The 917,656-nt window shown below is 47.4% G+C and overlaps 9 protein-coding genes and 2 long non-coding RNA genes across 32 annotated transcripts; 5 read left to right on the top strand and 6 right to left on the bottom strand.

Moving 5' to 3' along the window:
- Positions 1–4,050: 4,050 nt before the first annotated feature.
- On the bottom strand, positions 4,051–14,399 carry KLHL21 (kelch like family member 21). Its single transcript, XM_083628683.1, has 4 exons — positions 12,387–14,399; positions 9,792–10,197; positions 7,105–7,177; positions 4,051–6,437 (listed from the first exon to the last, which is right to left on the bottom strand). The coding sequence occupies exons 1-4, from the start codon at positions 13,711–13,713 to the stop codon at positions 6,144–6,146; spliced, it is 2,100 nt and encodes a 699-aa protein (XP_083484809.1). The 5' UTR covers positions 13,714–14,399; the 3' UTR covers positions 4,051–6,143.
- Positions 14,400–17,752: 3,353 nt separating this feature from the next.
- On the top strand, positions 17,753–23,004 carry PHF13 (PHD finger protein 13). Its single transcript, XM_083628898.1, has 4 exons — positions 17,753–17,935; positions 18,798–18,899; positions 19,686–20,196; positions 21,144–23,004. The coding sequence occupies exons 1-4, from the start codon at positions 17,897–17,899 to the stop codon at positions 21,368–21,370; spliced, it is 879 nt and encodes a 292-aa protein (XP_083485024.1). The 5' UTR covers positions 17,753–17,896; the 3' UTR covers positions 21,371–23,004.
- Positions 23,005–24,829: 1,825 nt separating this feature from the next.
- DNAJC11 (DnaJ heat shock protein family (Hsp40) member C11) lies at positions 24,830–81,806 on the bottom strand. The gene is made up of 16 exons (XM_083628746.1): positions 81,356–81,806; positions 68,335–68,464; positions 64,172–64,245; positions 59,587–59,688; positions 41,726–41,854; positions 40,000–40,122; positions 39,451–39,524; positions 36,656–36,845; positions 36,047–36,132; positions 35,594–35,710; positions 34,038–34,193; positions 33,256–33,325; positions 29,510–29,567; positions 28,636–28,778; positions 27,790–27,919; positions 24,830–26,653 (listed from the first exon to the last, which is right to left on the bottom strand). Exons 1-16 carry the CDS (start codon positions 81,428–81,430, stop codon positions 26,628–26,630), a joined length of 1,683 nt encoding a protein of 560 aa, XP_083484872.1. The 5' UTR covers positions 81,431–81,806; the 3' UTR covers positions 24,830–26,627.
- A 39,508-nt stretch (positions 81,807–121,314) lies between these two features.
- Positions 121,315–823,097, top strand: CAMTA1 (calmodulin binding transcription activator 1). Of its 6 annotated transcripts, XM_083628408.1 has the most exons (23): positions 121,315–122,386; positions 138,585–138,703; positions 322,429–322,496; positions 419,798–419,933; positions 613,314–613,385; positions 754,929–755,082; positions 776,199–776,339; positions 778,085–779,961; positions 783,290–783,416; positions 784,851–784,985; positions 790,429–790,577; positions 791,748–791,944; positions 792,821–792,899; positions 793,244–793,559; positions 794,466–794,980; positions 796,907–797,094; positions 797,807–798,053; positions 798,646–798,717; positions 800,203–800,223; positions 802,318–802,511; positions 803,845–803,919; positions 807,682–807,712; positions 819,195–823,097. In XM_083628408.1, exons 1-23 carry the CDS (start codon positions 122,362–122,364, stop codon positions 819,225–819,227), a joined length of 4,971 nt encoding a protein of 1,656 aa, XP_083484534.1. In that variant the 5' UTR covers positions 121,315–122,361; the 3' UTR covers positions 819,228–823,097. The 6 variants fall into 6 exon arrangements, with proteins under 6 accessions (XP_083484534.1, XP_083484533.1, XP_083484536.1 ...); XM_083628407.1 differs by lacking the exon at positions 807,682–807,712 and having other exon boundaries at positions 121,316–122,386; XM_083628410.1 differs by lacking the exon at positions 800,203–800,223 and having other exon boundaries at positions 121,317–122,386.
- On the bottom strand, positions 614,810–622,096 carry LOC310769607. Its single transcript, XR_014551732.1, has 3 exons — positions 621,643–622,096; positions 619,369–619,452; positions 614,810–615,055 (listed from the first exon to the last, which is right to left on the bottom strand). It is a non-coding gene; the product is annotated as an uncharacterized lncRNA (long non-coding RNA).
- LOC310769568 lies at positions 792,143–796,544 on the bottom strand. Its single transcript, XR_014551685.1, has 3 exons — positions 796,160–796,544; positions 795,253–795,381; positions 792,143–792,325 (listed from the first exon to the last, which is right to left on the bottom strand). It is a non-coding gene; the product is annotated as an uncharacterized lncRNA (long non-coding RNA).
- Positions 823,098–825,763: 2,666 nt separating the features above from the next.
- Positions 825,764–836,948, top strand: VAMP3 (vesicle associated membrane protein 3). 2 transcript variants are annotated; one of them, XM_083629045.1, is made up of 5 exons: positions 825,764–826,353; positions 829,278–829,356; positions 830,195–830,353; positions 831,101–831,152; positions 835,321–836,948. In XM_083629045.1, coding segments are annotated over exons 1-5 (312 nt in total). In that variant the 5' UTR covers positions 825,764–826,351; the 3' UTR covers positions 835,341–836,948. The 2 variants fall into 2 exon arrangements, with proteins under 2 accessions (XP_083485171.1, XP_083485170.1); XM_083629044.1 differs by having other exon boundaries at positions 826,011–826,353; positions 831,101–832,471; positions 835,054–836,948.
- A 2,905-nt stretch (positions 836,949–839,853) lies between these two features.
- Positions 839,854–865,958, top strand: PER3 (period circadian regulator 3). 7 transcript variants are annotated; one of them, XR_014551613.1, is made up of 23 exons: positions 839,860–839,958; positions 844,322–844,953; positions 846,174–846,331; positions 846,775–846,890; positions 847,714–847,915; positions 849,065–849,113; positions 849,563–849,705; positions 850,300–850,378; positions 850,937–851,043; positions 851,968–852,124; positions 853,401–853,506; positions 853,673–853,801; positions 854,299–854,416; positions 854,655–854,778; positions 855,802–855,929; positions 856,300–856,509; positions 857,291–857,566; positions 858,665–859,380; positions 859,776–859,847; positions 860,432–860,624; positions 862,082–862,196; positions 863,311–863,461; positions 864,423–865,958. XR_014551613.1 is itself a non-coding variant. In XM_083628527.1 (22 exons), exons 2-22 carry the CDS (start codon positions 844,664–844,666, stop codon positions 864,555–864,557), a joined length of 3,768 nt encoding a protein of 1,255 aa, XP_083484653.1. In that variant the 5' UTR covers positions 839,854–839,958; positions 844,322–844,663; the 3' UTR covers positions 864,558–865,958. The 7 variants fall into 7 exon arrangements, 4 of the variants coding, with proteins under 4 accessions (XP_083484653.1, XP_083484655.1, XP_083484656.1 ...); XM_083628527.1 differs by lacking the exon at positions 859,776–859,847 and having other exon boundaries at positions 839,854–839,958; positions 862,082–862,262; XR_014551614.1 differs by having other exon boundaries at positions 859,776–860,624.
- An 858-nt stretch (positions 865,959–866,816) lies between these two features.
- Positions 866,817–871,129, bottom strand: UTS2 (urotensin 2). Its single transcript, XM_083626626.1, has 4 exons — positions 871,003–871,129; positions 868,309–868,431; positions 867,403–867,449; positions 866,817–867,257 (listed from the first exon to the last, which is right to left on the bottom strand). The coding sequence occupies exons 1-4, from the start codon at positions 871,100–871,102 to the stop codon at positions 867,141–867,143; spliced, it is 387 nt and encodes a 128-aa protein (XP_083482752.1). The 5' UTR covers positions 871,103–871,129; the 3' UTR covers positions 866,817–867,140.
- Positions 871,130–879,395: 8,266 nt separating this feature from the next.
- On the top strand, positions 879,396–902,655 carry LOC310769467 (uncharacterized protein). 9 transcript variants are annotated; one of them, XM_083628871.1, is made up of 13 exons: positions 879,396–879,922; positions 884,594–884,657; positions 885,087–885,180; positions 888,188–888,250; positions 890,575–890,707; positions 892,173–892,263; positions 893,864–893,987; positions 894,931–895,049; positions 896,753–896,815; positions 897,990–898,127; positions 899,082–899,179; positions 899,428–899,537; positions 901,391–902,655. In XM_083628871.1, the coding sequence occupies exons 3-13, from the start codon at positions 885,132–885,134 to the stop codon at positions 901,549–901,551; spliced, it is 1,149 nt and encodes a 382-aa protein (XP_083484997.1). In that variant the 5' UTR covers positions 879,396–879,922; positions 884,594–884,657; positions 885,087–885,131; the 3' UTR covers positions 901,552–902,655. The 9 variants fall into 9 exon arrangements, with proteins under 9 accessions (XP_083484997.1, XP_083484998.1, XP_083485001.1 ...); XM_083628869.1 differs by lacking the exon at positions 879,396–879,922 and adding an exon at positions 880,106–880,202; XM_083628872.1 differs by lacking the exon at positions 884,594–884,657.
- A 639-nt stretch (positions 902,656–903,294) lies between these two features.
- TNFRSF9 (TNF receptor superfamily member 9) lies at positions 903,295–916,091 on the bottom strand. Of its 2 annotated transcripts, none has more exons than XM_083628995.1 (7): positions 915,790–916,091; positions 915,635–915,688; positions 914,183–914,314; positions 913,346–913,412; positions 913,138–913,253; positions 911,447–911,576; positions 903,295–906,031 (listed from the first exon to the last, which is right to left on the bottom strand). In XM_083628995.1, exons 1-7 carry the CDS (start codon positions 915,875–915,877, stop codon positions 905,998–906,000), a joined length of 621 nt encoding a protein of 206 aa, XP_083485121.1. In that variant the 5' UTR covers positions 915,878–916,091; the 3' UTR covers positions 903,295–905,997. The 2 variants fall into 2 exon arrangements, with proteins under 2 accessions (XP_083485121.1, XP_083485120.1); XM_083628994.1 differs by having other exon boundaries at positions 911,447–911,581; positions 915,790–916,074.
- Positions 916,092–917,656: the final 1,565 nt, after the last annotated feature.

Below are 917,656 nucleotides of genomic sequence, written 5' to 3'. Positions count from 1 at the left end.
CTGCTGCAAGATGCCTTGCAAAAAAAGGGGGGGAGCCTCGTTTCTAATGAATAATAATTGCACGTTAGCCTTGGTTGATTAGTTACCGTATTTTTTGCTCTTTAAGACTCACTTTTTCCCTCCTAAAAAGTTAGGGGAAATGTGTGTGCGTCTTATGGAGCGAATGGAGGCTGCGCATCTATCCCAGAAGCCAGAACAGCAAGAGGAATCGCTGCTTTCGCTGCACAGTGATCCCTCTTGCTGTTCTGGCTTCTGGGATTCAGAATATTTTTTTTCTTGTTTTCCTCCTCCAAAAACTAGGTGCGTCTTATGGTCTGGTGCGTCTTACAGAGCGAAAAATACGGTATTTTGGGTGCCACATAGCTCTTCAACAACAGGGCAGGTGAAGTCCCACAAAGCAAAGTTGAGGTGAAGGAGAAAAACAAGCAATAGCTCAAAAGCTAAAAATGAGGCTAAGCGTTGCAGCTTTAAGAATGGCAAACTGGGGAGGCTGTAAATTATCGGGCAAGGAGGTCCTTGCTGAGCCAGGGATTCCCTCCCGCAACGTGTGAAGCTGCGATTCCTCTTCACCCTCCACCCCACATAAAATGCGTCTGAAGTTTGGTGGGATGCCCCTGGGAGCCGTCTTTTATTCATTTAACAATGTATTATATACCATTTGACTGCTTAAAAAAACCACCTCTGGTCTGTGACATTTAAGCGAGGGGTGGGGCGTTGTTTCCTTGGCAACCCACCTACCTGGTCTCTGGGCGTTGCTCCTCCTTATTCTTTTTTTTGTAGTATTTTTATTAAAGATTTTATTGATTTACAGAAGTATGTGTGATGTCTCTCTTGTATTTTTGCGTGTAACATTTTTACAAATCAGTTTCATTTCTTGAGACATTAGGAAGAAAAGGGGGAGAGGGGTGGAGGATGGGTGGGGGTGGCGATGTTTCTATTTTGCTTAATGTATGCAGGGTTTGGGGTCAGCATTGCTTGTGCAGGTTCTCTGCTGTTCACCTGTATTCCTTTGGTGATGAGAGAGGTTGGGGTTGGCCCTGTTTGTTTGTGACTGGCTGTGGTGATCTTTGTTTTCATGTGTGAGTGGGGTGGGTGGGTGTTTTGGATGAGGTAAGCCATATTGATTTGGATGCTGTTGGTGGATTGTTGTCATTGTCTTGTTGGGCTGTGTATGTGATAAAGGGGAGCCATACCGGGGTCTTCTGTTTGTCCCCGTGTCAGTTTCAGTTTATTGGTTAATTTTTCTAGTAAGGCTGTTTCCCATACTATTTGGTACCATTGGTCCATGCTTACTCCTGACAGGTCTCTCCAGTGTCTGGTTATGGTGCTCCTCCTTATTCTTGATGTTCCTTCAGAATGTTGAGGCACCTTGCTGCTCTCTCTGCTGCCTGGCTCAAACACCTCTCTCTTCAGGTTCATCTTTCCATTTCTCTCATGAATCAGGTTATTCTCCATTAAGCCACGTTTGCAAAGGGAGACCATCTCCATCCCCTTTTAAATACAGTAGAAAACTCCTACATCCCAAGTTGAGGGGTGTGTGTAGCACAGTATTAGAAGATCTGCTTTTAATGCTGAGGGTGGGGCTGAGAATCTCCCCCACCAGAAAACCTGAAGAGCTGCTGCCAGTCTGTGTGGGCAATACTGAGCTAGATGGGATCAATGGTCTGGCTGGGTATAAGGCTGCTTCCTGTGTATATCCCATAATAATAATTCCACCCAAGCAACAGATGAGGGGGTGACATGGACCTGAAGGAATGGAGGTTACTTGTGTAAGGAATGCCTCTGAATACCAGGTGCAGAGGACCCCATTCATGCCCTGCTTGCGAGTTCTCTGTAACAAAACCCTAATTGCAATTCCCTCCAGTTGATTGCACCACCCTTCTCAACTGGATACAAGCAGCAGGGCTCCCACCGTCCTTCAGAAAACTCGGCTCTCCCCGGGGAAGCTCGCCTGATGTCATCATTACAAATAAAAGCATTCCATTTTAACCAGGCCTTTGGCTTGGGACAACTGCCTATGGCCTTTTTGAGGGGGTGCAATGCTTTAATACTTTTTTGGTGTGTATTAAGGCATGCATTTGTTCTTTGTTTCAAAGAACAAAGAGCCACCACCGAAAAGGCCCATTCTCTGGATCTCCTGTGGAGGGGGCACATGAAGAAGGGCCTTGGATTACGATTGCAAGGTCCAGATTGGTTCATATGGGTGGTCCATGGTCTTTTTAGTGCAGCTGTGGAAGTTTTCCAGGTGGGGCTGGGAAAGACCTGTGTGACACCCCCCCCCCCATCAGAAGCGCTGCCAGTCAATGTACGCAATACTGTAGGATGCCAAGGACTAACTTTTTGTTCTACCCGAGTCTGATCCCTGTTCTGCATTAAGACTAACACATCTAAGAACGCCAACCTATTCCATTACAAGCCCATCTTTTGCCCGTCTGTTTTTGTGTACTTCTTAGGAAAGAGGCAGTCAGGTGGCCTTTATGGCTGGTCAGCTGGGTGGGGGCCAGCTCAGATTCTTGAGCAGTGGCATGTGGAGCCTCTCAAGACTTTGCCATCTGGAATTTCCTCTGGCGGAAGGTGGGGTGTAAAATGTCTTGAAACTAGTCAATAAAAATGTCCTGCTTTGATCAAGGTCTAGTAGGAAGCTACTTTCTGATTTCCATGTAAGGAAAATGATCCCCCTTCAGAAGCTGTGGTGATCTCCCTGATTTAATGCTATGGCGTTTTTGGTATGTAAATAACACATCTGCGTGCTTCAGTGGATGTGACCCAGAATTGGGAAGCACTGATCTGTGTGGATAGAGCAATAAAAGCTTTTATTATGGAGCGTGTCCACTTGCAAAGCCTGTTTTGGGCTGCCCCAGCAAGACACTATGTCCCCTCCTCACCCCACCAAGTGTCACAGTTGCTGCTGCTGTTAATATGGACACCCTTGTTTTAGAACAAAGGAGTTGGGCTGTTCTTGCTTGCTTTGGTATGATGCATAGACTCATGGTCTATATTGCAGGCTAGGGAACCTTGGGGCCAGTGCTTTTGCCTGGCTGAAACATGTCCTTGAACTAGTGTTGCATCATCCTTACTTGCTTGGATGGATGGATGGATGGATGGATGGATACAGAAGTGAGTGTGAAAACATCTAACTTTTGCATAGCTGGAATATAGCCTCCTTGTACTAAGGTTAAGAAGTGCACCTGCAGCTTGCGGACCTTGGAAGGTTGCCCACGAGCCAGAATTCATCCCTAGGCCTGAAAATGTCTCCCCACCCCTACCTTAGCAAGAGCCACACTATTTTATTGGGCTCGCCAGTTATGCCCCCATGGTCATTTTGGCTTGTATTAAATGCTAATCCTATTCAAGAAGGAAATGGACACATCTCATTTCAGCAGACCTACTCTTAGTTGGATACCATGCATTAACCTCCCGTGCATATCCTAACTTTAGCTGCAGATTTAGGTTCACAAGAGGCAAAAAAGCAATTGCGACTGTCAAAATCCTGCAATGTGAGAGAATGTGATGCTGGGACTGTTTGTTAGAAGCAGCCCAGAGTCAGGCTACCTTTTCCTTCAACGTCAATTTCAGGTTGCTGCTCAGGCCACTGCTACTATGAAAAATTCACTGGAACAGTCATGGTGTCTGGGGTTGATGGAAGTGGTAGTCTAAACAGCTAGAGGCACCCAGCTGGGATAGCTCAGCCAGCAAGAGAACGAGGCTCTTAATCTCAAGGCCGCAGGTTTGAGTTCCATGCTGGGCAAAAGATTCCTGCATTGCAGGGAGTTGAACTAGACGACCCTTTGTGGAACCTCCCAGCTCTGTAATTCTATAATTCAGGCTTCCTCAACCTCGGCCCTCCAAATGTTTTGAAACTATAATTCCCATCATCCCTGACCACTGGTCCTGCTAGCTAGGGATCATGGGAGTTGTAGGCCAAAAACTAGGAGGGCCAAGGTTGAGAAAGCCTGACGTGGTCTTCTTTCCAATTTTATGACTAAGAAGTGTGTAATCAAGCAAAATGGCACCCCTTATGTCCCCTGGCATAGAACAAGTCTCCTTAACACACACACACACCTTTACTTAACATTCAGCTTTCAAGTTTAAAAGAAAACAATAAAAATATAAGAAATATCTTTGCTTCCGAGAGCATTATCATACAGTACTCTAGGTTAAACACAGGTATCTACATTAAAGTTAAAAATAAATAGGATGAAGGCAAATTCATCTGGTTCTAGAGATGGCACAGAGATCTTGGCTGTGAGTATAACAAAGTATCATGAAATCTATTAATAGACTTTAAAACAGCCCGGCACAAAATACTTAAACCTTACTCATCAAGTGAGACCAAAACAAGATGTCGTAAGCGTAAGCAGCAGCAGCAGCAGCAGCAACAGCAGGTCTGTAAACAGCTGGCAGAGTTCAAAAGGAGCCTCTCTTGCAAGTGTGTCTTTTCCTGGCTTAAAGAGGGTATATATAGGGGGGGAGGGACTTCAGTGTTTACTTGTGGAAAGCATGGGGTTGCAAAAGAACCCCTGACTAAGTCTGAAGGAAGAGAAAACAACAGCTGACCTTAGTTGGAAAAGGGGAGGGAGAGGGTAAGAAATGAGAAACTGAAGCAGCATCACAGAATCTGGAACATGACACACACGCACACCCACCCCGCAAGCAATGATGTCCCCACTTCCCCCAGGCAGCTCTGATGGAGGACCTCACCCGCCGTTCCTGCAGCAGATTTCCCCCTGCCCCCCAGGGCTGGGGTACCAACTGAATCTTCTAAATTAGCAGCCATTCTACCTGCACAATCCAGAAACAGCCATGCTTTGCCACGCCTAGGGCAACCATACAGCAGCAGAGGCAGCCACCGTGGGCAAGGCCCTCTAAAATAACCTCCTGTTTCTATCTTTGCTAGTGCTGTGCCTTGGCAGCAACAGAGTCTCCTTCCAAATTGCACTGTGATTAAGGCACCGACCGTGAAGAGGACCTCAAAACAATCTACTGGAGGGCAGGCCCCCCTAGGTCACTAAACTGGCGATGCTCCCCTGCCCAAAGCTGGCCACTCAGACTAAGGATACTAAGATTGAGTAGACAAGAGCTCTTTTGTCTTGGGTCCCCCAGATTTGGGCAAGACTATAACTCCCATCATCCACAGATAGCTTAGTCCAGGGGTCAAGGATGATGGGTGTTGCTGTCCACGTACATCTGGGGACCCAAGGTTGAAGAACTCTGTGCTGATAGAAACAATGATTCTGATGGGAGCTCCTGCAACAGGAATCAATGGATGATATTCCAGCAGCAACATGCAACTGAAGAAATGCGCATCATTCAGGTTGCCGGGGGGGGGGGGAGAGCAGCCCCCCCATAGGACTTTTCCCCTAGTAGGACTTGGTGGCAGACCCAAGGCACCAGCTAGTGACAGCAAAGATGTCTGGCTTGTTCTTCGGCACACAAGAAGAGCCTTGCTGGATGCAGCGAAGGGTCCGTTTAACCCAACACCCCCATTTCTGACAGTGGTTAGCCAGAAGCTTCTGGCAAGCACAAAAGCTCTCTCTTGCCAACTAGCATTTAGTGGCACTCTAGTCTCCCACACGAGGACGTTTCACTGAGCTAACCTGAATAAAAACGGCCGCTGGGCGTCTCCTGCAGAAACGCTACAAGGGGGGCATCACATCTTGTGGCAAGGAGTACCATAAATAAATTCAGCGTGGTGTGTGTCTCCTGAACCTACTGTCTTTCAATTTCATGGGGAGACCTCAAATTGTAGTGTTGAGCGAGGGGAAGGAAAGCCTTTGCTCTATCTGTGTTCTCCTCTCCATGCATAATGACTTTACGTGAACTGTGCTCATGCCTTCGTTTGGCTATTTTTAAGCAAAACAGCACCAGATCATGTTAGCCTAAGGGGAAGTTTTCTGATCAGCTATTTTCAAACTCCTTGGGAACTGCCAGGAAGGAACCGGAGGAGAATTGGACACCTCCCTTTTCAGGGATTCCCCTGAAGACAGCACTGTTGATCTCAAAGAGCCTGCTCCTTGCCCTCCTCGCCACCCATGCAGTCCTCGCAGCCGAGGACACCCGCCTCCCAATCCTCTCCCAGCTTGCCTCCCCAAGAAGCGGTGCCACAGATTTCCTCCAAGCCCCAGAGACAAGCTGTCTGACTGCTAGCGCAACTCGTTCAGGTTCAGGTTGTAGAGGTTCTGGCGCTGGCGGTTCAGGCTGATGGCGTTGTCCAAGGGGCGCTCCTCGCCCTCTTCCAGCGTCTCGGGCATGAACTGGCGGAAAATGCTGACGCTGCTGTGCCAGAAAATCGGCTCGGGCAGCTGGCCAGCCAAGCTCCACTTGCGGGTCTCCGGATCGTAGGACTCCAGCATCGCCGAGAGTTCAAAGGTGTTGTCGTAGCCGCCGGAGACGTAGAGCTTCCCTCCCAGGACGGCCAAGCTCCCTCCAACGTGCACCTGGAAGAAAAGAAGAGCGGTGTACAAACTACTCTGCATTTTGGGAGGTTGGTCGCCTGCTTGCTATGCTTCCGGAAGCCTTTTAAGATATCGTAAACCAAATGGTGCAGCGTCGTTCCCGAGATCAAGGAGCAGGTTTTTGTCTGTGTTCGGATGCAATTGGATGCCCTTTCGAATTGAAATGGTGGGCTGGACTTTAAAAAAGGCTTTTCCATACTAATGAAAATGATTGGGGATTCGGCAGTGCTGTATTGTATTATTTATGCGAATTGATTTTCTCTGGAGTTAAAGATATGACTAGGACAAAACTTGTTATGTTGCGTTCGTATTTTGCACAATTTGTATACGGTGTCTGTCTGATAATGTGTGGTTTGCTATGCCTAATAAAGGATCTTGATTGACTATTCTAATAGCGGCGCCTTGGACTGGCAGCAAATGGGCACAGGCATAACAGGAGAGTCTCTCTCCTGACAGCAACCATGCTGCAGCAATCTGCACTAACTGCGGCTCCCAGATCAAGTGCAAGGGATTCCCCACAAAAAGCACATTGCAGTAATCCAACCCTCTCTTGCTAAGACTTTTCTCCATTGCCACCTTTGGTCTGGACTCTTCAATCTCCTCTCCCTTCAGTTCCAATTACTGCTCTTTAAAGACGCGAGACCCTCACCTGGAGCATTGGAGGGATCTTGTCCCATTCGTTCTTTGCTGGGTTGTAGACGTCAACTTCAGCAGAGTCATCCCTGCAGAAGGAAATCAAGTAGAGGTGACCAAGAAGAAGACCCAAACACCCCCTAGCCTTGTCGTGCTGATGGGAGGGAAGACACGGTCCCTGAGCGTCTACTTTATTCCTTAACGGGGCACGGGGACCCAATCTACTTGGACCTCATAGCGCTTGGCGCACACACGCAAAGTCTCAAGATTTCCTGGGCCTTTTGTGAACAACTTAGAAAATAAAGATTCTGGTTGGTAGGATTGATGGAAAGGAAGGTGAGGAGGAGGAGGTCTTTGTGCAAACACACCAAACCTGCAAAAAATGTTCCTTTCTCTGTCCTCTGCTTGCCTCCAACCTTCCAGAGATTTGCAATCTGCTCTTTCCGTAGCCTCTCTAAAAGCAGCATTCCTCCAGATGTTTTAGACTATCAAGACTTTGAAAAGCTGGTATCACTGGATCAAGTCTATCAGCTATGTGGAATTAATGAAGCTCAATCGTTTTAACTGGAACATGAATAAATGTGCAATTAATGGCTACTGTTTTGAATGCTATTTTGCTATATTACCTTCCTTAGTGGAGCATGAATAATGCTACTTATAGGGTGGGGCGCACAGGGGGTGAGTTTATGGAGCCAAGGCGATGGTGGCCTGAACCACTGAGCTAGACTTTGGAAGAGGAGGAGCTGCCTGCCATTTCCACCCATCTTTTTTTGGAGGAGGGGAAGGAGATAAAAGGAGAAACCCTAGAAGCTTCCTGAGCCGTTGCCTAACGCCCGCCTCCTTGCTCTGTTCACGAAACAGGGAGCCTGACAGCAACAGGTGAGGGGTGTCAGTGACAAAAAGAAATGTGCTTTTTCTGACCCTCAGAATGGCAGCCTGGGAGCCCACCATGGCTATCACAAAACTCCCAGCCAAAATGAAAGGGAAAGGCTCAGAACCTTCTCCTGGGCTGCTTCCTCCTCCCATCCCAGCAAATGCCGAATGCCAATTGAATTCGTTTAACTTCGATGGGTAACCATGTTTACAATGAAATGTGGCACTTAGCAGAAAAGTTTGGGGAGGTGGGTGCAAAGTGAAAGGGTGTGTGTGAGAGGGTCACTGTCCTGTCGGCTTTGGGAGCTGCAAAATGTTTCTGGAGCCTCTGCAGGAATCTGAACTATTTCTCAAGCCAAGCTCTGGAGGGTTGCAGAATGCACAATTGCTGCTGGGGAGTAGAGCAGCCAAACGCTTTAGCAAGCAACTGTTAAATCTCACTGGGGCTGGCAGAGACGGGGGGTGGAATGGGCCAGAATGAATCTCAGCAGCAGGAATTCCAAGCTTCCCGTTCTTTGCCTGCACCAGCGGATTGAAGCCCCTTAAGATTCATTTCAAGCATCAGGATCAAGGGGCAATTCCTGCTTTCAAAAAAGGATTTTCTTTACGTCTGGGGAAGCGGGTTGCATGTCCTGCCCCCAGATTAGGCAGAAGCTAGCACTGCAGGAGAGAAAAGAGCCCTGCAGGGACCAAGTGGCTATAGTAAGCCGGACAGGGGTGCGAAAGCGAGTTTCACCATCCTGGTACCCTCTGAATAAGCCCTGATTGAGCCAAGAATCAGGAAATTGGACCCCAGAGCCATAAAGTCACTGGGGCCCCATGATGCAGCTGTTCATTCATTCGGAAGAGCATGCTGTACCTCCCCAACGCCCCCCCCCCCGCAAAAAAAAAAGATTGTCTGGCTTCTAGATGAAGGATGAAACTGAAGGTCACAAGGAAGCTCCCCACAGCCCCTGTTTACACAGGAGGAACTGAATGAGCCTCCACACCAGAGGAAGCCTCTTGGTGACTGTAGGGGCCACAGTTGTAGCAGTCCCTGGCCCCTGCCTGAGCAAGTGAATGGGTGACCGATGGCTGCAACCGGGCTGTGGCAGCTACAGTCACATGGAGGATCCTCACCTGATGGGAGTTTCCTGGAACAGCAAAGATCCGCCAGGTCTTAAGCTGGTTCTGGAACCTATTTCTGAAGTCTACAGAGCGTGAACTGCAACCTGAAAAGAGCAGGTGCCCAAATCCCAACAAGGAAAGGGGCAGCTGACCCCTTCTCCTTCCTCCCCCCTCCTCGCCACTCCCCTCGGCCAACTTGAAAGATAACAAGCTTATCCGAACTATTTTCAGACCTCGCTCGATCACGAGCTCAGCCCATCACTGGCTGAAGGGCTCGAGTGCCTTTCAGATAGCAGGAACCTGACCTACCACAGCCCCTCTCGATGAAGGGCACCAGGGAGCCACCTCTGGGAAGCAACAGGCACTTGGAAGCTCCCTTCCCTAGGCTTTGCCAACTTAATCTGCAGAAAGAGCTTTGGAGGTATGAAGCAAAGTTCCTTCTAGGGGGATGTGGGGAGGGGGCAGGAGTTCCTTCCCATCCCCTGCCCAGTCTGGGATGTTGCATAACTGGACCAGCATCCCACAACCCTCCAAAAACTCCAGGGAGATCAAACACATTCACAAAGAAGCTTGTGAAAGCTCCTACGCAGACCTATCCCTGTTTGTGGCCTAGCGAGGCCATTGTGTGGGTGGGATGAGTGGCTTCTTTTACAATTCTAGGTCACACGCTCCCACCCTCACCCCATCTCTAGAGGAGATGGCAGCAGCTAAGGCAGCCCTTACCTGACAAAATACATCAGCCCGCTGAGAGTGACGGTCTTGGGTGCGAACGACCAGGGGGGCAGCTGCCCGCAGTTCACCAGGGACCACAGGTCCGACTCGGGGTCATAGCACTGCATGACCATGGACTCCTTGCCGGACAAGGAGCCGGTGGCGTAGAGCTTTCCGCGGCAGGCGGTGGTGGAGCAATTGTCCATGGGGTAGAGCATGGGCTGCAGGGGTTCCCAGGAGTCCAGCGTGTGGTCATAGCGCTCGGTGCTGTCGGAGGCTACCACGTAGAGCAGCCCGTCCAGGACCACAGAACTGTGGTACTCGCGGGCCTTCAGCATGGGAGACACCTCCGTCCACTCGTTCACGCTGGAGTTGTAGCGCCAGACGCAGTCGTAGAGCCTCGAGCCGTCGGAACCTCCTAGGGGCAGAGCACCACGTCCCATTAGCACAGAATCATAGACCTGTAGAGTTGGAAGGGACCCCAGGGGCCATCTGGCCTGACCCCAAAAAATGCAGGACTCGCACACAAGACTGTGGCTCAGGGCACATGGTTCACCCTAACAGTTCACTTACGTACAGCAACAGCTCCATCTAATTGAGCTCCTTTGTACTGCGTTAAACTGTGCCTTCTTACAAGCAGCAGCAAATCTCCTAAGATTTGGGGCAGAGATATTTCCCCTGGAGAATGCAGAACATGACTTTGATCCGTGAAGGCTCTTTGCTACACACCAATGAATGCATTTCTTAACTGGGGGAGAACTGCCCGCGTCCCATGTTTGCTTGCAAGCCCAAATGCCCCTCGCTGAGACACCTCAGCATCCCTTCAAGCAAGACCAGGCTCTGATCAAACCCAGAAACAAAAAAGGGGTGCGCTAATTTCCTTAGGGAAAATGGGGTACACGGCCACTATCATCTGTGGCAAAGAGAATCGGCTTCAGGCCTGTGTCCAATGCTCTCAGACTCTGACAAGAACCAACCTGTAGCTTGGGGGGAGCTGATGGCCCTCCTGTGGCACAATGGGTCAGTGCGCCTGGCCGTTAACCAGAAGGTTGGTGGTTCGAGACCACCCAGGGATGGCTGTGGGCAGGATTTGGGCCAGATGATCGTCATGATCCCTCCCAACTCTACAATTCTATTCTATGATGGAGATGTGGTACCCGTCAGGTGTTTGTAGACTACAGCACCCATCAATCCCTCACCTTTAGCTGTTTTGGTTGGGGTGGATAGGAATAGCTGGGATGGGACTATAGGCGACCCACCTGTGCTGTACACAGACTTCAGCTGCATCCTTAGTCTGAAGTCCACAGGGCTTAACCACGCTCGCAAAACCTCAGCCTGGCTGATGGGGCAAACTTCATGGCTTCTCCCCACCAAGAGGAAGACTCTGTTCCTCTGCACATCCCAATGATCAGCTGTGGGCACAGGACTGGGGCCGCCAGCTACCCTTACAAACGCTCCTTTCTGGGCTCTGCACTTGTGTGTTTGAAGGGTTGTGGTGGTGCCCAAAGCTCTCTGGGGGAGGCTTTGCCGAGGGAGAAAACGTCTGCCCCAAGGGCAGCCGCTCGGTGGGAATGAGAGAAAATCCTCCTAATGTCCTTTGACAGCTGTATGGAGAACTCCCGCGGGGAGGATTCCCAGGGGGGCGTCTCGGCTCAGGTGTCTCCCTCGCTGGCTCCTAGCACCCGCTCTATAAATAACTTGCAAAGCAACGAACAGGAAGGGGGCGTGGAGACTCACACAGAGCCCCTTGTTCAGCCTCCTCTCTCCAGCTTCCCAGGAGGAAGGTCAAAACAAGCTGGCAGCTCCCCACAAGCTCAAAGGCAGATGCTGCTGGTGACACAGATCATCATCTCTGAGCATCAGCCACAAACGCTGGGGCTAAAGAAGGCATGTAACATTGTCAGAAGAGCCCTGCAGCTGGATCAGGCCCACTTAGCCCAGCACAGTGACCAGTCAGATGTTTATAGGAAGCCACAAGCTTCCCAAGAGTGATATGCCTGCAGTCTAACACAGTACAACACATTCAGCCATAGGGCATTATTGACAAGAGGGAAAGGAGAGAGTGGATGGGGCCTGTGACCCTGGAGAAGAGCTGCCTGTAAGGTTTGGGAAGGAGGGTAGCTAGATCCTTAGGGCACAGACCCATGATGCAAACTGGCAGGTGCTGATATGCATGGGTCCACTTAAGATAATAAGAACTGAACAATACGGCTGTATCTGATCAATGGCCTATCTAGTTGCAACTCCTGCTTTCACAGGGGCCAACCAGATGCCCTAATGGGAAGCCTGCAAGCAGGACCCAAGTGAAAACTGCTACTCTCCCCACTTGTTATTGGCCAGCAACTGGAATTCGGAAGCATTGCTGCCTCTGTCCCCGAAGGCAGAGCCTAGCCAGGGTTGCTAGTAGCCATGGATACCCTTGTTTCACCATGAACCTGTCCAATCCTCTTTTAAAGCCGTCCAAGTTGGTGGCCATCACCGCCTCCTGCGGGAGTTCCGTTGTTTAGGCGCTGTTCGGGCACCTTTTAGATGGCACCCCTGTGGCAAACCCCTTCAAGCAGGGCTAGGGACCCTCCAGGAACTGGCAGCCCTCCCGTCCCGGCTCACCGGTAACATAGATGTCGTTGCCCAGGGCGGCGGCGCTGTAGCCTCCTCCGAGGTGCTCGGGGAACTCGGCCAGGTAGCGCCAGTGTCCCGTGCGGGGGTTGAAGCAGTCGACGGTGACGAGCTCGTCGCAGTCGCGGTCGCAGCCGCCGAGGAGGACGAGGATCTCGGCCAGGCCGGTGGAAGGGCGCGGGCGGAGACGGGCGCAGGGCGCGCGGTCGTGGCGGTCCAGGCGGCCGGCCTGGAAGAGGCGCGCCTCGGCCACCAGGCGCAGGCAGGCCTCGGAGCGCGCCACCAGCGGCTCGCCCTCGACGTGGGCCAGGAGGGCGAAGCGGCGCACAAAGGGCAGCCGGACGTGCGCCAGGAGCTGGGGCAGGAGCGGAGCGCGGGCTGCCGGCTCGGCGCGCACCCAGCGCAGCGCCAGCTCGAAGGCCGCCTCCTCCTTGGGCACGCGGAGCGCGTCGTCGCGCAGGTACGAGAGCAGCCGCGGCAGCGGAAGGCGCTCCATCTGCGCCGCCAGCTCGCCCTCGCTCTCGGCGGCGTGGCGCAGGACGCAGCGGCGGGCGGCGGCGGCCAGCGGGGCGCACGCGAAGGCCTCGCCGAACTCCTGCATCTCCAGGGCGGCGGCCGGCTCCAGGCGCGCCGCTAGCCAGGCCCCGCACGCCGCCTTGACGGCCGGGAACTGGAGCAGGTCGGCGGCCCGCAGCAGGCGCTCGGCCAGCTCCGGCCCGCCGGGAGACGCCACTCGGCCAGTGTAGGCGAAGTCGAGCAGCAGGGCCAGGCACTCGGGCTCCACGCCGTGCAGCCGCACCCGCGCCGCGCGCGCCTCCCGCAGCCCGCCGCCGAACATGGCGCGGAAGTAGCCCGAGGCCGCCGCCAGCACTGCCCGGTGGGCGCCGAACTCCCCGCCGCCCGCCAGCAGCGTCACGTCCAGCAGCGCCCGCTCCGCCCGTAGCGCGCACAGGCCCCGGAGCAGCGCCGACGCGTGCGCCGCCTCCTCCGCCGTCGCCTCTTCGCCCGTTGTCGGCTCCATTCTCGCCCGCCGCTGAGTCTGACTGCTGCCCGACGCCTCCGCGCACCCCTCGGCCGGCTCCTCCCTCGCCTGGGCTGGCGCCGGTCCCGCGCGCGCTCCGCCTCCTCCGAAGGGCGACGACGGCGCGCCTGGGTGGCTGTCTGCGAGGGCGCCGCTCTCAGTCGCCAAGCAGCTTCGGAGAACACCAGGCTCCTCGCTGCCGCCCTCCTGCCTCCAAGGGGAGCCGGGGCGGGGGGGGGGGTGCTCTCTCGCTTCAGCCCCGGGAAAAGGGAAGCCTGGGCTCTGCAGAGGAAGCATCCGCGAGCTCCAAGCGAAAGACCACAGGCGCTCGGCTGGACGTAAAAGGCAAATTGCTTGGAGTCTTCCAAGGCAGTGACGGCGCCTTTCAGCCTCCACATGAACCTTCGCTAACTCTTTGCCAGCAAACTCTGAAAGGCTCGTGGGTGCGCAGGAAGAAGGCCCAGGGGAAAGGCTAGCGGCATGCGCCTGGCGACAGTCCTCCTTGCATAGCTGCTCGGGACATCATAGCTACCCGCTGCGTGGCTACTAGTCACGATGGCTCTAATATTCCTAAGGCTGTAATGTTTCTGAATGCTTCTTGCTGGAAACCGCAGGAGGGGAGAGTGACTTTGTGCTGGGGTTTCCAAGAAGGTGGCATCTTGGTGGCCTCTGCCAGAACAGAATCCTGGACTAGATGGGCCACTGGCCTTATCCAGCTGGCTTCTTTAATATTATGTTCACTGTCTGCACAACTCACTCCCTAGTGAACATGCATAAGGTCAGGCTCCGTGGTAACAGCTACAATTCCCTCTTGACATTTAATTCTGTTGAATTTATTTTACTGTATTTTATTTTATATATTGTAGATTTTTAATATATTTAGTTCTTGTATGCTCCTTTGAGCTTTTTCCTAGTACAAAGTTGCTTATTAACGTTCTAAAGCAGAGGTCAGCAACCTTTTTCAGTCATGTGCCGGTCCACCGTCCCTCAGACCGTGTGGTGGGCCAGACTATATTTTTTGGGGGGGAAATGAATGAATTCCTATGCCCCACAAATAACCCAGGGATGCATTTTAAATAAAAGCACACATTCTACTCCTATAAAAAAATCACCAGGCAGGCCCCACAAATAACCCAGAGATGCATTTTAAATAAAAGGACACATTCTACTCATGTAAAAACACGCTGACTCCTGGACCATCCGCGGTCCAGACTGAGAAGGTGATTGGGCCGGATCCAGCCCCTGGGCCTTAGGTTGCCTACCCCTGTTCTAAAGAAACAAGCCACTGAGTGAGCAGGGGTTGGGCCAGTCTTGTTTTGGGAGTAACTCCCTTTGAACTCAGTGAGGCAGACTCCCAAATAAACGTGAGGCAAGGCCTCGTGGACTTTCCTAGGAAAGGGCCCGTTTCACCACTGTTTCACATTCTGATGCATGCAGAAGATTATGATGCAATAAAGAATTAGTCACTAACACCCCTGTTCTAAATATAGTGGGTGACGGCAAGTATGTCATACCCAGAGAGTGACTTAGCTGGATATCCCCCGTCATGGGGAATTAGTGGATCTGGCTCCTAAGCTTAGGACTTCACAGCTCCATAGTCTGGTGATGCAATAACTCAAGCGCATCTCATTCTAGGTGTACTCAGGTGGGCTCTCTCCAAAAAGCAACAACTTAAGCAGTCAAGTACTTCTTTATAGTGCCAAAAGAAAGGGGGATAAACAACTCCTGTTCACATGCATGCATGCATCCATTATTATTTGACAGACTAGGACACTCGCACACTTACAGAGGCTGCGAAACCCCTCTTCTCAGAACTAAAAACAAATGCAAATTGTTAATGGGTTTTCCTAATATCTCCACCCACTGCTGCTTCTTTGGCGATCACTTGTAGCCGAGTAAGATTGTCTTCCATAAACAGGGTTTTAACAATGAGTCCGTAAGTGACTGTGGAGGCCAATTCTGGATCCACACATCCTTCCACAGTGGGGACATTGGTTTCCGGGCGGGAGTTGATCACGGTGTGAATTTGCCAAGCGTGCCTTCCTCTTAGCACGTTTCTCCCTTGCGTCCTGAGTTCGAGTGTCTTCAAAGCCCATGACACCTTTGGTAAAGGCTCTTCTCCAACTGGAGCACTTGCAGGCCAGTGTTTCCCAGTTGTCAGTGTTTATATTACATTTTTTTTAGATTTGCCTTGAGACAGTCTTTAAACCTCTTTTGTTGACCACCAGCATTACGCTTTCCATTTTTAAGTTTGGAATAGAGTACCGTACTTGCTTTGGAAGATGATCATCAGGCAGGCATTTACCGGTTTGTCATGACTACTTCATGCCACCGGAAAAGAGCCCTACTGCAAAGACTGTGCGTTGGTCAGCATGCACTGATCTACACACATAAAACAAGTTCATGCACAGGCGTCTTCCAAAAACCCACCCCACCCACTGCAACAACACTCCTTTATTAAGATCTGGTACCTTTCCCCCCAGCACCAAATATGGGGTTACAATCTAAAACTCACCCCGACAAGTAGAAAGATTGCAGTGGGATAAATGGCAAAACATGACTTATTATTTCAGTTACACAAACCTGGTGACCTCTTGGTCCTAAGCAGGGCACGTCTTTGCCATGGAGCTTCCAAAGACGCCTGGTTTGAGTTGGGGCCTCAGCATCCGAGCAGCGCACTGCAATAATGTTGTGCTGAAGCTCTCCAGTCATAGCCTGAGTGTTTTCTCTCACAAAGGCCTCCTCTGTTGCAAGGACACTGCTTCTCTCGGATCTGCAACTGCTGATCAGTACATAACCATGTCAGCTGCTTATATAAAGCACACCAGGCCAGATCCCGTGGCTGTAAACATCCCAGAAAAACTTTGCAGCAGAGACGTTTGCTTTCCTTAGCTGGGCAGTTTCCATTTGCTGTGCTGTTAGTACTACCAGTTTTTCCCTCCCCGCCCCTCACACCAAAAGAAATACAGTATTTGGTTTTTTAAAATAATTTTATTTATAGTTTTCATTTATATACATTTCAATAGTTTAACAATAGTTGTAACTTTTCAAACCTCGACTTCCTCCTCTTTCTGCAGTTCCTTAAATTTATTTTTATTTTATGTATTTTTATTATTTCCAGCATATTCTAAATTAACTTATTCTAAAATATTTGTTTTATTTTTTTAATTGGGCAGTATCCAATGTCACTCACACTCACACGAGACCCATGGATAGGCAGAGGCCGCTTTTTGCAATATCTGCATTTATTTACAGATTCCCCAATGGCTGGCATTAACATAGCAGACCCTGGATCTGTAGTCTCCCACTGGGAGAGGGGAGGGGGGAATTAAATCCAGTGGTCCAGGGATTGAGAGGAATCTCCTTAACAAAGGGAAGGTGCTTGGCTACACTGCCAGGGCCTTTAAGGCAATCCCTGGCACTGCTGCTGGGTCCCATTAATGTAACAATCAGAAGTCACTTGTTGGCAGATGCCCTGCATTGACACCATCAAAAACCCATAAAAGCATAAGGTTCAATTAACTCTATATCTGCTGGTCTCCTCTACTGATCTCTCAAGGATGGAAGAACCCATCTTGTTATTATTTGGATTCATGTTTTTAAAAAGGCATGCTTATTGCTGCTTCTGAAAAACTGAACCACCTTGTGTGCCACCAGAGGCTATGCAACCCCCTCAGGCTTTGCATCAGTCTGGGAACTGTTCTGTGATTTTTATGACCAATCTCATGGTTGGCACATTCATACTAAATATGATTTTATCTAGCAACGTCTATGAACAGCTGATATATTTTGGTATAAACACTGTATGAACCGTGCATCCTACCATGGAACATATTTTAGGCTATTCAGTCTTTGCAAAGCGTTTTTTAAATTTTACCTTGCATTTTTACCCCTTTTGTTTTTATGACTGTGTTTATGATTTAGCTTGATGTTTTGTTTGTTGCATTTGCAAATCTTATTTTTAAAAGTTTATAGACACACACACCAATTACAGGGACCTCTGAAAGGGCTTCCCGTTATTGCGGAGTGTCCTGAAACTTAATGAATTGCGACCTCAATTGTAAAAAAACAAAAACCTTGCAAGACTTCCTGCGAACTTCCAGTGCCTCCTTAACCCCGACTGGGAAATTGCCCACCAGGATCCCTTAAAAGGTGCCAAGCTTCCGGGTGAGTGTCACAAGGCAGAAGCGAGCCAAGGGACTGACGCGCGTCTACCAGTCCTCTCCCTTCTTCTCCGCCTCCTTGCTCTCCAGTGGGCGATCGCTCGGTGGAGAGCTAGGACTACGATTCCCGGATTGCCATGCGAGCTGCGCAGGCGCAGTGCTGCCGCCAGACAAGGAGGCTCCTCCCCACTCGGGCGGGCGGGGCGTGGCTTCGGCTCCCTCCCCCGTTGCCGGTCCCGGGAGGCGCCGCCGCCGCCGCCGCCTCCTCCTCCTCCACCTCCTCGCTCGGTCCTCTGATCCCACCCAGCCTGCCAGCCATGGATTCGGACTCCTGCGCTTCCCCGCCGCCCCCCGAGGTGAGAAGAAGCCCCCCTTGCCCTCCCCCCAGTGATGGGGTACAAGGAGTCCCGCCCCCTCCCAACCCCCCTACCCCATATATACCCCCCCAGAAGCCCCACTTTCTCCTCTCTCCCCTCCATCGCAGTTTCGCCCCCCCCCCGCTTTCTCTTCATCCTTCTCCAAGCCTTCTACCCGCCCCCAGCCCCAGTTCAGGACACCCCCATCCACCGCCCCCCCCCCGCGCAGAACTGGGTCTCTCGCTTGAGGTTGGATGTACGTGGGTGGGAGAGGGGGAAGGCGTGGCAGAGTTGAGGGGGTGTCCGGAGCTTCTTTTTTCTCCATTTAAATCTCACCCCCCTCCTCCTCCAGCACACCTTTTCAAGCCTTCTTCGGCCACTGTTCTCCCCTCCCTTCTTTTAAGGGTGCGATCCTTCTCTGGTCCTTCACCAGCACCCTGGGGTGTGATTGCCCCCGCCACCCAGGGCCGGTTGGGATCCGGCTTGCTGGGCAGCCGGTTGCCCCCTCCCCATGCCTGACCCTCACTCCTAATCCCAACAAAGAAGCAGGCTCCCCTCCAGAAGAAACCTCCCCGCCCCCCCTTCCACCGGGCATTGCCCACTTATTGTGATGGCAGGGGGTGAGGAATGGGCAAAAGTCTGCAGTGTGGCGCGGCGCTTTAAGGGGGTGCTTGCAAAAGTGGGGGTCCCCTCCCCTGCAGCTCCTCAGCCAGTCACCCCTCCCTTTAGCAAAGTTTTTCTCAACGGCCCCCCCCCCCCGCGCTTTTTCGCTCTCCGAGTGGCACCTCGCTGGCCCTGCCCTCTTCGAGTCCGTGGCTGACGCCCCTAGTGGTTACGCCCGCCTCTTCCTCCCTCCTTGCAGGATTTTTCTCCCGGATCCAAACGATGCCGCACGGTGGAGGACTTCAACAAGTTTTGCACATTCGTCTTGGCCTACGCGGGGTACATCCCCTACCCGCAAGAGGTATGGACGTCGGAGTGCGAGGTGGAGGCTGCCTTCGGTGCAGCTGGATAATCGGGGCGGGGGAAGGGAGGGGAGGGGCGGGCTCTGCTTCCCAAGATGCGGCTACACTCCTGTGCAAGAGTGGGTGTTCTCTCCCCCAAAGGCTTTCGGGGCCCTGGCAGGCTCCGGTTCATTGAGGCAGAGGAGGGGAGGGGAGAATCGTCTCCGGAGGGCGACGATCGGGGGAGCATGCAGTGAGTCAGGGAAAGGTAATTTTGTGTGTGTGTGTGTGTGTGTGTGTGTGTGAATGCCTTTGCAAATGCTGCCTGGGGATAAGGATGCGTTTGTGGGATGTAATGTCAGGAGGTGCTTTTTTGTTCTTGTGCAGATTGGCAGCCTTCGCCAACCTGATGCCCTCCAGGCATTTTGCACTACAATTCCCATCAGCCCCCGTGGGCCATCATGTAGCTCTACTGCTGAGAGTTGTGGTCCGAAACCCCTGATTAGCCCCATGTTGGGTACACCTGCATTGATTGGGAAGTGGGAAAGGCTGATCTACAGCCCTTCTGTTCTGTCCACCCTGAATGTCCAAACGGACCAGCTGTAGTGTCAAAATGCAGGCAAAACAGATTCCTGCATTGCAGGCAGGGGGCTGGACTAGATGGCCCTTGGGGGGGGGGTCCCTTCCAACTTTGCAGTTTTGTGAAATGGTACAGGTGCAATTTAAAACAATGGTTTGGGTGCTGGGCCCAGTTGCACCTTCCACTTAAAAGGCAGCCTCTGTGAAACTGATTTCTCTTTCTGCAGGACCCTTCTGTGCGGAGCACCCCCAGCCCCCCCAACAGCACTGGGGGCACCATCGACAGCGACAGTGGGGATGTGGGTGAAGCGAGGCTCCCCTCTGCCCTCTCCTTGTCAGGGAAAGCACAGAAGAGCTTCAGCCAGCTGACCCATCGGAAAGCTTACACCTCCCTCTACCAGTGGGCAAAGCCACAGGACTTCCTGCTGGGCAGGAAGAAAATGGGGCTCAGGAGGAAGAGGAAGCTGAAGCGGAGGGAGGTGCTGGGAGGGGAGGAGTCCTATGTGCAGGCGCCCACGAGCCCCTCTTCGGAAGGCGATGCCCACTCCTCCACGGGGCGCTGCTCGGCATGGGACTCGGACTCGCTCTCCAGTGCCTCGTGCCCGCCAGCGGCCCCACCAGAGGCTCCGCGCCTGGTTCAGACGGTGGGCAAGCGCACCATCATCCGGCAGGGGAAACAGGTGGTGTTCCGCGACGAGGACGGCAGTGCAGATGACGAGGACATCATGGTGGATTCAGGTATGGAGCAGAGAGGCTCTCAAACAAAGCACTGTCTTTCTGCATCAGGCGGAAGGTTAAAAGCAGGGGAGCCATGAAGGCTGGATGGCATGTGCTGTGACAGCTCCAGCCAAAACTTGCAGAAAACATCTGAAGGGCACCAGGCTAGTGATTGCAATGCTGGTGGTGCCACATGGGAGAGCTTTCTCGGTGGTGGCTCCCTTTACGTGGAACGCTTTGCCCTGTTCCCCTTTTGATTTGTGTTCTACTAGCAACCGAAAACTTTTTAAATGAGCTTTTTGATTCTCTTGCTGTTTCACGACCTGATTGCAAATATTGCCTTTTAACTACTTCAGTCATTTGAGTTTTTAATGGCTGGCTCACTTCCGGCTTCATATTTGTAAAACCACAAGAGCAATACCCTTGTGGAGGGGGAAAGCAGGGGTATAATTTTAAATAAGAATGTATATATATATACCGTATATATATATATATATATATATATATATATATATATATATATATTAAAAGGTTAGTGTATTAACAGTCCATTATTGACAGAACTCTCACCACTATTAAAAAAACCCAAACCAGTATTTTGAAATCATTATTGTGGTGTGACCAGTTGATGGCAACGAATTCTCTTGCCATAACAGATGAACTCCTTGGAGAGCCTGTGGGGGCCCTGCAGTTATTGCTGCCCTCCATCATCAAAGCAGCAGCAAGGGATGATGGGAGTTGTAGTCCAGAACAGCTGGAGAACTACAAAAGAGTAGCCAGGCCCTTTTCTGTGTCACCAGCAGCAAGAGTGTTGGGCTCACAAATAAGGCTTGCTCCTTGGAGGGAGCATCCACCTACAAACAGGCTTCCCAGGTAGATGCATGTGGTTGTATTTGAGGACTGGTGATGTATCTGATGAGGGTCTCTTACCTGGAACTTGTTTCTCTCTCTTCCTCCCTGCCGCACAGATGACGATTCCTGGGACCTTGTGACCTGTTTCTGCATGAAACCCTTTGCTGGGCGCCCCATGATCGAGTGCAACGAGTGCCACACCTGGATCCACCTCTCCTGCGCAAAGATCCGCAAGTCCAACGTCCCAGAGATCTATGTCTGCCAGAAGTGTCGGGACTCCAAGTTCGACATCCGCCGCTCCAGCCGCTCCCGGATGGGGTCGCGCCGGCACTTCCTGGATTAGCGGGGTGGAATTTTTCCCCCTAGCGCGTTTGACACAAGTGGACTTGTCATGTGAAACATGAGACTCTGGTTGGTGGGGGACAAACCCAGCCACAACCAGGGAACATCCTCTCTGTGGTGAAAGGAAGCGTCCCGAAGCACCCTCAAGGGCCTAAATCGCCACTGGAGAAGGATCCGATTCCGTGCCCCAAAGCAAGTCGAGGAAAAAGGGCATCATTAGGATGATAAGAGGAAGTGGGGGGTGCTGCCTGGTGTGCACATCACTTTCCTTTCTTTCTGTTGTCCCAGGTATGAAAGTATGGCAGGACGAACTGCCTGATAGGTGCTGAGTGACTCCACCATCAGGGAAGAGGATGCAGCAGTTTGACAGCTGGAGATGCCAGCAGCTGTTGCAGTTCCACAGCGCTGCAGCAGGAGGTCCAGGATCTCTCTTAAGGGTTGTGTGAAAAAGGGTCGCCTTCCCCATCCAGGGGAGAGCCAATCCAAGGTCGCCTCAAAGTGAGACTGCTTTTTAAAAGCCACCTTCAGTGGAGGAAGCCATCTGCTTGTGCAAGCAGGGAGAGGGAAGGGCAGCCATTTCTCTCCCTTTGAAGGATGGGCTCAATTCCTACTCTGACGGGCTCCTCCTTCTCTCAGGTCCAGGATGGGCTTCCCTTCACATTGGCTGGCTCTGTCTTTGTAAAGTGGGAAGCATGTAAAACGCTTCTTCTGAGCTGATGGGGGTGGTAAGTCTTGGCACCTGGGGATACTTCTATGCATTCAGCACAGAAGAGTCTTGCAAGCTGGGAAATGGGCGCAGAGATCTCAGGTTTAACAAGCCCAGTGGATTCCTGCCACCAGAGCGCTGATTCCTCCTTTGCAGTGACCAAACTGGATTATTGCACAGATGTGAATCCTCAAGTGGATTCTCCCTTTGCATCGCTCTGAGCTGTCGACAGCAAGGAAATGTAGTATTTGTGGGGAAGGAAGAGCAGCAGGCTCGACGGCGTGAGCAGCGCACCAAGACAGTTGTCTTACCCGAGTCTCAGCGTGGACAAGTATTCCTTTGGGCACCTAATGTGCGATGACCCAGGCTCTCATATGGTGGACTTGTGTTACAAGTGGTAATGGATGGGGGATTGAAACCCCTTAAGTCATTTACCCAGTTGGTTTGGTAGGGTTCCCATACTGCATTCTTCTGCCATGACTTTGTCCATTGATTAGAAGCAAGTATGAAGAATTTGATTCCTCTACACAGCAGGGTCTGCTTTCCCTCAGGCTCCTCCATTTGCCAAAGACAGTTCTTCTACAGAATGCCCCAGGCTGATGCTGTGATTACTTGGCAGCTTCAGCTACCATCTTGGGTTTTTGTTTTTTAAAAAAATGCCTGCAGAGCGAGACAAATCAGTGTAGGACATCTTGCGGTGGAGGAAACAACCAAGGAAGAAGTTTCCTGTTGAGCAAGCTTTCACTTGTATTTTGGCATTGAGCTCTAGGACCCAGTTTCAACCATTCTGCAATCAGGTGGTGTCTGGCAAGCCCAGTTAATTGGATTTTTCAGCAGAAGAATAAACATCTTGCATGTCTGTGAGTTCATCTTTGTGCAATCTCAGTTTGAGAGCTTTATTTTTTTTTAATTAAAATTATTTGTATTATTGGATGAGGCTCCTTGTCTGTCTTTCTAGAAAAGAAGTAAAATCTTTAAATGGTGCATGGGTGACCTGTTTCGGTGCTCAGTTAAGAGTGGAGGCAAAACCACTGCAAAGCACTGGGAGAAGGTGATGGGGTGGTGGTGGCAGCTTGAACATAGATAGCATCCTTTGGGCGTGACTTGTGTAATGCGAAAAATGCACTTCCCTTTACTGGGGACAGGTGGTAGTTCAGGGGTAGAGCGCTTGCTTTGCATGTAGAAAGTCCTCAGTTCAATCCCTGGCATCTCAGGTAGGGCTGGGTGCAGACAATACTTAGCAAGCTGGACCAAGGTTCTGACTGGGCACACAGTTGCTTCTTGTTTTCTGAGTCTGGAGGAGCAATTCTATGTCAACACCATTGAATTTCTATTCATTTAGCTCACCCAGTTTTCCACTACAATGCTCAAACCAGCAGAGAGCTTTGAATGCAGGGGATCAAGAATGTCTGGGGATCCTGAACACCTTGTTGGCAAATGGGCTCCTGGACAAGATGCCCCCCTTGGTATAATCCTGCAATCAGGATCTCATTTTAGTGCTTAAGGCCCCAACTTTGGGGCTTCATCTCCAGCTACAAAAGGACCAGTCAGCCAAAGTTACAGCCATGGCTGATCAAGGTGCACCAACTGTCTGATGACAGGATGCGGCTTTGTAGGTTTAAATCTTTAGCGAGGGATGTTTGGTCAGTGCCAGGAACAACCAATAGGAATCAGCCCCCCCCCACTTCATTCCAAACATTGTTAATATTTCTGCTTGATTTTAATGTGATTACAGGCAGAGCTGTTGGGGCAGAGGACAGTAGTCTCTACTCCGATCACACTTCAGCCTCAGAACTTCTAGTGGCCTGAGACGAGTCCCTATTGTTTTGGTATTTCCCTAACATATACACACTCCCTCTCACCCATATAAAGAATGATAATATTGTCCCAGCAGAGAGGGTTGTTGAGAAGGTAAGAGAATATGGGCAAAGTGAAACTGCTTTGCATCTGCAGAATGCCGGAAGCCCCCAATCTTGAGTTTCTTAAAAGCATTATTTGTAGCGAAGCCACTCTTGAGATAAGAACTCACCTTGCAGGCTCAGAAACCTCCAAAAAGGGGGCTTGGGAGTAAGGGTATGGGGTGGGCAGAGACCCACCGCAGTGAGGTAAGAGAGGGGTCATCCCCAAGCCAAAGGGCACCCCCCCACAGCTGCCATCTTTCTTGAGGCTGATGGGATGGGGGCACATGACTAAAGGATTCCCTTATGTAACAGGCTCAATTTATGGGCATCGCCATGAATGTCAATAGCTATTAAGTTAAGCTCGTCACCAAATTCAGCTGAAATGCAGAGGGGGAAGAGCACTGGTATGCCAGCTAAGAGCTATGAGCACCTGGAACACGAATGAGAAGAGCATAAAGCACCTGGGTGGCTCTTACAGCCACTTCTCCTCTAGTCTATGGGAGCGGAAGGAGCAGAGGAGATAGAAAATGCACACATTTCCAGACACCAACCATGGCTCCATCACCCTGATAGTGCCCTCTAGCTGCTGTTGGACTCCAACTCCCATCATCTCTTACCCCTGGCCATGCTAGCTGATGGGAGCTGAGAACCTAACAGCAGCTGGAAAGTAACAGGTTAGGGAAGATTGATCCCTTGTACAAAGCCTGTTGCAAGAAAGAATGACTGATTAAGTCACCAGAAGGCACTATGTTTAGCCTCCCTGAAGGATCAGAGTAAGCATGTCTGGCTGTATCTTTTGCCTCCTTGCCCGTTGGGAGGCTTCTGTGCCCCTGCTTTAAGTAGCCAACAGTCCGGAGAAAATGGGTCTCTTTTATTGTCCTTATTTGTTACAGGAGAAACCAGAGGCTCTGTCCTCATCAGCGGCTCATGCACTTTGCAAAATTCCCAGTCACACGAGGCAGGGGCTTTGGAAAGCGGGGAAGGATTGAAGCGGAGGGGTGCTCAGGCTGAGCTGGGTTCAAAAAGCAGAAGGTTCAAGTGGTTATTGTCAGTGTTAATTACCAGTGCTAATTCTAGCCCGATTCTGGTTCTTGAAGAGGCCAGGTCTCAGATTTCTGAAACCAGAACTCACTGCGATCCAGGAATAAATACTATGACCATACAGTGTATTTCTCATTCCATCAGCTCTGAAGGAAGTTGGGATAACTGGCATGTGGAAAAAGGAATGGGGCAGTTGGGTAGGGGTGTCAACATGAATAAGGATCTTTACTTGAGGGTACCATGGGTTAACCAAGGAGATGGATATTACTAGACCAGAACTTGGTTCAATGGAAGATGCGAGAGAAAAATAATTGTCCAACGAAACAACTGAGGAGCAGCAACACCTAATTTCAAGAGGAAAAGGGGGCAGGTGTGATGTAACAGGCTTCATGGAATTAGTTATCATTTTACTTAGGGTAAGAGCTGAGGTGGGGACAGATGGTGGGGTATATGATCTGGATCCAAATGAGTGGGTCGAACCCAGTTATACAAACAAATAAAGTGGCGCAGGGGATGCACCACACTGTCTGTGTGTGTTTCAGGAACCAGCAGTTACGACAAAAGGCTTGTTTCGGCATTCAACACCCCCAGGGATCCTACATAAATGTCATCAAGGAAGGTGTTCCAAGGACTAACAGAGAGGCAACTCCAGCCTCCTCTCTTCGTGTTTGTAAAAGGAGCTCTACACTGCCACCAGGGACAGAGGGCCAAAAATGGGACTCCTGCAACCTCTCCATTGCTTTCTTGCAGCACAAGAACACCCCTGGTCTGCGGTGGGAGCAATCTTCCATTGGGAATGCTATTGCCTCTGATTTGGCACTCACTTGGCCCTCCCACTCCTATCTCCCCACCCTGCCTCCATCCGCACGACGCCTTTTGTGTACATCAAAACGCTTATGGTGACTTTTACTCCTTTTCCGGGCCAGCTTCTTGCTGTGCTTGGAACAAAGACAAGCTGACAGGGAAACAGTTCCTCTTAGTGTATCATATTATATCAGCTGCTAGAGAGAGAGATGATGATGGACAGGAAGATTCAAACGTGTTAAAAGAAAGGCTTACAAATTTCCCAAAGTGCATTTTGATTTCGGAACGTGGATATGAGCACCGTGTTCTTTGCATTGCCAAGCAGCCGCAAGGGTCTGTGCGGAGGAGGCTCGCTCCTTCACCTGAAGTAGCCTGCACCCCCTCCACTTCCTGCAAGAATAAAATCGACACCTCACCCGCCCCGCCCCCCACTGCCCACCTGCCCCAAGGCTCCCCCCGCTGAAGAGGACACTGGTTGCTGCAGGGGAAAGGGGGGCTCCTAGTCTGCAGCCTGCCCCCTTGCGTTGACAGGGGCAGGCTGGAAATGCTGGCCATTGTCAGCTGTGCCAGTCAAGCAACAGCCCCCAGCTGCAGGGTCTGGGTGCCACTGTCTCGTTAGAGCAGATTCCTCTCATTTTGTCCCACAATGTTACGTTGGGTGTCAAACCACCTTCTTCCGCGCCAATCAGGAAATAAGTCGCATCCCCACTCGTCTGAAGACGTCATCAAATCCAGGGAGGAAAGATGGTGCCATATCCGCTGGCTCCTGGGCACAGAACTCAGCACCTGCCCTCTTCCCCACCAGATTAGCTGTCCGCATCAATCCGGTGAGCTGTGGGGGTAGCAAAAAAAAGGGGGGGGGAGAGGGGAGACTGTTTTATAGAGGCTGAGGTCAAGGCAAACTTGCTAAAGAGCCACCACTGAGGGAGGTGTAAAGGCACTTTTTTAAATAAGCAGTGGGCAGCAGTGGGTTCACCCCCAGGAGACCCACATTGTGTTCCTCCCACCCCTGTAAAGTACCTCCTGCAAAATGGCAAAGGAGAGCATGAAGCAGCCTGCCTCCAGCCCTACGCAGCATGCCACCATCCACGAGGGAAACTGGCAGGGAGGCCCCCAATCCAAAATCCTGACACGGAAATCAATTTTGTGGGCCATGGCTCTAAGCTATAATAGCTGCAAAGTTGGGGATTCTGAAAATCTGGGTTTACCCTGCCCTGCTGCAGCCGTGTACACAGGGGCATGAAGCAGCCTCCAGAGGGGCAGGGCAGGGAAATGCTGCCATTCCTTTAGGAGCCAGAAGCTGCTCCCCAAACCAGCAGGAGTCACACCGCATGGAGCTGGCCAGCCATCTCTGGGCACTCAGGATATGCCTCATCCTGAAGATGTGCAATATTTTTGCCACCTTGGGGACTGGAAGCTTCCTCTCTGCTTTGTTGATTTTATCAACTTTAAATTATTATTAACTTTAATTTGCTACTCAAGCTATTACTTGTCCTCCACCAGCAGGCCCCACGGTGAGTTACAACAATTTCAGTTTTTAAAAACAGTTAAATCAGTCCCAGGAATATCTCCAGTGTCAAAGACCAAGGTACAAGAGGTGGGTCATTTGAAAATGAAGTCAGGTTTAAGGGATTCTCTGTGCATCCTCATAGCCATGCTTAAATTGCTGGAGGAAAGTCTTGAGATTCATGCCTTGGCTCCATGCAACAGAGTGTGCTGTGGCCACAACCCTCTCAAACTCACAGCCTCTGTCAGCAGGCTGAAAGAACATGAAGGCAAAGGAGGCGGGAGTGAAATTTGGAGAGGTGTGTGTCATCGTCATCCCCCTGACCCCCTGAGTCCTTGCAAATGCAATCTTCCCATCCCCTGCCCATGTGGCAGCTCCTCAGTGGAAGGGCAATGGATGCTTTTACCAGGTCTGTAGAAGGGCTGGAAGCGGAAGCAGCAGACCAGGGCTTTGCTACTTACACTGCTTTGGTATCCGAAGGGCCTCGTTGTCGCCAGACATCACTTGATGCAGGACTCCTCGGAACTGGTAGAGGACTTTCAGGCTCTTATCTTCCCCAACACAAGGGTCGTAGAACCCAGGCAGACCGGCCTAGAAAGGGGAACAGTCACGCTGAGTCAAGGAGAAGGGCGGTTATAGAGATCTGATCTTTAAGTGACTGGTTGGGGCCCATCTTGAAACCTCCTGCCATTGGAAAACTTTGGATGGAAAAGTTTAACGCTCGGATATGGCCACCAGCTTTGAATGATAAATTGACTCAGGAATGCAAGAGGGCCAGGGAGAAACACATGAAGGCAACTTTGCAGCAGTCTGGTGCCAGTTTATCTCTTCTAGAAACCTTAACAATAGATCAATTTTACCGCCATCTAATCACCTAATCATCTAATTCCTTGAGTTCAGTTGATTCTTTTGATGCAGCTTAGTTGGCAGTTCTTCCTCTACTTGGTATTTGCTGTGTTTGGTGCTGTTTTTAACCCCTTTATGTTAAAAATTCCAATAAAAATGTGATTACAAAAAAAGGAAGAGATGATGGTGGTTGTGCAGAAGTATGTACAGTATGTAAGGGTCAGTGCACTTGTGTGCATGCACACACACACACACACACACACACACACACACACCACAGAACCACTGTAAAGCTTGGCTTCTGTACCCTACTGGAAGTCCAACCAAAGGTTTACAAATCTCACCTCATGATTGCCCGGCTTGGGCTCACAACCACCCCAACGTGCCCTCAGAAATGGAACAGGTGAGTTGTGTGGGCTAATCTGCTTCCCCACCTCCCTGCACACTGGCCTCCTCCTTACCTTGGATGCTTCTGTAAGGATGAGCTTGGAGTCTTTCACCAGGCACTGCAAGGGCACAGTCACGTCTATGACCTTCACCTTCTCGTTCCTCCTGCTCTGGTCATTGACGAATTTCCCGTACCAGGCATTCACCACTATCAGGCCTGCATTGTTAACGAGAAGAAGCTGTTGGCGCAGAGGACACTTTCAGGAAACAGGGGAGCGCCCCCCGCCCAGGCAAGTAGAGGGAGAGAGAAAAAGAGAGGTCTGCCCAGGCCTCTTAACTACATAAAATCAAAACAGATGAGCACACAAATCCCTCCACCGGGATAGAGGCTCCCCTTTTATGATTCCATATATTCTTCCACCTTAGAGGCTAGGACCTTGATTTATTTTTTAAAGAACTACTGAGGTTCTTGGGTTGCTGATTTCTGCAACTAGTACCAAACCCTGAGCTCGCACAGTACAATAATAGGAGGTGCCTTACACTGAGCAAGCTGTAGCTCAGCTTCATCCATGCCAATGGGAATAAGCTCTCCAGGGATTCAGACGTTGGTCTTTTTTCTGCCCCTACCCCAGAGATGTCAAAGTATGAACCTGAGACCTTCAGCATGCAAAGCAGGCGCTCCACCACGGCTCACCCGCCACCCATATGGGATGGATATGCCCTTGCAGATAAACTAGAACCAACTGGGTATTCCAGAATCATTAAAGCAAACGTTCTGGGGCACAACCTCTTCCCACTTAGTGTTTCCTGTTCTAACTCGATGACTAAAGAGCATAAGAGCAGTAAGCAACACAGTAGCATTTACGAACCCAAACAGAAGTGTGCAACCACCTCAAATGGCTGCAGGGCAGACTTGGGTGGAAGAAAAGTGAAATCAGCACTCCTTACCCATCCTGGCTTCTTCGGCCTCAATAATTCTCCGGACAGATTCCTGCATCAGCCGCACCTAAGCAAGGGGACAGACCAGGATTCAGCATCAAAAGAAGGAGGCTTATTTATTGTGTTTGCAAATATTCTTAAAGGGAAAAAGGAGGAGGCCTTTATAGGGACTGCACTTATGTAAAACCAACATGTGAGCCAAGAATGGTCTAAGCTCTGCATCTTCCATCACAGGAGGCTGCCCTCCAACTCTTGGAAAGTAACAGGGATGGCGGACCTTTGGACATTCTGGGGTTGGTTTTATGTGTGAGAACACCTGATAGGGGAGCCCCAAGACTGTGTTGCTCAGAGGCATAGAGGCAAAGTGGGAGCTGCAGCAGTAGGACAATCAAGCGCAAGACCCAACTCCTCTCTGGGAACCTCATAAAAACAAGACCGGAGGGAAGGGCCAAGGCTCGAGGGTGTGTTCTCCTTCAACACACTACGCTACAAGGGGCACAAGGAGGAATAGGATGTAAGCAAGAGCAAGGCTTGCTCAGCAGCTGCAGACGTTTTGCTGCCTACATGATCCCAAGCATAACTTTGCAAGCACTAGAAACATGTTTCACAGAGAGAGGTGAATTTCTGCACTTGTGTGTAGAATTGCATCACACTCGCAATTTCTCCAGGGTTGCAGGATGAGGTGTTCTCCAAAAAGCGGTGCCAGGTTCTCTCGCCTGCCTCTGATCTGGAAGGCCTCCTTACCACACGCGATTGGAGCCTGTCATTGTAACTCAGCCAGGAGGGATGCGCACTCTGCAGCCTGCCCAGAGGCACTTGGATCGATTCTCCCTGCACTCCTGTCTGGATGCTGGCACTGCCCAGAGGTGACCAGGCAAAGTTTCTGTCTCCCTCTCTCTCTCTCTTTTTCAGCCTCGATAATGGAGATTTGTTGTAACAAGAAATGCATTAGCAAGAGCTAGATTTACTAGTGGCCTTGTAGATGCTTGTCATCAAGAGGCAGGGTCAAAATATCTGAAATAAGTGAGAACCTTAGACGTTGAATGAGACCAAGGTGGAAACATCTAGCCCAGTACTGTGCATCTCATAAGACATCACTTGGAAGCGCACATACCAGATGTGAAGGAGGCAAATGACAAATAAAAAGATGTCAGGTACTAAACCTGGAACAGGTAAAGCATATGATCTATGAGAGACATGGCCCCGGCCCCCAAAACTGGCTACAGTCACACTCTTGCACGTGTTCTGTTTTTGAAAACACACACATTCTTTCTCTCGCCAGTAAAGGCAGGCGATGAGGCAATTAAAACAGGCTCAGTTACATAAAAACCTGATTAAAAACAAAATAAACCCAACGCTTTCAAAAATGAAGACAGCCGGACTTCCGGGTTAGCGCCATCGGCAATGGCGGAGTTCCTCTGACCGAGAGGAACCCGCTCCATGAAAATCGGGTCTTGCCGCCGCGGCGAAGGCGGAGACCCTTTAAAAATCCCAGGCGGAGGAAGCCTGGGAACGTGGGATTCGGCTGGCACCAGGAGCACCTCCCCTACTCGCAGGGAAACCCCTTTTTCGGGGATCCGAAGCGACGTGGGGTGAGCGGCGCGGTGTTTTGAATCAACCGCTAATTTTACGGAGTGAAGCCGCACAGCCGTTGCCGGAGAGCGCTGACTTTTTCCTGTGGACAATTGGACTCTAAACAAGTACCCGTGAGTAGAACGGAAAATTGGATTAAGAAACATTTTAATTTGGCATTGAAGCGGGAAGGTTCTAAACAGGAAGTCCGCCTTCCGCTTTTGTAAATAGACTGAAGCAAAAATTGTGCAAGCTAAAGTCTGGAAAGTCGTATATAAAGGTCTAAAATTCCTCCAGTTTTAACCACCAAAACCCCTCTTGGAAGCAGGAGTAAAGAGGGGGAATTTTGATTGTTCAAGCCTGCAGGAGAGAGAGTAAAGAAAGATAAATTTCCACCATCTCAAACCTGGGAACGGGGTGTCAGAGACAGAGATTTTTGGGGAAGTTCATTGACTGTGAATGGAACGTCTTTTGACAGATAGTTAAAGAAGAGAAACAAATTGATTCCAATGTTGCCTTTTGCATTTAAAAGAAACAAAAAAATTGAAAAATGAAAGTAATCCTCTTTTGTTGGACCTGCTTTCAAAAGATGGATACAAATAGAAATTGTCTCCTCTAGAGGGAGCTTGTTAAATTGTTGCTGGAGTCGATCTGGGGATTTCACAGCTGTGGAGATTAGGATCGTGGGACCAGACTCTGACCTTGAATAAAAATGTGTTTGGAAGAAGTTTTGGTGCTTGCTTTTTGCAAGACAAGCGCTTTGTTGGAGCAGATGCATGAGAAGATGGATTTGATGACTGTTGCAGTCAAAAATTTTGGACAGACAGCGAATATTTATACAGAAACCATTCAGGAACCAACCCAGGAACCTGTTTTGACAGGGCAAGTGCAAATGCAGAAGATAATGGAGGAGGTTGCTGTTGAACCTCAAGTAACACAAATGGAGAGACCCGAGACCCTGCAGGAGCATAAGCCGCTGTTCTTGAAGACTGAATTTGGAGTGGGCCAGGGGGGGTCTGGAGTTGTGGGGGCCCTTAATTTTGGAGGGACTTTGAAACATGCTCTTAAATACTCTCTGGACTACACTGCTGACTGTGGGGAATGGGACTGTGGGGAATGGGCTGATCTGCTGAAGAGAGACGGAGATATTTTTGAGTTGGAGTCTCCCCGAGACCTACTCCTCAATGAGAAAGGAAAGAAATTAAGAAAGAGATCAACAAAAGACAAGGTAAAGTGCAGGTATAAACAAGAAGAAGATCTGCAGAAGGGACATGGAAAAGACTTAAGAGCCTCGGACATAAGATTACCAGGTTGATGGACTAGATGGAATGGACAGTAAGGACTGACATAACCCGAGACCAGGAAGAAGAGATGTTGGATGAAGATTGGAAGAAAATTTTTAAAAAAATTATTTTGGGAATTAGTGTAAAATTAACGAGTATTAGGAAAAATGTTGGAATGAAACTATTTGGCTTTAGTAGAAATGATATAAGGAGATATGTACAAATAAATATTAAGTTTTAAGCTTTAAGGTATTTTATGGTAAGATAAGGTTAAAATAAATTAAGGTAAATTGAACGACAGAATATAGTGAAAGATGGAAAGGATTTGCTGAGCTAATTAATAGGTTAGACTGTTAAGATAAATTACCCAATAAAAATTGAGAAAGATGGAAAGAATTTGCTGAAACAAATAACTAAACTAGAATACAAAAAGGGAGGTGTGAGGAGGTCGTTGAAACAAGTAAATGAAAGATAAAGATATGGAATATTGGATGTGTGTTTTTTATTGTTATTGTTGTATTGGTTTTTATGGTTTTTTCCCTTTTTTATGTATTGCTATGTATGTTTTGTTAATTTTGTTGTTGTTTTCTTTTCTTCTTTTTTCTGTAATTTTTGAAACTTCTAATAAATATCATTTAAAAGACAAAAATGAAGACAGCCAAGGGCGACAGTGAAAATTTGTGAGAGGGCTACGCAAAACTCACAAGGGTGAGTTAGGAAGCAGCAACTCACCAGACCTCCTCAAACACCCACCCACACTGTATTTTCAGTTGTCAGAGTGATTTTTGTAGGGAAGAAAAGCCCTTGGGATGAAGCCCAGATCAATTATTCCAAGGAGGAAGTGCACAGAGAACCCTAAGTTATCCAGGAACGGGGAAGGAAGCAAGACTTGAGACTCACTGCGGCTTCTGCTTCCTGTTTCTTCTGGAAAGTGTCGCTGGCCGTGCTCTCCCGCTGCTTCTCCAATTCTCTAACGTTCGGACAGGGGAGAGGAAAGAAGAGGGTTTCATTGTAGTCTGGGCACCTGCCTCCCTTCCCACTTTCCCCCAACCAATTCCCTGAGAGAAGCAGCCATGCCGCACGAAGGCTGGGCCAGCTAGTGCATTAAGGATGGCAGAGAGACAGAACAACCTGACTCATGCAAGTCAAGCCCAGTGAAACGAGCAGGAACGCTGCTTACTTCTCTGCTGCTCTTGCAAGTATCAAGGGCCCCCAAAGCAGGAGGGATTCCCAATGATGATGGATTGCATCTCATGTTAATTGGCAAGAGAAGGAAGGTGTCCTTTGGAAAGTTTTCTAGGCAAGTCACAGAAATACCCGCTTTGCAGTCCAGAGTCTGGCTCCTTCTTCTCGCTCCAAAAATCCCCCCACCCTCACAGGAGAGCTCTGTGGAAAAGAGCAGGAGGGTGTTCCCCCCACCCTCTGCCAAACCACCACCCCTGCTTCCCCCACAGTGGCCGGTCAGAAACTTCCAGAAGGACCACAAGCAGGCCTGGAATGCTACAAACCTCGCTTGCTGCCCCACCTCCGGCAGCTTATTTCCAGAGATGTACTGCCTCTAATGTACATACTGGGCAGCCCTCTCCTCCATCACCAGCTGCCTTTGCTGTGCTGTGCCCTACAGGTCAGTCCCACCTCTATCCTCCCCCAGTGAATGCTGGGAATGCTTTCGGGGCACTCACTTCTCCTTCTGCGCCCTCAGGTAGGGCCTGATGATGAGCCTGTGCATGGCGAAGTAGATGACGAGGGGCCCCGCCGTGGCGTAGAAGACCGCGCTGGGCAGCAGCTGGTCCGTCAAGTGGATGGGGAAGAAGTAGGTCTGGCTGGCTCGATTCAGCCTGAGATGCAGGGGAAAGAAGAGCAGTTAGCTGGCAAGGCAGGCCCAGAGAACCTGCAGGAGCCAATACACAAGGGGCCAGGGGAGGGAAAGAGAGAGTGTGCCTGACTCTCTGGTTCCTTGTCCTGCTCAATCATTTGCTGCCAATGGCGATGGGACTCTGGTGACCCTGGTGTGGCAAGGGGTGCCTTGAGTGGCGGGAGGCCCACAGCCAGAACTCTAGAGCAGGAAGAGGAGGGCCCCAAACCTGCTGGGGCCCACCTAGATGACACACGTCTGCCCAGGCACACAAATTTAAGGCAATCCCTCCTTCATGTTTCATTACTTAAGGCTGCTGAGCTCTTTTAGCAGGGGGCGGGAAGAGAGCGAGAGAAAGGCTCTGAAGTCCGATCGCTGATCTTCCCGCTTTTCCCAGGCCGTTCTGCTGTGTTCTGGAGCCCTCTGCTGGCAAAACCGAAACATGCCAACCAGAATGACAGCGGCACACGTTGTGATCAGTGTCTCCAGCAGACACAGCTTTAACAGGTGTCTGGTTGTTAGACATACTGTGTTGCCCTAAAGGTGAACTTGCTCCAGAAGCTGTGCTGACACCATGTGAGTACTCAACATAACCCTATTATTCATTGGAAGTAGCTATGGCTCATATATGTTTACAAATGCCTGCTTTGATAGCCTAATTGGCTGAGCTTTCATGGTACCCCTATCTGTGGGAACTGGGATGTTGGGTTCAGAGCCCAGAAGAGGAACCCTGTAATGTTCTGGGTGTCTACCACCTGCACCCCTGGTCAGTTGGCTAACGTAAACTGCCTTAGTGTATAAACAATGTATGTGCTTTAGGCTGGGTGCAGACAGTCCATCGTTGCACAAGCCACCTCCTTGCTGTAGAGGCTACATGCTGTAGCGTCTATCCCACTTCTGCAAGGGCAAGGGGAACTGACAGGCTGCTTCTCGCTGTAGGTCGATTTCTTTTCTTTAATAAAGCATTAGAACTGATCTTCCCTGGCACTTCCGCAAATCTTGAACTCCTAGAGCCCTCCCCTGGCTCTACGGCCTGGGTGCAGGTCAACACACAAACATAGTGCGTTCATTCTGAACTACTAGTCCCTTGGAGCGGCAAGGCCCAGGGGCTTGAGGAGCTCACAGTGGGCATCGTGCCGAGAAGTGGGACTTGGCAAGGGGTCCCAAGCGTGCCAACCCTTACATGCAGCTCAGTCCAGTGGCTTTCCATGAAGTCTCTCGGCAAGTACCAGCAGCAAAATGCAAGACCAGAGGCAGGAGGAGCCGCTCCCTAGAGCAACCTTCCCCAACCTGGTCTGATGACTGCTGCTGTCCAGCGCACCCAGAGCGCACCAGTCTATGGAAAGCAGCCTCAGAACTATGGAAAGCAGCCTACCAACTCACTTGATTTTCAGAGAGACTCCCTGGGGTACACCCACACTGACAGTGGCTCCAAGGACGCTGTGCCTGGAGATTTTCCGCTCCGCCCCATATTCCACGATGGTCCCAAAGAAACCAGCTCTGAAACAAAAGTATTTGGGAACAGTAAGCAGAGGGACAGGCTCTGCCTCTTGGTGTCTCATCTTCTGCGTACCTCGCCAATTCACCCCCTTGCCTGATGGGTCTCCCTTCCCCTCCAGAAAGGAAGAGGAACTGAGGCAGCACCTGGCATGCCTGCTACATCTGGTTTCCGGATGGTGAGCACTGCAGCTGCAGAAGGATGCCAACCTCTTGCCCATGCATCCTTAAAGCAACCGTTGCAAGAGGCTGACTCCCTTGCACAAACCCCTATGCCAAAAGCTGCCTCCTGCCTGCTAGTTATACCTGCCAGGGGCAAACCTCTGGGCTGGGACTTACTTGAGAGATCCTTTCACTCGCGTCTGATCCTCGTCCTGAAACTTGTGCTGGTAACTGACCATCATGAAGGAGTGAGGGATGCCCAGCTGTGGCATGAGAGAAACAGGAAGGTCAGCCAACCCTCTTCCTTCACTTCTGTCTCCCTCGCTTTCACCCACATATGCCAACACACTTCCTGTCCCTTGCCTACTGGCGGTAGATCCCAGGCGGACAAAAGGGAGCCACTTCTCCATACTATGCCTAATTCATTCATGCAACTCACTGTCAGGCGACGCAGTCGTGGTTTAGGTAACCACGTGGTTTAGGGTAGGGTTGTTCACAATAGCTATACATGGCCATGTTCAGAGACCACGCTGTGGAGCATGGCTCAGGTATAAACAGTTGGGTGGCCCACACAGATTCCTCGGGAGTGGATGAAGCCTCATCCTCCTCTTAACCCCCAGAGTCACAGGCCAGCCACTAGATCCAAAGAGGCGACTTATCAATTCAAGTTGCTCCACTTCAACTCAAAAGACTCCCTGAGTTGCCAGCACAGGTCTCCCCCACCCCCAAAGAGCAGACAGCCATTGCAAAGAACAGTTGAAGCTAAAGGAAGGAGGGCCACCCTACCTGAAACGCCATCGTGAAGTGGCTGGTTTTGGTGTCCCGGACGATGCTCGTATTCATTGCCGACTGAATGCCCCAGCGCCACTGCAAGTAGCCCATGGTGTTCTTGTCCAGGTTCCTTGCCAGGACGGTCGTTAGGCCCGGGCGGATCCCTCGGGAGGAGAACTGCAGTGCACAGTTCGTCGTGACGAAGCTGCGAACAGGGGGATGGTAGGAAGAGGCTTAGAAGGAAAATCTTCTCAGTGAAACTGAAAGGTTTTCCCCTCTCCTGGGAAACTGCTGCTCTCCTTTAGGCAACTGCTGCTCAAGAGGAGCCTCTCTCCCCAGCTACACACTGCTCCCTAGCTATAGCCACATCCATTCCCTTTTTAAGGCCAGGAGAGCTTGAGGTGTGCAGCAGACAAGTTATCCCAGCTTCAGTTAGAGCCTCCGACTTACAGATGGACATGCACGCCTCCTCCTCCTCCAGCAACATCTCTTGGGAGTTGGGAAAGGAGAAGAGGAGGATTATCAGCTTGGGATTCTGGAAGCTGCTCAAAGCTCCGTCATGCTCTGATGTGTACATAGATCCCCGCACACCAAACCAAGCTGCCCTGTTCTCCTCAGGGGCAAAACGCAAGCCAACAGCACACTCTCTGCCTCTGCTCTCTAGGAAATGTGCTGGGCCTGAAGAATGGAGTCAGCTGCATGCTATACCAAGGACACGTATATAAACCATGTGTCTGAAATAGTACAGAAGAGCAATCCTGAAGCCATTTTGACTCTCCCAAATTGACCTCAAATATTTCTCTGCAAGGAGAAAGGAAATGGGAAAAGCTTTTCAATTGTCTTTGGACTGTAGGGGCTTACACCTCCCTGAAAATACAGTCTGGCAAGTATCCATTAGGCTGAGCAAACTATATTTGTAAGAAATTCAGGATTCAATATTTGTAAGAGATAAAGGAACTAAAGTATTTACCATCTCAAAGGAATGGCCAGGCTACTCAGAAAATGCAATCAAGTAAGGCATTATCAGGTATCCTGGCAGACAGGAGTGAAGCAACACACTCAAATTTCTGCTGGAGACTGCCTCCTTCTGTGATGTATGTATGATGTTTAGGAGGGTGGTCTTGGGCTTTCAAGAGGCTTTTAGAAGTCTTTACAGGGGCTTGTACACCATTGTTTAGGGTTCTCCTCCCTCCTGCATGTGGTGAGTGGTGACCCTGTTGTAACAGTTTATTTCCTTTAATAAAGATCAGGCTTACTAACCGCCTTTCCTTTCAATATACTCTGGTTGGCCTCTGCTTTCTCTCTGACTGATAGAGATCTCCTGAGGGACTCTCTATGGGCTCTAGATACCCCATAAGGGAATTAAGAGGTATTTTCTTATAACACTGGCAGTTCCAGGCCAAAGACCCCAGACAGCTGCTGCCCATCAATGATGACAGCACTGGGCAGCTTTGGATCAGCACGATAGCTGGGCCTGCCCTTGCTGCCCACTAGGAACTGAACTGGAAGCTGTCAAAAGCGGCAACTTTTCCAATATTTCCTTTTGGAAAGATCTGAGCTAAGGCAGAAGCAAAGGCCATCTTCTGGCCACAGAGGGATATTGCACCCCAGTAAAGAAGAGGCTCTTGACGATGGACAAACAGGATTCAAGGGCAAGCACACTCTCCCCTCCTGCCGTTTCCAGCAACTGGAATTCAGAAGCATTTATTGTCTCCAACCGTGAAGGCAGAGCAGAGCCATTGATCCAAGTTTAGTCCTAACCTGCAAGCCACTTTGAATATTTTATATTTCCTGTGTAAGCTTTTCTCTTTCCCATACTAGACTCCCTTCTTTTTGCATTTTCCCATCTCTCACCTCTAACAAACAAAATGACAACTGGAGGGTCAAGGAAAATCCAGCCGGAACAGAAATACAGCAGAATAAACATGGGCGAGAAATTCAGGGATCCCTCTCTTTGGTAGTTGGCGCTAACTCCCAGGGGTTCCCGGCAGGGGAAATGGGGCTGGGGCTCAAGCAACACAAGCGGCAACATGGTGACCCCTGCTGTCTCTCCCAAGTTCAATTTATGCTTGGGGAGAGTTCATACAGCCGGGGGGGGGGGGGAGGTTTCGCTACTAATATTGACTTGTCGTTTTGATAAAGAGAGAATGAAAGAAGAGGGAGAGGCACTTGATCCTTTCCTGCCTTTTCCAAACTGTAGGGCCTACGAGAGGCAGCTGCCTGTCTCACTGGAAGGCCAGGGACACTTTGCAGGCACCTGCTCCTGTTTCAAGACTATACTTTGCGGCATCGGCTGAAAAGCACTTTCATATGGAGATGCTAGACGGACCTTGGATCCACCATGGGCCTCTTTCACAAGAAAGAACTTAATACAGCAAACAATTCTACATCTCTGAATCCCTAGGTTTGGCATGGTGACATTATTTACATTTCAGCCTGCCATGTATTTTCTGAGAGACACCAGGGCCCTGAAAGAAAAGGTAACCATATGATCAAAAACTGGCTTCCTACTGGTTTCAGACTCTGAATGGCACTGTGGGTGGTTAATATCAGTGCCACTGTGTATGTTGGCTGGTTGCCTGTAGATGGAAGAGACACATAGAGATAGTGATGAATAACTGGTTGCATATTCTGTTTTTTAAGGTTTGATTTTCAGTTGTATTTTTATATATGCTGTAAGCTGCCCAAAGTGGTTGGGGAAACCCAACCAGATGGGTGGGATATAAATAAGATAAAAATAATAACATCACAAATCGGTCCTGTTCCTTCTAGGAGTGGGAGGTTGTCCTCCACCCCTTTCTAAGTCTTACCATCTTTGTGTAAGATTCCGAAACACCTTCAGGCCAAACAAAGGCCCCTGGAGGTCTCCAGCTCCGAACTCTATCTGCACAAAAAGAAGACGGACAAGAGTTAGGAAGCAACAGCTACAGAGGTGAGATCAGTGTGACTCAGTTAAGCTCTGGTGCTGGTCAGAGATCTCACTCTCATGAGCTGCCCACAGCCCTTCACCTGTACAAGCTGCCTTTAACTATTCCTCTATGGCAGCTACTTGGATTGCCTGGATAGGCACTGGAGTGCATGGCCAGAGAGAGGAGGCAGGTGGTGCTTCCTCCCCTGGAACACGGCAGTGCTCACAGCAGGAAATTAACTGTGCAAGTCCACATGGTAGCCTAGTCCAGCACAGCGACACTGCCCAGCTTCGAGAGAGTGAACAAAAGAGGGCTCTGGGTGCCCTAAAATAGGAAAATCAGTGACCTCCCACCAACAAGGAAGGCAGAGAAAGAGGTGCAGCAGCAGTCTGGAAGGCTCAAAACACAGCAAGAAACAGGGTGAAAACTGGGAGAAACGAGTCCTCTTACCTCTCCCCAGCCTTTGGCAGACGTCACACGCCTCAGAGCCAAGTTCACAGAGCCGCCTCCATTCCCGTTCTGCGTTGAGAGGTTTCCCGACAATATCGCAGTGTCTGTGGCTGTCAGTGGAGCCTGCAAGAGAAAGACAGCTGTCTTGTTGCAGCTCATAGCAGTCCTGCACAAATCTACAGCAGGCCTAACTCTCAGTGGCAGGTGTCACCAAAAGCAGACCCACCTGGATGGCACCCCTTTACATTCTACCATATAAATGAATACTTAAGATCCTGCCTCAACACCAGGTGGCCTCACCTGAGTGGGCACAGGGAGAGTGTAACGTAACTCTGTGTGCACTGATGCTCTCTGCACACAGGAGACAAGTTCATGGAGGAGAAAGCTATTGATGGCAAGCCATGACAGCTGTGCTCCACCTCCACACTTAAGAGGCAGCAATGCTTCTGAATACCGGTTGTTAGAAACCACAGGACAGGAGAGTGTTCTTGTGCTCGGTTCCTGCTTGCAGGTTCCCTGCAGGCATTTGGTTGGCGACAATGAGAACTAAACTCTATGCCCCAACACTGTGTGGCCTCATCTACGTGGGTAGAATGTGTGGTGCATGGATGCTCTCTGCATGTAGGAGGGGTGGACATACATGCCCAAGACGTGGAATCAGATTAACCAGTGAATTTGAGGGCAATCATCTGCTGCAGATACACACTTAGCCAAGACTCGAGGTGTGATGATTCAACCAAACTACTGAATAAGTCCACCATATGCAATTTTTACACTCAGCCTCCTGGCATTCGACCCCTCTCAGAAACTGCGCTGTTGACTAGTTTTATGAATGCCCCTCCGCCGCTTGCTGTCCTTGGCGTGTCCCGGAATGCTCCATCATATTGCAGCTCAACTAACAGTGGGCAGGGGATGCTGACCAAGTGTGCAGAAGAAGCAGAGAAGAGTCTTTGGGCTTCCCCACTACTACTAACAGCGGGACGCAGGTGGCGCTGTGGTCTAAACCACTGAGCCTCTTGGGCTTGCTGTTCAGAAGGTCGGCGGCTCGAATCTGTGCGTTGGGGTGAGCTCCCGTTGCTCTGTCCCAGCTTCTTTCAACCTAGCTGTTCGAAAGCATGCCAGTGCAAGTAGATAAATAGGTACTGCTGCGACGGGAAGGTAAACAGCGTTTCCGTGTGCTCTGGTTTCCATCATGGTGTTCTGTTGCGCCTGAAGCGGTTTAGTCATGCTGGCCACGAAAGCTGTCTGTGGACAAACACTGGCTCCCTCAGCCTGAAATGAGCGCCACACCCCATAGTCACCTTTGACTGGACTTAACCATACAGGGGTCCTTTACCATACCTTTTTTTTTACTACTACTAACACCCTCTGCCTGGGAAACAGCGTTTGAGCAACACACGCAGAGCCTGTGAAGACTCTCTGCTTCCAGAGATGGGAGGTGTGTGGCATACAAATGGGGTGCCCGAGCACAGCACTTGAGCGCATGAGAGACTCTGACAGCACATGGGCTCAGCCGCAAGTGAACCTTCCCTTCCCCACTTCCTCCGGTGCCATTTCGAAACAGATAATTGCATCCCTGAGCCAGATTTCATTTCCCGTTGCTCTGTGCTGAGGTGCCTCATTAACAGAGAAACCCTTTTTAATTTCTCTCTCTCTCTCTCTCTCTCTCTCTCTCTCTCTCACACACACACACACACACACACACACACACACACACACACTTTACCTCGATGGACTGCGATATGTGCATTTTGTTAATTTCAACATGGGGAAAGCTGCTCCCTGGCACTTCTTCGTAGTCCTCATCGTACCGATCAAAGAGGTCAGTGGCGTCTATTCCAACGCTAATTGTCCCCTGGAGAAACAAAGAAACAAGCCCTTGGTGTTAAATGGCATTGTGCTCAGCTGTTTCAGTGCCTTGCTCTTTTCGGTGCCCAGTCTTCTTCTGCCTGGAACAGCAAGAAAAACCTTTGCTCTGCCATTGCCTTTGCAAGCCCTTCTGAAAACCCACTCCCCTAGAAGAGGAAGAAGAAGAGTTTGGATTTGATATCCCGCTTTATCACTACCCTAAGGAGTCTCAAAGCGGCTAACAATCTCCTTTCCCTTCCTCCCCCACAACAAACACTCTGTGAGGTGAGTGAGGCTGAGAGACTTCAGAGAAGTGTGACTAGCCCAAGGTCACCCAGCAGCTGCATGTGGAGGAGCGGGGAAGCGAACCCGGCTCACCAGATTACAAATCCATTGCTCCTATTTTGGCTTAACCTCCCAATGCTCACTCGCAGCTGCAGTTCCTTACATTCATCCCTATCCCTCATTGGGGAAAACCTTAGTTCGTTACCAGAGACCTTAACGCTGAAAGACATGGGCCAGTTTTAAGCACCTTCAAATGGTCATCCCTGCATTTGTTCACCCCATGTAAGGGAAGCCTGCTGGATCAGGCTGGCGGCCCATCCAAGTCCAGCATCCTGTTGTCACAGTGGCCAATCAGATGCCCCTACGAGAAACCCTGTCTCCTCCTGTGGCTTCCAGCAACTGGCATTCAGAAGCATTACTGCTTCCAGCTGTGAAGGTACGGCATAGCCGTCACAGCCAGCTACCACTGATAGCCTTAAGTATTCGTCCAACCCTCTTTCCAAGGCATCCCAGCTAGTCGCTGTTGCTTACTCCTGTGGCAGTGAGTTCTGTAGTCTAACTACGTGCCCACCCTTATCTTCTCTGTCAAATTCAGCCTGTAAACTCCAAGCAGGAAAGTCTTGCCTCCTTGCTACGTTGCTCTAGAACTGATGGCTCTATAACGGATAGGAAAGTGCAAATGATGTTCACTATTACGAATGCATGAGCTGCATGCTCCTGTACCACCATCTATTTCAGAGAGTGGCCTGTGCAGATTAAAAGACAAACCCTGTCCCTCCATCCCATTTTTAAACATCTCAGAAAGACCTGCTCACTCGGATATCTAGGGGGAATCCAGAAAAGCTCAGAGATGGCTGATTTGTGCAGCTGCACCCCTAATGCTGGCGGGCAATCAAAACGTCAATTAGGACCTCAGGATGTAGGAAAGGCCTGGATAAAATTAAACCCTGCACATGGCACTACTGTCAGAATGCGCGCAAGGGAAGATTGATTTGCATCTGACCCTCGAGAGACCAAAAATAAAACAAAATCCGCCTTAAGGCTCTTCTCCCCTACCATGCCAACCACCACCTGCAGAAATACTGCACTACAAAATGGAAGATGTCAACAAGAGGCAAACAGAACCACTTGGAACAGAAAGGGCTGATCGTTATGATGGGTGGGTCTGTTCGCATGAGCTTGGGAGTCCATTTGGCTTTTCAGCCCTGAAAATCATTTTATGAAGTGATGCATTTTTACAGCTCTTAGTAAGCGCTGTGCAAAAAATGAAGACATAACAGTCTCCACTAGCAGGCCTACAACAGGCTTCCTCAACCTCGGCCCTCCAGATGTTTTTGGCCTACAACTCCCATGATCCCTAGCTAGCAGGACCAGTGGTCAGGGATAATGGGAATGGTAGTCTCAAAACATCTGGAGGGCCGAGGTTGAGGAAGCCTGGCCTACAATCTAAGAGACACAGTGCAAAACTGAAAGAGGGGCAGGAGAAGGAAGACAAGGCTAGGGGTGAGCAATGAGGCAACCGAGTTTTACTGGTGGTACCAAATTGTTCTGGGACAGAAGGGGAGCCTGTGTTAATGGCACCTCCAACCCAACCAGCCACTGTACAGAAAGGGTAGTAGGACCCTATCAAAGCATTTTTGCAGTTTCAAGTCCAGACCTGACCAAAGCTATCTAAAGACATCAGGGACATCTGTCTCAGAACCTCAACACCTTAAGGTCTGCCTCTCCCATACAAACCGACCCAGACCGTGCGCTTGGTGCCCAAGGCCCTTCTCTATGTCCTCCCTCCCAGAAAGGTTCAGAAGGCTGCAACAAGAGAACTGGCCTTTTCTGTGGTGGCTCCCCATCTGTGGAATGTTCTCCCCAGAGAGGCTCACTTGGCACCATCATTAAATGTCTTCAGGTGCCAGGCAAAAACATTCTTCTTTACCCAGGCCTTTGGCCATTAAATATTCTATGGCCTGTTAAAGGGGTGGTGGTGGTGCTACTACAGTTATTTTATTATCATGCTGTCTATTATTATGCTATTTATTATGTTTTCATTATTGTGCTCCGTAAAATGTGTTCTTAAATGTTGTTCACCACCCTGGGATCTTTTGACAAAAGGCAGTATATCAATTGAATAAATAATAACTTTTCCCCACTGCTTAGGAATGTCCACCTCTAACAGGGTGCTGTTTTGTGCTGGGAAAAAACCTAAGATGTGCCAACATTTTATTCGCTACGTTGCTCCCTGGAAGTGTGCCAGAGTGGCGCCCCCAAATCCATGCCTCTGAGAAGCAACTGAAGAGGAAAGGAGGAGCTAGGAGACCACTGAGCTCCTCTTGGGTGCCAAAGACACTTGATGGGAGTTTAACAGATGTTTGTTGGAGAGCAACTGATCTAGGGATAAGAGGGATCACTCTTTTTTAGCAGGTCTAGAGGCTTTCCCACTGTGTTCCTCTGCGGAGGAGAAAGATGCCAGCCATCTCTTGATCGCACTTCATAATCCTATGGGAGCACATAATCTCACAGCCGCATCCAGCTCCCCGAGAGTCTCAGCCTGGGTTTCACTTGCTGTTCTTTTTTAAACTAAGCAAGTATCCAAGTTAAACAAAGCTGTAAAGAAACACCAGAAGGAATAGATTGTGATGGTCAAATAGTTGGAGGCAACGGTGCTTTTCTGCCTTGTGTGGACTGCTCCCTGCCCCCCTCCCCGCAAGTGGCAAGCCAGAATAAATGATATGAGATAAGAGATGCTTATGCAAAAATAATTGAATTGAACGGAATTCAGCTCTCCTTGGCACCAGCCCCCAGCAAAACTGGCCAATTCTACCCAGAGTGACTTTGCGAGGGGTATGTGAGCCACTTTCCCCTTCAGCTGAAGACGCTCTGGTGATATTTAAATGGGGGAGGGAGAACCAAACCAGGAAGCACCCCACCCCAAACTCCAGTAATGAGCAAGCAGAAACGCTCTTGGCTGATGATTGGGAATGAAGGCTGAAAGCTGCAGTCCCTGCAGAGGGAGAACACAAAGTGAGATGCCATAAATTAAGCCTTGGCGCTTGCCAAACGAGACATGTTTTTCGCTGCCTCAGTCAGTCCTGTCCGCTATTCAGGCCGCTATATACTCAGACGGCTGGCGGAGCTTAGATCCTGATTTGCTTCCCCCCACACCCAGCCTGCTTGCTCAAGAAATCTCCCTTATGGAGTGGGGTGTGTTTGTGTGTGTGTAAACCTGAGCCTTCAGAAAGTAATTCACTATAAACGCTTTATTTCTTGCCACAAAGGGAGGAAAGGGATAAAAGGAGAGCTCAGAAATCTCTTCTGTGGTCGAGCAAATTCATCACTTTGAAAAGTCTCAGGACTGAGACCATTTTGTTGTTGGTACTTTCAAGCTCCTCTGGAAGCCCTTTTCTTACAGGAACGGGGGCCGGAGAGCAAGGCAAAAAATGCTTCAAATAAATAAGTAACTTCATTCCACACTCATTTGCATGGATGGAAGCAAATTGCTTTAAAATTTGCAATCTACATGCTCCCCCTTCTCTCTGATTTTAATGAGTCTTAGTGGGCTATAGACACCTCCGCAAGGTTAAGTCAACCTTACAACTTGCAAAAAAAACCAAACAAACCCCAAACTACATTTCTTTGTGATCTTCAGCAGAAATTTCTCTCTCACCTTGTCCTTATCCAGCTAGGCTGGACCTTCCATTCACACCTGGTGCCTGTGGTGCGAACTATTCTGAATAAGAGACACAGGTTATTTTTTAAAAAGAAAACCAGTGTGGTGTAGTGGCTAGAGTGCTGGACTAGGACTTGGGAGACTGGGGTTCAAATCCCCATTCTGCCACGAAGCTTGCTCATTGACCCTGGGCTAACTCTCTCAGCCTAACCTACCTCACAGGGCTGTTTTGAGGATGAAATGAGGAGAGGGAAAATTGGGTATGCCACCTTGAACTTCCTTGGAGGAAAGATGGGATATAAATGTAATCATCATCGTCATCATCATCACAGGTCAGTGTGGTATAGTGACTAGTGTGGAGTCCCAGGTTCAAAATCCCCACTCGGGCATGAAGCTCTCTGGGCGACCTTGGGCCATCTCTCAGCCTAACCTACCACAAAGGACTATTGTGAAGATAAAAAGCAGGTACTGTCCTTGGAGGAAAACTAAGATATAAGCATAATAAATAAGATCAGCTGCAAGCCCTGTTTATGCAGGAAAGGCATCTCTCTCTCTCTCTCGCTCACAAACACACAATTACATTAAATCCCTTTTCTTTCTTTCTTAAAAACAAACCAGCCAGAAGGGTTGGGCTTTTTTTCTCAAAGGAAGACCTGCTTCACCCACCCATTCCCACAGCTCTTTTTCCAACCCAGATGAGAGAAAAGACCCACAGATACGTCCACAAGTTGGTCTGAAATGAAAAAAAGAACCAGTTCTCTCCCCAAATGATTAAAAAATCTCCATGCTTGGTCTTCTGGAACCAATTCTCACTCACCACAGGCTTCCTGGGAAATGGCTATTATTAAGCCTTCCCATGGCCTTGGGTGCTGGCACAGTTTAAGTGTCTGAGCAGCAGGAATGTTCATAGATATTCTGCAATACCTCCAGCAGTGGAGTCAGTAGCGAGGCAGATGCTAATTTCAATCCACAGAAGCCAGGGTTCAAACCAAGCGTGTTTTTAATTCAGTATTTCTCTCCAGTTGTGTTTCTTTGATTTGGAGGCAAATAATAATAATAATAATAATAATAATAATAATAATAATAATAATAAAATAAAAAATAAAAAACACACTACTGTTTCCCTGCACACCCAGATAATCTGTATGGGTATATTAGATATCTCATTAATCTCTCATTGGCCAAAAAATTGTCCAACATGGCTTTGACTTTGCAGAGTTAACACATAATCTGTGTTTTATTTATCTATTTGTTTTAACCCAAGCTCGACCTCACACTGTTTGACTATGTTCAAAGACCACCAAGGAGGGTGGCTGCTTTTTGCCCAGCGTTTGTGGGTGCAATAGATGGCTGCTTGTTGCTCCTCAGAGAAACAGCACAATTCCTCCAGGACTGAACAACCTTCACCAACAAATCTGAACGAAAGCATAAAAAGTCCCACCGATCTCATTCTACCAGCTCCTCTGGGACAAGTAGGTGGCAGGCTGTTTTTTTAAGCCCTGCTGTATTTGCTTGCCTTTCTCCACAAGGATGCCTTTTGCCAGCTACAGGCCGGGCAAGCCCGTCTAAGGGAGGTGCAGATAGTGAGGTCACGTGTCAGAGCCCATGCCGCACTGGCGAGGGAATCTGGCTTAAATGGAAGGAATTGGTGGGTGGGGGTCAGAATAGCAGATGGTAGGTGGTTAAATATAGCACCCGGAAGATGAGAACACACCTCCTGTCACTGTATGAGATGCCGGGGGGGGCGGGGCGGGCTGGCTCTTCCAAACAGAGCAAACTTAAACCCCAAACTGAGGATTGGGGAAGAAACGTGGGGGAGATGAGACAGGGGGTACTGGTGAGGTGATTATGGACCAGCAATGGGAAAACAAACCATGAAAGATAACTAGCCTGGCATAGCTCCTGCAGAATACATTAACTCTCTATGGAACACTGAAGTGCCAACCTGAAGCAAGACAAGTGCAGGTATAGTTACCTGGAGCTACATAAAAAAAAAACCCAGGTCACCAGAGTGCCAAACAAGAGGCTCACACCGCTGTTTTGAGATGCCTTTCCTTTAACCTATCTCTTGCACCATGAGTACGTGCACACAGGATTCAGAATCCCTCTGGTTCAGAATCTAAAGGACTCCAGAAAGACTTGGAACCGGCGTCTCGTTTTACGGGTTGCTGGAGACTGAAAAATGCCAGCACAAGAACTACAACCTTCGTAAGCTAGTAAAGCAATTTATTACGCCAAAGGAAGGAGATCATTCCAGGGTGGCAAATGGCGAGGCGTCCTTTCTGTGCTGAAGGGGGAAGACGCCCAGATACGTTCAAGCAATGTAATGTATGCAGTAAATGGGCTTCTCATGCCCTGGACATCCCTCAAGCTAAACAACTGTTCGATTGGAATACATGCAAAGAGGCTGCCTTTAGCACATTAGAAATGCTGGCTTCCAAAGAATAAAGTTGTCCAGTGCAGCAGGTCTGGGGTAGTCGGGAGAAAGGTGGGCATCTTGCCATTTGGCTTGGTGAATGATCTCTCTTCAGGTGTGCTGGCAGCCATGGGCTCTACACTTCCCCAGCCTCAAGAAAGCCAGAAAGCACACCCCATGGCCATCAAAGGCATTTTCAAGAGGAACAGGCTTTGAGATCATAACCCAAAGGTAAGGTCTTTACTGTGATCAGCGTCCCATCCATCGAAAAACCAAACAGTAAATATTTTGAAATAAGACTGCTTGCTATAGTTTTCAGAAGTTTTGTTCTAATGACAATTTCTTAAAAAAAATAAACCTTTTTACAAAGAACACAGATTTCAAACATGCAACAACTGGTTTCTATGTGTTTTCTCTCCCTCTGTAGAATACAAGATGACAGTCTAGCAACCCAGACAAGCCCTGGCTAGGGATAAAGTGGAAGGCCACGGACCAGGCTAATCGTGTAGGAAAGTCGAGAAAGAACCAGACAGCTAGGGCTGAAACACAGGCAGAGAGGGGGACAGTCCTTGCTCCAAGGTCACAGACGTACAGCGGAGACATGCTGGAGAGAGGCGGCAGCGGCAGCAGTGGCTGGGTTGGTGGAGGAAAAATCAAAGCAGAAAGAAAGCAGCCCTAAATTAAACACATTATTCCTCAAGGGCCAAGAGCAGGGTAATTATGAGCAGAGTGATGAAATTGGAAGACCCTAAGCTTAGGCTACAGCGATTCCACACCAGGTTTAGCCATATGGTCTAAATTAAAAGCAAAATTAGGTATTTTCATAGGTGAAATATTGTCAGAATAGGAAAGGGTTTGTGGATCACCATGGGGTCCATTCAAGTGGCCTGTGGCATGTCTGTGGATGTGTGGGGTGAAAACAGGTGGTGCCACATTCATCACATTAAATATCCATATTGATTTTAACTGTATTTTCATTGCTTCTTTTATTTCTTACAATGCATTTTATTGTGCTACCATGTGAATTCTATGGAATACAATAAAATGCAACATATAATAAACAAAAGGAGAAATAAAAATACACTTAAATACTGTACAGCATCTAGCACAGCACATTGCAATCAATGCTGCGGGCAGAAAAGACATTAAGTGGACTGCCAAGATGCCTGGCGATGTTCAAGACGAGGTTTGTGGGAGGCAAGAGCAGGGGGGAGTTTGGGGTACTCCTGGAATAAGCTAAACCCAGGAAGCAGAGGGAGCTGGCTACGATAGCTGCACTTATATCCCAATGACTAACTTGTACCACTGACTCCAACGGGGGCTTAACCTGCGTCCCAGCCCAATATCTAATTATACAAGGAGGAACCAGTTTGGAACATAGGATGCTGTCACATTCTGTCATTCTGTCACCCTTCAGAATGACCAGTCAACAGGTCTTGGGGCAATACAATGTATAGGAATAAAGGATGTTGCCTTACACTGAGTCAGACCACTGGTTCACCTGGACAGCTCAGTTGGTTAGAGCGTGCTGCTGAAAACACCAAGGTTTCAGGTTTGATCCCTGTATGGGACGACTGCATATTCCTGCATTACAGGGGTTGGGCTAGATAATCCTCAGAGTTCCTTCCAACTCTATGATTCTATGGATCAGTATTGTCTATTATAGACATCAGGCTTGAGAGATCTGGTGTGTTTCACCTGGTACAAAGGATAAATATCTTTCAGAGCCCAAGAATTTATTTTGGGCTCCAAAATTGAACAGAGCTCACAGGTTTTCCTCTCCTGGAAACTGCCCCCCTTATTTTCTTTTGTTAAGAGTTTCCTGAAGTCAGTTTTGCTGGTATTGCTGAACAACTGAGAATCAGAAATCCTTGCTGATTTACTTCACAGCACCCAGACAACCACCAATAGATCCTGATCCATCTTCTGGCCACCCCTGATCTATACTGACTGGCAGCTGTTCTCCAGGGGTTCAGGCAGGAGTCCCTCCCAGCCCTTCCTGGAGAAGCCAGGGATTGAATTTGGGACCTTTTGTATGCAAAACCTTGTGCTCTGCTCCTGAGCCATGGCCCTTGGATCACAACTGGTCCCCAAGGATCACCCCCCCTTATTGCCCAAAATACACAAGAGAATTTCTACCATGGCTAAAGGCAATTTCACACATGCGTGTTGATCATTTGATGACTGCCAAATTATGGGGGGGGGGGAGACATGGACTGATGGCTTGCCTGAGAGAATGGGCTGCCTTGCATTGCCTCCTACCATTTCAAAAGCACTGCTTTTCAAGAGTCGGTTCACACATCCAGTTGAGAGTCATCCAGCGACAAAAGGAGCCTGCCTCAACTAGCAGAACAGAACCCACGGCTGCAACCCAGAGAGAGGCTGAAAAGCATGCAAAGGCACACACAATTAATTTCTGCAGGACAGAGCCTGATGGAGCGCAGCCAGCAAGCAACACCAGAGAGGCGCCTCTGGGAAACTTAATTCAGGAGAAGAACATCTTTCTGCTAAACTAAATCCGCCATTCATGGCAAAGGTGATATGAGAAAGGCAGGTCAAGGCATATTTTTCACACCGATATAGAACAAGGTCACTGTGCAATCTTCTGCCGCTTCGAGGTGACAGCCGAAGACGTGCTTTCAGAATCCCCAGGCCAACCTTTCTGCGTGCCCCCTGCAATCTTATTTTAGAATTCTCTCTTTCGGGAAATATAGCTCTGCTCGTCACAACTCCCCTTTCATTTGCACCAGCCTGAAACTGAGAATGTGTGGTGTTACCCAAGACGGGTCCTGGCACACGAGGAGGAGAGAGAGGCTGCGCTTGCATCCAGAATATAACACGGGCTGCCGACGGCACACCACTGAGCATAACTCTGCTCACAGAAGCATGGAGTGGAAATAAACAAGGTTGCAATAGGCGCCTTTTTGCCAAGTGGAGATGCTCACAGCTGTGCAACCACAATGAGCTGTGTGCAAGTGTTAGAGGCTTTCAGAACCTCATGGGATTTTCGGCAATGGCCGCTCTAGGGAAAAGGAGGAAGACACAGTCCAATGCTCAGATGACACCCTCAGCCACTTTGTGGCATTTCAAGAAGAAACCATTTGAGCTACTGATGCAAATGGGGCCAGAGAGCGTGAAACTGAATTCATGTACTCTGTTGTTGCTCTCCTCTTCTCATTTTAAATGCCAGGCATGGAAGCATCTGTACTGAAGAAGGCCAAATGAACTACAAACTCAAACAAGTGGCTACACGATCCCTTGATCATCAGGGCATGGCAGGCGATCTGCAACCCATCCCAGATATTTAACACTTACGGTGTTTTGCTTTTCTTTTGCTCATGCGCTTCATTTATGCTGTGCTCCCCCTCCCACCTGAGAACGCCTCAGGAGGTCCCCAGGTGCCTCCCCATTTAGATGCTGACGAGACTCAGAACGGCTGGGCTTCCATGCTGCTTCTGCTGCATCACCATAGATCTTCAGGTCATGTTCTAATAGAAAGAGCTGCCAGCAACCAGTGCTTCACAAGGACCATATTTTGAACTGAGCTAAGGGACAAGAGACCTGCAGCTTTGGCTCTGACCCACCTTCGGCTCCAACCCATTCCTGAATTGCAGGAAGTTGGACTAGACGGCCCTTTGGGTCCCTTCCAACTCTATAATTCTATGCACTAGAGCAGTCTTTGGTGTTCTCCAGATGTTGCTGGAGTCCAGCAACTATAATCCCTTACCACTCGCTGGGGTTGATGGGAATTGTAGTCCAAACAGCACCAGGAAGACTCCAGGTTTACGTCTGGCACACTCCTATTTCCATGTACTGGGGTGGGGAGGGGTGCAAGATCCTGTGGCCTCAAGGTATTTCACCAGCTGAGATGGAGCTGCCCTATGCCTGGTAAAAGTAATAATTGCAAAAACGACTAGTTTCCTCCACCATAGCCTGACCCTCCAAAGGCACCACCTCAGCTCATCCCTTGGCAAAGCTGTGCCGCTTCTGCACATGGCTGCTACCTGCAACCCATGAAAACTGCTGTGGGAAACCCCACCTACAGTCATCAAGCCAAATGGAGAACAGGCACAAACCACTGGACAGCCTGCAAGCCCCCTGCCTTCTCAGATATTGGCTGTGATGCTCCTGCTCCTGCAAAGGGAGGCAGAAGTACCCTTCCTCTCGTATGCTGGAATTACCATTCAACTCACAGCAGGTCACTGACATCCTCCAACCCTCCAGTGCAGTGTCTTGAAACAGAGAAAGAAAAAGCCAGCAGAAAAAGAAAGGAAAAACACACGACCAGACAACTTGCAGCCTGCCAAGCTGCCCGCATCTGCTTATTGCTCCCTATTTCTGGTTAGAAATGCTTACTTATTTGAAGCCCATTTTATAGAACTAATAAACCGTCGGAAATTTTAAAATAACTCGCGTTCTTGTATGAAACGATCACAGCTGTGCTACCTAATTCCACAGGACGCTGCCTGGAGAGACATTTCCATAGAATGCCAATAAGCAATTGCTGTAAACACCCAGATGGCTGATTTTTATCACCGGATGCAGAGGCTTCGGCTCACAATGCGGCTCTCCTCTTTATCGCTCAACAGCCGCGGCAAAACGCAGCCGCCTCCTCCCTGGAAATGTCAGGCTCCTGAAGTCAAGGGGAAGGAGTCCAGGGTGACAAGTGCTGCCCCTCACTTGCTCACCTACCCCCTTCCCTGGACTGTCCTCTCCCCACAAAGTCCCATGACCCAGTCCCAGGGATAACGGAAATTACAAAACATCTAGGTTTTCATGTGCCATGACCCTATGTATGTGTAAACTGCTGCATGGGGTGAACGAGATGATCCTTATGGGATCCTTTCAACTTTACAATTATGTGATTCTATGGACACATGCAAGAGACAGCAGGAGCAGGTAAGAGTGCACAGGGCTGTAAAGAAAAACAAAACAGGCCAAGGTGGGTCCCTTTTGGCAATGCACTGAACTCTTTGTTGCCATTCCAGACATACAGGGCTTACACCATGGAGATGCAGGGACAGGATAAAATCTCTGCCTTTGTGCACAGAACACCAGGGCTGTGAGAGCTTTCCAACATCAAACCTCAAGCTTAGGATGCATCCCCTACTATCCACCCCACCCCACCCGCAAATCTCCATGAAATGGGTTCAAAGTAGGTGTGAAGGAGAGGCAACTGACCTTGGGCAAAGCAGGATAATACACAAGGAATTGCTTCCAAGAGACCACCCCCCAACCTCTCATGTCCATTTTAATATGTAATTCAGAAACATGGAAAGCGAGTAGAAAGTTTGGTTGAGGCAAGGAAGCCGGGACTTCTCTGCACCTGCCTGTCTGCTTCATCCTGCCCTCTCTCCCTCAAACAAACTCTTGTCTTTCAGCTTCCACTCATCTCCACGGCCTCAGACGGCCAACTCCCATATCCCAAGAGGAGGTGTATTTGGCGGAGTGCACTGGGACCACTTCCCCCTCAAAATAACAACCACCACCACCACCACCAACAAGTGGTTAGGGTAAAGGTAAAGGGACCCCTGACCATTAGGGTCCAGTCGCGGACGACTCTGGGGTTGCAGCGCTCATCTTGCTTTATTGGCTGAGGGAGCCGGCGTACAGCTCCCGGGTCATGTGGCCAGCATGACTAAGCCACTTCTGGTGAACCAGAGCAGCGCACGGAAACGCCGTTTACCTTCCCACCGGAGCAGTACCTATTTATTTACTTGCACTTTGACGTGCTTTTGAACTGCTAGGTTGGCAGGAGCAGGGACCGAGCGACGGGAGCTCACCCCATCGCGGGGATTCGAACCGCCGACCTTCTGATCGGCAAGTCCTAGGCTCTGTGGTTTAACCCACAGCTCCATTAAATAGTTGGTAAGGTACTATGCTGTTCGGAGCATTTATAACCAGGCATAGTACTAAAGGCAAACAAACACAATTACACGTCACATCCATATATTATGAGGATTACTGTTTAACATGCTTATATGCTGCTTTTTGTCAGAAGTGGCCTCAAAGCAAATTACAAAATAAAAATAAATAAATAATATTACAAATAATACAGTTAAGATTACAGTGAAATATCAGCAGCACCCACATCAAGAATAAAACCACAGTATTAAGCCACACATGTGACCTGTACATGGCTGGTTCCTGACCCCTGACCCCAACTTCACAAAAGAGCCTGTATGCAAGAAAAAGGGAGGAATCCACCCAGCTTGGCAGTTCCGCGGCTGCGTTCCTTTCAATTGTTCTCGTGCCTCGGCAGAGCCTGGTGGATTGCTCCCTTAACAGTTTTAATTTAATTTTCCAGCGATAACACTGTTGGAGCAGAAGAGAGAAAGGCTGCCATAAAAGAAAAGAATTAAATTATATACTGTAAAACGGTTTGCATCCCCGGGGAGCGAGCAGGGAACAAAGAGTTGTTTGGAAGAAAGAGAGATGTCGATAGATAAACCTTTGTGTTCTTAGAACGAGTAGCCTCTCATTACCATTGCTGTGCTGTGGACACAGGAAGGGAAAAAATATTTAAACCTGGGCCTTGAGGAAGGTCTGGAGGCCATGAGGCAGGCCACTGGGGCTGATGGAAGCACAATCATGCTGGTGGCAACTGATGGGATTCCCAGTCCAAAACCATCTGGAAGGCATCAGGCTGATGATGGCCAATATCAGCTTTGCCCACATCAGCCAAACTATAGCTTGGTGTTAAGAGGACAAGCCTTCACAGAGACTCCATCTACTTCTACTACCTACGTCCTAGTTTGATCAAACCACAGTTTCTTGCTACATCTGAAACAATTTTTTGAAACTTTCCTCCAAACCAGAATGCAAACCGTGGTTTGAAGCTGGCTGGGCCACCTTGCTCAGGAGGCAAGCACAAATCTTGCTTGCTGGTGAAGGTGGAATGTGCAGCTAGAGTCTGATCGTACCAGAAAGCAGCAGAAGATGAACGCTCATGAGGAGGAGGGGAGGGGAAGGGCATGCTCATGGGGCTTGCCCCCAAAGCACCATGGTTTGGTTAAACTGAACCATTGCTTTGGTTAAATGTTTGCTTGCCTTCTGATGCTGACCTTAGCAGAGGCAAGACAAAAGGTACCCTGGACAGCTCCTTGAGTTCTGCATGAGAGCAGAGCTTCAGGTGCAGTTAATTCTCAACTTGCAGCTTTGTTCCTCCTTCACTTAGAGCAGGCATCCCCAAACTTGGCCCTCCAGATGTTTTGGGGCTACAATTCCCATCATCCCTGACCACTGGTCCTGTTAGCTAGGGATGATGGGAGTTGTAGTCCCAAAACATCTGGAGGGCTGAATTTGGGGATGCCTGACTTAGAGGTACTCTTTGCTGAAAGGGTACCAGCCTCTCTCTTCCAGTGGTCATTTACTCCAGTAGAGAGGGGAGACTTTAGTTGCATGGAGCCTTCTGAGATGGACTGCTCTGAGTCAGAGGTGGGCAATGTCTTTGGGTCAGAGGTGTACTGGCTCCTTGGGCTCTCCTTGCCTACCTCCAGCATGACACAAGCAGTGCCTGGCAAGTTCTTAGTTGGAACAGCACCTAGAAAAGTCACCATCATATCCACCTCTTAACTGTGCAACAAGTCAGACAGGAAGATGAAAGGGCAGCTACCCCATGCTGGGCTAGGTGACAAAAGGTATTTTGAGATATGTTTTATTTTTGGAGTCAGGAAGTGGGGTGGGGTGGGGAAATAAAACGCTCAGCTGTTTCTTTGTTGGAACTGCTTGGAACCTGAGACAAGTAAGTTTGCTCTCTACAAACCCTGGACCCCAAAACATGGTTTGGGACTCATGCACTAGTGCAGCCCATTAAAGGTGCCTTCTATTTAGTTGCAGAGTTAAAACCAGACACTTGCAGAGCACACCACCTGGTGAATTAGATGCCCTCGGGCCTTTCACCCTTCTACAATTCTACGTAAGAGTTTAAGAATATGATAAATGTGGGAAAGTAAGGAGTTTTCAGCTACCTGGGAATCTCAGCTTGTATCGTAAGAGAAGGAAATTGCAAAGACAGCTTGGGAAACAAGGGAGAACTGCCTGCTAAAACCTCAAAAGCCAGTGGGGTAGAGGCCAAAGGTGGTCCCCAGGGATTCCAGCCGAGACTTCATTGCTTCTGCACACAAACTAGCAGAAACCAATATGCAAAATTAAGTGGAGTGATTTATGTGGGTCACAGAATCCAAAATTTGGGGTCAACAGCACACAGGTTACTTTTTGTTTGTTCAAATAATGTTTAACCCATCTTCAACACCCAAGGGAGAGAGAGCACAAGGAGGAAAAGAAAAAACAAGGATATGTTGCAGTGTCACTGCCAGCAGCTGCCTGCTCCATGGTTCAGAATGCCAGGGGAAAAAGGGCACATGTGTGACACTGGCAAAAATGCACTTCAGGTTCTTTGGGGCAGCAATCATGCAGATAAAGGGAAACCATGTGTGGATCCCAATACTAGCAGTTACCTTGCAGTTTACCCAAATACCATGGTCCCAGCATTAGCTTTTTCTCCTCCTCTGACTGGTTGTTTTGCTACAGGGCACAGGCAGTGGGAGTCTTTACCAGACTTCCTACCCAGAGCCATCTAACCCAAGCCCTTCTGCATCCAAAGCATGTGTCCTTCCACTGAACTATGGCTGCTCCCCCAGGACAGGGTACCTTTCCAAGGATGCCAACTCCCAACCAAGGAGTGCTGTCTTACTCTATTTACACAAGAGAAGGTGTGCTCATTCATATTGGCCAGAAACAAATGCTCCCTGCATGTGATTTATACCACTCAAGAGGGATGGGGCTAGAGATAAAAGGACAAGCATATCCAGCTCAGCCAAGGATGAACAAAAGTTGTCAAAAACAGTTGGGCAAGAATTCCTCTGCAAAGGTCCCACCTACATCAGCCACACCCAGGGTAGATCTGACCACCCTACTGTCAGTCTTGACATCAGATTCCTTAGGCCCAAAAGGAAATGGCTTTTAGGCTGCCCTAGAATCCAGACAGCCTCTTTGCTCTGCAAATTCTGGGTGCTAAAATAAGGCATAGAAACTTCTATTGGACAGCAACAATGGAGCAGGTTTGGAAGTGCTTTTAAGTACCTAATAGGGAAAACAACCCGACACATCATTTTAGTGTACACAAAAACGATGCACGAAGTTCATAACCAATTCACCACACCACAACTAGAGTTAAAAAAAAATAAAAATAAAAGAGCAGAACGCTTACGACAATGATGGATATAAAGCACCAGCTGTTCAGGGGGGAAGAGGGGGGCAGATAATGAAAAGGAAAGGAAAGCCACATCTGAAAGACACTTTTTATTTGGGCAAGCTTTTAGCCGCAGGGAATCCGCATTGGTGTTGTGTTATTTCAGCTGCGTGTTTATATCGGCAATATATTTGGCATTTTATACAACTGTTATCTTTTAGGATGCTGTACAATGTTCCGACTTGAAGATACGACCAAATATGAATATAAAAATACATTCCATAGTTTGAAAGAAGACTTTGAAGAGAGGAAATGCCGCTGTGTTCATCAGCCCAGGCTGACTTCACCCGCCTGAGAAAGCTCAGGAATCTGCACCAGGCCACTGTCCAAAACATGTGACAATCGTTTAAAAAGCCAGGCAGTTACTGATCTGTAGCCATCCTGATCCAAGGAGGCTCAAGGTAAAGCTCAGCCCAGGGGCTTTAGAAGGTTAGAGATGTTTGGCACCGATTTGAGTCTTAATGCTGGAGCGCTTCGAGACACATTAGTGCACCTAGATGCTGCAACTAATTGTGAGCACAGCTGTGAGGCTAGATCAAGGAATCTGGGCCTTGAAACAAGGGCATATCAGGCTCTGAGACTAGATCCGGCTCAGTGAACTTTTGTGGGCCTGCCTGGAAGCCTGACTCTCTGCTCTTCCTTGGCCAACATAGGAGTTTCTTCGTGCCTGCTGCGTGCCACGATCCAGCTCCTGCCACTGGACTTTGAAGTCCTGAACTAAAAGCTGCATGCCCCCCGCTGTCTCAGTAGTGCCAACCATGACCCTACATACCACAAGAAGGACTGGGGTGATGGGGATGCAAGCCCCAGCTCTGTACCACACACACTCCACTACTGTCTATTCTAATTGGCAGCAGCCCTCCAGAGGTCTGGTGTGTTCTGCTGAAGATGCTAGGGAATGAATTTGGGGCCTCTGGCATAGAAAGCAGGTCCTCCGTCACCAAGCTAGGTGCCATCCAAGACCCAGTTAAGCCAGTACGCCAAGAGACTGGCCCAAGGGATGCAACTACAGCTCTGCAGCATGTGACTAGGGGCTGCATTTGGTCCGGGGCAGAGGGAAGAGCGAGAAGATTGGCAGATGGCTGTAAGTAGGAGTTTTACAAACCAACACTGCACCTACACAAATCCATGGCACACCTGGGAAAGGGTCTCCCTGCATTGCTGCTTCTGGCTGACATTTTGACAGCTTTAAAATACACAAGCCTGAAACACGAAAGTGCCTGGGTTTATTGGTTCTTGAGTTGGGAGCAGCTTCATCGATGACGGCTGTTTGCCTGAGAGCATGATTAAGTTATTTCGAAAATGGGCCCTCGCTGTGCCTCTGGAGAGATTCCAAAGTTTCTGCACTTGTTTTGAAATTTTGAGTTGCTGCTGGAAGGTTCCTGTGACTTGGCACGGCTGGGTACTTCTCCTGCTTTGACGCCTCCCAGCTCAACTTGGGGGGCATCCTGGGCTGCAACGCTGCTGCAGAGCAGCAGGCAGTGGAGAATGCTGATCCAAGAAATGTGAGGTTTCACTCAAAAGCTCTCAATGCACGTGCATCATTCTGTCCTCCACCCTTAATGCCCATTCCTGCCTTTGGCCTCTATGCTTCCAGCTCTGCCCCTCTTCATACAGTTCTTGCTCCTACACCTGGAACTCCACCCCTCAACACCTAACTGCATGGTGTGATTCCCATCTCACAGTCTCAAAACCTACATTGTCTGTAACTTAACCTTTTTTTCTTTTGGCCTAACTGCTTCATCCTTATCCCCAACCAAAAATGCATTGGCTTACTCACATTTTAACCTTGGTGCACCCAACCCTCCCTTCTGTTGTTTTCCTTTGCTTCTGGACACTTACTAGAGAGAAGGCATGTGGTGCTACTTGGGGAGGAATATGAAGACCACGTTGCGGAGTCAGGAGGCAGCATTCACATCAAGATGGTTGAGCTTCTCCAGGACCAAGTGTGTGCCCTTCTGGCAGCCTCATCTCACCTTTCATGCATTTCTCCATTAAGGAAGTACCATAACTATGACCACAACATCAACCTAGACACACACACACACACACACACACAAGCTCCCAGCACCTGCTATCTCAGGAACACTTCCTCCAGGCCAAGAGGGCACTCTAGCCTTTTACCTTGGGGTTAGTCCGCTGCTGAAGCCTCCTCTCTTCCCTCTCTCTCTGCAAACGCTCAAATTCCTCCCTGATCTCAGCAGGCGTCCTCCTCCTTTCCACCACCTGCGGGAGAAGGAATCAAGCATTTAGAGGTTATTTGGCAGCAGGACAGCCAGCAAACAAACAAACAACCAACTGTGGGGCGTTTAATCAGAGATGCAACTGGAAACGCTCGAGGGCTTTTAATTCTCTATAGACAGGCAGGCTCGGAAGGGCTTTCTGTTTCCTTTCTTCACGCTGCAACATTCTCTCTCTTTCTGTGTCGTTCCCTCCTAGACAAAAGCACAGAGCTTTTATTGTTTCATTTAGAGTTACCAGTTACACTCCTGGCGCCCGGCTTCGTAAAAACAAATGCACGCAATATGAGACCCTGGCAACCCTAGTAGGGAGCCCACACAAAACATGACGTCCATTGAACTGACAGTGTACCAGGATAATATAACAAAACAAGGAGCGCCATTCCAAAGAGAGACAACTGCTCAGTGCAGGATATGCCGGCACCCAGATAAATGAATTGCAAGCAGTAAGCTGAGGTTCTTTAGTTTCCTGAGAATCCATCTTACACCAGCAACTTTTTTTTGTCTTTCAGGCCATAAATGGCAAAGCAGGCACAAATTACAATAATGGCAGCACACAAGTGCATTCAAACATGAGGTTGCTTTGCTGAAGCTCAACAGGTCTGGATCCAGTCAGTTCATGTATGGGAAACCACCACATGTCCCCAAATGCACCTTCTTATGTTCTAGCATGGAAGGAAGGTAGGGTATAAATATAAGTGAATCTAAGGCCAGCAGCACAAGACCAATTTCACAGGCACCGGGGGTTTTGCACTTGTGATAACAATCCTCACTTTTTAGAGTATTTTAAAGAGGAAAGTATCATAACTCAGTGGCAGAGCATCTGCTTTGCATGCAGAATGTCACAGGTTTAACCCCTGGCATCTCCAGGAGAGCTGCTGCCAGTTGGTGTAGACAATACTGAGCTACATATACATACTGTCTAAGGTAGTTTCCGATGTTTAAAGTGCTTCATCTACATTTTCTCAGGAATCTGTACAACCCCACAAGTGACAGCGATACGATCTTCCCCAATATTGCAGATGTGGCATGCCTGCGGCTGCTGCTGCTGCTGGGGCTTGTCTAAAGGGACCAAGTGAGTTCATGGCAAAGGTTAAATTGGGTTGTATCCAAGGCTAGCCCTACACAGAGGAGGCCCACTGCATACAACTAAGCTTAGGTCCATTAATTTCAATGCCCTACTCTGAGTAGAATTTGGTTGGATACAACCCTTAGTCACTACACAAGGTTAACTCTCCAAACATGTACCTATAAGACTGCCTAAGCTAGCCGTTTCTTAAGACAGCAACCAAGGCCACAACAGCTTTATTTGACAGGTGGAGATTTGCCTTTCCTAAGGAAGGAGCTGCATTCTGAGTGCCATGGAAATGTAATTTCCCCGGAACAGAAACATTTCCTTGGCTGCAGAGGCCACCAACTCTGAAGACAGGTTGTAGCAGAAACTTTAAGAGGCCTGAGTTTGGGGAAGAAATCACATCCATTCTCCCTACCCCCCAATACCAGGTTCTAAAACTATTTGATGGAAACGAGGGGATTAAATCAGCCGAGTCTGGCAAGGCCAGAAGGGGTGAGATTTGTTGTGGAGAATCCGAACCGCTTAACCTCTGCAAACCTGAATTAATGACTTTAAATTACTTTATCTCTGACATTCCTTGTGGCAGGAGGAAGCAAAAAAATGGCTCCAAGGGTCTCCATTCACTCAATTTCTAGGCATCAGATTATAGAGCAAGTTGCGCATTCCAAACACATCTGACAGGGCTAACTGCAAGGTCAAGAACACCTGCCCCTTGGCATCCCAATGAGGCCAGCAAGAGCTTGATCCGTCTTCCGTGTTCAATGCAGTGGTTTTACTGGATACTTTTTAAAAACAGGCTTTCGATTTGTTCTTACTTGTTACATGTTGTATCTGGGTCCGTTCTCCAAAAGTGGTTTTTTAACCTCTCAGACACCATGTGAGCTAAGAAAGCCTGGGAGGGAGGTTTGCTGTAAACCGAACAGACACAACCCGGGTTATCTGCACACAAACCGGGGGCCACATCCTTTGTCTTTCACCACCATTGCTTACTGCCTCAGCAGCTAGGCATAGATTCAAGTCTGTCCACTAGCTTACAATCTAAACGGCAGCAGACTGGGAGCGGGGGCTGTTAGTATGCTACTGAAAACTAGCAAGGGAAAAATGCCAGATTATAATTGCAAGTTTTTAAAGGGTGAGGAAATGTAAAGACAACTTAACAAAGCTTTCAAACTGTTACACGCAATATTTAAGAAACACTTCCAGTATTCCGAGTGTGACTATTTTTGCTGCTGCTACTGTTCTGTCATTTTATGATAAATCATATTATCAGTGTAGCTTTCTTTTTGGTGTATTATTGTTGCAGTTTTCCCCCCATACATACGTATTCTCTATTCTGGGACCTTGAGGGGAAGGGTAGATTGCAAATGCTTCAAATAAAATGGAAGGATAAATAGAATTCTATGGAAATAATAAGATCCAGATTTTGCTCCCACAGGGTGCAGTGCTAGCCGCAAACATGGATGCTCTTAAAAGGGGGTTAGACAAATCTGTGGAGGATAAGGACTAGATGGGCCCTTAGCCTTATTCAGCAGCAAAGCTCTTCTTAGGTTCTCATGACATTTCCTGCTCATTGTTTAGATGGTATTGCCCCCAAGTTTTGTTCCAGCAACTACATTCCCCTCTCTTCACGCCTCCACTTTAAGCTCCTTGTACTGTATGTACTTTCCAGTGTCTCCACATCCAATGCTCGTCTAGAGCAACCTTCTCTCTCTGTTGGTTCCTCTCTGGGGCCTTTGCTTTACAGGGCCCAAACTTCTTGTCGAGACTAAAACAGCACTCTCAACTCCCCCTGTGCCCTTTTCTCTCTCCCTGATTGATGCTCCCTCCCTTTGCTCCCCCAAAGCTGCTAATTTTAAATAGTTAACTTTCAAATTCTGTACGACACTTAGCAATTCCAGGAACTTAGTCCATAATAACCAGCCCAAATGCTCTTGAAGGTACCAGCCCAAATGCTCTTGAAAGCAGGGGGATCAAGAGTGAGTGGCTAAGAATTTGCACTGCATAACAAATAAGCCATAATAGAGAAGATTACCACCCCAGGCCCCTCACACGCAGCCCTGGTGCTGCTCCACGCAGACCCCTTCCTCACCACTTCCCTTTCACCAGCAACTATACCAACATTGACAGGAAAGAAGCAAAAGGCAAGAAAGCTTGAGGGCTCTGAGCACAGGAGTACAGGAAGCTGCCTTATACTGAATCAGATCACTGGTCCACCTAGCACAGTATTGTCTACACCAATTGGCAGCGGTTCTCCAAAGTTTCAGGCAGCAGTCTCTCCCAACCCTATCTGGAGATGCCAGGGATTGAACCTGGGCCCTTCTGCATGCAAGGCAGATTCTCTACCCCTGAGCTCCGTTCCTTCCCCATGGAGAATATTGGTAGATGTTTTAAAAAGTAACACCAACTGACTCCCCAGAGTGAAAGCTATTACTGAAGTAGGGCAGGATCTGTATTAAACAATTCATCCTGCAGCTGCAGGAGCACAGAACCAGCCTTGATGGTGGCTCCATAAAACAAGCTCTGCTGGTTAGGTTTGGCATCAGAGTATGAGTCATGCGATGAAGCTTGTTTTTATCTACGGGGCACTATTCCTGTACAGTATAACATCTCTGAGTGAATATGGAGGGGGGGTGCACTTTGTGTACCTAACAATGAAGGTAGTGAAGTCAACAGAGGTTCTTATCACCATTAGATCTTAGGCTACGACCCTGATGAATGAGAACCCAAGTAGCCAACTCTGCCTTTAACCACGCTTCCAGTTTCTTAAAATGCTTGGTTTTGTATCCATTTTCCATCACACAGCTGAGGGAATATAGGCTGTTTAGGATGTGTTTGCACGTAGGTGTGTAAAGTTGCCTCTTTGAACTCCTAACCAATGGCCAACTTCCTAGGATAAATGAGGGTGGGGTAGGATTGATGCACTCTGTGGCCAAGCTCCTCTTCAGGGAGTTGGGAGCCTCTCTATCCACAGCACCACATTTCCAGGCTCAGAGTGACTGTACCCCCAAACCAAGGGTAAAACAAACATTGCTTCAACACACACAATGGGGCAGAGGGAAAGAATGACCAATTAAGCAGTGGCGGGTTTTGATTTCTTCTGTTGTTTAAACACCACAGCACTGCCACACTGAAGAAACTCAAAAGTCACTTCTCAGTTAATGTTGGATCAGCTTGATGTCCAAGCTGGAGAGCAGGAAAGGATTTTCCACTGGACAGAGAAGGTCATCAACTGTCAGAGGTGAAAGCCTGAGCTTGTCCTGAGTAACATGGGCACAGGAGTCTTTGCATGCACCTGCAGTTTGTCACGTATAGCCCAGACAACACCAATGAAAGTGGCTGGGAGGATTCCGAGACTGAACAACTTGCAGGTTCTATCTGGCTGCAATGGTCTTACCTCCCATCCTTCCATTTCGAGGCCTCTCTTTCCATATATGTCATAGATGGCTCTCGTCTGTGGGTCACTGAGCACTGAAAATCAAAACCAAAACATGTTCAGAGCGTGCAGCAGTCAAAGCAGAGTTCAGACAGAAGTACACGCGCACACACACATGCACACATATACATACTCTCTAGCACCTTCCAAATACATTTTCAGGAAACCTAAAACCAAGCCACCAAGCACACATTCCACAAAGACAATGTGGCCATCTCTAGCTCGCTGCCAAATATGCCTATGTGACACACCTCTTTGCAAACCTAGATTTACATTTTTAAATGCATGTACCTAGAAAAGAAGCTGGGAGGCAGAACCTCTTTGCAGGAGAGTGCCAAGCGCGTTTCTAGAACAGATTTTTCAAAGCACAACTCTTGGAATGCAAAGGGTTGAGGATTTCCCCCTACACAGACATCACCCATTTCAAGGTCTCTGCTGGATTTCCCTCCCGCTCTTCAAGCGTGTTCCCATGCATCACAAGGCCTAATTAAGAACGCTGTAAACGATTCCGCCCACGTCCAAGCCTAATGGGAGGAAAGGAATGCTGACCATTCAGAAAACACCAGAACCAAATTTCTTTAGCTAATCTCTGGGATTTAATAAGAAATCATTTATTCACCATTTCACTTTAGCTTCCCTTTGGGCCAAACCGCTGGGCGACGAGGACTGCTGGTGCTGCAGTTTTTCTACTGGGGTGGGGGTAGAATCCTGCAAGCTCCTAATTCACTTAAGTTTCAGTTACTTCTCCCCAAATTTCAAAAAATGCTGCAAACAAACTATCAATAATTCAGACGCATGCAAGATTCATTCAACCAAACCCAGATAACAGAATATAATCAAAAGGGCAACAGTTTCGATGAAAGACGGAGCGGAAACACACACAGCCCATCTGCCTGTGACTGCAGAGCTGAGAATCTGGAGAGATTGCATTATCTTGACTATGCAGATTTATCACCCAACACACTCCAGAGTTTCCTGATGGCTATTAACATCTAATTTTTTTGGCAACAACCCCCACCCCCGGCAAACTGAGATAAGAGATAAGCTTTTACAGCAGATTGAGGAAAGTCTTTATTTTGGAGAGGAACATCTTCTTCTATACTTAGTTAAGTCTAATTATAGGAGAATTGCATGCCAAGCATAGCAAACAGCATCTTGAGTGAATTATAGCCCATACTTTCGCTGGTGGAAGAAATTCTCATCTCCCCTGTAATCCTTCATGGGAAGCAAAACCAGCCTGATGAGAAGCACTTACAGTTACGACTGCTTCAGATGACTATTTCAGTGCTGACACAGTTGGATTTTTTTTACATTTCCTTTCCACATCATGAACTTCTGTCTATTTTTTGTGCCGAGCAAAATAAGAAACAAAAACTAAAGAAAAAACCCCCAATGCCCCTATTCTGCAATTACACATCATCCCTGCATCTGCCACCAAAAAGGCTCACCAAGGAATCTGGTACTCACAAGGCAGCTCTAGATAAGGAAAGAAGGATGCGGTTGCAGTTGCACACAACTGGGAGTCAGTGGGGTGAGCAGACTATGTTTTAACGCCAAGTGGAAATCTGGGTAACCTTGGAGGCCTCCCCCAACCTCAGTTCTGCTGCCTGTCTAACAGAAAGATCTCACCTTGCAAAGGGTTCTGAGGTCCTTGCCGAGCATGCTCGGCTGACAGCTTACAACAGGGGTGTGGAATTGGATCTGAACAGGGGACCGGAGCATTATTTCCCCTATCCCCTTGCAGACCACACTTCAGCAGGAACGTGCGGCCACCCAACTGGCAACCACTGGCATGACATCAGGTGGCCCATTTTAGCTCATGTGGTTTGAAATCAAACCATTGCACTCTGCAAGACCTGACCACGAGCAGATAGCCAAAGTCTGCGAAGTACTGTGTGTGATAGTGGGTGCTGCTAACAGGCAGTGCCTGCAATCCCCTTTCTGGTCCACCTGTCGGAAATCACACAGGTTGCCAAGTTTAGGGCAGGTAGCGGTCATTCAGCCAGAACAACCTCATGGACCATGTTCAATTTATGGACCAGAGCCTCCCTGCCAGTGGCTTGCAGCAAATCCCAGAAGAGCAGATGTACTAGCCCTGTTACAGTCAGCCCAAACTTGAATTCTGCAGCACCTCAAAGACTTCAAGAGATCCACTGAGGCACCAGCTTTTGTGGAATAGAGTCTGCTTGCCCTTGCAAGGCTGCCATCAGCACCTATTGAACTGATCTCCAATTGGTGCCAAGACATGGAAGGGTGTAACAAGAAAACCAGTGTGGTGCAGCTGACAAAAGCACTGGACTTTAACCTTGCAATAGCCCTATAGCACATTTACCATATTTTTCGCACTATAGGACGCACCTGACCATAGGACGCACCTAGTTTTAGAGGGGGAGAGCAAGAAAAAAAATATATCTCCCTCTCTGCGCAGTGCCCCTTCAGCGAAGCGGCAGAAGAAACGGAGCCCTTTCCATTTCTCCTCCCGCTTCGCTGAAGGGGCACTGCGCAGAGAGGGAAAGCTGTGCAATGCCTCTCCAGCGAAGCAAAGCCACACGAAGCCTCCGGAGCACAGCGGGAACTCCCGCTGCGCTTCGGAGGCTTCGCGTTGCTTTCGCTGAAGCCATGGAGTCTGCATTCGCTCCATAAGGCGCACACACATTTCCCCTTAATTTTTGGAGGGGAAAAAGTGCGTCTTATAGAGTGAAAAATAAGGTATGTTCTCTGCACCAAGCTGCTGGAAGGAAAGTGGGGTGCCGAAGAATATATAAATATACCTGTCTTTGGACTATACTCGTCCAGGGTTATAATCTTTAAACAGTGCTTTCGGCTTTATAAAAACTGTCCCAGGACCTCAGAAGGAGGTTTGGGACATGAAGCCTCCCTTGGACCAGGGAGATATACTTTTGGTGCATAAACACACAGTTCTGGGGTGGTCAAGAAAAAACCACATGATTTGAAGGGTGGCGTCCCTAGGAATCTGTCAAGCAACAGAGGGATTAGTACAGGCAGCAACCATTTTGTGTGTGTTTGACTGGCACGTGACAGCCAATGTACATGCTTTTTCTGGCCCTTGAAGGGGGCGGACTTATGCGCGCTCCACCAACGTGCGCAAAGACCTGGAATAAAACCCCTGTGCAAATGGGGAGTTGCCCATATAGCAAGGGAACAAGGATGAAAGACCTCTGGGGAAAGTTGATGTTTCCTCACCCTGCTTACACCACGCTCTTGAGATTCAGCTGAAGATCTCATGGGAGATGCTGCTCCCTGGCCCACAGAGCAAAAGTCCTCCACCGACTTGATGCAAGCATTCTGACACAGCCTGCCTCCTATCAACCATGTGTGTTGAGATTCTGTCCCATAATGACCAAATGCTGGCTCATGTGCTGTGGAGGATCGCTAATCCTACACATGGAAGCCTCAGAGCTGCTGAATTGGTGAGTGGTATGAGGAAGGCAACTGACTGTGCAAGTTAGCAGCACCTCTGTTCAAGCACTGCATGGCCCTACCAAGCTGAAAGCTAAAACCTGGTGTCGGCTGCTGCACAGAGAGGTTAGACTGGAAGTTGCCTAGAGAAGCATGATTCATCAGTCTAACTCCTGGCTTTCTAGTCTAGCTTGCCACTAGAAAAGAGGATTGGCTTGCTGGCATTAAGAGGTGGTCACTTCAAAACCCTTCCATGTCATACTCATAGAATGAGACTCCGTGGTCAGAATCTTTATTGGCTTGTTAGTGTATATCCTTGGGACCCCCCAAAACCACATATCTGTTCACTCATAGGAACATACTGAATTGGGCCAATGCTTCATCTAGCTCAGTATGGGCTACACTGAGTGGCAGCAGCTCTCTGGGGTTTCAGGCAGGTTTCTCTCCCAGCCCGACCTAGAGATGCCAGGAACCAAACCTGAGACCCACCACATGTAGTAAATGCTCTACCACTGAGCTACAGCCCTTCCAACGACTCATTTGTCAAAAACTGATCGTCCAGGTATTGATTCTCTCATATGAAAACAGCAAAAACCAACTACTGCCTTTAACAGCAAAAAGACTCGCTGTCTGGATTCCAAGCTAGAAAATCCATTGGCAGCTGCTGAGCCGAGGATGGCTGTGAATCTTCGGCATCCACTGACCTTCATAAGCCTGATGGAGAAGGTTGAAGAGCTGCTCGGCCTGCCTCTTGAGCTCTGGGTCCCTGTGCTTGTCAGGATGGTACAGCATACACAGCCTACGGTAGGCGGCTTTCAGCTCTTCCTGAGAGGCCTGTGAGAAGAAAAGAAATCCAATTATAGCACAATCAATGCAGTTAAGCCGCTATCATCTCAAAAATCTGCCCAGAAACGGGAACCCATCAGATGCGCGTTCTGTTCTGCAGATCGGGAGGCATAATGAAGCTGTGATTTGCTAGGACCGCTTCTCTTGGCATGGTGCAAGAAACCACCAGTCTGGGGCATTAATAATCATAATTTATGTAGCACAGTTCGAGCATTCAAAGCACTCACAATTATCTCAGTATTCCTTACAACAGCCTCATGGAAGCTCAGCCAGCCAGTACTCTGGATAAAAGTGCCATCAGCATGTATGGGGCTTTACAAAGCAAAGCACAAGACAACAGGGCTCTGCCCCGGGAAACATAAAATCTAAAATAATTGTGCTACTATAATGCTGTTCTTTTGTTTTATTCTAGTTTATAATTTAAAACTGGTTTTACATCTTTGCAACCCACTTTGCATGCACCTTGTTCTAAAAATGCAGGATATAATTAACAATGATGTATTATTATTTTATAGTAATATGAATAAGAGAGGAATGAAGGCAAAGGTAAACAGGAGAAAAATGTGTCTTTGCTTCAGTTAAATGTATTTAAGGTTTTGTTCCAAGCAGCAATGAAGATTCAGATGTTGTGCTGGTTCAGGGGCCTCATAACTTTTATGGTTCTTGTGCCACAGAAGGGGTAAAGGCCCTGCTCGAGACATGCTTGTGAACAGTCTCTTGCCTGTGGCAACTAAGAGTCTGCTCCAAAACTCCTAATGGCTGAACCCAAGAGGCTTCATATAAATGTAAAACAGCAATGGGGACACGGGAACAAGATTGTACCTTGTAGTGCATCACAGCATGAAGACTGTGGAGCTGAAACACAGTCTCTCAGTGCTACTCTCTGGAAAAGGCCCTCTAGGTAGGAGTGGAACCAGTGTAAAACAGTGTCCCCTGATACTCATCCCACAGAGCCAGTCCAGCAGGATGCCTTGGTCTAGTATTAAAACCCATGGAGAGAGACAAAGAAGCAGAAACAGAAATGCATTGCCCCTGTCCCACTCTCTATACACGTTATCCACCCAGGTGACCAAGGCTGATTCCATTCCAAAGCAGCACCTGAATGCAGAATGAAGTGGATTGAGGTACCGTATTTTTCCGTGTGTAAGACGATGCTTTTTACTATAAATAAATTAGGCAAAAATTGGGTGTCGTCTTATACACGGATAGTGAATGCAGAGAGAGGATGTGCAATTAATGGCAGCAGCAAGCAGGAGATTGGCAGCGGCGATTGGGCGGCTAACTGGTGGCTGCAGCAAGGCCTGTTGGTGATCAGCTGTGGCAACTGGGCAGGCGATTGGAGGCTGTGGCGAGGTGTGTGATCAGCAGTGGCTGTGGCATGCAATCAGCAGTGGCGGGCAGGCGGGTGAGTGATTAGCGGAAGTGACCTCCCCCACTCCCCAAAAGAGCTAAACAACTTAATTTCTTAATTTTGGGTAAAAAAAAAGGGGGGTCGTCTTATACATGGAAAAATATGGTAATTCCTCCAGGAACTCACTGCTTGGCCAGCACCTTACCCAAGAAAGGGGTATTTTTTATGGGTAGTAATTGTTATAAACCACAGGATCCAGGGTGGGTTTCTTCAGAAGCGGGCGTACCACCCACCGCCTGCTTAAGGGGAGCGGCACCACTCCCTCATGTCAATAAGCCTTCACTGTACCCTGGGCCCATCTGGTCAACCCTTCCTGACAGGCTTTTACTAGCCAGAACGGGCAGGGGTCAAGAGAGCAAGAAGCCGGTCGCATCATTGCAAGAACGCTGCATACATTATCAGGCCAAGTAAAGTGACACTGATTCCTCAGTGAAGGCACTGCATTGGACACTTCAACTGGAGTTGCAACAACAGTAACATCTACGGCGCTATGGGAATGGGAAGAACTCAGCATAAGCCAGATTTGCTAGACTTCAACGTGAAGGCAAGGGTGCAAACTCTGGAACTATAAAGAATGCCTATTTGTTACAAAAGACCAAGCCAAATTCCTTGAAATTCACCATGATTACCCACGTGGAGGTACAGGAGCAAAAGAGAGGCTTACAAGGTTGAATGATTAACTTGCAAAGATGGGGGCAGATCTTTTTTCAACACACAAATGCATTCTAACAATATACTTCCAAAGGCCTTCTGCCTGCTCCTTTTGATCAATGCAGAGCTGTTTAGCTCGGAAACAGAAGGTCAGGGTGCTTCACATATAAGGCTAATCCTCTCGCTCATGAACAAACACAGCGTATCAGCAAAAAACTACAGTTTTTAATACATAAAGTGGGATTTGAGCCATTTCTGGTGACAAACAGGAATTGAGAGATTTCTTCTGTTTCTTATTCATACGTCTTGGTTCAATGACAAAGGAATTGGACAGACCTGCCTGGCTCCTGAGAACGCATTGCCCGGTGAAGGAGTCATCCTTCCTGAGCAACTGCTGTCTCTTTCCACTCTCTTGGTTATTAGAATTAAAGTAGATGAGAAGGGAGTGGAATTTCGAGCTCGGCAATGACCTTCTTTAATCAAATTAGTGATAAATGGCTTAATGTGCTATTGATTAAGTAATAGAAACGAGCAGTTCCATTTTTCACAAATATCATGTTCAATAAAATGTTAGATTGGGCCTTTCATCATAAGTGAATCACTAAGGTCATTGGTTCAATATTTCAAGAGTGATAACCTCTCTCCAGCCACCGCAGAAAATACTGACAACATTTCAAATTCTAATGAGATACATAAGTCACTAATAATGATATTTTAAGTTACATTCTTATTACTTAAACTTGGGGCAAAATTAAGAGGCACGCCATCATGCTATTCGGGGGATTAAACTCATTCATTTCACATCTCAATCATCCAGTTACATCTTCGCAGCATGTAAATCTATTACAGATTAAATGGCCATATACTAGCAAATTGCCAGAGACAGGTTTTAGACGTCCTTCTCTTCCTCTTCCCCAGGCCCATAAAGTTTAGTGACCTATTATTCTCAGATTAGCCAGCGCTCTGAAGAGCTGAATTTGCCCTATAAGAAGCTGGGTACAAAATATGGAAACAAAGGCCTACAAAGGCAATGGAGAATTTCTCAATTTCAGCCCCAAAGTAAATTTAGTTATCTAGCAGAACTGGCTTTTGAAAGCCTCCAGAGAGCTCTGCTGAGAGTCCCTCAAGCCCTTAAGGGGACAGGAAAAGGACACCTGGGTACGGCTTGCTGCAACTACAATAACCCTGCAACTTACATGCATTTAACTTGTGCACATTCAGCTCTACAGACTTGGCAAAAAAATAGTAAAAGCAGTGGAAACGAGGCAAGAAAAAAGACTTTGGCAATCCCACCCACCACTGAACCTATTAACGTTTTGACTATATGTGATTTTTGCTTCGGCCGTGATCCTGCGAACGTAACCTTTGTGTAAGTTGTAGACTTACTGCAAGATAGCTGAAAATTCATCTCAAAACCAGCCTTCCCAACCTGACACCTTTTGGAAAACAACTCCAATCAGCATGGCCTTGCTACCTAGGGATGATGGGAGTTGTAGTCCAAAGCATCTGTTGGCTTCAGGTTGAGGAAGACTTTTTAGAAGTATATGTATCAGCCAGTTTTTCAGTTCCACTAGGGCAAGATTTGAGGGAGGAAGAAACAGGGCTATGCTGAGTCTGGGTCACCCAAGTGGCTCCCACTGGGATCTATGGAGAAAATGGTTGCATTCTGAGACATAGTCAAAACAGAGCACTGGAACAAACACAGCTTCAACGACAATCGCATTTCAAGCACATTCACATCATGCAATCATAAGAGGGGAAATAAAGTGCTATACTACTTAGAGACACTGTTACAGGACAGGAGGGGAATCAAATCACAGGTACTCCATTGTAGAGGGAGTCATACATCACAAGCACCTCTGAAGGTCATTTTGCTAGCATATGTTCTGCTCAATTTTGGAGGGGAACAAAAAAAAAAACCTTTAACTCTATTTCAGTGAGCAATACGGAATTACCCCTAAAACTCATATATAGCTGGTACCTAACCTCTAGGAAGCTGACAATAATCCATCTTGGTGCTTCACCACATTGCTGGAGGGGCTGCCCTACACCTGGTACTGCTTTGCTCTCAGCATTTCTCCTGCAGAATCAAGTTGACTTGACCTCTGAGATCTAAAGCCACATTGTGACTCAAGATAGACCTTGTCAGCAAGTGGCTGTAATCTGTTGAGTACTACATGGTACTGCTGAGTACTGTGAAGAAGGCTGTCTTCACAGTACTCAGCAGGGAGATTCCACAGGAGTTGTTGCAGTCATGGTAGTCACCTTTGTTCTTGTAGAAGGTCACAATGCTGGAGTCGTGCATGTTTTGTGCCACGGATCCTAATTCCTAACATTGCAAGAGAAGACCGTAGAGGTGTATCATGAGAGAAGATGGCTTTCAGCAGTTTTGTTGGGATTCCGTCCTGTCCTGGGACTTTTCCACATGCCAGAGAGTTGATGGCATTCTTCAGCTCATTGAAGGAGGGGCACCCAGCTCTTCCAAGACAGGCAGAGATTGGATACTGTCTATTACGATGTCAGAGACCATGTTTTCCCAGCTCTTGGTAGTGCTCTGCCCATCACTTCATCTGCTTGCTGTGGTCTGTGATTATCTCTCTCAACAAGGTTTTCAATGGTACAGTTTTTTTCTGATTGTTTCAAAGGCTTTCTTCATACGTTTGTACAATTTGTGAGTATTGCCACTGTCAGCAGCAAGTTGAATGCTCTGACAAAGCTTTAGCCAACAGTCATTGGCAAACTATCTGGCAAATCACTGGGCATTGCTCCTTGCCTTTCTCAGTGCAGCAAGCATCTTCTTGCAGGGCGCATGCTTATAGTTCACAAGAGCCTCGTGCTTTGCAGCAATAACAGGCTCCATATCCTTAATGCCAGCCTTAAACCAGTCAGGGATCTGCTGCTCTCTTTTGCCAAGAGGACATAGCTGTTTTGTAGGTTGCCTCTTTGATGTGGTTCCACCTTACGTCAATGCTATCTCTAGAGTAGTTCAGTAGTGCTTGTTCAACAGAATCAGAGAAGCACTCACTCACAAAGTCTGGGTATGACTGTTCTGGCAATGCAGTATAGATCCTCTTCGGCTAAATAAGAATCTTCTTGCCACCAGGGAGTGAATCTGTGTCACTGTTGACACTTTGGTAGCTCCATGTGACACCAACAAAGCTTAGTGCCAATTGCCTGGTGACAATCAAGTTCAGCTGGTGCCAGTGGCCTGACCTTGGAGGTCTTCAGGACGCTCACTGTTTTGCCTTGGTAGAGAAGAATGTGTTCGTGAAGCAGAGGCTATGGTATGAGCACAGCTCAAGCAGCCTTTCTCAGTTCACATTCATGCTGCCAATACCAAAGTGGCCAATGCAGTTGTCCCATGTGTGACCTTCGTTTCCAATTCTGGCTTTAAAATTTCCCAGCAGAAATAGGTGTTCTCAGGCTGGGACCCGCCTGGCAGCTTGGTCTAGTGCCTCATAGAACTGGTCCTTGATATGTATATCAGAGTATATAGTGGAAGCGTAAATGCTCGAGAAGTTAACTGGACCAGGGTAGTTGAGAGACAGAGAGGAAGCCCTCAGTCGGCAATTCTATCATAGACAAAAGTGAGTTTCTCACAGCAATGCTTATAGCTTGAATTTGTGGTTCTTCTGAGGCCTCCTTGCCAGAAGGTGTGTTTCTTCTCTGCCATTAAACATGAGTCTGGTCTCCTGTAGAGTGGCAATGTCAATGTTGAGTGTTTTCAGCTCACAGTCAATGATGGTCATCTTCCATGAGTCATTGACTTGCAGCAGATTGGTGGGCAAGCCAGGACACATGACCATGACGTTCCAGCTTGCTAGGCACAAGGGGGGTTGTTTCTTTTCTTTGTTGTCTGGTGCAGTGGTTTGATCCGCTCATTGAAGAAGAAGAGTTTGGATTTGATATCCCGCTTTATCACTACCCGAAGGAGTCTCAAAGCGGCTAACATTCTCCTTTCCCTTCCTCCCCCACAACAAACACTCTGTGAGGTGAGTGGGGCTGAGAGATTTCAAAGAAGTGTGACTAGCCCAAGGTCACCCAGCAGCTGCATGTGGAGGAGCGGAGACGCGAACCCGGTTCCCCAGATTACGAGACTACCGCTCTTAACCACTACACCACACTGGCTCTCATTGAGTGATACTCTGAGCTCTGAGCACCCATTGACACAGGCAGACAGTGGTGGGTCAGCACCTTATTGACCGGAGGCTGCCCAGCTTAAGGTGGGCAAAGTGTTAGAAACTGAGATATGAAAGCTAGGAGCTAAATGGTACCTTAATTCTAGGTTATGGGCTTAATAATGGAATGTCTAGGCGCACTTTTTTATAACAAGAATACAAAGCAGAAAATGAATGAACTGCAGCTAAAATATTATGCTCATTTTTCACATGGTCTATCTAGTTCTTCCCCTGCCCACCCCCTAATAGTCTTAAGAGGGTCTCTTCTCCAGTCTTCAGAGAGTAGCTGGAAGTGGGGAGACAGAAAAAGGTCCTCCTTTCCTTCCACTCTGCAGTTTTAATCTGAAATCTTAGGCGCAGTATTGCACCCAGAGCTCAGAAACTGCTCACGCTAATGAAATTCCGTCGCAAAATGCGCCTAGAACAATGGGAGTTTCGAATGCTGGATGAGCAGTAGCTGACCAGTGAGACACGATAATTTCTCCCACGGATGAAAGCAACACTCGCGCCCAGCACACTCCTTAGACTACAAAAGAGCATGATGGCTCCTAAACTGAGGCCTATTAAGACCCCAGAAGTTACCGTACTTGAGAGGCTGATGTCGAATAACTGGTTTGCAAAAATGCTACAAATTAACAAAACGATCACTTGGAATGTGGACTGTTTTCTTTTTAAGGCTTTCAGGGAAAGAGAAGCAATTACCTTCTTAAATCCCTTCCCCAAAGTCATCCTTCTGAGCTGGAATCGCCTGGAAGTTGTACCTTGGTTCGGCCTTGATTTATGAGCTACCCAATTAAATGATCTGTCATAACACTCTTACATTTTGAAAGGACAATGACAAGTCCCATTTCTCAGTTCACATATATTTCACGTTTTCATCTCTGTTGGCAAATCACCTGGGAATCATGGAAATGAGTCCTCCCCGCTTCACTACCACCACCACTGCCTTTTCCATTTAATAAATGTGGTTTGTGTTCTTGTGTTCTAAATGGAAACAAAATTAACAACTATATGAAACATAACATTGACAAAATGTTTTGCCTATAAATCATCATGAATACAGATAGCATTCTGGGAACTGGCATTTTTTTTGGTATTTATAAAAAGGTTTTTAAACTGGCCTTTTAGGGTACAGTCCTTCTAAAGTGAATAAGAAAGATTTGTTCATAAAAATCACTTTTTGTTTGTATACCAAGCTATTCACCAGTTAATGAGCAGACACAAGTAAAGTTCAAGGAAGCGCTAGCCCACTATCACCTCTCCCTGCCCTTCATCTTCTCTTCCCAAAGCTCTTTCATCCAAACCCGTCAGCATCCAGTTCACCCTCCCTCTGACATCCTCTACTTTGTCAAGTGCAGAACAGAGCTGAACTATTACTTCTCATGATCTAGACACTCTGCTTCTGTTATCACAGCTTAAGGATGCATTGCCTATTTCAGCAGCCATGCTTCACTGCTGATTCATGTTTAGCTTGTGATCAACTAAAGACATCAAGATGCTTTTCACGTATACCACTGCAAAGCCAGGTCCCCCTATTCTGTACCTTTGCCTTTGATACTCTGCACCTAGTTGCAGGACTTGACATCTACCTCTGCTGAGTTTCATCTTGCTGGTTTCTGCACAAGTGTTCCAGCCTGCCAAGATCATTTTGAATCTTGATTTTGTATTCTGCAGTGTTATCTATTCCTCCTGTTTTTGTGTCACTTGCAAATATGATAAGCATTCTCTGCTCCTTCAGCCAAGTTTATAAAAAATGTTCAACAGAACAACGCCTAGGACAGAGTCTTATGGCCTCACTTAACTTGCATGACAGCCCCAACAATGAATGCTGTTGTGCAAGCAAAGTAGAAAACAGTTTAAGTATTGTATACAATAGGCAGCACCCTTGCCAAGCACTGTTTTAGTCTCAATGCAAGTTAAGCATAAAAAAAAAACAATTGCCAAAGTTTAGGCAGGGAGGAGGGAGTTTTTCCTACTGCCACTGAAACCTATCAATATATACCCAAGAAAAGAATTGGTGGCTGATAGGCACCGTGGAATAATAATGGCACAAGAACAAAACCATTAAGTGAGATTTGGCAACAACATTAAGTTTTCATTTAAAACAAGCTTCTAGTGCATCTTTATCAACGACATGATTAAGTTGGATCTGACCTATGAACCACAGCATCACATTATGTCAGTCTTTAAAGTGCTATGGCTGCTATTTTTCTTGCAATCTGGGTACAACTTTGGAATCAACCCATATTAGATGGCTACACTATCAAAATAGCTTGAGAGAGAAGAGAGCAATCTTACAAAAAATTAATAATGGAAAGCAGCCTAACAGCCGTCTTACACACTCAACTCTATGATTGTTTTCATTTCATTTTTGCTTCCATAGCATCAGGGAGTCACTCTGGTCCGTGGCACTGGATTCTCCAACCCACCCCTTTCCCCACTCCAACTTCCATGTGCTCAGCATAATCACCTGTTGTTTCTTGGCCATTTCCTCACCTGGCAAAATCTCATAAATGATACTGAGAGATGGATACAAGCAGCTACTAAAGGACACCACACTGGCATGGTACATTGCCCTACCAGCGCTGTCCCTCTACAGTGTTAAAGGCCCCGTCCACAAGGAAATGCTGATAGCTTAGGAGGGAGATGCCAACATCCATCATTCTCTTGTCACCATTCTAAGTAAATCCTGCAAACCTTTTACTCTGGTAGCAGTCTCATGGCAGAGAATATGGAAGCACACAGAGTACTAAAAATAAAATAATGTAAGTTATGCACAACAACAGAAATCAAAGAGATATTCTGGGACAATATAGCTAGGCTCATGCCAAACCCAAAGGCAAGGTATGCTATAAACCAGTGTGTGGGTGCTGAAGTATTCCTCCAGTTTTCCTAGTGTGACTGAATAGAGGTGGTGGCACTGAACACGTATGGTCGTACGACCTAGCAGCCCAAGGTCACACCAGCACTGTACTTCTGATACTCTTCAAAATTGTGAGGAGCTACCATAAAATATGAAGGAAACAAAAGCATCCCTTTGAACAAGAGCCAGTCTAGGAAATGGTTGCTGTAGAGGCTGTGTTGGGGCTTGAGCGTGCAGCAGATGGTCAAAGGAAATTCACTGAACGTGGCTGTTTAGACAGTTTGCTTGAGCTGCTCAGTTCATAAATGTTTATTACCTTCTCCTATGGTTTTCTGGAACACTGCCTGTGATAATATCTGGATGGCTGAAAGACCATGGTTTTATTGCATCCAGCGAACCCAACCTCAGGCCATTTCTGCCTGGCCCATGCATTTCTACATTCTATCCTCTTTCCAAGGTAGTACATTCAGGGCAATGTAAACTTTCCAGAGTTCTGTAGAAGCTGACCCTTATAGCTTTCCCGGAGAAGCAAGCTGACACATAGACTGGGTTCTGAGATGTGAGATTCTCATTTATGCAGTGCTCAAAAACAAAGGGGCAATGATGAAAGGGAGCCGCAAGCTTGGGCTTTTCATCACTTCTTTCTTCTTTCCAAAAGACTGCAGTGGTCTTTGGGGAATATTTATCAAAGTCAAGATCCCTGCCATTATCAACTTTATTGTGGTGAAAATGCAAATGACATGAAGTTGCCTCCCCACTGTGTAGGGAGAAGAGGGAGGGGATGGACAGGGATGTTTCCTTCTCTTTGAAAGAAATTCTCTAAGATTTTTACTAGTTTTACAAACCTCTATGAAGCTTTTCAGCTTTTACGGCTCAGATACAATAAGCCCTTAATTTAAATCCCCAGACTATGAACCATCCCTCAGTGCTGTTGATGAAAAACTAAACATGTTGAAGTCTCTCCAGTGATATAATGAATGTTTGTGCTAAGGTGGGGAATGCTTAAAATTAGCAAGAAATCCTAGACATGTTCACACATTTCAACTTGAAAAGTATTTCTGAATTGCCCAAATTAAGTCCCATTCCCCAGTGGGAAGGAGAGACTCCTAGTGTTACCTGGGATGCCTGCAGTGGTAGCAGTTCCCGTTACCCCATTGCTCTTATTTTTCTTGTAATCTTGGGCTGTTTGCCTTGTAATTTCCTGCCTGGCTGATCTCCACCTCACCCTCATATTCTCTATTGGGTGAGTTAGAAATAGGAAATCCCTTGCTATTGGATCATTTCTATTTAAATAAATACAAATCTTAACACCAGCAAGCACATGTGATAATTAACAGATCTGAGGTCATAGTGGGGAACACAATGAAAATGGCAAATAGGGTAACCATAAAGATGAAGGAGCTGCAATAACTCCACTGCAAAGGTTACAACATTTGGGACATTTGGTCTGGTGAAAAAATGTGAGTTAAGAAGGAACATGATAGAGGTGTAAAAGAACAGAGAGAAAAATAAACTATTCCTCTCTCATAACACTAGAACTCATGAATATCCAATGAAGCTGAATGCTGGAAGATTTGGGAAAGATAAAATACTTTTTCATAACAAAAAAAATTTTTTTTCCTTCCAGTAGCACCTTAAAGACCAACTAAGTTAGTTCTTGGTATGAGCTTTCGTGTGCATGCACACTTCTTCAGATATACTCTGTGGCTGTGTATCTGAAGAAGTGTGCATGCACACGAAAGCTCATACCAAGAACTAACTTAGTTGGTCTTTAAGGTGCTACTGGAAGGAAAAAAAATTTTTTTGTTTTGACTATGGCAGACCAACACGGCTACCTATCTGTAACTGATACTTTTTCATGCAGCACATAGTTAAACTATGCAATTGACATTCAGAGGAGAAAGTGACGGCCACCAACCTGGATGGCTTTAAAAGATGGACTGGACAAATTCATTTAGGAGAAGACTATCAATGGCTACTAGCCATGATGTCTATGCTCTCCCTTCTCAGTTGGAAGGCTGAAAGCCACAGGAGGTGAGAATGCTCTTGTGCTTGAGTCCTGCTTGATGGCTTCCTATTGGGGAATCTGGTTGGCCACTGTGAGAACAGGATGCTGGACTCAATGGGCCACTGGCCTGATCTATTTTCAGAAGGACTTTAACAAAGTGGAGGAGGTGACTGTCAGGTGGAGGGATGTCCAACAAATCCTATGAAGAACTGTTTAAAGACTGGAGAACAGAAGATGAGACATGACAGTGCTTCACATATCTGTCATACAGCAGATGGAGCAGGCTTGCTTACTGTTACCTTTAGAGGCCAGGACTAGAACCAAGGGGTGGAAATTGGCTACTAGACAGGATGGTTCTACTCTGCCTCTGTGGCTGGACGTAGCATGCTGGGAATTACAAAGGAGAGTGCTCTCATTGTACTCAGGTCTTGCTTGTGGCCTTGCTATAGGCATGGGATGGTATGAGTTACTAACCCTGATGGTTATGTTCTACCTCCACTGTTGGAGGCAGTAATGCTTCTGAGTACCAATTGCTGGAAACCACAGGCAGAAAGAGTTTTCTTGTGCTCGGGTCCTGCTTATGGGCTTCTCACATTCATCTGGTTAGCATTGGTGAGAACAGGATGCTAGACTACATGGGCCATTGTGTGATTTTGGAGCATTCAGAGTCATATGCCATGGACTCTGAATTTCCCCCTATAAATGCACACAGCAGCTTTGTAAAATAGGCTGGTGTGATTATCCCCATGTTGCAGTGAGTGGACTGTGGACAAGCATGGCTTGTCTTGGGACATGTAGTAACTTCATGGCTGAGAAATTGATGAAGGCTAAGGCTATCAATGGCTACTAGGCACAATGACTATGCTCAGCCTCCATGGTCAGAAGTAGTAATACTTCTTAACACCACTTTATGGGAATCACAGGTGCCGAGAATGATGCTGAAACTGCTTTGAATAACAATGTTAATATAACATACACTGTTTAAATTCTTAACTCATATTTACAACTTCTCCTTATTGTTTTTAAAAATAAATTTTAATAGCAAACAAAGGTAGAAATTGCATTCGTGTCTCTCCTATGAGGAAAGCTTGCCGTGTCTGGGACTCTTCAGCTTAGATAAAAGGCAAGTAAGAGGAGACATAAAATTTTGGAGAAAGTAGATAAAAGTTTTTCCTCCTCTCGCATGACACTAGAACACGAGGACTTCCAATGAAGGTGAATGTGGGAAGAAGATGCACGACAGATACAACAAATGACTTCTTTACGCAGTGCACAGTTTTACTATGGAGCTGCCTCCTACAGAAGGGGATAATGGCCAGCTTGGATGGCTTTCATAGAGGATCCGACAAATGCATGGAGGAGAGGGCTGTCACTGACTACTAGCCACGATGGCTATGCTCTGCCTTTGTGGAGCTGCAATGCTTCTGAATACCAGTTGCTGGATGCCACAGGAGGGGCGAGTGTTGCTCCTCTTGCATTCAGGTCCTGCTGGCAGCTTTCCCACCGGGGCATCTGGTTGTCCATTGCGGGAACAGGACGATGGGCTACATGGCCGGCCCTACGCCGCCCTGGCCTGGCGTTCCTGCTGCTGGACCTCTCCTGCGTCCTTCGCAGGTGCCCATTCTGTGACCCGCCCCTCCCCCGCTTCCCCCCTCAGTGACTCGCCCGCTCCGCCTCTCCTACCCAGGCCTCTTCTTCCCCCCGAGCGGCTTGTGAAGGCCGACTGCCTCCGCCACCGACACCACCGCCCCCATCGCCGGCGCCTCACCTCCCGCCGCACGTTCAGCAGCGAGTAATAGTCCTCGTTGTCCGGCGCCTCATCCACTGACGAGGCCGCCGCCATCTTGCCGACCTCTCACCCGGACTCGCGCATGCGCCGGCGAGTGGCGGCAGCCGGCCGGCCGGCCGCCGTCCTGGTCGCTCTAGGAAAGAGCAAAGCTTAAGGAGGCCTCTTGGCTGCAGCGCCCCCTGCAGGCACGCCTTTAGAAAAAAGTGGCAGGGAATGGAAAGGGGGAAACGCAAGACAGCGGCGGGAGGGCACAAGGTCGGGCGAGGAGGACCGCATGCGCAGAAGCGAGAAACGCGGAGGGTGGGGGGAATGAGCGGCTCCTGAGAGACCTTTTGAAGAGGCCACCGCGTGGATCTCGGCGCGCATGCGCATCGCTCCTATTGCTTTCTCTGGCTTCTAGGGGAAAGCGACGCACCGCCCTCTGGTGGGCGGGGATATTTGTATCCCCGCCTCCCTCACACTCAAACTGCAAGGAGGGTGTTAAGTACAGTATTGAGCAGTTTGGGAAAACATTCTAGCAAAATACATTAATCGGTTTTGGAAAATGAAGCATCAGTGATGCAGCCCAGTCAGTAACCGGGGATCTCTACTGTAGCAGTTAATTAATGTGAATAGTAATCTTCATGATTTAAAAGATTTAAAATATACTAATAATAATTATAGGGGATGCGGGTGGCGCTGTGGGTTAAACCACAGAGCTTAGGACTTGCTGATCAGAAGGTCGGCGGTTCGAATCCCCGTGACGGGGTGAGCTCCCGTTGCTCGGTCCCAGCTCCTGCCAACCTAGCAGTTCGAAAGCACGTCAAAGTGCAAGTAGATAAATAGGTACCGCTCCGGTGGGAAGGTAAACGACGTTTCCGTGCGCTGCTCTGGTTCACCAGAAGCGGCTTAGTCATGCTGGCCACATGACCCGGAAGCTGTATGCCAGCTCCCTCAGCCAATAAAGCTAGATGAGCGCTGCAACCCCAGAGTCGGCCACGACTGGACCTAATGGTCAGGGGTCCCTTTACGTTTACCTTTAATAATAATTATAATCGGGATCCTTTCCACTTTGGTGGTAGGATGCAGCCCTGTGTTGGGGAGAGGATAGTCTGATGTGCACAATGTTGTAACATTCTCAAGAAACCCACACACTTTGTTCCGTATTGATAAATCCCTTGAAACTACCCGTGCCTGTTCTATACACATCCCTAATAATTTACACCATCTACAATCGCCACTTCAATTATCTAGAAAGGGGGGGGTTTGGCGGCATCAGCATAAATCCGTCTCTTTGCCATCCTTTTAAACGCTGAATATCGTATACATTTCAAAAGGTGGTTAAAGTGTTTTAGGGTATATCTACACTGCAAACTGACCAGGTTTATATCAATTTCACTGTTATGGCTTGCTGTAAAGAGCCCTGAAGTTTGTTGAGATCTGTGATATAGATCTTTTGAAGATCCCGTCGGAAGAAGATATGTGATGGACCAGGATCAGACTAAAGGGAGTCCATCTACCAAGCATCTATCCTGTTACCAGGAGTGGGTGCAGTCTGGGATGCCTGCAAACAAGTCTGGCTGCTGTCCCTCAGTGATGGGCATTGCAAAGTGTTCTGGCTCAGAGAAGTCTTTAGGCTTGCCATCCCCACTGCTGGACACTTTCAGGCAACTTTTATTCTGATTGGTTTGTGGAAAGGTTATACAACAAGGGTTTGCGTTGCAGGAAGGAGGAGAGGGAGGGAGAAACCCTGTTACACAAGCAGAAGTCCTTGTGCAGGGCTTCTGCCAATGAACTCCTTAGCTCCATGCCACCCAAAATTATTTAAATACATTACTAGCAGGAAAGTAGCTCAGGAGGCAGTTGGAGCTTTGGATGACAAGGGATTCAAAGGTGTGCTAAAGTAGGAAAAGGGGACTGCAGAGAAGCTGAAAAGGAATAAAAGAACTACCAGGCTCTTAGCAACAATTGCTATCTTCTTCCTCCATAGGTCAGAGGCATCCTCTGAATACCGCTGGCTGGGAGAGTGCTGTGTTGCACACATGCCCTGCTTGCTGACTTCCCAGAAGAGGCCATTGTGATGGCTTTAAAAGAGGATTAGAGAAATTCATGGAGGAGAAGGCGATCAGCAGCTACTAGCCAGGATGGCTGTGCTTTGCTTCCAGGGTTGGAGGCAGCAATGTTTCTGAATATCAGTTGCTGAAAACCACAGGAGGGGCCATGGTGGGAACAGGATGCTGGACTCAATGACCATTGGCCTGATCCAGCAGGCTTGTCTTACGTTCTTAACTTTGCTTCAAGCAATTGCTATCCCGTGTTTTTCACTTCATTTCCCCATTACTTTCCTTACTGCAAAAAGCCCAAGGGTGTTTTTTTCCCCTCGCGGTATTATTATTATTATTATTATTATTATTATTATTATTATTATTTTGGAAGCAGGTTTGTTGGGCAAGAGCAGCAAATCTGCTCTAATTGCAAAACCTGGATTTATTGCCTCATGCTTGAATCTCACTTGCAAGAGAGCACCAATCTGGCAACAGCCTAATCTCCTTTTAAAGCCAGCTAAGCTCCTGCCCGCTGCCATCACCTGGCGGAAGAGACCTCCATAAATTAAGCAGGCATTGTGGAAATAGGCCCTTCCTCCTCCCTGTATTTCCCGCCAATCAGTTTCAAATATCTACAGTTCCCAGAATTCTCAGGAGAGATGGAGCTGCTAGGAAGCCAATGCAAACTGATCGCATGTTACATGTGCCTAGATTCCTAAAGCAAGGGAACAGAACATAGCAGTCCTCCGATTGTTGCTGGTCTGGAACTCCCATCATCTCTGACCATTGGCCACATTGGCTGGGGCTGACGGGAGCTGGAGTCCAGCAACATCTGGAGGGCCACAGTTTCCCCATTGCTGCCTCTATACCTGTGTACACACTGCACCTTTGAAGCACATTTCCCCCCTCAAAGAACTATGGGATAGAGAGACTCACCTGCGTGGAAAGCTTGCATCAGTTGGGACTTTTTAGCTTAGAGAAAAGGTGAGTAAAAGAAGACATGAGAGAAGTTTATGAAATTATTCAGGGCTTGGAGAAAATGACTGGAGAATTATTGTTCTTTCCTCTTTCTCTTATCACACCAGAACTCGATGTGGACATCCAACGAAGCTGAACATTGGAAGATTCAAAACGGAAGAAATAAGGTACTTCTTCACACTGTGCATAGTTAAACTATGGAACTCACTGCCACAGGAGGCAGTGGTGGCTTTGAAAGAGGATTAGTCAAAGAGAAAGCAGTCAGTGGCCAAGATGACTGTGCTTTGCTTCCAGCCTGGGTTGGAGGCAGCAATGCTTCTGAGTATCAGTCGCTGGAAGCCACAGGAAGGGAAGGTTGCAGTCGGAATACAGTGGTACCTCGTGCTACAGACACTTCAGGTTACAGACGCTTCAGGTTACAGACTCCGCTAACCCAGAAATAGTACCTCGGGTTAGGAACTTTGCTTCAGGATGAGAACAGAAATTGTGTGCCAGTGGTGCAGCAGCAGCGGGAGGCCCCATTAGCTAAAGTGGTACCTCAGGTTAAGAACAGTTTCAGGTTAAGAACAGACCTCCAGAACGAATTAAGTTCTTAACCCGAGGTACCAGTGTACTGCAATTGGAAGCAGTGTCTGGGCAGAAATCGCGGTGAAACGTCTGGGAAAACCTGGACATATGGCAATCGATGTTGGAAGTCTAGATTTTTGGCAAATTTCCTTTAAAATAGCTCAAAAACTTCATTTATTTTTGAGATTTTGCAAAAAACATTGGCCTGGTCCAGCAAGCTGTTAGAGGTAAACTACAGAGCCCAGAATTCTTTGAACAGGGAGGGAGTGTGTTTGGAATGTGCTTTTAAGGTATCATGTGTACTCACAAACCCTTCACTGCCCTTTTTTTGGGTGGTGGGGTTATCATTATTATTATTTATTGATTTTATATACCGCCCTATACCTGAAGGTCTCAGGGCAGTTCACAGAACAAAGGTTGAGTAGAGAAGAGTTGTTACCTCCCGGCAGCAGAAACCCTGAGTGAACAAGCATTGAAAGGGACATGGCTGTGTAAACAACTGCTTGCAGCCACCACAGTTATGTAGCTCATAACATCCTCCGCTCCCCTTCAGGCTTGACCCTGCCATTCCTCATGTCCCTCCCCCCCTCTCCTTTCTCTGCCAATGGTGAAAGGTCCTCCTCATTACCAATGTGCCTTTTACAAGCACCTTTCTCGTTAGTTGTGCATGCTGAGGCAGCACCCGTTTTGTCTCCCTTCCTTAATTGCTTGGCGTACGCCGACGTACCTACAGTCCTATATTTGGAAAGGTAATTTTCATGTAAATTTCTGCCTCTGGTATATATTGCATTGCGAGATCTAATTAATTAGATTGGGTGCCCTTCCTCGGGAAGATTACTTAAAAATCTGTCTGTTCTATAATTTAAACGTTCGGGGAAATTGCAGAGTTCTGAAGAGGGGGGTGGGGTTTGGCAGGGCTGGCCGACAGCCTGGCCTTACAGAAGCATAGTAGTAAGTTTCAGGGGGACTTACGCCCAGGTAGGCAGAGATGAGATTGCACGTTCCAAAACCTGGCGTTTTTGAAAGGAGATCGGCACCGTTCCTGCCCCCTTCCACATCTGTTTTCCATGCGCAAATCCTGGATCCCAATTCGGTCTCTGAGATATTTCCTTCCCAAGATCCCTATCTTTCCATTTACAGTGGCACCTCTGGTTAAGAACTTAATTTGTTCTGGAGGTCCATTCTTAACCTGAAACTGTTCTTAACCTGAAGCACCTCTTTAGCTAATGGGGCTTCCCGCGCCACTGCCACGCGATTTCTGTTCTTATCCTGAAGCAAAGTTCTTAACCCGAGGTGCTATTTCTGGGTTAGCGGAGTCTGAAACCTGAAGTGTCTGTAACCCGAGGTACCACTGTATAACAAAACAGGTTTTTGTTTTGTTTTGTTTTAAAGGCATCATAAGTTCCACATTCGTAAGAAATCAATCTTTTGCTTGGTCAGACCACACCTGGAATACTGTGTCCAGTTCTGGGCACAGAAGGATATTGACAAGCGGGAACATGTGCAAAGGAGGACGATCAAGGGTCTGGAAACCAAGCCTTATGAGGAACAGTTGAAGGAGCTGCCTATATTTAGCCTGGAAGAGAGGAGACTGAGAGGAGATATGATAGCCATCTTCAAATATCTACAGGGCTGTCACAAGGCAGATGGGCCAAGCTTGCTTTCTCCTGCTCCAGAGGGGAGGACCCCAACCAATGGATTCAAATTACAAGAAAGGGAATTCTGAGGAAACATCAGGAATAACTTTCTGACAGGAAAAGCTGTTTGACGGTGGAACAGTCTCCCTCGGGAGGTTGTGGACTCTCCTTCCTTGGAGATTTTCCAGCAGAGGTTGGATGGCCATCTGTCATGGATGCTTTAGTTAAGATTCCTGCATTGCAGGGGGCTGGACTAGATGACCCTTGGGGTACGATCCAACTCTGTGGTTCTGATTTCCCCCTTACAGGCAGGTTTGGGTAAGGGGATTGCAAAACTTTCTGCGATCCGGGAACTGCATCCCTTCCTGAGCTCAGGCCTGAGACATGTTTCTTCGCTTCCTTTATCTCCTGCAGAAAGAGAAAAAGCCAACCGTATCATTAAATGAGGGAGGAAAGGGCTAGCCATATACAATTTTGTCATGCACCTTCGTGGGGACGGCCAGCCGCATATTTCAGCGGGGGAGGGCCCTCGCCTTGCCCGACTTTCCGTGGTGCCTGCGCACTTTCCTCCCCACCCAAAGTGAAGTGGCAAAACAATTTATACTGCAGGAGTGAAGTCTGAAATCCATTATTGCCGGCGCTTATCTTCAAAACAGAAGTCAATTTATCCCAGCTGTTCCCCCACCTCCTCCTCTGCAATAGATCTGGGCTGCATGCTCATCTAGGGCAGGAGAAGCTGTGGGTGCTTTTGCGTTTTGCGTGGGACCTTCCCTCCCCCCCCCCCCGTGCTTTCCCAGGGGATAGATGTTGGCCCCAAACAAAGGTCACCACCCGTCTCCATCTGAACGAGGGCTGCGCTAGCCGGGAGAGGAACATTGCAGAGTGCCACTGCCGAATCTAAGCCGCCCTCTATAATTCATAAGGAGAAATTACCTATAATCTTTTTATTATTCTCTTGTCATTGAGCTGGGATGGGGATTTAAGGCTATTTTTGTCGTTTTCTCCACTGCTTTGCCTCCACACATTTGGAAAGCAGGCTGAGTTAAGAGGGAGTCGAGGATGCTTGGGATGCACAGAGGAGCTCCCCACCCCGCTCCCTGCAAGCTGGAAACTGCTGAACAGGGATATTTCCAGTTCAGCCACCTCAGGGGTGTCCTGGATAATCATGCAGCTTGTAGGATATTAACCGTGGAGGGGTGAAGCAGGGGTCCCGGTTTAGGATGCAGAGGGAGAAAAAAAGAAGAAACAAACTCTCCAGAAATATATTTGCGCAAAGGGCACCCAAGGTGCTCAGCAGCCGTTCATCAAAGGCTGGCTCTTGGGTTTATTCAAGATTCAGTGGGAAACACACAACCAGGCTGAAGTGACACCCGTCTCCATGACACCCCGAGGTGGCTGAGCTAGGAATAAGAACACAACACAAGAACAGAAGCAGAAACCGCAGGATCAGGCCAGTGGCCCATTTAGTTCAGCGCAGCAACCAACCAGATGTCTTGGTGGGAAATCTGCAAGCAGGGTTCGAGCACAAGCGCCCTCTCCTGTCCAAAATCTGGTACCTAAGGGACCGCCTCTCCTGGTATGCCCCGCGGAGGACCTTAAGGTCCACAAATGACAACATTTTGGAGGTCCCAGGTTGCACGGTGGTTAGATTGGTCTCAACTAGGGCCAGGGCCTTTTCAGTACTGGCCCCGACTTCGTGGAATGCTCTTTCATGAGGCTAGGGCCCTGCGGGACTTGACATCTTTCCACAGGGCCTGCAAGACGGAGCTGTTCCGCCTGGTCTTTGGTTTGGGCTCAGTCTGACCCTTATGTTTCCCTCCCCTTATGGTTTTGATCTATGGGCTACTTTTAAAATGAGGCTGCATTTTAAATTGCATTTTAACCTGTATTTTAAATTGGTTTTTTTTCCTTTCCCTGTTATGTTTTTACTGTAATTTTACTGGTGTTAGCTGCCTTGAGCCCAGCTCTGGCCGGGGTGGGTGGGGTATAAATAAATTTTATTATTATTATTATTATTATTATTATTATTATTATTCAGAAGCGTTACACTTTCTGACTGTGGAGGCACAACGTAGCCCTCTTGGCTAGCAGCCATTGGTAGCCTCCTCCTCCACGAATTTGTCCCATCCTCTTTTAAAGCAATCTAAATTGGTGGACATCCCTGCCTCCTGAGGGAGTGAGTTCCGCAGTTTAACTGTGTTCTGCGTGAAGAAGGGCTTTCTTTTAGCTGCCCCTGAATCTTCTGCCGCTGCTGCTTTATGCCTCTAAATAACTAGCTATCAACATTATCAATGCGGGCCTAATAGCCGCTTTGTTTTATGCAAATAGATGGGCATGCTTTGCTGCCCAATGCAGGCTCAGCAGGGTCCAATCAGGATAGGACTGGCAGCTTTCAACCAGCTCTGGGAGCAGCTGCCTTTCCTGAACCACAGTTTAAAGCATCTCTCTGACCGCCAACGTGTCCACAGGCCTGGCTCCACCCACTCAAGCTGACCATTGGGCCCTCCTGGATGGGAAAAGCTGTCATTTTTTAAAAAATGATATTTATTAAAGTTTCAGAGAAAGTTACAAAAGTAAAAAAGGGATAGAGAAAAAAAAAGCACAAAATACAAAATACAGAAAAAATAAAAACAAATCCATCTTTCCATGTCTTGTCTTTCATTTACTTATTTCCCTGACCTCCTCACACCTCCCTTTTTTGTATTCCAGTTCAGTTGGTTAATTCAGCAAATCCTTTCCCTCTTTGTTTTTATCTTAATTCTTTATCTTAATATATTATAACTTTACATTTTCACCTGTTAACAATCCATTTTTACATACTCCTTTATAACATTGCTGCTAAAACCACTTAACTTCATTCCGACATCATTTTAACATTCATTAATTTTACAATGTTTCTGTAAATAGTCTTTAAATTTCTTCCAATCTTCTTCCACCGACTCTTCTCCCTGGTCTCGGATTCTGCCAGTCATTTCCGCCAATTCCATATAGTCTGGATGGGAAAAGCTGTCAAGAGCTTCCTGTTGGGATTTCTGCCTTCCCGGCTTCTGTGTGTGTGTGTGTGTGTGTGTTGGTTCCGCCTCCTGGCTTGCATTTACCGAAAACATTTTTTCCTTGCCTTTCGCCCCCCCCCCCCAGGTTCCCAGAACTGCTTAGAAATGTTAGCTTAAGACAGTCCCTGCCTTCAGGCTTAAAATCTGAAAGGCATGGCACAAAAGGAAAAGGGACTGGGAGGGAAAAGGAAAAAGGCAAGCTCTGGCAGTAGTGTTTAGTCACTTCTTGTGCTTGGGAAGGTTTCAAGGAGAACATTGCTGGATTTTAGCACAGCTGGTGGAGAAGCTCTGAACTCCCATCTCAAACCATTATCCTATAGGAAGCTAGTTATTATATTCTTTTTTTTTCCTGTCATGGAGCTGATGATGGTGGTGTCTCAGCAGCCCTGATCCAAGAGCAGCAGTAGATCAATTGATGAGTACCTGCTTTGCATGTAGAGAGTCTCATATTCCATCTATTGCCCCTTGAGAGATCTCACGTAGCTAGACCAGGAAAGAAGAAGAGAAGAAGAGGAGTTTGGATTTGATATCCCGCTTTATCACTACCCAAAGGAGACTCAAAGCGGCTAACATTCTCCTTTCCCTTCCTCCCCCACAACAAACACTCTGTGAGGTGAGTGGGGCTGAGAGACTTCAAAGAAGTGTGACTAGTCCAAGGTCACCCAGCAGCTGCATGCAGAGGAGCAGGGAAGCGAACCCGGTTCCCCAGATTACGAGTCTATCGCTCTTAACCACTACACCACACTGGCTCTCCCTCTGAATCCTTGAAGAGCTGCTGGCAGTCAGTCACAGCAGCCTCTCCCTTAGTGCTGTCCCAGTGCTCTGGACTCTAGTATTCAGGGATAGTGCAGGGACCTGAAGTTCAGCAGAGCCTCGAAGCCGTCCGGCTGAAGAAGGCTCTGGCCTGGGTGGGCCAAACTCAACAGGAAGAGGCTTCGTACATTCAGCAGCAGATGTGCAGCCCTTTAAATGGTGCTCAGATCTTGATCACATGGTGGGTTAAGGGACACAGAAGGACTGGATCCTCCTCGCTGCACCCCTCTGAAACAAGGGAGCAATGGGGCAGCAGCCTTCTTGAAGGGGCTGCAGAAATCATGACTTGGGCAGAAACTCAGGGGGGTGGCTGTTTGTGGTGGGGTGGTGGGGGGAAGCTGCATTGTAGGGGGTTGGACCAGATGACCCCTAGGGCCCCCTAAGTTCTGGGCATCTATGATGCTAATGCCGCTTTCCTTGCAGAGTAGAGGTTTGCAACACGGCTTGCAGACCCACTCCTCATTCTAACCCAGCCTTCCTCTGCCTCTGTCCGGCAACATCTGGAGGGCTGCCCAGATGCCTTCCAGATGTTTCTCACCCGCCCCCGTCTCCGTGCCAGCTGCTCTGCCGTGCCCAGACTCTTCTTTTCCACCCACCACCACAGTGTGATACTCGACCCTTTGCGAGATAACTGAAGAAAGAGACAGGGATGAGAGTTCAGAGGTCTGGAATTGCCATGGCAATGTGTCCTAGATTTCCCAAGAAGCCTGCAGTGTGAAAGGACGAACCATCCCTTTTGCGGTGGGGTGGAGGGGGGGGCTGCGCCGTCCCCTGGCAAGAGGTAGCAAAAAAAAATCACAGCACATCCCCTCGCCCTCCAGACACCCCTCAACACACACACACACAAACACACACATACACGTGTTGCAATTAAGCGACGGCGAAGCAGACCCATAAACACACAACTGCTTGGTTGCTCTAGGAGACAGGGAGATTGTGATGCTTGCAAAGACTGGTTCTTGGAATATTTGCAGCCATGGGCAAGAAATCGCTGATTTACCACAGTCGGAGGCAGCAATGCTTCTGCATACCACTTTCTGGAAAACACAAGAAGAGTGTATTGCTCTTGCACTCTGGCCTTGCTTGCGGTCTTCCCATTTGGGCATCGGATTGGCCACTGTGAGAACAGGATGCTGGGCTAGACGGGGTCCCTTTGGCCTGATCCAGCAGGCTCTTCTTACATTCTGATGCCCAAGGAGCCTTCCAGTGTGGCTGACATTGGCCTCTTGTTTGCCTGGATGGAAGAGGGACAAAGGGACAGGACAGTCGTTCCCTCTGTACAGTAAACTCTACCATCCATTGCTCCACCCACTTTTGCTTCCGGCCCCGCCCATCACTGCCACATGGCCCTCAGGAGGTGGCCTGGGAGACAATGCAAGCTGGAAATGGTTCTCCACACCCAGTGGCATAGCGCGGGGGGTGCACGGGGGGGCCGGCCGCACCGGGCGCAACATCTGGGGGGGGGCGCTCGCACTCGCAGCTCTCTGCCCCTACTAAAATCCACAGGTTAGGGGGCGCAAATTACTTGCCTTGCCCCGGGTGCTGACAACCCACGCTACGCCACTGTCCACACCTGGCCCTGGTGATCCATGCAAGTAGGGTTTCCTGTTCGTTCCTATGCAGAATACCTTTGGGATTCCTTGACTTTCCCTGTCACGGCTGACTGTAAACAGGATGGTGCCTTCTGCCTCATACTTCCTGCCGTCCCCAAATGGACAATCTTGCCTTCATTATAAAGATAATTTCTGTGAATGAAACTGCCAATAAGAAACGAGTCCCTTGGGTGGTTATAAAGTGTTTATGCAAAATGTTAAAGAGAAAGAGGGAGGGAAGGAGGGAGGTAGAGAGAGAGAGAGAGAGAGAGAGAGAGAAGTGGAGTCTTGAACATAAAAGCTTGCAAGCCAGCCTGTTCTAACTCTCAGGTTGCAATCTAACAGAGAATCAGGTGCTATAATAAGGATATAATAATAATTTTATTATTTGTAAGCCCCCCCCCCATCTGACTGGGTTGCCCCAGCCTCTCTGGGCTGCTTCCAACATATATAAAAACATAATAAAGCATTAAACATTAAAAGATTCCCTATGCAGGTGTCTTCTAAAGGTTGTATAGTTACTTATCTCCTTGACATCTAATCCTTCTACCTCCAGGAACCAAAAGGGGGATAGCAGCCTGGGAGGGTTAGCTGGTTATTTCTCTAGGATGCTATTTCCTGAAACAGGGGACAACATGGGATGAAGGGATATGGTTGTAAACATCAGCCCAGGTAGCAACATGGTAGCTGGCTGAAGATCTTTGGGTGCCCTGAGCAAAGGTCGAGAGGATGCCCCTCCAGGTCTGTGTACAGAAGTCCAACAAGCTGGCAGCTGAAGCCTACATCAGCAATGGGGTATTTTTTGCTTTTTATTACAACAACAACAACAACAACAACAACAACAACAACAACAACTTATTTATACCCCACCCATCTGGCTGGGCTTCCCCCTCTTTAATTTTTTTAATTTCACCCCTTTTTTATAAAAAAACCCCAAACTTCATTAACATTATTAATAACCCAAAAGCGCAGTAGCAGGCTATTACATCACACAATATACAAAATCAACAAACAATAAATGGATTCTGTTAGGGGATACTGCTTCCAAAAATGTGTACATTAGTCAAAATGGCCTGCAAAATAGATATTTATAAGGAGGAATCTGCAGTGAAACGCTACTGAATTTTCAGGAGGATTTTTAAAAGAAAAAAATTCAAACTGGTGCAGAAGTGTAGAGAAGCGAATTTTAGATGGTAAAGCAACGAGAAACAGAGAAAACCAAAATGGAAAGGTCCTTCCATCCCTACTCATAGCCTGGGTTTGTCTCGTGACGGCAGGCTCGTGACGGAGCCTCAAGAACATCTTATAGGGTTTTTATGAAAACCTATGAGATGGCAGTGAAGGCCGCTAAGAAGTCTTACTTCTCGGCCTCCATTGCATCCGCTAGCTCTCGCCCGGCGCAATTATTTAGTATAATTAGGTCTTTAACGTCCCTTGAAGGACAGCCAAATTTAAATAACAATCTGACACATAGCTGTGAGGCATTTGCGAGCTTTTTTGCGGAGAAGGTCCTGTTGCTCCGCCATGACCTTCCTGCCAATTTGGATACAATAAATGAACTGGAGGCCCCTCGACTGTCCTCGGGTCCAGTATTGGACCACTTTGACCGGATATCTCCAGCCGATGTGGACAGACTCCTCCAAGCTGGAAAGCCCACCACCTGTCCTCTTGACCCATGCCCGTCATGGCTGATTAGAGCGTGTCCAGATGAGGTGCGGGCCCCCCTGGGGGATATCATCAATTTGTCCCTTGGCACCGGGATATTCCCAGGGGAACTGAAGGAGGCAGTGGTGCGTCCGCTCTTAAAGAAAACATCATTAGATCCCTTGGATCTGTCCAATTACCGCCCGGTTTCGAATCTTCCATTCCTGGGTAAGGTGATTGAGAGAGCGGTTGCTGAACAGCTTGGTAGGTTTCTGGATGAAACATCGGCTCTCGATCCATTCCAGTCCGGCTTCTGCGCTGGTCATGGGACCGAGACGGCTCTGGTCGCCCTAACAGATGATCTCCGCAGGCAGCTGGATCGAGGCGGGTCAGGGCTGCTGATTCTTCTAGACCTGTCAGCAGCCTTCGACATGGTCGATCACGAACTCCTAGACCACCGCCTTGCCGACGTGGGGATCCAGGGCACAGTCCTCCAATGGCTGCGCTCGTTTCTCTCTGGTCGGGGACAGAGGGTGGCGCTTGGGGGGGAATTGTCATCGCGCCACTCCTTGGTGTGTGGAGTGCCTCAGGGTGCGATTCTCTCCCCGATGCTTTTTAACATCTTTATGCGCCCCCTCGCCCAGCTTGTTCGGAGTTTTGGGCTGGGTTGCCATCAGTATGCCGATGACACCCAACTCTATCTGTTGATGGATGGCCATCCTGACTCGGCCCCAGACACACTGACCAGATGCCTGGAAGCTGTGGCTGGATGGTTACGTGGGAGCCGGTTGAAGTTAAATCCTTCGAAGACAGAGGTCCTCTGGCTGGGACGGGACGATATGGGATTGAGGGGGCAACTCCCATCTCTTGCGGGGGTGCAGTTAGTGCCAGCACCGTCCGTTAAGAGTTTGGGTGTAATCTTCGATACCTCCCTCTCTATGGAGGCGCAGATTACAGCTATAACAAAGGCGGCATTTTTTCATCTCCGCCAAGCTAAGCAGTTGGCCCCTTATCTCTCTCGCCCTGACCTAGCCACTGTGATCCATGCGACGGTCACCTCCAGACTGGATTATTGTAACTCGCTCTACGTGGGGCTGCCCTTGAGACTGACCCAGAAACTCCAGCGGGTGCAGAATGCCGCGGCGAGACTCCTTATGGGGTCTTCGCTGCGAGACCACATTCATCCGGTGCTATATCAGCTGCACTGGCTCCCGGTGGAGTACAGGATCAGGTTTAAGGTACTGGTTTTAACCTTTAAAGCCCTATACGGCCTAGGACCCTCGTACCTACGGGACCGCCTCTCCTGGTATGCCCCACAAAGAAACCTACAGTCTGCAAATAAAAACATCCTGAAGGTCCCAGGCCTCAGAGAGGTTAGGCTGGCCTCAACTAGAGCCAGGGCCTTCTCGGCTGCGGCTCCAATCTGGTGGAACGCTCTGTCACAAGAGACTAGGGCCCTGCGGGACCTGACATCTTTCCGCAGGGCCTGCAAGACAGAGTTGTTCCACCAGGCCTTTGGTCAGGGCGCAGCCTGACTCCCTCCTCTGGTAACCTGCACAGAGTTTTGCTTAATGGTTGCCATCAACTTGATTTTAATTAATTTTATAGTGAAATATTTTTAGAATGTTGTTTTATTTGATTGTTTGATTATTTGAATGTTGTTAGCCGCCCTGAGCCCGGCTTCGGCTGGGGAGGGCGGGATATAAATAAAATTTATTATTATTATTATTATTATTATTATTTGGTGAAGAGCACCATAGGGTTGCACTGCAAATGCGCACACTGATTTTGGAGTCCAGCTTTTGTGGGTGCAGATATTTTTTCCTTCCTTCCTTCCTTCCTTCCTTCCTTCCTTCCTTCCTTCCTTCCTTTCCTTTCCTTTCCTTTCCTTTCCTTTCCTTTCCAGCAAGGGGGTTGCACACAGCCGTTATGGCCCCTCCTGTATTAAGTCCATACAGAAAGATGCCCCTTCCTCTTCTGTAGCAGAGGGCCTTGGGCTGGAATACTCCAGGGCTCCAAAGGAAAAACATTTTTGCTCTTCCTTTTTAATGTTTTCGCTGCATGCTGCTGCTGATTTTATAACCTTGCTCACTGCATAGGAAATGAGGCTGCTGCTTTATTACTGGAGTCCGAAGGCCTCCTCGTTTTCTGTCGGCAGGGAAAAAAACCAACAACCCGCAGATCTTCAGAAAGGGAATTTTCAAACGCAAACGCTTTGTCTCCCATTCCGCCTCATTTCCTGGCCCTGCTTTGGCTATTGCATCGTCCAGGAGAGCCACATTTCCTCAGGGGGAACCTTCCGGGGGCCACATGCCAGGAATGTGTGCACCGTTAGGGCCGGAGGTAAATGGCAAAGCAATGGGCAAGGCTAGAGGCCAAATTGGGAGGGGCTGGAACTCTGACTTTTGTACAGTGGGCTGCATTCCAGCCCTTAGTGTCAGGAGCGAGCCAGAAATAAATCACACAGACTAGGTGAAGAAACAAGATCTGCACAGGAGCTCCAGGCCTCGTGAGCACAGCAACTCTTCTCTAGTAGGTCTTGCCCCTATGAGAGAGATTGAAGGTCCCTGCCTTCCCACAGCTGCTTAAGTCTCCTTCTCTGCCAGGTCTTTCCCAAGCAATCTGAGACTGTGCCAGCGTTCCTTTTTCTTGCTCTTCCCACTTCATGCCTCTGCTGGTCCTGGGGGATCACAGGGAGGGGAGCTTGTTGCAGCAGGAGGGGGAGACACCCGTGCTTCTTCACCAGCCTGCCTTGTCTCTGCCTCTTGGTCCCCCTCATCTCCAGCCTCCGCTTCTGCCTCTGATTCTGGACTTCTCTCTCCCACAGACTCTCCCCGCTCACTAAACCCTGTTACCTCTTTCGACTCACAACTTCCGGCACCTCTTCTTCACAGTCTTCTCCCTCTTCTCTCTCTGACCACTCATCGTCATCCCATCACCAGTCCCCAGGCTTTGAGCCTTCTTCACTCGGGGTTGCCCCAGCTGGTTCCTCCCACCATTCCTCTGCACCCAAGCAACCCACCAGCAAGCAAGTACAAGGACATGTTCCAGCCAGGCACTTGAGGGCAGGTTGGAGTAGGACTGGTGTGAGGTGTGGCCTAGGAAGAGGGTGTGTGGCTTGGGGAGAGTCCTGAGGTCCTGATACAGAGGTCTGGCAGGCCAAATTTGCCCCCAACACCTTAGAATCTCTGCTCCTAGTGTAGCCCCTCACTTGAGAGTTCAGCAGCGCTTTCTGATAACCTCCACTGGGCAGATTTCCCCATATTCACCTGTATTTTACCAGCAGCTAGAAAAGCCTGATGAAAATCCTATGAGATCATTCTGGGACCCATCAGGCCTTGTGACACTGTGCCGTTAAATGACATCAGGAGTCACACACATGTCTTTTAAAAAAGAAAAGAAAAGAAAGGCCCTAATATGTGAAAATCACCGCTTTATTTTTAACCGAGGCAGGAGCTCTAAGAATAACTCTGAAAGCCAGGCTTAAATGTGAGAAAAGATTCCATTGCTCAGTATAGATGACACACAATTAAAAATAACATTGGGGTGGGGGAATGCAAAAGAAGAAAATAAATCCATGAGCTTGAGGTAGGAAGGTCCATTTGTTCAGACCGATTTATTGTGGGAGATTCCTGAGAGGCTTAGCAAATTTTGGAAGAGAAAAAGAGATTATATTTTATGGGAAAGGATTCAATAACCATTTTTCCCCCATAAAGCCAGTGATGGAAGATTGTCTTTGCTCCGCATAACCGTAACAGGAAATCAATAGTATCTTTTATGTGGGAAGAGACATCATCTCCGCGGACTTCTAAGACCAGCAGATATGACCAAATCATGACTTCACAAAAATTTAGCACTCGGCATTCTTAGCAGAGTGGGCAGGAGAGAATTCGTGACTTGCAAGTGCTTTTGGAGGTTCCCCCACCCCAATAAAAAGCAGATATGCCTGGCCTTTGTTGAGCATAACAACATAAGAATAGGGTGCAGGATGAGGCCCGTGGTCCATCTAGTTCCCGTTTCACAGTGCTTGATACTGGGTTTACACGTTGGCGCACAAACAGAAATTGTGTGGCTGTGCCGTGCTCCAGTCTTGAAACACGATGAAAGCATCTCTTAGAGTAAGGGAAAACTCTTTGTTCAGGCTGATAATGGTACAGGTTCAACAGGAAGTGCAGGATCCAGAAGCAGTGGCATGCGGTCAGTGGACTAGGGGGACCAGGCTAAGCTAGTCCCCTAAATGCTCCCAGTAAAGTACAATATTATAGCCTGGCGCCTCCTTCCCAAAGCCCAGGAAGCTTCTGGCCAGCTCAGGGAGGGTGGCCCGATGCTCACAAGTGTGATGCTGGGACGTTGTGAGGCCCGTACGCGACATCAGCCCCTCCAATTGCCCTCACAAGCTGGCGCCTCTGGCCCTAACTGTTCCCCTATGAAAAGTTTTTACCGCACGCCACTGCGGAGGCACGAAGGCAAGAGAAGAGTTGCAGGACTGAACTGAACGGAGATACACACAGACCTCTCTCTCTTTGCCCAAGTGCATCTTTCTCCACCACACCCAGACACCCTTCACGAGGAGAAACAAGTGCTCACCATCAGCTGCACACGGCCAGCGGGCAAGAAACAAACAAACAGGAGAGCAGGAAAGCCGTTTGTGCTGCTACTCTTCTAGGGTTGCTACACTGGGTCGGGCAAAATAAAGGACAGGTCAGGGGTGGCAATTGGGGGGCGCACACACTCTCTTGGCACCAAATCCTCCCCCCTTTTTGGAGGAGTGTTCCCCAGCAAGAGGGGAGGAAGGAGGGTGTTATGCACTGAAGTACTCACCCTGGGCCAGCAGGGGGATACTGTAGATAGTTTTCACTCAGGTCCACATATGCAAATAAGGGATTGAAAGTGATGTTCAGTGATTGGATAGTTACAGGAAGTGGTTACAGTTGCGTTGTAGTGGAACTCTATATAAGTAGGCTGGCTGAACCCTTCAGTTCAGTTCAGTTCTGGCCTGTGAATAAACAAGAGCTGTTTGAAGAATCGCTGTGTCATCTGATATGTTCACCCACAACTTAACAGAGGGAGCAAAGGAGAAAGAGGTCTCTCCTTCCTCTTCTCTCTATTGCTGCTCGCGCCGGGCCAGGCTCCTTGTCAACCACACCAACAGTGACACAACCCCCATTTTGTGCTGGATGAGTTTGAATATAGGGGGGAAAGGCATCCCGTTTGTAGTCCAAATGGGACAAGGGACACTTTTGTCCAAAAAGAGGGTGCTCCTGTTTTTCTAGGGACAGGTGGCAACCCGGTTCTCCCCCCACAAAAAGTGATTCCAAAGCAACCAGAATGTGAGGAAGCCATGCTCCTAGAGTTCTATCAGCTGCTCTGCAACCTTCCGCCTTTTGGGGGGGGAGGGGGGAGTTAAACTATTGAGGATCACCAACCTGGTGCTCGTGGGCACCATGGGGCCTGGGGGTGCCAGGGAAGGCCTTTGTAGGTGCTGTGGCACCCATGGGTGCTCAGCTGGCTATCCCCATTGTAGGGAGTAAAAACCACCTGAGAATTCATGAGGGGGGTCAGATCTAAAGTGTGTCAGTGGGGTCCAGTCCCTGAAGGAGCTGACTGGCTGGTTGAAAAGTCTTTGCTGTACTAGGCAGTCTTTGACGTCTGAGGAAATCCGCATCCTGTTGGAGTGTCAGGCTTCAGGGACTCGGCTTCCTCCCCCCCTTTGGCAGTAGATAAGCAGAACAAAGAGAATGAAGTCTCTTACCAGGTAGAAACTTTAATGATCACAGTGAGAGAATGAACAATCCATTTCCTAGGAATGAAAGTGCTCCCAATTAAGGTTTCCACCCACTTCCTCCCTAGTCACCCACGTCTTCTAACCTGATCTCGCAACCACTGTGCTTTCTGTGCTGCCACCTTACCTGCTCTTCTTGACCTTGAGCTGAGTGGATGAATACTTTCCAGTGGCAGTGAGTCTGTTAACTCCCTCTCTCTCTCCCAGTTCTCCTCCGCCTAGCTGTTCCCCATTCAGTACTTCCCAGCTTCTGCCTTCTGAACTATGTCCTTCTACAAACCACCGTTCCAAATCTATACTGTCCTCCTGCTTCTGTGAAGATTCAGGATCCTGATCAGGAGCAGGGAGAGGCTCCCACCATTCCTCTTCAGTGCAGCCCTCCTCAGCACGGTCCCTGACATGGAGATGGGGGCAGGGGGGGCAGACTGGGGTGGGAGGATCCCCCCAAAGGTCCTGAAGGTTAACCCCCTGGGGGGGAGGCCGCCTGAGCCTCGTCTTCATTAGAGATCCCGCTCTCATCAGAGACCTTCCCTGTGCCCTGCTTTGCTTCATTGAGAGCCAGTGTGGTATAGTGGTTAAGAGCAGTAGACTCGTAATCTGGTGAACCAGGTTCGCTTTCCCGCTCCTCCACATGCAGCTGCTGGGTGACCTTGGGCTAGTCCCACTTCTCTGAAGTCTCTCAGCCCCACTGTGATGGCCTGGGAATCTGATTCAGAAGCTGAACCTGAGGAGTCCCAGCCTGCACAGGAGTCCCCGCCTCCAGGGCCGGCTGAGCTGGGGCAGGGGCTTGAATCTGAAGGGCCTGCACCTGTGCCGGATCCTCAGGAGCAGACACCAGATGTATCCACTCTGGCTCCAGAGGTGATTGAGGACCCATTGCCTGCATGTGCGCCTCTCCCAGCCCTGTCAGGGGAAGGTGAAGCTGCCCCTGGGTCCAGTAACCCTCCAGCCTCTCCTGAGCTGCAGAGGCTCAGGGCAGAGAGGCGGAGGCAACTAAGTTCTCTCAGGAGGAGTGTTCGCCTTAAGGCCAGGAGAGGCGGGTCACCTGTGGGCCGGGACCGCCCCTGGCCTCAGAGGAGATAAAGGCCAGTCAGCCCAGTCCCAGGTGCGGGAGCAACGTCGTTGGAAACCTGTTTTTGCCAGCACCCAGACCTGTTCTTCCGGAGTTCCCAACCATGCCCGGCTTCTTGCTTTGGACCCCGCTTCGCCCCTGGTGGACAGTCTCCAGACCCTCAACTCAGGACCGGACTCTGGCCACGCTTCTCGGTAACCCACCCCCCCGGGTCCAGCACACCCACTCATGTCCCAGAGTGTTTGTTGTGGGGGAGGAAGGGAAAGGAGATTGTTAGCTGCTTTGAGACTCCATCCGGTAGTGATAAAGCGGGATATCAAATCCAAACTCTTCTTCATGCCCAGCTTGCCTCCAAACCTCCAGCTGACATGCCTTTCTTCCCCCTAGAGGCCCTGACTCCAAGCTGGGAGGTGGGGACATCTCCCTATTGCACCAGGGACCTCCCCTTCCCATGCCATCCCAGAGAGCCTGGGGCAGGAGGCTGTGAGCCAAGGGCCTGAGAGCAGGAAAGACAGCAGCCCACAGTGCGGAAAAGTCAGGCGCTTCCCCACAAATGCCACAGCACCAATTATTCCTGCCAGGGGACCCGCAGCCTCTTCAGCGTTTGTTAATCATAGTTGCCAGTGTAGATCTTGCTTTTAATGGGAGCGCAGACATGAGCTTTGGGGATGGCGGAGGGAGGGGGGAAGCCCTTCCTTCGGTGTCGGGATAATGGCCCCGTGATTCGAGTTCCGTAAACAGAGGGTTGCGGTTGCCTTGCGCTTCCCTGACGAAGAGCACACTCTGGGATTAATTAAACTCTCTGCTTTCTGCTCGCCAGCGTAACCTTTCCCTTTATGCATTTTAGTGGGTGTACGGTGGAAAAAGTCAAGTCTATTATCCGCATGGCTCCAAGGAAGAGAGTTATGCACATCTTTGGAGCGAACGAGGCGTTTAATGCTGCACAAGCGCCGTCGCTCCAGACGCGGCTCTCAAACATGCACCGCTTAGAGAATCAAGTTGCAAGCTGGTCCCAAGCAGACCCTGGCCTGCTCCTTTTTGGGGGTATGGAGTAGGGTGTCTGGAAGCACCCTAAGAGCCTCCTGGGTCAGGATGGAGGAGCCCTGCATTCTACAAGATGTTGCCAAGCTCTGCCCCGAGAACAAAGTCCCAAACTGTTCGCCTGCTCTCAGGGCCAGATTAAGACCTTTAGACTCCCAAGGGCAGAAAAGGTTGTGGGGTGCTTGCCCCATATGAGATTCAAAACCATGGCAACATTAAACCATCAAATAAAATTTGGGGTGGTTTTTTACATGCTTGCTGGAATTAAGGTTCTAGGATTCCTGATGGCAAAATTCTGGATAAGTTGGTTGATTGAAAAAAAAAATAAAAGAATTAAAGTATCAAATGTCAAATTCTTTCAAAAAACGGAACCCAACTCCCTCTTTTGTATGTGTGTTTTCTGGAAAAGTCCCTGCTTTGCTGGTGCCCTAAACACTTAGTCTGGCTATTGGGTGGTCCAGCACCCAAGTGGCAATGGCAGTGGTAGATGCCCCCTGGCAATGAAGTGGCAATGGCAGTGGTAGATGCCCCCTGGAACAAAGGCTGGCAGAGAGGGCCCTGCCTCCCTATGTCATTGGGGTGACAGTGGAGGGCGTACCTGAGGGAACAAGGCCTTCTTAGAGGTGGCACCAAAGTTATCGAACTCATGGATCTGCAATGCATTATATATAGGGCTGCCTTTGAAGATGGTTCGGAAACTTCAGCTGGTGCAGAATTCAGCGGCCAGGTTGCTCACCAGAGCAAGACAGTTTGAGCATATTATACCAATATTGGTCCAACTGCACGGGCTACCGATTAGTTTCCAGGCCCAATTCAAAGTGCTGGTTTTGACCCATAAAGCCTTAAATGGCTCAGGACCACAATACCTCAAGGACCGCCTCTTCCCATATGAACCTACCCAGACCCTGAGATCATCTTCTGAGGCCCTCCTTCGTGTGCCTGCTCTGCGAGAGGTCAGAAGAGTGGCAACATGAAAGCGGGCCTTTTCTGCAGTGGCTCCCTGTCTGTAGAATGCTCTCCCCAGGGAAGTTCACTGGGCGCCTTCACACCTTTAGGCGCCAGACAAAAACGTTCCTTTTCAACCAGGCCTTTGCCTGACTTGATATATACATCCTATACCAGGCATAGGCAACCTTGGCCCTCCAGATGTTTTGGGACTACAACTCTGTTATGTACTGAGTTGAATAGGATCCAAACTGCAGCAGTCTGATTGGTCCTAGAACAATAGGATCCAAAAGGCAGCAGTCTGATTGGTACTGCCATGATCCCTAGCTAACAGGACCAGTGGTCAAGGATGATGGGAATTGTAGTCCCAAAACATCTGGAGGGCCGAGATGCCTATGCCTGTCCTACACCCTTTTTTAAAATGCTGGCTCTTTGGGTTTTTTTTTAATATTGGGTTGTTGGTTTTGTTTTGATTTTATGTATTTGATATTTTATGTGAACCGCCCTGAGACCTTCGGGTATAGGGCGGTATAGAAATTAAATTAAATTAATAATAATGATGATGATGATGATGATGGCTCTCTGATTTCACATTTTGTTGCTTTGCTGTTCCTGTTGGTTAATTCCTGGGACACCTGAGTAGTTATTTACTTCCTGTTGTCTTCTGCAGTTTAATTTTATTGCTTTTTAATATTCATTTCTGGTTGTCGTCCTGCCGATGATGGGAGTTGTGGTTCCAAACATTAGGAGGGTGCCAGTTTGGCCAAGGCTGACCTAATTATTATGGCAACATTTTGGACGGCCCTTTTGCCTCCGCTATTCAGTGGTTAGTTACGTATTGCTTTTCAAATAATCATGTATAAAGATGCTACAAAATTAGCTTTTGGTTTATTTAAAACAGGGGAGCCTGTGACCGCACATATGTGTTGCTCCAGCTCCCATCAACCTGCACCAGCACGGTCAGCGATGGTAGTCCAACAACATCTTCAGGGCTTTAGGTTTCAAATCTCTGGTTTCAACCCTATAATTGTCTTAGCAAAGGGAGGAAGGAGAAATGAACTCCATAATTCTGGGAGGCGATAGGTGGTTATTATAATTCCTCAATCAACAGCATATTTTCCTTCTGTGCGGGGGGCCCAGGGCGGGAGAGGGAGACCTGCCACAGTTTTTTGGTTTGCCAAGTAATCGTAGAAGAATAGAGAAAGAATCAAAGCAGCTTTGGTTTTTGTTACTTTTCTCTCACTGGAGAAGGGATCCAGAAAAAGCTTCCCCTGCCTACCTTTCGGAGATGGCTATTTTCTAAAGGATCCCATTTGCTTTCTCCCCATCAATATTTGATCGGGATATATTTCTTACTAAATTGGAACGTTGAACTCCGAGAGGGGGGCATGCTGCAATGGAAATATTTTTCCAGAGGGAAGAACCTGAGAGGCAGGGGGGGAGGGGGGGAGACGGACCCTGAAGAGAGACGCAGAGAGGAACCTGGAAATGTCAGTGACACCTCTGGGCGGCTGAAGGGAAAGATCAAGGAGGAACGATGGAGGGCATCTCTCCTCTGCTCTTCCCCACACCAAGGGTGTGTGAAACTATTTCTTGCCTCTCCAACAACCCAGTCTGCCTGAGGTAAATCTTCAGTCTCCTTCCTACATGTTCCCATTCCTTATAGTTCACCTTATATCACAATACAGTGGTACCTCGGGTTACATACGCTTCAGGTTACAGACGCTTCGGGTTACAGACTCCGCTAACCCAAAAATATTACCTCGGGTTAAGAACTTTGCTTCAGGATGAGAACAGAAATCATGCAGCAGCGGCGCAGCAGCAGCAGCAGCAGCAGGAGGCCCCATTAGCTGAAGTGGTGCTTCAGGTTAAGAACAGTTTCAGGTGAAGAACACACCTCCAGAACGAATTAAGTTCTTAACCCAAGGTACCACTGTAGGTTTTTTTAAAAAAAACTTATTTAGCTGTAATCATCAGCTATCCCCTTGCCAATTCTTTCCTTATTTTTAAAAATAAGTTTATTTATCATTTTTGTTTATAACAAATAAGCATTCCAACAATAAAAAAAGGGATTTAAACAATTCTCACATATCAAATCTCAACATCCCTCCCCCTCTTTCAGCGGTTCCATGAATTTAACCTCTTTTCTTTTTCTTCTGCATATCCCAATTAACTCTGTTTATTCTTTTCCTCATCTATTTCATATATGTTTTAGAAATTGCAGGTTTTTACAATAATCCTGCTAATGTCTTAATTTGTTTACAAATTGTTTGTAAACATTCAATACACGATTCCCATTCCTTAATAAAACATTTGTTGTCTTGATTTCTTATTCTTCCAGTAAGCTTTGCCATTTCTGCGTAGTCCATTCATTTCTGTAGCCATTCCTCTTTTGTCGGGACTCCCCTTGCCAATTTTTTGCACATACAATGTTTTAAAATTTGCAATATCTACAAGCAATGCTATTTTTCTGGAAAAAGAGGGGCCGGAACACACCACGAACACCTCCCTTGTTCCCTTAGTGTGTAAATGGTGCCCACCTGAGAGGTGCTGGAACTGAGTTCCAGCAACTTCTGGCTGAAAAAGGGCCCTATCTGTTGTATAGTGGGAAGTCTCTCCGAACAACAATGAAGCTGGCTGCCTTATATAATGCTCAATAACTTGTAACAGTAACAAATTCCAACTAACTACCCAATCGGTGAAAGCAACTCTCAATCCTTCATTTGCATACTGGTGGTCCAGAGTGAGAGCTGCAACCAGTCTGAATACATAACACTACAGTTGTACCTCTGGCTAAGAATGGGATCTGTTCCGGAGCCCCGTTCACAACCTGAAAGGAACGCAACCCGTGTCTGAGCACGCGCGGGTTGTGATTTGCCACTTCTGCGCATGCACATGATGTCATTTTCCGCGTCTGCGCATGTGCAAGCGGCAAAACCCAGAAGTAACCCTTTCCGGCACTTCCGGGTCGCTGCGGGATGCAACCTGAAAAGACATAACCTGAACCGAATGTAACAAGAGGTATGACTGTATCTGCAAATGAGGTTATTCCACAAAATTTTCAGCCCCCATAAACAAATGCAAACCAGGCAGGGAGGGTGGATGATATGCAAGAGGAGAAGAAAGACAGAAGTCTCTTGCATCAGGGAAATTGTGCTTTTCCTGGGAAAAATAGAACAATTGATATGAGAGACTTGCAGGCCAGGATAGGTCTCTGGCTTTTGGACGTTGCTTCAGAGCTGCTGTCTGCAGGAAAGGGTGAGATGCTGAAAGACCAGAGGTGGGCAAATGCTGCCCCTGTCTTCAAAAGGAGGCAGGGGAGGCAGATCTGGGAAACTTTAAACCAGGCCACTTGACATTGATACTGGGCAAAATTATTGAGCAGATTATTAAATGGTCGGTCTGTGGGCTTCTAGAGAAGAATGCTTACTAGGAGTAGCCAGCCTGGACATATCAAAAGTAGGTTATGCCAGACAATCCTTGTCCCTTTTTTTTTTGACAGACTTGCTTGTCTGATGGATCATGGGAACGCTGCAGACATCGTGCATCTTGATTTCAGCGAAGCATTTTGCGAGCTGCCCTATTATGCCGTTGACAAGAAGACAAAATGCGGGCTGAACGGAGCAACTGCTTGGTGGATCCGCAGTGGGCTGAAGAGCTGTTTCCAGCAAATGATCATGAATGGCTCTGCATCAGCCTTGATGGAGGTCTTGAAGGGAGGGCCATAGGGATCCATCATAAGCCCTGCGCTGCTCAACATTTTATAAATGTGGGGTGCTTATCCAATTTGCAGGTGATGTGAAACTGGGGCTGATGAACGCCACACTAGACAGACTCAGGATTCAAGATTATCTTGACAGGCTGGAGAGCTGGGCCGAAACCTACAAGATGAAATTCAGCAGAGATAAATGCACTCCATTTTTTTTTCTAGAAAAAGAGGTGCTGGAGCTCACCACGAACTTCTCCCTCGCTCTCTTACAATGGCAATGGCACCCACCTGAGAGCTGTTCGGAGCTGAACTCTGGTGAGCTCTGGCTGAAAAAAAGCCCCAAATAAATGTAAAGTTTTTAAAATATATATAAAGGTAAAGGGACCCCTGACCATTAGGTCCAGTCGTGGCCGACTCTGGGGTTGCGGCGCTCATCTCGCTTTATTGGCCGAGGGAGCCGGGCATATAGCTTCCCGGTCATGTGGCCAGCATGATTAAGCCACTTCTGGCAAACCAGAACAGTGCACGGAAACACTGTTTACCTTCCCGCCACAGCGGTACCTATTTATCTACTTGCACTTTGACGTGCTTTCAAACTGCTAGGTTGGCAGGAGCAGGGACTGAGCAACGGGAGCTCACCCCGTCGCGGGGATTCAAACCGCCAACCTTCTGATCGGCAAGTCCTAGGCTCTGTGGTTTAACCCACAGCGCCACGTGCGTCCCTTAAAATATATAAAACAAACGAACAAAGGCATGATGAACATTGGATGGGGTTCAGTAGTACCTGTGAGTAGGATCTTAGGCCGCTTGAGCAGGAACAGAGACCACAAGAAGTGACTGCTCTCTTCTGCACCGGTCAGCAGGGTGCCCTTAGAGTCCTGTGTCCAGTTCTGCTTGCGACATTTCAAGAAGGACATTGACAAATTGGACTGCATCCAGGGAAGGGTGACAAGGATGGACTGGGGTCTAGGAACCAAATTAGAATACGAGAAACGGTTGAAAGCGTTTGGAGAAGAGACAATTAAGGGGAGACATGATAGCAGCCTTCAAATATCTGTTACATGGGAGATGGAGATGATATTCTCTTTGCTCCAGAGGGCAGGAGGACTAGAATGGATGTTTGAGAACTGCAGGGAAGCAGATTTCAGCTAAGCAACAGAATCTTATCAGTAATAAGGCAAAAATTAACCAGCAGTGGTACAATCTACCAGCTGCTCTCCCTCACTAGGGGTATTGAGTCAAAGCCTAAGAAAGTAAGAAGAGTCTGCAGGATCAGGCCGATGGCCCTTCTAGTCCAGCATCCTGTTCTCACAGTGGCCAACCAGATGCCTGCGGGAAGCCTGTAAACAGGACTCGAGCACAACAGTACTCTTCCCTCCAGTGACTTTCAGCAACAGGTATTCAGAAGTACAGTAGTACCTCGGGTTACAGACGCTTCAGGTTACAGACTCCGCTAACCCAGAAATAGTACCTCAGGTTAAGAACTTTGCTTCAGGATGAGAACAGAAATTGTGCAGCGGCAGTGGGAGGCCCCATTAGCTAAAGTGGTACCTCAGGTTAAGAACAGTTTCAGGATAAGAATGGACTTCCAGAATGAATTAAGTTCTTAACCTGAGGTACCACTGTATTTATTGCCTCTGACTCTGGAGGCATCCCACAGGCATCATGACTAGTAGCTGTTGATAGCCTCCTCCTCCTCCGTGAATCTGTCCAATTCTCTTTTAAAGCTATCCGAATTGGTGGTCATCAACTCACTGCAGAATTAAATTCCATAGTTTATGCACTTCATGAAGGACTTTCTTTTGTCTGCCACTCTATTCTGCCTTGCTCAGACTACACCTGGAATGCTGTGTCTGATTCTGGGCACCACAATTTAAGAAGGATGTTGACAGGCTGGATCGTGTGCAGAGGAGGGCAGCCAAGATGATCAAGGGTCTGGAAACTAAGCCTGATAAGGAGCGCTTGAAGGAGCTGGGTATGTTTAGCCTGGAAAAGAGGAGACGGAGAGGAGGTATAATGGCCATCTTCAAATACCTTAAGGGCTGTCACATGGAAGAGGGAACAAGGTTGTTTTCTCCTGTCTGGAGGGTAGGACTCAAATCAATGGCTTTAAGTTACAAGAAAGGAGATTCTGGGAAAACTTTCTGACAGTAAGAGCTGTTTGACAGCAGAACAGTCTCTCTCGGGAGGTTGTGGACTTCCTTTCCTTGGAGGTTTTAAAGAAGAGGTTGGATGTCCATCTGTCATGGATGCTTCAGCTGAGATTCATGCATTGCAGGGGGTTGGACTAGATGAGCCTTGTGGGGTCCCTTCCAACTCTATCCTTCTATGATCTGTCCTGAATCTCCCAAAATCCAACATCATTGGACGCTCATGAGTTGTAGTGCAGCAAAAGAGGGGAGGGGAAAGCTTTTTATATCCGCTTCCTTGATGCTTTTATTGTATGCTGCATTGCGGACTCTACTTTGAGCAGGGGTTGGTCGTGATGATCTCCAGATGTCTCTTCCAGTTCTATAACATGATTCCGTGCCCTGCTCCGCCAGCTGCCTGCTGGTCTCCTCAGCTTGGCCCAGCTTCTTTTTCTGCATTACTGTTTCTTCCTGCCAGGCTCCGGGGCAGTTGAGTAATGGTCCCCCATGTAATGTGGGCAAGCGGAAGCTGTAAAAATGGGTGTCGGAGTATTACCTGTCATCAGAGCCCATCACATCTTGCAGCCTCTCCTAATGGGCTGACATATATCTTAAATAAGAGGATGCAGGAGAGTGCCGAGAGCCGCAGAGCTCACCATCGCAGAGCCTCGGTCTCTTGGCACGGCTGATGCATAAACAAGGCCCCTCCACTAAACAGTCTGTATTTTCAAGGACTTTTAGCAACGTGGGGAAGAAATCGCCCCTCCTGCCTGCCTATCACTCTCGTTTCTCCTATTTAAGCAGATGAATTGCACCAAGTACTTGGACTGTGACCCTCTGCATGGAACGACGGAGGGACTTTGGAAAGGAACCTGCTCACATTCCTGCTCAAAATGTGGGGCTCCTTTTAAACATTTCCTCACCCCCCACTCTTTGGTTTCATTTCAGATTTTCTCCGTTTGCTTATTTGCTGCATTTATAGACCATCTTTCTGCTAAGGCACCTGGTGTGGTTCTTTTGAGTTTTTCTTTTTTTGCAGTGCCAAAGACTAGATAGATAGATAGATAGATAGATAGATAGATAGATAGATAGATAGACAGACAGACAGATTCAAACAGCCGCACAGTAAAAGGAATGCATTCTTTCTGCATATGCTGTCTACATTGCAGATTTGTGCATAGGAAAATTTTAAAAAGTTGTGTACAAATAATAATTGTTATTATTAATAATAATACAACAACAATTGTGTACAAATAAATTGTGTACAATAAAAAGGAAACTAATTAGGTGCCAGTTGTGTAGTGGTTGGGGGTAGTGGTGGGTGGTTGAACTTTGGGGTTCTTGGAGAGACCCCTCCCCCCAATTCTCCAGGCATAACGTTGAGATCATGCACACCTAGTTCAAGAGATGCCTGGCATCTCAACTTGAGGCTGGCTGCTTTCCCAGAGGGCCGACTCAGGACACTTTGCCCCCTTTCCATATAGAAGCTGGCTGGGCTGGTAGCTGACTCTCACATCAACATTGGCACGTGGGCTAGAATTTCAGAAGGCAGAAGTTTTTTATGCTTCTCTTGACTAGGAAGTCAGCACAGCTTCTGCTCTTGATGGAGACTCAACTCTGGTGCTAGCTTGGTAACTGAGAAACTTCCTTTGCCAAGGCAGTAACCCTCAATCAGCCACTAGGGTGAAGTCCTGTTGTTCTTAAAAGGAGCTTCCCCCCCTCCTTCTGCAGAATTCCTTTAAAAAAAATATTAACAATTTCAAGATAACAAATTATCAAAACAAATCATCTTCATTATTTCCCCCCCCCATTTTTATTTTCCCTCCCACCTCCCCAACAAACCCTCCCTCCCCCCTGCGACTTCCCTCAGCTCCTCTCTCTGATTTCTGAACCAATGTTAACTTCTGCATATTATTAAATTGTATACAGCCTTATATTATCTGTCTACTATGTTAACCCTCAATAAATTTGTGTATGTTTATTCAAAACCTGCCAAGGAGTCCAGTTCATTTTGTTGTCTTTTAAAGTAATTTGTAAAAGGTTCCCATTCTTCTTTAAAGTCACAGTTGTCCTTGTATTGTAATTTGCATGTCAATTTCGCCAGTTCTGCATAGTTACACCATCAATTTCTCTTGCTGCTGTTCTTTTCTCGCGGTTTCCTCATTCTTCCATCCTCCTGCAAAATTCCAACTGTTTCCTCCAGCCCCTTCAGCTGCACAAGAACATTCCAATTCGTGGTTCAACTTATCCCAGCAGGGTGGCCTGTCAGGGCTGGTCAGCTTGCAAAGGAACAGCAACACTCCATCCATTTCTTCAGTTTTTACTCTGCTGCTTGGTTGAAGCCCTCGAAGGGGCTCACAGTCAAATAATCAATTATGGAACTCACTCCAACAGGAAGCAGTGATGGCCACCAACCTAGATGACTTTAAAAGAGGATGAGACAAATTCATGGAGGAGAGGGCTGTCAATGGCCATGGCAGCTATGCTCTGCCTCCACAGTTGAAGGCACCATGCTTCTGAATGCCAATTGCTGGAAACCACAGGAGGGGAGAGCAAGTATTGCTCTTGAACTTTGGTCCTGCTTGTGGGCTTCCCATGGGGGCATCAGGTTGGCCACTGTGAGAACAGGATGCTGGACTAGATGAGCCGTTGGCCTGATCCAGCAGGGCTTTTCTTGTGTTCTTATGTCCATCAAACAAAACACCCAATGGAATAAAAAGACATGTTTTCAACCAGCATTTCATAGTGACAACACACCCCTGTAAGGCAGGAATCCAGAAACCAAGCTCCTATAACCTTGATGCAAAATTCCCCAATAAAAACTCAATCGGGGAGCTTGTAGATATTCTGTGCTTTAGCATTGCAAGGGCTCAGACTGGATGGCACTTGGGGTCCCTTCCAATGTTACAATTCTATACCAAGGAATGTGGGTGGTGCCGTGGCCTAAACCACCAAGCTTCTTGGGCTTGCCCATTGTAAGATCAGCAGTTTGAATCCGCGCGATGGGGTGAACTCCTGTTGCTTTGTCCCAGCTCCTGCCAATTTAGCAGTTTGAAAGCATACCAGTGCGAGTAGATAAATATGTACCACTGCGACAGGAAGGTAAATGGTATTTTCATGGGCTCTGGCAGTTGTCATGGTGCTCCGTGCGCCAGAAGCGGCTTAGTCATACTGACCACATGACCTGGAAAGATTTCTGAAGACAAGTTCTGTTTCCCTTGCTGGAGATGAGCCCTGCACCCCATAGTAGAATTTGACTGGACCTAACTGTCCAGGGGTCCTTTACCTTTACCAATTCTATGATTCTATGATCCAGGAACTCCAGAACTCTGAAGAGAACACAGTGTTAGGAGTGAGTCCAGGGCGGGTGGCACTGTGGTCTAAACTACTGAGCCTCTTGGGCTTGCCGATCGGAAGGTCGGTGGTTCGAATCCCTGTGATGGAGTGAGCTCCCATTGCTCTGTTCCAGCTCCTGCCAACCTAGCAGTTCAAAAGCATGCCAGTGCAAGTAGATAAGTAGGTACCGCAGCGGTGGGATGGTAAACGGTATTTCCATGCGCTCTGGCTTCTGTCACGGTGTTTCCGTTGCGCCAGAAGCAGTTTAGTCATGCTGGCCACATGACCTGGAAAGCTGGACAAACGCTAGCTCCCTTGGCCTGAAAGCGAGATGAGAGCCACAACACCATAGTCACCTTTGACTGGACTTAACCGTCCAGGGGTCATTTACCTTTACCTTTACCAGGATGAGTGGGATGTTCTTGACCTGTTCTCAGTTGCTTCCTGTTTCTGGGACTTTTTAGCCAGCTGCCTAGGAAATAACACAGGTTTTCCTTGGATGACTCACAGCCTACATCAGCCTTCTCCAACCGGGTGCCCTCCAGATGTTTTGGGCTAAAACTCCCCCTGGCCCCTGGCCAAAACTGCTGTCAAATGACCTAGAGGGCACCAGGTTGCGAAAGTCTAGCCTCCAGGGAATGGTCAAGAACTATTGGGTGGAAGGCTGGTGGGGAAGGTTACATGCTGGCAAGGAGCAAAGAGAGTGAGGAGAAGAAATTGAAGGTGCTGTGTTTACTGAAATGTCAGCTGTGTCAGAAAGTACATGCCACATACAAAGAAAGAGCACAGAGAAGGAGATTCTTGCCAAGGTATTGCCTCTTCCTCTCTGCAGCTAATAGTTGACCAATCCACCTGCCCCTCCATGTCTTTGTAAACAATCCCCACATCTGCCGCTCCAACAAGGTTTTCTACCCTTGCTCTGTCCCAGGCTGTGATATTTAATATTTAACCATCTTTATTCAGTAAATAATTGATGCGCTTGTCTCAGCAACCTCAGATCAGCAGCCGGCTTTATTGTTGACAACAGGGAAATGTTCTCCTGCTGTCCTTAACTGTTTGTTACATATGAACTTTGGGTCTCTGGATATATGAGAGCATCTCTTCCCGGTCCCAAGGCCACACACCTGGCTGCCCCAGCTCTGGGAGACGTGGGTGCCGGGAGGATGAGTGCCTGGCCCTGGAGGAAACACAAGAGGAGAAGCAGGTGGGCAGCCCAGCAGGTGGAGAGGGGAGGAGCTCGGCCCACACCTGAGCCATGAGCCTTGAGGAATCAGCAGATCTGTAGTGCAAAGCAGAATCCTATGGGCAGCCTGCAGTACTCCCCTCTGGCCACTTTTGGCTGTGGCGCTGAGGAGCAGGCAGAGAGCAAACAAGCAGGCTTCTCTCCAGTAACACCTTAAAGACCAACTAAGTTAGTTCTTGGTATGAGCTTTCGTGTGCATGCACACTTCTTCAGATACACTGAAACAGAAGTTGCCAGATCCTTCTATATAGTGAGAAGGTGGGGAGGGGTATTACTCAGAAGGGTGGTGGGAATGGGTGGTTGGCAGATAGCTGTGATGAGCCTGTTGACGACTCTTAACGACTGCAATAGGTCTTACAGGAAAAAGCAAGGGGTGAGAAGGTGAAAAATGGCTTTGTCATGTATAATGAGATAAGAATCCAATGTCTTTGTTCAGACCAGGTCTCTCCATGGTTTTAAGTTTGGTAAAACCATGGAGAGACCTGGTTTTAAGTTTGGTAAAACCATGGAGAGACCTGGTTTTAAGTTTGGTAAAACCATGGAGAGACCTGGTTTTAAGTTTGGTAAAACCATGGAGAGACCTGGTCTGAACAAAGACATTGGATTCTTATCTCATTATACATGACAAAGCCATTTTTCACCTTCTCACCCCTTGCTTTTTCCTGTAAGACCTATTGCAGTCGTTAAGAGTCGTCAACAGGCTCATCACAGCTATCTGCCAACCACCCATTCCCACCACCCTTCTGAGTAATACCCCTCCCCACCTTCTCACTATATAGAAGGATCTGGCAACTTCTGTTTCAGTGTATCTGAAGAAGTGTGCATGCACACGAAAGCTCATACCAAGAACTAACTTAGTTGGTCTTTAAGGTGCTACTGGAAGGAAAAATTTTTTTTTTGTTTTGACTATGGCAGACCAACACGGCTACCTATCTGAAGCAGGCTTCTGTTTGTGCCCAGGCTGATACCACAGTGGTGCAGACTCCCCCATTCAAACCTTTAATTCATTACTGGGAGGCAGAGAAGCAGTTGCAAAGGAGTGTGGGGCTTGGGCTGATACCAAGGGGTCTCTCTCTATTTGCCATTCCTCTTTGCCCCCTTTTTTTTTGAAGATAGAGATGCATACCCTTCAGCATTTCTCTGATGAAAATAGGGGCATCCTATTCTATTATTATTGCTATACTCCGCCCATCTGATTGGGTTGACCCAGCCACTCTGGGTGGCTTCCAACATATCTAAAAAACATAATAAAACATTAAACCTTTAAAAACCTTCCCTATACAGGGCTGCCCTCAGAAGTCATCTAAAGGTTGCATTGGTACTTTTTGGCTTTGGGGGTCGAAAAACTTCATATCTTCCAACATTTCTCTGATAGAAACAGGGACATCTTAAGGAATAGCAAGACCTTCCAGGATCAAATCAGAAACCAGGACGGCTTCTGTAAATCCGGGACTGTTCCTGGAAAATAGGGACACTTGGAGGGTCTGGAGATGTCTCCTGTGAAAGATTAAGAGCACAGTGCAGACTCAGGGACCTTGAGAGGCCACAAAGGCTCGTTCCCAGCACCCTGTGATATATAAAAGCACCTGCTGCTTTCCACTCCACTTTGAGTGATAGGCAATTCCAGGGTGGCCTTTTATATGGACATATCAGCACTTGTTTGTAAGCCCAATGCAAACCGCTGCTTATCTGCTGTTGCCTGAATGGCCATATCTCCTGCCTCCCCGCCACCCACCAACACAGCTCGACAGGCATCCTTCCCACAAAACTATCACCTCAAAGGGAAGCATGTTCTCTGGGTTGGGCTGAAAATGAGCAGCAAGCCTGCATTTACATTGGACTAAGAATGGAATGTGAGGAGCAGCTGAAAGCATTCGATCTTGGCACTAAAAATCTTGCTTTTGAGCGGTGAGAAGGAAATGCACTTTTTTTGAAAGTAACATCTGAACTGCAGCTCCTTTGAGATGGCACCCACATCCCGCCCCCCCCCCAAGTCTGACATGCCTGCCTTGGGAGAGGGATTTGTTGTGCAAATGGCAACAGATGGATAAGCCAAAAAGTGTGAGTGGAGACTCCCAACTTTGTCATTGCACCTTTTAAATGGAATCCTTTTTGTTTTGTTTTCCTCGTGGATGTTCAGTTTACTAAACCTCCATAGCAAGTCTCTGAGAAGCACCCACTCTTCCCTTCTCATTTCTGCCATATCATCACATTAACCCAATTAACCAAGCTTATCCTACAGCTGCCACGGAATGACAATGAGGAACAGGGGGTGGCCGGGGGGGGGGGGATATCTTTAAACATTTTAACCTTTCCAAGAAAAGAAACCAAACAGGGAAACTAACACAAATACCCTCTCTGTATCTCTCTCCATTACTCATCTGATGAAACACCAGAGTCCTTCCTTTTTGGGCACCAGGAAGCAGGCAGGTATTTAACCAGTTGCCTACATAAGCTCACGACAAAGTGGAGCCATCACAAACATGCAGGCAAATTCTAGATCCTGGTGCAAACCAGTCCATGCATGGAACCAGAATGAAACAAGACCTTCTCTCCTGCCCTTGAAGAACCTCAGGACTGGCCTCAGCACATGGTGGGGCAGATCCCCCAATGCAGCCCATTTAGAGTGTCTGCAGAGTTAGGAAATCTGATGCCTGCCCCCAAACTGGTCACCCCTTACTCTAGACCCTCTTTCACCAGACCTCAGCAGCAAAAGGGCCAATGAGCTGAGCTAGGACCTGGGAAGGGCCAGGGTTCAAGTCCTCAAGCGGCCATGAAGTACACTGGGTGTCCTTGGGCCAGTTGCTGTCTCTCTCAGCTTGACCTACCCCACAGGGTTATTGTGATGATTAAACGAGGAGGGGGGGGAGAACCATATATGCCATGTTGAGCCCCTTGGAGAAAAAGGTGGGATATAGAGTGGTACCTCGGGTTACATACGCTTCAGGTTACAGACACCGCTAACCCAGAAATAGTGCTTCAGGTTAAGAACTTTGCTTCAGGATGAGAAAAGAAATCGTGCTCTGGCGGCACGGCAGCAGTGGGAGGCTCCATTAGCTAAAGTGGTGCTTCAGGTTAAGAACAGTTTCAGGTTAAGAATGGACCTCCGGAACGAATTAAGTACTTAACCCGAGGTACCACTGTAAAAACGATAAAATAAATAAAAACAAACTGTGGGTGACTCCCTGCAAAAAGAAAGCGAATATAGAAGGCAAAGGGCAGGTTTTTAATGTTAGTTCTCTACTGGCAAGGTATTTATTTTTGCAAAAGAAATTTATATGGTCTCATTTTTCCTACCACCACCTCCTCCTGAGTTCAACTCACTGAGCTCCCAATTGCTTTGTGAGCAGATTTTCCAGACTGAGTCCACCGCCGTCTCTGGGCGCAGTTCTGACTGTCACTTCAAACAGGGGAAGCGAATTCTCGTTTGATCTCCTGACAAACAAGCTGGACGATTTCCATCTCCGACTGTCTGTCTTCCCTCCCTCTCTGCACCCCTCCCCAAATTTGCTTCAGTCATCAGCACAAATAATAATAAAAAAAGCCATGAAAACCAACAGGTCGTTGAGAAAGGGAAGCTCGTTCTCCAGAGGCGCAGAAGGGAAGCGATCCCTTTTGAGCGTTTAGTCACACACATCAAAGGAAACAAGCGTTTCCATCTTCATTTGCATTGTGAAGGCATTTGATGTGGTCCAGTTCCAAAGGCGCCGCTTGAGGAGGCAGCGAGTGCCTTTGACAGCGCTGGGGAGCAAAAAGCAGCCAGGCAAGGAGAAGGAGGAGAAGTGGGAGATGGCCCAGCAGTGCCAAAGCACTCTGCATCTCCAGAAAAGGACAGAGCAATTTGCTTCGTTACCGGGGGGACTCATCGAAGCACGGATTCCTTGACATCTGCGATGGGAATGCTGGATTGGCGCTGATTCTTCAGCTCTTGAAACGAAGGCAGTTTTAATCGCTGTCCTAAAAAATAAAATTAAAAATGCATCTGACTGTTTTCTACTCTGGAACAAGCTCTGTAAGATGTGGCTCCTTACTAGGGAACGCTGGTATGTTGGGTTTTTTATTTTATTTAAAATAGGATAGATAAAAGAAAGCCATTCTTCACACAGCACATAGTGAAACCATGGTTGTGAGTCGAGGACCCTCCACCCGCATAGGATTATAATAAGACACACAGACACATTATTTTAGGTTAATGGGCAAAATTAGGCCACAGCTTTTATTGGTTACAGTATGTGAGTAGTATTGGCTTTGGCACTGGATGAAACAGCAATACAAGACTCCACCCTGGACAGCAGGGAGTCTTATCAGGATTAACAACCAATGGGAGGAGCTTGTTGATGCAAATACAACTGGAAGCTCCCCATGATGTCACCGGAGGTCGTGCCATGGCCCTAGCCACAAGCAGGGCATTGGAAAGGATCCATGACCACTGGATTCCTTTAACGGAATACCCAAAAGAGGAGGGGTAGATGATGGAGCATACCCAATCCTCCAACACAGCACGCTCCCACAGGTGGCAGTGATGGCCACCAACTTGGATGGCTTTTAAAGAGGATTTGACAAATTCATGGAGGAGAAGGCTGTTGACGGCTGCTAGCCATGATGTCTACGCTGCGTCTCCATGGTCAGAGGCTGTAATGGTCCTGAATGCCAGTTGCTGGAAACTGCAGGAGGGGAGAGGGCTCTTGGGCCCTGCTTGTGTTCTTCCCAGAAGAAGCATCTGGTTGGCCATGTGAGAAAAGGAGGGTGGGACCAAATGGGTCTTTGGTCCAACAGGTCTCTTCTTACATTCTTTTGAAGTCCCACATGCCCCTAATTGGATGGTTCAGGCTTAGGCAGAGGAGAAGGACCATGGCAAGATGTGGCACATGTACATGCTCAGGATTCTGGGAACTGTTGTTCATCTAGGCACACGCAACCTCTTCAGGTGAGGTGTTGACTTCACCATGACCCTCTCTGAACAGAATGTGCCCCAGAAGAACTCCATACCCTCCAATATTTCTCCAAACATAATAGGGACGTCCTATTCCATAATGATGATTCTATAATAATAATAATAATAATAATAATAATAATAATACTCTGGGTGGTTTCCAACACATAATAAAACTATATAGGGCTGCCTTCAGATGTCTTCTAAGGGTTGTATAGTTACTTATCTCCTTGGCTCAGGGGTCACAGAACTCCATACCTTCCAACATTTCTCCGATGAAAATAGGGATGTCCCACCATACCCTCCAACATTTCTCCAGTGGAAAAAGGGATGTCCTAAGGAAAAGCAGGTCCTTCTGGGATCAAATAAAAAACTTTACAGCTTCTGTAAAATCAGGGTGTCCCTGGAAAATCGGGACAATTGGAGGGTATGGAACTCAGCAGGAACTGCCATGTCCTGCACTGGAGGCGTAAAGCCATCATGGCAGAACAGCTGAACTTTTGTCAGCTGGCCTATCATTAGTGATCTCTCAGGGAACCCCAGTTAAAGATGCCCCTTTACACAAGAGACACTGAAAACCATGAACTTTGAAAGCTTTGAAACAGAAGGTTCATGATTAAATAGATTCCCCAGCCTTCTCAACTTCCCCAGCAAAGAGATTCAGACAAAGCAGGAATGGCAAAGAGATTAAAATTTGCTTCCTCACAAGAGACATGACCAGCTTCCCTATTCTTTTAATTTTTTTTAGCCCTATTAGAAACTAAGATGTCAAAGAGGAGGCTGTAGAACAAATTAATACAGTAAACTGCAATTAATCACCTGCGCTAGATTGTATGCATTCAAGAATTCAGCAAGATTTTAAGAATTAAACAGCTGCGCGGCTTGAAGGGGAAAAAAGTAGAAAGTTAATCTATCATTAAAATCAGTTCTCATCCTGGAGTGTAGCCAGGGTTTTGCCGATCTGTTTGAAAAAGGCCTGAGGGTAATCTTGGGAATGGCAGACCAGTAAGCCTGACTTTAGAACCAGGTAAATTAGCTGCAAAAAATAATTAAAGATGGCATGGTATGATAGGGGCAAAGCAGCAGGGCTTCTGCAAAGGGAAAAGCTTTGCCTCTCCAGCCTAATAAGATTCTTTGAGGGAGCCAACAACACAGCGGATAAAGGGCTGCTGGCAGATAAAATTTATTAGACTTTTCAAAAGTCTTTGATAAAGTTCCTCACAAGAGGCTATTAAGAAAACTAGGTAGTCATGGGGTGAGAGGTAAAGATCTGTTATGGATTAGAAACTGGCTAGGAGATCGCTAGAAACAAAGCAGGAATAAATCTTCGATGGGCAGCAAAAGGAAGAGATTAATAATGAGGTACTCCAAGTATCCGGAGTCTGACGGCTGGTTCTAAATATATGAATATGTTATGAAAGCAAGTTGTTAAAATCACATCAGCTTTGCAATGAAGAGTATTCTGCTGGTGCCTAGCCAAGCTATTCCTAAATTTATGAAATAAAGTATATGGGGATGTTATTAGGCAAATTTCTGTTTGTGTATAAAGGTGAAAGCTATGGTATTACACAGGGTTCTTCAGCAGGGAGATGGTATTGCTCCAGGTTCCCTGCTTTCACAGTCACTTTCCTGGTGAGGAGAGCAAACTGGGGCTTTATAATGTTAGGTGCCACCCCAATTTCTGGTGAATGAGAGATTCCAGGGGTTCCAAGTATTTTTTCCCAGGGTTTGGTTTCCTTGGAATGAAGGTCAGTGGAGTCTGTGGTGTTTTTAGAATGTATGGATTTATTTGCACAACCTGTGCAGAGGATGGAGGGGCTCACAGCATTAATGCCACAGCAGAACTTGCTTTTCTTTTAGGTTTCCAGAGAAGTACCAAACCCAGCTTTGGATCCAGCACGGAGCAAGATAAGGCTGTGTCTCCCGCTTCCAGCATCAGCCCAGCTCTCTCTCACATATTCCCATGCACAGCCCCTTGGGTTTTTCTTTTTTTCCATTCCAGGATAAGGTGGCATCCCACCCGGTGAGGTGAAAAAGACCCACCCATTTATCTCTATAAAAACTGAGCAACCTCTTTGGCTATATTCAATTGCCATACTTAAATTGCCAGCCAAAGCCTAAATTACCTTGACAAAGGAATTGGTTTGGCAGGCTTCCTCTTATACATTCTACGTGTTGGCTGCTTCAAGACTGCAGGTTTGGAAGGAACCCATGGTATCATCAATACTGACCCCTCCAAACTCGTAACGATAATATTTCCTTTCTTACACATAAGGTTTTTCCTCTCCCTCCCTCTTTGGCCATGCAGCTAAGACTATTTTTGCCAGGGGGGGGAAATCAGCCTATGAGAGAAGAGGAAACCAAGAGGCAACAAGAGTTTATGTTGAGCGAGGGGATACAGCAGGGCTCAGCAGTATATATACACATATATATCTATATCCCCATTTGGCCATGAGGTTCCCTGGGTGACCTTGGGCCGGTCACAGCCTCTCACGCACCTGTGGAGGCGTGCCTTGGATTTCAGCTGGCATGCAATGAAATGTGGGCATGTTCAATGTAGGAGAGACTGAGCCAGGTCAAACTGAGCGGGAAAAACAAAAAAGCCTCTGGTGCACTGTGGATTTTGGAGGGGATATTCACTGAGACCTTTCACAAGCACCAGAGGAGAAAATGGCAGGGAACCCTGGGATAGAGATAAGTTTCTTTCACTCTTCCATAGAACCCCATGGGCTCATGCAATGAAGCTGAATGAGGAAAGACAAAAAGAAGGACTTATTCACATATTGCAGAGTTACAGCTATGGAGTTATCTATGCAAGATGGATGTTACAATGAATATGATTTCCCAGCTTTTGAAGTACAGAAAACTGAAAAACATCTGTTGCAACTATGCATCCATTCCTGTGGCATAAAATATGAACATATTAGGGCTGCAACTTTAATAAATAGGGCAGATTTATCTATTAAAATATGTTTTGAGGCACTAAAAAGGTACTTGGGTTAAAAAAATCCAAAACTTTAATTTGAAAGTTTCCTGTACAGTATAAAGCTTGCAGGACCAGGAGGTGCTTGGCAGCAGATTGGAGGGCTCCTGAAATTAATAATGGTTGTACAGTATTACCACTACCACTTTCTGTCCTAAATGTATGCTTTTAAATTAAATTAATCTTTGCAACAATTATAATGGTGATAATACTAACAGCCGTCCTAACATTATCATTTTTAAATGGAATAGTTGCTATAACAATAAAAAATATAATTGCATCAATAAAAAATTATAATTGCAACAATGAAATTAATCAGCGCAGTAATAAGAAAAACAGGCACAGTAATAAACAGATAATGCAATTAACACAAAGCATAATTAATTAATTAATTAATTAATGGATTAATAACGATCTTTTTATTTGCTTTTTGCAAATAAGGACCCATGCAGACACAAGCCCCTCCAGAACCCAGCAGAACAGCCAATGATGGCAGGGACCAAGGGAGATCCTCCAATCGGACAGAGATCTAGACACTTTAAACCATTGAAGTAAACCACTGAGAGGACCCCTTGGTCAATCAGAACTGCGGATTCGCTCCCCACCCCCTCCATTGGTCACAGTGCCCCTTTTGCGCCTCCGCCAATCAGAGCCTTTGTTTAGGGTTAACAAGGCGAGCAGGGGCGTGGCTGCCTGTCAATGCCAGCTGACCAATAGGAGCGCGCATCGGATTCCAGCCCCCGCCTTCATTCTCCCTCTCTGCTCCCTTCTCTCCCTTTGGGACGCGGCTTCCTCCCTCCCTCCGGCGTCGCGCTTCCTCGCCCTATTCGCTGCCTCGCATTTGCGTCACGGTTTTTCCCCGCCGCATCCATCCTAACGCCCTCATTTGGCACGGCTATTGGCTGAACCACCTGCCATCAACCCTCTCCGCCCCTTTCTAGAGTCTGATTGGCTACTCTCCCCACTCTAGAGAGTCCCTCTGCCTCTCCCCGCTCCTTTCATCATGGCCGCACTAGCGCCTCTGATGCGCCTCCCTCCTCTTCTCCCGCCCACTCGCCGACTTAGTCGCCCATAGGCCGGCGACGGTGCCAGTCAGGCCCATCCTCCCTTCCGGCTCGCCTCTGCTCAGCGAGGGTTGGCGGAGGCAGGCATCAGTCCGCGAAAGGCCCAATGGGAGCGCCGCACTGCCTGTGAGGCGGCGGCTGGGGGGGGTCGGTTGGCTGGTCCGGTGTCGGAGGCGGCGGCGGCGGCGAGGGGACGCAGGCAGGCAGGCAACAACGGCGGCAGGGGCTGGAGGTGGACGGCAGGGGGGTAACAACAGCGGCGACAGCAGGGGAAACTGGTGGGGGGGCCTGAGAGAGAGGGAGCGGAACCGGAAATAGGTCGGCAGGAGGAAGGGGCGGGGGCAGCAGGCGGTGGCGGCAACGGCAGCGGCGCGCGCGCCTGCCTGGATCCCGGTCGCGAGGAGGAGGCGGCGGAGGAGGATGTGGCGCGCGGAGGGGAAATGGCCGCCGAAAACAAGCCGGAAGGTGAGCTGTGAGGGATGGGACGGAGGGAACCGAAGCGCCGGCAGGACAGACCCGGCTGGTTTCACTGACTGATGGAGGGGACGGCGGGAGGGTGGCCGGGAGGGCTGAGGGGACACGCGGCGGGGGCGCGCAGGCGGGAACGCGCGCGCGCGCGCAGGGGGGGGGCAGCCCCCTCCCTCGAATTCCGCTCCCGCCCCGCCGCCTCGCGCGCGCTTCCTCCAAAATTCTTCCAAACCAGTCCAACGAGGCGGTGTCTCGGCTCGGCGTCTCGGGTCGGTCTCCCGGCCCGAAAGTTTCGAGGAGCTGCTGCCGCTGCTGAGGGGAGGGGTCGGCGGAGGGGGCAGCCTGGGGGCGGGGAATGGCCGGCCAATGGGAGAGGGGGGGCGAGGAGAGAGGGGGCGCGCGCGCGCGCGCAAACCCCTCCCCCGCCTCTGCTCCTGGCGACCCTCCGGAATAGGATTCCGCCTCTCATTGCCTTGCATGACAAGTGAGGCGGGGGGTGGGGGTGGGAAGAGAGAGAATCGGGGGGTCTTCCCTAGGCGAACGGGGGTTTGCCCCTGGGGTGGTGGTGATGGAGTGGGTGTCCGTCTTGAGCTGCAAGGAGAATGCTGGAGGGGCGCAAAAAGAGAAGAGTTTGGCGTGGGAACACAAAACACACATACACACGTCTGTGCCTCTTGTTTGTTAGGCTGGGGGGTGGGGTAGGAAGCAGCACTTTTAGGCAGAAATCAAAAATATTTGCCTTTAGGTGCTGAATACCTAAAAGAAAGAAAAGAAACCCCTAGAGGTGACGTCTGCCTGCTCCGTGGAGCGTGTTGGAGTTGGCATGTCCCGCGATTTGGGCTGGCTGGCCAGTTCTGTCAGTGCACTGTGATGACGTCCAAGTGGGGAGGGTTGGGTGGGTTAAGGTCCTGTGTGCTAAGAGAGTGGCTGTCTGGCAGCAGTGACATGCTCATACACCCCTGTGAGCACCAAAGGCATAAGCAGCATCTTTCTCTGTGTGAGGATTGCAAGCGGACAAGCCCTGCCTTTGAACACATGGTTCACCTGCCAGGGTTTGCCAGGCAAAGGAGCGACAGAGCCACCTGTTCTCCTTGTCAGTGGAAAGGTCTGTGAAAGTCACTCTTTGCATACTGGGGAAAGAGCACTGGCACTTTCTCTCCAGTCTCTGGCACTGGAAGGTTGCGATTGCCCTCACTTCCTTTCATATATTTAAGCAGGACATGGGATTGGTGCCTTTTCGTGTTGGGATATTGCTGACCCACACAGTAATCTGCCAATGGCAAATGCAGGTGAAAGTGGGCATTTACTTGTCAGTTTGGAAGATCCGTGCCTGATTGCATACAAGGACACAGGCACTCTGCTGTACGGTGTTGGTGGGACAGGCCTGCTTACTGAAGGCAGGGTAAGGTTTGAGCCATAGTAAGGTCACAGCAGGCGTTGCTATTTGTGCAATTGGAGGGAAGGGATGTTTGACTTCTCCAGATGTAGGGAAAGAGAGGCATAATTTTGCCAGCTCTTTTGCTGGGCTGTGGTAAGATGTGGTGGAGTAAGGGGCAGGGGAAATATATACATCCAGCCTTTTTATGTGGGGATCCGGTTTGCTGTTGTCACTGACAAGGGCAAGGCCTTGGATCATTAAAAAATATAACCCTGTTGATCCTTGGTAGCTAGCATGGGCAGAGAAAAGTGCTGTGGTACGTGCATGATTAATATGTGCGTGAAAAAAACATCAGTGTTGTGGACCAGAGAAAGAGGCAATGTTCTGGGCAGCCAAGGGCATGCCTTAAAAAGTAAGCTGGAGGCCAGGTCTTCCTTTCTGTTGGTGGGGGTGGGTGGGAAACTGAATAAATTGAGTGGAGGACAGGGCCTTGCATCTCATGGCAGCTGAGGCATTACCATATTGCTCCAAATAGTCTATCCTCTGCTGCTGTTCAAGGAGAAGGTATGGTATTGCTGCTTGGAGGTGCAAGTGGAGGCTACAGCAGTGTCATGCACGTAGGTATTTGGCATGCACAAGTAGAGAGGCAGCCGTTTGTATAGAATAATGAATATGTGTGATTTAAATGTGTGCATGATAGCATTTTCACCCTTATGTATGCTCCACGGGCCATCTCTGGGTAGTACAGGCACACCTGTGTGGCTGGACATTCGTCTCTCCCTCTCCGTATAGAGAAGTAAATAAATTTGATGGCATTTACCCAACTTTATGCTTAGGTTTGTAATTGACCCACATCTGCTTGTTTCCTTATGATGCTTCCCCTTGTTGCTTCCTCTCTGTGTTGTGGGCCTAGTGGGGCATGGGCTGGCTATTCAACCCTTGGTTTACTACCTCTTCCGCATCACGCTGTAAGACATCTGAGAGGGGACATGTTTTTAAATGGGGTTGATTGACTGCTTTCAATTCACCTTCACCTCTTGGCACCATTTTGTTTCTCCTGTATATACTTCAGTCACAGGTGCAATATGGCCTAATTGATGCTGAGCCATAACAATCTTAATATGCCTCCCTCACCTGTAGGTAGGTGTGTTGGTGCTATCCATTTAGGAACATTGGAAGCTGCCTTCTGTTGAATCAGTCACTTGATCCATTGAGCTCACTGACTGGCAGTGGCTCTCCATGCCTGGAGATGCTAGGGATTAAACATAGGACCTTTCACATGCAAAGCAGGTGCTCTATCACTGAGCTACAGCTTTTTTTTTTTGCCTTGCATATGGGAAGGGCTGATCCTGCCAGTGTGTGTTCATTATAGGACACACAACCACAGTGGCCCATGCAAAGTGAAAGCTGGGGCACATGCACCCAACTGTACCAGTGTTTCTTAGGGAAAGGGGCTAGGCATTCTAGGTGTGACTTTTCAAAATGGGGATTGGTAACCATCTACTACAGAGTAGTACTAGCTCATTAGTAAAGCACATGCTTTGCAGCAGGCATCTCTGGTTAAATAATCTTAAGTAAGAAGGTTTGGGGAAAACCTCTGTCTGCTGGAGACCTTGGAGAGCCCTTGTCAGTTGGAAATGGTGTAGATCATATTGAGCTAGATGGACCAGTGGGGTGTGGCTCAGTGTAAGGCAGTTTGAGATGTGGGAATTGCCATTCATAATAATATGCCCACTCAATAAACATACCCAATGTGTGATGTTATCAAACATTCTTTTCTAGTAGTACAGTATTTTGCCTTAGTGGCATGATCTTCCTTCCTTCTTTCCTTCCATCCTGTTGTTGTTTATTAAATTTGTATACTGGGCTTCAGCTGAAGATCCCAGGGCTGTTCACATGTGTGATGTGTGTACTTTTTTCTTGTGCAAATCAATCGATCTGTTCTAATGCTTCAAATATGTAAATGTGCATAACTTGTGTCTACATATCTCCATCAGAAGGAATTGCTCAATGCATATCTTCCTTGCATATGTCCTTATGTGCCTGTCTGTTAAAATATTTAGGCAATAATCCATGTGCATGCCATTTTCTTGGTGTAGGTTAGAATTATTTTGGTCCCACAAAATATTTGGAATGTCCAGTAAGCAGAGGAGTTTCCCATGTTTTGAATCAGTGGGTTTAGAGTTTGCTTTGGGGCATGTTGGTGCAGGTGAGATACTGGCGTCAAAGGCCTAATATTCAAAGTAGTCTAAAAATGAGAATGAAAAAAAACCCCACCTGTGATTGGGATATGGTATCTGAGGTGCTACGAATCAATCTCAGGTGGCTCGTTTTATGTATTACAAATTAGCATTCAACTTCTTTTTTGATCAAGAGCTAAAACTTTTAGCTGAACTAAAATAAAGTTGGTATGGTGCATGTCTATGCTTTAAACATTACTGCACAATGGGAGTGGTGTAGTAATTGAAATGGTGGCAGTTGTAATCAAGGACTCTAGCCAGGGATAAAATGAGGGATCAAATTGTTTGTTGTTTACAGCATTTTAAAGCAATAAATTTTATATTAAAATCAAATTGATTTTGTTAATGAATTCTCCACAAGTGTTTGAACCTTTTGTGTGATGTACAAAAGTCTTATTGAGATGTCACCTTGGTCTTGGAATTAATTAAAGCTCAATAGGTAAAAAAAGATGACTTGTGACGGGAAGAGGTAAAGCCTGTAACTTTTTGGTGAAGTTGCATGAAGAGAATACGGTTTTGAAAATCGGAACACGAGGCTTTTATTGCATAGCCACAAGGGGGTAGTGATGTACTGTCAAAGAAATTTGTAGTGTATTGGCTGATCCCTTTAAGAACATTTTAAATATACACATTGGGCTGGTATATATGAATGCTAACTCTGTGAGATATTTAATTTTTTTTGCAAGTAAAGGTTTTCAAGGGTTAAACATGTCCTGTCTTTATATAGGCTGTGTAATGCTGGATGGTTAAATGTTCTTTTCTGTGCTTCTGTAGTCATACCTGCGTACACTTGCCAAGGCATCGGTTGCAATCAAAGTTGTTGTTTTGCATATTGCATTTAGAACTTCAAAAGTACTAAGGTGGCATGAGGTGAGGTGGGAAGCTGTGCCCAAACCTTAACCATACGGATATGACAAGTAGGGGATGTTTACTCTTGAGATTAAAAAGCAGGTTCCAAACAGCAAAAAACAAAACAAAAACCCATATGTGAATTGTTTTCTTTTTGTTCAAGGCTTTCATTCATTTGCATAACTTTGTCAGAAACATGCAACATTGCCTTTATTTGTACAGTGCTAGCAGGGCTGGAAAGCAACTTGAAATTTCTAGATGTAGTCAATGGGTTTTCAGTCGGTAGTAGTATCAGATGTCACAGAGGACTTGCACCCAATCAAACTGTTGTGGCTGGGTACTTGGGGCCCTGCATGCTGGAATGGACTTTGGGGGGTCTGAGGGAGTGAAATGGCACATGTTCTCTTTCCTTATGGAGATGCTGCTGAAACAGTATAGAAAGGAATGTTAATATGTGTTTGCCTTAATAGAGAAGGTGAAGAGTCTTTTGTTAACATAGTAGGTCAAAGGATGCCATTCAAAATCTTCCACCACTTTTATAACTCTTGTGCTTTAAAATACCTCATTTGCAACTGCACATATTCAGCTAAACATGTACTGTAGTTATACAATGACCCACATCTTTCCCCCCATTCACAAAATCACTGACTTGAGCTCCCAAATTCATGGCTTCTGCACGTCCATTTGCTGTGCGCCGTGGAAGTTTCGGGATAATCGAGCTTGCGTGGGTGAGTAAATGGAGAGGAAGATGCTGGCTTTGCCTTCTAAGATGCGAATAAGCATTTTCCTCACGTAAAAGGTTGTTGATGTCCTGTTTTGGTACAGGCATTACTTGAGGTGAATGAATTTCATGTGGGCTAGTAGTTATAAGCCATAAAGTTGCTTGAATAGCGCTTAAAGCTTCATTCTTGTACAATGTTCAGGAAGTCTAGTTCTTTGGGGACTGCAACAGCTGTTGGTGTGTTGAGACGATTAACCTGCAAGGTCACTTGTTTCTCTGCTGCAGAAGGTCTGCTGTAAGCCTTGACTTGCACCCTGTTTAAGCAGGAAGGTGTCATGTAGTCTTGCCATGCCATGTGATAGTAGTGTTGTCATGTGATATTCATGCATTGGTGTTTAGAAATGTCTCTTCATGTATTGCCCTTCCTCAACTACATTCCTGGTCCTTGTAGATAGTAGATGTAAATGCTGGCATTTAAATTAACATCCAGAAAACTCTTGCTCATCATCAAACTCCTGTGAGCTCTCTCAGATTGCCATATTCCAAACTGCTTGATCCCCACCCAAAAAGAACATTTTACCTCCATTACTTTGTGTTTACTTTGTCTGTAAATTATTACATAATTTTAAAATGGGTTACACTGTCCTTTACAGTAGCTCAGATTGTTCTAGACATCCTGACATTAACTTGTTTTCCACTTAGTAAATATTTATTGCTATTTTAGTGAGCTGGCCTGTGGGTGGCCTTTCTCTCTTTCTTGGAGGGGGGGAAACGGCAAAAATTCTTTTTTGCTTTGCTTAATCACATGATACTTAACCTCTGTCAAAAGTATAAAGGGAGCCATTTCTCTCCTTTAATGATTGTACAAAGACAAGTATTTCACTAGTGGTTTATAATTGGAGATGCTGTTCCGGTTAACTTATAAAACTTAATGTTTAATAATCTCTGGACTTAACTGCGTGTGAAATCAAGTGGGCTGACCATTCTCAGGTCTGAGAATCTGACTGTATTTTGTAAGCCATTGATGCACTCCCTAAGGCACCATGGATGAAGTGGAAAGCGCTGGTGCTAAGAAGGAAGTCATGTTTATCCATTTGTATTGAAGGGTGGCTGCCTCTTAACTGTTCTCTGCCACCCACAACAGGGGGGAATAAATGACAAGGGAAGGGTGTCATTCTCAGTGGAGGGTTTTTAGGGATGTTCTTGTAGTACAAGAGTCTTGCCCCTGTTGTGAGAATGGTTTGAAAGTATGGTTGTTAAATTGTTTTCTGTCCAGAGTGCTGTACTGTATGGCCTTGTGGCTCACTTGGGGTGATGATGTACTTCCTGGGGGTGATAATGTTACCAGAACACAAGCATGGAGAAATAGTCGTCTCCACCAGGGCAGATAATTCAGCATTTAAAACTCATTTCTCAAACTGCCAGCCATATTTCTGGAGTCAAAAAAGTGTGCGTGGATTTTGAAGTGTTAAGTATTCAAGTGAATATTTATAGCAAGGCATAGAATGGGGTTTGGGGGGGGGACCATGAACAGATTAGTTAACAGGTGAACGCAGATAGCTGTGCTAAGTGGATTCTCTATTGTATAGATTTGAAATAGCTTCTTGCTGAGCTGCTTCTTGGTAAAATTGAGCATTTAATTTGAAAAATGAAGACCTTTGTGGAGTGTTAAAGCTAAGGGAAAATGTAGCCTGTGCCTATAGTTTAGGACTGGCAGTTATAAAACTTAATCTTCAGCGGGCTGGGGATTGGAACGGCATCTGATGATGTCTCTTGCACAACATAGACATGTTATGATCTGGTTTTAAAGAAAAGCATGTTGTTGTTGTTTTTTGTGTAAAAAAACCTCTCTGTCCAAAGGTCTTGCTCATGTTGGAGTTTGGACTTTGAAGGGCATTTCCTGTGGCCATCTACTTTGATTCTCTTGCTTGTAAAATGTACTGCATGACGGCGGCTACTGCTGTTGAAGAACTGTTCTGGTTTTATTGACCAACCATAGGCTGGGGGCAGCAAATCATCAACAGAAAGATCTCTGCTGTCGAATTTGCTATTAGTTCAGCTGGAAGCCTTAGCTGCCCCTGAGGTTTTCATACATGACTGGAATGGGAGCAAGGCTTTCAGCGTTTAAGCAACAAATGGCTGTTCTGGAATAGGGTTCACTTTAAAAATGAAATTGTGCCCCCTCTTAAATTTACAGATTTTCGTCACTTGTAGAAATATTAACATCTAACTTTAAACTGATGGCTTCATCTAGAAGTGGACACAGATCAATTTTTGAGTATATTTAGAAATGTTACAAAATTAAAGGTTTAGTAAATAGGGTAGGAAACTTGGACTGGCAACTTTCCCCCAGGTTTTTTTTAATGGAATGTGACTTTCGCTTTGCATTTTGATGCCTAGGAAACTGGGAAATACTGTAGTTGATAGTCCAGTCAGGTTTTGTCTTTTGGCTCCAGGCCCCGACAAAGATGCAAGGAAGCTTCTTGGTTCCAAAAGGTCACTGTAGGGAAAAGAACTGGAGAATTTCTGTGACCCATTGATTTATTCCAATATATCATTTTGAAATAACTGCAAGTGTATGGATGTGTATGTTTGTGTGGAAAGGACAAGTTCTTTGCTAGTGATTATCAGGAATCAAATGGGAATGAAAATAAGAGGGTACAGGTCTGTAAGGCTATTCTCTCCCGAGACCGGTATTATTTGGCCTAGTGCAGCTGCATTTGAAATATGGGTTACTGTTCTGGTTGCTTCATCTCAAAAATGATAACTGCTCTTTCCCATTTTTTCAAAAGACAACCAATGCAATCAAAAGGTTTCAAGCACCTTTACTATGGGCAAAATATCGGGGGCTTTTTAATTTAGAAGAAAAATGACTAAAAGGGGAATAATGGTTTTTAAAACTATGTAAAATGTAGAGAAAGTGCAGATATATTTTTGTTCTAACTTGTAATACTAGAGCTTTGGGTTATCTAATAACTCAATGGCAGGAGATTCAAAACAGTCACAGGAAAAGCAGTTCACACAAACAGGAAGGCATAATAATGGTATGAAATTCAGTTGTGTGAGCCAGAAGATGTGGTGATGGCCATGGACTGATAATGTAGAAAAAGGCATGGGGTTGGAGAAATTCTGGGAGATGAAAGATGGTCTTAATGGTTCTTCAGAGTGAAATTTTGAATCATATAATCTACCAAAAATGCGTCAAATACCCTTAATTAATTGGCACCTAGTTTCCCATCTTCATTTGATGCTTTTTAAAGTTTTGTTTATTAAATATAGATGTGCAATCTAAATTTTATCTGTTCTATAATAATCTAAAGTTTCCTATAGCTAAATATATTTGGAGTGAAATATTTGATTAGGAAAAACATTTGAAGCACAATTACAGTGCAATCCTAGACAAGTGTACTTGGACAGAAGTCTCACTGAATTCTTGGGACTTAGTCCAAGCTAAGTATGTGTAGGTTTGCAGCCTTAATGTGGTTTCAGTGTTTAAACAAATCCAAAGCTTTCCCTGGAAATTATTTTTATTGCCATTCTTGTAAAGACATGACTATTCAGCAGCATGCACTTCCCTTGTATCATTTAAGAAGAAAATAACAAGGCATTTAAACCTATTAATAAGCTAGTTTCAATCTGCCCAAAGACCCACGTATTGAATATTTTCCAGGTAAAGTCATCTGAGAAAGTAATTAAAATGTTGAAATTGCCCAAATGCAGTGGCATTCTATCTACTCATTAGATTAATCATTAAGAAACTATGCATTTCTAGAACTGGGGAAAAATTGTGTGGAAATAAAAATGGACATTTTCCTGCTCTGCTTCACTGGTTATTCTCTCTAACTGTTGAATGGAGTCTCCAGGATTGGAAACAATGGGCTTCTGAATACCAGTTGCTGAAGATACATAATATTGTACAGTGGTACCTCTGGATGCGAACGGGATCCATTCCGGGGCCCCGTTCGCATCCTGAAGTGAACGCAACCCGCGTCCGCGGGTCGCAATTCACCGCTTCTGTGCATGCCGTGACATCATTTTGAGTGCCTGCGCAAGCAGCGAAATCCAGAAGTAATGGACTCCATTACTTTTGGGTCGCCGCGGAGCGCAACCCGAAAATGCTTAACCTGAAGCTACTTCAACCCGAGGTATGACTGTGGTTGATCTTGTGTGTTGTTTGGTGACTTCCTGGAAGCAGGAGGTTGGTTTGTTGGAAAGCCATTGGGGAATGAGGGTGTTGTCCCTGGGCTTCTCCCCCTCACATCTTCTTTTCATGCTATGTGTAGTTATCTTCTTCCTGCTCTTTTCTTGAAATTGACTACAGCTGCTGTTTATATCTTGGTTATGAAGAAGTCTTTCCTAAACATGCTGCCTGAGGCAAGGGAGTTGTAGTCCAAAACATCTATGGGCACCAGCTTGGGGAAGCATTGGCAGAGTTTCTTGGTAGGGCGTATACTACCTTACAATGTGAAAGTTGTAATGTTGGGATATATATTTATTTATACAGTCGTACCTTAGAAGTTGAATGGAGTCATTCGGCTTCCAAAACGTTTGGAAACCAAAGTGCGTTTTCTGATTGGCTGCAGGAAGCTCCTGCAGCCAATCGGAAGCCACGGAAGCCCCATTGGACGTTCGGGTTCCAAAGAACGTTCGCAAACCAGAACACTCACTTCTGGTTTGTGGCGTTCGGGAGCCAAAATGTTCGACTTGCAAGGCGTTTGGGATCCAAGGTACAACTGTACAGAGGTTGTTTTTTTTAATTCCAGTACAGGTAACTACTTTTTCTTGTTGCAATTTTGTTCCTACACTTGTAGATTCTTATCTCTTACTACTTTAGCTTTTACAATAATTATGGAAAAGACAAGTGCCCTGTAAAAGGCGAGAAAACAATTTTGCAGGCTTTGAAAAACGACTGCCTGGAAGCAAACCTAAATGGTACAAATGCAGCCGCTCCAGGGCTTATACAAAAAAGGCCAGCTAGGCTGCGTGGAGCTGGAAACTGCCCTGGCGTGTATTGCTGCTTTGTTCAGTTTTCAAGCACATGTTGAGCTTGCAGTCTGTCACCCAGATGGCTATTTTTAGCACTACTACTGCCGCTTTCAGAATTTCTCCCTCCCTCCCCCCTTTCCACTAAACCTTCTTGTTAAATAATATTCTTAGATGTATTTGATCTTACTTGGCGATTTGAGCCTGGCTTCAAACCTGTGCAGTTCATTTTATGCATTTCGTCTTCACTCTGCTTTCTCATGCATAAACTCAACGGGACTTAAGAGATAGCAGCTTGAGAATGTACATCATCATCATCATCATCATCATCATCTGGATTTCTTACACACCCTTCACCCTGAGGTCTCAGGGTTGTATGGCAGTGCAACATTAGAAGCAGTTAAAACAGCTGAAAAGCAAAAGAATTTGGTGAGATATATATGTCGAAGGCCGGGGCAAAGAGGTGAATTTTCAGCATACAATAAAACCTATATACTGAAGTGCAATAGGGACGCGGGTGGCGCTGTGGGTTAAACCACAGAGCCTAGGACTTGCTGATCAGAAGGTTGGTGGTTTGAATCCCTGCGACGGGGTGAGCTCCTGTTGCTCAGTCCCTGCTCCTGCCAACCTAGCAGTTCAAAAGCACGTCAAAGTGCAAGTAGATAAATAGGTACTGCTCCGACGGGAAGGTAAATGGCGTTTCCGTGCACTGCTCTGGTTTGCCAGAAGCGGCTTAGTCATGCTGGCCACATGACCCGGAAGCTGTATGCCAGCTCCCTTGGCCAATAAAGCGAGATGAGCACCGCAACCCCAGAGTCAGCTATGACTGGACCTAATGGTCAGGGGTCCCTTTACCTTTACTGAAGATGCACCTCTGTGGGGAGGGAATTCTACAACTTCGGGGATGCCACGGGGATGTTCTCTCTTGGGCCAGCACCCCTCAAACATTTGTGGGTGGTACGACTACCCAAGAGGGCCCACACTCTCGAGATGGTCTATATAGGAAAGGAGGTAGCCTATTCAGATATTTGTGGCCTGTAGTGTTTGGTGAAGTATGGTGCTGCTGTGATCTCTCTCCGCGCCTCCCCCCCCCGCCTTGTACATATCCACCTAAGTCAGCTGGGAGACGAAAGTGAACAGAGAAGTAGCATAGTTTGAATAGGTAGTAGCAGTTAGCTGCATGAGAGTAATTGCATTGAGGAGTTCTGTCATCACATTATTATGTAGTGAGAACTTGATGGGAGTAATCAGCTTGTTTGTGATCCAGAAGAACTGTGTGCAGGGTAAATAAATGACAAGATGTTCAGTCCAAAATATTACTTTTCCAGGCTTCAGGAGAAATGTCTTGAATTGGATAATCATACTGCAGTATGTCTCCAATGACATCTTTATTTCCTCTCTCAAAAATACTTCCCTGAACTCTAAAATTGCTTAGAGGCATAATCTAGTGATTCTGCCAAAGAGCAGTAACATCATTAAATACTTTTCACTGTTTGCATTCATATCCTGGCTGTTGAATTTGTTGGGAGTATACCTGCCCATGCAGTGGCTTCCTGCCCACCGCCTGATCTTGTGTAGCAGATTGTTTAGTTCTAAAACAGAGGTTTTCTGCAAGCCTCGTTCTGGTGGTTCACAGTATGCCTGTATTAAATAATTGTATTGAACTTTAATTGTATTTTTATTGCTGCTTTTAATTCTTATTGTGTATATTATTGTATTACAATATGTATTCTTCGGAAGGTATACAGTAAAATACAACATAAGACATAAAAGAAGCCGTAAAATACACTTGGAAATAATCCAGCACAGTGCATTACAATTGCTGCAATAGGCAGAAAAATCATTTAAGTAGTCCTCCAATACAATCAGCAATTTTTAAGTGGAGAAAAAGTTTGAGAACTACTGTTCTAAAACATAACTATTACCTTTTTGTGACCTAATCTTGAGTGTGTTGAAATTACAAGGGCAGGAGAAGACTTGACCTGACACAGCTGTTTGTCAGTGTTGGGAGGAACAGCCAAGCAGTGCAAGCGTGTTGCTTTTGTATAGTTGGAATAGGCTGTAGGTAGAACAAGACTGCATGTTCTGTGCATTTGTTTTATATTTGTAAACCAGTTAGAAGCCATTTTGGCATATAAGTGGTATATAAATTAATAAATGATGATGGTATTATAAACATGTGTAAATATCTGCAGTCACAGTGGCCAGTATAATGCTCTTAGGGATTTGTTCTTGTGTCCTTGGCTCTTTGTAGGATGGATAAATACAGTATGTTAAATGAAGCATTTTGAACCCGAATGGAAGGTCTGTTTTATGGGACCCTTTGGTGGGGGATGTACATTGCAAACAGTAAAAAGTTATTTGCACCAAAGCTTTGATAGTTAAAGGCCTACAGTTCCAAATCTATTGGATCACCAAATATTTAAGAACTGGTAAAAAAAAAAGAGAGGGGTATGCGTATGTGTATATAGAGGAAGGGAGGGAGGCATGATTTGTTTGCTGTTGTATGTTTCAAATTTTTATTGTCTATGTTGCCTCCTTTGGGAGGATGAAGTGCAAGGAATGTGAATGAGGCTATAAAACCACCAAGACTTTATAGAGTGTAATTAATTCAGAATCCTTTATGGACTTTTATTGGTTGGCCTTCTCTCCCTTCCCTCACTTACCTTTTAGACTTTTAAGATTTTTGTACCATGGAGTTTAGATGATTGCTTTGCAGAACTTGGACTGCTGTCCAGTCCAATTTTCCAATTTTTAAGTCCCACTGAGTTCAGTTAGTAATTCCTAAGTTTTGGCTTAGTGTACTACACCCAAGACACTTACGAACGATGCCTTACCTGAATATGTAGCCACTTTGCTATTTTGCCACGGGGAATTTTTTTCTGCTTGAGCTGTATTGATTTTTTTTTTTAATGACGTGGAGCTCTTGTTCCTAATATTGAATTCAGTTGTGGTCTGCCACTTGCTGCTCCATGTTCTTGCCTCCTTTGCCCCAATTTTTGCATTTGTCCACTGTGCACATGAAATGAATAGTTCAGTGTATAAAGTGTGACAGTTTGGTTCTTAGCTCTATTTTACCCTTCCAGTCAATGTGAAGTTTGTATGGGTTCAAGAAATGGATAAGAGGCCTTCACCGGTTTGGTCCTTCATGAGGGTTGTTGGCTGTGCAGGACTCAAGAGAAGACTCAGGATTCACCAGCTGACCATTGGTTCTTGCTGAAAGCCCTGTGATAAGCTTTGAAGCTCTGACAATCAGCTGATCAGCAGTGCCTGCAACCCCCCTTTTGGCCTAGTGCAACTTCAGCTGCCCACAGCTGATGCACATGGCTTTTTCAAAATGGCCTTGTGGGTCAGATGAGGAAGCCTGGCTGGTCTAATTAATTCTGCAAGCTGGAGGTTCCCTGCCCCTTCCTGAAGCGATAAAAAGTTGATAGTTCTTGTAGGGACACGGATCCCGTTCGCATCCAGAGGTACCACTGTATATCCAGACCAAAGGCTCCATATTTTGGTTTGTACTAAGCAGTGACTCCAGTTGCCGAAAGTTGATAAGAATAAAATGACGCATGATCTCCATGTCTTAACAGTTTCTTTACTCTGGCATCAGAACATGTGTAACCCAACAGTACTTCCTTTTCTCTCCCTTTTTATGTTACGTAGATGCTTCAAAGAGGAGCAGCTTTGCTTGATGTTCTGTCATGCAAGCAGCAACTTAGTGTGAATTTGAAAGAATGAAAAGACAGTTTAGATCTGAATGCCAGATCTTTGCTTTAAATAAGGAGAATGATAAAATTGAGAGGCTTCATTTCTGTAATTTTGGTGTTCACTGTAGACTTAGTTCATCAAGGCAGCATGCATAGTCCTTCCCTCTCCCTCCCCACCCCTATTTTATCCTCCTAACAACCCTCTGAGGTAGGTTAGGCTTAGAGTTGGTGACTGGTCCGAGTCACCCAGTGAGCTTTCATGGCTTAAAGGGGATTTCAACTTGGGTCTCCCCAGTTCTAGACTGACAATCGCTATACCACACTGATCCCTGAGTAAAGCTTCCCTGTCTGTCTTGACCTGGCTCTGCTTCGTGTCTGAGCTTAAACATTTTATAGTACTTTTTTGTCTGGTGAAGCTGATAGATGCTTATAATTCAAGTCTTTCTTGAGGACTGTATTTTAGACCATGCACATTATTCCTTGTGTAAGACTGAAAGTAGAAAAACATTTGGAAATGTCAGTGGAAGATAATCTACTTTTCAGTGGGATAAGATGTTATTTCTATGTCTGTCTGCCCCCCCCCTTTTCTGCAAATTAAATGCAGCCTATATGAATAGCTGCTTGTTACCTACACCTTATTTTAGGCCCGGATGTGGTATTCTAACAAATCCTCAAATGTGCTCAGTGCACACAACTAAGGCTGATAGTAGAATAATTCACTGTTAGGTTGCTTGTACTGCATTTATGTTTTCCTTTTTGTTATCCAAACTTCTTTTGCTTTCAGATCTTTGATTATACAAACATACATGCTGAAAAATCTGGAGAGAGGGCCATATTTATTTTTAACTGGTATAAGCTTTTTTTTTACAGCAGCTTGGACAGTCCGTGCTGTAGAGTAATCATAAGAATTTAAGTTGAGAAGAACAAACCCTCCCCACAGCTGTGCAGTCTTCCTGTCCATCATGACTTGGGTTTGGCCTCCATGTAGGCGGCCATGCTCCAGCTCACTCTAGACATCTGGGAGACTTTGTGGTTTAGTAGCTGTTCAATAGCTATTGTGTTGCTTCAGGAGACTATAGCAGTTTGCAATGGCCAGGCCTCTGTCCTTTTGTATGTGAGGATTGGGATGCTATGGTTATATGGTTCATGCAGTGATCCAGAGCAGGAAAAAAATTCTGGTACTATGCTTTCCCATGGAAACGTATTCATTTCTCAAAATGTGTTGTTGAATAAAATGAATCAGTAGCACAGTGGCCAAGGTCACATGTCACTTTAAAGCATAGTTAAAAACAAGCTGTTGCTTAATGAAGGCAAGCAATGTGCTGGTGCATTTACTCCCCCTATTCCTGCCTTCGTTGCATTGGGAGGGAAATAAACCAGAAGCTGGCTCAGTGTTACTTGCAAACAAGCGCTCATGATCTGTTTCTCTCAAAACATACCACAAGCAGTAAGCCAAGAGCAAACCTTGGCTAATGAGATTCCAGTTGAATTTTCCAATTCAGATTCTGTTTTTCAAGTAACCTGTGACTGCTCCAATCATTTGCAGAAGTGTCAAGAGTTGTTGTGGTATTACTGAACCATACATGATCTCTTATACTGACCTGACATTCTCAGCACTATTGAACTTGCTCTTCAACTGTCATACCTGATTTTTTTGTGCGTGTGGAGATAGTGAATAGAGAACATTATTTTGCATTATTTTCCAGTCTAGAACTGGAAGTTATTTGTTGTACTCTTTCTGGTTTGTGGTCAACCCTACACCAAACCCAGGACTCAGGCTCTATTGCTGTAATCTAGGACTATTCATGATTTAAAAAATAAATAAATCCCCAAAGGGATTGTAGTTTAAAATTACCTCTTTAGCTCTCCCTTGTATAGAAGGCATACTGGGGTACTGGGAATGTCTTCTGTAGAAGTGGCAGCAGAGATTGGATTTGCTGTTCTGACACTTCATTTAGTACCACTTGGGAACAAAGCTGCTAGCAGCTTGTGTGGTTGGTTTGGAAAGATGTCAGCTCATAAACTTAGTCTCCGCTTGTGAGATCAAGGGACTATTATATCTGTGGTGTACAAGCTTAGATTTGTAGTGGCTCATAGCCTTATGGTCACAAGTGGTATTCGTAATGCGACAAGTTATGGAGATGAATTCTCTCTCTCTCTCTCTCTCTCTCTGTGTGTGTGTGTGTGTGTGTGTGTGTGAGAGAGAGAGAGAGAGAGAGAGAGAGAGAGAGAGAGAGAACTTGAACCTTTTGCATCAGAGAGGAGGAATAAGTTCTAAGTCTTGTTTTCTGATGTATTGTATTTACTTTTTTCCTCTTTGTAGATGATCATGGAAACAGCAATGGAAGTCATGTAAAAATCTTTTTACCGAAAAAGCTGCTTGAATGTCTACCAAAATGTTCCAGTTTACCAAAAGAGAGGCACCGTTGGAACACTAACGAGGTAGATACATCCAATTTCTGTGTTTTTCACTGGCTGGATTGTTTAAATCATAGCACATTGGAATCAAAATCTTGTTCAGAAAGACTCTGCCACCATCAGTGTAAAGCCACTCCCCCTCCCCCGGCAAGAATTGTCAATCAAGTCATTGGAAACTTAGCACGAAGTTTGAATTGTTTGTGTTTTTAAAAACAAACAGGCAGAATTTGTGGGCTCTGCTGCATGTGGCAGGTGTTGGCATTTGTTTGCATGTCTTGCATTTTCCTTCTCTCCAAGGTATAGTTAAGATCTGTGTGAATCTGATGTAAATGCTCTTACACTTGTCAGGAATTAATGAAGACGTAGCTATGGTGCATCTTTGTCTCAAGTGTTAATTTGATAAAGACAGGAGGAAGATGATAAAACTTCCCAACAGCAGAACTGCTCTTGGCCCTGCTTGCACAATAACTTCCCTGCTTTTCAAATTGCTTTAATATAGCATCCTCTTGACGGTATAAAGAATGAAATCTAGCCATGTATGAAACATTTGGTAATGTGCATAAAGGCTTTCAGAAATATTTAGTCTCTGAGGAATGTAGCATTCTCATGTCAATTTTAAAAAATCAAACCTTTTAAATTCCAAGATATAGTGGTCAAGTGTGGTTTGTTATAATGCAAAAATATGTGAAGAGATGTGAACTCTATCCAAGCTCTTCTAAGTTCTTTGTTGACTTCTACAGAGTTAAGCACAGGCTTAAATCTCTGCTTTTGAAATGGGTGGGTCTTTAAAGAACATAATCTTTGTTTGGATTGTTCCTTGCATATCAAGCATTTTGGTGTAACTTTGGGCTGGGCGCTGCGCTTAAGCAGTCACACTCTGCAAAGGTTTTACTTGCAGCTTGTAGAAAAGTATAGGTTTGTCAAGAATAAGTGGCTTGTAAGTAGTTGTGAATATATGCAACTAACAATCTGTGAGGGAAATGTATATTTGATAGTTAACTTGCTAGTTGTCAGAGTTTCTTCAATACCTTTATCTGGTAACTTATTTCAGAAGGTTTCATCATAAATTGGGGGCACCATCTAGCTTAAGTTCAATGCTCTTAACATTCCATTTATTTTAGTGGAAATTTTTTAGCATGTGTGCAGTCAATGGGATTTACGCTACTTACCTTTGACAGGATTGTATCTGTGGTGTAGAACATGCACCTTCACAAGTTGGAAAAAGTGTTGATAGCAAAGTTATATTATCCTTGATTTCCCACTGTCTACCTTTGGTAACTTGTTTAGTATTTCATGGATTTTTTAAAAAAGCTTTTTGTGGTTCCTGAGTTCTGACATCTTAGGTGATAACTTCTGTTGGCTTTGTTGTAGCTTTACTTGGCTATTTGTCTTGCAGCCATGCACAATTTGTCTCTGTAATTAGTAAAGCTTTTCCACGTAGTACTCTTGATGTCGTTTGCAAACCATTTTGAATATAATTAGAAAGTTCTGCAGCTTTTAGCAGATAAGTAAGAAAGAGAAAAGTCAATTCCTTCTAAAGGGAGTATCAAGCCTGTGGGCCAATATCTTTTGGTCTTTCTCAAAAGCATTTTCTCTGATTTTAACCAAATCTCTGGTCTTTTCCATTTCTGCTTTGAAGGATATGAAAATAGCCAAGTGCCATTCATAAAAACTTGTGGGACTGGCTGCCACAGATTAGTTATTCATGATATGTTGATTCCTTAGGCCTAGAACTTCTACATAGACTGGAGATTTGAATTCCTGTTTGGGTTTAGGCAAGAAGCAGCTGAGTGAGAATCAACAATAGTACCTCCTCAGTACAGTTAGATAGATATAGGGCAGGGATGGGAGTGGGCCTATAGTCCTCGATGTTGTTGGACTCTTTCCCCACATGAGCATCAGCCAGCATGGCATAGTGGGTGTTGTAGACCAACAACATCTGAAGGGTCATAGCCTCCCTGTCCCTAATGTAAGGGCTGATCTTACTGTCATCCATACAGGATACCAATGAGGACCCCCACCCCCGAGTAAGATACAGAAATGCTCTTGCAGGTTAAAGATTTCTGAAAAATCCTTTTTAAAGAGTGCGAGTATGTTTGGAATAATCATAGAAACAAAAGGTGCCCAGATACATTGCCAGCTGTAGCTCTGAGATATAGCATGGTCCATGTCAATCGGTTTGACGAATGGCTTCCATTCATTCCGGGAGGGTGGGGCATGATGACAGAACAGCCTCTATTGGCTTGTGTACTGCTGGTCGGGGAGGGCTGGAGAAGGCCTCCAAGAACCTGTGGACAGGAGTTGTATTAGCAGTTGTGTGGGAAAGATGGCACATTCTCTGTGTAAGCCATAGAACAAATTGCAATTGTGACCTATGCAGCAACTTGCTTTGTTCTTAGAATAGTGTTGATCACAAATGTGTGTTCTACTTTGAGTTATGCAGCATAAACAGTTGTATGATCAGGCACGAAATAAATTGTTGACTTTGCAGATGGTGCTCTTGAAGTTGAAGATGTGTCTTTATGGAGAGATTAAAGAAAATGGTTTCAAGTTCTTCAGAGCTGCAGTTTCATTTTTACTGCACTCTTTCTCAAAAAAAAGAGCAGTTGCTCTTTTATCTTTGAGAATTCTTGGAGAACAGGTGAGGTCCCTACAGATTGGAGGTGGGCAAATGTTGTTCCCATCTTCAAAAAGGGGAAAAGGAAGACCTAGGTAACTACTGGCCGGTGAGCTTGACATTGATACAAGGGAAGGTCCTAGTTAATTCAACAACCAGCCTGTGAGCATTTAGAAAAGGATGCTGTAAATACTAAGACCCAGCATGGGTTTCCCAAAAATAAGTCATGCCAGACCAATCTGATTTCCCTTTTTGGTGGAATTACAAACTTAGTGGATCAGGGAAATGCCGTGGACATAGTGTATCTTGATTTCAGTAAGGCTTTTGACAAAGTGCCCCATCATATTCTTGTGAGGAAGCTGGTAAAATGTGGGTTGAGTGAGGCTTCAAGTTGCAAGAAAGAAGATTCCAACTAAACATTCAGAAAAACTTTCTGACAGTAAGAGCTGTTCAGCAGTGAAACAGACTCCCACGAGAGGTGGTGGACTCTTCTTCCTTGGAGGTTTTTAAGAAGAGGTTGGGTGTTCATCTGTCAGGGATGCTTTAGCTGAGATTCCTATATTGCAGGGGGCTGGACTAGATTCTATGGACTAGATCCAACTCGTAAGATTCTATGATTCTATGACCATACAGCACATTTTCTTATCTGTAAAATAGACAGGACAGCTGTAGCACAGGGTGGTTCAGATCAAGTCCTGGAAGGAAGAGGGAAACTTGGAGGAAGGATAGTCTCAAACCTTCCATTTAGTAAAGTAACATCTGAAGTTGTGGGTGATGGGAAAGTTATACAGCCTCCTGATGAGGGATTTGCTATTAGCTTGTGGAGATTCACTTAAAGTGTTTGGAAATATGTAGATACACAGTTGCCCAAATGCTGTCTCTTTTAAAATAAAAGTCATGGTGTCTGTTCTTGTCAGAAAAAAACACTACTTGTTCATTTTTTTCCTTTCAAATTGGAGAAGGTAAATTATATCAGAAGTTAGTTTGATAATGTCATTGTGGCTTCACGTGGTTGAGACAGACTAATATACAGTTGATGGTTGGGGGGAATAAAAGTTAAGGGTTTGTACAGCCATCATTGCTTAAGTTCGCTACCAATTAACTTCTCCAGCAGTATATGATGCATATCAATTTATATGCCTTTTAAAGAATTCCTGTTATACTCAGGCTAATACTGCCTTTATATGGCAGCGCCGCCTCTGGCTTTTTCAGCAAAGGAAGAGGGTGGTCGCTCCATTACTTGGGGTTGAAATTACAAACTACTCATACCACATTCTTGCGATTCCCTAACACTGGTTCATACCGCGGTGTGATTTTTGTCTGTATATGCAGTCTTTTTCTTGGAGTTGTGATTGGCTTCTGTTTTGATTGGATTCAATTTTGGATTCAATTTTGATTTAATTTGTATGCTGCCTTTTCGTTAAAAATTGTACTTAAAGCAACTTGCGATATATGCACATCTCTGGAGAAAGATGTTGAAAGGAACCATTCCCATTTGACCATCAAAGCTGTAGTGGTAAACAATGATGTGGGACAGAACTTTATTCTTCCATGGAAAAATTTCCATTGCATAAGTTCATTAAGTAACAATGAATAAGTGTTAATAGCAAATACAATATTAGCCAATCATAGCTGTTTCAAAGCTATATTTAATGTCTTTGAGGTGATTATCCCTAGTAAGTATGTGAGAGAATATATATATTTGAAGTCAAATACTTGTGGTGTGTTGGGACAGAAGATTAACTTGGGGCACTTTTTAAGCTTTGTTCACTAAACTAAAGCGGATATGCTAAATGAGATCACCCTAGGGCATCAGAAAAAAATTCTGATGCAAATTACCCCAATCTTCAATAAAATCAAATCAAATCCTGGGAAACCCCTATCACTAATGCCAAGGATTCAGTTTTGTAGCCACCAGCTAGGAGGGGAAAGTGAAATGGCCAGACACCTTCACTTTACTAGCTGAAACTTTCCTTTGCATCCAATTGTATTTGTAGAGACCCTGCAGCTCTGTGCAAGCATAGGTGTTTGCCAGCTACTGGAGAACGTTTAGGGTTGGGCAGATGGGATGGACCTAAGTTGGAAGTTAGGGTAAGCAAAGTAAGATTTGGAGGAATTTGGATTCTTTGCTTGATTAAAAGACAGCAGTGGCTGTTTCACTGATTTCACTGATATCCTTGAGAATTCTTTGAGAACAGGTGAGGTCCCTGCAAACCTGAAGTAGGCAAATGTTGTCCCCATTCAGAAATGGAAAAAGAGAAGTCCTAGATAACTACTGACCTGTCAACTTGACATTAATACCAGGAAAGGTTCTAGAACACATTATTAGCTGGTCTGTTAGCACTTCGAAAAGTATGCAGTGAATACTGAGAGCCAGCATGGGTTTCTTAAAAATAAGCCATGCCAGACTAATCTTATTACTTTTTTATTATTTATTATTTATTTGATTTACTTTTTGACTTACAAGCATGTTGGATCAGTGGAATGCTATGGATGTAGTGTATCTTGATTTCAGTAAGGCTTTTGATAAAGTCTAACACACTATTCTTGCAAAGAAGCTGGTGAACTGTGGGCTAGATGATGTTGCTGTTGGATGGCCATCTGTCATGGATTCTTTAGTTTAGATTCCTGCATTGCAGAGGGTTGGATTGGATGACCCTTGGGGAATCTCTTCCATATCTCCAATTCTTTGACTTGCGGGTATAGGGTGGTATATAATAATAATAATAATAATATTAATAATAATAATAATATGGTATTGGTAGCAAGTGAAAATGATGCCATGTTTCACAGGACAATATCAGTCAGGAACCTGACCCCTGTAAATTGCAAGGTTCACAATGTTCTTCTTAATTGTAACCAGCAAGAGATTTGGTTTTTGGAATGTTTGCAGGAAACAAGGCTTCACCCTTACCTACAGTTAATTTGTAATATAGTTAATGATAGTTACAAGAGCGCTGGATGATTTGATTGGTTCATGAAATAGAGTATCTACAGTGGTTGGTGGACAATCTGTGCTGGCCAGGTTGGCTAACAAGCTTTCAGGGTGCATAGACATTTTTATTATGTGGGCTCACTCTTTTCAGGAGCCAAATGCTAACATTTCTGAAATGCCCTTTTTGTGGGAGCAGCAAGACAAGCTTTGCAGTGATCTCCTAGCCAATATTTATGAAGGGCTATGTCCATAAGCTGGCCTTTATAAGAGAATCCAGCAAAGCAAGGTGGATACTGCCCAGCTCTGTTGATTTCAAAGTTGCTTTTCCTGTCCTCATTGGAATGAGCAGATGCCTATTCCATTCTAGCAGCCTTCATGGTTTGCTCTCTCTAAGTGTTGTATAATGTAATGCCATTGTGATAAAAAGATACAGAACATCAGTGCCAGAAGCTGTCAGTTTAATTGGGTCCCAATATTATTGTTTTTATTTGCAATGTAGTCCACACATTATTTTATATTGGAAGGAATTACTCTCATGAAGTTATACAGAGCAAACTCTTCCCTGGTGAAGTTTCCGAAATCTCTTTACACAGGGACTTCATGCTTCTTGGCTTCCACAGTGCCTTTCTGTCTTGGCAGAGTTCATTAAATTGACAGAAACTGAGGTTACCTGCTGTTAATCACAGGCGCAGCTGTCTGTTGTGAAGTTTAGAGCTGGAGTTACGGAATGTACTGTAGCAATCTCTGTTCTCCAAGAAACATCAAAGCCACAGATTTATGTGTTTTAGGAATAGGTCGTGTAAGCAGGCACATTTGCACATCTTTAGTTCAGCAGTGCAAAAGACACCCTCCTATCAGTGGGCTGAACACCAAGCCAATTTGTACTGCACATGATAGAAAATGTTTTGGTAAAAATACACAGCTTTGGTATTCTGAGAAACATTTGACGGCCAAATTCATTTTCTCCTTTTAGTTTCCTTCATGAGAGCATCTTAGTTATGACCTATAAGTCTCTCTGTAGTTTTCCATTGCCCTGTCTTGTAGCAGCGTTCACACTTGCAGATTTCAGGCTTAATGTCCCCGATCTGATATTTTGGTAAATTGCTTGTGCTGGTCATAGGGAGAAAGGAGAAAGTTATTTCCCTTGCTACGGCTGTCACCAGAGAAAAGAGTATAGGGGAGAGATGAAGACAAAACACCTGGCATAGTGTAGAAATCTTGGCGGTGCCCCCCCCCCCGAAAAACAAAAGTGCATGTGCTTTTCTAGGAATCCAGGCTGATGAAGCCAGTTGCATCTAAATCCAAAGTTACTGTGCCAGTCTCCCCCACCCTGATGACTGTGAATGCCATTCTGCTTTCTAAGCAGCTATGCAGCAGCCACTGTGTGCGAGGAGCCAAGATACTGATAGATCAGGAACCCCAGAGGAATTCAGGAGGAGAATTCTGCAGCAATACAGAGAATCACAAGTGAAGGTCAATATCTGCCTACTGCAATTCTTCTGTTTGTGAGCACCTTGCAGCCAGCCTGTCACAGTAGCTTTAGGTATTTATCAGTAGCAACCTCCCTGTTACAGAAAGCTACTGGCAGAGTGGCTTTCTCCCCCTAAGCTATCCTATAAGGTAGGCTGGCTATGAAACATCAGTCCATTTTTTTAAATGGTGCCAACGCTGGTGTGTTCCAACTGCCGCTCAATGAGTCGGGTAAATAAAGTATTTTTCACATAGAAGGGTTGGTGAGTGGAAAGAGAAGCAATAGGCTGTCATGCTTGACTACAAATCTTAGTGAAGCTAATTTGCTATATTCTGTAGTATCAAAATCAACTATTTGTACTTGGCCGAATGTGCTGGGGTTGTCCCCACCCCCCAAAATGTGAAAGTAGCGATAACTTATTAGGACACAGTACAAAAATATGTTGTGAACAATCCTCTGATGTCCTTTGTATGGAATGTAAATGCAATGAGTGCTTTGTGGTCAAGTAAGTTGCTTGTAATGTTTTGGCAGCCTATATAAGGAGGTCATCAAAATACATTTTCCTCTTGGGCCTGAGCCTTTGTATTACAAAGTGCTGTGCAGACATTATGAGGGTCAGACTGCCATTGAAAGCATAGCACTCTAGCTTGAACATAGTACTTTTGCTTGGAATGGACTGTTGAGGTAATAGGTTCAAATCCTGTGTTTTGCTGTTCTCAGTATTTCACTAATCTGGGGTTTTGTTTCTGAGATAAGGTTGAGCTTTGGATGCCTCTGAAGCTCATCCCAACTGCAGGGGTAATTTTTTACCCTACCCAAGTCAATTTAGCCAAAGAGGGTAGGTCTGTTTTCACAGTCAATGAATGTGTGAACCTCAGTCTCACAAACTAGTACTGTACCCCTGAACACCTCATCTTTCACCTGAAATGTCAGCCAAAGCTTAGAGGTAGAGTTTACACTATGTATGTTCAAATCCTTGCACAGCTAATTAAAAGACAACAGAGTCCTACAATTTGGGTTTGGGGATATTAAGACTTACTGTTAGTCTAGTAGAGAACATATTCATAAATTCAGACTACAGTAAATACCAGGATCTGGGTGTCATCAACATATAGCTGATACTGAAATCTCTTCTGGGATATAGTGAGGATACCTAAGGAAGGGAAAGAATAGCAGGATGGTAAGAATAAACATAAAGGGACCCCCAACAAACAGCAGGAAAGCAGAGAAAGCAGAGAAAGAGCTTTCCCTTGTGGAAACATTGAAAGAACAGGCAAGAGAACTGGCTGAGGACAGAATCATGGAGAGCTGGGGCATAAAGGGAGACAAGAGGGTGGGACAGGACTGAGGAGGGTATCAAAGTTGGAGAAGATGCTTCAAGAATTCCTGGTGTGGGTTAAAGAGGTGGTGTAGTCTTTTTTGGCTACACCATAAAACAGATGAGAAGGTCCAAGGATGAATTGGTTGTGGATGAAATTGGCCACATCTTTTGTTCTCCTCCAGAGGTGTTCAGCCATGTGAGAACATGAATGGAGACAGCAGTGGGCCAGGGCTGGGAATGAGAGGAGTTTGTAGTCTCCTGGAAAAGTGGGCAGATATGTCTAGCTGCGGGCAGGATATAATGAATTGAAAGTGAAAACTGCAGAGTCTGAGGAGGTGGCAAAGGCAGCAGATGGAGAAGATCAGTGGATTGGAGGTCTTGGGAGGAGCAAGAGGCAAAATGTGGGGAGGTGGATGAAGGTATCAATCTTGCAGAGGGAATTTCACTACAGAAGCATTTGAGACTGAGTGGTTTTTGGTGAAGAGAAACTCGAGTGCCCTAGGCAGTGAATGCAGACTCTGTCCAAAGCTGAAGAAAGAAGAGGCCAAGAAGCAGCTGAGTCAGGGCGATAATCAATGTGAATGCTGAAGTCACCCAGCAGCAAAGTAGAAGTGGTTTTTTTTAAAATAATTTTTATTAACTGGCCAATCACATCAAATTAAATCACATCACATAAATTCCAAATTACAAAGCCAAATTTTTAAATTTTGTTGGGGGAACCCATACTTCAAGATCCAAAGGGGGATTCAGATCATCTTCTTATTACTGCGTTAATGTCCAAATCAGTCCCAATCAGTCCAAACAAAATTCATAATTCTATCCAGTCTTATCTTGGTGTTTCCACATCATATCTTGTTCATATAATTTCTATTTTTCCTTTACGATCTCTTCTGTTAGTCTCCTTAAGCCGATAAGCAAAATAATAATCCTGTGTGGATTTCCCGTTCCTCCACTAAGTCCAGATGGTTTCCATATACAGTGGTGCCTCGCAAGACGAAATTAATTCGTTCCGCAAGTTTTTTCTTCTTGCGAGTTTTTCGTCTTGCGAAGCACGGTTTCCCATAGGAATGCATTGAAAATCAATTAATGCGTTCCTATGGAGACCGCCTTCAGACCAGGTCCGGGGACAGTCTGTCCCCGGACCTCTTCTGAAGGCTGGCGACGGGAGAAGGGCTTTTCTCCCCTCCGCCAGCCTTCAGAACCGCCTTCTGAAGGCTGGCGGTGGGAAGAAAAGCCCTTTTCCCGCCGCCAGCCTTCTGAAGAGTTCCCCCAGGGCTGCCTAGGCTGCAGATAGCAGCCTGCTGCCCTGCGCGAGGGGCGCTCTTAAGCAGAGCGCCCCTCGCGCGGGGCAGACATTCGCAGCTTGGGGAGTCCTGCAGGACTTCCCCGCAGGGCTCTCCAAGCTTCGGATAGCAGCCTGCTGCCCTGCGCGAGGGGCGCTCTGAAGCAGAGCGCCCCTCGCGCGGGGCAGCAGGCTGCTATCCGCAGCCTAGGCAGCCCTGGGGGAACTCTTCTGAAGGCTGGCGGCGGGAGAAGGGCTTTCCTCCCCACCGCCAACATTCAGAAGGCTGTTCTGAATGTTGGCGGTGGGGAGGAAAAACCCTCCTCCCACCGCAAGCCCGGGAGCAGAGGAGAAGCGCTGCGCGCCTTCTCCTCTGTTCCTGGACCTCCCACCGCAAGCCTTCAGGACAGGTCCGGGAACAGAGGAGAAGGCGCGCTGCGCTTCCCCGCTGTCCCCAGAGATTTCCCTATGGGCTTTCGTCTTGCGAAGCAAGCCCATAGGGAAATTCGTCTTGCGAAGCCGCTAAAAAATTGGAAAACCCTTTCGTCTTGCGGGTTTTTCGTTTAGCGAGGCATTCGTCTTGCGGGGCACCACTGTATCTCCTTTGTAGATAACATCGCTCTTTCCATCATAAATTTGGCATTTGTCGCTCTTAAGTCCCACCAAGAAGTTGATCCACGATATGTAAACAACTCTATTTCTCTCTTTCTCCTCCCAGACCCAAGAGCTCCAACAATGCCTCCCAAAATGGCGACGGCATTTTTAACTGCGTCATTCCAAAACTCTTAACTTTCCAGCTTCATCTTGAAACATTGCTTTGGTTCGAAAGTTTATCTCCACACAGCCTTAAATCCACAGCTTAAGTCCTTAGTTTCTGACTCATTAGGGGAGGGGATTCTTGTTAAATCACATAAGAAAAAGGAAGGCAGGTTTTTCCCCCCTCCCCCCTCAGTCATACCGTATCTTGACGTATCTTCTCATATTTTATTCTTGTCTTGTTATCAGAGATCTCTTCTGTCAGCAGTCTTTACTCCCCTTTTTCCTTGAAGCATGTACAGTTTATCTCGTCCAAATTGTTTCTTTTGAAGATGCTTGCAAGTAGCGGCGCGAATCAGGGACGGCGTCCAGGAGTGCCGGAATCCCACAGGAGGGCTTTGTGCCTAGTGCCCCCACACCCACAAATTTGGGGGTGGTATAGGGCACAGCAGGCAAGGGCCGTCCCCCCCACAATCCTGGGGGGGGGGGTTAAGGAGGCTAATTACCCCCATCATAGCCTCCAAATTACCTCGTGTGGGTCGGAGAGATGTTATTGTCAGCCATCTTCCGATGCGCCACCTAGTGGCCCCGTAGAAGTGTTGTCCCAAACTCAGGTCATGCAGGTCACATGCCTTTGAGCCTTCAGATTCTGTATCTGTGTAGGAACAGAGGGAGAGTTGTGAAATTTTTGTTTGATTCTATACACATGCAATAAGACAAAGCAAGATCACTTACGGTAGTTGAAGACAAAATGGTCAGAACTTCCTAGAAGCAAAGGCTAGCAGTTATTCAGTGGAACGTTATGCAGCATGTCAAGGACTGTAAATGTTCATACTTGATGGTTAACAGTTAATAGTTTACACAATAATAAATGCCATGTATGCAACACCTTAGAGATTATGTCTAATTCTTGACCTTAAAATTCAGGTATTTTGACCTGGTTATCTCAGTTTTTGTTTATAAGCCAATGAGTTTAATTTTAAGAGATTTTCCACTGCTGGAAGCAGCTTATATGTGGCCGATTGGCAACATAAAATAATCCAGAAAATGGGTGTATTAGGGAGATGCCTTTTAAAAATAAAAATTAAAATTAAAATTTGAGAGCTTGTTCACCTGTTCATGTATTTCATTTATGCTGCATCTGATGTCTGGCAGCTTTGTTGAGAAACATTTCTGCTTTTGAGAAAAGCAAAGGTTCTCTGATGTTATAGCAAGTCATTCCTTGATGTGCAGAGAAGCTTGAGTCATGCTTGTGAATATTGATGTGATGTTGACTTGCCCATAACAGACAACTATGTGTATATGTCCAGCGTGGAGGTGCAGTAGGTGCATCTGTAATGAAAGCAGACAGTTTCAGTCATGGCTGTGGTGCTCTTCTCCTCTTTCCTGAAATTCTGCTGAGTCATTTAGTACCCACTCCATGAGCTCCCTCCACCCCATACTCCGTCCCCTGCATTGTGCAAAACTGACTTGGCTACTCCACATTTTGCCTTTAAAAGAACCTTGAGGCAGAATTGAAATTTCTTCGTGCTGTGTTAAATTTACATAGTGCAGAATTTGCTGTTAATGTTGCCCTGCTGTATGTTTCTGCTCATGTTTACCAAATTAGCAAACGTTCCGAGTAGGCACAGTAATTTCACACGATTGAAAGGTTATAATTCTGGCTGATTTTTAAACAAACACATCGTACTAACTGTTGGGCTTCCAAAGAAGGTGATCAAAGCAGTGCTGTGTTTTCCTTAAACTGCTGCATGGAAGTAGCTTTCTTTTTTGCTGCTTTTTCCAGTCTTTATTATTATTATTATTATTTTAGCTATAGGTAATATCACCTAGTTACAGTTCCCATATAACTTACAACTTCTGCAGATCTTTAAATGTTTTTGAAAAATATTTAAAGGAGCTGTTGAACGAATGAATAAATTTGAAATGCACACTACCTAATTGTTATAAATGAATATTTCAGAGGAGTTTGGGATGAAACTATATTGTTGGGAACCATGAAAAATGCCTCTAGATAGACCTTCAGTTCATCATTATTTCAGTAAAAAGGGATTGGTGCCATGCAGAGTCAGTGAAGGAGAGAGAGGAAAAACCTGCCAGGCCATGTCTGAATTATCTCCCCCTAACCCAGCAGGAGGCAGGGCAGGGTTTGAAGTGAGCAAACAAACCCTTAAGCAACTTTGGAAATACTTCTGGGCCCTTTCATTGAAAGGGCAGTAGGGAGTGACTGGCAGATCCTAATGGACTCCTCTATTGTGCTTAAAGCCAATTGATAGCATAGTTTACGAAAAGTAGCCAAGGTTACCATTTGAAGTGCAGATTCCTTAGCTGATGGGGCCAATAAATCTTCCAATCAGTCTACTGTGATAGGCTTTCATCACTTTCTCTTTCTGGGAAAACTGGAAGACTAATTTTAGACTTGCCAGTGGCCTGGACTCAGAAGTGAGAGATGATTAAGTTCAGGACACTTTGCCTTTACGTACATGAAAAAAGAAGTGTTATTAACAAGGGCACCATAAAGTGCATGTGTGTGCACACTCCTGCCCCACAGCATTGTAAATTCAGTACAATTTACACAAAAGTTTGGGACTGCAGCTTTGGGCTGATGGTTGTCTGTTCATGGTTGCTCTATGCAGTGACAATATGCCCCTCGGTTCTCTTTTCTGTGGCCCTGGGGTTCTTGGAACAGAACTCAGAAATAACTGACTGGTAGATCTGGCTGGATAGCCTCAGAGAGAGAGAGCATGTGGAAACTGGCCTATCTATGTGTATTAACATTGTTCCATAGCTGCTGCGAAGGACGTCCTCCTTTATTTTTTTGAGACTCAAGGCTTCAACTGCTTCATTCCACTGGGTTTCTATACCATATGTGTCCCATCAATGGGTTACTACCATCTCTTTAGTCTTGGGAAAATGACACCATATCATATACCCATGGTTTCCAGTAATTTGTGACTTTGTAGTGCCTAGACCTTTTGAGGGACACATATGATTTTTGTGTGTGTGTTGGGATTTTTTCCTTTTTTGTTACATTATTCCAGTTCATTAAAATCCTTGTAAACGTTGAATAGAAGAGTGAAGAGATATTTGTGTCTACTGATTAACATCATCATCATCATCATCATCATCATCATCATCATTTTATTTGTATGCCACATTTCCATAGTTGCAACTATGCTCAAGGCGGCTTACAACATGACAAGATTTTCATAACTACAAAATTACATAATTACAAACATAGCAGAAGTCATAAACAATAAATAAAACACATCAAACATACACAACCAAATGGAAACAATTTCCACGTAAATCATAAGCTCTAAAACTAAAGATACAACAATGATATCAATAACAGGAACAACAACATAACATAAAAATGTGGTTGATCTCTGAAAGCATAGGTATTTGATTGTCATCCACTGCCAGTCCTTTCACTAGCAGTATCTGCCATTTGTTTGTGTCAAATATGTTGTGATAAGAAAGCTTGCTGGTGATTGCACCACAGACTCTAAAATTGTAGCCTTGCATTCTGAATAAGTTGACGGGAAAGAATAATTATTGAGCAATAGGATTCTGTGCAGAAAACTTTGAACTATGATTTTGGTTTTGCAGTATCTGTTGAACTGTATGGTGCAATAGCCCACTTGGTGGCTTCTAGATGTTTTGGAACACAACTTCCATGACCATGTTGATTGGGACTGATTAGAGTCAGGCGTCATTAAGAGAGTCAAGTTGGCTTCAGGATTGCTTTGTGAACTTGGATAAAGTGTCTATTTTTTCAGGGAATATTTCCTAAATTTTGAAGGGTGAAGGATTTGTTTTCTGTGGAGTGTGTGTCTGGTATGTGTAACACTACCCCTTTGCTCAGTTTAGAGAGGGTTCTCTGTCCCGAATGGCACCTCTTTAACAGTATGTTTCCCCGACTGTATCCTTCTAAACAGGTTTCTTCCTTCTTTTCAGCTGGCATTGCTATAGTCTGTTATATCCATTTATTTGGTTCCAACAATTTCTCCACCAAGCTTTTAATTGTGCCCGTATTATCTTTTATGGCACTTTGTGCATAATATATGTGTTCCACAATATAGTTCACCAACTCTGATGCTTTAGACATCTCTCTCCCCAATTCATGTACCTTTTCCTGAACAGGCCAGCTAGAAAATTGACCTATCTCTGCTGAATGTCAGAGCACAGAATCTGACCATTCTACCCATTATTATATTCCTATTCAGTTCTAGAAAGGGAGGGTCATTAATGTACTGAAACAGTGAAGAGACTTTCTACAACTAGAGGTTAGCTGCCTCATGAATAAATAAATAAATAATTCGGAGGGAGGCATTTAAAGATGCTTGCTAAGAAGGTGAATTTGCTCTTCAGGTGCCTGAATATAGCTCCTGCTTTGCTTCACAGGTATCTTTCACACTACCTGTCTTTTATGCTGCCCATTTTCCCCAAGGATTTTTTTTCTGCCCACCAACATAACTTCCTTCAGTCTTAATTTCCCGCTGTACATTTTTTCACTCATTATATTTTCTCCCTCCTTGTTTTGTGGGCTGCATCATCTTCCCCCATATTCTCTACCAAAGACTCTTTCGAAGTCTTAGTTTCTCTTGCCTTCCACCACTCTAATCCCCCACCCTCACCCCCATGGAATTGCTGTGCTGCCTTCCTACTGTAGAGGTCAGGAACTTTGTTCTCCAAATGCCATTATGTTGTAAATAATGGTCCACACCAGCCAAAGGTCATAAAAGTGGCTAGTGTTCTTAGAGCTAAGCTGCTGTATTCCTTATTCCTTTCTGCTCCCCACCTCAGCACTTAATATGTGTGTGTCCTTTATCCTCAGGACTGTAACCTACTGAGTTCAATGAGATTTTCTAGTAGTTATGCCTGGGGCTGCAGCCTTCCCAACTGTTTTGAGGGTAGCCATAAGTTGGAGGGTTGTATTCTACTAAGTAATACTTAAGTAAACCTATTGGGATGAATGCATTTAAGTGTGTCATGGCCATGAATTTTAGTGGGTCTACTCTGAGTCAGATTAGCATTGTATAGAACCTGACAAAAATGAATATATCAAAATACTTTATTTGAGCTTTCGTATACATCCATTAGCGTTTTTTTCATTGTTTGCTGATTGTTTGTATTTTGAAAAAATGTGAATAAAAACATTCTAAAAAGCACCCTAACACTGTATGCATCTGATACATTGCAAATCTCTCCCTGGCAGTAAATGAAAGATGATCTGCAGCCTTTTTAATGCTATGCCAATTCATTGTATCAGTAGGTACGTTTGCCTTTTTAAAATTCATCTCCTGCCCTAGCCATGTAATAGTGAATCTTGTGCTGACTAGTGGTTGTATGTGAAGCATCAAGGGTTGTATTAAATGATTCTTGAGTTTTGCACGTTTTCCAGTGGCCTCTTCCTTTAGGACTAATTCAACCCTCTTACGCTTTTATGGATGCAGGTAGTATTTTTTCAGTTTCCAGGTATACCAGCTTTTGTCTTGTTGCCCTGGGGACCTGTCCCGACTTCTCCTTTGCCACTCTCTGACCCATGCCCATTCCATAAGGATTAGTATTTCTCTAGGTGCTATTTACAGCACGTAATGGTAAGCAGGTAGTATTTCTGCTTCTTTCTTTCCTTTTCTCTCACTTTCAGCAGTGGCCACTCATTTTATGTGCAGCATTCTATATCTGAAATATATTTAGAGCATCCACCCTTTCTCACTGAAATCAATTATTGAGTATTTTCTTGTATAGGCTTTTTTCTATTTGGGCATCTCTATGCCCCACACCCCCTACTTCTCATGTTGCTTTTGTTTTCCATATGAAATAACCCCCCTCGGAAGCATAGAAAGCGAGATTGAAAAGGCAGCATTCCAGCAACTTAGAAAATGTAATATTCTTCATTCCCAATTCATTTGATAAGTGAGCCAGTTCATCCGCCTCTTTTATTCTAGTGCCTTGCACAAAGATGTTTAAATCGACTTTGGAAAATAGTTTCTTTGTAAAATGCTGTGTAGAAGTACCAGGACCTGCAATACATATTGTAGAACATTTCCTTGAATGCTGATTTCCAGAGGCTGAGTGTTTTGTGATGCAGCAGCAGCTAATTGCTGCTTCTGCCCTCCAGATAAGCAGGATAAACACTTTGATAAAATTGAACAAATTACTGCATCTCTGCCAGGGTTTTGTGTGTGCGTTTAATTTTTTGCTAGCATGTTTTGAGATGTTTGGTTATTGCAGGAGGAATGGAATCATGGGTAATTTGTGATTACTTTTTCAGAAATAAGCAAATATTGGGAATTATTTCCAGAAATTTGAAGCAATGGGAAGGATGGATCCCCTCCATCCAGGGTATGTTCATTGCTGGACAGACTACCACCCCTCAAAACTTTATTGGCCATGGCTGCCCATGGGCTCTCTGGCAACCATGGAATGGTTTGTATCCCTGGACCTGCTTTAGGCCAATCTTCTCCATGGGTGTGGTAAGAACATGGCTGTCTGAAGTCAAGATACCTCTGGGTGTTGGAAAAAATGTAATAAATGCTTTAGGGCCAAGAAAAGTGAATATGAATCTTTTAAAAACTCTTGTATTCAATCAACAATTTAAAAACAGAATGTTGTTGTTGTAGCTCAAGTGTATTAACTTCAACGGGTTGTATTCAACATTGGTTCTACTCAGAGTAGACCCATTTAAATTAATAGACATGGTCTGTTAAATTCAGTGGGTCTACTGTCTGTTGGTCTAATGTTGGATACCACCCCAAGTTTGTAGTTTGGATTTCAAGGACAATCTTTTTAAAAATTTCAAACTGCTCAGTTTCTACACACTTTAGAGTGAGCAAACGTGGCCCATACATTCCTTTTCATCTCCCCTCTCATGGAAAAGGACACAGTCTTTACATTTGCAGACATAATGGTGAAATGACTTACACTTATCATAAATATTTGTAACTCATATTGCTATAAAAAGGAATTCATGGGTTTTAAATATATATATATATAACAATAAAATAGAGATTGTCTACAACAGATAAAGATGAGATGACAAATACAATAATTCAGTGGTTTAAAAACTGCACAACAACGGGAGGATGTCAAAGATGAGGCAAGGGTGGGAAGCTCTATTGCTGGGCATGCAATCAAAGTGAAGCGCCCCCCCCAGCAATGTTCCAACCAAGTGCTACTCAAATGTTCATCACCCACACTTGAGTTTGATGGGGAAGAAAAGGTGTTGGGTGCCATTCTCATATGAGTTGCACCACACTCCACATCCCCAGATGATCTCACCCAGTGGGTTTGCCAGCAGCCAAATTGTCAAATAGGAATCCCCCAGCCCAGCCTTCTGGAACTGTCTGTCCAGGAAGGGCTGAAACCAGAGTCCCATTCCAGTTGGATGGTCCAGAATGGTGCCGTGTTCAGTGATATCAAATGCCATTGAATGGTCCAGTAGAACCAGCAGGTGGCGCTCTTACCGTTCTCTTCCCAGTGTGGTTTGCCCAACTGGGTAGCAACAGCCATAACAGGACCTTAATCTATTTCATCTGGGAGAATGTGGACTGATGTCACTACCACCTTTTCAAACACCTTGCTCAGAAAAGGAATATTAGTGATTACCTGGAACATGGTGGGATTCAGTAAAGACTACGTTAGCAAAGTTCTTAACCACTATCTCATTTAATAAGGAAGTGTTTATCACTCTCCTCACCCACTTGGTCAGCCCACCCCTGGATATCTTTGTCCACCGGAAAGTATAAGGACAGAATATGTTCTTAGTTTATCTACTGACTCTGCCCTAACCATTATGGTTTAGGGACCCCCTCCCCTGCTGTAAGTTTGACACTGGGCCCTATTTAGTTAATTAATTTTTGTTATAGTATGAGTGGTCGAAACAGAAAGCTGCAATGATCTACAATGGTTCAGAACTCTGACAAACAAGAAGAAACATGGTGATGTGTAGCCCTTGAGCCACATCACAACAGTGGTTGAATTCTTACCACATGATGTGAATAATGTTACGAATTAAGCTGAACATGTTTTCTGGAATGGTCTATACTTCAGTAGCTAATAAACTTCTGGCATTCATGTGATTTTCACAATTTTAATCATTGTGCCCCCCCATCCCCACAAATCATTTTATTTTTTTTTCAAGTTTTTTGTGGGTTGTATCAAGTGTTGTCACTTTAAGGAGACTAATGGAAATCAATGCACATGCCTAACTCAGGTCCACTAATTTCACTTGGTCTATTCTGAGTGAAACTTAGTTCAGTGCAACCTTACATGTGAAATATTCAATATTTTGCAAAGTTTTGGAGATAAATTTTTGTCAAGAGGCAACCAGCCATGTCCTATACTTTACATTGGGGCAATGGGGGGGGGGGAGTTTAATTTAGTGAAGGTTAAAAACATAACTTGTCATTTCTATAAGAACTATAGAAGGCTTTCAGTTTTACTCTGAAGCTCCTTAAAAAAATGGGTGCATGTTGTTCTTAGACATTGCCTTGTAGCTCAGATGTTAAGACATTAATAAAGAAATGTTCTATGTATGCTTTGATATACTTGTTCTGAAACACCCCAAGTAGGCATATGTTAAAAGCATTTGTGGCAGTTTCACAAGAAACCTTGCAGTTTCAGTTGTCAAAAGATTTAATTTGTCCTGTGTGAATTTGGCCTTAAGATACTCATCTTCAAATGAGTCATCACAATAATCACCCAGCCCTTCACCAGCTAGATGTTCACCATCTTCTGAACCCAGTGCCAGTTTTGGACTGTGCACATATCAATGCACACAAATCCATTTTTCTGGCAGACACATTTTGGCTCATTGATGCAACCGCAGGCTAGATGATCAAGTACACCCTCAGTGTATTATATACATATGTATGATTTGGGTGACTCAAAGCTTACTGTGGGGTGCATACCCCAGTTCCTTCATTAATCTTTTTGTGCATATTGGGTGCTTTTAGCAAGTGAGTGCCACATTTGAGTGTCTTGTGCACCAACAAAGTGTTGGCTTGGACAAGAGGCTGTGGTATCTGGTAGTGTTTGGGCTGTGTTTTCAGGGGGCTCAAAGTTTACTGTGGGGTGCACAAACCCAGTTCCCTATTAATTTATACATATTTTTCGCTGTTACTGGCAGTGCAGTATAGCTTGACTATGTTTGTTTCCTTAACAAAGCATTGGGTTGGATGTGATTCTGTGGCAAACTGTAGAAGATGCTTCACTGGAGATGTGAGTGAGTTTGCAAAGCACTCTGACTGTTGTAATTCCTTAACTAGATCGCTTCACCTTTCTGCATAATTTAAGTAATGATCACACACCAGCTGCATGATGCCTGCAGGTCTGCCGCTTATTTTCCATCTCTTAGGTTGTAGACCTTTCCAGGAATGATATACACAGTATTTTTAATCAGGTATGGTATGAATTTTCAGTGTGGTTTGTGGACTAATGTAGATAAATTCAGAGTGGGTGCTGTTTCATTAGCTGCCTGGACTAAGTCGTGTGGTGTTTCCTATGTAGCTTTTTATTACTTGGATTTAAATAGGGAAATGTTAGAAATGCCTTTTTAAGTTTAGCATGAATTTAGTTACATGGAATGTAATGTTTAGTTCTGGGGTCTGGATTTCTGTCTCCTTGAAGGATTCTTGATAGGATTGGATAGAAACAATGTATTGCTGAAATGTCACCTAAATACTCTATTATAATAGTTAGGGATGCTTTTCAGCTTAGTTCTGTAAGGCCTCTTGTTCTTGGAGCTATGCAGCTGCTTCATTCTGGAGTTACCCATGTTACTTAATGATTTACCCCAGAAGTTATACTTTGGCTTTGAACTGGGCTTAGGGTTACTGAGGAAATGGTGCCAACTTAATCATACTGTTTTATCTGAAGTATGCGATCATTTCTCCCCTCCCCAAATAAATACGGTGTTTACTCAGATGAATCTGATTTCACCTTGCTTATATACTAGTTATCAGGCTTCTTAGCTCTTCCTCCCCCCTCTCCTTTCAAAGACTAGAACAATACAAACAACAGTGCCTCTGAAGGATTGTGTGCCTCATACTGACATTGTGATGGGATATTGATTCTTGCTGTAACATTTAAAATGGCGTGCATGCCTCCCAGCAGTGAATACATATGACAGATGCAATATGAGATGAGAATTCTGGTAGAAATGAAATGATGTAGGGTTTATTTTCCTGTTCCAGTGGCATTGCTGAGTGGGGAGGGGAGAGATGGGTTGGGTTTATCTTTTGTTCTTTTTGTAGGCAGCAGCCCCAAGGAACTAAGACATTAGTTTCTAGTCCTGCAAGTGATTTTAATAAAAAAAACTAATTTAAGGAGAGGATTGGGCTGACTCTGCTTTTGTTTGTGTGCATGTGTGTTGGTTGCTGCAGGATCATATTCCCAGAACATATTCTTATTTTGGCTCACTGTGTTTCCCAAGTAATTCCAGGGTTAACGGCTGGATGTAGAGGATGTGAGTAGGATGACGATAGAAAAAGCAATACATGAATTGCAGTGAGAAACTTAAAAACTCTGGCTCAGCTTTCAGGTCCTGTGCAGATGTAGTGCTGCCCAGTTTCCTAATCATGTTGCAGACTTTCATGCCACCTCTCTGCGTAGATCTTACCCTCTCCTTTTCGCCTCAGAGCAAAGTATGTCTAAGTGCTACCTTTTTGCCCATTCATTTCCTGACTATAGTTGGCACCAAGCCATAGTTTGCAACGATGGTCACAATTAGATTTGTAAAGCATGGTTTGGGCAAACTATGAGTAGTGTGCTTGTGTAGACATTGCATGCTACTTGGCTTTGAAATAGTAAGGTTTTTGTTTTATTTAATGCCTGCAAGAAAGGAATGGGTTGAGGAGTGACTATGGGGTGCTCCCCCTCCCAACCATGGTTGGTCACCTCTTCAGAGTTGTATCTAAACTGAGCCTGGATCTGGGAAACTGACCTGTGATGCTTCTAAAACGTGAATGCCAAAAGCCTTTTAACCTGGTACCAGTTGGTGTCCTTATACTGGTACCATTTCGTGTAACTGGCTGTGTGGCAGAAACTAACAAATTCGTTTCTCTTTGCCTTAGCCCTGTTAGTGCTTACTTTTCATAGGCTACTGTGTTTTGGGATTGAGATGGAAAACCAGGAGCAAACAGCCACACTGACATCACCCAAGGGGGTTAGTGGAAATAGTATGCAAATACAGTGGTACCTCGGGTTAAGTACTTAATTCGTTCCGGAGGTCCGTTCTTAACCTGAAACTGTTCTTAACCTGAAGACCACTTTAGCTAATGGGGCCTCCTGCTGCGGCTGTGCCGCTGCTGCACGATTTCTGTTCTCATCCTGAAGCAAAGTTCTTAACCCGAGGTACTATTTCTGGGTTAGCGGAGTCTGTAACCTGAAGCGTATGTAACCTGAAGCATAGGTAAAACCCGAGGTACCACTGTACATTGTATCTAAGACCAGCCGTCATAATTTCTGGTTGCCTGTTGGTGGGTCACTGTGTCCTTGCTGCATCCCAACATGAAGGACTGGTCTCTGATGTCATTGCTGAACTTTGATGCTCAGCATGCAGCATGAGGTCAGGGATAATTCCCCCCTGCCCGCTCCAAGCCTTGGTGGGGGGATTTTCTTTGTTGTGTTATAAAAACATAGGATGCTATCTTATATAATGAGTCAGAACGTTGGTCCATCAAGTTCAATACTGTCTACACTGACTGGCAGTGGGCTCTCCAGGCTTTCAGGCAGAGAGGTCTTTCCCAGCCCTATCTGACAATTCTGGGGATTAAGATTGAGATCTTATTCATGCAAAACAGAAAGTCTATCACTGAGCTACAGTCATTTCCAAACTTGGGGTTGGGAGCTTGAGGTACTTCTACAGTGAATTGTGACTTCAGGGGCAACCCCCATTTTTTGGTGTGTGTGGGGAGGTAGAGGTTTGTTGTGCTCACGAAAGGGGTGGGGTGCTTACCATGACAAGAAAGTGATTGAGTTTCTTCCCCATTTGAGACTTAACTCTCTTTAATCTGTGTGGTGTAGTGGTTCGGACTGGGACTGAGGAGATGGTTTAAATCCCCACTCACTGATGATGCCCACTGGGTGATCTTGGGCCAGTCATAGCCTCCTAGTCAAACCTAGCTGGTTGTGAGGGTAAAATAGGAGGTGAGCAGGAAGAGAACGGAAAGTGAGGGACCATGTGTGCAGTCTTGAGCTCTTTGGAGAAAAGACGGGATATAATGTAATATATAAATTCATTCCCTTTTGCATTGGTAATCAGATTACTTTGTGTAGAGTCTCAGTTCTGAGAAGTCTGTAGCCTGTGGCTTGTTGTCCTGAACTTATACTTTTTACCCTCTCTGCCCCGTTCAAATATCTTACATTACCAATAAGCCAGGAAGCCCTAACATTTGCTTTTTAAATGCAGCTCTAGGTTGATCGGATGCTGCCTTTTAATATAATGTTAATCTGTACATTAAAAAAAAATACAGATTGAACTTGAAGTAGTAAGATGTGTTGTGCTTGGTGGTTGAGGGTTATGCAGTGTTTGTTTACCATATGAGACCAGCTGAACTCTTGAGGAGTCCTCCCCGCCACACCCCCCTCCCCAGCAAAAGAAAAAATATTAAGTCTTAACAACTTGCTTTTTGTAGGGAATAAAATTTAGCAAAATGAGAAGAATCAACATAACATTCTTCTTTCAGAATGACTTGAGAACTGCTCTGAGATGTGTTAGAATGTATATCAAAGATTATTCACTTTCTGTAGTGGAATTTCAATCACTTTAGATGTCTTTAGTAGTAAACTTACTTTAGAAGACCTTTTTATTGAGTTAAAGAGCTACTTAAGTACTAACTTTAAACATGTGTGTTGGCTTTTATAATGTTTGCTAAATCAAGAGCAGCCAGATCAATAGTCCAACTGAGGTCAATATAGTGGGGTTACTGGGTTGAAATTGGAATCTGCTTCTTTAAAAAAATATATGGGGGGAAGCATTTTTTTTGCAGTACAGTTAACAATATTATTTCCAAATAAATTGTTCATGCATTTCATCTATCACTGTGACAAAAACATAGTGTGGTTTTAACTTTTTTTATTTAAAAAAATTAAGTAACTTGAGTCATCACTGGATATGTGCTGCATTCTTTTTATTGGATTTTAATAAATAAGCAACTACAAAACTAACTGCTAAGGCTGTGCAGAGCCTCTCCCCCCAAAAAAGTAGTAGAAATATGTTTTGAAGTGAAGGTGACTATAGATGTTGATTTGTAACTGATTGCAATGTGTTTGATTCATTTCAGTAAATGTGAATCTGTGCAACATACTTAGTTTTTTACTTACTGTAGCTCCTTTGTTTTGCAGAGATCTTGATGCAGCGCCATTTTGGATTTCTTTTTAATAATGTGTGACCCTTCACCTTTGATCCCTTGACCTGCATTATCTTGGTAACCATTTCATTTTTAATTTAATTTTCATTTTTTGATTTTTGGTGTGCAAGCTTGTAACATTTCACCTTCTTAAATTGTAACATTCTTTGATTTCTCTAAATATAAGTATTATGTTTACCTGTAAATGTTGTAAAATGTTAGTTTCATTTTCTGTATTAAAATTCATTTCAGTTTTAAAAATATGCAGTTCTCATTGTTTTTCTTTTGATGTGTAACAGTGTGCATGTTTTTATACAGTATGTTTTCTAGCCATGTGTTTAGAGCACTTATAAACTAACATTCTTTTTTTAAAATAATAATATGCAAGTTTTAAGCTTGCATATTCTTAAAACATTTTTCTTGCCCAAGTCATATGTTAGCAGTTTTGAGATCATAAGAGTATTATAGGGCTGAATTTTAAATCTATCTATCTGTCTGTTACACACCTTACTTCACAAGCCTCCTTTGCAAGTACAGTTTCATTTAAATGTATGTAAAGATGCACCTTTTAATTTTTGTTCAGCTAAGTTAATTCTCCTTTCTTCCTGTTCTGGAGAATATTTGTTTCTTTTATGAAGACTCCATAATTGTTGTTTTGCCTGATGATGATGCCCATGCCTTGCTAGCTGACTTGTCCCTACTTGGTGTTTTTGGGACCTGCACTTCAAATTGTTGTTGGTATAGTGCAGCCTTCACCAATCTGGAGCCCTGTGGATGTTTTGGACTACAACTCCCATCAGGCCTAGCCAGCACAGCACCATGTTCCAGTTGCATTGAATTGCAGCCCAAAACATCCGGAAGGCATCAGATACATGCAAACGCCCCATTCTTAACTAAAATCTGATGTAAGAATTTACTATCACTAGACAGCAGATTTGTTGGACAAAATGAAGTGATCAATACAGATTCAGATTACTTCTTGTCCTCATAACTGAAGTGGATGGACAATCGCTTGTCCTCCATATTACAGTTTTAATTTCAAGGGAACATGTTTAGCAGCAACATTCTTGGCATGCACTGGGTCAGACTTCACGGAAGAGTTGACATGTTAAAATCTGAAAGGAACTGAGCTTGCAGATTCTTCTGAAACAGGTAGTTTTAGAAGGTTGGAGCATGCTCACAAATCACATTGTTTTCAGTGAAGTTTTCTTCCAAGTAAGACTGCATAAGAATTATGGCACCAGTGGCACTGTTATGATCTAATGCTATTGGAATAATTCACGTCAAGAGTGAGTATCATTTGACTGTAGAGCTCCAGCGTGTTTTTATGTATAAAAAAGGAAAAGGTGTTGACACTTAAAACAGTCAGCTAACTTAGGACAATGACTGTGACTTTGATAGGAATCTATTTTTGTCTTACAAATGATCTGATGAAATCTGTGCTGAGCATGGCCCAGTGGAGCACAGATTATTTTTTAAGTGCCTCATTATTTTATTCTCTAACATTTAATACTGAAGTTTTAATTGCACACAGCTGAAGCTGCTAAATGAATGCTGAAATGGGTTTAGGGCCTCTTGGAGCTGCCTTTGTCTATGAAACTGTTTTGTTCATTACAGTCACAAATTACAATTTGGGTTTGGTACTAGGGATCTTGAGCTCTTGCTGTCCACCTTTCCCTCATTTAGGATAATATCTTTGCCCTCTCAGCATTAACAAACTGCAGACTCCAGGATTATTTGGGGGAAGCCAAGTGATACGATGCTGTTTTAAATGGATAGTGCAGACGGGGCCTTTTCTCCTACGAGTTATGGAAGCCATGCGAGGCTGTGAGAATGCACCCAAGTCTCCTGAGGCCTTAAGGAGTCAGGAGTTGGCTATGGTATTGCACAGACCACCTCCTCCTCAACCCATGTGCTAATTTTACTCACCATTACATCTGGCTGTTAATCAGGGTCTACGATTTTTGCTGGCCAACCCCCAAATTCTGGTTGTCTGGTTCCTCCCCACACTGGCTGGCTGGCTGGCTTTGGCACCTCTGCCAAATGGCAAAGAAATCCCCCCCCCCAACATTTCTTGTGGGAAAAGCAGGATGGAAGAAGCATTCTTGCTTCAGCTGGTGCTTGGCAATGCGGTTTGGAGTCTTGCTGCTGAGCAGAGGCTAAGAGAGCTTCCCTACTTGTTTTCCTCTCCCTGTGAAGAGCGAGGTGAGGAGCTTGCTTCTTACTCTCAGCCAGCTTTCCTTCCAGGATTGGGGTGGGTGGGAATTGCAGTGAAGTTGCTGTGACAGTCCCAGCCCCACTCTGTAGCTTCAAAAGTGGGCGCAAGCTCATCATGTTTGCCAGAGGGTGATATACTCACCATGGAACAGCACAGAGGACAAAGCCTGCTGTTACCATTGGTTTAAAATTCGAGTTAGAATCCACCTGACAGAACCACGACCATATTCCATTCACTTACCTCCAGGGAGCATTGTGTATACACCCCAGTGGATTCCACTGCTGCATAAATGGAGTGGGTTTTCTGCATTTGAACCTATCACAATTCCCCCCTCTTCTTTTAGTGGTTATAGCTGAGTACTTTGTCCTGCCAAAGCCTTGAGCTGCCAGCTGCAGCCCTAAGCACTTTGTGAGTTGGCTTCTTTGAAGTCAGCAGCGTTTTCTTAAGTAAATGTGCTTAGGAGCAGAGCATCAGGCTGTGAACCTGCCCAGTTAGCTGTTCAAGAGCCCTTATTGGAGTTGAAGGGACTGTCTGAGCAGGGAGCCAAAGGATGAATCCCGGAGGCATGTAGCTGGGGAAATGTAGGCCTTCTGCATGATGGGGGCACATGCTTTTGCAGGTTCTCATCATCAGATTTGCAAGAAGTCCGGAGGGTTTCAATATTTTAGAACAGTTTTTAAACAAGCCTTGCGGCGTGACAAGCAATGAGATAGTCATTCTTTTCTAAGTGCAGAATGAGCTTGCAAACACTATAGGTCCAAAGGGTTGTTTTTACTTGCAAATGAGAGGTCTTGATTTTCTTGTTTGCAGCACTTTTAAAAGGCAGGGTTCAGAAATGCTTTCTGCTGTTTTAGGGGACATTTGTTATTGAACAACTATGTCACCCCCTGCTCCCCCCAGCTGGTTTAGAGAACTCAAGGCCCTGAAAGTTGTCTGGGTTTCCTGCCTCCTTTCCAGATGCTGCTGTAGCTGGAGTTGGTCAGTACTTTTAAAAACTCAAACTGATTAGGGGCTTTTGCTCTGTTTTCAGCTCTTGGGAAACTCTTGGCTACCAGGAACTCCTAATTATGAACATACCAACAAGAAAGACCAACAGCTCTCTCTCTCTCTCTCTCTCTCTCACACACACACACACACACACACACACAGAGTAGTAGCAGAACCTCATTTAAACATGACTTGAATATACCCCCCTCCCCCTTTCCTTTAGGAGTCATGCATAAAAGCAGTTGTTATGCATTTGAAATGGAACCTTTTAAAACACATTTTTCTTCTTTTAGGTTGCTGCTAACATGACAGCATTAAAAGCTTGCTTGTGAAATAAAGCGGATTGTCTCTGTAAGCCCCCTCCATCCTACTTCAAATAATTGTGTGGGAAGACAAACGAAATAAGTAATGGAGGACATAGAAGTACACCAGATTTTTCACCTAGTGCTCCCTGGAAGTTTGCTGAAGAGATTTAATAAATGGCAAAATGTAATAAGATGCTTGGAGAGAGCTGACATTCCTGTTTCAGAGGGGCATATTGTAGGTCCCTTGCGGGGCAAAGTTGGCACTCTTGTTGGGATCAGCCTATGGAAGTGAATCCTTCTAAAATTATTACTATTACTATTATATACAAATTACCGTAATTTATTTGATTTATATTTCACCTTTCCTCTAAGGAGCTCAAGGTGGTATGCATGATTCCCCCCCCCCATCCCATTTGATCCTCACAACAACCCTGTGAAGTAGGTTAGGCTGAGAGATGGGTGAATGGCCCAGGGTCATCCAGTGAGCTTCGTGGCCAAGCGGGAATTTGAACCTTGGTCTCCCAGGTCCACTACACCACAGTGGCTATGATTGTGGTACATGAACAAAAACTCCATTCTCTAGTTCATTTCAGTGATACCTGGCCTCGGCAACATATGGCTGATGAAGCCAAATAGATTCCTCCAATATGGATTGGAGCCAAAATGGATTCCTCCAACTTGGAAATTCATTGCTTCTTCTCCATCTCCTTCCCCATGCAAAAACTGGCATGTTTGCCATTTCCATATCCGGGGTAGCACCAGCCAGCATAGTTAGTGATCGGGAATGATGGGAGTTGTAGTCCAATAATATCTGTAGGGCACCACATTGGCTTCCCTTATTCAATACCATAATAATGTTTACAGTAGTTGAACTGTCTGCTGAACCTCATATTCTCTCCAGGAAACCGGGGTTGAATGGCTCTTGGATCCCTCCGTTGGTACAATAACTTGGACGATTACATTTTTATCCCCTCCTTCCTTCAAGGAGCTTGGGGTGGGCCTTCTGTCCCCCTCTCCATTTTATCATGTGCTCAACTCTGCTGATTTACTTTCCAAAGGAGTAGCTGTGTTAAGTCTTTTGCAGGAAAACATCAAAGTGTATTCTGCCACCTTAAAGACTAACACATTTTGTGATGGCACAAGTTTTTTTGTGGACTAAAGCTTGTGGTGTAATAAAATGTGTTGGTCTTTTAAGTGTCAGAGGACCTTAACGTTGTTTTTTCCTGTGAGGTGGGTTAGGCTGAGAGGCAGTGACTGGCCCAAAATCACACAGTGATCTGAATGGGGATTTGAACCTAAGTCTTCACAGTTGCAATCAATATTTTATCCACCACACCAGGGTCTACTTAGGTGGTGGTGGTGTTTAACTAGAACTGCAAGATCTACCAATCAGATCCAGCTTGTAAATGCATAACCAATTAAGGAACAGGCTGCCTCTATGTGCATTCTTCGCTGAGACATTTGTTTCTTGAACCAGAGAAATGAAGTGAGCCCAGAGTTCTTTCACCTAAAAATGCATTCCTGATTACTCCCAAGTTTTCAGAATTCTCATTTAAGGAGGAAAAGTCCTATTTTTTCATTGCTATGGTTCATGCATAGGGAACTTGTTTATGACTCTTCAAATGTTACAGAACTACAACTCCCATCATCCTTGGCCATAGGCCATACTTGATGGGACTGATGGAAGTTGGGGTTCTGCAACATCTGGAGATCCAAAGGTTCACCACACCTGCCATAGTTGAAAGCTGAGGATAACCTACTTCAGCTCACCCGGAAATCTTCTGGTAGATCTTGGTCTACCTTCTCTCCCCACCTCAAGCCTGCACTGCAGCATACTGGATCTCTACTGAGAACACTGTGTGCAGTCTATAATGCTACATAAATTAACAGTTAAAACAAAGTAAGCATAGGGTATTAATTTCCATAGAAATCTTTTTTGCTTTCTCTCTCTGTCATAGCTAAGAAAACACACAGAACAGAGACTGAATTGTGTGTGAGTCTCTTACTATTTCATGTATTGCCCATACTTGGCATCAGCTTCGATGCCAGGTTTTAATGGAGGCCATAAATTTAAAGCCAAGACCCTCATTTTCTTTCCTTGAGCGGGAAAATCTTCAGGTTGGCCCCAAAGATCTGGAAGTGTGTCCTTCACTCTTCATAGGACTGATGACCCAAGTGGTTGCAACTGGGTGGTGGCCATTATTGTCCAGTTTCCTTCTAGCTTGACCCTTGCCTCAGTGTTTGGACACCTTCTTTGGCCAGAAGCTTTGCCCTGGGGCCCACTGTTAAAGGTTGCTTTGGGAACCTTAGACCCTCTACCAATGCCTTGTTATGCTTCTACCCATGTCCCTCCATCCTTTCCTACCAGCTTTGAATCTTTGCTGCAACCAGCATATGGTTAAGGTTCTGCTCTTGGTTTGGAAGCTGATCAGTTCTCACTGTGTTTGGAAATCCTAATTAGCTGGTCTCACACGGGAGATTGGGGCGAAATTGGGAGGAGAGCTTGGGAATTCTTGCCTTGCATTGTGTGCAATAACTGCACCATCATTCTTGCTTGCACCAAAAGGGAACTGGTTAGCCACAATAGCTCTAGGGTTTAAAATGCCGCATGAACAAGATTCATTCAGCTAATAAACTTTGAGCCTTCGCCTTGGGTATCAATATTAAGGGGGTGGGGAAAACTATTTTCTTCACTAATGCAGTATTAAAATGGGTGGGAGCATAAATGAAGAGCTCTTTCCCTCCAAGCCAGTTTTGAGAAAGCCATTACGAGGTAACAAATGGCTCTTGTAGGTTGCTGTTCATACATGCCTCTGCATAGTCATAAGGTCTGCCTGCATCAGCACCATGTTGTCTTGGCACATTGTATCCTAGTGTTTTTCAAGAGGGGGCTTCACATTCTGCATCCACTTCCAGCTCCTGTCACAGACAAGCTTTTTACTTCTGTGGCTCCTTTGTAAAGTAAGTGTCTTCACATATTCTTATGCTGTGAACTGGCCTGAGATCTTTAGGTGAAGGGTGGTATACAAATTCAATTAATAATAATAATAATAATAATAATAATAATAATAATAATAATAGCAGCTCCACATGGCATTATATCATTACATTACATAAGCCTGCAACCTGTGCAGGATTTATGTTCCGGGAACCACACCTAAAGCCAGAATCGTCAAAACACATTGGGGACAGTGGTGGGTCGGATTGTTGAAGTATTTTTTCCCCTGGGCACCCGCCCGCCTTTTTGCTTTTTTTTTTTGCCAAGCGCATTAAGCTCAATGCGTACAAGTTAAATATGCCATAAGTTGCGGGCTTACTGCATATATATTTAATGGGGTGTGAATCTTTTTGCCTTACAACATTTTTATATACTGCCTTTCCCCAGGCAGTTTATAATTTATAATAAAGGTCTTGCAATTTCAGAAGAGCCATGATACGAAAAGAAAGGGTATTGAGACAGGAGGAAGAAAATAAGCATGTTCAGGTGCCAGTTCTTTCACATGGTTGGTTCCAGAAGGATTGGGTTCAATGTTCATGCCTGGAGGCAGTTCTGGGAGTGGAGAACCCCAAATCACAGTTGGTCCCAGAAAGCTAGGCTAGATGGGCCTTCAGGGTCTGTCTTCTTCCTCTGGTGCAGCCAGTTGGAATGACCACAGATGAAATCCAGGTCAAGCAATCAGTAGGTTGGTCTATTTGGGACTTCATGTGGTACAACATTTTGCTTCCTGAAGAAGTCTTCTTCAGACAGAGGAAGGCAGCATGAGTGACACCATGTTGAGTATGGTGCTCTGTTTTCAGGACCCAGGCTGTGGATGCATAGCCCCCCCCCCCATGCCAGTGGATATGAGCCATGCTGAATGCAAGATGGTGGCACTTGTGGGACGCACGGCCACTGCTATTTTGGGTGCTCAGCATGTGTAAATCTAGGTGCTTTACCGCACACACAAGTTGCATCAGAATGGGGAAGAGTGTGCTTTTACAATGTAGTTATCTCAAGCAATGATATGAAATGTCAGTGCATGGAATGAGTTGCTAGAGGACAGAGACAAGCAAACAAAAGATGAAGGGTACAAACTCAACCCCCAGGGGCTCTGTGAAGTGAGGAATTTGGGTAGTGTCATATAGAAATAGACCTTTTTTTTAAGCACTGTTCATCTGTATTTTAAATATTTTGTTGATGGGTGGGAGAGAGATTCCCGCCCACTAAATACGGTACAGTAGCAGCTTCTCAAGCACTGCAAAAATCAAGACAGCAGTACCCAAACTTTTTAGCCATCTTGGTCACCTTGGATCACTTGTTGAGCAAAGCTTATTGTAGTTCTTGTGGGGAGGTATTGGGAGAAACCCCAAGAATACAGCTCACTCGTGTACATTTTTCAGATGAATGCTCCTAAGTTCCTTGTGTGCTGGGAAATGCTAAGTAACTTCTCCCTTTCAGTTGCATTTAATATTCTGTCCCTCATAAAATTCCATGCAGGGTCATTGTGGGTAGGGGTCACTGTTACAGCCTTCACCCTGGGCACGGGTCTCTTGAGTGCATTGCCTTTACAGCTGGTGAATGAGAACCATTCAATTATACAGCAGGGAGTAGAGTACTACACTTGAAAACAACATCAGAGACTGCATTTAGTGGAGAAATTGCCCTGTTTGAAAGCTTGTGTTTCCAAGGAGCTGGTGTACATACACTCAATGCACATATCTACAGACCTCAGATTCATATGCACACATTTTAGGCAACCCTATAGAGATTCTGAATGGAGGGAAGAGCTTTTCTTTCCTATCCTCAGGGCCTAGAGGCAGGCTTCGATTTAGGACAGATACAGCACAAGCTGGAGTTTGCAGAATCAGCCTCCATCTTGCGTACTGCCTGGGGACTGTGGTCTCAGTGACAGGTGGAATGATGAAGTGTTAGGGCAAAGTAGGTGCCTCTGTAGGGGGTAAACAACCGGGCCTCTTCCCCTACTCGGTTGCCCACTGGTTTGTTGCATTGGCTGACGCACACAGTTGGGCTTAGGAATTAATATATCCCACGCGAATCTGCACATTCATTGATATCCTCTAGATGACCCTCGTTGGACGCAGGTGGCGCTGTGGGTTAAACCACAGAGCCTAGGACTTGCCTATCAGAAGGTTGGCGGTTCGAATCCCCATGACAGGGTGAGCTCCCGTTGCTCGGTCCCTGCTCCTGCCCACCCAGCAGTTCGAAAGCACGTCAAAGTGCAAGTAGATAAATAGGTACCGCTCTGGCGGGAAGGTAAACGGCGTTTCCGTGCACTGCTCTGGTTCGCCAGAAGCGGCTTAGTCATGCTGGCCACACGACCTGGAAGCTGTACGCCGGCTCCCTCGGCCACTAAAGCGAGATGAGCGCTGCAACCCCAGAGTCGTCTGCGACTGGACCTAATGGTCAGGGGTACCTTTAACTTTACCATGGATGGGAAAAATGTTAGGGAGCAGCAGGGATAACATCATGGCCTCATCTGTGTGAAGTAGCTTTATAAGGAAGGAGCCTGCTAACAGTTCCTTTTTCACCATCTCTTCCTGTGCGGAGATGGTGATGAAACTCTAATCTGCCCAGAGTGAGCTGTTCTGCAGAGCAAACAGCACCGAAAGGAGGTGCCTTCCTCTTCTCTCACTACTACTGCTTCCGAATTCACTGTTTTTGTTTCACAGGGCCTTTTGATATATCCATATAAGCAAAAATCCAATAAACAATTTCAAAAAGCTTGCTCGTTAGGCTGATTTCCTCATTCTTTCACAATTCTAATTATCTGATGTGGAGGAAGTAACATAATACACCGAAAATCAAATGAGGAATTAAAATGGCAATAGCTTTATTGCTGGAGGTTTTTCCCCCCTCTTAAAAAAAAAAACCCTAATGAAGGTTTAACTATTATGGGTGGTGGGAAGTGGGGGAGAACTTGTACCCACATTAGAAAGGCAGTTTCAGAATCTAGTTTCACACTTGAGTCATACTTGTCATTTGTAACCGGAGGCTGACAAGATGATGGCTCATTTTACCGAGGCTGGATGTGTTTTGTGTGTTGGCAAAGCCATATAATTTCTCTCTTCTCTGGCATAGGCTTCTTCCTGGGAATTACCTTGGGGAAAGGAGACGAACACTAGAAGAGCCCTGCAGCTGAATCAGGCCAAAGGGGGCCCATCTACTCCAGCATCCACTTCTCACAGTGGCCAGCCAGATGCCCAAATAGGAAGCCCCAAAAGCAGGACTCTCCCCTTTTGTAATTCCCAGCAATTAGATACCACCTCTTTCTCTGGAGGTTCTGCACAGCCATGGACAGCTTTATCCTCAGTGGATTGGTCTCATCTTTTCATAGAATTGAAGAGATGGAAGGGACTACGAGAGTCTTTTAGTCCAACCCCCTGCAATGCAGGAATATTTTGCCCAACGTGGGGCTTGAACCCATGACCCTGAGACAAATCCGTCCAAGTTGGTGGTCATCAACTACCGCTGGTCAAAGCAAATTCCAAAATTTAACTGGGTGAAGAAGTTTCTTTTGTCTGTCCAGCAACCCGCTTCATTGGTTGACTCCAGGTTCTAGTATTCTGAGAGTGAGAATAATAATTAATAATAATAATAATAATAATAATAATAATAATAATAATAATAATAATTTATTTATACCCCGCCCATCTGGCTGGGTTTCCCCAGCCACTCTGGGCGGCTTCCCAAAAAATATATTAAAATACTGTAATACATCAAACATTAAAAGCTTCCCTAAACAGGGCTGCCTTCAGATGTCTTCTAAAAGTCTGGTAGTAGTTGTTCTCTTTGACATCTGGTGGGAGGGCATTCCACAGGGAGGGCGCCACTACTGAGAAGACCCTCTGCCTGGTTCCCTGTAACTTGGCTTCTCGCAGTGAGGGAACCGCCAGAAGGCCCTTGGTGCTGGACCTCAGTGTCCGGGTAGAACGATGGGGGTGGAGATGCTCCTTCAGATATACTGGACCGAGGCCAGAAAATTCTGTATCCACTTTCTCCAAGCATGCATAATCTTATATACCTGCATCAAAGGTTAAAAGCTGCTTTGAATTATGCCCTGAAACAGGCAGTCCACTTTAAAACTGATGCATTGTGTTTTGAATGACCAGTCCCACACAGAAATCTAGCTTTTGAGGTGATTGTAGCTTGTCCGTAGTCTTTTGAAAGTCAGCCCCATGTATAAGGGACAGCTGTTGCCTCAGTCTGGATGTTACCAGGGCATGGATGACTGTGGCAAGGTTATCTCCATCTGTGAGTTGCTACAGTGGAACCTGGTCCTGAAAAGTATTTTGTAGAACCAAAAGTGCAACTCGCGTAGTGGTAGAGCATATGCTTTGTACTTCTAGGATCCTAACTTCCATCCTCTGGAAATGCAGACAGAAAGATCTGAGGTGGCAGATTTAACCTTGGAGATCTTCTAGTTAGAGTAGACAGTGCTGGGTTTGCTTGATCTTAGTGGTTCTAACTCTGTGTCATCGGCAGCATCACAGACTCACACATAAGTATTGAAGGAAATTAGTTCTGTAAATTATCCCGTATTGATGAGAACTAGAAACTTCAGTGAACTGAGGAAGGAATAAATTGCTTCAAACTTGTTCTCTTCCTACAGAAGCGCTGGCTCTTAAAAGTCATTAATTGATGCGTGTGACTGCCTTTGAAGATGAAAACTTGCTATATAAATGCTAAGTATTATTATTATAATACGTTGCGCAAATCAATTGATGCTCCTGCGTTTCTGGAACTCTACTATGTCAAGGCACAGATAAATTACTGCCCAATCTAAAGCACGATCAATAATTTAGACCTGAGATTTATTCAGCTTCAATTTAAAAATGATCTGAAAACCCGAGGATAAAGTATGGATCACATCTATTGAACTTCTTCAGTTCTGTGCTTCTGCTGTGAAACACTATGAGGGTATAAATAATTGCATTGCTATTATTCACAAACAGTTTTAATATTTAATAATTTGATAATTATAAGCTTTTAAAACATCCATTAAATTCCTGAGCCTTTGCTGTAGAATTGGGTGGTACACTCCGTTTTGTAAATAAAAATGAAAAAGAACAGGGCCCCATACAGAACATGGAGTTGTGCCAAAGATAAAACAATCCTTTATATATTTAGGCAGGGGTAACCCTATGAGTTCAACCTTCACCCCATGTTTACTGGATATAGGACTTCAGTATACAATGGTTCCAAGGATCTGTGAGCATGTAATACACCCTTTCTGGTCTCTCCTTCCCTGCACAAATATTCCTCACTGCCTTAGCCATGGTTATGATATGCTTCAATGTAACCTTAAGCTCCATGGTCAACATTAAGTAGGTAACTAATAGCCAGGGTTTTGCAACCAGCATTAGACTCGCAGACGCGGTTCAGCTGACACACTAAACCATACCATGGCATAGTTTGAATACATGGGTTCCTAGGGAGGAAATGGTGGACACTTGCTCCTCTGGTGCTGCTGCGCTACTATGAAGTAAACCCATGGTTTGGCTTAGTGTGTTGACTGAATGCAGGCTGGTGCTTTGGCATTCCTCCAGAAAAACCATGAACTGTAACCATGGTTTTTCAGCTTGTGATTTCAGTAGAGGGAACAAACCACAAGCCTGGGTTTGGACAACTTACTGAACTGTGGACTAGCTCACACAGCAGCAACAGGATTAGGAAGAGCAAAGTGAGAGTAATCTCTCTGGCAGCCTGCATGTTTGTGTGTGGTTTAGTGTTACATAAAACCTGTACCATCATTTCAACTGCTGGTTTATCAAACCATGGTTTGCCTTAATGTCAACCTTTGTTATTGTGTGTGCCAATCTAAAGGGGGAAGGGCATTACATCACTGCCTATTCTTGATCCCTTAATCATGGTGCATCATTGTCTCAACAAACATATGATTGTACAATATATATTTGATTTATGGTGCAAAATAATAAGCCATCATAACAATTTTACCTATAGAACTCCCCTGTGAATTCAAGGGTTGACATCCAAAACTGGTATACCATATATTAAGAGTCTGACTATGGTGTGAAAATGTTTGACTAGGAAATCTAGGGCAAGAACTGCCTTTATAGGGAGACTATTAGTCTTGGCAGGAAAGGCAGCTTTGGAAGGAGTTCTTTGAGAGATATTATAATTAAAAGCTTTGTTTAAATGTAGGGTTTTCCCCCCCACCTTCTGAGGAGTTTAAAGAAATCCCCTCCCTTCCTAAATTGATTACCTCTCAACATCAGAACTCTTTGGCATTAAATACAAACTAAGCAGCCGCCTTGCTGATTTGACTGTTCCTTTCTGTAAAAATGCAAAGTAGGTTTTTAATCTTCTGATTTAGATGTTTTAATAGAAAGGAAATGTTTAACTTGCTTTTGGTTGCAGCTGAACCTGAGTTTAATCCACAAGAAAATTATTAGAGGAAGAGAGAGAGAGAAAGAATGAAACTGAATAGAAATATGTTATTTGCTGGACTAGCTGTTTTAAGTCTCTTGGAATATAATAAATTCCAAGCAGGGTTACTGTTTTTAATAGAAATGACAGCTTGCATTTACACACTTCCTATAATTTTAACTGATGGCTTATATGTGGCAATTTAGTAGTATATTTGTGAACTGGGGCAAAACCACTTGAGTGATGAACTGGATTTCTTGGCCCGTTCAGCTTGCCCAGTATCTCCTTAAAGAGTTGATCCTCTTGGAGTTTTCAAACTCCCTGTGTTCAGTTGGTCCTTCCTACCCTTTTTCCTTTGTGAATCTACCATGGACACTCCATGTCAGACCTGGAGTTTTAAAAGTGTATTTATCCAAAGTGCACCTTCAGCAGATGCTGGTTTCTGACCAAGCCTGTTAGAACACCCTCCAGAACAGCCTCTGCTAGTTTGGTGTTGTCAGATGGGGCTGTTGTAATCCAAAACATCTTGGGAAGGCACCAGAGTTACAAAGGCTACTCTAGGATTTGCCTGACACTCATCCTTTGGCTATCCACTATAAGAAATATTGGGACGTGGGTGGCGCTGTGGGTTAAACCACAGAGCCTAGGACTTGCTGATCAGATGGTCGGCAGTTCGAATCCCCGCGACGGGGTGAGCTCCCGTTGCTGGGTCCCTGCTCCTGCCAACCTAGCAGTTCGAAAGCACGTCAAAGTGCAAGTAGATAAATAGGTACTGCTCCGGTGGGAAGGTAAACGGTGTTTCCGTGCACTGCTCTGGTTTGCCAGAAGCAGCTTAGTCATGCTGGCCACATGACCTGGAAGCTGTACACCGGCTCCCTTGGCCAATAAAGCGAGAAAGAAATATTTGGTAACAATGGACAAAATGCTGGGCTTCCTGGGAAGCCTAATGCCATCATTATAATCTGCAGAGTTCAGATTTTTAAAGCCTGTAACTGTGGGTAAAACCTCAGTGCCTAGGACTTGCTGATCGCATGGTCAGCGGTTCGAATCCCCGCGGCGGGGTGCGCTCCCGTCGTTCGGTCCCAGCACCTGCCAACCTAGCAGTTTGAAAGCACCTCCGGGTGCAAGTAGATAAATAGGGACCGCTTACCAGCGGGAAGGTAAACGGCGTTTCCGTGTGCTGCGCTGGCTCGCCAGATGCAGCTTGTCACGCTGGCCACGTGACCCGGAAGTGTCTGCGGACAGCACTGGCTCCCGGCCTCTAGAGTGAGATGAGCGCACAACCCTAGAGTCTGGCAAGACTGGCCCGTACGGGCAGGGGTACCTTTACCTTTAACCCACTTTTAACCTTAATCCAGAAATGGGGAGCCTGCGTCCCTCCAGATATGATTGGACTCCCACTCCCATCACCCTTTGACACGTTGGCTGGGGCTGACTGGAGTTTGTAGCCATGGTGTCAGGTACTGGCAGGATGCTGATGAGTGATGACTGGATGGCGATGAGTCAGTGCCAGGAGAAGTGGGGCTTGAGGCTGACTTGGAAGAAGAGATGATCTGGGGTAGCCTGTAGCAGCCAGGAGATGAGAGTCAGAGGCAGAGAGTCAGAGAAGCTGCAGGATTGGAGAGTGAAGAACAGGTGCAGAAGGAGAGAAAGAGAGAGAGAGAGAGATCAGGCTGGCATAGAGTCAGGGGCTTTTACCTCTCCGCTGTCTCCCAGGAACAGGTGAGGTTTGGAGCTGCAGGAGTAGAAACAGGTTGCATGCAGGCACAGCGTGGGTTGGGGAGGTATATAGACCAAAGTCAGGGGCAGGGCCTCTGTGCAACAACTTCCTCATCGGGTGCACACCTAGGAGTAGCTGGTGGGCATGCCTTTTCCTAAGTTGTAAGAGTACTTTTGACAATGAAGAGTCAACTGTTCGCTCTGGCAGCGCCGTGACACATGGTGGCTGAAGGTGATGGCTCCCCACCTCTGCCTTAACTTGCCACAGGGAACCCACTTTTAAAAAGCAAATGTTCGTCTTTCCCCTCTCTTCCAAGGAACAGGGGTGTGTGTGTGTGTGTGTGTGTGTGTGTGTGTGTGTGTACTTTTCAGCCCTGAAGGCTGCGTATGCTTCCCGCGAGTCACATTGCAATGGTGGATGGGGCCAGAGAGAAAAGTGGGCAGAGCAGCGATTGCAAATTTTATTTTTGTACAGGGGGCCAATTTCTAGGTACGCTCACACTCTCCTATCTGTCCTCCATTTAGAAACAGAGATGCTTTAATCCCTTTTAATTATTTTAAAATGTTTTTTTAAATATTATTTTAATATTTCTAGTAAACTGCTTAAGAGGTTCTGCTACCATCAAGCAGGATATTACTTTTGTTAAGTAAATAAAGATCATGGCAAACAAGAAGGGTTTTTAGAGTTCAAGGACATACCTCTCCCAGGTGAAACTGCTCAAGGTGGGCTCAAAGTATAGGTGTGGCTTGAGAAAGTCCTGAGGGCCAGAGAGAGAGAGAGCAGTAAATGACTTCATTTAGCCCTTTGTTTCCCCATCTCTCCCCTGATGATGGAGCCGTGGACATGATCCAGTTGAGTTGGATCAATGTGAAACGGCAATGCATTAAATCATGCCTGTAGGTCTCTTTCCCTTCTTTCTATCTCTCCCATCTGTTGCCCACCCCATGGACTATCATGTTCTCTCGAGGGCCATGGTTCCTAATGCAAAGTGGCCCTTCCTGGCATCTGGAATGTGGAGATGAAATGCCAAACCACCTTCACCTCCAGTCTGAGTGGTGATCTGCTGACGGACACTCTCACAGGCTTAAGTGCACAGATTTAGAATTCCTTGATGTTACCGTCTCTCCCCCCCCCGCCCCCCGGTTATAATACACACTGCATTGACTCCAGCTGGTTGAACTTCATTCCTATTGAAACGAATGGCATGCCGAGCTAGTTCCATTGATTTCAACGAGACCTAAGTTCAAGTAATAACTCAGTCTGGATCCAGCTCACAGGCTAGGGATCCTTCACATGAAACCCCAGAAGCTTATTATGGTGCTGATATGAAAAATCTTAAAATAAGGGAGAACAAGACAGCGGGTGAAAACCCTCCCCCTCTTCCTCCTCCTCCTTGCCAAACTAAAGGGAAAGAAAACATGTAATCAGGACAGTCATCTGATGGATGAAATCTTAGCTGGCTGCTTATATGATGATTAAGTGATTTGGAATCTGCATGCATTTTGCTTTTGAATGAAACAAGAATTCTGGGAGAAGGAGGGCAAAAAACCCAACAACTTACTTTGTGTTTAGGGGGTCTATTTGTCTGCCTCCACAGGTACCATCTTAGAAGGGTCGTTTCTGTAGAGAAAAGGGGATGGCTCTTCTAAGTTAGCACACACTATTTGCCTTTTTCATTGTTGATTTTTAAAAAATCCAGTTAATAAGCAACACCTTTTCTAGCCAATGAATAAACGTAGAACTGCAGCCCTATGGTAAAGGACATCCCCTCTTCATTCAGCTTGGTTTGGGGGGAAGTCTGCAGGTGGGAAGGAGGCTTCAGAGTTGTAGTAGCCATTAAAAACACCTCCCCAAACCTTTTCTCTGTTTGTGTTCACCGTATGGTTGAAATACTCAGGAATTCCCAGTGCATTTGAGGTACCACAATGGGATATAAGGAAGGAGGCAATCTTTTAGGTATGCCCAACCCAGACACATCAGCACCACATGGCCTTCTTAGCCTCCAGAAAATGGCACGTTTTGTCTGGCAGGTTTAGAGTTGCTCTGCAGAGAATACTTAAGGATTTCAATGATTTCAATGAATTCCAAATATTCCCTATATAGCAGCGGTTTTAGATTCATTACTGAAGGCAAAATCTCTCTTCAGCATTTATTGCGTTTGCTGTTGAAGTTGCAAAGTGCTCTGGCTCTGGATATTGCCTGGAAAAAAAAGAAGTACTGCTGTTTTTCTCTTCTCTGCTGAAAGATGATTGATCAGGCACTCAAACCATCTTGGATTACTCCGATACTTCGCTGGACATGCATTAATTACATGCAGTTCATGGCTGGATTGGGTGAATTGGCCGGCTGTAAAACTGAGCTCCACAGGCCTTCATGAGAAGCTCAAATGTTCAGAAAGTTTCTTCCAAAGCAGCTTCCCCAGCTTGGTGACTTCTAGATGCTTTGGACTACAACTCCTATCAGCCCCATCAGGAAGGTTTGCGCAGGGAGGGAACAACACACTGGGTTTTAATTCAGGCCACATAGAATGGCTAAGTCGTACCTCCCAGTGTTGGAGGTAGTTTGTCATAAATACCACTTGCTAGGGGAGGCAAGAGTGGAGAGTGCTGTTGCACTCAGGTCCTGCTTGTGGGCTTTCCTGTGCAGCAGCTGGCTGACCACTGTGCAAAACAAGATGCTGGACTAAAGGAGCCTTTTGGTCTGATCCAGCTGCAGGGCTCTTATTTATGTATTGAATAGCCTTGCATTTTTCTCCAAGGTGCTCACGGTGGTGCGCTTGGTTCTCTCCTCCTGTAATCCCCACAGCAACCCTGTGAGGTAGGTTAGGCTGAGAGGCAGTGTGACTGGCCCAAGGTCACCCAGCCAAGGTTTCATGACTGAGTAGGGATTTGAACCCTGGTCTCCCATGTCTTAGTCCGGCACTCCAACCACTACACCACACTGGCTCTTCTTGGGTCCTGGAGGATCCCATAGGCAAATGTGAGTGGAGAGAACCATTCTGTCGCTGCATCCTGGCTTGGCACATGTGAGCAAATGCAGTCTGACCCAAAGGCAACCAGCTTGAGGCCTGGCAGTTGCTTCTCTGGGCTGGCAATGGGGAAATCTTATTTGGCTGGAGCGCCATGTTCCCTTCTGGGTGAGGTTCAGAAGGCCTCCCACCAGTGGTGGGTGGGTAGGTGGGGCCATAGGAAGAAAGTGGATGGAGCAATGAATTTAAATTTTGCACGGTAGGCTGGTTTCTACACCGATACACCCACTCACACCCTTTGGTATGCTTCACCTAGAAAAGCAAGAGGCGTATTCACAGTTCAAGGACATATTCCCGCCAGGCAAAGGAGCTCAATCAGGTCCAGAGAGGGGAGTGTTCTGGGGGCCAAAGGAAGAGGTGGGGGGCCACATTCAGCCCCATACCTGAAATTCCTCCACCACTACACTAGTCACTGCTGTCGATTCAGCCTTCTGCACCACCCTTAAACCTCCCAGGACTCCTGCCTTGGCGTGACCTTGGCTGGACTGGACATTCCCAGTCACACTGCCCGCCTTTAATCTGGTGAGCACTGGGCTGTGGTGGGAAATGATAAGCAGCACTCAGACATCCTTCCTTGCGAGATTTCTGGGTTGAAGTTGACCCTCTGCAGCCTTGAGTTTGCAGCAGTGTGAAGTTGCCCCCCCCCCAGCTCCCCCACCCCTCTCCTTCAGGTTAGCTTAACCCAAGTTTTCTCGATGCTGTTCTTTCCAAATCTGCCTCCCACCTCCCTGCCTAAATCCGCTCTTTTTATCTAAGCAGAGTGATTAGGTTCTTTACTCCCCTCCTGTGGATGTTGTCAAATAACATGCAGATCCCCCCCAACCTGCTGGGATTACCCTGCAGGCACATTTTAAATGACCCAACAAAGATTGCAGCTGGAAGTGACTTTTCTTTGCCCTTGTTTCCTTCCCCAGATGATTTAGGAAACTTTTTCTTTTTTGTATACATAAATACTTCTGGGAAACATTTTGCCTACGTTTATAGAAGTGCAAAAATTGGTTTGGAGTCTGTGGAAATCGATGACTCCCCCTCTCAAATTTTTCTAGTGGTCCTTGAAATTGTTCAGCCATTATTGGAAACTCTCAATGATACTTGACCCATTTAGGGTTTTATTCCCTACCCCAAGTATGCCGGTGTGTGTGTGTGTGTGTGTGTGTGTGTGTGTGAGAGAGAGAGAGAGAGAGAGAGAGAGAGAGACCTTTCCAAGTGACATAGCTATACATTGTAAAACTAAATGTTAGCATGTAGTCATTCTCCAGTTGACATTGAGGTCAATGTTGTCAGAGGAGACTGGACTTCTAGCACTGTATAAATTGCTGAAATATCTGGAGATGCAAAGCGCTCATTTCCCTCTCTCACTTGAGTGTAGTAACCAGGGGTGTTGCTAGGTGCTTAAAAAGACTCTGGGCGCAGGCCCATGGCACACATTTGCATAACATTTGCATATGCTAAGATAGATGTAAATTTAGACTGACTTTTACAGGGGAAAAACAAATTGTGCCTCTTGCTGTCAGGGCTTACTGTAGTCTATGGGGTGCAAACAGAATTTCCCTCTGGGCAAATTAAGTTGGTTGTTGATGGGGTCTCAATAGCCCAGGCTTTGTAGCACATCCAGCTCCCTGTAAGCACTTTATTTTAAAAATGTGACCACAAATAAAGGAAAAAAATAGGGTGAGAATTGCAACCATGCATGTTGGCCAAGACCATGTCTCCGACCCTTTCACATGCAAAGGAAAAGAAGAGAAAGTCATAACAACATTTTACTGTTTCAACATTCTCATAGACCTTACCTGTTCCTGGAAAATAATAAGAAACTTGACATATACTGAGTTTCAATATTTAATGTATTAATGTGCTGCAAATGTATGGTTGCAAATATAAGCATTTTTTAAAAAGCTTTTTAAGCTTTGAAAATGGGAGGGGCAGGAGATCTGGGTCCGAGTGCAAAAGATTCTGAACCAACCCCCTACTGATGCTTCTGGTGGCAACAAGTTCAGGGGATATCTCTATGGGTCCATGGTTCTGTGTCACTTTACTTTTGGAAATGTTGGTTGCAACATGCTGCTTCTGCGCTTTGAAGGAGCGGAATGCAGATGCCCCCTGCAACTTGCTACACACTTGTTCCAACCTGTTCTTTGTTAAGCTTGTTGGTTGTTCTTGTGTAGGCAAGTCAAAGTATCTGGCCAGCCAGAGGTGGAGGGAGGTTCAAGGTGCCAGTCTCTCTTGAGGTCCACCCACACCACCCACCTGTCCCTTGACCCAAACACTCACTCTGCCTACATTTGTACTATTTATTTACAAGGCTTGCAATCGTTTGCACTATTCATTTCCAAGTTATTTACTATTTGTTCACAATAATTTGTACTGTAGTTGGGATCTGTCTATCTCGAGACAATGGAGTGTGCCTCCTGGGGTGAAGTCAAACCATTGTGTTAAGAGCACTGAAGTGACCTCCTCGGGGTACAAGCCTGGGTGCAGTGTGTGTGGAAGTCCTGGGCTGCCCACACGACAAGAGCCCCGTCTCGGCCTCGCTGATGTCGTGCAAAGGAAAGCAGAGCAATACATTTGACACCAGGTTGGCGGCAGGAATTGCCAGAAGGAGGCGTACAAGGTGCCATCCAGCCATCTTAGGGACTCCACTTCGGATTTGTGTAGGGTTTTCTCCTTGGTTTGTACTATTTATTTACTATTTGTATGCTCATTATTTGCTATTTATTTATTTGCAATCGTTTGTGCTCTTTATTTCCTGTTTGTTTGCGCAAGGGAAGTCTCCTTGTCCATGGTGTGAGCCAGGGCCAAGCAGGGATTTTGCTGCCCTCCCAACTCACAGCTGCTTTGTGGTAAGTGTGTCTGAATTGCAAATAACTGAATGGCGAGAAGGGGTGGGGGGGAGAGCAGTTTCTGCTATGCCCGAGCCCTTCCTCCTTGGGCCAGGGACATTCCCTTCAGGGGTTCCCCAGTTCTTCCTTGGGCTTCTTCCATCCTGATCTGTAAAAGCAGCCACCATCTCTGCTTCCTGCCTCTTTGCTGGAGGGGCTGGTTGTGAGGCAAACTCTGCAATAGCTGCTGGGGCAAGGGGCTGGGGGGAAAGCCGAAATCAGCAGTTTTATTTTTAAACCAAAGCACCTGTCAAAGCCATGTGACAAATTGACTGGCCTTTCTCTCTCCCCCCGCCCACCCTCGAGGCTTCAGTAATTGAATCATAAACTTGGTGAAGTTCGTAATGTCACTGTTCCAAATGAAGATTTTTTTTTTTTAAGTTAGTTCATTTAAATCTCAAATGTGGGCTTCCCTTCCTTTTGTTTTCGTTTTGTGGGTGCTTAGCTATAATTGAGATCTTTCTCTGAGCCTGCCCACCCCCCCCCCCCGGCCTCCAAGGCTGAACACTGTTGGGCAAACAACGAATCCCTGAAGTCTGTTAAGAAAGAAAACAGAGAACTTTGCAATTTAAGCTTTGCACACCTATTTCCAAGTTAATTGTTTTCCAATCTGATGTATAGCAGCTACATTTTCTCTGCCTTTTGATTAATAGCTTTGCTAATTATGTGGCAAGGAGAGATGGCTGGATAGATTTTAGACTTCTCTTGATAATGTCCAAAGGGTCAGCCATGCTAGTGTCTTGCAGCAAAAAGATCAAAGGATCTTGTGGCACTTGAAATGACTAGGGAATTTATGAAGGCATAAACTTTTGTGGGCAGCAGTCTCCTTCATCAGATGTGTGTGTGTGTGTGTGTGTGTGTGTGTGTGTGTACACACCAGGAGGAATTGTAAAAAGTGAGGCCAGAGGAAGATTGACTGCCCAGGGTGCTCTGCCATGGACCTTTAAGTGGCCGTCTTAGGCTGAAGGAGCCTCAGAGGGAGACTGTGGTGCCAATCTGCTGAATTAAAAGTCTACGTTAATAGATTCAATGTTAAAACTTGTAAGCTGAGCTGGGAGAAGGGTGTTTTAGCACACAGAACCATACAATTGTAGAGTGGGAAGGGACCCTGAGAGTCATCTAGTTCAACTCCCTGCAATGCAGGAATCTCAGCTAAAGCATCCATGACAGATGGCCATCCAACCTCTGCTTAAAAACCTCCAAGGAAGGAGAGCCCACAACGTCCCGAGGGAGATCATTCTACTGTCAAACAGCTCTTACTGTCAAAAAGTTATTCCTGATGTTTAGTTGGAATTTCCTTTCATGTAACTTAGAAGTCATTGGCTTGAGTCCTACCCTCCAGAGCAAGAGCAAACAAGCTTGTTCTCTCTTCCATGTGACAGCCCTTGAGATATTTAAAGATGGCTATCATATCCCCTCTCAGTCTCCTCTTTTCCAGGCTAGGCATACCCAGCTCCTTCAGCTGCTCCTCATAAGGCTGGGTTTCCCTTCTTGTGGTTTCTAGCAACTGGTATTCAAGAAGCATTGCTGCCTCTTTCTGTTCCTGTTCAACATTTGCAAGTTGCATGTTAGTTTAGAGCAGGGGTCACCAACCTAAGGTCCATGGGCCGGAAGTGGCCTGTGGAGGTTTCTTTGAGTGGCCCACGAGCTCCCCCCAAGCTGAGATGCCCGCCCGTGCACTGCGCTAAACCAGCGCAACGCGGGGACTCGCTTCCGTGGTGCCAGAAATTGTGTCTGTGCATGTGCAGAAGCTGAAAAATGCAGCTGTGCATGTGGTCTCTTGTGCGATCTGGCCCACAGAGGGATCTCCGTGGGACGGATCCAGCCCAGGCAAGATAAACCTTGCTGACCCCTGGTTTAGAGAAAAGTTGAGAAAGAGGCAATATGATAGATGGACCAATGGTCTGACTGCATATGAGACAACTTATTTGTTGCTAATAGTCACATGGGAACAGGGTGGAAAAGAGGCAGGTACAACCATCATTTTATTTGTATGATGTCTATTCACACACATAAAGGGCAGCCAAAATGATTAAGGGGGTGAGGCGACTTCCCTAGGAAGGAAGGGGGAACATTTGGGACTTTTTAGTTTAAAGAAAAGGTGAGTAAGAGATGACATGATGGAGCTTTATAAAACTTTGCATGAAAGTGGATAGAGGAAAGTTGTTCCTTCCCTTCTCATAGCACTAGACGTCATAGAAATTCAAGGAAGCTGAATGCTGGAAGATTCAGAACAGGTCAAAGAAAGTACTTCTTCGCCCATCTGACTGGGTCGCTCCAGCCACTCTGGGTGGCTTCCGACACATATAAAAACATAATAAAACATCAAACATCAAAAACTTCCTATACAGGACTTCAGATGTCTTCTAAAGCTTGCATAGTTAGTTATTTCCTTGACATCTGCTGGAAGGTCGTTCCACAGTGCAACACTACCGAGAAGGCCCTCTGCCTGGTTCCCTGTAACCACACTTCTTGCAGTGAGGGAACCACCAGCAAGGCCCTCGAAGCTGGACCTCAGTGTCCAGGCTGATTGACAGGGGTGGAGACCAGTTCATAGAAGGCTATCAGTACTTTGCCTTCACGCTTGGAAGCAGTAATAGTTCTGATTACAAATTGCTGGAAACTGCACAAGGGGAGAGCACTCTGCTGCTTGAATCTTGCTTGTGGGTTTCCAATGGGCATCTAGATGGCCGCAGTAAGAACAGGACTCTGGGCTAGATGAGCTCCCTTTTGCCTGATGCAGCAGGGCTCGTATGTTCTTAGTGGTGGCAGTGATGTGTATCTGTGTGCGTGAGAGCGAGTGAGTGAGGGAACAAGCAGCTATTGCAGCAGTCAGAGTGCAACTCCTGTAATCTGAGAAACCAATTTTACTCTGGTATATGAAGTCCCAGAAGGTCAATCAACCAGGTAACACACTTTCTAGGTATAAATGTGACATATCTGTCCTTGCGGTCCGGCCTGTTGCTAATTTGGGTGCGCAGTCCGCAGGAATGGTTAGGAAAGTCGGTGATTGGTGCGTGGGGAATTCTTTTATTTTCAGCTTGCTTTTCATTACTGCCATGTAACAGGTGAAATCCTGTAGGTTCTCTCTCTCACTCTCTCTCCCTCCCACACACACACCTTAAATAAAATGACACGTAGCTGTAGGGTGCAGCTCAGAGAACAAAATAAAATGGTTCAATTTTAGACTTGTTCTACCCCACTGATACAGAAAATGAGGTTAGGCTGGAGTTACTGCGGGCGGTGAAATAACCTTGCCGGTAATCTTTGTCATATATACATTAAGAGGTTATGCATTTTTAATTGATATACTTTAAATGGAGGCAGGTAAAACAAGATGATTATTTAAAGAGAGAGAGAGAGAGGAGGAGGAGGAGGAGGAGGGGAACATTTCATCATACATTAAGGGACACAGGGCAATTCTCTTTGGGGATTTCTTGCAGTTCATCAACTTGTGACATAAATATTCAGATGCCTCCAGCTTTTAATTTAACAAGCCCAAAGCAGCCTCCTGTGCTCTTTCCCTCATTAAAAGCAAGCAAACAAAAACAAACAAATAATGAACTGGCCACGGTTATAAAGCACAGGTGTTTTCCCTCTCTCTTTTTCAATGGATGTGAAAATGTCCACCAGGACCATATCAAGTTAAGGGTTCACATTAATCAGGACTCTTTGTGTTTGGTCGTTTAAAAAATAATTGCATGGAGGTAGCCTGAATATTTTGCCCAGGGAAAACAACAACAACCTGAGCATATGCAGTTAACAAACAGAGAAGAGATTTGTGTCCAAGGCTGATGAGTATGAGAGATAACCGAACAAGCCACCAAGGAGGAAGCACAAGAGTTGCTTTTCTCTTGGGGGGTCTTGGGTGCTGATTCCATCACTGGGGAGGTGTTTTCCCAGTCTTTCCCACACAGTCATGATGGTCTCTCATGGTGGGATTGAAGGAAGATAAATCAGCAAATATCTTTGCGTATATGCTTCTGATGATGCTTCCAAGTAGAAAACTGAATAAGCATGCAAGGCCACCGAAAGCATGTGCGACCAAAATAATGTTGGCATTTCAAAGGTTATTTATTCAATTTATGGCATCCCACCTTTTTTTAAATCCAAAGAGTTCAAGGTGGCACATATGGTTCTCTGCCTTCTCATTTAATCCACACAACAACCCTACAAGGTAGGTTAGGCTGAAAGAGCCAGTGCCTGGCCCAACGTCACCCAGTGAACTTAGTGGGCGAGTGAGAATCTGAACTTTGGTTTGACAGGTCCTATTCCAACACTCTAACCACTACACCCCAGTGGCTCTTCCTTGAGATAGCTTGGAAAGGACCACAATTTTCACATGAGAAGGGCTACTCAATAAACAGCTGTTGCCATGCTTGTGAAACATAACCTCCTTGTCAAGATGCAGTGCACCTCTGTAAAATGGGTGCAGGGGCAACAAAGGCAGCTGGAGTGTTGGCTTCAGGCTGTTCTCGAGAGCTCCTCCAGGATTTAAACACTCACGGAAGCCCAGCTATGTGACAAAAGCTCAATTTGCATCTTTCAGCAACCACGGAGGTGGTGGCAAGCCTTTTCTCCCAAGGCATATGCAGAGAAGGCCTTGGTCATTCTTCCCTCTCGCCTTGTGGCCAGGGGGGACTTTAGAAGAGGGATGGGAACTTGTGGCCCTGAAGATGTTGTTGGATTCCAACGTCAGCGTGGCAGAGAGTAGGGCCAAAATATTTTGGGGAGAGTGTTGGGATGCCCTGGTAGATTCAGGGCAGCCTGAGGCTCACAAGGGAAGCAGGCAGTGCCCAAATGCAAGCAGAGAAGACCAGCACCTTGGACAGCTCCAGAGGCCATGCAGTCCTATAGCAGGGACATCCAACTTCCAAGAGACTGCGTTCTACTCCCACTAAAAAAACAAAAAACAACAACTGTCAATGATCTACCCATTGTATTGACCTAAGTTGTTGAGCTTTTTGGGGGAGCATTGATCAGAGTTGGAGTGGCAGGGGCTTCCTTCCTGGAGTTGCCTGGCTGGCTAAAGAGCTCTCTGCTTATTTCAGTGTCTTCAGCTTCTGGGTAGCATGAAAGACGATGTTGTTCCCTACTGCATATGGCAGGGATGTAACTGCCAGCTGAAAGGGACCCAGACAAAGTACTTACAAATATTTGGAGCCGTGCTGTTTGGATTGTCCATCTTGGGGCCCAAAATGTTTTTGTGCTGAACTGAAATAGAGGAGGAACTTGCGCCAACTCAGTAGCTTAGCGAGACCAGCACAGGATCTTATTGAATTGTTGAGATCCTAGCCCCACCAGTCTCAGAAATTATGCTACAGTGGCTCTAGAATGGCTCAGTGTCCGGTAGGAAAAGGACCCCTGGACGGTTAAGTTCAGTCAAGGGCGACTCATCTCGCTTCAGGCTGAGGGAGCTGGCATATGTCCACAGACAGCTTTCCAGGTCCAGTGGCCAGTATGACTAAACTGCTTCAGGCGCAATGGAACACTGTGACAGAAGCCAGAGCGCACAGAAATGCCATTTACCTTCCAGCCACTGTGGTACCTCTTTATCTACTTGCACTAGTGTGCTTTTGAACTGCTAGGTTGGCAGAAGCTGGGACAGAACAACGGGAGCTCACCCCATTGTGCAGATTTGAGCTGCTGACTTTCTGATTGGCAAGCCCAAGAGGCGCTACCTGTGTCCTGCTCATATGTCTCCCCCCACCTTAAAATGCCCCCTCTTCCACTTTCTTTCCTGCCCTGCTTAGGAATTTTTCTGGAGCGCCAAGGGAGTGCTGTGCTGTGCTGTTTTTTTGGGGGGGAGGGGTGGATGATCCCTGGTCACCCACTCCTCACTTCCTTTCTGCTCCTGGCCTCTGAGCTGCCTGGATCATTAGTTGCCCAAATCCCTCAACTCCCACCCTCCCTATTTTTCATTGTAAGCTTTTATATTGACAGCTGAACGTGCAGTACTAATTCGGCCGTGTTCAGCCTTCTTAAAAATAGCCCAACTATTGAAGTCAATGCCAAGAAGGCTCGGTCAATTTCAATTTAATTTAAAAGGCGTCAGATCAAAGGATAACATAGCAAAGCCCAATAATAGCCCAGGGTATGGGGATCGATGCATAACGATGAGTGATTCGGATCTGAACCTCACTGAAGGACAGTTGAATGGAGCAGTGGGAATGGGCTACCCACAGCATGCTTGGAGCCTGAACCGTTTGGCAGCTGCTCCCATCTGAGCTGGTTTTGGAGGAAGCAGAAAGGAAGTGAGGGTCATAGCCCAGGATTCTCCCAACCCCTGTCTTTGTTGCTTTGCCTTCTTGCTCTCTACCTCCCCCTGCACAAATGGTTGTGTTGCAGGGAACTGTTTCCAGGTGAAATGCATGTTGCTAGACAGGCCCGGAGGGTTGCATTCAACCCCTGGGTCGGAGGCTTGCCACCCTTGCTGTAGAGGAGACACGTGTGTGCATTTGGGTATAAGAAAAGGGTTCAGCTCTGGAATATGTGGAAGCTACAGAGCAAGGCTTCTCCTGCAATGTTTACCTCTAATGGTGCTGAAACACCTGATCTGTTGTGACATCTTTTGAAAATCCATTTGGGGAATCAAACATATGTTTAAATGGCGTCAAAGCCAGGATTGATATGTGGTGGGATGTTTTCGTTTGTGTGTGTGTCTGTGTGTCTGTGTGTGTGTGTGTGTGTATGAAACAGAAATCTGTTCTGAACTAGCACCAAGCGGTGCAATGAAACTTCTTTGTGCGAGTCCTCTCTCTCTCTGTCTCTCTTTTTTTATTGGAAACTTGTCACTGTCAAGAAAGGTCACACCATTCCCTCAATCCGTCTCATGCTATCTGTGTTTTGCAAAATGCTGCAAAACAGGGTCATAAACCCAGATGGAATATTTTAATACTGACATTGACTCACTCACCCACCAAAGGATTTCGAGCTTTTATTCCCTTGTATTCCTGACAAAAGGCCAGAGTAGGTCTAGTGCTGCCCACCCATTGCAAAATATGCCCCCCAAACACTCCTCCTCCTCCTCCTGTGGACCACTATCACCTGTGAAGGCCCCAGCTTTCTGAAGGTGGCTTTTCCTGCGTGAGTGACTCAGACATGTGGCAAAGGCTACATGGATGAGTCATGCTTCTGAGGACAGGTGTGAGTCCCTCCCCCCCCCCGTTCCCACAAGACACCAGAAGCTCAGAAGGAAGGATTCTGCAGCTCATTTCTATTACTCCTGTGCAATGTGGAAAGAGAAAGAAGTTTTCAGCTGTCCAAAAAGGTGTCTGTTTTAGGTGCAGGTGCTAAAATAAACATTGCTGGGGAGGGGGGAATTTTCTTCTTTCTCAACCATTTTTAGAAAACTGACCTTATGCCCTCCGGATGCTTCAGACTGCAATTCCCATCAGCCCCAGCATGGCCATATGAGCTCTAGGTAACTTTGGCTCTGCTAATAGATCCTGAACCCTCCACAGGAGGGGTGGAAAGAGATTCGCACCACCACTACATGTGACAGTGATTGCTGGACATGCCAAGCCAGACTTGCTTGTAATCTTGCTGCCTGTTGTGGACTTGGTAGACTCAGCGCTTTTAAGAACATTTCCCTTTCCGCAAGGCTTGTACTGTCCCTCCTTATTCCAAAGCTGCAGGGTGAAACTGCTACCTGGGTCCCAACCCATGCTTTTAAACCTTCATCTTCTCAAGACTCAAAGGTTACATTTTGCTATAAGCTTCCAGGCCTTATGGCAGCAAAGAAATGCCCAAAGCGTGTGAAGGGTGGTGCCTGCTGAAATCTCAGAAGCTGCAGGAGGGAGATGCTGGGTAAGATTTCTGTGGGATTGGAAGAACATTAGAGCAGCCTCCTGGATCAGGCCAAAGGGGGTCCCATCTAGTCCAGCATCCTGTTCTCACAGTGGCCAACCAGATGCCCCAGTGGGAAACCTGCAAGCAGGACCTGAGGCTTCCAGCAACTAGTATTCAGAACCATACCCCCTCTAACCATGGGTGCATAGCATAGGCACTGGGGTTAGTAACCGCCAATAGACTTCTCCTCCTCCATTAGTCCAGTCCATCTGTTAAAAGCCATCCAATTCAGTGGTCGTCCCTGCCTCCTGTGGGAGCAAGTGCCCTAGTTTCACTGTGAAGGACTACCTTTTATCTGTCCTGAGTCTTCACTGTTGCATTCAGTGACTGTATGAGGAGCAAACAGGTCTTGCCCAGTGCCATGCACCATAAGCCAAGGTTGGCCATGCACCTTGGTGGGCTGTCTAATCAGCATTTGTTTAGGATCTACATGTGCACAGGGCTTCCCAGTTTCATGGAGTGGCATGCTCTCCCCTCCTGTGGTTTCCAACAACTGTTTTTCACAAGTATTGCTGCCTTCAACTGTCTAATCCTTTTTTAAAGGTTGGTGGCCATCCAGTGGCAGTGAGTTCCATAGTTTAACAGTGCCTTGCGTGAAGAAGGAACCTTTCTTCACAGGGGACTTGCTCCACTCGCTTGATTATTTTTGGTTACTCTTTTTTCCCCAACTCCACAATATCCTGTAACAACCTGTGTTCTCCAAGGAGCGGAACAAACTGTGCCAAATGAGCAGATTTCACGCAGGTTGCAGAATTCTTCTGGATGCTGAAAGTAGTCCGGGAGCTGCGGTTGAAAGGAAGTCCTTTGCTGGGTCCTGGATCACTGGCAAGGTCAAGGGCACATGGCTGCCGTCTGTTCCCGTGTGGCAAGTGGCATTCACATGGCACTCCGCTGAAGCTTCTTCTTCTGCTTTCCTCACCAATAAGCCCCCCCCGCCCAGTGCCCCTCCAAGCTTGCACTGAAAGGCCTAGAACGCTGCCCCCTGGCAAAATGTTACACTCCAGGCTTGGATGCAAACTGCAGATTACCAGCCCTCCTCTTTGGCTGGTCCTTGCTTCAGTGGCTCTGTGCTTCTGTTTTGTTTAAGGTCAAGGTGTGTAACCCATACAGCTGCTGGAAATGTAACTTTGCAAATGTCGCCTCGCGTTCGTAAAATGTGAATTTTCGGCTGAGCGGCAATTGCGAGCCGAGCCATAAAGTTCTGGGAAGTGGTGACTTTGTGTGAATAGCGTGAACTGGGTGGGTCGGGTCGTCTTTGCAGAACAGCTTTTCAAAGGGCTTTGGATTAAAAAAAACATCCTTCTTTGTTTGGAGTTTTATCTGATTGGCTTCTCCTTTTGTAGTTTTCTCATCGTGATAGGTGAGAAATGCCTGACCAGGTCACTTAGCCTGGTATTCTGTTTCCAGAGCTAGGCAGCCTGGTGCTTCCGAGCAAGGCATGAAAAGGATGTCCTTCCTTTATGACTATCTCTTTGCTTCTCCATAGCATCTTGTATTCAGGGATACTGTCTCCGTAAAGAGAGGTTTCATTCGACTTCTGTGGCTTATAGCTGCTGTTAGTCCCCCTCCTCTACAAATCTGCCACATTCTGGCAGAGATTTCCACAAGTCACTCATTTTGTATTTGATGCCATTGATGCCATTGGTTGGGGCTCACAGCTGCTTCAAGCAAGCCTCCAAGACAACCGGTGAACCCACCCTTTCCTTGTTAGAGTACTGTAATGCCTCTGTGTGGGGCTGCCCTTGAAGACTGTTCACACATTTCTGCTAGATGTGACTGCAGAGAAGACTTGCTATGGTGTTTCTGCCAGACATGGGCCTGGTAGAGTCTGCAGGAAAGCCTTCTCAGCTGATCTTAAAGGATGAGTGAAGATCATATGTGAGAGAGGCACGGCATCATGTCAGGGTTCTGGGATGGGTGTTCCAGGCATCCATTGGACAGCAACAAAGGAAGGGTGGAGACTTTTGAAGGAGCAGAGCTGGAGAAGAAATAGTTGTAGGCTGGAATACCAGGTGGAGCAAGTTATTGGAGAACATGCAGCGGGAGGATGGGGCGCCCATCGCTGAAACCTTTGGTCTGCTCAAGAATGCACAGCAATTTATTCTGAGCTGAAAGATAAAGACTACAAAGTATTTAATGCGTCAAATGGCATTCTCTCTCTTTCTCTCTCACACCCACTAATAGTTATTAGCCACGTTGAGTAGGAGTCCTGAGATATTAGAGGAGGATTCTCCCCCCCCCTTTTCATTCGTGTAAATCAAGTGCTGTGTTTGCTTCCTGACACTCCCTCTCCTGCTACTGGTCCTGAAATATCCTTTAGATTAAATTTTTATATTTGCCAGGAAAGGGCCTTCATAAAGATGATCAGATTAAGATAACACCAGATGCCAGGAACTTGTTGCCCCTGTGAGGAGGGACGTCACAAGAAGTTTTTCCCCTCCTTGTTATCACACAAATTGTGAACAATTTGCATACAACTGTGCTGGGGGGGGGGAATTATGCTAATTTGCTACACAATCGATCCAGTAGCAATTATTTCTTTTGTTTAGTGGTGAGTTAAACTTACTAGATGCCTCAGTAAATAAATATATATATATATAAAAACAGCAGCAGCTGTTTGAGGATCTTGCACAATCATTATTATTTGTTATTTATCAGATTTATAGATTTAATACAACCATTGTCAACAATGCTGTTTTCTGGGCTGCAACCTCTATTTTGGGCAAGGGTGGGTGAGCATCAGCTTTGCATGCAGAAGGTCGCAGGTTCAATCCCCAATGACAGCTCAAGGTAGGACTGGGGGAAAATCTCACTAAAACCCTGCAGAGCTGCTGCCAGTCAGTGTGGACAGTACTGAGCAAGATGCACCAAACTTTTTGACTTGGTTTAAGGCTGCTTCCTCTTTCCCCATTTAAATCAGCCCTTAGCTCAGAACCCTGAGGACTGAGATCTTGCTGTAGCTCAGTGGCGAAGTGCCATCAGTTTCCTTGGTTCATTGCTGAATCTCCAATGGTATATCCAAATAGGGCTAAGAACTCTTGCCAAGCATAAATACGCTGCAAAACAAAAAATAATAATAAACAACTCCTAGTTGCGCTTGATTTACAACATGGAATGCAACTACTTTATGATTATGATCATGGGGCATTCAGAAAGTTTAAAACAATGCAGCTACATAAGACCATCAATCATTCCCAAGATATAATTATAAGCAAGCCTCTTACATATGTACCTTAAGTAAGTATACTAACTCAGTGAGAGGTGGGAACTTGATTTTGCCGTAGTCTCATTTATATTAGGTCTAATTCGAGACAAACAAACTCTTAGCTCCTCATCAACGCAAAGAAGCCTTTATCTCTTTTGATCCTTCTTAGGGACGCGGGTGGCGCTGTGGGTTAAACCACAGAGCCTAGGACTTGCCGATCAGAAGGTCGGCAGTTCGAATCCCCGCGACGGGGTGAGCTCCCATTGCTCGGTCTCTGCTCCTGCCAACCGAGCAGTTCGAAAGCATGTCAAAGTGCAAGTAGATAAATAGGTACCGCTCTGGCGGGAAGATAAACGGTGTTTCCGTGCGCTGCTCTGGTTTGCCAGAAGCGGCTTAGTCATGCTGGCCACATGACTCGGAAGCTGTACGCTGGCTCCCTCGGCCAGTAAAGTGAGATGAGCGTCGCAACCCCAGAGTTGGTCACAACTGGACCTAATGGTCAGGGGTCCCTTTACCTTTTTATTGGTCAGAGTTGAAAAATCTCTGTTCTCAGCAATGTCATGGAGAACTGTAGAAGACCAGCCAAGGCTCTTGCTCTCATTTTGAAAAGATATCTATCCATATTCTGCAAATATAAAACATTCTTTTGATACTATATTACTATACTATACTAGATTGAAATGTTGAAATGTTTCTTTGATTGCCCTTGAATCTGCCTGCCACATTTGCCACCCTCTCCTGCCGCACCCTTTGAGAACCACTGATGTTTTTATATAACGAGACCTTTCCTTCTAACTGGGAGCAGTAGCATTTAACCCCCACCCCCGATCAAATCATAAACAATCTACACCAGGGTCCCCTAGCATTTTTAGGAGTTAACGGTCACATTTAAAATTTTGAGAGATGTGAAAAGGCACCTTCATCTGTCACTGCTGCACTTGCTCAGAGAGAGAAGCTCTCACATGTTCAGTATGGATAGAAGCATTGATGTGTGGTCCTGGCATCCAGTGCAATGTGGGCTTGTGGTGTGTGTGTGTGTGTGTGTGTGTGTGTTCAAAACAGGAGAGGCTGGGGCAGTGCAAATGGGAATGGAGCTAGAAGAGCAAACAGCCTCGCACATGTTTTATTTATTTATAAAAAATATTTACATACCACTAAATCATTTACAAAAAGATAAAAACCATGCGATTTTTGAGGGAATATATGCAGAGATGCTTTGCAGGCATCATAGGGCATCCTGGCACTGGCTGGGTACCAGCACCTTAGTAACCCCTAAAATTCTATACCACCCCCACCACCTCCCAAATCTTATGTATGGATGTTTTGCTGCTATGCAAAATTCTTTTTAAAAACCCATCTCACTGACATTGTATCCCATGTCAGTCTTACTCAGATCAGGCCAGTTGAAATTTACAGATGTGGCTAACTTAGGCCCATGAATTCCAGTGGGTCTACTCTGAACACCACTTACGGTAGTTGGGTATCGCCCAATGTACGTAATGGATAAATCAATGCAGCTCTTTAATCGGCTGATAGGAGTGGCTTTCGCTAACTTGTCAAAAGGCATTTCTGCCTGATTGGGGTGGGACGGGGGGGGGGGGTGTTCACCAAAAAGAGATGGCGCTTCTGCTGCTCACAATTGTACTCTGAGCTCAAATGCCTTTGTGTCATTTCGCCAATGAAATTGGTGCCAGCCAGCTTTGCTGCTGGATGAATTACCCCGATTGACTGATAAATGAATAATTCTCCAGCCAATCAGATTTGCTTACTCCTGGTTGTACAGTGATTTTTGACTGAGGCACTGGGCATGCCAATTCTCCCCTGCCCCAAACAAGCCAATAAAAATGTGCCATTTTAAAAATAACGAGCCCAGTTGCCACTCTGGTCTACTACCATCCATCACGGGAAAATGACAAAAATTTGCATCGTTAATCTCCGGCTGCCACAACAAAAATGCAAAAAGCACCAAGAGAGAATTGCTCTGGGCGGCCGGGGTTTGGGTGGGGGGAATGAATGTCTCCCCACTGCAAATAAATGCTTTGCGCTTTTTCTTTTCCTGTGGTGTTTTCAATGTTTGAAGAATGCCCCGGCTTCACAATGGCACTTACCTGGCACCAGGAGACCATTATCCTGACACAATGTTCTATTCTATTGACATAGGCTCTTAACTGCTTGCCTGCCAGCTTTTAAGTGGGCAGCTTTCGCCCTCCCTGGGGCAGGCAATGTTGAGGCAGGAAGCACAAGTGTGTGTGTGTGTGTGTGTGATTGTTACGGGTAAGCAATTAGCTGCCCACCGGAAAATATTATGGGGGTAATATTTTGTAAATCACGTTGATTGTTTGCTTCAAATGAAGTTCACAGATGAATTAAATCTCCCTGTTTCCCAAGTTTCACCCACGCCTGTAAATGCGTGGCAGGGAATTGACTTACTTACATTTATCTTATCATTGCATTTACAGTGGTACCTCAGGTTAAGCACTTAATTCGTTCCGGAGGTCCGTACTTAACCTGAAACTGTTCTTAACCTGAAGCACCACTTTAGCTAATGGGGCCTCCTGCTGCTGCCGCGCCGCCGGAGCACAATTTCTGTTCTCATCCTGAAGCAAAGTTCTTAACCTGAAGCAATATTTCTGGGTTAGCGGAGTCTGTAACCTGAAGCGTATGCAACCTGAAGCGTATGTAACCCGAGGTACCACTGTATATCCCACCTTTCCTCCCAAGGAGTGCAAGGTGGCTGATGAGCTTCTCCCACTCCCCATTTTATCCTCAAAACAACCTTATGAGGTAAGTCAGGCTAAGAGACAGTGACTGGCCCAAGGTCACCCAGTGGGCTTCGCAGCTGAGTGGGGATTTGAACCCTGGTCTCTTGCTAGTGCAGCACTCTAATCCATTTGCTGTCTTACCTTGGAAGGAAGACACCAACCAAGGAATGCTGGAACCTCTATAAATCACAGTGAAGCCTTCCTGTGGACTGCTCTCTTTTGCCGAAAGAGGTGCTTGATTCTTCCTGTGTTTATGGTGTTGTGTCCCCAGCCTCTGAGCCTGTGCCCTGGCTGATTTTTTTCTGGTCTGCTGCTTCAGCCTAAGGTGTTGATGGACTGTCCTACTGCACATGTTTAACTTTGGTAGCACACGTTCATGGCACTCTTTTGCAGGTGGAATAAAGCTGAGATTGTCTTTAGGTACAAAACCCCCAACTTCAGGAAACGTCTTGCTGTAGCTCAGTGGCAAAAAGTGCCATCAGTTTCCTTAGTTCATGGCTGAATCTCCAAAGGTATCTCCAAGTAGGGCTAAGAACTCTTGCCAGGCATAAATACGCTGCAAAAAATAATAATAAACATGTCTTTGCCATCAAGCCTCTGAGTGGGCTAATAAATGTACCATCCTGAAAATGCGTCAAATTCCTGCGCCCCCCCTCCCAGACTGAAGAGAAACCATGGATTAGCAGCCCAATTAAGGCATGCTGAAGTTCATTAATTTCATTTTCGACTTTGACTAAGACTAGCATTTAATACAACCCCATGCCACAATTAAACTCAAGAGCATAAGAAGAAGAGTTTGGATTTGATATCCTGCTTTATCACTACCCAAAGGAGTCTCAAAGTGGCCAACAATCTCCTTTCCCTTCCTTCCCCACAACAAACACTCTGTGAGGCGAGTGGGGCTGAGAGACTTCAGAGAAGTGTGACTAGCCCAAGGTCACCCAGCAGCTGCATGTGGAGGAGTGGGGACGCGAACCCGGTTCACCAGATTACAAGTCTATCGCTCCTAACCACTACGCCACACTGGCCCATTGGTCCAGCATCCTGCTCTCACAGTGGGAAACTTGCAAGCAGGACTGGAGCACAAGAGAACTCTTCCTTCCTGTGTTTTCTAGGAACTGGCATTTCACAGCATTACTGCCTCTGACTGTGGAGGTGGAACATGACCAGCATGGGTTGTAGCCATCAAACAGACCTTTCCTCTGTGAATCTGTGTGAATCTGTGCAAACCACTTAAAGTCATCTAAGCTGGTGGCCGTCACTGCCTCCTGCAGAAACGAGTATGATGATGATGATGATGATGATAATAATAATAATAATAATAATAATAATAATAACAACAACAACAACAACAACTTTATTATTTATTTTCGCCGACCATCTGACTGGGTTGCCTCAGCCACTCTGAGCGGCTCCCAAACAGAATATTAAAAACCACACTAAAACATCAGACATTAAAAACTTCCCATCTATACAGGGCTGCCTTCAGATGTCTTCTAAAAGCCAGAGAGTTATTTTTCTTCTTGACATCTGATGGGAGGGCATTCCACAGGGAGGGCACCGCTACTGAGAAGGCCCTCTGCCTGGTTCTCTGTGTAACTTCACCTTTTGCAGTGAGGGAACCGCCGGAAGGTCCTCGGTGCTGGATCATAACGTCTGGGCTGAACGATGAGGGTGGAGATGCTCCTTCAGGTATACAGGGCCAAGACCATTTAGGGCTTTAAAGATCAGCACCAACACTTTAAATTGTGCTCAGAAATGTACCAGGAGCCAATGTAGATACGTTAGGGCCAGTTTTATATGGTCCTGGCAGCCACTCCCAGTCCTCAATCTGGCAGCCGCCTTCTGGATTAGTTGTAGTTTCCGAGTCACCTTCAAAGGTAGCCCCACGGAGAGAGTATTGCAGTAGTCCAAGCAGGAGATAACCAGAGCAAGTACCACTCTGGAGAGACAGTGCTCAGGCAGGTAGGGTCTCAGTCGGCGTACCAGATGGAGCTGGTAGACAGCTGCCCTGCATAGCCAGTAGACAGCCGCTCCTAGTTTAACTAGGCGCTGAGCGAAAGAGGACTTCCTTTTGGTTTTAAATGAATGCATTGCAAAATGTCACACCGTTTTTGGATGCCCCTTTAACACCTTGATCTGGGCCTGCTTCTTCTCCCATCCTAGTCCCTTCATGTGACCGAGCAAGACGGCTTCTTGCATTCTCAAAACTGATGCTTGACTGTGAATTACACAGCTGTGGGGAAAAGACCTCTGGAAATATAAATACCTCCCCCCAAAAAACTTCCTATATCCTTGAGATCCAGCGAGGTTACCCTGATAAGGGCAGGCTCATCTGGCGTCGTGCTGCTATATTAACTTGCGTGGCAGACATTTCCTTTGCAAAAGGCTACAAACTCCATTCCGCCAGGTCAGGCAAAAGGCTAAGCTAGCTTGGAGGAGGAACGTCTCCCATTACAAGCAGCTGACCTCATAGGAGAGAGGAAGCCAACCCATCAATTGTCAGCTAGGAGAATTATCTCAGGTACCAGGGTGGGAGGGAGGAGGGGGTGGGGTTGGCTGGAGGAGGGAGGGAGATGGCAAAGTTAAGTAATATTTCACAATGGAAATGTAATCACATCCTGGCAGCCCTTCTCTCTCCCCTCCTCCACATTTCCCTGGATATTTTAGCTTGAAATAATTAAAGTTATTGCCCAGATACTATTTTTACAGCTTGCAGGAGTAACATATGGTGAGACAACCAGCCTGGGTTTATTTAGGCAAGTGCCGGAGTTTTAACAAAATTAAAAAGAATAAAAATTCCTCCAAAAATATATATTTAAAAAGAACAGGCGCCGTTCTTATATATAGCAAGTGTTTCTCACAAAATAAAGTACGGCAAGCTCCCTCCCCCCCTCCCCATCTTCCTCCACATGAGATGTGCTTTTGGTACTTTCGAGGAGTAGCAGCTGCACATTTCTCCTGCAGAGGAAGGAAAATGGGTCAGCGCCAGTTCTGATGCTGAAGGGAAGGGCCAGGAAAGGTGTTCAAAGAGCTGGCCTCTAAACAAGAGGAGGGGGAGTTTGTAAACACCCCCTGGCCTGGTAGCCTGTAGCCAGTGAGAATCGCCTTCCAGTAAATAATAGAACTGTAGACTTGGATGGGATCCTGAGAGTCATCCAATCCAGTCCCCTGCGATGTGTGTTCAAGATCTCCTTCGCCACAGCATAAGGACGTTTGTTTACAACGAAGAAAGAGAGAAGACAGGTACATTCAAGGCTGCGCCTATAATCCGTTTTGGCTTCAGGATTCAGAATGCTGCGTATCTCATCTGTCAGTAAGAAGCCAAAGAATCAGGCAATCTTCTAGTCGTCATGGGCTTGAATGTGCATGTTTGCGTGTGTGTGTTTGCCTGCTGCAGTCCTTGAAGCTGTCAAGAGGGGTCATTAACTGGACTGTTGTGTTCTGCAAAACCTCATGGCCATGCTCTAGGGCAGGCATCCCCAAACCTGGCCCTCTAGATGTTTTGGGACTACAACTCCCATCATCCATGACCACTGGTCTTGTTAGCTAGGGATGATGGGAGTTGTAGTCCCCAAACATCTAGAGGGCCGAGTTTGGGGATGCCTGCTCTATGGCTAGCAGGAATCCGGTAAGTTAACACAAACTGAATAATTATAAGCAAATGCATTTAGTTTGCATAGTGTATACAAGTTGTGGGCACTTAGAGAGAGAGGAAAGAGCATGCTGTGTACAAACAGCTCTGACTGTGATTCTGAGGTCGGTAACTTGACATAAGAAGAGCCTTTTGGAGCAGCCCAATGGCCCATCTAGCCCACCCCACACTGCTGGTCTTTCAGCAACCGATATTCTGAAACGCCAAGGCTCCTCTTGCTAGGAATCCAAACCTGGATTTAAACCTCTGGCAGCCAACTCCTATTTCCCCATCTTTGATTTATTTAAACTTCTTTGATTTATTGCTTTTTCTGACCCTGGAGGCAGAGCATAGTCATCATGGCTCGTAGCCACTGATAGCTTTCTCCTCCGTGAATTTTGTCCTGTCCTCTTTTAAACCCATCCAAGGATAGCTCAGTCAAGCATGAGACTCTGAATGTCAGGGTCCTGGGTTCCAGTCCTATGTTGATCAAAAGACCCCTGCATTGCAGGGGGTTGGACTGGATGACTCTTGTGGTCCCTTCCAACGCTACAATTCTGTGATTCTAAGTTGGTGGCCATCACTGCCTCCTGTGGAAGGGAGTTCCATAGTCTATGCGCTGTGTGAAGTATTTTCTTTTTATCTGTTCCAAATCAGCCTGGATAGCTCAGTTGGTTAGAGAGTGGTGCTGATAGCACCAAGATTGCAGGTTCGATCCCCGGATCTGGAACCCAGGCAGATGGGCGGGGTATAAATAAATTATTATTATTATTATTATTATTAGGGCTTAAATGATCCTCAGGGTCCTTTCTGACTCTACAATTGTATGATAAATCGCCCAGTATTCAGTTTCATTGGCTGCCCCTGAGTTCTAAGGTCAAAAAGACAGGGCAGTTTGCTCTTTGCAGGTGCCCAAACCTGAATTTGCTTTTGCCTAAAACACAAAACTGCAGGAAGGTCCCTTTCTGCTTCTACTTGCTGCTCAAAACACACTCTCTTCAGACCACCAGACTATCAGCTGTTCTTCCTTTTGAGTTTCTGGGTCTCTAAATGTCTGATACTTGTCTTTCTCTTTCTCTCTCTTTTTTTTAAGGAGATTTTTGCATGTTCTCGGCTTCCCCTCTTACTCCTCCGCTTTGAAATGTGTCTCCTGCGCTCCCCGCTCCCTCCCAAATAGGAGTGTGCTGGGCTTCCTCTGCGCTGTTGCCCTCTCTTTGAAATTTAAATTTCACCCCTAGCTCAGCTTTCTGCTGCCTTCGCTTTACTTTGAAGTATTCATGAGCGCAGTTATTTGAGGAAACCCTGACGCTATGATTAGTGATAAAGTAAACCGGGAACCTCGGAGGTGAAAGCGGCAGCGATGGCGTCGTCGTCGTCGTTTGCTTCGGCAGCTTTTTCAACCTGCAATTTCTAATTATAAAGCTCTGCCACGTTAATCCAATGCAGTCTTGCAAGGAGTTCCAACCATGAAAGGCTCGGCGGTGTCGGCGGCAGGGGACGCAGTCTCTCATGCAAAGTCCATACCCTCCAACATTTCTCCGATGAAAATAGGGATGTCCTATTCAATAATAATAATAATAATAATAATAATAATAATAATAATATTTATACTCCACCCATCTGACTGGGTTGCCCCAGCCACTCTGGGCGGCTTCCAACTTGTATAAAAACACAATAAAACATTACACATTTAAAAAATCTTCCCTATACAGGGCTGCCTTCAATATGTTGTATAGTTACTTATCTCCTGATCTCCTGGAAGGTTGCATAACCCCATACCCTCCAATATTTCTCAGATGAAAAGAGGGACGTCCTAGGGAAAAGTGGGATACAGTGGTACCTTGGGTTAAGAACTTAATTCGTTCCGGAGGTCCGTTCTTAACCTGAAACTGTTCTTAACCTGAAGCACCACTTTAGCTAATGGGGCCTCCCGCTGCCGCTGCGCTGCCGAAGCACAATTTCTGTTCTCATCCTGAAGCCAAGTTCTTAACTCGAGGTACTATTTCTGGGTTAGCGGAGTCTGTAACCTGAAGCATCTGTAACCCGAGGCACCACTGTATTCCAGGATGAAATCAGAAACCAGGAATAGACCGTCCCTGGAAAATAGGGACACTTCAAAAATATCCCAGCTCTGGGTTGTCTGCACAGTTGGTTTTACTCAGAGTCGACCCATTGAAATACAGTGGTACCTCGGGTTACATACGCTTCAGGTTACAGACTCCGCTAACCTAGAAATAGTACCTCGGGTTAAGAACTTTGCTTCAGGATGAGAACAGAAATCGTGCTCCGGCGGTGCGGTGGCAGCGGGAGACCCCATTAGCTAAAGTGGTTAAGACCCCATTAGCTAAAGTGGTTAAACCTCAGGTTAAGAACAGTTTCAGGTTAAGAACGGACCTCCAGAACAAAGTACTTAACCCGAGGTACCACTGTAAATGGAAAGGGCTAATGTACATCCACGCACATCAGAACATAACAAGATGCCCCAATGGGAATCCCACAAGTAGGATCTGAATGCAAGAGCAACTTTCCCCTCCTGCGGCTTCCAGCAACTGGTATTCAGAAGCAATACTGTCTCCTGACCGTGGAGGCAGAGCATACCCACCACGGGAGTAGCCATTGATGCCCTTCTCCGTAAGTTGGCCCCATCCTCTTTTAAAGCCATCTAAGTTGGTGCCAATCACCGCCCCCTGTGGGAGTGAGTCTCACAGGTTAACTCAGTGCTGCATGAGTTTTATCTGTCCTGAATCTCCCAACACTCAGCTTCATTGGCTGTCCACAAGTTCTAGGCTTACAGGAGAGGGAGCAAAACTCCCCCCTGTCGACTTTCTCCCAGCCAAGCTTCATTTTATAAACTCCTATCATGTCCTCTCCGACTCGCCTTTTCTCTAAATTAGCCCCTGTAGAAGGTACTCTGGGTCTAAGCGAAGAATATACTTGCAGATGGCCATGTGGTTTGAATGGGTATAAGGTAGGTTCATTTCGCTGTAGATTTTGCTGGTGTTCAAAGAGGATTGGGCAGGTTCACAGAGGACAAAGCTACCAATGGCTACTAAACCCAGATGGCTATGCTCTCCCAGCTGCAGCTACAGATACCAACAGCTGCTGAACCTCCAGACCTTTCTGCATGCTGAGCCAGGGCCCTGAGCCGAAAGATGGGTCAGCGGCGGGATAAAGTCTTCAGAACCTAGTTGCCACGTGGCTCCCCACTTTGGCAGGTTCAGCAAATATTAGCAGCCTAGCAGCTCCCCCCCTTCCCCTATTGCGAGGCCTATTGCGGTCGTCGCCCTCTTAATTCCGCCCCGGAGACCCTGCATTCAGCTGCCGGGTGCCATGAAGGAGGCGATTTACGACGCCGGCACCTGCAGTGGGAAAATGACGGATGAAGAAAATGCCTTTAATTATCATTCCGTGCCACGTCCCTGTCTGCTCTCGTCTCGGGCGCTGCAGCTGTTGGCGCGCACTTTATTTTAAAGCCAATGTGCTTATCTGGAGGAGAGGCTGATCTCCCTGGGCAAATTGACTTGTGGGAGACGGGGGAAATGGCGCAGGCGGCAGCGAGGCAGGAGCAGCGGCAGCTGAGCAAATGCAGATTTGGGGCTGCGTTTGCTCCTCTTAATTGTCTGATCCGTTTGACTTCCCAGCAACTTCCCCCCACTCCCCGCCGCCACCGGCTTCTGTAAATAAAACATTGGTGGGAACACCGAATCGAACACCTACGACCAAATTGCTTTGCAGAGGAGACTCCGTGCCAGATTCCTTCCCCCCCCTCTTTGCTGCTATCCCCACCTCCCTCCCCCCCACCCCCGGCAGAAAATGCATTCTCTGAATAAATAAGATTTATGTAAGTTTGCTTGCGTTGTGGCTGCCTTCTCCGCTGACGTGTGCTGCTGCTGTGATAAAACACATTTGTTTGGTTGAATTTGGGATTCTGTTGGCGAGGGGCGGTGGAGTGGGCCACAGAGGATGTGTTTTTCGGAGTGGAGGAAGAGCCTCCGCTGGATCAGGCCTGCACCCTGTGCCGCCCACAGTGCTTGACCAGATCCATCGAGGAAGCTGGCAAGCAGGACATGAGGGCATCAGCCTTCCCTCTCTCTTTGCAAGGGAATCCTGAAGTTGGAAGGGATCTTACAGGCCACCTAGTCCGTCCTCCCCTTGCAAAGGAGAGCTCACCTCCTCCAGAAGCTGTCTCTACCCATGTCCAAACTGCTCCTTACCTTTAGGATCTTCCCGCTAATGTTGAGCTGAAATCTACTTCCTTGCCATTTCCACCCAATGGTCCTAGCCCTCAGTGGGCAGGAGGGCTCCTCACTTCCAATGCAAGGCCTCTTCCTGCTGGTCTTAGCCTTTCCGCTGAGTCTCACCCGCGTCTCTCAACATCCAGCTCCCTGCTCACCAGGAATTTGATTCCAGAAACTTGGCTGCTCATAAAGTGTCAAGCACTGAGAGTCCCGGACCAGAAGCTCTTTAACAGAGAGGCCCAAATGCTTGGTCACCTGCACCACTCGGGTAGGGGAATCATAGAACTGTAGAGTTGGAAGGCCCTCTGAGCATCTTCTAAAAATCTGTCTCGAATTCTTCATTGGACGTTCACAAGTTGGAGTGTTATATCGCTGCTGACTCTGGCCTGGATCCTGGGCTCTGAACAGCTTGTTTTTCAGGCAAAGGCTGCCCATCTTGACGTGTCCCCGTTGCTGCTGCTGCTGCCCGCTTGTGCTGTCAGCTTGCCTCCAGACTGAGATGATGAGAAGAAGGGCAGTCCTGGCCCCTGGATCACTCTGCCGTCCGCACAGGTGTCCACTTCTTCCTTCGCTTCCCTCATCCGGAACGGGGAGCCCTTTACGGAGCAGAAGTAGGCCCTGCCTGCTCCATCTCCTCCTTTAGTGCTTGAGAGTCCCAGGCCCTGTCAAGGAAAACAAAACAGCTACTCAGCTCCAATTATCTCGAGAAACATCCCCCTTTTATCTGGTAATCATCGCGTGACATCCGAGTAATACCAACAGCAATTGTGATGATGTGGAGGCAAATATAATTAAACAATCATGTGGCAATAATTGACTGGAGCTGCTTAAAAAGAGAGGCACAGAAGCAGTTTTTTTTTTTAGAAGGAGCCTTACAGATTGCATCAAGGTCAGGAAGAGATGGCAGCGCCGTTACGATGTTCATCAGAGGAGCCGCGCCACGAAAGAATTAACACGTCTTTTTTTCTGCGGGAACGCACCACGTACACAGCCCTCCTGCATTAATTTTTATTAAGCATTTTATGTTTTAATACAAAGCCTCCTCACGGCATTCTCCGAGCCTCGCACGCTTTATACGTGCCATATATTTCGGCGAAGGTTTCGCTTAGTGGAAATGTGAGATTTAGCACTGCACGAAGCCAAATGCCCTCTAGGAGGGCTGACTCGCTACTTGACCTCTAAATGCAGTTGGTGGTTAAGGTGCCACGATCTTACCTGCTGATAGGTGTTGGTTTTTTCCCAGGGAGGCAGGGAGATGGAGATCTGTACTGGAAGCTGTACTGAGCCGCTATTGGCTGAGTTGTGCTGACCTCAGAGAGTGGAGTAGCAGGCAGCAAGGATGCTAGAAGGAGCGTCTAGGAGAAGCGGACGCAGGGGTGGCCCAGAAAAACAGGAGAGCAAATAAGACAGGCTGGGTGGGTTGCACTGCAATGCTGCCTTCTATCCACAGACCATAAGCTGCTATTTCAAGGCCGTCTGCTGACTGGTGAAAAGGAAGAATAATCCTCATGAATAGAGGCTGTTCCCTCTATCGGGCATTGGATCCAAGTGAGATATAGACGCTTACATCCTTTTCCCCAAAGAGCAAGTTGGTGTGTTTGCCCAGCAGCAAAGCTCTCTCCCCAAGTCTCCCCACCTTCTCCTTTATTTTCCCAACTCCTGGTGCAGGATGGCCCCCACCAGGGAATGGCTCAGGTTCTCATGCTGTTTTTCTGACAACAAACGTGCTTATCTCCTTTTCCTGGTTTTGGGTTGGGGAAGTTTCTCTCTCTCCAAGCGATGCAACAATACAGGCCTTTTGGCTGAATGAAAACCCCCTAATTACATGTGTGTCCCCCACAATTCTGTGTCCCACAATATGGTGGCAATCACTTATGGCGATTTCAAAACATGCTCTAAAGATTGTTTGTGGTAGTGGCTGTTCAAATAGTGGCTTATTTCTTCTCCAGAGGGGGAGTCCCCAGCCTGGATGGACAACAGCTCTGCCACAGAATTATGGTGCTTCTGGGTCTGGCCATCCCAGGGCATTCCTGCTGAATGAAGCAAAGGAGAAGTTGGCGGGGCCCAACCCTACACCCCATTCTACATACAGAAGCTGACCTGGCTGGTAGCTGGAACAGTCCCCAGCACAGGAGATGAACAGGGCAGTGGTGTAGCATGGGTTGCCAGTGCCCGGGGCCTCGCAGGAGGGAAACAGACGGAGTACACATGAGCATTCAACTGCTTAATGGCATCCAAGTCACCCAGGAGATTGCAGCTGCAAAGATAAGAAAAGAAGAGTTGTTCCATTGTCTGGAAATGTCACTTCCTGGTTTGCATGGAGAAGTCCTTTTCAATGGAGCCCAGCAACAGAAGCGCACAGCTGTATTGAGGCAACACTGGGTGTTGAAATTTTCACTCCCTACGAATTCTGCACCTGGGGCAACTGCCCTGTGGCCTTCTCCATGCTATGCCACTAAGTCAGAGTCCTCTGTGGGCCCTGGAACTAGCTTGAGGGGGTTCAAGGCAAGCCCCTGGCATAGTAACACCCCTATCCTCCAATGCCCTGGAACTACTCCCCAACATCCACCGCCTGAGGCAGTTGCCCCAACCTGCCTAATGATAGGGCTGGCCTGGTTGCTGCTACTGGTTGATGACATCAAACCCTTTTGCCTCAGTGCGGTCTCTTGCCTCTGGCTGATGCATGGAGCCTTCCTTTTTCCCCACTGGAGAAGGTGAGGTCTGCAGTTTGATGCTGCTCCGTGCATGTGTGCTTGTAGTGCAGGATTCTGCTTCCTGAGAAAGTGGGCATCTAGTGAAGCTGAATGTTGGAAGGTACAGGACAGCTAAAAGAAAATCCTTCTTCACGCAGCACAAACTATGGAACTCACTCCCACAGGAAGCAGGGACGGCCACCAACTTGGAGGAGAAGGCTATCTATGATTCCTAGCCACGATGGCTCTGCTCTGCCTCCAGAGTTGGATACAGAAAGGCTTCTGAGTACCACCTTCTAGAAACCACAGGATTGGGTCCTGCTTTTGAGCTTCCTATTGGGGCATGTCACTGTGAGAACAGGATGCTGGACTTAGATATTGGCCTGATCTTAATGCGTGAACAAGGGTCAGACGAGATCTCCAAAATGGGTGGCCAAATAAGAGTGTCAAACTTGGCTGGCTCATGCGGCTCTTTGCCCCTCCCCCTGACTAGCAGAATAAATTATGCAAATTTGCAGGGTGAATGCAAAATGGATTTGGGGCAATAGGAGAGCTGTGGTTTCGTTTGCAGTGTGGAGGTATTTTGGTGGAGCCTCTGGCTGCTTCTGCTACTGACCTAAGCCGGCAGCCTCCCCCCACCCTAAGCTGGGATAGGGGGACAGCGGGTGACTCTATGCAGCTTTCGGAAAGCTTTCTGGGCTGCTGTGTCGTACAACAGCGTCTCGTGTTCCTACATCTGCAGTAGGGATTTTTAATGTGTGAAGCTGAATTTTAATCACTGCCTCAATTGACTATTAAAATACAGCACCGCACCGTAAAATCACTGTTGCTCTGCTGCGGGGATGCGTCCCAGAGCAGCAGAGTGGCGCTCATGCGGGCGGCGAGCTGATGATTCTGATGAGGGCTGCAGCTTCTGTCATCTGTCTTCTTCCCTAGCTTGGCTCCTGTCCCTGCTTCCTTTTGCAAGTGGGGACCAGGGGGGTGGGACGGGGTGAGTTGAAGGGCCATTGGAGCCCCAGGGCAGAGCATCTTCTGTCCCAGGGTCAACCCCCAAAGGCCTCTCCAGGGAGTTCTGGGAAAAGAACCCTGGTCCGAAATCATGGGGAGCTGCTGCTGCCAGTCAGTGCAGACAGTGCTAGATGGACCATTGGTCTGACTCAGCTTCCCTGTGTTCTTAGGAAGAAATCCCCCACCAATCACGGAAACTGAAATGGCTTGGTAAGAAAGCAGCAGTGGGAGGGACCACCCACATTGCAGGAAGAAGGCCCCAGGTCCAGTCCTTGGCATCCTCAGTCCAAAAGGGACCAGGAAGGAGCAGGTGATGTGTAAGAGAAGCCCTGCCCTCCTCTATGAACTCACCCCCTCTTTACCCCTTCGACTCAGGACTCATTACTGCAACTGGAGGTTTTGAGAGCTTTCCTGATGAAATGAGCACAGCATCCCAGCATTGGGTTACAGGTTACAAACAGGCAGAGAACTACAAGATAAGGGTAGGCTTAGCTAAGATGTTGAGCCAACCATTGACACATACACCCCCCACACTCTCCTTCCTATGCGTCCAGATCTCCACCTCCCAATCCGCTGGGACCCTACCCCAGATTGAGCTCTTCCAGGGGTCCCAGCCCACCGGTGCTTTCCCTGGGGTCCACCTCCTCCAGCTCTCCAAGCTCCTTCCCTCCTTCCATGTCATCTGATATCGTCTCCACTATGTCTCCATGGGACTCACGACACCACGAGTAAGTTGGTGGCCGTTACCATACGTCCTGAGGCAACAAATCCCACATTTTTACCATGCCCGTGTGGAGAAGTCCTTCCTTCTGTCAACTTTCCAAGAATGGTGCTCAAAGGGCTTGCAGGGCAGACGCCGCAGCCACAAATGCACATCAATCGGCACATGCTCATTTACAGAGGCTTCTGGGCAAATGAAGATGGCAGGTGGGCCTGGGGGTCTCACCTGTGCTGTGTTTTGCAAACTGTGCACCCAGCCCTGCAAGCAAGCAGACATATTATTTATTTATAGTGGTACCTCAGGTTAAGAACTTAATTCGTTCCGGAGGTCTGTTCTTAACCTGAAACTGTTCTTAACCTGAAGCACCACTTTAGCTAATGGGGACTCCTGCTGCTGCCGCGCTGCCGGAGCACGATTTCTGTTCTCATCCTGAAGCAAAGTTCTTAACCTGAGGTAATAATTCTGGGTTAGCGGAGTCTGTAACCTGAAGCATATGTAACCTGAAGCGTATGTAACCCGAGGTACCACTGTATTGCATTTATAACCTGCCTTTTCCTCCACGTATCTCAAGGTGGTGTACATGGTTCTTCCCACTTCACTGCTGTTGTTTTTATCCTTGCAACAACCCTGTCAAGTAGGTTAGGCCAGGCATGAGGGACTGGCCTAAGATCACTGCAGTAAGCTGAGCCAAGTGGGGATTTGAACCCTGAACTGTCCCAGGTCCTAGTCTGGCACTCTAACCACTAGGCCACCCTGGCCTTCAAATTTAATACATGAGAGAGTTTGAAAATAGGGTGGGAAGAGGTTCCGGGGTCCATACACTTGGGACTCGGCCACTCTTGGCCTCTGGCTAGCAATGTTCTGCCCCGTCCGTGCTGAGAAGCCTTGAGCCTGGTCCATTTGCCTCTGAAGCGGTGACACAGCGGACTTGCCAGGGACGGCCATCTGATTCACGGTTTGTTGGCACAGACTTTGGCTGTGTCGTATTTACTTTTTTGTTTACTGTTGGCTGTTAACAACGGTAATTACCGTATAGTTGTGAGATGAAAACATGACTAAATTATGACAGCGCTTGTGTAACAATCTCTTTGAACGGGCTCGGAAGGCAACAGCTGTACAATTAGGCTATAAATTCTCTTAAATGAACTTGTCTCTGCCAATGGTACCTGGGTGGCAGTGCTTTGGAAGAGATAACTAGGCTTAATGGGCTCGGCGAAGGAGCCCCGTGAATCGCAGGAGAAAAGAAGGGGAGAGAGGGGAAACTTTGGTTTCTCTCTGCAAACCATCTTGCTCTCTCCGGAAAGCAAAATAACCTGGACCGGTTGGTTTCCTCGCTTTCGTTGTGGGATAACTGAGAAAGCCAAGCATTACCCCTTCTCTCCGCCTCGCTCTCTCCAGCGTGATATTTGCTTCAAAGCCCGGCTGGAGTCTCAACACAGGTTCTCTCTACAGATGGCAGAAGGGAAGTTGGGAGAGAGAAAGGAGGCCTTGCACTGGATTTGTGTCGGTGCCAAATTCCGCGTGGGCAACTGCCTTCGTCTGATCGTCTCTTGAAGCTGTGAGGCAAAAGCCAAAACGATCAAGCAGTGCAAAGAGACGAGTTTCCGCTGCACTCCCTGTATTGATGTGTATTTTGCTAATTAAAAAGAAGCTGCTCCGGTTTGAATTAGACTGCATTTCAGGCAGCAGTTGGGGAGCTTCAAAGCGGTATTTCTCGTGTTTGGAAAATAACAGCCGTCCGAGACTAGCTTCCTGTATCTTTCCTAGTCTGAAGCAGACAAGGGTAAGACCATGAGGGTGGAGAGGGTGATGGGTAGCTGTAGTCAGGGCTGCTTTCTCCAGTTCAGGTTTCGACCCCTGCACTCTGGCTTAGCATTGCCTACAGAAGATAGTCTTCTGTGTTATATCACTCATCAGCCCAGCGCTGCTGTCCTGGAGTCTCTTTCTCTGAAGCTTGCAAGCAGGGCATGGGTGCAATCGCATCATAGCATCATAGAAGTGTAGAATCATAGAATCATAGCATCATAGAATCTTATGAGTTGAAAGGGACCACAAGGATCATCTAGTCCAACCCCCTGCAATGTTGGAACCTCAGCAACAGCATCCATGACAGATGGCCACCCAACTTCTTCTGAACCTTCAAGGATGGAGAGTCCACCACCTTCCATGGGAGTCTGTTTCACTGCTGAACAGCTCTTACTGTCAGAAAGTTTTTTCTGAATGTTTAGTCCTTTTTTGCAACTTGAAGCCACTGGTTCAAGCCCTACCCTCCAGAGCAGGAGCAGCTTGCTCCATCTTCCATGGGACAGCCCTTGAGATGTTTGAAGTTGGCTATCATATCTTCTCTCAGCCTCCTCTTTTCATGTAGGTGAAAGGAAGTGAGTGTGGCATTGGCAGTCCTAAGCAGGCCCCAAATTGGGGCTCTTCCCAGAGGGGGCAGCAAATCTCCCCATTGCCAAGGAGACCTTGGAGCTGGACATCCTTGCCCCAGGGTGGTGGTGGTGGTGTTTCCCCATACCAGCTACCTGGCTTCCTGGCTGGCTCTCACCCAGGAAGACAGGAGGAGAGAATATGGAGAGACAGGCAGGAGATTCAGAGCTGCCATGGAAGTCCCCTGCCTGTGAGGCTACTCGGGAGGAGCATGAAGTACATGAAAGCACTGGCTCAGATCAGGACCCAGCTGAGAGCCAGGAAGGCCTCCAGGTCCTCTGAAAGCTCCTTATCTGAGTGGCTTTATTGCTGAAGCACTCGGGACAGGAGTGCAGGACATTGCCCTGGGTTGCCACTCCAGTTGCAACATCTTCAAAGGAGTCTTTTCAGTGTGGTGCAGCACTGCACATCGCTCCTGGCTGGAAGCTGAATGTTGGAAGATTCAGGACAGATAAAAGAAACTCGCTTCCACACACAACCGAACTATGGAAGTCATTCCCACGAGAGGCAGGGATAGGCACTAACTTTGATGGCTATAAAAGACGGTTAGCAAATTCATGGAGGAGGAGGAGGAGGCTATCTGTGGCTTCCAGCCATGATTGCTATGCTCTGCCTCCACAGTGCTGGTGATGCTTCTGAATAGCATTGTTGAATCACATGTGAAGGAAAGAGTTGCTCATGTGCTTAGGTTCTGCTTGAGGGTTTCCCATTGAGGCATCTGGTTGTCCACTGATGCTGGCCTGATCCAGCAGGCTCTTCTTATGTCCCCCCATTGAGTAACATGGTTGGTCACTGTGGAAACAGGATGCTGGATTAGATGGGTTAATCCAACAGGCTCTTCTCATGGTCTTATGAACTAGCTGCCCATAATAGTGGCTGCCTCAACTATCCTAAAGAACATGTGCATCCTTGCTAATATGACACACAACTGTGGGCTACACAAGGTTGAGGGATGAGTCGATGCTGTGTGTTGTATTGAGACACACCCACCCCCCCACCCCATGAATGTGTTTAGTACAAAGAGAATATTGGTACATGTAATCCCAATCTCTGAGAGACTCCTGGGATCCTAGCACTTACCCAGGGTTGGGTTGGGTTGGAAGGTCCGTGGAGACTGTGGTGACTTACAGACATATGTTGCTAGGAACAACAGCGGGCAGAGTTTTCTCTTCTGTGCGGGTCCTGCTTACGGGTTTCCCATTGATGGATCTGGTTGGCCACTGTGAGAACAGGATGGTGGACTAGATTGGGCCGCTGGTCAGATCCCCATGTTATTAGAGGGAGCCATTCTCAAGTGCACTGGAGCAAGCTGGTTTTTGCATCAGCGTCCCGTTTCTTAACTTATGGATATTGTTATCTTTCTTGGAAAGCTGCTGTTTTCAATTCCAGTTACTCTGATCCCTGTAGTAAGGAGGGGCTGAAAATGTATTGGCAGAACGGAATGGAATTGGGTTTGGTCATAAGCTGAATTTCCTCCCACCCCCCGCCCCCGCCCAGCTGCTCCTCGTAGCTCTTTCATTCAAGTTATCTGATGGATGTCTGTTTCTTAGGGTTTTTTTGTGAATGGATGTAGAAGCACATTAGAGAAACCGGAGACGGTGAAATGGTGGGGGTGTCCCCTGAGGGTGTAGCCTTTCCTGAACGAAGATATTTTGTGTGTGTGTGTGTGTCTGAGCGTGTGCCGAATTTTCAAGTGGCTTTGCTGATTCAACAGTTTTGCTGAAAGTTTCATTGAAAACCTCCTGATGTTCTGAATTGTGTGTGTGTGTGTGTGTACACACATTCTGATTGCTGTGACCTGTGGTTGAACAATGGATGATGATGAAGACGGACATGTCAAACTCAAGCAGCAATTTCTCTGTGAAAGCACTTAGTTTGGAAATCTCTTGTGCTTTGATCAGAGTGCCTCTTTTCATTGAGCTCGGGAAATGTTGCAAAATTCGAGTACATTTCATTAATCTGCATTTTTATGCGATGTGTGGGTTTGTTTGTTTTCTTTTTGCAATGCACTGCATTTTCTTGTCAAATGTTGAATAATTTTTTTTTACTGTTTGTAAGTCGCGGGCCAGAGCAAAGATGGGCGAAACTAATCAAATCTCTTAAGTCAGGTGCAAGGCTAAAGGCCCAATCCACCTGTCTCCCCACCCTGGGGGTGCTTAGTTTTCTTTGCTCCTTCCCACATGGCAAGTGGATTGTAGGAGAGGTATCAGGTAACTGAGACTGGCATTGACAGATTGGAACACAGAAAGTTGCCTTCTATGCCAAATCAGACCCAGCTTTTTACTGACTGGCAGTGGCACTCTGCGATTTCAGACCAGGAGTCCTTCCTGGTCTTACCTGGAGATGCCAGGGCCTTCTGCATGCAAAATAGATGCTCTGCCACCTAGGTACAAGCCTTATCTTATAAGTAAAGCAAGATTCCAGTCATCATGGTTCTGAATGGAGGATCATCTCAGTATTGCCTGCACTGCCTCCAGAATTTCAGACTGAGAGTCTTTCCCAGACCGACCTGGAGATACCATTCAGGATTGAACATGGGACCTTTTACACGCAAACCGTTGAGCTTGGGCTCTTTCCTTTTTCTTACAGGCAAATACACTTGCCGATTGAAACCCCGCATAACCTTCCTTCTCCCTAGCCAGGTATGATCTGAGTTGACTTGGGGGCTCATTTGGTTCGTCATCCACTCATCCTGGCCATTTTCACACCCCACCACCCGCCGCATTTTCCGGCGAGAGAGCTCCTGCTTGCTTCTTGGAATAAATTGCCCAGAGATGCGTTTGTCCAGATTTATTCCCTCTTTATTTTGCTAAATCGAGATTTTCTACAGCGTTTCGTGGTTCAGGAGGAGCTCAGCTTCGTGGGGCTGTGGGCAGGCGCTGCCTGTTCCTGATCCAGGCTCCAAAATGGATTGGCTTTTGCTGCCACTGTTCCGGCACTGTCTTTCTAAGTCCTGGTTATTAATGGGGCTCTGCAGCTCCCCACGGAAAGATTCAGGCTGTAAATAGCGAGGCCAGGAAAATATGGCACCTGCAATCAGGCTCGCTTGTCTGCTCTCGGAAAGAGAAAGCTCTCCACGTCCCGCCATATATTGCTCCGGACTTCCCCTCGGAGCCACCTGATTGCTGGCAGGATGCTAATTTATGGGAGCATAACTCAAAAGAAACAACACGAGAAAAGTTCTCTTCTGCGTTTGGAGATAATCCACTTAAATCTCAGGGAATGAAGAATTAAGAGGGCGTCTATGGAGCAGTGATAATTCTTTCCCACAACCTCTCCTTTTCCAGAACCAAGTGAATTGAAAAGAAAAAGAAAAGGACAAGGGGGCAAGGAAAACACACAAACTTTGCAATGTTTGAGAGGAGGTCTGTGGGATCTGCCTGGCTTTCCTTTTGGACTCTGGTGTTGCAGCCCAGTCCCTTGTCTTCATTGATAATGACCATGACCATTGCATTTTATCTAGAAACTGCAGTAATAACAAGTGGTGGGAACCAGGTTGATAGGCAACTGACTAATAATAATAATAATAATAATAATAATAATAATAATAATAGGCCTGCATTAGGGTGTGGCAGCTTCCCCTGTTCTTAGGTGCTGTTCAGAACCTGTTCATTTCAGCTTACTGGTCCCCTTGCTAGGGTTTGGGATTATAGAGATAAATGTGAAACTCCGTGCATGCTTGAATACAATGCCCAGGAGAGCTTGGGAGTAAAGGTGCCAAGCTTTGGAAACTGAAATTTCGAGGAACATGTGCCAGTGCATGGTATGATTCTGAACATTATTTTGCATGCCAAAGGTATTTATTAAGGGTCCCTGAAGGGGCTACTATTGGCAGAGACAGAAAACATATGATTCTTAAACATAAACCATTAAGAATGTTTTATCTAAATCCCACGTACGAGGATTTTTTCATGCACAGCCCAGTTGGCACCACTGTCAAAAAACCCCCTGAAGTAAAGCCAGTGAAAACCTGGGCACATTATTATTTTTTAGTATTTGGTTACTGCCCTTCAGCTGTTGATCTCAAGGCAGTTCTTGGCTAAAGCCACCCGGTCTCTGTTCACCTGGGTCTTGCTGGATCTAGCTGCGTTTTTTCTTCCACTGTGACCTTCTTCAAATGGATTCCTGGAAATTAATGACCGGGGCCTCACAACAGCAGGGCATATCTCTTGAGTATCAGTTTCTTGGAATCACATGTGAGGGAAAGGGTTGCTCTTGTGCTCAGCTTCTGCTTGAGAGTTTCCTATTGAGGCATCTGGTTGTTCACTGATCCTGTACCAGATGGGCTACTGGCCTGATCCAGCAGGCTCTTCTTATGTCCCCCCCATTGAGTAACGTGGTTGGTCACCTTGGAAACAGGATGCAGGATTAGATGGGGTAATCCAGCAAGCTCTTCTCATGTTCTTAGGATCTAGCGGCCCATAATGGCGCCTGCCTCAACTCTCCCACAGACTCTCTCCTTGCTAACCTGATGCACAACTGTGGGCTACACCAGGTTGAGGGATGAGTCAATGCCGTGTGTTGTATTGAGACACACGTACACACCCCATGAATGTGTTTAATACAGGGGTGCTCAAACTTTTTTCAAAGAGGGCCGGATTTGATGAAGTGAACAAGTGAACATGCGTGAGGCCTGACCAAAGTTGTTGAGCTTTTTTTAGGATTTTACCCAAGGACATATACTGTCACAAGGGCCGGATTAAATCAACCAGCGGGCCAAATTAGGCCCCTGACTTTGGACTTGCCTGGTTTAATACAAAGAGAATATTGCTACATGCAACCCCAATCTCTGAGAGACTCCTGGGATCCCAGCACTTACTTGAGAGACTGTGGTGACTCGGATACAGTGGTACCTCAGGTTAAGTACTTCATTCGTTCCGGAGGTCTGTTCTTAAACTGAAGCACCAATTTAGGTAATGGGGCCTCCTCCTGCTGCTGCGCTGGCAGAGCCCAATTTTTGTTCTCATCCTGAAGCAAAGTTCTTAACCTGAAGCACTATTTCTGGGTTAGCGGAGTCTGTAACCTGAAGCGTATGTAACCTGAGGTATCACTGTATATGTTTTTATCTGCACATATATACAACTTAGCAGAGGATGGAGGGGCTCACAGCATTAACACTTCAACAGATACCGGTTCCCCATTAGGAGTCCAGGGGAGCCCCAACTCACAGCTTTTGGTCCAGCGTAGAGTAAGATGTATCTCTGTTTTTGCAGCTTCCCGCATCAGCCAAACTCTCACACGCAGCGCATGGACCCTTGGCCTATTGTTCTCCATCCTAGAATGATGTGGAATTCAGCCAGAGGAGATGGGAAAAGGCCCGCCCATTTGTCTCCATGGCAACCTTTTTCCAACATGTAAATGGGAGTACTTAACCGGTCCACCAAGGCTATCGCCTTAACTAAAGAACTGGATTGGCTGGTTCAGCAGCCTCTTCTACTACATTCAAAACATCACTGGATACAGGTCCAGACCTGGAAGGTACCCATAGATGCCATCCAGACTGACCCTCCTCTCAAACCTATAACACTATGAATTTCAAAACCCAGTAGCCATCAAGTAGAGAGTACTTGTCCTGCTTCCTTGAGTCTTGGGACTTGGTCCCTGACACCAGCTTGCCCTTCCTTGTAGGCGATTTGTCTCCAGTGGATTGTCATAGTGGAGCTGGCCACTCCATTCTCCCCAGTTAGGAGGGCCACAGCTCAGTGGGAGAGTGTAAGAAAATTTCCCTGGGATTCCTGTTGTAGTTGGGCTGGGTAAGACTCCTGCCCAAGAAACTGGAGAGCCACTTGCCAGTCCGAGGAGACAGCATAAATGGCTTCATGCATTTCTCAGAAGATTTTGTGGGTATGTTGTAGATACTAGGAGAGGATATATTGATTTAATAGTATCCTTCCTAACTCACACTTGTGAGTCAGCAGCAGAGCGACATTCCCCAATATATAGCAGGAAGCTAGCTGGTAGATTCATTTGAATCTCTTAAACAATCCAATCTGGCTTTGTTCAGATTGGAGTATATTCCTGGTAAGACCCCTTTTATCCCTCCTAAAAAGAATAAAGACACAAGAAGCTTCTTTTAAAAGTAATAAGAAGTTTACTCACATTCAGTTCACAGTTGGACCCCTGAAGGCAGGCCTTAGCTTAGAGTTACAGAAGAGGGTTTGCGTTCATCCCATATGGGAATGAGCCCATGTCCTGGTGGCTGAGCATCAGCAGACAGCAAAATACATCAGTATCAGGAGAGCATGGCATGAAGAGAAAGAAGAAGAAGAGTCAAGAGAAGGAAGGTGGCTGCATGACTGGACCTTTTGTGTAAGAGGAAGTTCAACTGACTGGATCATCCTCCTCCTGTCTTTGTCCACTCTAGGCAGACAAGGAATGTTGTACTTGACTGCTGCCATAGATTACATCCCACAGATCTCTCACTTAGAAGATCTGTCAGCTACAAAGTTCTCCATTAGCACAAGGGTGGAGGACTCTGTATATAGAATAGTAAGCTATTGAGAAGAAAGGGAGTCAGGTAGCTCCTTTGCAACCTTGGGGGAATGCTGTACCCCATAACTCCAGTTCCCTTCTATTTGACCCTCTTGGGCAACCAGGCCTTACATTCTTGTCCTTCAGCTCAGTGGCAGGATTTAACCCCTTAAGGAATCCTGGCGTTGCTTTCGAAAGCTCAAGGAAACGTCCTTCTCCCTCTCTCTCTCCCCCCCCCCCCGTAATCCTTTGTTTCTTTCTCTTAAAAAAAAATAAATAGTAAAATTAAGCAGTTATTAGTATTCACGAAAAACGGCTTGTAGCAGCCGCCATGGAAGTAACGAGAAGCCACCTGCAGTTCAAAGCAGTACTTGATAATGCTGTAATTAGATTTGAGATGCAAAAAAGCTCATTAAAATTAAATAACATATTTGTCACTGTTTTAAGAGGTACAGATTGCCTCGAATCACGCTGGTCTCCTGACCTTGATGTCTCCCGCGCTGTCGTGGCTGTCAGAATTCAAAATGAATGCTGGCAATTTTACGCGAGGATTTCTGGGGGTGCCGTGGGGTGGGGTGGGGTGGGGTGGAGAATATTTGAATGCAATGTAAGCTGTAAGATGAAACAGCCAATGAAAGCTCCCGTCTCAGTAGCTGGATTGTATTCCTCCCCTCCTTTTTTTTTTTGAGGAGGGTGGAAGGGAAAGAGATGTAGCATGGAGTGAATTTACCTGGCCATTTGGTGAGGTCAGGTATTGGGGTTTTGGTTTTTTTTGCTTGCCTCTGCTTGGGAGCAGACAACTGGGGACTCTCTTCTCAAATGTGCTTCCGGGATGAAGCGAGTGGATGGGTCTCCATTCAACCACCAACACAGATGCTGACTCTCTGGGGCCCTGGGTGCCTGAGCACCCACAAAATTTGCCATGAATGGGCTGGGCAACCACAAATTTCGGCACCAGGGCCATGCACAGCCACGGGGCCAAGCTGGCACTCCTGACCACCAACAAGTGTATGCAGACCATGCTTGTGGGGATACTGAAGATGTGGCCAATGGTGGCACTTAACCCATTGCTCATGAGGCTGCCATACTGCTGCTCTCCTTAGCTTTCTGGGCTGTAGTGGAGTGGGGAGACCCTAGCTCAGTGGGAGGCCATCTTCTTTGCATGTAGAGGGTCCTCAATTCAATTCCCAGCATCTCCAGGTGAGTCTGGGAATGTCCCCCACCTGTAACCCAGGAGGCCTGCTGCTGTAGACAACACTGAGTTAGATGAACCAAGCATGGCAGGTTCCTCTGTTTCTGTGATGCTTTGATTCTAGAGATAGCCGTTAAGTGAGGTGTTGCGTGGAAACGTAACATTAACAAATGTCCGATACCTGAATGGAAAGAAAAAGGTGCTTGTGAGGAAAATTAGCTCGGTCGTTTGAGCATGAGACTCTTGCTGTCACGGTCATAGATTCAAAACCCACTCTGGACAAAAGATTCCTGCATTGCAGGGGGTTGGGCTAGATGACCCATGGGGTCCCTTCCAACTCTACAATTCTATGAATAAACCTTTCAAGGTGGGGCCAGGGAGGCTATAGGTGGAGTGTTTGTCAGGGTGTATGTCTATCCCCACACTGCTGTGCAACTTAGTTGGCAGAAAAGAGAGCTCATCAGTGTCTCCTCTTCAGGTGGCCAAAAGTTATCTACACAAAGGGGATGGGATGCGGGTGGCACTGTGGGTTGAACCACAGAGCCTAGGACTTGCCGATCAGAAGGTTGGCGGTTCGAATCTCCATGACGGGGTGAGCTCCCGTCGCTTGGTCCCTGCTCCTGCCTACCTAGCAGTTCGAAAGCACATCAAAGTGCAAGTAGATAAATAGGTACCGCTCTGGCGGGAAGGTAAATGGCACTTCTGTGCGCTGCTCTGGTTCTCCAGAGGCGGCTTAGTCATGCTGGCCACATGACCCGGAAGCTGTACGCCGGCTCCCTCGGCCAATAAACCGAGATGAGCGCCGCAACCCCAGAGTTGGTCACGACTGGACCTAATGTTCAGGGATCCCTTTACCTTTATCTTACACGAAGGGGATTTAGGTATCTCCCACTGGATCTCCCCCAGGCTCTCTGGGAGTTTCTTAGCCTGGCTTCTTGGGCAGAGAGCAAGGTACTCTCACAAAGCCAGACTCTCCCATTTCCTCTGCACCCCTGAGTCCCTGTTCCACTCCCAGCCTGCTTGCTCAGGCTTCCAGCTTTTCCAGAGCTATTGCTGGCTGTTGTAAAGATGGCTTATGCAGTGTTTTGTTTTAAAATGGGCCACCCTTTCATTATTTTGCTCCGGATGCCACGAAAAGCTAAACATGCTCTTAAAAACTCGATAAAACTATAATTTCATAAAAATCACCGCAAGAAATCATTCTGACGGCGGCAAATAAACTCAAGCAGTCGTTAAAATGCTTTCCTTGGGTGGGTTGGGGGTAAGGGGGTAGAGCTTCTGGGGTTTTTTTTGCTAGCTTGTGGAAAGAATATAAAGATGGCGCATGACGGACACCCCCTGGGGAGAGGATGCCCCAAATTCTTCCTCTGTCTTCCTACGACGTTGGAGGACGTGACGGCCACTGTCCTGTTTATCTGCAAAGCAAGGTAGCAGGAGCCGAGCATTGGAGGTGAAGTCAAGGAGCCTGAATTTGATATGGAAGGCAATTTGGAGCTAGCGGCAAGGGGACGAGGACTAATTGTCTGGCTGGATTTGCGACTTGCTGAAATCCATACCGTGACCATCACGGCAGGGGAAGGGCTGAGCGGAGTTTTGTCCGAAGGGCCCAGGGGTGTGTGGAGGTGTGGGCTGCCTTCTTTTTTTTGGGGGGGGAGCCACACGGTAGGTGCTGCGTTTCCAGCTTCCCAAGGTCCTAGGAGAAAGGGGAGAGAATTGCTCTCCGAAATCTGTGGCCTCCCCCTCAATTGGTGCAGGACTCTGAGCTTTCCCTCTAGGTCACCCTCTCGCCGCACGGCACGGTCCGTGAGCACCAGAGACATTACTTTCATTACAAATCTAAATATGATCCATATTAAACTCAATTGGCAATGCAGTTTTGGCCTCGGCAGTCAATTAAAATCATTTGCATTTATTACTAAACTACTTGTTTGCTTTCTTTGCCCCTTTCCACGCACACACAATCTCCAGCTGCTGTAGAAAATGTCCCTGAAGGTGACTGCTGTGATTGTGGGGGGCGGGCAAAAGCATCTGTTGAGCCCTCAAGTCCACGTGGACCTTTGAGGAGTGCCCTGTGTGTGTATGTGTGTGTGTGTGTGTGTGTGTAGGAGTGAACTTGGCTGGGTTTGCTTGCAGCGATGTCAGAAAACAGTGCCTAGAACGAGCCAAAGTGTCCAGAGAGCTGAGAAGCTTCTGCAGGCAACCCCTCCTCTCCCTGTTCCAGGAAAGGGAGCACTTTGGGGCTGACGCCATTCACAATTTTAGCATTTCAGGCTGGTCAGTGAAATTGATCAAAGCAGGTTTCCAGCTTTCCAAGGTACTTGAGGCTTTGGAGATGTGGCATGGTTTATAGACTGGGCGGTGGTGGTACACGGAGGGGGCAGGAATTAATCTTAAGGGGTTGAGGATCCCAGGAAGAGAGGGGCTTGAGGTTGGCTTAAATATGAAATGTGCTGGCCACAGCATAAAACCCCGAGAAATCCCTTGGCCAGTTTCCTCTGCCCTGGATCGAGGGGCTCAGAAAGGGTCTTCCAAACCAGAGAGCCAGGGTGGTGTAGTGGTTAAGAGCGGTAGACTCGTAATCTGGGGAACCAGGTTTGCGTCTCCGCTCCTCCACATGCAGCTGCTGGGTGACCTTGGGCCAGTCACACTTCTCTGAAGTCTCTCAGCCTCACTCACCTCACAGAGTGTTTGTTGTGAGGGAAGAAGGGAAAGGAGAATGTTAGCCGCTTTGAGACTCCTTCGGGTAGTGATAAAGTGGGATATCAAATCCAAACTCCTCCCCCTCCTCCCCCTCCTCCTCCTCCTCCTCTTCTTCTTCTTCTTCTTCTTCTTCTTCTTCTTCTTCTTCTTCTTCTTCTTCTTCTTCTTCTTCTTCTTCTTCCAAACACACACTGTTGTGGCATTGTCTGGGACTGACGGGAGTTCTAGTCCAAAATATCTGGAGGATGCTACTGTCATGTGCAATGAGAGTGGCTCTTGGAGGGCTTTTCCAGCCTTGCTACATGAGATCCTTTTAACCAGAAGGTGCTAGGGTGCAAACCATACCAGATTCGCACTGCACCACAGTGCTGTGGTCCTCCTCTGATTGATGTTGTCTTCTAATCATTGCAGTGTTGTATCCATGCAGCTGTGTGCTTTTTATTGATGTGTTCTGCGTCTATCACATTGTTTTGTTTGGGAAGGGGTCTGGGGTCTTCTGGTTGAAGGGTGTTGTAGAAGGGCCCATATCCCTCAGTGGCAGACCAGCTGTTGTGCATGCAGAAGGTTGCAAAATCTCTAAGCCGGGCTGGGAAAGATTCCTGCCAGGAACCCTAGAGATCTGCTGTTGCCAGTAGATGTACTTGGTGAACCAGCCATCTCAGTATCTAAGGCAGCTCCCTATGACTCTCCAAAACTGCTAAACTAGCACACCTAAAAAAAGCCCCTTTTGGCTTTTGGTACCCACCATGGCTTCCTTCACAGCACCTCCTTTCTTTCTTCTATCTTAGAGGGACAAGCAAAAGAACATAGGAATATAGAAATCTGCCTTCTAATGTCAGACCATTGGTCCATTTAGCACACTATTGTCTTCACTGACTGGCAGTAGCTCTCCAGGGTTTGGGGCAGGGGATATTCCCAGCCCTACCTGGGGAATCCAGGGGTTAACTTGGGACCTTTGGCATGCAAAGTAAGTCTTTATCATCTGTCACCACAGGATTTGAGCTGGGCATGTAAGAAGATTCCTTGACTGTTTGGGGGCTGCTGGCCTCTGATATCCTTGCCTCCAAACACTGGCTTGCTTGTGAACATGGTGTCCAAAAACAACTGCAAAGACAACCTTGAAAGCCCAGATGAGACAGGAACGGCTGGAATAATTATGGGGGCCAGAACTGTGTTCTCACCTGCCTTGCCTTTGCATACCTTTCTGCGGCTTTATTTTAGGTACTTACTCCTTGTAAACCACTTAGAGCTTTTATTGCAATCCAGCGGTATATAAATTTTGTTAAACAAATAATTACGTTGCTGCGCTTTTCCTTGACTACCCCAAAGAGGGCTGGGGAGCCCCAGAATCTAATGCCTTTTGCTGCAGCCAAAGTTCTCGCACCTCCTGTGAGTGCCACGTAGCTCAGATTCCCCTCCCCCCCCAATTTTTAAATATACAGTATATAAAATTCTTCTTCTTCTTCTTTAAAAAATAGTTTTCATTTCATTTGAAGCAAATTATAAACCGCCTATCCTCACCAAAAAACAACATTGAGGCGGTTTGCAACCCACTAAAATGCAAGTTCATTAAAATCAATAATCAATACAACAAGCAGCAATCAATAATGGTGGCAGCAGCGCCCCCAGAACTGGCTAAAGTGCAGTGAGATGGGCTAATGGACCCCAAAAGCCAAAGCAAGCAAGCATGTTTCTGACGAGTGCCAGGAGCACATCACCACTGGCAGGCTGTAGAGCAACTTACTGAAACGAAACTGAAGACTCCGTGCATGGCTCTTAAAATATGACCCAGAAAAATAGCTCATTCTAGACATTACGTAAAGAGCACTTTAATGATTAAAGTGAGGCTGCTGTTTCCACCCCCACCCCCTCGCCAATTGGCTTGATATTATTCCAGTAATCAGCAAAGAGCCTCCACGTTGCAGGAAACAGCTGACTTGAATGAAGAGTTTGTGTCTCAACGTTCCCTTTGGCATAAAACTCCCAGGGTGGAGGGCACCGTAGGCCAAGCTTTCCTTCACCCGGATGTTTTGGACTACAACTCCCAGCAGGCCTAGGCAGCATGGCCATATGATGTAAGGGCTGATGGGAGTTGCAGTCCAGAATCTCTAGAGGGCACTAGGTTGCAGAAGGCTGCCATATCCATCCCTCCACGACAGGCGTCACCTTTTCAATATTTCGCAAGCGGCATGCATTTCAACTTCCCTGTCCATTGTCCGTGCCTCCTTCCACACCATTCTCAAAAGAGCGCAAGTTAATTACTTGTGCATGGAATGGTACCTTGTTACGGCTTACTGCCCTTGGGTGTCCTCATATATTTTGCCAATATTTTTTAAAGACGATTTTCAGTTCCACAAGAGTCTGTGTTGGCCTCATAACAACAAAAGCAGCATCTTTCAGAGTTGTGTGGGTACATTAAAGGAAGAAAAACCCAAGGTGGTGCTTAACATGGTATCTTACAACTGCTGTCTTTCAAGGCCATTGCTGAAGAAAGCCTTGGGTCCATTTTACAGGCCTGTTTGCCCCATGAAACCGGGATTGCAGTTTGGAGATCTCTTCCACTAATTCCTCTTCTATTTTGTTTGCAAGTACTTTTCTTTCAATATTTACAGATTAGAAGTGTGATTGCAAGGACACAAGGAAATTATAACCACAAATCTAATGAAGTTTGAGCAGTTCTTTTAAAGGGTTTCCTCTCTCAAATAGACAGCATTCTTTGTCTCACCTCATTATGCCTGTTAAACTCTATGGTGGGGAGATGCCATAAATCTTGTTTTCCCAACCTACCAAAACCACTTATTTCCCTAAGTACTGCAAACTCTTTACTATGTATTGCTGATGCCAATGGTGTTTATGTGGCTTTGAAAGAGGTTATTAGACAAAAGGGAACAGTTGTTCCATCAGCCTGCTGGAGAGCAGGGAGGAGATGCAACTGCAGATCATCAACTTTTGGTGCCTCTTATACTTGAAATCTTTCCATTCTAGCCGGCCATTACAAGAATTCTGTAACTACAAAATAGTGCCTGAGTTTGCTTTTCTCCTCCACCCATCCAATTCCTTTTCCTTTTGTGTCATGTCTTTTCAACTGATATTTGCAAGCTGTTTGGGGAGTCTTTCCTCGCCGCCTTCACGGAAGAGTGGATTAAATCTGAGACTCTATTGCCGTGCCTGTCTTTGCTCCTTCCGCTTCATGCCAGAGGCAGAAGAGGGAGCAGACGGGGGGAGAAGGAGGTCTCTGAAGCTGAAGAGGCAATAGGGTTTAGTGAGCAGGAAGAGGCTATGGCAGAGAGCAGTCCAGAAGAGTGGCTGGAGAGGAGAAGGGGCCAAGAGGCAGAGATGAGTCTGGCTGGTGAAGATGCCAGGGGGTCTTCCCCTCCAACTGACCAGCTCCCCTCCTGACTGGTCTTCTTCCTCTGGCCACTCATCATCATCCCACCACCAGCCGCCTGGCTCTGAGTCTTCTTTCCCTGCAGGTTCTCTTTGGGGTTCCCCAGCTGGCGCCTTCCACCACTCCTGGGTATCTAGCCAGTCCATGACAATTGAGGAGGTTAGGTTGATCAATATGAGCCATCACCTCTAAACAGAACCTCCTGGTTTAGAAGCAATGAGCCTCTGTAAATGTGTGTGTGTGTGTGTTTGCTTTCATTCCTTGTTCACAAGACACCTGGAAGGATCTGCCATTGTTGGAGTCAAGGCGATGGACTTGATCTTAACCAGCCAGGCTTGGTTATTTCTGTGTCAGTTTGGGAATTAGTGATACAATTAGTCAGAGGAAACACCCACACGCAGATGCAAGGGAAAGCTGTTCCACTGGCTGCCAGCTCCATCCGTTGATTCAAAGCTGTGAGGCACATCGCCACATCTGTTACCGGAATCAGCTGATTCTGCTTCCATCCCCAGGAGGGAGATAAGTCTACCGTGCCCTTTGGAAACTGGTCCTGCTCTGAGCTTGTTGCTTTCGTTTCAGTTGCACATCTGCCCGATTGCCATTTTGTGGAGGCCAAGGGAGCTCTCTGGCAAGCGCACACCTTGGACTACCTCCTTGGGTGGCATAGCTGCACAGAGAGCCACTATTTGCCTAATGGATTTTGCTCACATGCCCAGCATGGTGCGTCAGCAGAAGCTAGAAATAGTTTCTACCCTGAGACATGACTGAAGGAATGTCTCTGTTTTGAGATGGAGAAGGCTCTATGGTACGGCTTGTGACTGACCTACATTGCTTTTTCCTTCTGAAAATGTATCCCCCCCAGGTTTGGCATTCTGCTGTTTGGGGTGCTTGTAGTAGCATCTGCTGGGCACTGACCTCCAAGACTGGTCAAATCTGTCCCTTGTTGGTTTTCATGAGAACCTAAGCAGAGCTTGCTGAATCGTGCCAGTGGCCCATCTCGTCCAGCCTCCTGTTCTCATCGTGGCCAACCAGCTTCTTCAATGGGAGACCCATAAGCGGGATTTAGGCACAAGATCAGCATTTCCCATGCACCCTGTGGTTTCTGGCAACTGGTATTCAGAAGCATTGCTGCCTCCAGTTGTGGTGGCAGAGCATAGCCACCAAACATTTCATTGCCCATTTGTCTTCAGGTTTAAGCTTTGTAGACGCTGGACATGTTCTAACGGGATTGTCCTTCACAGCGATGCCATAAGATGTTGAGGAAACACAGCTATTCCCTGGGCAGATGATGCCCACAGGAGAGATTGTGTGCTTGGTGGTGGGACAAATCTCTCAAGGACAGCCCAGCTCAGTATTTATGTTTGGAAATGTTGACATCTTTACACCTCTCTCATGAGAAGAACACTGACGCTACCCGTTTGGCAAATCCTATGAGATCTCTGAATAGGGTGGTTACTGTATGAACTTTTAAAATGTCATTGGTTGCATAAAAGAACTTGCTGTTAAGACTTGCAATTGCACAATGTTCATTCATCTCAGGAGGGCCTCTAGAGCTGTGTTTCCAACCTGGTGCATCCTTAGATGTTTCTGGACTACAACTCCCATCAGCCCCTGCTCGCCTCAGCTTCAACATTATATGGTGGTGCTGGCTGGGCCTGATGGTGGGGTGGCAGCCTGAAACATCTGGAAGGCATCTGGTTGTGAAAGCTGCTCCGGATATTTTCAGCAGAAAGGTTCTCCAATACCAGAAGTATTACCAGAAGCAAACGGCAATGATCAAGAGGTCTCGCCGAATATATTGTTTTATAAATATAAGATAAAGGTGTTATGTTATAAGTAATGAGCAAATAACCCTGCTTTTCTGCAAAATATATTGCACAACTATGTGCTTCACATCTTTTCTCCACTCTGTTCCCACAATGGGTACTTTGGGAATCAACTTAAACCAAAGATTAATGCCATCAATTTGCACCAAGTCAGATTGTGATCTCAGTGCTCATGAAATCATGTCACAGCCTGCATTGCACCTTTCCCAGCCTCCAGGAAAATGGATACGGGTGGTGGTGTCAAGCTGGTGTTCAAATTTGTTCTGTGAAACTGGATACCTAACAAGCACACCAACATCCATTCTGTTTTTTCAGTCCAGGACAGACAGCCCTGGACAATGTATTTTGCATCTTTAATAGAAAATGGGTGTTGGGAGTTGGTGGTGGTGGGGTTCAACCTGGTGTTTCAACTGAAAACATGGAATCATAACAAATGTGGAATGCTAAAGACGCTGCTCTGCCCAGCCAGCAATGTACTGAGGGGCTGCTGAGAGAACAGATTGGCAGGAAATTGGGCTCTTCTGAGGATTCCTCTGTAAGACATCCAAGCTCTCTGAGAAAATCACCTTCCCTCCCTCTTCACTCCACAAACTTGGTCCTGCGTCTAGAAGCTTTTCTGAAAATAATGAGAGCTGGGGAAACATTTGCAGCAATTGTGCGGAGGACCCGGTTTGCAGACAGGTGAGCATAAGCGAGGCTGGTTCCTGATGCAGTTGCTACAAGTGGGCTTTGCTCTTTTCAATATATAAAAGAGGTGAGCAGACTTTAGGCTCATCAGGTTTACTTTGCTCTTATACTAGAACCCTAAGATCTACTCACCAGAGCCAGTTCGCAAAAGACATGAAGATACAGTTAAGAACTGGGTGCCTCGGAGCACATTCTGAGCCAAGGAATTTTGTTTTTGGGCACTGGTGTCTGGTTTGGCAAAGGAGCCCACTTACCGCAGCAAGGCAGCAATTTCAGCACCACGGTCAGCTCCGAGCGAGCCCTTTGCTCTGACAAAGCCAGAGGGGGACTGAGGGTTTTGAGTGTGTGGTCACATCCACCCCTTACGTTTAAAGCAGTATCCTGCCACTTTACACACTCAGGGTTCCCCCCCCAAATAATCCTGGGAACTGTAGTTTGTTAAACATGCTGAGAGTTGTTAGCAGACCACTGTTCCCCTCACAGAGCTACAGTTCCCTGGAAAGAGGGATTCACTGTTAAACTCCTTTGGGAATTGCAGCTCTGTGAGGTTTGGAGGGAAGGAAGGAGGATGGCTCTGCCTTGTGCCCCGTGAATTGGGAAGGTCTGAGCAAGCAATAGGAAGACAGGAGCTTTAGACAACCAGGAATGACATTGTACTAAGTAACAGAAATACATTAAAAAAATAAAGGCTGCTGCTGTGCCAGGGGGTGAGGGTTGGGATGGGACTTAAAGCGTCAGCCTGTGACAAGTTGACAAGACCAGCTAATGCAGCATCTCCTGTTCATCCATCACCTTCCATGCTTGGTTTGGACCCCAAGCTTTGTATCTAGCCAGGGCGCGAATCGATGCTGAGCAGAAACACATGCACACACTCATCTCCGTCTTTCCAGGCTTTGATGAAATGGAAGAAGACATGCTTGAAATGGCCACCCTTGCTTCTGCCTCCAAAGAAGCGGGAATCGGGAGTGTGAAGTGGCCTCCATTAGCGAAGCGTCGTAATTTTCCAAATTAATTTTTAATGGCTAATTTGTCTTGTTTCCCCCCCAAACATTTCAGAAAACATCTTCTCGTTTTTAAAGCAGTGCTTTCCTCTCTCCACAATGTCATCCTGAAGGAGAATCGGATTATCTCAGGATCTCCCAGTAAAGGCAGGCAGGCTGTTGAGCTCCTTCTCGTCTCTCTCGCAAAAGACTTTAAGCTGCAGAATAATTGCCAGTCACAATTAAATAGAAAGTGGTTGCGAAAGGGCCCTTGCAAAATGACAAGTGCAAACATGGGCACTGAAACAGCAACGCTCCCTTTGTGACATAAGCAAATGGGCTCTCCTCACTTAGATGGAAGGGAAAAGGCCACACACACCACCTCATTTCTTTAAAGGAAGTGACCAGCCGATCGTGCCTGGGCTGTGAGCCTGTGTGATAAGTCTATCACACAGGCTCACAGCCCAGGCACGATCGGCTGGTCACTTCCTTTAAAGAAATGAGGTGGTGTGTGTGGCCTTTTCCCTTCCATCTAAGTGAGGAGAGCCCATTTGCCTAGGAGGAGAGTTCACAGGCTTCAGAGAACAGCAACAGGACCCTGGACAGCTCCCTCGATAGTCTCCCAACGACGCTGCTCTGCCAACACTCAGCACCTCAGAAGTCAAGCCCTGTCTGGTACTTGAGGGCTTTGCAGCCCTGACTGACCACCTGGTTGCCTCCCCTGACTTGGCTGCTTGGCACTTCCAGGCTAATCCTTGGGCAGCTGCAGAGTGGTGAAGCCTGACTCCTTGGTGGAAGAGTCTGAGTCCCCAGTCCAAAGGCTGGGGGAGAGTCCAGATTCAAGCTCTCTCTCTGGCCTCTTCCTTGGGGCATGGAGTCTGTGTGATCTTTCAGGGAGACTCCAGTTGACTCGCATCCCTCAAAGCCCTCACTGCCTCAGAGCTGGCATACAAAGCTCCATGAATATGGGACGAAACAGTCACACCCAACTGATCAGAAGGATACAAGAGGCTGGGATGGGTCATCCTGCTGCATCTTTTCAGGAAAGTATCACTTCTTGTGTCCACTCGGAGCAGACTTATGCCCCTGAAATGTGCTGATGGGCAGTAGAGCCAGTACCGTAGGCACTCCAAAGCACTGTGCTGCTCTTTGCAAGCCCTGTGGGGTGTGCTCTGAAGTCCTCTGGGACTTCAAAGTGCCCAATCACATAGTGCCAATTTGACATCAGTTGACTGATAAGTGGGCCACCCCACCCACCTGTCAAATTTGTCCTATGAGGCTAGTGCCTAATAAGGTTCTGGCTCACAAAGCCAAAAAGGTCTCCCCCTCCAGCATAAGGAATCCATAGGCAACAAGGGTCAGTTCATCTCATCTTAAAGAAGACAGCCACTACATCACCATCCACTTCAGGCTTTCTCAACCATGGCCCTCCAGCTGTTTTTGACCTACAACTCCCATGATCCCTAGCTAGCAGGACCAGTGGTCAGGGATGATGGGAATTGTAGTCTCAAAACATCTGGAGGGCCAAGGCTGACGAAGCTTGACCCACTTCCTCCAATGGTGTTTGCAGCCAATCCCATACACTGTGAAGCTTCAGGAGTCAGGGTGCTAAGGGGTGTGCTTAACACAACCGGCAGAGCACATCAATAAGAAGAGACTGAATTTCCTTCTGGTTCTGGGGTCTGCAGTGGGCTCCTCTTTTGAGAAGGTTCCATCTCAAAGGACTGTAGCTCAGCATCCCCAGGTGAAAGGCTCCCTCCCTGAAACCCCTAAAAGCTGCTGCCAGTCAGTGTAGACAGTATTGAGGCCGATGCACCGAAGGTTTGACTCAATATAAGGCAGCTTCCTACGTTCATCAGACTTGGCCTCCAGGAGCTGCCATTTCCTGCCACTGGGCTGCAAGTCTCTGCCTCTTGTTCCATCTCCCTGTCAACTGTTCCAGCCCCTGAAACCTGACTTTGCCAGTGCAGGGGGAAATGCCTGTCTTGGTGGACAAGGCTCCTTTTCGGAGTGTGCCGAGGCAACCCCAGACCGTCAGTGCCAGGCCACCTGCGCTGGCCACAGAGCCTTCTGTCCTGTGTTGCGGAGGCGTTTCAAGTCCACCCATGCAGCCCCCTTTTCCTGTAGAGTTAATTGACTGCTGGCGATGCTAATCTGGGAGCCAGGCATAATCCTTTGCTGGGATGTGAAATTGACCAGAAAGTACATCCGAGAGATAAAGCCAGAGCCGACAGTCCCGCCAAGATGACTCATGGCCCTTTCCCCCCAATGTAAATATGTAAACATCGCTTGCGGCATCCGGGTGACATTGCACGGCTATTAATTACAAATGCAGGCTTAAATATATGCGGAGTACTCTTACGTTAACCCAAAGAGCACCAATAAATTTCAAGATCTTTGCATTAAGCAGCCAGTGGCTAATGGACAGGCAGGCAGGAATTGTCTGTAATGAAATGCCAGGCAGCTGTTAAGCAAGCAGTGGGAATGAAAAGGGAGCCTGATGGATCGTCTCGGAGAGGCGCTCATCCTGAAGTGCCCCCCAGCAGTTTTATGCCCCAACTTCTTTCCTCTCGTGGCCTGCCTCTCCGCAGATCCTTCTGCTGCCTGCCCAGACTCTCCTGCGCCCAGCTTCTTGCCTTTCCTGCCCATCAAACATCTCTTACCTGCCCCCTTTCCTCTGCCTTTATTTTCCGCTTGCACCAGTGAGCTCCAATCCTCCAGCTCTGTTGTACTGGAAGTTTGCATGCAGCTCTACTTGCAAAAGTGGAATTTGCATGGATTAAAACAATAGAGTGAGGAACCTCCAGTTTTTCCAACTGTCCCTGTATCTCTAACCTCTTGAGCTGAGATTTCTATCCCTTTGTTGTTCAGATGGGTACCTCCTAGGTTGCATCCTGTTTCACAAATTCCTCCTCCGTCTCACATTTCTCTCTCTCTTGGGTTGGCCGCAAAATGAGATGTCATCTTTAACTATCCCCAAGAGAACAAAAGAGAAAGTGTGGCTGCTTTGCTCTCCTCTAGACTAGTTAGTTAGACTGGAACTAGAAATTTTTGTATCCAAGTTATATATTTCCTACAACCATCAACTTCATTCTTTTTTACCTGTGTGTCTGCAACAGGTAAAGCCTGCCCTTTAAAACCATGATTCTCTAGCTAGAGGCTGCTGGTGCCAGCATCAGGTCTGTCTTTAGGGGTTTATCTACACACAGAAGGAAAAAAAAGCTATAAATAAATCATAAATTAAATTGTTTTAACAAAAGGGGGGAGGGAAACCTCTATGTAAAATTGCATAGAAAAGTTTTCTGCTCCACATCACCATCTGGTGTTGCATGTTTGTAACACTGGTTTTTGACTAATGTAGCTGAGTCGCTGATCTCTTTAATGCGTCACCACCTTCCTCTCTGCCCTACCCTCCAAGGGCAGAACACCCACCCAAATACCCAGATATCAGTGGTGGTGATGGGGACTTTTTTTTATTGATAAAAATGCTTGCACACCGAAGTTTCATTTTTAAAAAGTCCAGCGATAATTACATATACACAATAAAACCCACATACACATTTAAAATTACAGGTTGCTAGCTAAGTATAGATATATTTCAGCCAGAGCTCTGCATTTCCTTCCTGGCCAGCCTCCTGAGGGTCACATGCCAGCAGTGGGCGGGGCCAGAGGCAAAAGTGGGCGGAGCAGCAAATTGTACCTTTGCTCTGGTTTCTGCACAGGCTCACCCACCAGTGGCTGGAGAGGGCTGCTGCCTTTGGGCCTTCCTTGTGCGCTTCCCGGAGGCATCTGCTTGGCCACTGCTGAAAACAGGATCTAGCAGGGTTCTATTTAACGTAGGATCTGGTGGGCAGGATCTGGCCCTTGGGGGTGGGGCTCAGTGCCCAGTCCAGGGGCAAGGCTGCTATTGTTGGCTGGTGGGAACTCTAGTCTAAGGATACTCATCAGTCACCTTACAAATCCTCTCTTTTGTTTAGTTGTCTGGGTGGCCTGGGGAATTAGGCCTTGCCTACAGGGCTCCTGGTTCAAGTCCTGACAGATCTCCTTTGTGGACGGTCTTCTGCTTTCTGCATGTCTTTTCATCACCAACATCAAAGATGTAGTGAAGTGCTTGAGGAGCTCTTCATGTCTGTCTCCCTCTGTTGCCATAGGAAGTCCCCCCCCTCTGTGTGTGTGTGTGTCCCTTTTTTCAAGCATCTCCCCTTTAAGAAGAGTCAAATGCATGGCTGCAGCTGCTTTAGTCACAGAGGCAAGCACAGCTTGTAACACTTCTTGTTCCAGGGAGTGTCAAGGAGTGAAGAAAGGGAGGGAGTGGGGAAAAAAACCTTGGAAGTAATTAATGGAACTGGGGGCGGGTGGTGGGCCTCCAGGATAATAATAGCCCACTGGTCCCCCCCCACCCCTATTTCCTCCCTCCTTCTTCATTCTGTGAGTGCAATTACCTAGAAGTTCCTTTGCTTTCCTCCCATTCCATCACTTGAAATAGGAAAAACTAACCGAGGGAAAGGTGATGTCAAGTCTCCAACTTTGGCCAGGATTAAACGGGTGCTGTGCCAAATTCTGTCCTCTGGTTTTTCAGAAGCTTGCTCCTTCCAGGAAAGTTGCTTCTTCCATTTTCCTGCTTGTTTTCAGGGCACTTCAGAATTCCTTGGAAATTTCAGAGAGAGTTTGGGGCCTTGCAGACCCTCCAAGTGTTCCTATTTTCCAGGGACGTCCCCGATTTAGAGAAACCATCCCAGTTTTTTATTTGTTCCTGGAAGGTCCCATTGTTCCTTAGGATGTCCCTATTTTCACTGGAGAAATGTTGGAGGGTATGGAATTATCCGACCCCCGAGCAGTATAAAGGCAATCCAGAGGGAAGTGGTTTTTTTTTTAAAAAAATGCTTAATGTTTTATTATGCTTTTATATATGTTGAGAGCTGCCCAGAGTGACTGGAACAACCCAGTATGATGTGTGGGGTATAAATACTATAAATATCATTATGGAATGGGACGTCCCTATTTTCACTGGAGAAATGGTGGAGGGTATGGCCTTGGGAGGTGGCTGCGGGTGGAGCGAATGTGCTTCTTTCCAGAACACTTTTCTGTAGCCTCCCTCCCTGTCTGCCTTTTGTGGTCTGAAAAAGCCCCATGGGGAAGGAGTTCACCTCACCACTCCTCACCCCTGGGTAACTGGGGGAGGGGGGCTTTGAAGTGTAGCCCGCCAAAGAGATGATTTGTAGAATGAAAGAACAGAGCCCCACAAGCAACCCTTGGCCAATAAGGGGCACCCCACCCAGGAAAATCCCACCGAAACGTTCTTATCCCTTTATTAAAGAAATGCAATTTCATTTTTCATTAATTGGTGGAAAATGGTAAAAAAAAAGGGAATTATTTTGGATGCAAAATTAGGCAAAATCGCCATGTATTCCTAAAGGCCTTCCTGGACTATCATGGAACATTCTGCCACTCCACTTCCCAATGCACAGAGAGTATATTTGTCTGAATTTAAGACACTATGCAGAACCAGGGGTGCATAGAATCCAGACTTTCCCCAAGCTGGTGCTGCCCAGATGTTGTGGACTACAACTCCCACCAACCTCAGTCTCCTAGGGCTAGGGAACTGTTGTACAAAGCATCTGCAGCTTATGGGAGGCTGGCTTAATCAGACAGTGGCCGGCGAAGTGTCTCTGCGAAGCCCCAAAGTGGGTAAGGAGGTGACTCCACCTTTCTCCTCCGAAGAAGATGCAGAAGGACCCCTTTTGCTCTGGGGTCTCCAGGCTCCCCCGCCTCCTCCTCAGCTGATTCTTATGAACTGAGAAAGCACCACATAGGAAAGGAAGCCTATTTCTTTTCCTTGGTGCCTGGGAGAGGCCTCTACGCTGCTGCTGGTTTTTCCCTTGACTCCCTCCCAGGAGACTGGAGCTGTTTCGCAGTCCCTGGGGCACCCCGTTTCACAGGGAAAGAAAGTAATTTCACTTCTGAGAGAATCCTTTGATGTCCGTAGCCCAGTTTGTAGGCAGCTTCTTCCCCAGGCGGAGTTGCCTCATGACATCTTCCTATGGGCTTCACTTGAAGTTGGGGAAACCAGGACACTTGGCTATGGGGAGCCTTCAGTCAGGGTGCTTGCCAATTTTGTTTTTAAGGGAACTGTTCCTTTCTACCTTTTAAATCACCTCCCCACTTTTTTTTTAAAGTCCTCACTTTTAAAAACTAGCAACAAGCAGCTGCCAGGAGCATAAGAGTCAGCCTCCCAGCCTCTCTGTGATTACAGGGAAGCCCAGCTGAGGGTATTATGGGATTTTCAGGAAATGAGGGGCACCTGGGAGGGCTGCAGGATGCAGAGGACTGGAGGGATTATTTGTAGATTGAAAGGAAGGGTACTCACAGCCACCCTCCTTGAAAGTGAGGTAAACACAACCAAACCCTGAATCCCACCCAAGGGACATTCATTAAGCACTTTCTTCTTCCTTTTGCTAGTTTTCAAATGGGTATTTTTGGAATTATTCATTGGTTGGAGAATCGTCAGAGGGAAAAGGAAGAAGGCTTCCCCCCTCTCCCTCCCCTCCATAGTTGGTTTGGCTGCTGCCAGTTTTGTCGTTTTGCCGCTATTTCCGTGCTTTCGTTTGGAAGGGCTTTTTGTTTTGTCGGGTTTTTAGAATGTACTTAACGATGACGCATTCGGTTGCTTTCATTTTTAAACGTTGACATTGAGTATCCTAGGACGGTGAAGTTTAAAATGTCTTTAGTAAACAAGAGTATTTGCCACCTTGCAAAGGGGCAGTGGGAAGGATGAATGGCAAAGTGCTGGTGACGTGCTTTAAACATGTGCCAGACGTAGATGTCAAATGCAGCCGTTCCTCCATCAACGTATTCATTTCACTCAGGCCCTCTTTGTGTGGGCTTCCCCTCTGGTGGCCTTCCTCTCTTTTTATTGCTTATCCCCACCGAAACCAGGCACCGTGGTACTCATGTAGATCGAAATAATGCAAGGAAATCGGATCCTGCCATGCGCTGCAATAAATCTCTTCTTTGTTACTGAGATAATCTTTTGATCGTGTGTACTGGATTTGTTTTTCTCCCTTCTTTCGTATATGTGTGACACATATGCATATAAATAGTGTGCTGTGTAATTTGGTGGTGGTGTTTTATAATTGTTGTTATTCTGAGTTATATATGGGAGCACCAGGGATTTTCCCCCCCCTCAGCTAAAACTCACTGGAACTCAGTTCCGGCACCTCTCAGGTGGGCACCATTGCCATTCTAAGAGAACAAGAGAGCCATTCAGGGTGAGTTGCAGCACTTCTTTTGTCTGGAAATATAGCACTGGGGAGCACCATAATCTTCTCCATGCTTAGGGTCTCCACAGGTCTTAATCCAGCCTTGCTGGTTGGCCACTGTGAGAGATCTAGGGCTGAGCTAGAGGGGTCTTTGGCTTGATCCAGCTGCAGAGCTCTCAGAGGTACATAGGAAGCTGCCTTATACTGATGAGTCAGGCCATTGATCCACTTAGTTTGGTATCGTCATAGAATAATAGAATTGTAGAGTTAGAAGGGATCCCGAGGGTCATCTAGTCCAACCCCCCGCAACGCAGGAATCTCAACTAAAGCTTCCATGGTAGACGACCATCCAACACTGAATGGCAGCTTTCTGGGGTTTCCAGCAGATGACCCTTCCTGCCCTGCCTGGAGATGCTGTCTGGACTTGAACTCGGGACCTTCTGCAATGCTGCTGAGTGCTCCAGATGGCTGGAAAGCCAAGCAGGATGCTTATGTTATGGGACTGTACCGTGGGAACCAGGGACAGTCTATTATGTGCTCTGAGCACCGGATGTTAGCTCAGAGTGTCACATGACCCTGTACTGGACGTACATGGGTGGAGTTATTCCCTCTCTGCAGCTGGGTATCAGAGAGTGCAGACATGTTGTTCTCTGCACTGAGGAAAGACAGAAATAAAGGCATGTAAATACATTTCTGTCTGTCTCTTTCCCCTCCCTGGGGATGGCAGGGAGTGAGGGAGGAGGAGTGGCTGTGTTCTTCTTTCACGTTTGAAGAAGGATCGGCCGATAAAGACCTCGCCCTGTCTTGCCGGGAGTCGTTGACGGGGGGGTCAACAAGGATTCAAGCCGGGCACCTGGAGGGTGGCCAAATTCCTCTGAAGACAGGGCTTGATTCCAACAGTGCAGGTGCTCGGCCGCTCTGCTATGTCACTTCCCTCTTTATGTTCATAAGAAGCTGCACTGGGCCACTTGAGAGGGGTTTGCGCTGGCCCAGTGCAGTTCCATCAGCTCTCTGCCCCTTTTGCACTGTAGGCTTCCTCTCTCCGCAATACCAACTCACAAATAGTTTTCAGAACTGTTACAGTTACAGACAGCCCCAGCCTGTTGGACTCCAGCTCCCATCAGCCCTTGCAAGCAGCACTCCCAATGGTGAGGGATGATGGGAGTTGTAGTCCAACAACATCTGGAGGGCAGCAGGTTGGTTGGGAAAGCTGTGTCACATTTAGAGCCCTTTTGAGCTTGCTTGGCTAAGGCTCCTGCATCCTGGCTACGGAGGCTACTTCAGTGACCACCCTGAATATTGCATTCAGGGTGGGATTCCTAACCCTGCAATACTTGTAAACGAACAAGTTTGCATGTTTCCTGACAACACAGGGATTCGCCTCTGTGGAAGGACAGCCACTGGTGACTCAGGCCCCCTTGGCTATAATCTCTTAATTTGTATTTATCTTTGCAATCCGCCACCTGCCTTCTCCGCCTTGTGGATGTCACCCGGGGTTAGGTCACTCCCAATGGCAACTAGGCTAGTACAATTTTGGGGATTGAAAAAAAAATGCCTTCTGCCAGAGGGTTGATGAATTCTGTGTGACCTTGGAAGTCTGCGTCCTTCTAAATCAGCAGTTTATGTCCCAGCCCAGGCTTCTTCTCTTTGCATCTCTTGTTTGCCTTCCACTGAAGGAGGTGGAGGCAGGCCTCATCCTGTCAGGTGTACCTGCCTGGGGTCTAGATCCTAGGCTCTTAACCATCTCAGGAGGTCCAAGGAGCTGCAGACGGCGGTACCCTTATGAACCACCTTCGTCTCCTGTGACTTTGGAGCCCAGCTGCCTGGGGATAAAGATCTCGCTCTACAGTTTTTCTTTTGTCTGTGAGGGCCAGATCGTGCCCCAGCAGAAGTCTTTTAGCTGGAGGTGCTGCCTGGGACTCCTAGCCCTCTTCTCATGCAGTAATAGGAAGCTGAAGGAGCTCTGCTAGAAGGACCAGCGGCATTGCCAACTCAGGTTTGCAAAAGGGTTGAGCCGCATAGCTGAAAGCAGCCACCCAACCAGTCTTGGGACCTGATGGTCTGGGAAGGCCATAGCTTAGTGGCAGAGCATCTGCTTTGCATGCAGAAGGTGGCAGGTTCAATCCCCAGCACCTGCAGGTAGGACTGAGAAACTTCTCCATCCAAAAACCCTGGGGAGCTGCTGCCAGTCAGTGTGGGCAGCCCTCAGCTAGCTGGACCAAGGCAGTTTCCTCTGCTCCAAAGTAATTCATTAGGATTTTGTGCCCAGCCTTTCATGGGGCTTGCCTCAAAGTGGCTTACAATAATTGACAGAAGTAACAGAATGCAGAGCTCCCAAACTCCCAACAGTAAAGCCATGGAGAAAAAGAAGATCCAAGCCGGTATATGAAAATGGCAGCCAAAGACACTCAAAAGGGCCTTAAGAGAACAGGACAAATCTCTTCTGGCTCCTACAAGGGAACAAATGATGGCGCCAAGCCCACACATCTAGGGTGAGGCTGGGTTTCATCGTTTGGGTGCCACTGCAGAGAAGGCACTGCTACCCTCCCATGACCCCAGAAAAGGGGGGGGGGCATTCAAGAAGACCCCTGGACAGATTGCTATTGGTAAAACTCAAACGGGGAAACTCAACCCAAGATGGGGCTGCTATTTTCCATGGCGCAGGCCTGTGTTGTCCTTTCCCTCAGGCAGTCTTTCTCAGCCTTGGGTTCGCAGACATTGTCAGACTACATCTCCCATCATTCCTCGCTAGCATGGCCAGTGGTGGGGGTGATGGGAGTTGTAGTTCAATAACATCTGCAAACCCAAGAATGAGAAAGGCTTCCCCTAAGACATCTCCAAATTTTCCCTGTTGACTCTCTTTTCTTCCAAGCCTTCTGCTCTGCTCTTCATCCTTTGGCGTTATAAAATAGGGTTGCCAACCCTGAAAGAAGTTGCTGAGCTTTTTTTAAGACAAACTCCCAAGTTGTTCAGATATATATATAAAAACACACAATTTTTTCGATTGACTTGCCTAAGATCCAGGACAAAGCACAGCCTCTCGGAATTTCGGAAATTCCCCCCAGACGTTAATTCTTCCTTTGAAATCCTGTAATATCTGGGAAAATCTGGACGTATGGCAGCCCTGTTATAAAAGGTGTCCCTTGCCACTTTCTGCTTTCTCTGTTCTTGGGGAAAACTGCAGCCGTTCTAGCTACCGGTATTTTACAGCGGGTGGCTTTACATGGGCATCTCCAGGGAGACAGAGAGAGATCCTATTGGAGCAGTGCACTTCTGCAGCGGGGGAGTAAGTCCTGAGTAAACAGCCTCTGTTTTGCAGCCACTGGAAAACGAGAGTTGTTTCTCCCCCCCACTATCACCACCCCCAGCTTGGGAGCCCACAATTTGTATTCAGATGAAGGTCATCTGAAAGGTGTAACACAGTAAACAGCCATTATTTCATTTTGATGGTGGTAGTAAAATTATAGTGTTGGTTGAATTATTTTAGTGTGGGACCATTACCATCTCCCTAAAACACTTCTAAGGGGTTTTTTATATCGGCACTGCAGTCCTGAAATTAGAGGAAAATTAAAAATCACAAGGCTGAGGGAGCACCGGTAATTTTTTGAGAGCCTGCCTCGATTTTTATTAGGGTCCCTCTTGCAGCTGCTTCCACTCTTGTGCTGAGAAGAGAAGCGTCCTCCATCCCTTGACAAGTTGCCATTGCTGGAGTCACCCAATGACATTCCAGTTCCATCTTCAAGCCCTGCCCTTGTGTGTGGGGAGGGGGCTTCCATTCTGGCCCCCTCCACCTGCTCCATGACTTGCAACAGCTTAACAGATGACTTGAGGGCTTCCACAGATATCTAGGTGGTGGTGATGGTGGTTGAGTTGACCCCCAAAGCAAGCAGAAGCAGCCCAGTGAAATAACAAGACCCTATCAGCCTTCCTCAACCTGTGGGTCCCCAGATGTTGTTGAACTACAACTCTCATCACCCCTAGCTAGCAAGGCCAGAGCTCAGGGATGATGGGAGTTGTAGTCCAACAACATCTGGGGACCCACAGGTTGAGAACCACTGCGGCCTAAATCATGAACTTAGCAGAGCTGTGAAAAACTGAACCCACCATTTCTTGCAAAAGATGCTGGGAAATTCAGCCAGTCTCGCCAAATGAGGAAAAAGGGACAGTAGCTTGAGAAACTACCAGGAGTGGAGCTGTAGTCCTACTCAGAGTAGACCCATTGAGCCTAATGCATCTGACTTGGTCACATTCATTACCTTTATAGCCGAGTGGAGGGGATTTGAACCCAGGTCTCTCCCAGGTCCTACTCAGACACTCTAACTGTGTCAACCAGGCTGCCAGTCTCTATCCCTGGTACGTTAGGACTTCAAAGGTTGAAACCAGTACTTTGAATCCGGCCTGGAAGATCAGTTCAACTGGTCCAGAATCAGTGCCATGTACTCTGATCATTGTTGCCCGCATCAGAAACTGAGCAGTAGCACAGCCTGCACCAGTTGGAGTTTCCAGACTGCCTGCAACAGCATGGTGCAGTGGTGAGAGTGTTGGACTAGGGACCTGAGAGAAACCAGGGTTCAAATCCCCCACTCAGTCATGAAGCTCCCTGGGTGGCGTTGGGCCAGTCACTGCTTGTCCTACCTCACTGGGTTGTTGATTAATTGAGATCGGGGAGAACCATGAACTCCTTGGAGGAAGGTAAGGGTAAAGGGACCCCTGACCATTAGGTCCAGTTGTGACCGACTCTAGGGTTGCGGCACTCATCTCGCTTTATTGGCCGAGGGAGCTGGCAGTCAGCTTCTGGGTCATGTGGCCAGCATGACTAAGCCGCTTTTGGTGAACCAGAGCAGTGCATGGAAATGCTGTTTACCTTCCCGCTGGAGCGGTACCTATTTATCTACTTGCATTTTGACGTGCTTTCGAACTGCTAGGTGGGCAGGAGCAGGGACCGAGCAACGGGAGCTCACCCCGCGGGGATTTGAACCGCCGACCTTCTGATCGGCAAGTCCTAGGCTCTGTGGTTTAACCCACAGCGCCACCTTGGAGGAAAGGTCAGCCATAAATGCAATAAGGAAGTATCCAGGAACAATGCAGGTCAATATAAAGCCCGTCAGCACGGCGGGGGGTCGGGGAAGGCGAATGAATCTGAGCAGTGTACAGTATAGCAAACTGGCCAGCAGCTCTTAATAAGGGATGAGTGCTCAAGTTTGCTATACTTCTGTTATGGGAAGAGCTGACTGTTTGGAAAAATCCTACTCCTTGAGACAGTTACAAATCTGACTTGTGGATAAATGTCCTGACGAGGCAATGCCACTTTTTATCAAGGCAGTCACAGGGAATAATAGCACAGGGCATTATACAGACCGCTTCACACATCCCCTGTTAACATTCAGAGCAGCCTTCCTCAACCTGGTGCCCTTGGGGAATTCTGCCCACGGCTGCATTCGCAAGGCAGTTTATTTTGACATTTCCCTCTTAATTTCTGCATTATACTTGAGCTTTCAAATGACGTAAACACGGTTCAAGCTGAGCACTCCTTTCTGTGTTACTTTCCCCACAGAGGGGGCGGAGAACCCCATTTGTACACAACACAGAAATGAGTGCTAAACTTGAGCTGTGTTTCAGGTAGCGGTTTTTACGTCGTGTGAAAGCTCAGATTAACAGTTAGGGAAACACCAGGAAAACAGAATAAGCTACTGTGTGAATGTAGGAAACAAGCAGCGGGTGGAGGGATGCAATACACCCAACCTGGGGTTAAAATGGCCCATTTACATACACCACACTGGAAACGCACATACTTGCACATTTTCAGATATGTGGACCTTATAGTACTAGCAAACGGTGCTGGAATTCTGAATAGATGGAATTCTGCATGGATGGAGTTGAGAGGTTGGACTCTTGGGCATAGAGGGCAGTTTGCAGTCCCAAGCATCACGAACAGGCATAGGCAAACTCTGGCCCTCCAGATGTTTGGGACTACAATTCCCATCATCCCTGACCACTGGTCCTGTTAGCTAGGGGTGATGGGAATTGTAGTCCCAAACATCTGGAGAGCCGGAGTTTGCCTATGCCTGATCACGAAGGTACCAGCTTGGGGAAGGATAGGGATTCCATGCCTGAGATCATTAGGAAAAGGAACTGAAAGTTAAACTGATTATTTCGTGATACCGTTATACACTCCAATGGTGCAACTGTGCTTGGGCTACTGTGCACAGCTGTGGTTGCCTCACCTCCAAAAGGATATTGGAGAGTTCGGAAAGGTTCAGAAAGGGGGTGGAGCGACTTGCCTAGGAGGAAAGGTTGAGGCCTTTGGGAAGTTTTGGTTTAGAGAAAAGGTGAGCAACGGGGGGGGGGGGTGACATGATAGAAATTTACAAAATGATGCGTGGCATGGGGAAAGTGGTCAGAGGAAAGTTTTTCTCCCTCTCGTAACACTAGAACTCGGGTGGAAGATGGAAACGACGTCTTCATGTGGCACATAGACTATGGAACTCTCTCCCACAAGAGGCAGTCATGGCTACCAACTTGGATGGTTTTAAACGAGGATCAGAGAAATTTGTGGAAGACCAGTCTCTCAGTGGCTGCTAGCCAGGATGGCGATGCTCTGCCTCCATGGTCAGAGGCAGCAAATGCTTCTGAAAACTAATAGTGATTCGAGGACCCGCCACCCGCTTGAGGATAAGAAAGACACATGGACACAGTATATTAGGTTAATGGGCTAAAAAAGGCCACACCTTTATTGATTACTGCATGTGAGAGGAATTGGCTTAGGCATTGGATAAAACAGGGAGGGGTGAGTCTAACAAGGGTTAACCACCAGTGGGAGGAGCCTGCTGATGCAAATACAACTGAAAGCTCCCCCTGATGTCACCGGGGGTCGTGCCATGGCCCTAGCCACCAGCAAGGGCATCGGACAGGATCCACGACTGCCAGATTCCTTTACTGGAATACCTATAAAGTGGAGGGGTAGGCGATGGCCACAGCCTGCCCTCCAATACACAAACATATTCCAATGCCTAACCGCCAATACCTAAAAATTGTGACGATTTGCTACAAGGTAGGCGAAAAACCAAGTGGCCGATGCCAATTTGCCAATTGGATTAAAAATTCCTACCAGGCCCCTTGGGCAACCAAGGCGACCAACCACAGGTCCATAGCAATGTCAAGAACCAAGCAATGAACTAAAGGGAGGGTGGGTGGGTGATCCGACGAAAACCAGCAGCACAATGAAAGGGAAGTGCTGCTGTGGCCGCATTTGAGCGGCTAAACCCCACCCCCAAGCCTCCACCTGATTGGCTGGCTACCTGCATGGCAGCTGGGCCAACTGGGCAGGGGCCAGAACACCCCCTGCCAACGAGGGAAACAGCTCCCGCTCACAACTCCTCACCTCTGTAAGGAGGAGAGGCTTTGTTGGAAACCACAGGAGGGGAGAAGGCTGCTCTTGTGCTTGGCTCCTGCTTGCAGGCTTCCCTTTGGAGCATCTTGTTAGCCACTGTTAGAAGAGGATGCTGGACTATGTGAGCCATTGGCCTGATCCAACAGACTCTTGTTTTCTTACGTTCAGGGCGGCTGCAGTATTTGAAGGGGGGACTTAGCTTCCAGCTCACGCTCCCTCCCAGCCACACCATTGCATCAGCATTGTTTCGAGAAGGAGATCCCAGGAGTGGTGTGATGTCCCCAAGATCAGAAAAAAGTTGGTTAGATGGAAGAAGCAGGGCTTGAGAGGGAAATGAAAAAAGAGCGCTGAATGTTCCGTAATAAACAATCTTTTGGAAGCGGCTTTTCCCACCTGGAGAGGTAGCTTGGCATGGCTTGATTTCCATGACACAACAGTTTCCATCGCTGCAGATGACAGTACAGTCAGGCAGACAGCACCCTAATCCTACGCCATGAGCCAACATTGACTCACTCTTGGGAACTGAGTAATAGGGAGAAACAAATTTGACACTGCGCCAAGAGGACCAGGCATCTCTGTGAGTGAGTGTGTGTCTCTCTGTGTGTTGGGAAACAGAGTCAACTAGGCGTGGGGAATTCTCTTGGCAAAGGAGCTCATGAAAGCATTCGTTGCACAGCCATTTTCGGTTCAATTAGTGTTTTCTCACAAATGTTTGAATCGACCCCAACTGTTTGCTTGACGTTCCAACGTCGCAGGCGCAGCAGCTGAAAGGCAGATGAGAGGCCGCCGTGCTGTTTCAAGTAGCGGTCCAGAACAGGGGGATTAGCTGGGGGTGGAGAGAGGAACCACAGTTCATCGGACCTCTTTTCTCTGAATGCCATAACCCCCAAAGCTTTCAGCTGCCTTCAAAACAGTGCACGCCTCTTTCTGTACAAAAGCAGGAAGCAAAATCGGATTGGCAAAATCTTTGCCAAGGCTCCCTGCACCCACATTTATTTTGAAGGTTGGGATGCTGGCTATTTGTGACATTCAGCAAGAGGGGCAAGCGATTGCAGCCCCCTCTCTTTTCCTTGCCTGCTGTTATACGAGCTCCCTTTTGTGTTTATATCCCCACCACCACCACCACCACACACACGCTTTCCTTTTCAGAACTCTTGCAATATAAATGCCAGCTTAGCGGAATGAGAATAAATTCCACCACCCCAGTTCTAGCGAATCTTGGGCATGCCAGGGTGGAGGTTGGCTAGACAGGCTCAGGCAATTACACCTATTATTAGGAGGACGTTGGAGGGGTTGATGTACTGTGGGCCAGGCGGAAACAGGCGTCTCTAGACGTGGGCTACATTTTAATAGTGGGATTCTCATAGATTATCGCTTCCTTCATTAACATTTTCACACCTCGCTGGCTAACAAACGAGGAGAAGGCCTCTCTGTACTGGTAGATTTATAATGCTTCAAATGCGCTCTCTCCTCCTGTGTGTGCCAGACTTTAATCTCCCCTAACCTGGAGCTGCCGGGGATTAACTCTCTCTCTGCTGAGCCTTTTGAGCAAGAGCCACACTCTGCATTTAAAGCGTACTCAGCACCACATTAAAATGACATGCACACACCCTGCAAGAATCCTGGGAGCTGTAGTTTCTCCTGCAGTTTCCAGCGCCTCTTAGTGAAGGACACTTCCCACCATGGTGCCTGGCACTTTCCAAAGTCCTTTAGGGTGGGTGACTGTGGCCTTGCGTGAGCCCCTTTTGGGGAATGAGTGGTTTCTTCTGCAGAGCCCTTCCCAGCCTCTTGATTCATCTGCCTCTTGAGCCTGAGCCCCTGGATGCACAGGTACTGTTTAACTGCTCTAGCACCAGCCTGAGATCGCTTTATGGCGCTTGCGGCAGTCCATAAATCTTGGGCGTACGTGTGTGAACCGCCTCCTCCAGTCTTCCTGTATCCAGTGTGCCTCCTCAGCACTGCCTTGACCCTGGACCATAGCAAGGAGCTGCATGAAGGGATGAGAGGTGATGCTTGTATAGTGCTGTGACTACAAATACCTGCTGCTCTCCGGAGGTTGCTGGACTACAACCCCCATGGGGTGTTAGGGGAGGAGTAGTGCCTCTGGTAGGGGACATGTCCTGGGGTAGCTTGTTCACCTTTGGTCCCCACCCTGCACTCAGCTCTCACCTCTCACCTGAGGCTCCTAGAGCCAGTGTGGTGTAGTGGTTAAGAGTGGTGGACTCGTAATCTGGGGAACCGGGTTCGCGTCTCCGCTTCTCCACATGCAGCTGCTGGGTGACCTTGGGCCAGTCACACTTCTCTGAAGTCTCTCAGCCTCACTCACCTCACAGAGTGTTTGTTGTGGGGGAGGAAGGGAAAAGGAGAATGTTTGCCACTTTGAGACTCCTTCGGGTAGTGATAAAGCGGGATATCAAATCCAAACTCCTCTTCTTCATCTAGGAAGAGGAAGAGGGGGGTACGAATGCCCGCTCTCACCTCTCACCTGAAGCTCCTAGAGCCAGTGTGGTGTAGTGGTTAAGAGTGGTGGACTCGTAATCTGGTGAACCGGGTTCGCGTCTCCGCTTCTCCACATGCAGCTGCTGGGTGACCTTGGGCCAGTCACACGTCTCTGAAGTCTCTCAGCCTCACCCACCTCACAGAGTGTTTGTTGTGTGGGAGGAAGGGAAAGGAGAATGTTAGCAGCTTTGAGACTCCTTCGGGTAGTGATAAAGCGGGATATCAAATCCAAACTCTTCTTCTTCATCTAGGAAGAGGAAGAGGGGGGTATGAATGGCCGCTAGCACAATGAAGTCTATGCTTTGCCTGCACTGTCAGAGGCAGCAGTGCTTCTGAAAACCAGCTGCTGGAAGCCACAGGAGGGGAGAGGGCTCTTGTACTCAGGTCCTGCTTGCAGGTTTCCCACCAGACCATCTGGTTGACCTCCTTAGGTCTGATCCCCCAGGCTCCTCTTACAAAGGTTCTGTCTCTCTCTCTAGCTTTATCTCACCTCCTGGGTCTCTCTTGCATTCATCTCTCAATGGCTTTAAATCACTTTGGTATTTTAGCACCTGAGAGAGAGAGCTGGTACTCTCTTGCCAGTGTCATTATCTTAACAGTGAATGGCAGGAGGTTTCTCGTATGTGTCAGGAGCTGTCTGCTAAGTTGCATGAATGCACACCTGTCCGTGAAATGACACCAGTGACACCTCCCACTCTCCAGGAGGGGCAGACGGTGACACATACTGGCCGCACTAAATGTGTGGTTCAAGAGCCTTAGACCAGGACTCAGAATAGTTTCCTCATTGGAAAATTTCCCCTGCCTCTGCTTTCTGCAAACTAAAAAAAAAAAATATTGACTTGAGCGCAGTAACAATTCTGGGATTGTGCAAAGCAAGACTTGTTGTTGTGCGTTAATATGATACGCTGCTCACATGCCAAAATGGCTTCTAAGTGGTTTGAAACTGTAATACAGTGGTACCTCAGGTTATATACGCTTCAGGTTACATACGCTTCAGATTACAGACTCCGCTAACCCAGAAATAGTACCTCGGGTTAAGAACTTTGCTTCAGAATGAGAACAGAAATCGCGTGGCGGCGGCAGTGGGAGGCCCCATTAGCTAAAGTGGTGCTTCAGGTTAAGAACAGTTTCAGGTTAAGAACGGACCTCCAGAACGAATTAAGTACTTAACCCGAGGTACCACTGTATTTGTTTCCCCTCTCCATTTTATTCTCACAACAACCCTGTGAAGTAGGCTAGGCTGAGAGACAGTGACTGGCCTAAAGACACCACAGTGAGCTTCATTGCTGAGTGGGGATTTGAACTTTGGTCTCTCCCAGGTCCTAGTCCAACACTCTAACCACTGCTCCAACAGTTCTCAGATGAAAATAGGGGCTTCCTATTTGATAATAATAATAATAATAATAATAATAATAATAATAATAATAATTCTCTGCCCATCTGACTGGGTTGCCCCAGCCACTCTGGGCGGCTTCCAATATATATCAAAACATAATAAAACAGTAAACATAAAAACTTCCCTATGCAGGGCTGCCTTTAGATATCTTCTAAAGGTTGTATAAATTATATCTCCTTGGCTCAGGGGGTCACATAACTCCATACCCTTCAACATTAGGGACATCCTAAGGAAAAGCTGGACATTCTGGGATCAAATCAGACACGGGGACACCTTCTGTGAATCCAGGACTGTCCCTGGAAAATGGGGACACTTGGAGGGTCTGCACCACATTCAGTCATAATTCATAAAACCATTACTTAATTAAAGTATGCCAAGCTCTGGATGACGCCTCCCTCGGCCTTTAGAGCCTCCTGACTCCTCTTCCAAGACAGTCGCCATCCAGCTCTCCAGAGCAAATTGGCAGAGCAAAAACCGGCTGCTCCACCCCATGAGGGACTCAGGTCAATGAAGCACATGCAAAAAAAGGGAAAAGAGAAAAGGAAACGGCCGGGGAGTAAACAGGACGTGTGCAAAATTTCAATGTAACCTGCACCCCTAGAGCACTGGCAAATATCTTGGGCCTCGGAGGTGCTGCGTGGCCGTGTGAAGGCAGGCTCAGTGAGTGAGGGGGGACACTGAGGTGCCTTGCTCATGCCCCCCACCAGAAGCTGGAGTTGACCCGGAAGCAGTTTCCTCCAAGGAGGTGGGGTGCTCGGGTTGATGAATTGCCCCCGGCATCGGCTGCCACTGGAGATAAGCATCACCACCTGTTCTGTATTTATTATGAGCCACAATTTGGCGAAGGGAGAATTTAGATTAATAACATTCAGCCCGAAGAAGTAATTTCCTTTGAGGAAAGCGATTTGCATGCTCTCTGCCCAAAAGAGCCGTCACTGTGCTCTCTCCTCGTGTCAGCTCAAATAATGAAGTTGAAAATAACATGGAAGGTTAATAGGTCCTACTTATCTCCTTAGAGCCAAGAAGGGAGATTTACAGCGTGGAACCTCTTTTGCATATTTCCTTCGGAAAGCAAGAGTGCTCTAACCCCCCACCCTACCCCCCGGGCAAGATTTATGGGAACCCCTCTGGCAAAAGGGACCTGCTCTGTGATTACTCAGCAGTGAGGCTGTACGCCTCGCTATTTGCACAGACCAGCTGTCCCCAACCTGGTGCCCGCCAGATGTTTTGGCCTAGAACACCACAGCTGGAATGCACAAATTAGGCAAGGCTAAGAGCGTTTCACAAGGCAAAAAGACGTCTGCTTTATCTTCCAGTCACTGATTTGTGGTTTTGATTGCGAATCAAATTTTTGAAAGATAATGATAGCAATTTTGGGATGCTGATGGAATCACTCGATGGAGTGAGATCAATGGGTTGAAACACTCTCCATACTGAAAATGTGCTCTAATTCGTTTTTGGCTACAAAAAAAAATAAAAAAATATCCCTGAGTTGATGGGCCTTATTTACTGCAGATTAATGTCTTCTTCAGCTAGCCTATTGCCACAGTCTCTAGTCTAGCTGTTTGTAGCCTTCATAAAAAGTATTGACTGTAAGATTTCTGTGTCTGTTCATCTGGAGGTGAGTATTATCTGCCACAGCTGACCAATGGCATGACTGTTTACAGGCCTGGGTACAGGTTCCTAATGTGCCATTGATAGCGCATGGAACACATGCAGAGAAGATGATCAACAGCTGGAAGCCAAGCCTTGTGAGGAACAGTTGAGGGAGTTGGGTATGTTTAGCCTGGAGAAGAGAAGACTGAAAGGGGGGGGGCATAAGATAGGCATCTTCAAATGTCTGAAATGTTGTCAACATGGAAGATGGAGCAAGCTTGCTTTCTGCTGCTCCAGAAGGGAGGATCCAAACCAATGGATTCAAATCACAAGGAAGGAGGTTGCAACTAAATGTTAGGAAGAACTTTGTGATGCTAAGAGATGTTTGACAGAGGAATGGACTCAGAAGCTGGTGGACCCTCTTTCACGGGAGGTTTTTAAGCAGAGGTTGGATGGCCATCTGTCAAGGGGGTCCCTTCCAACTATGCAACTCTACGATTCCATGAGTATTCAGGTGGAATCAGCTGGTGGTGCAGCAGGGGTCCATACCACTCCCAGGAAACCTCTTGGATACAGGAAAATGTGGAAAATGGAGCTCAGATGCTAAAAAAAGGTGTCCTCTTTCAGAACGGAGCAGTGTGGGAAGTCGTTCTGTACCTGTGTTTATGCGTGTGATAGACCATTTATCCAGCACTAACAGCATACCAAAATAAAAGGAAAATATGGCATATGTGGTATTTGAAGGTATTTAAAATCTATATAGGCTGGGGAGACATGACATAAGGAAAAGTAGGAAGGGGAAGTCCAATGGAACCATGAATGACAATTGCAGATTCAACTTCAGCTGATCTGTTTTTCCCCACACATAAGTTCAATGGGATTTGGGCAAAGGGTGTAGGTAGGATTGTAGCCTGAGGCTTTGCCTTGCCTTGGGATGAGGTCAAAGGATTAAGCCAAAAGCTGGACAGGAAAGGTGAGGTTGGGAAGAGGGCAGAGAATGGGGGCCGACACACTGGAGTGACAGGCATGGGGCAGAGAGGGAGAAGGAGCAGAGCCATCATGCCTGGGGATTCCCTGACCCAGAATACGAGACCCTGCTTTATGTGTTTGGATCCGCTGCATTTTTGTCTTCTTTGATTGCTTTTACATGTTTTTATTCTGCTGTTTTATTGGCTTTAGGATGTAATGTTTGCTTTAATAACATTGTTTGCTTTTTATCTTGCACACCACTAAGAGATTATTATTTTTTTAAAAATATTAACACCATTTAGACATGCTTTTAAATAAATATATGCATTTATTTAAGAAGAGCAGGAAGCATTGGAGGGCATTGAAGCCGGGCGCAGGCTTGGGAATCCACACAATGGGAAATAAGGGCAGATTTTTGTATCCTCTTGAGCCCCTTGAATATACCCGTAGAAGCTCCAATTTGAGATATGTCAAGTGCAGACAACTCTGATGGGGTGCAAATACATTTGGGGAAGGGGTCTTTTACAGTTCTTCAACCGTGTTCTTTAACACGAGAAGGCTTCAGCTGTAATTTCCAAAGTCTCTGATCTCTGAGGGACTAAAACAGGAGCCCACACTATGCTTTTCAGCCCGAAGGGCTACATGTTGAGTGGGAAGAAGTAACCAAGCCTGCAGCTTTGCAACCTCACGTGTTTTGGGATGCTTGGAGCAAAGACCGTGCAGAGGCACAACAGGCAAGCTCCTTTGAATGCAAGTGGTTCCCATCCAGATTGGCTGAATGAGCCAGTCCTGCTTTGGGGGGAGATTAACTCACCTGGGTAGCAGCAAGGCCAGATTGGCAACTCACACAGAGACATGACAAGTGCCCTCCTTTGTAGATGGGCATGTCGGTCTCATCGGGAGCCTTCCCTTATTTGGGGATTCCTGATCTAACCCAACACCCGATCCCTCTGCTTTCTAAAATGTGATGAGTGGGCCTGGTGGAACTGCCATGTCACCCAGAACCTCTCCTGTCCTCAGCAGGCAGCCCTGACCTTGCGGGAGCTGAGAGGAGGCCAATCTGTTATCTCAGCATAAAGGAGTATCTGGAGCTTGCTCGGCAATTGACCACTTTAAAAAAGAAATCCATCTTGCTTAAGCAGCAGATGATAACAGGCTGCGCAGGAGGGAGCACTTTCAGGACGTGCTCCCTGCTGTTCCAAATTATTAATTATTATTGGTGCTATTATTATTGGTGTTATCACTGCCCTTATTTTGATTAAATTCCAACGGGACCCAGGGCGCTTAGTTACGGACTTGAGCAGGCATAATTTTATTTTTAACAGCTAAGCTGTCCTTAGGTTATACAGACACAAATTACACAGAATTACCAGTTTCCGTGGTCCTCCCTCCCCCACCCCACCCTCCCCCTCTGCCCGCTTCCACTTAACTTGAAAATGGCCAAGTATGGTTTTGTTTTGTTTTGTTATTGTTGATATTAAAAATGGAAGTCAGGGATTCTTGTAATTGGCTAGCAGAAAATACATTAATTTTCAAAAGAATCGCATTATGAAACGGCGTTCTGTTGCTCCAGATAATGACAAAGGGGGAAATGGATTAGTTGTTTTAGAAAGAAAGAAATTGACCAAGTAGGCAGGTCTCTTCGGCACTTTGCCTGGCTTAACTTAACTCATCTTCCACTGCCACCTGGTTCCAATGTATTTTTGGTGTTTATTTATTTATTATTATTTTTAAAAAGAGTTGCAGAAATTCACCTGTGTTGCAACACCTCCCCTGACCATTCCCCATTTGTTGCCTCATAAACAGGCACAATTTACTGGTGATAATACAGCTTTCTCGATAGCCCTTTCCTCCAACAACTCCTTCAGACCTTATGTGTTTATAGGGTCATACCCGCCAACATTTCTCCAGTGAAAATAGGGATGGCCCATTCCATAATGATCATTTTACTATTTATACCCCACACATCTTACCTGGTTGCCCCAGCCACTTTGGGCAGCTCCCAGCATATAGAAAAACATAATAAAACATTAAACATCAAAGAAAAAAACTTTCCAAAGCAAGATGGCCTTCAGTCAGCTCAGGAGTTGAAAAATTCCACACCCTCCAACATTTCTCTAATGTAAATAGGGACGTCCTAAGGAAAAGAGGAACATTCCAAGATCAAATCAGAAACTGGGACAGCTTCTCTAAATCAGGGACTGTCCCTAGAAAACAGGGACACTTGGAGAGTCTGCTCACTTCTGAGCAGTTGGGGTTTCCGTGAATATTCTATAACACCCCAGCGGCTGAGCCAGTTGCTAGAAAGGGCTGGTTTCAGCCCGCAGAATCCCATAGCTGTGAAGGCTTTTGGTGGCTGTCATCTGCCTTTCCACAAAGTGTGTTTTTCTTTTGGTGAACTTCTCTAATTCGAGAGCAAGGCCCTGTTTCCCCGCAAATGTTCACGTTCTTGATTAATACCTCTCTTCAGCTGTTAGAGCTCTTGACTACGTACCTCTCAAGCTTTGCTTGCTGGCGTTCCCTGCAGAGAAGGGTGGAGGGCGAAGGCAGAATTACCTCTGGAAGTGGGGCGAAGGGATCTTGAAGGCACCACCCTGACAATGAGCATTGCGGGAGGCAGGATACAGAAATGCAAACTGCCTCCTTCTCACTTGAGAACATGCGTCTGCTGAGAAAATGTGTGTGTGAGTTGTGTGTGTGTGGAGGTTAATTCTCAAAGTCTTTCCCCTGTATTATTAAGGGGAAGGAAGTAGTGATTTGGTTTTGCTGCGCTGCCTTTTTGCTTGAGGTGAAACCATTTGGGTTCTGCTAGATGAGGTTCACCCTAGACAGGATGGAGAAAATTGTGTTTCCAGTCACAAAGCACTTCCTTGGAGGTGAAATGGATCAGCAGTGCCATTTCTCCTTCAGGTGACTTCATTTACATGTTTTTAAGTTTAAGCCAAGAGTTACTGGCCGCTCCAATCTCTGCCAAGATTCCAGCGGTCTTTGCACTTAACCAGGAGTTTGTGTTTTCTTCAGAAACGAGGCACAATGGAGGCTGTAATGTCTTTGTGAAATACGATTTATTTACACATATTTACACCTGAGCCTGCTGTTGAGCGGGTTAAAATTAAAAAAAAGAAACATGAGGAGCTCCAAAAGGAAGAACTTTCTGATGGCAAGAGCTGTTTAACAGCGGAATGGACTCCCTCAGAAGATGGTGGGCTCTCCTTCGTGGGAGGTTTTTAAACAGAGGTTGGATGGCCCAGTGGCGTAGCGTGGGGGGTGCAGGGGGGGCGGGCCGCACCGGGCGCAACATCTGGGGTTAGGGCAAATCCACGGGTTAGGGGGCGCAAATCCACGGGTTGGGGGCGCAAATTACTTGCCTTGCCCCGGGTGCTGACAACCCACGCTACGCCACTGGGATGGCCATCTGTCCGGGATGTGATTCCTGCATTGTAGGGGGCTGGACTAGATGACCCCTGGGTCCCACTCCAACTCCACAATTATATGATTCCTTGAGCTTTCCATGGGCAGTGAAATGGTAAATGCAACTCAAAGCAAACAAGCCGTTAAGTGATGCACGTTGGTGCAGAAAGGTCTTAATTAATAGGGTCTGAACTGGGGGTGGCTGGCTAGGAACGAGACCTAGGGGTGGTTGGTGAGGAGCTCGAGAAACTTGTTGAGCCCACGTGAGGGCATTATTGGAGCAGCATGCTTTGCCTTTGATTCTCCCTGAATTCCACTCTTACCTGGGCGTGGGCTCTGCCTCCCTTGCAAATCAACGCAGGAGAATATGTAGCCTTGGATTCGTCTTTTGCTGTGACATCTCATGTCTCTGAATGGCATGGAGCCTGCATTCTGCTGTTGTGAAACACATTTGACATAACCTTCACCCACCAGCAAATGTAGGGATGTTTCAAGCATTACGTTGATGGGAGAAGCATTTGCTCGGCGTGTTTACAAGGGATTAGGAGGAGGCCGCGTTGAAATGGCAAGCACGTGGTCCTCCGCATGCAGCGTGATTTTCGAGAAGCGGAGAAAGGGGGTTGCAGCAGCGTGATCCTTTCTCTGGAGCTAAACAGAGACAGGTTCTGGTGAGATAAATCTGCTCGACCCCCACGCCCAACCCCAGTACTGTAACTGCCTCCTAGGGCAGGCCACAGGGCAGCCGTATATCAATCCAGCTCAGGCAAAGGCAGAAATCCAGTCTCTGTTTACATGCAGGCCTGGCCAACCCAGAGGCTTCCTGACATTTGCCAACATCATTGAGGACAAAGTGGTGCACCCCTTTTACTCAACCGAAGCAGGCTAGATGCATAATTCATATGAGCTCACTGGGCTGCAACAGCCTCAGACTCTTGAAATTTCAGAACAGAGAATGAACAACTGGCTTGTCTTATGGAAATACTGACACCTAGGGACAGAAGCCAGGTATTACAATTGCCACCTCAACTTGGACAGCTTTGAAAGGGGATTAGACAAATTCATAGAGGAGAAGGCTGTCGATGACTAGTAATTCTTCCTCCTGGATTAGAGGCACCATCGTCTAAAGCCCATTTGTTAGGGAACATGAAGAGGAGAGCACTGTTGTGCTTGTGTCCTGCTTGCGGGCTTCCCATAGGCTGGCCATAGCGAGAACAGAAGTCTAGATGAGACGTGTGTTCCAATCAGGAGAGAACATGCATTTAGACTAGGACTTTGGCTGATAACTGAGAAAAACAAAGCCCAAAACAGAATTGCACCCAGTATTGCAATTGCGGAAGTTTTTGGTGGTGTTAATCAATTCCACAATGATTTAGATTTATTGACTATGTGTTTTCCTTGGATAGCGACATTTTCATTTTGTTAAAAATATCATGCTTATACTGGCAAGCAGTATTTTATGTATTTTTCATATTTATATCCCACTTGTGAGCCAAGAGTGGTTCCCCAAGGCAGCTCACAATTAAAAGCAACAGGACTGCTGGTACAGGAGGGATATATTTATGGTACTACCCTCTGGTCTCCAGCAATTGACGCCATAGTCCAGTTTCCAGCTTCTTTGCTCCAGAAAGAGGCAGCAGAAGTTGTAGTTATGCTTGAGGGCTGAGGGTAACCCAACAAAGTCTCAAAGCAAACTATGGAGATGTGAAAACCCATGATGCAATGTGACTGTGGCAAAAATGTCCTGTCATTTCTGCAGTGTTAAGGCCAAAACATTACAATACTTTATACCAATGTCTGAATGTGTGTGAAAACATATGGACCAACCAGGAGCTGTCGAGCTGTTTTGGACCCAATTGGTGCAGCCTTATGAAGCTGTGGCTGATGGAAGTTTCAGCCCAAAATGTATTGAGGGCTCCAGGTTGGGAAAAGTTGTTCTGGAGAACAAATTCATTCCAACTTGCCTTTTCATTTTGCACTTTTTGAACCAAAACACAGCTACCCTTGGAAATTCACACTGCTTTGAGTTTTGCAAGGTTGTTCTCTAACCAAAATATCCATGCAAAAAAAAATGTATTTAAGGGAGAGGTGTACACATTGTTACTGGCGAAAACAATGCACTGGTATGCATTACGTTAGATGAAATTTCTTGTAAAATGTGTATATTAGGGTAGATTACATCCAAAAATGCACATTCAAAATGCAGATGGATTTCTATGCAGGGTGTTTGTTTGTTTGTTTAATTGCAAACTAGTGTGGAAATGGAGAGGACCAAATTTAAGATTGGAAAAATGATCAACACAAAATGGACAGATTTCCCCCCGATTCCTGGGCTGACAGAAATGAATTTGAAAGCAACAACAGCACATTGACTGAAATAGGCTGGATACACAAGTGAATAAACTGTTATCCAGAAGGCAGTTAGTTCTCCATAGAAACTGGTTCCTCTGGCAATTGGTTTCACGTCTGACCTCCTGGGTTTTTTCTTTCCTTTTGCTCTGCTACACCTTGGAGATGATTCACTCCTTACTTTTGTAAAAAGAACGTACTTCTTCATGTGGCGAGAGTTAAATTACAGAACTCGCTCACACCAGCCAGTGACAGCCACCAAGTTGGACAGCTTTAGGAAGAGGGTAGGACAAATTCTTGGAGGAAGAGAAGACTCTCCAGAATGTGGCAGCTAGACTGCTTACTGAGAGTGGCCGTCGGGACCATATAACACTGGTCCTAAAGATCTTCACTGGCTCCCGGTATGTTTCCGAGCACAATTCAAAGTGTTGGTGCTGACCTTTAAAGCCCTAAAGAGCTGTGGCCCGGTATACCTGAAGGAGTGTCTCCACCCCCATTGCTCAGCCTGGACACTGAGGTCCTCCTCTGAGGGTCTTCTCCTTGTTCCCTCACTGCAAGAAGCAACAGGGAACCAGGCAGAGGGCCTTCTTGGTAGTGGCACCCTCCCTGTGGAACGCCTTCCCTTCAGATGTCAAGGAGATAAAGAATTGCACAACTTTTAGAAGACATCTGAAGGCTGCCCTGTATTGGGAAGTTTTTAATGCTTCTACAGTGGTACCTTGGGTTACAGACGCTTCAGGTTACAGATGCTTCAGGTTACAGACTCTGCTAACCCAGAAATAGTACCTTGGGTTAAGAACTTTGCTTCAGGATGAGAACAGAAATTGTGCAGCAGTGGCACGGCGGCAGCGGGAGGCCCCATTAGCTAAAGTGGTGCTTCAGGTTAAGAACAGTTTCAGGTTAAGAACGGACCTCCAGAACGAATTAAGTACTTAACCTGAGGTACCACTGTACTATGTTTTTATATATGCTGTAAGCTGCCCAGTGTGGCTGGGGAAACCCAGTTAGATGGGCGAGGTATAAATAATGCAATTATTATTATTATAATATACAATTACTACTACTACTACTACTACTACTACTACTACTACTATTACTATTATTACTGGCTTTACCTCCAGGGTCAGAGACAGTAATTTGCCTGCATACCAGGTTCTGGAAGCCACAGCAGGGGAGAATGCTCTTGTGCTTGTGGGTCCTACTTCTGGGTTTCCTATTGGGGCATCTGGTCGGCCACTGTGAGAACAGGATGCTAGACTAGTTGGGCCATTGGCCTGATCTAGCAGGCTCTTCTTATGTTCTGGATATTGGAAGTTAGTGAAAAGGCGCCTGTGCATTCAAAGGGCTATGCAAAACAAGCAGCTGCCAGCCTCTCACTTTTGCTTAGCCACTTAAACTTCATTCGTTTGTCTCTGTTTTTCAGGCTTGTCTCTCACCCTTCATCCCAAGACCTCAAGGCAGGGGGCACAGCAAGTCTAAATACAGATAAAAACCACCCTGTGAAATTCAAAACTTAAAAAGCGCACCTTGGTGGTCTGTTAATATAGAAGTTAATTGCCAACACGTTAGCATTGAGGCAGGGGCTTTTTGGAGCCCAGGTTTGAAAAGAAAAGTGCAGATTAGCAGCCCACTTAAAAGACAGCTCTGGAAAAAAACACAGTGTGGTTGGAGGGGGGCATGAGGGCCTAATAAGCACCCCCTTGTCTCGTGCGAAATGTAAAATATTAATTTAAGGTGGTGATTTCCCATTACCAGATAAGTGCAAAGAAAGGAATTAACTTTTCCAACTGCTTAAGGTATGATTCAATAATAACCGAAGCTTTTAAATGGATGAAATATTTAACATAATTTGCATACATTAAATGGCGAAATACTGGAATCTAACTGATGCATCGCTGGAACGAAAGGATAAGAACCCAGAGGGATAAATACGAAATTACCTGCAGAATAAGAGGCTTCCTTTCTTGGAAACAATGGCATTTGTTCCAGAAAGAGAGTTAGCCGAAGCTCTTTCTAGAACTTCTCCCTCCGGGAAAGGAAGGTGCAGGAAGATGCCTTGTACCAACCTAGACCTTTGGTCCATCTTTCAACAGTATCTGAATGGCACCACATTGACTATCCCTGGACTCTATGCTGGCTAGTAGAGGCTCTCCAGGTTTCATTCTTTCCTGGAGATGCTGAGGATTGAACCTTGGGCCTTCTGCACTCAGAGCATGTCCTGCTCCTGAGCTGCGGCCTTTTCTGGGGTCTGGGAAGAAAATAAGCACCAGCAGGGTTGATGAGCAATGCATTGCAGAGATGGGGAGCAAATCCCAGATTTGTAGAGTTGGAAGGGACCCTGAGGATCATCTCGTCCAACCCCCTGCAGTGCAGGAATACGTAACTGTCCCATGCGGGGACCGAACCTGAAACCTTGGTGTTATCAGCACCATGCTCTTACCAACTGAGCCATCCGGGTGGATTGAGCCACGTTGGGCGGAAGAAGATGTTCCTATTGGGTGGGCTCTCAACACAAGATGGCTTTGCTAGACAAGTGGAGGAGGAGCAGAGTTCAGTGCTGGTGTGTGACTACAGAAGGTGTCCATGGCATTTCCAGTGAGTCTTGCATAAGGCAGCGGATCTGTGCCTCTCCCTTGGGATGCCATGGCGGGTGGTTGAAAGAGGGCTTGAGTGCTACCCCTTTCTGAGACCCATAAAGAGTGTTATGGCCACCCTCTTTTGGCAGCAGAGGCAGTATAAATTGGTGTTCTGGGAATCTGGTGCAGAGGGTGTGCTTTCGCTGAATCCTAGTAATGGACGGGATCCATTATGAATCCCCCTGTGAGGAAAGGCTGAAGCATTTGGGGGCGTTTTAGTTCAGAGAAAAAGTGAGCAAGAGGTCATGTGATAGAAGTTCATAAAACTACGCGTGGCACAGAGAAAGGGGATAGGAAATTTCTTCTCCCTCTTAACACTGCAGCCTGGTGAACATTCAGTGAAGCTGAATGTTGGAAGATTCAGGACAGGTCAAAGAAAGTCCTTCATGTAGGGCAGGCTTCCTCAACCTCGGCCCTCCAGGTGTTTTTGGCCTACAGCTCCCATGATCCCTAGCTAGCAGGAACAGTGGTCAGGGATGATGGGAACTGTAGTCTCAAAACCTCTGGAGGGCTGAAGTTGAGGAAGCTTGATGTAGGGCAGCCTTTCTCAACCTGTGGGTCCCCAGATGTTGTTGAACTACAACTCCCATCACCCCTAGCTAGCAAGGCCAGAGCTCAGAGATGATGGGAGTTGTGGTCCAACAACATCTGGGGACCCACAGGTTGAGAACCACTGATGTAGGGCATAGTTAAACTATGGAACTCCCTCTCACAGGAGGCAGTGATGACCACCAACTTGGATGGTTTTAAAAGAGGACTGGAGAAATTAATGGGAAAGAATAAAGCTATTAATGGCTACACCTCCATTAATGCTTCTGAATACCAGTTGCTGGAAACCGCAGGAGGGGAGAGGGCTCTTATGCTTAGGTCTTGCTTGCAGGCTTCCCATAGGCACCTGGTTGGCCACTGTGAGAACAGGATCCTGGACTAGATGGGCCATTGGTCTTTTCCAGCAGGTTCTGCTTATGTTCTTGTTATGCAGCTTAACTGGCTGCTGGGGCCAGTTTCTCATCTCCCCCCACCCCGAAGAAGAGTGCCCACATGTTTGAAATGCGCTGGGAATTCCTTAAAAAACTTCATCCTTCAATAATTGGCTTTCTGGCACCGATTGCCTTTGCCCTCCTGCCTTTAGCTGCTGTCTTCTGCAGCTATATATGTGTGTGTAAAAGAGAGGGAGAGGGAGCTCAGCTTTGCTTTGCTTCAGAAATTTCCCTGGTGTCTTCTTCTCCTCTTAGCACGATACCTTTCTTTAGCTGCCTAAGAGCAAAGGGAATTTCATGGTAAATACTTCATACTAAATATATTTTCGGAAATCTAATGAGCCCCGGTCCTCCCCACTCCCTGTGGGGTGCAAATCTTACACACACACACAGAGAGAGAGAGAGAGAGAGAGAGAGAGAGAGAGAGAAAGAAAGAAAGAAAGAAAGAAAGAAAGAAAGAAAGAAAGAAAAAGAAAAAGAAAAAGAGAGTGAGTGCTTTAGTCTGGGTAGATAGGAGAGAACCTTCATTTTTTCCAAGGATATCTAAGCTGCCCCATTTCAGAGGTTCAGTCTTGGTCATTATATAAACCCAAACTCAACATTCAAAGAAGAAATCATGCAACATTTCAGACCTTGCTCAGCCAAGAATAACATTTTCTAGGCTCCCAGTAGCCACCATGGCAAGGGCTTCCCAGTCCTTCTGAAATCCTGTTGCTTTCTTCCCGTTGCTGGGGAGTAGCTGAAACTCAGGAGGTTGGGTAGTTTCTCCCCAGGCTTAAACTGGCTCAGTCATCATTCCTTTGGGCCTGGCTGTTTGGCCAACTGTGCATCACTCACCACCCAACCTGACTTCCTTAAGATAGCCAGGGTCACATACGACCGACTCTCTTTGCAACCGGTTAAGAGATAATCTAACAGAGGGATGAGCGACCTGGCCTCTAGCCCAAAGCAGACAGCATTGCAAGCCATCTGTATTTTACTGAGCTCTTTAGTCTTGACTTTATTCTCCCAGTACTGAGGCCTGGAAAACCAGCAAGCAACAGTTCTTTAGATTTTGCCCCACCTTCGCTCCTTATTTATTAAATTCTATTTGGGCCCCATCCGTGAGAAAGCGGGATATCAGATCCAAACTCTTCTTCTCTATTGGGAAACCCACAAGAAGACTCCAAGGCCAAGAGCCCTCTCCCCTCCTCTGGCTTCCAGCAACTGGTAATCAGAAGCACTGCTGCCTCCATGAATAGCCATTGTGGCTAGGAGCCATCTCCTCAATGAATGTAAGCCCAACTGAAGGGCTGGTTATTGCCTCTCAAGCTCAGCATACATTGAGGGGAAGGGGTGGGGAATCTTTGGCACCCTTCAGATGCTGTTGGACTCCAGCTAACACAGTCAAGGTGAGGGATGAATGGAGTTGGAGTACAGTAGCAACTGGAGGGCATCAAGTTCCCCAGCTTTGTCTTAGGGAGAGAGACAGACAGCACTGTGTTCCTCCCTAGACTCACAGATTTGGGGGGAAGAGAACCTGTGTCGTGTTTTTGGAGTAGGACAGTCCACTGATGCATTGAGCGGGGCCTTCTTGGTTGCAGCACCAACAATGTGGAACAATCACTCAAAGGACCAGACACAGTCACTGCCTGCATTCCTCTGGAGCAGCCTTCCTCAGCCTGATGCCAGCCCAACATTCTTGATGGCAGCTCCCATCCAGCCCAGCCATCATCGCTGTGCTCCCATCAATCCCATACTTACTGGGAAGAAGGGACTTGGACCCTTGTGGTTGGACCCTCATTCCAACTTAAGACCTGGAGGAACCTACAGCCCCAGCTCCAGGACCTCTCTAACCTCACCATGAGCCCTGCCTTGATTCCCAATTCTTCCCCAGGCTTCAGGAACAAAGGTGCCATGGACCTAACAGGAGCCAAGAGTTGCAGGGCAGAGGTCTACCCAGGAGGAAGGGAGAAGACCCAGTAATGGTCTACCTTGAGAGGAGACGGAATTCCCAGCTGAAAGCAACAGCTCAGCAGAGGAGGAGATGGCAGAGACTCCAGCAACAGTCTCCTTTGTGTTAACAGCTCCCTTTTCCTAGCTGTGGAAATCCTCCTGGCTCAAATTCAAGTCCAGCCTCCCAGCAAAGTGCTGGTCATCAGGTTGGGATACATCAGGGGTAGCCAACAAGGCACCCTCTAGATTTTGCTGGATTCCATCACCCCTGATCATTGGCCAGGCTGACTGAAGCTTCCCACACGTTGGTTAGAATCTGCTTTGAAAATTCCATAAAAGAGATTTGACAACCTGTTTTGTTGGTGCTTGTTCTGGTGGCTGAGATGTTTCCCGCCCGCCCGCCCGCCCGCCCGCCAAAGCACACACATGCAGAGTGTTTCCTAATCCTGCCTTCCTGAAATATAAGCCTCTTTGCTTGATTATCTGTGGCAGCAGAGAACAATTGAGTTGCAACTATATTGCAGCAGACTTCTGACTATTTGAAGATTGTTATCAAGTTCCTCCCTTAATCTTCTTTCCTCTTGGCTTCCTTTAACAGCCAGGCTTTCTCAGAAACAGCCCCATTTTGTCTCTCCAGGAGCACAAACTGTCCCAGGGGAAGGAAAGAGGCCCTTTCACACACCTCCTGCCTCACTCGAGTAAGCTGCACCCTTGGAGCAAACATTCCCAATTCCTACCGGCCCGCAATCACTCTCATCCGAGCACTTCTGTGGTGTCTCTTGCCCTTGCCCCATGGTGAACCAGAGCAATAAGCCACCGAGAGCCCCTCTTGGGGTCTCCAGGGATGGGAATGGCAGCAGGCAGCAAGGCTCTGGCAAAGAAGAAGAGTTTGGATTTGATATCCCGCTTTATCACTACCCAAAGGAGTCTCAAAGTGGCTAACATTCTCCTTTCCCTTCCTCCCCCACAACAAACACTCTGTGAGGTGAGTGAGGCTGAGAGACTTCAGAGAAGTGTGACTAGCCCAAGGTCACCCAGCAGCTGCATGTGGAGGAGCGGGGACGCGAACCCGGTTCACCAGATTAGGGTCCACCACTCTTAACCACTACACCACACTTGCATCTGTCTGGGCACTGCGAGATCAGGATAAGAGCAGGAGAAGCTAGTTTACTCTGAGTCAGTCCATCTTGGCAGAGTATTCCTACCCTGATTGCCAGCAGTGGCACCTCAGGTTTCCAGCCAGGGGGTCTCTCCCAGGCCCGCCTGGAGATGCGGCTGGGGATTGAACCCCTGGGACCTTCGGCATGCAAAGCAGATGCTCTACTGCTGAGCTACGGCCCTGGTGGGCTAGATGGGCCATTCGCCTAATCCAGCAGGCTCTTCTTCTGTTCTTAGGGCCCCAGGAACATAGGGGTGCCTAGTACAACTCGGCCAACTGGAGTTAGCGCTAGGAGCCTCAGAAAGGGCTGTGTGTGAAATACAGGAGGCAAATATAAGGTCACCTTCCAAAGGAGTCCATGCCACTTTCAAACAGCCTTAACAAGAAGATAGAAACAGGTATCTAGAAATGCTGTTTTGTTTCTACTTATAAATTGCAGTTCATCATCAAAACAGTGGCCAGGCTGGATTATCAATTAGGCCCAATTAACATGAGATCCTCCCCATCCCCCAGTTCTGAGTGACATGCATTTTAGCAATTCATTATACTCTTTCTTTCTTTCTTTCTTTCTTTCTTTCTTTCTTTCTTTCTTTCTATAACCAGCTCTTTGCAAATCATATCCTGAAATTAAAAGAACGCCTGGGAGGAAAATGAATGTGGCTTTCCCAGTGGCTGGCTGGCATTCGGTGCCTGATGGGGGTGGGGGGGACAGGAAAGGCTTTTAACCTCCCGATAGCTTGGATGCAGAGCTAGAAAGGGGGAAGGACATGTGGGTGTTAGCTGACAGGAAAGGCTGCTGTTTGCTGAAACGGATCTATGTTTCTAACTGTGGGGAGTAAGAGCTGAAAGAGGTGTGCAGGTGTTTGAAACGGGCCAACATTTCTGATTTTCCCAAATGCTGAACCTGCAACTTCATTTGTTAAAAATTACCTTATTTATTGAGACATGAACGCATCGAAAAATGAGAATCCAGCCTAATGCAACCTTAGAATTGCGGCATTGGGAAAGACTTCAAGGGTCATCTTCTAGTCCAGGAATCTTGGATGAAGAATCCCTGACAGGTGGCCATCCAACCTCAGCTTGGAAACCTCCAATAAAGGAGACTCCACCACCTTCCAAAGGAGTCCATGCCACTGTCAAACAGCTCTTCCTCTTCCTAATGCTTAGCTGGGATTTCCTTTCTTGCAGTTTGAATCCGTTGGTTCAGGTCCTCCACTCTTGAGCAGCAGGAAGCAAGCTTGCTCCCCTTTCCATGTGACAGCCCAGGTATTCAAATATGGCCATCGTATCGCCTCTCAGTCTTCTCTTCAGTGACATACAAATGCAGTGAATAGAAACTGAAAGGGTTCTAGTAGATTAAAGACAGCGTAAAGGTAAAGGGACCCCTGACCATTAGGTCCAGTCGTGGCCAACTCTGGGGTTGCGGCGCTCATTTCGCTTTATTGGTCGAGGGAGGGTCATGTGGCCAGCATGACTAAGCCGCTTCTGGCAAACCAGAGCAGCACACAGAAATGCTGTTTACCTTCCCGCCAGAGTGGTACCTATTTATCTACTTGCACTTTGACGTGCTTTCGAACTGCTAGGTTGGCAAGATCAGGGACCGAGCAATGGGAGCTCACCCCGTCGTGGGGATTTGAACCACCAACCTTCTGATCGGCAAGCCCTAGGCTCTGTGGTTTAACCCACAGCGTCACCCGCGTCACTCAAAGACACCATAGCATTGACTATTAACAGTAGACTTCTTATTATGGCAAAACCTTACCAAAACCCATTTTCCTGTAGAATTATTGGTTTGATTTGCACATGCTGTTTTATGACAAGGGAACTTGATAAACACTACAATTGGCTAGATCTCTTCAATCCATTCAAATTCAGGAGGCGCTCTGCTTTTCTATCGGTTCTTTACAACTATTACCCTGATGGTGCAATTTCATATTTGAACATGGATGTTTCGGGGGCACCGTGAGAGCACAGCCCCTCCCCTCAAAAAAGCGCATCTTTTGGGCTCTGTAATCTCACAGAGGTTACATAACTCACACAGCAGCGTGGACGGGAAGACGCGTACTCTGGTTTTGGGGCTCAAGATGTTGGAGGGTATGCCTTTTTAGCTATTTAGCCCTCTATAGCCCTCTCTTCCATGAGTCTGTCTAATCTTATTTCAAAGCCATCTCAGTTGTGTTCTGTAGAATGTTAATGGCCATATCTCTCGAATCATCTGCAGCCATTACTTTGTAATGCACCTGGATCTCTCTGTGCAATTTAGATGATGTGTGTGGCTGGTTTGTCACCAGATCTTGCCTCGGGATAGAAAGCTGGTTGATTTTGATGTCCCTTCTGCTTCTTTGCAAATTGCCATCTGGAACTGGGGAGAGAATCCTCAGGTACCCAGGGTAACTTGTGCTGACTTTATTGCTTTCAAAATCAATGGTTGTGTCACCTTTCGAGCTGGACAGAAGTGGGGGGTGGAGGGGGATGAAAGAAACATTTTGCTTTCTTGCCTTGTGGCAAAGCAGACTTTTAAATTTTGAATGTCCCTGAAAATCCGATTTGAGATATTAAAAATACTTAAATCTCCTTTTGTTTCTTTTATGCAGTCGACACGCTGTGATCAGCACAAATTTGTGGCCTTTTCCAAAGTGACTTCCCACCTCTGGAAACAATTTTAAAAACAATAAGTTTGTTTTAAAATTGAATAGCTCTTCCTAACATCTTCTGATGGCGATCGAGAAATGCCCCCTCACTTTTTTAACCCGAAAGCTAGAGGTGTTTTCTTGGTGGGTATTCATAGCTAGATGTTTTCTTAAATAGGTACTGGTGGCTTTTGACGATTCCGCCGTTGATATATGAATATAAACAGCAGTTCTTGCCAATAAATGTGTGATGCGAGAGCCCAGGAAATCTGGTTACGGTCCCTGACCCAGAGCAAGTTCTGTCTCCATCGGGCTGCGTTGGGAGCTTCTCCCAACTGAGACTGCTTTCAGTATATACAAGGGTAAAGGTAAAGGTAAAGGGATCCCTGACCATTAGGTCCAGGTGTGACCAACTCTGGGGTTGCGGCGCTCATCTCGCTTTATTGGCCGAGGCAGCGGGCGTACAGCTTCCGGGTCATGTGGCCAGCATGACTAAGCCGCTTCTGGCGAACCAGAGCAGCGCACGGAAATGCTGTTCAGCTTCCCGCTGGAGCAGTACCTATTTATCTACTTGCACTTTTATGTGCTTTCGAACTGCTAGGTTGGCAGGAGCAGGGACCGAGCAACGGGAGCTCACCCCGTCATGGGGATTCGAACCGCCGACCTTCTGATCGGCAAGTCCTAGGCTCTGTGGTTTAACCCACAGCACCCCCCGCGTCCCTATATACAAGGGAACCCCCCCAAAAGTGGTTTAGCACTTGGAGTGCTTGTGTTGCCAGAGCCTGTGCTTTAGTGGGTTGTGGGTGGGTGGGAAGTCAGCATCAGAGAGAGAAATCTCTGCAGGAAAGGGTCTCCCATTTCAATTCCATTATTATTATTTAAGGTTTTAAACATTTAAAAGTGCAGCCAGTCTGCACACAGGTCAGTGGAGCACAAGGCATGCTACTGAGTGTTTGCTATGATCACAGAGGAAGTTGAGGGGACAATTGGGCTAGTCTTTGCTGAAGCCTGAGAGATACTGAGGGTTTTGGACGGGGAATCCAAATCAGGCTCAGCACCACTCTGTTAACAGTGGACTATGTTGCGGTCTTCCAGCCTGCCTCAAACTTGGGTCCCCAGATATTGTTGGACTACATCTTCCACCATCCCTGATAATGGTCCTTGTAACACTTGCAAGAAGAAGAGTTTGTATTTGATATCCCGCTTTATCACTACCCTAAGGAGTCTCAAAGCGGCTAAAGAATCTCCTTTCCCTTCCTCCCCCACAACAAACACTCTGTGAGGAGAGTGAGGCTGAGAGACTTCAGAGAAGTGTGACTAGCCCAAGGTCACCCAGCAGCTGCATGTGGAGGAGCAGGGAAGCGAACCTGGTTCACCAGATTACAAGTCCACTGCTCTTAACCACTACACCACACTGGCTGTTATACCCAATTTCACACTGGTTGTTATACCCAATTTCAGCCCAACAGTGGTCTCACAGCAGTGGGCAACAGCACAGGGTTGTTGTAAAACACCCAGAGCCTGACTTTCGGTATTCAGTGTGAGCTATACTGCAGGGCTGTGATAAGCCACTCTTTCTCAGCGCCAGCCCTCTTGGATTAGCAGGTTTTTTTGGAGGGGAGGGGATGAACTGCATGTGCAGTTCTCCTTCTGCTACATTTGGGATTTGTTGGGGTGTGTTGGGAACCCCTCTGTCCCGTCTCAGCTTTATTAGAATGCTGGATTTCTCCATTAGTTTCTGTGGGCAGTTTACACTTCTGTCTTGCAGGATGCTTAAAAACATCTCCCCAGTGTGAAACAGGAAATGTCTTATCCAGACAATGAGATGGTCCTTTCTACACTTTATATGCTGACTTGTCTCTTCCTTCCAGCTCATTCTGTTCCCACTGAGTCTGTTCAGTCTTCATTGGGCTGATTTTGGTAGTTCTTGCGCCCCCTCCCTTTAATTTTTCTGTAGTCCTGCAAATGTTGGGATCCTCCTGAGCCTGGTGACCCCCTCCCCATTTTCATGTGGGTGCAGCAGCTGTTTTGGCACTGGGTGCTGGATATTGGAAATAAAATGTCGGGTTGGAGTTCATGGCATAATGTCCGAGGCTAGTTCTCCCTTAACTTTAGCCCAATTGAGCAAGAAAACATTAAGTAGCAGCTTTGTTAGATATACAATGCAGCTGGTCTCTTCTTAAACCAAAGATCTTTTTTTAACACCACCATAAAGCATCCGAAGGTATTTCCGAGCCAGATTGCACCTGTATTCTTAGCAGACATTTTGATTGATCAATAAACCAACTTGCTGGTTCCTGAGAAGCCATGCAGTAGAATGTGATCTTAGGAGCACGGATACCTCCATCTGTTTTCCTGAGCACAAGTCATTTGTATCGGGATGCGAGGGAGGATACGGGAGGTGCATACGGATCTCCTAATCAGCTTAATGGCCCCTTGCGCTGCCTGTGTGTGAATCTGTAAACAGGGGTAAAAAAAGGGATGCGGGTGGCGCTGTGCTCTAAAGCACTGAGCCTCTTGGGCTTGCTGATCGGAAGGTCGGCGGTTTGAATCCGCGTGGTGAGCTCCTGTTCCTCTATCCCAGCTTCTGCCAACCTATCAGCTTGAAAGCACACCAGTGCAAGGAGATAAATAGGTACCAGTGTGTCAGGAAAGTAAATGGTGTTTCTGTGCACTCTGGCTTCCGTCACGGAGCCCCATTGCTCCAGTAGCGGTTAAGTCATGCTGGCCACATAACCCGGAAAAACTGTCTGTGGACAAACGCTGGCTCCCTTGGCCTGAAACGAGATGAGCGCCACAACCCCATAGTCACCTTTGACTGGACTCAACCATCCAGGGGTCCTTTACCTTTACCTTACCTTTTTAAACAGTTACCTCCCGTTCTTTTACTGCGGCCTTTAATTGCAAAAATTTGGCTCTCTGGTTTCAACATGATTTTGAGTTCAGAACATATCCTCTAAAATGTTTGCAGTCCCTCCCAGTTTTGCATCACACATAAACCTGATGGGCCCATTCCTTCGTTGGGAGGGTGATTTCATGCTCTCCAACATTTCTCTGATGAAAATAGGGATGTCCTATTTAACAACAGCAACAATTTGATTATTTATACCCTGCCCATCTGACTGGGTGGCTTCCAACGTATATAAAAACATAATAGAACATTAAACATTAAGCAGCTTCCCTATGCAGGGCTGCCTTCAGATGTCTTCTAAAGGTTGTCTAGTTACTTATCTCATTGGCTCAGGGGTTGCATAGCTCCAGACCCTCCAACATTTCTCTGATAAAAATAGAGACATCCTGAGGAAAAGTGGGGCATTCTGGGATCAAATCAGAAACCAGGACGACTTCTGTAAATCCAGGACTGTGCCTGGAAAATAGGGACACTTGGAAGGTCTGGGATTTTAACATTAACACATTAAAAGAACAGCCAATCAAGGACCGGCCCTACAAAGAACTTTCCAGTTGGAGCGGGAATCCGCTAATTTTCAGCTTCTCTGCTGTATTCAGGAGTGAGCCTTTCTGATTTAATTCTGTTTTTCAAGCTGAACAAGTAACCACAATAAAACAGAACGAAATCCAGGACAGTTACTGATGGAAGCAATTGATGAATTGCAAGCGGTTGGAGCATGGATATTAAATTGGCATCATCCTTATCCGATAGATGAAGAAGAATGACCCGGCTTAATAGTGATCAGAGGTAAACAGCTAGAGCCCTATTCATCTTGCTTGGAAACACACGACATTTCTCGATGCAAAATGATTCTATTCTTTGAGACACAGAAAAGATATGAGCTCAGAAAACTTGGGAGGGGGTGGGAGGTTGTTCTGCAATTGATCTGCCTCATCTTCGGAATTAACAAGCGCCCAGGATGTTTCATGGCTGCACTTTCTCCTCCAACTCCCAGCAGCCCCAGTAGCCAGCATGACCAATGGTCAGGGATGATGGGCATTGTAGTCTGGCAACATTTGGAGGGCCTCAGCAGCCTCCTCTGTTTTGGAGTCCTGTCAGGGAATTCAGAGTATGGGGCTTTCAAAATGTTTTCCTTGTAGGCAGGTGTTAGCCAGATCTTCAACCTCCTTAGCTTCAGAGGTGGACCACACAAGGTGATCTTGCTGTTTTTTTGGGGTGTGTGTGTGACGTTTTCCCTTTCCAAAGCAGATAGGTTTTGGGAGAAACAACCATGTTTCCTCGGGGTATGTTCTACAATGGAACAGGCTGATCAGACAGAGCTTAAGGGCATAAGAAGTTGCCTTGCTGGATCAGAGGAAAGATCTCCCTAGTCCAGGACTCTATTTCCTACAGTGATGCTTCCAGGAAGCACGCAGCTGAAGGCAGAGCCTCCAAGGAACTAGGATTCACAGGCTCATTGCCCAGCCCTGTCTCTCCATCCCATCTGAATCAGGAGAGGCTGTTTTGGGGTAAGTGGAAGCAGCCATTGGCTGAGTGACAGCTAATAAGCTGAGACTGAATATGAAGGCACTGATGGTTGGGTTGTTCCCAGATCTGAGAGGTAGCTAGGTGGCCTGTTCTGAACAGAGTCACATTCCCCCGAAGCAGCTAGTTTGTCAACTGAGGAAGCTTCTTCTGCAAACACAGCCACTAGAGGCCCAGGTGGCCTCAGGGGCATGGCATACCTAGTTCCCTCTCCAGCTAGTTTGCCAGCTGCAGCTCTTCCTGGACCAGGATAACCTAGCATAAGAAGATAAGAATAGCACACTGGATCAGGCCAGTGGCCCATCTTGTCCAGCACCCTGCTCCAACTGGACGCCACTCTAAATGCTCTGCTAACCTCCTGCTTAGATCATTGCAATGCACTCTGTGAGTCCTTGATGTCAGCCTGGAAACTGCATCTAATGGAGTTTGCAGCTGTCAGGCTACGTGGGATCATTTCACATGGATCATAAAAGAGCTTCTTTGGCTTCCCCGGCCAAATTCAAGGTGTTGACCTTAGTGTGTGAAGCTGTACACCTGTTGGGGCCCCCTGCCCTGCCCACCAAGCATCTGAAGCAGCTCCTGGTCCATCATCTGCCTTGTCATCTACCAGGGAGCTCTTGCTGGAGCTTCCATTGATGACCATGGGCCGTTCTGCCATGACATGGGACTGGGCCTTCTCTGCTAATGGTGTCTTGCTTGTGGAACTCCCATCCACTGGAGCCATGACCGTCTCCGTTTTGCTGATGCCATTTCAGCATCTGCTGAAGACCCAGCTGTTCCTGTGGACTTCTGGGGAAAGCTGAGTCAGCTCTTCTTTTTGCTGTAGGAGTGATGTATTGCCACATTTGTGGAAGACTCATCGGCGATTCCAAGGCATTAGCATAAAGTCTGCACACACTCCTGGGTGGTTTGAAAATGTCAGAACATATGAAAGGCCCTGTTGGGTCAGTTTTCTGTTCCCACGGTGGCTCAAAGCAGGAGTGCAACAGCGAACTCTCCCCATTTACAGGCCACAGCAGCTGGCATTTGGAGGTATTTACTCTGAGACAACTCAGTTGGCAGAGCATGAGACTCTTAATCTCAGGGTCATGGGTTGAGCCCCATGTTGGGCCAAAGTTTCCTACATTGCAGGAGGTTGGACTAGACGACCCTTGTGGTCCCTCCCAACTCTACAACTCTGCAATTCAATGATTCTACTGCCTCCAGCAGAGGAGGGAGAACCGAGCTATCATACGATGATGATAACTGTTCCTAGCGTTGTCTACCCACTGCCCTGCTTAATGAGGATTTTTATTTGTGTTGCATATGAACATGTAAGCAGTTAAGCTTGCAAATAGTGGGGATACTCTGCAGGAAGTTGCCTTTGTGTTTATGTGTGTTTAAAAGATGCATGAAAAGATATGTATCGCTTAAAACAATCCTCATTTCCTTTTTGTTATGGCATTATTACTATTATTATTATTATTATTTGCATTTGTTGGGAATGCACTCTCTAAATTCTTAAAGTCATCCATTCTGGGACTGGCGGCTTAAATGGAAGGCGGTTAAGGCAACCTTCCCCAAAAGAAGCCCTTTCAAAGCCTCTCTCTCCCCCTCTTCAAATACCAAGAGCTTAAAGGTTCAGACCCAGTGAACTGTATGTAAAGAGGGATCATGTGAGTGAAGACTTTAAGATGAATGACGTGAAGGCACCGTCATAAATGCTTCAGCCTGCCTTGGCTTGTTCTAATGGAATCTCAAAAATAGCAGCGAGAGGGGCTTAAGGAAACCTGGCATTTCTCCAAGCACCCATCTGCGGTGCTGATTTTAGCAGGCATGGCTTACTCCCCCAAAAGGACTCTGGGATCTGTAGTTTTGTGTCTAAGGTAAAGGTAAAGGGACCCCTGACCATTAGGTCCAGTCGTGGCCAACTCTGGGGTTGCGGCGCTCATCTCGCTTTACTGGCCGAGGGAGCCGGCGTACAGCTTCTGGGTCATGTGGCCAGCATGATTAAGTCACTTCTGGCGAACCAGAGCAGCGCACGGAAATGCCGTTTACCTTCCAGCTGGAGCAGTACCTATTTATCTACTTGCACTTTGACATGATTTCGAACTGCTAGGTTGGCAGGAGCAGGGACCAAGCAACGGGAGCTCACCCTGTCGCGGGGATTCGAACCGCCAGCCTTCTGATTGACAAGTCCTAGGCTCTGTGGTTTAACCCACAGCGCCACCGACGTCCCTATGGTTTTGTGTGTAGTTGCCAGGAATTATCCATCTAACAGGTGAGGAACGGTCAACCTTTGAGGATCATGCCAGCAGTGAGAAGGGGCAGAGGCAAAAGTGGACAGGGTCAGACTCTTATTTTTTGGCGGTGCGCTGCATCCCACCCATGTGGAAACCAAGAGGTTGCTACAACCTCCTCTCTCCATCCAGCCCAGCAATAGGCATGATCACAACTCAGGGGCGCATTCTGAGCTGGTGTGGAGCAGGGCTGGTGCCAGGCTTGGCTTGGCAAGGGAGCCGAACAGAGAGATTGGGAAGGGAGGGCGCATCTGGCCCCTGCCTCTGTGGCTCCCCAACCCTGCATTAGATGGTTTCCACTTCTGCTCACAGCTATTGCTGTTGTTATCGTTTATTTATATAGTGCCATCAACGTATACGGCTCTGTACACAGTTAAAACAAGAAATGCTACCCTGAAGAGCGTGCAGTCTGAAACAGTTGTTATGCTACGGAAATAGCCGTTTGCCTCCGCAGTGCAGGCAATGCGGAAGCTGCGAGAGTCATGGGTCCAGCATGGCCATGCTTCATCCATGTAATTCTCCCCTTAGGGGAACTCATGTGCAGAAAGATGCTCAGGCGACATGAGCATATCTAAAGGCTGCTCGTACTGCAAGTTCCCCTTTGGGCTTTACAGGGAACATGCATGGAGCCTGTGTTGTTGTTTTTTGAAAGATTTTCATGGATAACAAGGGATAACCTACAACTTCTCTGTTTTCCATTCATAGAGGCCTTTCTACAGGTCAGTTATGTTGTCTTCTTCTTCTTCTTTGGCTATCACTTGTAGCCAAGTAAGATTGTCTTCCATAAACACGGTTTTAACAATGAGTCCGTAAGTGGCTGTGGAGGCCAATTCTGGATCCACACGTCCTTCCACAGGAGGACGGTTTCCGGGCAGGAGTTGGTCACGGTGTGGATTTGCCAAGCGTGCCTTCCTCTTAGCACGTTTCTCCCTTGCGTCCTGAATTCTAGTGTATTCAAAGCCCATGACACCTTTGGTAAAGGCTGTTCTCCAACTGGAGTGCTCGCAGGCCAGTGTTTCCCAGCTGTCAGTGTTTATACTACATTTTTTTAAGATTTGCCTTGATACTGCTGTCATAGACATTGTGAGCTTGAGGGGATGGGGTGGGAGAGAGAGAGTCAGGGTGAAAAAAGGGCAGGTAATGATCTTTCATTCTTTTGCTATGTTATGTGCAGAGTTTTTGAGTCAGCATCACCGGGGTAGGCTCTTTGTTTGCCTGTTTGTTTTTGTCAGTGGTGTGAGAGGTTGCAGAGCCCAGAGCAGGGTTGGTTGCATTCAGTTGACTGCAGTGATTTCGTTTGTGGGTGTGAGGGGATGAGGGGTGGTTGGGTCAAATCAGAAACAGCCCTACTAGAAAAGCTAAGCAACAAATTGAAACTAGTGTGGAGACAAACAAAAGAGGATGCCTTCACCCCGGCGTGGCTCCCCATTATTTCCTAGACAACCCAACAAGACAACAACCTAACCTGTGTTCCAACAACATGGAACCTGTGTTCAAGAACCTCATGCCTCAGTGTGGGTGTGTTGGGAACATGGCACCCAAATCCATTCTGAGGCCACCCATTTATTTGATTTATACCCTGCCTCTTCTCCAAGGAGCTTGTGGCTCTTTTCCTCCTCGTTTTATCCTTACAACAACCCTGTGAGGTAGGTTAGGCTGAGAGAGAGCGCAACTGACTGAGCTGGAGAGATTTGAAACCTGGTTTCCCCCAGGGCCCTAGTCTGACTCTCTAACCACTACACCACACTGATTCCTCAGTCTTGAAAAATTTTGCTTCCATGGTGGATGCATGAAAGCAGAGAACATACCCCTCCCACTCCCCTCCCAACCATTGCATGAGCAGCAGCAAGCCTTCCATCCCAAGTTGGAGTTATGACACATGGAGGGTACCAATGGGCATAGCCTGGATTTGTGTTGGAGGAGGGCAGGCCTTTTGTTGGGGGTGGGCAGAACCTCAGTTAGCTATGGAAGTTTTTTTATTTAGGGTGGCAGCTGCCCCTCCCTGCCCCCCTTGGCTACGCCCATGGAGGGTACCCTGAAACAGCTGGCTGATATGGAGGAAGTTGCCCAGGACCCATAGAGAGACATATTGCTAGTGTTGGACACGTGTGAACACCTTCCAGGGTACAGATATTCCCACCCACCCCGTCTAGCGTAATGATGTGTGCTTTGGTAGTGGTGGTTTCAGAGGGGCTGCATGCATTCAGTACCCCCAGTTTGAGACATCTGGTTTCCTTCAGTAATGACTGATTTCCATTCAGAAACAGCCCTTCCAATGAGCCATGCTATGGCCACCTCCCTGCTGGGCTGCCCAGAGTTAAAAGCCCCAGCTGGATGGAACAGAGATCTGATTGCTGGTGGGTTTCCTTCCTTACTTCTTTCTCTGTCTCTCTCTTCCCCCACCCCCTCGTCCTCTTTTTGGTAATGGTAATGATGAATGGTGTTTCAGCCCGGCCGCGACAGTGAAAAATGTGACAGCAGAATCCAGCAGGATGGAGCCGGGGTCCCCACTGAACTGGAACCAGATCAGCTGATTTGGAGACGGCTCTCGCCATGGGCACCTCTTTGAATCTTGCCAGAAGCACTGGTGGACAGATGTTGGAGGCAGGCTTGGCTCCCCCTCCCTCTCCCCCCTTTGCAATAATCAAAAGCAACCGTTTACGGAGTGTAGAGAACCTCAGAACATTTATCTAGTGCTTAACCTTTGGAAACTCTTCCTCTTGCATGAGCTGTTGTGTTGGGGATATACTGTGACAGCAGAAAGCTGGAAGCAAGGCCGATGATTATCCCGTAGTGTCTGTTGCCAGGAAGGAGGGGAGGCTGAACAGGACCAGGAATAAAGCCCATAGAAAATAGAGGGAAGCAGAACTTGGCTCCTTCCCACATGCTGGCAATGTATGCTGGGGAATTAGAGTTGTACAGCTGCTGCTATTATTATTATTATTATTATTATTATTATTATTATTATTATTTATGTGCCCTTCACCAAAAGGCTCCAGGGCAGGTTACAGCCATACAAAATACAGTGTTAAGACCACTTTGAAACAAATCACAAGACCAACTAGAGTGGGTCCAAATATATATACAATCTCATGTGTCAAAGGGCAGGGTAACGAGGTGCATCTTCATCATTTGCAAAAAACTGTGGAATGAAATTGCCAGCCACACCTCTGTGGGGAGGAGGGGCTGCCTCAGAGATGCTGCTGTCCTGGGTCACTCAACCCAATCTCTGAGGAGGGCAGAAACTCCAAGAGGGCACTTTCTGCTGCTGTTATCACCCAAGGGGATCTGTAGGGAAGGAAGTGGCCTTTTGGGGGCCTATTTGGGGCCTAAGGCATATAAGGCTGTAAACACCTTGAATTAAGCCCTAGAGATGAACTGGCAACCAGTGGAACTGTTTTTAAACTGGGTTTATACGATTACCCAGTCATTAATCTGGTTGCTGCAATTTGGAGCGGTTGAAGGGTGGATCTACACACAGGAAAAAACCGCTATAAATAAGTCAGACATTAAACTGTGTGTGTGTGTATATATATATACAGTGGTACCTCAGGCTAAGTACTTAATTTGTTCCGGAGGTCCGTACTTAACCTGAAACTGTTCTTAACCTGAAGCACCACTTTAGCTAATGAGGCCTCCTGCTGCTGCCGCGCCGCCGGAGCACGATTTCTGTTCTCATCCTGAAGCAAAGTTCTTAACCTGAAGCACTATTTCTGGGTTAGCAGAGCCTGTAACCTGAAGCGTATGTAACCTGAAGCGTATGTAACCCGAGGTACCACTCTGTGTGTGTGTGTGTGTGTGTGTGTGTGTACATATATATGTAAAAATCTCATAGAATTTTTTTTTTTACTCTCCAGCGCTATCTGGTGTTGCACATTTATAACATGTTCAAAACATTGTCTTTTGACTAAGGGAGCTGAGTCCGAAGTTTCCAAGTCATCTTCAAGGGCAGTCCTATGTACAGTGCACTGCAGTAATCCTGTCTGGAAGTGTGGAGTCCAATGGCCAAGTCATATTGATTGATTGATTGATTGAGTGAGTGAGTGAGTTAATTAGTTAGTTTTATTTATTAAATTTGTATACCACTCTCCATCCATAGATCTCAGTGCAGTTCACAACATAAAAATACAAAATACATAATAAGAACAAGAACAAACCAATAACCCCCCTCGCCCCCACCCCTCCCACATCTCTGAGCTGCCTGAGGCCACCTGAGCCTCCCATGAGAGTGCTGGGTATGGTTGCACCCACAAGCTAGAGACCAGCTCCTTCCAGAATAGGCTGTCTTCCTATCTCCCAGATGTAAGAACTTGGAACACCTCTGTCTTTTCAGGATTCAGCTTCAATTTTAGGGAAGTGAGGGGTCACACAGGCGGAGCTGAACCAAGGCTACTCTTCCATGCACCTTCCCATAACATTCAGCTCAGTAAGAGAGCAAATATCCACACATGCCCCTGCCCCCAGGCTTCCGAGAGCCAGTGTGGTGTAGTGGTTAAGAGCGGTAGACTCGTAATCTGGTGAACCGGGTTCGTGTCTCTGCTCCTCCACATGCAGCTGCTGGGTGACCTTGGGCCAGTCACACTTCTCTGAAGTCTCTCAGCCCCACTCACCTCACAGAGTGCTTGTTGTGGGGGAGGAAGGGAAAGGAGAATGTTAGCTGCTTTGAGACTACTTAAAGGGAGTGAAAGGCGGGATATCAAATCCAAACTCTTTCTTCTTCTTCTTCTTCTTCTTCTTCTTCTTCTTCTTCTTCTTCTTCTTCTTCTTCCACCGTTGTTGCTTGTGTGCGAATGTTGCAGCATTTCATTTGCAAAATCTCGAAACCATTCACAGGTTAGTAGGGCGAGCTTTCGGATTGGGGAATTCCAGATGGGGAAGGGCTGGTAAGCAGCATTCCTTCCAGGGGAAGGAACGGGAAGGGAGCTTGGGGAAGGCGTTGCCTCCTCCGTGTCTCCTTAAAATGAATGGCATTGAATTAGTAATAGGGGCCTGCTTTAATATTCATAGCCTGCTACTTACGCAAGCCAAAAATATTTTCGCTTTTATGTCCTGCATGAAATTGTAAAGGAGAGGGCGATTTCATGGCAGCCGTGGGCGTAATGAGTTGCAGAGGAGCCTGATCTTGTACATTAATCAGCATTTGTTAGCCACCTTCTTCCAACCTGACCTAGAAGAGCTCTCCCTGCCTTGAAAAATAACAAAAGAAGACGACTTGCTCTTTTCTTAGGCTCAAAGATGGAGTTTGCCATTTATCCTCCCATGAGTCTATCCTCCTCTCGTGTTCCGCCCAAGTTCCTTGGTGTGCGTAGGCCTGCCAGATTGTCACCTGGGGGTCTCCCAAATAAAGTGGGGCATTTCAGTTGTGGAGAATAGCCTCCCTAGGGAGGCTCACCTGGCACCATCTTTGTCATCCTTTCAGTGGCTGGTGGAGAAGATCTCTATGTTCCACCAGGCCTTGGCCATCATTGGTCAAAGTCTGGGCAGCTCTGAATGAACAGATCTGCCTCTTCGATTTGAGGGTGCAGTGGGCTTTTTGCTTTCTTTGCATCTGTGCTCATGGCTTCATGCCTTACTTTGCATTTCAGTTTTTTAAAAAAATATTTAATTATTGCAACTTTCCCAGAAAACTTAAGGTTATGGAACAGCCCGTCAATGAATAAATGAAGTAACAAATGCCTCTTGTGCTGAGGGGGTATTGTGTCGGCTGACATTCCTGGCTGCCCTCCTTGCCCAGAGACTACCCAATGAATTTGAAGCTGTATCTCTCTCTGTAGCCTTTTTTCACCACAGGAAAAAAGACAAGTTGTGGTGACGTGTGTGGAGGAGAGAGAGGGATGGGATCAGAAGAAGACCCGAAAGGGTTTGGCAAAGGGCAAGAGAGACTCGCTGGATGCTTTTTAGGGAAGCTGCAAGCACTTGAGCGCAGATCTTGAGAATATTCTTGCAGGCTGGTGCTTGGCTCTTCATTCCCTGAGAAAACTGCAAAGAGAAGGGCTGACGAAAGACGGTTGGACTGAGAGACCCTTTTTAGTTTTGCTTCACCATTTGGGACTGTCTGGTTGTTTCCTGACACAAGGCTCAGCAGTAAAAAGGCCTCTGGGTTCAACTCTGAGCCATAAAGTGTGGTGTGTTGTCATTACGGGAACGCGGAGGTTTTCCTTTGTCGCCTTAGTATTCACAGGGAATTTTGGCTTTTGCGTCTTTTCTTCAAGAAAAGCTCTTTCTGATTTTGTGAGCCTCCCCCCCCATTCCCTGTTGCCACTCTGCAACTTGGTTGAATCCCCCCCCCCTCCGACTTTCATCCTTTGTGCTGAAAGCAAGATGTATTTAATTGCCTTTGTAATGGACTTATTTATACTCTCTGTGTGTTGGGGATGGGGGGAGGTTATGAAGAAGGATTTTGCGAGGTGGTTGGCTCATATTATTCCACTGAGAGGGCAGCCAAGGGTCAAAAGATTATGGAGATAATGTATGTGAAAGGCTTTGATGTCTCCTGATGAAGCTGTAGAAAGGAGGAGGGGTGCTCTTCTTAATTTTGAGGCATTTGGAGGAAAAGGGAGTGGAAGGACCTGAGATGAGTCCTGCTGGATCAGGTCAGAGGGGAGCCCATCCAGTCCAGCATCCTGCTCTCACAGAGGCCAACCAGATGCCTCTTCTGAGAAAGCCTCAAGGAGGACCCGAACACAGGAGCTCTCTCTCCTCCTGTGGCTCCTTTAAGCAAACCTACTTCAAGGGTTTGGGACACTGGTGGCGCTGTGGGTTGAACCACAGAGCCTAGGACTTGCCGATCAGAAGGTCAGCGGTTCGAATCCCCATGACGGGGTGAGCTCCCATTGCTCGGTCCCTGCTCCTGCCAACCTAGCAGTTCGAAAGCACATAAAAGTGCAAGTAGATAAATAGGTACTGCTCCAGCGGGAAGCTGAACAGCATTTCCGTGTGCTGCTCTGGTTCGCCAGAAGCGGCTTAGTCATGCTGGCCACATGACCCAGAAGCTGTACGCTGGCTCCCTCGGGCAGTAATGTGAGATGAGCGCCGCAACCCCAGAGTTGTCCATGACTGGACCTAATGGTCAGGGGTCCCTTCACCTTTACCTTACTTCAAGGGTTTAACCTATATAATCCTGATGCAGCATCCAGACTCTTCTGCTGATCTTCCAGCATCCAGTGCCTGGTTTTGCCCAGACTCCCCCCATTCCAATCCAGCAAGGTTCTGTTTATTTTTCTTACGCCCTCCCCCCATGAGGCTCTCTTGCCGAGAGTTGCAATTTTGGGCTAGGCTTTGGAGTAACTTGCTCACTACAGAAAGCTGTTGCCCAACTTGTGGGAGTCAACACTAGCCTTCTCGCTAATGCTGATCCGTTGCCGTGATGGCTTTGCTCTGCCTCCATGCCCAGAGGCAATAGTGCTTCTAAATACCAGTTGCTGGAAACCACAGGAGGGGAGAGGGCTCTTGCGCTTGAGTCCTGCTTGAAGGTTTCCTTCTGGGGGCATCTAGGTGGAGGACAGGATGTTAGGCTCGATCAGGCATAGGCAAACTCCGGCCCTCCAGATGTTTGGGACTACAATTCCCATCATCCGTGACCACTGGTCCTGTTAGCTAGGGATGATGGGAATTGTAGTCCCGAACATGTAGAGGGCCAGAGTTTGCCTATGCCTGGGCAAGACGGGCCACTGGGTGATCCAGCAAGGCTCTTCTTGTGTTCTTAGGTTCTTACCTGGTCACTAAGCTTTATCCACCTGGCTGTGGTGTGATGGGCCCACTCCTGCTGTCTCTGGATTTTGGGTGCACCAGTGCTTTTCACTGACCTCTGAATGAGTCTGAATCCGAGGCAGCCGTGCTTCGTTGCACCTTCTCTGCCGTGGCTCCATTCAACATACAATATTCCCCCAAGAAGAGTTGTTTTTAGCATCACCTGTGCTTGGGAGCACTTGGAAGTTCTTGCTTACGCCGGTGCATTTTTAGGGCATGATCCCTGACCTTTGGTGATGCTCATGGGGAGCTGTAATCCATCAGCATCCAGACAGTGCACCATTTGATGGACTCTTCTTTCTGTCGAAACACACCTTCCCCACCCTCTTGCATTGGGGGGGGGATTTCCTTTGGGATGCGTGGTTCTCTCCCTCAAACCATCTCATGTGCCGCTGTACCAGAAGGCTTCATGCACTGGACAGAGCAGGATCTAGACCATGAAGATCCTCTCTCGGACTCAATGGCTTGGCCTTCCTTGTGACTCCTTGCCGGTTTTCAAATGGCATCTGCTCAGGAGAGATGGTAGCTGGCGGAATTGTATGGATCCGGGATTATATGAGTGTCTGGTTATAATGGCCCCTTCGGCGCCATTATGGTTTAGCCTTGTAAACAGCATACATTTTAAGAGCTGCTTTAATATGTGCTTATACAACGGCCGCTAATGGGCCCTCCATATTCATTAAATCTATCAAGAGCTTCGTGTAATAGTTTTCTTTTGAAAACAAGCGTAAAAACTGTTAACACCGAGGTTTTGTAGCCCTTGTGGTCAGGCTCCACCCAGGCCGCCTCCTTCCTGCCTTTTACCACCCTTCCCTTGAAACAAGCCAGTGCATTAGGGCGCATTAGGAGGGAAGCTAATGCTTGTGGCTTTGCAGGCAGAGAGCTGGGGACGAGAACAGCAAAGGAAGAGGCTGGTTTCCGTCACAGCAGAGAGAGCAGATGGTGCTTTTCCAGCATCTTGTTCGGATTTCAGAGGGGTCACTTCTTCTGGACGTGGGGCAGAGCCAGGTCCAGCTGATCTAATGGAAGTTCTCAAGATGAAGCCTTCACCTCCCTCTCTCCTCCATTTCCTGTTGTTACAAGGCCCTTATTTTGTGTGTGAGTCAGAGTGTGAGCTTAAGGCGAGATCCCTGCAGCTGGATGAAGCCAAAGGGCAATCTATTATTTATATTTATATTTATATTTATATTTATATTTATATTTATATTTATATTTATATTTATATTTATATTTATATTTATATTTATATTTATATTTATATTTATATTATTTCACTGATATAGTATACCACCTTTCCCCCCCAAGGGAACCAAGCTGGTGTAACATGGTTCTCTTCCTCCTTTTCATCCTCACAACAGCCCTGTGAGGTAGGTTAGGCTGAGAGATGGTGACTGGTCCAAGGTCACTCACTGAGCTTTATAAAAAGAACCCTCAGAGTGCTTTATGAAAAAGTTAAAGCAACAAAAGCAAGAGAAATCGACAAGCAAGAGTTTAAAACATACACAAAGTTAAAATAGTAAAACAGGTTAAAGTTCCACATCAACTTTCTAAGCATCTGGGTGGGCTTGTCCAAACAGAAATGCTTTTAGCAGGTGCCAAAAATAATGCAGCGGAGGCGCCTGTCTGATATCAATAGGCAGGGAGTTCCAAAGTGCAGCTGCTGCCATACTAAAAGACTGAGTTCTTCCAAAATGTACGTCTGTATTCTCACAGGAAAAGAGAGACTGTCTTTAGTGCTTCGTGCTGAGTTAAGACACAACCCAACTTCTTCACACAACCCATCATGAATTTGCAGGGTTTGCTGACACAAGATGCAGCGATGGCCACCAACTTGGATGGCTTTAGAAGGCAAATTCAAGAAGGATAATTCTAGCCCTGATGGCTGTGTTCCATCTCCAGGGTTGGTGAGCCTCTGAATGCCCATTGCTGCCAGAGATCACAAGCAGGATGAATGCTTGCGTCCTCATCCTCCTGCTTGCTAGTTTCCCATGGGCATCCAGTTAGCCTCTGCAGGGATGGATGAGATGCTGAAGCAGATCAAGTTATTACAAATGCAGAATGGGTATCATGCAGTGCTGGTGCAGAATGCCGCGGCGAGACTCCTTATGGGGTCTTCGCTGCGAGACCACATTCATCCGGTACTATACCAGCTGCACTGGCTCCCGGTGGAGTACAGGATCAGGTTTAAGGTGCTGGTTTTAACCTTTAAAGCCCTATACGGCCTAGGACCCTCGTACCTACGGGACCGCCTCTCCTGGTATGCCCCACAGAGAAACCTACGGTCTGCAAATAAAAACATCCTGAAGGTCCCAGGCCTCAGAGAGGTTAGGCTGGCCTCAACTAGAGCCAGGGCCTTCTCGGCTGCGGCTCCAATCTGGTGGAACGCTCTGTCACAAGAGACTAGGGCCCTGCAGGACCTGACATCTTTCCGCAGGGCCTGCAAGACAGAATTGTTCCACCAGGCCTTTGGTCAGGGCATAGCCTGACTCCCTCCTCTGGCAACCTGCACAGAGTTTTGCTTAATGGTTGCCATCAACTTGATTTTAATTAATAATTAATTTTTATAATGAAATATTTTTAAAATGTTGGATTATTTTGATTGTTTGACTATTTGATTGTTGTTAGCCGCCCTGAGCCCGGCTTCGGCTGGGGAGGGTGGGATATAAATAAAATTTATTATTATTATTATTATTAGTGCAAATTCCACTAGTTGAAGTGGTCAAGTGGCCACATGTGGGGTAAGGCGGTCTCATAGGTAAACTGGTCCCAAGTTGTTGACCTGTGAGATAAAGGGCCATCATAGTGTGTCAAGTTTATCTTTATTGTGTTTTAATATTGTAACCAGGCTTGGGACCTTATGGTTAAGGGTGGGACATTAACAACAACAACAACAACAACAACAACAACAACAACATGAATGGCAGGGGCAGTGGAGGGGGGCATTTCACAGAGCTGCCCATCTTCAAAGGAACTGAGTTTCGGTCTCTTGTAGCTCTGATATGTCCCAGCACAATCACTCTTAACATAATTTTGGCAATGATTTAATGTGCATCTTCTTCTCCTTTTCTTTTTTCTTTTTTTCCAGAAAGCATTTTAATTCCCTGTTTGAAATGGGAAGGGGGGGATCCCTCTCCACCATAAATCAGAGGCTGAATCTTTTAACATTTACAGTTTTAAATGAATTCCTGCCGAGAGTCTCTTAAGCCAGATTTATATCTGATTTTGCATTGAACTGTGTCGTTATGAGGGCCTGGAAAAAAATCTCGTAGAAAATTAGGCGTAATGCGGAAACATGCTGAAGAGACAGTTCTTCAGAAATGTGGAACGTTATTATGTTTCAGGGATATTGGAGGAAGGATATGCAAAAAAGAACAATTACCATGGACATTTTCCTTTTAATGATCCTTGTACAATTCTTTGGCAGAAAGGTTTGCTGATGCCTCGTTATAGATAAATGAAAATTGAGGGAGCGATGAGACTGGCCCCAAACGGTGTCCGAACAAAGAGGAGGGCATCGAGCAGAGCAAGACATGTGCGCTGAGCTCAACCAGTCGGATGAATGTTTGTTCCCTGGACCAGGGATGGGTTGACGTCTCTTGCATGAGTCGCTCGTACATCTCGAGTTTACAAGGCTGTCTTGACAGTTGAGGCAGAGCTAATCTGCGCTGAGGGATCCTGAGTCTGCATTCTTGCTTCAGCAGATGGAGGAAGTGCCTTGCTGGATCCGGTTTTTACATTATTTTAAATATGTTTCTCCAGCATTCTTTGGAAGAATGCCAGATGGAAGTGAGGATCGACTTGGAAGCTGAATACTTTGCTTATTTATTGCCTTCACATCCCACCTTTTTCTCTAGGGAGCTCAAGGCGGCATAATAATAATAATAATAATGATAATAATAATAATAATAATTTATTCCCCGCCCATCTGGCCGGGCCTCCCCAGCCACTCTGGGCAGCTTCCAACAAAATATTAAAATACAGTAATGCATCAAACATTAAAAACTTCCCTAAAGAGGGCTGCCTTCAGATGTCTTCTAAATGTCTGGTAGTTGTTCTCTTTGACATCTGGTGGGAGGGCGTTCCACAGGGTGGGTGCCACTACCGAGAAGGCCCTCTGCCTGGTTCCCTGTAACTTGGCTTCTTGCAGTGAGGGAACAGCCAGAAGGCCATTGGCGCTGGACCTCAGTGTCCGGGTAGAACGATGGGGATGAAGACGCTCCTTCAGATATATTGGACCAAGGCCATTTAGGGCTTTAAAGGTATGCTGTTCTCTCCCCCCTCCCTCCTGTAATCCCCACAACAACCCTATGAGGTAGGTTAGGCTGAGAGACAGCGACTGGCCCCCAAGGTCACCCTGTGGGCTTCATGGCTGAACGGGGATTTGAAACCCGATTTACCACGTCCTAGTCTGATGCTCTAACCATTAAGACACACTACATCTCCACCTTCTCTCCGCCCTGTCTGCAATATGCAAGGATCCCTTATGGCAGGGATGGGCAACAGGCCTTCTCAGGCCACACCCCCTCTCCACAGGCCACACCCCTTAACAGCCCTGTGTTCCACCTTCCCTGGATGTGTTTGCCTACCTCGAATGCTTCCTTTTGACTTGGGATAAAGCCTCTTGCATGTCAGGATGACGACAGAGATGCACATAGGCATTTCTGACTGTCACGTGGTTGGAATGTGGCCTGATGTATTAATGTGGGTTGCTGCATCCCTTTTTGCCATCTGCATCCTCCCACACCCTTGTTGTTTTGGGATTGGAGAAAGGCACAGATTTTGCCCCCTATGATGACATTCCCCCCACATGTAGGTCCTCTGTCCTCCTTGGTTCTTCGCTGGAATGAATGGCAGCCCTTGAAGGCTCTGCTGGGAGGTGGTCTGGGATAAAACCCTCCACAGAGGTTTACTGGTGATTCCTCCCAGAGTGCTGGGATGGGTGGGGAAGCCAGCAGCCTTGAATCATGGAATTCATCCAATCCTTCCTGCATCCGGGATTACTTTCCTTTTGCCACACAGGTATGTTACGGGGGAAATCCTCATAGCGGGAGCCTCGTTAGTCTCTAATACTTTCTCAACCTGTGGGTCCCCAGATATTGTTGAACTACAACTCCCATCACCCCTAGCTAGCAAGGCCAGAGCTCAGGGATGATGGGAGTTGTAGTCCAACAACATCTGGGGACCCACAGGTTGAGAACCGCTGCTCTAATAGATTTCATCACTGTACTAGTCTAATGAAGATTGCAATCCCATGCGAGGTGGGAGTAACTCCCATTGAACTTAATGGGTGTTCCTGAATAAACAAGCCCCTGGGATAGGCCTCAGAGCTTCCGACGCCATCTAAGGGCCATTTTGCCATTTATTGAAATACTGCTTTATTTTTAAGCAAATGAAATGAGGAGTAGGCAGGGGGAATAATTCAGGGTTTCCCCATATTGAAAACATAGTCATTAATGATGTAGTTGATGCTGAGAGCGGGAGTCAGACAGGACTGGGAATTTCACACATTTCAACGAAAAGGGCGTAGGAAGAACAGTGGTCCATCTATCTCAGCATCCAGATGCCTGTGGGAAACCTGTGAGCAGGATTCAAGCACAAGAACCCTCTCCCCTCCTGTGGTTTCCAGCAACTGGTATTCAAAAGCATTGCTGCCTCTGACGATGAAGGCAGAGCATAGCCATTGTGGCTGGTAGCCATTGGCAGCTTTCTGCTCTATGAACTTGTCCAATCCTCTTTTGAAGCCATCCAAGATGGTGGCCATCACTGCCTCCTACAATCAACACAAAAAAATCAAGGAAGGCAAAAACTGAAAATAATATAGATATAGCCTCCGAGCAATGGACACTCCAGGGAGTGCCTTTACTTTGCAGATAAATTCCGTCACTGTCATGGTTACCCATCACTGTTTCCAAAGTGTACAAAGCATAGCAAGGGAAGGAGGAAGAGCTATAGTAATTTTTGGGCTGGGTTCAGATCGTGCTCTGTGTTTCGGATACCCAGCAAGCCAAATACATTGTGGGCATCACGAGCGTTTATAACTTTATTGACGCCAATATTTCCCATACATACACACATAATTAAATAAATAAATTCAGAACTCATCTAATACATTCTAGCCAAGTTGCAAACTCCACTTTTCAGGAGAAAATATGACCCCCCCATCCAAGCTTGTTATTTAGAACACACACACACAAAGACACACACCCTGCTGCTGAGCTGTAAATTAAGATTGTGAAATTAGCAATTAAAAAAAAAAAAAGATAATTACAGCCACCACGCAGTATCTCGATTCGACTAATTTAGAGTCACTCGCTTGTATTACACACTGAAAGTGATTTTGGACAGATGGTCCTTGCAGAAAGGTGACTGCCTCACCATGTCCTCCAGGGGGCCGTTTCTGCTGCTTTCTGAGCTGAGCAAGGGGCTGCTGTTTGCTCGGCTTTGGCTTTTCATTAGCCAGCATTTTTGAATTGGAAACTGCTGCTTTTTTTTTTTTTTTTGCTGGGGGTGAGGAGGGGATGTATTAAATTTCATTCTCGGGGATTCTCCGAGTGGAAGAATTTCTGCGATTTCTTAGCCAAATGGATTCAGCGACAGCTTGCGAGGCAGCAATAACAGCAAACGGGCTATTCCCACCTCTCCATCCTTCCTTGTGTTTCCAGACACTGAAAGTTGCTTGCAACGTGCTGCGGAGGTCTGTGCCTCGGCCCAAGTCAGGTGGAAGCCAGGTGCTCTTACCCTGTTTTGCAATTTGCCCGAGACAGATAGAGATTTACCTCCAGGAGAGTTGCAGCAAGATTCTGAGGACTTTAGTGGGGTTAAAGGGTGAGCTGGGGAGCCACAGAACCTGGATAACTCCTCGTTAAGGTAACATCCTTAACACAAAAAAGATAGTGTAGTAGGGAAAACTGCAGGAAAAGGAAGGCAAAACGAGGAAAGGTGGTAGCATTTGTGGTCCTTAAGTTTAGGAAAAGGGCAATTGAATAGGGGGTGTGGAAAAGGTGTAGAAAATTCTGCATGGGGTGGAGAGGATGGTTAAGGAAAACATCCTCTCTCCCAGGGCCAGAACCCAAAGGGACCGCCCACTGAAGTTGAATGTTGGAAGTTGGAAATAAGTAGTGTGGCATAATGGTTAGAGCAGGGGTCAGCAAACTTTTTCAGCAGGGGGCCAGTCCACTGTTCCTCAGACCTTGTGGAGAGCCAGGCTATATTTTGAAGGGGGGAAAATGAATGAATTCCTATGCGCCACAAATAACCCAGAGATGCATTTTAAATAAAAGGACACATTCTACTCATGTAAAAACACACTGATTCCTGGACCATCCACTGGCCGGATTTAGAAGGCGATTGGGCCAAATCCGCCCCCCAGGCCTTAGTTTGCCTACCCATGGGTTAGAGTGTTGGACTAGGCTGGGAGACGAGGGTTCCACTCCCCACTCAGCCATTGAGGACCCACTGGGTGACTTTGGGACAGTCATCATCTCTCAACCTAACGAATCTCACAGGGTTGTTGTGAGCATGAACTGTGGAGGAGGAGAACCATGAGCTCCTTGGAGGAAAAGGTGGCATAAAGCGTAATAAATACGGTAAGTTTTAGGACAGAAAAAAAAAGTACGTTGGGAAAGACAAGCCGTTCAGAAAAGCCCTGCCAGATGGCTACTTGTGGTGCAGAAGTGAGCTTTCTTTGCTCCTACTTGTGCTCCTCAGCAACTGATATGAAGTTTCTGGCCAACATGCATGTTGACTTAGTCTGCGCGTTGAACCATTTGTGGATATTCAATCACCTGTAAGAAAGGGAAGAGAACAACCCATCTTTTGGTGGTGAACCCAGGCATCTGACTTTCATCTTCTAGGTTCTTATAGTCCTTCAGAAACCTGATTTGGTCAGAGGGGACCACAAGTTATGAGAGATGAGTGAAGGTACCGTGAGGAAACAATGGCTCTCCTCCTCAAAAGTAGGCCCTCTCACTCCAGCCTTGGTTACGAAGGATGGGGAAGCTCTTGTAACTCCCCTGTCATGAAAAATGGGGTCTCTCTCAATGTCAAAAGGGTCAGCCGAGGACTTGATGGGGCCGCGGAGAAGTGTCTTCACAGTCAGATGACTTCATTGGCTAATCGGAGCTCCAGATTCCTAAATGTCATTTTATAATGTCCAATTAAGGTATCAGTTTGAAGGCATCATGTTATTTTAATTGAAACCGGTAAGAGTAATCTGTTCAATTTTTCCAGCTAAATTAGCGGTACAGACCTTTTAACAGATACTTAATAGGACTTTGTTATTAATGGAAACTTCCTGCTGTGGGAAAAATCTAATGACTTGCCCTGTTACATAAATGGAAGTGGGTGGAAGGAGCCACCTATGAGTATGTAGTCCTCAGTGGAAGGTGGTTGGTGGACTCTGGAGCTGGTGTCCTATCTCCTTGAGAAGAACTAGACCAGGGTGTTTAACCAGAGACCCTCCATAGGACATTGACCTCCATGTTCCATCAACACCAGCCAGCACATCCAATGGGCACAATGGTGAGCCCTGGTCACCCTTTCTATAGACTTCACAACATTGAGGAATTCCGCCGCTCTGCATTGCCAACCTAGGGAGAGGTCCAGTGTGGTGATGTGGTTAGAGTGTTGGACGAGGACTTGGGAGACCTGGGTTCAAATCCCCATGAAGCTCCCAGGGTCACCTTGGGCCAGTCACTGCTTCTCTCAGGGTTGATGCCTCAGCCTAGCTCACAGGGTTGTTAGGCAGATAAAATCGGGGGGAGGAGGACTATATACACCGCCTTGAGTTCCTTGCAGGAATGAAGGTGAGATATGGATGCAATAAAAGAGAAGGGGGAAAAAATAGGACTGCACGAACAAGCTAATTTGCCTAAGTGTGGCTAGAGGCTTTGGGTTCTGTGAAAATGAGGCCAGGGTGGATACTTCTGTGGTATAAGAGTGTTGGGAGAAGTTTCAGATTTCCACTCAGCCATGAAGCTTGCTGGCTGATCTTTCACCAACCACGCCCTTGTTCAGCCCAGCATGGCATGTTCTGAGGTTAAAATGACTGCAGAATCATATGCACCGTCAGGAGTTCTGTTGGAGAAAAAGGTGAGATGCCAATGTACTAAGTAAGTGACTAAAATCTCTCTTAAGGGGCTGCTCCTGATCTGACTTGTTTTTGAGGCCTGCTTCTGTCCCGGTGGTATGGTAGGGGCTTTGTCCACACAAGGCGGCACTGGGCTGCAGATCTGACTCTGCTAAGTTTTTTGGAGGGGAGCGGCACACCGGCTCTCAATGCACTTCTTCAGGATGAGGGAATCTTCCTGCACTCATGAGCAAAGAGCTGCTGCGTGGCTGTTCCTTTCATAGCTTTTTTGCATGTTTTAGGATATCATGTTGAGAGGGAGAGGGAGAGAATGCACATTTAAATATGTACAGTGGTACCTCAGGTGACATACGCTTCAGGTTACAGACTCCGCTAACCCAGAAATAGTACCTCGGGTTAAGAACTTTGCTTCAGGATGAGAACAGAAATTGGGCAGCAGCAGCAGCGCGGTGGCAGCAGGAGGCCCCATTCCCGGAACGAATTAAGTACTTAACCCGAGGTACCACTGTATTTAATGATATATTCATATTTAAATATGACTCTTCCTATGCATTTAAGCAAAATTATCCTACTGATTTGGAAATGTATTGGGTTGGACTTAACAGTGAACCCAGGCAAAACTGCACATGAAAGTTAAATATGCAGGGTGAAATATGAGTGAGCTTGCTGATGATACCTGCGGCTTCCGTCCCCAGGGATTAAGCAGAATGGGCTCTCTCACATCCTCCCTGCATAGTGGGCTCAAAGCAAAAGGAGGTGCTGCCTCCCTTGTGGGTGGGTATTCTAGGCCCTTCCCTCCTAGAGAGCCAATATGGTGTAGTGGTTAGAATGTCGGACTACTAGGACTTTGGAGGAGCAGGGTTCAAATCCCCGCTTGGCTATGAAGCTCACTGCAGTGATCTTGGGCCACTTACTCACTCTCAGCCCAAGCCACCTCACAGGGTTGTTGTGGGGAGAGGGGGGAGAGCCATAAATGCCAACTTGAGCTCCTTGGAGGAAAAAGTGGGATAGAAATGCATTAAAACCTTGGTTCTCGAACGCCTTGGTACTTGTACTTTTTGGCTCCCAAACGCCAAAAACCCAGAAGTAAGTATTCTGGTTTTCAAACGTTTTTCAGAAGCTGAATGTCCGACACAGCTTCCACTTGAGTGCAGGAAGCTCCTGCAGCCAATTGGAAGTTGTGCCTTGGTTTTCAAACGGTTTTGGGAGTTGAATGGACTTCTGGAATGGATTGGGTTTGAGAACCTAGGTATGACTGTACGTGCCCTGTGTGGTGTAATGGCAGGATGTCTCTGAATATTTAGTGCTTGGGACAAGGAACATGGAGGCAGCTATTGTTCTCATGACCTCCTTGCAGGGCTAGCTGGACCTTTGGATGGATCCAGCCTCAGGACTCCTTTTATGTTCTTATTGCCGGCTTAAAATCTTGATTTTTTTTTAAATATTCATTTTAATAGAAACTTGTCAAACAATAAAATCACTCTTATATGTGGATAAATTAATTTTTCTTTTTTCTTTCTTTTTCTTTTGGTCTTTTTTTAATTCTCCAGCCTACCCTTTCCTTCCAACACACAGCTATTGAGATTGCAAATCCTCTGTGTAAAAAAAGAAAAGAAAAGAAAAAAATACCTTCTAATTCAAAATGATGGATTTTTATGAGCCGTTGGCACTTCCAGCAACGATTCATAATGACATGCACAGAACAAAGAAATATAATCAAATAAAGAGGAAAGCCCAAACGAGGGAGAGAAAGGGAAAGTAGTGGGGGTAGGGCAGGAAAAAATAATAAAGAGAATTAGGAAAAGGTAAAATATATTTTCAGTAATGCAATCCCTATAACCAGGTCCATCTCCTGCCTTGTGAGATGACCCCAACCCAGTTGTTGGTTGGTTGTTGTTATTTAACCACCCTTCACCCGGGTCAGGCTACAGCATCAAAACACATTAAAAATGCTTTAAAACAACTCAAAATCATGGAAATAAAGTGGGCCCCTGTTCTGTCTCTCAGCCTACCTTATGTCACAGGGCTGTTGTAGAGCATGAAGCTATGTGTGCTGCCCTGACTTTACTGGGGGGAAGGTTGGGTTAGAAATGTAAACGTGTGAATTTGCAGCTTTCATAAGAACATCAGAAGAACCCCACAGCAGCAGCAGAACCCGGCCAAAGAGGGCAGTTTTTGCAGTGACCATTCTGGGAAGCCCACAAGTGGGACGTGAGATCTCTGCCTTAGGGAATTTACTTATAGAGACCCAAGTTACTGCTGCTGCTTTATATCTTCATATGTACTTGGAAATAGGTGCAGGGGCTGAAGCTTGAACTTCAGAGGGGGTCTTTTGGCCTTTAAGGAAGGCCAAGATACAACGACATGGCGACTGGCTTAGACACATTCTAAAGGGGATTAGATAAGTTCACAGAGGAGAAACTCAGTAAGGGTGGTGGTGGGTGGGACTATGGCGAGAGAAAGCCGTTTCCCTTCAAGCTTGCTGGGAGCTCCCAAAAGCATCTGGAGAAAGGTGGAGCCTTAATCTGATCCAGCAGGATGCTTCTCATGAAAGTGTGTTCAAACTTACATGCAGGTCTTGCTAGCAGAGGAAAGAGGATGTGTTCTGTGGGAGCTTGAGGCTCCTAATGGAAGCAGATCAGGACCTTGGACAGCTCCCTAGGCCCTGCTGCCCAGGGAAGCTGGAGTGCCTGAAGCCTTATGCAGGCTAACCAGTCTTGAGGCTTGGGAGGGTTAAAGTGCCAGGCTAGGACCTGGGAGACAAAGCTTAACAACAACAACAACAACAACAACAACAACAACAACAACAACAACAATTTTATTATTTATACCCCGCCCATCTGGCTGGGTTTCCCCAGCCACTCTGGGAGGCTTACAACATATCTAAAAAACATCAATCCTTAAATACTTCCCTAAACAGGGCAGCCTTCAGATGTCTTCTAAAAGTCAGTTGTTTATTTCATTGACATTTGAAGAGAGGGTGCCAGTATCGAGAAGGCCCTCTGCCTGGTTCCCTGCAACTTCGCTTTTCGCAGTGAGGGAACCAGCAGAAGACCCTCGGAGGAGGACCTCAGTGTCTGGGCTGATGTGATGGGGGTAGAGATGCTCCTTCAGGTATACTGAACCGTGGCTGTTTTGGGCTTTAAAGGTCAGCACCAGCACTTTGAATGGCCCTCGGAAACGTACTGGGAGCCAGTGAAGATCCTTTAGGATGGGTTCGAATCCCCACTCAGGTACAAAGCTCATTGTGTGACCTGGGGTGCTAGTCATTGCATTTCAGCCTAAACTACCTCACAGGGCTGTGGTGGGTATTAAATGGTGAGGGGGTGAACCACATACGCCACCTCAAGCTCCTTGGAGGAAAAGGGTGGGTGTAAGAAAGCAATAAATAAATAAATACATACATACATACATACAGAGTCCACCTTCCAAAATCCAGGCTAATGACCAGAAAGACTCTGGGATGACTGGCAATCACTTTGGCTCTTGGTACTTGCCCTTTTATTTTATTTTTTGTTTTAATGAAATGTGTTATTTCCACAATGCAGTTGGCTTCTGCTCTTTCTGCATGCACGCTGATGCATGGCCATAAACTGAGCTGGCTGTGAGCCACGATGTTTGGGAGGGGAAATGTGGCTGCGGGGAATGTGTGTGTATGTTTGTGCGCCATGGGGCTGTTTGCACCTGGATTGCTTTCCGTTTGCAAGGCAGTGGACCAAGGTCCGTGCTGAGCTTCCCTTTGCCCACCTGTGGCTCTCTGTCTCTCTCTCTTTTGCTGGCAGTGTGGGCCGGTTCCGGATGCTGCTGCAGAGCCTCTAAATGAGTCAATTAGGGATGGTTTCACATGTTGATAATAAAACCCCCGCTTCTGTCTAATTAGGTAGGACATTAGTCGGTGTATCCTTCTTCAATTAGGAAAAAAATACATTTTAAATGTAGTTTTAATTTATTTGTGCCTTTAATTCAGTCACAACAGGGGAAAGGGATGGCGGTAATTGCCTGGGCTTGCTCACGAGGTTGGCTGTGATGGGAGCCCCGTGTTTGGGCTGATGGAGCTGGATTTGTTGGGGATATTAAAAGTTGGTCTCGCATCTGGCATAAATGACCGTCAGCTTAGCCAGGAAGCACCTGTGCCATGCCAACCTGTGAAGGCACCTCCAGGATAATGATGGAGGGAGTGTTGTCGCCCGCAAATGCTGGACGGGCACCGTTCCTTGGCCATTGTGGGGTCTGCAGGCTTGTGTGGTACCCACTCAGGAGGTCTTTGGAAGCCAGGCCGTATCTTCAGGACAATGCGTTGCAAAGGCATGTCCCAATTAACTCGGGACAGTTGAGGGGTATGCCAACATCTGGAAGGCCAAAGTGTACCCGCCCCATCAGAACTGAAGGGTTTTCCAGAGCTTGATGCTAGATCAATTTTGCATATTTTCCAGTCAGCACCTCTTACCCCCAGGGAAAGAAAGCTTCCTCCCAGCTTCGGAATCACAGCCCCCCCCTCTCTCTCTGTGTGATTCCAAAGCACTCCTGTGCTGCTTTATATTGTAAATGTCCAATGCAGTTTACAAACAGAAGAAGAAATACAACCAATAATGCAATTAGAACTGTGCAATAATGACACAATGTATGTTCACATAATGTCCCTGCTGATGTGAAAGACCTGTATCGGTGGTTATCATAGATGAGTTTGAGAAAGAAGTGTTCAGATGCAGAGGAGTGGGGGGGGGATGACACCCACTTGTCCCCCAGCACAAACGCTGGATAAAGACATCTCCATTAATTGGAGGCGAGCTGGATGATGTCTCTTCGCATCAGTATTTATATTTCAAACTCGAATTTCCCAGATGCAGATGAGGGACACAGGTGAAGATTTTCCTCCTCTTCCTATGTTGTGGTTATTAAAAATGGGGAATTTAATTAAGAGAATTAGGAAAGGGGGAGGGGGACCTGCATGTCATTAAAGCTGTAGCAGAAAAGCAATGCCAATGCAGCCACAGTTCTCCTTCTGAAAATGGCTTTTTATTGCACAGAAAGGTGAAATTAATAAGACTTGGAGCTCAGAGTGGTTTCCAAGATCTCCTCTGTAGGTTTCTGGAGAGGCTGCTCTGCTTATGGCTTGGAATCCCTGTCCAACTCAGCAGTTGGTTCTTTATTGGGACAGTGTTTAGGGATGAGTGTTCCCTTCTTCTTTTCTGGGGATTTCTTGCTGTGCTTGGGTGGTGAGTGTAGCTGAAACCTACCAAGGGCAGCAGTAGTGGGAGAGTGGTGATGGCAGCCAAAGGGTTATTCATGACCTCAAGGAAAGCCAACAATAATCTCACAACGACTCCATCATTCCTAGTAGCCATCAATAACCTTACCCTCCATGAATTTGTCCAGCCCTCTTTAAAAGCCATCTGAGTTGCTGGCCATCATTGACTCCTGTGGAAGTGAGTTCCACAGTTTAACTATGGGCTGTGTAAGGAAGTCCTTCCTTTGATGTGTTCAGCATTCAGGTTCAACATTCTGCTTCATGGGCTGTCCACAAGCCAAACAATATCGTCCCCTGTTCATCACTTAGCAGCTTGTGGTTATTATTTCTCTTTGATGCATCCAGACCAATCAACAAATGTAAGGAATGCAGAAATAATAAAAAGCAACAGATCTCTGCTGTCTAAAGTGCATCTCACCCACAGTGACAAAGTGTAAATTATCCCACTAAACGGGGTCCACTGGGGAAGGAAGCGGTGGCGGCGAGTGTGTGTGTGTGTGTGTGTGTGTGTGTGTGTGTGAGCACCGTAAGCGAGGTTTTTCAACATAAATTATCTAATTGCTTTATACTGAGTTGCTATTAGCCAATTAAATGGAGCTGTCTGGTGGCAATATGTGGAAAGAGCCACAAAGGGGGGGGGGCTTCTCTTTGAATTTACGTTGTACCATCTGCATAAGGGGCCCTGGACCCAGAAGCTCCCAAGTCACATTCAATCGGAGCAAGCACCCAGAATGAGATGGGCAGGTGCCATCTATCAGCCTTGAAACGTGGTAGAGCTTTTTTTTGGGGGGGGTGTGATGTGGAGTTGCTTAGTTGGCACTTTCAGGGCTCTTCTTTCAGTAAAGTGCGTGGCAGGGGGTGACAACTGGCGGAGAAGATGCGGGTGCAGCCGGCCCCCTCCATCCGTCAACGGCCCTTGCCCGCCTCCTCGACAGCCACGGCAAGTGGGCTCAGTGGCCTTGAATCATCAGCCAGCCTTGCTTTAATGCTGATGCCCTGAATAGCGAGCGAGCGAGCGGGTCCTCTTCAGCTGATGCTTGGAAACAATAACAACAACACAATCTGCGCTGTGCATATCGGGGGCTCGGACGGATCCATCTGCCGGCTGCATTTTGATTGCCTGGAATGAGGGCAAAAAATGGCAGATGACTAACCTCAAGCTGCTCCGAAAACGGGCCGAGAGAACACCTGCAACGACAGCCTCCTGAACTCCTCATTTTTAATGACTAATGGAAACGGCGGCGATGGCAAGAGGCGAATTACGTCGTGCTGTGTTCAGTCATATATACCTGCACAATCCTTTCAGCTGTCAGAACCCATCAGCGCTTGGAGTCGAGATGAAAGGATGCAATTTATTACAACCTGTTGCATGACCACCCTCGGCCTCTTGCTATTCGCCGGGGGATTCTTGTCTGCACACCGAAATACCACCCAGTGTGGCTGGAGGGAGTCGCGAGAGGGGTGGGGGGAGCCTTATTCTCAGCCCAGTGATGCTGCTGCTGCTGCTGCTGCTCTCCCCCCTCAATGTTCATTGCCAAATGATTGATCTGTGCACTTGCATTCAATTCTCAGTGTACTTGGATCTCAGACACCCAAGATTCCAGCCCATAGCTCCTCTCTGCCTACTCTCCTCTTGGTTACTAGGGGTTGGGTGCTTCCTTAATCCTCCTCCATAGGCACTTCTCCCCTGGAGTTTGCAGTTCTGAATGGCCTGGGCTTGTTTCTGAAGCGGAAGTGATGCATTAGGAATCCTCTGTTGTTTCATTCCGTGCTGTGCATGCTTAGTTGGCCACAGGCTTTGGTTCGCTCATTCATGTCTGCCTCCCTCTCCTACAGCTGGGTGTGTGGAGGTGCCAGCAGGCATTGCTAAAATAACAGGGGGAAGGGGAGCGCAAAAGGGGGGGAAGCTCAGCACCCTCTTTGACAAAAGGATCTTTGTGCCATGGGTTTTTGGGGGGACAGTCTGGATGACACCTGGGGGTCCCTTCTAAACCTGTGATCCTGTGTATGTGGAGATGGATTCTATGAGAGGAAGCCTGCCGAACCAGTCCTTCTGAAGGGAATGGCCTTGGCAGGACAGTTAAGTACTGCTATTTGCATGCCTAAGAGGTTGCCATAGAGACAAATGGGGGTGTTTGTAATCCCCCCTCCACCTAGTTGGAAGCCACATAACCTTGTAAGTTGGAAGGATAATACCCAGAGTTTTGGCTGATGCTGGAAGATGGAGAGACAGAGGCTTGCCTTGCTCTGTGCTGGGCTCAAGAGCTGAGGTTAGGGGCGGTGTTAATGCTGTGAACCGCTCCATCCTATTTTCAAGTTGTATATATGTGCGAATAAAACCATATATTCCAGAGGCTCCAAAGTCCCCATCAACTGTCCTTCCAGGGAAAACAAACCCCTGGGTAAGAGATGGAACCTCTTGGGTTCTCTTGCTGCTCAGAGATTGGGGGTGCACATACCAATATATATATATAGGGTCACATTAAATGGCTTCTTTTGGGGAGGGATAATATGTGGAAGTGTGCACCCTGATAACACTGAGAAGGGGAAAGATGCAGATGAAGTGATGGAACTGGAAGTTGGAGGGAAGTGTACAGTGGTACCTCGGGTTACAGACGCTTCAGGTTACAGACTCCGCTAACCTAGAAATAGTACCTCAGGTTAAGAACTTTGCTTCAGGATGAGAACAGAAATCACACGGTGGTGGTGCGGTGGCAGTGGGAGGCCCCATTAGCTAAAGTGGTACCTCAGTTTAAGAACAGTTTCAGGTTGAGAACAGACTTCCAGAACGAATTAAGTTCTTAACCTGAGGTACCACTGTACACGCTCCAATGCATTCTTTCAGTAAGTTTAGAAGTCCTCCTGGATCAACAGGGGAAAGGGCCGTGGGTCAGTTGTAGAGCATCTGCTGTGATTTGCTAAAGGTCCCAGGTCCTTGGCATCTCCAGGGAGGCCTGGGAGAGGCTTCTACCGCAAACCCTGAAGAGTCACTACCAGTCCATGTGTTTGGAGGGTCAATGCCTTGACTGGGCGTAAGTCAGCTTCTGGCATTCCTATGAACTCGGCAGGAGCGGGACACAGCACAGACCGCATCTCCAGTACCCTGAAATAACAGAATGAGCAAGCCCATTCATTCTGCACTCTCTTCTCCTTAACATAGAAGGCTTATCCTGGCCCCTAGTGCTGCCCATCTCTTCTCCCAGGGAGATGCACATCAAAGGAGTTGCCCCTCCAGGCCAGGATTGCCTCCTACCTGATGGTTGGCTGCAAGTGGTATTCAGGGGTATACTGCCTGCCTAGGCAGGCTTCTCACAGCATAATGTAAACACAGTTTGACTGTGTTTGTGGATAAGGACCTGGATGTTGTGCTGCAGTCCCAAAGAAAAAGGAAATTTGAAGGGATCCCCCGGAAGGTGGTAGACTCTCCTTGGAAGTTTTTTAATGGAGGTTGGATGGCCATCTGCCAGGGATTCTTCATTTGTGATTCCTGCATTGCAGGGGGTTGGACTAGATGACCCCTGCGATCCCTTCCGACTCTGCAATTCTGTGATTCTCTGAACAAGAGAGGTGACAGTGGCACCCTTCTGGAACTCAGGGCGGGGTATTCTGTAGTGGTTAGAGACCCAAGGGAGCGGGGGAGGGGGAGAGGAATCCTGCAATACTGATTTCTGAGGCGGCACTAAGACTTCTTTTTTTGCCCTCTGTTTCTTATTTTCTTTCATTCTTCCTTTCATGCTGCAGTTTCAGTGCAATCTTCACAGAGAGAGAGAGAGAGAGAGGAAGGAAGGAAGGGGGTGTATAGCCACATTGTGCAGGAATTAGATCCGACTCTGGTGACCTTGGTACTGACATCCTGGCTTTTGTTTGCAAAATTGGGCAGAATGCAAGTGACAAATGGGGAGATAGGAGACAAACGCAAACAATGAGCCTCTCCTGGAAGGGACAATGGATGGGGCTTAATTGATTTTCCTTTTCTTCTTTTCCTTTTTTCTGCGAAGACATTGATTTGACCCTGTAAGACACACAGAGAGCCGATCATTAGGGGGCTTAATGCACATCGAAATGTGGTTTATTATCGCAAAAACCCTGACTGCACACGTGGCAGCTTTGTCTTTTAATTATTATTTTAATGACATCTTTGTTATCTCCAGGCCTGCAAAATCTTTCTCTTTCTCCTTCCCCTCCTCCTCCGCTCGCTCAGTCCTCTCTCCCTTGCCCCCCCCCCCATAAGCACCATAAGGGATGGGACACTTTCGGAGACTGGGGAAGTTGAGGGTGGCACAGCTAAATGAAAAGGGCCACCACTGCAGCTCTAAAGCCGGTGGGAAATTTCATTTCATTTTGCTGCTTCTACCCTATGCAGTTTGTGAGAAGGAGAACACCCTCAGAGGTGCACAATGATATATTTTTTTAAAAGCACAAAATCCCCAAAGTTAACAATTGACAAACCATGCAAACATCCAATTGCAAAACACATATAATACGAGGGTGGGTTGGGTTTTGCACAGAAAGCCCAGATATCTTAGGGAAGGGCCGTAGCGCAGTTGCAGAGTATCTGCTTTGAGTGTAAAAAGTCCCAGGTTCAATCCTAGAAGGCGTTTTCAGGCAGGGCTGCAAAAGACTTCCTGCCTGAAACCTTGGAGACAATACAAAGTCAGTGTAGACAATACAAAGGTAGATGGCTTCCTCCAGTCCTATAATCTTCACTTTCTACAAGTTTCTAGTCCTTATGGAAATTAATTATTTTCATGCATGTTTAGGGGCACACTGCCTGTTTGCTGAAACTTATTTTATATGTTGCATTCATGTCCTACCTTTCCTCCAGGAAGCTCAAGGGGGCCTACGTACTTCTCCTACCTATTTTATCTTCACAACAATCCTGTGAGGTAGGTTAGCCTGAGAATGAGTGATTACCCCAAGGTCACCCAGTGAGCTTCATGGATGAGGGGGGATTTGAACCCTGGTCTCCCAGGTTCTAGTCCAGCACTCTAACCACTACACCACACTGGCTACCAGAAGGGGGACAGCAGCTGAGTCTTTGCAGTAGACAGCGGCTGGGAAGGTCTGGAGTGTGGCAACATGAGAACGGGTCTTTTCTGTGGTGGCTTCCTGCTTGTGGAATGCTCTCCCCAGGATGGCTCGCTTGACACCATCATTACATAGCTTTAAGTGCCAGGCGAAGCCATTTTTTCCCCTTAGGCCTAATTGGATTTTAATTATCTGTGTTCTCCATGAGTAGGTGGGATGTTCCAATACCTGCCTTTTTCTTTTTTGAAAAGGGCTGTGTTTTAGATTTTCCTTTGTTTTCTTTGATGCTGGTTTATTTTAGGTCACTTTGAGTTGTTGTTGTTGTTTAGTCATTTAGTCGTGTCCGAGCATGGACCAGAGCATGCCAGGCACTCCTGTCTTCCACTGCCTCCCGCAGTTTGGTCAAACTCATGTTTGTAGCTTCGAGAACACTGTCCAACCATCTCATCCTCTGTCGTCCCCTTCTCCTTGTGCCCTCCATCTTTCCCAACATCAGGGTCTTTTCCAGGGAGTCTTCTCTTCTCATGAGGTGGCCAAAGTACTGGAGCCTCAGCTTCAGGATCTGTCCTTCCAGTGAGCACTCAGAGCTGATTTCCTTCAGAATGGATAGGTTTGATCTTCTTGCAGTCCATGGGACTCTCAAGAGTCTCCTCCAGCACCATAATTCAAAAGCATCAATTCTTCGACGATCAGCCTTCTTTATGGTCCAGCTCTCACTTCCATACATCACTACTGGGATAACCATAGCTCCTCACTTTGAGTTACCTGGGTTTAAAAGCAACTTATTGATGATGATGATCGTAATAATGCAATGTAGCATCAAGCAACTGTGATCCCACACTTTCCAGTGCATTTATGCATTAGAGTCGTACCATGGTTTTTGAACAGCTTAGTTCTCAAATGTTTTGGCTCCCAAACGCCGCAAACCCGGATGTGACTGTTCCAGTTTGTGAACTAATTTTTGTGTCTGACAGGGCTTCCGTGGCTTCTGATTGGCTGCATGTTATGTACTGAGTTGAATAGGATCCAAACTGCAGCAGTCTGATTGGTCCTAGAACAATAGGATCCAAATTGCAGCAGTCTGATTGGTCCTAGAACAATAGGATTCAGAATGCAGCAGTCTGATTGGTCCTAGAACAATGCAGCAGTATGATTGGTTGGCAGGAACCACCCAATCATGCTCCAGATATAAGTGAATCCACAACCTGATTGGCTTACAGTAGAATTCCAGTATTAGCCAATCATGTAAATAATGTATATAAAGCAGATACTTTGAGGGGACTTTCATTCATTCCTCCTCACCACTATGAGCTGAATAAAGAGCATGAAATCAATTTGCGACTCTGAGTATATTTCACTGCAGGAGCTGCGCTTTGGTTTCCGAACATTTTGGAAGTCGAATGGACTTCCGGAACGGATTCCGTTCGACTTCCAAGGTACGGCTGTACTTTCCTTACTGCAAACTGGTGTGTGTGTGTGTGTGTGTGTGTGAGAGAGAGAGAGAGAGAGAGAGAGAGAGAGAGAGAGAGAGAAGTGTGTGTGTGTGTGTGTTCCAAATCTACTTTAATTGTGCAACATGAGTTTGCTGGTATATGACTGACACCCCCTGTCTTCAAAACAGAGGAAGCCTGGAAGCCACCATTGCTGTTAAAGTATTTTTATCCCACTCTCTCTGTTTCTTTTTTAAAGCCTCCAGGAATGCAGACAGCCAGAAATTTGATTTGTCAAGCAAAAGAGAGGACATTCACAACCCTTCTCAAGATGCCAGTGCAAAGACAGCCCCTGTAAAACACACAACACAAAAGGAAAAGGGATGTGGATGGAGTAGGGGGGGAGGAAAGAAAAGAAAACTTACGCACTATTTCTTTGTTGGACCTTGTTCTGCATTTGAAGGCTGGAAAGCAAACTGCTTCCCACAGGGAGCTCTTGCCATTGATGTCAATCCTCCTGCAATGTCTGTCACGAGGGCAAATGGAGGGTTGCACCATAGACCTTGCACAGCAGACCTTTCCCATGGGAAACTTTGCTGGCCCCTTTTTATTTTCTGCTTAGAACACCTTAGTAGGTTCCTGGCAGCTGATGGCATCTTGCATCCAGCATTGGCCATCACAATGGCCTTGCTGACTCATGCAGGAAGTGGGAAGGAGGTGGTCCTATGGGAGAATGGACAGCTACTCAATAAAGACTGCTGCTTTAGTCCCCAAACATAGAAGCATAGAGTTGGAAGGGACCCTGAGGATCATCTAGTCCAACCCCCTGCAATGCAGGAATAGGCAGCTGTCCCATACGGGGATCAAATCTGCAACCTTGGCATTATTAGCACCACGCTCTAGCCAACTGAGCTATCCAGGCTACGTGGCTCATGCCAAAAAAGATTACACCTTTTTTTGTTTTTAAAAAAGAAAGATGTTCACTAAGGGTAGGGACCCTTAGTACATTTGGAGAGGAATCTGTTTATAGCCACTGAAATCCCAACTGGGATTAGGCTGTAAATGTATACAGCGTGTTGAATGTGCTTGATCGAGGGGCCTCTTGTCTCGATTTCCTGGTATTGAATCATAAAAAGCCGCCCTGATTAAACAAATAAGGTAGAAAAACCATATCCGAGTTAATGACTTCCAAGGCTGACCATCAATTGGCCAAGCGTTAATCAAAAGGCCCCCATAAAGCCAGGCTTCAGAGGGGCTTTCACAGCCATTAATCTCTCTAAGCAGTTCATTTCTCTCCCCCCGCCCCGTTCCCCCTGCCATCCCCCCTCCCTTGGTGTGTGCTTTTTTCTAATGTGGCAAAAAAGAACATAAATTTCTCTCTCATAACATTGATATCCCTTTATGGTAACCTCTCCAAGAGCGCGATCCCTTTATACGAGTTTGATAGAATATATAAATTGCATCGGAAGCAGCTCTGTAGGATTTCTGTGATTGACTACGGCACCAGGAGCGGACGCAGCGGTCCCAGCGCCGTAATAAGGCCATTACGCATTGCTCGGTTTTTATATTCTCCAGCAGAGCTTTGCTTGGCAAGGGAGGACGTGGTGGTGGGGAGGGAGAGGGGATCACACACTTTTTTTGCAAGCCGAGCTGTGCAGGGGACGGTTGCCGGAAGCTGGTCGCAGCCCTATAAGCCGCTTGTGAACTGTAACTCCTCTAACGTCTCTGCAGGGAGTAGGATCGCACCCGGGTAGGCTCTGTTCACATCTTTGTATCAGTGCATGGGACGTGGGTGGCGCTGTGGGTTAAACCACAGAGCCTAGGACTTGCCGATCAGAAGATCGGCGGTTCGAATCCCCGTGAGTGAGCTCCCATTGCTCGGTCCCTGCTCCTGCCCACCTAGCAGTTCGAAAGCACGTCAAAGTGCAAGTAGATAAATAGGTATCGCTCTGGTGGGAAGGTTTCCGTGCACTGCTCTGGTTCGCCAGAAGCGGCTTAGTCCTGCTGGCCACATGACCCGGAAGCTGTACGCCGGCTCCCTCGGTCACTAAAGCGAGATGAGCGCCACAACCCCAGAGTTGGTCACGACTGGACCTAATGGTCATGGGTCCCCTTTACCTATCAGTGCATGGGGGCTGCCCCATCACTCTCTGCCTTAAGAGGAGGACCCCAGCTGCTGGATCAAAGGCCCATCCAGTCCACCAGCCCCAAATAGCCTCGGTCAAGTATATCTGAAGGAGCGTCTCCACCCCCATCGTTCTACCCGGACACTGAGGTCCAGTGCCGAAGGCCTTCTGGTGGTTCCCTCACTGCGAGAAGCCAAGTTACAGGGAACCAGGCAGAGGGCCTTCTCGGTAGTGGCACCCACCCTGTGGAACACCCTCCCACCAGATGTCAAAGAGAACAACAACTACCAAACTATTAGAAGACATCCGAAGGCAGCCCTGTTTAGGGAAGCTTTTAATGTTTGATGCATTACTGTATTTTAATATTTGGTTGGAAGCCGCCCAGAGTGGCTGGGGAGGCCCAGCCAGATGGGTGGGGTATAAATAAATTATTATTATTATTATTATTATTATTATTATTATTATTATTATTATCTTGCTTCTCCCGATGGGCCAGCAGAGCCTGAGGGCAACAGCCCTCTCCTGCTTGTTTGCCCTTGAATTGAACATCTGATACCCAGATGTGATGGGATGGTGAGCTGCTTGTGCGTAAAATCCTGATCCCTCAGAGTTTGGCTAAGTTCCCAAACCTCTGTCTGTGATGGAGCTCCTTAAGCATGGCTCCATCAATCGCTCGTTGAATCGGACAGTGGGCGTTTACGGAACTTCTTCCAGCATAAAAGCTCCTTAACGGAAACGCGTCTTCTGGACTCTCGGCGTGACAGTTTCCGCCGAGGAGTGGGTGTCCCTACAGGAGGTCCTGAAACCTCCCCACTGTTCTCGCTTGAAGTGTCTCTGAGCCCTCCCTCCGACTCACTTTCCCTTGGAACTCCACTTCTCCCCCTGCTGGTCCCCTCCTCCGCTGAGTGGTCTCTCTCACCCTCCATGAGCCCTTTCACCTCCTTCGTCTCAGATGACAGTTCCCTGACATCCACCTCCCCTCCAGGGCCCCCTTCACCCCCTTCCCTCCCCTCCTCTGCGGGAGGCGAGGGAGCAAAACCCCTGAAGGAACCTCCCTCATCTTCCGAAGTTTCGAACACTTCCCTCCACCTTTTGCTGTTTCCGGTTTCCAAGTACTCCTCCTCCTCGGAGTCTGTACCTCCTTCCAACTCCGATTCCCTGAATCCCTCCAGTTCCTCCTCATCGTCGGTGGTGCCAAAGTACTCCCTCCGGAACCTCGCTACTGGCTGAGGTTTCCTGGGGAACCTTTGGTGGAACGTTTCGATCAAGATCTCGTCATGGACCTCCTCTGCCTTCACCCAGGTGTTTTCCGACTCCGGTTCCCCTTCCCACGCGACCAAATACTCCACCTGATTACCCTTCCACCTGGAGTCGATGATTTCCGCCACATAGTTGCGGCTTTCCCTTTCTTCTATGGCTGGCCCCCGTGTGGATACCCCTTCACCTTCCCCCCTGTATGGTGACAGTAATGACCTGTGGAATACTGGGTGCAGTTTCATGTGGTTCGGTAACCGGAGTCTGAAAGCCACTGGGTTGACCTGTTGGATGACCTCAAATGGTCCCAATCTTTTGGGTCTCAATTTCTTGCAACCCCCCTTGAACGGCAATCCTTGGGTTGATAGCCAGACTCGACTCCCCACCCTAATTGTTTCACCTTCCCTTCTGCTCTTGTCTGCCTGCCTCTTATATTCTTCTTTGGCCCTTTCTAAGTTGTGTTGGAGTTGACGATGGATCGCTTCCATTTCTTCTACAAAAAGTTCAGCGGCCGGAACACTCCATCTCTCTCCTCCTTCCCCTGGAAACGCCCTGGGGTGGCACCCATAATTAGCCAAAAAGGGGCTCATCCCGGTGGACACATTCTCTGCATTATTGTAAGCAAATTCCGCTAGTGCCAACTTTTCGACCCAATCGTTTTCTCTGTCATTGACATAACACCTCAGGTATTGTTGAAGGATACCGTTTGCCCTCTCCGCCTGCCCATTGGTCTCAGGGTGCCTGGCAGTCGAAAAGTTGACCTCTACGTGCAACAAGCTCATAAGCTTCCTCCAGAATCTGGACGTGAACTGTTTCCCTCTGTCGGAAACCAGCCTCAAGGGGGCGCCATGCAGCCTAAAAATATGTTCTACAAACAATTTCGCTGTCTCTTCCGCCGTGACTGCATGTGAGCAAGCTACAAAGTGACCCATCTTAGTTAACAGGTCTACTACGACTAGTATGGCGGTTTTCCCCTGGGATTTGGGCAGATCAGTCATAAAATCTATCGACACCGCCTCCCACGGTCGTTCTGGTGTGGGTAACGGTTCTAATAACCCCGCTGGTGCCCGCCTTTCTCCTTTGGCTCTCTGGCATTGGTCACACCTTCTCACATACTCCCGTACATCCTCCCTCACCTTGGGCCACCAAAACTCCCTGGTCACCAACCACATGGTCTTGTGTTGCCCAAAATGCCCCGCTGTGGGATTGTCGTGCAGCTGTTTGAGTACTCTCCCCCTCAATTCCCCTTCGGGTATATATAGCGCCCCTTTGTAATACAATGCCCCGTTTCTTTCTTCAAAACCTCCGGGGTCTTCTCCCTCTCTCTTTTTTTTTTTATAATATTTTTATTTTTCCATATAGACACAATACAACAAACATAAACATACAAAAACAAAAACAAAACAAAAAACATGTATCATTTCATATCCTGATTTCATATCCTATCTTCCCCGACTTCCTCATGCCTCCCCTTTCTGTATTCCAAATTCTTATCGATTGTTCAGCAAATCTTCCCTTATTTTAATTTAAATTTAGACTATTCTTCCTTATTCTCCTTATCATAACCATTGCTAATAGTAACCATTTACTTTCCAGTCCAACATCATTCTAACTTTCGTTAACTTTGTAATATTTCTTTAAATAGTCCTTAAATTTTTTCCATTCTTCTTGCGCTGCTTCTCTTCCCTGGTTTCGGATTCTGCTCGTCATTTCTGCCAGGCCCATATAGTCTATCACCTTCATCTGCCATTCTTCCAGTGTGGGTAGTTCTCGCGTCTTCCAGTACTTCGCAATGAGTATTCTAGCTGCTGTTGTAGCATACATAAAGAAAGTTATATCCGTCTTTAACACCCCTTGGCCGACAATACCCAAGAGAAAGGCCTCTGGTTTCTTGGGGAAAGTATATTTAAATACCTTTTTAAGTTCATTATAGATCATTTCCCAGAATGCCTTAATCTTCGGGCAAGTCCACCAAAGATGAAAAAATGTACCTTCAGTTTCTTTACATTTCCAACACGGGGTCTTCTCCCTCTCTCCTTAAACCTCTGAGCTTATCCTGGGCGTACTCATCATTTACCGTTCCCTCTACCAGTTCTCTTTGCCCCACCCAGGCCGCACCACACACCCAGTGGTCCTCTGGGATAATATGTCTCTCTTCTGGCGCTCCCTCCCCCTCCAAATATTCAGGTTTGCGAGAGAGAGCGTCCGCTCTGATGTTTTCTGGACCTGGCACATAGCAGATTTCAAAATGGAATTTGGAGAACTCCTGGGCCCATCTCACTTGTCGTTGGTTGAGCACTCGTGCCGTTCTCCAATACTCCAAATTCTTGTGGTCCGTACACACTTGCACCTTATGCTGTGCGCCAATTAGTAAGTGTCTCCATCTCCGGAACGCTTCGTGAATGGCGAGTAGTTCTCGGTCATATACCGTGTAGTTCCTCTCGGATTTGTTCAGCTTACGCGAAAAGAAGGCACACGGTCTCCATTCCGACTTATTGCTCCCTGGCTGAAGCAGCACCGCCCCCACCGCCCGGTCTGAGGCATCAGTTTCCACTCTCATGGGTTTTTGTAAATCCACATGCAGGAGCTGTTCTTCCGAAGCGAATGCCTTTTTCAATTCCTCAAAAGCGTGCTCCGCCTCCGCCGTCCAAACGAATTTCTTCTTGCTGCTTAGACAGTCCGTGATGGGAGCCGTTAAGTGGGCAAAGTTCTTGATGAATTTACGGTAAAAGTTCCCAAACCCTAAGAACCTTTGCACATCTTTTTTCGTTTTCGGTGTCTTCCATTCCAGCACCGCCTGGACCTTGCCTGGATCCATGGCTAATCCCTTGTCTGATAAGCGGTACCCCAGGAATTCCACCTCCTTGGTGTGGAACTGACACTTCTCCAATTTCACCCACAACTGGTTTGCTTGCAGCTGGCTCAGCACTTCCCTGACATCCTTTACATGCTGCTCCTCATTCTCTGAATATATCAGCACGTCATCGAGGAAGGCCACGCAATTCTTGTAGAGCAAAGGTCCCAGTACATGGTTCATGAGCGATTGAAAACAGGCGGAGCCTGCTTGTAATCCAAAGGGCATAACGAGATATTCGAAAGCCCCTAGGGGGGTGAACATCGTTGTCTTCCATTCATCCCCCTTCTTTATTCGTATCAGGTTGTAAGCTCCTCTCAGGTCCAGTTTCGTGAATATCTTTCCCTTCCTCACCCTGGTCAAAATGTCATCAATCCTGGGCATGGGGAAAGTCACTGGTTCTGACACGGCATTTAGCCGCCGGTAGTCCACGACCAATCTCGGTTTATCCGTGTTTTTTTTGTCCACAAAAAACACTGGGCTGCCCCCCAGCGCTCTGGACTCTCTGATGAAACCTCTCTTCAGGTTTTTGTCAATGAACTCCCTCAACTCCTGCATTTCCCTGTCTGACATGGCGTACAGCTTGCCCACGTGGAGCTGGGCCCCAGGGACCAGGTTAATTTGGCAGTCAAAGTCTCTATGCGGTGGTAGTTTATCTGCTTCCCTTTCGCTGAAGACCTTGCTCAGGTCAGCGTATTGTTTGGGCACCTTCCCTTTGTCCGCCACTTCCGTCCCTGCTAGGGAGGCTTTTGCCCCTTCTGGCACCTTCCCCTCTTTGCAGTGTTCCAGGCAATGTGCTGACCCAAAGGAGACCACTCTCTGATGCCAGCCCACTAGCGGGTCATGCAACGCTAGCCAGCTCATTCCCAAAATGACTGGCGCCCCTCCCAGGGTGGCTACATTGAACGCTATCCTTTCGGTGTGCCTTGCCACCCTCATAACCATTGGGACGGTCTGTAGGCTAACTTCTCCCCCCAACAGCTCCCTCCCATCGATCGTGGTGACCTGCAGGGGGTTGCTTAAAGGGAGTGTCTGTATCTGGTGTTCAGCTGCAAACTCCTTGCTCATAAAATTACAGGAGCTGCCTGAGTCCAACAGCGCCTTGGTCTTCAGTGGGTATCCGTTTGCCAGCTCTAGCAACACCTCTATTACTAGGGCTGGTCTTGGAGGTTCCGGAGTGGGCACTTTTACTGCTCCTTGGCCTGTCTGCAGTGCCCTGACAGTGGCAGACAGGCGTTGGCTTTTACTGGCTCCTGGACTTCCTCCTCCTTCCCCCCAACAGCTCCCGCCATCCCTTGCCATTCCTTTCTTTGCGGGCAGACTCTGGCAAAGTGACCTGGCTGCTGGCAGAGATAACATTTCTTGGCGCTCTTTCCCTCCTTCTTCCTCCCTTCACCGGGATTTGAAACTGCGCGCGCGCGCGCTGTTCCAACTTCCATCGGCTCTCCGGGCGGGAAACTTGGTTCTGGAATCTCTGGAATGCGGAAATCCCTCCAACGCTCTCCTTTCCCCTCCCGCTTCTCCAAGGCTCTTGCCTCCTGGCGCGCTCCAATGGTCAGCGCTGATTTGGTCAGCTGGTCCATAGACTCCGCCCTGGGCGCCCGGGAAAGTTCGTCTTTCACCGCCGAAGAAAGCCCCTCTTCAAAGAGCATTTGAATGGATTCCGCCGATAGGTCCCACCCCAATTTATGTATCAACATTGTAAACTCAGTCCAGTACTCACGAACCGATCGGCTCCCCTGTTTGCAAGCCATTAATTGTCTGCGCACCAGTCCCTGTTCAATCTCGCTGGAAAACATCAAATCCATGGCGCGAAAAAACTTCCTCGCGTCCTTCAGCATGTCACTATTCCCTGTCATCAGGGGCCTGACCCAGTCTCTCGCCCCTCCTTCGAGATGGCCAATCACAAACGCCACTCGCGATGCCTCATCGGGAAAGTCGTTAAACTGCAGTTCGAGAGCATACTGCATCTCTGTCCTAAAGGCTTGGTAGTTCCTGGGGTCCCCCCCAAACTTCTGCACCATTCCTGGCATCTTTCTTGCTAGTGTAGCGCCTTTTGCCTTTTCTGCATCCTGCGCCCTCCTTTCTTCTAGCCTCGCCGTTTGCATTGCTAGCTGGAGTTCCAACACTCTGTACCTTTCTTCCAGACTTGGACTTTCTCCAGCTCCTGCTGCTCCTCCGGCTCCGGCTGGGTTGCTCATGATGCCTCTCTGCACAAGCTGCTTTCAGGGACTGTCCGATTGCTGTGATGGGATGGTGAGCTGCTTGTGCGTAAAATCCTGATCCCTCAGAGTTTGGCTAAGTTCCCAAACCTCTGTCTGTGATGGAGCTCCTTAAGCATGGCTCCATCAATCGCTCGTTGAATCGGACAGTGGGCGTTTACGGAACTTCTTCCAGCATAAAAGCTCCTTAACGGAAACGCGTCTTCTGGACTCTCGGCGTGACAGTTTCCGCCGAGGAGTGGGTGTCCCTACGGGAGGTCCTGAAACCTCCCCACTGTTCTCGCTTGAAGTGTCTCTGAGCCCTCCCTCCGACTCACTTTCCCTTGGAACTCCACTTCTCCCCCTGCTGGTCCCCTCCTCCGCTGAGTGGTCTCTCTCACCCTCCATGAGCCCCTTCACCTCCTTCGTCTCAGATGACAGTTCCCTGACACCAGAGGTAGACTGCTCCTGAAAGTGGAGGCTCTGTATAGCCCTCCTAGATTACAGTGCTGACCTGACTCTTTCTTCCCTCCCTTTAAAGCCCGTGTACATCACCATGTCCTACGTACAGGAAATTCCATCAGATGCTCTAATTAGGTGTGTGCAGACTTGTCTTATGGCTTATATGTCAGACCTTGCTGATGAGCCTCTCCAATTGGCTCGGAATCGCCACCTCCATCAGCAATTCTTCATGCAGCGTCTATCACCGCTGTGAAACTTTTTAATTTAACCTTTCACATAAAAGTCTAATGAGAAGCCAGGAGTGTTTTTCATTTTCTTTCATAGAGGGGTGGGGAAACAGGCCTGACTTGGGTCATTCCTGCTCTTTACCTCTAGATTAGATTACTCTGATGCACTTTGTGGGGGGCTGCCCTTGAAGACTGCCCTGGTCCAGAAGGTGGCTGCAAAGGCTCTGAGAGGGTTGTCCCTCCAGGCCACAACTCAAGCATTCCTTGTCAGAATGGAGATAGCCAGGGAAGTCTTCCCAGTTTCTTCACTGCCTGCTCTCGGGGCGGCAAAGACCATTTTATTCAAGTGGGAGCATTTTAGAGAACATATGTTCTCTGCTGCCGTTTTAAATTGCTGTGAATTGGTATTATTCAACGCCGAAATCTATCTTGTCTTTTCTGCATCTTGACATTTCTGTAAGCCGCCTTGCAATATTTTGTTAAAAGGTTGGGTTGTAACAAAGCACAATTATGCTGTTTCCAGGTTTTATCGAGTACCAAATAATTAAGTCATATTGGAAGAGGAAACTTGTGCTGTCATAGTGTGCTGTTTTTAGTTGTATTATTGTGTAATTTGAACTGCTAGGTCAATAATCTTCTAGAGGACCATCTCCTTTAAGAAAATATGTGCTTAGCCTTAATGAACTTTGGCTCTTTAAATTCCGAGGCCCTCCAGACGTCCTTTTCAGGGTGATTTGTGCTCATGATGCCATCAGGGTGCTTATAGGCAATACACCGTTCAATACTGTTTGCGTCTGCAAAAATGTCAGGGCGGACACATGCCTTTTTTCCAGTCAGTGTGCTCTCTGTTATCCTGTAACTTTTCAAGTTTGAGTTTCTCCAGAATGGGTTTAGATACGACAGACGGTAGACCCATTTTGTTTCTACATGGATGGCAATTAAAGAAAACAATCTGCGTTCGTTTAGGCTAACTTTGCTGAATCTACATCTTAACAAATTTGAAGTGGACTGTTGGAAAATCTCTCCAGGCCCCAGTAAGCTTTTAACTAGAGGGATTCCTCCCTCCCACCTAACACACAGTATTTTCTTAAACCATATGGTGTGTTCCACCTGGAATACGTTTCCCAAAAACTACAGAGGAAAAGCATAAGTAAGATTTTGATGTAAATCGATGTCATTTCCCCAAGAACCCTGAAGTAAACAAGTGTGAAATAATGCCCACTCTGGAGCAGATAAACCTGCTTATTACTATTTTGAAATCCTTTTTTGAGGTGATTTCTTGATTAGGTCAACCAAAATGTCACAAAACAGCGTGGGAACTTTAGAGCCACCTGGAACTTTTCATCAGGCTAGGTGGTCAATAAAGTGGGAGGCCTGGGAGCAGCAGTGGAACAAGCCAATTGGGTGTCTGGGGTGGTGGGTGTGCCCTGGGCCCAGGGGCGAGGCCAGCTGCCCGTGGGGGCGGGGCCAACTGGGGCAGGACGCTCCGCGGGGCCTCTGAAGACTCAGCCACCCTACAGCTGAGGGGGAGGCAGCAGGAGGACCGTTTAGGGCAGTGTGGAGCCTGCGGGTGCCCAAGCCACTGCGTCACTCCCAGGAGAGATGTGTGGCTCGGACGCACTGCAGGCCCTGTGGTTAGTGCTGCCCAGCATTTAGTCACCCCCCCTCTGTGGTGACACACGGGGCGGCCCGACCCCACTGCACCCCCTTCCTCCGCCCCTGCCTGGGAGTGGCAGAACAAACCATGGGCTCCTGGTCAAGCCCTACATCTGCCCCTTGTGAACATTTTCAGGGAGAATGTAAAAGGAAGGGATGGGGCTCAGTCTCAGGAGCCTTGCAGGGTCCAGCTTTCTCCAAGGCCTGACGGACAGGAGAAATAACAACGACCTGATTCCTCCATCTCTGGAAATACAAATTCTAATGAGCCAACACAGTTACCTTTTTGTTTTATTTTAAAGGCAACCATACGTTGAAATGTGTTTAGCAATTTATTTTTATTTTTAGCTCACCTTTTCTCCCCAAGGAGCTCCCGGTGGTGTACATGGTTCTCCCTCCCTCTCCTCATTTAATCCCCACAACGACCTTGTGAGGTAGGTTAGGCCGAGAGTGAGTGACAGGCCCAAGGTTGCTGCAGTGAGCTTCATGACTGAGTGACGATTTGAATCCTGGTCTCTCCCAGGTCCTAGTCCAATGCTCCAACCACCACATCACACTGGCTCTGGGGTATTGTTTATCTACCTTGTGGTGCTTTTGAACATATACTTGTCCTCTAGGCAATGTTTTATGGTGTCAAACGTCAATGCCAGGTGTCAAACGTAAGTTAATTATTATTATTGGGGGTGGGGGAAATGGCAGGGTCTTTTTTTAATGGTCCTAACTTTCCCATTATGTCTCAGTGTCAAGACGTCAGTAACTATTTCTGTCATTTGTGACTATTCAGGCTAATCAGAAAGCAAGGCCCCCCCTTTGCCATTCACCATCCACTTACCTCCCAGGTGAGCTTGCTGAAGAATGGGTGGAATGATATCTTTAACCGTTGTTTTAATCGATGGCACTAAATCATTCCTGCCATGTTGGAAGAGGGAAATGGCTTTGCCACCATCTGGTATTTTTAAGTTGTATTGTTATTGATTGCATAACTGTGGAGCTGCTAGGTCAGTGAGCCTTTAAGAGGATTATCTCTTTTAAGAAAAAGTGACGTCGTGATGCCTTTAGGCTTTACGGAACTTAGGAGGCGCTGAAATAAATGTGCTGATGAATTGGCGGGATGACTTGGAAAAGCAAAATGAAACGCGGGGGGGGGGGGGCGTTTTGAACCATTTCACGAAACCCACCTTGAATTTCCTGTGTCACTTCTGCAAATGTTTAGGTCTGAATTTTGGGGTTTCCTGCCAGAGCCCAACTCCAGGATTAATTTAAGATGACTTGTTTTGGTTCATCTGCCTTGGGACCCCTCTGGGCCAGTCTTTTGTTGTGGGCGTCTCCTGCAACATGTTTTTTTTTTATTCTGTCTTATTTGCTGTGCTGCCATGCTTTCCAAATTACTACCACATTACTGCTGTCTGGAGAGGCTGTAGAACAACAAAATCGGGACAAAAACAAGCTGGAACATCTTTAGCATCAAAAATTATGGGATTTCACCAGGAGGTTATGGGCAGACACTCCAAGTGTCCCTATTTTCCAGGGACAGTCCTGGATTTCAGAAGCTATCCCAGTTTCTGATTTGATCCCAGAATGTCCCACTTTTCCTTAGGATGTCCCTATTTTCATCGGAGGTATGGAGTTGTGCGGCCCTGAGCCAAGGAGACAAGTAACTATACAACCTTTAGGAGACATCTGAAGGCAGCCCTGTATAGGGAAGTTCTTTAATGTTTACTGCTTTATTATTATTATTTTAAATGTTGGAAGCCACCCAGATTGGCTGGGGAAACCCAGTCAGATGTGCAGGGTATAAAGAATAAAATTGTTGTTGTTGAATTCCTATTTTCATTGGAGAAATGTCGGAGGGTATTGAGGAATGTGCACTGATTGGCAGTGCAGCAGTGTGACCATCTCAAAAGCATTTGCAGACACAAGCAGTGTTGAAAGTGGGGTCGCTTGTGACTGCCCTGATAGCATCATGAGCAGAAAACCTTGTGGATGTGCAGTAAAGAGGCCATCTGGAGGTCCCCTTCAGCATCTGGTGACACAATCCCCTGGGAAACTGGCAGAACTCAAGACGTAGTTTCTGCTGCTGCTGGAGGTAGGGTTAAGGCTGCACCCTTTGGGTACGTGATTCTTGTATTTTTCTCAATAGACATTTGCAGAATGGGGGGACTTCTCTGCTGGGTAACCATGTTGCTCAGAAGCCGTTCATTACGGCATCCACACAGCCCTAATAAAGCACACAACACAGAGATCTGGCACCACGGGAATGCCCAGAGGATGTGAAGTATGAGCCTTAACACTAAGACTATTGGAAACAAGATATTTTTTGTGTCTCATTTGGGAATACTCTAATTGTATTTTGTGGCTCCGGCAGATGCCTGGGCCAGCTGGTTGGAGAAAAAAGCGTAGGGGTCTCTATCTGGAGTTGGTACACATAGGAAGCCTTTTGGATTTTTGTTTGAGAAAGACCGCTGCTTTTGAAACAAACCTGTTCTCATGTTTCTGTTAGGCAGGTTTGGGAGCTTTTGGGTGGGCTCAAAAGAGACTCCAGATGATAGTTGCAAGGGAAGGGAGGGATGCTGTTTCTATATCCAGGTCAGACTCTCTCCGGAACCTGCACTGGGATGTGATAAGAAGAGCTGTGGATCTTAAAAGGCAAGGTTCTCGCGGCACAAACTGTTCCTGGGTTGAAGCTGTTATTGGTGTCAGGCAGGTTTGGCCTGTGTGTGTCCCAGCTCCCTCATTCAGTTATCCCATGGCTGAATGCGATAGACTGTGTTAGGGCATAGCAGTGCTTGTATTCAGGGCCCGGTTGGCTGAGGTGGAGAGCGGGGAGCCTCCAGACCAAGAACAGACCCTACAAGTGTCACTATTTTCCAAGGATGTCCTTGATTTAGAGCAGCCGTCCCGCTTTCTGATTTGATCCCGGAATATCTCACTTTTCCTTAGGATGCCTCTATTTTCACTGGAGAAATGTTGGAGAGTATGGAGTTAACTGACCCCTGAGCCGTCTGAAGGCAATCCTGTATAGGGCAGGTTTTAAAAAAAGTTTAATGTTTTATTATGTTTTTGGATAGTTGGAAGCTGCGCAGAGTGGCAGGGGCAACCCAGTAAGATGTGTGGGGTATCAATAATAAAATTACCATTATGGAATGCGACGCCTCTATTTTCATCGGAGAAATGTTGGAGGGTATGCAAGAGCCCCCCAGGGAGAGCTCGGACTGGCTGGATGAAGAAGAGCAGTGGGAGCCTGCCTCCCAAAAGCCCCCCCCCCCCCCCGGGGAGGGCTCCACAGCCGCAGACCCTAGTGCGTGGTGGTGGGACACTGAGGAGCAGTCAGCAGAAGGGACGAGCTGGGAGCTGTTAGAAGCAGGAGATCTGAGCGATCAAGGGGTGTGTGCAGTGCTTTTTTCCCTAAAAGAATGTTTAGGGTTACTCTCATTTTCCCACTCATATTGAAATACTGCCCCTCAATGAGGCCAAACTTAGATTCACAAAATATTCAGGGCTATGCGGACCCCTTGGTCCTCCCAGAAAAAAGGACTGTGTGTTTGTGTGTGCATTTCACCTGGTGCTGAAATGACTTCAGAGCAATCCAATACAATCTATTGCAGCGTAAATGGATGGCCCCTCCAGAATTTCACACAGACACACACACACACACACACACACACACACACACACACACAGAGAGAGAGAGAGAGAGAGAGAGGAATTTGTAAATTTCTTTGCTATTCAGAACTGAAATAGATGACCTTTCACACTCATGCAATACTGTTCCATACAATACATGCAGGCCTGGGGAAATAGATAGATAGATAGATAGATAGATAGATAGATAGATAGATAGATAGATAGATAGATAGATGATAGATAGATAGAGGGAATACAGTGGTACCTCAGGTTACAGATGCTTCAGGTTACAGACTCCACTAACCCAGAAATATTACCTCAGGTTAAGAACTTTGCTTCAGGATGAGAACAGAAATTGCGCTCCGGCGGCACGGCAGCAGCAGGAGGCCCAATTAGCTAAAGTGGTGCTTCAGGTTAAGTACAGTTTCAGGTTAAGAACGGACCTCCGGAACGAATTAAGTACTTAACCTGAGGTACCACTGTATTCTGATGAGGGGATGAGTTTTGTTCCACATGTCAAATTAATGAAGGAGGGGTGGGGGGAGGGCAAGCCTTGTGGGGAGCTTCTCCTCCACCCACCCGCCTCTCTCAAATATTATGCAAGATAACTATGTTCAGAACTGGAGCGTCTGAGCTATACTGACATGAAACCACTTGTTTCCAGAGACTCAGACTCTGTTGCTCATTGAGGGATGGGACCTGGCATTCCCAGGCTGCAGCCCTGCGGATGGTCACCTTAACCTAGCCGAAGCTGCAGGGCAGGGGTGAAACTAGGCTTTATTTCACCCGGGTCAAAGACACCCCTTCCCTGCATTTGTGTGCTCACACGCACAGGCTGAGAACCTCAATGGCATCCCTCTGGAGGCTTCACCCAGGGCAAAAAACCTGGCTGCAGGGAAGTGGAAGGCACAACTTGAAAGCCTTACCCTGGTTGGCTCCTCCTCGGGGGCAGGATGAAGAGAGGGAGCAAAGTGGAAAAAGAAAAGGAAAGAAGTGAGAATCAGGGAAAGAGAGAGAAAGAGTTCAGCAGCAGAGTAGGAATAGGGGAAATACAGAACAAATTGTGTCCTGTATTGAATCGATACAGGATATAGCATTTTATACTGAAATAAGAGACAATCCTGTATTACACAGGGCAGCGGGCCGGGCAACCTGTCTTGGGGCCCACCTTGTGGAACACACTCCTTTTTTTTAAAAAAAGAAATATTTATTGCAGTTTTACAAAAACATAGATACAAAAACACATAATAAAAGAAAAAAGAAAAATAAAGATACAACAAAGAAAAGCAAAGAAAAAATAAGAAAAATTAAAAACAATTCCATTTTTCATAACTTAAAACTCATTTGCTTGTTTCTTTGACCTCCTCACACCTCCCCTTCTTGTATTCCCATTTAAATAATCAAATCAGCAAATCCTTACCCTCTTTCATTTATCTTAACTCTATATCTTAACATTTTATAACTCTATATTTTCATCCATTATCAATTCATTTTTGCGTATTCTTATTAACTTTGTTGCTAATACCACTTATTTCCAATCCAACATCATTTTAACATTCATTAATTTTACAGTGTTTCTGCAGATAATCTTTAAATTTCTTCCAATCTTCTTCCACCAACTCTTCTCCCAGGTCTCGGATTCTGCCAGTCATTTCCGCCAATTCCATAAAGTCCATCACTTTCATCTGCCACTCTTCCAGGGTGGGTAGATCTTGTGTCTTCCAATACTTTGCAATAAGTATTCTTGCTGCTGTTGTTGCATACATAAAGAACGTTCTATCCTTCTTTGGCACCAATTGGCCGACTATGCCCAGGAGAAAGGCCTCTGGCTTCTTCAGAAAGGTATATTTAAATACCTTTTTCATTTCATTATAGATCATCTCCCAGAAAGCCTTAATCTTTGGGCACGTCCACCAAAGGTGAAAGAATGTACCTTCATTCTCTTTACATTTCCAACATTTGTTATTGGGCAGATGATATATTTTTGCAAGCTTGACTGGTGTCATGTACCACCTATATATCATTTTCATAATATTCTCTCTCAAGGCATTACATGCCGTAAATTTCATACCAGTGGTCCACAACTGTTCCCAGTCAGCAAACATAATGTTATGACCAATGTCTTGTGCCCATTTAATCATAGCAGATTTAACCATTTCATCCTGCGTATTCCATTTTAACAGCAAGTTATACATTCTTGAAAGTATCTTAGTTTTGGGATCTAACAGTTCTGTTTCCAATTTTGATTTTTCCACCTGGAAGCCAATTTTTGTATCCAAGTTATAGGCCTCTCTTATTTGATAATAATGCAGCCAATCTCACACTTTATCTTTTAATTTCTCAAAACTCTGCAATTTCAATTTGTCTCCATCTTGTTCCAATATTTCCCATTATTTCGGCCATTTGGCCTCCATGTTGAGCTTTTTCTGAGCCTTGGCTTCCATTGGTGACAACCACCTTGGGGTTTTATTTTCCAATAAGTCTTTGTATCTTATCCAGACATTAAACAATGCTTTCCTGACAATATGGTTTTTAAATGCTTTATGTGCTTTAACCTTGTTGTACCACAAATATGCATGCCACCCAAAAACATTGTTGAAACCTTCTAGGTCCAAAATGTCTGTGTTCTCAAGAAGCAGCCAGTCTTTCAACCAGCAGAATGCTGCTGATTCATAGTAAAGTTTAAAGTCTGGCAGTGCAAATCCACCTCTTTCCTTTACGTCAGTTAGTATTTTAAATTTTATTCTGGGCTTCTTGCCCTGCCAGACAAATCTAGAAATATATTTCTGCCACTTCTTGAAACAGTCCATCTTGTCCAGAATTTGCAATGACTGAAACAGAAATAACATTTTTGGCAATACATTCATCTTTATAGCTGCAATTCGACCCAACAAGGAAAGCTTCAAATTTGACCATATTTCCAAATCTTTTTTCACTTCTGTCCAACATTTCTCATAATTCTCTTTAAATAAATTTAAATTCTTAGCAGTCATATTAACCCCCAAGTATTTTACTTTCTTAACTAATGTTAAACCTGTCTCCTTCTGAAACCTCTCTTTCTCAATTGGTGTAAAATTTTTCTCTAAAACTTTGGTTTTTAGCTTATTCAACTTAAATCCTGCCACATGACCAAATTCTTGAATCAATTCTAATACTCTTTTCGTACTAGATTCTGGCTCCTGTAACGTCAAAACTAGGTCATCTGCAAAAGCTTTCAATTTGTATTGTTTGGCTCCGACCTGAATACCTTTAATCAGACGGTCCCTTCTAATCATATTTAGGAGAACCTCCAGGACCGAAATAAAAAGCAATGGGGAAATTGGGCAGCCTTTTTGTGTCCCTTTCTCTATCTTAAATTCCTCTGTCATCACATTATTGACTATTAACTTAGCCTTTTGTTCTGAGTAAATTGCACTTATACCATTTTCAAACCCTTGACCCACCCCCATTCCCTGAAGATTTTTCTTCATAAAATTCCAAGAAATATTGTCAAAGGCTTTTTCCGCATCTATAAAAATTAAAACTGCTTTGGTATTAATGTTCACTTGCAACTTCTCCAAAATGTTAATTATATTCCTCGTGTTGTCAGACAATTGTCTACCTGGGAGAAAGCCATCTTGGTCCTTATGTATCTCTTCAACTAGTACCTTTTTTAATCTATTAGCCAAAATATCAGCAAAAATTTTGTAATCCACATTGAGCAGGGATATGGGGCGGTAGTTCTTAAGTTGTGTCTTTTCAGACTCAGTTTTCGGTATAAGTGTAATGTAAGCTTCCTTCCACGACTCTGGCGCCTTTTTCCCCTCCAAAATTTCATTACAAACCTCCTTTAGTGGCTGAATTAACCAATCTTTCAAACATCTATAGTATTTTGATGTTAAACCATCCGGCCCTGGAGATTTACCCAACTGCATATTCTGAATGGCACCTTCTACCTCCTGTTCTGTAATTTTGTGGTTCAGCATTATCTTGTTTTCTTGAGAGATTTTTTGTAATCCGTTTGTTTTTAAAAACTGGTCTATATCAGTCTCTTTCTGTGGCCCTTGTGTATATAGTTGTTTAAAATATCTCTGGAAGCACTTTCTAATCTCCAATGGATTCTGTATGTTCTTTCCTTCCACATCCAAATTTGTGATAGTGTTTAATTTTTGTCTCTTTCTCATCTGCCAGGCTAACAATTTCCCGCATTTATTAGCCGATTCAAATGTCTTTTGTCTCATCTGCTTAATTTTCCATTCTACTTCCTGGTTTATCATTTTCATGTATTGTACTTGATATAACTTTATTTCTCTCAGAATCTCTTGCGACTTTGGTTTCGCTCTTAATTTCTTCTCTCCTTCTTTTATTTTTTCCAAGATTTTATCTTTTTTCTCATTTAGGATTCTCTTCTTTATTGCATTCTGTTGGATCAGAAACCCTCTCATGACCGCTTTACTTGCATCCCAGATTACTCTTTTTTCAACCGTGGTATTCAAATTTATCTCAAAATAGTCTCTCAAGATTTTTTGGGCCTTCATGGTAACCTCTTGATCTCTAAACAAGGTGTCATTCATCCTCCATCTGAAGGAACCGATTGGTGTTAGTTTCATCTCCATCTTCACAGCATTATGGTCGGAGCAAGTTTTTGGGCAAATTTCCACTTTTCGAGTCTTAGGTGCCAGTCCTCTAGTTATCCATATTTGGTCAATTCTTGTCCATGTCATTTTGGCTTCAGAGAAGAATGTTCCCTCTCTCCCTAAGGGGTTCTTAGTTCTCCAAATGTCAATCAAGTCCATATTGTCAGTCAAGTTAAAAAAAGTTTTTGGTAGTCTGTCATCTTTAGTTACAACCTGTCTCTGCGACTTGTCCATATTTGTAGATACCACTCCATTCATATCTCCCATCATAATAATGTTGTAATCCATATAGTCCAACAATGTCTCATGCAATTTCTTAAAAAATTCAGATTTCCCCTCATTTGGTGCATAAACTCCTACTATCAAAAATTTTTCTCCTTGTGCTTGAATTTCAATTGCCATAAATCTTCCTTGTTCATCTTTAAAAACAAATTTTGGTGATAGGCTCTCTTTGGCGTAGATAACAACTCCTCTCTTTTTAACCTTATCCGATGAAATAAACTCTTGGCCCAATCTTTTATTAATCAGTACTTTCCTGTGTAGCCTTATCACATGTGTTTCCTGTAAGCAAATTAAGTCCAATTGTTCCTTTTTCAATAAATGAAAGACTTTCTTCCTCTTCTCCGGGGAGTTAAATCCATGAATGTTCCAACTTAATAACTGCAGAGACATGGTGTAGTTACTCTACTTTCCTCCAACTGCTCCCAAAAGTTCTTCTTTTTCTGGCGGTGGGTTGTGGAACACACTCCTGACTGTGGTGCGTATAGCTGCCACCCCAATGCATAGCTGGCCCTATAGAAATATTTTAATAAACCGAGTAAACAACATGACAATGCTGGCAATTCTATCTGTATGTCATCCAAGTCGGCAAACAGATCCCCAATTAGCTTCAGAAAGGGGGTCGTGGGTTGTTGCTTCTCATTTTGGGTTTCCTGACTGGGATTGTTATATGTGTCTGGGGGGGAGGGGGAAGGGGAAGGGGAAGGGGAAGAGTCGCCTCTTGCCTTGCCAGGGATGAAGGATTAAATCTCTTACAACACTTACCAGTGGCGATTTGTATTTTGTTCTCACGCCTGTTGACATGAAAATGTGTCTGTGGCTTCAGAGAAGCAGAGATGTCCATCAGCGTAATTGATGGATCACCGGCGTTTTAACCAAGCCGTTTAAATCTGCACATTATCCAAAAGTCTCAGTGCCTGCCCCCTTATTGAGATGTCGGAGGAAAGCTTAGCTCAGAGGCCCCTCTCACAGCTTCCCTTTTCGTTCCCGGTTACAGTAAGCCCCCAGGAACGGCAGCCGCAAAGCACACTTATCAAGGGTGGCTTTCTGTTAGCTCTCTCAGCCCATTGATTAAAAATGGCACCGCTCACTCAGTCAACTGAAGTTTCAGTTGATTAAGCTGCTCGTTAGAGTTAGGAACCCTGCAAAGAAACAATTTGTCTTACTGTAACCTTTCCCCGTCCTTGCAGTATTTTGCTTCTTCTGGCTGTTAATTATTCTCTCTAAACAAAAAAGGCTTTTCATTTCTGAGCAGGACAAAGGAAGTGTACAGAGAAGGGGATTGCACAGTTTAAATGTCAGCTGGGGCAGGTCTGGCTTGATTTATGTGGATGGTGGGGGGCCAGGCAGGAGGAGGAAGGGGCAAGGAGCAAGCCATATACAGTGGTACCTTGGGTTAAGAACATAATTCGTTCTGGATGTCCGTTCATAACCTGAAACTGTTCTTAACCTGAGGTACCACTTTAGCTAATGGAGCCTCCCGCTGCTGCCGTGCCACCGCACAATTTCTGTTCTCATCCTGAAGCAAAGTTCTTAACCCAAGGTACTATTTCTGGGTTAGCGGAGTCTGTAACCTGAAGCATCTGTAACCCGAGGTACCACTGTACATGCAAATCAAAGGGATCAAAGGGGGTTGCATGATCTGCTTCAGAGGGGGCCCCTTGGATTCAGTTCCAGAATTGGAGTGCCCGTTTCGCCACTGCTCTCTGTTCCTCCTGTCCTCTTCCCTTTACCAGTGGTAGCCAAGGTGTTGCCCCCCAGACAGTGTCCAGCACCACATGTTTGGGGCACCACATCGTCTTCCCCACTTGACATCATGGCACCGCCTACCTGCAGGCTGCTCACCTGGCAGTGAGGGGAAAGATGCAGAGGAATGGAAGGAGCCTGTTCAGTCGTGACAAACCACACACCTGCAGTGCACTCTGTACAAAATTTGGAAATGGCAACTGAAATGACCGAGGTCTCGGTTCCACTTTGGAATGAAGATCAGATAATCCAGGGAGAAACAAATATGAGAGACCACGGCGCATACACACACGTGCGCACACACACTTACTTTTTTATTAAGTATTCTTAGCCTGCTCTTTAGGTGAAACAAACAAACAAACAAACAAACAAACAAACAAACAAACAAACATACCAGGTTTCCCCAGAACAGTTGTCAAATGTCAGCGATCAGACCATCGCCACCATCAGGCTCACAATCTAAAAGACATGACACGAAAGGAAAAGGGGTTAGGAAGCGGGAGGAAAGACTGCAGACTTGGGCGCCATTTCTTGGTTGACAGGATTATTTTATTTTCTCACAGAGTTTTATTGGTCTGTGACTGTGATACATAATTCTTCCCTCCCTGTCGTGACCAGCTGGAGCAGGAAAGACTTCAAGGACAGGAGGAGCCAAAGGTTGTCTGTTCAGAAGTTATTTTGAATATGTATTTTGAATACTTTACAGCCTGATTGGCCCCCAGAGGAACTCACAATGAAAGTGTGTTCAAGGGGGTAACAAGAAGGCTACATGGAGAAGGTTGAATGTGGCCAACCCTTCTGGTGTCTGGTTGTTGATGTCCCAGTCCCCAGCTCTGGGCTCTGCTCTCTGGAGGGAGGGGGTAGAAGGGGCTGTAGAGGCATTGGACCGGATTGGTGTGTGTGTGTGTGTGTGTGTGTGTGTGTGTGTGTGTGTAAGGCCTGGTGAATGATCAAGATGCATAGGCATGATGCCCCAGTCTTTGGTGATGTCAAAGTCCCCTGACAGCTGATGATTTGCCGTGATCCCTGCTCTCATCAAGAGAAACGCTTTTTAGAGAAGTGAAAGCACTGATTTTTAATGGTTTTTCTTTTCATTTTCTCACCATTTGTGAGATGCTTGTGCGGTGCAATTAATAAGCTTCATTCACTCATTCATAATCTAACCCTCCCCTGTTTTTTTCCTCTTTCAGGAAATTGCTGCATATCTAATAACATTTGAGAAACATGAAGAATGGCTAACAACCTCCCCTAAAACCAGGTAAGATTCCCAAAAAAGCCCTCCTTCTTGTGAAAATGCCCATTGATCTATTTTGCTCCTGATTTTACTTGACTGGCTAAATCAATTCATTGGTCACCCAGTGAAGGCAAAAGGCAGGGAGGGGCTCGATGGGGTGGGGGCCAGGCTGCAGAAGAACCAGCAGCCCACCAAGTCATGCTTGATAGCTTGTGACACCAAAGTCTCATTAATTGACTTAATGAGTATTTTATTGAATGAAATCAGACTGATTAAAACCAGGCCATCTGCAGTCTTGACAGGTGGGGAGGGGGGAGGCTGAAACCTGATGGCTTAACGTTTAATTGTTTCTGTTGAGAGGGATGGATTTCGAAGGCTTGGCTGAGCGAAGGGGTGTCGTCTGCTCAAGTCTGCAGTGTTCCCAATTGCTGCAAACCATTTTATACCAGACAGCAAAGGGAACCAGAACTGAAGGGAAAGTTGTGCGGGTGAATCTGAGATTGTCTGTTGTCCTGTTGGATTAAGCTTGCTGTGATGAGACCCTACCACCACCAGCCCCAGCCCGCTTTCCCAGGAAAGGGCACACCTGGAAGACCTATTGTATACACTTTAGGTCGTAATTGCTACAAGGTCTCCCAGCTTTTAGAACTGTAGTAATTTTGCTCAGCCTCAGCTACAACAAATGAGAACAGAAGGTGTGTTTTCGTGCAGCGCAAAAATTGTGGACATTTTCAGTAGGGTTGAGAAGTATGTTGGGTTGGGGTTTTTTTAATCTGGTTGTTATTATTTTTCTTAACTCTATTCTCTGCAAAGGTTTGTGTTTCGGGAAGGCTGTTTTGGGTCATTTTCTTCGGGCCGCAGATGTTACTGAATTACAGGTCTTCTTCAGAATGACAGGGAGAGAGGCTTATTGGAATTAAAGGTGACTTGAGAGCTCCTCTTGATAGCTCCACCACCTTCAGAAGTCCAGGTGTGGTGGTAGCTCGGGAGAGGGCCTTCTCAGAAGCAGCCCCTAAGTTGTGGAACTCCCTCCCTCCAGAAGTGTGCCTGGCAATGTCACTCAGTCCTTCTCGTGTTATGCTGAAGAGGCATCTCTTCACCCTGGCCTACGACACCCAAGATACGTATTTTAGGACCCTTACCATTCTCTTGATCATAATCTGTAATTTTTTTAATTGTTGTAACCTGCCCTGGTGCTTTGTGGTAAAGGGCCATCAAGAGATTGAAATAACAACAGATTAATGACACAATTTGGGAGGCGGGAGGTAGAACATCTCCCCTTCTATTTCTTTTTGCTCTGTAAGGAATTGCAGTGAGATTAACATTTGCAAATAGCTGACATTTCAGCAATATTCAGAGGTTGCCATTCAAAATGTGGAATTTAAGTTCCATTTTGAATATGGTGCTTTCATCTCGAAATGCGAATCCTTTCCCTAAGGTACATTCTGTTACGTTCAGGGGGTCTTACGGCCAGGTAAGCATGTAATAAGAGTGTCATTTTAGAGGGACATCTCTGAGTGTTATGTCAGATTCAGAAGTTCTGTGGCACTCCAGCTATCGCAAGGGGCCAAGCACAACTGCCTTCCAAACTCTTGAAGTGTTTTCAGGTATTAAAACTGGATATCTTCTGTCAAATAATCAGTGAATACGGTCAACATGATTTGTTGCATATTAAAGTGTCAGAATTTGCAGTGGGGAGCATTGGATTCTTTTGCAAGGGATAGATAAATTTCAGCTGCAATGAGTTCAACCATAGGAGCCAACTCCTAGGGTCTGGGGGGACTCCTGCCCCCGCAATAAAATATTTGAAGGGTGCCAGGCCCCTACAAAATTGATAGGGATTCCTATTCAAATGCTGTGTGTGCACTGTGTCCTGTGATCAATTATGTGGGGCAGGCCTTACCTTGGCCCCCGCAATATTTTATACAAGTTGGCACCTCTGAGTTCAACATTTATTATTCAACACATTTTATAGCCAACTTTTCTTCCGTGATAGAACTCGAAAGAACTGGCGTGGGGCTCCCAGAAAGCTTCTCATGTAGCTGCTGACCAGGCCAATTTTTGAAGAAAAACATAGAGGAAAAATTAGGGGTTACGGAGGGAAAGCCTCAGCTCAAAGACACAATAATTGTGTTTGTGAAGCCTCCCATTCCAAGCCCAGTTCTGAAACATCAGAAATTTTGGAAGCATCAGAAATTGGGGAAGAGGAGTGGACTGTCCAGATTGGAGCCTTGGGCAAGGCTTGGTCTTGCTGTCCTGAGAATGCCCTCATTTGTTGGGGTTTTGTACAGAGCAAAATAGTATTCCTAAATTCAGGGATAGGTGCAGAAGATCCCAGCTCGTAGGCAAACTTGTGCTGGGGTCCTGCTTGCGGGTTTCCCATTTCGGCACCTGGTTGGCCACCATGAAAACAGGATGTTGGGGTCCCCCCCCAATTCTTTTTCTCTCTCCACTCCCGAACCCCATGACATGTAAAGCGACGCAAGTCAAATTCCATTCTCTTTACTTGCCTGTTGCTTGGTTTGACATCTGACTCCTTGGCAATCAGTTAGTCAGGAGGACAAAATTTTAGCAAGACTCGAGAACTGCTGTTGGGAGTAACACATGGTTGTTGTTGTTGTTTAGTTGTTCAGTCGTGTCCGACTCTTTGTGACCCCATGGACTAGAGCACGCCAGGCACTCCTGTCTTCCACTGCCTCCCGCAGTTTGGTCAAACTCATGCTGGTAGCTTCGAGAACACTGTCCAACCATCTCGTCCTCTGTTGTCCTCTTCTCCTTGTGCCCTCAATCTTTCCCAACATCAGGGGCTTTTCCAGGGAGTCTTCTCTTCTCATGAGGTGGCCAAAGTATTGGAGCCTCAGCTTCACGATCTGTCCTTCCAGTGAGCACTCAGGGCTGATTTCCTTAAGAATTGATAGGTTTGATCTTCTTGCAGTCCATGGGACTCTCAAGAGTCTCCTCCAGCACCATAATTCAAAAGCATCAATTCTTTGGCGAACAGCCTTCTTTATGGTCCAGCTCTCACTTCCATACATCACTACTGGGAAAACCATGGCTTTAACTATACGGACCTTTGTTGGCAAGGTGATGTCTCTGCTTTTTAAGATGCTGTCTAGGTTTGTCATCCCTTTTCTCCCAAGAAGCAGGCGTTCCTAAGGTTGCGTTGATGCCAAAAATAAAAGGAGACCCTGGCACAGTTCCTTCCAGTAGGCAAAATGGCCTCATGCGCCATTTACTTAAAACAAGGGGGTTATAGCTTATATATAAGTTTATGTCCCATTGTGTTTGATAAGAAGGTTGGTGACAGGCTATGAAGTGGTGGCGGCCCCCTTTTAAAATCAGCAGGGATGTGTTGAGCTCACGCTTGGGAACCATGGCAGGCAGGGAGATGGGTGCTCCGGTCTTGCTACCTGGGAGACTTTAACTGGGGACTCTGTGGATATTCTTCATGCAAACCAGATGCTCTAACACTAATCACAGCCTCTCCCCCTGGCTGCTTGGGATAACTCAATGGCTGCAGGTGCTCCCTGCCCTGGGACCTTGGAGTGGAGTGCAAGCAACGAGGGCAAATTGTAAATAAATAGATTTTCAGCATAGCCCTTAATTCTCAACTCTGCAGCCTTGAGTTGCTCCTTGCCGAAGCACCAGTATACAAGGGAGGAAGCTGTCCGTGCAAGCATAGGATGGCCTGGGCCAGGATCAGACCCCAAGGGCTTCATGCATGGAGTCTGCCTTGCCGTTTTTCTTCCGACTGGTGAAGGTTTTCCACCCTCTTTCTGTCTCCTCTCTCCCCTTCCCTTCCTTTCTGCTGAACAGCAGCCAAGGGTGGGAAATGCCGTTTCCTGACTTGAGAGTTATCGTGAAAGCGAAAGCAGATCATCCCGACCTGGTGCCGAGTCAACCTATTGAACGATCAAATGTTCTCTTATGCAAAGTCGGGGGGTGGGGTGGAAATCAGCCGCAGCATTAAAATGTCTGATTATGGATGTATTTGCAGAAAGAGTTACTCCCCCTCCTCCCCGCAGTACCCCATAAAACTTTGAGGGTTTCTTTAGTCTGCTGAAGGCAAGGCACAAAAATAGCAGGATTTCTATTAATATTACAATATCCTGCTCCTTTGCGATTATACTTGAAAGCCCTGCTGTCCCGGGAGAAGGAGAAAAAAAGACTGAATGTGTGCGTTCGTGCCTGTGTGTGTGTGTGTGTGTGTGTGTGTTGTTGTGCACACAATTGCTGTTCAAGGACCTTAAATTACTTGTTTGAATTTGCTTTGGAATTTATATAATATATTGAAATTAATTGCTGCAGTTTAGTGCTGAGTTCATACAAACAGGCCTCTTGGTATTAAAGAATTAATGACATTGATCCTGCACTGGACTGGAACATTCTTTTGGGTTGTTTCTTTCCCCCTCTCCCTGCCCCCACTACTAATTTTGTTTGAGAAAATTAATAAAAATGAATTGCACGGCCGTGACAGTTTCATAGAGTTTCTTAATAAAATGATGCATAATGTGAGCTGGAAGGATCCCTCTTGCAGCCGCTGTAGGTTCTGATATTATTATTATTTTTAAAAATCAAACATCCGCCCCCCCTCTTGCTGTTGGGGTGGCTCAGGAGACAATTAAAAACACAATCTATTAAAATGATTTCTAAATCAACACAACACCAATCAGCGGAGAAAATGATCGTGGCGGCAGAAACATCTACCAAAGCCTGTCTGAGTAGCTATCCTCCAACAAACAGCTGCTGGAAGGAGAATGAGAGAGCCTGTAAGTGTCTCCTTTAGAGCCCGATAAGGAGGACACTACCACTAAGAAGGCCCCGCTCCTTGCAGCCTTCTGCATGACTTTACAGCGTTTCCCCGATTTGTAAATGAAGTTTGCAACATTAAGAAATAAACAAACCGTCCATAGTTAAAGCTGTGGGATTCACTTGCACAATATTAAGCGATGCCAACGACATCAAAGTGATGCCCACCAACTTGGATGGCTTTAAGAGAGGATTAGACAAGTCTACTGATGGCTACTAGTCACAATGGCTATGGTCTGCCTCCACAGCGGGAGACAGCAATGCTTTTGAATACCAGTTGTTGGAGACCATGGGAAGGGAGAGGGCTCTTGTGCTTGGATCCTGCTTGAGATTTCCCCGCAGCCATCTAGTTGACCCCTGTGAGAACAGGATGCTGGACTTGGTGGGCCATTGGGCTGATCAAGCAGGCTCTTCTTACATCTGTTTGTTAGTTTCTTCAATTCTGCATGTGACTTAGATTTTATTCACACTTTCTGTACCACCCTGGTATCTTTTGAAGGAGGCAGTTAACAAATATATTATTGAACAAACTAAGGAACAGTCTTGCTGGTGGGCCTCTTGGAAGCAATGGATCTTATGGATCATTGCAAGGAGGAGCATACTGAACTACACAGACCTTTGGTATGATCCCATAAAATAAGATAATATATATATATTTATATATTTTTCACAAATAAAATACAATTAATCAAACATTTTCCCATACACATTCACTTAAAAAGTCGTCTTCCCTCCCATCCTTCCATGGTTTTCTAATGGTTAACTTCCGCTGCTGCATATTATAGTTAATCTATACCTTCTTTTCTCAACTTTATTCCCAAAATAACTTTTACTGCCGTATTTAATGCCAAACCTGCTAGCAAACTTAGCTACTCTACAAGTCCACCACATATAAAATGTACTTTCTATTTATTTGCATTGGGCCCTCCTAATGGTTGGTGGATGTCAGAGAACTGCCATCGGAGCCCGAGGGAGAGGGAGGGCTCCAGAGGGGTGCCGGAGAGCGCCCCGGGAGGGAGAGAAGCAGCCCATCTTCTGGGGAAGGAATTCAGCGTAGCACCAGTGGAGAAGGGGGGCAGAAGGGGGAATCGGCGAGGTGGCTCCAGGACTCCTCGCCGGAGACCAGCGGGGAGAGCACGGGTCCTCCGCTGCCCACACCCTCCCTGCGCAGAAGGCTTCCGCACAGGGAGAGTAGGAGGAGACTAGGCGTCAAAGAGCTTCTTTGCTGGAAGAAGTTCAAGAAACGCCCACTGATGGATCCTGCCAGCGATGGAGACAGCCACGGGTGAGTGGCTGTCCAGACAGAAAGGGTTCACCCAGGTAACCTAGCCAGGTGTGGCGTCGATTTACGCACGAGCAACCCCTAGAAACATTACAGTGGAGGAGGGCATTATTAGAGCACAAGACCAACAGGCTTAGAGGGTAGGCAGGAGCCCCCAGTCAAGCTTGCAAAAATATATCATTTGCCCAATAATAAATGTTTGAAATGTAAAGAAACTGAAGGTACATTCTTTCACCTTTGGTGGACGTGCCCAAGAATCAAGGCTTTCTGGGAGATGATATATAATGAAATGAAAAAGATATTTAAATATACCTTCCTGAAGAATCCAGAGGCCTTCCTTCTGGGCATTGTCGGCCAATTGGTGCCAAAGAAGGACAGAATTTTTTTTATGTACGCTACAACAGCAGCAAGAATACTTATTGCAAAGTATTGGAAGACACAAGATTTACCCACTTTGGAAGAATGGCAGATGAAGGTGATGGACTATATGGGATTGGCAGAAATGACTGGCAGAATCCGAGACCAGGGAGAAGAGTCGGTGGAAGAAGATTGGAAGAAATTTAAAGATTATCTACAGAAATATTGTAAAATTAACGAATGTTAGAATGATGTTGGATAGAAATTAAGTGGTTTCCAGCTGTAATGCTTTAAGAGAATATGAAAAAAGGGTTATAAATAGGTAAAAACATAATGGTAAGGATTTGCTGAACCGACAATTTGAGGTGGAATACAAAAAAGGGAGGTATGAGGAGGTCTGGGAAACAGGCTAAAGGAAAATAAGCAATGGAAAATTTGTGTGTTTTTAATTATTTTTATTTTGTATTTTTGTTATTGTTATTTTTTTTCCATTTTATTGTAATACTTTAAAAAATCTTAATAAATATCTTAAAAAAAAAAATAGAGGGTAGGCAGGAGACATTCCTCAGGAAGGTTCTGCAGAGGAAATTGATCTGAAACGTGACAGGCCGGATCTTGGGCTGCAGATCTTGTGCCAGAAACCCAACCATATTTCGGTGATAAATGACTGCTATTATGAGATTGCTATCCGAGATCTGCTATCTTAAATCCTTGCTTCTGATTGCATCAGCTTATTGCTGGAGTGAGACCTGCTCTGCTTGGGAAGTGATAACTAAGGGGGGTGGGGTGGGAATCTATGAGAATAACTGCAGGCGAACAAGGTCATGTGACAGTGCTAGGACCATTATTGTGTGGAAAGCGACCTCCATGAAAATGAATGGCGCAAGGCATCCAGCCCCACACTGACAGCCATTGGGATTTCTGTTGATATCATCAGGATAACAACAACACAACAATAATAAATGGGTTTTCCACCAAGATGTGGGAGGACTGTAGTGCCAGAAATTCCCATGGTGGTTCCTTTGGGGTTTTCCTTTTGGTCGTGGTTAGAAAATATGCTAATGCATCAACTTGAGTATTATTAAAACTAATTAAAAACTAAATGCCACATCAAGATAGATCAACAAAGTACATTTCGCGATGCCTTCTCCTTGATGTTCCCTCCCTTGTAATCTCATTTGTTTGCTTGTTGTTGTGGTTGTTTTTTAATTGGCCAGCTAATCTACAGCAGAGCTGGCAGTCATTAGCATGGCTTGGGTGGGGGTGGGGGGCGGCGGCGGCAGCGAGGAAATAAATGAATACATGAAATGGTCGAGAAGTACAGTAGCATCACAGGAATCCGGAATACTTTGCAGTTTCTACACAAAATCGTGGAAATTAATTATGCGTTCTTGCAGTGAACAAAAACGAGGTTGGGGGGTGGGAGCCGTGGGGGGTGGGGGTGGAGATGTGTTTTGGGCCCCACCAGGTTCCTTGTCATGACTAATTTTGGGAAACATCAGACAGCCCCTCATTCTCCAGCTTCCATGGTGTATATTCTCCAAGGAAACAAACGAAAAGGCCTTCTGTTGTTGTTTTTTTGGGGGGAACTAAGTATGTGTGTTGTGTATGCACCCACACCCACTTGTAACATCCAGTAAGATGAGCCGCTTGTATAAGCCTTGTGCCATGCATAGCATTACTTAAAAGGCCATAATATTCTGAAATCTGCCACCCCCCACCATGCACTTCCTCTGGGAATAAGCTCCACAGAGCAAACTGAGTCTGCTCCTCCATGAATCTGACTACCAACACCTACCAGCCAGGATGTCTAAACCACTGAACCTCGTGGGCTTGCCGATTGGAAGGTCGGTGGTTCAAATCCCCGTGATGGGGTGAGCTCCCATTGCTCTGTCCCAGCTTCTGCCAACCTAGCAGTTCGAAAGCACACCATTGCAAGTAGATAAATAGGTATCGCTCTGGCGGGAAGGTAAACGGTGTTTCTGTGCGCTCTGGTTTCCGTCATGGTGTTCCATTGCGCTAGAAGTGGTTTAGTCATGCTGGCCACAGGACCTGGAAAAGCTGTCTGTGGACAAACACGTGAAGCGAGGTGAGCGCCGCAACCCCATAGTCGCCTTTGACTGGACTTAACCATCCAGGGGCCTTTACCTTTTCCTCTTTTTTAAAACCTGTGTACTACTTCCACTGCTGAAGGTAGCAAATGGCTCCGAATACCAGTTACAGGGGGATATATGATTGGGGAAAGTCCTGTTGTTGCACTCATGTCCTGATTGTGGTGGGCTCCACTTTGCAGTGTCTGGTTGGCCAGCGTGAGGACAGGGTGCTGGAGTAGATGGGTCTTCGGACTGATCCAGCTGCTGCAGAAATTTTCTGATGCTCCTTTTAGCGGCCGGGCAATATCAATGTTATGGGACGCTGGTGGCACTGTGGTTTAAACCACAGAGCCTAGGGCTTGCCAATCAGAAGGTCAGCGGTTCGAATCCCCGCAACAGGGTGAGCTCCCGTTGTTCAGTCCCAGCTCCTGCCAACCTAGCAGTTCAAAAGCACACCAAAAAGTGCAAGTAGATAAATAGGTACCACTCCTGCGGGAAGGTAAATGGCATTTCCGTGCGTTGCTCTGGTTTCGCCAGAGGCAGCTTAGTCATGCTGGCCACATGACCCAGAAGCTGTCTGTGGACAAACGCCGGCTCCCTCGGCCAATAAAGCAAGATGAGCGCCATAACCCCAGAGTCATCCGCAACTGGACCTAACAGTCAGGGGTTCCTTTACCTTTACCTTTAAGATCAGTGTTGCATTGACACCAGCCTGCCAGCAATTCTTACAGCCAAACTGGCATCCCCAGCGAATTCCTGGTACACCAGTGGAGGGCCGTGATAAGATACCCTCCAATGTTACTTAGATGAAAATAGGGATATTCTATTCTATGATAGTATCATGGTTGGTTAGTTATATTTATTGAAGTCCCCCCCTTCCCCACAACCCGGGCTTCCCTAAACGCAGAACATAAATTCAAAAACTGTTGTGCTTAAAATACCTCAGTTTCTGTGTGTTTCCTCTAATAACTTTTGTACTTTTAAAAAAATAATATTTCATTAAGAGTATTTTATATTTAAAATGGTAGAGTGAGGAAAAAAAGAAAGTGAGTGAGAGAGAGATAATGAAAAAAAGAGAAAAAATAATGTTACATTACCATACATTAATATGCAGGTTTTTATATTCTTATTTTCCTAATACACAAATGATTGTGGGTAACTTAATATATTCTGTGTAAACCCATTCCAAATGTCATTGTATTGATCCAAAGAAAGTTTGCATATAACTTTTGTACTTGACCAGGAGGAAATGCTCAAGCAGTGATACTGAAGTGGAATAGAATGTCCCTATGTTCATCTGAGGAATGTTGGAGAGTATGGGATCCTGGAGGTACTTAAGCCTAGGTCTTACTCTCAGTGGGTGAAGGAAGCCCCTGTGTTGTCCTTTTGACACAGCTTTTGATCTGCATCTGCTGCCGCCTTTGTTCTCGTGGCCCTGGGGGTGAACATGTGTGTGAGAGAGACAGAGTCTTGTGGCATAGTGGAAGCTCAGGCTGGGGTGCATTTCTGAGTCTCTGTTCTTAGTCTAAGGGCAGACATGCTACCTGGGTGCTGCCCTAGAGCTCTCCAGTAGTGTCTGCTGGCTCTTCCTGGTCCCGGCATGCACTAAGGGCTCTGTGTGGGGCAGGCTCTCTTCTTTTGAGGGGGGTGACACCCGGGAGTTAAGCATGCCAACTGTGTACCAACTCATGCAGATGGGTGCATGGGCACATTAGTAATCAGATCTGGGCCTTTGTTTACCCCACTTCATCCCTTGGGGAAGCAATTGTGGGCTTTTCACTGTGGGATGCCACTTCTGACACCACTTGTTGCACTCACATTACTACAGACAAACCCTCCTAGCCACTCTGTCCACACCCACCTTTTGGGCTTGTCTTGTCTCCACCTTGCAAAACTTCAGCTCAGGCAGGGCACAGCTGGCTGTTTGGCTAGAAAGAAAGGTAGACATGTGGAGGACTAGGAGCGATTTCCTTCACAATTCATATTTGCCCCCTTGCCATTCATTCGTTTGGGCCCACACAACTGGCTCTTCTCCTTGCTTCCTATAAAACATACCTGTGTGTTGGGAGAGTCTGCACCAAGGAAGTTGCTGTGTAACATTTCTAGGCAGCAGGAGTTGGCAATGATTAATATTTCTGAAACCCCAAAGTTCTGCGGCACTGTACTCTGGCGAATCAATAGCAATTTACATGCGGTGTCAGTATCTATTTGTGGTAATTTAGTTTTACTTCGGCTACCTCCTGGTTTTATTTTTAGCATTTTAATTTCCCTCTGCCAGCTTTTAGGAAAACAAGAGTCACTTTCTTTCTCTCCCCGCCCCCCCCCGGCAGACAAGGGCTACTGGATGGGGGAGCAGCCTTTCTTCCTGTGATAAATTCTCACCTAATAAATCATGAAGCTTTTCGAATGGCCCGATTCCTAGGAAAGCAAATGTGCGCCTCTCCCCACCTTCCAAAAACAACCGGCTTCTTTTGTTGGTGGTCTCAGGGGAGACCTTTCCCTTTTGTGTCTTTTCTCTAACTGGTGCAAAAAATGGCTTTCTGAAATCCTTGCAGAGACAGGTGTATGAGCCCTGCTGGAATTATGAGCTCTCCCCTAATCCCCTTCCTCTTCTTTTGCACTGGGGCAACTTGGAGACTTATCCTGTTTGATTGTGGGTAGCAGGTTGGTGGCTTTGCCGGCAAGGAAGAGATGTAGAAAAGAGACGGAAGAGAGCCAGTGTGGTTTGGTGGTTCGAGTGTCGGACTAAGACCTGGGTTCGAATCCACACTCAACCATGAAGCTCACTGGGTGACTTGGGGGCCAGTCACTGCCTCTCAGCCTAACCTCAGGGTTTGTAGATGGTCATAGAATCATGGTGTTGGAAGGGACCACGAGGGTCATTTACTCCAACCTCCTGCAATGCAGGAATCTTTTGCCCAACACAGGTCTCGAATCCACAACCCTGAGATGAAAAATCTCATGCTGTAACTGAGCTACCTCAGGTTAACATGGGAATTAAATGAGGAAGGGGACGGGGAACCACGTACACCACCTAAAGCTCATTGGAGAAAAAAGTGGGACATAAATGCAATAAAAAAAAGAAAAGGGATTTTGTGAGGTGGAGGGGGAGGTATTTTAGGGCCGTAGGAGCTGTGGTCTAAACCACTGAGCCTCTTGGGCTTGCCGATCAGAAGGTCAGCGGTTCAAATCCCCACGATGGGTTGAGCTCCCTTTGCTCGGTCCCAGCTCCTGCCAACCTAGCAGTTTGAAAGCACTCCAGTGCAAGTAGATAAATAGGTACCGCTGCGGCAGGAAGGTAAACAGCATTTCCGTGCGCTGCTCTGGTTTCGGTGTTCTGTTGCACCAGAAGTGGCTTAGTAACGCTGGCCACATGACCTGGTAAACTGTCTGCGGACAAACGCCGGCTCCCTCGGCATGTAAAGCGAGATGAGCGCCGCAGCCCCATAGTCATCTGCGACTAGACTTAACTGTCAGGGGTCCTTTACCTTTACCTTTTTATGGGTGTGAGGAGGAGGTTAACAAATGTGAACTGGATCCTGGAGGCAGGAGGTTGTCAGAGGCTCAGCTTGTGTGATACCTGGGGTGTTGTCTGAAAACACTGAAGCACTATTCATGAATTCTGTTTTCAGTGTTTGATGGTAGTTGTAACATCCAGGTGAGCCAGGAACCCACAGACAGCAGTTATAATTTTGCAGATCATAATGCCGGCACTTCTGACCTGATGTCAGTGTTCCTTTTGCACAGCGGTATCTGTTGCATTAGGGAACCGCGGCTTTTGGACTGACATGCCACCATGCTACACTAAATTTAAAATGTCAGGAAAGACCTGTATGCCGGGATATTGCTCCAAATTTCGTCACATGAAATTACAGCACAAAACTCCCATGATTTTCTGAGTCAACAGGGTTGCAGGTGGATTTTTTTTCTGGCAACAATGAACACGGAAATTATTGCTAAACTTCTACCAGACTCTAGTAGACTTCTAGAAATAGCTTTTATGTTGTGTGAAACATCACACATTTAACAGGTGAAGATGGAATAAAGTGCCATCTTAGTGCAGCCTAAGTCTCTCGGTTGTATAATAAATGTTACTTTTTAATTCCTCTATTTTTTGTTGATTGGATGAGAGTAGGGATGGAAGGCTCTGTCAGTTTTGGTTTGTTCCACTTTCTCAGTTTTTCAGTGTTAAATTTATTTCACATGTCTGCAGGAAGTTACGTTTGTTTTTGTTTTTTTAAATCCCCATGAAAATTCTTCAGAATTTCTGTGCAGATTTCTCCTAATAAATACAGTTTTGACAAATAGACACATTTTTGAAACAATTTCTCTTAATATAATGCATTTTTGTATTCATTGTTATGCATGCATTCCTCGAACACGTGCCTTTTTGTAAACTTTATTTGGTTACAGAACTGCATCACAAAGTTCAGATAAGTGCATTTCTTTTAATGCACTTAACTGGTTTTTTTTCCAATTCACATAATTTACCGTATTTTTCGCTCTATAAGACACACCAGACCACAAGACGCACCTAGTTTTTGGAGGAGGAAAACAAGAAAAAAACTTCTGAATCTCAGAAGCCAAAACAGCAAGAGGGATCTCTGCGCAGTGAAAGCAGCAATTCCTCTTGCTGTTCTGGCTTCTATGATAGCTGCGCAGCCTGCATTCGCCCCATAAGACGCACACACATTTCCCCTTACTTTTTAGGAGGGAAAAAGTGAGTCTTATAGAGCAAAAAATACGGTAAATTTCTCCCCCATCCTTAGAAGGGAGCACCATCTTGCCTTTCTCCTCATGCAGCAAAACACCTTGGGGAGGCTGCATCTGTTGAGACATTATTTAATCAGCAGCCCCTTTGGGACAGTCATGGAATTGCAGAATTTGAAGGGACCCCAAGGGTTATCCAGTCCAACCCCCTGCAATACAGGAATCCTGCCCACAGCTGTCCCTGGGTAGGCTCAAACCACCAACCTTCTGGTTAACAGCCAGCTGAGAAAACAGCCGAACACTACCAGCGTCTTCGCCACCACCCCCATGACCAAAATTTGGTGTAGAATCATCACCCTTATGGAAACCCCATATGGACATTGACTCAATGCCTTTTGGAGAGATGGGTGTCTACTGGTATTCCAGAACCTTTGCAGTATATTAATTTTGCAGTATATAATTAATAGTAAAGTTAATTGATGAATTATTCATTTTTTCATGTAAAAATAGGAGCAATAAATATTAATAACTTTTTTTTTTATTAAGGGACTTTCTATTTCCTGTGTCATTAAAGAGAGATTAACCAAAAGTTGGTTTTAAATGAAGATTGAAAACAATTGTGCTGTTGAATTAATTTACAGTGTTAAGGCCGTTATGCCGTGATCATAACTCCTTGCGTTGGAGAGATTCCCCTCCCCTTGACTGGATTAGTAATACTGGAGGCGGGGAAAGAGAGCACTGTGAGGATCTACGGAGCATTCTGCTAAACTACAGAGCATTTTTTGGGTGTTTCCAGATGCAATTCTGCCTTAAATCAGTAGATGAGGCAAATGCGACCACTTGAACAGGCCAGAAACTGCAGAAGGGGGAGAGAACCACTGAGATTGTTTGCTGAAGTGCAGCTCACACATCCTGGCATTGCAGGGGGTTGGACAAGACAATCCTTTAGGTCTCTTTCAAACCTACGATTCCGTGATTCGAAATCCCTTTCAAAACAGAGGGCCACTTGTGCTAACAATCTTGGGTGAGCAGTAGGGTGCTGTTGCAAATCCAACTTCTTGGACTGTCTAAGACAGACGTTGGATCTCCATTCTGTATTAGACTGGCTAAAATCTATTTGTCTTCCATGTTCACTCCTATACTAACAAGTTTTTTTTTTGTGAGTGTAGAGAAGTGGATCATAGCTGCTAACTAGCAGCAGCTAGACTGGTGACCAGGAGTGGCCACCGAGACCATATAACACCAGTTCTAAAGGATCTTCATTGCTTCCCAGATCACAATTCAAAGTGTTGGTGCTGACCTTTGAAGCCCTAAATGGCCTTGGCCCAGTATACCTGAAGGAGTGATTCTACCCCCATTGTTCAGCCCGGGCACTGAAGTCCTCCTCAGAGGGTCTTCTGCAGGTTCCTTCACTGCGAGAAGCGAGGTTACGTACAGGGAACCAGGCAGAGGGTCTTCTCGATAGTGGCACCCTCCCTGTGGAACACCCTTCCTTCAGATGTCAAGGAAATAAACAACTCTCTGCCTTTTCGAAGACACCTGAAAGCAGCCCTGTATCGGGAAGTTTTTAATGCTTGATGTTTTAGTATGTTCTGATATATGCTGTTAGCTGCCCAGAGTGGCTGAGGAAACCCAGCCAGAAGGGCGGGGTATAATTAATAAAGTTATTATTATCATTATAACCATACCTTACTAATAATAGTGTGGAGGTAAAAGGTAAAGGGACCCCTGACCATTAGGTCCAGTCATGACCGACTCTGGGGTTGCGGAGCTCATCTCGCTTTATTGGCCGAGGGAGCCGGCGTACAGCTTCCAGGTCATGTGGCCAGCATGACTAAGCCGCTTCTGGCGAATCAGAGCAGCACACGGAAACGCTGTTTATTTTCCCGCCGCAGCGGTACCTATTTATCTACTTGCACTTTGTGCTTTCGAACTGCTAGGTTGGCAGGAGCTGGGACCGAGCAAAGGGCACTCACCCCGTTGCGGGGATTCGAATCGCCGACCTTCTGATCGGCAAGTCCTAGGCTCTGCAGTTTAACCCACAGCGCCACCCACATCCCAATAGCCTGGAAAATCCTCACATTTATGGGCTTCTGGGATAAGTAGCAAATGGCTCATTGAAGGCTGCCCGGAGGGAGCCCAATTCCTGTTGGTCTGTCGGTCCCATCCCCCTTATAGCTTTGTTTCCAGAAGAGGATGAACTGGACGGAAGTGGTATAATGGCCTTGGACTGAAAATATTCCTATCGCATAGAAGTCCAGTAGATTTGGAAAGCCAACAATGAATCCTTTAAGCAGCTCAACCCTCTTCCCACTTTGTTTTAAAAATGGCTTTAGAGCAGGCGCTCCAGAGCAGCCGAGATCCGTTCATTGTCTTAGACGATTTCATTTTGACTGTGTTTCCGATAAATTATTCAGCCAGGCGGCAGGTGAGAATGGGCTCCCCCGGACGGCTTGTTTTATTTAATATCTGGCTGGTAACCGAGGAGGAGAACAGCGTCGCGGTGATAGACAAGAGATCTGCTAACTTCGGCGTGGAAGGAGATATCCGTGTATCCTCATATGGGGATTTAATTGGTACAGATGTTGATATTTCGGTTCTGCTGTGTAAGACAGTTTGTTGAACTTAGGAGGCGGGCAAAGGAGGGGGGAATTTCTGAATTGCTGTGGTTTTTGTTTTTTGAAGAGGTATATGCCTAGGTTGTTTTGATTTGTGCATGAGAGAGAAAGAGTTATTTAGGAAGCAGGAAGTTACTACATATTTCTGGAGCAGCTGTTGGTTCCCTCTTCCCATTTCCACTCATTTAACTTTTGAGTTGACTTTGCCCTGCTCAGGTGGGTAATTTGATACTCCATACCCTCCAACATTTCTCTGATGAAAACGTCTCTTCTGTTCCTCCATCAACATCATCATCATCCTACTTATACCCTGCACATCTGACTGGGTTGCCCCAGCCACTCTGGGTGGCTTCCAACACATATAAAAGCACAATGAAACATGAAACATTAAAAAACTATTCCCCAAACAGGGCTTCCTTGAGATGGTTTGAGGGTCGGATAACTCCATACCCTCCAACATTTCTCTGATTAAAATAGGGAGGTTCTAACGAAAAGAGGATCAAATCAGAAACAAGGGCAGTTTCTGTAAATCCAGGAATGTTCCTGGAAAATAGGGACACTTGGAAGGTCTGGACTTAATAGTCTTACATAGCCCCCTCACTACCACAACCCTTACAGGTGGCCCTGTGTCCCATTTCAGTTGGGTGGCACGCAAGTCATATTTCTCTACTTCCTCACCAGCCACCACCGTTACAACCCGGTTGACAAAGAAATGGAGGCTACTAGCCATGCTGGCTGCCCTCTACGTCTGCGGTCAGAGGCAAGCAATGCTTCTGAATACAAGTTGCTGGGAGCTGCAGAAGCGTTGAGCATCCTGATGCTCAGGTACTGCTTGCAGGTGTCCCATTGTGGCATCTGGTTGGCCACTGTGAGAACAGGATGCTGGGCCAGAAGGGCCTTTGGCTGGATCCAGCAGGGATCTTTGGATGTTCTTATCTGAACATCACAGGACCACCATAAGGACGACAGGAATAAAATGGGGTTTGCCTCTGCAGCCCTGATGGTAAGCATATTTACTCAGGAAGAAACACTGGGTAGGTTTTTTTTTTTTTTTGTTTTCTGAGGAAAAGGATGACATATGCTTCAAAAGTATAACATTGTGGGAACTGAGAGGCAGCCTTCCTTCGAAATTTGCACTCTTTCAGGGTTTGCAGTGCAGTTTTCCAGCTGAGTAATGGGTGCAAAACATGCGTGCCCTAGTGAAAAATGAATTCTATTGCGGCGGGGGGGGGGGGATATGCTTTTTTGAATGTGTATATTATACAAAATTGCATACAGCCAGGTGTATATTAGGGGGAAAAAATACAGGGAAACGCTGGTGAATGTTCACAATGACTTCTTTTTAATTGCAAGCTCAAAATGGGGAAAACCGAATTTCAGATTGAAAAAATTAGAAACTGAGAGAAACTGAGACACCCATCCTTTCAGTAACCCTGTACACACCCAGCTCCCCACCCTGTGTAAGATATTTGTTGTTGTTTTTTAATATATATATGTCCATCTGGGTTTTTTTTTTACATTTTAAAGAAAAGGTCTGGGTTTTTTTGTTTGTTTGTTGTTTGATTGATTGTTTTTTGGCTCGGGCACATGCAGCTCAGGCTTAGACTGCCTCAGCATGCAGTGGCCGCTGCCAGCCCAAGTTGGGGAAAGAGGGACACATGCATGGCAGCCCTGTGTGCCTTTTTCCCCACCTCAGGTTGGCAGTGGCTCAGGCTGTCTTGTTTTATTGCTCTTCAAGATATGGGAACCCTATTTTATTGGGAAAGTCTAGTTGAATGGCTGGTGACACTACTGTACCTAATGCTCTTTTATCAATGTATTATGAAGGACAGGAGAATTGTCCACAACCCTATTATTATTATTATTATTATTATTATTATTATTATTATTATTTTGTACCCTGCCCTTCTGACTGGCTTACCCCAGCCACTCTGGGCGGCTTCCAACATATATTAAAACATCATAAAACGTTAAACATTAAATGTTAAATAAAATAATAATTCAGCTTTGTTTTTATTTTGGTATTTTTTTGTGGTGGTGGTCTGTGTTTGGAATTGATGGGAGCACCTCTTCTTCCTGGTGAAAAGTTGGAGCATTTCAGGGGGACCCAGCAAACTCATATTTATTCATGATATTTAACGGGGGTAATAAAATTAAAGACTTTGTGGCATTTTAAATGCCTTACAGCTTAATTTATATTCTGGCATGCTAATGAAGAGCCAGCTTTTGTCCAGGAGGTGAGATATGCAAAAATAACCTTTAAGTTGCTCATAATTAACCTTTAATGATATTCCCTCCACTTTACCAGTTTTGTTTTTTTGCACATCAGGAAGTGAAATGTAAGAAGCTGGCCACCCCTCTCTGCAGCCAGCAGAGCATGGCATTTTCTTTTTCTATTTTTTAAAAAATCTTTTGTTTGGGGGTTTATTTATTTGCACAGTTTCTTCCTACGTGAAACCTGGCACCAGAAGAGGGAATGCTGAAGAACAGGGGCAGCTTTCTCAGTTTCCTTCCAATCTCTCTCTTCTGAGGATGATAATTATTGACAGAGTTAGTAGGCATGAAATGGTGACTAAATGAACTTTCTCTCCCCCTGCCTCTCTTTCTCTGCAGGTTTTTATTTTGGGGGGACGGTGGGGGGAGGAGAAGATGGATTGTAAACAGATAGGATTAGTGGCGTCCCTGAGACCAGTGAACAACAGCAACTGAGCAGTAGGTGCCACTGTCACCAGAGACTTCCCAGGTGCTGCTGCCCCGTGACAGGGCCTTTTCGGTGGTGGCTCCCTGCTTGTGGAATCCCCTCCCTAGTGAGGTGCGCCTGTTCCCATCATTGTCAACTCTCAGGAGGAATCTGGAAACATTTCTCTTTAACCAGGCATTTGGTGGCTGGAGGGAGACTTTTCCCAGCAACCGTAAGATCCTTGCATAGAAGGATGTTTTTCACTGTAGCTGACTTTAGATGTTACAAATTGTAATTGTTTTTAGAATGTCTTAAATGGTTTTAGAGTAGGTTCTTTTTTTAATGTACTCCAGGAGTAGGGCTGGGGGGGGGGGACTCCCACCTGGGCCTCTGGAGAGCTGGTGTCCATCACAATAGACCATGCTCAATTACAGAGGCCTGACTCATAAGCCAGCTTCATACGTACAGGAACCTGGGATAGCTCAGTTGGTGGCGCATGAGACTCTTAATCTCATGGTTGTGGGTTCGAGCCCTATCTTGGTCAGAAGATTTCTGCAATGCAGGGGGTTGGACTAGATGACCCTCGTGGTCCCTTCCAACTCTACATTTCTGTGATAACACAGTGGATCAGGCCAGTGGCCCATTTAGCCCAGCAGCCTTTCTTACAGTGGCCACCCCAAAGCCCCAATGAGAAACTTGCAAGCAGGATCCGTGCACAACAGCACTACCCCCCCTCCTGCTGTTTCCAGCAACTGGTATTCAGAAGCACAACTGAGTGTGAGAGCTAGTAGCCATCACTGACCTTATCCTGCCTGAATTTGTACAATCCTCTTTTAAAGCCCTCTAAAGGTAGAGGTAAAGAACCCCTGGATGGTTAAGTCCAGTCAAAGGCGACTATGGGGTTGCAGCGCTTATCTCACTTTCAGGCTAAGGGAGCCGGCGTTTGTCCACAGACAGCTTTCCGGGTCTTGTGGTCAGCATGACTAAACTGCTTCTGATGCAACGGAACACCGTGACAGAAACCAGAGCGCACGGAAACACCGTTTACCTTCCCACCATGGTGGTACCTATTTATCTACTTGCTTTCAAACTGCCAGGTTGGCAGGAGCTTGGACAGGGCAATGGGAGCTCACTCCATCGCAGGGATTCGAACCACTGACCTTCTGATCAGCAAGCAAGCCCAAGAGGATCAGTGTCTTAGACCACAGCGCCACCTTTTAAAGCCCTCTGCATTGGTGACAATCACTACCTCTTGTGGGAGCGAGCTCCATAGTTTAACTAAGCTCTGCATGGAAAAAGAACTATATTTATCTGTCCTGAATCTTCTGACATTCAGCTTCATGAGATGCCCATGAGTTCCAGTCTTATGAGAGAGGAAGGCCCAGTGTCACCAGGACTCAGAGTAGTTGGGTTTGGAATCACTGGAAGCATAGAATTACAGGAAATCTGGTGAACTGAGGGAATGACAGGGCAGGAAAGAATGGTTTTTTTTATTAAAAAAAATAAAAAAGGAGTTATTTTGAATTCTCGCCCTGTAACCTTCTGCAATGCTGTCATGCCATTTCCTCTGCTGCCTTCCTGCTGTGCCCCCCTTGCACCCCCCCAAACCCCATCATGTATTCTTTAAGCTACCAGGGAGGGTTGGGATGCTGAACGCCTCTGCCGGAGATGGATGTAACATTTGATCCGCTACCAGTTGTGACACTTGTAAGTCAGGCAAAACAGGGTGTTTTTAATTGGATTGAATATATTTCATGACCAAGAAAAGGCTTCATTGATTCCGGAGTCTTTTTGATGTTATCTGTAGGCACATTAACATCCCTGAAAGAGACTCGCCCCCAGCAGCAGCAGCAGCGGCAGCAACAACATCCGCCTCTCCCTGCCCCATTAAGGTGCCTGATAAACTCTGCTATGAGCTGCGCCTGGTGTTATTTACAAACACAAGGTGACCGCCTGGCTTCGGGAGAGGTGTCAGCCAGAGCCAAGGCCAGCTTCTTCTGCTGGGAGGAGGCTCTCGCACTCCACAAAGGGGTTTTCACGTCCCTCCATGTCAATCTGAGCCTTCTCCACAATTGCAAAGACCTTCGTTAACTGCAAAGGCTTCTTGATGGAGGTTGGGGATTTCAGAGCAGCCAGGCCAGCTTGCCAAGGGACAGAGTGGGGTGTCCTTGCCGTTGAAATGTTTGAAGCCGAATTGCAACAGGTGGAGGTAAGGCCGGGCCCAGGTGCTTCAAGGCGACAGTGCCCAGGAAAGGACTCAGGCTAAAAAAGACAACTGGCACCCCTAATTTCACTGCACCTTTTAAAACTGTCATTGGGGTGACAGTTCCCTCCTTCGTTCCTCCCTCGCTCCCTTGTAACCCATCCACCCCCCCATCCAAACAATAACATCCAGTGTCTTTTCATAAACCCATTATTCAAGCCCTATTTCAGAATGCGTTATCACTTAGAGCTACAGCATTTAAATATATTTAAATTGGTCAGGCCATTTACAAAAAAACAAAAACAAAAACCTTTTAATTGACTTAAATAAACAAAAAACCTGATTAGTCTGAAAGCACTTTTGTGCTTGCATTTAATGTTTGTTTATTTTTTGACTTGTATCCAAAGTTAGCCCTGCTCAGAGCAGACCCAACTGAAGTTAATGGGCATGACTAACTCAGGCCCATTTATTTTAGTGGGTCTACTCTCAGCAGGATGGATGAGACCCGACGTTTGCAGAGAAAGCCCTCACACAAACTGAGGGTGTCGAGCGCAGTCGTAAGAGGCATTTTCCCTTCTCACCTACATAATGTTACTTTTTTCCCTTTTTAATTAATTCCCACTCAGCCCTATCATCCAAGGAGGTCAAGGTAACATATGTGATTCCCTGCACCCCATTCTATCCTCACAACAACCCTGTGAGGTCAGTCTGGCTGTGCGAGAGTGATTGACAGAAGGTCAACCAGTGAGCTTCATGGCCGAATGGAGATTTGACCCTTGGCCTCCCTGGTCTTAGTTCAACATTCTAACCCAGAACCTACCAAACTGTGTGTCACGATATGTTAGTGTGTTGGCTGCATTGCGTAGGTGTGTCACGCAAACACTCCCAGCGCTCTTCCCGGGGCTGATAAGGGGTTAGTTTAACCTCCAGTTTGCTAGCAAAACTGAATTACTGTGTCATGAAAATGACGCATGTCTAAGAAGTGCATCACCAACGTGAAAAGTTTGGAAAGTTCTGCTCTAGCCATTATGACATTTTGGTGTTTCACAAGAGGAAATGATGTTTCTAAAATGCCTCCTCTGATGATGCATGCTTTGTTGGCAGCCATCAGTGGAATCCTGTGTTTCTCAAAGTAGCATAGGAGCATGTTCAGCAGAGAATAGGCCTGGCTCAACTCCCAGGAAGGCTCCTCTGGGATAGTTCAAACACTTCATAAGGCAATACAGGGCCAGGACCACTCCCCACCTGGAATTGGAGCTAAAAGACCAAGGAAAAGTGTTGGTGCATGGAGAGTAAGTTGTAGGCAAGCACAACTGACGACGTTAAACATCATTTCTGATCATGGGGATGTCTGTTGAGGCAACAGCCTTACATTCCAGTTCCCTGGTTTTGTGGAGCAACATGGGGCAGCCTTAAATCTGATCTTAAACCACCAAGTCTCTTAAACCCTCTCACCGGACTGTTTTTACGCACGTGCAATTTATCTGTACAAACTTAACCAATCCATTGATTAATTGCCTAAAGCTCATGTGATCCATTAAGGAATGTTTAATTGGGTGTCAGTCCTGATTATTCGTGAGTTGGGCCCAAAGGTCCTGTTCCAGAATGTGGAAATCACTTCCCCTTCTTTTAAGCAAAAATCGTAAAAAGAACATCCCCTTGATGTTCTCCTTCTGCTCAGTTGCAAGAACATGTCCTACATAGTCTCTTTGGGACCCCATTTTCCTGCTGCTCAGGCTTCTTTGCATCTAACCCATTTTTTATTATTTATGCACCACCTTCAGTGGGCCTCTGCATTGGACAGAGTCCTATCAGAAGAAGGCAGCTCCCTGTCTCAAGGAGTTTACAGTCCTTTCTGTTTTGGTTTCACAGTGGATGGAAAATGGAGAGGGGAAAATGAGAGCTGCGAGTGACGGGTAGAATTTGAACAAGTGTTATGACACTGTCAGTTGCATGGACTTAGGTCTGTACTTAGAAAGCCAGCAGGGCCCAATCTGGCCCCTTGCAGATTGATGTTTTGGACTCCAGTCTCCCAAAAGGCTGGAGGACACCAGGTTGGGGAAAGCTGGGCTAAGCTAAGATCTGTATGGAAGGATGTCTGAAGGAGTTGGCAGAGCCCAGGTGTCCTGGCATGGAGATCCAAGCATGAGGGGCAGGAGAGAGAGATTGTGTGTGTCAGAGACATCACTGAAGGAAGCAGGAGACCTTTTGGCAGATCATTTTCAGAGAGCTGGAGGAACAAGGGACAAGCTGGAGGGAGAACTCAGAAGAGAATGGGATGCTGTTGCTGGTCGCTCAGGAGCCACCACCATCCCTGGTCAACCTAGCAGCAAATGACCACCGTGCTTTTATTCAGAGAGCCCCTGTGGTTGGTTGGTGCACATGGTCCTGTGCCCCATGCTTGGGGGTCTCACTCTTGGGACATTGCTGAGGTTTGAATTCACGGCAAAGCATTGACGGCATTGTCCTGTGAGGCTGCCGGCCTCTCTGATCCCCCACTTGGAGCAGCTTGTTCCACCGTTGAGGTGTGTCCTCTTGTTGTTCCTCCTTGCTGTGAGTTTTTTAGCTGCTGCGCTGGGGATCTCGGTGGGGCATTTGATGCTCCGAGTTCTAATGGCATGTGCTCTTTGGCTCCTGCTGGGGAGATGAATGTTTAATAAAGGCCTTCCACGGTGGTTTCCACCAGCCGCCTTTGCTGCCGCAGGATCACCTGTGCACATAAAAGTCTTCCTGCTCCTTGTTGGGCGTTCTGCCTCCCCTCTCTCCCTCCCCTCTTTATTTTAAGCATCTGATACTTGGGAACTTGTTACCGGAATGCTCCCGGCTGGAGATCCAAAGCCAATTTAAGCGGTGAGGGGGAAAAACCGGCAAGGTAATTTTCGAGACCCATAAGCAAACAACTTGCGAGAGCAGCTGATGGGAAAGTGGGGAGCGAGATGTCGCCTACTGAGTTTACCTGGAGAGAAATCGTTCGTGCATCCCTTTATCTCGGCCTCTTAACTTATCGCATCCACTTTGCATTTAAATGGAAATATTCTCTCCAACCCCCCCCCCCAATGTTTTTAATACTCCACGTTGGACTTAAGCATTTCTTAAAGTGCAGTGAGTAAACAGACAGGGAAGCGCAGTGGGGTGGCTGCTGCTCGGAGGTCACGGGGAGGGGCAGGCTGCTCAATCTTTTTTGGAAGTCTATATATATCTGAGACCTCTGACTGTGTGCTGCCTTGGGTTGCCGGAAGGCCAGATGAAGCATTAGGCTCAGTATGTGGGCATCTTGATGGTGTCATCCACCGTATTCCACATCCGTTTCCAAGCTTTACTTTGAAGGCCTCTTTTCTTCATCTCTCCTGTCCTGATCCTCTTTGCGTGAGAATTTCCTCCCACCTTGGGTGAGGAGTGGAACGTACCCCCCCGCCCAACCTGAAGCCTTAAATGACACAAATTGGATGGCATGTGTAGTAGTCGATGCTAGTCGTACTCAGTGTGGATTCATGGATGTTGATGGACATGACTCACTTCATTCATTCCAATGGGTCTACTTTGTCAGTAGGATTTAATTGAACACAACCTTATGCAATGGCCTGTTTGCCTTGGCTGGTCTTCTCCAATTGGAGCAAGCTGGCCTAGTCTGGGGTGTCTTCTGCACCTCCGAACCCTACACCACCTTGAAGATTGGCCAAAACCTACCTGTAAGAAAAAGGAGAAAAAAATCTAGGTGCCTTGTGGATTTGTTGTGGGTCCCCCAAGAGCTGACCAAAAAGGACCTGACATTTCCTTTTGGATGCAACCTTGGCTGTTTGAGAATTCACAGGCGTGGCTCTTCTTCTTTTTGAACACTTCACTTCCAATTTGCCCACCGCCTCTATTTGTTCCAGGCAATTGTGAACACAATCGGTAAAGTAAGCATCAACTAAGGCTTTAATTGTTCCGCTTAATGGACAATGACTGATGAGATGGAAGCTTTGGCCAGGCTGGTACCTTATACTGTACTGACAAGCTGCTCTTGTGGCGATGGCAGCAGCTGCCTTCTGGGCTCTGACCTCCTCTGGATTTAGAAGTCTTCTTTTACTTTGCTTTCCCAGAGAGTTAGTGGCTGTATCAGAGAATCCTAAGGTTGCGAAGTTGACTTCTCTGTCCACCTCAACCCAGAGACCCCTTTTGGGGAGCACCTGGGGATAAGTGTGACGGTGAGATGGCTATGCCAACACCAACTTCATCTCCAGGGTTACAGAAGTGCCCAGCTGTAGCAGACTGTGCACGCCCAGCCTCCATGGAGGAGTCCCCATTTGCTTGCCAGGATCTGAGCCTCTGGGTGCCAGCTGTGCAAATAAGCTGTGCCCACCTGGCTCTTCAAAAGGAGTGCACAGGGGGTGTTCAAGTGTTGAGTCAACGCCTTATCAGTTTCCCAGACAGAAATGCATACAAAATTACATATATATGGGAAGGAAGGGGGAGTTTACAAAATACGCACAGTTCATTATACTGGGGAAATCAGCTTATTAAAATTCATACTTCAGGGGTAAACTGTGCACAAAAATGTGAACATTTAGAGAAATGTACATGGACATTCATACAAATTATTGTGTTGATTCATTCATTCATTTATTTACTGAGATCACAAACTGATGCAGGAATGCAGTGAACTAAACCAAAGTTTGGACAAACGAGAAATGGACTGATTCTTCCATTCCTAGGAAGACGGTATAAATGCCTCCCTCTTCCCTGGGCAACAGCCCTGTGTGATGGGTTAGTGAGAGAGCTTCATGGCTGAGTCAGGATTCAAACCCAGGTTTCCTAATCTTCACCTATCTACTCCACTGCACTGGCTCTCTTTCCTGTTGCCTCTTCGTCGAAACGTTTTGCCAGGCGTACAAACCAGAGAGAGACCTATTTGTGGCGGTTTCCATTTTGCAGTTGGGAAACTGAGTCAGGGTGCTGTTGAGCAGGTATCTGAACGCTGCAGGATCTAGGCTCTGGCTGGCTCAGAGCCACATGGTACGCTCTGCAGCCCATCCCATTCTCTCCTCCTTCCTGATTTGCCCTCTGATTGCCCAAGCTGGATTTTTAGAACAATTAATAATAATGGAGGGGGATCAACAGTGCTGCTATTAATGATCTCTGCACCTGCTGATTCTGTGGAGCCCCAAGCCTCTAGGGTTATTTCTGATTCCTATTATTAGAGGAGGGGTTTGGAGGCCACCAAAGGTGGAAGAAGGTGGGCCTGTCCAGAGACGTGGCGTTGGCATTGCTAATCGGGCTGCTTTAATTGAGGGCGAAGGCCTCCTTCAGGTCCCTGCCAAACCATCAAGCGTGAAGGTAATTTGGAAAGCTTTACAGTGCCTGCCTGCTTGCCTCCCTCCCTCCCTTCCTGCGGATGGTAAGCGGGTCAGCTCCTCTGCAACAAGGCCCTTGTTTTACGGCAGAGCCTCAAAACGATCAGCTGAACAGGAATGCCAAGGGCTGGGATGTGTAAAAATTCCCCGACCCCCTTCTTTAGGTTTATTTCGCCGCTGCTGGCACTAACAAGTCCCAGGCTGTTTGCTAAAGACCGTAAAAAACACCTTGCCCTCCTCATCTATGGACAGTGAGAGTGTCAAGCCTCTGTCGAAAGGATTTAGCTTCCTCCTGCTCCCTAGAACCAGGCAGCCACCATCGAAATCAGATGCCTTCGGCAGCTGCATTTACATGCTCCTGGCTACTTTTATTTTACAACCTGCTGTAACTCTCTTTCCCCTCTCCTCCTCCTCCTCAGTTCTTAGTGAATCTGAACACCCTTTCTTAATCTTGCATTTTCTCTTTCTAATCCTCTCTTGCTGTTATCTGTCCCCAGTGATTAATTTTAGGTTGCAAGAGCCTTGAGGCAGGTTGAGGCAGTGACCTATGATTTCTCCCCTATTTTATTTTATTTTATTATTTTATTTTATTAATCTCCTGAAAAAAGGGGGAGGAGTTTGGGGTGGTTTTTTTGCTGCCCCCGAAAACCAACAAATCACTGGGTCTGAATGTTCGCTACCCCAGAGTCCTAAAGGAACACAAATGTGAAATTGGTGATCTTCTTACAAAAAAATGTGTTACTTGTCCCTAAAATACCCAAGGACTGGAAAGTGGCCAATGTATCACCATTAAAAACAACAACCACCACCAGATCTAGGAGGGATCCTGGAGATTCTAGGCAGATTATTGTCTGCTCTTGGAAAACTGTTAGGAAGTATTGTTAAAGATAGGGTTAACTAGTATATAGAAGAACAAGCCTTGCTGAAGCAGAACCAGCATGGCTTCTGCAAGGACAAGTCTTGTCTCGCTAACCTTTCAGAATCATTTGGGAGTGACAACAAGCATATAGATGGAGGTGACCCCGTTGACATAGTGTACAGTGGTACCTCGGGTTACATACGCTTCAGGATACATACGCTTCAGGTTACACACTCCACTAAGCCAGAAATAGTGCTTCATAGAATCATAGAATCATAGAGTTGGAAGAGACCACAAGGGCCATCGAGTCCAACCCCCCTGCCAAGCAGGAAACACCATCAGAGCACTCCTGACATATGGTTGTCAAGCCTCTGCTTAAAAACCTCCAAAGAAGGAGACTCCACCACACTCCTTGGCAGCAAATTCCACTGTCGAACAGCTCTTACTGTCAGGAAGTTCTTCCTAATGTTTAGGTGGAATCTTCTTTCTTGTAGTTTGGAACCATTGCTCCATGTCCGCTTCTCTGGAGCAGCAGAAAACAACCTTTCTCCCTCCTCTATGTGACATCCTTTTATATATTTGAACATGGCTATCATATCACCCCTTAACCTCCTCTTCTCCAGGCTAAACATGCCCAGCTCTCTTAGCCGTTCCTCATAAGGCATCGTTTCCAGGCCTTTGACCATTTTGGTTGCCCTCCTCTGGACACGTTCCAGTTTGTCAGTGTCCTTCTTGAACTGTGGTGCCCAGAACTGGACACAGTATTCCAGGTGAGGTCTGACCAGAGCAGAATACAGTGGCACTATTACTTCCCTTGATCTAGATGCTATACTCCTATTGATGCAGCCCAGAATTGCATTGGCTTTTTTAGCTGCCGCATCACACTGTTGGCTCATGTCAAGTTTGTGGTCAACCAAGACTCCTAGATCCTTTTCACATGTACTGCTCTCAAGCCAGGTGTCACCCATCTTGTATTTGTGCCTCTCATTTTTTTTGCCCAAGTGCAATACTTTACATTTCTCCCTGTTAAAATTCATCTTGTTTGTTTTGGCCCAGTTCTCTAATCTGTCAAGGTCGTTTTGAAGTGTGATCCTGTCCTCTGGGGTGTTAGCCACCCCTCCCAGTTTGGTGTCATCTGCAAATTTGATCAGGATGCCCTTGAGTCCATCATCCAAGTCATTGATAAAGATGTTGAATAAGACCGGGCCCAAGACAGAACCCTGTGGCACCCCACTAGTCACTCTTCTCCAGGATGAAGAGGAACCTTTGGGTTCGGTCAGTCAGCCAGTTACAAATCCACTGAGTGGTAGCATAGTCAAGACCGCATTTTACCAGCTTCTTTACAAGAATATCATGGGGCACCTTGTCAAATGCGTTGCTGAGATCAAGGTAGGCTACATCCACTGCGTTCCCTTCATCTACCAGGCTTGTAATTCTGTCAAAAAACGAGATCAGGTTAGTCTGACATGACTTATTTTTCAGAAATCCATGCTGACTATTGGTGATCACAGCATTCCTTTCTAGGTGCTCACAGACTGTTTGCTTAATGATCTGCTCCAGAATCTTCCCTGGTATTGATGTCAGACTGACTGAGCGGTAATTATTTGGGTCCTCTCTTTTCCCCTTTTTGAAAATAGGGACAACATTTGCCCTCCTCCAGTCTGCCGGGACTTCACCTGTTCTCCAGGAATTCTCAAAGATGACTACCAGTGGTTCTGAGATCATATCTGCCAGTTCTTTTAATACTCTTGGATGCAGTTCATCTGGCCCTGGAGACTTGAATACATCTAAACTAGCCAAGTATTCTTGTACTATCTCCTTAGTTATTCTGGGCTGTGTTTCCTCTGCTGAATCATTTGCTCCAAATTCTTCAGGTCGGGCAATGTTTTCTTTATCGGAGAAGACTGAGGCAAAGAAGGCATTGAGGAGTTCAGCCCTTTCTGTGTCCCCTGTTTGCATTTCACCATCTTCTCCTCTGAGTGACCCCACTGTTTCTTTGTTCTTCCTTTTGCTACGAACATACCCATAAAAGCCTTTTTTGTTGCTTTTAACCTCTCTAGCAAGCCTGAGTTCATTCTGTGCTTTAGCTTTTCTGACTTTGTGTCTACACGTGCTGGCTATTTGTTTGAATTCCTCTTTGGTGGTTTCCCCCCTTTTCCATTTTTTGTACACATCCTTTTTTAATCTTAACTCAGTTAAAAGTTCTTTAGATAGCCACCCTGGCTTCTTTAGGCACCTTCCATGTTTCCGTCTCATTGGTATTGCCTGAAGTTGTGCTTTTACTATCTCCCTCTTAACAAACTCCCAGCCATCATGAACTCCCTTTCCTTTTAGTATTACTGTCCATGGGATCTCACCCAGCACTTCCCTAAGTTTTATGAAGTCGGCTTTCTTAAAGTCAAGAAATTGAGTCCTAGTATGCTTGGCTGCTCCTTTCCACTGTATAGTAAACTTCAAGTTAAGAACTTTGCTTCAGGATAAGAAAATAATCGGGCTTCGGTGTCGCGGCGGCAGCAGGAGGCCCCATTAGCTAAAGTGGTGCTTCAGGTTAAGAACAGTTTCAGGTTAAGTACGGACCTCCGGAACGAATTAAGTACTTAACCCAAGGTACCACTGTACTTGGATTTGGTATTGAAGTGTGAGAAGACACTGAAGAGAAGAAGCAGTTGTGTGCTCTTCCTGTTTCCCTCCTTATAAAGGTTGTATTTCAGGGAAACCAGGACTGATTCAGTCCCAAACTTGGGTCCGAACACAGATTGAAATGGATATAGAAAATTGGTTTTCTCCAGAAACACCACAGCCCCACCACCACCCTACCTCCCCAAAATCAGCAACTGATCGTAGAATTGTAGTGTTGGAAGGGACCACAAGGGCCATCTAGTCCAACCCCCTTGCAATGCAGAAATCTTTTTGCCGGTGGTTGTTACATGCCATTGGCATCCAGCAACAGCACAGTGGATAGGGCCCCAGTCATATGAAGGTGAGAAGGTGGATCAGAAAGGAGCACAGAGCACAAGCAGTTCAAAACTCCACAATGAAATGTGTCCTTGGTGAAGCCAAGGAAATCCCGGAAGGCAGCAATGCTAGAAAATCATGCTATACCTACCATTGGACAGAGTGAGCCAGTGAGGCCTCAGGCAGCAAAAGGTCTTGGGCTGGCTCTGCTGGGGCAGAATAGGGAGCATGATTGAACCGGGATAGCTGGAATGTGTGCTCTTAAAAAGGTAAAGGTACCCCTGCCCGTACGGGCCAGTCTTGCCAGACTCTAGGGTTGTGCGCTCATCTCACTCTATAGGCCGGGAGCCAGCGCTGTCCGCAGACACTTCCGGGTCACGTGGCCAGCGTGACAAGCTGCATCTGGCGAGCCAGCACAGCACACGGAACACCGTTTACCTTCCCGCTGGTAAGCGGTCCCTATTTATCTACTTGCACCCGGGGGGTGCTTTCGAACTGCTAGGTTGGCAGGCGCTGGGACCGAACGACGGGAGCGCACCCCGCCGCGGGGATTTGAACCGTGACCATGCGATCGACAAGTCCTAGGCGCTGAGGTTTTGCCCACAGCGCCACCCGCGTCCCACTGTGCTCTTAGCCACAAATAATAATAATAATAATAATAATAATAATAATAATAATAATTTGTTGGGCTATGCTTTACATATTGTTTTGTATGTCTTGATTAACTTCTGGCTCTTAATATTGATTGTGGTCTCTCTCTTTTGCATGTCTTGGCAATATTTTGCTTGCCTTCAGCTCCCGTGAACACCCCTCTTTCAGGTCTAGTCCCTGCCCTTTGTGCTGCTAATGAGATTATGTTCCTTTTCTCTCCCCCCCACACCCGCCTTTTGGCCTTGTTTTCTGCACAATCTCTGAGCTGAGGGTTTTTGAATTTGTGGGCAAAGATAAGATCCGGGAGCAGGGAGGGCTCATGCCAGCAAATGGCATACAAGTGGATAAACATTTTCAGGCCCAGGCTGGGTTGCTCGGTAATCGATAGATGGAGAGGGAGCCGTAGCATAAATCCATGTGTCAAAATGATTTTTCAGCCCCTGTGAGAGAAACGGATTTCAAAAGAGAGATTGACCCAAAGAAAAAAAGAAAGGAAAGGAAAGGAAAGGAAAGGAAAGGAAAGGAAAGGACGGTTTTCTCCCAAGTTCCAGTTGGTTAGCATTCTTGCTAGGCACTCTGTAACAATACTTTAATATAATTAAATTTAAAATTCCATGTAGAATCTAGTGGGTAGGCAGATGTACTGGTATGTTAAACTTTATGTCGCTTGAAAATGGTTTTCAAGTACATCAGAGGGAGACCATCCAGCTGTAAAATTATCTGCTTTATGACGGTGCATCACAGCTTTGGTCTTTCCCCCCTCTTTTAATTAAAAAATATACCTTTAAAGTCTAACAACCACACAGGCTGGCTTGACGGTAACTCCCACCACCCCTCCTTCCTTCCCTGCAACCCCCCTCACCCACCCCACTATGCTTGTTTCTTCTTGGAACTGAGAGGTAGGTGTCCTATTCCAGGAGCCGCAGTGTGGGGATGGTAGGGAGGGAGGTTGTGGATGTGGCCTCTTGGCAGAAGAGGAGGAGGCCCCAGTGGTCTTTCCAGTGAGAGGGGCATGGTGGGGGCAGTGAAGGGTGCAGAGGGTGGCCGACACAGCACTAATTCCCATCCAGGCCGTAGCTCAGAAAGTCCATGTTTTACCCAGGTAGGGCATCTCTAGGTAGGGCTGGGAGCAAATCCTACTGACCCTCTGGAGAGCCACTTCCAGTCAGAGTGGACCATAGTGAGCTAAACTGACCAATGGATTGACTTGGTGTAAAGCCAGCTTCCTATTTTGGAAGGGACAAAGCTGATTGGCTGAGTGCCCACATTGCTTTCATTCAAAACGAGGAGGACTGGGATCAGGTGGGCAGGGTACAAGTAAAATCATCATCATTGTCTTGGGAGAAAGACTCAGTAGAGCAACTGCTTTGCATGCAGAAAGTCCCAAATTCAATCCCTGGTGGCATCTCTGGGTAGTGCTAAGGAGAGAACCTGGCCTGAAATCCCAGAGAGCCACTGCCAGTCAGTGTTGGCAGCACTGAGTGAGATGGACCAATGGCATCTGTCATTGACTGGCAGGGCATTGATGAGTGTGCACTGGGAGAAGGGGGGTTGGAGTCTGACTCGGGAAAGGGAAGCAGCGGTTTGTGGGGTACTGTACCCGCCAAGAGGCAAAGTCAGAGGCAGGGGCAGCTTTGGAGCTGGAGGAAGAGGCAGGCCCAGCAAGTGAAGGTCTGGGTGCCCCCCACCCTCTCCTGCACCACTGTGTCCCTGAACCAGGAGAGAGCTGAAGTGGGAAGAGCATAGGACGTTTCCATGCAGGCACAGTCTCTGGCTATGTGTGTGCAGCCCATCCAGGGAAAGTGCATAAACTGGTGGCAGGAGAGTTGTTGCCTGTCGCTGCAATTGCTCCGTAGAGCGCTGACCTGGGAATAGCTGCCTAGATGCCAGATTGGTGTCCGTAGATACCCAGAGCTGTAGAAGTGACTTTGAGTGTTATCTTTGACAGTAAGAAGGGTTTACCCTCTGCCATGTGCACTCCTTTGGCTGGCTAGGAAATGACCTTGATAGCATCTTCCTGTGTTCCATCATCTCACTGGTACAAAGCCAGGGGTCAGCAACCTTTTCCAGCTGTGGGTCGGTCCACCGTCCCTCAGACCATGTGGTGGGCCGGACTATTTTTTTTGGGGGGGGGATGAACGAATTCCTGTGCCCCACAAATAACCCAGAGATGCATTTTAAATAAAAGGACACATTCTACTCAAGGGATCATTCTACTCATGATCCCTGGACCAGACTGAGAAGGTGATAGGGCTGCATCTGGCCCACGGGCCTTAGGTTGCCTACCCCTGCCATAGACTACTTCACTAGCAGCAGTTTTAAGCTACTGCACTTCATGCTGCCCAGGGATTCTGGATATGGAAAAGAAAGAACGGGTCTTTTTTGTGTTAGCCCCCCAGAGCTCACCTGCCTCAGACAATTGTCATCTTTTCAGTACCAGGCAATACACACACACACACACACACACTGTATATATTTGCTGGCACTTGGACTGTATAAATGGCTAGGCTTCTAGCAGCTGTTTCTGCTGGTTGGTCAGCAGATATAGATAATTCTTGTGTTCAATGGTTTTGGAAGAAAGCTTTTAGTATATCCGTTATTTGTTTTTATGGATATCTTACGATGCAATTCTCTCTCTCTCTCTCTTTCTAAAATTGATTTGGGGCTTCTTTGGATTACATGAGGTGATATATAAATTTAATAAACTGAGCTAAAACGGACTAAGTTCAGCAACCACACTGAAATAACGAGGGCTATTCCAAAATGCTGTCGCACCATAGACTTGTTTAATGGCAGGACCATGCTAGCATTTTTATTTTCAAGTCATTTCCTAATGATTCCTTTCCTAATGCTTCTTGCCAGCTTGGCCTCTGAACCCTGCCCCACCCCTTGGTATGGGGCAGCCTGTGCCATCCGTATGTGCCGTCCCATATTCATCCCCACAGGGGAAACAGCTTGAGGATCGGGTAGTGCTGCAGAGCATCCACTTTGCTTTGCCTTGTGGTCATTCCTGTGGTCTGTCAGATCAGAAAAGAGAATAGTTGTTTCGTGTGTGTGTGTGTGTGTGTGTGTGTGTGTGTGTGTGTGTGATGGGCTGGACAGTCACATCCTGCTTTGGAAGAACCTTAACAGACCTTAGGTGTGCAAAGGAAAGAGGGAAGTTGGTTGATGGAGGCTGGTTGGAGCTGGGAAGGAAGAAGAGGAGACAGCAACAATGCAGCAGACGGATGAAGCTGAAGGCAGAAGAGGGAAGGAAGCAGATCAAGGCGAGGGCAGGAGAAGAACAAGCCGCGAGGGAGGGGCCCTCTTAACTAGCAACCGCTGACTGGCAATCATTTATTTATCCTTCAGCAAATTCCCTGTTGCCAAGGAACCAGCAGCGGGTTGGTTTGGCAGGTATCATGGAGGGTTTGTTTTCGTGGACTTCTGGCTTACGGTTGCTCTGTATTTGGTAGTCCTTAAGCTGGCAAGATAAAAGGATAGTTTATCAGGGACGTGGGTGGCACTGTGGGTTAAACCACAGAGCCTAGGGCTTGCCGATCAGAAGGTCGGTGGTTCGAATCCCCACGACAGGGTGAGCTTCCATTGCTCAGTCCCTGCTCCTGCCCACGTAGCAGTTCGAAAGCACGTCAAAGTACAAGTAGATAAATAGGTAATGCTCTGGCGGGAAGGTAAACGGTGTTTTTGTGCGCTGCTCTGGTTCGCCAGAAGCAGCTTAGTCATGCTGGCCACATGACCCGGAAGCTGTACGCCGGCTCCCTCGGCCAATAAAGCAAGATGAGTGCCACAACCCCAGAGTTGTCCATGACTGGACCTAATGGTCAGGGGTCCCTTTACCTTTAAGCTGGCATGATAAAAGGATATTGTTCCATTCAGGGTGCTTGCCAGCCTCCTAAGCACAGGACCTTGAGGCATCATAGTCCCGACAAATGCCATGACTAGAAGGGAAAGAAGTTGGGGAGCTTTGATGGTTTTCAGGCTGGTTTATAAATTTGTGAAATAATCGCAAGACCCGCCACCCCATGTTTTTGTCGAAACGAGCATGCGTAATTTTGATCCAAACAGTCCACATAATGGTCTCAGACTGATGCAGAGTAAGCACATTTAAGTTCATTGATTTCCATGGGCTAATTAATCCTTCCGGTTCTCCTGCACTGCCAGGGTTTTGGTCAAGAGGCCAGGAATCTTCCGTGCCCATTTTGGGAGACAGAGGACCTGACGGTTTCAATGTTCTGAGTCACATATTTCGAAACCTGCGTTATCTTAAACCTCACAGCTGTGCAGTGGGATCTATCACATCCTCGGCTGTCCCCATTTGCACTGGAAAAACTGGGGCAATTCCCTCTCACTGCTGCCTCCCCCCCAAAAAGAAAACTTTTTGAAAGTGGGTTCACCCTGTCCCATTACAAAACTTTGCAAGCCTCCCCCCTCCTTGGAAGAAACAAGGGCTAGTGACTTCTCCCCACGTGCCACAAGTAATGCTGATAGTTTGGCACATTAATTCTCCTGAGCTGTTGTTTGATGGGTTTAGGATTTGCCAAAGGGGTTTGCGAATGAACATCCAGAGAACCTTTGTGACATTTCCACATTTTAATTAACCTCCCGGCAGCAGGCGCAAATGTTATGAAGACGCAACCTGAATGTCAGTGACTATCTTCGAAATGCACAGAGGGAGAGGCAAGATTCTGACGGCCGCGGCCATGAGTGACAAGGGTTGGGACGAGATCCAGCAAGGTGCGTGGAGATGGCTTGCTCAACCACGAAGGGCCTTCTTTAGGGTGGGAAAAGTTTGTGGAAAGTACAGCCAGCCAAGATGATGGATCTGGAAATTGTGTCCCCTTCTCCCAACTTCCAGATCTGCCACCCAAGGACAGAGAGGAGATCTAGTGACAGCACCTTCCATTCCCAACAATGTGTATTGATGAGCAGCAACCCTGTTCCCACCCACCAGCTGTTGTCCTCCAAGCTCAGGCTCTCACTAAGAGATTGCTTGGAGCTTCTCATTTGAGTGGTTGCTGCTGCAGAGCTGTCCAGCATGATCTGCAGCAAGGTAGCTGAAGTCACAGAATCATATCATCAAAGAACTGCAGAGTTGGAAGGGATTCCCAAAGTCATCTAGTCCAACCCCGTGCAGTGCAGGAACCACAGCTAAAGAATCCCTGAGAGATGGTATCCAACCTCTGCTTAAAAACCTCCAAGGGAGGAGTGTCCACTGCCTTCCGAGGTTCCAATTTTCCAACATCAGAAAATTCTTCCTAATGTTCCATCACAATCTCCTTTCTTGCAGTTTGAAGCCATTGATTTAGGTTCCACCATTTGGAGCAGCAGAAACAAGCTGGCTCCATCTCCCACATCACAGACCTGTAGATATTTGAAGGTGGCTATCATATCTCCTTCTCAGCCTCCTCTTTTCCAGGCTAAACTTTCCCAGCTCCCTGACCCATTCCTCATAAGGCTAGGTTCCCACAGCCTCGATCCACTTGCTCATTCCAGCTTGTCAACATCCTTCTTAAACTGTGGTACCCAGAACTGGACACAGGACTCCAGCTGGGCTCTGACCAAGGCAGACTGGAGTAGCACTCCTACTTCCCTTGTTCTGGACCATATGCTTCTATTTAAGCAACCTAGAGTAGCATTAGCTTTTTTGCTACTGCATCACACTGTTGACTTGTAGTATATTAAGCTTGTGGTCTACTAAGACGTCTAGATCCCCTAGTCATAGAGGAACTGTCCAGCCAAAGGGTCACATGGATCTGGAAACTGCACAGGAGATGCTTGTGCTCACAAATGCTGTACGGCCAACTGAGCACTTTTAATAATTGTCCCACCCCACCCTTGGGACATTGCCAGGACTTCTGCTCAGACATGCTCTTGGCTCTGTATCCTGCCGTGGCCTGGAGCTTGGTGTGTTATGTGTATGATCAATCAAAGTGCATCGTTCTCGGGTTCTCTGGATTCTGGGAGCTCTCCAAATGGGAGGTAGTTTCAAAGAGTTTGTTGGGATTATCTGACTCCCCAAGGAGGAGGAGTAGGGCTGGTCCTGATAGTAAAGTGGCAGTATATTTATTTTATTCCTAAAATCTATAGACCGTTTGATTGTAAAAGAAACTTCAAAGCAGATTAGAAAAGGAATAAACCTTGAGAGGTCCAGAGGGTGGCAACAAGAGAACGGGCCTTCTCTGCAGTGGCTCCCCATTTGTGGAATGTTCTTCCCAGGGAAGTTTATACACCTTTAGGCACCAGGTAACAATGTTCCTTTTTAACCAGACCTTTGGTAGATTTGATTGACATCCTATGCCCTTTAAAAATGTGTGTTTTTTTGGGGGGGTGTTATTCAGTTGTTGTTTTTATTTTGATTATATATTTTGTGGTTTTATATTTTGATTTTGTTCTGTGAACCTCCCTGAGACCTCTGGGTATAGGGAGGTATATAAATTCAAATAACAACAATAATACTACTAATAATAATAATAGAATGAAATTGTCTGTAAAAGCAGTTAAAAACAACTGTTTAAAACACTCAAAAAATAATTAAAATCAATGATAAACTAAAAACAGATTCAGACATGTGCCATCATCCATTTGTTTGGATAGGATAGGTTTGACTAATCAAAGATGTTTTTAGCAGATGTCAAAAAGAGTACAGGGAAGTTGCCTGCCTGGTCTCAATAGGCAAGGAGTTCCAAAGTGTCGCTCCCACCACACTAAAACATTGATTTCTTAAAGATGGGGAGTGAATATTATATGACACTTGTAACAGTGCCGGTTCTGCATATCCACGCAGCCAAGTGGGCATTTGGGAGTTAAAGTGATCTCATAGGTACAACACCTTGATTGGTGAACTGATCTGTTGCCTCCAGCTCCTGACCCAGATCTGGAGAAAACAACACACAGAAACACCCCATCTGTATTTGGCCAGTGCTGCCCATGACTCCAGCCTGACGTTGGCTGCCCCTTTCCTCCTCTTCATTCTGATTGCTCTCTGATTGCTGTCAGTTCAGAGAAGCAACAGTAAAGTGAGGAGCAGCAGCAGTAGAAGCAGCAGCAGCAGCGTGAGGCTTTCTCTATCTGCTAGTAGGGAAAGTGACACTGAGTGATACAGATGGCAGGAGGACGGAGTGTTTACAAGGGAAATGAGGTTGTATATTTTAAGCCCTACTGTAAATACAAGTGACGGGCCAATGAATCAGAGTCTGTGGGTCAGGCAGAGAAAGTAGGATTCCCAGCGCTGATTTGTAGCCTGGTGTTCGGCCTTCCTATTGGCACGGGGAGAGAGGCTCCCCCCCCCCGAATTCTGTACAAGTTGATGTACCAGCTAGATGCAGACTTTGCTGAATTAATATCTTGCTGACCTTTTGCATTCTCCTCATATTGGGTCCTTTCAGCCCTTGGAAACACTCTTGTTTCAGGGCCAGAGTGACCAGGGACCAGCTTGTAGGCTGGATCTCTCTCCCAAAAGCAATGTTTCTGTCTCTTGGTTGGTCTTACAAAATTTTAATTGAGGCCTGTTTGAGGTTTGTCCACCACCTGCCTTTCAGAGGAGAAGAACGGCAATTTCAAGCCGTTGCAGATAGGTACATCGTACAGTTACTATACTTCAACCTTCCGTTTAATTTTGTACATGTGCACAATCTGGAAATGTCTACATTACAAAACGTTTTAAAGTTCTGTTGCGTTTTTTTAAATATAATTTTTTCTGGAAGCTGCACAGAGTGGCCGGGGCAATCCAGTTTAGATGGGTGGCATAGAAATAATAAAATTATTATTATTGCTGTGCAGTGTGGTGCCTGAATTTGTGCTCTGCGTTCTTCAAGCCACACTGTATCCACACTGAGCCACTTGGAGCCAGGGCTCAGAGCTGAGAGTTGGTTCCAAGAGTCAGAGTTGGGAGAAGAAAGCAGTTTTAAAATCAGAGGAGGTCCAGAAGCAGACCCAGGAAAGGCTCACCAGGAACCCTGACATAGAAGGGCTGACACATGTATTGATGGGGTATGTGCTGGTGGTGACTGACCAGGAATGAGACCTTGAGGTTCTAGTGAATAGCTCGATTAAAAAGGTCAGTCAAGTGTGCGGCCGGTAGCATAGGAAGGGGGGTGCGGTGGGTGTGGGTCGCCCTGGTGTAATTACTGAGAGGATGACCGCAGGATCTGGCCTGCAGTGCGCCCGAGCCACACATCTCTCCTGGGGAGTGACGCAGTGGCTCAGGCACTTGCAGGCTCCGCGCTGCCCGAAATGGCAATGTGGGGCTTGCGGACTCTGTGGAGGTTCTGCACAGCATGCTCTGCCCCAGCTTGCCCGGCTCCAGGTACAGGGCATTTGCGCTGCCCCGGGCGCCCAAGCAGCTAGCTACGCTGCTGTGTGCGGCAGCTGTGAAAAAGCCAAATTCCAGACCCTCCAAGTGTCTCTATTTTCCAGGGATGTCCCTGATTTAGAGAAGCTGTCCCGGTTTCTGATTTGATCCTGCAGTGTCCCACTTTTCCTTAGGATGTCCCTATTTCTATTGGAGAAGTGTTGGAGGGTATGGAGTAATCCGACTCCCAAGTCGTCTGAAGGCAATCATGTAGAGGGAAGGGTTTGGTTTTTTTAATGTTAAATGTTTTATTATGTTTTTATATATGTTGGAAGCTGCCCAGAGTGGCTGGGGCAACCCAGTAAGATGTGTGGGGTATAAATAGTAAAATTATCATTATGGAATGGTCTGTACAGTGGTACCTCTGGTTACATACTTAATTCGTTCCGGAGGTCCGTTCTTAACCTGAAACCTCTAAACCTGAAGCACCACTTTAGCTAATGGGGCCTCCTGCTGCCGCCACGCCGCCAGAGCACGATTTCTGTTCTCATCCTGAAGCAAAGTTCTTAACCTGAGGTACTATTTCTGGGTTAGCGGAGCCTGTAACCTGAAGCGTATGTAACCTGAAGCGTATGTAACCCGAGGTACCACTGTATTTTCATTGGAGAAATGTTGGAGGGTATGAAATGCCATGCTGGAGATTTGAGGGCCTTCTGGCAGTTCCCCTCATTGCAAGAAGCGGGGTTACAGGGAACCAGGCAGAGGGCCTTCTTGGTAGTGGCGCCCGCCCTGTGGAATGCCCTCCCATCAGATGTCAAGGAAATAAACAACTACCAGACTTTTAGAAGACATCTGAAGGCAGCCCTGTATAGGGAAGTTTGCAATGTTTGATGTTTGAATTAGTTGGAAGCTGCCCAGAGTAGCTGGGGCAACCCAGTCAGATAGACATCATATAAATTATTACTATTATTATTAGTAGTAGTAGTAGGAAAGGGATTGAAAATAAAACTGGATGTGAAAGTTGAAATGCAACTGTATCTGTAGGGGCACATCTTCCCTGGCTCTGTTTCACCAGCAGGCAGTGTGCCTGCCTTGCTTTGATGAATGGTGTGCTACCCCCCCACCCCCCCAAAACGGGGAGGCTTGGGTGCTCTGTGCCTCTACCCCCTCCCTGCCTGCCAGATGCACCTCATGCTCAGCTTCCACCCCACCCAGCATAAACAGTGGCCTGGCCAAGTTTCCAGCCTGCTGTTCACAGTGTTGCCTTTCATAAAGATTTTACTGATCTGGCAGCGTGTTAATTGACTATCTTTATGTGGGGAAATATATATATATATATATATGGGCATTTTTGAGCAGAGAGTTCGATTCAACATGCACAGGATGGTCATTATAGGAAAAAAGTACTGGTTAATAGAGCAAGGAAAACTGGGCTGTTTATCAATGGAAGGGAGTGATGGCTTTCACCTTGATTTGGGAAAGGACTGGAATGGGGTGGGGCATAGAGGGAGATCGACTCTTGACTCTTGGCTCTGCAGCCACCGATGGAATGCTACTGTCAGGGAGGCTTTCAAAAGTCTCCCCATCCAATTCCATCACACATCCTGGAGTTCTTTATCTTCTTTCTGGAGTGAAACGAATGAAGTAGTCATTCTTCATTGCTTTGTTTCTTGTTTCTTTATTTATTCCTACAGAGTAGTGAAGGGACACGAGTGGCGCTGTGGGTTAAACCACAGAGCCTAGGACTTGCCAATCAAAAGGTCGGCAGTTCGAATCCCCGCAACGGAATGAGCTCCCGTTGCTCGGTCCCTGCTCCTGCCAACCTAGCAGTTCGAAAGCACGTCAAAGTGCAAGTAGATAAATAGGTACCGCTCCGGCGGGAAGGTAAACAGCATTTCTGTGCGCTGCTCTGATTCATCAGAAGTGGCATAGTCATGCTGGCCACATAACCCGGAAGCTGTACCAATAAAGCGAGATGAGCGCCACAACCCCAGAGTCGGTCACGACTGGACCTAATGGTCAGGGGTCCCTTTACCTTTACCTTACAGAGTAGTGAGCATTGACATATTCCTTACAGCATTTGGCTCTTGCCCCCTCCCAAGCAACCCTGAGCACTGGGGGAAAGAGCAGGTGTGGGGTGGGGAAAATCTATTTTGATGTGATTGTGCGTATGTCTGTTTCAAAATCTTTGTGTGTGTGTTGGGTTTGGGCGCCGAGTTGCCTATGTGCATATCTGTTCAGAGAGCAGGCAAAAAAGGAACTCAATGCAAAACCACACATTGATTCCTATCCGTGGCTTTCTTGGCAGGAGCCTAGAATTGTAGAGTCAGAAGAATAGACCCAGTCCTAAGTGTCTCCAGTTTTGAGTGCCTCAGCTTCTTAAAACTAGACCCTGCAGTTGTGTGGGGCATGTTGAAAGGGGAAAATTAAGTGAAAGCAGATGCACGGGAGCCAAGTCAGTCAGCAGAGAAGAACAATTTAATCTCCCAAGTATTTGTTTCTGTATGCTATTTAATGATACCTTTGCAGTGTTTGCCTGATGGCTCAACTGCTGAGGAAGGTTACTGTGGATTCTTCTTCTTCTTTTTATAAAAAATATACTTGCTGCTGAGTGTGGCAAAAAGAAAAATTACACAACGAGAGGCTAAAAAGATTTGGGATTCTTTAACTCGGAAAGTGATGGCTAAGCGTCAGGGCAGCCCCCGATGTCTCTACTTATAATGAACCTTTTGGAAGATAGGAATGGAAAAGAGATGTCTACTATTCACCCCCCCCACCCCCCACATCCTACTAGATTCGGAGGGTGCCCAACAAAAAGCTAATGAACCAGCGGAGAGATAAAAATTTGAAAAGCTTTTTTTTTTAAGAACTATTCTGGCTGCTCATCGCTTTCCAGGGCCACAATGCAAGGCTTTTTGATTTTATTTTTTAAAGACATAAATGCGGCCAGGGTACTTGGAAGCTCTGGGCCGGATTCAACTACAGTGGTACATCGGGTTACAAACACCTCAGGTTACAAACACTTCGGGTTACAGATGCTACTAACCTGGAAGTAGTACCTCAGGTTAAGAACTTTACCTTAGGATGAGAACAGAAATTACGCGATGGCAGTATGGCAGCAACAGGAGGCCCCATTAGCTAAAGTGGTACCTCAGGTTTTAAGAACGGTTTCAGGTTAAGAACGGACTTCCGGAACGAATTAAGTTTGTAACCAGAGGTACCACTGTATCTGGTTCCGTTAGTACAGGCTTCCTCAACCTCGGCCCTCCAGATGTTTTGAGACTACAATTCCCATCATCCCTGACCACTGGTCCTGCTAGCTAGGGATCATGGGAGTTGTAGGCCAAAAACATCTGGAGGGCTGAGGTTGAGGAAGCTTGCATTAGTAGAAGCCGGCAGAAGGACTCATGCTAATGCAGTGGGACTTCCTTTCCCCTCTCCCTAATGCACCTGGTGTGTCTCCCCCAAATCCACTCTGGAGGGTTAGGGAGAACCTCAGAACAGTGAGGTAGGTGTGGCGAGGGAAGAACATAAGAAGAGCCTGCTGGATCAGGCCAGTCACCCATCTAGTACACCATCCTGTTCACACAGTGGCTAACCAGATGCCTTTACAAATGTGGCCATAGAATCACAGCATTGTAGAGTTGGAAGGGACCCTGAGGATCATCTAGTCCAACCCCCTGCAATGCAGGAATAGGCAGCTGTCCCATATGGGGATCGAACCTGCAACCTTGGCGTTATCAGCACCACGTTCTAACCCACTGAGCTGTACACACAACAGACTTGTATAATGGCATTATGGTGTTGACCTTCCCCCCTCCCCCATTCCTTTCTTAGTGATCCCTAGCATAGAATTTGAAAGGGGAGCAGATGGTTCTCAGGTCTGGAAAACCGGCCCTCTTCCACTTCTAAGTAGGGTTGCACCCCCCTCCCCAAAAAAGAGCAGCTGTACAGTCTGGAGCATGGGTAGGCAAACTGAGGCCCAGGGGCTGGATCCGGCCCAGTCGCCTTCTAAATCTGGCCCGTGGACAGTCTGGGAATCAGCGTGCTTTTACATGAGTAGAATGAGTCCTTTTATTTGAAATGCATCTCTGGGTTATTTGTGGGGCATAAGAATCCGTTCATTCCCCCCCCCCCAAAAAAAATATAGTCTGGCCCTCCACAAGGTCTGAGGGACAGTGGACCGGCCCCCTGCTGAAAAAGTTTGCTGACCCCTGGTCTGGAGTGTGCTCTTTGACCCAGCTGTGTTGCTGGAACATCAAGTAGCCTCATTGGCATGCAGTACGTTTTACCAGTGCTAGTTTGCCAGCAGTGGCTATTACTGGATAGGGATGGCTCACTCCCAGCTGGACTACTGCAGTGTATTGTATAAGGAGCTGCCCTCAGTACCTTCGATTACTTAGAATTTGGCTGCAGGAATTCTGTCTGTTGAGGGTAGGTGGAGCCATGTTATACATTCCTCTGCTTCCGCCTGTGAGAATTTTAAAAGCCAATGGAATACATTGTTCATGGTTCCTTTCACATGGAAATTAGCACCTGAGCAGAGTGTGCATTTGTGAAATAAAACGTTGCCGTTTAAAAGAGGACTTAATATGTGGTTAAGTGGCAGGAGCAAGTCATACAATCTCAGGACACAAAGAGCAAAATATCAACAGGATGCTAAACTCTTCTTCCTAGATATGTGAGTGACAGAAAAGACGCAGAATGACAAGTTTATATTGTACTGTGAAATCAAGCTAGTGAGATAGGCTGCAATCCTAACTGCACTTACCTGGGAGTAAGCCCCACTGCATTCACTGGGATTTACTTTTGAGTAGACATGGTCAGGATTGCAGCTTCGTGATGGGTCGTTAGCTATTTCATTAACTTTGCCTTTAAGATGTCACAACAAGACTTTTGGGGTCTTGCTGCAAAAGGCCAATAGAGCAACACCTCTGGAAATTCATTAACTTTGAGAGGGAGCACACAGAGAAGGAGATTGCTTTGTAAATACCTGTCGATGGCTGAGATGTGGATGTCTGGGTGCACTATGCTATACACATAAGATATACATTGCTTCCAGCAGGTGAAATTTGCCCACAACTCACTTCCATGAAGCAGCATGCTCAGTGCACAAACCTGGTAGACCTTCATCTTGATATTGGTCATTAGCATCACATTCATATCCTTTCAGAGAGGCTATAGCGGTCATTGCTGTAGCTGCCTTGCCCAATACACTTACCCAGTTCGGTGTCAATGGAAAGGTGGCTGGTTATGGTGGAGCCCAGGTAGACAAATTTGTCTACCACCTCAAGCATGTGCTCACCAATGTTGATGTGTAGAGCGCTTCCTCCAGCTGATGGTGAGGTTGAACTCCCTGCAGCCTTGGGCAAAAGCAGTTGATGAGTCTCTGTTGAGCTTCTCTGGAGTGTGCTGTCAAGGCTGCATCATCTGCAAACATTATCTGTTGCACATCACAGGTGCAACATATATATATAGAGAGAGAGAGGGAGAGGGAGAAATATATACAGGAATGAAAACAAACAACATCTTGCTTCCTATGGGAAATTAGGGACAGAGAGAGAGCTAAGCCAGAGCTCTTCTCCCTGATTGCCTAGCTGCCTGCTGGATGCAAGGACAGATCTGGTTGGTCTGAAGGATGCTTTTCTGCAGGTGTGACTATACCTTTCAGCCCCAACTAGCTGGGGGCAGAGCCAGATACCAAGGCAGGCAAAACATTGGATGTGATTCTTGCCTTTCTATAGTAGGGTGTGTGCCAGAGGTTTCCCCCCCCCACACACACACCCTCCATGCAGGAGAGCAAGAGAGACCTTCTGACAGGTCTAGGGTCCACTTCAGCCAGGCACCAGCATTCACTGATTGTCAGAGGTGTGGGCTGGGGAAAGGGGTGCATCCTGGGATAGTCCCAAGGGCCCTATAGAGAGTTCCTGGGGTCCACATTTGGCCCTTTGCCTAAGGTCCCTCATGTGTTCTGTGAATGTGCAGACCACACTTTAAAAGTCCTTTCCCTCCAAAGACTGCAGCTGCACCCGCCAAGCAGAGAACATCAGCCGTTGCCTCCCAATTGGACTGTTGTTTATTTTCATTTTTTATTTGTAATTTTCAGTTATATACATTTCAATAGTTTTACAGTCATTTTAACATTTCAAAACTCAGCTTCCTTCCTCCTCTTTCTGCGGTTCTTTAAATTTATATTCCCTGCATATTCTAAGTTAACTTATTCTTTTATTCATCTACTTTAATTATTTACTCTTATGAAACTGCAGGTTATTCCAATAATCCTGCCAATGTCCTTATCGGTTTGGACTGTTGTTTATTGGAAAGTGTATTTCAGACTGCAGTGCTCTTGAGTCATTCCATTCCCTGCCCATCAAAAGTGGAAGCAGGGCCCTGGCCTTTCACCCTGCTGCTAGGGAAAAAGCTTTGAGATTTGAGTTCTAGGAGAGGCAGGGGAGGAGAGCCAGGGGCAAGCCATGCTTCTTCCTCTGCAGGGATATTTCAGCTGGACTTGGCCTGCCCCAAACATGACTGCTGGCCTGGTGGAAATGACCTTTGACAACCGGCTGTAGCTCAGCCGACGAGTTGGTCTTCAAGTTTGGCTTCCCAAAGGTCCAACCTCAGTTCTTCCTCTTCTGGGGAAATCCAGCAAATGGTCATGATGCTGCCGGTGAACTTATGCAGCTGAATCCCAGCAATCGGCTGCCACCTACACACACACACACACACACCCTGCTTCTTGCAATTGTCTGCCTTCAGAGAAAACATTTTGTGCCTCTGCAGGCCGCAGTAATGGCCGAGAGCAAGGAGGAGATTACCATAGGAATGGCCCATTCATCTCCTGCCGTTGGTTTGGAATCAGCCTTCAGTGGAGAGCCTGCAGCCGAAAATGGCACACAGTATGGATCCCCTGCAAGAGAGGAGCCAAAAATAGCCCGTTCGGTGGAGCGGAATTTCAGGCCATGAGTCTCTCAAGCAGAGAGTCCAGGTAGAAATACAGGAGTTGATTTTCAAGAGAACGGCTCCCGTTAAGTTCTGTGGGACAAGGTGTAAGGGCTGCCTCCTGAGGCCAAAGTGGCTCAACCGCTCCTACCACTTTGTACAGGTGCCTGGTTCATTTAAGGACAGGACAGAGCAGGGCCAGTCCCAGAACTTTAAAAGACCAGGTGGGGAGGTGATGTGGATGTGCTAATTTTGTTTATTTTTATTTCACTGATGTCCCACCTTCTTCTACAAGGAGCTCAAAGTGCCATAGATGGTTCTCCCTCCCCTCATTGTTTTCTTCAGAGCAACCCTGTGAGGTAGGTTAGGCCCAGAGTGAATGACTGGCACAAGGTCACCCAGTGAGTGGGGATTTGAACCCATGTTCTGGTCTGAAATTCCAATCACTGCATCACACTGGCTCTCTCCTGTATGTATTGATGCAAATTTAGGCCAGCTTTAAGAGGGAAAGTTGCTCTATAAGTAAAGTTACAAATTGCGGGGGGGGGGGGGGCAGGAGAAATGCCTCTCCCAGGGCACCCTGGAGCAATGTTCCTGCGGACAAATTCACCCTCAGCCTCAGAGACATCTCCAGGAAACTCGTTGTTTTCTCCCATATAAGTGAATGGTTGTTACCATTCACCCCAGTGGGAAAAATTCCGTATTACTTTTATATATTAGGGGTGGGTGTGACCACCTGTCAGAGTTGACCCATGAATTCTTTGCTCATCAGGGGAGCTTAATCCCGCTTTTTGCAAGGTTTGGGTGCATCAGCAAATTACCTACGGGGAATTATCTCATGTACCTGAACCAAGCAGGATTGAAACAGCTGATGTGCAGGGAATTCTTTCAGTTCTGCATTTTTTGTATGGTAGGAAAAATGGGAACCCCAGAGTAGATCTTGCAAGTTTGAAGTTTGCTCACCTGGATGTACAACCTCTTTGGTGCAAATCTCAAAAAGCCGTCAAGAAATGCGACATAGCTGACCTGCACAGCTGTCACAACAGTGCTGACTGTGCAACCGTATTTCTAGATGCATAGATACCTGGGCAAGTATTCAGATATTCACCCCCACCTGCAGTCTTTGGTGTTACAGTCCAAAAACAGGTGCGTTGCATTAGGCTGCTGTTCCCGTCTTCCAGCTTTGAGAGACGGCGTCATTTCCTTTCTTGACCCCACAAAGTCCTCTTGGCACTTTGCTACTTCAGGGATGACAGGGATGTTGTTTTTTCACGGCTTAGGAAAGTGGCATCTGCTTTTTGACGAGGAAACGTGGTACATCAGACTGGACGGGTGAGCCATGGGGGGGTGGGGAGCGGCGGAGGTTTGGTGCGTGCGTCGGCCTCTTTTCAAAACCAATTTCCCTTCCTTCACGGGATACACCAGCAAAGAGCTGCCATCCCTTGTCACCAGCTCCCGGGGAAAATTCATAGAGTTATAATTGAGAGAACAAACTGGGGATGGTGCTGCTAATATGCCCCGACAGCGCTAAGCTGAGTGAAGCCATATTATAGAGCTGGATGTCAAAATGGGTTATGTGCGTCACTCAGGTGGCTCTCTGGAAAGAGCAGAGCAGGGGACGCTGGCCTTTAACGGAGAGCTCCTCTTCTGTGTTCACTGCTGCAGCAACCCCCTCCCAGCAGGCTCTTTTGAGGAGGTCCTGTGGCACTCAACTCCTGTGCAAGTAGAGAGAGGGAGAGAGATATGTACTCTGGCTTGTGATTAGCCATCTGCCCAGGAGGCAGATTATGGGAGAACTCAGCTGCAACTGGAGTGTGTAAAGCAGGTGAGACATGGAACGGCTTTTGCAATCTGTAGGACACCCTGGGAAATGGAGTCTTTTGTGTGTGTGTGTGTGTGGGCTGCTCCTGTGACAAAGCCCTTGGCTGCAGAGATGTGCAGTCCTCCCTCTCTCTATCTCTCTCTCTTTCTCTCCTGGTGATCTTGTCAAAATCTGTTGAACATCCCTCAAAATTCCCACAAGCACCTCACTTGTGACACTATCCAGTTTTCTCAGCTTCCAGTTCCAGGATTTGGGTCCATTATCATGCCTCCTGAGAGCTCCTGGACTAGATTCTGTTCTTTTCTAGCCCGCTGCATTTGCGCTGGCGGACTGCTGTAATAAATGTTTTCTTCTTTGCTTACATGTAAACACTTCTGTGGTTTGGTCTTGGGTGGGAGCCAGGGCAACATCACCACTCCTGGCAGGGTGTATCCCCAATTCCTGGCAGTGGTACCCCAGCACAGAGCAAATACGCTGTGTCAGAAACACCTCCCCCCTCGCCTGCCTGCAAGTATTTTTGTATGTTTAATTATACGTTATGGGGCAGGAAGAGGACTCAACTAGGGAAGGAATCATGCCTTTGTGAGCTGCTGGGGGGCTTCCCAGGAGACCCTGACTACCTCACTACTAGCAAAAAAGTGCTAGGCAAGATGCATCCACTTTGTTTGATAATAGCAGCCCTGCTGGACCAACCAACCAATCAATCAATCAATCAATCAATCAATCAATCAATCAGTCAATCAGTCAATCAGTCAATCAATCAATATTATTGTTAGTGCTTCTACTGTTACAAGGTGGAACGCCACTTTTGGTAAGTTGCTTTCACAGTTGCACTTCCCTCCCTCTGCCCCCTCCCAGAGACGATGATGTGCGCTCTCTCTCTCTCTCTCTCTCTCTCTTCTTGACATCATTTGGGCTTGAATGACTTTGCTTTATCCTTCACACTAACATTGAACTCTCATTTCCAGGTCGTTTTGCCCAGCAGGGCAGCACAGCAGGTTGAATGAATTTGGAATGCAGATTTTGTTTGATAAAAAATTGCTTCTATGAATCAAGCCATCTAAATGATTTGCCTCAATTACCGGGTTTGTTTACCCTGGAACCGTTTCCTGCCGAGCGAGCCTGGCACCGAGGCTCAGCAAGAAAGGGGTGCCAGTGGCTGGCCTGGTTATCAAGGCAAAAAGAGGTTTCGCTTCATTGACTGTCATCAGCTGCTTCAGCGAGGCGGCGATGCTGAGCCAAAACCGCAAGTCAGACGGAGTCACTCATTTTCCAGGTTCCAGCTGGGACAGGGAACCTGTGTTCCTCCATAAGAGCATAGGAAGTAGCCTTTTGCTGAATCAGACCATTTGGTCTATCTAGCTCAGCATTGTCTGATTGGCAGCAGCTCTCTGAGTTTGCAGACAGATGTTCCAAAGTCCCCGTGGAGATGCCGGGGATTGGGATCTTCTGCATATGAAGCAGATGTTCTGCCAATGAGCTCTTACTCCAAATGTTGTTGGATAACAGCTCCAATTGCCAACCTAGCAGTTCAAAAGCACATCAAAGTGCAAGTAGATAAATAGATACCGCTCCGGCGGGAAGGTAAACGGCGTTTCCGTGTGCTGCTCTGGTTCGCCAGAAGCGGCTTAGTCATGCTGGCCACATGACCTGGAAGATGTACGCCGGCTCCCTCGACCAATAAAGCGAGATGAGTGCCGCAACCCCAGAGTCGGTCACAACTGGACCTAATGGTCAGGGGTCCCTTTACCTTTAACAGCTCCAATAATCTTTGACCATCGTCCTTCCTGGCTGGGGCTGATGGGAGTTTGGAGTTCACTAACACTTGCCATGCAGCAACACCCCACATGTTCGCAAACCCCATTTTTGACAGTGACAAATGATGACCTCACTTTGATGTAGGCATGTAAGTCGCCACGAGCTATCAAAGGGCACGAATCACTTCAAAAACCTAGAGAGGGTGTTTGGCATATCCAGGTATCTCACAACCAGTAGGACTATTTCTGCAGATGCTGTATTTCATTGCTAATGGCCAAAGCCTCCTTCGCCATGCAGCAGCAAAGTTTACGGTAATCTGTTTCCTTTCCCAGAGAGCTCTGGTGCGATTTAGGCCACGGATTAACATTTTGCAGATTGTGGCTGTTTCTCCGCTCTCTTTCCACCGAACCTCGCTCCTGTGCACTCCTGTCCTGATAATACAGGAATTATTTCTCAGTCACTCCAGAAGACCTGCTTCATTAGGTTGGTGACTGTTTGGCAATTTGCAAAGTCACTTTCACAAGCCCCCCCCCCTCCTTTTAATACTCTCTGGTTGAGAGTCACTGTAATAAATGTATTCGATCTTAAGAGTGTTATGATTCAGTTTGGAGTGAGAGGAGGGGAGAAGGAAAAAAATTAGTCTCCATAATTAGCTGTGACCTCAAGATAAGCTTGGCGCTCTCTGGGAGATTGTGAAGATTTCCTGCTAGGAGCCCCCCCCCCACTCTCTCTGGGTTGCAATTCCTGCAGATATCCTGCAGCTGCTGTGATTACATCTCCGTCAAGCTGGAATTGGACCTGCACTGGCTAAGGTGGGCTTTCTGACTATATTTCTTAGCGGTAGTGCTTTCCCTCCAGCTTGAGCTGTGCAGACAAGTAAACAAAGGGGGAAAAAACAACACACAAGGACAAAGGAAATTGGGGACTTATGGGGAGGGTGGGTGGGTAGGCGGGCTCCTTGCATCTGTGGAAGGACCACCTGGCTTCAGTCCCAGGTCAGGGGGATGCTAGGAGGACCTATGGAGGTGTGGTCTTCCTCCCCATCACCTGCTTTTAGCCACTGCACCATAGTCAGTGGCTGGCTTCAGGCGTTCAGCATCCTTTGACCAGTTGAAGCTGTGGGGTGAGATGTAGGGACAAAACGGGAAGGAGCAGGTGGTGGCAGGTAGATGTTTAGCAACAGGGTGGCCAGCAGTTAGCCAGGTCTACGCTCTGCAGAGAACTTGCTTCAGCAACCTCCAGAGGAGGCCCAGAGGCTGTAACTCAACTGATGCACACCTTAGTGTCCTGAACCACGGGGTACCTGGCGGCCAGTCCTGCTGGAGGGCACGATGCCACAGCAGATGCTTGCATGCAGTCCAGCAGGCCAATGTGTCCAATGAGTCCAGGTTCCTGCCTCTGCAGCCGATCCAAGGGCCAGGGTGCATGGAGATTAGTCCTGCACTAGCACAGTCCCAAAGAGCTCCCTGGAGCCTGGACCATCCAAGCCATGGTCCAGCTCAGCTCTGCTTCCCTTGTGTACTTTGCCTGCTGATGGTAGCATCTGGGCTTGATGAGGCAGGTGACCCTCACCTGTCTTGAGCCTACTGCAGCTGAATCACACCCTTCCTCCCAGAGCAGCAAGCCCCACCTGGCCAGCTAGGGAGCTGGGTGCCCTTGCCTTCCTCAGCCTCTTAGAGCTTCCCTCCTGCTGCTCCCTATGCCTCACAGCCTGCCGTGTTTGGGGAGAAAGGAGCTCCTCTGGCTCAGGTAATGGGTCCTGCTGCTCTGGTTCCTGTGCACCGACCCCCATCCCCTCTCCATCCTCCCATCACCCCGTGAGTACTTCCTACACCAACCTCTCCTTCCCCACCCCCAGCTTGCCCCAGTGTGTCCCAGTCCCAGCTACACCCCTTGCGGGATCCACTTCCTCCTCCCTGTCGTCAGTTTATGACACTTAAGGAGGAGGGGATCTCGTAAAGAGGCCTTGTTTTTGCTTTGGAGTCCAGAGCTCCTTGGCACCCTATTTCCTTGTGGGGGATGTGGTGGAGCCTCAGATGAGGGAGGATAAGGCTGGGCAAAGTGGTGACATAGCTCCACTGAGGGCTTAGCCTGGCTGCTTGGGTGGTCTGGGTTCCTTGGTCCCTGCATGGCAGAGGAGCAATTGCTGCTCATCCCCAGATGGAGGGTCAGATCCTTGAAGCCCCATGGATACTTCCCCATGCCCATGTCTGAGGTCACTGCCATTGGTGAAACTGTGGTACCTTTCTATGTACGGCTCACTGCTTCGAACCAATTTGATCACTTTATTGGTGCAATTCCCAGAAAGGATTAAGTTTCAAGAAACACCTAGTTAAACTAGGAGGCAGTGATGGCCACCAACTTGGATGGCTTTAAAAGAGGATTGGACAGCTTCAGATTGGAGAGCCAGTGTGGTGCAGTGGTTAAGAGCAGTGGACTCATAATCTGGTGAACCGGGTTCACTTCCCCGCTCCTCCACCTGCAGCTGCTGGGTGACCTTGGGCTAGTCACACTTCTCTGAAGTCTCTCAGCCCCACTCACCTCACAGAGTGTTTGTTGTGGGGGAGGAAGGGAAAGGAGATTGTTAGCCGCTTTGAGAGTCCTTAGGGTAGTGATAAAGCGGGATATCAAATCCAAGCTCTTCTTCTTCATTGAGGACAAAGAGGATTGTTGCTATTAGCCACAATTGCTGTGTTTCACGTCCACTAACAAAGGGAGTATGCCTCTGAATCCCTGTTGCTGAAAACTGCAGGGGCAGGGAGTGCTGTTGTGCTCAGGTCCTGCTTGCGAGTTTCCCATGGAGGCATCTGACTGTCACTGTGAGAACAGGATGCTGTTCTAGATGGTATGTTGGCCTGATCCAGCAGGCTCTTCTTGTGTTCTTAAGGTGAAGGCATGACTTGTGGCCTTTGGGGGTTCACCTAGACCTCTGGTCTTCAACTTGTGGGCTGGGACCCACTAGTGGCTCGTGGCCTGATCCCAGGTGGGTCACAACAGGAGCACTTGCTCCATGAAGATATATGGTCAAATGTTATGAAATGGATCCCCAAATGCATCTATGGGTTAAAAGTAGGTCCTGGCTCTGCAAAGTTTGAAGATAACCTGACCTACAACAATAGCATGCAGAAGATTTAGATGGGCTATTTTGTCTTATTCTGCTTTTTTATATTCTTGGAGGCTATTGGGTATGTTAATTGTTTCTGGGTTTTTTTAATGTTTTATTACTGGGCTTCTTTGATTGTGTAAACCATGTTGTGAAGCAGTATTGCCTGAACCGAGTCCAGAAACTCTTGAAACAAAGGAAGGAATAATCTCTTTCATCCTCTGGGGCCAAATGGCCCTTCTCAGTTTCTTCCCCCCACCCCAAAGGGTTGTTTGTTTGCTCCGCAGAGACTTCCAGGCATGCTCACAAAATCAAAAGAGGCTCTGGCTTGCCAAAACTGTCTTTTGCTTTTCTGTGTGTGAGTGGAATTCATACAATATTTTTGTCCTTTGCATAGATTTTTTTTTGGGGGGGTATTCTTTGTTGTTGTTGTTGCTGCCATAAATGGCGTTGCCTCCCTCGTCTGGAGCAAAGCTTAACAGCAAAATGGATTTTGACATTTTGATAAGGCTCGGAATCGTGATGCTGCTGATTTATGTTTTTTTTTCTTTTTTGGGAAAAAAATAATCTATTTTGAAAAGCTGGTTGCTTGATGTAAAAGAAGAGTGGAGAAGGAACCCTCCTGAGCTCAAAGGTCTCTCTAATATATGCTTGAAATGTATCATTTCTGGATAGATAATGAAATTTTGAGTTGCGGAGTTGATCGGGGGCAGGGAGGCAGCAGCGGCAGTGGTTTCATCAGGCTCAAGGAGAGGGAGGGAAGTGGGGCTGCAGGCCCCCTCCATCCCTTCTGCTGAAAGACCAGCAGCTTTTAGCTCTTGCTTTCCTTTTGCAGTCTTTCTATTCCAACTGCCCATAGCAAGAACTTTGCAACCAAGAACTGTTGCCTAAGTTTGCTTTCCGCCCTCCTTTTCCTTTCGTGTCGTGGACCGTGGCTGTCATCAGCGATATTTGCAAACTGTTCTGGGAGCTTCCTATGAATTTGGAGGCTTCATGGGAGTGGTGTTAATGCGCAGGAATCTGTCAAGAAATCGCTGCCGCCGCCGCTGCTGCTGCTTCTGCTTCTTCTTCTTCTTCTTCTTCTTCTTCTTCTTCTTCTTCTTCTTCTTCTTCTTCTTCTTCTTCTTCGTCCAGCTGTTCAAGGCAGCTGTGAGCTGGATCTAAGCCAGTAATTATCACCACCTCTTGTGGCATGAGTTCCACAGATGAGGATGGAAGAGGGCACTAAAGTTTTCATCCTCCCATCCCGACCTCTGGAAATCTTAGTCAAGGTTTCCTTTGGCTCCCAACCACACCTCTGAAACACTTAAGGGTGAACAACTTACTTTAAAAATAAAAAATAAAAAAACTGAAGAAGCTGGATTTTGTGGCCAGTGCCACATTGAGGCAAAGGGAATGGGGAAGAATCAATGTCCAATGTGCCTTCTTTGTGTGCCTGCTCCACGATAGGTCTGGAGGGTGGCAACATGAGAACGGGCCTTTTCTGCAGCGGCTCCCTGTGGAATGCTCAGGCACTTTAGGCACCAAGCAAAAACATTCCTCTTTAACAAGGCCTTTGGCTGATTGACATCCAATGCCCTTTTAAGAAGTGTTGCGGGGAGTGGGTTATTGGGTTGTTTTGTTTTTATATTGTGATTTTATCTTGTGAACTGCCCTGTGGGTATAGGACAGTATGCAAATCTTAAGGATGATAATAATAATAATAATAATAATAATAATAATAATAATAATAATAATAGAGCTGTCCCACTTGGAGGGGTCAAGAGTGCTGAATGCATCTAACATAGTGGCTTACTCTTTCAAGGCACATGCAATAACCTACATTCTATCCAACTGAGCTATCCAGGCTGACACCTCACAGCCCAGCCTAGTTTGCGAATCGCCTTGATAAGGGCTAGAAACCTGGTTTGTTGCTTTTTTAAATGAGAATTGTGAATCTTAGCTTGCTGAACAAGGTGGTGCATTCTGAGAGTCCATTTCCATAGTACAATTCTGTAGCCATGGAATTCAGGAAGACTGACCAGAACGCCTTGGACCTTGCATAAATCACCTGCAATATTGCAACGTATGCCGGAAGCAAGAGACTGGGTTAGCCTGACCAGTTGGTCTGACAACATAAGGCTGCGTGGCTTCCCTCCCTCCTTCCCACCCCACTGCCGCCTTCCTTTTCTTGAGCTGATTGATGTTTTCCAGAGATTCTTTTACAATATATCAGCTTCTGCTGTAAGAGCGATGCAATTTATGAAGGAAATTACAGGGGGAACATGTCCTTCCTCTGACAGGTGTTTTCTTAACTGTTGCCTCCTGGATGACGGGGCTGATGTGGAGCTTCGATATGGAGAATTGCGGGGAAGGAAATGCGCAAGCGGTTAAAGAAAGTTCTTGCCATAACCTTGGATGTGGCAGGGTGGTTTTTTGACAGGAGCCGCGGGGGCTCTGCAGTTGCCCCCCCCCAAGATCTCTGGGTTTCTTAGAAGCTGGCGTCTGACCAGTGCAATCAACCTGGTATGTTCTCGGATCGAGTATCATGCAATCAGTTTAATTTAATTTAATATTATTATTATTATTTGCTAAAAAGGGTTATCTGCCCAGCTCAGGGCCATGAATCATTTTGTCAGCTTTTTGTGCTGACTCTGCCTGTCTGCGTTCCGCTGTCAGAAATGGGACAAGCGGATTCAAGCCTGGGCTAAACGAGGAGAAGGAAGCGGTGACTCAAAAGAGCTCCCCTTGGATTTGGCTGTCCTGATCTGCTCTTGGCTCACATTTACAAAATCGCCAGGGTGAGGGAGGGGGCAAGCTCGGGGCTGCTCTTTCTGCACTTTGCTAGGGACAAGATAACTTGTTCCGCTTCTGAATTTCCCACAGAGGAAACCTCTCAGGACAGATGTTGCCAGCCTCATTGTGAGGCCTGCAGCTGGGAACCCACTGAATGAACTATCCAGGATGGTGAGTGCACCAAGGGAACAAGGAATATTGGTGCCTGTGATTGGCAGGCAGTATGGAGCCTCTGGAATGGTCTGCTCTGGCATAAATGCAAAGAGCCATGCCTTCTGCCTAAGCTTGTTGACTACACCTTCTGCCTGCTGATCTGGAAGGCTCCAGATTGTAGCTTTGCAATCTTTCTATTCCACCAACTAGCCTTGGAGGACATTGGTCAGATTTGGTTGTGGGCTGACCCCCAAACACACCACTCCAACCACCACTTATTTCTCCTCCTCCTCCTCCTCCTCCTCCTCCTCCTCCTCCTCCTCCTCCTCCTCCCCTTCCAGACAATGATGTATGTGCCCTATATCATAAATAAATAAAATCTTGCAAACCAAAAAGGAACCATGTTTTGGGGAGAACCTCCCCCTCCAAGGAGTTCAAGGTGACTTCCATGGTCCTCCCCTTCCCCATTTAATCCACACAGCAAGCATGTGAGGAAGGTTAGACTGAGAGGCCCAAGGTCCCTCAGCAAGCTTCTTCATGCCCATGTGGGGATTTGAACCCCTTTCTCTCCCACATCCCAGTCCTGCTCAGTGACCACGATACCCACCGCTGTCCTGGTGATGACTCAGCTTGCTGAATGATAATAAACTCTGAAAACATCAGGGAGGGAACTCCCCTGCCCTTCCTTTTCCACCAGGCGCTGGGGGTCCAGAAAGAAATGAACAAGGCAACTGTCAGGTCTGCTCTCTACAACTCTGCCCAAAAATGCTGCTTGGCAGTTCTAAGTTGGAGTCAAAATGAATTTGGAGTTCAGTTAAGGGGGATTTTTTTTGGGAGAGGAGAGCTACTCAAACTCACCTCTGTGCAGAAGTGTCTCATCTTATTGTGGGGTGGCAGAGGGGGACGGGTCCCCAAACTTGCCTCAACCTCTGATGAGATGCTGGCTGTGACCAAGGATAAGGCTTCCTCACTCCTCCACATCCCTGCCTGCCCCCCTCCTCAGGTCTCTCCTTTCCACTGTCTCCGAGAACACCCTCTTCTGATGCAGGCTCCCCCTCCTCACTTTCTCATGGAAATGCAAAGTATCTGCTTTAAAAATAATCATAAAGGGAGTTATTTATAGCAGATGGCAGAAACCACCAGCAGAATGAATTCCCTGGTTGTCCTGCGTGCAAATTACTGACAAAAGTAAGAGGGAGACAGCGATAAAGCCTGGCTGTGTTAAGTCACCACTTTCATGCCTTCCATAAGTACCACTCATGATCCAAATACGTTAGGCATCTCCTTTCTTGGTGCCCATCTCACCCCTTGCTCACCTTACAGGCCACCGTCTCTACTAAGGAGGCTTCAACGTCAAAACTTCTGTCCAGATTCCCAGAGTCCTGAGTCACTTGTTCTTGTTTTTGAAGGGAGACAGGTCTATTTGGAATTCTCCAGTCTCCTGTTTGTTATTATTTCCAAACATCATGTTGTGAGAGCAGCACATGCACAGTTTCAGGGACTTCAGTTTTGTGGGATCTCCTTCTCCATTACCAATATGCTCAATAAGGACCCTTAAGCAATGGGACCATTGCTTATCCTTACTTTGCTTCTTGGCTTCTGACTTATACATGGTCTAGAGTCTTTGGACACTTTGGCTAGAAACCTCGCCTCTCCCAGCCTCCCTGGGTAGGACTACTACTTGGGGCAAAACAGCCTGTTGAGGGAAAACAGCTGCAGGAACCCTGGCAAAGAATCCCCCAGGATTTAAGGAGAGTGCAGCTGCACTGTGCCATCAGGGAGCAGATAGGCCCAAAAACTCTCCTTGCAACTCCTTATGAGTGATCTGTGTCTCCTTCCTAGTAGAAAAGCCAAGAATGTTCCTTGCCTGAAGGAGCCTGCCAGCTTAACTGTCGGGGTGAAATATGCCATCTCTCTCTTTTGCATGGGATTTCTTGCCGCCTGCTCCAGGTAAGCAGCCCGTAGACAGTATCTTATTTGAACAGTTGGACGGGCTGTGCCTGATAACACAATTCCATTAAGACGCTCCTATCTTTATCATAAAAAGGCAACTTGTAAAATAGGGCTGGTATTGTAGCAGAGTATAATCGGAATAAAAAATGCAGGGGGAGAGAATATTTGAAAGTGTATATTTCCTGGGACGCTGCTTTGGCAAATGTCAGCGGTGATGGATGCGGCATTCAGAAGTTTTGTCAGCTGGGTCTCCCCCCCCCCCAAACGCCGTGCCATTGAAGGTTACATTTTCAGTATCTTTTCAGCACTGGAAGTATGCAGAATAAATCACTATTAAAAATGCTGGACATCCTGAATAAATATTCTGGCTTCATATTGGAATATTTTGATGGTGGCAATGCGTTTTATCTTACTCCTATCCGAGTGCGAGGAGAAGCAAAGGGAGGTAAGATAAAGCCATTTCTGATTTGAAATAACTTTAGAACAAGTGGGAGATATTGTACAATCTGTCAGTGGATGTGCCAGGGCCTGAGACAGGTTGAAGGGTTGCTCCTGAGCATGACTTCAGCCACACACGGATGACAAATGGAGCAGGGAGAAGTGTGATGCTCTCCAACTCAGTGGCAGGAACTGGACCAAACAGGTGCAGGGTGGGGGGAAAGTTAACCTGTTTCATCTCATAAGGTTCCCTTAAATCCTGTACAGACTTCCTCTCCATTGTGACACCCACCCTGTGGAATTGCTTCCTTCAAAAGAGATTTGAGGAATGCCTTCCGCTTCATTCCGTATAGGTGGAATGCCTTCCGCTGCTGGCATTGATAGGAGGTGCTGTTGAACAACTGTGTGGGTATCCCCACCGTGTTGGGTGCCTAGGGTTTCTGATTTTGAGAGATAGGTCTAGAAACAAGCTACCTTCTGCCTTGCAAATTATTCTTCCCCCTCCAAAATTGTTAAAGTAGCTGTCAGTCAGGGGGGTTCAAACCGGTGCCTTCCGAATGCTGTTGGAACACACAACTAAACAGCCCCCTTTGGCTGATGGTTCTCCTTCCTAGGGTGAGGTGTCATCTGGCTAAATGAGGTGGTTGGGGAAAATTCCTGCCTCCTTCCTGAAGAGCACCATCACTTAGTTATAGCTCTTGCTGCAACCTAGCTCATTCTTTGAGATTCGGAAGGGAGCACTTGAGTGGCCAGCTAAGACCATTGTCTTAAAAGGAAAAGTGGCCAGTTCAGAAGGCTCTTCTACTAGATTCTAATCCTCACTGGATACAGCATCACAGACCTGGAAGTGTTCCAAGGAGACCATCCAAATTGCCACCCCCACCCCCCAAAACATATGACAATATTATTCCTGATCTCCCATCTTGACTCACTCACTTCAGGGATGGGAGTGGGCTTTCTGGGCAATGGTGATGCTTTTGGGATTCCTGATGACACTGCCTGCATGTGTATGTTTGTGGTTGGGGGAGGAATGAATGCTACCCAGGGCCTCCCCATTATAACAATGTGGACTGCTGGGAAGCATCCAAGCTGGCGGCTTAACTCCCCTCCATCCCCACTTGTCAGTCCCTCCTTTGGTGGCACTGCTGCTCTGGAAGACAAATAGAATTAATTTCTGCACCTCTCTTAGTCCTAAACTGAGTGTCATGTCCGGGCTCATTCCAGCGACCTTTGCGTACAGCTTGATTGCTACATTTTGCTGGGATGCTTTGCACTAATGAAATCTGATTGGGAAGATAGAATAGATTTCCGCCCAAAGGAAAGGAAGAAAAAGGGGGGAAAAGCCGCCTCCTGCTTGCTCTCCCTGCCTGGTGTCCCACTTTAATTGCCTTGTCATCATTAATTGATGTCTCAGAAGTGATATAAATAAATAAATGGCATTCCTGAGGTTCGTTTGGAGCCTGGGGCAGAGAGGAGGAAGGGGCCCTCTTTGGAGCCTGGATGCATAACAGAAGCAGCCCAGAGGCCAGGAAATGGGGCTCAAGGGAGATAACCTGGTCTTATTGCTGCGGCTGCTCTCCTTTGAATCCCTTTGTATCTTAGAAGGGCAGGACATGGGTGGTGCTGTAGGTTAAACCACAGAGCCTAGGACTTGCCGATCAGAAGGTCAGTGGTTTGAATCTCTGCAACGGGGTGAGCTCCTGTTGCTTGGTCCCTGTTCCTGCCAACCTAGCAATTCGAAAGCACGTCAAAGTGCAAGTAGATAAATAGGTACCGCTCCGGCGGGAAGGTAAACAGCATTTCCATGCGCTGCTCTGGTTCGCCAGAAGCGGCTTAGTCATGCTGGCCACATGACCCGGAAGCAAGATGAGTGCCGCAACCCCCGAGTCAGCCGCAACTGGACCTAATGGTTAGGGGTCCCTTTACCTTTATCTTAGAAGGGAGGGTGACAAAGTGAGGCACAATAGTGCTAAATATGGAGTTCACCACCCTGGCTGCATACTGAGCTCACACATCTCTTGGGGTGGGGGGTGGTGAGGGAGGGTGAGATGGAACAAATGGGCGCATGGCAATTGTGATCTGTAGGTAGCATGGAAGGCCAGAGCAGAGGGGCAGAGCAAGCAGAAGGTCCCAGGTTCAAACCCTGACATCTCCAATTCAAACGACAGAATCATAGAATTGTCATCTAGTCTAACCCCCTGCGATGCAGGAATCTCAGCTAAAGCATCCATGACAGATGGCCATCCAACCTCTTCTGAAAAACTCCAAGGAAGGAGAGTCCACCACCTTCCAAGGTAGTCTGTTCCACAGTTGGAACAGCTCTTATAGTCAGAAAGTAGTCTTCCTGATCTTTAGTTGGTTCTTGTAACTTGAAGCCATTGGTTTGGTTCCTACCCTCTGGAGGAGGAGAAAACAAGCTTCCCTGTGACAGCCCTTCAGATGGCTGTCCTATCTCCTCTCAGTCTTCTCTTGTCCAGGCTAAACATACCCAACTCCCTCAACCATTCCTCATAGGGCTTGGTTTCCAAGACCCTTCATCACCTTGGTCGCCCTCCTCTGCACATATCTCACATATCAGGGCATCTCCTGATAACTCTTGGATATCAGGGCTGGGGGAAAGTCTCTTTCCACCCAAGACGCTGGGGAGTTCCTGCCAGTGTGACTAATTGACTAGCCTTTGCCAACCTGTTGCCTTCCAGGTGTTTTGGACTGCAACTCCCATTAGCTCTAGACTGATTGGGGCTGATGCCAACGTAAGGACACAAGGAAAGCCTGGCTGCTGGATCAGGCCACAGGGAAGCCATCTAGTCCAGCATCCTGTTCTCACAATGGCCAGCCCCAATGGGAAGCCCCATAAGTAGAAACTATAGAACAGTGCAAGAGCACTGGCATTCAGAGGCATACTGCTTCACAGCAGGGGAAGAACATAACCATTGTGGCTTGTAGCTATGGAGAGCTTTGTGTTTGTCTAATTGACTTTTAAAGTTTGTGGTCATCACTGCCTCATGCAGGAGCGGATTCCATAGTTTTAACTATGCACTGCAACAAGAAATGCTTTCTTTTAGCGGCCCTGAATCTTCCAACATTCAGCTTCACTGGAGGCCCGTGACTTTTAGTCTTAGGCATGGGTAGACAAACTAAGGCCCGGGGGCCAGATCCAGCCCAATCGCCTTCTCAGTCTGGCCCGCAGACAGTCCGGGAATCAGCATGTTTTTACATGGGTAGAATGTGTCCTTTTATTTAAAATGCATCTCTGGGTTATTTGTGGGGCATAAGAATTAGTTCACCCCCCCAAAAAAAATATAGTCTGGCCCCCCACAAGGTTTGAGGGACAGTGGACTGGCCCCCTGCTGAAAAAGTTTGCTGACCCTTGGTCTTATGTTTCTCCATCATGTTTCCTGCCTACTCACTAAACAGTACTCAATGCTGCAACTTTTCCTGATGGGGAGTTGCTCCACCCCCTTGATAATTTCGGTTGCTTTTCTGAACTTTTCCCCGACTCTACAATATCCTTTTTAACATGAGATGACCAGAACCGTACATAGTATTCCAAATGTTTCCACACCATAGGCTTGTATTGTTGGCAATAGGAGGTTGGCAGTTTTATGTTTAATTCCTTTCCTAATGATCCCTAGCATGGACTTTGCCTTTCTCACAGTGGGTCCACAGTCCTGGGTTAGGCACAGGGTGTCATGGGCTTCAGACCAAGACATAGGGAAGTTGGGTGTAGAGGGGAAGCTCAACTCAACAGGAGGCAACTGTCTTGGGGTGGAGGTGGCAGCCCCACCTGCTTTGTAATGTGCAAACCCACCATGCACAACCCTTTCAATGCAATGGAATGCTGGCACCTGTGCACAGACTCTCAGAAATGTGGCTTCCCATTTCATCTGAGAAACTTCTCGCTGAGTTTCAAAGAGCGATAAATTGCTAGAATATGATGGAGAGGGGAGAGAGGAGAGGCTGTTGGCCCACCCCACCAGGGCTGATTTACATGATGCACTGAACATCTCTCAGCCCTGGGTCAGCCTGGATTTATGTATATAATTAGTATTAATCAACAATCAAATGAGAGCTCTTGAGTAAATCAACGTTTTTTAATTAGATTGCTATGTTGCGTAAAATATTTTCTGACTGCGTGGAGAAAGGGAGCCCGCTGGAGCTCCTCCATCGTGCCCTCTTCATTAGTGTTGGGGGCTCACATGTTTGCAGCCGCTCTCGGCTTCTGCTAATCAGGGGCTTTCGGTGGCTCTGCTGGGCTAGCAGTTGCATTCTGGGACAGCCTGGAGTGGAGTGTCTCATTCTCCGAAGCAAGATTCCCAACAGCTGGATGTTGAAACATCAGCAGGTGAATATAAAACCATGGGGCTCAGGCAAGCCATTAGCAAATGGAGCAGAGGGATTTTCTTATTGATCTCAGAGCTGCCAGAGAGCCTGGATAACAAAAGACTCCTACTGGATCAGAACCAATGATCCTTCTAGGATTATGCTCATTGCAGTTGTCATGGTCTTGAGCTCTCAGAATCCCCAAGCAGTAGAAGCTTTACAAAGGAGATGAACCCACCCACTCACTGGGCCATTCTGAGTAGACCTACTGGCATCCAATTCCAGAACAAACCAACCCCCAGTCCTCAAACCTGAGAATGTATGCTTGGCTATGGACTCTGAGGAATGGATTCCTAATTGCTCCAAGGATCACAAAAGCCCTGCAGAGCACCAACAGCTCTGTTCTCCACTGCTCCAAGCCCTAGTGCCTAGAGCAGGGGTCAGCAACCTTTTTCAGCCGTGGGCCGGTTCACCGTCCCTCAGACCTTGTAGGGGGCCGGACTATATTTTGGGGAAAAAAATGAACGAATTCCTATGCCCCACAAATAACCCAGAGATGCATTTTAAATAAAAGCACACATTCTACTCATGTAAAAAAGTGCTGATTCCCGGACCATCCATGGGCCGGATTGAGTAGGCGATTGGGCTGCACCTGGCCCCCAGGCCTTAGGTTGCCTACCCCTGGCCTAGAGGGACCCTTTGCTTTCATAAGCAGCAGGTTGCAGGGCTCAGAACTCTCCATTCTGGAATTCTCCAGGTCAGACTACAAAACTGTTGCCTGGGCAGTCACTGTCCATGGTACCAAAATGCTTGCTCTTAAAGTATGTGCTGCTGACGCTGTCCAGGGTCCTGACTTTGTGCCGCAGTGCGAAACTTAATTGGGAAGCCCTGAACCCATTTCAGCTATCTTGCCTGGGCCATCCCCACCTCAGGGATCAGGACATGGGCGCAGATAGACCTCTCCTCCTCCAGCTGCATATGAGTTTGAAAGTGTAGTCTAATCTAAAGGCCACCTAAGTCCACGCTATATATTGTGGCCATGAGGCCCATACGTTTATCACACATTACATGATGGAATCGGTTGACTAGGCAGCCTTTGTGAAAATGTATTCAAGGTAGTTTTGAAAGAGCAGCTTCTGAGATGTGGGGCTGTGATGTTCCCAGACACAGGCCTCAAAGGGATACGTCTGGGGATGCTCTGTAGCCTAGGATGAAGATCTGAGCAGTTCTAAATCAGGGGTAGAGAGCCCTTTTCAGCCTGGGGGCCCCCTCATTTCATCATGGAGGACATTCCTGGGGCCACCTGCCAGCAGTGGGTGGCACCAGAGGCAAAAGTAGACAGGGCAGTGGGGGGGGGACCTCCGACCTTTCTACAGTAGGCCAGCCAGAGGTTTCTATCTATTCTCTATCTGGGCAAGCAAGAGGCACCATCACAATGCAAGAAAACTTTCCAGCCAGGGAAGAGCCTGCGGAACAGGGCAAGTGATCGGTGTGGCCAAAATTAACTAGGGCTGCATTTTACCTCTGGGCCTGAGGATTTCTTTTTCTGCTCTAAAGGAACACCCTGGAAGGATGTGTGAGCTGTACTGCCCTTGTCTAGCTGGGCAGAAAATAAACACCTCCCCAAAATCAATGAGTGCCCTCCATCTACAACCTTCCCATAATGGGGTATAGTAGCGCTGAAGTGAGTCTTTTTCTTCTTCACCCTATGGGGTGCAGTGCTGTGGATGTCTGGATGACAGCAGCCATGCAGGGTCTTTAAGTGGTGGTCTGAGTGGCAGTTCCTGAGTTTTCACTCTTCCCAGAGTGAAAGAGAGGAGTGGGGTGGGTGGGTGGCAGGCCTGGATTCCTTTGGAAGCCTCTGTGATGCTCAGGGGGCAAATTGAGGTCTGTAATCTCGATCTATCCAGCCCCTTTTTCTTTCTTTTCCTGGCTGTCATGCAGGAAGGAGTTTGCAGACTGTCAAAAATGTAATATTGGCTTGAAGTGCTTCTCAATTAAAATTTATAATTAACAAGTTATTATTCCATTTTCAAATATTTACTGACTTTATAATATCTCAAATCATCTGCCAGGCACGACACTTTGTTAGAGGGAGATCCAGGGACCTGGCGATGACAGCGTTCCCTCGGTTGCTAAGCATGGAAGGTGTCTGAAAGTGTGGCGCTGGGGCTGTTTTTCCCCTTCAAAATTAGCTTATGTTACACAGCTCTCTGTCCCTATCCTTGTGTTTGTTGGGGTCTTTTTCTGCATGTTTTTTGCCTATGTTGCTACTGTGGCAATGATTCTGGCATTTGTGAATGTGAGAACACAGACTCCTTTTCATCAGAATGCAGGAAAACTGAATCAGACCACTGGTCTATGTCGCATAGCATTGTCTACACAAGGGGTAGTCAACCTTTTTATACCTACCACCCCCTAATGCATCTTTCTTGATAGTAAAATTCTTGATAGTAAAATTTCCTTATTGCCCACCAGTGCTTGATGGAAGGGGGATTCAGCTTGTGCCATAGAACCTACCGCCCACATAGAATCTTGAAATACCCACTAGTGGATGGTAGGGACCAGGTTGACAACCCCTGGTCTACACTGAATAGCAGCAGGCCTACCTGAAGGCGCTGCGTATTAAGTCTGGGACCTTCTGCATGCAAAGAACAACGCCTTTCCCCCAAAAGAAGGAAGCCCGGGGCCTCACCTTGTTCTGAACTGGGGCTCAGGTTCATAGGACCATGCTCTGACCAGATGAGCTAGGTGGCCAGCAAAATCTCATGGCAATTTGTAGTCAATGGTTCTATTAGGTGCCTCTGTCCTTTAGTGGTATTTTACATTATTTTATTTCTTTCTGTCATGCTATGATCTGCTCTGGTTCTGCAGAGGCAAGCTGGTTCTTGCAGCACTCCTGGGTGAGCCTTTACTCCCAGCCCACTTCTCCTTATCTCCTCCTGGGGTCCCTTGAAGACAACCAGTACTGTGGCCTGAAGATGAGTACTTCTCCTGTATTTCATTGCCTCCCCGCAAGGTGCTGCAGCTGGAAAGGTACTGCAGGAGACATTCAGCTTCTCAGGCCCCAGGAGAGGCACCCACAAGGGTCCTGGCTCAGGTTCTATGGACCAAAGAACTATGGCATCTTCATTTCCAGGGGCCACTGATTACCTACATCATCTTCAGATCCAGGAACTGTTGTTGACGCTCCAGCCTCTGATTTCCCGTCCTGTTCTTTGCTGGCCATAGCAATTTCACATAAAGACTGACTTGCAGAAGGGCCCCCAAGGAACATCTGGGAAGATGCTGGACGGACAAAAGAGGAGGCAGTCATGGCTACCAACTTGGATTGCTTTCAAGGAGGATTAGACAAACGCATGGAAAAGAGGGCTATTGATGGCTACCAACCATGCTGGCTATGCTGTGCCTCTACAGCTGGAGGCAGCAATGCTTCTGAACACCAGTCGCTGGAAGACACAGGAGGGGAGAGGGCTTTTGGGCCTGGGGCCTGCTTGCTGGGTCCCATGAGATTGCCATGACCGGTAGAGACCAGGACAGGTGTCTTGGTCGGCCGCTATGAGAACAGGATGCTGGACTAGATGGGCCTCCTTTTGTCTGATCCAGCAGGCTCCCCTTATGTTCTTACCTAGTCCAACACTTACCTAGTTGTCCACTACAAGAACAGGATGCTGGACTAGATGAAGCTCTGTCCTGATCCAGCAGCCACTGGGATCTTCTAATGTTCTTCTGCTTAACACCCACCCACCCTTGATGCAGGAAACCCCTTGCCATTGCATCCTCAGTGGGTAGCTGTCCAGCCTCTGTTATAATGAAGGAGAATCCACCAACTTCCATGGCAGTTTCTTCCACCGTCTGGTCAGTTGCCAAACAGTCATTATCGACACAATGTGCTTCCTAATATTTAGTCCAGATCCTTTCCCTGCTGAAGTCCAGAGCAGTGCATGTCCGAATGTTCAGCTTTATTTTTCCTCAGTAGCAAATCTCCAGAATGATGCGGTTGCTTCCACACAAGCTCCTAGCCACTTCCAACCCATTGGGCCATTTTTTTTCTGAGGATGGGTGAGCATCAAAACTGGGATAGCTGGTTTCCTTCCCTGGCTCTCCTCTCATCTTCTGGGAGACAAAGTGGTCCAGGCAAGTCAGGAATTGATGACACCTTTAATCAGGTTAGTTGAAGCAGATGAAACCTCCCATTGCCCCCCGCCCCCCTGAGCTTGCATCTCTCCTTTTTCCAGCTAGGAACTCCAGAAGCAAAAGCAATTCTAAGCGCATTGTGTGTTAAACTCCTTTAAAAAAAACCACACACACAACCCAAAAACCAATTAGATTAATAATAAACCTCTCACAGCTCTCATTAGCTCCAAATTGGGTTAAACTTGGTTGTTAAGTTTCAGGGAACATGTAATTTTCTTCACATCTGCTGCAAAACGTAAGGGATAAGAATTGGAGGCTTGCAGGCTTTTCCCCCCAGAATGAAAGGTTTGGGCTTCCCTGGAATTAATGCGCTCTTTATTCTGGAGGTATTTGCCCCAGGCCTGCAAACAGCAATTTTTATCAGTGCCTGGGTCTTGGGTGGTTGTCCATCTTGGATGTTGAGAAGGCTCCTTTTCATTCTTTGCCATGAGGCTGATAAGTTTTTTCACCCAGGGACTGCATTCCCTCATGGACCACCTTCTGGTGGGCAGAGCTAGAGGCAAAAGTGGGTGGAGCAATGGGTCCAGCTGTCACCTTTTGTGCTGCTGACTTACATTCCAGCTGTGCAAATGCACACGCACCCACCCAACCACACCCACACCCCATTTTGTCCTGAACCCAGGACAAGAAAGTTGCATTATCTCAGTTCAAGGACACATTCCAGCCAGGCAGGGCTGATGTGCAGAGTATAACCTGGGGACATAGAGAAGCCTATGTGGCTGCATTTTGGTCCCCTGGTCCTGAGATTCCAGGTCATTGAGAAAAACAACAACTTTAGTGTTAAGCGAAAAAGGCCACCTGACTCTCTCTCCATTGGCAGGCAACAGGAGTGCATTGTATTTCTCTCTAGCCCAGAATTCACCTCTTTTAACACATCCGCAATGGAAGGGATGTCCCTCATGCATAACCTATCTGAAGTAAATAAGTCTCCAGGGCCTTTTTACATGTCTGGAGTGTGGTAGTGTTTTCCCCCCAAAGTGTCTGAGTTCCTGCGCTGTGGGGCCACCACAAAGAGGACCCTGTCCCTCACGCATGAGCCAACGTGACTCACTGAGGTGCTGAGCAGACAAGAGGGGCCATGATATTCACATGTGGGCAGCTCAGGCAGGTTCTTCAAATAACTCTGACCCAAAGCACTCAAGGTTTGAAATAATAGAACCAGTGTTTTGCAGTGGGCTTGGAACCCCCCCTTGCAACCATTGCAAGTGGTTTGGATTTGTCTAATGTTCTATTTTCAAAACCAGTATCCAAATGAAAATATTTTGATGCACCCTTAATAACTCCCTCCTGCTAAATATTTGTGATGTTCTTAATGATGGGTTGTATCCAGTGAAGTTCCACTCAGAATAGACCTGAAATGACCTGAGTTAGTAATGTCTGTAACCTGCAATGGGTCTACCTTGAGTAGAATTAACACTGGATACATCCCAGTAAGTGTTTTTTATTTATTAATTTGTTGCATTTATGGCTTGTTTTTTTCTCCAAGAAGCTTGAGGCGGCGTACGCAGGGCCCCCCTTTAATCCCCCACAACAACCCTGTGAGGTAGGTTAGGCTGAGAGTGAATGACTGGCCCAAGGCCACCCAGTGGGCATCTCCTTGTCTGAGTAGGGATTTGAACATTTATGTCTCAGACCCTGGTCCAGCACTCTAACCACTGCACCACATTTTCTCTCTGGTGTATGTGTGTGTGTGTGTGCATCTATATCTATATATAGATATAGATATAGATATATGGGCGGGGGTAAATCTTAGCCCATTATTTCTCGGGAAGATGAATGGCCATTGTCTTTCACAGCATATGCCGCTGCTGTCACAAATTTAAAAATGATTTCTGTATATGATCCTTCATAGACATTTATTAGTATGGCAGGCATTGTTCCCCGCCGGGCGAGAGTGGCGTCTGGAGGATACCTCTCCAAAAACAAACCCAGGGATTTTTCCTTTTTTCCCTTTCCAGAATGAAATGTGGGAAAGGGGAAGACAGCAAGCAAAAGAGCACCTGCTGCATTTCATTTTACCGGTGGAACATTAAAAGGCCATAAAGAGAGGGGAGTGCCTCTCCTCGACAGCTCTCCTCGGAGCCCTTCTGTGGATTTGCCCACTACCAAATTGGGACCCAGGTGGCACTGTGGTCTAAACCACAGAGCCTAGGACTTGCTGATCAGAAGGTCAGCGATTCGAATCCCCGCGACAGGGTGAGCTCCTGTTGTTCGGTCCCAGCTCCTGCCAACCTAGCAGTTCAAAAGCACGTCAAAGTGCAAGTAGATAAATAGGTACCACTCCGGCGGGAAGGTAAACAGCATTTCCGTGCACTGCTCTGGTTCGCCAGAAGTGGCTTAGTCATGCTGGCCACATGATCCGGAAGCTGTCTGTGGACAAACACCGGCTCCCTTGGCCTATAGAGTGTGATGAGTGCGCAACCCCAGAGTCGTCCGTGACTGGACCTAACGGTCAGGGGTCTCTTTACCTTTTAAATTGGGCTAATGAAATCTATGCCAAGCAGAGGCACGCCCCAGCAGAGGAGAGAGGACAACTTGCTATCTTCTTCAACCCCACCCCAAATGCAGAGCCAGCTCTTAACTTTTGGGGTTTTTGTGAGGGGGACACCCTCTGCACCCTGCTCCCTTAGTGAGACTTCACCCTCAGCACCATGAATCTCCAGCTGCTGCTGCTGCTGCTGCTGTTCCCCTTCCTCATTGATGCTCATCAAGCAGAGAGTCACTGAGCAAGCAGGCTATCTAGTATCTAGGCTCCCTTGCATGGCAAGGATCAGTTCGGCGCCTCCAAAACCAGGAGAGACCATGGACCAGAAATTTATTTTGTTGCCTTTCACGCTCTGCCAGTGACTTCCTCTGTGGTCATTGGGGTCTGCTCTGCTCTGTCCCACCCACCCCTTCATTCTCTGTCTGTCTGTCTGTCTGTCTGTCTGCCTCCCTCCCTCCCTCCCTCCCTCCCTCCCTCCTAGCCACTCCAAGGCAGAGTGGAGAGGCACAATTGTAGTGCCCAGAACTGGACACAGTACCCCATGTGTGGTCTGACAAAGGCAGATTACAGTGGCACTCTTACTTCCCTTGATCTGGACACTATACTTTTGCTAATGCACACCAGATTTGCATTAGCTTTTTTTTTGCTGCTGCATCACACTATTGACTCATGTTCACCCTAAGGCCCCAAGAGCCTTTTCACATGACAGCGATCGGACTGTGCATTCCCCTGCACATGTTCCCACATAATCCAGGGCCTGCGTGTTATTTAATACAGGTCACATGATGATGTGAAAGGACACAAATGGAATTTTACAATGTGGTTTCAACTCATCCGTGCACCGCATGGTGATAAAGTTCTGGAAGGCAGATTTCTATGGCCAAATCCAAATTTCACAATGCAGCTGTGTGCAGAAAATGTGCTCCTTTACCTTGTTGTCTCTCCCTGTTTTCTCTTCTTTCCCACACCGTTTTAAAAAAAGTTTTTCAACAGTACATTTAGTCTGCCTAAAGGGATCAGTCTGGCAGGGTTTTATATAAAAGCTGTGTTTTTTCTTTCCATGGTTGTGGCAGCTAAAAACTCGGGTACTACAAGTGAAGTCTTGACGTTGCAGATTGACCTTTGCACCGTTTGCTCAGAACAGAAGTGTTCTTTTAAAGATTAAATCTTAGCTGTCATTTTCTGCAGGATTTTTTTGTTTTAAAGGCAGGTGTGTTATTCTCTGAGTTCTTCACGTGTGTTTTCCAAAAAGGGGGAAACCTTTGTTTTCACTAATAAATAAAGCATTTATTTGGAATCCCCCAAAACCAGGATGATATGCAACATTTACGCTATGTTTAAAATAAGATTTGGTTTTCTTCTTTTTCTTTTTTTCCTTCTGGAGGGTTTATCCCCCCCCCTACTTAAATTGGAACTTCGGGTTCTCAAGATAATGACTTGTTTCCGTGGAGAGAGCAATCAATAACTCAAAACGACAGTTAACACAAAGAACAGAAATCCTGTAGCTATATTTGAAAATATAGATCAAGCAGGCCCTCTCCTAGGTGCACTAACAGATATGTGAGTGATTTATACGAAAACAGTTTAAAACATTCACTTGCTGTAAGGACTAATTTTCAATAAATCAAACTGCATTCCCCATAGGAGTGTGAAATAAATGAGGGCAGGAGAAATTGCTGAAGGTTGTTCTGCAATAAAGAGATGGCTCCGAGTTCCCTTAAAATTATATTTAAATGGACAAAGTTGATTTAACTGTCTTTTCTCGTGTCTAGTACCAAGATTTAGGTCTATAGCACGTCATTAGAACCAGAAATTATTCATCAGCCGACTTTTAGTATTTCGTATGCATTCTACTTAATGGCAATTTTAATATTCCCATCTTCGGCCCTAAATCGTTATGGAGAGGATTCAAATTGCTTGGTATATGGAGCAGCCCATAAAATTCTTTCGGGAAAATTTTTCAAATTGAGTGGCAAAGATAGAATTATCAACATCTGATATTATCTGGTTGTTTGAAAACGGGAAAGGGGGTTTGGGAGGGGGGTTAGAGAAGAGGCCTTTTATTGTGTGTTTCCTAGTGGCAGTAAAATCTATATAACCCAGAAGTTAAATATCCCTGCAGTGGGTGAACGATTTGATATTTACAACAATCACAGTTAAAATGAGAGTGGAACCCCATCCTTCCTCAGTGAGAGTGGTTGGCCCAGGGCCACACTGTGGCAGGCCACTGTCTGAGCTGAGTGGGGACCAGGGTTTAGGGCCAGAAGTGAAGAAACTGATGGTTTGAGTAAGCCAAGAGCCCGCAAAGGCCACCCAGGACCCCCCAAGTCCTTGCCTGTCTAGGAAAGCTGTATAGCCTTTCCTGTTCAGGAGAGCCAGTGGCCTCTTCCTCCTCTTCTCTCCCCCCCCCATTCCTCTCCCTCCTCCTCATCCCCTTCTTTTCTATTTTTTAAAAGAGCAATAATACAATTCTTTTTCTTCTTCTTCTTCTTCTTCTTCTTCTTCTTCTTCTTCTTCTTCTTCCTCCTCCTCCTCCTCCTCCTCCTCCTCCTCCTCCTCCTCCTAGACTAACGCATCATTAGCATTCTATCTTGCAATGCAAAATAAATCTAAGCATTATAAAATGCATCACACCATGCTTTGGCCAAACTGGAAAGAATGGTCTTCATCTTTCCGCGTATAGTGAAGACCAAGAGCTGCCTGGGTGTTGTGAGAGTTTGTGCACTGTGCTTCTGAGTCACATAAGGGTATTTGAACCCTTGCTTGTAGGGATATCTGGGGGAATGGTTGCCATGAGGTCACTGCCGGCTGTGTCCTTCGGGTTGATGGATGGGGGGCGCTGGTGTTAACTTGTGTCTTGCGGTTAGTAATGCTGCTGCAAAGAGCTGAGCTGGGTCCATGTCTCCATTGGCATGAGAACCTAAGAAGAACCTGCTGGATCAGGGCATAGGGGGTCCACCATGTCCAACATCCTGTTCTCACAGTGGCCAAGCAGATGTTTGAAGGGAAAGTACAGGAAGACTCCTGCTTGTGATTCCCAGCGACTGGTTTTCAGAGGCAGGCTGCCTTGGCACGGGAGATGGTTGCATTGCCCTCAGGGCTAGTGGGTGTTGATGGACTTTCCCACCATGAATCTCTCCAGTCCTCTTTCAAAGCCATCCCAATTGGTGACCATCCCTGCCTCTTGTGGGAGCAAAGGATACTGTATAGTTTAATTATGTGTGAAGGACTTAGGGAGAACATAGGTAGAGCTTGCAGAATCAGGCCAATGGGCCATCTAGTCCAGGAGTTTAGGGCATGTCATTTTAGGGAGCGAAACTTATTTTTTGCGCATTTTTTTTCTCCAGTGAGGGGGGTCTTAAAAATATGCCTTTGGATGTAAGAAATTAAAATCTATCATTTTTGTGCCTGGACAACTTTTAGCTTAGTGAGTCTACAATTGATGAAGAAGCACCTAAACTGCTGTTGGAAAAACCAAAGAATTTTAATTTTGCTTTCTGAAAATATCAGGTAATGCTCAATAAGTGAATAATATATAATCTAGCTGCAAGTACTTGGCAATTATTTTTAATTATTTCTATGCAATTTTTTTACGTACGTTTCACTTACCAAGCAAAGCTAAATGATATCAATAGAACCAACAGATCTTTTGAATTCCCAAGGCATGTTGCAACTTTTTAGCAACCGCTCGTTTGGGGAGTTTGAAAGTTGACAAATTCGACTGGCCTGAGTCCAGCATCCTCTTCTCACTGTAGGTCCCCAGTGGGAACCCCCACCCCAAGCAGGACCCTGGCTCAAGAACCCTCTCCAGAGCCAGTGTGGTGTAGTGGTTAAGAGCGGTAGACTCGTAATCTGGTGAACCGGGTTCGCGTCTCCGCTCCTACACATGCAGCTGCTGGGTGACCTTGGACTAGTCACACTTCTCTGAAGTCTCTCAGCCCCACTCACCTCACAGAGTGTTTGTTGTGGGGGAGGAAGGGAAAGGAGATTGTTAGCCGCTTTGAGACTCCTTCGGGTAGTGATAAAGCGGGATATCAAATCCAAAATTCTTCTTCTTCTCCCCACCTGTGGTTCCCAACAACTGGTATTCAGAAGCATTGCTGCCTCTGACCAGTGACTACTGATAGCTTTCTCCACAAATTTGCCCAATCCTCTTTAATTTAAAGCCATCTGCCATGTGTTGCAGCTTCTTGCCCTTCTTATCTGGAAGCGGATCCAGCGCAGGCTCCTCTGCTCTGGCCAAGGCAGAGGTTGCCAGGATGCCCCACTTATTTTGGCACCCTTCTGTCTGTCATTGTGCCGGCCCCGATGAATGGCCGCCATTGTGTTGATGAAGCAGCCCTGGGTGTTTGCTGGAAGGAGGAGGTGGGGATTAAGTGCCGTGGCCCACCGCTGCTCCGCCAAGACACATCCAGGCTCCAATTAATGTGTCCTTGATGGGATTAGTCACTGCCTTGACTACGACTCCGGATAAAAATTGCCACGTCTGTTACTTTTAGGCTTTAACTTTCTCTAAAATATTGCAGATGCGATAGAGGCGCCCCGGCTTTCATCTGAAATGCAAATTGGTTTTAATATTGGCGACTCGGGGAAGGGTTGGCGTATTTACATTTCCGTGACGTGCCCGCGTGCGGGATTTATGTCGGTCCCTGCATGAGTGGAAGAGGATCTCATCGCTAGAATCTTAATTTCATTATACGGGGAGCCCAAAGAGCCAGGTGAGCGGCAGGCAGGCATAACTCAAGCTTCCTTCAGCCCCGACGCAGGCGCCGTGCTAACGAAAGGGAGCGGAGTCTTTAAGAGAGCGAGAGGCATATAACTCAGCTCCCCGCATAAGATGAAGCACCGCTAGGGCTCCAGCTCAGGCGTCAAATTCGGTGGATTTGTGTTCCGTTGCCGGAGCAGGTGGTGTGCTTTTGTTTTGTAGCTTTGCTACAAGAAGCTGAACGTAAACTAAGATATTTCTCCGCTCCCTGCCCCCACCACTTCCGCTAGCAGCTTGAACACAAACCATATCTCAAGGCCTAAAGGCAAGTGCTTATTTTGCAAAACAAACAGACAGCCGAGAAGTGATGGATTGCATGCTAGCCTGCAATGCCACAAGTTGCAAGCAGAAATCTTTTCAGATAGTGGCGTGTGTGTGTGTGTTTAAACTGACTGCAGGCTGTGCGTGACACGGTGGGCTGGATAGAGGTGGCCAGAACCAATTGCCTGCGTTAAGTTTTGAGTACAGTGGTACCTCGGGTTACAAACACCTTGGGTTACAAACACTTTGGGTTACAGACTCCGCTAACCCAGAAATAGTACCTCACGTTAAGAACTTTACCTCAGGATGAGAACAGAAATCGCATGGCAATGGCGTGGCGGCAGTGGGAGGTCCCATTACCTCAGGTTAAGAACTTTACCTCAGGATGAGAACACAAACCACGCGGCGGCAGCAGGAGGCCCCATTAGCTAAAGTGGTACCTCAGGTTAACAATGGTTTCAGGTTAAGAATGGACCTCTGGAACGAATTAAGTTCGTAACCAGAGGTACCACTGTAGATAGAAATGGCAGATAGCCATGCTGATGTGTTGAGGGAGGGGAACAGCAAGCAACAGTAGTGTAACAGGTGTGATAGCCTGCCTACAGTGACCCCATAACCTTCCACCTGGACTTCTGCAATCCACTGTATTGTGGGGCTGCCCCTGGAGACTGCAGCTGGTACAAAATACAACATTCATAGTGTTAACTACCTGCACTGCAGTCTGGGATTTGAGGCTGGGTTGGAAGGTCATCTTGGCACCACCGCCAAGTTTTACTTTCAGACAACATGGAGAGTTTTCTTTTTCTCTGAGGCTTCTAGAGATTTTAGCCACATTGCCTTGAAGATTAGATGCACAACAGGTGAGCGAAACAGGTCGATGATCTTACACGTGTCTTTGTTTTGCATGCTGTAAACATTTTGCAACCCGTTCTGAGATCGCTTGCGAGCAACAGTGAGATATAAATTCTATAAAACGCACAAACTCCACTGTTTATTAGCAATGGCGCCATGCCATTTATTAATTGCCCCTTGTTCTGAGCTGAGTAAGGTTGCTGAGACAGCAAAACAGGGACTTGAACCCCCTCCTTCTCCTTTTATCTGTCCTGAATCTTCCAGCATTTGGCTTCATTGGATGCTTGCGAGTTCTAGTTCTATGACAGAGGGAGAAAAAAAAACTTTTCCCAAAATGTTATAAACTTCTATCTTGTCACCTCTTACTCACCTTTCCTCTAAACTAAAAAAGTTTCATATGCTGCAACCTTTCCAAACAAGGGAGTTGCTCTATCTCCTTGATCATTTTGGGTGCCCTTTTCTGAACTCTACAATATCCTTTTTGAGTTGAGGCGACCAGATTTGCAGACAGTGCTCCAAGTGCAGTGGCACCATAGATTTGCATGACGGCATTAGGATATTGGTACGTCTTATTTTCCACCCTCTTCTTAATGATCCCTAGCATGAAATTTGCCCTTTTCGCAGCTGAGTTCCTTCAGTCCACTTTGACCTGCGTTTCACTCTTTCTGAATTCTGGTTTAAGCCAGGATGCAGTTTGCTTTCAGTTCCTTCTTGTAATTCCTCTCCCTGTGTTATTTAGCTTTGTAGGTTTCTTGGCTACATTTGTACCCTGACTTTCATATATATAGAGAGAGAGAGTGCTATCCAAGGTAGGCAACACCAGCACTATTCAACTAACCCACCAGCAGGTAAAAATGGAGCAGATTAAATGGCAGCTTGTTGGTAACAAACATAACTGAATTAGAGAATTAGAGATACGGCTTAAAACACAAAGCAAAACATACTGGCCACTGACTGAACTCCTGTTTAAATAGAATAGATGTACAGAAACACATGTTTAGAAAAATAGAATTGGAGAGCTGGAAGGGACCCAATAATAATAATAATAATAATAATAATAATAATTTATTTATACCCTGCCCATCTGGCTGAGTTTCCCCAGCCACTCTGGGCGGCTTCCAATTGAGTGTTAAAAACAATACAGCACCAAATATTAAAAACTTCCCTAAACAGGGCTGCTTTCAGATGTCTTTTAAAGAGAAGATAGCTGCTTATTTCCTTCACATCTGAAGGGAGGGCATTCCACAGGGTGGGCGCCACTACCGAGAAGGCCCTCTGTCTGGTTCCCTGTAACCTCACTTCTCGCAATGAGGGAACTGCCAGAAGGCCCTCGGCGCTGGATCTGTGTCGGGCTGAACGATGGGGGTGGACGCTGGACTTCTTCTGTCATCTAAAATACTTCACAGAAAACAACCTTGATGTGATCTTCCAGGCAGCTGCATGTTTGGTGCAGAGCTCCATTCATGTCTTCTTACACATTGGCAAACTCTAGAAAAATTAGCATGATATGATCCTTTGGGGATGTGGGCCATAGCTCAGTGGGATTGCATCTGCTTTGCAGGCAGGTGCAGTCACCAGCAAGCATTTCAATATAGGGCTGGGAGAGGCCACCCCTGCCTGGAAACCCGGAGAGCGGCTGCCAATCAGTGTCGGCTATACTGAGTTGGGTGGACCAATGGTCTGACTCAGTATAAGGCAGATTCCTATGCACAATCACATCCAAATGGCTTTTCCACAGTGTTTTGCCAAGGCTCAAGCTGTGGGAAACTGCTAACACACACACACACGGATACCTCTCTGTGCTCAAAATTTGAAATATTTCTGCCTCTTCAGAAATCAGACCAATCACCGCAAAGTCCAAACTCCAGGGAAAGATTTGCCTGGGGAGGATTCCAGGAGCGCCTTCTGTTGAACATGGACAGGAGAGTTTTTGCCCTGGACTTCCAAGCAGCAGTGTCAGGAAAGTTTTACTGAGCCAAACTCTGAACCAGAGGTGAGCTTTTAATGGCTTCCTGGCTCAGGGAAGAGTCCTGGGCACTCATATTAATTTTATGCTGATAAAAGCATATAATCCTTTGAATCCAATGCTTTGAAACTTGTCCTCCCCATACCCAGTCTTTTCAAATACTGGGAGACGATCAGAGGGATGCATTTTCCAGCCTTCTCCCTCTTCCTGATGTCCAAGATAAACATCTAGGAGCAGAATCCTGGGGGATTGTGGAAGATGTAGTTGTCCTGAGGGCTCTTGAGCCTATACCTCCCATGGTCCATGTCAATAATCCAGGCCCATTTATGCTTCTCTTCCCTCTTTCCTGCACTCCTGCAAATTTGCTCCAAGTTGCAGGTGCCACAATAGTCCCCGAAGCCCCTGCCTCTGGCACAGTGCCCAAAGAAAGGCTGTTCTGTGGTTGCAATTGGTGGGACCCCTCCAGGCTGACAAAGCCTAGGAAGAAGCACAGAGAGGCCAATCCCTCACAGAGGATAAAATGTCGAGGATATGCCACCTTGATTTTGTTGGAGGAAAGGTGAAATAGCAAATCAAATGAGTAAATAGATTAGTAAAGAGTTAGGGCCGGGGGTCCCAGGTTCCTTGGTTGAGATATTCTCTCCCCTCCTCCTCTCCCTGTCTTCCTAAAGCCGTTCTTAACCACAGCGGTGGAGAAATCAAGGCAGAGCACTTGGTGAGGCAAGAATGGCTCGTGCATTTGGTTTTTAATTTACAGCCAATCCTCAAAAGATTGATTCAGCTCTGGAAATAATGCCGGTTTCATTTGTTCTGCCGGTAAAAAAAAAAAGAAAAAAAGTGCCGCTATTGTGCTGTCTCGTAAATGCGCCTTGTTTCCAAAAACAGAAGCAGGCTCCCCTTCCTTTCTTCTCCGGGAGCTCGGGAGCTCTTGCCGTTGTAAATCTCCCAGAATGCATGATGGGCGCTGACATTTGCATTGTGCTGATATCCATGCGGGATGTTCCCTGGGAGTTTTTCTGCCACTGAGCAGCTTTGGACATTAATGATATGCACAAATGCAGGAAGCACCGGGGAGCCGCCCCTCCCTCCTCCCTGACAAATGCTTAACATAAAAACCGGGGGCCTGAAGATTGCTCTTTGCAGCCTCCAGAGCGGCCCCAGCGGTCACCAGGATTTCATCACTTGGAAACATGACTTGGAGCTGAATGAGAGTTGCGTAAGGTTTGGAGCAGGTTGGAGAATCCGTTTGGATCGTATTTTAGTGCAAAGCCTCTCTCATTTTCACTTCCTCGAACAGAAAGCAAGCCAAAATGCAGCTATTGGTGGCCCCTTCTTCCCTGGAGATTATTATGCAGAGGTTGTTAGATGGCCATCTGTCAGGGATGTTCTTTTAGCTGTGGTTCCTGCATTGCGGGGTTATGGTTGGGGTGGACCCTTGGGGTTCCCTTCCAACTGAACAGTTCTTTGAATCTGTGGTCCTTCAATATTCACACTTCTTTGAATTTTGTGCTGCTCTTCTCCAGCCAGAAAAATATCTCCAAAAGTGCATTATGTTGGGGGAAAGTGTGTATAAATAGGTATATATATACAGTGGTACCTCGGGTTACAGACGCTTCAGGTTACAGACTCCGCTAACCCAGAAATAGTACCTTGGGTTAAGAACTTTGCTTCAGGATGAGAACAGAAATAGTGCGGCGGCGGTGCGTTGGCAGTGGGAGGCCCCATTAGCTAAAGTGGTACTTCAGGTTAAGAACAGTTACAGGTTAAGAACGGACCTCCAGAACGAATTAAGTTCTTAACCCGAGGTACCACTGTATATATTAATGAAAATAATGCACAAATTTATGGGGGAAATTGCATGCAAAAATATGCATATCCAGAGAAATCCACACTAGACAATGGGAGATGTTTTGGGGGGAGGACTTTTGGAAAAAAGGTAATTATCATGAACTGATGCAGAAATGTAGCGAACTTAAGACAGTAAAACCAACACATTTATCCGTTTGTGGTGTTGTTTAGGGTGGCCATGTGCCTTCACTTTACAGAGGGCATTCTTTATATGAAGGTGGCCAGTCCATGTTCTGGTTAAAGATAAAGAATCCCAAGAAGAATGGAGAATTTGGGGTGGGTCTTGAAGTCACTCCTCAGCAAACCCCCTGCACAGGAGGCTTAAAAGAGGTACACAGGTCACATATAATGAGATGCGCTGCATTGCTATTTATTATCATAAAATCATGTCCAACATCAGTCCTCCTCAGAGTAGACCCATAAAAATAATGGACACGACTAATTCTGGTCTGTTAATTTCATTGTGTTTACTAGGTGTAGGCATACAACACAGGGTTATTATTTCAAAACCAGCATTTGATGTATGTAAATTAGCATACACGAGTTTGTGTCTTATTTTGTTCACTTTTTTGGCTGATAGGTGAGGGCCACCCAAGTGTTGGGCTTAAGTTGGCAGAAGAATGTAGCCTCCTTCCTGCCCCTTCCCAGTAAAAAAATACCCTCTCCTGTGGCTTTTTAACCTCTTCCTGGCTGCACAAGGCTCCCGAACCTGGAGTCAACCCTACTTGTTTGTTACCATGATGATATTCATGCTCCCTTAGAGAGAGGCAGCTTTCTTAGCCTTGACTTTTCCTTCTCTTAAATGGAAATAACAGTAGAGCCGGTTATTCGTTTGGTGAGATAATTTCTATCCCACTTAATGTAAAGAAATCTCTAAGTAGGGCACAGAAAACAAAAGCAACAACAACACAAAACTTCAACAAATGTTGCATTAATACAATTTACAAAGAGAGAAAGCGAGAGAGAGAGAGAGAGAGAGAGAGAGAGAGAGAGATATTTACACTTCTAACATATAATGCTCAACATCTCTCTGCCTCCTGGCTCTCACCCAGGGCTCATACAGACTCACTGCTTGCCCCCCAAATCTCACAGAGAATAGGGTTCCTGGAAACCGCTGGCATCACCTTAGTCTCTCCCCCCAGAGTTGTTATTATGGGCTGGCGCCCAGGTGGGATGGAGCATTTCAAGGCTTCCCACAGCCAGGTCCTTTTTGAGTGCTTTCTACTACACAGCCAGTTTCAGGCTGCAGCAGGCTGGGTGCCTTTTCCAGAAGGCATCAAGGCTGGCAGCTAACAGGACAGCCCCTCCACTTTGCAAAGGGAGATTAAAACACCTGCCGTGTTGTTTAGGGATGTTGTGCACAAATAAGGGCTGCAAACTTTAATTTGTTTTAATTAACCAAGATCTTCAAGTGCGGGGTGCGTCTTTATTTGATGCGACTGTGAGTTAAACGCATACGTGTTTGTATTTTTTGAGGCTCTAACACTGGTGTGTTTCTGTAATTGGGAAGGAAAACAGGAAAATATCTTAAGTTGGTTTATTAAATTCTGAATTATTAATTCCAAATTATATTGCACTTCAGTATCTCGGAGGGGAAAAAGGGGGTCCTGTGTTGAGGTTTCGATAATATGCATATTTAGTTTAAATTTAATCAAGTGATCAGCCAATTGACTGTCAGGTGATGACTCAACTAAAATTATTTTAATTAGTCAACTGCACCGGCATAAATCTAAATCTAAATCTAAATAAGTCAATGGAATCAAAGGGAAGCAAGGGGCCCCATACTTTTCCTTCCCCCTCTCTCTCCCCAACTGCTTCAGATGGCGTTTGAAGAGGATAATTCAATGCAATGATTATGTTACAAAACCCATTTCTCCCTATCGAGCCCTCCTGTGGAGACTCCAGCTGCCAGGCTCTGCACCACAAGCTCTGGCCCCTGGGAATGGAAATGTAATTTCCTTTATGTTCTAAAGCCAAGAGTTCAGGTGAAAGGGGGACCTGCTTCCTCCCTCTTTCCCTTTACAGACCCACAACACCTTTGGCTTATAGGGACACTGGCCCCATGGGGGTGGAGGGAGGAGGAAAGATTAGCGCCCAGAATGGTAAGATTACTGTTTCAATGTTTATTCCTTTGGTTTTGATGCAGTTTTAATTGCTGTGACCTGTACTGAGTGCATCCGTTCAAAGGAATACTTTTGCACCAATGGGATGGTGTGTGGGGTGCCTTTCCAAAGTGCTTGGACTTCACCAGTTGTTGTGAGCAGCCAAGTTGGCTCTGCTGCCACTTCTTCCCCTTTGAGTGTCTCCTGCTGCGCTCCTTATCACCCTGCTTTTCTGCCGGAAAACAGAAGGATGGACTTTTGACAATTTTGCAGGCACTCAAGGACACAAATTTCATACCCTTCAGCAATTCTTAGATGAAAATAGGGTAGTCTTGTCTAATAATTATTGTTATTGTTATTCTTATTATTATTTATACCCCATCTGACTGGGTGCCCCAGCCACTCTGGGCAGCTTCCAACATATATAAAAACACAATTAAACATTAAAAAATCTTCCCTATACAGGGCTGCCTTTAGATGTCTTCTAAAGGTTGTATAGTTACTTATCTCCTTGGCTTGGTGGTTGCATAACTCCATACCCTCCAACGTTTCTCTGATAAAAATAAGGACATCCTAAGGAAAAGCAGGATCAAGTCAGAAACTGGGATGTCTTCTGTAAATCCAGGACTGTCCCTGGAAAATAGGGACACTTGGAAGGTCTGATAATGATCAGAGGCTTCCTTCCTCCTAGGTTGCACATGAGACCACCAGGGATATGATCTATCTGACTCTCAAGACCCTGCGTTTCCATTCTAATTGTAGTTACAGTTCTCCTTTGTTCTGTTTATTGATTTATTTCCATGCGTTTGCTGTAGATGAAAAATAATATGAATGAAGTAAAGGTGGGGAGGAGTCGTGGTTGGGGCAAGAGGCGTAAAACCAAGAAGGGTGTGTTGGGTGATCAGGCAGAGCTGAAGGAGAAAGCAACAAGTCTCTGAAGAATGGATCTTTTCTCAGGCTTGGCAGGTTGCCTGCCAAGAGGTTGTCCTCAGGCCTCCATACACAGGAAACATGGAGGTCTTCTTGAGGCTTGTTTGGTGCAGCTTGGCTTGACTGGGCTAAAAGGCTCCTCCAGCAGTCTGTAGGCAAGGAGCCTGAGGAGCTTGGAGGAGCAGGAACTAGACTCACAAGGGGCTACGAGTTATGGCCTCAACCTGGATCTCAGATGTCTTCTGCTGCAGAGGAACAGCTGGTTTGCAGCTGAGCCCTTCTAGAGAGTGTCAGAAAGATGTGGCCGGCCTTTCTTAATTGGTTTATTATTACTGTTCATTACCCAACCTTCACCCTTGGGTCCCAGTGTTAAATTACAATGCTAACAACAATTTAAAACAACTTTCAGTCACAAAAGTCAGAATGTAAGAGGAGCCTGTTGGATTGGGCCAATAGCCTGTCTAGTCCAACATCCTGTTCTCCTAGCAGATGGAAGGCTTTTCTGTGGGGCTGGGAAGCCTGTGACACTCCGACTCCCATCAGCTCCAGCTAACATGGCCAATTGTCAGGAATGATGGGGCCTGGAGACTACTACCATCAACTTGAAGCAAGGACCCCATCAAAGAAAAGCAAGGAAGTACCCAGCCTGTGCTTGATTCTTTCCCTTATTTTCTGACATTGTCTATGCGGTGCCATCATAAACAAGGCTGAACAACTCATTATCACCTCATTCATTTGCCAAAGCGAGGGGATGCCGTCACTCTTGCTGTGTGTGTAGGGGGGGTGGTGGGAAACATTCATGTTGCCGCTTCCCCTGCCATTTGCATGGTGTGCTTTGGAAGCTCTAAATTACTGTAAAATTGGAGGGCGGAAATAGCCGGTGGCCTGTTGACTTTGCTCCAGGCCTCCAGACAAGGGAAGTTTAGCCACATTAGCTCATTTTAAACAGCAGTATGGCCAGGTTAGTAGGTTTCAAAGTATACTCCCATCATCCCCGGTGTCATGCTTGTTGAGGCTGATGGGATTTGTAGTCCAATACATCAGGGGGTAGATCCAGACTTAGGAAGGCTGATGTATCGGCCAATAACTTTGTGGACTAATTTGCAAGGTTGTTGCATTCACTTATTTAACAAAATGTATAAACAGATTATTAGAATGGAAAATCCCCCTATGCTGCTGACAGCAGACAGCCCTAAAATGTTCATTAAAAGCACCAATAAAAACATGCATTAAAAACAAGTTAAATAATGGACTTGCTGAAACACAAAAGGGTTTACAGGTGCCAAAACCAATACAGTGATTGTGTCTGGCCTGATATCGGAGAATCTGGCTCAGTGTAGCATTTCGTTCTTTCCTGTGTCTGCATTCAGAAGACTTCCCACCACGTGAGACTTCTCTGTAACGTGTCTAAGATCCAGAGCATCTGATCCTGCTTTGGATATTCAGAAATGCTCTTTCCTCCAAAGACTGGATGGGAAAGGGGGATCCTAGCTAGTGGCCTGGGCTTGTTTTTGAAAAGCCTGCAGTGTTTTTTGTCCAAATGAGGAAATGATCGCTAATGCCTGCTGACCTTGGCCGTGTCTCCCTTTCAGAAGCTAATTTCTCGATTTTATGGCGATGGGGGCTGAGGCATTCTGAGTTTCCTTCTCTGCAGACATCTGAAATAATTAGAAGGGTGGAATAGTAAAAAGGAGAAAGGGAGGGGGGCAGAAATCAATTTTAGAAAAAAGGACCTTCTCCAGGCAGGCTTTTGGATGACCTTACTCCTTTGTTCTAGAAAACTTTGAGTCACTGTTAGCTTTGCAATATTTACTGCGGACTCAGAGCTCCCTTGGCTGTAAAGCATAGATCCCGATTAAATTATACGCCTGACATTTACCAAATTTTTATGTGACAATTTAGAAGAAACTGGTTGCGTTAAACAGCCTTATTAATATTGCAGTAATGTGATTAGGGGGAATATCACGGTCATTTAGACCAAAGGGGCTTGTAATTTATGGCCTTGGCTAGCAAGATGCCTCTTGACCAAAATAGAATTTCTGCAATGGCTGGTGGGCCGAGGGAAATAGGGTCTACCTTTTCTGGTTAACTTTGATCATTATTAGTGTGTGCCATTTGCTCCTTGATACACAGACACCTGGCCCTTACTGTGGAAATCTCAGAGCAGCTTCTGGAGCAGGGTTTCCCAAACTTGGGTCTCCAGCTGGTTTAGGGCTACTATTCCCACCATCCCTGACCACTGGTTTTGCTAGCTAGGGATGATGGGAGTTGTAGTCCAACAATTGCTGGTGACCCTAGTTTGGAACAACCTATTCTAAAGGTTCCCAGTAACTGAATTGTCCATCTAAGCACTGGTCCTGTTCACAACACCATGCACTGGAGGTGGTGGTGGCCACTCCCAGATCATTCCATGGCTTTTCACGCACTGAAGCAGCCCTGCTGAATCAGCATAAGGCGGGCGCATGCAATCCAGCATCCTGCTTCTTGCCAATGGCAGTTGCTCAGAGGCGCAAGCAGGGCTTTGAGACCATCCGCCTTCTCTGCTGTGGCTCGCTGGCATCTGGCATTCTGTAGCACAGCTGCCTCCAGGCGTGGAGACTTTGCGAAGTTCATCAGAATTCCCTCTGTGAATTTGTCTGGTCTGGTCTGGTCTGCCAGGGGTGTTGAATGCAGAAGAGTGGAGCAGATGTGCAGTTAAAGATAAAGAAAGCACGAATAACCAATGATGAAGCATCCCCCTTTAAAGCCACCCAAGTTGGTGGCCACCACAGCATCTTCCAGAAGCAAATTCAGCAATCAGTCCCGTGATATTTTGTTGGGTGCAGGACGTGAGTGGAATTTCTACAGATGAAGTCATCGTCAGGCACATCATGGTGGTAAACGCAGTGCCCAGAAGAGGGGAGGTTGAGTGTATTGGCCCACAGCACACCCTCTCCTCTCGGTTGTGTGCAGGACAAACAATCTCTCTGTTTGAAATCTCTCTCTCTCTCTCTCTCTCTCTCTCTCTCTCTCTCTCTCTCTCTGTGTGTGTGTGTGTGTCCTTCCCCCAGGCCCCAAATAAGACACCCCAAATAAGCAGTTTTCCTTAAATGCCACGGAGCCATAAAAGGGAGGAAATTCAAAGTTGCTTTTGAAGTTGAAGCTTGCCCTGGAAATATCCTGTGCTGTCTTAAATAGGGAAAGCTATTTGACAGTGGGTAGAGAGATGGAGCTCACATCCAGGCCAGCTGACTGGCTGTGGCTAGGAGGCCATTTGGGAGCTTCATTGATGGGAAGCATGCTGGAGGCTGGGGGGCAAATGGTGGGGTGCCCACTTCCTCTACTGCCAATGTGGCTACTCTGACTGACATTTGGGTTGACCCAGTGAAGCCAGTTCAGTTGTTCTATCTTTGTGCTATTTGAGTTTGGCAACGGCTGAGCTTGAAGATCCCACGCAGACTTCCATGGGTGGTCCTTCCATTTTTATTTTTTTATTTTAATGTCATGACTTGGTGGTTCTTCTCTCTTTCTCCTATGGAGTAGTTAGAGGCCATCCATTCTGAACCCCTGGCTCAACGCAGTGTCTGCGGTGCAGGAGACAATGACAGCATTGCTGACAGAGGCATTGCTAGCGGTCATCGATAGCCTTATCCTCCGTGAATGCCCATCACCCTGGTCACCCTTTTCTGGACATGCTCCTGTTTGACAACGTTCTCCTTACAGTGTAGCATCCAGAATTGGACACAGCACTCTGGATGAAGCCCATAGAGCACTGAACAGAGTGCTCTTTACTTTTCACAATTTTCATTTCGCATGCCAACTTGTTACATGCAATGACTACTTCCTCTTCCTCTAATTATCATCATCATCATCATTATTACAGTGGTACCTCAAGTTACATACGCTTCAGGTTACAGACTCTGCTAACCCAGAAATAGTGCTTCAGGTTAAGCACTTTGCTTCAGGATGAGAACAGAAATCGTGCTCTGGCGGCGCGGCAGCAGCAGGAGGCCCCATTAGCTAAAGTGGTGCTTCAGGTTAAGAACAGTTTCAGGTTAAATACAGACCTCCGGAATGAATTAAGTACTTAACCTGAGATACCACTGTATTAATAATAATTACATCCCACACTTACTCTAAAAGGACCTCAGGGTGGCAAACACATCCCCATTTTTTCCAAAATGAAGAAAAAAAAGAATCATTTTTAAAACAGTTAGAACATTCCAAAAACAGTCACAGTTAATAAAACATTCTTCCATCCAGTGATCTCAGGGTTGCCAGGAGCAGCATTCTTCAATCACCAAATCCCTGGGTAAACAGGAATGTTTTCAAATTGCTCCTGGAGGAGCCGGTTCCAAGCTTTTGAACTGTTGCACTTATTGTTCATTTGAAATGCTGTGAGACATACAAATGAACAGATGCTGAGGATAATGAGGATAAACAAGGGGCTAGTACCGAGATCTGTAGGTTTGGCTCTTGGTTTTCCAGAAGACCAATGAAGTAAAAGACGCAAAATGAATACGATGTCAAAGGGCTAGTGAATTACAGAACGGTGAAACTGGAAAGGAACCCAAAGGGGCATCTAGTCCAACCCCCTGCAATATCTGTGTCTATATATCACATAGTATATTTACTAGCAAATCAAGTAACTGGAGGTGTAAGCACCTGCATTCATAGGCAAAACCTTCTCCCTTTTTTTCGTCCCCAAGTCTGTGCTGTGTCTCCATGCTTGCTGAGGTCACTCGTCAAGAGTTCCAGAAATACACTCCAAATCTGTTGGAAGGTTGTGTCTTGTAGTTTATTTAAGGACATAAGAAAGGCCCTGCTGCTGGATCAGGCCATTTGCCCACCCAGTCCATCATCTTGTCCTCACAGTGGCCATTCAGATAATAATAATAATAATAATAATAATAATAATAATAATAATAATAATAATAATAATTTGATTTATACCCCGCCCTCCCCAGCCAGAGCTGGGCTCAGGGCGGCTAACCCCAGTAAAATACAGTAAAATCATAATTGAAAAAAAACCAACCAATTTAAAATACAGGTTAAAATGCAATTTAAAATGCAGCCTCATTTTAAAAGTAGCCCATAGATCAAAACCATAAGGGGAGGAAAAACATAAGGGTCAGACTGAGTCCAAACCAAAGGCCAGGCGGAACAGCTCTGTCTTGCAGGTCCTGCGGAAAGATGTCAAGTCCCGCAGGGTCCTAGTCTCTTGTGACAGAGCGTTCCACCGAGTTGGGGCCAGTACTGAAAAGGCCCTGGCCCTAGTTGCAACCAGTCTAACCACCTTGTGACCTGGGACCTCCAAAATGTTGTCAGTTGTGGACCTTAAGGTTCTCCGTGGGGCATACCAGGTATGTGGGTCCTAGGCCGCATAGGGCCCCATGGGGAACCTCAAGCAGGACCTAAATGCAACAGCACTCTCCCCTTCAGCAATCTGTTATGCAGAGGCATCACTGCCTCCAATTGTGGGTGGAAAATATTGTGACATGTTTTCACAGGTCTGTGCGCATTATCATAGAATTGTAGAGTTGGAAGGGACCCCAAGGAATCAATAATAGTAGTATGAACAGTTATATTTTTAAAAATCTGTTAAATATACATATATTTCCAGCAGTTAGAATAAGCCGCCCCCCCCCCCGATTTTGATCGGGGAGACACAGCTTGGGTTATGAAAGGGAAAGGGGTGCCTCTCTAATCTGTGATGTCTCTAAGCCCCCCGCAACCCAAGCTTCCCCATTCCGTGGAATAATATTTCTTTACCCCTCCCTGCAATGTTCAAAGTGAATGGCCCGTGTGTCCCTTGGAGGGGTCCCCGGGGTAATAATTTGAGATAATTTTTGCTTCCGATAACGCTCTGCAGGCTGCCTCTCCATTTGCATATACTGTCCAGCTTCCTTGGTACTTCTGCTCTGCCCCTGAAGGGACACAATTAAATTACCTGATTCACCTCCTTCCCTTTTTGGATCTGTGGGGTTGATGAATGTCTTCAGCTGTGATGTTGTAAAAGCAAAAGCTGGTCTCTTTCTTGGCCTGTCTTCAAGGTGATTAATGAGCCGTTCCAGGACGGGGGCAAGGAAAGGGTGGGGGGGGGAGAGATTTTCTCCAGCCTCCCCGTTTTTTATTAACTGCACATTGGGGAGAAAGAGCATTTAATATTCAATGATAAACAATTTAATAATTCAGTAGCAACAATGAGTCAATAATACATACCATTCCTTCTTGGCACCTGTTACTGAGAGGAGAGGCTGAAGTGTTCAGGTCTGCTGAGTCTGGAGGTGGCGGAAGAAGTTTAGAAAACTCATGAGTGGTTTGGAGGATGCGATGATGTCCCATTCCATCACTGCAGCATTCCCTGCCTGCGTTCTTCTCCACCTGTTTCCAGTTGAACGAGGAAAGTTCGGGATTGGTGTATGTCTAGTTTGCCACAGTGATTTAATCACAAAGCGAAAAGGGATCTTGGTGCAATCCTGGGGCTGCAGCAAGATTCACTATCTCATTTCATTTTATAACAATATGTGTCATGTGTGCCAACTCCTAGGGGCCGAGGCATTTTCGGGGCCCCCCCATGCATTTTTTGAGGGGGCCAGCAACCTCCATGTTCAGAGGACATTTGGCTACACCCCCTGGTTTCTTGTGGTGATGTTGCACGTGTGACTTCAAGACGTTGTGGGATGTCACACATGTGGCATCAGAACGTCGCATGAGGCCCCCTCCATCAACTTGCGAAGATGGCGCCTCTGATATGAGTATCTCAATGTGCCCAGATGCTTGTCCACAGAAAAAATAGTGAAGTTGTGAGCCTTATATTGTGGAACTCCCTCCCCATTGAGATGCGCTTGGCACCTTCATTACAGTGGCACCTCGCGTTAAGTACTTAATTCGTTCCGGAGGTCTGTTCTTAACCTGAAACTGTTCTTAACTTGAGGTACCACTTTAGCTAATGGGGCCTCCCACTGCCACCGCGCCACCGGAGCACGATTTCTCTTCTCATCCTGAAGCAAAGTTCTTAACCCAAGGTACTATTTCTGTGTTAGCGGAGTCTGTAAACTGAAGCGTATGTAACCTGAAGCGTATGTAACCCGAGGTACCACTGTATACAGCTTTAGTTGAACGCTGAACACACCTCTTTGTCCTGGCTTTTGACCCTTGTGGTGCATATTTGTAGAACCTGCCTTGCTTCTGTGATTGTTCCAAACTGATTTTAACATTGTGTTTTAATTGTTCTAACCCACTGTGGGACCTTCGGGTGAAGGGCAAGCAATTAATAATAATAATAATAATAATAATAGTTTTTACTTTTATTTGTTTAGAGCATTTGTGCCCTGCTTTTCAACCAGAAAATCTCCCAGAAAAGTTTGCATACAATCAAAACGAGACAGTCCCTACCCAAAGACTTAACACACAAACACGACAAACAAGGAAAAAGTGACAGGGAGGGAAGAGGAAAATCAAAACTCGGGCACCAATTTCTGAACAGTTGTTCTTATAATGACCAGCGGGCACAATCCAGGGGCAGGAGGTGCCTGATGGAGCTGGGCCCCCAGCAAAGCTGATGCAATGAGCCCTGCTGCTTTGCATCTCTCCCACTGAGACTGCCCTCAGATGACACTTGAGAGGAGGAGGAGGAGGAGGAGGAGGAGTTTGGATTTGATATCCCGCTTTATCACTACCCGAAGGAGTCTCAAAGCGGCTAACATTCTCCTTTCCCTTCCTCCCCCACAACAAACACTCTGTGAGGTGAGTGAGGCTGAGAGACTTCAGAGAAGTGTGACTAGCCCAAGGTCACCCAGCAGCTGCATGTGGAGGAGCGGGGAAGCAAACCCGGTTCACCAGATTACAAGTCCACTGCTCTTAACCACTACACCACACTGGCTCTCAGGAAGCCTGATGGAGCTGGCTTGTTGCAACAGAGCCCATGGAGGGAACCCAGCTTCACAGCTTTCTTACTGCTGGAATGGCTACTCCTTGATGATGATGATGATGATGGTGGTGGTGGTGGTGATATAATCCTGTGGCCAAAGGGAAATGACAGTTCTCAGCACCACTCAGCAAACAGAATTCGGTAGTTTGTAAACCCCAATTCCTGGGGAAAATTGACATGAGATGATTTTTTATAAAACATTTAATGAGAAGCTGGACAAGAAATTTTTTCTACCTCCTCTGGCTGCACTAGATGGGCAAAGGTTGTCCAACGAAGCTGAATGTCAGTAGACAGGCAATAAAAAAGTTTTCTGCTCTCCCAATGTGGAATTTCTGGCACAGATTGTAGTGATGTTCACTGGCTTAAGTGGTTTGGACAAATTTATGAAATGGGAGAGGTCTACTCAAAAGAGTTGATTCACAGTGGAACCTTCCAAGTTCAGAGGTAATGTACCTTTAGTTACAGAGGCAGCTGGCTGGCCACTGTTGGCGACAGAACACTGGGCTAGCAAAGCCAGGACATTTTTCTGAGTGAGCAGAAGCGGCCATTGCAAAAGCAGAGAAATACTAGGGGAAAGCGCAGATTGGAAAGGCAGGAGAGCCTCAGCGCTCCCCCACCCCACCCCCAATCTCGACTGCGCATGGTATAAATTTGATGAGAGAAATCCCCAAAGGGAAGTTTACAGGCCGAACCTTTCGGTGTGATTAGTTTGCAGGGTTTGTGCGTGCGTGTGTTTTATTTTACTTTTTGGTAATGTAATGTAGCAACGGAGCCGTTTGTTTGCAGGATTTGTATCTGATCTTGATCTCGCCTTGCCTCCGCCATCAATTTATTACTCCTGGCCATGTTTGTGTTTGAGAGAGATAAGCGCGGGAGACATATTTTCTCAGCCTCCCTTTTCTCCCCCTGTCCCGGCCTCCCCTTCTTCAAAGCACAGAGAAAATCTGTAGGAATAATTCTGCAGCAGGCTGAATTTGACCCTTGTTTGTTATGACGCCAAAAACGAGTTGGCTTCTGCGAGGAACAGACTGACTTGGAGGGCTGTTGTTGAAATAGGCCATGGGGCTGATATCTGGAATTGGTTGCCTTCAATACCCTTCGGTCAAAGTTTGTTCATCACTCATTGCCAGGGAACAGCACCTGCAGGAAGCCTTGAGTAGGAGACCCAGGAATATGTAAAAATACTTATTAAGCAGCCGCAGGCAGCTCAAGCTCTTTGCCGAACAGCTGAAGGTCGTCTAAGAAGAGAAGGGAATCTGCTGGCAAAAGATAAAGGGAGTGAGACTTGCTGAAGGAAAGGGGCCTGAACCCACATCTCTGAGAGAGTTGGTGTGCCCAACTCAGTGTACCTCCTGCAAGCGATTTGGCCTAAAACTGTGATAAATGCTTCTTGCTTCGCAGGGTGGAGGTGTGTGTTTGGAAACCTCTAGCTTTGGAGTAGCTGGATTTGCGCCTGTTGCACAAAGCTAAGCACCATACCATACCCTCCAACGTTTCTCAGATGAAAATAGAAGTGTCCCCATTCAACATTTCTCAGATGAAAATAGGGATGTCAAAAGCAGGACATTATGGGATCAAATCAGAAACTGGAGTGGCTTCTGTAAATCTGGGTCTGTCCCGGGAAAATAGGGACATCTGGAGGATCTGTCACGCCTGTTGCTCCACCCACATTTGCCTCTGGCCCCGCCTACCACTGACATCAGAAGGTTGCTCATGAGGGTATGCAGCTCTGAAAAGGGTGTACAGACTAGTCAGGTTCAAGAAGGATCATCCATATGCGAAGGGTGATCCACATCAAGCCATTGGTCCCTCAAACCCAGCGTTGTCTGGTTCATATTTCTCTGTCCTGGTTGGCTCCAGATGTTTGGAATATAGGTTCCTATCACCTCTGACCATTGGTCATGCTGGCCAGGACTGACAGGAGTTGCAGCCCCAAGCCCACCATATCTGGTGTAGGGATGTAGGCAAGGTGGTCACCGATGTGTGTGTGTATCTCCCTCTTTCCATTGACCTTTGTGACGGGGATTTCATGCAACAGGTCAAGCACTGCTGGCCTGGAGGAATCAAGGGTACAGATCATCCCACTCCACCTCACCCACAACTCTGCCACATTTAAGCTGTTCTGCTGGTGCATCTTCACACCAGATCAGGTGTGCCAGGGGTGTGTTCCACTCATATGCCTGGGGGTGTTCAGCTGCTATGTCCTGTGTGCTCACTATGCATCTCTTGTTAAGAAGATAAGAAGAACCTCCTGGATCAGGCCCATGTGGTCCAACGTCATGTTCTCGCAGTGGCCAACCAGATGCTCCCAAGGGAAGCCTGGAAGCACAAGAGCACAAGCACCACTTGCGATTCCCAGCAGTTGACATGCAGAGGCATTTGCTAGTTTAACTACTTGCTGCATGATGGAGGACTTTCTTTATCTGCCCTGAACCTTCCAGCATTTGGCTTCGTTGGATGCTCAGGAGTTCCAGTGTTAGGACAGAGGGAGGACAACTTTCACTGAGAGGGAAATGGATTATAGATTGGTCCCCTTCCCAGCCCCCTGTTGTGTGGCATGGTGCCTTGGGGAAAACATGGAGCGCTCTCTCTCTCTCTCTCTCTCTCTCTCTCTCTCTCTCTCGTAATCTCAATTTTGATCTCAGTGGGGGAGTAAAGCGATCAGCCTCCCTTTCCCGCCTGCTGCCTTCACAGCAAGACTTGGGCTGCCACACCTGTGTAATTACTCAAGGAGAGGAAAGATGGGGAACTGCCTGTGAGGTCCTTAAGCTTATGTCTTAGTGGGAGGCGAAGGAGGCCCTGGCCACGTTGCCAGCCATGGGGCAGCACAGCTGGGCTGCTTTTAGGTGGCTCTCGTCACCCCCTCATCTTTCTCAGTGGGGCAGCACCTTGAAACATCAGAGGGATGCAGGGATAGGGAAGAAATTCAATTCAGTTCACATTTAAAGGCAAACCTACCTATTGTGTACTTTCCCAAACAGTATGCAAATAGAAACATAAATCATCCTTCACATTTTGTGCTTCTCTGAATTTTGCAATGCAGTTCTTCTCCAGCCAAGTCTTGTCTGCAAAAAATTGCATATATTGGAATAAAGTGAATGCAGAAATGCACCGGTTAGTGAACACAACATGCAAAATCGCTTTCCAGTTTGGAAAAAAATAATTGCAGTTCCAAAATTGTGTATATTAGACAAAATTGTGTACAGAATTAGGAGGAATTCACACTAAAATGCTGCCGAATTTCCACGAGGACTACATGAAAATGTGGAGAACTGAAGACTAGGAAAATGTGAAACTGAGAGAAGCTGAAATGGATAGATTCTTCCATCCCTACACTGACTCAAGGGGGCCTGGGATAGTCAGCTTTTCCTGGAGGTTCTGAGGGCCCCTTGATCTCAGCAATGAGTGGCTCGAGGCTGATGATGCTGAAAGCGCCTTTTAACTGGCACAACATTAAGATATGTGTTAGGAGGTGACGGTCAGAGAAGAGACTGGCACACTTACTGATGCAAGGTGAAACCATGTTCCCATCCCCTTGCTTTGCTAGTGCCAGCTTTGAAGTCAGGGTCATGACTCAGACCTGTGAAAGTTAAAATCTATAAGACCATTTAAAAAAAAATAGAGAAAACAACAAAAGTTTCACAAATGTCTCATTGTAAAAAATAAATAAAAATCTTGAGCAATCACCAGCAAGGCAGCAGGGACCAGACACACGAAGCTCTTGGGAGAGCCAGTGTGATGTGGTGGTTAAGAGAGGTAGACTTGTAATCTGGTGAACCAGGTTTGCTTCCCCGCTCCTCCACATGCAGCTGCTGGGTGACCTTGGGCTAGTCACACTTCTTTGAAGTCTCTCAGCCCCACTCACCTCACAGAGTGTTTGTTGTGGGGGAGGAAAGGAAAGGAGAATGTTAGCCGCTTTGAGACTCCTTCGGGTAGTGATAAAGCGGGATATCAAATCCAAACTCTTCTTCTTCTCTTGCAGGAGGGGTAACAGGAGAAGACCCCATTCCTCAGTAGGGAGATAGTTGGGCACTCATGCCAAGTGGGTTTGGAGGACTTCTTTGAGCAAAACTGAGATAGTGCATGTACAATGCATGTAGCAATACAGCAATCATTTTATTTAGACAGCAATCGCTTTATTTTGCACTATTTGGACTTCCAGGGGAAAGGAATTGGGAGGCAGAGGAGCCCCATCTCACATGGCATCAGATGGTGGGCCAAGCCCTCTGAAGGGACAGTGTGAACAGCCCCCCCCCACTGACCACAAAGTCTGGGGCAGATGGTATAGGACGATGCAGATCGGCAAACTTCTGGACCTCTTGGGGAAGGGCGTTGTGTAGGCTGGGTGCGATGTCTGACAAGACCCACCCACACCTCATGGGACGATGGTGTCATAAGAACATGGGAAGAGACTGCTGGGTTTATTTATACCTTTGAACACTGCTTTTGGGTGCTAAATACCTAAACAAATGGACAAGAATATCTAAGGAGCCCTGCAGCTAGATCAGACCAGTGGTCCATCTAGTCCAGCACTGCGTTCTCAAAATGGCCGACCAGATGCCTTAAGGGGAATCCCACAAGCAGGATCTGAGCACAAGAGCGCTCTCCCCTCCACCAACTGCTTTTCTGAAGCATCACTTCCTTTTACTGTGGAGAGCAGAGCCTCCTCCATCATCTCTAGTAGCCATAACCCATGGATGGAGCTACAAGCAGTCCCCACCCCTCCCAACAGATCTCAAACCCGAAGCGGGTAGGTGCTCCTTCAGGCATCCCTCAAAGTACTTACCTTGCTACTTTTTGCTCCCTGAAAACGGCTGCCTGATCCTGAGCACAGAGAAAGTTTGGGGGTCTTTTACATTCTGGTTAATATATGTGTTTTGGGGTGTGCGGAGCAAGGAGAGAGTGACTTCCTTCCACCCTCAGTTCCTCGCGTAGATTTTGTTTCACTTCCACAACTTCAAGAGATTTACGTGCTCAAATGCCGCCAACTCCAGGTTTTTCCCCAGAAGTTGTTTATGGCAGCAACTGCTGCTAATGTTGTTGTATTTCTTTCTGTTCTTGGTGTTCCAAAGCCAAATTACTGTGACTAATGTACTTCTATAAATTTTTGCAGCCATCTCCATGGCTGCTGTCTGAAAATGATGCACAATCTCTTCTTTGTGAATTCTGGGTTTACTGAGGGCTGTTTTCTTTGTGTGGGGGGTGGGGGGGAGAGGGAAGGATGGCTTGCACAAGAGTGGTATTTCTATTATATCAATTTGCCATATGGTAAAGCGATTGGGGGGTGGATATATAAACATAGGCTGAATGGACGGCGACAGATGTTTATTGGACAAATGGCTGCACCATCCCCTGTAGCTATGCCAAGAAGGACATTTCTGAAAGAAATCTGGGGGCTTCCCTGGAGCTGATGAAGACAGAGCAAAAGCCAGATCTAACACCGACCTGTGTTGGGGGGCAGCAGTGATTCCTTTCTGTTCTGGGGGAAATCGATGCTGGGTTGTTGTTGTTTTAATCTGACTTCTTTATGCTAAACTTCCTTTTTACCTAAATCATGAACGATGGGTTAAGAGAGAGAGAGAGAGAGAGACTCTTTTGAAAAGTATGAGATATTGTGTGGACCATAAACATAATTAGTATAACCCCCCTTTTTTTCTGCTGCTTCCTCCCTATCACCACCCCTCCTGACCCCACCACAAGACTCTAGACAAGCTGAAGAGTCTTTGGACACATCACACAGAATGAGGCAGGAACATTTTTCACAGTTCCTTCTAAGATCACTGGTTAATAGACTGGTTACATTTTTGAATGTAAATAAAGTTATGTGTCTGCTTTAACTTAGCGTTTTAGGGAGAGAGGTTTTTTCAGATCTAACAGTCAGGCTCCGGATCAAAACTCCCCCACTCAGAAATGCGTGTCCCTTTTCAAATGGGCTGCAGACCCCATTGAGACATCACTGGAAATGCTCTTTGCAGGCTGTGAGATTTTTTTTTTACTGTTTTCTCTCTCTCTTCTGTAGGGATGGGAGACAAATTTGGTTTGGCCAACAACTTCTTGTAAATCTCCTTAATTTAATGCAAACCTGCCTAATTTGCACTTCCCCAAAACATATGCAGGGGTGGGGGACAGCAGCTGTACTTTGAAGTTCGTTCATTCTTCCACATTTTGTGGTGGCCCGCTCCAGCCAAGAAATGTGTGCATGAAAATGCATGCAATTAGTGAAAATAACATCCAAAAACATTGTTGTTGTTGTTGTTGTTGTTTAGTCGTTTAGTCGTGTCCGACTCTTCGTGACCCCATGGACCAGAGTATGCCAGGCACTGCCTCCCGCAGTTTGGTCAAACTCATGCTGGTAGCTTCGAGAACACTGTCCAACCATCTCGTCCTCTGTCGTCCCCTTCTCCTTGTGCCCTCCATCTTTCCCAACATCAGGGTCTTTTCCAGGGAGTCTTCTCTTCTCATGAGATGGCCAAAGTATTGGAGCCTCAGCTTCCAAAAACATAGGAGGGGAAATTGCATGCAAAAAAATATGGATACTTGGGAAATGCACTTCAAAATGCTGACAAGTTTTTGTGAGGACTGTTTTTGATAAACTGGGATGAACTGACTAGAAAAATTAGAAGTGGAGAGAAAAACTGGAATGGGCAGATTCTTCCATGCCTGCTCCTCTGCCAGTGCCTGCCTTCCTTGACAGCAATCAGTTGCCAATCAATCAATCAATCAATCAATCAATCAGTTAGTCAATCAATCAATCAACCAACCAATCAATCAACTCTTGACTTTGCATAGTGGGAGGGGGAGGTAACCACCACCAGCAGGAAGTGCTTGGAGGCAGGTAGGCAGGTGCCCCTGTGGATGAATGGGTTGAAAATAATGTTCCTAATCATGATTTTCAATGTGAGTAGGAAGGTTGGTTGGTTGGTTGGTTGGGGAGGAGTGGGATGCGCAAAACCAGCTGGGGCCTTTTGAGCCCTTTGCTTGCTCAAAACCAAGTAAGCAACCCCTGGAATATTTCAAGAAGTTTGGGGGGATGCTCAAGCAGCCCAAATTGTTATTGAGACAAGCTGGGCAGGCATGGGAACATCGCGAAGTGCTGGTGCTACTTCATTGATAGGTGCAGGGAACACCTCCAAAATATGACCTCCCCACCCCACTGCAGTCCAGAATTCCCACACCTTCTGCAGCTCCTTCCTGGTTATGGGGAGGGGAGAAGGAGTTCTGCACAGCTTCCGTCTCCCCTTGGAAGGAGCTTTTGCTGTGTTGGCTTCCTGGGCTTTTAGGATCCCTCCAGCAAATTCTCCCAGATACCTCTTTGTAAAAAAACCAAAGTGTGGCACTTTGGTTTAAAGCCCTTTGCGTACATTATCTGGGCAATCCAATTGTCTGGGTCAGCCTGTCCTCTTATTTGTAGATTGTGTGTGTATTGGGGGCGGGGGAGGACTTTGACAAAGGCCACTGAGCATCTCCATGGCTGTCCTGAGATTTGAACCGAGGGCATCCAGCTCGTAGCTCATGCTCTCTGTCACAATGCTATGCTGGCTTAGTGTGCTGCCTCCTCTGAACTCTCATTCTTAGCCGTTGCACTGCAAGAACTTTGATTGGCAGGTTTCATTCCTTAGGGAGAAATTTCCAGGTGGGCTTTGGGAGAGGCGCAGGGAGGAGGAATACTAGATAGGTGATAATTTTCTGCTGCACGGAGAATGTTTCCTTTCTACAGTAACTGCCGTTGGTCACCATATAGGAGTGAGTTCTCTACCCCTGGTAATTGACGGCTAAACCTCCCTCTCTCTGTGCATGTGTGTGTATGGGACTCACAGCTTTGAAGCAGCAGCATCCCAGGTGTTGGGTGTGAACGCAGATTTGTTCGGCCTCCCTGATGAGCCACCTTCCTTTTGTTTTCCAGGCCTCAGAATGGCTCTATGATCCTATACAACAGGAAGAAGGTGAAATACAGGAAAGATGGATATTGCTGGAAGAAGCGGAAAGACGGGAAGACCACCCGAGAAGATCATATGAAGCTGAAGGTTCAGGGGGTGGAGGTAGGTGCACAAGGCAAGGGGGACTTTATTGCGGGGGCTGCCATGCCTCGTTGCATCAGCTGACCAAGTGGGATGTTGTTGTTTTTCTAAAAAAATGTCGCGTCCATATATATGTATTTTAAAATGCTCTGCTCCACTTACTTGTGAAAGGCTACCTTCATGTGTTACCATAATCCCTGTTATTGTAGGAGAGTCTCATATTGCTGTTAGGGTTTGGTTTGCAAGCAAGAGGTTGTTTCTGTTGGTGTAGGGCTAAACCCAGCACTCTGGAGCAGTGTTCGAAACTCCCATTGTTCTAGGCACATTTTGCGACAGGGAATTTCATTAGCGTGAGCAGTTTCTGAGCTCTGGGAGCGATACTGCGCCTAAGATTTCAGATTAAAACTGCAAAGTGGAAGGAAAAGACCTTTTCCTGCCTCCCCACTTCCAGCTACTCTCTGAAGACTGGAGAAGAGACTCTCTTAAGAATATTGGGGGGTGGGTGGGCAGGGGGAGGACTAGACCATACAAAAAATGAACATAATATTTTGGTTACAGTTCATTCATTTTCAGCTTTGTATTCTTGTTATATATATATATAAAAAGTGGGCCTAGACTTCCTTTGTTGTGCCCTTAACCTAGGTTTAAGGTGCCATTTAGCTCCTAGCTTTCATATCTGAGTTTCTAACACTGCTCTGGAGAGTTCTTGGGACTTGGTTATGGGGCTAATGGAAGCCGCATTTAGGAATCTTAACTGGTTGGAGTTGGAAGGAGTTGTGACAGTTTGGAAGGGACTTGATTCTGTGCTTTTCTCTTGCTGAGCTTTTTGAGTTCTCTTACTCTGGTAAGGGGAGTGTGTGTGTTATGCTTGCGTCTTGAAAGATGAGTGATGCTTTGGGGAATTCTTGTCTCCCTGATGACAGTTTTTTTATGGAAGCTTTTGAAAGCTGTTTATTGCTTAACAGGTTAAAAAAAACCCAACTACCCTTATTGTGATTGAGTTCATTTCTTCTTCTTCTTCTTCATTATCATCATCCTTGCAATTGTGAATTACATCAATGGCGAAAAAGTTTCACAAGTGAGTTACTGGTGATACCAGGGTTGTGCATGCAAGCGAATTTCGATTCGTCCTGCTCTCGGTTTCCAAAATAAGTGCTTGAGAAGAAATGGCTTCTGGAGCCAGGGAAGAGCGACAGCTTTAAAAAACAAAACAGATTTGTTCAGATGTAAAAGAGAGTGTACAAAGTCCCATCAATATAACAGAAGTTTATACGTTGCTGTATTTTATTATTCAGTTGCTTCACAAGGGACTGCATGTCGTGGTTGTGATTGATTCTCCTTGTATTTTAAAGTTTGAGCTTCTGCTACGTTGAGCTAGTTTTGACTTCTTCTTCTTCTTTTTTAAAGGATATAAATATAAAATAAAACATGCGCCTAATACATGTCAGGATTTTAAAGGGATATGATGCCTGGTGGTACCTCTCATCCGCACTGAAATTGCTTTCCAGAATGCTAAGGAGCTGTAATGACCATTAGCCATTAGAGATGTGCTTTTCCCACTCAATACTTAATAATTAAACTGCCCCTAGAGGGATCTGTGGAAACACTGTGTGTGTCACCATCAGACCATCTTAAATTCTAACTCATCCCCCACCCCCGCTGGTGACGCGATTAATGACAGAGCTGAATCTAATTCGGAAAGAGGGTAGCCCCTTTCCATGGCACAAGTCAGATTGGGCGCTGCTGTGGTTTGTGGGGCGTACGGGGGAAGCATTTCCATTGCCACCCCCCTTATTTGCATGTTGCTCTGCTGTGGATCTTGGCCCGAAGAAGTCTAAAGTCCTTTTCAGGCTGCAGATACTGCCTGGCCGTTTCTGAATCTTTGACAAAAGTGGCATTTGGGAAGCGATTGGGTGGGTTTTCTCAGCAGCAGAAGCACGAAGGACTGTGCTCTCTGTGTCTTTCTGCCTAATGACAAGGCAGTGACAAATCAATGGAAAACTCTTGCCGGGCACCCTTCTCTTGCAATTCACTTCGTTCTGTTGCCCATTAAGATGCAGATTATCCTGAGACTCCTCGTTGCCACAGACTCCCAGCTCCCAGACGCTGGGCATTGATTAGGCTGCTCATGAATATTGAAAGCTGCATGTCACTTGCCGGTTCCTCCTGACACAGGGCAATGAGGCGATGGCTGTGTCAACCAGGCAAATGCAACACCCAAGCGGAGAAGCGGGGAGCCCACTTGAGGCCAGAGCTGTAGCTGTCTGCTTTCATGACATACCAGTAGCCCACCAGCCATTTCCCTGTTTGCTATGGTTTCCATTGCCGCTTCATCTTGTGGGAGAAGGACTTCTTACTTGACATATTTTTTTGTGCTGGGGCAGACTGATATTATACCCTCCAACATTCCACTGATTAAAATTGGGGTGTGCATCTTTCGTTGTTCTGTAATTCCAGGATGTCCTGGGAAATTGGGGGTGGTTGTGTGGGACGTGATACTACCCTGGCTCGCGGCCACTTATCATTAGTGCATACGTGCATGGTCAGATCCACTGCTTCCTCCAGGGTCTCAGCCCCCACTGCAGTGGGGTGCATGGCTTCTGCCAGCCTGTTTCCCTAGTAATGTGCAGAAAGAAAAACAAGTGCCTTCTTTGCACAACGCATATCTGAGTTACAAAATTCACTGTGGCAAGCTGTATTGCTGGCTGACTTTGATGGTTTTTAGAGGGGTTTAGACAAATTGCAACAGGGACGCGGGTGGCGCTGTGGGTTAAACCGCAGAGCCTAGGACTTGCTGATCAGAAGGTCGGCGGTTTGAATCCCCGCAACGGGGTGAGCTCCCATTGCTCGGTCCCAGCTCCTGCCAACCTAGCAGTTCGAAAGCATGTCAAAGTGCAAGTAGATGAATAGGTACTGCTCCGGTGGGAAGGTAAACGGCGTTTCCATGCACTCCTCTGGTTCACCAGAAGCGGCTTAGTCATGCTGGTCACATGACCCGGAAGCTGTACGCCGGCTCCCTCAGCCAATAAAGCGAGATGAGTGCCGCAACCCCAGAGTCGGTCACAACTGGACCTAATGGTCAGGGGTCCCTTTACCTTAGACAAATTGCACTCATGCATCCGAATACCATTTGCAGCAAGCCATGGGGGGATGTTCTTGTGCTCAGGTCCCGCTTGCCGGTTTCCTACCGGCATCTGGCGAGAACAAGATGCTGGACTAGATGAGTCATTGGCCTCATCCAGCAGGCTCTTCTTAGGATCTTAATGGAGGGGATAAGGCTGTCTTCTGCCTCCAGTGTAGAAGGCAGTGTGTCTCTGAATGCCAGTTTCTGGGGATCAAAGCTACCAAGACTGCAGTCGTGGTCAGGACCTGCTTCGCATCTGGGCATCTGGTTGGCCACTGTCAAAACAGGACGTTGGACCAGATGGGCCATTGGCCTGATCCAACAGGTTTTCCTTATGTTCTCAAGGGAGGGATGAGATACAATGGCTGTATTCGACCTGTAGCAGGCAGTATGTTTCTGAATGCCAATTGCTGGGGATCGCAACTGGGGAGAGCGCTACTGCATTCAAGTTCTGCTTGTGGAGCATCTGGTTGGCCACTATCAGGACAGAATATTGGTCCAGATCAGTGTTTCCCAGCCTTGGGTCTCCAGCTGTTTTTGGACCACGACTCCCATGATCCCTAGCTAGCAAGACCAGTGGTCAGGGATGATGGGAAAACAGCTGGAGACAAAAGGTTGGGAAACACTGGTTCAGATGGACTATTGTGACCTCATCTCTCTGGGTATTCTTATTCATTTGTTCAGGTGTTTTTATGTAGCATCCTGAAGTGTGGTACAAAGGTATAAATAAATTAAACCATATTAACATTGCAAAAATACACAAAATGACAACCCTCCAAGTCATTGGCCACCCCATGCAGGGGGCACAGAAATACTGACCCTGATGATGTCTTTTGCTGAATGTTTTTTAGGAGGCATTTTGGGTGGGTTTCCCAAACTTGGGTCTTCGGCTGTTTGGGGACTATAGTTCCCATCATTCCCGACCACTGGTCCTGCTAACTAGGGATGGTTGTAGTTGTAGTCCAAAAACAGCTGGAGACCCAAGTTTGGGAAACCCTGATCTAGACTTTCAGGGTAATCAGGCCCTCTGCCACTCACACAGGTTCTCAGTCCCCCATCTCCTCTGAGCAATCACATCTGGGCCACCAAGCCAGGGGAACCAGGCTGTTCAGTGCTCCTATACCATTCAGAAAAGACATGACCCGCCCCCCCGGGGGGGGGGAGTATTTACATGTGGGATATCTGTTAGCATAGCATCACTCGGAAAGTGAGGAGCCTCCTTGTGTGTCAGCGGTGTTTGTCAGGTGGAATTTGCCCAGACTTCGGGTTGCCATTAGAGCTTTCTTGAAACGTCTGAGATGAAGGAGCGAGGTATGCTTATTGAATTGTACAAACCCGAAGGAGCTGAAAGCACTCTGAGGGATTAGATTAAAAATCAAGCAAAGACGGATTTTGCATTGCTGCGGTTCCTTCCACATCGAGTTTACTTGTCGATTCAATAGGAGCAGACTGGCGGCGGATTCGACCGCCAGCTCCTTCTGCTCTCAGTCAACCTCTCAGTCAAAGAGGGACGGTGAGACCAGAGGAGAGTGTTTTTGCACTTAGTCCAACCTTTCCCAACCTGGTGCCCTCCAGGTCGCCCCTGACCACTTGTCAGGATGGCTGGCTAGGGATGCTGGAAGCTGGCGTCCCAACAACATCTGGAAGGGAGAAGGTTGGTCTAAGTGTTTGACATATAACCAGATTTAATGGTGAGCTGGGGTTGTTGGGGTTTTTTAAGCACGTGCATCAGTTGACATCTTTGAAGGGGTGGAAGGAGGCATTGTCAGATTTCTGGATGACCAGAAAGTGAGTGAGTGAGAGAGAGAGAGAGAGAGAGAGAGAGAGAGAGAGAGAGAGAGACTGATTCTTTAGGAGGCAGAATGGATAAAATCCAGAATAACCTTGGACTGAGTGGTAAGTGGGTTGGGACTAACCGACTGGAATTCAAGGGATACCAATGGAAAGCTCTTGATTTAGGCAAAGCAAAAACCAAGGAGCGGAGAGCCCCGCCTTGGCAGTTTTCCCTGGGGCACTTGGGGCAGCGGCAGCAGCAAGGAGACCAAGAAGACTGTCTGTTCTCACTCTGCATGTGCTGTTAGATCTTCATCAGAGGTCCAGCTTCCTTGATGTGGAATAGGTTAAAAAGGTAAAGGTAAAGGTACCCCTGCCCATCAGGGCCAGTCGTGACCGACTCTAGGGTTGCGCGCTCATCTCGCTCAAGAGGCCGGGAGCCAGCGCTGTCCGAAGACACTTCCGGGTCACGTGGCCAGCGTGACGAAGCTGCATCTGGCGAGCCAGCACCAGCGCCGCACATGGAAACGCCGTTTACCTTCCCGCTAGAAAGCGGTCCCTATTTATCTACTTGCACTTAGGGGTGGTTTCGAACTGCTAGGTGGGCAGGAGCTGGGACCGAACGATGGGAGCTCACCCCGTCGCGCGGGGATTCGAACCGCTGACCTTTCGATCAGCAAGTCCTAGGCTCTGTGGTTTAACCCACAGCGCCACCCGTGTCCCTGTGGAATAGGTTACCTGAAGGTAAAAACACCCTGAATGAAACAACGCCTTCAATTGCTTAGCAACTTGCCCTCCTCCCCACATTTACGCAGTCCCAGCAGTGACATTATGCCTTTTACGGCTTCATTCTCACTGTAATTGAATGAGATGGTCTTTATGTGGACTTTTACAGGGAGGACTAGCAGGGGAAAGGGGCTCCCATCTGCAGCAGGGCACTTGCCACATTAGGTATTAAGAGGGCTAAAAATAATGGCTCTGACAAACAACTCCGGCTCTGATTTGCTGCCAGAGGAGGAACTCTTTATTGGGGTTGACAGAAGGCTCATAAAAAACACAGTGCTGAAGGGAGGCCAATGAGGAACATGGGAGAGGTGTCAGCTGGTCCGAGGGGACCCCAAAGCTTTCAGAAGTACAACGTATCTTCTTTTCTAAAAAGATCTAAGGTGTGTCCCCTCAAGAAAAAGCGTTACAGTGAGGACTGAGCATGCTCAGTAGCCACGGAATGTTAAGCGTCAGTGGGAAAAGAAAACAGAAAACCCATGGAATGTCCCTGAACAAAACCACCCTTTGTTAGAGAATCAGGGCGAAACACACACTGCAACACTTTGTTGCAGGTCCCCAAAGAATTTCATACTGTGGGATAAATGCCCCAAGAAGACAGCAGGTTCACAAATACTAACGCCAGATTTGCAGGGGGTGGGGGAGCTATGCAAGCCAGTTGTGCATGTGATCTGTTGCGATGATTGAGACCGGCGCTGCTTTGAATGGGGGAACACGATGTGCAATTAAAATAATTAATTGTGCCATGATGAACAACAACCATTTGTGTGCATGGTTGGGTTTGTGAACATGACGCGCGATTGCTGTTGTTTTACATTGCCTCGGGTGGTTTTATTTTTATTATTATTACAGAAAGGTGATTCATAAGCTTTACAAATGAACGAAGTGCAGGTTATGCTCAAGTGATACATGAGAAGGAGAGGGATCAATCTTTTGACAACCACATCTCTGCGTTGGTGAAGAAATGCTCTAATTGTGGGGTTGTCAGCCGTGTGTTGGGAGGTGGAGTTGCTCGTGAATAGACAGGGCCAAACTGCACCGATTGCTTTAAAGGTTTTGATTTGCTGTTGGAGGTGGGAGAGACGGCCAGAGCAAAGATCCCCAAAATTTGAAGTGGGCACTCAAGTGGCAGTTTGATGAGGCTTCCTCAAGTCAGACCATTGATCCATCTAACACTGGCAAGCGCTCTCCAAGGTTTCAAGAGGATTCCCAGCCTTTTTGAGGCTGCCAAGCGTTGAACCTGGGGTCTCCTGGGGTTGCAAAGCATGCTCTCTACCACAAGGAACAAATGGTTGCACACACCCAATCTCTGAGCAGTGAGAGGCTCCATGGGCGCCTGTACTTGCCCAGGGTTCGGTTTCCTTGGAAGGAAGGTCAATGGAGACTGTGGTGTCTTTAGGACATATGGTTTTATTTGCACATACATACAAGCTGAGCATAGGGTGGAGGGGCTCACAGCATGGCTCTCCCCATCTGGTTTCCAGTGAAGCCACAAGTTTTGGGTCCAGCTTGGAGCAAGACAAGCCTTTGTGTCTCCCCAGCTTCCAGCATCAGCCAAACACTCTCTCTCTCTCTCTCTCTCTCTCTCTCTCTCTCTCTCACACACACACACACACACACACACACACAGCCCACCTTGCCTTATTCCCAGGTGGGGTGGGAAAAGCCCCCCCATTTGTCTCCATGGCAACAGAGCAACATCCTTGGGTATGCAAGTGCCAGGTACTTAGCTGAGCAGTGAAGACTATTACCCCATCATTCAGCCCGGACACTGAGGTCCCGCGCCGAGGGCCTTCTGGCGGTTCCCTCACTGCGAGAAGCCAAGTTACAGGGAACCAGGCAGAAGGCCTTCTCAGTAGTGGCACCCACCCTGTGGAATGCCTTCCCACCAGATGTCAAAGAGAACAACAACTACCAGACTTTTAGAAGAAATCTGAAGGCAGCCCAGTTCAGGGAAGCTTTTAATGTTTGATGTATTACTGTATTTTAATATTTGGTTGGAAGCCACCCAGAGTGGCTGGGGAAGCCAAGCCAGATGGGTGGGGTATAAATAATAAATTATTATTATTATTATTATTATTATTATTATTATTATTATTATTATTTGTTTGACTTCTTTCCTGTTACAGCTTCTACCTCATGTAAACAGTACCATAGGCTTGGAAGGGGCCCATAGGTATCTTCCAGACTGATCCCCCGAATTCACAACACTGTGGAGGTGCCTTATAGTGAGTCAGGTCATCTTCTTCAGTTCTGCCTACACCAAGAATACCCAACATGCTTCCCTCTCCTTGTCCGTGGACCACAACTCCCATCATGCCTGACCACTGTCTGTGCTGACCAGGCCTGACCAGAGCTGCTGATTCTTCATCCTTGCTCTGCACTGATTGGCTCTGGTTCTGCAGGGTCTTTCCCATCCCTCCTTGGAGATGCCTTCTTCCTGCAAAGTAAGCATTCTACCCCTTCCCTTAAGGCATTGGAAGCTGCCTTATACAGAGCCCCGGCTGCAGGTCCATGTAGCTTAGTGTTGTCTACACTGGCTGGCAGCAGCTCTCTGAGGTTTCAGACCGGGAGTTTTCCCAGTCCTTACCTAGGAGATGCTGGAATCTGGGAACTTCTCCATTCAGAGTAGGTACTCAAGCCCTGAGTTTTGACGCTGCTCAGTGAGTGTGTGTTGCTGTGGCCCAGGAGACTGGGAGATTCCGGGGGGGAAGGGTTCCTATTCATTCCCTGTCTCCCTGTTGCTTTGCTAGCTTACATGGCCTGCAGTCCTTTAAAACAAAACAAAAACAAAAAAAAGAGGAGAAAAGATTTTAGGCGGCAGCCCCATCCATGAGGATTCACTTGGCCCTGCTGTATTTATATCTCTTGGCAGAAGCTGCCGAAGATTCCCCCAAATCATCGTCCTCCTTGAACTTCTAATTAGTTAGAATCCCTGGTGGTGTGTTCATAATCAATTTGCCATAATTAAAAAATTCAGCTAATAAATAGAGGTAAAGCTGAATGTTTGAAGGCGCACCGTCGTCTTTCTGGGCTGACACGGCGCTGAATTTACAGCTGGGTGGTTTAGTTAATGGGCCTGCCTTATTCTTTGTGCATAAAGTTCTATAAATATCCAGGAATGATGTGTTTTGAATGCAGAATGGACCTCCCCCTTCTTGTTTGGGGTGGGGGAAAAGAATAAAAGCATTGAGTGGTGGGTTGTTGTTTTTTAAATGTTAATGCTCGGTAAGAGATGCTTTTAATGTAGAAAATGACTAAAGAAATAAAGTAATAAGATGGATTTTGTCATTTAATTTGGATAAATGTTGGGGCCAGGCTTTCTGAAGGACCCTGCCTCACTATATGAGCCTGCCTGGGCTTCTGAGGTCTTCGTGGCAGGCTTTCTCTCAGTCCTGCCACCTGAGACAGGGCCTTCTTGGTGGTAGCTCCCAAATTATGCAACTCGCTTCCACAGGAGGCTAGGCTGGACCCCTCTCTGCTTTCCTTTAGCTGGCAGGCAAAAGTTGGAGAAGCAGGTGCCAATTCTGCAGAGAAAGAATGGTTTTGGGAAACTGGAGGGCAGGTTTAGCACAGCACTAGCTGGGGATTGTGAGTAGGGAAGCTATTCTGGGGCGAGGAAGGAGGTTTTGCTAAGGAGAAAGCCTAGATGATGGCGGAGGAACACAACATCATGGCAATGTGTAACCTCCTTCCTTAGAGGCAGTGTACCACAAACTAAGCAGTTCTGTGAACATCAAATTGGTGCTGCTGCTGGTGAGCTTCCTGGAGGCAGTGCCGCAGCTACGAAGGGCGGGGTAGCCGGGTTTCTTGACCTGGGTGAAACCTCCAGAGGGGTGCCATTGAGACTCCTGGCCTCTGTGTGTGTGTGTACGCAAATCCGTGCAAGGTGTGTGTGCCAAACTGCGTCTTTGACCCAGGTGAAAAAAAAGGCTAGTTTTGCCCCTGCCGGAAGCATCAGGCTGATTGCCATGTGAAGAAATATATGGCACTAAAATGATCCCTTTGGCCTTACCAGCTGCAGAGCTCTTCTTGCATTTCTTTGGAATCTGGAACTAGAATCTGATCTCCTCCAAAGAGGCCAGACCAGGAACTTTCAGGTAGTAATTGCTTTTGCGGTTGTTGAATTGAATTGCTGGGTGTGTGTTGTGACCTGTCCTGGGAACGTTGATTGATGAAGGGCAGGCAAAATATACGAGAAATGTTGATGGATTCTGCCAGTGTCTAAACAGAAAATTCTCAGGGGGGAGGGGGTTCATACCTCAAGTGGGACAGTTTGCCAATTTCGTATTCTTGCCTTCAGGGCACCCATGCAACTGGGAACCCATGTTTCTTTAAACGAGCTCTGGAGTCAGTATTTTGTGGCACGTTCAATACATTCTGCTTTCTTTATAGCTGCGCCATACCTGTTTTGAACTTCATTAAAACAAAAAAAATCACTGAGATGGGGGGAAAGTGGCCGCACAGTGTCATTTTTGCATGCAAGCCTTTCATTATTATTGTTACAATACAGATCTCCCTGTATGGATGGATGCAAAAAAGAGAGAGAAGTTTTCTTATTGCTTGGTAAGCGCTAGAACATTTCTGTCAAAAAGGGGGTGGGGGGAGGGAGGAAACCAGCCCACAAAAGGCTTTTGTGGTGTTTCAGTCTAACTATTACATGCAGGCTGGATGTTGCATTGCCAGGATAACCTTGGTGATAATAGGATATTATTATTACCAACACAGCTTGGGAGCAAAGGAAGCCCTGCCTGAGAACACGCTGCCTTTTTATTTTATTTTCCAAAGCCACCCCCAGTTTGCAAGTGACCAGTGGGGCTTTTCTGGCATTCTGTATGTAAAGGATCCCCAGCTGGATCCAAAATTGCAGGAATATATGCTGGCATTACTCAGTTCCTTGCAGCTGTCGGCAAAACGCACTCCCGGGTTATTACCGGAGGACGAAGCAACTTGTGAGACCAGAGCTAATCTTGCAAAACTATTCCTAGGATGCTCTGATCTGCTTTAATTTAACATGGGTCTTTCTCTCCATCGGAGGTGAGCTGTGTAGTTTGCAAACTAATTAGGTTCATGTTGTTCAGACCGGCTGCTTAATGCATTTCAGCAAAATAGAATGAGGGCCACTTAGAGGAGGAGGCTGGGTGGCTGATTCGATGCAGCCACACTGAGCTGGCCTTTGCAAAAGATGGTGCTTGGCTCAACACCCAAAAGATTTTGTGTTAACGGAACAGCTTGGTCTCATTCCAAGACCACCTTCTGCCTCCCCCCACCAGGCTGCAGGCATTATGGCTGTGGTAACTGGACGTTTTTGTCCAGGGGGCTATGATCCCTCTGGGGGCCATGTGTGCTGCCTCCCCGTTCTTCCCCATTCTTAGCTCATAAGGATCCCTGCTAATCAAGTTATCAATCAAATGATGGGGAGGAGGTGATTTGCGTCCCTATAAGGGCACCAAGCGGGATGCGGGTGGCTCTGTGGGTTAAACCACAGAGCCTAGAGCTTGCTGATCAGAAGGTTGGTGGTTTGAATCCCCGTGACGGGGTGAGCTCCCATTGCTCAGTCCCAGCTCCTGCCAACCTAGCAGTTCGAAAGCACATCAAAGTGCAAGTAGATAAATAGGTACCGCTCCGGTGGGAAGGTAAACGGTGTTTCCGTGCGCTGCTCTGGTTCGCCAGAAGTGGCTTAGTCATGCTGGCCACATGACCCAGAAGCTGTACGCCGGCTCCCTCGGCCAGTAAAGCGAGATGAGTGCTGCAACCCCAGAGTCATCCGCGACTGGACCCTAATGGTCAGGGGTCCCTCTACCTTTACCTTTAAGTGTGCCAAGCTGGCAGGAGAGTTTTAAACCTCTCTGGCTATCAACACGTCCCCCTTTCTGTCACCACCAACAAAAGCATTGGGGGGAGGGCAGTGGAAAAAACTGCTCTGTGTTATATTTATTTTTTGGAGGGGCACATCATGCCTGTGGACTAGGAGTTAGCCACCCCATCATGGTAGAATATAGATTGCTGTCATCCAGTCCTAGGTAGGCTATAATCCATGGGGCACTGGCCAAGCACTGCAGGATACTGGCCTTGTGCAGGTAGTGGTGGGACATCCCTTTCAGGACCAAGGACAGGTCCCAAAGGAAAGAGTTGTTGTCCTCCTGCAGACACTCAGGCACTAAAGCAAAGAGGCCAGCCTTGACCTGAAAGGTGTTGTGGCCTCCCGCTGAGCCCTCTAAGAGCTGCAGGGAGTCATCTAGGTGTGGACATGGCAGCCCACCTGACTCCAGTTGCCAGAGGACTCTTGAAGATGCTTCAAGTGCAAGGTCTCATATTGGTTTGGGGTCATTGCTCGCTCCCATCTGGAGAGATCCCTCAACTCTGAAGGTGCTGTCATAGGAAGCTGAGGGATTGAGAGACATGGCAACCAATGTACCTTTGTGGTAGCAGCAATGCTAGAGCCTGTGCCTGAACTTGTGCGGAGAGTTGTGGCATGACAGTTGAAATCGGGGTCTGGTCAGCTCCTCAGAATTCAGGCATCCCAGTTTCCTGTGAAGTATGTGGGTGGTATTCAACTACGTTTTACTGAGAGTAGACCTGTTGAAACTAACAGACCTAGCTAAGTTATTCTACTTAATCGCAGAGGGTCTACTTTGAGACAAAATTAGTTGAGTTCCACCCAATGTTTTCAGAGTCTCAGACCATGAACAAAGACCCCTCTCTCCGCATCACACACACACTGACAAGTTATGCAAATGTGAGGATAATAGTGCTGGCCTGCCTTAAAGGGTTATTTGTAAGGATTCCTCAGTTAACGCATGCGAAAGCTCTTAAAGTGCTCTCTAAATGCTAGGTGGTGTTATTACCCTATGCTCTGAATGTTCCTTTGGCCTGATGCAGATTTCAGTGAAATGCAAAATGGTTAGTGAAATGCAAATGGTTAGCCAAATGCAGCCAAAAAGTGGAATCCTGGCCATTTACCCAGGAGTAAGTCCTGCTGAACTCAGCGGAGCTTCAGGCTAGCCCAGGATTGTGCTGTAATTTCATTTACATTGTGCTCTTAATACACTGCTTTTCAAAATAGATGCACAAAGCAGTGTACAGTATAAAGACTCGTAAGATGACAGGTGAAACCAGTAACAGTAGAAATAAGCAACTCAGATGAGGTTCATGACTGGTATGATCTCAAAGAAGAGGTGGAGCAGGAGGGATTTTACCTGCATCTGAAAGCATCCAGTGAGGAGGATTCAGGTACACCTAAGAGTGGAAAACATCCCACATGTTGGGGCAATGACTAAGAAGGCCCTGCCTAGTAGATTTTCTGACCTTTCCCTGGAGATCTCGAAAAGGGAGTGGCTCTTAGGGTAGATTACACATTTTAAAATTGCACCTCAAATTAGGTTTGCAAACATAGTAATAAGCAACACCGTAGAAGAGACATCATGCACAGGTACTTGCTTGTCCAAGTCAAAAGATGAGCAGCAGTAATTTGAATGTCTTGAATTTTACAAATAGCCTTCAAGGGCAGGCCTACATGGAAAGTGCTCTACAGTAGTCTAATCTGGACATTGCTAAAGCACCAGTGACAGTGACAAAGTTTTTGGTCAGCAGCTTTTGAGAGAAGTTAAGGGGAGGTGAAATGGTGGGAAATATTATTATTATTATTTTTATTTACTTAAACCATTTCCTCCCACTCTTCAGCCCCAAAAGGCTCCCGGAGTGGCTGACAGTCAGGTGTTGTGGCAAGACATTCCTTGCCCACCGGCCTGCAGACATGGCACAAAAGGAAAGAGAACTGGGAGGGAGAAGGAGAAAATCAAGCTATTTGAAACTAAGAGCCTTTGTAGAGACCAGACCAGCTGAAATAGAAAGCTTTCCAGGAGAGGAAGAGCAAAATGCCACACGTATTTCCGAACAGCTGATGGGGAGGCCCTGCCATCTTCCTGCCCCCAGATTTTCTTCCGTCTCCTGTAGGGGCCCTCTGAAGTGAAGATGGGATTTAAAATTCCCAGGATTGGAGTTGAGAGGGGAGAGAGAAAGATAGAAGCCCCTTGCTTGCCAGTGCATTTATTAAGGAGAGAGCGCCTGCCCCTTAGGACACATATATTAGTCTTTCCTGTTTTAAGCATTTACATGACAGTAGGAGAAAAGCCTCAGTCTGTTTTCTGTAATCTGCGTGGTCATAAATCCTGCACCCTCGGTGGTGATGGATGTGAGAGGCAGGGGTTTATTACAAGGAGTGTTTAAAAAATGTTGACTCTTCACAAATTGATTATTTGGGATTTATTTCAGAAAATATTTGCCACGGCGTGTGATATACTGAACTTACGGTCATTACGGCTCCTTAACGATTCACGCATCAAAGGGCACACCAGGGAAATCGGAGAGCTCCTTTTACAGTTTCTGAAGGGGGAATATGGATTATTATTAATTCTCAAATGGGCCTCCCGAGGATCTCTTCAGAAGGGGACGTGCATATCAATAATCCCCCTTTCTGTATTGGGGATCCTAATGTATTCATACACGGAAACATAAATTAAAAGCAAACACTTTTTCTCTTGTGGCAGGTTGATGCTCTAAGTGCTTGAGGGAGAATGTCTTTGAGCTTTGCCAAATACATAACACCCAAACTGTTTTAAACCACTTCACTTCCTTTTCTCGGAACTCATAATAACGTTTACGGAGACAAATTCCTGGGAGCTGGTGGTTTAAGGAGCCCTTTGAGCCAGTAAATGGAGCTTCCAGGTTCAGGGGCAGTCTACCTCTGCTTGGCGCAAGCAGCAGGGAGAGGGCACTTCTTCTTTTTGCTTTTCTTCTCGGGTTCCCAGAGGATCTGCCCGGCGATGGTGGCGGTGGTGGGGGTGGTGGCGGTAGAGAGAAATGCTGAACTAGATGGGCCATTTTATTTCTATTGCAGAGCAGGGATTGCCTTTGAGGGACTGCTCTGTGTTTGTTTAGAAAATGAAAATACTTTCAATACCAGATGGAATTGCTTGATGGTTTTAAGCAGCCCCAGAAGGGTCGGAGATGGCAATAAATCCGCAAAGAAGTAAAGAGTCTATTTCTTTGTCTGTCTCTTTTCAACTAATTCCTCTTGAAACATATTGTGAATGGGCTGAGTTATAACAAAAGCCACAGAGGGAAAAGCCGAGAGGCAGGCAGAACCAGCCTCGACATGGGCTTTAACTGGGAGAAAGATGCAAAGCAACTTCTTTTTTGCCTTCCCCCACCCCCACCCTTTTTACACTCAATTAGTTTCCACGCTGCGCCGGGTGCAAACTTCGATTGGAGAAGGTTTTTTTCTTCTTCTTCCCCCTGTTTGCTTTTTTACATGATTAAGAGAGATGAGATGAAATAAATTGCATGAATTACCCACTGTGGTTGCTGCCTTCCAGCTTTCTTAAGGAAACCTTCCGGTGACTTTCTAATCTCAACTTTTGGAGCTTTTGGCATTTTCCGTAGGGTTGGTTTTGCTATTGGTGGAGGAAGCGACAGCTGTTGAGTTCCAAAGAGGCGTTATTGTCGCAGACACCTACATAAGGACAGCATAAGCCACCAACTTAGATGGCTTTGGAAGACGATGGGACCAATTCGTGGAGGGGCAGGGCTATCAACAGCTGCCAGCCACAGTGGCTATGCTCTGCCACCATGGTCAGAGGCAGTAAAGGGTTATTCTTATGCTCTCACATTCTTAACTGCCTTGCTGAAGTCCAGCATCTGGCCAGGTTCCCCCAGATACTCATGAGCCAGGCATGAAGGCAGCATCCTGCCCCATTGTCCATCCCCTCTAAGGACTGGTGCCAGAGCCATGCTGCTTGTCTGGATGTTCCAGCAGACCTCTTTGCCTTGTCCTCCTCCATGAATCGGTTGAATCCCCATCCAAGTTAGCAACCATCACGGCATCTTCTGGTAGACAATTCCATTGAGTCTCTTTTCTCTTCCCTCTTCATTCCCCCCCCCCTTTGTCTATTAGATTGGCAAGAATGGTCTTGTTCTCTGTATAGCACTTAGAAAATTGTAGGGGTTTATTAAATGTGGTGTTGTTGTAGTCGATGATGATCTGCGGAATGCCTGCCAGTACCTATTGGCCAGTTCCAGTGCCACCACTGTTGACTAGGAACACAGTCATTTCCAACAAATGGTCCAGGTTGTTTTTGGTTGTTTTTGTGAGTTTCTTTTATTCTTAATAGTACTACTACTAATAAACCTTGGCTGATCCCTTCTTTGCCAAACTGTACAGGTGTTCCTGTTTGTCTTGTGAATGAAAACTAGAAAGCACCGTCTTCTCCCCCCCCCCAACCTTGGAAATGTGTCCTCCCTCTCACCCATTTTCTCTCTCTGCCTGTCCTGTTTCCTTCCAGAAAGTTTTCTTCTTCACTTAGCTGCGCTCCCCTGTAGCAACTTGACCTCATCTGCCCACCAGTTGCCGTGGGTTAAGGATGAAGCTGACATACGTCTGAGGTTGAAATCAGGAGTGAGTGATTCGTCCTGACTGAAAGCAGGATTTTGCTGGAAGTTGGCTCCTGAGGGGGTGGGCGGAAGCCAGACACAGATACCATCAGTTGCTGGAGACCTTGGGCATCTGAGTTAGCATCTTGCTCCAATGAAATCTGGAGTCCTACATAATGATGTAACCAGGTAGTTTTCACCAGCCACTTTGATTGTGATGGGTGTTAGGAATGTGGCTCTTAAGGGCATGCAGTGCCGTGGGCGTAGCCAGGATTTTTGTGGGGGGGAGGGAACAGGCTTTTGTTGGGGGTGCAGAACCTCAGCTTTGCATTGATTTGTATTGATTTTGGGGGGACAGCCGCCCCTCTGCCCCCCTTTGGCTATGTCCATGCTTGCCTCTTGGTAGAATCCAGTTTTCCACAAACCATAGAGGTTCCTGTCTTGAGGATCTTGTATTCAGGGTGTTCCTGTCTGGTGTGTCCTGGGGAGTGCTTGATTCAACTGGCCCCCAACCATTCCAGTCTATGGGCTTCTTGTAGCTGAAATTGTGATAAAGGTGGAGAATCACCTGGTGACCTTGGAGGGTTTTTTGTTTTTTTGTTAATGGGTCTGCTTGTGCAAGAGCTGTTTTGATGGTGATGCTACAGTCCCCTGCTTTGATAAGAGCACGGTGGTGGCGCACAAATGGATTTTGGGCTCAGGGCTCGTTTATACACCCCTGCCCCCCTCCCCATTGTGTTGATTTCCTGCTATGCAAGCAGGATGGAGGCTCAAGAAAACTGAGCACTCTGGAAAACATTCTCTCTGCAGCAATAAAGCAGAAAGGGGGGGGATGAAGCCTCTGCACCCCAGTCCCACTCCCACGCTGGAAGAATTTGTCTCCTTGCTCTTGGGATGTTTTTTTGCTGCAGTAACATTTATGGAGGGATGTTAAGACCCAGCTCTAGTGCGCTTGGGCTGCTCAACATTTTGCCTTCTGAATTTCACTGAAGGATAAGCAAGCGAAGAGGCGAACATCTGCTGGAAAACATTTAAGCAGCAAAAAAGTGTTTGTCTTGCAGAATATTTCAGGAAGCGCATTTAATTTATTTTGCTTAATTATCTCTCCTTGCATTTTTAATGTCCTTTAATACAGTTACGTTAAGCACTGCAGTGTCAAGATACTTAGAGTCCCCTTCTAATACATCCCGAATGAGGTGATTAAATTGCTTCTCTAACATGGCTTTGCAAAAAATTTATATATCTGTATCTCTCTCTCTCTCTCTCCCTCTCCCTCTCTCTCTCTCTCTCTCTCTGTATATACGTTGTGCATCATCACAGGGAGTGGGGGAACTTGCATAACCCTTTGAATCGAAAGGTCACCGTAAGTTTATAGAAGACAAAAAGGGAAATACTGTCCTCTTCCACTTAGGGATTTTTAAGCAATGAAATAATGCAATGAGTACATCTGCAAATTTGTGAAATAATTTTTTCAGTGCTGAGATCGATATATATTTTGTTAGTAATTTGTGTCTTGTAAATTTAAGTAATTTCTCTGGCAAATCCATTTTTAAACTTGTGAGCTCAATATTGAATGGATTTTCATTCTTTGCGGTAAATACTCGCCATGTGTCTCCCATCTGTGTTTTCAGAATTGCAAGAAAATTATTAATAGAAGGGGAAGAAGAAAAGAAGAACGCAGGAGTGTTGGGGAAAATATCCTGTCTCCCGTTTTATACTCCCTAATGCATCTCAAATAAATATTGCGCTTTCATGTTACATCTAGCAGCATAAATTATACAACTCATTATCTTTGCTTAGAAAACCCCCAGCAAAATTTTGGCTCTCAGATGCTGAAATTCCTGATAGGCTCCCTGTAATTTAGTTTATTACTGACTCACCTTTTTTATTATTAATTCCCAAGGAACTGCATCTCTGTTGCTCAAACCTCTGGGAATAGGGTTGTTTCCTAGAGAGAAATCTCACTTTAAAAATAAATAAATAAATAAAAATTTTGTTCTTTAGCACTAAGCATGGAACGGCTCTCTCTGTGGCTCATTCTTCTTTGCAATATTCTTTTGCTGCTGTTTTCTATTTATTGTTGGGTTGTTGTTGTTGTTTTGCAAATCTAGCATGCCTGCTAGATTTTTCTATTAACCGTCCATCCTTTTTGCTGCAAAGTTTTCCTGGTGGATTGTAGGAAGAGCAACAAAAGAGTTCTGTGGCATCTTAAGGCATAAGAAATTTTATTACAGCGCAGGCTTTCCTGGACTACAGTCCACTTTATCAATCACATGAAGTGTTATGCTGTGTTCATAGCTATACACAGATCCCCCCCTTTTCCCCCTTTTTATCAGAGATGCAGTTGTAGAAAGTGAGATTAGAGGGAAACAAGTACAAACAGTGAAAAATAGCTCATTAACAGTGGTTAATTCAGAAACCCATTGTCAATGACACATACCTCCTGCCATTGGTAAACCAATTCACACATACAGGGTGCTAAAAATCCTTTCCCTTGACTTATTCCAGAAATGACAGCATCAAACTTCTTGCTGTCTTTCCATCCAGTTGTTTCCTTTCAATTTCCTTTGCCTAGGATGGTCTCTGCCAGGGTCTCAGGGTACTCTGGGAAGTTGAAATACCTCCCCCCACTTCCGATACATGGATACTGTCATTTCCGATGTCAGATTCATGTCCTTTCATTATTTTGTATCAGGCTGGCCCCTTTTGTGTGGAAGCTGCAAAGGGACACTGCTGGCAAACAATTCCGTACCCTAAAATATGACCTCTACTCCTTTCAGAATGGTTTAGATTCCTCAGTTGAGATTGGACTACCGTATTTTTTGCTCTATAAGACTCACTTTTTCCCTCCTAAAAAGTAAGGGGAAATGTGTGTGCGTCTTATGGAGCGAATGCAGGCTGCGCAGCTATCCCAGAAGCCAGAACAGCAACAGGGATTGCTGCTTTCACTGCGCAGCGATCCCTCTTGCTGTTCTGGCTTCTGAGATTCAGAGTATTTTTTTTCTTGTTTTCCTCCTCCAAAAACTAGGTGCGTCTTGTGGTCTGGTGCGTCTTATAGAGCGAAAAATATGGTATATGGGTTAATAAAAAGGGCTCCTGGCTTGTTTTGCTTTTAGGCTGAATTTTGTCCTGTTTTCTACCTGTGCGCTTTCATCTCTTTTGGTCCTCTTGTCAGTTTTGTGCAAGCTATCTTCTGGCATTTGTCACTGTCAGTTGCCATGATGGCCACTCACTTAGGAGGAGTTTAAATGAAATCGCGGGAGGGGAAGAGGTCTATTAGTGGCCATTAGCCAAGAGAGCTAAAGTGGAACCTCCATGTTCAGCTGCAGGGCTACCTCTTCTTAGGGGAGAAACACAAGGAAATGCCCATACCCCCAGCCTAGAGCTTTTTGGAGACCTGGCAGCCCCTCAGTCTCACATGACGTGGCTTTTCATATATTTCAGAGCTGCCTTCTCTATTCCTTGTGACGTATTTAAAATGAAGGACAAAGGGTGTTAACCCTTTGGCTTTTGAAGTTTTAAAACTGCCTGGTACTGTGGTATCTCGGGTTACATATGCTTCAGGTTACATACGCTTCAGGTTACAGACTCTGCTAACCCAGAAATAGTACCTCGGCTTAAGAACTTTGCTTCAGGATGAGAACAGAAATCGTGCTCCGGCGGTGAGGTGGCAGCAGCAGGAGGCCCCATTGGCTAAAGTGGTGCTTCAGGTTAAGAACAGTTTCAGGTTAAGAACGGACCTCAAGAACGAATTAAGTACTTAACCCAAGGTACTACTGTATTTCGTTTGCTAGCAGGATGCTGCAAGCTGGGGAAAATCCAAAATGCACCCCTTCTTCCATCTTCCTCTTCTCGCTGATAATCATGGTGGAAGTAAGTCATGTCTTACTTCTGTAAAAGCCTTGTGCGCTCTCTAATAGTTGTGTGGAAAAGAATTCTTAATGAAGGAAGGTCAAAGGAAGCAGGTGTATTGAGCCTGGAGACGAGAAGGTGGGGGTGGGGGTGGGGAATGTGAACCCCTGAAGGGCAGCCACACAGAAGAAGGCAGGCTTGTTTTCTGCTGCCCCCGAGAGAGGGGCAGGCCTAGAGCTTATGGGCTGGAGTCAGAGGAAGGTAGATTGCAGTTGACTATTAGAAGAAATGTATGGGACGCGGGTGACGCTGTGGGTTAAACCGCAGAGCCTAGGACTTGCCGATCAGAAGGTCGGCGGTTCGAATCCCTGCGACGGGGTGAGCTCCCGTTGCTCAGTCCCTGCTCCTGCCAACCTAGCAGTTTGAAAGCACGTCAAAGTGCAAGTAGATAAATAGGTACCACTCCGGTGGGAAGGTGAACGGCGTTTCCCTGCTGATTCCCTTCTGGTTTGCCAGAAGCGGCTTAGTCATGCTGGCCACATGACCTGGAAGCTGTACGCCGGCTTCCTCAGCCAATAAAGCAAGATAGGCGCCGCAACCCCAGAGTCGTCCGCGACTGGACCTAACGGTCAGGGGTACCTTTACCTTTACCTTTATTAGAAGAAATGCATTGATAGCAAGAGGTTGAGAACAGAACTGATAATGCAGAGGGGTGTTGGGTGGGCTGTCTGCCTCACTGGGTGCGTCTTCAAGCAGAGGTGTCTCTTGCAGGGATGCTCTTAGCACTGGATCCTCTGACCCAAGCAAGGGGTTGCACCTCAGGCCCTGTTGCATCTGGCAGCTGTGGGGCAGAGCCGGGATCTCCGGCCGGCCTCCTTCCGCTGGTGGCTCAGCGCTGGAGCCAGACCAACGGGGCTCTCGCGCTCACAACCAGCAGGGCAATAAACAAATCTTGCATTATTTATAATTGTGGAGATTAATTATGAATTGTAACGGTAAGGAACGTTATAGTGATGGATCTGCAGAGACGAAATTGTTCTCATTAAAGGAGCAGGAGGAATAGATTAGGGGTCGGCAGTTGTCTGGGGAAGGTTTCTCCTTGGGTTCTGCCCCCCTTGTGGGTCTGGAATCCTGGTGTGGGGGGAGGGTGTTGCTCCCACTCCTATGGATGTGGGTTGCAAGGGAAAGCCACCAAAAGGGGGCAGTTAAGAGGCGCCCACCCCAATGCAGCCTTCCCTCATCATCTGATTGCTATTGTGTACATTTATTTTCTGAATTAGAATTGAGTTCGCTGCTCAAACACCACTTCCTTGGTCTTGGGACCATCAGACAGCAGGGGCCGATGGTCCATTTTGGACCATTGATGGATGCTTCTTTATTCTTATTCTCCTTTAAGCCCTTGATGATTGAGCTCCTTGCATTGCTGGCTACCCGGTTTGCATTTGTAGATGGATGCCATCACCGTCATTGGGATTTATTCACACACCCCGGCTGCTTCTGCTTCACCATAATGTGCCAGAGTGGACCTTACAACAAAATAAAAATGCTAAATTAAATCAGTTAAAAGCAACTTACGACTGGAAGAATAGGCAGGGCAATATGGCGTCTTGGGGATCTGCTTCCATCTCTCCTCTGTGCTCATTAGGAGGCCAAACACCTAATGCTTTGCTGTCCTGCCTGCAAATCTGTTATGTGGCCTTATCTTCCTCCCACGGTCCCCAGGGATAACCCTGGTGGCTGCAGTACTCCCCTGTCACTTGCCGGATCCTGTCGCTCTTCCTGTTTCTGCACTGGAAATGTCAGGAGGACCTAAGGAATTATTTCAAGCAGACCTTGAAAGAGCATCTCTTCCTACCTGTCAAAACATCAAGTCCCAGAGTTCCTTGTGCAATCCCTCTCTCTTTTTCAAAGGGGGTCCTGGCCCAGCAGCCTCCTAGTTGGAATGTGGCTTCTGCTGTTCTGATGGTGTTTCTGATTGATGCATTGAGATCTTACATGTTCCAGGCATGCTCCTGTTAGAAAAGTAAACCAATGAACTTGCACAAGCAAAGTAGGATGCCTTCATCCCATTGTTGTGTAGCACAGCAGGACAATGACCTACCCCCACTCCAAAAAAGTATACAAATCAGTATGGCTAATCTGACCCAAAACCACCACCCCCAAACCTCACACATACAAGCAAACCAGAATTCCACTCTCTCCCACCACATAGCAATTCCCTCCAGAAATAGAGGAGGAGTTAAAATTCAGATTGCGATGTGGCACGGGGCAAGGATATTTGTTGGTCAAGTGCAGGGGGTAAACCCGGATACAAAAATACTGTGTACTTCACACATGAACCTTGGGGGGGTTTAAAACAGGCTTAAGGATTCTAGCCCACATTTTTAAACCTGTAACATGTTAATAATACCTTTTCCGGAGGGTGGGTGGGTTCTGCGTTAAATCTGTTGCAGCAAAAGCGGCAGAATCTTATGGTGCCAGGAAGACTAACAAGCGGGTTCAAAATGGCAAAAGCTTATTCCAAAATAAAGGGGTTGGCCTTTCAAGTGCAACAAGAGGCTTTGATATTGTTTTTTACACGCACGTGCCAGAAGTAATGTGTGGCCCGTGACACACAGCCATGTGTCTCTTCCAAATCCGCCTTCCGGCAAGCTAGCCTTCGCTTGCGCTCCGTTGCATGCGCTGCAAATGCAGAGCAGGTACTTGAGAATTGGGAGCCTTGTCATCTGCTGGGAGTGTAAAATATGGATTTTCCAGCCTGGCTTTGAGGCTGCCTAATTCTGCCCGAAGCAAAATCTCAAGGGGAATTTGAAAGACCCAGCTTGGATGAAATTGTCACAGCATTTTCAGGGATGGAAATGAATGTTTGGATAGCGAGAGGGTACCCGTTGCATCTCTCTGCCTGTCTCATGTCTCCAGGTTGGCCCCCTCCCAAGCAGCAGGCATGTCTTGAACCAAGTCACCCCCCCCCCGAGTTTTGCCAAAAGCATTTGAGGCCACTTTGGAGATTTCTTGCCCAGGTGAAGTAATGAATTCCTTGCAGTTTCTCGGCAGATACTCCCCACATGTTGATCCCCCTGACGGATCTCATTTTCCAATTCTGAGATATGGGTAGAGTAAGGATATGATGCTCCAAAAGCACCTCTGGCATGGCTTGAAGCCAGCCCAAGGGGAAAAGAGGCTCCTGGCATCTCATTAGAATGTGGTCGAATCAGAAGCAACCTGCTCTGCTTCCTGTGGCTTTTGCAACAGGCCAGGCTAGGGAAGGGGATAGGGGAGAGAAATTTGTTTTGCATTTTAAGGTGCAACCCCCCGTAATTTGCACCTTCTGAAATAACCCCTTGCAAAATCTCTGAAATGCACACTTTTTCTGAATGCAGTTCTCCAAACAAAAAAAAGTATGCAAAAATGTGTTTTCTTTTGGTTTTGAGAATAAAAAATGCATTTATTAGTAGACATAATATTTGGTCAGTTGGAAGGCAGAATAGGGAATAGGGATTCAGCCTGTGCTGGAGGGGGGTAATACTACCATTTAAGTTCACAGTTTGGGCATGCTGTCCTGGGCTCATACCTGAGCATGGATGCCCAGGTCTCTGCAGCAGCAAGGAGTGCATTTGCACAATTAAAGCTAGTGCACCAACTGCGCCCATTCCTTGTGATGTCTGATTTGGCCACAGTGATGCATGCCTTACTGTAGTTACAGCCTCTTTGGATTACTGTAACTACATGGGGCTGCCTTTGAGTAGGGCTCAGAAACTTCATCTGGCTCAAAGAACTGCAGCCAAATTGCTGGCCGTAGCTGGTTCTTGGGAGAATACTGACTCCCTTGCTAGAATAGCTGCACTGGCTTCCAGTCTGTTTCAGGGCACAATGCAAAGTGCTGGTTGTGATCTATAAAAACCCTACATGGTTTAGCCCCAAGTGATGTGAAATACCATATTCCCTCATTTGACCCTGCCTGGGTTTTCAGATCTTTTGGGGAAGCCCTTTTCTCGGTCCTGCTACCTTCACTGGCATACTTGGTGGGAAAGTGGGAGAGGGCCTTCTCGGTGGCTGCACCCAGGCTTTGGAGAATTCCTTCCTGGAGAGGCTAGACTGGCTCCCTCCTTGTTGTCCTTCCACTAGCAGGGGGAGACCTTGTTCCAACTGGCTTTGGGGAACTGACTGCTTTTAGTTAAAAGGGCTGGTGCCGTGGTGTTTTTATTGTAATCATTGGTATGTTTTAAAAATACAGTGGTACCTTGGTTTGCATATGTTTTGGATTACAAACACGTCAAACCCGGAAGTGCACGTTCCAGTTTGCAACCTTTTTTTGCAATATTTTTTAAAAATGCACAGTATTATGAAACATGGATTGTTGAACTGTGTATATTGGACGAAGGTGTATGCAAAGATATCTCTTTTAGGAGAAACATGAACTAAAAAGCCAATGAATTTTTTTGGGGGGGAAACAGGAAATAAGAGAAATCAAAATGGAAGATTTGTCCCTCCCTTGCCTGGGCAGAAGGCTCTGAGCTGTTCCCGGGTGTCAGGCGACATCTGCTCCAGCCATAGGCTCCTCTCTCTACTTTGATTGGTCACCTGAAAATTCTCACCGGAGCCCTTGAGAAAGCCGCATCTTCCATTCATAAAACCTTGGGTCTCATTCAGCTGTTTCTTTTCCCAGGCCCATCCTTTCAGTACCTAGGTTTATAAGACAAGCATCTAGGAGGACAGATTGAACGTGCACCATCTGCACCCACACCAGGAACTGGATGCTCCTGACCTTGTTTTTAATTAATGTCCGTTTTCTTTGTTATTGGAACAATTCTGCGCTGCATTGTAAGAAGGAAAGCTAGCTCGCCCAGGCACCTGTCTTTCACCGGGCCCACAAACCCCTTTGACCATCTCTTCCTCTCCCTCTCTCATTTTCTTTTTAACACAAGAAGATTTTTTTTTTTTTAAATCCTCTTTATGCTTGTTCCGGGAGGCAAAGCATTTTGTCTGCCTGTCCTTTAATCGGAAGTGCCTGAGGCCTGCTAAAACGACTCTGCCCAGATGGCTCAGGTCTCCTCTTTGCAAGATCGGCAAGGCCAAGGGTGCTTTGCGTCTCCTAAACCTGTCACCCGTCTTCCTGGCAAGGCTACAGCAGCATCCCAGGCAGAATACAAAGGATGCTTTTGTGCTGAGCGAAAGGTGAAGCGCTGCAGCTCTGAGGTTTGCGCCTTCTCAAAGGCATGCAAACAAACACACGTTCGCCTTGTGGTGCATTTTCTTGCTGAACCGTTGCTGCTTCTTGCTGTAGGACTACGGCAGACTCTTCTCCCCACAGCCTGGTTCTCTGACACCTTGCAAGGTTTTATTTATTTATGATATCATACACCTAAGTCCTGACTTCCTTCCATCTTGCTGCACAGAGTCGTGCTATGTGTGGTTCCCAGGAGGTCTCTGACTTGGGCACTGACCAGACGCAGACCTGCTTAGCTCCAGGAAGGGGCCCACATTAAAGACCTTCACATCACCTGGTCCCATTTTCCAGTCACTCTCTCCATCTTGTCCGGGTTCAAAACACACCAAGCTTTCTTAAGTCAGGCCAGATGGTCCACATAGACCTCCAGTCATGGCTCTCTGTGGTCGTCTCGGAGAGAGTTTTGCTACTGAAAGTGTCCCTGGTGTTGGTGGGGGTACTGACCATGTACATGGTATCTTGCATAACCCTCCCCCTCCATATTACACCCTTTTCAATTTCCCATGAAAGTGGGGGAATTTGGGGCTGGCTTTTGGAAGGAAGATCTGGGAAACGCAACTGAGCTAGACGGACCTCGTAACGTGTGGGTGTGTGGGGAGAGTTGCATACCCTCCAACATGTCTCTGATGAAAATAGGAACATCCTATTCAATACTAGATAAAGGTAAAGGGACCCCTGACCATTAGGTCCAGTTGTGGATGACTCTGGGGTTGTGGCGCTTATCTCGCTTTATTGGCCAAGGGAGCCGGCGTACAGCTTCCGGGTCACGTGGCCAGCATGACTAAGCTGCTTCTGGCGAACCAGAGCAGCACACGGAAACGCGTTTACCTTCCTGCCGGAGCGGTACCTATTTATCTACTTGCACTTTGACGTGCTTTTGAACTGCTAGGTTGGCAGGAGCAGGGACTGAGCAACGGGACCTCACCCCGTCACGGGGATTCGAACCGCCAACCTTCTGATCGGCAAGCCCTAGGCTCTGTGGTTTAACCCACAGTGGTTTAACCCACAGTGCCACCCGTGTCCCATATTCAATACTATGACTACTACTACTACTACTAATAATAATTAATATACCCCACCCATCTAACTGGGTTGCCCCAGCCCCTCTGGGCAGCTTTCAACACATAAATCATTAAACATTTAAAAAACTTCCCTATACAGGGCTGCCTTCAGATGCCTTCTATAAGTTGTATGATGACTTATCTCCTTGGCTTGGGGGTTGCATAACTCCATTCCCTCAACATTCCTCTGATGAAAACAGCAGGACATCCTAGGATCAAATCAGAAACTGGGATAGCTTCTGTAAATCTGCGACTGTCCCTGGAAATTAGGGGCACTTGGAGGGTCTGGAGTTGCTTCCATAGTAGAACCACAGAACTGTGGGCAATGGAAGAGAAACCATGTGCCATCTAGTCCCGCTCCCTGCAATGCAGAAACCACAGCTAAATAATCTCTGAGAGAAGACCATCCAACCTCTTTTTTTAAAAACCTCCAATGAAGGAGACTCTGCCACCTTTCATTTTAATTACGTCCCATTCCTAAGTTTAGAGAAATTTCAACCTTACTCTGTCTTCGGGGCCGTTTTTACCCCTTCCATCACAAACAAACACCCTTGCAGAAAATATTGGGCCAGCTCTAAATTTTGCAGCTTTTTTTTGCAGCCTGCCTGGCCAATGCTGGGGCTTCGCTCTGCATGCTGACGCTGCAGATCTCTGTTGCCTTCCGTACTTGTCTAGTCCCAGGCACCCCCTCCCCCTCCCCATGCAACAGGCCCCCTGCCATGAAGTTTCTGGTTTACTTGGTTGACCTTCCTGAGCACAGGCTCTGCGTGAATCAAGGCCGTGGCCCTCCCTCCTTCCTCTGCTGCAAGGCGTAATATTCCGTGTGCGGTATCAAGTTTGCAATAAAGGCATTGGTAATTGCTTTGTAATTGACTGCTTCACCTTTTCCCCCTCCCCCTCCCCCCATTTAATAAATAGCACGAATAAAGCCGAACCACATGTGGTGGGGATTGTAATTCAAATCCCATTCACTAAAAGCGGACCATTTTTCATTTAGCATGGAAAGGCGAGTTTCCTATGTAAATTATTCCAAAAGGATCTCGCTAGACTAATGACATTAGTGTCTGGATGGATTGAAGTTGTTTGAGTAATTGATGCTGGAGCACAGCTGCAAACTGTGCGAGGAGCCGAGGGCGGTAGCTGCGGGGCGGGAGACAGTGGGCGGAAGAGGAGAGTGCAGGGGGACACAGAAGTTTTAGCACCTTTCACCAGACGGACTGCAAAAGCAGTAGAAAGCAGAAGCCGCCTGCAATGATCTGGTGTATGGGGCAGTTGCCCCCTTTGCTACATGCAGAAGTGACCCTGCAGCTCTAAACTGCAATTTGAACTTTTGTTTAGTCATTTAGTCGTGTCTGACTCTTCATGAGCCCATGGACCAGAGCACACCAGGCACTCCTGTCTTCCACTGCCTCCCGCAGTTTGGTCAAACTCATGCTGGTAGCTTCAAGAACACTGTCCAACCATATTGTCCTCTGCTGTCCCCTTCTCCTTGTGCCCTCCATCTTTCCCAACATCAGGGTCTTTTCCAGGGAGTCTTCTCTTCTCATGAGGTGGCCAAAATATTGGAGTCTCAGCTTCAGGATCTGTCCTTCCAGTGAGCACTCAGGGCTGATTTCCTTAAGAATGGATAGGTTTGATCTTCTTGCAGTCCATGGGACTCTCAAAAGTCTCCTCCAGCACCATAATTCAAAAATTTTGACCTTAGCCTGATCTTTTATTCCCCTTCCCCCCTCCTCCCCTTTTTATGAAGATTACCTGCTCTGTGATCCCACAGCTAATTCTACCCTGGTCTCCTCGCTGGCCCAAATAGGACTAATTTAGCCAGCTAGCCCTGGTGATCATCTAATGTTTATTGGATGGATTCCCCCACCCCCAAAAAATTGATTTTTGAATTCCGAATTTATTGTTATTCACGTTTTATATTGTATTTTATGCTGTTTTTTTGTTGTTGCATCAATTAAGTGTTTTAAATTCATTGTTAGCCTCCCTGAGCCCGGTTTTCTAAACCAGGAAGGGCGGGGTATAAATAAATTTTTTATTATTATTATTATTATTATTATTATTATTATTATTATTATTAACACATCAGCCCAGCAAGAACCAGGTCTCAGAGATGGGCTGATGAAAAGCTGTGGCTGTGCCAGCGAACTCAACCTAAGAACATAATCAGGGCCCTGGTGGATCAAGCCAGTGGGCCATCTCATCCAGCATACTGTTTTCACAGTAGCCAACCAACCAGATGTCTTTAGGAAGCTTGAAAGCAGGATCTGAGCACAAGAGCATCCTCCCCTTTCTATGACTTCCAGGGCAATGGGAAGTTGCACTAGATAAGCCTTTGGTCTGGTCCACGCAGAGTCTTCTTAAAGATGGAAACCGGGGCTTTGGGAATTCCATTGCCTCTCCAGGCATGGGTTCAGTGGAGAGGGCCTTTCCACAACATTCAGGATGCAGGGTCCAAGATTACATGTGGGATCTGCAGCAAAATGTTAAGAACATAAGAAGAGCCTGCTGGGTCAGGCCAGCAGCCCATCTAGTCCAGCTTTGTGTTCTCACACTGGCTGGCAAGCAGAATTTGAGCATAAGAACCCTCTCCGCACCCTGTGGCTTCCGACAGCTGGTATTCAGAAGCATTGCTTCCTCTGACCAATGAGGCAGAATATGACCATCATAGCAAGTAGCCTTTTCCTTCATGAATCTGTCCAATCCTCTCTTAAAGCCATCCAATGCATATCCCCAAACATTTCTCCGATGAAAATAGAGACTTCCTAGTCAATAATAATAATAATAATAATAATAATAATAATAATAATTATACCCCACCCATCTGACTGGGTTGCCCCAACCACTGGGCCGTTTCCAACATATATATAAGCATAATAAAACATTAAACATTAAAACACTTCCCTATATAGTGCTGCCAGGGACAAAGGTTGTATAATTGCTTATCTCATTGGCTTGTGGAGTGGGGGGGGGGGTGTTGCATAACTCCATACCGTCCAGCATTTCTCTGCTGGAAGTTGTCTACCTTACCCTCCAACATTTCTCCCATTAAAATAGGGACATCCTAAGAAAAGTGAGGGACGCGGGTTAAACCACAGAGCCTAGGACTTGCCGATCAGAAGGTTGGCGGTTCAGTCCCTACGATGAGGTGAGCTCCCGTTGCTCGGTCCCTGCTCCTGCCAATCTAGGAGCTCGAAAGCACGTCAAAGTGCAAGTAGATAAATAGGTACCGCTCCGGCAGGAAGGTAAACGGCGTTTCCGTGCGCTGCTCTGCTTCGCCAGAAGCAGTTTAGTCATGCTGGCCACATGACCCAGAAGCTGTATGCCGGCTCCCTCGGCCTATAGAGCGAGATGAGCGCCACAACCCCAGAGTCGGCCACGACTGGACCTAACGGTCAGGGGTTCCTTTACCTTTAAGGAAAAGTGGGACAGTCCAGGATCAAATCAGAAACCAGGACAGCTTCTGTAAATCCGGGACTGGCCCTGGAAAATAGGGACACTTTGGGGCCTGTTCTGAGGCAGGAGGCTATCACCCTCTCCTGTTTATGAGAGGAGGTGAACAGGTAGCTCGCCTGGGTCACATTGTATAGAGTTGGGGTGGGGAAAACTACCCTCCCCCCTCAAGCAAGCAGTCAGGGACACTCTTCACAGGGACTCCCCACCCCAAGCATGGCGGAGACTCTCCGTCTTGTGTGCAAAGCATAGAGAGATGCTTAGCCAAGCCCCAGGAGCTGCTGCAATATTATTATCATTTATTACCATGGTTTAAAATATTTATATCCTGCCTACTAACTGTAGTTCTCGAGGTGGCTTCGCAGGACATTAAAAAGCGAGTAAGATAACAGGGAAAACAAACATCCACGTTAAAAGGGAACGGCCACCAGCCGATTAAAAACCAGAAGCTGAGTTGATTAATCAGTCACTTAAACTCACACAAAAGCCCAGGTAAATAATGGGTCGATCTGGCCCCTGTAGGCATGTGTGTTTGCACATTTATGTATGGGGTAGATTTATACCCTGACCCCCCTTCTCAGAAAGAGGGCATCGCGAGGGTTACAACAGTGATAATAAAAACAGCATAATCATAATAAACCAAGTTTTAAAACCAGCAAATAAAATAAAACACAACCGTAAAGCAGCAGCAGTAACATTCTGCATAGAACCACACTGCCACTGCCCATTGCTTGAAAATGTCAGCAGTGGGGGGGGGGGCAGGTTGGATATAATTTGGGAGGGGATTCCAGAGGTCTGGGGCTACCCCCAAGAAAGCCCTGCAGGCCGCCAGCAAAGGGAGAGACCATCCGCTCTAGAGAATGGGTACCATTGCTCAGCTGCCTTTCCCTGTCTAGAAGAGTCACCTATTGTTCAAGCATTGTCTTGGGACTTAACCTCTGGAGCAGCAGAAAGCTAGTTTGCACCGTCTTCCATGTTAACAACCCTTCAGATATTTGAAAATGGATACCATGTCACACATAAACCAGTCTTCTCTTCTCCAGGCTAAACATACCCAACTCCCTCAACTGTTCGTCATAAGGCTTTGTTTCCAGAGTTCAGCCTCTCCCTTTCAGCTTTCCCTTTCAGCTAGGACTCCTTCCTCCATCATGCCCATCCTTCCCAATATTTCTGTGATGAAAATAGGTAAACGTAAAGGGACCCCTGACCGTTAGGTCCAGTCGTGGACAACTCTGGGGTTGCAGCGCTCATCTCGCTTTATTGACTGAGAGAGCCTCCAGGTCATGTGGCCAGCATGACTAAGCTGCTTCTGGTGAACCAGAGCAGCGCACGGAAACGCCGTTTACCTTCCCGCAAGAGCGATACCTATTTATCTACTTGCACTTTGACGTGCTTTCGAACTGCTAGGTTGGCAGGAGCAGGGACTGAGCAATGGGAGCTCACCCCGTCACGGGGAATCAAACCACCGACCTTCTGATCAGCAAGCCCTAGGCTCTGTGGTTTAACCCACAGTGCCGGACGTCCTATTCAGTAGTAATAATTATTATAATAGCCAGCCATTCTGGGTGGCTTCCAATGTGTATATGTGTGTGTGTGTGTGTGTACGTACACACACACACACACACACACACACACACACATATATACATATATACATATATACACACACATAATAAAACTATACAGGGCTGCCTTCAGGTGTCTTCTAAAGGTTATATGTCTCCTTGGTTCATGGGTTGCATAACTCCATACCCTCCAACATTTCTCCAATAAAAATAGGGACGTCCTAAAGAAAAGTGTGACATTCCGGGATCAACACAGAAACCAGAACAGCTTCTGTAAAACCAGGACTGTCCCTAGAAAATAGGGACAGTTGGAGGGTCTTGTCAGCCTGGTTTTAGATGTCCAAGGTGGGGGAGGATGTCCGATCCTGGCAAGTGCATGTGTGTGAGCTGAGCGGTTTCCCATTCAAGGCGATTCTCCAAGGAATACAAGGCAACCTCCATCCCATCTCTACCTAGCCCAAGAAGGTCCAGGTGGGCCTCATCTTTTTCACTTGGTCCAGGTAGGGAGAGACAATGAAGGGCCAGATTCATGCAGGGGAGGAAGTGTGGCCCAGGAGGTGGGGCTGCCCCCGCCCCTCAGAGGGCCCCATGTCCAGGGCCCCCTCCCAGCCAGCAGGGGGCACTGCACCCCAATGCCAAGAGGTCACCTTCGGCTTCTATCTCCCAGTTTAAACCTACCCGCAAAGAGCATCTGTTTTGAGGCCAGCTTCTCTTTTCATCTCAGTGGTTTATCATTCTTTGCAGACATCTCCTGTCTGCAGCTATCAAAATAACCTGAGCAATCTTTTCAGGAAGTGGGAGCCTCTGGGAGGAGGGAGGGAAGGAGGGGAAAGGCAGGCTGCCCCTTGAGAATTGCTCTCCGCTTCTCCTCCTGCTCACTCTGGGGGAGCAGTTCTCTAGCTAGAATCGCCTGGGATTGTCACCAGCTCAAGAAACCTCCTGCAAGCAGCTCAGCCACACTTAAGAGATTCACCGCAATTCTCTCTCTCTCCCCCCCCCCCGTCTTTTCCGGCCTCTTGAGAACCTGTCAGCGGGATAATGTAGAAATCAAAACTGCGGTGCAATTAAATACTTACTTACTCCTCTTCATGTCCCTTTAGACACAATCTCGCCTGGAAACTCTTGCTCCTTTCTATCTGATTACTTTGAGGCGGGGGGAAAGTGGTGGTTTTTAACTTGGGGGAGCAATAACTTCATTTCTGGAAGCAAAAAATACATGTTAATTCTTGGCGCGGCAGCCGCACACGTAACGCTCAGGGCACATCTTATTTGGGCTACTGTTTATGAGTCTCCTCTGACGACAATTAGAAAAAACCCTCCTACCCTGAACAAGAGTTCTAAACTGGGTCACAGGTGGTTGTTGGTCCCCCCTCCCTTTTAAATATCTGGGTTGGGGGTTATTTTTGTCCTTGCAACTCAATCATTTCTGGGCCCAAAGATCTGGGTGAAGGCAGGAAAGGGCAGGGATTACAGAGAAGTGTTTATGAAACAGAACAACTGGGATATAAATTTGGTGGACACTCCTTTCTTGGAGGTTTTTAAACAGAGGCTGGATGGCCATCCGTCAGGCATCCTTTAGCTGTTATTCCCACATTGCAGAGGGTTGGACTAGATGACTCTAGGGATCCCTTCCAACTCTGCAGTTTCTGTGATTCTGTGACTCCAACATTGAGCAGAAGTAGAGGCTCCATACTGCTCCACACAGAGGCTGCTGCAAGCATTATTTTGGCCCTTAATGGTTTTTTTTTTGGGGGGGTTGCAGCTGGGTGTCCTTGCAGTGCAATGCTTGGGAACAAAGGTGTGGTTTGGAGCAGGTGAGCAGGACTCAGCACATGGTAGCAGGAGCAACTGCTGCTCTTCATGGTGTCTTATGCATTCCGAGCCCCCCAATTAGTTCCTTGAACTTTCAAAGTAAGGAGAAAGAGGTATCGGCCGCTGAGAACCTAAAAGAAGGCACCTGATCCAGCAGCCCCAGACCCTTCACTCTTTCCCTCATTCCCATATGGAAGAGATGCTTGATGCTGCAGATTGGTGAATGAGCAAGTAAGATGAAGAGGGCTGTATGAGTTTTCCCCACCCAAGCCACATGTGGCCTGGGGAACCAGCATTTTAGGGCATTTCCCCCCTAATATATTCAGTTTGGTATGCAGTTTCGTCCCCTCCCACCCCCAAATATACACAGTTCTGGTTGGATTTTTGCAAAATCCACAGAAGCGTGAATTCCAGAGGATCAGTGCTCTTCCGTTCATTATTGTTTCCAGAAGTGCGAGTTAGGCAGGTTGGCTCGATGCAAAAACAGAACGGGAATTTCTCCCTCAACCCAGGTTGTGCGTTTGACGTCTGGAAAAACCGATGGCTTCCATGTGGCCAGAGACAGTCGAGCAACTCGAAAGGTTCCCTTGCTCGGGGTGAAGTGGCTCCTTAATCTGCTTGAATTGCTCACATTAATCAACAAGTCTCCTTCACTGCTAATGCTCCAAATGGCAGGCAGTTCACGTCCGTGACTCGGCCCAGGGATAGGCTGATAGCAAAAGCGCTGCCTTTAGCCCGGGGGGGGGGGGGGCTGCTTCTGAAGACAGTTCGGAAACTTCACGTCCTGCAAAATGCTGCTGTCCAGAAGAATTTGCACTAGGATTGTAGTATTTAATTTATTTATTTGTTAAAATGTTTATACACCAGTACATCATGAGAAAAGGGACGCGGGTGGCGCTGTAGGTTAAACCACAGAGCCTAGGACTTGCTGATCAGAAGGTTGGCGGTTCAAATCCCTGTGACGGGGTGAGCTCCCGTTGTTTGATCCCAGCTCCTGCCAACCTACCAATTCAAAAGGACGTCAAAAGTGCAAGTAGATAAATAGGTACCGCTCCAGCGGGAAGGTAAACAGCATTTCCGTGCACTGCTCTGGTTCGCCAGAAGCAGCTTAGTCATGCTGGCCACATGACCCGGAAGCTGTCTGCGGACAAATGCCGCTCCCTCGGCCAATAAAGTGAGATGAGCGCCACAACCCCAGAGTCGGTCACGACTGGACCTAATGGTCAGGGATCCCTTTACCTTTACCTTACATCACGAGAAACTGCATATTCAAATTTTGGTATGCAGTCCCGTCTCTCTCCCCCCCCCCTCCCGAAATATATCAAGGTGGTTTGCAACAGTAAAATATAAAACTGTATAAGGAAACCATAAATCAAGTTAGAAACAGACATCAGTTTACCTGTGTGGAACAATGGAGTCTTAATTGCCTGCATGGGCCTGGCATTATAGAAAAGATTTCAGCAGGAGTTTAAAAGTTATAACAGAAGGCACCCACTGAATCTCTATTGGCAGGGTGTTCCACAGGACTGGACTGAAGACATAAAGCTCTGTTTCTTGCTGTTCTCAAATAAGCCTCACCAATTGGAGAATGACCAGCGATGCTCCTGCCAGTGAACTCAGTAACTGAGCTGGGATACAAGGCTTCTGGTGGCCCTCGAGGCATCCTGGACCTAATTTGTTCAGGGCTTTGTATGCAAGGACCTTGAAACTGCCCTTGTAGTAAATGCTGGTGCTTTAACAATGGTGTCCCACAAGCAGAAGCTCCCACCAGCAGTCTGGTCACCATCTTCTGCATCAGCTGGAGCTTCTGAACCAGACCAAGGGCATCCCCACATAGAACACACTGCAGGAATCCAGCCTCAAGGTTCCGAATGTATGGACTGCAGTGGTCAGTCTATTTCTGTCCAGGAATGGCCATAGTTGGCAAACCAAACACAGCTAGTAAAAGGCACTCCTAGCCACAGAGGACACTGCTTGGCACAGTGGTTCAGTGCTGGTAAAGGGTAAAGGAGCCCCTGGCCATTAGGTCCAGTCACAGACGACTCTGGGGTTGCGGCGCTCATCTCGCTTTATTGGCTGAGGGAGCTGGCATACAGCTTCTGGGTCATGTGGTCAGCATGACTAAGCCGCTTCTGGCGAACCAGAGCTGTGCACGGAAATGCCGTTTACCTTCCCGCCGGTGTGGTACCTATTTATCTACTTGCACTGCTGTGCTTTCGAATTGCTAGGTTGGCAGGAGCTGGGACAGAGCAACAGGAGCTCACCCCGTCATGGGGATTCAAACCACCGACCTTCTGATCAGCAAGCCCTAGGCTGGTAGTCATCTTAAAATCCCTCAATGGGTTGGGCCTAGGTTACCTGTAGGCCACCTGCACCAAGCTTCTGCTTGCACATAGCAATCTACTTCAGAGTCCCTGGCTGCTTTGGGGTTTCTCAATGGTGACATCACGTGGAATCCAACTGCTTGGGAGGCTAGACTGACTCCATCCCTCAATAGTTTCCAAGCTCTCCCAGAGCTTTCGGTGGAGTATCTTTGGGTGCTGAGTTTGTGCTGGGCTGGGCTGATGGCTTTTGTGCTGACTTCTTGGATCATCATGATAAAATGTTGCTGTTTCTAAATGCTATTTGTATTGGTCGTTTTCTTATTGTGCCCTACTTGGCAAAGAATGTTTTATTAAGAAGTGGTTTATAAACCCATTAAGCCAAACGAAACAGTGCAGCAAAAATGGTGATGGGGAGGTGGTTGGCAGCAAACTCAGTGGCGTTGGTTATCCTTTCGGGAAGTCACCCAAACTATTCCTGTTTCGCCAGCAGCTAAAGATGAATGATTTCATAATGCTTTGGTTGTGTCCACAATTATATGATCTGTTGCTTAGGAAGGAGTGGTGATTCCCTGAGCGTAGGCATGCCGAATCTAGGAAGCTGGCTGGTGCCATTGTACCCTTGGCCACCAGTGTGGTCTGCGCCATCCTGGTGCCCTGTGGGTGTTCTGGATTATTAATTCCCACCAGCTCCACCCAGCATGGCCAACAGTCAGGGATGATGGGTTTTGGAGGCAAAAACATTTGGAGGGCACCAAATACTGGGGAAACTGATCTCCTACACTGACTGGCAGCTGTTCTCCAAGGTACCCGACAGGGGTCTTTCCCAGCCTTACCTGGAGATGCTGGGGGTCAAAGCAGCCATAAAGTCAAAGCAGAAATTTTATTAATGAGCTACAACGTCATTAGTGTGGAAATTGAACCCCCTCAGGTCTACAATCCTAGGAGTCCTTGATGCCATATCTGAGATGAGCTCAGACAAAAGAACAAGCAGCAGGGTAGTCAACAGCCTGACATATACTCAATCCTGTCCGGATTGCCAAATACCAAGTAGCCAGCCCTTTTCAATTGGTCCAGGGTAAGGAAGAGCCTAAAGGGATGCGGGTGGCGCTGTGGGTTAAACCACAGAGCCTAGGACTTGCTGATCAGAAGGTGGGTGGTTCGAATCCCCGCGACGGGGTGAGCTCCCGTTGCTCAGTCCCTGCTCCTGCCAACCTAGCAGTTTGAAAGTACATCAAAGTGCAAGTAGATAAATAAGTACCGCTCCGGCGGGAAGGTAGACGGCATTTCCATGCGCTGCTCTGGTTCGCCAGAAGGGGCTTAGTCATGCTGGCCACATGATCCGGAAGCTGTACACCGGCTCCCTCGGTCAATAAAGCGAGTTGAGCGCCACAACTCCAGAGTCGGCCATGAATGGACCTAATGGTCAGGGGTCCCTTCACCTTTAAGGGAGAGCCTGTTTTCTTGGGCCACTGATATCCATTCTCCCCATCCACTGAGGCTACCACAAATACTACGAAGAGCCACTGGGCTGAGACATCCCTCTCTGTTGTCATCTGAATCAGGAAGGATTTTATTTTTTATTTTTACCAGAGGCAAATAGGGGAAAATACGGACTGTAATTTTCAGAATTTGAGTAATCCCATTAAAGTTAATGGGGCTGCTCCAAGCAGAAGCCGCTTGCTGCTTGTTGCCCTCCCATCTGTGTCTGAAGCCACAGACATTTTCCTACGGGCGAGTTTGCTCAAGCCTGCCCTTTATGCAATCGCTGCTGTGCCGGCAAACGTCAGTCAATTTTCTCCTGGAATTACTCTGCAATTAGGGATGTGGAGGCAACGGGAAGGTGGCATTCAGCTACGTGGCGCTACGAAAGGCAGGCCAGGCATGTGCCTGCCACTGTCACTTGCAATCCAGGGAGACGTCTACAGCTTGTCTCTTGGCAATCGGGACTGATTACAGCAGACACCAGGGAACAAATTAGTGCACTCTGTTAAGAACGAGGGACCCGGACAGCGTCTGATGGCACTTCTGAGCATCACTCAGGCTTGAGCTGGCAGAGCAGCTGTTTCCGCGCTTGGAGACCAGGGCTGTGGCTTCCACAGTTTCCTCACCCCATGACCCAGTCAGTCCTAGCCTGGAGCGCTGTAATCCTGTCCGCGTGCAACTGATCTTGAAGAAGAGTTGAGAGTGGCAATTGGTGCAGGGGTTTAGCTGTAGGACTCCTGCCCATGTCACACTGGGTAGCACAGTTGATTAGAGCGTGGTGCTGGTCATGTCAAGGTTGCAAGTTCGATCCCTGTGTGGGACAGCTGCATATTTCTGCATTTCAGGGCGTTGAACTAGGTGATCCTCAGGGTCCCTTCCAGGGTTTTTTTTCCAGCTGGAACTCTCCGACGGGTGCCTTTGGCATTATAGGAGAACAAGGGAGGTGTTTCTGTTGAGTTCCTTTTTTTTTTTAGAAAAATAGCACTGGGACTCCCTTCTAACTCTACAATTCTATGACTCTGTGACTTGACTATGTTGAGTTGTCTCTTGCTCTATGACTCAATCCAAGGTGCTAGATTTACATCTCTGGACACCAGTTGCAGGAGATCACAGTAGAGCAGAGTGCTGTCATGCTCACGTCCAGCTTGCAGGCTTCTGCCACAGGGATCTGGTCAGCCGCCCCGATTCTGGCATTAATTTTGGAAATTCTGCTGCTCAAACCAGAACCCCGGAGGAACAGGATACAGAGCAGAGCAAACCCACAAAGCCACCCAGGGATGTTTTGGGTTACAACTCCCATCAGCCCGAGGGAGCGTGGCCCTGTCCTTTATCCAGCCTAAGGGAAGGCTTGGCCATGGGTGGTGTCAGAGGTGCACATGGGCAACCATCACATTTGTGAAACTGACCATAACTTCTGTATATCAAGCACTGTAGAAAAATTATTGTTGGGATATTCCAAAGCCTAGCAGCAAAAATAAAATAAAGCTGCAAGAGATTAATCCTATTAGGACAGTTCAAACAGGCTACAGCTGGGAAAGGTCATTCATCATCAGTGGTGGATGAGGGGCAGTTTCCAACTCTTGACAGTAGTCTTATTTGGCAGAGACATTGGCTGGAGTTTGCCTGAGTGAGGAGGCAGACCAGCGAGCTGCTGTTGGTTGCAGGAAGATACAGTGGTACCTTGGGTTACAGACGCTTCAGGTTACAGATGCTTCAGGTTACAGAGTCCGCTAACCCAGAAATAGTACCTCGGGTTAAGAACTTTGCTTCAGGATGAGAACAGAAATCGCGCGGTGGCAGCGGGAGGCTCCATTAGCTAAAATGGTACCTCAGGTTAAGAACAGTTTCAGGTTAAGAACGGACCTCCAGAACGAATTAAGTTCTTAACCCGAGGTACCACTGTATGTTTTTAGGACTTGGTCTGTGTTGATTTGAAGAATCACTTAAATATAACTCCCTGGGAAGGGCTGCTTCGGGCTCAGATGTTTTGACGGACATCTTTGTATGTAGGTGCAGAACTTCGGTCCCTACAATTCATCACACGTCCCGAAAGAGACCTAAAGGGCCAGGTATTAAGGGAAGCGGATTGTGTGGGGAGTGGGATGTGGAGCAGAGGGAAGCGAGCCGCAACCTTAGCTGACTTCAGATTGCAACGACGAGAGCAGCAGGGGCACTGACACACCACCCCAACATCTATATTGACTTTTTCACTTTGAACGGATTGGAAATGGGAAATCCTTTCCTCGCCGGCGCTCCAGGGGCTGGGATGGGGGGGGGGGCGCATTTCATAGAAACAAAATCCAATTGCAGATCTAAAGATTGAGGGCCTGAAATGAAATATCTCAGGAATAAATGATATGGAGATTGGACGGTTGGATCTGTAGCCAAGGATCGGATGAAGGGGAGCAAGGTTTATTGGCCGAACCTCTGGATAATTGTGTGAGCTGCTTTTCACAACTTGGCAATTTTAAAAGCGATTCTTTTGCTGTGAAATAAAAATGGGCTGTGGGGTGGAATGCTGGACCTCTCTCTCTTTCAATCTCTGTGTGTATACCTTAAGAAAACAACGCCCTGAAGTATGTGGAATATGGAAAGTTAAACAGAGTTCCCTGTCTTTTCTGTTTCCTTCACAATTTGCTTCCAATTTAAACATGGGAGAATGCTTTGGTGTCCAGGGTTATGGGGCTTGAATTGTGGCCTTTATGGCAGAAAATGTGCTTTTAACTCATGGGCCTGCTCTAGAGGAGCCTTCCCCAGCTTGGTGCTCCCCCAGATGTTGTCAGACTACAACTCCCATAATCCCTCTGCTGGCTGGGCCTGATGGGAATTCTAGTCCAGAACCATCAGCATGGCACCAGGTCGAGGAGAAGGTTGGTCTATGTGATTAATGGGTACTCTCCCAAAATTATTCTCATCTGGAATTCTGCTCTCCCTGCATTTTGAGATTTGAAAGGACCTGGCCTTGTTCCCAAAGTGGAAACTATGGTCCATTATTTTACCTCAAAGTGTTATGCCCAGCACTGGGTGTGCAAAGTTTATGCAAAGTTATCAGCCTGCACATTTGATGAAACACTACAAAAAAATTGATGAATACGATTTTTGAGAAGGGATTACTTTTGTGCTGTGCTTTACCATTACAAAGGAGCGTATAAACAAAATTACACAGAAGAAGAATACTGATGCAATTGTAATATACAGCCGTAAGCTTGGCTGTTAAACTTAATCCGTTCTGGGAGTACGTTCGACTCCCGGAACCGTTCGAAAACCAAGGCACGGATTCTGATTGGCTGCAGAAGTTTCCTGCACTCAAGCGGAAGCCATGGAAGCCACGTCAGACATTTGGCTTCTAAAAAACGTTCTCAAACCGGAACACTCACTTCCGGGTTTTCAGCGTTTGGGAGCCGAAACGTTTGGCGACTAAGCCATTTGACATCCAAGCCACGACTGTACTCAGAGCAACCTCATTCTCTCCCCCTGCCCCACTGTTTTGTCAGTACACAAGTGTGCACTGGTTAACTAAAGGTGGGGAGGAAAGTGGCAGCAAAGAGTTTGGATCAGACTTCCAATCCCAGAGTCCCAGAGGAGTGAGATGCAACGTGGAGCAAACCCACAGCAGGTACTAGGGAGAATGGGGAAGAAATTTGGTCCAGTTGGCATTTTAATACTAAACTCCCTCATTTGCACTTTTCATAAACAACCCATGATCCTTCAAAAGTCAGGCTTCTCTGAATTTTGCGGCGCAGGTCTCTCTAGTCAAGTAACTTGTACCAAAAAATAAATAAATCCATAAACTAAACTTTGCAAGAACAGGCATCCATTAGTGCCAATGACGTGTGAAAATACAGCGTATTAGGGAAGATTGTTCTGCAAATGTGTATTGGGCAGAACTGCTTAGGGGAAAAAAGTGTATTGTGCATTTGCACAAAAATGCTGATGAATTTTGATGAGGACTTCACAAAAATAAATCACAAACTGATGTGGAAATGTGAAGACTTGGAAAACAAGAACGTGAGAGAAGCTGAAATGGAGAGATTCTGCCATCCCAACTTGGTTTCCACCCCCTGTAACCCTCCCAGTTTTTATTTTTATGCATTTTATTTGAGGGGGAGATTTTTGGGATGGGGTGCTACCTGCTTTCTTGCTGGGTACCTGTTTTTATTCTTTGTTTTGTTTTAAAACAAAACCCATTTTTTCATTTGTTCTGGGGTACATAATTGTTTTGCCTGTTTCTGGAGTTCTGAGCATCGCCTAGTTTTCTTCTGTGAAATGGGTACTTAGTTTCCTAGATTTCCAAACCTGTCCCAGGGATCAAAAAGTTTGTGGAGGCCTGTTCTAGTGGCACTGATGCATGTGTGTGTTTGGGGGTGGGGGGTTTCACATGCAAAAAACCCCAGCAACTCATGCAAATAACTTCCCAGAATCCCTGAAGGGTCTGGATTAGGCCTCTGGTTGCCCAGACTTTGCTCCATGTATCTGATTCCAATGGAGCTTTGAATTCTGGACACAAAACGGTGTTGGCCATTCCCAAGATTGTCATCCCCTCCTCCTTCCCCTTCCACCCTTTGCCTCTGGGGAGGATTTATAGGGGCAATATGTTCTCTGTTTGCAGGCCTTCGCTGGCATTTAGGAAATATTCTTAAATCTTTTTGTCTTCAAAACGACGCGTCGAGTGGATGATGCACTGTCTGTGATTTTTGTGCAATTTGTCAGAAAACATGTAGCCATCTATATTACCAATGTCCAGCTGGGCAGAAAGATAGCTTTTTCTGTGGGGGGGGAAATCTTGCACACCAAGAACATTTATGAACATCTGAAATATGAGCCTTAAGGCGGTCTTGGTGAGGAGGGAGGAAGCCTTTAAACTTTTGCCTCCTTTTCTTGGGAGCACACTAATCACCCATCAGAAATGAACACGTTACATGGATGGACCATTCTGATTTACGTACATAGCATGTACAATCCTTAGCAGAGCATCATGAGCAATGAAGAAAGGCCCTCGCCTGCAAGGAGCTTACAGTCAGTGAGGGGAATGGATGGGCGTGAGCTGATGTCCTTTCAAGCGGCTGTATTCTGGCTTGATGAGCTTTTGGCTACAGTTTCAGAACCTCCAAAGGTCCCCAGGCCAACAATATCTGCCTGGAAAACTGGGAAGGGGGAAAGAGATTTGATTTGACTCCCATATCAGTGCAGAGCTACCTAACATATTGAAGCAATCTTTGAACCAAAACACGGGCACCCTTTGAAGCAGCTCACCACAATGCGATGCAATTTTCCAACAGAAAAAGTGTTGAAAACGTCACAGTAGTTTATTGCTCCTTGGCCAACCAAGCCAAATGCACCGCACCCACACCCACCTCGCGGACACATGCATCACAAAGCAAAAAACAAGCTTGCATGAAATTAAGTGCATGCAGGATGCATTATCACGCAAAGCTGTTTAGAAACATTCCCTCACGAAAGCAGAGATCCAAAGTTATTTTAATGCGTGTGATCTTCAGGTGCGGTCTGTAGCATGTGCCTCTCGTAGCCTGTTTGAAAAATCTGGGGGTTCTGTATGATGTGTCGTAACCTGTATCTGCTGCTAGGAATGAGTTTCTCTTAAAGTGGGGATTGCTAAGTGTACAGAAATGTGACTGTTGGAGGAAAGGGTGCGTGAAAACAAGTTTGTTCATGAAAATAACATAAAGGGTGCATTTTGTTAGGGAGAATTGCTTGCTAAAAGGTGCAAGGCAATAATTGCATACAAAGGTGTATCTTATTCTTATTCTTATTCTTAGAATTTATATACCACCCTATACCCGGAGATCTCAGGGTGGTTCACAGAATGAAATCAAAATATAAAACCACAAAATACATAATCAAAATAAAAACAGCAACCCAATAACACCCCCCCAAACCCCACATTTTAAAAGGGCATAGGATGTCAATCAAATCAACCAAAGGCCTGGTAAAAAAAGGCATGTTTTTGCCTGGCGTCTAAAGGTGTATAATGAAGGCACCAGGTGAACTACCCTGGAGAGAGCATTGCACAGATGGGGAGCCACTGCAGAGAAGGCCTGTTCTCATGTTGCCACCTTCCAGACCTCTTGAGGAGGCGGCACACAAAGAAGAGCCTCAGAAGATGATCTGGGTAGGTTCATATGGAAAGAGGCAGTCCTTCAGGTATTGCGGTCCTGAGCCGTTTAAGGCTTTATAGGTCAAACCCAGCGTTGCAGTGATCGAACGTCTTAGGAGAAGTGCACACTACAAAATGCTGATGACTTTTTTTGTCAGGATGCTTTTTTTGTTTTATAATTGCAACTTGACATGGAAATGCGGAGAACTCAGCTGGAAAAGCGAGAGAAAAGCAAAGGGACAGATTTGCCCTTCTGTGCCGGGAAGATAGGAGCCACCACTGTCTGTATTGGAGTTGCCCCTCTGAAGTGTTTCTCTAAAGGCAGGTGCCTGCCCCAAAGTGCTTGCAGTCTAGAACTTGAAGCAGAGAGTGGGCAACAGAGAAAGGGATGGGAAACGGAGACTGTGGACAGGCAGGGGGAGAATCTAGACTCCTTCCCATTGCATGTACGTTGGCTTAGCAGCAGTGGGGAAGTGAGGTGTTTCTGGTGGTTCCAGCTGCTGCTGCTGCATCTTCTCAGGATTGAATTCTGGGTTAACCTCTTCTGAAAGCAGCTGCTGGTGGGGAAATGCTTCTGCAAATCCTGCCCCCGGCCCCTTCCTTTCAAAGAGCCCTAGCTGGGAGATGCATTTCAAAGGAGGGCAGGATGACCAAGTGGCTATAGCTGTATCAGAGGAGTTCCCCCCCTTCAAAACATAATCTCCCTTTAGTCATTTAAATGTTACGGCAAGATTTTTATTTTTATTATTTTGTAAGTGACTCTCAGGCAGTTTCCAGAGAAGGGCTTTGCTGCGCAAGTGTTTGGATTTGGATTTGATATCCCGCTTTATCACTACCCGAAGGAGTCTCAAAGCGGCTAACATTCTCCTTTCCCTTCCTCCCCCACAACAAACACTCTGTGAGGTGAGTGAGGCTGAGAGACTTCAAAGAAGTGTGACTAGTCCAAGGTCACCCAGTAGCTGCATGTGGAAGAGCGGAGACGCGAACCCGGTTCCCCAGATTACGAGTCCACCACTCTTAACCACTACACCACACTGGCTCAAGTGTTAAATCAGCAGCCTAAGCACAAATGCTGGGGCTGTTTGACCAGTTTAACCAAGCTGACAGAACTGGTGGTGGGGAGATGAGGGCTGACAGGGTGAGGAGCGGAGTTTTTACGGCCCTTGCATATTGAGCCTGCTGAGCCACAGGGAAAGAAGAGGCAGGGAGGACACCTTCTCCCTCTGGGAGCTGCAGCCAAAAGCATCTTGTTCACCACATAGCTCTTTCAAAAGCAGTCGGGCTTCCCTGGCAGGATCAGGCCACAATTGAGAAGGTCAGGGCCTGGGAACTCTTTTCAGCCTTCAGAATCATAAGACCTGGAAGGGACCATGAGCGCCATCTAATCCAACCCCTTGCAGTGCAGGAATCTTTTGCCCAACGTGGGCCTGGAATTCACAACCCTGAGTCTCATGCTTTGCCAACTGAGCTATCCCAGCTGTCGTGTTGTGAGCTTGCTCCTTGTTGGTGCAAAGCAGAAGCAGCCCTGTGTGGCCCATCTGAAGAGGAGCTGCCAGCCGAGGCCAAGCAAGGAAGGGGCAGAGGAAGTAGGAAGTAGGGAGGAAGAAGAACCCAGCCAAGAGGTCCAGGGGTCTGGAAGCCGGGGGGGGGGGCAGGTTGGTGCCGCAGATCTGCCTTTGGGGCTTGCCATGGTTTTGGATGTGCTTTGCGAATTGAGGAAGTGGAGCTCCAGGTGGAGTTAGGTAGATTTACAGTAGTACCTCAGGTTAAGAACTTAATTCGTTCTGGAGGTCCATTCTTAACCTGAAACTGTTCTTAACCTGAGGTACCACTTTAGCTAATGGGGCCTCCCGCTGCCACCGTGCGATTTCTGTTCTCATCCTGAAGCAAAGTTCTTAACCCGAGGTGCAATTTCTGGGTTAGCGGAATCTGTAACCTGAAGCGTCTGCAACCCAAGGTAGCACTGTATGTATTTCCCCCTCTTGCCACTCTTTGCAGTCTTAAATGCTCCCCCTTCCCAAAAGCAAAAGAGATCTTCCTGCATCTCTCTCCCCCCCCCTGCCCCTTGTAGATCTAATAGCATTTTGATTGAGGAAAGTGAAAGCAGGCACCCACCCTTTAAAGCAGCCACTTGGGATGGATAATTAGAAAAGGAAGGGAGAGCTGGAGTCGTGAGGGTTGCCAGCCTTTCTGGGGGCATGTTTGCAAGCCGGGCAAACTGCTGCACACGCACAGCTCTGCAGCCAAGCACACAATGCAATCTCTTCTCTCGGCTGCAACAGAACGCTGCTTTCAAGCCAAACCTCCATGAGGGGATGGGGAGGGGGCCCTGTGGGTGTTGGGGAAGACGGGTGTACCAGTGAGAGCCAGGTGGACAACCTCTGACATAGATTATGAATTGCCCGTGTTTTCAGCACCATGGATAGATCCCAGCAGATGCACCATTGGAGGGCAAAGCGAAGGCTGGGAATCTCCTGCTCCTCTCTGAGAGTTCACAGAATTATAGACCCACAGAATTATAGACCCACAGTAGGGTTGGAAGGGGTCCCAGCGCTCATCTAGTCCAACCCACTGCAATGCAGTGCTGGTCCAGTGCAGTCCTGCTCCAGTGAAGGGTGCGTGGCTCAAAATCCCTGGGAAGGAGACTAAATAGAGCAGTCGTTCCCAAACTAACCCCAGTGGACCACTTGAAAATTGCTGAGGATCTTGGCGGACCATGTAATGATTCTTTTAAAAATAAAATAAAAAATGCCTGCTTTAGCAATTGCAGTGTGCTGTGCTAGATGCTGTATGGTTTTTAGCTGCGTTTTTAAAATTCCTGCTTTTTTCCCTTGCGCATTCTATCCTGCTGCATTACAGTTTGAATTCCATAGGGTTCCAATTGTAACGCAATAAAATGCAATGTAAGAAATAAACGAAGCAGTAAAAATACAATTAGAAATCGATACAGAAATTTAGTGCGAATGATGCGCCGCCTCTCTCCTTCAACCACAAATCCACAAATCTATGCCGTGGACCACCTGAATGACCCTCATAGAGCTGTGGTGGACCACAGGCAGCAGTTTGGGAACCTGTGTCATAGATGAAATAACCTGCACTCTGCCACCTCGGCCATGTGTCCCAGAGGGTCCAATGATCCCTCTGAGTATGGCCTGGATGTGGGCAGGTGGGGAGATTTGCAGAGGATTCTGGAGAGGAATCTCTGGTATCTGAAGATGCCCAGAAGGTAATGGGTGGAGCGGAGGCTTAGTTGGGTGATCTGCCTCTTCTCCCTTTGTGATCTGCAGTGACTTTGTCTTAGGATCCCTGCCCCGTACAAATCCTCTTCTGCAGACAAGCTTCCTGAATTTATGTCCAGGTCCTGACTCATGGCAGGATATTCCAGACGCGATGCTTTTCTGGACACCAAAAGGCCTTTTAATAAAGATGGTGGGGGAGGACCTTCCAATGCGCTCTGTGCAGCAGAAGAACCCATTTTTATGATTTAAAAGTGCATTTTAAAAAATCAAAATGCATGGAATTTGAATGCAGAGCTTTCCTGCACATTCTTTTCAAAGAGCTGCACAAAACGGGGCAGGACAGACCTGTGACTTGAGTGACAGTGAGACTAAAAGGAGATGAAATTAGGCTGCTGGGCATTCCTAATCCCATGGGGTTTTCCCACAGAATCATATAATTGGATGTGACCCCGAGCGTCATCTAGTTCAACCCCCTGCAATGCAGGAATCTTTTCCCCAACGTGGAGCTCGAACTCACAGCCCTTAGATTAAGAGCCTTGTGCTCCACCCACTGAGCTATCCCAGTCATTGCCGTAGGACCTCCTCTCCATGGGCTGTAGGAGCCAGGGAGGGACAAGGTCCATGCTGCCACAGCCACATGTCATAGAAATGTTCTTCCTTTCCTGGAGGATGAAAGACTCTTGATGGCTACTGGCTGTGATGGTTTCTGTTTTGCATCTACAGTCAGAGGCAGAAATGCTTCTGAATACCAGTTTGCTGAGAAGCACAGGAGCAGAGAGTTGCTGTGGGGCTCGTGGGTCCTGCTTGTGGCTTTTGCATTGGAGCATCTGAGAACAGGATGCTGGACTAGATGGGTTCTATTTGACCTGACCCAGAAAGTTCTTCTTAGGTTCTGAAGTGCTTCCCTGAAATCTGTAGGTTCGTCTGAGAAGTGAAAGCGCTTCCTCACACACCCAGATGCATATCCCTAGAGAGGTCCTCTACAGGAGAGACCTGAAGGTGTGCAGGAACTGCTCTTTTTCCTAGATGGTGGAGACACATTTGCTGTCCTTGGAGGGCGGAATTGCCCCTCTAACCCTCTCTTGCTCTTTCAAGGCATGAGTCACAAAAACCTCCCTTGTGTGAGAATTTAAAAGAAAGTGTGGTGGGAGAGGAGATTTCATTAAAAAAAAAAAAAAAAGATGCGCATATGTCTCAGGCCTGCCAATAAACAGTGCTAGGAGCGCCCTCCCCCCTTTTATTGCTCTGCAGATATCCTGATTTTACAGGTGTGCAAGCAGGTGAAAAGCAGTGTACGGACTGTGGGTCCTACGCCTTTCATAGCTTTCACGCAGGAGAAGCCTGAGGCTTGTCAAGACAAACCCCGCCATAGAGATCTTCCTTTTTTCTTTTTTTTTTGCAGCTCTTCACCCTCACTCGGCGTGATCCTTCACAGCCACTTCTTCATCTTAGCAGGTTTATAGTCGCTCTAGAGCAAATCACCTGGTGATATATATTCATCTTGTGTCTACTGCCACCTTGTGGTCACCCCGGTGTAACTGCAGCTGTGCCAAGCAGATCAAAATAGCTTTTTTAGTGTGTGTGTGTGTGTGTTGGCGGGGGGGGCGGGGCGGCGGTGTTCCCCTTCCCGCTGAAAGGAAAGAATATGACTTGTCATTTAGAGGTTTCTCTGTTCCATGAAGTAGCAGGGAGTCTTTAACGCAGCATAGAAATGCAAGAAATCTGGAGATTTACTAGTTCCCATTTTTAAGAAACGAAATTAACATGTTTTTGTTTTGTTTCTTACATGCGTTTTTCCCGTGTTAAGACACACTCCTGCATCCCACTTGCAGTGGGGCTTACCTCTGAGTAAACATGCTGCATGGAAGTGCAATATATTGGTTTGCACTCAGTGGTTATGTATAACTTAGCAAATACAATTAAACTATATAGAACATATCATAGATTCATAGAATTGTAGAGTTGGAAAAGATCCCTGAGGCTCATTTAGTCTAACCCCCTGCAATACAGGAATCTTAACTAAATCATACATGGCAGAGACCCATCTAACCCTTGCTTATAGAAATATGCCCTCTGGTAGAGTCCTCTGAACTGCTTAAGGTGCTTAAATAAGATATCAAAACTGAAAACCAAAAGCAGAATCACAGCCATAAACAGAAAGGAAGGTTTGATTATCTGCGGTTAGGAAAGCCAAACAGAAACAAAAGGAACTTTAGAACAAGCTCTTGAAATAAACATCCCTCTAATATAAGAAAGCAGTACATATTCAATTACACTTTATTATTTCCTATTCACCCCTACCTGGAACGAAGCCCTGTGGAACATTGTGGGACTTGCTTCTGCATAAACAGATATTGAGTTTAGGGATAATTTCCCTGATCAGTGCCCGCAAAAATCATTGCTGCCAATTCTGAGTTCTCACTTTCTGCTTTATGGACTTTAGAAAATGGAAGGTTTACACCAGTTGGAAATCGGGTTCTCTCACCTCTTCCCCACGTTAGTCTGCTCTCTCTAACATGCACCCACTCCATTGTTCATCAGTTGTTGGTTTTTTGCCTGTATCCCAGAGAAGGATGCTGATGCTGCTCGGTTGGGTTGAATTAAGGTCTTCACTCAAAGAAAGAAATCCCGCATGGAAACCAGCTCTGAAAATACATATGTTACTGTCGGGGTCTAGTCATGTTTGTGGGAGAGAGGAGGCTGTTCCTCCAGAGTAATGCAAATCATCCCACACTTCTTTAAATATTCTGTTGTAACGTGGAAGTCAAATTCAGACTTTGGAGCTGAACTCTCAAGGCTACCTTGCTTTCTTCAACTTCCCTGGGCTTGGATGACATTATCACACATGCACAAGCCTGGCTCAGGGTAGGTCCCACATCTGAGATGTTGCAAACATACTGGAACCATTGAAAGGGCCTTCTGAGTTCTGCAGGCCCCATTGCCTAGACCTGGAGATGCTGTGGGATCTACCACAGGTTTGGGCATAAAATTGTTTTGTCTCTTTGCACGGCTGCTTTAGCAATAACAGTCTCCAAATCCAGCCAGCTCCCCATCTCTTTCAAATCCTTCCAAGCGGCTGCTTAGTTTTGGGATTGCCCTTCCTGTTATGTGTTGTCAGCTCCAGGAGGGAAGCTCTCTGTCTCTCTCTCCATCGCCTTCATTCCCACCGCCATCACCACACTGGATGCTATGACTTCTCCCCAGCAGCTAAGATGTGGCCAAAGGCTGTCTGTTTTACTCTGGCTGCAGTGAAAACTAGGTCAAGGCTGTGCCAGCAGCTGGAGGTGACCTGTCGTTTGGGTGTTTTAATCTGTGTGCTTTATTGTCCCGTTGCTCGGTCCCTGCTCCTGCCAACTTGGCAGTTCGATACCACGAAGTGCAAGTAGATAAATAGGTACCACTCCAGCGGGAAGATAAATGGTGTTTCCGTGCACCGCAACCCCAGAGTCGTTCGTGACGCGACCTAATGGTCAGGGGTCCATATATATATATATATATAATCTCCTCCAGGGATCCAGTTAAACCTCCTTTGGGCTCCAGGGGTGCTTTGCTTCCAGACAGCAGTCCAGAGCTGGAAAGTGTCTTGTGCCTAACTCAAATGGTCTTCTTCAACTGAACTAACCCAACAGCTGGCAGCTCCAACAGCAAGAGCTCCACAGCTGTGGTGTCTGGATATACTCTGGTGCAGCCAAGGCATCGAATCGTAGAGTCGGAAGGGACCCTGAGGATCATCCAGTCCAATCCCCTGCAATGCAGGAATATGTAGCTGTCCCATACAGGGATCGAACCTGCAACCTTGGTGTTATTAGCACCACACTCTAACCAACTGAGTTATAAATGGCACATGTTTGATACAAAACCCAGGGAGATGTAGCATTTGGGCTGGGCCTGCACCTGTCTCTTAAAACTTGATCTCCACCGCCCCACTGTTCCTAGGAGTGAAACAGGTCCTTCTAATCACCACCTCCTGATGAAAACTCAGTAGGGGCAGATAAAGTTGCTTTAAGGTCTAGAACAGGCCCTTATTTAAATGATGGCAGACTTCTCTTTGTTGCAGATGCATTTGGTGTGGAACACCCCAAAAACTTAATGTGGGAAGAGGCCCTTAGATTCTATGTCCATCGTGCAGGAACCACAACATCCTATTTCCTCCAGTACAGCACCAGTGCTTGCTTAATGAATGAATAATAAGTTATCGTGTACATTTTTATTTTGCCCATCCTCCAAATTGCTTGTGACGGCTGGGAGGTTTGCTGGCATTTGTTGCATCTTCCTGGTATCCCCACAAGATAGGCCGCTCAGCAAGCAATATGGCTAAGTTGGAGGTATGAACCTGGGTCTTGCCAGTGCCACCACATATCCATTTCTATAATGGGTTGGCCCTCCCCATTCCCTCGTCTCCTGTGCTGCAGGAGCCAGGAAGTGCTGGCTGAACACTCTGGCCTTGCACACCATGGAGGAGGGAGGATAAGGGGCCCCCATATCTCACAACCACAAGAGCGTTTTATGGCGCAGTCCGCAGGGGAAGGGAAACCCCTTGGGTGCTTCAGTGGTGGTTCAAAAGTAGTGCCTGCTTGACCTTTGGGCGAATTTGGATGAGGCGAGAGCCACTTCTGCTGGAGGGCCATCATTGCAAATCATTGCCTTGCATCCCCTCCAGCTTTTCTCCCAAAATGGGTTTGTTTTTTTTTGCAAGCTAGGGATGGAAGGACGCAGGAATGCCTCTGGATGCAGCTGTTGGAGCCCACACAATTGCACACATGGCTGTAATTTTCCCTGGATAATGGTGTCATGAAATTGAGCACTTAACTTCTCCTGACCTTCTGCAACCTCCGGCAGTCTCTTCGGACTCCTGTGCCACAGGTTCTGCTCCCACAATCCCCCACCCCCCTCTGCTGCCTTATTGGATCCCTGGATCCCCCCCCTCCCCACAATTGCTCACTGCAACAGATATATTTTTTTTTCCAGTGGAAAGGAGGAACCCTGTGTTGCTAAGGACTGCACAATTTTGCAGTACTATAAACCTGCTTTTGAGGATTCTGACGTCTCTCTCTCTCTCTCATCTAAGTACATTTCTCGGCAGTGTGCTGGAATAAGAGTTTACGGCAGTGCTTTTGCTGTAATTTTTGCATCCCTGTTGTCATAAACAAGGAAAGTGGGTTAAAAAGGGCCCACCTCCTAAAAGATGGCATTCATAAAAATAGAAAGAGGCTCATGAAATCCATACACTGGGACTCGCACTACCTTTGCTGGTGTTCCTATTTCTGTAGCTAACGTCCAGACTTAGCGTATGCTTGCTGTGGGGCCTTCTCCAGGGGTGACCCAAGCACATGTGGAAGGTATGGAGGGTCTTGTTGATGGCTATGGCCCCTCTTGTGGACTTCCCATTGGAATATTTGGATGGCCACGATCATCATCATTTTTAATTTGTATACAGTGGACACTCGGGTTGCGAACGTGATCCATGCGGGATGCACATTCGCAACCCACAGCATTCACAACCCGCGTCTGCGCACGTGCGGGTTGCGATTCGGCGCTTCTGCACTTCGGCGCTTCTGTACTCGTTCCGGTACTTCCGGCTTTCGGTGGTCCATAACCAAAAAAACACAACCTGAAGTGGCTGTAACCCGAGGTATGGCTGCACCGTCTTTCTATCTTACAATACTCGGGGGGGGGGGGAGACAAAAAACAACAAAAAATGAAAAATGTACACCTTATAACAATCCAATGCAATACAAAAATGTGATAATAAAACATAACTTTAAAATAAGCTAGCTACATCAAAAAAGTAACATTAAACAATCATTAGAATAGTATAAAATAATAATACAGTATCAGCATATAAAAGTTAAACAGAAATTCACTCTTAACAGTTACAATGAATAATTTCTAAACTATTATCAATAAAACAACGGCAAGCCACAGTACATAAAATAATACAGTACAAATTGAGAAGCAGAGACTAGAGGGTGGGGCAAGCCAGGTGAAAGAGAGCCAGTGTGGTGTAGTGGTTAAGAGCGGTAGTCTTGTAATCTGGTGAACCGGGTTCGCGTCTCCGCTCCTCCACATGCAGCTGCTGGGTGACCTTGGGCTAGTCACACTTCTCTGAAGTCTCTCAGCCCCACTCACCTCACAGAGTGTTTGTTGTGGGGGAGGAAGGGAAAGGAGAATGTTAGCTGCTTTGAGACTCCTTCGGGTAGTGATAAAGCAGGATATCAAATCCAAACTCCTCCTCCTCCTCCTCCTCCTCCTCCTCTTCTTCTTCTTCCCTGGTGAAGTCTCTCCCCTCACAGTTCTTCTTCCAGGACCAGCTCCCTTCTGAGGACTCCTAGGGCTGGAGGGTGGGGCAAGGCAGGTGGGAGAAGGCCTTGTCTGATCAAGTCTCTCCCCTCACGATGAGGACGGGACGCTGGGCTAGCCGGGCCTTTGCTCTGACCCAGCCGCAGGGCTCTTCTTGTGCTCATCTGAGCATATCCATTTCCCAGGGTCCCCCTCTCCAGGGACAGCCCCTTCCCCAACTGCTCTCACAATTCCCTCAAGCTTAAAGTGCAATTTAGAGGTTTGGCTTGAGAGTAAGGGAGCTCAGGACCCCTTTTGGGAATGTTGCTAGTGCTATTGAGAGTTCCCTTGGTGTTACTTCAGCCAGCCGCCCTCCATTCTCCCAGTTCTCCTTCAAATGTCAGTTTAGATCAGTGTTTCCCAACCTTTTCCCGACCGTGGCCCCCTTCTGACCTTTTTTCCTTCCTGTGCCCCCCTATGGGTGTAGCCAGGGGGGCAGCTGCCCCCAATTAAGTAAAAATCTACAAAAAACAATACAAATCTAAGGTTCTGCCCCCTAACAAAAGCCTACCCCCCAACAAAAATCCTATGCCCATGCACTCCCCTGCCCTAGAAAGGTAGCTATTTAAATTTTTGTTTGTAAATAGAACATGTTTTATTTATAATTTTTATAATTTATACAAAATACAAATACATAAACTGATAGGAACATAACGTAATATTGTTGAAGCAGAAAAACATAGAAATGTAGAATCACAGAACTGGAAGGGACCCCAAGTGCAACCTCTGCAATGTAGGAAACTCAGCTAAAGCGTCCGTGACAGATGGCCATTCAAGCTCTGATTAGAAACCTTCAAGAAAGGAGAGGCCAGAACCTCCCAAGGAAGATCTATCTTCCATGTATTATAAAAATTAACACTTATTTGACCCCAGTTGTTTGACACAGAGGGGGAAACCTGCAGATACAGTCCAGGGAGTTCTGTATATATGGGATAATTTTAAAAAGCAAGTGGTCCTCACCAATCTGCAGCAAAAAGATCTTATCATCTAGAGGAGCCCTGGCTGCCTAGATAAAACATTATAGCCCCCCCCCTTACCTGGGAGTAAGGCCCACTGAACTCAATGTGGCTTTCTTCTGAGTAGACATTTTGTTATTTACTAGATGCAAGTCAGCAGCACCAGAGGACCTTGCTCTGCTAGATGCTGGGGTGGATTTCGCCCCGCGCCTTGCAGACCCGGGGCAATGCTGCCAATGGGCCCTATGCCCATTGACTTGGGGGGGGGGTGAGTGGGGAAAGAGGGGCACCAGGCTGACGAACTTGAGGAAGGGAAAAGAAACGCCTAGAGATTGGAAGACATATTTAAGCCTCGGGAGTGTCAAGTTCCCAGTTCAAGAGCACAAGGCTCACAATGCAGCCACCTTGCCAGACGGTTTAAGCAGACCTGGATTAGGGTGAGAGAGTGTTTTGGGCCCTCCAGGCATGTTGGGAGAAGGGTAAAGGTAAAGGTAAAGGTACCCCTGCCCGTACGGGCCAGTCTTGACAGACTCTAGGGTTGTGCGCTCATCAAACTCTAGAGGCAGCGCTGTCCACAGACACTTCCGGGTCACGTGGCCAGCGTGACAAGCTGCATCTGGCGAGCCAGCGCAGCACACGGAACGCCGTTTACCTTCCCGCTAGTAAGCGGTCCCTATTTATCTACTTGCACTTAGGGGTGCTTTCAAACTGCTAGGTTGGCAGGTGCTGGGACCGAGCGACGGGAGCGCACCCTGCCGCGGGGATTCGAACCGCCGACCTTTCGATCGGCAAGTCCTAGGCGCTGAGGCTTTTACCCACAGCGCCACCCGCGTCCCCTGGGAGAAGGGTAGGAAATAATAAATTAGCACTGTAAACTCCCTTCCCCTTAAAGGAATTGGATAAAAATACAAACAGCTATGTAAAGTATGGAGTTATTTGCTCCTTGGCATGATTTACTTCCTTCCAAGTAATGTCTTCTACTCCTTCGTAACCCACCGAGCAGCAGGCAGTGGGTAGGCCTCGAAGCCTGTGGGGATTCCTGAGGCCCTTGACTTGCTACGGATCGCGTTGGGCCCAGGGCAAAAGCAGCGTTTATCGCCCTTGCCAAGGAGTTGTGAATGCCGCTCGCCCTGATTGCTACCTGCTCTCCACAGCTTAGGAGCTAATTACTGTTTTTGCCCGTCTCCTCTGTGTTGCGAAATTGCTAACTGATTAGGAAAATTGGTACGTCTCCCCGTCACCCAGGGCGGGGTTTGTGTTTGTGTGTTTTCTGTTTTGCCGAAAGGCCTTTTCTGAAGCGCCTGAGGGGGTCTGGTGCCGATTGGCAGGCTCTGTTCCTTGCCGTTTGAGCGGGAGATGGCGGAGCTGATCTTTGGGGAGAGGGCGGCACTTCTGAACGGGCGGCTCGGTGGCCAGCAGGCCTTGGGAGAGGGAAGGCACAGCTGCCTGCAGGGGAGCTGCGAGTGTGTCATTATCGGACCCTCAGAAACCTCTTTCTGGCAAAGTTACATGGATCGCGAGAGCTTCTCATTTTGAGATCTCACCTTCGGTCCAGAGAACGAAGGCCAAGCCTTGCAGGTGCATCACAGCTGCACCCACTCCACCTTTGCACAGGTAGACAGCAACATGCCTTTAGGAAATCCACAAGAGGCACAAGAAGCCCCCACTCCTATGATTCCCCCCCCCACCTGGTATTCAGAAGCACGCTGCTTCAGATCGAATCCCTACTTGGTCACGAAGCTCACTGGGTGACCTGGGTCCAGTCGCTGCACCTGAACCTAACCCACCTCACAGGGTTGTTGTTGGGATTAAATGAGGAGGGGAAGAACCACCTTCAGCTCACTGGAGAAGAAGGTAGGATTTATAAGTGCATTAAATAAATAAACAATAAACAGGTCAATGGAAAGTTCAGCTTGTATTTGGACCGGTGCGGTGGTTTGTCCTACACCCTCCAGACTCAGGGAGCTGCTATTCCTGTCTCCATGAACAAGGGGTTCAGGGTGAGTCTGATTCCCACAATGTCAGAACTTGGACATGTTGGGTTGTCACCAGCTAAGTCCTGCTCAGGTGAAACACGTTGAAATTGATGGGCCTAAGTTCACCATGTTCATTAACCTTCCAACTGGTCTGAGTAGGACTAGCACTGGATACACAATCCAGTGTCTCATATCCTGGATTGCCTTCCTCCCTCTCCATGGGCTTTGTTTGAAGTGGTTGCAGTGCAGAATTGGGCCAGAGAGCCAAATGCATCGTCCTCCCTTATCCCATATTATCCTCATTTGTAAAATGGTGCATCCATCACCTGAATGCCTTGGAAGGGGGACAGGAAGAGACAACTCCAGGTTTGCAAATAGCACACGGATCACCTCTAGATGGTCAGGAAAAATGCAGAAGTTGTGTTGCTTCTTAAACAACAGCTTGCAGAGGAGGGTTATTTATTTAAATGTTTTAAAACAAATCAAAAATCCCAGCAGAGCTTTTTAAAAGTCCTCCTCATGCTTCTCTGGGCTGGGACCAGAGGCTCCCATAATCCACTGTGAAATCATCAGCCAGTTTCTCCCATTCACCTTGTGTGGCTGCAAAGCACCCTTGATGGTTGCTTTTGTAGCGCCTTAATAGAAATCAATGGCACAGCCCAATGTGTGCGGAGCCTCCATTGTCCCAGTTCCAAAATGGAAATAATAGAGCAAGTGAAATGAAGAGGAGCAATTACGATCAAGGGCAGGAGACATCTCTCCCGGCACAAGGTGGGTTTGAAAAGGGTTGGGGAAGAGAGAAGGGAATAATTGTGGATGGGCAGGATGGCAGAACGGAACCTGGAAGGCTGGCGTAGACTTTTTCTATACCATACCAAGAGTGGCGGAATTAACATTCAACGGGTCTGAAATGAACAAAGGGAAACATCTCTTCGTCTCCCCGCCCCTCACCCAACATCCCAGGTCACAATGAGACATAATAGCGGACAATTATATAGAACTTGTTCAGAACCGAACGAGATTTATCCTTAGCTGAGCTTTTGATTGCACAAAATTGGAGGACGGCGGATCTCCCTGCTCAAAACGAATTGCTTTTGAGGGTGTAGGAGCTTGGCTGAGCTGCGATGATGCTCATGAAACAATGGGAAGGAGACGTGCGACTCAATGGACTGGTTGCCGTGAGAACAACGTGGCTGAGTTCTCAGGCAACTTAACATTGCTCCAGGACCACTCTATTGGAAATACATCAGAAGGTGTGGATAAAGATGATAAGCAGCATCCAATAGATTCACATCCTAAAGGACCCCCAAATGCAATGGCACTGGGGCCTAGCAATGCCCCCTTCCCCAAATCTCTACAGCTAGACACAGCTGGCCAGAAATCGCCCCTCACTCACAAGGTTTTGTCAGTGGCTCCCTTTTGAAGGCACCTGGGGATGGAGGGTGGAAAAAGGCAGGTGCAAATGACCATTCCCTGATGGTAGAGACAGTCTCTCTTTCCTCTGAAGACTAGGAACTTGTAGAATATGGGTAACAGATGAAATGCCCTCCAGATGGTGTTGGGCTTCAACCTCCCTGGGACCCCAGCCTACTCCAGCCCCAGCCAACATGGTCAACAGTCAGGGATGATGGGAGTCCAACAACATCCATTCAATGTTGGCTTTCCGTTCCTTAGGATTCTAGCTTCTTGAGCTCCTTGGAGAACAGGTAGGGTTACGGAATAAAACTAATTCAAACAGCACACACGTAGTGTTCTTAGACTGGCCACAGGGACCTTGTTTTTAAAAGGCAGGTTTCCATTCATGGTGATACCTGAGGAGACAGATGGTCACCTGTCTGGGCAGCCATGGAGAATTTGTGCCACTGTCCATAAATTGTCCAGATGTCTGCAGTCTGGCAGATGTTAATGGGAGCTCTGCGGGCACCAAATTGTTTAAACAAAGTGCCCCAACTGCATCCTGTTCCTGAGCCACCAGGGTCAGAAATAAAAGGTCAGAAGTGTGGGGAAGGGTCACCCCCCAAAAAAAAACCCCTTAATTTGATTCCAAATATTAATTGATTGATTGATTACCTGCCCTTCACACTCTGGTCTCAGGGTGGGTGACAGTATTAAATCACCATATTAAAAACAGATTAAAACAACTTAAAATTGCAGGAAGTAAGATGGGTCCTACACATCCAGGGTCAAAAGCCAGGGTGAAAAGATGCGTCTTCAGTTGTATAATGAAGGTGCAAGACACACCCATTTGGGGAAGGAGTTCCACAACTTAGGGGCTGCTACAGAGGAGACCCTCTCCTGGATCCCCCCCCCCGAGCCTCTGAGGGCAGAGGAACTACCAAGAGGGCTTCCTGTACCCTCTAAATTCTGCAGATGAATCATCTGTACCATGTGAGCATTTGGGCAGTATCATTCCTCAAGAGAGGAGGCCATGGTATGGGTCTGCCATTGTCTCTTCTCAGTGGTGGAGGGTCTCGTGAAAGAGCTTCTGATATGAATAATCACCCAGGAGGAGCTGATCCTTGAGGAGTCCTGGCCCTAAGGCATTGAGAGCACTTTGAAACATCCCCAGAAATAGACAGGGAACCAGCATAGCTGTTGCCCTACAGAGATGTCCTCTGTGAGCCGTGGCCTAGTCGTCCATGGACCCTCTTGCTGTCTTCTGTAGTACTGCCTGTCCTTTGAGGTCTGTTTTCGAGGCAGCTCCGTGTTCTCTAGATGGGCACAAAGAACTGTGGCTAAGCTAACTGTTATGTACTGAGCTGAATCCTAGAACAATAGGATCCAGAATGCAGCAGTCTGATTGGTGTGCAGGAGCCACCCAATCCAGCTCCAGGTGGAAGTGAATCAGCGACCTGATTGGCCTGCAGGAGCAGCCAATCAGGTTCCTGGTTGAAGTGAATCAGCAACCTGATTGGCCTGCAGGAGCAGCCAATTAGACTTTTGAAGAAGGTGAATCCACAACCTGATTGGCCTACAGGAGGATCCCCGGAATTAGCCAATCACGTGGGGCTCATTGTGTAAATAATGTATATATAGCTAGACGTTTTGGGGAAAGATTCATTCATTGCTACCATGAGCTGAATAAAGAGCATGAAATTCACACTCTACTCCGAGTATATTTCACTGACCTTATCTAGGAGAGGCTATAACTGGTGGACCAGCCAAAACCACTGAGGTCACTTGGAGTTCTGGATGGAAAGTCAGATCTAATGGCACACCTCCCCTACCTGCAACACGACCTGACCTTTCAGGGAGAGCGCAGTAGCTCCGTTCAGGACAGCCTCTACAGCACCTCCCAAATCAGATTAACCACCTTCAAGCTGTATTGAGAAAGAGCTTCAGTGTACTGGCCCATTATCAACCCCCGTCATCCACAATGACACCCAGATTTGATAAAAAGGAGATGTAGAGTTGGGTGTCACCAGCATAGTCAGCGGTTTCAAGTGGATCGGGGTGAAACCTCAGCCTTGGGGGAGATGCAGTCCTCTTGACATTTGTTATCTGGCCCTCCCCCACCCACTCTTCTTACGTTGCCTTTCTGTAGGAATGGCTGCTGTCGACATTCCAGGTGCAGCTGAGAGGCCAGCTCCTTCCTCGGAAAGGCTTTCTCCCCTGCAGAAGGAAGTCCTCTCAGGGTGCGTTCGCTGTTGGTTTGGTCCTGGGCTGTCATTACCAGTGGTATTTTAAGCTTATTTGATTTTGTGCCTCTTCCCTTTAGCAGAGGCCAATCTCATTCTGCAGAATAAATTTGCCATTAGATGTGAGTTGCCTGAGACGGTGCCTATTTTGAGTTCCCTCTGTTATACGTAGGGCTAAGCCAAAAATTACTTGCCCTGTTTCTTTTCTGCAAAGCATTGAGAAATGTGGTGATTTTCAGAACTTGCCACAAATACATTTGGGTTGGTTTAATAAAATTTTGGGTTTTCGCCTTCACTGCGTTTGGTCTCACTAGCCCACCCTGCCCTTTAATCCAATTGGCTGTGGCAGCCCACATGTTGATGACATCATAACGCTACATCTGATGCGTGGTGATGTCATAGGTGTTGCAAACAAAACCAGAACAAAATGCACCCTTGAGCTGCTGTTGCATTTATCTTCCTCGAGAGCAGGGTTTCCCCAAACTTGGGTCTCCAGCTGTTTTTTTGACTACCACTCCCATCATCCCTAGCTAGCAGAAACATCTTATTGTAGAAGCCAGATTTGTAATTTCAAAGCACTGGAGAACTTTGGTGAACTGGTTTTAGAACGGACACCTCAAACCTGGCCCTCCACCCTCGTGGAGAAATTAACTCTCAAGCTAAGTGCAAGAAGGGAAAACTCCACAACAGACAATTTACGTATTATCTGGTCAGACTTTTTTTCATGCGCAATGGCAAAAGAGCATGATTTTCGCCTGCCTGTAGTTTGTAGAAACTTGTGAAAGACCATGTTGGGATAGTACTTTTTTTGCTTACCATGTGTCCAGTGCAGGCGGAGGGGAAGGGGAAGGAGAAATGTTTATCTTCTTCTCAAAAACCATTTTTTTGTTTTTTTTTGTTTAAGGCTCAGATAAATGCTTTCGTATTGTCATGTAGTTCAGACATCTTAGTGGTGTCTCGCTATTGTAGTTTTTTTTTTAGAGGAGAAAGTAAATGTGGGAAACAAATAATACATTTTCATTAGATGTGATTACATACTCAGTTAATTGAAGATAGCATCTCACCTTATAAACTGTTTTAAATCTAGCTTCTGAAAACCTCTCTTTTGCATCACACACACACACTTTTCTCCCTTCCTGCCTCTCTTCCCCTATTTTTTTATTGTTCCCTTCTTTTTCTTTCTCTCTTCTATCCCCTGTCCTTTTCCCTTCCTCCCTTTTTTCCTTCTATGGTGTCCTCTATCTTAATACCATACCTTAGTTATTATCACTAAAAGGTACACCTCTCTATTATACTTTGTGTGTGTGTCTTTTGTATTTGGTTGTAGTAATATACCTCGCAATGGATGGGATAAGGAAATATTTTTCAGATGTACATTTTAATGTCGTATATGGCAAGTGGCCTTCAGAGTGTTCATTGTTGCAGGTGTCTAAGAAACTGAAAACAATAATGTCAAACTAACCCCCCTCCCTTTCACCCAGCCTGAAGGCAGAGTTCAGATCTAAATAATAATAAGAATAATGTTCATATCTGCACTGAAGTGCAGAGAGTCCAAAGGTTGCTGATCTCAATATAAAAGAAGGCATTGGCACCACAATATTTTCTCTTTGCAATATGCAACTCAAAGTACGTTTTCTTTTTTTCTTTTTTCTTTTTTTGAAACCATGAAACTAAAAAGGAAATACTCTAAAAACAATAAATATTGTTGTTTTATTTGATGTTTGAATGTGCTCTAAACTGCTTTGAGATTTTTTTTCCCCCGCCTTTAAAATCTAGAGCAGTAGAGAAATTAAATGGATAAGAAAAAGAATTAATAACAGATCTCCAGCTAAGTTGCACCTAGAGTATCGCTTGCTCCGGGGATAGCTGGAGAAGGAGAGGAAGTAATCTCTGTGGTGGGGAAGTAGGGGAGACTTTTTCTGGGTGATTCTGCCTCTCCCCTTCCTTCCTTCCTTCCTTCCTTCCTTCCTTCCTTCCTTCCTTCCTTCCTTCCTCTCTCTCTCTCTCTCTCTCTCTCTCTCTCTCTCTCCCCATCCCACGTCAAGAGCAGAGCTGGCAACTTTGTACAGGCTCCAGATTCAGGAAGGTCAGCATGCAGTCCACAAGACCGGTGCCAGCAATATTGTTTGAGAGAGATGGATTATGTGTCTTTGCTGGAGGAGGGATGGAGGGTCTGCAGAGGGCAAATGGAATACATAGCAGCACGCGTCAGACCGGCTGAAAGGCGAAAAGGGAAAGGTGGGTGTTTTGCAGAGCAAATCCCCAAGCAGCCCTCCCTCCCGGATCTGGAGTTGCTCGACACAGACTTTTCTCTCCCCCTCCCCTCAACCCGCGATGGTCTTCTGGTACAAATATGCCACCTAGCCCTTCTCAAAGCTGGAGCAGTGCAAGAGGGAGGAATCTGAATGTCAAAAGGGCTGCAGATGGGCTGTCTTAGCGTTGTCAGGGCTTGAGATTTGGATTTGAAAAGTGTCAGAGTTTAGCAGGAGGCGGCAGCCCCCTGGTGCTCCCTCCGGCGAGTCAGAAACAAATGCTGGCAAATGGAGGGTCAGCCGATGACATGCTTGCCTCTGGAGGTTTCGCGGAGGTGGAGGAGAGGCCTGGATTTCCAGCTTCCTTAGCAAACGCCTTACGCTGATACTGAAACCTTGTGGATAAGGCCTGCGATTGGTATCACCTTAAAGGAGCTGATAAATATCACCCAAAGGATACAGAGAGCCAGTGTGGTGCAGTGGTTAGAGCAGGTTTAGGCAAACTCGGCCCTCCAAACGTTTTGGGACTACAACTCCCATCATCCCTAGCTAACAGGACCAGTGGTCAGGGATGATGGGAGTTGTAGTCCCAAAACATCTGGAGGGCCGAGTTTGCCTATGCCTGGGTTGGAGTGCCAGGTTAGGAAGACCCAAGTCAAGCATCCCATCTCAGCTGTGATGCTCACTTGGTGGCCTTGAGCCAATCACCATTTCTCAGCCTAATCTCCCTCACGGGGTTGCTGTGAGGATATAATGGGGAGGGGGAAGAACTGTGCTTGCCATATTGAGCTCGCTGGAAGCAAAGGTGGGATATAAATGCAATAAATGAATGTATAAATGAATAAATATCCGAGTTGGGTGCTGCTTGAAGAAGTGTGGCTGACCACCTGTCTCCTTGACCCTTGCCTACCTTGGCTTCTTAGAGCTAGCCATAGAGAGCTGACTGGGTGGGACCAGGGGGTGATTACTGCTTCAGTGGAGAAGGGAGAGCACCATCTCCCTTGAAGGAGGCGGTGGCGCGGCCTGCCTTTAAGGCCTCCCTGGACCCATGTCACAAACTCATGGAACCAAGATTGGCCACAGCTTCCTTGTCAAGTGGACACTCACTGTACAACCGGGGGAGGGGGGACAGTTGCTACCATGTGGTGTGTAGAAGGTCCCCTCCCTGCTGTTGCTCCGACATGACAAATTATATGCTCATGCGCTGAGTTCAGTTTTTTCTTGTTGCCAAAAATGGTGTAGATTTCCACCCACCCCCGCAACTGTTTCCTGCTTCTTGGCAGCCTCCAGAACCGAGAATCTCCCTTCCCAAATATCCACCTCCCTTTTTCTTCCTCGCCCTCACTCTTTCCCACTTCCCACTTCCCTCGTTGTCATTCCTCCCTCCCGTCATATCCAGAATTTCAGCTGCAGAAGATGATGGCCTTTCTTTCCCATAGACCTTCCTTAGGCGCCTTAAAGCTCTTTGGGGACGAGCGCTGTGAGGGCCTCACCAGGAGAGGACTGCCTCATGGAGGAGAAGGCTTGTTGGTGGGAAATAGCCAGGATGGCTATGCCCTGCCTCCATGGTCAGAGGCAGTCATGCTTCTGAACACCAATTGCTGCAAACCATAGGAGGGGAGAGGGCTCTTGTGCTCGTGTTCTTTTTGCAAGCTTAGCATTGTTGCATCTGGTTGGCCACAGTGAGGACTGTGGGAATGTTCAGGGTGGCAGGAGAGAATATATTGCTTATTAATATCCTTCCCAACTTGCGTCACCAAGTTTCTTTACTTAGCAGAGTGCATTCCCCTTTACACAGCAGAAAACTAGTTGCAAACTTGTGGGAGTTAAGACAATACGCAATTCAATCTGGCTTGTCCAGATTGAAATGTGTTCTAACATTTTCCTGGTAAGGCCCCTTGAATCCCTCCTAAAAGAATAAAGACACCACAGTTATTCATAAGCAATAAAAAGAAAGTTTACTCATGATCAGGCAGAGCTCAGTGTGATCCCTGAAGGCAGGTTTAAGGCTTAAAGTTTCAAGCATATACAAACAGGTTTACCCCATAGGTGGGTTGACCTAGTGACAACAGGCTAGCAGTCCAGCAGTTCACAGGATGAAAGGAAGATGAAAAAGAGAGGAGAGTGGCAGCATGCTCTGTCCTTTTACCAGGTATGGAAAGGTCACGCCCACCCACTAGTCACATGCAAGGAAGGAAGCTCCAGGACAGGAGGAACAGGAAGTTTCTTGCATGTCCACTCTAGGAAAACAAGGAATTTTGTATTTGACTGCTCCCAGTGGATTACATCCCACAAGGACAAGATGCTGGACCAGGTGGATCCCATCAGCCTGATCCAGCAGGTTCTTCTTTGTTGTTGCAAAATGCCTTTCCCCCTACTGAGCCCTCTCCTGCCCCAGCTTATCCTCCCAGTTCAAGCTGACGGCCTCTTCAATGATTTATCCTACTATCTGGCTCTGGTGTGCCTCTGTTCCAGCCTGCCTGGGAGCTCCAAAGGGGCTGAAATCTTTATGTGAGGGAAGCAACTTCGCAAAGGTGGATGGAGGAAAGAGGGATGGCGCCCCGAGGGCTGATAAAATGCTGGGGATTTAGAACACATTTCTGACGGCCTTTTGGTGGCAGGAGGGTGTTAGGAGTTACATGCCTGTTGAGATTACGCACTTTGCTTGTTGGTGTTATGGATGTCTTGCTGTGAGTTGTGGCTGGGCTCCAAGGTCTTTTCAGAGAGGCCGGTTTATATTGCTTTGAACTCACGAGAGCAGAGACCTTGAAAGGTGCCTCCATCCTTCAGAGGCATTTGCCATGGTGTTGCAAACCTAGAACTACAGACCCAGCACCGATTTTCATCTGAACGTTCTCCTAATGATTCTGAAAGAGGGAAGACAGCAAGGGGAGGCCAGTTTCTCTCTCAAGTAGCATATGTTGGGGCAGGAGGCTGACCTTCAGAGGAGGATTTTAACACTCCCCCCCAAAAAAAAAACTTTTGAAAGAGGTTTGGATCACAGCCTAAAGGTCATTCTGATGTTTGACATCCTGTGCCAAATTAAAAACCTGACAATGGACACAAGGGCCAAATGTTTAAAAAGAGAGAGGGGGAGATTGTGCAGAACTTAAATGACAAGAGACATTACTTCTAGAATAAGCTGGCATAAAACAGAGATACTTCGCAATGTCTCCTGAAGTACCGTACTTTTCCGTGTATAAGACGAGGATTTTTTTAATTTTAATATTATTCAAAAAATTGGGGGTCATCTTATATACGGATAGTGCATAGGGGACAGGTTGCTGCCGCAACCCAGAGATTGTCAGTGGCTATTGGACGTGTTATTGGTGGCTGTGGCAAGGGCTGGTGTTGATTTGCTGTCACTGCGCCAATTGGGTGGGCGATTGGCGGCTTTTGCCGGTGAGGGGACAGACGATAGGCGGTTTGGGGGACATGCGCGAGTGACAGCGTAGGTCTGGCGGGTGAGCGATTTTCAGCAATCCCCCCATTTTCTTAATATTGAGTCCCCCAAAACAGGGGACATCTTATACACAGAAAAATATGGCAGATCCAAAGCTCTAGACCCTCTGGGAAGAATCTTGATCCCCCAGTGATCCCACTATGAGGAAGAGCACAGCCTCTTTACCTGGATGGAGGGAAGTCCTAGCAGGTGCCACCTCTGCTATGAAATCTCATTGACATCTCACCAAGCTAGACGGTAAAAGGCTCAGAGATCAGGGCTCTATAGCAGCTCCTTTGCCTTCACCAAAATCTCTGTGGTCTTGTCCACTGGCATCCTGAACAAGATGTTCTTGCATTTTTGATTAACACATAGGCAAAACTTTCCCAGCAATTCACCTTTGCAAGGCTATGCGGAAGAGAAAACAAAGGGAAAGTGACTGATTCGGTGAAAGCTTAAAAGCACCAATGCCCTCACAGTGTTTTGTTTTTTGAAAAATTCCTTTGTACCCTACCTTTCTTCAATGAAAGTGGTTCATGTGGCTCTGAGCAGCCCCAGAGCTTCAGTAAGGGGGTGGCCTCAGGCAATATACCAGGTTAGGAGTCCTCCAGCCTCCTTCAGCTTGCTCACAACCTCCTAGCAGCAGGTCTCAAGGATGCATGCAAGTCGAGGGACCAGAGAAGTTCAGCGGAGCCACGTGATTGGCTCCTTAGCATCATTCATCACCAGTTACAGGCTGTCAATTAAGCAGAGTGGGGAACAAGGTGTCCTGTGCTCTCAGCAAGTTTACTTAACACCCTGGGTTTTGTGCAAACGCACAGAGTTAGCGCTGTGGAGAAGAAGGCACAGTTGAGTTCTCAGGTTCCATACTCTGGGGAACCTCCAGATTCTTTTTTTAAAAAAACAAAAAATGGCACACATCCAGTGTTCCTTCCCAGAAATTACCAGGTGGATTTAAAAACCTGCAGAGTCTCCAACGGGCTTTGAAAGCAACAATCGCAGCAAAAGCATATATAGCGATTCCACTTTCATACATGCTGGCGTCGCAGGTTTCAGACACCTGTCCTCAAAATGGGTTGTATGGCTTTCACGGTGCATCTGTCACACAAAACATGATGCATCTGGCTGTTTGTGGATCCTGTGAGTCCATGCGTACAGTTTTGCACCTCTGCAAGCCATAGGGGGTGAGGGGCTGCTGGGAAGCTCCAGCAGCACTGCTTGCACAATGCCCTGTGTGTCGCTACGCAGAATACCCTAAGAATACTGGCCCATCATACAGTTAAAGAGATCCCATTGGTCTCTTGAAGCAGGAGTATACAGACCTCAATCCCTGTTGAGCATTGCCTGTGCCACTGACTTAGCTGCACATCCTTCTGAACAGTTCTGATAACACCCTCTAACTTGCTCTCTGCTTAGGGCTTTTCCCTGCACCAGGGGAATAGGTGGCTTCTGTTTTCAGAAGAAGGGAAATGTGGATCTCCTCAGCCTTCGTAGGCGGAACCAGGTGAGGTGGGATCCCTCTGTTATTTCTGCGGCCATTTGGATGTGGCACGATGATGGAAACTTGCAGAGCAACCACAGCTACCGGGCAGGCTTAAATTAATTTCTTTGCCACCATATGGCATTTAATTAGCTGAAACCAGGGGAAAGGATCCCGCTGCATTAATGGAATTTCTTGGACAAATGTTTTTTATCCGAGAGAGAGCGGGCAAAAATGTCATAGCTCTGAGTTGCGGCAAAAGGCAAATAGGAGGGGATACTCATCCCCACCCCCTTCCTTTTTTTAATGCCAGAGGGGCGGAAATTGTTAGATATCAAGAAACACAAGCAGAATCTAAATGGGGGGAAGGACGTTCCGTGTGCTTTTGCTTCTGTTAAACAAACAGAATGTTGAGTTGAGAAATGGAGGCCGAGGCAGCCAAAGTCCGCTGGCAAGAACCGCTGGCAGAGCAGATCAGCCTAAGCCATGCTCTGTTAACTGAGTTATTACAATGGTTCATCCTCCTGGAGTGCCAAAAAGTGAAGGTTCTGTAAATAATCTGGGAGGAAGATAGTTCTCACTCAGAAGGCTCGCTGCCTTATGGCAAGTGTGCCACAAGTCAAGTCTGCGACATGAGTGTGTATCACTCTTGCCTGCGCACACCATAAAAACTGCACACCTTTTTTTTAACAACAGCAAAAAGTGGAGGGGGGAATTCAAATGAATGAGTACCCACTCATTGTTTTATGGGGTTGTAAGATGAGGTGGATGGGACGTGGGTGGCGCTGTGGGTTAAACCACAGAGCCTAGGGCTTGCCGATCAGAAAGTCGGTGGTTCGAATCCCCACAATGGGGTGAGCTCCCATTGCTCGGTCCCTGCTCCTGCCAACCTAGCAGTTCGAAAGCACGTCAAAGTGCAAGTAGATAAATAGGTACCGCTCCGGCAGGAAGGTAAACGGCGTTTCCGTGCGCTGCTCTGGTTCGCCAGAAGCGGCTTAGTCATGCTGGCCACATGACCTGGAAGCTGTACTCCAGCTCCCCCGGCCAATAAAGCGAGATGAGCGCCACAACCTCAGAGTCGGTCATCTTACCTTTTAAGATGAGGTGTGAAGTGATAGATTTCACAAGAGCCCAGATGGATCTGCGGCGCCATTGTTCTTTGTCGAGGTGGGTGTGTTCCAGGCCTCTCCAGCCCTCGCTCTCTAAGAGATTAAATCGAACACACAGAACACATTGTTTTTGCCCCCACAGGTGGCAAGTGTCTTCTTGCTCTGCCCTCCTCCGTCGGGCGGGAGGTCCTGGCTAGCAAGCGCTCTCATTTAATCAGTTCTTCCCCCAAACGATAGTTCTCTCCGGTTTTCCTCACAGCTGAATCTGCATTACAAATGAAGACATCTTTAATCACGCCTAGGACAAGGGTATGGATTTGCAGAAAATATGAAGCAATTATTTAATCAGGTTGATTTGTGCTAATTGGTTGTTTTGGCTACTGGGGCCACGAGAGCAGCAAGTGATTTACGGGTATTTCCTTGTGGCTGTTTTTGATCAGTATGAAAGTTAGGACCAGGTTTTTTTGGTGTTGTTGTCAGATTTGCAAGGGGGTTGGGGCAGAGGAATTGTCCTCCATTTATATGGGCTAAGCAGAGGGTGCCATGCTACTCAGAAGCAAGCTAAGGTGGCAGACTCAGTGCTGTGAATGGCAGTTGCATGAATCAGGGAGAGACAGAGAGACAAGAAAGAAATGGGATTTCTGGGTCACAAAACAAGGGATTATTCTCTTGCATCAGTCCATTGAAATAACCAAGATCTAAGCAAGGGTACAGTAGACTCTGGTGGAGCTCCTGTTCTTTTCTACTGAGGTTTTTTTGCAGAAAAAGTTGATGTGCAATGCATATTTTCCAGTTCCAATTTTCAAGTAGAAACTTGGAAGATTTTGTGGGAGAGAAATTCACCCAAACACTTAGAGCCACCCAGTCAGGAATCACACACAGTTGACTGGCACAGCACTGCATCAGCATAGCCAATCAGATGTGACTAATTGATGATGTCACAGCAGGCATGTCTAAGTGGACACTATCACAAAGTGCCTGATTGGGCGACCAATTGGGAACCGCATGTATTCTGCCTTGAATTGCATGGTGGAATCCATGTGGAATATAAATGCGAGGAAATAAATTTTTTAAAAGGACAATCAGATGAGAGCTTATTTTGGCACCACCCAAAAAAGTTTGCAAAAAACCCAAACAATCCTATAAGCCATTTTAACTCTGCTCTCGGGAGGAGTTCCTGGTGGGTTGTGTCCACTTCAGTTAAAGTGAGGTTGCCCTTTGGGATGTTGTACCTCGGTGCCAAGATGCCAGCCCTGATAGAGGTTGACAAGACACAGCAAAGGTTGCCAGCTTTGGGCATTTCAATAAGCAAAGGAAGCCAACACCGGCTGGCATGCCACCCAAACATCATGTCTGGCTCTAACCCTGTGGTTTTGGCATCTAGTGGATGGTAAAGATCAAGTGTGCTCAATAGATGTTAATGCAGTTTCATCACTGCTTCCTCTTGGATACGGCCAGCAAATTCCCCCTCTCAACCACCATCTCCCCCTTAATGTGATTTGATAAGCGATATCCTTGTGCCTTGATTCCCTTGGCTGGTCCTCCAGCAACCATAGAGTACTGGGAAGAGTGGCCGAAAAGGAAGCTCCTCTTGATCACTGTGGGTAGTGGAAAGTGCATTCTGGGAATATTTCACACAGTGCAGTCAGTGGCGCACTTTGAGCCAAAGGATGGGAAACAATGAGAGCGACTGGCGTGCCGGCACTGCAACAAAGGCAGAATTGCATATCTGCTCCTTGTAGGAACTACAGGCATGAACACATTAGCGGATAAAAACACAGCGAGGTCATTCCCCCCGGCTGTTTCTCAAGGTGACTTTTCCATTGCTGTGCATAACATTACCTGATTCGCTTCCCTGTGCCTGCAACCACCCCTGTGGTCTTATTCAATGAAGTCGTCATCTGAGCATGTGCAATGACTGTACACACCTCAGCTTAACTGTGGGGGTACATTTTCAAATTGGACGGAAGCTGATTTGAGGGGAAATGCATCAAACAGCAGTGTTTCTCAAGGAACGGCAGGATACAGATGGTTGCGGATGGTGCCGTGTTTTCTCGGCTTCAAATACCTGCCGTGAGAGTGCACAGTAACTGGAGTAAGGGGCAGTATGTGTGTGCAGCTTATGACTTCTGAAAAATAACCATAGTTTCTCCCATGCTTTCTGGAAAACTGAGAAATGTTTTTGCATGGCAGGGTAAGGTAATGGAGCAAAAATTCACCCAGGAACACATGAGTCCCTTTGGATAAATTTTGGGTAGCTTTGGCATGACTTTTGCTTTGCTACCCTCAGCGTTCCCCAGAGATTCCACCTAACCAGGAACCTACAAATTTCCCTCACAATGTCAGCCAGGAATGGGGAAGATTTATGGTCCTCCAGGTGTTGTTGGCCAGTGTGGTTGATGGTCATGGAGAGCCACCTGGAGGGTATCAACCTTAATGCTAAGATGCCATGAAAAGACCTAGTGGGTGCCCTGGCTTGGCTACCAGGCAGAAGGAGTTCATCTTGATCTCTCACCCCATTTTAGCTCCATATTTTTGCATCCAGGTATTCTAGTTGACATCAGAGGGCATACTTATTTTATGAATGACTTCTGGGAGGGGATTATAAACCCCACCAGGATCCTCCCTGGGAGGCTGGCTCATATTCTATTTTGTCAGCAAACAAAAAAAGAGAGAGGCAAGTTTAATACTTGCACGGGTCCTTTGGGATCACCCTGATGAATACAAGATGACAGTTGTCACAACACTCCATATAAATACAAGCAGTTTTGCAGAGCTCTCTTCTATTTTTAATGCAAAGCCCACCAAACTTGCTCTGGGGGGAGGCTGTCTGGGGAGCTGGCTCTGGTATCTATCATCCATATTGTGCCGTCACTTCTAAACACCCCCCGCCCCGCACTCCACTTTTATTAGTTCAATGAAAAAACAGTTAATCAGGTAATTCATCTGCCAGGTGCCATCTTGACAATCTGGATATATTTAACTGGCAGCTCAGCGGAGCCTGGCTGGGGAGGGTGATTGGTGCTACCCTCTCATTGTCGCTGGCATTTTCTGCATATACGGCTGTTTTGTTTTGCTCCCCCCCCCCAAGTCGAGCTGAACATCCCAGCAGCTAGAATTTGGGCCAGTTCTTCCCTAGTCCTTGCCCAATACTTTAACCACTAGGCTATGCTCTCTTTGGCCCAACCCTGGCCTCTCCCTGGTGGCAATTTAAAACCTCAGAATGTTCCTGGGTGAAAATTGGGCAAAGTCCTAAAGTACCAAAAGAATAGGCCACACAGTCTTTCAAAAACTGGTGCCTTCCAGCTGTTGTAGGACTACAACTCCCATGAGCCCCAGCCAGCTGTGGGGAGTTGTAGTTCATTAGGGCCAATGGGGCACTGCCCCATCAACGTAAGCCTGCCCTCAGCTAGCCCCCACCATGGGCGTAGACAGGATTTCTGTAGGGGTCAGGCTTTTGTGGGGGGGGGGAGAACCTCAGATTTGTATTGATTTTGATTGCTTTAGGGGAGGCTGCTGTCCCCCTGCTCCTCCCTTGGCTACGGCCATGACCTCCACCTGCATGCCTTCTTCCTTGCAACAAGTCCAGGGGGTGGCACCCCCCACCTCAAAAAGGAAAGTCCTAAAAGTGGGAAGGGAACAGGGAGCAATAGCAACATAATGATGGGGGGGGGAGCGGTTTGCACAAAGAGCTATGAGCATTTTTAGTTTTGAGGAGGTAGGAAAACCCGGACACAAATGTTGTTGAGGGTTTCTTTGGCTCATTTTTGGCTTTGCTTCTGTGAGAGGGAGACAATGGAATGAGGGGGAATGGGCAAGGTTTGTTTGTAGATTTCCGGGGAGGTGGGGATCTACAAACAGCAAATCAGCTGATGAAGTACACGGACCTGCCTTGGTCTGATCCAACAGATCTTAAGAGCTCCCGAAAAAGCAAAAAACCTGAATGCTGATCACTGGTGGTAGGCTTGATCTCTTCTGCATTAGTATACTGTACTCAGCAAAAAAAATCCCCGGTCCCGCTGCTCTTTAAAACAGCTCAAAATTATCTTGCTTTGTTTACATGTTAATGGATGCTGCTGGAAGAAAGAGGTCTCCCTCCCGCCCTTTTTTATTGCTTGCTTTTAAAGTGGGGGAGGGGGTGCAGGAGACCATCAGGGATCCAGCTGCTTCTTGGCAGCCAATCCATTATCCTTCTTAGCAACTGACCCCCACAACTGCCTCTTCCGGATAAAGCGCCAAGGCTATTTTTAGCTCATCAAAGAGATGCCAAGGAAGAGACGTTTGGAAATGAGAGCTGAACTTTCCCAGAGAGGCTAATCAGAAGCAGACGCCTGAAAAGGGGTCCCAGCATCTCTGCTCCACCCCTCTTGCCTGGCGGTCGGAAGAATGGACAGATATCAGGACTTGACCCGTCAAGGTCTCTGAACACATCCGACTGCCTTCCTTTTGCATCTGTGGCGGACCTCTAAGCTGCTTGGCTAAATTGATGCATCTGGCTCTTTTTAGCTAGCCCTTGCCTGCTCACGTCTGTGGGAATGCACACTGGGAAATTTCTTTCAAGCTATCCTGCTCCTCAGTAGTCCCCCCCCCTCCTGTTCATGCTCGCCCCCCCCCCTGCCCATTCCTCCAGGCAAAAACAAAAATTGCCTAACCACCATCTTTCTGGTGGGCAGGCTGACATGACGAGGAAGACCCCCGTTGCCTCGGAGCCAGCAAATCTGAGCTCGCCTTTGCGTGGAAAAGTTTAATAGCAACTTTCCTGAGCACAAAAAGGAGACTTCCTTGCATCCCTGTTGATTGCATAATAGAGGAAAATGAGTTGAGTCAGCTCCTGTACAACTGAAACGGCCCAAATGCCAGCTTTTGCCCTTAGGGAAAGCTTTCTCTATTCCTCTCCTGACATTCCCGGGAGATAACCTAATTAAAACTACAGATGCTGGGTTTTTATTATTATTATTATTAAAAAATGCTTGCCAGATGTTTGCTTAAAATGACCTAGCAGTGCTGGCAGATGAAAGGGAAAGTGCCGGCCCTGGACGCATCTGATGGCATGATGCAACCTTTTTTTTTTCCCCCCTTTTTTGTGTGGTGGTGGGGCATTGAGAGGAGGCCGGCATTCTGTATGCTAATGAAGCCCAGCTGAATTTCAGTAGCAGGCCACTAAGCCATAAAGCAAATGGGTTTCTGAGAGCGCCGCATCAGTAATTCTTATCACCTGGCATCTGGAGCCACCAGCACAAGCAAGATGACTCTGGAAGGAGAGCCCAGCTCTGCATGACTGAGAGGACTCTGCAAGCACGCCCTCTGCGGCCGGTGAGCTGGGCAGGTGTCCTTGCCTGCAGCCAGTGACGTCAGCTGAAGAAGGACTTGGAGGAGGCAAGGGCCTTATGGGGTCTGGGATGGAGTCACCTTCCTTGCACTGCCGCCACCATAGGTAAAGGTAAAGGTACCCCTGCCCGTACGGGCCAGTCGTGTCCGATTCTGGGGTTGCGTGCTCATCTCGCTTAAGAGGCCCTGAGCCAGTGCCGTCCGAAGACACTTCCGGGTCACATGGCCAGCGTGACGAAGCTGCAGCTGGCGAGCCTGCACCAGCGCAGCACACGGAAATGCCGTTTACCTTCCCGCTATAAAGCAGTCCCTATTTATCTACTTGCACTTAGGGGTGCTTTCGAACTGCTAGGTGGGCAGGAGCTGGGACCGAACAACGGGAGCTCACCCTGCCGCGGGGATTCGAACCGCCGACCGTACGATCGGCAAGTCCTAGGCGCTGAGGTTTTACCCACAGCGCCACCCGCGTCCGCCGCCACCATAGCTGCCTTTAAAACTAGCCTCCGAACCACTCCCGTCGCTTGTGCTCCTCTTATCACTGGACTTCCTTGCTCCTGTATCAACAACAAATCAAAGTACAGTGGTACCTCAGGTTAAGTACTTAATTCGTTCCAGAGGTCCGTTCTTAACCTGAAGCTGTTCTTAACCTGAAGCACCACTTTAGCTAATGGGGCCTCCTGCTGCCGCCACGCTGCCAGAGCACAATTTCTGTTCTCATCCTGAAGCAAAGTTCTTAACCTGAAGCACTATTTCTGGGTTAGTGGAGTCTGTAACCTGAAGCGTATGTAACCTGAAGTGTATGTAATCCGAGGTACCACTGTACTTCGACGTGCAGCACATGAACTGTGGCACTCACTGCCACAGGAGGCAGTGATGGCCACCGACCCAGATGGCTTTTTAAAAAAGATTGGACAAATTTGTGGATCAGAGAGGGCTGTTGATGGCTACCAGCTGCAATGGCTATGCTCAAGGTTGGAGGCAGTAAATTATTCTGAATACTGAATCACAAGGGGACAGAGTGCTGTTGAGCTCAGGTACTGCTTGTGCCCATCACACTGGGACATCTAGTTTTCCAATGTGAGAATAGGATGCTGGCCTGATCCAGCATATGCTTCTTATGTTCATATGTTCCTTCTCCTGCCAGCACATCCTTCTGGAAGCACCTTGAACATTTATGTTCACATGTTAAAGATGAAAATAAGAGATGGTCCGTTGCACAGACAAAATTGCTCCCCTCCCTGCCACTGCTAGAAATCTCCTTCGCCCCAGGAATCCTGCTTCCTGCTGCCTTTGCAGACAACTCACTTTGAGTGCAAAATTCATGAAAGAATTGTCTCCTCCCTTACACAGTCCTTAAGTCCTTCTGTCCAGCCATATCCCAAGAGTCCAGAGTCCTGGAGAATTCAGCACAAGAGAATCCAATCAGACCTTGCTATGTCCTCCACTGCGCCATCACCCTCAAAGGTGCGGGACTTTCCTATTTGGCGCAGATCAAAGATAATAAAACAGGCCGGAAAGGGAAAGGGACAGAGACGATGGATGCCTGATGGGCAGTTGCAGTAACCTGATCTGATACTTTAGCAAGAGCAGAAGCAGCGGTGGTAGCAGCAAAAGGAAAAGTTCAGCAAAAGTTATTGGTGGAACATATAATTGCTATTCCGTCCCTGTTGTTTTCCGGCGAGATGATGAATATAGCACCCTTTAATCAATTTCTTTTAAAGCAAATTGACTCTCGCTTTCCCTTGGACCGACAATTTATAGGCAACAAACGTCTATTGGCACATTTATCAAAGAAAACATGGAGGTTAAATTACAGTTAAACTAGCAGCCAGCTGTCAATATCTAAGGATCGCAAACTATTTTTTGCAGCCTCCGTTGGGGCAGCTCTCCGAGCTCCCAACCATGTGAGGTCAGGATTATTCCTTTGTGCGTACACACACACACACACACACACACACACACACACTCATGGATGACATATATCAATGTGTCATATCTGGAATTAAATCCAGCTTCTTGCACCCAAGAGACTTATAAATTGGTCCTAGGAATGAATCACTCCAGGTCCCCCCCCCCTTTTTAGTTTTTTGAAAAAAATCATAGAGAATGCAAGGAAGGATTCCCCACCCCCCGCATATATGTTTTCAAAAAAAGGCACTAGAATTGTTCCTTTTTTACCCCTTCAAGGAAGCTTAAATTGTAACTGCGCTGTGTCACAAGGTACAGGTTGTGGGGAGGGCGTAAATTTGATCTGCATTTTAAAACAACCCACCAAGCCTGATTTGCACATCAGGAAACAGTTTGCAAGCCAAATCACAGCTATCCGTCAAAATCCATACTTCTGCAACTGCAATGCAGTTCTCAAACCTTATTGGGGAAAGTGTAATCAGACGTGCATTTTATTACGGAAATTGCTTTTGCAAGAAAATTTCACATATTAGGCTAAATTGTATTCAAAGATATGCATATTAGAACAAATCTACCCCAAAATGATTTTATAAGAAAGCATGCATAAAACTTTCTTTAAAAAGAAAAGAAAACTTCCAAACAGATGTGGAAAGTGGGGCTAGCTGACTGCGAAAATGAGAATCTCAGAGAAACCAAAATGGAGAGATTCATCTTTCCCTGCTACTGCAGTTGGTGGAGAAACACTGTTTTGAGGTGTTTTGAGAAGTCGGTCACAACTGTACCTAATGGTCAGGGTTCCTAGTGTGTGGCCATGAGATGGAAGGAGCCCTCAGGCGACTCTATCCTCTGCTATGCACTCTCAGTGTGGTGTAGAGCAAGCTGCCCTCTCTGTCTCAGTTCCCCCACCCGCTGTATGGCAATAAACAAAAATACTCCTGCCTTACAGGGTTTGTCGGAAAGGTTATGACAGTATGATTTGTGTAAAGCAATCTGAATATTTGATGGAGGTCTAGAAAGCTCTGGCCACCTCGCCAGCATCCTTTTCTTGCCTTTTCCAATTCTTCAATGTCCGTTTTGAAGCAAGGCGACCAGAACCGTACGCAGTATTGCTAATGCGTTCCCATTAATGCTATTATGATATCCTGATAAGCTGCACCTTCTTTGTGGGGAGGTTAAGAACACAACTATTGCAAGTACAGCATGCTGACTGCACATGTGGAGGTTGCAGGCTCCAGTGTCTTATTTGAAAAGACGTCTCTAACCGTGCAGCTAGGGAATGTGGTGCTTGGCAGATGTTGCTGGACTCTCAACTCCCATCCGCCCCAGGCAACATATCATGGATGACAGGAGCTGGAGTTCAGCAGCTTCCGGGAAGCCCCCATGCTGGCAAACCCTAATAGACGGATCACTGCTGCTGGGGGATAGTGTATGTATTATATGAGCAAAAATCAGGAGACTTTCTATTCAATGGGACTTACTCCTCTTAGAGACTAAAGGGCTTATGTTCTATTGGTGAGAAGATGTTTGGAGGGTTGAGCAACCCCCAATTCCACATGTGGTTTTAAACAGTGCTTTTTTCGGGGGGGGGGGGAGGTGGAGGAACTCGCCACAAAGTTGGTTTGTTTGTTGCAGGCCTATCCGCAGTGCCACACACCCACACACACCGGGCAGTGGCTAAATGCATAAGATGTGATTAATAAACTCAAGCAGGCAATGATCTGGATTAGAAATGGCCACAACTTTATTGATTATGGATATAGGTGGCTTTTTTGGCTCAGGCATTGGGTGTATATCCATTCCAGCCCCGGCCCCAGACAAAAAATAATTATTATTTAATAAAAAATGGTAAGGGAGCTCAGTTCCTGCTCAAAAAACAACCCCCACCCCCACCCCCCTGGTTTTAAATATTATTATTAAAATCTGCAACGTGCATCAGTGCAAAAACACTACCCGTACCTTCCCAGGAGTCTTTGCAAAACATGGTCCCAGATCCATCTCTCAGAGAAAGCAGTAACCATCCTGATACAGTGGTACCTCGGGTTAAGAACTTAATTCGTTCTGGAGGTGAGGTCCGTTCTTAACCTGAAACTGTTCTTAACCTGAGGTACCACTTTAGCTAATGGAGCCTCCCACTGCTGCAGCATGATTTCTGTTCTCATCCTGAAGCAAAGTTCTTAACCCAAGGTACTATTTCTGGGTTAGTGGAGTCTGTAACCTGAAGCGTATGTAACCTGAAGCGTATGTAACCCAAGGTACCACTGTATTTGGCTCCTGTGATCGCTTTTTTAAAAGCTGCACGATGGAGGTCACCTGGCCCAGCTTCTCTGGTTCCTGTGGACAATCCGGCTCGGATTGTGTTCTGGTCCCAACACAGCGGCCCCTTCCTTCCTGTGCAGGCTGGATTATGGTGCCATCCAATAACTTTTGCTGCTTTTTTGTATCTTGGAAGAGAGGTGATAGGAGCCAATAGATATGGGGCGCTACTGACCAGAGGCATTTCTGCCCTGGAGCTGAGCCAGCGGCCCAGAGTGACAGGTCTCCCAGGGGAGAGGGGAGACCTGCCAAAGATGGCCACTGCTGAGTGTGGGTGATGGTGTTGTTGTGTGTGTGTTTTTGTGTGTGTGTGTTTTTAATGCCACCTTTGCCAGCTGCAGTGCCAAGAGAGAGAGAGGCTGGTGATGAATGTGGGATTGTTCTCCCCTCTCATAAGCATCATCTGCGTGCATTATCTTCCAACCGCCTCGGCTCCATCATTTGGTTGGCATCCAGCGATGCCTTTGCAGAATTTCTAGGAGGCATTGTCTCTGTCTGGCCTCTCGTTCCCACCCCCCTTCTCTCCGTGGAGCAAAAGAAGAACGCGGAAGCCGCCAGCGTTGCAGTCTGTGTGCCAAGCGCCAATCCGGATGGTGCAGTAACAAAAGGCAGGGAAGCCATTGTGCCACAAGCTGCCAGCCTGAGACAGAGGGGATTTAGTCTGGTTTCACAGTGAGCGGCTGGTGGCTGTGCCGTGCTTTTCCTCCTCCTCTGCATGACATGTGTTAGTTACATCCAGCACCCAGAGATGTACCTGGTTCCTCTGCTCCCTTGGCAGGGAGCTGTATCTGTCTGCCCCCCCATCCTTTGCACCCTTGGCCAGGAGGCGTATTGGCACCTCCAAAGCTAAGAGAGGTCATAGACCAGAAACTCAAAAAGTTTTATTTTCACCACCTTTTGTGCTCCACCAGTGACTTCCTCCATGGTCATTGGGATCTGCTTTGCTCTGTTCTGCCTCTCCTCCTCCTCCTTCTCCTCTGTCATTCTATCAATTTGTCTGCCATCTTTCCTTGCTTCCTCTCAGAGTAACAGTAACAGTAACTGGTAGAGATGGATGGACCTGCTTGTATCTGGTCCCTGCCAGTTTTGTGTGTCTACAGTCATAAGGCACTTCCTGCACGTTTCCAAATGAACCTGTATTTAATGTTGTTAAAATCCACTCATTTTTTTGTATTTAAATATGTATTTCTGATGAGTTTTCTCTGAAGGAATTCATTTCTGAATGTGTATTAATTCTAAAATGCACATTTCTATAGTTACTTGATATTTTGAATTGCAGTGCAAAATTAATAGAGCATGGAAAGCTGCCTTTTACTGAGTTGGACCATTGATCCATCTAACTCAGTATTGTCTACACTGACTGGCAGTGGCTCTCTTGGGATTCAGGCAGCGGCCGTTCCCAGCTCTGCCTGGTGATGCCATGGAAGACTGAACCTGGGACCGTAGGCATGCAGAGCAGAATCCCTACCCCTGAGCTACAGCCCTTCCTCCAAGGGAGGTGCAAAATTCCGAGGGATAAACCACAACTGCTTTTTATTCTGGAAGCTGCAGATCAGGCTGGCTCTTTTTAAAATACAAAGTGACCAAGTTCCTTGTGCATCTCTAGTGACAAGTCTGCAAATGCGCAGAGGACCTCATGAGGATAGTGCATGTGGTTAAAAAATAAAAATAAATGAAAAGGCAGGTGTTGAAAGTTCTTGGACTCTGCACTGGTATAAATTTGCCCCTTCCCTTGAGGAAGCTGCAAACTCTCCACAAGATGCCAGAATTTCTTTGGAAGTTTTAGCCTCCTGATGCAGTTCGTTCACTGATGGCCATCTCAGCTGCAGGGCAGGAACAGTAACTCCAGCAGGGAGAAATTCTCCCACGGGGACCCCGTTTTATTGCTGTTCTGCTTTCTGGTGACCCGTCAACCATCTCCTTTTCCGATAAGTGAAGGGAAGCCACTTTGCAAATCTGATTTGGCTGAGCACAGCTCGCTTTCCAAGCCCAGCAGAGAGGCGACTGGCAGTTTCTGGGAACTGAAGGGGCAGAGAGGAGAGGACTGTGTCTCCCTCTGCAAAAGTTTGGGAAGTGGATGGGGCTTTAGAAATTGGCATGTGGGCGGGTAAGAATCATACAGTGCTGGCCCGCCCTCGCTGGGGCAGAAGGCAGGAGCCCCAGAGCTGATGGCAACAGAACCAAGTTGAGCAGTTTTGCCCCCATCTTCCTCCCTGCCAGATACTACGAGGGCAAAAGGAGGAACATAGGAACAGCCTGCTGGATCAGGCCAATGGACCATCCAGTCCAGCATCCTGTTCTCATAGGGCCCAAACCAGATACCTTTGGGAAACCTGCAAGCAGGACCCAGATTCAACAGCTCTCTCCTCCAGCAACTGTTATGCAAAGCATTGCTGCCTCCGACAACTGAGACAGAGCATAGCCATCATGGTTAGTAGCCATTGGTAGCCGTGTCCTTCACCCCCCCTTTGAAGCCATCTGGGTGGGTGGCCATCACTGACTCCTGTGGGAGAGAGTTCCATAGTTTCACTATGTGCTTCATGAAGGAGGACTTATCTGTCCAGTATCTTCCAACATTCAGTGCCATTCAATGTCCACGAGTTCTAGTCTTCTGAGAGAGGGAGGAAAGCTTTTCTCCATCCACCCTCCCCATGCTGTGCATAATTTTACAGACTCCTGACATGTCACCTTTTCTTTCTTTTTTATATATATAATTTTTATTAGTTTTTTTAACATATCATTTTCAACAATAATTAAACATAATTTTACATCACATACGGTTTTTTTGACTTCCATCAATCACATCTGAAAAGTTTCCAATCTAATCACTTAATATGCATTTCTTACATGTCACCTTTTCTTACTTTTTCTCTAAACTAAAAAAATCCCAAACTCTGCATCCGTTCTTCATAGGAGAGTGGCTCCGTCCCCTTGATCCTTTGGACGAAGCAACCAGAACTGTACACAGTATTCCAGATGTGTTTGTGCCATAGATTTGTATAGCAGAACTATGATATCAGCAGCTATATTTTCAATTCCTTTTCTAATGATTGGTGGACTGTGTTGATAGCTAAGAAGGCAGGGAGGTTGGGGGCTGCCTGAGGGCAACCTGAGGTTGGGAAAGTCCAGTGTCCCTTTTGTCCTCATGGACCAGCTTCCACTGGGAATGAAACTTCAGCCTGGACTGCAGCATGTTGAGAAGATGGTAGAAGACGGAGTGGGGAGGAGGAGAAGGAGGAAACAGGCAGCAGGTCCTGCTCTCCTGAACTGGGAAAGGGAGTCAAGCCAGGCTATGGCACTGCTAGAGGGCCTTCCTGGTCCAGAGGTAGACCTTATATTTCCTGACCGCCACAGAGGCTGATGTTGGGCCCCCTGATCCGTTTTGTGTCTAATAGATGAGTATCAATGTCTAGTAGCCACAATGGCTATGCTCCACTCCTGCAGTTTGAGGAAGTAATGCTTCTGAATACCAGTTACTGGAAAATACAGGAGGGGGACAGTGTTCTTGTGTTGAGGACCAGCTTGAGAGCTTCCCACTGGGGTATCTGGTTGGCCATTATGTGAACAGAATGCTGGACTAGATGATATTGACTGCAAAACTGAGCTGATTCATTCATCTCTGGTAGAAAGCAACCACAAGGCCTCATCTTGTGAAAGGATTGGCCAGAATTGACTGTCTAGGGTCCACCTGGAGCCTCGTTCCTTTTAAGGCAGGGTTTTTGGTTTGTTTGCTTTTACAATCAAGTGCTGTAGAAATTTTATTAAAAAAATAAGGCAAGCCATGAAGGCAGCAATGCTTCCGGACACCAGTTGCTGGAAACCACTAAAGAGGAGAGTGTTATTGCGCTCAGATCCTGCTTGCAGGTTTCCCAGAGGAGGCATCTGTTTTGCCACCACAAGAACAGGACGCTGGACTAGATGGATGCTTTGCCTGACCCAACAGGGCCGTTCTTATGCTCTTATGTTCAGCTGCTCTTAGCTCTGCATAGAAGAGGGAACTCATGCAATACCATTTAAAAAAGGAGAAGAGAATAAAAGCTCCCTAGGATCATTGCCATGCACCAAGCATTTTTAAGGTTTTAGTAATCATTCCCACTCTTAGTGTTGACAAATGCTGCACAATCTGCCTTCAACCATTAGTAATAAATATGCAGGCAATTGAATCGATTGATGTGCAGAGAAGCAACTTTGTGAGAAGAGTGGGAAGGGAGCAAACAGTGGGGGAGATCTGTGCTTGGTGGCCTCTCCCCTGGGGGGCCAGGGAGTTGCCTCCTGCACCTCCCCTGGTGGGCTCCCTGGGCAAGTTGAGGTCAGGTGCGGGATCTGTAGGACCTGCAGGACCTGGGACAGCGCCAAGACAGCAGAGACGTTTCCCCAGCGAGGTAGAAACAAAAAAAGCTTGCAGAATCCCTTTGCAGGATGTGGTGACGGCTGGCCCCTCACCATGTAGGATCATGGAAAGAACTCAGAGGCAGTCGCACAGGAAGCTTCCTTCTACCGAGGCAGAATCTTGGCCCATCTGTCTCGGCATTGCTCACAGTGACTGGCAGCAGCTCTCCATGCTTTCAGAGAGGGGGCATTCCCAGCCGTATGTGGAAATGCCAGGGATCCTTGTGCATGCAAAGCAGATGCTTTGCCACTGAGCTATGCCTTCCCGACCAGTCCTCTGGCTTGTCTTCACTCAGTCATCTTCTCAAAGGTGGAAGGTGAAAGCAGGGGCCCTGGGACACTCACTGGGGTGCTTGGAGTTGCTGGTCCCTGCTGAACCCCCTTTGTTCTCATCTTTTCAACCCTTCTCCCTTCCCAGGCAATTCTGCACCTGTGACATCAGTGCCCTCTGAATCGACTGCTTAGGGCAGCATGTGTGTGTGTGTGTGTGTGTGTGTGTGAGAGAGAGAGAGAGAGAGAGAGAGAAACTCTCCTTCTCATCCATGATTCAGCAGGCTTTCCATTTCCCCAATCAGAAATTACGTCCTCTGCCCCCTCCCACTCCAGCTTGGACCAGCTTTCCCCTCCGCTCCAGCAAAACTTTCTTACATGGGCCGAGCATCAAAAAACCCTCACGCGGGTGTCGTCTGCATCATCTTGGATGCACTGGCTGGCCGGTCCTAAAGAGTCCTTTAAATGGATACAAGCCCATTAACGGGCATTGTCGGTTTGGGCACACCAAGTTGGTGCCATGACAGGTTTCTGTTTGCACCCGCAGGTTTGTGGGATGCAAGAGAGGGAGAGTGTCATTATCATTGTACTGCGTGAGGTTGGGGGGGGGGGGGAACGGCTCGGAGAGAGACGTACGTGCTTTGCAGGGCAGTTGGCTTCCAAGCTGGCACAGGGGAGGCTGGGAGCCATTTTTCAGCTCAGTTCCTGGCTGATGAGCTGTTGAAGGACAAAAGGTCAGGCCATAACGTTGGCAGAGACAGAACCTCGGGCGGGCTGGCGAGGCAGTGGCTGCTCTTCTCCCTCCCTCTCTTTCTCTCCCTCTCTCGCTAGCTGTGTCTCGCTGTTGTGAAAGTTGCTCAGAGTGTCACAGGAGTGGGGGGGGGAGAGAGGGAAGCGGTTGACAAGAGAGACAGCTGTGCCCATCAAGAGATGCTCCTGTGTTTCTAGGAGACGGCAGTGCGTGGGCCTGTTTGGTGGCATTGTTTGGCAAACGTGGTGGTGTGGGAGAAACGGTTGCACTCCTCCACGTCGGGCAGCCCTTCGTTTCTTTCTCAGCAAATTGCCAAGGGGTGGAAGCCTGTCTCTCTGCTCTTCGAAGACTTAGGTGGGCAACGGGCTGAAGGCTAGGCATTCTGCAGATCATCAAGAATCATTACCAGTACAGTGGTACCTCGGGTTAAGAACTTAATTCGTTCTGGAGGTCCATTCTTAACCTGAAACTATTCTTAACCTGAAGCACCACTTTAGCTAATGGGGCCTCCAGCTGCTGCCGTGCCGCCGGAGCATGATTTCTGTTCTCATCCTGAAGCAAAGTTCTTAACCCAAGGTAATATTTCTGGGTTAGCGGAGTCTGTAACCTGAAGCGTCTGTAACCTGAAGCATCTGTAACCCAAGGTACCACTGTATTATCAACAACAAACAGGCTTGGGGGCACCTTATGTTTTTAAAACATGTATATTTTCAGATAAAACTACAACTAACCCAGAATGTGGCAGCTAGACTGGTGGCTGGGAGTGGCCACCGAGACCACATAACACCGGTCCTGAAATACCTACTTTGGTCCCAGTACGTTTCCAGGCACAATTCAAAGTATTGGTGCTGACCTTTAAAGCCCTAAACGGCCTTGGTCCTGTATACCTGAAGGAGCGTCTCCACCCCCATCGTTCAGCCCGGACACTGAAGTCCAGCTCTGAGGGCCTTCTGGCAGTTCCCTCACTGCGAGAAGCGAAGTTACAGGGAACCAGGCAGAGGGCCATCTCAGTTGTGGCACCCGCCCTGTGGAACATCCTCCCATCAGATGTCAAGGAAGTAAACAACTATCTGACTTTTAGAAGACATATGAAGGCAGCCCTGTTTAGGGAAGCTTTTAATACTAGATGAATCATTGTATTTTAATATTCTGCTGGTAGCCACCCAGAGTGGCTGGGGAAACCCAGCCAGATGGGCAGGGTAGAAATAAAAAATTATTATTATTATTATTATTATTATTATTATTATTATTATTATTATTACACTAAGATGCTGATTATATATATATATATATATATATATATATATATATATATATATACACACACACACACATATATAATTTTGGCAAACATTTGTGAGGACTGTTTTATTTACAGACTGATGTGGAAATTTGGTGGACTGAGCTTTAAGGCTGGGCAGCTGGAGAATGGAGAGAACCGATTTGTCCATTTCTGGCTGTAGCTCTGAATCACCACAACGCAACACCTTTGCCCCGTGGCTCACCTGTTGCCTCAATGCCTTGTCTTTAAAGTGAGGAGCAAGTTCTGTAAGAAGAGGTGGGGGAGGATCCTGACCGGGAAAGGACATCCAGCTTCCCACTCAAACGCAGCAATTCTTTACGGAGCGAAGAAGGTGATCCTTCTCTGAGATTGGGAAGAACTAGCGGCAGCAAGAGACTCTGGGGAGAGGCAGGCCAGGGAGTTGGAAGGCGGCTCCCTGACTTCCACCTTCCTGATGGCTTCAGGACTACAGGACTTTTGAGGCTGGAGGTTTTGGCTAGTTGGCCTGAAGTGCTTGGCCGTTGTTCTCCTCAACCCGCTGTCCTGGTTGTGCAATGATGAAAACACCCATAACATCTCTCCTGGAGTGTCTGACTCATGAAAAAAGGATGTGTGAGCCAGCCCAAGTGAAGCAAAAATTCAGCATATGCTTAAGTATTACCCTTTTAAATGAGGTCTACAGGAGACCCCAGCGTCTGTCATGCTGAAAGGTGCATATTTGGGGGAGGGGGAAGCAGAACTTGGGGGAAGGCTTTTGTTTGGAGTCATCCTTTTGAAAAGGGGGCCCCTGCTTTCTCCCCGCCCACCCCCGACTCGGTTATCTCTTGCCAAGATGAGACCCTGTCATCTCTCTGTTGATTTTCAACAGCTGTACCAGTTGGAATATTTTATTCCGTGCAGAGGGGTTGAGACAACAAATTGTAGCTGTGATATCAACTTAAAAGCCATTAGCATTCCATGCTTGCGCATGTTAATGACACCGCGGAATAGCGATAATTAGATGAAGCATCATTTAACATCATCGCCGGTGTACTTTACATTTATTTATACAGCATTCCACAAGCCCCCCCCCCCCCGAAGTCAGCAAAATCGAAGCCCTCCATGGTGTTCAATAAGGAAAATATCCCATGGCTGCTAGTTAATTATGCCAGCTTATTTGTGTAATAATTCTCCTTATTGCATTACTGTCCGCTTGCAGAGGGATCTGGGGAAGTGACCCTGGCCTTCTCCCCCCCCCCCCCAACACCATTCTTTTCATTCATCACTTGTTCTTCTGTCAAGGCTCTGCTGCGGCTCTTATTGTCATTTTCTGCAGTGAGCCTGGCCGTGATGAAGCTGTGCCACGGTGCAGAGAGGAAAATCTAGCTGAAGGATGACAAATGAGAAGGGGATTATTTAGCTGCAAAAAGCCTGGTGGCAGCAGCAATAGCATGGGTTCTGGGAAGGTTGGAACCAGGCCAGGGGGCTGGGGGAAGTCTTCACTCACCTGATGCCCTCCAGATTTTTTGGACCACAGCACTCTTCAACCTCAGCCAAGACAGCACAGGATGATGGGAGCTGCAGCCCACACCTCCAGGCAGTGTACGACAACACTGAAACACGAAAGCAAGGCAATAAAATCAAAAGGCAATCTGCCATCCAAATAAATCCAAACTCGCAGCAACAGGCACCCAGAACCAGAAAGGGCCATGAGGAACGGAAAGGTTTTCACTGTGCCCTGAAACTATGAGAACATTGATGCGTGCCTTATTTCCAGGGGGAAGGGGGCCACCACAGAGAAGGGAAAGTCCTCTTCCTGGTTGTTGCTGGATGGAGATTGGGAGGTTGTGGGCAAACTGGGAGGGCTTGAGCTGACTGCATCTTTAGTCACTTCAGGTCAGAAAGAACCAATTGACTTTTGGAAGTGTGTGAGAGATGGACCAGATATGGGAAGGCCCCACTTCTCATTCCTTAATGGACCAGTTAGGGCACCTCAAAAGGGGCACAAGGCCACACACTGAGAGGCTCCAAGTTCAAATCTCAGCTTATCCAGACAGCAGGAGAATGGCTGTAAGGAAGCTAAAGATTCTCATCCAGCAGTATCTTCTGTGAAGGCTGTTGGCTCCCACCGGTTGGGACTTGAGTCCCCATCCTGGTTTTGGAACCCTTAGAAATGTTTCCCCACCAGCAGAACCCCTTCAGATATATGAGACAAAAACTGGGGGCGCCACTCAGGAGATGTGCAATGGAAGAGCAATATCAGAACAAGCATGGAAGGAGCATAAGGAGACGCAGTTGGCTCAGACTGATCTCATGGCATCACACTGTGTGGTGGTGGAGCCTCGGGGACAAGGGCAGTTCAGTCACAGTACAAGCCTCTGGATGGATAGCTCAGTAGGTAGCACATGAGACTCTTAATCTCAAGGTCATGGGTTTGAGCCCCACAGTGGGTGAAAGATTCCCGCATTGCAGGGGAGTTGGGCTAGATGTTCTTTGTTGTCCCTTCCAAGTCTATAATTATATGGTTCTGTGAAAAGAGCAGAGTTGAAAGTTCAGTGCACTCCAGCCAAGCCAAGGCCAAACCCTTGAGTCTAGACCCCAGAGGCCAAGGTCAAAAGCACAGCCAGGAGAGGGAACTCAAGTTAGGAGCCAGAGGCCTGTGGAGAATCTGCTTTGCCCTCTGGAGTCTTGGGGTCTGGCACCAGGGTAGGGCAGGGCATAACACATGGTCAGAACAAAGCCTGGTGTTGCAACAAGGTCTGCTTGCACTTCAGGGCATCTTTGCCATCCCTTGGGAAGAAGACCCCCCCCCCTCTGAGAGCAGCCTCTGGACCACCTTCTGTATGTCTCTCCTATTTTTATCTCATTCTCTCTCTCTCTCTCTCTGCCTTGCAAGGTTTGTAATTGCCCTTGGAACGGGGCCGTACAGATTCTTGGAAGGGAGGATGTCAGATTCCCAGCATCCTCGCAGGCGAAAGACAGGCCCTGCTATGTTGGCACAACAGCCTCCTTCCCTTGTACAACATCCTCACAGGAGCATCTCATGTCTCGCGCTTCTCATGCAGCAAGCGCGCCTCACTCACTGTTTGGATTTGGCATGAGAGATGAATGCAGATTTCAGAAAATGGCTCCTTCCAGGACAGACCCTCCTCTCCTCCTCCTCCTCCTCCTCTCCCTGTTTCTCCTTCTGAGGGTTCCCTTTAAAGTTCATTACTTCCCCCTCCACCCACCCCACACAGGCGTGAATCCCTAAGTGCTTAGAAATTGCTCCAGTTCACCAGATGTGGGGAGAATATGAAAGGTTTTTGGTGTTTCTCTATTTACGACCTCCTCTTTAATAACAGAGCAAGAGGCTCGGCTGTTCCCTGAGAGGTGGTGGAGATGGAGGGGGGCGGGCATTTCTGGGTTTTCGACTCCGGCTGACATTTTGACACAAATGTCATCATTTGCAAATTCCTGCCAGCTCTGTTCGCAAGGCACCTCATCTGCAGGTTTAACAATTGTCGCTTCAAATCCTGAGGGTGGGGGCGGAGAAGAGAGTGAGAAATCCAACCTTAGAATACAGTCTAAATTAGAATACCGTCATCCCTGACCATTGGTCCTGCTGGCTAATGCTGATGGGAGACAGAGTCCAGCAACATCTGGACGGCCGCAGTTTCCCCATCGCTCCTTGAGCTAAATACGAAATAAAATAATACTGGCCTACCTTACAGTGTTGTTGGGATACTGAGATTATGTGTGTAAAGTGCCTTGAGCCCCTCATGTACTCTATAGAGATGAATCTGCTACTGTTATTATCCATTACCTTTTAAGAGGCTGTTCTTATTTCGGTTGGATGAGCAAATGGCTTTTCCCTCCCTCCTGTTTTCCATGCATCTGGTAGGCAGAGTTCAGGGGCAAAGCTGGAAATGGCTGTTTCTGTGCCTAAGGCTCAACATTCCTCTCTCTCTCTCTCTCTCTCTCTCTCTCTCTCTCTCTCTCTCTCACACACACACACACACACACACACACACACACACACACTGCTCCTGGTGGGAACCAGCACCCAGCACCAGATCAAATGAAGGGATGAGTACTGCTGCTGTTGTGTTCTCCCTGCCCAGGTAGACTGCTCTTGCTCAGAAGCTCTTGTGCAAAAACTAAGGAACAAAGCAAAATCCTTACCCCCCACCCTACCAATTTTTACCTATCTGTAACCACCTAGAGCAGCCGTTCTCAACCTGTGGGTCCCCAGATGTTGTTGGACTACAACTCCCATCATCCCTGAGCTCTGGCTTTGCTAGCTAGGGGTGATGGGAGTTGTAGTTCAACAACATCTGGGGACCCACAGGTTGAGAAAGGCTGACCTAGAGCCTCACTGCACCTACTCCCACAAGGAGCGGAGTGTGTTTTGCCAAAGGAGGGGCAGCAGGAATTAAGTGTCCCAAATGTGAAGCCTGCAAACACAAGAGCATTTCCTCCTCCTGTGGTTTCCAGCAACACGTATTAGGAAGCATGACTTCCTCCAGCTGTGGAGACGGGAGCATAGTCGTCATGACTAGTGAGGGTTAGGGTTCTTATGTGATTTCACAGGAATTTCATAGCTGTCACTAGGATAACTTGAATCTCACTTTGCACCCTCTCCAGTCTGTGCCAAAGCAGGCCCCCTTTCTGCTTACCCTCCTTGTGAAGATTCACAGCAGGCTCCCCCAACCTGGTGCCCTCCGGGTTGTCTTGGACTACAGCTTTATCAGCCTCAGGTGCTGCCTGGGGTGGCTGTGGGAATGATGGAATCTGAAGCCCAAAACATCTAGAGGGCACCAGGTTATGGAAGCCTGATATATGGATGCTGACCAAGGATGGAAAGACCTGTCAAGTTTGATTGTCTCTGGTTTTCTTTTTCTTTTTTCCAACCTTAAATTTCAGTTCTCCACATTCTGCAGCAATTTGCAGTTAAAAACAAAAAAAATTCTCATGAAAACCGGCGTTTGAGCGCCGTTTGAGCAGTTTTGTACCTATTTTTGCAAGCAATTTCCTCTAAAGCGATGCATTTTTGTATGTTATTCTCATGAATATTTTCATTTCTAATCACACTTTCCCCTAATATATCCATTTTTGTAAACATTGGTTGGCTGGAGAACTGCATCGCAAACTTAGGATGAGTGTGAATTTTGAAGGGTAACTGTGTTTTGGTTCTCATAATTGTTTCAGAAAGTGCAGATTTGGTAGGTTCATTTTTAAGTGTGTATTGAATCAAATGTCACATTTACCCCAATGCTGACTGACTTGTCCCTCCCTATTTTTGAAAAGGAGCACATTTCAGTTTTGCGAAAAGCACCTTGGACAGCTCCTTGAGAAGCCTGAGAGCTCTGCCATATTGCCCACCTCTCCCCCCTCCCCAACATTTTCTCTCTCTGCATTTTTGAGTTGTAGATAAATTCCCTGTGTGTGCACACACACACACTCACACACACACACATTGCAGGATCGGATGCAGTTTGCAATACATTACTCGGTCTTGACATTTATGGCGAGTCTAAACAGTGTGTGTTATTCCTGCCAAATCATCAGGCTCAGGCCAGGGGGAGAAACGGCCAGCGGCTAGAGGTTTTATACAAAAGAGAGCAAAGTGATGCACCCTGGCTTTTCGTACTGCCAGCTATAAAACAGAAAAGCGAAGAGCAGAAAATTGAAACCATCATGAAAGTGTCAGGTCCAGGGGCATCTGAGGCAGAAACCTTCCTGACTTTCGGAAGTGATGCCTGCATGGAATCCTCTGGGCGGCTCTCCTTCAAAGTTTCCCCCAGTGATCCTTTGGGTTTGGCGGGACAGACCATGGGTGAGTCAAAGGGTCTCCCTTGCCACCCTAGCCCCATCCACACAGACACCATTGGGCGTTTCTCTCTCCCAATTAAATGCTTCTGGGGTGAGGGGGTAGAAATGAAGGTTTATTTTTCTCAGGATGAAGCAGAGCTCTGTATGTGAGCTACTGATAGCTCTTTGAAATGGATGACTGAGAAGAAAGCTGCTATGATTAGGGATGGAATTGGTTGTAGTCTTTGACATTCTACAAGGTTGCCCTGTATTATTATTTTTTATGGCTCAACTCCTGCCCTGTGGAATAGTTAATTTTAAATATAAACTGTTATATATCGGTCTCTTATAAAACAGCCATGCTGATTGGGGTTGATGGTGTGTGTGTGTGTGTGTGTGTGTGTGTATACAAACACAAACTAGGGGCCGTGTCTCTGCAAATTCTGTTGACCAACCCCTATCATTTCCCCCACATTATGCAATGATCTCCTTCCCACCTCATGCGACTACTAAGCTCGCTTTTCACCTTCCCAACCTGATTTCTTTGTGCAAATCCAGGATGTGATGGGCACTACAAATACTCCAATGGGAACTGCGTGAGGACAGCCTTACATTTCTATGCATATAGGAAGATATCCCACTCTCATATCTCACATATTGTTTTGCTATTATTATTTTTTGGGAAATTTCTTACAGTGAAAGCCACTTTGGGAGAGTTTTGCTCAGAAAAGGAGCCTATAAATATTTTCATATTTTACAGATTAAAACACAAGTCAACATTCTACACATCTGGGTAGACTTAGGGACAAACCCCACTGACCAGAAACATAGTGTCTGACCCTGTTCTTATTTAATCTTCAAGGGGCTTTTTGCTGAATGTTTATTTATTCCATATATATATATATATATATATATATATATATCCCACCTTTTTCCTCCAAGGAAATGGTGTCAATTGTTCACTCAAGATGGTGTCCATGGTTCTCCCCTTCTTCATTTAATCCCCAAAACATCCCGTGACGTAGTTTGGGCAGAGAGGCAGTGACTAGACCAAGGTTGCCCAGTGAGCTTTGTGACTTGAGTTGGGGTTTTGAACCCAGGTCTTCCAGGTCCTAGTTCAACACGCTAACCACTACACCACACTGTCCATATTATGAATGACATCTCCAGGCAGCAGCTCCCAGGTTCCATCCCACAGGGGGATTTCTCCTTTCTGAGTCCATGTCAGGGAGGATCTCTGAGCCTTGTGTAAGTTGTCTGAACAGACAAAGGCATCGCGGCAACTCAGCCAGGTTTGCTAATATATTCATGGTTAAATTTAATATGAAGTGGAAGGCCTTTGTTAGTTTCTGTACATGTAGTTAAAACTCCTGACTTGACAAATGAGATGTGACCTTGAAGTAAATTTGTCTATTATCTTGAAGTCACGCCGGCAGATATTAAAAATGGACTTCATTTATTTTACGAGGAGTCGGGGCATGTCAAGCTGCTCATAATTAGTAATAAACTTATCTTTGCCTGACTACTTTTTACACTGTTTGTATTTTTTTATTGATCTCGTCATGCTTCTGCAGCAATCATCCTCAATCGGCAGCAGCGGGGTCATTTATAACAAAACGAGTCATCTCCCAACTTGGGATAGAGATGGGGGAAGTCCTTTAACTAATTAGTGCCATTTTGTAGGCTTTCATTCAGCGCAAGCCATCTTTAATCATAACTGCCAGTCAAAACTGCTCTCTCTCTTCTCTCTCTCTTTTGGTTAAAACTCCTTTTTGCAGCTGGTAAACAAAGTTGAAAGAATTTGTTTCCTCAAAGTGAAATAAAATACAATTGGCCAAGCCCCTCAGTCTGAAACAGGTTTGCTACACTGGCTTTGGGTCTCTGTAACAAGACACACGAGACCTTTTTAGTTGTGCTGGAGTCAAAACCAAGAGAGAATGAAATGAATAAGCAGTGTAAAGATTAACATGTCTATTATTTTTTTTCAACTTTGGGTTGCGTTGTCTTGCTGACATAACTTTGCTGCATCAAAATAAAGAGACACACTGAATTGTTGATCCCAAATGATTCTAATCCTGGGAACCATCATTTTCAGCCTATAATGAGAACAGCCCAGCTCAATGAGGCCAAACTAGACACCATTTATCCTGGTCTCTTCTTCCCAAGAGGTGCCAACCTCTGAGAAGCTTATGAGCAGCGGATGAAGATTGTGGCCTCTCCCTGTTGCTTGCCTCCTGCTTCTATAATATTCCGGTACACTGCTTTGACAGCTGGAAGCTCCTTTGGACTGTCCTTTTTCTAGCTGTTGATCGACCTTTCTGCCTCCATGATTTGTCTTGTCTTCTACTTCTTTTTTTAAAAGCCATTTGAGCCATCACATCAAGCAGTGATAAAATATTTTATTGGCAGGGGCCAAAGGGTCCTGGGCCCCTAGGAGTGGACTCCTATGATCTAATATGCACATTTTGCCCAATGGACCCATGTTTGCAAGCAATTTGCCCCAATACAATACATTTTTGCACATTATTTTCACTGACGTAAGCAGATTTTGTGTGCACACACTTCCCCCCCCATAAATTGGTTTGGAAAATATGGATCAGGTAGGTTCACATGAAGTTATGAACAAAATGGATTCCCCCCACCCCATCCCTAGCTCTGGTAAGAGAAACCTGGGGGGGGGAATAACTCTTTTTGTGGGTCCTGAAACCTGCCATGCAACCAGCCTTAACTTACCCCTTCCTAGTCGAAATATATTAAAAAATAAAAAAATTGTTTAGTTGCACCTTAGAGACCAACTAAGTTTGTTCTTGGTATAAGCTTTCATGTGCATGCCAGTGTGCTATAATGATTAAGAGCAGTGGACTCGTAATCTGGTGAATCGGGTTCGTGTCCCTGTTCCTCCACATGCAGCTGCTGGGTGACCTTGGGCCACTCACACTTCTTTGAAGTCTCTCAGCCCCACTCACCTCACAGAATGTTTGTTGTGGGGGAGGAAGGGAATGGAGAATGTGAGCCATTTTGAGACTCCTTCGGGTAGTGATAAAGCGGGATAGCAAATCCAAACTCTTCTTCTTCTACTGGAGAATTATATATATATGTGTGTGTGTGTGTGTGTGTGTGTGTGTGTGTGTGTGTGTGTATACTGCGTCAGACCAACACGGCTACCTACCTGAATCTTATCCCTTCCTGTATTCCTTCCTGAGTGGTGTTCACCGTGCTGTGGATGTTGTAGAAGGCGATGAAGAGAGAAAACAAATGATGAGTCACTACATGATATTTTTGAATCTATGGAGCTTGCCCTTTGATATCTCTTTTCATTGTTTTAGTTTATTGCTTTTGGTTTTCTCCTCCACCACCCTTTTTATTTCCTTTTAGGCATCATTCCTTATTTTTAAAAGTTCACTCTCCAGCCTGTGAATTTTTGCTCAAAGTTTGAAAGTTAGTTTGCGAGGGGCGGGGCAGCATTGAAAACAAGCAGAGGGGGGGTTTAATTCAGGAGGTACCCAAGATACCCATGTTAGAGGAACATGGTGGTTGGTGCAGCTTTTAGAAGCTGCTGCCAAAAGAATGTGGGCGGAGAAAAGTTTTTGTTCCTCGTAACACTAGAACCCGTGGACATCCGATGAAGGTCAGTGTTGGAAGATTAAGGACAGATAAAAGAAAGTCTTCATGCATAGTTAAACTATGGAACTCCCCCCCACAGGAGGCAGTGATGGCCATCAACCTAGATGGTTTTAAAAGAGGATTAAATAAATTCGTGAAGGAGGATAAAGCTATCAATGGTTACCAGCCATGATGGCTATGCTCTGTCCCGAAGTCAGAGGCAGCAAAACTTCTGAATACCAATAACTGGGAGCCACAGTGGGTAGGGGAGAATGCTCTTGTGCTCAGGTCCTGCTTCCCGGCTTCCCATTGGAGCATCTGGTTGGCTGCTGTAAGAACAGGATGTTGGATTAGAGCATGGGTAGGCAAACTAAGGCCTGGGGCCCGGATCTGGCCCAATCACCTTCTAAATCCGGCCCGCGGACAGTCTGGGAATCAGCGTGTTTTTACATGAGTAGAATGTGTCCTTTTATTTAAAATGCATCTCTGGGTTATTTGTGGGCCTGCCTGGTGTTTTTACATGAGTAGAATGTGTACTTTTATTTAAAATGCATCTCTAGGTTATTTGTGGGGCATAGGAATTTGTTCATTCCCCCCCCCAAAAAAAATATAGTCCGGCCCCCCACAAGGTCTGAGCGACAGTGGACCGGCCCCCTATTGAAAAAGTGTGCTGACCCCTGGATTAAAGGAGCCATTGGCCTGATTCAGCAGGCCCTTCTTGTGTTATCATACAGGTGTTCTGGGGAGCAGATCCAAGCATACTGTCCTGATCCAGTGTGGTATAGTGGTTAGCATGTCAGACTTGGTCCTGGGAGACTGGGGTTCAAATCCAAATACCCAGCAAGCAATAAATAAGCCAAACACTTTCAGTACCAGATGGAGATCAAGACCCTGGACAGGGGCATGTGTACTGGGTCAGAGTGCAGGAACAGCCAGGGTTTCAGAGCAGTCTCGCAGGCAGCAATCATACAGGTAAATTAGCAGGAGGAAGTTGCCTCTTGCAGAGGATTATAGTGGGGAAGTTTGTAGGCCCCAGCATTCATCATCCCTGACCATTAGCCATGCTGGGTGGGGCTGATGGGAATTGGAGTCCTACAATGTCAGGAGGGCCGAAGGATTCCCTTCCCGGCTAGAAAGTCTGGTCTGGAGCAGTGAACTAGCATGGTGGAAGGGCGGAGTTACAGGGGTGGTTGCCCTGGGTGCAAAGTTGTTAAGGGGCACAAAATTTCAACACCTGGTGGTGCCTCAATACAGCCTCATGCTTCTGTCGCTGGGCTCCATTGAAAATGGCTTCTCCATGCAAACCAGGAAGTGACTTCTCCAGACAATGGAACAACTCTTATTTTCTTATCTCTGTGGCTACAATCTCCTGGGTGATGTGGATGCTGTTAGGCAGCTGTGAATGTGCATGCGTACTCTGTCCATTTCCCTCCCACCGCCACCCTCCACATGGCTCTGGCAACCCACGCTATGCCACTGGTCAGGAGAATCCAGGCAGACGCCTCCTGAGTGTTGCAACATGCCTGTTAAAGGGCTCGTTCTTGGCAGAGGGGGTTTGCGGGGCCTTGGCCAATGGAAGTTTCTTTGTCTTCAAGGCCATCAGTGGTCCAGGTGCCTCCTTGCGGGTTCAGGAGGCTGTGTGTCACATTTGGTGCTGGTCTAGTTGAACTACCTGGGGAACCTAAAACTGAGGTCTGTTGTGGGGCATATGTCAGAGCAGGTGGAGAGTTACGGGTAGGGGAATCCTTGGGGAGTAAGGGCAAGGAGAGGAGGGAGTGAGGCTCTGGAGAACTGGGATGAACTGAGGACTGGCTCTGCCACTCACAGGCATGTGAGGGAAGATTTTAGGGTTGTTTTTTTACAAGAAGGCAGCTGAGGCCTCGAGAGCGAGAGCTGGCTCAGCGTCCAAGGTGATATTTCTGTGTCTTCATTTCTGCCGTCATTCATCTCTTTTGCAATCTGGCCACAGGCCGGTTATTTCCTCTCTCCTCCCCACCCCACTCCTTTTTGCAAAAGGAAGTTTACTGCTGCAAGTAATAGGGTCATTTTCCCGCGGCCATAAATCCGACCGTAGTTTGCTGTGGCTTCTGGATGGGAAGAGTGGAGGCCTTAGTTAATGGGCTTGAGCCACTGAAAAATGCAGAGGCCTCTTTCAAGGCATGTGTTTGGTGCTGGGGGCAGGGAGGGACTGATTCTGCCTGTCTGCTTTGCAATTATGGCTTAGTGGAGGGGTGGGACTGAGAGGAGTCTTTGCCGCCCGTCCATCTGCCAAGCTCTTCCTTCACAGTCTTCTTGAGCCAGGACTGGAGAGATGACCCTGTAGGTGTGACCATTAACATTTCTGCTCTACGATAATAGAGGGAGGCAAATTGGTTTCTCCTCTTTCTCTTAGTCCCTGCATCTCATTTTCTACAGACTGTTGCAATTTAAAGAGGAGCTCTTTCCCCTCTGCAGAAGAGCCAATTTTCCCTGTGCCCTTACTTTCTCTGTGATAAACAGAAGGGGGGAAGGACCATTGTCGTATGTGAAGAGCAGGAAGAAGTTCATCTGGTTTCATATCCAACTAAAATGCCTGTGCCAAAATGGTTGGGGAACCATTTTCACATTGGCCACTTCAAGGGGGTTTCGGGTGCTCAGTGTCCCATAGTGGTACCCTGTTGGTGAAGGCTCAGCCAGTCAGTTCGGGTCAAGAGTAGAAGCACAGGTTTGGCCCCCAAGCAGCAAGGCCTTGGCATGGGTGTGTGATCCGTTCTCTTCCCTGACCCTGTGATTCCAGGCATCAGTACCCACACCTTCTCCTGACTGCAGAGCCCCCATTCCAGCTCTTTGTTTCTTGGTCATGCAGGTAAGAAACACAAGACAGAAGCTTAATTGTTCATCAGCCTTCTCCAACCTAGCACCCTCCAGATGTTTCAGACCACAACTCAGATCAGCATTTCCCAGCACTGATGGGAATTGTAGTGGACCCTACCTCTGGTCGTTCATATATGTTCCCCTGCATGTGCCATAGATAATCTCTCTTTATACCTCTGTATAGGGGAATGTTAATTGGAGCAGTTAATGTGCATAGCAACTGGTCATTGTGCACATGGTCCTCATGGAGTATGTGCACATAATCCTTCCAGGAATAGGAAATTTCCCAGTTAATATACATAATAGCCAACAGGCCTTGGGGAAAGCACGTGTGTTTAATTTCCATCAGAATTGTGAGAGCAAAGGTCTAAAACTCCTCTTCTTGCAGTCCCTCTTCTGCTGCTCAGCTGACTAGGGAACAACCGAGAGTGGTGAAAAGGGGGCTGGGATGCAGAGACAAAGTTTATTTATTTAAAATCTGGAATGCCCTTCTTCCTGCTGCTTAGCTGATCAGTGGGAGGATATGTTGTGGATACGTAAATCTAGGCAGTGGTCCAGAAGCAACCCAGGGGGTACAGATGGCACATTTCTGAACGGTAAACAATAATCTTTGGGAAGGCAGCATGAGGGCTTGGGTAGCTTCCCAGGGCTCTCCTGTGACCTTCCCAGAGCCCAGTAAGCAAGGGAACCCCACCGGGGTGCAGGAGTAGAATGGGGAATAAATAAATGGAAGCTGGGGAACGTTGGGTTTCCCCAGCTCTCCATTTATTTATCTGTATTTCCCCCACCCACAGGCAGCTGTGATTGTGTAACTCTAATAAGTGTAAGATGCTATTTACCTGTATCTGTCTATATCACTATATTCCTGTTGATCCACTGACTGGTTGATATAGATGCAGAATTGTGTTTTGTAGCTGTACACAATGCATAAGTAATTTATGGACTCTGATGGCCTCTGGCTTTGGTGGCTTTAGTCAAGGTGAGGGGAAGTTCCATCAATATCTATTATTTCAATCGATCGATCAATTTATTGCAGCCAATAGGCCAGAAGGAAAAAAGCACACAGTACATATATCTACTGTTTTCTTTTTTATTTCAGCATCGCTAACCCACATTGCTGTGTTGAAGTCAAACTGTGGGTGGCTTACAGATAAAAATATGTCAAACCAAGTTCAAAACAGTCACTGAAAATAACAGTGCTGGTGGCTCATATAGAACCTTCATGTTCAGCAGCAATCTACCTTTCAACATCCCATTCCCAGGGGGCACAGAGTCATGGGTGGCTGTTGCCTCTCCCTCTGCTTGTTGGCTTCCCATTGGGACATCTGGTTAGCTGCTGTGGGGCATCTGTTGGATCTGAGAGCCCTGCCATCGTCTGATCCAGCAGGCATTGTCTTTTTTCAGCATACTCAAGGAGAGAGAAAGTCAACCCCTAATCTCTCGGTTTGCCCTGGCAAAGGAGGAGCTGAGAAATACCATTTTTTAAATATTCTGATTTATTTATTTATTTTGTTCTGCAGAGGCCAATTAATACAAAAGTGCATCGTTGTGGATTTACTGTTCAAAAATCAAAATTCACCGGCTACAGGAAAACAATGAGACGTTAGCTAAAAATAACTGAATTACTTCTCACCTTTGATAGCTTGGTGGATCCTGATTTTAATGTCTGCAGCATCTGGGGCGAGTCTGAGTTTACTATGTTAAGAGGAAAATTCCACACTTGTTGTGCAACCCGTCAGAAACAATCAAAGGCACCTTATTTTAAATATGCCCCCCCCCCGTGCGCCTTTTGGGATCCTGTCCTCAAAAGGCGGCTTCTGGCAATAGGCAAAAGCACTTAATGATACAAATAGAAAATTCAGACTGAAACTAAACATCAGGTAAAGTCGACAACTGAAGGCTTGTGTGATAGAGATCTGCTCAGACAGGCTTAAAACATAAAAGGTCAATTGGGGAAGGAAGTCTTAAGAGCCCATTTCAAAGCAACCAGAAAAGATCTCTGGCACATGGTGATGCTAGTTCAGGAGGCCCTTGTCTCTTCAGACCAGAAAGCTGAGCCACTATGACCCTTCTTAAGGTTCAGGCAGTTTCTTGAAATATTGCAGCAAGCCTGTTACATATTGATGAGTGTTTCAATCTCGGTATCAAAGGTGGGAGCCTGAGGCTGACCAATGGTGGCAATGTCCAAGCGAGATGTGGACCAGTAGGCCCACACAGTCACTTTACTGCATGACACCAATACCTTCATAGATTTGGGAGAGGGACCTCCCCCCAAACCCTGTAAATTAATAAAAGGTAGGATTTTGATTATTTGGGATGTGAAGGGAGAAATTCAAGCTGTAGAGGAATTCCTGGACTAGCCTATGCAAAACCACCTGGCCAAGCTAGGGCCAATAGAGGGTCGTTGAGAGCCATTGGCAATGCAAGAGAACTGTCCTTCCCGCTCGCCCTGAGGTACGAACAGAGACTGGGCCAGGTTTGGAAGGTTGCCAGGGAAACTGTGTTTGAGGTGACAGGAAAAGGGAGTCTGGTGGGAAGGGCATATGGAAAGGAGAAGGAAGGAAGAAGAGGTCTGGAATCCATTTTGGGCAGGCTGGCTGAAGGCTGGCTGAATTCTATGGGGTACAAGCCCCTCTTGGAATGACCATGCTGTAAGATTTGGATTCCCTCCGTGCAGATTGAAGGTGTAAATAGGTGCATAAACCACATTTCTTAAAGCCATGGCAGTTTCCAAGAGAGCCAGTGTGGTGTAGTGGGTAAGAGCGGTGGACTCGTAATCTGGTGAACTGGGTTCGTGTCTCCGCTCCTCCACATGCAGCTGCTGGGTGACCTTGGGCTAGACACACTTCTCTGAAGTCTCTCAGCCTCACTCACCTCACAGAGTGTTTGTTGTGGGGGAGGAAGGGAAAAGGAGATTGTTAGCCACTTTGAGACTCCCTAGGGTAGTGATAAAGCGGGATATCAAATCCAAACTCCTCTTCTTCTTCTTCTTCTTCTTCTTCTTCTTCTTCTTCTTCTTCCGCCGTGTCTCAATTCTCCAAAGGAGCAATTCTCCAAAGGGTGACCCCCATGGGCACTTGCCACTGCTCATCAGAGAGAGGGGGAGGCACCCAATTTTTGTAACCGCATTCTTTGTGGGGTTTCTTCCTAAACTCCGGTGTGATTAGGATGAAAAGCTGCCCCGTCACATCTGCTCCCCTGTGCAAATTTAAGCTGGCACCTGGCACCACTTACACATTGGGATTACATTGTCAGCACTTCTCCTTCGCCCACACACACACACACACACACACACACACACTTCTGGTTACACCTGTAGGGGACCTTGAACTATGAAATCATATTTCATCTTCTGCACAGAGCCAGACGATTGATGTAATGTGAATGTCGAAGAGGTTGTTAATAAATAATGAATTGCAGAACGAGCCAAAGGGTTGACCTTTTGGAGAACACCGTCTGTCACTGGGAGCTGTGCTTGATCTTTCGCTTTAACACCCATTTCCAAGGGTGGCAATTGGACTTCTCTTTTGCTCCTCTTCAGGCTACTGTAGCTTCTGGTCTTGTCTGTGCCTCGACTTGGACTCGCAGGAACTTTAATGCAGGCTTTTGGTGCAATAGTATACGCATCCATTAATTCACCACTGGAGGGGTAGAACCGGGAAGGTTCCGTTGTGCAGATACGCTTGCTTTTTCCAAACCAAAAAGCTGTGTTTCTAGTCCTCATCATCCATACAAAGGTAATGAGTCCTCCCCGAACCCACTCACTGCCTGTGTTGATGTCCTTTGTTAACAAAGGAGGCTCCAGAGGGAGAGGCCCTCAGAAGTGGCTTGCTACTTTCTGGAAAGGAAGAAGAGGAAGGAGGGGAAATTTTGGAGCCTCTGAATCTCTTTTCCCCACAAACTTAAGTTCAATTCTTCCCATTTCATCCCTATTTCTCCAAATACATTTTTGTATGCAATTTCTCCTCATAGAAATATTTCTGCAATGCAAATATATAAAGCTTTTTCGGGCTGTTTCCACAGATATGTGTATTTATATGCCTAGTGTATGCAATTTTGTACACATTATTTGGATGGATAACTGCACTGCAAAATTTGTAAGTTTCAAATGCAGGGCTGCATTTCAGGTCCTGTGTTGCTATGGGGAGTGCAAATGAGGGAAATTCACATTTGAATGTGAACTGGATTGAATTTCTCCCTATCCCCAATTACTTCAGTTGTGAAACCAGGGGCATCTTACCCATAAAGGCTAGTGGTGTGGGGCGCCAGGGAAGAGGTAGAGGCTGGATGCGGCGCCTCCCAGCATCAGCTCACTGCTCTCACCCGCCTTCACCATGCCACGCCGAAGCAGCGCCATGTCCGGAGCCTCCATCTGCCATAGCCGCTGAGCCAGGAGGCGCCATGCCCAGCCTCTGCCTCTTCCCCGCCAGAGGAGCCACCCTCCAGCCGCTGCCCACCTTCTCCAGCCCCGCCTGCAGCGCCGTCCTCCCTAAAACAAGGTCGACAACTCTGGGAAACGGGGGGAGGGGGCGTGCCGGAAGGAGCTTTGCACCACGACGCTGGATATGCTTAAGACGGCCCTGTGTGAAACACACAAGTAACATTTCACATGCCGCCAGTGCGACCTTTCTTTACAAGTGCTTCTTCATTTCTGATATATTACAGCAAAATTAAACAATCATGAAAGAAAAAGGAACACCCTGAGCATGTGCAATTTTGCTTTTTAAAAACCCACTAACACCATAGCGCTGTCATGACTGCAGGAATGAAATAGGCTTTGCTTCTGCTGCTTCCCTAAACACATTTACTTGAGCCTGAGCACCATTTTGTTGTGGGAAGGAATTGTATATGTTTCTGAAATAAAAAATAGTGCTGCGAGGAGCATCTTTCACTATGGACATTCCCAACCAGCCACCATCAGCTTATGCATTTTAAAAGTTTTAACAAGAAGGGAAGCTGCTCTGCTACCCATCCCCATCATTTCCTGCTCTCTGGGTGATCATTTCCTCCTCCCCCCAGGTGGGGGTGGGTGGGTCTAGATGTAGAGGCACAGCTTCCTTCATTGAGGGGAATCTGTTCTGTTGTTTGGGAATTATTAAAAAGCAGGAAGAGGAGCTCATCTGTTCCCCCATATGCAAGTGAATGTGTGAATCAGCCTCAGGTCAACCTGAGGAATCCACTTCAGTTTCAGTTTGCAGGGTGAGTAAGAGATTTCTCAGGGCTCTCTGCTGGGCTAGGGATGCTGCTGTCTCAAAAACAAGTGGGGTCCTTTGACTGTAGCTGCTGCCGCTGCTGCTATAAAGCACAAACCCAGCAAAATCGACCGCCTAACTGCTTAGCAGAATTCTTGATGCTTTGCAATACATAAAGCTCCCCACATTTGCAGTTGCATTGAAATGTTGAAAGACATCTGGAAACATTTCTAGTTCCATCCTCTCCAGTGAGATACTCCAGTTTTGATAGCATTCATCCTAAAGCTAACGGCAAGGTTTTAAGAAGAAAAAAGAACAGCTTTGTTTGGAGGAAGAATGTCTCTCTCCCTGCCCCCCCCTTAAATGGTGTCACAGCAACCATTTATTATTATTATTATTTTCTCCTCCGGAGGAGTAGAGTTCTTATTGATTTAGAAATCAAGGCACCTGAAGTCACTTGAACCAGAGTACGCAAAGTGCAAAGTCTTCCCACAGCCCCATCCCCTCAATAAAAACAGATGTGGATGGATAGATGTCAATAAGTGATGGGAGGGAGGGAGGGAGGGAGGGAGGGAGGGAGGGAGGGAGAAAGAGAGAGAGAGAGAGAGAGAGAGAGAGAGAGAGAGAGAGAGAGAGAGAGGCTTAGTATCTTTTAATGTCATGGACACGTGAATTTCAAAAAACTGGCAACAGGTTGTTCGGCTTGTAGTTGCTATTCTGTTTAATGCAATGAGCTGCAGACTTCCCTTTACAGAATGTCATTATCATAAAGAAGATAACCTTTAACCTCAAAAACTTTCTGACTTGGAAATATTTCCAGATTAAAAAACAAACACCCAGTGTCTGGGTATTCAAACCGAGCAGATATAAGCCTTAACGAAGGCCACATTCACACCATCCATTTAGACAACTAAATGACCACTTTAAACAGAACTAGCTTCCCCCAAAGAATTCTGGGAGCTGTAGTTTGGTTAAGGAGGATGAGAGTTGTTTGGAGACCCCCGCCATTCCCCTCCCAGAGCTACAATTCCTAGAATAGTTTAACAATCAATCCCTCTCCACAGGGAACTCCGGAAACTGTATCTCTGGGATCAGGATAGGTTTCACCTAACAAGTCTCAGCACTGTCAACAAACCACAGCTCTCAGAATTCTTTGCTGGAAGCCGTAACTGTTTAAAGTGGTATCATGGTGCTTTAAGTGGTTGGTGTGACTGTGTCTTTAGAGTACTGTAGCTAAGCTTTAACCTACATTTTGGATTCTTTTCAAAACCTCCCCTCTACTTCGATGTGCCATTCTTGAGACTTCTCTCCATCCACAGCCTTCGGTGAAGCTCTTCTATCGACGTCCTCCGACAGCCTTTCTGACAGAGGTGGAGGTGGAGACGTCAAAACGCCTTTAAGTCCTTCTCTCCTTTGTCAGCTACTTATTTACATATCAGTGTTTGTGTCCGGCTGCATCCGGAGGAGTCTGAGCCTCAGATCGCCGGTATCTCTCTCCTCGTCTAGACCCCGGCTGCGCTTTGGCCCTTTTTTCCAATTTATGCAAAATGTAACCTTTGCTTGCCTCTCTCTCTCCCTGCCCTGCTCCCCACTCCTGTCCTCCCTTGGCAATCTTTTCCTCTTTTAAGGGGGGAAAACGCTGACAGGGCCTTTCTCCTGTGTCATTTTGGAAACTGTCAACAAATTCTATGGAGAGGTGACCTCCATTATGAGAAAGAAACCCGGTCTTGGACGGCGCCCAAGCTCCACACCGAAGCGCTCCTTTGAGTGGCAAGGTGACATTGTTTGTCATATCAGCATTCATGACCAGCTCCCCGCTCCTCGGAGAGTAATTATTTCTTTCTGAAAGAAAGGTCCAATTTGCTGTAAAGAACAGAGCCCCAGGTGAGAGAGAGAGAGAGAGAGAGAGAGAGAGAGAGAGAGAGAGAGAGAGAGAGAGAGGAGCCTGCCAGCCAGTTCCCCTGGTACAAAATGAGGCAAGGAAACCGAACTTTGCATCACCCCGGCAATTGCACGGGGCTTATTACGTTCCTCTCTGTGGCTTTTCCCCTGCCAGGTCCCATTAGAGCACCCAGGTGGCACTTTGGTTCGGCATACAGATCACAGGGCGAAGAGCACCAGCTTGCAGGCGTACGTGAAAACCCTAAATGCCTGAAGTCTAAATGGGACCCTTTCCTTCCTGTGAAATTTCTCAGACTCTTCTGTTTGCTAGGAAGTTTTGTCTCCACATTCCCCTTTAGCACTGGGTGCCACGGGGTGGGAATGCACAAGCGCACACTAGGAAATGTGGGCACTCTTTCCTAGTTGAGGTTATTGCAGTAATAATATCAGGGCAAAGACCCTCATCAAAACACCCTTCTCTTTCTCAAAATTGGCTTTGGAGAGATTGTCGGAGTCTGTGTGCCTCTGGGCATCACTTGCTGGGCATCACTTGCTGGCAGAGAGTTGCTGTCGGGTTTGGGCTTGCAGGCTTCCCACTGAGGCATCTGATCAGCCAATGTGAGGACAAGGTGAGGGTCCCTTCCAACTCGAAAATTCTATGGCTCTGTGGATTGACCTCGGGGGCTTCTGCATGCAGTCCGTGTCCCGCACCCCCTCCTCAGTAGTCCCATTTAAAAATGCAACATGGGAATTGAGTCAAAGTGTTTTGCTTCCCCTGCTGCCTTTGTGGCTCTGGGCGCTGGGAAAAGGAAAAGAGGGCCAGTTTATGAAGGTGCTAGAGGAGGAAGCTTATCTCTCTTCTGTACAGTGGTACTTTGGTTCTCAAACTTTATCTGTTCCGGAAGTCCGTTCCAAAACCAAAGCGTTCCAAAACCAAGGTGCGCTTTCCCATAGAAAGTAATGCAAAACGGATTAATCCGTTCCACACTTTAAAAAACAACCCCTTTGAATATGAATTTTACTATCTTACAAGACCATTGATCCATAAAATGAAAGGAATAATAAATGTACTGTACTATAAAATAAACAAGACAGTATTGTAGATGATTAAAAATTAAAATTATTTTTTCTCTTACCTGCACTGATGATACCATTGTTTGGATGGGGGGCTTTTATCCATTTCCGTAGTCACTCACTCACTCACTCAATCAGTAGCTGAACTGGGTTCCACACAGTCACAAAAACAAATTAACTGAAAAAGCCTCGAAAAGAAAAACGCAAAATAAATAGCAAAAACAAAAGTGCCAAACTTAACCCGTTCCCGAAGTCTGTTTCACTTCTGAAATGTTTGAAAACCAAGGTGCAGCTTCTGATTGGTGCAGGCACCCCAGAAACAATAGCCGACAACCGTATCAGACGTTTGGCTTCCGAAAAACGTTTGAAAACTGGAACACTTACTTCCAGGTTTTTGGCATTTGGGAACCAAGGTACCACTGTATTCCAAAATCAATGGACAGAATGGAGTCCTTGGTTTCCTGAGTCGGTGTAACTGCCATCAAACGTCTTGTTTTTTAACAACTTTGACCAACTATTTTGAATCCATTTGATATGGCGAGCCTGGCTTTGCTATGATTTATCTAGCAGGGAGAAACTACTTGACACCCAACACAAACACACACAGAGACACTAGCCATTGCTCACCAGAAAACCCCAGTGACTCCCCCCCTCCATACTGCCCATTATGAGCTCTGTAGAAAAGGACAACATCATTTGGCTTCTGGGGTCCACAACGTGACACCCCTGGGCATCAAGCTGCCCTTGGACTCCCACTTGGTAGGACGCCTCCTACCATTAAAAAATGCCAAGAATTCCACGGCAAACTGCACAGAGCTGCTTTTGCAGAAAAGCACCCTGGACATGTAGAATGTGTTCTATTTTTTTCATCATGCCGGGAGGGTACAGCAGTAGCCAAACGTCCGCACTTGTGTGCAACAGTGGGAAGCTGTAGAAAACAGGGCCACCCGTGACTGTATATTTTAGATCATAACTCACATGTGCTCTTTTTCTCCTGGTGGGACTGAGGTGTGCTTCCAAATGAAAGCCTTGATGTTGCTTCAAAACAGTTTCACATTGTGGCTCACTCACCACTGCACTGGGCCTGGGAGGAGATGTTCAACTCAGCCCAGCACTGCAACAGAGAGAAAGGGCCTTGACTTCATTGCAAGAGGGCCTTCTCGCCCTCCAATGTGGCACCATTGCTGCAAGGTCCATATTTAGGAAACAGGGAAGAACACACCTGGTTTCTAGAGCGCTAAGACATTCGGGCAATAGTGGCAAGTCAGAAAAAGAAGAGGTGTCTTTGCAAGGAAGCTGGGGACAGGAGGAAGGGGAGGGCATTTTAGGAGGGATCTGGCAAGCCCCTGGGAGCAGCTTGTGGGCCAGATGCCAGCTGCAGGTTCACCATACCGGATTTAAGGACTGCCTCTCTCCATAAGAGCGTCCCCCCATATGCCAGGATCCTCCTTGAAGGACCCATGTCATGTCCCCTGAACATCTGAAGATCTGGTGCATAGCAGTGCAAGGCAGGATCTTCCTTTCTGTGGCCCTGAGGTTGTGATGCTTCCTCCTCGGTCACTTCTTTGTTATTTGCTTTTAGATGCCAGGAAGCATTGGGGTGCTTTGATGGACATTTTTCACCATGCATATTCAACGGTGTACTTGTAGTGGGTTTGATGACTTCCCTCCCTGCTCGGCAAATGTTCAATCAAAGCAATGACTAGGAAGGAGCAATTTGATGGTCTCAGGTCCACCTTGCACGCGTCTCATTGAGACATCTGTGAGAACAGGATGCTGGACTAGATGGGCTCCCAGCAGGCTCATCCATCATTTCCCCTTTAGATGTCCAAGCAGAGGCTTCATATGCATATCATACTGCAGTGGAACCTCAGTTGTCAAATGTAATCCATTCTGGAAGACTGTTCAACTTCCGAAATGTATGTCAACCAAGGCTCAATGGGCAGTTGGCAAAGTCTATGGTGAAAATTGAGAAACACGCTTCGGAAGCAGTTTGACTTCCAAGTCGCATTTGAAAATGGAAGCAATTACTTCCGGGTTTTCAGTGTTCAGGTTCTGAAATGTTCGGATTCCGAGACGCTTGAAAACCGAGGTTCCATGATATTATTTTTGGCAAGCTAAGGTGGCAGTCCTTCTTCCAGGCTAGATACGACCTTCCCTGGCTTGGCCGTCATTTGATCAGGGGCTCACCTTTTTATCCAGTTTGAAAAAGGAATCTGGTTGGCTACTATGTGAACAGGATGCTGGACTACAAGGGCCCTGATCCAGCAAAGTTCTTCTTACGTTCTTATCCCATCAGTGTGCTGAGTTGGGCAAAGAGGTTGAAATCACTATGTCCACACCAGAACTGTGTCTATGATATATTCTGTCTCTCTCACTCTCATTTTTTAGCTGCTGTCAAAATCATTGGGGGCTTAGAAATCCACATGGGGATGCTTTTAGGGGGTGGGTGGGGGTCAGATCAGACTCAACATCTGGACCTCAACCATTCCTCCAGTAAGGACTGTTGTTGCCTAGTTAAAGACACATCCACTGCAGAACATCTTTTTTATAGTTCCTCCCGGTAAAAGGAAGCCTGTGGCTCTCACCCTGAGTCACTGGATTCCAGAATTCTGCACTAACCACTGCAGCTGTTGTTATGTAGACACCCTGCATCAAGCTCTAGGCCTGCTCCGCTTCATCCTTGGCATCCCCCCGCTCCGTGCATTCAGCATCCCACCTTGAGCAACTCCAAATGTTCTTACGTCGTCATGCAGCTTCCCAAACGACACTTTCCACATTCTGTCCTTTAAGGCCTCATGTAGGGAACGATAAAAATCCCGAGAAGGCAATTGGCTTCGTTCGGCACGGCATAAATGCAGCTTGGATATTATGGTGTATGCTAAATTTTAATGGCATTTAGAAAAAGTGTTTTGTGGGGTAGAAAATAGAACTGAACCTATCAAACATCCAGTGTGCTGTAAGCTTTATTGAGCAGAACTCTTTTGCTGCTACAATCAGAAGGATTTAAATGTAATAAGGTGCACCGGAACCCAAGGGTTTTTAAGTATACGTGGCGTTTTGTTTATTTTTTTATTTTTTAAAAAACACACATTGATGCAAGAAGTAGAATGAACAGGCCAATTTTCAGTGAAGGCGAAATTCAAGAGGGAAGAGGGAGCTTTTAAGTGGTGCGTGTTTGACAAAGAATTATTTATTGACAAGTGTTATTAAAATATTACAGAGTTAGGAAGAATAATGCCATCTCTCCACCTAGGTTTCACTCCTGTAATTTCTGTTTGTTGGTTCTTATATCCAAAATGACATTTAAAAAAGAAGCCATTAAATTTCTATTTTAGCTAAATGTGTAGTGGGGGGGGGGGAGCTCCAGCAATGAACTGCCGCCACCTTTTACGGCGGCATGGAGTGGGGGATGCCCTGGGCTCCCCCTGCCACACTTTATAAAAGCGCAACATTGCTTTGCATATCTGTCCCGAAGAGGCTCAGCTGCTGCTGCTGCTGGCGCTGGGGTGCCTAGCTTTCCATTTTAGTGCCTGCCGTTAATGGAAGAGTGGTTTACATATGTCTACAAGTTTTAAAGTACTCTTTTATATTGCAATAAATGTGTTCTAGGCTGTTCCTCGTGAGTTGTGGTGAAGGGCGGACAAATCTGTCAGCTTCCATTTCTCTTGGTTTCCCAATTCCGTTTGCCACACTTCAACATCAGGAGGCAATTTCTTATTTGAAAAAAAAAAAGTTCTTATGGAAATTTGTCAGATCTTGATATGCATAATATAGCCATTTTTGTATGCACTTTTTGGGCCTAATATATACATTTTGGCAAGTCCCCCTAATATAGTGTGATGGTTTATTGTATTTGTATATGCATTTTTATGCACAATTTCATTTAATTTTGTTGCACATAAGCCCAGTCACCAAGCGGCGAGAGACTCAGAGGTTCCAGTGCTAACTCAGGGTGCATTTTCCTTGGATGAAGGTCAATGGAGACTGTGGTGTCTTTATGAGATATATTAACACGTATATACAACCTGAGCCTAGGCTGGAGTTGCTCACAGCATTATCTCCCACCCCTATAGGGCTTCCTTCCCTGTTAGGCTTCCAGGGAAGCTTAAAAACATAGGCCAGCAAAAATAGATAAAACAGTAGAATAGAAATGGTAGCCACTCAAGAATAAGTGTCTAAAATATAGCCTTAATTAGAAATGGCAATCCAAAATAAATAGGGGCTGGGCAAGTTAGTAATATTCATCAACATCAATGGGTCTACTCTTGGGCTTGCTGATTGGAAGGTCGGCAGTTCAAATCCCCACAGCGGGGTGAGCTTCCGTTGCTCTGTCGCAGCTCCTGCCAGCCTAGCAGTTCGAAAGCACGCCAGTGCAAGTAGATAAATAGGTATCACTGCAGCGGGAAGGTACACGGCATTTCTGTGTGCTCTGGTTTCCGTCATGGTGTTCTGTTGCACCAGAAGCGGTTTAGTCATGCTGGCCACATAACCCAGAAAGCTGGTTGTGGACAAACGCTGGCAATCCGGACATCAGGAGCAAGTTTCTCTGCCCAGGCAGGCTCATGCAATCCTTCTGATAACATTCAAATAATAAGGTTAAGACATGCCCCCCAGCCCCACATAACTTACGCCAGATTTGGCACAAACGAACATATGAAGCAAATTTGGGAGTTCCTTTTTAGATGATACAACACCTGAGGGGAAAATGAAGGGAGATTATCATGTTTTGGTTGGAATGCTGGGTTTTCCCAGGGTATGTGGTTTTGTTTTTTTTGTATGTGGTAGCCATACTCAGAGTAGACCCATTGAAATTGCTGGGCATGACTGATTTTGGTTCATTGATTTCAATGGGTTGTATCCTGCTAGGTCCTGCTCAGAGTAAACCCAATAATAATTTAATAAGCCTAAGTGACCCGTGCCTACTCATTTCAATGGGTCTACTTTGAGTAGGACTAGCATTGGGCGCATCCCATTGGATCTGCTTGGAGCAGTTGAATGCAACCTCTAGCGATCATTATTGGTTGTGGGAAGATGTCCTGAATGTTACTTTTTTTTGTTCATACAAAGCACCTCCTTTGTGGGTCTGGATTAGTGCCTTGGCTTTGCCCTAAGAACAGGGACCTGGACTTTTGGAATCAGTTTGGGAAATCAGCCTCAGCTCTTTGTTTGTGGCATCATTGTATTTCCCCCTCTTCCTGTCTCTTAAATGCAAGGAGGAGGCATCTGTAATGGAGCCGAATTTTGCAGCATAACTCATGGAGTTGTACAAATACCCCATCAGCGGCGCAGCGGCTCATTTCATTGTCCTCAGTGCATGGAATCTTCATTATTTGCACTGTTGATAAAAGGCTGGGTTTCTTAGCAGATCTGCGCTACTCCATTTAGCCGGGAACAGTGATGTATTCTTCCCTCGCGATTGGACATCCTCTGTTTCCTTGGGTAATAAAGAACTCCCACACTGAAAGAGGAGAAAATGGCTGTTTCTCCTCTTGCTGGAGAGAGAGGGAGAGAACAGACCCAAACAATGCGGGGTGGGCAGAAGTCCCAGAGGGTGGGCTTGCCTGGAGAGAGCTGCCCAAATGCTCTGCGTTTCTTTCTTTCTCTCCATATTTTGGAGTGCCGAGTTAGCTGGTTTCATTGCCAAACTGTCCCCGATGCCTGAGGGATGCTTGGTCTTTCTGATATTTGTTTCCAAATTTGGGGGATGCCTTAAGGGTACAGCTGGTCGTGGGCTGGAGACAGAAAACAAAAAAAGTGGGACATGGGAAGATGTCGAGTCTTGCCGTTACTCCATCAAGCTCAGCAGTGTCTACAGTGGTTGCATACCCTCCAACATTTCACTGATGAAAATACGGACATTCAGGTTGGCAGTGGCTCCCCAGGGATTTAGACAGGGTCTTCCCTGCCAAGCATGTACTCTGCCACTGAGCTGTGGCCCTTCTACAGGTTTGCACAAAGTTTGCTTGTTACAGGGGCCAGCAGGTCAGGTAGCTGTCCATGGTCCTGAGCAATGTAAGAAAACAAAAGAACTGGTTGAGCCCCAATGAATAGTATGAACTGAAGAAAAAATGACCATTGCTGATGCTAAGGAGCAGCTTCCTGGAATAAGATACTGAAACCCAAACCATTTGCAGTGTGATTCCCTTCCTTGGCAGATATTGTCAGGTTGGGAGCTAATCCAAATCAGCCCAGTGGAGGGTTAGGTACCTCTCTCAGCTGTGTCTCAATACCAGCTTCTTCGCTTCTGTGGTAGTCAATGAGACTAGCCTGGAGACCTGACAGGGCTGAATTCCCATAGCTGACCATCCTCGCTGGCCCTGCCTTTGAAATCTCCTGATGTGCACTGGCCCTCCCTCCCCCACCCCTATAGATAGCCAGCAGCCTTCCCTTGTCTACACAGGCTATAAACATGCTCCAAGTAATTACGTTCCTGGCAGGTAATCCTGGAGAGAGAAAGGGAGACCCTTTATCTGCGTGTGCAGAGCGTCTCTCTCTAGACTTTTATCAGCTGCAAACAGAAAGGATGGAGAGAAGGCGAGGTTTATTTTCCTGACGATAAGGATCTAGGCTCCTCAGCAGAGACAAAGAGACAGACAGACAGACAGACCCCAAACTTCATTGCGCAGGATGATCTGCCCAGCCAAGATCGCTCAGCAGATGGATGTTCTGGGTGGAGCAGGGGCAAGTGGGCCCTGCAGATTTACTGGCATGTTGGATGTCCCAGCATTCATTGCTGCTCAGTCATAATTCTTACTCAAGCTGTAATTGTAAACAAAGACACTTCCACAGTGCGACCCTATGAAAATAGGCCTTCTCAGAAATACGTCCTTCTGCATTCAGTGGGAGTTACTGCCCTGTAAGTAGGAAGTGGGTGGTGCTGTGGGTTAAACCACAGAGCCTAGGACTTGCTGATCAGAAGGTCGGCAGTTCGAATCCCCACGACGGGGTGAGCTCCCATTGCTCAGTCCCTGCGCCTGCCAACCTAGCAGTTTGAAAGCACAAAGTGCAAGTAGATAAATAGGTACCGCTCCGGCGGGAAGGTAAACGGTGTTTCCGTGTGCTGCTCTGGTTCGCCAGAAGCAGCTTAGTCATTCTGGCCACATGACCTAGAAGCTGTACGCCGGCTCCCTCAGCCAATAAAGCGAGATGAGCACCGCAACCCCAGAGTCGGCCAGGGGTCTCTTTACCTTTTACTGCCCTGTAAGTGCTGCAGAGTTCAGAAGGGAAAGTGAGCCCAATGGATCAGGCCAGTGGCCCATCTGGTTCAGCATTCTGTTCTCTGCCAGATGCCCACAAAGGAAGCTCACTAGCAGGACATGAGTGCAACAGTACTCTGCCCACCTGTGACTCCAAGGGCATAATGCCTCTGACAGTGAAGGCAGAACACAGCCACCATAGCTAGCAGCCGTTGACTGCCTTCTCCTCCATGAATTTGCTCAATCCTTTCTTAAGATGACCATCTAAGTTGGTGGCCATCCCTGCCTCCTGTGGGAGTGAGTGTCATGGTTTAACTATGAGCTGCGTGAAGAAGGGCTTCCTTTTGTCAGTTCGTAATCTTCCAACAGTGATGTATGGAAGTGAGAGCTGGACCATAAAGAAGGCTGATCGCTGAAGAATTGATGCTTTTGAATTATGGTGCTGGAGGAGACTCTTGAGAGTCCCATGGACTGCAAGAAGATCAAACGTATCCATTCTGAAGGAAATCAGCCCTGACTGCTCACTGGAGGGACAGATTCTGAAGCTGAGGCTCCAATACTTTGGCCACCTCATGAGAAGAGAAGACTCCCTGGAAAAGACCCTGATTTTGGGAAAGGTGGAGGGCACAAGGACAAGGGGACGACAGAGGACGAGATGGTTGGACAGTGTTCTCGAAGCTACCAGCATGAGTTTGGCCAAACTGCGGGAGGCAGTGGAAGACAGGAGTGCCTAGCGTGCTCTGGTCCATGGGGTTACGAAGAGTCGGACACGATTAAACGACTAAACAACAACAACAACAAATCTTCCAACATTTAGCTTCATTGGAGTCCACCTGTTCTGGTGTTATGAGAGAGAGAGAGAAAACTTCCATATCCACTTTCTCACAGATGATGGGGGTCTTGAGAAGAGACATGATGGATGGATGGATGGATGAATGTAGAGGAGATTATTCTTCCTGCGCAGCCTTCACCCTCCTGCTGCCTTCCAGATGTTTTGGATTACAACTCCCATCAGACACAGCCAGTGTAACTGTATGACACTGGTGCTGATGGGAGTGCCGGTCAAAAACCTCTGGAGGACACTGAGTGGGTTGACTTCTCTTTTCATATTTCTCTGTGTGTGCAAAGAGAGAAAGATGGGGGTGAAGAGAGATCTTTTTTATTATTCTCTTTGTTCCTCTTGTTCTTTTAGTGGCTGAGTCAGCACTTTGTGTGGCATTTAAGAAAGTTAATAGGGAATGCTGGATAAATAATTTAGGGTCATAGATAGGCTCCTCAGAGGCCTGCCTTCGCTTTTTTTCCAAGCTTCTGTAATGTGATGCTTATGCTGTTCAAAGCAGGGAAAGCAATCCTAGAATGTTGGCAATAAAAACTGATACATACAATGATGGCTGCTTTGGTCATGCCCAAATGGGCATTGGGATAAATCCACATGGCTGGCACAACCCTTCTCCTATGGACAGCTGAAAATATCTAGCTCCATAGTTTTGCTCCCCCACTCACTGTAAGGATGGAATCAATCAAGGACTCAATACATTTTTAAGAAGAATTTGGTGGGATTTGTTGTGGACATAGATACATGGGAAAGGTTTTGCTGGTCAGAAGATAGAACAGCAGGCCAGAGAGGGGGCTAGTGGGGGCCAGTAAAGGGACAGATCCAGCATCCATGACATCTACCAGGGTTCCAAGCTCATTATCTTAGGCATAGGAGGCAGAATCCTGAGCCTCTGGGTTGTGCTGCATCAGTGTCGGCTGCTCCCTTCCCTACCTGGGTCAAGATGTTCTTTCGCTGTCAGTGGCATTTGGATGTAACCAGGCCTCTGTTCAACGCTGTCAATCCCCCTTGCTTCTTGGTGGGTGTGGTTATGTGAGCTTCCTCTGATAAGGCACAAAGAAATGCCCCCATTTTCTCCCCACATGCTGATGACTTACGGTGGTCTCTGTATTGGAAGAACATAAGAAGAGCCCCATTGGATTAGGTCAAAGGATATTTAGTCCAATATCCTGTTTCCACCATGACCAACCAAGCGGGACCAGTGGGCAACAGCCGCTCTCTGCCCCATTTGCGCTCCCCAGTTACTTCTATCCAGAGGCAAACTGCTTCTGAGAGCCCTTCCCCCCCTCCTTAAAAAAACAGCTCATTTTGCTCTTCCATGTGCACACATTGAAAAATGCTAATCTAAACATAAAAATATCTAAACAGACTTAATGTACTATGGAGCAGCTTTTTATCAGCTTGGGTCCTGATTCATTAACATTTGCTTGCCGAGGTGAGGGCCATTATTGTTATGGGATTCCTCGGCATGGCCATATGGATATGTTGGCTGCGTTGGATGGATCAGCATGGGAGCAGCAACAAAGCCATCTGGGTGGTGCTTGCCGTTCGCCTCGAAATAGCTTTTAAAGTGCAGGCATGGGGAGGCCCCCACATTTCCAGGCAGAATCTGGTGCCTTGTGTGACTGAAAGGCCCAGGAATTCACTTGCTTTGGTCTGGAAGTACCCAGCTCTCCACCCTCTCACCACCTCTTCTGATCCTACCCCTCACACCTCCCTTAATTCTCTCTCTCTCTCTCTCTCTCTCACACACACACACACACACACACACTTTCTCTTGGGTTGAAACTAGCAAGGTGTTTCTGACGATGCAATGGCCTTTGCACACGTGAAGCTTGGTTAGCTAGCAGGCATTCAGGACCATGGACAGCTCACTGGTTAGCTAGCCGGCATTCAGGACCATGGACAGCTCACTATGGGCCATGATTCAGAGTGAAGCAAGGAGGGAACCTTGGAACATTTAACCTTAGCTTGGGGCCAACCAAGGGTCAAACTGGACCTTACTAGGCTTGGCAGCCAGATCTGTTTAAAAAAACCCAAATGTAAATACCAGGCACTGGTTTCCACCAGGAATTGAGAACATAGGAAAAAGCTGTGATCCTGAAAAATAGTGCACCTCTCCCCACCCCCCAGGGCAGTTAGCACTTAAAAAGAAAATACTTCTCTCTGATATCAATGGGAGTCTTCCACCACCACCACCCCCGCATGCGCCCACTAATTGTTGGGGAGGGGTGATTTTTGCCATGATTGCAACCAGAAAAATAAGTGTTAAAGTACCTCTCCCCATGTGCTGTGGTCCTAATGAAAATCAGGGTGTGGATGTCTGGTATTTAATTTTTAAAAAACTATACTGCAGGTGTGGTTGCTAGTCATGCAATTAAAGCAGGCATAGGCAAACTCTGGCCTTCCAGATGTTTGGGACTACAATTCCCATCATCCCTGACCACTGTTAGCTAGGGATGATGGGAATTGTAGTCCCAAACATCTGGAGGGCCAGAGTTTGCCTATGCCTGAATTAAAGTAACACCTGGCTGCCCTGCGAGGTTAGGTAATCCCCGAGGGAGGTGAGTTCCCCCAGTTTTGTTTTGTTTTTTAGTGTCCACAGCGTGGTTAGCAGTCATGTAACCAGCAGAGGCCCACGGGGTCTCTATGCCCCCTTCCTGCCCCACGCCCCAGCCCAGGCTCCTGTCTCAACCCTGTGCAGCGGAAACACGCCATTTCATGGTATTTGTCAGCATGCTGAAAACTGCCCTGAGGTCCTGCATTTATGTTTGCAGACTTTGTAAAAATATTATTTCCCATTGCTACTTGGTTTTTATAATGTCAATATGTTCAGATCTACTCTTTGGAATTACATTTTATACACAATGCTGCTCCCTTTATGCCCTGGAGAATGTGTGTTGTCGAAGTTAGGTTTTTTTAAAGGGGGGTGAGAAAAGGAAAAGCCAGCCCCTTTTCAAGGGGAAATTCACAGGAGACTTGGGCTTCTGGCAACCACGTGGTGTGTTGTTTTTTTATTGTGGTCTGGAGTGAAATGTGCCACAGATCCTTAATTGAAATTCACCTTTTTTTATAATCCAGAAGCCTCTTCTCTCCACTTCTTTTTATGGCCGTGATTTGAAATCCATTGTTGAGGATGATTATCTTCAAAGATTAATTCTCCCTGGGGAGGTTGCTGAGTTGCTGGTGTAATTGGAAAGACTGAGAGATTTAAAAAAAAAAAATTGGAGGGGAGGGGTGGGAGGAAGGAAAGGAAATGCACCTGTTTGCATCTCCCATCCCCATCATTGGCACTACTGTGCAATCCTAAGAACCATTCTCCTGGACAAACTAGTGGCTTGATTATGTGATGATGCAAACACAACCATTCTATTTAGGTCTATAGTCTAGTCAAAATGGCCCCATCCGCTGCTCTTAATCCCAGTGTCTCACAGAAGCGGCTCTGAAAATAAGTCCCTCCAAAAGGATCAGCTCTGCTGGTTTTTGCCCTTGCTTGTGGCTTTCCCAGAGACCTGGTTGACTACTATGAAAAGCAGGGTGCTGCTGGTCTAGATATATCCATCTAATCCAGCTGGAATCTTCCTACACTCTTACAATATATTAGCTGTACAATCCCTGGCCTATCAGTGGCTACAACAGAAGGATCCACCTGGAAGTTCCAGATGTTCACCCCAGTATTTTTGGACATTTGCAGGGCTGTGCAAAAACCTTGGTAACATTCTTCTCAGTGGATGTCAGCTGCCCTACCACCTAAAGCTTTCCTCCTCCTCCACCCCCAAAACCACTTTTGCAAGACTTATAGTCCTCCCTGGCTTTGGCTACAAAATCATTCCAGATGATGACACTCTCCAAGGGCAACATCATCACCAGCCTGTCATTTCCCATGTGGTGAGCAAGATCACTGCAGTTTCTTAGGGAAGAACCTCCTGGACTGACTCTATCCATGTTGGCTATTGGCTCCTCCTAGGCAGGGAGGAGCATAATGGGGTGTATAAGATGTTTACTGAGCACTAGTTAGAGTGTCTGGTCTTGGCCTTTAGTTCTGATGCTGGGCCAGAATTTCCAGTCCTGCCTCCTGGTTCGCTCTGTGATCCAGACTGCTCTTTGGTCTGGATTTCCTGTGCCCAGTCCCAACAAACTCCTCATGAGAGGTTCAATCTTGTATATAGTGTTGTAGATTGCCTTGATATTTTATGTGATGCTGGTGGTCAATACTGTGTGTGTGTGTGTGTGTGTGTGTGTGTGTGTGTAAGTAAGAAAGAAAGTAATCAATAGAATAGCAGATCACAGTCTCTTGGGAATTGGACGTCCAACCTTGTTTCAGTTTGTCATAGCCTGTTATTCAGGGGCAGAGGTGATTCTGGCTCCAAATGCTTGACTCTTGGCTCTCTCCAGATTGCTGCCCGCTGCCCAACACTGATACAGCCAATAGCTGCAATAGCCAAAATTGACCCTCCATGTTCAGAGGCACCTGACCATGAACACTGAGTGAAGGGGAAGCTCTCAACATGCCCTGCTTGTGAGCTTCCAAGAGGCATCTAGTTGACCACTCTGGTAAACAAGACAGTGGACCAGATGAAACTAGATCCTTAAGTTCTGGTGTTTTAAGCATATGAGTGTCTATTTACAATTGCAGTCTGATGTGTGTTCTCTCCAAAAGTGGAGATGCTATGCTCTTTGGCTGTCAGGGCTGGTGGACTCCAAATGACCTACCTTGCATGTTGTGTATATAAGCTATCCATTCTGAAAATGTGTGCCACCAGAAATAAATAAAAGACTCAACTGAACATGTGCCCACCCACAGAGGAGGCCACCTGGCCGGCTCTAATCCTGCCTCCATCTGTGCATCATGTGTGCTTGGATCAGCAAGAGACTCCTGACATTGAATCAGGACTTCTTGCGAGAATGCTGGTCATGACTCATTGCTCTGGGTTGCCTCCTTCCAGTCTGGAGATGTGCCCTGGTCAGTGAATCATGCAGAAACACAGATGGGCACTCCTCTGTGGACACTGATTTCTTGCTCTTTCACCCTTGCTAGAAATTGGGGGTGGAGGTGGAGGGGGGCTTTCAGGTCCAGGAGCAAAGCACTGCCTGCAGTTTGCTTCATAATAAAAAATTATGCTTCAGCTATCATAAGTTTAGTAAATACTGCTCTGTAATCCCTTTTAAAATCCGTTTATACAAGTTGCAGACATGACATCCCATGGCAAGCAGTCCTAGGGGGTGGCATTGTCCATTTTTTGTGAATAAAATGCTTCCTTTCTGTTTTCCAGAAGCAGATCTTTTCCAGTTTCCACACCACAAAAGCCTTTCTAGGATTAAACATTTTGATGGATACATGAAGCCCACCCAGTTGAGAGCTCGAGGGAGTTTTGGGATGAGAGTCAACTACAGGATGCAACAGGAGCAGCATTTAGGACCCATGAGGGTGGGCCTGTCTCTGATACAGCCCCCATTTCCTGATACCCAAAACTTCCCTTAGTTTTCTCCTTTCCCTTTGGTTACTGCCATTGTGTCCTTCCTGATGCCAGCTGCTCTGAGACTCTTGCTAAACTCTCAAAATTCCCCACCTTGTGAAGCACAAAATTAAAACTATGGTTCAATTATGGAAGGGGATCATTAGCTGGGAAGCAGGGCAATCCTTAATCAACTGCCCCAACTTAGGTAAATAGCACAGTTGTGCAATTAATTGGACTGTGCCTTTGCCGGCAACTGACTGGAGGGGAAGGTACTCCGGAATTTAAGGAACAAATTGTGTCGCACAATCCGGTTAAGAATCCCAAATCCCACCATCTTATGTTTTGACATGTCTATTATTTATATGCAAATGCAGTCTTTTCGGCAGAATTTCCTTGGAGATAAACTTTATTAAGGAAGTTAAAGGCAGAGGACACAATATGTTAATGGGAGATAATCAACATGTGGCTTGTGACTTTGGGAACAGGCTTGCAAGGAAAAGGGCAGATTAGCTGCTTCTGTTCACGTTTCCTCCCCTGCGGAGGCAGCTGGGTCTACAGCATCATAGAGGGAGGGGGCTCTTGGCAGTCCTCCTTGCATTTCTAGTAGGCACCCTCCTGCGCTGGTGATGAGGACAAAAACAAACCCAACAGAAGCAGCCAAAACTCACTGAAGTCAAGTTCTCCATTGCTGGTGCTACCCAGTATGTGCCCTCAATCAGCACAGTGTTGTTCAGGTGGACTTAAGCGAAAAACAAAACAAAAACAAACCAGTCTTTGCCCCCAACCTCTTGCCATGTAAATTTGACCAAGAGAAACTTGTAACAAGGGAGTTGTTTGGGCAAATGTTAGAAGGACTTGGGATAGCTCAGGTGGTAGAACATGAGACTCTTAATCTCAAGGTCATGGGTTTGAGACCCATGTGAGGAAAAAGATTCCTGCGTTGCAGAGGGTTGGACCAGAGGACCCTAGTGGCCCCTTCCAACTCAACAATCCCATGATTCTATGATTTGCATTGTGATTTGAAGAGGTGACCCTGTGTAAAGTCTGCAGTGCGGTGGGGGTGGGTTCGGCTGAAAGGAGCAGGGAGAGCTCTGCAAGGGGATCACAGTGTGGTCTCGGGGTCATGGCAGCCCAACGCTTTCCTCACATCAGTATACCAACACAAAGAGGCTGTGCTCCATTACAGTGGTACCTCGGGTTAAGAACTTAATTCGTTCCGGAGGTCCTTTCTGAACCTGAAACTGTTCTTAACCTGAGGTACCACTTTAGCTAATGGGGCCTCCCGCTGCCACTGCACAATTTCTGTTCTCATCCTGAATCAAAGTTCTTAACCCGAGGTACTATTTCTGTAACCTGAAGCGTATGTAACCTGAAGCATCTGTAACCCAAGGTACCACTGTAATGGAATTTGGCAACAATAGAAAATCTTGATAACTCTCTCTATAAATGGAGACACTGCAGTTTGGGGAGAGTTCTCAGGCTCTGGGCACATCTCTCAGACATTCTGCATGAATGGAAACTTACAGATTCACCCCAACTTTGCTTTCGCTGAGATTCAGTTGCAACCTGAAGCACCATTAAAGCTCTTAGTCTTAGCCAACCCCTGGCACTTTCACTACACAGCTTCTGGTGAATGCTGAAGATGCACCTCTTTACCGTGGCCTTTGGCACTTGAGGTGTACAGTTTTAGGACCCACCTTATTTCTGTAATTTTAAGTTGTTTTAAACTGCTTTTAATACTTTGTTTTAATGGTTGTAACCCTCCCCTGGGACCTTAGGGTGAAGAGCAGGGGATATAATGATAATACCCCATGCGTTCCATTTGTGTGTGTGGCTTCCTTACATGGACAGAGCTCTCATCCATCTGCGTGTATGCAATCACAAGGCCTTCTGTTTTAAAAAGACATTCTTCCGAAGCCCAGCCTGATGCTGATGGAACTTCAGTGCACATGCCCGGACCTGCCAAGTGTCCCTATTTTCCAGGAACAGTCCCAGATTTAAAGAAACCATCCCGGTTCTGATTTGATCCTGGAATGTCCCGCATTTCCTTAGGATGTCCCTATTTTCATCAGAGAAATGTCAGAGGGACATGGAATGTGACGTCCCCGGGGCATTTTTTCCAGCCAGGACTCACTAGAACTCAGTTCCAGCACCTCTCAGATTCAAGAAGAAGAAGAGTTTGGACTTGATATCCCACCTTTCACTCCCCTTAAGGAGTCTCAAAGCGGCTAACAATCTCCTTTCCCTTCCTCCCCCACAACAAACACTCTGTGAGGTGAGTGAGGCTGAGAGACTTCAGAGAAGTGTGACTAGCCCAAGGTCACCCAGCAGCTGCAGGTGGAGGAGCGGGGAAGCGAACCCGGTTCACCAGATTACGAGTCCACTGCTATTAACCACTACATCAGGCTGGCACCATTGCCATTCTAAGAGAATGAGGGAGTGTTCATGGGGAGTTCATATTTCTAGGAAAATAGCACTGGACGTCCCTATTTTCATCAAAGTAATGTGGGAGGGTATGCATGCCTTGCTCTGAGGAAGAGGGAAGGGGGTTAATGTGCATGATTTGTCTGAAGCCAGCTGGGAGACATAACAACCAATAAGATGAAGGGAATTGGGTTGGTGAAGCTCATGGTTCACTATGTGAGTGTTTGGGGGGGGCTATCTGCCCAAATGCCACTCTGTCCCCCAGAGTCCCACTTAACACAAGGTGACTTCAAGGAGCTCTCCAGAACTTGCTAAACTTTCTTCCAGGGTAGATGCAAACTGTTTCAGGCCTTTGCTGGAACATTTAATTTGAGGAGAGGAAGAGACAGATTGGAGGGAGGAGTCTCAGCTATCAGGCAATCAACCCTTCTGTTATTTCCACCTCCAAATTAATTTCTTGTAATTGTTTTGCACTTCCAGAACTGTGGCGGCTTAATAATGCTTCAAGAATGCCTCGTCTCCTCTCGTGCTTTTGCTTCTCTTTACTCAAAGGCTGGGTTCTGCGTCGCCTTCAAGGATTGAGCATCCAAGAAGCGGGGAGGGCAGGGGAGGGGAAGAAGAATGCCTTTGCAGGAATAACCTGCTCTGTCGTGGCCAGGTGTTGAGATAAAGAGTCCTAGAGAGGGGTGCGCTTTCAGACTCCCAGCTGCCACCTTCATCCTTGGCCATTGGCCATGATGGTTTCTGAGGCTGAGGCAAGTTGGAGGCCAAAATCGTCATTTTCGTTTTCTCAGCAGGACCAGACATATTTGTAGATATGCCCATCAGGAAGACAGGGTCCCTGGCCTCTGGCTTCCATGGAAGGTTGGACTCATAAGCATTTATACAGTGTCCTATAAGCCTTGAAAGAGCTTCGCCCACAGCAGGGGGGGCTCATGCCCAGAGGCCAGAGGTGGCCCCCAAGTCCCTCTGTTTGTCTCTTGAGACTGTTCCCAGGCCACACCCTCTTCCCAGTGACACACACACAGAGAAAGAGAGAGAGAGAGAGAGAGAGGGAGAGGGAGAGGGAGAGAGAGAGAGAGTCCCCACTCTTTGCTTTGCTTTTGGCTGAGCTGGAATGTCTTTGTGAAATGGAATGTGGAATGTCTTTGTGTTAGGTCTCTTGCTTGCCTGGATGGTGAGAGAAGAGATATAGGGGTGGCTAGGAAACCCCTGGCTTTTGTGTAGCTTGGATCTCTCTGTACAAAGGCAAGTCACCTGTGTTGTTCCCTCCACTTTTGCACCTGGCCCTGCCCACCATGGAAGATTGCCCATGAGGGAATGCAGCCCTCAGGCTGTAATAGGTTTCCAACTCCTCATCTGGGTTTCAAGCCTGCTGCGTTTCCCAGCCCCACTTGGAGATGCCGGAGGTTAGACCTCCTGTGGTCTAAGCCTTTCCCCTAAACCCTTAAACTGCTTCACTATGTGTATACAGCCCATCATTAAATGGTGCTTAGTGGCCAGCTCCAGGGCTGAAGAGCGCTTTACGTTTGCTCAAAGTCACGCTGCAACATGGTATTTGAAGTCTTTGTGTAAAAAGCATTAAAGGAGGATACAGATAGCCTCACGGCTTCAGAAGGAGTATTGCAGTGTCATGGAAAGTACCATTGCTTACTGATGTTGGCATTTGACAGTGGGGTTGTCAGAACCTTCCTGTGTAGGATTGAAAGGGTCTTTGGAAGTTGAGGTCAGAGGGCCAAGGACAGCCCAGACTGAGTAACTGTTGGGTGGTAAGTTTTGGCCTTTGCTGCCCTTGTCTGTGTTTACTGCTTACAGCTCTTGCAGTCTGCAGTCTGGTTCCCATTTATACCCAGAAGCAAGCCTCAGTGAACTCAACAGGGCTTACTTCTGAGTAGACATGCATCGGATTACACTGTTAATCTTCCCTGGGAAGCTGCAGCTTTCAATATTTCACTGGCAAATAAGGTTGTTCCAATGTTTGCTCCAGGCTCTTAACTTCCAGTTTGAATATATTTATTTCTGTGTGTCCCCCTCCCGCACCTTCTTCTATTCATCTCTTCTCTGGGGGGATGTTGTGAATGTTTAATTTTCCCCGTCATAAGCAAAGCCTGTTAAGCAGAGTGAAACAGAAAGAGACATCTCAGGGAATAGCTCACAAGACCAGCTCCCTTTGCATGCAAAAGGGTAACTGGATCTCTCCCCCCCCCCCAAGAAACTCTGAGAAAAGAGGGGTGGGAAGATGGGACAGAGGGAAGCTTGGAGAGGCCGGAGGGATTCAACCTGATCCCTCTGAATTCTCCAGCCATCCCACTGGATCCACACTTCCCGAATTATTGTGCGGATCGGAACCTAATTACCCTCCAGGTTTCGCATCACAACAAATGTGCGTTTTAGGATGGAAATGTTAGAAATGCGTACATGGAGATAAAATCTGCCACTGTTCATTTAAATAGAAATCTCAGCACAGATGAGTGTGTGTTTATGTGCATAGGTTTTAATGAAAGAATGCAGAGACTGCCGCAGAAAGAGGAAGGCGAGGGAGCTACGAATGAGCACCTGCAGAACCAGCCCTTCCACAGAGCCAGACATGCCAGGCTGTGAAGAGACAAGAGGAGTGGAGGGGGTGGGTGGGTGGGTGGACATGAGGCTACCTGAATGGCCCTTGCGGCTGAATCACACCATTGGCCCACCTAACCAAAACAATCAAGGGGGTGAAGCTACTCCCCTGTGCAGAAAGGTTGCAGTGTTTGTGACTTAGTAGTTCAGAGAAAAAGCAGGGAAGAAGTTCAAAAAAATTATGCACAACAAGGAAAAAGGTCCAGAAGGAAGCATTTTTCTCCCTCTCATAACACTCAGAACTCGTGGGCATGCAGTGATGCTGAATATTGGAAGACTAAAGGTGAAGGGACCCCTGACCATTAGGTCCAGTCGTGGCCGACTCTGGGGTTGCGGTGCTCATCTCGCTTTATTGACCGAGGCAGCCAGCATACAGCTTCTGGGTCATGTGGCCAGCATGACTTAGCTCCTTCCGGTGAACCAGAGCAGTGCATGGAAATGCTGTTTACCTTCCCACCGGAGCAGTACCTATTTATCTACTTGCACTTTGATGTGCTTTCGAACTGCTAGGTTGGCAGGAGCCGGGCAATGGGAGCTCACCCTGTCACGGGGATTCGAACTGCCGACCTTCTGATCGGCAAGCCCTAGGCTCTGTGGTTTAACCCACAGTGCCACCCGCATCCCATTGGAAAATTAAGGAAAGATAAGAGAAAATATTTCTTCCTGCAGTGCATATTTAATCTGTGGAACTCACACTCACAGGAAGCAACCAATAGAAGCATCCTGGGATGGGGAAGAGCTGCCCATCCTTCAGCTCACCCTCCAGTGTGCCCAGACATGCTCCCTGCTCTGCCACTCTGCCCTCCCCCCTCCCCATCAATCCTTTAAAGATGAGCTCATGCTGGCTCCACGTGTGATAGATTGGAAGGGGCAGCAGAGGGCGAGCAAGCATCTCCGTTTCCCTGAAGGCAGGACCACATGTTTCGCCTAACACAGGTATCTTTCCCAAAATGTCATCCCATCATGCATGGGAACACTTGCCCCAAATCGTGAATATATTACATTGTCCTCCGCCCTGTCCCGCCTGCCCCCCCCCCGCATACACACACACACACACACACTGTTATGTACGGAGTTGAATAGGATCCAAACTGCAGCAGTCTGATTGGTCCTAGAACAATAGGATCCAAAAGGCAGCAGTCTGATTGGTCCTAGAACAATAGGATTCAGAATGCAGCAGTCTGATTGGTCCTAGAACAATGCAGCAGTATGATTGGTTGGCAGGAACCACCCAATCATGCTCCAGATAGAAGTGAATCCACAACCTGATTGGCTTACAGTAGAATTCCGGAATTAGCCAATTATGTGCAGCCCATTGTGTAAATAATGTATATAAAGCAGATGCTTTGAGGGGACTTTCATTCATTCCTCCTCACCACTATGAGCTGAATAAAGAGCATGAAATCACTTTGCGACTCTGAGTATATTTCAACTCAGTACATAACACACACACACACACACATCCTTGGCTGCTGGGGATCTTGCTCCTGAAGTTCTAGGTTAGACAAGCTCAGTTTTCTGACTGCAAAGTTTTTGTGGATGCTGCCCATTGTGGCCAGGTAGAGCATCTGAGCGGCCGGTGGAGATCAGCACCCACCACAGATGGGCTTGGCCAGGCCCCTCACTCTTGACCGCCTGGCCTCCACGGCCGTGACGGCGAGGCAGCGGAGGGTGGCCTCATCGTCCTTGGCGAAGGCAAGCTCATTATGTATGCCTGAGTGGACGTTTGACAATTAACAAATGCAGAGGGCTGGGTGGATGAGGAGGACCTATCCATCTTTTACTCCTCACTAATCTCTAACTATTCTTACAAATGGTCTGGAAAGTGGGACATTTAACTCAACGTGGCAATTATTTCTAACCTTTTCCCCCCATGCCGTGGGAATAGATTTGCTTTGACAAGGATCGTTGGCAGGGCTAATGGCGCTAAGGATGTGGGAGCAAGAGGATGGGGGCGGGGAGAGCGGCATGCTCTGGACTCAACCCGGATTGAACCAGCTGCCCTGCATGGTGCGAAAGAGCAGAGAGGGATGCCTCCCATTTCTGTCATTTTCGTCAGGGGCAATGGGGAACCTCAAACCAAGAGTCTTGCAGCCGGAGTTTGGGACGTTGCTGAGCCAGCTCCCTGGCGCTGTTCATGCTCAGGACCGAAGGCTACCTCCTTCAGCCATGGAAGGAGAAAAGCCTCTGTGAAATCAGCCACTGTCATTGGAGGGCAGAGGCAGGCTTCCTGATTGGCCAGACCTTGGAGGAAAGACCCTCAACAGCTGATATGCATGAGGTCAGATGGTTCCCACTATAGCAGCTCCCCTCCAACCTGGTGCCTTCCACTTGTTTTGGATTCCACTTCCCATCAGCCCCGGCCAGCAGCTTCAGAAGTCAAGCAAGGAAGGGAGATGAGGAAGCAGGCTTGCTTCTTCACATTCCTGTCTGCATGAAGTTGATGCATTGTTGTCTTTGCAAAGTTGGTGTGAGGGAGGGGTGGAGAGTGGGGGTTCAAACTAGGCAGAGAAAAGATAATTTCCCCCCATCTTCTTCAGATGTAAAGGCAAAGGTAAAGGGACCCCTGACCATTAGGTCCAGTCGTGGCCGACTCTGGGATTGCGGCACTCATCTCGCTTTATTGGCCGAGGGAGCCAGTGTACAGCTTCCGGGTGATGTGGCCAGCATGACTAAGCCGCTTCTGGCAAATCAGAGCAGTGCATGGAAACGCCGTTTACCTTCCCGCCGGAGCAGTCCCTATTTATCTACTTGCACTTTGACGTGCTTTGGAACTGCTAGGTTGGCAGGAGCAGGGACTGAGCAACGGGAGCTCACCCCGTCATGGGGATTCGAACTGCCAACCTTCTGATCAGCAAGTCCTAGGCTCTGTGGTTTAACCCACAGCACCACCCACATCCCTTTCTTCAGATGTAGACCCTGCATTACTAGATAGTGTTGCATGGCCCCCTAATCTCTGAGCAGGGCGAGATTTCAGGGGTCCCAGGGTTTGTGTTTCCTTTGGGAATGAGGCCAGGCAGAGATTGTGGTGCCTTTATGATATATTCATCTTGCATGTATGTACAACCTGAGCCAGCGACGGAGGGGTTCACAGCATCAACACCCCAAGAGGGGCTTGTTTCTCCCATCACTGCAGCCTCAGATTCAAACAGAAATCAAACATTTGCGCGCTCTCTCTGCATTTTTGCTGCTTTGCTTCTAGCTCATATCACAGAACCCTCATCTCTTGCCTTTTGTCCTTTTCTACTAGCCAATTGAAGGGGGAGGGGCATGCATTTGCCATCTCATACAGATCCACTTCCTTTGTTTCCCTTAATGGCCCGTCACCCAGCCTATCACCTTATCAGGAAGCTAGACTTGGCTTATATTTTAACACTTGCTGGATCCAGGGGTTAGAAGGGTATTGCATACAGCCTGCTGCCCCCAAACTCATAGCAGTACTAAGTGCCATGGCATAACAAGGGCATAACCTCGCTTTCTGGAGCAACCTTGACTGGTCCTTTTCCAACCTGTGGCTGCTATTAGGAGCTGGGCAGTGGCTTCAAAGAGGGATGTATTTGAAGTGAGATGTGGAGGGTTCTCTCTGTAGCTCCTGTGGCATGCCATGCAATTTATCATGTTTATTCTACCTGGCAGGAAGGCACTTGGGGGTGGGGGCAAGGAGTGCTCTGCTCCTGCAGGGGCAGCCTGAGAAGTTTGCAGGCATCTGTCTGAAACTTTGGGTTTTGCTCATTTGAGAAGGTGCTCTTCTCGGAGAGTGGAGTTGGGAGAGAGCAATCTATTTTGGGCAAGATTGAAGCTTCTGCAACTGATAATAGAGAAAATGGTCTTCTTTGAATAAAATGCACAGGAAGTGTGAAGGTGTCTGCTCCACGGAATGCCCCCCCTCCTAACTTTGAGGCCTCTTTCCCCATGGCTGAAGGCTGAAAAATAGAAGCAGGAATAAATTAGTCCCCGTCGTTAAAAAGACTGCTGAGATTTAAATAGCCGTGGCAGGATTCCCTTCCTGCCTCCCATCCCCTACCCCTCCTTCAAAGAACAGTGAATTGAATTAACATTTTGGGTTGCATTTATTGCTCTTCTCTCTTTTATTGGCTGCTAAATAACTTTTATGGACACATGCGTTGCTTCCAGCCTGCAGAGGTAGCAACCCCCGTTTTGTCGCTCTGCCGTCAACTCTTTTATTTCACGCAGATGCTGAGGGAAGTTTAAAGTTCTGGTAACGCACGCCCTGCCCACCCAACAGGGTGCCGGGTTCAAATCCTGACTTGCAGTGTCTGGGTCCCTCTCTTGAGAAGTGGGCCTGCCTGATGCGTGTACCTCTCCAAGCCGCTCAGGTGTTTTGTTGGGGGAGGAGCCTCCATGTCTCTGCCAGATGTTTACAGTGACATCCAGTGCTGTCTTTGGGAGGTGGGGTAGGGGCCCCTCCAGCCCCACACCAGAGAAAAGCTCCCTGCCTTACTGAAATTCTTTCGGTTCCCCTTGAAATCCTCCAAGAATCACACTTGAGGAAGAGGCTTCCCTCCACACACAAACACAGACCATTATCTGAAATTACGTTTTTAAGTAAAATTTCCTTCCAAGTCTTCTAAGCCTCAGTTGGAAACTGGCTCTTTTGTAGCAGAGAGGTTTCAAAAAACCAACTCTTTTGAAGGCAGGGCAAATCCAATCCTCCTTTCTTCGATTTGCTTTGCACTGAGAGGAAGTCTCTGCACGCGGTATTAAAAGGAGAACGCTGACAGACCCGTTAGCCCGGTGATGAGGGTGCATTTGGGGAGAGGAAGCCGCCCCAGGAACAGGTCGAGCAGCCAGATGCATTGCGGGGGGGGGGGCATTTTTTCTCTCCTTATTGTTTCTGTTCTAACGTGACGCACATCATATGCCAGTGTCCCAAAGAGGAGCCGAGTTAATTGAAGCGGAAGTCTTTGCTGCTTGAGCGCTTCCGGATCCAGGCGCGAGAGGCTTCGTTCAAGAGCTGGCAAAACCCGCTCATTAGGATCGATGGGTTTGGAACTATTGAGTTTGACATCTCCTCCAAGCAGCCCACGCCCTGCTCTGTAAGGCAGTCAGGAGTGGGACGAAGGCAGCTGCCAGTCTCCAGGCATCTCCCGTTCTCCCACATCATGAAACTGGTCGCCCACCTCCAACCTTGTCAGCCGCGCTCTGCTTCGAGGGGCTAGAGGGGCATCAGGGTGTTGTTGTTGTTGTTGTAACAGCTCACTTATGCTTGCTAAATCTTTGCTGATCTTGGTTTTGGGCATGTGTTTAGGAATAAGTAGGAGGTAGCTTGGCTATTTGCTCAATTTTCTTTCTTTTTTCATATAATTTTTATTTGGTTTTACATATTTAAGTTTAAGTTACAGGTAGGTAGCCGTGTTGGTCTGCCGTAGTCGAAACAAAATAAAACAATTTCCTTCCAGTAGCACCTTCGAGACCAACTAAGTTTGTTATTGGTATGAGCTTTTGTGTGTGTGCATGCTTCTTCAGATACACTGAAACAGAAGTCACCAGACCCTGATATATAGTGAGAGGGTGGGATGGGGTATTACTCTTTTTTTTTTTTAATAAGATATTTATTAAGATTTTTTAAAGTATTACAATAAAATGAAAAAAAATAACAAAAATACAAAATAAAAATAATTAAAAACACACAAATTTTCCATTGCTTATTTTCCTTTAGCTTGTTTCCCAGACCTCCTCATACCTCCCTTTTTTGTATTCCACCTCAAGTTGTTGGTTCAGCAAATCCTTACCATTATGTTTTTACCTATTTATAACCCTTTTTTCATATTCTCTTAAAGCATTACAGCTGGAAACCACTTAATTTCTATCCAGCATCATTCTAACATTCATTAATTTTACAATATTTCTGTAGATAGTCTTTAAATTTCTTCCACTCTTCTTTCACCGACTCTTCTCCCTGGTCTCGGATTCTGCCAGTCATTTCTGCCAATCCCATATAGTCCAAGGGATGGGGTATTACTCAGAAGGGTGGTGGAAATGGGTGGTTGGCTGATAGGTGTGGTAAACCTGTTGACGACTGTTAACGACTGCAATTGGTCTTACAGGAAAAAGCAAGGGGTGAGACGGCTAAAAATAGCTTTATCATGTATAATGAGATAAGAATCCAATGTCTCTATTCAGACCAGGTCTCTCCATGGCTCTAAGTTTGGTAAGAAGTTGCATGCACACGAAAGCTCATACCAATAACAAACTTAGTTGGTCTCTAAGGTGCTACTGGAAGGAATTCTTTATATTTAAGTTTATAAGCATACCAGAACACATCCAACTTTACAAGATCCCCCCGAATCTCTGGACTTCCCACCATCCCTTCCATGGGTTCTGTTGTTAAACCTTTCCTGCTACATCTTTTTTAAATCCCCCCCCCAAAAAAACTTGATTCTATCCATAGCTCTCGTTACATTACAAGTGTCATTGCAATCCTGCTAATGTTTTCAGCTGTCTACAATGGTCTTCAAGGTAAATTATGAATTTTTCCCATTCCTTATTAAAGTTTTGGTCTTCCTGATTCCTGAGCTTTCCGGTCAGTTTTGCCATTTCAGCATAGTCCAACAACTTAATCTGCCACTCCTCTCTGGTAGGGACTTTATCTTCTTTCTGTCTCTGGGCTAACAGCACCCGTGCAGCTGTCAGCACATACATAAAAAGTATTGACTGCTCCCTTGGAATTTCAGCACCTACAATTCCTAATAGAAAAGCCTCTGGGTTTTTTGAATAAAAGTTATTTTAAACAATTTTTTCAGTTCATTATACATCGTTTCCCAGAATGCTTTTATTACTTTACATCTCCACCACATATGATGAAAGGTGCCTTCTTTTTCTTTACATTTCCAACAGATATTTGTACCTGTCTTATATTTGCTCGATTTTCAGGAGGACCCTGATGGGTTGGAGTAAGGCCACTTTGGGCTGTATCCAATCTCTCTCACTGTCCTCAGTGAGGTCTATCCCAGATTACCTGCATGCTCTCACCTGTCTCTCTTTCCCCGCAAACCCCACCAAAAAGAGAAAACCCAAAGATCTCAGGTCCAAAGATCTCAGATCCTTCACTTCTTCTTCTTCTTCTTCAAAAATGCCCTATCTTGGAAAAGTTATTAAAGTGGGTATCAAAGCCCCATTTGCTCCTCTTCCAGCATTCCAGGCGATGCAGTTCAATTATCAGCGCAAAATTGCAAAACTGAAACAAGTAGGAGTCGATCCTATCAAACAAGCACATTGGCATGGATGCCCTCCGTCTGGGCATTCTGGAGGTGGGCGGAAAATTGGAGCCAGCCCTCTGTTTATTCATTTTAAGCTGCCTCCAACCTCCCCTTCCTTCCACCCCATGCAGAGTGGCTGTATCAGCCCCATCTCCTCGTCCTTTTGTGTTTCAATTGGCAGCAAGCGCTTTCCTCTCATCCCGCTGTGCCCTCCTGGGGATGTGAGTGTCTTTTGGTTCTGTCAATTCTATGAAGCTTTTAGTGTTCAAAGTGCTTTATTGTACTATGGTCCCATTCACTCATCCCCTGAAGCCACCCACACCCACACCATTGAAGCAGGGCACAGAGCTCAAGAGTGGCCACCAGATCTCACCTAAAGCTAAATTCCAAGGCAAATTTGGTGGTTTCTGCTTCAGGGGGAAGATCTGAGGACTATTATTATTTTATCTTTAGAGAAGAAAGAAAGTGGGATGAGCTGATTTGCTCCAGGGAAGGAAGTGCTCTGCTTCCAACCCACCCAACTAGGACTTCCAACAACCACTGCGGTGCTGCAATGGATAAGCTTTGCTGGCTTACTATTGGGAATGGGTATATTAGTCTAGGGCAGCGGTTCTCAACCTGTGGGTCCCCAGATGTTGTTGGACTCCAACTCCCATCATCCCTGACTACCGGTCATGCTGGCTAGGCATGATGGGAGTTGTAGTCCAACAACATCTGGGGACCCACAGGTTGAGAAACACTGGTCTAGGGGTTGCCAGTGCAGTGCCTGAGAGCACCAGTCTGTCCACTGGTACCACCTACGGCGCTTGCAAATGGTCTCTGTAAATATCCCCTTGGAAATACACAGTGCACCAGAGATTCCTTGCTCTCCCTGCTCAGAGCCTGTTTGGAGCCTGTCTCAGCCTCTCCTATGCTAAACATGTCCATGATTTATTGGATGTCAGGACTTGACACCTGCCCTCCCATCCTTTCTGACCAGAGAAGAGGCGCAAAGAGCTTCTCTGTGTGGGGTGAGTGTGGTGGCTGCCCATGTAGGTGCCTCTTCCCCCATTGGTTTGAGGAGGGGCAGGATATGCCTGTACAATGTTGTCATCCTGCCTTCTTTTCTGCTCTGTTAGATGTGATGGGCATTTCCTGTACCATGACTCCAAAGCAGCCACTTTCTGACTATCTGAAAGACCATACCATCTCATACCAACCTGCCCAGGCTCTGAGATCTTAAGGGGAGTCCCACCACCCTCACAGGCATGCTTGGTGGGGATGCAGGAGAGGGCCTTCTTGGTGGCTGCTCCCAGACTCTGCAACTCCCTCCGTAGAAAAGCTAGACTGGCTCCCTCCTTGCTGTCCTTGAAGGGTTTCTTGTTCCAACAGGCCTTTGGGAACTGACTAATTTTTACAGAAAAGGCTGGTGCTGATGATGTTTTTATTGTTGTTAGTCTCTTTATTTTAATAGGGTTTTTTTTAAAAAAAAATACTGTTTTAATTCTATTAGTGTTTAATTACTTTTTAATGGTGTCTGTGTTTTTAGCTTTGTTAATATTTTAAATGCTGTTTGTATCTGCAAACTGCCTTGAGTCCCAGTCTGGGGAAAAGGCAGTGTATACATAAATATAGTGATGATGATGATAATTCTGATGGGCATCTCAAGGTGACTGGCAGCTCTGCGCTTTCCCTGCCCGGTTAACGTGCAAAACAGTTTTCGATATTTCATGCAGAATCCATTGGCGCAAAGCAAAATACTTGATAGAAGCCATTTTTATTGCCTCTAAGGTAGCAAACCTCCAGTGTAAATTAACTGCCTTAATTAATGATCAGCATAAAATCTCTCCCCCCCTTTTTTTAGTGTAACTGTAAGTTCTCGGCTAATTTTACAGTTGAGCCAAAGTTAAAGACATCCTTTAGAAGATCATAGAATCATAGAATCATAGAATCATAGAATCATAGAGTTGGAAGAGACCACAAGGGCCATCGAGTCCAACCCCCTGCCAAGCAGGAAACACCATCAGAGCACTCCTGACATATGGTTGTCAAGCCTCTGCTTAAAGACCTCCAAAGAAGGAGACTCCACCGCACTCCTTGGCAGCAAATTCCACTGTCGAACAGCTCTTACTGTCAGGAAGTTCTTCCTAATGTTTAGGTGGAATCTTCTTTCTTGTAGTTTGGATCCATTGCTCCGTGTCCGCTTCTCTGGAGCAGCAGAAAACAACCTTTCTCCCTCCTCTATGTGACATCCTTTTATATATTTGAACATGGCTATCATATCACCCCTTAACCTCCTCTTCTCCAGGCTAAACATGCCCAGCTCCCTTAGCCGTTCCTCATAAGGCATCGTTTCCAGGCCTTTGACCATTTTGGTTGCCCTCCTCTGGACACGTTCCAGTTTGTCAGTGTCCTTCTTGAACTGTGGTGCCCAGAACTGGACACAGTACTCCAGGTGAGGTCTGACCAGAGCAGAATACAGTGGCACTATTACTTCCCTTGATCTAGATGCTATACTCCTATTGATGCAGCCCAGAATTGCATTGGCTTTTTTAGCTGCCGCGTCACACTGTTGGCTCATGTCAAGTTTGTGGTCAACCAAGACTCCTAGATCCTTTTCACATGTACTGCTCTCAAGCCAGGTGTCACCCATCTTGTATTTGTGCCTCTCATTTTTTTTGCCCAGGTGCAATACTTTACATTTCTCCCTGTTAAAATTCATCTTGTTTGTTTTGGCCCAGTTCTCTAATCTGTCAAGGTCGTTTTGAAGTGTGATCCTGTCCTCTGGGGTGTTAGCCACCCCTCCCAGTTTGGTGTCATCTGCAAATTTGATGGATGAGGCTGATAAGTTCTGGCTGTCTGAGAGGCTTTCTCTGGACTGACACCCTTTGGGCTGGCCCTCACATATATATTTTTGCCATTTGATGGATTGGAGCTGAATGTGTGAACCGACTCAAAAAAAAAGATCCACTCACCATACCAAAACCCAACCAGATTTCTTTTCATTCATTGGTAAGCAGGAGGTATAAATCTCTTGGCCAGCTGAATTTGCCCTAAGCCCACCATGCACTGAGGGAGGGGGAAATTCCTCCCATGTACTGAATGTGTCTCCAGCACAAAGCAATGGTGTTTAAAGTTTGGGGCAGTTTAAAGAACAGTTTGGCCATTCTGTGGGAGCCTTCTTCAATCTGATACCTACCAGATATTTGGGGCTATAGCTCTCAATAGCCCCAGCCAGCACAGCTCCTGGGAGGTAGCCCAAAGCACTTGGAGCGAAAACTGGCCTATAACCATACAATGAAATATAGAGAAGGGCCACCACGGCTGGTGCTTGTGCAGGACGTGCCTTTGGGGGTGGCCACAATTCAGGGTTGCCCAGCAATATGCCGGCTGATGCATGTAGAAAAGATTTGGTAGACTTCAAGATGAAAGGTGGCCGGTGGAAGTTCCCCGTTCCTAAAACTTGGCTCCAGAGATTTTTAAATACCTCCACCTGGTCCTGTCTGGCAACCGTCAGACCAGTTAGTTCGCTGTTTTTTTTTGTGGCACACAGTTGTATTTCAGTGACCCGGCTTGCGGCACAATAAATAAAAGCTCCTTGAAGGTTGCCGACTCCTTCACGTCACCCCAACATAGATTCTGCGTGACTTATACGAAAACGTCGAGAACATAACAAAATGCTTCTCCGAGACTCATTTGTTAGTGCGTTGCTCTCCGGGACTCAGGAAAGAAATTTATTCTGGATTTTGCTTATTTTCTCTCTTTTTTTGTGTGTGTGTTGGGGGGGGGGGCGGCAGAACCCAGGAGTTTTGGTTTTCCCCCTCCCTCCAGTTTCTTTTCTCTTCCTATATTTTGTCGAGGATCGTTGATATATGTCCCGGTGCTCTGGAATCTGTTTGCCAAGGAGTTTATCTTGCTCTAGTCGTTGGGATAAAGGGGACAGGCCTGCTTAAAAAGAGATCTTTCATATTCTGAGCTGTCTGAGCAATCAATAAGCATTCGTGAGGGGCAGAGCCACTGACCTCATGACAGTAATTTCAGTCATTTTAAAGAAAGTGAGCCATACTTCACTCTTGACATGCTGGAGAGGGAGGAGGAGGACGCGCTGCTGCTGCTCCTGCCTGGGACTCTTTGTTGCTTTCAGGGTACAATACCTCTTCAGTTGCTCCCTCCTCCCTCTTCAGGATGGACGCCTTCCCACTCTGTGACTTCTGACTAAGGATGCTCAAGGATTTTGTCTGCTTTGCGTTTCTCAAGCAAACTAGCCTGATTCTCACCTTCTGAACCAATACAGTCATACCTCATATTACGTTTGCTTCATGTTACGTTTTCTCAGGTTGCGTTCCGCCGCAACCCAGAAGTACCGGAAAGGGTTGCTTCCGGGTTTCACCGCTCGCGCATGCACAGATGCGCAAAATGACATCACGCGCATGCGCAGAAGTGGCGAATCGCAACCTGTGCGTGCACAGACACGCCACTGCGGGTTGAGTACCTTTCATGTTGCAAATAGGCCTCCGAAACGGATCCCGTTCGCAACCAGAGGTAACACTGTACAGAAAGAGTGGGAAGAGCGTCACCCACTAGTTTTCATACTCCCCCCCCAAAAAGAATTCTGCAGTAGCAAGCTGTCAGCTCCCCCCCCCAAAAAAAAACACCACCCACAAACCCATAATGCATACTGGTGACTCTCAACTTATGCTGGGGTTATGTAGCCAAAATCACATCTAGTCAAACCATATAGGGTGTTCAAAGGCGGGTGGGATTGCCAAACTCCAGCTGCTGAATTGTGCACTAGCTGAAGTTTCAGAACTGTCTTCAGAGGCAGCCCTACATATAATGCTCATAACCATCAGGATGGTCCTCTCGCGTTTCGTCCAAATCCCTTTTTTTCTTGTCATTTGAGCCCAATGGGGGAGGCAGATTTGGCCCATCGACTATGTGGCAGCCCTTGAAATGTTTGGAAATGGCTATCATATATCATCAGTGATTGATTCTCTGAAAGATGTCAGGGGTCTCCAAGAAGGGACTTGTCAGAGGAAGGAGGTGCTGAGTTGCCTTCTGCTGGGCTTCAGCACCCCCACTGCAGATGGTCAGAGAGGGGGGTTGCTCAGCAGGCTTCCGGGGATGCAGGAGGCCAGTTGGGCACCATATTGGGCACCATAAAATGGCTGATGTGGGGTCAGCCCAAGCTGCCCTGTTCTTGGATTGTGTACTTGACTTCCAGACCACAGGCTCTGAAAGTCTTTTGCATTTCGGTTTCAGTGATATTCATAATGATAATTAACCAGGGCTGGGGGAGAAATGCCTCCAGTTTAAACTTTTATGCGAGCCTACCAGATTTGCATTCTCCAGACCGAAATCCTCTGTGGAAATCTGACAATTAAAAAAGAAAAAACACACACGCAAAAAAGTGCGTATTAAGTGAAAGTGCCCACAAAAATGCATAGTTGTATGGGCAAATTGCTTGCAAAAATGCATAATGTATGGGGAAATGCTTGCTAAAAATAGCCTATATTGGGCAAAACGGTGTACAAAGATCTGTGTAGCAGGGCTAATGGGCGCAAAACTGTGTCTGGACTCTTCATGCAGACTTTGCAAAACAAAACCACAAATTGACATGGAAAAGTGAGAGATTGACTTAGATTGGATATCTATGAACTGGGCAGTGTGGGCTGCAATCAGGGTCCCTGCCTTGTCGTTGAGGTTTGGTTCCGTATTTCCCACCCTGTAGCCGTAGTGCTGCTTTGTACATTTTGAATCCAAATTCATTTCATGGGCCTCGTTCCCCGCTGCCACCACGGGATCAAAAGCACTCTTTCCCCAGAGGGTTTCGTGGGAGCTTCCTTGTCTTTGGGGGTGTTGCCTCCACCTGGGTGCCTCCCTGGCATAGGCAACATCTTCATCGGCCTCCCACAGCCGTAATCGGCTCCTGATTGAGATTAATAGAGAAAATATTTCCGTGCGCCTTTTCATTAATCTATGTTCGGGAAATTAATCTTGTGGGGCGACCTGTGAAAGGTGTTAATTGCAGTTTCACATGCGAATCTATCAAAAGTTTGGGAGAGGCACGCTAACAACGGCAAAACAACAGCCGGCGGTTCCGAGGGGATTTCTGCGGCTCAGAGGCACATCTTTTCCGCCTGCCAATTAGGAGCAGAAAAGGGTTCCTGATGTGGCACAAATCTGGCCCCTTTTGCAGCAGGGTGGATGCATTTCTTGAATGGCTGCCAGGGGCCGCCGGGGAGGTGGTGAATCTCCGCTTTATTTGCTCTATTCTGCTGCACAGAATCTAATAATTGCTCATTCGCCGTAATGTGCTGCAGCAGCCAGGCAGCTTGTTGTTCTGTGGCTTTCATCCATGTCCAGTGACTGCTCCTGCCACTGATGTTGTGCACATGGAAAAATGACACGCTTGTTTTAAAAGAAAATGGGGGGGGGGGTTAAGCACATTTGAGATCTCCTGCCTTTGGGACTCGTCACGTACTTAGAATCATAGAACTGCCAACTTCTTGCATTGCAGGAATCACAACCAAGGAATCACTGGTAAAAGGCTATCCAACCTCTGCTTTAAAAAAACCGAGGTAGTAGAGTCCAGCATCTTCCAAGGGAATCTGTTCCACGGTCAAATAGCTCTCCCTGTCAGAAAGTTTTTCCTAATTATCACATTTACTGTATATACCCTTCTTCTTCTTCTTCTTCTTCTTCTTCTTCTTCTTCTTCTTCTTCTTCTTCTTCTTCTTCTTCTTCTTCTTCTTTATACAACACTAATGGCTCACATCAAATGCAGCTGATCTGTAGTGAAGACTCTACAACCTGAAATAGAGACAATTCACGTACTTTTGTAAACCGAGGAACTCTTTAATAAACATTCTTTAGAAAGAAAGAAAAAGTTTCCTCCTAATGTTTAGTCAGAATTGCCTTTCTTGTAATTTGAATCCATTGGTTGGAGTCCTACCCTCTGGAACAGCAGAAAACAAGCTTGTTCCGTCTTCCATGTGGCAGCCCTTTTAGATATTTGAAGGTGGCTCTCGGATCACCTCCCCACCCTCTGTAACCTTTATTGCTATTACTTATCAGTGTGGGATTATAAAGGAAAACAAACCTTGCAGTTTTTCAAAATCTTTTTTTTTTCCTGCCAGAGCCCCCAAACACCTCCGTTCCTCTGTGTTTTGTGCCCTGCCTAATGAAAATATTCACTGGTTCATTCAAATTTGCCTTTGCTTACCCCCAGCGACATCATTGCATAGGGGAGCATGCGCCCCCCACCCGAAGTAAGTGAGATGGTAGCTTCTTGGCAGAGCACCTGAATTGCATGCAGAAGGTCTCAGGTTCAATCCGTGATAGCATCACCAAGTAGGGCTGGGAACACCCCCTGTCTGAAAACCTGGAAAGCCAAAGGACTGTCAGTGTTGGCAAAAGGAGTTATGTGGACCAATGGCCGAACTCAGTATAAGACAGCTCTCTATTTCAAATGGACTTTTATTCCTGAACTTGAGGACTAGAATCTTACTTTCTTTTTAAGGGAGGGGCCACAGCTCAGTCATAGGGCATCTGCCTGACCATGCCAAAGGTTCTGGGTTCTATCCCTGGCATCTGCAGGTAGGGCTAGGAGTGCCCCCTGCCTGAAAAGCCTGAAAATCTAAAGGCATATCAGTGCTGACAATAATGAGCCAGATTTACCAGGGGCCTGGCTCAGAATAAAGCAGCATCTTATATTCTTATGAGGTCACCAGGCAAACAACAGTGCTAAAAAAAAAGGAGCACAAAACAAGTTAAGTATTCTAAATATTTAAATTGAAAAATCCCCCCCCCAAAATCCACCAATTTTCATGCAGGAAGTGGAAGTGGTGCATACTTTCCATGGCTGTGTTAGTTATTTCAATTATCAACATTTTTGAATGAGTGTACAGTTGTCACTTGATTCCTCCCTACAACAAGGCAATTATTCCTATTATACAGATTAGGAGACTGAACCACAAAGATGACTCGCCCAAGGTCAGTACAGGAGCACAGGACTGGGCTGCGATTATGTTCTTATCTCCATGTTCTAAACTTAGTGACAACAAATAGATTTAGATGAGCAGCTGCCCTTTGAAGTACATCAATGCCTGTCTGCCACACCATGACAGGTAGATGGGACTGGCTTATTGGAAGCAAATCTAACTTTTTTCTGGCTATGGAGTCCATAATGCCTTCAACCAGAGGACTTTGGTCAAACTTGGAAAGAAGCAAGAGGATGTTAGAGTGTTTCTTCCCATTTCAGCAGTCAACAGTTAAATATTTGTGAAAATAAATAAATGATGGCTGGTTTTTCTGGTTTTTGTTTGTTTTTTACTATTGAACCAAAGAAATAATAACAAAATGGAAATGTAAAAACAACCAAATGCATTAGCCATCATGCTAAGATGGGGTGGCATTGTCCATGGGGATGCCATGCCCTCCAGCACTGATAGGTGATGGCCCAAGCAAGAGAAAGGCCAGGAACTTCAGGGTTTCATGCAGACGAAGAATGTGAAGCGAGGAATTGGGTCAGAACCTTGGAGAGAGGCCAAGGCATGGGTTTCAGGACCATGGCTAGCGACGCTGCAGTTGAGGCCAAAATGGACAAGTTGCCTTAGCGGTGCCATGGAAGAAACACCTGGCAGATTTTTATAACCCATTTTGGCTGATTTCACAGATTAGTACCTTCATTTTCAGCTATTGGCTTCTATTAAGCTGTAGCTGCCAAGAAAGACTCGGGTGCACTCTGTCCCTTCAGATTTTTTTCTTTCCGTTTTTTTCTTTTGGCACTTCTTGAATTTGACACCATTTTCATTTGCCTCAAGTTGACAGGAAGAAAGGCACCACATTCAAAAAGCACCAAAGTCTCCTAGTGGCTGGAAAAGAAGAACTGGGAACCCACTCAGTGTGCCCCTCCCCCAGCGCCTTTCTTTTTAGTTTGGTCATGCAGGTTTTCCTTGTTCTGTGCTTGACACCAGGCATTCTGCAAGTGTCAGGTGCATCTCCACCTGTGCTGTAGCCTGATGTATCTGCATGAGGAAGGGTACATAGAGAGGAGCCCTCAACCTTCCTAGACCGTCCTTTGGATGACCTCTCAGGGTCGCTGGCCTGACTTCACTTCCTCCTCCTTCTCCAGACATGCTTGGAACTCTCTCCACCTGTGATGCAAGAGTGAGTTGTTCAATGCATCTGTACCTTAAATAGGATTGGGATCTTTCCTATCCAACATCTGCTTCCTGTCATTAACATGGCTTTCTTGTGTCCTTAAACTCTGAGCCTTGTCTAGTCTAAAGGGTGCTGCTCTAGCAGGGATCAACTTCAGCTTCTGCTGAGCATTTGACTGCAAATGCTATCAAAGTGATAGTTTGGACTAATGAGGGGAGCAGCAAGGTTTGTGAGGGGCCTAAGTAGACCCCTGTTCTGGAGGTCCCCCATCGCATTCCTAGGCCCTGGGGTCTGAAGGGGCTGTGAGGATACTACCTCAGGGCTCTTCTGATCCTCCCAGGAGTCTGTGGGCCAATTATTCAGAGTCTGATGTTGTTTAGTGGAGGAGATGTGGGCTTCAGTGGGTCGAGAAGTGGGACCATTTCCTCTCTGGAGCTGCTTTCATTAGAGGTCTCTGCCTCCAAGGATTCCTGTTCTGGAGCCATGTCAAAAAGTAGATCCAGCTTTGCCCTCAGGATCCTTTTCTGTTCCCAAGGAGATTAAGGTGACTCGTGTGTGTGTGTGTGTGTGTGTGTGTGTGTGTGTCCCTCTTTTCCATCTTTGCCATGCATATGGATGAGAATTGCTTGGGGAAATTTCGCTTGCAGTTCCTAAGGAACTCAGGGTGGAATTGATTCATATTTTCTGGTTCTGGCAGTTCCACGACCAGCAAAAACTTTATACGTTAAGAAGATATAGGCACAAAGATGTTCCAATATTTGGACTAAGCAGGCTGTGTACATATTCTCCAGTAGACTGTGTGCAGAATAGTCCCAGGGGTTCCACTTGCAAGCTAAGCACAAACGTAAGGGTGGGGGCACTCCACTCTGAGCAGCCTGCGTGCCCAGAATTAAGTGTCAGTATTGCCTCTGTGCAGAAGATTCCAGCTTGGGCTTGCTTCCCCGAAGAGCAAAGGAAAAGTTAAAGGCACTGCTAGCTGTTCCCTGTTGCCAAAGATATGAGTTGAAGTCCTCCTGCTCTTTGGAATTTTAAAAAGTTCATTGCTGGGTCAGAACAAGGGGCAGCCAGTCCAGGATTCTCCTTCAGGCAGCAGACAGGCCCTGGAAGGCCACAAGCAGGGAGTGGAAGGAAACAGTCCCTCCCCCTTTGATTGACAGCATTGATTGACTCCCTCCAAACCAGGCAGGACATTTAGCCACAAAAAGCAGAAGTGCAATTCTCCCCAGGCAGATGAGAAAAGCAGCTAACCATCCCATAATGTGTATGGTGGTAGGGACAGTTGCCCATTCCAGAAAATAAAAAATAGAGACAGCACCAATGATCAGAGTTGTTGTGCCTGCACAACAGCTCACTTCTTTGGGTCTCTGGTGGGCAACTTGCATCTGGTTTCTTGGAAGGTGACCAGGGATTGACCATGATGGGCAGAGGATTGAGACTGGAGTTAAGAGGTTGAAACATAACACAATAAAAGTAACAAAATATTCAAAAGCTATTGGCATATCCTTGTTTGCTTCTCTTTTAGATTGTAGTTTGTATAGATTGTAGTTTGTATAGTTGTAGTTTGCTCTACAACTCCTCACATATGAGATTGCAAAAAAAAAAAAAGTCTGTTGGTCATGCTGGCAACATCCTCTGCAGGGTGAGTGTGCAGCTCAGTGTGACCAAGAGACAGGGGAGGCAACAGCTTCCTCTGTGTAGGGGGTCCCTCCCCCTTCTCCATCTGGCCTTCAGCATGGGATGACAGGGGAGGGAAATGGCTGCTACCATGCTAGGTAGAGGCTCCCACTTCCTTCTTCCTTTTGCAGGGGATTGTGGGAAGAAGTTAAGCCTGGCTAAGGCTAAGGAAGAGCTGCCACTCCAGCACACTCAGCAAGAGAGGAGGGCTTTCTGGTGCCCTGTGGATCGGAGTTCTTTTCAGAAAGGAATTATTTATTTCCAATTACCGGTAATTAAATGTGGCATGGCAATAACCCTTGTTTACATTGCCCAAGCAGCATCAGGATGATGATCTACGGTTGGCTATTACTTATGAAAGGACTCTTGGTAAATTTTGCGCGACTTGAAAAACTGCAGAGAACGTATTGGCGAAAATTGATGAATCGGAGGGCCGAGGGAACCGCTGTCTCCACTCCCGAGAGACTCATTTTTAATGATACTTTTTCTCTGTGTTTGTTAGCATACTGCTTATCTCTGACTTGGAGAAGCAAACGGCAATCTGGGCTTTCACTTGAACCAGAGACAAACAGGAGTCAGTTTCAAGGGCGGAGGAAATATTACTCCTGATTTATTGCTATTAATAGGGCCGAAGTAAGACCCGGGGACATGGGTGGCGCTGTGGGTTAAACCACAGGGCCTAGGGCTTGCCAATCAGAAGGTTGGCGGTTCGAATCCCCACGACGGGGTGAGCTCCCGTTGCTCGGTCCCTGCTCCTGCCAACCTAGCAGTTCCAAAGCACGTCAAAGTGCAAGTAGATAAATAGGTATGGCTCCGGTGGGAAGGTAAACGGCGTTTCTGTGTGCTGCTCTGGTTCGCCAGAAGCAGCTTAGTCATGCTGGCCACATGACCTGGAAGCTGTACGCCAGCTCCCTCAGCCAATAAAGCAAGATGAGCACCACAACCATAGAGTCGGTCACGACTGGACCTAATGGTCAGGGGTCCCTTTAAGACTCAGGCACCTGGTTAGTCTCCATCATGTATTTCCACCTGACAGTCGGGAGGCCCTTGAGTGCTGCTCCCCTTCTTGGGCTGCTGGCAGAAAGCATTTTCCCGGAAAGGCCTCCCTTCCTTCTGTGGAGTCACATGGCTGTAGAAGCCTCTGGGTGCCCATTGCATGCAAGAGCATGGTTAGCTGCGAAGCCAGCGTGTCAGACCAAATTAGAGCCATCTCCAAGTGGGTTGACGCATCACCCCACCTGTGTGGAGCACACAAGCGCACACACGCAATCCACCAAGACTCTGTTTGCATCCTTGCTTTCCGGTCTCCTGCTGCTGGTGTCGCCATGCACAGAACATCATGAGCAGCCCCAGTTTGGAACGGCCTCTGCCTGGCTCTGTTCTGTTCCCCTTGTGCAATGCCTGACCTGCTCTGGCCTCATTTTGCTCCCCTTGACTCGCCAGGAATGAATACGCTGCCGTAGCACATGAATATATTTTTGAAGGGGAGGGTGGGATGGGTGATCCGTGGCGCCGCTTCCTTCCGCCAGGACTTCTGTGCATTTGACGGGCAGTAATACAGCAGGGTTGGGGAAAGCTTCTCTTGTTGAAATATCACCTCTCATGAAGAAGAGGAGCAGAAAATGTGGTAACTTGAGCCCCAAACTACATCATTTGGACATGCATGTGCACAGACGTGTGTGTGTGTTCATTCCTGCCTGCAAACACACAAGCATGCTCTCCCCATCCTGTCAATATTTGCTCAAACAGGATGTTATGTATGCTGATTGCCTGAATTATAATGTACTCTGATCAGCCTCAGAGTACCTGCTCTGTGTCCCATCATGAATAAGGCTGTGGCACAAGAGCCATGGACCCTGCCGTGGTGGCCCCTCGATTGTGGACACTTTCCCTGCAAAGGCCTGCCAGATGGCATCTTTGCTGGCTTCCCGGAAGGCAGCTAGAGTTTTTGTTTTTACCCTCAGATGATTGCTGTGCTCTCTGTTTGTGATCTACTGATGCTGATATTTAAGGGACAACATTAGGATGTTTGAATTTTATATTTTAAAAACAGATTTTTTTTGTTTATTACAGTGGTAATTTAACACAAAAGATCTTCACAAGCCACTGCAAAGCAGCTCATCTGTTGAAGGTGAGCAAAGAGTGGTACAGTGGTACCTCGGGTTACAGACGCTTCAAGTTACAGACTCCACTAACCCAGAAATAGTACCTCGGGTTAAGAACTTTGCTTCAGGATGAGAACAGAAATTGTGTGGCGGCCACAGGAGGCCCCATTAGCTAAAGTGGTGCGTCAGGTTAAGAACAGTTTCAGGTTAAGAACGGACCTCCAGAACGAATTAAGTTCTTAACCCGAGGTACCACTGTACATTGATATACCACTGTTAATCTTCCAAGGATCTCAAGGTAGTTTACATGCTTCTCCGCCTCCCCATTTCATCCTCACAACAACCCTGTGAGGTAGGTTAGGCTAAGAGATGGTGGCTGACCCAAGGTCACCCAGTGAGCTTCATGGCTGAGTGGGAAACTGAACCCTGCTCTCCCAGGTCCTACACCCTAATCATCACGCCACAGTGTTCATGCTTTACAAATGGCTGTTCCAAGTGAGATTGCTAAGCTTAGATTCTTTCACACAGAAAAGAGATATATTCAGATAAATAAATCAGAATGGTACATTGGAAGCTGTCTTAAACTGAATCAGGCCGTCGGTTTATCTAGCTCACTATTGTCCACAATGAATGGCGGCAATGGCTCTCTCTGGGATTGAGCCTTGGGCCTTTTGCATGCAGTGCTGCCTCTTGACCTATGAGCCTTGCGTGTGGCACTACGAGTCATTGGACAGGGATTGACTCACTAGATTGATCATTGGTTCCGTTCTCAGCGGCTTCCATCAAGACCTACAGAAAAATAAACAGATCGAAATTGGGAGATGATTGGAGAGCATCCTGACGGGGGGGGGGGGATGCTTGCCAGCTGGAATTTTACCCCTCCAAGCAGTGTAGTCTGAAAATTCATCCTCTTGCAGAGGGAGGGGAAATGGAAACTGAAAAACTCCAAATAATTTTATTTGCTTGGTATCCAGTTCCAGCACCTACCAATTCTTTAGATAGCACTGTATCCTTTAAAAAGTATGGTGGTGGTGATAGGGGAGGGGGAGTTGTTCTAGCTAGTGACCCAAAATATTTAATGGATTCAAACTGGCCCTTCCCACTAAGGATGTAAGGAGACAATGATCTCCATCTACTCCTCTGTTCATCGCAACCAGCCCTGTTTCCATTCTGCTACATTTCGGCTTCTGCTAAAACCTACATTGTTGGTCTTGCTATTCGCTATGGCCAAAACTAACATAACTATGTATTTAATTATGCAATAAATTTCAATGGAAAGGAAACATCAAAAACAGTACAGAAAATAAATGTAATTATTTACATAATATTTGTGGGCTTTAAAAAAATGATAACGAATACTGCTCATATACACTTGATGATTTCCATTCTTGGCCTTTGATGAACAAGCAGATCACAGCAGCTCCCACTCCCATTTTCTGTTGGTTTTCTCCAACTTCCGTACTTCCCACCCGGCATATACCTTGACCTCGCAATAGGTCCATCAACATACTCAGCACAGCTAAGACAACCTGATGTGTGAGTCCTGAAATCCTGTGTTCAGTTCTGGGCACCACAGTTTGAGAAAGATACTGACACGCTGGAACACGTCCCAAAGAGTGTGACCAAGATGATTTAGAGTCTGGAAAACAATTCTTACGAGGAATGGCATGCGCTGATTTATCATTAATAGCTATATCCCACACATCTTTATACCATTCTTCCTTTTTATATTCTGCTTTCCCCCTCCACTTCCTAGCTATAATAATTCATGCAGCTGTCAATACATTTGTGAGCAAGTCCTTCATAGCCTGTGAACCTTCCCTCACTGATACATTGATAATTGTACATTGGTAATAATGCTACCTCTGGACTTTCGGTCAGCTTTAACCCAGTGATTTCTGTTATCTCCTTAAACACCCTTTGCCAAAAAAAAAAAAAAATGTACACATTTACACCTCCACCACATGTGAACATAATTCCCTGTTTCCTGGCACCCCCAAGGAAGGAGTTTCTAACAGTAAGAACTGTTCAACAGTGGAATGGACTCCCTTAGAAGACAGTGGACTCTCCTTCACTGAAGGTTTTTAAACAGAGGTTGGGTGGCCATCTGTCAGGGATTATTGAGCTGTGATTCCTGCATTGCAGGGATGGGACTAGAGCAGGTTTCCTCAAACTCAGCTCTCCAGATGTTTTGAGACTACAATTCCCACCATCCCTGACCACTGGTCCTGCTAGCTAGGGATCGTGGGAGTTGTAGGCCAAAAACATCTGGAGGGCCGAGTTTGAGGAAGCCTGCAGTAGAGGGACCCATGTGGTCCTTTCCAATTCTATGATTCTGCAGCTCTATGAGTTGCAGGCAAACTGGTTTTCACACCGAATAGTCACAGGTACGACAATCCACACACTGGCCCAGATAAGAGCTTAAGCTGTAGGAGAAGCACATCATCTCCTCCAGCCAGCAGCTGGGAAAGGCTGCTAAGCCACACAGTTCCAGCTCACTTACATTTCTGAGTCCAGCTATGGAAAGGTTAATAGTGGACTGCTCTGTGGCTTAAGTCCTGCAGAGAAGAGTAGAGCTGCACTTCTGAAGCATGACCGTCAGCACGGGGGCACTGGGCTGTGTCCTAGCCTTCTCCAGGGGCTTTTAGGACCATCCTGAGCCCGTAGGTCATTAAAAAAAAAGTTTAATCCATTCCCACAAAAAATAGATCTCTCCCATACCATCCATTGCACAGAGAAAACAGAAGCCAAACAAAACCCATCAGTGAGAAAGAATTTAATCCAGTCCAAATATGAGGGATAAGCTGTGTGGTATGTCAGTTTTAGACATGGGGGTGAGAGGAGCATTTGGAGGCACATGAAAGGAAAAGCAAGGCAGGACTGCATGATATTTGGTAGAGGCCCATTTGCCAGCCCAGTGAGCTTCCCTTGCGGCTGGGAATTTTCCTGTTCCAGGGCACTTTGAAGGAGCCTGTTAGCCAATCATGGAAGACATGTTGATGATCACCCCATGCTGGCTCTGTAATCAGAATGCAGACATGGACGGAAATGACTCTGTGGGGAACTTCCAGACGGAAGGAGATCCTCCCACCTTAATTGCGTTTAGTAATCAGCCTTGGCTTAACGAAGGAGATGGGCACCTCATATTGTACTAGAGTTGTTAACAGGTGGTCTTTCAGAGAGGGATGTACTGGCAATCTCCACCCTGAAGCTTTATTTTTCTTGCTGCGGGTAGAAGAGCCTTCTGACTCTAGGTGAAACCCGTAAGGATTTGCTGGGCTGGATCATGCCTGCTGCCTTGTTTTCTGTGTGCATACATTGAACCTGGAGGTGCAGTGATGTACCTTTTGTTGTTGTTGTTTAGTCGTTTAGTTGTGTCCAACTCTTTGTGAGCCCATGGACCAGAGCACGCCAGGCACTCCTGTCTTCCACTGCCTCCCGCAGTTTGTTCAAACTCATGCTGGTAGCTTCGAGAACACTGTCCAACCATCTCGTCCTCTGTTGTCTCCTTCTCCTCGTGCTCTCAATCTTTCCCAACATTGGGTCTTTTCCAGGGAGTCTTCTCTTATGAGGTGGCCAAAGTATTGGAGCCTCCGCTTCAGGATCTGTCCTTCCAGTGAGCACTAAGGGCTGATTTCCTTCAGAATGGATAGGTTTGATCTTCTTGCAGTCCATGGTACTCTCAGGAGTCTCCTCCAGCACCATAATTCAAAAGCATCAATTCTTTGCAATCAGCCTTTTTTATAGTCCAGCTCTCACTTCCATGCATCTCTACTGGGAAAACCATAGCTTTAACTATACGGACCTTTGTTGGCAAGATGATGTCTTTGCTTTTTAAGATGCCATCTAGGTTTGTCATTGCTTTTCTTCCAAGAAGCAGGCGTCTTTTAATTTCGTGACTGCTGTCGCCATCTGCAGTGATCATGGAGCCCAAGAAAGTAAAACCTCTCACTGCCTCCATTTCTTTCCCTTCTATTTGCCAGGAGGTGATGGGACCAGTGATCATGATCTTAGTTTTTTTGATGTTGAGCTTCAGACCATATTTTCGCTCTCCTCTTTCACCCTCATTAAGAGGATCTTTAATTCCTCCTCACTTTCTGCCATCAAAGTTGTGTTATCTGCATATGTGAGATTGTTGATATTTCTTCCAGCAATCTTAATTCTGGATTGGGATTCATCCATTCCAGCCTTTTGCATGATGAATTCTGTTAAAGAAATAAATTGAATCTTTCTGGGAGCAGTTGCTGACCCCATAGAAGCTCCTATGGAGAGGACAGCTGTAGCCTTCTGCTGTTGGTTTGTTCTCATCCTGTGGTTTTTGGACATAGACTGCTTCTATATATTGAGGTTCCACTCAGATATCATAGCCATTCCTAGACCTCCCCTCCTCTGTGAATGCATTGCCCTTTTTCTAAATAATTTAGGGTAGAATTTTGTATGACTCTTTTTTTTTAAAAAAAAAGCAAAGTAGTTCTAGGAAGCTTCAACTGGGAAAGGAGTAAATGGGTATTTAGGTCTTTCCCTGTTTGACCCCTCAAGCCGCTTTGCGGTCTGTGGGTTGATGGGAATACAGGTCCCCCTTGCAACTCTGTGCAAACTATGTTTGACCCCTCGGAAGGTCCTTGCCTGGTCCTTTCTCTGGGGCTGATGTTGCTTCCCTCTAGTACCCAATCAACCCCAGTTACCTCCTGCATCCCCAAGAATGGGCTTCCAAGGAAATTGGCATGGCTGGGTCACTTGCAAGGGAGAGCCAAGCATCTCTTGGTGCCCTCAGCTGGAATCAGAAGCCAGGAGAAACCCGACCAGGCAGCTGCCTTTCAGCCTGAGCTGGGCCCCGTCTCAGAGCATCGATCCGCCACCTGAGCACGACAGCCTGGAATAGCCACGGTTTTGTGTGGAAAGTGCCGACGCCAGCCCTTCTGGCTGAGATCCTATTATCGCCTAAATAACCGTATTGATTGGATTGATACTCTTTTCTTAGCGTTTTCTGTCTCATTATAAAACATAAGAGGCTGTTGGATGGGGGGGGGGAAATGTGGACACCCCCCTTCCCCACACTGCCTTTTCATGTATAGAATTTGTGAGATTAACTTGCTTGTTGTATGGGGGCAGCAGGGGCTGGGAGAGAGCCCTGGTTTTGGCAGTCCGCATTTAATGAAAGGTGGATGTTATGTCCTGGAGTCGGTAGCTTTAGAAAAGCTAGTTTTAAGAAAAGGAAGGAAGGATCCCAGCGAGCCAGCCACCCCTAGCCAGCCTTCTGAATCCCCAGACCCCCCTGGGGATGAGACCAGGTTGTCTGAACTTCCCAGTTCCCTCTCTGAAGAGGCAAAGTTGCCAGATGAGAGTAGCAGGATCTGCCCATGGACAGCATCCATTTCGCAAGCCCTACAAGTCTGGCTGTACCATCGGCAGGGAGAAGTGGGCACCTCAGGACGCTGAGTCTGGGAGTCGCGAAAGAGCAGCAAGTTGTTAGCTAATGTGTTAGGATTTTATTTCTTCTGCCAGGAAGATAGAAGCACTTGGGGAGTTTCCCACTGAAGGTGGCAAAGCAACTTGCCTGACTTTGGGTGCAGTCAGGGGCATTCTGAGTGGGGACAGGGGGACGGTCTGCCCTGGGTACCATTCCAAAGGGGGGGGGGTGACAAAATGCTGACCCCTGATTGGTGGCACCTCGTGGGACGTGTGTTGCTCCGGGTACCAGAGCAGGTTGCTTCGCCTCTGGGTGCAGTTCATCTTGGCTTGCATGGGAGTAGGCAGGGATGGATCCATCCCTCTCGATTCTCTCAGTTTCTCATTTCTCCCCCCCCCCCAATCTTAATTCCAGTTCTCCATATTTCTGCAGGAATTTTCAATTTATTTTTCAAAGAAAAGCCTTGTGCAAATTTGCCGGTGTCTCTGTGCAAATTTTCCCCCAATAAAGACATTTTTGCGTGCAGTTTTGCTTAACATACGTATCTTTTTAAAAAAAGTTTTCCTCCCATATAATAATATCTCTTCGAATGCTGTTTTCGCTAATATATGCATACTTAAGCATTCTTTGTCCTAGTGATGCATTATTATTTTTTGCACACTTTACTTGGAGGGGGCAAGGATAACTGCATTGTAAAAGTTGGGAGAAGTGCGAATTTTGACGGGTGGTTGTTTTTCAGTTTTGCATCTTGTTTCAGAAAGTGCAGATTTGGCCTGTTCTCCTTTTAAATGTGAACTTAATTGAATTTCCTCTCCATCCCTGAGAGGGATTGAAAATGTCTCAGACAGCAAAATGCCCTGGGCTGACTGGATGTTTCTGACTCCCCCTGCCACATTCCTCCCCTGTATTTGATGGGGGCAGGTGGCTAAATGATGCTGTTTACAAGGTGGAACCAGCAGATTAGGAATTGTGTTTCCCCTACCTGGATTTTGTACAGGAGAACTTCTTCTGCCTGTGGAGTTTGCAGCAGCTTTTAGTTTCTTCATTTCCTTCTTATCTCTGCTCTGCAACCGAACACCCCCAAAATGTGAGTGCACCTTGAATTAAACAAGACAAAGGAAAAGAAATCTCTGCGTGCTCCTGTGCACAATCACATTAATATTATATATATATAATTCTACCACCTTTCTTCTCCAAGGAACCTAAGATGGTGTACATGGTTCTTCCTCCTCTTTTAATCTCCACAACAAACCTTTGAGGTAGGTTAAGCAGAGAGGCAGTGACTGGCCCTCACTGCAGAGAGATTCAAAGCCAAATGCAAACTTGAACCCTGGTCGATATTTTATTTTAAATAGTAGGGCCTGCTTGTTTTTTGCAATACTTTAGCACTGAACACGTGGGAAGGCAGAGTAAACTAGAGGGGTACTAAAGGTGGAGAGAGGAAGAGCGTATTGTCATCCTGCACATGAGGTTTAGGGCCGAGGCCTCTGGATCCAGCCACCAATGCACTTAAACAATCCTTGATGTCCCAGGCATTTTCAGAAAAAGCAATGGTAGCCATTCCGGCCACATAAGGAAAAAAAAATCGAAAATCTGCATCAAATTGCGTGCAAACATTTGAGTTTTCCAGAACTCTTCATCAGGTAAACAAAGGGTTGTCGAGTGCGGGGGGAGAAACAGCTGATGCTGGAGCCACCTAAGTCTGCAACTAGTAGATCAATTTTCACTTTTGTTAATATAAAAACTGCCTCCTAGCCTCTCTTGACTTCTGCTTCCCACCCACCAAGGATGGAGACAGACCTGAGCAACCTGTTTCTCCTTCCCAGCAGGTCTTGCTACCACTGAAGCCCTGCATGGTGTCTCACAGAGAGCTCCATTGGATTGGGTGGTACCCAAGTGTTAGGATATAGTTCCATTCCACCTTTAGAACAGGCATGTGGAGTTGTTGTATGTCACATGTCTGTTTACTTCCAGCACAGTCTGCTGGGAACTTCCGTTGTATATAGCTTTTGCCTATGCTGCTGTTTGCTTGGACACGAAAGGAAGCAGACATGTTTTCCTTTGTCCTGATGCTGAATAAATGCCTGTAAATATGCTTACATACGCCTCTGTCCGCTACTTCGGTTGCAAAGAGTTCTTATCTCTGCTGGGTTGAGACTCTCTCCAGATGCAGTGTTTGGTAGCACCCAATCTTTTTCTCTATGCTACTCTCGGGCCCTCTGCCTGTGTTTTACCATCTAGCTGGGGAACTCTAAAGCTTGCACATTTCGGAGTGCTTGGGGAGGGGCCATCTTGGCTCAGTGGCAGAGCATCTGCCTTGCATGTAGAAGGTCCCAGGTTCAAACCCTAGTGGCATCTCCATGTTGGGCTGGGAGAGACACCTGCTTGAAACTCTGGAGAGCTGCTGCCAGCCAGTGTAGGCAACACTAATGATAATGGTCTGGCTCAGTATAAGGTAGTTTCCACTGTTTTGTGCCACTTTGGTTAACCTAATAAAAGAATTACCCTACTACTGATAATTGGAATTAAGAGTTAGTGTAATTTTGATTGTTTTGGTGGCAGTGTTGCTAGTGGGCTTGAACAAAAAGTGGGGTGTACCCTGTTTAGATTGGCCTTTCTCAACCTTAGGGACGCGGGTGGTGCTGTGGTCTAAACCACAGAGCCTAGGGTTTGCCGATCAGAAGGTCGGCGGTTCGTATCCCCACAAGGGGTGAGCTCTCGTTGTTCGGTCCCAGCTCCTGCCCACCTAGCAGTTTCAAAAGCATGTCAAGTGCAAGTAGATAAATAGGTACTGCTCCAGCGGGAAGGTAAACAGCGTTTCCGTGCACTGCTCTGGTTCGCCAGAAGCGGCTTAGTCATGCTGGCCACATGACCCAGAAGCTGTACGCCGGCTCCCTCGGCCAACAAAGCGAGATGAGCACCGCAAGCCCAGAGTCGGTCACAACTGGGCCTAATGGTCAGGGGTACATTTACCTTTACCTTCTCAACCTTGGGTCTCCAGATGTTGTTGGATTACAACTCCCATCATCCCTGACCACTGGTCCTGCTAGCAAAGGATGATAGGAGATGTAGTCCAACAACACCTGGGGCTCCGAGGTTGCGAAGGACTTGTTTAGATAGATAAATAAGTTACTGGGGATGGAGGGGCTCCCCTTTCCTAAGCCTTCCCCACCTGGGAGAAGAACTCAAGGTATATCTGCTACTTCTCCCTCTGGGAGATTCTTTTCCCTTGCTCAGCAGTCTCTGCTGAGCCTCAAACTCCGACAACTCCTGATGAAACAAAGAAGCCGTAATTTAGGGGATTTTTGAGATAAGGTCAGAGCAGAAGACAAGGGAGAAGGGCTCCCAAGCCTTGCCATTTTTCATGTGGTGGAATTGACCGGCGCAGTATATCTTACGAGAGCAGCTCTCGGACAGCATTTATTATCTCCCATGAAAATGAGCTTTTCAGCTTTGATAAAAAATTAATACAAGTAAATGTCGACCTTTTTCTCTGCTTATTGAATGTCAAGAAAGCTGAGCTCCATGGGCTCGTTTTGAACTTTGGTAAATTTCTCCAGACTAATCAGAAGAGACGAACGGGCCCCCATTTGGGTTTTGGGGAGGCATGAAAAATTTATTGGTTGATTGTGGGCAATGTAAACTTGGTATTTTCGCCGAGGCCTGTCCAGAAAAGCCTTTCTTAAAGGCTTACTTACTGTCACGGCTGCCAAGGGCCGGTGAGCTATAGCAGGAGGCTGGGAGGCTTTTAAATTGGAACAGGAAGATTTAATACAGGCATACACAATAATTTGCTTTTAGCTGTATAAATAGCATAACAAGCAGGGAGTTGTCCAGAGGACGCTTGAAGGTCAGACCTGTCCATGTTTGGAGCACACTTAGTGGTGGGCTACAAGAAGTGGCGGCAGGAAGGACCTGATCCGGGGCCATCAACTGCTTCTAAAGGAGGGCAGAGAGGGCTGAGGTGCAGCCTGGGTAGGCCAAAGAGGGGGAGCTGAACGACCCCCCTTGCCAACTTAACTATACTTTGATTTTTGATTTTTAGCCAGTTTCTCTCAGAAGGGAATTACTTATGGGCACTAAGTGAAGAACAGCTTAAGTGGGTTGGATTCTCTCCCCAGCTTTTGCCAACATCATTCTACTCTGTCGCCTCTATCTTGACCTCTGCAAAGAAGAAGAAGAAGAAGAAGAAGAAGAAGAAGAAGAAGAAGAAGAAGAAGAAGAGTCTGGATTTGATATCCCGCTTTATCACTACCTGAAGGAGTCTCAAAGCGGCTAACATTCTCCTTTCCCTTCCTCCCCCACAAAAAACACTCTGTGAGGTGAGTGGGGCTGAGAGACTTCAGAGAAGTGTGACTAGCCCAAGGTCACCCAGCAGCTGCATGTGGAGGAGCAGGGAAGCGAACCCGGTTCACCAGATTACGAGTCTGCCGCTCTGAACCACTACACCACACTGACTCTCCAGTTTTAAAAGCAGTTTTAAGCCTTTCTCCAAAGCCTAAACTGACGTGACACAAGGAGGAACCTTAATAGTTGGAACCGCGTAAAAGTGAGAGCTGGTGTGTGTGTGTACACATGTGTGTATGTGTGTGTGTGTGCATGGGCTATGTACAATATCCAATATCCCTCTGTCCTGCCTCCTGCCTCCCCAACAACAGCCCCTCCCTCCCACTCAGGAGTTTAAATTGATCATGCCCAGGGAAGGCTTTGAATGCTGATAATTATTAATTCTCCAAAGTGTAATGACTTCTTATCTTTAAAGATAATCGAGGGGTAGGATGAAACTAAGGGCCATCAAATGAATTGGCTCACAGCAAAGTTGGAAACGTTCCATTTTCTTTTCTTTTCTTTCCATTCTGGTCAGAGGACAAAATGCATCACAGGCTAACAATGGGGAGGATAAAAAAGCAACTGTAGGAAAAGAGCCAGAGAGAAGCAAACAAAACGCCAGGTGTGGAAGTTTACGATGCATTTCAGAGAAGTCCCTTTTTGAGCAAGGCTCTCTGTACCACAAAAGGAGAGAGGACATTATAATAGGACAGAACCTGCATCTTCTAAAGCTAGGACTGTCTGCTAGGAGTGGGCAGTAGGAACTGTGCCTTCCTTGAAGGTGCTCGGAGAAGAGTCCTTCCCATTTTGCTTTAGGCCAGAAAATAGTCTTCTAAATTTCTTTCATCCCCACATGTGATCTATGGGGCTGAGGCCTCTGGAAGAAGGGGCAGGACTCTCCCTGAGCTGGCCTGAAAGGACCAGGAGTCTTAGTGGGCAGGGAAAGAAGCAATGGGATCCTAGAATCGTAGAGTTGGAAGGGACCCCAGAAGTCATCTACCCCAACTCCCTGCAACGCAGGAATCACAAGTAAAGAATCCCTGACAGATGTTTGGATTTGAAGAAGAAGAGTTTGGATTTGATATCCCGCTTTATCACTATCCTAAGGAGTCTCAAAGCGGCTAACAATCTCCTTTCCCTTCCTCCCCACAACAAACACTCGGTGAGGTGAGTGGGGCTGAGAGACTTCAGAGAAGTGTGACTAGCCCAAGGTCACCCAGCAGCTGCATGTGGAGGAACGGAGACCCGAACCCGGTTCACCAGATTATGAGTCTACCGCTCTTAACCACTACACCACACTGGCTCTCATACCTTTAAGCAAAGGTTCATCCAACCTTTGCTTAAAAACGTGAAATGAAGGAGGGTCCACCACCTTCCAGTGCAATGTGTGTCCAGCAAAGTCCTACCCGCCCCTGGAGGAGAGAACATCTTGATTTATGCAAACTTCCACACAGCATCTGCCAAGATCCACCTTCAGGGGCCATAGGAGGAGGCAGGTAATGAAGAAGACCCTGTGCAATCCCCAATATCATCACTGCAAAGAAAAAAAGGTACCCATGGGGAACGTAAAGTATGACCCATTTCTGCACCACCTCTTGGCTCAGTAGTGATCAGCAGAGAGATTGGCAGTCAAGTCTCCATGTGGCTTGTGGATCCTCGTCACCCGGTTGTGATGCTGTGCTAGATGTATACCACGGTTGCAATCCTATATATTTTTATCCTAGAGGATAGGGGAGCCCCATTGGACTCAACAGCCAGAGCTGAAAGAAAGTTACTCCCATATGTTCTCTAGATGTGCAAATATTTGGCTGGTACTCGATATGCTCAGGGCCGGCCCTCACATTAGGCAGAGTGAGGTGGCTGCCTCAGGTGGCAGGTGCTGAAGGGCGGCAGTGGAAGGAAGCGCTGAGTATCACACATGTCCAGGCCTCAAGCGCCCTATTGCCAATGCTGGTGAGATGCAGCTCCCAGCGTAGTCAACTTCTCTATGTGAAACTGCTGGGAGGAGATGGATCTTGTCCTTCACCTCAAGGCAGCAAAACGTTTTGAGTCAGCCCCGAATATTCCAAGTCAGCATTTGACATCCAATGATATTTAGTGTCAATATTTCACTGCTGATGTGACTTGCCAGTTGGTATCTGATAGCATTTGACAGCTGATATGCAATCGCAGCCAGACTTTGACAGCATCTGACATGTCGCATGTCAACCTGTGACGATATTTCACATTAGGCAACAGCAGCAGCCTCAACGTATGTGACAGCCCCCAAGTCAGCTGACTTTCTGCAGCATTTAATATGGGGGGTGGGGGTGGGGGGAGGTTGCTCATTCATTCCATTTGCTCCCTGATCCCGAACCTCAAAATAATCTGAAAACCCAAATGGTTAAATCTTTAGTTTCATGCCAGATTCCAGATTTGAAACCCAAATGTCAAGTCTTGGAGATCTGGCCCCAACGACACTTTCGATTTGTGAAATTTGAAATTTTGTGGGAATTTGAACCCTTCCACTCTGCCCATTTGGTCATTACAGTTTAATGATACTTCTGTGTATGGTGGAGGCTGGTACCCATTGTGGCTTGTAGAACAGAAGGCAAGGAGCCCAAACAACAGATGGAGCAGGATCCAATGACAGACAGAGCCTACCCTTGCTCCTTTTGCTCCCATCCTCCTCCCTGCTGAGCTCCAGAAAGGGCAAGACTGAAACTTGTGAATGAGGAGGAAGCAGGCAGAGGGCCTGCTCAGTGGTGGCGCCCGCCCTGTGGAATGCCCTCCCATCAGATGTCAAGGAAATAAACAACTATCTGACTTTTAGAAGACATCTGAAGGCAGCCCTGTTTAGGGAAGTTTTTAATGTTTGATGATTTATTTTGTTTTTAATCTGTTGGGAGCCGCCCAGAGTGGCTGGGGAAACACAGTAATAATAATAATAATAATAATAATAATAATAATAATAATAATAATAATAATAAAAAATTGGAAGGCAGTTGGACTGGTTTTAAGTGAGAAGGCAAGCAAGTCAGGGCTGGCTGAGGTTGGTGGGGTAACACCCCAGGGATTCTTTAGCTGTGTTTCCTGCTTTGCAAGGGGTTGGACTGGATGGCCTTTGGGGTCCCTTCCAACTCTACAGTCCTATGACTCTGTATAGCAAACTTCACTCCACTTGGGAAGCATGCGTGTCAGCAAGCAAGCTGGGCCAAGCTCTTTCCCCCTGGCAATGTGCCTGTTTGTTTTAGGGGTACCCACCCCATCTTTTAAGACGTTCCCAAGGCAATGTATTGAGTAGCCCCAAATGTTGGACCACCTGCACCCATACCACCCTGCTTCTTAGGTTTCTGACAGTTGTTTGCGCAAGAAAAGTGATGTTGGCAAGGTTAGGACACTCCAGCAGCTGCACCTCTAATCCATCTCCTGACATCCCTTGCGGCTTGTCCCATCACCTGGCCAGAGGCGCATTTGCCCTCCCAGGTATGGCAGCGTCTTGACTGTCGTCACAAGGTTAGGAGAATTGCAAGCAGAAGGAGGGGAGGGAGAGAAATCATCCCGAGCATTAAAGTCATATGGAAATACGGCTGCGATGCAGAGAAGTATTTCATATTTATTCTCCTTTAGCAACCGTTATAAAAGGCATATAATGGGGATGTTGCAAATTAGACAAGTGTTTTCCTCCTAGCCTGACAATAAAAAAAAATACATCAGAGTCGAGCTGGAAATCCTAATATAAGGAAAAATAATGTTGGAGCTGAGCTGTGACAGGAGTTAATGAAGATTTTACTAGAAGGTTTTCATCATATCGGCAGCAAGAAAAGGGGGAAAAAAAACAGAAGCAGGGTGGGAATCAGATATAAACTTGTGGTAATGAGCTGTGAATGTGCCGGTGGGTTGCTGAAGCCCTAAGCGATGGGTACCTGGCCAATTCTGTGCAGTGGGTCTCTGAGGCAGGTAACGGGCCCCACCTTGGGTCAGGTAGTATAAGGAAGGCTTATAAGGTAGGATTCTGCACTACAAATCCCGTCAGTCCCAGCCAGAAGGGTCAGGTTATCTTGTCCTGTTTTTGACAATCCAAAATATAGCTATAGGGATATAGGGATATAAGGATATATATAGGGATGCGGGTGGTGCTGTGGGTTAAACCACAGAGCCTAGACTTGCTGATCAGAAGGTCAATGTTTTGAATCCCCACGACGGGGTGAGCTCCCGTTGCTTGATCCCTGCTCCTGCCAACCTAGCAGTTCGGAAGCACATCAAAGTGCAAGTGCAGGAAGGTAAACGGCATTTCCGTGTGCTGCTCTGGTTCTCCACAAGCGGCTTAGTCATGCTGGCCACATGACCCAGAAGCTGTACACCGGCTCCCTACAGAGGGAGATGAGCACCGCAACCCCAGAGTCGTCCGCGACTGGACCATATGGTCAGGGGTCCCTTTACCTTTATAGCCATAGCTACATATGTTTGACCTTCACATTGGTTTTCAGCTTTTACTAGCATGCAATCCTGACCTGCTGCAGAGTTCAGCATCTGACAGCCAGCATGTAGTCACGCCATCGTAGCTCAGCGGGACAGCACTTGCGTTACATGCAGAACGCCCCAGGCTCAGTCCTCATCCTGGCCTGAAACCCTGGAATACCACTGCCAGCCAGTGTCAACCATACTGAGCTAGGCAGACCCATTATCTAATTTGGGTCAAGGCTGCTTCCTTTGCCTCCACGTTCCTGTTCGCTGGTGTTTGGTCGATGGGATGCAGCTCAGGAGAGATCAGATCCAATGTCTTCCAAAACAACCGAGAGAAGCCAACAGAGCAAAGCTCTCTGATGCAGAGGAGTTTCACAACATGTGGTGTGAATCTGGTGGTTTTGTGAATATTGGTTTTGAATCTCTTTCAGACAGGTCTCCCTGTCCTGCTTTGACATTTTATCCTGTCTGTTTTGCCTCTGGTTTAAGTCAGTTTCACTCTCCCAAAGGTTAGCAGTACATTGTCCTTGGCAGCTAACCCCAGGAGTCAGCAACTGAGCGCCTTTGGCCTAACTTGTCCCATTCACCTTCTGGCACCTGCAGCTTTAGCAATGCACCTGCAGGAAAATATGGGGTGTGCCCAGATTTACCTGCAGGTACATTGTGATTCCTGTATTGCAGGGGTTGTACTAAATGACCCTTCTACAACTATAAAACATGGATCTTTTGCCTTGGTAAAGCATGAAGCTCTTAATTCAGAGTCCTGTGTTCGAGCCCCACGCTGGGCAAAATATTCCTGCATTGCAGGGGGTTGGACTAGATGACCCTCGTGGTCCCTTCCGACTCTACAATTCCATGATTCTGTTATTAGGAATTTGTGGTACAGCGAAGCAGCTCAGGCTGAGAGCTTAAATGGAGTTAGAGGCTCCAGACCTTCCTGGCTCTCAGCCAGGCCCTGATCCGGGCAATTGACTTCCGGACTGCTCTCTCCTTCCAAATAACCTCACATGGGGGTCTCTTCTCATGGCAACCATGATGCTCCTGCCTGGCTCAGCAATTTTTCTGCTCCTGTGGCCCTGGCAGAGATGAGGGAGGGCCCGATACCCATCTAGGAGTCCAGGCAGCCAATTTGGGGACGTCCAGAGCCAGGGACCCCAGATCCAGCAGCTCTGGCAGTGGGGTGATCTGTTGTTCCTCTAAGGAGAACTCGGGGCTGAACCCTGACAGGTTGCAATACAGACAGACACACTGAGTCTCAATGTTCCTTTCTCCCCATGATATAAGAAGCAAAAGCCATAGCTGAGCATCTGCTTTGCAAACAGAAGGTCCCAGGTTTTGGACCTGGGAGAAGTTCCCTGCCTGACTTTTCTTTCCACCACGAAGGTCCTAAGAATCCCATTTGTTCTGTCTGTTGGAGGCTGGTTGTGGTCATATCCAGGTTGTGATGCGAGCACCATCAGAGTTATTGCCGAGTTTCCCCATCAGCTGCTAATTACCCGACTCCTCTTGGACTTAATTATTCCTTTTGCCTTGGCAGTGATGGATATTGCCTGTCAGGGCAGCAAACGCCGTTCCAGCCACACTGGTGGGATGCCTTTCGGTCTAGTGTTCTTGCTGCGGGGCTCATTCTGTTCTGTTTTTGCAGAGGCCCCCGGGAGGCCGAGCTGAATCGCTCTTCCTAATGAATCCCTGTGATGATGCAACTTGTGAAAGCGCCCTTTCTGGTGTGCACTGCAACTGCTTCAAATGCAACAGTATTTTATTTTTTTTAAGGTAGCTTTTTTGCACTATAATTCAGCATCTCAGTGCAATGCAGATGGGCAGCGGGAGAGAGAATTGTGTGACATAAGAACAAAAAAGAAAGGCAGTATGGTACAGTGGTTAGAGTGTTGGATTAGGACCTGGGAAGCCAGGGTTCAAATTCCCACTCAGCCATGAAACTCTCTGGGTGACCTAGAACTGGTCACTGCCTCTCTCATCCTGACCTACCTCACAGGGTGGTTGTGGAGACTAAATGAGGAAGGGGAGAACCATACACACCACCCTGAGCTGCTTGGAGGAAAAGATAGGCTATAGAGGCAAATAATAATAATAATAATAATAATAATAATAATAATAATAATAATAAACCAAACAAAATGGAAGCCCACAAGCAGAGGATGATTGCATTCATCCTTCTTGTTTTCCCAAAACAACCAACAACTGGTATTCAAAGGTAGACTGCTGCTGCTGCACAAACAGTTTCCATATACTGTTTATGTTAGTGGCAAGTTTGTCTAAACCCTCTCCAAAACCAGAGATTACTTTTGTGTTGGGTTTTAAACCTCCCGCTCCCTCAAAGAAGTGTGCGAGGTCCCCCTTTGTATGTATCCCCACAACAACAACAACAACCTTGTGAGGTAGTGTAGACCAGGGGTCAGCAACCTTTTTCAGCCATGGGCTGGTCCACCATCCCTCAGACCATGTGGTGGGCCAGACAATATTGGGGGGGGGGAGTGAACGAATTCCTATGCCCCACAAATAACCCAGAGATGCATTGTAAATAAAAGGGCACAGTCTACTCATGTAAAAACACACTGATTCCTGGACCGTCCATGGGCCGGATTGAGAAGGCGATTGGGCCGCATCCGGCCCCCGGACCTTAGGTTGCCTACCCCTGGTGTAGGTTAACGACTCACCCAATGTTGCATGATGAGCTTTAAGACTGAACCAGAGTCCACCACTCTTGTACAGTGGTACCTCGGGTTAAGAACTTAATTCGTTTTGGAGGTCCATTCTTAACCTGAAACAGTTCTAAACCTGAGGTACCACTTTAGCTAATGGGGCCTCCCGCTACTGCTGCACCGCCGCCACGTGATTTCTGTTCTCATCCTGAAGCAAAGTTCTTAACTCAAGGTACTATTTCTGGGTTAGCGGAGTCTGTAACCTGAAGCGTCTGTAACCTGATGCATCTGTAACCTGAGGTACCACTGTATACTGGTTCTCCAAGACAACCACTTTGATTCCCGATCAGACCACTGCACTCAGATGTAGAAATTAGTGGTTTGCCATTTCCCAAGGTTGTGGGAGGATGGACGGGGGCCTTGTTGGTTTCAAAAACTGGTTTCCACGGTGTGGCACTGGGGCTCTCTTGCTTGAGATATACACACCTACTGCATGTGTCTTTAGGTCTCTGCCATAATAGAATCATAGAGTTGGAAGGGACCCAAAGCGTCATCTGGTTCAGGAGTCACAGCAAGACTACCTGTCCAAAGAAACGTCACAATCCAGTCTTTCTTCATTAGCATAGCACCGACATTCTATCATGTATATGGAATGGAGATTCAGGTCCCTGTGCCTATTGAGTTATTTATCAAAATTTCCTCTGGGAGGGTGACTTCTAAGGGATCCCCTCTAGCCTCCGTGGTGAGAATCTTGTTGCCTCCATAACATTCCCCCAGTTTCTAGGCCCACATTCTCTGCAGGCCACCAGGCTCTCCCCGGCACTGACAGGAACTTAATTTTAAGAAGACTTGAGAGCTGCGGCAGACGGTAGCAAAGGATTCTGCATGTTTCTAGGCAGTAGAGAGGAGTGTGGGGAGAACGGGGAGAGATTCCAAGTGGCCCCCGTCATGGTCCACTCGCTGCCTCGGCAGCTTTCTGCTATGTGCCTGTGTGCTACATCCAATTTCCTGACTAAAAAGTGAGGCAACAAATATGAATATGTATTAACAAAGTCCTTGATTAATTGCGCTGTTCAGCGTGGATACATCTTTTAATGATTATTTCCCTTTTTAATTAGAATTTATCTCTCCCCTAACCACAGACAACAGGATTAGAAGAGGGACTTTTTATTCTGCCATCAATTCTTTCCCCTCCTTTTGATGCGACTGGCAGGATGCAGAGCGAAGCAGCAGCCAGTAATCTGCATTGTTGTATCGTCCCCCCCCCCCACCCAAAATGCCGCCACTCTCTTTGGGTCTGCAGGGAAGCTGGGGTTGGGTTTTTTTTGGGGGGGGGAGATTCCTTCCCCCCCTCCCTTCTCTTCTCATTGTTCCTTGCCGGGATTAGGCAGTCTGCAGACTTGGATGAGAGTCCACAGCTTGGTAGTATCAGGAGTTTGTTTGCTCTCCTTTCACAAAAGGATGAGTGTTAAGAAACTTCAGACTCAGGCGAGTTCAATTAATGACCCCCTTTGCGCTCAAGCACAAATGGAAGGAGCTTGGCTCTGACACAGACATCATCTGGCCAGCTTCAGATTCCTGGCTGATGGAGGCAGGTTGGTGGGGAATGTTGGACCAAGCAAGGAAGGTCATTTGGAGGTGTGATCAAACACTTGGACTTTGATTTCTCCTGTTTAGAAATGTGCTGACCAAATGTCTTCTGCAGCAAAGGGAGGGCTCTGACACTTTGTTCCCTGATTATTTTATTCAAGCAACATATTTATGCCATAACATAACAGAGCATCCATGTAAACTTGCATCAATATTTTTAAAAGCCTTTAACCGCCTACAGAACCACTTTGGATGTTAATCCAATTAAGAGGCTGCTTTGTACTGAAGATACTGCTTTGGTTCACATAGCTCAATATGATTGTCTACACTGGCTGTCAGGGGTTTCAGACAGGCATTCCCAGCTGTACTTGACATCTCCAGATTCAGGAAGGCTGAATACCAGGGACAGGGAAACTTGTAGCCCTCCAGATGTTGCTGGCCTTGAACTCCCATCATCATTCCTGATCATTGGTTCTGTTGGCTTGGGCTGATGGGAGTTGGAGTCCGATAACAGCTGGAGAGCTATTGATGTTCTCCATCCCTGCTGTAGCTCTTTCAAGGTGAGAACCAACATGGTAAGAAACTGTGTCTGGAAGCAAATGGCTTGGTGTTCCTTAGAAGCAAATGGGTGGTGGTTTGGCTACTGCTAGTGCCAATTGAGAATCATATCATGGGCCAACTGACAAACCTCTGGGTTGTCTTTTAGGGCAGACTCCCATAGAAGTAATGGTGATAGTCCAAATGAGATCTTCCTTGTGCATATGTGGTGGTAGCCATGCCTGATGACTTGGAGATTGGATCCCGGCCCAGGATTCAAGAAGGCTCATTTGGATCGTGGATTTGCTTGCTGCCATTGCCAGGGCTCCCATATGGAGCTGTCCCAGGTACTGCAGGATCATGATGCTAATCTCTAGGAATGTGCATATCACCCGTAAGATGTGCCTTGCATCTGTATCTGTGCACTTAAAAAAATAAAATCATATCTGTTTCTTAGTATCTGTAAAATGAACCTCTGTTTTCATCATGCACTATAATGGGGAATCTAAAAATGTGCAAAAGTGGGTGAAATTTGCGGGTGCAGGAGCTTACCCAGAGTAGATGTGGTCTAGGGAGGGGGGAGCATGGGAGAGTTGTCTCTTGCTCTTTCTTACCTTAAAGTCATTAAGTGGTGGCCAAAGGGTGTGCCTTCTTGCTTATACATTCTTTAAAACTTTACAGCTTCACACCGGCCTTTCCTTTCCGGCAGTTGTTTGTGTCCCCTGAAAATACACCTTACAACAGGCTTCCTCAACCTCGGCCCTCCAGATGTTTTGAGACTACAATTCCCATTATCCCTGACCACTGGTGCTGCTAGCTAGGGATCATGGGAGTTGTAGGCCAAAAACATCTGGAGGGCCAATGTTTAGACTCTCCTAAATGTGTCCTGCATAGTTCTGAAGACGTCTACTTTTGCTTGCTAGCTTGCTTGCTTGCTTGCTTGGTTTGTTGTTGTTAAAGCCAAGCAACATATTTTTTTTAATGAAGTTTTTTTAAAAACAACAACAACAATCAACTGCTTCTGTGGTTCAACAAACAAAAAACAATAGCAACAATAAGCCCAAGTTCTCCCAGGTGCAGGCAGTGTTTTGGACAACCTCCCCAAGCCTAATAAGAGGAGGTGGATGGTGCAACTCCAGAGGATTTATTGGCATTGCACAACAGCTCAGGAGCGGGGGAAATCCCCTTGCATTTATCTCATGTACTTCACCACACAGCCGCCACATGGAGCCAATACGCATCCAGCTGCATCACTGCTGCCATTTTTGCTGCTTCAACCCAGCTCCTGACTATGCACACTTTGGACTTACTGTTTTTGCAACTTCAGAAACCCCAGCCAAAGAGTGTTGAGATATCTGAGGATTTGCAGGGGTCTGTGAAGGGTGCTCAGGCATCCTCAGGAACATCTGGCTGTTTGCTGCTAGACTGGGTGGGATTTTACTTTGAACCTATGATCCTTTCCCTTATGGGCAAGGCCAGAATTTTTGTATGGAGAGCCAAATTTTTTGTTTGGTTGGTTGGTTGGCTGGTGTTTTTTGGTTGTTGTTGTTGTTGTTGTTGTTGTTGTTGAAATCACATTGAGCTTTTCTTAGGAAATCACAGCTAGAAATACCCTGTAAATAGGACGTTGCGGGGTGGGCAGGCTTCTGCAGGGGGGGGGGACTCAGATAATCAAGTACTTTCCATGCTCCTCAATAATATTTGTGGATCTACCCCTACTTGGCTATGCTCATGGGTACAGGAGATGGGGAGGAAAGCAGGAGGAAATGAAGCTACAGGCATTTTTCATGTGAACAACTCCAAATCCGTACCTAGTTTGGAGTGAGGTATCACTTATTTTTATTTCTGGACTGCTCTTTTGTGTAAGCGTAGTAGATCACAAAAGGTCTATGTGCACATGTAAACAAATACCCATGGATCTCAGGTTTCCTGGCTTGGAGCAACACACACAAACACACACACAGAGCTGCTGTTTTGTGCAAATCTGGTAGATTGAGTAACTTGTAGTTTTTTAAATAAATAAAGGTGTGTGCTTACAGGAAAACAGATACCAGTGTTCAAGGCCAGCCCACCCAGTATAGGTGCTGATATCCTGCTGATTTCTTGCAAGATCTCATCAAAGTCTTGCAAGACGTCAAGGAGAGCAAAAGATCTCATGAGATTTGGGTGAGATCTTGCAAGCTCTGAGGGAAGGCAGGCAAAGAAGGACAGCCCAGGTGGGGCTCGTTAGCTCTGGGAGGAGGTGTGTGATTCCTCAGTTGGAGTAGGCTCAGGTGAGGATCAGATGCCTTGTCCATCCCAATCCCAGCAGGTATATAACAGGAAGACTGTCCTGGCCAGGCCTATGTCCTGGCCGCCGTTTTGTGGAGGGAGAGACCTGTTTAATTGGCATATTGGCTGTTTTGGTGCAATATACCTGTGGTCGGTGCTATTTTTCCTAGAAAAAAATGTGCCAGAAATCATCACAAACACCTCCCTTGTTGACTTACAATGGCAACTGTACCCACCTGAGAGGTGCCGGAACTCACTTTCTGTGAGTTCCAGCTGAAAAAAAGCCTTGCCTGTGGTGATGTTTTGCTGGGTGCTGTCTCCCTCCATGTTCCCTACTTCCGTGTGTGTGTGTGTGTGTGTGTGTGTGTGTGTACGCCACTGGAATAGTCAGTGGCAGCAAATGTCTCTGAATTCCCAGTGTTGGGAATCACAAGTGGGAAGAGTTGCTGTTGCACTCAGGTTCTGGTTGTGGGTTACATTTGCGGCATCAGTTTAGCTAGTTTGAGAACAGGGTGTTGGACTCGATGCTCCTGAACCAGCAGGCTCTTATGATGTTCTTAACAGAAAAAATGGCAGCCTTTTACTTGGATTAGGGCATACATTGTAATAGTTTCTCATTTGTTCCTCTGATCCAACTCCTTCTATAGGAGCCACTTTAATCTCTCCCCCTCCCTCCCTCCTCCATTCCCCTCTCCCTCTCCCCAATTCTCGCACATCAAAGTGAGAGGTACCTTCATCGCCAGTGTTCTCTCACCAAGGCTGTTGTGATTAAGCACTTAAATTGATTAATCAAATTTCCTGCAATGAGAACCACTGTCATTCATTAATCGGAGCTAGATTATAAATAAGAGGTGGTAGATATCAGCAGCAAACGTGTTGACAGACGCGGCGCGTCACCTTGAATACAAATGCGCCCGGTGCATCCAGTAGGTTCTCGCTATAGGCAGCTTCTTCCCCACATATGAAATCAGATCCAGGTCATTTTAATGAAGAAATATGCTGTGGCTTTTGCCTGCGTGCAAATTGTGGGTTGCTCTCAGTCCTGTCAGGAGATCTGATGCTGACATGATATGTAGAACTCCACATGCTCCTGCTTTGAGTTCACAGAAGGCTTGATACGGCTTGCTTTGCCCATGTCTGCACTTGGACTGGGGAGGAGACACCCAACTGGAAATGCCTCACCTCTCTGCCCTTCCTTCCATCTCTGTACAAAGGGGCTTGCAAGTGCAAAGACTCAAAACCAACTTTGAAGGGGCTTGCAACCGCAAAGACTCAAACCTTCTGGGTGCCACAAAGCAGTTGAGACTGCAGAGAATTCTCTGTTTTTTCTGATTTTGTATTATCTTTCTCTCAGCTTGGGTGTTGGTGTTGTTTTAGCAATTCTTGTGTTGTCTAGATGGAGCTTCACTTCCTGTTTTGTTTTGCTGTTGCCCACATTTGGCCACAGTGCTACTGGATCCGATTGGCTGAGGTGGCTCAGCTGACTTGGTCTGACACAAATCAGAACCACATGAGTTCCCACAGCCAATGAGAATAAAGGGCTATGGACACCAATTAGACCAAGGATTATACAGGAGGAGGGGAGGTTGCTAAGGAGAGCCAGCAACCCAGTCGCTTCCTTGACACTTGTTAAGTGTTTCCCCCTCCCGTGTATCTCATGTGCTTTTTTTGAAGCGAATATTGCAATTGGAGAACATGGCAATTAGAGAAAGCCTTGCTTCCCATGTTGTGGTGTTGAACACTTTTTGCATGTAGCTCACCTTACTGCTGTTGTTCTAGGCAGGTAGCAAGTGCCTCTTCTTCCTAATTTTATTATTATTATTAGCTGAAGTCCAATCACAGTATATGCTTTAAGGCACAGCCATTGCATTGCAGCCTTGGGATGTCAATGCATTTTAGGAGTGACTGAATGATGAAAGCATTGAAGATGATAAACAATTGAGCCGGTGATCTGGGATGTCAATGGTGAGCAACATCTGAAGGGCAGCAGGTGTGGGAAGGCTGATCTAGTCCATCCTTCCTGCGGTGATCTGTCAGGCACTTTTAGATGGGCCACCAGCAGGGTGTGATGTTTCCAGGCACCCCATCATCACCACCATCTTCACTGATGACCCTCCAATTGCTGATCTTCCTTAGCACCCTGCCTCTGAATGGAGGCGCTGTAGACCCATCTTGGCAAAATGTGCATCTCAAAGCTTTAAGGCAGCACATTAATGAACTCCAGAGGTCTTAAGGAGCATTTCCAGCCCATTCGACAAGAGATCCTAAGTTAATGATGCCCATTAACTTCAGTGGGTCTACTCTGATTAGCATATAGCTGCTTTATACTGAGTACATCCATTGGTCCAGCTTGCTCAGTATTTTATGCACTGACTGGCAGCAGCTCCCTGGGGTTTCAGACAGGAGTCTCTCCCAGCTGGGTAGCTCAGTTGGTTGGAAAATAGTGCTGATAGCGCCATGTTTGCAGCCGTGTATTCCTGCATTTCAGGGGGTTGGACAAGATCAGCCTTTCTCAACCTGTGGGTCCTCAGATGTTGTTGAACTACAACTCCCATCACCCCTAGCTAGCAAGGCCAGAGCTCAGGGATGATGGGAGTTGTAGTCCAACAACATCTGGGGACCCACAGGTTGAGAACCACTGGACTAGATGATCCTCAGGGTCCCTTCCAGCTCCAAAATCTATTATTCTACCTGGAGATGCCACTGGGGATTGAACTTGGGACCTTTTGCATATAAGGCAGATGCCCTCCCACTGAGCTATGGCCCTTCCCCAAGTGGAGCTGCCATAGAAATGTGCATCCCAAACCTTTAAGGCAGGCTTCCTCAACCTCGGCCCTCCAGATGTTTTTGGCTGCAACTCCCATGATCCCTAGCTAGCAGGACCAGTGGTCAGGGATGATGGGAATTGTAGTCTCAAAACATCTGGAGGGCCGAGGTTGAGGAAGCCTGCTTTAAGGCAACCTTTCCAGGCAATGCAATGAGAGGCAAGCTAGGGCCCACAGAGGCTGAGTTTCTCCAGCCCACTTTCTCTGAAGTCACCCACTATTGCTGAGAACCTGAATCACAGAAGCTGGAGCTTGAAGTACGGCAGGCGAGAAAGGTCTGCACTGTCGACTTAGATGAAGGCAGAAGGTGCGGGTCCCCATGAGATATTGATATACCAGGCCTGCCCTGCTCAGATAGCTTACAGTGCCTACAGTCACAGGGATGAATGCTGCTCCTGCCCTGAACCCCAGGGTGTTGGAGTGCCCAGAGTTGCAGGTGGACCACTGGGTGAATTCCCAAGTCCCGGAGTCTCCACTGCTCCCCTCTCCCACTTGGGGAATAAATGGCAGCTCTGCTCTTCAGCTCCAGCTTCTGGAGGGCATGTCAGTAAGTGGAGGGAGCCTTGCCGAGATTAAAGCTATCATTTCTCGCTGTGCAGCCTGCGTGCCTCCGAGTCGTAAATATTTAAAGAACTCTTATTAAAAGAATTACCGTCGTAAAAGTTTAAGTGTTTGATAGATGAAAACCAACTTGGGTGTTGCTCTCGTGCTTTCGGGAGCGGTGGGAAGGGGCTGCTCTGGAGGTGAGGGAGCAAGTCAGGCTTGTGGGAAAGGAAGGTTTTTGTCTTATGCAGGCCTTCTTTCAACTGCCCTTATAATTAAATTGGCCTGTCCTTTCTTAGCACAGCGCCCCCTTCTGGCCTTGTTGATGTCTCCACCTCAGGCCCTTCCTCCACGCAGGAATGAAGGTAGCCCCGCAGGGAGAAAAGTCCTTGATGTGCTACATTTCTGCGCTTGAGTTTGGTGCATTCCCAAAATTCAACATCTTCCCTGAGGTTCGAAAGCGATGACCTTCAAAGAGGATTGGTCAGATTCCATACCCTCCAACATTTCTCCGATGAAAATAGGGATGTTTTATTCCATAATAATAATTTTATTATTTATACCCCGCCCATCTGACTGGGTTGCCCCAGCCACTCTGGGAGGCTTCCAACATCTATAAAAACATTAAAAAAATAAACATTTAAAAATTCCCCTATACAGGGCAGCCTTCATATGTCTTCTAAAGCTTGTATAGTTACTTATCTCCTTGGCTTCAGGGTGTTGGAAAACGCCCTGGGGGGTGCCTGCAAGCCCCCAGAACTCTGAGCGTCCTCTGGTATGCACAGCTCTAGAAAAGGCAGCTCCCTTCTCTTCCAGTGTGCTTCTAGCAACATACATCATAATGATATATGCACACTAAGCTTCTGGCAGAACACAGCAAGAAGCGTGAGACATCGTATAGCTAATCTACTATTTATTTACACAGTATGTACAGACAAAAGCATAATGGCGTCCATTCTCTCCAGCTCCGAGAGAAACAACAGGCACAAGTAAAAGTGAAAGTACAGTGGTACCTTGCGTTAAGAACTTAATTTGTTCTGGAGGTCCGTTCTTAACCTGAAACTGTTCTTAACCTGAGGTACCACTTTAGCTAATGGGGCCTCCTGCTGCCGCCGCACCGGTGGAGCATGATTTCTGTTCTCATCCTGAAGCAAAGTTCTTAACCCGAGGTACTATTTCTGGGTTAGCGGAGTCTGTAACCTGAAGCGTCTCTAACCTGAAGCGTCTATAACCCAAGGTAGCACTGTACATTACAAAGTACATACAGCGGAAGAGATAAGACAGTCTTCCGTTTCCCACACTCTTCTCAGACTGGCATCTGACCAATCACAAATGCAGCGTCGGAGGAGTGAAATTTCTAACAGGGGATTGCATAACTCCATACCCTCCAGCATTTCTCCGATGAAAATTGGAAAAGCAGGACATTCCAGGATCAAATCAGAAACTTGGGACAGCTTCTGTCAATCCGGGTCTGCCCCTGAAAAATAGGGACACTTCGAGGGCCTGCAAATTCATGAAGGAGAGGTCTATTAAAGTCAGAGGCAGCAATGCTTCTGAATTCCAATTGCTGGAAACCACAGGAGGGGAAATGGAAGTTTTTGTCCCACAGGCATCTGGTTGGCCACTGTGAGAACAGGAAGCTGGGCTGGATGGGGCATTGGCCTGATCCAGCAGGCTGTTCTTACGTTCCTATAGTGTGTTTCTATGTCAGGAAGCCCTCGGCTTCACACTCACCAGAAGGTCAGGACTAGCGAGGTGCAGCTTCCAGCCCAGTAAAAAGTCCAGATGGTGCAGAATGGCCCTGGCAGAGACCTCTTGCCTGCTGGGAGCTTCCATCCTAGGGCCTGGCTGTTGGAAGAGCCAAGGGAGGGAAGAAGGGGGAGGTGATGAGGAGGAAGGGGGTGCCTGGGAGCCGAGGCAGGTCTGCGAGGACCAGGCCTCCCCGCCTCCCCCTCGGCCTGAGTGCCAGGCCCCTGAAAAATAAAGATTGATGGAGCCTGCTTGCTTCGGCCTGGCGTTGGCTGGGAGTCAGGGGGGCTTTATAGCGGCACGTTGGCTGTTCTCACTGAATTTTGATTAATGGAGCGGGCTGGAACTGCTGATGTCTCCCAGCTCCTTTAGCTGACAGGAATGAGGGTAATCTGGTGTTTAAATGGATTTGGGGATGTGTCTGTGGTTTTAGCCTCCGAGTCCTGAAGGGATGGCCATCTGCTGCATGATAGGGAAGCTCTGCATGGCTCAGAGGCTCTGGATTTCGGGTCCGCCAAAGACCAATGGCACGTTTATAAAACAGGAGGTTCTGTGTCTCAGCGTTCTTAGGGTTCTGTTCTGTTTTAAAAGACTTATTTTCAGATTTGGCTGGAGCAGAGTGTGAAAGCCGCAGATCAAAGGCCTCTGGTCCCCTCCCTACGCTAGTCTCTCCTTTCTGGACCAGTTAGCCGTACATGTCCCCCCAGAGGGATTCCTTCGCAAACACAGATGGGGGGGGAACCTGCTCCTGAGTGTAATGTCTTTTGCACACCAGCAACCTGTTTGGCATTTTGATGATTTTGAGCGCATCGTTCCCTTGCCCTTTTAGAAACAGGTGCAACAGAGGCAGTAAAAGAGGGTCCTCAAGCATCGTGCAGATGGCATGAACCCATTCAGCCCGGGTATTATAAACAGCACGAATTGATGGGGTTGTTTTGCATGCGGCTGGACAATCCCCAGCGCCCAATTGCATTGTGCTCCCCATGGCTGATAGTTGGGCTTTTTCGAGGAAAAGCAGGGTGGAAATGCATTAAATAAGTCATGGGAAACCTGTGGTCCTCTAGGTTTTTATGAACGGCGGCTTCCATCATTCCTGATCAAGCTGAAGAATGAGGCTATGTCACTCTGTGACTGTCAGGACATGACAGTCATGGTCATCCGGGAATGCTGACGCCTTCTAAAAAGCTCTGAGAGGGCCATGGTGAAATGGCAACCCATCTGTAGTGGGTGGTTGAGCTGGACAATATATTGTCCAAAATAGTTTGAAGTCCATATCGTGATATCAGTGCCATCATTTTTGACCTGGCAATATGTAGTGGCTCATGGTGTGTATGTGTGTGTGTGTGTGTGTTGTGCAAGCATCGCAATGTGGGGAAAACTGTGAAGCCAGCCAATGCCTCTACATAGCTTCATCCTTATTTCGGACATCATGATATATCTCAGTGTTTTGTTGATGATATATCACATTGTTGAAAACCAGATTTTGCCCAGATGTAGTGGGTGGCTGAAGCAGGATTGGCATGGCTTGCCCTGATCGCAGCTGTCTCCCCAAGCACCTGTGTTGATGTTGTCCGAAGTAGTGGCAGAGTACCTGCAGTAAACACCACTTTGGTAACCTGTTAGGCAGGTATTTTATTATATTTTGGAGTTTCTGCCTTTGAAGGGTTTGACTTCCAGTGAAAGAGGAAGCCAGGACGCACATCAATCTGTTGGCTTCTTAAGACACAATTCTGGAAGGCTGTCGCATTAAGAGAAGGCTGGGAGTGGGGTAGAGAGGGGGCTATCAGACCTTACAAATAAGCTGCATTTGAAATGTGTATGTGTCTCCCCTCCCTGCCAGAAAACACCGGGGTGCCTTGGTAAGCATCATGGAAACAGGAGGGACTAAATTACCCGTCCATGCCTTAGGGGGCTCGGAGGCCCACCAGTTCCTACATTACACTTGCAAAATTCAATACTGCTGTATTTGAAGCCTGACTGCTCATATTTTAAAGCAGTTGCATTTTGTTGCAGGCGACAGAAACCCTGTTATACATCTAAGAAATGTGTACCCCATGCAGCCGACACGCCATTACATGTTTTAAAACGCAGCAGGTCCATCTTCTCCAAGCCTCATCCATAACGTAGCCAATAAGGTCCAGGGCCAAGGTTATGAGCAGCTCCTGATTAAACCTGGTGACAGCCTTTTAATTTAAGGGACCTGCATCTCGTGGCTCAGGTTAGGGCCTGGCTCCCCTTCTTCCCTGGAAGTTTCCTGCTATTGTACAAGATGTTGTTATTCCCCAAGGAAAACTCCTGGAACAATCGGAGGGATAAATGGGGCCGTATTTATACTGCAATTTCCCCAGAGTATAGAAGACTTTGAATTTGTCAAGAGATCCAGCTTCCTCACCTTCCTTCCTTCCTTCCTTCCTTCCTTCCTTCCTTCCTTCCTTTCTTTCTTTCTTTCTTTCTTTCTTTCTTTCTTTCTTTCTTTCTTTTCTCTCCCTCTCCCTCTCTCTCCTTCTCTCTCTGGATAGCTAGGTTGCTTAGAGCGTGGTGCTGATAATGCCAAGGTTGTAAGTTTGATCCCCATATGGGACAGCTACACATTCCTGCATTAGAGGGGGTTGGAATAGATGGTCCTCATGGCCCCATCCAACTCTTCAATTCTGCTCTGCTCTGCTCTCTCCTAAAAATAAGTTTCTAGTCCTTATGGCCATGAAGTCCTTGTTCCGCACATTTAAGTCTTTAGCCATTAGAACATAAGAAGACAACCTATGGAGAGTCTGGCTGCTGGATCAGGCCCGCAGGGGCCGTTCTCGCAGTGGCCAGCCAGAAAAGGGTGGGTGTCAGGAACTGCCAGAGACCCGAAGTGAGTTCCTATTGAGCTAAACTCAAGCCTCAAAGGGTCAGCCCTTGACTCAGGTGGTCAAAATGCAAAAAAGAAAAAGACAAGGCCTTCCTGGTTGCTCTTTTCGTCAGCACCTGTCAATCTGTTTCATTGGGTCTTACAGTTCCAGAGTGCTGAAAGACAGCAACAAAATGAATGCCCGCCCAGCCTCTGCAGGTCAGGCATCATTTTATAAATGTCTCTCATGGCCCCCACTTGGACACGACCCTATGAACTGCCTGTGTGCAGGATGCATCACTTTGTAAGGGTGGTGGGAAGGTGGGAGCATTCCCCACGCCCCACCCCCCACACAGTTACACCCACAAAAGAACCTGCCATCTTTGGATGTCTTGGTTGGGCTTGCAATGAGCTGCCCTGCATTGCTGGGAGGCTGCCCTGTCCTCCCTCTTAATCCTACCCCCTCCTTGCCATTTTCCATCCTGATTTGGTTTTCCCTGCTGAAAAGACGGTGGCGCCTAAATTGGCCAGTGCAACCGGGTGGGAGGCAGGTCCTTGATGTCTCTTCCCTCCCCTGTGTGATGCTCCTTCCCTTTGCTGCTCATCTCAGTGCCTGGCTGTTCTCTTTGGACTGATTGCGGAGGCAGTTCCTTCCCCTTCACCCCCCACTCCCCAGATGCTGACAGATCTTTGCAAAGTAGATTTCACTGTCTCGTGGTTGTGGCGGTTGCTTAAACCCTGTTTCCAACCAGCTTCTTTCACTCAGAAGTTGCTGCGACTGTATTTATTGGGAAGTCCGTCTTGAGTCGGGATTTCAGTCCTGCATGGTTAACCCGAACCTCCCCTCCCTTTTTCTGCTATCAGGTTAATTCTTCTATCTCTTAGCCTTCTTTTGGAGAGAAGGGAGTTAGGCATGAGAAATTGGATGTCAGGAGGAGAGAGGAAGATTTGGGGGGGGGGCAAGGAAGAAATTGCCTGTTGAGGGAGAGGGGGGGATCATGTGCTGATAAGACACTGCTTTGAGAGGGACTCCAAGACTGCTCAGCTGGGTCAGGAGAAAGAAGCCTACCCCCCCCCATCATTATGCAAAGCATGTCGCTGCACAAAATAGGTGCATGTCAGCATTCCGGGGACTTCTTATGGAGAGAGGAGAGCTGGCCATCACTGTCTGCCAGGTTGTTTCCAGCACTGATGGATACTACAGGGATCTGAGTCGAATGAGCCAAACCACTGGTCCATTGAGCTTGGGATGCTCTCCTTTGGCTGACAGGGGCTCTCCGGGGTCTCAGGAGAGGGAGGGGTCTTTCCACATCACTTGCTATCAAATGCTGCTCTTGTAGCTGCAGATGTTGGGGATCAAACCTTGAACCTTGCTCCCCAACCTTCTGGAGCACCCCCATGTCTGATTATTACAGGTCAGGGGGACCGCTGACATGGTGATCCCTAATACGTTGCTATCGGACCCCAGCTCCCCCTAGCCGGCTTGAACAATGGTCCTGCCCCCTTCAAAAGCACTCTTGGTGGAGACGCAGAAGAGGGCCTTCTTGGTGGCTGCTCCTAGACTCTGGAACTCCCTCCCTAGAGAAGCCAGACTGGCTCCCTCCTTGCTGTCCTTCCACCGGCAGGCGAAGGCTTTCTTGTTTCAACAGACCTATGGGAACTGACAGTTATCAAGGAAAGGGCTGGTGCTATGGTGTTTTTGTATTGTTGTCATTGCATGTCTTTCTAATAGATCTTTTTATCTATTGTTTTAATTCCATTAGTGTTCATTTACTTTTCAGTGACTGCATTTTCTATGTTTCTACCTTTTTTTCTATTTTATCTTATTTTTGTTTGTTTATCTGTAGGCCACCTTTGAGTCCCAGCCTGGGAATAAGGCAGGGTATAAATGAATACAATCGTCACCATCTTGTTTAATCGATCATTATGTTTACATCCCACTTTCTTCCCTCTGAGGATTTCAAGGTGGTGTCTGTGGTTCTCCCTCTCTCCATTTTATCCTCATAACAACCCTGTGAGGTAGGTTAAGCTGTGATATGGTGACTCATGGCTGAGTTGGGCTCTGAACCCTGGTCTTCTGATTAGACGACTCTAACCACTACACTACCACTGCCTTTTTAAAGACCAGGAAGGGAGAGGTGAGAGTCGGACGCCTGACTCCAACTCAGGGGAAGGCAATGGATGGGAAGAGTCAGCCTGGGAGGGTGACATACAGAGGTCCTTCCCTCTGGAAGGGATCACCAGCAAGAAGATAAATCCCTCAGAGTGTAGCCTCCTTACCTACAGCCCAGGTGTGCGGTACCCAAATGCTAAGACTGTGCTCCAGTAGCTGGAGCTCCACCTTTAGGGTTCCCAAAGTTCTGCACCCAATATAGGGACATCAGGACAGAAGTCCATAGTCACTTACCTCCCCCCACACCCCACTATTCTGTCAATGCAGAGAGTGTTACGAGATGCATTATGGAACGCACCGGGTCCGGGATCATAATTTACCCACATCTGCATATATAAACTTTTTAGAGCAGAGGTTTTTATGTGATTTGTTCTCTCTAAAGATTGATTTAGCTTCTTATTAGGGGAATTGGGGAATTGCATATGGAGAAAACTAAACCTAATCCAGGGGGGGTTTTGAAGGGGGTGATTGTGGTGGAGGAGGAAATAGATTTTATTTAAATATATATTTCTCTCTCTCCACTGGTGCAATTCAGCAGGGAGTAGATTTCAAAGCTTGTCCAACCTTAGCTTGAATTTCTGATTTCTTTTGCTTTTCCCGTTCACATCCCCCAAGGTGGTCTCATTAAAGGGAAAACACCTCAGCATTATTGTATTATTTTTAAATAAGCCACAGAAACTTGGAGGGCTTCGCGGAGGGGCAGCAGGTGGGTGGGGAGGGGGGAGAGGGAAATTCATCTCCTGCTTTGCATCCTCTTCTCTGCCCGTTTTTACAAATGATGATCACGCAGGGATCAAAGTGAGCACACTTTGGAGTTGGGTCACCAGCAACCTTCATAGACACCTTTAACTATCTGAAGGGCTGCCACATGGAAGTCAGAGCAAGCTTGTTTTCTGCTGCTCCAGAGGGCAGGACCTGACCTAATGGATTCAAACTGCAAGGAAAGAGATTCCAACTAAACATTAGGAAGGATGTTAAGAGCTGTTTGACAGTGGAACAGACTCCCTTGGAAGGTGGTGGCATCTCCTTCATTGGAGGTTTTTAAGAAGAGGTTGGGCGGCCATCTGTCAGGAAATATTTAGCAGCTCATTATGAGGGGTTGGACTAGATGACTCTTGGTATCCCTTCCAACTCTACAGTATTCTAAGATTCTATAAATCAGTGCTTGCTTTGGGTCTCATAGGATTGTTCTTGCGCTCTATGTGGGGCTACCTTTGAAGGTGACCCGGAAACTACAACTAATCCAGAATGCGGCAGCTAGACTGGTGACTGGGAGCGGCCGCCGAGACCACATAACACCGGTCTTGAAAGACTTACACTGGCTCCCACTACGTTTCCGAGCACAATTCAAAGTGTTGGTGCTGACCTTTAAAGCCCTAGACGGCCTCGGTCCACTATACCTGAAGGAGCATCTCCACCTCCATCATCCAGCCCAGACACTGAGGTCCAGCGCCGAGGACCTTCTGGCGGTTCCCTCGCTGCGAGAAGCCAAGTTACAGGGAACCAGGCAGAGGACCTTCTCGGTAGTGGCACCCGCCCTGTGGAACATCCTCCCACCAGATGTCAAAGAGAACAACAACCACCACACTTTTAGAAGACATCTGAAGGCAGCTCTGTTTAGGGAAGCTTTTAATGTTGAATAGACTATTGTATTTTAATATTCTGTTGGAAGCCGCCCATCTGCTGGGGAAACCCAGCCAGATGGGCGGGGTATAAATAATAAATTATGTGATGAGCGACGCTCATTGTATAGTATAAACCAGTGGATTTCAAGCTCTCATCTCTAGCTCAAATGAACCTGCTCCATAGCCCTTTTCACATTTTACACGCATGCAGGGCACTCTTGTGTTGAAATCATTGTGAGACCCTGGCACCAGCATCACACAGCCAGCTCCATCCTAGCCTGGCATCTGAAAGCTGAACACTGAATTCCGGAAAGTAGAGGTGGTTGCCCTATGTCTCTCCCCACCCCCAAAAAATTGCTGCTAGACTACAACTCCCATCATCCTCCCTGGTCATTGGCCAGGCTGGCTGCTGGGAGTTAGAATCCAGAAACGACATCTGGAGGGGACATGCTGAAGGGGCTTCCAATAATCGGAACGCTCCATTTGCCAGGTCCTCCTCTGTATGCATGATCAGCTCTTCAGCTTGTAAAAACACAAATCAGGATCTGGAGGCAGTTATTGGGCTGGATGTGGGCCAACAAACTGAAGCTGGACACAAATAAAATGTAGGTGTTTTGGGCGGGTGGTTCCTGGGCGTGGGAGTTGGCAAAGCATCCCATTCCAGATAGGGTTGCACTCTCCTTGAAGGAGCAGGTGTGCAGTTTGGGGTTACTCCAAGAACCTCCTTGTCACTGGATGCCCAGGTGGCCTCAGTGGCTAGAGTAGCCAGCAATGGTTTTCCATGTTTGGGTAACCTCCAGGTTGGAGTACTGCAATGCGTTCTATGTGGGGCTGCCCTTGAAGACTGTTGCAAGTACAGTGGTACCTCGGGTTAAGAACTTAATTCGTTCCGGAGGTCCGTTCTTAACCTGAAACTGTTCTTAACCTGAACAGCGGGGCCTCCCGCTGCTGCCATACCGCCGGAACACAATTTCTCTTCTCATCCTGAAGCAAAGTTCTTAACCCGAGGTACTATTTCTGGGTTAGTGGAGTCTGTAATCTGAAGCGTATGTAACCTGAAGCGTATGTAACCCAAGGTACCACTGTAGTGCAAAATGCATCAGCCAGAATGCTTGTGGAAGCGGCATGCTGCTTGCGCATGACCCTGCCATTACAAAAGCAATTGCACAGGTTGCCAAATATCTCCCAATCCCAAGTCAATGTGCCAATGTGACATTTAAAGCCATGGATGGCCTGAAACCCAAATACCGTACCTGAGAAAACGCACCCCGCATACCATCCTGCCTGGTTCTTAAGATCATTTAATGAGGTCCTTCTTCCTGGTGGTCTGTTTGATGGATAGGAATCATATTGGAGAGGGGGCTGCAAGGCTGTTTCAGTGGCAGCTCTAGAATTCTTGAATGATCTCCCACACATCACATCCGGTTAGAAGGCAGGTGAAGACACGTTCTGTCTGCTCTGCTTTTGGAGGAGAGGAGGTGCAATGAAGAAACCTAAGTCAGCCACGTCCATTAATTTCAGTGGGTCTACTATGAGTAGGACTAGATAAAACCCATAATGTGTGGTTCCTGTAGCTGTCATCCCATCAGCCCCAGCCAGCATGGCCAGTGGCCAAGGTTGAGTGGGGTTGTATCTGTTTATTTCGTTAATGCACACAAAACATCCCGAAGTGGCAGATGCGCAGGAGGGAATCAGCCCAGACTATGGCAGGCTAGGGGTAGGTCATGAAGGAGGGCTCAATCAAAGGGATCGGGGCCCTTTCAGGCTAGCAGGAGAGCAAGGAGAAAGTGGCAAAGGAGTGAAGGCCAGACTCTGGCGCTGCAGCTATTCTCTGGCTTTGGAGTTATTTATAGCTTGGAGAGTCAATGGGGCTACCTGGGGTTAGCGGCTGGATGTTGCCAAGCCAAGCCCTGGAAAGAGAAGAGGCCCCCCTCTTGCCTCCCCCTCAGAAAGGCTGCTGCTCTTTTCTCTGTTGTGAAATTTTTCTTTTATTTTTGTCAAGTTAAAAGAGAATCATGGGTCGGGGTGTGTGTGTGTGTGTGCGCGCGCGCGCGCGCATGGAATTCCACCCGTCTCTGTCCAGCCCATTAATTCTGCATGCTCAGGACAGAATTAACCTTGGCAAGCTTTCTAGAGGAGAGAGTAATTCTAACCATAAAAATCTGCTGATTAAAGCTAGTTTTAGGAATTCGATTTCACTTAATGCCTTGGCAGCCAGCCCAGCAGAGCATTAACAGAGCCACAGATACACAAACCTCTCTCTCTCTGTTGTTCGTTGTTGTTGGGGGGGGGTTCTTTTTTGTTTTGTTTTTTTTAACCTCTTCAATTAAAAAAAAAATCAAGCTAATGAAACTCCCTTTGCATGTTTTAAGCAAGAATTCATTTTAAGAACTCCTTTTACAAAGTGCATTAAAAAGGAAGAGGAAGTGAGGTTTCCCTCCCTCCTGTTGCAAAGGGAAGGGGAGGGAGAGAGAGAAAGCCCTTGTGACAGTGGCGGGACATGTGCCCCCCCTCCAAACAGCATGGCATTGTGCCTTGCAAAGGAGGCCACCCAGGAAGGGAGGACTGTCGAGGAGAAAGCAGTCTTGGAATGCTCCAAACGGAGCCCGGAGTGTGCTGACATTTGGAGGAGAATTGCCAGCGCTTTTGAAGGCCTCATCAGCCTATGCCAAATGTTTGCTAATTTTGAAATTTGCTTCAAAATTAGCATCTTTGACACAGCCAAGTTAATTACTGCTGAAGACAGGATGGGATGCTCACTTCGCCGAAGATTTACGCTGCTATGGTTCTCTCGGCCGGCTGCTACTGCTTCTTTGCACCACCTTCCTCCAGCTTTTGCCCTCACTGTCCCTGCCCTCATTTGCCCTCATTGGCCCTCAGCTGGCTTCTTCCTCATGCTGACTCCCTCTGCTGGGCACCCAGGAAATTCCTGGCCACACGAAGGTGGCCTCTATCTCTCAGCGATCATGTGACGTTCTCCTGAGAATGGGTAGAGCATCTTGGCAAAGGAGAGAGAGTAGGTTAGCCTTCCTCCACCTGGTTCCCTCCAAATGCTTCGAACAAAAACTTCCACCGGACACACAGCTTTCCTTCAAACTTTGCACATCTTTGAATTCAGCACTGCAGTTCTGCAACAGCAACAAGCAATGCCCAGAAAAATGCATATATTGTGGGGAAAGGAAGTGCACATATTCGTGAAAATATTACGGAAATTCACAAATGGCTTGCAAAACTGTGTACACTAGGCAAAATTGCATACAAAATGTGTATATTATTATGGCATGCTGATGGGCAGGAGGATTTTCTGGAAGATTTCCGATAGATGATAGATAGATAGATAGATGATAGATAGATAGATAGATGATAGATAGATGTAGGAATGGAACAAAACTTAGACAAGCCAGAACTGGCCAATTCACCCATTACTTTCTGTTGCCCAAACATCTGGAGGGCATGGGGTTTAAGGAAAGGATAGAGCAGATCAAGTATCTTGAAAAGGGATAGATAGCTGCCTTCTCCATGCAAGTAGTTCCTCCTGCTATCAATGGCTGCTAGCCTGGGTAGCTATGCTCTGCCTCTGCAGTTGGAGGCAGTAAACACTACTGAATACCAGTTTCTGGAAGCTGCCTGAGGGGGAAATGATCTTGCACTCAGGTTTTGCTTGAGGGTTTCCTAGAAGAAGCATCTGATAGGCCAGGCATAGGCAAACTCGGCCCTCCAGATGTTTTGGGACTACAACTCCCATCATCCCTAGCCAACAGGACCAGTGGTCAGGACCAGGGATGATGGGAGTTGTAGTCCCAACACATCTGGAGGGCCAAGTTTGCCTATTCCTGTGATAGGCCATGGAGAGAACAGAATGCTGGCCTTCATCTGCTACAGGGCTCTTCCTTGTGTTGCACCTTTTGAAGTATTCCCTGTTGGTCTTGCGGAAGTGGGTCTTCTTTGTTTCGGATTTATTTGGATGTAGATTGAAAAGCGGAAGGTGGCCTTTGCAATAAAAAATGGAAAGGGTCCTTGCTGTTTCTCCTTCCCTCTCCAACCATAGGGTGGCTGGAGAGGGCCTGCCTGATGCAGGGGGTGAGGAGCAGTGATTGAATTATGGAGGAGTGGGCTTTCTCTCTTTCTCCTAAGCTGCTCAGAAGATGCTGGTGGCATCAGAGTGTCCATCTGCATGTGTCAAACCAGAGTTCTTCTTGCCCCAATCCATTTGGTAACCTGTAAAGTGCTCCAGGATGTCTGGTTGTTTTTGCTGCCACTGTTGCAGGAATTTATGTATAGGTTGGGGGGGGTTACCCCTCCAGCAGATATCATGCACATGCAGCCCACTACCAAAACCAGCACAATCACTTTTGTGACTTTTGTGATTTGTCCCCACAAAACACTTCATCACAGTTTCTTCCTATCTATTCAAAGGGCCTTTGCTGCACGATACCAAATGTAACAATTGATTGATAAGTGTCTCTATGTAATGGCTCACTGGGAAAACTTCAGAAATTCATATAGACATGTGAGCTCAGCTACTCAGCAGCCCCTCTGCCTGAGTGATAATTCCTGGCATCCTGATACCTGAGCGCCAGACAGGTAGCCATTCCAGAAATAACAAACCCAGATGAAGACAAAAGGGTGTGATTAACTTGGCTGGGAAACAGGGAAATGTAAATATCTTTTTTGTTAGACTTCATGGGTGTTTGGTTGAGGGCAAGGGGAACCATGGGGCAGGGTTCAGGATGCTCAGATTACTGCCACCAGACCTCCGCTTTCATGATGTATGAGTGATGTAGTTTGGGGGGTGTAACATGGGGATTAGCAGCTAATAAAAGTTTGTGTGCTCTTTTGTTCAGGGCTTCCATCTTGTTCCACCTTGTGGCAGGTGGGAATCCTGTCGTGACAGTCTTCAATAAAGACCAAGCTTACTGGCTGCTGTTTTGCTCTGGTATTCCTGGCTGGTGTCCTTTTTTTTTTTTGTCCAAGGGAGCCTTCAGATTTCTCCATTAACACCACAGATGTGTAGAGCTGCTCCTCTGGAGAGGTTGCTTTGAGAATGGCTCCTAGCATGATGTCCTTACACACACACATGCACACACACACACACACACACACGGCCTGTGGTCTGACCTGTGAATGACAACATGCTGCCCTGGGAGAAGCTTCCAGCCAAGCAAGATGTGAAAGACTAGACCTGGAGGTGAAAGGCCTCATCCCTGCCGGAAGGGCAGTCTTTGTTCTATGCATTTATAAATGACTCGCTGGCTCCCCGTGGCGAAGGAGAGGTGAGCAGGCTAAGGCTGGCTAATGGGGAGCACTTATCCCCGGCTCCCAGTAGCCCTGGCTGTGTGGCTTGACTCCTGCCAGGAATGGGCACAGAGCAGGAGAGCTTCCAGGGCTTTTGTCCAACATGACGGATGCGCTTGAAAGAAGCCCCTTGATAGTGGCTCTGGCCTTTGCAGGAGCAGCTCCCCCTCCTTCTCCTTGCCCTCTGCTTCCTTGGATGGAAGATTAGCCAAGGAAGACAATACTGTACATCAAATGGGTGGCAGGCACTCTTAGAAGAACAACAGATGCATAATTCTGTTAGAAATGCAAGAGTATTAAAAGCCATCAGCTGTGTTAGGGCTCAAGCAACTTATGGAGGCTGACTGCAAGTCCTATTCTTTCCGGGGGGGGGGGAGAGATTTAGGAGCAGAGTGGCCCCTTCTTACTGCAACAGCCTGGAAGTTTAAGGATAACTTTTAGTGCATTTTTTTTAATGCCATGCTGGTCTATTAAAAAGCAACCCACAGAGGGATATTGTCATGAGGATCTACTGCAATTCATTATATGTAAGAACACAAGAAGAGCCTGCTGGATCAAGCCAATGGCCCATCTAGTCCAGCATCCTGTTCTCACAGTGGCCGACCAGATGCCCCAGTGAGAAACCTGCATGCAAAACCTTAAATGCCAAGGATATTGCATTTTATACTTGTGGTGTTCACATTGTGTACGCAGGCTGAGACCCTACCTGCCCACGGACTGTCTCGCCAGAGTGGTGCATGCTCTAGATGTCTCTCGCTTGGACTACTGCAATGCGCTCTATGTGGGGCTACCTTTGAAGGTGACCCAGAAACTACAACTAATCCAGAATGCGGCAGCTAGACTGGTGACTGGGAGTGGCCGCCGGAACCACATAACACTGGCCTTGAAAGATCTCCACTGGCTCCCCATATGTTTCCGAGCACAATTCAAAGTGTTGGTGCTGATCTTTAAAGCCCTAAACGGTCTTGGTCCAGTATACCTGAAGGAGCGTCTCCACCCCCATCGTTCTGCCCGGACACTGAGATCCAGCACCGAGGGCCTTCTGGCGGTTCCCTCACTGCGAGAAGCCAAGTTACAGGGAACCAGGCAGAGGGTCTTCTCGGTAGTGGCACCCTCCCTGTGGAACGCCCTCCCACCAGATGTCAAAGAGAAAAATAACTACCAAACTTTTAGAAGACATCTGAAGGCAGCCCTGTTTAGGGAAGCTTTTAATGTTGAATAGACTATTGTATTTTAATATTCTGTTGGAAGCCGCCCAGAATGGCTGGGGAAACCCAGCCAGATGGGCAGGGTATAAATAAATTATTATTATTATTATTATTATTACTATTGTGTTGCTGCTTCTTGCTCTCAGGAAGGGCTGCAGCTTTGCATGCAGAAGGTCCCAATCCATGTAGAGAATAGTACTCACTTAGATGGGCCAAGGCAGTATATTCAGTATAAGAACATAGAAAGACTCTGCTGGATCAAGCCAGTGGCATCCTGTACCCACAGTGGCTGACCCAATGCCTCTTCTGGGAAACCCACAAGCAGGACCCAAGCCCTCCGCTAAGTGACATGCAGGTTTCAGGTTGCCCCTAAGACTGATTGGAAGAAGAAACACATCGTGGTCGAACCTTCGTTTTTCACAGAATCATCTAACTGTGGAGTTAGAAGGGAACCTCAAGGGTCATCCAGTCCAACCCCCAGCAATGCAGCAAGAATCCCTGACAGATGGCCACCCAACTGCAGCTTACAAACCTCCAACGAAGGAGAGTCCATCGCCTTCTGAAGGAGCTGAATAGCTTTTAAAATATAAAAACCCAGCTGTTCCCCAGATCTGCCTCCACCCTTAGGCAAAAAAAAGCCACACAGAAATTCTTTGCGGAGACTGCTCTGTTGTTAAGGTCGATCTTCTGCTTAAAACAGACAGCTGGGATGGCAATGGGGGATACCCTTGCTGGCAGATAAGGCAGAGAATGTTAAGAAATGCATTTGTAAGTTTGCATTTGAGGGGTCTGAGAATCAAGAGGTGGGTGGAATCTCTTAAGCTCCATGAATCACACTCTGCAGCACTTTCTGTGGATTTCTCTAAGACTTGACTTCCCAAATAACTTATGCTTGGGATATCGCAGCCTCAGCCTGAGATAAAGCAATGAAGGTGTCTCTGGAGGATATGGACACACACACACACCAATGGGGACGTGCAAAAAGGGAGTGCGGTGCATGGCGGACATGTCCCCGTTCTCAGAGGTGGCTCTTTAACGTCCTTTGAAGTTGGTCTCTTTGAGAGTTTGCCCTGGAGGGAGGCTGGCACACGCACGCGCCGTGGGACTGGCAGAGATGGAATCCACTGTGAGAATAATTAAATCCTCTTCAGGGAGCGGCACGCATTTCCACCCCATCGCAGAGGGGCTGGGCCACTTTGCTGGCGTTGGTGAAACAGAAATCAAAAAGGGAGCGCGAGAGAGCTGATTGAAATATTAAATTATGGTAAGCAGGAGCCTTGCCAGGAGGCTTCACACAAGCAAATAGGCATTGATTTTCTAATTAGAGGAAGGGCTGCCCGGGTGCCTGCTCGGCTCCTGCCTGCGTGGGGGATTGATTGAAGGGAAGGAAGGGACCTTCTTTGTTGGGGAGGGAAGAAGGAGCCTGGGCTGGGCAGAGGGCAGATCTGTAGCGGCTCCCAGGCTGCCAAAGGAAGTCAAAGAGGCTAAGAGAAGACTGTAGCTCAGTGGTAGAGCATCTGCCTGCATGCAGAAGATTCCAAGTTCAATGCCTGGCATCTCCAGGTAGGGCTGGGGTAGACTCTGCTTGAAACCCTGGAGAGCCACTGTCAGTCATTGTGGACAACACTAAGATGGGCCAAGGATCCAACTCAATAGAAGTTAGTTTCCTATGTTCTTATCCTGCCATCTTTGGAGACATGCAGGTGTGCCCATACTCAGGTAGAAGGTGATGGAGATGTACACAACCACCTGAGAGATTCTCATTGGCTTCCCATGAAATGCCCACATTCCGATACCTTCTGCAGCTTAATGGTGATCCTGTTTGGTCCCAATCCAACATTGTCGGCAGAAACCTATTATTCCCTTACTCTTACTCTTACTCTTCCTCCTCTCTTCCTTCTCTCTCTCCCCACTGCCCAACTGGGGATGCTTCTAAACGCAGGAACCTAGAAACCCAGAAAGCTGTGCCTTAGATGCAATCAGGTTCCTGGTCCAATTAGCCCTATATTGTCTGTGCTTAATGGTTTTGCCTGTGTTAGCCCTGAAGCAGGATCTTTGCATAGGCTGATGCTAATCCACCACCACCATCCCAACTGGAGACTCTGTTGAGCAATTTGAGGAGATGGTAATGGTCATTAGCAATCCAGCATGAAAATGGGTGGGCTTTTGCTATCTTAAATGTAGCAATCAATAGAATGCTATAATGTTATACTTCATTTTATTATACTAGTTGGCAAACACAAAAATACATATCCTGCTTGCCTTTGCATTGTTCATTTCCTGCTGTCTCAAATTCCTCTGCCCACTTCACCTTGTTGCCTTTTAGGGTTCATAGAATCATAGAATTGTAGAGTTGGGAGGGAACCCAACCCAAAGGATCATGTAGTCCAACCCCCTACGGTGCAGGAATCACAGCTAAAGAATCCCTGACAGATGACCGTCCAACCTCTGCTTAAAAATCCTGATTCAGCTGCAGTGCTCTGTTTCCTTATGTGACTCTCCCAATGGGTCATACCTTCCACCTCTTGGAAGATGCTTCCTGAGAACCCTTTGGATGTCCACCCAATGCAAAGAGGGCCCTCAGCAATTCATTTGGAAGGGCTGGAAATCCGATTTTTCAAGAGCGCCTGCTGTAAACAGAGGAAGGCTTTCATCTCCCTATCATTAATCCATTGCGATAAACTGATCAGAATCAACTCGCTTAGCATTAATGGGACTGTCATAAAAAGCAACGCGGCTAAAAGCTACGACTTCCATTGCAGGAGAACAAACTCAAGGCATCCTCTCTAACTTGTCGCTGAAAACAGGTGGAAACAAGTTGGGGCTCTTTTCTGGTTTTCGGTGCAATGTTCAGTCAAGAATGGAAAGTTGTCCACCACCACCATCACCACCTGGCAACCTTTGCATACCTGCACCTCGACACATCTCACCAGCACCCCCACGTGGCTTTCTGTCATAGATATTTCTGGTAGTTATGTCAGGAAAGTCTGTTGGGTGGGGAAGACTCAGCCATGCAAACAAGTCCATGTGGCTGCCTGGTGCTTGTCTTCTTGGATGCCCTTGAGTTCTAAACATTAGAAGGCACTTTCTGAGGGTAAGAGCTATTTGACAGTGGAGCGGACTCCCTTGGAAGGTGGTGGACTCTAGGCTTTTAAGCAGAGGTTGGATGGCCACCTGCCAGGGATTCTTTAGCTGTGATTCCCACATTGCCTGGGTTCAGACTAAATGGCCCTTGGGGTCCCTTCCGACTCTACAATTCTATGATAAGTGTTATGAGAGAAGGAGGAAAGCTTGTCTCTTTCCACTTTCTCCACACTGTGCAGAACATTATGCACAGCAGCCATTTGCCTCCCCCATACTAACAAGCACCGAGCATTGTAACCTTTTCTCATAGGGTAGTTGCTCTGCTCCGCTGATCATAATGCTTGCCTGCACCGACAAAGCATAAGGGCTGCGGGGGGGGGGGGGGGTGTTGAAAGCAGGAAGCCACAACTAGTGAAATTCCTCCAGGAAGCTTTTCTGCCTTCCAACCTGGAAGATCAGGCTGAGTTCAGACTTTGCCCTTCAAAGTCCCCAAAGTAAGCTGCTGATGCCGGCAGGTTAACAGGGAATCCAAGTGAGACTCACCTGCAACAAGAGAGAGGGAAGTGTGCATTATCACCATGGGAGCAGGCCGGGGAGACACCATTAATGGCTGTGCCCGACTGTGAGAATTGAGAGCATCTTGTTGAGGATGTTATGCCCCAGTTCACATCCTAGGAGCCGTGTAGAAGCAAAAGATCCATTAAAACAAAAACTCCACTTCCTACCCTCTGGGGCTGTCATTTCCATAGAGTATCTCTCTCCTTCCAACCCATCTTTCCCCAGAACATCGCTTTGAGCCTCTTGCCAATTAAATCCAGCCCCACCCCCAAATCACCACCACACATGCTTCCTGGTTCCCTTCAATCCAGTTGTAGCATGTTATCAATTTTTTAGCTGTTATTTCACTTTATAGCCCTTTAATATATTGTTAATCTCGGAAACCCTGCTTCCTGCCCCTCCAAAAAAAGGAAGCCATCCACCCACTATAGATATAGATATATAGATGTATATTTTCCTTTTCACAAATTTATGTCTTCAACATTATTTTTATGTCTTTTTATCTGGAAATGCATTTAATTTTTATTACAGTCTTCACTCATGTCGTCTTCATTCCAGCAATTGGATTTATTAAGATTTGTTTCCTCTGCAGCTGGTCCTCATCCTTCTCCTCCAACAGTGTTTGTTCGGAAGTTCCAGGCGCAGAGCAGCCTGGGCTGCCCGCATTTCATAGGAAGGCAGGGTGTATCTGGAGTCCCCAGGGAGCCAGCAAGCTGCCCCTACCCTTGAGCAAGCTTATAGGGCAAGCGTCTTTTGCTAGCTTTGGACTGTGGTAGGGGGAAAGGATCCAGGGCCGTAGCGCCATCCAGAGATTTTTGGCTCCTGAAGAGAGCCCTTTGCCTGCTAGTCACTTCTGCAGCTTCAGGGATGGAGTGCCATTTGTCTACTACAAAGCTCAGTTCCACCACCCCCACCCCCATTAGCCCAATGCCCAGCCGTTCTCCATCCTCCTTGCACCTGAGGCAGAATCAGATTGGAATCCATTTAGTTAAAATTAATTTTGGAGCAATTCTCTCTTGGTTAACGAGTTCCATGCTCTCCACTCTCAGTCAGGGGACAAATGGGATTTTAATCGGCTGGTCTGATCTACGACTTGCACTAGCCACAGCCTCAGAATGCGGGTGACAGCTTTGCAGGAGCCCGGTTGAGACAACCCAGAATATTGCTCCTCCGGATAATTTGTAAGAATAGACAAAATGAACATCGTAAAGTCCGAGGGGAGGGGTCCAATGTCAGAGCATAAGGACAGCTTTTTGCTGGATCAGGCCAAAAGAGGCCCACCCAGAACAGCATCCTGTCCTCACAGTAGCCAACCAGATGCCTGTGGGAAACCCACAAGCAGGACCTAAACACAAGAGCCGCCCCATGACTTCCAGAAACTGGTATTCAGGAGCATTACTGCCTCCAAGTGTGCAGGCAAAGCATCATCATCATCTTCATCATTTATTATTTATACCCCGCCCATCTGGCTGGGCTTCCCCAGCCACGCTGGGCGGCTTCCAACAAAATATTAAAATACAGTAATGCATCAAACATTAAAAGCTTCCCTAAAGAGGGCTGCCTTCAGATGTCTTCTAAAAGTCTGGTAGTTGTTGTTCTCTTTGACATCTGGTGGGAGGGCGTTCCACTGGGCGGGTGCCACTACTGAGAAGGCCTTCTGCCTGGTTCCCTGCAACTTGGCTTCTCGCAGTGAGGGAACCGCCAGAAGGCCCTCGGAGCTGGACCTCAGTGTTCGGGCAGAACGATGGGGGTGGAGACGCTCCTTCAGATATACTGGACCAAGGCCGTTTAGGGCTTTAAAGGTCAGCACCAACACTTTGAATTGTGCTAGGAAACATACTGGGAGCCAATGTAGGTCTTTCAAGACCAGTGTTATGTGGTCTCGGCAGCCGCTCCCAGTCACCAGTCTAGCTGCCACATTCTGGAATAGTTGTAGTTTCCAGGTCACCTTCAAAGTGATCATCAAAGTGCATCATGCCTTGTAGCCACTGATAGACTGTTCCTCTGTGAATTGGCTCTTCAGACATTGCTGGACTCCCAACTCCCATCATCTTTGACCATTGGCATTGCTGGCTTCTTGAGGTTGGTGCTGAACAACAGCTGGAGAAGGACCACAGGTCCCATTTCAAAGAATCCTAGAATGGGAAACTTTGAAGGACCACACAGCCCAACTTCAGGCCTGGGATGCCTGTTGGCAGTGCAAGTTCCCTGGGATCCATGACTGTATCTTCTCTACATCAGAGGTTGGGCCATGAGTCACAAGGACACATCTTGGCCAGGCAGGTCAGATGCAGAGGAGGAATGGGGTGGCAGTGTGGAACCTAAGCCCAGTAGCTTAGACAGTGTTGAGCTGGGTGCTAAGGAGAGTCTGAGCAGGCTGTCGGGAGAAATCCTTGCCTCGGTAGCATCAGATGTCACAAGTGTCAAGGGAGAGCCACTTGGCTTGGCCCTTCTGACACTACCAACTTGAAGGGAGGTGTTGGAGCCTCGGTCAGACAGTGAACAGACAGCATCAAGGCCACCTCCATCCAAGGATGCACCACCCTTTGTGCCAGCATGAGCAGGGAAGGGTTGCTTGCCCAGTCCTGTGGCTTGGGGTGGGACACAGGGGAATGACTGTGTCCCCTCTGCTCTTTGAAAGTGTCACTCAAGGGGGCATGCCAAGTGTTCAGATAAAGCTGACACCTAGCTGTTAACTCTAGAGCTTTGTTGCGACCACGTGACTCACACACCTTGTCACCTGATCTATGTTTGGAAATTGTAATGAACTCTAGAATAAAGCTTTTGGCAATAATTGAGTCCAAGCGCCACACCCACAAGTGGGAGCCAGGGCAGGTAGCATCTGAATGGCTGCAATTCCCATCTGCCGCAGACAGCATGGCCAGTAGTCAAGGGAGTTGGGAGTTACAGACCAACATTATCCGGAAGGCCAGAGGTGAGCTACCCATGCTCTATAGGAATTTTGAGCTCTATAGGGAAGGTTAAAGGTAAAGGACCCCTGATAGTTAAGTCCAGTCACAGACAACTCTGGGGTTGCGGCGCTCATCTCGCCGAGGAAGCCGGCATTTGTCTGCAGACAGTCTTTCCGGGTCATGTGGCCAGCATGACCAAGCCGCTTCTGACTCAGTGGAACACCAAAACCAGAGCAGTGCACGGAAACACCGTTTACCTTCCTGCCGGAGCGGTACCTATTTATCTACTTGCACTTTTTGGTGTGCTTTCAAACTGCTAGGTTGGCAGGAGCTGGGACAGAGCAATGGGAGCTCATCCTGTCGTGGGGATTCGAACCGCCAACCTTCTGATCAGCAAGCCCTAGGCTTAGTGGTTTAGACCACAGCGCCACCTGCATCCCTACTATAGGGAAGGTTAGAGCTGGCTATGCACCAACCAAAGGGTTACTGCTGTGTTGACTAAGGAAGATCAAGCCCTGGACAGCCCAGAGGCATGCTGCCAGCCAGTTACAAGGGCTGGTGTTGCACACCCTCGTTCTCCTTTGTAGCTCTGAGGTCCCACATAACATACAAGACTATTAGTCTGACCAGTTTCAGAGCCTGCAGGTGAAAACCTGCAGTGTCCCCCCCCCTTCTGCCTGCTATGTGATAAGCTGAATTCACTTCCTTCCCCCTTTCAATAGTGGGATTAACGTGCTACACTTTCCTTTGGCTAACATTATCTGCTCCCTCCCTTCTCAGTCTTATTTTCAGCAGGGGGTGTCAATGTTTTTCCCCTAGACATGTTTTGGAAATATTATTAAGCGCTGGCATTTTGTGTTCATAAAAATAACTCCGTGACAGAAGCTGGCGGCCTTGAAAATCCTTCTTAATTCAAGCCAACCTTGTGAGTGATTATCTTGGGTGGCAAAAGGAGGCATTTCCTCTGAGTGTGCTCCCTGATAAAGCATGTCCTTTTTAATGACTCACCTGAATTGACATTTTCCCCCTCCCACTAATCCCGTTATGGGCCCAGCTAATGATGTAAAGCCAGGAAATGCTCTTATTGTTTTCAAAAAAAAGATATACTTCTTCTTCTTCTTTTTCATTGCGAAAAGGATCTTTGGTGCTGAAGAATTATACATCTGAACTGGTGGAGGCAAATATGTGGGGATGAAATAGCTCAGATTCCAGCATCAAGGAAGATATATGGGTCTGTGTGCACGGGCACAAGGATTGTAAATGAAGGCAAGGAGAGGATGAACAATTGAGTTTAAGGCTTTTGGTTCTTATCCTGTTCTGACGGGGTATGGTTTGTGGGGTGCTGGGCAAGACCAAGGCAACCGTGGGAAGAAGCATGAAGCCATCCACTGGCGGTGGAAACCAGAAGTATGAGCAAGTGGCATAACACTTGGGATGTGCAGGCTTGAGAAATAGCCAGGGCACAGTGAAAACCAGCCAGGACCAAGGACAGCTCAAAGGCCGCACCAAGTTGCTCCAACAAGCAGCAGAGCCCAACAGAACCTGTCTTCTGCTGCAGACTCTGATGATGGTGTGGTGCTCCAAGATCTGGCTTGGGCCACAGATTCCTTCTTAATCACTGTCATCTCCAGTGTCAGCTCACATAGGAGGGCACTCCGCAGTCTGTACACTCCCAGGAGCTTTTGGGGTCCTAGTCCAACCTCAAGCCCTCCACTTCATAGAGATCTGCACACACTTCTCCCACAGACGCTTCCTTAGCCAAACATGTGGAGTCAGGAGACGATGCTGGCCCTTGCACCTCTTGATATAGGTCTTCAAGGCACTAGCTGTATTTCCACATGATGCTAAGCCATGCAAGGGCAACCCTTGGATCCACAGCTGGCATAGCTGCTCAGAGGAGGTCAATAAGCTTGTTTCCATTTCTGAGGAACCACAGTTTAACATTACACTCTAAACGGTGGTTAGTCTTTCTTGAAACAAACCAGGTTTGTAACCCTCAGACTGAAGCTGGTTAGTCTCAAGAAACCATTGTGACGTTTAGCTGCGGTTTGTTTGTGTTCAGATGTCATGAGGTCAAAAATGGAAGCGGAAGCTTCTGAACTCTGCCTTGTGGCAGAGGTAGGGAAGGGGAAGCGTGCAAGCCAAGCATCATCGTGCGGGGGTTCTGTGCAAGCACAACCACTGTTGAGGTTAGGGCTAGGGTTTGTGAGTATCCCAAATCCAATCTCCGATAATGCTTTGTATGTTCTGTATGTTGCATACATCTCTATGCTTGTCCATTCTCACTTGATCCTGTTATGCAGAAAGGTGTCAGTATTTCAAACCTTCTTTCTTTTCTTTTTTGACATTTCTGCATGTTGGATTCTGAACCTGCTGCTATCAGGGAAAAATAAATGGGAAGGAGAACATCACCCAGAAACAGGGTTAGTGACTGCAGGGTGATTTCCAGGAGAGACCTACGGCAGCGGGAAGGCGTAGCATAGAGACAAGGCAGTGCACAAAGGCATGACAGCTGGTGGCTGATAATAAAGTCAGGGCATGATGGATATCCGTGATTTTCTCTGCCAGTGTGAAAGGCTACAGGTACAGATATGTGTCCCAAACAGGCAGCAGGGTTGAGAATGTTATCATCAGATGCATGAAATATCAGAAATGCTGCCTCCTTCCCTACAGACCCTCTCAGGGCCCTCTTGGTAGTTTCGCCACCCGCAGAAGTGTTGGGAATTATAGCCTGGATGAGGGACTTCTCTGTGGAGGCATCTGGGACTCCCTCCTCACAGAGGGACACCTTTCTTCTTCACTATGCAGCTTCCAGCGTATGCTGAAGATGCACCTCTTTATCCTGACTTTTGACACCTGTGATGTGTGCTTTCAAGGCCCACCCCATTGCTGTGGTTGTAAGCTGTTCTAACTGTTTGCAGTTTCCATTGTTGTAATATGCCCTGGGAGCTGCCGGTATTGATGATGATGATGATGATGATGCAGAAAGCAACTTGATGGTCAAGTTGAAGTGCAGCTAAGCAAGTTGCAGATAACGGACGGTTCTTTAGGTAAGCTTTACTCACAGTTGACCCGCTGAAATGGAGGAAGTCAAGTCCATTAATTTCTATAGGTCTACTGTAAGTAAAACTTAGCTGAATGCCACCCAATGATATATGTTCTGTTGTATTTGGCATCTGTTTGTCTCGAGATAGAATGGAGTGCACCTCCGGGGGGTGACTTCCCTGAGCTGTAAGCCTGAGTAGTGTGTGTGGAGGTCCTGGACTGTCCAGATGACAAAACCCCCCTCTAGGCCTCGCTAATGCTGTCCAAAGGAAAACAGAGCAATACGTTTGGCACCAGCTTGGCTGCAAGAGTTGCCAGAAGGAGATGTGCAGTGAAATGTTTGTGATACATAAGAATGATTCACCTCTGTGTGCTTAGACAGTGCTTGAAGAGGTGCCTTTCTGGAATGGGGTACATCGTCCTTTGTTAACCTGCTCCTTGCCAGATACTTTGGACTACAACTCCCATCAACCCCAGCCAGCATGGCTGGGATGGATGGGAGTTGTAGTCCATAAAACATGGAGGGCACCATGTTGGGAACATGTGTGGTACACGGCGAACAGTTAAGCCAGCTACAAAGGACAACGTGAATTCAGATCCACCTTCAAAAAACACATCTGCCTTCTTTTGTAGACAAGGGTCCCAAAGATCCAGTGCTAGCCTGCAGACTGCAGAAATATTCAGAGGAATCCAAAGAACTCAGCCCTCATAAAAACAGACACAAATAATCTCTCCCTCCAGAGCTGATGGAAGAGACCTCTGGCTATCACCAGCTCCTGGGATGATTCCTGAATGGCATTTTGTGCCGTTGGGAAAACTCCTTAAGAAATCCAGAAATAACTCGGGTGGGGGAGTTAATATCTTCAGAAGGAGAAGTGGCATCTCATAACTTATTTAGTTTTGGTATTTATTTCAGAAGCAGAGAGGCAGGAAGCAAAAGTTTCTGCTTTATCCGAGACCTGCTTTATCTTAATCCTCTGCTTTATGGCATCCGGGTGCTGCTAATATTTACACAGAGCAGCTCGTTTTAAAATATTTACAGTGCATATAGCTCTTAATAGCGTTAATATTTTAAAATGCTTTGGCACTGAAGGGTGCTAAACTTGCTTGCTGAGGCAGTATTAAAAAAAAGGCTCCAGTGGTAATAACTTGAAATCCAGATCAGTTTGGCACCTTTTCCCTTCTCTTCTTCCCATGCAATTTTGGAGCAAATGCGGCTCCTTCTGAAATGGAAGCTTACATAATATTGCCCTGTAGATCTGTGACCCTTTCTGGCTGCGCCTTCTTCCTCCTCGCTGGCGCAACCGGTGTACACCAGGAAGGCATGTTTGGAAAGCTGAGAGGGAGCTGGTGACCTTTCACCTGAGTGAGGACTCTGCCCTATATGCCCCTTCCCCAGAAATGCACGCACTGCTTTGCAGGAAAAGTCTATGTCTCAGTTCAGAGGCAGAAAGTTACCAGGCTTCATTTGCCAAGAGGCAGCCATGGAAGTGAGGGCAGTTAGCGCTGCTGTGCTCGATGCAGATTCATGGTTTCCCTCTTATAACTCTGGATTTCTTTCTCTTCTTTCTCCCCGTCTTTAGTGCCTGTATGGTTGCTACGTCCATTCTTCAATCATCCCCACTTTCCACAGAAGGTGCTACTGGCTTCTTCAGGTAAGACATGGCCTTTGTATCTTATGGTGAGAAGCAAATCTCTTGAGGATTCTGGAGGGATCCCAGCTACCTCCGGTTTGGGGAAGCGTTTCCGTCGCACAAATGTTGTCACAGATGTTTTCTTTGCTACATGGTTGGAAATGAAATGGCTGCTTCTTTTTTGAAGAATTCCTGTTGGCGGACTCCATTGTTGTTGTTTGTGAGAAGGGGTTGGATGAGGAGACCTGCGTTTTCTGTTTCTTGTGGTGTGTTGAAGGGACAACTGCAGAGGCATTGCAAGGCCAGTCAGAAGAACCAAGACTGGTGGCTTTGAAATGGAACAATTTGCACCAATTGCACCAGCAGAGTGAAAGAAAGCTGGCTGGCATTGAACAGAGGTGGGAATCGGTGAACAACAGTGATTGGATTAGGAAGGAAATTGTAGGGGAGAGTGCAATTTTATTTATGGTATCTTTACCTGAGGCATCAAGTCAACTATCTTCTTTGGTGTCAAGTTGTAGGTGAGGCAGAGAGGATGCAAGGCCGAGAAGGAGGAGAAAGTGAATGGCGGCCAATTCAAGACCTCAAACCTCACCAGAAAAGCCTTATTACTTGTGAACGCCCAAGGGGCTGTAAGTCTGTCTGGTCCCCTCTTTTTGCCTGAGCCAAGTAGTGGTGGTGGGGCTCAAGTTGCAGACCCCCTTGACACCCATCCGATTCTGGTAGGCTGAGGCACCCTTTTGTGCTGTGAAGTTCAGTTGTAAGCTTGGTGAATACTGGCTGAGCCTTGGGCGTCTTCTCCATCGAGCCCTACCCACGAAGGGGTTTTCTGGCTGTTGCCTCTTTTTCCAGTTACGTCTGCCTTACTTACTGGCAAAGCTTCAGGCCTCGCCGTTGAGTGGAGATGATTTGTGACTGAGCCCAGGGTGGGGAAGCTCTTTCCTCACTCGCCCCTTCCACTGTGAATCCCTGGGCTGCAAGTGGTGCAGAAACTGTGAGCTCGAGAATTCAGCATCTCTCTTAAAAAATAAATCTGGCCTGTGTGTCAGTTTGAAATGGGACGTGCAATCCTGAGTAAAAGGGAAGATTTATTGTGCTGCCACTGTAGGAATGTTTGTGGGTCTCCCGTTGTTTCCATGTGAGAGGCCCTGCGAGTTTGTGAGGAGACCTGAGGATGCTTTTAGAGAGAGGTGGCGTGAGGCAGGGGGTGCCAATAGCCTGTTCCATTTTGTAAAGCATAGCAAAATAAACTCGTATCTAGCCTCTATCTATCGGTCGGTCAATCTCCCATCAGTTGTTTTGAGGATTGCTTGCTGTCTACTAACCACAAATCAGCTACTTGAAGATTATTTCTACATGGGATGCAGGTTAAGGTTTGCGGCTCAGTGTTTACTTTGATTTATTTATTTTTATTTTTAAAAGGACGTAATCCTGAGAAAATGGGCTTCATGGTCCCAACGTTCTGTCCCTTGACCATCCGTGGGATCTACTGGCTTCTAACAGTTGTGTGAAATTCTGTGTCAATCAGAGGAAACTGGCAGGTGACAGGGAGAAGATCCAGCACAGGGCTACAAAATGGGTTGGGTAGAGGACAGCGCTCTTTGCCCCTCCCTCCTTATTTGCTCTCCTTTCATCTTCCAGAGTAGTCCAAAGGGCCATCAGGCCAGACAGAATGTTCATTTCCAGCTCTGCTATAATCAATGGAGAAATAAACATGTCAGCGTTTAAGAGTGATAGCATTTCCTTTTTTGGCTGACATAAGAACAGACGACTTTTTCCAAAGCTCTGAAATCCAGGGTCCATTTTCTTCTCACTGCCTCCCTGAGTGAACTTCAGTTGAGTTGAGTTTTTTGTTTTTTTCCAAAAAAAATTATTAATTTTCACAAAATTATAAACAAACAAACATAAATCATAACCTTATTAAAAATTACACTTATTAACATTGTTAAGTGACTTCCTCGCTTCCCCTTGGTTGAATTTCAATGCATAACGGTTTTCCAAATCACAATTCTTATAAAATTTAACTTGAACATTAACATCCTTAAATCTTTTCATGTTGAAATTAAACATATTAATTCATCACTTAACTTATATAAAATCCTAAGCCAATTAATTATCTGTTGAGCTGAGTCTTGGCCTTCTCTTCTGAGGAACCTTGGGAGACAGAGACCAGACTTCGTACCTCAGCAATCAGGCCTTTGGTCTGCCTAGGCACTGTCTAGATCAGCAGGCATGTGCCCAGCAAAGACCTTCCCCAGCCCAGCTACTGGAAAAGCTTATTTAAGAAAGAAAACTGAGAAGGGAGGCCATTGAACCTGGAGCATTTTGCTCTGATCAGCTATTTCTTTCTGACCTGGGAGTTGCAGGGGGGGGGGGCAAGCAGGAACCCTCGGGCATTCCGAGGCTTGAGATGTTGTCAAAAGGAGCTCTGGGGTTGTGAAAGAGCCAGGAATGTGTAGCCAAGCAGAAGTCACAATTTAAGGGAGTGTGAGGTGGTTGAAGGGTGGCAAGAAGGGGCAGGCAGCTCAACTCACTGTTGGGCTCGGAAAATCCAGAAACCAGCTCAGTTATTCCAGTTACACACCCTTGCAGATTCTGTTGCATGCCAGTTTATGTCACTAGCAGCACGGCAGGGTTTAAATCCTGCTTTGTGCCTGGTTCTCCTCTGGTCACTGCTGTGGGGCTGGGGATCTGCCTCCTGATGGAGTGAGTGGGGGTGAGGAGGACAGAGCTCAACCACTGGTCCAAGGTACAGAGGCTACAGCCTGCACTCCTCCCAGCATGAAGGAACTCTTGGCCCTTGGGTGCCCCCTGTCTGTATCAGGGAGAGGGGCTGCTGAGCTGGTCAGTATCAGACTCTACCAACTAACTGGGTATAGCCAGGATGAGGTAGGAAAACTGTCCGGGACTGTACCACTTTGAAGACGGAAGGCTCATGTAAAGGGAATTGGGGGTTGCTCATGCGTAAGGGGGCTGCTGCTCTAGGCAACGTTGTCTGGCTAAACCTTTCCCTGGCTGGACAGCCCTTTCTCCGTGGCTGTGTCAGTCACTGGCAGAATCCGTCAGTGGGCGTTTCCTGAACTTCTTCCAACATAAAAGCTCTTTGACGCCAAGTCTCCGCCTAGCCTCCCTGCGCGGAAGTCTTCTGCGCAGAGTGGGCGTGGCCAGCGGAGGTCCTGGGCTCTCCCCGCTGGTCTCTGTGGAAGAGTCTTGGAGCCATCTCTCCGAAGTCCTTCCCTGCTCCCCTTTCTTCCTGGTGTCACGACGATTTCCTTCCCCAAAGGAAGTGTTCTCTCTCTCCCTGCTGGTCCCTTCTCCTGCATCGTTGGGGAGCCTTACCTCCACTCTTGGCTCCGATGGCAGTTCCCTGACATCTCACAAGACTGAATGTTCTGCTGCAAACATATATTATCTCAACACAGAAAGCTAGGATATCATAGAATCATAGAGTTAGATGGGACCCTGAGGATTATCTCATCCAACCCCTTGCAAGGCAGGAATATGCAGCTGCCCGATATGAGGGATCGATCCTGCAACCTTGGCGTTATCGGTACCACACTCTAACCAAATGAGATATCCAGCTATCAAAACCTGGGAGAATGTTAGAGTAGCCTTCTTCTCTCTGACACCTGGTTTTCCACAGGCAGGGTTTTTTAATTTAGTTTGTTTTATTGACATCAGAGTCCAGCTGGCCTTAAGGAAGCCGCTGCTTAGCCAGCTTCAGCCCTCCTCTCACAATTGCAAAATGAGGATCATTTCCTGGCAGCGTTGTTGTTAAGATTGATAAAGGCATGCATGCAACTTCCTTCAGAGTCCTTGACAAGCGTGATGAGTTCCTTGGAGAAAAAGGCGGGATATAAAGGAAATAAGTAAAGTAAAATAAATACAGTGGTACCTCGGTTTATGAACTTAATCTGTTCTGGAAGTCCGTTCTTAAACTGAAACCGTTCTTAAACTGAGGCGCGCTTTCCCTAATGAGGCTGCTAGTGCCCTTCCACCATTCGGATTCTGTTCTTAGACCGAGGTAAAGTTCGTAAACCAGGACACTACTTCCTGTTTTGCGGAGTCCGTAAACTGAATAGTTCTTAAATAGGGCTGTTCTTAAACTGAGGTACAGTGGTACCTCAGGTTACAGACACTTCAGGTTACAGACTCCGCTAACCCAGAAATAGTACATTGGGTTAAGAACTTTGCTTCAGCATGAGAACAGAAATTGTGTGGCGGTGGCGCGGCGGAAGCGGCAGGCCCCATTAGCTAAACTGGTACCTCAGGTTAAGAACAGTTTCATGTTAAGAACGGACCTCCATAACGAATTAAGTTCTTAACCCAAGGTACCACTGTACATTATGGCTGTAGTGTCATTGCTTTGGCTTCAGTTGAAAATGGCCGTTTGAAGGGGCCTCTAGCTCTTTCCTCACTCCTGTCTCATGACTCTGTTCCATGGATCTTTTCCTTGGTGGGAATAATCAGCTCCTCAGTGAATCTCTCCTCTGCCTGGAGAATTGATGGAGATTTGGGCGAGCCGACCAAAAGCCCTTTTTTCTGGTGTGAGCTCGTCCATGAGCAGCTCTTGCCTCACGAAACTAAATTGCCTTAATCAGCCCCAAGGACGGGTTGTGCCTTTGTTGTGCTGAAGTGCAAGCGTGTGATTCATGTGAGCATCTTCCTGGCGGAAATGGGCATCCTTCGATCACCTCCCGAAGGTCAGACAGCTTTGCAAAGAGAAAGCGTGGGGATGGGGAGGCAGTGGGCAGAGATGGCTAATCCCCTTTCAGATACCTCCATGAGGCATCCATTCCGCATCAAGGGTGAAAGCTGGGATAAGGAAGATGGAAAGCCTTCGCAGTGCTAAATGAAGCATCCATGATCAGAGTCCTTGCTGATACCTCTATATCAGAGCATGACAAGGGAGGGATTTGGGGCTCAGGCCTGTGTAAGTGATTCTCAGGCAGCTCCTGGCCGTACGTCATTCCAAACATGGTGTTCTGTGCCACTTTGACTTTTTGAAGCTGGGAATTTGGTATCCCCGTAGATGTCAGCCTTCACTCTCAAAGGCACCTGGCTGGTTCCCCACCTGAAAATCCTCTTGTAGTTTGGTGGGGAGGAGGGCAACCAGCGCGGAGAGAAGAAGAAGAAGAGTTTGGATTTGATATCCCACTTTTATCACTACCCTAAGGAGTCTCAAAGTGGCTAACATTCTCCTTTCCCTTCCTCCCCCACAACAAACACTCTGTGAGGTGAGTGGGGCTGAGAGACTTCAGAGAAGTGTGACTAGCCCAAGGTCACCCAGCAGCTGCATGTGGAGGAGTGGGGAAGCGAACCCGGTTCACCAGATTACGAGTTCACCGCTCTTAACCACTATACCACACTGGCTCTCAAGAGGCCGAAAGGCCCTGCAGGCTAAGTATTTAACTTTCCCCTGGGCGCGGCGCCAAGTGTTGCTACTGGTCAGTTGGCACTCCATCCAGGGGAACGCCACCTACATTCAGCCTCTCCGCAAAGCCACCTGCCCGAAGAGGGCAAACAGACTTCAGTGCTGAAAAACAGCTCTGTGAGCCTGCATGTGGAGTTTGCACGCAGCTTTTGGTGTCCTGATCTGAGCTTCTTTCAAGTTTGCAAATTTGCGTTTAGGCTCCCTAAGGACTTTTTTTTTTTTGGTGTGTTTCTCCCCCCCCCTCCCCTTCAACGCAAGAGCGATGCCAGCCAAACTATTTATACACGCATTGGCAGTTCGACTCTCTGTCCAGAACTGGGTTCCTAGTTCATGGCAACAGCTTGTTAAAATTAGAAAATAGCTTTAAAAATTCATGTGCCTCTTTTGCGTTGCTGTTCCTTTTGCTCTCTAAAGCCAGAGCTATTCTCAAGCCTGTTTTTACCTTTGATGACCTGTAAGCAACTCAACATTCATTTCTCCATTGATGTGGAGTGTGTGTGTGCTGTGCCTGCTCTCAACACTACCTCCAGCTTCTGCCCCACAAAGGCTCTCTTCTGTGAAACTACTTACTTTTAATGCTGGTAGACAGATAGTTTATGTCAGTTCACCCTTGGAGAGAGGGTCAGGCCAGGCATCTGTCTTGCTCCAAAGGCGCTGAGGATGTCTATGATAGAGTGTTGCTGTTGTTACTATTACTGTTGCTGTTGTTGTTCATTTCCTTTCTAGGTTGTGTTATATATTTTTAAGCAAAACATCTCAAAGCAGTTTACAGCACATCAAAACATCAGATTGGCTCACTCCATTAGTGTGAGGTAGGGTTGGGCTCTGGCTTTTATATAGATCTCCCTCATCTGCAATTCCTGAAGCTGTGCAAGGACCAGAACACCCGCTTCTCTTTCGGAAGCTGCTCTCCTCCATTGTTTGCAAAGCAAGCCTCTCCATGTTAAAAATGCATACAAAAAGAAGGATCTATACAGGTTGAGATTCAACATTGAGCTGCTACAGATGTTCATTTCCTTTCTACAGGCTTTTCAGCTTGCCAAATGGACCAATCCCTTCTCCACTCCCAACCAGCGCTGTTTTGGGGGTTCCCTTGATACCCCTCCAAGACAATTCAGCGGGATGGGGAGGGATGCCTCATTTTGTAAGCCAAAGTCCATGTGCAGGGGCTCTTACTGACAGGGCCCATCAGGTGAATGCCACCCATAAATTTCCGAAAGCATTGTAGAAAAACACGTCACTAAAGCAAGAAGGTATCACATTTGAAATCAGAAGCTAAGGGAGATTGTAGTTTTCCCCTGAGCAAAACAACAAAAGAAGCCATTCCTTGTTTCTCGAGCCATCCTAAGCGCCCTACTCTTGGAATCAAAAGATTGCGCTCCACAATGCCATCAGAACAGGACCCTCTTTGACAAAAGATGAGCACCAATTAAATGGCTATTTAAGAATCCCCAGCTTAATCTGTATTAATGAGGCAATCAATTAATCATTCCGGATTAATGTTTTAAGCCCTACGATTTGCCTTTTCAAAGGACAAACGGTGATAAACAAAATGCCTGAATTGGTCGACTCTCCCAGCCCCCATGGATGAGAGAGAGAGAAAGAGCCAGGCATCTGATCAGCAAACATTGATCATCTGGTTCTGGACTTAGATGTTTTTAGGTGGGGAATGGAAAACTTAGAAGTTCTCCTTCGCATGGGGTGTGGATTCCTCCTTGCATGTTCTGCTCCAACCTTGCGAGTTACCTCATCAGGGTAATGTTTCTTGATAACACCTTCCATGCTCTGGGTAGAATATAGGCATTAAATCGTTTCCTCCATCAACAGACACTTGAAAAAACATAATTGTGCTACCTCACCTCCAGATCTGTGGTTCACATTGAGGAGAACTGTTGCTGCCACAAAGTGTGGCAATGGCCCCGAAGGCAGATGGCTTTAGAAGGGGAGGCACAAGTTAATTCTTTTGAGGTGGAAATCCAAAGACCCAGAACCAGCAGGTATTTGCGGGCAGCTGTACTGCTGCAAAGTGATTTCACAGAATCATAGCGTTAAAGAGTTGGAAGGGGGTCTGAGGGTCATCTAGTCCAACCCCCTGCAGTGCAGGAATGCGCAGCTGTCCCATATAGGAATCGAACCTGCAACCTTCGCATTATAAGCACCATGTTCTAACCAATTGTCCTTTCTACAGATATGAGTTGTTTTAATCTCTCTCTCTCTCTCTCTCTCTCTCTCTCTGGCCTCTTTATTGTTCGGTTTTTTATTTTTTAAATAACTTGGTGATTTTATGCTTTTGATTGTTGTGCTCAACCTCAGGCTTCTTGGGAAAAGAAAGGATGGATGGATGGATGGATGGATGGATGGATAGTTGGCAGGCAGACCCAGCCAGCATCCCTTAGTGAAAATCTGTGTGGTCTCTTAGCATTCTTGGATGCTTGGGAAGTGATCCTTCCTTCCTTCCTTCCTTCCTTCCTTCCTTCCTTCCTTCCTTCCCCCCTTCCCTCTCTCAGTCCCCCTTTTTTGCCCGTGTTTAAAGGGTTTGCTCTGTGGAGCTCAGACCTCTTTATCTTTTCCCTAGGAAGTGCCATGTCTGCTGGCGATGAACAGAGTAATAATTAATAAAAGGCAGTTGAGCCCAGAGAGAGAGAATCCGCAGGTGACTTTTTTCCTGGGCTAGGGTGCCCTGTGTTGCGTCTCAGGGTTTTCACTTTCTCTCTTCGAGATGAGAAAGGGGTCAGGGTCTAGCTAGAAGGGTAAAACACTTGGCTGTTGGGTTGCAACTCTTCCAGCAGAGAAGATTGCTTCTTGGCCTTTACCTCTGAGATTTGAACCACTCCTAATTTATACCTTGGTAGGTAGGCTGGAAGGAAGCATCTTGTAATGAGGCTGCCTCTTGTACTTCCACATATTCTGTAGTGCCAAGAGATCCACTGCAGGCTGCAGAATAAACTTTAGTAATAGCCCTGCTTTCCAGAAGGACTCGCACTCCTCACCAGCAAAGGGAATGTCTTTCCTTCGGATACAATCTGTGCCAGTTCCTTTTCAAACCCTTGGAAAGGCTTCTGCGCTAAGAGACTTGTTTGACAAAGTGAAGGACTTGTCTCTGTGTGTAGAGAGAAACACAAGTTTGTGTGTGTGTTTAGACAGCACCAGACTTCTAGCAATGGAAAACAGGCCTGTATTTACAGCGATTAATACTGCCAGGAATGTGAGTTGGCTTTGCTGTCAGTTTTGGCCCAGCTGAATGGCAGAATGGAGTGTTTCCCTTCTGCTGTTGAGAATTAGTAGCTTGGGAGGCTCAAACACATCTGGCTGTTGCGAGATCGCAGGGCTGGCTGCCATTTGCCAAGCATCATCCTGCTGTCGAGTTCACCGTTGTGATGCTGGTTTTTCCCTCAACTGCACAGCAGATTTGTGGGATCTTGGCAGGCTCCGGTCTCCAGTCTTAAACTCAAACCATACCTTACTTCTATAGCATAGCATAGGGTTGGAGCCAATGTTGGTCCTACTCAGAGTAGGCCCATGGAAACGAATGGACCTGGCTAACATCTGTTGATTTCAATGGGTCAATTCTGAGTAGGATTTAGTCAGATAACAACCTATAGGTGCTGGTTCAAAAAGAAGGGGGCAGATTTATTTAGAATTCATCAGTGTTATGCTCTAAAAAATAAATTAAAAATCAGTGTTAGGCTCTGTTCATTTAGGACTCAATCAAGACCTTGGGTTTCTTTTCCCATGAGAGCTTTTAAATTAGCATGGTAAAGTATATAAGAAAATAGCAGACCCTCCAAGTGTCCCTGTTTTCCAGGGACAGTCTTGGACTTACAGAAGCCATCCTGATTTCTTATTTGATCCCGGAATGTCCCTCTTTTCCTTAGGACGTCCCTATTTTCATCAGAAATGTGTTGGAGGATATGCAGTTAGGCGACCCCCCCCCCAAGCCAAGGAGATAAGTAGCTATACAACCTGTTTAGAAGATACCTGAAGGAAGCCCTGTATAGGGAAGTGTTTTAATGTTTAATGTTTCATTATGTTTTTATAGATGTTGGAAGCTGCCCAGAGTGGCAACCCAGTCAGATGGGTGGGATAATAATAATATGATGATGATGCTGTAATAGGACATCCCTATTTTCATTGGAGAAATGTTGGATCAGGCCAAAGCGGGCCCATCTAGTCCAGTTCTCACAGTGGCTGCCCAGATGCCTATGGTAAGCCTGTGGGCAGGATCCATGCACAACAGCTCTCTCCCCTCCAGCAGCCTCTACACACTAGTGTTCAGAAGCATCACTGCCTCTGACTACAGAGGCAGAGCTTATCCATCCTGGCTAGTAGCCACTGGTAGCCTTACACGCCATGAATTTTCTGTCTAATCCTTTTTTTAAAGCCGCCCTGGTTGGTGGCCAGTTTCTGCTCTCATGAAGGGGCACCATGTTCATCTTGGGTGCATTTGAGCTTCACACTGAAATGTCACGGGCCTCCTGTCCCTCTTTTGTTTTTGTTTTTTTATAATATTTTTATTTTTTGATATAAACACAATACAACAAACATAAACATACAAAAAAAAAACAAAAAACATGTATCATTTCATATCCTAATTTCATATCCTATCTTCCCCGACTTCCTCATGCCTCCCCTTTCTGTATTCCAAATTCTTATCGATTGTTCAGCAAATCTTCCCTTATTTTAATTTAAATTTAGACTATTCTTCCTTATTCTCCTTGTCTTAACCATTACTAATAGTAACCATTTACTTTCCAGTCCAACATCATTCTAACTTTCATTAACTTTGTAATATTTCTTTAAATAGTCCTTGAATTTTTTCCATTCTTCTTGCGCTGCTTCTCTTCCCTGGTTTCGGATTCTGCTCGTCATTTCTGCCAAGCCCATATAGTCTATCACCTTCATCTGCCATTCTTCCAGTGTGGGTAGTTCTTGCGTCTTCCAGTACTTCGCAATGAGTATTCTAGCTGCTGTTGTAGCATACATAAAGAAAGTTATATCCGTCTTTAACACCCCTTGGCCGACAATACCCAAGAGAAAGGCCTCTGGTTTCTTGGGGAAAGTATATTTAAATACCTTTTTAAGTTCATTATAAATCATTTCCCAGAATGCCTTAATCTTCGGGCAAGTCCACCAAAGATGAAAAAATGTACCTTCAGTTTCCTTACATTTCCAACATTTATTGTCAGGCAAATGGTAAATCTTTGCAAGCTTGACTGGGGTTATGTACCACCTATATAGTCCTGTCCCTCTTTTGCTTCATATCCATTTTTCTGTGTGCGTCTGGAGTTGCATCCGGTGTCAGACCTCCTCAAAGAAGACCCGTTGAAAGGTTTACTCTGAGCAGAATGACTACTGGGTACAACTCTGTGTGCACTCGCCGGCGGAGGGTAGCGTTTCACACCTCCAACAAAGCTGGCTCCGGTCCACGAAACATTTCTGCCACAATAAATCTGTTAGTCTTTAACAAGTCGCTGCTGCTTTTGTGGCAACAGACCAGCACGTCTGGTCCTCTGGAAGTTGCTCAAGGAGTTGCTGCAAAATTTCCCTGTATGTTTCGAAAGCAATCGTCTTCCGCTTCATTTAGGACCCCTTCCAAACTGGTGGCAAAGTTCTGCTGTTGTTGTTTTTTCAGGGTTTTGCAGCGCAGACCCCGTGTTTTGCAACACACACACACAAACACACTGAGTGATAGATACGGTACATCAAACTGGGGTTCATAGTTAGCACCCCAAAAAACTCTAAATAATTTTTTATTAAGTTTTCCATTTAACAATCCAGTCATGTCACATTATTTATTCCAAATTATACCAATACATATTGAAAAGTCGAAATATTTTGCCAAATTTTAAATTTTTGTTGGGGGTTCCCATGCTTCGAGTTCAGTAAGGGTCCGATCATCTCATATTTCTGCTGCTTTTGGATTCACAAGTCCCATCTTTCGATCTTCTTGTTATCGTTTGTCTTCTTAATAACCTCTGAATTGTTTCCACAAGCGAGTTAAGGCAAGCATTATTATATTTCTGTAAGGCTCTCCCTTTTTTAAAAAAAAGCTGGTAAGTCTTTTGTTTGCAGTAAATCATCACACACAGCACCCAAAAAAACTCTCGCCGTCCCATTCATTCCTTGACCGTGCAGGCATCTGGTTGGCAGGCAAGTAGCTGAGGCAGGGAGTTGGCAGTCTGTGGTGCTGCAGGCATTTCTCACCCCAACGCTCCTCACAGGGTTGTTGTGAAGGTAAAGCTGTGGCAGGAGGGGGCTCTGTGTTTCATAACAGCCACTCTGAGCTCCTTGGAGAAGAAAGGGATAAGCATGCTTCTTTGAGCTGTGCATGGAGAATCCTCTTCTCTCCTCACTATGGTGCCTGGAGGCATAGCAATGTTTGCTTTGCCCGAAGGCATTCCGAGATAGCTGGTCCTCCAGGGGCTGGGGTGTTGGGTTACTTTTATATAAAGGGGTGTAAATTCATGCTGTAGATGGCATGTGTTAATTTACCACTCCCTTGGGAGAGAAGCACCATTACTGGGTGATAAAAGAGGCCCTAAGTGTGAACTCCTGCCTCTGTTACCCATAAATGTACAATAAAGGCACGTGTGTGCGCTTGGGTAGCTCCCATTACAATAACTCTAACCCATCTCCACAAACATGCCCTGTCCGCCTTGAAATCATGGTTGGTAAGTAGCCCCTCTGCCCCCCCCCACGCCATCATATATGTCTGCCTGATGTATAGGAGGGTGTTAAAAGCTCTTGTGAACTTAGCCAGAGGCTACATATTATCGCTTCATAACAAGGTGGCAAAGGCGTCTCAAATTGGCACCTTGACTGTAAGTGTTGACTTCACAGTATCTTAAATGGAGCTGAACTGTAGATTTTTGTTCCCTTTCACATTTCATCCCTTTAATTATTTGTCTTTTCAAAACTATCTCCCCTGCTTGCTGCGCCGGGGCCGATAAGGTGACAAGGAAAGTCATAACAAAGGGAGGTCAGCAATACCTTTTTCCTTGACAAGAACATGGGCCAGGCAGGCTGAGGAAATGAATTGCCGGATGTTCATTCCGATTAGGCTGTTGGGGGGGGGGCAGAATACCAAGGCACCCTCCCCAGTTGCTGAGAGCGTGTTTGTTATTTGATTTGACCGTGTTGGGGATCCTTTATTTTCAAGGCGACAAGGTTTGCAGCTGCAAGTGTGTGCATGTTTGTGTGCATGAGAGAAAGGGGGGTGAAGAAAGGCTCAGAGACGTGTTTACCCTGGAAGTGCTCTCAGCACACCAGTCAACCCAAACGCCTGGCCAAGGAACTTGTTTTGGGATCTAGGAACATGCTGAGTGATGATGGCACTGACCTGCATTGTTCCCCGGGGCAGGAGACTCATTTGCCCAGCTCACGATGCTTGGCGGTTTTCCAGATCTTCCTCCCAAGTTTCTCTTCCAGCTTGGATGGGTGAAGGAGGTTACAATGGTACCTCGGGCTAAGAACTTAATTCGTTCCCGAGGTCTGTTCTTAACCTGAAACTGTTGTGTAGTGGTTAAGAGCAGCGGACTCGTAATCTGGTGAAACGGGTTCGCTTCCCCGCTCCTCCACATGCAGCTGCTGGGTGACCTTGGGCCAGTCACACTTCTCTGAAGTCTCTCAGCCTCACTCACCTCACAGAGTGTTTCTTGTGGGGGAGGAAGGGAAAGGAGATTGTTAGCAGCTAGTGATAAAGCGGGATATCAAATCCAAACTCTTCTTCTTCTTCTTCTTAACCTGAGGTACCACTTTAGCTAATGGGGCCTCCCGCTGCCGCCACACAATTTCTGTTCTCATCCTGAAGCAAAGTTCTTAACCTGAGGTACTATTTCTGGGTTAGCGGAGTCTGTAACCTGAAGCGTCTGTAACCCGAGGTACCACTGTACCACTCTTTGCTCACCTTCAACAGATGAGCTGCTTTGCAGTGGCTTGTGAAGATCTTTTGTGTTAAACTCCTTACCATCTATGGATCTCTTGACCTGCTCTGGAAGCTTTTGCAGGAGTCAGGCAACTCCAAGTTATACCCCGCCCTTCCGCCTGAAGGAGCCCAGGGTGGCAACAGCACCGGCCTTGATCTGTTTATTGGTGTTCAGAAGGCATCTTTGCTAACCTGGCTTGTCACCTGCTGCGTCCAGAGTATGGGGCCAACATCTCAGGAGCTTGGAGGTTCTGGATGCATTGGGCTTTGGGGTCAGGATACCCAGGCACTTGCTAGCCCAGGTTTCCAACCAGCTGCAGTCAAACTACAGTGAGACCTCCCTGTGCATAGCCACCACTAGCAGACTAGTAATGCCATGATCAGTGTGTATCAAGCCTTTCATTGCCCAGATTCTCTCAAGCAGTGAACTGGCTCAGGAGCTCATCAAACAACACCATCTCCTCAAGCTCATTTGCCTCCTCTCTGTCAAGGAGCTACTAATGATACCAGCATGGCCAGTGGTCCACAGTGGTGGGAGCTATAGTTCAGGAAGATCTGGAGGGCATCCTGTTGACTGCACCCTATCATGGATGTGATGTAACTCTGGGGGTAAGGAATCCATTTACGGCAACCACCATTCTTTTCCATCCTTAGAACAGGGATAGGGAACCCGTGGTCTCCCAGATATTGCTGGACTCCATCTCCCATTATCCCTGACCATTGGTCATGCTGGCTAGAGCTGAAGTCCCACAACATTTGCAGAGCCATAGCTGCTATGACCCACTCCTCCATTGCCTTAGAATGACACAGAGTTGGTGGCAGGAAAGGATTTTAAAAAGAATAATCTGTGGCACTCACACACCTCAAATGGACACACCCTCTTTAAATCTTGGCAGATTTTTGCACACCATTCCTCCCCTCCCCCCCAAAAAATATTTGTTTCGCATTTTGGACACCAAATTCTCTACCTGCAAAATGGAATAGCATACTTGGCGCCTATTTTTGGATCAACACCAAGATAGGTAGACGTACAGACAGACAGACAGACAGATCTCTGTACATAATTATGGTAGATAAATCTATTGTGGTACCAGAAAGGTGTACCAGTGCAACATCCCCTCTAGTGGAAATGTTGCCATTTTCTCTTCATCATTTCCCCTTTATTTACCTGCTCTGTAGGCAGGCAGCCCACTCAGGTTGCCCAATTTGCAGTGGGTTTTATTTTCCTGTTCTCTGTGCTTTGATGGCATCATAATGCTATAGAAAGAAAAGACCCCACAGCTGGGGTTCAGCGCAGAAGGCAGACGAGAGAGAGAGCATTTTGCAAAGTGTTAAGCAAGATTTGTGAGGTTTTCACCTTTTCTGTTGGTGTGAGAGAACAGACAAGCTGTTGGATACACGCAGGACCCTGCCTGACCGAGAGATGAATAAAATCAGGAAGACTTCTGACATCATGGGTTCCTTTGTGGCATGTGAGCACCCATTTGAGCAGGTCGGAAGGTAGCTGCTTCTAATGTCAGTGGCCCTCCAGAGCAACACACAGGAGCACCAGCTCCTTCTGGAAGAAGAGGAGGAGGAGGAGGTTGGATTTGATATCCCATTTTATCACTGCCCTAAGAAGTCTCAACGCGGGTGGTGCTGTGGGTTAAACCACAGAGCCTAGGACTTGCTGATCAGAAGGTCGGTGGTTCGAATCCCCGCGACAGGGTGATCTCCCATTGCTCGGTCCCTGCTCCTGCCAACCTAGCATTTCGAAAGCACGTCAAAGTACAAGTAGATAAATAGGTACTGCTCCGGCGGGAAGGTAAACGGCGTTTCCGTGCGCTGCTCTGGTTCACCAGAAGCGGCTTAGTCATGCTGGCCACATGACCCGGAAGCTGTACGCCGGCTCCCTCGGCCAATAAAGCGAGATGAGCACTGCAACCCCAGAGTCGGTCACGACTGGACCTAATGGTCAGGGGTCCCTTTACCTTTAAGGAGTCTCAAAGCAGCTAACATTCTCCTTTCCCTTCCTCCCCGACAACAAACACTCTGTGAGGAGAGTGAGGCTGGGAGACTTCAAAGAAGTGTGACTAGCCCAAGGTCACCCAGCAGCTGCATGTGGAGGAGCGGAGAAACGAACCCAGTTCACCAGATTACGAGTCCACTGCTCTTAACCACTACACCACACTGTCTGGTTCAGTGCCCACTAGCTTCTTGCACCCTTTCCCCCAGGAATGCTGCCACCCAATGTTGCCAGTGATGCACGGTGGAGACCATAGTGGAGAATAAGAGCCCACATTCATGGGGGATCTGCACTGCACTCCTCACCTGTGCCTCTGAATGGGGACCATTCACTACTGCTTTACCATTGCTCCATTTCAGTCCGTATTGCCTGTGACTCTCCAGGACTGCAGACTCAGGGTTCTCTCCAAGTCCTGCTTGGAGATGGCACTGGACAGGTGTAGGGGGACCAGATCTGAGGCATTTTGCATGCCAAGCAAACTTTTAACACGGACCTGCAATCCCTCCCCGCTTTTGAGCAGGCGTCCCAGACATGTGATTCCCATGTGCTGGAAGCAGGCAGTAGCAGGGTTTCCACGTGCCCCACATGCTTTATCTGAGGCCAGCCACGCCTCCGTCGATTCCTCCGGTCTTCCTTTCCAATCTCCAGTCTCCCGTCATAGTTTAGAGGACCACGGCTGTTAAGCCCAGAGATAAAGGGAAGAGACAAACGGAAGCTGAATGAGATGCGGAGTCCTTAGAGATGGAAATTATTAATTAGACTTATTATCCGGAGCTTGTCAGTTGACTAATCCTTCGTGATGCTCAGGGCTTTGTGCTGCCAGGGTTGTGTCCCGTCAGCCTTGCGAAAGAATTGCTTTGCGATCAGAAGCACTAAGCCGGCTGCTTTGCTTGCTGTCTTTATTTGTCAGACCAAACAAGCACTCACCTCTCTTCCCCTCGTACGTGGCTACGCCACAAGCAAAGCAGCCTGGAAAGCAAGATGCGACAACAGAATCCGGTGCTGCATTTCCAGAGACAGAGCTTGGTGTTTCTCATGGAGAGAGGAGGAGAAGGAGGAGAAGTGGATCTTTGTGGCCCCTTACCCACTCCTGCTCCCAAGTTGGCTTGAATCTGGCCCTCTTTCCACTGCAGTGGGGAGAGATGGGGGTCAGAGAGCCCTATTATGATGACCCAGTGCCTGACCTCCTCTCTGCAGCTGAGGCCAGGGGCAGAGGAAAGGAGGCAGGCTTGGTTTTGCGAACCTGGACCTTCCCTCTCTGTCTGTGACCTCCAGGCCCACAGATAGGAGATATGGAACTGTCCCCCAGCCCCAAACTGGAACCTGAATTCAGAATGAAAGGACAAAAAGAGCAGGTATGCTTGTGAGAATGAATCTGCTCCCATTCCACGCAACTTTCTCATTGGTACTAAACCAAGGCAGGTGATTTGTTGTTTAGTCGTTTAGTCGTGTCCGACTCTTCGTGACCCCATGGACCAGAGCACGCCAGGCACTCCTGTCTTCCACTGCCTCCCGCAGTTTGGTCAGACTCATGTTTGTAGCTTCCAGAACACTGTCCAACCATCTTGTCCTCTGTCGTCCCCTTCTCCTTGTGCCCTCCATCTTTCCCAGCATCAGGGTCTTTTCCAGGGAGTCTTCTCTTCTCATGAGGTGGCCAAAGTACTGGAGCCTCAGCTTCAGGATCTGTCCTTCCAGTGAGCACTCAGGGCTGATTTCCTTCAGAATGGATACGTTTGATCTTCTTGCAGTCCATGGGACTCTCAAGAGTCTCCTCCAGCACCAGAATTCAAAAGCATCAATTCTTCGGTGATCAACCTTCTTTATGGTCCAGCTCTCACTTCCATACATCACTACTGAGAAAACCATGGCTTTAACTATACGGACCTTTGTTGGTAAGGTGATGTCTCTGCTTTTTAAGATACTGTCTAGGTTTGCCATCACCTTTCTCCCAAGGAGCAGCCGTCTTTTAATTTCGTGACTGCTGTCACCATCTGCAGTGATCATGGAGCCGAAGGTGATGACTGCATTCTAATCAGCAAAGTGGAGGCATAGTCGGTTTGATACAAAATAAGTTGTTTTGGGTTGCCTTGGGCAAAATAAAGTGGTTGGCAAATTAAATTAATGATAATAGCAGAGATATATTGAATTTGTCAAGCATCTCTAAGGGGAACTCTTCCTATTCCTAAGCGTTAATTCATTGCTGGATCTGACAAAGGTCCAATTTGTCTGGCACGGCATCCCCAAAGTGCCCACCAGCAACATGTCTCCGAGTACTCACATTTCTGCTTTCTCAAGTTGTATAACATTTTCTTTCATCTTGTGGAGGAATCTGCCTGATAAAGGCACTCCGAGGCACTGGAATGGACATAGAAAGAGTGGCAGCTACTTGTGCGTTGTTGTTGTTGTTGTTGTTGTCGTCTTCATTATATAAAAGGATGAATCCTGCTCACTCCACTAAAAGCATGAGCACAATATCAAATTAGAATCCAAATTAAGCTCCCAAAGCCTGGCTTGTTCTTGCCTGCTGCCTAGAGATAGAGAAAGGAGGTGTCTGGTGTTCTTCCCTGGGGAGAGGGTTGCACAAGAAGGGAGCCACCACTGAAAAGGCCCTGCCTCCTCTTGCCGCCCCCTGTGCCTCCCAGAGGGGACACTTAGAGAAGGACTTCAAATTATCAAGGCAGGATCCAGGTTGGTTTTGATGAGGAGACGCGTTGGGATCCTTAGGCTTTATATGTCAAGACCACCACTTAAAACGGAGTCCAGAAACTATCCAGTAACCAGTGCAGACATGCCAGTATCGATGCTGCCCGCTCAAATTTTCTCGTCCCAGTTAGCAGTCTCACTGCTGAATTCTGCACCAGCCACCATTTCTGAACCATCTTCAAAGGCAGCCCCACGTATAATGCATTGCAGTAATCTAGCCTCCAGACAGACATGGCTGGGGCCCCCAGTCAAAGCTGGTGGAAGGCTCTCCTTTCCACTGAGGCTTCCTGTTCCTCCCGCAACAGTAGTGGATCTAGAAGTGTCGACCCCCCCCACACACACACACTGGCTGCACACCTGCCTCTTCAGAGGGAGGGTCAGCCTTGACCCCACCTGTCCAGTCCAATTGGCAACCTGCTCCGAGGCAGCTGTCAGGAAGGTGCGAGAGGAAAGCTCCAGCAGCCGCTTTGCAAGAGTTCAGCGGCTGCTGGTCTGGTCTTTGTCAGCTCCTCTTTTGATCATCCCGGCCTCTGCCTCAGGCGTGCCAGGCCCTGCGCGTCTCGATCGCAGGAGGGGGTTGCGGCAGTGTGGAGTGGCAGGCAACTGTCTCAGCTGCTGCTTGTGATGGGCGTTGAGTGTCACCTGCTGAGACAGCTCCTCTTCTTCGTTCCAACATGCTCATTTGCTGCCGCCGGAAACCTTGTTCTCATTTGCTCGCTTCAAACGGGTGCGGGGAAGAGGGGGCTCTATTGTGTGCCCATTTCCTCTGTGCAAGGGTCTAGGAGGGGCTTCCTTTGAGAGCCAGAGAGGTCAGTTGCCATGGGAGGGGGAGAGAATGGGGCTGGTTCACGAGGGTAGCAGAACAAAAACAACAGCCTTTATATGCCCATCTTTCATCTAAGGAGTTCAAGGTGGCGTACATAATTCTCCTCTTCCCCATTTTATCCTCACAACAATCCTATGAGGTAGGTTAAGCCAAGAGCGACTGACTGGCCTGAGGGCACCCAGCAAGCTTTATGGCTGAGTGGAGTTTTGAACTCTGGTCTCCCAGGTCCAGCAGTCTAACCACTAGGCAACCCTGGCAGAGTGAGGTTGGAAAGGGGTTGCTGAGGTAGTGGAACGGGCATTTCTTCCCAAAAACACACACACAGGTGGTGAGTCCCAGGTTCCCCCTTTGAAGCTCCCTCTTCCAGCAAACAAACAAGCCCAGCACCTCAATGAGAAAGATCCACACCCCTCCGGTTTTGTGCTTGCAAGGAGAACTTCATGTTGAGGAACCTTCAAAGTGTTATTGTCCCCTCCTGCCGATGGAAGCAATGCAGGGAACAACACTTGTTTGATGCATTCAAGGATTTAAAGCACTCTGTAGTCCTTGTGGCAATCCAGTACGTACAGTAATTGCCTCAGTAGAAGAAGAAGAGTTTGGATTTGATATTCTGCTTTATCACTACCTGAAGGAGTCTCAAAGTGGCTAACAATCTCCTTTCCCTTCCTCCCCGACAACAAACACTCTGTGAGGTGAGTGGGGCTGAGAGACTTCAGAGAAGTGTGACTAGCCCAAGGTCACCCAGCAGCTGCATGTGGAGGAGCGGGAAAGCAAACCCGGTTCCCCAGATTACGAGTCCACCGCTCTTATCCACTACACCACACTGTCATTGTCATCCCACACCATATTGCAGATGAGGTGACTGAGGGGGACTAACAGCATTCTGCTCCCTTTTCAGGCTACATGTCTCTTCCCAAAGCAGCAGGATTATTGTAGGATGGCACGTGCTTTGTTTCCAGCTGGAGTGCATCAAAGCTCAGTTCTGGCACCTCTCATGTGGGCGCCATTGTGGGCCGGTGGTCCCTCCACCCGCTTCTTGTCTTTGCATGCTTCTGAGAAGCCCAAAACGAACATTTCAAGTGCTGAGTCTGCACCGAGCTCCTAGCCATGATTGGTCAAGCTACAAGATGGGCCTGATTCATATTTCCTTTTCTTTGATCCATCTCCTGTGTTGCGGCAGCAGGCTTTAAGCTTTCCAGCAAGGCCTCTACCATTGTGCACACGCACATTTGCACAAGGGCCCTTCTGAGCTGCCTTGGCCATCTGCCTGAATCTAAGAGAGCGAGAGAGACAGGGATGCATTCATTTGACCTGCAGCAGAACCAGGGGTGATCGCCAGTCCAGCTAGGGAAACGGCTTCACCGTAGTTTTTAGCACGTCCACAGGTGGAGAACGTGGCTGTTGTCAAACTGGCATCTGTTCAGGGCTGCCCCAAGTTGCCCGGCGACTTACTGGAGCAACTTCATGGAGAGTTCCGGCACCTGATTTCTTGAAAAAAGACACTGTGCCTGTACATGTGAGCATAAGAAGATCAGTGCAGCAGGATCGGCCCAAAGTGGGTCCATTTAGTCCATCATTCTGTTCTCAAAGTGGCCGACCAGATGCCCCCAATTGGCAGGACCCAAGAGCAGGAACCCTGTCCCAAGCCCCTGCAGTTTCCAGCAACTGGCATTCAGAAGCATCACTGCCTCCGACCTATAGGATGAGTAAAAACCAGGGATAGCATCCAAAGGTTGAATTGACCTTCTGTTGATGTTCTGGCTCAGGAAGAGTGAATGTGGGTTTTCCAAATGAGCCGCTCTTAAGAATACGGGGCGCATTTCACCAAAAGGGGTGTGTGTGTGTGTGTGTGTGTGTGTGTGTGTATGTGCGTATAAAATTTATGGGAAGTTGTAATATATCAAGGCCTGCCTCTATGGACTGCACAGTGCAGAAATGAAATTTCCAACCTAACTTCATTTTTGCAGAGGTTTCTGCCACTTTTGTCTTGGGGACACACACACAGAGGGACAAAACCCATAAAGGTTCCTTCCCTGGGCATACAAAAAAACTGACATAAGTGCAAAACGAAGCCAGTGAGCCAGCCAGGAACTCAAGTCTCTGCTTAAATAAACCATCAGATGTATTTTCCAGTCTGCCCTGGGATGTGCCCGGGTTGCTAATTGCTAGGGGTTTATTATCGAAATCCCATAAAAAAGAGAGTACTGAACAGGGGTGATTCGTGCTGGGTTGGGGGGTGAGGGGACCAAAAAGCAGATTTAATGCTCCTGGCTCTGTGTGGAACCGAGGTATCGTTTGCACTTTTACACCAGACTCAAGAGGCTGAGAGAGGCCTGTCGTTTTATCGCTGCGGCTTTGCTGCCATTCACCGCTGGCTCAGCCAGCGCCACACAAAATAGCAGCACAGCATGAGAATTGCCAGCAAGAACCGGGGGAGGGGGGCAGATTTGGCCTGGTTGGGACAAGTGACAAGTTGGCAGTCATGCTTCTGAATGCCAGTTGCTAGAAACCACTGGTGGGGGAAGTGTTCTTGTGCCTGGGTCCTGGGATCTGGTTGGTGATTGCAAGAACAGGATGCTGGGCCATTGGTTATTCTTACATTTCTTCAAAGCAATTGTGATTCCCCAACTACCCCCCCTCCAACATACACACACACATACACCAGAAGGCTTTATCGAGGTGACCTTAGTTTGTTCCACCTTTATCGGCCCATAACAGGAGAAAGTTCCGTGGTTTGATATATGTTACTGGCACACATGCATACATCCCTAGATCTCATCTCATGATGATGCCCAGGCAGATTTGGGAGCCCTTTGCTCACAGAAAGGTCTGATGTGTTTGAGCTGAGTTCTGCTCGGTGCAATGACTGAAATGGGAGATGGGACATGAATGAGATGGGAGAGTTGAGATGCTTACATTTGACTACATTGGCAAGACAGCAAGAAGGAGCCAGTGTGGTGTAGTGGTTAAGAGCGGTGGACTCGTAATCTGGTGAACCGGGTTCGATTCCCTGCTCCTCCACATGCAGCTGCTGGGCGACCTTGGGCTAGTCACACTTCTCTGTAGTTTCTCAGCCTCACTCACCTCACAGAGTGTTTGTTGTGGGGGAGGAAGGGAAAGGAGAATGTTAGCCGCTTTGAGACTCCTTCGGGTTGTGATAAAGCGGGATATCAAATCCAAACTCTTCTTCTTCATCTGTGTTCCTGGGTTTCTTTTGTAGGCTGTTGCACTTGGATATTGGGATCAAATTGATAGCTGTCTAAAACAGGTTCTCTGGGACAACTGAACTGACCAGGTGAGCTGTAGGTCAGTTTAATGTGAGTTCCCCTACACCCAGAAGTCCTTAAAATGACCCTGGTTTTTATTCCTTCACATCTGCAGGTGTACCTCTTAGCTTGCTAGGTGCATATGCTTGCTAAACATTTGTCCTACAAATCCTCCAAGGAGCTTAGGGTGGCTCACGGCACTCCTTTCACATGTACAGCTCAAGTTCATAAACCAAACTCCTCAGTTCTGAACTGTGGATGCTTCACTCATTCTTCCTCTGTTTCCGCCCCCTCGCCGCTGCTGCCGCCGTTGCAGCTCAGGCACCGCTTGGTCCCATCCCACCCGAATCTTTGATGCTTTCCATGAGTTATCCTCGCCGCGAGAGCCGAAGTCTGACAACAGCACAGCTCAGTGGGAAACAAAATCAAACTAAAGGCGATGTGATTTTTTATTGAGTTCTTGTACACCAAAGATTAGCCTCTCTCATTTTTGGCAGCACTTAAATTGCATTCTAATGCTATTTTGAGACATTGTGCATGGTAAATTGACTCCACCTCGGATCTCGGTTAAATGACTTATGAAATTGTGCTGTTTTCATGGAGTCAAATGCTGTGTTCTGTTGAGGATTGTTAAAACAAGAATTGGAGGTGGGGGTTCTTTTGTGCTCCTTTATCCACCCACCCCTTCCTTAAGGCTGCATTCCTATAAACGCTTACCTGGGAGCTTACTTCTGAGTAGGCATGTATAAGATAGTCCTGTAAGGTTCCTTAGAGAGCAGATTTTACCTTTGTAATAACTGTTTAGAAATGTATGGAAGTTGATCAGATATTATCAGGGGTGAAAAAGCAAGCACACGGTAAGTGGTGCCAACATTAGCACAGTTTCAAAACTCAGAATTCTTAAAGATAAAAAACATATCTGTAGACTTCTTACTGATTTTGCCACACTAGTCCCAATGGGCAACAGCCTCCACTGCTTCCATCTGTCTGTCTGGAATTTCACACCAATCTGTTTTCTTGGATGGTCCCAAGCCATATTTTTCTGTCCTTATCTCTCCACTTTCTCCAAATTGTGCATAACTTTTATACAACTCCATCATTTCCTCCGTTAGCTGGCTCCCCACCCCTCACAAATTAAAAATCCCCAAATGCTTTGGCATTGTTTGCTTCCCCAGAAAGCTGATTTAAGTTTTCCCCCCGTAAATTATTGAGCATTCAGCTTTTGCATCACTGAAGTGCAAACAGGCCTCATGTTTCCACATGGCAGAAACACTTAACCATTGACTCCTCACCTCCTCTCGTCCAGAAAGGACAAGGCAGACTTTTGTTTTGATGCAGCAGGGCAGTCCTTGTGCTCTCGGAATATAATGTGAAGGAGAGGTTTGAATGTCCCGTGTTATATCTGGAGAGTGGCAGCACCAAAAACGACCTTCCTGGTGAGTTTGCAATGAGCCCGGACTGGGGCTTCCTCACAGCCAAGCTACAAGCTCACCCTGACTACTGATGGAGGGCAGGAGGCGGCTGTCAGGCTGGTGACATGGATGAGCTGAGCGGTTGGTGCTGGGCAGAGGATGCCTCTGTGTGGGTGAGCAGGTGAGGGCAGGCGGCTGCCAGGCAGCTACTGGCATGCAGAGTTCATTAGCCAGCCTGTCACGCCTCTGACAGGCACGGACAGGGAATAAATCCTGGCTCGGGCATCCAAGGCACCTTAAAATAGATTCTGGAATTAGGCCTGGCCTGAAATGGGGGAGATTCTCGTTAAAACGGTTCTGCTTTTCGAGAAACGACGGCATCACGCTGGCAGGGCTGGGAGATCGGCTGCTTGCTCCCGAGTGCGGCAAAGCAAATGAATAAATCAAACGCTCTTGCGTGCTTTGAAAGACTGAAGAGATGGCTGGCTGTGGCTCCTCATCTCCCAAGGGGTGGGGGTCAGGGTTAGTCATGCCTTTCAGATTCTGGAAAGGGCCACTGCAGCTGGGCAGAATTTTAGGTGTGCATGTTCCAAGGGGAAGAAACTGGGAAGACTGGAAGTTGGGAAACAGAGAGGAATTTGCTGCCAGAGAATCCCCACCCCTCTGCGAGTTTTGGTGTGGAGTTTTCTCCCAATGTTCAGCAGATATCTCCATGAAAAATTAATTTGGGAGGTTTTACTTAGCCTCCTATTGGGATATTCTGGTTTCCACTTGTTTTGTGTTGTTTCCTGGGGTCGGGGGATCTATAAAGTGAGCAGCACCCACACTATCCTCTGCAGGTAAGTTAACCTGATTGCAGAAGTGCCGTGGTCAGCAAGCGAAGCTGTAATTGTCAGCCCAAGCGAGGGAGCGAAAGGTCAGAGGATCAGGTTGCAATCCATTGCGGTTTGCTTACAGGGCTTCTTTTAAAATCCATATAAAACTGTCACTGTTTGGAGGAGGTACGCAAGCAGCTGAAGAAGGAAGGACTTTTCCAAGAGGCTCTTTGAGTTCTGAGTGTTTCCAAGTTCCCCTTGGATGCTTGTAGAGGGGGGCTCATTAATGAACGTACCTGCAGGGGGGCGTGGAAATGGAGTAATTAATTTTAGATACTTGTGAAACCAAAGAAGGTTTTTTAAAAGAATGAATTTCTGGAAGGGACAAGAATCCATTTAAAGGGAGATGCTTTGAGAGTGAGAGAGATTGAGAGAGAGTTTAAGCAAATATAATTTTGCTGCTCTGACCCCCTTTTATCTCTTGCTTTCAAGCCAGATAATAGCATTTTAGAAGAAGTCACCCCATGTGATTTTCTGTACAAAAGCTTGCGAGATGACGGGCAGATATTTGTTTGTGGGGCCTGAAGGGGCTGAGCAAAGTAATGGGATTGCCTCAAAGACCTCTCCTCCCTCCTCCTTTTGTAGGAAGACAAAACGCGTAAGTATATCGAGAAGATCCTGCTGGGTCTCCAAATATCAGGCATTTCTGGGCATACAAAGGAAGGGTTTGCCTTCCTGCATTTATCGCTTGTGATCCCCGACGCCTCCTTTGCTTCTCCACTCCTCTCTCTCTCTGTCTGCCCTTTGTCTGTGAGGACAGGAAACTGAGATGGTGACAGGCGATAGAACAGAGGAGGGTCACTGGGCAGGCCTAGCAAAGGACTCGTGAACTTGAAGCAGACCCCTCTGGTGCCTGCACACCCTGCACTCAGCCTCCCAAAGTCACCGGAAGGAAGGGGCCGTTGGGCTAGAGCAGGCATAGGCAAACTCGGCCCTCCAGATGTTTTGGGACTACAACTCCCATCATCCCTAGCTAATAGGACCAGTGGTCAGGCATGATGGGAACCGTAGTCCCCAAACATCTGGAGGGCCGAGTTTGCCTATGCCTGGGGTAGAGCTTTGGCAAGGCCTTTGCCTTAGCCAGCCCTCCTTAAAAAAAAAAAATCCTCTGGTTCCCTCAGCCCAATGCCTCAGCTCCAGCAGGGACCAGGCTGGAGAGCTCCCACTCCCCACTTGGATTTGGGCATGGCTGCCAACGAGTTCAGCTTGCTCCCTCTCACAGGGCAATGGGGGGCTAGGGAGTAGAGCAACCATTGTTACAGTGTTCACGTTCTCTCCACCTCTTCCTTCAAACTCCTCCCCAGAAGCCACCTTCCCTGCAAAGTGAGCCAGTGTGGTGTAGTGGTTAGAGTTTCAGACTAGGACCTGGGAGGTCAGGGGGGAAACAATGCTGTCCAGGGTTGTAAAGACTGCGGAGAGAATAATTGGGTGCACCTTGGATCAAATCTATGCTTCCAGGTGTCATAAGAAAGCTGCAGAGATAGCGCAGGATAGTACGCACCCCGGAAATGATCTCTTTCAGCTTCTGCCTTCTCGAAGAAGGTACAGGGTTATAAAGACTAGGACTAGCTTCCTGAGAAACAGTTTCTATCCAAATGCGATTTTGGTTTTAAAAGCAGTGTAAGGAGTCTTTATGGGAGTATGTTGTATTTAATTATGGGGTATCAGAGTTTTTAACCAGGCTGGGATAGCTGGGATAGCAGGCTTGTTGGTTTTTGAATGTCTTATGTAGATTTTTTCAATTTCATTGTTCTGTATGGGACAATGACAATAAAGATTATCGTATCGTAGCGTATTGATATGGGAGATATCAGGGTGAACCTGGGCCAGTCACTGCTTCTCAGCCTAACCTACCTCAGAAGGTTGTTGTGAGGACCAAACAGGGAGGGGGAGAAGCATATATGTCACCTCGATATCCTTGAAGTAAAAGGAAGGGATATAAATGTAATAGATGGATAAATAAATGAAGTCTTCACCAGGAACCTTGAGTCCGCCTCCTCCTCCTCAAATGAAATCAACCTGATGTACATGCTGCTTCCTTTTGTCACCTTCGTCCCTTGTGAACTTGGCCATGCCCTCCTTCTTCCTGCTGCCAAATTACCTCCCGCCGGCGATCATTGTTGACATCAAAATGATACTGGTACTTTGATTTAGGCAACTGTCCATTGTGCTTCTCAGACTAGGTTGCAAAATTTTGTGTTCAAGTGTCCATTCAGCCTTGAGAATCACTGGGTGGCTTTGGACCCGTCACTGCCTCTCAGCCTATCACATGGGGTTGTTTGGTTTTTGTAAAAAATTTTTATTAAAGTCAAAAGTCCAATCAAGAAAGAAAGAACCTAAGCGAACTGCTTCCAATGTTTGTTGGAAATGTAAAGAAAAAGAGGGCACGTTCTACCATATGTGGTGGATGTGCAAGGAAATAAAGGCTTTCTGGGAAATGATATATAACGATATATCATTCGTATATAAAGATTTTTTGTTAGGCATTTTAGGCACAGAAATTCCAAGGGAGCAGAAAAGTCTTTTTATGTATGCGCCAACAGCAGCGAGAGTTTTACGTGCCCTGAAATGGAAGGAAAACAAAGTTCCAACATGAGAAGAGTGGCAGATGAAGATGATGGACTGTGCCAAAATGGCAAAGCTAACCGGGAGACTCAGAGACCAAGAGGAGAAGAAATTTAAGAAAGAATGGGAGGAATTTATAATGTATTTAAAAGAGCACTGCAAACAATTAAAAACTTTGGCAGGATTAGATTAATACTTGTGATATAAAATAATATAAAGGAAAAGAAGATAACATTAACAATAATTTAGATAAAATTTGATAAGCTATATGGAAAAAGGGAGAATAATAGAAACCCGGGAGGGGAGGGAAGTCAAGGGTTTCAGAGAATCCTGTGTGCAATGGTGAATGATGTGTTTTGATGGAAATTTTATTTGTGAAACTCAATGAAAACTATATATATATATATATATATATATATATATATATATATATATATATAAACACTGCAACGGGGGGGGGGGGGGCGGGGACCTAAGCAAAGTTATGAAACACTGGAGCAGAGAAGAGGTTGCATTTTCCAAATAAAGAGAGAGCAGGTGAAAAATAAAAGCAGCAAAACACATTACACAATCCAAATTCTGTGGTTTGTGGGCAGACAAAAGTTTTGGGTATGTGAATTTGACACGGAAGAAATTAAACCCTGCCAAATCATGTAGAAATGTTAAAGATTTTCCTTTCTTCCAGGTCTACCCTTTAAAACCCATAATTTGTGAGTTATTTTCTCCACAATAGCCAGAGTGCACATATTCTTGTGCCACAATGAGAGGCTTAAGTCCTGTCATGTCTTCCGATTCTGGGCCTAGTAAGCTCTCACTGCAGCCAGCATCCATGTGAGAAGTTCCTCAGGTCAGAAAGCTGCTGTTTGATCACCCCACAAGCCCCAAAGGGCAAGTTTTGGAGAGGCTTGGGTGAGGCATTTAAATTTGTTTTGATACTGGGTCAGCCCAAAATTGAGATGCATGGAAAATTTAGACCATGGAAAAATACTCCAAGAACCCTGTAGAGTATTTGATATATGAGGAAGGTGCACAGATGTGTGGTGCAACCCTCACAGGGTTGTTAAGGTGATGAAATGTGGCAGAAGGAGAGAGAAGAACCCAGTAGGCTACCTTGAGTTGCCTGGGGAAAAGATGTGATACCACTGTGCTAAATAAATAAAGTGCTGCGCATATTGCACAGGTCCTGTACTTCATAGATCCTCAGTTACATTAATGCAGTAATATTTACAGCAAGGTATGCAAATATTGTTGTCCTCCCCCCCCATAGCATATGGGGCTCGGTGTCTGAGGTTGATAAACATTGCCTAACACCACTTAATGTATGGATGAGGCACCTGGAGCCACTTGGCTCACAGCTCACGCTCTCAGCACCAAGTCTAAATAAATAATCAGTGGAGTGGGTCTCTCATCGTCCGAGTGATTCCTCTCTTGCCTTGTCAGAATTGCCTCCCAGGACAGTGATCTTGCTGCTACTGTAGCTGTAGCCGTAGACTTGGCATTCTCGTGTTCCCCTCCCTCCCGATTCTCTTTCCCCACCAAATTAAGGCAGGAAACAGGAAATCTGTCTCTGCTTAATGAGCTGGAGACATTAAAACAAAGAAAAAGCCACTGCGTTTAATATTCCGCAGGTGTATCAGCTTCTCTCCCAGGTAGTCACCTGCAGTTCCTAAAGAAAACAAAGCAAGCAAGCAATTGGAATGTGGCAGAATTATGGGACGGCAGGACTGGGCTCAGGGATTGGGCTCTTGTACATAAGCAGCATCCTGGTTCCTCCTCCACCCCATCCAGATGAAACTTTGCTCAAGAAACCAGGATAAATAACAGAAGGTGATGGGAGCACCTTCAGCCAAGGCTCAGAAATGCACAACTGTTGGCCAAGATGCTAAAGGCCATGTATGGTGGTCTTTCTAACAGAATGGAAGGAGCCATTTCATGGTGGTGGGGGTGGTGGTGGTGGTGGGGATAGTGGTGGAAAGAGAGTTCACACAGAGAGAGAACAAAACAGTCCAAATCTGAAAGCCATGGTGCAGCTGGAGGAGTAGCCTACAGAGCAAAACATCTTGGCAGTTTCAGCACCATGGAGAGATCCAAGGCTGCAACTTGATTCAACAGAGTTGGGAGATGAGACCAGAGGCATTTTGAACCTCTGCCTCCTGCCCACTTCCCCTCCACCCTGCACTCTTTAAAGGAGGGCTAAGTGGTGCCAGGGAAGAAATTTGATTTTATTCACTTTTTAAGGAGAAACTAACTCATTTGCACTTCTTGAACCAATATGCAAACCAGAACACAGCTATCTGTCAAAATGCACATTTCTCCAAATGTTGCTATTCAGCAGGCGGTGTGTACAAAGATGCATAGAGGAGCGAAGTGTGCAAAGAAATGTATATATAAGTGAAAAACACACAGAAAGGTGTGTTATATTTAGGGAAAGTGCTTGTGAAATGTGTATGTGTCAAAATTGCATAGAAAAGTCTTGATTAGGAGAAACTTGCATTAAAATGCTGGTGAACTTTCATGAGGATTTTAGATAGATAGGTGATAGGTGATAGCAAACATGTTGGAGTGGCAAATAGAGTGAAAATTTAAGTGGGAATGGTCTGGAATCAGCTTATCACTTGAGAAAGTGACACAGACCAGAAAGAGATTGAGATCTATCCTTCCGTCATGGAGAAGCTGTTGTGTCCCAAACAAGACCAGAAGCCCATCTAGCATTTCCTCTCTCTGAATTCCAGGTGCTATAGACTCTCTGTCAGGCTTACAAAGAGCACATGAGCATGTGTCAAGCGCAATGGCCACCAACCCCTTCCCTTTCCCTGGCACCATGGAAGGCAGAATGAGCTCTCCATTTGTGTCCCAACAAAGTGCAGCAAACAGCCCCGAATTTCCCAGCAGAGTTTGGTGGCCATACAAATAGCTCAAGATTCAGTGGCTGTTACTCTTTGAATTTTATTGAACATTAAATCCATCACGCACAAGGGAGGGGGAAGGGAGAGGGAATGTAAGAAGAAAAATGAATGCAACATTTTTCAAGATCACTTACACGGATTGTTTCCTCCCTCTTCCCAATGCACAACGGACGGATCCAGGGCACTGGTGTGAAAAAAATCCTGCATCAATTAACCACAAGGCCTCTGATCCAGCAGTGTGAACTCCACATCATCACACTTGAATTTTTTTTCTCTAGTTCTATCTCAACTGGGCTACAGTCGGAATCCAGTCTGGGGCCTTCAAAGTCCACCTCAGAGGATCAAGGTCCTCTGCTGTCCAAGGCTCAATCCATTCATCATCATCATCTGGGGGGGGGGGCTAGATAAGTCATCACTGAATGCTCCCTTGCTGGGATGGCTGACCCTTCCATGAGGCAGAGCAAAGGTGGCCAACTCTGGCAGCAGATGCTGAGGGGCAGGAAAAAGTAGCAAGGTGACCCGGCATAGGCAAACTCGGCCCTCCAGATGTTTTGGGACTACAGTTCCCATCATCCCTGACCACCGGTCCTGTTAGCTAGGGATCATGGGAGTTGTAGTCCCAAAACATCTGGAGGGCCGAGTTTGCCGATGCCTGAAGGTGACTCTGAAATTATTGGTTCTGCTCAGATATCAGTCCTAGGCATATAACCAAACGTTGTCAATAATCACTGGCTGGCCGATAACTTGTGAATTTGTCTAGTCCTCTTTCAAAACCATTAGAAGTCCTTTTTGGCATCTCATGCTCACACAGTTACAGTTGCATGGAGTGGGACAGTGGGTATCTCTTCCTGACACCGGCCACTCTTTTTGCATTCTTGACTCCTGGTCACATGCTTCTCACATCCTATTATAAGCAGTGCTTTTTTCTGGGGGGTACACAGGGGTACGCATACCCCTAAACATTTTGTTAATCTTAAGTTTGGCCTCATTGAGTATTTCAGTATGAGTTGGAAAAGTACCCCTAAACATTATTTTTGGAATAAAGCACTAATTATAAGGATGTGTAAATAGTGTTTATTCCCTAAGAAGGACTGAAGCATGTCTTTGTTCTGGGGTTCTGGCACTTCTTCTATAGCTTCCACTAAGTTCAGCTTAGGTTGCATGCACTTCTGAAATACTGTGTGTCCCAAATACATCACTGAGATGGTACGGAATGAGCACTTTCATAGGACTATTTTGTTGCCATTCTCCTTACACTTCTTTTGAAATGCTACCATGTTCCACAGCAGTTTTGCCATACACTGAGAAGTACACGACATCTGAGGTATTGCCAAAAATTGTGTGTGATGCACTATTCTTTGAAGGGTGACGAGACTAATCCAAATGGCATCCTTTATGCTGGAACAGCCCTTTTGGGGTGCTAAATGCCATGTAGCCAAAGGAATCTGATGATCTGCTAGTGTCATATCCAAAGATATAAAGGCTGAAAGCCTACTTTGAAGTAAGCAGCATCTGCCCTTTGGAATTCCTTCCCCTCCTCTGTTGTCTTTTCTGCATCTGCTTTCCTCTTTTCCATCTTTCTCTTTCAACAAACCATTTAAGATCTTTCCAAGGCTGTATCTGTATTGGAATCATTTTAAAGGTTTTTTTATTATTATTCTTTTATAGAATCATAGAATCATAGAGTTGGAAGAGACCACAAGGGCCATCGAGTCCAACCCCCTGCCAAGCAGGAAACACCATCAGAGCACTCCTGACATATGGTTGTCAAGCCTCTGCTTAAAGACCTCCAAAGAAGGAGACTCCACCACACTCCTTGGCAGCAAATTCCACTGTCGAACAGCTCTTACTGTCAGGAAGTTCTTCCTAATGTTTAGGTGGAATCTTCTTTCTTGTAGTTTGGATCCATTGCTCCGTGTCCGCTTCTCTGGAGCAGCAGAAAACAACCTTTCTCCCTCCTCTATGTGACATCCTTTTATATATTTGAACATGGCTATCATTCACCCCTTAACCTCCTCTTCTCCAGGCTAAACATGCCCAGCTCCCTTAGCCGTTCCTCATAAGGCATCGTTTCCAGGCCTTTGACCATTTTGGTTGCCCTCCTCTGGACACGTTCCAGTTTGTCAGTGTCCTTCTTGAACTGTGGTGCCCAGAACTGGACACAGTACTCCAGGTGAGGTCTGACCAAAGCAGAATACAGTGGCACTATTACTTCCCTTGATCTAGATGCTATACTCCTATTGATGCAGCCCAGAATTGCATTGGCTTTTTTAGCTGCCGCGTCACACTGTTGGCTCATGTCAAGTTTGTGGTCAACCAAGACTCCTAGATCCTTTTCACATGTACTGCTCTCGTTCACTGCCCTGGGCAACTTTGGGAGGGAGAGCAGGATATAAATTTAATAAACAAAGAAGTTTTGTCAGTGTTAGGTAAGGGGAGACCACCTGCAACAACGTTAGTTTGCACCTCTCAAATCTATGAGCATATGAAGAGTTCCATTCTATTTCTGTTATCAAGACAGTGGAAGAAACCCATTCTGATGAGATCTGGCTATTATTACAGGTATTACACCCAGGTTCAGCTGAATTTTATGTCTGGAATGCTTGGCATAACATGGAGTGTCAGTGAAAAAAATGGGTGATTATGTCTGTACATGCTTCATTGTTCATTTGTAATGCAGGATCCACACTATTAGCATCCAAAGTCATGTGGAGATCTTGCTGCTGATTCCATCCTTTTATGGGAACTTTTGCAACTTACATTTTACCTTCTGAAATAGGGTCCTTATACTCCAGAGCAGCTTTGAAACATCAATTGATAACACTAGGGGATCCTCCATAAACCCCTGGGTTTACATCTGGAGCTTCCAAGTTAAAGCATAGCTTGTAAAATAGCACCCAATATAACTGAGCTGGAATTGTGGATTAAGAGGGCCTGAAGCCATTCTTGGTTCATGCCTATTTATTTTCACCTGACTGTGTGCGACGGGTCATGATCGCACTTAAGAAATTGTCCGGAGGCATTTCATCCTCATTTCCATCAAAATCCCCTGAATCACTACCACTTTCATGATAGACTTGCACACTTTTGGCAAAATGGTCTTTATTTGCAGCATTTGTTACAAGTCACCTTTCAAACAAGACACTCTTGGAAATCAGCTTTGCGGTTTGGATCCCCTCAACAGGAGCAGAAATAACTTTGCCCTGTACATTTGCCTTACAAGGCAGAATGGAAGCAGATTCCCTCCCCACCCCCGCCACCTTTGGAGAAGTTGTCTCAAACTCCCTTTCCCCTCCCTGGCATGGCTCTTCTTCTATTTTTATACAAATTCGTGAAGGAGAACAGTATTGATGACTACTAGCCATGAGGCCTACAGTCTGCCGCCCTGGTCAGAGGCAGTAGTGCTTCTGAATACAGCGGTACCCCGGGTTATAGACGCTTCAGGTTACAGACGCTTCAGGTTAAAGACTCCACTAACCCAGAAATAGTACCTCGGGTTAAGAACTTTGCTTCAGGATGAGAACAGAAATCACGTGGCGGCACGGCAGCAGTGGGAGGCCCCTTTAGCTAAAGTGGTACCTCAGGTTAAGAACAATTTCAGGTTAAGAACAGTTCTTAACCTGAGGTACCACTGTACCAGTTCATGGAAACCACAAGAGAAGAATCCTGCTTGGGTCCTGCTTGCAGGTTTCCCATAATGGGCATCTGGTTGGCCATTATGAGAACAGGATGCTGAAAAGATCGATCTGATCCACGGGAGCCCGAGAAACATGTGGAGAGGGATTCGGCACTGTGAATGGTATTCTCAGCCAGTTATTCCAACAGCTGTCCCCCTGCCCCCAAAAAGAAGAAGCTTTCTTTCCAGTAGAAGTGTCTCTTGACGTTCGGATGAAGAGGTTTTCATAACAATGCAGTCTCTAATCACTTCCTCAGCTATGTTGCCAAAATCACAAGTCACACATAATGCAATGACATAGCAATCTATTGGCTCTCTTGGTAGTTGAAACCTTGAATAAAATGTGTCGCTTTCAGCAATCACACTCACAGGAAGGTTTTGAAAGTCCTCTTTGCGTGTGGAAGCTCCAAAATGTGAACCACCTCAAATTTCTCCTCCGTTCCTACTTTGGCCTGCCCTCCTTCTGAGGAAAGATGCCTCTTTTGCCCTTCTGCAGGAACACCATGGAGGAGCCTGTGCATGGGATTTATTCCCTTCTCTCAGCGTTCTGACTGGGTTTAGGGCAGTAGTTCTGAGCAGGAACGCATTCAATAAAAATTTGATGTGGCACTATAGCTCAGCAGAATCATCTTTTTAAGGATTCCACCTCTGGAGTATATTCCATTTTTAGTGCATTCTTTTTGGCACTGCAAATGAACTCTTAGCTTGTTAACCAGTTTATGGGGAAGAGGAAGAGGAAGAGGAAGAAGGAGAAGATTGTCTCATCCTAGTATTTCCCTGAGCAATATTTAGCTTGCTCTCTATGTGTCAGGGACTCTGGGGCTTGCTGTGGGGAGCTCTGGATCTGGCACTGAGAACTGTCTTGGCGAGTCACTGAATCCAGTGGGTCGAATCCAACTAAGCTTTGCTCCAAGTAGATCCATTGAAATTAATGGCCCAAAGTTAGTTATGTAAATTCGTTCCCATGTGTCTACTCTAACATCTGTAGAGCCCTCTTCAGGCAGGAAGGAGAACAGCTGTCAGCAGCACTGGCTCCTCTGAGGAAGCATCTGAACTGGTGAGGCTTGGGATAAAGACTAGGAGATCTGGGCTTCTCCTTTCACCTTCTGGCATGAACCTTCTGTCTGCAGCAGTTACTACTATGCAACCTTAGCATGCTCCAGAGCCAGACTTAGTGCAACCGGCCCTCATCTTGAGTCTTTTCCTTCACATCATCATTGCTTCTTCTACCACCATTTGTGAAGTGCCATGTAGAAGTCGCAAGTTTGGCTCTGAATGATACCAACGAGAGGAAGCCACCCCGAGCCAATGGGCAGGCCAGACAAGAAGCCAACTGTTCCTGGTGGATATAAAGTTGTGAAGCCTGTTGAGAAGAAGTAATAAATTTGCCACATTTAGTGCGGCTGTAATAAATTTTGATTCTTTGTCCTCTGAGGTTCACACTGGTTTAGCATGCAAAACGAAGCCATTTGGGAGCACAAGGATGTGGAGGATTGAGAAATGGGCCAAGAAACAACAACCACAAGGCTTATTACAGCTCGCAGGGTCTTTCTCCATGAGGTCCACCACCCTCAGGGCATCAATGTATCTTGGGCATCCTTCTCATGGTGGACATGATGGGACTGTGCGGATTTTCCCTGGGTGTGCGCTGAAATCCAGATTAGCAGGAATTGTAGTGGAGTCGGAGAATATCACCATGAAGGTTTGACTTTGCTGCAGTTTGCTTGCAAGGGCTGGGTGGAGAGACATTCTCAGAGTAGCTCCTAGACTGCAGGGTATGGAAGTATGAAAGCCAGGTTGAGGAAAACTCCTTGGGTGGCCAAGGGCAAGTAGTTGCCACATCTGATCCTGCCTCTCTAGTTGAGAGACAAGAAGTCCACTCTTGGAAAAGCAGGATTCAGTTGTTACTGATAAGTAAGATGAAGCAAAAGCTGATGGTTTGTTTCCTGTCTGTCTGTCTGTCTGTCTGTCTGTCTGTCTGTCTGTCTCACACTTCCAGTAAGCTGAAGGTGGTGTCTCCACTTATCTTCACAACAACCCAACAGTGTCATAACAATGGCTTGACTTTGCTACAGTTTGTTTGCAAGAGATTTGTAGCTAAGTCTCTGTAGTCACTAGAGTCTGGTGGAGGGACAGAGAACCTTTGGCGCTCCAGTTACTGCTGAACTACAACCCCCATCAGCCCCAGCAAGGATAGCCAAAGGTAATGAGACTTGTAGTTCAGCCACATCTGGACAGCCAGAGGTTCCTCACACCTGGTCAAGTGGAAGCATTGAGTTTGCATTTGGACTTTTGGTCAAAGTGGGAAATAATCAGCAGTTGCATTTAAAAGGATGCATTTTGTTGCCTATTGCTTTTGCTACAGTTCTAATGCTAAAAGCATCTAATTTGCATTACTGCTGAGGCTTGTGGGAAATTCACCATAAGCTAAAACGAGAAAGAAAGTGGAGCTTAAAGGGAGGGATAACAGGCTGCACGTAAGTCTTGTAGACTGGGGTATTCAGGTTGACAAGTTCAGAGGTTGCACAGCTGCTTGTCACCAAGGCTTCAGTGCTGCCTTAGGCTTCCCCACAGATCTTCACAGTCCTTCCTTGGAGGTATTTGCACTGCTCTGACCAAATTGTAATTGGTGTCACGATCAAGGCAAAAGAATAAAGTTTTGAAGGGCAGTTGAAAACAATAAAGTCCAGCCTATACTGTGAGTCACTTTAGATCTCTCAAAAATAGATGGTCTTTTCACCCCCTTGGTGCTCTCTAATGGCTCCTGAAATTGCTAACCCAATTTGGAACTGAGCAGAGGGGGCTTTCTCCCACAACTAACATCCGGTTTACTGGCCTGTGGTTTCCTAGTTCCACAATGGATCCCTATAAAAATGAGGATGCTGCTTCTGTTCTGCCCGCTTCCAACATGGAAACTGTTAAGCCAGCAAGTTCCTCTTGCCCTGTGCTCAGTTAGGCTTGGCCCTTCCTTGCAGCATCACCTGGGAGACCACAAATCTCAATCAATCCCTGGGATACTAAATAAGTAGAAAGACAGTCCGGCTCTTCCATGTCTGATTTTGCAGTCAACATCCTCACTGTGCATGACCTGAGCTTCTGACAAGATGGAATGAGGTTTGGAAACAAACTGGGACATGCTTGCCGCACCCTAGCTGGGTGGCATAGAGGAGAATCGACCCCCTCCCCAACAGACCACAGAGAGTTCAGAAGACAGTCTTCTGCCTTCTTCAGACTTGTGTAGCTTGTTTGTTTCACATCAAGAATGATGAGGCCTGCACCTTGGTCCTCTCAGAGACATTATCCGGCAGCTTCCTCTTATTCATCACAGCAAATGGCCCAGACTGACTGGAGAAGTGCTTCTGTGGGAAAAGGAACAACGTTCACCTCCTCCTTTCCCGTGGACCTGCTATACTCAAGTGCTTGGCGAGGGGGGGGGTGGGCTGGAGGCTCTGTCTGCAGACAGATTTCCTTGCTGCCGCTAGACCTTTCCTTCAGGGGGTTCTTCCTTAGCTGAAGAGGAACATGGCCGTTTCCTGTGTGGTTTGGGTCAGCTTGAAGTGGACCCCAGCTGGCAATCCACTCGAGCTCTTTTCAGAGCAAGGCAGAGACTTATCAAGAACGGGAACAGGATCTAATCACTCGTTCCGGAATGAGCTCGGTGTGGCAGCTCCCATGCAACCATTTGTTTCTGGAAGGACTAGGTCCCTCCTGAATAGGTTGATTGCCTGCTCATTTAAACATTTATTATGTTGTGCTAGCAAAGGGGGGGCACTCACGTGGTTGTAAGCAGAGCCTCTGTAGTCTTCCTGCGAAGCCACCGCCAACCCAAAGATTGCCACCCTGTTCACAGCCAGAGATGGGTGGGGTGGGGTGGCGGTATTTTAGCGACTTGGGGAGCAAGGTGATAAGAGGAATGAAGGAGTAACAGCACCAGTCAGAAGGTCTGGTGCCATTTCTTTTACCCTGCAAGAACGATTGCTTTGTGGAGATGCCATGCGGGGATGAGGTATGACCATAAAGCCAGTTCAGAGAAAGGGCAGAGATTTCATGCCCTCACTCTGTAGCCTTTTGTGCAAAAAGAAAAAGAAAAAGGTTGCCTCTCAGCAACTGGAACTTCTAGGGGCCTGATTGTCTTTTGTGACCATGAAAAAGGTGAGCCGCCTACTTTCGAACTGAATATAACTTTTGGTTCAGCACTAAGTTTTCCTGGACTTCAGGAGGGTGGCCTGATTTTCTGTGTGCTCTCTTGGTAAGGCACATTGCAACAAAGCCACAAGGTCCCTATGGGTACAGCTGACCCCCTCCCCCATGCACACGATCTTAAAGACACAGGAGCCTCATGGGCAGCAAGTGACACTGCTGATTTCCAAAAGTGCTGCTAAGATGCAGACAAACAGCATTTCAGAAACGGAAGAATAGCCACTCCCCACGTGCCTTCTTGGGTTTCAGGTTCTATCTATCATCTATCTATCTATCATCTATCTATCTATCTATCTATCTATCTATCTATCTATCTATCTATCATCTATCATCTATCTATCATCTACCTGTGTGTCTGTCTACCTCTCCAATGCCTCATTATTCCTTGTGGTTTTTATCTTCTGCCTTTGACTGTTAGGTTGGCAACAGGGATACGTTCTGGAGAGCCACAAAACTTCTGTGAAGTCAGCACCAGCCGTTTTGCCATTCCTAACTTCTGGTCCTGCCCTTTGCTGAGCAGAACCACCTGCCAGCATTTCCTGGGACAGGCACATCCCAAGCCCCATGCCGTGTGCCTCTTTTCTGTAATTTTCAATTAAAATGCTAAAAGGATGCTCCTTTCACGCAGCACGCTACAGAGTGCCTGGGCAGCTGACGCTGTCGTCTCAAACTTGCCAGGGTCATCTGTCAGAAATCCTTTGCCCAAATCCACTTAGGGGATTAAGGCAGCGCTTGATGCCGTGAGGGGGTGTGGCTCCAGCCGGCATCCATGGCCATGTTGGCGGGTCTTTCACTTCTGCTGGTTACAGTGCAGCATTTTCTTAAACAGAGGCCGGAGCAGCAGCAGAGGCCTTGTATAGGAGAAGATATGACAAATTCACAGAGGAGATCGAGCTTGACAACTCCCAGCCATTATGTCTAAGTAGAACTTCATAGCTCAGGGGCAGTCTACCTCTGGGAACCAGACTAGAGGCAGGTGGCAGGAGACTGGCATCCTTGTCTGGGTATCACCAGTGGCGCCTGGATAGTCGCTGCGAGGGTACATTCATCCAAATGAAAACCAGGACTGTGTTGTTCCAAACAAACCATGTCTGGGCCCCATCAGTAGTTTACTGTTGTTTTGATAGACTTTTTCCTGCTGCTTGTAGGATTTTCAAAGAATCTTTTCACTGGGGCGGGAAATGGAAGAATCCCAATATTTTATGTATTTCTTAAATGTCTGGCATTAGATCAGATTTCCAGATACAGCCAGTGTAAATATTGGGGGAGGGGGAATGATACCCAGCAGTGGCTGGTGCCCATTAGGACCAGTCAGGCGGAAGGCGGAGAGCCCAAAGAGCTGGTGGCACCAGAGCCAAGTTATTCTAGATTTGCCCCCATTCTTCTCCACGATAATAAGGACAACACCTGAGAGGAAGGTCACAGGCAGGTCTAGCTCATGAACCAGTTGTAAGTCAGAAGGCAGGCAGGTGAGGGCTGCCTCAGGCCAGACTGAGGTTGTTGGGGCAGTGCCCCATTTACCTTGTTGAAGCAGCCTCCCCAGGTGAGATGACCTTCCCACCAGCTTCCAAGAAACCCACATCTTGACATGCCTGAGGAGGGTCTCCTGCTTGGGGTTTCATTCTATTTGCCAGGAAATGACGCTTTGGGCAAAATCTGGCCTCTTCAGAGCTGAGGCCCAGAGAAGTGTGCTAGTCTCCTTTCTCCAATGCTGCATTGAGTCTCCAATGCTGCACTGAGATGGTGGCAATAAGGAAAGCCTCAGGAGTGACTGAGAGAAGCTTCTTTTCCCAACCTGCCTTAAGCCCCGAGGAGCCCTGGCAAGTGGCTTGTGCTCTTAGCATCTCAACATCCTTTTAGAGATTTCTTGGAACAAGTTCCTGGTCAAGCTGAGGGAGGAAAACCAATGCTGAGCATCCCTGCTCCCAGGCCCCGATGGAGGAGATGGAGGACCTGCGTCAGTGAGTGATTGCCTTTCCAATACCTCTTAGCGGAAAGCTGGAGGACCTCGAAGAGGAAGAGCTCCTGGCTATCTTTTAGTGATAAACTGGAGTCTCCAGTGAGTAAACAATTGCTTTATTCTACACCGCCACCCCCAACTCCCTCTCTCCCCCACATTGCGGTCCTTCTTGCAGTAACATCTATTATGTCAACCCCCAAAATGTGCGGAAAGCATCCTCTGTTGCTGCCCCTCCCCCCTTGCTATAGAAAAGCAGCACCAAAGCAAGTAAAATGGCCCGTCATGGGGGATGAAATATGCCCACATTCTTGGCAAAGCCTGTTTTTATTGCATGATGGTCCGAGATTCCGTGGATCAAGGCATCCGGCACTATTTCCAAATGGCTCGCTGGCCCCGGTTGTCGTTGCTCACAGGCGCTGGGGCCATTTCCCCCCCTTCTGGTTTACTCTTTTTTAGCCGGATTATTATCCATAAGTTTTGAAACAGCAAAGGATTCCTGAGTGCTTTATAAATTAGGGCTGTATTATAGCTGCACCCAACAGCGCAGCTATATTTTTAGATGGTGTCAGAGTTTCTATTATAAACCCCATTTTTCAGAGCTTTATAACTTGGCCATAAAACTTTCACTGTGCGCCAACACCCAGAATAGACCGACTGCGTCTTGCACTTCGGAGAGGGAGGGGAATTAAAATCTTTTGGCCATATAATGGGGGTGTTTCTGCGTGTGAGACCGGGAGCAGGGCATATTGATTGTTGTGCGAAGTGAAGACAGAGAGGGCTCTTCACTTTCTCAGTTCATGAGTAGCCCCTGCCAGGCAGGAAGCAGCAATCATTAATGTCTCGTCAAGGTGATCTTGATATGAAACCTCATTTGCTTACCTGCAAAGTGGAAGCAAGTTGTAGGACTGTTTCACTCAGTCGTCAGAGCACTTTTAGCACAGTCCTAAAAAGGTAACATGTCAATGGGGCAAATATGTGCTTGGGTATCATGCAGGTCCACTCACCCTGAAGGCAAACACCCCAACATTTCTCCGATGAAAATAAAAGTAAAGGTAAAGGGACCCCTGACCATTAGGTCCAGTCGTGACCGACTCTGGGGTTGCGGCGCTCATCTCACTTTATTGGCCGAGGGAGCCGGCGTTTGTCCGCAGACAGCTTCTGGGTCGTGTGGCCAGCATGACAAAGTCGCTTCTGGCGAACCAGAGCAGCACACGGAAACACCGTTGACCTTCCCGCTCGAGCGGTACCTATTTATCTACTTGCACTTTGTGCTTTCAAACTGCTAGGTTGGCAGGAGATGAAAATAGGGGCATCCTGTTCAATTATAATTGTATTATTGATACCCTGCCCATCTGACTGGGTTGCCCCAGCCACTCTGGGCGGCTTCCAACATATATTAAAAGCATAACAAAACATTAAACATTAAAATAAAACTTCCCTATGCAGGGCTGCCTTCAGATGTCTTCTAAAGGTTGCATAGTTACTTATCTCCTTGGCTCAGGGGTTGCATAACTCCAAACCCTCCAACATTTCTTCGATGAAAATAGAGACATTCTAAGGAAAAGCAGGACCAAATCAGAAACCAGGATGGCTTCTGTAAATCCGGGACAGTCCCTGGAAAATAGGGACACTTGGAAGGTCTGTGAAGAAGCTATGCTAGCCTTCTGCTTCCTGTTCAGTGTAGACTAAGTGGCAAACCTGGAGGCAGGGTGGGGTTCTCAGTCCACCATGCTGATCAGTATTGGAGTATGATGCTCAAGTTTCTGCTTCGAAAGGCACAGCTTGCAAATGAAAGGGAGGCAAATTGGGAGTCTCCAGCCTGAAAGGTGGTGGGTAGCTTCCTTTTGCCTCCCCTTCCCACCCCTGTACATGAGGGAGGGGAAGGAAAGTCCAGGGAGGGTCCCCTCCTCCCTTTGCTTCTGCATCCCTCTTTCTGCCTGGAAATGCATTTCTCTTAAGTTTATTACAGAGAGTGCTGCATTCATTTCGCCTCCAGAATGCTGCCTTGTAAGGAACACCCTATAAAATTTCGTTTCAGGTGCTGCAAACGCCACAAGAATCCATTAAAATGGGGGGGGGGGTTGCTGCTGTTGTTTTCTAAGTCATATTGAATTACAGCCTTTAGGGAGGATGTTTTTACCATCTTTCTTCTTCTTCTTTCTATCCTTTGTACTGCCCACTATTTCTAATCTAAGACCTGCCCCCCCAAAAAAAACAAAAAAAATGAACCAACACATCCACTCTTACATGCATAATGCATAACGTAACTGCCGCAGACATTTTGGCAGGTGTAATGATGCTGGTTTTATAAGGAAGGCTCACCTTTAATCTCACTTCACCTGGGTCCAAACGTCAATATTTTCCCACCAAGATCCTGGCTTAGCTTGTCGTTCTTTTCTCTTTCCTTCTCGTGCTTTTTAGTAGGGAGAAAGCAAGAGGGGACAGCAAGAGGAGGGGAAACTGGTTCCAGAATTGCTCAAGGCCCCTGTCCATCAGGAGCCAAGCCAGAATAAATTATGGAAAGTCATAAAGATCACATCATAAATAAATCACACAGAGTTAGAGCTGTTGTGCAAAATTCACTGGCTCACAGGATCCAGCTCGTCTCCCTTGGTGCAGGATCTTCGGATACTTTCCCACATAGAGAACTCAGTGCCAGGCCACTCTTGGAGGCTAGAAATGGTGGAACTGCCCATCCTTACCCAGGATAAAAGATAGAAACCTTCCATCAATGCAGGCTAGCAGGGAGCACCTGAAAAGGGAGTGTCAGATGAGAAAGAGGCAAGAACAGAAAGCTTGTTTTTGAAGGTGCCACCATAAACCACCCATCTCAAGTGCTTGGGTTAGGTACAACATTCCTCCACCTCGCCTGCCATACCCTCTCTTCTGCCGACTCAAAGGCCTGGAAAGGCAATTGTTCTCTTGGTTATAGATAGACCAGGAAATCCTGGTTGTCCTACAATGGATGGCCCAAAGAGACCTCAGTGGCAACAAGGTGAGCCTAGTGGCCAGGTGGCCAGCTTTACGGATGAGAGTCTCATCAGCAGAAATTGCCCATCCATGGTCTCCCCCCCCCCCCCCCCGCTATGGGGAGATGTACAGTATACCTGTTTTGTTTTTATTAATTTTGAAATTTGCATCTATACATATAAATTAGTAAGTGAAGGTTTTGTGCAAATTTCTGGTGCTCCATAACTGCATATGTAATGGCAGACTGGTCAACTTCACACACCTACTTTGGCACTAGATGTGTCTGTTCTCCAGCCTGAGGTTCAACTCTCAGAGGCTCTAGCAAGAGAGTCAGAGCCTGAAGAAGAAGGGGAATAACTTTGCTTTTACTAACTTTAACAAGGGCCCCACATCCTACAGAAATTAATGGAGATGACTCAGATCCTTTATAGTGAATTGTGTCTACTAACAGGGGGGTGAGGGTGGCAGGCTTTCCTTACATCAGGGATTTCAACCCTTCTTCAACCCTTAAAAGGAAATGTAAGTTTAGCCTGTCAGGATATTAGCCTCAAACTCATATTACTCACACATGCAAATATGAGAACCAGATCTCCTAGGTTCCCTTCTGCGTTTCCGTTTTCCGTAGCCACCATGAATTGGCCACAGTCCGAATCTGGGGTAAAGACTTATCTCTCACACTATCCCATCCTCATTTTCATTTCCAACGAAGGGAGAGAGAACTTCTCTTTGCAAAATCCAAAGGCAGCGAGTCAGATTCTGCCAGATTCTGGTGCATTTTAGCCCTTGGGGAGTCTTCTGTCCTTCTTTTCTTTTCTTTTTTTTTACCGTTGCTGTACAGAAAGATGAAAATGCTTCATTAAGAAGCAAAACGCCGTTGTGTTTTATCTGGAGGAGATCCTAGAGGACTAAATTAGGAGCGAGAAACATCTGTTGCTTTCTGCCTTTGTTTTAGTGCTCAATCTGCCAGCAATTCTGGCCTTTTGTACCCTTTTTAATGCCTCCCCTTATTCTAAATATTAGGGCATGTTTTGTTCATTAACTGCCATCATGTTGCAACCTTCTGGCAGAGGCAGCTCAAAGACCAGCGAGGGAGAAATTGGGGGCTTTTCTCTCTCGTGCCAAGAACTAACAGATCGGCTTTTGGAAGTAGAAGCTGAGCCAAAAGTTGCTCTGTGAGAACTTTCCACTCAAAATTTGGGGAACAAAAAACCTGACCCTCTCCACACACACACACACACACACACACACACACACCCTCCATTCCTGGCATGCTGTTGTGTTTTTCTTTCCTTCTCATGTTTTGCTGCTACTGTTCCTGCCTCTGGTTTCTGGGTGGGTGCCATTTTTATTTCCCATAATCCCCTGGGAACAATTCTACATCTTTGTGAACGGTTGTTCCAAGGGGATGACTAGGGTGGGCGGGCTGGTGGAATAATGGCTTTTTGGTGCTCATAGGTTTGTCACCAGCAAGGACTCCTTATTTTGGCTCAGACTTATGAAATGGATGGCATTTTAAGGAATGAACAATGGTGTAGCGGCAAGTGCAGGAACTGATTTCATGGAGTGGGGCCTACAGGGCATGAACTGCTTGTGCTCATTAGGCCTGAAACCCAGCCAAGCCTGTGAAGTTTGTGTTTCTCTAACAAAGAGTTAACTTCAGCATTGAACCGTATGATTTACTGTCTGGCTTGCTCCATGACAAATACCAATAACAAATGCTTTTCAACAGCATGCCACGTGCGCCACCTAATGCCCATAGCCACACATACCCCTGCATGCAGGCACCACCCTCTGTGGTCTTGAGCAGCTGGTTTTCTTTCAGCTGCCTTCCCACCTCCCACAACATGGGGATAACAACACTGGAAAGATTGTTAGGAGAATTGGTATGGTGAACCTTCAGAAGTGTCCAGAGCCTGGGAGCTGTCCATGGTGCTGAAAGCTTTGATTCAGTCTGGATGGGATGGCCTACCCTAGAACTCTGGACTTTCTTGGCCAGCTGGAGAAGACCTGCAGTTGCCAAAGGCAGGTGGGTCAGCATCTCTTCCCAAGCCTGTCAAAGCTCAGCATCCTTATTCCTCCCCCCCCCCCCGAATAAACTTTCTCCTGCCTGTGGATCACCAGGAATGTTCCCATTGACAGAAAAATAAAGTCTGGCAAGAGCTGGCTCTTACATTCTGTGAAGATCTGGAGGCAAGCCCTTGCTCTCTCTCGATCCCAGATGTGCCCAAGACCATTTCTTGCCTGAGGTGAGCAGCCAAGGGCTCCCTGTTGCTCTCCCCAAGGCTTAGCACCCAAGGGCAGCCAAGTTATTCCAGCCCCGGAGGCAGAGAAGCCCATGAGCGTCTGGTGGTAAAAACACAGTAATGGCCAATTAAATAGCGTAACAATTCACTGTCCTTTGAGGGCGCCCTGAACCAGCTGCCCGAGGTGGCTCCTTCACTGCACCCAATGACAGGGCCGGTCTTGAATGCGCCTGAAAGCATCCCGGGCTTCCTTCTCGGTGCCTCTGTGGCCATGGCAGTTTGTCTGCTGGAAGCAAAGCGAAAGGTTTACTTTGCCCCTGTCTGCTACGAATCTCCCTCCAATGGAAAGCTGGTCTCATTGTTTCCACATCACATCAAATAATACTTTGAGGCAGAAAGTGAGAAAGCTGGGGGGGGGGGTTAGAGAGAGAGAGAGAGAGAGAGAGAGAGAGAGATTTTGTGCGGAAATATGGAGTGTGCCACGAAAGCAATATAGAGATGTTTCCCGTCGTTATAGCAACGGAAGCTAAACAGTTGACACTGAGACGAGGCGAGGAGTTTAGAGCCAGGGCTCTGCTGCGCTCCCCCCCCCCCCCGCCTTGTCACAGCCGTTCCAGGACTTCTGCAATTCTAATGAATTTGACAAGAGGCGCTTGCTCTGCCGCTGCCGCCGCTCCGGCTAAGCAATTTCCTTCACAATCACCAGGCGGGTTTGCTTTCTCTTCGCCCCCACCTTGTTTGCAAAGAAGATGAGCCTGGGAAATTGAGACGGGTGCTTCTCCAGCCGAAGGTGCCTGCATGCAGAACTCTGTCTCTCTGTCTCTCTGTCTGTCTCCCTCTCTGTTAGACAACAGCATGGATGGTTCCCTGCCTTGCTTGCTACCACCATGGAGGGATTTTCCCCTCCCTCTCTCATGCACACGCAAGTGCAGGTAGTGACCAAAATGTGTCAAAGGTGTCCACGGCTAATTATGCATTAGGCGCGTAATTAGCGTGGGACAATCATGACATTTTAATGTTGTTAATTTTTATGCCATCCGAGGGAATGGAACGAGCCCGCAAGTTGCAGGTGAAGAAGAACTACATTGGAGGCTAGATGGAGAGGGGGGAAGAGATTCTAGCAGGCAAATATCATTCAGACTGAGGTGCAGGCAACTGCATTGCAGGATCCAGCCCTGCCTGCATCTGCCCCACTGATGTCCGAAAGGTCAAAGAACTTTGGCTGACCTCTCCTTCCCCTGCAAGCTGTCCAATTTGCTAAGCCTGACTAACCAACTGTGAACTAGGGGGAGTAATTCATGGATTAAACCCATGAATGCCCGTGTTCTTCCCCCTTAGCTTATGTTGAATGACATACAGACCCCTCCAGAGTTTGGGCCCAGCAGGACTTACTCCGTCCCTTCCATAGAGAGATCCTAGCTTCAAGCCCTCCGTGCCACCGCGGCCTCACCCAGACTTACTCACCAGCAGCTGTGGGGGAAGAAGAGCCCTGATGCTCCTCAATATGCTTTTGAGAGTGGCAGAAAGCAGTTCCCCACTTTCCCCATGACCATGGGGTGTACCGCAGTGCCCAGGCATTCACCTTAAGGGATGAGGCTGCTCCAAAAAATGTCCAACCATGCTACCTTGGCCAAGGTATGTATGGGACAAGGGAGACCCCAGGGCTCCAGTCTGGGGGGAGTGGCCCAATCCAAACTGATCCCCAGCTGAAATAAGGACTAAATGAACTAGCTTGAATTGAGAGCATTCTGAAATGACCCACCTGGAGCAGATGCAGCTCAGCAGCAGTGGTGACTGTTTGAGAGACACAGTATTTGGGGGCAGCAGTGGACTGGCTTCTTGTCAGGGCAGGAGAATGTAGCTGGCTTCTAGTTCACTCCCAGAAGCCAAGTGAAAGGCTGCTTTTCACTAGGGCTGGGCAAAAATTTCTCAACCCCTCACTTCTCTGCTTGATCTTTCTTCCGAACACAGCTCAGGGAGAAACCATGTGACGTTTGGGGAGGGTTTCTGTGAAGCCACTTGACCTTTGAAAGGTGTGCATGTTCACAAGGTGTTTGGGAAAGGTATGGAGCCAGGGTGTGTGTGTGTGTGGCTAGTCAGGCTGTCAGTTCTCTTAGCAGCAAACACAGGAGGAACCCGGCCTGCCAATTCCTTTAGGGAGATCAGCAAAGACAAAGCTGTGCTCACGCCTTGCTGCAAGGAGAAGGGCTCCCTCTTCAGGGAGTTCTCCACCTGCTGATGTGCCTCTTTGGCTTAGAGTGTGCTCAGGAATCTTTCTCTTTGGCTATCACTCGTAGCCAAGTAAGATTGTCTTCCATAAATACGGTTTTAACAATGAGTCCGTAAGTGACTGTGGAGGCCAATTCTGGATCCACACGTCCTTCCACAGTGGGGACATTGGTTTCCAGGGGGGAGTTGATCACGGTGTGGATTTGCCAGGCGTGCCTTCCTCTTAGCACGTTTCTCCCTTGCGTACTGAGTTCGAGTGTCTTCAAAGCCCATGACACCTTTGGAAAAGGCTGTTCTCCAACTGGAGTGCTCGCAGGCCAGTGTTTCCCAGTTGTCAGTGTTTATACTACATTTTTTAGATTTGCCTTGAGACAGTCTTTAAACCTCTTTTGCTGACCACCAGCATTACGCTTTCCATTTTTAAGTTCGGAATAGAGTAGTTACTTTGGAAGACGATGATCAGGCACAACATCACCATTCCAAGAAAATTGATGTTGAAGAATCATTGCTTCAACACTGGTGATCTTTGCTTCTTCCAGTACTCAGGCATTAGTTCGCCTGTCTTCCCAAGTGATGTATAAAAATTTTCGGAGACACTGTTGATGAAATCTTTTGAGGAGTTAGAGATGGTGTTTATAAGTGGTCCATGTTTCACAAGCACACAGTAAGGTTGGTAGTACAATAGCTTTGTAAACAAGCATTTTGGTTTCCCTGCGAATGTCCTGGTCCTCAAACACTCTGCACTTCAATCGGGAGAAAGTCGCACTCGCAGAGCTCAGGCGATGCTGGATTTCAGCATCAATGTTGGCCCTTGTAGAAAGATAACTGCCTAGGTAGGAGAAGTGATCAACATTTCCCAACGTTACACCATTGAGTTGGATTTGTGGTGCTGCAGAGGGGTTATTTTGTACTTGTTGGTGCAGCACTTTGGTTTTTTGGATGTTGAGTGATAGGCCAAGCTTTTCGTAAGCTTCTGCAAAGATATTTAGGATGGTTTGGAGGTCATCCTCTGAGTGTGTGCACACTACGTTGTCATCAGCACACTGAAGCTCTATGGCAGAAGTTATGGTAACCTTACTCTTTGCTTTCAGCCTGCTCAGATTGAACAGCTTTCCATCTGTTCAATATATGATTTCTACTCCGGTGGGGAGTTTCCGTTCGACAAAGTGTAGGATCATGGCAATGAAAATAATGAATAGAGTTAGGACAATAACACAACCCTGCTGAACGCCTGATCCCACTGTGAATGATTCACTTTGAGATACATTGTTATCTGCAATTGTTGCTGTCATATTATCATATAATATTATCATATTAACCCACTCGCTGGATCATTACCTTGTCGTGGTGAGTGGGCTTGCATGTTTCCTATGACCCTTGTGAGTGAAGCTCAAGAATATCAAGGTGGCCGCAAGGCTCATGTTTAGACTGTTGCTGTTTAGACTCTTTTGTCTATATGGATATGGTTTTTTTATATATATTATGCAATTTTAGTTCGTGTTTGTGTTTATGCAGGGCAGGGGTGTTTTTTGTGGTGCTCTTCAAAAAAAGGGGGGGAATTAATTCAACTATTCTCCATCCATTTTTAATGAGAAAAGAAATTGCACTTGAAAATTAGCAAAAGGGGAGAGAAATTTTCAGTAAAATCTCCATGGGTGGGGGTTTGTGGGCTTTATGGTGCCTACCTTACTTTCAAGGTGACTGAGCGGGTTTTGTGAGTCATCGTCTTCTTCTTTGGCAATCACTCATAGCCAAGTAAGATTGTCTTCCATAAACACGGTTTTAACAGTGAGTCCGTAAATGACTGCAAAGGGCAATTCTGGATCCACACATCCTTCCACAGTGGGGACATTGATTTCTGGGTGGGAGATGATCACACTGGGGGTATGCCAAGTGTGGCTTCTCATAGCATGTTTCTCCCTTTCGTCCTGAGTTTGAGCGACTTCAACGCCCATGACACCTTTGGTAAAGACTGTTTTCCAATTGGAGCGCTCGCAGGCCAGTGTTTCCCAGTTGTCGGTGTTTATACTACATTTTTTTAGATTTGCCTTGAGAGAGTCTTTAAACCTTTTTTGTTGACCACCAACATTACGCTTTCCATTTTAAAGTTCAGAATAGAGTAGTTGCTTTGGAAGACAATAATCAGGCATCCGCACAACATGACCAGCCCAACGAAACTGATGTTGAAGAATCATTGCTTCAACACTGGTGAACTTTGCTTCTTCCAGTACTCAGGCATTAGTTTGTGTAAAAACTTTCAGAGACACCATTGATGGAATCTTTCGAGGAGCCGGAGGTGATGTTTATAAGTGGTCCATGTTCTGCAAATCATCTGCCTGGTGCCTGGCTGCACTTTCTGAACATAAGAACACAAGACAATGCTGCTGGATCAGAAGCCCACCTAGTCCAGCATCCGGTTCTCACAGTGGCCAACCAGGTGCCCCCATGGGAAGCCCCCAAGCAGGAATTGAGCACAACAGCAGTGTTCTCTCCTTCTGTGATTCCCAGCCAACTGGCAGCCAGAGGCACACTGCCTCCAACTGTGGAAGCAGAACATAGTTGTGAGAGTCAGGAGCCATTCCTAGCTTTATCCTCCGTGAATTTTTCTAACCCTCTTTTAAAGCCATCCAGGTTGGCAGATTAGACACCAACAATTCTATATTTCAAGTCCAGCCTCAGCACCCATTTCCAAGAGTGTCGGGAAACGTATAAAACATGCCATAATGTGATTGTTCCCTTGAGCGCTGCAAGTTCACAGTTAAGTTTGATGTGTAACCTTAACGGCACAATCCATTGTTTGGATCCCCGGCTCCCAATGCAGAAATGCATTGCAGTGCGATGTCTCCAGCGACGGCTCTCAAACCTCGAGCCTTGCCAGCGTTCTTGTGCCTTGTGGGACGGCACAAATAAATAAATAACCATAATGCGCTGCAAGCTTCACAAGGACAGGGAGAAGTTTAAAAAATAGATCATATACGTAAGCCACATAGCTGTCAATGTTTCCCTTTTTTAAAGGGAAATTCCCTTATTCCGAATAGGATTCCTCGCAAGAAAAGGGAAAAGTTGACAGCTATGGTAAGCCATGTGCTAAATTGGGACACCTTCTAGCTTCAGTTTTTCCCTGCTCGTGTGCTTGGGTGAAAGTTATGGAAGCAAGTGTAAAATATAGGAAGACACAATTCTTTGTAATGTTGGAATAGTCTATGCTTCCCTGGGCATGTACGAAATGCCTTGCATAGAAGACAGAAGAGAGGCTAAAACTTCCAAGTGTGCAAAAGCGGTCATTCCCCCCACCCCCGATGTTTTAGCTTACAACTCCCATCAGCCCTAGCCACAACGACTGGGGCTGGTGGGAGCTGTATTTCAAAAGGGCACATGGTTGGGCAAGGCTGGGCTAGAGGTACATCTAACTTTGCCAGTGATGAAATGCAGAATTCTCTTCTTCACAAGTCATCTTGTTTGAAAGGAGGGGGGGGAAACCTCTAAAGCTGCAGTATCCGTCTTCCTAATCACCAGCAAGGCAATATAAGTCCTTCAGCAGTGCGGCGCGATAAGAAACAGCAAAACAAGTTAAGAGATAAGAAATGACATTTTTATAGGCACGCAAGCCTGGCCTTCACGCCTGTTCACTTGGAAGTGAGTCTCACTCATCTCCAGAGGACTTGCTCACTAGTCTGTGCGCTTAGGATTGCAGCCTGCGTCACCTTAGAAGTAAGACCCAGTGATTTCAGTGGGGTTTCCTCCCAGGTAAGCAGGCCCAGGATTGCAGCTGTAGCCACCAGGATCTTGAATTGAAGTCAGAAAGGAACTTTCTCATTGGCAAGGCGTGAATAACGACATTGGTAATCCTTGCACACACAATGGGTGTGTGTGTGTGTGTGTCCTGTTGCTGGTTTGTTGAGCTCTGTTTTGACACTTGTTAAAATTGTGTCTTCATGCTTGGGAGACAGAAGCCAAACCACCAAGCTTGCAAACTCCTAAATGCCAAGGCCAGTTGTCTTCATTAACACAGCAATCAGCTTTTTTTGGAGGGGGGGAGTTGGAGAGAGAGAGAGAGAGAGAGAGAGAGAGAGAGAGAGAGAGAGAGAGAGAGAGCACGTATTTGGTTCTGTTTAGCAGAAGTCTGATGAGCTTCTAGCTTTGCGGCTTTTTATGTTGCTTTCCTCCTTCTCAGAAAAGACTGAAATCGGCCTCCGTGCTGCTGGCTGTGCCCAAATGAAGGGCCAAATGGAATAAATTGGAACTGATTGTCATCCAATTAGCGGCCTGGGCAGTGAGGTGAGGCCTCGTCTCACAAGTGCTGAAGAAAGTGGGGGCTGAGCAGAGGGAGGGGGGCTGCCAGCTTTCCATTAATCATCAGAGAGGCAACAGGGAGGCAGGTTCCTCAGCAAAGGTCCTGAAGGGAGAACATTCTTTCTGGAGGACTGACAAGGAAGTGGATCCCAACAATGCCTCAGGGCCATTCTGCACAGTGCATAAGCCTTTTCCCCAAACCGGTCCCCTCCGGTTGATTGGGAGTCCAGCTCCCAGAAGCTCCAACCCAGCGTGCCCCATGGTCAGAGGTCATGGGAGTTGCGAATGGAGAGAGGCAGATCTGAGCTGGTCAACCAAGCTCCTTCCAAGGGAGTGAAACCCTGTCCAGGGTGGGCAGTTGTCCAGTTTGGGAATATCTGGGCACCCCTCAAAAAAGGCATGCATCCCAGGAGGGGACCAATTTACTCCTCCATTCATCAGTGCAGCCTGCTTGGCTGAGATGCCAGTGGCAGGGAGGAGGAGGAGGAGGAGGAGGAGGAGGAGGAGGAGGAGGAGGGGGAAGAAGAAGAAGAAGAAGAAGAAGAAGAAGAAGAAGAAGAAGAAGAAGAAGAAGAAAGAGCTGTTGATGCCACAGCCTGTTTGCTCATTGGTTCTCTGTGTGGCAGACGAGAAGGTGATAGGCCAGAGGCAGACTGACTAAGGGAGGGAGCTACTCTTGCCCAAAGCCCCTCCAGAAGCTGAGATTCGCACGGATTCATTCAGTGGTAGCACGAAAACCTTGGAGGTCCATGCATGCTCTGGAAGCCATTCCCTCTTCATTAGACACTGTGCCCCTAACCTCCATTGAATAGGGGGCTACTGACTGCAATGGGCTGGGCTAGTCACCAACTTGGATGGCTTCAAAAGAGAACTAGACTGATTCATGGAGGGGAAGGCTATCCACGGCTGCTAGACACAATGGCTATGCTCTTCCTTCACAGTCAGAGGCAACAATGCTTCTGAATACCAGTTGCTGGAAGCCACAGGAAAGGGAAAGTGCTCTTGTGCTCGAATCCTCCTTGTGGGTTTCCCACTGGGGCATCTGGTTGGCCACTGTGAGAACAGGATGCTATACTAGATGGACCACTGGTAGGTCTCTTCTTACGTCTTTATCGCTCAGTGGCAGGGAGAGAGGAAGCACTTTGGATGCCTGGATGACTGCAATTATTTTACTCCTGAAGGGCTGTTTGCTCTTATTAAATGCTCAGCTTCTTCCACAGAGCAAAATGCTGGCGGGTGTTGAACGTGGAATCCCCCCAGCAAGAGGCCCGAGCACCCTGGACTCCCTGTGGATTGGACACTTCCCAGATTCACCTCACCGGCACTAATGGGGTGGGAGCTCTGGAGGCCTGAGAGACGCGCCCACCGCTTGCAGGCCTGCAAAGCTTTTCACAGGAGGCTTCCTTGCCAGCTGCCGGGATTCCTCTGAGGCAGAGAGCAGTCAGAGAAGCATGAAATGGTGGGTTTCTGAGGGGGGGGGGAATCTGTCAGCAGCCTTCAGAGTTTTGCGTCTCCAGTTGTGCTCATTCTCGGCTTTGGATTGGGTGAGGTGGTGATCAGGTAGCTAATGACAAATGTGCCCAAATCTCCATCTCCACACTTGCCCGGAAGCCATTAGTTTGATGTGTTTCTCCCACCTTAGGAGTTGGGGATTTACCAGACCATTGAGCCATTTGGGGATAAGGATGCAACCGAAATCCAATGACACAGATTCCGGAATATCTGACCAGGTGGAATATTGGGTGCACGGGGGGGGGGTGCAGAAAGCTCCACCCACACGGCTCCCCTTCCTATGGCCATTGTGCCAGCATGTGTTGGTGACGCCAGCCAAGGCCTGGTGATGGGGGGTGTCCCTTGTCTTCAAATAACCCCACAAGGCCCGGGTTATTTCTGACCAGAATGGCGTGGCTCCCAGCATTTCTCAGATGGAAGCCAGACACTTTTGTGGATTTGTAACACCTCAAATCTGAGGGACGCTGCCTCCACGTTGCATGCTGCCAAAAACTTTTCACCACTCAGCATGGCTTGCATTCATTTAATCCTCTGTAGAATGACCCTGCGTCGGCTTCTCAAAAAGATGTGCAGTGGTTTGTGTGTGTGTTTTAAGGGTGCTTGTCTTTCAGAGCACAAGACTGTTTACTAGATTGTTTGGTTCACAATGGAGCTGGTTGTACTTATTATTGAAACCTCGCAAGGCAGATTCAGCTTCTTGGTGAGGTTGCTTGCAGGGGCTGGATAAAAATGGGAACGGATTGTGCTTCAAAGCCCTTTAAAGGGGTAATCCTTTGCACACTCCTAAGGGGGAAAGACTCCTGGAGTCCACCGAGGAGGAAGCCTCACTGAACTCCATTGTGAGCCTTCGTTTTGAGAAAACATGCAGAAGAGTCTGCAAATAATTTGGTGGTTTTTTTTAATAATAAAAAAGCTGGTCTCCCCCCATCTGTCCAGTGCCCCCCCCAACAGAATGTGTACAGAGAGTGCCCTGTGGTTTTCAGGAGTGCCATGGCAGATGAGGAAAGGTAATAAATGTTGAAGACCCTTTGCTCTTCACTGTTAGCGACTCTCCAAGATTTCAGGCAGCGGTCCTTCCCAGTTCTACATGTAGACGCCAAGGATGGTGAGCCTGGAGACTGGAACCTTTTTCATGCAAAGCAGGTGTTCTGCCACTGGGCAGCAGTCCTTCCTAGAAAATATGAAGCAAGATGCAAGGCCTCACGGTTCTAAATAAAGTCATTTCTTTTATCTGCCCTGAATCGTCCACCGTTTGACTTCATTGGATGTCCACAAGTTCTAAGGTTGCATTTGTCTTGGAACTGAAATGAAACCTCTCGTTTGCCAGGATGGAAAAGTGTGTGGATGGGTTGTAGAACCAATTGGCTTTTGCACAGTTGACGTAGCCTCCTGCACCATGATCCGGGCCATACCTCTTGGCCTCTGTCCATTTTTGCTCTAGCCTCCACCACCACCACCCAGAAGGGGAGTGCCCATTGGAGAATTCAGCTCTGGGGCTGAAAGGGGTTCCCCGCCCTTGACTGCTGGAGCTGTCTAGCATTCTTGACAAAATGAGTTTCTTCCCCACCAGCACCGCACGAGCCCCCTCCTCCTGGTGAAGACCAGGAGGAAGCCCTCCTCGCCACCATCCCTGGTGTTTAATATCTGCTGTCAGCCTGTAGCCTTCTTGCACGCGAGACCTCTATAGCTCTTCATATTGAGCTGTCAGCATTCATCCCCTCCAACGTTTTTTCTCCTTCTGTCGGGTGCTGGGATGGCACTCAGCTGAGCAATGTAGGAAGCTGATATGATCATTATATATATATATATATATATATATATATATATATATATCCTGCTCCCTAATCTGTGCTCAGGGGTGCACCTCTCAGGCTGCATTGAGAAAAGGAGAATTATTGGATGTCATTCTGAAATGGCAGGTGGAAGCACAGTCTTGGTTGCTTTATCACCTGAAAATTTGGGGAGGCCACCGACAGCTTCTCAGCATTGGTGCTGCCCACTGTAGACCAGTCGACTTGACCCAAAGAGAAAGCCAGATCAGGACAGACAAGAGTCCAAACGTGGGAAACCAGGCTTTGCCACTCCAGAGGAGCCCCCCTCCTTTAAAAAAAAATGCTTGCCGACTTTTATTTAAAGAAAAAGCACTCTCCAAGAAGGAGACAGAGCTGAACCAGAACATTTCTCCCTAGTGCCTTAGTTTTCTTTCATGTTTGTTTGGGGTGTTTTGTTTTGTTTTGTTTTGTTTTGTTTTGTTTTGTTTTGTTTTGTTTTGTTTTGTTTTGTTTTGTTTTGTTTTCAACAGGGCACACTACTAAAAGCTATAGAAAGAGTCCCCCCACCAGCTGTCTGAATTGGTACACTTCACCCTGCTAGTTCAGGAGTGTACCATTCAATTATTCCACTGCATTATGTAGGCCAGGAGGTTGTGTGGTGGGTTGTTGCCACAAACTGCCCTGTACACTTTTCACAGAGGGTTTTGGGTCCAGTTAATGAGTTGTGCAGAAACCCGGTGGGGGGATTAAGAAGATATGGACACAGCCAGTTGCTTTGTACCCAAGTCAGAGCATTCTTCCATCTAGTATTGTCTGTGCTAATTGTCAGTGTCCCTCCAAGGTTTCAGCCAAGGGGTCTCACCCAATTCTACCTAGATAATTCATTGGGGATTGAACCTGGGACCTTCTTTTTTTGCAAGCCAGATACCCACCCACTGATCTGCAAAGGTCCTTCCCCTATATCATGGTTTGATGTTTTCCATGAAGTCCAGCTCATCCCCACCAGGCAAAGCAGCAACACAAAGCAGCCTAGTTCACACCTGCCTTCCCTTTCAATGGCTTCATCTTAAAATCAAACACACACACACACACACCGAGCACGGCAGGGAGCATCTCACTCAAGAGCTCAATCATAAACAGAATAACAGACTGGGAATTCATTGATTCTGCCGGCTCCCGATTCATACAGAAGTGCTTTTCTTCCAAAATGTAATAAAAGAGACAAATTGCAGCAATGTGCCACTGCTTTTGAGGCTGGGGCTTTGTTTGTTGAGAAACAGGCGGCTCGACATAGAGCTGAGATGATGACAAGAACGGCGGCGGGAAATAAACCCCCAAACTCTTTTGTTGCCCATGAATGCAGCGCCGTGGTTGGCATACAACACTCTGGAGTGGCAGAGAAAAGCATTGGGTCTGCACCAGTTGCCTGTCCATGATGCTCTCAAAGAGCTGGCAATGCTGCAGGCAAAGGAACCAGGAGTGAGGGGCTCTGCTCCCAACCCACCTCTCTCTAGATTCAAATGAGCATCCAAATCTGGCAAAGGTGAACACTTCATTCCTTTGGGGTTCTTCTCCCAAGGCAGAAGAGCATGGCTGGTCTTCTCAAACAGGCCTTGTTCTGATGGACCACTGTCCCCCTGGTCATGGCTTGGGAAGGCATGGCTTGTTCCGTGAGGAGCCACGGAAGGTCCTGGGGGTGGTGGGTCTCACCAGCCCAGCACAAAGCTCTTCCACCTTCCTACAATTGCTACTTGTTCATCCATGAGCCTGGCAGATGGAGCCCTGGACTTCAGAGATGCTGCAGGACCACTACCTCTCCTCCATCACCTGTCTCTGTAAAGCCCTCGAAATTTGCTCACCTCATGTGCGGAGGCCTTGCCTGGTACAGCTGTCTATTACAACCTGACCTTCTTGTCGCAACACCTCCACCACCCTGTATCGAATGGCACCACCCAGCTCCTTCATTGGCTTCTTCTGAGATGTCATCTCTTGCACGTTTTGTTCTCCTGGGCCCTTTGCCTGCTGCCCTTGGAGCATCTTCCATACCCACCTTGAGCCACACAGCTCACCTCTGGGGCCTCCACAGTGACTCCATATCCCAGATCATCAGGTTAATTCCACACAACATTCTTGTGGAACGTGTGCTGCATATTCTAAAGTTTCTCCTCCCACCCAAGTGCTCAAGCAGCCACACCCTCTGTGACATCACAGCAACTGAGCCAATGGCAGCTGGAAGGGCCATGACACTGTGGACTGAGGCAGGGATGGGATCAGAATATGAGAGCCATTTAGGCACTGGCACGCCAAGAGTAAAAGCAGGGAAGAAGAGAGGCCAGGAGGAGTTCTCAAGAAAGAGAGTGATTTACTCCTAAGTATGTTAGGTTTCAGATTGGTGCATAAATTGGCTTAAATGCTGGAGGAGGGGCGCTTGGGGCCATGAGGAAGGTGGTTCAACACCCCTCACTGCCTGTCATACTGATGGGCCCTTAGCTAGTACATTATATATAAAGCATATCTATTATATGAGAAAACTCTGAGTTTCCTGCAGGCCCTCTGTTCCATCAATATACTGGGAAGTGCAAGGAGGGCCTGGGGGAAATCAGAGAAAAGAAGAATCTGATTTTTCCTGGCATTAATCTTAATAAATGTCTCTTGTTCAGGAAAACAATAGTTGGTGAAAAACAGGCCTGCAAATTAGAAATATTTCTTACAAACAGTTTCCCTTCGAGCGTAAGTGTTGGGAGTGCGGCGAAGGACACCGATAAGCTGGGCGGTGGGAGGAGGGAGAGAGGAGAAATGATTTGCCTCTGGAAGTCAGTCCAGGTTTCCAGGAGAAGTTGGTCAGGGGAGGGGGCTTCTGCTGGCCCACTTTGGGTGGGGTGGGGATGCAGTGCTCAGGAGCAGAGGGTATGCTTTGCAATGCAAGGCCCTCTCCCAGGGTCAGGAGCAGCATGAATAAAAGCCGCTCCCCACAGTCTTCAAGATTTCCTACTTGCAGATGCTAGGGATTGAATTTGGGACGTCCTGCATGCAAGGCAAATGTTCTGCTGTTGAGCTATGGCCCTTCCCCACACTCCTACCTGCAGAAGCCGTTCGTTTCATCAGGCTGCAGGAGAAGGACTGCAGGGCCATTCCATTGGCGCAACTGAGAGAGCAACAAATTTTGGTGCCTCTTTTGAGTGTCTTGCTTTGCTGCGGTATTGGGCCTGTGGGGGAGATGGCCATAAATTCCATGCCCAGGGAGCTACCAAGGCACCCTACTGGCTGCATTTGGAAAAATGTTGTCTCTTGCAAAGGCTTATGGTCACACCTGGGAGCCTTAAAGGGGCTGACAGTGTTGGATCTTCCGGGACTGGCATTCCTCCTTCTCCTGCAAAAAGAAGCCCTAGGGCAAATCCCTGGTCCAAATGGCATCCTCCATGGCACCAAAGCTGCTTTTTTTGAGAGGAAGACAAAGGAATGCCTTCTGGTCACACAGAGTTCCATGTGATGCAATGAAGTGGATTTACTTTCCCCCAGTTCCATTCTCGTCCTTCTGCTGCCGCCGTTTTGTGATCTGCCACCTGGATTTTAGTTTGAGCAGGAGAGTGTCTAACACAAGCATGAGAGGCGCACTCAGCTTAATTTATTTATCTATCGCGCAGATTTACTGCCCGCCCTCCATCACCGTGGTCCCCGGGGTGGCCTGCAGATCAGAAATTACATAAGAGCCATTAAAACAGCCATAAACTGTAAATCGGCATAAACAATAGGAGCAGCTGAAACAGCAGCTGAAAGGACCAAAGCCACAGAAACTGCACAGGGCTGCCTGTCAAAGCTGAGTGTGAAAGTGACCGTGGTGGGAATGTGCAGTGTTCCCCTTGGAAGTACGCTTGGCGCAGATACTGTTATATTTCTGGTGCCAAGCAAAGACAGGCCAGTTTGCCCAGGCATTGTAGGGTGTTGGAGTACTTTTGATATAGATTCTGAATTAATGAACAAGGTATGATGGAAAAAGTGATCTTAAAATAGTGTAGAAAGCTGGTGTGAAAGGTGGTTTTGAGAGCCACAGTCCCATGAGCCAGGACCCTGCCAGAAATGGGGCATAAGAATGTAAGACCTTTGCTGGATCAGACCAATGCACCAGGGCCTATTGTTTCACTGATCTGTCGGTGCTCTCTTCTGCATTAGGAAACACCAGGAGAATAGCTCTGTATGTACAACCACAAAAAGATGACAGTTTTGCAGTGTTGTTACCGATGCACATTTGTGCTCATCGGTAGTTTTGAGTGTGTTGGAAGTGACGAATCATCAGAAGGTGGGGTGTGGCAAACTGCCTATCCACGAGGCTTTGTTGGGAAGCCAAAAATAAGAACAAACAGAACCACACAGAGCATTCCTAATCCCATCAGTTTCGCTTTGGGAACTGGGAGTTTTGGAACCCCCGGCTCTGCTGGGAAAGGGATTCAAGATTTTGGGGTCATCTGTAGCTAATACACTGGCGCTCTGGAAATACCGAGGGATCCAGACGGGCTCCTTCGGGTGATTTATAGGAAAGCCAAAGTGTAAGTCCTTCACAGATTATGCCTTTTGTCTCTGGAGTGGCGTATAGGAGCCCAACTCCCAGGCAACATTATATGGGAAATGTAACTGGCCCTGAGTTACATCACTCAAGGGTGCCTGGGTGACGTTGAAGAGCTGTGTTTAAAATGAGAAAGAGGAGCATCCTGGACGCCAGCAATATTTGATGGAAGTAAAGGAAAGACACCTTCAGCAAAGGTTTTTGGTGTGTGTTTTTTAATATCAAGTGATTTCCGCTTGCTTCCCTTTATGTGCGGGAAGGGTTTTGATGTGCTGCGACATCCTCTTCTTTTTTTTTAAAGGCCCAGAAAGTTCCATAAAACAACCCCAAAGAGCGGAGGAGGGTCTTTCATCTGCTTTCAAGCCATTTCCCCCCAAGGAGATGGAGAAAAGGGGAGGGCGGCAGCATCAAGGCTGCAAGGTTACCACAAGGTCACTTGCTACACAAAAAAAAACGGAAACTGGGAGGGGGGGGTCTCCTTTCTTTTTAAGAAAATATCCCTATGAACCATTAATGGGTGAAAGCTGGAGAACGTTTGCTTACTGCTCCGTTTTTGGATTTAAAGTTCCAGAGTTTTCCTTTCCTTTTCTTTTTTCTTTAAGAGAGATAAAAAGATGTGCCTTGAACTTTGGTATTGTTGTGTGCTCAGAAATAATGCCAGTCCTTTAAAGTTTGATGAGCTGGGAGCCTTGGGGGGATCAAAGGATTTTGAAAGGGAAGGTTACCATGTGCATTAACAAGGGCCCTTTTGATCCACGAAAGTGCAAGGCCTCCTCTCGCAGACAGGAAGGAAGTACTGGTGGCTACCCTAACCACTGCTCCAATAATGGAGATGACGCCCCCAAATGGCCAAACTGCAGCCATTCATTGAAATGCGGATGATCCAACTGGCAACCTTGGATTCTGCAGCCAACAAACCCAAAGCCAGCATTCATGGGTGTCATGACCTGACAAGTTCACTTCTCTCTGATTCTCTCTCTCTCCCTCCCTCCCTCTCCTCCCCCCCGTCTTAAATTCAATTCTTTACATTTTGCAGCAATTGGGTTTTTTTGTTTTGTTTTGTTTTGTTTTTTAAAAAAAATCCTCATGAAAATTCATCAACATTGTAGAGGGCTTTTCACCTTACAAACACATTATTCTTTGATGTTTTGACTAATGTGCATGTTTTTTCCCAAGCAATTTCTCCTAATGTAATGCACTTTTGTTGTTGTTGCTGTTGTCGTTGTCATTTTCTCTACTACCTTTATACACACTTTCCCCTAACATGTGCATTTCTGTAAATGTCGGTTGGTCAGAGAGCCGCATCGCAAAATTCAGATGAGTGTGGGGTTTTCTTTTTAGGATGGCTACATTTCGGTTCGCACGATTATTTTGGAAAGTGTGAATTTGACAAATTTGGCTTCTGCTGCAAACAGAATCAAACTCTAACCCTGAAACTATTCTTAGTGTGACCCCAAAGCCAATATTAAGGAGTGTCAATCAGGGTTAGGTGTCTTCTATGGGCCTCCTCCTGGTATCCTTCAACCCTCAACCAGGGGGAACCTCTGTGTCAGGAGCTTGTCCTACATTCAAGTAGGACCCTGGCAGAGACACATGCCCGACTGGCATGTTCTCTCCCTCCTGGTTGATTGTTTGGGAGCTTCAAAAGCTTTCTTCAGCCCAAATATCACAGCGACCGATGCCAACAGACACCAGCACACTTAGGGATCCGCAGAGTCTGTGCAGTTCGTGTGACAGACCTCAGCAACTCAACATTTTGGCTAATCTACTTTATTTACATATAAACACGCACAGGGCACTGTAACATGGCTCCCTCTCTCTCTAGAATCAGACAGCAAAGAGAAAAAGAACAAAGGACAATAGTCCCACTTCATGGAACACAGTAACACAAACATCCAGTAACACAAACATCCTGTCTCCATCACTTCCCACTTTGTGGAATCAAAACATATACCATCATGTGATAGACAACAATCCCATGACTGCAATCATGGAGCAGGAATTCTAACACTCTGGTACTGTAGCAGGGGGTGTCCAGCTCAAATGTCTCCTCAGGACCACAAGTGGCTGCATGGGAATGTACTGGGGGGGGTCTTGCTCCCCCTGGGGAGACCTCAGATTCGAGGTCTGGGCAGCACTGACCCCCTGACACAAGGATGGGACATCTGCAAAGAGCTGAATTGCTTCTTTCCTTGGCAACATCCCCCCCCCCAGCTACTGCCCTTGCAAAAGTTCTCTGTGCCAGCTGTGGCTGGTTCTCAAAGGTGATGAAAGTTGCCAAGTGAGGCCTTTCCTGTTTTGTCAGCAACAAGCTGAACTTCCCTGTCACCCCCTAATGTGTTCGCTCTCCGTCTTTCTCTCTCTCGCTCTCTTTCTCCCCCCCCCCACCCTGCCTCAGTCAGTGGCACAGCAAAGTAATATCTGCCGATACTAAGCCATACATCTTGGCGGGTGACAAATCACTTTTTAATTGCCTCAAGGAAGAAATCCATTAGTCTTCCTTTTACGTGAGAATCATAATAACATCAGCTAAACGCAAGATGGATGGGAGCCTCGAGTCAATGGGGTTATGTGAGCAGATGAAACTGCCTCTGACTCGGCCAGGCCCCCGGACCCTCCTGCGGCCTGGCAGCCCCACCTTTTGATGGGCAGGGGCTCTCCAAAGGCTCAGGAGGAGAGGGGGCTCAATCAGCTCGGCTTCCACACACACACACCTCAACACTTTGCACACATGAACTGCCAAGCAGGTGAGGAACTCGTGGAAGAGACTTTGAGGGGCACATGTACCTCTTCTAAACTGTTTCGGGCACAGCATTGATCTCAGCGGAGGACAGTTTTCTGCAGCTTTGTCCTGGAAGAAGAAGGAGGAGGAGGAGGAGGAGGAGGAGGAGGAGGAGGAGGAGGAGGAGGGAGTTTTAGCATTCATCAGGGCAACCTCACAGACCCAGCTTGTATAAAGCTCCACAGTACCCCTTTGTGTCACCTTCCAGTCCTCCACCTGCAATTGGGGACTTGGTGGAGAAAGACTTCCACTTTCCTTTGGCAGGTGCAGAAGTTGAAAGGGGGGAAAGGGGAAGGGGAACACAAAGGTGGATTTGAGTTTCTTATGCATAGGTGAAACATCTTGAGAAATTCTAGGGGAAACATTATTTTATGGGATGGGAATTGCCTGGTCAAGAATGGAGCTGTTTTGAATGGAGAGTTGATGGCTATTTGTAGCCACTCCTAGGGAAAATGCACTTCAGGGCCTGGTGTTCACAAGCTAGTCTCAATGGCTGCATTCTCCCTCCTCTATTGGAGCCAGTGTGCCTCTGAATGCCAGTTGCTCAGATGGGGAGAGTGCTGCTGTTGTCCTCACGCCCTGCTTGGGGGCTTCCCACTGGGGCATCTGGACCAGCAAACAAACCCTTAGACAGCAGACAAGGAAACAAAACTTTCTGGGTAAACTACTTCCGTTGCATGTGATGTGGGTGCTCCTATGGCTGAATGCCTTCCAATACCCCCGCCTCAACATTTCTAAATCCTGCACGTAGAAAACTAGTGTACTGGGAGAACAGCTCTAGCCTTGCCTTCTTCTCTCTCCCCCCCCCCCACTCAAGACATGCTGTTTTTCTGTTTTTCTATGTGCAGGGAACATTGTTTCTGTGGAGGAGCATTCTGTATTGCGACATCCCCCACACACCTGCAGTCTGAAGTGGTGCAATATAAAAATAGATTTACCCCCTAGTCGACTGCTGGCGAGTCTGAGGTTCTTCTTCTTCAGCATATAAGTGTGATGTTCGGATGTTTATCGGGTTCCTCATTATGTGTGGTCAGCTATCTGATGATGACACCCTCAGCTTGGTGTCAGAACTTTTACCTGAAGAGCAGCCTGTCACAGGTTGGACACAACCACACATGCTTCTCCTGGCCCGCTGCATCAAATTAGCTGGAATTAGAGCACCCATTTTTATCTACAGCATGTTGTTATAGAGAAAAAGAGAGAGGAGGGGTCTCTCTCTCTCTCTCTGGCAGTAACATCTGTAACTTTCACCATCTTTCCATTCTGGATACGCCTGGGAGCTCATTATGTTTTGAAATATAGAACAAATTACATTTTTTTAGATAATTACCTTAAATGATTAGGCTTATGATATCCCTGATTAGTCAGAAATTTAGGAGGAATCATGAATTTTAGATACGATAATTGGAAACTAATTTTTTCTCTTTCTTGAAGAATGATGGACAGAACATATTTTTTCCCTCTTTTAAAACTTCCCCCTTCTTTAAAAAAATTACAGAATAAAATGTTTGCCCTAAATTTTCCTCTAGGGCTGAACTTGAGTCGCCACGGACCCAGGCTGACCTATCCAAGCAAGAGATACTTAAGTGCATTATGGAAATATGTATCAGGCCCACCCCTGCCCACTCTGAGCACATTTGGCCGTGTTTTCCTCCCATGTGCTGGATAGCTGGCCATCAGGAAAAAACATCATTCTTTTGGCCTTAGCCTCTTGTGCACAGAGAGAGTATAAGGATACATGCCTTGCAAGCTACTGTGTGCATTGCTGAGACCTGATGTAGAATGCACTGAGCATTACTATAGGAAACACAGCATTCAGATGCTGAGCTCAACAGCATTGTATGGGGGAAAGGGTGTGACTTGTTGATGGAGCACCTCCCTTGCCTTTTAGAAGGTCATCTCCAGGTAGGGTTGCCCCCTGCCTGAAACCCTGGAGAGCCACTGCCAATCAGTGTAAGGAATAAAATTGACCAGCAGATCCTTCTCTGTTTTGCTAGTGAGCACTTCCTCCTCTGCATTTGCCTTTCCAACACTTCCGGCAGGAAGGTCCCTCGTCTGCCATTTAGATTCATGGAGACCTCAGCATGGAGGCCAGAAGAAAGCAGTGGGGACCAGGGTGATCGTCCCAGGTGCATGGCTCAAACCACCCTCATGCCACACTCCCCGAGCTAGCCCTGCACTGCTTTGCGAGACTGGGATCTGCGAGCCAGCGTGGTGTAGTGGTTAAGAGTGGTAGTCTCGTAATCTGGTGAACTGGGTTCGCTTCCCCGCTGCTCCACATGCAGCTGCTGGGTGACCTTGGGCTAGTCACACTTCTCTGAAGTCTCTCAGCCCCACTCTCCTCACAGAGTGTTTGTTGTGGGGGAGGAAGGGAAAGGAGAACGTTAGCCGTTTTGAGACTCCTTCGGGTAGTGATAAAGCGGGATATCAAATCCAAACTCCTCCTCCTCCTCCTCCTCTTCTTCTTCTTCTTCGAAAATTGGCTCAGGGAGGGTGACGTAAAAAGGACGCAGCAGCCGTGCACCCTTCGATCCCAGCCCCTCGAGGGCAAAGCTGGGATTGAAGGGCGTATGGTGTCCTTCTCATGCTGTCCTCCCGAAGCCACTTTGCAAAGCTGGCTTGAGGCTGGTGTTGCTCTGACAGCTGCGAGGGCTGGGCTGGAGGGCAGTGGGCTCCGTTCACCCTCCTGGCCCCAGGCACCATGAAGACCTACTCTGCCATTGGGAGGAAGGAAGTGAGGAGAGCAGATACTGCTGCTGCTGCTGCTGCTGCTGCTGCTGCTGCTGCTGCTGCTGCTGCTGCTGGAGCTCCCTTTGTTCCTTCCCACATTCTGGGAAGTGGGACGGGAGCCTTTCCACCCGGCCAGAGCTCTTTCTCGCTGGAGGAGCGAGTTAGATCAAACTCTTAAGAGTGTCTTATAACGAGCAAATGACAGTTTGCATCCCAGGCAATCCCTAATGAAGCCGACTCAAGTCAGGCTGTTCTCACTGAAGGGTGCCAAGCTGTAGGGCAGAGAGATGGATGCCGGCCTCTTCCCTTAATTATCGTATGTCTTGCGCTCTCTCTCTCTCGGGTCTCTCCTTCCTGGTGCTTCCCTCACCGCGGCACAAGTCACCACAATCTGTAATTAATTACCGGAGCGCCTGCTGGCAGCTATTTTTGAGACAAATACAGGCGGATGTGGCTGCAGAAACAGACTCACAGGCCTGCAGACAGGGAGGGTCCTTGTAGATCCAAAGTTAATTTTCTTGTCCAGCCGACCCTGGGTTGCTTTTCATCTTTCTTTGTCCTTCCTGCCTGAAAGAGACGTGGCCTTTTTTCATCTTTGTTTTTGACATGCTGGCTGGTGTTATGTAAGAAGAACCTTCCGTGTATACAGTCCAAACCAGCTCGCAATTTGGGCAAGGTCTGGTGTGGTCGTTACTAAACCCAGGGCCCCTGGATCCAGGGGCCCCCAGAGGCCTCTCTGGAAATGGAGACACTGGAGTTTGAAATGGAAAAGAAGGTCCTGCTCTGTGGACCAGGAAAGGGTCCAAGGCCTAATTTCCAGTATGTATGCAAGGCCTGTCCAATTCATGCTGCCTGCTACTAAGAACCTAAGAAGATCCTGCTGGATCAGCCAATGGGGGCCCATCTAGTCCAGCATTCTGTTCTCACGGTGGCCAACCAGGTGCATGTGGGAGGTCTGCAAGCAGGGCCCGAGTGCAAGACCAACACTCCCCACTTGTGCTTCTACTAGATGGCTCAGTCGGTTTGAGCCTGGTGCTGATAACGCCAAGGTTGCAAGTTCAATCCCCGTGTGGGACAGCTGCATATCCTTTCATTGCAGGGGGTTTATGATCCTCAAGGTCCCTTCCAACTCTACAATTCTATGATTCCCAGCAAATGGTATTCAGAAGCATTACTGCCTTCAACCGTGGAGGCAAAGCATAGCCATCATGGCTAGGAGCTGTTGGTAGCCTTCTCCTCCATGAATTTGCCTGATCCCTTGAGGTTGGTGGCCATCACTTCCTCCTGTGGGAGCCAGTTCCTTAGCATAGCTATGCCCTGAGGCTGATGCTTAAGATCCTTCTTCCATTCCTTTCTGGGCATAAGAAGGAACCTGAAAACAGAGGGTAAAGACCACCTTCCCCAACCTGCTGCCCTCTGGTTGTTCGCTGGGCTGATGTGAACTTTAGTCCAGAACATCAGAAGAGGCAGATTTGCAGCATAAGGATCAACTCTAGGTTCCTGACTTTTGTAGCAATTCCTGAGAGGAGGAGAGGGTTTCTGTGACCAATCAGTGATCTAAACACCTCTGCGTCCTCATTTCCTTTGGAGACCATCCCCATCAAGACAATTTTTTTACCAGAGCTGTGTGTTTGCTTTCTCTGTCCTTGAATCATTTCCTAAATTTACTTTTCTAAATGTCATTAACCTGCAATTTCAGGCCTTTCTGAATCTAATAATGTGCTGATGCCTCCATAATTGGTCAGCCAGACAGAATTAGGGAAGGTGACGGGAGCGAGTCTGTGGACAGCAAAATTCAATGGGAGATTCCCTCCTCTTCTCTACCTTTTGGCCCTGGCTTCCATAGCCTTACAGACCATGAGATGGCAGAGCAGATAAGAGGAACCCACCATCACTGTTGCTGGCTGTGTGGATCCTGTTAGGTGGAAATGGTTTTTCTTTTATCCACAATGACTAAAGCTAGGAGTTCATCTCCAGCTCAGCTATGTAGCAGACTTCAGTGTTAAGGCTATTGGTCATCACAGCAACAAACAAACAAAATGCTATGTCTCCTATGTTAGTGACACTCAGAGTAGATCCATTTAAATTAATAGGCATGACTAACATAGGCCCATTGATTTTAATAGGTCTACTTTAAGTAGAACTTAGTTCGATACCACCCATGCCCGGTGACTTTTTCCCAAGTCGGGAAGCAGGTTGGTCTGATTTGCACATAACACGGTGCTATGGTTTGTTTGACAAACCACAAGTTAACCACATAGATGATCCAACAAATCACGGCTCGCTTCTCAAAAATGTGGCTTGCTTTCCCACTGCCCTTTGTAGCTTGGCGATGTCTGGGGTGGAGTGGAGGCTTAGTTAAGGAAGGGTGCGATGCCAGGTCATCATTGAGACAAACCAAGTTTCCTAAGCCAACTGTGCTGTGCCTGCTCAGATTGCTCACTTCAAGGCCCCTCCTTGATGTCCCTTCTGGAGGTTCTTGATCTTGGATCTGACAGCCTTTCAACTAGGGGGTTGTCCTCAGCAAAATAGGACACACAGCCGTCCTAAGTTTGGAGAATCATCTTGCTCAGGTCTATATTAAGGGAAGCATTGATCAGCAGCAAAAGATCTCCCATGCCATCTTTTTCTCCCTCACCCCAATTTGGAAATTACAGGCCAGGGAAATGCAGTAGGCAGAGTGAAGAGGCCCACCTCATTCATGCATCGTATTTTTGGGGGTGTCATGAAAAGACAGCAAATGATTAATTATTTAATTTGTTGTTGCATTTTCATGGGGGGGGGGAGGTAGGTGTGTGGTTTTCCACCTAGTCCATTGCTAAAATAACTTGGCAGGCCTCCTCTGCCCCTTGGCTGCCCCACTTCAAGCAGCAAAATAGGAACATGGGAAGCTGCCTAGCTAAAGAGTCCAACTAGCTAAGGGTTGTTGACACTGATTGGCCGCGGCTCTTCCGGGTTTCAGGCAGGGAGTCTTTCTCAGCCCTACCTGGAAAGGCCATTGCAGGTAGAACCTGGAGAGCCCGTGTGGTGCAGTGGTTAAGAGCAGTGGACTCGTAATCTGGTGAACTGGGTTCGCGTCTCCGCTCCTCCACATGCAGCTGCTGGGTGACCTTGGGCTAGTCACACTTCTTTGAAGTCTCTCAGCCCCACTCACCTCACAGAGTGTTTGTTGTGGGGGAGGAAGGGAAAGGAGAATGTTAGCTGCTTTGAGACTCCTTCGGGTAATGATAAAGTGGGATATCAAATCCAAACTCCTCTTCTTCTCCTGGGACTTTTTGCGCCATGGAGTTGGTACCCATCACCCCGCCAATTGTTTTGTGCCAGCACTGGGTGACTCGAGGCTCCTGTTGAGCAGTGATTAATTCAGAGGCCGAGGAGCAGGAATTCTGAGGGCAGAGGAAATGGTTTCTTTGAGACTGGGCAAAGTCTCTCACGGGGATGGCACAGCCCTTGCTCGAATCAAGGAAGCACAGTTCCCCATCACCACCTCTCCTCTCCCGCTAGCAGAAGCTAATGGCTCTGGAAGGAAGTCACATCACATTAACTTGATAACTGCACAGGCAAAGGGGCTCCGCTGCTCCTCCCCTTCCCCACCTTGGTAGTTAGAGGAATGATCCCCAGGAAAGCCATAAATTATAACCCAATCACCAGCGAACTTCTGGCATGACCTATCAGGAAGTAACTCCAGTTTCCTGGGGATGGAGAAAGAAGTGGTGGCGTCTGGAAAAGGCAGCTGGACTCTCTGCACTCCTTAGTCCGAATCCTCGCGTGTATCGGCTCGCATCGAAACGGCCCCTTCCTCCTCCTCTTCGCCCAGTCCCTGGTGCAGGTGGCAAGCAGCTGGACAGTTGGTCATGAATAATGCACCGGGTTAAAGGCCGGCGAGGGACCTGTAAGCGGTCAGAAAGGTCACATAAGCGATTGTTAAGGCCTAAACACTGAGCTCCACTGTAGTGGCGTGATTAATTGACGGGATCGGGCGAGCTTCTTTGCAGAAGGGCCTCTCGGAAGTTTAACGAATTAGTTCATTAGTTACAGAAAGTTGCTTCTCTGCAGAAACTCTGAGAAGGTCGTTGCTCTCTCTCGGAAACAAGCCGGCCGCGGAACAGCTTGGCTCGGCGCCCTGTCTGGTTCTGCTTGCGTTAACCTCAGAACCTGGGAGTGGAGGGGAAACATCAACTCTATCGTAGGCACAGCGAGGAGGATGCAAGGTGACTTTCAAGGGCCACTCGACCTTGGTTTGCATGGCAGCATCATTACACTGTCACCATTGTGTTAATTTATTCCTTTCTTGCTCTCTGAGGTTTTGTTTGTTTTTTCTCCTCATTCCCTGCTTCTCCTCTCTTTTTGGTTCTTCTGCTTTTAGTGTATTAGAGCAAATCTGTGGTCCCTGCTAGGTGATTTATAGGGTGAAGAGGAGCATTAGCACTTTAAGAGTGGTGAAAGTGGTCTGCGGGCACCCTCCCTGCCCTCAAAAATGTGTACCACGCTTCCCTGCCGTGAGGCATGTTTGGGGTGGGAGGGAATGGCTTTGTTCTTTCCAGCTTGATTCAGTTTGAGCAGAGGAAAGGCTGTCTGTGGTTAGTGCCTACTGTCCAGTACTTGTGCCGTCACTAACACACCTCCCCCAGCTCCACTCCAGAGACAGGGAACCTTCCACCCCATTTAGAATCTTGGCTGGGAACATCCTGCACACTTTGTGCAAAGCCTTGTGCATTTCTGGAAGGGCTCCAGAACTCACTGGGAAGCTAAAGATCAGGGGCCTGTTTCTTAAATGCTTCTATCCCATCTGGGATAGAAGGAGAAACTTGGTTCAATTTGCATGTTAATTCAAACCTACCTAAACCTCACTTTCCAAAACAATGCATGGAAAGTTGCACTTCTCTGAATTTTGCAATGCCATTCCCCAAACAGAGAAATGTATACCTGAATGCATGGATCCAGGGAACCACATGTTACTGAAAATTATTTGCAAAATGCATTTTATTAGGAGAAAATGTTTGCAGAGTGTGTATAAATTATGCAAAATTGAATACAATAAAATTTGTTTATACATGCAAGTCCTGCTATCAGAACACTTGTTATCTGAAATCTCAGTTATCCGAACACAAAGAATTATATCCAAACCTCACTATATGAACGGCTGATTCAGATATTCAAATAGCCAGAGTTCGCCCACTTCCTTACTAGTCTGAGGTTGGCTGATTGGCAGAAGCCATTTCAGGCAGAAACCCTGGAATGTGAGAGGGAGATCAGACAAATTGCTTTTTCCTTTGCTTGGCTTTTGCTGGTTGGCTGCAGCAGTTTCGGGCAGAAACCGTGATGGGAGGGAGGGCGATCGGACAAAGCACAGATTAGAAATGATCCCATAGGAAATAATGAAAATCATCAGCTTGTTATGCAAAGACTTGCTTATTGAATGATGTTCTATTTGTATAGGGAAAATGTGCACTGAATTAAAAAAGTTCATGAAGACTTTAAAACTGGTGTAGCAAATTGGACTTAAGATGAGGAAAGTGAGAATGTGGGAGAAACTGATAGTTTCACCCAGTTCCCAGTCTCTAACAGAGGACAGTTATCTGTTTGAAGGGTTGTCAGGCTCAAGTGTGGTTTAAAGAAAAAGAACAACTTGAAAGGAAAGTGGCTGGGGGAGGGTCTTGTCCCCTCCGAGGCCACTGGCACTCCTGGAATGGATGCTGGGATCCATTATGCCTGCAGCAGCCCTGTCTAGAATTTGGACAGAAAAAAAATGGGATTTATTCCACACTGTGCCCAAACATTTCCAGGCATACTTCTTTGGCCATGGGAAGCATTTTACTGAGCCTGTGTATGCTTGTTTCATTTGTTTTACTTAACAATTTTCATATCATGCTTGATTGTAATAAAACTTTGAAGGGGGTTGTCAAAAAAGAAAGAAAGAAAATATTAACATTATCGATAAAGGACTGTTAAAACTGGGTATTGAAAAGCATTCAAGAGATAATTGAAATGAACAGTAGGCCAAAAAGAGATGTCTGGGAGCCTGGCCTGAACAAAAAGGTTTGATATGAAGTTCTGTAGGTATGTGACACCAGCTACAAAGCTGGGCTGGGGCTGCAGATGAAGAAAGAGTCTGTGCTGGTCCCGGGGGGAGGTTACCGTGAGGCATGGTCAGAGTCCGGTCCTGGGTCGAGGGTCCGGGGACTGTCCACCAAGGGCAAAGCGGGATCCAAAGGGAGGAGCCGGGCAAGGTCGGGAACTCTGGAAGAAGAGGTCTGGGTGCTGGCAGAAACAGGTTTCCAACAACATTGCTCCCGCAACCTGGGACCGGGCTGACTGGCCTTTATCTTCTCTGAGGCCAAGGGTGGTCCCGGCCCACAGGTGACCCGCCTCTCTTGGCCTTAAGGCGAGCACTCCTCCTGAGAGAACCCAGTTCCCTCTTCCTCTCTGCCCTGAGCCTCTGCAGCTCAGGAGAGGCTGGAGGGTTACTGGACACAGGGGGAGGCTCACCTTCCCCTGACAGGGCTGGGAGAGGCGCACCTATAGGCAATGGGTCCTCAATCACCTTCTGAGCCAGAGTGGAATAATCTGGTGTCTGCTCCTGAGGATCTGGAACAGGTGCAGGCGCTTCAGATTCAAGGCCCTGCCCCGGCTCAGCCGGCCCTGGAGGCGGGGACTCCTGTGCAGGCTGGGGTTCCTCCGGTTCAGCCTCCTGGGAATCAGATTCCCAGGCCATCACAGAGTCCTTCAAATGCCATATCTGAGTACTTTGCTTCTCATAAGGAAACGTCACTTAAGAACGTCCTGGACAGGCCATGCTTTGGCCATTGGATTAAAGCTTCATTATGTCCTCAACAATGGACTACAAGAAGATCAAACCTCTCCATTCTTAAGGAAATCAGCCCTGAGTGCTCACAGGAAGGACAGATCGTGAAGCTGAGGCTCCAATACTTTGGCCACCTCATGAGAAGAGAAGACTCCCTGGAAAAGACCCTGATGTTGGGAAAGATGGAGGGCACAAGGAGAAGGGGATGACAGAGGACGAGATGGTTGGACAGTGTTTTCGAAGCTACCAGCATGAGTTTGACCAAACTGCAGGAGGCAGTGGAAGACAGGAGTGCCTGGCGTGCTCTGGTTCATGGGGTCACGAAGAGTCAGACACGACTAAACGACTAAACAACAACAACAACATGTCCTCAACATCCAAGGTGATTGGGAGGAGGAGGAGGAGGGCCTTTCAGAAGGACCAGTCAGGCCATGATGTTTGTTCAATAACTACAAATTGATTGAAGTGAAACAGGTGCATTGTGACGGTCCTGAGCACATAAGCGGGGGGATAAAGTCACTGTGATCGGATGCCAGCACAAAGCAAATCCTGCTTTGCCGGAATTATTGTAGCATGTTATTGATCACGTAGCTCAGAGACTCACACATTTTCCCCAAATGCACATTTTATTCAGATGTGGGGTGTGGAAAGCACAGGCCCGTTTGCAGATGGCAAAAAGCAGGAGATGGAGCTGCCCAGGCAGGCATAAGGAGGGGGCAAGCTTAGGCTGCAGCTCCTGTTTCACCTCTTGAGTGCCAAACTGGAAGCTTAGGGGTGTGCAGGTAGTCTGCTAGGATCCATGGATGTGTCCCTCCACAGCAAAACCTGGTTATGTCTCCAACACGTGTCAAAGTGCTTTTGGTAGCAACACACTCTTGTGCATGTTTCATAGAATTGCAGAGCTGGAAGGGCTCTAAGAGTCATCTGGTCCAACCCCTTGTAATGCAGGAATCTCAACTAAAGTGTCCCAGTCACAAGGTGGTTAGATTGGTCTCAACTAGGGCCAGGGCCTTTTCAGTACTGGCCCCAACTTGGTGGAACGCTCTGTCACAAGAGCCCTGCGGGACTTGACATCTTTCCGCAGGGCCTGCAAGACAGAGCTGTTCCGCCTGGCCTTTGGTTTGGACTCAGTCTGACCTTTATGTTTCCCTCCCCTTATGGTTTTGATCTATGAGCTACTTTTAAAATGAGGCTGCATTTTAAATTGCATTTTAACCTGTATTTTTAAATTGGGGTTTTCCCTCCTATTACCTGTATGTTTTTACTGTAATTTTACTGGTGTTAGCTGCCCTGAGCCCGACTCTGGCCGAGGAGGGCGGAGTATAAATAAAATTTATTTATTTATTTATTTATTTATTTTTGTTATCATCATCATCATGATAGATGACCATCCAACCTCTGCTTAAAAACCTCCAGTGAAGGAGAGTCCGCCCACTCTTGTGGGAGTCGGTTCCACTGTCGAACAGCTCTTACCGTCAGAAAGTTCTTCCTGATCTTCAGTCAGGATCTCCTTGAAGCCACTGATTCAGGTCCAACCCTCCAGAGCAGGAGAAAACAAGCTTGCCCCATCTTCCATGTGACAGCCCTTGAGATATTTGAAAATGCCTATCATATGTTTAGCCTGGATAACAGGAGACTGAGAGGAGATATGATAGCCATCTTCAAATATCTCAATGCCTGTCACACGGAGGATGGAACAAGCTTGTTTTCTCCTGCTCTGTGGGGGTGGGACCTGAACCAACGGCTCCAAGTTACAAGAAAGGAGATTCTGAATAAACAACAGGAGGAACTTTCTGATGGTAAGAGCTGTTCGACAACGGAACAGACTCCCACAAGAGGTGACAGGCTCTCCTTCGTTGGAGGTTTTTAAGGAATGGTTACCCACCATGGGACCTTAGAGTGAAAGGCAGGCAATACATCATAACAACAACAACCACAGCAAATGTGCATATATTTGGAGAACATATGCATTAAAATTTCAAATATGAGTGAAAACATCATGCAGACAAACATTGTATTAGGAAAAAGTACTTGCAAAAATGTTTATACTGGGCAAAACGGCATACAAAATATGCATATTAAATGCTGGTGCATTTTTATGAGGATCTCTTAAAAAAAAAAAGCAAATTGATGCAGAGATATGATGAAAGCGTAAGACTGGAAAAACGAGAAATTGAGAGAAACCAAAATTGACAGAGTCCTCCTCCCCATCGTTTTGTCATTTATGCAAAGGAATTCTACCGTCCCTTTCTATCTCTTCTTTTTAGCATTTTTTTTCTAATTATGAAATGCATGTATACAAGTTGAATACAAATATAAATACAGATAATATACAGTTGATGATATTTAAGGCACTAAGGTTTCTATAATGTTGTTGGAAATAGAATATTCATTGTTCGATAAGGAATTCCATCAGTCAAGTATATGCATGAATCAAATATATACCAAAAAGAGATATAAAAAGAGACATTAGTCATTTTCCCTCCATTTTTTCATACTGCCTGATCTAAACTCCCACACTTCAGCTAGTTATATAGCATTAAACTTCCCCCAAGAATATGGGTTTGTACTTCATTGTTCCATTAAGAGATAAACAAACGCCAAAATTCCTTTTCTTAGCCTCTCTGACTTTAACCAAGTTGATTAACTTTGTCATCTATGTGATGCCCCAGATTGTAACTAACCAGGGTTCTATAGGAGAAATTGTTCCCCAGTTCCAACATACAGTACTGCTATTCTGGCTTATTGTTAGCAAATGAGGAATCTTCCTCTGGTGTTTTAATCCTTGAGATATCCAAATAATATTACTGTTGGATATCTCAGGAGGTCACGATCTAAAATATTTTTCACTTCAATCAATACAGAATTCCAAAGTGTTTGGCTTTCTGGACCGATAATGTGGCTCATAATGTGAGCTAGATTTTCTCTGGGCATTTTACATTACCTACTGTGGTTGCTGGCTTCTCAGTATATTTCATACAGTCAAACTGATGCTATGTACTATCTAGCTTGTTTGGGTTTTTTATTTTTAGAAAGCGTTAAGAGATACACGTGTAAGGTAGATCCAGGACCCTATCTTCAAACCTTACCTGTTGGAACTGCTAATAGCAACTCATGCTACCGTTTGCCTGATATTTACAGCATGAAGGTTCTAGATTAGTGAATGGCTTTTATATATCTCTTAGAACTCCCCTGGCTTGTCTATTAGACGTAATCAATATTTCAAAGCTTTTTGGATCTCTTAACGAGACGTGGATGTGTTGCAATTTATTTACTATCTTCCTAACTCGAAGGTATGTAAATCAAAGGTAACTGCACGTACTCCAGAGTTTGTTTAACCTGACAGCTAAATGTTTCCAAGGTTTCTCCTGTGAACATGCTCCTAAGTTCAATCAAACCACAGTTTTCTCTCCTAAAGAGCCACATTCCCCAACGATATCTCTGAGTAGGATTGGAAAACACCCTCGTCTGAAATCCTGGAGAGCCGCTGCTTCTGGTCTGGTTTGTTTTGGAATAAGTTGGCTTTGTGTGTGTTCCTGTGATTCCCAGATCCGCCAGCCCAATAGATTTCTGTGCTGTCTTTTGTTGTCATGGGATTTTTTTTCACCCTATGAGGTATCGGTTTTCACACCCACGCGGCAGGAAAGTTATCTCAGATAATTTCTCTGAAGCTTTTCTGAGCAACTGCTCCAGTATTTCTGTCATCCAAACACTTGTAGGTGGTAACTCCTGGCAACCATTGGAAGATGTTTTTCTCTTCTTTTGGGGGGTGGGGGTGGGGAGCTTGCTGAAGGCAGTTCTTTTCTTCATTCCCTTCCATTACAGCCCAAGGAAAGTCCAGAGAGGGATGCCGCTAGGCTCTTGGGGAGGGCAAGAAGTGGACCCCATCCTGCAATTGGCTCTTTAACGGGTTCAGGGCAACTTTATTTAGGCAGATGGCTTTTGAGGTAAACATTGCTGCAAAGAGAAATAATAATAATAATAATAATAATAATAATAATAATAATAATAATAATAATATCTTTATTGTCATTGCCCCCTCTCAGGGACAACGAAATTACTTGACTGCTCCATAAAAACACTAATTAAAACAACACAGTATGGTACAGCAAGGAAGATTAGATGACTTTCAAAGTCCAGGCTTCCCATTCAGGGCCGAGATCGCTCTGGAGAAGAAGCTGTTCTTAAGACTAATCCACCTTAGAGCAGATTTATGCCACAAGGTGCCATAGGAAGGCACTGGACATAGTAAAAGATCCATCGCATCCTGGTCACTGTCTCTTCGAGCTCCTGCCGTCAGGACGGAGATACAGGACGATGAAGACAAGAACGAGCCGTCTTAAGAACAGCTTCTTCTCCAGAGCGATCTCGGCCCTGAATGGGAAGCCTGGACTTTGAAAGTCATCTAATCTTCCTTGCTGTACTATACTGTATTGTTTTAATTAGTGTTTTTATGGAGCAGTCAAGTAATTTCGTTGTCCCTGAGAGGGGACTCTGCTTTATTTGCTCTGACTAACTTGTGACGCAGGTGGCGCTGTGGGTTAAACCACAGAGCCTAGGGCTTGCTGATCAGAAGGTTGGCGGTTCAAATCCCCGCAACGGGGTGAGCTCCTTTTGCTCGGTCCCTGCTCCTGCCAACCTAGCAGTTTGAAAACACACAGTGCAAGTAGATAAATAGGTACCGCTCTGGCAGGAAGGTAAACGGCATTTCCATGCGCTGCTCTGGCTTCGCCAGAAGCGGCTTAGTCATGCTGGCCACATGACCTGGAAGCTGTACACCGGCTCCCTTGGCCAGTAAAGCAAGATGAGCACCGCAACCCCAGAGTCGTCCGCGACGGGACCCAATGGTCAGGGGTCACTTTACCTTTAACTTGTGAATAGGGGATGTTGCTAGGTACTTACGAGGGCTCTGAGTGTAGGCCAATGATGCAAATGGACGTGCATGTAAAGAGTGCCTCTGGGCAAATGAAGATGGCATTGACTGGTAGCGGGGGGGAGGGGCCCTCACCAGCCCAGTGCTTTGCAGACCCCCAGGCACCTTGGTGAACAAAGTAAAAAGGGGGAAATTGGTTTAAAAAGGGGGTGGTGTTTTTAGTTGAAAAAAATAAATTCTGAAAAATGGAAAGATGAGGTAGGAGATTTGGGGGTGAATACAGAAGACACGGGGGATAGGAGCCATCTCCTAGAGACCAAAGTCCTTTCGCATGCACCTCCCAATAAAATATTTGAGGGGGCTGGCTCTCCCCAAAGTTGATGGGCATTGACATTCAAATGGTGTACATCCACCGCGTTTTGTGATCAGTTATGTGGGGTGGGGCCTTATCTGTCCCCCCATATTTTATTCAAGTTGGCATCCTTACATGGGGGTGAGCCCCCTGGAGACCCTTGAAAATGCCCCTGCCTCCTTTTGACCAGCCTTGAGCCGTGGCTGCAAAAGCGGTTCTCACGCCAAAGGGACTCCATTTAACAAGAAAGTCCATTTAACAGGAAACAGGGCAGGGAGCTGTGAGGTCCATGACCTTTGCCACTGCCTCTCCTGGAAGGATTTGAATGGGCCTGGGGGTGCAAGGCCCATCTCTGTATCCAGGCAGCAGAGTCCTGCTGGAATGTGTGAGTGAGAGAGAGAGAAAGAAAGATAAACAGAGCAACACACATACACAGGAAAACACCCTGCCCTGGCTTCCCTGTTCCCTGGGTGTCTTCTACCTTCCTCGATTCCTTCCAGAAGCACCTGCCATTGTTTTGGGGTCTCAAGCAGCCCCCTCCCTGCGTTTGACGGTGCCTTCAGTGGCGCAGTTACAAATGAGGGCTCTGCGGAGAGGAGCGCTCTCGGTTCCCCAGATCACCTTTTCCTTTCTTTTCTGAAGTGCTCAGAAATTGAAGAAACAAGCAGCGCGTCTGGGGAGTTTGACCTAGACAGCTCTATTAGGCTCGCATGTGGAGTTTGAAAAGAGGGAGCGAGAAAACAGTCACCTCCACCTGAATGTCGGGAGGGAGGGAGGTTTTTTCTTCCCTTTCAAGAGGCAGAAGAGTGACGAGCAGCACTCACTTCCCCCACCGAGGCACAAAGGATGAGTTCAGCCCTCGCTGTCCCTTGAAGTTTTTACTCCCATCCCCTTCCTCTAAGGAAGCTCATTAAAATGTATTTAGGGACATTTTTTTTTGTCCTCCTAAATTCACATGTGTTAACTCCATCTGTGCTGCTGAGATTGGAGGGTTTCTGATCCTGCCAGGCATACTAGGACTGCCCGCCATGTGTGAATGTGAGTGACACGCAGGAGGGGAGTGGCAGATTCATGGTACTCACAGCAACACACCCTCACAGCCATGCCCACTTCTGAGATTATGCAACCTTCTCAGAATATACAATAACCTTATAGTTACAGAATAATAATAATGAGGCATGCATTGCAACAGATCTCCGCGTGTTCCCTTTCCACTACATCTACAACTAATCCAGAATGCGGCAGCTAGACTGGTGACTGGGAGCGGCCGCAGAGACCATATAACACCGGTTTTGATAGACCTACAGTGGCTCCCAGTACGTTTCCGAGCACAATTCAAAGTGTTGGTGCTGACCTTTAAAGCCCTAAACAGCCTCGGTCCAGTATACCTGAAGGAGTGTCTCCACCTCCATCGTTCTGCCCAGACACTGAGGTCCAGCGCCGAGGGCTTCTGGTGGTTCCCTCGCTACGAGAAACCAAATACAGGGAACCAGGCAGAGGGTCTTCTCAGTAGTGGCACTCGCCCTGTGGGACACCCTCCCACCAGATGTCAAAGAAAAAAATAACTACCAAACTTTTAGAAGACATCTGAAGGCAGCCCTGTTTAGGGAAGCTTTTAATGTTTAATAGGTTATTGTATTTTAGTGTTCTGTTGGAAGCCGCCCAGAGTGGCTGGGGAAACCCAGCCAGATGGGCGGGGTATAAATAATAAATTTTTATTCTTATTCTTATTCTTATTATTACAATTTCCTGTGCACATACATGGGCAAATGATTTGGACTACTCCAGTTTCTTTTTTCAGAGAGACTTAAGTTGCGCTTTCCCCAAAGTTCCATTGCACATGACAGAATTTGTGCACTGCTCTCCTGTGAAACCCCCCTTGCTTTTTCAACGTAACTAAATGCTTAGCTCTTGGAGAGTACAGAATGATGATTCATAGAATCGTAGAGTTGGAAGGGACCCTGAGGATCATACAGTTCAGTCCCCTGCAAGGCAGGAAAATGCAGCTGCCCCCCATACAGGTATCAAAACTGTGACCTCGGCGTTATCAGCATCATGCTCAAACCAACTGAGCCATCCGGTCTGATTCCTCTTTGTTCTTCCTGCATGCCTTCTCCAGAGAGTGGCCCTAGGAGCCAGTCCTTGCCCCCTTTTGCTCTGATTGGCTCCAAACAGCACAAGGAAAGGAGAAGACTTCTTCTTAGTGGCTAGAAAGAACGCCTTTCGTGTTAATTGTGGGAGGCTCTAGGATGATGGAAACAGAGACTTAGCTGCAGAAATAGTACAGTGGTACCTCAGGTTAAGAACTTAATTCGTTCTGAAGGTCTGTTCTCAACCTGAAACTGTTCTTAACCTGAGGTACCACTTTAGCTAATGGGGCCTCCCGCTGCCACTGCGCAATTTCTGTTCTCATCCTGAAACAAAGTTCTTAACCCGAGGTATTATTTCTGGGTTAGTGGAGTCTGTAACCTGAAGCGTCTTTAACCTGAAGCGTCTGTAACCTGAGGTACCATTGTAATGGGTTTTTGAACACCACCACCCCAACCCCAGGGGACACGGGTGGCGCTGTGGGTTATACCACAGAGCCTAGGACTTGCCAGTCAGAAGGTCGGCGGTTCGAATCCCCACAACGGGGTGAGCTCCCGTTGCTCAGTCCCTGCTCCTGCCAACCTAGCAGTTTGAAAGCACGTCAAAGTGCAAGTAGATAAATAGGTACCGCTCCGGCGGGAACGTAAACAGCGTTTCCGTGCACTGCTCTGGTTCGCCAGAAGCGGCTTAGTCATGCTGGCCACATGACCTGGAAGCTGTACGCCGGCTCCCTCGGCCAGTAAAGTGAGATGAGCACCACAACCCCAGAGTCAGCCACGACTGGACCTAATGGTCAGAGGTCCCTTTACCTTTACCTTTACCTTTACCCAGACCTCTGGCCACATGAAGAACATGCAGTGGCGTAGCGTGGGGGGTGCAGGGGGTGCCGGCCGCACCGGGCGCAACATCTGGGGTTAGGGCAAATCCATGGGTTAGGGGGCACAAATCCACAGGTTAGGGGGCGCAAATCCACGGGTTAGGGGGCGCAAATTACTTGCCTTGCCCCGGGTGCTGACAACCCACGCTACGCCACTGAGAACATGCCAAACCCTCCTCATCCAGTTAGCAAACTGAGGGACCACCAAGCAGGTGGTACAGTTGCAATGGGAACTGTGGTTTGGTCTCTTTTCAGCTTTGTACCTTGTGTTTTGCAGCAAGGCTTCAGCTGCCCCTGGGACCCGGGTCTCCCTTGGCTGGTAGTGGCTGGCTGAGGGTCCCCTCAGGCTGAGGGAGGGGCTGATGAGGGGGCTTGTTGCCCAGTGCCCCCTGGACATGAGGCCCGGTGGACGAGGCGGCCACCTGTTCATTTTCTCACTCGCTCTCCCCCCCCCCCTTAATTTGAAGCAGTTTCCTTCCACCCTGCCCACTTATTGTCACAGGTTGAAATTAATGTCCTCTGATATAGAGGCAGGCAGCAAAACAATACCGTCAGAATTAGAGAGTAATTTTGGTCGCTGTAGTCATTAAGATAAAAGGCCCGTTAATGAGCAGCAGAGCCTTATTTGGTTCTGGTATCTTAATTTAATTGGATTTAAAAGAAAACCCAGGAATGCGAGGGGAGGAGGCAAGGAGGACAGCACCCTGCACATTGTGTTCATTGAAGCCTTCCTTACACAAATCTCCACAGAATCAACACCAGGCACCTCTAAAATCAGCAAATTTCACCGGAGATGACAAGACATGTTTGTTTGCTTCCTCAGTGGAAACTTCCAGCCTGTTCTTTCTTTCTTTCTTTCTTTCTTTCTTTCTTTCTTTCTTTCTTTCTTTCTTTTTTATAAAATTTCCACAAATTTCACATAAAATCCCAACACATAATAATTTTCCTTTTGTTTTACTGACTTCCTATCTCATTTTCCGTGGGGGTTTTTATTATTATTATTATTCTGTCTTGCTTTACCCCGTCTTCAATCTTTTTTGTCATAACTATAATACAATAATCTCTAATTATTTCTGTTGCTCTATAGTTCAAATCCTGCTCATCATCACATCATAATATTCATCATATTATAATAGGTCTTTAAATAGCCCAGAAAAGGCTTCCATTCTTCCATAAAACTGTCGTCCTTAAGTTCTCTTGTTTTGGCTGCTAGCTTTGCAGGTCCAGCCTGTGCTCTTTCTGTCTGATGTGGAAGCACATGAAACATGGACCCGGTCGGATACCTGGATGGCCGCTTCTGGCTGCCCATTTATTTGCCCTGAGAAGCAGCTCAACTCTCCTGCTGCTGTTCTCTCTTGACATCCTTATAAGAGGAGCTGTCACAGATTGAACCAGGGGCCACCTGCCTGCCTCTCAGGTGCCCCAGGTGGGAGCTGTCGCCTCCACCCCCCTCAAGTAGATCTTCTCTGGAGATAAATGGTTTGCTTGAGGGAGAAGGTCAGTGAGGAGTGTGTCAGATCCAGACAGGAGCAGATAAAAGCAGCAGCAGAACCGTCACTAGCAGCTCAGATGCTCAAGGTTCTGCATCCCTCCCCCCCCCCAGCCATGCAAAAATAAAAGAAACAGGGTGATCAAATGCAATAAGTTTTTTTAAAAAGCAAGTTGTTTTAAGCAATAGTTACCTCTGCACCAACTCCTGTGGAAGAACGATGACGAGGTAGTGAGTTGAGAATGATCATGCATCTATAAAGGTGTCACTGAACACTTGGGGGGGGGGTGGATTTTCCAGGGGAGAAAGCAGATGGTGCTGTCGAAGCCCTGGTCTCGTTATGGGATGGTGAGATGAAATGGGCTCCTCATTGGCATACTGGAGCCCAAGTGGTTTCCTGGTATTCTAAAAGCTTTGGGCTATGAAGAAGACCAAAGACTAGCGCTTGATTGGCACAAGTCTTGCTCCAAAGCCAGCTGAACACTGGATAGTGTGAGCTGCAAAAAAGGCTCATCTCTGGCCAGTTGCTTGGAAACTGAGGTCTCTCAGAGAAGGAGCATGGGGAAGAGAGCCGCCGCCACCACATCTCAGGAGACCTCCTCCCTGCCAATGACTCTGAAGGGTGCTCGGATCTCTAAATACTGGCCCAAGAGGACTGGAGGTCCTCACACCAGCTGCCTGGGTTCCTGCCCAGCTCCCAGAGCCCCCTTAACTTCTCCCCCCCACCAGCCACAGGAGTGGAGGAGATGGTGAGGGAGGAAGGAGCTTCAGGGCTGCTGTCAAAGTGCCCAGCTGGCTGTGCATGAGGCCACTCAGGAGGGAGAGGAAGCACATGCTTAGATCAGGGCCTCAAACTCCTAGCCAAGGTCTAAAACCTGAGCTTCCTTGCTGAAGCTCCAGGATCCAGACTTCCTGACCTGGGGAAGCAAACCTTCCCAATGGCAACTGCTGGCTGCAGTTGTAGTTGTAGTCCAATACAGTGAGGGAAAAAAGTATTTGATGCCCTGCTAAATTTGCCTGTTTGCCCTCTGATGAAGAAATGACCAGTCCACAATTTTAATGGTAGGTTTATTGTAGCTGTGAGAGACAGAATAACAAAAGGAAAAAACCCCAGAAACCCAGAAGACAAAAGTTAGAGATTGGTGTGCATTATAATGAGTGGAATAAGTATTTGATCCCTTTGCAAAAGATGACTTAGTACTTGGTGGCAAAACCCTTGTTGGCAATTACAGAGGTCAGGCGTTTCTTGTAGGTGGCCACCAGGTTTGCACGCATCTCAGGAGGTATTTTGTCCCACTCCTCTTTGCAGATCCTCTCCAAGTCAGTATGATTTTGAGGCTGATGTGTAGCTACTCAAACCTTCAGCTCGAGTAAACGGGCAAATTTAGCAGGGGATCAAATACTTTCCCCCCTCACTGTACATCTGGAAGGAACCAAGTTGCGGAAGACTGTCTTTGAAGAGGGGTGGCCAATAAAATGTCCTTCAGGTGTGGCTTGGCTCCCAGCTCCCATCACCTCTGATCATGTATTATTCTGGGCTCTGGGACTGGCAGATACTCAAGTGCCGAGTGTCAAGTCCCAGTGAGGCCTGAGCCACAGAAGACTCTTGTCAGCTCAAAGCAGGAAGGGAAGGTCTTCCCTTTTGCCCAGCAAAGGTGATGCAATAAAGCCTCCAGGCCAGCTAAGGAGGGGGGGTGAAGGAAGGGCCCCCACCTGCCCTGCTTCTTGCGCAGCAACCAGGCCCCCATTCCACGGCAGAAGGCCATCCATCACTCCCCCACTGTTTTCTACTTCAGGAGAAATGAAATGTGGGACTGGAAGAATTATGGTGTTGACAGCTGCTTGGTGCCAGGTGTTTATGCAAATACTCACGGTGGCTTTTGTCCCTGCAGCTGCAAATGACAAATGCAGGCCTTGGAAAAAAAGACCCTCCCGCATTTTCCTATCCAAGACTAGCACAAAGGGCTGGAGGCATCAACCTCCCCACTGCTGGAAGGTGTGTGCATGTGTGTTTCTGCATTGCATAAAATAATTGCAGCCTATAGAACCAGTTTCCATCATTCTGCCCAACGCTCCCTCCTTTATATCATAAGAACATAGGAAGCTGGCTTTTAGCATTAGGCCGTTGGTCCATGTAGTTCACTGGTGCATACACCATTCGGCAGTGACTGCCTATGTCTCAGGCAGAAGTCTTCTCCATCCCTAACCTGGAGCTCACTGGGGTTCAGCCTGAGACATTCTTCATGCACAGCCTGGGATCTCTTAAGCCTCAGTGCAGACTTTTTGCAGAAGGGTGGTTTCAAAGCAACAGGTAGTTCGGCCTCAGAATGATTTGCAGCAGATCGGCAAAGGTTTCTGACCTAGCAGCAGCAAAATTAAATTCGTCTTTCAAAATAAAGGAAGCTAACCAGGAGTGTGGATGTTTTATGAAAAAGCGCTGTGAGCTCAGTTCTGCTGAGAAGAAATCCCTCGGTTCATACTAGGCTCAGTGGCGCTACCTGGTCCTTAAATTCTATGTCTTTTCACCTGGCCTCACTTGGGAGAGCTCAGAGTTCTATTGAAGGGGGGGGAGTAGCTCCAACAAGCCTGAAACCTGCCTGTCTCCTGTTTCTTAGGGTCTCCAGGGGCAGACTAAACCTCAGCATTCACACCAGGGTTGTCAGTGTCTCTGACCAAACTCATTACTTTCTGCCCTGTAAGCAAATGGCTGCCATTCATCCCCATCATTCGCACTTGGGGACAACATTATAGGAGAGGGGGGCAAGTATCCATTAGCCTTGATCTTGGGTGACCTGGGCTTCAATGACAAGGATCCCACAATGGTGTGCAAAGCGCCTCTATGGAGCACAGTGGGTCCAGTGGTGTCCCTTGACCTCCTGCTCAGCCCCCTCTGCCAGCACCTTTTGAGGCTTTTACAGAGCCGCTGGGTTTTGCGGCTACTATTTAGCTGCTCATACTCTGAGAATGCTCTGTTTAATAGCCATCCCCTGACAAAAGTAGCATAATCACACAGTGTTACACAGGAAGGGAGCAAAATCCAGTAGAATAACTCAGCATGGAATGGGAAGACACCATTCAATGGGAAACATTATTATTATTATTATTATTATTATTATTATTATTATTATTATCACAAACAGCCTCTATGCAATTCACGAAAATGAATACAAAATTGCAAATCAATGTAGTCATCATCAATGAATGAAACAGGCCTGCCCGTCACAAACTACCTTCAATATCGTGCATTTTCATTAATATACAGGTTGTATTTATTTTATTTTATTTATTCCCATTCAGCCAATGTCTTTTTTGTATACATTCATTGGCTGGAGAACTGCCTTGCAAAATTTGGAGATGGATGCATTTTTCAGGACAGGAATGTTTGGCTTTGCATTTTGTTTGGGGGTGGGAGTGTGGCTTAGGCAGCTCCCCCAAATTTCTCCTCTCCTCTCTCCCTCAGCACAATTTGCCACCTGGGCAACACACATACACACACTGTGGGCCTCCAGCCCCTTTGGCTCCTTGGCCCAACCCTTTCCCTTGCTTGGGACTGTGTTCTTCCACAGCTGAGATTGCCGGATCTCCTCTTCTTCCGGTAGGGATCCACGTATGCTTTTGCCGTCCCTGCCAGCCTCTGCCGTTTGCTCTCCTTGCAAGCCTCGGGCTGGGACCCCCGAGGGGGAACGTGTCTTCTGACACTAAATGTGAGTGATTCCCAGAAAACCACATGTCAGCTTGATGAAAGGGGTTGTGACGCCAGGAACGCTTGACAGCGAGCAACTGGGGGAGGGGGGAGAGAAATGTTAATGTTCTCCTTCTGGGAGCAATTCAGCATCTGGATAGCGCCAAGGCTCACATCACCTGCAGGGAGCAGCAAACAGGACTCATACATCCCCAGCACAGTGGCTGAAACTCCCTCCCTGGCCTGGGAACAAATGATTTATGGCAAGCCAGGCAGGCAGGCAGGCAGGTGAGCAAGGACTGGCACGGCAGCAGCAGAGAGGTGCTTGTTTTCCATCCTACCATAGCCCTGAGTTCTTTGTATCTTTCCCTTCCTTGGGGACAGGCGATTCATGGTGACAATGACCCTCCACGCCGGGACCAAATTCCGCCTTGCAACTTCTGCATTCCTATCACGCAGGGTGGGGAGGTGGAAGTCGATTGTGTGGGTTGCAATGGAGCATTCCTGCACAAAGTGGAATGCAAATCCTCCCCACATCAAGGGATTTCCAAGGACTACAACTTGGGAATTGTTATCCCAAACTTGTACTGCTGGTTAGGTAAAAGGTAAAGGACCCCTGGACGGTTAAATCCAGTCAAAGGCGACTATGGGATTGCGGCATTCATCTTGCTTTCAGGCCTAGGGAGCCGGCGTTTGTCCATAGACAGCTTTCTTGGTCATGTGGCCAGCAGGACTAAACCGCTTCTGGTGCAACGGGACACCGTGACGGAAACCAGAGGGCATGGAAACGCCGTTTACCTTCCTACCGCAGCAGTACCTATTTATCTACTTGCACTGGCATGTTTTCGAACTGCTAGGTTGGCAGGAACTGGGACAGAGCAACGGGAGCTCACTCCGTCACGGGGATTCGAACCACCAATCAGCAAGCCCAAGAGGCTCAGTGGTTTAGACCACAGCACCACCCGCATCCCTACTGCTGATTAACATTTGCTAGCAGAGGGCCTACTGTCATTGTCGAATAGCCCTCGTTTTCCCCAAGAACCAAGTCAACTAAATCAACCTTGGCAAACCTGGTGCCATACAGATGTTTTGGACAGATGTGCTGGCTGGGGCTGATGAGAGTTGTAGCCCAAGACTTTCTGGAGGTTGCCAGGTTGGTGAGGACTAAGTTCAGAGCCTTTGTTCATGTTTTCTTAGTGCAGTAGCCCTAGTGGGATCATCTTTGCATTGCAGAGAGGAGACCGATGGCAAGCATGGCTTGTCTCAGGTCATGTGATGAAGTAATGGCTGAGAAATTCATGGAGGAGAAGGTTACCAGTGGCTAGTAGCCACCATAGTTATGCTCAGCCACCGCTGTTGGAGGGAGCCTGGAAATCACAGGTGGGGAGGCTGCTGCTTGTTGCACGCAAGTCTTGCTTGTGGGCTTCCCCAGAATGGAGCCTGGTTGGCCACTGTGAAAACAAGAAGCTGCGTTAGATGAGCCCCCTTTGGCCAGATCCTGCTGCATGGCTCTTCTGCTGTTCTTGAGGAATGGAGCACCAAAGGTCCCCACCATGCTGCCCTCTTCCAGCCTCTTCCAGTGTATCTCCATGGAGGGGAGGCTTTTCCTCTCTCTACCACTGGGGCCCCTCTGGACTCTATCATTTCCCCCTCCAAATTCTCCCTAGATGCCTTGCCCCCCACCTGGGCAGCCTCATCGTTTCCCAGAGTTTCAGTGCCACCGATATATGCAGAAAGCACCAAGCTCTACTGCAGATCCTCCGTCCATAGCTGTGATTTATTGGATGGGGATTATTATAAAGCTATTATCTCCTCGTGTGTTTTAGTTTGTCTACCGACCTGAGTTTCTTTGAACATTAGCCATATTTCTTTTTAAAATAATAATAATAATAGAAATAAAAGTTCTTATCTCTGCTTCACACCCCCACCTGCAAAATGTGAGTGATTGTAATGCTGGTGTAGCTTTCAGGGTGGTTGTTTGGGTGACTGAGATAGTGTGTGTCTGTGTTTGTTTGTTTTTGTGTGTGCGCGTGTGTGTGTGTGTTGGAACCCTCAAAAAGCTCATTGCGTGGTGAGTTCCCGCCCCCCCCCAGTGGAAATAAAGACACATGACACAATTATTAAGGTTAATGGGCTAAATAAGGCCACAGCTTTATTGGTTACAGGTGATGAGCGGTATTGGCTTAGGCATTGGTCCTAACCGACTATATCCGGCTTCAGCCCATCCGCTTGAAGTCCGGGAAGGGTTAACCACCAGTAGGGGGAGTCCTGCTGATGCACATCAACTAGGAACTCCCCCAGGGTCACTGCTTGGAGTTGTGCCTTAGGCCCTCACCTCCATAGGCTTCAGCTCCATAGGCTCCATAGGCTTCACTGCTGCTGCTTTTGCATGACTCAAATTCCAGGGGCTTTAGGACAAAAGCACCCCATCAAGAATTTGCATCCCTGTGCGCCTAGAGAGGCCTTGTGTGGGATGAAATGGTTTGTGACATACAGGCTTCTGCACTTGGGATTATAATTTACTAAAGCAGCCTGCCAGGTGCTGTTGTTGGACTCCAGCTCCCATCAGCCCCAGCCAAGGGTCAGGGATGATGGGAAATCTAGTCTGGCACCATTGAGAAAGGTGCCAGGTATGGGGGAAGCTGCACTGAACCCTGCGGCAACCCTATTTAAACAACCTGCAGTGCACATGTCTTGTTGATCAAGATCTCTTCAAGAAAATCAACCCCCCCAAAAAAACATGGCATGGGGGGTCACATAGCCTTAGTTTCTGCAGCCTTAGCTACAACCACTAGGTTGGAAAATGTATGCTCATATGTTTATTGTAGGGAGGATGGCTCAGTCAGTACAGTACGTGACACTTAATCTCAGGGTTGTGGGTTCGAGTTCCATATTGGGTGAAGGATTCCTGCATTGCAGAGGGTTGGAGTAGATGATCCTTGTGGTCCCTTCCAACGCTACGATTCTGTGTACATCAGGCAAATGCTTTTCAAGCTTTGGAAGTCTCAACAACCTGCTTGAAGAGGCACAAAGGGGCTCGATTAGCTCAGTTTGATTTCAGCTCCTTTTGCGGCAGCAATGCGAGGGGGACACAGCTGCGGTTGGTGTAATCGATGCTTTGGTTGCTTCAGAGACCAAAGGCTTCCTGCCACACCATCCAATCCCCACCTGCCTATGCGTTGCATATACTTAATCCCCCCTCCCTCCCACACCTCCCCCCCTGCCATTATGTGCATCTTACCTGACAGTCTGCTGCTGTTCCTCTGTCATGTTCCACACAATTCTCAGCACTGTTATCACCTCCCTTTTGGAGGGGCTTCCTTCATTCCCCAGTGTCATTTCCCTCTGTTTCCTCAATGTCTTATCTGCCTTCACTTTAGCACATTGGCTCCACCGTAGAGGTGAGGAATCACTTGAGAAGCCTGGTGGCTTCAGACTTGGAATGCCAACAGATCAAATCATTTTCTCGTTGATTTAAACACATTTGCATTTTCGTGAAACCTTGGTATAGGCAACAGATAGCTGCAGAGGTGGTGGTGGCAGCATCTGAGTGAGAGTGGCAGAAACAGGATGACTTGAGGACTTGTGAGCTTGCAGCGGGGAGGACTTCTTATTCAAAGGGGGTGGGAGAAATCACAGTGGTTAGTTCAGCGGTTCTCAAGCTGTGGGTCCCCAGATGTTGTTGGACTACAACTCCCATCATCCCCAAGCTTTGGCCTTGCTAGCTAGGGGTGATGGGAGTTGTAGTTCAACAACATCTGGGGACCCACAGGTTGAGAAAGGCTGGGTTAGTTGGTGGAAGACAAATGATCCCATGCAAAGATAAACACATTCTTCCATGTTGGATCATAACCAGTCAGTAAGCACAGGAAGAAGACCCTTTGCCCAATTTGATCCGGTCTTGTCTTATCTGACTGACTGGCAGCTCTTTGTGGTCCATGAAGGTTACAGTGTTTTGGACTGTTTAGTTTGGGGGAGGGGGAAGGTGGCATGAAAGAAGTTTATGAAAGATTCACAGTCTGAAGTAAGCAGATAGAGAAAAAGGTTTTCTCCCTCTCTCTTAATACCAGACCTTGTGGACCTACTTGGAAGATTCAGGACAAGGGATGGGGGGAAAGGACATTCACACAGCACCAACCATGGAACCCCCTCCCACAGGAGGCAGTGAGGGCCACCAACCTGGATGGCTTTGAAGAAGACTGGACAAATTCATGGAAGCTCTTGATGGCTACTTGCCATGATAGCTGTGCTCGGTCTCCACGGTTGGTGGCAGTCATGCTTCTGAATACCAGCTGCCAGAAGCCACAGAAGCGAAGGGCTCTCTTGCTCCCAGGTCCTGCTTGTGGGTTTCCCACTGGGGCATCTGGTTGGCCACTGTGAGAACAGGATGCTGCGACAGATGGGTCTCCCATTGGCCTGATCCAAAAGTCTCTTCTTATGTCACTGGCAAAGAACTTTTTTCGACAGCCCTGACAACCAGGATCCTTTTAGCTTCAGATTCTGGAGACGAAACCTGCAAACCTCTGCATGCCAGAAGGCTGCAGTTGTGGCCCCTTCAGACTAATGGGGAATGTGATGCTAACAACACACACACACACACACACACACACACACAAATGTTTGCAATATTCATGCACCCTCCCCCAGCCTGGCATTTAGGCTGAGTCCCTTTTGTATACTCTCTGTAAAACCCTCCTTCCAACCATGTGACTGTATTTTTATTAGTAGTAGTAATAGTGATTAGATTTGTTACATGTCCTTCACTAGAAATTCCCAGGGTGAGTTACAGCAGTAAGTCATTTTTGGGCTTTAAACACTAGGGTGAGCGTTTTAAATTAGACCCGGAAAGTCGCTGGCAACCAGTGTGGCTGTTTTAAAACAAGGGTTAATTGAGTAAGAGCCACCAGCTTTAACTAGAGGGTTCACTGAATGCCAATAAAGGGACTCTCCATAAGATATACCTCCATAAGAGCTTGGAGCTTCCTGAGATTTGCTAGAAAAGCTCTTGGATTGCACAGTGTCCTTGGCTCTAAGATACTTCCCAGAGCCGTGCCTTGTAGGTCATTCGCTTATGGATAGCCCCATTCTCTGAGCTATGATTAGGCTTGCGATTTGGCTTGGGCCTTGAGCGAAATTTGCAAGAAGGGGTGAGGGACAGTTGAAAACCCACCGACGTATGGAGGTGCTTTTTGACCATTGATGAAGAAAAAAGCTTTGAAAAGGGCATCAGTTCTGGGAGAGAGGTCTTGCGAGCAGAAGCAGGCATTTCCATGAGTTCCCTTTGAAAATGTCAAAAGCCTATTCCAAACAGAGCCATTCCAAGACCCAAGCAAGGCAGGCTGTAGGCCACCACTTGGTTCCTCTGAACAGGGTTGTATTGAGGCAGAGGCATAGCACCGTCAGGTGGTACCTTGTGTGGAATTTATTCTTTCACTCAGACCCCATCGACGGCTTGGGGTAGGCTTGGGAGTCGCAGGCAGGCGGCGTGCCGAATGTCACCCCCGGGCACTCTGCACGCCCACAACTCCCAATGAACTCCCACTTTGCTGCGCCATTTTGCCGGCGGCCTTCCCCCTTTGTTTTGACAGCTTGGGAGCCGTGGGTGGGCTGCGCGCCAAATGTCGCCCCCCTCAGCGATGATACCCAGGGTGGTCTGCCCCCCCACCCCCCCTACACCTTTGTATTGAGGGAGGGGATGAGGAACTCCTATCTGCTTTTGATCTGCAGTGGTGCATTCACACATGCAGAGAGACACCCATGCAGGTCTGTGTGAACCAGGCCTGGTTATCTTGATAAGACCTCAACGGCCTCAAGACCAAAAAGGCCTGTTTGGGCACAGTTGTTCTTTTCCCTGAACATAACCTGAGCAATGCATCCTCTGCTTTCATTTTCACCCACCCCAAAACTTAGCAAGTGTCTCAAGCCACATTTCCCTCTGGACTCAGCAAAATCTTCTGCGCCTTTCCTGCCCCACCTTTTGACTGTGTGCTTCATGAATCAAAGTCGGTTCCGCTTTCAGCTGCTCGGCGTTTCCCCCCAAGCATTTGGTAAAGGGGAAGGGATGCTCTTTGGTATGGGGGGAACCCCAGTGCTTGGGTATTCCAGGTGACATCATGGCAGCAGCAGCAACCAGGGAGGAAGCCACTTGGCAGCTGCATGACATGATGCAGGCAGATTTGTTCCAGGGACCCCTTTGCTGGGGGTAGGGAGGGGAGTGCAATCCTGCCTCAGCCATGAGCATTCAGAAATTAAGGAATCCTCCCCGGTGTTCTAGCCAAAGTCACAGCGCCCTCTGGTGCCCATTTGACAGAAACATTCTGCTTGGCAAGGCAGCAGAATTGCATTTCTAGCAGGGGGGATCCCGTCACGAAAGCAGCAGCTTGCTAAACTCGCAGGTCCGCCTTCATCGCACACACGCCAGCCTTGTCTCAGCCTTGCTGTCTGTTGCCCTTTCCTCAAGGTGTGCCATTTTGGTACAATCCAGATCAGCCACCTTATTCAGCTTCCCTCGTGCGCTCGCACGCGCTCGCACACACACACCTGGCAGTAATCAAAACGGAGAATACAAAGGGGATGCAGAGTGTTATTTTTGTCCAAAGGAAAGGAAGTGACTCACTCATTGGTCGAGGCTGAGAATCTCCGTCCGGCTCACAGCGGCATCACCAGCTGCCAGGTGCCCACATTGGCACTTGGCCGATGAGGGCCAGGAGAGCAGAATCAAGAGCCGGGCAACAATAGCCGAGCATATCCAGGCATTTGCTTGGCATCAGGCAGAGATGAGGGAGCAAAGTCATGGCAAGAGGAGCTTTGCCTGCACAGGATCCTTGACTCCCAGGTCAATTGAGCCCTGGCGTAGAGGATGGGCACATTTTCCCCTGAGAGGCTTCCATTGGCTTGGACTAAATTTTGTTGTCCAACTCGGCTCTGGTTAAGGTCAGGTGGAGCTCAAAGTGTGTGGGGGTTACAACGAAGGGATCTCTCAGCAGCAAAGAGCACCAAGATCGGGCATTGACTCCATGTTGATCCAACCATTTTGGGACCCTTTGACAGAGGTCAGGGAAAGATTGCCTTGCCTGGCTGTGGTCTGTTGGGGCAGGGAGCCTTCCTGGCACAAGTGGAATTTTGCCTGGCATCCTTGAGGTTGCCAGTTCTGTGGGAATGTATTGAGGCACTAGGAGAGGATATATTGTTTGTTATCCTTGCTTGCTCACGTTAGTGAGAACAGCAGAGTACCATCTTTTGCAACTTAAACTTGGAAGCTAAGGCAAGGTTGATTTAACCTTCTCGGAACAATAACCCTGTATGCTTTAAGGCAGTATTGACTCTTTTTTCCTCTTGAAAACAACCATCACACACACATTGTTTTGTGAGGAAATAAAGGTCATATTTACTTACATAATCTAGGTCTTGAAGCAGGAGTTATGGTAACAAAAATGAAGGCAGGTTTAAAACTACTAAGTTACAAAATGCTACAAAATGTACAAAATGTAAGTTCAAAAATGGTGTCTAAACTGCAGAGCTCAGACACGTGCATGTTGTCAGCTTGGAAGCACGATGAAGAAAGATGAGGCTGCCCAGTCAGAAAGAAAGGATGCAGTATTAAAGCTTCCTGCCAAGGCAGACAAGGGAAGTGATCTCACTGAGTTCTCTCTAGCAAATTTTTCAGGAAAGCTCTGTGATCCTCAGCCCCTTATGCGTCTATCTGGCAAAACATGAAGTCTTGGTTTGGCTATAATGATCTCCCACAAGTTCAAGACTATTGCAGCCCTGAGTTCCAACAGTCTACCTTTCCAGTGGAATGTGTTTCTTGAGGAAGGGGAGTGTTACCATGGACAGAAAATTCTCAGCACTCTTGCCAGGCTTTCCCTTAGGAAGCCCAGTCCAGGTACATCATCCCAAAACTTATGTAAGCCTGTTGTGTAGACATGACTATATAAAAGGCAATCCAGTTGAAATCTCTGGTTCCTTTGCATGCAATTGATGGGGCTATGGTTTCTGCCTCCAGTGGTGCAATGGTTGATTTTGAAGTGCAAGAGCTTGACACTATGATACACACACACACACACACACACACACACTGAAGAACAACTGTGTATCGAACAGCACCCCAGTTTATTGGGATCAGCATAATCGCAATCCCATAGCAACATGGGGAGTAAGCTCCATTGAGCGCAGTGATGATTACTTGTAAGACACGTGGAGTTTTAGCAAAAGATCCTCAAGTGGTTGAAATGCAGCTGTTATATATTCATTAGAAAATGCAAACAAACTTGCAGAGAAGTGTCATCATTTCAAGTAGGAATCCTGTCAAAAGAAAAGAAAGTACGCAGCCTCTGCTTGCTTATTTTTCCCAATCTCTGATTTCCACTGTTTCCATCTGTCCCAAACAAATTTTGCCAGGTGCTGAAGCCAGCTAAAAGCATCTGGTTCCTGATGGTGGGCCCGGCCCTCCCATTGGCAGAGTGAGGTGGCTGCTGGCTGCCTCAGGCGGCAAGCACTGAAGGGCAGCTGTGGAGGACAGGGCTGGGTATGCTGCATGCCCAGGAAATAAGCTCCTCTACTGCCTTCAGGGACAAAGGAAGATGTTGCCCCATTCCCGGTGCTGAACTGAGATGCCATTCAGGTTCTGTACCTGGGATTTGTGCAGGGGCGTGCCCCATCTTTTCCTTCATAAGAATATATGAAGTGCATGCTGGATGAGACCAATGGCCCATCTAGTCCTGCATCTTGTTCTCACAGCAGCCAACCAGTGAGAAAGCAGGAAGCAGGATCTGAGCACAACAGCACGCTCCTCAACTGTAGCTTCCAGCAGCTGGCATTCAGGAGCTCTCCCTCTGGAGGAGAGCATCACCATCCTAGCTAGTAGCCATCAATGGTCTTATTCTCCTCCACCTATGTTGGTGGGCATCACTTCCCCTCTGTGGGAACAGGTTCCATAGTTTAACTAAGTGCTGTTGCTTCTATCTGTCCTGAATCTTCCATCATTCAGCTTCATCAAACATTCTGGAGCTATAAGAAAGGAAGAAAAAGCTGTACTGGTCCACTTTCTCCATAATGTGCATAATTTTATAAGCATCAGTTGTGTCACCTCTTGCCTTTCCTCCAAACTTTTGTTGTTGTTGTTGTTTAATCGTTTAGTCGTATCTGACTCTTCATGATCCCGTGGACCAGAACACGCCAGGCCCTCCTGTCTTCCACTGCCTCCCGCAGTTTGGTCAGACTCATGCTGGTAGCTTCGAGGACACTGTCCAACCATCTCGTCCTCTGTCATCCCCTTCTCCTTTTGCCCTCCATCTTTCCCAACATCAGGGTCTTTTCCAGGGAGTCTTCTCATGAGGTGGCCAAAGTATTGGAGCTCCCAAATGCTGCGACCTTTCCTCATAGGGGAATTGCTCCATCCCCTTGTTCCTCTTGGATGCCTGAACCTTTTCCTTCCCTTCAGGCAGCAAAATTTCTCAAGCCAGCCTTGCTCCAATGCCAACAAGACTAGGAAGATGTGAGTGAGTTTCCCTCCCCTTTTAGTTGCAGGCTGGTCCATATTTCAGATGTGAACTGAGCCACTGTACTCTGTCTCTATAACAGAGAAGAATCATAACACTGGCCTCCCATTTGGGGCTTTCAGATTACTCTGAAAATGTCCACAGAGCAGTCTGGCCGTTTAAAGAAAGTGCTGCATAAATACCAAGCATTATTGATTAAAATCTCCCTTTCCCTTTTAGAACACAAAGCTGGGGTCTCCTGGCATTTCCCAGCATGCTGTGCTGATAATTAGTTATGCAGCTGGTTGCAAGCTGGGACAGGGGTGGGGGGGAGAGAGAGAGATGATTTAAAGCCCCTTTATTTTTTGCAAGTTTGAGTTGCTGTTGCTGTTAGAACACAGGCTCCCCCAGCACCCTCCTCCTCAAAAAAAGAATAAAAAAAGGCACACAAACCTGGGAAGTTTGGTTGAGTAGAGAGTTCCTGAGGAATACAGTCTTCTTTGCATCACTAAGCAACCGCAGTCCGTTCACTCACACGGAGCAAATTGAAACATTGATTTATCTATTTGTTTTGAAACCGGCACCAGTGGTTTCATTACTGCATCCCATGGGAAGACCCTCGCCCATGCTTGGCTTGGAAATTTACTCTTTTTGCCCAAGAAGCAGCTCTGGAATTTGCATCAGTGAACCTGTGCAAGAGCCAGAAGTGGTGGCAGCAGTGTGTGAGAGAGAAAGGAAGAGAAAGAGAGAAGGTGAGGGTTTTACCCGGGCACAAGGAAGCATGAGATCAGGAGCTGTGCAGTGCTGCTTTTGTAATCAAGGCAGGGCTGGTGAGAGCAAACCTGAGCTAAACAGATCCTTGCACTGCAGGGGCCAAGTGAGATTCAGGTAGACTGGTGTAGGATATGCTAAATCTGGGACCTGAGGGTTGTCAAGGCAGAGATGCAGCCTGGGTGTTCCTCCAGATCTGGTCAAAGGAGGGAAGTGCAGACAAAGTAAGGGACGTGGGTGGTGCTGTGGGTTAAACTACGGAGCCTAGGACTTGCTGATCAGAAGGTCAGCAGTTCAAATCCCTGTGATGGGGTGAGCTCCCTTTTGCCAACCTAGCAGTTCGAAAGCACATCAAAGTGCAAGTAGATAAATAGGTATCGCCCTGGCAGGAAGGTAAACGGCGTTTCCGTGGGCTGCTCTGGTTCGCCAGAAGCGGCTTAGTCATGCTGGCCACATGACTCGGAAGCTGTACGCCGGCTCCCTCGGCCAATAAAGCGAGATGAGCGTCGCATCCTCAGAGTCGGTCACGACTGGACCTAATGGTCAGGGGTCCCTTTACCTTTACCTTTACAGACAAAGTAGGCAGGCTAGGAGGAAGTATGTTTCACCCTACAAAGCTTCCAGGACAGGTGTGGTCTACCTGATGACCCCTGATAGGGCTGTGCTGCTACTGCTCTTGTGCTGCTACTGCTCTAACTTGGTTAGGAGTGCCTTTTTTCAACCTCAGGACCCCTTTTGGAAAGTGATGACTTTGCCACTGCACTCCATGCTTTGATCACTTTCAGATTCAATTATTGCAATGTGCTCCATATGGGGCTGCTTTTGAAGACAATTCAGGAACATAAGTTGGTCCAAAATGCAGCGGCCAGATATCTGGCAGGGGTTCTGTTTAGATCTCATATAACCCCAATTCATGGTGCTCATGTTGGTGTTCAAAGCCCTAAATGGCTTGGCCCCAAATGCCTGAAATGCTGTCTCCTTCCCTACAGACCCTCAGCAGAGGAGCACCTTTTGGTCATTCCTCCACCCTCAGAAGCTTGGGGAGGGTGGGTGGCTGTGGAGAGGGCCTTCTCTGTGGTGGCCCCTAAACTGTGGGACTCCCTCCCCACTGAAGTGCATCTGCCACCTTCACTCTATAGCATTTGCTGAATGCTGAAGATGCATCCTGGCTTTTGACACTTGAGATGCATGTTTTTAGCATTTATTTCTGTGGCTGCAATTAGATTTAAACTGTTTTAATATTGTGTTTTAATCATTGTAACCTGCCCTGGGACCTTGAGGTGAAGGGCAGGTAATTAATACTCCTACTAATAATTTCACTTTACCCTCCCTTATCATCAGACAGTAGCTGGATCTCAAGATCTCTCCCTCTCTATCTATTTCTTTCTCTCTCCTCCTCCTCCTCCTCCTCTTTCCCTCCTTCCTTTCCAAAGTTCAAGGTGATGTATATAAAACAATGCAATAAAGCACCATAAAGCTGTGATTTCACAAACAAGACACTAGCAGCACCAGAACTGGGTTGTGACTCCCTCCAGTTTCACAGGTAGGAAAATCCACAGATGCTCAGCCAGGTAGCACTTCCCCACTGAATTTCCCCTATAAGGGAATTTACTGTAGATTTTTAGGGCCAGCTCAATTAAAATATTGGTAGGAGTTTAAGGGAGGAGTGAAAAAGAGTTGTGGTGAGAAGATAATAGGAAGTTCTTTTGGAAGTTTTACGTATCTCCAAAGTCTCAAAGGTTCTCAGGCTTTGGTCCAATGCATGGCCGTTGTCAAGGGGTGGCATTGGGCCCCAGATCTCCTCCTGCCCTTTCTCCTCTCCCCAAAATTCCCCAAAGGGTTGTGGCACTGTGGGAGGGAAGGTGGGAGGGAGGGCATGGGAAAAGCAAGCCAACCACCAGCCTTCACAGGCACCTTCATCATTCCCAACCTACAGAGGACTTGAGGAGAGGTCTACTTGAGTTCTTTGAGTGGTGAGTTCTTTGATTGTGGGGAGAATTTGCATTGGCCAAAATTCCCCCCGCTTTAATCTTACATCTGTTACAATATAATTATTATATTTATATATTTGCGCTGAGGCTCTTTCTTCTCTCTTTAGACTGAGTCTTGAGAACTTGTGATAAGGTTGTTGTAAATATATGTGTTGGCTTTTTCAGATTCAGATTTCACTCCCTCTTCTGCTTTAATTGTGTTATTTACAATTCCTTATATTCACGGGGAAGGACTTGAGACTCGAGACTTTTAAAGACTTTGAAAATACATGATACACAGACCCTTAACTAATGTCTAAAAATAAGCCAATGCCATTTTAAAATGTGTTGGAGGGGGTTATTGGGTTGCTTTTTATTATTATTATTATTATTATTATTATTATTATTATTATTATTATGTATTTTGTAATTTTATCTTGTGAACCATCCTGAGACCTGTAGTTATAGGGCAGTATATAAAATTAATTAATTAATTATACTGGTTTCCCAGTTACCCTAGATATTTAGCAGGATCTTAGCAAAACAGGATAAGTTAGACAAACACACCCAGTATTTTAAAGTCATGTTCTTCTGTGCAAACCCTTTCAATTCAGCCTGGCTGTCCAATGCTTGCCAGGGAACTGTATTTGTCAGGAACCCATGAGAAAGAAGAGGATCTTGGCTGATCTTCTGGAAATGCAGCTTTGTAACCAAATAAATCCAACTCAAAACCTAACCTCAGATAGACATTTGCTGCACATGGAAGCTCTACTTTTCACAAACAATTTACTTTTACTTTTTCATTTTTCCTTGGGTCATACAGTCATAATACTTCTTAGAATTCCTCAAATTATCTATTACACTCTGAGGAGATCTACTTAAGGTTCAATGAAAGCCAGATACATACACAGACCCTTTTACTATTTGGAGAGACTATCTCTTCTCCGGCCTCTTTCAAATTTCTTTTTTATGCCCTTTGTGAACAAATGTGTTGAGTTTTGTGCATGTGTATGTAAATGTACATGGGGGGGTGTGCGTGCCAAACTGTGTTTTTGTCCCGGATGACAGAAATCCTAGTTTTGGCCCTGGACACGCTATGTAATCTCACACCCATGATGCCTAGTCAGGGACTTTGCAGACTCTGAGGTTACTTTCTTGGCTGGGAGGGATTGTTATTTGGGGACTCAGCCCTGTCACCATCGTCAGATGATGACTCCTCCGCTGAACCTCTGCCTCCCCACCAACACAGAAACCACAGCAGCCAAATGAGGGGAGGCCTTTTAAGTAGCCAGCAAGTTCCTCCACATGCCCCATCCTGTAGCCACCTTAAGAGGGGAACGTTTGGCTACCTGGGAGCTCTCCAAGGTCCTGATCTTGTGTGATCTCTACTTTGTCCTGCTGCAGCTGGGAACCTCATACTCCCTCGGTACAGAGCCCTGTATGAAGCAAGAGAATACAGTGGTACCTCTGGTTGCAAGCAGGATCCATTCCAGAGGTTCGCAACATGAAAAGCCCGCAACCTGAAGCGTCGTATCTGCGCAGGTGCATGGCGTGATTTGGCGCTTGTGCGCATGCACGAGCGACGAAACCCGGAAGTAACCCTTTCCAATACTTCCGGGTTGCCGTGGGACGCAACCTGTAAAAACGTAACATGAAGCAACATGAGTTATGACTGTACAGTGGTACCTCGGGTTAAGAACTTAATTCGTTTTGGAGGTCCGTTCTTAACCTGAAACTGTTCTTAACCTGAGGAACCACTTCAGCTAATGGGGGCCTCCTGCTGCCGCCGCACCGCCGCTGTACGATTTCTGTTCTCATCCTGAAGCAAAGTTCTTAACCCAAGGTACTATTACTGGGTTAGTGGAGTCTGTAACCTGAAACGTCTGTAACCTGAAACGTTTGTAACCCGAGGTATCACTGTATTGGAATATTTGGCCATATCCGGCTAAGTAGGTCTACTCTGTGTAGGACTGGCATTGGATACAACCCAATGTGCATGTAGGGAGGGAGAGGGTGTGTGTGTGTGTGTGTGTGGGTGGGTGGGTGTGTGTGTGTTATTGGGAGCAATCTGGAGCATGAATTTTTCCAAAGGGAAGTCACCCCTGAGGCTTCCTGGGAGAAGACGAGGCACCTAGACATTGGCAGAGTCTGAAAATGAAGAGTGTAGAGCTGCAGAGGGGCATTCCTGTTCAAGAAAGGTCTCCCTGCGAGGAGAAAGGCAACTCCATCAGCGGAAAAGGAGGGGCAAGAGGAGACCATGGAAAGGCGTTGTTTGCAGAGAGCCAGCTTAATACATTAGCAGATGGGCAACTCTATCGATCCGGCCTTCTGGAAGATGCCACTCCTCCCCAATGCCAAAGAGCCTTTGCTAATCATGCCCAAACTCCGAGCACAGTTATTCTTTTCCTTCCAATGGTTCTCCAGGAAAGTGTCCGTAATTAATAACTGCTAAACTTGGGAGGCCGCCTGGCTCATCCCCAGATCACCTCTCCGGTCTCACCACAGATCCCAGCCGCTCTCCAGCGCTGCACTTCCACGGGCGCCACTGCACAGAGGAGCTGCATTATTAAAACGCACTTAGAGCAAGGAGCCTCGCGTAGAGGGGGCTCAGGCCAGCTACATCAAAGGCAGCCGAGCTGCCAGAATCGAAGGGATGATGAAGTGTGAGGTTGTTTACAGGCTTGGTCTGGCTGGGCAGGGATGTGCTCGAAATGACGATGGTGCTGAAGTGAAGAGCTTGTGCGGGGGGGTAGGGAGGCACAGGGTGCTGAGGAAGAGCCACCGGCAGCTCTTTGCACCTTTCACAGCCCCATAAATTCTCTGCGGGAGCCAGGATGGTTGCACGAAAGAAAGGCTTTCGTTCCATCAGGCCTGACTGAGCTGCTCCGCTGGCACCCTGGAACGCCATCAAGAGGGCAGCATGGTGTGTGCATGTGCAGAGTGTCTCTGTGAGCAGTGTGGGGGGAGGGGAGTACATCATGGCACCTGGAGAAACCCTGGCAAGAGAGGACTCCTCTCCCTGTTTGATGCACCTGCTCATCATTGCTCAGGCACTGTCAATACTGAGCTTCAGGCACCTGCTCAAAACCTTTCAGGAGGCTTTGGCACCCTGAATGCTTCTCAGATGCTTTGCTTATCATAGAATTGTAGAGTTGGAAGAGATCCTAAAGATCTTCTAGTCCAACCCCCTGCAATGCAACTGTCCCATACGGGGATCGAACCTGCAACCTGGGTGTTATCAGAACCACGCTCTAACCAATTGAGCTGCCCAGGCCCTCCTGTTGAGATCTTACATTGAGGTTTGATTTATGCTTTTAATATTTGTGTATTGTAAATTTCATCCCTGTAAGCCACTTGATACCTACTTGGTGAAACACAGGAGAGAGGGAGAGAGAGAGAAAGAAAGAGAGAGGATAGATTTTGCCCTTATTACAAGAAGGCCCCAAAGAGTAGCTGTGTAATTTCCCTTACAGGACTGAAAGGGAAAGGAAGGGACACCACTGGGGTGGCCCCTGCCCCCCCTCACCTCTAACTATCTACCCTGTTCATCTGCCCCTGCCTGGGTTCTGTTTCTTAGATGTGCTATGCAATGGAATGTTGGTCACACTATTGTGTGACTTGTGATCGCTTTTCATTATATCGAGAGTTATCCATGGCTTGTGGAGCTTGATAGAGCAATTAGCAATTTCCCCACTCATTTTTGTGTCTCTGCAGTGACTGTTCATGTACGTAGAATCAATACCAAAATATGTCTGTGGGCCAGAATAAATGTCTGCCTTCCCCGCCGTTGATGCGGTACCTGGTGTACCCAAGACCCAAAACAGGAATTAATGATGCTGGAGTTTGAATCTCTGTGGAGACACTTATAAAAAGGTGAAGGGGTCCTCATCTGTCCCACAGGTCTGCATGTGCCCCCTTCTCCCCCTCCCCATCTCTTCTCTCTCTCTCTTCCCTTAAGCCCACAACTCTTCTGCCATGCTGTCTATGGGCTAGCCAAAATTCATCAGAACTCAAAACATGGCAAACTCATCAAAATTAAATAGTAATGCTCTCTCTCACACACACACCCTGCAAATTCTCGACTGAAGTATATCACAATGCAAGCTGTGGTTTTCACTCTTGGGCCACATCTACACTGTACATGGAAAGTACAGTGATACCTTGGGTTACAGCTGCTTCACGTTGCGTCTTTTTGGGTTGCGGACTACCGAAACCCAGAAGTACCAGAACGTGCTTTGTGCATGCGCAAAAGCGCTGAATCGCAACCCTCGCGTGTTCAGATGCAGGTTGCGAACGTGCATCATGCACAGATCACGTTCACAACCCGAGCGTCCACTGTAATCTTGCCATCATGGCTTCCCCCAAAGCATCCTGGGAGCAGGCACACAGCTCTGCACATCAAAAACAATCTTCTTCTTCTTCTTCTTCTTCTTCTTCTTCTTCTTCTTCTTCTTCTTCTTCTTCTTCGTGAACTGTATTTATCTATTCTCCTTCAACTGCTCTATTTCATTACTAATTCTTTAAAGAGGACCCAAAGTCCTGATGGCTGTCAGGTGGGAGCCAGGCCAGCTGGGCTTATGCCAGGAGTGCCGAATCGCCACCATCCAGCTTGGATTCCCCCTCCTCTTTTGTTCTCAAGCTGCCCTAAAGTGGGTTAGTGGATCAGAGCAGATTCCCACTTTGTTATTCACAGAATGCTGCCTTTTGGCTCCAGCTGGAGAAGAGTTCCATGTTTTCCGCTCTTCTAAAAAAAGAAGCCCTCCCTGCACAAAGGCTGGCTATTTTTACCTCCCATAAATTGGTTTCCCCCCCCCCATCTTTCTCTCTCACTCACTCGCTTTTTGTTCATCTGAGCAGAGAGCTTACAAGGCTCCCTGCTCCGTGCCCCTTGCCCATATCTAAAGATCCTCATGTGGCCCAGATGGCCCTGTGAAAATCACTGTCAAGACATGCCCATCTCTCTCTCTTTCCCCACCCCCACGTCTCTCTCTCTCTCACACACAATACCCCAGGCAGAAGCTGCTCTCCTGACAGCATGGCCTGCGTCTCCCCCAAATGACCTTCCTTTCCATTGCAGGTGATGGGGGGCAGTATGGGAGAGGGGTGGACCAGCCATAGACAGCAGTCTTGGAGAGGCCCCAAGTGGAGATTCCGCCCAGAGAAGGCACAGTTGATGGGAGGCAATGGGAGAGAGGCATATCGCAAGATTTTTAAAGGCATCAAGGCATATCCAAGTCCAAGCCCTTGTCAACATGATGCCATCAGCACGTAATCAGAACCCTGCAGCTTTGATGAGGCTGAAGGGGACCCATATAAGTCCATTATCCTGTTCTCGCATTGGCCAGCCAGATGCCCAATGGGAAATTGGCAAGCGAGACCCAAGCACAAGAGCACTCTCCTCTCCTGCAGTTTCTAGCAATTGGTATTCAGAAGCATGGCTGCCTCTGACCGTGGAGGCACAGAATATAGCCAGCATGGTTAGTAGCCACCAATGAATTTGTCTAGAGAAACAGAGAAGTATCACCTGGATGGACATAATTTCTATCTCGCTTTTTCTATTTTGCGAGAGCCAACAATCCAAATCACATTATCTTCCAGGGAAGTTTACACCTCTGCCCTGACAGTTTGGATGTGCTCCTCTTGATCCTGGTGCCTGTTGCTGTCAGAGTGTCAGAGATGCATCGCCCTAAATGTCCCTTTCCTCTTCCCCTCCTGCTCTCTTTCCTCCCTTGCTGACAACTGCCACAATCTCATTTCTAACAATGGTCTTTTGAGGCTGGGCCAGCTTGGCTTCTCCATTTTTCATTCTCGCCAATGCTTTAGGGTTTGAGGGAGATTAACTGCCAGGAGGCCTGAGGTGCACAGGCAAGAAGAATGGGTTTGTTGTTGTTTTTTAAGTAGGAGAGTGGGTTTTGTCAGGGCTAAAAAGACGTGATAAAGCCATTCACAAAGTTGGCAGCATGAGGAGCTGTCCTTCTTGCACTTTCTCTCTGCCCTAAGAAATTCCTTCCAGATTCCTGGAAGAAAAATGTGATGTCCCACAGTACCCAGAAAGGAAATAATTCTTTATGGGGAAGAAAAGAGGTACAACGGAAGTCTAACGGAATCCATTCCGGAAATCCATTTGACTTCCAAAATGTTCGAAAAGCTCCTGCAGCCAATCAGAAGCCACAGTGGACATTTGGGTTCCAAAGAACATTTGCAAACTGGAACAATCACTTCCGGTTTTGCGACATCTGGGAGCCAAAACATTCAACTGGTAAGGCATTCAACTTCCAAGGTGCAACTGTATTTGGGGCCAGCAGGTGTCAAGGGTTGACCTAGCCAAGCAACTGCAAGGCACCCAGGAGAGTTTATTGGGAGGTTGAATTTTCCACCCTATCAATGCCACATTTCTGCAACTTTTTGGTGTCCCTCCCTCCCCCAAGAATATGAGAACATAAGAAGAGTCTGCTGGGTCCGGCCAATGGCCCATCTAGGCCAGCATCCTGTTCTTACAGTGGCCAAACAGATGTCCACTGTGGGAAACCCACAAGCAGGACCTGAGCGCAAGACCTGTGGTTTCCAGCAACTGGTATTCAGAAGCAATGCTATCTCTGACCACAGAGGAACAGAGTAGAGCCATCAGGAGATGAACAACATTCACATAGCCCTGATAGGTAACTCTCTAGAGCTGACGTTGTCCTTTGCGGGGTCCTTGTGGCAAGATTTTGCACGGCTGGCTTAACCACGGTCGGGGAGAAGTTGTGCACTCGTCTCTCCCCAAGCAATGCATTTTGAGGGTCTTGCATTTCAGAACTGTAGGCCTCTTGGGCAAAGTTGGATGAAGCCTCCGAGTGCCCACCAGGCCTGTGGACAGATATGAGCAAGTTCTCTTCCGAAAGCGCCCTTGCCTTCTAAATCAAATTACTCTGGTCCCCAGCTAAAATGCATGCCCGGGGCTCAGGCGCTCCTCTTGAAACATTAACTGTTGTGTGCAAACCCTGAGCTGAACACCCTTCAGAGTTATTTAAGAGCTCCTCTCCTTTCCATTTTGATGATCTGTTTCTAAATTATACATTAAACTTATCAGGGTGACTAATGCCTTGCAGCCTCTGCACATCAGGCCTAATGTTGCTTACTTGGCGTCAACTCTGTGTTTACATGGAGAGGAGGCAAAGGGGCCGGTCTCCTCCCACCCCACCCCACCCCCGCAACCATCCACTGTGTTTATCTGGAAGGCTGACATCCACAAAACACATCCCCAGCGTCAGCACTCCTGGGCAATCCTTGGTCTGCATGGCAGCAGCAGTTCCTCATGGCGATGTTCGAAGGGCCTATGGAACAATTCCCACTCCAGATAAAACACTGAGGGAGGAAGGGAGAAGACCCTTTCTCTTCTCTGCAATAAGGGTGGTGCTCGGGGGAGCTGTGGGGATGATGGATTTGGGCATGTGCACCTAAAGTTACATTTCATCCATTCATCTCATGTGCGTCCCAAAGAGAGATGTACCTAAGGACTGAGGCCACAACTCTTTGCAGAGCAAGTCACCCCATAGCCCATTGAAAGGAATGGCACAGGAACAGGATCAGGCTGCAAGGGAGTGAACCACATGCCTTTGCAGAGGGGATAACAGAGGCTTCCTCAACCTCGGCCCTCCAGATGTTTTGAGACTACAATTCCCATCATCCCTGACCACTGGTCCTGCTAGCTAGGGATCATGGGAGTTGTAGGCCAAAAACATCTGGAGGGCCGAGGTTGAGGAAGCCTGGGATAACAGATCTGTTACTAGCAGTGGGGAGACACTTGTATCTAGCATGCTTCTTGGGGGCAGAAAAACACAAGTCTACGCTGCCCAAGAAACCTGTGCCATGGAGCTTCTAGGCAAATGGAGCTACTTCCTCTATCTTCCCCTATTTAGTTCTGGGATGGCAGGGATGGGCCCTATTCAGAGTATGCCCATTGAAGTCAATGAGCAGCCTGACCAGCTTAGGTCCATTTGTTTCAACAGGTGTACTTCGAGTAGGACTTAGACAACTGAGACTACCCATTGTGCCCTCCAGATGTTGATGAACTTCAGCTCCCATCATCCCTGACCATTAGCTGTGCTGGCTGGTGCTGATGGGAGTTGTAGTCCAACAACATTTAGAAGGCACAGCAGTGGTTACCCCTGTACTAGGGATATCTTGTACAATCCTGGGGTTAATTGTTCCTGTTCGAAGGGTCAGATTCCAGGTGATAATCCAATCGAGGGGGCCATGCGCTAGAACTCCTGCATCCAGATTCACGGGTCTGTGGTTGGGCTACACTTCTGGCTTAGCAGGAAGAGAGCAAGCCAGCTATGGCCAGCATGCATATATATATATATATATATATCCATCCATCCAAGGTCATGTTTAATTGCCATTCTCCTACCAGAAGGAATCAGAGTGGGGAAACACTATAATAGACTCTATTAATGAATACATTTATCTAGGACAAATGCCGTCTCCTCATCACAAGCTACTCGAAGAAATTAAATGCAAAATCTAATTAGGATGGTGTGTGTTTGGAAAGCTAAGCAGTCTAATGAAGGGAATCATCCTCCTTGTCAAAGAGAGCGAATATATTCACCCTGTGTGTGTTGCAACTTGTGTTTCTGCAACACTGGTATGTGTGTGTGTGTGTGTGCACGCATGCGAGCACATGCGCAGTTCTGTTTCAGCAAGGAAGATGTGGCACTGAATTGAGCTAGGGTCCAGCCTGCCACAGGAACAGCTTCGCATCGCTATCAATCATGGCTCGGCCAAATGAGTGGCTTTGACACATAGGCAGTTTTCTGCTCCTCCGGCTGATGTAAGCACTTTTCGCGCTATTTAGGAAGGGGGTATTTGTGGGATGGGGCTGACCATTCCTAGATGGGGTCCTTTCCCCTCTTCAGAAAGAGGCACAGACTGGTGCTTGCTTGTCATTCTTAATGTGGTCACTCGCTCCCAAATCAAACCTGGCAGCAGCTGCTCTGGACCCTTTGCTGGACTTACCTCTGGGATAAAAATTGGCGTGTTTTCAGCCACAACAATGAACAGTTTCTAGACAGTAGATTCCCCCCCCCCCGCGCCTCCCCAAAGCACCCTGGGTATCTGTCCACCACATCAGTAGCAACGAGAAATGCAGGCTATGTGAGACTGCTTTTGGAAGATGCTTGAAAGAATTCTCTTTGACCAATTTTCTCCCCAGCTCTTGGGAGTTCAAGTTTACCCAGCCAAGCTTCCAAAGCGAATTGGGCATTCTCCATTATTCCATTTTTGAGCATCGCAGTTCTGTATGGAGGGCTGAACGTGTGCCATGAGCCACAGCTTCCTGCCACATCTCTTTAATGCCATGTTTTGTCAGTGTGCAGAAGTGCGACTACACATCAGTGGAACATCGCACAGAAAGAATGGCAATTGGGCATTTCACAGCCAAATATTGTCGTTTCCCCCCCTCCCCTTCTTTATTTCTGGGCATCTTTCCATCAGCATGTACCTGTGCACCACTCATTTTCAAAGGTGGAGGGAAGGGAGGCAAATTGATGGAAGGAATCTGTGCACACTCTGCTTCTGAGATTAATTTTAGAAGTTCTCCAGATTAAATTGATATTCAGGAGGAGTGGAACCCAGGGCAGAGCGGACCTGGGGAACAATCTGAGCTGGGGAAATTTGCTCATCTCCATTTATGCTTCACAAATGAATCTTCTCTTTGCTCACCTGGATTGATCCTGATGCTGGAACGTTCTAGGGCAGCTGAGAGCTGGTTTCTTTTTCGACAAGAGCATAGTGGGAGCTGAAAATTCTTTTTGCGATGAGCAAACCCACTGGCTGTGCAAGCTGCAAGCAGGCGCTGAAGCAGGTGTTTTGAACCCCAAAGCAAGGCCAGTCCCTCACCGCACAATCCTAAGCCCTGCCCATGCTAGCCAGAAACCTCTGAGCGATCCTGCCAGAGCTATTTCCCCAGAGACAACCTGCTTAATTTGTCCTAGAGAACTCAACGCAATCCTCTGAGAAGTGTCAATCCTTATGGGGGTGCATTGCTTTTTGTTTGTTATTGTGGTATGTTGTTTTTGAGTTTTTATATTGCAAACCACCCTGGGTTCCTCATGTGAAGGGGCAGTATAGAAACTTCGGTAATCGCAACGATGCTAATAAACCAAGCCCCTCCCCCTTCATCTGCATAGCCCCACCCTGGGCCCCATTCCTTAGTCATACAGTGGTACCTTGGGTTAAGAACTTAATTCGTTCTGGAGGTCTGTTCTTAACCTGAAACTGTTCTTAACCTGAAGCACCACTTTAGCTAACGAGGCCTCCTGCTGCCACTGCGCCACTGCTGCACAATTTCTGTTCTCATCCTGAAGCAAAGTTCTTAACCTGAGCTATTATTTCTGGGTTAGCGGAGTCTGTAACCTGAAGCGTCTGTAACCTAAAGCGTATGTAACCCGAGGTACCACTGTATTTGACTGTGATGGAATGATGGGAGTTTGCATCCAAGAGAGAGGACATTGGAAGCTGTCCGTCAAACAGATGGATTGTGATGGCCTGGGATTCGGACTCAGAGGCTGAACCTGAGGAATCCCAGCCTGCACAGGAGTCCCCGCCTCCAGAACCAGCTGAGCCGGGGCTGGGGCCTGAGCCTGAAGGGTCCTCGCCTGTGCTGGATCCTCAGGTGAAGGCACCAGCTGAGTCTGCTCTGGCCCCTGAAGTGATAGAGGACCCATTGCCTGCAGGTGCTCCACTCAGCCCCGTCAGGGGAAGAGGAGGTTGCCTCTGGGTCCGGTAACCCTCCAGCCTCTCCTGAGCTGCAGAGGCTCAGGGCAGAGAGGCAGAGGGAACTAAGTTCCTGCAGGAGGAGTGCTCGCCTCCAGGCCAGGAGAGACGAGTCACCTGTGGACCGGGGCTGCCCTATGCCTCGGGGCAGATAAAAGCCAGCCAGCCCCAGTCCCAGGTTGCGGGAGCAACGTTGTTGCTAGCCTGTTCCTGCCTGCACCCTGTCCTGTTCTTCTGCCAGAGTTCCTGACCCCACCCGACTCCCCAAGCCTTGGACCCAGCTACAGCTTTGATGGACAGTCTCCATACCGCACCATTGACCTCGGACTGGACTCGGACCTCACCTCTCAGTTAGCCCCCGGGACCAGCACATGAATGGAGAGAGGCTCCAGAGAATCCTTGAATTTTCATTCTGCCCTGGTTAGGACCCCTTGTGTATGGTGAAATATTGTGGTTCGAGTTGCATTTCTGTACCATTTGGAAAGGGAATCCAATGGAGTTGTGTGCGATTCTGCATAGCATCCTCATCTCCTGAGTACGAGGTGGAAGGAAGCCGAAATGGAGAGAGCATTAGGTAATTAACAAATGATGTCAAGGAGCTGGTTGTCCTGCCATGAGCCCTACATGGCCACTGCCTACCCCTGGACGAAAGAGCCTTTCAAGCGAGGGTGTCATCTCCAGCTTCGAAAGCCCCCGCCTTCACCCTCGCTCCTTTGGCTGCTGATCTGCCTCTTTTGTTCCTCCCTCGGAGCAAGGCTCCGTCTCAAAATGACAAGCTTCAAGAGAGATTAATTTGTTATTTCAGCCCTTTGGAAAGTGCAGTTGCGCAGAAACGAGGTTCCCGGGTCGTAACGAAGTTCAGATCAATTAAAACAATTTACTTTGCCGCTAATGATTTCAGACCATTGTAATTTATTAGTAAGTAAATGACTTCAAAAGTGCATTCGTTCGGCAGCGGCACAGGGGGAATCTTAACAAGTTCTCGGATAAATTAAGGCCAGGATTTTGGGAGCTAGCTTTTATCGTGGCGTGTTTAAAGCGGGGCCCCGCCACTCAGCTTGACGGCTTCAAAGTTTCTGGAAACAATTAAAACTTCTAATCAGTTCTTTGGGGCTTTTTAAAGAAATGCAAATGAAGAGAGGGGCGGCTCTTGTGTTGGGTCAGTTTAAAGCAACCCTTTCTTCTTAGCAGGAATCACATTGTGCTTCGCTGTTCATGCCATCAGTGGCTAGGCACCCCACTCTGGTAACATGTGTTGTGGATGGGAGGAGGTGCTGTTTTGGCCCATGAGGGGGTGGAAGCGGGGGCTGAGGGTGCTTCTCTGCTGGATGTTGTTTGGGAGCCACGCAGTGAAGTCACTTCACTTTTCATGGCGTGCTGATTAGGATGGACAAGGAAATCTCTCCACTGTTTTTTTTTCTGCCAAGTGACTTCAACAGTGGCAATTCTCTTTCCTTTGCATTTGCTGGGGCATAGCTTTGAACTGCTAAAACCATAGCTGTCAACCTTCCCTTTTTTTGGTGGGGAATTCCCTTATTCCAGCGCCGTTTCCCACGGCTTCCCGCTGCTCTCCCAGATTGTTAGATATCCCGTAGACTGTCCCCAGGACAGGTGAGGCTGCTGATCCCTTATTTTCGAGGCCAGTGGCGTAGCGTGGGGGGTGCAGGGGGGGCCAGCCGCACCGGGCGCAACATCTGGGGTTAGGGCAAATCCACGGGTTAGGGGACACAAATCCACGGGTTAGGGGGCGCAAATTACTTGCCTTGCCCTGGGTGCTGACAACCCACGCTACGCCACTGTTCGAGGCTGCTGATTCCTTATTTTCAAATCTGAAAGTTGACAGCTATGTAAAACAGGAAGGGCAAGTCTTCAGTTCTGTGGATGAGATGAGGCAGGTGAAAACAGAGTGAGTTTTGCAAGGCTTTGGGGGGGATGGAGAGAGCTTATAGCAGAGCTATAAGGCTTGTGTTGCTCAAGGCCCCACATGGCATCCACCACCAAGCCTTGAGTGGAAAGAGGGAAGGGCTTTCCCTTGCTCTAGGGCAGCCTTTCTCAACTTGTGGGTCCCCAGATGGTGTTGAAGTACAACTCCCATCACCCCTAGCTAGCAAGGCCAGAGCTCAGGGGTGATGGGAGTTGTAGTCCAACAACATCTGGGAACCCACAGGTTGAGAACCGCTGCTCTAGGGCATGGATAGGCAAACTAAGGCCCGGGGGCGGATCTGGCCCAATTGCCTTCTAAATCTGGCCCGCGGACGGTCCAGGAATCAGCATGTTTTTACATGAGCAGAATGTGTCCTTTTACAGTGGTACCTCGGGTTAAGTACTTAATTCGTTCCAGAGGTCCGTACTTAACCTGAAACTGTTCTTAACCTGAAGCACCACTTTAGCTAATGGGGCCTCCTGCTGCTGCCGCGCCGCCGGAGCACAATTTCTGTTCTCATCCTGAAGCAAAGTTCTTAACCTGAAGCACTATTTCTGGGTTAGTGGCGTCTGTAACCTCAAGCGTATGTAACCCGAGGCACCGCTGTATTTAAAATGCATCTCTGGGTTATTTGTGGGGCATAGGAATTTGTTCATTCCCCCCCCCAAAAAAAAATATAGTCTGGCCCCCCACAAGGTCTAAGGGACAGTGGACTGGCCCCTTGCTGAAAAAGTTTGCTGACTGCTCCATGGCTTTAGCTCTGATGGCATCCCCAGGAGCGTAGGCTGAAAGTGAGCCCCACCACTTCAAGAGGGTGGCACAAGCAACTGGGATCTGGAGTCCCCATGAGTCGCCTGCAGCAGAGGGTAAGCAGGGTGGCCCAGGCCCAAATGTTCCCTGGAAGTCCTTCTCCCTTGTGGCTCTTCAGTCGAGGAGAATGAAGAAACAATCGTGTGAATCTGCTGACAAGACACATAGCTGTTCCTTAAAGCAAGCTACCATCTGCAAGAGCCAGAAAGGAGGGGGGCAGCAAACTGTCTGTTAATTAGCCCTGTCCGTTGGCACCTCTGCATTGCATCATGGAGCGTGGGGGGGGGGGTGAGTTGGAAAGTTTCAAGCAGACCCTTGCTCTGCCTCCATTATTGCCTCCTGCCCCCCTCCCTTAAAAAAAGCCACTTCAAAGCCTCAGCGGCTAATCAAGGCATCACTGCACAGGTGTCATTCTTGGAGCACAGGTGTGGGACAGAGAGCACAGCGCCTATGTTCGGGTCTGCTTTATTATCACTCTCTGAAAGGGAATTAAAGAGCAATTAGTGAGCGAGGACTGGGTTGGATGTTAAGTGGCTGAAGGTTTAAGAAGCCACCTGGAGTGCTTAATTAGTGAACGGAGAGGTGTTGGGGCTCGTGCTCACCTGAAAGCTCTCAGCCCTTTGACCTAGAAGCTGGCCAGGTGTGGGGAGTGGATCTAAGAAAGGGTCTCTGCTGCAAGGAGCTTACAAGGAGCAAACCCTTGGCAAGGAAGGCAAAAGAGTACAGACGAAACATTTCGTTTCATTTCACTAATAATTTGTATGCCACATTTCTATACACAGGGCGGTATAGAAGCAACAAGGTATTACAACCAAGATCACACATCCTACAACAACCCAATCCAACGCAAGTAAGCCAGAATAATAAAACAATGGCTTTAAGATAAGCAACTTGCATCAAATAAAGTAATATTCAATAAGCCGTTTAGAATATAATACTACACAATTAAATTAACTCTCAGAATATCAGCGAGTCATAATTAAACAGTAATTCACTCTCACCAATTACAATAAATCATTGCTAGGCTATAATCAATAAAAAAGAACAGCGAACTTGCAATCCATGAAATGCCACAATACATTTTTTAAAAAAATGTAAAAAGACCAAATAGAGCAACAAAGTCGCATGATTTATGAAATTGCAGAACGAACATAACTGGTCCCCTAGTCCAGGTCCAGTGTATAATCCAATCCTGCTTCTTACAGACTCTTTGGAATGTTGGAAGAGCCTCACATATACTGTCCTCCTTAAACAAGCCTTTAAGGTAGGGTAGTGTGATGATTCTTGAATTGTGAGGGAGGCGGAGACGCTTTCTGGGCTCGTGGGCAGATGTGTCTCCCCACCCAAGGGTGGGGAACCTTTCTCAGAGTGAGGGCCATGTTTCCCCAGGGGCAGTTTTCCAGGGTGCACATAAAAGCGGTGGGCGGACCCAGAGGGAAAAGTGGGTGGAGCATCAGACGTGCTGGCCCTCCAAGCATGCAGAAGTCAGATTTACACACATGCACACACCCCTTGCTCCACCCTCCAAACAAACAAGCAAGAGGCATGATTGAGGACATAGAATTGTAGAGTTGGAATGGACCCTGAGGATTGTATAGACTCTAGTACAACCACCTGCAGTGCAAGGAATAGGCAGCTGTCCCATACGGGGATCGAACCTGCAGGTGGCTGGGGAGAGGGGGAGCCTGGGAACAGCAGCGGAGGAAGTCGCTCAGGCGCCTGGGGCGGGGCAAGCTGCCCATAGGGGCGGGCAAGGGCAAGGCAAGTTGCCCATAGGACCGTGGGTACTCTGGAGTCTGTCTGCCTCCTCCCATTCAGCCACCTACATCGGGGGGTGGCAGCGGGTGGACTGTTTGGGCCACACGATGCAGGCCCAGCGGTGAGTGCCGTCCGGCATTTTGTCACCCCCCTCAGTGGTGACACCCAGGGCAGCCTGGACCCACCGCCCCCCTCCTCCGCTCCTGCCTGGGAAGTCCCAAGAAACTGATAGAAAGGTGCAGAAGGCCACATTTGAGTGCTGGGTTGAAGGTCCCCACCCCCCAATCTCTTAAGCGTTAGGCTCCACCAGCTCTTGTGAATGATTAATTCACTTACTCTAGTGCTGGGTCCCTGGTCCAAATGTCAGACTTCCTCATCATCATCACCACCAACAACTTGAAGCAGAACTTACCAAAGAGCAAGCATTGCACAGAGAGAGAGAGAGAGACTTCTTGAGGATTAACAGCCTGCGCCGCCATTCTCAGGGTCGCTGCATCCGCGGACACGTTCCGCCGCAGCTTCAATCTGCCCCTGGGTGAAATTGAGTGTCAGCTGCCAGGGCCGCTCAGATCCGTCAAGTGCCACTCGCCTTCCCCTTTATTAGTTCTATCGGTTTTATTGCCTGGCTTCAGCTCTGAAGGGTGATGGTTGTTTAGTGACAGGCGCCGGGAAAATCATTCAAGTTGACAGTGCTTTTTAGATTCCATTTCTCCCCCGCCAGCCCCTATCTCTGGATGCTTGTGTCTGCTCCTAAGAGGGAGAGAGGAGCATCAGGGGCCTCCTGCAACCGGTGAGGTGATATCACAAAGTTCTCCTATGTCCTCCCTACACCCAGGACTACAGCAAGACTCGGGGAGTTATAAGGAAGACACAAGCAGAATCCAGTTCCATCTCTGGATCATCACTGTTGGAGTAGGGGGTTGGACTAGATGACCCTTGGGATCCCTTTGTTTCTATGTCATACATTTTTATCTTGCCCTTCCTCCAAGGAATTTAAGGCAGTGTACACATTTCCCCTCCCTCCTCCACACACTGTGTTATCCACACAACAACCCTGCGAGGAAGGTTAGTCGGAGGGAGTGGGATTGGCACAAAGCTACCTAACACTCAAACTGCCACAGCATGCTTGACTCATCCTACCTGCAACTGGAGGAGGGAGGAGTCAAGGAATCCAAATGAGATGGGGCCGTTTCACTTCCAGAAGGCACTCCTAAAATAGCCTAGCAAATAACTAGTCCACAAGCATCACAGACAACCATGCAGCTGGTTATATTGGCCACTCTAGGCTAAAGCTAAGTCGGATACAGTGGATAAACTGATGAGATCTCCAGGATTATTTGAGTTGAACCTGAAGGTTGTGATTTGAAGGGCTGTGATGACAATGGAGTATAAAAATTGCTGTGAATCTGTGGATTGGCAACTGATCCCCTACATCAAGACCTTGGCCAAACCTGCTTGGTTTGCAAAGTGTTTGTGGGAGGGCATTCTTTTTTGTTTGTTTGTTTGTTTGTTTCATTATGTACTTTTTGTTCCCATTTTGTATTTTTCTGATGTGAACCGGTCTGGGATCTTCGGATGAAGGGCGATATACAAATTTAATTGTTGATGATGGTGGTGATAATGATTATGACAATGGTAATGATAATGATAATAGCAGCAGCAGTATGTTAGTCTGCTTACTCTTTGCCCAGGACTCAGAATTTCTGCATAGATAGATAGATAGATAGATAGATAGATAGATAGATAGAACATTAACAGAAGTTTAGTGTCCAGATCTAGGGAAGTAATAGTATCACTCTATTCTGCCTTGGTCAGGCCACACCTGGAATACTGTGTCCAATTCTAGGCACCACAATTTAAGAAGGGTGTTGACAAGCTGTGTGCAGAGGAGGGCAACCAAGATGATCAAGGGTCTGGAAACCAAGCCTTATGAGGAGTGTTTGAAGGAGCTGGGTATGTTTAGCCTAGAGAAAGAGGAGACTAAGAGGAGATATGATGGCCATCTTCAAATATCTTAAGGGCTGTCACATGGAAGAGTGATCAAGCTTGTTTTCTCCTGCTCTGGAGGGTGGAATCGAACCAATGGCTTCAATTTACAAGGAAGGAAATTCTAACTAAGCCCACAGAAAAACTTTCTGAAAGTAAGAGCTGTTTGACAGCGGAATGGTCTCCCTCGCGAGGTTGTGAACTCTCCTTCCTTGGAGGTTTTAAAGCAGAGGTTGGATGGCCATCTGTCATGGATGCTTTAGCTGAGATGCTTGCATTGCAGGGGGTTGGACTAGATGATCCTCCAGGTTCCTTCCAACTCTGCAGTTCTAATATTCTGGTAGTCCAAGCTGTGTGAGAATGGCACAGCCTGCCTCAGAGATTTCAAAGCAGAGGCTGGATTGCCCACCAACCAGGGATGCTGTAGGTGTAGGAGATGCATCTGTTGAGAGCACATTGTAAGACTGTTGTGTTTCCCTGCTATGTTTTCAGGCAGGCAGGCAGCTGGGGAATTGGAGCCTTCCACTGTGTGCCATGAGAACAGGGAAGGGGGCAGGTCTTTGGGCAGCACCACTTGGCGTGAGGACAGGAGTGTGACACTTTGCAGAGAGGAGGACAGGACTCCAGGAGGGAAGATTAACTGGGCCATCTCACAGTTGCAAGTCGGGTGGTTGATCAAGGAAAAAACAAATGCCTGAGTGCCTTTGGAGTGTAAGAGTGGAGTGTCCCCCCCATTTTAGTTCAGGAAAAATAACACCCTTCTCCCCCAGGGATGAAAAGTTTTGGGAATGGTACCTTTTTTGGACACAGTTGGGACCTCACAGTAAAAAAAATAACTGCCACCCCACTCTCCCTGCTTTTGACTGGAGCTTAGTGCAAGTGACCTACTGAAATGGGTGCCGGGGGCAGGAAAACGGTGTCCAGCCCCTCCTTCCGAAGCCCAGGCTTAAAAACTGAAATCAGTAAATGAGCTCCATGCAGCAAACGGAGGGGGGAGAGAAAATGCCCCCGTCAGCCAAGCAATCCTATTCCCGGCATCTTAGAGAGGATTTTGGCTAACACCTGCAGTTCTGTCGCCATTAAATATTTATTCGTCGATGGCGAGAGTGGGGTTGGCGTTTTATTCTTCCCCGTGTTGAAACTAGGCCAGGCTGGGATTTAAAGAAGCAAGTGCCTACGTGCTTCCATTACCTTGCAGGATGTGGTACCTGCTTTGAGCGAGATGCAGGATTTGCGCTCTGTTTCACCGAACCTCCTCCTTAGACCTCTGTCGGCAGGAGCAAGGGCAGCAGGCAGAGGAGAGACATCCTAACCTCAATTATCCGGGAGGAAGCCCCGTTGAATTCAATAGGACTCGCTTTTACGGAGACACGGCTGAGGTTGTGCTGTCAATCAGAGAACCCACAGGGCCATGGGCAGCCGTGCCCGGACCCGGGCACCGAGGGGGTCATATTCTGCTGTGGGTGCTGTATAGGAAGGAGAGGCACACCTTTTCTTGGTATACCTTACATAGCGCCAACTGGTGTCATTAACTGTAACTGCACTTACATTACAGCTGCTACATTGCGCTAGATCGATGCCTGTCTGGGTTCAGGCCTAGATTTGGGGCTGAATCAGCCTTGATTGCCCTGATGGACGACCTTTATAGAGGGAAGGGCAGGGGGAGGGCAACATTGTTCCTTCTGCTCAGTCTCTCAGCACCTTTTGATACTATCAACCATGGTATCTTTCTGGAACGACTGCAAAATGACCGACTGAGAGCCAGTGTGGTATAGTGGTTAAGAGTGGTGGACTCGTAATCTGGTGAACTGGGTTCGATTCCCTGCTCCTCCACATGCAGCTGCTGGGTGACCTTGGGCTAGTCACACTTCTTTGAAGTCTCTCAGCCCCACTCACCTTACAGAGTGTTTGTTGTGGGGGAGGAAGGGAAAGGAGAATGTTAGCCGCTTTGAGACTCCTTCGGGTAGTGATAAAGCGGGATATCAAATCCAAACTCTATCAAATCCAAAATGGGTGTCCATAGCACACACTGCAGTGGCTCTATTCCTACCTGTGGGATCAGGTCCAGAGTGTAACCCTGGAGGAGTTCTCATTGGCCCCTGATTTGGGGTGCTGCAGGGCACTCCTTTGTCCCCAAGGCTATCCAACATTAAGGGCAGCCATAAATGCTTTCATTAGTTCTTTTTCAAAGCTTGTCATTCTTTGTACAACTGAGCTGAATATTTCGGAAAATGTCCCCCCTTTTTTCTGCTTTGCAGCAGCAGATCCTTTTGCTACTCCTCCGGGCAGATGCCAGGCGCCATTTTTATTTCCCATAAATCACCTTCCCAATTCCCCGTTCTCTGCCCTGAGTGTGCGAAAAGAACTCGGCAATCCCAGAGGAAGAATGCAAATAACGTCAAGGCGCAGCTGAACAGCAAGCCCTGACGGACAGCTATTCAAAGCCTTCAGACTGCAAGATGCCATTTGCATTTTGCATGCATGAAAATTGCATGAAGCGCAATTGCAAAATCTATGGAGCCTTTTTGCATATTTGCAAGGGACACAGTTGCCGCTCTGCTGAGTCGTTTCCCCCTTTCTACTTTGATCTTATTGCAGAAGATCTTCTTGCATCCAGATGTGAAATCTAAATCTGAGAGCTCTCATCTTCCCACACTTCACACCTGGACCTTGAGGCAGAGTCCTGCTCCACCTGAAACAGTTTTAATCTTTATTTTCAAGTCCATCCCATTTCTGACCAGGAGAAGTTCTGCCTTATCCAGATATAGCCTCAGTTTGTTAAGTCCAGGTGCAGCCCTGAGAATAGCCACAGCTTCCTCAAAGTAGAATGAAAAGAATAAAGAGAGGTAGCATGTTATCCATATGGTGGTGACAATGCAGCTCAAATCTCTCCGAATAACTCCATGGGGACATTAAACAGTGGGGTGGGCAAGTTGTGTCCCTGTGGGGCACCGGAATCCAGAATGTCAAGCAGGATCCCTCCACATGCTGGAACTGCCCTCAGGGGAGGACAGGAACTCTTCTCAGCTGTGGCTCATCTTCATGATGCATCATTCCTCTGTCCTCATTTTCCCTCCTTTGCCCATTCTCTGCTGAAATACAGATTGCAAATGCCTTTCAGCAGGGCAGGCACCAAGGTGCTGGGATAAGCAATAAGCCATTCATGGTTCATGTAGAACCAGTGCGCCGGTTTCCTTCTGGTGGGAAGCAATGTAAAAGCAGAAAGTGACTTCCTGTCTCCAAGTCGCCTCTTCCTGCTACTCCCTTCCATTCACAGCAGCCAAAGGGCTTTTTCCCACTAGGGATGAGCTGGTCTGTTGATTTCTCTCTGTTTCCCATATTTCCCATCTTCAATTCCTTTCTCCAAATTTCCACACCAGTTTGCAATTTTTGAAAAATTCCTTGTGAAAATTTGTTCAGCGTCTTAGTGTGAACTTCTAATATCTGTGCACAATTTTGCCTAATCTACACATTTTTGCAAAGCTCTTTTCCTTAACTTAATGCATTTTTGTGCGATCTTTTCACCAGCATATGAATCTTATGCACTGCAGCATATGCATTTTTATACACTAAACATGGCTAGGGAACCGCATTGTAAAATTCAGAGAAGTGTGAATTTTGCAAGAAGAACATGGTTTGGTTCATGTTTTGTTTTGCAAAGTGTGAATTGGGTGGGTTTGCCTTTAAATGTGGACTGAATTGAATTTGTCCCTCGTTGCACTATGTCCCGTGATGTTTTCCTTACAAGAGTGTACCCTTGTGCAGCAAAAATGGAGCCATGTAAAGAGACATCTTGCCCAAGCCAGTCTTGGCTTCCCAAAGGCTGGTCTGAACTGTTGTCCAGGAGGCCATCACCTAAGCAAGATCATGCCTGAAGCAATGTCAAGTCACTCCCTGTGTTTGTGGGGGGCTGAACAACATCCTCTGACTCCCACCCAACCCACACATCAGAAAAGCTCCTTTACCTTCTTTTGATGTAGCAGCCAGGGGGCTGGTGCTTATTTTGCTGCTCAGGGAGGAGAAGGAAGAGAAAAATATATATGTATATCCTGCACAGCTTCCCAACGCCAGCTGATTGCAGGCACAATATAATCCCAGGCCAGAGTTTTCCCACTCACCAGAATCCCAAGTATTATCTGCTTGAGAAAGCTTCTGGAACAGCCTTCCTCCCGGCGCCCCCAAAATCTGCCCCCACTGGCAAGTTAGAGATCTGAGCAGCAGCTGTTCAGCTCCTCTCTTCCACCCCCTGGAATTCCCTCTCCAACCTCCTCAACATCCTCCATTCATTTGAAACGGCCGCTGGGGAAGACCTGAGCAGTAAGGCAGGTAGACGCCACGAAAGGTAGAGACAGGCTCCCTTTCATATCTGCGTGCTTGAGCTAAGAAGAGATGTCAAGCCAGGAAAAAAGAGGGTATTTTAGGCCAGTGATGTCATCACATATGATGCTGAGCTTTTGCCTGCCCGAACCGCTTTGTGCGCCTCTTTTCAGTAATCGCTCCAACAACCCTGCAAAGCCGTTCAGCATTATTCTCCCCTTTATTGCAGATTATGATGAGAGGTGGTGGCTTATGTTGTTTCTTCTTTTAGTCATTATTTCACCGTTAACAAAGCAGAAGCACGTGTGAAGGCATTTAAACAAACAAGCAAACAAACCAGAACCAGTGTCAGAATAAAATCAGAAGAACTGAAACTAGGAGCAAGCCACAATAGGATAGCAATCATTCCAGGGAGATGTCTCCCAGCTGCTGCTCCCTAAAGGAAAAGGAGTGGTGCTCACCCAGTTTCCCTGGGGTGGCTGTACCCGAAATGGGGCACAGGAACTGGAAAGGTCCTGCCACTACCCACTTCCCCTCTGGAACTCAGAGCAAATGTGGTGTAGTGGTTAAGAGCGGTAGACTCGTAATCTGGGGAACCGGGTTCACTTCCCCGCTCCCCCACATGCAGCTGCTGGGTGACCTTGGGCTAGTCACACTTCTCTGAAGTCTCTCAGCCCCACTCACCTCACAGAGTGTTTGTTGTGGGGGAGGAAGGGAAAGGAGATTGTTAGCTGCTTTGAGACTCCTTCGGGTAGTGATAAAGCAGGATATCAAAGCCAAACTCCTCCTCCTCCTCCTCCTCCTCTTCTTCTTCTTCCACCAGTCATCTCTGCAGACTGAGAGGTTTGTGCAGAGCTAGGCAGCCCTTCAGGTGCCCTGGCTGGTCCCAGATCAGATCCTCACCTGCAGGGCCACTGCTGAGTTCATGGTAAGTGGCAGGTGGGAATGAGGATTCTGATGGGCTCCTCTGATTTTGCAGCACGGCCATTATCCTGCTCTAATTCTCCCTCATCTCGTTGGCAAGAAAATCCCTCACCTGAGTTTTAAGTCAGCTTCTCCCAGCATGGTGCCTTCTAGGTGTTTGGACTACAGCTCCCATTGTCCCCTGCCAGCACCCCTCTGCAGTCCTAACTGGGGCTGATGGGAGTTGCAATCCAAAACTTATGGAGAGCAGAGGCTGGATGATTTGTGTCTCCTCATTATAAGTGGGTGCATCCTTCTTGGAGAGGGCAGTGGCTTCAACCCACCCATCTAAATTTTCTTAAGGTGCTGCTCTACCCCCACCAAGAGCATAGGCTCTTTTGTCCTTCCCCGACTCTTCCCTCTGGGAGGTGTCAAGGCAAGGATTTAAAAACCAACAGATGTTGTTTCCTTTTGTCTTGGGAGGAAAGAAAATGCTAGGCTCAGATATTTTCCAGCGCTTTGCATGTGAATAAGCCCGTTAAGAAAGTTAATGTCAACATTAATCCAGGCCCCAAAATTCCTAATTTGCATCAAGATGATAGCAAGCATATAAATTGTCCTGGCCCAGGGGGGGAAGCTGCCAGCAGCCTAGGGGAAGACCCCTAGTGGACCTCAGGTCTTTCTCCAGCCTCCTTGTTTGGAAATCAGCTGGAGGAAGTAATATCCAGAGGGGTTAGGCAGGTTGCTCTTCCAGAGTCAAATCAACAAAGAGTCATTAAGGCAGGGACAAATTTATGATGGCATAATAAGCTTTTATGGACTAGATTCCTTTGTTTGCTGGTGTTACTGTGACTCAGCTTTTGAAGCAATGCATATGGAACCCACCTTAATGTAAATAAAAAGGCTCAAGATGAATTCATGAGTCTTGTAAGTGGGCAGAGCCACTGTTGAGTGGCTCATACTGTCAGGAACCTCTGGCCAAAGTCCTTTGTCTTGTAAGTTAAGCCCATGGTTTTGGGTCCTAACCTCTGAAGCAACAGGAAACAAATTTGCCCCACTGTCTAAGGGGCAGTTCTTTAAATATTTCAAGATGACTCCTATACCTTTTAAGTGCCTCTTCTCCTGGTGATAATACCCCAACTGCTTCCACCTTTCATCACAGGGGGTTATAGTCACTGCTAGCCTTACTAAGAGTAGACCCATTGAACTTGATAGACAAAACTAAATAGGTCCATTAATTTCAGTCAGTCTAGTCTGAGTAGGACTTAGTTGGAGTCAACTGTTACAAGAATTCTAAGGTCTCAAATCTAGAATAAATGTTCATAAATGCACAAGGCAAACACATACATAAGTATATAAACCACGTGTCTGAAATGGTACAGGGGAGCAATCCTGAAGCCATTTTGGCACTCCCAAATTGACCTCAAATATTTCTCTGCAAGGAGGAAGGAAATGGGGAAATCTTTCCAATTTTCTTTGGACTGTGGGGGCTAACCCTGCAAATACAGTCTGGCAAGTATCTGTTAAGCAACACTCTCAAATTTCTGCTGGAGACCGCCTCCTTCTGTGATGTATGCATGATGCTTGGGGGGGGGTCTTGGGCTACAGGTTGGGCAATTTCAAAAGCTTGTGCACAATTGTTCTGGGTCTCTCTTACCTCCTTGCCAGGAGGGGAGGGAACTCTATTGCAACAGAAAAATAAAGATCTGCCTTGCTTTCTATGGATCTTGCCTCCACCCATTCATGTCTGACCTATCATGGACTTAGCGGACTCAGTCCCTTGGGGAGTTGGGCGGCAAAAGCCAAACCCCCTATTTTTTTCTATAATACAACCCAGGAGCTCCACGCCCCTCACCCTTGCCATGCTTCTCTGAGGTGGTACCCAGTGTACCAATTGGGGTCTCACCAAAGGAGACTAGAGCAGTGCTGTTACTTCTCTGGTCACTATACTTTCCTTGACACAACCTAGAATTGCAGTAGCCTTTTTAGCCACCCCCTAGCACTGCTGACTAATGCTTAGCATGGGGTGCGCTAAAACCACAAGGTCCTTTTTGAAGGCACTGCTGTCGCCACTGCTGTCAATCTGATTGATCAACACATAAATGCCATTTAGCTTCTCCACCCAACATGGTGTCATCTGAGAATTCTATGAGCATCCCCCTCCACTCCTTTCAGGCCCAGGGCAGAAGCATGAAGCTTCCACCTTGTCACTTGCCACCAGGTGGATGAGGAGCCATTGGTGAGAACGCTTGGGTACCGTCCATTGCTGGAAACTGCAGAAGGGGAGATTGCTCTTGTGCTTGAATCCTGCTTACTGGTTTCCCACAAGCATCTGGTCAGCCACTGTGAGAACAGGATGCTGGAATAGATGGACCACCAGCCTGATCCATCAGGGCTCTTCTTATGTTCTTATGTCCATCCAGCAGCTGCAAATCCACCAAGCAGCAGAATTGTCTAGATAGGAGGGACAAGCCACAAGCTGTAACCTGGATGTCCAGCACTTGCGGGCTTCCTCAGAGGCATGGCGTCCATTGGAAACTGTATTCAACAAGATGGGACCACCATGACAGTTCTGGGCTTCATCCAATCACCTGTTTCTGCACTATGCAATCAGGCACAGGCGAATGGAGTTTTTCTGGGTTACCTGCCTGCTTGGAGAGGGGAATGTTTGCTCAGCAAAAGGGCTATCCCATTGCACATTGGACTACATTCCTCTTCCCCCGGCTTGCTAAAAGACTTCAGGTAGCTGTTTATTCCTCTGTGTTACCTGCTCCTTCTCAGATGCTTCTTTGGATTCTGTGGATGCCAGAAGCCTAAAGGAACCTTTGATCTGCGCTCAGCCTCCCTTACATCCTCCCAACTTCAAACGCTCCCTTGTTAAACTTTAATCAGCCCTCCATTCCGCTCTGGGTTCGGCACTTACCGCTCCATTTCTGGGTTATCTCAGCTGTTAGCAGGCACTCGGCTCCTCAAGGAGCTGAATGGTCGAATGAAAAGGAGGATTTGCCAGTCTTTGATGATGGGAGTCTTCAAGTCATGGAAGTCGACAGGCCCTCCGTGTGGTGGAGGTTGGGCCTGGGAAAGGAGGCTGGTGGCATCTAGTCCTGATCCTCTAGGGCCAGTGGCTTGAACTGGAAATCCATTTCATCCTTCCTCCATCCCTTCACAGTCCTGGCACTCATTAGCCTGCCTACAGAGATGGTCTCTCAGTGGAGAATCAGATCCAGCATAGCGCTGCAGACTCCAGCACAAGGAGGGTATCCCTGACCACTGGGAGAGGGGGACTGATGGGAGTTGAGAGCCCAGCAGCACCAGGTCGTGTTGGTTAGATTAGACTTATTACTAAATTGCTAAAAAGGTGATTTACTTTCATGAGGGAAGCATGCAACTGCAGAGTCAACTGTTATTGTTGTTTGCTATAAAGCATGCATTCATTCACTAACTTCACACGAGCATCTCAAAGTGATCTAAAATAAAAATTGCAACAACAAAAAACAACCCCAGCAGTTATATTTAAGAAACAAAACAAAACCCAAGCCATCCAAAATAGACACGTGGCAAAAGATCCCTTTATCCAACTGGGAAATCCTATCAGAATGAAAATGCCTTTGATTGTTTCCAGGAAGCACAGGCAGTGTGTGCTTGTTGTATCCCAATGGGAATTCTGTTCTGCAGAACAGGGGCAGTCACTCTAAAGGCCCTGCTCTGGGTTATCATGAAGGAGGCTTCAGCGATCTTTGGCACTTGTAGGAAAGACTCTCCCTCAGGGTGCACCAATTTCCTGGGTATTATATAAGGGATAAGGCTGTCTCTCAAGTAACCTGGTCACCTGAACTGTATAGGGACTAAGTTGTTAGCACCAAAGCCTTGAACTTGGCCCAGTAGCAAATCGGCAGCCAGGGCAAATCTCTCAAGCAAGTTTGCCCCCACAAGCAACCTAGCCACCACAATCTGCACCAGCTGTATGCTCTGGTCCAACCTCAAGGGTAGCCCCGCATAGAGTGCATTGCAGTGATCCAGCCATAGGTTAAAGGGGGCTTGCTATCCTCCCAAGGGCTAAGGAGCCACTGGGAGGGAAAGCCCTGACAGCCCCTTAAGCTCTCAGGTGACTCTGGCCTCTGCTTGAGAGACCTATCTTCCCTAATACAGCTAGTAGGAGCCAATGGGAGCTGTCCAGGGTCCTATTCTGTCTTGCTCTGCCTTGTCATGGATGGGGTGGTGCAGGCATGAGGCTCTGGTCTTCATTAGCATGTCATTTGCAAGCCCCAGTTGGAGGGACAGGGTGCTTAATAGAAAGGAGGTCTGCCCACTATCTCCTTTGAGTGGAGGTGGGAAGCTTTAGATCCAGTGACTCAATGGAAAATCCAGATGCAAAGGCAGCCGAGTATTAATAGATGGATGGATATCAGATGCTTGTTGCTTCCAACACACACTCCCAAGTCCAGCAAGGAGCCACTGCTGCATGGGAAGACTTCCTACATTGCAGGGGATGAACTAGATTACCCTTGTGGTCCCTTCCAACTCTACAGTTCTGTGGTTCTTTAATGGCCACATCATGGCTGGGACATAGAAGCTGCTTCAGAGGGACAACTGGCAAAGTCCCTTTGACTTTCTGTTCCTTGGCTGAACTTCTAGCTCCAAGTTTTTAATTATTATGGTTATTATTTCTCTCCGCTTAGCAATGTCTTGGTTTCTTTTATAATAATAATAATAATAATAATAATAATAATAATAATAATAATAATAATAAAGATTAACACCACTAATGAAGCCGCCGAGCCTTCAGCTTGCGACTGATAAGAGGTGGAAGTGTCTGAATTGAAAAGGCAAATTTTCCAGTGGCGCCTGCTGTTGATATAAACCTTGAGAGCTCTCGGTGAATGTCAGCCCGGCTTTGAAATTAAAATATCTCCTGTTTTGTTGCATCTATTGTTCCATCGCAACCTCGAGTTAGCTGGGGAAGGAAGGGAAAGAGCCACTTGGGGGCTTGCGGTATAATACTGGCATTTCTAAGTGGTGGAAGGGATGGGAGAGTTGCAAATGGAGCTCCATCTGTCTGAAAGGGGGGGAGGCGGTGTTCTGCTCCAAATGGAGAAATGCCACAGCTGCATCCTGGGAGCTACACTAGGCAGGGCAAAGGCCGGCCAGCCCTAGAGAAGCAGCCCAGTGGGGCATGATCTAAGGCAGGCATGGGGGGCAGCAGGTATTTGGCAACCAGGTAAGAACATAAGAGGACCCTTTCTGAGTCCCATCTAGTATAGCCAAGAGAGACTTGAGAAGCCCAGAGCCAGGACATGGAGGTGACAGGTTCCCTCCTTACTGTTTGTTCCCAGGTGATATTCAGAGACATTCACCCTCTCAACATGGGGCAGTTAAGCTGCTATGGCTAACTACAGTGGACAGCCCTGTTCTTTTTCTTCTTTTCCCTTTGCCCCTCACACTCAGTCCATTATCAGGCTATCTCCATTTCCCTTCAGCTTTGACACTGCCGAACTGAGCCCCTTTCTCGCTTTCCCCTCAGGAAAAGTATCTGGTTGCTGCCCAGGGTCATCTCTTGCCTTGACTACTGCTGTCTTTGGCCTTCCGTAGCCTTGCAGTAGTCTTCTTGTGTCCACTCTACACCCTGCTGCCCAAATCAGCCCCCTGGTCGTCTCAGCCATAAATCCTTGCCCTGGCTATCTCCCTGCTCCCAGGTGCTGCACAAGCATCTCTGCTTCTGTTGCCTTGTGCCCCCTGCCCATTCTTCCCTACCCATACTTCCCTGCCTGTGATCCACACTTGCCTACTACTCTCAATGGTTCAAATTCTCCTGCCCTTTCAAATCTTCCCACCCTTCTTCCCTGATAGCTGAAACTGCCAGCCAGAACTCCCTCTGCATGGCCCTTCAAATTCCTGCTTTAAACTCATCTTTGGCCCAAGCCTCTTGTCCTCAGGCCCAAGGCGTCCCACAGGAACTCAGCCTCACTGCATGTAACTGCAGCCATTGCATATTGTCTCATTTCCCCTCTCCACCCTCCCCGCCACATAATCCCACTTCCTTTGTCTCTCTCTTGGGACTCTTTTTCAGTTGTAAGACTTTTGGGGAAGGGACCTGTGCAGGCAGTCAACATCAGAGGTTGGCTTCATCAAAAAAGACTCAAGATGTTCTCCACTTTTGGTCACAGGCAAGAAGCTGGGGAGGGATGAGATGCCACCCAATATTGTCTGGGGGCGGGGGGCGGGACTGAAACTCTGCAACTGCATAGGGAGTCTGGTTATTCTTTTTATCAGAAAATTATTTCCCTGAAACATTTTGGCTCAGCCTCATCAGCGTTCAGTGGAGTTCCTTTCCTCCACAAAAGTTGTGTTTATTGCTGCTCGACTCACGCACATTGCAAAGTCAAACCCATAGAAAGTGTTTTGCTGCAGGCTCCCTGGGAACGATGCACAGCATTATCTAGGAGCAGCTTGCACTGGAGCGATTCCTTATGCAAATTCGGTGGAGGGGCCCCAAAGAGATTAATGAGACCTTTTTCAATTAGCGCACAGGGAGAAAAGGCAAAGAGTTCCCATTGTCATCTTATCTCCTGGGTTCTTTATCCAGGTGAAGAATGAAAGTCAGTTCTGTGCTAGGGGGCGGAGGGCGGGGGCGTTTTTGCACTAGGTGGAGGGGCCACGGGAGTCTGCATGGCCTTGGTGGTCCCTGTGAGCTGCCAGGCTGGTGGAGGGGCATCAGGTGTGGTCAGCATCAAGGGTCTGCTAGGAAAGACCACCACACTCCAGACCACCAACGTGAGGTTTCAACGACAGGGCAGACTTCTCTGCTCAGGCAGAAATTGCTGTCTGATGAAATGGCATTTGGGTTGCTAAGTCGACCCCCAGTTTTACTAGCTTCTTATGGGCTGAAGTGGGGAAGGGAGAAGCTGGGGCACAAGAGATCCTAATAAGGGGGCAGAGAGGCACCTATGGCACTGTCTGTGCTGTCTGTGGGTTGAAGCAGCCCAGGAGGACTGAGCTCTGAGTAGTGAAAGCCTAACAACAGCAACAGCACACTCCAGTTATAGACTGAATCGGGGCAGCAGCTCTGAGCACCATCAGAGAAAACTCTTTTTTTATGACTTTCTTTCAAAATCCTTAAAAAGTCTACTACAGTGGTACCTCAGGTTAAGTACTTAATTCGTTCCGGAGGTCCGTTCTTAACCTGAAACTGTTCTTAACCTGGAGCATCACTTTAGCTAATGGGGCCTCCTGCCGCTGCCACGCCGCCAGAGCACGATTTCTGTTCTCATCCTGAAGCAAAGTTCTTAACCCGAGGTACTATTTCTTGGTTAGTGGAGTCTGTAACCTGAAGCGTATGTAACCCGAGGTACCACTGTACAGTGGAACCTCAGTTTCCGAGCATCTCGGAAGTTGAACGTTTCGGCTTTTGAAAGCCAAAAACCCAGAAGTAAATGCTTCCATTTTCAAATGTTTTTTGGGAGCCAAACATGCCACATGGCTTCCATATTGGGTTTTCCAGGTGTAAATGCTTCCAGAAATGCAGATTTCGGTTTTTGAATGTTTCGGAAGTCGGAACGGGTCTTCCATAATGGATTACATTCGGAAACTGAGGTTCCACTGTATAATGTTATGCTACACCTTATTATTTTCAACCACCCCTCAAAGCTGCGTCTATTTTTTAAAGAAGCAGGAGGAAGCTCGGGGACCCCAGGAAATCCCAGACACCATCTCCCTAAACTCTGAGAAACACCCCAGTCCAAATGTGTTCTTTGCTGCAGTCCTCCTCCCCACCCCCTTGCCTCTGTTTTCTTGATGAGGACAAAAAAACATTCTTCCCCAAAGCCTACAGATAACTACAGACTTCAGCATCATCTATAAATAAAGAGGGTGACCATCCCCTGCTCCCTTCTGCCTCAGTGTGTCCTTCAGGGCCCTGCACTGGGTTTGTTTGTTTTTAGTCAGTCCCACAGAGATTAAGAAAGAAGGCAAACTTCTACTGAGGTCTGTTTGGAGGCCACCTGAAAATTCTGCCCCTGTGTAAGAAACGTTTGAACAATGCTGCCTGGAAAGGCATCTGAGTAGGGTAGGCAGCCCAAAACTCTCCCTATAAGGCGAAGGAAGAACTGTCTTTGAATTATTCTCTCCTTTGGAGAGTCAGTCTTTATGAATGCTTTTAGGGACTATTGATTGACTGACTGTTGTGTCGTTGATTATCCTGGTACGTTGTTCCCACCTTCTGTTCTTTTATAAGAAATATGGGGTATGCATTTTAAAAATAAGAAAAGCAAGCCTTGTCATGCCACTCCCACCCCATGGCTGAATCAGAAGACCCATCTTGGGACCTGACCCGCCTCTCTGATGTCCTTTTCCCGTCTCTGAAAATGAGTGGCATGTCCCCTTGTTGGCATCTAAAGGAGGAGAAGCTTCTGAGCTGTCTTGGCTTTCGCACAAGGATGCAGATTTGCTGCCTTGTCCTGCGGGGAGGTTGTGGCAGGGAAGGGGGGGAGCTCATGTCATCTGGGATGCTCAGATGGTGTTAGTGAGCAGGTATTGCCACAAATGGGGCTTGCGATGTGAAGGAAGCTTCCAGGTTATCAGCAAATGCCAGGAGTGACTGGAGGGAGCGTGGAGATAAAGAAGGATTAAGGAGGCAGCTAACAAGAAGGCAGAACTCTGATTTCCTAATCCGAGCCCTGCCCTGCAGCAGCTCTCTAACCCCTTAGTCATAAAATGTACAGCACCCTCCTCACTCCAGTGATTAGGCTTCCTTTTGTCCTACAAAGGTATTAAAAAGGAGCGCACGCCGCTCCCATTTTCTTGAAAACAAATGCGGGCAATTCTGTGATTACCACGGAGGCGGCATAAACATCGCCCTGGAAAGCTGTCGTTGCTGGCAGCTCCAGGGAGAGGCGGGCTCACCTGAAACCCAGGCTGGGAGGAGAACAGCTCGATTTCTGGGACGAGGAGAGAAAAGATGGGCTGGGATTTGCTCCTCCTGCTCTGTCATGGTGCTTTTGTTAGCCAAACACGTGATCAGTTGCTCTGGAGTAGCTCTGGAGCGACAGGGCGCCTGCTCTGCAGGGAGAAGGTCCCAGGTCCAAGTGTCACTGTTTTCCAAGGACAGTCCCGGATTTACAGAAGCCGTCTTGGTTTTTTATTTGATCCCAGAATGTCCCACTTAGGACATCCATGTTTTCATGGGTGAAATGTTGGAGGGAATGGTTGTGGTTGTTGTTTAGTCGTTTAGTCGTGTCCGACTCTTCGTAACCCCATGGACCAGAGCACGCCAGGCACTCCTGTCTTCCACTGCCTCCTGCAGTTTAGTCAAACTCATGCTAGTAGCTTCGAGAACACTGTCCAACCATCTCGTCCTCTGTCGTCCTCTTCTCCTTGTGCCCTCCATCTTTCCCAACATCAGGGTCTTTTCCAGGGAGTCTTCTCTTCTCTGAGGTGGCCAAAGTATTGGAGCCTCAGCTTCAGGATCTGCCCTTCCAGTGAGCACTCAGGGCTGATTTCCTTAAGAATGGAGAGATTTGATCTTCTTGCAGTCCATGGGACTCTCAAGAGTCTCCTCCAGCACCATAATTCAAAAGCATTAATTCTTCGGCATTCAGCCTTCTTTATGGTCCAGTTCTCACTTCCATACATGTCTACTGGGAAAACCATAGCTTTAACTATACGGACCTTTGTTGGCAAGGTGATGTCTCTGCTTTTTAAGATGCTGTCTAGGTTTGTCATTGCTTTTCTCCCAAGAAGCAGGCGTCTTTTAATTTCGTTTAATTTCGTGACTGCTTAGGGAATGATAGGACACCCCTATTTTCACTGAAGAAATGTTGGCGGGTATGCAGTACTGGACTAGATGGAGCAAGGATCTGAGTCAGTATAAGGCAGCTTTTTATGTGTCCTCCCTCCAATGTGCAGGATGGTTCCAGGATGGAATGTGGATCTTGGCTGTAGCAAAATGCAGCTCTTAAGGTGATACAAATATTCTTTATTTGTGTAGCCAAAGCCGTTTTGAAAAACAAGATACACAAGACAAAATAAAACACATTACACAGGTAAGATAATTATTTAAACCAGGCATTCCATCAGATAGGAGTTTGCTCTCCTGAAGAAATTGGCTTATCATCACTACAGACTTTTCTCCTTAAAACTGCCACTCCAAAAGATGAATCCGGATATCTTTTCAGAAGTGTAAAAGGGCCTGTTCCTCAGTAAAAAATTAATCAAGTACCCAATCCATCTCTCCGCTGAGAGATTTTAAATCTTTGAGCAAGGCTGCTCTTAAGTCCTCGCAGATTGCAAGCAAGGAGGCACATCTTAAGGCAGATGACCCCACATGGACAGAGACTCTTCGTACAGAATCAGGCAATAGCGTCCTTCAACTATAGCAGACTGCATAGGTGGTACTTTCAGAGCCGCAAAAGCATTTCTCCATTTGGCGTTTGTAATACTGGTGTCATAGTGCTGTCAAGGAGTCCGAATGGGTAGTTTGGCATACCAAGGGGCATATTCAGACAAACAGGCAGAAGTACAATCAGCACAAAAAAATCATGTTTCAGAATACGAAATTTTATGTGGCAAGATGCCATCTCAAATTCTGACGAGTTCAAAGTGTCCAAAGAGTGCCCATACATATCAATAACTTGTAGTATTTCCTGATTCCAGGATGGAATTGCTCCATTTATTAAGACTCAGAATTTTCCTGAAAGCAGAAAATATTAAAATGGGCCCTATCCCGTTTTTAATTTCAACCAGTAGATGGTGATAATAAGGGTCCTGAAACAAATGGGTGCTGTGCAAACATTTGAGACAGAAGGCAGCTATTCACAGGGTAGATTCTCCTAATCAATTTTATAATAACAGTGATTATTTTTTAGCTCCCTGAAGAAGTCTACTTAATGTAATGGAAAGGTTCTGTTGGTGTGAGCACAGGCCCAGTTTCCCAGCTCTGTTTCTATTCTTTGGTTACCCACAAAAGAGGCTGGCGGCGCTATTTTCTTCCTTCTTTTCTCAATAAATTTCTCTCCTACTAGATCTCCATTGATGGTTGACTGGAGAACCTTCCCTGCCTAACGGTCTTGGAGTTGAAATTCTCAGGGGTGAGGTAGCACCCAGGAACTTATGCCTGTCCCTTGCCACTGGCCGCTGCCCCCCCCCCAAGCCGCTGCTGCTTCCATGCCAGCAGCTGTCAAATCCCCTGGCCTTGGCATGGTTATTTATTCATGCCTTGCTAAGATGCCCTCATGTCCTGGCGACTCTTGCTCTCTGTTTTATGTTTCTTATTTCAAAACTTAGGGGGGAAGCACTTTGCTTGCTCTGGGGCCTGGGGAGAAAGTTCCTCCTTAATGTGGGAAATAAAATGGGTTGGTGGAACAAACAATGGCTGATTTACTCCCCTAATTTCCACAGCCGAAAGAGAGCCTAGCGCATGCGCCTTCCTGCCGGTGCCTGTGCCAGGAGGTCCACAGCACCATTACAAGCTATTATTACTTTCTGGATAATGTATACATTTTCACTATCACCCAGCCCCTTGCTCCTTCATTTTTCATAAGAAGTGGCACGAGATTAATGACGCAGCCGCAGAAGAAACGTAACGCCACGCCAGCTTGATTTATTGACCACTTAGCATTGATGAAGCTGCAACCACGACTCAAACAGCTGTTGCCATTGCATTTCTCTTTATCAAAGGGAACAGCTTTTTGCATTTTTAACCAGGTCTCGAGCTGGTTTCTGCTTATCGTGCACAACCAAGCTAAAGGGGAAGAAGACAAAAGTGGAGCCAAATATCTTCTTTGTGTCAGGAACTACCAGGTTTAGAAAAACAGAAGTGTGCTGCCTTGCCAGAGTTGAGCCTTGGTAAATGTAAAGGTGCCTCTGAGCTTGTAGCTTAAAGTGCAGCCCCGACGGTGCCTTGGCAAGCGAAAGCAGCTTTGGCTCTGTCACCAACAGCTGATGGGCAGTCAAGCCCAAGTCTTGGGTGCTTTAAGCACCACACAGGGCTCTTTGCAAGACCAGCATGGGCACTTTGAAGTCTCCAAGTCAGGACGTCAAAGCACCCAATCACCTAATGCCATTGTGATGCCAGGTGATTGAATGGTGGGTCAAATCTGGTCAGCTGGGATCTGATAGGAATCTGGCCCACAACACTAAAAAGGTTCCCCACCTCCTCACCCCATATCCTCCCACTCCCAGTGAATAATGCCACTCCTCCCAGGCAGTTCCTGCCAGTAGCAAACACCAGGCTGCATCAGGCAGAGAGCAGGACTTCGACTCACCCTGTGGCTCAGCCTGCCCCCTTGGTGCCCCAACTCTTGTGCAATGGGAACCTCTTGCTCTCCTTGCCCCTGAGGTGTAACTCCTGGAGGACCAGAGGGTGTGCTGCACAGGAAGCTCAGTGTGACCAAGAGACAGTCGCCAGACAGGCAGGTGCTGACATTTGGGTGCCTCCACCAGCGACTGAAAGCACCCCCTCTTCACCCTGGATTTTCCTGGCCACTAGTAGTACCATCTTCTGGCACCTATGGTTGTAATGGATGTTTTGTTGATACGGATTTTAATCTTATATTTTGTGTTTTTATGCTCTTGGCCTCTCTTTCAAAGGAATGGCGATACACTTTAATACATATATAGCTGATATGCCGCCATTTTGCCAGGGGCCACAGAATGCTTGCTCTGCGTCTATGAGTGATCAGTCTCTCAGTGCGACGACAGCAGATCACACTCTAAAACTCCCTGTCCATTGACTCCCGGTGGCTGGTACCTTCTCTGTGCTGTTTCTAAAGGTAAAGGGTAAAGGGACCCCTGACCATTAGGTCCATTCGTGGCTGACTCTGGGGTTGCGGCGCTCTTCATACTTTATTGGCCAAGGGAGCCGACAGCTTCCGGGTCATGTGACAAGCATGACTAAGCCGCTTCTGGCGAACCAGAGCAGCGCACGGAAACGCCGTTTACCTTCCTGCCAAAGCGGTACCTATTTATCTACTTGCACTTTGACGTGCTTTTGAACTGCTAGGTTGGCAGGAGCAGGGACCGAGCAACGGGAGCTCACCCCGTTGTGGGGATTCAAACCACCAACCTTCTGATCGGCAAGTCCTAGGCTCTGTGGTTTAACCCACAGCGTCTCCCGCGTCCCTGTGCTGTTTCTAGCACCTGCTAAAAAGTTTTTTATGTTTAGGAAAGACTTCCCAGACATGTAATTTTATTACGTATGCTTGTTTTTTAAATTCTGTTGACTTCCTCTGTGCTTTTGGATAATTTAATTATGTGTATTTATTTTTTTACAGTTTGTTGATTTGATCCTCATTTTTATGCTCCGTTATGTGAACGGTTTAGAGGGTCATCTTTTTTGATTAGGCGGGTCGATAAATCCCTTTAAATAAATAGATAAAATTAATCCTTTGTTTTATGCATGGCTCTTAAAGTGCTTTCAGACCTGCCTCGAATCCTCAGCATGCATTTCCAAAGGGCTCTGGCCTCCAACTCAACTGCTGTTTGTTTGCCCTGCTGTGTCTCATGGACAAATGGCAGGTGCCATGAAATGCAATGTGCAGGAGTTTATTAAATTTTCAATGCAAGCAGCATCACCTGGCTGCTTATTATGGGGAGTGGGGTCCACCTTCCCCTCCCCGGTGGTGGTCCTAAGGAAAATCTCTCCTCTGAAACTCTAGTGCTTGCTTACTTGAGCCGTGTTCTCCCCCTGGGTCAATGAGAGCATGTGCACAGACACACTTCCCAAGCATGAGCAGATTGCGTTGCGACACTGCTAGCCACACAATGCTCTGCCTCCACAGTGATGCTTCTGAATACCAGTTACTGGAAACCACAGGAAGAGAGAGGGCTCTTGTGCTCGTGTTCTGCTCCCTGGTTTCCCACAGGCATCTGGTTGGCCTCCATGAGAACAGGATGCTGGACCAGATGGGCCATTGGTCTGGTCCAGCAAGATATTCTGATGTTCTTGTGTCCCAAGAACTCCTAGGTTACTCCTAAGGTAACTGGGAACAGAGGTGCTGCCTCAGCAGTGACTACATAACTTTATGACCACTGTGTGGGAATGTTCAGGGATGCAGGAGAGGGTATATTGATTGATTATACCCTTATCCAACTTGTGCTAACAAGTTCCCAATATCAGCAGAGTAAAACATTCCCCTTTATTTAAGTTTGCAACGGCAGCGTGTGCTCAGGCTTGCTTAAGCCTCTATAATAATCACTCTGGTAATTTCCCCTTATTCTCCCTTAAAATAGAAGACACGACACAGTCCTTTACAAAAGTATAAAAAGAGTTTACTCACATTCTGTTCACATCAGATCCCAGAAGGCAGACTTAAACTTAGTGAAGTAATATACATTTGGATTCTATCTTATAAGAAGATAGTCCCTTTCTCCTCTCTTGGCTGGGAGCCAAGAGGGCATCTTTAGCTTAGCAGATGTTGCTTGTTCGATGGAAGAGAGGCAAGAGAGCAAGAGAGTAAGAGAGAGATGGCTGCCCCTGCCCTGTGCTTTTATCATTACCTGCACAGGTGAGGCCACACCCACCTCTAGTCACATGCAGAGGAAGTCTGTCCCAGGAAGTTTACCTGCTGGCTGGACAAACATCCCTCCCCATGTCTAAACATGTACACTCTAGGAATGTTGTAATTGACTGCTCCTGTGTTTCACATCCCACACACTGCTCCTTAGCAATTGTTGTTATACTTTTCTTATGAAGCATTTCTGTGTCCTTCTGCTGTGCTGAAGAAGAATTCTACGGAACAGTGGGTATATCCGGAATCACTGTTCACAACGTCTGTTTGCGAACTACTTCGGCAGCATTGGACGCCATAAACAAAGCTTTACAGCCTGTTTTTACCAGATAAGAATCTGATGCATTGCTTCTTTCAGAGACTTGCATAGTCTTCTAAGACTTTCAGAGACTTATAAGACTTATGTTTATTTGGTTTTCTGTTTTCAAGAGAATCCACTAAGAGTACATATTTTGTGACTTTCAGAGATTCATAAGTTTTCTGTTTGTGTGATTTCCTATATTTCATATTATATAAAGAGTGTACAGTGGTACCTTGGGTTACATACGCTTCAGGTTACATACACTTCAGGTTACAGACTCCGCTAACCCAGAAATAGTGCTTCAGGTTAAGAACTTTGCTTCAGGATGAGAACAGAAGTCGTGCTCCGGCGGCGCGGCAGCAGCGGGAGGCCCCATTAGCTAAAGTGGTGCTTCAGGTTAAGAACAGTTTCAGGTTAAGAACGGACCTCTGGAACGAATTAAGTACTTAACCTGAGGTACCACTGTATATTGATATCGTATCATTGTATTTGGTCATCGTGTTGCCTTGGATATTACTCAGTATGACGGTGGCAGGTGTGGGAGGGGGTGAGGGTGGTTGACAAGGGAGCAGAGCTTTAACTGAAAGAGAGGGGTTGACATGCAGTGTTGGAAGCGGCAGAAATCCAAACCGGCAGTTCAATTTTCTGCAGAAGTATTCCGCTCAAGAGTGGGTAGGGAAACTGAACTTACCCAGTGACTCTTGCCTGTCTGAAGCCTCTCTATCTGGGCTGGCATTTAGCAGTCAGAGCTGCTCCCAAGAAGGAGATGTTATATAGCTTGATATTTAACTAACATCCGTAGTGAGTTCTATTTTTTAAAAAACTGCACTCTGCTCCAGGCCCTCAGCATCAGGTAAATAAAGAGTTCAAAGAGGATGGGGCTTGCTTTGATTGGGCACCGTGGCGCCATTTATGAAGTTAGCCTAGGTCATCAAGGTGGGGTGAGCGAAGGACTCTGCATGATGAGGAAGGCGGGAGGATGCATTTCAGCGATCGTAAAAGCCGATTGGGGTGAGCCGTTCTGCAGCCTCCTTGAAATACCTGCATCCAGGGCAGTATTAATTCACAATAACAGGACAATAAATATGATACATTTCTAATAACTCCCATTATAGTAAAACGAATGGAAGTGAGAAAGGAGATGAGGAGCTCTCTTTGCCTTTGGGAACTTTCGCGATTGCTTTTTCTAAACGCTGGGTTAGTGATTGCCTCCCCCCCACGAGCATTGGGTTGATTTGCTCACTTTATGGGTCTGTTAGGAGAGGCAAAATTCCCACCAGATGCCCTTCCAAAGCCCTTCAAATAAGGGCTGGATGAAAACTACAGAGGATAAACATCCTTGAAACTGAGGATCGGGAGAGGCAGCACGTCTCTTCCTGAAGCTGTGCCAGCAGCTTCGAGGGTCCAGATTTAAAGGTCCTCTTCTCCTCCAGCTTAAGACACCCATAGGTACCACTTCCCCTTCCTCAAGCAAGCTGAATTGCCTGTGGCTGCCATACACCGCCTTCCCCCTCTGGATGCATGGCTGGAGGCTCTGCTGATTGCTGGACCTGCTGTCCTCCTCTACTGATTGAAAGGTCAAGAGGTTGTTTCTCCTCTTTGGATCAAGATTGGGGGGGGGGCAATAATTGCCCTATAACCTTGGGAGTTGGTGGATATTTTTAAGTAGAGGCTGGATGGCCATCTGTCATGGATACTTTAGCTGAGATTCCTGCATTGCAGGAGGTTGGACCAAATGATCCGCAGGGGCCCCTTCCAACTCTACAGTTCTAGGATTCTATGAATCTGGAAGCTCAGCATCTACAGTGTGTCCAGCTGTGTCCAGCCTGAGTGCATTGCAGGGTGCATTAAGTGCCCCACCTGCACCTTCACATCTGATTGCAAGCACACTTGTGGCAGAAGAGGCCTCTACCTCCCCACTTGGATATTTCACATCTAAAGCCTCTGCCTGGAAAGGGGATTGAGCCATGAGGAGTTCAAACCACCTTCTCACAAGGCATCCCAAAGTGGGCATCTGAGGCCAGTTGCTGGAAGCACATGGAGGGTCCTGCTCTGGGGGCCAAGCAAGCTTATAGAGGGGAATCATAGAACCATAGAACTGTCGAGCTAAAAGGGACCTGGAGGGTCATCCAGTCCAACCCCCTGCAGTGCAGGAATCGCAGCTAAAGAATGGAGCCACACAAACTCGGTTTGTGAAGGAGAGTCCACCACCTTCCAAGGAGGTCTCGTCCACTGGCAAACAGCTCTCACCATCAAAAAGTTCTTTCTAATGCTTCCCGGTCCTCCTGGCCATTCTGCAGGCTGCATCCAATTGACTAGGGCAGGAGTGTTCACAGAGGGCTGGATCAGGCCCCTCTCCTTGTCCTGAATTGAGAGTTGAATCACACCACCCAAATGCACGTTGAAGACACCCTCCTTCGGGGCAGGGAGATGAAGTGATTTGTTTTCTAATTGCTTGCCTTCGATGTCCTCTTCCCCCATCTGGGTGGAGAAGCAACCCCAGAGTGTGCTTTTCCTTGATAGCTTCTGTGGGGAAGAAGGCTGAAGCCCTCTCAGTTCCTGCCTGTGCCCCCACTCACTTGCGGCTTTCCCCACCACCCTGCCTCAGTTTTGCCCCCTTGGCAGTTTCCCTGCTGTCCTTGGTCTCAGCCTATAGTTCAGGCCCCCGGTGTGTGTTTAAACCATCTGAAGGACAAGCAATTAATTGCCTGGCGGCATCTTTTTCATTAGTGAAGAAATGCTCGTTAGTGTGGGAGCTGATTTGATGGTCTGCTACCTTCCACCAGCAGCAAAGCGACTCCCTTTTGGCAAGGGTCGGGGTGGAGGGGGGGAGCTGCTTGGTGCAGACACAGACCCCCCCATCCCCCTCCCAAGCCCTGCTCCAGCAACATTAATGAAACATTAGAGTTTTAATTACACCATTATCCTATTTATTTTTATAAATAATTCCAGAGCAGTCATTAAAGTTTGTGGAATTTAGGAGCAAATGACTTCAGGGAGAGGAATCAAGTTTTCAATCTCGTTGTTGTCTGTCGTGGGGGTTCTTTCCTGGTTGCCTTGTTGTTCTTAAGATTATTCATTTATCCACCATCCAAGTGGAAGAAGTTTCTTTGTTGGAAAGTTTGCTGCGGCGGGACCAGACTTTCTGTGGTTGCTGCCAGCTCTCTGGCCCCCAGTTCTAGGAGTATACTGAGGTACTGCAAATGTCTGAGGTTGCCAGTCTTCCTGTTCTCTTCTCCCCTGTGGGCTAGGGGTGCTGGGTGGCTGCTCAGACACATCATCATCATCATCATCATCATCATTATCATCATCATTTATCATTTATACCCCACCCATCTGGCTGGGTTTCCCCAGCCACTCTGGGCTGCTTCCAACACAATATTAAAATACGGTAATGCATCAAACATTAAAAGCTTCCCTAAACAGGGCTGCCTTCAGATGTAGTCTAAAAGTCTGGTAGTTTTTCTTCTCCTTGACATCTGGTGGGAGGGCATTCCACAGGGCGGGTGCCACTACCGAGAAGGCCCTCTGCCTGGTTCCCTGTAACTTGGCTTCTCACAGTGAGAGAACCGCCAGAAGGCCCTCGGCGCTGGACCTCAGTGTCCGGGTAGAACAATGGGGGTGGAGACGCTCCTTCAGGTATACTGGACCGAGGCCGTTTAGGGCTTTAAAGGTCAGCACCAACACTTTGAATTGTGCCCGGATTCTGCAACCGGAAAAGCTGAGCATGACCAACCCTGCCTGGAATATACAAACGGAGCCCATTTGCAGAATTCCTCTTATTTCTCTTCCCATGCATAACTCATCCTGCCATTTCCCCTGTTTTACATAATTCAGAGCCAGAAACTACCTTCCACCTGCCCACCCCACCAGCTTCTGAGATTTCAGTGGCCATTGCCCTTTTCACACCCTCAGGCTTAAAAAAACCAAAACTTTCCTTTGGCTTCACCTTACAAGGGAAGAGCCTGTCAAAATGCCTCTCACGCCATGTTCAGTCACTGCCTTTTGAAAATGTCCAGCCTCTCTAGAACAGGTTTGTCACATATGAATGAAGTCACCTTGGTTACAATGGTAAAACCTGGATTCTTCCTTTGTGCAATCTATATATTTTAAAACAAAGATGAATGAAACTTGGATTGCTATGAATAAGCTGTTTGCCACTTGCCCTCTCTTATATTTAAACATATTGGGCCCCACCTAGTCTGTGTCAGGCAGGGATCCCCCTAGGGGAAAACATCACCTCTTTCCCACCACCGCACCCATGGGTGCCCTTACAGACTGCCCACCCCCTTGCCTAGAGGTGGGCAGGTAATGACTGTGCATTGGGCCCAGTTGTGGTCCTTACCCCCCTTGGTCATGTCCTCTGACCTCTTTCCAGTGCCAGGTGAAAACTTTTTTGTTTTGTTTTACTGAGTCCTTGAATCTGCTGCTCTTTATATTGCAGCCTGCTTTTTCATACTGTTGCTTTATCATTTGTTTCTTGAGGGAAAGGGGCACAAACTGCCCTGCAAGGATACACAGCCCTTGCAATTGCAGGAAGTCCTGAGCTCAGAGGAAAGGGGTAGACGTCCCTTTCTGGGGCTCCCATTTGCATCCCGGGACCAAACTACTCTCACAGGTGCAATAAATTATTGCCACCTGGCTTGAAGCCAAGCACCATCAGCTGGAGATGCCTTCTGTGGGTCCACTGGTTCCTTGGGGTTCTTTGGGGCAGAAGCCCAAGGAACTTTCCAAACAGGCAGCAAAGTTCTTAATATGGAGCCCAAAGCCTGGGATAGAGCCAAGCCCAGAGTAAGCCTTGAAGCAACGGATAGGCTTTGTCAGGAGAATCAGGAGGGAGCAGCCTCTGGAACAGACAGGATGCAAGGTTCGATTGACAGTGGTTTGGGGATGAGAAAAGGGAACTCAGGGCTGGGGAGCAAATCCATGCCCCATTTGCATTTTAACACGAACCTCCTGCTCCCAGTTTCCAAACAGATACACCAACTGACACACAACCATCCTTCGGCAACCTCGTTGAATGTTGCAAGGCAGCACAGATATGCAGATACCCCAAAGTAGCATAGAAAACTACCATATGTTAGGGGGTGTTCTTGCAAAAGTGTATATATATTCGCCAAAATGCATGCATGAGGAGAAAGGAGTACAAGACGGCACATAAGTTTGTGTGCATACGTAAATTTGTGTGCGTGACTTCTTTCCTAAGAATAGTTTGCGAATTAATGCAGAAATGGGGGAAATGGAACTGAAGTGGTTTTGTGATTTAATGTTGTTCGCTTTCGTTGCAAACCTCCTTTTGAGCTTTTATCAACCAGAAGGTATCATCATCTACTACAGTGGCTTTCAACCAGTGTGCTGTGACACCCTGGGGTGCCTTGAATGATGGTCAGGGATGCCATAGACAACACTGGCCTCTGTCCCTCTTTCCTTCCCTTGCTCCTCTGATGCCCTCTCACCAGTGGCGTAGCGTGGGGGGTGCAGGGGGGGCCGGCCGCACTGGGCGCAACATCTGGGGGTTAGGGTTAGGGGCCGCAAATCCACGGGTTAGGGGGCGCAAATCCACGGGTTAGGGGGCGCAAATCCATGGGTTAGGGGGCGCAAATTACTTGCCTTGCCCCGGGTGCTGACAACCCACGCTACGCCACTGCCTCTCACATCTCTGCCTCCCAAAGGCTTGCACAGCTGTTTGTTGCAGCAGCCCTGACTACAAGCTGCCCAGGTGAATGGTGCCTCTGGGGCTGGCCAGGGGGTGCTGGTTGCCAGGAGCTGAGGCTGCCTTGGAGTAAGCAAGCAAGCAAGCAAGCAAGCAAGCAAGCAAGCAGGCAAGGGAGCCCAGCCAGCCAGTCTGCCAGCCCTTGCTGTTGGGAATGGACAGACAAGTCCCTGGCCCCTGTGGGGCAGTGTGAGGAGGCATCTCTCTTTGGGGTGGGGGTGGGCAGCTCAGAGACCAGTAGCGGCAGCAGCGGCTGTCCAGAGGACTCCCAAGGAAAAGGTAGAGGAGGCTGAGGGGACACTCAACAAGGGAAGATGTTTGAAAAGGGGTGAGAGGCTGCCAGCTCTGCAGGCATAACTGGGCTCCTGAGCCCTGCAGGGGTGCTGCAGAAAGAATGTAGTTGGTCAAGGGAGTCATGGACTCAAAAAGGTTGAAGAACTCTGATCTGCTGTATATTTCAGGAAGCGGTTTGACTGCTCACTCTGTATTTGGACACTTCTTAAGAATTTAAGGTTACCATATTTTTTTCAAAGAATCCAGGGACACTTTTTTTTTTTTTTAGAAAAGAGAAACAAAAGGTTATTTAAAAAAGTTGTTGTTTTTAAAAAGAAGTAATATCTTCTCTTCTGTGGGCAGTCGGCCGGGTGGCTGGGCGTTCTCGCTCCCAGCTCGATTCGGGTTGCGGGGGAGTCTGCGGTTCCCCCAGCTGACGTGCCAGGCATCCCCGGTTCCCCCTTGGCAGTGGCAGCAGCAGTCTCAGCAGCCCGGAGCCAGCCTGATAGTGCAGTTGGCTCTGGCTGGCTTCAGGAGCTGCTCGCTGCCATGGTGCCTGCCATTTTGCCTCACCAGAAGTCCCCATATGATGTGTCTTGTGCCATTGAACCAATCACACAACATTCATTCCCTACTAATAAATCTACAACACTTAATATATAAATCCGGGGACATTAAATGAAATCCGGGGACATTCCAGGGAAGGATTTTGTCTGACAGATTTGTAAATCCGGGGACTGTCCCCGGGAAATGGGGACATCTGGTAACCATACTTAGATACTGTGACCAAATTTTATATGATAGTTCCCGAGATCAAGGAGCAGTTCTCATCTATGTTTGGATACCATTGGGCGCCATTTTGAATTAAGATGGTGGACTTTTAGCTTCTCATAACGGCACCGATTTCAACCGCTGGCTTCAAAACTGTGCTGATTGGTTTATTTATTTTGCTTTTATGGGGGGCCAGGCCTTAGAATTCCCTGGAGGATGCCAGGTATGATTTTGCTAAGAAATAATGATGCTAATAGGTCTTTTAGAATAAATTGGCGGTGGTGATGACAATGTGCGTTCTCTACCACTCTTCCTGCAGAACCCGGACATTGTGCTGGTCCACTACTTGAATGTACCCGCCATCGAGGACTGTGGAAAGCCCTGTGGCCCCATCCTGTGCTCCATCAACACCGACAAGAAGGAGTGGGCGAAATGGACGAAAGAGGAGCTGATAGGCCAGCTGAAGCCAATGTGTGAGTAGGGCCTGCTGCACTTGGGGCCCCAGAAGCAGGAGGGCCCTGTGGGGTTTTGTTTGTTTGTTTGTTTGTTTTGTTCTTTGGTTGTTTGTTTTTTGCTGAGTGGGGACAGGGGACGCCCCCCCCCCCGGGCATGCATAAGGTAACTGATGCATTCTGCATACCCTTCAGTCGCAAACAATGCACCTTGCAGAATTTGCAGGAGGAGGATTATGGCTCATAGAATTGTAGAGTTGGAAGGTACCACAAGGGTCATCTAGTCCACCCCCTGCAGTGCATGAATCTTTTGCCCAGTGTGGGGCTCGAACCCACGACCCTGAGATTAAGAGTCTTCTGCTCTACTGACTGCTGGCTGCCGTCCCATTAGACACCTATTTCAATTTCAGCAGTGCAAGGGGTACAGGAAGGAGATGAGATAGACTCATAGAATTGCAGAGTGGGAAGGGACGCCCAGTGGGGTCACCCAGTCCTGCAATGCAGAATTCACAACTAAAGAATCCCTGGCAGATGGCCATCCAACCTCTGTTTAAAAACCTCCAATGAAGGAGTCAGTCCCACCGTCAAACAGCTCTTACTGTCAGAAAGTTCTTCCTAATGTTTAGGACTGTCTTGCCATTTGGACCCATTGACTTGGGTCTTCCCCTCTGCAACGGCACACAACAAGCCTGCTCCAACTTCCACGTGGCAGCCCATCAGATATTTGAAGTTGGCCATCGTGTCACCTCTCAGAGCCACAGATCCAGATTCCAAGGCCTACTCTTTTTTGCTCATTGAAGAACGAGCCACAAACAAAAAGGAAAGCGTGTCTGAGGGGCTCCTTTTTCTGCCCCCTGAGAGTCATGGTGATGCAATCAGTGCTTGCCCAAAAAACGCCCTCTCCAAAAAGCAAAAGGCTGCGTACGTTTGCCGTTCGTGAGAATCATGACATGCCTTGCAGACATCAAAACCATTCTGCCATGGATAACAACAGTTGCCTGCTGCGTCAGAGCAAAGCCAAGGATGCTGCAGGGGACCGCTTAGGAGGCTTCCTCACGTGCAGGACAAAATGCAGGGAGGCAAATGGAGGCGGCCTCACCTGCGCCCACACAGCCAGGGCCTCTGTGCCCCGGGGCCTGGCTCCCTTGCCTGGCCTTCACACAGAGAGATGTGCCTGTTCCACGCAGGTTTGACTTGTTGCCTTGACAAGCATTTCCTTGTTAGGCTCCTGCCTCCTGCTGCCCTCTGCGGGGGCTGCCTTGGCTCCTTCCCCTCCTGTCTGCCCACCGATTGAAGTGCAAAGAGCATTTTGGAGCAGCTCTTCCTCCCGTACAGAGAGCGGCTGCTTTGCTTTAGCCATCCGGCATCTCCACCCCCGTGCAAAAGGCTCAGAAACGGGAGAAACCTCCACTCTGTCAGCAAGCCGGGCTGAGAATGAGCCGAGACAAAGTTGTCCCCTTCATTCCTTCTGAGCCTCGTTCCCAGGATATTGCAAGTGTTTCCACTCTGGATCCTGCTGAGCCCAGGACTGTGTTTGCAGAAGGAGTGCCTGGACAGATTGCAAGCAGACTTCGGGGGCAGAGCAAAGGGAGCACCATCCATCGGCCAACCCCAGCTTTGGAAAACCCAGAAAGTGTGGCAGCTTCCTTGCTGGGCTGAAAGTGGCAGAGCCCATAATGGGAAGAGCAGCTGCTTTGCATGCAGAAGGTCCAAGATTCATCAACTCCAAGGCTTGGAGAGAATTCCTGCCTGAAACCCTGGAGGGTCACTGCCGGTCAGCGTAGACTATTTATTTGATTTCTTAACAGCCTTCATGGTATAAGGTCCCAGGTGAGGGTTACGGCAATAGAAAGATGCAGTATTAAAACTGATTAACTTCAGAATCAGAAGGATAGGGTGGGTTCTAAAATATGTATCTTGGGTAAAGAGGTGCATCTTCAGAATACAGATATCATATACCATCCATGCACAATGCAATTGTGGTTGAGGGGAGCAGTCTGAGACCTAGGTGGCCCCATGCTAATCCACTATACTTACCTGAGTATTTGCTGCAACATCATTTTAAGTCAGAAGGGTGGGAAAAGATGGCAGGTTGTAGTTATCCATAAAAACCCCACCTCCTCTGCCAGAAGATCCATCCACATTGTGTCTGCGATCAAGGGACCGTTTGTGGTGATGGACCACAGAGAAAGACTGAGGATACTGCTATATTGCGTTCCAGTTTGCTGCATTGCAACCACAATGCCACCTCCCCACAAGGGAACTTGGTCCAGCGAACCAGCTGGGGATGTAGCAGCCTGGGCCTCCATGTCCTCTCTGTGAGCCTTTGGGGTGCGGGGAGCTGCAACTTTGCAAACTCTGGAAGACCCCAGTAAGGGAGATCAGGAGTACAGCTTACTTTATTTATTTGTTGGATTTCTATCTCCGCTTTTTCCCCAAGGAGCTCTAGGTGGTGTACATCCTCATTTGCTCCTTATAACAACCCTGTGAGGTAGGCTGAGAGGCAGTGACTTGGCCAAGGTGGAGGTTTGAACCCTGGTCTCCCAAGTCCTAGCCTGACACTCTAGCCACTACACCACACTGGCTCTCACACGTGTGTGGCTGACGGCACAGGTGTCTTTTTGTCCTCTCTGATCCCCAACTCAGGCCCCTTCACAGACTCAGTTCTCGCCCAGTGGTGTTGCTTAAGTTCTGCAGTTTCCAGCATTGCCTGTGCAATGGAAAGCGTATTCTGCAGCCGTTACACTTGGAAGACTCCCCTCCCCACAATGTACAGAAGCCGAGAGTCTCAAGAAACTGGGTGGGCGGCCCTAGAATCCCCGATTCTGCCTTTTCCTGGCTGCTGCGCACACAACAGCTGGGGCTGCTGCTCCACTCTGCCAGAGTGACAGGCGGCGTCGGTGCAGCCCTGACCTTAAAGAGAGGGGCCAAACTGCCCCCCAGGGCTGGAGATGTGGAGCTGGAAAACTTTTGAGGGCATCTCTGATATCAATCCAAGGCCTGCCGGGCACCTCAGGAGGGGGAAAGTGGCAGCCGGCTTTAAAATCTGCAGTGCGTCAGGAAAAACGACGTGCGGATGACACCAAGCCGGCTGTAAATCTCTTTTATGCCTTGGGAGGGAAGCGCAAAGTTCTGCCCAATTATTCGGCCTGCTTAGGCATCTGCACGTCCCTGTTTATGGATGCGCATCCTGGGAGAGTCTCCCGTGGAAATGCAGCTCGGGTTGGAAAGGGGATGTGTGTGTGTGTGTGTGTGTGTGTGTGCGTTTGCGGGGTGGGAGCTTTAGATTCTGATCAGGCTTCCGGTGAGGCGGGGAGGGGGGAGTGTGGAGCTTGGCTGAGCACATTCCGGGGGCGCCAAGCGCTCTCCTCGCCAGGCAGGCCTGCGATTGGGTTCCAGAGCAGAGCCCTGCTGCTCAGTCCAGGAGCCAAGCCCATTAGCTTCATCACATTTCCACATAAATCACATTCTATCGCAAGCTTCACAGTTTGATTTCCTGATGTTTCCAAATTTCCCTGCCCTGAAGGAGATTAGCCCATGATTGAATCTGAATGTGTTGCCTGCTCCTCCTCCTCTCCTCCAGGAGTCCAGGGCAGGCTTTCGCCGGAGAGGCTTCTTCTTTCTCCTTCTCCCCCCTCCCCCAATTCACCTGTTGCATAATGCAGCTCAGTCTCCTTCCTCCCACCCCAATTACTTTCATTCTTCCAGGCTTCTGAAGCACAAACTTCCACAGGTGAGCTTTGATTCCCTGCCCTGCCTCACAGTCAACCCTCTTTCTTCTGGTTCCTGGACCTGGCTGAGCCTCCACTGCCACCAGCCACTTAATTACGGGGTCCAGATGCTGCCTCCTTGGGGGCAGATTCAAGCAGAATTTATCAGCCCTCCAGAAATGGCTTTTAATTTCAGACAGTAGAAGGAAACCTCCCTTGGCAAGGAAGGACCCCTGGTGTCCTGGCCACAGAGGAAGCTCACTGGGTAGGGCAGGGCAGATCATGCAGGTGCTTTGATCTGTTGAAAACGAAGTGGAATTAGCCAGCAGAAGAAGCACAAGATAAGGGAATCTGCCTCTTAACTTCGCTATTTGTATATAGTGCCATCAGAGGGCGGCACATCACATCAAGGGTAGAGCTCACCTGACCTTGGACTACAACTCCCATGATCCCCCCTGTCCACTGCCCATGCTGGCTGCTAGGGCTGCTGGGAGTCTGAGCCCAACAGCAGCATCTGAAGAAAGGAGATTGGGGAAGGCTGGTCTAGATTTTGAAAGCGGGAGGCAGTGGGAAAGAAACAGGGCGTGTTGATGCGTGTCCATAATCACATGTGCACCCACACATGGATGCTGACACATTTCACTACCAGGGAAGGCGTGCCGTTCAGGATCTCGAGCCAAGAGTCACAGTAAGCCACAGGAAAGGAAGGTGCATTCTACATTATTAGCAGGCGTAGATCAGCCATAGGGTACAGGCTAGCTGCAGCTCTTGGTGAGCAACCCAATCTGCATGTATAGTATTACAAAACAGGAATCGGTTAGCAGAGTGGATACTGAAGGAATCGGTTAGCAGAGTGGATAGCTGAAGATGTACATGCTCTGAAGCTCAGATATGGCCTGAACTGACAGCTCAGTGGACGCGTCATGTGGAAAAGGGAAAGCCAGGAGAAAGGAGAGGGCCAGAGGGCAAAAGAGGTCTGGCAGGGAGCAACTGAGCCCTGGAGGCACATGTGGTGGGGAGGTGAGAAGAGAGACCCTGAGAGACATGATCAGAGAGAGAAAACGCCAAGGTGGGCCTTTTCCAAGAAGAGCAGGAGGAGTATGAAGTTTCTTTGCGGGCTAGACTTGTGTGGCTACCAAGGGTTGGGTGGCCAGGCAGCCTGGCTCTCCGATCAGAAGGTGGGTCTTGTCATGCACAAACAACCAGAGCGAAGGCAATGAGGATGGTAATGGCCGGAAGGAGGCAAGACATTGGAGGTTCCCTTGAGCCTTGCACAGGACAAGTGAACTAGAGGGTTCGCGTAGCACTGTGCCAGGCTGTTGCTGTTGGGTGGCACCCAGGGTGTGTGAAGGGGATAGATCTTGAAGCCAGGGTCAGGTGGCACTTGGGGTCAGGCAACAAATTTGGAAAGGAGGAGCCCGCTTCCAGAGAGTTGTAGAGGGAGCTGCAGGGAGATGCTATCACGAGCTAGAAACAGCGTGAGTCCCTGGCAGTTGGCACCTGTCAGCTACTTCCAAGCACTCGGCCTTCAGCCTGCCATTGTGCTTAATTGTTTCCCCTCCTGCTCCCTGCTATCCTTGCTTTGAGAGCTCTCCAAGCTGATCAGCAGATGCCCTTGGAGGCATCTGGTAGCTGAAACAAGATTAGCAAAGCAGAACTCCGTGTGCTCCAGCCAGGCCATCTGATCAGCAGCACTGCAAGGCAGCTGAGCCAGGAGAGCTGCGATGGTGGCCTTGACACTGCCACCGTCTTTCCAGTTCTGTAAAGTGAGACCCCAGAGGGTTGCAGGTTCTGCGTCAGTTGTAGCTGTGGTGGGGCCTCTCCCAGGCAGGCAGGAGTCCATATTGGCTGAGGATGCTTGATGGTATGTGTGGAAATAGCCACCTAAACTAAAACGTTAGGCAGATTTGGATGGCTTTGCTCTGGCAGAACATTAAAAGAATGCAAGGGAAGGCAGAAGATAAAGGAAAGGCCAGCTGGGTTTTCGCAGCAGGCTGCCGCAGACCCTGAGATTTAGTCACACTTCCTTTTCTCTGGGTCTCATACCTTGGGTGCTGCTGTCACAAATTTTACCGACTTTACAGGTTGTTGTTGTTGTTTTATAATGGAATTGTGAAAATTTAGGGCCTGTGCTTCCCCTCTGCCTTGCCCTGAGGACCAATTGCCACTGTCACAGCAAATGTGGTGTTTAGTCCTGGGGAGTGCTCCAGTCTCAGTTTCCAAAGCCCCAAGCACCAGATTTCCACAGACAAACAGTCAGCTGCTCTGCGTCTCATACGGTTCTTCTTTAGCACTGCCGTTTTTTCACCCATCATGGCATCCAAGCATCATGTGGCCTCCAAAGTGTTTGCTTGCATAACATGGATTTGTTGGGAAGGCAAGGAATGGGTTGATGGGAAGAGTCAGAAAGAGAATGCAGAAGGTGCACTAGACTTGGTTGATGGAAGTGAGATACCAGCGACAAGGATATTTAAGTCCAGGACAATGATATATATAGCAGTTAATGGATATCGTGGCAAACTTTTCAACGTGGCAATTTCTGGAGCAGGATTCAGAAGTTCTGAAATAGTATTAATCACCCATCATTTCATTGGTTGGTTGGTTGGTTTAAAGTATTTTTTCCATAAGAATCATCATCAACACAACATATCAACATTTATATAATACATTACAAAATTTCAAGCTTAAACAGAGCACAATTTGCTATTACTATGAAGGAAAAAATATTGTCCTGCTGAAGACTCAGCATTACTAACTCAATATAACGCTATCTGGATCATTCTTAGTGAAATACAAAGCGAGGCATTGCATTTGGCCGCAACCACTAATTTTTGCTGTATTCAACAAAACTGTCCCATCTTCTCCAAAAGCAGCTTTTGTCCCTTTGTTTCTGTTTCCGAATAACCAGAAATGGAACTCAAGGCAGCTCACAAAAGTTAAAACAAACACAAATGAAACACAGAAAGTCTTGGAGTGGCCACCAGAAAGGTGTTCTCCTGTGTCTCCACCAAACATGCCTCCCCAGAAGATCTCAGAGCGTGGGCAGGTTCATATGGGAAAATAATGTCCTTCAGATAGCCTGGGTATGTAAAGAGCTTTATAGGTCATAACCAGCATTTCAAATTGTGTCCAGAAACAGACTGGAAGGCAGTGGAGCTGTTGTAAGAAGGGATCCATATGCTATCCCCAGCTAATAGTCTGGTTGCAGCTCTCTAGGCCAGCTGAAGGTTCCACGCACTTTTCAAAGGCATCCCACATACAGCACATTTCAGTATTCCAGATGTGGTGAAGCTAAGGTCACTGGGGCCAGATCAGACAAATGCACTCCTGGCCACCACAGAGACCTGGGCATGCCCAAACTGCCTTCAAGGGGCATCCCCATCCATTACTGGCTGAGCCCTATTGTTCCACCTTCTGACTGACCAAGAGCACCTCTGTCTTGCCTGGATCAAGTTTCAATTTCTTCACCCTCCTCCAGTCTGTTGCTGATGACAGACGTTGGTTTAGAACCAAGGCAGCTTCCTTGGATTTAGGTGGAAAGATGAAATAGAGCTAGGTGTCATCAGCATACTGGTGCCACCCAACCCCAAAACTCTGGAAGGCCTCTACCAGCGGTTTCATGTAAATGTGAAATAACCTGGAGGACAGGACAGAACCCTGTGGCACCGCGCAGGCCAAAGGCCAAGGCATCAGACAGGAGACCCTCAGCACCAGCTTCTGGGTTTGCTCACCCAGGAAGGCATGGAGCCACTGTAAAACAGTGCTTTCAGGTCCCATCCCAGCAAGGTGGATCAGACGAATATCATGGTTGATGGTTTTGAAAGCCTCTGAGAAGTCCAGCTGAACCAACTGGGGCACACTCCCCCTGTCCAATTTCTGGCATAGGTCATTCACCAAGGCGACCCCAAGCCATCTCTGTCCCAGAACAGGCCTAAAACCTTGTCGAAATGGATCTAGAAAATCCATCTCATCCAGAAACCTCTGGAGATGCGGTGCCACCACATGCTTCAGAACCTTGCCCAGAAATGGATTATTGGAAGCCAGCGGATAATTATCCAACAGGGTGGGATTCCAATACTTTTTTGAAACATCACATTCCCAGCAGATGGTGGGGATCACCTCTCATTTTGGCATTTCCAGCACATGGTGGAGTGGTTTTTTATTAATCTTTTGTATCTAGACCAGATGGTTATATATATATTTTTAAAAAACATACTACTACTACTGAGTTTTAAAACTCATCATTCTTCTGGGAGCTTTTGATAATGATGATGCTTCATTACACATATTAGTCGCCTTCTACCAAAGCCTCAAGGAGACTCACAAGAAGATGAAGTTGCTACCCAGGAGGACTCCCCTGCTGAGTGCCTGAGGGCCCCAGTCCTGCCACTCACCACCTGGCCTGACGGGCTCCATAAAGGACTGCTGCTGCTGCTGTTGCTGCTGGTCAGAGAGGGCTCTGTTTTTGTTTTTGTTTTTTGTTTAATTTGCTGCTATTTTTTACCTATGTCATTTTAAACTGTGATATTAATGCTGTATTCTTAGTTTTAGATTTTGATTTATGTGGAAATTGTTTTCCATTTGGTTGTGTATTTTTTTGGATGTGGTTTATTTGTTGTTTATGACTTTTGTAATTATGTAAATCTTGTCATGCTGTAAGCCGCCCTGAGCATTATTTTTAACTGTGGAAAGGCAGCATACAAATAAAATGATGGTGATGATGATGATGATGATGTTTAAAACAATACAAACCATCAAGCACCACCCTAGTCTAGATGAATTCATGGATGAGAAGGCTCCCAACCACTGATACCATGGTAGCTAAATGGAACCTCCATGTTCAAAGGCAATGTACAGCTCTGGGTACCCCATGCACAAACGAAATCACCTCCACGCCCTACTTGTAAGCTTGGAAGAGGCACCTGGCCAGCAGCTGTCAGAAGATGAGACCCAGAATTGGACAGGCCTGGAGTGGTTCTGCATGAGATTGGATCTTGGAGGTCCTGCATGAAGTGTGTGATGTGAGGGGGTGGAAGTTCTCCAGACAGCTGAATGTTGGAAGGCTTGGGACAGATAAAAGAAAGTTTTTTATGCCCCAGAGTTAAACGATGGAACCCATTCCCACAGGACCTCACCTGGAGTACTGTGTCCAGTTCTGGGCACCACAGTTCAAGAAGGACACTGACAAACTGGAATGTGTCCAGAGGAGGGCAACCAAAATGGTCAAAGGCCTGGAAACGATGCCTTATGAGGAACGGCTAAGGGAGCTGGGCATGTTTAGCCTGGAGAAGAGGAGGTTAAGGGGTGATATGATAGCCATGTTCAAATATATAAAAGGATGTCACATAGAGGAGGGAGAAAGGTTGTTTTCTGCTGCTCCAGAGAAGCGGACACGGAGCAATGGATCCAAACTACAAGAAAGAAGATTCCACCTAAACATTAGGAAGAACTTCCTGACAGTAAGAGCTGTTCGACAGTGGAATTTGCTGCCAAGGAGTGTGGTGGAGTCTCCTTCTTTGGAGGTCTTTAAGCAGAGGCTTGACAACCATATGTCAGGAGTGCTCTGATGGTGTTTCCTGCTTGGCAGGGGGTTGGACTCGATGGCCCTTGTGGTCTCTTCCAACTCTATGATTCTATGATTCTAGGAGGCAGTGATGACCACCAACTTGGATGGCATTAAAAGAGGATTGGAAAAATTCATGAAGGAGAACAAGGCTGTCAGCGGCTACTAGTCATGGTGACCATGCTCTGCTTCCACTGTGTGGAAGGACATCAAGCCTTCGCATTGTGATTTGGGTATAGATCTGTCCAAGACTCTTGTTTCTTAAGGTTATTGCATTTTAGGATGCCCCACCACCACCACCTATCAGCCACAATCTCTTCTGAACCAATCAATAGGGCATTCTGCTTACATATGGAGCTAACAGCTTTTTATATGGATGACAAAGTTGTCACAACTGGTTAATAAGAAACCACAGGGAACTAGCTTTACAGGGGAAATGCAGGAAAATCATTCTTGCTGAAGTCAAAACCTTTGACATGCCATGCTCTGTTCTTTCACCTACTCTCCCACCTTTGTGCCAACTTTCTTTTTACACACTAAGAGAGAATATAAGAATATAAGAACTGAACATGCTCCAGCCTATTACAGGCCCAGATCCTTGCAGACCCCAGACCCTTACGTTCTGCACCCACAACTATCAGAGGCAGTAATGGTTCTGAATGCCAGTTCCTGGGAACCACAAGAGGGAAGAGTGCTCTTATGCTCAGGGCCAGCTTCCCAGAAGAGGCATTTGGTTGGCCACTGTGAGAACAGGACGCTGGACTGGATGGGACCCCTTTGGCCAGATCCTGCAATCTCTTCTTATGTTCTCAATACCACCCATTGGGCCAAAGGGCTTCCCCGCCCTCCCCGCAAAGGGATCATCGCCATCTCAGCCCTCAGTGACGTTGAATGTTCAGGGAACTCTCTTGTCACACACGACGTTGTCTGCTCTTTCGCACAGTGTTGTGTTTGACAACTGAATCTCTCTCCGCCTTCCACGCTGCACTTCCGCGCATCAAAAGCCGAGCTCGCACCTCCAGCAAATGCTACTCCGTGTCAGTCATCCGTAATCACTGTGTTCTTGTTTTCTCCTAATTATTCAAAGCACAGACCTGAAACAGCCAACGGAATTCTTAAGTCTGTAATCTTGGTGATTATAGAATATTTAAAGGGTGGGGGTTGACCACTAACAGCAAAAGCTTTCATTTATGTATCAAAGCAAGCAGAGTCTCATCATTGCCTGATCAAGGAGCTCCACCGTGTGGCTGGCAGTAAGAACAAATCTTTTTTTCCCCCTATAAAATTGGGGCTGGAGGAGTAGGGGTTGTTTTCACACTGCACTGCTTCAGCACAGCTTCACCCAGTGAGCATTCATTCTCTCTTGATCTGTTTGTGTGGAAGTGAGACGATGTTGCAAGGATTATCCCCCATTTTCCTGTCCCTTTCCTTATCACATTCATGTCGAGCAGACGGGGGAGCGGATCTGTTGCTCAAAGTCTCCCACTTGACCGCTGCCTGAATTTGCTAATCGGCAATTGAATCCTACCCTGAAAATAATGACTGTTTGCAAGTGCCTGCCCCGAGCCTACCAAATCAGGATTTATTATCTGCACAGAGCATTCAAGGCTTGAAAACTGTTCCAGCTTCAGTTTCTTTCTAATCGCCGTGGAACCCTGGCATGGGCCAAAATGCTCATTCATATTACAAATGCCTCTTTCTTTATCTCCCTCCCTCCCTCTGGGTCTTATGTATTGGCAGCACTCGGGTATTTGTATAAATAGCACGGATAGGGATGCCTAGCAAAGAGCTGTCAGAGATCAAGCCGCCACAGGCAGATCTTCCTGGTCAGGTCACGCATTCAGCAACATGCCCTGAGGTGTTGCAAAATCCAGGAATGTGCCAGTGTTTGTGAACTGTCGTTTAGAGAAAAGGTGAGTAAGAAGTTGCGTGATATTTATTTGTTGATGTTGTTGTTTATTTCATATAATTTATACACCCGCTTGATTGGAAAAAGAAACCGACAACAACCTCAAAGCAATTTACAAAAAGACAAAACAAGAAAATCAAGAAGAAAAAAATCACAACCATACTTTAAAACATGCAAAAATTAAAATACTAAAATGTATTAAAATGACCTCAACTTTCTAAGTATCTGGGTAAAGGTAAAGGGACACCTGACCATTAGGTCCAGTCATGGCCGACTCTGGGGTTGCGGCGCTCATCTCGCTTTATTGGCCGAGGGAGCAGGCATACAGCTCATGTCATGTGGTCATCTCAGCTGGTCATGTGGCCAGCATGACTAAGCTGCTTCTGCCAAACCAGAGCAGCGCACGGAAACGCAGTTTACCTTCCCGCCAGAGCGGTACCTATTTATCCACTTGCACTTTGACATGCTTTCGAACTGCTAGGTGGGCAGGAGCAGGGACTGAGCAGTGGGAGCTCACCCCGTCTCGGGGATTACAACCGCTGACCTTCTGATCGGCAAGCCCTAGGCTCTGTGGTTAACCCACAGCGCCACCCGGGTCCCCAAGTATCTGGGTAGGCTTGTCTAAACAAGAATATTTTACAGCAGACACCGGAAGAGTATAGTGAAGGCAAGTGCTTGCTCTCAATAGGCAGGGAATTCCAAAGTTCAGGTGCTGCCACGCTCAACGATCAAGTTCTTACAAATGCGGAATGGGTATTATGTAGCACCTATAAGGGTGCCAATTCCTCTCTCTCCTTCTTCCCGTTGAGACATCTGGTTGCCCACTGTGAGAACAAGAAGCTGGAGGAAGAGGAGGCAGAGATGGGCCCCCTGTGGTCGGATCCTGATCCAGCTGCTACTGCTTCAGGACACTTCTTGTTCTTAGATGTGATGCTGGGAATCAAAAGCAACCAGCAGCTAATAACACTTGATTTTTCGAAAACCGTTTGTTTATTCCCCCCCGCCCATTTATATGCCACCTTTCTGCCCACTTTGAAACAGAGGGAAAGTGCTCCTTGCTGAGACGTTTGCTTTATAATTTGCTCTTTTAATTCGAGAGCCAACTCAAAGAACCATTTTGTGATGGGGCAGCCTATAAATAACAGGCAAACCGGCCGTTAGGCAGGCAGGCAGGGGTGGCCTCTCTTGTTTCAGAGATGCTTTGCAGGCTGCGCCTGCCTTTCCGGCCTGGAAGCAGGGAGAGGTGTCCCAGGTGTGCCACAGCCAAGCCGGTGCTTTGCTTTTGCTGATGCCGAGCTTGTGGGTTTGTGGGAAGCCATAAAGGGGCCTTGCAATGGGCACCAGAGGAGGAGGAGGAGAGAGGAATTAATGGCTCCTGCCGCAGGAGTCGTAAATGAGCTGCGTGGCAGCCGCTCAGCACTTCGCCAGTTTGTGTACCTCGTACAGAGATTCAGGAGAGAGACCAAACCAGGAGGGGAGCTTCTGCACACATACACACACACACACACGCACATGCACACACAATCTCCTGTTTGCCAGCCCAGGAGCAACTGAGCAAGGCCTCTGATGTGCCAGAGAGTAAGGAGGACCAGCTGTGAGAGTAAGGAGGACCACCACTGCCCGCTGCTCCCCTGTGGCCCATCACTGAGAACCTGTGACTTTGGGATTGTAGTCCTAGGCCCATCTACTTAGGAGTATACCCCAGTGAGCTCAATGTCACGTTCTCCAGAATAGATTTGTTTAGATGACTCAGAAGTAAACAACAGAACAGACATCCCCAGCCAAACCACAAGAAACACCTCTGTTTCTGCAGCTCACCCAATGCCACTACACACAATATACAGTGATACCTCGGGTTACATACGCTTCAGGTTACATACGCTTCAGGTTACAGACTCCGCTATCCCAGAAATAGTGCTTAAGGTTAAAAACTTTGCTTCAGGATGAGAACAGAAATCGTGTGGTGGCAGTGCGGCGGCAGCAGGAGGCCCCATTAGCTAAAGTGGTGCTTCAGGTTAAGAACAGTTTCAGGTTAAGAACGTACCTCCGGAACAAATTAAGTACTTAACCCAAGGTACCACTGTATACACACTGTCTCAAAGGCACACACAGACACACACACACCTTCCTGAACAAGCCTATTTCTCCAGAGCAGCTCCCCCCAGCCTGGTGTGCTCAAGCTGTTTTGGACTACAACTCCCATGATCTCCAGAGGACATTTGGGGCTGATGGGAGTTGTAGTCCGAAAAGCCTGGAGGGAACCAGGTTGGCAAAGGTTGTGCCAAAGGGACTCTAGTTGCCCATCTGGGAAACAGCCCTCTAGAGTAACCCTTGAAGCGCCGTGTCTCCGAAGCAAGGACAAATTGTTTCCAACACTTTAATATGCTTGGGAAATTATGACCAGGAAAGGCTGGGTTGGGCCTGCAGTGCAAATCAGCTGAGAAACTTTAATAAGGAGTAAGGGCTGCTTGAGTTTTTCCACTCTCCTTGGTCCTGAAAGTAGAACTTTTAAACACAGGCCTCTCCCCCACTTACATGGGGTTTTGTTTCTGAGTGCCGTGTGTTTAAGTGAAAGCGTGCAGAGGAGGGAATACTATCTAAAAAAACCTGTCAACGCCCTCTAAACCTCTGGAAACCCTCGGAAACCCCTTTTAAAAACCAGCAGCACTTACCAGACTGGCATGAATGGTGGCAATAGTGACTGTCTTCCTCATTGCTGGAGGTTGAGGTGGAAACAAGGCGGGTAGACCAGTCCCCCGTAAGCGCTTGGCTGTGGTTCAGAGGTAGACTAGTACCCTGCATTGCTTGGCTGTGGCCATTTTCCCTCTTTTTGCCACGTTTTTGCGGTTTTCCTGCTCTTTTTCTGGCCTTTTTTGCCTTTTTGCAGTTTAAGGCAATTTACTTCATTATTTCTCAGCGCGTATACGCAGTTGTGTGCGGGTCAAATGCGCATAAATGGGGAGAGGCCTGTAAATGTAAGAAAACGACAAGCTTCTAGTTCTTCTACTATCCCATAACATTCGTAGTGTCTTTTCTGCACTATCAGGCCCCTTTTTTGGAATTTACTGTTTAATAACTGCAGCCCCTTCCGGAGATGGACCTGGCGTTCCACCAGAGGCTTGTTTCTCTCTCTCTCTCTCTCTCTCTCTCTCTCTCTCTCTCTCTCGCTCCCTCCCTCCCTCCCTCCCTCCCTCCCTGCCTCTCTGACACTCAAAATATCTGCATGTTATGGAAGCCTTCTTCCTGCAAAGTGCAGCCTATTCCCATTGTTTTCAGTGCATTCTCCCCTAACGCAAAGCTTTTGTAGATAGATCGATAGTTATTTGTGTGCCCCTTTTGGAGACCAGAGCTATACCCTGCATTCGAGAAGTGTGTAATCCAAGGGATCGTTTCATTCCAAGCAGGTCGAATTGGGTCAGTCCACTGCGATAAACGGATAGGATGACTTTCTTCCCGTCCCTGGTCCCCACCAGTTACTTTCTCAGAGCTCCGTGTTTAACCCGTGTGAAGCCGAATGCTTTCGGCTCAGCACCACATGGCTCAGAAAGGGCAATCTCTTTAGGCACTTGGTTTGGGAGACGAACGGGATGCAGTTATAGCTGCAGGTCCCAGACCTTCACAAAGAGGCAGCTACATTGCTAATTGCCTTTTTGTAGTTAAAAGAAAATGCTCTGCCTTGCTTGACCCGCAGCTGCAATTAAGGAGCAAATGACAGACTCCGCCGGGTTTCTAAGGAGATCTTGGAATGAGCAGCGGTTGCTGGAAAAAGAAAGGCTTGCCAAAGGAACTCCAAACAGGGACATTGTTTCAAGTCTGCTCGCTCAGCAATGCACATCCAGGTGGGTTTTCACAACCCACAAAAGGGTGGGAGACACCTCATGCCAGGATTTGAAAGTTGTTATTGTGTAGGTGTTGGGAGGTATGAAAAGAGAAGTCTAATTAAAGTTTAATCCAGTGGAGAAAAACCAGAAGTGATCCCTTTATTTCTGTCAGTTAAAACTTGTGGGGAGTCTGGAATGAAAAGGCACATGCTACTTTTTCAAATGGGCAGTCGCCAAGGAGACCCCGGCTGTTGTGTGTCCACAGTGAGGGACTTTTGAGGCTGGGTAGTACTTTTTTTCTTGGAAATGTAAGAACACAGGAGAAATGGGGGAAGCTGCTTTATACTAAGACCAGCAGCCCCTCCAACTTCTGACCAGCAGTGGCTGCCTAGGACAGGGGTCAGCAAACTTTTTCAGCAGGGGGCCGGTCCACTGTCCCTTAGACCTTGTGGGAGGCTGGACTATATTTTGAAGGGGGGAAAAATGAACCAATTCCTATGCCCCACAAATAACCCAGAGATGCATTTTAAATCAAATAACCCAGAAATGCATTTTAAATAAAAGGACACATTCTACAGTGGTACCTCAGGTTACATAAGCTTCAGGTTACAGACGCTTCAAGTTACAGACTCCACTAACCCAGAAATAGTGCTTCAGGTTAAGAACTTTGCTTCAGGATGAGAACAGAAATTGTGCTCCGGCGGCGCGGCAGCAGCGGGAGGCCCCATTAGCTAAAGTGGTGCCTCAGGTTAAGAACAGTTTCAGGTTAAGAACGGACCTCCAGAATGAATTAAGTACTTAACCCGAGGTACCACTGTACTCATGTAAAAACACGCTGATTCCCGGACCGTCCGCGGGCCAGATTTAGAAGGCGATTAAGCCAGATCCAGCCCCTGGCCTTAGTTTGCCTACCCATGGCCTAGGATTTCGAACAGGGGTTTCTCCCCAGCCCTCCCTGAGAGGGTATGCCAGGGGATGAACCTGGGACCTTTTCATGCAAAACTCGTAGTCTACAGCTGAGCTGCGGCCCTGCTTCTCACATCTGTGGTTTTATATTTCCATGGAAGTCATAAAGACAGGAGTGGCTACATAAGGGTCATGGGGTAAGCCACAAAGTCCTGGTTTGAAGGTCAGGGAGTTTTAAGTAAGCCATTATTTTATTTTATTATATTATATTATTTCCAAACAGTTGTAACCAGGTCTGTATTGACTATTTTCAATCCCAGAGCAAAGAACAATGAGAACAATATTCTCTCAGCATCAGCCCCAGAGGTGATAAAAAATGCTGCCCTACTTTACAGGTCTGTTGTAGATGTTACTGCAGTCATATATGTGTGTAGCACAGAAATGTGTTTCTCCCCAGCCGATATCGTATGCCCTTTTAAAATGTGGTTGGGGGGATATTGGGTTGTTGTTTTTATTTTGATTATATATTTTGTGGTTTTATATTTTGTGGGTGTGTGGTTGTGAGAGACAGGAGAGTTGTATGCATGGCTGTGCATAGGTGAAATGGATCTGTGTGAAAGATGATGATGATGATGATGATGATGATGATGATGATGATGATACCCTGCTCATCTGGCTGGGTTTCCCCAGCCACTCTGTGCGGCTCCCAACAGAATACTAAAAACACAATAAAACATTAAAAACTTCCCTAAACAGGGATGCCTTCAGACAGATGCCTTTGTCTCTGGTCTATATGTGTGTGCATGAGAGAGTATGTGTGTGGTGCAGCTGCAGTGTATATTATTGTTAATAATAATAATAATAATAATAATAATAATAATATACTACCCTATACCCGGAGGTCTCAGGGTGGTTCACAGAACAAAATCAAAATATAAGACCACAAAATAAATAATCAAAATAGAAGCAACAACCCAATAACTCACCCACCTCCAAAAAAACACATTTTAAAAGGGCATAGGATCTCAATCAAATCAACCAAAGGCCTGATTAAAAAGGAACTTTTTTGCCTGGTGCCTAAAGGTGTATAAAGAAGGTGCCAGGTGAACTTCCCTGGGGAGAGCATTCCATAGATGGGGAGCCACTGCAGAAAAGGCCCATTCTCGTGTTGTCACCCTCCAGATCTCTCGAGGAAGAAGCACAAAAAGAAGGGCCTCAGAGGATGATCTCAGGGTTCAGGTAGGTTCATATGGGAAGAGGCATTCCTGAGCCATTTAAGGCTTTCTAGGTCAAACCCAGCACTGGGTTGTTTTTTAACATTTTTAATTTTATTGAAGAAATTGTAGCATAATCAAACATTTAAATTACATTTTTCAATTTCAACTCACCCCCCCCACACACAACTTCCCCCAACTTCCCTTCGTGGTTTATAGCATATCTGTTTCTTCTGCTAATAATTTTGTATTCCTTATATATTAAAATTAAGGTTGTATCATTTATCTATTCTTCTCATTTTTACCTCATAATTATACTTTATGTTTGTATTTGTCCGTTGTAAGTGTATTACTCGAATCCTGCCAGTGAGTTCATTTCAGCGCATTGTTTTTGTATATACATCATAAAAGGTTCCCAATCTTTTTTAAAGTTGTTATTGTCCTTATCTTTAAGTCAGATAGCTTCGCCATTTCAGTGAAGTATTCCATCAACTTTTCTTGCCAATGTTCTTTCGCTGGTATTTCGTCGCTTTTCCATCTTTGGGATAGTAAAATTCTGGCTGGGTTTGTTTTGTTTTTTGCAAACCCAGCACTCTGAATTGGGCCCAGAAACTAATTGATAGACAGTGCAGTCAGACCAGGATCAGTATAACGTGCTCAAACTGTCTTACTCTGGTGAGCAACCTGGCTGCTGAATTCTGCACTAGCTGAAGTTTCCGAACTGTCCTCAAAGGCAGTATAATGCATTGCAGTAATCTAACCTTGAGATTACCAGAGCACAGACAACGGTAGTTAGGCTATCCCTCTCCAGATAGGGGCGTAGCTGGGCCACCAGCCAAAGGTGATGGAAGGCACTCTGGGCCACTGAGGCCGCCTGAACCTCAAGTGGCAGCAAAGGATCCAGGGGGATGATTCTGTTTCGCTATTTATTCATCTCTCTACCCAAACTCCAATGAGATCTGGTGTGCTTTCCAAGCAGTTTTGATCTTCCAGCCTTTCCGGGAGGGAGGTGGCAATGGGCTGTTTTATTAACCTTCCCTTCATAATGCTCTCTCCCCCCCCCCCACCCCTTCCCACTGATTCATTATGTGTCAGGAAGCCGAGCGTGACATGTTAAAAGCCATCTTGATAGTATTTTATATTCAGTGCTAACAACTCACTGGCTCAGAGGAGGTTTTCTTTAAAAAGCCGGGGGTGGGGGTGGGGGTTGCGCAAGGAAAAGCGAGACAATCTGCATATTGGATGTGCCAAGACAGTCGGTAATTTACATTAAGCATCCTGAAATTCTCTCCTTGCAATCTGTCACCCTTCAGTGGGTTTTCATCGTATAACCTTCACAACAGAAGGGGGAGCAGCAGCAGAAAAAGAAGCTCATTTGGAGGAGAAGGAGCAGCAACCTAGCTTAGTGACCCAATGAGGGAAAGGTGGGGCGTGGGGACAGGATTTGTGGCCAAAAAACAGCAAAGTTGAAGGCCGGCATTGTTCTTCTTCAGAGAGCTTGGGATGGAGCAGTGGAGAAACCTCTCCCTATTCTGTACCAGACTCAGAGCCAAATTGAAGAGGCCTTGCAAGGGTTTCCCCCCCCCATCACCTCACAAAACACCGTCATACCTTCTTGAGCAGCAAAAAAGGGTCTCTTCCAACTTTATGATTCCGTCAGCAGCAGGACGCAGAACCGTACGTGCACTGCAAGGGAAACATAACTCTGGAATCTGTGACGTGACACCTTTGCACTCAGCCCAGAAGCTATCGCAAGCCCAAGGATTCCAGAGTCCCTGCAAAGTTGTGCCGGAGGCAGTGGTCCCTCAGGCCAGCCATTGATTAAATATTGGCTCTGAACTATTTGCACACAGGCTATGCAAAGCTTAAAGGTAAAGGGGCCCCTGACCGTTAGGTCCAGTCACGGATGACTCTGGGGTTGCAGCGCTCATCTCACTTTACTGGCCGAGGGAGCCGGCATACAGCTTCCGGGTCATGTAACCAGCATGACTAAGCCGCTTATGGTGAACCAGAGCAGCGCACGGAAACACCGTTTACCTTCCTGCCGGAGTGGTACCTATTTATCTACTTGCACTGCGTGCTTTCAAACTGCTAGCTTGGCAGGAGCAGGGACCGAGCAACGGGCGCTCACCCCGTCGCGGGGATTCGAACCACCGACCTTCTGATTGGCAAGCCCTAGGCTGACAGACTAACCCCACAAGCTGGAAGCAAAGACATATTTCACAGATGTGTTTGAAGGACAGGTGTGGGCTTTCTGGGAGATGATCTATAATGAAATGAAAAAGGTATTTAAATATACCTTCCTAAAGAAACCAGAGGCCTTCCTCCTGGGCATAGTCGGCCAATTGGTGCCAAAGAAGGATAGAACTTTCTTCATGTATGCAACAACAGCAGCAAGAATACTTATTGCAAAGTATTGGAAGACACAAGATTTACCCACCCTGGAAGAGTGGCAGATGAAAGTGATGGACTTTATGGAATTGGCGGAAATGACTGGCAGAATCCGTGACCAGGGAGAAGAGTCGGTGGAAGAAGATTGGAAGAAATTTAAAGACTATTTGCAGAAACATTGTAAAATTAATGAATGTTAAAATGATGTTGGATTGAAATTAAGCGGCCTTAGTAACAAGGTCAATAAGAATATGTAAAAATGGATTGATAACGGATGAAAATATATAGTTATAACGTGTTGAGATATGGAGTTAAGATAAATGAAAGAGGGTAAGGATTTGCTGAACTAACCATGTGAAAGGGAATACAAAAAAGGGAGGTGTGAGGAGGTCAGGGAAATAAGCAAACGAAATTTAAGCCATGAAAAAATTGATTTGTTTTTAATTTTTTCTATATATTTTTTCTGTATTTCGTATCTTTTTTTCCTATGTATTTTTGTATTTTTTGTATTTTTCTCTTTTTCTTCTTTCTCTTGTTTTCTTTATATTCTGTAATTTTCTTTCGTTTGTAAAACCTCAATAAATATCTTTTTTTTAAAAAATGAAGGACAGGTGTGGTGCCTACTGGCTAGTGCATATGATGTCATGACTGGAGCCTAATGCTGAAGAGTCTTTAAAAATTTGCTTCCTTTTGTTTTCGTCTGTTGTTCTGTCTCCTGCCACTTCAGTGTCATCTTCTTTTCTCTCAAAACACACCTTCTCTTTCCAGGATTTCCTTCCTTTCTGGCCCAATGCCTAATATGCCCCATGTGAAGACAGATAGTTTTCCTTCTCAACTGCAAGTCTCAGCCTCTTGTCTGTTTATCTAAGCAGGGCCGCAACTAAAACAAGGGAGGCATCTGAAATTCTCCTTGTTTTGGTTCCAAAGTTGAACTGAAGGTCCAGGGATCCTCTGTAGTTCTCTTTTTTATTTCCAGGTGGTGTGCAAAGGGCCATGCATGCACACATCACCACAACCTTCAATGCTTCACACACACATTTGCATTACTGACATGAAAACCTTGCACAAGAGCTGCTTCAGTGTGACCTGATTCCACCAAGATGCTCTTTGAGCAGAGGTTGCGTCTCTGCGCTTGTGTGCATGGCTGAAGCACAGCAAAATTCACCTGCAGGAAACCATGCACACATTCATGCCAAGAGCGCTTTTTCAGGGTGGGTGGCACAGAAGAAAAAGGAAAAAAGAATTATCCCTGCACATATTTCCATAGGTTGGTACACAGAGGGGTGGGGGGAATGCAAAGAAGCTGAAGGGAGTTGAATATTTGGCAAAGGGTGTACACTCCTGTCCTGGGATTTATTTTAGGAGTTATTCCAGCAAAGGAGGAGTGGGAAGCAGGGCAAAGCCCCCTGGAGAAACATGAAAGGGGAAAAGGGGCATCCTCTCGCTCCCAACTCTAATTACCCTAATGAGGTGATGAAGCATGTGGTTCTGCACAGTCTATCCCCCAACCAAAGATCCTCCAGAGCAAAGGATCTGCCAGGACAACTGCTGGTCTTCAACGGCTGCTGCTGCTTCTTCCACCTCACCTCTTGCCTTTCTCTCTCTCTCTCTCTCTTTCCACAGTTCACGGCATCAAGTGGACATGCAGCAATGGGAACAGCAGTTCGGGCTTCTCTGTGGAGCAGCTGGTGCAGCAGATCCTGGACAGCCACCAGACCAAACCGCAGCCTCGGACGCACAATTGCCTCTGCACTGGCAACTTGGGTGAGGAGCAGGAGCTTGCAGAGCAAAAACGTTCTGCACTCTCCCAGTTTTGGAATGCCACAAAGTGCTGGATTTGTGGGAGGGCGGAATCAGGGTGGGATGTAGGTTGGCAGGGAAGCAAGGCACCTGCTTTGCATGCAGGAGGGTCATAGAGCTAGGAAGGTCCTCTGTCTGAAAAACTTGAAGAGCCACTGCCAGACCATGTAGACAACACTGGCATGGATGGACCAATGCTCTGACTCTTCCTGTGCTCAGGGCCAGCCCACACCTGAGATAAAGTGAAGCAACTGCCTCAGGTGACAGAATCCACAGGGACAGCAGATTCTGGTGTAGACCGTTATTCCCCCTTTGTTCCTGATGTCAAGCTTCACTTTCCCCTTCTTCCCTGGTGGAGAGGGGAACACCATTTTGCGGTTCATTTCAAGTGTCAAAATGTCTTGGGCCAGTCCTGCCTGCGCTCCCCATGGGGCAGGAGGGTTGAAGGGCTCTTAGCCATAATAGCTTAAGCAGGACCCTACATTAGAGAGACATGAGAGGTGGACAGATCAGCTGATTTCTAGGCAACTTGGGGAGGTAACTTCCAGTTCGCTACTTTACTGAGCATTCAGACTGATTTGCTGGTGGGGAGGGCACCCCCTTTTGTCAAAGGAAGTATTATCCTTCACTTCCCAGCATATTTGCTGGTCACTTTGCTTAGTGCAAAAAGTCCAGTATTTTGAGGAAACAGGTCTGTACAAGAGCTGGAAATTGACTATAGTTGCACGGCCTGCACTTGCCAGGATACGACTGAATCATCACCCCACCAATAAAAGGGGACATTCTGTATGTGCCCCAAATTTCAGACGTACATTCTGTCCTGTTTCTTCTTCAGACTACAAACCTCTTTTAAACAATCACACAAAGAATTGCATTTTTTTTTGTATATTTTATCTTAAAATATGTGTTTTGTACACATTTTATTTTAAAATGCTTACTTTTGAATGCATTTTAACCTAAACTATGAATCTTTTTTATGATTTTCAGATTTATACATTTCAATAATTTTACAGTCATTTTAACATTTCAAAACTTGACTTCCTTCCTCTTCTTTCTGTGGCTCCTTAAATTCTTTTAATTTATACTCTCCGCCCTCTTGTTCTAATAAATTTCTATAAGTTGTCCACCCTTCTATCGTATTCTTTTTCTTTACTGCTATAGCTGCCACCAGTGAGAGCCAAAGTGGTGTTTTTACCTTTAATAAATGTTTGTATTTATCCCATACTCTATACAATTGTTTCCTAATTATATGATTTGTAAATCCTTTGTGTACTTTCACCTCTTCATACCATAAATAAGCATGCCAACCAAAACTATTATCATGACCTTCTAAGTCTAGAATATGTGAATTCTCTAATGCCATCCATTCCTTCAACCAACAAAGACAGGATGCCTCATAGTATAGTCTCATATCAAAACCAATGAAAAGCTGAGTTCTCTCTGGCCCACGTCTTAGTCCAAGAGGCACAAATCCAGCTGTAGGCAAAACATGTTCAGGCTGAAGCTCTGAATCCCCCAACAGGTTGATCCTTTCATGGTGCTTTTGCCCATCTTGATCTTGCTCTAAGGCTGACGGCCGTAGAAAGCTTCAGCTGTTCAGTCCCAGCTATCCCTCTGCATTAGAAAGTAATACAGAGCAACTTCTGGCATAAGGACCAGCTGACTTGTGTTCCAGTCCACGATTAACCTTCTGTTTCTGCTTGGGACAGGCGCAGGTAGCAGTGTGCACCACAAGTGCAACAGTGCCAAACACCGCATCATCTCACCAAAGGTCGAGCCGAGGTCAGGCGGGTACAGCGCCCACTCCGAGGTGCAGAACAACGATGTCTCCGAAGGGAAGAACGAGCACAGCCATGGCAAGTCCTCCAGCCGGGAGAAAAGGAATGGCAAAGTGGCCAAGCCAGTCCTGCTGCATCAGAACAGCACAGAGGTCTCCTCGACCAATCAGGTGGAAGTCCCCGACACCACGCAGAACTCCCCCGTGTCCATCAGCAGTGGGTTGAACAGTGACCCCGATGTGGCGGACAGCCCGGCTGTCACCGGGGTCTCCAGCATGGCCGTTGCCTCAGTGATGGGCAACCTGTCGCAAAGCGCCACGGTCTTCATGTCGGATGTGACCAGCGAGGCCGTCTACACAATGTCACCCACCGCGGGTCCCAATCAGCACCTCCTCTCCTCGGACGCAGCTGCCCAAGGGCTGGTCCTGGCCGTGAGCTCGGATGGCCACAAGTTCACCTTCCCCACCGCCAGCAGCTCAGAGGGCCTGTCCATGCTGCCCGCCAGCGTCTCTGAAGAGCTGGTGCTCTCCACCACTCTCGACAGTGGCCGGAAGATCCCAGAAACCACGATGAATTTCGACCCGGACTGCTTCCTTAACAATCCCAAGCAGGGGCAGACGTATGGAGGAGGAGGCCCCAAGGCAGATTGCCTGGGCCCCAACATCAGGCAGTCACCCACGACAGAGCGCGGGTTCAACTTCAGCGCAGCCCTCACCAAGGAGATTAAGACGGAGGACACGTCCTTTGAACAACAGATGTCGAAAGAAGCGTTCTCCTCCTCTTCCTCGTCCAACTCGCTCACCCTTACGACCAGTTCCAGTTTGCTCCCGTCCGGCGGAGGCCTCAGCCCCAGTACCACCTTGGAACAAATGGACTTTAGTGCAATCGATTCCAACAAGGATTACTCCTCTGGTTTCAACCAAGCGGTCCAGAGCCCCCACGTCCACCAGACCCCTTCCCCCAGTTTCTTCCTGCAGGATGCCAGCAAACCTCTGCCTCTGGAGCAAAACAGCCACAACAACCTGAACGATGCAAGCAGTTCCTTTGTCAACCCTTTAGGGCTCCCCAACGTGAAGACGGAGGCTTCCTCCCAGAGCACTTCCAACTGCAACGGCACGGTGGAAGCTCGCATCGAGTCCACCTCTTCGCTCCAGCTCATGCAGTTCCAGGCAAACTTCCAGGCTATGTCAGCCGAAGGTGAGGTCCCAATGGAGACCTCTCCACAGGCGGATGGGAACGAGAACCTGCTGAAGACGGGGGAGCTCCAGGCCTGTGGCGGGACAGAGCACTACATGCAGCCCGAGACCAACGGGGGCAGCTTGCGGAATGGGAACAGCCTCCCCATCCTCCAAGGGAACATGGTGCAAGGCCTCTACCCAGTAGCCCACCCGGGCTTGAACAACTCCTCCAACATGGAGCTGAGCTTGGACCACTTTGACATCTCCTTTAGCAACCAGTTCTCTGACCTGATCAATGATTTCATCTCGGTGGAAGGTGGGAGCAACACCATCTACGGGCACCAGCTGGTATCAGGCGAGAGCAGTGGGCTGTCCCAGCCGGAGGACGCCAACCGGGCCTCCTACAGCCAGGCAGAGATGTGTATCCCCTGCTGCAGCCCCCAGCAAGCCAGCCTGCACCTCAGCAGCAGCACAGAGAACGGGGCAAGCACTCTGGCCTACATGCACGTGACTGAGGTGGTGTCGGCGGCGGCAGCAGCCGCTGCTGCTCAGGGCACCCTGGGCATGCTCCAGCAGAGCGGGCGCCTTTTCATGGTGACGGATTACTCGCCCGAGTGGTCTTATCCAGAGGTGAGCTGTTTGGCTTTTCAGCCCTTGGTGGGTTTTTGGCAGTGCTATTTTTTCTAGAAAAAGAGGCGCAGGAACTCACCATGATGAACACCTCCCTTGTTCTCTTAGAATGGCAATGGTGCCCGCCTGAGAGATGCCAGAACTGAGTTCCAGTGAGTTGCAGCTGGGGGGGGGGGGAAGCCCTGGGTTTTGGAAATGAGATAATTTGGCTTGCCAAGGAGGGGAGGGCCCCACCTGTCTACCTGACTGTCCCATCTGTGCTCCAGGGAAGTTGGAAAGGAAGGAAAACCAAAACCACAGCATGCAAGGGAGAGGGAGCTTCTTCTGTCAGAAGTTGTATGCCTCTGAATGACAGTCCTGGGAGCCACAAGTAGGGAGGGTGCTGCTGCTGCTGCTGCTGTTGCTGTTGTGCTCGTGTCCTGCTTGTGGACTTCCCAGAAGAAACATCTGGTTGACCACTGCGAGAACAGGATTCTGGGCTCATTGGGTCCCTAAGACCTGATCGAGCTGCTGCTGGGCTCCTCTGGTGCTCCTATATTCTTCTTTCCAATAGGCATTACAGTCCCAACAAGGCCTCTGTCCCTCCCTGTTTTAGGCTGAGAGAGAGATTGGGGTTATTGGGAGTAGGTAGGTGAGGGACGCGAGTGGCGCTGTGGGTTAAACCACAGAGCCTAGGACTTGCCAATCAGAAGGTCGGCGGTTCGAATCCCCGCGACGGGGTGAGCTCCCGTTGCTCAGTCCCTGCTCCTGCCAACCTAGCAGTTTGAAGGCACATCAAAGTGCAAGTAGATAAATAGGTACCGCTCCGGCGGGAAGGTAAACGGTGTTTCCATGTGCTGCTCTGGTTCGCCAGAAGCGTCTTACTCATGCTGGCCACATGACCTGGAAGCTGTATGCCGGCTCCCTTGGCCAATAAAGTGAGATGAGCGCCGCAACCCCAGAGTCGGTCATGACTGGACCTAATGGTCAGGGGTCCCTTTACCTTTACCTTTTAGGTGAGTGACACAATTGCCAGCTTCAGCCTAGAAATATTCTGAACCCACCCAGAATGCTGCCCTGCTACCCGCTCACCTGTGTAGAGCATTTGTTCGGGCAGAAAAGTGCAAATTGCACCTTGGATGAAAGACAGGTAGAGAGCTGGCCTCCTGGCAGTGCCACGCAGCCAATCAGCTTTCGCCACATGGTGACATCACAAAACCAAACCAGAGTGGGCAGGTGTTCACTGAATGGGTGAACATTTCCGCCCTGTTTCCTAAGGCCATTCATCTTAACCCCAGAAATAAACCAGTCCATTCCCAGAGCAAAGTGCCTGTGTTTTGATGGGATGCCTTTCATGAAACACATCCTTCTGTGTTACCTTTCTCCAACTGCACGCCAAGACTCCCAGGTTGGACACTAAATGTGCACTGGCCAAGGTGCTGCAACCAGACCTGCTCACAGCATCCACACTTTTGACTCTTTAGAGAAGCAGATTTAAAAAGTATTAACAATGTGTGTGTCGAGGGCCGCCCAATCCAAGCTGGTAAAATTGCTTTTTTGAAAAGTGTTTTCCTGCCTTTCTGCCACTGGGGGTCAGCACACGAGAAGCATATTTTGGTTTCTCTTCAGGTTTTTAGATCTCCTGCCCAAATGTGGCATTTCCTCTTGGCAGAAACCAATGCAGGGCGGCTCTGCAACCTGAAGATGTTTCCTGTCCTACTTGCTTGGACAGAGGCAGCAGTGGGACAGAGGCCTCTCCTTCCCCCGGCCCACATTTGATTCCCTCTCCCATGCAACTTAGGCTAAAATAAGTCCTCCCTTCAGAGTCAAGGGTCAGTTTCCTCTGCAGAATAAGCAGCAGCTGCAGCAAGCTACTGTGGCTTTCCCCACAGAGCCACTTCTCACTGAAAATGCCCACAGCGGGAAATATTGTGTCTTTTCCTCATAGTGAGTCAGGGCACAATATTGTTCTGAAAAACAGGCGGAGGGAGAGTGGGTTAAGATGACCCTCCCCTGTTGCTGCTCCTCCAGGCTCTTTTACATTTTTTAGCAAAATCAGGAGACCGTGATCCACTTCTCTCTCGTACTGTCTAGCTGGGCCCTGAGAATCTCAGCCTGACTCAGGAGCTGCAGGCGAGCGGAGAGGGACCTTTGCAGCAGCAGCTCCCTTCTTCTGGAAGGGCTTTGGAAAGGAAGTCTGAATGTCCCTCTCCTGTGTTGTGGTTCCAGTATTGATGGATTGGTTTTTATTTCTCTTGCTTCCTTCAAGGGGCTTTCCTTCAGGTGGAATGGCAACAAGCTTTGAGGTCCTTACTGGGGAGAAAGCTGGGCGGTGAACATGCCTGATAACATTCATCAGACAATAGGTTGCTGTATTTCCCATTCTTTCAGATGGGGAACTGAGGCAAATAGCGACTTCTCTAGGCCACAGAGTCAACTGAAGCCAGGGGTGGTATTTGAACCCCTGCTGGTGGTGTCCAATGCTAGCCCTACTCAGAGTAGGCCCATTGAAATTAACAGACATGAGCAACTTAGGTTCATTAATTTCAGTGGGTCTACTCTCTGCATAGGTCTTAGTTGAATACCAGCTCACATCTGCCCTGTTTACACTTAGCTTCCTGTCTACTAGGTGGCATTGGTTACAGGACTTTGTTGGAGGAAATAGACAGTATCTGATGGAGCAGCACATGGTTGTTCTCTGGTTCTCACAAAGCTTGCCTTTGCTGAGTGGTGCCTTTCCAATGTTTGGGGCTACAATATGGCCGTGACAGCTGGGGATGATGGGAGTTGTAGTCCAAAGCCTCAGTTGGGCACCTCGAACCACACACAGCTCCACACTTCCAGTTTCCAACTGAAAGCCACCTCATAGATAGGGGAGGCCCTAAAGAGGGAAACAAATTGCTGAGTTAATAAAGTGAATTGGAATACAAAAAAGAGAGGTATGAGGAGGTCCAAGAAACAAGTAAATGAAAAATAATGTGATGGAAAGATTTTTTTTCTTTTTCTCTTTTTTCTTTTTCTATTTGTCTTTATTTTTTGTAATGTAAAAATCTTAATAAAAATCTTATAAAAAAAAAAAAAGATAGGGGAGGCCCTCCTACCTCGCCATGGAGCCCTATCTGCTGGCCTGGTCTTAGTTGCCCCACATGCAGCAGGCATTGGCCGCCAGGGCTGAGAGCCCTTTGACATCCATATGACTCCTGCTCTTATTTCCTTTCTTGTGGCAAATGCCAGTAACTTTGTGGGGCAGGAGGAGGAGGGAGCCCCCGAGAGGAGGCAGCCAAGAGTGATCCATGATTGACTCCTCCTGACCCCCATTCCCTGCTCTGCTTGCTTTTTTCCTCTGCAGGGGGGCGTGAAGGTGCTGATCACAGGGCCCTGGCAGGAGGCCAGCAATAACTACAGCTGCCTGTTTGACCAGATCTCAGTGCCAGCCTCCTTGATACAGCCGGGGGTGCTGCGCTGTTATTGCCCAGGTGAGAAATCCAGGAAAGTGTGAGTGAGTGTGTATGTGTGTTTTAAAGCCACTGTGCTGGAAGCGTTGCATCAGAAAGAGCTGCGTCACCTTTTCACACTTGTAATCCTTGCTTCAGAACTCAGGAGCCACTCTGCTGCATCATCATATTTATTACCCCCCCCCCAATCTGGCTGAGTTTCCCCAGCCACTCTGGGCGGCTCCCAATTGAGTGTTAAAAAAAATACAGCATTAAATATTAAAAACATCCCTAAACAGGGCTGCCTTTTAAAAATAAGATAGCTGCTTATTTCCTTGACATCTGATGGGAGGGCGTTCCACAGGGTGGGTGCCACTACCGAGAAGGCCTTCTGTCTGGTTCCCTGTAACCTCACTTCTCACAATGAGATAACCGCCAGAAGGCCCTCGGCACTGGATCTCAGTGTCCGGGCTGAACGATGGGGGTGGAGACGCTCCTTCAGGTATACAGGACCGAGGCCATTTAGGGCTTTAAAGGTCAGCACCAGCACTTTGAATTGTTCTCGGAAATGTACTGGGAGCAAATGTAGATCTCTCAGCACCGGTGTTATGTGGTCCTGGCAGCCACTCCCAGACTAGCTGCCACATTCTGGATTAATTGCAGTTTCCTGGTCACCTTCAAAGGTAGCCCCACGTAGAGCGCATTGCAGTAGTCCAAGCGGGAGATAACCAGAGCATGCACCATTCTGGCAAGACAGTCTGCAGGCAGGTAGAGTCTCAGCCTGCGTACCAGGTGGAGCTGGTAGACAGCCGCCCTGGACACAGAATTAACCTGCGCCTCCGTGGACAGCAGTGAGTCCAAAATGACTCCCAGGCTGCACACCTGGTCCTTCAGGGGCCAGTTCAAGCCTTTGGCTTCCAACTGCAGCATGCCAGGTTCCTGGAAACCTATGAGTTGGGGAGGAGTAAGGAAGCCCTCCCCGCCATTCGTTTCCAGCATCTGTTATTTGTAGGTACACGGCCTCTGAGCATGGATGTTCAATTTGACTGTCGTGTCAGTAGATCTGTCTTCTGATCTGTTGCTTTTCATATAGATTTTTCCCCCATCCAGTTTTATCACATTGTTTAAGTTGTCCTATTGTCCAGTTTGTTGTTTAAATAGTCATGCTGGCCACATGACCCAAAAAGCTGTCTGCGAACAAATGCAGGCTCCCTCGGCCTGAAGCAGGATGAGCGCCACATCCAATAGTCAAGTTTTACTGGACTTAACTGTCCGGGGGTACTTTACCTTTACCTTACCACCTTGCAGCAGACAGAGAGCCAGCCTCTGCTTCCAGAAAGGGCAGGTGGTGGGGAGGAGAGGGAGTCGCCACAGTCCCCAACACAATGAGAAAGGTGTGTTTTGCAGGTGCCCAGTGAAGTCTTCCGTGTGTTGGGATCACTTTCTTAAAAGCCACCGTCTCCCTTTGCCTTTCAGCTCATGACACGGGGCTCGTCACTCTGCAAGTGGCCTTCAACAACCAGATCATCTCCAACTCAGTGGTCTTTGAGTACAAAGCACGGGCACTGCCACCCTTGCCTTCCTCTCAGCACGACTGGCTGTCCCTGGATGGTGAGAAATGCAAACATGGCTCCCAGAGTGGTGGGTGGTCTTGGGGGCAGGAGGTCAGACTGTGCAGTGGGGGCTCCAGTCTCCTGAAGATGGGGAAAGTGTCAGGCTTAATCGCTGGTGAATCCCTTCCTTGCAAGTAGAGCTGTTGCCTTCAGTTTTGTCTTGTAAAAGATATCTTAACCAGCCCATCCACCAGCACGTCTCAGCCCCTGTGACTCTGGAGCACTCCCGAGTGATAAATCTCCTTCCAAAGCAAGCCCAGAATCTAAGAATGATGTATAGAACCAGAAGTGACTGCAAGGGCAAGCACAAGTGTTTCTGGGGTACTTCAGAACTCTGCAGCCCCAGATGTGCTCTTTCAGTAACAGGGATGCCACAAGTTCTAGGATAGCTCAGTTGGTAGAACATGAGACTGTTAATCTCAGGGTTGTGGGTTCAAGCCCCACGTTGGGCAAAAGATTCCTGCATTGCAGGAGGGTTGCACTAGATGATCCGAGTGGTCCCTTCCAACTCTACAATTCCATGATTCCATGATTTCAAAAACAGTGCCTCTCCTGGGCCACCACATCCACCAGCCTTCCAAAGCTTTGTGCCCTCCAGATTACTGACGCTGGCCTCCAACTCAGAGCGACCCCAACAGCCAGCATGACCAATGGTTAGCGAATGTGAGGAAGGTTGCAGCCCAAACATTTAGAAGGCACCAGCTTGGGGAAGGCTGTGCAAATGAGTGGGAGGATGGCAGGGGCTCTGCTCCTCCTGCTACCTGTTCCTTTGTGGAAAAAGCCATGCTCTGCCAGAGGCTCGGTCTATTAATTTCCTTGGAGGTGGGGAAGCTGACCCAGATTGTTCTCAGGCGACTCTTCAAAGAGTTCCACCTCCAGCTGACTCAGGCAACCTGGATTTTCTGTAGCTTACAGGGTGAAATGGGGGATAATGAAAATGCACTGCTCAGGTTTCCTGGAGGAACTGAGGCTCACCAAGCTAAAAGATGTGAGTGGGAGAGATGGAGGGTGCTACAGAGATCCCCTTTCTCCTACAGGAGAGGATAGGGCACCATTCTGATTTCATCTAATCAAATTTTATTGGCTCCGTTTGCCAATGGTGGGGTAGGAAATGATTACCATTCAAATGCAACAAGAATCAAAGCCATAAAAGTCTGCCAAACAGCAAGGCACGTAAAAGACAGTCCAGGGAGCTTTCTTTTCAAACACTTCCAGCAAATCCAGGAAACCCGACTAGCAGTGAGGAATACCTGCCCGGGGACAGAGACACCTGGGAGGAGGTGCAGCTCCTGCAAAGCAGCTCTGCTTTGGGGCTCTGAGCTGTCTCTGGGCTGCATCACTCCAGATGTTTCATGGGGGAGCCACAATGACTAAATGTCCCTGCATGCCAAAACAACAAACCCTCCATGTGGAAAACTGTTGAGGAGAAGAAGGGCTCTGACCTCCTTCTGCAGACATTTCTTTTTGTTGGGGAAGGATCAGTTAATCAAAGGATCCCTCAGGTACATTTAATCATGCAATCTGATAAGGCATAGCTGCAATGCCTTAGCAAGAGCTAGGCCACTATCCTTGCAAGCGTGAGGGTTGCTCAAAGACACATTGAGCATTTGCAGATGATGCGAAACTGTGAGGGAGAACTACTATCACCACAGACCTTGAGAGAACAGGAAACTGGGCCAAAACTAATAAAAAAAAATTACAGCAACAAATGCAAAGTTCTATATTTAGTGAGGTGCACCCTGAGGTTTTGTTGTTGTTGTCATTTGGGGGGGCGGGACCTGCCGTGGCAGCAATACATGCAAAAAGGATCTCAGAATTGTATTCCGCTACAACCTGAACATGAGCCAGCACTGTCATATGGCTGCAAAAAAAAGGGGGGGAAAGGCAAATAATTTTAGGCAACATGAATAGGCGCATAGTTTCCAAGTCCTGGGAAGTAATAGTTCTAATTTATTCAGTCCAACCTGGTCTGGAGGACTGTGTCCAGGTATGAGTGCCACACTCTTAAGAATGATGTAGGCAAGTTGTATTATAGACTTGGGAGGGACCTTGGAGACACGTGATGCCTGGCTCAGTGCAGGAGTTGCAACAGCAGCCTCCTTAGCTGGTGACCGTTCCACCTCCAGCCAAGGAGAGCCCATCTCCTGAGGCAGCCTTCAAAATGGGGAGCGTGTCACACCCTGAAATGCAGGAATGCCCAAAGCCATTTCTCAGGCTTGGGTTGGCTAAGCGGTGCACCGGCATGCGGGAGGGGGAGGCAGGGAATAATGGCTCTCGTGTGATTTGGGGGTGGGAGGAGAGGAAGGTATATCTGATCTAGGAAAAGGGGGAGGATTGCCTTGCCGGTTCTGCTCCGGACGCTGAAGGGGACCTGTCCAAGGGAAGGCCGTCCCAACGCCGATCCCACCCCAGTTTAGCCATGCGTCCTTGCCGCAGACCCTTTGCTTCACGGGTGCCCCGGCACAAGAGTTGGAGGAGACTCCCGCCAAAGCCCACCCGCAGGGATGGGGGGGGAGTGGGGGAAGCAGGGAGGCCGAATCCAGGGACGGCAGGAGCAACCCGAAGGCAAGCCGTGGGGCTTGCCTCCACTTTTCAGCCCGCGGAGGAGAAGGGAGGAGGACGGTGCAAGGCATAGCGACTTGCAGCTTGGAGGGCGACGGCCGACAGCCAGCCAGGGCCGGCGAAGGGGCGAGGCGGGCGGCTCAGCCCGGCGGGAGGGGGGCGGCGTTGCCGCGCGGAGGCGGCTCCAGCCGCGCTTTGTCATAATGCGGAGCGCCCCCTCCCCGGCGGCTGCATTGCGGGCGCAGAGCGGCGGCAAGAGCGAGCGGGACTGGCCAGGTCGCTCGCTCTCCGGGGCGAGCGCATCCTCCTTCTCCTCCTTCTCGTGCGCTCCGGCCGGGCATGGCGGGGCCGCGACGGACGGCGCAGGCAAGGCAGGGCTGGGCTGGGCTCCGCGGGCGAGGTGGGCGGCGGCGGCGCGGGGCGTCCCGGGCCGGGCACCTGTTGCGCTGCCCCGACGGCTCCTCATTGGCTCCGGCGCGCGTGTGGCGAGCGGGCGCTCCCCGGCGGCAGCGGGGGCTGATGTCACTTTCCGCGCTGCGGATTGGCCGCGCAGAGGCGGGGAAGGAAAAGGAGGGCTGCCCAAAGAGCCCGGCGGGCTGGCCGGCCGCTCGCTCGCTCGGGCTGCGTCCGAAGGGACCCACGGGCGGGCGGGAGAGCTGGCTGGCAGGTAAGTGCGCCTCGCTCCCGCCCTGCCCACTTTTTTTGCGCCACCGCGGGGCCCGCGCGGAAGGTGGGAGCGGACTCCGGGGGAGCTCCAGGCGCGGACGAGGAGCGGGGAAAGTTCCCAGCCGCACGTGGGGAAGGAACGCGCCCTCTTCTCCCCCGCCCCCCATGGAAGTTCCTCGCTATCCCCTACTTCGGGAGCAGGCTCCCGATCGCCCACCGCCAGCAGCGGCGGCGACCTCTCCCTCGGGGCGTCCGAAATGTAAGAAAACTTGTTTTGAAATGCGGGGGACGGGGAGAGAAAGCGTTTGGAGCAAGAAAGTGGCGAAGCCTGCCCCGTCCCCCGCTCCAAGGAAGTGCCAGGCCTCCTTGAACTGGTTGACCCTCGGGGCCGCTTTTTAGACAATAGTGTGATTAGTATACAGCTAGATGGCGGGCGGGTGATTTTTGCAAACTGTGCTCCCCAAAAATAGGCTACTCAGCCGGAAAAGGTGGCCTGTGGAACCGCCTGCCTTGGTTTGCCACCCTGGAAGTGGAGCGAAATCCCAAGAGAGGGAGTGCCCCCCCGTCGAAATCTGACAGTGTCAGGGATCTCAGTCCCCAGCTGGATTCATCGGGGGCATGGGAGAGCTGGTTTTCCCCCAGGCAGGTTCATCACTTGATGACCACAATCTAAGCTGGAGCACATGGATTCTTTCCCTTGCTCCAGAGGGCAGGCCCAGAGGCCAAGGGTACAAATGGGAAGGAGGAATGCCCCTCATGGTACAAGCTGTTCCACTGTGGAAGCAAGGCAGCCTCTGGGATGATGGGCTTTATCTGTCCTGATAGGGTGCTGTCATGGGTGCTGTCATTGCAGATCTCTGCCTTGCACAAGGTTGGGCTAGATGTCCTGCAACTCTATCATTCTATAATTATGCTGTACAGCAAAGTCCTTTCCCTCCAGGCTGCAGATATTAGGCCCTCAAACATGTGGGTGATGCCTGGAAGAATCTGGGGTTGGGGAATGGCCAACTAGGTTATATTTATTTGCTTGTCAAATTTCTGTCCCCTAGCACCACCAAGATCCCAGGGAGGCAAACAACAAAGCAGGATAAAACATTTAAAGCAATTAAGGACATCTGAAAACAACAGTGAATAATGTCAAGCTTGCTGGAATCCGAATTTCTCAGTTATCAAATAGAAATGTTTTTAAACTCCTCCTAAATGTTAGTTTTGAGAGAGACAGAGGTATCTCACCAGGGAGGGCCACAGATGGGGAACCACCACCAAAGGGGCCCTGTCGCTAGTCAGTGCCAGTTGAACAACTACCAGAAGTGGCAGCACCAATTGTAGGGCTTGAGATGGTTGATATTTGAAGGGGGGGTTACCTGGGTCCCGGCTGTTTAGGGCAGCGCTTTCAGGACTGGTGATGCTTGGCCCCTTGGGGCTGCTCCACCCACCAATCCAGCAGCTGCATTCTGCATTTGAGTGTCAGTCTTCCGAGGGCATTGCTACCCTATATATAATTCCTTCACTATTCCCCCACCTGAGAGAGAAGCAAAGTCAATGACTCAAAAGTAACATGGTTGGCCAAATGGTTTCTACATGAAATATGGGCAAGCAAGATGCATTGTGACATTTCAAGGGCAGAAGCATCCTGAGAGTGCAGAGTAGAGTCGGTGGTGGGTGTGGCTTGTGCAGAGACTTATGTGGCCCTCTTGGTGCCAGATGCACCAAGAGGGCTGCATTAGTCCCCCAGGCCTGAGGTTCCTCACTGTTTCACTGAGGCGTTTGGAAGGATGCAAGCTGGCCGACCTCAGTGCCTTGGTATCCAAAGATAAATGCCTGTGACCTGGAGGGCCCATTTAGCCTACATGCCTGCTAGCTGTTGTTGGGTCTATCCATTGGAAGGTGCCAACAGGGCCAAAGACCCTGGACATGCATTGCTTTCTTTTTGAGAATGTTTAAATACAGAAGCTGATTCTGTTTTGGGTGGTTGAGAAAACCCAATAAAGCACTCAGAAGCAGGGCAGTGTGATGCAGAAGAGCAGAAGAAGAATTGCTAGCACATTGATTCCCCCAGATTCCTCCACACACATCCTTGTGGTTACAGACTTCTCAAGACTTGGGACCCTTTTGTCAATGATTTGCCTTTTGCTTTTGCTCCCCATGTCAGGAATGGGAGTAGCTCTCTGATTCACACTCTTTCTCTTTGTTTCTCTCCTGTGTTGCCGCAGAGAACCAGTTCAGGATGTCTATCCTGGAGCGACTTGAGCAGATGGAGCGGAGGATGGCCGAAATGACTGGGTCCCAGCAGCAGCAGCACAAGCAAGGCGTAGGTGGTGGTGGGGGCAACGGCAGCGGCAATGGAGGTAGCCAAGCACAGGTACATGCTGAGCCCCCTGGCTGTGTTCCTGGGTGCCCCACAGGACTACTTTACATTCAAGAGACTTTTGCAGTCTCTTCAGACTTTTGTGCCACTCTAGAGAGGCTTCCTCCTCCCTCTTGACTTTGAAGTGGCTGCTGATGGTGCAAAACAAAAGACCACCAGTACCATCTGGGAGGAGGGGAACATTTAAGGTAGAGGCTTTGTACTCCATGATGCTGGACCACCCACCGTAGGTCAGTGGTAGAGCCCCTCCTTTGCATGCTGAAGGTTCCAGGCTCAATCTCCAAGGTGGAGCTGGAAATGTCCCCTGCTTGAAACCCTGGAGAGTTGCTGCCAGTCAGTGTAGACAGTACTGAGCTAGATGGACCAATGGTCAGACTCAGCAAAAGGCAGCTTGCTATTTATCTTCTATGTTCAGTGTTGATCATGAAGATACACAGTTCATTTTGGGTGCAAAAAGCAGACCATTGGTTCATTTAGCTCGGTTTTGACGGTTGGTGGCTCTCCATAGTTTCAGGGTTTTTCCTGCAGTTTTTTCCTGGAGATGCCATTGGGGATTAAACCAGGGACCTTCTGCATGCAAAACAGCTGCTTCAGCACTGAGCTATGGACTTTCTTCAGTTTATCAATTGCCCCTTGAAGACAACGAGTAAGGAGAGATATGTGCTACTATGTGGAAATTAAAGAAGCTAAAACGCTTAGAAATGAGAGCCACTAATATTGTAGTTAGTGTAATTGGTTGCTCATTCTGAAGAGGGAAAATAATGCATAGGCAGTTTAAAAACAAAACAAAACAACAACAACAACAACAACCAGAGTATCTTCCGCATTAGCTCCCTGGGCCCTTCCCAGCTGTATTCTTGGGGAAGGCTGAAATGGTCCTGAAGACAAGCACAGGGAGTGTCCTAGCTGGCAGCCTGGTCCTTTCTCACAAGCTCAGACTTGCACTTCCTTGTGTTTTCCCATGTTTGAGGGACATGACCCATTCATAGCACAGAGCCAACAAGCCCCAGCTGTTTGAGGACAGACTCTTCCCCCCTTCAAGCTGTCATTTGTTCATAGCAAAATCCATTAAGAAGCCTTAGACTCTGCTCCCTCTCTGCCCACACTGCTTGGCTTGCTCTCCTGAGAGCTAGCCCCTGAGCCCAGCGCATCTCTCCCTTGCAGTGCGTCTCGGGGGCAGCCACCTTGGGGAACTGCTTTGAGAGCCGTGTGGTGGTTGTGTGTGAGAAGATGATGAGCAGGGCCTGCTGGGCCAAATCCAAGCACCTCATCCACTCCAAGACCTTCCGGGGGATGACCCTCCTGCACCTGGCAGCAGCCCAGGGCTATGCGACCCTCATCCAGACTCTCCTTAAATGGCGGTAAGAACCCGGGGGGTGCAGGGGCAGGTTCTGGGGGTGGGCACTTGGCTATGCCGCTTACATAGGAGGAGGCAGCTCCTGGGGTTCAGGGCTGTCCTGGGGACTTGGTAGGAACCCCTTAAGGGCTGTTGAAGCCCTCAAGTGACTAGTTGACTACCCCTTTTGCAAAACAAATTCAGCAAGACTAAAATAAAATTATTTGAAAATAATACAAAAATGACATTTAATGCCTTTTTAAAAAAGCACTAAAATCCTACTCAGCTGCTTGCTGCAGGGGAAGTCCAGTTCATGGTTCCTTCATACACATGTGGTGGTAAAGTGCCGAAGTTGCCCAGTTCTGGGATGAAATATTTGTAGAAGTAACAAAAATACTGGGAAAACCTGTAAAAAAGAAGAAAGAAACCACTGGAAATAACATTTTCAGGTGTATTCAGCAGAGACGAACTAAGACTTAGTAAATGGCAGCAAGAACATTGCTAGCCAGAAATTGGAAAGAAGCAAAGTGTTTAAATGTATTAAAATGGTACAGTGTAATTTGGGAAATGGCACTTTCTGTAAAAAAAAAACATTTTTCTTTATATTGACATCAGCAACCTTCGGACTCTCTCCACTCCAGTGCTTATACAAACTTTACTGTTATTATTTAGATCTAAACTATGTCTTTAGGTGGGGTAAAAGGGGGGTGCTAGGGAGTATGTTTAGTTTGATATTTCCCCCTCTTCAATACGTAACTCAAAAGTACAATTTTTTTTGCAAGTAACTTAATAAAAAAAAAAACACCACAGTCGAGCTGCCACCCACATTGGGGGGGGCAAGGATTCCCCCCTCCCCTGAGTAAGCAGCCCCAAATGACTACTCTCCTTCTTGGGCCCCCAGTACCAAGCATGCTGACAGCATCGACCTAGAGCTGGAAGTGGACCCCTTGAACGTGGATCATTTCTCCTGCACGCCGCTGGTAAGTAGCTATGCCCTGCCCACGAGGTGCTCAAAGTCACTTTTCTTTGCAGCTTGTGGTAACCAGGGAGAGGGTGGCATGAGTTTGCCACTGGGATCATTGCACAAGTTTTGCATCCTTAACATACCACTCCCTTTCCCTGAGCATATGCGATGGAGTAGGCTTGCCAGCTGTGTCCAACTCCAAGAGACTTGAATGTGAAACAATGGAGCTGTTATATCCTGGGGTGCAAACACCAAGACTTGACAAGCCTACAAACAGATAGTTCTTTGAGTGGGTCCTGTACTCTGCCACAGTCCCCTTCCCTTTTCTTCCTTGCCCACCCAACTTCTTTTTTCTTCCAGATGTGGGCATGCGCGCTGGGCCACATGGATGCAGCTGTGGTCCTTTACAAGTGGGACCGCCGCGCTATCTCCATCCCCGACTCCCTTGGGAGGCTCCCCTTGGCTATTGCTCGTTCTCGGGGCCACGTGAAGCTGGCCGAGTGCCTCGAGCACCTGCAGCGGGAGGAGCAAGCCCAACTCAGGCAAACCCCCCGGATCCCCTGTCCTTCGCATGAGGAACCCAGCAGTGAGAACTGGATCGCCCAGTGGCACAGTGAGATGGTGGCCTCTCAGGAGCCCCAGAAGGGAGTCACCGTGATTTCCAATTCCAATACAGGTAGGATGTTGTTGTTGTTTTTGTTTGAAAGGCCTCCATCACATTCCTTGGAGAAAAGGTTTGGCCCATTCTCCTCCTCCTTCATTTGTTTCCCAGAAACTTAGGACGATCACACAGTGGCTAACTTTGGACGTCAGTATCCTGGCTCAATAAGCTGAGCTATGCACAAACCTTCTACCTGCTGGCTCCATCTACTTCTTTCTTCTGCTCTTGCTGCACACCATGAAGACTTCCTGGGTTAACCATTATTTCCTTTTCTGTCCAAACCAGGAAATGCTGGTTACTAGGATGGGGGCACACCAGATTTTGAGACAAACTTCTACTGTGGTTTCAGAACCTGGTTTGGGCCAGCTCTGGCAACCATGGTTTCCTGGTTTATATGGAATGGGAAGCTATGGTTACTTTACACCTGACATCTGGTGCTGAGGAGGGAAGGGGCAGTGCAACAGCAGAACACAGGCACAAGCCCCTCTATGTGCCCCAGCTTAACAAGTTCTTTTCATCCAGTGCAAGTGATTGAGTCCTCTTGGTTTATCACAACTAGACCCTTGCCTTCCTGTTATCATCTAGAAACAGACTCAGGATGAGGCCAGTTTAGAGACCAGTTTTGCTCCCTCTCAACAGTGTCCACCAAATGTGCCCTTTTTACACAGGGATGCTATTCACATATGTGGGGAAATTAAGGTGCCTGCCCCCTCTGTCATAAGGAGGGGGCCTGCGTGCATCTCCATACAGAGCTGATGCAGAGGTGCTCTGCTGTTCCCCACCTTGGGCACTTGCTTGCCAGGCCTCCAGAACCTCATGGTCCCTTTGGCAGACTGAACGCAGGGCACATTTCATGGGAGCAGCACATGCACGTGCACACTCACATGGCTGAATCCTCACTTGTCTTCTGTTTGGTTCCAGAGCTGAGGCGGCCCCGGTCCGAGCCCTCCAGTTACTACAGCAGCGAGAGCCAGAAGGAGTACCCCGCGCCCAAAAAACACAAACTGAACCCCGACTACTTCTCTGCTCGGCAGGAGAAGCTTCTTTCCACCGCCCTGAGCCTGGAGCAGCCGAGTGCCCGGAAGCCAAGCTCCAGTGCTAAGCAATCCCTCCCAGAGACAATCAGCCCCAGGCATGGGGTGCGGGACTATACGCGGGAGCTTGTCTCCGAAGTGGCTGGCTACCACGGCTCCAGCGCACAGGCAGGGGCCAAGTGGAGCCCAAAGGAGGCATATATTGGCGTGCCTGCGATGCAGGTGGCAGGCAGCCCCAAGGGGCTGGCGCTGGGGAAGGACTCAGGGGCCCAGAGGCTCCATCCGCGGGAGCAGATGAACGTGCTGATGATGGCGGAGCGGGAGGTGGCTGACGCAGAGCTCCTCTCCTTCCGGGACGGCACAGAAAGTGAGGACTGCTTGCATCACATGGATGACCTGCAGGTGAGCCTTCATAAAACACATACCAGGAGAGTGAACCGTCCAGTATCAAAAGCACTGCAAACAAAACAATCATTAAAATGACTGGCTATGCAAGAGGTAGTTTAAACATTAAAAAAAAAAACTTCATGAAAAAGCTGGAAGTGAGAATGCCATTGCCAAATCTCTGCTGGAAGAGTGTTCCACAGCATGGAACCTGCTGCACTTAAACTCCCAATTTTTGGTTGAGGCCCATTGGGCTTCTGTAACATGGAGGAGCAACTAGCAGTGCTCACCTGGATAATCTCAGTGATCAGGCTGGGATATATGAAGGTTCAGACAGTCTTTAAGGTACCTGGGCCCAAGCTGCTCAGGGTGTTGTATATCAGCAGAAGAACCTTGAACCTGGCCTGGAATATAAACATCTGAAATAAATAAGGATGGGAGGAAATAATGGGTGTCTATTAGCATGTATGTGAGTGTAAAGAAGGGCAAGAGGTCTGCCCACTGCATGCGGCCCTCAGTAGAGCAAAAAAGGCCAAGGTGGGTCAGGCGATATTCCCTGACCATTTAAAAGATTCTATGTCAGCCCTCCTTGCTATTCTGAGGGACTGGGAGGCTCTGCTTTTACTGCTGACTACAAGCTCTATCAGGGAACCCAATTCCCTCAGCCTTGCTGGTATAATAAAGGTTTAGGTAGCTGTGCTGCTTTCATTTCCCACTGCTACCACACACTCAGAAAAGCTTTCAAAACCTCCTAGTAGCTGATATAGCCAGCTTAGGAGTGAGGTAGACATTTATACTAGAGACTCCTGACTAAGATAGTTGGCTTCTTAAGGGGAATGCTGTGTGCATAAGGGAAACATGGATATTTGCAAAGGGCTCTTAAAGGTGTTTGTTGACACTTTCTGAAGGCTCACGAAGTGCTGCTGTTGCTGACCCCAGCCTCTCTCACCTCAACCCAAATTCTGTAAACATCCACCACAGACAAATTTGCCCGCCACCCACTCCAGCTCCTGGGGGCAAACTGTACTCCTGGCTGTTTGGACTGTTTGGTCAACTTCAAAAACCTGCTTGTGGGAAGACACAGGGCAGCCTCTCAAGCTAACTGCCTTCCCTTCATTGTCATCAAATGAGTATTAATAACACACTGAGCAATAGTATTTATGCCTCAGCTTTCTTTCTCTGGTCTTTTCTTCACACACCTTATCGACTCCCCTTTTCCCTCAACTGTCAAAATTCGACAGGCTCTTTCTTAAGACCCAACCTGCATGATACATTTAAAGCAAAAAGATGTGACTTTAAACAGGCATGGCTTCTTCCCCCAAAGAATCCCAAGAACTGTTAAGTTTGATAAAAGTGCAGAGAGTTATTAGGACACCCCTTTCCCCCTCTTTCACAGAGATTCAATTCCCAGAGTTTTCCTGGGAAGAGGGATTGACTCTTAAACCAATCTGGGAATTATAGCCCTGTGAGGGGAATAGGTCTTCTGACAACTCTCTGCAGCCTTCACAAGCTGCAGTTTCCCATGATGCTTTGAGTGAAGCCATGACAGTTTAAAATGGTTTAAATGTAGAGGGCAAATGGGGCCCAACTGACATTTAACTCCCAACTGACGAGAATCTCCAGCCAATCAGAGTCTGCTGTCAGCCACACAGACCAATCAGAATGAATTTACCTGAACCAAGCATAATAAGATTCTCTTGTCATCACCAGCTACTGCTAAATAGACTTGCAACATCGTGTAATGGGACAAGGCCTCGGCCTTTGCCAATTGCAGAATACTTTTTACCTTCAAAACCCAAGCACAAGCATTTTATGTACAGCGTTCCTCCTTAGTCTGACAGGAGCAGGTTCTGAGACCTGACAGGAAGGGAGGTGGTGGGAAGTGCTGTTCTCGCCTTGCCTCCACCCACATGCCCCTGAAAAGCTTTCCTTCTCACTTCACAGGTGACCATGATGACTCTGGCAGAGCACATCATCGAAGCGACCCCAGAGAGGATCAAGCGGGAAAACTTTGTGCCAATGGAGGCGCCACCAGCCGAGAGGACGGAGAGCGCCACCATTAGCACTTCAATGAGCTGGCTGGCCAGTTACCTCGCGGATGTCGACCATTTACCAAGTGCTGCTCAAATAAGGTCTGTGGCCTTGTATTACCAGGACTGGTCAAGCTTGTGATGCCCGCTGGCCCATACTGACTTTTCTGGCCCTCACCTTGCGAAATTGAAAACCCACCAGGGAGGAGGGGGGCTCCTTGTTGCTGCTGGTGCTGCCATATTGGGGGGGGGGGAATCTCCTAGCCAGTGCCCAGCTGTTAGATGCTTTAGTTCATTTCTGAATTTTGGGTTACAGCAGCTAAAATTAATCCACTTTGTTTTTCTGAGTCAAGCCAGTAAAGGTTCAGAACATCCCTGAAACAGGTTCCATTCAGGTTCGCTGGGTGTGGAGCAAGTTAACTAGTTACAACAAAGTTTCAACCCTTAACCCTCAAGTACTGTGAAATAAACATCACTGGAATGCTAAATAGTAAGCTTGCAGCATATTTTCATGCTGTTTCAACAAGGGTTGACGCATTCTGGGTCACCAAGACTTAGCCCCTGCCTCAGAGAGGGTGAAGTGTAGTTTAACGGTGCTGGGAATTATAGCTGTGTAAGGAGGTAAACTACAGCCCAATGATTCTTTGGGGAAACCATGTGCTTTCACGGTATGGCTCAGATGTGACCAACTCACTTGTCTCTCCCCACCCTTAATCTAAACCAAATCCAGGATTTGTTCTTTTTCTCCAGCCAGCCAGCATGTCTTGGTGTTTGTGCAGCTATGACCCTCTTCCCCCTGTGCCTCTTTTTGCAGAAGCCTGTACATTGGACCCCTGACCCCTTCTTCCAACACCAGCCTGAGCCCTGCAAGCTCACCAGTCAATGAAATGGCTTTTGAGAAGCCCAGCCTCCCTTCGGCAACAGACTGGACAGAATTCCTAAGCGCCTCCACCAGCGAGAAAGTCGAAAACGAGTTTGCGCAGCTGACCCTCTCCGATCACGAGCAGAGAGAGCTCTACGAGGCTGCCAAGCTGGTCCAGACGGTCTTCAGGAAATACAAGGTGAAGGGCAGAAGTTGCTGTTGGTAGGGGTGGGTGCAGGGAAATGGCATCGGGGTGCATGGAAGTCTCCAAACCTCCCTTTGGAATCAGTGGCGCTCTGATTCCAGCTGACAGAAATAAGTTACTTTAGAGCACAGTGGCAAGTGAAGTGGAAGCCCAGGGCTGGTGTTTGGCACATGATTGTCCAATCTGCCCCTGCATGTGTTAAAGGGGGCAGCAACAAAAATGGCCCAGGAAGGTTCAAGGGAGGTGCCCTCCTCCCCTGTTGATGCTGCAAATACATTGTTCAGTTTGCTCTATGTTCTCCTGTAGTGTTTGTTTCCCCTCTACAAAACATGAGCTGTCATTGGCAGGAGCAGGAAAATGCACTTCATGGTTGTGTCAGGTGGTGCTCTAAAGGCTTCTGCATTGGGCAGCCTGATGTTCTTTGCGACACTTCTTTCCATGCTTTGAGTTCCAGTTCTCACAGGGTGCTTCTCTGAGGTATTCAGAGAATAATCTACAGCCTTGACACAGTTGCACTTATGTGCTGTGGCACTCAGGTCCTGCTTGCAGTCCCGTAACCCCTACCATTTGTCCCCTTCCCTTGCAGGGACGCCCCCTCCGGGAGCAACAGGAAGTGGCCGCTGCTGTCATTCAGCGTTGTTACCGGAAATACAAACAGGTGAGCTGCAGACGGCTTTATATTGGTACCACCAGGCAAGTGTGAGAAGCTACCCTGGACTGCTTTGTTTCTTATAACTCAGCAGAGAGCTACTTCAGAAGTTTCAAAGATGGAGTGTGCCCAAGTTTCAGCCTCCACAAGTTAGGGAGCCTGGGTTACTCCTGCTTCCTTTGCCTCATACCTCTTGTGAAAAAATTAAGCATCCCAAAGAGAGAGCCCCTCTGATCCAACAGCTCATTGCATGGTCAAACAGTTTCAGCACCATTTCAGACCACAGGTTGGGGTGGGAATCAATAGCATGACACCTTTAAAAAAAGCTTGTTAGACCTCAGTCCTGTTCATCCTTTCTTCTCCACCTGAAGCCTCAGAGTAATCCCCCAGATCAATGTGTTGAGTCGAACTTCTGTAAATATGTGCATGGAAGCTTAACTTGCATTTTTTCTGTATTTGAGTAAATGTACAGATTCAAGGTGGTGGCAAGGTATGGGAGCTAATGGGCCAGATAGGTTGTGAGGAAGGGCAGGGCCCTCTTTGTGTGGAAAGGAATGTATAAGAAGGACTTTAGGAAATCAGCTATTGGGGGAAATATTCTGTCCTAGCCATCTGTCTGACATGCTAGTCCCCAACCCCACTCAGTTCTGCAATCTTCACCCCACCTTGCCATCTGAACAGCCCAGGAACAGTTTCGAACACACATTGATGGCCTTTTTTTGGCTTGAAGCCCTGAGATTCTGCTAGTTTTTTAGGTGTTGCATACATCAAGTATGTAGCTGTATTTACTGTAGCCGCCAGCAACCTGCTTTTGTTTCCAAACTGCCATGCTTCATGCTGTGGTGTCATAATGTAGAGCAGCAGAGGTTATGAGGAGGACTCTAAAGATATCTACTCAGTGTGCACAGCACTTTGGATCCTAGCCATTGTCAACCACTGGTTTTGCTTGAGATTCACCACAGAGAGAGGCTGAGAGCTGGTTTATTTCCATGTTATGTTGCTGCAGCTGTCCCCAATAGCCAATAAAGTTGGGGTATTGCTGTGGTGCTTAACTTTCAAGGCAGGAGAGAGAGAGAATCTCTAAAAACAAAAGCTGAGGAATGGCTTCCTTCAGAGGCTTGGCAGTGGCCCACATATTTAGGCTGAGTTCTCAACCACCAACGGCAGAGCTTTTTCTGAGGAAACTGGTAAAGCTCAACTCTGCAGGCTCCCAAGCAAAGAGCCCTTTCCCAGCCATCTTACATTCACCCCACAGCAGGACTCCCCATGGAATTGCTGCTGCAGCAGCAACTGCACACCTTCCTCCCTCCCTGTTGTGGGTGAACCTGAATGTGGCTGTTGGCCTCCAGCAGCACCCATTTGCTTTGAGAGAATCTCTTCTGGAGGCACCCAGGTCTCCTAAGGAGGCAGAGCCCCTCACTCTGTGCTGATGATGACTGACATGGCAGGCCGTTGAACGTTAATCTTGTATTTTCTGTTTCTCCCCCTCCCAAGCTTACTTGGATAGCCTTGAAGGTAATGACTGAAAACGCCCAGCATTTGGGCTCATGAGCTTTTCACTTTCATTGCAAGCCAAGGAGAGGGTCTGTCCATTTTGCTAGAGCACACGTGGGTTGCATCCTGCTGTGGAGCGTGCATGCCAGCAGTCCTGCTTTGTTATGAATGGCAACCTGTCCCTTATGAAAGGGGCGCATCTTCAGGGCCTTGCCTGGCACCACAGAATTTGCTGGGGGGGGAGTTAGACTTGGGGTGCATGCCGGAGGGAGAGACCGCAAATCACTGCAAAGCAAGGAAGGACTTCTACAAGTAGCTAAATAGGTTAAATTTAAAGTTGTTAAAATCATGAAGTCTAATTTAATTTCCTTAGCTTTTTCGTTTGTATGTTTTTGCACTCAGTGGCCAAAGCTCTGGATGGCAGGGAAAGAAACTGGCTCAGAAACAGCCTGCCCATTTTCCTTTAAGTTTATATAATTGAAGTGGGCTAGGTGCTTTTAAATTTAAAAATGAAAGCTGAAAATTCAGGGAAGTTGTCTGGTCCCTGGAAGCCCACCTCCAGTTTGGCACACTGGCCTTCCATTCCTACCATTTCACAGGCAGGCAGAATTTGCCAAGGATGGGCCAGAATGGGGGCCTGAGTCCTCTCCTATCCCCTCTTTCCCAGCACCTTCTTCCTTCGCCTACAAGTGTGGTGACCCCCTAAACTGCTCCCCATATGGAGAACATACCAGTTTGCTTCCTTGATTAGGAGAATTGAGAGAGAACATCATCTGGCAGCAGTGCAGATTTGGCAATTTGCGGGGAGAGGTTCAAGCACAATTTGGCGGTGGGTTAGGGTAGAGCAGCGGGGAGAGATTCCTCAGTCACAAACACCAACTGTTCTGTACACTTTGCTGGTTTAGAGGCACTCTACCCCCAAGAGGTAGCTTATGCGGCCAGGAAACAAGGAGTGGCAGCTTCATCTTGCCCAGTTTCTCCATTCAGTGACCCATGTGTCAGACAGTAGGGGCTAGATCAACCATTGGCCCAGTCTAGCATGGTGGCAAGCCTTGTGTGTCAAGTAGCCACAGAGCCCACTTTTTCTGTGTGGCGCTGGTTTGCACGTAATACTAAACCAAGGCTCATGGTTCCTCTTGGCTCCAGGCAGGTTGGAAACCCTAATTGTACAATGCCAAGGGAAAACAGGCGTCAGTTCTCCTGTGCATCAGCTGTTGGGTGAGAGAATGAAAGCCTGCTGGATCAGCTGCTCAGGGCTTGCAGACCACTTTGTACACGGGTTCCCCGGTGCAAGTGGGATAACCCATATGACATCATTATGACATCATTTGATTGACATGTGGGTTGTCCTCACCTACCTGTCAAAGTTGGTCAATGGGGGTGTGGCCCACGGAGCTGGAAATGTTGTCCACCCTTGCATTGGATGCTGCCCATTCATGTAAAACATGACTAACCGCATAGCATGACTAACCGCATAGCCCACTATCAGGTTGAAAATTGGTGACGTATTTGGCCTAGTATGCAGGTTTGTGTGCTTTCTCTGTCTCTTAAACATGCACAATAAATGGAAACCAAGTCTTAGAGCAGATTAGATTTTTTTAAAAACCAAACCATTTCCCCCCATACTCTGAGGAGTAATTAAAATATTTTTGTCATTGTCCCTAGAAAGCACTCTTAATTGGGGAGCATTAATATTTCCTAAAAGTCCCAGTCCAGTCAGCTTCCAGTTTGTGGAACATACATGTACACCATCCAGAGATGACTAACAGGTGTGCCACAGATGACCCACCTTGCATTGAGATACATTCTGCATTTTAAGGGCAGAGCCTTTTTTGCATATTCAGCTGCCCATCCTCAAGGGATTGAGCTGCTTTGTGTGGAGAACTAGTGGAGGGGAGGCGGGTTAAGGGTAACAAGGAATGGAATTTATAGATGCAATCTTTCCCCCTATTATGTGCCTTGCTTAGTAAAAGCAGGAGGGTACTTTTTTTGTTATTGCAGTGAAATTCTTCTGTGCCCATCTCTGGATTTTTCCCTGAGTGACTGTTATTTTTGCCTTTGGGAGTGCTTCAGCCTTTCTCTCTCTCTCTCTCTTTCTCTCTCTTCCCCTTGCAGTATGCACTTTATAAAAAGATGATACAAGCTGCCATCCTCATCCAGAGCAAATTCCGAAGCTACTATGAACAGAAGAAATTCCAGCAGAGCCGGAGAGCTGCTGTCCTAATCCAGCAGTTCTACCGCAGCTACAAGGAATGTGGGAAGAGGAGACAAAGTCGCAGGACAGCTGCTCTCGTGCAGCAGAAGCTCAGGTGAGGTGGGCATGCTGGAGAAGGTAGACAGGGCAAGGGGCTAGTCCTCACTGATCTTGGGCAGTCCCCCACCCACATTGACTTGCCAGCCAATACCAGGCAGAGTGGATGGATGGATGGAAGGGGGTGTAAGGCAGAGATTGATGCTTATGCACTTGAGTAAAAGAATAAATTATGCACTAAGGAAACCTAGATTCTGCCCGCCCCACGATGAATCAAGCAAATGCATAGGAACAAACATTATTGCTCTCAGAAGCCACGATTCTGCATCTGTTACCGAAGAGTGCCTGCCAGCTCACAATTGGAAGGGCTAAGAAAGGCAGGGGGCACTGATGGGCGAAGGGACAAAAGGGCAGCTCAGATAGGTGGGAGCTTTCTAATGCAAGCAGGCTGCAAGATCAGTAAGTACAATAGGAGGGTGGTATTCAGTCACCAAGGACAGAATGAATCAATATGCATCAAAGCAGGTGGCTGAAAAATTCTAGCCAAAGACCTTGTAGGAAGAAGGCCCATGTTCATAAAGTGTTTTGGTTTTTTATAGTTCTTTCTAAAAATAAATATATTAAAATTTTCTCTAATACAGTAAAATTACAACTACAAAAGATACAAATTGAATAAGTAGAATACAAAGCCCTCACTTAAAATTAATTGTTAGCCTTTACCACCACAGAGGACAGCAGCTCCTCCCAGCTCTCACCTGGGATCTTTCCTTTCTCCTCCCAGCTTCTCACCCTGAGAGACCGACCTTTCACTCTCTTTCACCCAGGGTCCTCCATTGACCATCGACCACCCCATCAGTATGCAGTCTTTGGCTAGAAAAGGCTCCAAACATACGACTCCAAAGAAAGAAGAAAAGGAATAAAAGCAAAGAATAGAAACAAAACAAAAAAGAAAGGAACAATAAAAAAGGAGGGAGAGAGAGAGAGAGAGAAAGTAAAACAGACAAAATAAAAAGAAACTAGCAAAAAAATACATGGAGTGTTTTGTCAGCCAGCCTCCCTTATTATGAGTAAAAGCACTAAAGTTTTTACAGACATCAGCTTGGACAGTCTTCCTCATAGTAGCATCAAGCTGCTCTATATACCACAGGCAGGCAGTTGGTCCATATAGCTCAGTATTGTTTGCACTGACTGGCAGAGGCTGTCCAGGGTTCCAGAAAGGGGGAGTGAGTCTTTCCCAGCCTAACTCGAGGTGTCTGGGATTGAACTTGAGCTCTTCAGCATTGAAAGCAGATGCTCTACTACCATTTACTTAGATGGCCTTTTCCCCTCCCCACTTCCTCCTTGGTATCTCCTGGACCTTGATGTTCTCTTCCTTCCCTCCTTTCTTGCAGAAGCAGCTTGCTCACCAAGAAGCAGGACCAAGCTGCTCGCAAGATCATGCGTTTTTTACGACGCTGCCGCCACAGGTGAGACATCACCAGCGTTCAGTTTCTAGGTGTGCCCTCACCAAGATTCCTAGTTGGGGGCTACAGACCAAGGATTGGAAGGTAGTGGGGACAATCACTTGGGGGGCTGCAAATGGTTGTGCCAAGAAACAAAGTTCAGGTGCTCCCCAGAGGATTGGAGCCTGGTTGGATCATGAGTGTTGGTTTGTCCATGGATGTTGTCCATGGGAAGCTGACTTGGGCCTCTGAGGGCAAAGGCAGGCACAACACTCTTGGCTGCAGCCACGTGAACCTTTGCCTGCAGTGTAAATCTGGTTTTATAACATCACTGTTGAGTGCTAGATCTGCTCTTGGTTTGGACCCTCTTACATGCTTCAGGGAGCTGCCTGCCTTTAAACATATACAGATGCATACTGTATATTTATATTAGTGGTTCCCTATACCTTATAGAAATATTAATGATTGTTTCAAAAAACAGATACTAAACTGCCCTGTCAGTTTATTGTGTGGTTGATGCTTTGGTGATGTGGGCATGGTCAATAGGAACCCAGCACCTTTCCTGACAGGCTCAATGTCTGCAGAAATTTTTTTTTAGGTTCAAAAAAGCCCCCTGTGTTTCCCTCCCAGGACAGTATAAGTCTGTGGTACCCCCAGGTAAGGCAATAGGACATGCTTCTGTGGGATCCATCCCAAGAGGACTGTCAGTCCAAGCAGTGGGGTGTAGAGGGGGTGCTCCTGTTGCTTCAGGATGAAGAAAGGCCAGCTGAAATTTCAGAGTTTGGCACATGAGGAGGGGAGGCAAGAGGAAAGTGGCTGGGTGGATGTGCTAAGAAGGAACAGAAGGGGAACTAAGAGCTTTTCTGCATATGACCCAGGATAAAGTATGTCATTTCAGATTTAGGACTAGTTGGGTGATGCTGGAAACTGCAGAGTGCAAATGAGTGCAACCAACAAAGATTGTGGGGTTTGAATGGGCAGCCAAGCTTCAAGTAGAATTGCTGCTAGGCTGGAATTGTGCACTTCACCTGCAGTTTGGGCTGGGGTGGTGGGAAGTCACTTAAGTGCAGAAGCTGTCTTAGATTGACAAGCCTCTGTATGATGCCTTCATGGCTCCCAGCAACAGTTCAAAGCTGCTCAAGGCAATGAGTCTGCAATCCTATACCCACTTACTTAGAAGTAAGCTCCACTGAACTCAGTGGGGCTGAATCTGTAGAATCATATTGTTACCAGCTCCTTCTAGCTGGAATGGGGCCTTCTTAGTCTTCAAGTAAGTCATATTCTATGATTTTTTCTTTTCTTGTGCTCAGAGAGAGCAACAGGTTTTGTGGTACATGAAAGCACTTTTCAGTCACAGACCAAGATGCTTTAATGGCTATAGCAACTAATGAGTGTGCACATTTTTCAGGAAATACAACTGAGGAAATGAGTTTTAAAACTATTGAGTTGTGCCCTACTCATGATAGACCCATTGAAATTAATAGCCATGGCTCAATTTGTTACCTTAATTTCAATGAGTGCACTCCAAGTTGGACTAGCATTAGATACAACCCATTATTGAAATCAGTAATGCAGGCCTCTTCGTCCCCCATGAATTTGCCTGATCCCCTCTTAAAGCCACTGAAGCCACATTTGGTAGAATCAGATTCCACAAGCTAACTACATGCTGTGTCAAAAGTAATTTCTTTTTCTGTCCTGAATCTACTGCCCACTAAGTTCAGAGCAACCCCAAATTATACCGTTGTGAGAGAAGGAAGGCAAACCCTCTGTCTAATTTCACCCCATCTCATCCCTACCTACTTCTTACTCTTCTGTTATCTAAACTAAGAAGCCCCCAAACAGTACAGCTTTTGGGATATTCCAACTAAGCTCTTTTTAGAGTAAGCCCATGTAAATTAATGAACCTTAGTTAGTCATGCCCATGAACTTAAGTGGGTCTACTCTGAATAGGACAGAGAGTTCTGGAGAATTCAAAGGTTTGCTTGGTCCATTCTGATTAGTCCTAACAAAAAGACTCCAATATTATCTTGATGTAATAACCATCTCTTGTAACACTAGAATTCGTAGACATCCAATGAAGCTGGATGTTAGAGGATCCAGGACAGACAAACGAAAGTACTCCTTCAGACAGTGTATAATTAAACTATGGATTTTTTTCCCACGGGAGACATTGAGGGCCACAAATCTGGATGGCTTAAAAAGAGGATTGGACAAATTCATGGAAGATAAGGCTATCAGTGGCTAATAGCCAGTATGGTTATGCTCTGCCTCCCTAATTGGAGACAGTAATATTTCTGAATACAAGTCACTGGAAAACTGCAAGAGGGGATGCTTTTAAGTCCTGCTTGTAGACTTCCCATAACCATCCAGTTGGCCAATGTGAGAATAGGATGCTGGACTAGATGGGCCACTGGCCTGATTTTTCATCTGATGTCTTTTGTTGTTTAACTGGATACTAATTCACTTGTATTGCCATCTCTGCTCCATTTACTCAAAGAACCTTTGTTTGACAGACTTTGTTAAAAGATTTTGGAGCTCCAAGTATATACTTCTTTCAAAATAACCACAGCCCATGTATTAGTTGGTAACATTCTGGTTTCTAGGAGTTGCTCACACAATGGCCTCTGTGTTTGTTTGTGTATTTTGTACCATTCTTCCTATCATATGTGAGGGAGAGATGCAAACCTCCCCCCCACCCCAAAAAAACACAACCTCTTATGGAAGGGACAAATGGCGATATGACAAAGCAAAGTGGTAGCCTCTTTAGCTTGTGATAGCCTGACTCCAAGGGCTCATCAACACTTCCACTTGTCTCACTCCTTTCCTACGGAAAACCCACTGCCTAGCTCTAAATCAGAGCAAACGTCACTCCAGAGAAAACCCAAATTGCACTCCCAATGAGTTCTAAAGAGTGGTTTTCCCCAGAGGAAAGTAGCGGAACAAGAGGAAGTTTGGATAAGCCCTGAATATGCTTTGAACTTGACAGCACTTTTTAAGGATGTACACCAGGGGCAAGCAGGTTATCAATTGGCAGTCCAGATGTCATACCTGTAGCCCCATCTGCTGGTGTTTCTTGACATCCTGTGCACAGCAAATGACTAGTTTGGCTTTGAAACAAGTAATAAGGCATGACTAACTTTTTCCAGCAGAAAACACCTCAGGTGGCAAAACAGCATATTGGGATCAAGAAGCAAAGGGAAGGGGCTCCTTTGGAAAAGTGGCCAGCACCCTTCTGTTGAATCTGTTGTTAATCAGAATTTTGATTTTGATTAATGGATTTTCATTACTTAATTTGAACCTTGGTAAGAAAGTGAAGTTTTGGTCAGTGAGCCAAGATGGCTACAAGGTTTTGACAACGGCTTAGATACTTCTTGCTGTGTTCGTAGCCCACCATATCCCTGGGGTTACAGTTAAGGAACACCTTCTTTCTGATTATCACATAGTCTTTCTAAGAAAATTTGTTCTAGTCTTCTGAGTCAGAGAAGGAGGGTCTTGGAACCTCAATCTACTTCCCACCCAGCTTCAATAAAAAAGACCCGTCTTTGGGTTTTGCTCAATATTGTATGGTGCTACTCAACTGGCCCCACCCTCCCAGCACGTAGGTTGTTGCAAGCTGGCCCCTGAGATCTGACACCCCCCACCTTGGCCACCCTCTCCTCTCCCTGTCCCTTCCCCAGAACAGGCAGCTTGCCTATCCTCCTTGATCTGAAGCTGTTGAATAAAAGGTGTCTACCTGTTGCCATCTATATGCTAATAGCTCTTTGCTATCGTTTTGCGCATCTGAAGCCCTCTGGTGGACCATAGGCGGTACAAAAGGGTGAGTTTAGCTGCCTGCTGGACTGTTTCTCTTCCATTTAAAATGATATATCTATATATATCTCACTATATATATATACATATATACACACATATATATATGTCTCTCTCTCTTTGCTTTCTGCTTGCTTGCATGGGGCTGCAGCTGAGATGATGACCATGAAGTTTCACATCCATTGAATTCTCTCTGAATCGGGGAAACTGACCATGCCACAACTAACTCTTGCGGTTACTAACACCGCTGCTTCGTACTACCTGCAGTAGCTGTTACAGATGCATGAACGGAGCAGGGGTGGGGAGGGAATACTCCTGTCCATCCATCATGGGGCATGCTGACCAATGAAAGGGAATGGGGCAGAAATCTCTGTCCCATTATCCCCCACCCCCAGTAGCAGCTGTACTGAGCCTACCTAGCTACATTCTCTGTGGATGGTATCTGCTTCTGTCTATACAAAATTGCCCATAGCCTGAAAGCAAGGCTCCATCCAGCACAAGGCCTCAGTGCTTTGTTGAACAGACTTTCTGTGAGAGCTTCCTTCTCTAGCCTAGGAAGCGCTGGCTCTCAGCACTTCAGGACAGGAATCAGGAACTGGGGTGCTGGGGGACGAGGGCTCAGCCAAGTAAAACATTGTGGGTGGGTGGCCCCTCTAAAGGCACAGGATCCGCCCTTGCCGATGGCAGGTAGTATGAAGTCTATGGATTTGATGAATACTGATAGCCTAACCGTAGCTGTTGTCTATTGTAGTTCAGGATCTGGGAGAAGCCCCCAGCCTGGATCAGGCAGCCCAGGTCTGACCTGAGAGCAACACACACAACTGCAGTGGCATCATGCAGGCTCTCTTTTCCTTCCATGTCCTTACAAAGCCGACATCTTGCTCCATGAATGACTTCTGAAAGTCAGTAGGGGCTAAAGAGAGGAGGGCTGGATGTGAGCTGCTGGATTGCAGGACTGGGAAAGAGACTCAGCAGAGCCCTTGCTGCCAATCAGAGCAGGCAGCACTAAGCAGAAATGAAGATCCACTGCCTGGCTTACAATCAGGTAGTTTCATGTGTCTGGAGCAGGAGAGCACACGCTTTGCATGCAGAATGTCCATCTCCAGCAGCAGTGCTGGGGAAGACCCTCCAGGACCAAGCACCTCATCTTATCTGCTTTCTGCACAGTTAGAGGATATGCTGTCCTTGTTCCTCATTTGTTGTGGGGGTCTGTTCTCACCCAGCCAATCTTGCAGTTTGCTGGGCATCTTGTTCTTGGAACTGCCTCGGATATGGGATTTTATTTCATATATTCTTTTAGTTATATCATTTTTTTTAAATGTGAACCACATCAGAGTAGCCAGCAAGATTCAATGGCAACATTCCTCCTTGAAGCTGGCAGCAGCGATGAAGAAAATCATCCTTAAGATTTCTTGTATAGCTTTCTTTCCATTCTCTGCTGAGTCCTTTAGTGGCTTAATCATGGGGTTTGTCCACAACTGAGCATTATTGAGCTGTTAATGCACACACACACCCCGCCCCACATTTGAATTAGTTCACGGCTGCATATACATGAATTTGCCTGTGAGGAAGAACTTTTATCTTTCTTGTTCATGTCAGTAAGCATTCCCTTTTGCGTTTTTCCCTGCCTTCTAATTTGCTGATTCAGTTGTGCCAAATAAATACTGACAGGGCATGTGTACAGATAACTGGGCAGGCAATTTTTAATTCTTAGCACACACTTTTGTAGTTTTCTGACTTTGTGCAAATCTGAAGGATCAAAAGAAAATATCTAAGGCTACACTCCTCCATTCGGGAGTGTGCCAGAAAAGAAATTAAAGCAATTGTATGTTTTCAGCACATACTTTGAAATTAATACTGTTCAGTATTTGGTGCAGATTTTTGTGTGTGCGTGGTTTGCTTGTACAGTTTTCTGGTTTTGTGCAAATTTGAGAGATCAAAAGGGAAAAAACCACAAGGCTGTACACCATTCGGGAGTGCAGTGAAAATAATTAAGAATATGACTGGAAAAGAAATGACGGTATTGAGATAGTACTGAGCATGGAAAGGTGAGTAGCAGAAAGTGAAAATAGATCCGCCCACCCCTAAATAAATAGTTTGCAGTTCCAAGTGCAGTAGTTTGGAGCCCAATTTCCACCAACGTCACATTCCCCCTGTGTCGGGAAAGGATTGGTGTTTGAGGGTAACATCATGTGGATAATGCAAATTAAATGGGAAAGCAAACAGCTGCAAACACACAATAAACTCTGGTGTGAACAAACCCACTGATGTTTGTCCAGAAAAAGCCCTCTCCTCAAAACAAAACAAAACAAAACAAAACAAAACCACACACCCCACAACAATTCTGAAAGTCTTACATCTCAAGTGGTGACCACATCTTCCCAAAATATGTCTTCCTATCCTGTTGCAGGTGTTGAGCTTGTCACATTTCTTTCTGTGGCTGTCTAGTAGAAGTTTATTAGCTACGTGGTAGTTTTTTAATTGGGTTAATAGCCATTCCCTCTACCCAGGGAACTCTCTGGCATGTAGTTCTGTGTTGGAATCCTAAAGTTCCCCAGCAAGATAATTTCTCAACGCCACCATCAAAACACCATCAAATACAGTATTTCTCAAGAAACTGCAGGGAAGATGTGGGTTGTGGCTGACACCATTGTGTGTGTATGGCTTCACAATCCAGGGGTGGAAGTGCACTGGATGCTGAGCAATGGAAGTCTGTCCACTGCCTCAGTACTGTGGGCAAGGAAGCCTCCCATTCACAAATGCAAGGCTGGACTGATGCAGAAGAATTGCTTTTGAAGGGGGCTGGAGAGTGGCCTCACGCCTTTGTGAACACACTTTGTAACAAGTGTGTGTGCATGGCAGGGTCTGCTCACTGCTGTGTGGACACCGGTTTTGGACAGTGGAACCCATTTTGATGCCATTTGACTCTCCCATTGCCAAATCTATTGGCACATTTGGTATAGGTGAGGGAGCTTTCCCTTTTATACAATACCTTTAGAACGGTTGTGTGCTGCCAAGCTGGGATTTGAAAAAAGAAAAAGCAACACGTTTGTTTACTGGTTGTCCCATAAGTTTGTTGATGATGCCATGTTTGGTATCCTACAGTAAAAAATGCCACTGCACCGCCTCTTTCTCTCCCTTCGCCTGGCAATTTTTACAGGGCTGCAAAATGAGAAGGATAATTCCCAGCATGGGAAGATCCTGCCTCATACAAGGGGGACGTGGGGTGTCTCTCAGTTCAACTAGGCCTTAGAGGCATGATAAATAGCTTCAGGATTGGGTCCATGGAGCAGCCCCATAGCACAGCTTGTGAAGGGAGGTGTTAGGACAGCTGCTCTGACAGGTAGAAACAGCTGCTGCTAGGACTAGGCACCTAGGGGGTGAGCAAAGAGAAAACTCACAGTGCTGATGAGAGAGGGGGACATGAGAGTCCAGAGCCTGGGGCTGACTCAGAAACACATAAAGACAGGCACAGTAAGAGAGAGCCCCCTAAAGTGCTGAGAGGGAGGCTTTGCGGCAGGAGGCAGAGTCTTTCCTAGTAGTAAGTGCAGGCAGCCACTTCCCAACAAAAGCCATGAAAGCTGCTACATTTGGCCATCAGCTGAGCATCTATAATATGGATCTTTGCTTTGCAAAGGATCTTGATCTGACAGCTGACCTAAAAGCATTCTAGGGGCTGAACCCCAAAATACCATTTTAGTTATTCAACTATGTTCTATTTAGGCAGGTGGAGGAGAGTCCAATCAGGTCCTTCAGTAATTTTGCAGATTTGTCGAAGGGGAAGCGAGAGCTTTAATCTCACTGGCAACCACAGGGCACTTCCACACAAATCAGCACCAAATCTGGACTTGCCATGGCGCACCAACCCTGTAAGATAACCCAGTAGCAACGGGTGTCCCATTCTCTTTTTGTCTCTCCCTCTCCTTGCTACCAACCATGTATGTCACTTGGGGCATAGTATAGGATTCCCACTTCTCTCTGTTGATCTCGGGAGTAGGAAAACAGCTAGATGAACTCCCAAGTCTCCTACTTGACAATTCCTGCTTTCCCAGGCGCCTTAACAACAGTTGTATAGTCCAGTGTCGGGAGATGGATCACCCGCTGTTGAAGGTATCCAGGATTCAGAAAAGCCCAGGAATCCAAATCAGCAGTTTTATGCAAAATGAAAATATAAAATAGGGAGTGAATATGCAGATCAAAATGGAGATAAAACACTATGCTAGAATGTTGGATGATGATGATGATGATTTTATTTATACCCCACCCATCAAATAAGTTTTACTCAGCATAGACTGTTGTTTCTACTTCTGTGTAAGCTGCCTTGAGTCCCTGTCAGGAAAAAAGTTGGGATAAAAATAAATATAATAATGAAATTTAATTGTCCTAACTTAGTCATGTCTGTTGTTTCAAATGGGTCTACTCTGACATTTATCACCTTTATCCCTGGCATTTTGAGCCAGGGATAAAGGTGCGTGGAGGTGAGGAATAGGAGCCACCTGTGCCATGGTCCGTCCCTTCGGGGAGAATTGGATGGTTGCATGTTAAGGTGGCTTTGGGCACCTGTTTTTAGCATGGTTCATGTCAGCCCAGACCCACTCCTGCGCCTCCACCTCCTCCTCACATTGCAACCCCCAGGGCTTCTGCATCAGGCGGCCATGACCATCTCTGCTGCTTTGATTTCCCCACGAGAGCGAACAAGAGGGAGCTGCTGCTGCTCTGCCCTCCTATACAAGGCCACACCTGCTGTGGCTGCGATTGCCGTTGCTGTGCATGTGCGGGACACACTCACATCTCTGAATGCTGCTGCTGCTCCTTCCCAGTTGCCATGAGAATTTGTACAGCCCCCATGCACCTCACAGCACAAAGCGCGCGCACAGCTGGCCTCTTTCAGTTAGAAGCTTTGAGGCAGGCCTAGTCTGGCTTCTCTTGTCTAGGTCTCTGTCCTGGTTCAGGAGTGGGCAAATGCTGCAGCAGCTGCTTTTGCCATGACAAGGAGTCACAATGCATAGGAAGATTTTGAGGTTTGAAACCTGGGCCTAACCTAATAACCCATCCATGAGTATGTATATGTGTATGCATGCATAAGCCTCAGAGTCAGTGTGATCGGCTGGTTAGATGAAACCTCTGGATTGGACAGATGTAACATAAGTCCTGGGACTCTGGGCTTTCTTCCTCTGCCTGCTCAACAGAGCACTACGGTCTGCCTGCTTCAGCTCTCAGTTCCAGTGACTGACCTCCGAGGCATCTTTGGGCTTGAGAATATGCACCGCTGGTCAGGATACAGAAATAGCTGTCCACAGCTCAGACCTGGAGTGGAGAAGCCGTAGCTGGGACCTGATCTGTAGTTCAGCATGGCTGTTTCCAGAGCTCCTACAATGGGGTTTCATGGTTCCTCTGCCAGTGGTGACCCTCCATACCTGGTGCAATGGCGTTCTGGCACTGTCCTGTGGGCTTTGCACAGGAGTGGGGTCCTGGCCCCTGCACTTACACACATGGCATTCCCTGGAAGCAGTGTAGGAGAGGGAAGCATGTAGCTCAGCTGTGTGAGGCATTTCTAATTGTTTGGGAAAGGTGTGGGGTTTCCCGCTGGCAAGACAACACTGTCTTGGCCCCACAGCTTGGGGGCTGCTCAGGGAACATCTGTCATAGCTGTGTAAGGGGTTCCTTGCACTTTTGCATGTCAAAGCAGGCTTAGCTGTTGCTGCCATTTCATGTTAAAGAAGAAAAATGGGCAATTGGCGAAAAGATAGATATACTATGTTCAGTGAGTAAGTTTCCTTATATGTACAGCCCTCTTGTGAATATTGTTGAATAAAAAAAGACCTCTCTAGCCAAAGTGTACATCTTAACAGCTCCACAAAGGACATGTCTGAAGGGTTCCCACAGGCAAACCTTTCAGAGCTGCTCTTTTCACAGTTCTCTATTGAGTGGGGGGTAACCAACATGGTTCCCCCACCAAATTTTGCTGGATCCCAACTTCCATCATCCCTAACTTTTGGCCATGCTGGCTAGGGCTGGTGGGAATTGGAGTCCAACATTTTCTGAAGGGCAACCCATTGGCTACCTCTGCTGTGCAGCTTCTTCAGGTGCAAAGATAAATTTTCCAGATCTGGGAGTGGTCCCATTGATAGCAGCATCTGTATTTAAACAGGTTGTAGTATATTCATTGTTATATTCAATAAGGGTGACTGAGTACTGACAATAGTGTCTTTTGGTAAGTATGTCTCTTACTATGTTTGAAACCTGAATTAACCACTAGCCATTTATATATGACATTGGATTTTTGGTTTCTTCTGAAGTCTCATCAGCTTCCCAGTTCTTGTGCCACCTTGAGAGTGCATAGTTAGATGGTGTCTTTCTTTCTTTCTTTCTTTCTTTCTTGTTTAACCTGGACTTCTCATGCCTTGGGCAAATACAGCATCTCCCTGCAGCATCAGGGCCTGAGATCCTTCAGCGAGGTGGAAACAACACCAGGGAGAGACTTTCAAAGGCCAAGAGTGAAGCTAAAGAGAATGGTGGATTTGTTGTTGGAAAGCCAATCTGGGGTTAAGTGCAAGAAAGCCACCCAAGGAGGCAGGGCAGGTGGGAGCACAGAGAGAAGCCAGTAATAGGAGCAGTAGGAGGAACTCTTGAGAAACTCTGAAAGGCTGGGAGGGAGGGAAACAGCCAGCAGACAAATGCCTTTCACTACACAAAGAAGAGGGATAGAAAGAGGAAGTTTGGCCTGGAATTAGGCTGGGGAGGCCCTGTTCAAGGGAGGGAGAAAGGGTTGCTGCAGCCCAGTTCTCAAGAAGTCCATGTGACTTAAGACACTTGTCACCACTTGTCTAAACTTGTCCAAGAGAGCAGGGATGAGAAAATAACGCATCACATGTGGTCTGCGTCAAGGCAGCCACAGCCACCATTTCCAAAGTAATCTTGTTCCGTTTGCCTCTTTCAGGAGCTGAATTCTTTCGAAGTACAAATCAGTGTGTTAAGTTGCAGGCCACATGCTCTGGGGTGTCTCTCTTATTGGGCCTTCTCTCTCTTTTTGCTTTGCAACCCAAATGAGAGATCTGGAAAAAGGGAGGAGCCCCCATTTCCCAAATTTCCCACGAGCCATTACTGCTCTAAGAGAAACAGGTAACTGATTCTAAAGTCCCACCCTGGGGCTCCACCCACTCCACTGCCACCCTCTGCTCCTTTTCCTTCACCGGTCAGTTTCTGACCTTCCGCATTGCCCCAACCAGTTCTGCTGTCCACTTCATCCAGCATTTCTTTGGCTGGGCATTTTGGAGTCCGCTGTGATGCAAGACAGCTTTGCAATGTGCTTTTTACTCACTCAGCCATTTCTCTGCTCTTACAAAGTTATTTTCCCCGCCTAACTAGACCTAACTCATTTTGCTCACAATATCGTCATCTGAAGTTGGGGTGGGGAGGTGGATAATTGGGCAGAGGGCTTTGTCCGCAGGTGGCTTTTCAGGGCTTCCGCTTCTGCCATTGCTTCTTCAGTATGTTATGCAACCCCCTTGTGATTCATCAAAGAAAGCAGCAAAGGAAATTCTCTGCTTGGAGGGGGCGTGAGGCATCTACTTGGCAGCGGGGTGGGGGGGTGTGACCACATCCTTTATTGAAATGATGCACAGTGAAAGTGTTTCTAGTTTAAAGTTCTCAGCTGCATCCATATCATCTAAATTGTAAATGAAGCTTCTATCCCACAAGTAAGATGCTCTGGGTGCTACTGGAAGCAACCGCCCAACCCTCATCAGATTAGAATGGGGAAAGGAGATGGAAGATCCCACTCAGTATTCTGCTCTGTGTGGGGCTTGTTTAACTCTATGGTGTCTGGATGTCTGCCTCTGTTGTAGTGTAATCTTCATGCCTCAGGGTTTGACCACTAAGTGTACAAATACCCACTCCACTTTTTAGACTTTTCAACTAATCAGGGTGTTTTCAACTATATTTGAACCAGATTTCTCTTGCTACCATATCTTGTAGTTGATTCCTGGGTTTCTTCATCAGTAAATCACAGTGTTCTCCACGGTGCTTACACGGATGTAAGTGTGAATAGGATTGCACAATAAAACGTTGGAGAGAGTGGGTGGAATGGATATTTTTATGCCTATCCATTTGGGAGGAGAAAACATGCCAGTGTCCCCTATTCGGAATGGCCTAAGTGTTCTCCAAACTTCCTTCCTACTGCTGCGGAAGATTGGGGATAGGTTTGAGGGTGTGCATTCCCCTTCCATGGAGTGCTGGCTAGGCCTGTTGAGTCTCACCAGCATCTCCACTGAAATGGTAGGATAGCTCGAGAACATAGCCAAGGTCTGCTGGGAAGGGAGGCTTTTTTCTGAACATATCCCAGAAAAGTCAAAGTGTTCTTCAAATGTTTGCAGCTTAATGTTTTTGGAAAATAAGAGAAAATAGCAACAAAACCAAAAGAAAGTGAGAGCAATGTTAGGAGATTTGACTAATGGTATATAAATTTTGCTGAATAAAATAAATTGGAATATTTAGTCTTTTGCAAAACGGGGAGAAGTGTCTTTGCATCAAGGAGGAAGGAGAGTAAGGATGTGATTTTGGCTGGTGGCATCATGGTCGTATTGAACCTGCAATTTCATTAGCACTATATATTATCGATTTAGTACTCTGCACATAGTTGTAAAACTGGATATAGTGTTTCCAACAAAGCATAAAATTATTTTAAACCTACCTGTGTTTGAAACAGTTGCTCAAAGCAAGTTAGTATCACTCCCCTGCCCCAATACCCACACAGAAAAAGGGGCCTGATCCATCTCTAGCCCAACCTGGTTGCATGCAGCCAGCAAGCCTAGGCAGCAAGGAGCCACCCATCTATCGCCAACACATCCATTACATCGAGTCTGCATCAGCGTTCTGTGTAGATCTGCCTGGCCTGGCCCAAGGCACAGGTATATGGAGGTGAGGCTCATGTTAAAGGTCATTGTTACATCTTGTGGTCACATCAGAAACTGCAGCTCTGGAGTCTACATCCATTTCAGCCAAGGAGCATCACAAAGCTCTTAATACCTCAAGAGTCAACAATTGTCTATCTATTAAGTAGTTGGTCTGGTGTTTAAACCTCAGCATTCAAGCAAGTCAGCCACTTGATTTGGTCCCAAGAAAGGCGTTGTGTAAATTTCTAGACGACATCTGTACTCGCGCAAATGTGGAATGTGGCGAGAATCCGCATGCATTTTCCAGACAATGGCAACTGGTCTCCACCAGTCCAGACACTGCATGCTGATGATGACAGATGGTGCCAACAAAGCATGACTTGCATCCCCTCCACTCCAGCAGAAGTGCTCTGTTAGCCTAGACTTTGCATGACTCAGCATGTCTGCAAAGGAGCCACCAGCTTCGATTGATCATGCATGTCCTCAATGAGACCCCATAGCAGGTGGGTCTTCTACCTCAGTGAATGGGTCCACAATGGGAAAATGTGGGCTTTGCATGGGAAAAGCACGCCTGGCCTGACACATGTATCTCCTCTTTCTGAATTTAACATGTCTATTGCCTCACCTCACTGTGAACATGGTGTGCCTAACCGGCCAGGTTGCAAGTCAAGAAAGAGGTGGGAAGACGCTTGACAAAAGGGCTTTGTGGACAGTGACAAGAACTATAAAAAAGAGGGAAAGGTTTCTAGCTTCATGGGGCAAAAAAGGAAAGGTCATTCCAACCTCTGTCTTGGCCAAGGAGCCAGTTGGGAAGCCTGGCAGACCAGTGTTGTCTCCAACAGAGGCACATAAAGAGAGAAAAGACAGGATAAGTCCATCACCAGGAAGAGTTACTCGTCTGACAATTTCAGTTGGCGCTAGACAACTTGCCCATGGCTTCAGCCAGTGGAGGTGCATTGCTAGATGATATTTTCATCCCTTCAGCATGCTCGCTGTCCAGCAAAGATGGCCAAGCTGGTTGTGAGCAGGTTGTCTGAACCCACCTTGAAGTGAGCATCATTCTTGGTCTCATGGAAAGTTCCTGTGCATACCTTGAGATCCTACATATGCAGCTGACTGCAACAGAAGGTTCAGGAGAAAGGCTGGTCTTTATGTTGAACTTATCTTGGCCAGCTTTTGACCAGAGGTGGGGCTGAGGGAGAGACAAGAAGCCCTTGCCATGTTGGTACCACTACGTAGCTGTACCTTTTACGTGTAGCTGGTCTTTTTTACACAAAATGCCATGTGTCTGAAGGGGCAATCCAGATCAGGAACCTTGCTTGGTGAGCAGCAGGGAATTTGGGTGAAAACACCTGTTTGTTTAGATGAGAGCTTTATTCCTCCATGCAAACTGCAGGTATAGGGTCCTGATTGGGATCACAGCAGAAGGCAAAGAGTTAAAAGAACACAGACCATTACGTGCTACCTACCGGGATTCCAATATGGATCAAGCACCACCACCTCTCTGGATTATTTTTTTAATGTACATTTAAATGTTTTTTATTTAAACAATTCATTTATATACTATTTAACTACAATAGACTAAGCAGTTTACAAATAAGCAATACAAAAAGTATAAACCAGTTAAAACTATAAAATCAAACTTCAATTAAAAGACCAGCTGGGATTAAAAAAATATTTTTAGTAGATGCCAGAAGTTCAGTAGGCAGGGGACCTGTCTGACTGCAATTAGGAGTTTCATAAAATTGGGCTACATGCATCTGAGCCACATGGGACTGCTAACAGTGATGCCCCCCAAAGGCCTCAGTGATCGAACAGGGATATAAGGGATTAGGCCATCCTTCAGGTGTCTTGCAGCCAAATTCTTAAAACACATTGTAAATTAATACAAGAATCTTGAAACTGGCCCGGTTGCGAATGGGCAGCCAGTACAAACTTGAGCACCGGAGGTTTGTGCTGGCGACAGTCGGACCCCCAACAAGTCTAGCCACAGTGTTTGGAACCAGCTGAAGCCTCTGGACAATGCCTGAGGGTAGCTCCACGTAGATGCATTGCAGTAATCAAGTATTGAGGCTTCCAATGCATAAATCACCATGGCCAGACTGTCCCTGTCCAAGAACGTCTGTATTTGACACACCAACGAGGCTGGTAAAAGATATTCCTAGCTCCTGAGGCCTCCTGAGCTTCTGGGGACAAAGGTGGATCCATAAGCACTCCCAAACTGCAAACCTGTTATTTCAGAAGACGCATAGCAGCATCCAGAACAGGTGATTGGCATATATTCTAGACATGGGAACTACCAGTCTACAGATAGATCTTCTGTCTTTTCAGAGCTCAAGCTATTCTCCCCCCCTCCCCCAGCTTTTTCCTAGAAGCTGCTTCAAATGACACTTGCCTTTTGTGACAACTGGATACAGTTAATTTCTTTCTTTTCTTAAATTATTAGTGAAATATGGGAGAAAAATGAGGTGGTTACTTCCTCTGCCAAAAAATAACAATAAAGAAATGCATAATGCCTTTTCATTTTTCACACCAAGGGTTTTGGAAACAGAAACGTCATACCTTTCCCCCATTTTCCCTTTTCTTTCATTTCAGAGCGAAAGAATTGAAAAAGGCCAAGGAACTTGAAGAAAGAGGCGGCGGCGGCAGCATCCCGTAGCAATGTGACATTGCTTTTCAGACTGTTTTCATTTTCTGTTTTTAGCAGAAACATGCAACAACTACAAAAAAAATTATTTAAAAAAAAAAAAAAAGAAACTGACTGCAGTGCCGAGAATTTCGGCTGCAGGATTTTAATGGTAATGTTTAGTCATTACATTTGCACTTTCATGGACAACTTTTAATTTGTTCAGCAAGACATCTTGGAACTCAAATCTTTGGTTGGATCATGGGGGGGAAGTGACACCCGGAAGGCGTTTTCATGAGTTGCTTCGTTCCTCTCAAATATGAAAAAAAAAGAGAAGCAATTAATTATCCTTTTCATATAGGGCTGTATTAAAACAAAACAAACAATGTGTGGAACTGTACAAATAATAATACCAAAAAAAGCAAAAACCCCACAACCCAAGAATGCTATTCCTGCACCTGTCAATCATCTCCAAGACCCGGAACCGTTGGGATTCCCTGTGGAAAGGCGCTGCTCACCTTCCTTCCGTCTTGCGCGGGGCCTCCATCTTCCCTCCTCCATCACCTCCTTTGCACACCTGTGTCTTTTTGTTCTTCATCGAATCTCTCTCTGCAACTTTTTAGATCTGCTGGTTTTAAATGTATCCCGTGGGACTTTTCCCAGAAAGCTGTCAGTGTTTTTAAAGGCAAACGGGTATTTTGCAAGAGGGTGGGGTGCGGGGCGGGGGAGAGAGAATGGGTGAGCAGCTCAAGCAAAAAGATCCTTTTGGTTCGGTGGTTTTCCTTTTTCTTTCTCTCTGTCTCTCTGTCTCTCTCTTGTGCTCTCTCTCTCTCTCTCTTTCTCGAGCCTTCAAGTATCTCAGCTGCCATATGCACTTCTCATATTTGGCACTTTATTTTCTGGCCTTACTTCACGCAAGATTTTTACTTCTTTAATAACAATGATGATTTGTAAAGCATTTTGGTAACCTGCAGACCTCTTGTTCGACCGAAGAGTCACATGCAAATAAGCTGACTGGACATTTCTACCACCGAAGGGAGCGAGCAGTCGGGTGCTGCATTCCGGCCAGTAAATCTCTTGTTTTGGCTATTTCATCTCAAAAAAAAAAAAAAAAAAAGAAAACCTAGGCAGTTTCTGTACATAGAGAGAAGGTAGAAATGGAAATGAGAAATAAATATTTGAAAGGGAATATATTGATTAATTGCTAACTATTTTATTCACAAAGGGTCAATAACTTGGCAAGAGAAATTTGCGTATTTGTATAGTTTTGTCTGAATGAGCGAGAAGAGTGTGGATGTTTGTACATATTGTATATACTAAAACAGATGTGCATGAATTCAAGGACAAAAAGAAGACATGAAAAAGCAAAGCATTAGTGGCTTATGGTCTGTAAAATGAAACAAAAAAAACTTTATTTCACTATAAGAAACTTTATTTTAAATGTTCTTTAGAAGAACATTTTGCTAACGCATGACTAAACTGCAGAAGCAGAAGAGCTAAAATGTATTTAGACTTAGGAAAAAAATGGCAAAGTAACATTACTTTTAAAAAAAGAGTTATGTTTACATTTGATTTTGGCTACCAGGAGTTTATTTAAATTTCTTTTAACCTTCTTGGTTACCTTTTTAATATTTTATTTAATTTCTCCTTTTTTTGCCAATGGTGCCAAGTAAAGTGAATGCTAATATTGCTTAAGAAAAATTAAGTTATTTTGCAAAGCAGATAATCATAAGAATACAAAATTGTATCTAGCTTAACACCATACACTCTCACTCCAATAAAGAACACTTAGAATGAACATAAAATAAAAAATAAAAAATAAAAGAAAAAGAAATAGTATGAAAGTAGAAAAAAATATGTTTCACATATCCATATTTCCTGCTGGAAGTCAGACAATGTACTAAAAATTGCACAAAATTTTAAAAAAAGAGTAAAAGTTTAAAAGATGCAAGCAGGTTTTGTAGGGGTGTCATGGTATATTGCTATTTCCACATAGACAGGAGCCAAAGAAATCTGTTTTAGAAGAGTCATTTCGATATGGAAGCTGATGTGAAATGTAGACGCTGGGAAGTGGGGGTGAGGGGTGAGGGGGTGGGCAAATCTTGATTTTTGAACTACACTCCGCTGCGCCTGAAGTCAGATGGATTATTTTGGCTTTTGACTGGGTGTAGCTCAGGTCAGAGGTGGCGGCGGGGGGCCGCCAGCCTGCCCGTCCAGCTCTGCCTGGCTACCTCCGTCCATCCCGCACGCCTCCCCCCCCCCATGCCCTGTATCCTGCTAGTGCCAGTTGAAACGTTGCCAGTGGGTTGGTCGCTTGGCCTGGCCTCTCTAGGCATTTTGCTTTATGGAAGAGTAATTGTTCTTGCTTGATCCCAGCCACCAGATGCAATGTGTAGTCTTTGCTCAGAGGCTTGTTGTGAAGCCTAAAAATACTCACAATTCTGTGAAGCTTTTAAACTGGTGTCTTTATAAAAGAAGAGTTAAAACACACAAAGATTGTGGCAACAAAAGCGAAAAGAAAGACAAAAGCCAACCTGGGGTCAGAGCTCTCCGTGCCTTTTCTCTCATTGAAATTGTATATCTCTCTCTCTCTCTTTTTTTAATTCCTTTATTTCACTTCCAAGACTGAAAAATAACTGCGGTGTGTGTGCTGAAGCTCCTGCTTAGACCCCTCTGTGCGTTTGTTAAGTGCTGTTTTGTGGCCCAGTTCAGTAAAGGGGGGAAAACACAGAAAAGCCCAAAGCTGGGCAGGCGGGCAGAGGAGACCTCAGCTCCTGCTGCTGCCCTCTCAGGCCAGCCCTGGGCTTCCTGGGCCCTTCCTGGGCACAGGGGGGCAAAGAGGAGCAAGGAGCCAGAAGCAGGCGCCAACTTGGCAGCACCCTCTGCTTGCCATTTTCAAACGGTGCGCTTGTTGTCTCATTTTGGGCTGACCCTTGTTGCTTTCCGTCCTCACCAGTCATGACCCGAGTGGCGATTTTGGGAGCCTATCCGCCTCCGTTTGTCCTAAAAGGGGGTTCTTCAGAGTCAGGGCTACCTTGAGGTGTTTCCGCTTCATCCCTTCCAGATCCGCGTTGACCGAGTGTTAGCCTGGCTCTCGGGGTGCTGCCAAGGCTGGAGCAAGAAGCCCTTGCTTGGGACCTACAAGGCAGGCTGAGGGTCACGGCTGTCATTTCCCCCCTCCCCTTGTTCCTCAGAGAGCTCCAGGTGGGGTCCTTGTTGGAACAACCTGTGTGTTTATTCCAGTTTGACACGTGCCAAAAGGCCTTGCTGAATCAGGGCCATCACCTTTGGGCATATCAATGACCTCGGGCATGTTTGGTTTGAGAACGCTCCCAAGACAGTATATCAGTTTTTTTAAAATAAATAAAAATATTTTGCTTGCCCTTTCCTGGGTTGCGGGACTCAGTTAGAAACAGGAAGACCCCTCTCGGGGCCACCTTCCTGAATCATCGAGGTGCCTGAGCGCCTGAGTCCAGGACCCTCTTGTATGTCTCCCCAAAACCCAGAATTGCTCCTTTGTGTGACATCACGTGTGAAACGAACGATCCTGTGTGAACGAAATAAAGAATATAACATGAACCCCCTCTATGGTTGCACGCTTAATGGCAGTTCCACACAGCAGTTGGCGCCCAAACAGAGGGGAGGGGGGGTCCCCGAGACTTGCATGTAAACCTAGTATAGATGTCTCTTTTTGTAAGTTTTATTTTTGTAACTGTGCATGTTAAAAGCATCACTGAATCAATGGATCTGTTGAAGAACTCAGCTGCTGGAACCATGCAAAATGTTTTGAATTGCCCTTAAAATATGGAAAATGTTTTCTGAATGCTTTATATTCTTTCTGCTGTAAATTAAAAATGAAGAAAATTTCCCCACTTGAAGTCTGTTCTTTTTTAAGATATGCATGTATTAATATAGCTACTCCTATTTCAACACACAGGGTTGCCACCAACTAGATCCTGCTCAGAGTAGACCCACTGAAATCAATGGACCTAAGTTAGTCATGTTCATTAACTTCAGTGGGTTTACTCTTGAGTCAGGCTAGCCTTGGATAAAACTCACTGTCAGGTTTGGGCACCTGTTCAGGAGTGCAAAATGGGCATAAGTGAGATGGGATGTTATTAAAACTATACCCATTTCCATGATTGAGGGGGACATTTTTGCTTCTCATGAGCCCCTGTGACAACACAGGACATGCCTCCAGCCACTGGCTATTCTTACAGGCCATGATTTGGCTTCCAGTCGCGAAGCCACCTTCACAATTTTTCCAGCCTAGGAAGAACGGTTTGAATCCAGACTGCAAATAGGTAGTCCAAAAGCTTCTATTCCCACAGCTGGTAGACTCCTTTCTTTCCTGCCGCTGATTTATGGCCAAGAGTCAAACACACTCTTTTGTGGCTAAGGCAGGCTTTGCTCCATATTTTCAAAGTGTAGCGTTCCACCCTCTTCCCTCTCAGTTCCTTTCTCTCACACATGCAGTTCCAGTTTTGTTAAATTCCATATTTATATTCCAATTTCTTCATCACTTTTTTTTTTAAAAAAAACTTGCATTCCGGGAAAGGTTACTGTATCATAAACGTAGAGAAAAACTTTGATATAAGCAAACCGTGGGCTCCCATCTCCCCCCCCCATCATCCGAATGAAATCCGCTCTCAATCCAAACCTTTTAAATCCTTGTAGCTGGGTTCGTTTTTGCAGTTTATCACCTCTAGCACACACCTGTAGTTTAAAAAAAAACCCAATTAGCAGGATAACCTGTTCCTCCAGGAACGCGATTTAGGGTCATGGCAGCCAGATTGCTCCATGCACCCAGTGCCTTTGTCTGCCCTCGCATTCCATGGGGAAGCAAATGCCAGGCAAACTGTGGATGAGAGCCAGGTTCCTCTTCCAACCAAAGAGGAACGCAGAAAATGCAGATTATCTGTCTCTCTTCATGGTGTCGGGAGAAGCGTCCATCCCCTGGCACACAGGAAACTAGAAGCCAGCAGCCCTGCTCTTTCTAGGCAGCAGATACAGGCAACAAGTGCAGGTGATCAACTGACTGCTGACCCTCCCCACCCTGCCGCTTGAGGCAACTGTCAGTGGGCCCTGCAAGACAGCAGTCTGTTGGCCTGTCAAAGTCCTCATACCATCAGGAAATTTCTTAATGTTTCATTTAAAATGTTTCAAGCCCTGTGGTTCATGGCCTTCCCTCTAGAGTAGCAGGTGGAGAATCTATGATGTGGTTCCCATCATTTCTGGGCATGTTGGTGGTGGTGGTTCAACAATATCTGGAGGTCTGCAGGACCCCCACCCCCCATCCTCCAGCTCTGAAGCAACAGAAAACAAATTGACTCTGTCCTCTAACATTTTAATATCATTTCCTGGCTAGACATACCCAACACCTTTCCTCATTGGACCTGTTCTCCAGGCCATACCTCTCAAAATAATCAGTGCTGTTCTTCTGGCATTAAAGAGGGCTCCAGCAATTAAGATTCTCAGTAGTATTTTGTACATGCCAGGCTTGAATTGCCCTCAGTGCTCTTTTCCATGCTGAATCACAGGAAAGGCTTTTGCAATGCAAATGCACTTTCTGCCCAGCCTAGGCTAGCTTTCCATTAGCACTGCAAAGGCCACGTCAGAGCTGCTTCTGTGTGGAAATACTCTCTGGGCTTTGGAAGACTGGCTGAGTGACAGGTTGTGCCGTGAGTCAGCCATCTCGCATATGTGCCCAGGTTTTGCCTACCTTCCATACTTAACTCTACATTTATCTCTGCTGAAATTTGTTTTAGCCACTTCTCTGTCTTCTTGTTTCAGTCTTCCAGTGTTTTAGCTACACCACCCAGTTCGGTGTCATCTGCAGATTTCCATTTCTTTGTTCAATCATTTATAAAGGTGTTAAGCAACAGCAGACCTAGGTCCAAACCCTGCGTTGCACTCTTCTCCAGGTAAACAAAGAGGCATTTGTAAATGCTCTTTAAGTACAGTTCCTTAGATACCAGTAGATAACAAGTGTAATGGGGGGAAATTGTCAAAAGCACTGCTGAAGTCAATATGCAGTACTCCAATGTCCGCAGCATCCCGCTGATCTACCAGACTAGGGACTCATCAACAAAAGGAGATGAGCATCATCTGTCATGCCTTGTTCTAAGAACATAAGGCAAGTCCGGCAGGATTAGGCTAAAAGGGGACCTGTGGTTTCCAACAACCAGCATTTAGAAGAATTATGAATGCGCCTAATCCTCTTATAAAGCCATCCAGGTTGGTGACTATCACTACTTCCCGAGAATTCCTTGTTAGCCCGTTTGTGGCCACAACCTTTCTCTAAATCAAAAGCAGGCAGGGTCCGGTCCCGCCCAACATGCCCACCTGCCCAGCACTAGGCATCATATTTGACATCAAGCGTGGTGCAGGTAAAAACGTGCCCCCCCCATCAGGTACTCCCAAATGCAGCCGGTGATGGGCTGTTCCGTTCTTAACTTGAGCGGATCTCCTCTGAGTAGGACGAGCACCGGAGGCTCACCAGCCTCCCTCCAGCGCAATGCACTTAAGAACATACAGTAAGGAGAGCCCTGGTGGATCAGGCTAGTGGCCTATCGAGTGCACCGTCCGGCGAAGCAGTGGGAAACGCGCAAGTAGGACCCGAGCGCAAGAGCCCTTGTCCCTTCCTGTACCTTTCAACCACTGCCGTTTAGATGCATTGCTGCGCCTGGGAGTGGGGAAGAGCCGTCGTGCCTAGTAGCCTTCCAGTCACGGCCGTCCAGGGAAAGAAGATGCCGCAAATCAAGAGTTTCCGAAGAAGCCCTAAGAAGAGACTGACGGGCGCCGCGGCCAGCGGGTTCAGAAGCCCAGAAGCCGTCGGCTGAGCGCGCTCAAGCGCTTGCAAGGCTTCCCTGCTCCTTGCCGTCGGGCGGCTTTCCAGCTCCGCGGGTTGCGCTCTCGGAGGCGCCTAGCCGCTTCCCCTTCCTCCGCCTCCTGCTCCTGGGGCTGGGGGCTTTCCCCGGCCGGCGGGGCGGAGCTTCCCAGGGCCCCACCCAGCGGCCGCGCCTGCAAAAGTTGCAGCCCGAAGCGGCAACAGCAACAGCCCGCGGAGCAGCAGAAGTTCTTCGGAGAGAGCCGCTGCTGCGCCACCACCAGCCCCAACGTCACCATGTGAGCCCCGTTCGCAGGCGGAGGGGGGCCGATCCTGATCTGGGGGCGGTGGGCGGGCGTCGGAGCTCCCCGCTAGCTGCCCTGCTTGGGGCGGCGCCTCCCCGGCCTTAGGCCCCGGCCCGCAGCCCGGTTGCTCTCCCTCCCTTTCGCTTTTGCACCCCGGCGCGCTGGCCCGTCCCGTTGCTCCTGGCCGCCACGGAGGGTAGTGAAAGTCGGCCGGACACTCTCTCGTTTCTTTTCCCGGGCTTGCGTGGCGTGGGCAGAGGCGCGGCCTCTAGGCATAGGCAGAGTGCCTTCGGGGACGCGTCTCCACCGACGCACAGAACGGCTGCAGCCCTAAAGTGGCCCGCTGCCGAAGTTGCGTTCTCACGCCTCTCCAAGGCTAGTCCTCCTCGGAGTAGACGCTACTGGCTTAAGTGCATTAATTTCACTGCGCCTGCTCCAAGTAAAACTTTTTGGGCAGCAGCCCCATGTCTACTTGGCAGTAAATCGCCTTGAATTCCATGCTGGGTTAGGGCGGAAGCCTTAAAGGAAAGGGATGCAGTACCGTGCCTGTTCCCTTGTAAGGCAAACGAAGAGTAATCTTTCAGGCTTTCAGTATGGAGGGGGAAATTGGAGCTAAATTGTTTGGGGGCTCAGCCCCTATGAATCACGGTGCCAGCGCTCAGGAGCCCTGACGCTCTCGAAGAATTAACCACAGGCTGAACTTGAGCAATGTCACCACTTTGCAAGGGGTGTTGTATATTCTAATTTTCTTTTAAAAACAAAGTGTTCCCTATTGAATTTCAAGTGGTTCAGGATGAGCATGTGGGATACAGGTCACTCTATGAAATGAGGCTCTCCCTTTTCTTCTGGTGCCAGCTGTTAAACAGCTGTTTCTCTTGCCCACCTGGACCAGAATTCAGCTGGGAGGAGATTAGCATAAATCACACATTTGGGCTGATGGGGCCCAACTTGGCACGATGGCTCCGTGCCATTGAAAACCAACTAACCAGTGGGGCACCAGGAAGAGTCAGCTAGACTCGCCAACCTGGCAAGTCCTTTCTCTTCTCTTTCTAATACTGCTGGGCAGAAACACCTCAGTGAATTTCCAAAACTCGGAAGGAGATGGTTGTTCAGCTGTGAAAGTGAAAGAGGCTTTCAGTGCTATCCCATGTTATGTTTAACCAGGATTCTCAGTGGCGTGGCCCCATCACCTGACTGTGGCCCTCCCTTGGGAAATGGAATTGTTTCCCCTCACTGATGGTCTTCAGATGCTTGCAAAGTCTTTATTTATTCAGTTAAATCCCCAGGGACCCAACCATTGTACAACCATTAGACTGCTTTTTTAGAAGCTTGTGCCCTTAGGTATTTTAATGGCAGTGTGAATTAGTTTGTGTTGATGGCTTTAATTACATTTTGCTCCTAACTGGGTGGAAAAAGCAATATAAAACTTGCATAAATGCTACTCCTAAGCAAGCCACAGTCTGACTAATGGGGTTTTCCTCCCTAATAACTGTGTCCCAGCATTGCAGTTAAAAATGGTTACAAAGCAAGGGTCAGCCTATTGGACACTTTTAGAGGTTGTTTATCAGTTGACATGGATAGGATTTTACACCATTGTTTTGGTATAGGGAGACCTGCACACAACACTGGAAGTTCCACTCATATTAGCAGTTTAATGTAAAACCTCCATCAAACTTAAAATAGGGTTTTCTTGCATATGTACGTAACACTTGTGTTAGGGACGTTTGGGGCAGCCCCCTTGGTCAACTGCAATGCATGCTCTTCTGTTAACAAGAGAGTGACCCTTTCAAAACTGGTTGCTTCCAGACAGGGCTGTCTTTAGCAGATGCGGCGTCGGGGTGCAAATATCCACTCAACGCCCCTAAATTTCCACGCATAGTTGGGGGGGCGAAGCCACGCATTGCCAGCTATCGGGCGGGGCAACTCTCCCCCATGCCGCTGCGGGAGAGCGATCCCTGCAGAGGCTTGGGAGGGAAGTTGCACGCCCACCAGCCATATGGTTGGTGGGGCGCAGCTGGCGGGCGTGCAGGGAAAGGGGAGGCCGCTGGCAAAGCCGCGCAGCTCCCCCACTCGCTGGGGCGCTGGTGCTCTGGCGTGACACGCACCACCAAGCCCTATGGGAAAGACAGCTCTGCTTCCAGAAGTTTTTTGTGGGAGGTGTTGCCCTGGTAATTTAGTTTTCGGGTGGGGCTTTGATGCAAGAGAAACAAACCTGCAGACTTTAAAGGACTTAACTTCATCACATCCCGCCTTTGAGCCTGTTATGGGTCTGGCGGTGCCACTGTGTTGACAGCCTCCTGGCAACTTGGGGTGGCTTTCCCTTATTACATGGGTGAGCCCTGTTGGACTCCCAAGACCCATCAGCCACACCCAGCATGATGGGAGCTTCAGCTGGTGCCCCCCTCTTGTGACTTTGCCTTCCACTTCAGTATCACAAATGGCACCTAGGCTGAGATTTTAATAACATGCAAGTGTCTTGACACTTAATTGGCAAGAAGACATGATTCAGCCATGAGCCGAAATCCTAAAGACAGTGAGGTCTAAGAGAGCTAGAGGTCACTTCCTGAAACTTTAAATCACTGTTTTTTTAAACAGTTAATCCTCCAGTTTGAAACTTTGCACTCTCAAATGCCGCTGACATTTGTTTTCATTTCTCCTTCCCCCAGTGTCTGTCTTTTGGAAGCTGCTTTTGTGGTTTTAATTTTTAAAGGTGTAAAGATTTGGGGTTTTTTTTAAAAAAATTGAAATCTGGTGTTTTTAACTCTAAATGCTAATTCTGAGCTGCTTTCAAGACACTATTTGGTACAATGGACACGGATCTAAGAAGCAACACATGCCGGGGGAATTCTTTACCACTGGAATTCTGTCCTGGCCAAGCACACAGCAGGCTGTGATAACCTGTTGCCTCTGACTTGCAGGTCAACCAGTGGCCCCTCAGGGGCTGCCTCTGCCCCAGGCAGCAACCGGCTTCAGCAAACCCAGAACCAGGTGGATGAGGTAGGTGTGGCACCATTGTGGCTCCCCTGAGCATCCCTGTGTGGATCATCTGTCTCTTGCAAGATGTGAGCAAAGCTGGCCATCATCTGCCCTCTTCCTTCCTCTTCTCTTTGGCTGCACTGCGTGAAACTGCAGCAAGATGCATACTGTAGACTACCTACTCTGTATCAGTGGGGGGTGACCTTCAAGCGGGGGATGTAAACTTACTGTGGCTTCTAAGTGCCAAGCAACTTGGCACCCTGTTGCGGTTTTCCTGTTTCCAGAGGGGTTCAGCTTGGCCGTCTGCTGCCGTAAAATCAACAAAGGGTCTTGTGTGGCCAACTAAAATTTATTACAGCACAAACCAGCCTTCCAGATGTTCCTCACCTCCCAACTCATCACTGGATGCTGGGTTTCGGGGTCCAATACCATCTGGAAGGCACTAGGCTATGGGCAAGGCTGGCCCAAGCTTTCCTCTGCCAGTGGACTTAATCCATGGAAGTATATACACAGAGACCACAGCTGCTGAATCTGGCCAAAGGGGGCCCATTCGACTTCCAAGGTATGACTGTATATACAGTCATGCCTTGGGTTACAGACGCTTCAGGTTGTGGTTTTTTTTTTGGGTTACAGACCCACCGAAACCCGGAAGTACCGGAACGGGTTACTTCCGGGGTTTGGCAGTCACGCATGCACAGAAGCGCCGAATCGCAACCCGCACGTGTGCAGACACGCCACTGCAGGTTGTGAATGCTGCAGGTTGCGATCGTGCATCCCACATGGATCACATTCGCAACCTGAGCGTCCACTGTATATAGAGGCATACACATGCATGCTAAGCATCATTCTGACTTCTCAGGTGGTGGATATCATGAGAGTCAACGTGGACAAGGTTTTGGAAAGGGATGAGAAGCTGTCCGTGCTGGATGACCGTGTGGATGCCCTGCAAGCCGGAGCTGCCCAGTTTGAGACAAATGCTGCCAAGCTGAAGAGGAAGTACTGGTGGAAGAATTGCAAGGTAACTCTGACTGGGCTGCAGCAGCCTTCGCCAGCCTGAGGCCCTCCAGGTGTTTTGGAATACAGCTGAGGTCCAGAACATCCGGAGCGAACCAGGTTGGCAGAAGATATGGGGTTCCCCCTGGGTCCCTGGACAGCTGCAAAGGATGATTGAGGGAGCCTCTTGGAAAGTGAAGACCTGTAGGGGGTCAGGAAGGGGACACCAGTGGGATGTTTATTTTCTCCGGTTCCAGAGGGTAGGACCGACCCCAATGGCTTCAGTTAAAGGGGATTCCAACTAAACAACTGGAAGAACTTTCTGACAGTAAGAGTTGTTTGACAGTGGAACGGACTCCCTTGGAAGGTGGTGGACTCTCCTTTAAGTAGAGGTCAGGTGGCCACTTGTCACGGAGTCTTCAGTTGAGATTCCTGCATTGCAGGGTTTACCCTTGGGGTCCATTCCAACTCTACAATTCCATGATTATGTGTTTTACTCCCTGTTAACTAATGCACACTATTTCCCAGTTCCTGAATGATTATTTATTTATTTATTTTGGTAAAAATATATACTGCTATGTTATATTGACCGGACTCCTTGTATTAGTAGGCTGCTACTTCTCAAACAAATTCACAGTTCCCAAATGATGTTAAATGCCAGTATCTGTTGAATGATTGCAATTAGACAAAACTAGGATACTAGATTAAGCTTGCAAATTATGGTGGTGGCTCGCAGATTTAATAGTTCTGCTCTGTTTCTCTCTCTTGGCAGATGTGGGCCATTCTGATTGCAGTGGTGGTCGTTCTCTTAATCATCATCATTGGTAAGTGTTTTCAGTCCTGGTTAGGCATGGAATATCATCGACCAACTTTCACCAACATGTTTCCCTGCAGTTTCTTTGGGCTACAACTCCCATCAGACCTTGCGAATATGGTTGTGGCTGATGGGAGTTGCAGTCCAAAACAAATGGAGGTTAGCAAAGGCATCCATAATCAGATAGAGGCCATGGAATTGGAGACCCCTTGCTCCTTAGCCTGGGACTCACTGATATATTGGACCTCTCTGCTTCATTTGCCTTTTGCGCCCCTGAAAAACGTCTTCAAAGAAAGAACTTGTGATTCTCCATTGGAAGGCCACTGGTAATGCAGTCAAGTGGCTTTCTTCTGTCTCTTTCTCTCGGGATTTGTAGTAAAGAGGAGCCAGGTATTATATATTCTGTTCCAATCACAGTGGACCCACTGCAGACTGAGATCTCTTCTAAAAGGTTGTGTGTAAAAGCCCTAAGGAGCGAGGAGGTGCTCCCAGATGTTTCTGGACTCTCATCACTCTCAACCAGCATGGCCAACGGTCAAGGACAGTGAAGGACTGTCTCGCCAGAGTGGTATATGCTCTAGTTATCTCTCGCTTGGACTATTGCAATGCGCTCTATGTGGGGTTACTTTTGAAGGTGACCCGGAAACTACAACTAATCCAGAATGGGGCAGCTAGACTGGTGACTGGGAGCGGCCGCCGAGACCATATAACACCGGTCACTGGCTCCCAGTACGTTTCCGAGCACAATTCAAAGTGTTGGTACTGACCTTTAAAGCCCTAAACAGCCTCGGTCCAGTATACCTGAAGGAGCGTCTCCACCTCCATCATTCTGCCTGGACACTGAGGTCCAGCACCGAGGGCCTTCTGGCGGTTCCCTCGCTGCAGAAGCCAAGTTACAGGGAACCAGGCAGAGGGCCTTTCCGGTAGTGGCACCCACCCTGTGGAACGCCCTCCCACCAGATGTCAAAGAGAAAAATAACTACCAAACTTTTAGAAGACATCTGAAGGCAGCCTTGTTTAGGGAAGCTTTTAATATTTAATAGGTTACTGTATTTTAGTGTTTTGTTGGAAGCCACCTAGAGTGGCTGGGGAAACCCAGCCAGATGGGCGGGGTATAAATAAATAATAATAATAATAATAATTATTATTATTATTAAAGCAGCAGTTCAGCAGCCTCCGGAGGGCCATCTCTGTTTTCAGGAAAAAGAGTTCCCTGGCCCTGTGGAATAGCTGCCACAAATGCCTCTGTGCCCTGATTCATGTACGAATTGACTCAAGACTCTGCAGATAACTTTCTGGTTTGATGGCTGTTGGCTTCATGCAGCTGGAGTCCCAATAACATACAGTTTGTTTTTGTTTTGTTTTGTTTTGTTTTTTTGAAATCCTACTTCAAAAGATGTTTATTGTGATTTTACAAAAACATAAGTTTACAAAATAGAAAAAAGTCACATAGAAAGAAAAAGATACAAAAAAGAAAACATAGAAAAATACATAAAAGAGAAAAAAGAGGAATAAAAATACAAAAAACAAAAAACAAATAGATAAAAAAGAATTAAAAAACAAATCCGTTTTTAGTAACTTTAAACTCATTAGCTTGTTTCCTTGACCTCCTCACACCTCCCCTTTTCGTATTCCCATTTAAATAATCAAATCAGCAAATCCTTACCTTCTTTCGTTTATCTTAACACTATATCTTAACATATTATAACTCTATATTTTCATCCATTTATCAATTCATTTTTGCATAGTCTTATTAACTTTGTTGCTAATGCCACTTATTTTCAGTCCAACATCATTTTAACATTCATTAATTTTACAGTGTTTCTGAAGGTAGTCTTTAAATTTCTTCCAGTCTTCTTCCACCAACTCTTCTCCCAGGTCTCGGATTCTGCCAGTCATTTCCGCCAATTCCATATAATCCATCACCTTCATCTGCCACTCTTCCAGGGTGGGTAACTCTTGTGTCTTCCAATACTTTGCAATAAGTATTCTTGCTGCTGTTGTTGCATACATAAAAAAAGTTCTATCCTTCTTTGACACCAATTGGCCGACTATGCCCAGGAGAAAGGCCTCTGGTTTCTTCAAGAAGGTATATTTAAATACATTTTTCATTTCATTATATATCATCTCCCAGAAAGCCTTAATCTTTGGGCACGTCCACCAAAGGTGAAAGAATGTACCTTCATTTTCTTTACATTTCCAACATTTATTATCGGGCAAATGTTATATTTTTGCAAGCTTGACTGGTGTCATGTACCACCTGTAAATCATTTTCATAATATTCTCTCTTAAGGCATTACATGCCGTAAATTTCATACCGGTGGTCCACAACTGTTCCCAGTCAGCAAACATAATGTTGTGACCAATATCTTGTGCCCGTTTGATCATAGCAGATTTTACCGTTTCATCCTGCGTATTCCATTTTAACAGCGAGTTATACATTCTTGAAAGTATCTTAGTTTTGGGATCTAACAGTTCTGTTTCCAATTTTGATTTTTCCACCTGGAAGCCAGTTTTTTTATCCAAATTATAGGCCTCTCTTATTTGATAATAATGAAGCCAGTCTCGCACTTTATCTTTTAATTTCTCAAAACTCTGCAATTCCAATTTGTCTCCTTCTTGTTCCAATATTTCCCAATATTTCGGCCATTTGGCCTCCATATTGAGCTTTTTCTGAGCCTTCGCTTCCATTGGTGAGAACCACCTTGGGGTTTTATTTTCCAGTAAATCTTTGTATCTTATCCAGACATTAAACAATGCTTTGCTGACAATATGGTTTTTAAATGCTTTATGTGCTTTAACCTTGTCGTACCACAAATATGCATGCCATCCAAAAACGTTGTTAAAACCTTCTAGGTCCAAAATGTCTGTGTTCTCAAGAAGCAGCCAGTCTTTCAACCAGCAGAATGCTGCTGATTCATAATAAAGTTTAAGGTCTGGCAGGGCAAATCCACCTCTTTCCTTTGCGTCAGTTAATATTTTAAATTTTATTCTAGGCTTCTTGCCCTGCCAGACAAATCTGGAAATGTCTCTCTGCCACTTCTTGAAACAATCCATGTTGTACAAAATTTGCAATGATTGAAACAGAAATAACATTTTTGGCAATACATTCATCTTTATAGCTGCAATTCGACCCAACAGGGAAAGCTTCAAATTTGACCATATTTCCAAATCTTTTTTCACTTCTATCCAACATTTCTCATAGTTATCTTTAAATAAATTTAAATTCTTAGCAGTCATATTAACCCCCAAATATTTTACTTTCTTAACTAATGTTAAACCTGTCTCCTTCTGAAACCTCTGTTTCTCAATTGGTGTAAAATTTTTCTCAAGCACTTTGGTTTTTGACTTGTTCAGCTTAAATCCTGCCACATGACCAAATTATTGAATCAATTCTAATACTATTTTCGTACTAGATTCTGGCTCCTGTAACGTCAAAACTAGGTCATCTGCAAAAGCTTTCAATTTATATTGTTTGGCTCCGACCTGAATACCTTTAATTAGACGGTCCCTTCTAATCATATTCAGCAAAACCTCCAGAACCGAAATAAAAAGCAATGGGGAAATTGGGCAGCCTTGTCGTGTCCCTTTCTCTATCTTAAATTCCTCTGTCATCACATTATTAACTATTAACTTAGCCTTTTGTTCTGAGTAAATTGCACTTATACCATTTTCAAACCCTTGGCCCACCCCCATTCCCTGAAGATTTTTCTTCATAAAATTCCAAGAAATATTATCAAAAGCTTTTTCCGCATCTATAAAAATTAAAACTGCTTTGGTATTGATGTTCACTTGCAGCTTCTCCAAAATGTTAATTATATTCCTCGTATTGTCAGACAGATGTCTACCTGGGAGAAAGCCGGCTTGATCTTTATGTATCTCTTCGACTAATACCTTTTTTAATCTATTAGCTAACAATAACATACAGTTTGGGAGGGTAAAACTGCCGCCCTAATTCCTTTTGTTGAGTTTGTTCTTAATGGGAAGTGAATGGCAAGTACTTTGCATTCTGTGGTGGCCAATTTTGCTAGTTGCCCAGTGTCAGATGATGACCACTTTTTATAAAGGGAACACTCTTCAAATATAAATAGTTTTGCAGGTATCCTTTGATTTGAAGCATAAAATCATGTTTCTTCTCCTAACCCCTTGTGATTATTTTTTTTAAAAAAAATATATAGTTTGGAGCGTGTCCTCGTGAGCCGTTTGAGGAAACCCTGGAACTTGAAACAGTTTTCAACAAGAAACATCAGTCTCCTCCATACCAAGCTTTCCTACGGGTGCACAAATCAAATGTTTATTTTGGATAGAAATGTTAACTCTGTAGCCTATAGACAAATGTGCCTTTATTATTCAAATGATGCGCTTCAACTTGTAAATGCTGTTGCAGTTGGCTGAGACTGCTAAGACCTGTATGAGTGAGGGTGAAACATCTTAAGGCTTGGGGGTATCATGATCTATACTGAAGCTGTGAGTTTCTGGGTGGGTTTTCATAGATCATGGGTATTTGTTATCTGTTTCACCTACTATACCTGGACAGGGAAGGAAACTAGCTTTCATTTGTGCTTTCTGGAGAATTTTTTTTCTCTTGTGCCATTTTGGAATCATTGCTGCCTTAATTAGATAATATCTCCTGATCGGGTGGGGAGCAACCATGAAACTTGCACACTCCAAGCACTTAAGTGCCAATACACCTTTTTGCAGTATTTGGAACAAAACACTGTGCCTTCTGCTCTTCTCCTCGTAAGCTGCTGTTCCTCAGTGCCTTTTGCCTGGACCCAAACAAATATTATAAAAGTATTTTCGAAAACATATTTCTGGTTGAATTTAACTAACATTTCGGCATTGGGGGTTCTGGCAAAACTAAAACCGGCGAGAAAAGCTTCAACACACCAGCAGAATATATTATCTGTTAGGGAAATGAGGGTCAAAAGCAACCTTGAAAGTACTTTTGACTTGCATCTCATGCTGCTTAGGGTGGCCCATGCAGATGTTGGCTGCCCTCCTTGAGAGATTTTGCCAGAGAGTGCTTCTGTCCTCTTCAGTGTGCCAGATACTCTGGTGTGTCACAGCTCTTCATGAGCCAAGCAGTGTGTGATTGTGTGCCTTCTGGGTGATTCACTTTCGCTTCCCACCCACCCCCTTGCACCCTTCGCACAACACCCCACCCCTTTGGGTCTTCTGTTCTCCTTGTCTCCCTCTACTTATGAGCAAAAACTGCATATATGAATGAGACCGGGTTTGTACTGTTTACCAGCATTGCCAAACATGTAGTCCTCGGTTCCTTGCCAATTCCCCCCCCCCCTTTTTGTGCATATTTGTTGTGCAAATTGCTAGAAAACTAGAGTTTTAAAGAGGTGGTGAAGATGAATGAAGAATAGGTTGGTCTGCCTTAAAGAACTCCAAGCAAAACCAAATTGGCAGGCACTTTATAAGGAGTCTTTTTCTTGAAACTTGTCCTGCGATAGTTGTTAACCTGCTAGTTTTAAAGTGAAGGTGGAATATACATCGGGAGAGTAAGAATTATGGTAATGATTTCAAAAAAGTTTGATTATTCATGTGTTATCAATCCTCTTACTGTATAAAATGTTATTAAAACATTTCTTTAAACTTCAAGCTTAACCAAACACTGGATGTGAATTTTGCCTTGTAAGACTTGCCAGTGCCTTGACTGAAATCCAGCCTTGTTTTGTGTATATGTGTGTATGTCTTGGCCAGGGCGCAAAGCTTCACACAACTTCCTGGCACTATTAACAGGGCAAAGAGAAGCCTTCTTTACAACTGCTTAATAAAAAGTGGATTATAAGTCGCTTCTGGTGTGCATTCTTTTTTGTAAAAGTAATAAAGTAAAAGTGGAAGAGAAGCCGCAGAGGATTTTCCTCTACTCCACATTCACTTCTGCTTTCTGCTGGTCATGATGCTGTTGGAGACAGTATGCTTTGGAGGGCAGTTGCTGGGATTCATGAGCGGGGAGAGCTCTGCTCTTGTTGCACTCAGGTCATTCTTCCCAGAAAAATCATCCACTTGGCCACAGATGCTCAACTGGGTAGACTCCCTTTGGCCTTGTTATGAGAATTATAAGGACTAAGATATAAATGTACAAGGCAAACATCTACATAAATATATAATCCACATGTCTGAAACAGTACAGGAAGACAGTCCTGAAATGATTTTGACTGTCCCAAATTGACCAAATGTTTGTCTGCAAGGAGGGAGGAAATGGGAAAAACCTCCCCATTGTCTCTTTGCTCACAAATCCTGCCTTAAGGGCACATTTAAGATATTAATAGGGTGAGCCTGTGACCTGGACTCAGGAATTAAGTATTTATCACTACAAAAGACTGGCCAGGCTCTCCAGGTAAACCCATCAACAGGTTTCCTGCCAGACAGGATTTCTGCTGTAGACCACTCCTTCTGTTATGTATGTATGATGTATTGGGGGATGGTCTTGGGCTCCAGGGTGGGCAATTTCAGAAAGTCTATATAAGGTCTGGCACACCATTGTTCAGGGTTCCTCTCCTTCCTCCTGTGTGGGGGGTGGTGAACACCCTGTTGCAACAGTTTAATAAGGATCAGGCTTACTAGCTTCTTTGCTTCTCAGTATTCTCTGGTTGGCCTCTTATTTTCTCATACCGATAGAGAACCTACATAAGGACTCTGTATGGGCTCTTGGGTACCCCATAAGGGAAAGGGAGCAGTTTTTTTCTTGTAACAGCCTGGTCCAGCTGCAAGGCTCTTGAAGTTCTCAAGTGAAGAGTGCTGTGTCACTCCAGATAGTGACAGACTAACTGTCCAGGAAAAGGTTCGTCTCACATTCTGCAACTTCTTTTCCTTTGAAGGTTCCCTTCCCCCCTTTTAATAGCTAACTTTGTGCCAGTAAGCCTCAGCTTCTTTTTGTTGGCCAATCCTGGCTGGGCGCATGCTCTTGTCATAAGGTTGCCATGTGCACAGAATACCTGTGGACCCACCCAATGAGCCCTGCACCTGCCACAGACCTAAAAGTCCATCTACCCCAGTGTCTTCTTTCCAATGTTGGTCACCCAGACGGCTCCTGGCAGCCCGCAAGCAGAGGCTGGAGACCAATAGTCTTGCTACCAGGACTGGCACACTCATGAGGCAAGGTGAAGGACCACAGGAGCAGCAGATTTGGCCTCCAAGAAAGACATTGCATGCTGCTGCAGCGATAGCAACAGTTGTGCGGTGCTCCTTGGAGGCCAGATCTTCTACCTCCTTGGCAGCACCCCCATGCCACTTTCACAGCAGCCTACCAGTGGATAGGAGGCACTGTCTGGTCTCCTCTCACCCCTAGAAGGACTGGTGTGGCACCTGTCACCCTTCAGATGTTGCCCACTGCCACCCCTGACCATTAGGCAGGCTGGGAGCTGGAAATGTGGCAGCAGCTGAGGGGCCACAGCCGCTTTCTCCATTCGGGGCCTAGCCGCCTTCCCTTCATCCCCCCAAATGGTGCCCTCCAGGAGTTTTAGATGCAAGCCAAGCACAGTGCCCTGATGGGATGGCAGCTGAGAGCTTAAAACATCTGAAGGGGGTCCATGTAGTGGCAAGGCTGGCAGAAGCGCTTCTGTGGGCTGCAGCCCCCTTGACCAGATGAATGAAGGGCTGCAAACAGGATTGGCAAAGGTGTGTGCATCAGTGTTTGATGGAGGCAGGGGGGCGGCAGGAAACGGGGAAGTCAGATGAAAATAAGAGGCAGGAAAAAAGACGTTGCATATTCTATCGCAAAACACGACACAGCAGTCCAGATAGGTTGATAATGCAAACATCCTGGTATTTGCAAGCCCACGACAGTAAGACACTTTAAGCGCTTGGAGCGAACTAGTTTTGTGAAGTTCGCTGAATTAGTTGAAGAATATCTGAACCGCAACCTCAAAATAGTTCTCTGGAATGTAATTGAAATAAGATTTTGGAACGCAGAAATAAAGAAAATCACCAATCAATTTTACCACATTGGGGGGGCACTTAAAATATGTAACTCGGAATTTGAACGATTGATATTCGTAATTCTTTTCTAATTTGGTATTGTTATAATGGGGCTATTATTGGATTGTAATTGAAAACTATTAAACATTATTTTTAAAAAGTTTTGTCTTGTAAAAGGAGGAAACTGCGAAGTGGAGCCAGCTCCCTTTTTGGAAATGCTGAACTTGGGACCAGAACGTTTAAAATTTTTATTTTTTTTATTTTTAATCGCCTTTCCAGGCTCGTGAGTTTTGCAGGCGGCCTTGGAGACCGACAGAGATTGGCAACGGGCAGCCAAAGCCGTCTGGGCAGAAGATCTCTAGGAACAGCCGCTTCCGTCCTGAGAGGACACACTTGCGAGGAAGATTGCGGGAAGCAGCTGGGCGCGCCTCGCAAACATGTTTACGGCTAAGCGGCAGTTGCTGAGCATGCGCAGCAAAGGGCGCCCGCCTCCCTCCCACCCGCTTAACCACCGTTCGCTCCCGAGCATGCGCGCGGGAGAGGAGTGAGTGCGCGTGTGCACACCACACGTAGACCTCCCTTTTCGGCTCCCCTTGTTCCAAGAGCGGGCGGCGGTGGGCGTGACACCCTCCTCAGGCACGCGGCATGGAAGCGCGACTTCCCGCGGGCTCCTCCCTCTCGCTACCAATAGCAACTCCGGCCCTCTTTAAAGCCCCGCCCTTTCGGCCCCGCCCCTCCGCGGCCCGGTCCAATCAGAACGCTCATGCGGATGGCGCGCCCGCCTACGGGCCTTGGGGGCGGGGCTCCTGTCACGTTGCGCGGATGTGTGTAAAGTGTGAGGGGAAAGAGCGAGCGGAGGCGAAGGTCGGTGCTGATGGCGGGTGAGTGAATGGGAGAAGTGGGGCGCCCAGAGCCGGGTTGCCCCCCGCCGCCACGTGCGTCCTGAAGACTAGCAACTTGGCTGGACGCGGTCGTTTTTGTGGGGGAGCGGGGAGGAGTAAAGGTAAAGAGTTGCCGGTTGGTGTTTGTTTTGAGGAGGAATCACCTAAAAGACACGCACTTCAATTCAGCTCAGTCGGTAGAGCAGTGAGGGTCTATTAATATCAGCGTCAAGGGTTCGAGCCCCGCTTGCATTGTAGGGGGTTGGACCAGATGACCCTGGGGTCCCTTCCAACTCTAGGACAGATAAAAGGGCGGGGTTTGCCGTAAGGATCGCAGTCAAATATTTCTCCGCTCCGGTTGAAGCTCCCTGTGGCCGTGACCCCTTTTGTCTTGAGGTCTCTCTCCTTGCCTGGCTTTTGCTCTCTCTCTCTCCTCCCAATCGTGTGTCTGAAGATTGCGTTTACTCCCAGAGCCCCGACCCTCCAGAATAGGGAGCAGGAGAAATCTGTTTGGCTTCTGTGGTTTTTTTTCTGTGGGGTTTTTTTGTTGGGGGTGGGGGCTGCTTTGCTTTCTCTAGGACGGGGTGAAACTTCGCCTGGAGTCGTTTTCTGCTGCTCGGTTGCGTTAAAAGCCTCCAAACCTCAAGGGGGGCGGGGCGGGGAAAAGGGCTGGGAGAGACCAGCACAGCAACCTCACGGTGCCTTGCGTGGTGGTGAAAAGATGCGCCCATTGTTTAAACATTGCAATCGAAAGTATAGAACTCCTCCCAGGTCTCCACCTCTTTCTCTCCCCCAGCCCACTTCCCAGGAATGATAATAAGCATTTTTGCTGTGTTTCCTTTTGCCTCTCCACGATTCGCAGCATTGTATATGTTCCTCCACCAAATCGTACTGTAGTGGTGGCTATTGAGAATAGGGTGACACAAGGATGGGGGGGGGGCGTGATACCTTGTGTATATATAGTTTGATTTCTATCAATGATTAGTTGTTTTCCAGTTTTTTGTTGTTGTTTTACTGTGCTCTTATTTTTATCCATAAGCCATTTTGAGTCCCTATCAGGGGAAAAAGTGGAGTATAAATAAATAAATATACTATATAATAATAATTAGTATCGGGCTAAGCTATAGGGATCATTGGGATAGGGCCCGCTGTTTAAAGGAAGATATTTTTCCTGCTGTGGAGTAGGATGTCCATTAAATATTTTGGTATGTACGTACGAGCACACACACTCTTTGTTCCCTTCATCTTTAACAGTTCTTTACAGGTATGGTCTTCACCTGTCAAAAGAAGACATGTATTTCAGATTAATTGGGGGGGGGGGAGAGGTTTAAATAGTTGGCTGCAAAAACATCTTTAGAAACTAAGCAATGGTCTCTGCATCATCTAATCTAGAGCACCAGAAAGTTCAGAAAGTAAAAATCTGCAGGTCTAATTTGCTTGGTCTTAGCTACCATGTCAGACTATTGTGGGAATGGAATTCCACTTCACCCATAATTTAAGATTATTCAGGAATGTGGCTCATTTGCTTTCTGTTCAGTTAGCCAGGGGACATGAGTAGTTGTGCAGGTAGTTATGAGTAGGTTCCTCACAAAACTTTGCTTCAGCACTTGTCAGTTAAACACTATTTCCAGTTCCTCCATTTTAAGACACACACACACGTCTGGGGCACACTGCCCTGTTTCCCCCCACTTCATACTAGCCTCATTCAGATCTTCATGCCCCCAATGTTACTAGGTGCCACTCAACCCCTAACCTTCCCCTGATGAGACTTTCAGGCATGTTTAGGTGAAAACTTAAAAGCCTCTCCTCCTGCCCCTCCTCATTTAAGAGTCTCCTTTTAATAAGATGTGGAGTGCACAAGATCCCTTGCGGGCAGATCTGGTGTAAAACTTCTATGCAAGTTGTGTTACCTTGTTCAGGACTATTGCCAGAAAAGATCTGTTGTTCAGTGTTTCTCTCCCCCTCCCAATTCAGCTTGGATTTATTATTTTCTTGCTTAGAGTTGATTGCTCGTCTTTTGTGACATCACTGCCTGCAAGCATTTCTGAGAGTGCTTTTCAAGCTTGCTTTTCCTCTGTTGCACTGGCTTTGAAAAAATTATTAATCCTGCCTCCCAAGAGGAAGCCCACCCTGTTATAGGAAAATAAGAAGCTTGTTGCACAGTATGGACTTTGGGGTTTTGACAAAACATTACAATCTGCTGGAGTTGGACGGTGGAGATGTTGGTGTTTATGGTCCTGTACCAGACTAACAATTAGCAAATCATTTTCACTCTTCCATTGCTTCATCTAGTGTTATATAAGCAAGTGAAAAAATGCCCTGGAAGTAATTCATAGGAATTCATGGTGGCACGTTGGTCCTGATTGACGTGTCTCCCTGTGGGCCAACTTGCAGCCTGGGAGAAGCCCTGAGGAGCTCCATCTACCATCTCGCTTGGTGATGAGTTCTGGAGCACTCAAAAATATTTTGTGATATTTTGGTTGCCCAAATAAAGGTCATGCCCTATGGAGGACTTGCAGGTTTGTTTTTCCCTTAACAGCCACCACAGCTACCCTTACTTTTTTGTGTTGTTTCCTTGCCAGAAGTTAATGTCCAATGGTTAGTGTTGTACAACATTGTAGAACAGTGGTAGGGAGTGACTGACCCTCCCAAGTATTGTTCGCCTCCAGCTCCAGACAATGTGGCTGATGGTCAGGGAGGGTGGGAGTTGTAACCCAGCAACACCTGGGTTTTTGAGACCATTTTGCTGGTCCAACTTTGCACAATGGAGGGGTCATCTCCACACCTACGCACTTATCTGCAGATTGAATCTCCTGCTTTGGTTATACTCCTGTAATAAGGTGTGGATTCCTTGCCCCCCCCCACTTCCATTTGGAGGCTTTCACTCTCTGAATTACACTTGAGTCTTTTTTTGGGGGGGGGGAGTCTCAAGTCCAGAAATATCCCCCTGAGCTCATTTTCTTCAACCAGGGGTGGGTCATCTGTGCCCCTCCAAACGTTTCAGGCTTGCAGCTCCTATTTTCAACCATCCTGGCTTCTGGGGCTGGTGGGAGCCGAAATCCAGCAGCAACAGGCTCCCCGCCCCTGCCGTATACAGTCATTGTTGTGACCCGAGGAAGCAGCTCAGCCAAAAGGCACTTTTACCAAACCATTTAAAACATGACATGGTCCTGTTTTTGTTTTTTGTTTGAATTTTATTTCTTTCTTCCACAAGTATTGTTTGGTTGGTCCCCAGATAAAGCTGCAAACAATGTGAAGCTGGGACTCTTGCATATCATGTCCCTCTCCTTGGGTTTGGCAAGCAAGCCATGAGTCAATAAGAAGAATTTCAGGTTGGGTGTTAACAAGCATTATGTAATAATAGAGAGGAGCATGAGACTCAAGGCAGTGTCTCCTGGAGTGTCCTGAGAGCTGTTGTGAACAGAACTTGCAGTGGAATCTGTGGCAGTTTCAAAAGTTCCCTTTTCAGTAAACATGCTGAGGATTGTACTGCATGTTTTTTGCCCAGATTTTTTTAGCATGTGGTGTATTAACTCGGACGGTCTATTTGAAAAAGCCTTTTATGGTACCTTTACATTCGGTTATAGCAGAATTTATTGTCCTTACTGTAAACTCGTCTTTTCTTTATTGAAGAATACCTTTCAAGTTGTACTGTTCAGGAGTTCTAGCTTAGATACACGTGATCATCAAGACACTTACTTTTTCTTTGGCTTTTGATGCATTTTTCTTGAGGAGGCTGCCTAGCAAGGTGGCAACACCCCTCAGTTTAATTAGAAAGGGAGTCTGTTGCCTGCAGCCTTTCAGCAGGTTGACTCCAGTTTCTGTTCACCAAGTACTGTATTGGTGAACCGCCTGCAAGTGTGTGGTGGAGCAGCAGACTGAAGCACTGAGAACCAAGCTCTGCCTGCTCTTGTGTGACACTCAGGGGATGGTTCTGTGTGTGGGGTCAGCCAGCTATTCACCACAAAGATATATTCGAAAAAAGTAAGTTTGCTGAAATCCACCAAAGCAAAATCTCTCTTTGGGTGTTCTTTTCCCTCCTGTGATTGTGCAGTGAGCACAGTCAAAGTTCCGTATCTCAGGAGGACCCTCCAGGAGTGCTCGAAATATGGGGACAATTATGTGTCAGGGTGCTAGGCTTCCCCCTCCCATGGTTGCAGTGTTAATCAGGTCTTCTGATGGACCCAAATGTGGTTATGGAAATGCAGCAGTCTGGCTTCAGTGCTGAGACATTTCAAAAGGAGTAAGATGCACCATCCTCATCTGGTTATGGGCTATTCTTCTCTCTTAGCGGAGATGTTCATCATCATTAGCTTGTCTTTCTCTCTCTCACTCTCCTTCCACTTGGCTTCTGTGTCACCAGGATGAAGGCGCTGCAGGATAAAGGCGAAGGGGAGATGGAGTCGTTGAAACCAAAGGCTTCTGCAGCTCTCAGTCGGGAGAGCTGTCTGAAGCTAACTCCCCACAAAAATCTGGGGCCATTGGGTCATCTTCAGACGGAGAGGATGCAGTGATTCTGGACACTGTGCCCATCCAGAGGTGTCACATGAACGCATTGTTTTCAACAGTAAAATGAAAAGGGGGCGATTGCTAATGCCAGATTCATGCGGTTTTCAAGGTGGCTTAGAAGGGAGAACTTGAATTTAACAGTGGACTAGGCCATGGCAATAGAAGCCTCCTTACTGTAGCCCTTTGTCCGCTCACTATGAATGAGGACCTTCTCCAGGATGACTTCTTGGACCAGCAGGAAAACTGGTTGCCGGCCAACTTGGCCGAAATTGAGAACCGGGAAGGCGATACTCTTGAGCAGAATGGTACCTGCGAAGAAGCTGCCGCACAGATACGTTGTGGTGGAAGTACAAAAAGCAGCTCCATTGGAAATGAGTCCATCGGGACCAGCACTCACTGCCTTGAATCAAATGGCAGCTTGGACAGAAATCCTGATGGGCAGGACAGATCTGTAGGTGGCAGTGGTAGCAGCAGCAGCTGCAGCAGGTAACTCTTTTTGCCAGTTTGGTGAAAAGCATGGCCGCGTTCTGATTCTAAAGTTGGTGCTTGTAATGTCCCAGGGTTGAAACCAGGAGCTGCTAGAACTGCTGGGCCTGAATTTAGGAGCTAAGCACCATATATATGGGGCACATTTGGAGGTATTCAAGTATTGACCAGTAAATTGTGGTCACAGAGTGACACTTGGGGGATGAATGGATGCAAAATTCCAGGGAGGAGCAGGTGACTCCATCCTCCCTTCATCTCCACCATCCAAGAATTGGGTGGGCTCAATACCGCCCCCCCCCATATCAGGTAACCTTCACTGATCCATGTAGTGCTTGCTTTGGGATGAAGGCATCCCCATCATATTAACCAGATTTGGCAGGAGTGAAATAAGAAAGAGTTGCCAGCTGATTTCCTCCACGCGGAGCAGAAATGCCCTTCGAAAGGCAGTACTGGGTTAATGCAGCCTTGGCCAGCCTGGTGCCTGCCAGTTGCCTTGGACTAAAAGTGGGTTAATCCCTTAATCCACAGATCCTTTCATGCAGCAGCAGACTTCCCGCAATTGTGCATATGATTGGCATTGCGGGGGGGGGGGGGGAGGGGGGAGTTGCAATAGAAATTTAAAACCACAATAGTGAGGCACAGCAGGTAAGTAAATTAAACCACAGGAGACTTCAGAAGCCACCAGAATACATACTTTTTTTTAAATTCAAAACCCCGGGGAAAGAAAGAATTGTTCCTGGCCTTCCTACAGAGGCCATTCTACAGCTCTGGAGGCAATTGCAGAAAAGGCCATGCTCCTAGCCATGCCTCTTGGAAAGTGGGATATGGAGCAGGGTTCAAAGTGGGGGCATAGGAATCCATACAGAGGGCGCTATTATCTTGGGCCATAATGGCTTTTAAAGGCATGCTTCAGTGCTCTCAGGTATTTTAGCTGAGGGCCAGGCCGTCTGAAGTGTTTATGGGGCTTGTGACAAGAAACGTAGAGCCTGGAATGTGCAAAGTGCCATAAACAAATAGGGTTCCATGGGCCAGCCTTGCCCACATACTGGTCCTGTTAGATGACAGAGTTTCAGATCCTCCTTTACAGCACAAGGAGCGACCTTTCTTTTTGCTGGAGCAAACGTGGCTTTCAGCTTCTCCCCACCCAAAGCAGATATCACATAAGAAAGGCCCTTCTTTCTAAAATATGCTTTTGTGCATTTTTTTGTATTCATCTGCAGCGAGCTGCTTTGTTGGAACCAAAGTAATAATAGAAAGCTGAAGCTGCTGATCCAGGAAATGAAACAATATCTCCCTGCAGAGCAGGTGGAGAGTTGCAGCAAGGCCAGCTCCCTCTGTGCCCTGAACTACGCTCTCAAGTGTGTCCAGCAGATCCAAGGTATGTGGGTGCATTTGAAGAAATCCCACACTGCACTTTTCGGCCTGTGCCCCAACTCCCATCCATTGGCATGGCTGTATGATGCTGGGGATTGAGTCCAGTGTTCTGGAGGGTGCTGAAGGGTGGCACATGTAATGGCAGTTTCCTGGGTTCCATCTCTCTTGTGCTCTCTCACATGAGCAAGCAGTGTAACCCAGGAGGATGCACATGCCGAGGCAGGGACTATGAGAGGACACACAGAATATGTTGGGCTTTCAGGAAGGGGGCCACTGGGCACCCGTGGTGTACAGTAATAGCATGATTTTGAATTCTTCCTTAGAAAGGGATCTTGAATCTGGCATGGTCATTTTACAAACAGGGTTACATGAGAAATACCCAAATTTTCCACCTGCTCATTGCTGATTTCTCCTCTCTGCCTCTTGCTTCCCTTGCCTCCTCACCAGCTGACAACAAAGTTTCTAAGGCTTTTGGTAAGCATGGAGCACATCAGACCAATGCCCCTGTGTATGGAGTGGAAGAGCTGGCAGCCATCATGTCTGAGCACGCCCCCAAAAACACAGTAAGTGACCTGAATGCTAATTGGGGCTCTTTGCTTATTTCAGGTGTACTGGTCAAAGAGTTAGCAGCAGCTCAAAGACGCTTCATAAAACGTAACCACCACAAAATGGCTGTTGTCTTCCTTCGCTGTAAAGCTGCATCTCTGCTTCACTCTTAGAGAAGGGATGAGGGAGACCTCCCAAAAAGTAGTAATGAGTGATAAAAGCAGTGAGCAGGAGTTGGTGGATCTGTCCGTGTGCAGGTCCCTGGGACACTTTTGTTTCTCAGCCTCTGGAAAACACAAGGCCGCGAGAGTTCTGTGTTGATGTCAGTAATCTATCTCCATCCTGAATCAGGAGGGGGCGGGAACCTTTTAGATGAAGCAAGGCCACATTCCCTAGTAGGTGGGGCCAGAAGCTGAAAGCAAGGCAGAGCAAGAGATGTGTCCCTTAGCTTTGAACAGCTGGCTACATTTCAACCAGAGAATTTCTTAAACATGCATATCTCCATCTGCATCCTCCACCTAGGCAAGCAGGAAATCTTTTCACACTTCAGGACTCATTCCTCGAGGCAAGAAGCACTTGGTGGAGGGCATGGAGTGGGGCTGCTGGTAGAGGAGCAGGGCTTGAGGAGAGTCCCGAGAGAGGGAGGCATGGAGGGCACATTTGGCCCTTGGACCTTAAGGGCCCTTGCCTTTGGCGTAATGACATACCGTGTAGCTGAGAAGCGGCAGGTGGCAACTGGATCTGTAATGTGAAAACTGAACACCTGTGTCTCTCTGTGATCTTGCCAAGTGGCTCCTGCTGTTCTGGCTGTGCTTGAGGATTGTGCTTCTTTTCCTCCAGGACACCTTTGTAGCCATCTTTTCATTGCTCTCCGGGCGGACAGTGCATGTCTCTGAGCAAGCCGCCTCTGTCCTGAATTGCAAAAGGAAATGCTTGGAGTCCTGCCGCTTTGCAGAGCTGTTGGCTCCCCAGGATGTGGGTGTCTTCTACACTCACACCAACCGGGCTCACCTGCCGCTTTGGAACACGGAGGCCCCAAAAGGTGACTTGCTCTGCCCGGGGAAATTGCATCTTATGTGCATGGTGGTATAAAATGCAAAACACTTGAATGAGTTGTAAATAGTGTGCTCCAGATAAACACAGAAAATTAACTGGTTTACCAGTAATTCTTGTGTTGCTATTACAATATTGTAGGACATAGTCACTACCTAACCCAATGGGGGGAGGGGGGAACACTCCAATCTGCAGGCCAGATTTGACCTGACATGTGTCCCAATTTTTGCGGGGCTGTTTCAGCTTCCACACACCTGATGTCACCTGTGACATCTGTATGGGACAGGTAGAGATGTGACTGAGTTGGCTGTGCAGCCAAGTTCCTCACAGGGCATTTGACAGTCCCTGCAGAAAGCATCAGCTGAAGGGCACTGAGTTTACCCACTGGGCCAGACTTGAGTTCCGCTCCTGGAGCTTGATAACGCAGCTGATTCCTGCTGTTCCTCACCAGCTGGCTGCTGGGTGGTTGGGAAGGACTTTGACAGGTGGACATGACAACCTGTCTGTCTGTCATCTGACAGGACATCTGGTACTTGACTCACTCACCTATCATAGTTAACCTGTGGTGTTGGGGACAGATAATGTTGTTAAAAACTTGTGCACGCTCTCGCAGCACTGAAAGTTCAGAAACTAATCATGGGAGAAATGGGCTGAGGGTGGAGGGGTGGGCAGGTCAAGGACACAAAGAAGTAGTTGGTCTCCTTTGCATGCATCTCATCTGACCATGGAATGGGAGCTGACCGTGAGCTTTTAGTGGCATAGGAGAGCTGAAAATAATGCTAATATATTTCACATTTGGCAACTCATGCAGTTCTTTGGTTTCAGAGATAGTACATGGGTAGACGAGTCTAAAAAGTCTGAGGCACAAATTTTCACAGCCCTCTAGCAGCTATGTTGACTCATTTACCAGAAGGAATGTATTTAGCATTAACTCTAGAAGTATATACTCAGTTCTGACCAAACTAAGCCTGCTAGAGTGAAATATATTTCCACTCCCATCTTCTCTGGTCTTGGTGGGCAAAAAGGCCATCTTAGTTTTTGAAGGAGGTCCAGGGGGTGAGAGGGTACTAAGATGTGCATGCTGAGAACGAGGAGAATTAATAAACAAATGTCTCTTTATGTATTTTTGCCCTTACAGACTCACTTTATGGATATGCACAAGTGAAGTCCTTTTTCTGTAGACTAAGGTGAGTATTATGCAGGATTATGGCAAGAAGAGGGGTGTTACAAGCTATTTTCATCACAACTTTTCTGTGTGCATGTTGATGCCCAAGCATTTTAGGATGGTAGTGGTGACATTTCTTCCTATTACCACCCTGCTTCATTTTATGAGACTAACTGGAAATAGTCCTTCTCTCCCCCCCCCCTTGGTAGTACAGAGTAGAATCTGTGACTACAAGGTGATCAGTTTCTTACTAAAAGGAAGCGTTTTGCTGTAGACTGTTCCTACTGTTATAACACTTTGATGCTAAAATGCTGCTCTTCAGAGGAGACAAAGGAATCAAGCATCAGAGTGAATTAACAGGACAGCAGCTTCCTCTTCCTTCTAGCCAGAAACCTAGACAATCCCTTGCCATTTGGAGTAAACTTCACCTGTAGCTGATGAATCAATGGTTTTTTGTTGTTTTGTTTGCAGGGGAGGCAAAGGTCAGGACCGAGAGAAGCACTACTACCCATTCCGGATGACCCCTTATTTGATCAACTTCTCTGTCTCTGACCCCAGTGGGCCGATGTCTTGTTGCTTGGCTCTCGCTGAAAAAATCCACTCTGGCTATGAAGGCAAGAAAAGGGGAACTCCAGTTACAATTGGCTGGGCTAAAACCCAAGTGTATCATGGTAGATTCTGTTATGTTTCCATCCCATCTTCTTCTGGGAATTAACTTTGGGACTGGATTGCACCCAGCATCCCTGTTAAATGGTCTGTGTGTGTCTCATGGATGTGTAGGGATGTAGACAAGGCGGATGCTTTCAATTCTTGTGTGTGAGCCAGTTTGACAGAACATTCCAACTTCCTGGTCAGCATTCAAGGGAATACGGACTGAAGGCAAGTAGACCCACTGAAATTAATACCACCTAAGTTAGTCATATCCGTTAATTGCAGTGGGTCTGCTCTGAAAGGCACTAACCCTGGATAAAAATGCCATTACTGTAATCTAATTTTGTTAACGAAGGGAGGTTCTAGATGGAACAGTATCTCTTTCCTCAGCCTCTTTTGATAAGGAAAGGCTCCTGAAACCCAGAGAGAGAGTTCCTGAAAGTGTTGAGTGTTGTGGGTCCACTGTCAGAAAGGAAGGTTGTTTGGGTTCACATGAACCTCTAAGTGGATCTTGAGATATCACTGATACTTTGTGTTTCTTTCTTTTAAATTGTTAGCTCCTCGAATTCCTGTAGAAAAGAGGATCTTCACCACCACTCACACCCCAAGCTGTCTCTTTCTGGAGGTGGATGACAGGTGATGATTTTTATCTTGCTCATACATATGAGGTGTGTTTTGCTGGCAATGCCAGAGAGAAATGCCATTAGGGGCTGATGCGTTGTCTGTTGCAGGCATGGGGTGCGCCCCTCTGTGGCCCTGCAGACCTTGGCCCTGTGAACTGTCCCGGCAGGCAGCATGGCCAGGGGTCCGAGGTGGCAATGGGAGTTAGTGTCTAGCAACACCTGGAGGACACAGATGCTCCCCACACAATGGGTGTATTGCTTTGTCTTATCCTAATAGTAACCAAAGAGCTGTCTCCTGAAGGCTTTTGAAAACACCCTGAACTCATGAAAGGTTCAACGAACAGCTGAAAAAACGCAGCCCTCCCGGTGTGGAACCATTCATGAATTGGTGGTGATGGGAATGGCCTTTCTGGGTGATTGACTGAAATCATAGCCAACATGTGCTTAATAGTGCCATTTTCTTGATGTTTAAAAGCCCCCCCCCCAGTTTCTATGTCACAAAAGGCTCCCTTACAAGGTTGGTGTTTGCACTGTGCTTTTGTCAATTGGTCGCTGCATTGCTCGATTTCAGGGCGGTGCCTCTGTTGGGATACCTGCCCCAGGATTTGCTTGGGACGTCCATCTTGCAGTACCTTCACCCAGACGATCGACCCATCATGGTAGCCATTCATCGTAAAGGTAAGTTTCAGTCTCTCATCTGCCTTTGGACCTGATGTGGGTGGAGGGAGTGTCCTCAGTGTCACAAGAGGAAGGGAGCAGGTTTTTCCCATCTCACCTCCCATTCCATGGTCAGACAAGCTGTAAGCGGGGAAGAGGGTGATGCTGTTTTGGAGCAATGAGGCATTTGCGTGCGTTCTCTCTCCCCAGAAGTGGAGGCTTCCACTCCCATGGTGTAGTGGCTGTAGATGAGCCAGTTGTTCATCTAAGGGACAATTTTGGGGACCATTCTGGATTTTATTTCAGTTTGTTTCTTAACCTCTTCATTCATGCCATAGAACCCAAAGCAAAGGCTCATGGGATTGCAGTTGCAAAGGCTCCTGCAATTGTTAACCATTCTACCGCTCTTTTCATTTCATTTTGAAATTTCCTGCTCTTTTGGGGCCGTTTTTGCCCTTTTTGCAGTTTAAATTGATTTAATTATTTCCTGGTCACACTTCAGTAGAACATGTGTAAGTGGGGAGACGCCTGTATTCTGTACACTGACCAGCAGTGGCTCTCCCAAACTTACCTGGAAATCATAGAATCATAGAGTTGGAAGCAACCCTGAGGATCATCTAAGTCCAACCCCCTGCAATGCAGGAATATGTAGCTGTCCCATATAGGGATTGAACCTGCAACCTTGGCTCTATCCAACTGACCTATCCAGGATGCCAGATGCTGAGGATTTGAACTTAGGATGTTCTACATGCAAAGCAGACACTCTACCACTGATTCCGCCCCCACCTCCCATAACCTCTCTCCTTCTGGCCGAGAAGAATGATGGAACTTTGCATGAAGCCAGTTCCAGTTCTGGTTATGGGGAACTAAGTGTGGGCAGGCCTTTGTGTGCTTCCATTGGCTGTTGTCATTCCATCCTTGTCTTTGTCTCTGGCTTTTACTCAGTTCTGAAGTTTGCGGGCCGCCCTCCCTTCGAGCACTCGCCCATCCGATTTTGTACTCAGAACGGGGACTACGTCATCCTGGATACCAGCTGGTCCAGTTTTGTGAATCCGTGGAGCCGGAAGGTCGTCTTCATCATTGGGCGGCACAAAGTCAGAACGTAAGCCTCTTGAAGCCAGCGTGTTTGGGGTTTGCCCTCTTTCCCTTGACACCCAGAGCCAATAAGGAGAATTCAGATTAGATTGATACTGTGCTCCTGTGTGTGAGAGCCTGTAGAACTGGTGTAATAATTTGGGTTTAGTCCTACTCAGAGTACAGTCATTAAAATCAATGGCCGTGGATAGCTCGGGTCTGTTCATTTAAATGGGTCTCCTCTGAGTAGGTCTAATGTGAATACAACACAAAGATGGTGAAGCATGTGGCATGTTAATAAATAAAAATGATGCCAATTTATCGGAGCAGGTCCAGTCAGCATCTTGCATGGTGCAGCAGTAGCAATTTCCCAGGGGTGCTAAGCTAAGGCACTGCTGTTTATTCTGGCTCTCTGCTCTCCAGGACCTGTTAGTGTGAAGCTCAGAGTCTCATCTCGAGTCTGCTGCTTCCTTCACTTCTGAGGCTGGGGAAGGAGAGTGTGAAGAATCAGGGATCCAGGCAGGGCTTGGGAGGGGCTCAGAGGGGCTATTGGGGGCTCAAGTGAGACATCTGTGAGATGGAGCTCTTCAAGCTGCCTCAAGACTGCTGGGCTTTGGTGCAAGGCCCCAGGTTTCTTCCTCAGAAAAGCTTTTTGTGGGTTTTGGGTTGGGCAGGATCCTGACACTTGGTTCAAATTTGCCTTCACTGCAGCAAAAGAAAGGATGCTATGCCGTATCTTATTGACATAGAATTTCTGTTTCGTATGCAAATTGTTCATTGTTGAAATACTGTCTTCTCATAAGCCTCTCCGCTTGCTTGCTCTTAGCCCTGCTCTAGCCTGTTTGGGCTTCCTTGGGTATCCACAGACATTTCTCAAGCTCCGTTTTAATTTAGGCCTTGTGTAGGAGAGCTCCTTACTTGGAAAAGCGTTTTGTTTCTAAGATACTCTGAAAATTCATTTTCAATTTGTGCCATTAGCAGATAAGGCTAGTTGTTTCCTTTTCTTTCCCCCGCAGCAGGAACAGATTTCTTTGAGTATCCAGCTACGTACTACTCAGGTCTACCCTAAGTTAATCATGTTCATTCACTACAGTGGGCCAACTCTGAGTAGGGCTAGCATTGGATACAACCCTCTGGGTTTACTCTTTCATCAGCCTGTCTAACGTTATCCAGCTGGGGAGCCAGAAGAACTCTGCTGCAGAGCTAATCCCTTTCCTTGAATAACTCACTCCTGTAATCTTGTGATACAGACCTTCCCTCATCTAGTGTCAAGATGACGCTCTGCTTCCATTCATGCTTTGCAGGAGCCCTCTGAATGAAGATGTCTTTGCAGCAAGAAGCAAGGGGATGAACAGGGTTGACAAGGAGATCTGGGAGCTCCAAGGACAGATCTATAAGCTGCTTCTGCAAGTAAGGAGGGGAATGCAGCTCCAAGCAGGGACGCCTTCTGTCGGGTGGGGGCAGGGTGCATGTCAGCATTTTCCTCTCCGTGTGATCCAGAGGCATGCAGCTGACAGGAACAATTGCTGCAACCCTTCCCAGACTTTGGAAGACCTCTGTTTTTCTTTATTTCCAGCCTGTTTATAGCAACGGTTCTAGCGGTTACGGAAGCCTTATTAGCAATGGATCTTACGAGCACTACATCAGTGTGGCGTCTTCCAGTGACTCCAATGGGAACTGTGCAGAGGAAATACAGAGAGAACTGGTGAGTCTCTGGTCATTCACAACCAGCCTGCAGTGCAGGCAACAGGGGGCGGGGTGTTGTGGGGGTGCCTCTTGCCTGTTAACCAGCAAGGAAGCTTGTGAAGGAAATGGATTTAGAGGGGTTTGAGTCAATGGGTATTCTATTCTATTTAATTTTAAAATTATTTGTAAACTGCTCTTTGTCAAAGAGACAGAGGCCCTCTGCCATTAAATACACCCGGTAATGGGGCGAGTCTACAAGCTGACCATGGCTACAACATCCTGCCATTTTTTTGTACTGCTGTTTGTGTTCCACTGTTCCCTTCCCACCCACCGTTGCTTTTGTGTAACATCTTGCCTGTTGAAGAGGCCCAAAGAGAACTTGAAATCCCCACACACCTTTGCAATGGCTTGCTTGGTCGGAATGAAAGTCTTGACCAGCTGTGGGTTTGGGAGGTTTCTCTTATGGACCAACATTGCTACCTTTGATTCATTCATCCTTTGTCCCCCCTGCCCCAGATGTCCTTACAGCAGATCTTTGTGGATGCCAACAGACTCAAGAATGTGGGTCAGCAGCTGTACATTGAATCACACAGTAAGCCTCAAGAGGGGACTCCCAAGGCAGAGCAGCCAGGAGGTGAGTTCTTGGGGGTGACAATGGCCAGGGAGAGGAAGGGATGCATCGCCGAGGGTGCCTGCCCCAAGATGGGGGAAATGGTCCAAGACAGATTGATCTTTGGGGACAACAAACATTATAATCTGGAGCCAATGGGAATGACATTGAGACCAGGGGCAAGTGGCCAAGTGGTGGTGGTCGCCCCTCTCCATTGTAAGGAATGTTCTCTTTCCCCCTCCCCCCTCTCCCAATTTTCTAGACCAAAACCCGGGTGCTCCCCCTTTGACTCTCATTGACCCACCAGCTGAATCTTGTGATGTTTTGAGAAGCACCAACCACGTCCTGTCCTATCAGCAAATTAACTGTATGGACAGCATCATGAGGTAATAACAACATGGCGTCTCAGCAAGTGTCGATGTTCCTGAAGTCTTGACTTTCCTCCTCAGTCCCTGCTAGGCATTTCTCATGCCAGCAAAATTCAGTTTCTGTACCTCATTGTAAAAAGAAAAGAGTGATCTGTCTGTGAGGCAATTGGAATAAAGTTGTGCTGCTTTCTCTGGTGAATCATGCTATTTCCTCTTTTTCTGTTGTTTTGGACTACTTAGCTTTCCTTTCTACAGCCTTAGGGCTCCCAAAGCAGGTTGGGGCAGGGGGAGACATAAATACAGTCGTACCTTGGTTTTCGAACAGCTTAGCTCTCGAACGTTTTGGCTCCCGAATGCCACAAACCCAGAAATGACTGTTCTGGTTTGCGAACTATTTTTGGAAGCTGAACGTCCGACGGGGCTTCCGCGGCTGCTGATTGGCTGCTTTGGTTTTCGAACGTTTTGGAAGTTGAATGGACTTCTGGTACAGATTCCGTTCAACTTCCAAGGTACGGCTGTAAATAGAAACATTTATCAAGATAAAACCACGCTCAATTCTAGTAGTGTGGCAGAAATTATATGATGTCTGTATGGAACCAGGATTACATTCAGGCAATTCCCAGCATCATCCTAGGCACCAGCAGCTCCCCCCACAAAAAAAACCCTTGAGGTCAGCGGGTGGGGCTGAGCAGCTAGATCTCTCTTGGCCCTTACAGGGGGCCAAGTTTGCTCTCCTGTTGGCATCATTAGACCATTCTGTTTGTATGTTTGAGTGTTTTATGTTCTCCCTAACAGACCAATGTATTAAGCATAGAAGTGCTTGATAGAATTTCCCTACTTTCTAAAGTGTCAGAGGACCATTAAGGGGCGGGGGGCAAAGAGAATACCTGCATAAATTCAATGAAACAGAGGGTTGGATTGATCCTGATCTTTGAAACTTGCCTACTCCTTCGCTCCCATTCTGACTGGCTGGGTGAACAGCCCTGCTTATATTCATGGACTTAGAATAGGAAGATGCTCATGCCAGGCTCCTGATTGCAGATACCTGGAGAGTTGCAACAGTCCCGCCCTGAAAAGGAAGTGCGAGTCCTCTACCAATGCATCTTCTTCGTCCTCCGATGACGACAAGCAGGCTCACCTAAGCCAGAATGACAAGCAAATCTTGGAAGGTGAGAGGGAGCTCAGGAAGGTTTTCAAGGGTTGCTTCAGTTTGCTGGCAGTGCAGCTGGAGGGTGCTGGTGGTAGCTGTGCTAATGGCCATTTCTGCCAATATGTTCCAGCACTTCATGTGCTTTGTGAAAATGACTTCCTACACAGATACTTTTTTCCCATTTGAAAGCCCCACATTTATATTGATCAACTGGCTTGTCTTGGCTGTGTTTCTGTTGTGTCGTATCTTTGAAAGCATTTGCTTTGAGGTTTTCATAGCCATCTGTCATGGATGCTGTAGTTGAAATTCCTGCATTGCAAGGGGGTTGAGCCAGATGAAGCTCATGGGTCCCTTCCAACTCGACAGTTGTATGATTCTTCTCCCACTAGATGCTGCCGAGCTGCCCTTGGTTGATTCCCAGCCACCTGCGACGCCCAACCTGGAAGGCGATGTAGAGCAGCAGGCCCCAGCGAGGGTGGTGGGCGGCTCTGCTGCAATGACTGACCTGGCGCTGACTGCCAAAGCATTGAGTGTGGTGTCCGCAACCAGCCAGTGCAGCTACAGCAGCACCCTGGTCCACTTCCCACACCCGGAGTCAGGTAGGTTGGCAGACGGATCTTGCTCCTCTCCTGAGAAAAACACACAAACCTCCGAGCTCCTTTGCTTACCCACCCACCTCCTCTCCCAAGCAAGCGGTGTTTGCCTGCATAAATCACATCCGGTTAGAACGGATGAGGCCCCAGGCAGGGCTGGTCGTTCTGCTCTCCCGTCTTGGGGTCTCAGCACAAACAAGTGAGCCATGCCCTCCTCAAAGGCTTTGGGAGGATGGTAGCTGGATGCTGTCCCTGTCCTCCTGCAGCGGTGTAGGAACCTCACTCAGTGATTGTGGGGGACAAATTGCTTCCTGTTTATAGGCGACATCCATTGCAATGAGCACCAGTCACCTTGATTTCAGGTAGGGACCTTCCAGGAAGCACACTTATTCACAGCAGTGCTTAGAGTTCCTCTGGCCTTCCTTACATTGCCTGGCTAGACATTTGGGCCTAAGCAGAAGAGGGAGGCCCCGCGCCCAACCAGCCGAGAGTCCCAAATGCCTTCTCCACCACCACCACCACATCCTCCTCCTCCTCTTTTTCCCCATATCATTCCTGTGCAGCAGATTCTCGGCGGGATAACTTTGATTCAGATGCTGTCAATCAAACGGTATCTGAGTTGCCTTCCATGTGGCATGTGGCTCCCCCTTTTGCAGCCTGAATAATCCATTCCGGTAGCCCTGCACAACATCTAGGTGAATATTTGGGTGGCAGAGAAGGAGGTTCCCGAGTGTTGTCGGCTGCCTCCTTGGGAAAGTGTGGCTGACTGTCCTCCTACCCCTCGCAGAAGCCACGGCACTCGAAGAAGCCACTCTGCAAGGCGAGCAGGTGGAGCCATCGCTGGCCAACCCCACGCCCAGCGCAGCTGGGGCTGGGGCTGGAGCCACCCTGGAGGAAGTCAGGCTAGTGGGGCTGACCAAAGAGGTCTTGTCGGCTCACACACAGAAGAAGGAGCAGGAATATGTGGACTGCTTCCGCCAGAGGGCCCTGCTGTCCTCATACCGGCCAGCCTACCTCCAGCACGGAGCGGCCAGGAGCAGCCAGCCTCCTTCCCAGGACCAAGGTAGGAACCAAGTGAGCAGCAATGGTGGGGGAGGCAGAGCTGTGGCAGCTCCCCATAGTGCTCTTGCTCTCCTCCTCTTTGTGTTCAGGAAAATAGCCCTCCCCATATTCTTGAATGGTGTGTGTTAGGGAAGAATTTAGCTTAGGGGCTTAGAGGGGTCTCTCTTATTTGGCTAGGGAACAGGGTGCTATGAGTCTGCTAGAAGCCAGCTTGCTTGCCGCTGTACCCAAGAATACAGCCTGTGCCGCTTTGCAGTTGTAGCCTAGATTGTAGATTGCGCTCGTAAGGGAGCAGCAGAGGCACAGCCAGAGACACATCTTTACTGTGAGAGCAAAGTGAAAGGTAGTTTTTGGATTGACTGTCTCTGAGAAGGGAGGAAGGGAACAAGAAGCAAGCAGCAATGAGGCAGAGGAGGCTGGAAAGTACGAGTTTCCTTCCTTATATCTAAGAAATACGTCGGGGGTAAGGGTGGGGGAACGAAGGTCTTTCAGCGGCAAGAAGAGGAGGCTTCTTGCAGGCAGGCTTTGCTGAGGGCAGAACGAGGCCCCCAAAGAGCCAGGCCAGGCTCCTGCATTTGTCTCTTGACAGCGCCTTGAGAGAAGCAGTTCAGGGGTGCGCAAAGAGGCTCCCAGGTAGGACTTCTGCAGGCCCAAGAGCCGAGCAGAAGAGGGTTTGCCAAGACTGCACCTAAAACCACAAAGTGGTGCCGCCTTGCCAGAGCAGCCAAACTGTTGCCCTCTAGTCAAAACAAAAAAAAATTTGTTTTGTTTTGACTATGGCAGACAAACACGGCTACCTATCTGTAACTGTTGCCCTTTAGTTGCTGTTGGGCTTCAACTCTCTTCCCCTAGGTGGGGAGCACCTGCTGGGGGAAGGCCTGCAGGAGAGGGGGAGGGGAGAGGGCCTTAGGGTCAGGCAGGTGTCAGAATGGGCAGTGCGACTGCCTGCTTTCTATCTTCAACTGGGAACCGGTGCTGCTTCTGCGCCTCTCCTACTGTCTATGGCAAAAGCGCTCTTGGCTTAACCCCTTCCTTGAACCCTCCCGCCTGCCCCTCTCTCTCCTCACAATTTCCCCGCCTTTGGCTTTTTCCTCCGCAGACGATGTCTCTCCAAAGCAGACCAGGCCGGTGGGCTGGAAAAGGAAGACCAAGCCGGGGAAGTTCAAGCGCCAGAAACCACTGGGCTCCCCCGACAGCAGGAGTGGTGCTTGGGAGGCAGACGCTTCCCAGGGACCCCACCCTGGGGCCCCGAGCTTCACCCTCCCTGCCGATCCTTATGCAGCAACGCCTGGTTTCCCTGTCGCCTCTCTGGGAGGAGGCCCTGTCTTGCCGCCTTCTGCCACTGCAGCAGCCCCAGCCACCCCACCTTACCTGCCCTGCAGCATCCAGCCCCTCCCAGCATTCCCTGCTCCATACATGGGCGGCTTCATGACTGTCCTCTTTCAGAATTTCCCAGCGTACCCTCCGCCGCTTCCGCCGCCTCTTTTCGCCCCTCCGCCTTCCTTCCCTGCGCAGCTCTTCCACTGCCCCTCTGCTGCTTCCTACTCCTGCCCTGTGATGCCCCCGGGCCCTCCTTCCGCTCTCCCTGTGGCACCGCCAGGCCCCATGGAGCACCCTTCGCCCCCCTCCACCCCAGTGTGTGCTGCCGAGGAAGAGCAGCCTGCATCCTCGGGGGACCCGCCCCACCAGAGGCTCTTCAGCAACTCCCGGAGCAGCTCCCCTCTGCAGCTGGACCTGCTTCAAGAAGAGCTGCCCAAACCACTGGAGCTGTCCGACACAGCACACGCCCCCCTGGAAGGCACAGGAGCCATGTGTGTAAGTTCCTGCAAGGGGGATCCTGGGTCAGGTTTTGGGAAGGGTTGGCTGCCAATGGTGGCAGATTCAGGGGGGAAATAGCATAGTGCGCAAGGAGTGCCACTCCCCCCAACCCCAACTGTTTTCTTGCTCCGTGGGCCACGGAAGGAGCTTCTCCATCACAGATCTGTGGGGCCTTGTGAAGCCGGTGGTGGGGCATCCCACCCAGAGATCCCTTGCAGTCCATGCTGCTTATTCCGCTTGGGTTTGGGTGGTGCTCTGCACATGGGGCACGGCAGCTGCAAACATGGCGATTCATTCCTCCCCCCCCCCTTTCTGTCCTGGTCCTTCTGGCTCTTTCGGGCGCCGCCTAACAGCAGACGGTGGTTGTTCTAATTACGCCCTCTGTCTCCCAGGGATGCAGCTAAGGAGCGAAGAACAGGGACTTCCTGCGTTGGGTCGGTTTCCGTTCCGCTGTGTTCTCAGAGGTGGGAATCTGAGTTCTGCAGGCAAAGAGGAAAAAATGTATTGGCTCTTGAATCCAGATTGGACTGGGGAAGCCGGCACAGCTGCACGTTGGATGGGTGGAGGGTCCCAGGCACATACAGCTGCTTTAGCTGTGAGTTGGGCGCAGCCGACTGTGGAAATGAGACCCCCTTTGTGTGTGTTGTGTGTTGTCGTCTACCATGTGCTTCGCGTCTGTGGCTGCATTGCGCCATATGAAACAGCAGTGGGGAGTCTCTGTTGGCAGGAGAAATCCTTGGGTTTAAAGCACCCACCCCTCCAGATGTTTCGGGCTCCTATCAGCCCCTGCCAGCCTGTCCATAGTACACTGGGAGTTGTAATCCAAACAATCTGGAGGACAGGTTAGGAAGTTTGCGGGGCTCGCGGGCCGTATTCGTGTGACTACATTATCTGGCTCCGCGACAGGAGTCTTTTACTTTCAGAACCAGCTGAGCTGGTACCAGCTGCTAATCCTGACCCCACCTGGGTGCCTGCAGAAAGCACCGCCAACTCTCCTTGAGCCCGGCAGTGACTTTGTGAGGATGGATTTGCCCCATTTCCTTTGCAGGATGAGGACGGGGAGGACAGCATGAACAATGACAGCCACTCCGTCTCCAGTGAGTTCTTCGACCTTTTGCTACTGGAAGATTCCCAGTCTGGAAGTAGCTCAGCGGCCTCTGGCAGTGGGTCTGCCGAGTCCAGCTCCTTGGTCTCTGGGTCCAACGGCTCCAGCTCCAACGAAACGTCTGGTTGTGGCACAGGTAAGGCAGGCACTCTGGGCACAAGAGGGAGACACTGAAATATTTGATGGTGGCAAATGTTAGTCCATGGATGGGGCAAGCCAGTGCCTTACAATGCGCTGTGTGAAGGAGGACTTCCTTTGTCTGTCCTGAATCTTCCAACATTCATCTTCTGATGTCCCCAGCAGCTAGTATTACGGGAGAGGGAGAAGAGCTTCTCCTGATTCATTTTCTCCACTCAATGGGGGAAGTTGTTCCATTCCTTAATTATTTTGATTGCCCTGTTTGAACCTTTTCCTGCTCTGCAATATGCTTTTTGAGGTGAGGTGATCAGACAGTACACAATATGGTCCTACCTCGAGTTACAGACGCTTCGGGTTGCACACCACGCCGAACCCGGAAGTACCGGAACGGATTATTCCCCCGGTTTCGGCGCATGTGCAGAAGCGCTAAATCACACTTTGTGCATGCGCAAAAGCTCTGAATCGCAACCCGCGCGTGCACAGACGTGGCGCTGTGGGTTGCAAATGTGCTTCCGGCATGGATCACGTTCGCAACCCGAGCGTCCACTATACTTCAAAGGCACTCACACAACACATTTGTATAAGGGCATTGTGATATCAGCAGTTTTATTTTCAATTCCTTTCCTAACGATCTCTAGCGTGGAATTTGCTTTTTTCACCACTGCTACACACTGGATCAACGTCTTCAGTGAGCTATCTGCTACAATCCCATTCTGACCCCATGTGCATATAGCTGAAATTAGAAATTTTTGCTCCCGTGTGCATCACTTTGCACTTGCTTACACTGAATGTCATGTTATAATTTCCTGCGCATAGACTCCGCTTTGGAGCTCCTCAGAAATCCCTCTTTGTTTTAACCACTTTGAACAATTTGGCATCAACAGCAAACAAGTCTACCTGAGTGCTCACCTCAACTCTAGATCATTTGTGAACAAGTTAAAAAACACAGGGCCCAATACCGATCCTAGGGAAATTCTAGATCTCTCCTTTTGGAGGACTGCCCCTTGATTCATGCTGCTTAACAAGTTCCTTATCCACAGGAGGATCACTCCTCAGCAATTTCATGTTTTTGCTCTCAGGTGCATGTTATCCTGACCCAGCGATTTGTCAGTCTTTAATTTGTCAATAAAAACTGCCCCTTGTCACTGCTGTTTGCCTCAGTTCCTCAGACTCCCTTCCTGTGAAAGTAGTTCAGGCACAGGAGGGATCTGCCCGGCGTCTCCCACTGTGAAGACAGATGCAAAGAATTTGCCTTGGGATCTCTGCAGCCCCTTTTTCTTGAATGACTGGGCCACAACTTAGAAGGAGAGGAAGTGCTGTGTGTGTCGGCTTCCACAGAAAGAGAAGCCCAAAGGGATTTGCTAGCAGGGGAACGGCCACCCTCCTCTCTGCCTTGAGATTGGCCTATGCAGAAACCCACATCTCATTTGTGTCCACCCACCTGTCTCCGAACAGGCAGCGGAAACAGCAGCAAATACTTTGCCAGCAATGATTCCTCCGAGGTCTCAAAAAGGGGGAAGAACAGCGAAGGAGGAGGAGAAGAGGCGGAACGGCCACCGCGGCCAGCCAGGTTGGTGTGGAGGACAGTGAATAGTTTGCCTGAACCAATCCAGATGACCTACCAAATGCCAAAGCGGTGAGAAAACGCCTTTGCTTTGCTACTTCTCCAAACTAGGTAGGCCCTCCTGCCTTCCAGAAGGCAGCGCTGGGAAAATTGGGATGGGGAAGGGCAGGCGGTTCAGGAAGGGGAGCAAAATAGGATTTCCGTAGCTTAGTCACCAGCAGGCCCCGTGATGTTTGCCCCCTTGTGAGCTGCTGGACACACTGGGTTTTTATTGTTGCTGGGAGTGGTGGCTATTGATGGAAGTCTTCTCCATCAAGGAAAATCTCCTGAAACTCTCACAGGCACCATCCCGGTCTGTCTCCGCATTGGAGCAGCATGTTCTGATGAGCATCTTAACACAATGGATGAAATGCAGAATGTTTTTGTTTTTTTAATAATGGGCCAGGAAGAGAGGTGAATGGAGGAAAAGAGAGCCATGTGCAGCCCAGTCCCGGGTGGATGGATGGATGTGTTGCCAAGGGGCAGATCTGCATTTCATGCAGAGTCTTTGGAGTTACAATTGGGTGGTCCTCTCATCACTCTGCTGCCTCTTCCCTAGGCTGTTGTTGAGAAGGCAGAGGCAGCCCTGAAATGTCTTTGGAGTTGTTATCAGGAACCTGAAGGGATGGACCAATTTGAGGAAAGGTTTATACAGAACAGAGAAGTGCTTTGGGTGGGGCTTAGGTTTTGCATCCAGGTGCAAAATATGGATGGCAGAGAGATTGTGATTGGAAAGCAGGGAAAATTCAGTTCAGAGCGGATCTGTTGGGCCTCCAGATGTTGGATTATCTAAACTCCACCCTAGTGTCCAGCAGGATCAATGATCAGGGACAACGGCAATGGGAGTTGCAGCCCTCCAGGCATGGCTGGGGTATGAAAGGCCTGCTTTTCTGTAGCTTTTGCAGCTAATGTTGTTTCAAGGCTTCTAAGATTTTGGAGGGTGCCACACCTTCTCTGTAGGACTCTGGGTGGTGAAAACTAGCTGAACTTTATGCAGAAGATTGTAGGAGGAGGTGATGTCAGGATTTTGGCTTTGTCGGGCTGTTGCCTTTTTATCTAGCCAGCTTCTCATCTCTTGCAGAATTGCAGAGGAGGTGCTGAAAGAGGACCTGGAGAAGCTGGCCACCCTGGAGAGCAAGCAGCCCTGTTTCTCGGAAGGGCAGAAGGAGGAGCTGGCAGAGGTCCACCCATGGATTCGCACCCAGACTGTCCCTCAAGAAATTGACACCCAAGTAAGGAAACCTGGATGCATGGAAGCTGGTACTGTGGGTTTCAAATTCATGTGCTCTCACTGTACTCTTTCCGGCAACTGCTCAAAACATTTTTGTTAGGGCCAGCCCATCTGAACACGTAGAAGCTGCATGCGATTTACTTCTTTTTAACCACTGCTGACTTCAGTCGTCTTTTGAATATTCTTAAATACCTGCTTTTAACTGTGTTTTATCAATCATTTTAATGTTCTGTTGTATATTTTTGTAAACTGTTTAGGAGCTCTCCTACCATCACGCGGTTTATAATATATAACAACAAATTCAATTTTAAAAACACACACACTCCTTTTCCTTTCAAATTGAGTTTGAGCCTTAGTGCAACAATACTATTCAGGAACTGTCCTCAAGTAGAGATGGGAAGGCCTGAAAAAAAACAGAAAAATTGTGTGTGTGGGGGGGTTCCCTCGGTTTTTTCCAAAGCCGTTTTTTAGAAGTCCATGAGAAAAATGACGAAGAGGAAGAAGAAATGGAAAATGATAGTAGTAGTTCAGAAAATGAGATAGAATAAACTGCATTGTGTCTTCCGTTTCTTTTTTAAAAAAAACACTACTCAAAGGGTAGACCTATGGAACTTAAATATTGAGTTGGACCTTAATTTTATTTGCTATTGGTGCTGTGGCAAATCTGATTATTTTTTTATGTTGATGGTTTCTTGCTTTTTTTGTTGCTTTTGAGGGAAAGGGGTTACCTGTTTTATTGCAGTTCACATAATTTGTAAAACTACTCCACACTGAACTTTTTTTTCAGTTTTTCCAAAATTTCTATTTTTTCTGAGGAAAAGCGGGGGGAAGCAGTTTTTTTTTCTCATGGCTTCAACATTTCTAGAAATTGTACATCTCTAAGCTGGAGCAGGTGGACCTTTTGTCCTGCCCAGGAGGGCTCCATTCTTCCACGTTACTCACCAACTTCCTTCCCTTGCTAGGGCTGCATCATGTGTGACAACAGGAATGCCGGCTTGACTGTTGTTGCCGGGCTAGAAGACAGAGATCCTCAAGAGGAGGACAGCAAGGACCTCCTTGATGAGACACTGCTGCTTCCACTACAGGCACCGCCCTAGAGAAGCCCGCCCTTCCTGGTCCCTTGACCCGGCTCATCTTTCCCTCTGGCTCTCCAAAATGCTGGTTCCAAAGGCTCACCCCTCACACCACTCCAAAATTTCTGAAATTATGGCAACTAATACAGTGGTACCTTGGGTTACATACACTTCAGGTTACATACGCTTCAGGTTACAGACTCCGCTAACCCAGAAATAATACCTCGGGTTAAGAACTTTGCTTCAGGATGAGAACAGAAATCCTGCTCTGGCAGTGCGGTGGCAGCAGGAGGCCCCATTAGCTAAAGTGGTGCTTCAGGTTAAGAACAGTTTCAGGTTAAGAACGGACCTCCAGAACAAATTAAGTACGTAACCAGAGGTACCACTGTAGTTGGTTCTTGTTTGAGACGAAGTGGCAAGGGCCCCTCTATAAATGACCAGTTAGTTCCCAGAATCCATGAGTAGTCAGGTGCGCATGTGCTCATCTCTCTCTCTCTCTCTCTCTCTCTCTCTCACACACACACACACACCACCACCACCACCGCCAATGGGGCTTCCCCATTGGAGCTGGAATAATGCCTGGAGATCATCAGGCCGGATCTCGTCCAGTCCTTTTCATGGCAGAGAGCCAGATTTTCCTCTCTCCCACCCCTGGAGGGCCACCCACCTGTCAATCACCTTAGGTCGTAGCGGTGTCAGGTGATGCTTTTCTGTTTGAAGCCAACTGCGGGGTTTTCAGGCAGTTCTGTGTAGACTGTGCTCCTCTCCTGCCACTACTATTGTTGAATCAATTTTGGCTCACCATATTAGGGTTATCGTCGTCGAGGGCTGTCAGTTTTTCAGAAGTAGAAATAGCAGCATTTTAAACTGACAAAACTCTTCCTGGAGTTCCCTCATTTCTGCCTTTGAATTACACCCAGGATCTGCCTTCTCTTGGCTTGGTGTGATGCCAGGCAGTTAGCCAGGAAAGGAAGGGAGAGTTATTTTTCCCCTCCTTGGGAACCACTTTCTTAAAGAAGAAGAAGAAAAAGTTGTCACCAACTAAGTTTTCTTCAGAGTAGTCCCATTAATGCACCTAATGTAGCCAGGACATTTTAACTTCTGTGGACCTACTCTGAGTAGGACTCATTATATACAACCCAGTATATATAATGTTGATGCTGCTGATAGAGACCATGTCACCTGCAGCAGCTCAGGAGGATTTGCTCTAGGAATGGGACACACACACACACACACCCATTGCAAGCCACAATGTAGGATGTATAGTTCCAATTAGTTATCAGTGGGATTTATAAACTGGTTTTGGGGCAATAAACTTGTTTGTACCATACTTTTCAATATGTGCGTTTTTAAAAGGTGACCTGTTTGTGTGTGAGATGGGGGGAATTTTTCTCTTTTTGAAACAAAATAAAATGTGAAAATCTTCTTCCTGAGTGTCATTTTTGCAATTTAAAATGCAGCCCCAGCACCTTCTTCTTTCTTCACCACCACCAACAACCACAACATGGTGCCTTCCTGCTGCTGGACCTTCCTATCATTGGGGAAGTGAAGGGGAGCCTTGTCAGGAAAAAAAATGTTTAATTAGTTTCATTCTTTACACATTTTGAGTGAAAAACACAGGATGGGGGATTGCAGAACCTGCTTCAGAATAAATAAAGACTGAAATTGGCAGTGGCAACAGGATAACTCATAATTTCATCCAAGTTGATGGCTACACTTAATTGTTTTGATTCTAAGAAGGACCTTGCATTTGCTCGCTGTTCCATCTGAGGCCAGCGCTTGTTTACTCTTTGAGAGACACTGCAAATCTTCCCAAAGTGTGTCAAAGCCATAGAGAGGATGTGCTCCCTTCAGCGGAGCTGGTTCTTCTTAAATCACATCAACTTTCCATGCATTTTATCTGATTGCAGCATGATGCTCCCGCCAGAGAGGCAGAGATTTATGACGGGCATCTTCCAAAGAGCTGCCGCCCATTCATCATTGCCAGCTCCACTCTTCATCTGAGGTCGAGGGACAGGCTGTCATGTCTGTGCCTAAAAATGAGAGCGGAGGTTGCAGGGGGTAGAGAGCCTTTTAAAAAAAGTTAATTGGGTTTGATTGTCATAAAGGAATAGCCAGTCTAGGGACACCCAGTTCAATGCCAGCAGAGTCAGTGACATAGCTAAAGTCTGCCATTGGGGCAGAAATGTCTGGCCTTCCTTTCCCAGTGCTCCCCCCCCCCCATAGAGAAACTACTAAGTGTTTTTCCTGCCTCCTTTCCGCTGGCCTCCCAGAGCAATAACACACAAAGAAAGACTCAAAGCCTATCCACGCAGGGGCCTTGCTCCCTGCTGAAATGCAAACAGGAACCAACAAAGGAAGAAAACAATTCTTTGCTTACAAAATCTTAGCAAACCAGATAGGATTTATTCCTCTCGCAAACAGCAAGGATCATAGAGGTTGTGGTCTGGAGTGTGATTTGTTTTTGCCAGCTTCACATTTCTTTATTTTAATCTTTTAAATATGCACAAATCTATATGCAGGGTTCTGGGATTCTTCTTGATGACATAAATAAAGGAGCTAGAATGGGGGGGGGTGTCCAGTTGGCCAGCCGCTTCCAGCCATCAGTTACACACAATATTTCCAGAAACATTCGGAGAGGTTGCCACGCTTCTTGTACTGCTTCCTGTCTGTGGCTAGCAAGCGGCTCAGCAGCGTGTTCTGGGGGAGGTTTCCGAAGAGTACCTGAGAAAAGTAGATGTTACATGTTGAGTCACGTAAGGAAGGTTGACCGGGAGTCCCTGGCCGCACACTGAGAACCCAGCAGAGTCACAGCACCCATAACAAGGAGAAAAGCTTTCAAATGGCCTTGGGGCTGGGGGCTTCTCACCTCTTTGACATTTTCCCTCGATGGCATAAAGCCTCTGGGGTGGAGACCTGGAACAAAAAGAAAGAAGATACATCCAAGCATTGCTTTCTCCTCTGGAAAGGTCATGGTCTATTTTCCAGCCTTGGTTTGGTCCCCTTCCCCAGCTTCCCTTGGTGGGGGCTTTTGGACGTTGCTTCCTAGGACAGGAGTGGACAGAGAGAGTCAAAGGGGGCAGTGTGCCCATGCTCTCAGCTCATGGTTGGTGCTGGTCAAACCAGTTTGCCAGCTCTTAATCCTAGAGGGCAAGAAAAAGAGCCTCTGCTGTACATTTCTTCTCTGGATGGGAGTTTTCCAAATTAAAAGTAATGAAACCCAGCCTTGCAGAATACCAGGCATTTCCCTATTATGCCCTTCCCCAGCAGCTCGCTTATCAGGACTCTCCTATCTCACCTTTTCTATGCCCCAAGGTGACTTTCTTCCCACTTGATCCTAACAACAACCCTGTGAAGAGGAGGCTAGACTGAGAGGCAGGAACTGGCCTAAGTTCAGAGTTTGTGGCCAAGCAGAGATTCAAAGCCTGGTCTCCCGATTCCTGGTTTAGCCCCCTAACCACTACACCAGGGGTCTTCCGTCCTTTCAAATCCACCTGCTGCAGTTGCACCCAGCCTTGGATCAAACCATAGGTCCTGACCCATCAGTCAGAAGACCCCTGGCTCTGTTTTGAATGCTCCCTGGTTGGCTAGGTTGCATGGAGTGCGAAAGAAGGTAGTCCTAAGGGCAGGTATGGCGTGGGCGGCTTCAACCCTTGGAGCAGGATCCACTGGGAAGCAGGAGCAGCAGCAGTTTGGTTGTCTGTGTTGCAAGTGCTGCAGAATGCCCCTGTCTGGCTTGCTCCTCCAGAGGCAAAAGGGGGTGTCTCTGTCTTACCTGCTTTCCTCAGAGTGTCTTCCATCTGTGCTCCCACTAATCCCTGTGGGGTCTGCATGAGGGAGGACCCTCTGTTCCTGCTGCTCAGGGCCTCCAGAGTTATCCTGGCATCTTCATCAGTGGCTGTTAGGAGAGAAGGACACGAGAGGGAGGCATCGCACAGCCTGAGGGGGACTCTATGCCTTGTCATGGGCCAGCTGAGGCACAGTGGGTGGGTGGTTGGGTTGGTGGGATGCAATTGACACTCGTGTGGTAGCAGATTCCTCCCAAAGGGGCTCTGCACAATCCACCCACCTTCTTCTCTCTTTCCCTGCAAAAGAGCGTTCCCCCTGCCCGGTAGCTTTTCCCCTGCGTTATTCTGTCACCTTTAAGAGTGTAAGATCAGACCAAAGTCCTCCAGTGTCTATTGGGCAGCTTGTCCCCTGCTCACCCTCTGCTCTTCAGAGGGCCCCTGGATCTAGGGCCTACTATGGGGTGGGAGCCAGGAGGGCCCCTTGGCCCAGGGCCTCAAGGGCCCCCTCAGATTTAGATGCCAATTTTTGGACATTGGATAAACTTGCTTTTATGCACATCCAACAAAAACCTCTCTCTAACAAACACACACACACACACACACACAGAGAGAGAGAGAGAGAGAGAGAGAGAGAGAGAGAGAGATCATAACTGCAAATTTAAGCAAAGAAGATACATGGTTTAGTAAAATGATATTTTTTGTTGTTGACTGATACCTATTAATATTTGGGGGAATTCCAGATTCTGATGGGGTCTGCCTGCCTGTACTGAAAAGGGTGTGTGAACTGAGGCTCACAGGCTTGTGGCTCTGGGTTTGTGGGCTTCTGTAGCTTGTTGTTATTCCTGTTGTTTCTGTATGTGTTTCTTAATATATTTCTCACTTTTTATAAACCTCTGTCGGCCTCTTTCAAGACGCCTCTTGTTTGAATCTTGATTTTAAAGCTCCTCTGCATTAGTGCTGAAAAAGTCTCTGTTCTTATTATTTTCTCCCACTCTGTCTGCTTCTGATATGAATTGTGACTTTTTGTAAGAAAGCACATTATGTGCACACAAGGAAGATGCACAGACAGGTAATGGCGGTATGTGCTTTGCACACAAATTATAATCGCATTCCCCTGGGCAGTAGTATTCACAATATTTTTAAAATGCCATTTGCACAGCAATTTGCAGCACAATCCTAAACATATCTACTCAGAAGTAAGTTTTATTGAATTCAGTGGGGCTTACTCCCAGGTAAGTGGGCTTAGAATTGCTGCCAAAATATTTGAGAATCGGGAGTTTCCAATGCCAATTTCTCCCATCCAGTCTGTGCATTTAGCACTCAGGCAGATCATTTTTATTTACTGCTGTGAGTCTGAAGCAATAAAAGGAAGCAGCTTTTGGTTGTTGAATGCCCTATTTTGTTTTTCTGTGCGGGCTCGCCATTTTTAATTTTCATTATGGGTAGGGATGTCAAAAGCCAGGCCTCTGAGCGGCTCAGCCTGCCCCCGGACATGCCTTTTTAAAAAGGCCATCTAAGCTGCTTGTGGCAGGGAGTTCCGTAAGTGAATTAGGCTTCCTTGGGTCAGACCTGTCCTGCTGCAAATGAAGAACTGTGGCTCAAAACCTTTGCCTCCCTCCGCACCCCAGCCAGAAAGGATCATGTCAGGTTCTGGCGTTCCTCTGCAGCCACAGTCCCCCCCCCCCCCCAGTTTCTTTCCACAGGGCTCCAGCAGCGTCAACTACCCACCTCATCCTTTGACAAGAAGCAGATCTCGGTAGCCTACAAAGGCTGCTACAATGGCCATTCCCAGGGATGAGTGGCTTTCATGGGCATTCATTTTCTTCTGTCATTATTAAACGTCAGGAGGAAAAGCTTCTCAATGGATGGATTGATGCTCTTTCAAAGATCCTCATATTTGGCAGTGCCAAGTGCAGGAGCCATTCCCAGTGGTTGGGGGGGGGGTTTAGAATAGATGACCCGCAAGGTCCCTTCCAACTCTGCAATTTTACGATTCTATGATTTTGTATCCTGACAGGTTCCCGGGAAAGGGCTTGCCAGTTTCCTGATGTGCCTGTTGAGGGTCCATTTAGGGCACCAGGGGCTCCCTTAAGCCAACACCCAGCTTCTAATCCTCAAGCAATCAGCACACCTGCATGAACTGGGATGTTTATCCATTTATTTATATTAGGAAATTTATATGCTTTGCCCAAAGGCCCTCAGGGCGGTTCCTGTCATAATAATAAATGATGCAATAACCACCCAACACAAGAACTTAAAACAATTGTATCAACCCAAATCCTGTTTAAAGCAGCAATGTCGACCCATTCATAAATTTCTTGGCCGTTCCTCTCATTGGGAACATGAGAAGCTGCCTTATGCTGTATCAGACTGTTGGACCGTCTAACTTAGTGTTGTCCACACTGGCTGACAGCAGCTCTCCAAGGTCTCAGGCCGGCGGGGATTGAACCAGGGACCTTCTGCATACAAGGCAGATGCTTTGCCACTGAGCTATGAGGGCAAACTCCTGCTGGAAGAGGCGTGTCTTACCTGTTCCCTAAAAGAAGTGGTGTAACTGGATGCCCCGCATTGGGGGAGATAGTTCCCCAAATCTCTCTCCCTTGGCTTTTTCGGTTCTCCTGAACCTATTCTTCCACCACAAACCAATGTCTTACTGAGTGAATGGAAGGGAGAGGACTTACCTGGGAGCCAGTAGGACCCTTCGCTGGCCACAGGGATTGCCCAGAGTGGGCCAGAGAGACTGGCAAGGGAGAGGCAGATCCAGCCCAGCTTGTCCATCATGCCTCCCCAAAACGTCAGCGCTGAGATTCCCACCTGGCCGATGCGTCTTCTCCTGCTGTTGCCCCCATCATGTGCTTTTATGCCACAGGTCCACCCGTGATGGCGAGTGACCTCATGACTCCACCCAGCGCGGATTCTCCAATGGCTGCCTCGTCCGTGGATGTGGCAACGCAAGCACGCTTTTCGCATTGATGTCATCTTTCAGAGTAGCGGTTCTCAGACAATAAATTTACTGTCTCGTTGGCCCGGTGGACAAAGCGAACATGATCTCCGACGAGGGGTGGGGTGGGGAAAGAGCAGGGGAAAAAGTTTATAAATCGGGCATAAAATAAAAGAGAGCACCTTCCAGCGATAAATCATGAGCTTAATGAAAGAGCTGGACGTCATTTGAAATGGGCAGAGTATTGAAATGGCTGATTTATGAACCTGGGCAGGCCTGACGCAAAGGATCTGGGACTGAACGGATTGCGCTTTTTCTCGCCTCCCCCCCCCCCCTCCATCTTTTGGGAAGATGGATGAATGAGAATGAGAATCTTTGAAGCTGCCACGCCAATAGAGTGAAGCGCACAAGGAGGGAATGACAGATCCTATTTCAACTGCTTCGCATCAAGGAAAGTTGAGATGAAGTTATCGGTGGACTTTTTCCCATTTTGTTTTCTTCTTCTTCCCTTTCCCCGCTTGCTGATGCCACATGCAAGAGGGATATAGGTGATCTGCCACGGCATTATAAAATATCAACATGTACGCAACCATGTCCAAAGAACACAAGGGTGGTGTATTCATCTTGGGCTTCTGCAGTGCACCATGCCAGCAACGCTGGTCTTATGTGGGAATGTCAGCAACGACACTGAGCTGGTTGGTTGTCCATGCCTGCCCCACTCTTGAGGGCCGGTGAGAGTATGACCAGAAAAGGGCAGAGGCAAAAAAAGGAGGAGTCCCTCTAGCCAGGGACTGTGGGGTTGCCACAGATAGCTTAGTGCCTGTTATGTGAAAAGATGTACACTTCCTCAATGGTGATATTGATATTGGTGATGGTCCAGTTTCCCAATATCCTCCAACTAAAGATACCCACTTTTAGTCCCTGATTGGCATGGCTGGCCCAAGATATCTGGGCACCTGATGCAGGCCCCAAAATGGCACCTCCCTCTCTGCCAAGGAAGAAGGGGTGGGGGGAAAGATTGATATTGGGATCTGCTGCCCCAGTGGATTCTGTTGCCTGAGGCGGGTGCCTCATCTTGCCTCATGGGAGAGCCGGCCTGGTTGATTAGGCCTCCTCTATGTCCAAAGATTGAGGCAAAGGGAGGGAAGGCAGGAGGAGGTGCTGTCAGTGTTGTGAATTGTGTGGAGTGCATTGCCCCCTTTCACCAACCTCCTGGGGATTGGGCTCCTGAGGAAGAAACGTGGACCTTTTGCTTTCAAAGCAGGTGCTTCTAATTATTCAGGTCATTTATTCTCCCCACAAAAACAGTCGCATTGAAATATTCAGAAAGCACAAAGGTTAAAGCTGGGGTCAGGGAGTGTCCACAGCAGGCTTCCCCGGCCTGTTGCCCTTCAGATGTTTTGGATCACAGCTCCCATCAACCTCAGCTGGCACAGCTGTATGATGCTGCTGCTGCTGGGGCTGATGGGAATTGTAGTCCAAAACATCTGGAGGGCGTCAGGTTGGGGGAAGCTGTTCTAGGGAGAGGAAAGGGCCGTGGCAGAACGGTCAGTGTGTGTGTTCGGGTGCAATACATTTATTCCTTCAGCCTGCCGTCATCTCGGGTCAAACAGGTTTGTAGGTTTTGTAGTATTTCAACAATCCAAAAAGCCTGTTTGACCAGAGACCACATAAGTCACCAGCCAAATCTGCACATAAATTCGATTCAAGCTTTAGTTTAACTCATTGACGAGGCTGCAAGTCAAGGGCACGGGCTTTTATTTTGAGGGGTTATCATTTCTTTCGGGGGGGAAATATCAACATTGGGGAGGGGGAAAATATGGCCACGAACAGCACAAGATCAATAATACTTTGCTTACCATTGTGCTACAGGGACATGGAATGAAAGCAAAAATATTGGCAATGGCCTTTCTTTCAAACAATGAGGCTTAGTTAATTTCTAAGCCACTTGAGACTTCAGAAGGTGAAAGAGAAACTAGCATTGAGGGTTTCTGTTTGTTTGTTTTAATTTTTTCAATTTTTTGTTTGTGTTTTTGTAGCCATGGGCCAGTGTGGCTCCTGGCTTTCTCTAAAGTCAGTTTCTGGGAGTCACAAGCAGGGCCAACTACAGTAAGAGCTGTTTGACAGGGCTCCCTTGAGAGGTTGTGGACTCTCCTTCCTCGGAGGTTTTTAAGCAGAGGTTGGGTGGCCATCTGCCATGGATGCTTTAGCTGAGATTCCTGCATTGCAGCGGGTTGGACTAGATGACCCCTGGGGTCCCAACTCTACGATTTCACGATTCCCATGTTGCCCACTGTCAGAACAAGAGGCTAGGTGAGCCTCATTTGCTCTGACCCAACAAGCCTCTTCTAATTGCCGCGGGAGTCGGAAAGTTGGATGATTAATCGGCATGCCAGTCTCAAATGGATTGACAGCTCTCTCTTGATGGGAGAGAAGCCGGCTGCCTCCTCCGGCCCGCTCCTTCCATCTCCTCCTCGGTGACTCATGGGCCTCATTTCATTTTGCTGTAGCGCAAAGTAATTAGGTCTGTGTGGAGACGGCGCGACCTCATTGCTCACAACAAACCTTCTTCTCCTTCTCCTTCAACAAATTGCCAGTGACAAAAGCGTCAACCTCCACTCGGAGGAGCCGCAGCGGAAAGCTAATGAAGGGAGACCTTCTTGAGAAGGTGCGGCCCAGATAGGTGCGTCATTAAGAGGCTGGCAGCGGTGGGTGGGGGTTGCCTGTGCCCTCCTGCCTTCACCTTGGCTGCTCATCACCTCTGGCCCATGACGGTGGCATCTTCCGACACAAACGGACGTCAGTCAGCACTGCAGCGGCACGGAGATGAACCAAGAAGTTTCTCCAAGTGTTGAGGTGGAGGACATAGAGGGAAGATCTCCAACAATAGCAGTGTTATAAGAAAAAAAACCTGCTCCTTTTCTCTTATGGGGTATCCAAGAGCCAGTATAGAGTCCTTAAGTGGGTCCACTATTGGTAGGAGAAAATAACAGAGGCCAACCAGAGTACAGTGGTACCTCGGGTTACAGATGCTTCAAGTTACAGACACTTCAGGTTACAGACGCTTCAGGTTACAGACTCTGCCAATCCAGAAATAGTACCTCGGGTTAAGAACTTTGCTTCAGGATGAGAACGGAAATTGTGCGGCAGTGGTGCGACAGCAGTGGGAGGCCCCATTAGCTAAAGTGTTTCCTCAGGTTAAGAACAGACCTCCGGAACGAATTAAGTTCTTAACCCAAGGTACCACTGTATATTGAGAAGCAAAGCAGCTAGTAAGCCTGATCTTTCTTAAACTGTTGCAACGGGGTCCCCACTCACCACACGCAGGAGGGAGGAGCACCCCGAACAACGGTGTGCAAGCCCTTATATAGACTTTTGAAATTGCCCACTCTGTAGCCCAAGACCACCCCCCTAAAACACCATACATACGTCATAGAAGGAGGGGTCTACAGCAGGGGAGGCGGTCTACAGCAGAAATCCTGCCTGCCAGGATACCTGATAATGGTCACTGATTGCTTTACCTGGTCAGCCTGGCCATTCTTTTGTGATGGTTAATACTTTAGTTCCTGAATCCAGGTCTCAGGCTCACCCTATTCATACACAAATATGCCCTGAAGACAGGATTTGTAAGCAAAAGACAATGGGGAAGCTTTCCTGTTTCCTTCCTCCTTGCAGAGAAATATTTGAGGTCAATTTGGGAGAGTCAAAATGGCTTCAGGATTGCTCTCCTGTACTGTTTCAGACATGGGGTTTATATACTTATGTATGTGTTTGCCTTGTACATTTATGAACATTTAATTTATATTTGAGACCTTGGAATTCTTATAACAGCAGGATAAGGCCCAGAACAGTTTCAGCAGCCTTCCTCTTTCGTCCATTTGATGCCACCTCTGCCAAGAAGCCAGGAGCGGGGTTGCACTCTGGGCCTCCATGAAGACTCACTGGTTCTTTCCTAAACAATCCCTCAAGCATCACACCAGGACGATGTACGTATAGCGAGGGGAGGGGAGACACAACTGCCCTGCCTTGGCAATACAAGCATCTCCTAAGAGAGGCCTCCAAACCCTTTCCCAGCTGCCAAAACATCGCTTTTTGTAGGGCCTTCCCTAGCAAGGAGCCCTGCTGGGCTGGCATGTGACCCGTACGGCCCCTTCTGCCCAAGCGGAGCCTTTTTGAGCAGCACACTGGCATTTCACAACCAAAACCCTCCCCGCCCCGTTCACCATGAGGGAAAACAAGTCTGGCATGAGGCCAGAGGTGCCTCCTCACAGCCGTCCCTCTCAGCCCCCGGCAAGGGCAGGCCTCCTGGGACAGATTGAAGAGGCTGCCCCAAAAGGAGGCCCCAGTCCTCGCCGCCTCCCAAGACGAGCAGCGACTCTTGGGGAGACGGGGAGATCTTGCGGCCTAGATGTTTAGGTTCCACTTGCTGCTCTAAAGGCAAGCCCAGGGGGTGCCACAGGGTATCGCAACTAAGACGTAATGCTTGTTGTTGTTTAGTTCTTCAGTCATGTCCGACTCTTCGTGACCCCATGGACCAGAGCACGCCAGGCACTCCTGTCTTCCACTGCCTCCCGCAGTTTGGTCAGACTCATGTTTGTAGCTTCGAGAACACTCTCCAACCATCTCGTCCTCTGTCGTCCCCTTCTCCTTGTGCCCTCCATCTTTCCCAACATCAGGGTCTTTTCCAGGGAGTCTTCTCTTCTCATGAGGTGGCCAAAGTATTGGAGCCTCAGCTTCACAATCTGTCCTTCCAGTGAGCACTCAGGGCTGATTTCCTTAAGAACGGATAGGTTTGATCTTCTTGCAGTCCATGGGACTCTCAAGAGTCTCCTCTGGCACCATAATTCAAAAGCATCAATTCTTTGGCGATCAGCCTTCTTTATGGTCCAGCTCTCACTTCCATACATCACTACTGGGAAAACCAAATCTTTAACTATATGGACCTTTGTTGGCAAGGTGATGTTTCTGCTTTTTAAGATGCTGTCTAGGTTTGTCATTGCTTTTCTCCCAAGAAGCAGGCGTCTTTTAATTGCATGACTGCTGTCACCATCTGCAGTGATCATGGAGCCTACCTGGAGTAGGAACCGGCAAGCCACTCCAGTATCCCTGCCAAGAAAACTCCAATGATGTAATGCAGTGGTTCCCAATTGTTAGTCCCCAGTCCTCAGGGGGTCTGCATAACCCAACCAAGGGTCCTTGGCACCCATTCACATAACAAAAGCGACCACCGAGATATAAAGGTTTCTAAAGTAAAGGCTTTGCTTTTGAAAAGGGGGACGGGTCCGCAGTACTTGGCCAATTGGGAGCCACTGATGTAGTGAATAGAATAGAATGGAAGGCAAGAGGCAGGAGAGGTGTCAAATTTTGGCCTTGCAGAGGGTGGCGCTGAAATTTGAAAGGTCAAAGTCTGCCCCAGATTCCCCTCTCCACTTGGGTACTCTGGACTTTAAAATTTGTTTCAGAAATCTATTGCTCAGCTTACACTACAAGTGAGGAGGCTTATAATTGCACTCTGCCAGCAGATGGCGCCGGTAACCTTGCTTGTCACTTATTTTTCTGCCCCAGATGGCAGAACCCAAAAAAACCGGGTTTGCATCTGGGGCTCTGAGGTCCCCGTGCCCCGTACTTTTTATAAGAGGCCATACATATATACAAACCTGTGGTTCTTAAAGGATCAAACACCGCTTGCTTATTTGCTTCATTTATGCATTGCTTCCCAAGAAACACCTCATAGCAATTAACAATAATAAAAGATCAACAGTAAAAGCAATTTCATACACAGACTTGGGAGAGAGCTCCGAAGGGTTGTGGTGTTGCCACACTAAAGGCCTGATTCCTGCATCACGTGGGGGTGGGACAGATCTTCTATCTGCAGCACAAAGTCTAGTCTGCAAAGCATGTTATAGAATCATAGAATTGTAGAGTTGGGAGGGGATCACAACGTGGGCCTTGAACCCACAACCTTGAGATTGCCTCAAGCTCTACTGACTGAGCTACCAGCTGAGTATATTAGGGGCAAGACGCTCTCTTAGATTATCCTGGTATCGAGCTGCGTAGGGCTTTGTATACCAGGACCAGCATATTAAACTTAGTCCCGCAGCTAACTGGCAGCGGGTTCAAGGCCTTAAGCATTGGTGTAACATGAAGCCAATACAGTGGTACCTTGGGTTACATACGCTTCAGGTTACAGACTCCGCTAACCCAGAAATAGTGCTTCAGGTTAAGAACTTTGCTTCAGGATGAGAACAGAAATTGTGCTCCGGTGGCACGGCAGAAGCAGGAGGCCCCATTAGCTAAAGTGGTGCTTCAGGTTAAGAACGGACCTCCGGAACGAATTAAGTACTTAACCCGAGGTACCACTGTATTCTGCCCCCAGGGAGCAGTCCAGCTGCTGCTTTTTGCACTCGCTGCAGGTTCCAGGCCAACCACACAGAGGGCATTGCAGTAATCCAGCCTGGCAGTTTACCAGCACATGGCTGCAGCTGGTGAAAGGAACTCCTGGCCACTGTTTATTTGTTTATTTGTTACAGAAATACAAACAATACAAACAAATTCTTGTCTTATCCTTATTTTTTCTAAACATTGTTAGGTGAGCTTCCCCAAGTCCCCCCTATCTGATTTTCATTTTACCTCACCTTTAGCAGTTTATCATAATTTTTAACCATTTTTTTATCACACTTACTTTTACCTTAAAAATCTTCACATTTTATCACTTACAAATAATACTTTTTTAAAATACACTATCTGCTACTTCTAACCCTACAGCCTATATCCACTTCCAAAGCTATTCTAAGATTTAAATATTAACCTATTTTTCCAAGTATTCTTTAAACTTCTTTTAGTCTTCTTCCACCGTCTCTTCTCTCTGGTCTCGGAGTCTCCCAGTCAGTTTGGCAAGTTCCATATAGGAGGACAGCTGGCCTTCTAGCGACACAGATGATGCAGGCGAATCCCTGGGTTTACAAATTTACTCTTTCAGAGGGGAGTATGCAGGCAATTGTCCCAGCTGGAAAACTGGGCACTCACATCACCTCTGCCTTGCCAGGATTCAGAATCAGTTTGTTGGCCCTCTTCCAACCCACCGCTGAGTCCAGCCACTGGCCCAAGGTTTGCACAGCTTCTTCTGATTCAGATGGTACGGAGAAATTGTTCCACCAGCACACAGAGGACACTGTGCCCCGGATCGCCAAATGATTGTTCCCAATGGTGAATGTGGGAGGTTAAATAGCTCTGGGAATAAGATGGTACCCTGCAGCACCCCACGGTACAACTGCTGCTCCCCCCCCAAAAAATAATAATCACCCAGTGTCAGTGCTATTTGTCTAGGGAAAAAAAGAGGTGCTGGAACTCACTTGGAAATGCCCCCTTTGGTAAAACAAGGACCCTCCTCAATACCCATCTAACAGAGTCAGTTCAGGAAGATTCCACCATCAGTGGAATATTTGCTGAGAGATCAAGCAAGAATAATAGGGTGGCCAGGGCTTTTATTCAGCCAGAACTCAGTTCCGGCGGCGGCACCTCTCAGGTGGGCACCATTGCCATAATAAGAGAACAAGGGAGGCGTTTCAAGGTGAGTTCTGGCACCTCTTTTTTTTGAAAAATAGCACCACGGGGGGGGACTCCCCTTGTCCTTCTCCCCATAAAGTTCACCCATCAGGACATTTCAGGCCTTTAAAGAGCCAGGCCTGGACCCAGCCTGAAAAGGGACAAGGTGATCCGTTTCACCCAAGAGTATTTGCAACTGTCTTGCCACTGTCTCCTTTAATCGCCTTTCCCCCATGGAGGGTATTTGTCACAAGTCACTGGGTCCAGACTGAACTTTCTTCTCAGGAGTGGTGGGATCCCCTCTCTTTCAAGAGGTCCAGGACCACTCCCCTCATGCCAAGATGTGTTCACCCACATCTGAATTATGTATTTAGACCATCTTATATACTGCCGAATTGCAATCGTCTTTATTTTTTTTCCCCCCAAAAAAAAATTCCAAAAATTTTATTGGTTTTTACAGTATTAACGACAAACAAAAACACAAAACGAACAAACATAACAAACATAAATTTTGTTTGTTTATAATAAACCTTATTGCAATCGTCTTTAAAGCCATACAAACTTCAGACAAATTCGCTCTGGATCCTGGTAGGATGGTAGTTAATAACTCGAACCATACACACATTTTTTTCATCTTTCTTTTTTTAACCTAAACTAAAACAAGTTTTCTTGCATTTGCTGAAAGCCTTTCACATCATCTTCCAAGCGACCTCAGCGAGCGATTCGATTTCAAATACTCTGATCGTTCCTACTTTTAGTTAAGGATTTTTATTTATCTCGCTTGCAGCCTTAAATTGGGGGGGGGGGCTTTTCGTGGAGGAAGGAACCTGGACAGCTCAGTTGGCTAGAGCCTGGTGCTGATCGTGCCAAGGTTGCATGTTCGATCCCCTGCAGGGGTTGGTTGGACTAGATCTTTAAAGATCCCTTCCAACTCTACAATTCTACGACTTGCTTGATTTACGCCTGGCAACGCCTGGGGTCCCTTCGTTCTGATGGGTCTCCTTTGAGTAAATTTAGCTGGCTGCAGCCTCCGCTTCCTCCTCCGCCTCCTCTTCCCCTTGCTTTAATCCTACGCAAGGCCGCTTATCCAAGCGGTCGCCGGGCAGGAGGACGAGGTAGGCGCCGCTGCTGCAGCCGGATCCGCCCGCTTCCCTCCTTCCTTCTTGCGCTCCTTGGGGAGGCCTCCGGGACCGGGGAAGGCGGTGGGCCCCGTGGGTGGGTGGACAGGGGCTGCGGGGGGGCTCGGCGGGGCCAGGAAGGCGGGGGAGGCGTCGCCCAGCCTCCCTCCCTCCTTTCCTTCCTTCCTCCCATCCGCCTGCGGAGCCGCAGAGCCGCCGCCTCCTGCCCACCAGAAGGCGGGGCGAGAGTGCCTTGGCCGCGCAGGCAGGCAGGCAGGTAAGTACTTGGGTGGGTGGTTTTGGGGTGGGGGTCTCCCTCGTCCCTTCTCATTATGCGTCTTGGATGAGAGGTTTGGGGTGGCCGCCCCCTCCCCAGCAGGTGGAGGGAGGGGCCGGAGGGGCTTCGTCCAACAACAGCCCTGCGAGGTGGTCCCGCCTTTCTCTGGCCCGGCGTCCTGCAAGTGCCCGGCGTCCTACAAGGGCGGTGTCCATCACGGTCAAGAGTGGAGACCTGGCGCGGCAACCTGGATGCGGGGCTCCCCTCCGGGCTTTGCAGCAAGGGTAGCTCAGGCCAGGCAGGGGGAGGAGGGACCAGGGTCGTGGCTATGCCCCCTCCCACCATGGGTCGCATGCCTGCCAGGTTGCATTGCCTCGCTGTAATCCTCTGGTCATGTGCAGAGTGCCGCCTCTTCCTCCTGAAAGGGATAAATCTTGCCGTCAGCCTGTCTGCATGCAACCCCCCCCAAAAAAATCAAACCCCCCCCCCGGATCTCCAGGTGAGACCTGGGGAACCTTGGGAAGGGTTGCAGCCAGCAGAGAACCTTAAAAGGAACAGAGATGCTACTGGCCATGTGCAAAGTTCCTCCCCCTGTTATATATTTTAGCAAAGGAGGGTCCAGTCATGTCCCAGATAACATGAAGTCAAAACCAAACCCAAAATGGCAGCTTACTAAAAATCCTAGAGGGGCTGTAGAGGTCACCTAGTTGAAATCCACATCCCCACCCCCACCCCCACCCCCGCTGCTCATTGCAGGAATTTGCAACTGCAGCAGTCCCTTGGGGGAGGCTGCCCATTCTACCCACAGTGAACGAGGGCCCACTGGCTTCAAAGGTAGCCTCAGTCTCTGTTCCACTATCAAATCATAGATCTTAGCTGCTCGGAGGTTATCTGCTCCCCTTCTCCCTTGGTCTTGCTTGCTGGAGTATCTGCAGGGGATTCCACTGAGAAGCAACTACACATCTCTTAACGTGGCTTTACATTGCTTCACAAGAGCATCTTGCTAGAGGGACAAAATTCAAGCCGTTTAATCATTTTGGATGAACAGTGTGTGTGTGTGTGTTACGGTTGCATATCTTTCAATTAACTTCTAGGGTTGCCAGGTTTCTTGCATACTCTCCTTTGGATTCCTATGAGGGGCCTTGCTCATGTTCTGGGGGTCTGGAGGAAACGGGATTATGATATAGGGGATTTGGCAAAGACTTTCCAAGTGCTGGAGGGACGCGGGTGGCGCTGCGGGTTAAACCACAGAGCCTAGGACTTGCTGATCAGAAGGTCGGCGATTCGAATCCCCGCGATGGGGTGAGCTCCCATTGCTCGGTCCCAGCTCCTGCCAACCGAGCAGTTCGAAAGCACATCAAAGTGCAAGTAGATAAATAGGTACTGCTGTGGCGTGTGCTGCTCTGGTTCACCAGAAGCGGCTTAGTCATGCTGGCCACATGACCCGGAAGCTGTATGCTGGCTCCCTCGGCCAGTAAAGCGAGATGAGCGCCGCAACCCCAGAGTCGGCCACGACTGGACCTAATGGTCAGGGGTCCCTTTACCTTTACCTTTCCAAGCGCTGGGTTAATTGATGGAGAAGTCGGGGCTGAAGTGAGCCTGCTGGGAATGGGTTGCAACTCTGCAATTGCAGATGTGTTCATGTTACTACACACACACCATGTGTTTCACATTTGCACAGCTTCACTATTGTCAGATTTGTTACCTGTTTTGTGTGTTCACCGGGGGACATTGGCAAGATTGGGGTGTCTTCACTCTTCCAACCTTGGGCAGAGATGAGCTTTGTGAACACAGAGGGGAAACCTGGTAGCACTCAAAATACAGCGAGTGCAGAATAAAGGGAAGTCTGGATGGAGCCACGATACAGAGAAATTGAGCAGGAGAAGCTCTACCCACCCTTTGTCTCCCTGAGAGGAAGCGCTTCACATTTGCAGTCTTACAGAAAAAAATATGAGGCACATAGGGAGAGTAGACCCCCCCCCCACATCAACCGGGCACATTCATATGCCCTTACTTGGGAAAAGTTGCATTCCTCTCTGGCTGCTATTTCCAGAAGGAATCCACAGTCTTCAAGCTCTCCACTGGGGAGTTTGTTTAAATTTAGGAATGAGCAGAGACTTTGCACGACCAGAACAAGCCTCGATGAAGGGGAGGTTGGTAGAGAGAGGTCAGGGGTCTTTTGTGACTGCACCTTCCATGTGCCTACCTCGAGTCAGGTAAGTTTTATATAAAGCTTTGAACCACCTTCTGATTTTGTGTGGAGTGGTTTTGGGGTTGTCTGTTGGCAGTATATTTCATCCTCACTTTTCTGTGTTAGGTCATAAGTTCAGCTGCTCTTCTTCCATCAAGGGCAACAAGAGTAGAATCTCTGTTCAGCTATGCTGAAAAGCAACACATGGCTAGAAATGGTCTAGGGCTATTCTAGGGACAAATGACAAATTGGCAAATCTTGGAGTCTTGATGGTGTTCATCTAAGTAGGGTTCTTAACACAATCCTCTTCATGTGTATGTTGAAGCCCTAGTGAGTTTAGTGGGACTTCTTGCTGTTGTTTAGTCGTTTAGTCGTGTCCGACTCTTCGTGACCCCATGGACCAGAGCACGCCAGGCACTTCTGTCTTCCACTGCCTCCCGCAGTTTGGTCAAACTCATGCTGGTAGCTTCGAGAACACTGTCCAGCCATCTCGTCCTCTGTCGTCCCCTTCTCCTTGTGCTGTCAATCTTTCCCAACATCAGGGTCTTTTCCAGGGAGTCTTCTCTTCTCATGAGGTGGCCAAAGTATTGGAGCCTCAGCTTCACAATCTGTCCTTCCAGTGAGCACTCAGGGCTGATTTCCTTAAGAATGGATAGGTTTGATCTTCTTACAGTTTAGTGGGACTTACATCTATGTATTTTTTTGCAGGATTTGGATATGAATTTGCTCAAAATATCCCACCTCTTGCTAAAATCTTCCCCCTTAGCAGAGAACTGGAAGGCAGGCAGCTGAACATGTATATTTATTTATTTATTTATTGTATCCAGGGGCAGGGGGAGGATCCAGGAAATTGCATTGTAATGTCAATTTCAATCAATTGTAATGTCCGTTTCAGGTAAATTGGTGGAAAGCATAATTAAAGACAAAATTGATCATGCACATAGAAGAACAAGTCTAGCTGAGAATGAATCAGCAAGGCTTCTGTAAAGGGAAGTTCTGCCTCAGCAACCTTTTAAGCGTTTGTGAAGAAGAGTCAGGGAGCACGTGGGTAAGGGAAATCCAGAAGATGTTGTATACGTCGTCTGACATCCAGCGTAGCCTAGTGGTTAGAGTGTTGAGCTATGAACTTGGAGACTAGAGTTCAAATCCCCTCTCAGCCATGAAGCTCACTGGGTAAGCTTGGGCCATTCACCATTCCTTGGAGGAAACACGGGGTAGAAATGTAATAATAAGCACACTCAAAAACCTTTTGACAAAGAAACACTTCACCAAAAGCAAATTAAATCAAATGCATTTAACAGTCATAGGATAAGACAATAGGCCTTTTTTAGGAGTTAGTAACTAATTAAAGAACAGTAAGCAGAGGGTGGAGTAAATAAGTATTTCTTGCAAAGGAGGAAAGTAAAAAGTGCAGTCTGTCTGCCTGCCTCCTGAGGGAATCGGAGCTTGTTGTGACTCTCCCCAGAGGGTGCTGTGCAGTCGTGGCAAATAGCTTAGTGCAAACACTGTGCGACAGCTGCGGAAAAGGCTAATTCCATGCTGGGGATTATTAAGAAAGGGACTGAAAATAAAACTGTCAGTATCGTAATGCTCTTAGGCAAATCTTTGGTGCAGCAGCTGCATTTGGAGCCCTGCATCTCTTTCCCCACCCCCATTTCAAAAAGTAGAGTAGGAAAAGGCGGAGCAATCAAAAATATGTTGGGACTATGGAGGCAACTCCCCAGAGGAGTAAGGGTAAAGCTACCATTATTCCTGTTGAGACAACTTCCCCACCCACCCACCCACCGTAATACTAGAAGTTCAGGTCACCCAGTGAAACTTGCCAGCCAGCAGATCCGAGCGAGATAAAAGAGCCGCTGTTCGCAGAGTGTGCAATTTTAACTTGTGGAATTTGCTTCTGCAAGAAGATGGCGGCAGGTTTAGAAAGGGGAATAGACACGTGGGGCAGTGGCTGTGTTGGTGGAGGGGAAGGCAAGCTGCCCGTTGGAGGCTGGCAGCAACTGGAAGCCACCCCATGCCTTTGTGCCATCCTCTTCTGGGTCACCCATTTTGCCAGTCACCATGTTGGCAGCAGGAGGTGCAGGGAGACAGCACTGGGCTCCTTTGGGAGGAAGGGCCGGGTATAGATGTGATCAAGTGGAACGTTTGCCCAGTGTTGATCATGAGCTCACACACCTTCTTTTCTCTCAATGCCCTCCAGATGTTTGGGACTGTAACTCCTGCAGCTTAGAGTGGGGATTGCAGTTTAGAATGACAACTGGAAGGCAGCTAGAGATTATAAGAACACCTCTCTCTCTCTCTCTCTCACCCTCACCTTCCCTAAATCAGGGTTTTCCAAACTTGGGCCTCCAGCTGTCTTTGGACTACAAACCCCCATCACCCCTAGCTAGAAGGACCAGTGAAAGCCTTGCACAAGAGTTTTTTGGGGACCCTTTGGAGTATCTCTTGTTCCCGGGCTCGGAGAACTCTACACAGAAGCATTTCCTCTTACGTTGGCCCTGGGAGAGAGTTTTTTGGAGGAGCGTGCTCACCTGTCAGCACCGACAGGCTTTGCCAGGCGAACCTCCCTGAGAGAGCCGCATAGATAACCTGGGCTTATTCAATGGGAAGGGTTTCTCCTCCAGCATCTCTGAAACCCACTTAGGTTATCATCACTAGCCAATCCCAGTAACTCGTAGCCTCTCTTCTTGCAGGCTGCCTTTTCAGGAGTCCATGAGAACACAGCCCGGTCTCTGAAGATGACGGAAGTTCAGATTGACACCTCCCGCCTGCCTCCAGTGCAGGAAGGTAAGCCATGCAAGAAGCTAGGAGTTCACCTTGGGGTGTGTGTATGTGTGTGTGTGTATTAGGAAACACAAAGTGAAGCTTCTCTGAGGGTGATAATCCCACTTTACTGATTTGCAGCTTGAAATGCGTGAAATTTCTAACCTTGAAAGGTGTGGGTTGTTGTTGTTATTTATTATTATTATTATTATTTATTGAATTTATATACCGCCCTATATATATATATATATATAAAATCCCCCCCTGTGGCCCAGTTAACCAGGGTAGTCTTCCCCAGCCTGGTGCCCTTCAGGTGTATTGGACCAGGGGCAGCTGCTACACCTTGTCCTGCCAAGATCTCCTCTAGAATTGTGTGAGGATGACGATTGTGAAGGCCTCAGAAAGCACCTGCCAAGATGGGCATAGCCAAGGCCTCTGAGAGAAGCTTGCTCTCCCCCCCCCCCAGTGCTGCAGTGTTGGGGAGGGGCGCATTTTTTCCGCCACCGAGATTTGATTCCGGGCCAGTAATTATAATGCGTGACATGTCCCTTATTCACCTTGTAATGCGATACGGAGAGGGACGGGGAAAGGATTAAATGAATGTAATTTGGGAAGGAGGAGGAAAGCGATGCCAGCTGGAAATGAGGTCGTGAGGCTGAGTGGAGAGCCACTCGGGGAAGCGAAGCTCAGAGCGGCGGGGTTTCCACTGACCTGCGGCCGCTTGACCCTTCAGCTGCCTCTGGGAAGAGATTCTTCAGGGCCTCTCTGCTAAAAGAGCAGCAACTTCCGGGCACCCCTGGGTCGCTTCCACAGGGCAGCTGGTTGTGGCCTCAGTGCTGCTCACACAGGCAGATATTATTATTTTTTTACAATATCCACACCAAAGTGCCCCACCACCACCTTTAACCCAGAGTTGTGTTTTCTGTGGTGGCTTTTCCCCCCCTTCTCAGACGTTCTGCAGAAGAGGCAAGTCCACATTAATGGAACCAGAATAACATCCAGTGGCAATGAGTCCCACAGGTTGCCTTTGAAGGAGTATTTCCTCTCACAACTCCAATTCCAGCCTGTTGTTGAATTCTAATTGATGATTGTTCTAGTTGCTGACTTCCAATTCTAATCCGTTCTTTCAGTGGTACGGAAAAAGGAATACAGTGGTACCTCGGGTTAAGAACTTAATTCGTTCTGGAGGTCCATTCTTAACCTGAAACTGTTCTTAACCTGAGGTGCCACTTTAGCTAATGGGGCCTCCTGCTGCAGCCCATGCCGCTGCTGCACGATTTCTGTTCTCATCCTAAAGCAAAGTTCTTAACCCGAGGTACTATTTCTGGGTTAGCGGAGTCTGTAACCTGAAGCGTCTGTAACCAGAGGTACCACTGTACAGATTTTGGGCAGCCCCCTCCTCCCAAAATGGTACCACTTGAGCCCTTGACTTCCTTACTCACTTGGAGGAGTAAAGATGCTGAGTGGGGGCTAACTTCCCTAGACTGGGTGTGTCTGACTTCTCATTTTTTGGAAGCAGAAGCTGTTTTTGCGCAGCACAAATGTGACCCTCACCGGCAAGCAGCCGGGTTCTGTGACAAGGCTGGCTGGCACTCTTGAGCAAACGAGAGCTTTGCCAGGCGCAAGAAGGCCTGGCGTGCCCAACATGGTCCTTTGTTGCCACCTTGGAAAAGGTTTTCCCTTGCAATGGGCAAACTTTATTTGCCGTCCTTTGGTTGCAGTGTGGTTGAGGCCTAAATGGCTTATTTGGGGGGGGGGGGAGTGTCACATCATAAAGACTCTCCCCAGCTGGCATTTGCCACGGCACTCAGTTTAGGCTGAGAGGTGCGGCCCTCCATGTTCACTCCCCGCCCTTTTTCTCTTTGTGTTGCGTAAACGGTGCGTGTAGACAGAGATCTTTCAACACCTTGTTAAGCTGTGCTGACTTGTCGGCCAAGTAGCTGTGGAATGGCTGGGTGGGCAGGGACTGGGTGTGCTACTTTGGACACACCCAGATTCTGGCAGGGCTCCTGCAAAGAGGCGCCTGTTGCCTTGGGCAGGCTGGCTGCCTTTTTGCCAAGGGAGCGCAGCTCACAGTCATCTCAGTGCTGCTGCCACTGCCACCTCTTCCTCCTCCAGTTAGGAAGGCAGAATGGAAGTCCTGGAGGCAGCGTTGATGCTCTGCGGGGTTATAAGTATTTGGCAGCAACTACACAAAACATAAGGGACGCGGGTGGCGCTGCAGGTTAAACCACAGAGCCTAGGACTTGCCGATCAGAAGGTCGGCGGTTCGAATCCCTGCAACGGGGTGAGCTCCTGTTGCTCGGTCCCTGCTCCTGCCAACCTAGCAGTTCGAAAGCACTTCAAAGTGCAAGTAGATAAATAGGTGGGAAGGTAAACGGCGTTTCTGTGTGCTGCTCTGGTTCGCCAGAAGAGGCTTAGTCATGCTGGCCACATGACCCGGAAGCTGTACGCCGGCTCCCTTGGCCAATAAAGTGAGATGAGCGCCGCAACCCCAGAGTCGGCCACGACTGGACCTAATGGTCCGGGGTCCCTTTACCTTTACCTTTACACAAAACATTCCTCCTCCAAATGCTGTTTCAGATGGCTGTGAGCTTCCTCGGTCCAAAACACAGCAGCCAGAGGACTGGCTGGCTGGCTATCCAGTCGCAACTATCTTAAAACAGATGCCCTGGTGGCTGGTTTGTCTTCAGGCCCAATTAAAAGTTCTGCTCACATTTGTGTTTAGAGCTCTATAAACAATTTAGGCCCCAAACATTTGAAAATCCCTCTACATCCCTACCGGCCTTCTTGGGTGCTGAGATTTGCTGAGATGCACCACCTTAATCTGGCCTATTTTGCTGGATTTGCATTGCTCTGTTTCCATTTTTAATGGCTTCCCCCCCTATTTTATAATTGAAAAGGCCTTCCCTGTTTACATAGCTGCAATGGTTGGTGTGATGGATGGGTAAGGAAACTTGCAGATAAACGAAAATATTGGCAGAACTGGGCTCTGCTGTTGTTTAATTGTGTGTTCTCTTTCCCCCTGCAGTTTGCCGAGATTTTGCTGTCCTGGAAGATGGCGCTTTGGCTTACAGCCTTCAAGAGCAAGAGAGTAAGAGCTGATGGGACTCTTCCTGCTCCTCTTTCTTGGGGCAAAGGCTCAGAGCAAGCCCAGCCTTGCCTTCCCTGGCCAGTGTTTTGGAATTTTTTGGGGTCTTTATCTACCTGGTCTGGCTGGGCCCCTGGCCCAACAACTTTATTATTTGTACCCTTCCCACCTGGCTGGGTTTCTCCAGGCACTCTGGGCAGCTTACGGGATACAGTGATACCTTGGGTTACATACGCTTCGGGTTACATAGGCTTCAGGTTACATATGCTTCAGGTTACATACGCTTCAGGTTACAGACTCCGCTAACCCAGAAATAGTACCTCAGGTTAAGAACTTTGCTTCAGGATGAGAACAGAAATCGCGTGGCGGCGGCGCAGCAGCAGCGGGAGGCCCCATTAGCTAAACTGGTGCTTCAGGTTAAGAACGAACCTCCGGAACGAATTAAGTACGTAACCAGAGGTACCACTGTATATAAAAACATAGTAAAATATCAAGCATTGAAACCTCCCTGATACAGGGCTGCCTTCTAAAAGTTTTGTAGTTCTTTATCTCCTTGACGCCTGAAGGGAGGGTGTTCCACAGGGAGGGTGCCACTACTAAGAAGGCCCTCTGCCTTTAGCATTGGAGTATTAACATACCCCCCCCCAAAAAAACCCCGCATACACCCCACCTGTCACGGCTAAAATGGCCTCTGTTTCTTTAATGCGAATAAAGCTGGGTCAGCATGACTCAGCGGCCTGCACCAAGTTGTATATATGAGAAATGTTAGTTTGTGCTGAGGCTGGTGTTTGGGTTGGTTGGTTGGTTAGTGCTGGTGTGTATAGTTATTCAGTCGTGTTTTGCACAAAGACTTTTAGGAATAAAACTCTGCAAGGATATTCTCGTGGACTCTTTTTGTGCCGACAAGGGTCCGAGGACCAGGCTGAGGAGACAAAGGGAGGTCAGAACCCTTTCCTTCTTTTTTTTGCTTTTTACAAACACTGACACCACCCACTTAGAGGCCTTCAGACGATCCCTGGAAATAGGTCCGTCCTTCATGCTCAAGGCATCCTTTGGAAACGCATTTAGTTTTCCTAGTACAGGGTGCCTGTTGGAGCCAGAGTTTTTACAGCCTTTTTTTTTTTTTTGTTAATTAAATGGAGCCTAGTGCTTCAGTGAATCAACCTTGCAGATTTTAACGAGGAACAGGCTTGACAGGCACCGCTCTCTCCAGGGACGCTCTCAAGGTTGACTCCTTTTGGCGGCCCTTTGGAAGGGGACGGTTCCTCCTGCGACCCAGATGGGCTGCTTTGCCCACCCCAGCCTGTCTTGGCTGCCACAGCGGATGCCCATGAATCATTCCGCGACGTCATTCCCCGCTGCAGTGACGCACACGGTCCAGGCAGAGGACACTTCTCCCACCTCCCCCGGTGCCGCCCCCTTCGCCACCCACACCCTGTCAATGGAGCTGATGGATGGCAGCTAAGATCAGGGCTGCCAGGGGTGGTGGGAGCAGCTGGCTTGCCAGCCAAGCAGCTCTTGTCTATGGCACCCAGGGGTGGTGAGTTAGGATGGCAGGCCGAAGAGGAAAGAGCCTTCCTTCTCCGTCTCTCCTCACCAAGCACCCTTGAGAGGGCAAGAAAGTGTCAACAGCTACAGTGGTACCTCGGGTTAAGTACTTAATTCGTACCAGAGGTCCGTACTTAACCTGAAACTGTTCTTAACCTGAAGCACCACTTTAGCTAATGGGGCCTCCTGCTGCTGCCGCGCCGCCGGAGCACGATTTCTGTTCTCATCCTGAAGCAAAGTTCTTAACCTGAAGCACTATTTCTGGGTTAGCGGACTCTGTAACCTGAAGCATATGTAACCTGAAGCGTATATAACCCGAGGTAACACTGTACTGCCCAGCAGACAGGATCTGGAAGAGATCCAGTCAGATGAGCAGCTTGGCATCGCGCCACCTGTTTGGGCTGCTACCTCAGAGTCCTATTGCTCCATCTTGCCAGTCTTCCACTCCCCCTTCTGCCCAGTGCCTGGAGAGGCCGTCCGAGGAGCGTTGCCCCCTGAAAGTGCGTCTCTTGAAGCAGGATCACACATGCCCTGCAGCAGCTCCTTTGCGTTAGGCCATACCTCCTCTGTGGCAGCCATTTTGTGACTGGCCCCCCCCAGAACTCTCTCAAAATCCTGCGTACATGGACCGGCGGCAGCTCTCCAGTGTTCCAGACAAGGGAGTCTTTCTTCCCTGCCCTACCTGGAGATGCCCTTGAAGGTGGGGAAGGGAGGAGAGAGGAGGACGAAAGAGGCCTTTCCATTCCAACCCACACAGTGAAGTTTCCATCTCTTTGCAGTTGAACAGCATTACACTTCCAACATTCAGAAGAACCAACTGGTCCAGAAGGACATCCGAATTGCCAAGAAACTTCAAGACCTGGAGGAGGAAGCCAGGAGGAAGCACCAGCTCTCTGAGCAGCAGAAGGAACTGTAGGTTTGCTTTGGAGTCCCAACTTTATTGCAGGGTGGCGGTGTCTCTTGCTTTGGGTAGGAGATAGAGTTATGGCGATGCTTATGGCAAGGCATCCCAGTGGGATGGACAAGGCCTAGTCTTGGTTCTGCTGCGGCTGCATCTTCCAGTGTTTCCCGAGCTTGGGTCTGCAGCTGTTTTCAAACTACAGTTCCCACTGGTCCTGCTAGCTAAGGATGATGGGAGTTGTAGTCCAAAAACAGCTGGAGACCCACATTTGTGGATGAGCATGGATTGGATGTGGGGAAAGTGGGGCAGACTGATTCTGAAAGGACTCTTTTCCAAGCCTCTTTTTATTCATTTTATTCGCTTCTTAAATTTCTATACAGCCCTACACCCCAGGGTCACAGGGTGGTTTACAATATAAAAACACAAAAATATGCAACATGGTGACAAATAAAAGCAATGCCCTCCCAAGTTTAAAAGGCCATAGGTTGTTTAATTAGCCAAAGGCCTGGGAGAAAAGAAATGTTTTTGCCTGGCGCCTAACGGTATGTAATGAAGGTGCCAGCCAAGCCTCCCTGGGGAGAGCATTCCACAAGCGGGGAGCCACCACGGAAAAGGCCTGCTCACATGTTGGCACCTCCAGACCACTCAGGGAGGGGCACAAGAAGAAGCATCCCAGATTATGTTCTCTGGGTCTGAGTCTCAGAGGTGGGAGAGGTGGTCTTTGAGGTATTGCGGTCCTGAGCTGTTTAAGGCTTTATAGGTCAAAACCAGCATGTTGAATTGTGCCTGGAATTAGATTGGCAACCAGTGCAGTTGAGCCAGAGTTGGCGTTATATGCTCAGACTGTTTTGCTCCGGAGTGAGCAAACTGACCGCTGAATTATGCACTGGCTGAAGTGTCCAAACCATCTTCAGAGGCAGCCCCGCATATGATGTGTTGCAGAAATCTAACCTAGAGGTTACCAGAGCATAGACGGCAGATGTTGGACTGTCCCTGCCCAGATTAGATCAAGCTGTCCTTTGAGGCTGAGAGGGACATAAACTGAGGTTTGTTTTCCGCCCTCTGCAACTCCAGTCATAATCTGAGCTGCAGAAGAATTTGGGGCTCTATTGCTTGCCTCTTTTGCGGGGAGGCAAGCCTTACAAGCCCACAGAGCTTGTGTCTGACCTTGCTTGTGGCGAGCTTTGCACCTGCAGTGCAAGCGGACAGAGCATACGGAACATGTTGATATCTAAAGTGTGCACCTGGTGCAGATGTGTATGCTAGAGGCAATGGATGACTTCTCTCTGTAACTCCCCAGGTGCCTTTGTAAGGTTCCTGTACACTTGAGGTCAGATAGGAGGCCCTCTGAAGTTCCTGCTCCGTCCCTCTCTCGTGCATCTGGTGATTAGCAAGGCCCAGACACAACGGGGACAGAGGCTTCCTGCTTCACTAATTGCCTCTTCCTTCCCCCTCTCCTGCCCGCATCACATGCAGGGAAGATCGGGACTCCGAAATCGCTCGTGCCATCCAGGAGGACATTCGGAGGGAGGCGGAGGAGAGTTGCCAGAGGAAGGAGAAGGACCAGGTAACAGGAACACCTGGAGCCAGGTGGCAGGCTCCCTCGCTTCCTTTGGCCCCCTCTCGGCAGGAACAGGACAGGGTGGGCTGCCTAGCAGGTCCTTCCAAAAGGCAGATTATTTTTAGTTGGGTCTAGCACACCCTGCAGCAATTTGACTCTGGGTCCGCTCACCCCCCGCCCAAGTTAAGTGGGGGGAGTAATGATGGACTGACATCAAGTTGCATATCCTCACTGCAAACAAATCAGAATGTTTTCAGGGGGTTAAAGGTAAAGGGACCCCTGACCATTAGGTCTAGTCGTGAACGACTCTGGGGTTGCAGCGCTTATCTCGCTTTACTGGCCAAGGGAGCTGACGTACAGCTTCCGGGTCATGTGGCCAGCATGACTAAGCCACTTCTGGCGAACCAGAGCAGCGCACGGAAACGCCGTAGAACAGTGTAAATGGGCAGGACTGGAAAGAGAGATTTATCTGGAGGCAGATGAACCAATGGCTGCTATCTTATGGATGTTTCCAGTGTGCGTTTGTTGGCTGACTTGGGCTGGGTTCTTGTACCTCCTTGTTCCTCCACTCGCTGGTCAGTGGGAAGCCGGCCGTTCACTGTGGAGCGTTGCGGAAACCCACTTAAATGAGAGTTTCACCTTTGCAAAAACCTCTGCCTGCTCCCTGCCATTAGTGGCCAAGGGCAGCTTGGCCGCAAACCGCTTTGAGGGCGACGTTTTAATATGTAGAACAGGCTGTTCGGTTCCAAATAGGATTAGCCTGGAAAGAGCAGTTTGGTGGAGCTGCTGCTTGTCTGGCTAATGGAACAAAAGCAAGAGATCAAAGCTGGCGGGGGCACCTGAGGTGACAGAGATCCCTGGAAGAGGCTCTGCCTGCCTTCTAAGAACAGCAGTCCCAAATCTGGACTTTCCTCAGCCCCTTCTCCCTCACAAGGGATTGAAAGCCCTCTGCCCATTTCCACAGTTCCTCTGGAACAAAAGCTTCCCCAATAGAATATTCTCTTCTAAACCAATTTCCTTATCAGGCGGACAGAACGAAAAATAAAAATGCCATCTCCGCTCCATGGTTTCAGCCGATCAGAATTCTTACGTATAAAATTACATTTTTTTGTGGCTGGCTGAATGTTGGCTTGAAAACAACCTAAGGAACTTTGAAAAAGATGAAGGCTTGAGTGGAGGGACGGTGCTCAGGTCCAGAACAGCATTTCACCCTCTGGTTTAAAAATGTTCTCCAGAAGATAAAAGCAGGCACAATATTCCAGCTTTGGGCAGGAGACAGCTGCAGTGCAGAGTTCACAGCAACTCCTGTCATCTCATTGAGGGAGGCTCTCTGTCAATACCGGGAGCCATCAACAAGCCTTGCTTCCACAAGAACCATTGGGAGGAGTGCACTTTAAGGCTGCTTTCCAGTAGCTCCTTTGCAAGCGGGGTGGGGTGGGAAATAAGGCCACAGAGGCACAATTAGTACCCCAGGTTTCCATTGTCTTCTTTCTCTGCCAGCTGAATGGGAGACAAAAAGCACCACGAAGTAGTGGCAGGGTGAAGCCTGGCTCTGGAATTCCATTTCCATCCCCTCTCAGTGAGTTTTTTCCTCTCCTCCACACAGGAAATAGCCAAGCAGCTTCAGGACTTGGAGGAGGAGAGCCTGCAGAAGAAACAGCAGCTGTGGCTCAGGAGCTCAAGTGTGACACAGCAAGAAGGAGGAGAAGGTATCTGGAGCTGGAGGAGGGGTGAGGGTTGCTCCAGAGAGGAGGGGCTTCTCTGGGGCCCTCCGGGGGCCGCAAACCAGACACGCAGGGCCTCCCAAATTTCGTCTGACTGCAACTTGCGTCCTCAACTGGAGCGCAGGTGGCACAAGTCTTGTGAGGGCATCCCAACATACATGGGATCAAAGACTGGTGCCTCCGTTGCTTGGCCATCGCTGGTGCTGATGGGAGCTGTAGTCCCACCAGCATCCGGAAAGCAGCTGGTTGGGAAAGGCTGGTGCAGAGTTAGCGCCCGGCTCTCGGGGATGTCTCTGGACCCGAGGCTTTGGCGTTACACCACCCTGCGACTGGGAAATCTTGGCACCGTTTTCACGTGGGAAATTTCCAAGCACGAAAGCGCTGGAAGTATATCTGAAAGAGCATCTCCACCCCCATCGTTCCACCCGGACACAGAGGGCCTTCTGGCGGTTCCCTCACTGCGAGAAGCCAAGTTACAGGGAACCAGACAGAGGGCCTTCTCGGTAGTGGCACTCACCCTGTGGAACACCCTCCCACCAGATGTCAAAGAGAACAACAACTACCAGACTTTTAGAAGACATCTGAAGGCAGCCCTGTTTAGGGAAGCTTTTAATGTTTGATGCATTACTGTATTTTAATATTTTGTTGGAAGCTGCCCAGAGTGGCTGGGGAAGCCCAGCCAGATGGGCAGGGTATAAATAATAAATTATTATTATTATTATTATTAGCCTTTCAGAAGGGAACCAGGCCAGCCTCAGCTGGGTGGTCCTGTTTCTCCCCTTGGCCTTCAGCTGCCAGCAGAGGGGCAACCTCCTGCAATGAGCTCTCAGCTTGCTTAACCAGCAGCACATGCAGAGCTGCTCCTTCGTCTTCCTTCCCCACGACTCCATTTTTCACGTGTGTATTCCTGTCTGTCTCTCTCTCTCTCTCTCTCTGTGTGTGTCTTCAGATGACTCCCTCGGGCCCCTAAACTGGGTGATGGCTGAACTTGAACTGCAGAACCAGCAGCAGCTCCAGCAAGATGAAGAACTAGCCCGGGAGCTGCAAGCTGAGGAAGTGGCTCGCCTGGTGAGCGTCCATTTTGTCCTCCTCCTCCTCCTCCTCTGGGCCAGGAACTAAGGTTTGAGTGGCAGCAGTAGCTGGAGGCGGAGGGGCACTTTCTTGCCTGTTACAAACTGGGCCTGTCAAATAAAGAGAGCATGTGAAGGTTTTAAGGTTTCACATCTGGGGGGGGGGTTGTGACAACTGCCCGGTACCTTGAAGGTTGTAAATCTCAAGCTGGGATGTGTTGGCCCCAGGAGCATTGGGGGAGGGGAAGGTCCTTGGAAGCCAAATACAGACTGGCATGAAATGGTTGAAATCCCGAATCTCTCAGGGCAGTGCTCTCCAAAGCAGGAGAAGTACCAGTTTCCTGCACTTGAGAACTTTCTGCTCACAGTGGCTTCCTCTTGTCAGGATTCAGTTTCAGTCATTTGGCCCTCATCCAGCACCCCTGCAGTGGGCTCTGGTGACAAGGAAGGGAGAGCCGAGTGTCATCAGCATTCCAGATCCCCAGCTGACCTCCCTCCAGTTGACTTCTAATAGACTCATAGAACTGCAGAGTCAGAAGGGACCTCCAAGAGCCATCAAGTTCAACCATCTGCAATGCAGAAATCTCGACATATGGTCCCCCATCCAAGTTGAAACCATACCGGACCCTGCTTAGCTTTGCAAATGCACTAGTGGTTTTATTGCTGCACCACTAGAGGGATGTTGTTAAAGAGCGCAGAGGATAAGGTGGGCCCCCGAAACACCAGTGCCAAAGTGTTTGTTTGTGTGTGTATAGACCGGAGCAAGACGGTCTGAGCATATTACACCGATCCTGGTCTGACTGCACTGACTACTGATTAGTTTCTGGGCCCAATTCAAAGTGCTGGTTTTTACCTATAAAGCCTTAAACAGGTCAGGACCTCAATACCTCAAGGACCGCCTCCTCCCATATTAACTTACCCGGACCCTAAGATCATTTTCTGAGGCCCTCCTTCATGTGCCACCTCCTCAAGAGGTCTGGAGGGTGGCAACACAAAAACAGGCCTTCTCTGTAGTGGCTCCCCATCTGTGGAATGCTCTCCCCAGGGAAGTTTGCCTGGTGCCTTCATTATACACCTTTAGGCACCAGGCAAAAAAGTTCCTTTTTAATCAGGCCTTTGGATGACCTGATCAACATCCCATACCCCTGTAAAATGTGGCTCTTTGGGGAGGGGCATTATTAGGTTATTGCTTTTATTTTTATTTTATATCCTGTGAACCGCCCTGAGACCTCCTGGTATAGGGCGGTATATAAATTCAAATAATAATAATAATAATAATAATAATAATAATAATAATAATAATAATAAAGGAAGCTGTCCAAAAGGCAACCGCACCGCCTGGGAAGATGCTTTGTACTGAGCCAGGCACCACTGAATCCTGGCTGGCAGCAGCTGCCCAGCAAATGGCCTGAGGCAGCGTTTATATATTCCTGTATATTCCGGCATGAATCAGAATTACAAGGGCGCCTCAGAAAAGGAGCAGGTGTTATTTTGCCTTCCCCGGGTGAGAATAGAACTTGTAGCTCCTTCCTTGGGAGAGCAGGGCTCATCCTCTGTATTGGAAATGCCTTGTGAAAGAAAGAAAGAAAGAAAGAAAGAAAGAAAGAAAGAAAGAAAGAGGATTTGTGGTGCGGACAGAGCTCCTCCTCTTCCATCTTCTCTGTACCGCCTTGTTTTATTAGCTTTTTCACTCTCATGCAGAAAGCCAGGAAGAACCGGGAACGCCACAATGACTACAGGGCAGCCCAGGTGGCTCAGGATGAGGTAAGGAGCTGATCGCTGGTCTCTTCGCTCGGCTTGGCTCAGCAGGGCTTTGGGGTTTGTGGGGGGGTCGCAGCTGTGGGCTTGCCCACTGGTGGAGAGGGTGGCATCAAAGCAGCTCTGGCGTGACGGCCCAGCCCAGCTCCAACAGCATCCAAGGATGAAAGCAACTCTCTCGCTTCCCTCCATAAACAGCCAGCCTCCCTCCTTCAAGCTGGACCGTGACTGGCTGGCTCGCAGTTGAGGCCACAGTGCTGCCAAGCCAGCTGCTCTCACCATGGGCACCAGAGCGAGGGTTTGCTGCTGGGGGGTTCTTTGCCCTCTGCCCCACCCTCCTCTGAGTGTGAAGCAGTGTCCCAAGAGCCAGTTTGTCCTCCCCCCAGTGCCTTGTAAGCTGCTCAGGCCCTGCTCCACCAACCTCTTCCCTCCCTCCCTCCTTGAGTCCTTTTGTGGGTCCTTTTGCCTGAAGATGCCTGCTTTGTGGGTGGGGGGCTCCCTTCGGCCCACTCACGGCTGTGCGCCCATTCAGAAGAGCCCCAAGACCTCCCTATTTGTCTGGGCCTTTTTGGTTCAGGGTTGAGCCAGGAAAGACTGGAGTGTGGTAGGTGCATTTGGGCCTGGAGTGTGGGCTGTCGAGTTACGAATGCCTCAACTCTCCTCTGTGGAAAACAGGAAGACACAATGAGAGATAAAGGAGGTGCTGTGGGATTGGTGGAAGTCAATGTCTTGTGGTTGTTGTTTTAGTGTTTATAATATTAACTTGTAAGATATGGATTTGGGTTTTTTGTTTTGTGTTTGTTGTTGTTGCTTTTTTAGTTTTTGAATGTTGATTTTTGTGTGTTGTGTATTGTTATTTTCTTTCATGTTGTTGTTGTTGTGTGGAAAATACTAATAAAATTTATTTTAAAAAAACAACTCTCCTCTGTGGACACTGAAAGACTTCGAATCCTCTCATCTGGAGCAGAAACCGCCCAAGGCCAGTTTGTTAGGGTACATCCTGGAGCTAAGCAACCAAAGGGCTTGTGAGAGTATAACACAGGTGGGTGGTTGGGGGACGCCATTTGGAAAGCCTCACAAGGCCAACGTCACTGGGCTCCGAGACAGAAATACCTTCAATGAGAGATATTGACTTGCCTTTTTTAAAAAGGTCTTTCTCCCTTCTCTATCCTCCTTGCAGGAGATTGCCCGCTACATGCAGGACCAGGAACTAAAAGCTCAATGGAGATCCCCCAGAAGGAACAAGGCCATGACAGGGGCAAGGGGCAAGGGCACCACCATGGAGGAGGCAGCCCCCAGTAGCAGCCCCAACCAAGAGGTAAGTGACCCAGCTGGGTGTGTGTGGCAAAAGTCGCCTCTGCATGGACCCAGCAGCTTGGAGCTGGCAGTGGCACCTTCCTCATGCATAGCAAATCTTGAAGTGAGGGTGCTCCTAATGACAGGTTCTATGCCAGGGGTCAGCAAACTTACCGCGCCTCGGGCCGGTGTCTCCAGCGCTGATCACACGGCGGGCCAGATGGCAGGGGAGCGCATGCCCATACGTGTGATAAATGAGTCCCTTGGGCCTTATCTGGCCCACAGACCTTAGTTTGGGGACCCCTGTTCTATGCCCTATGACAATGCAGTGGTACCTCGGGTTAAGAACTTAATTTGTTCTGGAGGTCCGTTCTTAACCTGAAACTGTTCTTAACCTGAAGCGCCACTTTAGCTAATGGGGCCTCCTGCTGCTGCCATGCCGCTGGAGCACAATTTCTGTTCTCATCCTGAAGCAAAGTTCTTAACCCGAGGTAATATTTCTGGGTTAGCAGAGTCCGTAACCTGAAGCGTATGTAAACCGAGGTACCACTGTACAGCAAAACCAAACTTTTGACCAGCGCAGGCACAGTGACTTTGGCGCCAGACCAGTTTCTTTTTTCTTGCTTACGCTCCACTTTGCTTAACACCCCACCTGGACTCGAAAGCGGGTTTGCTGTTTGGCGACGTTTCAGCTGGCCTTTGGAATTTTCCAAAACGAAAATTGCCATTTGCCCCTGAGCCCATGACTTCTCCTCTTCCTCAGCTTGGCTTACTATGAGCAAAGCTTATTTGTGGGCTATGCAGAGGGTTGGGATATAAGCACCACGGGGGTGGGGTGGGGTGGCACCAGCATCCCTGCAGCGGCTGAGCAGACCTCCGGAGTTCACACCCAGGTCCGAAAGAGAGCAGCTAGTCCCTTTGCAGGCAGAACGGTTCAGGGTCTGTCTTACGTGGCGCCGTGTTGCTTTCTTACCAGAAGGAGGCGCAAGAGAGCTGCGGAGCCGCATCGCCAACCGGACTCTGGTCCTCAGACAGCTCAGAGGTGCCCACCCATGGAGGTCAGCCGGACATCAGGTCAGTGCTGCTCAGATGGTAACTTTGCAAAGATCCCTTATGAATTTAATTATTCAAATGGTTATTAAATTCTGCTGTCTATCTCTCTCTCTCTTTTAAAAGTTCACTTCCGGGACCCATTTATTGTCTTTATTAGAAACCAGATTTCCCGAGAGATGGGGGGGGGGGCAGGTTGGGAGGGAACGCAAAGAGCTGCCAGGGCAACTGGAGGGGAAAAGAACTTGCGAGTGTCCTGTCCTTTCTTGCAGGTTGTCCCTCAGGCCGCAGCTGTGCCGGAATATCGCAGAGGACCTGGACCCAACCTTCAGGGCCCAGAGGGCAGAGGCCCCTGCTGGAATGGTTGCCCTTTGCTCCAGAGGTGGGTAATGCAGCTGGTTCTTCTGGGATTGCAAGCCCTTTCCCAGGGCTGACTGTGGACGGGGGTGTCCCTTTGACCTCAGGTACACACAAGAGTGGGACGCGGGTGGTACTGTGGGTTAAACCACAGAGCCTAGGGCTTGCCGATCTGAAGGTCGGCGGTTCGAATCCCCGCGACGGGGTGAGCTCCTGTTGCTCGGTCCCTGCTCCTGCCAACCTAGCAGTTCAAAAGCACATCAAAGTGCAAGTAGATAAATAGGTACCGCTCCAGCGGGAAGGTAAACGGTGTTTCCGTGTGCTGCTCTGGTTTGCCAGAAGTGGCTTAGTCATGCTGGCCACATGACCCGGAAGCTGTATGCCGGCTCCCTTGGCCAATAAAGCAAGATGAGCGCCGCAACCCCAGAGTCGGCCACGACTGGACCTAATGGTCAGGGGTCCCTTTACTTTTACGCACAAGAGTGGCCACCAGGGGGCAAGCAGGTGTTGGTGAGGGCTTCGAACATTTGCTTGGGCACCATCTTTTAAGTGGGCGACAGCATAGCAGCCCCTCCTGCCCTCCCCAGCAGCCTCTCTCTGTCCTCTATGTTCGTTTTGAAGTGCTTATGGTAGTGTAGTCAGGGTGCACATTCACTTGTGTTACGTTTGTTCTCTGATCTGCCTTGTGTTAATGAAGGATGTTAAAGATATCCTTTTTCATAAACAAACCAGCCACAGTTCTGATCGGTCCAGATCCGACAGTGAGATCTAATTCCACGTTCAGGTGCTCCATAAAGGGTAAACACTAAAAAATAACATTTAATACTTGTCCTTCAATTCCATGGCTAGATGTTACAACATGGTTTTCCAGCCCCGTTTACCCTCTGCAACGAAAGGCTGGGGCCATTTGGAGGCCAGTCAGAATCTTAGAGTTATAGGGACACTGAGGGCCATCTAGTCCAACCCCCTGCAACGCAGGAATCTTTTGCCCACTGTGAGGCTCGAACCCACGACCTGAGATGAAGAGTCCCATGATCTACTGACTGAGCTGTCCCAGCTGCAGTTGATGGGGAAGGGTAGCCCCAAGGCCCAAGTAGAGCAGGGAAAAACTCATCACTGAAACCCTGGTGAGCCGCTGCTGCCAACCAGAGTAGGCGGCACTGAGCTGCATGGACCAGTGGCCTGAGTTAGTGTCTAAGGCAGCAGCTTCCCCTGTTCCCATCCCTCCCCGACTGCACCCGGAAGGCTGGAAGTTGCTGCTGATTCCTATCATTCTGTTTGTCATCCCCGAGTCGACACTTGCTCCCTCCAAAAAACCCCTCTTTGGCTCCCATGAATGATCCCAAGATTATCAGTGGTGATAATTACCAAAAGGCTTTGCAACGAGATGCGAGCGCTTCCTGTGCAAGAAGAAGGTGCTCGCAGCCTGCTCCACTGGGTGCTTGGCACCCCAGCACCACCATGTCCGTGTGCCTCGTTGCCTTGGGGAGGGTTCTTGTCCTATCTTCCCCCTTATCTCAGCCGGTAGAGCAGGAGACCCTTCATCTCTGGGTCATGGGTTCCAGCTGCAGCAGATCCCTTCTCCCTGTGCTGCAAACGGAGGAAGCTTCTTCTCCTACAGCCGTCTTGGGTATAGCACAACTGCCTCATCAGCACAGCAGGGAACAGACTTGTGAGCACCCTCCTCCAGTCTGCTGCCCTCCACATGTTACTAGACTACAAATCCCATCATCCCTGAGCACTGGCCGTGCTAGCTGAGGCTGATGGGCATTGTAGTCCAAAGCAGCTGGCTCGCTTGGGATGTGGGGATGCTGCTGCTGGTGATGCCATTACAGACAGATCTCTCTCTCTCTCCTCTCCTCCGTCCAACCACTTTAGCCGCTGCTGCCCCAGGAGGACACTCAGTCCCTGCGGGCAGCTTCTTCGACTACCCAGATGAGCTCGGCGAACCAGCCTTTGTGTCCCCTACAAAACGACAGCCAGAGAAGGTAGGCCGGCAGAAACCCAGGGACAAGAAGGAAGGCTGCAAGCAACAGTGAGACATCCGCTCTCAACAGAGCGGCTGCTCCGCCCAGCCCTTGCCACAACCCTCTGGCCTCTTTGCCACCTCTACCCATACCTGCAGTTGCTCGGGGGGAGGGCAGGATTTGCTATAACAAATTTGAGGCCAACGATGCAAAAGGCTGCCATTTCCCCCCACCCTTTGCAAAGAACGTCAATGTCCGCACAACTGCTGCATCCTCGTAGCTAAACGCGGCGGTCCCAGAAGGCTGCCGTCCCTTTTCTCCGGGACCAAAACATTTTAGCCATCTTGACTCACTCGTGTGACCTTTTTGCCCTGGTTGGGAAGAAGATGGCTTTGCCAGGCAAGGTCTGCCGGGTGTCAAGAAGTAGAACAGCGGGTGCTCTGCAGACAGGCAAAGCCCTGCCCTTGGACTCCTTTGTGGGAAGATGCTCTTTTGCTGAGAAGGTACAGTTTTGCTGCAGCGAAAAATGGGGCAGCAGCTATTGGACGGGTGCGAGACTGGAAACGTCCTCCGAGAGGCTTGAAAGGATAAACCAAGAGCCCTGGATCAGACCCATCTAGTCCAAAATCGTGTCTTCATAGGAGCCAACTAGATGCCTTGTCTAGGGAGCTAGCTAGTACAACATTCATTTTAAGCCTGCAACTGGTATTCAGGGGCATCGAGGTTCCTTCCTCCTCCATGAACTTGTCTTATCCTATTTTAAAGCCATCCAAGTTGGTGATTTGTCATCGCCGCATATTCCGGAGCTCAGCTTCACCCCACCAGCTTTTTTCTCCTTGTACTGCATGACAAGTGGGTTCTGAGTGACCCCACTAGGCTTTGGAGGAGATCAGGCATTTCCAGGGGATCCTAAAATGAGGCTCTTTGATAAGAGGGAGAATATATTACCTTCTCGGGCTCTTTGCATTTCTGCAGCATTGGACACGGTGTGCAATATAAACGGGCAAGGAGCAAGAGCACGAAACGCTTTCGAAGTAGATTTGGAAAAGGTCTTCCGCAGACACCCACCCCCACCCCCTACTTATTGCCAGGACTGGATCTCGCACTGCAAGGAGTGCAGTTTGAAATTGGTGCTAAATGTGCTAGGCTTAATCTTAAATATATATAATTATCCCATGTGTACGTGTGTTTTAATGTACTAGCACCATGAGCAGGATCTGTGCCCTGGGTGGCTGGTGCTCCTCAGCAGTTCTGCTAGCAAGAGTCTTGCTGAAGAAAAAAGCTTCCTTGTGACTATTTTGTGCATTTTCTGTGGGGGCGGGAGTGGTGTGTGTTCAGGAAATGAGCCCTTGCTCGAAAGCTGGTTCTTGCGCACTTTCGGGCGGCTTACGTAAACTTTTCCCACCTGAAGGGTGCAAACCCGTTCACCTGGACCACATCTTCTGGGATGTGAGAAGGCTCCACAGGGAAAATCCTACAGGTTTGAAGGCCCCGCTCCCAATTGCTTCTTTCCTAGGTAAGCTGTATTTTCTGGTGTTTCCTCAGTTAAAGAACAGGGGAACCTCTGGAACTCTGTGAAAACTCCCAAGTGAGTTTTGTGGAACGCTTTGCTAGGGCTTTACGGGGATGAGGGAAGTGTGCTGAGACCAAGTTTGTCTTTTGTCAACAAGTGATGTATTCAGACACATTCAAAATAACATTTTCATGATCTCTTCTCTCCCCTTAAGCTTCTTCTCAGCTTAATAGGCCCCTTAGACTATGAAGGTTCTCTTTCACACCTTATCTTTTCAAGAAGAACAAAAGCACAGGGGAAAGTTGTTTAAAGCATTAATTTATTACAAAATATATATCTCTACGTAGCCTGACAGTAGCAAGTAACAGATGGAGCTTGTATCAGAGGTATATCAAAATGTTGTCGTCCCCACATATTATATATAACACTGTTTATGCAAAGTATCAAAGCTTTTGTTAAAAATATATATATCACTTTAAAAAAATTCCTGTGAAAAAAATATAATTCCTGTGAAATTATCTTGAGGGAGAAACTGGATTCCCCCTTTCCATGCACCCTCAACAGCACACATAATGCCATGCCTATGCAGTGCCACCATTCGTGTTCTTGGGGCCTTACAACAACCTCCAAATGTTTGGGGATGCAGCTCTGAAGCATCAGCCCCAGCGGATGAGGGAAGGCTGCTTTACAGAGCACGAGGTAACAGATCCCGGCCACAAGGAGCTTACAGTGAGAAATCAGTTGCAGTGGTGGATTTAAAGGCACTTGGATACACAGAGGCTCTCCAAAACATTCTTGAAAGCACTTCAAGCGAAGCCTCAGGGCTTCATACTTGGCAGATTCTGCCACCTTTTGGTCAGCCTAATGCAAAGTGAGCTGTTTTCTGGGAACTCTACAAGTCTCAGTCCTTGATGAACAAATAACTAAACCCTTCTTGGAAGAGCTTTCGGGATGCCACACATCATTATTTCCCCTCCCCAGAATTTGACACTTCTTCTGCCCTCCCCAGCTGCCCCAAAATTCCTTTTTTTTTTTTTAATTCTTAAACCAAGAAATATTTAATAAAAAAAACACATTAAAAAATGGAGCAGAGTTAAAACCATAAATCATATCTTAAATTTAAAGGCATTCCAAGTCCTGGGGTGAGACCAGGCCCCATCAGCACATTTAAAGCAGCATCATACCATGTTAAATAGCCATGGCTTCCCAAAGAAACTTGGGAACGGTGTTCAGAGCTGTTAAGAGACGCCATTCCCCTCACAGAGGTACAAGTCTCAGAGTGCTTTCACTATCAATCCTTCTTCCCAGGGAACTCTGGGAATATTAGCTCTGTGAGGGGAATGGGGCTCTATTCCCCTATGCTGTCCCAAAATCCCTGAAGTCAGGAATGCTGGTGAAATAGCAGCTGAGAACGCTCTTTGTTAGCGAGGAGGCTGGGCGACATTGCATAACCCAGGGCGGAAGCAATTCCAAACCCTTCTCGTGTCGGAGGATGCTCACATCCCCTGATGCATTGTGTCGCTACTGCCACCCATAACCAACAACTGCTTGGGATGGGTTGTTTTGTGTGTTTTTTGCAATCTAGGGATCCAAACCACAGCACCCATTTCCTGCTGCTTCTAGGTTGGCTAGGGATTGTAGGCACAGTTGCCACCTAGGGAGAGCAAGTTTCACTGAACTCGGCAAGACAAAATAAATATAGCTAAGTGCCATTAATCTAGAAGAGGAATAGGGAGCATCCCAGGCCCACAGCTGAATATGTCCCTCCAGGCAACACCCTTTGCCAGCCTTGTTCTACCTAAAGCCCTATGCTGGGGCTGTGATCGTGACTTCCCTGACTAGAGAGTGGAGAAGGGAGGGTTTTAGCACGGCTGGAATGCATCCTCTTGTACAAAGGAGGCCAGAGACACATTTGGTTCCTCTCTCTGCTTTACACCCTGCCTGATCTTGAGCATCTCGCAACTCTGGCTCAACAGTCTTGTGCGCCTGATGTTGGGTTTGTCAGTGAGTATATCTTAAAGCAGGAGCTGCTGGACTTTGCCTTGAGCAGGACAAACTCTTTCCAGAGGGGGTTATATGTGCAGCTGATAACAGGTGCACCTATTCATATTCCGTTTTAGTTTTTTCCATCCCCAGTGGTTGGTAGCATAGAGAGAAACCAGGTCCCGGATCTCTGCCTTCTACACACACACCCCATGTGGCAATAGCATATCCTTCAAGAGGCAAGCAGAGCAAGGGTGGAAGAAGGCAGTTCACCAGCCTGGGTGCCCTTTGCAGATCAAAGACCTCAAACCTCAGTTCGTCACAGAAGTTTCCGTCGGCGCGGTCACCACAGCCGCTCCACGTTAAGGAAAGAGTGCAGAGCACACCGCCGTGAGTCATCTGTGTAACCCTGAGCAAAAATGGTAAAGTGGGAGGTAGGGAGGTTGGGTCTGGGAACTGTAAGATAAGTTATGGTCTTCACTGGGGTCTGTGGGGCTTTAGCTCTGCTGGGATGGGGTGAAGAAAGGAGGTCTGCTGGACCGGCTCAGCCTGAGAAATGTCGGTGCCTCAGCTTAAAACACCTAGTGATAAAAGCAACCCTCAGAAGGGGCAGACCCTCATTGGACAGAGTGCCGCCCTGGCGGAAGACAGAGTTGGGCCGCTGCTCTGTCCTCCCCACTTAAAACCTACTGCTTGGGTCGGTCAGGGCTACTGGCGGGTTTTCGCCATGCGCTCAAATAGGAAAGGGCAGTTGCAGTGCAGGTGTCGGCATCGGGGCGATTTCCCCAGCTCCCTCCCCTGCACCCCACATCAAAAATAAAATAATAATGAGGGCAAAGCAACGTGAAGACAGGCTGGATGCTTTTGAATCATAAATGTAGAGAACTCCCATCAGAGGTCGCATCTTGAAAAGCATCCTGGGCACCGGGGCTCACTAAGGGATTTTTTCCATGAGCTGCCCTGTCAGCCCTGCTGTTTCGTTGCTTCCTCCCTCTTCTTCCTCCGGGTAGCGGTAGCTGCAGTCATCCACCTCCTGGGCCAACTGTCCAAGCGGCACTAGTGGGGGGCAGGGAGAGAGAGAGAAACAGGCGAGTGACTTGCGCAGCTGCCCCCCAGTTCCTATTCTGTGGATAGAATCTGATTTCCATTCCCAGTTTGCGCCTTCTGTGCTGAAGCTCCCGTCCATCTAGCTCAGGGCTGCCTGTACTGACAAGCAGTGAGGGTCTCGGGCCCAGGCCATTTTGCAGCCCTAACTGGAGGTGCTGCTAGGAATGGAGAATGGGGCCTTCTACATGCCAAGCAGGTGCTCTGCCACAGAGTGGCACCTGTGTAAGGAGGAGCACAAAAATCCAACCCTGCTGCCGCCACCCCTGCCAGGGTCACTACTGACCATGTGAAACGCCTCCCCACCCACCCCTTCATTTGTCTTCCAGCACAAACATGGGGTGGGTGAGAGAATTTTGTTTTTTGTTTAAAAAGAAATCCCTGCTAACCTCAAGAGATCGGCTTCAAAGCCACCTCAGCACTCATCAAATCCAAAACCAGCTTCCCAAATGCCCCAGAGTTAAATGGAGGCTTTGGCTAGACAAGAGGAAGGCCTTCATGGGCCACCACATCCCCAGCCTATGTGGTGGTGAGGCCGCAAGTGGGAAAGGGCTCCTTTCTACCAAAAAATGACAAATGTGTGCTCGTATCTGGCTTCACAGCTCGATGGGGACTGTGGCGATCACACAGGGTCCCCGGACATTTGACGGTCTATTGATCCCTGTGCCACCACTGTGATTGGCTCCTTGCTGCCACCAACCCATTTCTCTCGGGTACACACGGAGTCCAGACAGTTGTTAACATTAACATGAAGACCCGAGGCTAAAAAAGGCTACAAACAAATAATCAAGTTTATTTTATAAGCATGAACAAGTTTATGGTTTCAGTTAATTTTTCTTGGCAGTTTCTTAATCTTAGTTTCTTTACTGACCTATATGTTCCTGACAACTTCAAACTGATTATCCCAACTATCTATCTAACTCCACCTAACAGTTCCTCTCACTCTCTCACATTAAAACTAGACCAACCCACAGACTTATCCTCCCTCTTCCTTCTCCGACTCCCAACTGACTTCCAAACAACTCCAACTCTAACTCTAACTCCTCCTCTTGGGTTCCCACTGGCCAATCACTTCACACTCATTTAACCCTTTCCTTATGACCCACTTAGGAGGGCAAACGCCACAGGGACCCCACAGCATTTAGAGAGTGATTGATGTGGCTTTTCTGACTCAAGCAGAGAGGCAAGCTGAAAGGCAGAAGTCGCCCACCTTTTTGGACCAGGGGGGCACGTTTTTGAAAGTGCGGGGGGCGCACGTCATAAAACGGCTGCTAGGCGGTGTGACATAACACAAAGTGAGAGAGAGTACAGTCATGGTGAGGTTTCTCCCATAATTGTCTTTTCATACGGAATCGTTCTGCCTAGGAAATAAGACAGCGGCAGGGAAAATGAACGAAAGGGAAGAGGGAAACAGCAGCCCTTTAAGTCGTCGGAGATTCCTTTCCACTGGTGTCCAAGCAGCTCACTCAGTAACCACAGCTCTGACTACAGTCCTTGGCTAAAAACACGGACAGGCAGGGCCATGTTGCTGTGTGGAGGCTGAAGTGAAACAGGGAAGGAGGTAACCTCTCTGGGCCGCAAGGCCAGAGGTGCCTTACAGGGTCAAAGCACAGCCCTCCAGTGATGGGCCCTGAAGGAAGAAGTGACCGGGGGACCAGGCCAGGCAGAGGCAGGCCCTTGGGTGGTGGCTATTCTCAACTAAAATTTAAAAATTCTCCGCCGAAGCACGGAAAGCAAGAAGCGGCAGCTGCCGGAGGTTGCAGCTGGGACCTTCTGCCTGCTCATCAGTTGCCCAACCGCTGAGAAGTGCTGATGTCTGCAGCCGACATGTATTGAGCAAAGTAATGTGATGGGTTTCCCCTCCCTATTTTGCACCGCATATCCTGCGATTTGGGCTAATTTTGCACAAGTCTGGTGTGGCAGTCATGCGGAGGGAGATGTGCTGCTCTGCAGAGCAATGAGGCCTCCCTAGCCCCCACCCCAGGCTCTGAAAGCCATTTTCAGACACCCTGTTTTGACTTTGGCGGATTCTGAAAAATAAGCCCACATCCTTCCAGATGTGCCTTGGTGGCCCCAAATATGCTGATCCTGTTTTTGTTTTTAGAAAGCAGAGGTTTTCAGGCAGATGAGCTCTGGGCTCACTACCACATTCCGTGCTCCTGTGGGGTTGGGGACATATCCCCTGGGTGACTGAGATGTGGTTGGGATGGCTCAGCCCTTGGTTAGGAAGGAAAGAGAGAGAGATAGCTTCCGGTTCCACTCTGCCTTAATGGAGGCAGCCCTCATGACAGCGGGAAATCAAAGTGAAGGAAAACAAGGATGGTTAAGGGTAATTATCCTTGCAAAATCCCCCCCCCCCAGGAACAGGGGGGAATGGGCTTCACTCACAGTTCGTCTTGGTACCTGGCTCTCAATCCGGCATGGATTGTGGGAGGCAGGGAGACGCTGAGTGCAAAAGCACTTCGTCTGCTGAAAACTCATTAAGAAGCAGAGGTTCTCCCCTTAATTAGAGCTTAATTGGACTAAAGTACAGGTGTTGTACTAGCAAAGATGAGATCACAAACTGTGGAACATAAACAACTGCAAGGACTTTAAGGTTTGAATTTGAAATAAAACTTCATTTGGTGCAAAAGACAGGGGGAGGGGAGCCTATGGTTTCTTTACTTAAAATTTTATTCTCTACATTTATGATTCAGCAACCCTCCTCTGACTGTTAGTTCAAGCTATATTTGTACAGTACATGCAAGGATGGAAGAAATTGGATTATAAATATGGAATATAATATCAAACGGAACTGTGTGTGTAAAAAAAGGAAAAAGGGAGGGAAGCTCTATAGTGCAAAAGGTTTACAGTGGAAACTTAGAGCTGACTCTTCCCCATCCTTTATTATTTACGAACTGAATAACACTAAGAGGACTTGGAATTTAATATAATTGGAAGTATGATTGCACATATACAGCTGGAAGGAAGGATGAGAGGAGTCTGTGAACTGCCAAGGAACTGATAAGGTTCTTTACTGAGTCATCTGTAGTTCGACAGACCGCTCTTCTTCCCAGGCCGAGAGAGAAAATGGTGACAAGAGGTAATATTGACTGGGACAGAGTGACTTTTGCAGCTGTTGTTAAAGTTGCAAAACAATGCAGCACGGGACAGAGAAACAGAGAAATCTCTAAAACAACAATGGGATATCAGCTCTGCCCAAGACATGATGGATAACAGCAACAACCAGGGGAAATAAAGACATAACATCTTACAAGGACAGGAAGAAACACCATGGACAAAATAATTGCCACACACAGCAAGAACAAGGATATAGTTTGAGTTCCTCACTTGTAGTTTTATAAATCATTTAATGTGTCCACACAAATAGAAGTTATTAATATTGCACTTGTATAAGGGATTATTATTATGACCAGTATGTAATTGAAATTAAGATTTTGGAATGCAGAAATAAAATCATCAAACCATCAAATCTAGCACAATTTGGTATTTGAACGATTGGTATTGATAATTGTATTATAAATTGGTATTATTATAATGAGATTACTATTGGGCTGTTATTGAAAACTGATAAATATTATTATAAAAATAAAAAATAAAAAAAGAAAGTGAGAGAGAAACTCCAGGCATTTGAAATAACACTTAAGTGTTGGAAATGTTAAGAAATAGAGGGTATGTTTTATCATATGTGGTGGGAATGTAGGAAGGTTAAAAAAAAAAAAGAGAAATGATATATAATGAAATGAAAAAAAATATGTTTAGAATAACCTTTATTTAAAAACCAGAAGCCTTTCTATTAGGTATTGTAGGAGTGGAAATTTCAAAAGATCAGAAAAAAATTGTTTACGTATGCTACAACGGCAGTTTGAGTGCTGTTAGCTCAAAGATGGAAAGAAGAAGCAGTCCCAGTGAAAGAAGAGTGGCAAACCAAGTTAATGGACTATGCTGAAATGGCAAAACTAACTGGAAAACTCAGAAATCAAGATGACAATAAATTTAAAAAAGAACTGGAAATGTTCATTATGCATTTGCAAAAGTATTGTAAACAGATAAAGACATTGGCAGGATTTTAAGAATACTTGTATAGGAAATAGTATAGGAAATCTGAGGTTAGAAAAAAAATGGAGCAGAAATGATACACATTGGATAAGAAATTTAGGGAACCAGGAATGGAGGGCGGGGGAGGGAAGTCAGGGGATTCGGAGAATCCTACTTTATGGAATTGATATGGTTTTATGTTTAATTTTCTTTGTGGATGGTATTGCATTTGTTACTGTTTGTTTTTTATTTTTGTTGTTGTTACTTTTGTTGAATACTTAATAAAAATACCTTTTTTAAAAAATGAAATAATATTTTTTCTAGGCCCAACATATTTCAGGAGAAAAAAACTGCCCCAAGGAAAGCTTTTCTTCCTAGATGCATCAGGCCTAGTGTCAGGGAACTGCCATCGGAACTAGAGGAGGAGGCGAGGCTCCACAGCGATGCTGGAGAGGGGCCAAGCAGGGAGAGAGGCAGGTCTCCGGTTGGGGAAGAAAATCAGTGCAACACCAGGGATAGAGGGGGGCCGATGGGGGAAGCAGAGAGCAGGCTCCAGGACTCTTCACAGGAGACCAGCGAGGAGAGCACAGGTCCTCCGCTGCCCACACCCACCCTGCGCAGGAGACTTCTGCGCAGGGAAAGTAGGCGGTGACTTGGCGTCAAAGAATTTCTTTGCTGGAAGAGGTTCAAGAAACGCCCACTGACGGATTCTGCTAGCGACTGAACAGCCACGGAGTGGATGGCTGTCCAGAGAGAAACGGTTTAACCAGGCAACCTAGCCCAGAGCGGCGGTAACTTACGCACAAGCAACCCCTAAAGCCATTACACCTAGACTAAAGCTTATTTCAAGTCTCATAGAATTGTAGAGGTGGAAGGGACCCCAAGGGCCATCTAGTCCAACCTTCTGCAATAGCTAAAGCATCCAATGGCTGTCCAACCTCTGCTTAAAAACCTCCAAGGAAGGAGAGTCCACAACCTCCCAAGAGAGACCATTCCACTGTTCTGCTCTCCAGTGTGTCTCTTTTTCCTCCTGGGAGCCCTGAGCTGCTAGGAGACCAGCTGAACCTGCAACCTGGGAGGTTAAAAAAAACAACACAGGGCTTGTCTTTCTAAATCCTGAAAGAAAGAAAGTCCAGCCCTTTCACCAGCCAGGGTTTGCATGGCCAGAAAACCAAAAGGCTGCAGTGACCCAGGAATGCTGAATAGCTGCAATGGGGACCCCCACTCACCCTGGACAAAGCACCCCATTGGTGATGCTCCACAGCAAAGTAGTGTGTGAGGGGGGAACAGAGAGCAGGTTCCTGGCAGAGGATTGCGCCTTGGTCTTACCTTTCAGGATCACAGCCGGGAACTTCTCTCGAGCCCAGGATCTGAAGAAGATGCAAAAGAGCACCAGGAACAGCACACACAGAAGCAAGGCTACCGCCAAGGCGATGCTGATGGGGACCAGATGGCTGTCCTGCTCTAAAAACAAGGAGAAGGCATCCCTCAGAAGTAGCCCCAAAATTAAGCCGAGCTCCTGTAGGAAGTCCTACAGGTGTGCTTGGGCTCAGGAGAACAAGGCTGAAAAGCCTTCCTTTACCACTGATACTTGCCTCAGGACAAGTAGTTCTTAACCTACGTTTAGAACAAATATTAGGAAGAAATATCTGCGTTATCTGAGGCCTAAGGAGAAAACCAGGTACTCCAGCTCTGCATAAGGGAACAGGCCTGCTGCCTGGGAAGAGCTCTGGGATCTCTAGCACCAGGTGCCTGGCAGCACCCACCCAGTCCACAAGGTGCCCAGCAGTGGCACCACTTTGTCCAAGATGGAGGCACAAAGGAGTCAGAGACCTCCAACCCAGGATGTGGATGTAACAAAATGCTCAGAGGCAAGCACACCTATCTACCAAGAAAATGTGACTCATTCCAGGAGAGGTGGAGATAACTAATTGTGTACCAAAACAATAGATGGTCATTATTTCAAAGCAGGCAGCCTCTAGAAGGCTGTGATGCTGGTGCTGTATTTTGCCTTGGAACGGATGGGTACCTAGCCCTCACTTGAACTCCTGAATGAAGCAAACATCTTTTCTGTTCTTACAGCCCACAATGGAAACTCATCATCACCCTAAGCATGGAGTTTTGAACATTTCAGGTAATGTATTTTTTGCTCTATAAGACGCACTTTTCCCCTCCTAAAAAGTAAGGGGAAATGTGTGTGCATCTTATGGAGTGAATGCAGGTGGGAGGCTCTGCTCAGCGCTCCCTTTAAAGAGCCCCAGGTGTCATCACTGAGGGGGGTGACAAAATGAGTTTTTTTTAAAAATTGGGCTCACAAAACTTTAGAAGTGATGTGGTGGCTTAGGCGCCTGCAGGTTCTGCGCTGCCTAAAATGGCAGCGTGGGATTTGCCTCTGCCTACTGCCTCTCCCTCAGCTGCCCTACAGCGTCAGAGAGGCTTGCCCTGCCCCCATGGGTGGATCACCCCGACCCGGCCGCAGGACATGCCCCCGCACCAGGCACCCGAGCGGCTAGCTATGCCGCTGCGTGCAGAAAGGCAGCCGAGAGCTGAGTCGGAGGAGAAGAATGAGAGGCAGGAGCAGCAGACAAAGAAGAGGTGTAGAAATAGGATGATTTACCAGTCTAGAAGCTAAACGAAAAACAAAACAAAAAAACGTAATAATACGTCTTCCACCCAATTAGGGTCCTTGAAGCAGCTCATAGTCAAACCCAGCAATTCAGAAACTAGAACAGCTGCCAAAAATAAATCCCCCCAAACCAAGCTGCAAAATGACTGTGCATCAACTGAGTGTTCTAGCAAACGTTATTCTCCTCCCTCGAGAGAGAGAAGCCAGGTCTCTGATGTCAATCACAAGCATTTCCATCAGTGACTATTAGTGTGACACAGAGTAGAGGGTGACTTGCCCTTATTTCCTTTTGCCACCCTCCTCTGCCTAGAGAGCAGCAGAGGCAAAGCCCTCTGAGTGACTTCTGCCAAGCTGCTGGTCGTTCAGCACTTAGAGAGATGCAGCAAACACTCACCTGTCTCCTTAGTTAAAGCCGGCCAAGTCGGGGGTTTTGTAGGGCCTTCTGTTGTCGTGTTACAAACCACATCAGTTTTCGCCGTCCCAGGAATTGAGATCTGATTAGCTGGACATCTGCAGGCAATCACAAAGTCCCATTAAAACGCACACCAGCAACTATGATACTGAGAAAAAAATGTTTTTGCTGGTTTTTTAAAAGGACTTACTGTGTCCAGTTTTGGCATTTACCAGGTATCCAGGCCTTAAACTTCCCTTCAGGACACTCTTGGCAACCTTTGAGGAACAGGTGGGGGTTACTTAATGGAAGTGAGGCAACAAACCCAGCCCTGCTCTCTGGCCTGGTCAAACGGACTCCCAAACTCACCAAGCTTACAAGAGCTTGAAAACCTCTACCCCCTCTGCTGGCAAGGAAGGCATGTAACATTATTTCCCATATATGTTGATGCCTTGGAATTCTTCTCAGATGGGGAAATTGTTTAGTTTGGCCCTATAAGATGTTGTTTCGGCTAAAACAGAAAGCACCTCTTTGCTGACTAATATTCAACAGGGTCACTAGATTGTCAGAGAACACTTGTAAGGTGTCACTGGAAAGTGAGGGGGCAGCACTGGGGGTGAGATGCTGTTGATGGAGGAGGTGGAGCCTCGGACACATTCCTCTCTCTTATTTCGACTGCACCTTTTCTTCATGTTCCAAAGCCTCAAAAGAAGGTGCCCAGAGATGGCAGGAAACAGCCCATAACCTGGGAACAGCCCAAGTTTATTTCCAGGCACCTCTCCCTTCTGTTCCCCATCCGCCCCTTTGCGCCCCCCATGTCAGCCTCCCCTCTTCTGTCAGCCACACACCCTTCCCTACTCCATGCCTCTTTCCTCTATCTCACCAAATCGTCTTTCCCTCCCTCTAGCACCCCAGAAGCACAGCAACCAAAGAGGGACCTTTCCGCCCACCCAACCCATCTGTGACATGAGGGTCTGTCCGCCAACAGTGCCACATCATGCACACATCTCCAGTCTTTGACACATTCCTACCCACCCTAAGCCCTCACCTGCTCCGTTCCACTCCTCTCCAATACCACAGACGCAGCTGCCACACTCTAGATCTCCGCATTCATATTCAGGGGCGCATTTGCAGACAGCATCGGAGTCTTCTGAGCAGCGTCGCTCATACTGATATTTGTCTAAAGAGTTAATGCATTTTTAGAGGTCCACATTATACCCAAAGAAGGGGCCGTTGGCTCTATCAAGCAGCTGTGGCCACACAAAGTGGCAACTGAGTCAAAGGAGGAGTTCTGGAGGCAAGCAGGTGGGCTCTGCATGACAAGGTGTTTGGGAGAGAGCCTTTCTGGCCTCCACTAACTAGTACCCTTGGTTACTAGTTAATCTGACAAGTGGGTGGGGCCATCCACCTGTCAATCACCCGGCATCACAATGATGTCAGGGGCAAGGCGCTTTGAACGATAAGAATGTGAATGCGTCAAATGCTGTCCGCGGAAAACCTCTTTAATTAAATTGTATTCATTCGGAATTCCTTGGCATTTGTATAATTGGGTTAATATTGGAAAACTAATAATTTATTTGTCAAAGCACCCTGCAACATGGGCATAGCCGGGGGTGGGGGGCAGCTGCCGCTCTTAAATCAAGTAAATAAATACAAATACTTAACTAACTGACCAATTGTATCAGAGATATTTCGGTTCTGCCCCCCCAACATAACGCCTACCCCCCCCTAAAATAAATCCTGGCTGCGCCCATGCCCTGTAAGGTGCTGCTAAAATGAAGGGCTTTTCCCTCTGCTTTAGCAGGGCTTTTGTTGCAATCACATTCCTGAGGGTTTGCATTGGAAGCCCTGCTAAATTGGTGGAGGGCTTCAGTATGCCTCTGAAAAGCAGCTGCTGGGCATCACCAATGGAGAAAGTGTGCTCAGGTTCTCATTGTGAGGACATCCCTTTGGGGCATCTGGCCACTGTAAAAACTGGATACAGGGCTAGATGTGCCACTGGCCATGTGATACAGCTCTTGCCATGTTTGCATGGCCTTGAGGATGCAAGAAAGTGCTTAAGGTCTACCCTGCTCTCAAGCAAATTTGCATTGCACCTCTCCTGTGCATGCCCAGCTCTTGTGGACCCCCCCCCTTACTATCCACTCCTGTCTCCGCCCACCTTGCACCCTGGTTCCCCACCCCAAGCAACAAAAGCTCTTAAGATCTGGGTTGTGCCAACACTTCATCATGCGGAAGAGGCAAGTCCAGATACCCTTTTCCCAGGTGGCAGCATTACTCCACTTTCTAAAGGAAATTGGTCCAGCTCATCCCTGCTCAGAGCCTGGGAAGTCTCCTCATGAGCCATCCCGGAGTTGTTCTGAGCATCAGCTGGCAGTCTCTCTCTCCCACCACCACCTCCCCTCGGGATTTCTCATGACCTGTTTGCAAGCTTAAGCCCCCTTCGGAAACAGCAGGCGCCAGCTGCGAGTGGGGATCGCGAACGGGAGGAAACACCTACCTTGGCACGGGGTGCAGGGGCTGCAAGTTTGGCGCTGGGCGTCCCGGTAGGTGCCTGGAGGAGAGGGGCAAAGGAGCGTCGTCAGAGGAACGGGCTGAGGGGCCAGCTCCGGCCAAGCCTCCCCACCCGTCCGCCTGCCGGGGCAGCCCCCTTACCTTTTTCGCAGCCCGCCTTGGCGGCGGCGAGGCATCTCCAAAGAAGGAAGGCGAGGAGCAGGAGCGGCGTCGGAGCGGAGCGCCCCATCAGAGCGCGCAAGAGGCGAGTAGGGACTACTCTCGCTTCCTCGGGGCGGCGCCAAGCCTTTTGTGCGTCGGAGCGGGGTGCCAGCGACACGTGGGGGGCCCCGGGGCGGTTCCAGGGCCGGGAATCCCCACCGAAGGCGGGGGCAGCCCCTCGAGAGCGCAAGTGAGAGAGGCTCTAGACTTGGGACCCTCTCAAAGGCGATATGGGGGGCGCGCACCCTTCCACACCTGCGCGCAAAAGGCTTCCAGCTGGCCTTGGAGGGGACCAGCAGGCTTCACTCTCCTGCCCGAGGCTGCCGCCAGTTAGTGGGGTGTGTGTGCGTAGGTTAGACTCGTTTCTTTGCAGGGCCAGGGAGGTTAGACGACGCTGCGTCCAGCAAGGGCATCGTTCCTTCCAAACACCTGGCCGGTTGCCTTTTCGGCTCACTTGCCTTCTTCTCGCCAAAACTCACATGGGGGCGATTGGGGGGGGGAGTGGGGCTTTGCACCGGAGCTCCAAATGCGCGCTTATTTGCCCGCACGTGATCGGATCCCACTCGAAAACGGGGGGGGGGCACTGCTTCGGAGCAGCACAACACACACCGGGAAGGAGGGAGAGGCCACACACAGCACAACGCAGATAAGGGTTCAAAGCCAATCCAGGGAGGAGCATCCCCTTTGGGCTAAGGAGTGGAAAAGAGGGGGCAGGACAGGCAGCAACGGGGGGGGGGGGCGGGTTCTGAGGACTTGGGCAATGGAGTCATTTGGGGGCACTTACAGGTAAGAAGTAAGCGTTGGTGGTATAATGGTGAGCATAGCTGCCTTATAAGCAGTTGACCCGGATTCGATTGCCGGCCAACGCAGTGTCTTTTCTCCTGCCAACCTAGCAGTTCGAAAGCACGTCAAAGTGCAAGTAGATAAATAGGTACCGCTCCAGCGGGAAGGTAAACGGCGTTTCCATGTGCTGTTCTGGTTCGCCAGAAGCGGCTTAGTCATGCTGGCCGCATGACCCGGAAGCTGTACACCGGCTCCCTCAGCTAATATAGCGAGATGAGCACCGCAACCCCAGAGTCGGTCACGACTGGACCTAATGGTCAGGGGTCCCTTTACCTTTACCTTTACAGGTAAGAAAGCACCTCATGCATAATTCTGTACATCATGAAGCTGCAATGAAAGGATGGAGAAAGATAGCATCACCAATTTGTTGTGGTCCATTTTATTATAACTGGAGTGGAGAATATTGCTCAATATGTTATATATCACCACTTAACTATAAACACATTAATACAAGTCATGAACAAACCAAATCATTACCTCCATATGCGATGGGAGGGACATAAGGTGAATTGGTATGAGCCAGTTCACTGATAGATAACAAGACAGTGATTACTGGCTGATGAGCCCTTTCTCTTCAGTAATATCCTGTTTTATGACATGAACTTTTTTTTGAGCTTTCTTGGAAGCAAAGTCCTCAGATCACTGTAATCCAAACCGCTGCCAATTCAACTGAAATCACTGCTAAGCCACCACTGCAAAGTAGACCCACCCAGGCAGCCACAGCAACCTCCCATAGCTCACTGCATCACTTGAGAAGCAGGAGGTGCGAGTTCGAGACCCACCAGCCATGTCAGGGGCCAAAGTGAGGGAACTCCTGGAGTCAAAACCAAACTGGGTGCTCCACAGAGAAGTACCGTGACACCACCCAACCATGGCAGCAGACAGGGCAGTGGGCATCAACCTCTACACCAGTGTCAGGAACTATGGGAGGAGCCCCACTGAGATAGAAGAGGGGACCCTGGTT

This window comes from Podarcis filfolensis (assembly GCF_964270895.1).
Source record: "Podarcis filfolensis genome assembly, chromosome: 8".
Lineage (NCBI taxonomy): Eukaryota > Metazoa > Chordata > Lepidosauria > Squamata > Lacertidae > Podarcis > Podarcis filfolensis.
This window is presented reverse-complemented; position numbering and strand designations above follow the sequence as displayed.

Bases quoted from the DNA above. Each gene is read 5' to 3' on its own strand.
- PER3 (XM_083628527.1), top strand. From the start codon at position 844,664: ATGAATGAGGACCTTCTCCAGGATGACTTCTTGGACCAGCAGGAAAAC. The intron at 847,916-849,064 runs GTGACTTGCTCT...TTGCCCTTACAG, and splicing joins GAACACGGAGGCCCCAAAAG to ACTCACTTTATGGATATGCA. The intron at 853,507-853,672 runs GTAAGGAGGGGA...CTTTATTTCCAG, and splicing joins TCTATAAGCTGCTTCTGCAA to CCTGTTTATAGCAACGGTTC.
- LOC310769467 (XM_083628872.1), top strand. From the start codon at position 885,132: ATGACGGAAGTTCAGATTGACACCTCCCGCCTGCCTCCAGTGCAGGAA. The intron at 888,251-890,574 runs GTAAGAGCTGAT...ATCTCTTTGCAG, and splicing joins CAGCCTTCAAGAGCAAGAGA to TTGAACAGCATTACACTTCC. The intron at 893,988-894,930 runs GTGAGGGTTGCT...GTGTGTCTTCAG, and splicing joins TATCTGGAGCTGGAGGAGGG to ATGACTCCCTCGGGCCCCTA.
- VAMP3 (XM_083629044.1), top strand. The intron at 829,357-830,194 runs GTAGGTGTGGCA...CTGACTTCTCAG, and splicing joins CCCAGAACCAGGTGGATGAG to GTGGTGGATATCATGAGAGT. The intron at 830,354-831,100 runs GTAACTCTGACT...CTCTCTTGGCAG, and splicing joins ACTGGTGGAAGAATTGCAAG to ATGTGGGCCATTCTGATTGC.
- PHF13 (XM_083628898.1), top strand. From the start codon at position 17,897: ATGGATTCGGACTCCTGCGCTTCCCCGCCGCCCCCCGAG. The intron at 17,936-18,797 runs GTGAGAAGAAGC...CCCTCCTTGCAG, and splicing joins CTTCCCCGCCGCCCCCCGAG to GATTTTTCTCCCGGATCCAA. The intron at 18,900-19,685 runs GTATGGACGTCG...CTCTTTCTGCAG, and splicing joins ACATCCCCTACCCGCAAGAG to GACCCTTCTGTGCGGAGCAC.
- DNAJC11 (XM_083628746.1), bottom strand. From the start codon at position 81,430: ATGGCGGCGGCCTCGTCAGTGGATGAGGCGCCGGACAACGAGGACTAT. The intron at 34,194-35,593 runs GTGAGTTGGTAG...CCTGCATCTCAG, and splicing joins GGAGTCTCTCTGAAAATCAA to GCTGAATCGAGCCAGCCAGA. The intron at 26,654-27,789 runs GTAAGTAGCAAA...CTACCCCCACAG, and splicing joins CCTTCGGATACCAAAGCAGT to CTCACCGGATTGATGCGGAC.
- KLHL21 (XM_083628683.1), bottom strand. From the start codon at position 13,713: ATGCTTCCTCTGCAGAGCCCAGGCTTCCCTTTTCCCGGGGCTGAAGCG. The intron at 7,178-9,791 runs GTAAGGGCTGCC...TTCCTTCTGCAG, and splicing joins GGGCTGATGTATTTTGTCAG to GGATGACTCTGCTGAAGTTG. The intron at 6,438-7,104 runs GTGAGGGTCTCG...CTTTTCTTCCAG, and splicing joins AGATCCCTCCAATGCTCCAG to GTGCACGTTGGAGGGAGCTT.
- UTS2 (XM_083626626.1), bottom strand. From the start codon at position 871,102: ATGATGGACAAGCTGGGCTGGATCTGCCTCTCCCTTGCCAGTCTCTCT. The intron at 868,432-871,002 runs GTAAGTCCTCTC...CTCTCCTAACAG, and splicing joins AGGGTCCTACTGGCTCCCAG to CCACTGATGAAGATGCCAGG. The intron at 867,258-867,402 runs GTGAGAAGCCCC...TACTTTTCTCAG, and splicing joins CGAGGGAAAATGTCAAAGAG to GTACTCTTCGGAAACCTCCC.
- TNFRSF9 (XM_083628994.1), bottom strand. From the start codon at position 915,877: ATGGGGCGCTCCGCTCCGACGCCGCTCCTGCTCCTCGCCTTCCTTCTT. The intron at 915,689-915,789 runs GTAAGGGGGCTG...CCTCTCCTCCAG, and splicing joins CAAGGCGGGCTGCGAAAAAG to GCACCTACCGGGACGCCCAG. The intron at 906,032-911,446 runs GTAAGACCAAGG...GCCCCCCACTAG, and splicing joins CCCGGCTGTGATCCTGAAAG to TGCCGCTTGGACAGTTGGCC.
- CAMTA1 (XM_083628408.1), top strand. From the start codon at position 122,362: ATGGCCGCCGAAAACAAGCCGGAAG. The intron at 794,981-796,906 runs GTGAGCCTTCAT...CTCACTTCACAG, and splicing joins ATCACATGGATGACCTGCAG to GTGACCATGATGACTCTGGC. The intron at 800,224-802,317 runs GTAATGACTGAA...TTCCCCTTGCAG, and splicing joins TTACTTGGATAGCCTTGAAG to TATGCACTTTATAAAAAGAT.